The sequence below is a fragment of the Lemur catta genome, chromosome 11 (genome assembly GCF_020740605.2).
Source record: "Lemur catta isolate mLemCat1 chromosome 11, mLemCat1.pri, whole genome shotgun sequence".
Lineage (NCBI taxonomy): Eukaryota > Metazoa > Chordata > Mammalia > Primates > Lemuridae > Lemur > Lemur catta.
In genome coordinates, this window is record NC_059138.1 from 32,371,134 (window position 1) to 33,400,215 (window position 1,029,082).

General features: G+C 38.4%; 6 protein-coding genes, 2 long non-coding RNA genes, 3 other non-coding genes and 2 pseudogenes across 20 annotated transcripts; 6 read left to right on the plus strand and 7 right to left on the minus strand.

The window, feature by feature from the left end:
• The first annotated feature begins 7,450 nt into the window (after positions 1 to 7,450).
• BMT2 (base methyltransferase of 25S rRNA 2 homolog) lies at positions 7,451 to 87,739 on the plus strand. Its single transcript, XM_045565167.1, has 5 exons — positions 7,451 to 7,772; positions 27,866 to 28,007; positions 41,360 to 41,530; positions 80,117 to 80,231; positions 84,503 to 87,739. Exons 1-5 carry the CDS (start codon positions 7,613 to 7,615, stop codon positions 85,130 to 85,132), a joined length of 1,218 nt encoding a protein of 405 aa, XP_045421123.1. The 5' UTR covers positions 7,451 to 7,612; the 3' UTR covers positions 85,133 to 87,739.
• On the minus strand, positions 81,418 to 279,289 carry LOC123647592. 2 transcript variants are annotated; one of them, XR_006738290.1, is made up of 4 exons: positions 279,176 to 279,289; positions 276,224 to 276,364; positions 197,900 to 198,083; positions 81,418 to 81,463 (listed from the first exon to the last, which is right to left on the minus strand). It is a non-coding gene; the product is annotated as an uncharacterized LOC123647592 (long non-coding RNA). The 2 variants fall into 2 exon arrangements; XR_006738289.1 differs by lacking the exon at positions 81,418 to 81,463 and adding an exon at positions 173,517 to 173,599.
• On the plus strand, positions 99,318 to 126,541 carry TMEM168 (transmembrane protein 168). The gene is made up of 5 exons (XM_045565166.1): positions 99,318 to 99,548; positions 104,799 to 106,049; positions 116,832 to 116,974; positions 118,822 to 119,096; positions 124,564 to 126,541. Exons 2-5 carry the CDS (start codon positions 104,922 to 104,924, stop codon positions 125,109 to 125,111), a joined length of 2,094 nt encoding a protein of 697 aa, XP_045421122.1. The 5' UTR covers positions 99,318 to 99,548; positions 104,799 to 104,921; the 3' UTR covers positions 125,112 to 126,541.
• LOC123647593 lies at positions 128,523 to 148,992 on the plus strand. Its single transcript, XR_006738291.1, has 3 exons — positions 128,523 to 128,543; positions 131,534 to 131,606; positions 148,943 to 148,992. It is a non-coding gene; the product is annotated as an uncharacterized LOC123647593 (long non-coding RNA).
• Positions 193,193 to 193,254, plus strand: LOC123647855. Its single transcript, XR_006738387.1, has one exon. It is a non-coding gene; the product is annotated as a U7 small nuclear RNA (small nuclear RNA).
• An 11,680-nt stretch (positions 279,290 to 290,969) lies between the features above and the next one.
• On the plus strand, positions 290,970 to 291,981 carry LOC123647590 (annotated as a pseudogene).
• An 8,570-nt stretch (positions 291,982 to 300,551) lies between these two features.
• Positions 300,552 to 309,956, minus strand: LSMEM1 (leucine rich single-pass membrane protein 1). The gene is made up of 4 exons (XM_045565168.1): positions 308,819 to 309,956; positions 305,243 to 305,374; positions 303,091 to 303,219; positions 300,552 to 301,592 (listed from the first exon to the last, which is right to left on the minus strand). Exons 2-4 carry the CDS (start codon positions 305,367 to 305,369, stop codon positions 301,462 to 301,464), a joined length of 387 nt encoding a protein of 128 aa, XP_045421124.1. The 5' UTR covers positions 305,370 to 305,374; positions 308,819 to 309,956; the 3' UTR covers positions 300,552 to 301,461.
• A 2,819-nt stretch (positions 309,957 to 312,775) lies between these two features.
• Positions 312,776 to 337,279, minus strand: IFRD1 (interferon related developmental regulator 1). The gene is made up of 12 exons (XM_045565384.1): positions 336,922 to 337,279; positions 332,227 to 332,331; positions 331,993 to 332,077; positions 331,258 to 331,382; positions 329,799 to 329,956; positions 327,050 to 327,100; positions 326,784 to 326,965; positions 326,585 to 326,693; positions 320,665 to 320,799; positions 316,261 to 316,389; positions 315,748 to 315,843; positions 312,776 to 313,558 (listed from the first exon to the last, which is right to left on the minus strand). The coding sequence occupies exons 1-12, from the start codon at positions 337,016 to 337,018 to the stop codon at positions 313,469 to 313,471; spliced, it is 1,362 nt and encodes a 453-aa protein (XP_045421340.1). The 5' UTR covers positions 337,019 to 337,279; the 3' UTR covers positions 312,776 to 313,468.
• Positions 337,280 to 425,906: 88,627 nt separating this feature from the next.
• Positions 425,907 to 520,752, minus strand: ZNF277 (zinc finger protein 277). Of its 5 annotated transcripts, XM_045565117.1 has the most exons (13): positions 520,637 to 520,716; positions 477,816 to 478,032; positions 473,116 to 473,317; positions 464,364 to 464,452; positions 463,999 to 464,081; positions 445,666 to 445,757; positions 442,942 to 443,052; positions 440,648 to 440,780; positions 433,370 to 433,437; positions 431,683 to 431,779; positions 429,895 to 429,937; positions 428,816 to 428,990; positions 425,907 to 427,382 (listed from the first exon to the last, which is right to left on the minus strand). In XM_045565117.1, the coding sequence occupies exons 3-13, from the start codon at positions 473,172 to 473,174 to the stop codon at positions 427,196 to 427,198; spliced, it is 1,137 nt and encodes a 378-aa protein (XP_045421073.1). In that variant the 5' UTR covers positions 473,175 to 473,317; positions 477,816 to 478,032; positions 520,637 to 520,716; the 3' UTR covers positions 425,907 to 427,195. The 5 variants fall into 5 exon arrangements, with proteins under 5 accessions (XP_045421073.1, XP_045421072.1, XP_045421074.1 ...); XM_045565116.1 differs by lacking the exon at positions 477,816 to 478,032 and having other exon boundaries at positions 520,637 to 520,752; XM_045565118.1 differs by lacking the exon at positions 477,816 to 478,032 and having other exon boundaries at positions 473,116 to 473,313; positions 520,637 to 520,720.
• Positions 469,399 to 470,565, minus strand: LOC123647568 (annotated as a pseudogene). Its single transcript, XR_006738284.1, has one exon. The product of XR_006738284.1 is annotated as a 40S ribosomal protein SA-like (transcript).
• Positions 520,753 to 521,048: 296 nt separating the features above from the next.
• Positions 521,049 to 929,384, plus strand: DOCK4 (dedicator of cytokinesis 4). Of its 4 annotated transcripts, none has more exons than XM_045565153.1 (52): positions 521,049 to 521,364; positions 700,439 to 700,522; positions 703,490 to 703,530; positions 705,540 to 705,595; positions 709,510 to 709,606; positions 714,454 to 714,602; positions 719,185 to 719,269; positions 726,159 to 726,310; positions 746,044 to 746,125; positions 746,959 to 747,019; positions 751,047 to 751,179; positions 755,070 to 755,158; positions 771,149 to 771,274; positions 782,508 to 782,632; positions 783,529 to 783,691; positions 790,881 to 790,987; positions 805,037 to 805,193; positions 809,750 to 809,847; positions 809,958 to 810,041; positions 810,214 to 810,314; positions 812,329 to 812,410; positions 813,471 to 813,641; positions 818,556 to 818,748; positions 831,341 to 831,468; positions 833,653 to 833,787; positions 840,453 to 840,551; positions 847,474 to 847,568; positions 857,397 to 857,472; positions 859,272 to 859,372; positions 859,794 to 859,852; positions 869,910 to 870,058; positions 871,724 to 871,809; positions 876,491 to 876,586; positions 877,460 to 877,520; positions 881,415 to 881,508; positions 888,957 to 889,105; positions 891,264 to 891,350; positions 893,514 to 893,618; positions 897,829 to 897,970; positions 899,352 to 899,518; positions 902,235 to 902,321; positions 909,964 to 910,140; positions 910,859 to 910,942; positions 914,272 to 914,391; positions 914,717 to 914,838; positions 915,177 to 915,297; positions 916,286 to 916,367; positions 916,538 to 916,647; positions 918,525 to 918,597; positions 920,334 to 920,447; positions 923,489 to 923,550; positions 926,761 to 929,384. In XM_045565153.1, the coding sequence occupies exons 1-52, from the start codon at positions 521,328 to 521,330 to the stop codon at positions 927,199 to 927,201; spliced, it is 5,895 nt and encodes a 1,964-aa protein (XP_045421109.1). In that variant the 5' UTR covers positions 521,049 to 521,327; the 3' UTR covers positions 927,202 to 929,384. The 4 variants fall into 4 exon arrangements, with proteins under 4 accessions (XP_045421109.1, XP_045421110.1, XP_045421111.1 ...); XM_045565154.1 differs by having other exon boundaries at positions 926,764 to 929,384; XM_045565155.1 differs by lacking the exon at positions 920,334 to 920,447 and having other exon boundaries at positions 521,129 to 521,364.
• Positions 778,386 to 778,492, minus strand: LOC123647807. Its single transcript, XR_006738347.1, has one exon. It is a non-coding gene; the product is annotated as a U6 spliceosomal RNA (small nuclear RNA).
• A 30,988-nt stretch (positions 929,385 to 960,372) lies between the features above and the next one.
• On the minus strand, positions 960,373 to 960,444 carry LOC123647894. Its single transcript, XR_006738421.1, has one exon. It is a non-coding gene; the product is annotated as a small nucleolar RNA SNORD5 (small nucleolar RNA).
• Between the last annotated feature and the right edge of the window lie 68,638 nt (positions 960,445 to 1,029,082).

The window sequence follows — 1,029,082 nt, forward strand, 5'->3', positions numbered from 1 at the left end:
CCTCTCTATTCTAGTCAATACTTGGAATGGCCAGTCTTTTGAATTTTAGCCATTCTGATAGGAGTATCTCATTGTGGTTTTGTTTTTCCCTGATGGTTAATGATGCTGAACACTTTTTCATGTACTTTTTGCCATCTGTACATCATCTTTAGTGAAGTATCTTCATATTTTTTTCCCATTTGGTATGGGAAAGAAGTTGTTTGTTTTCATACTGAATTTTGAGAGTTCTTTGTATATTCTGGATACAAGTCCATAATGAGACACATGATTCAAATATTTTATCCCACTCAGTGGCTTATCTTTTCACTCCTTTAACAATGTCTTTCAAAGGGCAGAAGTTTTTAATTTTGCTAAAGTCCAAGTTACGAATGTTTTCTTTTATGGATTGTATTCTGCATCACATCTAAAAAAATTTGCCTGACCCAGGGTCATAAAGATTTTCTCCCATGTTTTCTTCTAGCAGTGTTATTCTTTTAAGTTTTATATTTAGGTCTGTGTTCCATTTTGAGTTAATTTGTATATATGGCATGAGGCATGAATTAAATTTTTTTTTTTTTTTTGCATGTGGATGTCCAATTGTTCCAAGATTATTTGTTGAAAAGACTATTCTTTCTCCACTGAATTGCCTTTGCACCTTTGTGGAAAAATCAGTTGTTTATACAAGTGTGGATACATTTCTGAACTTTCTCTCCTGTTCCATTGATCTATTTGTTTATCTTTATGCCAGTATCACACTGTCTTGATTACTGTGGCTATATTCTAAATCTTGAAATTTCCAACCTTGTTCTGTTTTTTCAAAATTGTTTTGGATCTTCTAGTTTCCTTGTATTCCCATATGAATTTTAGAACCAGCTTGTCAATTTCTATAAAAAATCTTGCTAGGATTTTGACCAAGACTTTCTTGAATCTTAGGTCAATTTGGAGAAAACTGATGACAATATTGAGTCTTCTGTCCCATGACTCAATATATTTTTATTAAATGAAAGAATTACCGGAATTTTGGTTTTGGAATAAAGCGTTTTCAGAAGCTCTAAGTATATTGGAAATATTATGTTTATTAAAATATTGTGCCAGTAAATTTTGATCTGGCTTTTCAAAAAACATTTATTTTAATTATATTACAAAACATTTTGGGAGAGGTGACAGTCAACTTTAGGATATGTATGATTACTTCATACTTCAACATATTAATATAAAACTGTGTAATTTCAGAGCTAATATGACATTTTTGGAGCATGTTTTATCTTTAGAAAAAGGAAAAATGGTGAGCCAATGACAAACTATTAAAATCTAAAGGGAGACTGATGTACATTTGTTAATAATAAGAGAAATTGTAAATTTAGCTTCCTACATCCAGGAGAATTTTACTTTTTCAGGCCCCTTAGAAACAAATAACACCTATCCCTTTCATTCACTTTTGGAATTTTTTTTAACTTTTCAAGGCACTTCTGGTCCATGATTTCTTCTTACTCATACAACAACTTTGTGAGGTAGGAATGGTAACTCATCAGCATCTGACAATTGAGGAAACCAAGGAACCCAGCAGCTAATAGATCACCTCAAGTCACAGTGAAAGCTAGTGAAAACTGCTCCAGGTCACCTAATTCTCTTCCAAAATGTCTGGCCACTAGACAATTCTGTGCAGAAAATAGAACTCACTCTAGCTAGCTCAAATAGAAAAGGCATTTATTAATGAATGTTATGTGGCCCCAAATCTCCAGAAGGACCAGAGAGGCAGACTTAGAGACTACCTACCCCAGATCACCACCTACGTCAGACCCAGCAACTGCTCTGGGGAAGATATATGGCCCCTGTCATTCAGCTTACAGAGCAAATGTTGGACATTGGAAGATAGAACCTCAGTCACTGTAATCCTAAAAGATCTACACCTCCACGCTCTCTCTTAACAGACCAAAGGTTTCCCTAGAGCTTCTGCTTCATCATTTTGCTCTCTTCCAAATAAACACTTCACTCAGAGACTATGACTAGTGGAGCCTAGGTCACTTATCTGAGACTGCATTCAGGACGTAGAAAATCCCCCAAACATAAAAATGATGTCCAAAAGGCACTGAGTAGCCTCAACTTGGCAAGGTACATCTCAAAAAGCTTTCTTAAAATCAGTGTGAGTCACAGAATTACTGTGGTTTGGAGACTGAATGGAATCTTTCAAGTTGCCAGTATTTTCTAAATTTTAGTTCATGGTTCATCAGAAGGCCATAAATCAATGTAGCATGCTCTACAGTTTTAAAAACTAAAATAGAGTTGAAAATACCACCATGCATTGCATTTAATGAAGGTAAGTAGTTTGGTGAAACTTTTGACCTCATCATATATGTGTGTATAGATTTATATATGTATATGTATAATATATGTCTAAGTGTCCTGAGACCCAATGTAAAATGAATTTCTTACTTGACACACAGTGAAAAAAAAATTTCAAAACAACAGTCAAATCCAACTTCTTCATTTTACAATTGACAGAGGAAAAAAATAAGGCTCAGAGAAATCAAATACCTTGCTATGGTTGTTAATGCAAAGCTGGAATCCAGAAACTCACAAAAAAAATCTGAGTCCTACACTTCATTATAAGGACATAATCTATTACCTAGAAGAATACTTCATTTTTTTATGTAAATCAATTCCTACATCAGCTCTACATAATTCCTACATTATAATTATTAAATGTTTCGTTAAATAGTATATCATGAAAACAGCAGAAATTCTGTAGTCATATTGGAAGTTAGGCATTAATTGATGGTTGTCACTTGCTGTAGTTAATACTAGTTTTAACACTATTCTGTATATCAGCTCTGGAAAGACTGCTAATCATATGTTATTTTAAAATATTTTTCATGTTGGCAAATGTATTAAGAATTGCAAAGGAGACATTGGAATAGTGGTTAAAAACATAAGTCTTCAAACAAAATAATCTTATTTATTTCATTTCATTTTTTTTTTTTTTTTTTTAGAGACAGGGTATCACCCTGCTGCCCAGGCTGGAACACAGAGGCGTGATCATGGCTCATTGTAACCTCAAACTCCTGGGTTTAAGAGATCCTTTCCCCCTCAGCCTCCCAAATAGCTGGGGCTATAGGTGTGTACCACCATGCCCCGCTTATTCATTCATTCATTCATTCATGACAGAGTCAGAGTTTCACTATTATCCAGCCTGGTCTCAAACTCCTGGCCTCAACTGATCCTTCTGCCTCGGCCTCCCAAAATGCTGAGATTATAGGCATGAACCACCACACCCAGCCAATAATCCTATTTTTAATAAATAGAAGGGTTTTAAAGTTGTAATCTGCCATAATGGATAAAAATATATAACTAAAAATTTCTTTTCTTGTTAGTTCTCCACTGTTTGTTTCTAACAAAACATTAAATGCGTTTTCCAAAGAAAACTTGTATGATTTGAAATAAAATATGAAAAATAAAAGGCTTTTTAACAGTTTCTATATAATATTTCCAATTAATGATATATTTACATTTTAAAATTTTGAATTAATAGAACAAAGTAATTGAATTTGATGGGTATTTTTATATTTGTGGGTAAGAATTATACAAATGGGTATATTCAGAATAATATAGATTTTACTTTCCCAGAACTCATTTTAATTGAATTTCTAAAAAATGCTATTTCTAAATATTTGTCCAGCTTGGAATATAGCTCTATCTTCCATAATAAGGAGGTTGATCAAGTCTTTTTACACTATTGATGTATACCATTGTTTTATACATAAATTTAATATTTTTATGTTTTATAAACATAAGTTAAAAATTAATACTTCAATTAAACAACATTAAAACCTAATTGTTTTTAGGATATTGATGACAAGGCCAAAGTAAAATAATGTCAAAAATCAATGAAGAATGAAAATAAATAAGTAATGCTTTAGGAAATTCAAAGAACCTCAATCTCTATTATACAGTCTTTTTTCTTCCACAGAAATATTCAATAAAGACAGACTGAAATGGACAACACTTTTGTAATGTGCACCTAGAACCTATTGGTTAACTCAGTGCTACAGCCCAGATTTTGATATGGATTTTAAAAGGTTACTTTTTACCACCAATTAAAATATTTTAAACTCCCACTGAGAATAGAACATATTTTATTATTACAATATGTTGACGCTTTACATTGTCTGTGAGAATTTGTTTTCCTCTTAAAGAGTATAACTGTAAGCAAAGACAAGAAGATACTTTTCTCAACAAAAGCCCTTTTCCCAAACTGAATGGTTCTTTGACACAGGAAGCATGGTATGACACACCAAATGTGAACGGGGGAGGCTGCAAAAGCTGGTCAGGTAAGGCAAAGAATGAGGATGAGAAATTTACTTGTCAGGAGTTTAGAGCAGTCAGTAGAAATTGCCTCTTCTTCCCAGACTGGTTTGTCCTGCTCAGTGAATAGTGTTTTATTCCAACATCCACTTTCCCTAATAGGCATTTAAAATAATAATGAGAGAATGTTAAAAAACAATATATTTAAAGTAAATAAAAACCTGTAACATGAGGGGCAAGGTGCTGATGTTTTCCTGGGCATAGGATATGCTCTTGAATCTGGTATCAAACGTACTGCCTTCAGTGAATCCATTTTACCAGCACTTAGGACAGTTATCTACCTTAAATGGAAAATTTCATTACCATTCCTCTGCAACCTTGAAAGACAGAACACTTTTTCCAATATTACTAATCACAATGGAGGAAAGTTGTTAGAAACTTCCTTTTATGCTGTGGTCTATAGCCAGTTGGAAAAATCCTCTTAGGAAAACTTAGTATTGGTGTTTCTCAGGACATGTTGACCTATGTCCCATTTGAATTTATATAAATTTAGAATAAAACCTGGCTGTCTAATTTCTATTCCTTGAGTTGCTTCTCAAGAAAGTGAAAAGGCAAAAAAATAAATAAATAAAAAATGTAGGCCTCTTCGATTTGCTTGAAAGATGACAACTAGTCTTAACTGAGTTCCTTTTATTTATCATATTAATATTTTAAAGTAAATATTATACCAACCAGAATAGTTAAGAAACAGCAGTACATTCACACATACTTCTTAAAAACTGAAATCTTTTAAACAACCTCATTAATGATTTTGTAAATTGTAATACCTATATTTGATAAGGGTACAGTGAAATAAACATAGACTCTTTGATTCAGGAATTTAACTTTTAGGAATTTAGCCTGATGAAATGTATAATTAAATGGACAAACACATGTGTATAAATGTGTTTGTCACAGCATTATTTGTAATACAGAAAAGCTGGAGACAATGTAAATATAAAATAAGTAAGGATTGGCTAATGAAATGGTAGGCTATTCATACAATAGTTACCACAGAGTCATCAAGAAACATGCCGTTTGAAATTAGTATATACAAACAAAGAAAAAATGTTAACAGTTGTTATCTTTCAGTGGTGGGTTTCCAGGTGATTTATTTTCTTTACTCCTTTCTGTATTTTCCAAATTTCCTTCAGTGAATATCTTTACCTCAAAAGAGGACTTAATTCATTTGCTAATAATGTGGAGGAAAGTCCTTTTAAAATGCCCATCAACACACGAATGGATTAATAAAATGGGGTATATGTATGATATGGAGTATTTTGCAGCCATAAAAAATGGTGAACTAATACCCTTTGTAACAACCTGGATGGAACTAGAGACCATTCTTCTGAGCAAAGTATTGCAAGAATGGAAAAACAAACACTACATGTACTCACTATTAAACTGGAACTAATCCATCAAGACCCATGTGTACATATGGTAGTAAAACTCAACAGAAACCAAGTAGGTGGGAGCGGGGAGGAGGGGATCGGTAAATTTACACCTAACGGGTACAATGCACGCTACTTTGGTGATGGACACACTTGTAACTTTGACTCAAACTGTACAAAAGCAAATCATGTAATCAAAATGTTTGTACCCCCGTAACATTCTGAAATTAAAAGAAAAATAGCTATAGTTCAGCAAAAATGAAATTCGATGCTCTTTTTACTAACATTGTATCTTCCAATTACTTGCATCTTTATTTGCCTTCCATATAATATTAAAATATGGAAAGAGCCCAAAGAGGTATTTCAAGTTCCCCTTTCTTCCCAAATGAAATTCCCCCCAAATAAGACCACCATATCCTCAATTTATGCACTTCTGTGTAATTTCTCTTCCTAATTATAATTAGTTCTTTTGAAGTTTATATGTCCCTATCACTGTGTTTGTCTTTTCAATGTGCTGATAGGGACACATTTTCTGCCTTCAAATTCCACCAATCTTCTCCCTTCACCTCCTCCCTCCTTCTCTTCCTGTGTTGTAAAGTGTGTATAATTCTTTGCTCTTCAAGGACTTCATTATTCAGAAGGTAGCATATAAAGCAGTTACATAATGCAAGTTTTATTCCTATTTGTAAAATAATTGATCAAAAAAGTTCTCATTGTAACGATTTCCGTACAATGTCATGTAACCAACTGCAATGTGGAGGTAGGCCACAATCCAACATAACTAAGGGCTCTCAGGCTGTTGGACCTGACACTCCAGCAGCCTCAGTACCACTCCAGGAGCTAATGCAGAGCCTACATCTCTCTGGAGAGTAGTGTTCCAGCAAAAGGAGTGGAGGAGGGCAAACAGGTTACCAAATCCATTTAAGCACACTCTGCATGAACTAACCCACCAAATTAAAGGGCGTGAGGTCACCTGAACAGGCTTTAGCTTTTAAAGCCCTCAGAGTTCTGACGCGCATTACATCAGGGCAGGCCACCTATAACACCGTGGTAACTACAAAAATTCTTGAGGGCATCTGTTGTGGGTTTTCCATCTTTCCATCTCTGTCCTTCTGAACCTCCTATTGCCTTTCTTGGTCCTCTCCTTTCCCCATTTTCTATGTTCTTTGTCCAGCAGCAGCAGCAGCACTAGAGGCATTAAACCTTGTTGGCCAAGAATTAAATCACCATTTGGTAGCCAGACCACTCTTTGCACCACAATGAAAGCACGTATGCTTGGGTTCCTCGAAGTGTAAAATTCCTGTGCTGTCAAGTCTATCTCAAGGCGCAAGTAGCTAAAGGGAACCTACATGTGACAAGATGCAGCGGACGCTCAGGGAGAAGGCCCTGGCTGCATCGCAGGAGACTGTAAAGGGTAGGGCGTAGAATCGCTACAAGACTTGAGAAAGGTGGGTGGTAAATAAAGCCCAAACTAAGCAAACTCACACGCGCAAGCGCGTCGCTCACAGCGGCTCTCCGAGGCTGCACCACAGCGCATGCGCATAGAATAGGGGCGGGCGGGGGAGAGGAGAGGAGCACTCGGGCCTGGAGCTCCCAACGCTTCAGCCCCCTCGGCCCGCAAGCCCCGCCTCCTCCAGCTGCTCTCCTTCCCAAACAACCTGGTGCGCCGCCGGTGCTCTCCGTCCATTGGCTCTTGGCCTTTTCCGTTTCCGCCCAGCCCTCCAAAGTTCACCAATCAGCTTGTGCGTTTGGGTGAGGGGCCACCTCCGGGCTGTCTCTCCCGCTCCTCTGCCTCCTCCGGCTGCTGCCTCCGCTGCTGCCTCCTCCTTCCCCACCTCCTCCGTCAGGGGAGCGTCTGCGGGGGCCTGAGGGGCGGCGGCGGCGGCGGCGGCGGCTGCGATATGGAGCCGGGGGCCGGCGGCCGAAGCGCCGCTCGTGGTCAGGGGGCTGGGCATCCGAGCACTCCGCCGCCCCGGGAGCAGGAACGGAAGCTGGAGCAGGAGAAGCTCTCCGGAGTGGTGAAGAGCGTCCACCGGCGGCTCCGCAAGAAGTACCGAGAAGGTAAACAGCGAGCTCAGCAGGGGTAGGGGAGGCCTCGTCGCCCCCAACCCCTTGTCACCTTTTCCCTCCCCCAAAGAGGCCACCATTAAAACCTAAAGGATCTGCACGTCACCCCCAGCAATTGCCGCTCTCCCAGGCCCGGTCCCAGTCCCCGGTCAGCGTCAGGAGCGCTCCTTCCGCCCCCTTTTCTTCGAGGGCCCTTCAGGAGAGTTCCGGGCCTGTGGGGGAACTGAGTCCCCACCCCCTCCAAGCCCCTGTCCCCTGCCGGGGTGCTGAGATTGTTGTCACCACACAAACACAGACTCGCTTACAGAGGGGGGAGGGGTCACTCGTTAGGAGAGACGCGAAGGTAAAACGCGGAGACAGGTAAAATCCATTTGTAGAAGACGGAAGAAGCCCGAGTTGCCCCTCTCTCCCTTGCGCCTGACCAGCCTGTTGTTCCATTTGCTTCCGCGTCAGCCCCCCCTCCTAGTACTTCATTCCTACGGCCAGGCCGAAGCTTCCTCGCATTGGCTTCCAGGGCTGCGAAGTCAGCAGGCCTTTTAGCTGACTGGACTTCACCTTGTCAGAAGGGGGATGGACTACACCCAGGGCCTCCACCCCCCATTCTTCAAATACTTGATCTTAGTGTACATTTAGGCGGATGAGGAAGAGATCTGGGGCACAATTTTCAAAATACTGTTTAGTTTTGAAGCCTCCTAGAGCCACAGATGCTGATGAAGCCGGCCATCGGTGGGAACCCTGCCCGTGGAAAACCATAAGCAAGGGAAGAAGCCTTAGTAGCTTTTGCTTGTGCCTGAGGAGTGTTACAGTTGTAGGCTACAGTTACCCTTGGTATTTTTAAATATAAGCTTTTGTACAGAGCTGTTTTATAAGATTTCAACAGTGAAAATTCTCAAGTGTTTTCATATGGTCAGGAGAGAGTTCTCCTAAGTATCAAAATGGGGGATAACTTTCAGCTGGCTTTCCTTTTAGCTTAATTGCAGACTGAAAAGTAAGCAGCCTTTTAATGTTAGTCTTATACTTAGTTAATAATTTAGGATTAGAAGCAAAATTATGACAGTGAAGTAACAGACACATGTAAGATCATGTTACTTTTGATTTATACCCCATTTCAATTACTCTAGAAAGTTAAAACTAAATGTCCTTTGTTTTGAATGTAGTTGATGTGTTTCATTTTTCAAACTTGAAAGGTTTCTTTCCTTGGCAACTCAGGCTTAGCTTTTAATAGAGGCTACTTAAATAGTCATTCCCAAAGGTGACTTGTAGTTATTGTTTAATAGGTAGCAATAGAGAGAGACTTATCAGACATAGTTAAAATGCTGAAATTTGTTTTTTAAAAGAATACTTTAAACCCCAACCCACAATTTAGTCAATAAAATGAGTAGTTACCATAGCAACAGTTGCATCATTCCTGATATTCAAAGAATGCACTTACATAATGGCATTCACTGTAGATTTTATGTTTGGAGAAATTAGGACATACTTTACTGCAATTTATTGTGCTATTTGGTACAAATTGAACTAAATGCATCTTTTTAAAGAAAAAAATGACTAGCAAATAATTCAGTTTCTATTTTTACCTTTTAATAATTTCGTTCTTCATTCTTTATTCATAAATGAATAGGTTCCACTTAAACTAGCACACCACTAATGTGTCATCGTCTCTTGAAGTGCTGTTTATCCTTGCTTAGTTCCCACATGTTTAAACATGTCTTTAAGCCCAAATATTAACCAGAAACACTTGTTTCTATCGAGAATTGGTAGTTAGAAGTTGCTAGGGATAGATACATGCAGTTCATAAGTGAATGATCTAGTATGCTTCTGGTTAAGTCCTGGCAGTCTGCAACATTTGAATGAGACTGTTCTTTAGGCATTTTAATACCCTAAATTCCACCAATGATCTAGACTTCTCTAGGCTTTGCTCCAGTGATATACAAAGCCCTGTCAGTGAAGTAGGAAAATAAATGATCCTAATGAGCATGCTCTTTCTACCTTTATTTGTGTTATATAGGCCAAATATTAGTTGTAAAAAATCCATCTGTGAATAAATCTGTGCACATAGTAATCTCAAAGGAATAATTTTTAGTATTTTATTTTGGGGACTTAGTATTGTAATACTGATAGTTTCCAGTCTGTAAACATTTTATAAGTTCATTTTCAAATCAGCTGTTATAATAGAAATGGTGCTTAGGTGCTAGACCAGCCTGCAAAGCCCCATTTAATCAGTAACATACCTAAACAATAGTACTAATAACTGTGGAAACTATGCTCCTTGTATAACAGTTTTCCTACCAGAAAATTCAGTGAAAATTCCAACTTAGAATCTTGGAATATTAGACTAGAGGGAATCATTTAGCAAAGATTCCCAAACATGGCTGATGGGCAGACTCATCTGGGTGCCTTTTAGAAAATTCTTGCATTCCACCTCAGATCTACAGTTTTAGATCCCTATCATTAGGACCTGGAAATTTGTCAGCCAGATTTTGGAGTGGTGATCTAATAGCTCCTTCATTTTATAGGTGAGTGGGTCCCCCCAAAATTAAAGTAACTTGCTTGAAGTTTGAGCAGTTCATTATTAACACTATACATATTTGATGAGAATAATAGATTCCCCCCCATTCCAAACCTAATATTGGTGACTCCAAATGTTAGAATAGGAGGGAAAATGAGAAGCAGGAAGTGGCCCTAGGACTTGCTTTAGGGAAAAGGATATAAATTGATGGGAATGGGTTATCCATTGGATGGGAGTGATTAGCTGAGTTGGTGCTATGTGAGGTGTGGTTTTGGGGGAAGACATGGCAGGGAAGGAAATAAAACAATGGTGATATAGCACCTCTTGTATTCTCCTGTATAGAGCTGGAACCCATTCAACTAAGTGAAGTATCACAAGAATGGAAAAACAAGCACCACATGTACTCACCATCAAATTGGTTTTAACTGATCAACACTTAAGTGCACATACAGTAATAACATTCATCCAGTGTCAAGCAGATAGGATGGGGGGGAAAGGGGATGGGTATATTCACACCTAATGGGTTCGGTGTGCACCATCTGGGGGATGGATACGCTTGAAGCTCTGGCTTGGGTGGGGCAAAGGCAGTGTATGTAACCTAAACATTTGTGCCCCATAATATGCTGAAATTAAAAAAAAAAAAAAAAAAAGGCAAAACAGTCATTGACAGTAAGGACCAGGCTGAGAACCAAATAATGAGTGCAGGGTTGGAGAATAGAGTTTTCCCTTCTCTTATCTTTGGTAGTGGAATTGGAAACAAGGATAATAATGAAAATAAGATTTTTCTGTAGTGATAGGGAAAAATTTGTCTTCACTGTTCCCCAATCCATTTGTCCAACTGATGCTTGTTGATGGTGATGAGCAGGCTTAGATGTAGGGGGTGGTGGTTAGGGTTGCAAAGAATTGCAGGTAAGTTTAATGCACTCTTTTTGTTAACTACTACTTTTTGCCTCTCTATTATACTGACTGTCCTGTGTTACCACTTAAGAGATTCTGTGCCAATTTGCATAAGAGTAAAGTGAGAATTGGAGATAAAGGTCAGTGTTCCAGACAGTACTGGTATCTGAAGTAGTTACTCAAAGGAAATGGTAGGGGGAGGTGCCTAGTATTGATGATGAGAAGAGGTATTTCTGGCATCAGCCATTTATAGTTAAGAGACTTTTAAATTGAGGTTATATAAATGGAAATATACTAGCACATATAGGTGTTTTCTGTTTTTGCTATACAGAATTTTAAAAATTTGACCTCCACATAAACCAAAAATATTTTAAATATATCATAAGACTTGTAGACAGCTTTTTAATAAGAAACAGCTAGTTTTGCTTTTCAAACAAGGACTTCATTGTTTAATCAGATGTGCCTGATAAATACATATCAAATTGAGAATTGAAGTAGAGCCATGTGTATTTTCAGTTCTCTTTGTGTGATTTTTTCCATAATTCTATTCACATGAACCCATTCCTATAATGATTGCTTTTATGCCTGGCATTTCTTTTTCTAAACTTATTCATGTAAAATTCCAAGAAAATGTAAAAGGCTGCAGCTGTCAGGAGTAAAAGTACAATCTTCTTTCCATTTAGTATTGATTTTTTAACCTATCTTATTAATATTTTTACTTTAGGAAATTCATCAATTTGTTCAATCCCTGAATTTACTTATTGTACATGCCAAAACAGATTAGAACAGTTTATCACATAAACCCATGGAATTTATAAACCAATCACAGAGAAGTAAAAATACATACTAAACTGTTAACTGTATTCTCAAGCTCATAGAATTATGGGTGATCTTTATTATAATTTTCTACATTAAAAAATCAATATTAGTAGCAGTGATAATATTTATTTTTTTAGCCAGTCAAATTTAGCAGTGGGGGGTTGAATACCAATTTTAGTGACACTAATAAGTTCTGATAACCCAGTACCATCGGACCAGCTGATAATATATTAAAAGTAGTTAAAATAAACAAGACAGATTACTGATACTGAAAGTGAAGAGAACACAGGATAGGTTGGTTCTTTAGACTATGTCCGGAAAAAAAATGGTGTTACAAAGCTTAACAGTTGTGAGTAGCCATTAGCATCCAGTTTGGAAATACATGTTTGGGTAGGGGTGGACAAGCAGGTTGATTGTAGGGATGGTGATAATGCTTCAGTTTGGAATATATCCTATGGAAGATTAGGATTGGAAGCCCTCTATGTGGAGGTTGAAGCTTTGAGGGCAGGTGAACTGCCAGTGGAGTTATGGTAATATATAACAGATGACAGATCCTTGGAAGACACCAGTAGGTAGGGGTTCAAGGAGAAAGTGGAGCCATTATACAGAGCATAAGGAATACTCCCAGGGCCTGAGCTTCTGTGGGGGGTGCTAACACAGTAGTGGAACTGCACCTGCTGCCATTTGTGCTTCATTTACAGTAGAGTGAAGGTGTTCATAGAGACAACTTAAAATCCTCAACAAAAGATAAAAAGTTATATTTATTGTAATATTTAAGAAAGTATTGATTTGCTTTGATTTTGAAGTATTCCCAGTCTCTGTTGGCTTAGGTGCAGTGTTTTTGTTTTACTGTGTACATCCTGTTTGCAGTTTTAAAGCATCCAAGGCAGTGGTTCTTAAACTTTAGTGTGCTCCATAATCTTCTGATGAACTTTTAAAAATGCTGATTCTTAGGCCGCTAGCAAGCAGTTCAGTGGTTCTGAGATGGAGGCCCAGGAATCTGCATATTTAATCATTTTATATGTGATTCTAATGCAGGTGATTTTTGGACCACTTTTTGAAAAAACACTGAGCTCAAGTCTTTCTGTTGCAGAGAAAAGCTGGGTACTTTGATGCTAAAGAATGTACTTGTCTTGGGAGTTCTGATTGTTTTTCATACTCGTTCTTTACTCATATGTACCTATGAAATGCTGTATTTAATGCTGTATTTCTATAAAAATAAAGTACAGTATACAGAAGTGAAGCATCAGTTGAGATAACTGAATAAGTTAATGGTTTTTCAATAGTAAGTATTCTTTCTACACCAGTGTGTAAAGTTACTTGTTTTAAGGCACAACATGATTATAAGAAGTTTTCTTTAAATTTCTCCATTGATATTTTTGATCCATATTATTTTTTATGTTAGATTTATATTTATTTTGTTGCCATTTCTATAAAGGAAATAGTGTATCTAGATTACTTTCTAAATAATTCAAATTTGTCATATAGTCCCTGCTATAATCACTTCTTGCAGTAATTTTGTTAATTTTGAAAAATCCAGTGCTTGGAAACACCTGTCATAGATCTAAAGATTATTTATTATATACAATTAAAATAAATAAGGGTCATACAGCTCTATGTATAAGAGCTATCTACATTGCTTAAGTTTTAGTAATTGACAGTTGAGAATTTCCTATTTTATGATCAAATAGTACTTTTGGCGTTCCTGTTTTTATTAGTCCTTGCTAATTACCAAAGCAGCAGGATTCCTATCTTCTTTGAGTAACATAAATAACAGTAGTGGTGTTAGCTGTAGCTATTCTGTCTTTATGTCTTCAAGGAGCATTAAGGATTGGATGGCTCCTGGACACCATTCCACATTCACCCCCACCAATTCAAGTAAAATTTTCTAAATTGTTCATCTTTACTTTAGAAGTAGTGATATACAGGAAGTTCACTAGCATAATGATTTTGATAATTTAAAATTTAGATTATCAAGTATTATGGCTTAGAGTCAGAGATCTTCAGGCCTCCTTTGAAATGACCATTTAGGCCAGTTTATAAGAATGTAAACTCCTGAAACAAATTTCCGGGTTTTATTCATCGTCACAATCTCCTCCCCACAAACACAGTTGTATACAAAACCTAGCACAGAATCCTGCATAAGTGCTACTTTTACCTTATGTTACCATACCACAAGTGTGCTGACCTTTATAGTATTTATTGCTTACTAGTTCACTTGCAGTCTTTCCTACTAAACTTAGTTCCTTAGGTAAAACTCTGCCTTTTATCTCTGTATCCTTTGTACCTACCACCATGCCTTGTAGATTTAAGACACACACAAAAAAGAAGATAATATAAATAATTTCAGATAGTTGAGTTTAACCTTTTTATATTCAATTTTAACTTTTAGATACAAATCTTTTCTAATAAATTTATGCTGTCTTCTTAAATTGAGTATATTAGATTAATTTTACCCTTTTAAAAATGATCCAAGTTATTGTGAACATCATTCTGTTTTTCTATAAGTAAAACTGTAAATAGTGGAGAATATAAATACTGTACAGTACCGTGTCCTTAACTAACATTCGATAAATGTTTATTGAATCAACTTGCCTTCTTTTACTGTATACAGTGCATTCTGTTTCTCCTCCTCTTATCTGTTACTCTCTGCCTTACCGATGCATAGGTTCCTACATATTAGCTCAAGATTTTTTTTTTAAGTTTTGTCTACAGAAAAGTAAGAACTAATAAGAGAATTAAATGAACTAAAAATGAGAACTAATATTTTAAAGGATGTAATGTGTGTCTCTGTGTGTGTTGGTATTAAAAGATGGTAATAGTTTTATGTATTTGTGTATATTTACTTATATACTCTAACTTCAAAGATAAAAATTTTGCCACCCCAATATCAGTCTCTTAAATTTGGGAGGTGAGATTTGTGCTGGTTGCAAAAATCTAGCATCTGAGAACCACTGTTCTAAACTATACAGATTTATTGTGCCTTAAGGGCAGATATAATAATGCCCATTCCTGAGGTTATTTTATAATACATGGCTAATCCCCATACCTTTAAAGGGGCATCTGAGTGTTCCCTATTCCCATTTATATAGAAATTTCTGTACTTACGAAGTTATAAATTATGAACTTATGAAGTTCCAGAAGACTTTTCGTAAGTCCTTTTGTTTGAAAATTCAAAGTGACACTAATCAAGTGATCTACTTACTATACGTACATCTATAAAGTTAACTTTCACAACAGAATAACGGATGTTGACATTGGTTCTGACTTCTCTCAATTCTTTCCGTCTTTATTACAGGATGTATTCAAAGACTTTTGCATTTTGGATTAAGTATTTTTTGTCATAAACATGTTTGTAATAAGAGGCTGTTCCAACAACAGAAGATATACCATGAGCCACATTATTTGTAGATATTAAGTTTAATCCATACATTTTGTTTTTTGGTTAAGTTGGACTCTTCAGGTTGTCCCAAGCCTTACTGCTCTGTATTATTTCACCAGGTATTGGCATTTACAACCTTGCCATAGACCACTGGTTTTGAGCCATAGCTGCACAGTGGATTCCTTTGGGGAGTGTTAAAATAAATGACCATTTGCCACTCAGGCCAATTAAATGAAACTTCCGGGTGATTCCAATATGCAGCCAGATTTGGCAGCCAGAGTTGGGAACCACTGCCAGAAATCTAACAAATAATGCAGTTGCAGAGACTAAATAACTGCATTTGACCAACAAAAGGCTATTTGTTTGTGGTTAGTAGAGTTGATGTACTTTCCTCTAGTGCAAAGTTTTTATCATATCCATAAAAATGCATGAATTAACAACTCATGAAGAGAGGCAAGTTAGTGGTTAAGAGCATGGCTTTGACATTTGACTGCCAGGTTTGTGGTGTAACCTTGGAAAAGTTACTTAACTTCCTTCTCTACAAAGTAAAAGATGTGCCTCAATGGGTATTAGAATTAAATGAGTTAATATTTGTAAAGTACCTAATTCAACATGAGGTACATGGGAAGCACTAATTTTGTTAAATATATAAATTAAAAAATAATAGAGTTGTAGCTGTAGCTATACTGCCTTGATGCATTTAAGGACTATAACGTTGGATGGCTCCTAGAACCCACACTATTTTATAGTCTTCTTTTTCTTCTCCAGTATTAGAATAACTGTTCCTTTGGGGCGGGGGGCATCTTGCTGCTTATGTTTCTAATTTTTTAATATGAAAAGTCCAACCTTTTTAGCACATTAGAATATTGGGGTTTCCTCCCTCATTAGAGAAGTGACTATTCATAACATGTTGGGTGTAAGATCCAGGTTTTCAAATTTTTTGTTTTCAAAAGGTTACCTGTTTTGGTTCTCAGGAACTGCTTCATCACCAAACACCTTGGTTGACTTTTTTTTTTTTTTTTTTTTGAGACAGTGTCGCTTTGTTGCCCTGGCTAGAGTGAGTGCCATGGTGTCAGCCTAGCTCACAGCAACCTCAAATTCCTGGGCTTAAGTGATCCTACTGCCTCAGCCTCCCGAGTAGCTGGGACTACAGGCATGCGCCACCATGCCCAGCTAATTTTTTCTATATATATTTTCAGTTGGCCAGATAATTCCTTTCTATTTTTAGTAGAGACGGGGTCTCGCTGTTGCTCAGGCTGGTCTCGAACTCCTGACCTTGAGCGATCCACCCGCCTCGGCCTCCCAGAGTGCTAGGATTACAGGCATGAGCCACCGCGCCCGGCCCTTGGTTGTCTTTTATCCCACTTGTAGGTGTGCTCAAGAGTGCTAAGTAGAGTAGTCTGTGGTTTAACTATGTGAAACAATCTGATCCTGAAACAATCTGATTTTGTTTTAACATCGTAGAAAGGCAGCTGAACTTGTTTCTACTTAGTCAGGAATTTCTGTACTTACTTCAAGTTAGAGGATATGACTTTTAAATGTTCTTTAAACTTAAATTTGATAATCTGGTCATTTATAGATAATGCATCTAGCCCATGTTTGGCAATATGCCTAACTCAAAATCAAATAAATTGTTCCTAATTTCTAAAAGTTCAAGACTTGTTTGTAGTGCTCAAATCTTTTTTTTTTTTAGAGCCTTTGATGGCCCTCAGATTTAATGAAATATAATCGTTATCTTGTAACACATACTAGGCTCATTTTTAAAAATTAAATTTATTGAGGTATTATCCATTTAAAGTGTATAATTACATGTATTTTGACAGATGTATGTACCTATAATTACCATAATAAGGTACAGAATATTTCTGTCACCCGCATAATTTCCTCATACTCCTTTGCAGTCAGTCTCTCTACTCTCAGTCCCACTGATCTCTTGTCACTATAGATTCGTCTCCGTTTTTAGAGTTTTATATATATAGAACAATATGGTATATTTTCTTTTACATTATACAGCGGAACCAAAATAGTGCTTTGTTAATCTTTGATATCGTAACTCATAGGCTAAACTGTCAAAAATTATGGATAAGATGGCTGAACCAGCTGCTAGATTGTCTCAGAAAGAAGGAAAAGTTTTAGATGAAAAAGAAAAGAAGAAACAATCATAGATTGGATGTAATTCCAAAGGAAAAGTGCCAGAACCTACAAGAGATTTCTATGGGAAGAAGTTGAGCACAACAAGAAAAGGAGCAAGGTATCAGCAGAGGTCAACTCGTGAGAGGCGTGGAGTCCAGTGAAAAGGGTAGATGGAGTGGTTTGTTTCTCCCTCCCTCCCATCTCTGGCAGTCAGCAGGCTCCCGAGCTGCTGGAGAGAGAGCGTTTCTACCCTCACAAGTCCAAAAGCTGCTGCCACTAGTGAACTGGGAGCTTCTTGAGGATAAAACAGCAGACTATCAGGCTGTCCCCTCACCACAGACCTGAGCTGAGACAGCAGGCACCATATAGCTTCTCCACCACTCTGCATCCTTGTCCTCCCTACAGGGATTCAGCCCCTCAGTTTTAGTCTTGCTCATTCCCACAGAAACATTTCCCAACTCTGGCCCAGAGTACAGGAGCCACAGGGTACCAGTGGGTCCTGGGCGATCTGCATGACCTCAGAGCCTGGACATTCTGGGCAGGCTGCCTTCTGGAGAGAGGGATAGAGATGACCAGAATGCTAGCTTTCCTCCATTCAGACTCTTTTTCTCCCATTTCCCTCCTCTGTGATGGCTGCCAAGATAGACAGTTGAACCAGGGCTCTCAGAAGCTGCAGCTTCCCCTCTACTGGGACTTCCAGAGAGGGGGCTCAAACCTTTCCTCTTAAAGACCTGCAGAGGACTAAGGGGTATCTGGACTGTGAGCTCCCTGCTCACCAGCCCTCCCTGGTGCTGCTTGCCCAGTTGCTCCACCAGAGTATGGTATACCCCAGAGCAGAGGGACATCAAACCTGGTTGAGCACCCCATAGGCTACTCGAGACCAGCATGCTTCTCCCTGCCACACACAAGGGTTGACCTTCAGGGACCCAAGGACAGGCCTGCAGGCCAGATAGCATACCCCCAGGACTTGATTGTATTGCTTGGGGGCACAGAGGGGAGATTTGTGAAATAATCCCAGGAGGTGAGGCAGCCTGTGTAGGCAGAACTCAAAAGAGAGCACAGTATGGGTCCAAACCACCGTGCACTCGGGGAGCACCCCTCTCCACATAGGAAAAACATGCTCTCAGCCCAAGTCAGGATCTTGGATGGGGAAGCTCTCAGCCTGCAGCACCATTGCTGGGGAGCTCAGCTAGTTTGAGCTCCTGCCTGCCGGCAAACACCAGAGGGTGGGACAAGAGTGAAACCTGCTCCAGACAGCCAGATTATGGATCTCAGACATCCCATACCTCCACAAGCAGACTTTCTGGCTAGGTGGGGCCATCTTAGCCCCTCCCTGATGGCTTTCCTGAGAAGGCTGGATGCAGACCTTTGACCATTGCTGAAACAGCTACCTTACCAGCTTTTGTGGAGCCTCAGGGCAGGGTCACCCAACCCAGGCCCACCCAGCCTCACTTCTCAACTCTACTCTGCTGTGGTGGACTCACCTGGAAGTTCCAGGGCTCCACCCACCAAAAACAACACTGCAGCTTGTTTCTTCTGGCAAGCGTGACTTACTAACAGGGAAGTCAGTTTGCACAACCCTTTACTGACTCAATCATTCAAGGTATGGTTGATTCTTACCCAGAATTACCATCTACTCTCTCAGAGATTAAACTGGGCATGCCAGTATAATTCTCACTGTTACTAATAAGAAGACCACAGGGCTATGGAAAGAGATAGGATCTCAAAGATCTCCATCCTCCCTGATCAAAGAGAGACAGGGAATTTGTCCAAACATGTAGTTCACGATGGCTACAGCCTACAAGCATCTAGAAACCTTGAAAACCACCATGCTAACGGAATCTATGACCAAGGCATCCTAGACCCCTATCAAAGCACCCACAAGCAAATCCAAAGGTTCTTACCCAACATATGCTACAGACATTCTCTTATGGTTGAGGGGGGAAGAGGAAAAAAAGAAAAGCCCCATCTAAACAAAAGAAAATCCAAAAATAAGAAGTGACTGCTGCCCCAGATGAGAAAGAATCAGCAAAAGAATCCTGGAGTATAAAAAATCAGTGAATTGACATCCCCAAAAGGGGACACCGGTTCTCTAGCAATGGACACCAACCAAAATGAAAACATTGAATGACCGATAAAGAATTCCAAGTACAGATTGTAAGGAGGCTCAGTGAAATCCAGGAGAAAATAGAAAACCAGCTGAAAGGAACCAGAAAAACAACTCAGGAAGTGAATGAAAAATTCACAGAAGAGATCAACGTATTAACAAAAAACCAAATGGAATTTCTGGAAATGAAAAATTCATTAAGAAAATATAAAACACAGTGGGAAGTTTTAAGAATAAACTACCCCAGGGAGAAAAAAGAATCTCAGAGCTTGAAGACAACACTTTAGAATTAACTCAGTCAAAAATGAAGAACAGAGAATTAAGAGGAATAAACAAAGCCTACAAGAAAAATGGGATTATGTAAGGTGGCCAACGCTGCAGCTTGGGAATAATTGAGGAAAACTTCCCTGGTCTTGCTAGAGATTTAGAAATCCAGGTTCAAGAAGCTCAACAAAACACATGGGAGATTCAATTCAAAAAGGCAATCTCCAAGACACGTAGTCATCAGAACTCCTGGGAGCCATGAAGTGAAAACATCAAGTAACCTACAGAGGAAAACCCATCAGGGTAACTGCAGACTTCTCAACTGAGATTTTACAAGCCAGAAGGGATTGGAGCTTCACCTTCAGTCTTCTCAAACAGAACAACTGCCAGCCTAGAATTCTGTATCCTACAAAACTATGTTTCATATATGAAGGAGAAATAAAGACTTTTCCAGGCAAGCAAGCATTGAGGAAATTTGTCCAGACCAGACCTGCTCAGCAGGAAATACTCGGAACTGCCTTATACGTGGATCAGCATAGTAGACACCTACCAGTGTACAGCTACCCAAAAGTTGAAGCCAAGAGCTCTTAAAAAACAATAGCATACATAAGAGGTAAAACAAAGCAATAAGATTTTCCCCAACAAGATGAACAGAACAGCAGCTCACGTATCAATTCTGTCAATCAAGGTCAACAGTCTAAATGCTCCACTCAAGAGACACAGTCTGGCTGAAGGGATGAAAAAAAAACCCAAGTGTCTGCTGTCTCCAGGAAACACATCTAACCCACAAGGACTCGTACAAACTCAAGGTGAAGAGATGGAAAAAAATATTTCATGCGATTGGAAACCTAAATAAAGCAGGCGTAACCATTCTTATATCAGATAAAATTGACTTCAAATCAATAGTAGTAAAGAAAAACAAGGTCATTAAATAATGATAAAGGGAGCAATGCTGCAATGAACATAGGATTCAACAAGAAGATATAACAATCCTTAATATTTATGCACCTAACACAGGAGCTCCCAGATTCATAAGGCAAACTCTACTACATCTAAGTGAAGAGATAAACAGCAGCATCTTAATTGCCAGAGACTTCAGCACGCTACTGACACAACTGGACAGATCATCCAAGGAGAAAATAAACAAGAATCTAGAACAAATTGGTCTAACAGACATTTAGAGAACATTTTACCCCAAAACTACCGAATATACATTCTTCTCACCAGCACATGGAACATTCTCCAAGATTGATCATATCTTAAGCCACAAAACATGTCTCAACAAAATCAAAATAGAAATCATACCATGTATCTTCTCAGACCACAGTGGAGTAACTAGAAATCAACTCCAGGGCAAACACTCAATTCTACACAAAGTCATGGAAAAGAAACAACTTGCTGCTGAATGATAACTGGGTCAATAATGAAATTAAGATGGAAATCAAAAGATTCCTCAAACTGAACAATTAAGGGGACACAAGCTACCAAAATCTGTGGAATTCAGGAAAAGCAGTCCTAAGGTGAAAATGTATAGCCTTAAATGTCTACATCAAAAAGATCACAAATTAACAATCTAATGACACATCTCAAGGAACCAGAAAAGGAAGAGCAAACCAAACCCAAAGCCAGTAGAAGCAAAGAGATACTAGGGTCAGAGCAGAGCTAAATGAGATGGAAAACAACAACAAAAAATATATACAAAGGATCAATGAAACAAAAAGTTGTTTCTTTGAAAAGATAAAATTAATAGGCCTCTTGCTAGATTAAGTAGGAATAGAAGAGAAAGGACCCAAATAAGCTCAAACAGAAATGAAAAAGATATTACAACTGATAACACATTTTAAATAATTTTTTTTCCTTTCATCCATTGACAGCCACTTAGTTTGTTTCCATTTCTTAGCTATTGTGAGTAATACTGCAATGAGCATAGGATTGCAGATATCTCTCTGATATACTGTTCATTTCCTTTAGATATATACCCACAAGTGGGATTGCTGAATGATAATGGTAGTTCTATTAATGATTTAACTTTTTGAGGAACCTCATTCTCGTTTCCGTAATGGCTTTACTAATTTACATACCCAGTAACTGTGTACAAGGGTTCTCTTTTCTTCTCATCCTCTCTAGCACCTGTTATTTCTGATCTTTTTGATAATAGCCATCCTAACAGGTGTGAGGTGATATCTCACTGTATTTCCCTGATGATTAGTGATGTTGAATACCTTTTTATATAACTGTTGGCCATTTGTATGTCATCATTGGAAAAACATCTGATCAGGTCGTTGCCTATTTTTTAAACAGATTATTTGTTTTCTTGCTATTGAGTTATATCAATTCCTTTTTTGATATTAACCCCTTGTTAGATATATGGTATATAATTAAATTGGCATCAGATTTATACTTAATCTCTTCTGTGCTTTGTATCTTTCAAAAATGAAAATTAGGATAGAGTTATGACAAAAATATATGTCCTTCTAAACATCAGATGATTCTGGCATGTGAAAATGCATGAACTCTAGTGCCACCTATTTATTTTTTTCACATACGAATTATTCCTTATCTGTTTACTGTTGTTACCAATAATTTCTGCTTGAGCTTACAGATTTCCCCAAAAGATCTATGTACTGTTATCAAAAAAGTTAGTGGGTGTGATTGGACTTCCAGCTGTAAGATTTTCTTTTGAAAATAAGGAAAAGTGAAAAAAAAATTTTAATAAGTTTGAAAAGTGAATTTCTAGAAAAATGACTTTGAATCTATTACTTTTCTAAACCTTGTAACTGTTTTAGCTGAGTATGGTTGCATATTCCTGTCGTCCTAACTATTTGGAAGGCTGAGGTGGGAGGATCGCTTACACTCAGAAGTTCAAGGTTACAGTGGGCAATAATCAGGCCACTGCTCTACAGCTTGGGTGACACAGGGAGACCCTATCTCTTAAAAAAAAAAAAAAGAAAGAAAAGAAAACAGCAAAAAATACCTTGTTAACTCTTATTTTGAGAAGAGTAACAATTTGGAAGTACTCAAAATCTGCTTTTGAGTCACTACTACCCATTGACAGCCATCAACTGTGGTTGATAGCTTTAGTTTAGCAACTAATTTGATTTGTTTACAATGTTGGTGTTTTCTGTATTTTTTGAGCATGGTTACAATTTAAATATTGTATCCGCCATTAGCTGGGCACCATGATTAACTTCTGTAATTCATACAAGTTATAAATCGAAAGTAGTCTTTACCTTTCAATTTATACTTTCTAATGGGAAGATCACACCTGGTTACAATATGTATAAATAAGTGACGAAGTACCATAGAGATGCCAAATTCATATATGGGAGAGTTTTAAGATGATTGATGGGTTATAGATAAACCCTCTTGAAGAAAATAGGAATTCATTTATGTTTTGAAGGAAAGAAATTTTGCTATTCTTTATAGCAAGAGAGGTTAATTCATAAAGAAAGAGTAGCATCAACTCTAAAGAGATAGTTTATGAGTTCCATTGGTTTACTTGAGTTTGGAACTATTAACAATCCTGTTCTTGAGGATATTAAGTAACAGCAAAAATGGATGACTTATTAAATCATTTCATTATACTTGTTTTTTATGAAGACAGTTGCAATCAAAGTAATAATATCTTTATCACGAAATTGTTAAGAATGGAACTCTGTCTTTTTAAATTAATAAACCTAATAATTGTCATTGTCTCATAAGCAGCAGCTCTTGTTTATTACTTGTGACATATGTTTGTGAAGGTGAATTTAGTCAATACAGTAATTATGGTATTGATAAAAGACCAAGATTCAGTATGAAATGAAGATTCAGAATAATTTGGTCCATTGATTTCCATATTGAACTTTAAGTTGGCAACATTCGTGTTTAAAATTATGAGTTAGTTTTTCTAAATGAGTGTTTTAAAAATTTGAATATAAAGGGAATACAATAAATAGAAATCATGTTAATGTGAGCTTTTGTAAGATAAATGACTTTATATTTTGGACTAGGCAGAGCTTTAAGTTGATTTTATAGCTGTGTATTTGAACAAATGATTACTAATTCTTTCTCACTTCTTTTAGGTTGACCATAAAATGTTTATTAACTATTAACTTCAAATTAGGCTACAAGACATATATTTCTTAATTGTGCTTTATAAAAATATTTGAATTCTCTGTAGTTGGGCAAAGTGAAATGTGTATACTTACTGGATATTTTCTTCTCTATTCTTCTCTTCCTCCCTTGCATGCATGTGCCTCCCTTGCCTCCTCTCCACTTTTACTTGAAGACATATTTTTTTCTAGAATGTTTGTAAGAATTGGGTAGGAAAATGCATTATTAATCACAATGATTTTGAGTCATTCACAAATGCCGTTATGTGAAAATAAATCATAAGGCTAATTATTTATTGACAGTTCTGATTGAACTTGTATACTTAAACATTACTTATACTGTATTAACTAGACCTTTGATACAGACCTCAGGAAGTTCTAGTTCTTGATTTGTCTTTTTTTTTTAATTTCAAAATATTACAGGGGTACATGTGTTTTTGGTTACATGGATTGCTTTTGTTATGCTTGAGTCAAAGTTTTATAAGTGTGCTCATCACCCAGGTAGTGTTCATTGTACCTGTTAGGTAGGTTTTCACCCACTGATTTGATTTGTCTTTTGATAATGATAAAGTATTGTCCTTTTAAATAAGACAATCTTTTAAATATTGGTTGACCTAGTTACTAAATGATAACAAAAAATCTTTAGAATCATGTTTAAACATATTTTTTGTGTATGTAGTTTCACCAAGTTAGCAAAGGAGTTTTGAATATGTTTACTGAGGACTGGTCAACCTTAACATTTTTTGGCTTTTAGAACCCAAAATCATAGATTATTTAGAAAAGTTTTGCTTAAAGTTTAAATAACGTTATTTTGAATATCATAAAAACAAATAATGGGCTACAATGAAAATAATTTTTCTTATCCTCTTTGTTTAATAATTTTATTTTTTAAAACACTTTAAGTTTTCAAGAGTATTCCAAAAAGTGGAATTTTTTCATAGCCAAAGGCTAGCTATGTTTTTTGTTCAATTTTATAAACACCAGCCATTTAACATAAGGTATACCTAGTAGTCAGAGTTTGAGACATTTTTATTGAATAAATACTGGAATTTTATAAGTTTTGGGTTCAGGATGCCTTACAATAGAACATAGGTAACATAACAGTTTCATATCCCTATTATAGCATCTACCACATTTTATTTACATGTCTTCTCCCTTTTCTTTGATGCCAGTGCCTGATTATTAACTTTGTTATTCTTTGTAGTGTTTAATGTAGAATATTTTTTCAGCAAATCTGTTGAAAGAATGAAAAGTTTATATGATTGCATTGTTTACTCTGTTAATATTTAAGTGTGCTAAACTTTACCAGTCACACATCAATTTTCAGTGTCAACACACTTTGAGTCTGCAGACTCTTTAATGTTAACGAAAACATTAAATTGAAGTTGTCTGCAATTTGAGTTGAGTGAGCCTACAGACAAATTTGAATGCTTCCTCAAAACTTCAGTGGAGCACTTCTTTAGAAAGTATTTAAAGAGAAAACTAGAGGTCTTCTAAAAAGCTGTAGGGCAGTACGTTTCTGTATATTTTACAGTTACTTGCATCTTATAGCTAGTAGAGTAATTATAGAGTGAATTGAGTTTCAGAGTATACAATGACGTATTAAAGACTCTAAGAATTTATAATAGATGCCTTTGGTGTGCCACATAACATACCTTTTGTCCTCAGTTGTTGTAGTCAGACACTGAGCTCAGTCACCAGCCCTGACTTTAAATGTGTGCTATTTTCTTTCCTATGTTCTGCCTTTCTCCCCTACTGCTAGAGCCCAGTGGGATTATCCCATTATTCAGTGCCTAAATGCAGATTTAGAAGTGTGAATTGTTAACTTTTCTCAATTAACAGGGGATAGGAACTTGTAGATAAATGCTCCAGGCTCTTATCCTTTATGTGCACAATTCTGGAAGCATTCTGTATGCTTCCCAGTTGCCCACAGCAGCAACCTCAGTAATGCATCTTTGTATTAGCTTTTTCTCTTTCCTAGTTTTTCTCCTCACTTCTTTATTCCTGTTTCCTAGGATTCTCTCCCAAATAAACTACTTGTACCCAGGTCTTTGTCTTAAGTTGTGCCTTCTCTAGAATCTAAACTAAGAAGTCTTACAGAAAAGAAATCTGTTTGTATTAAACATAGCTTTTCTCAGATTCATCATAGAACTTTTGTTTGAATGACTCCTATTAATAACATATCTAATACATTTATGTATTTATAATATGTACATTATATAGAAGAGTGAAACTTACAAGTTCAAACAAAGGGCCTCCTAGAGTTGAAGATATCGATCTCAACAAAAGATAAAGCACCTTTAAAATTATACTATACCTTAATGAACCATTTAGTATCAAATCTAATAAGTAAAGTCAGAAATAGTGTTATGAACCATCATAAGTTTATGAAAGTATCATTAATCAAAATATTGTTTCAAAGACTTTCTGTAGTTCTTTTTAGAGACCTGGTAAATAACTAGATCTGAAAGATGTTGCTAAAATGAGGAATTTTTAATAATTTAGAAAAATTTTGTTTGCTTGCTGGTTTTTAGTGCACAGTTCTTGCCAATCTGAGATATATTGAGAGCCCTGTCACTACACAAATATTAGTGATTAATGGAAATATTGGTATGTAAGGACATAACCACCTCAAAATTAAACTTTCCATTCCTTTCAGGTTTGAAATCAGTATTCAGGTTTAGACTGAGACTGATATATGGTCATCTTAACTGAACAATGTATATAATACTTGTGAGGGTGTTTGTATATTTATTCCTCTTTCTTGGTCAAACTAGGGGCCTAATAGTTTGGTTTTCAATTCAGTGCTTACTACCCTGTGACCTTACAATAACCAATAAATGGAATTATTTGGAAGTTTTCAAATTTGAATAGATGTGTTGGTGGTTACATTTGAAAAAGAATTTTAGTTTAATTATTACTCCCAAATTTGGCTGCTCTGTTTATATTTTTAAGTTTATGCTGTCATCAAATAATTGCCTGCATTTCAATATGAGGCAAAAGAACCTAATTTTTATGTCTAAGGACATTGAATGAAACTACTCTGATAATTTTTGTTTACTTTTTTACCATTACAATTGTGTTTCTGTTCTTTATTTAATCATAGCATTGTCTTACCTTTCTATATTATTCATCACAGTGATGTTTCAGATTTCATATTAAATGTGATGACTTATTTAATTTTTTTAAAAAGATAGTAGCTGGCCAGATAATGTAAGCTTATGATTTTTATTCAGGACATATAAAGGCTTAAAACTTTGGAGAGGCTTCCAAATTAATTTCTTTTAAGGGAACATTTTTGCCCTAGGATTACCATTTTTTAAAGTACAGCATGCCTAGAGGAAGTCCAAGTATGTAAATAAAATTATTTACTTTCTTGTTAATGTATATTATCATCTCACCTACCAACCCCTTTTTACTATAGGGACTGACAGGATAAATGTGTAGAGATGCAAGAAAATAATAGGCAAGAAGCAGGCTTACGTGTTTTCACTCTGCTCCTGCAAGCTTATATTGCCCAATGGTAGCAGGAAAATTAATGCTTGAATGCCCAGGCATAATTGTCCCCTACCAGCATGTCTTTGGTTTATGAACTAATAACTTGTGTATACAGTATCTGCTTGTATTTTACCTTTTTTTTTCAGCTTCATACATGTATCTTTTTAAAATGGTAAAATTTATTTGATTATTAAATGATCACAATTAAAATGATGCATCCCTTTATAAAAAGGAGCTTTTGAATATATTTAAAACTTCATGAAGTGTATGTCATGATTTCGCTTATACTCATCTTTAAATAATTTTAGATTATGCCAAAACTTTCAAGAGCCTGACACGTTTTAAAGTAAAGTTAACTTAATTCATTTATTTACTTGTTTTTAGTGGGAGATTTTGATAAGATCTGGCGAGAACACTGCGAGGATGAGGAAACACTTTGTGAATATGCTGTGGCAATGAAAAATTTGGCAGATAATCATTGGGCAAAAACTTGTGAGGGCGAAGGTCGTATCGAATGGTGTTGTAGGTGAGTGTTTTTATGAACTAATATTTTTGGTTTTTAATGTATTGTTGAAACTCTTAAATCTAAGAAATGCTGTGTATAATTCATTGTACCAACATAGAAAAGTAGAAATGTTATAAAACAGATGATGTCTTTCAAACAACTTTTCTCCCTCTTGCATCGCTTTCCCCAAGTTTATTTCATTCATCTTTTTTCATCAAAATGTTTTTCTTTGAAACAACTTTTAATTTTCTGTTTTAACTTTTTAAAACTGTGGCTTTAAATGCATTTGAACACTAACACATTTAAAATATAAAAGATTTAACACTTGACTCATCATTAATAAGTTATAGTATAGAAATTTCTTTAGATAATTATCTATATTTGGATTCATGTAAAAGTGAGTATTTTTCTATAATTTAAAATTTTAAAACATATTTAAAGTTTTAAAATCCTGAATTTTTGATGGGCAATTCAAGGTACTGCAGTATTTATATTGACTTTGGATAATATTCCAGTATTTATATTGATTTTGGATAATGTTTATTTTCTCAGAGTGTAGATTCTAATGTTAAAAACATCTGAAAATGAAATGCTGCTGATAGCAGTTATCTCAAGGTGGTACCATAAATTATGAGAAAAGATATGTATATTGACTGAATTTAAACGTGAATTTCCTAAAACAAAGCATTATCTTTTGCATGAACAGTAAGTTTATAACTTCTAGTTCATATTTTTTCAATTACTTTTTATTGAAAATTTTTGTTTTAATCTCATTTTTAAAGTATGTAGTAATGGATGTTTCATTCATTCCAAAAATAATCCAGAGAAAACATGTATTTAGCATGATTCTTTATTCATTTAATAAACAATATTTAGTAATAATCTGCTTTGTAACAGTTACATTATAGGCACTGGGAATCAAAATTAACCAAACTCACAAAATCCATGCTGTTGTGGAACTTACATAGGGATGAGAGGCAAGAAACAATACATTAATTAAATATATACTGGGTCAGATAATGGTGAGTGTTAAGAGAAAAATAAAGTAAGGGAAAATAAAACAATTTTAAGTGAGGTAGGGAGAGAAGGTCTTACTCTAGTGATAGGTACAAAAGACATGAAGGAAGTAAGAGGGCAGGCCAGCCATAGCAAGTCTACAGGACTTGAGGCAGAAGCATGCTGGCATATTTCAGAAAGAGCAAGGAAACCAGTGTGGCTAAAGCAGAATGAGAAGGGGAGAGTGGTAGAAAATAAGACAGTAAACAGCTAGCTAGATTTTGTAGGATCTTGTGGACCATTGTGAAGACATTGCTTTTTATTCTGAGTGAGATGGGAAGTCATTGGATGTTTTGACATAGGGAGTGACAGGATTTTATTAACTTTATACAATGTGTCAAGAATTCATAAGAATTATTAGTAATTGCTGTGTTAGCCAGGCTTTGTGGCTCATGCCTGTAGTCTCAGCTACTTAGGAAGCTGAGGTGGGAGGATCGCTTGAGCTTAGGAGTTCGAGGCCAGCCTGGACAATATGGTGAGACCCTGTCTCTAAGAAAAGAAAAAATTAATTGCTGTGTTAAGAGTAAACTATAGGAAGAGCAAGGGTGTGAGTAAGGGGAACCCAGTTAGGAGACTACTGTAATAATCATAAGACAAATTTATAGTTACACAGTTTTCTTGGTGAGTAAGTTAGTAGACAGGACAGTGTACTAGGATTAATACTTAACTAAGTATAATGACTCAAGAGAGGAGCCAGGGAGATGGCAGTGTGTTATGGTGATTTGATGATATGTAAGAAGGAAGTTGAAAATACATGGTGGGCAAGAGTAGTGAGAAGGTGGTAACATCAGTAGATTGTGGAGTCAAAGAATTGTAGAGTTCGAGAACTAAAGGAAGGTGCTAGAACAATAGGAAATGGAATGAGTGGAATTAAATGTTTGGTTTTAGTTGCTTTTTTCTAGAGGAAGATGGTTATAGATCTGACTGTTCTTCAGAATATACACTTTCTTTCTCAAGCTAAGAAACACAAAATGAGGTGTACTACTGAACTGAATATTTCCCTTGTAACAGAAAGTAATAATGTAATTCATTCAGGAAATCAGCACTATCACTGTTTAAGATCATCATGCTTGGCTTTTTGCAGTACTACTTTTAAATTAATATTCCAATACAGCAGGCAAGCCCTAAAATTTTATTTCTTAAATGTACTTTGATATGTGGTATTCTCATAAGAGTTTTTGCCTGTTTCTTCTACTTGAACAATGAATCTGCCTTGTACTTCACTTTTCTTTTTCCTTTGATTTGTGTTTTATCAGTAGTTTTTAATATTTTATCTATGAGAGTTTAAGTCAAACTGCTGGAAAAAATTAATAAGAATTTAGGTCAAACTGCTAAAGAACAGTGGCAGAATATGGTAAAAAAAAAAAAAAAAAAGAAAGCATCTTTTTGTGACTATGGGAAGTAATCCTAAGAGAAATTGTATAATATCTTTACTTAAAATTAGGTTGGAGAAAAAGGCTTTGAAACAATATTAAATTTTGAAACTTGAGACATATATAATTCTAATTTGGGTTATATATATAATTCCTTTCTCGTTTGATAATTGTAAAAAAGCAATGTCACTTTGAAAGCTAAAGTGGGTTTAAAAAGGGTTGGACAAAAGTTTATTTCCAGTTAGTTATACTTAAAACTTTATGTGAATGTGGTATGGCAGTAAGGTAAAACTTAAAGACATTACTCTGCTAAGATTGTGTTGACGACTATTTATTTAGTTGGAAGAATTCAGTGCAGATTTTCCTTAAACAGAATGATAAAATTTTATATGTCATGTGTGCAGTATTAAAAATCAGGAAAAAAAATACATTATAACAGTATAGCTGTACTTTCAGTAAAGGAATTTGCCTTTTCTAACTCTTTACACACAGAGAAATAGATAACAAACACATATCCAGAACTATTTGAAAGTAAATTGCAGTTAACGTAACATTTCATCCCTAAATCTATGAGCACACATCTCCTAAGAATAAGGAAATTCTTCTATATAACAGCAACACCATCATCACATTAAGATACTTTTCTAAAATATCTAGTTTGCAAATTCAGATTTTTCTGTCTCCAGATATATTTTGTAATTTATAATTTTTTTTCTAAATCCAGTCATGGCTCATACATTGCGTTTGTTGGTTACATCTCTCTAGGTTCTTGTTTTTGTTTTTTATAACATTGAGTTTTTGAACAAATGTCAGTTGATTTGTAGAATATCCCACATTCTGTATTTTGTGATTGTTGATTCAAATGTTCCATATATCTTTACTGATTTTTCTTTGTTGGCTTTTTATTCTTTCAGTTACCAAAAGAAATGTTTTTAAGATATCCATTTCTCAATTTTTCTATAATAATTATTTGGCTCTTTAGAGATTTAACTTTTCCGTTGAAGTTCTATTTTCATCTATTTGATTTGTCTTTTTCTCTATTTTCAGAAAACAGATTTATAATAGTTACTTTAAAGTCCTTGTCTGCTTATTCTAATATGTGTTTTATCTGTCGATCTCTTTCTTTGGCTGTTTTTTTATTTTGGTTGTGGATCATTTTTTCCTGCTTTATTGTATGTGTGGTAAATCTTTTTTTTTTTTCCTTAAACTTGGCATTGTGTTTAGAAGAGATTGAGATAAATATTATTTTTAAAAGGAGGGCATGTCTTTTTCTCTGGCAGGTAGCTAGGATGAAAGACTGCACACTTTGATCCCATCAGGAATTGAGCTGGGTTGGAGCTGGATTACCCCTTTAGTTTCAGTTCACTTCTCCTTTTAAATGCTTTGAGAGTGGATGAATCCTGTTCTGTGTATAGCACAGGTGCAGCCCTCTTGCAGAACTTGGGACCTAAGCCTAATCTTTTCTCCCTTTTAGTCTCATTCCCAACCTCCAAGGCTGTTGCTACCTTTACATACTTGTAAATAGACCTGTGAGGGAATCAAGAAGAGAATGGGGAGAACTATCTCTGCATTTGGGTTTTGTAAAGATTCCAATCTGTCATACCAGCTAAAAAGCTGTTAGAAACTCTGCTGCTTTCCTTTAATCCAGCAGAGTCCTTCTACCCTGGAAGGCTTGATCTTCTGCTGCTCAATGCACCTGTGGCCATGATCGCTTCTTATTTCAGAAGAGCTTGTTCTTGCAATTTAGTTCCTTTAGACTGCTTTGCATCCTCAGCTTTCTTGATTTCTTTTTAATATATTACTTTTTAGATTGTATAGTATTTTTTTTCTATTTACAGCAAAACCAGGGAGCTGTTCTGATTGTCTATATCCTAATTCCAAACTAGCTTTGTGTCCTACATTCAGGATTTATCTGATTGTTTTCTCATGGTGCCATTTATTTAACTATTTCCTCAATCTTATTTACTTCTTGTAAGCGGAAAGTTGCACTAAAGGTTTCATTCAGGTCAAATATTTTTGCAAAAATGTCTATTAGGTGAAGTTTTGTACTTCATATTGTATTATATTAGTAGGTTCTTGTTGTGAGGGGTTCCACCATTCGAGATGCTAAATGTTGTCATTTGATAAGGTGGTACCTACTAGACACTTAACTGTAAACTTATGTTATCCCTTAAAACTAACAAGTAATGTGTGGAGTGACATTTTGGCTTGTGAATCAGTTTATTAACTAATATTTCATTTGGAGTTACAAAATAATGATTTTTAAAATTGTATCATTCCTTGGCATTTATTAGCTAGCATTCTTTTGTCAGTAAGAGCTGTCTTTTATGAACAGGGATGATTACATACTTCAGAAAGTCTGAGTAAAAATATACATATATATGTCATTCTTTGTTTAGTTATGAATTTTCACAATAAGTAATTGGTATAATAGTTACTATTATGACAAGTGAGTTTATTTTTAGAATATCACTGTAACCTCATGAATTTTTATTTATTCTATTTTTCTGTCAATCATCGATTTTTGCATGTGTGTGTTCAAATAATACTGTATCAGGCAGTGGGAGCCCGGTCAAAAGATAGCTTTTGTGTTCTAACATCACCTTTGAGTATTTTCTTGCTATCTGGTACAAGATGCATCTTTACTTCCCTGCCCAAGACCTAGAATCAAACTGTTTCTTCAGAGAGTCCTAGTTTCTTTTAGTGGGAAATGGCATTTAGAAAGTAAAATCTGGGCACTAGATGTGTTGCTGGGTGTGCTTTCTTCTGTGTCTTTTTGGGGAAAAGAATTAGAAAAAACAAATATATATAATATATATCTTAAATATATATTATATATAATAAATAGTCTTATGTGTGAATATATAGTTTTAAATTCATAATTAATATTTTCCATTCAAATTTAACATTAAAGGATTTTTGCTTAACTTCTTTGTTTTATATTTGTATCTCTTCTGTTACACTGAAGGACTTAGTTCTGAACAACATTAACAGGTTTTCCTTTTCCTACTGTTTACATAAAATGGCTTCAAAATTTCAGTAATTTTACTTCTGCAAATAAAATAACTAAATGAAATTTAAGATTTCACTGCAGTTCTTTTGTCTTTAGAACATATCCCACCAAGGGTCAGAATATTGTGTTAAAAGTTGCCTGAAACAGTTATTTTCTGTGTGGTTGTATTACTAATTTACTATGTAGTTGATTTCACTTTATTTTCACTTTTATGGAGTTTTTTTCTCTTATTTTAATTTTGAGGAATATAAAACATTTGCATGGTTCAAAAGTCAAAACTTTATAAAAAAGTGTATCAAAAGGGGCTCTCTTTCATTTTCTTCATCCACCCCACCTCCTGTGGATAACCATTTTCATTGGATTCTTGTTTATCATACTAGTGTTGCTTTTTGCAAAAATACTCAAATTCATACACACCCCTACATGCACATATGTACATATACTCCTTCTTATCTCTGCAGGTGGTATCATGTTATATACTCTGCTCTTTACCTTTCTTTTTTACTTAATATATCGTGGAGATCACTCCATTTGTTGTTGTATTGGTTAGGAATCTCTAGAGAAACAGAAGAAATAGGGTAGGTATATGTATATGTGTGTATGTGTCTGTGTGCATAGTAAGAGATTTATTATAAAGAATTGTTGCATGCAGGCCGGGCGCGGTGGCTCACGCCTGTAATCCTAGCACTCTGGGAGGCTGAGGCGGGTGGATCGCTCGAGGTCAGGAGTTCGAGACCAGCCTGAGCGAGACCCCATCTCTACTAAAAAAATAGAAATAAATTATCTGGCTAACTAAAAGTATATATAGAAAAAAAAAAATTAGCCGGGCATGGTGGCGCATGCCTGTAGTCCCAGTTACTCGGGAGGCTGAGGCAGTAGGATCGCTTAAGCCCAGCAGTTTGAGGTAGCTGTGGGCTAGACTTACGCCACAGCACTCACTCTAGCCCAGGCAACAAAGTGAGACTCTGTCTCAAAAAAAAAAAAATTGTTGCATACAAGTATGAAGTCTGGCAAGTCCCAAGAGCTTCAGGGTGAGTGGGCAAGGTGGAAACCCAGGAGAACCAATGGTATAGTTCTAGTCTAAAGGCCAGCAGGCTCTAGACTCGGGAATAGCTGATGTTTCAGTTTAAGCCTGAAGGCAAGAAAAAGCTGATGTCCCAGTTCAAAGGCAGTTAGTCAGGCAGAAAGAATTCTGTTTAAATGTTCAGGGCAGGGTTAGCCTTTTTGTTCTGTTCAGACCTTTAACTAACTGATTGGATGAGGCCCACTCACATTAGGGAGGGTAGTCTGCTTTACTCAGTCTACCAATTTAAATGTTAATCTCATACAAAACACCCTCAAACACTCAAGATAATGTTGGATCAATTATCTAGAAACCCAGTGGCTTAGTCCAGCTGATAAAATTAACCATCACAGGTATATATTAATAGTTATCTTCCTCATTTTCATGAGTTGTTTACAAGCTCTTGCTGTTACAAATAGTGCTGTAATGAATAACCTTGTGCATGTTCATTTTGTATTTCTGGCATTGTATCTTTGTAGATTCTTAGGTGTGGAATTGCAGGGTAAAAGAATAAATGCCTATATGATTTTGTTAGGTATTGTCAAATTGCCCTCCATGGAGGTGGTATCATTTTATAATTCCACCAGCAAAAAAAGAGAGAGAAAAGGTATATCTGTTTCTGTATAACTTCAACGGAATATGTGTTCCACCTATTGAATTTTTACCAGTCTGATGGGAATTGGTATCTCTGTGTGGGTTTATCTTACATTTCTCTTGTGAATGAATTTGAACACCTTTTCATATATTTAGGAATCATTTGCCTTTGTTTTCTTCTGTGAATAATGTGATCATGTTTTTGATTCTTTTTTGTCTATTGATTTTTGGTCCCTTTTTTCTTGATTTTTTTCAGAGCTCTTATATAATTTAAAGATACGTGCTCTTTGTCTTTGATTTTGTTTGTATCTTTTGCCTTGCAAATTTTTATTTTGCCATGCGGAAAGTTTTCGTTTTTACATAGCCAGATATATCAGTCTTTATTACTTTTAGATAATTGTCGTAGAAAAGCTTTCCTGAGTCTCAGACTATAGGAATTCCTATTTGTTATTCATTCATATTTTCTCCTAATACTTGTATGATTTCATTTATTACATTTAGATCTCTGACCTATTTGGAATTAAGATCTGGTGTTTGTTGTGAAATATTGATGTATCTTTTTCCCCCAAATAGCTATCCACTTCCCAACATCATTTATGAAAAAGCTCACCTTTTCTCTAGGGATTTGACTTGTCACTTACATGATATACCAGGTTTCCCCACATAGTTCTGTTTAGGCTTTCTGTTATGTTCCATTGTGTATATAATTTATACATGCCTAATACCACTATGTTGATCATAAAGACTTAAAATTGTAATGCTGTTCTGTAGCATCTGCCCTCCTACCTCTGTCCCACACCGTTCTTCTTTCTCAGAGTTTTCATGGTTTTTCTTGCCTTTTTTCCCACATGTACATTAGAATCACCTGGTCCAACTAAATTTTAAAAATTACTTTTATTGGGGTTACATTAATTTTTTATAGCTGGAAAGAATTAACATCTTTATAATGTTAAATCATCCTATCTGTCAAAAAAGGTATGTTTTACCATTTGTTCTAGTCTACTTTTGAATCAGTAGTGTTTTAAGGTTTTTTGGTATAGTGGTTATGCCCATTTCTTGTGTTTATTCATAGGTATTTTATCATTTTTATTGCTGTTGTAAATGTGATTTTCCATTCCATTATGCAGTTAGGTGCTGCATAATGACATTTTGTCAATGGTAGAAATAATATAGACTATAGGATGGTGGTCCCATAAGTCTATAGTACCATATTTTTACTGTACCTTTTCTATGTTTAGATATAGAAAGACTTACCATTGTGTTACAGTAGTCTATGGTATTCAGTATGTTAACATGCTATAAAGGTTTGTAGCCTAGGAGCAATAGGCTCTAGCCTACGTGTGTAGTAGGCTATATACCATTTAGGTTTGTGTAAGTATACTCTATTATGTTCCCACGACAATGAAATTGCTTAATGACACGTTTCTCAGAATGTAGCCCCATTGTTAAGCAATGCATGACTATATATTCTAACAGACTATTGTTTGTGTGTATATACATATATATATATATATATATATGTAGAGAGAGAGAGAGATGCTTTTGATTTTGTTTGTACATCCTACTATTTTACAGAATTTTCTTACTGTTTATATTAGTTAATGTTTGATTCTCTTGGGTTATTTAGATATCCATTATATCACCTGTGAATACAGAAAGTATTATTTTTTCATCTCCCATCTATTTGACTAAATCTTTTTCTCTTTTCTGTTACATAGCTGTGCTTTATTCATTTCGCAATAACGTATGTGGTATGTCCCCATTCAATAAGTTGTTGGCTGGCTGCCATATGAGGGCTGTCTGGAAAAGTCTCCAGCCATGTAGTATGTTCTCATTATATTCACAATGGCTGAATACTTTCTGGACAACCCTTTTGTGTGTGTGTGTGAGTGTGTAGTGCTAATATTAAGGAAATATTCACCAATTTGTATTTTATTGAGTGTTTTATTAAGAATGGGTGTTGAATATTGTTAAATGACCTTTCAGCATCTATGGAGATGAATAAATGAGTTTTTTCCCTTAGATTTATGAATACAGTGAATTATATTAATGGATTTTCTTATGCTGAACAATCCTTGCATTCCTGAAATACACACCAATTGGTTATGCTTGATTCTGTTTGCTAAAATTTTATTCCATATTTTTACATTGCTATTTAGAAGTGATATTGGTCTGTATTTCTTTGTGTAGTCTTTATCAGATTTAAGCATCACTGTTATTTTGCTCCCTGAAAATGAATTTGGAAAATTTTCCTTTGTTTCTATGATTTTGAAAAATTTTAGTAGTTTGAGATTTCTCATTTGTATCCATGGGATTTTAATTTATAAAGGTGACTACGTGACAGCACAAAGAGGTCAATGCCATTGAAAGAATTATTTATTACTTATATTTCCTGAGAGAAGGGGATACACCACACCTTGTAGATCTACAGAGGAAGCATCAAATTTGGTCAGGAGGCAGAAGCAGGAGCTAAAAGAGAACCTAAGCCAGAGCCTTTATTGGAGTTTTCACAGGAAAGGAAAACCAGGGTAGAGTAAGCAGTTTAGATTGACTAGGTTGAATAATTTTGGTGGGCTTTGTAGCATGGGAGCTATCCCTTGTTGTCTGATACATGGTCCTGAGTTGATTTAGAGTGGGGGAATTACTGACTTGATGTGCAAAAAAAACCCCTTTATGATTGGCTTGCATACAAGAAGTGTGCTCCCAAGTAAGTTTACCACCTTTGGAAATCAGCTGGCCCTGGGAGAGGCAGTCTCTCTCTGGATCTGTAAGCGTGTCCTCCTAATTCCCTCCCAAGATAATCAAAACATCCTAAGATGCAGAAAATAAAAAACATGATTAATACAGGAGTTATCTGGTTTTTGAAGGTGTGGCAAAATTAATCATTGGACTGGTGCTTTTTGGGGAGATAACTATGATAACTTTCTCTATTTTGTCTGTAGATTTTGGGTTTTTTTAAACTTTTTATTCCTACTAGAGTCAAATTTAATACATTTTCATATATTACTATAATTCTATGTTTAGTATATTTTCCTAGAAAAAAGTTAGGAAAATTAAATAGCTTGTTTTTGTATTTGTTGGTCCTCTTTTTCCTAACTCATTAATACACTTCCTCCTTTCTTTTGTTTTACTTTCTTTTTCTAATCCTTTGAGTTGGTTGTTTGTTTAATTTTATTCTTTTTGTTTATATTGATATAAATACTAAAGGATCTGAATTTTCCAATTTCTATTTTAGCTGCATTCCTTAGATTCCGACTTGTAGTGCTTTCATTTTTTTAAAGACATTCTGTGATTTTATTAGTATTTCCCCTGTGACCCGAGTTGTTTTTTTTTAAATTTATAGGTGAAATGGACTTTTTGTTTTAGTTAATTCTAGTTTTATTGCATTGTGATTGTATAATTTTATCTATTTTCCTTTATGACTCTTTTCTTCATGACTTAATACGTGTGTTACTGAGCAATCAATAGTCTCACTGCCCAATGTGTATAGGAGCCAATATCATGCATGGCCTTTGAGAAAAGAAAAGCTTTATTGCAAGTTGACTGGCCAGAAGATGGGAGGAAATGCTCAAATCTGTCTCCCCAAGTTGGAGGCTGGTTTAGGTTTTATAAGCATAGGGTAATGAGGTGTGATCTGATTGGATCTTATAGTAAGGTGATGCCCGGAGGCATGTTCGGACTGGATCATGCCAAGAGGTGATGCCATGGCTCGATCTGTTTGGATCCTGGATCCCACCATGTAGTGTCCGCTTTTTAATTCAGTCCTTGCTCCTGGGTCCAGGCACTTAGATACTACCTGTGGTTGCATGCTTGGTTCATCTGGGCATGCTTCATCCTGGGGGTCCATGGCAACTGAAGAACAGCTCACCACTTTAGTCTGGTGCAGTTACATGTGTATGTGATAATTTTTGTGAATATTTCATTTACACTTGAAAAGCAGCTGTACTTTCTATTATGCAAAGTTCATCTTTAAGGTAAACCTTATGTTCTTTAGGGCATCCGTAACCTTACTTTTCATTCACTTAATTGAGAGTGGGGTGTTAAACTTCCCTGTTGTTAGTTGTGTCTGTTTCTCCATACATCTTATGGAATTTCTACTTTGAAGATGGCTACTCTGATAAATGGTACATAAATATTCATAACTGTTATATCTTCATTGAGAATTGTGGCCTTTAGCATTTTAAGGTATCCCTTTTTATTGATTTAATTCTTTTTATTTACTCTCAGCCTCTTCACCAACATTTTCCAATCATCTCATATATGAAGTTCACCTTCCAATAGATTCTTTAAAAACAGCTTGCAATTATGATTCCCTGAGTTCTTGCGTATTAAAAACTGGCTTTCTATAGTTTTGTTATAAAGTACACAGCTTGATTAGATTTAAAGTCCTTGACTCACACCTTCTTTCCTTCAGTTTCTGAAAAAATGTTACTCTACTTAGTCTTATATTGTGTCCTGCTCCCCTCTCTCCTCCCCCACCCATTTCCCTTTGCTCTCTGCTAAACTGAGAGTCAGTTATAAAAATCACAAGACTCTTATTCCTAAATACTTGAATGTGTATCACCTAAGAACATTCTTCTACATAACCACAAAACAACTATCACACTCAAGAAATAAAACATCAATATAATGCTATTAATATGCAGTCCATAATCAAATTTCCCCAATTTTCACAGTAATGTCTTTTATAAGCTAGATTTCGGTTTTAGTCCAGCATTACATTGGGGATAACTCACTGCACTTAGTTGTTAAGCCTTTTTGGTTTCCTTTAATCTAGAAATACTCTACACCTTTTTCTTAGTTTCTTTTCATATTTTATGACATAGCCACTTTTTTAAGTCAAAGTTTTATAACTGTCTTTCAATTTGGATCCGTATGGTTTTCTTTTATGATTAGATTCATATTAAGCATATCATTAGTAAGGGTATTACATAGGTGATGTGTCCTCAGTATAATACATCAGGAGATACTTAAATATGTGGTCTTAAAATAATACATCTTGACAAATCTGCATTTAAATTGTATAAGAATCAGGATAGGTAGGAATGATGTCCTGATGAATAGGAACAATTTCCAAGTGTTAAAAAAACGACTCTAATGTTCAAACTTTTCTTCTCTTTGAACTTATATCTTCATGATGTGATACCATTTTTACCTGAACTAGATTTGTATGCCCCTCTCTCAGAGCAAATAAAAAGAAAACTGAACTCTTAATATGTTTACAACCTGACTTTGTTATTAAACTGAGAGGGACTACAAAAACAACTGTTGGGTTTTCTGTCTACTACCAGCAAAGCTGGCTCAAAGTTAACTATGACTACTCTTCTTTCTGGATGCTGTCACTGAATAGTGGAGTTATTATCCAAGCTTCACTGGAGGAACTTATATTTTATTATAGTTAAGAATGAAATTCATTAAAAGATATACAAGCATGTCCATACTCCTGTCAGATTCAAGTTTGTGTCATGTTCCCTGGTTCTCGGTTCCTAGTACTGAAGAATGGTTACTGGTACAGAATGGACAGAATGAATGAGTGAGCCAAACAGGAATAAGCAAGCCAAATGGCAAGATTTATTAAAGCATAGTATGTTCCAGGGTAGGAATGTGTCTATCTCTGCAAGTAGGGAAGACCCTGGGTTTTTAACACATTTCTACTTTTATGTCTACATCTTATGGTATGCTAAATGGTGGGCAGAATATTCATTTTGATTCAGGCAAGAGGGGTGGAGATTTCCTGGAACCGGGGACCCTCCCTTAACTTGTCCTTAACTTCCAGGAGCTGCCATGACATTTGTAAACTGTCAAGGCATTTGTGAGTGTGATTTTTACTATGTTAATGAGGGTAGTTCACCTAACGTCACTGCCAGCTCATCTGTGAGCATGCCACAAGGTGTTTTTTTCTGCAGTTGGGCCATTTCTTGGGTTTGTGGTTTTCTTACCCTCCTCTGATTGGTTGGCCAGCAACAGTGTTTCTACCGAATTCCTGGGCCTTGCCTCCTTGTTTCCCCTTCCTCCTGGTCCCTAACTAACAACTCCTGAAAAACATGTTTTTTACCTGCTAAACATAAACTTATGATCATTCTTCATTGTATAGTAATTTTTAAAAATTTGAAAGTGCTACAGAGTGTTCAAACTTCCCTCTATTTGACATTTTCACAATAAGAATTTTAATTTGAAAGTTTCTCATGTTGATTAATAAAAGCTAATGTTTTTCCATTGTATTTTATATTCATACACACAGTATTTTAAAATATAACTTTATTTTGACTTGTAGTGTTTGCAGAGAATATTTCCAAAATGGTGGGAAGAGAAAAGCACTCGAGAAAGATGAAAAAAGAGCTGTACTCGCCACTAAGACCACTCCAGCCTTAAATATGCATGAGTCTTCTAAACTTGAAGGTCATTTAACCAACCTCAGCTTTACAAACCCTGAATTTATAACTGAGTAAGTATATTTCTTCTACTCTGATTATTAACATTATCTTGGCTACCTATGTTTATATTAGATAGTGTAATGGTTTCTACCAAGTAATGGGTAGTTTCCTTTTTCCTCCAGTAATATGATAGGCTGAGAAATGCAGATTTGTAATATTATTAGGGAGAAAACTAACAAAATTTTAAGAGCTATCTGGAAAATTAGTGGTTCTGTAGCATGTGTTCTCTCACTAAAAATGAGAAAGAATAGTTTATTAAATGTTATAACTATATAATAATTATATATTATGTTATATAATAGTTATCTGTCATATAATATAACATATAATTATGTGATTATCAACAAAAAGAATCAAAACAATAAAATCTAATTTAACTGTTTAAAGTAGCTATCCACTAATAAATTACAAATAAGGAGAAAAACAGGTTATTAATAGAACCAATTGCCATTATTATGAAAATCTGCCTGCTAGTAAAAGATTGTGCATATAGGCACAAATTTTATAAGTATATGAGTGTTATAATCCAATTAATTTTTAGTATGGGCATGCCTTGTTTTATTGCACTTCACTTTATTGTGCTTCATAGATACTGTGTTTTTTAGACATTGAAGATTTGTGGTTAACCCTGCATCAAAAACGTCTCTCAGTGCCATTTTTCCAGCAGCATGTACTCACTTTGTGTCTGTCACATTTTGGTAGTTCCTGCAATATTTCAGATTTTCATTCTCTTTGTATCTGTTACGGTGATCTGTGATGAGTCATCTTTGATGTTACTATTATAATTGTTTGGGGGTGCCACAATCCCCATTCATATAAGGCAGTGAACTTAATAAATGTATGTCTGACTGTTCAGACACCCTTTGTTCCAAATCAAGTTGGCCCCCTCCAGCAGTGAAGCTACTGTTTTTCACAGCCAGCCCTTCCTGGAAGAACTTTCATACCAACTCAGCAGGGGGTGGAGGTGATGAGAGCAGCTCCAGGCAAGGACACCACAGTTCCTGTTTTTTAACCTAGGTGTAGCAGGTTTTCATGAATAAATACTTTTCAACTTATTTGCTCCTATTGGAGCACTAAAATGGTGGTTTTTGATGATTTTCTCCAGTTTTATAGTTGTTGTCTTGACGAGTGAATTTTTTAACCTTCTTGTCTGCTGTAGTCAGATATACCAGTTTCTGGTTTAGTTTCAAAGGGGAAAAATTAGTTTGGTTTTGGATATATAAAGGGAAGTATCCAAATATGATTGTTATAGGTCAGGTTTAACTTAGTATTGAAATTTAGTATTGAATGACTTAGCCTAGGATGGCTGAGTTTAGATTTTCTTCCTTCTAAAAGCTCTGAACTCCTTAATATAGCATCTGGCTTCAGCATGTGTATGTATCCTCATTCTTTCTGCTCTTCCAACCATTCTCGCAGCCTGTATTCTGGTTATATGGAACTGTTTTAAATTTCCCTAGCATGGTACATGTTTGTTCTCACTTTCTGGCAGTTGAAAATGGGATATATCCTCTTTCTGATAATAGTTGTTATATTAGAAGCGTCTTTGCTTCTAGAACTTTCCTTGAACTTTCCCAAAGAATTGATACTATCTGATACCAATATTTAACCTTTTTTATACCTCTCTTGTAATACTTACATTGTGTTAAAATTCACTCATACGTGTTTTTTCTGACTATAAATGAAATTGAGGTATGAAAAATTTGTGTATAGAGAAGAGATTAAAGATATAGAAAATAGATTACTCAATCCTGGTTACGTTTAGGTACATTTCTTTCCAGTCTTTTTACTAGACATTGTTTTTTACACAGAGACCATGTCACATAAAGAATTTTGTAAACTCCCCATGTAATTAGAACATTTGTTTTGCATATAGTTCATCATAAAAATCTACCACTTTATGTGTCTAAATAAAGTGATCCTGAATACAAAATATATGCAATTTTCCTTAAATCTCTCTCTCATGCATGTGCATACACACCTCTTCTAGAGATGTAGATGAAATAAAAGTCAGCTGTTTATTCAGTTACAAATATCCTATAGGAAGGGTTATCTTTTTCCTACTCTTAAAATATCTATTCAAGTTATTTTGACTTCTGGGTTCAGATTGCAAGGTTCAAATAGTAAAGATTTATATTTTTTGCACACATTTCATGAAAACCAAATTAAAAATCAAATGTTTGTTACTACTGGAGTCATTTTTATGTCATCTATATCTCAAAACTTTCTAGTTTAATTAACTCCCACTTGTATATTTTTTATTTTGTTGTCTTTATATTTGAGGTCTTAGTCATAAATTCTTTGCCTAGACCAATGTCCAGGAGAGTTTTACCCTAAGTTTTCTTTTAGTATTTTTATAGTTTCGTGTCTTGTATTTAAGTCTTCAATTGATTTTGAGTTGATTTTTATTTATGGTGAGAGATGGTGGTTCAGTTTCATTCTTCTGCATGTAGCTATACAATTTTCCCAGCACTGGTTATTAAAGATGGTGTCCTTTCCCCAAGGTAAGTTCTTGTTGGCTTTGTTGAAGATCACTTGGCTGGAAATATGTGGCTTTATTTCTGGGTTCTCTATTCTGTTCCATTGGTCTATGTGCCTTGTAATATATTTTGAAGTCAGGTAATGTGATGCCTTCAGTTTTGTTCTTTTTGCTCAGGACTTCTTTGGCTATTTGGGTTCTTTTTGTTTCCATACAAATTTTAGAATTATTTTTACTAATTCTGTGAAGAATGATATTGGTATTTTGATAGGGATTGCATTGAATATATAGATCGCTTTTGGCATTATGGTTATTTTAATGATGTTAATTCTTTGGATCTATAAGCATAGGATGTTTTTCCATTTGATTGTGTCAGTTTCAGTTTCTTTCATAAATGTTTTGGAGTTTTCCTTGTAGAGATCTTTTACCTGCTTGGTCAAATTTATTCCTAGGGTTTCCCCCCCGCCCCCAGCTTTTGTAAATGGGATTGCATCCTTCTTTTCATTCTCAGCTACCTCATTATTGGTGTATGGAAACACTACTGATTTTTCTACTTTGATTTTACATCCTGCAATTTTACTGAATTTATTTATCAAATCTAAGAGTTTCTTGTTGAAGTGTTTTTTTTAGGTATTTGATCATCTCAATACCAAGAAGGTTTTCGGGTTTTTTTTTTTTTTTTTTTTTTTTTGAGACAGAGTCTCGCTCTGTTGCCCGGCTAGAGTGAGTGCCGTGGCGTCAGCCTAGCTCACAGCAACCTCAAACTCCTGGGCTTAAGCGATCCTACTGCCTCAGCCTCCCGAGTAGCTGAGACTACAGGCATGTGCCACCATGCCTGGCTAATTTTTTCTATATATATTTTCAGTTGGCCAGATAATTTCTTTCTATTTTTAGTAGAGATGGGGCCTCACTCTTGCTCAGGCTGGTCTCGAACTCCTGACCTCGAGCGATCCACCCACCTTGGCCTCCCAGAGTGCTAGCATTACAGGCGTGAGCCACCCTGCCCGGCCTACCAAAGAGGTTTGACTTCCTCTTTTCCAACTTGGATGCCTTTCATTTCTTTCTCTTGCCTGATTGCTCTGGCTAGGACTTCCAGTACTATGTTGAATAGGAGTAGCAAAAGTGGGCATCCTTGTATTGTTCCAGTTCTTCCAGAAAAGGCTTTCATCTTTTCCCCATTCAGTCTGATGTTAGCTATGGGTTTGTCATATATGGCCTTTATTATTTTGAAGTATATTCCTTCTACATCTAGTTTGTTTAGAGTTTTTATCCTGAAAACATGTTGAATTTTTATCAAATGCTTTTTCTGAGTCTATTGAGATGATCAAAGATGGTTTTTGTCATTCTGTTGATGTAGTGTGTCACGTTTATTGATTCGTGTTTGTTGAATCATTCTTGCATCCCTGGTATAAATTCTACCTGAATGTGGTTTATTATCTTTTTGATGTGCTCTTGAATTTGGTTTGCTACTATTTTGTTGACAATTTTTGTATATTATGTTCATAAGGGATGTTGGCCTGAGTTTTTGTTGTTGTTGTTGTTATGTTCTTATCTGGTTTTGGTTTTGGAGTGATGCTGGCCTTATAGAATAAGTTTAGGGAAAATTCCTCTCTCTTCAGTTTTTGGAATAGTTTCAGGAGGATGGGTATTAGTTCTTTGTATGTTTGGTGGAATTCAGCTGTCAATCCATTCAGTCCTGAGCTTTTCTTTGTTGGGAGACTTTTTATTACTGACTCAGTCTTGCTACTCGTTATTGGTCTGTTCAGGTTTTCTATTTCTTGCTGATTGGATCTTGGTAGGTTGTATGTTTTCAGAAATTTATCTATTTCCTCTCAATTTTCTAGTTTGCCCATGTACAGTTCATAATAATCCCTGATGATCTTTGGTATTTCTGTAGTGTCAGTTGTAATGTCTCTTTTTTATTTCTAATGATGTTTATTTGGATCTTCTTTTGTTGGGTAGACTAGCCAGCAGTTTTCAATTGTGTTTATTTTTTTCAAAAAAACAACTTTTTGTTCCACTGAGAGAGACAGTGTGTGTGTGTGTGTGTGTGTGTGTGTTTGTGTGTGTGTGTGTGTTGGGTGTCTCTATTTCATTTAGTTCTACTCTGATCTTTATTATTTCTTCTGCTAATTTTGAGTTTGGTTTGTTCTTTTATAGTTCCTTAAGGTACATTGTTAGATTATTAATTTGTAATCTTTCTAGATTTTTGATGTAAGCATGTATTGCTATAAACTTCCCTTTTAACACTGCTTCTGCTGTATCTCACAAGTTTTGCTATGTTGTGTTTCCATTTTCATTTGTTTCAAGAAAACTTTTTATTTCCATCTCAATTTTGTTGACCCAGTGGTCATTCAGGAGCATGCTGTTTAATTTCCATGTATTGTATAGTTTTCAAAGTTCCTCAGAGTATTGATTTCTAGTTTTATTCCATTGTGGTCTCAGAAGATACGTGATATGATTTAAATTTTTTGAAATTTTGTTGACACTTGTGGCCTAACATGTGATCTGTCCTCAAGAATGTTCCATATGCTGATGAAAAGAATGTATGTTCTACAATTTTTGGATAGAATGTTCTGTAAATATCTATAATAATAGGTTCATTTGATCCTAAAGCCTAGTTTAAGTCCATGTTTTTTTGGTGATTTTCTGTCTAGATGATCTGTGTAATGTTGAGAGTAGTGTGTTGAAATCCTTCATTGTTACCGTATTGCAGTCTATCTCATTCTTTAGATATTGGAATATTTGCTTTATAAATCTGGGTGCTGTAGTGTTGGATGCATTATATTTAGAATTGTTCTACCTCTTGTATTGATCCCTTTATCATTATATAGTAACCTTCTTTGTCTTTTTTTACTGTTTTGATTTAAAGTCTATTTTGTATACCTACTCCGGCTCACTTTCATTTTTGGTTTCCCTGTGCATTTAGTATCTTTTTCTATCCCTTTACTTTCAGTCTATACATTATTGGTAAGGTCAGTTTCTTGTTAGCAGCATGTAGTTGGATCATGTGTTTTGTTTCTTTGTTTTGTTTTTATCTATTTAGCCATATCTTTTAAGTGGAGAATTTAATCTTCACTTAAAATATATGTGGCCTTGTTCCTATCATATTGTTGTTTTCTGGTTGTTTTATATATTCTTTATTTGTTTTTCTCTTATTGTTTGTCATTGTGGTTTGGTGGATTTCTTCAGTGATACTATTTGAGTCCTTTCTCTTTCTCCTTTGTGTGACTGCTTTACTATTGATTTTTATACTTTCATGTGTTTTCATGATAGTAAATGTCCTTCTGTCTCTAGGTTTGGGACTCCCTTGAACAATATTTTTAGGGCCGGTCTGATAATGAATTTCCTCAGTATTTGCTTGTCTGGAAAAGACTTTATTTATCCTTTATATATGAAGGATAATTTTGTTGGATATAGTATTTATGACTGGCAGTTTTTTTGTTTCAGCACTTTGAATATGTCATCCCATTCTCTTCTAGCCTATAAGATTTCTGCTGAGAAATCCACTGTTAGTCTGATGGGGTTTCCTCTGTAGGTGTCCAGATGATTTTCTCTTGCTCCTTTTAGGATTTACTCCTTTATCTTTGACTTTTAGTCTGATTATAATGTGCCAAGGAGAAGACTTTTTTGCATTGTATCTGTGTGGAGATTGTTTAGCTTCCTGCATCTGAATGTCTAAATCTCTTGCTAGGCTTGGGACGTTTTCACCTATTATTTAACTAATTAAGTTATCTCATTCTTCATTTTCTCTTCACTCTCCAATACCAATGCTTTCTATATACAGTCACTTTCTGTTGTCCCAAATGTCACAAGGACTTTGCTCATTCTTTTTCTTCTTTTTCTTTTTTTCTGACTGGGTTATTTCAAAAGACCTGTCTTCAAGTTCTGAGAGTGTTTCTTCTGCCTGATTTAGTCTATTGTTGAAGCTTTCAAATATATTTTGTATTTCCTTCAACGAATTCTTCAGTTCCAGAATTTCTATTTGGTTCTTTTTAAAAATATCCATCTGGTAAATTTCTTATTCATATCCTGAATTGTTTTTCTGATTTCATTGTGTTGTTTTTCAGAATTCTCTTATATCTCACTGAGCTTCTTTAAAATCAGTACTTTGAATTCTTTATCTGGAATTTCAAAGATTTATTTTTAAGACCTATTGCTGGAGAATTACTGTGTTCCTTTAGAGGTGTCATATTTCCTTGTGTTTTCGTGTTTACCATGTCCTTACATTGATATCTACACATCTGATATAACAGTCACTTCTTTCTATTTTTGAATTGACTCTTTTAAGGGAGGACCCTTTCCTGAAGATGTATCTATGGTGTTATTTGGGTAGGGTACTTTGACTTTGATTCTGGGTTCATGAAGTAGTATAGTCTCTGATTTCTTTGGCTGTAAACAACATTAGTCCTTTCTGTGATTTCCTCAGAGGTTTCGAATGTAGTTATTAGTGGAGGCTGTGGTGAAGTTGTGTTGGGGCCTGGGAAGCCAAGTGGGGCAGTCTTCAGGCCCCATTAGTGGCAACAGTGAGTTGAGTGTGCCTATCTTCATGCCCCAGGGTGGTGTATGGTGGCACCTGCTTTGGCAGTTACCAGTGGGCAGATTCTTGGGCCTCTAGGTGGTTTGTTCAGATGCCAGTAGTGGCAGTGGTAGGCTAGGGAGGAGATCAGGTTCTTGGGTCCCTAGACAGCTGCTATGGTGTGGGCGATGGCAATAGCCAGATGAGCCACTGAGTCCTGAGCAGTGCAGACTTTTGTTGGTGGTGGCTACCCCCACCAGCACTTAGACATGCTGTTCTCTGGCTCTCTGTAGCAGCAGTGCTGCAGTTCGGCAGTGGGGGGTGGGGAACCCTGCCTTTGTGTGCAGGTATGGAGGCCACACTGCCAGTAAGGTCATGGTCACCACTCACTGCCACAGACAGGTAGCCTCTGGCTCATCCACCTAAGCCTCCAGCAGCAGTAGGTATGCCTACAGTGGTATATGGAGGGGGAACAAGAGTCCTGTTATCTAAAGGAGAGCAAGACCACAGAGGCAGCTCTGCCAGTGGGAGGGGATTTCACTCTTGGCTTGCAAAGCTGAGCACAGAGTTTGTGCTCCTGCTGGGGGTGGGGTCACTTCTCACAGCCTCAGACAGGGAGCTCTCAAGCTCTGGAAAGTACAGTTTGGTTTCCTTTGTCCCAGGGGCCGCCTTTTTTTGTATTGCACCATCTTTTCCCCATGGAGTAGTACCCCCTGTGGACTAGGGTACCGGGGACTCTGCAGCACCTTTGGGTCCAGCCAGCACTGTGCCACTGCACCCCTACATGTGAACACTGGATGATGTCAGTGGAAGCTCCCAGAATGTGAAGATACAGAGGCTGTGTCTGTTCCCAGGGCAGGACACAGTCCCATGACAGCTGTGCTCCCAAAATGGCCTCTGCCACAGCCACTGAGGTCTCAGTGGGGTGGTGAGTGACCTAGAGCAAGTTCCCTATCTGGTGCAGTGCCTTTACATGGTCTCCAAATCACCCCCCACACTAGTGTCAGGGTTCACGTGTCTAGAGAATCTCTCCTGCAGTTCAGATCTCAGCAGTTTGCCGCAGGGATGTGGACAGCGGAAGCTTTCACCCTTTAAAGGCAATACCAAGCCCCTCGGGACTCCCAGCTGGTCTCTGCTGAGCTGGCCACTCACTTCCTTCTCCTTCCATGCCTCAAGTATTTCCCATGAGTTATGTTCTAGTGTTCTCTAGTCCCATGAGAACATCTAGTGTTCTCTCCTAGATGTTCTATTCAAGGTATGATTGTCTGTTCATAATTTTTGTTCCTCTTTCTGGACAGAACTGGTATCTGATGTCCTCATTCAGCCATCTTGAACTAGAGTCTGCGTATCTTTTTTAATGTTCTTTAGCTTTGGAGGGTTTTTTTTTATTTTTAAGCTTTAGTTAACAGTTTATTTCTGTTCAGTTTTAGCGTTCTATTTATTTTCCTGGGCTTTTTAATATTGCAGGTTATCCTAGTGAGCAAAAGATACTACAGGGGTTAAGGAGGAAGTTAAATGTCTTTTAAACATAATATATAAATCAAAAATTTTAAGAGTTTCAATAATAGTTTTTAAGAGTGTTTTGCTTCTAGTTTGAAATGCATTACATATTAATCAAAATATATATATACAAATAAATTTGAACCTGAACATAAAATTCATTTCTTTTGCTGAAGTGTTAATAGAATAAGTTTACAATTATACATACCATATCTAAATACTTAGTAATATTATCAAGATACAGCTTGGCATGGTGGCTCATGCCTGTAATCCTTGCATTTGAAGAGGCTGAGGAAAGAAGGATCGCTTGAGGCCAGGAGTTTGAGGTTGGAGTGAGCTATGATGATGCCATTGCACTCCAGCTCAGGCAACAGAACAAGACCCTGTCTCAAAAAAAAAAAAAAAATCTCATGTAAAACAACGCATGATGTAGTTTTCCAAAGCTATTTCTGCAGAAACAATGCTTATTCCCAATATCAAAATTGTGAAGTTTTCCTTCATAGGTTTTCTTGGCTTAAAAAATTTATAGTGAAGTGTATGAAAAAGCTGAATACACACAATCTATACTTCCAGTTGCTCCTTTCTTAAAAGTTAGGAAGACAATTTTTCCCCAGTTTTAGCAGTGGCTCAGGGAATAGCCTTGGGAAAGCATCTAACATTTTCAGTCTCCTTTTCTTCTATAAAAAAAAAAAAGACCGTATAAGCTATTTTTAAAAAATGGGAAGAACCATGTATAAAACCCTAAAGCTCTGAGCTTTCTGTTAGTGACTCAAAGCACTAGATGTTGAGAATGAAAGTAGTGATGATTATATGAGTTCAAATCATCATTTGGGTAACAGCTCAATTGGCAAATCTTCATGAGAAGAATACATGACTTAGACTTTTATAGTGTGACTGTATGTAAAGGAAAATGATGACTGCAGACTATTTTCTAACTGAGAGAAATCTGGAGGGATTTATAAAGTAAATGTGTTTCTTTAGTAAGAATTAAAGCATGCAAACAAAAAAATTCATTCCATTAACCTCATTTAATAAGATTCTTAAATGTATTTCTGCGTATTATGCCCCCAGCTCATAAAGATTTACTATGTAAAACAATTTATAATGTTATTTTAGTAACTGGAATTGAATCTCATTTGATCTAATGCTCTAACTAAAAAAGTTAGATTTATATGCAAAATTATACAAAGATAATTTAGGAAATGGAGCCTTCAGTGTTTCATTTTAGCTAACAAACTACTATTTTCAAATGGGTTACATAAAATCTGAAACCCCTCCTGGAACAAATATCCAAGAATGTTATTCATTTTATGGGGGTTGCAGAGGCACATGCTACAGGTTGAGCATTCCAAATCCAAAACTTCAAAATCGAAATGCTCTAAAATCTGAAACTTTTTGAGTACTGTTGTGACATTCAAAGGACATGCTCACTGGAACATTACAGATAATTACAATGCAAATATTCCAAAATCCAAAACACTTCCAGTCCCAGGCATTTTGAGGAAGGGCTACTCAACCTGTATTACCTTATTTTATGGGGCTAATGGTAATTTATTGACAATCAACTTCTTCCGTATTCTCCTTATCACTACACTGTTATCTTTCAAAAAAATCAATCCTCATTTTAATTCCTGTACTGTAAAAGCCTTTTCCAAGTCCATTTACTTGTTCTTTCATAATAACCATATATACGCTTTCTCTCCTTCTCTTAATTGTTGGCCCCAGATTCTCTGCTTTTCTTCACACTCAACATATGGCAACTGCACACGGCAGCTTAATTAACTCCCACAGCTTTATTTCCACATATATGCTAATGATTCCAAATCTGTATCTCCAGTTCAGACCTCTGCCCCAGCTGCCATATATCTAGATGCCTACAAGGCCTCTCTGTTTACATTTGTGCCTGTGAGATATCCTCATATGAGTGACCTTATTTTTTCCATCTTCGTACCTCTTGAACCACCCAAATCTATTCCTCTTCCAGTATTCTCTATTTCATTAAATCTGTCTATATGCCCAAGCCAGAAACTCTGAGATTTACTTTTGACTCCTTCCTCTATCTTGCTTCCCACATCCAGTTAATCACTAAGTCCTGCTATAAATTCTAAGTTTTCAATATTGCTTCAATCTGTCTGCTTCTATCTCATCTCTCACAAAGACTATTACAGTAGTCTTTTTTTTTTTTTTCAGTTTTACCCCAGTTCATGCTGCACAGTTCAACTTGAGGGTTTTTTTTTTTTTTTTTGAAACACAAAACTGATAATGCCAACTCTTTCACTGAAACTTTTAGTGATGTCTTTGCTGTTGAAATAAATTCCAAGTTCCTTAACATAAAAAGTCCTTTATGATAGACCTTTACCTCCCTCATTTCTCAGTACCTTTTTTTTTAAAACTATATGCCTCAGTAATATTGATCTTTGTTTTATTTCCTGCAAAATTCCAGCTCAAGTCTGGTGTTTATCCTTCTGCCCAGAACATTCTCTCACAACCCATTACTTACTCCCTTCCCTTCCTGTCCATCCTTAGATCTGGTCTTAAACATTAAACTTTCTCAGGAAGAACATGCCTTACTCCAATAGCTGGTATCATCAACAGGCTACATACTCCCCTAATGGAGCAAATCTCAAAGTGTGGTTTATGGATTTGTAAGAGTCTTTGAGGCCCTTTCATGGAGAGGGGTAAGAGGAGAATGGTTTGTGAATTCGAAGTATTTCCATATTAATACTAAGAAATTATTTGCCTTTTTTTACTGTGGTGCCTTTTGTACTGTTAATGCAAAAGTAATGGTGGATAAAACTGCTGGCACCTTGGCACAAATCAAGGCAGTGGCACCAGACTATATTAATAGTCATATTCTTCACCATACACTCTCAATTATTTTTAAAGAAAAGGCCAGTTGCACTTAATGTCATGGATGAAGCAGTAAAAATTATTAATTTTATTAAACTAAACTCTCAAGGAGTGATTGTCTTTTTAACAAGCTATGTGGCAAAATGGGTAGAACACAAAAAGTCCTTCTGCTGCATGCTAAAACATGATGATTATCTGGCTATTTTCTATTTAGCCAGACAGAGATTTACAAAGATTGTAAATGCCATTCTTCTCACAAAATTATTTGTTTTGGAAAACATAGTTCTTTTGCAAAAAAAAGTTACTTATGTTAGCATATGATGGTTTTATTATTGTTACTTTTGATGAGTTAATACATTTTTAAAAAAATCTCTCTGATACTTATAATACAGTAAATATCATTAGATACAACCCACATAATCAAAAACTCTAGCTCTTTAGGGTCTTTGGTAGTTTTTTAAGATTACAAAATATGAGTCTGGAGCTAAGAAACAAGGTCAGGGGTTTTGAAAACCCCTGTTCTAACATACTGTATTTTCCTTATTCTAACTTTTATCATACTTTACTATAATTATTTGCTTATGATCTATCTCTCCTTTCAGAACACATTATAAACTCTATAAAGGTAAGGTCCACATCTGCCTTGTGCATAATTCAGCTCCTATACCATCACATACTAGACCCTCAATAAATAGTTAAGTTTAATGAATTCAAAAAGCATGTGCTATTAGCATAGGTGAGTCATGAAGAGTTACAAAGAAAAATAGAGCATGTTTTTAACTCTTTTGCTCACTCTTACATTTGCAATCATCTTATAGTCCAGTGGCCCATGCTTTTTTGCAACCAGCAAGAGACTGTTAATAATAGGATTAAAAAGGATATGCTGTGAAAGAAGAGTTAATCATCACTTTTACAGGAAGATTTAACGAAATTTTTATAGAGCTAATATTTGAGTTGAGTCTTGGAAAGAAAAGAGGGCTTAATAGTGAGAAGGAAAAAATTAACAAAGATGCTTAAGTATATTGTGTTTTCAGAAAACAGTGACTAGTACAGTTGATTGAGTCTTAGATGATAAAGAGCCTTGAACATCATGCCAACCAATATATGCTGTGTTTTCTATAGAATATTTTAGGGGCAAGTCTCTATGTCCATACACCCTATTGGTTGGAAGATACTCTAACAAAGGGACCAATTGCAAGAAGTGATAGATAAGACTGTGGTTTCAGAGTGGAGCCAGAAAGGAGATGAATACTAGAGACATTACCAAGTTGTAGTACCTGGTTGAGGGAGGGAGATAAAAAGCTTCTACTGAGCTTAGCATTATCTCACAGAGTAGATGTTTTATGGAGTACAACATGAGGAAAACAATGTTAAGGGGCAAAAAGGTAGTTAGTACAGTTTTGGATAAATTGAATTTGAAAGCATTTCTAGAACCTTCTGTACCAAAACAGTTGCATATTGTTGAAAATGTGAGTCTGAAGCTAAGAAACAAGTTCAAAAATCAGAAAATAGATACAGAAGTCTCAGCTGTATTTGAGGTTATTTTGATTGGTGGAACTGCATGATATCATGGGGAATATCACCTGAATTAGTCTGGAGAAAGAGGATAGAATAAAAAGAAAGAAACCTCAATTATGGAGCTTTAGGCAATGCTTGCATGTAACAGGGATAAAGAGGAAGCCACAGCGTACAAAGAGTTCAGAAAGATAATAATCAGTAGCTTACAGATTAAGAGCATGTTCTTGGATTTAATGATTAAGAAGTCATTGACCTTGAGAGGATTTATGCAGTGTTAAAGGTGACAGCCAAATTTCAGTGATTTGAAGTTCAAGTGGGAGGTTTATAAAGTGATGATACTCTAAAGAATGTGATAGTGTGTGGAAAGGTTAAGAGAGGATAATTTCTTCAGTGATACTCAGATCAAGAGTTGTACCTAACTGACTATAAGTACACATTTTATTTTATACAAATAAGTATATAAAGTAAATTTTTTGTATCTTAAAACACTTAAATAAGATAAATTCATTTTTAATGCTAACACACAATATTAACAAAATTAGGGGATAGAGAGAGCTTAGAGGAGGAAGCAAATAGAAAAGGTAGAGACTAATAGAATTGAAAAAGAGGTAGATATTCACTCTGAAGAGCTATAATTGAAAAGCAGAAAAACCCATGACCAGTGCATAAAGTATCAAGTAGCCTCAGCAGGATACATTTTCAGTCATTCAAAAAACAATTGCTGAGTGCTACTATATTTCTAGCTTTCTGTGCTAGGTAACATGGAAATAGAAGGGAAAGATTTTTTTTTAACATAGCATAAGATTAAGAGATAAATGTGTGTAAAGTTATAGGTGGCTTAGTTTGTATTTACTTCTTCAGCTTCATTTCTCTATGAGGCAGCTCTTGGTTGCTTAATGGGTAACACAGTAGATTGCAAGTTTAAGTATTCTAGAGCAAAGTCATAATTTTCTGTTTTGCTTTTAAATATTAACTATATTTAGTAGACAAACTGATGCATTTGCATTTTGATTTTATTTAAATGCAGTTCTTTTCTGCTAAGTGTAGAAAAAGATCTTGTGCTTTTCAGAATTATTATTCCATGTTTTATAATTTACCCATCCATGAATATTACTCAAAAAAATGATACATACAAAATTCTATTCCTGTAGTAAGAAAAAAAGAACAGATTAATCTCAGTGTACTAAGTGTCACTGAACCTATAGACACCGTAACCTCTTTGTGTATAGGTAGTTTCATTTCATAAAGAATTTCCTGAAAAATGTTTTTATAAGAACCATATGAAATAATATGAAAGTTGGGCAGTTTATAAGAGGGCTTTTAATACCATTCCCTAAAAAAATAGAAGAAAATTCTTAATTGTACCTCATACTTTGAGCAGAATTAGTAACAATATATTTCCAGTATGTTGTACATATTCTTTAATATTTGTAAAATTGAATACACAGTTAAATTTTTGGCTTTTCAATTATACATCCAGTGATGAAATTGAGAGGTTGAAAATTGACTGCTTTAAGCAGACTTAATGAGTGTTATCTTTTTCTCAACATTAAGACAACTAATGTCTTTATCACTGGCATTGTCTAGTTATTTGTATGAAATGATGGACAGTGCAAAAAATGTAATTGACAATGGCATATGTAGGGGAAAACATAAACCTCAATTTTTATATTTTTGGTTAGAGATGGGGTCTTGCTATATTTCTTGGACTGGTCTCAAACTACTGGGCTCAAGCAATCGTCCCAATTAACTGGTATTTCAGGCACATGCCCCTGTGCCAGGATCCCAGTTTTTAAATACCTTCAATCTGGTATTTAATATTTTTTCCACTTTGCTTACAATCTCATTCTTTTGAGAACGTATATTGATAACATTGTTTGAAAGCATGTTGAAAACAAGGAAAAAAAAAGTAAGAATGGCATAGATTGGCAGGTTGTGGTAGCTCACTCATGTAATCCCAGCACTTTGAGAGGCTAAGGCAAGAGAATCACCTGATGCCACGAGTTCAAGACCAGCCTGGCAACTTAATGAGATCTTGTCTCTGCAAAAAAATATTTTAAAATTAGCTAGGCTTGCTGGGGTGCCCCTGTAGTCCTAGCTACTGGGGAGACTGAGGCAGTAGGATCTCTTGAGCCCAGGAGTTCGAGCTTACAGTGTGCTATGATCGCACCACTGCACTCCAGCCTGGGCAACAGATTGAGACCCTGTCTCAAAAACAGAAAAAAAAAGCATGGATTAATATGAAGACTGCTGTTAATTGTAAAACAAAGAAAGGAAATATAAAATACTTTCCAGATCGGATCTGTATTTGGGACCTATAGTGGAGAATGGAGTTTGAGTCTTCTGGTTTTCTAACCCTTCTTCCATGAAGCTTGTGGGGCAGCTGCTCTTTAAAGAGATAAAATAGGAGCTGAAACTGTATAATCTATAAACTGCCTCTTCTTGGGTTTCAGCCCACTCCCTTCCTTGATCTCTTTTGTTTCACCAAGCAGCAGCTGTTATAGCCTCAGGCAGTTGGCCACTGAAGCTTATTCCCTTCCTTCCCCGGCTCTCTCCTTTTCTCCATGCTTCACTTGGCTCAGGGAGACTACCTAGCTGTGGATCTGCCAAAGTTAGAGCTGGCTTCTTTAGTCACAGTGTTGCACAGAATTCTGAGATGTTTCCCTGCGCCAAATTTTATAATACATTCTGTACTAAGTTTATTCATATTATGTTGATAATAGCCAAATTCCCAGTATTGAGTAACCGTATATGGAAGAATATATAGATATTTAATCTCAAGTCATATTCTTTACAATTTTTTTGAAATTATACTCCTCGTAGTACTATACACTTGTTAAATTGTTTCCTTTTCTCCCTCAGTTCAGCTCTCTAGATAGAAAAGCATGTAAAAATGATTCAGAAAGCAATTTATTGGTAATAAATATAAATGATATTTAGGTATATAGCAGTTACCTAAATTATATTTTCTGCTGTGTAAATTTAAGAATATCTTTGTCTTGTTTATTGCTGTATTGTCCAAACCCTATGGAACACCTGGCACACAAGTACTTGTGTGTTTGAATAAATGAAAGAAAAAATATGGACACAGTTGAATAATCTAATATGAAATGTTTGAGGGCAATTGCTTCATTTCTGGAGAATACACAAAATGCCATGTTTGTGTGCCATGCCACTGTTTGTCTCCTTACCCTACTTAATATAAGACAGTAAATCTAGTTTCAGCTGACTTGTATTTTTAATCACCCTAAGAAAAAAGAGATCAGTTCAGGTGATTCCCATGGAACTGGGGCCTTCAAAAAAGCAATAAGTAATTCCAAAAACATAGGCATATTTACTGTAAGGACAGAGTCCTATACATCTATAAAAATTACTAACGGTCATGATGAATACCGCTATTGTCAAGGAATTATGTTTGTTAGGTTTTTTTTTTTTTTTGAGACAGGTCTTGCTATGTTGCCCAGGTTGGGCTCAAACGATCCTCCCACCTCAGCTTCCTGAGTAGCTGGGACTACAGGTGTGCGCCACTGTGCCCAGTTCATTAAGTCATTTTTAGACTTATAAATACATTTATATTTTTATTTATATTTATAAATATATTTAATGTAAATATATGTATATATTTACTCAAGCACTAGATACCTGTTTTTTGTGGTAGGGTGTGATTCTTTAGCAAAGTTGAATTGTTAAAAACTACTGCAATATAGGTTGCCAACAAGTTGTTTATGTCATAAATAATAATAGATGAGATAGTTGAAATAAACAGTATTTTAAAATATTAATTATGGCAGCTCCCAGTGTTGTTAACCAGTATCTCAAGACATAATCAGTTAGGGCAAGGTCATAAATGAATATGCATCTGCATTTCAGTCAGCCTTTTTTATAATTTTGAATGTTTTCCAACTTCTTGTCAGATCTGATTTAGTCATTTTTTGCCTCAGTGTAGCAAAAAGTGTTTTTATGAGGAAGCAAAGTGTCAGATTGGTTGTGGCTTTTTTTTTTTTTTGCCTGTAAGCTACTTTTTTTGAGGCTTATTTTAATTAAAACTAATGCTTCCCTATATTCATTTCCTGGGAGCAAGGAAACTCAATACAGTAGCAGGGAACAAATAGTCGAGATGCCCCTGACATTCCTCCTTAGTTTGAAACTCCCTTTTATCTCTCAAGTAACCCTGTATAACAAATGGGAAGGTTAACCATCACACATAGGAACTATATGTATTAGTTAGGGTTCTCCAGAAGGAACAGAATAAAATGTGTATACATACACAGTCATGCATCACTTAACAGTGGAGATACATTCTGAGGAAAGTGGCATTAGTCAATTTCATCATCATGCAAATACCATAGAATATATTTATACAAACCTAGATGGTATAGCCTATTGCTCGTAGGCTACAAACCTTTAGTGTGCTACTGTACTGAATACTGTAGGCAATTGTAACCCAGTAGTAAATACTTGTGCCTCTAAACATATCTAAATGTAAAAAGGGTACAAAAAAAATATGGTATAAAAATTTTTTCTAAATGGTACATCTGTATAGTGCGCTTACCATGAATAGAGCTTGCAGGACTGGAAGTTGCTTTGGGTAAGTCAGTGAGTGAGTGGTGAATGAATGTGAAGTCCTAGGACATTACTGTAGACTTTATAAATATTACACTTAAGCTATACTAAAGGTTTTTTTTAATTTTTAATTAACTGTAGCTCACTATAACTTTTTTACTTTATAAACTTTTTATTTTTTAAACTTTTTGCCTCCTTTGTAATAACACTTAGCTTAAAACGCAAATTGTACAGCTATACAGAAATATTTTCTTTTTTGATATCCTTATTCTACAAGCTTTTTTCTATTTTTAATTTTTTTCTTTTACTTTTCAAACTTTTTTGTTAAAAACTAGTATACAAACACACGCATTAGCCTAGGCTTACACAGGGTCAGGATCATCAGTATCACTGTCTTCCACCTCCACATTTTGTCCCACTGGTTGGTCTTTAGGGGTAACGACACACGTGGAGCTGTCATCTCTTGTGATAACAGTGCTTCTTCTGGAATACCTCCTGAAGGACCTGCCTCAGGATGTTTTACAGTTAACTTTTTAAAAAATTAAGTAGAAGGAGTACACTCTATAACAATAAAAAATGTAGATACATAACCAATAACAATAATTTATTCTCATCAAGTATTGTGCACTGTACATAATTGTATTTGTTATACTTATATGACTGGCAGCATAGTAAGTTTGTTTACGTCAACATCGTCACAAACACATGAGTAATGCATTCTACTACAATGTTAGGATGGCTATGACATCACTAGGCAGTGGCAAATTTTCAGCTCCATTATAATCTTATGTGACCACCATTATATATGCAGTCCATCGTTGACTGAAAATGTCATTATAAAGCTCATGACTATGTATAGAGAGAGATTTATTGTAAGGAATTGATTCACATGATTGTGGGGGCTGGCAAGTCCAAAATCTGCAGGGAAGGCTAGCAGACCGAAGACCCAGGGAAGAGTTAATAATGCAGCTTGAGTTTGGAGGTAGAATTCCATCTTTCTGGAGCAACCTCAGTCTTTTTCTATTAAGGCCTTCTACTGATTGGATGAGGCCCACCCACATTGTAGATGGTAATGTGCATTACTCAGAGTCTACTGATTTAAATGTTAATCTCATCTAAAAGAAACATACCTTCACAGCAACATCTAGACTGGTGTTTGATCAAATATCTAGATACTGTGGCCTGGTCATGTCCTTAAGATAAAATTTGTAGTGGCATTACAGGACAAAGAGTATGAATATTTTGGGGTTCTTCGTAAATATTTCCATTTTTCTTTAAAAAAGAGTTATTAAAGGTTGCCACAAATGGTATTCACATTGTGCACCATACAAGTTAGGTACATTCAAGGAGGAAGCTATTCACTTGGCAGATATATATACTGATTTAAATAAGAATGAGTGGTGGTCTTGCCTCCCTGGCCTAGCCCCACAACAGCAAGAGAGACCACCTTCATTCATAAATCACTACCCATATATTCAACATTTCCTTCTCTTTCCCAACCATACTAGGCTTCTCAGGGGACACCTCCCTCACCTATTTGCTGCTCTTGGAGGCCCAATGTTTGGTTACCTCCCACTGTGACCCTGATGAACTCATCTCACTGGAGGTGTCAGGTTATTGGCAGTGTATGTATTTCAGGATTTGGGATATGTGTGATCCACACATTTGAACATTCAGGTTGCTTCTCATGGGCTCTGTAAAGCCTCTTGGGGCAAAGTCAGGCAGGGCCACTGCAAGTAGTTGTTTAGTTTGTGCAGTAATATACTAACCTAACATTTATTTCATTTGAAGAAGGTGGGTGGGTACCTTTTCTTCTAAATTGCAAAGACACAATATAGACCAGCATAGCTCTGAAATTTTATCATTTTTTTCTTTGGTGGAATGGCTGTGTATATAAATTTTACCTTGACCTCAGTAAGTACAAAATATTTTATAATTTTTGCAATTTGCAACTTTAGGTATATATTTGTTTATATTTGTTTTTGTGATTGCTAATGTGGGTTGATATTAATGGCTTTTAGTTTGCTTTTTTAGCATTTCCCTCATTATCTCTTTATATCATTTTCCCATTGTTAAGATCTTGACCTTTTGCTCTTAAGTTAATATTCCAATATTGTAAAATGTTATGACATTTTCTTCAGACTGATATTGACTTTTCTCATTGCATTTGTTTACATTTTTATTCAAATTATTGATATATTTGTTATTTTATTCTCGTGCTTTAAAGGTAAAAAACAAAAAATGAGTTTATTGCTGACTTGATCTTTTATTTTCAGGGGTTTTTTTTTTTTTTTTTTTTTTTTTTTAGGATAAACTCTGGATCTGACATACCTGGGGTTCAGGTTATATATGACTCAATACCAATTTCTCTGAGGTTTATGGATGATTTAGGGAATGGAACTAGTGTCAGATAAGTTTATATATGTAGCTGAAGCTATTTTATATTGTCACTTTGTTCTTAGTTCAGTTTTTTTTTTTTTTTTTTTTTTAAACAGCCTCGCTTTGTTGCCCGGGCTAGAGTGAGTGCCGTGGCGTCAGCCTAGCTCACAGCAACCTCAAACTCCTGGGCTTAAGGGATCCTACTGCCTCAGCCTCCCGAGTAGCTGGGACTACAGGCATGCGCCACCATGCCCAGCTAATTTTTTCTATATGTATTTTTAGTTGGCCAGATAATTTCTTTCTATTTTTAGTAGAGATGGGGCCTCACTCTTGCTCAGGCTGGTCTCGAACTCCTGACCTTGAACGATCCACCCGCCTCGGCCTCCCAGAGTGCTAGGATTACAGGCGTGAGCCACCGCGCCCGGCCATTAGTTCAGTTTTTTTGTTGTTGTGTTTTGTTTTTTGAGACAGGGTCTCACTCTGTCACCCAGGCTGGAGTGTAGTGGCCTCATCATACCTCACTTCAACCTCAGACTTCTGAGCTCAGGCGATCCTCCTGCCTCAGCCTCTCAAGTAGCTGGCACTTAGTTCAGTTTTTATTTATATATATAGTTTTAATTGTATAGTTAACAATTAATTGTTCTGTTTTTCTCGTTATTCCTTTCATTGTTTCTTCTAGTTCAAAAGAATTGTTTTGGGGGATATTAATTGCAATTGAATTAAAATATGTAAATAAATTTGGACAATAAACATTTTTACTTTGCTTAGATTTGTTTATGTACAGGAACATTATTTGCGATATTTACAATTAAATTTTTTGCTTTCTTTTGTCAAGTTTTGTGTCCTTAGTTAATGGGATATTTTACATCAGTTCTTTGCAAAAACTGTTAAATACTTTGAAACTATAACAAAAAATGTATTGTTGTTGGGTATGAAGAGGCCAGTACTGCTAGGCTAGTATTTGCTTCTTTATATTCTTAAAGAAGTAAATAATAAAATAATAAAGAAGCAAATAACAAATAAGGTAAATAAACATAATAAACTATTTTTTTAAAGTCTGTAATTCAGGTATTATCAGTTTCTGTTGCCATTGTGATTTTTGTTCATTTTTTTAACAGTGTAATCAAAGTGGCATTCATTTTAACTGAATGTCCAAGTTAGTTGTATACTCATTTATATTTATGGCTTCAGAGAAACAGTCTAGGATTCAGAATTCTTTATTAGCAAGTATGTGCACATATACACACATGATGAAACACATGAGTCTCAGTCCTTTTTCTCACATGTAACCACAGAAGTAAATATTTTTTGAATAAATTTCTAAAATTATTAGTGGCTGCTGGAAGGTAAAGGGTTTTTCTTCAAGTATGGTATAAGGTAAGCAAAATTCTGAAGTTTCTTTCCTCTTCCAAAATTTTGACCCTTTGTTCAAACACTAATCTAGGTACTGCTCTAAAGGGATTTTGCAGATATAATTAAGGTTACTAATCAATTGACTTAAGATAAGGGAAGATTATCTCTACGTAGGCCTGATCTAATCACATAGGCCCTTAAAAGCAGAGAACTTTGTTCAGATTTGTCAGAAGAGGAGGAGAAGAGAGGATGTCAGGGAGATTTGAAGTATAAGGATTCAACATGCTATTGTTGGCTTTGAAAATGGAGGGGGCAGTGATCCAAAGAATATGAATGGCCTAGTCTAGAAGCTGAGAGTGACTTCCAGCAGATAGCCAGCAAGGAAACAGGGACCTCAGTACTACATCCACACAAATCTGAATTCTGCCAGCAACCTGAATGAGGCTAACATTCTCCTGATTCTCCTCCACATAGTCCCCAGAATAAGAGCCTACACCAGCTGCCATCTTGATTTCAGCTTTATTAAACCCTAGAGTACCAGCCAAACCTGCCCAGGCTTTCAACCTATACAATTAGGTATTGTTTTAAAGTTAAGTTTATGGTAGCTTGTTATACAGCAACAAAAAACTCATGCATATGGTGAACTTTTTTTCAAAATGAAGAACTACATTTATACTCTATATTTCCATAGTATATTTATCTCATCCATGGACAACTGTTGATGTATCCAAACTGCCATTTCCTTTTGTATTAGATATAGGAAGTATAATTGTTAAAAGCTCAGTCTGCTAAGTCAAGCTTTAATTTGATCCTGTCTGAAATCTCATACTAGCTGTATAACCTTTCGCATATTAACTTTCCCAAGCCTCAGTCTCCTCATCTATAAAATAAGAGTAATAATACCTACTCATAAGAACTTTACATTGCTGCTGCAGTGGCCATTGTCATTGTTACATAGTAATGATAATAACACAAAAAATGTTTTAAATAAGAGTAGGAATGTGAAGCAAGCCATGGCCAAGATCTTTTCACTTAATTCTTTATACCTCTCTCTGATATCGGTATATGGAGTTTCTGGGTTATCCTTCTGGTTTTTTCAGATGTTTTGCTTATAGATATCCTTGCCTTTCTTACGAAGTCTCTGTTCCCATATCTCTGATCTTGGAGTTTCTCAGAGAAGTTCTGTGAGGTAGTAATATGTTCTTGAAAAGGAAGTTTGTCAGCACAATATATCTGGGAAAACATTGAACTAAAAAAATAGTTTGTTAACTATACAGCTATCATAGGGTTACATTCTTTGTGTAGCTCTTGAAAAAGAAAATACATTTCTGCCATTCATTGACCTATTGACTAGAGTGCTTCTTGCAAGAGCATGAAATGCCCTTTGGGAAAAACTGTCTTTTCAAATATAAATCATTAATTCCATGAGCCAACACCTGTCTTCTCTTTTCCTTTTTAAAGCTTTTCAAGTATGGTAGTCAAAATTTTCTTCATCTACTTAGTGCAGATTATTTAGCCCATAAGTAACCTTTGATCATCACACTTAATCTCTTGCCAGTACATTTTTTGTTCTTTACTACTAAAATTGCAGAGGGGAAGTTATTGTCTGGCTGTTAACATTGCAATCAAAACCAATAATCTTTAACCTGTCAGAATTTCAGGGAGTTTTGATACATACAGAAATGAAATAAATAATATAAAAAGTACTAAGAATGAGTCACTAAGTAAATGAGAATAAGCCAAGTCTCATCCAGAGTCAGGAGTTTTTTATTTGAACTATTTTTTTTTCTGCTGTTCCTTAAAGAAATTACAGAGACAAAGGGACAGGTGAAACTAATGATTTTTATGTGATCCCAGGTATCTAGTAATAAATATTACCCACTAACTTGTCATCTATCAGCCCTAAAAGTTTATGGAAGAATTTCTCATGTGTATGACTGTCATGAATCCAAGGAGTGACAGTACTGTTTATGTGCTGACTCTCAAAATGCATTTCCTTTTTATTTTTTTTTCTTCAAAAAAGATAAGAGGTAGAAACCTATTATCTCCCTTCTCCTATTTCAAAGCAGCAGAGATGGTAAATAAGGCCTACATCATTGATTTAAAAGTATTTTAACCATAGAACCTTTTCTTCAGAGGAAACATTTTATGGAAGCCCACCATATGAAGCAAATACATTGCTATTCTAGTTGAAAGATCTGAAAGTTATAGCTTCCCACTGTCTCCCATTATCTGCCCTTGCTGGTCCTTGAACATACTCTAAAGAATACTTCCAGCTCTGTAGAGAGCACTTTGAAAAAAACACTACTGTAGACTACATATGTGGATAAATATTGCCAGGTTTTTCTTATGTAATAAGCAAAAAAATTTACAGCTCCCATTTAACATCTTGAGTAGTTTAAGATGCTGTTGTCGACATTGCTAACATGCCAGACAGAAAATTGTATAGGAAATAAAATCCTGCATTTCCTTATTCAACTACTTAACCAGCAGGGTAAGAATTGAGGGGGAGAGAGTAAAGAAATATGATCTCGTACTATAACTAGTTTGGAAAAGAGAACAAAAGATAATTATTGAGTTAAAAACAGCATAGGAAATTTAAGTAGAAAGTTATAATTTGAACAATTTACATCCTTATGTATACTGAGGTTTTCTCCTTAATCCTTTTCCACTGTGTAAAGGAAAAATTGTCAAATGAAATTAGAAGGACTATGAATTCTTAAGTTATATGAATATTTTTAAGTAATGCAGTTTTAAGATTCTCTGCATAAACTTGTCTAAAACTAAAAGTGAAAATTTACTGAGGAATATAAATGAACATTTTCAAGAGGCATTAAAATGTAGAGGCAGCATAACAGAAATAAACTTTTTAACCAAGCTTTGTTTTCCAATCAGCGTGTTTCATCGCTTTACAGAATATAAATGAAGAAAGGTAGAGCAGATATGCTGAAAATAGAAACCATTTTAACAGTCTTTTTGTTGTCTTTCATAGAGTCTTTTGCTCCTGACTAATCAGCCTCTGGACCTGTTATATAGATTTTCCTTATTATAACTGATTTTTTCAAATATTTGCTTTACCAACTTTCATGTAGGGTCAGACGTGTTTAGTAAATTCAGCCATTCTTTTTTGTTAGTTTGTTTTTTTCACTGAAGTACAACACATTTTTTATTTTGATAGTTTTAGAGGGTACAAGTATTTTTTGTTACATGGATGAATGTATAGTGGTGAAGTCTGGGCTTTTTAGTGTACCTGTCACCCAAATAGCATACATACATTGTACCCGATAGGTAATTTTTGATCCTTCATCCCTCTTACCACCTTCCCCTTTTCTTAGTTTTCAGTGTCCATTATTCCACTTTGTACGACCATATGTGCCCACCAATTTGCTCCCACTTATAAGTGAGAATGTGGTATTTGTTTTCCATTCCTGAGGTACTTTACTAAGGATAATGGCCTCTGGTTCCAACCAAATTGCTGCAAAAGATATTCTTTCATTATTTTTTATGGCTGAGTGGTACTCCATGGGTGTGTGTGTGTGTGTGTGTGTGTGTGTGTGTGTGTGTGTGAGTGTGTGTGTGTGTATAAGTATATATATACACAACATGTTTTCTTCATCCACTCAACAGTTGATGGGCACTTAGGTTGATTCCATATCCTTGCAATTGTGAATTGTGCTGCGATAAGAATTTTGGTACAGGTATTTGTTTAATATAATGACTTCTTTTCCTTTGGGGAAGTAGTGGGATTGCTGGATCAAATGGTAGGTCTGCTTTCAGTTCTTTGAGAAATCTCCATAATGTTTTCCATAGAGGTACTAATCTACATGCCACGAACATTGTATAAGCATTTCCTTTTCACTGTATCCATGCCAACATTCCTTATTTTTTGACTTTTTAATAATGGCCATTCTGACAGGCACAAGGTGATATCTTATTGTGTTTTAATTTGCATTTCTCTGATGATTAGTGATATTGAGTATTTTTTCATGTTGATTGGCCATTTGTATATCTTTTGGGAAAAAAACCTGTTCATGCCTTTTGCCCACTTTTTAATGGGGTTGTTATTTTTTTTCTTGTTGATTTGTTTGTGTTTGTAGATTCTGCATATTAGTCCTTTATCAGATGTATAGTTTGTGCATATTTTCTCCCATTCTGTATGTTGCCTATTTAATCTGTTGTACAGAAACTTTTTAGTTTAATTAGGTCCATTTATTTTAGTTGTTGCTGTATTTGCTTTTGAGGTGTTAGTTATACATTCTTTGCCTTGGCCTATGTCCAGAAGAGTATTTCCTACATTTTCTTTTAGAATTTTCATGGTTTCAGGTCTTGCATTTGAGTCTTTAATCCATCTTGAGTTAATTTTTTAATATGGTGAGAGACAGGGATCCAGTTTCATTCTACGGCCTGTGGCCATCCAATTTTCCCAGCACCATTTATTGAATAGGGTATTCTTTATCCAGTGTATGCTTTTGTCTGCTTTGTCAAAAATCAGTTGGTTACAGGTATATGGTTTTATTTCTGAGTTCTTTATTCTGTTCCGTTGATCTATGTGTCTAATTTGAAGTCAGATAATGTGATGTCTCCAGCTTTGTTCTTTTTGCTTAGGATTGCTTTGACTGTTTGGGCTCTTTTTTTATTCCATTTCTAATTTCTGGTTGTTTTTTTCTAATTCTGTGAAAAATGATGTTGGTATTTTGATAGGAATTGCATTGTATCTGTAAATCACTTTAGACAATATAGATATTTTAACAATATTGATTCTTTCAATCCATGAGCATGGGATATTTTTCCATTTATTTGTGTCATGTATGATTTCTTTCATCAGTGTTTTATAGTTCTTCTTATAGAGATCTTTCACCTCCTTGGTTAAGTATATTCCTAGGTATTTTATTTTCCTTGCAGCTTTTATAAATGCTATAGAGTTCTTGATTTGACTCTCAGCTTGACTGTTGTTAATATATGGAAATGCTACAGATTTGTGTACATTAATTTTGTAACCTAAAACTTTACTGCATTTGTTTATCAATTCTAGGAGTCTTTTGGAAAAGTCTTTAGGGTTTTCAGTATAAGATCATATCATTGGCAAACAGGGATAGTCTGACTTCCTCTTTTCTGATTTCTTTCTCTTGCCTGATTGCTCTGGCTAGGACTTCCAGTACTATATTAAATAGAACTGGTAAAAGTGGGCATCCTTGTCTTTTCCCAGTTCTTAGGGGGAATGCTTTCAACTTTTCCCCATTTAATATGATGTTGGCTGTGGGTTTGTCATATATGGCTTTTATAATTTGAGGTATATTCCACCTATGCTTAGTTTGTTGGGGATTTTATCATGAAGGGGTGGTGGATTTTATCAGATGCTTTTTCTGCATCTATTAAGATGATCATATGGTTTTTGTTTTTAATTCTGTTTCTAGGGTAAATCACATTTATTGATTTGCATATGTTGAACCATCCTTGCATCCCTGGGGTAAAAAAAAACCCAGTTGATCATGGTGAGTTATCTTTTTGATGTACTGTTGAATTCAGTTTGCTAGTATTTTGTTGAGGATTTTTGCATCAGTGTTCATGAGGGATATTAGTCTGTAGTTTGTGTTTTGCCCTTTCCTAGCTTTGGTATCTAAGTGATACTGGCTTCATAGAATGAGTTATGGAGGGTTCTCAGTAGGGTAGGTGCCATTTCTTTACAGGTTTGGTAGAATTTGATTGTGAATCCATCCGGTCTTACACTTGCTATTTGTTACTGGTCTGTCAGGAGTTTTGATTCTTCCTGATTCAAGCTTGGGAAGTTGTGTCTTTCCAAAAATTTATCCTTTTCATCTAGATTTTGTAGTTGTTTCCACAGTTGTCTTGGATGATATTTTGTATGTTTGTGGTATCAATTATAATGTCTCCTTTTTCATTTCTAACTGAGCTTATTTGAATCCTTTCTCTTCTATAAATTTCTATGACTCAGTCTTTTCAGAATCACATTTTGCATCTCAAAAAGTAGCTGTCAAATATAGCACTTACATACATAACAGCCTAGTATACATTTAGAAAAACATGCTCAAATGCCCCATTCAGAGTAGTCTCCAGAGAACACAAACACATGTTGCAATAGTGCTACCATAGACAACAAAATTGTTTGAAACTGTTTAATGAAGTTACTTATAATGCCTCTAGCACTTTCCTTTTAAATATTCTTAATGGTGGTACTTGTTTATTGTGGTGGGTTTGATGTTACTTTTTGGAGAAATGTCTCAGTAGAAAATCATAAGGTCTAGGTTCCTGTGAGAAGAGGGAAGAAGCATGAAAAGTGTAACCTGAGAGGGCTATCTGAGGGTTATATCTGTCTAGGAAGGGAAGTTGAAGAGTACATGTGGTAGAAAACTTCATGCAAAAGCCCCTGCATCTGAGGTAACAGTCTCTTTCTACTGTGGTTCCATGATGAAGAAACTGAGACCCAAAAAGGATATGTAAAATTTCCAAAGTCACATAGTAGTAATGTGTGGGTAAAGATAGAGTTCTGTTAATTTTCTGTCTATTAGAGCCTTTTTTTTACTGTACCAAACTTTTGATAATTATTTCTTTACTCCTTGTCCCCATCTATGATGTGTAGTTAACTCATTTAATCTTTATACAAACTATGAGAGAGGTGCTATTATTGTTCCCATTTCATAATAGTAACTGTCTTCTGTTTCTTTGTGAGGAAATTACCACCATATGCATATGTGTGTTTATTTGTGATTGTACAATTGGATTTACAAATCTTGGATAAATCATGAAAGAGTCATTTAAGGTATTTTCTTTTCTCTTTTTAAAAATTAACAAAGTTTTAAAGCAGTATTAAGGGCAGAAAGAACAAAAAAAGTGATATTGGGGAATTTAAAAAAAGAACTAAAATGTAGGGAAATCAGACTACATAATATTTCAAAAGGAACTTTATAATGAGTTTCAGAGATTCTGTGGAAAATCTACACCTACTGAGAAACATATACCTTTGCACTTAACTATGCTTTTTGACTGAAATGATAGTCACCCACCTCTACAATCCTTTTTATTCCCTATTCTCCCCTCCTCATTTCTCCTGGGAAAAGCCTACTTGTCCTGCAGGCCCCAGAATTCTGGGTTTCCCTTGTCTCCACCAGTGTTCTACTCTCCTAACATTTTATATACTCCTCTACTTAATGTAAGCATTGTATTGTTTACATGTGTCTCCTTCACTGAACTGAATTCCTTCAGTATCAAAATTCTTACTCAACTTTCTGTCTCAAGCTCTGAAAAAGGCTAACAGGTACAATTGGTATTCAATAAATGTTGTCAAATTATAAGTATGTATACATTTAAAGCTTTTTAAGAAAATGATACTAAAGGTACTTGAATTTTTGTTGGAGATTTGAAATACTTTTTAAATTTCAAATGAAAATAATGATTTCTAAACTGGGATTAAAAAGTTTTAATAGCTGTATATTTATAATAGTTATTTAATATAAGCTTCCATTTTTTTATTACTTTTCAGAATATATCCTTATTTCCGTTTTCAGCACTTGAGCTTCCAGGTTGACAGCTCCAATAGTTGTAGTAATATTTTACACATCAAAAATTAGAATGTATGATCTGACAAAGGCTTTTTGGTTTTGTTTTGGGGATTTTGTATTCTGTGAATGAAAGGTAATCTGAAATATTATTTGGATGCCAAGATACTGGCAATTGCAAGACGTTTAACTACAATGAGAAAGAGTAATTCAATTGGTACTATTTAGAAAAATCAAGATCCTATTGTATTGTTTGAGTATTTTTGTTAAGCGATTTGTTCTTACTTTGCTAAGGCAAATTTTTTGAAATCCACATATTTATTGACCACATTAATTACCATTTAACTCAAATAAAAGGAGTTTTTCTACTAAGTAAATTTGTAATATTTTTTGTTGAATTTTGAAGTATTGGTGCCAGAATTTAGTCTTTGTCAATGATTGTTGATGCCATATATAAAAATTATCCTCATGTGAAAGTAGTTCTTATAAGTTTGATTTTATTTTGGACTGTGTGATTACAAATCCCATAAGACCTTACCAAGGGAAATCTAAGAGACACCAGGATGCTCTACATGGCATTAATATAAAAGGATTGTTTTTCTCTTGCAGAAAAAATTTAAGCAGTGATTAAAATGGGAAAATTGGATAAATCAGTTTTAGTCATATCTATATTAGATGTTTTAACCATTTTGTTTGCAGAAAATTTCTACAATGCTCATTTTCAAAAAAGGATAGAAATGGCTTATTAAAAAGATACAATTTCTAAAATGGGAAAAACTACTGTGACTAAAGAAAAGAAAATATATGAATAATAATATGGAACCAGAGGTGAGATTAATATAAACAATACCTACAGAGGATTCTGGTATACTTATTATAAGTGAGCCACAAATTTTGCTCTTAATCACCATGAGTTCCCTAGAAGGGAAGTGCTCCATTCCTTCAAAATAATTCAGTTTGACATCCTTTATTATGTGACATGAACCTGTCCAGGTTTAGTTCATCTGACATTAAAAACCCTTTTTGGGGTCCATGAACAAGAAGAAAAACAACTTTGTTTTTGCCACTTCTAATTAAAATTTAGCATTTTCTTCTTTTATGAATTTAGACAGCAAAACTAGTATTGGTGACTTTGTCACTTACAGAAATTATAGGTATTTATGTATAATATTGTAGTTATTATGTATATATCCCAGAATATTATTATTATCACTACTTTGAAATTATGGTAATTAGATTCACTACTGGATCCACGTTATGATATTATAACTTTGTTTTCTCTTTTGATAATTGTATCTCAGGATAACTAGTTTCCTTTACAATTTGGTTTATTCATTTAAAAGCATTTTTGAAAAGGGATCTATTATTTCACCAGACTGCTAAAGGGGTTGATGGTCCAAATATATTTAAAAATCTTTGACTGAGAGGAAGAAAGTGCACATGGTTGTATGATGTAGTCTTCTTTCAGAACTCACATTCATTCAATAATTAGATCATTTGAATATTGCTTGCTGAAATTCAACAATTTTGATTTATAACTTTCTTGCAAGAAGTTCGTATTTGTTCAAAAACATTATTTAAGCAACAATGAACATGCATTTCCAGGTAGTTTTGCTTATCTTGTGTTATTTCACAATAAGCACTTCTGTGTAGTTTGTAGTGTTTTAATAATTTAATGAGGAATTGATTCTAAAGTTAGATTCCCATGTTATGTATAATATATTACACATATTAATGTGGAAGTAAAGTTTGTCAGTTAAAGATCACTTAAGATTGGCTCTCTAAGCCTTTTTTGATGATGAAATTTCAAAGTCATTTGATAGATTATTCGGAGTCTGTTTTTGCCCTTAGCATACCTTAATGTATGCACATAATGCAGTACTTTCATATCAATGAACAATGACAAAACAGTACTAGTATTTATGTAAGTATCCTTTTATAACTATTGACTATGTTGGCACAAACTGCTTTTATGCTGACCACTTAGACTAAGTTAATTTTATCTGTTTGTATATTCTGCTTTAAAAGTTAAATTAGAATATGACTAGCTGAATATTCTAACCAATCTCTCAAACTTAAAATGCTGGATAAGGCCAAAATCCAAATGATGGCAGGAAGCCAAAAACGTAAGCAGAGCACAAAGCTTCTTTTGTCTAGAGAGCATTTGTCCAAACTGGCAAACTTGAGCTTCAGCTTTTATACTCCCCTGATAGAGGTGAATCTCCAAAGAGCTACTTTCTCAATTTGGTGAATCAGGAATAAATCTATCCCATTCACCCAAAGCAGACAGATCCTGACAAGGTGAAACCACAGCAGACATCCCAAACACAAATTCATAGTCCAAATTCACATCACCAGAGTGGGTTCACAAAACTTCAAACCCTGAATTTATTTAGTTGAAAGTGCTCCTACATTGGTGGTACTCCAAGTTGCCTGATGCAAGCAAAGTGAATTCTTTCGCTGAAAGAATTTTCATAAAAAATTTTTTAAGAAAAATAAATAGCTCACAGTAAAAAATCATTACTAAGCAGGTATAGAAACAAGGTAACCTGACCTAAAATCAGCAGAAACAACAAGAACAGACTTAAAAAGGCTTTAGATATTATAATTATGAGTCACAGTTTATAAAATAAACCATTTTAAAGAAAGAAAAGAATTGCTTAAACATTTCTGCAGGGAATCAAAACTTTAAAGGCTAATTAGCCATTTGGAAAGCCAAAATTAAAATAATTAAAATTTAAAACTCAGCATATGGAATAAGCTGAAGAGGAAATTATTGAACTAGGAGACATTATTATCCAGAATGCTGCACACAGACAATAAAAAGTAATATACAAAAAATAAAATGGTTGAAGACAGAAGATAGAATGAGGTCTAAATGACATCTTATTGGAGTTATAAAAGAAGAGAGAATAAGAGAACAAAACCTTACTGAAAGAAATTCTAAAGATATAGTTTAGGCAGAAGGAAAATGATCCCAGATAGAAAGTCTGAGATGAAAGAAGGAATAAAGAACCAAAAATAATGGTAAATATGTTGGTAAATTTAAACTGACATACAACAGTAGTAATAATATCTTGAGAGGACACAAGATAGAATTAAAATATACAAAAAGACTAAGTTGTGTGGTTAACAGAATTTTAAGTATTCTCAAGCTTTTATATGGCCTAGGTGAAGACTAAGATCATTCAGTAATTAAGTATTTTACATTTTCCCACTGTAACCACTAAAAGAGTAGAAACAATGTAAAATGTTCAAATTAACAAAATGAAAAAACATGAAATTATTAAAATTTAAAATAGAAAAATCAGAAACCACTGCTTAACTTCAACTACACAATACATTCACCTAGGGAGCTTTTAAAAATTCTAATGCCCAGACTCCATCCTACCCCAATTAAATCAGAATCTCTGGGTGATTTTAAATCTCCTAGATGATGCTAAAGGAAAGTATGGAGTGTGAGAAACATAGAACAGTTGGAGCAGATAGAAAGTACAAAAAGCAATATACTAGATATAAATTAAAATGTCAGTAAATTACATTAAAAGTAAATTATCAAAATACTCCAATTAAAAGGCAGATTATCAGACTGGACTTCAATTTATGTTCTTGTGAGAGACATGTCCCAAACATAAGGCTTTATAATAAATGTCATTGCTAGACATAAAGGAGACATTTTTCATAATGATGAAAGGTGTGATTTCATAGGAAAATAATAATTTTTAATTTGTGCCTAATATACCATGCATATATATGAAGCAAATGTTGAATAAATAAATGAAATTTATTATTTCTCATATATATAGTGAAAATTGACAGACAAATCTACAGTTGTTTTGAGAGATGTTTTTCCAATGCTATAATTTGATAAATTTCAAATCTCTAGGAAAATTATAAGAGAAGTACAACTATTACCATTATGTTCATTACCTAAGATTCACTAAGTTAATATTTTGCAACATTTGCTTTCTATCCCCTGATGTATATATGTGTAGATACGTATTTTTCTTTTTTTTTTCCTGAACCATTTGACAGTTACTTAAAGATGTCATGAAACTTCACCCCTTAAATAGTATGTATCACCAAAGATTAAGGATGTTTGCCTACATAGCCACAATACAGTGTTAACACACTTAGAAAATTTAACACATTGATACAGTATAATTATGTAATATACTATTCATAATCGAATTTTCCAGATTGTCATAGAATGTTCTTTATAACTGTGGGCTGGTTGTTTGATCTAAGATCCATCAAAGGTTACATCTGGTATTTAGCTGAATATCTCTCAGGCTGCATTAATCTAAAAAAGTCCCTGTGATTCACATTAAACATTTCTGGTGAGCATACTATGTAGGTGATACTGTTGTTCACAGTACATCATTAAGGGGCATTTGTCCCATTATCAGTGATGTTAAGTTTGATCTTTTGACTAAGGACGTTGTTCACCAGATTTTGCCATTGTAAAAGTAGTCTATGGAGCTATATACAAAGACCAAGTGAAGTTTCTGTTTTCACCAATGGCTTTAGCATCCATTAATGGTCTCACCTAAATCAAGTTGTTTTTATTACAATGGTTGCAAAATGGTGATTTTTCTGTTTCTATCGTAAATATATATTGGTTGGCATTCTTCTGTAAAGAAGAGCTTTCTCTTATCTCCCTTTCTAATTTTTTAAGCACCTATGGACTCAGATTTTTTAAATTAAATATGTTATAGTTCATTATTCTTATCATTATAATAGTGAAATCATCCCAAAATAGGCCAATGGAAGCTACTGTAAGTTAATTCCTATTACCTTTCTATATGTCTCCATTAGTTTTAGAGTAATACCTTACTGTCTTATACAATAAGGTCATCCAGGCTCACCTGTATTTTCTCTGCTTCAACCCTGGAATAAGCCGTTCCTTGAAGTACAGATTCCTTTTACTGAGAGAATAGTATTTAGACACCACATTCTGGGTAATTAAGTATGCTTCTACATCCTCTAATATGAAACCTCTAATTCCTATCCATCACTATAGGATTCTTTCCCTCCCTTCCCCCATTCTGAATTTGTGTCTCCCAAGAACTGTAGTTCATTTGCCCAGCCCTTCAATATGCACAAAATATATAATTTCAAAATGTCTGAGCCAGTATAACAACAACAAATTCAGGATTTCTTTGTAGTTCTTATTTATCCTTGGAATATTACCCATTGAGATTATTATAGTCAGAATAACTTGCTTGGAAGTTATTGAATTAATGTTTTTCCTTCTGTGTTGTTCATTAGTTTCTCCTTTTATTGTGTTGTGCTTTTTCCCCATCCTAGTGATTTTATGTTTTGAATATGTAAAATATTAACAACTTTCAAAAGTCAAAGCTACAAGGAAAGGTGTGCTCAGACAGTCCCATTCCTTATTTAAAGGATTCACTTTGATTCTAAATCTTCTGAGGTTTTATGAGTTTCTGGTTTATCTTTCCATGGTTTCTTTTTAAAAAGCTAAACATACATATGGAAGTAACAAAATCTCTTCAAATCAGTTTACAGAGATCATTCTTACTCCATTTTTTTAAATATTGGAAGTTTTTTTGTTGTTGTTTTCGTTTTTTGAGACAGAGTCTCACTCTGTTGCCCGGGCTAGAGTGCCGTGGCATCAGCCTAGCTCACAGCAACCTCAAACTCCTGGGCTCGAGCAATCCTCCTGCCTCAGCCTCCCGAGTACCTGGGACTACAGGCATGTACCACCATGCCCGGCTAATTTTTTATATATATATATATATATATATATATATATATATATATATATATATATATGTTTTTAGCTGTCCGTATAATTTCTTTCTCTATTTTTAGTAGAGACGGGGGGGTCTCACTCTTGCTCAGACTGGTCTCGAACTCCTGAGCTCAAACAATCTGCCCGCCTCGGCCTCCCAGAGTGCTAGGATTACAGGTGTGAGCCACCACGCCCGGCCGTAAATATTGGAAGATTTTTAACAAAATTTTCTCAATGATTGAGAAAAGAGCATTCAAAAAGTAGGTAAGAGACCATTGTTTTAAGTGAAGTATTGCAAGAATGGAAAAACAAATACCACGTGTACTTAATACTAAACTGGAACTAAGTGATCAACACTTATGTGCACATATGGAAGTAAAACTCAATGGAAATCAAGTAGGTGCGATGGGTAAATTCACACCTGACAGGTACAGTGCACACTATCTGGGTGAAGGGCACACTTATAACTTTGACTTAAACTGTACAAAAGCAAATTATATAACCAAAATGTGTGTACCCCTGTAGTATTCTGAAATTTAAAAATCTGTATATAAAAAAAGTAGGTAAAACTATATATAGTATTTGAACAACATGATTAACAAACCTGCCCACTCATGAACATAGATGCAAAAAATCCACACCTGATGGGTATGGAGGGCACACTTATAACTTTGACTTAAACTGTACAAAAACAAATTTTATAAGACCATATAGAGAGAGAGTATTTGACCAACATGATATAAACAAACCTGCCCACTTATGAACATAGATGCAAAGATCCTAACAATATACATACAGTCGATCTCACTCACAGATTCCGTATCTGTGAATTCACCTACTTAGTAAAATTTATTTGCAACCCCAAAATCAGTACTTGTGGCATTTTCACAGTCATTCATGGACACGTACTGTGTGGCAAAAAATTTGAGTCACATACCTTTCCAGCTGACATTGAACAAGGTGAGTTCTGCCTTCTTGTCTCAGCTCTCATACATAAACATATGTCCTTTTCACAGTTTGTTTGGTGTCATATTTTTTGCATTTTTGTGCTTTTTGTCAATGATTTTGCTTTTAAAATGGCCCCCAAGCATGGTGTTGAGTTTAGTGTTCCCAAGCACAAGAAGGCTATGTTGTACATAGAAAAGACATGTGTTATATAAGCTTCCTTCAGACATGAGTTCAGTGTTAATACACCAACAGTGTACATTATATAAAGTGTCTTTGAACAGAAACACACATAAATCCAGAGTATGTATTGAAAATGTTTGTGACCAGAGGCCTAACTGTATTTTCCCTAGGAGCCATGGTTCAGTATTCACTAATTCAACATTCATTATGGAACTTTATGGAACATAACTACCACAAATAGCAAAAAAATGACTATACATACATGTAAATCCTTCAAATTAGGAAAAGGATAATATATCAAAACCAAATTAAATTCTTCCAAGAATGCAAGCTTGATCTAACACTATAAAATTAATGTACTCTACCACATAAACAGATTAAAGTCATATCTGCACAGATACATAGAATGCATTTGATAAAATGCAACATGGATTTGGGTTAAAACTAAAAAAACCCTAGCTAAGCATAAAAGAAATTTCTTCAACTTTATCAAAGATAGTATGCAAATCCTACAGCCATCATTATATTTAATGGTGAAACACTAGAGTGTTCCCTCTAAGATTGGGTTAGTGGTGCCCACTTCTGCTTAGCACTGTATTAGAAGTCATGGGCAGAGCAGTGAGGGGGGAAATGGATATGTAGGTAGGTGGATAGATAGATAGGAAAGGGAGAAATACAAATGTCATTTTTCACAGATTACTTATGTACCTAGACTAGAATATCCAAAATAATATGCAGGTAAGCAATTAAGGTCAAGGAATTCAATAAAGTTACTACATACAAAAAATGTAGGTAGCAGTCTCCCCGTATTCTCAGGAGATACTTGCCAAGACCTCCAGTGGATGCCTGAAACTGCGGACATTATTGAACCTTATATGTACTGTTTTTTTCCATATATACATACTCATGATAAAGTTTAATTTATAAATTTGACACCATAAAAAATAATAGCACAATTATGTGAATGTGGTCTCTTGCTCAAAATATACTATACTCACCCTTCTTCTTGTGATGATATGAAATGATGACATAACTATGTGATGAGATGAAGTGAGGTGAATGATGTAGGCATTGTGACCTGATATTATTAGGCTACTATTGACCATACAGCAGGAGGAGGATCACCTGCTTTTGGTAATCCTGGATCATCAAGCCATGCTTGTGTTGGTGGTTGGATGTCAGGAGCAGAAAATGTTGATGACTAATGGGCGGTTGGTTTATACAGTGTGAGTATGTTGGACAAAGGGATAATTCATGTCCTGGGCAGGACAGCATGCAATTTTATCACACTACTCAGAACGTTGCACAATTTAAAACTTAAGAATTGGTTATTTCTGGAATTTTCCATTGAATATTTTCAGATCGTGGTTGACCAAAGGTAACTGAAACCATAGAATGTGAAACTGGACATAAGGGGGGACTACTGTATCCAAAAATCAATTGAATTTCTGTAAATAATGATAAAAAATGAAATTTAAAAAATACTAGTAAAGATTAGCCATGGGGAAAAAGATAACATTAGTAATAGCATCAAAAATTATGAGATACCAAGGAATATAAACCCAACAAAAGATATGTGAGACCTTTTTAGAGAAAATAATAATATTTGGAGACAAAAAACCTAAAGAAATGGATAACTATTCTGTGTCCATGGATTTAAAGACTCAATATTATAAAGATGTTAATTCTCCCAAATGATCTTTACCCTTAATGCCACACTAATCAAAGTCCTAATGGGATGTATTGTTTAAGTGTAGTACTACACAGCAATGAAAGTGAGTTATAGAAGCACAGACAACTCTCATAAACATAATATTAAATGGAAGAAGTAAGTCACAAGAGCATAAGTGTAGTGTGAAACATAATACTATATTATGTAAGTATTCAGTTATAGGTAGTTAAGACTGTAAAAGGAAATCAAGGGAATGGCTATCCTTAAAATAAGGGTAGTGGCTGCCATTATGAAAAGGTGTGGGTGATATCAACAGGAATAGTCAATGCCCAGGTGCAGGCATTGGTTTATTGCCCTGGGTGGTAATTACATGGATGTTCACTGTGTGATTATTCTTTAAACTGAACATCTATTCATGTTTTATGCAAATTAAAAAATTAAGGAGCTGAACCAAAGAATTTTTAATGGACTCAGTGCATTACTGAAAATTGATCAGTTATTAAGCTAATCCATGATATGGTTAAGTTATTGGTGATCATAATGTTGAATTAACTTGACTGATTTGAAATACTTCATCCAGATATAAAATTCAATTTGTAAGATACATATATTTTTTAAATACTATCAGAAATTTGTTGCTACTCAGTTTACTAGAATCTATGCTATAGGATTTAGTGTGAGGTAAATTTCTGCTTTTACCATACTCAGGAATATCACAAAAATTTCATCTGTAACATGATAATAGCGGGCAATAGTATTTACCACTTTTTTTAAGTGTAGGTACTAGTATATTATACCCATATTACACATTCCGGGACAGAATCAGGTTTTGATCTTAGTCTCTCTGATACTGGAACACTTGTTCTTAACCATAGCCCAAGTAAGGATTAGAATGACTATCGTAGGTATATATAGTATTATATATCATTATAGATTCTTATTTTTTACTCTCTTTTGTGAGAGTAGAGTGTGGAGTATTCTAGAGACTACATAGCATGTAATATTGCAACAGCCTGAATCCAAAAGCGAGCATTAGAATTTGTTGTTCTATTAAGCTAGACATTAAAGAGATCTAAATATATATATAAAACAAAGCCTCCCTTTTTACCTTTTATGTTTGCTATTTTTTATCTAAAAGTTATTTCTGTAACATACTGTAGGTTTAGTGTTTTATAAATGAATAAATATTTTAACACTTTTCTATTTAAACCATATAAATGAAAGCTCTTAGGGGCTTTTAATAATTTTTAAATGTTTAAAGGGATCACAAGACCAAAAAGTTAAAGAACCAATAATGTACATAATTTTTTATTCTCAAATATTTGAATTTTTTCAGTTTGCCTTTTATAATACGAAATATCTGTTTTTAGGTTGCTACAAGCCTCAGGAAAGATCAGATTACTTGATGTTGGCAGCTGCTTTAACCCCTTTCTGAAGTTTGAAGAATTTCTAACTGTTGGCATAGACATCGTACCTGCTGTAGAGGTATGCGTAGTTTTATTTGTTTTCAGACTTGAATATTTTAAATGTATATTTGCCAAGGAAAATCACTGTCTTTGCATTCCTAAAATAGCAAATATATTTCCTGTGCACCAGTTATTTCTGTTCAAAACTAAATATATATCTTGTGAAAATTTGAGCATTTAGTTAACCAATATTGATGTGACCAGTACCATATTTGTCTTTGTTTTCTTTGTTTTGTTCCTTGTTTATCATCTAAATAGCCGTCATCTTTTAGAACTACACTATAGTGAAATCATTGCAGTCAAGAAACTTTAGTAGATTACAAAGATTTCCACATAGCTGCAGTGTTTGGGCTTTGTGTTTTATTTGGTTTATTGGTTTTTAGTGGATCTCTGTCTGAAATATACTGTGTAGTAGAGCCATTGTGGAATGGTAGAAAGAAGCAAGGACTTTGGAGTCAGCCAAAACTTTATTAAATCCAGCTTATTTTTACTTGAGAAGGTGAAACTACTTAACTTTATATAAACGATTTCCTCTACCTTTACAAAAGTCATGAGAATAAGCATCCAACTAACACTTGGCGTGGTACATTATAGGTCGATATCTATAAATGATAGATACTATCCTTCCATTTGAGAACATTCCAGTGAGTCAGTTATTGTGACACTGTCACTTCAATTCAATGAAACAGGATCACCTTTTTATAAGCTTAAATTTTCTTTTATCTTATATGATGCCAGGAGTTTATGTTAAAGGTATGTTTTGAAGGTAGATGACTTTAGGTGGGCACATTTCTTATCAGAAAAAATTAGATATTTTTTTCTGCATAAGATAACATGTAATGTTTGCCATTTACTCTTGCTATAACTGAAGATACAAAAGAAATTTACAAATTGCATTTTTAATGTTATAAAGAGAATGTGGGTTAACATATAACCTAGAAGAGTACCTGGTATATTAAGTACTATTTTAATAAAAGAATGGAATCTTGCTTTCAACTTGGGTTTAAATCTCTTCATCACCTTCTAGACTCTGATCCTCAGTTTTCTCATTTGTCTGCTACAAAATACTATGAACAACTTTATGCCAATAAATTCCACAACTTAAGTGGACAAATTCCTTGAAAGACACATAGCACCAAAGCTCATTCATGAAGAAATAGAGAAGATGAATGAATGATTTCTATTTAAAGATATTTGAATTGGCAGTTCCACAAAGAAAATCCCAGGTACAGATGGCTTCACTGTTAAAACCTACAAATAGTTAAGGAAGAAAAAATAACAATTACATATATGCTGTTCTATAATAGTGGAATGGCTAGAATACTGTTTCTGAACTCATTCTGAAAGGCCATTTCCCTGGTATAAAAACCAGACAAAGACATTACAAAACAAGAAAACTACAGAGCAATATCCCTCATGAACATAAGATGTTCTATACAAAATTTTAGCAAATTGAATCTAACAATGTCATTTAAAACGATAATACATCATGGCCAAGTTGGGTTTGATGTTCAAAAAATAATCAATCTATTCACTATGTTAACTCGCCAAAAAGAAAAAGCCATGTGATCATTTCAGTACGCACAGAAAAAGCATTTGATAAAATACAACATCCTTTCCTGATAAAAAACTCTCAGGAGAAATTAAAGGGAATTTCTTCAACCTGATAAAGAGTATATGAAAAACTTCCAGCTAACATGATACTTAATGGTGAAAGAAAAATGCTTTCCATGAAAACTAGAATAAGGATGTCTACGCTCACCACTTCAATTCAGCATTGTACTAGATTTCTAGCCAATTCGGTAAAGCAAGAAAAAAGCAATAAAAGGCATCCAGAGAAGTAAAACTTTTATCTATAGGTAACACTGCTCTTCTATTATTCCATGGACTTTACAAAGAAGCTACTAGAACTGAGTTTAGCAAGGTTGCAAGCATAAGATCAATATAAAAATCAATTAATATATACTACAGCAATCAATCAGAAATTAAAATTAAAAACAGTACCATTTACAAAAGCATCAAAAACATACAATATTTCATGTATGAAATATATATCATAAATCTGACAAAAGTAGAAAATCTGCTGAAAAAACCACAAATTGAGAGAAATTAAAGGTGATTTAAATAAATGGAGACATATACCATGTTTATTGGTAGGGAGACTCTATATTGTTAATATGTCAATTTTCCCCTAAATTGATACACAGAGTCAATGCAATCCTGATCAAAATCCTAGCAGGCTTTTTTGTAAAAATTCGAAAACTCAATTTTTTTGAAATTTTGGAAAAGGTCAGTGTTGGAGAAGTAACACTACCTGATTTTAACATTGAATATAAAGCTACAGTGTGATATTGATGTCAGGATTATCAATGAAATAATAGAAGATCCACAAATAGGCCCAAACTTACAGATAACTGATTTTCATCTTTCAAGTCCATTCAAAGACTTGAACAAGAATATTCACAGCAGATTGAATTGTACTAGCCCCAAACAACCCAGATATCCACAAACAGATGTATGGATAAACCAACTGTGGTATATCCGTCACAATAGGATATCATTCAGCGATATTAAAGGAATAAACTGTTAATACCTGCCCCCAAAAAAGATGAATCTCAAAATGATTATTCCAGGTGAAAGAAGCCAGGTAGAATAAGGGTACATTCTGTATTATTTATATAAAATTCTAGGAAATACAAACTAGTCTATAGTGATAGAAATCACATCAGTGGTTACCTGATAGTAGGGGAAGAGCAGGGAGAGTAAGAGGAAGGGATTATAAAGATGCATGGGGAAAATCTGGGATTGGTGGATCTATTCGTTAACTTTATTGTGGCTGGTTTCATGAGTGTGCATGTCAAAACTTATCAGAGTATACACTTTAAATGTGCTTTTGTGTCAGTTATATTTCAATACAACTCTTTTAAAAAAAAAAAGCAAAAGGAAGAAGAAAAGTAAGAATCTTTTTCCCAGTAATAGGACATTACCTGTCATTTTTCCTAATAGACAGTCCAAATGATTATGTGACCAGCTTGTCTGCTCACTAACAAGAATGAGGGGCTATTAGCTCATATCTTTGTTAATTAATAACTATTGGCTTTATGATAAGGGTAGCTAATTTTTATCTAATTTTAAAACTGCTTTCTTATTCTGGATCATTTCCATAGAATTTTAATATTTAGAAATTTATGTAATGTTTATACCTTTAGTTGTAGTGTTTCCCAGGGTCATTTTTCTAAATTAGTTTGTTTCAAACCAGGAATTAACTTTTTAATAGAATAAAAGTAATGTTAAGGCCCTCTTGTTATGACAGGGGGGTCCATTCATTGTCTGTGGCTAACGTATCTCATTCTTGTTCTATCTTGTCCTTCCTCAATAAACTTCATTTCACGCTTAAAAAAAGTAATGTTAAAATTACTTTTTGGCCAGGCATGGTGGCTCATGCCTTGTAATCCTAGCACTCTGGGAGGCCGAGGCGGGAGGATTGCTCGAGGTCAGTAGTTCGAGACCAGCCTGAGCAAGAGCGAGACCCCATCTCTACTAAAAAATAGAAAGAAATTAACTGGACAACTAAAAATATATAGAAAAAAATTAGCCGGGCATGGTGGCGCATGCCTGTAGTCCCAGCTACTCAGGAGGCTGAGGCAGGAGGATCACTTGAGCCCAAGAGTTTGAGGTTGCTGTGAGCTAGGCTGACGCCATGGCACTCTAGCCCTGGGCAACAGAGTGAGACTCTGTCTCAAAAAAATATATATATTTTTTTTTAAATGATTAAAGTTAACGATTTTAATGACCTTTATCAATGTTGTGGTATCATTCTGCTTATACAAATTTTATAATGCCTCTTTGTTACCCTCTTTGACTTTGATTCATCTTTATTTCGTAGTATTTCTTAAAGTTTTAGTATTAGCTTGCTTTTGGTAGCTATAAATAAGAGTAAACTTAGAAATGTCATTCCTGTAAACTCTTACCTGAATTAAAATTCAAATAAACTCTTATGGTTTTTTAAAATATATACTTAAGAATTATTAATATTTCTAATTTCCAGTTGTTAGGCAGAAGTACATACTTTTTTAAATGATAACTAGAAATTCTCTGGGCTTAATTACTTAGATTTTTGTGAGAAAGTTTTGGTTGAATAAGTCTGTGCAAGCCTAATTTAGAAGGAAAAGATGCATAATCAGAGCTGGAATTATATAAAAATGCTGTGAAATAATTAGCTGTAAAATCTATGTATTAAAGTAGAAGCAATCGTGAGATTTTTAATATGCCTTGTTTTTCTTTCTGCAGAGTGTATATAAATGTGACTTCCTGAATTTACAGCTTCAGCAGCCACTCCAGCTTGCACAGGATGCTATCGATGCTTTTTTGAAGCAGCTGAAAAACCCTATTGATTCTCTTCCTGGAGAACTTTTCCATGTGGTTGTTTTCTCTCTCCTCCTTTCTTACTTTCCTTCACCTTACCAGCGATGGATTTGCTGCAAGAAGGCCCATGAACTGTTAGTGTTAAATGGTTTATTACTTATCATCACACCTGATTCCTCCCATCAGAACCGTCATGCTATGATGATGAAAAGCTGGAAGATTGCTATAGAGTCCCTGGGCTTTAAACGCTTCAAGTATTCAAAATTCTCACATATGCATCTGATGGCATTTAGGAAAATTTCCCTAAAAACCACAAGTGACTTGGTTAGCAGGAACTACCCGGGGATGTTATATATTCCTCAAGATTTCAACAGTATAGAAGATGAGGAATATGCTAACCCTTCCTGCTATGTTCGATCAGATATGGAAGATGAACAACTAGCGTACGGTTTCACAGAGCTCCCTGATGCTCCATATGACTCAGATTCTGGAGAAAGTCAAGCCAGCTCTATTCCTTTCTATGAGCTAGAGGATCCCATATTACTTTTAAGTTAATATAAAAGCAAAAGGCCCTTTTAGTCCAGGCTCCTCAACTAATTGCTTACACTAATCAGAAATACTAACATGAACTCAGTACTTAAAACCTGGTTTGCATAGAAGAAGTGCAAAGGTTTACAGAGTTTGCTATTTTTTTCTACTTCTCAATTTTAAAATTTATTCTTATATAGAAAGCTTAAAGTTTCATGCAGTGACTCCTGTCATAGCAGAAACCACTGTTACTTTAGCTTTTAGCACTAAGATATCATAGAAAGGTACCTTTTTCTCTTTAGTCCTATTGTGAAAAATGAAGCATAATTTGTTATATATTTTCCTTTTCAATGTTGACTTTAAACCATTGCAATGGAAACTTTAAGATATGTAGAGAGCTGTAGATTGCACTTTGATGACTCACAAGTTAAATGTGACACAGAAATAGATTGGTTTAGTTGTATGGTGATGCACTTATCTTTTTCTTATTTCTAACTAAGTTGTTATGTTACAGAAAGCCATTTTCTATTCAGTTTTGTCTGATGATCCAATATTTCCTGAACTTTTTGGAATTGGTGATAATTCTTCTTCCTTCTTCCTTGTATTAAAAGGTCATTTGACAGCATCAGACATTAGGGGAGAGATTTCCCCCAGAGTATGTATTCTAATTTCATTAGCCCTATCCAGTAAACACCATTGCCAAAGTAGTATTTTCATAACTTTCTTGTTGATTTGGCCATGGTGTTAAGTATATTTATCTGTGAGAGTTCACTTTTACTTTTTTTTTTTTGATTTAGGTTTCATTTACAAAATTTTTTATTTAAGCAAGAAACAGTATAATACTCAATACTAACCTAAAACACCTTTGTGAAAGGGTTTGCACTTGGAAGAGAGTTTATGTTCTATCAAAACCAACTTTGATAGGGTCCTCGCCTTTCCGTTAAGGAGGTGCTGCACTACAATTTTGCGATTATATGGAAAAATCTAAAATTAACCCTCTGCTGGTAATCTCATAAAATGGTTTTGACCTTTTGGTATCTTAATTTCTATCTAAGCCCTAGCAGAAAATTTTCTTTGAGTATATCAACCATTAGTTGGCTGTGGGAATTTTCCCTTTCCACATTAATAAATGCCTTTCTGTGTTTCTGAATCAGAAGCAAATGATTAAGGAGAAATACATGTCCAAACAAGACAAGATTAGTTTAAACAGCTAAGAACATTTAGTCCACATTGTCTTGTCAGCCAGCAATTGTCATGTAAACTATCATTTTTAAGAGTGCCACTGTGTGGATTTTTTTTCAAGTGGTTATTACATTAAAATTACCTCATACTGAGGTTTTTGCACTGAAATATCACAGTTTCAGATTTCATGGTTAATGTTGTGTGTATGTGCGTGTGTGTGTTTTTAAAGGAAACTTGCATTTTCAATAGTTGATCCTAAATTTCATAAACTGTACTTCTTTACTCTGGTAAAGCTGATGTTTTTGTGCTTATTGTGAATTGCTGTAGTTAACTTTGAATGTCAAACTTTATTTAGAATACATACCTTATCCTTTACAATATAAATGGTTAAGTATATGTACCCAGTATTTCAAATTAAATTTCACATGCTCAATTAATGAAAGTAACAAGATTGTAATTAATGTTTTAAAAAGTCAGTTGACTAAATGCAATAAATATTGGTTGCTCAAATATGGCAGAAGTAACTTGAAATTTTTCACTTACTTTCAATAGCATAAGATTCCTTAATAATTAGGATTGACTTTTCCTTCCACTTAAGCCCTACAGGATTATGTCTTGTAGCTCCCTCAAGAGAGAGAGAGAGAGAGAAGACTGTTGAGGATAATACAGAACTGTGTTTTGGTAGTCCCTCTTTTACCATACTGTTTGTTTTTTTGATTTAGCTAAATATGATCTTAAGAGCAAAGAAAATAGTACACCAAATGAAAGTGCTTTGAAAGTAAATGAAAACAGTGCTTTTGAAAGGCTGGTATAAGTATGACCTTGGAGTTAGCCTTTGTGTCACAGCTAAAATGTTGGTGCTATAAATTCTTCTGATTGTTTACAGATGTTGATTTTTGCTTATGCTCCAAAGTGTGCATGATGTATTTTAAGTAGTACTTTAAAGAAAAGTCTCTCTATAAAACCTACTACCACTTAGTGTAAATTTGTTTGAATTTATATCATTTGTTACTGTAAATTCAGCTTATTCAAATTAGGTTGGCACCGGATTTAAACCAATACACATTCCACCAAAGCCAATTTCAGTGTATAAGTGTTGAAGTATAAGCAGTCATTGCAGCTTGGTGCCAGATCATATATGTTATGACAAGAGATGTTAATAAGACCTTCTAATACTGTATGGGTACTCTTGAGAATGATTTCATTTGGATATAAAGAAGTTAAGGGGGCCTCGTGTCACATTCTCAGCAGGTTCTCCAAAATAATTTGGTGTTTCAAAAACAAATGATAATCATTTGGTTGGAATCTTCAGGATCATGACTAGATCATGTGGTTTTAACATAGTTGCCAAGTGGTGGGAGGTAGCTTATCTGAAAATGTACGTTTGTGTTTGTTGTATTTTTTCACATTTTGTGAACAAAGCACATTTATTAAAAATTTTAAATTTTCTAATATTCTTTGTCTGTTACTTGTAAACCAAAAGTTTTGCGGTCTTTAATGTATCTCACTCTAAGTGATTTCAGAATTGAGAAGCAATTTAGAACTTGGATGGCTTAGAATTTTCTAACTGGGCTTCATCTGGTCATATCCCTTAATGTCCTAAATTCATTCATTGAGACCCAGGGAACTCAAGTCGCTTCCCCATTGTCATGCATAGTCATGCTGTTTATGGCAGAACCTGAACATCAGCATAAGTTTTAGTTTGTTGTATATCAACCATATAATACTCTACTTTCTTTGAAAGTAAATTATATGAAGATAATTTACTTAAGTTTATCAGTTCTTTTAGGGAAGGAGATAGCTTTCTCATGATATGGAAGTTTTAAATTCATTGAACAAATGTTTGAGTTCTACCATCTGCAGTATGCTGGGGAAGCAGCAGGATTGGAGTGATCGCAGTCCCTTGTTTTTATGGAGCTCAATTCTATATGTACTTAATCTGTATCTAGGAATGATTACCTACAGATCCTACAGCTTTGCCCCTGCTTAAGATCCCTTTATTTGTTTCCCAAAAGTAGAATAGGAAATAAAAGCTTTAAACACAAAAACTATTTAGCAAATTACACATTGTGAATAAGAGAGATGTACTGTTCGTCCTGCTAGAAAAGTGCAAGCCAAATACAAACTCTGAGACTATACTAGGGAAAAAAATGAAATCAAGCTTTTGCTCCATTTTCCCACACCTTTCTGAGCACAGCTGCAAAAGTCCACACACTAGGTCAGCAGAAATGTAGATTTAAGATTTGGTTCCTTCTCAGTGTTGCAAATTGTTAGATGACAGCAAAGGTGGAAAATAAATTCTTATGTTACTACAAAAAAACGTAATACAAATATTTACTACAATGAATGTGTTACACTAATTTTATTCCAAAAAAAAAAAAAAAACTAAACTGCAGTAACTTCCATGTAGTTCCTGATAAAAAATTAATATCCATGAGCCACTTTGAACACAAAGCTCCCCAAGAATATTAGTGGAAGTCTGTATATACTATACGATACACAATGAACAATCATGCCACGATAGCTAAAAACTTCATTAATTTTAAGGATCTCTGTTATAAAAGGAGAGAAATGGTGGTTTTTCTAAACCCTATTTTTGTCTTATTAGAGAAATACAAACTTCAACACTTGGAAAACCTCTTAGTTTACCTTAAACTTGGATTTTAATGTATGCTTTATTCTAAATTTGTTTCAGAATCTCAGTAGTTTTAGTACATATCTATTTTTTCAAATAAGAATCTTGTTACATATGGTACTATTGTGCAGTAACTTTTGGTAAATATAAGCAAGCAGTGTTCAATTTATTTTGAATCTTGTTTTCAACCGTAACACCTTTGCTAAGTTGTTAGAAAGCTCTTCTGCTTTTTGTGATAATACAAAGCACTTATTAATGTCAGTGAGTGCTTATTTTTAGTAATCAAAAATGATAGATAAAACTATTTTACAACATTTTTACAGGTATTCTGTTTTTTAAGTAAAGGACAATACAAAAAATTAGGTCATAGGCACTATAAAATTGATTCTTGAATTTGGCATTAGTAATTAGCTGTAAAACATAAACATGTTATTATTGGGTTGGAATGTTCATGTAAACCATAAAAATGATAAGAAGCGTTGCTCCAAAAACAAAACATTGCCTGACAGTGTCTCCTAGATACCAGCCTGTCTGTTAGCAACTCTTCAGGGAGAAAAGCCAGGAAGATATATTGGAATCATTTTATTGCATACATGTCATGTATCTACTGAAGTCAGTCACAACCAAGTAAATCATTCATTAGTATCTTGATGACAATATTTTTTCTATGGCCCTTCAAGCTGGTGTGGGGAAATCACCTATTGAGAACATGATTTATGCTCACAGATACTCTATATGAAGCTAGTATAGAATCTACATTTAATCATTTACATTTACATTCATCCCTAGACCCGCAAATCTTTAACACCTAACTCATGCCACGCTAACTATGTCCATTGTCTTCTACCAAGGAAAAAGAATACAAACATGACCATGGCCAGTATTAATTGAGTTCTCCCTCAAACTCCTGTTCTATAATACATATCTGGATGAAAGTTTGCAGAGTCAGTCTAAAATATGAGGGAACAATAAAATCAGCAAAAAACAATCATAGTTTCCAAATTGCCACAGGCCTTTTCACTAGGAATAGATACCATGTTTTCCAAAACCAGGTATGGATGAAATATTCCCTAGAAATACAGTAGATGGGTGACTACTAGAAAGAGAGAAAAAAAAAAAAAAATCCTTGGAGCCCACCTATACGAAGGAAGATGCTTGGGAAAGAGACCTGAGAGAGAGGACCTAATGGCTTCACTGTAAAAGGAGCTTTGTATTCTCTGACCCTACTGAACAATTAGCACAGTTTAAAGTACCAGAGTGAAAGTTGGTATGGAAAGAGGATATGGACCTGGGAATTTGAAACAAAGAACATACATTTTGATAAAGAGGAAAGGTGATGGTCTGGAACTTGTGTAACCAGAAGTATCAAAGTATGGGATAGGGGGAAGGGGTCCCTGTGGGCCTAGAGAATGGTGTCAATTGGAATGAAGAGATACAAAATGGGAGTTAAAATGTCACAACCGTCTATTTAGTCTTGCTTATGGTTAGATACACACTGAACTGCCAACATCAATTTAGACTTCAAAAAGTTCAAACAAGTCCTTTATAATAAAACGAAGAACAAATGCTTTCCTCCCAAAAACTTTTCAAGTGTAAAGAAGCAACATTTCAACATCATTGGTATAGAACTATTTTTATAGGTAAATTTAGGTGGATAGTAATACTTCTGTGAATTAATTTCACTTCCCATAAAATGTGAAACATGAAATTCAAAAGAAAGCAAGCACAAGTCTTGTGGCAGATCATTTTAGATGTAGCGGTCCCCAGCCTTTTTGGCAAGAGGGACTGGTTCATGGAAGACAACTTTTCGATGGACTGGGAGGGGTGGGGGTGAGGAGATGGAACATACGCAGCGATGCGAGTGATGGGGAGCAACGTCTGTAAATACAGATGAAGTGCTGGTGCCTACCATTTACCTCCTGCTGTGCAGCTGGGTTCCTAAGTTTCATGGAAGACAATTTTTAGACAGACAGGAGGGGGCGGGGAGGAGGTTGAGGGTTGGCGGAGCTTCGGCGATGATACACAGCCCGGTTCCTAACAAGTAGTACCAAGCCTTGGCCTGGGGTTTGGAGACACAGATATAGAGTAATACTTAGGACATCACATACTTGGAGTTGTTTGTGAATAATGATGAATTTTCACTGATTCATCATTGTGCCTTGTGGTTCCTTTTTTATAAAAACTATTTGTGGGATAGCTAGCTCAAATTAGGGATATAGGTTGTGGCTATTAAATAAAACACAGTTAACTAGTCTACACCATTCAATCAATATTGATTCACTAACAGGCTTAATTACTGCACTATTACACTGGATTAGGTACAATAAGAAGCAGATGTTTGTTCTGCTCTTTAGATGCTAACAATGTAACTTAAAAAAGATAACATTAGCATTAATACAAGGCAATAAATAAAAACTAACATTACAGAAAACGTTGTTGCACTGCAGTATCTGGGTAATACCTATCAATGAAATCTGTTCACTACACCCTTTTGACACAATGTTCATAACCCATCTAGATGCAATTCACTTTAATATGGATACCCTTCATCATGAAGGGCCAAATGTAAATGATGTGGCCCCTCCCTTCCTCTCCAGTCCAATTTCTCACTACTCTCTTCTTCATTTTCTATGTTAGTCCTAGGAAGACACACGTGCACACACACACACACACGCACACACACACACGCACACACACAAAGGGTGCCCTTTGCACTAGCTAGTCCCTCTGCCTAGACTTCCTTATATTTGATTTGCATGGCTACTTCTTTTTGTTATTCATATCTCAGTTTAAATGTCACATCCTCACAGAGACCCTCCTAGATGAAGTCTTCACATCACTATAAAGTTTCTGCATATCTCTAATTATTTATCTTTTTCATGTTTGTACATATATATATATATATATATATATATATATATATATATATATATAGGCAAGGCCCTCGTCTATCTCCTATTCTGTATCTTCAACCTAGGAAAGTGCCTTACACAAGAGAAAAAAAAAAGGGCATCCAAATTGGAAAAGAGGAAGTAAAATTATTCCTGTTCACTGATTACATAATCTTATACATAGAACACCCTAAAGAGGCCAAGGAAGAGCTCTTAGATTTGATAAATAAATTCAGTAAAGTTTCAGGATCAAAATCAACATACAGAAATTAATAGTGTTTCCATACACCAATAATGATCTGGTCAAGAACCAATTCAATAGCTATGAAAGATGAAATATTAGTTCTATAATATTATATCCTGCAAAAATATCCTTCAAACATGAAGAAGAAATAGACTTTCCCAGACAAACAAAAGCTGAGGGATTTCATCAACACCAGACCTGCCCTACAAGAAATTTCCTTCTTAATCTCCTCATTCACCCACTGGTTATTCAGGAGCATATTGTTTAATTTTCACGTGCTTATATCATTTCCAAAGTTACTCTTGTTATTGATTTTTAGTTTTATTCCATTGTAATCAGAGAAAATACTTGATATGACTTCAGGTTTTTGAATTTTTTGAGATGTATTTTGTGCTCTAACATATGGTCTATTGTTGAGTATGACCAATGTGCTGACAAGGAGAATGTGTATTCTGCAGCTGTTGGATAAAATGTTCTGTAAATATCTGCCAGGTCCATTTGTTGTACAGTGCAAATTAAATCTACGTTTCTCTTGATTTTCTGTCTGGATGATCTGTCCAATGCTGAACATGGGGTGTAGAGGACTCCCGCTATTATTGTCTTGGGGTTTATCTCTCTCTTTAGCTCTAATAATACTTGCTTTGTATATCTGGGTGCTCCAGTGTTAGGTACGTATATATTTATAATTGTTATATCTCCTTGGTGAACTGACCCATTTATTGTTATATAATGACCTTCTTTGTCTCTTTTTACAGTTTTTGTCTTGAATTCTATCTTGTCTAATATAAGGATAGCTATTCCTGCTCTTTTTTAGTTTCCATTTGCATGGAATATCTTTTTCCATCCCTTTATTTTCCATCTATGTGTGTCTTTATAGGTGAAATGAGTTACTTATAGGCAGCATATAGTTGGTTCTTATTTTTTTAATCCATTCAGCCACTCTATGTCTTTTGATTGGAGAGTTTAGTCCATTTATATTCAATGTTATTATTGATAGGTAAGCACTTACTACTGCCATTTTGTTAAGAAGGAAATCTAAAAAATTTTTGAAACGAAAATGAAAACACAACATACCAAAATCTTACGGGATACAGTTAAAGTGGTACTAAATTTATAGCAACAAGTGCCTACATCAAAACAGTTGAGAAACTTCAACTAAACAACCTAATGATACATCTTAAATAACTAGGAAAACAAGAGCAAACCAAACCCAAAATTAGTAGAAGAAATAATACAGATCAGAGCATAAATAAATGAAATTGAAACATAAAAATACAAAGGATCAACAAAATGAAAGTTGTTTTATGAAAAGATAAACAAAATTGACACACTTTTAGCCACCCTAAGAAAAAAAGAGAGAAGACCCAAATAAATAAAATCAGAGATGAAAAAGGAGACATTACAACAGATACAGCAGAAATCCAAAGGAACATTAGATTTCTATGTGCAACCATATGCTAATAAATTGGAAAACCTAGAAGAAATGGATAAATTCCTAGACACATACAACCTACAAAGATTGAACCAGGAAGATATCCAAAACCTGAATAAATCAATAAAAAGTAATGAGATAAAAGCAGTAATAAAAAGTCTCCCATCAAAGAAAAGCCCGGGACACAATGCCTTCACTGCTGAATTCTACCAAGCATTCAAAGAACTAATACCAATCCTACTTAAACTGTTCCAAAAAAATAAGGAGGAGGGGATATCCCCAAACTCATGGCCGCTCGCTCTCCAGGCTTCTTCACTGCTAGCGTAAACAAGCTACTGGCAAGATAGCAAAACTTTGTCAATAGTTTAGGCACATACTTTGATTAATTGTACTGCTTCTTGTTTGAGATATAATAAACTACACTCAATTCAAAATTGGAAATTTCATATTTAATGGCCTAATAAAATGCAATATCATCCCAGCCCAGTTAAAATGGCTTTTATCAAAAAGACAGGCAATAATGAATACTGGCATGGGTGTGGAAAAATGGGAACCCTCATATACTGTGGGTGGGAATGTAAGTTAGTGAAATTACCATGGAAAACAGTATGAAGGTTCCTCAAAAAACTAAAAATATGACCCAGCAATCCCACTGCTGTGTATATATCCAAAGGATAGGAATTCAGCATATCCAAAAGATAATCTGCCCTCCCATGTTTATTAGAGCACTATTGACAATAGCCAAGATATGGAATCAACCTAAGTGTCCATTAACGGATGAACAGATAAAGAAACTGTGGTACATATTCACAATGGAATATTACATAGCCACAAAAAAGAATGAAATCCTGCCATCTGAAACAACATGGATGGAACTGGAGAACATTATGTTAAGTAAAATAAGCCAGGCACAGAGAGACAGATCTCACATATTCTCACACATACGTTGGACCTAAATATTAAAAACAATTGATCTCATGGAGACAGAGAATAGAATGATGGTTACCAGAGACTGGGAAGTGTACTGGCAGGACAGGGGGGGGGAGTGAGGAGGTTTAATGGGTACAAAAACACAGTTAGATGGCATGAAAAATATTTGATAACACAACAAAGTGACTATAATCAACAATAAGTCAGGGTATACTTTAAAATAACTAGAAGACTGGAATTGGAATGTTCTTATCACAAAGAAATGATAAATGCCTAAGGTGATGGATGCCCCAACTACCCTGGTTTGACGATTACACAGTGTATGCCTGTATCAAAACATCACTTGCACCCCATAAATATATGCAATTAGTATGTACCCATAATTAAAAATTATAAATAATAATAAAGTAAAAAATAAAAATTTGGGATGTAGGGAAAAGGCAAAGTTAACTTTGACAAATACTGGCATCCAATATTTATTCTCCTCCTTTCTTTGAAAGAGAACTCTGATTTTTAGATGGGCCCATGGCCACCCCCAAAATTACCACCTTTCCCAGACTCTATAAATATTAACTACTGGTCAATGTGATATAAGCTGTTGTGTCATATTTCACTTCCAAGACGTGTCATTATTGGGTGGGGGAGGGGTGCATTTCCCTATTCCCGATTGGAATTCAGAAATAACAGCTGGAGATTGGGCAGCCATCTTGGGCTATGAGGAAGAAGCCGCCCCAAGAATGGCAGGGTTACGTGAAAGAAGAAGTCAGGATCTCTAATACCAAAGAGGAACACATTTGCTCTAGAAGATCTACTTCAAGATTGCTTTTATATGAGAAAGAAATAAACTTCTGTTAAGATACTTATTTTGAGTCTTCTGATATACGCATCTGAACTTAATCCTAAAATCTAGGATCTACCCTTAGAGTTTCTGATTCAGTAGATCTGGAAGTAAGGTCTGATAATTTGCATTCTTAACTAGGTCCCAGGTGATATTGATGCAGCTGACCTGGGGGGTCACACCTAGAAAACCACTGCACTAATGAAGGTAATAACTTATTGGTTCTCAACACTTGCTTTTCATTAGATTCACTTGAGGTGGGAGGCGGAGGAAAGGGAGGCTTTAAAACAGACACACACACCCACCACCACCACCCCCACCATCACCACCCATCCCACCCCCCACCCACCAGGCTCATTCCAGAGACTCTAATTTAATTGGGCTGGGCCTGGTGTGGTAGATCATCCAGATAATTCTTAGAGATAGCTAAGACTGAACTCTGTAAACTTTTTCCTGCCTACTGTGAACAACAGTAATGAGAAGGAAATACTTCTTTTCCCACAGAGGGGAGATGATATTTAGAAAGCTGTGCTTGATGGCCCAGAACTTAAAGCCAAAAGACTGAGGTTTAAGTCCCTGCTTCTAGACAGTTATGAGGATCTGGAACAATGTAGTACCTCTGGACCTTGGTCACTTCATTTGTAAAATGGTGATGAAAATATTTGTATCATTGGGTTTTTGTGAAGATTAAATTATATGATATAGGTGAAAGTACTTTGTAAACTCTATTGTTACACAGAAATAACAAGCGAGTAAGCACAGCAGGTTGTCTATGTAGAAACTGTTAGTTTAGCTCTGGGACTGAATTGAAGAAATGAAAGGGGTAGGAGGAAAGCAAGAGAAAACATAAGAAATACTGTAGGACTCATCTGTGACTCCCTGCCACAGAGGACTAGAATAGGGTCAGCCGTTATGCCTATGATGGGTGCCGCTTCCTCTTCCTTTTATTGATTTTTTATTAGCATGATATTTTCAACAGGTGTTTCTAGCCTGAAATAAATTATCTGGGTGAGATTCCTGGCCTGGATCACACAGACTTTGCATGCATAGGAGCAGGTGTTGAAGAATGGATGTTCCAGTTAATACGATCATTACACTGTCATCATAAACACAGCCTGGAATCTCCTGTCACTGAAATGGTTCCCAGGTGGCTGTTTTATATCCAGGTGTTTGGCTGTGGACATCCCAGATGTCAGGAACTGACCCTGACACTTCTAATTTCAGGATAAATAGCACGAGACAATGGGGGATTTAGATCAGGCGCTGGAGGGCCTTGGGTATCACACTGAGTTTGGACTTTATTCTGTAGCCTGTAGAAGTGACTGGTTTTAATCTCAGTGACAAAGAGTGGTGCTCTGAGAATATCAGCCAAAGGCCAGTATGATGGATTAGACTGGGGCGAGGTCAAGATGACCAGCACCATAGAGGTTACTGAAGTAATTCAGGTGTTAAGACCTCAACTAGAGCTGAGGCAATAGAAGTTGATAGGAAATGATAAATGCAAGAAATATAGTGGATGAAAATGAACAACAGTTGATCTTAAATAACTGTCATGTTCTTTTGGTAAATCCTGGTAGCCTTCAATGACTACAGACTGATGAATGCAGCCTGTCTCCTCCCTTGCTACCAGGCAGCGTCCTACGATGAAAGCAAGCCTCAGACTGAACACTACTGTACATTTCATCATCAAGCAGGCACAAAAACACTACATTAACAGTACTTTTTGGCAAAGTATTATATAGCAGTCTAGACTCAGGGAGCCATGCTGAAAGGTGCCAGTCTGCTAGACTCAGCTGTTTCTCACACATTTATGCAAGGGAAGAGGCACCTGTACAATACTCTAGATAGCCACATATCTTGAACACCTCATTTCCACAATGAAAAATTCTTTCTAACCCTCTATGCTAATGAACATTCCTCTAGTGCAGATTTACATAGGGATATTGGAAGCATTTGGCCATCGAACTCTATAGTAAAGATTCTTGATTAGTGTCTTTCTGTGCAGATTACAGTTAACTTTCAAATGTATGCACATCTCACTGAAGTTTTCTAAAGTATAAGGACAAGATAACAAGATAACAAGCATCAAAAATGGTTTCAGGGTCATAAGGCAGCAGATCGTCTCTGAGCAAGAAGATGAAAAACCACCGTTTTAATGAGGGGTGCTAGTGCTAAGCAACAGAAACAGTTGTAGTTGATTTAATGAGAAAAGAAATGTATTAGAGGATATTGGGTAGCTCATAGGCTTGCTGGAGATGGAAGCTTGAATCTACATGGCCAGAAACTACAAGTGGCTATATAGTATACAGAGTCTATAAGAAGCTACACAGAAATTCACATAAACACTAAAACAGGTACAGAACTGATTGGGAGAGGGCTCTTGGGTTGTTGACAGACAATACCACAAGTACCATTCTCACTATTGTTCCAGGAGCTTACCTCGATACACTCCTGCAGTCACTCAAGGAGTATAGCTTTCTGTGCCTGCTTTTGAGTCATTAGCTTTCAGCTGGTACACACAATTGAGCAAGTATTTGGCATTTCCCCACTAGACTCCTAAGGTGGGGAATTCCACAAACATGGAACAGGGTTCTGATGGTGGGCATAAAAAAAGTTACCAAAGGCAAGTTGAACTGAAAGTGATGACAATATATTTCACTAGAAACACCTAGCAGATAGTTGGAAAGGTGACTCTGGTGTTACCCAGAGAATGAGAGTTACAGATTTGGGAGCTGGGTAGTCATTACATTTGGAACTTGGAGTCTAGAGAGACTCTAACTCAAACTTTTCATCTACATATGCAGAATCTGAGAGCGGTTCCACGGGATAGATGTGCTGCCCACACCAACCCCCAACATTTATTAAATGACAATGAAGAAATTCACACTCTCTTAAGGAAGATAGGAAAAATATATAGCTGATATTAATACACAATAAGTGAGAGAACTAGCGATTGTTGACGGCTTATTATATACTATTGTTTTATAAATATTTAAGTGCCAACTATATCAGGCACTATGCTAAGTTGATTTAAAGTTGAACAGAATGTCCCCTGCATCTGAGGAAACAAAAGGGAGGGGTGGTACAGACAGCTGGGATGTGTGGTGAGTTCAAGCCGGAGGTACAAAGGGGTCAGGCTACAAACTTTGTTTGTACTTAAAGATTTTGAATTTTATCCTAAGGGGATAAGCCATCTAAAAGTTTAAGTTTTTTTTTTTTTTTTTCATATATCATCTCATTTGGTCCATACAACCACCCTGCAAAGTTGGTGCCATTAGCATTTCACTTACGGAAGAGGAAACCGAGGCTCGGAGATTATTTGACCTGAGAGCTACAAGCAGTAGAAAATGATGGTGGGGACAGAAAGCAGGCAGGGAGGACTTCCTGGAAGGGGAAGAGGAACTCACACTTTTCGAGGACCTATGTATACCAGAAAAAAATATTGTTTCATTGAATATTCACAACCACCTCACAAACGTTTATTCGGTGTGTTCAGAGTACAGTCTGAAGGGCCCTCAGGATGTGAGACGCGAGAGGTTTAAGGGCCAGGGACGAAGAGGGGGAGTGAAACAGGCCAGGCCGGGGAGACATGAGTGGCAGTGGACTAATGGCAGATGTAATTAGAAAAGCAGGCTGGGGCCTGAAGAGAAGGGCTTCGAAGGCGGGCCTAAGGAGCTTCAGCTCCGGCTGGTGGGAGGACACACGGCCGTATATCATGCCATATATATTAAAGAGCAGCAACGCCTCCCGCAGTATTTGCAGTCCACGCATGGCCGTCCCGCCCCAGTTTCGGTGCAGCTTGAGGCGGTGGCCTAGATGCTTGATGGGCACAGTCAGCCTGAGCCTTGGTGGTCTTCCCGCTCCCCGTTCTCCGCCGGGGACCCTGCGTCCCGGGAGACGACGCTCGCGCGAGCTGGGACAACCCCTCAGGCGGGGCTGCCGGGGCTCGCGCCGAGGCGGGCGCACCTGCATCGGCGGCGGGTGCGCGCGGGGAGGGGCCGGGCCTCGCGAAGGACGCGCGCCGCGCGGCTTGGCCTCGGCGGCGATCCGTACCGTCGCGGACCCGGCGGCGGCAACATGGCGGCCGCGGCGGGGCCGGCGACGGGGAAAGTTTCTGCCGAGACTGGCCTGTACTAGTGCGCATGGCCTCGGGCCCGTACTCCCTCTGGCGTGCCACCTTCCCGTTCGGAATCACAGGCTCGGCCCTCACCTCACCAGCCCCCTTTTACCGCGTGAGCCTCCGAACGGACTCCGAGGATTGAGAGCGCGTTGGTGGCGACGGCCGAGTCAGGTAGGGGGGCCGTGGGGGCGATGGCGGGCGGCGAGGTCTGGGCACAGACACCAACCAGGGCTCCGCCCAGCCGGCTTCCCGGGGCTAGAGCAGGATACCTGCCCGTGGGGGAGATGAGGGCGGCGGGTGGAGAAGGGAGGGTGTGGGGGCGCCTCTCGGTGTCCTTCAACGGTTCCCCCTGGACTGGACTCCACATTGTGGTCGCGTCCTCGCGCAGTCGTGGGAGACCAGCCAGCCTCCTCCTCCGGCCTCCCACGGCTCTCCAGGAGGCCGAATGGGAAAGAAGTTACCGTTGCTGCCCTAGTGCTGAGGAGTTTAATATTCGAGGTGCCATTTTCCTCGTATAAGATGGGCCCAGAGTTATCTTAACTCGTAGAACCGAGCCCTGGAATTACCCGGCCCTGGCTTCGCCGTGTGGTTCTTTCAGCTTTTGACGCCCCTCGATGGGACGGAAATAGTTTCTGAGTGAAAGATGATGGAAGTGATACAATGTGCCTTGAAGCCATTACCTAGAGCTAGGACATGGAGAGACAATTTACTGGTTTGGAGGAATTTGGGTGAATTAAGTGAAGGTTAGCCTAAGGCCAAGAGAGAAACAAACATTTATGGAATCTTCCTGAGCTCTACTACTTATAAGCTGTAGAAAAGTAGACAGATTATTTTTTGTGCATTAAGGCAACTACTATTGTTAAGTGTAGTTATTTCTATATTGGTCTTTAATTTTTCAACAAGTATTTGTCGAATACCTACTTGGTGTCAGACTTTCTGCTAGACGGTGGACATAAAGTTTTGAAGACAAGCCCTCAGAGACGTTGTGATCTAGTGGGAAATGCAGACACTAAATAAGTGATGATGAATATTTCTCTAACATAGAGGAAGTACAGGGATCATGTAATGGGGCCAGGCGAAATTGCTCTGAGAAAAGGATGTAAGCTGAGACCTGAGAAGGAGTAAACCAGGTGTGAAGACTGGGGAGGGGCCAGGAGAAAGGAAAGGAGTGTGCTTGGAGAGGGAATAGCATTTGTACAGTTTAGTATTGAAAGATCAGTAGGGCTGGCATACAAAGGGTGCAAGGAACAGTAGTAACAGATGAGGCAGAAGAGTTATTCAGGTCCAACGTGGAGCACTTTATGAGGCATTGTAAGAGTTTAGACTTCATTGCTAAGGGTGATGGGAAGCTATTGGAACGTCTTACATAGTAGAGTGACTTAATAAATTTTGGTGTTAAAAAGGACACTTCTTAGAGAAGGGCAAGAGCAGATACAGGGAAATATTCAATCTAAGACATGGTGGCCAAAATTGGGATGGTGATCTTGGGGATGATAAGAAGTGGAAACATTTAAAAGATGTTCAGAAAGAGGAGTAACGGTTTGGTGAGGATTAATGTAGGTGATGAAGAGAGGAGAGCTAGAGTACTATATGGAGTTTTATAAAATAATCAGACTCGCAGTGATTAGTTAACTTTTCCCATATGTAGATTGACTCTTCTGCACTCCATTTTTATCTGTCTCTGGAGTAATTTTCCATTGAATCGTTAATGATGGCAGTAGTTGCAAAGGATTGTAATGCTTTTTTTTGTGCTACTCTCTGATTCAGGCTGTTTTTTGAATGAGGTCAGAATGGGGAAAGACTTTTATAAATTAGCCATTTAAAAACAATTATTTGCCATGCTGTTTTTTTGCCCATAAGAAGGTAACTGCATATATTGCATGCTATGTACTGTACTTTAAGTTTTTCACATGTTTACATTTTTGTTTCCAGGTTTTTACCTCTGTTGACAGTGTAAAACAGAGGTGGTGCTTCTATTTCTATAGATAAAATATATTGTGCATTCAGATAGATAATAATTGAAGACATGGAAATAAATGAGATTGCTCAGAGACAGTGTATAGTGAGAGAAAAGCCTCTACTTGGGATTAAACATCCAAAGGATGCGTTGAGAATGAGGAGCCTTCAAGGAGATTGAGGAAGAGAAACCAATGAGTTATGAAGAAAATCTGGAGACTTAGTTTTGGGATGCCAAGGAAAGGAAAGGGTTCAGAAGATGAGTCCTTGATAATGTCAAAATGAAAAGTACCTGTTGGATTTAGGAATTTACAAGCCATTTTAGAACTTGGCAGAGCAGTTGTGTGGTGAGAACCACCATTTAGTGGTTTGAACAGTGAGTGGGTAAGAAGGGAAGCTACTAAATATTAGCTGTCAAAAGGAGGACAGAAGATTTGAACTTGGTAGAGGAGATTGGAGATGAGCGAGTATAATTTGTTTTATTTGTTTCTTTATTCTTTTTGTACTTTAAAAAACAGATTTACAAAGGTTTAAGTGTTAATGGATAAAAGTGGGAATTTAAAGAGAGAGGAAGGAATGTGATGTTCTGGAAGAGGCAGAAGGAAATAAATACACAGTATGGCCAAAAGATTTAGCCTTAGGTAGGGAAGGGACACCTTTCTTTCCCTGTATCCAGACATGTAGGTAGAGGTAGGTTGGTAGTGTTGGAAACTCAAGTGAGCTCCCTTCTGAGGACTCTGTAAAAGACAAAAGTCATCTGGTGAGAATGCAGTGGAAAGTGGGTATCAGAGATTTGAGGAAAGGGAAGAGAGATTTGAATAGTCACAGAGAATGGGAAAGAGTGTTGGTCAGGGAAACACAGAAGTATGTCTCATGAATTTATGGTGGCACCGTTTAGCCTAGCGTTTGATTTTTTTTTTCTCTCCAGCAGTGTTCAGTAGTCTGAGCCTAGACTGTACCATCAACCCTTTGAAGATATATATTCTAACATGTTTGTTGAATGACTGTATAACATACAACAGTGATGTTAAAAAAAAAACCCTCAATGCATTGCAGATTTTATCAGTTTCTCACGCTTAAAAAGATAAACCAAAATATACCAAAGGAAGACACCTTTAACATCGTGTGATACATAAAATAAATAATTGAATAAAAATGTAATTGAGGAAAAATTAGAATACTTAATTAGATTTAGTTGTAAAAAAATGCCTGTTATACACACAGAAGTAGAATTATTCCTATTGGCTTGTGTGCAAAAAAGAAAAAATAATACAGAAATAGAATTTGTACTACTTGGAATCTCCAAGAGACCCTAAGGTTGCTTTAGTGACATTCTTCTCCAGCCAAATGGGTACTAAGGATTAATTTCAGGTTATCTCATGTTTTTGTTGGGTCTTTTAGTGTACTGCTATTAAGAAAGTATAAGTAAACTGATCACAAACCTGTTACTTTTTGAATATTTGATTTGAGTTCTCCTTAAGTATTCAGTGTAACCAAGAGCCATTGCAATAGATTATTAGTTCTTCTGAAACAGTATACTAGAAAATTTTGAAGAATTATCTAATAGATGGTTAAATCATTTTTTGACCACTGTCATGTTTTAGGTGCAACTTGTGGGGACTTTAAGGTTGAAATAACAAATAATTTTAACTTTAACAAATAATTGTTCATAGAATTTAAAAGTCCTTCATTTACTTCACAATGACTGTTGGTTAGCATTCCAGTTTTTCAATTTTGACTAGGAAGTTCAAGAATTGGTTTGCTACAGAGAATGTGTTTAGATTTGGAAAGTTAGATAATCAAAGTAATTTAGGAGAGGTGAAAGTACGGGGAGAATTATGGCTCAACTTTAGGGACTGAGTAACTTTAATACAGTTAAACTTTACTTCTAGTAAGTTTATTAGTTAAACAACGTAAAGACTAAGATTTTATAACATTTTAGAGCTTCCTTATAAAAAAGACATGGGGCATTTTTGACAGGTAGTAATGGCTGCTATTACTATATACTGGCGCTTTTCAAATTAGGGGTAATGGTGAAGTCCCTCATTACCTTTAAGAGCTTAGTAGTTTTTCATTGTGACAAAACCATCTGCTGCCATCTAAGCAAAATCAAACATCTTACATTTGCATGTTGAAAAACTAGATATTGGAATAAGAATGGATTAGGTGAATTTTTTACCAACTCTGGATGAACAGTTCAGTTGATGGTAATTGAGTTATGTAGCCTTAGTTATGATGAGTAGAAAGCACAGCTAATGTCTAAGGAGCTCCAACAACTCGATAGAAAAAAGAAAATAATCTGATTAAAAAATGGGCAAAGGATCTGAATACACATTTCTCAAAATAAGACATACAAATGGCCAACAGATATATGAAAAAATGTTCAACGTTAGTCATCAGAGAAATGCAAATCAAAACTACAATGAGATATCCTCTCAGCCCGGTTAAAATGGCTTTTATCAAAAAGAGAGGCAATAATGAATACTGACAAGGATATGGAAAAAGGGTATACTCATATACTGTGGCTGGGAATGTAAATTAGCATAACCACCATGAAAACAGTATGAAGCTTCCTCAAAAAACTAAAAATATGACCCAGCAATCCCACTACTGTGTATGTATCCAAAGGGTAGGAATTCAGTCTATCCAAAAGTTACCTGCCCTCCCATGTTTATTGCAGCACTATTGACGATAACCAAGATGTAGAATCAACCTAATTGTCCATTAACGGATGAATGGATAAAGAAATTGTGGTACATATTCACAATGGAATGTTATATGGGCACAAAAATGAAATCCTGACATTTGAAACAACATGGATAGAACTGGAGAACATTATGTTAAGTGAAATAAGACAAGCACTGAAAGACAAATCTAGCATGTTCTCACTCATGTGGGATCTAAATATTAAAAACAATTGATCTCATGGAGACAGAGAGTAGAATGATGGTCACCAGAGGATGCGAGGGGTAGTAGGGAGTGGGGATAAATTAGGGATGATAAATGGGTGCAAAAATATAGTTAGTTAGAATGAACAATATTTGATAGCCCAACAAAGTGATTATAATCAACAGTAAGTTAGGGTATACGTTAACTAAAAGAGTGGAATTAGAATGTTCCTAACACAAAGAAATGTTAAATGCCTGAGGTGATAGCCCAATTAACCTGATTTCATTAATTCACAGTGTATGCCTGTATCAAAACATCACATGTACACTGTAAAGATATACAACTATTATGTACCCATAAGAAGTTAAAATAAAAAAATTTTTAAACAAAGCACAGCCATTTTCTTTTGGATAAACTGCCAAGTTTTTAATCTAGAAACAGTAACTATTAAGGTATGTGCAAATCAGGTTTTAAACTGGATTTCAGAAGAGCCCTTATTTTTCACTTATTTTATATAAAGAAGATGCATATAAATGACAAAAAAGTTAACACTGAAATATTTTTTCTTCTTTTTAGATCACTATAAACAAAATTTCCACCTGAGAAGATGTTGAAATAGGAGTTACGGATACATTGGATTTGCTGAATGAATACCAGCAGTTTTTGTAACGTAGGGGGAAAGGCCTAAATTGCGATTACATGTGTAAATCACTGCGTTATTGCTTTAGTCATTGTCTCTATTTAGCAATGACAAGACTGGAAGAAGTAAATAGAGAAGTGAACATGCATTCTTCAGTGAGATATCTTGGCTATTTAGCCAGAATCAACTTACTGGTTGCTATATGCTTAGGTCTGTATGTAAGATGGGAAAAAACAGCAAATTCCTTAATTTTGGTAATTTTTATTCTTGGTCTTTTTGTTCTTGGAATTGCCAGCATACTCTATTATTATTTTTCAATGGAAGCAGCAAGTTTAAGCCTCTCTAATCTTTGGTTTGGATTCTTGCTTGGCCTCCTATGTTTTCTTGATAATTCATCCTTTAAAAATGATGTGAAAGAAGAATCAACCAAGTATTTGCTTTTAACTTCCATAGTATTAAGGATATTGTGCTCTCTGGTGGAGAGAATTTCTGGTTATGTCCGTCATCGACCCACTTTACTAACTACAGTTGAATTTCTGGAACTTGTTGGATTTGCTATTGCCAGCACAACTATGTTGGTGGAAAAGTCTCTGAGTGTCATTTTACTTGTTGTAGCCTTGGCCATGCTGATTATTGACCTGAGAATGAAGTCTTTCCTAGCTATTCCAAACTTAGTTATTTTTGCAGTCTTGTTATTTTTTTCCTCATTGGAGACTCCCAAAAATCCAATTGCTTTTGCATGTTTTTTTATTTGCCTGATAACTGATCCTTTCCTTGACATTTATTTTAGTGGACTTTCAGTAACTGAAAGGTGGAAACCCTTTTTGTACCGTGGAAGAATCTGCAGAAGACTTTCAGTTGTTTTTACTGGAATGATTGAGCTTACGTTTTTTATTCTTTCAGCATTTAAACTTAGAGACACTCATCTCTGGTATTTTGTAATACCAGGCTTTTCCATTTTTGGAATTTTCTGGATGATTTGCCATATTATTTTTCTTTTAACTCTTTGGGGATTCCATACCAAATTAAATGACTGCCATAAAGTATATTTTACCCACAGGGCAGATAACAATAGCCTTGACAGAATAATGGCATCCAAAGGGATGCGTCATTTTTGTTTAATTTCAGAGCAGTTGGTTTTTTTCAGTCTTCTTGCAACAGCGATTTTGGGAGCAGTTTCGTGGCAGGTAAGCTTACCGTTTGTCTATTATGTCGATGCCTATATGTGATAAAATTCTAGCTTTAAGAATTGACATTAGAATTGTAAGGTCAAGTTCCTGATTTGAAAAACAGATTCCTTTTTGGCTGTTATTTAATTTTGTTCATGGAATTGAAGCACTGACTGCATTTTGACATAATAATTTAGTTTGATATCTAGCAAAGACGTACCAAAATGTTAGGAATACTCAGCATGTGACATGCTTCCCACTTCCTAATTATTCATTAGTGAAACACTTATAGATTAAAGATGCTTAGAATACTAGCCTTTGGAGAATATTTAGAGATTGTACTTTGATGCTTTCATTTTACCCATGAGGAAACTGTAAGCCTGGGAAGACACATCCAGAGTCACTGGTACTAGTAAGAACAAGGGCACCTAACTTCCATCTAGTCCGTGGTCTCCTGGCTACAGCACATTTCTTCAGTAGTAATTTCCCTGAAGATTTTATATAAAAAGTGATTAGGTATATAACATTATCAGGTTCCTAATTATAGAGACTCTCCTAAGACAGAAAAATGGATTTTACAGTATGTTTGCTGTGCACAAATGTTTAAAAACAGGTTCTTGTAGACAAAGACTTTCAGACTGTACAGTGGGAGTTTGTATCTCCAGTATTCACAGACCCAGTCTTCCATTTACTGAATATTTATTGACCATGTACTATGTGCCAGGCATTGTGCTGGGTGCTGAAGATCTCAGGATGTCTCTGTTCTTAAAGAAGGCACAGTCTCTCATGGGACAGGGAAGAGGCTGGAATGTAAACATGAAATTATGATTACAGTCTGACAAATGCTATGATCTGCATACATCAGGCTGGAATGTGGGACATAAAGGAAGGTCAGCTCTGCTTGGCGAAGTTCTCTTCTTTGCACCAGTTTGTTGCTATGAAGTGATTTCTAGAAGCGTTTGAACTTGAAGTTGTGGAGACTTGCCTGGGCATGATGGTTTCTAGTCAGTATAGGCTGTGGCAGGCAGCTGGTGTGGGAGTCAAGCAGATGATGAAAACATTTTGGGTGTTGCCTGAGGATATTGCCCTCACTTTGCTCTAGTTGCCAGTGCTAGGGACTATCAGAATGATGATGATGATGATGTCACAAACTCTAGTAAGAGTTCTCCTTCTTCCTTGCCTCTCCTCTTCCTGCTAGCTCCTTTCCCAGGCCTAACTAATTTTTCTTTTCCAAGTCATTCTCATTCATGTTGAATGCCATTCCAGGCCAAATTCTGTTAACCAAATATTTTCTTTGTCACCAAATTCTTTTTTTCTTATACCATTGGTCTTCAAGTACAGTGTGTATACCATGGGAGGTACACAAAAGCTTTCCAAGGAGTATATCAGCAAAGATAATTTTAAGAGAATCAATTTCTAGATTCTCACCTTCTATTCTTTTTCTTGAAGTTGATCCCTCAATTTAGGTGTGGAGTAGTATCTCATTATGGTTTTAATTTGCATGTCTCCAATGACTAATGGTGTTGAACATTTTTCATGTGTGACCCATTTACTTTTTTGTAGTTGATCTGTTAATATTTAAATCTTTTGCTCATTTTCAAATTTGGTCATTTGTCTTGATTGAGTTTTAAAAGTTCTTTATATAGTCTAGATACAAGCCCCTTATCACTTCATCAGATAAAGGATTTGGAAATGTTTTCTCCCAGTCTGTGGCTTATCTTTTTTATTTATTTTAAGACAGGGTCTCGCTTTGTTGCCCGGGCTAGAGTGCAGTGCCATCATTATAGCTCACTATAGCCTCCAACTTCTGTGCACAAGCAATCCTCCTGCCTTAGCCTCCCAAGTAGCTGGGACCATAGGTACGCACCACCACGCCCGGCTAATATTTTTATTTTTTGTAGAGACAGGGTCTCGCTATTTCCCAGCTGGTCTTGAACTCCTGGCCTCAAGCGATCCTCTTACCATTGGCTCCTTGAAGTGCTAGAATTACAGGCATGAGCCACCGCACCTGCCTGTAATTCCACCGCAGTGATGCTTTTTTGAAGAGTAAGTTTTTAATTTTACAAAGTCCCATTTATCAACTTTTTCTTTTATGGACTTTGCTTATCTAAGAAATCTTTGTTCAACACTAGGTCACAATTCCTTCATAAGCTTTATCGTTTTTTACGTGTAGGTATATGTGTATGATCCATTTTGAGTTAATGGTATGAGGAAAGGATTTTTTTTTTTTGTATATGGATATCTAATTGTTCCAGCACCATTTATAGAAAAGACTAATAATCTTTTCTGCCATTGAATTGCCTTGGCACCTTTGTAAGTTATGCTTTATTTTTGAGCTATTTTGTTATATTGATCTATATGTCTATCCTCATGTCAGTACTATGCCATTACACCAGATATTTTCTAATTTCCCTTGAAATTTCTTCTTTGACCCATGGGTTATAAATTTTTTGTGTGATATCCTAATACTTGGGGATTTCCCACATGTTTTTCTGTTGTTGACTTCTAATTTAATTCTGTGGTTAGAGAAGTAGCTTGTATGATTTTAGTCTTTTAGTAAGACTTGTTTTGTGGCCTGATGTATGTTTTATTCCACATTCACTTGAAAAGAATGAGTGCTCTGTTGTTGGGTACAGTGTATATAAATATCAGTGAGGTCAAGTCAGTTGATAGTGTTGTTCATAAATCTATATCCTTGCTGATTTTCTGTCTAGGTCTATAATACAGAGATTAAAATCTCCATTATAACTGCTGCATTGTCAATTTGCTCCTTCAATTCTGTCATTTTTTTTTTAACTTATGTGTTTTGCAACTCTGTTTGTAGTTGTATATGCATCTTTGCTATATCTTCTTACTATACTGACTCTTATCAGTATGGTAAACAGCATAGTTGAGTAGTTATAACAGAGACTGTATGGCCTATAAAGCTTAAAATATTAACTATCTGGCCCTTCTAAGAAAAAGTTTACTAATCTTTGTTCTAGACTAGTGCTTCTTAAACTTTAATATGCCTATGAATCAGGTGGAGGATCTTGTTCAAATTCTGAAGATTGAAATTCAGTAATTTTGGGAAAAAGTGTGAGACTTTGCATATCTAAAAATCTTCAAGGTGATATAGGAACTCCTGGTCAGCAGTGCACCCATTGAGTGGCAAGGTATTCATTTGGCTCTTCAAGACCAGTGAATCATTCCCCAATTAGTTGCTGTTTGGTAAGTGCTGCTGGTGGTGTAGGTTTTGTGCCTAGGAGGCAATTAAAAATTTCTAACTTAATTTTGATTTAACTATTCTTCTGTAGAAAGATTTCAAACTCTGCCCAGTGTTCTGTGAGATATTAGTGAGTATGCTCAGAGAAAAGATGTTCAAAGTACAGAAAGAGAAACATTTCAAAAGTTACTTGACCATGAAATCCTTGCCTCTACCCTGCACTACTCCCATTACCCACCCCTCCCCCAAATACCTTTTAACGTCTATGTGAAATGCAATTTAGGAAGCATCTACAGGATTTATACACATCCCAATCCTTTTGGATGATGAAAGAATCAGAAAATTTCATAGTGAAAGGCAAACAGTTAATAGCTTTGTTAGGACAAGACTGTTTTGGGGATAACAACATCATTAAGTAAAGTCTAAGGGCTATCTCAAATTCTTTAAATTGGTTTTTAATTAACTATTACTTAATTCCTAAAATATTAATACTGATTAACTTTTTAATGTAATCTAATCCCATTCATCACATTTCTGTGAGAATAATACTAAAATGCTAAACTGATTTTTTTCACTGTTCAATTAAAATATCCTTCAGTGGATTTCTACTGGAAAAACCGTGCCACTGGTTAGGTGTGGGCAGACCCAATGTAGCAAGATAAAGAATTAAAGAAGCCTTTTGAGTAGATCAATTTGTCAGCCATGGACGGATCAACAAAAGAGATAGACTGAAATCAAGAAGGCTACCTAGGAGCAAGAGATAAGGACTTGGACTAAGGTGATAGGAAAATGTGCTATGACAAGGATGAGACTAAGAGTACTGTCAAAGGAAAAACTAATAGATCTTGTTGAGAAGTGAAATTTAAAGAGAATTTGATGTTACTTGATGAAATGTAGCGTTGAATGTTCCGACATGGTGGATAGTCAAAGAGAAAATGTTAAAAAGATGTTGACAAACTGAAGGGAGCCTATGGGAATGTAGGGTAAGAGAAAGTGTAATTTTGGATTTCACTGGGTTAGTGACCTAGCAGCTGGCATTGGTAAATTATAAAACATCTTACAATGGATTTACTTATCTTTTAAAGTATACTTTTAGGGGGTCAAATGTATTCTCCTTTTACTACTAGAAAAGTAAAACAAAACACATGAGATTAACATGCCTAATGGAGCACAATTGTAATTTAGACCTTAATTCCCCAAAATGGGCTTTGCCACTTTCTCTTAAGCTTTTACATATGAAAAGTTTGGAGTTTTGTTAGTTTTACTTAGCTTAACGTAAAAAAAATATTAAGGAAAAATTTGCATACAGGAACATACACCCTTTTTAGTAATTCTGCAATTTTGACAAACACATGTAGTTGTGTGACCACCAGTACCACAGTCAACATGTAGAGCAGTTCCATCACCCCCTAAATTCCCCCCTACTCCTTTGTAGTCAGTCCTTCTCCCCACCTTTGGCATTTGGCAATCCCAAATTTCTTTCTTCTAAACATTTTCTTTTTCTAGAATGTAATGTACAGAAAGACATATAATATGTAGCCTTTTGAGTCTGACTTCTTTTACTTAGCATAAATCATTTGAGATTCATCCATGTTGCTGTGCATATCAATAATTTATTCCTTTTCATTGCTGAGCAGTTTTCTATTGCACGGATGTGCTATAGTTTATGCAAATTATACAACTGAGAGACATTGAAATTATTTATAGTTTTTTGGTAATTATGAATAAAGCTACTATAAACATTTGTAGCTGGGAACAGTGGGTCACACGTGTAATCCCAGCACTTTGGGAGGCTGAAGCAGGAGGGATTGCTTGAGGCCAGAAGTTTGAGACCAGCCCGGGCAACATAGGGAGACCTTGCCTCTAAAAAAATAAAAAAATTAGCCAGGCATGATGGTGTGCGCCTGTAGTCGCAGCTACTCAGGAGGCTGAGGTGGGAGGATTACTTGAGCCCAAGCGCTTGAGGCTGCAGTGAGCTATGATGATGCCACTGCCCTCTAGTCCAGTCAACAGAGCAAGACCCTGTATCTAAAAAAAATGAAAAATAAATAGAAATATTCAAGAGACCTGAACAGATACTTTACCAAAGAAGACATACAGATGGCAGATAAGCACATGAAAAGATTCTTAATGTCAAGTTAAGACTTAACTTCAAGTTATGGTCAAAATATACAACATTTTATATCCCCAAATTTTTCAGGTAACAGGAACAAAATCTCTATGTCACAGACATACAGATACCAATGTCAAAATTTTGTTTAAAAAATCTGGCATTTATATAAGGAACATATAATTCTTGTTTGATTGTTTACAAGTATTTTTGTATGAGTACCTTAAGTAAGCCAGGTGAAAACTAAAGAAAATGAAGCCCAACTAAGAAACAGAATATACGAATGTATGTTACAAAGCAATATATAAATGGAGATACTATGCTGTTCAATGTGAGAAACCTAGATTTAAGAAACTATAGGCAACTTTCAAAACTTTGCTTAGTTCAGGAAATTTAAGAACATTATGAAAGCCACTTTATAGTTTTAAAGTCAAGTGATTTCTTTATCTAGAGGCAGTGGAAAGCACCTAAGCTTTGTAGTTAGACTTTGATTTAGTCCTAGCTCAGCCACTTACTATCTGTGTGTATGTGAACAAGTTAATTAACCTTTTGAATCTTGATTTCCTGAATCTATAAAAAGGGGATAATATTTAGGTTATGAGCTTATTCTAAATATTAGAAATACACAAGGTATGTCTAGCACAATAAATGGTAGCTGTAATATGCAATGTAGCATTTTTAAGTTGAAATGAGGTCATTATGAGCAAAATGAAATCTAAACAACTATTACTTTTTAATCAAAATGACTGTTGCTATTTAGGAGATCTTGGTATGTAGTTGTTAAGGCCCTAGTAGATGCATTAGAAATCTATTTTTTGGCTGAGTAGCCTCAAAAAACATAAAAATAGAAATTTTTTAAGAGTACAATCCTAATAAAGGTGAAACAACACTGGTCTGAGAATCAAATTCAGGCAGTCTACTGAATCTTACTTTTCCCCATGCGCAAAATCAAAAGATTAAATAATCGCTGGGCTCATTTCCCACTCTAAAATTACGCGAAACTAAGTAAGGTGGTTAAGTAAGAGTAAAGCCTACGAAGGCAGACTGCCTGGATTCATACCAGTAAGTTTCCTGTTCTCTCTCTGAGGCACATTTCTCATCTACAAAATGGGAACAGTCATGGTACCTATCTGTAGTGTCATGAGAATTAAACAAATTAATACATAAAAAATAAGAGTGGTGGTGAAGTGGCTAGCACATAGAAAATAGTTAACAGGTAGATCCTGTTATTACTAAAATGGAAAAAAATTGATATCTACAGTCATTAAAAAAAGTTTCAATGTTTTAAGTTGGAAAACCAGTTAAAGAGAAGAAGAAATATCATGTTCCTTGTCATGAAGAAAACAATATTCAGAACATTGTTATTGGTATTTTAGGAGGGAAAAAAATCTGTTTCATAGTGTTCTGACAGAAGTGATAAAACATGAAATTAAAAGAGGCTCTCTGTATCTTCCAGATAGAAATCAGTCTTCCTTCTCATATAGAATAAAATAGCTCAAAACTTTAGGAGGAGAAATGAAATAAAACAAAAGTTATGAAAAATGAGCATTTCTAGTTTTGGCAGCAGATTTGAAAAGTCCCTGCTCCCCATGCCAAGTGAGGTACTATAGCTGTTCCTGCCATCTTGCTAGAAATGAAACAGTGTATCATCTGCAGATCCCATCTCTCTCTTGGCTGTGAGGCTGATCTCAAGACATCTGTCATACACAGTGACTGCCATCACTTCCCTTCCAGAGAAATCAACTGTGATTGGAGTTTTTTTGGTTTGGGTCAAAAGGACTTCTACAAAAAGCTGTCTCAAACCCCATGAAATCTGCAAATGACAGTGGTTGGCAAGAAAAGGCATATAAAATCTCCTGTGAACAATTTCAGAGAGAATCTCAATATAAGAATGCCTTAGGGTATGTTTCCTTAGGTATCTAGACACTCTTCCCCCGTTTTATCCTTCTGTGGGTTATAATTTATCATAGTTTTAGAAAAGCCTATAGATGGGCAGTAAAACTAACACCAAATGCTATGGTACTGAGTCTAATTGACTTATTTAAGGAAAAAAGTATAAAAGGAAAGCAAATAGGGCATTCAGTGAACATAATACAAATTGTGGGAAACAACAGCTGCAATGTTGCATTTTAAAGATGAAATGAGATTATGAACAAAACACAACAGAAGTTAATGGTAAAATTTCAGCTTCTTACTGTAAATAACTTGGAATGATCCTATGAAAATATTAAGCTCAGTAAAACTAACAAAAAAAACAAAACCAAAGCTATTCATAGAGGTTAGGCAAAGATTCTATTCAAGTGAGGTCAGGTAAAGAGTCTCACATATGACATCAAAAGATGATTTATAAAAAAAAATAAATTGGACTATACCAAAATTAAGAATATCTACTCTTCAGAAAACATAAAATGAGAAGACCAGCCTGGGCAATGTAGCAAGACCCTATCTCCACAAAAAATTTAAAAATTAGCAGGGCGTGGTAGAGGATGCCTACTCAGAAACCTGAGGCAGGAGAATTTTCTTAAACCCAGGACTTCAAGGTTGCAGTGAGCTATGATTGAGCCACTGCACTCCAGCCTGGGCAACAGAGTGAGACCCCATCTCTAAAAATAATATATACATAAATTGGAGGAGGAATAGTCAACTGTATCAGGCTACAGAGAAGTATTACATTAGGACTCAGATGAAGGTTGTTGGAGACCTATATATGGAATGATAGATACAAAAGCATGAATAGAATTGATTATAAGAGAACGGGAGATCAACTTTTTAGAGACCCTGTCTCTGAAAAACAAAAAAAAAAAAAAAAAAAGAAAGAAAGAAAGAAGGAAAGAAAGAAAAATCCTATAAAACAAAATTCCTGAAGGCTATAAAAGAAGACTTGAATGGAAAAACATACCATACTGTCTGGGACAGGAAGACGGAGCTCTGTGCCCTGCAGACATTTATTACTAATAAATGTAGAGGAAATCATTTTCAAAGCTGAGCTGTACTTCTGGTCCCCTCAGGAGGAGCAAAAATCAAAGCCAGGGCCTTTAGAAGTGAGATCTCTGGTAAATTACCTGCCATTTTAAGCTGACACTCTGAAGGAAAAGGTGGAGCTATGTATATTACAGTTCTCTCAAGAACTTGCATCCTGCCTGGCCTTGTGTCCTATTAGTGGTCCAACCTGGATTAAGTGGTCAAACCTGGATTAAGATATGTAGACTGGTAATGCCCCCACCTCTCTGGAAAAAAACAAAAATCCTCTCTTGGAGAAGATATTTTCCTAGGCTTAAAATGAATCACAATATTTTTTTACATATATATAAGTATCATAAATATAACCAGGTATGTACACACATGGCCTCAAGTTCTCTGATTATTAATGAGGTTAAATACCTAAAAGCAGCAGATCCAACAGACAGCAGAAAAAAGTATTGAGATATTGAAATTATCAAACAGAGAGCAAACCATCTTGCTTACTAAGTTGAAAAACTAAAAGCAAAGATCAGGACATGATGGTAGGAGACTGGAAACTGTAAAAAATGTTAAGGTTTGAAAAGGACTAAATAGATACTTTAGAATCAGAAAATAAAACACCTGGTTATTTCAATGTGCAAGCTTAACAGTAGATTAGACAAAGCTGAAGTGAGCATTAATGAACTGGAAGATAGCACCCAGAAGTTATGCAAGAAGGAGCACAGAAGAGGAAAAATTATGGAAAATAGTGTATTGAAGAAAAGGGTAAAACTCAAAGAGGATACTACAGTGAGAAGATTTCATCTGTGTTTGATTAGAGTCCCAGAAAGAAAAGGAGTAAACAAAGGCCAAAGGATATATGTGAAAAGTTAATCAAATAAACCAATAGAATACAAAAGAGTCCCAAAACAGATCCATGAATACTTGATTTATGACAAACATGGCACTGTAGAATAATGTGGAATGGTTGATGTTTTCTGTAATTGGTACTTGGACAACTGGGTGTTCCTACGGAATAAAAAAATGAAATTGGGCTATTATCATAAACAAAATCAATTACATTTGGATTAAAGACCTAAATGTGAAGGGTGAAACAATAACACCCTTAAAGAATAATGTAAAATATCTTCTTAACATTTGAGTAGGGGAAGATTTCTTTAATGTGATGCAAAATGACCAGATTACAATTAAGAACTTATATAAAGCATAAAACAGCATTAAGGGAGTCACAGAAGGGAAAAGATATTTGCACTACAACCTACAAAAGACTTTTATCTAAAATGTTAACAAATCTGTCAGTCAATGAGAAAAAGACCAGCCCCATAGAAAGTGTGCAGAATATTTAACACTTCACCAAAGATGAAACCCAGATGATCAAAGGTATTTAACCTCGTTAATAATCAGAGAACTTGATATTTATTCTAGTTTTGTTATAATGGCAAATTTTATAAGCAATCTAAATACTAACAGTAGGGAATCAGCTAAAAGTTAGTAGTTGTGTTTGGATGATGGTACTTGGAATGATTTTAATCACCTATCTTTTTTACTTATTTGTATTTTTCAGTGAGTATATACTTTGTCATATAATTGATAAAATAGGATGTATCTAGGGCATTATATCCATTTTCCATTATGGGAGTAAATTTTCTACTTTTTATTAAAATTTTTGATAGATGAACCACTCAGTGTTAAGAATGTGTGTTCATGCACACAGGTATATAGTATATGCAGTAACAATATAGAAAGAATGTGGAATAGTGTCGATATTCTACAGATACAGTTCAGGACTAAGTGACTATCATCCTTCCATTTTCTTCTCATTTAAATGGGTCCTTTAATTTTTTCTGCTTTTTTATTGCAATTAATACCTAATTGCTGCCTCCTTTTAATATTTCTTCTGCCTCTCTACTTTCCGTTCTACTTTTAGGATGCTTAAATATCCTTACTATTTGTTTTTCTTTTTTGTTAACATTTTGAATTTAGATATATAGAGAGTTCAGTGCTTTTCAAAGGTAAACTGTATTATAAGAATGAAATTCATTTTGATATCTTTAGGCTCTTACCTTAAGATTTTATTCCAATTTTTGGACTTTTTTCACAGAAAAAGATGAGCTCTTTCTAAAGTACCCTAGTAAATGAACGTTTTATTTGAAAAATCACATAAGGCATGTGAGTTTTAATAAGAATTTTGTTTTCTGGCTTTTTCTATGTTATTTCTAACAGTGGGTATGTTTTTGTTTTTTATTTTGGATAGGATATTGTTTGACAAATTTTAAAAAATGTGAGGTGCTGTGTTTTGCACCACAGCTTCCAAGAAGCTTAGAGATAAATTTAGGATTCTCTGTGCTAGTTAGCTCATCCATGTTGTCTGTTTTAACTTACAATTGTCTTTAGATCATTATTTTCATCATTTTTGAAAGCAGAGATGAAAATGTGAATTGATATGCATTTATATCAATATATATGCACATACACATAAATATATCCACACATACTGTGTAAACATGTTTTGAATTTCTTTTAGCCAACAAATGGAATCTTCTTGAGCATGTTTCTAATTGTTTTGCCATTGGAATCCATGGCTCATGGGCTCTTCCATGAATTGGGTAACTGTTTAGGAGGAACATCTGTTGGATATGCTATTGTGATTCCCACCAACTTCTGCAGGTACAGTAATCTAGTATAGTTAATAATTATTTGATTCATAACATTTTCTTAATATTTATATGAATATAGATGTAAAATAACTTTTCAAAACTTAACTGTTGTATTTCTTTATTCCAAATTTTTAGAAATCTACTCCAAGTGATAATATAATATTCAAGGTTCAATTTAAGTATTTTAATAAATATGATTGAGTTATATGTTAGCTAGAAATCAGAAAATATGATTAAGTTTTCTAAGGAAAGGTCCTACCCTAAAGGGAGTATCTTATTTAAGAAAATGTTCTGTGAAACAACATATTGAAATATAATAGAATGTGCACTGGACCTGAGATGCCAGAATTCTGTGTTACCTTAGGCAAATTGTAACTCTGAACCTCAGTGTCTTTATCTAAAATGTACATGGTAATACCTATTCTGCTCATCTCAGGAATTTTATGAAGAGCTAATAAGAATATGAGTGTAAAAACATTCTGCACACTGAACAATGCCATACAAATACCAGGAATTCAAAAAATTGGCAGAAGTTTAATAAATATTTGATTGCAGATTTATTCCAAAATAATTTTTACCCCCAAATGTGTGAGAGATCTCTATAAAACTATAAATATTGCTACATATTTATTTTTCTTTTGTAGCTAAATACCTTTAAAATAGAAAAAAAAAATAGGTCTTTGCTGTTAATGAATTTTGATAAACAAGTTTTCATCATACTTTCTTTTGGGGTTGGAACCTCAATATCAAAAATTTTTATTTGATTTCAAATATTTGACATAAAACCCCAAAATAGAACATTTGTAGGAAATATTTTCCTCCATGTTAAAGGTTTTATTAGTAAGTCAAAAGTTCTCATGAGAAGTGAAAGAAACAGATTTGGAAGGGTCACATAAAGTCAGATGTGACAACTCTACAGAAAGAATGTGTGGAAATAGCAATATTCAGTTAGATTTTTAACTCCATTATGGTTTTTTTATGTATTGCTTATTCTTTTACTTTTTTATGATTGTTAAATGTTACAAGTATAGAACAAAATATTTTAATGAAAACCACCAAAGTATTATTAGAATAGTATTGATGATACATGAAGCAAAATCTGAAGTTTTCAAAATTCCTGATAGAAATCCCTTTTCTAGGTAGGAGTGATGATTTTTTTCCCCTCAATATTGATGGTATTTTGTTAGGTATAAGACTTGGTTTATTGTCTTTACCATTTTACATTTGTCTCAGGATCAGATCTAGGTCTTCAATTAGTGTTGAATAGTGTAAGGCAATGGACCTAAATTTTAATAATTGTTTTTAAATGTCATTAATTTCTTCTGTCATTTCTTCTATGATACTTGAAGTATCATTTACCTCAAGTTAGTAAAACTTGAACCCAACTTTATAACAACCCTGTATTTTTCAATACATAAATATATAATTAAAATATTGATTTCATATTTTGTATGTTAAATTTTTTTCTCAAGAATAAAAAGTTCTTTCTTTATAGTCCCACCCAGATGTTCTTTAAACTGTATAATCCTACTTATACTTTTAGAAGTTTTGTCCAATATCTGTCATTTAGTACAAAAATATGTAAGAATAGAACTGTCTCTACATTTGGATGTATTCTCCCAGATTTTAGTTTGGTTATTGTTTTAATGATAGGAAATACAATTTTAGGAACCAGGCCTTGATTTTCCAAGCTTAATTTTTAGCACTATAGGAATTTTAGAAAAGATGATTTTTAAAAATTCTGCCATTTAGTTAGCAACAACTGTTGTGATTCTTAATTATAAATGATAGATGAGAATGTGACATATAATGAATACTTCTTAAACACCAAAATAATTGTTTTTTCTCCTACTTCAGTCCGGATGGTCAGCCAACATTGCTTCCACCAGAACACGTACAAGAGTTAAATCTGAGGTCTACTGGCATGCTCAACGCTATCCAAAGATTTTTTGCGTATCATATGATTGAGACCTATGGATGTGACTATTCCACAAGTGGACTGTCTTTTGATACTCTGCATTCCAAACTGAAAGCTTTCCTTGAACTTCGGACTGTGGATGGACCGCGACATGATACATACATTTTGTATTACAGCGGACACACCCATGGTACAGGAGAGTGGGCTCTAGCAGGTAAATTCACTCTTGGCAGTTTCACTGTTGTGAAAATACACATATTCATGGAAATCTCTTATCCACACAGAGACATTAAATTTCTAGGATTCTTAATTTTTTCTGTTTCACAGTTTACCAACTATACATATGACTCTTTTGTTTTTCTTTTCTTTAGCATACCTGTTTAGCATAATTTTAGTAATCTCTAATAAGGTTGTCTTATAGATAGAAAAAATTTTTGATTTCAGACTTATCAGTTTCCCTTTAAAGTGTTTTCAGAGTTATGAAATATATGTTTCAGAAGCTGATAAACTATTTTGACTAGTATTTTTGTCTTTAAATGTTATGAATGCCGATTTCAGTAGTCCTTCACATGTAGTTTTATTTACGTTAGAAAGCTCAATATTTTTAACAGCAGGCAATGTGATAATGGAGTAGTACGTAGGTCAGTAGACCTTGGTTCTGGACCTAATTTGCTGCAACAGTGTTATTTTAGACAAATGACTGAACTTCTATTGGCTTCAATTTTCTCATCTGTAAAATTTGAAGCAGTAATATTAAATGGTCATTGAGTTTTATTCTAAGATATAAAAATCTGTAAGGGTTTTTTTTTTTTTTGCATTTTTTTGGATGCTTTTAGGCTGTTAAAAAAACCATAATTTGGTTTACATGCATATGGGGAAAAAAATGCTTTCTTTCTCAAAAGTTACTGCCAAGAGAGAAATGAGATCTCTCTATATAATATATAAATTTGTCAGTCTTCCCAGCTATAATACAGACCCCATAAGTCTAGGGTTTGTTTTATAAATTGTTATTTGCTTAGGACCTATAACACACATAGTAGGGGATCCTTAGGTAACTGATAGGTGGATGAGTCATTGAATAAATCATGAAAAAAGAAAGTAATTTTTCTTATTTTAGATTGAAATAGTTCTTTTAGATTTAACTATATCCTGCTTTTTTTCCATGAAAGATATTAGATGTTTTAAACCAAGAACACATACAATAATGTCATAAAGTGGAAATGTAGATTCAGGTCAAAGAAAAAGATAAACAGAAGTAGTATAGAAAAACAGAAGCAAAGCTGTTAATACAAGAACTGCAGGAGGAAACAAATTCAAGGTTAAAGTAGAGATGATTTGAAACCAGTGCGATCTCACAAATTTCATGCCAGATTTATAAGGTTTTATCATAAAGAGAAATACTTTTTTGAAATATTTCATTTTTGCAAATAAATATTGACTATCTCAGTGACTGTCTAGAAAGGGTGAAGGTGAACTAACATTTATTGGGCATATTTTAAGCATTAGCTATTGTGCTTAGTACTTTACACATGTTATTAATAGATAGAATCTTCATGTGAAATCCTTTGAGACAGATACCATCACTCTGTTACCTTCATTTTTCAAAGGATGAAATGGAAGCTTGAAGGTGCTTCTGTAACTTATCTACGGTCATATACTAAGTGATAGAACCATGATTCAAGCCCCCCTGTGCCTGACTCCTAAAGTGTGTTTTTCCCCCATGTTGTCTCCAAGGGTGAAAACTAGGATCGTAGAGAAATGGCATGTTCTGGTTAAGTAGATAATTTTGTTAGCATGGATCACCCATTTTCAAAAAATTGGAATTACAAAAAGGTACTCAACACTAAAACTACTCAAACATAGTTTATAAAACTATTTACTTGACCTATAACTTTTTAATCACAATGTAGAAAATGACTTTTTAACCTTTATGCCTACTTTAATTCCATATAAAGTATAGCATTCTGTGTATACTAACTCTCAGAGCACAAGAGAAAAAGTTTTAGTGAATTCAAAAAGCTTTACAGAAATAGAATTTCAGACCTAAAAGCAGGGAGTGATTATGGAAACTTACTACAATGCTTAAAACAACAACTCTCCCTAGATCAAATGAGGAAAAAAGGATACTTTTGGTAGACATGGATATATCCCTTGTTATTTTTAAGTGTTATAAGAAATTAATTTTAAGAGGAACCTTTTTGTGTGTTTTTACATGAAGGATTTATTACCTAATATAAACATTTTTCAAGATGTTTGCATTTTGCATTTTTCTTGTTAAATATTTTAAAATTTATTTAAGTATTTTTTAAAGATGGCTTTGGAAATAAATTCTAGATGTTCAGTTTACTAATATATCACCTTTCTCTTTTTCTAGGAAAAGTAAGACACTAAGATAAACAGTATATAAATTAGTGTTCTTAAATTTTTATTCATCACGAGTTAGGAATAATTTTTGAAGACCTAACTCTGTTATATTTTAGGTAAACGTCTAACAGATACATTCTGGAATGATATCTTTGTAATTATTTTTAAGTATGCTACCAATAAATTGACCATATAGAATTCCTCTATTAGCCAAGATTTATTCCTGTGTAACTTTCTTTGTCAGAGATTTTATTATAAAAAGTAAAAAAAAAAAAAAAAAAAGGGAATAATGGAGAAAGCATAGCTGCACACTGCCCTCCCTTTCCTGAGAAGTGGTAGGTTTTATCTCATAATTCAGCAATTGTGTACTGTCCTGGCCTGAGGCATCTGGCTCACTTGCAGGTAACCAAGTTGAACCAGGAGCAGGTTTCTTTTCAGTTAGTTCATAGTCTGGCCTGCCTCAGACATAGCCCTTGAAGGCTGATTCTATCTCAGAAATAGTACTGAACACCGTGCTCTGAGGAAAATGTTTTAATCTATTCCAAATGAAGTGACTGAGAGCTTTAAGCTCTGCATATTTATTAATACTCATCTTTCTACCAACCTTTGAAATAGGAAACGTCATGACTGGGTTTTACTTGGGTTAGCAAGTTAAAAACAGGTCCAGAACTAAATATCACTGTGGGAAAGAGAATCTATATTTGCCCTTTATCCCATACCTTTACTCATAGTACTTCTTAGAATATGTTTTATTGGGTTTTATAATATGGAACCTGATATTTTTCCTCTTTGCTTGAGGGTAAAAAACAATTATGGTAATTACAAGAGAGACAGAAATAAATGAGAAAAATGTAGATAATCTGTAAAGCAGTTTATCACAGATAAAGCCTTTAAAAAGCAGTCTCAGTTACTTGAAATGCATCAGATGGCTGTTATCTGAGATAAATGTAAGCACTTTGCATCTGGGCCAAAAGCCAAATGCAGCGTAGAACCTATTCATGGGAGAAGGCAGAGCAAAACGAGAGAAGGGAAATAGTTTAAAGGGCTTTAATGCTGCCTTAAGTCTTGTTGATTTCTAAAGAGCATTTATGTAAGAGAATTAGGGTAGAATGTGCTAAAGAATATTTATGGAAATAGTTATGGATAGCATGTTGGGTAATGATGTTTTGTGGCAGATAGAATTTGTATAATAGCTCTTATAATCTGTGTCATCCTCTGATCTGTAGAGAAATTTAATATAGCTGGTAATAATGAGAGGTTGACATTTGGCCATTTTTGAAAAAATAGTATCTTCTGGAGGTTAACTGAAGCAATACATTAGTAGTATGTGGAGACCATATATTGAAATAGTGTCTCTGAAATGATATGGATGCGTGTTAGAGCAATTCATAAAACAAGGTGTTCGTTTCCAGGGTTTTAAGATATAGTAGGCTGATGAATGAAAGAATATTAATTAAGTACACATAAAGAATATGATATATCCTGGCTTTAGAGGTCATATTACTGATCGAATCCAATAGATTCTCTCTCTGGTGATACCATTTTTCTGATTTAACAAAGAGGACAGTTGCTCCTGGTAGATATGTACATTGTGAAGTTAAGTTGTTGAATCTTGTGCTAGTAAATTGTAGTATATTAAAACTTTTTCTAATTATAAAAATAACATGTCTAGTGTAAAAATTTTAGAAAAATATAGAAAAGTATTTTAAAAACCACCTGAAAATCAGACACCCAACAATAGCTACTGCTATAATTTTTGCAGATAATACTTTTATGTCATGCTTTTTCTCTTAATATAGACATTTTCTTATTAAAATTTCTTTTTGTTTTTTTTCTTTGAGATAGGATCTCACTGTGTCATCCAGGCTGGAGTGCGGTAGGGTGATCATAGTTCGCTGCAACTTCGAACTCCTAGGCTCAAGCAGTCCTCCCACCCCAGTTTCTCCAGTAGCTAGGACTATAAGCGCCTGCCACCACACCTGTTTGGCTTATTTTTTAATTTTTTTGTAGAGTCAGGGTCTTGCTATGTTGCTCAGGCTGGTCTTGAACTCCTGGTCTCCAGCAACCCTCCCACTTCAGCCTCCCAAAGTGCTGGGATTATAGACATGAGCCACCACACCTGGCCTAAAATTTCTTTGTAAATATTCTGTTATAAAATTCTCCCTTAAGGTTTTATACCATGATTTACTTTTACTTCCCCTGTTTCAGATTTTATTCTACCCTAGATAGCAGTGGGAGGATCTTTGTATGTAATTTTTTGTTCCTACTTCTATGTTTTCCTTAGGATAGATTCCTAGAATTGGAATGATTGCGGCAACATACCATCAATACAGGGAAGGGCTAGGGTGAGCTGAGGGTGGCAATTCCCTCAGGCATAAAACTCAAGGGAGTGCCAAAAAACTCAATAATCAAGATAAATAATATTTTAATGTAGCATACTTAAAAGTCAAAATTAATGCAAAAAGAATTCACAATGAACCAAGTGTAAAACCCTACTAGCTAGTTGTAAGATAGGTTTCTAGGTCAGAAGTTTACTTACTTTAGACCTTTTGGGGTATATTTTTAAAACTTCTTTGGTGTTCTTCAAGTATAAAATTGATTTAAATATAAATCCATTCTTAAACTTATTCTTGTACAGGTAGGAAGAGTGTTTCATTTCGTAGGTACCTACATATGAGGAGGTTAAGGAAACATTGATTTATCAAAAGTATACGACAAGGATCAGCAAACTTTTTCTGTACCAGGTCAGATATTTTTGGCTTTGTGGGCCATAAGATCCCTGTTGCAATTATTCAGCTCTGCCATTGTAGAGTGAAAGCAGTCATAGACAGAATGTGAATGAATGAGTGTGGTTGTGTTCCAATAAAATGTTATTTGTGGAAATAATTACATGGTATTTAAACTTCATGTGATTTCACACATCACAAAATATTACCCTTATGATTTTCTTTCAACCATTTAAAAATATAAAGTCAATTCTTAGCTCTTAGGTCATACACAAACAGGTGGCAAACAGGGTTTGACCCATGAGCCATCATTTGGTGCCTCTGCCGTAGAATGTTAGTTTTCCTGTATAATTGTTTTCACTAAATTTAAAATGTAAAACCATTTAATTTAAAATAGCATATCCCTTTGAGTAAGGAGGATTTTTTTTTACCTCAGGTTGAAAATCTGTTTTTTAAAATATCTTCTGAAAAGATACTTTGAAAGGATCTTTTAAACACTTTTTTTTTTTTTGCTTATTCTAAGAATTTAAAGAAAATATACTTAAGAGAGGCTTCAGAAATTATTGCTTTTGAATTTTCTCTTGTTCACAGGTGGAGACATACTACGCCTTGACACACTTTTAGAATGGTGGAGAGAAAAGAATGGTTCCTTCTGTTCCCGGCTTATCATCGTACTAGACAGTGAGAATTCAACCCCTTGGGTGAAAGAAGTGAGAAAAATTAATGACCAGTATATTGCAGTGCAAGGAGCGGAGATGGTAAAGACAGTAGATGTTGAAGAAGCTGACCCACCACAGCTGGGTGACTTTACAAAAGACTGGGTGGAATATAACTGCAATTCCAGTAATAACATCTGCTGGACTGAAAAGGGACGCACAGTGAAAGCAGTGTATGGTGTTTCAAAACGCTGGAGTGACTACACTCTGCATTTGCCAACAGGAAGCGATGTGGCCAAGCACTGGATGTTACACTTTCCTCGTATTACATACCCTGTGGTGCATTTGGCAAATTGGTTATGTGGTTTGAACCTTTTTTGGATCTGCAAAACTTGTTTTAGGTGCCTGAAAAGATTAAAGATGAGTTGGTTTCTTCCTACCGTGCTGGACACAGGACAAGGCTTCAAACTTGTCAAATCTTAATTTGGACCCCAAAGCGGGACATTATTAAGAGTTCACACTACCAATTATCACTAACTTGCCATTTTTTGTATGCTGTATTTTTATTTGTGGAATATATCTTGCTACTTCTGTAGCTGCTCTCACTTTGTCTTTTGTCAAGTAATTACAGTATATGTAAGGTGTTGGGAATAACCATTATTTTATACTAAAAGTATATAAGGAGTCATAAATGCTGACTCTGTAAATGCGTAAGGGATGTTAAAAATAACAATGCACTTTCAGGAATGTTTGCATATGCCTGTGATTAGAAAGAAAACTGTTGTCTGTGCTCTACGGTGGCCAATGAAGAATGACTAATGCCTTATTTTCTAGGCATAGATTACAGAATGTAGACCAGACAAATTTGTTTACTATTTTAAGAGAAGATTCTTTTTTCTGAACAGGTTTGATCCAAGACTCTTTGAAGACCTACAGACTCTTTCTCCTTAGAGAAGAAAGAAGCCTACTGAAAATGAATGCAAAATTTGCTTATACTCCATCACATTCAGATACCTTGGTTGTGACCTGTTATCCAATGTAGCAGAGAAGCCCCAATTACTTTTTAGATCCAAACATTATTTAGGTAATTATGAAAGACTAGGACCTACACGTTGCTCCTTTGTGCATTGGTGGGGGCCCCTGAAAACACTGATAGTTTTAAAAGTCTTTCTCAGGGCAACTTAATGTTTTCGTAATGAACAATATTTCCAGCTACAAATTCCTTCCAAGCAAATTGTCTTCCTCTTCAAAAAGTACTCTTATAAAAGAAATTTAGCAATTTCCCATTGACTGATTCAGTCTATTTTAAGTATTCAGAAAAGATTTTGGTCTCTAGAGCTAATATTCTGCCATGAAAATTATTTTTCAAATCCTCAGTGATAACATTTTTTTCTACTGAAAGTCAAAGAATAGGAAACAGGTCTTTTTTTTTCTTGTACACATGTAATGTATTATGTAAAAAGGTATTCATATTGGCAATTTTAGTTAAGCATAATGGTGTGGTTGTAATTTTTAAAACTGAAATTCAGTGCTTTGATTAAAGCAGGCACTGATCAGGTTATCTCTTAAGAGGTAATTCACTTTTTATTCCCTTCTAATAATCGTTACATTCTAAATTTTGATCTTTGAAAAATAACAAGAGGGGAATAGAATTAACTTTGGGAGTAATTTAATCTTTGTTGTTTAAATGCTTTGACTTTTCGCCATTGAAGCCATTTTCCCAGCCTCAGAGAAAATAATGCCTCTACCATTTTCTACCAGGTGACTTGAAAATTGAAGTTTGAGGTTAGAAAGTCACTTAGAGTCAGGGAACTCATATACCACTATCTATGCAGCATTGTTATGGTCTGGTTATTTCTATGTTTTGAATGTTATTCTCCTAATGCTTTGAATAAAATTTTGTTAAAAATTAATTTTTCATTTAATGTGCAAACAATTGTTGAATATTTTAGTATATTAAAAGTGGTAGTCATTAAACATGCCCACATTTGAAGAGTTCGTTTGATGGCAGATTGATCTGAAAATTTCCAATATTTTATATTAGCATCCAAATGAAATAGTGTTTCATTACTGTTCTTCTCTTCAGAAACTGTATATTAGAAAAGACAGTGTTAAAATTATGAGCTAATAGGTTCAAAAAACAGTTAATGTTAAATAAAATCACCTTTTAAATTTTTCAGCCACTAGTGAGCAAATTAGCTTTAACTAAAGCATATCTCTTCAGTCTGACAAAGCCAAATATAAAAGTATATAGTGCATTCTTTATAAAGTAATATTAAGATGGTACTAAAAATTACATTAAAAATGACAATCTTACAACTACAAACCTAACTTTTTGGTCTGTATTTCTTGTGAAAGTACAAACAAAAAAGTCTTTGGACTAAAAATGTGATTTGAGCTAATTTGTTAACCAAAAAGTTATAGAATATTCACTTTGATGAATTCTCCTACCCAAACACACAAAAAGCTATAAATGACCCTTTGGGATGGTATCCTAAATTAAAGCTGCCTTTTTTGAAACATTAACTCATAGATAGAGCGGAAACAGAGCTATTACAAGAAAGATAAGATGATTGGTTACTTTTACCTAAAGATTAAAAAATAAATCTGACAATTAATGAGACTAATTTACCTATGGCTTTTATTTCACATGTTATATGTAGGACGGAGTTAGTTGGAATGAAAGATTATTTTAGGGCAAAATTTTACCATTCCACTAAAAAGAAAGGTAACATGGAGATATTGTTCAATATAATTTGACTTAAAATTTGTTTCCTTATATGGTACTTTGCTAAAACTACAAAATTACTAGCCCCTAAAAACAATTTTACAAAGTGTATACTATTATATGATAAATTAAGGAGCCAAGTTCTTCCTCTCCCACATGAGTTTTCAGTTATGCTATAATTTCTTTCAAAAATTTTGTTTTAGTTTGCTCTGATCTAAAACTCTTACTCGCTAGGAAACTTGGATATATCTTTCCATAGAATTCTATCTTGCACTTAATAAATTCAAAATTCTATATAAAAAAACCTTTCTTATAAGATCAATTTTATGACTAGTATTTTCATATGTTCTATGCTTTAAAAAATTACATTGTTAATTAAAATTAAAAATTAATACATTTATATTTAATGTATTACTAGGTAGATTTTTGTTTTGAGTAAAGTCTTTATTAGAATCTATTTGTAACTATGTTTTATTTGGCCTAAATATATTTGCTGTTTTGGGTACTGCCTTTTTATATGTATTCTTTCACATTTAGAGCTTAGTCTCTTGAAATAATTGTTCTCCTTTACCTTTCTGCAGGTGATGTGGTAGTTAATATTATGTATGCCAGAAGAAAATGGTTTAATTTTAAAGAATGTGATTAGATATATTTGACAGTAAATGCCCAAAGGAGTTAGATCTGTCAGTACTTTTGAATGTCTCCTCTATTGGAAATGACTGTCATCTTTTTTTAGGCAGAGGATTACACATCTTGGTATTTTTCATATGCAATTACCCAGAAGAGTGCCTTGCCCATAATAAGAGGCATTTAAATAAATATTTTTGACTGAGTGAATGCATTTTGAATCCTAAGGAGAAATTGCAATAACTTGATTATAAGTTATATTTTCTTTATAATTTTACTTAATGAATATTATTTCAAGATCCTCATTAAGTAATTTAGTAAAAACTATTACAGAGTAATACGTGTTAAGATTAGGGAAGGAAGGGTTGTTTCAGGACTGGTTTGAAAGAAAGCATAGCTGATGTCACCAAAAAATGGCCTTTTGTGGGCTGAGTCCATTTCCATCATGACTCCAGTGTGATTAAGATTGAATCATTCATTCATTTCTCATTCTATCTAGACATTGGAAATTTATCACAAATGGAAATTGTTAATAGTCTGCCTGATGAAGGAATTTGGCTGTACGTATCAGTGAATAAGTTGTAAGTTCAGAAAAATAGGCCTATAAACATAAGCAGGTTAAGGACAAGCTAGGGAAACTATGTATCTCATTTTTAGAGTATCTTCCCTAGTTACTAGTTAACAGTACGTAGAAATAAAATATAAAACAATGAAATTTAAGTAGTAATTGTTTTGAGTAATTGTATTCTGCTGATAAAGTAATTTACATTTATATTTGTTAGGAAATAGTCATTATTACAATTATTGCTTAGACCAAAGCTGATTCAAAATTGAAAACTGGGCTAATCAGTAAAGTGTTCTTTTTTTTAACATCCAATACATAAAAGTCATTTTGATTAACTGAAAAAATCAAATTGACTAGTCATCTTGTGTGATGGATGACCTCATGATATTTTTAATTTGAATTTAAAATAATTAGAAGAAGTAGGCAATTTTAGTAAACTATTGTTGTTATTTGGTACAACCTAAAAGACACTGATTTATTCCAAATCAAAGATTTTTATTAGTGTGCTGCGGATAAGTGGGGAACATGGCATATCTTTCTAGACAAGCAGTGTTTATTCAGTGTTAAGTAAAAATATTTTTTCTAAGTTCAAAAATGTTTTCATATTAAAACATACCAATGTATTGATGAGAAGAATTTTCATTATTTTTTAATCTTCATAGCAGTTTTCATTTTGCAGTGCGTCATTTGATTTATCCTCGTCACCCCAGAACGCTAATGATTCTTTGGACACAATATTGGATAAGGGCATTCTATATAGAATGTTTTTTAAAAAGAAATTCTTTATCTTAGGACTTTGAATGCAAATAGCACAATGAATTGTCACTAAACCATTTATTTGTATATATATATGGAATTTCAGATGGATGCCATTTTAATGCAATTTTATACTAGATATTTCTAGGTTCTTCAGAATCTTTATAATGACTTCTTGTTCTATACAACTAGGTATTGGTAAGGAAAATACAAGGGTGGGGATTTTAATTTGTAATCCACATCTATGTGCATTGATTACCCATTCTCTCCTATTTCTCTCCTACCTAATTTAGAAGAGGTGTTCTTCTTTCTAATACCTAACTTTGGATTCCTTTCCACATAACAGAGTCTGTTATAAAAATGACAATGGCTATCACCTATTGAACGTTTACTATTAATATTCTTCTAGGCACCGTGGTAAGCACTTCTATATACATGATTTCATTGAATCCTCTCAGCTACCTTTTTGGTAGATACACTTATGAATGTGGAAACTGAGACAATGAACTTAAGTAACTTTTCTAAAATGACAAAGCCATTCTAAGAAACTGGCTGTCAAACTCAGCTCTGATTTTAAACCCTTAACTACCTTCTAATCCTATAAATTTTGTATCTTTAATGTCTCTACTGGCACTTTTCCCCTCAGAATACAATATGAACATTCTCAAGGATTTTTGGTGTAAAGAAATGCTCCCTCAATCCTATATCAGATTTTTTTGCTTATATTCAGGTTACTTGAAAGAGTGAGCATTCTATACTTGGTCTTCAATTTCTCAGCTTCCATTATGTCTTTTATCCATGGCAATCTGAGCTGCACAGAGCACTCCACTGACAATGTTCTAACTAAATCACCAATGACTTCCATGTTGTCAAATAAAGAGACATTGATCTTACTTGATCTCTACAGCATTTATTAACTAATTCCTTTCTCTATTTTCTCCATTTCTGGCTTCTGTGAAGAACTGTTCTTGGTTTTTCTGCTATGTCTCTGAGCACTCATTAGTATGTTTTGCCAGCCCTTCTTTCTCTGTACTTTGGGTTTTCCCATACTCCTCTGCTCATTCCATCACCTGCTTTTCAGTAACCTCATCCATATCTGGGATTTCAACTATAGTATGTTCCACTGGTTACCCTCAAGTGTCTGTCTTCAACCTAGACATCTTTGGCACTCCAGGCACATGTACTCAGTCATGCACTGAACATCTCATTTCACAGCTCCTCAAGCTCAACAAGTCCAAATCAGAGCCCCACCTTACCTTCCAAATTGCTTGCTCCCCTGATATACATGTGAATGGTACCACTGCCACTTTATTACTCAAACATTTGGACTTTCTCCTCGACTCTCTCTCTTCCTCATCACCCACAGCCCATTGGTCTCCAAGTGCTACCAATTCTACTTCCTATTTATTCAGCCATCCCCTCATCTCCATTCCCACTCCCTTTGCCTTATAAAGGCCTTCACCATTTTTTCCCCTAGTTGCTGTTATAGCCTCTTTTTCCCTCCTTGTCTCAAGTCTCATTTTGCTCCAATATAACCTCCATATTTTTGTCAGAACAATCTGTACACTCCCTATAGCTTTCACCATAAAGGATAAATTCCTTGTGTTGGCATATTAGGCCTTCCTATGTGATTTGTCAGTTTCCAACATCTCTAGCCATTCCTCTTCCCAATCACCCTTTCTCTCATTATTTAGAACTATTTGTAAATCTCTGAAAATGACAGTTTTTAGAGTTCCACATGGGTTCCACATGGGTTAAAAACATGCTTGTCTCAAAACACATTAGTCACAGGTAAAGCAGGGCTTGGCAGGGTGAATAGATAGTGCCGGTGGCATAAATCTGGCATGAAAAGGGTTTTCACATATTATGTATGAATCACAGATTTGCATCCATGAGATGTGCTCAAGTAGAGCAGAAGCATGGGCAATGATTAATGGACATAACAGCTTGAATGAACTGTCATTGGTCCCCATGACATGTTGGGGATGAGAGGGCCTTAGGTCTGGTGGAGAACTGGGTCTAGAGGGCTAGGCGTGGTCCACAAAGCTATGCAACATCACTAAGTGGCACTTGCCACTCTGAGATTTACTGGAACATAGAATAATGCTTATTGCCTAGGACGTGCAAAATAGATCAGGAGCTATTAAAGTCCAGAGATGAAATAAGCAGTTCCCTTGTAAACCATTCACCACCCTGTTGGTAATTTTTCTTTTCTTTGACCACTTGTAGGCAGTGGAAGGGAAGCAGCACACCCAACCTCTGTGAGGCACGAAGAGCATTCCCCACGTGGCCTGTCCTTAAAGTAAGCCTGATCAATTCAGAAAGACTAGGCATTCGGGAGCTGTGCTTGTTACCATGCAGGACTCCTCTCACTCTATGCTATTCAGTAACTATCCCAAAGACTAGATAGTTTTGATCCATTAAAAATGATAGAATTTCACAGTGAAGGAACCATCCACCATTCACACTTAAGAACTGCACCCAAGGCCGGGCGTGGTGGCTCACGCCTGTAATCCTAGTACTCTGGGAGGCCGAGGCGGGTGGATCACTCGAGGTCAGGAGTTCGAGACCAGCCTGAGCAAGAGCGAGACCCCGTCTCTACTAAAAATAGAAAGAAATTATCTGGCCAACTAAAAATACATATAGAAAAAATTAGCTGGGCATGGTGGTGCATGCCTGTAGTGCCAGCTACTCAGGAGGCTGAGGCAGGAGGATCGCTTAAGCCCAGGAGTCTGAGGTTGCTGTGAGCTAGGCTGACGCCACGGCACTCACTCTAGCCTGGGCAACAGAGCAAGACTCTGTCTCAAAAAAAAAAAAAAAAAAAAAAGAACTGCACCCACAAGTGTGGGTGGTTTCACTCAAAGTCTTGAAAAATGATCCAAACTCCACAATGAAGGTGCAGGCAAGCTCTAAGATGGGCTATGGGGTGAACGTCCTGGCTGATCCGATCACAAAAGGACAATAAAACTCAACTGTGGAACCATGAAATATATCAGGTTGTCTGTTGCAGTCACAGTTTCATGATCAGAGAAAAGCTAAAATCTCCAAAGAACTCGAGGGTTAGGTAATTATACCCTTTCCCCACTCCTAGACAGTGAGAAGGGTCTGACATTGGGATATGGTGTCCCAGGAGCTCAGCTGATCAGGTGTGTGGAACCAAAAGGAGCAAAGAGCCAAGACTCAGCCCCTTTGGAAAGAAATAAGTGAAAACCAAGCAAACTTAAACTGAATACACTCAGGAGTCTGGTGGAGTGAAGGAATTCAGTTCTGAGTCAGCAGGACAAAAACCAGATGAGAGCAACTAGGGATTTAGAGATGATGAGGAAAGGAAGAGCACAGAAGTTGCAAGAGCAGGGGAGAATATGTGCAGACATTTTTTATAAGTTTCTTGGAGTAGTGTAACTGGTACAGTGAATAATCAGGACTTAAGAAGTAACTATTTCCCACTGTTCTTTTAAATTACTCTAGCTTGTAGCCAGGTGTTAGGGGAAAACGGCAATTAGTCAACCTAAAGACTTTCAATTATTAATTATTAATTGCACAAATATTAGCCCCACTTCTTACCCCCTCCCCCTCAATTTACTAGCAATCTCTGAGGCTAGAGCCTCTCTGGGGCTGTGCTGGACTGGTCGATGCTCTTCCTTAGAAGGATCTTCAAGGTCCCTAGGCCTCTCTGCCACACCAGTTTGTACTCTTCTGTTCTTTTCTGTTTTCTGAAGATGTATTGAAATCTTTGGCCTGACGATAGATCCTCCCATTCCCTACATCTTGATGATCTAGTCACTCGTTTATTCCTTCACTATTAATTTAATGGAAGTGCAGAAGACATAAGGCATATGTTCAGTCTCCTGAACTAAAAGCCAATGTAAATTTCATTAAAAAAAAAAACAAGATTGACTTCTACTTCTATTTAGGATATAAAATGCAAAAGAACATTGCTCTAGTGGAAATACTAGAAAAATTCCAGATAAAATAAATATACTCTTTAACGGCACTACTTGCAGAGTAGTGTATACAAGCAAGTCCAGATAAAATAAATCTCAGAGAGGAATGAGTTCATAAGTGAGCAGAGACTGCAGCAGCTTCCATACCTGGGGCTAGTGCCTGTTTGGGTGCTGGTGGGTGAGGAGTGGAGCTGCCATAAACCAGGACATTTTGCAGGGAAGAAGAAACTGGCTGAGCTTCTGAAAACATTGTGGGCTGGTGAAATAGGTCTCCAAGGGCAATAAATGCTTGGCACAACAATTATCCTGCCCCTTCTCTGTGGAACATTGGCAAGAAAGTGGTAGTAGGGAAGGGCTTAGTAAGCAAAGAGAATTCATGCAGCTTTGTACAATCTCATGGCGTTTGGATTCTGGTGCTTGAATTTCTGGAGTTGAAACTAAATTTGAGTCAAAACTGTCTAAACAAGGGGAAAAACTCTCTTCCAGGTTAACACTAAAAAGATCAAATTGCTCAGTCTCTTGGCAGTGAGGCATGGGAGGTTGGGGACTGGGCTAACTGTGGAGGTGACCTCATCCAAATAAAGCTGCAGCCCAGCTCCAGCTCAGCTGGACCTGCAGGAAGTTCTGAAGGATAAGTACTTCACCCAAACTACTGCAGAATGAAAGCCATGTGCTTCTGGACACACATACATACACATAAAATTACACTTTATTCTACATTGCTCTTTTATGCACAATAAAAAATGCAATTTAAAAATTATGAAATGTGACAAAGGAGAGGAATTGGACCCATTATCAAGAGTAAGGAGTCAATAGAGACTTATAAATTACTAGATAAGAATGTTTTCCAAAACTTTATTGAGAAATTTATAGGAAAAGATGGATATAATGAGCAAAAAGACAAGAAATTTGGACCCAAATGAAAATTTTAGGACTGGTGAAGTATCAGAAATTTTAAAAAATAAAATCACTGGATGGCACTCATTGGGTGTTGAGGGAGGAAGGGTACCTGGCATGAAATGTCAGAGTGTGCAATAGGAATCCACAAAGAAGATGGGTCTGGCATGGGCTGAGGAGGGCATGCACACCAGAGATAGGGGTGGGATGATGATGGGAGATTGATTACATAAAACAGATTTATCAAATAAGAAAAGATACTGGCATCAGCTTCTTTTGTTGAAGAAAGAAACTACAAATATGGAAATGGAGACAACTAGAATGATTCCTAAGGTGTTGGATCAAAAGATGAAGTATCAGATAGACATAGAAATGAATACAGATGTAAATATGTGTAATCATATGTGTGTGTGATTGTATACATATATTCCCTAGCTCTGTCTAGCTAAAAGGGTTTGAGATTAGCAGTGCTTTGTACCAATGAACATACTTAGATCTCAGGTCTTGGCTTCTGAATATTATTCTCCACTGAAAGGAGCGAGAGCTCCTTGGAGAAATAACTGATTACTTCTGATTACTTTTGCTGAGGCAGCAGTAAAAGATGAGCTTGGAATATCTTAGTTCCAAAAAGCAAAAAGCAAAGAATGATAACAAGTCAAAACGATACAGAAATCATCTTGACACAACTCTCAATGGCCAGAGCTGAGACAATTTGATATCAAAACAAATAATTATAGTAATGGAGTATAGCCCCTGGAGTAACATAGGAAACATGTCCCCATATTGATAAAAATGAATACATTAAAACTTTGATGAAGAACAGGATATTTACATTAGAACATAAAATGAGAATAAAAAATCAATAGAAGAGCAAATAAAATACTAGAAAAATACTGGTTTGATAAAATAGAAGGCAAGAAAGGAAGTGTTAAGGAACAAAGAACCAATAGAACAAATAGAAAGCACATACAAAGATGCTAGATTTTTTTAAAAAAAAATCAACCTTATTGATATTAAATGAAAGTGGACTAATGACTTCAATTCAAAGTCAGAGATTGTTAAACTAGATCAGAGTTTCTCAATCTCAGCACTGTTGACATTTTGGGCCAGATAATTCTTTGATGTGAGAAGCCATCTTGTGCATAACAGGATATTTAACAGCGTCCCTGACCTCTACCCATCAGATACCAGTAGTACTACTCCCCCTCCCTCCAGTTGTGCTAACCCAAATTATTTCCAGATATTGCCAAATGTCCCATGGTGGGGGAATTCATCCCTGATCGAGAACCACTTGACTAGATAAAAACCAAGATCCAACAATATGTTGTTTACAAGAAATACAGGTTAAGTGTCAGTATACTGAAAGTTTTAAAGGAAAGGATGGAAAAAGATATTCTATACAAATATTAGTCATAAAAAGGTGATAGGGATATATTAATATCAGACAAAGCATATTTGAAGACAAAGATCATTAACAGAGAAAGATAGATTCTAGTATCATGAAATATCTTTATCAAAAGGATTTAAATATGCAAGCACCTGATAAGAGAACTTCAAAGTACATGAAGAATAAATTGGCAGAGAGGAAAGAAATACAGAAATCCATAGTCATATTTGGAGATTTAAACAGTGCTTCTTTAGTAATTTCTGGAACAATTGAAAATCAGTAAGGTTATAGAATATTTGAACAATGTTATCAACCACTTGACCTAAACAATATATTCACAATATTATACTCAACAATTGCAGAGTTAATATTATTTTCAAAGTCATCCAGAATGTTCAACAAGATAGGCCATATATGCTACAGCAAAAACCAAGTCTTAATTCAATTTACAAATGACTGCAACCAAGCAAAATATTTTTTCTGACTACAACAGAAATAAATGTGGAATAAAGCCAATAGAATTTGAGGCTGCAGTAAGCTATGATCTAGGCTGGGTAACAGAGTGAGACTCCATCTCTAAAAAATCAATAATGAAAAGATATCTGGAAAAATTCACAAATATTTGAAAGTAACATACTTCTAAAGAAAGTAGAATATTTTTCTAGGTCAAAGACTTTTTTTGGACCCCTAGGATTTTCTTTAGGTCAAATAATTACAAGAAAAATTTTAAAATATTTTTTAATTAGATGTCAAAGTTCTTCAGAATAATTTATTTTTATACCTCTGCTTTGCTGGTACTTTAAGCAAGTGCTACAGTAAAGCCAGAACTGATACAGGATTATTTTCCTGCCAGTATATAGGATATAGAAATTTTTACTATACATACAAGTTAAATAATATCTGGAAGGAGTTTGTCAATTAATATACATGTAAAGGCATATTTTAGATAATAAGCAAACCATAACATTTCATCAAGGATTGACATACAGTCATGCATTGCTTAATAACAGGGATACATCCTGAGAAATGCATGCTTAGGTGATGTCCTCATTGTGTGATCATACAGTGTCCTTACATATACCTAGATGATATAGCCTACTAAATACTTAAGCTATATGGTATAACTACCAACATCTATGTGGTCTGTCCTTTACTGAAACATTGTCACATGATGCATGACTGTATAAGAAACCTGAGGTCATTTTTCAAAACCAGGGGTCCTGGGGTCCCCTTTGTGAAAGATTATATAGAGATATGGAGGATAAAACATCCTGTATGAAACCACACCTTCCTCACATGAAACCATTCTCTCTACTTACTGACAGAGTACAATGTTTCAACTAAATACTTAGTCTGACTCTAGAAAGTGATTTTTCCCCTTGGATACAGTCACGGAAGTTCCTTGCCCAAGAAGACTATTTACCATGGAGATACAGCTTAGCTTATTCTGACACTTAAAAATTAGACATTCCTACTCTAGGCTAGGAATGACAGTTTCGCACAGGCTAGACTAAAAGACTTCCAGATACAAAACATCACCAAAATCCATGACTGCCTCTGAGTATCCCTGAAACAGCTAAAGTCCTCACTCAATTCTTTTTGTCTGGCCTATGCAAATCACTGCCTGGATTCCCAAACAGGGATCCTTCTGGATTTAATGCACTTATTCAATCATTTAACCCTGGGATCATACTTTCCTACTCTTTGGTTGGTCATACGTGCTGTAATAGATTGAAAAACCCTTTCTCAGGCTCAACTGGCTTGATATGATCAAAGAAAGTGTTCATTATAACCATTTAATTGATTTCCTTGTATCTTTGGGCAGTCACTTACCCTTCCTTCATTTTTAACCTCACACCTATAGGAATGGAAAGCCAAAGATTATAAATATCATATTCATATTTAGTTACTCAGAACTGAGGTAGAAATAAATAATTCAGTATGATAAGTCCAGAAATTATTGTTTTGTGAGCATAGTTTGTGTTGGGATTATAGAAAATTATAGTCATAACTCATTTTTTTTTTTGCAAATAAGACATTTCCAACTAGGAGTGAGCTTATAACTTTAGCTATGAAATGAAAAGGAATAAATTTGGTGATGAATTCTGAGCAGGATAAGATTTTTAGAAGTCTACATCTAGATATATCACAGTGAAACTGCAGAAAAGACAAAGAAAAATCTAAATCAAATAGATTTTTTAGATTATCTACACTGAAGCAATATTATATTGATAGCTCTGACTTATCAACAGCAACAAGAAAAATCAAGGGACAACAGAATTAAATAATCAGTATACTGAAAGAAAATAATACATAACGGAGAATTCTATACCGAGCAAAAATATCCTTCAGCAATGAAAATGAAATAAAGACATTGACAGTCAAAAATTGAGAGAATTTGCTACCAGTAGACTTTCAGGAAGGAAAAAGTGTGTTCTTTGGGCAGAAGAAAAATGATACCATTAGGAAGGTTAGCAATGAAGGCAGAAAAGAATACCAAAGAGACTCATAAATAAATGGGTAAATCTAAATGACCATTGACTATGTAGAATAATAAAGTTTTGTGGCGATTAAAAATATAGAGAATTAAAATAAAGAACCTATGTTACATAATAGCATATTAGTTGTATTTTCGTTTTGGAGGATTAAAGTACTCATTAACTTGTTACTTCCTGGGTTAAAAAAAATGTGCAGTTTTCAGACTAACAGGAAAAAAATGGAATTAAAAAATCACTTCATAAGAAAGTAAAAAAAAAAGGACAGAAAAACGGAACACAGAACAGGCCGGATAAGTAGAAATCATAGTAAGAAGGTAGAATTAAATCCACATTTACCATTTCAAGACTTTTGAGGAAAGTATATGGGAGTATGATAGAAAAAGTATACCTGATTTAGTCAATCCAATTCGCCATGTTCTAAGTAGCCCTTTAATAAATTCCCATGAATGGAAGTTTAAAAATTGTTTCATCTTGGATATTTTAGAAACCAAGAGAAGACAGCAAGGATTCTGCATCCTTCATATGTCTTAATCCTCACGATGAACCTTCAAATTTTGTTTTGTGTCTCCAATTTAAAGGTGAAGATTGCCTGAGATCACTCAGTAACAAAAACAAAATTCAAATCAGATCTAACTAATAATCCTAACCCTAACACATATTCCACTATGACAATTATGCATTTAGTGACATAGTTTAGTCATGATGTTCAAATATATCCCAAGTTCTTAATTATCCAGAAGAAACAGATGGACAAACATTTGTAACAAACCCACCTTCTTTAAAATCATTCCTGAGATTTCTCAAGTTACAAAATAGATCTTCAAAACAAATGTACTAAACTTAGCCTATAATCCCGTATACAGCTACACATATTCTCAAACCAAGAATTTATGGAGGTGCTACGCATCCTATATTTTTCCCATATTGTGGCCCACACTGCATATGCATTTTGGGTTCTGCTTAGATCTCCATTTAATTCTGCTAAGAACATGCATTCATTTCTTGTTAAAAGTAGAGTTTTCATTTCTGAAATGACTTATAATAGAAGACAATGTAATTACATTATAAGACATTTTAATTTGCAAATTCATTTCCAGCTAAGATTTGTGCAAAATTAAATCTAATTTATGCTAAAGAATATCAAACCTGCTAATCAATTCTCTTTTAATGATTTCCCAGGAAGAAACTGATGTTGGCTATAATTCTTCACACAGCACAGTTATCTTCCAACCATATTGCTTTCTAAAAGTAGCCAATCTGTTTTTATGTTCTTTCAGAAATTAGGATTGTATTATCTATTTACTATAAAATGAGAACTTTGCTGCCCAAACTATAATATAGGAGAGCTTTGGTTGTTTTCCTTCAAGTCATTTATTTCTAGGTACATTCACTTTTACTTCCTTCACTTTTTTACTGCTTGAATCTTCATGCCTTCTATACTGATTTGTTACCTGTATTCCAATGTTTTTTTTCCATGAAACAATTATTGTTTTTTTTTATTTTCTTCATCATGCTCATGTTGCTATACATGAAACAATTATTAATAGCTTGAATTTATTGAGTGTGTGCTAGATGTCAGGCACTTTATGTGTATTACCTCTTTCCCAGGTACATTACACAGGTACATTAATTATACACATTTTACAGATGACGAATTGAGATTCAGGAAGATTTAGTCATTAGCCAAGGTTTAACAGGTAATAAACAAATCCAGGTTGTCTGGCTCTAAAAATCAAACTCCATTATGGCACTGCCTTTAGCTAGCCCCCAAAATTTCGCGGGTAAAATGAAAAAAATTTTTTTGAAGCCCTATTGGTGATCCTAGGAGGACCCTATTTGAGAACTCTGCTATCTACTGCAGTGGTTAATAGCAATGCAATATAAGGCTGAAGTGACTGTAGCTTGTCCCAAGACTATAGTAAGAGAATAAGTTGGAGAAAGAAAAATTGTCACTAGAAAAGGTAAATGGATGACATATTGGCCCTTAAACTGTTTCTAATGGAAAACTCCCATGCAAAAGATGAAAAGTTACCAGAAAACATGAACCGCTTCATTAACTTTATGCCCAAGTTCTATCAGCAATTGATTTTTAATGCCTATGTTCATCATTTATGAGCTCTTAGAATTCTTTATATACATTTTAAATTAAGCTTTATAAAATGAATTAGTTAAATTGTGATGCATACTGCATATCTATAGAAAGAATCTCAAAGAGTAATTCACAATAGAGAAACAGAAAGCTGATGAGCCAGTGTTGTTTTGTGATGCAAATTATTATTAAATGTCAAATGTGGCAGCTATAATTGCCACTTTATTTGAAATTACATTAAAAAATTGTCAACATATTATGAAGTATACTTTTGAAAAAAAATCAAGATTTTATTGCTTTCTTTTATTGTATTGCCATGGTATCTTTCAGCCAAGTTTCCTAGCAATACCAGAGGGAGGCCATCTGCATCACAATATATTTATTGTTGATAGAAAGATATGAATTTGGAAATTGCGGCATGTCAGGGCAAAGCAGATTAAAGTGAGCCAAACACAATAGTTTTCAAAGTGGGTTCTAGAAATGACAATTCCAAAGACATAGGAAACAACCCATTGAGATTTGTAGAACTGTCTGGAATAACTATTCTTTTTTTATAAGTCATTTAAAAAAATGCAGAAAATAAAGTTTTAAACAAGGTTTAATAAGCTACTTATAATCAGTGGTGGGGCAAAACTGTTAAAGCTAGCTTTGTATTAGAACTAAGTTAAGAATAAATGGCCAGAAGGTAGGTTGATTTGAGAGATGATTTTGAATTTACCTAGAGAATAGCTAACGTTGACTAACATAGCCAACCTCTGTTGTAAGCCCTTGACGTATGTTAACACATTTAATTTTTCGAAGGAGGTGCTATTATTATCCTACATTAGGATGAGAAAATGAGGCAGAGAGATAAAATGAGGTAAAAATAGCTTAGAGATCACTCACTAGGAAAGGAAGGGATCCAACCTGGGTGGTCTGGCTCCGAAACCTGATTCTAACCACTATGGTGAGCTGTCTCTCTTCACCTGAGTGTTTGAATTGATTGTGTTTTCTTTCATTAAAGGCACAGAAGAATATTTGGAGGGATTCTAGTATATGCAGGAGGCCTTGAAGAATCTTCAAAATTGAGCCAATCATTAATTGGATTATTGGACTTTCGTTAGATTCTTTCTAACAAAAACACTCACCCCACCTGCAAACTTTCAGCCCTTGGCATTTAAATTCTTGCTCAGTGTTGTTTTCTCATTTAATCCTTGTAACAACCCTATTGACCAAAAGAGATTGCATTATCTCCATTTCAATTAGCACATGACATGGACTTTTGCAAAACGAGGGCAGAGGACACCATAAATAGTAATTCTGAAAATAAAGAGATGAATATAATTCTGCATCCGTTTTATGTAAAGTTATGCCTTAGAAACCTGAGATCACAGATATCCATAGAGAGTTATTGTGATACTTAGTTCTTCAATAGCAGAGTTTTTCTAACATAGATAAGTTAATATAAGAGATATATGGGGTGATGATGTTCAGATAACGGGGAAATCGGGTTGGTTTATACACTATTTGTCTAAGTCAAGGGGATCTGAAATTGCAGAAATAGGATTACAAACCTCGGCAGAAAAGAAAAACGCCTCAGCTGGGATTGGTAACCAGGCAGCATTAGCCTTTTTAGCAGTATTTTAGGGAAATTACAAACGAGAGCCCATACTCAGGGCTCCCTCCCCAGAGAAGTACCGGGCCTGCAGCAGCTTGACTTGAAGCAGGTTCTACTACCTCCTGTGCCCGTCTTGAGGGAAGCCACACAGGCTCTAATCTCCATGTCCTAATCTCCCGAGGGAGGATGTGACTGTCTTGTTTCAATAATTCCATGGGCTGGCAGGGAACTGAAACCCATTACTCAGAAATAAGCAGGAAGTGCACCTGGTCTGTTTTATAAGGAGAGGTTTTTGGCTATGAAACCTCAGCCGTGGGAACAGAGTGGAGAGGGAAACTTGTGGTTATGGCATTTCAAGACCTTCCAATTTTACCAGATGTCAAGGCAGCATATAATTTTGAACCTTAATTTTAGGCTTTATACCACAAAAAAAGGCAAACAAAAATAACAACAACAATACACATACAACTAATACAGGTGAAAGAATGAATGCTTTCCCCCTCAGATCAGGAAAAAAGCAAAGATGTTCACCCTACCACATTCCACCAGAGGTTTATCCAGCACAATAAGGAAGGTTGAGAAATTAAAGTTATACAGATTAGAAAGACATAGCCTGTTTTATTAGCAGATGACATGGTATTATTTTTAGAGAATCCTAAAGAATCTACAAAAAGCTACTAAAACTAATAAATCAGGTTAGCAAGCTTTAAAGATATAACATTAATACACAAAAATCAATTATATTTCTATATACTAGCGATGAAAAATTTGAAAACAATTAAGAAAATGATTTCATTCACAACAGTATCAAAAAGAATATTCAGGAATTTCTAATAAAATAAATTTCTAGCAAAAGAAGCACAGACCTATACTCTCAAACATTGCTAAAAGAAACTAAAGAAGTCCTAAATAAATGGAGAAATATAACATGTTCATGGATTGGAAGACTCATTATTGTTAAGATAGCAATTCTTCCCAAATTGATTTATAGAGTCAATATCATCCCTATCAAAGTCTTAGCAAGTTTTGTAGAAATGGGCAAGTCAATCATAAACTTTACATGAAAATACAAAGAACCTGAAATAGTTAAAAGAATTATATGAGAATTATATAAGAATTTATTATATATAAGAATAAATACATAGATCAATGTAGCAGAAGAGTGAGTCTAGAAATAAACCTTTACATTTACAGTTAACTGATTTTGGACAAAGTTTTGCTAAGCAATTCAATGGAGAGAAGAAAGTCTTTTCTGCAAATGATGCTAAGACAATTGGATATCCATACACACACACACAAACAAAAACTTAGACCCTTACTTCATACTATACAGAAAAGTCAACTCAAAATGGACCATAGACCTCATTGTAAGAGCTGAAACTATAAAACTTCTAGAAGAAAACAAGAGAAAATCTGTGACATTGAGTTAGAAAAGATTTCTTAACATGAAACCAAAAGCATGATGCATTAAAAAAAAAAGCTGGTAAGTTGGACTTCTAAAATTAAAAACTTTTGTTCTTTAAAAAGCATCATTAGCAAAAAGATAAGCCGTAGCCTAGAAGAAAACACTTGCAAATCATTTATTTGATAAAGGGATATTCTTATATCCAAACTACATAAAGAACTCTTAAAAATTATAAGAATACAAGTAATCCAAGTAATTTCAATACAAGTAATTGAAAAATGAGCAAAAGTTTTGGACATTTCGCTATAAAAATATATGAATGGCAAATAAGCATAAGATACTCAATATCATTAGTCATTAGAGATGCAAATTAAAACCACAGTGAGATACACATCATCAAAATGGCTATGAAGAAAAAGACAACACCAAATGTTAGCAAGTATGTGAAGAATCTGGAACCCACATACATTGCTGATGAAAATGTAAAATAGTGCAGCCACTCTGGAAAACATTTTGGCAATAATTTCAAAAGTTAAACATTAACTTACTATTAATAAGTTACTATTATATTACCATAGTTAACTTATTAACTAATAATTTCACTCCTAGGGATCTACCAAAGAAAATGAAAACATATGTCCATATAAAGACTTGCATGTGAATACTCACAGTAGCATTATTCATACTAGTCATAAAACTGGAAGCAATCCAAATGTTCATCAGCTAGTGAATGCATAAGCAAAGGTACAGAATATTTTCATCACAACAAGGATCTTTGTGTTGCCCTTTTACAACTACACACATCTCTCATCCCCACTTCATCCTCCCAACCCTGGAAACCACTAATCTGCTCTCCACTTTTATAATCTTGTCATTTCAGGGATGTTATATAATGGTGTCATATACTGGCTTTTTTTACTCAGCATCACTAACTCCTTGGAGATTCATACAAATTGTGGCTTGTATCAATAATCCATTTTATTACTGAGTAGCGTTCCATGGTATGTACCTCATGTATCACAGTTCGTTGAACCATGCACCCATTGAAGAATACATAGGTTGTTTGGCTATTACAAATAAAACTGCTATGGACATGTATGTACATCACGTAAGGATAAGTTGTCATTTCTCTGGGATAAATGCCCAAGAGTGCAACTGCTGTGTCGTATGGTAGTTGCATGTTTAGTTTAAAGAAACTGCCAAACTATTTTCCAGAGTGGCTGGGGATTATCTTTTAAAAGGTAGTTCTGTTTATTGTTAACACTGACCAGACAAGCGAAAGAAAAAGAAAATATATTTTTATTCAAGATCCTTTATAGAAATAGGAAACTAGAAGTATATTCAGACTCCTTTATCATAGTTTAATTAATGAGAAATGACAGTGCATTATGATCAAGATATCTTTGATAAAAGCAATTTACTACTAAAAGCAACTTAAAAGTTTACTAATAATTTTAATGTTGACCTATAAGCTCAACAACAGTAGTACTTCCATGGTACATTGATGTAATATTTGGCATTGAGCAGGCTCTGAATGTTTTACTCAATGTTTTGGGATTAAAATACAAGAAACGTATTCCACATATAGAAGCCTAGTTATCTTGGTTTATTTTTATTAAAGAACAAGCCCTCAGAAACATAGACACTCTCTCTTCTAAAACAAGATAAACCCTGTCCTTCAAGGTTGAAAAATAAAAATTTCAGAAGATTTCTGAATAATTTAGAAGGTTCTACACCTTGAGTCATAATATTCCCATTATGAAATCACTACTGCACAGCAAGTAATTTTGGGCCAGCCTGTTCTCCTGAAAACTGAAATCAACAGGAGTTAAGTGCAAAAGATATTCATGTTCTGCCTGTAAGGGCCACACCCAACCATAAACTTCTCAGTTCATTAAATATATATTCATCCTAAACCAGATTTAAAAGCCATCACAGGCATCGACCTGCATGCAAATTATGCAGGGTTTTCTTTCTCTATTTACCAGCTGCCTGGGTTCCTGCCCATTCCAGTTTAGCATTTTATGCTATTCTCTACTCAACCACATCTGCATGTCTGTCTGGAAGGAGATCATACATCCAAAGACATCTGGTGCAGAGCAAGTCACTAGAAATCCTATTTACAACCACCATGAATGAGGTCTGCTGGTTCCTTTTTGTATAAGGGAACTTTTGCATCATCACCCTTTCCAGGTTGGAGCTGCTACAGTATCTCTTTATTGGTATTACTCTTATTTATTGTCAACATTCATATCTCCATGCTACATTTGTATTAATTCACTATTGTCATCCAGACAGTATTTATTTTCTAATTAGCCGATGAGTACTCCTTCCTTTCCCATGACACCCTTAATGATGAATTTTTATTTATTCTTAGTGTAATACTGGCTTACTTGAAGGAATTATAGCCTTTCCTAATATTCACCTGTAACACATATTCATTTCCACTGTCATATCATTGGAGATTCTGTGGTGCAAAAGATGGATATAGTTCTTGGCCTAATGGTGGAGACAGACATTAAGCAGGGATCACCACAGAAGTAATTAATTACCATGTTATTTAACAGAATGCCTAAGTATATATGTGAGTGTGTATTAATATATATGGTGGGAATGTGTGAATAAAGGGAGTCAATATAATATGGCAAGAATTATAGGCTAACGTGATGTTCATGCTGAGGTCTGACAATGATTTGGCATTAACATTTCAACAGAAGATGTATCACTAGAGCGAGAATTTTGGTATCGTTAAGAGCCCACTGAACGTCACTGTGGCTGGAACTTAGACTTAAGTGAGGGAGGGGAGCCAGGGTGGTAAGCAGGAGCTAGATCATGCCAGATGTAGTGGCTCTAAATTTTATTCAAGTTGCATTTGAAGATGTTTTAAGCAGGGTATTGTTATAATCAGATTAGCATTTAAAAAAAAAACACTCTTGGAGAATGAAATAATCATTCTGGCTTAGATTGGAGGACATGAAGGGAGGGAAATTAGGAGTCTTTTATAGAAGTTCAGGAGAGAAATGATGGATTTCTTGGACTAAAGAACAAATACTTTAGAGATAAATCTAAGTAGATGTCATTTCCAGCCAGAGCAACTGAATAGATAGGGCATATTTAGGGACTATGAACTCAGTTTGGGCCGTACCAAGTGTGAGCCTCGAATATGAGTTCTACAAAGACAATCTTTGCCTGTTTTGTTCACTGCTGCAGCCCAGTGCCCCAGGAGACGTTCAAATAGAGATGTTGAATAAGCTGTGAGATTACACAGATTGATAACTGGGAAGAGAGGATTGGGCTTGAATTAAAAACGGGGAAGTCAGCTGTTTACAGATGCCATCAAAAGCTGGAGAATGACGAGCTCATCAGGGAGACTAAAGACTGGGAAAAGACAAGATCCGGGACTGGTGCCCAGCTCACTTGCTAACAGCTCTCTGTAACACCAAGTGTGGTGGCAAAGCACTTAGTTATTCTCATCGTGCTCTGCGAGCCCCAGTGCAGTTTGTGCGATGAAGGAGTCTTGAGTACTCAGAGTGTTCATGTCCCAGTGTCCACTTACAGCATTCAGTGTGGATCTACCCTACTGGAATACGAAGCCCTTCATCCCTACCTTATTAGTTCTCTCTCCCCACTCCTTCATTCAAAAGAAATGGATAGAAGGAAATTAAGAAAAGGAATTGCAGTCTAAAATGCAACGTGGTACTGAAAGGTCAATGGAAGATATAGATTTCATGCTTTGTCCTGTCCAGCTATTATACCCAAGTCAGATGAGTAGGGATATGTTATAAGCCAAGAAGGCAGTTCCATGCTGTTTATGACTCAGCTGCTTTTTCTACCACTTTCCAGAAGAACTGGAAGATGTTTTTTCCTCTTAGTTTTCACTCTTTCTCAATGCACCCAAAGCAGAAAGATTTGTCAATCTTCTGTATACACTTTACTTATCAGTGAACTAAATTTGCTGTGAAAGAAAGAATTGCCTATATAGGCTATGTTATTCTTTTTCTGTGAACCTGGGTGTCCCCAGCATCCTTGATGTATTTCTGATCTAATGAGCTTTGAATCTATACATTTCACACTTAATTTCTCCTTAATGAGATTTAATAAAATGAGATCTTTTCATAGTATGACAGTTGCTAAAGACATAAATGTGTGAATAAAACTGAATTATCTTTATAAGGATTCTAAAATGAAATTTATTTATTCTACCCGTCTCAATTTCACTTTCTAGGGAAATGTACTTACTAGAATATAAACTGTCCTAACTGACCAATACAAATTGCCACCAAAACAGAAATCAGAAGTCACTGAGAGTTATGTTTAAAATAAACATCCACCCCCCAGAACACTGTTGTGTGTGTCTACAATATTATTTCTCTCATAATCAAGCAAAACGATATATTTTCAGAAGATGGAAATTACAAATATATTCTGCTTTTTAAGGTCCTCTTATTAGTACATGACCCCCCCATAGTCCAGTTAATGAAGTTCATTGAATAAATCTACTATCACAACTGATTTTATTTCATTAGTTGAAGTGATTTTAAATTTTTTCTAAATATTATTAACATACTTGCTACATGACTTTTAAAAAAAAAAACGTTAACCCAATGAAAACATGATTGGCCCAGTGAAATACAAACGGGTCATCCTATAAAATGGGACTAATGACGCCTGCCTCATAAGAGGCAGAATTAAATGAGTTACTGCTTGGAGAGCATTCAGAACAATCTGACACACAGCAAGCCAAATTTGCTTTGGCTGCTGCTGTTGCTACTAACAAACATAATTCCTGTTTATCTGCGTTAGAGATTCTCGTCAGGGTGGGGATCGCAGCACCGCTGGAATTACAATCATTTTTTAAAATATATGACACGTTGGTTACTAAGCAGGAATTGTGTGTCTAAATCAAATAATTTCTAAGGCACTAGAAGAGCCACTATTCAAAAGACTTCTTTAAGTACATAATGGCTTTTGCAGGAATGCCAGAGATGCCCATAAGCAAATAAATTTCCCTTCTGCCACCACATTTTCTTAGCAGGTCTCCCAGTTTGCCTCTGCAACGGCCTGAGAACTGGTCCCAGCCTGGGGCGGGAGGGAGCATGTTACAAGAGCTGAGATGGGAATGACCTTGGCTGATGAATCTCTCACAGTCTGAAAATCATTTATTTACTTTTCCCATTGCCAGTCATTCTTACCTTTCCTGACAAGGCCACGTGCTAGTTCTCCTCCGTCCCCACTCCTTATGATCCTCCGTGCCCGCTCAGGGCTGTCCCGCTGACCCTCAGCCATGTTTGTCCTGGTCCTGCCTAGTGGTTCCTGGATATCAGATGAGGCTGAGCCCTGGGCTCCATCTCGGGACCACTCTGATCTGCTCTCTTAACTCCACACTCTACACTTAAACCCTGTGGCAGTGTCTTTGGTCCTGGCTTCCCTTCTTTCTGCAGGCCTGTCGCTGGCAGCACCCTAGCATGACATATAGTCAAGGAAATTGCTGTGGACTCATAGGTTTCTGTATGTTTGGAAGAATTATGGGTCCTCCTGAACTCTTCTCTTGCCTCCTATTCTGTATCTCCACACTCTCCCACCCCATAAGAAATCCAAAAAATGCTGAGTACACTAGTGAGGTGATAGTTATACATCACTGTTATCTATTTTCACAGCTGTCTTCTTCCCCTGCCACACCCCACCCTGCCAACACACACATATACTACAGCCTTCAGCAAAGAGCTGGATTAGTTTCCTTCTGGGCTCCTATGATGAGGTTGGGAGGGACTCAGGCCTGGCCCGAGTGAACTGACCACCCTTTTACACCTTGCTTTTTCAGGATAAATCAAGAGGAAAATCCAGCCTGTGGGGCATAGTCCCCCAACAAAGCCACCAATGGGAACACGTTGGAGCATAGCACATCGGCCAGACTCTCTGCTTCACTTTAGACAGAAACCAGGACGAGTTAGAGCCACAGTTCCATTTCCAGTAAGACCTCTACTCACTCCAAGGCTCAATCCAGACTTGCCAGACGTAAGGATTACCTACACTTCTGAATCCAAATAGACCTGCGACCGTCGAGGCCAATTTCAAGAAGCAAGGGGTAGTCTTTTCCATGCTTCCACTGCTCTCCAGCCTGCGGAGTTGCCGGAGCCCACTCAATGGGAGAGGACCTACCACTAACTTTCTGAAATGTAACAATAGAACTACATCCAATAATAAAAAGGAATGAATTACTGATACATGTAACAACATGGATGAATCTCAAAATAATTACACTGAGCAAAAGAAACCAGACAAAATAAGCATACTGAGTGATTTTGCTAATATAAAATTCTAGAAAATTGCAACCTAATCCATAGTGACGGAAAGTTTATCAGTGGTTGCATGAGGATGGAGAGGGACTCACAAGAAGAAAAAGGAGGGAGGAATTACAAAATAACACAAGGAAACTTTGGGAGGTGATGGACATATTCATTATCTTGACTTTGGTGCTGGCTTCATGGGTATTCACCTGTCAAAACTCACTAAATTGTCCACTTTAAATGTGTTTTTTATAGAGTATATCTCAATAAAGCTATTTAAAAAGCATATACTGATCTCCAACTATTAATATAGTATATGCTACTAATAAATTTCCTAATGTTAAACCAATTCTGCATTCCATAATAAATCTCACTTGGTCATGATTTATTATTTTCTCAATGTGGTATTGGATTCTACTTGCTAATATTTTATTATTTTTGCATTCTAGATCTTTTTTATTTTAACTTTCTTTAGTTATTTTTCTATTCACTATTGGGAAATTCCATTATCTGAATTCCATATGGTCTAAATCTATTGTCTGTTGTATTTGCTGACTTTTAGTCATCATGGTTTGTTTTTTTATCTTTGGTAATTTTTCGTTGGAAATTTGTGTTTGTTTTAATCTGTGAGAATCCTGAAGGGCTTGGGTAGGAAACATTTTCTCCAGGATTTGTATCTGCTTATGCCAGGTGGCAGGAAATACTACCAAGCTGGTACTACTTTATTTTCTCCAGTTTGGGATTTTCTTGGTTCAATGGACAGTACAAATTCAAACTCCAAAAACACAAGAAAGTAGATAAGATTAAAGATTCTTAGAGGGGACAAATATTGTTTTTTATTGTTAGTGTTTTTCACCCAGTGCTACAACTCAGACAGATTTCTTCTTAGCTGCCTTTTGCTGTTTTGTCAGATTTTTTTTTTTTAACACATTATTTCATGGGGGTCAAAGCCTTCTCAACAGGTCCAGACTTTATATTTGCATCCCAGGCCCCATTTCCTTGTCTTTAATTTCCATAGCAAGTGTAAACCCCAACACTGTAGACTCCAGCTATGAGCATCTGCCCGAGCGTAGGCCAGGCTTCTACCTTTGCTTGCAGTCCTGATTTCAGCTCACAGATTTGTCTTTTGGCTCTTGGGAATTTTCCTTACTTTCTTGCAAATGTAGCCATTTTAAAAAATATGTATTTGTTGCTCAGGATCTATGTGTATTTCAGCAGGATGGCTTTTCAGAATATCTGGTCCACAATACTACTAAAAGTGGATCCCCACTCTGTGTTAAGTATGAAACCTTTCTCTTCATTAAACTGCACTGCCATGCAACATATAATCTGGTCAGAGAGCAATCAGTAGATAAGCAGAAAACTTATTCACATTTCTTAGGCTATGCCCTTGGGCTTTTTAAGACCCTAAGGACCTTTAGAAATTTATACATACTGTTTCCATGATTTTCTAAGCAGGTGATTGTGGCCAGTGTGGATGGTAGACAAAAATACCAAATGCTAATAATGCTCCAGCTTGGTATCAAGAATGAGAGATGTGAGTTTCTCACTTCTATGATTCTCCCCAGTAGTCTCCGAATGGAGACCTCCTGCTCAGACAGCCTCTGGTCATTAGGATTTGCATGCTCTATTAGCTACTCATTTGCTGCATCATTTCCAGTGGCCATAATCACTACACCACTGCAACAAGGAACTCTATCTCAGAGGACCAGTGAAGTCCAGCTGGCTTTCCCACAGCAAAACGTGACCTTTGTTTTAGCACCAGTACTACTGCAATGAAACCTGAAACATCCCTGGGAGGCTGAGCCAGATCAATCAAGCCAAGCTGAATGGTTCTAATCAACCTGCCACACAGCAGGTGAAGATCACGTGTGGGCAGCAACCTAACTGGTTCACACACCAATCCAGATTTTCCACCAGTGATGGGAAATCTGAGCCAGAAAGATGGCCAAGACCAGCCCTGGTGCTTGGGATGGTGCTATCACCAGGTACCATTATTAAGAGCCACACCTGTTCTTAGTTGCTAAGTCCTGATTTTTTTTTTTTTTTTTTTGCCATTCCCAATTACCTTGTGTGTTTCCAGACTAATCCAGCCAGAGATGGAACATTCCCACTTGGAAAAGAGGGGCATAAAAACAAGTAGAGAGTGCATGGTACTTAGTTGGTGACAATCACCTAACTGTGATGTTGCCAGCCCTCTCTGGTTGTTTCTGACCTGTCCTCCCCTCCTTTTAGCCCCATCATCTAATGATTCTCAAATTGTTGTATGCAGCAAAATCACAGGGGCGTTTGTTAAAAATGTTAAAACACAGGTGCTCATTCTTTTTTTTTTTTTTCTTTTTTTCTTTTTTTTTTTTAAGAGACATGGTCTTGCTCTGTTGCCCAGGCTAGAGTGCAGTGACATCATCATAGCTCACTGTAGCTTCAAGCTTCTGGGCTCAAGCAGTTCGCCCACCTAAGCCTCCCAAGTAGCTAGGACTACAGGTATGTGCCACCACACCTGGCTAATTTTTTATACAGATGGGATCTCACTATGTTGCCCAGGCAGTTCTCAAACTCCTGGCCTCAAGCGATCCTCCTGCCTTGGCCTCCCAAAATATGGGGATTACAGGCATGAGCCACCATAGGTGGTCCTATGGTTTCATTTAAAAACTAGCGAGTGGGCTGGGCGTGGTGACTCAGGCCTGTAATCCTAGCACTCTGGGAGGCTGAGGCGGGTGGATCACTCAAGGTCAGGAGTTCGAGACCAGCCTGAGCAAGAGCGAGACCCCATCTCTACTAAAAATAGAAAGAAATTATCTGGCCAACTAAAATATATATAGAAAAAAAAAATTAGCCAGGCAAGGTGGCGCATGCCTGTAGTTCCAGCTACTAGGGAGGCTGAGGCAGGAGGATCGCTTAAGCCCAGGAGTTTGAGGTTGCTGTGAGCCAGGCTGATGCCACGGCACTCACTCTAGCCCGGGCAACAAAGCGAGACTCTGTCTCAAAAAAAAAAAAAAAAACTAGCGAGTGAGAAACCTGAGCATGGGGCTGGGTGGTTCCAACACTTCACCCTGAGAAACACTGAAAGTACTTACACAGACCAGGATGGTACAGCCTACTAGACACCTAGACTACATGGTATATCCTATTGCTCCCAGGCTACAAACCTGTACAGCATGTTACTGTACTAAATATCGTGGGCAATTATAACAATGATAAGTATTTGCGTCTCTAAACATAGAAAAGATGCAGTCAAAATACAGTCTGAAAGATTAAAAAATGGTGCATCTTTCTGGGGCACTTGCCACGAATGGAGCTTGCAGCACTGGAAGTTGCTCTGGGTGACTCAGTGAGTGGTGAGTGAATGTGAAGGCCTAGGACATCACTGTACACGACTGTAGACTTTATGAACACTGTACACTTAGGCTACCCTAAATTTATAAAAAATATTTTTCTATCTTTGATAATAAATTAACCTTAGCTTACTGTAATTTTTTTACTTTATAAACTTAAATTTTTAAAAACTTTTTGACTCTTTTGTACTAACACAGCTTAAAACAACACACTGTACAGCTATCCAAAAATTTTCTTTATATTCTTATTCTATAAGCTTTTTCTATTTAAAAAAGTTTTTAAACTTTTTTGTGAAAACTAAGACACAAACATACACATTATCCTAGGCCTACACAGGGTCAGGATCATCCATATCAATGTCTTCCACCTCCACGTCTTGTTCCACTGGAAGATCTTCAGGGGCAATAACAGGCAGGGAGCTGTCTGTCATCTCCTATGATAACTGTGCCTTCTGTAATAGCTCGTGAAGGATCTGAGGCTGTTTTACAGCTAACTTTTTAAAAAAGGTAAGTACCAAGAATACACTCTAAAATAATGATGAAAAGTATACTAAATACATAAACCAGTAACACAGTCATTTATTAATATTATCATCAAGTATTATGGACTGTACATGGTTGTAAGCCCTAGAATTTTACATGACTGGCAGCACGGGTTTGTTTACACCAGCATGACCACAAACACACGAGCAGTGTATTGCACTATGATGTTATGACAGCTGCAACGTCATTAGGTGATAGGAATTTTCAGTTCCATTATAATCTTACGGGACCACTGCCACATATGTGGTCTGTTGTTGACGGAAACAGCGTTATGTGGTGCATGACTATATTATTCTACTCCAAGCAAACCTTCCTACTCTGGGTCCATAAAGCTCCTGGAGCCTTTTGTTCAGGGCTCCCTCAACACTGAGGCAGTTCACCTGACCGTCAAGCAGCATAGCACCGCGTTCCACGAGGGAAAAGTAGAGCAGGGTTAGTGGGAGCTTTCTCCCATCTTAGCTTCTTGCTTACGCTTCTTGCTTACGCTGTCACATTATGCGATTAAAGGCTTCACTGTCACTTGTTTGGGCTTGTTGCTTTAATCAGCTACTCTGACACCTCTTGTTCTCCAGCTTAGCTGAGCTCCCGACAGTCGTGAGAGATGCTGAACTAAGACTGTTTATTTTCAGAAACTGTGTGAGAGAAATATTTGCTATTTGAAGCTGCTAAGTTTGGGGGTTATTTGTTACACAGCACTAGATAGCTAATATTGTATCTCACTTATCTTCTTATGTACATCTGGACTGCCAACCATTTCGAAGCGTTTTTCACGTCTCTTATCCTGCTTCTTCCTAAATCCAGTAACAGCCAACATTTATAGAAAACTGACTTTGTGCCAGGTACTATATTACATACTTAACCTACAATATAGGAGCAAATTCTCCAACAACTCTCTGAGGTGAGTCCTTTTGTTACCTCTGCTTTCCAGGTAAGGAAACTGAGACATTAGACATTAATAACTTGTCAAAATTACATCAACAGCAAGAATTGGAGTGACGATTAATCCTACCACAAGAAAACAGAGCTCAGAGCACTGAGGCTATTTGCTTAAGTCTGCACAGCTGACCAACAGTGGCAGCAAAACCAGAATTCAGGTCTCCTGCCTCCCCAGCCAGCATTCTGAGATAACCACTAGGATACATGAACAAACTTAAGAAACCATTCTCAGCTGCCGGCTGAGGGCCTCGCCCAAGGTTTGTTGGCAGGAAACCTACTCGGGTGTCAAAGTCCGCTGCAGCCTCTACCTTTATCTGTACCCTGGGGAAAATAATCTGACCGAATGTAGAGTCCTTACATTCTGATGACCTGGATCAAGGCTTTTTCTCATATCTCAACTACAGTGGACAAAACTCACTCCAGCAGGACAGGACAGATAGTGGAGAATAAGGTACACACGATAGGAAGACAGCGGGCATCCTTACAAGGACACTGTTTCTGGGCGTATGGTGGGATTGTAGTGGTATAGAATGAATTTAGGGAGAGGTTTTCTGGAATTAAAGATTCATTAATTCAGACTTATTCAGCTGGATTTCATGATAATTCTGGGAAGCACTGAGCTAAAGGTGCACATTACAGCTTAACAAGGAGCTGTATTTATTCATGTGTTTAAACCATGCTGTTGGAAGAGAGGGTGCTTAACCTATTTGAGAGAACAAAGACATCAAATTCTTAAATTCTTTGGAGCACTTAAAATGCTCTCTGTGGAATAAATCAGACAGGGCTGTAAAGTGGAGTGCAATCATCAGTGTCAGTGGGTCCCTGGGGGAGCTTGCAGAAAATGCAGATTCCTTTGACCACCTGTGGCCCTGGGAGGCTAGATCTTAAAGCAGCACCAGGTGATTCTGATGCAATTGATTCATGCACAATTGTTTGGGGGTCTCTGCTGATGTGCTAATTACACAATCATGCATCCTATCTATTTATTACAACAGAGCCCCTGAGGACTCTCAGTCCCATAATAATTGGTATTTAGAAATGCTCTCAGAAACGCTTTGTGAAATTCGCAATTACTAGTTGTTCACACTGGAACTTTTTGTCATTTATTGACTGATTTATCACCACTGCAATTATACTGAACTAGTAAAATTTCTTTTGCAACTTTCTTTCGCTCATTCCCCACAGACCTTATCACAGAAAAATGTACCTGAAACCTAAAGACTCAGCCCTACTCCAGGCTCTCAAAGCAGAATTCAAGAAACAAATGACTTCACAACTTACCCCACATCTGGACGTCCTAAAAATGGTCCTTGTACCAAGCTCTGGCCTGAGGTCCAGTTCCAGCAGCAGAATTTTGTACCTTAGTCCCAGCACAAGGGGCTTCCCTGGCTCCTTTTCAATTTCATCAGTGTTCTTGTGGAATCCCAAGAGCTGAAACTCCACCCCCAAGCCAGCAATGTGCCTTTTGAGCTTCCTGGCTTGACCTCTGACCTTTGCCTGCTACAAGATTCCCCTGATGGTCCACCTGTCCACACTGATTACCTTTTATCATCCCTTGGGAGAACTTCCTTCATCACCTGCCACGCTTTGCTGGATCTAACTGTTCTCTATGGTCCGCCCCCAACCCAGGTCAACTTCTGATGAGATTGTGTTTCTTACAGCCTTGGAAATTTCCAAGCATACGGGTTTTCTGAGACAATCTTTCTGGCATATTTAAGATATGTTAAGTCTCTTTGGTTGTAATCACATAAAAGTCACTTATAAAAAAACACTTCTGAAACAACTTAAAAAAATAAAATGAGCTACTAAAATCAAAACCCTCACATTTTGAAGAGAATTTTAATTTTCTGATTTCTCAGGAGAGCCCTTTGTATTTTATTCAAATTCATGAATAATGGATGTCATTTCTTTTAAGATGTCTCATTATGTTTGCAGCATACAAATATAAAGTTTCTTAAAATGGCCTCCTGTCAAATACATATGATTTCTATTTGTCTACTGTTAATGTAATTGACTAAACACTCGATTCTACTGATTATGCTTTCCCTTGTAAACCACTTACTTTATAGGCATAAGCAGCTGTGTTTATGCTTCTGTGATTTTTGGATTTCATTATGAAGTTTTCAGCATGCGATTCGAGAGCAATAGGCAGTCTAGGCACCCAGGCACCAGCTGGCAAGTTCTTTACCAATAAAGGCAATATTCCATCAACACTTGTATATGTCATGTAGAAGGATACACATATGCCATAAAAAAACCACTGCAACCACATGAACAAGAAGAAAACAATAACCTGAGGAAATAATTGATCAACAAAGACCTGAATTTAGCCAAGAGTACAAGTGCTTTCTCTCCCTCTCCTGCTCCTCCCTCAAACTGAGAACTAAAGAATTTTGTGTTTTAACTTAGGAGTTTGGTATAAATATTCAGAGAGGATGGAGTTAAGAGAGACAGGCACACAGAAGGGAAAGGGAGAAAGACTGACAGAGATAGCAGCTATCAAGAGGATAAAGAGGAAATCCATGCAGAAAATAGCAGGAAAAGAAAAAGGGAAGGAGATTGAGGGGAACTGGGGTTCAGAAGAAATACAGAGTAGCAAAGAGGCTCAGTAGTCACCCAGGAAGTGTTTATCATCAAAGTCTCTGTAACACTGTATTAAACAACAATCCCATATCCCCCTCCCCCTCCCCAACCACTGCTCTAAGGTCTACTTGTATATCTTTGAGTAGTTCAGTGTGTATAAAGTTATAGTTACGCAAGATGAGTAAGTCCCAGAGATCTGCTGTACAACATAGTGTCCTATGGGTAACAATGGGATATTATGTACTTGAAAATTTGTCAGGAGGGTAGATCTCATGTTAAGAGTTCTTACCACAAAACAACAACAACAACAACAAAACAAAACAAAAAAAACCACAAAGGGAACTTTTAGAGGTGATGGATATGTTTATTAACTGGATTGTGGTAATGGCAACATAAGTGTACATATATGTCCAAACTTACTAAATTGTGTGCATTGTGTACAATTTTTGTATCTCAATAAAGCTGGAAAAAAATAATTAGGCATATACCCTAAAAAACCCACTTTATTGTACTTATTTATTTCCACAGCCTCATGAAAAAGAATGCTGGAGAAAGAGTTGGTTTAAAATCTCGTTCTGGGCCAGGCATGGTGGCTCATGCCTGTAATCCTAACACTCTGGGAGGCCGAGGTGGGAGGATTGCTTGAGCTCGAGTTCAAAACCAGCCTGAGCAAGAGCAAGACCCCAACTCTACTAAAAAATAGAAAAATTAGCTGGGCGTGATGGCATGTGTCTATAGTCCCAGCTACTCAGGAGGCTGAGGCAGGAGGATTGCTTGAGCCCAGGAGTTTGAGGTTGCTGTGAGCTATGACGACATCACTGCACTCTAACCAGGGCAACAGAGTGAGACTCTGTTTCAAAAAAAATAAAAAATAAATAAAATAAAATAAATAAGATAAAATCTGGTTCTGTTGTCTATCATTGGCAAGACCATACACCACTTCCATGACCACTTCAGGTTTTAGTTTCCGCATATTTTAAATAATAATGGGTAGTATTCGACCATGTTTTGGTAAGGATGAAATGAGATAAAGCACTACTGATAGCAAGGCACAGTGAGTTTGAATCCCATCTTCCAGGAGGGCGACCATAAGCAACTTACTAACCATTCTATGCTTTGTTTCTTGTCTTCAGAACAGGGGTAATAAAAACAATGCCTGTGCGCATGTAGCTGCTGTGAGGATTCACTGGAAATACATGCTGTAAAACATAAAGAACAGTGCCTGGCACTTGTTATTACTCAATAAACGTGGGCTCTTAGGAATGAAAGAAGGTGCTTGAAGTATTGATGATGGCATCTCCTTCACAGGAGCACAGACACCATTTTGTTTGTTTTTTTATCCTTGCTGTCTTGCTAGCACACTGTAAGCACTTAATAAAAGTGTATGATGATATCAGAAATGATAGAAAGCTTGTATCTCATACTGTTATTTATTTTGTGCACTCCGGTATTAACAACACTTATCTTTGCCTTGTGTGATGCTGCTTAGATGGTTATCCAGACTTTGGACTATGCTTTTCCTTGAAAAAATGTTTTTTAATTGCCCAAGAAATATATGAATATCTTATCTTAGTTAAAAAAAGTTTCTAAGGTTAAAATCTACTTCTAAGTTCAAACTCTACCCCAGATCCTTCCTCAAGGGCAACGATTATATTGATTTTGATGACTATTCTTTCATACCTTATATTTTACATATATGTATGAATTTACATGTATGTACCTATATCATTTAGGGGTCCACCAGAGAAACAGAATCTTTTAATGTCCATGTAATCAGTAATGATGGCCCCTCTTTCATTTCTAATATTAGTAATTTGTGTTTTCTCTCTTTTTTTCTTAGTTTCTGGCTAAAGGCTTATCAATTTCATTGATCTTTTCAAAGAACCAGCTTTTGGTTTTGTTGATTTTCTCTACTGATTTCCTCTTTTCAACTAATTTATTTCTGCTCTAATTTTTACATTTCTTTTCTTCTACTTACTTTAGGTTTATATTGTTCTTCTTTCTCTAGTTTCCTAAAGTAGAAGCTTAGATTATTGATTATAGATTGTTCTTACTGTCTAATACATGCATTCAATGCTAAAATTTTCCCTTGAAGCACTGCTTTCACTGTATCTCACAAATTTTGGAAAGTGTATTTTCATTTTTATTCACTTCAAAATATTTAAAAATTTTTCTTAAGCCTCCTTACATTTATGTTTTATTTAGACCTCTATTGTTTAATCTCCAAATATTTTGGAATTTTCTAGTTCTCTGTTATCAACTTCTAATTTAGGCTATTGTGTTCTAAGACCATACTTTGAATGATTTCTATTCTTTTAAATTTGTTGAGGTGTGTTTTATAGCCCAGAAATTGATCTACCTTGGTGAATGGTCCATGTAAATCTGAGAAGAATATGTGTCCTGCTGTTGTTGAATAGAAATAGTTTATATATGTCAATTAGATCTAGTTGATTGATGGTGCTGTTCAGTTCAACTATATCCTTACTGCTTTTCTGCCTGCTGGATCTGTCCATTTCTGATAGAGGTAACAGATCAACCTTACTATTGATCAGTTAGTACCAATTTGATGGTGAGTACATGTGGTGCATGTTTTTCCATCCTTGTGATACTTCGCTTCGAAGGATGGGCTCAATCTCTATCAAGGATAATATAAGAGGTGCTAATTCACCACTGTTTTTTGTAGTTGAGTAGTATTCCATGGTATACATATACCACATTTTATTAATCCACTCATGTATTGATGGGCATTTGGGTTGTTTCCACATCTTTGCAATTGTAAATTGTGCTGCTATAAACATTCAAGTACAGATGGCTTTATTATAGAAAGTCTTTTTTTCCGTTGGATAGATGCCTAGTAGTGGGATTGCTGGATCAAATGGTATTTCTATTTTTAGCTCTTTGAAGTATCTCCAAATTACTTTCCATAGGGGTTGTACTAATTTGCAGTCCCACCAGCAGTGTTAGAGTGTTCCAATCTCTCCACATCCTCGCCAGCATTTATTTTGGAACTTTTTGATAGAGGCCATTCTCACTGGAGTTAGGTGATATCTCACTGTAGTTTTGATTTTCATTTCCCTAATGATTAGAGATGTTGAGCACTTTTTAATATGTTTTTTGGCCATTATTATGTCTTCTTTTGAAAAGTTTCTGCTCATGTTCTTTGCCCATTTATTGATGTGGTTGTTTGATTTTTTCTTGTTGACTTTCTTAAGTTCTATATAGATTCTTGTTATCAGCCCTTTATTGGATGTGTAGAAAGCAAATATTTTTTCCCATTCTGTAGGTTGTCTATTCTCTCTAAGGACAGTTTCCTTGGCTGTGCGGAAGCTTTTTAATTTGATCAGGTCCCATTTGTTTTTGTTGCTGCTGTGATTGGTTTGGGGGTCTTCTTCATAAGTTCTTTACTTACACCAATGTCTAAAAGAGTCTTTCCCACATTTTCTTCCAGAATTCTTAAGGTTTCACGCCTTAGGTTTAAGTCTGTTATCCAACATGAGTTGATTTTTATGAGAAGTGGGAATCTAGTTTTAATCTTCTGCATGTCGATATCCAAATTTCTGAACTATATCATTTTTCTTCTTTCTAAAGAACTTCCATTAACATTTCTTCCCAGGTGGGTCTACTGGCAACAAATTTCCTCTACCTGAAATTATCCATATAATTTCACTGGATACAGCATTTTATGTTGGTAGGGCCTTTCCTGGCCGCCCTCTTTAAAATTTCACACCACTCTCTTTTTGTTTGCATGGTTTCTAAAGATAAGTCTGATATAATTCTGTCTTTTTTCCTCTAAGGGTAAGGTGTTTTTCGCTCTCTGGCTTCTTTCAAAATTTTCCCTTTGTCTTCGATATTCTGCAGTTTGAATACTGTATGTCTAGGTATAGTTTTGTTTTGGCTTATTTTTTGGTTTTTGTTTGTTTGGCATTTATCTTGCTTTATATTCTTTGAGCTTCCTAGATCTATGGTGTCTGCCATTAATTTTAGAAAATTCTCAGCCACGATTACGTCAAATATTTCTGCTATTCTTTTTCTCTTCTTTTCTCAAAAGCATTTTACTATACTTTTGAAGAATATTTTCACTGAATATAGAATTCTGTTTTAACAATGAATCTGGGGAAGGAAAAAAGGGGAAGTGGGAAAAGAAAGAATCTGAGAATATTAGCGAGACAATGACTAGATGACAGTGTGCTCAAGTAAATTAAAAGTTTTAGTGTGGTATATGGCTCTTTAATAAAGTCAGAAGATTCAGGAGCTAGGCTTCATATCTTTTTGGGAAAAAAATTCACTAATGGCTTTTGTCAATATAATACATATTGAAAAGCCTGAGCCAGGATTTCTGGTTTGAAATTCATCTTATATCATGCAATAAATAACTAGTTCCAAGGCAAATCAAGGAATATATAAATTTTATATATTCTGATTTAGAGTAATTATTAGATTTCAATATTTTACTGATGTATATTCTTGAATTGCTAACAACTGATAGGCTTGTGACAGATTTTGAAATTTTTTTAAGTTTTGAGGAAATCCATTTTTAAGACTTTTTAAAAACTTTACTCTTTATCTCAGAATGTTTTTGGGCATTTAAATCAACCAACCAATTTTATTAATTTTATTAATATACATTTATTGTTACTATGTGACAAAGTAATCAATTTGATTTTCAGAAACAAATTTTAGAAGAATTTAACCAATCTTGTACTTATATTTATCCATTTATATTATAATGTATACTTAGTTGAGACTTGTATATACAAATGAAGCTATGAATTTTCTATGAAGCTATGAGTCTTCATTTTTCATCAAGATAATTATTAATATTATATAAGGCAGCTGTCTAACAGGTGGGGTTTCTAGAGGGTGCAGTTAATTTAAATAAATGCCATGTCATTCTTTATGGATCTAATATTATTTCTGAATTAAGAAGTTCTCATTTGTCTTTTAATTTGAAAAGATTCCTGTCTTGATAATATTTCCTAAAAAGAAAATAAATATATATCTCACAGAAAAGTTTTAAATATGATATTGTTATAGAAGGGAACAGGCAGGATAACTTTTCTTAAATTTAAAGATAATTTAGTAGACTATATTTAGGGGTGACAAAAATATTTCTAATGGAGAAAATACTTTAAAATGGAAGAAATAAGATAAAGAAAACAAGAAAAGTAGAAAGAAAATTGCAGATAAGAAATCGGAACAGAAGGGTAAACACCTGACTTGACTTTCACAGTCTCCAGTTACTCCCCTATTACAAACTTTTGTAGCCTGGGTAGTAGTAGAATTTAAGTCAAGAAATGTTTTTGTCTTGAAAAAGATTTTATTTCCAAGTAAAGATTGAAGAAGATGAGGAAAGATATCTTGAGGTGGTCCTGAAGGAAATAACCAAAATTACTAAATTATTAAAATTGGACATTAAGGAAAGATTACATGAAGGGAAATAATAATCTGAAGAGAATATTGAATAGAATGTTCCACATCCTTCAAAGGTACATACTTGTGTTAGAAAGATCCAAAAGATCCTAAGTGCACGGAGACGGAGCAATACAGTGGAAATGCCTGGCCTAGAGACAAGATGTTTCATAAACCTCACAACATTGACAAACTTACTGATATTGACACTTACTCTTTTGCTTGATAATATGACAAAAGCACAATAACAAGGTGTGCTTTAAAGTTGCTGAAATGGTGGGTAGGCTGACAGACAACAAAGAAAAACTAACTATGATACAAGCAAGGAGTCCATGTGTCAAACATATTTAAACCTTCCCAGCTTCATTTTTTAACCAAAGATGTTAATCACCAATATCATAGAACACAGTATTTCTAATAGCATGGCTGTCATAATATAATTTTCCAAATGTAAATACCAGCTGAATTTAACTGTTTTTTAAGAAAAATATTGTTGTAGGAAAAAACACACGAATGGCTCTCTTTTGGCATGCTACACACATGGCGGCCTTTCATTTCTCCTCATTCTGTTTCTTATTCTTTTCCCTTTTGCTTGGTACTGCTCTTCAGAACCTCCAAAAGGAAGAAAATGAAAGAGAAAAACATTTATTTTTACAGCCTTATGGAAGTCTGTGTAGCGTGTAGTCTGTTTATTATAAAACAAAATTTAATAAGAGTATTAACAGGTTATATATGGGAAGAAAAGTTATAGTAATTTCTATTTTCTTCTTTATTCTTTCTTAACTTTCCAAATTTTTTTCCAATGATCATATACTACCTCTATAATCATAAGCAAACAAATGAATTTAAAGGAACTCATGCATATATTTATTTCATTCCAGTTAGGCAATTTTATGGCTTTATTACACTTTGATAAAGGTTCCCTTGATCATCACACCCTTATAAAAATTTGGTATTAGTTTAACAATTGTTTAGGGGACTCTAAGTAAATTGCTTGGTTAAATGACTCATTATAATCTGAGCACTTTTGGCAAATTGAGGATTAAACACAGGTTTTGGGGGAGGGAAGAATGAGGGCAAAGTTTCATGCCACAAGAGGATAGTTGGGAAGATTTTCAAAAAAATTTAAGAATTGCTGGCAAAGAAGAGCAAGAAAATTGAGTTTAGAAAAATTCTGAGTGGAGTTGAAACAAACTCAGGTTACCCAGTGGATTTGTAATTCCAATACAGAATACCTGTTGAGATTACAAGACTGTACATAGCATGTTAGCTTCCAAGAAATTAAGATCAATTAGATCTTCACACATTAATACAAGATGGAGGACAAAGCTAAGTTGAAAATGAATTTTTCAGGTCTTATTACTATAAATAGCAAAGCAATGAAGTTAAATGTGTGTATGTACATATACATACATATATTAACTTATATTTATATACTTTATTTGTTATTTTTACCTGAAAGACGAGAATAATTTTGTCTTTGGTGAGTCATGAAAGTCTCATTATTAGATAAAGAAGAAAGTCCTGGAGTTCTTTCTGTTGTCTTTGAAAGCTTGCTCTCTAAAAAATCAATAAAAATTTTCTATATCATGTATTTTTCACACTTCAATGTTTAAAAGTGTCCAATTTTAAATTGTGAGTGTTTTTCCTTTAGTAACTGAAATAGTTATTCAGTATTTTGTACTTATGTTAAACAACTATTTGGACAAAAGTTTTCTCAGAGACTAATAATTTTTTTGAATAGTCTAAATTAACATCCCAATAGGAGCATAATCTTTTAACTAATTGGGTAGCAAATGTGAGTGTATATACACAAACATTTATTGTTGATGATATTGCTGCTATATCTCAGGTTAGCCCTGCTTATTAATTCAATAAGACATAGTTTCCCCTTTTAATAGAAATATTATATTTACATCAGTGACCTATCACTAAATACAAAAATATAAATATTATAAAATACCTTTTCATCAGACCAGTACTTTCTTAACAAGAAGACTTTTTTTACAGGTACCATTAACTATGCACTAATTTACTGATGCTTGACCTAATTGTGATACATACATAGGGATAATATTTTTGTTTACTCTTTCCCTGACACTTTGTCTACTGATGCCTAGAAAGCTTCACAAATCTAGGTTTTTCCAATTCAGCTATCAGACCCAGGGAAGTTCCAGAGTGTTTAAGGAAAGCTCAGGACTAATGGACTAGGATTTTCTGTGGGTAAAGGCCTATGTAAGTACTATTTCACCTACAAGTTACATTAATAGACTTTGAGATTTGAAAATTGAATATGAATATTCCATTTAAATGTTAGACAAATGACATTTGGGCATAAGAAATGTGATAGTCTTCAGGGCTCTTCACAAATATTCCTGTTCTCTATACTTCTGGGCAAATGGTGTTAATATACTTCTCTGTCTTCTTGAACTCAGGTGTGATCAAGTGACTTGTTCTGGCTAATAAAATGAGATTTTCATATGTTGAACCATCCTTGCATCACTGGGATGAGACCCACTTGATCATAGTGAATAATCTTTTTGATGAGCTATTGGAATCAGTTTGTTAGTATTTTGTTGAGGAGATTTACATCTATGTTCATGAGGGATATTGGTCTGTAGTTTTCTTTTTTCATTGTATCTTTTCCTGGATTTGGTATCAGGGTGATGTTGGCTTCCTAGAATAAATTAGGAAGGATTCCCTCTTCCTTGATTTTATGGAACACTTTCAGTAGGATTGGTAACAGTTCTCCTTTGTATGTCTGGTTGAATCTGGCTGTGAATCCATCTGGTCCTATGCTTTGTTCTGTTGGAATATTTTGGCTTACAATTCAGTCTTACTATTCTTCCCAAGAGAAGACTGCTGGGGCTAGAGTGATAGTTTCAGAGACACTTCAAGTTCCGGGTCAAAGGATACAAGGAAGGAAAGGATATCATCATGGGGCACATTTTAGGGTGTTCAAGTGGGCCATCAGAGCACTGCCCCCTCTCCTGCTTGCTCTTCTTGAGCAAGTGTGTCTTTGAGCTGCGGGACTCTTTTTGTTTTGTGAGGGTGGTTGGAGGGGGAGCTAGCTGATGAGTGGTATCTTCTTACAGGCTAAAATAGAACTAGCCTCCAGTATCAGTAAGGAAAGTTTCCCAGTAAGTTTTACTGTTTTATTGGTAGTTTTACCACCCCTCCAAGAAATGAGTCCCACACCCAGAAGATAAATCATGGCACGCCCTTTTCAGCATTATGTCTTGTTTTTCCCCTACAATTACCAGAAGCTGCCTAAATAGCCGGATTGTCAGATTGAAAGAAGTGAGGAGGCAGCGCTTATTCTGTGTGGAGTTACTTTGGCTAGACTAACACACCTGGCCTCCTCTATGCCATACACACTTTTTCCATGGCTTAGTCTATTGATTTCATGTTTGTCCGAGACTTAGGCATTCCTATTTGTTTCTTGTTAATAGTATCCCTGTGAAGCTTTTAAAACAGAAGAAGGGGATGTCAATGTAAACTGAAGTCAGATCCAGACAAGCACAGCATAAAGATGTTGAGAATAGCAGAGAGTTAAGCAATAGTTGATTTTTGTCTCCTTTTAAAATAAGTTTGCTCAGAGGACATACAAACCTAGATTGTTCCCAGTCTCTATAACCATATCCAAGGGCCATATCTGTCTGTCTATCTGTTATTCTTTACATATTCACCAAGTATAATTTGCTTTGACCTAAGCTCCTGATCCACATTTCCAATTGCTTCCTGGGCAGCTCCACCTGAGTGTTCAATGGGAGGAGCCTCCAACATACCATAACCATGAGCAACAGCAAGTTAATCATTTCACCCCAATCCCTACACATTTTCAACAAATAAATTGCAATTTTTAAAAAGTGGGAGAGAAATAGAAGGGAAACCTACAGATTGAAATAGATCAAAGAGACACATCAACCTTGCAAAGTATATGTTGGACCTGATCTAAATAAGCTGGAAAAAATTACAATGCAATCAGGGAAATTTGAACACTGACTGGGTATTTGACACTCATGGAATTATAGTTAAATTTGTTTAGGTGCAATAATGGTATTACGGTTATATTTTTAAAAAGTGCTTTTTTGGAGATACATGTTAAAATATTTATGGATGAAATTATATCTGAGTTTTTTCTTTAAATTAATCTGGCAGGAAAGTGAGTGGTATTATAGATGAAATAAGACTAGACATGAGGCTGGTGATGCTTATCTAGAGGTTCATGCAAATACTTATCTCTACTTCAGTATTTGTTTCAGGTTTTCCATAATAAAATAGTTTTAAAAAAATCAAGAAAAGGTCAAAATAGACAAATTAAATTTCAAAATCTACACCTCCTTCCCACTCCCCTAATTTTACCAACAGATCCTTCTTCCTTCACCCGGTCATTTCGCTATTCTTTGCCTTTTCCTCCCCAACCCCAAACACATATGAACTGTGTTAAGCCCAGTTTGTTTTCCTTCAAAGGCACACTTGGTTTCCTTCCTCCCCTTTTTGTTTTTTCTAATCACCACCTGGGTGCACAGGCCCTCAGTTTCTTTCATCTGTGATAACTTCCTGTCTCCCCATCCCTGGTTGTCTTAAGAACATGGTTTATTCTAACTAGAATAAATATTATTGTAACCAGAATAAAATAATAGTCGTATTCTTAGACCATTCTCTAGAACAGACTTATTTTGGAAAAACAGAACAATCTGTGGGAGGGCTCAATACCCAGAATGAAGCATGAAAGGACTATGGCCTTGAGTTGATGAATAGGAAAGTGGAGAAGGAGGTTTGGGACTTGATTTGCCTTTTACATTTCAAACTTGGTTTACATTTTTCTAATAATTGTTAACGAGGCACGGACAACTGAGTGCACTGGTTAAGAGCCAAACAGCTTCCCAGCTCAATGCCTCAGATCTCTCCTAAGTAAAATGAGAAAATAATTGTATTTACCCCATAAGATCATTATGAGAATTAAATGAGATAATATTTATAAAGTGCTTAAAACAGTACCTGGCACGTAATAAATGCTATATGAAGTTGGCAAACTATAACTCCTTTGATGAGTTAATAAATCCTCCTGCTAACAAAAACTGCCATGTGTCATTGGTTTTTAAAATATTCTGTTTTTAAAATAACCGCTGGATAGTGAGGTTTTTCCTAGGTCTCCAAAGATGGGTGCATCCTCAGGGTTTGTATAAGACAATCTTTTGCCAGGGGCAAAAGAAAATCAGGACTTCTCTTCACATTTTTCTTTTAAAAAATAATACATTAGGCTGTAATTTTGTTGGCTATTCAGAGACACATGGGAGCCCTCATTCTTTCCACATGTCAGTCTATCAATATGGTAGGAAGGTGTCTTAAAGGAAGAGTAAGTGTTCTATATGTGGTGGGAGTAATGGGGTGTGACAGTGGTATTCATCCTTGTTCATTAACTTTCAATGTGTTACAACATATTACAGCTATGTGTGCTGGGAAAGGGAGTTTATAGATTGTATTCTCTAATTTTAATAAAACTAACCTTCACGAAATTAACAAACAGCTTTAAAAGATTTCTGCAAAGAAAACAGGAAATAAAGATAGAACTATTATAATAATGCAAATACATGCAAACAGTAAGAAAATGGCAGATCTGATACTTCTATTTCTAGCATAAGCTCTTGGCAGCTACATGGCAAGGTAAAAATAATGATGATCAAATTAGATTTGACAAGAAGTACTATGGACTGAATTGTATCTCTCCAAAATTCTTTTCTTGAAGCCCTAAACCCCAATGTGACGGCATTGGAAATGGGGCCTTTGGGAAGTAATTAGGTTTAGATGATGTCATGAGGGTGAGGCTCTCATGATGGGATTAGCACCCTTATGAGAAAAGACCCAGAGAGCCAGCTTCCTCTTCCTGTCTGCCATGTGAGGACATAGTGAGAAGGTGAACATCTGCACGTCAGGAAGAGAGCCTTCACACAACTGGCTGGCACCTCGATCTTGGATGTCCCAGACTGTGAAATTTTTCAGAACTGTGAAAAACAAATTCCTGTTGTCTAAGCCACCCAGTCTATGATATTTTGTTATGTCAGCCCAAGTTGACTAGTACAAGAAGCTAGAAGAAAAGAAAAGAGGAGAAGACAAGAGAGGAGAGGAGAGGAGAAGAAAAAGAAAAGAAAGGAAAGAAAGAAAACCAAAAATACTACTTACTTGAAATATGGGCATATATATCAATAATTATTAAAGATGAACCTCTAGATCCAGAAACACATAGAGTACCTGTTTCATGTCAATAATAATAACAATAAAAAGCTTTGTCAGGAAACTATGCTAGTTGGAGCTACTACTTTGACTGGAATATTTTTGTTAGAAATGATTCTAGGTCAATATTACAAGCACAGTATTACAGCAAAGTATTGAAGCCAGAAGTGAACAAAATGCTGAACCATTTCAGCAATGCAATTAATTATATAAAAATAAGACAATGAAAATATAGTATAATCCCAGTACTTTGTAAAGAGATGAGTAGTTGATAGTGAATCTTCTTTTTTTCAGTAAGAGGTTCACTGGTTATTTCACACTTATAGGAGCTATCAGGTTTAAACATGGTGGGCATTTCTCTTTTACAGAGACAAATTTGCTGACTACCTCTGTGATAACGGTGGCAGTAAGTAGTATCCTATCCAGAAAATGTTTTCAAGCACATAAACACACAGGGCTTCCTGTCCCAGCAGCTCCCAGTTACAGGCTATCATCACAGAAGGGGCAGGATAGTCAGCATTTCTCCCTCTGCCCCCAGCCACCTGTTGCTAAGGCTAAGATCCAGGTGAGTGCAGCTGAGAGGCGGGGGCTCCCTTCTTTTGCTCAGAACCCACTGATGGGATGAAGGCTTTACCTTGAGTGTATGATGCGCAAAACACTGGGCCCAGATCCCTCTTGCCTTGGCTCATTAATAGTTCATAAATTAAAGGTTTCAAGTGGATATGTAAGCCAAAAAAACCTGAAGTTACTCCCACCAGTATCATTCAGAAAGAAGAACAACACTGTCCTTCCTACCTCCCCAGCTCAAGCTCTGGCTTGAAGATTTTGCTCAGAGGGAAAAGCCAGCCATGAAGTAGAGAGCTCCAAATCTCCTTCTAAAGTAACCAACTTAATTTGTAGTAGATTGTAGAGGAGTTAAAATCTAAGGGTGCTCTCAAAAACAATGAAGGTTGTTGTGAAAGGAAACTGGGAGGAGATTGATAGATCCATTGGAGATAGAAGCTGGACTAGATAGGTCAGCTAGTTTGTCACTGAGAACCAGAATAAGAGACAGCAAGGGGGAGCTCTCCTGGGGTCAGAAAAAAATCTCAAAAACTGAAGACTGGAACTACTCCTTCAAAGGAATGTGAATTTGATTGTATCAGACTATGAAGCAATTTATGCCCTAGGGCATTGTTGAAAACAACGCAGCAACCATTTGGCAGTTAGTGGAGTTTAATAGATGGATATGGTCAGAGCGAAGACAGTCAAGATGACCCTGCCCAAAACCAAGGTGAATGTGAGTCTACCCAAGGCTGCACCTCCTGAGGAGCAACATCAGAGGCTTCATACTGCAGAAAGGAAGTAGACTTCACTAAAACAAAAGCCAATTACTAAACAAGTAAACAAATAAATAACAATAGCAAGCCTTGGGATGGGGTGGGGAGACAAGTACCCAGAGTTGCTACAATGTAAAATGTCCAGTTTCTAATAAAAAATGATAAGACATGCAAAGAATCAGGAAAGTATGACTAACACTGGAAAACAAGGGCATGCAACAGAAACTGCCTGTGAGAATGACCAGATGTTGGTCTTTGGATTTAACAAAGACTTCAAAGTAGCCATTATAAATATGTTCAAAAACTAAAGGAAATTATGATTAAAGAAGTAAAAAAAATGTATGCTGATAAGATTGCATCTGATAAAAAATATCAATAGAAAAATTATATATATATCTCAACAGTATATTTGAACTGGCAGAAAAAAGAATTATCAACAGAAAATTAATTGATAGATATTATGCAATCTAAAAAACAGAGAGAAAAAAATATTGGTCCTTATGTTAAGTGAAATAAGCCAAATACAGGAAGACAAATTTCACATGTTCTCACTCATATGTGTGAGCTAAAAAAGGTGATCTTATGGAGGTAGAGAGTAGAATGATAGATATCAGAGGCTGGGAAAGATGTGTGGGCATAGCGGGGAGATGAAGAGAAGTTGGCCAACTTTTATCATGTTGGTGGGAATGTAAATTGGTACAGCTATTATGGAAAATATTATGGAAGTTCCTCAAAAATTTAAAAATAGTATTACCATATGTTACAGCAATCCAACTACTGAGTATATATCCAAAGGAAATAAAATCAGTATCTCAAAGAGATGTCTGCATCCATATATTCATTGCAGCATTATTCACAGCAGCCAAGATATGGAAACAACCTAGGTGTCCACTGACAGAAGAATGGATAAAGAAATTGTGGTGTATACTATAGAATATTATTCAGCCTTTAAAAAGAAGGAAATCCTGCCATTTGTGACAATGTGGCTGGACCTGGAGAGTATTATGTTAAGTCAAATAAGCCAGGCAGAGAAAGACAAATACTGTATGATATCACTTCTATGTGAAATCTAAAACAGTCAAACTGTTTGAAGCAGAGAGTACAGTGGTAGTTGCCAGGGGCTAGGAGGAGGGGGAAATGGGTGTGTGTGAAAAAAAATAGTGCTGCTATGAATGTGTAGAAAGTTTTATGTGGACATATGTTGTCATTTCTTTTGGGCATGTACCTAAGAGTAGAATTTCTGGGTCATATGGTAATTTTATGCACAACTGTTTGAGGATCTATCAAAATGTATTCCATAGTGGCTGCACTATTTTGCATTCCAATGAGCAGTGTACGAGGGTTCAATTGCTCTACATTCTCACCAACAATTGTTATTATTTAACTTTTTGATTATAGCCATCCTCATGAGTGGGAAATGGAATCTTATTGTGGTTTGCCTGGCCATACTCTATGTCTCTGATTAGAGAATTTAATCCATTTACATTTAAAGTAATTATTGATAGGTAAGCATTTATTATTGCCATTTTTTTAATTGTTTTTTGACATTTTATAGTGCTTTTGTTCTTTTCTTCCTCTCTTGATGTCTTCTTTTGTGATTTGATTTGTTCATAGTATTATGCTTTGATTCCTTTATTTTTGTCTTTTGTGTGTCTACTACTGCAGCACTATTTACAATAGCCACAAATTGGAGACAACACAAATGTCCCTCAATTAATGAAGGAATACAGAGACTGTGGCATATTTTTGTCATAAAATATTATTCAGCCATGAAAAGGAATGAAGTATTGATATATACTATACCATGTATGGCTCTTGAAGACATTATGCTAAGTGAAAGAAGCTAGAAACATAAATCCACATATTCTACAATGCCATTTATTCACAATGTCCAGAATAGGCAAATGTATACACATAAAATGTATGTAAGTAGTTGCTTAGGGCTGTGGAAATGGGAGAATAGGAGAATGATAATTAAATTACTAATTAAAGGGGTTTTATTTTAAGGTGATGAAAATGTTCTAAAATTGACTATGATGGTGATTGCTAATTTCTGTGAATATAATAAAAGTAAAGAAAACTGTGGGTGAATTATATCTCAATGAAGCTATTTTTTTTTAAAAAAAACTAATGGGAATTATGTTTCATAAATTTTGTTGTTGATGAGGCACAATCAAAAAATTTTGAGACCACTTATTAGATGATTTTGATGGACAGATATATTAAAAATATATCCTAATTCTTGATATTTGTATCGTTCTTTACAAGTTATAAAGTCACCTCACCTATAACTTCTTGTTTATGAATCAGCACAAGTTCTGGGAAAGAAGAGTGAAACTCCACAGATCAAACCAGTTCTAATCTTGTTATATAGAAAAAATAAACTCTTCAGATACAGTCTAAACAATATAATGCCTATTCACTTTCACTCTTTAATTTTCTTCACTAAATTCCAATCTTCTTCAAGTATTTGTAGATACTTGGCAGACTTGTCAGCCATTCAATATATTTGTTATATCATTTAATAGTTGGGCTTTTTTTTCGTCTATTCCTTGAATGACATGCATAATTTGTGAACAAGACTATCTTAGAACAGGAGTTGGTAAACTTTTTCTGTAAAGAGCCAAATAGTAAATATTTTAGGCTTTGCAGCCATATCTCTGTCTCAACTACTCAATGCTGCTGGTATAGCACAAAAGCAGCCACGAATAATCTGTTACTAAGTAAGCATGACCAAGTTCCAATAAGCTTTAATATGAACCCTGAAATTTGAATTTCACATAATTTTGAAATTAAAATTACTCAGGATAACTTTATTCTTTTGTTTGTTTGTTTGTTTTCAACCACTTAAAAACATAAAAGCATTCTTAGATTGTGACCTCATGAAAACAGGCGGCTGTCTGGATTCGACCCATGGCCCTTAATTTGCTGGTCCCATCTTTGACTATGACTGAATAGAGATATTACTAAGGAAAATTTCTAAATAATCATTATCCTTTAAAAGCATATTTCTATTTGTCAAGTATAGGGCTCATGGTGGGAATGGGGAGGTGGTAAAAGCTCAGAAAGTTACCAAAAGCTTTGCACTTGTGGTTTTAACACTTAAAACCTCTCAAATCTAATTATGTACAATTAAAATTAATTCTATCATTGACTAAGAATATAAATACAAACAAACAAACAATCCCCTAAGCTGCTTAGTAATCTGCTTGGCAAGCTTGTAAATTAAAAATTGATTTTCATTCTCTTCACCTGAGTAAATTTTAGAGTCACCGTAATCTTAAAAACTAGATGCCAGGGGAGAAATCACCCAACCATTCCCAGGGGCCTAGATGAAAAACTTTCTTTCTTTCCTTCCTTCCTTCCTTTCTCTCTCCCTCTTTCATTGATCATTTATAACCTTACACTTGTAATCACTGTGTTAATTTCCAGTACACAGGCTGTGGCTAACATAAAAATAACCGGTTGAAGAAAAGTGAAAAAGCCAACCTACCAAATTATAGTCCTACCTATTTCCATAACAGTTTGACTGGATTTTCAAAAATGAACTAACGCTAATCATCATTGTTCTTATATTCAGCTGGGGCCCAAACATGCTTTTTGTTTCTGCCTATACTTCTGGTAGTTTTGCTTCTAGTTGAAAAAACACATTCCTTTCTTTATTTAGTCATATGTTTTGATGACTTAAAAATCAACACAGATTTTCTAATTAACATGTATCCCCAGCTTTAAGCGTACATACCTAGATCAGATGCTGAAAGGTGAAGTATGCCTTTCTGATAGTTTTAGCACTGTGATCGTGTGAGGGACATCCAGAGACTGCAAGAATCTAGAGGAAAGACATTTTTAATAAACTGAATATAACTGTTTCCTTCACTGTTCTGGTTATTTTAAGTAAGATACAAACTCCATATGCTTTTATTTAGCACAAAAGGAGTAGATGCCACTCGCAATAGGAAAAAATATTAAAACTAGAAGAAATTTGTACCTTTTCCAAACAGAATTCAATATAGCAACAAGAAGGCAAACCACACTGACATAACTGGGCAGCAATTGGGTTATGAATAATGCCCTATTTGCTTCTACTGAGGGACCCAAATACACTTGCATTCATTTGAATGAAAATACCTATGCCTCTTTTCCATAGGTTTACCGAAGCATATTTTCGCTTTTCTGGTATCATTATCCTTTTCTATCTTTCCTAATTTTTTCTCTAGGCCTTTTGGACAAATTTAGAACAGAATGTGTTGTAACCATGGTGAGTCAGGGGTATAATCAACATAAAATGAGTTATCAGGATGATTTAAAAAATGTTTGTGATAATCTCTTTGGTGTATTGTGATATCTTTATGAGAATGGTTAATGATATTTTAAAGCTAAATGACCCCTGGTGGGGAAAAATGCAAAATAAACGTTTTATGGGTACAAGTATATGAATTAGACTGGAGCTTTTCTGGGCTTTAGAAAAGCTAACAGGGAATACTGAATTATGAATTTCTTCCCTAGGCAAGAAAAGCTCTAATTTTAGGAATTTCTATAAGAAAACCACAACTTTACATTATTTTCAGTCTGAAGTCAAAATATTCTTCTGACTGTTGGTTTAAAAGCTTATATAATGTTCCTAAAGTCAACAGATACCAAGCTCAGGGATGTTGCACACATTTAACGTAGATACATCGTAAGTTCTCCAACACTGGCAAAGATGCAAATAGGCATACATTTAAGAAGTTAATTGAAACAGGATCTCCAACTGTTCTAGAGAGCCAGAATATAAGGAAAAAAAAAAAAACAGTCTTTGAGTTATGGACATCTAATACAGAAGTGCTTGGGTAATGATGTCCTATATGTGTTCTCTCTCACCCCATGTGTTTGAGTCTTTTACAGTTGATAGCTCTGGTATATACTTCAAAGTTCTATTAGTAACTTAAGGGAAACATAAGCATTTCATGATGGTCTAAAATCATCATCAAGAGTTCTCAAACTTTTCTTAAAGCAGGAAACTGTATTCTCAAACAAAATTATGTGTGGAATTCCCAGAGTAGAAAGTAGATTTTTAAAAGTAAGAGTTTACTTAATCAAACACACAAGCAAGCAAGATAGATTCTCTAAATCAGAAGTCTCAGGAGTTCAAGGCTACAGTGAGCTCTGATGGAGCCATTGCACATATTTTCTCCCATTCGGTAGGTTGTCTGTTCACTCTGTTGATTACTTCTTTTGCTGTGCAGAAGCCTTTTAATTTAATTAAGTCCCATTTATTTTTGTCATTGCTGGATTTGCCTTTGGAGTCTTAGTCATAAATTTTTTGCCTAGGCTGATGGCTAGAAGAGTTTTTCCTATATTTTCCTCTAGATTTTTTATGGTTTCATGCCTTAAAATCTTTTATCCATCTTGAATTAATTTTTGTATATGGCAAGAGATAGGAGTCCTGTTTCATTCTTCTGCATGTGGCTATCCAATTTCCCCAGCACCATTTATTGAATAGAACTTCCTTTCCCCAGTATATGTTGCTATCTGATTTGCCAAAGATCAGTTGGTCATAACTATATGGTTTTATTTCTGAGTTCTCTACTCTGTTCCATTGCTCTGTCACTGTTTTTATACCAGTACCATGTTGTCTTGTTTATTATAGCTTTCAATATAATTTGAAATCAAGTAATGGGATGCCTTTAGATTTGTTCTTTTTGCTTGGGATGGCTTTGGCTATTCAGCCTCTTCTTTGGTTCCAAAGGAAGCTTAGGATTACTTTTTTCTAGATCTCTGAAATATGATGTTGGTATTTTGATGGGGATTGCATTAAAGCTATAAATCATTTTGGGCAAATGGACATTTTAACAATGTTGATTCTACCATTCCATGAGCAAGGGATGTTTTTCCATTTGTTTGTGTCATTTCTGATTTCTTTAATCAGTATTTTCTAGTTCTTCTTGTAGAGATCTTTCACCTCCTTGGTTAAGTATATTTCTAGGTATTTTATTTTCTTTGTAGCAATTGTGAATGGTATTGAGTCCTTGATTTGACTCTCAGCCTGACTGTTATTAGTATATAGAAATGCTACTGACTTGTGTACATTGATTTTATAACCTGAGACTTTACCAAATTTATTTATCAATTCTAAGAGTCTTTTAGTGGAGTCTTTATTTTTTTCCAGATACAAGATCATATCATCAGCATACAGGGGTGGTTTGACATCCTCTTTCTTGATTTGGATGCCCCTTATTTCTTTCTCTTGCCTGACTTCTCTGGCTAGGACTTCCAATACTATGTTGAATACAAGGGGTGACATTGGGCACCATTGTCGTGTTTCAGTTCTTAGGGGGAATGCTTTCAACTTTTCCCTGTTCAGTATGATGTTGGCTGTGGGTTTGTCATGTATGGCTTTTATAATTTTGGGGTATGTTCCTTCTCTGCCTAGTTTGTTTTTTCAACTAGAAGCAAAACTACCAGAAGTATAGGCAGAAACAAAAAGCATGCACGTGCCTAGTTTGTCTGACAGACATATTTGTGCTACAGCCCTGCAATGAAATGGATGCCTCAGATGAATAATGAGATTATATTTGGCACATTCACTCAAAATCATTTGAAAAAAAATCTACTAGGGCAAACTCTAGGATGTCAATCAAAAGTTCTAAAACATGTATTAACTCAATCAAGACTGATTTTCATTAATTAGTGTGAATAATATCCCTACTCCCCCCAACCCTGCCCCCGTAATCAACTGTTTCAAACAGTTCAAGTTAAATTCCACTTTGAGGAAATGGTTGTTTTGTAAACAATCAGCTTGATTTCCATTTTGGAAAACAGTTTGAGATTTTTTTTAAAAAGTTATATGATCCAGCTGTCCTACTCCTAAGGTATCCCAAGATAATTGAAAGACTAGATCCATACAAAGACTTGTACATAAATGTTCACAGCAGCTTTACTTGTAGTGAGCTACAAATGAGAGAAAAACCAAATGTCGATCAGCAGGTGGATGGATAAACAAATTGTAGGCTATCCATATAATGGACACTACTCAGTGATATAAAGAACTATTTATACACAATAACAACATGGACGAATCTCAAATTAATTGTGCTGAATGAAAGAATCTAGACAAAAAAGAGTATATACTGTAATATTCTATTTATATAAAATTCTAGAAAGTGCAAAGTGATCTGTAGAAAGCATATGAGGGGTCACCTGTGGAGTAGGGGAATGGGAAGTATTAATAAATTACACAGAGGCATTGAGAAAACTTTGGGGGGTGATGGCTATGTCATTATCTCAATTGTGGTGATGGTTTCATGAGTGTACATGTATCAAAACTCATCAAATTGGTACACTGTAAATATGTGCCATTTATTAATTAGCCCTCAATAAAGCCGTAAGAAAAGCATTAGACTAAATACTGTTTTTACATGATTTTTAGCCATAAATTAATCACAAAAAGGAATAAGTGTGCTAAATATATTTAACATTGTTACAGCAAAAATGACTTGCACTTTCCTACTTTTTGAGACTCTTTCTAATTAATTTTAATCAGCAGTGGAGCTTGTTTTACTTTCCTGTAGCTCAGTGGGTAGAGCACTGTAATTTTGGATATTAGACTGCTTTCTCTGTGTTTCATGTTAATTAAATCTATTCATGTTGCAACTGATATCTGTCTACTTGAATTTTTCATTGAAATAGGCCTTGGAATAGAAGCCAGTTATCTATGGCTGTGAGAGAAGAGATACCTATCCTCACTTAAATATGGCATTTTGTTTGCCAAAAGAGCAGTTTGGATGCATGCTGCACTCATTTGCATGCCCATTTATCAAATGTGATAAATCCGTGAGAGCACTTTGTAAATTGTAAAATACTGGAGAGGTAAAAATTGTTACTGCTACTGCTCTGCTATTAATTAATTAGGGTGGTAATGGGTGATTGTTAATTCATTTGAACAATACAATTAGCTAATTTAAAAGGCCCTAATTCCAAAGTCAACCAATACACTAATAATAAAGTTAACAAGAAGCTCCATATGAGTAAATGAAGTATGTTCTCCATAGGAACACCCCCAAGATGGGTGCACACAGCACTGCTTTTTTCTGCTCTCACAGAATTGTAATCTTTATATATACACAGGTTTGGCAGCCCCAGGGATTATTAAGATGGTAAGTAAATAATAAAATTTTAGGTGCATGCTAGGGATTTTGCATGTCAAATAAAACTCTGGTCAATGAGTATCATAAGCACTTAACATGAGGTCCAATAAATCTCTATGAAATAACCCCTCTCCCACTTTTCCAAATGTTAGAATTATCTTGAAACAAAGATAGCTCACAATCTCCTCTTCTGGAGAATCCTATGTTAGCTTCTTTTTTACCACCTATATTTTAACCTTCTCTGTTTTGTTCCCTAACCTCCTTTCTTTAATTCCCTTTGGTCTGCTCTGTTCTTCTACTACCAGTAACAAAAGTTCAATTTTCTGTTCCTCATTCTCTTCTCAGGATTTTTCTTTCCTGTCAGTGATAATCAATGTCAATCAAATCCTTATAAAACCCCTTCTTTCCAATAATTTTTTTTCAGAGCAATGCCACAGTGAAGGGCTTGCTAAGATTTGCAGTTTTCCTTGCTCAGCTTGAGCACATCATAGACACAAGCATCTCTGAGTGTTTGTATGATAGATTCTACTTCACACGTTCCAAAGGATTTGAAATGAAACAGTGTTTTTCTATCTCTCAGCTGGGACCTTAAAAACCTGCAATATCATTGACTCAAGCCTGTCTTTCATTTCTGAGGCTGGAGAAGGTCTGGGATTATCTCTCTTGGGCCTGGATTTCCAATCTCAATGCACCATATAATGGATTTTTTAAAAAGATGGTCACTAGAATACAAATTAACTAATAGAAGCCTATAGACCCAAATTTGTAAACAATGCATATATTAGAGTTCTCCAGAGAATCAGAACCAATAGAAGATACATGCTCCTGGCTCGCGTGATTATGGAGACTGAGAAAGCCCATGATCTGCTTTCTACAAGCTGGAGACTTGGGAAAGCTGGCATTGTAGCTCCAAGGTTTGAGAGCCACAGAGGCAATGGTTCAGATTCCAGTCTGGGTCTAAAGGCTTGAGAACAAGGAGCACCAAACGCAAGAGCAGATCAATGTCCCAGCTCAAGCAGTCAGACAGAGTTAATGAAACCTTCCTCAGCCTTTTTGTTCTATCCAGGCCCTCAGTGGATTGGATGAGGCCCACCCACATGAGGCGGGGCCATGTGCATCATTCGAAGCTAATTTCTTTTAGAAACATTCTCATGGGCACACCAAGAAATAATGTTTAACCAACAATTTGGGCATCTTATGACCCAGTCAAGCTGACAAATAAAATTAACCATCATGATGTCATATGGTGATATAAGTGCTGGTTTGGATTTTAAATAGCATGAATGTTGGGACGGAACAAAGAATATAATAACTGGGTCACATAGTAGCAACTAGTAAGAACCACAATTCCCTGTTAGCCTCATAAAAAGGGACACCCTCTGCCATAACCTCTTTGGAGCACCAATAGGCTCTTTGGCCAGCCATGAACACTAATCTGTCTGCTAACTATAGAGGTCACTCTGACTGAAAAAAGTATAACCCGGGATCCTAGGGACCTCCAGGCCACTTAGCACAGACCAAATGCCACCAGCTAGAGATACTGCAGGATACCCCTCCTGCTGAGGAACTCTTCCACCCCCTCCTGGGGCCATAGGAGGAAATAGCAAAACATGTTTGCAATTGTGTACATGACTGCTCTTAGTTGTAAGGTACAGTCAAAAGGTAAAATATCCAAAGGGATAGCCCATGGCCACCATCAATACTGTCTATAAACCAATCCATATCCTTCTGATTTTCCTTCAAAATATTTATTTCATTAATTCTTATTAGTGGTATCCAGCTCAAGCCTTGGTTTTGTCATGTGCAGATTCTATAGTTATCACATCTTGAAGGCCTGCCACATGACAGGCACATGTCACCTACATTAGTATTAATGTTCACAGCAACATTGTAACTCAATAATAAAGCTATTTGATGGGTGAGGAATGTACTGGAAAGCTGTTGGATTTTTTGGCTGGCACACCTTCCTCTCCCTCATCTTCTTTTGGGACATTCTTCTTTCCCCACCTCATTCCTGGGATACCAACCATGATATCCTTATTCCTCCTCCGAGGCGTATTTAGGTCAACCTCCAGCTACAGTGATGTCCCAGCGGTGACATTACACCAACAATCACACAACAACAACAGCAGCTTTGTGCTGGGAGCAATTCCAAACACTTTAAATATTTTATGTCATTTAATCCTTACAAGTCTATGACTTAAGTCCTGTTATTTTTCCCATTTATCAGATGAGGAGACAGAGGCACAGAGAGGTTAAGGAACTTGCCTGAGGTTATAAGCCACTCAGAACTTCAGCTGTGGAAAGAGCCTTTGTCTCTCTGATGACAAAGGTAGGAAGAGGTGAGCACAAAGTTACCAGTAGTCACGTCCCTTACTCCATCATGAAAACTGCCACCACATTCCTCAAAGAAGAAAAGAGAACTCTGGCAGGTTTTAAATCTCTTGTTCAATTTCTTGAGTTCCCCCAGCTATCTGGGTTCATGTTTTCCCGAGGCTTGGTTGGTCAGCTTTGTGAGCCACTGGAGTAATCAGACAAGAAATTTCTTGTTTTCTTTTAAAATCTAGATTGAGTTGAGAGATTCAATCACTTGACGGCAAAAGATTTCTGGTTAATACAAGGAAAAGGAGGCTCAGAGAGGCTAGACGGTCGAAGTGGGAGTTACTGCCAGGCTTTTCTGATTCCAAAGGGCCTCTGTGTTCCACTTAACCACACCTCTTCCTCAGCAGCCTCCTCTGCCACTGTCCCAGAATCTTGCCCTTCAGTTCCTTCTGTTTATCCCTGCCAGTTAGATTCTCAGCACTCTCAATTTCTCTGATGGTTTTCCACATTTCCTGATGCAAACCCAAACTTCTCGGCATAGTTTTCAACACCCTCCAAATCAGGCCTCACTTAAATTTGAAAACTTCCCCACCAACCCCCACCCAACATAAACCTAGACCAATTCATGTCATTCATACCTCTGTGATTTCATTACTCAAGTCCTTTCAAATGACTAAAACCTGATCCATTCAAGACTCAGTTCAGCAGATTCTCACTACTCTAATCATCATTCATTTCTTTAACAGTATTGGAACTACTTTGTCGGGAAACCAATTTACTAAGGCGAGTGGAACCAGAATATTTATCTTCACATCTCCATACACTTTCATTTCATTTGTTACCTATTTCATAAAAGTATTGCTAATTGGGAAGTGTAAAATGGAGGTTGTAGGGGGGAAAAAAAGGAACCAAATTGTAGAATAGATTCCATTTTAAGTAATTGTGAAACTGATTTCCTTTTATACTTTTATCTTTTAGTTAAATGCCTCAAGTTTGTCAGTGACAAACACACCAGAATTCAGATAACAATCTGTCTGAATGGGAAAAAACAAGGATTATGATTAACTTCAAGCATATCTTTCCTAGCTGAGCTATAATCCCTTTCCTGCAAGGAGTTCAAAGCCCTTCCTCTGCGTGAAATGTGCAGCTCCCCAGCAGTGGTCTTCAGAGAGGCTGGGCTTGCATTCCTCCCTTGCAAAGCCCTTCACCCTTTAGCATGCTCTGGAATACTGTAATCCTATTAAGTAGAAAATCACAAAGCCCACTGACGCCCCTGTTGTTCCTGAAAATGCTGTTTGTATCTCATTTTTTCTAGAACCTTGGAAGATACGTTATAATTTTTGGTTTAAGTAAAAGCTGTTTGAGCCCTTGACTTGGAAATCTTTATATGGAACTTAAAGATCCTCCACTTTTACTAGTTAATACTCCTACAAGCCTTGTTTAGCTTGTTCTGTAATTACCATCATGTCCAAATGTGATTTATAAAAGGCAAATCAATCAAACATTTAGGAGACAATGCAGGAAATATTTTCATGCCTTCAGGATATGAAACTGACTTTAACAGACACAAAAAGTGCTAACAATAAAGAAAAAAATTGACAACTTTGACTTTATTAATATTAAAAACTTATGTTTATCAAATGACACCATTTAGACAATAAAGAAGTAAACACAACTGGGAGGAGATATTTGTACATATATAACTATAAATAAATAAGAAAAAAAAAACAATTTTTAAAAAATGATGAGCAAAAGCCTTGAACCAGCATTGCACAAAAGAGGAAATCCAAATGAACAGCAGAATTTGTGAAAAGTGATGAATTTCATTAGTAATCAAGGAAATGCAAATAAAAACACAATAAGATACCACTAATTTCCTCCCAAAACAGTTAAAATTCAAGACTCAACATATTATATTTGTAGAACTAGAACTCTCATACATCACCGATGGAAGCATAAATTGCTATCACTGTCAGGTTTTGGGGTCTGAAATGTCCATTCTTTTTAAAAAATTATTGACATTGGCAATTAGAAAATCATTAGATTTCTCAGAACATTTTCAATAGAGTAATTTGGCTAAAAGGCAGATTTAAAGTTTTTATATAAGATGGAAGTGAAAAATAAATGCAGGCAGTTGCTGTATAAATGTTGAAAACATTGGAGCAACTAGTAATAGTTCACCCAAATATAAACTATAAAGCATATTTGTTTATGTGCACACTAGACTTGCTGATTCCTCAATCTTTAATTTAGCTTTAGTGCAAATCTTTACAAAGATGCTCTCATTTCTATTTTTTAAATTAAGCATAGTAACCCATAAATTCAATGAACATCCATATCCTACCCTATCTACAGAATTGAGAAGCATTTTCAGTTTTGAGTTATAAATGGCCAATCATAGAGGAAAAATAGTTTGATTTGAATTAATAGTATATTTGGCTTGAAAATTTGTTTTTAAAATAATAAATATTGAGAGATGAGTTTTAATTATCAATGCACCGTTTATCTCAAGTTCTAATAGCAATATATCTTCTGCATTCCTATTCTATTTTTCACATTCTGAATAAGATGATTCAGTAATACCTACTGTAATTAAAAACTTAATATAAATATAGGAAGTATACTCCACTATAAAAATTAATGCAGAGGCAAATGGTATAAAATAAATTTTCATTCAAGAAAGTAATTAATAAGAACTTTATTGTCGGTGTTCATAAGTCTGATTTTCTCATTAGAATAACTATCCAGTCTTCTTCCATTTTGGAACTTGCTTACTTTCTTTTTATATAACACAAAGCCATTATCATTTAATTAAAACCATTCCATTAAATAGCTGACCTTTCACTTCATAAAACTTGGTACTAAGTTTGATTCAAATTCCAAGTCACAATCATTCTCAGCTGAAGGCAAAAGAATATTCCGGGAGAGGCTCTAAACCACTCTCTGCATGAAGGTTCCCTGCCTAAATCAGTCCCTGGGACTTTGCATTTCATTAGAAATGATGCCCCCTGGGAGGGATTACTGCAACTCAAACTCACAAATTTGATGAAGACTGTTAAGTCCCGTGGTCATAAAGCCATTAAAGAAATATTTTAAAATATTCAGTTTTGAATTCCACAGAATCATAATTTATGAAAGTATTCTCAAAATAAAAGTCATAGTTAAATGTACAGAAAAGGTGACTTAAGATAAGACCCCAGACAGAGAAGGGTAAATAAGTACTATTTGACCATGAGATTCCATTTCCCTGATGGCCTGGCTAAGTATGGATGAAGGGACTTGCAGAGTAATGTCCTCAAAGAAACCAGTATCTCTGATCTAGACATGTAAGAGAGGAGATAAAATAAAACCTTACAAAAAAAAAATCATTGAGGGTTTGGATTGTCTAAACATGAAAGAGATTGGGGCATTCCTTGAGAACCAAAAGTAGTTTAAAGATGAAAAAATAAATTAGGGCTTTAGGGTAGGTACTAAAAGAGTGTAATTTGTCATCTCAGAAGGAATAAGATTTCAGACCAAGCAAGGCAAACAGTACAGCAGAAGTTTTTGTTAAAGAAATAATTAATAGGTTTTTCTGTTTTCTCGGTTAAATTAACCTTTTCATCTTCCATTTGGGAATTTATTTATTTTTGTACACACACAGAATTGTCATCATTTATTTGAAAGTAAAAATAGGTTTGACTACGTGGGTTTCTTTTGTTGTTGTTGTTGTTTTTGTCACTGATTTAAAGCTCATAGGCTTGACTATGTATGGATGATAGTAAAAAGTAAAAATAGATTGGAATATTTATGGCTCTTAAGCCCACAAGGAATCTAGGGACTTTTGGGCGTGTCACCTCACCCTAACTTCCTTTCTCCATACCAGCCCCTTCTTAACACCCTTCAGTGGCCTCCTACTCCTCTTGTAATACAATCCCAAATTCCACAAGACCCCGATGTATCTACCTCTCTGAGATCACATCACACCACACTCTGCCTGCTTTGCTCTTCATGTGCCTTCTTTCAGTTCCTCAAATCATCCTGCTGAGCACGGCATCTTTGCACATACTCTCCCCTCTCCCCAAAACACCCTCCTTCCTACCCCACAATCTTCCTTCCTCAAATTAATTCAGCACAAACATTGCTCCTCTGGGAAGCCTTGACCACCCCAGCAAGCAGGTCGGGTTCTTTTGGTCCTCACCTTCATAGCACTGTGCTCACTCAGGCCATAAATGTGCATTTATTTGTGTAACTATTTGACTTGTGGTCTCTTCTACTAGATTTTAAGCTACATGAGAGCAGAAATTACATCTGGTTTGACTTACCACTTTATACCCTGCAACTAAGATAGTGCCTGGTAGATCCCAGGCACATAAAAATTACTTGATAAATTAAGAAAAGAACCAATTCCTTTGCCGTCAATGTCAAAGGCAAAATCCTGGGCTGGAGACCAGAGGTTTGAGCTTCTTGCACTTGCACGTTTTTCCAGATAACCAGATACGGGGCTGAAAGAAATCTGAGCAGGGCTACCTTCTGCAGGTTTGCATTTCTGCAAAGATCTACCAGTCCTGATAAATGCGTACGTAGCCTTCTATACAACTCCTTCTCCTCACGTTTATAGGTGCCCCCAGAATGTTTGCCTGGTAACATGTGGCTGACCTTGGATTACTGTTCCTCTCCTCTCAAAGATAACACAGAGCGATGCTGCCCACAAACGACACATGCTGTGAATCTTTCTCTAGTGGTATTGGAAGAAGGCAGGTAATGAGAAAGTAATGCTTTTGCGTGTTTCTCTTTTCTAGTTTCATTATACCTCAGACTGTGCATCTAAAAACATGGGTACAGAGCTTGGTTCCAAGCAAGCAACAGAGAAGAAAGACCACCATCAATATAAAGAAGAATCAGTAGTTTGTTTTTCACAGGAAATGGGATTAGTAGCCTGTTTGAATGAAAAATGGAATATAATGCAAGTGAAATGGAAATGTGCTTGGTTTAAAAACAATATGCAGAATTTTAATTTTCTATTGCAAAAATCTTGACAGGACATTAGGGATAGAGTTCTGAAAAGATATTAGGTTAAAATAAACATAGCATCTTTTCCTGGTTTAGTAAATAAAATATCATAGTTAACTTTCTTCCATGAAACAGCTCTTTGGGTAAAATGTGTTTTAACAATTCCAGCCTGTACCATTTATGCCTACATTTTAGCACATATACCTAGTAATTTGTAAATACAACATTCATTTTCAAAGAGCAAGGGAAAAATAAACTAGTTGCTAAAAAGCAGAAAAGACACCTATTGAATTTGATGAGAATTTTCCACTTGAATAGTTGGTGTGACTCTATTACTTTAAGTGCATACTAAGGAGACATTAAAACTTTTCTAACCAAACAACAATAGAGACTTAGGTTGCCAAATACTTTTTTCTCTCTGAAGCCCAGAAATTTTATGCAAAATTTTCATTTGAATTTCAGGCAAAATTTCAAAACATTTTGTTTTAAAAAAAATCACTAATCTGTCCCTTCATTCTGTAGGCAAATAAAATGTAAAGACTTCTCTGAGCTTCTGTCTCTATTATCAATAATCGCTGTATCCTTCAGAACGTATCTGCTATAGTTTGGATGTTCATCCCTCAAACCTGTTGTTGAAATTTCATCCCTAGTGTTGAAGGTGCGGCCTAATGCGAAGTATTTGGGTCATGGGGGAAGATCCCTTGTGAATAGCTTGGTTCCCTCCTCTCAGTAATGAGTTCTTATTCTGTTAGTTCCTGGGAGAGCTGGTTGTTAAAATGAGCCTGGCACCCCCCCTCTCTCCCTCTTGCTTCCTGTCTCTCTCCATGTTATCTTTAAACACGCTGACTTCCCTTCACCTTCCATCGCGAATAGAAGGAAACTGAAGCCCCCTCCAGAAGCAGATGCTGATGCCTTGCTTCTTGTACAGCCTGCAGAACCACGAGCCAGATAAACCTCTTTTCTTTATAAATTACCCAGTCTCAGGTATTCCTTTATAGCAACACTGAACAGACTAATAGAGTATCTGAAACTTTGTCACCCAGTTCATCAATCAGGTTGTAGATATACATAATTTGTATTTACTTTCTTCTCTCACCAGACCATAAGCCCTCTAAGGGCAGGGATTATTTTATTTATGACTGTATTCCTGTATTCAAGGCCAGGCACATAGCACACAGGCACTATACCTTTTTGTTTAGTCGATGCACACACAAGTTGTTCATAGAGGAAAAAATATTATGTGATTTAGGAAAAAAATTTTTTTTATATCTTTTGGAGAGGAACAATACATAAGTATTTAATATTTAGCAGTTTTCCTTTTGAGTCAAACCAAGTGCATAAAATTCTTCCTTTGCAGTTCTGGAGATTAAAAAATTAACCCTTCTAAAATATGGACATAGGAAGATGTGTTTCTGATCTCCTTGAGTCTCTGAGAAAACTGCTGAGATCTGACAGCTCCCAGAGAATCCACTTTCCACAAAAAGATTGTTCTGCGTGCCCAAACTCTATCACACATGTCATAAGCAAAGTAGTAGGATCTACATGCACAGTGACTACAGACCTAAAGTCTCTCATATTACAACACACACTAGTTTATTCTGAGACATACCTCAATGCATGAAAAGTGATAGATAAGATTTAATGTAGTTTTTATTTCTTCCAACAAAGTTTGTAAACATTAATCATTCACCTCCCAAAATAAAATACTTCCAAATAGAGGATTCTCCAAGTTTTTGATGAACTGTTAAGACTTATTTTAATTAGCAAAATTATATAAATAATTATGTACATATGCTAATGTCAATAAAACAACTTCCTAAACACATGAAGCAATTAATGGGCCTTCACTTCCAGGGATGGAAAATGAGGCCAATACCTCCAAACTGAAAAGCGAGGCAAGGGATGTTGGGATGAATTTCAGGAGGAACTGGTGACCACAGAAGCCAGTGAATTTGGGCCCTCTACACAAAGGTTGTAATGGTGCACCAAATTCCTGGAAGGTCTCAGAGACGAGGTTCTGGCCAGAAGAGCTAAAACCAAACCCCTCCTTCTAGCCTCTGAACAGAGACCTCAGTGTAAGATTGAGGCATGTTACAGGTTCTACCTTTACCTCTTGCCAGTGCTGAATGTCCTATTAAACTGGAATCAGAAAGGTGAGAAGTGGGATATCTGAAGCAGAACCCGTGTGAATGGCTTCATGTGTGCAATTCCCCATTCTTCCATCAACTTCCATAGAGCATGGCCTCCAGGAGCAACATTTATGTCTGTGTCATGATGGAGTAAGCCTCCTTTTAAAGACCTAGTTCCAGAAGTTTTCAAGGGCTAATTGGGGGTTTACTAACTAGGCTCCTTTTAATGCCCTTCTAAACTCTGGCTCTTGGCTTCAGGGAGAAGGGAAGTGTTTCACCTCTTCACAGAACAGAAGCTGGCATGACCCTGTCTTCAGGAGGAGGTCATGACACGGTTAGAAATACTGGGCAGCTTTATGGAATAGTCCAGATCCAGAGGGTTCAATTGGTTGCCCAGCTCAAGCCCTTTGTGGGGACAAGGAAACAGCAAGACACACCTATAAGGTTTCGGCCGGGAAATGTACTACAAGAACACTGCTGTCACCTCCTTCCTTTGTCCTGTGGTGCTTGACTGAGATTTGAGGGTACCCAGTGGCAGCCTTCAGTGGGGAGCCAGATGGCCAGGTGAGACAATGGCTCAGAAAAAGGGTCCATTCACCTGGATGAGGAGCTGTAGGTCGTAATGAAAACAGCCATTCCCAGGTGCTTTTTACTCTAGTAGATACACACTCTCAACTGAATATAGTTTCCAAAGACTGGAATGATTCAACACATCACATTCAATATACACCTAAAACTGTTGTTAAAGAGTCACTCATTATTCAAAAACAGTCTGGTACTGGGCAGAGAGCAGATTATAAAACAAAATCCTTGTCCTTGGGGAGCGTATGGCCTGGTAATTGGTAGTTGGGTACAGACTTGAAGGAGCCCGTCCCCCAAGCTGGATGAAAAAAACAACAAAAATAGCAAAGAACTCAGCATTGCCAATAGGAAAGGGTCCAAAACGCAAACATTATGCTTTGAGAAATATCTGAAACCACGACAATTTGGAACAAAATAAAGAAAAATGGCAAGAATCCACGTACTATATAGCCTAGTGGAGTTGACAAAGGAAAACAGAATTATTTTTTCCCCCACCTTTAATGAGGTATAATTGACAAATACAGTTGTATATATTTAAGGTACACAGTGTATTAATTTGATATACATATACACTAAGAAATGATTATCACAATTAATTTACACATCCGTCACTTCACATAGTTAACTGTGTGTGTGTGTGTGTGTGTGTGTGTGTGTGTCTGTGGTGAGAACTCTTAAGATTTGCTCTCTTAACAAATTTCAGTATACAATACAGTATTATTAACTATAGTCAACATGCTGTGCCTTAGATTCCCAGAACTTACCCATCTTATAACTGAAAGTTTGTACCCTTTTATCAACATCTCCCATTTCCCCCACCCCACTGCCCCAGATGACTACCATTCTAATCTCTGTTTCTGTAAGTTGAATTGTTTTAGATTCCACATATAAGTGAAACCATGCAGTATTTGTCTTCCTCTGCCTGGCTTAATTCATTTAGCATATTATCTTCCAGGTCCATCCATTTTGTTGCAAATGACAGAATTTCCCTTTTTATTAAGGCTGAGGAATATTTCACTGTGCATATATACACCATATGTTCTCTACCCATTCGTCCATCAATGGACACTTAGGGTGTTTCTAATGTCTCGGCTATTGTGAATATTGCTACAACGAACATGGGAGTGCAGATATCTCTTCCAGATACTAATTTCATTTCCTTCAGATATATATCCAGAAATGGGATTGCTGGATGAAATGGTAGCTCTATTTCTAATTTTTTGAAGAACCTCTATATTGTTTTCCATAATGGCTGTACCAACTTACATTCTCACCAAGAGTGTGTAAGAATTCTTTTTTCTCCACATCCTTGCCAACATTTTTTATTTCTCTCTTTTTTTTTTTTTTTGAGACAGAGTCTCACTGTGTTGCCCGGGCTACAGTGAGTGCCGTGGCGTTAGCCTAGCTCACAGCAACCTCACACTCCTGGGCTTAAGCGATCCTACTGCCTCAGCCTCCCGAGTAGCTGGGACTACAGGCATGCGCCACCATGCCCGGCTAATTTTTTTCTATATATATTTTTAGCTGCCCAGATCATTTGTTTCTATTTTTAGTAGAGACGGGGTCTCGCTCAGGCTGGTCTCGAACTCCTGACCTCTAGCGATCCACCTGCCTCGGGCTCCCAGAGGGCTAGGATTACAGGCGTGAGCCACCACGCGCGGCCAATTTCTTGCCATTTCGATAACAGCTATCCTATAGATGTATGAGGGGATATCTCATCGCGGTTTTGATTTGCATTTACCTGATAATTAGTGGTGCTGAGCACCTTTTCATATAGCTATCGGCCATTTGTACATCTTCTTTGGAGAAATGTCTATTCAGGTTCTCTGCCCATTTTTAAATCAGATTATTTGTTTGTTTTCTCTGTTGAGTTGCATGACATGTTCCTTATATATTTTGGATATTAACGCCTTCTCAGATATATGGTTTACAAATATTTTCTTCCATTCCCTAGGACTATTTCCTTTGCTGAACAGAGCTATTTAATTTGATGTAGACCAACTTATTTTTCCTTTTGTGTCCTGTGCTTTTGGTGTCATATCAAAAAAATCCTTGCCAAGACCAATGACAAAGAGTTTTTCCCTGTATTTTCTCTTCTAGAGGTTTTTTGGTTTCAGGTCTTACATTTAGGTCTTTAAATCCATTCAAGTTAATTTTTTGTGTGTAGTAAAAGATAGGGGTCCAATTTCACTCTTTTGTATGTAGACATCCAGTTTTCACCATTTATTGAAGATATTATTCTTTCCCCACTGTATATTCTTGGTACCCTTGTCAACTATCAGTTGATCGTATATTCATGGATTTATGGGCTCTCTATTCTGTTCCATTGGTCTGTTTCTGATTCTATGCCAAAACCATACCATTTTAATTACTACAGCTTTGTGATATAATTTGAAATCAGAAAGTGTGATGCCTCTATTTGCTCTTCTTTTTCAAGATTTCTTTGACTATTCAGGGTATTTTGTGGTTCTATAGGAGTTTTAGGATAATTTTTTTCTATTTCTTTAAAAAATGGCGTTGGAATTTTGATGGGGATTGCATTGAATCTATAGATCACTTTGAGTGGTATGGACATTTTAGCAATATTCATTCTTTCAAAGCCTTGAACAAGGGATATCTTTCCATTTATTTGTGTCATCTTCAATTTCTGTCATCAGTGTCATATAGTTTTCAGTATATAGATCATTCATGTCCTTGGTTGAATTTATTCCTAAGCATTTGTTGTTTGTAATGTTATTGTAGATGAGATAGTTTTCTCTATCTCTTTTTCAGATAGTTAGGGTATAAAAATACAACTGGTTTTTATATGTTGATTTTGTACCCTGCAACTTTATTGAATTTGTTTATTGTTTCTACTGTTCTTTGGTGGTGTCATCAGGGTTTTCTAAATATAAGATCATGTCGTCCACAAACAGACACAATTTTACTTTTTTCTTTCTCATTAGGATGCCTTTTATTCTTTTTCTTGCCTGTTGCAATGGCTAGAACTTCCATGTTAAATAGAGTGGCAAGGGTGGGCACCCTTGTCTTGCTCCTGATCTTAGAGGAAAATTTTCAGCTTTTCACCACTGAGTATGATGTTATTTGTGGGTTTGTCATATACGGCCTTTATCATGTTGTTTTTTTGTCATCACATTCCTTCTATACCCAATTTTTAAAGATTTTTATAATTAAAGAATGTTGAATTTTATCAAATGCATTCTCTGCACTTATTAAAATTATCATATGATTTTTATCCACTATTTTTTGAAGTGGTATATTACATTTATTGATTTGGAATGTTGAACCATCCTTATATCCCTGGAATAAATCCCACTTGATCATCATGTATGAACGTTTTAATGGATTATTAAATTCAGTTTGCCACTATCTTGTCAAGAATTTTTACATCTATTCTTATCAGGGATACTGGCCTGTAATTTCCTTTTCTTGAACTGTCCATGTCTGGCTTTGGTATCAGGGTAATGCTGGCCTCATTAAATGAGTTTGGAAGTATTCCCTCCTCTTCAATTTTTTGGAAGAGTCTGAGAATAATTTGCATTAATTCTTCATTAAATGTTTGGTAGAATTTACCAGGGAAGCCATCTGGTCCTGGTCTTTTCTTTGTTGGGTGGTTTTTGATTACTCATTCAATCTCCTTATTCATTATTGGTCTGTTCAGATTTTCTATTTCTTCATCATTCAGTCTTGATAGGTTGTATATTTCTAGGAATTTATCTATTTCTTCTAGGTTATCCAATTTGTTGGTGTATAATTGTTCATAGTAATCTCTTCTGACCCTTTGTATTTGGGTGGTATCAGTTGTAATGCCTCCTCTTTGATTTATAATTTGGTTCATGTGAGTCTTTTCCATTTTTACCTTGGTTAGTCTAGCTAAAGGTTTGTAAATTTCATCTTTTCAAAAAATGAAGTCTTAATTTTGTTTATCTTTTTTATTCTTTTTCTAGTCTGAATTTCATTTATTTTTGCTCTAATCTTTATTATTTCTTTTCTTATGCTAAGTTTGAAATTATTGGTTTTTCTTTTTCTACTTCCTTGAGGTTTAAAATTAGGTTGTTTATTTGAGATCTTCCTTTTTTCTTTTTTTTTTTTTTTTTTTTTTTTTTTTTGAGACAGAGTCTCACTTTGTTGCCCGGGCTAGAGTGAGTGCCGTGGCATCAGCCTAGCTCACAGCAACCTCAGACTCCTGGGCTTAAGCGATCCTACTGCCTCAGCCTCCCGAGTAGCTGGGACTACAGGCATGAGCCACCATGCCCGGCTAATTTTTTTTGTATATATATTTTTAGTTGGCCAGATAATTTCTTTCTATTTTTAGTAGAGACAGGGTCTCACTCTTGCTCAGGCTGGTCTCGAACTCCTGACCTCAAGCGATCCACCCGCCTCGGCCTCCCAGAGCTAGGATTACAGGCGTGAGCCACCGCGCCTGGCCCCTTTTTTCTTAATAAAAGGCATTTATTGCTATATTAAGAACTGCTTTTGCTGCATCCTGTAAGTTTTGATATATTGTTTTTCCATTTTCATTCATCTCAAGGTATTTTTTAATTTCCCTTTTGATTTCTTCATTTACCCATTGGTTTAGAAATGTGTTGCTTAATTTCTACATATTTGTGAGTTTTCCACTTTTCTTCCTGTCATTGATTTCTAGTTTGATATCATTGTGGTCAGGAAAGATATTTGTTATGATTTCAATCTTCTCAAAATTTTTAAGACTTGTTTTGTGGCCTAATATATGATCTTTATTCTGGAGAATGTGTACTCTGCTGCTGTTGGATGGAATATTCTGTGTATGTCTGTTAAATGCATTTGGTCTATAGCATTGTTCAAGTCTCCTCTTTTCTTATTAATTTGCTGTCTGGATGATTTATCCATTGCTGAAAGTAAGGTATTGAAGTCTCCTACTAATATTGTATTACTGTTTATTTCTCACTTCATTTCTATTAATATATGCTTTATATATTTAGGGGCTTCAGTATTGGGTACATATATATTTACAATTATTATATCATCTGGATAAAATGACCCCCTCATCATTATATAATGACCTTTGTCTCTTATAACAGTTTTTGACTTAAAGTCTATTGTGCCTGATATAAGTATAGCCATTCAAACTCTCTTTTGGTTACCATTTGCATGGAAAATCCTTTTCCATCCATTTACTTTCAGTCTATGTGTTTCTTAAAGCTAAAGTGAGTTTCCTATACACACCATGTAGTTGGATCTTGCTTCGTTACCCAATCAGCCACTCTGTACCTTGATTGATGAACTTAATCCTAGTGTTACAGCTCTCTTAGAATTTGTCTAGCAGGTTTTCCAGTCCTCACTGGAAGACCCCTCACCCTAGAATTTATTTAAAAAAAAAAAACAAAAAGAACTTAATCCATTTAATTATTGATAGGTAAATACTTATTGTTGCCATTTTGTTCATTGTTTTCTGACTGCTTTATAGTTCCTCTTTTACTTTCTTCTTGTCTTTAGGAAGCTTCCTTGTATGTGATGGGTTTCTTTGCTCTTGCTGCATTCAAAATTCTCTATCTTTGAATTTTGACAATTTAATTATAATATGTTTTGGGATATACCTCTTTAAGATCAACCTATTTGGGAATGTTTGGGCCTCGTGAATTCAGATGCCCATTTCTTTCCCCAAATTTGGGAAGTTTTTAGCCATTATTTCTTTAAACAGACTCTCTCTTTCTAGGACTCTCATTATATATATATATTGTTTTGATTATGGTGTCCCATAAATCCTATAGGCTTTCTTCATCAGTCTTTTTCATTTTTATTTTTTGCTTCTCTGACTGGATAATTTCAAATAATCTGTCTTTGATTTCAAATAATCTGTCTTCCTTCTGCTTGATTGAGTTTGCTGTTGAAGATCTTTTTTGAACTTTTCAGTTCAAGTACTGCATTCTTCAGCTCTAGGAGACTTCTGTTTTATTTTGTTTTTTAAATGGTTTCTATTTCTTTGTTAAACATCTTATTTTGTCTATGTATTATTTTCCTAATTTTGTTAGTTGCCTATATGTGTTTCCTTGTAGTTCACTAAACTTCCTTAATAAGACTTTTGTCAGTCAGCTCACAGACATCCATTTCTTTTTTTTTTTTGAGACAGAGTCTCGCTCTGTTGCCCAGGCTAGAGTGCTGTGGCGTCAGCCTAGCTCACAGCAACCTCAAACTCCTAGGCTGAAGCAATCCTCCTGCCTCAGCCTCCCAAGTAGCTGGGACTACAGGCATGCGCCACCATGCCCGGCTAAGTTTTTCTATATATATTTTTAGCTGGCCAGATAATTTCTTTCTATTTTTAGTAGAGATGGGGTCTCGCTCTTGCTCAGGCTGGTCTCAAACTCCTGACCTCGAGCCATCCGCCCGCCTCGGCCTCCCAGAGTGCTAGGATTACAGGTGTGAGCCACCACGCCCGGCCTAGACATCCATTTCTTCAGTCACTTATTGGAGCTTTATTAGCTTCCTTTGGTGATGTCATGTTTCTTTGATTCTTCATGATCCCTGTATCCTTGCATTAGTGTCTGTGCACTTGAGGAAGTGGTCTCCTCTTCCAGCCTTTACAGGCTTACTTTGCCAGGGTAAAACCTTCATGGGTCATTCAAACCTGGAATCCTGTACAGGCCAGCTGGTAGTGTGCATGGGCAGGCAAGGTTTGCCACCAGAGTCTCTGATCAGGCAGGGCCAATGCCTGTGTTCTAAGGTCAGATGGGGGCCACTGGCTGAGCTCCATGGTCAGGTGACTCTACTGGCTGTGCTCTATGATAAGGCAGGGCCACTAGCTGGGCTATGCAATTGGGCATGACTACAGTATGTGCCTCACAGTTGGGCAGGGTCACTGGTTGGGTTCCTTGCCTAAGCAGGACTGTGTTCCATGGCAGGGTAGGATCGCTGGCCATGCTTCCTTGTCAGGGCTGCAGGTTGTGTTCTGCTATTGGATGGGGTCATAGCCTGGGCTCTGCAGCCAGGCCAGCCCACTAGCTGGTAACCCCGGCTGGGCAGAACTTCTGACCTTGCTGTTTGGCTAGTTTGGGCAGCTGGCTGAGTTCTGTGGGTGGGCAGAGCCAGTGGCTGGACTTTTTGGTCAGTCAAGGCTGGTAGTAGGGATGCAGTGCCAGCACCAAAATTTGTGTGCTGATAGCTGCGAGTCCTGTCCTCTTCTTTTGTATCTAACTCACTCCTCATGGTCTAGCCCTGCCAATTCCTCCATCGTTCTCTATGCGGTAAGACAGAAGTGGGCCTACCAGGAAGCATCCTGAAATGCTAGGGAAGCTGATGGCTTCAGGCTCTCTTTTCCCCACCGGAGAAACCAGAAGCCCCGGGGATTCTACTTGGAGTGGCACCGTGCTGGCCCCAGGGAGGGGCAACATAATCAAAATGAAACCACTTCTCTCTCCCTTGTAATGTAGCTTTTCTCAGTTTTTGTTGTTGTTGTTGTTGTTTGTTTGTTTGTTTGTTTGTTTCAAGGAGGTGCTTCAGCCTCCCTTCTCTCCCAGATTCTGGGATTTTCACAAAGGCATTCTTGTCTGTGGACAGTTGCTGATCAGTATTTCTGTGAGGGGAACTGAAGTCGGGGATCTCCTATTCTGCAGTCATGTTGACATACACAAAATTCTGAAAAAACCATTAACCTCAGTGTGGTAGGAATAGCCCAGGTATGTGGCAATCTGTGAGAAAAGCAAAGAACAACCTAACAGGAGCTCTTTTTCCCTAATTATCAGTGGACAAAGACTGCCTGAGCTGAAAGAATCACAGAGATCCTGCTCTTTAAAAGTTTCTACCAGCAGAAGGTAGGTAGAAAGGATGAAAGGATAAGCACTTTGAGGATAGTGATCTTGACAACGCACATGAGCTTGACCACATGGAGGGTGGAAAAAACAGGAGCAAGCCAAAGCCTGAAGCCACAGAGGCCTGTGCATCAGATCAGAAGTGAGAATCCTTCTAGGGACAATATAGACTCTAATTCAAAGTAGCCCTTGTGTGGATTTGGAAGACAATTTCAGGTTAAAAGAACACAGATGCGATATAGCAGTCCAGGCCTGAGCGCCCCAGGCTCTCAGGCAGACTCTCAGGCTTTGGTGCATATTTATATTAACAGGATAAAACACATCAAGCCTATTTCACTGTTTTACTATAACAATGAATTTTTAAAAGTAGTTTAAAATCTTCTCATCTGTCTAGCACTTACTTGTCATAGAAATCAGCCATTTTAGAATTACTGAACTGTGTAACATCCAAGGAATGCTTATTAATTGGACGTATTTTACAAACCTATTAAAAAAGAGAGATGACTTCTCAACTGAGTAACATCAGTTGCTAACACTTCATTAATGATGCTTAAATGCATTGATCACTAAATGGACAAAAGTATGAGAAATTATCTCAAAAGTCATTGTTGTTTTATATCATGTATTTGTTTATGGTGACTAATTATATGCTTATATTATTCAAAGTCTATTTGTGTGGTATCACAAGCAATCTAACAAATGAATCTGAATAGTTTAATGGTAATGTAGGCATCCAATCATTAGGCTTTTTACAAGGCTGATTGCTTCACTGCAGTAAGAAACATAATTGTTCAGACACATAGACATAGAGAAGAAATTGTTTAGACCTGTGATTACTAACTTGTTCAGAAAAGAGCAGGTGGAATTTTTCTACTTATAACTCAATTAAAACCAAAATAAGCTGTGTTATTTACTTAATTGGAGCAAGGATTCTAGCAGCCAGAGTTTATTATTGGATGGTTTTGATAACTCTACATTCCACTGCATTGTCAGAGGTCATTCATTTAATTCTATTACTTTTGAATGTATGAAAACTACTAAGAAGACTTTTTTCTTGTTTTTCTACATTTCTCTCTTCTTGAGATTGAGAAGAATATTGTTACTGGTTTTCTATTAATATAATTCTCAGTTCTGGCAATTATTAAACCTCGAAGTGAGGGTTAAATCTGATGCTTTAAGTACTCATTAACTCAAATTGGAATGTTTCATGTTTGAGTATCTTTAAAGAATATGAATCCTCTTGTATAAACTGCCTGCTTACACCTTCTGGAAGGATATACCTCCTGGAAGGATACACCAGAAACTACTACTACTAGAAATCCAGAGTAAGAAAAAGGATTGACCTTTCATTACACATACCCAACACCCAATCTCTATGTCTTCCTGCTTCCCTGTCTGCTCCTTCTCCTTTCACTATGTTCAAATCCTAAATATTGATATATCAGTTCAAAATGTCAGCAGTGCTGAGACTGAGCAACTCTGGGCAAAGGTCTTCAGCAAAGATCAGATTGAGTTTATCTTCCTAGCTGGTAACACAGGTGAAAGAACTATGTCCAAAAAAGAGTTTTGAGTATGATTCCTGACCATGGATCCAACTGAAACAAAAGGACCAGAAATATAAACTTTCTAAGGTTTTTTTTTTTTTTTTTAGTCAAGCCCAAAAGCATTCCACAAAACTACTTCAGATTGCTCATGGGATTATTTCTTCCGTAATGCCAAAGGGTAGCTTCAGATTCTACAATGTGACTCTTTTGGCAAAAGTAAAAGAACTGTTTGCAACTCATCTCATGCTTACTTGATGGACAGGTGCCATCAATGTGATACTGACATAACTGGTATAAAAATAGGTTCTTTCAAATATATTTAAAAGACATAAAGATTTAAATATCTTCTTTCAAAGATTATTTAAAATTCTAAAAGTATATGTTAGCATGTTATACTTTGAGAGCTTATGGGATAAACCTACACATCACTCATGTACACAAAGTCTTCTCATTCTATATTTTATTTTGGACCAGCTTAATGTTATCATAATGCAATGATTTCTAAATTTCTCCCTCCAAATTTATAATTATTAATTTAGTGCTTTTCACACCACATTTCTCATTAGAGTTAAAACTTTAGGTAATAGAAGGAACACATATTAACTTAAAATTCTTTATGTCAAAAGCTGTTTGAAAACTGCTGCACTTACCTTTTCATGATCTTTATTCTCCTCAAACTGCTCATTTTCATTTGTAATAGACTTGATGATTGTCCCTCTTAATATTAAGGTACAAATGTGATGGATTTAGCCTGAGGTCGTAGCTCAAATCATAAATGGCTCTTCTGGTTTCTTTGCATGAATTCCACACAAGACTTCTAACACAGCACACATCCTGGAAAGCACAAAGTCATCCAAAAAGGTGGTTAATCTTTAGGCTTTTAAAAAATGGAATCAAAATACACAAAAAAGACATAAGGCAGGCTAGTGTAGCATAGTAAAAAGAGCCCCAGGTTAGGGAGATCTAGATTTTTTGCCCCAGGAATTCCATTAACTGTCAGGGTTGCACTAAATTGTCCAGCCATGCAGGTTACGCACGGGCAACCCACAGGAGCCATTCACAGGATCTCAGCTTAGATACAACTTTAACGTGTCAGTTCCTCGGATCTCAGTTTCTTCATCTGCAAAATGAGACAATCGGAACAGGTATCTTTCAGGCTTCTCCAGCTATAGAATGACAATCATCTTCTCCACACATTTACATTCATTAACTCTACTTATCATTTCAGAAAACTGCACAAACCGTCTGATGGCAAACTGTTAATAATATTAATACCATATTTTATCAATCTATTGAAAGCAAAGTCTTTTTTAAGGCACATTTTATGGAGATGATGTGCAAAAGTGAATTGGCTATTAAAGTTATTGATTACAAAAAATTTTTTAACTTAAGTCTTCCTAAATTTCATTCTTATATCCCAAGATACACAGCTTCTACTGACTTAAAAGCTAGTTAAGGAGATACACAGTGGCACAGACATACATGAAAATAGGGACAAGTGATCACAATATGTAAAAAATAGCAAGCCTAGATGATAAGGAAAAGAATCATAGGAATAGTACATTATTATTTGTCATTTATTTTACTATTAAAATTTATCAAACCTATTGAGTTCAGATTGTCCAAAGAAATAGCTTTGGTAGTATCCTTTATTACTTCTCTCATCTGTCCTAAATCAATGTAGAGAATGTTTAGAGTCAGTAGATTTTTCCATAATTTTAATTTTTTTCGGGGTAAACGGGGTAATAGACACATATCATATTCTGATTAATATTCACTTGTGTGGCATGTTCAGAGATAGTTGGAATTCACTAAAAAGGTATCACAGACTTACAAAGGGAGAAAAGGGTTTTAAAAATGAAAATGAGCTACTGGGGTGGTCTAAAAGCAATGGATAGTAGTGGTGAGGGCTCCTGCACCTCAGACAAGACCAGGAGAGTTTGGACACAGCTTACATTTGCAGTAATGATCAGCAGATATAAAGGGGCTAGAGACAAAAGAAAGTAGACAATTAATCTGAGTGGAAAACCGGCCTTAGTAACTCTTTACTTCTTTGAAGTAATAGAAAATTAATGAAATACTTGATAGGCCTTTGACAAAGCTTAATAAAATGTAATTGCCTCCCTCTTGAAACTTAATATTTTAACTATTTGCACAGACTGGCGATGAAAGTGGAGATTATCAAGGGCTTTTGCTTCCTATGCTACTGTATTAGTCATCTATCTATTGAAGAGTAACAAATTACTAACAGTACAAAGACCCTGACCAAGGTTAGGTTCTCATTTGGAGGCTTAACTAGCAGAGAGTATCTATTTCCCACTCATGTTGTTGCGAAGCAAGCATTCGTTTTCACTTCCTTGTAGCTACAGGGAGTTTGCTTGTTTAAAAACAACAAAAAGGAAGAAAGAAAGAGAGGGTGAGAAGGAGAGAGGAAGAGAGGAGGAGAAGGACAGAGAGAGAGTATGCCAGCAAGACAAATATAATATAATGTAATCACAGGAATGACATGCCATCACCTTTGCCCTATTTTATTAGTTAGAATCAAGTCACAGGCCCTGCCTGCACTCAAGGGGAGATGATTACACCAGGGAACAGGGATCAAGAGGGTTACTTCTTTCGTATGCAAAATACATTTCCCCCCTCCTAAGATTCCCAAGAGTCTCACACCTTTATAGTATCAACTCAAAGTCCAGACTCTCATCAACTAAATCAGGCCCAGGTACAGATAAGCCTTCTGGGTGTAATCTGTTAACTACAGCTCCCTGGAAACTATTCTTCTCCATATGTGGAGCTGTGAGACTAAAGAGACAAGTTACCTGTTCCAACATACTCAACATACAATGGTGGGATGTGTGTAGGACAACAATTATAGACACCCCACTTCATAAAGGGGGCAAAATGGAAGGTGAAAAAAGTTACTGGTCCATAGCAGTTCAGCAATCAATCCAGCCAGGCAAAAGTTGGGAGGCCTTTATTCAGTTTCAAAGGCTGAAAATAATTCTTCATGGCTGTCAGCCTCACCTTCTGGGCTCTTGGTTCTGCCTTTGAGTCACCCTTCCTTTTTCATAAATGGTAGTACGTGTGTTCAGCCTAGTCATTTTACCACCTGCTTCCTTCCAGGAAAATGTTGGGAGTCCAACCACCTCCTTTCATTTTGTTCTCTGTTCTTTTCCATCCAAACTGGAATTGTCTGTGCTGAAATAATTTTCTCAAAAACATTGTGGGTCTCCCATGGATTTCAATTTTATTTTATTAGACAAAAGCCACATCCACAGATCTTTTCTAATTTTTTTTCTTTCTTTTTTGTCTTTGGCTCCTGTTGAAATGGTAAAGAACAATAAACGTAAGATTCCTACATTCCCTGTGATTTGATCGAGAGGGTCTGTGAGGGACATCTTTAATCTCTTTAAAGGGCCTTTCTTTGAACTTTTGATATTCTGAAGTTTTAACAAAAGTTTGCACAGTCACATCACCAGCTTTTTCTCTAGACCACATTGTCTCAATTTTAGCAAGCTTTGTCATCTGGACACGCAGAGAATTTTCAAATTCATCAAGTCCTAATTCCTTTTTGTTTAACAGTTCTTTCCTCAACAGATCTCTTTCATCTCACATTTTTCTGTAAGCGCCTTCAACTTTTTGCTTGGAAATAGCTTTAGCTGTAGTTCCTGCCTTCCACATACCTTCTTGAAGCAATTTCTCTAACTTATTATTATATAACAAGAATCTGCCTTCCTCCATTTTCCAGTAACATGCTCTCCACTTCTTCTTGAACCTTCTGACAGGGCCCTTAAAGTCCATCTTCCCACCAAATGAAAGTATGGAAAATCCATCAAACATTGTACACACTTTCCTATCTCTGAGCCTTTGTAGGTTCTGTTTCTTCTAACTGGAATGTCATTTGATCTACTTCCATCTGTCAATGCTTGTATATGTTGTTAAGTTTCTACTAACAGTCTGTCTGAAGCAATTTAGGGCTTCTCTATCAGGATCCTCAACATTTCTTTAGCTTCCACCCACTGCCTGGTTTCAAAGCTATTCTGGCATTTTTAGGTATTTGGTATAGCACCCCAGCTTCCAGGTACTGAAATCTGTATTTATTTGCTTGCTATTGCTGCATACCAAGTCACCACAAATTTAGTGGCTTAAAACAAAACATATTTATTATCTCACTGTTTCTATGAGTCAGTAATTTGGGCATGACTTAACTGGGTCCTCTTCTTAGAGTGTCACAAGGCTGTAATCAAGGTGTTGACCACAGCTGCTTTCTTATTGGGAAGCTCAGTTGAGGAGGAATTTGCTTCCACGTTTACGTGAGATCTGACAGCATTCAGTTTCTTGTGGCTATAGAATTCGTGGCAACTTACTTCCTCAAAACTCAAAACCAGCCAAGGCAGAGAGAGGGAGGGAAGTCTGCTAGCAAAATAGAGTATTACAGAATGTAATGTAATCATGGGAATGATATCTCATCACCTGCCCATATTCTATTGGTTAGAATCAAGTCACAGTTTCTGCCCACACTGAAGGGGAGAGGATTACATGTGAACACCAAGAGACAGGGACCATGGGGGTCACCTTGGATCTTTCTCCCTTTCCCAGAGGTTACCAATCCTCTCCTCTTCTCTTGCTGCCTCACATCTTATCTTCCCACCAATGAAAGTACTGAAAATCCCTCAAACATGGTTTGATATACTTTCATATCTCTGAGTCTTTGTGGGTTCTGCTTCTTCTAACTGGAATGTCATTTGGTGCACTTCCAGCTGTCAATGCATGTATATGTTGGTTAAGTTTGCTAATATTCAAGAGCAGAAGTCAGCCCTGTGCTCAACTCAACTGCCTATCAAAATACTTGGTTCTACTGCTATCAATACTATAGATTATCTCTACTTCACATTCTTAGCAGAAAACATAACTTTGACCCATCTGCTGCAAGAAAAGCTATCTATGGGAAGCTCTAGGAAATATGATACAGGATCTATGTTCTTCTAATTATATTTAATTTAATTTTTGACTCAATCTATACCTTTGGTTCCTTGAATGCAGTTCCCACCACGTTTCCCGTGTGGCTCCCTTCTCCCTAGCTTTAGAACTGCTTGTGAACATTCAGAGCCCTGGGCCAGGTCTGTGGACTCTCCCCTTTCCAGCATCTCCCCTCCCAAAGTCCCTGCCTGTGAAAACCAAAGAGTCATCTCTTTGAAGGGTCATGTTAACTTCATCTGTACTCTACACCATGGGATTCATTAAGTCACTCATACACTCAACTAACATATCCTGAGGTCTTACCCTCTGTTAGCTGCCTGGTATACGGTAATGAACAAGACATGGTCCCTGTGCTGAGTGACTGACAACCTAGTAAGGGAAGCAGATATGAGCAGCAAATGGACATGCGTTTGTTATGTACTACAGAAAAGATACGCAAGTGATTCTAGACTTGAGGAACTTAAAACAATTTACTGTATCTAACTTAGGTATGAATGCATATGGAAGAAGTGAAAAATAGAGCTACAAGAGTCAAAGGCAGGTGACCAGTCACCAGTTTTTAATTTTCAAATTAAATGCAATTTGGACTTTATCCTGCAGGCAGAGAAGAGCCAACCAAATATTTTTTAACATGACAGTAAAACTCTTTAAATATTGTTTAAGGAAAATGACTATGCCAGAAGCCTATCAAACAGTGAATACAATATTCTAGGAGTAGAAATAAAGAGGGACCCAACTCAAGAGGCATTTTAGAGGTTCAGTTGAAAGAAGCTGACAGTTTCTGAATGAAAGAGAGAGAAGAGCCTAACATAACTCTGAGGTGTTTCTCTTAGGAAAATGCCTGTAAGATAGAAACATGGATCAAGATGGGGCACAGAGAAAGAGATGCAGGCTTAAGAAGGAAGGCTCAGAGAGGTGGAACCTTGTATGAAATTGGACGCTGGGTCAATGTTTGAGCTCAAGCTATTTGCACCATTCTCTGCTTAATCCATAGACGTAGATGTCTCTCCAAGTTAGGTTTTAGAAAATCTAGGAGGTGAAGGATAGAAAGTGATTTTCATTTATCCTCTGAGAGATGAAAGCCTTAGATTTAAGTACATCTCTCTTGGCACACATAGCTTGGCTTTCCTGAGGAGTGAAAAATCGGTGACTTTTCTCATAAACAGTAGTTCTGTGTTTGAATCTCCAGGTTCAAGGATCTCCCAGGCACGTGAAGATGTTGTTGCGACGCATTTTTAAGATCCCAGTGCTTTGATCAGGAAGATTGCCTATGAGTTTTGAATGTATAAAAATATCTGAGTATGGGAAACATTTGCCATTTCAAAATAATGGCTCTTTGTTAACTACTGCTTTTGAGCAGTAAGAATAAGGTCTCTAGTGGAAACTTACTTTCATGGAGAAACAAGTTTGTTAGTTTGAAAATTAATATCAGCCCAATTCAAAGAGAAATGATGCATCTTTTCTACATACTGCATCTGAAAATGCCATTCTTGGAAATATTGGCATGTGAAAGAAAGTTTCATATTTACTGCCAACATATGGAAATAAGGAAATGGCATTAATATACTATCAATTGCATTTTTATTATTAAAGTGTTATAATCACATTGCAGAATATTTAGAAAGTAAAAAAGAAAATCTGTAATCTATTATTCTTAAATAACTTACAAAACATTTTAAATGTTCCCTTTCAGTCTTCTCTAAGTAATTATATATAGCTCTAATAGCCTGTGTTCTATTTCATTCTTTTTTTCTTTTTTTTTTTTTTGAGATGGTGTCTTGCTCTGTCACCTGGGCTAGAGTGCCATGGTGTCAGCCTAGCTCACAGGAACCTCAAACTCCTGGGCTCAAGCGATTCTCCTGCCTCAGCCTCCCCAGTAGCTGGAATTATAGGCATGTGCCACCACACCTGGCTAATTTTTCCTATTTTTAATAGAGACAGGGTCTCGATCTTGTTCAGGCTGGTCTCAAACTCCTGACCTCAAGCAATCCTTCTGCTTTGGCCTCCCAGAGTGCTAGGATTACAGACGTGAGCCACTGTGCCCGGCCCTGCATTCTATTTCATACACTCATTTTTCACTTAAGATTCTAATTAAGGCATTTCTATGTTGGTATGTGATGTTCATTATTATCATTTCTATGAGTTGCACAATATTTTACCATATAGATCCACTATAACTTACCGAATATGGTTTTATTATTTTATTGTTCTTCCAACATTTTTCCTGTTGTAGATAACATTGCAGGAAAACATTTTCCCCAACAAGGTTTTCACTTTATTTTAGTTTACCTTTTTAGGGTACACTTTTATAAATTGACTTACTAATTAAAATACTATAAATCTTTTATTGGCTCTTCATTCATATTGCCAGATTGCTTTTCAAGAGGATTGCATCAGTTTGTCTTCCCACTTGCAGGATATAAAAGTACCATTTTCATGATATCCTCTCAATAAAATTCTTTAACTAATTTAAGTGGGAAAATAAGTTATTTTGTCCTAATTTGCATTCTATGATTACTGGTAATCACATTTTTGCCATTTCCATAATAGTTCTAATTCTTATTCGTTGAAAGAATTGCATTTATGTGTTTGCCAATTATATTGGAATACTACTCTTTTCCTTATAACTAAATATACTCTTCATATATAATCCTTAGTTCTGATATACTAAAATACTTTTCACTGTCATTTCCTTGCTGTTATATTTTTAAAGATAAATTTAATGATTAACTAGAATTGCTATATATCAAAATCCCTCACAATAAATCTAAAAATATTTTTATATCATAATGGCATTTACACAATTGGTTCCTTATTCTAAATCACCACGTTTATTTGTCATGACAGGACTCTACAAGAGTACTCCAAGGACTTTTGTTGTCCCTTTAGGGCTGACTTATGCCATCATTCCAAATGTGTTTCCTGCAATTGCATTCAGTTCTTAAAAACAACATGAAGACCCAAGAGCCTATAAAAGGAGCTGTAACATTAGCTACACATTAATATAAATCAATTCACATCTTTAGAGATTATAATTTTTTAAATACATTCGATAGATACACAATTACAGTTAACAGTAAATATACTCTCAAAACACAAATGCATCACACAGAAAACTTTATAAAAATGAAAAATAAGCGTTTATTTTAGGTTCAGCCACAAGGGAACAGTATCTTCAATGTCCGTTCATTTGTACAGTACCCACGGGAAACAATACAACTGCAAGGCAAAATGGGAAAATCACAATCTGAGAATCAGAAAACCTAAGTTCAATTCCTGGCTCTGCCAATTAGCAGCATCTGAGTGAACTTAACCTCATTCAGCCACATCTGTTTTCTCATCTATAAAATATGATAACAGCTTCATCAGTGCTCAGCACAAAGAGCTTTGCATACTTTATCTCAGATTCTTACATCATCACTGTAAGACAGGAATTAGAGCTTCCATTTTACAGGGAGATCGCCTCTGACATCTCTATTTAAACAATCACCTTCCCCTGTATTCTACACTTTCTTTCTCCCGTTACCCTCCTGCTTTATTCTCCATAGCACACCTTGCCATCTGATACACGATTTATCAACTGGTTTATATGTTTACAGCCTGTATGCCCCCACTAGAAAGCAGGCATTTTCCTCTTGTTCCCTGCTTTATCTCCAACACCTAGAAAAGTATACTCAGATATTTGTTGGATGAATAAACTATAACACTGCTGTTAACGTAGGTTTCTCCTAACATTTTTCTAAGCTGCTTAAAATTTCTTTAAAAATTATTTTTATGGACAAAAATCTCTAAGTGATATCAGAAACCTGTTTATTTTTTCATTTGGTATTTAATTGGTAAATGAAAGAACATTTTTGACTGGGAAAACTTTAGCAATATGCTTGAATTCCTCCTACACATTTTTAGAATGCTCTCTCTTTTAAGCTATAGTGTCAAATCTATTCTTTCTGATTTAGTTTGAATTGAGACTAAACATTAAAATATCAAGACATGAGATGATGCATTCAATGGAATGTTTACGCATCATGCTGAATCTCTGGTGGAATTCCCCAAGCTGGGCATAAAGTTCAGGTCAGCATAAATCTACAGATTCATTCATTCACTGAAAAAGCCTTCAAATCTAAATTGTGCATTATCCCGTACGACTTTACAAAATGGACAACAAATTGTGATCTTATAAATCCACGTGGGGAAAGGAGATGTAAAAAAAATTTTCCCATGTGGTCAAGCAGAAAAGACAGCTTTGGAAACAGAGAAAGCGAAGTCTTCTTTCTAGTTCCACCACTTATCAGCTGTGCAACTTTTAATAAAATATTTAATCCCCCTGAGCCTAAATTTCCGCATTTGCAAGTGGCAATCATGTTATTCACCTTGTGAGGTTGTGAGGGTTGAATAAGATCAGCACAGGGAGTATCCAGCATGACTTCCGTATTGGAGAAGCTGATATGTTATCTCCTTCCCTCCATTCCTTCCACAGTTCAGGAAGTGTAATGATTTCAGAGGGCTGGGTTTGAATCCTAGTGCCCACATCACCAGCTGCGTGACCTTTGGCACGTTATATAAGCACTCTGTGCTTTCACTAAATGATCTGTAATAAGTTACTGGAGACAGTGCCAGTCTCCTAGGTTTCTTCTAAGGACTAAGTGAGATAATTTATGTGCAGTACTTAGCATTCTGCCTGACACATGCTAAGTGCTCAGAGAGAAAGTTTATTATTAGCAGTAATAATAACATCAACGTAAGTAAAATGACATTGAAGAACAGTCAGAAGGGCTAATTTCTCCCTAAGCTCGCTCTGTTAGACACAAATTTAATGGAAAAGAAAAGAAAGAGAAAAAAATCTGTTTTTATCAAAAGTCTCTTTCATTTACATATTTGAGAGTGATATCATAGCTTTAGGAAATACAGAAAATAGTATGGGTGGTGGGATTTGTACTATCTTTGTTTTCCATATTTTCAATGAGAATATATGATCTCTATAATTTAAAAAAAGTTTATTTTATTAAAAAAGCACAAAACAATAAAAAATATTTAGAAAAAATGGTTTATGGTATGCCTGACATGAACTAAGCAATGTGTTGTGTTTTCTGGGCTGGAATATTTCGTGTATTTTACATGATGTATGTATGTCATATACTGCTCCTAGAACCATCCTACAACTTCTCCATTTTTGAAAATTCTAAGCAATAGCTTAGAATTTACCTTTGGTTTACCTTTGGTACGGAGGCAGTCTTTACAGCATTTGTTAATTGCTGTATGGCTTTCTTGTGGAGATTTCAGATTTTGGAGAGCTACTGCCAAATGAAAATGACTCTCATAGAGCAGAAAGATAAAAATGATGTCAAAGTACTTAAAGTTTTTTTTTTTAAGTAGCAAGCTTTTAGCTAAGTTTAAACTATCAATAAAAAGGTTTTTTTGCCACTTTAGTAATGTCACTGATGAAGTCAAGTGTGTTGCCTCATCTCCCAATGCCATTGAGAACAGACCAGTCCAAAGACATGAACTCTATGATCTATGTGTGCACAGTTCTATGACCATACTCTATACAGGTCCTATATAGGACAGCCCCAAATGCTCACTCACCTAGGAGGTGAGTAGCATGAAATGGCAGACACATCATTTTGTACTACAATCTAGCTCACAGTTCTCCCTAGAAATGATGGTACACACTTCCTACAGGTTCTAGAATACTGTGAAATTTTTTGTGGGTCAGCTTACATTCCTAAACATGCAAGAGAAAATCTGGCTGCCAAATAAAAAGATGCATTAACAGCCAAAAAGACAGGAGTGCAGGTAGAAAAATCACAGATGTGACTCCAGCAGCCTGCCCTATGGGGATGTGCTAAACGATACAAAATTATGCAGAAACTTGTTCTTAAAATCCCAACCGCTATTATTGTCAATAATGTTACAAGTTATATGTCACACTTTTTAAAGACTTTAAAGAGATATACAGTTCCAGAAATAGTACATATTTTATTCTGACACTACTGATCCTAAATATGCCTTATTACATTTAAAAAAGGCATCAAGGCACCTGAAAGCATTGGACCAAAACAAACCCGACACAGCTCAATTTTCTGATGCAACAATGAAGGATTTTTAAAAATCTCTTCACTAGGTCTAGGGTATCTCTCCATGATGTGGTGTTGGATCCTTGAGTTGAGATACATGGAAGGAAGAAGAGCATGTAAGGCTTTGAGCTGACTCTCCCTGTTGTTTCAAAGCAGCATCGAGATACCTCAGAAAGAGCAGGGGCTTGTTTCCGATCAGACCTCCTGGCCCATCTCAAGAGCCTTCTGCAGTGGGAGTCACTTAACCACTCTGAGCCTCAGTTTTCCCATAAACAAAACAAAATGGACCAGATGAACTCTCAAGATCCTCCTCATTTCTAACATTCTGTGGTTCTCTGATTGTTGCTGCTTAAGTTCTAGCAAGATTTCTGGGGTTTGGCCCAGAAACACTTGGAAAAGCAATAATAATTTACTCCATCTATCTACCAAAAACAAATAAACAATAAGATACCAGAAATAAAATGAAATTAAATTATAAAACAAGACAAAATAGAATGTAATATTATCTCCTGCTATTTATACTTTATAATAGTTTGGTAGAGGTCACCAATAACCACTGTTTACCCAAATCTATTTGTTCTCACTCACCACCCTCCTCCATTTCTCTGAAAGATTTAACCCTCTTTATTCTGTGCTCATTGTTTGGGAAAAAGTCTTTCCTAGTGGGGAGTTCTTTGTCCCTGGACCTGCATCACCGTTGTAGCCATTATGCTACACGTGAGACCCTGTGATCGAAAAGTGTTATTATTCACTAAATAAATCTATTTAGGTGGTGGGGGGAAAAATTAAGAGCATTTAAAGTCTTCTAATCCATACTGACAGCTTTTCAGAAAGCTTATATCAATTTTCCTCCCCCCTTCATCAGCACTAAATATGATCTTTGTGATCCTGATTGATAAAAATGTTACCCCATTATCTCAGGCAACTGTATGAAATAATTTATATTGTGGAAGTATAAATGGTGTTGCCACATAAATGAAACCAAGGGACTCCCAAATGCAGAATTGTGTTTAAACTGAGACCATGTAGAAAACATATAGTAAATACCCAATAAACTATCTGAATTAAGTTGAAATCAAAACATGCTCATTTGTTTTCAGGGAGTAAAAGTTTCTAAAGAGTAAAGGTAAGGTTCCCGTATCTGCTTCCTCAGCTGCGGTGAGGTTCCCAAGACTGCTCAGCTGACTAGTTCAGGCCCAGCCCCTTCAGAAGTCTTTCAGCCAGCAGGGACTTCCAGGGTGCAGCTCAGCGAGATGGGAACTCAGTGATGACTTTTTTTGTTGTTGTTGTTGTTTGTTTTAATCTGGGAATTTCAAACTCATTTTATTAACATTTTTAACACTGCTTGGAAAATGGGCAAACAATGCCTAACACATTTTTTGGTCAACCAATTAGTATAAATTCATATATAAATTTATTGATATGCACTATTTGTGGTTAGATACCTCAAGAATAAAGCATCGCACTACTGAATTATCATGATTAAGTTCAAAGTTCAAAGCCTTTGGATTTCACTGTCTTAATATGACTAGATCGGGGTTCATTCCAACTGCTTCTGATATAAATGCACATAATTAATTTTCTTAAAAGAGAACTGCAATGTCTTATAATGTATTTATATTTTTAATTGAGTCCATTTGACATATGATCTGAAAGAACATTTTTTACACACACTTTTAACATTGGTTCCTGCTCTGTTTATTACCTGCAAATCCCGTTATTTCCTGCTCCCCACCACCTCCCTTGAAAGGTAACAAGTATCTTCCATAGAAATTAAAGAACTCCCAATTTTTACTCAGTCAAGCCAGTTGGCTTGGCCTGCTATAACCTTGTCTCAGTATGTGTCTTGAAATGTTGATTCACATTTATACCTTCAGGTTACACATTTGCTTCTACTTGCTTTCCTTGGAGAGCAGGTAAGGGCGTGGACTGCAGAGGTGGACTGCTTGGGTTTGAATCCCAGCATCACCCCTTACAGCTCACACCATTCCAAGAAGTTTATTCAACCTCTCAGGTGCCTCCTTGATACCAATAGTACCTACCTCCCATAGGCAATTAAGTATGCACTGTGTTATGATCATTTTGCCTGGTTGTTTTTGCTATTGCTGTTGTTAACGGGCTTTTGTTTGGGTACACACATCAATAAACACGTGAATCTGGGCACATAGAATTCAGTTCCCTTCCCTTCCCCCAACCGCACAAATAGCCAAGCCATAGAATCGTAACCCTCTCCCCTTCCCCTCCTTGCTCCTCCCTCCCTTTCTCTCTCCTTGTCATTTTAGTGAAGAAGGGAGAATGAATTCTGGAACAAGCCAGAGGCTGGGAGACCAGTTGGAAAACTTGGCGCAAACCAGCCCCGAGTATGTGTGACGGGAGGGAGTATGGAGTGTAGAAACGGGAAATGCTGTATTCACAGCAGCGAGAAGCATGAACAGTCCATTTTACACGTTTTTAATGCACCTTTTTAAAAGCACACGGGACGTTGGGAGCGGGGCCCGGGGCTATGATTTCCAGATTCAAAGGGCGGGGAGGGCTTTGGGGCACTGGAACGGTCGGGCTGCGTCCCACACCGCCGGGGAGCGGGTCTCCAGCGCAGGTTACCTTCGTCCAGGACGGCGCGCTCGCTGCCCAGGGCCCCCAGCGCAGCGCCAGCGAGGCCACACCTGCAGCTGGCAGCGCCAGGATCGCCGCGTTCGCCACCTGGGGCCCCACGACCTCCTGGGCAAGGACGTCTGACTCCCCCGGGTTGGGCTCTGAGACTGGGCGAGTGGGGAGCGGCTTAGATTGGAGTGGAGAGGACCGGAGTTGGTGGTGAGAGGTCATTGTCATACCCCCCTCCTGGGCACTTTCATCAGCATCACAAAGGGACCCGGCTCACCTGGGGAGGCGCAGCGCCCTCCTAGCTGGTCACCTGGGCCGCAAAGGCAGGGCCCGCAGCTGCCACCCTCAATTCTTTTTTTTTTTTTTTTGAGACAGAGTCTCACTTTGTTGCCCGGGCTAGAGTGAGTGCCGTGGCATCAGCCTAGCTCACAGCAACCTCAAACTCCTGGGCTCAAGCGATCCTACTGCCTCAGCCTCCCTAGTAGCTGGGACTACAGGCATGCGCCACCATGCCCGGCTAATTTTTTTTTGTATATATATTTTTAGTTGGCCAGATAATTTCTTTCTATTTTTAGTAGAGACGGGGTCTCACTCTTGCTCAGGCTGGTCTCGAACTCCTGACCTCGAGCGATCCACCCGCCTCGGCCTCCCAGAGCTAGGATTACAGGCGTGAGCCACCGCGCCCGGCCCACCCTCAATTCTTAAACAGGCAAACAAAACCTCTTTTCTGTAAGCTCATCAGTACCAATATTTCCTCAGATAAGCCTCACTGCTGCCCCTCCGGTCTATTAATAATAAAGATAAACCGTTGTCTTTGACTTGCTATGTTTCCCTCACACTCGGTGGTGTCCCAGGGCTGTGCGGTGCACCCTCGGGTCGAGGCATGTTACTTACTAAGCCCCCCTCCTCTTCATCGCTCCCGCCCTCTCTTCCGGATCCCTCGTTCATTGCCACGTCGCCGGCTCACACCTTGTGAACCTGTTCCAAAGTCTCGTCAGTTTCCAGCCAGAATTCTGACTGATCCACCCATATTTAGTCTGAACTTCACCTACTAGTAATAAGCCTCCTATTCAAAGTGCAGATACTACTGCACGGGTAGGCAGTCTTTTCTACCCAAAGTAGAATATGTTCAATCATGCTGTGTTTTCTTAAAAACCTAGAACGGCGGTTTCAGAGGGAAGCTGGCATAGTGGATCCGGGACCCTGGAGGGTAAGGTACTCGGTGCAGACAGCGCGGGCATCGCAGGCACCAGCGCAACGCGAAGGAGTCCCAGGCTCCGAGGATCCCTCTCCTACCTTACCAGGTCTGCTCTGGGCAGAGTGTGAGTCTTTGGCTTGTAAAGTCAGGAATGGAATTACCCTAGCGATGCAAACACTAAAATGTTACAATCAAAGATTTTGACCAAAAATATGAATTAGAAAGCTAATTAAGTCTTTACCAACATCTCCTGCAAGACACTGAGGGAAGAATGCCTTCATATAAGGTACAGTAAAATTTAATCTCTACTCCCATCGGCCGCTGTCACTATCTCACACTCACACCCCCATGGCACAGTTGCCCCTCTGATCCTTCCTTCACCCACTTCACACTCCCCAAAACTTTCCCCCACAATCCAAACAGGACAGGTCTTCTTTCGGTTTCTCAAATCTGTGTTCTCTGACCTGTTGGAACTAAAGAAAAAATATTGGTTCTCATTGTAATTTATCCTAGACGTCTAAAGGGCCTTGATAAACTTTTGTCTAAACGGTCAATAAATAAATGTGTCACTAGAGAAAACAGGAGAAAAAGAAAGCAGACTTTATTTTTTAATAAGACAAGGGAGTTGATCATCTTGTCTTCCTAATTGGTTATTTCTTTATGGTTAGCTGCTTTGCACTTTTTGTAAGACGCAAGACACATAATCCAACCTCCTTCGTATGAGAGCAGTGTCCACTAGTATTTTGAGAATTACACAGTGTTTGATTTTTACATTCCATGACACTAGTGATTTCATAAGCATCTTCAGTTCCTAAAAACAAACAGGTAAACAAACAAAAACTGAATGTATTTATCTGTGAATATATTTACAAAGTTCTACTAGAAACTTCGAATATAAAGCTTTATGGGAAAATATTGATGAGAATGGCCCAACCAGAATAGTTTTTAATCAGATTTTAAAACATATTTTAGAAGGGACCAACAGAACCTGCAGGTGCCCCTGACTTAGCATAGAAGACTACATGACTTCCTATTGTATTGCATAAAGCATTATTGGACAATCCTTGGAGAAAAGCCAATGCTGAACATCATGCCATGGTGGATGTCCTGCCAGCACAGTTTCTCCATAAGGCACTCCATTACTAATTGAACCCAGGTCAAGGACTTCCTCTACCCTCCATTCTCAGGTACCTTGCCTGAGGCCCTTTTGGAATATAACATCATCACTCTTCCAAATTTTCTCTAAGCTGATTTGTCTGAGCCTGAATCTTCTTACTAATTATTTAGCTTTTTAAAAAATCCCTCATTGTATGGAATTTGTAAGCACCCTTATATGTTCTGGAACAAGAGTAAAAAAAGAAAGAAAGGTGGAAGGAAGAAGAAGAAGGAGGAGGAGGAAGTAAAAGGAAGAAAAGAGAATGGTGGTATTCTGTGTTGCCCTTGTCCTCCTCTAATACAAGCACTTATCACCACCATGTGCAGGACATGCTCAGGAGAAAGAGGAAGGACAGAGGGAGAATTACCCTTGAGGTGGTAATCTGGTCAAGTAACTTCATTGCCATGCTTCTTCGGAAGTTCCCACAACGTTTATCTTCAGCCACAGCTTTCTCCTAGTCTCATATCTCCACTAGATTATTTCCACTTGGATTTCTCACTGTCACTTCAAAGTAACCATTTCTAAAATCATTTTCCCTGGTTTCATCCCCAAATCAGCTCTCTTTCCCTGCATTCGCATTTCTATTAATGGCACCACAGCATTCTAAGTCATTTACAAACCCCTCTGTGCCATCACTAATGACTCCTCCCTCTTCTCTCCTTCATACCATCTGTGTTTTCATCTTCCTGACATTGTCCCTCCTCCATCCCTTCCCTTCCATTCTCCACCCTATCGGGCCTGTATTTATCAGTACCTGCAGTATTAAAGATAAACTCCAATAACTTTACAATTTTTTCCAGACTCATCCTGCTTGAGGATATTCTGAACTGAAAAAAGAAGATACAGATGGGGATAAACTAAAAAAGAAGTATAAATAGTAATAATGATAATAACAATAGCTAACATTTCTTGAGCACTTACAATTTGTCAGGTACTTCTTAAAAGCCCTTAACATGAATTAACCCATTTAAGGTTTACAACAGAACTCTACTCAAAATGGACAATATCTGCACCTTACTTAGATTTGGCAGAGAAACATGTGAGTGGAAATAAAATTTACATGGTGTACTGGGAGTTAGAGGACTTGGACTTAAGGTCTCGAAATCATTATTTGTAAAATGAGGGGACAGAGGATATAATCTCTAGATTCCCTTTCTTGGAAATAATCTAGTATTCTACCCTATAGCTGAGAAGAGAAATTAGGTATGAAATAGAAAGAGAATCCTGGAATTCTCCAAATTCTATTCTCATTCTCAAGGCATTATTTCTGAAGAAACAAATTCATCCAACAAGTGTTCACTGAGCACCTACTAAGTGACACTGTTTATAGATGGTTTTTGTATCATTTCATACAGGCTTCTCATTTGCTTCAACTCTTCCCTCACTATGACTAAAGTCTTACCTGAGGTGGACGGCAGGCCCAGGAAAAGAATTAAGAAAAGGTAATGAATCTTCATGGTGAGATAGCTCTGCAACAACAAAGCGTCTCAAAAGGATAAAACAATATAAACAGAGATGATGTTAGAATCCAAACTCCTGTATTTGGAGACTTCCCTGGATGAGCAGGACCTTACATGCCTTAGTGTCTCGCAGATTTGTGGGGAGCCAGCTCCCCAAAACCCCTGTATACTTCCTATTTCTTTAGATCACATTATGACATGTGCAAACTCTTATTACATCTTCACAACACTTCTTGCTCATCCATTTCCCTCCACACTGTCTCAGTGACCCACCAACAGGGCTTAACCCTGCGGCCTCTTGTCACTTAAAAGATGTCTCACCCAATGGCCCATGAAGATGGCACCATTTCCTCTCCATCCACACAGGAGCAGCACTTGTCCTTACTTGACACACCTCCTTTCTCTGACTGGTCGTGCTGTTCACCGAGATCAATGCTTCCCTGAATATTTCCGTGAGCTTATTAGCAAACCTAAATCTTCACAGTCCCCCAAACTGACTTCGTGTGCTATTCTAAATCCAACAAGCATCGTTGAAGATCCACATGTGACTATGCTAATGTTTTGCTTTTATCTGCTTTCCACCTGCCCTCTGCTGTGCAGCTGCTCCCCCACTAAGTATGATTTCCACGAGGAAAGGGACTGTGTCTTCTCTGATCCTGGACCTTCACTGGTCCAGTGTCTTAACATGGTAAATTTTCAACAAAGTTTCTGGAGCTGTTGAACTGACCTTCTCCCTTCTCACCACTTTGTTACTTTGTTGCTGTTGTTAGACTTTTATTAACACCTGTCTCCCCAAGGTGGCTGTTTATATCAGAACTAACTCGACCCTTTTTCACATGGTTTACTTAAAATCTTCTTAACTTTTTTCTTTCTTGAGAATATTGGGCCATCTCTTGTATATTCCTTCACCTCACCTTCTATTCCCGTTAAAATGCCTCTGTCTTTACCTCCATCCTTTCTTATCTTTTGTTTCACAAGAGATATCCCTTCCTCCTTCAAAAACTGTCACCTTTCCTGGCCATGCTCTCTGATTCTTTCCTACCATTTCCCTGCATCCCAGACTTCACAATCTCATTTTTCTTTCCAAGATAATATGTTTCATCATTAGTTCTCACTATTGTTGGGCAAAGAAAAACAAAAACAAACGAAACAGAAAACTTCCCTTGACCCTGCCTCCCCTCTAGGTTCAGTCCAATTTCATTCCCATCTTTTACTCACAAGCGATGAGCATCAATGGTCTCTATTGCATTGCATTGCCCACTACCTATTCTCTCCTAATCCCTGCTGTCTGGGATCCTGTTCTCTCATTCTATCAAATTACTCTCAGGATTCACCAGTGAGTAAACAAAACCGAGCAGTTCACAGTTTTCATGCCCATTGATCAAGAAGTCTGTTGTTACTTCTGACACTAGCGAGCATGCACCTTTAGAACTCCCGCTCTGCCCTAGTTTCCTTCTACCCTTTATCTCAAGCTCCTTTTCCACCTCTTTCTCTTCCCAGGGAGGATTATTTACACTCAATGGGCACCCAACAGGCAGACCCCACTGCTTGCAGATTGATATCACTTTGGATCACAATTTCTGAAGATGACAGAGAAGTTATGTTTCATGTTGGACATAGATGGGTAAGGCAACACCTAACACAACATGAGAGTCCATCTTACACAGGAAATTAATGATGCATCCTTCAAATTATGATTGTATATTAATACTTTATCATAAATCCTTCTTTAAAAAAGGCAGCTTGTTTCATACACACACAAGAGGTTAAAAATAAACAGCTTATATAATCGGGGTGGGAAAAATAAGATAAAATCACAGGTAAGCTACAAATAGGCCACAAATTTTGGTTGAGTTTTTTACAGTAAAAACAGGAAAGGAGAATTAATAGTTAAAAGAAGTCACAGGGACATAGCATAAAAATATATCCATTACCAAGGACAAATACAGTATTTTATTTTCCTGGCACAGAGATCTAAGGGAAATTTCTCTCACGAGTATTCCTAAAAAGGTCAATGAGTGATGTGGGGACAATGTATTTGCTTATAACAAATATGATAGCATGTTTAATGCAGCTATTTATTATAATGTTCCTCAATGTAAACAGATGGTATAATGTCAAAAAGCAATTTGATAAAAGCAGGCTGTATGATGTCAAATAATATGGTCCATGTTTGCAGCTCACTGAGTATTTGGCCCTAATCAAGATCCAAAGCATGGAAAACACTTGGCCTTTCATAGTTATGAAATCTCTTGGAGAATTTAATGAAACTGTAGGCTTTCCACCAGAGAAAAAGAAATGCACCCACGCATATAGCCACAAAAGTTCATGTACGATGTAACAAGGTTTTACAGACTCTCTCCATCTGAAACAAATGCCTTAAGGATACGTGGATCCAAGGTTGAGGATCTCTGCTGTAGCGGAGTAAAATATCTAAGGGGTGAAAGGCCCAAGCTGGGGAGTCAGAGCCCAGGGTAGCAAGCTGGAGACTGAGGAATCAGGATCCAGGAGATGAAGTAAAACTGAAGGATAAGGGATGGCCATCAGTTTTTCTTCAGGATATCAGTTCAGACATGCTATTGTCACAACAGAAATAAAACTCCAAAGGCAAAGGAGTCACAAAGTCCCCCTACCTCCCGACCCCCACTTTCTCCAAATAGACTATTCAACAGTCACAGGACACCAATAACTAATCTCCCTTAATAATTCAAGAACCTTCCTATCCTATTCAAAATGCTCTTATACTTCCGGCTCAGGCATGAGCCAATTCCATAGCATGAGCGCTGAGGCCCTGGACGCTGGTCGGGGGACAGTGCTGAGAGATCTATGGGAAGTTCAGCCAGAAGGACCAATGGTGGGGGGTGGGGTGGGGAAATGAGGGCAGATACATGGGTGAGTACAGCCATCGGGATAGGGCTGGCGAGTAGATTCAAGTTGTGTCTGTGGTTGTCAGGATTAGGGTTAGCTACAAGAAATAAAAATTTAAAATAACAGTGACTTAAACATGTTGGTATTTTATTTTCTCTCATAAAGCCTGGAGGTACACGCTCTAGGGCTGCATGGTAGCTCCATGACACCAGGCTCCTTCTGTCCTGTTGCTTCATCGCACGCAACACGTCGGTACCACCCAGGGGTCAAGGTGGCTCCCCAAGCTCCAGCTATCTGTTTGCATTCCAGCCAACAGGAAGGAAGGGGTGTGAGGAAGGACGTGTTCCCTCTTTCTAAGGAAGCTTCCTGAGGTTGCACAGGTAGGCTCACTTGACACAGGTTGCCACAAACCTTCAATTTCTTTTTTTTTTAAAAAAAAGCATTAACTGTGAAGTGCAATAAAGCACAGTAAAATGAAGTATACCTGTATTATTCGTGTAATTTAAAAGAATTTTTAATGTAGGAGATACCACTCTTCATCAAGATTGTCTACATCAGCTTTTCTATTTAAAAATATCTCACAAGACTTCAGTGTCTATAAAAAGTATTGCTCTATCTACTCAGTTACTGAAGTTTAAAATAATTTTAAAATGAGGAAATTCTGAATTACATGTCTGTTCCTTAGAATAGGAAACTGTGCATTATACATGTCTGTTCCCTGTTGTAGCATTAACAAAGGAAAATGGCATTGCTATTACTTCCAGTCAAGTTGAATTTGCAACTTGGGCAGCTTTAATATTCTTAAAATTCGAAAGTGCTAATAAACGGTTTGTAAAAACTGGTGCTATGAAAGGTATATCACCAAAATAACTTGGGAAATAAATTAGTGGCTGTTTCTTTATGACTGCTTACCTACCACAAAGATCATCTTGGCAAGAGGCATGACTTACATTTCTTCACTCTTGGAGTTGACAAGGTGGGTGGTAGTTACTAACTTTGGGTCACAGATCTGGATGTGAACTCGTGCTCTACTTAATCAGTCTTGGTGTCTTAGTTTCCTCTGTAGAACTGGTTGTTCTGAGGATTGAAATTACTCTGTCAAATGTAAAGCACATACAGATGCAAAGGATAACCTACAGGTCACGTTTGGCAGCCTTCCAAACTAACCACCTGGGGAAGGTCTTATGATTCATGGCACATTCTGTCCCTGAGTAAATAATCTTACTGTGAGTCCCTCAAATCTTAGCATGAGTTCCTGATACTACTGATGTACTGATTAATGCGTAACCTGCTGACATTGAAATGGACACTGATTTGTTTCTGAATTATGAAGTTTTACTGATTGTCTTGCATGTGAAACACTTTGTAATCATCTGTAGCCAATGATTCTAACCTTGTATTGTACCCTCCAATGAAAAAAGACAACTGCAATACAAGGAGTTCCCCTCCCTTCTCCTAAACTTTTTTACAAAAGCATTCCCACTTGTAACAGACTTTGGAACATGCCCAACTTTGTTGGTGTCTTTTCCTGGGTTGATCCTCACATTTGACTTTCCATAAACCATTATCAAATTATTTCTGCCTCAACAGCCTTAATTTCAGTCGCCACAACCTAACAATATTAACTGGTATATTGCTACATTTTAGCAGCTCAGCATTGACCACCTCTGGCCTATTTTCCATAATTTTCATGGGATCAACACAGGTGCAGGAACCCAAAGTCATGCCCTACTCCAAGCAAACTTCTTGGTAACTTTTGAAAAGTCCTTGTTCTCTGGGGCCTTTCTGTTCTAAGTAGAAAATTAAGGATATTTCACATTTGTTTATTCAGACACACCCCTTAATGAATGCAGCAATTAGTTCATAGGACAATCTTCCCCAAACCTGTTGCCAGGCTATGTGGTTCAGATAAAAATCCAGCATCAAAATTGCAACTCTTTGAATCTGGCTGGCATATTCTAACTACTATACCAAACAAGCGAAGATTGGTTTTAATTGTTTGTGACTAAAGTTAATAAAATTGTATTGTAGTAAAATTTCTGTTAAATAAGCACATTTTATCTGCTCTTGTCACAAAAACTTAACTATGTGATCTGATAGGTATGCTAATCTGTTTCACTATAGTAACCACCGTAGCATCCATATGCATCTGTGTATCTATATGTATCCCCTAACATCATGTTGTAAACTTCAAATACAATTGTCCCTCAGTGCCTGTGGTTCTAGGACCCCTGTGGATACCAAAATCTCCAGATGCTCAAGTCTCTTTTATAAGATGGTGTAGTATTTGCATATAACTTTCATATGTTCTTCTGTATAATTTAAATCATCTCCAGATTGCACATATTACCTAATAAAATGTAAATGGTATGCAATGAGTTGTTTTACTATTTTTTATTTATATTATTTATTATTGTTGTATTGCTATTTTATATTCTTATAATATTTTCAACCCATGGTTGGTTGAATACACACATGCGGAACCCGCGGGTATGGAGGGCCAAATGTCTACACAAGAAAACTTACTTTTAAAAACACAGATTTAAGGAGTGGTTTGGGGGTATAACAGAGTTGAGGAAACAAGAATGACCTATAGAATAACTGAGGCCCCAGAGCACTGCCCAGGGCCTGAGTCACAAATCAAGGATGTCATAGAGCTGAGTAAGGTCTGGGTTTCTTCTGGAAGTTAGAAGATAGAACTGGGATCAAAGTCAAACAGAACTGTGCACCAGATCAGCATCCAGAAACAACACAGGAGGTAGCTGACCAATCCCAAGTGCTTTTGGTCTGCTGGCTCCCCCAGCAATGGAGCCAATAAAAGACTGGCCCTCTGAGAGGGTCAATCTCATAATACAGGGCTTGGCTTGCCCTGGAGGATTGGGGAGAAGGAAGGCATTTGCAGAAGATCACTTCTAAAAGACCAGAGAAATAAATTGCTTAAATTATTATTTAGAAGTGGATTATTTTGAGATTTTTTTTTCCTATGTCATTGGATATAAAAAATAAGGAGTGTCAATGATAGCCAAAAGCCACTACTTTCAACTATTTTTAAGGTCATAAGCAAGTTTTCCAAATTAATAAGTCAGAAAAATATGCATGTTCCCATCAAGAGTTAAATATGCAGCTTGGGGTGAGAATGAGGGGCCATGAGATGTATAATCACAAAAATATTTTTGTGAGTGTGAGAGGATTCACTTTTGGTTTTAAAATGCAAAATTTGGCATTTTCATTATTTTTAGTCTATTCTGTGTCCCTACATGACTAATGAGTTTACATGTCCAAGCAGTTACCATGGTGGCCCAGAGACCTCCCTTTACAAGTAGATGAAACGTGAGTAGTAATGTTTTTGACCCATTGTTTTCAATTCAGTTCCTTCTGTATGTCTTCCCCATTAATATTACAGCATAAAGATGATCCACAGCACACTTAAACTCTTTCCTTTGAATATCAAGATGACTCAGCCACCTTGTCCTGTAAATAATAAGGTTTCAACATTTACAGATTACCCCTGTCAAATAAAAAGTTGTTAAAGTGAAAATTACCCAGTCCTGGCAGACATTCATGTGACCTAAGGTTTGGGGTTTTTCTTAGGATTTATAACCTTGACAGTTAATTTTGCAGGCCTCTTTTAAAGCCTGTCATTTAGCACAAAATGACATTTAAGCAGCTTTCTAAAGCTCTATTACAAAAATGTTAAAACAGCCTGGATTTTTTCCTATTAAAATCACCTATTATTTATTATCATAGAGAAGCGAATGATCAATTTTCTCCTTTCAACATTTTCTTAGGAATTGGAGGCAGTGGAGAAGACATCTTTAGTCAATTTTATCTTCTTTAAAAAGAAAAAATAAACTCCTTAGATTAACATTAAATCTTTTTGTACAACAACAACAAAAAACACTACAAAATGAATGCAAGCTACCAGCTAAGAGTTGTAATGCATTTAACAACAAAGGGTCAGTGCCCAGCATATAGATATGTTAATATATAGAACCACAAATTATTAAGAAAAAGGTAAACACCCAACGGGAAAATGAGAAGGGATACAAACTAACAATTTGCAAAAGAGAAAGTCTGACTGGCCGTATAAAAAGATGTTCAATCTTAATAGTAATTAAAAAAAGTCAAAATAACACAATGAAACACCATTGTATCCTAAGACTGGCACAGATGTAAACTGAGAGAGAAGTATGGTGGTTTGGAACTGCTCTCTGTGGACTCAATATTTGCTGGGCCCCACTTTCAATCCAACTGTGACACCACTCTCCAGCCATATGGTTCCTGAGCTTGAAGAATGTGAGCTCTGGCCAGTTCTTGAAGGAAAGACGTGAACCCGCAGAGTACCTGGGAACCCCAGGAAAGAGTCCTGGGAGGAAGAGCAGATCAATAGCTAAGAGTTCTAGAGAAAGCTTGGGCTGTGGACATTTGTGGTCCCTGGGTGACGACTGATGTTCTTTCTGTCCCCTGGGGAACTGCAGGGGACCCAGGCTGGTGCCCAAATCATCCCTGTCCTAAAACATAGGAGAATGACACACTTTGCTAGCATTTTTGTTTTTGTTTTGTTTTGTTTTGTTGTTTTTTTTTTGAATTTGAATACATTTGAAATTTCTTGCTTTATTTGTTAACTTAACATTTTTTTCTTTTTTTTTTTTTCCTTTTTTTTTTTTTTTTTTTTATTTCAGCTCATCATGGGGGTACATAAGTTTAGGTTATATACATTTGCCATGTCCCACCCATCCCCCCGAGTCAGAGTCCCAAGCGCGTCCGTTCTCATTCTCCAGACAGTGCGCCTGGCACTCATCATGTAGTCATACCTCCATCCCCTCCCCCCCCCCCACCTCCCCGGGTCTGCACCTTCAAGCATGACCATTCCCCAGAGGGTGTGCAACGCACTCATCATGTAGGCATACACTCACCCCCTCCCCCCACCCCCCATCTCAGTCTGATATCCAATTGGTATCCTTCCCTGATGTACATTTAGGTGATGATCAGGGAAACCAGTTTTCTGGTGAGTACATGTGATGCTTGTTTTTCCATTCTTTGGATACTTCACTTAGTATAATGGGTTCCAGCTCTCTCCAGGAGAACCAAAGAGATGTCGTATCATCGTTATTTCTTATAGCTGAGTAGTACTCCATGGTATACATATACCACAGTTTACTAATCCATTTGTGGATCGATGGGCACTTGGGTTGTTTCCACATCTTTGCGATTGTAAATTGTGCTGCTATAAACATTCGGGTACAGGTGTCTTTGTTAAAGAATGACTTTTGTTCTTCTGGGTATATGCCCAATAATGGGATTGCTGGATCAAATGGTAGGTCTACTTGAATCTGTTTAAGGTATCTCCATATTGCTTTCCATAGGGGTTGCACTAGTTTGCATTCCCACCAGCAGTGTATGAGTGTTCCTGTCTCTCCGCATCCACGCCAACATGTGTTGTTTTGGGATTTTTTGATAAAGGCCATTCTCACCGGAGTTAAGTGGTATCTCATTGTGGTTTTGATTTGCATTTCCCTGATGATTAGGGATGTTGAGCATTTTTTGATACGTTTTTCACAGATTTAGAAAAAATAATTATACACTTTGTATGGAATCAGAGAAGACCCCGTATAGCAAAAGCAATCTTAAGCAATAAAAACAAAATGGGAGGTATTGATTTGCCAGACTTCAAACTATACTACAAAGCTGTGGTTCTTATAACTGCTTGGTATTGGCACAAGGGCAGGGACACAGACCAGTGGAACAGAACAGAAAACCCAAATATAAAACCATCCTCATATAACCATCTAATCTTTGACAAAATAGACAAAAACATACACTGGGGACAAGAGTCCCTATTCAATAAATGGTGCTGGGAAAACTGGATAGCCACATGTAGAAGACTGAAACAGGACCCACAGATTTCACCTCTCACAAAAATCAAATCACGGTGGATAACAGATTTAAACCTTAAATGGGAAACGATTAGAATTCTAGAAGAAAATGTAGGAAAGACTCTTACAGACATTGGTCTAGGCAAAGAATTTATGAAGAAAACCCCTAAGGCAATCGCAGCAACAACAAAAATAAACGACTGGGACCTGATTAAATTAAAAAGCTTCTGCACAGCCAAAGAAACAGTCATGAAAATAAACAGACAGCCTACAGAATGGGAAAAAAATTTTGCATACTACACATCAGATAAAAGACTGATAACAAGAATCTATTTAGAACTCAGGAAAATCAGCAAGAAAAAAATCAAACAATCCTATCAAAAAATGGGCAAAGGACATGAATAGAAATTTTTCAAAAGAAGACATAAGAATGTTTTTGTTTTGTTTTGTTTACAGCGTGTATTAATTCTACTTTTAAATGCTAAGAACATAGAGTTTAGTTAATCTGAAGGGATGCAGGTTTATTACAAAGCGCCACAGAGGAACACTGCAGAGGGACTGCAATCACACCAGCATAGAACCCATACAAAGAAAAAAAATAAGACTCAGGTTTGAAGGAGCTCAGGAAATTTCACCCCAAAACATGACTCCTTGGTGTAAAGAATATTTTGAATTGCTGGCCCCTGGAGATCACTAAGACATTGGAGGGGGCTTTCCCTCTATCTGCGTACACTGGACTGACCTGATCAAAAGATCAAAGGGGGAATTGACTTCCCTTCCTCTCCATGTTATCTCAGTATATAGCAGAATACAACCAGACCTGGCCCAAGTGATTTAAAACATAATACCTCTTAGTTTAATTTATAAGTCAACCTGTCTCCCCCATCCTTTCACCTTCCCTAGCAACCGTCTAGCCCCTAAACAGAATTACCTATTCTCCTCATCTTCCCCTCTCCCCTTGAAAAGGTGTGTGTAAAAATATCTGAACTTCATTAGCATATTGGGTAATCATTCTGTGATTCTCCCCATGTGCATGGTAAATAAACCTTTCTCTTATTAATCTGCCTTAATTGTGAGTTGATCTTTCAGCAAACTTTCAGGGGAAAGGGCAAGTTTCCCCTGACCTTTACAATTTGACAAATAGTGGGGAAGTAGAAAGGACTCACTACCCATCGTTCAGCCTATCCATAGTCATAAACCAAATCATCATCAAGGTGGGGATACTGGTCTTCCCAACACTGTCATCACTCAGGAGAATGGGTGTCTTGAAATACAGAATCGCTTGGGTAAAAAATATATTCACAAAGTTTGGATAAGGTCAGACCATGACTTGTTCAGTGTCTGAAGCCCAGAAAGATGAGTTAATTCTTGAAGGAAACAACTTTAAACTTGTATTGAATTCAGCTGCTTCGGTTCAATAAGCCTTGATAGTTAAAACAGGGATATCTATCAGAAAGGTTTGAAATGGCATCTGACTCTGATAAAAGAACAGTTCAGCAGGCAGATGAATAGCATCTGGGAGCTGCTCTCGGCTAAGGAAACAATGAGATGCTGAATGGTACTGAAGACCCATTTTTGATATTTAGGAACATAATTGAATTCATCTATTGAAAAACAGATGTGAGGGTAAAATAAAAGCATTTTGACACATTTAAATCATTTTTCTAAGTAATTCTTGGGCTAAAGAGAAATCACATCTGAAACTACTGATAAAACGAACATCAGTGAGAGGACTCCACTCCCCATCTGTGGCATGGGGCCAAAGCAATACTCAGCAGAAATGCACAGTCTTAAGTGCATTTATTAGAAAAAAAGAAAGATATAAATGAATGTGTTAAGCTTTCAACTCATGAATAAAAAGAACAAAACAAAAATTAGAAAGGAAGGAATTTTAAAAGACAAAACCAGAAAGAGATTAAATAGGAAACAACCCCCAAAAGGCAGACTAGACTAATTAAGGTAAAGTGAGTTCTTTGAAAAGCCCAATAAAATACAGAAGTCTCTGGCAATTCTCTTTTCTGAGAGAGAGAGAGAGAGAGAGAGAGAGAGAAACGCCAGAAATAAGAATGAAAAACACAGCCAAAAATACAGATAAAACTTGTGAAATCATAAAAGAATTTTAATACCCATACCAATATTAAAATTTTAGAGGAAAGAATTGTTAGGGATGCATAGATTATCAAAATAATATCAGAGAAAATATAAAACTGAATAGACAAATGGCAGAGAAAAAAATTGAAAATATAATTTTAAAAATCTACCCTATAAAAAAGATATTAGTCCCAGACCATTGTATGAGTTATACAAAACATTTAAAGGACAGATTTTTTTTTAATGTTTTATTTAAATTATGCCAGGAGTTAGAATAGATATAAAACTCCCTTACTTGTTCTATAAGGCTAACATAACATCAAACTGAACCAAAACTACCCAAAATAAGTTTTTCTAAATCTCACATAAGATTATAAAAGTAAAAATCTTTTTTAAAAATTACAAATCAAATCTAGCAGCATATTATAAGAGTAATATATAAAGACCAAGCAGTACTTTCTGTAAGAATAAAAGGGTGATAAATGATTAAACAATGGGAAATGTATTCATTTAATTTGTTTGATAGAAAAAGAGAAAATCTATATGATTCATGCAATCAATATATGCTGAAACAAGAATGGATAAAATCCCAAACCCACTGCTGAGATCAACTCAGTAATCTAGGAGTAGCATGAGAATAGAGTGTTCTATAAGAAATTAATGTGACTTTTGTTCCCACTCCTTCAGATTCACTAGTTAGAAATAAAAGAGGTTTATCTTTTCCCAAGAGAATAGCCAAGCTATGGCTTCGGTTGTCCTTACTCTTAGCTGCCGTGGAGTTTTTGTGTTTCCAGGCTAATAAAGGAGAAGTTACCACCACACACTGACTGCCCTGGAGATGATCAGGCTCTGTGATTAGAAGGTCCAGTTACCTGAAGGAATTTAAGCTGGACTGTCAAAGAGAAGGCAGAAAAGAGCTTTGACTTGGTGGAATTTGAAAAGCATGAACACCCTAACTGAGAATTCCAATGAACATACTACAGTTTTTATAGAAGGTGGTGACTCGTAGGGTTGGGGATGATCTGAGCTGACTGGGGCGATGCTCTGGCTCTGGGGTGGCAGGGATCCTATCCTCAGAGGGATAGATGTTGGGAGCTTGTAGGAGCTGAGTCAGCAGAGCGGAAATCCTGGACACCTATTGTGGGTTCTATGCACTCTGCAGCATATTGTGCATGCTCATGTGTGTCTCTGTGTGCACATGTGTCCTTTGTATGTGTGCATGTGTCATTTGTGTATACACACACATTCATGTGCATGTGCACACCCGTGTTCCAAATTTGGTTTATCAGCACAGTGATTTATATAATACTTGTGAAATACTTTAAAACTGTGAGAACAAGAGAATTTTGTCAGATGACAAATATGATGAACTTCTGAAAGTGACTTGCTTTCCTGCATGCTAGCATTAGCCAATCTGCAAAGGAATGGGGAAAATATCCCATTCACACTGGCAACAAAACCTATGAGACACCTTGGAATAAACAACAAAAGAAATGTGTTAGACCTATGAGAAAAAAAAAATCAAAGCTTTATTGAAAAAAATGTTTAAAACTTTATTGAAAAAAATGTTTAAAGACTTAAGTGAAACGACACACATTTTTTCTGGATATACTATTTTTCCAGTTGTATAAGCAGGGCAAATTGTTTAACCTCTCTCTGTCTTCTTTCCCTTGCCTGTAAAATGAAAATGAAAACAGTATCTACTTTATTGGATTGTTAGGGGGATAAATGAGTTAACTTACATAAAGTATAATAAAAGTGTCTGCTATTATTAGTAACAAAAATGTCTCAAGTCTTCTTAAATTAATTTATGCAGTTTCAATGCAGTTCTACATAAAATCCCAAAAAGATTTTTAATGGACCATGAAAAAGTTGACTCTTAAGTTCATCTGCAAATATAAATGTGAAAAACAACCTAAGAAAATTTCAAAAATTTGTGAGTATGATGGAGAATTTGCCCTGTATCCTTTTCAAAGCATACTGTGAAAAACTTTAGTAATTTTAATATAGTATTTATTAAAATGATATGCAAATCATTCAATGAATAAAGAATAGAATAAAATAAAGGGCCCAAACAGACTCCTTTATTCATACATGTGGGACTTGGTGTAAGATAAATGTAACATTTCAAATCCATAGAGAAGAACTGACTATTCAAAAAAATTTTGTTGAAACTAATAAGTAACTACACATTATATCTTTACCCAGCACCAAACACAAAAATAAATTCCAGGTGTAATCTCAATTTAAATGAAAAACCACAACCATAAAAGTATTAGAAGAAAATGTAGGAGAATAAGTATTTAACTTTCAGAACGAAGCATTGCTAAGTATATTAATCAAGGTTTACTTGAAGATAACAGAAATTATTCTACTTGGCTTAAATAGAAAGAAAATTTTAACATAGAGTGCTTAGAAAATTATCAGAAGAGACTGAAGGAGCAAGATTTAAGTAGAACTTTCAAAAAAAAATTTCCAAACATTGTTGCAGATCTGGTTGACCAAAATCATCAATAACTCTTCTGTAATTAGAAAACTCCATGACCAGGAAGTTGGGGAATCAGCTAACTCTAAGATCACTCTACCTTGGCCCTTCCATGTCAATCAAATAAATCCCCCCATCCACCCTATTTCTTGATATCCATGAAAGTAAAGACAGGAACTAGGACTTCTACCACTATTGTCTCTGAAAATCAAATGCCTCTTCCACCATGCTTGCCTGTGGAAACAGTAGAATAGCAAAGACCTACACTTACCTCACCTCTACCTTCTAAATCTTGGGAGGAGGGGGAGTGTCTGCCATAAACTGGTTCACATGCAGAATTCAAGCCTTGATGGATTTTGTGAAATGTGGTCTTTCTACACTCTGGTCTTTCAATTGTCTAGCTTTTAGCATAAAGTAAAGCATACCACAAGGGGGCTGACATTTTACCAAGGGAGTCAATTTGTAATTTTTTACAAAGTAAGAAAGATAGAAAACTCAGAAGCTATAAAGGGAAAGACTGATTGATGGACTACATAAAATTTAAACTTTGGTATAGCAAAAGAAGTCATAAAATAAACAATATAAAAACAAGCAACATACTAGCAGAAAATATTTGCAATATATAGAACAGATGAACATCAGTGCTCATAATAAAGAGCTCTGCATCACTAAGAAAAAACACAGTAGAAAGATGAACAAAGCATCAGAACAAACAATGAACAGAAAAAGAAATATAAATAAACAATAAACATATGAAAGGATTCTTAACCTAACCAGTCAAGAGTGAAATGCATATTAAAACAAGGTAATGATAATATAATGATAATATGATTTTGATCAATCAGATTACAAAAAAATTTATTTTTAATGTATGTGGCTGATAGAAGTATTGATTAATATTACTTTTTTGGAGGTCCATTTGCTATCTGAAAAAATTTTAAGTGCACACACCATTTAACCGAACATTTTCACTTCCAGGAATCAAACTTCCAGAAATCCATTTCATAAAGAATCCTTTGTGATAGTAAAAAATGGAGACAACCTAAATGCTTTCAAAAGGAAAAAGTGTTAAATAACTTAGGTATAGCCATTCTATAAAATAATAAGTGATCAGCTTTTAATATCTATATTTATCCACACTATCTTGAAAAATAGGTCCAAGATTTCAGGGCAGCGATGCATCAATTATTATTTAATACTATAATAACCGTAAGTTCCCCTTTGCCTCAATTTCTTCCTATTCTGGGATGATACAATGAAAGCCAGATAGATATCATCATACAAAGACTAGAATCTGTACTACAGGTGTGAGGAATCTCATAAATTAATCTGGGAGTTTATACAGGAGAATTAGCTGCTCCCCACTTTTGTCCTTAGAGAGGAAGGGAAATCTTTGCTCCCCAATGTAAACAAATTCTATTAGGAGCATAGCATAGGGAAAGAATCGTAGGTTGTTGTCATGTGGAATATAGACAAATGTTTCCAGGGAGGAAATAAGACAAACATCTCTCAGTTTACAACCCTTACAATGTCTACATAGTTTGGGAAGGATAAATTTATTGCTCTTTCAATGGGAGCAGAGGACTCCAGGTCTAACACCCTTGCATGTAAAGAGCAAATGGATCTGAAGAGATGGGGACATTCTCTAGCATGTCAGTTTCTTTTGCTCAAGAAGCCAAACCATGCAGAAACATGACAATATTCTCTTCTTGACAATAATCAGATAAATAAAATGTAGATTTGTGATATTGGCACTCAGAGTAATCAAAATATAGAACATTAAATGAAAAGTCAAATAATAGAACAATATATTAAAAGTATGATCTCACATATGTGAAATTGGTAAGACAAATCAGTAACATGGCTATCCTCTTGGCAAAGGGAATGAATGTGATGGTAAAAAAGGGACTTTCAAGTAATTATTTGTATTTGTCATTGAATTTGAGGGTAGAACTAGAGGTTATTTTAAAAATTTTTTCTTTTCTTTATTTTCTAGATTTCCTATAATAAATATATATTAGTTTTATAATGTCACCTTTCTAATAGTCAAAAAACATTTCAGTCATCAAATATTCTTCACATTTCAAAACAACCATAAGATTAGTAAATTGTATGTGTTATCATTTACTATGTAATTAGGATTATTATTTGTGGGAATGAGGGAAACTTTCCCTTTCTCCTGAAAGTTCACTGAAAGACCAACTAACAATTAAGGCAGATTAATAAGAGGAAGAGGTTTATTTACCATGCACATGGGGAAAACCACAGAGTGACCACCCAATATCCCAGTGGGATCCAGATATTTTTGTACACTCCTTTTAGAGGGGTAGGGGAGATGAGGACTATAGGTAATTCTGTTTAGGGCAATAATTGGTTACTAGGGAGGATGAACAGACACTTGGGAGAGTGAATGGATGGGGGGAAATAGATTGACTTGTAAATTAACCTGAAAGACAGTATTATGTTTGAAAAGATTTGGGCCAGGTCTGGTTGCATTCTTGATTTTCTTTCCTGCAATGTACTGAGATAACAGGGAAGGGAAAGGAAGTCAATTGTTCTTTTGATGGGTCCGTCTGGGTTATGCAGATAGAGGGAAAGCCTCTTCCAAGGGCCCATTAATCTCTAACGGCCTTAATTCAAAATACCAAGGAGTCACATTTTGCAGTGGAATTTTGTAACAGGGAATGACCTGGAAAGAAAAAAAAAAAGGATTTTCTGTCTCTTTAAAACTTCCTCCATTCTTTTTGGGAACCATAGCCTGGCCTGTCTCCCTGAGGCAGGTTAAGTCTTTTGTTAAAAGAAATAACTGTCCCTCCCCCACAAAAAAGAAATAACTAATAACTCCCAGGTGGTGCCAGCACCCCAGGTGGGCAGCTGGCTGTGTTCACAGGTTTTGTCTTTGGCAGAGATGAGATGATTAGAATAGTTAACCACAGTAATTGCCTGAAGCTGAGAACCCATACTTTAAAAGCTTTATATTTCTGCTTATATTGAGGAAAAACTGAATTTGGAGATGATAGTCTGTATTTTTCCTCCCTTTGCCAGCAAAGAAATAAATCTCTTTCCTTCTCTTCAACTGCTTGTCTTCATTCTGATTCAGCCTCATGGACAAGTGCTGAGCTTTCAGTAACAATTTTATGAGCTCCTTCGAATTTATTCCAAAAGAAAAATGGTATGCCATTATTGATAGAATGAGCTTTTTGAAGGAGCTCAGGAAATTTTGCCACAAAATATGACTCCTTGATATAAAGAATATTTTGAATTAAAGGCCATTCAAGATCAAAAAGCACTGGAAGGGGCTTTCCCTCTACCTGCATAAACCAGACTGACCTGATCAAAAGACCAAAGGGGGCAACTGACTTCCCTTCCTCTCCCAGTTATCTCAATATATTGTGGGAAAGAAGATCAAGAATGCAAGCAGACCTGGCCCCAATTATTTTAAACACAAAACCTGTCAGGTTAATTTAATTTGCAAAGAGAATCATTTATAAGTCAATATGTCTCCCCATCCATTTGTTCTCCCTGGCACGATTTGTCACCCCTAAACAGAATTACCTATACTCCACATTTCCTCTCCCCTCCAAAAAGACAGGTATAAAAATATCTGAACTTCATTGGGATATTGGGTAATCACTATGTGATTCTCACCATGTGCTTGGTACTGGTAAATAAACCTTTCTCTTATTAATCTGCCTTAATTGTGAGTTGATCTTTCAGCAAACTTTCAGGGAAAGGGTAAGTTCCTCCTCACCCCTACATTATCTTCTTCTAGTTACTATCAATGTTTGTTTTACAAAAACTTTTTAAAATCTCATTCATTTAGCAACATTTATCAAATATCTATTACATATTTGGCATTATAATTGGCACTGAGTTTACAAAAAATTGTAGTTGGTCCTTCCTGAACAGTTCACAATCTGAGGGTAAAAGACCTGTGTTAAAAATGTATTGTAATTCCCTGTGACAAACAACAGCATGGGAAGTCCATCTGGTATGGGCCATGCAAAGGGAGTCTACCTCCTGCCTGAGAGAAACAGGAAATGTTTCACGAAAAAGGTGGGATTTGAACTAGACCCTGAAGATACCGAGCCTATCACATCACAGCTGAAGGAAATCAGAACTCCAGGTAATCTGATTTTTAGCAACCCACTTTAGAGTAGTAAGACACAGCTTAAGCTCAATTTGTGGTTTGATTTTTAAACAACATGCGATAACATAAGCTTTCAGCCTATCAGAGAAACTCAGTCCACGAGTGGACAGATAGATACATGTGATTGAACTGCGTGGGGTCTCTAGAACTGTTATTATTATACGAGTTGCAGTAGTTGTCTAGGTGTATATGATGCTTAACTCTTAAGGAGTAAGTCCTGTGTATAACAGATGTTTTGACAAAATTAAGGTAGAGAATAATTTAGTGGTTAAGTTTTAAGGCTTAAGTTCCTTTGGTTCGAAGTGAAAAGTAATGGGCAACTGCTGTGTTCACTGTTCGTTACCCCAACAGAGACTCGAGAGAAGGGTGCCAAGTGAGAGCAAGGGGAGTCAGAGGAGGGTGAGGGCTGAGTCAGTGAATCTCAAAATGTGGTCCTCAGACCAGCAGCTTTAGCGTCCCCTGGGAACTGTCAGAAATGCAAATTCTCAATCCTGCCCCAGACCTACTAAATCAGAAACTCTGGGGGTGGGGTCCGTCCATCTGTGCTGGGTCAAGCCCTTCAGGTGGTCTGATGCACACGGCACACCCAAGTTTGAGAACTACTGTGCTACGGTAACAGCTCAGCCATTAACATGCAAACAGCTAGCAGCTTCAATTTAACGAGTTATCTTTTATTTATGTCCTAGGAAGAAGGAGGAAACATGGTAGAAAGGGGAATGTAAGCAAGAAAAATGTTTTGCTATTTTTTCTCAAACACATATATGTAAAGAATATTTAATAGATGACAGCACATAAAAATACTCTTCATTTGAAATGGAACAGCCCTACAGGAGGCAGGATGACTTCTTCGGTCTCTGTTGCCTCTTGGGCTTCAGAGAATCAGTGGAAGCTGCGCTAGGACCAGTCTTCACAGTGATAAAGCAGACACTGAGTTGTTACGACTTGAGAAAACCAGGACGGTGCTCCTTGCCCCAAACACATGTCCACCAACCACGGGCCACATGACTAAAATTCCATCAATGAACACTCATTTTTTTCCCCACTTATACTAAGGATATCTCTGAGTATCTACTCTTAAATATGCAAATTCCTTTCCTCCTCCCCTGTCTAGAGAATAGCATCTTAAATTGTCACCAGTCTGATTCAACCACGCATTTTAACCTTTTCGTCTGCAAGGAGCAGTCCAGGAAGCAGTACCCAGTAAGGCCGTGGTGCATTGCGGGGGAGACTGTTGCAGATAAGTGAAGTTAAATCACTGGAAATAAATTTCAACCTCTTCACCCACAAAAGACCTCAGATTCTTTGGAGTCTAATTCTGGCCTCTCTGTAGATAAGTCCTCCACCCCCTCAATGCCTCAAATGCCAGCTGTCCAAAGTCTCACAAGTTTAGGGTTTTAAAAATACTTGGTAGTCTTTTCAGTATTAAGTAGGTAAAGAGAAAAAAGAAACTAAATTCACAGCCCATGGGAGACCAGCATTCTGGCTAACTTCACATATGACTTCTATCACTGCGTGGGGAACCTGCGCCCTCGGGGCCACATGTGGTCCAGATCCCCAAGTACGGCCCTGATCTTTATTAAAAGGATTTGTTCTGTAAACGTGGATTCAGTCAAAAGGCCACACTCAAGGATCTGGAAGGCCACATGTGGCCCCAAGGCTGCAGGTTCCCCCCCCTCTTAAGGAAGTCACTTGTCTGGCACACAAATATTATCTGCGAGTGACAGTTTCTTCTACCCCAGTAAATGAAAAGGTTGATTAAATTACAGCCAAATATTAATGGCTGCTCAAAGCTTTGAATTATCTTTATGGAGACTGAACTGGGGAGGAGGCAAGTGTTCTGTTCAGTAACCTACTCTACCCATATTTGTTTTCCTCATATGGTATATTCTGATAAGATGAGGAGAAGGAATTCCTTATATTTTATTATACAACTGAGGTAAGTGGTTAATTAATAACCTGGACAGAGGCTTTAAACCACTTCCTTCACCTCCTAATGAAGAATAAGATGTCTCAAGAGTTGCTTTCTATTCCTGGCAGCAGAGTCCTGAAGAGATAAACAACCTGAGCTGCGAACGTAAATCACTCCTGAGGGGACAAACTCCTGACCTTATGGGGAACAATTTACACTTGTATAACACAACACTGAAACTCGAGGAGCTCAAAACTCTTACGGGGGGTTATTGTGCATATACAATCTTTAAGCATTTCATCTTGCCACTCCTTAAGAGAGGAAATAGACACAAAGAGTTATAAATATACTTTCCTGGACCTACATACCCCAGCAAGGAGAGATCAAATAAAGCCCCAGTCTTCTCACATCCTAGTTCTACCCATTCCTCTGTCTCATCTCTTCCCTTTACCAGCTGGGCTTTCTTGGTGACCACAGTGCTCTGGGGCAACAATTGTTGACTGTTCATCTCCGCCCATATACACATAAATCCTGATTCTCAGAAAATGGCACCACCATCCACCTGTTGCTCAGGCCTAAATCTTGGGAATCATCCTGGATTTTTCTCTTTCCCTCCCCACCCTGCCCCCAAGTCCTACCTCCAATGCCTACGTGTCAAACCCTACCGCTGCCTGCCACCTCCACTGTCGCCCTCTCCTCTCTGCCACTAACATCTCTCATCGGGTCCCCACAAGAGCTACCTACCTGGGCTCTGCTCCTTGCCTTGCCCCCTCCATTCCACTCCTTACACAAGAGTCTGAATCATCTTCTAAAATATAAATCAGATTTTATGACTATCCTGCTTCAAACCCTCCAGCAACTTCTGAGTATAATTAGAATAAATTTTAAATTCCTATCATGGTCTGTAAGGCCCTGGCTATCTCCTCATCTTCTTTGTGTTCTACTTGTCCATCCCTTTTAGATTCTCCAACTTCGCTGGTCTTCTGGTTCTTTTGGACCTTCAAACACACTGGGCTTGTTACCTTCTTCGAGCCCTTTCCTGGAAACCTCGTCCTCCAGATCCTTTCGTGGCAGGCACCTTCACACCATTCAGGTCTCAGCTTACGTGTCACCTCTCCAGAGAAGAATTTTCTGAAATCCCCCCCAACCCCCATCTACTCTTGCTACCCTGGCTCAACCACTTCATAATTGTATTCTTTTAATTTTTGTTTGGATTACTTATCATCCATGAAATTTTCTTCTTTATTAAATATCTGTCCAATAGCAAGGATATGGAATCAACCTAAGTGTCTATCAATGGATGAATGTGTAAAGAAAATGTGGTATATATACACAATGGAATACTATTCAGCTTTGAAAAAGGACATCCTGTCATTTGTGACAACATGGATGAAGAACCTGAAGGACATTACGTTAAGTGAAAGAAACCAGACACAGAAAGACAAATCCTGCATAACCTCACTTACATGAGGAATCTAAAAATGTCGAACTCACAGAAGCAGGGACTGGAGTGGTGGTTGCCAGGAGCTGGGGTGGCGGGGAAGGGGAGGATTGGGGAGATGCTGGTCGAAGGATACAAAAGTTCAGTCAGACAGGAGGAATGAGTTCAAGAGATTATTGTACAACATGGTGACTATAGTTAATACAGTAACAACATATTATATACTTAAAAATCACTAAGAAAATATATTTTAAGTGTTCTTACCACAAAAAGTTGAGGAATGTGTGAGGTAATGTATATATTAATTTACTCATTTACTCTAAATTTACTCATTCCACAATCTACACATATTTCAAAACATCATGTTGTATACCATAAATATATACAATTTTCATTTAATTATAAAAATTTTCTTAATTTATATAAATAAATAAATAAATAAATAAATATCTCCCCATACTGAACTGTAAGCTCCGTAAAAGCAGGAGCCTTAGTGTCACATCCCTTAATTCCTAGAGCCTAGAGCAGGGACACTCATAGAATGGTGCTTGATAGATATCTGTCAAATTATCTAATGAATGAAAAAAATTTTCTGATTAAACCTACTCTATAGAAGTTTCCATCAATATACGTAATGCTAAGAAAAGTCAATTCAACAAGCATTTTTTTGTGTCTACCAAAAGCCAGGAATCATTCTAGGCATGTCACCAGTGCTGGCCTGTATTGTTTGACTTATGCTGACAAGGATTAGGTTTTGATCACCAGAATATGCCTGTCAAACGCTCCCTGAAGACAAGCCCCACTTCAGACATACGGGCTGCGCCACTCACTCTTAACCTGGCTGCTGCTACAGGGGCTCCCTAGGGCACCACTGGAAAGCACCATCTTATCATCGCTTCTGGAAAAACAAGTTACAGAGACCTTTCTGAAGACAGTGGAACAGAAGTGGCATCTTCAGATATGCAAGAGGAAGCATTAAGTCCTGGGTCCACCCTTCACAATGCATGTAACCTCGAATAAGTTACTTTATCCCTCTGGGCCTCAGGTGTACATCACTTAAAAATAAGAATATTAATATCTCTCCTGCATACCTCAGAGTTATAGCCAGTGAAGAAATACTGCAGCTGAGAACACTGCATCCTGAATACTTATATGTCATTTAATGTAAACATACACATGTTCACACACAGAAAGGGTAACAAACAGTAAATAATTTTAGATTATATTTACCATTTATAACCAATTATTTCATGTTCAATGCAAATGATTCCTCTCACTAGAAGAATAGTTAGATCTTTCCAAACCTATTTGTTGACATGGGATTTCCCAAACACAGCCTCCCACCCATTTCCATAGTCCTCTCTTGGATCAGTCTGTGTACATGAGTCCCCTAGCTAACGAGAAGTCCCAAGTATTTGGGATGTCCGTAGGTAGTAGCGATGTCTCCTTCCTAAGGAGAAACTAAACTGGAAACACAGATCAACCTTCAGTTAGGGCTATGATGACATACTTAGTGGCCCCAAATTCCCCAAACTATTCCTTTCTGTATCCACAATGGTGACACCAGTCAGGCAGAATAACTGATACACACGTGGATCCCGAGTGTGAACACAACCATGCACACAGGCCAGGATGGTCTGCTCTGATGGAACAGTCCATATGGATAAGTCTCAGGACTCTCTGGAGGCAGCATTGATACTCATAACCAATGAATTTCTCAACCCACATAGTTTTCCTAGCTACCAATTTGACAAAGTGTAGAAGAGAAAGTGACATTTTAGAACTCTAACTTCAGTAACTTTTTTACAAATATTCGTAGGCAAAACCCAGATGGTATTTTTAAAGTGCTTTCTCTTGACTATCTTACCTTGGAGGCTAAAGCTGCTGTTGCCCCGTGTTTCCAGCTCAAAGTCATTTGTATTTCATCAATGATTAGGCATCTATTTCATTTAACTATTTCTTGAGGCTCCTTCTTAGTTATTTCACCGTGTAAGAATATAAATATATAAGCTTGTGTGAACGTCCAGCTTAAAAGGTAAGACTTTCAACAGTTTTCTCAGATGGACAGGTTTAGGAATTGTACCATAAAGGTGCCAGAAATGTATAAGAACAAGAATCTTTAAAGAGAAAAAATAAAAGGCAGTTCTATTTTAACCCATTAAATTTGCTTGAGAATACAATCTAGACATTAGAACTCAGCCTTCTTTCTGCCTTACATGCCTAAGTGCCTCCTCTTGAAACTCATTCCTTCTAGACCATGTATGATCACACCGTAAGACTGGCGTCTGAGTGGCCAGAATACATGGAGACATTCCTGGTGGAAAAAGAGGGTGACTCCACAGTCAAGGGTCTCGGTGCCCACTGCCGACTGCTGCCCCATTATGGTTCTGTAGGCTGTTTCAGAGCTGGTGCCTGAATTCTAGAATTGGAGTGCTTGTTGAGCTAAACATCTGCATGGAATTCCAATCCCTATATGGTCCGGAGTCAAATCCAAAACGTTAATTGTGGTTTTGTGTGTGTGGAAGGAGGGCAATAGATTTTATTAGAAGAACGACTGATTTCCATTACCTGTGCTCTCCTGGTTCCTGCATTCTCTCTAGTTTAACCCACCACCTTGCTTCAACTCAGGCTTCAGGGTTCACTCAGATTTAGAAGCACAACCTCACGCTGACCAGTTTGGACAGCTCATCTTGTTCCAGCTCTTAGCTGACCTTAGCCATCAGCCCCTGGGCCCTTTCCTCATCCCACTCCCCTCCTGTGTCTCCTTTCTTCTTTTTACACCTTGCTAAAGCTTTTATTCGTGGTCTTGATGTCAATATGCAAATCCCTACTTCAACCAGATGTGCTGATCTTTGACCCAGTTCTTCTGATCCTACTTTTAAAAACTATTTTCTCTCACTGTTTTTAAATACATTATCCTAAATGGATCCCATTCACTTACCACTCAATGCTACTGAAGAAAATATATGTGAGTACGTGTGTGTGTGAAAGTGTTTAACAAGAACTTTAAGTACTTTAATACAATGTACTTATTGGCCCATGGAATTGTTCAGAAAAAGGACTTCTTTTCACTAAATATTTATGGTTTTAAATATAACATAAACTAATCAGGAAGAGGATTTTGTAACTGCTGTCATGGTCTATAAATGAATTCTTGACACCGGGAAACAGATTTAGGAAAGAATGGGCACCCAGGTAACTACTGGGAAAGTCCTAGAGGATTTCAGTGTTTGAGTAAGCATTTAGATGATCTGAAGGTCCTACCTGTAAAGAGGTTCAAAATTCAAGAGAAAGTAAATTCAGTAACGGTCATATACACATAATGATTTCTAGCTTATATATAATGCACAGATGATATTCTATGTTCCCACAACTATTATAGTATTTTTCCCAACAATAGCACCCATATTATCAGCAGATTAAAACTGAATATGCTACAAGTGGTTTATTTGTTCTGTTGATTATTTCCTTAGCTGTACAGAAGTGTTTTAATTTAATCAAGTCCATTTATTTTTGTTGTTGCTGGATTTGCCTTTGGGGTCTTAGTCATAAATTCTTTGCCTAGACTAGTATCTAGAAGGATTTTCCCTACATTTTCTTCTAAAATTCTGATGGTTTAATGCCTTACATTTAAGTCTTTTATCCATCTTGAATTAATTTTTGTGAGCAGTAAGAGATATGGAATCTGTTTTATTCTTCTGCACATTGCTATCCAATTTTTCCAACATCATTTATTGAACAGAGCTTCTTTTCCCTAGACATTCTTTTCCCTAACATTGTTGTCTAGGGACTTTTGTCAAAGATCAGTAGGCTGCAGGTAGATGGTTTTACATCTGGCTTCTCTATTCTGTTCCATTGGTCTATGTCTCTATTTTTGTACAAATACCATGCTGTTTTGGTTACTATAGCTCTGTAGTATAGTTTGAAGTCTGGTAACATGATGCCTCCAGCTTTGTTCTTTTTGCTTAGAATTGGTTGAGTTATTCCAGCTCTTTTCTGGTTCCAAATGAAGTACAGAATTATTTTTTCTAGATCTGTGAAATATGCCATTGGTATTTTGATGGGGATTGCACTGAATCTGTAAATCACTTTGGGCAGTATGGACACATTAACAGTGTTGATTCTACCAATTCTTGAGCATGATGTGCTTTTCCATTTGCTTTCATCATCTACAATTTCTTTCCTCAGTGTTTCATAGGTCTCCTTGTAGAGATCTTTCATCTCCTTTGTTAAGTATATTCCTAGGTATTTTCTTTTCTTTGTAGCTACTGTGAATAGTGTTGAGTCTTTGATTTGACTCTCAGCTTGACTTTTATTGGTATATAGAAATTGCAAAAATCTGGAATCAACCCAAGTGCCCATCAATCATGAGTAGATTAACAAAATGTGATATATGTATACCATGGAGTACTACAGCCATAAAAGAGGATGAATTAATGCCTTTTACAGCAATTTGGAAGGAACTGGAGACCATTATCCTAAGCAAAGTATCTCAAGAATAGAAAAACAAATACCACATGTACTCTGTAATAAATTGGAACTAACTGATGGGCACACAAGTGCACAAAGGGAAGTAAAAGTCATGGGAAAGCAAGTAAGGGGGAGGAAGGGGGGGGCAAAAACCCACCTAACAGGTACAATGAACATTGTTCAGGTGATGGACACGTTAATAACCTTGATTCAAGCCATGTAACAAAAACATCTGTACCCCCTTAATATTTTAAAATAAGAGATAATAAATTACATTAAATTGAATATACTATAATTACATATATTCAAAAATTATAATTGTCTTATCATTTTAAATAATGTCCCTATCTGTTTTAGGCAGAATTCTAAGATGGACCCCCAAGATTTCCATCCCCTAGTTATTAAATCAAATACTATCTAGGTGCCAGTGTAAGGGAATTTTGAAGATCTAAAGTCCCAAATTGGTTGACCCTAAGATACAGAGAATCACATGAGCCCTTTAAAAGCAGCATTTTCTCTGGCTGGTAGCAGAGGATAAAGTCAGAGTGATTTGAAGTATGAAAAAAAATTGATGCATGATTGCTGCTTTGAAGACGGGGGTTGGGGGGGCGTCACACGAAAGAACCAAAGAGCAACCTCTAAGAGCTAAGAGAGACTCCCAGTAAACAGCCAGCAAGGAAATGGTGACCTCAGTCTCACAACCACAAGGAACTAAATTCCACTAACAACCAGAAGGAGCCTCCCAAGGCCAATGCATTGATTTCCACCTTGTGAGACTCTAAGCAGAGAACTCAACCAAGCCGTGCCAAACTTCTGACCTAAACTGTGAGCTAATAAATGAGTATTGTTTAACCCACTAACTTTGTGGTGATTTATATACAGCAATAACTAATACACTACCCTGATGTGTTCTTGCTTCCTTTGTATCTAATATTTTCATGCAGTTTTGTACAAAGATTTTAAATCTGACTCACAAAGAAAAACGTGATTTGCTAGAAACAGTGAGGCCACCAGGTGACCATCAGATGAGCTCCGTTGACTATTCTAAAGATCATTTGTTGAGTTACAATGATCTGTTATAGGAAAAGTGACTCATTCAGCTTTAACAGCAAGCCTAAATAGAAGACTCAGTAGAACCATCGAAACAAAATGACTAACAATTATTTTCTAGATTGGGATACATATTAGGAAGTTTTAGCAGAGGTCTCTGATGAAGTTAAATGCTTGATTTTATAGCAAGCATTTTCTCAGGAAAGCCAGGGATCGTGAAAACAAAGAGGCAGAACTACATGGGATGATTCCATGGAAACACACAAGTAAATTCATACGTCCCTGGCATGCAAAAGTGGGCTTTTAGCACCCTGCCACCTCACACATCTCAATAGTGCTCAGCTGTGCGTACTTTCCCCCAACTTTCTATCTCCCTCTCAACAGAATGAATGTAATTGGAGGATGAAGAAATTGGTGGTCCTTGGGGACCACAGAGAAAGTATATTAATGAGAATTCCACTGGGAAAGCAGTACAAAGCTGCCTCCACTCATAGTCTGGAAATAGCTCAGCATGATTGTCCAATTAAAAATTAATCAAGTGAATAAGACCCTGCAAAACAAAACAGCAAAAGAAAATTAAACATCTCCCCAGGGGAAAGCCTACAAGTCATAAAAAATTAAAACATAAAACTGTGAATATTTACAAATATCATTTACAAACTAAAGGTCGTTGATGACTCATCCCCACAGCAAGATCATAAGTCGCTAGGGAGCTGCAAGACCTTTCCAGAGTTGAGTAAATCTTATCCTGCTTGAGTGTGCACCAGAACCACCACCTAGGGGATGGGGGGGCAGACAATAAAACACAGACTCTCAGAACCTGTGCCCAGAGGTGCTGACTCAAAAGGTCTGAGATTCAGAAGGTCCGATTTTGTTAATTAGGACAAGTAACTTGAAGGGATTCTGATGGCCATCTAATATGGAAAGCTTCCTCACAATTGTCTAGCAAGTCAGGTGCTCTCACCATGCATCCCATTGTCTATTGTCCTGCTGAACTTGCATTTGTGAATTATTCAGATACTTTCCAGGGTTTTTTATCCAGTTACAAATGAGATCATCCTAAGCAGAACTAACTTTAGGATAAACACTGGTGAATAAAACTTTTCCTGTTGCTATTTCCTTCATTCCTTTATTAAATCAACAGCAGATGAGAGGCTATTATGTACTAGGCACTGGACAAAGTCCTGAGGGTTCAATGTCAAAGAAGTAAGAAATAGCCCAGCTCTTGTGGTATTCACAGCCTAGTGTCATAGACAATCAAACATAATGCAATATGATGAATGGCAGGACGGGAAAAATACAAGGACATAGAGCATTCCTGGCAGGGGCAACATACAGAACCTAGAGTTAAGAAGGAAGCTTAGTATGGTGCAGGAGTGTGTCCGTTTATGGGTGTATGTATGTGTGTGTACAACTGCACAGGGGTGTTGAGGAGAATAGTGGAAGATGAGATCAGAGAGGAAAGCAGAGTCTAAATTATGCCCTCTTAAAGGTAATCTCATCATGGCAAAGTGTGTAGGTAAACTTGCCAGAGCCATTATCCAAAGAGCTCTGTTCACTTCAAGACAAAGATAATAAAAACTGGATACTGTTACAAGGTATGTTTTAAGACATCGATGTCTTCCAACAGTTAACACTTCCTGATAAAGCAATTCCTGTGTAAATTCAAAAAGATACATGATTTTTTTCCTTTTCTCATATAACATGAAAGAACCCATTTGTCTGACAGTTTTCAGGAGAGATTGGTACAGCAGATTGTGATCCATAAAGACAACTACTGTATACCTTGGCATGCTGTCAATATTGTCAGACTTCCAGCTCACAAGATTCATATACTTCAGTAGTCATGGTTCAACTGTTCACCCAGGCCAACAATGTCTTGTAAGTTTTACATATTTTTTTGGGAGGCAGAATCAGATAAAACTTCAACTTCCCATTGACTGGCTTGCCCCAAATTTAGCAAACCAAGCTCATCTGGTTTAAGATAAAGCTTTTCTGGACTACATGTAAGATTTGAGCTACAGTTCTAGGAATAAATAATTTTGAGCGAGGAAAAAGAGGTGGAAGAGATCATGCAATACATACAATAGAAAGAAGGGAAAACGTGAGGGTGAAAGAAACGTTTGACTTGGCAATATGGAACTGATTGGTGGTATTCAAGGAAAGAAGTGATGCTAATATCTGGACCAATAAAAGTTAACTAACTCCCAGTGCATTGGGAGGTTAGATATATACCAGGCTTAGCCTATGCGCTGGATATATTTCCCTTGCTCCTCCACAACAAATTCACTCTGCCTGCTCTGTGCCTAGATACTGGCTTATGTGAATAGCAGTTTGTTGTGTTGCCCTCTAGCTTCCAGTTGGGTTCAGCCAGTGCGAAACACTAGTAGATTAGGGTGAAGGAGAGGAGAGTGAGACTAGGACATGTTTTTCTTTGGCCATGGTTTGACCCTTTCCCTCTAAGGAAGGCCACCAACTCCTTCCTGTCAGGCCAACTCCACTGCATCCTGTCTGTCTCTCTGTCTGTCTGTCTCTCTCTCTCTCCTGCTTCCAAGTGAGGAGGACAATGACGCCCTACTGTCACTAGCTCTACAGTGTTTCATCATTCCTTGCTAGTTCCCTTTGACCTTGCCTACCCTGCTTACACCTTTGTAAATGGCCATTTCATTAAACTCTCTTCTATTACTTGGTTTAAGTGAGCCATTTATTTCTTGTCTGGATCCAGACTGATACAGCCTGCCATGAACTGCATGCTTCTCACATTAGCAATAGAGAGTTAACCTGACCTTCAGAGGTAGTTAAAACAATAACTATTGTTATTAACAGTTAGATAGAAATTACAGCTCACTAAATGTTTTCACATATATAACTCATTTCTTATTCTTTATCCATGACTATTAAAACTCAGATCATGACCTACTCTATTAGAATAATAATTATACATAATGCATGTAAATGTGGATATTTACTATCATATCATATTCTTAAGAATTCAAGAGCACAAATTTAAAGCTGAATGAATTTGAACCACATTATATAAATTGGCTCTATTTCCTTCATCCAGATTCCAGATTCTTCAAATTAGCTGATAATCATTTTTAAAACTTCATTTCTATTAGCAAATTTCTAAAGGCAAATTGTCAGAAAAGGTGACGTTATGAGTCAGAAATTAATTATGAGCAGGCAGATATCTAAGACCATATTTTATAATGATAATTGCATCAGAGTAGAAATCTGCCAAACCAATTTTTTAGCAGCATATAGATAGATGAACCACCATAGTGACCGTTTTCCCTCTTTTTAACCACTCATTTCTTCTTTATGTGGACACAACCCAAATCTCTTTATTGTGTCAGTAAGCAAAACATGGAATAATGTTTTAAAATGTAAACTTTTGTAATTCTAAACAGAAGGGCAAAGAAAAAATATTTCTATAATAAGCTTGATAACCAATTTCACAGGACACTCAATTCCCCAAAATAAGTAACTCCACGATGAGTGTACATAAAATAGAGTTGAGGAATATATGGAAATGTAACCAAATGTCTGAGCAGACAATTTGTGCCTTTATAGTAAGGATGTTGTTGCTGAGGGCCCTGAAGAGAGAGTCCTGTGTTAAAATCCAGGAGTTTGGTAGTTTTCCTTTTAAGGTAAAAGAAGGTAGATCTGAAAAATTTAGAAATCAACTTAGATTACTTCTGACAAAGTGGGTTTGTCCCCCTTATGCCCAGAAAGCCAAAGGGCCTGAACCATTGAACATCAAAAAATAAGATATCAGTGATTAAGTGAGAAAATCCAGGTCTCCTTCTGATAATGTGTATCAAACATAAAATAATTACCCCAAATAAATTACACACAATAAAGACTATATGTCCTTTCAGGAGAGGAACCATCATTATTGGATGTAAAAGAATGAAATCTATTACCTACAGATATAAGAACATCAAATAGAACCTCAACTTCCCACTGAATAGCTTGCCCCAAATTTAGCTACCCCATCCATTTCAAGATAAAGCTTTTCTAACCAAGATCATCCAGTTTAAGATGAAGCTTTTCTGAACTAGAAGGAAGATTTGAGCTATGGTTCTAGAAAGAAATAATTTGAGAGTTGGAAAAAGAGGTGGAGAAGATCATCCAAAATATACAGTAGAACAGAAAGAAAGTGTGGGGCTAAAAGAAACATTTGATTCATCAATAAGGAATAAACTGGTGACATTCAGGGGTGTAGGCTTAGTAGGGGGGAAGATGTGTACCAAACTGTCACAAGGAGAGGACAGAAAGGAAATGAAGATAGTAATCCCAGAAGACAGAAAGAAAAAAATAAGCAGTTGAAAAGAGGGAAAACAGTCATCATGATCCAGCACATTTCTACTCTTAATTGACTCAACTATCATTATAAAATAGGGTCTTAGATATCTACCTGCTCACAATCAGTTTCCAATCATTCAGAAAACATGCTTTTGAAAAGGAAACAAACAAACAAACAAGGAAAAAAAAACCCTATTTCATGCTCCTGTCTAATCCTAGGACCTGGCAGCTAAAGGCTGGCAAATGGGTGCTCAGACCTTGTCTATCCAGTCACTAATTCAGCCAGTGACAGAAAGTGCTTGAGACTAGGGGAAGATTTTTCATGTGAGGGAAGAGCTGTGTACATTTGAAGGCAAAGAGGATGGAGCCAATGGAAAGGAGAAATTGATCATATTAAAAGAAAGACCTTAATTGAAAGAGAGAAATGGGGAAAAGTTCCCAGAAACAGTGGTCAAAGATGGGGCAGGAACCCTCCAAGGTCCTCTGCCCACTGCTTCTAGGAGTCATTTCCATGCCTCCCTTTCCTCACTCCCGTCAATATTACTTTCCTCCAACTTTGCAGTCCTTTCTTTTCATTTCTCCTTTCCATTTCCTCTTTCCCTCACTTCACTTCTTGCCCTCCTACGAAGCCATAACGTAGACATGAAATATCCAATGTTAACTTTCGTAAAATTACATTAAGTTTTATGACTGTTCTTAAGTTAAAAGCTGGTGAACTGAATATATCATATGTATCTCTAACTTTTTTTTATGTAGCTCTAGAATAAATATTTTTCCTTTGCGTGAAAGGCAATCACCCCAATTTAGACTATTGGGAAAAGAATTTGTGTTTTGGTATAAAAGGGAGTAATTTGTGGCAGGAAACATTATGATATACTCATAGTTTAAAACTATGGGCTCCGGAGTGAAGATGACCCAAACTGAAATCACAAATCTACCATTTACTGGGTGAGGGACTTTGGCAAGTTTCCTCATCTCTGAAATGGTGCTATTATCTTCCTCTAGAGCGTGGTTCTAAGTTTTAAATGAGGGAATGGTAGCGTTTTAAGCCTAGTACCCTGCACAAAATAAACACTCAAGAAACGGTAGTCATTGCCATTATTAGCTGCTTTACACATCCTGAACTCCCTGAACAGATAAATTAAGCCAAGAAACTATTCTTTTAGGTATTTAGTTTTTAATGGCCTCAGTTTGCATTGGTAAATTTACCATTACTCCATTATCCTCACCTAGTATGAATAAAAAAGAATGAAATGAAATCAAACCCACACACAGAGTTAACTACTGATTGCAGCCAACTGCCCCCAAGATGTAGCAGTGCTGAAAAATCAAAAGGCACGTGTGTTGATTTGACAGTTCAAGAGATAAATAAGCATATCAATTTTAATTTAACTTCCCAAGCACTCAAGCTGTCACTCAAGATCATTGTTATGCCAATTATCTGGCATTAAATATTGTTATGATTTCTGACATCAAATTCATAGTAGAACATTGTTTTAGAGTGACAGTTCAGTGGAAAATTCCCAGTACGTTCCCCCTGGCAATCTGGGCTGGTAAGATTTAATTAAAACAGCCAAATTACAAGCTGCCTCAGAAGGTTTTATAATGAAATTGCTGGCTGGCCTTTAGTGATAATGGTGCTACAGACCATTGCTTATTGTCACATGAGCTTACTTGGATATGGAAGGATTGGTCATTGATTCAGGAATAGAAGCCAAGGCTTTTTATTGCTGTCATTTCTGCTGCTTTTCACTGGCAAGGAAAGTAGGAGATTTAAAGTTTCGGTTGTCCTCATAAATATGCCCCATCATGGAAAAGCAAGGGGAAAGACTGACACTTTAAAGGTCTTCCATTTGAAATCTATTGAAAGCTAAATAATGTAAAATCCTAAGGACTTCAAATTATATTCAAACACTAACAGAAAAAGACAGTTTGATCTGGGCTCAGGCAAGTCATTTTGGAGCCCCCATCCCTGTTTGCCAGCCAGCTCTGTCCCAGCTGCTTATAGGAGAGGGAAAGAGGCCAGCCAGGGTTTCGGTTCTATTCGTGAGTGAGGATGTAAATAGGGCACAAGGCTTTTTGCTTCAGCAACCATTTGCTCCCCCGGGAGTGCTCTGAAATTTTAGAACTGGAAAAGCCTAAGGATACGATTACGCCTCTCATCCTAGTGACATTAGCTCAAAACCTTGCTAATGTAATATACATTCTTCAGCACCTACCTATATTCTCTTTCACACACTTCTATGTAAGTCCTTGGAAGCTTCAAAATACTTTTTCAAAATAGTCTTAATTCTCTTTTCTCTCCTAACCTGCTCCTATTGTTTACTTAGAGGTCAACCAAATAGTCCAACTCCGCCCTTCATTTCTCTAGTCATAACACTAGTATCTTATTATAGCTTTGAAACTATGTATCTTTATAGATTATATAAGTAAGAAATCTCACATTCAGGTCAGAGTGTGAAAGATAAGCAAATAATCAGATTTCCTTGATTTAATATTATAGTAAATGGATTTAATGTAACTCCTTTGAAAATATATCTGAAAACTACTTCTCCCATTAGATACAGTGTCTTAGATATAGTGGCTAAGATGGCACTATATCTTTAATTCATTCTTTATTGGGGTGTCCTCTTTTTTAAAACCTTAGAATTAAACTGTGAAAGAAAAATACATAGACAGAATATATTATCATACTTCTTGTTTTTAAAAAGGTAATCATGACAGTGAGAATTGTCACAGTGGTCTATAAAGAGAAAATTAAGTCTGAGAACCGTATCTACTATTGCCAAAACTTTTCCTCAACATCTAGCGAGAGTCAATTCTAGAGAAGCAATGCATTTCCTAAGCAATGTGAAAAGATCTTTGATTAGCAATGGACACTGAGTTACTATAAAACTTTTACCGATTAGTAAAATATTTTCCCATTTGGAGTTCCATCTAAGCTTATTCCTATTGCCCTTTTTCCCTTGGTCACGGATACATCACAGAGACAGCTCTGGAGCTGTATTTGCCTGGATTTGAACCCATCAACTCTTGTTAACTGTGTGACTATGAACAAGAGGCTCTCTGACCATCAGATTATGTCAAGTTAGGATGGGTAAAAATAGCACCTACTGAACTATGAAGATTAATCTTATGAAGATTAAACAAGTTAATATGTGTGATGGACTAGAACTGTGCCTGGCACCAGATAAGCACTGCATCATGGCTAGCTCACACTCTAGAATGTGAGTACCACAAAAGCAGGAACTTGGTCTCCACTGTGTCTGTCATATCCACAGTCCCGGGACAGAACCTAGCACAGAATACATGCTCAATAAATATTTGCTAAATGAATGAACCAGAACACTGAAGTAGAAAAAGGGGTCACAAAATCATTTTTCTTCATCATTTTTATTTGCCTACCTAATATTTATTAATTGCGTATTGTGAGCATTTTCCAAATACATTTCTGTTAATGGAATCTATCCAAATAAGGAAAAGAAGTTGTGAGACTATGAACTCTACCAACATTGGAAAATAGAATAAATTGAAATGCTGCCAGCATCTATTAATTCTGTAAGAAAATTTGGTCTTTAAATTGCCTATGGCTCCAAGTTGCAGACCTAGTTAACCCAACTAAAAAGAAAAAATGTTTTTAAGGTTTTCATTCCTAGTAACTAATCCCTGAATGCTTTTCCCTTTTATTTTTCCTTGAAATAAACTTGTAATAGATTATTTCTATCTTTCACAAAATTTTTTGGACATAAAATCCAGTCGGTGCACCATGATTTGCTTCACCATTTGGTGTTTCTGTGTCTATATGTAAATAAGTAAATGATTGTTATGGTATTTACTGATCATGTACAGTTGGGTCAGAAAATGCACACCAATCAGAAAGCACTCTAATCCTATATACAAGTTAATTTAAATATGCATCTTTATCCGTGTAATTTGAGCTACAAAAATTGACTTTTAACCATGTTTCTCCAAACTGTCAATGTTACCCATTCATCAGAAACAGGTCAGTTATTTGTTATATTTTATTCATCCACTACAGGAAATATTAGTTGAGCACCCACAATAGCCGGGCCCCGTACTAGGTATTGGAAGTATAGACAGATAGGGCCCCTGCTGTCATGCAATTTACTATCCAGCTCACACTATAGAGGTAGTTTCATATTTGTATTATTTGGACTTACTATAAGTTCATTTACTTTCTATTGTTCTAAGAATGGAAAAATTAACCCTTATCTTCAAAATTCTATTCATTCAACCATCATTTAATCATTTCAAGTCATTTGAAATTATCACAAACTGAAGGAAATTATTAGTTTCCATAATAACTCACAAGCCTGAGTACCTGTGTTAAAATAGTCTCTTACGATAGAATTCCTGCCTATTGTGATATCTATGGACTTGAGAGGAAAGAAAAACCTATTGGATTAACTGTAATAATTTATGCTAACTGGAGGGAGGGCAAGTCTGGGGCTCCCAGCATGCTTACTTGTCACATTGCTGGCTGGCAGGAGAGCAAGGAAGGGCTGAAGTTCTTTGAAAATGTTCATGAGTGAATAAATAGGGGAAAAAAAGGAAATATTCTTGAGTTCTTTAATAAGTAAATAATCATTTGTCCTTAAGATATTCACTGGTATTATTCAAATACTGTAAGTGTGGTTTTCCAAATGCTTGAAAATAATTTATTGGACTAAGGGACTTCATTCAAATAAGCTATCCACTTCCTTTATTTACATGATTAATATTTATATCAAACACATTTTTCTTAATGCAAAGACAAACCCGTTTTGCCGGTCAGAATTATTACCAATTCCAATGAAGTCTGTTAATGAGGTGTGTGTTTGTTTGTTTTATAGAGTTCTATTCATACCAGTAATATACATCCCATGTAGTTCATAATGACTTTTTTATTATGCAAGCAAGAGTATTCACAGGGACAGCATACCCTTGTCTGTTTACCATGTCCCTTTGTTTATTACTCACCAATTTATGAAGGACAATACATGGCAAAGGCTCTCTTAGTAATTATGGAAAATTACTAAGGTCCCTGTGTATAGTATTTATCATTATACTATAAAGAGTTCACAGAGAACTCAATTATGTAAACTAAAGATTAAGGTTTGTGTCCAAGTGATAACAAAAAGCTCAGTAAATCCAACACAAATTTCAATTAACTCACAAAAAAGAGAAACTCACTCAATGTTTGATTGATTATGTAGACCAGTGATAAGTAATCTTTTAGGGTCAAAGACCACTGTGAGAATTTGATGAAAATTATCCATTCTCTCTCTAGAAAACCAGAACCAGGTGAAGAATTTCTGGTGGAGAAAAAACAGTGAATTTTCACTTATCAACCAGTTGCCATGCATCATTAGATAGTCTCCAACTGCCAATGCCTTCTCTGCTTCTGAGCTCAACTATTTCTAGAAGTACATTAAACAAGGCCCACCTGAACTACAAGTTCATAGTTATACCTTAAATACAGGTTCAGACCCCAGAGACTAGCCTTATTCCTCTTACCAAAATCCTCCACAATTTTGATGTTCAGAAAAGTGAGACTCCTGAGATGCCTTATCACTGAGAAAAGTGTTCTGAGACCCTCTTGGCCCTCTCAGGTGGACACCTCAGACTTGTGATTCTATCCCTCACCTTCTAAAAGTCTGAAGCTCTTCCATGGACATCAGTTTTCCCTGCTCTATCTGGTACATCCCTAAATCTGACCCAGCACTCCACACCACACCTTCCCTTCCAAATGTCTATCTTGCATTCTGTAAAATTCCTGCTCAGTAAATTCCACTGTCTCTTTAATAGTTTCTCCAAACACTCCCTTTTCTCCTTTACCTTAAAGGAAACTGGACTACCTCTAAGGACAATTGCTTCCCCTGCAACCTCCTTGAGTAGAGGCTTTCCCACCATGTTAGAAGGTAGATTACCTCCATGCTTCCCATTGCAACCTCAAATCACCCTTCCTTTCCACAGAGCTTCCCTTTGTAGCTCTGAGACTCATGCCTGCCAGCTATGCCAGCTGCTCTGCCTCCTCAATGCTATCATCTTCTTCTCTCCAAGTTACTCTCCTTCTTTCTTTAAGAAGATTAGATCCTAGGTCAGAGTCTTCCATATCACCCCCACTGCCATCATCATTTTTAGTCAGGACAACACCCACATGGGTGACCCATAATACACCGCAGTGTCTCAATTTCTTAACCACCTCAATTCCAGGGCCTGTTTCTTCCATACCATCTCAGCCAGCCATTCCCATAACCAGATTATGGGTCCTGTCATTAGCACTTCCATAATGTGGGTTTCAAACAACCCATTTCTAGCCACCACTTTCCATTTCTTAGATCTCACCTATTCTATTAACAACCTCCTCCACTGCTACAATTTTCCATCCATACCTCCTGTTTATTGCTAACACACCCATCTACTGTCCACACTTATCTCTTTTCCAGCCTTCAGTGCTGTGGTCCATCATTACTCTCACTCCCTTGATGGTCTCTCCTGCAAGTGTACTATCCTAACAAAACCCCATTGAACTTGAATACCCATTTTCTTGTCTTGAATAATGCTAAGGAAAATTTTAAACCCATGAATACAAATCTCAAATGGTCACACAATACTTCCTGGAATGTCTACTATGTTTCCCTAATAAGCTTACTTTCCTGCTGTCTATGACAATTATTTCATACCTCCCCCTCTCCAGAAACCTCCTATACTCCCTTCCCTTTTCACTCTCAATTGATGATCTTGACTTATACTTCCTAAGAAGAGAGACACCATTAGATGGGAATACCCTCACCCTCTCACTTCCACATATAAAACCTATTTGTGTCCATACATGTTTCATCTTTCTTCCTGTCACAGTGGAAGAAGTGTCCCTTCTCCCCTCAAAGGCTAATACTGCCATTAGACTCTGGATTCTATCCCAACCTTCTTTTGATTGTGCAGGGTGGCCTCTCACAGAACTTAAGACTGGTGAGGATGCCAACAGGCTCATAATCCTAAATGCCAGAAGAGGCACTGCTCTGTCTAAACTCCAGTCTAATCCAAGCCCACTCCACTTCCCTGAAGTATCACATCTGGCTCCTAGTTTGTAGCTACCCCAAGACGTGATCCACATGTACTGGCCATGTGGTAAGTCTGGAATCATCCTGGCGGTAGTTTCCTCACTTGCCCACCACTGGCCTGGTATAGGACAAGATAAACAAGCCCAATATCTCCTGTGACTTGGGGGCTGAAGGAGCAATCTTTCCTTTTTGGAAGTTCACAGAACAATTTGGACTAACCTCTACAATATTCTATTCTTACTTTATGAAGGGCCATGGCCTGAATGTCTGTGTCCCTCCAAAATTCATGTGTTGAAACCTAATCCCAATGTGACAGTATTAAGAGGTGGAGCCTTTGGGAGGTGATTAGGTCATAGGGTAGAGCCCTCATGAATGGGATTAGTGACCTTATAAAGGGGCCCAAGGCAGCTTGTTTGTTCTTTCTACCATGTGAGGACACAATGAGAAAGTACCATCTATGAAACAGGCCCTCGCCAGACACAGAACCTACTGATATTTTGATCTTGGACTTCCCAGCCTCTAGAACTGTGAGGAATAAATTACTGTTATTTATGAGCCACCCAGTTTATGGTACTTTGTTGTAGCAGCCCAAAGAAACTAAAACAGGGAGAAAATTTGTCCATGTACTTTCTAAATTGTTCCAACATTTATTGGAATCAATAATTTTAGAGTTAATGAGGACATTAGAGATTATTTGTTCAACCTCCATTTTAAAGGCTCAGCAGCGAGACTAGACCAAAGTCACAGGTTAGATAGTGAACACAGTAGGAATCACAATCTCTAAGATATTATTAGATGCTGTTTCCACTGTGCTATTTGTAATTATGGGTTCCTTGGAATAATATTAATAATACCCTAAAAGTATTATGAAGTGAGCATTTGACCAAAAGGCTATGGGTTCTCCTAGTAGGTTGCCTATGGATACTCAAAAGCCATCCTCAATAACAGACTAGAAACCACTCACCAATGTGAAAAAGTAACAACATTCCAGGAGTATAGGAACTCATTAGCCATATTTTGTATATTACTTCTCCTGAACAGTCCCCTCTATCATGGCCTTATTGTCAAAGGACACTGAATTCTGAGTCTAGCCTTAGACAGCTGGTGATTAGTCAGCCTCAGTCTCTTGTTTTTATGCAAACCCAGAGAATTTTAAAAATCAATTGTATTTTATAATTCATCAACCAGCCACCAATTAAACAAACACATACTGAGCACCTGCTATTGTCAGGAAGAGTGCTAGATGTGGGGTTTGCAGAGACAAATGTGTTATAACTCCAGCTCTCAGGAACTCACGATCTGGCATAGAAGCCCTCACGACACATTGGTGTGGTGGAGCAACCATGGAGGACTAGTGCAACTAATTTGCTATTAATAAAAGTACTGAAGTTAGTGAAATATGCACTTTAAATTGTTATCCTTCTAATAACTTTGTACTCATTTCCTGGAATTGTGACATACACTGAGTAGGAATAAAAGGAGTGGAGTTACAAATCATAAACTACAAATAATCCACACCCTATCTTGTCTTTGCTGCAGCCCATCATCCAGGTAAATCCATGGGGGTGTGTCTGCAAGTAAAAATCATCCAACTTGTGTCAAAGTAGAAAAAGACACTGACAAGCTCTAGCCTAGGAGACAGGGAGATACGCAGATAGGCAATGATCACATGATGGTCTGTTAAGTGCCATAATAAGCACCTAGTGTATGCACAGAAAGCTGTGAGCATGCAAAGAGTATCAATAAAGTCTTAGATGGGAAAGGGTCAGAGAAAACTGTGCTGATAGGAGAGGGTGGGATCATGGTCAGAGGAAACTGTGCAAGATGTAGCTAACATAGGTTAAGGCTGATCAGGATGGGCAGAACCAGGACCTGAATAGGGACAGCTTAAGCAGAGCACAGGCTAGGGATCTTGTTCCCAGGGATCTCAGAGCAAAGCAGAATTCAGAGTGTAGGCTCTCAAGTTAATGTAGAGAAACCTGGCAAGGTTCACAGTCCAGCACACAGGTTGCCATCAACTCCCAGAGGTGCAAGTCCAGCAGGGGCCGGGCAGGGTGCATAGCATGGCCCAAAGCATGGTGGCATGAGTCAGAGTTCAAGTTTGGGTTTCGACATTTGGACAGATAATCTGGAAAGAGAGCCTCTGCTACCCTCAGAACACATGGGACCACAGAGCAGCAGGGACTGTATGTGAGTGTTGAAACTCAGAATGGCCTGTCTGATCTCTGCTCCTGTCATTAGCTCCGATTTGGGTACGTAGCAGGTAAGGGCTAGCAGGTATGTGCAACTCCAGAGTCCAGCAAGAAGATATAGAAGAAAAAGACAACAATATCCCCGCCACTGAAAACCTCAGTCTAACAAGGGAGAAAGAAACAGGTAAGCAAACAAGCTCCAGCAATGCTGTGGTAGAGCTTGCATAAGGTGCAGAAGAGAGAGAAAAAGAGGGAGTACTCAACTCAGCCTGGGGAGTTTGGTAAAGGTTTTGCAGTGGAGGAGACCAGTGAACAGACCTGGGAGATGAGTAGGTGTTTGCCTGGCAGACCTGGGAAGGAAGGGGCTATTCGGAAAGACATTCTGAGCAAAGGAAGCCACAGCATGAGCAAGAGTCAGTTGCACACATGGAACAATCTGGAACGTCAAGGACAGCATGTGAATTAAACATTAAGTCAGGACTGATTACATAACTACAGAGCAGTGACAAAGTATTTCTGAGCAGGGGGCCATGAACAGAGGGCAGAGTGGGGTGTGATGAGTTGAGACTGTATTGTGTACAGTAAAAAACTAAAGGTTTGAAAATTTTCATTTAACAGCTTTATCGAGATATAACTCACATACCATATAATTCATCCATTTAAAGTATACAGTTTATTGGTTTTTAGTATTAATATGTTCACATGTATGCACAACCATCACCACAGTCTATTTTAGAACATTTTCATCATATCAAAAAGAAACCCTATACCCTATGCCTTCCACTAGCCCTAAGCAATCACTAATCTATATTCTGTATGGATTTCCCTGTTCTAGATGTTTCACAGGAATGGAATCATATAATATGTGGTCTTTTGTGACTAGCTTCTTTTACTTAGCATAATGATTTCAAGGTTCACCATGTTGTAGCATGTATCAGTATTTCATTTTTACTCCCAATATTCTATTTTTTTGATACGCAATATTTTGTTTATTCATTTGTCCATTGATGGACACTTAGTTTGCTTCCATGTTATGGCTATTATGACAGATGCTGCCATAAATGTTTCTGTACCAGTTTCTTTGTAAACATATGTTTTCACTTCTCTTAGGCATATGCCTAGGAATGGAATTGCTAGATCATATGGTAACTCTACATTTACTGTTTCAGGATCTGCTACTAGACTATTTTCCAAAATTAATGCTCCATTTTACATTCCTACTAGCAGTGTATAAGAGTTCCAATTTTTCACAAACTCACCAACTCTTGTTATTATCGGATTTTTCAATTCTAGCCATTCTAGTGGGTATCAAGTGGTATCACTAAAGGTTTTTAAGCAGGTAATAAATACAAATTCTAGTTTTAGAAAGATGACTCTGACATCAAGAGGGAGAAATCATTTAAATAATTCCATAAAATTCTAAGTTAAATAAAGCCATAAGATTCTAACAAAGAGATTCCAATAAAGTTGATAATAATATATCATATAATTGAAATTTGCTAAGACAGTAGATCTTAAATATTCTCATCATCAAAAAAAAGGTAACTATGTGAGACTGCGGAGCAGGGAGAGAATGAATTTATGGCATAATCTATATCTGTGTCGGTGGCTACTTAGGAAAGATAGCAAGTAAAAAACGCTCATCATTCCAACTGCTTTCTCTATAATATCAGGGTCTTGACTTCACATTGTTTCCTCTAAGAATTTTTTATCATAATCTTAACAACTATTAATAAAAACGGGGACTACATTTTGAGACTGTGCCAAAGGGAACCACCCCTTCCCTTGCTACCAAGTTTTTCACCTGTTCTTCCCACCTCCCTCTACCCCAGGGATGTTTCTGGGGATGACTAGAGATAGTCCACTTTAAAATGCATTACCAAGCGTTAGGCTCTAGAAGGTAGAAAAGAGAGAGGAGTCTAGTAACTCCTTGTTTCTGTCTGGGGTGATGGTAAAATAGAAGTTCTTGTCACTAAGATACATAAAGAGGATCAGGAGAGTGTAGTTAAAGAAAAAGGAAGCATTTGAATTTAAGCACATTGACCTTGGGGTGTCTGGAGGACATCCAGGGGAAGAGGCTGGGCAGGTAGGTAGACAGAAGTCCCCAGTTAGCACTTCAAATTGTCTGCTTCAAATGCTTAAATGCCATACATGCAGAGGAGCTTAGTATTTGCTAATTTAAATGTCTAGAATGTGCCATCCACCCTGCCCTTTGCCATTGTAAATAAAGTTTGAAATTAGGAAATTGGCCTGGGTACTCAGTTAAAAGAAATGTGGGGGAAGTGTCTCAGGAAAAGGTAAATAATAGCTACGCATTTCCCCAGTTCTCTTTTGTTCCTGGCTGGTGATATATGCCACATTTCAAAATCTAAAACCAGTCACAAACCTCCTGTTACCAGAATTTATTCGTTCAGCCAGTCATTCAACAGAGAGTACCAAGTGTCAGGTACTGTTCAGCTGCTCAAGATGCACTTTGTTAAACAAAACAGGCATGGCCTCTGCCTACCTCCTTCCCCCATGAAGCTGCCTTTATGGTTTTTCTCACTCAGAGCTGTTTATTTGTCTGGGAACAACAATCATCTAGCATTTGGGAGTTGAATGAGATAGGAAGATTATATTTTATTCACCAAATAGTTTTTAATAATTGTTTAAACCACCTTAGAAAAACACTTCTAAATGGTTGGCAGTTCTCCTAGGATATTAAGCTTCAGGAACAGCATTGAAAAAAGGGCTCCAAAAGTGTTTAAATCTCCTAAGAATAAATTTTTAATTTCCTAAAGCAAGATAAGAGTTGAAAAACCTAGTTTAAAAATGGAAACTCAGAATAAATGTTAAACATAAGACTATAAACACTGCAGCACTGCTTGCTTCTGGCACAAAAAGCAAAAAATAAAAAAAAAAGAGGAGTGCATTGATGTTTGCAAGATTTCTCTTTTATTTAATGGTGCAATTTCAATGCTAAAACTTGCTAAAACCCTAGACTAACCTGTTTAATCAAACAAAAGAGCAATAATACTTTGCTAAATTTTTATAGAAGGGTAATTTACACATAACAAAATTCACTAATTCTGAATGTCCAATTTGATGAGTTTTGGCAAATGTATACAGAGATATACCCATCAACACAATAAAGATACAGAGCAGTGTTTCCAATAGAACTTCTGGTGACGATGGAAATGTTCCAAGTATCTGCTAGCCAGGGACCACATATCGGCTACTGAGCACTTGAAATATAGCATGGGGACTGAGGAAACTAAATTAACTTTTTAAATGTTTAATTTAAATATTAATTTAAATAGCTACGTGTGGTGAGTAGCTTCTGTATCAGTGCATAGTATTTACTTTACTCCAAAAAGTCCTGTTGCTGTCATTTTGCAGTGTTACTCCACTGCCCTCTACTGACAAAGCTTAGCATTCCACTAGCTGACAAAGAAATGTTTACAGGATGCAGCTCCACTACTACAAAGCAGGGGCTAGAAGGGTAGATTTGGAGTAGAGAGAAAATAGACGACTGCTAGATGTATGATTAATCTTGATGAATTTCAATTGGTCAGTTTTTTTCTTCATTCTTTTTTTCTTGCCTTAGAAATACTTGACTAATGGAAGATCACAAATATTCTCTTATGTTTTCTTTTAGAAGTTTTATAGTTTTAGCTCTTACATTCAACTTGTGTTAAAATTTTATATGATGTAAGGTAAGGATATTTTTCTTATGGATATTTAATAGCGCCAGCATTTGTTGAATAAAACACCTTTTCTTTCCCCGTTGGATTCCATGAGCACCTTTGTCAAAAATCACATGACCATATACAGATAGGTCTATTTCTGGACCCTGGTTTGTATGTCTATCCTTGTACTAATTAAAGTGCCTCAATTATGGTAGCTTTATTAGTAAATCTTGAAATTGGTTAATGTGAGTCTTCTAACTTTGTTCTTTTTCAAAATTGTTTTGGCTTGTCTAGGTACTTTACACTTCAGTATAAATTTTAGAATCAGTTTGTCAATTTCTATTTAAGAAAATATCTACTGGGATATTTGCTTAGGATTTTATTAAATTTATAAATCAATTTGAGGTTAATTGACATTTTAATTATACTACATCTTCCAATCCATGAATGTTGTATATTTCCCCCTTTATTTAAATTTCGTAAAATTTCTCTCAGCTGTATTTTGTAATTTTCCTCAGTTGTTATTCTGGGGATTAGACAAACTCATAATTCTTACCCCTTCTGGTTCAGGAATTAAACATTTCTCTGCCTTTCATCTGCTTTTCAATATTTTCCAGTATCTTTAAAGGATTTTTAAAAATTATTTAACAAGTATTTATAATTATATTCTTGGAATCTGTGGGACTGCTTTAGTCCTCCATTATTACCAAAAGCAAACTCCTTAAAAATGTTAGCAAGTCGAAAGCAAGAGCTCTACTTTGCTAAGTTCCAAGTATGATCAACATTTTCAGGGTTTTCACTGTTGAATTTTACCTAGTCACATCATAGTGTTTGCGCTTTGATAACATCTTAATTTCAGTAACCTACAGCCTGAGATGGAAAGAACAAAATAGACAAAGCAAACCCAGTTTCTGTCAATCCTTGTGAATTACCCAGATCAGAACAGATTCACTGATCAGGAAACCCAAAGTGTGGTCATTCTCTTGAGATACTAGGTTATAAAGCCTGGAAACGTGCTCAGTGGGAGGTGAGGTAGTAAGAAGAGTACCAGCAACTATTTCAAAGCATTATCCGATGTGTTTTATTTCTCCCTCCCAGGAATTCCTCGAGCCCTGCAACTCCTCTCCCCAATTCCTCCATTCTCACTGCCTTCAGGTTTGTGTTGTTACAGCACAAATGAGGCTGGAAAGAAATTAGTTAATACTCAGCACCTGAGGTACAAATTAGACTTGACTATTCTGGCAGAAAAAAATTATCCTTATTTAATTGTTTCATTGTGTTGAAAAAATATTTGACTAGGTGATACATGTACGTAGTCCAACATTCATAAAGTAGAAAAAGAGTCTCCAGTGAGAAAGTTTCCTTCACTCACTTTCCCCCATCAAGTCCATTTCCATGTTTTTATCTATAACTTTGAGTTTTATTTTTACCTTAAAACACTTGATTCAGCCAAAAGATATTTTTGTGTAAAATGTGAAATATGGGTCCAACTTTGTTTTATTTTTCCCATATGTCTACTCAGTTATACCAATACAATTTGCTAAATAATCCATATTTCCCCTTGCTGATATGAAATGTTACTTTCATCATCCAGATACTGAGAGTTTTAAAGCTTTAATAAAGCAATTCCAGACTACATATACTGCTCTTTCTCTTTTTTTATCATTGCTTAACTTCATGTTGTTTTTGGCTTTGTGTGGTGAGCAAAGGGAAATTTTAACTTAGAAAAAATTATTTTCATGAAATATTCTAAACTATTCTTCAGTTTCCTTAATCAGCATTTATAGAATACCTATTATATAATAAGGAACACATTGAGTGTTAGGGAAATGGAGGTGCTTATTTTGATAAAACCTTTGCTCAAAACCTATTCAGCGATAGATTATTTGAAAATATAATAAACCATTAAGAGGTTTGCCTCTTAAACAACTTAATTTTTATTGCATACTCGTTTTTCACTTTTTGAATTTTACATCCTGTGTTTGTGTATTACTTATTCAAAAAGTTTGGTTTCTAAAATCCTATGTATTTCATAAGTCCTCTAGAAAATTTGTAACATGTAATTGGTTTTTATATCTCATTAAAAGTCATTCCACATTGTAGCCAGTTAACAAATTCCAACAAATTTTCCTGTTTATTCATCTTAATTTTTTTTTTTTAAAGAACAGATCCTGTTGTTTAACTCAATTTGCCAACCAGCATAGATTATTGTTGGTTGTGGAGGATCGTATGACCCTTCACCTGTTCTTAATTAACTACAAGAGCTCCACAGGGAAGATTCTAGCATGTTGCATTCATCTCTACTCGAAAATCAGTCTACTTGCACTTGGCACCAGCTTCACCAACACTCTCCTGTGTCTCCTCGCCGAGTCCTACTTCCCATGTTAATGCAGCATCTCAATCCCTGTGTCGATAGAGATTAGGAGACCATTTTTCATCTAATTCCCTTGCAGACAGCACTCCTGCCAATGAGTGTGCATCTGGGAGGAACTCAGCAACGGGCAGAGGAAAGCTGAAATGCATCCTCTGTGAACACTAAATATATTGACAATAAGCACCCAAAGACACCTGATTAGCTGTCGTTTCAGTTGCTTAAGATGAATTAAAGTTTTTTATCACATTCGGGTTCTTGGGGAAAAGAGAAGATGGGTAAAGTATTACACAAGACATTTGCTTTGAGGTTGTCCAAAGGAGTAGTGTGACACAGAGGAGCAAATGCCAAAGGCTGGCTTGGTTTGTGGTCAGTCTCCAAGAGGTGTTTCTATCATGCTGCAGCGTAGGGAGGATCAAAAGAGGGCAAGACCGGAGCAGAGAGGCCCTTTAGGAGACTGGATTAATGCAGTAAGAGTGGGATAGAAAGGACGGGACACATTAAGGAAGAACATCTAAAATATGACAACCAGGTGGAATCAGTAGGACCTGAGGACTGACTGGCAGTTAAATTAGGGACATTAAGAGCAGGACTCTGGAGCCAGTGACTCCTGATTCTGTATTATCAATAATTCTGGCTTTACTAAGACTAACAGAAATAACAACTATTTGAATTATTAGTAATATTGGATGGAAACAGTAAGAGAGAGGGATGACTCCCAGGTTTCTGGATTGCATGACTGTTAAACAGAGGTGCCTCTCTTTGGTAAATACAGGAAAAACAGGTTTGGATGGGAGGAAAAAAAGAAAAAGATGCTGAGTTAGAGGAACTTAGGGAGCACTCAGTTAGAAGCACGCCACAGGCAGGTGCATATGTGAAAACTGCAGTCAGGAGAAGAGTTGAAACCTAGAAATACAGAGGTGTGAGTGGCCCCACATGTTGGTAGTTGACACCACCAGAGTAAACGAGAGAGAGAGAACCAGAAGAAACACACAGAACGTAGGAAAGGGAGAGCAAGGTGAGAAAGAAGACCAGACAACTAGCAGGGAAACAAGGATGGCACCATGACACAGAAGCAAACGACCTCATCAAACACTTCTTCCTCACCAGATCAACCCACGCAAAGTTGTGTCCCGGAAGGCATAAGGTTCGAGGTCTTCTCTAGGACCTCAGGCCCAAGTCCCCAGGAGTGTCCCCTGGGGTGCACCGAGAACCACCCTCCAGTCTTCCTGGAAGCCTCCCTGGCAGCCATGGCCAGGACAGAGCTCCCCTCCACGCTCATGTGGCTCCTACGAAGCAGAGAGAAGAGTTTACTTGGGTCACTATTTGGCAGCTCACCCACGTCACCTTCACATCAGCTGGAAAAGATTTAAAACTCATGAATCATGGAAGAGTGACTAAATGACCTGCCTAGTAATAAGGTAGAGATTATAGTTATACATCAGAAATATAAAGTTGGCACTCTCAGATTCCTCTATACTGTAGTGGTAGAGTAATGCCCTCTTTGGGTAAGTAAATTTCTAGACAAAGTTTACAACTTTAGGAACTAAACTTTAATTTTAGCCATATTTTTACATAAATCTCAAAAAAAATTTCCCTACATTCACAATACATCGTACACTGGATATAATATAGTCTTGGCTTGCAAACTCAAGGTCATCATTAAGATCATTATTTATTATAGTAAAGGTAAAGGAAGGAAAGGATGAGAAGAAGTAACATTTATTGCTCACCTACCATGTGCCTGATGTATAACACTTACCTTCAATGACCCTATAATTAGGCACCATTATCTCCATTCTACAGATAAAGACACTAAGGTTTAGAAAGATTAACTTGTTCAAAGTCAAACATATTTAGCCAGAATTGTATCTAGTTATGTCTTCCTATATTTCTTCCCACAACTCCTTTAACTTTACCCAACAACTTTTTAAAGTTGTTTTTTATATATCATTTCTTGCTGGGAGGGCCCTCAAGAACCATTTACCCCAACACCAAATTTCCCAGGTTGCTGAGTTTTTATTAGATGTTTTATCTCCCTCCTCCCTTGCTGCCCATAATCATTGTCACTATATCAGCTTCGGCAGCAACCCCTCCCTGCTCCTAATATCTTTTTTTCTAAAATCTAGGCAATTTGCCAGGGAAAACCAAATTACTTGTTTTATTAAATGAATAACATAACCCAATTTTTGAAAGGGAAATTAATATCTCTTCTGTAAATACTTTTTTGGTCCTTTCTTAGAGATCTTTTCTTGCTGTCAGGTTTATGGCCGGGTTCAAGAAGGTTAAAGCACATCAAAGTCTAAGTGTTAGATAAACTGTTCTCTGAGTTTGCCCAGCAAGTCTTCCCCCAGTCACGGGACCATATGTGGACTATAGCGATTGGTCCAGAGGTGGGCAGGCAGCCAAGTCAAGCAATCAGAGCCTTTCCTGAGGATTTTTCTGGCTGGAGCTAGCAGGAAAGAGGTGGAGACAGCCCACGGTTGTAGTAGAGAATGACTGCCACTCACAGACAGAAACAAGACAGAAAGAAGATCCAGATAGACTTGGTCTCTGGATCCTGTTATTCCTAGCTTTGTAACTGCCAGGATGTTGTAAGCCTGTAAGTCCCTTCTCTATATTTTTCTTAAGCTAGATATGCTTGTGTTTCTGTCACCTGTCATTGATATACTCTTCCCCAATAAATGTGAACATTAATCAAGAAAAGTAGTTCTCCATTTTGTCTGCACATTAGTGGCATCTGGGGAGTTTTTAAAAGTCCCAGTGCCCAGGCTGCATCCCAAACCAATTAACTCAGAATTTCTGGAGGAGGAAACCACAGGCATTGGTATTTTTATAAAGCTCCCCAGGGGAGTCCCTTGTGCATACAGGATAAAAATAACTGCTCTGGAACAGCTTTTACAGTTCCAGTGGAAACTCTGGAAACATTCTTACTGAAGTAAAAACCAGAAGAACAATTGCCACTATTCCCTGCACTACTCAAGGGATACTGAAAGTCACAACTGATGCGATAACATTAAAAATGTTGTATAAAGTTTAAATATGAAAATTCTCTCCAAATAAATATGTGCAATCTATACAAATTTAACAGCACTTCTTACAGAACTTGACCAGTTCATTCCAATATTCACTTAGAAAAACAAGGGATCGATAATAGCCAAAACAATTTTAGAATGAAACAAGTGGAGGACTTGCCTTGCCGGACATACAGTTTCACTCTCTTACTCTTCTAGATTATATTTTACACACACACATACTTATATCGTGTATATATACTCATACCCCAGAGATTAAAACAGTGTGTTACCAATGTAGTAAAAAATAAACAGATCAATAGAAAAGAATAGAAAGCTCAGAAACAAAGTGACACATGTCTAAAAAGTTGTACAACAGAGATAGAATTACAAATCAGTGAGGGGGAAAAAATGAATTATTCAATAAATGGCACTTTATATGAGGAAAAAAGATTCCTACTATTACAAAAGATAAATTCCAGATGAATTGTAGACCTAAATTTAGAAGTAAAAATTTAAAAATTTTTAGAACAAATGAAGAGTGTTTTTATGACCTTAGGATAGGGAAGCATTTCTTAAACAAGATTAAAAAGTACAAACTACAAAGAAACCCAGTGATAAATATGACAACATTTAAGTTTAAAACTTCTACAATAAAACACAACAGCATAAAGAGAGGTTAGCCACAAACTGGGGGGAAATATGTGCACCATAGAAAGCCAACAAAAAATTAGTGTCCAGGCTATATAAAGAACTCCTGTAAATCAAGAAACCTAATAGAAAACTAGGCTAAGATTGGTGGGAATGGGCAAATCACAGATGAAACCCCATCAATAAAATATGAAAAATATAAATTTAAAGTGAGATATATTTTATGTTCAAATTAACAAAAATTAATAACATGAAAATCACAAATTTGGGGAAAGGTATGAGAAAAAGAAACTCTCATAAGCAAGCAGGAGCATAAGTGTCCACAATCTTTCAGAACCATTCGAACTTGTCCTAAATCCAGTAATTCTACGTGGAATATGTGCTAGAGATACTATAGTCCATATAGAATAGGAGTCATGTGCAAGTGTATTCACTGCAACATCATTTGTAACAGCAAAAAAAAAAAAAAAATGAAAGAGAGAGAGAAAAAAATTTAACTTCAATAAATTATGGTATATTTATATTGGACCTATACAACTGTTCAAATGAATGACTAGAACTGCATGCACTGATACAGATAAAACTCAAAAGCATAGTATTCACTCATAATAACAACACTCAACAAACTAGGAATAGGAGGGAACTACCTCAACCTGATAAAGGGCATCTATGAAAAACCCGCAACTAACCTCGTACTTAGCGGTGATCAACTTGACGCCTTCCCCCTGAGATCAGGAGCAAGACAAGGATGTCTACCATTTCTCTTCAATATTGTACCATAGGTTCTAGCCAGAGAAATTAGGCAAGCAAAATAAATGAAAGGCATCTGCACTGGAATGAAGAAGTAAAACTCTAATTGCAGATAGCATGACATTGTATGCAGAAAATACTAAGGAATTTACTAAAAACCAATTAAACAAGTTCAGCAAAATCACAGAATATACCAAAAATATAGTTTTTCCATGTACTTGTCATGAACAATCCAAAAATTAAATTAATAATTCCATCTACAGTAACACTGAAAATAATAAAGCACTAAGAAGTAAATTTCATGAAACAAGTACAAAGCTTATAATCTCAAAACTATAAAACATTGTTGAAAGAAATTAAAGAAGATCTAAATAATTGGAAAAATGTTCATAGACTCAAAGACTTAACATTTTTAAGATGGCAATACTCCAAAATTGATCTGCAGACTCAATACTTATCAGAATCCCAGCTGACTTCTACATCGAAATTGGCAAGCTGATTCTCAAATTCATACAGAATTGCAAGGGATCCAGAATAGGCAAAAGACTCTTGAAACAGAAGAAAGTAGGAGGACTCACATTTCCCAATTTTAAAACTTAGTACAAAGGAATGATAATCAAGACGGCATGGTACTGGCACAACAATAAACCTATAGATCAATGGATTAGAACACAGAGTCCAGAAATAAACCCATTATATCTATGACCAACTGATTTTCAGCAAGGGTGACAAGATTATTCAATGGGAAAAAAATAGTCTTTCCAAAAAATAGTGGAATAACTGGATAGCAACATGCACAAGAATGAAGTTGGACCCTTATACCTCACTCCATACACAAAAATTAACTCAAAATGGGTCAAAGATGTAAATATAAGAGCTAAACCACAAAACTTAGAACACAGAGGTAAATTTTCACAACCTTGGATTATGCAATGGGTTATTAAATATGACATCAAAAGCATGAGAAACAAGAAAAATATATAAATTGGACTTCATCAAAATTAAAATATTGTGCTTCAAAGGATATCAAGAAAGTGAAAAGACAATTCACAGAATGGAAGAAAATATTTGCAAATCATATATCTAATAACAGACTTGTATCAAGAATAATAAAAGAACACTTACAATTTAATAAAAAGTCAAATAACTCAATTTAAAAATAGACAAAGGATCTGAATAGACATTTCTCCAAGGAAAATATAAAAACAGCCAACAAGCACATGAAAAGATGCTCAACACTATCAGTCATCAGGAAAATGCAAATCAAAACCACAATAAAAAATCACAGCTACTAGGATTAAAAATTGAAAAGTCAGATAACTGCAAGCGTAGACAGGGATGTGGAGAAATTGGTACCTTCATACACTATTGATGGGACTGTAAAATGGCACAGCTGCTTTGGAAATAGTCCGGCAGTTCCTGCAATGATGTTGGTATATACCCAAGGGAATGGAAACATATGTCCACACACAAACTTGTTCATGAATGTTTATAACATTATTCATATTAGCCAATGGTAGAAACAACCCAAATGTCCACCAATAAACAAAGGGATAAACAAAATGTGGTATATACACACAATGAAATGTTTGGCCATAAAAAGCAATGAAATACTGATATATGCTACAACATGTATGAACTTTGAAAACATTATGCTAAACATATGCTAAGTGAAAGAGTCAGTCACGAAAGACCGCATATTATATTATTTCATTCCTCTGAAAAACCCATAACAGGGAACTCTAAAAGACATAAAGGAGATTAGTGGTTACTTAGGACTGGGCAGGGCAGAGGTGGAGAAATAAGGTGACAATAGCTAAGGAGCACGGGTTTTCTTTTTTAGACAATGAAAATATTCATGTTCTAAATATTGCGGTGATAGCTGCGCCTATCTATGAATATATAAAAAAACATTAAATTGTACACTTTCACTGAGCAGTGTGGTGCGTGAATTGTATCTCAATAAAGCCACTAATAAAAGCTGCCATTGAGTTAAATAATTTATAGTATGATATTTATGCCATAATCTCATTTATTTAAAGTTTATAAACACAGAAGATTTTTAATGTTTATGGATACAAATACAGGATATGTCTTAAATTGGACAGGAAGCAACCATTTCGAAACAATGCTTGGGAAAGATAAAAGAGGTGAATAAGATTGGAGAGAGTACAAAGGGAGCTTCAACCACATCTGTAATATTGTATCAAAATATTAAATCAAAAGAATCATGTAAAGGCATGGTGGTTTTCCTTAAAATGTTTAATTAATCTTTCTTGTTGGCTTTTGCAAGGGCCAATTGACACAAGCAGCAATTATCCTAATTGCTAAGTCAATGTCACCGAAGTTTATCTTAAGAGAAACATAAAGTCTTCGAGATCCCTCTACTTGGTACATTTTGAACAGAAATAAGGACCTGGGTCTACAGTTAATGAGGACTTGCTGTACTTTGCATCTTTTCATCTTTTTAGTCTCTTTTCCAAACTCTTTTCAGTTTCTACCCTATTTTACTAAAGTGCTTTGACTGAAAATAGATGTAATATAATTTAACAAGTGTCTGACTAATGGAGGAATTTTGAACATTATTTTCTTTTAATACCATCTAGATTCCAACATTTTTCCCCCACAAAAGACCTGGTTATAGGCTCGGTCTCAATTTGTGTTGTTGAGCCACAGGTAATAACCATGAGTAACCAGCATGCAAAGCATTGTGACCTAGCAACTGTATGACCAAGAATTTGCTTTGCTAGGTATCTTGGTCCCTCAATATGGGAGTAACAAACTCTTCCAGAGTGTTTGAAACGCCTCTTGCAAACATAGAGTTAAAATCCACTCTAGATTTCCTGTCCCCTCTCCCTCTCCCCACCAACTGTTGTTCTCATGGTTGATTTATCAGCTTTTGATCATGTGTGTCTGTCACCTTCCTGCCACCATCAGTAAGGATTCAGCCCACACCATTACCCACCTTTCCCTCCTCTTGCCTTCTCATTTTTGATATTAAGGTGACTATCTCTAATTCATCTATTGATTATTCCTTGTAATTTTGAATAAACTGTACTAATTAATTCAACTCTACCTCTTCACTCCAGTTTGTAAAATGAGAATATTACCACCTCCCCACCTGCCCTCCATCTCACCACCCCTTTCCACCTCCCATCTGATGACAGCTTCCTCTTTGCTTTCCCCTTTTCAAAATTGATACCATTTATAGTCTGTTCTGTGTTCATAATTGTGTGTTCCATAACTTTTAAATGTAGGTTTCTTGACTCAAGTGGTTTCCAAAGCAGGACATTATAGACAGGGTCAATTTGCAATTATTTTGGCTTAGAGGAACATTTTGATGTAACCCTTTTTATACAGCTTCATCAAAATGTAAAATTTCTCTATTGTTTAGAACCATAGAAATGTATGCAGTAGACTTCCTTACGCCTCATCCCACACCTGAACATGGGAGAGGTTGGGAAGGGGATGAGGTATTTATGACACACATTGCCTAATCATAAAAAAAAATGTTTAAAGACTTGCACATTAGGCCACCTCAAAATGTCATGTACCTTCTCTCTTCTACTTGTTTTTTCAAGGCATATATCTGGAGGGAAATATTGGAAAATTCAATCATCTCCTGAATGTGGGGCAGGCTAGACAGCCAATCTAAATGAGCATAATAGCAAAACCTTACAAGAGAATATGTCTAGCAATGTAAATAGCCCTACAGGGAAATGTAGTAAAATTACAAAGAGAAATACTTTATAAAATGAAATCTTGTCTGAAAATGCCAGTGCTAAATCTCTTCAATAAAATATAAACTTAAAACACCATAATCTCTAGTTCATATCTGGTCTTCTGAGAAGGCTGTAAAAGAACCATTGTTCTTTTATACACAGCAACCCACTCACAATTGAAGTGACTTCCCTGAAGCCATAATAAGGGTGCTGGTGGGTTGCTACTACAGCCCAGCCCATAAAGCTTGAGAATTGCTACAAGGCAAAAATCAGTCTTGGATCCTGTACCACAGATTTTAATTCTCAAAAACATCACTTCATGATACTTTAATGAATCCATAAGCCTGTAACACAACTCCTAAAGTCTGTTTTATGCTGAGGCTTTGGAGTCTTTGACAATTCATTCAACTGTCCTCCCACAATGTTCAGCACTGTGTTAGATAAGAGTTTAGTTTCCCTTCAGTCAGGAAGGAAAGTGGGTACTCTCTTGTGAAGACATCCATCTGCATATGTGTTGCCAGGGTGTTTTTGAAAGAAAGAAGAAAAAGACTTGGAAAAAAACAGTGCAATATTTGTAAAAAAAAAAAAAAAAAAAATTATTTCAATTGGGATTGACTTTCAGGTTAACATTTGAGGCTGTAAATTTGCCTAAGACCTCTCAAATAGAGCTCACTGTTGCTTCTGCTTAATCTTAAAAACAAAACTTCCTGCCCAAATCTCAAGCAAATTAAGAATACTCTCGGCCAGCCAAGTCAGCATGGCAGCAAAATCAACTGGTCTTTAGCTATTATGTCAAGCAAGAATTGCTTAGCAAGCAACCTTCATGACCATCTAGATCTGACATTTAATACAGAACTCCAGTGGGAGACTGGAGGGAGGGGATGACATGGGAAACTCCAGAAATTTCTGCTCTGTTCAAGTAGACCAGAAATTCACGCACGCAACAAATGGTAGGTTTCCAGATCAGAAAGGCAGAAATGGAAATAAAGAGGAAATTGCTTTGGAGAAACTAAGATTTCAGAGTGCGTTGATGCACTGACACTGGTTGCCATCTAGATGCTGAGTTGAGAACAGAAACATTCCAAATGTGAGGATGTCACTCCTTTTTGCTGGGCCACACAGAGGGATTGACCAGTGCCAGTGAGCTGCTGAGCCACAGACTGAGAGGATGAAGAAGAATCGTGTGGGTGGAGCCTGCAAGTGCACAGTTCTCTCTCTCAATCCCAGCGAGGACGGCCTCTGGGTCACCTCAGGTGGCCCAAAGAGTTAAGACCAATTGATCTGGTAGTTAAAGTAAAAATAATCCTCTAGGTGATCTCATTAAGCCGTGACACACTAAGAGGAAGGACAGAGGTACACAGCAGGCCTTGGTGCATGCACACCTAATGCATATTAACATTTCACTTATGAATGGGGACAATCCCGGTGGGTGCCCACGGGATCCAGAAATTCCTGATCCTATCCTGAGGCCACAGCTCAGCGTTTCCTTTCCCTCCCAAAGGCTGCTATGGGAATGCACCTTTGTTCCACTCTCAGAAGTACTTAGGGTTAATTGCAGACATTCTCTGAGCTATGAAAGTCTTGCTCCAATCCCGTGTTCATAGAGTAACCAGAAGCTCTTATGGGAACATTAACCTGACATGAGCTGAGTAAAAATGGAAGGTTAGGATGGAAGGAAAATTTATAGGGATTTCTGTTCCACCTTCTATAAACCAGGAAAGATGCTTATCTTAACAGCTTCTTGCCACCTGGACACTGGGAGCCCTCATTCTATATTCTTCATCCTCCAGAAGGAATGTACAGAAATATTTAATCATTTTAGGAAACATCCCATTGGCAAAATATCCACTTTATACAGGGTATCCCAAAAGCTGCCATACATAGAGAAAATGGGAAAATGGTAGCTAAATGTACCTTTATTTACAAAATATTCATTACAAAATTTTTCAGTTGTACGGAGACTTTTGGGACACCCTGTAGGCTTATCCTTTCCAAATTTCCGAACTGCCATGTGTAACTATGGAATGAATGGGTCCCAAAGGCGTTGTGCAACATGGTGGCCCTGAATGTCTTATACCCCAAGATTCATCATTTCATTCATTCAGAAAATATTTATTGCACACCTACTATGTGTCAGGCTGTGTTCTAGAAATTGAAAAACTCTGCAACACAAGTGGCAGAGTCCCTATATTCATGGATTTAGATTCTCATGGGGTAGAGAGAGACAACAAACAAGTAAACAAATATATAACCTCAAGCAGCAGTAAGAGCTATGAAGAAAAATGAAGGTTAAGGAAATTGGCAGGTGGCAGGGGAGGAGGACTCTGTGAATCCATAAGCACTGGGTGGTCCCAGCCACCCACACAATCAACCATCGAGGCACAGAGCTGAGCCTGGTAGAGGATAGAAAGTAGTCTCTTTGTGAATAAAAAGTATCAGGACAGAAAGCAGAAGTTGAGACATAATCACAACCATTTCAAATTTGATGAATACACAGGTGATGTTAGTCCTCTACTTGAATGGTAAATTTAAAATCAAAGAGCTATTGCATTGCAAAAAAAAAAATGGATTATTCAAATTAGCTTCATGGGGACAAGAAAACAACTTGATAAGATTCCAAGTTGGTTTTGCTTTCAACACAGGTAATTCTGTCTCCCCTAATCACTCTTGGAGGAGATACACTGAAAATGTGTACATTTTGAACACTCAAGTAGAAAAATGTTTATAATAATGTACATGGTTTTGTCTGTATCTACTATTTATATAACGTCAAGTATCAAGCCATTTCTCAAAATGCTAATGTGATGGAGATTATATTTTTCCATTACATGTCACTTGCAGAGAGGAAATGGCTGAATATGTTTTTACCCACTTATATAAATACGAGCATCCACATATACACATATTTGAAATACCATTATTCTTACACAGACCATATGCTAAAATTTAAGAACAAACACTATATCATAAATCACAGCCAAATGGACTATGACTACTTCTTTGAATAACTGATTTAATTTTGAAAGCAACATGTGATACTTGCCAAAAAGCAATGCTTAGTGAAGGATTCTATTTAGAAGCAATTAATAACAGTCAGTAATGATAACGAGTGCATTGAGAGGGGTACATGGTGTCTACCCAATATTTGCCAGACAAGCAATAAAATTTTTAAAAAAGGAATCTAATTTAAAGGGAGGCAAAAGAAAATTGAGGCAAAATAGAAAGCTGTTCCAAATACTTTATAAGAAATCACTCTGGGGCCAGAGTCACCCAGCAGTAGCAGCTACTCAGTGAGTTTAGGTTTTCATGAAAAACTAGAAAAGCTGATCTTCAGCTTGTGTTTTCTTCTTTTTGGGGGGGAGGGGCGCATGGGGGAGGTACAGGGTCTTGCTCCATTGCCTGGGCTAGGGTGCAGTGGTGTCATCATAGCTCACAGCAACCTCAAACTCCTGGGCTCAAGTGATCCTCCTGCCTCAGTCTCCCAAGTAGCTGGGATTACAGGCGCACACCACCATGCCAGGCTGATTTTTCTTTGTTTTATTTTGGAGAGAAGGGGTCTCACCCTTGCTCAGGCTGGTCTCAAACTCCTGGCCTCAAGTGATCCTCCAGCCTCAGCCTCCCAAAGTGCTAGGATTATAGGCATGAGCTACCACACTTGGCCTTGTGTTTTCTTCTAGGCAAAAATCCCCAAGGAAAGTAACTTCAAATGACTGCTATGTACTCTGAAGATGAGTTAGGTCCTTACCTCTACCCTAGACCTACTAAATCTGATATCCTCAAATGCATTAAAATCTATATTTTTAATAGGCACCCTAGGTGATTCTGTTGTGCAACCAAATTTGGAAACCATTGCTCCAGAGGGAAAACTCAAATGCTAATACTGCCACATTTGGTACCTCTGTATTGGCACTAAAGCAGGCATTCGGAATTCTCAGGAAACACCAAGGGAATGGCCTTTGGAGCTTGACACTCCCCACAGATCCTTCATTCTTTGTGCATGATCTTTTAGATTACATAGCCATAACTGCACCACGTTGCCTAAGTGGGATTATGCTACACAACAAACTGCTACTAAGTGAAAACCTAAAAAGAGCCTCCATCTGCCCGTCAGCTTTCTGATGAGCAGTCAAGGCAACATTCGTGCTAGCCTGTGCTATTGCATCGTGACTCCAGGCAGCACCCGTGTGCCCTGTGAGCACAGATGGGAACAGCATAATTGAGGGGCAGACACGTGGAAAGTCCTGCCCTTCAATGACATTCTCTCTGAAGCTCAGATTATAATTTGGATCTTTTCCTTAACGTGAATAACATCAAAAGAATCTAAAGAGCCTATATCCAAGGACCTGATGAACTTTCCATTTCCAACATGGTTGGAAAGACAAAATCTACATCTCTTGCCTTTGTGCACTGTTTTTGTAGGTAGCCAAGAACAACTCAGGACACTCCAAAAGGAAGGGGGCAAAAAGATGAGCCCACAGAATAGCCACTGCCAGATTTTATGATGCAATGCAAATAAAATGGAGAATAGACTGTCATTTATCTATATGCGTACACACACAGACAACATTTATGTCAATATTTACATTTGAGAATATACACACCACACTTAATTCTCAGATCCTTCATTCTTTGTGTGTTGATCCTTTAGATTGCATAGCCATAACTGCACCCCATCGCCTATGTGAGATGCCTAGGGAGCAAGAGATTGTATTTGCCAACAAGCAACACTTGGTTATATGCTAGTCTATAATAGATTTTAAAATATTTTTAAATTTTAAAAGTGTAATGATCCCTTTTGCCTTCCTAAACAAGTCATTTTATCTAAACCTGTACTATCCAATAAGTTAGCTCTACAGTCTCCAACCGGTCTGTGGCCTGTGAGGAACTCGGCCGCACAGCAGGAGGTGAGTGGAGGGAAAGCAAGTGAAGCTTCGTCTGTATTTACAGCCGCTCCCCATCACTCATCAGCCCCCAGCCTCCCCCTGCCCACCCTCCTAGTCCCAGGAAAAACTGTCTTCCATGAAATCAGTCCCTGGTGCCAAAAAGGTTGGGGACCCCTGATAGCCACTGACCACATTTGGCTATTTACATTTAAAATTTGAAATTGAATTTCTCAGTCACACTAGCCACACCTCCAGCACTTGATAACCACGTGTGGCTCTGGTTACCACATGGGACAGTGCAGATCAAGAACATCTGGTGAACAGCACTGTGTCAGATAATGAATAGTTCCTCCCTTGTCTTTGTTATCAACAAGGCTCTCCCAGTGAACACGTTTGGGGAGACAGCAGTTGTGATGTATGAGCGTGGTCCTCATTTCTCCAGACAACCGTCTTGATGAGAAGACTGGGGAGGGGCCACGAAGAGCATAGGTAAGGAAATCAGTGGTCTAGAACATTTAAGCTCTAATGTGCCCCTCAGTTTTCTCCACAGAACCTTTAAGAGTCACACACTTCCAGTCTATTGTAAAGTTCTCCTCCTGCTGCCCAAAAGACCCTCTCCTCTCTACGACGTAACGACCTTGTCCAACCTTCACCCCTTTGCCACCACCGCTGCTACTGGAGTCAATTCTTGCTGCCATTGCCATTCCTGCCACTCAGCACCTTTGAAACGCCTTTCTGCACTTGGGCACCCCTGCTTTAGCATCCATGCTTTCTTGAAGTACATGCCCTCCCCTTGCCAGCCTCCCCTGCAGCCTCCGTGCAGGCCTTTCATCTAGGCTCCACCCATCAGGTGCATCCATGGGAGATTTCAATTTGCAAGAAAGCAACACAATTAGAAAGCATCACCCAGGCACTACATGGTAGCATGCTGGGGAGGATGGGGGAGGGTGGCCAGACAGATGTTCAGCTTTCAGAGGGATCAGCAGCACATCTGGAGGTAGTACCCCATGTTCGATGCCAGCAAGCCGAACCCCCATCCTGGCTCAGTGTGGCAGGAGGGCCTCCGCGAGAACCACCCACTGATGTAAGCTGTATCTTGTTCCTGGCTGCAAAACATCCAAAGCCCCATTCTCTGGCTTCTTGGAAATTCTGTGAGCTGTCTTTTAATAAATTCCTTGTCAGCTCAAATTAGCAAGAGTGGGTTCTGTTGCTTGTAAATAGCATCCGTAGCAGAAATTCCTACCCAAATTTGGAAAGAGTTCTCTCCATAGCATTTGCCCACACGTACTGATTATGTGACTGTGTCACACTGCCAAGGACTGGGGATACAAACATACATGGGACTTGTTCTCAAGGGGCTTAAAATTCAGGGAAAGAGATCAGCAAACCAGTAAGGACTTTAAAACACCGTGGGTGGCTGTGACAGGAATACAAATGTGACATCATGGAGGCCCAAAGGCCAGGAAAGAGGAGGGAAAATTGGTAGCATCTTTAAGGAGACGATGACCCTTGAACTGAACTGTAAAAGATAAATAGGTGTTTGACAGGCAGGCAACAGGACGAAGGAAAGGCAAGAGCATGCGTGAGCAGACTGCTACGTGCTGGCTTCCATGATCTGGGCAGGGCAGCGAAAGCGTGGGGTTGGATGGGGAGAGAACGGAGCTGGGGCAGCAGGCAACAGGGCTAGAGAACCCGTGATAACAAGCTAGCACTACAGAGTGCCCACTGCGTCCTTGTTCCATCTTACGCTGCATTAACTCATTCAAGCCTCACTACAACCCCAGGAGGTGGGTGACTATCACACTTACTTTACAGATAAAAAACTGAGGCAGAGAGTTGACTCATCGAGGTCACACACACTCCCAGAGGGCAGCAGAGAGGGGCTTTTAACCCCCACAATCCGGCTCCAGAGTCCACACTCTCAACTACCCCACACTACTGCAGTCAGATGGGAGCCAGTGCAGAGAGGCCTTTATAGCCCATTCTAAAGAGCTTGGGCTTGACCCTCTAGTAGCACTAGAAGATTTTAAGCAGGTGAGTGGACTGATCAGATTGCGTAGGACAAACACAAAGTGTTTATAGAGTGGAGGGTGGCATGAGCATGGGCAGCTGCAGGAACTCCTGACTCCACTTCCCACAACACACACACACACACACACACACACACACACACACACACACACCCTCCTCCTGGGCCCGCCACACAAACCAGTATAACAAAAAGGGAAGCTTTCAGGAAAGGGATTCAAGACCAAGGAAGAAGTAGCAATTCTTAGCAGACTGTCTCACAATAGACCCAGGTTACAACCACAGCTACCAATTCAGCAGCTTTGTAACCCTAAGCAAATTACTTAATTTCTGTAAGCTTCCGTTCTTCCATAAAAGTGGAGAAGCGGAATGATAATCCCACCAGGCCCAGGATGCACAGTGATAACAGGCCACCCGTCAGCAAAGACAAGGAGAGATGCTGAGTGTTGACATTTCCACCTTCATTACCCAAGAGCAGAGGTTCCCCCACCATACCATGACTGAGCATCAAACTTACCCTGGGAGATTTTGTAAAATACACATTTCCAGGCCCCATCCCCGGGGATGCTAAGAGTGTTGATCTGAGGCCAAGGCTGAGATGTGTTGTTCGTTACGCACCCCAGATGCTGCTACAAAGGCAGTCTTGGGAACCACTGACCTAGAAAAATCAGGAAACACAAATCACAGACAAATCACTTTAACACAGTGACTGCCACACTAGAAAAAAAAATAAATTTTCCTTGGGGCCATGGTGTTTTATCATGAAAATAGAATAAAAAACAAAATGATACTTTCTAATTTAATGCAAAAGTTGTTATTTTCTATTGTTTTCTGTGCATGAGTTATATGCAACTAGAAAAATAGTTCAGCCAGGCGTGGTGGCTCACGCCTGTAATCCTAGCCCTCTGGGAGGCCGAGGTCAGGAGTTCAAGACCCTGTCTCTAAAAAGAAAAACAAGAAAGAAAGAAAGAATAGTTCTTACGGCTCCCAAGGTGAAGAGAGGTGTGAGTGCTTCACAAGACCCTGGGCTCAAAACTAGCATGAGTTAAATACAACTCACATGGCAGTTAATATGTTAGACATACCAAATTCTAATTTCTGGCAATTTAAAATTGTGTGGCCACACCGGGAACAGAAAGAAAATGACCTTGGAATATTCATGTGAAGAGCTATAATAAATATTCACTTTGCATAAGCTTTGTACAAATGAGACTTGATGAGGGAAGCGTAAAATTATAAAATGTGAAGCCTAAACTTAGGTGAAATGACAAATGAACATTGGGCATCTCAAAAATGCTCTCAGACAGCATTGTGTGAAGTCTTGTTGCTCATTCTTCACCTCGCTCCTCTAATTTCCCCACTGCCTGCCCCAAGTAGAAGCTTCTTTCAGTTGCAGGAAGACACTTCAGAAATCAAATGCAAACCAAAAAATTACTTTTCCGGTTAGCATCTGTTTGGCAATATGTTTACTGCCTCAATTCAGCCCTGAGCAGCCGCCAGGAAAGCCGAAAAGAGGGCAAGAGCTCTATTCATCTAATTACATCAGCAGAAGAAAAACGTGTTAATTAACTGACCTTAATAATTCATATATATCTGAACCGAGGGATCATTAGACTTGCATGCAAGGCCTGGCATCTAAATACAGGATCATCGCAATGATCTCATGGACAGCCTCATTTTGGAGAGCTGATCTGTTTTTGTTTTCTCAAGAACAAATCTCCCACCTCCGAAATGATTGAAGAACCTGTTTGCAAATTACAGGTTTGCTATAATACCTTGATTCCTCCAATTTCCTCAGCCCCTCCGGGCGATGTGAAATATTTTTAGAATCACAACAGCCTAACACATTAATTGGATTTCATTATGCCGGCTGCTGATTGGAACATTATACAGTAGAGGGGAATGTGACTGTGTGTGTCCTCTACAGACTTCCAAATCAGAAAGGGGAGGGACAACGATGAAGCTTGAGTTAACAGAATCATTCAAGTCAGTTTCTTACCAAATATGCTACTGCATAGAAACCAACAAGGAAGTGGCTCAACAGCTTTTGAAGTCAGTCTAAGGAAGGGAAAGGATGCTGATAATTTTATGCTCAAAGATAGTGAGACCTTAAGCAGGTGTACCGCTTACATTTACCTTCCTGGGGTCTTGGCAGGGGGCGGTGGACACCAATTTTAAGTCCGCAGATAGGAAGGGGGAAATTAATCACGATGCATTTGCAATAAAGACAAAGTCATTTTCCAAAAGCATTTATGAAACAATTACACAGGCATTGTAGATGGAGGACACGAGTCTGTTTCACAGAGGACAAACAAAACTGACAACGAGCAGCAGGAGGTTCTCCAGCGGGTCAGCAAGACATGGCAGTGATGACAAAGATGCAGCTGCTGTGGCCGTCGGGCCAGAACACCTGCCCCTGGCAACGACTCCAGCCCGGCGGGCCAAGGCTGTCACTGCAGTGTGTGCGCCACAGCTGAGCCCCAGAGCCAGCAGCAGAGCCAGGGCCGTGTCTGCCCCTCAGCAGAGGGGCCCTTGCCAGAGGCCCAGTCAGAGGTGGGAGCAGTCTGGGAGCACTGCCAACACTGCCAACACGGGTCCCCTGTCCGCGGGTTCCTGGAAGCTACAGGTTGAATTGTGCACACACGCACCCCCAATTCATGTGCTGAAATTGTGATACACATTTTTTATCATGACAGTTAAAATTATTTATTTGCATGTCTGATTCACAAACATCACAGCGCTGCTCAAATCCTTCTTTCCACATTGTCGCTTCACTGAGTCACTGCTGGCTTTCCAGTCCTTCACTGGCCCCTCTCGCTGCACCTTCCTCTCTCCCTGCATCTCCATCCTTCTCCACCCACATCCCTCACTCCCGGGAAGATGCCTTTTCCTCCTTGCCCTTTCTGTTTGCTGTGCCCACCTCCAGCTCTAAATCCTCCTTGCTCTCCTGCTGCTCAGCCTGGAGCAGCCTCCCAGGGGGGCCCTCCCCTCCTTTCCTCAAGCCCCCTCTCATCCTACCTTCTCCTCAAAAAAACCCATCCACATCCAATTATAGTGAATGAAAATCGGAGGCAGGTTCCCACTCATACCGAAACCTCAGCTACCTTCTAACCCTAACCCACCCACAGCTGATAAAAATAAGTCTTTAAAAAAGAATGAGTCATATTCATCCAACCTCCCCTCATGGCACCACAGGGAGCTCTGTCTCCACACCCTGCACAGAAACACGGCACGTGCGTGACAGGGGGCGGCCTGCATGAGTGACAGTCCAGGAGCTGCTGGGGAGGTGGCCCAGGCCTTCCCTGCCCTGCACCAGTGTTTGCTAGACACCCCCAGTGAAAGGCAGAGGCAGAGCACCCAATAATTCACTTGCAAACCCACGAAGGGGAAGCCAAGCGGCTCGGGCAGCCCCTTCCTCCCTCCACCACTGCAGTCACCAGCAGCAAGCCTTCAGGGATTCTCCTCCCACCTGTTTTGGAAGCAGCATGCAAGATACGGTTGAGACAAGTGCAGCGGTGCACAAGTTTGTGATGAGAAGCTCTTCTACTCCTTACCAACATCTCATTATCAGTCAACGAGTATACAGGAGACAGTTCGTAAATTTTTGCCTGCCAGTAAATTTTGAGGAACTGTTCCTTCTTTGTTGCATATGAGTGTCATGATGCAATTTAGCAAAACCACACACGGGAACAAAAACTGACACAGATGGGGCTAATCTTAGTATCTCCCCCTGGCAACAGCGACTAGGAAGAAACACAGGACCTGAGGTGGCCCAACTGACATGGACATGTTGACATATAGCCATAAATGAGAGAAGCGCCTTTTCCCACTGGGGTTGCTACATGGGAAGGATGTTTGTGTGGGACTTTAACTATTTTCCTCACCACACTGAAAGCCTGCCTGCAGGAAGAGGACAACCCACAGAGGGAAATGCAGGTGAGAGACTGACAGAGGCCCACACAAAGCCACAGCAGCATCCGCGCCCCTGGATCCAGCCAAGCTGAAAGCCATACCCACCCCACCCGCCTGCTTCCCAGTTGCAGAAGTCCTTTTATATTTAACCCATTTGGAGTTGGACTCTCAGCACTTACAACCAGAACGGCTATTTAGTTCATTTGCACCTATATGGCAGTATCTGTGATTTTATGGTCAGCATCAGTTCTGTTGCTGGTTAATGATTTGATTATCACCACAGCTTTCAGCAAGAGTCCTGACCCATCGGAGTGGGTGGCTGGCAGCGCTACCCAAGCTGTGGGGTAGCAGCCCCTGTTCCCTGTGGGCTGTGGCTGCCTCATTAAAATCTCTTCCTCCCCCACTCCCACCTCAACAGGGAATGAGACAAGACCTGAAAACTCTCTTCCCACCCATCACATGTGAAGAGGAGAGCCACAGGGGCCGAATTCAGCTCTTTATTCCTTATATCTTGACATAGCTTTCTGGCTAGAGGCTCCCGCAAGAAAGGACGCGAGACCACACAGATATGTGCCATAAGAAGGAGAGTGGAGGACTGACTTGGAAGAGGCAAGTTAAGGAAGATGAAAAATATTCAGAGAGCAAATGTTCAGAGAAAGAGCAGGCACTCCCCCTGGGAAGACGGCATGGCCCACGAGAGAACAAGTACACTCTTCCCTTTCTAGGAGGGCTGAGAGTGGGAGGTTTCTGAGCAACCCACATGCTATGGACTGAATTGTACCGCCCCCAAAATTCTGTATGTTGAAGCCCCCCCTCCCCCAGTGAGGTGGGATTTGAAACTGGGGCCTTTGGGAGGTAATTAGGTTGAGATGAGGTCGTGAGTGTGGGGCTTCCTGATGGGATTAGTGCCCTTATTAGAAGAGACACCAGAGAGCACCCCTTCTCCCCTCTTCCGTCTCCCTCCGTGAGGATGCAGTGAGAAGGTGGCCATCTGTGTGCCAGGAAGAGGGCCCTCATCATAAACCCACCATGCCGCCACCTTGGTCTTGGACTTCTAGCCTCCGTAACTGTGAGAAAATAAGTCCCTATTATTTAAGCCACTCAGTCTATGGTATTTTTGTCCTGCTAGCCCAAGCTGAGGCATCATGAAACCAACAACCTGGCTGAGTATCCAGAGATTCTGAAAGCAATGGAGCAACCCAAAATGTTGAGAAGACGAGCCAAGAAGATGGCTCAGCCCTTCAGCCCTGCAGAGGAGAAAAGGGGTACCCTCAGAGAATTTTGTTGAGTGACCTCAGGTGGTGCCAGCTTTTGTCTACAAATGATGTCCTTAAACATGTAAGCCCAGTGTTTGCTGACTCTATGGCATTTTCCTAATCAGGCAGGAATTTCAGCCCCACAAAGGTGCTCTACAACCCCGCAGAGGAGTCCCCAAAACACCATCACACATGGTCTCACAGATCTGTCAGAGCTGTCCCTAGACCCCGCCTCTGCTGCCCCACCTTCCCTGTGGCCTCCATGGGACTCTATGTATACGTCCTGCTGACTTTACTCCTCCAGAGGCCTTGGCGGCTCAGAGGCTGTTTGTATAAAGGATACGGGACAAGAGTGTCCTCTCTCTGGAGCACACTCAGTTGCTGACCCTCCCCAGTCCCAGTGTTACAGGCCTTGGCCCTTGATTAGGGCCACTTAGCTCACACAAAACCCTGAATCTTTCCTACACAAAACTCTGAATCTTAGGAAGAAGGGGTGGGTACCCATCCCGCCATTCTTATGCAGATTGGTCCATCTCCTTCCCAGATGTTAAACGCCAGGGGAGAGGTTGGCTCTTCCAAGTCAGTCAAAAAGGCCCCCAACACCTTGCCTGGAGCAAGGACTCGCTCGGCTTGCAGTAACACACTAAGAGGAGCCACTCCACTGACTCTTCAATCAAAGATCTGTTCCCATTGACTCTACTCACTAAGAACACAGCTGTCAGGTTCTCTCAAAATTAAATGGGAAATAAAAGGCTCATGAAAAGCACCCGATTGAGGCACCTAGTTATACAAGGAGAGGGAAATAGATGCAGGAGGGGGAGGTTCTTCCCCACAGGCCAAAGCTGCGTCTCTGTTCTAGTCCAGGCCTTGTGACACAGATGCACAGTTACCAACTTCATTCTGTTACACTGAGACCTATTTACGAAATTTCCATTCAGGTACTTCTGGGAGAGGAGTTGAGGGGAGAAGGTGACACTTGGCCCAGCACGGAGTGTGGGTGTCAACAGTGGCCAGTTCCTAAAGAGAGCATGTGAGGCAGAGACCGAGTAGTATAACATAGGGGAAAACAGCCAGTCCTGGGGAGGGGATGTGGCCAAGGTGCTGGCCAAGATTAACAGGAAAGTTCCTTGTCACTTGCTTGATTGTTGGGGACCCTCCTGCATAAGGTCCTCCCCTGCTCTTCAGGCTCTGCCAAGCCTATGAGAAGCTCCAAGAAACAGGACATTTGGGGGGCTCATCTCCTTGGCACTTAGCCAGCCCTGCCTAAGGAAGGTAGACACTCAACAATGGGAGTGACTTGCCATCATTTAGGAGGATGAAAGACTCAATGTGTTGTTTCCGCCAGACCACAGCAAGGAGAGGAGAACAGAAGGTCCCTTGTCTCATGCTTCAGCCCATCATGCCATCTCCCTGGGAGCTCTTGCATGTTTATCTTTCTGGCTCCGGGAACATCTGCTCAGGGCTTCGCAGAGTCCCATTTATATCCCTGTCTTTGGCTCTTACTTAATTTACAGTTTTGCTGCCATCATCAGGAAGGCTATGGGAGCAAGCAATAGACAAGAGGGCCCAGGGTCTTAGCAATTTCACTTGGTAGGGAGAAACACAGAACACAGAATCATACCCAGGAGAGGCATCGTAGTTCTGATAATTCCAAAAGCATCATTACAAAAATAAATTAAAGACAAATTTAGGCTAGAGTTAAGTAAGGGATATTACAAACAGAACATTGTATGGGTCTGCTAGGAAAATGAACATTTGGAAGTTACTGAGAGAAGCCAGTCTGAGATCTCTATTCTGCAGGTGCAGGTAAAGACTGGATTGTCTGGCAGATACCATTGAGATGGAAGAGATTATAAACTGAAATGAAGTCAAAAATACCCTGAGTGATATAAACCTCAATGATGTTAATGATTTTATTGATTAGAAAATAATTCACATTGATGTGGTTAAGTAAAACTTTCTTACAGGGTGATGAAATGGCCCCAACAGGGTCACAGGTTTGTCACCTATGAAGAGTGGTTCCCAGGAAGTGCCTGGTGGTGGGAAGTGGACTGTTCAGAGGTCATTTTCCTGCTCCGACACTCACCAGGCAGGGTAAGGAGTGGCTCCTGGGACCCTAGAAACTCCACCCACCCTCTCTCTTCAGGGCCTTGCTTGGCACGGGCTGCCCTTCCCAGTGCTGCCATTCTGAGGTCAGCTAGCGTTCTTGGCTGGAGGAGCATCACCTCAAACTCAACAACTGAATTAATGAACATCCTCCTTTCTTCCTGTCCTTCTCATCTTCCAACTCTGGTCTAGTTCTTGGTTTTGTTGTTGGCAATAGAACCTCTATTCTCTCAATCACCCAGACTTGAAACCACCAAATTTACTTTTTACTTTTTCTTCATTAACCCTAGCCCTAAACCTAAACCCACTGTGTAGTGAAGAATTAACCTCATCCAAGGGTTTCAAAATGGCTGAGTAGGGGCATTCAGCACTCACCTCCTCCACAAAGAAGAGCCAAAATAGCAAGTATATAGTCACTCTGCAAATAGAGCATCTAAGAGAGAACACTGGAATCCAACAGAGAAGTGACAGGAAATACCTGAGACACAAAAGGAGAGGAAGCTAGGCAGCCAGCTTGGCTGGGATCTGCTGGGAGTCCAGAGAGGCTCCTCAGTGCAGGGAAAGAGTAAATGAGATCCCCAGTGGTCCACGTTCCCACTGTGCACTCCAGCAATCCTAGCCATGGGAGAACCCTCACAGGATTCAAGAATGGCAAAGGGAGCTATCTAGAGACCACGTGACAGCATTGCTCCAGAGAGAGAGCCCACATGGGGTCCCACACACACCCTGAATCTTAAGCAGCTGCAGCACAGCACCATCTTGAGAGCCCAGTTCCCAGCACACTGCATCCTGCCCTGGAGCTCAACAGCCCTTGCATCTCCACATCACTAGAGCCCCAATGATGTCCCCCTGGCTTCACCCAAGCACTGCAGTGGCTTTCCACAGGTTGGACCCACTGTAGTGGCAGGGTTCCCAGCACTCTACCATACACCATGTCCTGTACCCTGGGGAACAGGTGATGCAGTGCACCGGGAGGCTGCCTCTAGAACAAAGGGAGCCAAAGCACTCCCTAACCTGAAACCTGCCTGCTCAGAGCCGCTGCCCCTGACCAACCCCACCCCCACCAGCAACAGACTGCAGTGCACTTGCATATACCATGAAAATAGGCTCTCCCTACCTGCAGCCACCACTACTGCTGCCATGGGGGGCCAAAGTGTGCACCCTTGGCAGTGACTCCCTCTAGCAGTAGGGCCATTGCACCCTTGCACAAACCCTGAGGATTGGCTCTCCTCCCTGCTACTGCTGCTGCCAGGAGCCAAAACATGCTCTCCCCAGAGCCTGAGATCCATCTCCCTGCAGTTGCAACACCCACCCCCAGCAGCCAGGTTGCAGCACACTTGCATGCACCCTCAGGGTGGGATCTCCCCCACACTCACCACTGCTGCTACTAGCAACACCTAAGCACTCCACTGAGGGGCCTGCGGATCACCCCACCCTGTCCACCACAGCCTGCACCTATGAACACCACCAGGTAGCCTAAGAACAGCCCCACCCAGCCCAGCTACCCTCCCCGCAGTGCCTAAACATACTATTCAGGGGCCTGAGTATTGCCCCACCTCATTCTGCACCACTGGCATCTATGCATTCCTCCTGGGGGCCTGAGGATGGGCCCACCAATCCCCTTCCAAGCACCACTAGCACAAGCATGTGCTGCCTGGGAGCCTGAAGGTTGTCCCACCACAACGATGGCCATCGCCCATACCACACACACTGCTGAGGGGCCTGAGGACTCCACAACCTGCCCTACCCACCACTGCCACTCCTGACACCCAAGAAAACTGCCTAGAGGCCCAAGAATTGAACTGGTTGGGCCCACTAACACCAGTGCCTGTGAATGCTGCCCAGGGGCTCAAAGACAGGCATGCTCAGCCTGCTGCTGCCACCACTTGGGCCCAAGGACTAGCCAACCTGGTGTCCTATCCCCAGCAAAACCTCACCACAGCCTCCACTAACAACCACAGCCTAAGACACTGAGGAAATCATAGACACTGCTGACATCATTTACAGCTGAAGAAATCATACAGAGACTACACTACCATATGTACCCATAATCAAAGCTAAAGTGCCCTACCCAACCAACACTATAGATACACAGTCAAAGAAAAGGTTTTCCCTATGAAAGCCAATGCAAAAAATTGGAAGAATCAATTGTTATACCAGAAGTGTGGATATCAACATAAGGACATAAGAAACATGAAAAAGCAAGAAAATATGACACCAAAGGAGCACAATAATTCTCCAGTAGCAGATTCTAATGAAAAAGAAATTTATGAAGTGCCAGAAAAAAATTAAAAAAATATTAAAGAAGCTCAGTGAGAGACAAGAGAACACAGATAAACAATATAAAGAGATCAGAAAAATAATTCAGGATGTGAATGAGAAATTTACCAGAGAGATAGATAGCATAAAAAAGAGTCAAACAGAAATCCTAGAACTGAAGAATTCAATGAATGAAATAAAAAAATTCATTTGAGAGCTTCACAATCAACTAGATAAAGTAGAAGGAAGAATTTCAGAACTTGAAGGCAGGTCTTTTAAAATAACCAAGTCAGACAAAATAAAAAAAAAAAAGAATTAAAAATCATGAACAAAGCCTATGTGGCATATGAGACACCATTAAATGGCCAATATACAAATTTGGGGTGCTCCATAAGGTGAAGAAATAAAGGCATAGAAATTCTGTTTAACAAAATAATAGATTAATGTTTCCCACGTCTACCAAGAGATTTACATATTCAGGTACAGGTAACTCAGATCCCCAAATAGATACAACTCACAAAGGTCTTCTCCACAGCACATTATAGTCAAACTGTCAAAAGTAAAAGACAAAGGGAGAATTCCAAAAACACCAAGAGAAAAGCATCTAGTCACATGTAATGGAACCCCCATCAAAGTAACAGATTTTTCAGCAGAAACCTTACAGGCTAGGAGAAAATGGATGATATATTCAAAGTGCTGAAAGGAAAAAAAGAAAATCTGGAAGCCAAGAATACTATACCCAACAAAGTTATTTTTCATAACTGAATGAGAAATAAAGTCTTTCCCAGGGAAACAAAAACCAAGAGAATTAATTAACATTAGACAAGCCCTACAAGACCTGCTTAAGGAAGTCCTACACCTGGAAGCAAAAGGACAATATCTACCATCATGAAAACACACAAAAGCATAAAACTCGCTGGTAGAGCAAACATACCAATAAGGAAGAGAAGAGATTTACTTTACCACTACAGAAAATCACCAACCACAATAAGAGAGAAATAAAGGCATAATGGATAGAAAGCAATAAGAAAATAATTTTTTAAATGACAAGAATAAGTCCTCACATATCAATAATAACCTTAAGTGTAAATAGATTCAATTTTCCACTTAAAACTTTTTAAATTAATAAAATAGCCATGTATTCAGCCAAGACCAAGTGGCAAGTGAAACATGTGATTCAAATTTGCTATTTGAGCCTAAAACTTATAGAAATATACAAGTTAACACTATGACATTAGAAAATCAAGAGGCCAGGCATGGTGGCTCATGCCTGTAATCCTAGTACTCTGGGAGGCCGAGGCAGGTGGATCGTTTGAACTCAGGATTTCGAGACCAGCCTGAGTGAGAGTGAGGTCCCATCTCTACTAAAAAAATAGAAATTAATTAGCTGGACAACTAAAAATATATAGAAAAAATTAGCTGAGCATGATGGCACATGCCTGTAGTCCCAGCTACTCGGAAGGCTGAGGCAGGAGGACTGCTTGAACCCAGGAGTTTGAGGTTGCTGTGAGCTAGGCTGACACCACAGCACTCTAGCCTGGGCAACAGAGTGAGATTGTGTCTCAAAAAAAAGAAAATCAAAAAAAGAAAACCTACCACAGTGAAATTTAACTAAGACAAAGTTTGACTGGGTTGGTGCTGGCTGGCCAAGGCTATACTTCATCATATTACTGGTTTCATGTATGCACTATCCCTTTAAGCTATGGATTCAAATAAACAGATTGGAAACTTCAGACTCATGTATTCACTTGCCCAATGGACATTTGCTGTTAGTCTCAGAATTTGTTCAGCATCATTAACTTGGAGTTCATCACTTCCCCACCCACAAAGCCTGCCTATTTCCAGTCTTGCCCCACCTCAGGGAGCAATTCTCATCTACCCAGTGGCCTATGCCAGGAAACTGGGAACCATTTTTGACTCCTCCCTTTCCCTCACTTCCTTATCCAATCATCACTAAGCCCAGCTGATTCTTTTTCTAAGTATCTTCTCTCTTCTGAGTCCTACCTCTCCAGGAGGTCATCGCTATCTCTCAACTGGCTTATGACTTTCTGCAGCTGATCTTGTGACTTTCAGCTTCCTTCCTACTCGTCTTCCAGTCTTACCTCTTGGCCCCCTCCAATACATTCTCCACATTTTTTTAATAAAGCACAAATCTTATCATGTCCTTTAAAGTGTTATCATGTCCTTTATCTCCTTTAAAGTGTTTTAGTAACTCCCTACTGCCCTACGAGACCTACCTCTGACACAACATCAACACCTTCCTGTCTAGCCTTATCATGCACCATTTCCTCTGACTTGGTGCCCCAGCTGCTTGGAACTTTGTCCAGTTCCTCAAATTCACTGCACTTTTATCTCTTGACTCCAGGCTTTTGCCCATCCTATTCCTTCTGCCTGAAACACTGTTCCCTTCACTTTGCTTAGCCAATTTCTACACATTCATTAGGTCTGCTTAGAATTCAATTCTTCTGGAAAATACTCTGTATCCTATTAGGTTTTCAGGGATGGCCATGGCAAAATCTCCCATCCCTCATGCTCTTTGGGAGTTTCCCATTTAAGGGATCCTACTATTCCAAGGCTGTTGTGTTCTGAGGAAGTCCAGGTCATGTGGAGAGGCCACGTGTAGGTTCTCTAGTTGGCAGCCTCTGCCCAGGTGCCAGATATGTGAGTGAAAACACCTCCTGTGATTCCGGCCCCAGCCACTCAAGTCTTCTTGGATGAGGTCCCAGACAATGTGGAACAGAAGAACTGACCCCACTTATACTCTTCTCAAATTCTTGACCCACAAATTCTAGTAGTATAATAAACTATGGTGTTGTGCCACTAAGTTTTGGGGAAATCTGTTGCCTAGCACTAGTAACTGATGTGCCTTCCCTGACCACCTAGCCCTGGATTAGGCTCCCATTCTCTGGTTTCCCATAGTTTCTCATCCTAACTGTCCACACAGAATCAGCATTGCCAGCTCATTCATCTCTACCCTACACTAGACATTAAGTCTATAAAGGCAGAGACAACATTTACCTTACATATTTCTACATCCTTGGCACTCTGCACAATGCCTGACACAAAATAGGCAATAAATAATCATTGTCTAACAAATCTTCAGTAGGAGAGTGCCACGAGAGCGCTGGAAGACTTGCCAACATGCACCCAGTGAATCGGATGTGTCATCCTCCTGTAGGAAAGCACCTCAGGTTAGTGTGAGGGTTAACAAGAGTCCAAGCCCAATTCCACTACAAAAACCAGGTTTCAATTTGTGAATTTTTTATGAAAAGAAGACAAGCTCTGTACTGGAGGAAAGACCCAGATAGCAGAAAGGTTAAAAGGTCAGGGCTATGGCTCTAGATGGCAAATTACACTGTGAGTTTAGACCACAAAGGAATTCAGAAAGAGAAAGAGACAATGTCTGGCCAACCTTTATCTAAGATCTGAAATTAATTATTAATCATAGAGACTGGCCCAAATCTATTGAGGCTAAAGCTAAATCCTCTTTTCAACAGAGGCCTTTGTGGGGCTCAAAAGATGTAGGGAAAAGGGCCAGGGTGTCACAAAGGGAAATGATGAAAGGATCAGGAAGAGCCATTTACGGGATAAGGAAAAATTAAAGAAGTTTAGCTAAGGAGTCCAGGTTGTATTCAGAGAAACTAGATGGAAATGTAAATAATTCCTTGGCTAAAGTGAAAACGTAAAAAAAAAAAAAAAAACCAAGGAATATTATTTAATCTTATTTCCTGATTAGAACTAGGCATAATAGATTACAAGTGTGTTTTATGATATGTAAAATAATTACTAGTAACATAATAACATTTAAATAAATCAACAAAGGCAGTTGAGTATTGGAATAAAAATTTCTTTAGAAGGAAACTCAAAATTCAATAAAACAACTATTTTGACAATAATGAATGATACCTTTTGGGATTTTTCTCTCTTCAGTTCCTTGAGGTTTTTTCCCCTCAAAAATGCTAATATAAAAAGGAAATTGTTAATAGAATAACCAATTCGGACAAATGCAGGAATGACCTACTTGCTAGAAGACATTCTATAATCAGAGAGGGCTGGGTCTCTTGGAGGTTCAAGACTATTCTTTAAGAAGAGTAAAAATTTTACTAATTTTTTGAATATGCAAAACATGTACATAATACAAAATTCAACAGGTATAAAGGGTATGAAATACAAACTAAGTCTCTAAGAGTGTTCTTTTAGTGCCCAGTTTTTTCCTAAACATTGAAAATCCTTGAATTGTTTTATTTTGAGTCTACTTCAAGAATATATTAGGAGTAATTTTCTGTGTTTGTACTAAGAAAAAAATCTCGTTGATTGATGTATGGTATTATTATTACAGTCACTTTCTATCTTGATTCAACTCTTAATTAAGTTACGTTCCCTCCTCCCAACGTTTTGAGACTCATGACCATGGCAAAATCCTACCACCTAGTGGAAAGACTCTCTACTCTAAATCCATTTTAGAATTGAGAATATATTAGCTGTTAGCCATTAGCTGTATATGTAGATCATTTTTTAAACTTATTTTTAAGGGAATGAGCTGTTGAAACACCTTTAATCAATGAAAACTTGTGTAAATTTTAGCCCCAAAGACTTCAGCAATGTCACCATTTCTAGACAGACAGTAGTTACTGTGAATTGTAGAGATCTACTTCCATTGTTAGGACTTTTTTCCATTTTTGTGTTTATTTAATGTCAATAATATGAAGATCTAGACAGAAGTGGGTGACGTCAGGCATGGTTTTAATCTCCTGCACATGATACATGATAAATTCACATCCACATCTGTCTATGACAGTCATTCAAACTGAGAAAGGATGTCTTTTCCTTTAAGTGTGTGAAGCAAGATCCCATTCTTTTAGATTTTAAGGTTGCATTTTTTTTTCAATGAATAGACAAGTGTTCTATGTTTATTAATAGATACGGATTTTCCAAGGCTTTGTTTAGTTTGACTACCCCCACTGGAAGCAATAGTCTTGAAGGCACGAAACCTGCTTTAGAACTTACTGACAGAGGATCTGACTAAGGCAAAGGAGACAAGACAGGGTGGGCAAGAGGAGAAGTCAGGAAGTCAGAAGTCATAAAAAAATATGTAAATGAGTAACTATCAAGAAGACTTGGCTGGGTGTGGTGGCTCAGCCTGTAATCCTAGCACTCTGGGAGGCTCAGGCGGGCAGATTGTTTGAGCTCAGGAGTTCGAGACCAGCCTGAGCAAGAGTGAGACCCCATCTCTACTAAAAATAGAAAGAAATTAGCTGGACAACTAAAAATATATAGAAAAAATTAGCCAGGCATGGTGGCGCATGCCTGTAGTCCCAGCTACTCGGGCGGCTGAGGCAGTAGGATTGTTTGAGCCCAGGAGTTTGAGGTTGCTGTGAGCTAGGCTGACACCATGGCACTCTAGCCTGGGCAACAGAGTGAGACTCTGTCTTGGAAAAAAAAGAAGACTCTAAGTAACATGATGGGCTATAGTTCCATTATTCTAATTTCTAATCCCTCACATGAGCTATGGGAAAACACCACATTCATCCATAAAATATCCTTGAGTTCCAAAGGCAGAATTCCGGGCCAGATAACTCTCTGCTCTGACCCAATATAGGTGGACTTTCTTATCTTAGGACAAAAATTAAGACCAAAGGATAAGTTGATATGGAGCCAAAGAATATCCAGCTTTCTGCCCATGGATGCTGCCAAGGAAGCATCGTTAAAGTCTGTCTTCCCACTGCCATCATGTCTAAGTCAGAGTCTCCTGAAGAGCCAGAACAGCTGTGGAAGCTCTTTATCAGAGGGTTGAGCTTTGAAACAACTGATGTGAACCTGAGGAGCCATTTTGAGCAAGGTGGAATGCTCACGGACCATGTGGTCACGAGATCCAAACACCAAGCACTCCAGGGGCTTCGAGTTTGTCTTGTATGCCACTGTGGAGGAGGTGGATACAGCAACCAATGCAAGGACTCAAGGAGGAGGGAAGAGTTGTGGAACCAAAGAGAGCTGTCTCCAGAGAAGATTCTCAAAGACCACGTGCCCACTTAACTGTGAAGAAGATTTTCATTAGTGGCATTAAAGAAGATACTGAAGAACATCACCTAAGAGACTATTTTGAACAGTCTGGGAAAATCGAAGTGATCGAAATCATGACTGATGGAGGCAGTGGCAAGAAGAGAGGCTTTGCTTTTGTAACCTTTGATGACCATGGTTCTGTGGATAAGACTGTCATTCTGTGGCCATACAGTGAATGGCCACAACTGGGAAGTAAGGAAAACCCTGTCAGGAAAGCCCTCTTGAAGCAAGCCATAGCCAGTGCTTCATCCAGCCAAAGAGGTCCAAGTGGTTCTGGAAACTTTGGTGGTCAGAGTGATGGTTTTGGTGGGAACAACTTTGGCTGTGGAGGAAACTTCAGTGGTCATGATGGCTTTGGTGGCAGCCGTGGTGTGGTGGTGGTGGTGGATATGGTGGCAGTGGAGATGGCTACAATGGATTTGCTAATGATGGAAGCAATTTTGGAGGTGGTAGAAACTACAGTGATTTTGGCAATTACAACAATCAGTCTTCAAATTTTGGACCCATGACGGGAGGAAATTTTGGAGGCAGAAGCTCTGGCCCCTGTGGTGGTAGAGGCCAATACTTTGCCAAACTATGAAACCAAGGTGGCTGTGGTGGTTCCAGTAGCAGCAGCAGCTATGGCAGTGGCAGGAGGTTTTAATTACTCCCAGGAAACAAAGCTTAGCAGGAGAGGAGAGCCAGAGGAATCACAGGGAAGCCACAGGTTACAACAGATTTGTGATCTCAGCCAAGCACAGTGGTGGCAGGGCCTAGATGCCACAAAGAATACATGTTTTACACAATTCTCATGTGTATGGCCAAAAAACTTAAGGACCATATTTGTGACTAATTGTGTAACAGGTTATTTTAGTTTCTGTTCTGTGGAAACTATAAAGCATTCCAACAAAGCGTTTCAATGTAGATTTCTTTTTTGCGCCCATGCTGCTGATTGCTAAATGTAATAGTCTGATCATGACGCTGAATAAATGACTTTTAAAAGAAAAAAAAGAAATAGACACAAAATCTATCAAGATTCAGCTACAAGTGAGTGCTAAAATAATTGGAAGTAAAACCGCACCTAGGAAACTGCTGCTGAATGGCTGTAGGAAAAGCTTGAAAGAGGAAATGCCGAGAATGTTGTGTGAGCGGAGCTAATTAGGAGAAAAGAGTGGCTGTAATTTAGGCCGTAAGGATTGTCAGGGGGTTCGCCAGCTGTCCACTGATAACGGGTCTCCCAAATCAAGGCAGCCTTGTGCTGATTCCGCATGCGGGGCGCCTGGTCGCCACACTCCGCTGCAAGCACTTTGTGCCGAGGAATGAAAATTGGAAAGCATCCGAAGAAAACTAAAACGACTATAGGACAGATTTTTTTTAAGACAATCTAAATGAGTTAAAGATGGAAAGTCTGCTTAAGGAACAACAAAGGTAAAGAAGGACGCACGGATGAAAGAATGCAGTGCACATTCAAATTTCTAACAGAAAGGATGAGAGCAGGACGACACAAGAAACTATAATGCAAGGACTTTCGGGGTCTTAGGCAGAACATTAAAAAACTGAGGCAGTGTCAATTACAGAGAACACAGCTCAGTTATGTGAAGGAGAGAGGACTTACTGGCTGGGTATTTCTTTCTATAAACTGTACGAGTCAGGAATTGAGCTGGACACTGCAGAAAATGCCAGGAACACACAGACTTTCTCATCTGCCAATACTGTAATAGTCTCAAAACCAGGGCAGTTTTGGGGATGGTCAACCTGTGCAGTTGCACAGGACACTGCTTGGCTTAATGCCCTGCTATTTCCATCTTGAAATTCTTAATGATTTATAAACAAGGGGCCTGCATTTTCATTGTGCACTGGGCCTCACAGATCACGTAGCTGAGTCTGCACTAAACTCACACTGTAAAGAATTTCACCACTACTGGCAAAACGTCTTTTCCCCCCACATCTAAACAGACAAATCCGAAGAGAGTAAGTCAAGAACAAGGATAAGCCACTCACCTCCTTTTCCTGCAAGACCTCCTTTCTGTCTCCCAGGAGCTATGATGAGTGTTTCACAAACATGTTATCTCCTCTCAAACCACAATGAGGTCAACGTTATCATCCTCATTTTTAGAGAGGAGAGAACTAAGGTGGAGAGAGATTGAGTTTCCTTCTCAAGGCCATGCAGCTATTAAGAAGCGAAGATTCTAATCCAGTTCACCTGACACCAAAGCCTGTCTGGTGCCTGAAAATATTAGGACTCCTTGAAGAAACAAAACCAAAAATACTTTACAGGACATGTTTGAAAAGCCTGGATACATGAAGAAGAGAATTTGACATGGAGGGACTAGAAAGAATCCCCCGAACAGAAGCGACACTATGAACAAAGGCGTTTCAGTGGAAATAGCACACTGTAAGGACCTACAACACAGGATTTGGGAACTCTTAAAGAGTTTTGACTAGCGAAGGCGTGGATTTACATTTTTAGGAAGATTATTGTAATGACCTTGTGGAATGAGTCGCAGGTGTGGGGAACCTGTGGCCTTCTAGGTCCTTAAGTGCCAGGATTTGTTGTGTACAATTTGGATTCAGTCAAAGGGCCACACTTAAGGAAGTGTCAGGATTTGTTTTGTACATTGTAGACCTAGTTAGAAGTCCACATTTAAGGATCTAGAAAGCCAGTTTCCCCACCCCTGGTCTAGAGTCTAGGAAACCCATTGGAGGGCTGTTGTGATCATTTAGGCAAAAAGCAATCATGGCCTTAAATTGGGCACCGATGGCAGAGATAGGCAGGAATGGATTTGAGAAATGTCTCAGAAGTTTGACAGGGACAAACTGACTGGATATACCATGGTCCCCAGTTAGGAACAGGAGATTGAATCAGGGTAGATCTCAGGTCCTAAACAAGCAGTTCACCTGCCTGAGTCCTGAGGAAAAGCTTAAAGTTGGGGTGAAGTTATAGGTAAGTCTGTAGAGACATCCAGAGAAACTCTCCGAAGGTCAGGTGACCAACCATCCCAGTTTGCCTGGGCCGGAGGGTTCTCCTGGGTCAATGGTGAGCTTATTATCTGCCGGAGATGCCCTCCCTCCTCTGAACCTTTCCAGCTCATTTTCTGGCCCACCTTACTTTTTGTTTTGCCACTGTGTGATAATCTTGTCTCCCACTTAAGCGTAAGCTTCATGAGGGAAGCACGTCTACATGGTGAAAAGACCCTGGAGCTTAATAAATTCCTATTGCTTCACCGGAAGATTCTTCCCAGAAGAGGCCTGAAAATAGGTTACCTTGTGCAGACCTTCCTAAACGTGGGATGGAAGAACTCCCTTCCAGGGAAATTGCCCAAATCCAAAAGAACCATCAGCCCCTCACTACAGCCAGCAGAAAACCTCTCCTTGGCCTCAGATTCTGCTCTCCCCCTTCTTTCTGCAAATACTAAAAAGAGCGGCCACTTTCAGAAGTCTAGTGCTTACCAAGTGCTAGGCATCATTTTGTCCAGTCTTCGCAGCAACCCTGTGAGGTAGGCATTATTCCCACATCATTGATGAGGTGACCAAGGTTCAGATAAGGTAAGTAACTCAGCCTAGGTCGCACAGCTTGTGAGCAGCAGAGCCAGATTCAAAGGCAGGTTCTTCAACTTTAAAGTCCACAGTCTTCACCCCTGTCTGTGTGGCCTGGTGACCACCCTGCCCAGATACGGCTCCCAGCTGTCCTGTGTCTGCGGCAACCATCTGCTCTCCACGCAGTATCCTACACGTAGCACATCTCTCTCTCGCCTGCTTTCCTTCTCACTGACCTCCTTCCCCTGTAATAACCGCCTGCCACCAGGTGTCCCTCCTCTCCTATTAGTGAACACCACTGTGCTCTAATTGCAAATCGGAGGCAACGCAGGCAGCCTGGAAACTCTTCCTAACTTAATTCAATTAAACAAATTTGCATTATCGAGCAACGTACCCTGGGGATGCCCAGATGAGGACGTCAAACAAAGGGTACAACACAAGTATACAATTACAGGGCAAAATCTGAGAATTCAAATGAAGTGCTCGGCTCAGAAGAAGAGTGAATTGCATCAAGTTGATGGGGGAAACAATTATGAAAGATTTCTTTGTGATTTCTACAAGCAATATACAAAAAAACCTGGGTTTTTGATAACCTGTATTGAAGGAATGTTTTTTTAAAAAAGTCCTAGATTGTACATCTAAGGCTGCCTAATGTCTTTTCCATCACTGTGGGTTTTCTGAGCCTATAAGAAACTGTATTTGAGTCCCTACATGAATTTACGGTAATTCAGAAGTTGACCCCAAATCATCAATATTAAAGAAGCTTGCTAAGTTTGGGAGCGGATGCAGAGTAGAATTCTATTTTAGTCTGTTTCTGGCAATATTTAAAATTATTTTAGGGCATGAAAAATTAGACATTTTTAGCATTGGAGAGGCTATAATTAAATTACTAAGTGTTTTTTTTTTTTTTTTCACTTGTTTGGTCTGCTCCATTTGTTCATCAGACAATAAATGCTCTGTGGCAGCAACACTCCACATTCAGAAAGAATATTCCTGATGGAATAAGCTTGTCACAACCCATTTCTTTGAGGATTCATGCATGAATAATGAATCATGTTTCAAAATTTAAAAAGGGATGAGAGAGGCCAAAAAATAAAGAAAAATTAGGATCGTGACTTCCTTCCTTTCTCTAAATTCAGTTGTGTTCCTCACAGCCCAATTATTCTCCATCTACCAGGGAAGATATGCACTATCTCATGTCATCCTCCATTTGGGAAGACTTCAAACACTGCAGCCTCACAGGTGTGCTCTGTATTTCACGCCACGGCTGCTTTCCCTGCCCTTACCCCCCTTTCCATCTTAATCCCCACATCGCAGGCCCAAAAGCAAAGGGCCACAGAAAAACCCCTAGCTGATTTATTGGGAATACCAACTTCTAAGGGGAAAAAAGAGAAAGAGAAAAAGAAGAAATGAGACAAAAGTGAAAGCTCCCTTGAATTTTTTTCTGACCTATTATGTGACTTTTTATAGATCTAGTTTGATTTCTCTTAGGTGGTGAGGAAAATTCAGGGATAACACAAGTTTTGCCCAAATGGACTCTTTTGCAAAGACAGAAAACTCAGTTAAATTTAAGACCAATTTTATTCTCTTTGCCATTTTGAGAGTTGTTCTATACACTGCATAATAGCCGAGTCACTGCTCACATCCATGCTTGGTTTTGCTCCTCAGGTGCTAAGGATTGAATTAATCACTTGCTTCAGTGCATAGTGCATGACTGTGGTTGGTTTTGATTGAGTATTTTGTTATCAATTGATTACATTTTTTAATCCCACTAGCTCTGAAGAGTTGTTTCTAAGTCACTTATAACTGTTAGATCAAAGAAGAGACATCTGACCATCCCCAGACATTATTCTCAATCCCCAGGTAATATCAATCTTCTCTTGTTGAAGAACCTATAAAATGTCTTCAGATGAAGACACGAGACAGGAAGTTCCCGCTCAAAATGAAGACTTGATGAATCCCGACGTACTGGTGTGGGTGGGGTCAGGCAGGGGTCATTCTAATGTGCATCTGCTCCATAGGCAGGGCCCGGGCAGCACTGCTTTTCCCAGCCAGACCTTCCCAGGCTGTCCTGGGCTGGTACATAGAGCAATCCTCCTGTCCGGCCTCACCTCGGTCCCTCGCCCTTCGGCGTTCCCGGGTGCTCGCTCACCCCTTCTGCTATCAGAATAGCCCCCGATATGTGCACCCTTCGATGGCTCAGCTGGTAGAGCAGAGGACTGTAGACTGGACAGAATAGCCCCCAACAGCCCTTCAGAAAAGTTGAGTAGCCCCTTAAATTGGAGCGTCAGCCAAGCGCAGTGGAGGAGGTTGGGACAAGGAGGAGAGGAGGTACAGGGATGAGATGGAAAGGAAGAGAAAAGTAAAACAGGTGAGGAAGGAAGTGGTGTGGGTGTGTTCATCTGAAGACACTTGGGGGTTCTTTGACAGGAGATTATTAGTGTTGCCTGGGGATTCAAAATAATACCTACAAACGGTAGCATGGCCCCCTTCTACAATTCAAACTGTAAATATACAATTTAAATTCACTTAATTTTTCAGTGACTTGTTAACAATGCAGAGACTGAAGGGCTTTCTATCAACTCCCGTGTTCTCGCCGGCAGCAATATCTTCCTCATGCCACAGAGGAAAATCTCAAAAGTCAGGGAAGGTGAGGAACATGCTCAAGGCTCACGACGAGAACCAGAATCCCAACCCAAGTGTACTCCAAATCCATTATCTCTCCAGATACCCAAAATGAGCACCAGAATCCTCACAGCAGCTTTTTAAAAACATGAATTCCCAGTCCCACCCCATGCCTGCTAAGTCAGTCTCTGAGGCCAGTGCTCCAGAATCAGGGCTTTTCCAGCCTCCTAGGTGATACTTAGAGGGGCGCATTGGGGAACTGTTGTCTCCGATTCATGGTTACAGGTCATTCCTGGTTTCTTACTCATGTCTTATCTGCATGACAGCTCGGGAGCCCCTTTGGAGAAGGGACCACACCCTCGCCTGCTGTTGGATCCTCCGTGGTGTCCAGCACAGGGCAGCACAGCACAGCCCACACTGCTGGGCACAGTGTATGTACTTGCTGCCCATTTGTTAAATGGAACTGTGTGTTCTATATTATTTCTTCATCACTTTTTTAAAAATCATTTTTTGGCCAGGCACAGCGGCTCAACACCTGTAAAACTTTGAGAGGCCAAGGCAGGAGGATTCCTTAAGGCTAGGAGTTCAAGACCGGACTGAGCAACATAGCAAGATCCTGTCTTTAAAAACCTGAAAAAAATTAGCTGGTCATGGTGAAGTGTGCCTGTAGCCCCAGCTATTCGGGAGGCTGAGTCTGAAGGATTGCTTGAGCTTCGGAGTTCGAGGCTGCAGTGAGCTATGATTGCACCACAGCACTCCGGCCTGGGCAACAGGCTGTCTCTAATAGAAATTTAAAAATAAAAATTATTTCCATCTTCATGAGAAGTTGAATTATCTTTCAGTAGTATTTTCCCTATGGGAAAAAAAATGTACTAAGAAGCCTTTATCTTCACCAAATAAGGGGTCACACAGGTTCCAACAAGAACATTTTCATTTTTCTTTTTTTTTTTTTGAATATACTTCCTGACTCTGCGGAAAGATGGCTCACAGTCCCAAGGCTCTTTCTCCTTTTCACAGCTTCTCTTGGGCAAACTCATTCACAGAGGGGATAGATTACCAGTCTTTTCTGATAATCTATTCCTTTTGCTCATCCTTCTCTACTGAATATAAATAGGGTCATTATTTTAAGCTAGAATAAAATTATTTTTACACCCTGACTCAAGGAGAGATTGTTTCCATCAAAATTTTCTTTCTAAGAAAATTTCTTTCTTGACTTTTCCACAGGCAAATTGGAACAAAGCAATTGTTTTGTGTTATTTTTATACCTCCTGGTTTGCTTTGTTCTTGCTTTGAAGATTGCTGCCCACTGACAGAGTCCTGGCCAGATGACCCTCAGGAATAAGGTACTGAGAGACAAGTACCCTGTACCCCCTAGGTTGCAGCTCAGTGGCCCCCCTGGGAGGCTGGGCCGCCTACTTCCAGGTGGCTTCACGGCCCAATGGTCTCCAGGCATCACAGCAGAGTGTGGTGTGTAGGGTTGAGCCAGGCTTGCTTATAGGTGGTTACCAAGGTGGAACAATTTGGGGGGCTGTGAAAAGGCCCTTCTGGGGTCCCCATGGCCAAATAGAAAATGCATAGCATTGGACGTGGGGTCAGAAGATGTATATGATCCTCCCATCACAGCTAACAACATCAGGAGGAGCATGCAGGTAAAGTCCAGAAAAATCTCTCTCTTCACCTCTTGGGAACACATACAAAGTCCAAAGAACAGTGGAAAACTGTCTCTTTTCTTCCTATCAGGACATGTCTTGGTTCAGCTTTCCCTTCCATTCCTTGGGCCCCTCCTTTGCCTTCCCGGATCCTTACTGCCCCTGTACCTGTGGTCAAGTCATTAGTCCAGGGCAGACAGGGTCCCTTGCAGGGAGGCAAATGTATATCCCTACTTTCTTTAGACTATGTCATTTGGAAAACAACGAACCCACCAGCTTATACCAATCACCTCTTGTACCATAACACAATGAGTTATTTTGCAGAAGATTCACCCCACTATCCTTGGTCAGATGAGATCAGAGTGCCATGATCTTAAATAGTGCAAAACAAAAAAATGTGGACCCTTAGTCCCCTCCAGTAGAGGTTTAAATGTAAAGGGTTGTTTCCACCATGCCACACCTACTACTTCTAACAATAATAATTACAACAACAACTAGCATTTATGGAGTACTTTGTTTCTGACACTGTTTTGTCCTTTATACTCATCCCCTCTTTTAAGCTTCACAATAATGTTAATACTATGAAATAGATTTTATAGTAATCCAATTTTACTGGTAAAAAATTAAGAGGTTAATTTCCCCAAAATCATGGTAAGTGGTGGCACCAGGATTCGTTCTTAACCGCCATGTTTGACTGCCATTATGTCACGTGTAGCTGGCAAGTGCATTTTAAACGCGTTCAATGGAAGTTGTTAATTTGTGAATCCAAACACCAGGAGCTGTGGTGACTGGAGTTTTCTAGACCGCAAAGGTCAGAGGGTCAGAGGCGTCACCATGCCTTCGTGCAATACAGGCAGGACAGAGCAGATCAAAAAAGACGGATCCAAAAGATGGATAAAATGATTTATCAGACACTACTTCATGTTGTAAAAGTCAAAATTTCTTGGAATAAAGATCATTTACTACTGAGCATGAACTATATCCACTGTGTGGGTAGAAAGGGGGGAAAAGTGTAATAAGAGCAAACAGAAAGGGAAGAAATAGGTATATTTAAAACGAGTTGTTGCATCAGATCCTCAGTAGTTTCTAAAATGATTTTACAACAACAAATCCCGACAACAAATTATTTTTGCCACACCCTATTAACAGGTCAGAAAGAATTTTTCAGTAAATACAAAATGTTTTGCTATCTATCGATTTGAAGGAAAAAAGTATGTAGTACATTTAATGTTTTTTGAGTTCAAAATGGATAAGTAAAATGTCTTGTGTTTATTGCATTAACTATTAAGTGTTATAAAATGTGTTTGTGTGTGTGTTTCATTCAAGTTAAACCCAGATGTTTTTAATCAACCCAAATGACAGAACCACATTACATTCTTCAATTGACTTGTACAGTATATTAAATGAAAGATTTTTCTAAGACTCATATGCTTTTTGAACTCATTTATTTAGCACCATATCTTATGTCATATACTGTGTGCCTTGCTTTTTGTGTTAAAACAAGGCAGGTTCCAAATATTCCAAATTCACAGTTTCCTACTGTTGTTTAACAAAGGCCATATCTCTATGAGATTTCATCCAAGTTAATCAGCAGGGTACTGATGGATTTTTTCTCCATGAGAAACAAAATAAACGAAACTTATATAATTATATAGAACTATACATCTCCTTTGTTCCACAACTGAATATAAGCTCCTCTAGAGTAAGGTAATTTGCACAGAGTAGGAGTTCAATAAACATTAGTTGAATTAATTAATTAGGCTTTCTCTTCTGACCCCACAGCCCCAGCACACACATATACCTGCTACTCATGTTTCCACCAGCAAACACCAGATAGCAGAAGCCCACCCATTGCTGTCCCTGGGGAAACAGAGTCAAAGTCTAATCACCTGCGCAGAATCTCTTCTATTGAAAAGAGCGATCACCTGGTTCCCCTCAACACATAAAATTCAATGAATTCCTCAGGCTTTCAAAAGGAATTTGTAAAGGTGCATGAGGCATCATGAACCTCACTGGTACCGTGAATTTGTTCTATTGACAAAACTCCTTTTGTAGGAGACGTTGTAAGTACATAGCCAAATTCTCTTGCTTTCTGTGGATTCTCCACCATGCTAGCCACCCACCCTTATCCCCATTAAATAGTTGAAGCACCCTACCATAAAATGGAGCTGAGAGAAGCTCGCCCCTTTCTAGCTGCTATCTCAAACCCACTGGGCTCCCAGGGGCACAGAAAGTAGGCCCTAGGGCTGGGTTCCCTGATCAGTTAATCTGTTGCCTAGAGAAGTGCACTTTCTCAATTCTTCACCATGTACAATCCAAGTAAAGCGAGAAAAGCTCAAAGTGTTAGCAGTGACTCTTGGCAAATCATTTCTTTAGTTCTGTTCAGAGTCCAGTTGGTTGAGCCGCATTACGATCATGTTGTTGATTTTCTTAAGATCATCTATGTCCTTTCCCTCAGCTGTTAGTCTTCTTGACACATCATCCATCTTGTTTCCAGTTTGAACTTCAAAATGGAAAACAGACTGTGTTACACTGGTTCCCAGTGTGTTCCGCTGGGACACGTTGGAGCCCTGTGTTGGTGTTCAGCCGAGTGCTGAAAGGCATGCTTGGCAACCCCCCGTTCCAATACCCATGCATCCCAGAAACCCCGGGCAGAAGTTGGTGAATATTGAAGTTGCCTATCAAGTGAATTAACTTCACAACCTCTGGTGCCAGCCTAGACTACCTGTGGCAGCTCCACAGAGATTTGGGCTGAGAAAGACATGGCTGTGAGTACCCAAAAGAAACTGCCGGCAGGTCTGATTATCTCCCCCAAAGCAATTGTTACGTGTCTCATTTTGAGACCCATTCTCAGAAGAGGTTTTTAGCTCTTCATTTGGGAGCTAAAGTTTGGGAGGTTTTGAGCTCCCCATTCTTTGGGTTGCAGCCAATTTCGACATTTCTGCTGGTTCTGAATTACCAGCCCATAATGAATGTGTAGTAATTCCCCTCACACCATTCCTAAGAATAGAGGTGCAATATTTTCCAAATAAACAGAACTCCTAGCAATACAGTAAACTAGAGAAGAGAACACTTTGAGGTCTGTTTATCAGAGTTAAAATTTTCAAGAAATGCAGCACAAAATCAGTACTTTATATTTGAACTCATTATTTCCATTTCAGGCAAGTTTTTTTTCGAAGGTGTCCTTTAGGAGCTAAGGTGTTTGCATCATGCTGATGGCCTTAGCTAATAAACATGAGAAGGTTAACCAGATGTTAGAGGTTCAACTCCCAGCTGGTGGCCCAGCAGTTACTTCTAAAACAATTCTAGACAAGAGAGGAAACTGGTGGGCTCTGCAGGAGGAGGGGATGGCAGGTGGACAGTGCCCCTTGCCACGTCAGCAGCAGAGAGGAGGGTGGCTCTGGAAATCAAAGGATCTCTTGGCTGAGGAGCTGGCAGGCGGAAGCCCGAGTCATCACTCAAGGGCCCAGCATGCCTGGCCCAGGCCAGAAGCAGGCCGCCAGCCCGCACAGGGTCAACAGGAAAGAGGCCACCCTTAGAACACCCCCAACACTATCACTAAGGCCATGCTCAAGCCTCACATGCTTCTAATTGATTTCTGTGATAAAACCTAGGAAAGAGTTTGAAACCTCAATGTGACTGTATGTTGTAGACCTAATTTAATGGGGAAATCTATGCATTGGATATAGAAAACCTAGAACTAACTAGAGTAAGTTGCCTACCATTTGGTAGTGAGGAGCTCCAAGTGAGAAATCAAAATGCTATAAAAATATTTAACATAATGTTCATGGACTTTTGGTACCGTGGACTTCTATAGTGGGCTTGTGCCCCAGGGACCCTGTCCCAGGCCAGTGGGGTTCACTCAAGGCCTTCCTTCTCCCTCTGTCTTTCAGTGTAAGCATTGATCACCAGAAAGCATTGACTCATTTCAGGAGCAAAGTTTAATAACCAGCTGCAAAGTAAGTACATACAAGTAATGAAAACCTGCCAGTGGTACTTACTTATTAGAAATATCACGAAGGAAACCAAGACCAGGCTGACAATCAGCATAATCAGCAGAACCACAAAAAACAGACACCGGCTTCCATTTCCCGAGTTTGTGCCCAGGACTGGGATTTTCTCCTCTAGAGCTAATACAAAACAAACAAAAACCAACAATGCCACAAACTCCTCAGCATACAACTTGTCCTCAGAACTGAGCAGTACTCTGCTGTCAGAGATGTGTGTAACATATACACCCATATTCCCTCTGACAACCCTGGAAAAATGACTTATGTTTTAGAAATGTCTTTGGACCAAGTGCAATTTGTGAGGGATTTACCTTCTTTTATATTGGTATTCAGGAAATAAACAGAGTTAAGCTGTTTCCTTAGACTTGTTTGGAAAGTTCTTTGAAGACCATGTTAGCACTGAGGTAGCAGGACGTGGATTTTTCTTCGGGGTGAGAATGAAGAAGGTAAAGGGTAAAACTGACAGAGGCTCTCATGCCCTTTTCCCAAAGTAACCCAGGAGTAAAACAGCTGCATGTGGGACACCTGCCCCGGGTGGAGGATTGAATGAACTGAACACTCTGGAATACCTCCCCAGAAACTCCTTTCATCATAGGAATCAGTTATGCCTACATCCATTTAAACAAAAGTGGCCCTGGTATATTTTGATTTCTTAAATTTGTCTTCAGGGTGGATATGCTCTGGAAACAAGGTTCTTTTAAATGTTTTGCAGTGGAACTGAGAATGCAACTATGTTTTATACAACAGCTTGGTTCACCCAAACCATGAATTGTCTGCATTTAGTCACCATTTTGTAAGGTCTGGTTGCCTAATAACACCCAGGTGAAATTGAATAAGAAGGAATGAAATGCTGGAGCAATGGAGACCGTGGAATCACTTTTTTCGTATGCTCTCCTACTTTGAATTGGTCCACTCACTGTGCTCCTTGATTCTGCATGGATGGGTGGCTCATGTCCCATACCTTAGAAGTACATCCTATGTCACCCCCTCAACAGCTGTTGCTTCCTAATCAAAGCAGCAGCACAGGCTGACACCCAAATACCTACTTTTCTTCAGACTGAGTGCAATAAAAACAGGTGAAAATCTGAACTTATTAAAATGAAGAAAAAAGCAAGAACTCAGAAAGGATTTACAAGGGCAACAATAGATAAAAAACTGGGACAGTAAGTTTAGAGTGCATAGGAAACAAATGGCAAGTGGGCCATTAGCACCTGTGTTTGAAGGTCAGCATTTCAGTTAGAAATGATGGGGCTCCCAATGGTCTGATAGAACTCATTTGTAATATTTAGGGGGCAAGATATATATATACACGTCTAGTATTTAGCAGATTTTTGTTTTGCTTCCCCCACCCTTTTTCTAGCCCTTTAACTGGGTAATTTGTAATTTGTCAGTAGAAAATGAAGTTGACTTTCTCGCCCAACAGAATTTTAATGATTTTTTAAGAACTAGGTGAATGTGTGGAGCATTTTCTCAGCATACGCTCTAAAACAAGGTCCCTTTAGGAAAGTGGGCGCCATTGGGGACCTAAGTGTGGTCACCAGGAGGCCCTGCGACAGCGACAAGGGTGAGCAGCCTCCGGAGTCCAGCTCTGCGAGGCACCACCCCTTCCCGGGCAGAAACTCCCTAGGATCTTCGCAGCATTTCCTTACTTTAATTTTTACCTTTCCTCCCTGGCCAGACCAATTGAGAGCCTCAGAATTTTTAAAGACAAGAGTTCAAAGCTTGTTTAGGAGCCGAGAAGGCCCCAAATCCTGTCAAGTATGCAGAGGACAAAAGCATACAATGCCTAACAATAAACAGCATTTCCAGTGGCCAGCGGAGCCCGCTCCACCCGCGCCACGCCCAGCCCTACCCCCACCCGCGCTCCCCCCACGCCCAGCCCCAGCCCCACCCCCACCCGCGCTCGCGCCACGCCCAGCCCCACCCCCACCCCAGCCCCATCGCACGCCCAGCCCACGCCCAGCCCCACCCCCACCCCAGCCCCATCGCACGCCCAGCCCCACCCCCACCCGTGCCACCCCCCACGCCCAGCCCCAGCCCCAGCCCCACCCCTACCCGCGCCACCCCCACGCCCACCCCACGCTGGCACTGGCCGTCTCCAGGTAGCCGGGAGCTAGGCAGGACTGCCACGCCTGACACGTACGGAACAGATGCTGCGATCCGGCCGGACACAGGTTCAGTTTGTTTAAGTCATTTATGGAATCCACAACATAAAGCTTTCGGTCTTCATGAATGCCACCAGAGCCAGTGTCCTGGGAAGAATGATTCATTGTCCCTGGAAGAAAACACTGACATGAGAAACAAGAGGCTGGGCCAGGGAGCTCCACCTCGCAAGAACCACACAGCCAGCAGGAAGCCCCGCGGGCCTACGAAGAACCACCCACAGATACCATTTTCAACTAAGGGTCTAGAGAAGCTTTGCTTAGCTGGAAGAAAATATTTCCTTTTGTGGACAACTTCATAATTATTCTTTTTGCTTTGCTTGCCAGGAAGCTCAGATCAAATGTGTGGCCGAGTTTTAAGAAATGCATCGCTGTTTATACCCTATTTATCTGCAAAGGCTCCTTTCTCCTCTTCATTTTTCTCAAGTCTGCCTATATTTTCCCTGGACCTCTTTTTTATTTTGTAATTGATTGTTAAATTTTTCTCTTTTATTACATTGTTCATATTCTGGCAAAATACCTCAAATCCTTTGTGCAAGAAGACTAGGTATAAATATATAGAAAGACAAAATTGAGCTAGTTAGCCTGTGGCCATAAAGATTCTGAAAGAACAGGAGGATATTACTGTGAACCATTCCAATTGCATGAGACTTTAATACAAAACTGTAATTTTTATATTCTCCCTCAATATGGTATATGAATCCTTGCCCTCAAATATTTCCTTTAGCTATTAGATGCTGGCTGTGAGTCCCCAGGACAAGATCTTAGCAACGTAGATGCTATAAAGAGGAATTCTGCTAGACTCTAGGACCTCTGAGGTCTCTTCCATCTGCCCTTAGAGTGTGGTCACTTAGGTAATAAATATTTTTAAAATTGAGGTTTATATTAAAGATAATATTTTCTAATGACAGCACAACTTCAAGCAACACTGAAAAGCCTGAAGAGATTAAAGAGGTCTATATGAAGATGTCTGTCTAGCATAACAGAAAACTCGTGGCCATTTAGTTATGTGAAAAGAAGAATCTGGGAAGACTAATTCCAATTACTATAAAAGCTTTCTTTCATGGTTATCTCTTTTCATAAAATGAGTCTAATTATGATAGAGGATTTTTTTTTTTTTTTGATCTGGAAAGGATGTTAGACATGCCCTGGTCTAGCCCCCAATCTTTCTACAAATGAGGAAATGAAAGCTCAGCAAGGTAAATACCCAAGATCACACATTTGGCTGGTAGCAGAGCTGGACCTGGGTCTTCCCTTTCTTTTATACCTTTCTTTTCCATACCCCTTCCTAATCCTCTCAAGACTCAGCTCAGACATGACCTCCCTTAAGAAGAGAGACCAACCTGTCTTTCTGCCTTTGCTGGATCCTGCATATTCCTCTAACAGAACATCTATAGTATTTTATTGCATTTATTTGCTTACATCTTTGACTTCCCCAGTAGGCAACTCAGTGTCTATTCTCCAATGCCCAGTGCCAGGTTTAGAAGCCAGTGACATATGTTAATTTGGAACACCTATAATATTTATTTAGGATTTAAATCTATTTTCAAAAGAATTGGAGGCAGTTAGTATGTACACCAATGGAAATAAGATTGAGGGTAAAAATCTTCATGTGATGTCTATCTGGACTCTAGTGAAGTCAATGCAATAAATATTGTGCCTGCCTATGTGTGGCAACACACTGTTTACTTCCTGTTACCATTTCTTAAATTTCCTTTAATACCTAGCAACAGAATGAAGAAGCTGTAATTCGAGTTTGGAGAAACCAAATTCAGAAAAAAAAAGTACACACCTACAGAAGATTTGAAAAAATGTATCAGCCATCTACTAAACAGCTTAAACAGCACTCTAAAATATTAAAAACCAGCAATTTCTCAGTAATACCTAAAACCTACTGGTACTTGTGAAAAATGTGCTCCCAGAACCCTAGCTAAGAAAAACAGTGAGCTTCAAAAGTCATGAATTAAAATTTTTTTCCAGAGTTATAGCTAAAAAGTATGTTTTAGTTATCCTGCAATTTTAGTTAACAAAAACACACAATTCCCTGAGTATTTTTGATAAGATATTACTGTAGCACTTTAAATATCGATAGTAAATATTAATATTGATAGTAAATATTGAGTTTTAAATATACTTCATGGAGCATTTCTAAGGAAATGACTTGATAAAACAATTTTTAAAAAAAAGCAGCAGCAGATAGAGTAAAAGGCCCTAGAGATCAATCACATCTAATCCTTTTGCAGATAAAACCAAGGCCCAAAAGCATTGACTAGTGCATGGCCGCAGATTTCAAAACAATTCTTCTAGAAGTGTTTTATATGTTATCATCTCTTTATACTCATATTTGACCAAACGCTAATATTTGACCAGGAATAAAGGTTGTATGTGTCACATCACAGGCTCATTGTTCCAAACAGAGCTGCTATTTCAGGCCTGGTAACGGACGCATGGTTCATTTTTGGATCTCTGACTTAATATCCTTGAGCCTTAGCTTCCCCTTCAGGAATGTAACTGCTATTGCTGAAATCTGGTACGGACACTTACTCGGTGTTTACAAAGTAGCGAACTAGCTAGAAAATCACAGCCACTAAAACTGACTTTAAAAGTACAGCTGATAAAATCTCCAAATTAGTGGCCTTGCTACCTACTCAAAAGGTCACTCCAAAAGAACCAAGGCAACAACCTAGAGTGCTCTGAAAGAAAATTCCTCTTGAGTTAAGTCACAAGTAAATATATGCTGTTTCAATATATTTTTAAATGAATTGCAACATGTGAATGTAAAATAAAGAACTAATAGAGAAAACTGAGTTGGGTGTTTGTTGTCCAGGCCTGCCAAGAGCCTACAAATGACTTGCAAATGACTCATGAGTCTGCTAGTAAATGGATACAAGATCACATGGCCCTAACACCAGGACCCACAGCTGTTTTGACACCCAGTACTTGCTATATTTGGCATGTCCAAATGAGGGCATCTGGGAACAACCAGCAAGGCTGGAGAAGCCAGTGTTACTAGCAATTCCGCATCACACTGACTTAACCCTCCTTCTCAACTCGTGTGCAAATTTGCTTATTCACCAAGATTGGCTAAAGCAGCATCCTTTTAACAGAAAATTATCCAAACACCTTCAGCTGAAACATGTAAGTAATTTCATTTTCCTCTAACAGCTGATTCTTTTTGTCATTTGAGAATTCTTTGACTACCTACAAAGAAATATTCTGACAAAGATTAATTGTCCGTGAAAAATTGCTTTGTGCTCTATTTTTTCCCACAGGTGCTTGGTATCAAATCATAGAAATAACTCACACCAGTGTTGCTTGCCACAAAACCAGAATTTTTATAATAAGGGCTTAATTCAAAGCTAATAAAAAGCTTTATTAAGTCATGGTAATCTGTTCTTTAATTCCATTTCAGAATCAATACCTCTTCACATTTAAGAAGTAATTTTTAAAATCAAGTCTAAATCATTTCTATCAGAAGTTAAAAGCACGGAGCACATGCAACACAATCAAGAATCATAATTCAGTCTCAGCAGAGTAAGAGCATGCAAATTACTTACAAAAATGTGAGCTTTGACTGGTAGGTTACCAGAAAAAAAAAAAAAAAAACTAATTATCCAAGAGCAACTACAACAAAACTTTCTACAAACGCTGTAGTTCTTTCTTTGCCTTCCTTCAGGGTATGGGTGTTCCTATGAAGCCCATAAATCCCAGCATGAAACTGTTGGTCTATATTTACTGTTAATTTAGCCAAGCAGTGTAAGATTCCAAATACTGAGTTTTCTCATAATGCCTAAGGTTGAAAATACATTACTGAAACTATGCTTTAAAAAGAAAACAATAACAACAGACACTATGCCCTGATTTAGTTGGTAACTGATGAGGTCCTTGTTGGACTGAAGTTAATGTCCTTGTTTGGCTGAGGCAGCTATGTAAGCTGACACCACATTCCCAGCACTTCTGCCTCGGTGGCTCCCATATATAAACATCCTGCAGCAGGCAGGAGCTGCCACCGTGACAACTAACTAGCAAGGACTCCGGAACAACCAGAGACCTGCAATAAACAGGGACAGAATATGGTTGTGACATCATAGCTAGGAGGATGGCAGATCAGGCTCCTGAGGCTTCCAGTAGCTACAAAAAGCCATTGTGAGTGGAAGATGGCCTGGCTACAGACCCACTGCAGGTGAAGGAGGCACTTCATCTCATCCACCTCCTTTCCAAGGGTTTTTCCAAGGCTGTGACTTTTTGCACCTCCTCCTTTCCCTGCCATTCGCTTATGTGGGCCCCTCACGTACACTCCAAGGAGCTTCTGCCCTCTGGTGTACATACAAGATGCTACAGCGTCGAGATCATCTGAGACCCCACAAGCCCTGGGTTCCAGATCATAGGAACTATCACAAGGACACTAAGGGTTAGGTTGTAAATAGATACGCTTCTTCTGTAATCCTACCCCCATTGCCATGAGTAGATGGACATTATTCATCCTTGAAATATTTTTCACATCAGTTAGAAAACATGTGCTTCACAAAATTTTCTTGACACCTATTTTAGGGGAAAGGAATGTCATTTTCTTAAGCCTCATCGAGACCCAAGGACCAATTCTTGCAGGAAGACAATAGAACTAATATAACTAATAACTGTTTTTCTCAGAAACATTATACATTAAAAAGCTATGCCAAATTTCTCTGAAAAATAAAAATGTTCACATTGGTTATATCAGGCCTAGTTTAAAAAAAAATCTCACGGGACATGGGCAATATATATAACCTGAACTTTTGTACCCCCATAATAAGCTGAAAAAAAAAAAAATCTCCCAACTGCTATACTTGTCTTTAACCATCTATCCTTTGAAGAAATAATAGAAGTAATGCCTCTTTTTTGAGCACTTACTGTGTTTTTCCTCTCTTATAACCCTGTGGAATATTAATATTAATCTCCCCTCAGGGATGAGGAAAATGAAGACTAAGGAATTTGATTGTTGACGGATACACAGATTTTAAGTAGCAGAGATGAGAATTAAATCCAAACATCACATCAAAGTCTGAATTCAACTATACACCAGTTGGGGACAAGACTGACTTTAAACCAGACCCGTGGAGAACCACTTAAGAGCAAAGCAAGATAAATTACTTCTTTTTACTATTATGTAACTGAAAGGCTACATTAAGAAGAGTTTTGGATCAGAAGAAGAAAACAGATATTCTTACATGAATTGTTTAATCTGGGGACATTTTCAAGCATTTCTTGCTTTTGTTTTCAAATTTATCTCAGGGTATCACTCCCAGGAAACTGCCCTCGGAGACTTGAATCACAGATGTGGAATGCCTCAAACTTAATGCTTGAGAAAAATAAAGAAATGGCAGGGACCATATCAAATTCCTTCAAACCAGCAAGATTAACAAAGAATCAAGCTATGAACTGCTTTGTCACACAGCATTTTACTACTTTCAAGAAAACTCAGGAATTCTTATACACTCAGTCCCCAGGAAGCCTCGTACAGCAATTACCCATGAATTTCATGAAAACTCATCCCTGTATAAATTCAATAGGCAGGTTAACAGTCTTATCTTCTTTTCCTCCCAAAAACCCAGTAAAAAGTCAGAATAGGAATAAAAATCACAAAACTACAAGAATGAAAATGGGAAGAAATAATATTGTAGAGTTCAACAAATGTACTGAACATGGGAAGGAGACAAGCATGTATCTGCCTTAGGGCTGTCATCCACGGCCCACCCTGCAGCACTCAGGCAGGCCTAGGATTGGGAAGCAAAAGTGACACATGGAGCTAAATACAGGCAGGTAATCTAATGTTAACCAAAAATAAAATGAATAGAAAGATTGGAAAATCATGTTCAGGAAATCTCCCAGAAAAAAAAAAAAAAAAGATTAATAAGGCCCAAGTCTCAGTTAGGAGCTCCGCTATCTCATGGAGTTCCAAAACAAAGAAAATGGGGTGGAGGGGTGTGTAGGTGGAAAGATTAAGAATTCAAAAATATCTTCCAAGCCCACCAAAGCACAGTACCACACTAAAGATGATATTCTGAGAAAACAAAGAAACAAACAAATAAAAATTGCATCAGATATCTCAAGATTTTGCTAATTAGAAGATAATAGAGCAATGCTTTCAAAATTCTGATTTTGAGTACATTTTTCAATCAAAATTTTGAAAAATTTCAAATTTGATTTTCTACCTACAATTTCATATACCAAGCAAACTATCTTTCAGAAACATAAAATCTCAATATAATTGACCTCTCCAGTACCCATTCCCAAGAAACTACTGAAGTGCTCCACTTTAACAAGGAAGTAGGCTAATAGTGAACAAACAGGGATCCAACTCCAGAGAAAGGACAACAAATCACCAGCGTGATGGTGATGTCACCTTGGATAAGAGAGAAACTAGTCTAGACCGAAACAAGTATAGAATCAAGAAAACTTTTACAAATTTATTTGGGCCTGTTTGGGAAGAATTAGTGATGTGCACATAAATTCAAACAATAAGACAACTCAAAGACAAAAATGTATGAGAACGAAAATGTAAGCACAGTAAACTAAATGTAAGCACAATGAACATACAAATATAATCAAAGTAATCCAAACAATGATGCTGATTTAACCAAAAAAAATATCAGGATGGGAAAAGAAAAAAGAAGTCTTCATTTGTCTTAATAGGAAGTTGACAAATGTCTAAAAATAATAAACTAAGAAACAGCTGCATCAGCCTATTATTTAGAAACATGAAACCAAGGAGATAGGAAAAAACTCGGATGGGACTGGAGAATGGAAAAGGATAGAGTTGGGGGCTTTTTCCCTCAAACACCTTGAAGTACTATTAAACTATGTACCTAACACTTTAATAAAAATTGGTTATTTAAAATTATGTATATATAAATGAAGTTGAAGATGTAGGGGAAAAAAATTCCTATTTGCAATCTCTTTTCCATGGTTCTAATCCATTTGGAATATGACAAAGTGACCACAGCATACAAATCCAAGTTCTAGATTCTGTTTTCCATTGTACTGTGGGAGGGATGGAACTCAGCAAGTGACTCCACAAACTGGCCAATGATTTTCACCCAGGGGGGACATCAGACCTTCCAGGAGTTGTCAGGGATGTAGGAGAGGAGGAACACTCATTTGGAAAAGATACCTTAAATGATTTGGGTACTTCTCTCTACTGTGTATATGTTTCCCCAGCCCTCACTGTTTTCTATAGCAAGGATATCAAAGTCAGTCTATGGCCTCTAAACTGCACATGTTGCAAGTTTAATGCATTGTCAAAATGCTGACAACTTTTTCATAAAATAAAAATACCTCATAGGGGCAACCGAGCAGCAATATTCTTAAAAGTTAGTAACTTGAATCTCAATTATATATTGCTACATTTCTTCCACCTATTTTAATGTTTTCAAATTATACAAATAAGGCTTTGTCTCCCTTCCAACCTGGCTTGGTCACTTTGAACTTTGTATCTCAAAGCTATAAATAATGTTTCTTCTAATGGAAATGAAGGATTTTCAGTGTGAAAAGATCTTTATTTCAAAATAAAATGCACAAAGTCTCATACAGCAGATAAAATCAGTGTTACTGCTCTCAGAAGTTAAGGTTAGCAACCTTTCTGGCATATGCTAATTCATCATGAACTCCCAATAGCTGAACTGAATGGCCGTTAAGTGCAGCTGTGAGGTCTCATGGTAAAACTCCTTTTGTTGATCCCAGTGACAAGATTTAAAAAGCAATTACATTCCATTTAAAATTTAAAATACAGCAGCTTTTCCAGAGGAACTAGATCCCAAAAATTGTATCTAGAACTCTTGTCTAAGATATTAAGTTAAATACCTTGTATGTACATATCATTATAATCAATCAGTATTTTTGACAACCACAGTCTAAGAAATTAAAATTTGGCTAATAATTTTTCCCATCATGAAATCAAAGTGAAATAGTGTATTTTAACTCTCTTCATAAATAGAATGTGATCAAACATTACAAACATTTTATTCATGTTTACTGATTATATTTACAAAGAACATTCAATAATCAGAACTCGCCATTTGCAATACTATACATTAAATTATAAGCAATATAACCTGTACTACAAAAGTTATCTAAGTTAATCCAAGATAAAAACTGTCTCTAGAGTTTAAATACATTAGAAATAGAAAAAAAAATTAGAAATTAGAAAATAGTCTTCAAGTTCTAAGAATCTAGAAGAATTCTCCAACATCTGCTCTCTTATCTCGACATTTGCTTCGAGCTTTGGTTCGAGCTTTGAAGGCTGCAGAGTTATATAAGTGCTGAAATGAAAAGAAAAATATATGTGATCAGTAAGACTTAAGATATTCTTACAAAATAGAGAAAAAAGATAAAAATCACAAAGCAAAGAAATGAAATATTTTGACCCTATAAATATTTTAAATGTTTATAAAACACCCGAACAAAGAATGAAGGAGAAAATTAATGCATAAAGTAGTTAATGGCTATTCTATATTAAGAAAATTAACCCACTATGTAAAATACCAAGAAAAATCCAACAAAAAAAAGTGAAAAGGGCATCAACGTTTAATCTGATCTAAGAAAAATGATGACTAATGTGCAAAAGTCCTACCTGGCTATCAATTAAAATAACAAGGAGAAAAGTGATGGGATACCATTTTCTAATACCAATTTAATAAATTTTTAAAATTATAAAATCCAATGCTGTCAAATCTATAACAGCTACATGCCTTCATTCATTGCTGGAGACAATTAAATACAATAGAATAACTTTGGGAGCTAATTTGGTAATACATATCAAAAGTCATTAATTTGACCCTGTATTTTCATGTAGGGGATTTATTCAAAGAAATAATTCAAAAGAGAAATGCATGTAAAAATATTAGTATTTATTAAAAAGTTTTAAAATACCCCACAATTATGTGGTCATAAAACTAATAAAATGTAAAGGTTCAATACAAATCTAATTAAATACTTCATACCCATCAGGACAGCTACAATTAAAAATAAAAAACAAACCATAAACAAGTGTTGGTAAGGATGTGGAGAAATTGGAACCCTGCTGATGAGAACGAAAAATAGTACAGCAGCTACGAAAAGTTTGGCAGTTCCTTAGAAAGTTAAACAGAATTACTGTATGACCTAACAATTCCACTCTAGGTAATACCTCCCAAAATTGAAGAGATGTTCAAACAAAAACTCATATGGGAATGTGTTTGCAGCAGCACTATTCACAAGAGCTAAAAGGTGGAAACAGCCCAAATGTCCATCAGCTGATAAATGGCTAGACAAACATGGTATATCCATACAACAGATTTATTCTGCCACAAAAAAGAATGAAGCTCTGATACGTGCTACAACATGGATGAACCTTGACAACATTATGCCAACTGAAAAAAGCCAGACACAAAAGGTCACATGTTGTATGATTCCATTTATAGGAAACATCCAGAATAGGTAAATCCACAGTGACAGAGAGCAGATTAGTGGTTGCCAGTGGCTGGGGGGAGGGACAGATGGGAAGTGATTGCTAATGTGTACAGGGTTTTCTTTTGAGGTGATGAAAATACTTGGAAGTAGACAGAGGTGACAACTGCATGACATCATGAATCTAATAAAATGGCCAGTGAATTGTACTCAAAATAATCCACACTGGGTGAATTTCACCTCAATAAAAACCCAAAAATATAATTAAGGCATTTTTGAAATATTAAGTGAATATGATATTACTATTTAATGTTACAAAACTCTCTCTGAACAGTTTCCTCATTGTAAAATGAGTCTGGCACTCCACTAAGTGGGCTATTATGACCTGGTACAAAAGCAGCACGGTGTAAATAGTTATTCTTTTTTTTTTTTTTTTTTTTTTTTTGAGACAGAGTCTCACTTTGTTGCCCAGGCTAGAATTAGTGCCGTGGCGTCAGCCTAGCTCACAGCAACCTCAGACTCCTCGGCTTAAGCGATCCTACTGCCTCAGCCTCCCGAGTAGCTGGGACTACAGGCATGCGCCACCATGCCCAGCTAATTTTTTCTATATAGATTTTTAGTTGGCCAGATAATTTCTTTCTATTTTTAGTAGAGACGGGGTCTCGCTCTTGCTCAGGCTGGTCTCGAACTCCTGACCTCAAGCAATCCACCCGCCTCAGCCTCCCAGAGTGCTAGGATTACAGGCGTGAGCCACCGCGCCCGGCCTAATACTTATTCTTAAGTATAAAAACTCCATAATATAAAAAGAAACAAAAAATAAAAATAATTTCTACGTTAAGATAGTAGGATTATAGCTAAAAAAAATTTCATTAAAGCCCTCTACACTCTCAACACAGTAAAGCTCTACACCTTTAGTACAGCTATTCTGTGTGTAATGTAATGAAAATCTAAAACTCCATGTACAGGCAGATACAGCTAAGTTCTCGTCACCAAACAGAATCAAGCTTTGGCTCCACTAGTGTTTGGAGCATTTAGTTCTATTAAAAACAAAAACAAAACCTACCCTTTCAAAACGAGAAATCTTCATTGTTTTAAGTGTTGCAGCATCAAGCATCACTGGGGGTCCAAGTTCGAACACATTGCGAAGGAATTCATTTGACTTATGTGAAAGAAAAAGGTGACAAGGATCAATATTAAGTGTTCTAACTTTTTTACTGCATAAAGTGACTCTGATTAATAGAAGTTATGTGTAAACTATAAATATGAACTTAGATCACTTATTTTTTTTCTTAGTATAAAAGCAAATTGCCTTCCAATGCCTTGAATCCATGAAAGCTATGTCAAGCTATATGCTTTCATACAAAAGATAGCAATAATGTTCCACCAAATTGACACAATACAAAGAAAATAAAGAACAGTTTCAGATTTATTCAATTATACTTTCAACAATAAATTTACAGTTTTCTCACAAGTAGAAGTATTCTGGATAATCAATTAACTTCAAAAGTCAATCAAGTGAGCTACATTCAAGATTGTTCCCTAATTTAAGCAAACTTATAGAAAGGATGTCACTCACCTGCAAGTGGTACTGCATCCCCGATCCAAGAATCTCTTTAAAGGTGTCATAGGTGTGTTTTTTGACCCAGCAATCAATATACATGCGTTCAGGACCAAATTTAACAGTTTCTGTTGGAAAATCCCGTTCCTAGCCAATGGAAGAACCAAAATTATCACAGGCACTAAAATGGCCCAAAGGGACTTTATTTACATAAACATAATTTCTAAACAGAATATAAATGTTGAGATAAATGATCAATATGGTTTAAACTGATACTTCCATACCTGAGATGTGGACAGACTAAAAATTCCTATCCTTTATGTAAGGGTGTAGAATTTGTCTAGTTGTGTTGGACCTGAAGGCACAACTGAGTTTGAACAAATATTAATGGCAAAAACATGTGAAAATTTTAAAATTTCAATAGCATGCAACAAACTTGAAAAAAAGGTCAGGTGTTTGTATTGGTCTAGGATGGGAATGGGAAGAAGGTTGTAGAACAGTCGGAAAAGACAAATTGGCACCACAGACCGTGGGTGAACTGCTGGGCAGCAGGGATCTAAGGAACAAAGTGAAGATAAATGGGGTTAACAGAACAAGCAAAAAGAAGACCAGCACTACTAGCAACTAGAGGGCTTCAAGAGGTCTCAGGTTAGGTTTTTTATAAAAATAAGAAGTAACACCTGAGTTTAAGATTTCAGTGCTGGGACAGCTCTGCCAGAAGACCATGGTAAAGTATAACCATAGGAGTAGGAGGGGGGTGCAGCCCAGTGAAATGGAAATAAAAGTCAGTGGAACAAATACAGGATTAGGTTTTCCAAATAGATAAAGAATACTGGCAAGACCTGGTAAAAAAAAAAAAAACTGGCTGGTTAATTCTTTGATGAATCATGAACACATAAGAGTGACCAGGGTGGGAGGAGCTGACTGCCACAGGGACAGGAGGGAGGAGGAGATGGAACATGAAGGGGCAAGACCACTCCAACCACCCTCCCCACATCTCCCCGGGCCCTTCCCACTCAGCAGACACAATATGTAATGTAGTAGAGAAGAACCTCGAATCTAGACTCACTCGCCGGCTTGTGATTTCAGCAAGTAACTTAACCTCTTTGAGTCTCCCTTGCACGTAAAATGGGGCTCTTTTTCCCTATGCCATATGTGAGGGTTACCAGAGGTATAAGAAAGAGCTTGTCTGTGAGGTGCACACAGTGACTGCCTGGTTTATAACAGCAACTCAAAAAAACGGAGTTCTATTATTCAACCTTCTTATTTCAGAAAACCCTAAGATACCAGGAAAGAACTCTATTTCCCACCCATCTTCTATAAGTCAGCAGTATCCTCACCTATTCCTCCCTCCTGTAGGTAACAGACCCCCTTACCTCCAATTCAAGGCTAATCCCAATCTTTCACTTATACAGTCTGCCCTCCATACTGTGGGTTCTGTCCAACTGGGATTGAAAATATTCCAGAAAAAAAAATTCTGTCTGCACTGAACATGTACAGCCTTTTTCCAGGAGATACAGGAACCAATCCTCCACAGGTACTGAGGAACAGACTATAGTCTCAAATGCTCCTTTCTCTATTGGTTCCTTCTCCCATAAACTGTCTCTAGCAAATAAAACAAAACAACCCCTCCCACAATCCAGGACTACATTCCAGCTATCAACTCTCTTCCTCTTCCCACTACAGCCATGCTTTTTAGAATAGTCAAGACACACCATCTTCACTTCTTCACTTCCCATTCGCTTTTCAGTCCACTTCAGTCTGGCTTTTCTCCCATCACGCCACTGAAGCTGCTCTTACGAAGGTCACCAACGCCCTGATAGATCTCACTGAAACTCTTCACTCTCTCACTGACCCATCTGCAGCAGCTGGCCACGCCCAAACAGCACAGTACAGTGGGTTCAAATTTCATCTTTGCTATTTTCTGTTCTTTATCTAACCCTTTGGTCCCCATTTTTTCATTTAAAAAAGAAGATTATTCTATTTTTTAAGAGCTATAATGAAAGTGAAATAAGAAAACCATCATAAGGCAAAGCACCTAACATATTAAATGCTTGCTGATTTAAGGAATATAAGAGCTTCAAGAAAGGTTTTAGATGAAAAGAAAAGACACATCAAGGAAGCAGGGCCTTCCAGGGAAAGGTAGGTTCCAGGAAAAAAAAAGAAAGAAGAACGAACTCTTAGCAAGGCTCTGAGGGCAGGCCTTTCTCAGGCAGATGCACCAAAGCAGAGGCTGGAGGAAGAGGGGCCCCAGTGGAAGGGGAGGGAGGTACTTTAATACGAGAAGAGAATTGGGTGGGGAAGGGCTGGAGAGCAGATCACTACAGGAAAGTAGTGGCTTCCATTTTTGGCAGTGCCTGAGGAGTAGAGGGACAAAGGGCCTGTTAATGCTGGTGTACGCTGAGATTTCACTCCTGTCTTCCTCAGGATAATCAGTACTGAGTGTTTGGCTGGCCTTAGCTGAGGGGCTTGTCAATAGGGTCTGTCAGGTCCTGGTGACCCTTACAACCTTCTACTCAGAGGAGATGCATCAAGATAGAAAATCTGAAATCAGGTCTATCAGAAAATGTAGGACTCATCTTTGGAGGGAAAGTTCAGTATCCAAAAAAATCTAAATACAGAAATAGTTTATAGTTACTCAAAAGAAATGGCTTGCTCAATTTATGGATACTTGTCACACTAATAAGACCAATTTCAATTCTTAAGATTGATATCTGTTCAAGTTAGGAGGTATTTTTTAAGATTATATTATTGGCTGGGCGCGGTGGCTCACGCCTGTAATCCTTAGCACTCTGGGAGGCTGAGGCAGGCGGATCGTTTGAACTCAGGAGTTCGAGACCAGCCTGAGCAAGAGCGAAACCCCGTCTCTACTAAAAATAGAAAGAAATTATATGGACAGCTAAAAATATATATAGAAAAATTAGCCGGGCATGGTGGCACATGCCTGTATTCCAACTACTCGGGAGGCTGAGGCAAGAGGATTGCTTGAGCCCAGGAGTTTGAGGTTGCTGTGAGCTAGGCTGACACCATGGCACTCTAGCCCGGGCAACAGAGTGAGACTACTCTGTCTCAAAAAAAAACAAACAAAAAAAAGATTATATTATTATTTTATAATCTAGAGTAAATATTAAAATATTACTGCAATGCAATTAGAGTCAGCATTAACTAAAACATTTAGATCCCAGAGGATCTCTAATTTATATCCTAGGTTTTGCTCTATCAAAAGCAGATTTTTTTTTTGAAATTTTTATTTTATTCTTATTTTTTTAAGAGACAAGGTCTTGCTCTGTCACCCAAGCTAGAGTGAAGTGACAGATCACAGCTCACTGTAAACATGAACTACTGGGCTCAAGCGATCCTTCCACCTCAGCCACTGTTTCAGCCTCCCGAGTAGCTGGGGCCGCAGGAACACACCACCACACCCAGCTAATTTAATTTTTTATAGAGATGAGGTCTCAGTATGTTGCCCAGGCTGGTCTCTAACTCCTGGCCTCAAGCAATCCACCTACCTTGGCCTCCCAAGTGCTGGGATTATAGGCATGAGCCACCAAGCCCAGTCTAAAAGTAGATTATAAAATGAAGAAGGTACATATGAGAATTCACTGGAACATATTAAAACTGGACCTGAGGTGGGGCCTTAGAATCTCTGGTTTAAATTCCCATTTTTCCATATACACATCAAGTTGAATCACTCCGATGATATACTTAAAAGAGCTGCCCAATTAGATAGAAATAAACTGAGATACTCATACTTTAAATGCAAGAAATATTTCTTACCTGGCCAACCAAAAACAACTGTTAAAGATTTCAGTATACTCCACAGTTGAAACTACCCTTACCCTACAGCTCAATTTTAACCATCAACCCTGCAGTCTAATCCCTGAAGGTTTCTAAATCAATTTGTTTGCCATATAGATTTGAAACAGGTTAGAGGATTACAGAAGAAATTCAAGCATCAGATAATGACTTTCAGTGGCCTTAGTAAGATGCTGGGTTTTGTTATTTTGGTTTTTAGCACCTAGTCTTCCTAGAATGATCACAAAGGTCTTTCCTTAAAGGTAAAGTTAAGTTGGAGACTGAGGAGTGGGCAATAATTTATTATATTCACAAAGACACTGTATTAAGTATGTATGTGCTAAGCACCACTGCTTAAAAGATGTCAAGTACACCAAAATGAAATACACTTCTATCATTATGTATTTTTTATATTTTTTAAACCTAAAAAAAAAGTACCTTTGCATATCAGCATTAAATTTTGTCTTTACTTATGTTGTTAAAAACCTGCTAGGTCTTAAAATGAGGAAATCACTTTCATCAAAGGTGAAATTTAATCAACAAAATGACTCAAATTTCAAGTTTAGCCTTTCAAATTTAAAATCCAATTTCAAAATGAGAGGCTATTACAGCATTTAAGAGGCCTACCTCCACCGCCCTCAGGATATCTCTGAAAATCGACCGCTGCTTTCTCTTGTCCACTTTGGCCCGGTGTTTATTTCCATCTGTTGCCAAAGCCCTAAGCATCTGAGTCAAAGACTCCATATCTTCGTAAAAAAAGTCCTGGTCAATAAAAGCAATTTTATTTCATCAGTTATTGGTCCTCTTCTAGAGCTAACAAAACACGGCCTGCCTTTGGAAAATACCCAGTTGTATAGAACATAAATCTTCAAGCTATTTAGAGATTTAGACACACCTAAACACACTTACGTTATCATACAAAAATTTAATCCAGAAATGCTGCCTACAAGATGATACACTACAGCAAAACCATTAACACTCCCCTTGCAAGTATATCTAGATGCATTCAACAAATACTTTTTGTGTTCCCACTGTATACAAGACATTACTGGGATTTCAAATAAGCTCACTGAGACACAGATACATACATACCAATATAGCTTCTACCCTTGGGCTCCCCAGTCCCCAAGCTACATACTCTGAGAATTCCAATTATTCCTATTCCCAAGGTGCAAGCTATCAGTAATGCTTTTTAAAGACTCTAATTTCTAATTTATTGCCATATTTCAAATAAGCAACAAAATATTTACATCAGGCACACAACTCAGGTGATGAAATTATGTAAGGCAGGAAGATCCTCTAATCCTTTTTAGGGGGAGGCTACAGAACGTATTACAATCTGCTATGAGCTTAAAGGGCTTCCTTCCTACAGTTAACGTAGCTATACATTTAATGTGTCTCTTTATTTGGGGTGCTTGTATTCCCTAACTACATTTTACAGCCACATTAAAAACTAAAAAGATGAACTCAAACTTATTTAGCTGACCAAAATTAGAGCAGATACTTCTTACTAAAAAGCCAGAAGATGAGCAATCTCCAGTTCTAGTTATTCATACCTGTTTAACATTTTTTACATTGGAGGTCATAATCATTTAATTTATTCCATTAAAAAAAGCAACTCTTATTCTGGCCATTCTGCAAACCATATATAATTATTTAATTTCAAGAAGTATAAATGTGATTCAATGTTTAAAATGAAAAAGATCATTACACTGGTAGAACATAAGCTTGAAATTAATGTGACAGATATTATAGCTTTTAAGTACATAAATATTTTCTTATTGTCAATATTTTAGAATACATATTCTTAACTTTTCTCAGATATTTTCTTCAAATGTTCCAATTCAACCTCCTATGTCTGAATTAGAGACAGCTAATAAGATGCAGAGTAGGTGTTAAAACAGACCCAAGTTATGTTGAACTCCATATTTAAATTCTAATAAATTTAGTTCCACTATAACAAGATGATAGTTTTACTTATAAGAAACAAGTATATTTCAGGGATTGCCAGTTTCATACTCATTTTATTGGCTACTTGTTACTTGTTCTTTTATAGTATTCTCCAAAAAAAAATTATAAAAGATTAAAAAACCTACATAGAATAAACCAAAATTTAAGAAAATTCTATACATTACCTTAATTTGTTCTAAGAACTGGGAACCACTGCCAGTGCTTCTCAGCTAGGGATGATCTTACCGCCCAGGGGACATATGGCTATATCTGGAGACATTTTTGGTCATCACAACTGGGGGAGGGAGGTATCACTAGCATCTAGCAGGTAGAGGCCAGGGATGCTGCTAAATATCCTACAATGTACCAGACAACCCCCATACTCCCCAACAATAAAAAATTATCTAGACCAAAATATCAGTAGTGCTAAGGTTAAGAAGCTCTACTGTAATATGATCTTAGCAATGGATAAAACTCCATCTAGTTTATAGTTTGTGAATCACTGAGTTCAATATACTAAAACTTGGGGAAATGTTAAATATTTCAGGAAAAAGTCTCCATCAAGTGCTTAGGCATAAAAAAAAAAAAAGAAACTGTAACACACAACAAAAATAGTCCATATTAGCATCCAAAGGCCTATTTATTGGAGTTCAAAATAATTATACAATAAGTATATAATAAAAGTGTATACTCTGGGACAAATAAATAATGGGCTCCCAGCGATACAAATAAATATCTTAACTCTCATCAATAATGAAAAGAAAGCAACATAGTCATTACTACACAACAGGACCAAAAGTCCTGGATTAGAACTCAGATTTATTACTTACTATACCAAATTTTTAAAATTATGTACCTGTTTTATCATCCGTAAAAAAAGAATATCCACCCTCCCACATGATGGCTTTAAGGATTAAATAACATAGTAAATGTAAATTGCCCAATAAATTCTGAAGCATTCTAGATTTGAGAAAAATATTCTAGATTCAGAGGTACATAGAACTTACATTTTTAAAAATCTGTGTAGCAATTACACCTATGCAAGGCATTTTAGAGTCATATATAAAACATGGGTTTCGTAGTCAAGACATCCAAGTTTGAATCACAAGCATCCACACTTAGATCTATACAACCTTAGGCATAATTACATTAGCAATCTATGTCACAGATTCCTCTTACGTAAAATGACAGTTAATACCACCCACATTTCATAGGTTTATTAATACAAGGATTAAATAAAATATTTAAAATATATAAAACACAGCACATAAATAACCATTAAGTTATAGCTGTTATGATATAGCCTGTTTCAATCTAATACAATATAATTACAACAAACTCATCAGCTGAAGATAATTATTTCATGCCAAAAAAACCAGCTATAATAAATTAAATGGTTTCAAAAGTTGAATGGAATTAGCATGAAATGAAACCACCTAAAACTTCTGGAAGGGTTTAGGCAGACAGAGTGAGATACTTAAGATCATAAAAAAATCATTCCCAAAACTAGTATTTCTATATGGAAGTCACAGGAGCACTTGACTGTAAGGAAAATAAGCTGGGCCTTGGATAGCTATCCTAAGTGTTAAAGAAATAAAAATCATAAGGAAGTCTAACAAAATAAAATTTGATCCCTCCCCAATTCACTGCAAAGTGCTGAACGTTATCTCTAGAATGGCTTTATTTGACTCTACTCAAGCATAAAGACTTCTTTCTTTCAATCCCTGCTAATCAAGGCAGGATATCTTTGTCAAGGTATGGAGATATTTTTACACAGGGTCAGTTATCCTATAAACAAAGGCAAGAAATAAGAATGTAGAGTTGCCCCTTCTGAAGTATAAAATTTAAGTGATTTCAGATTTAGCCCCAAAGAGTGTGTTGCTTGTTAGTCTTTGGATTCTTTTTTCTCTCTCTCTATACTGTAGCACTTCCCCTGTCAACTCAGGCGGGGAATGGACCAGGAAGAATTGGGGAAGGTCTAACTATATTACATTTTGGTATATTTTACTCAGTCAGGCTTGGACCAGCACATCACGTGACCCTCAAGATCTGTAATTCTGTGCACCAAATAGTGTCTGTCTTATGTTGTTATCCTACAGTTCCTAAAAGGCCACTAGTAGATTATGGCCAAACGGGGGGAAGCAATACTCAATTCAATCAATACATAAAGAGTAATAGCCAACTAACACACTGTATCTATCATGTGTTTCCAGCAACTCCATGCGGTAGTTACTATTATTTTCTCCATTTTAAAGCACACTGAAGGTCTAAAGAAGTTGCCTAACATTATGCAACTAGTAAGGGTGGACGAGAGATCTAAACCTAGGAGGCATAGCTCTAGCATCCACTCTTACCTACCTGGCTACATGGCAGACACATACAGTAAACTGGGAAAACTCTCACAAAGGATTAATAAATCCAAATTTCAGTTTTGAACAAATAGTTATTGCTAATAGTTAACTGATTCATTCTTTAAAATCCAACCTAAAAGTTAGCTCTTTAGAAGTTTTTCTCTAAGTCTTCAAAGCAAAATTCAACTTATCACTAGATTTCAAGGTTAAAAACATCACAAATTAATTTTGTTACCAAAAGCCTCTGAATAATTCAATGCTACTCATTTGCTATTTTAAATCTGCCTGTGTATTTCATCAACATCCTGATTTTGTTCATTTTTGAACACCCTAAAACTAACCCCCACACACACATAAAAAGCTTATATACTTAAAAAAAAAAAAAAAAAAACACTAGGTTCTGCTTTGTAACCCAGTTCATTTTTTGACTTTGGACAAGGATTTAAATCAAATTAAACATGGTTGGATGAGTTCTCCTGGCTATCTTGCATGATTTATTAAATCAGAGAATAAAAGATAGGTGGATAATAATGCATTTTTATTTATACAAACAAATCCAATATGTATAATTTAAATTGCATTATTACTTCACTTTTACGATGCATTTCAAAGGGAAAAAAAGAAAATAAATTACTATTTCTAGCCAGTAGAGGAACATAAGATTAAAAATTGGGACATCTGGTTTCTGTGCCTTGAGGTTAAGGAGCCATTAACTAGCTCAATAAAATTAAACTGATTGCTAAATTTGAATCCAATTTCTCACATAAGGAGAATCATTAGCTATTGACAGCATTAACTTACTTTCCATTCCTACCTGCTATACTTAAAAAAAAAAAAAACTGGGGGAGGACGGGTTGGGGACAGACATAAATTTTCACACATATAAATCTTAAAAGACTAACATTTTTAAACACAGGCCTAGAACGAAATGTGAAGGACTAGATATGGCAGGCAACCCAGATCACTGTATTAATCTTACTTGGAATTATTCACTTTTAAATAACTTCTTTAATTGCAGAGAAAGTTTCATTCTAGAAACATAGTTTTTCTCCTTAGATTAAAAAGCATCTAGAGGCTGGGCAAGGTGGCTCACACCTGTAATCTTAGCACTTTGGGAGGCTGAGACGGGAGGACTGCTTGAGGTCCGGAGATACAGACCAGCCTGAGAAAGAGTGAGAATGCCGTCTCTACAAAAAATTAGCCAGGCATGGTGATGTGCACCTGTAGTCCCAGCTACTCAAGAGGCTGAGGCAGGAGGCTTGCTTAAGCCCAGGAGATTGAGGTTGCAATGGGCTAGACTGTGCCACTGCACTCCAGCCAGGGCAACAGAGTAAGACTCAAGGTTAGCAAGTAACATCTCCTATTCAGTTAGTTAGCGCCTATTTAGTTATCCATTTCCCATATATTTGGGTTTCCGTACTGGATCATTCTTGTATTTATTGGTGATGATAAATGTCTATGGATTCAGTGAGGGCAGTAAAAGCTGCTGCTCAATTCTAAATATCAGCACCCTACCACTTATCTAAGAACAAATTCTCCTTCCAATGGTAAGACTTGAGGCATTCCTTTCTTTTAGCAATCCTTAGAATAGACATCACAAACTAGGGTTACCAAATGTCCCACTTTGCCTGAGATAAAGGTTTCCTGGAACACAAGACTTTCAGTGCTAAAACTGAAACAGTACCGAGCAAACTAGGTCAGCTGGTCAAACTACCACAAACTCAAATACCTTCGAGAACCAAGCTATGGTAACACATCGTGACTGGGCAGTGGAACTGCAAAGCAGATTAAAGGGCAATGTTTGTTTCTACCTTTGGCTTAGAGAAGTTAAACAATAGCGACCGAATTCATCTCATCCCAAACCCATGCTCACTTAGTATTTTATTCATTTGCCTGATAATTACCATGAAGCACCACATGCCTAAATTACCTAAATCCAAGCATATCCATAAGATTATACTAGACAAAACTCTCTTGATTGAGTAGTAAAGCATCCCTAAACTTCATTTCTATAGATAGCAAAAATTAAGTCTAATTAACTAAACTCAAATATTGCTCCACCAACCCCTACTGCTTTATGCTCTCAGAAGTATTATATCGCCACTGCCAAGAAGCTGGGAAATCAATCACTAGGTTCTCAAGCTGGCCATGCTCCAAAGTTATTATCCAATTCTTAATTGTGAAGGTAACGATGGAATAATGGGACTTGGGACACAAGCTTTTTCCTCTGCCAATTAGATACTTACACTCTCCAGTCCCCTGGCCAATTCAAAAAGAAGTGCCAACGATTCGCCAGCAGCTATTCTCATGTTTACATCATCACAAGAGAGGAGGCTTGGAAGTTTATGGAAATGCCTAGAAAATAGTTAGTCATTACTATGTGAATGCAACCAATTATGTCAACTAAATGGTGCTTTTGTAAAATACAAAACTAAAAATACATACATCTCAAGCTTTTTCTTCACTTCATTGATTGGGCATATGGTCAGTAACAGTGTCCATGCAAGAAGTGAGCTGATATGAAGCACAGTATGAGGCGTGCTGCAAATAACATTAGTAGTGTCTTTCTCTTTGAGATAGGACTTGGTGAAGATATTTTCCAAACATTCCAGAGTTGAATATAGCTCCTAATGCATAAGAATATGAGGTAAGATAACCATCTTAAACTAGAAATAACTGCAGATAACTGTAGTCAAAGGTTCTCTACTTACAGTAATGTCATCTGTGGCAATAAAACAGCAAACGCCAAAGCAAGTTGCACACTGAAAAAACCCAGAAAACATATGGACATTAATGACTGTAATTTCTTATTAATTCTACATCTTCCTGCTTTTATAACACAATGAGAAAATTTTCTCAACAACATGACTATATTAGGTCCCAAGCATAGTATATTAAGAGAAAGAATATTAGACTAAGAGTCAAAGGAAGTAGGTTTCAGCCCAAGCTCTGCTACCAAATTCATGGCACGACTTTAAGAAAGTAATTCCATTCCTCTTGGGTCTTCTTTTATTAATCTATAAAACTAAAGAGGATAGTGTGTGCAAATGAGGTACATAATTTCTTAACCCATTCCAGCTCCATTAGTCTATAATTTAAATTATTACTTTTCCTACTCCATGTGAGAAAAGCATTTTGAAAGGGTGAACTATCTCATTTCCTTTTTGTATGCAATACAGGTGCCTAGTACATCATTTCAAACTTCAACTGCATTTCAAAGATAGAGATTAAGCTTAGACATTTGATATAAAGCCCACTCTACTAAAAATCTTTAAAACACATTAAGATTGCTACTAGCCTTTAGGCTTTTAAACCATTTATATATTCCCTTTTGTTTTTATGAAGACTTTACCACAAAAATTTCTACAAGAAATCTGCTTCTAAGAAGTAAGCACACAGAAGCAGAAACCTCATAAAATTTAAATAATTGTACTCAAACTTCCCACCTAATGAAGCATGTCATTAATTCAGATTTCACTCATTTTGAAGTATGTTATAAAGAGGTTGGGAATCTTTCAGTTGCTTTTTGTTGGGGAAAAAAGGGCTAAACAAGTGAGTACAATCTAAGATTACAAAGGTAAAGCTTACCTAACAAAACACACTCAGAACACACTTATATATAATCTGCTTGCAACATAAACATAAACAGGAGCCATTAATTCTCAGAATATTTGCTTTAACAAATTAATCTGTGTGAAAACAGGATATGTAATCTCAGATTTTATTATTCTTCATTTCCCTCTTCTCCATATTCTGTTATTCCCTCATGTTGTTCCAAGTACCACTAAAGCTTTAAGTCTTTAAAGTCACCATGGGCATCAGGCCCAGGTTTCAGCTAGTTCTGTTCTACGGACCATTACTCTTGTAATATTAATCTGCTTGGTGTCACTATTTTATTGTCAATATTTAATACTGGTAAAAATTAGACATTGTTAAAATTAAAAAGTAGCCTAAGCATTAAAAGAAATTTTCGATCTGTAATTCCTTCTCCTAAGTAAGCAGCAGAAGCAAAGCCACATCTCTCCTTTTGATGACTCTAAGAGAAATGGCAGATTAAAAATTAGGACTGCCTACATTTTAATATGGATTCCATCTGCTAATGTGATTCTCCCAAGTTTAAAGAAAAAAAATCACAGCAAGTCAGAAGTGTGAAGAAAATGCCTGTAAACGACTATAACAACTTTACATACAACCAAAATTAAGTGACCTCTCCAAATATCTACCCAGAAGATTATTTTCTAAGATTTCAAAAATACACCCATAGTCCTGCATGATTTAAAACTTGCACAAATTCACCCCAAAGAGGGAAACAAAAAGGAAAGTAACAAAAGCTAATTAAATATTTCAGGATCAATAACTACAGGAGCACACAGACATTACTATGAAGTTGCCAAACTCCTATTTCTTTCCCTCCAGGACAAACAGACTATTTGCAGCCTCCATACAGTTGGTAAGCCAAGGAACTGGCTGCAGAAATGATATGCTTTGGCCTGACCCTGTCACCTAGCTGCCATATGAAAAGGACCTAGAGGTGGGCAGAGCCACAGGATGGAGGCCTGGGATTCCAGCCAACTTGCATTAAGTGGTGATATAAGCAAGAAATAAACTTTCACTAAGCCACTAAGATTTTAGAGTTTACCTGATATAAAGATTAATAATGTCAGTTACCTTAAGTAATACTAAAGAGGAAGCTGATTTGAATAATCAATATTAAAAGTATTAAAATGTTTCCAACTTCAAACTGGTTCACTGGTTAAAAAAAAACAGGTTAAGATTCACATATTATTTTCCAAATCCACTAAGACCACCTCAGATGCTTCTGTGATACAGTACAGCAAAAACATGGTTCATGTGATTATTTAAATCACTTACTAGCACATCAAAAACAAAAAAACCCCAAAAAACCCAAAATCTGAAGTCAAGTGTTACAAGTGCTAAGTATCAAACAATTAATAAATGAAATCTTTCTCAAAACCCAAAACTAGATGAATATTTCACAAGTCAGAGTTTCAGAGTTTTCTACATCTACCCAAATCTACCCAATGAATACAGCATTCATCTTTTCATAGACTACTGGCTACAGCAGCACCCCCTCCCCCGGCCCAAGACCATTACATTTCTCAGAATAAAAAATATCCATCCAATAAATATTAAGTGTCTAGATCATTTAAGTTCTAATCAAAATTATTCTATAATCACCCTAAATAACTCAATATAATATTTGTATCAGTATATAATTTTCAATTGCAAAGATAATAGAAATTTGCTCTACATGGGATGCTCTTTGAAATCTCAGAAAAAGAAAACAACTGTTATATTAAGTCTACTTACTAAAAGACACATGAGAATCAAATATTAATAAAAATCTATTTTAAAAAATACTATATCCCTAGATTATTCATCAGAATGTCTGGGTGTCATGCCTAGATAAATCTATAAATTTAAAAATCTTATACTTACAGTCTGCCTAGCCTGGATATTAGCTGTCCCATCACAAACGATTTTCTTTAAGACTGGTCCAAGAGTTTTTAAAATCTCTTCACTTTCAATTCCAGGGCCCAACTGGATACAAAGAACAGATGCTAATGCTGCAGCTGCACGTTGTTCATCACTCTTACCTACAGCAGAAGACAAGATGCAACTATGATAAAAGTCTTTTCAGTATTCTTTATTAAGATAGCAATTTCCCAAATTTGTTCAATTACAAAATAGCGTCTACCATTTATGAAGCCCTTATGCCCCAGGCTTAAGCTATAAACTTAGTGAGGTTAAAGAGCTCGGAGTTTAGAAACGGACATCTCACTCAAATCCTAGATCCCACTTACTAGCCAAACAGCCATCAATTTCTTCTATTCCCTAAACAGCGTTCCTCATTTTTTGTAAAATGGAGATTAATATTTATCTTAAGGGAGTACCATAAAGATTCAACGAAATAATGTTTCAAGCTGATTTCTGCCTTCCAACTCCTTAATGTAGTCGTATAAATAGAGCTCAAGTAGCCTTTGAATTAACCTCTTAAGCATTTCAGATGTACCTCTTCAGGCTGAGCGCGGTGGCTCACACTTGTAATTCTAGCACTCTGGGAGGCTGAGACAGGAGGATTGTTTGAGGTCAGGAGTTCTGAGACCAGCCTGAGCAAGACCGAGACCCCTATCTCTACGAAAGATAGAAAGAAATGATCTGGACAGCTAAAAATATATACAGAAGAAAAATTAGCTGGGCATGGTGGCACATGCCTGTAGTCCTAGCTACTCGGGAGGCTCTGAGACAGAAGGATTGCTTGAACCCAGGAGCTTGAGGTTGCTGTGAGCTGGGCTGACACCACTGCACTCTAGCCCGGGCAACAGAGCAAGACTTTGTCTCAAAAAAAAAAAAAAAAAAAAAAACTCTCTTCATTCTTAAAAGTTCTATCATTATAACAATATGAATTCCAGAATCTCTATTATAAAGTTCTAGAATTCAAATATTCCAAGGGATAGATCCTAAAAATGATGTCATCTACAGGTACTACCGATGTTTTAAATAAAGGGAAGGGAAAATGATCTAGATGATTAGGATACTTTCTCAATTTTTGAAAAATGAAGTAGGATGGCTTTGTTAACAATAGTTTTTGTTGATGTCTGACAGATGCTTTCAAGCCTTTCTGATGTAACAAGAGGATGGCAATCATCTCTTCTGATACAACAAAGGATAACAATCCATCTCAATCCTTACTAGTTTCAAGCTATTTATCATATAAACAAAGTTTCTACCAAGTTTCATTTTGTGTTACAACAAGCATGGGGCATTCCCTGACTATTAGAAAGCTGGAAGAGTGGGCCAGCGCTCTAGTGCCATTAACAAATATTACTGCAAAAAGGTATTAAATAGCAAATTCCTTATTTTTTTTATGCCTGTGACTCAAAAATAAGGGCATTACCTTTTTTCAGACAGCGTTCAATGCTATCAGTTAAAGTCATTCTTCTTTCCAGAATAAATTCATAAAGCATTTTTGAGGCTAGTGCATTTTTAATACCTTCAAGAGCTGCCTGCCTTGTCTTCGCACTATTGGAAACACAATGTAAGAGAGAAAAGATGCAGTTGCAGTGTACAATCAATGACTTTTTAAAATATAACAATTTCCTTCTAAGCCTTTTCTGCCTATAGTTTTAAATCTAATTGTCATCAAGCTGTAACCATTTTTAAAAAATATAATTTTCACCTACAACTCACCTTATTATGCAAAACACTTTAAGCTGCTTTATGTCATAGCCTTTTTCTGTTTATTAGTTTGATAGCCACAACTTTAAATAACTATATAATATTGTATTGTTTCAATGTACAAGACATTTTCATGTCTGCAACAAAACTAATGAACAAGCAGCTTAAAGCAAAATTTAGTTGTCATTTCTAGTTGAAGATTTTTTAATTCAACAAATCCATTTCTATTATAATCAAATACAGATATGGATGTGCAATTATGCTAGAACAATGACTAATCTGAATCAATCTAAAATTCTACTGTCATGCTACTACCCACATTAAAAGTTCAAGGAAACAAGAAATATTAAATCATCCAAAGTAAACAAATCAAGCTTTAGGAAAAACATATTACTATATCAGAGAATCTAGCCAATCAGACTCACCCAGAATGGAGGTTTCCAGTATTTCCTACCTCTTATCCAGGGTTAGGTCAATTAATCCCTTCAACTTGTACTCTAAATCTTCTTGAGTTCCTTCCTCATCAAGGACTTCTGGTCCTAAAAAATAATATAAACCAACCACTGTAATTTAAGTAAAAAAAAAAAAAAAAATACACAGAACAAGTAATAATGTATCTTAGCTATAAGAATTCCTCCAACTACAATAACTTTTTGTCTGAAGTTGCAAATTTAAATTTAACTCATACCATCTTCTGCAAAACTGGAAGGATCGCTGTAACCACTGCAATGGCTCATTGTTTCAATTGATGCATCTTCATCACTAAAAGGTTGAACATTTCGATGCTGGCCACCTATTAGGTAAAAAAGGAAAGAGGCAGGTGAGTTTATTGCCATATATATAAATTATTTAACTTGGGAATTTTTAAATTTACTTAAGAGAAATCCAGCAATAAAAACAAACTTATTTTTTTAAAAGAGATATTATCACAAAAGAAAATACGTAAATATTCCTAAAATAAGTCAATTCACCTAACATATATTTCAGCACATCGACTTACAAAACACATCAACTTCAGAAATAGACCAATCATCTAACAGTTTTGATGATACAAAAACTGGTATGAAAGATGAAAAAATTACTTCTAAGTCATGATTTCAAATGATGAAGACAATAAAAATAGATGCAGAAATAGAGAATTATGTCATCATCATATGAGTAAGACAAATATATTTTCCAATGACAATGACTGTGCTTAGTAAACATGAACTGGTGAATGGGTTGTTAGGCTATGCATATTTTATGTTAAGAGGAATTAAGGAGTTAAGGGAGGATAGTTTTACCATAAATTTTGGTATTAGATACAGTATAAAAGCCTGTCAGATAAATTATCTTCAAAGAAAATGTTACTACATATCCAAGACTTTAAAAATGCCAATTCCGTTACTTAAAAAAAAATTTTCTTAAACCAGAATCTTTCTTTCAACTTCATTAAGGAATAAATGCATAGTCACTTAGAGATTTTGTATTAATGAAAGGATTGCCCAGTCATAAATTACATTGAGCACTGAGTTAAACTAAGTCCCAAATTCTGCCCCAAAAGTGACCTTGAGTTACCTGATTTAATTTGAGTGCAATTTCCCTTATCAATAAAATCAACGATTGCATCAAATATCACTAGGTCCCTATGTTCAAAAAAGTCATTTACTACCTTTTTTTAAACCCTCTAAGGTTAAAGCTGTTACTGTTAGTATTTTCTTTTAATGGAGCTTGTCCTTTTTCTTTTTTTTTTTAAATCAAAACAGAATTGAGCAGATTTTTAAATTAACAGAGCAAGCAAGTGGCCTTCAATTTGCTTGCTTAGTGTCAAAGCAGTGCCAATCAAACCAGTAAACCATAAAGATTAAGTAATGAAGCCAAGATCCCAAAATTTCTTAAGAGTGCTTAGGACAAGAATAAACAAAGACCTACAACATCATACTTTATTTCAGCATTTATCTTCAACGTCTTGATGATATGAAGTCATGGCAGTAGCTGAGTGTCATCTGATTAACCTTTTTTTTTTTTGAAAATGCTATTTTATTTTTTTTTAATTTTTTTGATACATAATAATTGTACATATACATGGAGTACATGTTACATCTTGATACAAGCACACAACATACAATGATCAAATCAGGGCAACGGGGACATGATTCACCTGAAACATTCATCATTGTTTTATGTTGGGATTATCTGAAAACTTCTGGCTATTCTGAAATTCCATAATCTGATTAATCTTAATCAACATTTTTTCACAATTCACATTTTTTATTTTTCATATTCAGCCTATTTCTAAGAGTATTCCTATGTAGCTCTTACTCTGCTCCCTTCTTTTAATCAGTTTTAATAATTTCTTTCCAAGACTCAAGGAAAAGAGGTTAAAAAAAAAAAAGAGAAAGAACCCTGTATGAATAACTTATCTAGGTCAAACTCACCCACCTAGTGATCCTAAGTATCATTAAAGAGGTGACACTCTAAGCTGGGCGTGGCAGCTCACACCTGTAATCCTAGCACTCTGGGAGGCTGAGGTGGGAGGATTGCATGAGCTCAGGAGTTTGAGCTCAGCCTGAGCAAGAGCAAGACCCATCTCTACTAAAAATAGAACAATTAGCCAGGCGTGGTGGCGGTGTGACAGTAGTCCCAGCTACTCGGGAGGCTGAGGTAGGAGGATTACTTGAGCCCAGGAGTTTGAAGTTGCTGTGAGCTAAGCTGACATCACAGCACTCTACAGACCAGGGCAATAGAGTGAGACTCTGTCTCAAAAAAAAAAAAAAAAAAAAAGGTGGCAGTCTAGACACATAAAGTTCTTATTTCTAGAGAGCTTACTAATTAGGTTTTGTTCTTAAAAATGCTCTCTTAAAATTAAGTGCTATGACAGAGGCATGCATACTTCTATATTTTATTAGCTTTCCAGAACTCTTCTGTAACTTAAAAAATAAACAGTTTTAATGGAAAACCTATTAAAGTGATGAAGAAAATTTGGTTATACAGTGGAGACTTCATTTGACTCTCATTTCTTCTAGATGTCATTTAAAAATACCAAAAATGGGCTGGGCACGGTGGCTCATCCCTGTAATCCTAGCACTCTGGGAGGCCGAGGGGGGCGGATTGCTCGAGGTCAGGAGTTCGAGACCAGCCTGAGCAAGAGCGAGACCCCCGTCTCTACTAAAATAGAAAGAAATTATCTGGCCAACTAAAATATGTATAGAGAAAAATATTAGCCAGGCATGGTGGCGCATGCCTGTAGTCCCAGTTACTCGGGAGGCGGAGGCAGAAGGATCACTTGAGTCCAGGAGTTTGAGGTTGCTGTGAGCTAGGCTGACGCCACGGCACTCACTCTAGCCCGGGCAACAAAGCGACACTCTGTCTCAAAAAAAAATAAAATAAAGTAAAAATACCAAAAATGTAAGTTCTTTTAAGTAAGCAAAAGTTTGTGCCAATTTTCCATCTCTTCTACTCAACTACCGTTTATTCACTATTTATTGAATAAGTAAAACATTCACATGAGAAGACCAAGTTAAAGTTACAAAAAAGTAAATCTTACCCCCATAATGTTCCCCAGTTCCACATTAGAGAGAGGCAACTGCAGTTAATGAGTTCTAGCATAAACTTCCAAAGATATCAAAGCATGTATAGTTTTATAAACTAGTTAAAGAATTCTTTTCCCATTTGCTTATATATGCTGAAAATCGGTATTTAAATGCTTGTATATGCTAAAATTCAGTGTTGAAATACCCTCACAGCCACCAGAGTTCTGCTCAGGTAAAGTACAAGGAAGGAGGCTTGCCTAGACACTCCAGAGGGAATAAAGGCTTGTGTGTGATTCAAGGAGGCCATTACTAATATCAATACCATCTTCAAAATGACTGTAGCTTGCTGCTTCTCCATATTTCCACTTCACCAACAAAAGGTAGTTTAAGAATAAAACTAATAAGGATCTTCTCTAGAAAGAATGCAAATGTTGACTTCAGATGAGGAAAAGCCAAAATAGAGGTAAGAAGTATCCTCAATCCACACAGAAGCAACTGGATGCCACAACAAACTACATATTTTACATCTTGATAAAGAATGAATTTCAGGAACAGAGAGAGCTTTCAAAATAAAAAGCCATCTAAAGAAAAGGGAAAAGTTGCTTTTATAACAATCCTTCCCTATTGTTAATTAGTAAATGTTTAATACACGATCACAAGTTTTCGTGATGCCTTAAGTCTTACAGGAAAGCTTTTTAAATGCCAGTTTCCAAAAATCTTTAAGTAAGTGCCACAGTTACTTTTCTAATGAACAAAGGTATATCTTTCGGAGGGTCAAAGAGTGGCAACTGTATCAACAAAAATCTAATGGCTAATGGTTCCTACGTGATAATGTCTGAGGATACTCCAATATTTAACTCATATTCTCAACAAAAAAAAAAAAACCTACTAAACGAGATGACTCTACCCAATTTATTTAATACTCGTTCGAGTTTAGCGTGGTGTCTAGCAGACGGACGTTCCGATTGGAGTTCTTTTTTTCTTAACCATATGGTCAGTAAGCAGAGAACCATAAATTCAGTTAAGCACCTACCCATCCAAGAAAAGCTTCAATTTTGTAGCAAGGACACAAAACCCCTAACTTTTAGCCAATTGCAACCTGAGCGCCTCATCACCCTGCCTACCCGGGACTCACTGCAGAGAACCTATAAAATGCAGCACAAAGGAAAACGCGTTTTCTTCCCCGGGGAGTGGGAGGTCGCCTCCGCTGGTCGCACTGGGCCTGGGGTTTGGGGGCTTCTGCAGGTGCCAGTTAGGGGAAGGAGCAGAGCTTAGGGTGGGGCAGTGGCCTCCTGCCTCCGACACCTCCGCCCGGCTCGATGGACACGCGCGACGCGATAGAAGGCAGCGGGATAGGAAGCCACGCGGGTACCTCTGCGTCACCCCGGGCCCATTGTGCGATACCCAAGCCGCGTGACGCAAGGGCCGGTCCAAACCCGCCGGACGTGTGGCATTCCCCAGAACTCCATGTTGGAGCCCAGGATCAGAGGCCGCCAGTGACAGCACGGACACAACTCCGAGCTCTACCCCACCCTTAGCCAGGGAGAGCTCAGGAAAGGTCGAAGCAGCCTCTGAGGATAGCTCCTCTTCCCTCCAGCTCCCGGTCACCCCCTGCCCGGCACACTCATGCCCAAGGACCCTCTCCTCCCTGCCCCCATGGCCGGTGCTCCAGAGTCCGATTCGCAAGCCAGACCCAAATCGCGCGAGCACGGGGCCCAGGGCACGCTGGGAATTGTAGTTCAATCCCAAACCGCGCGCCCCAGGGACACAAGCGTGTGCCAGCGAGAAGAACTACAACTCCCACCGCGAGACTCTGGGGACTCGCCAGCCCGCCGGCAACCGGGACGCCGGCGCTGGGAATACCCCCTTACCTGCTGTTGCCGCCGCCGCTGCAGCTGCCCCTGAGCCGCCGCCGCCGCCACCACTGCCACCGCGGTGGGGAGTGTTCCGCTTCTTATTCTTCGGCATCGTGGGACGCCCAGTGCCGCCTAAACTCAGAGCTTAGCGAGGATCAGCCGATGGAGCTGCACTTTTTACTCGTGCGTCTGTGCGGCGGCCGGCTGAGAGGCGAGTCTTCGGCTAACAACAGAGGCGAGAAGCGGCGGGGGTAAGAGTGGGCGGTGGCGGCAGCAGAAATCCCCGTGAAGAGCTGTGATCGGAAACGACACATGTTTCTCTTTAGCGCGGGAGCTAAGGCGGGGCGGGCGAGGCCACGGCGCCTTAAGTAGCAAGACCGCCGCCTGTCGTCACCATAAGGGGGCGGGACTTGAACGCTCACCAGCCAATCCCTGCTGATCTCCTCACTAGCGTCCTCTTGGGGGCGGGGCGGGGGCCCGGACTACAAATCCCAGGGCGCAATCTTGCATCAGCGCCCCGGGAGCGAGTCTCCGTTGCCGCGCTGACTGCTGGGGAGCGTAGTAGGCCCGGGGCGGTGGGGCCTCCAGGCACCTCCCCCCTCCTCCCGGCTCCTCCCCGCTGCCCCCGGCTCCTCCCGGCTCCGCCCCACTCCTCCCAACGGGCCTTTCCACCCACTCGCTTCCCTTCTCGTGACCCCTCCCCTGCCTCGGCGCGGCCCCCGCCTTCGAATCGAGTGAGGTAACCACGGGTGGTGAGCAATGGGGCGGGTATGCCGGATGAGGGGAGCCAGCTTCCAGCTGGCAGCTACGCAGTCACCTTTGCTCCTCTTTCTCCCGGCTCGCGCTCTTCTCTTTAACCTCTCCCCTGCTTCCCTGCGGCCCCTGCAAGCACCGCCGCACCCCTTCTTGGGAACACTGACACAGTTTTAGTTGTTGAATTAGTTTAGCGATCATCAATACTGGACCTATAATTGAACTGTGGCTCGGGGCCCTGTGCCCCCGACTCCCAATAAAAAGGTGTGCTTGCATCTACTTTGTTGGGTAGTTCATGAATATCTCATATTCTAGACTAGAAATATATGGCGATTCCGTGTCATGGGTCTCTTTACAAGAACGTGTCCTTCAACAATGTTATCTGCCAGTTAGGAGGTCAATTCGGGATAAGAGTTTCTGGGAACTTAACAGCTGGTAAAACAACGTGAGTTATAGATACCAATAATCTCAGTGGCTTTTGTTTTGGGGTTTTTTGTTTGTTTGTTCCCTCCTAGGTTCTCCTAGATCGCTGTCTTCCTTGTTACAACATTTGTCATGTATATGGGGGCTATTATTAGTTTCATATATTATGCTTATGACAGACCAAACCCCCTGACTCACCTCAATGTAGGTGACTCATCCACCACTCCACCCTTCGCAGGAGCTCCATTCTCTCATTTTCAATTGTCTGTAGCACATTTCCATCAGAATGTCCCACTTGTACCTCAACCCAACATCTCTAAAATAAATAATTTTCCTCTTCCTTGTCTTCCCTTTGTGTGTTCACTGTCCGATTATCCTCTTATATGTTCAAATTCCAAAGCTCAAATTTATACATGGTTCCTCTCTTTAGTCACTCCCACTCCCCGCCACCACCCACCCATCCGCCCACCCAACCAATTCATTTTAAAATAAAACTCTTAAATTCATGTCCTATTCTCCAATCACACATGACCTCAGTTCATGTCTGGACATTTTATGGGATCTCCCAATCTTTTCACCCATGTTTCCTGCACAGTAATGCTGCCAGATTTACCTGTGTGTCCCGTTTTACTACTCCACCTGCTTTAATAGTTGCTCAGAAACATTCCATGGTTCCCATTAGTAACATATGAAATGCCAACCCTCTTAGCCTGGTCCTGACACCCTTCCCAGCCTCATCTTTCACTGCTTCCCCATACATGCCTTGTTCTTCAGCCAAACTGGACTGCTCTTCATTTCCAAGACACAGCTGTGTTCTCCTACCTCCGCTTCATCATTCCTATTGCTTCATGTTCTTATAGTGCCCTTCTTCTCACCTTCACGTGACTTAAGAAATTTTATCCAGGGCTGGGTGCAGTGGCTCACGCCTGTAATCCTAGCACTCTCAGAGGCCGAGGCGGGCAGATTGTTTGAGCTCAGGGGTTGGAGACCAGCCTGAGCAAGAGCAAGACCCCGTCTCTACTAAAAATAGAAAGAAATTATATGGACAGCTAAAAAATATATAGAGAGAAAAATTAGCCAGGCATGGTGGCGCATGCCTTTAGTCCCAGCTACTCGGGAGGCTGAGGCAGAAGGATTGCTTGAACCCAGGAGTTTGAGGTTGCTGTGAGCTAGGCTGACGCCACGGCACTTTAGCCCAGGCAACAGAGTGAGACTCTGTCTCAAAAAAAAAAAAAGAAAGAAAGAAATTTATCCAGCTTTCTTTTTTTTTAATTTTTTTCTTTTACAACATAGACTACAGGGATATCCATCTTTCAAGAGCCAGTTCAAATGCTGCCACCTTCCTGAAGCCTCCAGCTGGAATTGTTTCTTCCTGGTCATAACTCTTTAACACTCATGGTAATGCCCTAATGGCACTTAGGACCTCCCTAAACAGCCTATTCAAAGATGCCATTTAAAGGACAGGAACTGAGGATTATTTTTACTTTAACCCTGAAGCAGCACATACAAAAAACCATATAAGGATGCAGCTTAGTGGAAGCAGCTCCCATTGCTCCCTTGTATCTGGTAGAGGCACATCTGCAGTTCAGTGGCCTCGGCCCACAAGGAGAGAGATGTCTCCAGGTTGCAGGAGCATAGAGTTGTAGACTCAATCCCTTTTATAGCCCCAGGCTCGTCATCATCCAGAAACAATTTACACAACACATACGGTAATAATGTTGCTACCCTGTGAGCCTCATCACTTAGGCCTAATGTCTGGGTTCCAGGCCTTGAAACATGCCCTTTGCCTGCATTTGGAGCATTTTGGCATCCATGCACGTCCACTTGGAGGCTTTTCTGAGGCTGCCCTCTCCATGGCCCACCGTATCATATACATACTTCTTTACACTTATTTGTGAACACATCTGTCATCTCATGAAATTGTCAGCTTCCCAGGAACAAAAACCTTGTTTTCATCAGTTCCGTATCCCACATGGCACATAAAGAAGTGTTACATTTGTAATGATAGATAGTATATGTTAAGTGAACACTTAAGAAATAACTGTTAACTAGATTTTTCTGGATCAAGGAAAGGGAGAAACTATGCATCATTACATACATGGAGTATAGCTTTCAGTATAATGAATTCTGAGAGGTACCGTAGTTTTATGCCTACAGTTTAGCTCCAGAGCAATACAAGTATCAGAAGGGTTTAGCCATACTTTTCATGGGACAGTGGTCTTCATCCCCACATATTGTTTTGGAACATATTTAAAGAAATTAGAAGACTCCAAACATTGTGTCACTAAATAATTACAAATGCCAGGAAGGAAGGGGAACTACAAGGGGAAATAGGAAAAGGGGCTTTCAGTAGCCAGACTTTGCCTTTTTATTCAGAACTAAAAATAAAAGTCCCTCCCCAGGGACTTCTGCCTACATCTCATTGATCAGACTATGTCATATGATGATCCCTAGCTGCAAGGAAGTTTAGAAGACAATTTTTAGTTGGACTCACTGGTGAACAAACTTGAGGTTTTGTTGATGAGAAGGAAGGGAAATCATGGACGTAAAGTAGGCTATTAGCAAAGTCGGCCTCCCATACCATGAGGCAAATCTTTCGTGCTCTAATAAATAAATATCACACATATTTGTTACCGACTTGACATTATGTGCTGCCTCTTACCTTTTAGTCACAGGAAGATGTATTCTTCTCTTATAAAACACAACTTAGTTTAATGTTCCATCTACAGAGATCGCCATCACGGTAAGTTTACTCGAATGTTGCAAAAATAAATTCCACATTAATCAGAATTTGGAGTCACACCTGAGAAGAGTTCTAAGTTCTCATGGGGTCTGTGTGTTGATGACTTTGAAGAACAAATAATATATAAGACTCAGTTTTCAAAACTTCCTTGAAAGTATAAACATGAAAGGTTTTCTTTGAATGACTTCAGTCACGGCCCCCTTGGGATTCTTTGCATAGAATTAAGCTGAAGTAATGTCTCCCAGATCCTCCATATAGGACTTGGCAGAATCTGGTTTTTGCCTGTATCTCCCAAATCACGTCTCATCCCCTAACATAGTCCCTTCCCTTCTGCCAGATCAAACTCCTGGCAGGTATCTGAGTTCACCAGGCTCCAGCTTCTGGGCCTCACCGAGGTTTGGCACCTGCCTACCTCCCCGTCTCATCTCCTGCCTCTCCTCTCACCCACTAAAGTTCAGACACTCCAGTATTCTCTGCCAACTCAAAAATACAAAGTTCATTCCCCCCTTAAGACTTCTGCAACAACTCCTCCCTCTGCCTGATGTGATCATCCCCAGCTTCTTACAATTGCCATTCAGATCTCAGCTTACAGGACACTTCCCTGAAGAGGCCTTCCTACTCTCCACTCTAGTGTAGCATCCTCACCCTGCCCACCACCACCCTCACCACCACCCTGCCTGTGTTATTCTCCCAAAGTACAGCTCACTACTCAATATTTTTCTAGTTCAATTATTTTTGTCTTTCTTACCTACTAGAATGTTACAATTACAAGAAAAGAGATTCTGTTTTATTTGCTGTTTTGTCTTCAGTAGTGGAGCAGTACATGGCACTTAGTAGATATTTGATTAATATATACTGAATAAATAAATGGGTAAATAATTGAACGTCACTCCTCTGTCTAGCACATCCTTCCCCACAATCTCCCCCTCATCCTTGAAGTAACAGATCCTGGGCCCTCAATTTGTCTGACTTAAATGTCTCCTTTCTGTGTTCCTACAGTGTCTTCTTTAGAATAGCGTTAATTATATGTATTGTAATTCTTGATTACTTATCTGTTTCCCCATCAGACACAAGCTCTATGTGGGCAAAGTCCAACTTTGTCACTTCTGATACACACGCCAGGTCTTTACAAACACAATTAGCACCTTTGTGCAAATTTGAAAAAGCAGACACCTAGCCTGATGAGTGCTAATGGGCTGAAATTCAGCCGCCAATTTCCCTTTAGCAGGAAACAACCTATACATCTATTCATAGTGGCCCAAGCCCAGGCCTATTTTCAGAAAAGCCTCATATTCCTTCACCAGACATTCATCAAGTGTTTACTATGTACCAAGCATGTGCTTGGACCTGAGAACAAGGATATGAATGAAAACAGAGTATCTGGCCTCATGAAGCCCCCAGTCTAGCAAGAGAGCTCAGCACCAGATGGTCTGTGGCTGTCCTTCTCTTCCAGCCCACTTGGAAATGACTCTTGTATTTCTCCTGACAGTAACTGTGTGTGTTTAATTGATTGAGAGAGTGAAGTTCCTCTGTATCTGAACAGTTATTTTAAAAGCAAAAGAACTAAGTTGGGGGTAAAGGAAGAAACTAACTTTATCAGAAGTCTACACTGTAGCTGTTCTAGACTCTATTCACATATCTCATGTCATTCTTACAGCAACCGTATGCAGGAAACATTAGTCTTACCATTTTGTGGATGAAGAAATGGGCTCAGAGAAGTTTTGCAACTTCCCCAAGGTCATACTTTTGGTTAACAGTGAGTCTGTGATTAAAACCCAGGCCCTTTGCTCACTTTTTGATAGGGTTGTTTGATTTTTTTCTTGCTGATTTTCCTGAGTTCTAAATAGATTCTAGTTATCAGCCCTTTATCGGATATGTAGCACCTGCACTCGAATGTTTATAGCAGCACAATTCACAAGTGCAAAGATGTGGAAACAACCCAAGTGCCCATCAATACATGAGTGGATTAATAAAATGTGGTATATGTATACCATGAAGTTCTACTCAGCTATAAGAAACAATGGTGATATAGCACCTTTTGTATTTTCCTGGATAGAGCTGGAACCCATTCTACTAAGTGAAGTATCCCAAGAATAGAAAAATAAACACCAAATGTACTCACCATCAAATTGGTTTCACTGATCAACACCTAAGTGCACATATAGGAATAACATTAATTAGGTGTTGGGCAGATGTGGGGGGAGGGGATGAGTGCATACATACATAATGAGTGCGACCGTCTAGGGGGTGCACACGCTTGAAGCTCTGACTCGGGGTGTGGGGGGCAAGGGCAATATACGTAAACTAAACTTTTGTGCTCCCATAATATGCTGAAATAAAATGAAATAAAATAAAAAACCAGGCCCATCTGATTCCAGGGTTGCCCTTGGCTGTCCTTGGCCACATAGTAACCTGACTGTTTGTTCCCAGGAGTCATGAGTTTTGCGTGCAGTCCTGCTAGAAAAGGCCCACCTGAGCAAAATTTTGCCTTATTCCCCCTTTTTCAGCGTCCCTTGACCCCTAGTATCAACACACAGGAGACATTCAGTTGTTGACTGCCTGATTATTGTTTGCAGATTTAGATGTTTCTGATATTTCTAAGGCTGTAGCAGAATCATATTATCAAATAGTAATGTTATTCAGCCAGATAATTTTTAAAAAATGGACCATCACTTGCTATGTTTTAGCTTGCATTGTTTTTCTAACATGTTTGCAATTTTTGTTTTATTGCCAAAATGGTGTAATGCAATGTGCTAAATTTGAGATCCCTGTTTGTTTAAGAAGGGATACAATGGCCAATTTAAGTAGAACTCTTTAAGCCTTAAAATACATTTTGTTAACCTTTTTTTCTTTTTGTTTCATAGGAGACATTTCCTTGTGGTTTTCAGTTTTGAAATTGCATACACTTTCTCTAATGAAATGTCTGACTAAAGACAAGAGTTATGTTCAATTGCCTTGTAAAAAGGAAATGTTGCTTATCTCACAACATTGTGGGATTATCAATAATATAATATGGGGCTGGGCTAGAAAAGTACTGTGAGCCATAAGTACCATAATAAGCACAGCCAATGTTGATGAAATACTGTGTTGGAAGAGCTTTTCATGGCAACAGCACATTTGAGAAGATAAAGAGTATCATTGGACTTTTGGATATCCTCTGACGTTTCATACCAAACATAACCAAAATCAACTTGTTCTTTACCAACTTCTCTACCCTACACCCTACAACCAGTTCTCCTCCCCAGTTTTCTCTGTGTGGTAGTGCCAATCTTATGGCCGAACAATCAGAGAATCTCAAGTATTAAAAAATATTTGAGAAGTGATCTACTTTGAACTCCTGTCTCATTTAGGAAACACTTAGACAACAAGATTAAGATCCAGGTCTCTAACTCAGTATTCCAGGGTTCAAATCCTGGCCATACTACTTGCAATGGATTCTTGAGCAAGTTACTTCACTTCTCTGTGCCTCTGTTTCAATGAGGATAATAATAGAACCTAATTTCATGTGGTTGGAATGAGGAATACATGAAATGATACATGTAAAGCACTTAGCCTAGTACTCAGCACATAGTTATTGCTCAATAAATATTAGCCATTAATATTTGCAAGCAGATACTTACCCATCTTTTCTTAAACTCTGCCAGTGCTAGGAACTGTACAACTCTTCAAGGCAGCTCATTCCAACGGATAGTTGTCATTTTTAGAAAAGTCTCATATTCCTTAAATATCCATCAAGTGTCCACTGTATACCAAGCATGTGCTATAAATCTGAGAACAAAGAGATGAATGAAAACAGAGTATCTGGCCTCATGAAGTCCCCAGTCTGGCAAGAGAGCCCAGCGTCAGGTGGTCTGTAGCTGTCCTTCCCTCGCAGCCCACTTGGAGGTGACTCCTGCTTCTCTTCTGACTGCCCATCTTTCAGTGGTCCCGCCCCACCCCCCATCCCTGGCCCCAAGAAGGTCCTTCTTCTACCCCTAATTAACTAGTCCACAGGAATTTCAATCTTCTCTTCTGGAGCAAGTTACCTTGACCCTGTGAAAAATAGGAGTCAATAATCCCTGCCCTATTAATGTCATTGGATTGTCGTAAAAATAAAATGAGATAATTTTGTGAAGGTCTTTGTAACATGCCAAGTACTCTATAATGATGAGATACTCCTCGTATTAAACCAAAGAAAGAAATGCCCATCCTAAAAATGGAATTTTAGAAATTGGTAAGTAAGGGAAGATCTTTAGGCTGGGAGTTGATAAAGGAGGTGGAAGGAGAAACTTATCAAGCCCCAGATCAGACTTACAAGGACAAGAGTAGATTGAGTCAACCAGGCATCCAGTGTTGCTCGTGAGCAGCTGATGGGTGGCCATAGATTTTGCTTTGCAGGAAAGTGACCAGGTTTTAGATCCAGGCAGAACTAGAGTCAAAATGCCTCATCAACCACTTACTAGTTCAGTGACCTTGTACAAATTCCTTAATCTAAGCTATTGTTTCCTCATTTGTAAATCAGATTTTCTCTTCTTGGAATTCAGAATTAGAACTGAGAGACTTTCAGAGTCTAGTCTTTTGATGAGAGAATAAAAAGTAGCCATCATCTGCCCACCACAAACATGGAAAACCAAGAAAGCCATTTTGCAGAGAGAAAAGAATCAAGCGGGACCATAGAGAAAAACAGTCAAGAAATGGAACTGCCCAGCTCCTCATGGGCTTCTACTTCCACACTTCCAGGTAGCAGAACTACTGGAGACTCAACTGAATTCCTGCCTTAAGTTTCCAGGAGACAGCCCTGAACCTGTGAACTATTTTTTTTTTTAACAGAGGTAGGGTCTTGTTCTGTCACCCAGATTAGAGTGTAGTGGCATCATCATAGCTCACTGCAACCTTGAACTCTTGGGCTCTAACAATCCTTCTGCCTCAGCCTCCCGAGTAGCCGGGACTACAGGTGTGTACCATCAAACCTGGCTAATTTTTCTATTTTTTGTAGAGACGGGGTCTTGCTATGTTCCTCAGGCTGGTCTCAAACTCCTGGGCTCAAGTGATCCTCCTGTCTGGGCCTCCCAAAGTGTGCTGAGATCACAGGCATGAGACACTGCACCTGGCCACTCCTGAATTTTTGAAATAAACTCTTTATGCTTAAGTTAGGTCAAGTGAATTTCTATTTCTTGTAAGCCAGAGTAGTTGATCGTTTCTTCTTAGCATTCCCCTGTTTTCTTGATCTAGTATCTCTTGGAGTTCCAGAAAACTATCCAGACATTTTCAAGTGAGACTGAAAAATCCTATCTTTTACTCTCAGAGAAAAGGCAGTAGGAAATAGGAACAGATTTTCTAACACTTTGGAGGCATATTAGCATTTTTCTAAATTATGGAGAACAAGTGAACTACCAAATTTCATTCATCATTAGTGATAGTTTTTGTGAACCAGTCCAGCCAAAAAAATCCTGAAAAGACACTTTAAAAACCTAAGCCAAACTGAACTGACCATAGCAGGCGTATAGCACTGAAAGATTTATATTAAATGGTTCTAAAATTACAATTATTGTAATTTTTTTGTAAATAAGAGAGAAAACTAGCTCTTGAACAAATTGCCAAGACTGCTAAGAGATTTATCTTTTAATATTTAGTAAATAGGTAAAATTAAAAATATCTATTAAATATTTTCATTCCATTCAAGAAAGGCTTTGTAATTAATTTGTTGCAGACACCATTGATTACCTACCCTAGATCCATCTTACCCTTCTTCCTCATTCTCAAAACCCCAATTTTGTTCAGATTTCCCACCTCCTTTGAGGGGCCATGTGCTTCAGGGAAGGCTGGACCTGACCTCAGCTCCAGAGGTTAGGTCATGATTGATCCCATGATTGATTGATTCATCTTATAAATCGTTGCTTTAGTCTTGGGCATGCAACACAATTCTATCAATGAGGTGTAAGAGTTGAAACTTTAGGCCGGGTGCAGTGGCTCACTCCTGTAATCCTAGCACTCTGGGAGGCCTAGGCGGGTGGATCGCTCGAAGTCAGGAGTTCGAGACCAGCCTGAGCAAGAGCGAGACCCCGTCTCTACTAAAAATAGAAAGCAATTATCTGGCCAACTAAAATATATATAGAAAACATTAGCCGGGCATGGTGGCGCATGCCTGTAGTCCCAGCTACCCGGGAGGCTGAGGCAGGAGGACTGCTTAAGCCCAGGAGTTTGAGGTTGCTGTGAACTAGGCTGACGCCACAGCACTCACTCTAGCCCAGGCAACAGAGCGAGACTCTATCTCAAAAAAAAAAAAAAAAAAGAGTTGAAGGTTTGGCGGAAACATTCCTCCTTCTCAAGAGAGTTACAAATGAAGAGATGGTCTTGTCTTTCTCTATTGTTGTTATATGTGACCATAAGGGCAAACAAAACTAACACTAGGAATGGCAAAAGAGAAGGGTTCAAGAACATGGATGAGGTTTTTGAGTCACTGAATTAAACAACAGGCACCACCCACCACCTCCAGACCACTTAGGTGATATAATAAATGCTCTTAATATTTAAATCAATTTTAACTGAGAATTTCTGTGACTTGGGCCTGAAAGCATCTCAACTGATACTGTTATATCTAAAAATCTCTTCAAAATGATGGCACCATTAGGCAATTTCTAACATTCTTATATGTATTCAGAAATGAGTTGAATAAAAATAATCCCCCAACTATTCCCCTACCACCCTTAAAAGTCCCATATGTTTCAAGAAAGAAAATGTCTTTGAAATATTCACTCTTATCATCTGCTGTTTTGTACATAGAATGTAGCAACATAGAGCCACTGCCCACTTCATTCTGCCTCCACAGAATTCTATCCAAGGACACCCTGTTAAAACTCTTTATTTAGAGAATTTCCTTCCCTCCATGCCAATGATTATTGTGGATGACTGTTTTGAGGGCTTTTTTCACTCTCTACTTTCTCCATCTTTGATATTCCTGATTAAGAGTTTTCATTTCCCTTAATGGTCCTTAATGGGGCTGTTTGTTGTTTTTATTGTTTTTGTTGTTGTTATTAATTGGCATCAGAATTTTTTTTAACTGAAACATCTGTCAATGTTTCTCTCAATGGTATTCCAGGTTGCTAACTTTCATCATTCATGATTCATGAATGGTAGTTTTCCTTCCAAACAAGTGTTGTCATGATGGTGAGCAATGGTACCTTCTCTATATTCCAAAGGCTGAGGAAATAAAATATACTCCACCTACGTGATAATAGGGTTAATTTGACTTCACATATATAGGTCATGACGGTTATTTTTTTGAAGGTTGTTTATTTGCTGATTTGATTGCTATAGCCTAGTCTTTTTTTATAAAGGACGTATCTTCTAGTCCCAAATTAATTCTATTCATGCATCCATTCAAACAAATTTGCCTTTGACTCCTAGTTCTGTTTCTTACAGTACTATTTTGAGAAGCCCCAGGCTGATCAAGGAACTCTCAAAATAGGAAATAAACCAATGAACTTTTTTACTTATAGCTCATATATGCTTAAGGCAACATCTAGGAATATTGTTTCTCTGCCCTTGTTCTCCCAAATTCTACGTCTTTACCTTAATCTACCTCTCCCTACCACCTGTATTTTTCCCACAAAGGTATACACAGTGCTTCAACATCATTGTCAACGCCCTGTAAGCTAGAATACCTGCCTACATGCTTGTTTTTAAATGAGGTAGTACACTTTGCCAGCTTCACTATTTTCTTTCTTATGATATTATTCATGTTTTACATTTAGCCCCATTTTGGGGGGCACGGGATCTATAGTTATGATTTAATTCTTAGATATAAGGAATTAACTGATATATTAGTTTGAAACTCTTCAAAGATGACATTCAATACAATCTCTAGCTTTTATATTTATCCTAAACTCCAGAACCCTACATCCAATCACTGACTTTATTTACTATCCCACAGACTCCTCAAATTCAATAAAGGAAAAATTTATCCACTCTACCCCTACCCACTCCTACCTGTTTCTCCTTTGGCATTATGAGTCATGGTTAATGGCTCTACTATCCTATCCTTTCAACCTCCAAACCAGAAACCTAACCTCATTCAGCACACTAAACCATTTCACATCTGAAATACTTCCAGACTGTATCCTCTCCTCTCATTCCTACCGTTACTGCCAAGTATTACTTCGCTTCCTAGCTCACTTTCCCTCTTCTAGCCGTGCCTAGCTCCAAGCTGTCAGAATGATCTTCCTTAAGGCAAATCCCATTACCATCTCCATGAAGACTTCCCCACCACCACCTTCATCCCCGCAGAATGGACTGTCCAGTGCTCTGGAGAGATTTCTGTCATGGTGAAATAGCATAGCCCTTAGTGGTAAAAAGGTGAATTTTCTAGAGTCAGACCATTAGGATTTGAACCCTGTCTGTACCACTTACAGAGGCAAGTTACCAAATCTCTACACTTCAGTTTCCTCTTCTATAAAACGGCACTAGCCAACAGTCCTTCTTAGGGTTCATGGGAGAATTAAGTAAGATAATACATGTTAGCACTTAGCACCCAACTGGCACATGGTAAATAATAAACATAAGCTATTATTTTTATTATTGAAAATCTATGACTTTCACTGCACTAACTTGTTTATATTTTTCTTCACTAGGCTTTGAATTCCTTGTATCTAATTCATCTTTTTAACTCAGCCCTTAGCACTGACCTGAAAAGCAGTAGATAATCCATAAACATTTTTTGATTGAATTGATAATAAGTATCCCTACTTATTATCCCTACTTATTAATAAGCCACCCATTGATAATAAGTATCCCTAACATACAACCCCCCTATAATCACATTTACTGCTTGGCTCTTAACCCTTTATTGGCTCCTGAATGCCTATAGAATAAAATCCATACTCTGGCACAATTTACAAAACCTCTGAAACGTGGCTCCCAAGTACCTATTCAGCTTCATCTTCTCCTGCATTCCAACTAAGCAAGATTGCTTACAGTCCCCCAGACATTTCCATCAACCAGGAAAGTCTTTTCAGGCCCTTTCCCCAAATCTGATGAACATCTTTTGATATTAAAGACCCAAATCAAGTATCTTTTAGAGTCTTTCCTGACCCTTTAACAGGTTACCACCAAGTCTAGAAACACAGCCAAATACATAAGTGGCTTGTTGTTACTATACTACAGTACAGGATGAAACAATATCTCTGCATTTCCAGGCTTCATGGTCACCCTGTAGTTAGAACTGATTATTCCCTCCTTCATGCCTTTTACCTCTTTTATGAGACACTGACTCCCTGGGACAGAACATAGCACACAGAGGTTCTACTTTATTCATCCTTGTATCTCAAACATCCAACCCCATGACTGGCACAGACCAGGAACTTAACAAATATGTGCTGAATGAATAAAATATTAACCAATATTTACAGGTCATCATTATGGAAGACAAGAAAAACTGCCACCCATTGATAATAAGTATCCCTAACATACAACCCCCCTATAATCACATTCATTCCTGCTGCTCTGGGTGGTAGAACAAAATGCTTGGCATGTGCTTTGGTGATCCCATCCTGCATTTGTTGCATTCAGCTTTCATTCATGGTTAAGGCATGTCTTCTCTGAACAAATATTCCCTTTTCTTAAAAAGGAAAAAATTTAAAGAAAAAATATCTACTTTAATCAGTCAATATTATTTGGTACCTTTAAGAAGAAAAATACTGATAAAGAGTAAAATGTATAAAACACTTTAAAATTGATGATATATTGAAGTATGCATGCTCATATTAATAAGAGCCAATTAAAACTTTATACAAAGCTTTTATTTAAACTGAACAGATGAATATATTGCTGTTAAGGTCAACTTTAATTTATACTGGCTTATGGAGTCCATGTATGTGGCTGTAGTCAGATCATGTGGCATTTCCTGCAAGTGAGCTAGCACGCACAAACACATACCCATACAATGCACATACCCCTGTAGCAAATTTCCTCTGGCTCAGTTTTGGACTGGTAAATTCCAAGTCCGTCTCCTCTCAGCAAACTCTCCAATGAAATAATATTCCTTAAAGATGGCATTCAACCAGAAAAAGAAACACTTAGCATGACAGTTTCATGACATAGCCTGTGAAATTGAAGACAGCCTCTGGCTAGTGACGATAACCACATTGTCAGATCCATGTTTTACAGTCAAACACTGGCTGATCTAATGAGGGAACCACATAGAGGTTCTCTCTGCTTTTATAATGACTCATTGTCCTGGGAAACTTCACTTTCTATGAGAATAAGCCCTGGGGTGTCTCATAATTTGCCGGTCACTATGACAACTCTGACGCTTTCAGAGATGCTCTGGATCTGCAGGAGGTTACGTGTTGGATCTGGTTTTGAGGAAGTGTTGAGGTAGGGAGGTAATGCCACTATCACTTGTTGAAATCTGAAATTATTGCCATCCAATAAAGTATTATTCTGTTCATTAATCTAATCTATAAGTACAACATGAGCCTAATAAATACTTAGTTGTGGCACAATAGCATCCAAGACTAGGAGTGCTGAGTTGGCATTTGAAACCTTTCAGAAGAAGTTGTTAAATAATTCAGGGTGATTTGAAAATAATTGAACATTTCCAAAATGTGTTACTCAGTAACCAGGTAATACACAATCATGCATGAGCCAAACTGTGAGTGACCTTTTCAATGTCTATGGGAAGTGTTAGGTTTTGACCCCATGTTTATATTTGTTAAAATAGCGTCCAATTCTTTTTGAACAGTATGGGTGTGCTAACCTGAGGTCCAAAAATCCTCATAAATGGGATTTAGATGGTCTTTGAAACCCCTAAAGTTATATACAAAAAATATTGCATAGTTGAAAATTCAAGTCATTTAATTTTATCCCTTGTGTCTCTTTGTGTAATAACATGGAATCAATAAAATTTTTCATTAACAGATTTTGCATTGATGTTGTAACACTTATTTACTGAGTTGTAATTTAGAATTTAATAACTTCTACAGTTTTTTAAGAGCTATAGTGGACATATAAAAAGTATATTACCCTATTAAGTACACTACACCGTGACTGGCACAGCAACGTTGTCATCACTCTTGCTCTGGGACCCAGGGCCACTGCTAGCCCATAGAAAACCTCATCTAATTCACACAGATTTTTAAAAGGCTCCTTCCTAGATGCCCTTCCTCTTGGCGGGAGTAAGGCAGTCTTACAATGGGGAGCATTGTTTGGCATGAGGAATGCAGGCTAGATTTCAAGCCCTTCTTACCCCCTCAGCTGGGTAGCTTTGTTCAGTTCACAAAATATACAACTGTACGCAGCAGCCCCAGTAGGATCCCAGTGAAAGAGAGATTTGACTATGATGCTTCAATACTTTCACTAATTAAAATACCTTGAACAGAGCAAGACATACTCTTATCAACTAAAAAAAATAAGAACTATATTTAGTTGATTCTAAGATCCACACGTTGTAACAGTTTAACATCTCTGCAATTGAAATGTCTTACAGTTCTATATCCATTCAGCCACTCAATAAATTTTATATAATGAATATATAATATATATTCATTCAATAAACATATAATATTCATTGAGGAAAAAAGATTAGGGAAATAAAATAATCCTAAATTCTATTTATATTGTGGTTTCATTCTGAATAATAGGTCACTTCCTACTTGAAAGATGATACCCTGTAGGTTTATCAAACAGAGCACTCTCCCTTGTCCTCTGTTTTCAAAGACTCCTTAGACTAAAATAATCCCTCCTCAACCCCAGAGCAGTTTGTTTATATTCTTTTTGTGGCCTTATTTTATATTCTGCTTTGCACTGCAACTGTATTTTACTTCTCTCACCTGCTGACCTGGAAGCTCCTACAGCGCAGGGCCTGTGGATGTTTCTCTTTTTCGCTGTGCCACCAGCCAGCAGTGTCACCAAGTGGAAGCAGCATGGGCTCTGGAGCCAGGCTGACATGTCCAGATCTGGGCCCTGCCATCTACTAGTTTGTGATCTTGGGCAAGTTCTTTAACCTCTCAGAATCCCACTTCCTCATTTGTAAATACTTAATAACATTTACCACGTGGAATTGGTTTGAAGGTTTAAAAATGAGCCAAGTTGTAAAAGATTGGCACTTAGCAGGTTCTTTGCAACTGATTATCACTATTTTCCAGAGGCAGCATGAGTTTTGGAATCAGATTCAAATCCTGCCTTGAGCACTTGATGTGTCCCCTAACTACAAGTTACTTCTCTAAGCCTTGGCTTCTAAGCACCATGAAGTTTGGGATCTTGTCTGTCTTATTCACTGTTGAGTCCTTAGCATCTAACATAGAGCCTGATGCAGGTTGTTGAATGAACCAACAAACGAATGAAAAATGAAGATAATTTCTTATTGCATTATTGCAAGAATTACAAAGAATGTACACAAAGTACCACTTATAGTTACAATGCCTAGTACACAGTAGGCTCCAATAACGGATTTTTGATGGTCAAAACAAAGGGATATGAAAAAATTGGGCCTCCATGCTTGTGTATTTATCATGTAATTACAGGAGTAGGCAATAGGAGGACATAGTTAAATAGCTGGCCTGATGACTAATATCTCCTAGCATTAAATTGTCCTCATACCTCCAATGCAACACTATTATAGGCAGCAAGAATCACTTGTTGTTTAGTAAATATTTACTGAGCACTTAGGATGTGGAGGACACCCAAATGGATAAAATATTTATGAACAAGAACATCTATGTCAGGTCAGAACATGGAGATGCTTGCTTTCTAAGAACTCAGGCCTCAGATAACTGGAGTTTCCACATAAAGGAGATTCCAACAAGATCATAATGACTAGACAGGAAACTTGGTAGTCCTTTTTGTAAGGCTGGTGGCGGGCACCCCTCCCCTCCCTAATGAAAAAAGAAGAAGCCCACGAGACCTGCCAAGAACAATGCCTGCAAGACCCAGCTAAGTTAAAGAATAGCCACACCTGGATGGTTACCCTGATAAGGGTCTTGGTTCCTGGAATCTACACATACCACCATCACCTCCTAGTTCTCAATACCCACCCTAAAACCATAACAGAAAATTCCTAACTCTCTGCGCCAAAACTCTTTGTGACAAAAAAACGCCCACCCCCCAGCTCTAAAACATATATAAGCCTGCACAAAACTTCTGGATGGTGCAACTTCTCGGGCCCCTCTCTCAGGACCCATGAACCTCGCCTAGGCCCCTCTCTTGGGACCCGTTATCCTTGCCCAAGAGCACTCAAATAAAGCCTTGTTGCTTACCCCTGTCAACTCTGCTCGTCTTTCTTTCTCTGGTGCCGACCATCCAAAAACCTTACACCTTTCTTTCTTAATTTCAGATACTACTTTCATAACTTTGACCTTTCTGCTTCCACCCATTTAGGAGGGAGGTAACCCCTATGACCTTTGGTCATAAATGCAGGAAGTATAGAAAGAGATTATGGAGGTCGGGGATAAGGGAGTTTCCTACTGCCCTGGATTCTTCCCTCCCACTATTACAACACAATGGATGGAGGCCGGCATGGACATGAGGATCAGCTGGTGCGAGGGTGAACCACAGCTGTGATTCTAAAGATAAATGATCACCCATCATCCATGACCTGGCTTCTAGGTGATTTCACCTAAAACAGTCCAAACTGATGCATGTCCTTTTGTTCTCCAACATAGACAGGAGAGTGGACTCCATAAGTAGTACTGGAGTCCTATTTCACAGAGAGCAGGAAAAAGTCCTGGGATGAATTATCAACTTGAATTTTGTTGCCACACATTTATATGTTGAGATCAATCAATCATAATTCAAAATATATAATATGACATATAGTTAAAACAATGTTATATATCTCATATAATAATGTCTAGGCCAAAAGTTCTAAGCAGTAACCTCCTGGCTTAGCCTTAAGCTTGCTTAACTCTCTTTGTGCCGTCCACGCCCCTAATGATGGAAGCAGATGTCTGGCCACTACAGGGAACACAGGACACTGGTAGAAGCAGCAACATAGCTTGAAAAATAATGAGGAGAAAATGTTCTAGGATCAAGGACACAGGAGGAAAGAAGGTGGAAGCAAAGGAAGGATGAGAGAAGAAAGAGGGAGAAAGAAAAGAGATAAGTCAACAAGTTCCATCCACCTCAAGGACTAATTATAAAAAACATTGAGCTGAAGGAGCTCGGAGGAGTGGTCCTTCCACCCCCACTGGCTTGGGGTAGCATCTGTATCTGTTGTCATGAGGCTGACCTGTGTGAAACAGGATCCTGGGAGAATCTTCTATTCCCGGCATTAGGCTACGTGAGTACCCAGAGCTGCTTCTTAGAGGAGACAGATGGTGGCAGGGCATGGGTATAAAACCACAAGCAGGTGATCCTCTTGGCTCCCTGTTTCCCAGTCTGTCCCCTCCCAAGTAGTCAACCCCAAATGGAACAGAGACAGGAGGAGATGAAAGGTAGCGAGGCATGAATGTGCACATGGAGGGGAGGCAGGGAATTAGCCCCATTCCTGGACGTGGGCTCATCAGGGTTTATCGTGGGTAGGCCAGATGTAGAAGACTTCTCTATTCTCTAGTGTCCCAAAGCTCAACAAGGATCAGAGCTCACGACTCATGTGACTCAAAAAAGAACTTTCATCTTTTACCAGGTTCTCCTTCCTAGGTACTTCTGAAAATCAACAAGGAATGCCCGCCTGCCCAGCACATCTTCCCTGGCTGCTGCTTGTCCCTTAGGCAGCAGCGTGGACCAGGCTGCGGCTCCGGCTTTCAGCACGCCACTGCGGGCCAGTCATGACCACTCCCCCAGGTGGCTGCAGGCTGCCCTGTCTGCTCTACTCTAAGCCCCGACACATGCTCAGCCCTGAATTCCCCAAAGCCCCACAAAGATCAGAGGTTTCGGATAAAAGAAAGGAATTACAATATAGAAAATAGTATTTTCCAAAAAAAGAACTGGGCTCCCAAATCCCCCACCTGCTCCAGGTTGCATCTGTTCAGCGTTGCTTAGGACTATAATGTTTTCCATTCTTTGGCTCATAACTGCCCCTGTGGAATGATGGTGGAAAAGGGCAAGTCCCTTTACCCAAGAGAAGTCCTTGGGGCTCTGCAGGTGCCATCAACTCCCCGCACCTTTATTTGTACCTGCCAACATGAAACAGACGTGGAGGGGCTGGAGAAGTGCGAAGAAGCTAGGAAAGGGGAAATGAGAAAGATCTGGTTGCAATATCAGCGCTGTGCTCTCTGGCTCAGAAGTGTCTTCTAATTGTCACATCCTATTTTATTTCATTTATATACCAACTTTTCTCATCATAAGCCATCCTCTACTGAAAGACTATCAATGAAAATTTAACCAAATTGCATTTTTTGTAACATGATGTCACACAGAGTGTTCTTTTTTAGAAAGCTTCTAGGACTGCCTTCTTCCTAAGGAAAAACACACACGATGAGACAGCCTTGTTCATTGAGATTGCTAAACTATAATAATAAATTGATATTATGAGTCCCATTTTAGTGTGTCTGAGTGAGAATCTGTTGAAGCAGATGAGACATTATAGGAAAAAAGCTTAGAAAGTAAAATTAGATTTTTCATACATGGAATAGCAGCTGCTCAGATAGCGGGAAAATCCTCAGAAGTCATTTATCAGGCATCAATGTGGCGAACAACAATAAAGACAACTCTTCCTTCAGATGAGAGAACGGTCCAGAACATCTCTGTGACTGCAGATGACGGCACGTTATATTCCAGATGTTGGAACTATTGAGTGGTCAAGAGTTTGTAGTTCAGAATATATGTTCTAGAATGCAAATTGCCTTTGAACCGAGCATGATCAAAAACAGATTTCTAAAGTGTGATCACATGCTGAATGTGTCCCATGGCCATGATAAAGAGTGATGTTCGCATATGCCACATGGTTTCTGCAGGTACCAAGCATCCCAAATGGTACTCACCACTGAATGGCCAAGTCGGAGATCAGACAAGTATTTTAAAGTAGAAAAGCCACAAGTGGCATAGAAATAAAGCAAGAAAGTGGGTGGTAAACGAGAAAGTTCAAGAGTCTTCGCAACTCCAGCAGCTCTATTGGTAGGTAGATCTCAGAACCACAGACTTTAAACATTGGTAAGTGACTTCCCTGTTCTTTGACAGTCAGGTCAAAGCTACTTGTCTGCAACTATAAATATTTATCGGGAAATGAATTTTAGAGAGAGGAAGTAAAAGGCAACCCTGAGGTAAAACTGTCAAGTTGAAAAAGGCCCGTTGTCATGATGACAGTAGCTTTTGAGGAGAGGACCGACATGTCAACATTTTATTTTTAGGAAGATTAGTCTACGGGGAATGAGAAGGATGAATTGAAAGGGGATGGGCAGGAGTGGATTCAGGCTTTGCCTGTCTGCAGCTAACGCCAGCTTAAAGAGGGTGTGGGCCCTCTTTAAGAAAAAGAATACAGATTTAAGTACACAAAATTGCTCAGACCCCGCCCAAGGCCTTTGAATGGGTTCATGCAAGGAGGGGGCCTGAAAGTTAAGCTTCTTTACCTTAGAAAGAAAACACTTCATGAGCAGGTGGTAGCCAAGCCACTAACACTGTCACCCTCACCACCATAGCCACCCAATCCAGAACCCCAGGAGTCATCTCTGAGCCCTCCTCTTATTTCCTCTTCAGTCACCAAGTCATGCCCACTTTATTTCCCAAATATTTCTCCAGTTCATTTCTTTCTTTATTCTCACTGCCAACACCTTGGATCTAGCTGTCACCACCTCTTAACTACTCCATTGCAAATAGCCTCCAAACTGGTTCCCTGTTCTCACCCTTGCTACCTCCCAGAAATCTATCCTCCCAGTCACCCAGAATACTCTATGCGTAGGTAGATCTGACACTCTCACACTTCTGGTCAGTTCTCTTCATTAAAGCCTCAATCAGGAGAGGGCCCGAGTCTCCTTGGCATGACAAGCAAAGCTTGCACAACCTCACCCACCCCTTTGCCCCTCTCCAGATGCGCTCTCAACACCCGTGCTTTGTACTTCTAGTGTCAATACAATACTGCCTGCAGTTCCTTGCAAATATCCTGAAAGTTCTCACATTTGGGGTTTGGGTTCCTGGCTGACTTCTTGGCTTGGAATTCCCCCCTTTCCCCCTCATCAAACCTCTTTTCTACCTCCCTCCCTCCCAGCTCACCTTTCCTGGGGTCCTTCATAGATACTCACCCCTGTCAAGCCAGTTAGGTGCCCCCCACTGTAATCCCATGTGCAGCGCTCCGTCAAAGCACTCAGCACCCTTGGACTTGTTTATATCTGCCTTCCCGTGTCGAAGCCACATCTGATTCATTTTTATATCCCCAGCACTTAGCAGAAGGTAGGTTCTCACTGGATATTTTTGAATGAGTGAACAAATTAATGATGAGATCAATCACTATATAAATCAATTCCTGTGACAGAATGTAGGGAGACAAAAGTGCAGATAACCTAGTTCTGGGTTATGCCCAAGCTTGGTACGGGAAAGAAAAGGAGACAATTAAACACAGGCTACTGAGAATAGTTAATGAGCAAAGAGATCAACAGGAATTGTTTGTATTGTCATCTTTCTACTTATCAAGTTAAGTTTCTACCATAAGTGCATATGACTTTTTAAATAAGAAATAAAGGAGTTTATTGGGATACTTGCTAAGCTGCTGTAACAAAGGGACCCCAAAATAGAATAATGAAAATATAGTGTAAGCTTATTTCCCTCTCATGTAAAAATCCAGAGGTGATCAGTCCAGGGCTGGCAGAGCAGCACTGCTATACGCAGCATGTCAGTCTGCCATCCTCATGCCACTTTCCAAGACTGATTCTGCTATGGTTTGAGTACATCCCCCAAAGTTCACGTGTGGGAAACTTCATCCACAATGTGGTGGTGGTGGGAGGTGGGGCCTAATGGGAGGTGTTTGGGTCATGAGGGTTCTGCCCTCGTGAATGAATCAATGTTGTTATCTCAAGAGTGGGTTTGTTATAAATGTGAGCTCAGCCGCCTCTTGCCCTCTCATGCACTCTCTCTCATGTGATGCCTTCTACCACGTTATGACACAGCAAGAAGGCCCTTGTCAGATACGGCCCCTCAATCTTGGACTTACCAGTCTCCAAAACTGTGAGCTGAAAAAACATCTAATGTTTTTAAATTACACGGTCTGGGGTATTCTATTATAGCAAAACAAAATGGACTAAGACCACTTCCAACAAGGAGTGAGAAAAGAGGAAGGACAAGACAAGCAGTTAGCTTTAGGGAAGCCAAAACTTTGCCCCCAACTCCTGGCCAAATGCCCACACCCAGCTGAAGGAGAGGCTGGAAAATATTATCCCAAGTTGAGACTCCATACACCCGGCTGGAACTTGGGCAAAGTTTCATAAAAGGAAGAAGGAGAAAGGAATGCCAGGGACAACTAGTGGTCTGATAGAAAGTGTTTTCTTTCTACAAAAAAGAGAAAAAGAGAATGTTTTAGTAAAGTAGTAGAAACAGAAGCCAGATTTCACAGGATTAAGAGTTATTGAGCAGCAAACAAATGAAGATAAAAAGTACAGACCATTTATTCAATTTTAACAATAAATGGAAGAAAACAAATAGGTTGATGATAAGAAAGAACCACAGAGTCACAAGAGGTGTTGTTTTTGTTTGTTTTGTTTTCCCTGAAGGAGGGATACGTGAGGGTATTTAGTCAGGGTTCTCCAGAGAGACAGACCAATAGGATATAGGAAAGGGGATTTATTAGGGGATCTGGCTCACATGATCACAGAGGCAGAGAAGTCCCATTATAGGTTGTCTGCAAGCTGAAGAACCAGAGAAGCTGGTAGTCTGGCTCAGTCCAAGTCCAGAAGCCTTATAACCAGCCTACAGTGAAGCCCACAATCTGAGGGCAAATGCCCAAGAACCCCCAAGAGGCCACTGGTACAAGCCCCAGAGCTCAAAAGCCAAAGAACCTAGAGTCTGATGTCCAAGGGCAAGAGGAGAAAAGGTGTCCTGTTCCAGACAGAGAGAAAATAGAGAGAGAGAGAGAGAGAGAGGGAGTGTCCCTTCTTCCTCATGTTTTTCTCAGCCAGGCCCCCAGCCCACCATTGGATGGTGCTCACCCACATTGAGGGCAGGTCTTCCTTGCTCAGTATACTATCTCATATGTAAATCTCCACTGGAAACACTCTCACAGACACACCCAGAAACAATGCTTCACCAGCCATAAAACAAGACTCAACAAATTCAAAAAAGCATAAATCATATCAAATATCTTTTCTGACCACAGTGGAATAAAACTAGAAATCAATAACAAGAGGAACCTCAGAAAATACACAAACACATGGAAATGAAGCAGCATGCTCCAGAATGTCCAATGGGTCAATAAATAAATTAAGATGGAAACTTTAACATTTCTTGAAACATATGAAAATGGAAATACAACATGCCAGAACCCATGGATATTGCAAAAACAGTACTAAGAGGAAACTTTACAGCAATAAAAACCTACATCAAAAAAATAGTAAAACTTCAAATAAACAACCTAACGATACACCTCAAGGAACTAGAGAAGCAAAAACGAAGCAAACTCAAAATTTGTAGAAGGAAAGAAAAAATAAAGATCAGAGAAGAAATAAATGAGACATTTTAAAAAATACAGAATGTCAATGAAACAAAAGATTGTTTTTTTGAAAAGATAAAATTGGCAAACTTCTAGCTAGTCTAAGAAAAAAAGAGAGATGACCCAAATAAATAAAATAAGAAAATAAAAAGAAGACATAACAACTGAGATAAAAAAGAATCTTATGAAACTACTAGAAAAAAAATTGGTAAAATTCTCCAGGACATTGATCTGAACAAAGCTTTTTGTGTAAGACCTCAAAAGCACAGGTAACCAAAGCAAAAATAGACAACTGGGATCACATCAAGCTAAAAAGCTTCTGCACAGCAAAGGAAACAATCAACAAAGTGAAGAGACAACCCACAGAATGGGAGAATATATTTGCAAACTACTCTCTGACAGGGAATTAGTTACCAGAATATAGAGAGAGCTCAAACAACTCAATAGCAAAAAGACAAATAATCCAATTAAAAATGGGCAAAAGATCTGAACAGACATTTCTCAAAAGAAGACATATAAATGACCAACAGGTATATGAAAAAATGCTCAACATCACTAATCACTAGAGAAATGAAAATCAAAACCACAATGTAATATCATCTCACCCCAGTTAAAATGGCTTGTATCAAAAAGACAGGCAATAACAGATGCTGGCAAGAATGTGGAGAAAGGAGAACCCTCTTACACTGTTGGTGGAAATCTGAATTAGTACAGTCACTATGGAAAACAGTAGGGTGGGTTCCTCAAAAATCTAAAAATAGAACTACCATATGATCCAGCAAACCCACTACTGGGTATATATCCAAAAGAAAGGAAATCAATATATCAAAAAGATATCTGCACTCCCATATTTATTGCAGCAATATTCATAATAGCCAAAGTATGGAATCAACCTAAGTGCTCATAAAAAGGAATGAAATCCTGTCATTTGCAGCAACACAAATGGAACTGGAGGTCATTATGTTAAATGAAACATGTCAAGTACAGAAAGACAAATATTACATGTTCTTACTCATATATAGGAGCTACAGAAGTAGGTCTCATAAAGAAAGAGAGTAGATTGGTGGTTACTAGAGGCCAGAAAGGGTAGGGGGAAGGGAAGGAAAGAGAGGTTGATTAATGGGTACAAATATATAGGTTGATAAAAGAAATAAACCTTAGTGTTTGATAGATAAGTAGGGTTACTAAAGTTTGCAATAATCTATTATATATTTCAAAATAGCTAGAAGAAAATAATTCAAATGTTTCTAGTATGAAGAAGAGACAAATATTTAAGGTGATGGATATCCCAATTACACTGATTTGATCTTTATAAATTATATGAATGTATTAAATTATCACATGTACATTGAAAATATGTACATCTATTATGCATCAATAAAAAAAGAGAGAAGAAAAAAATGTTGGAGGCTGAAAATTTGTTTGAAGATGTCACTGGAGAGAAAGATCAAAAATGTTGGTGGCTTACCACTGGAGATTGTAGCTTTGTTTGGTCAAAGGGACAGCTCTTCTTTGAAAGTTGGAGGGAAGGACGGGAAGACAGTGTAGAGACACTGATGGATGTGGAGAGGAAGTTAGAATGCGAAGTTTATACTAGCCACCAGCCTTCCAGGTTCTCCCACATTGGCGCCCCTGGCTCCAAACTTTCCATCTCTAATCCTACTCAACCACATCCCCCCAAAATATTATTGCTACATATGATCCATTCCTCCCTGTTCTCTAATTTGAAAAGCCAATGAAGCAGCTAGAAAAGAGTATCAAAAAAGTCTTCAAGAGAGAGAGACACCTGCCTCCTCCTCACCTCTTTAATTCATTTACTTACACATTCTTAATTGAGTATGTAAAGATCACTCCTAGATCCCCACAGCTAGGGATATGGAGGCAAACAAGACAAAGCCATTGCCTTCACTGGCAATGAGGACAATGTGTACATTTCATTGATAACCTTCTGAAGACAGTGCCCCTGCCTCTGCTGCCTTACCCACTTGCTGAAACAGTGAAAATTCCAGGGAGAGGAGTTGGGGCACACAGTATGACAGATGCCTCTCCAGTCACACTGAATTCACACCAGTCCCCTCGTGGAAGAATCCAGATCTTGATTATAAATCCATAGAACATATACATGGAAAATGGAGAAAACAAAACATGTCCACCTTGAAGAGATGTTAGGAAGGTGAACAATCCTCTGGGTAGGACCTTACACGGCCACAAAGATCTGGTGGTTTTAGCTACTTGGATTTTCTACCGATAGCATATGCTTCCACCCCTCTGTCCTTCCCTCCTCATCCCTTTCTGGGTCCACTGTTTGCTTTTAATCTTCTCCATGTTCTCTTGCATAAGATCACCTTCTGGTTTTGTTTTAGCTCAATAAACCATTGATAATTCTGCCAGGCAGTAGTGGGTACAGGGTAAGAGCATGGACTCTTAAGTCAAAAGGCTTGAGAAGAGTCTTAGTGTTCGAGCAATTTAACATCTCCAAGCCTTTGTTTGCTCATCTGCAAACAGAGTTGGTAATACCTACCTTGCGGTCGTCTTCTGAGAATTAAACGGGATGTTCGTATAAAGTTCTTCACACAATGTTGACACTTAGCAGTCACCAATAAATGTTGTTTATTATGTGACAGTGCTACCAGATAAAGCAGCTGGCATCAGTCTGAAGCCTGACCGGTTCAGACTGTTGGCTCAAGTTAAAAATAAATAAATAAATAAGTAACAAAGGAACGTCAAGTACTGGAATGAATTAACCCACATCCCTCTGGAACAAACTTTTACTGTAACATATAGACCTAGAATGGACCAGGAGCCAGAACAGCAGTCAGCCTTGGTAGGGCCTCCTGGGGTTGGCCTTCACAATAATAGGAAGTGCTGAGTCATCCTGCCCCTGGCGTAGGGTGGGGGCGGAACAGAAATCCTCCGTGGCAGGCCTCCCAGCAAGCATTCCAGGGCCTACTCTCTCCACCACTCTGGTCTCCTGACCCACTTACAGCTGACCTTCTCTTTGTCTCAACCCTATTTATGCTTCCATCTCTCGCCCACTGATCCAACTGGTTATTTTTCTTCTCTGGACATGAGCCTCCTGATCTCAGTTCTTGAGGCGCCGCCAAATGGGCAGGTTCTATTACAGACACCTGGGAATTTCCACCATCCAACCAGGGGATGCCCTGAGCAGAAAAAAAGTGCAAAGTTCCTTCCTGGGAACATCGCTCAGGTTCTTCTTTTAAAAGAGTTAAATGAGAGGGAGGAGGAGGAAGCAAATAAAAGATCCACACAAAGTGGAAATGGATGAAAGTGAAGCTAAGGGGGAAATTAGATGTGTTTTATATAAGATAGATGGAGCGCAACTGTGTTATTAATTTCCTCATCTTATCTGTGCAATCCAAGGGCGTTGCCAGAGTTCTAAGGATGGCTTGCCACGTAGTCTCTGTTATAAATTCTCCCCATAATAAATATCAATTTTGGTAACTAATTGACCCTTGCTCTCCACCATAGGGCTGGAGATGAGTGGTTTGTTCTGATTTTCAGGATGCAGAGCTCTGCAGCAGACGGCAGGTATCACGAGTTACAGAGCAGGTCAACACTGAGAAAAGGAGCAACACAGGAAACACATTTCAGCATCTTCACTTACCGGGGAACCTGGATTGGCAAAAACACTTACCCCTTGAACTGTTGCCTTCTAACCCCCCACTTCCTATTTCCTCACATGTGATATGCAGAGTGGTTACAAGTCTCATGCGCGAGTGGTCACAAATGCCTCCTCTGTACCCTCTGCTCCTCTTGCAACACTGACCACAGCCCCTGCAAGTGACAGGAGGTGGAAGGGACTGGGTGGCTCAGAGAGCAGCAACCACCATCTCTGCCACTTCCTTCCCTCTTGGCTACCAATCTCTGAGATGCACTCTCCCAGTCAGGGGTCACTCTCCACCTCTCGGGTGATGCAAACAATGGCCATCCCATGTGGAGGCACCTACAACCTGGCTGTGACATTCTTCTCCACACTGATCCCTGAAGGTGGCTATAGCATGGCCGAAGGTCCCTCCAGCAACCCCTCTGAAGACGTTGCTTTCCCAGCAGAGCAAGGCTGCTCTCTGGTTCACGGAGGGCGCACCCTTGGCCCATTTCCTGATCTTGAGATTGCTCTCCTTGGCCAATACTTTAAAAGGCCTGCCATCTGCTCACCAGGTCCTAAAAGTTCTGACATCAACATTTGAGCTAAAGATCAGGTCCTCAGTTTAAATTCTTAATCATATTTGTTTGCAGACTGATATTTCTTAGGCCCTGGATCTGTATGCTTATGTTAATTCTCCTGGTTGTTAATGAAATGAACCAACACAATTGCTTTTATTTAGTTAGGTTTTTGTTGTGAGTTATTATTGAGAAACAGGATAGAATCACACAGCCAAGGAAACAAATCATTAGAGGGAACAGACAACCTACAGAATGGGAGAAAATATTTGCATGCTATGCATCCGATAAAGGGCTAATAACCAAAATCTCTAAAGAACTCAAGCAAATCAGCAAGAAAAAGTCAAACAATCCTATTAAAAAGTGGGCAAAAGAAATAAACAGAAACTTTTCAAAAGAAGATAGACTAATGGCCAATACACATATGAAAAAATGCTCAACATCTCTAATCATCAGGGAAATGCAAAACCACAATGAGATATCACTTAATTCTAGTGAGAATGGCTTTTATCAAAAAGTCCCAAAACAACAAATGCTGGCATAGATGTGGAGAGATAAGAACATGCATACACTGTTGATGGGATTGCAAACTAGTACAACCTCTTGGAAAGTAGTATGGAGATACCTCAAAGAACTAAAAGTAGAACTATCATTTGATCCAGCAATCCCACTACTGGGTATTTACCCAAAGGAATAAAAGACATTCTATAAAAAAGACACCTGTACTCAAGTGTTCATTAGCAGCACAATTCACAATTGCAAAGATGCAGAAACAACCCAAGTGCCCACCAATATATGAGTAGATTATTAAAATGTGGTATATGTATACCATGGAGTACTTACTACTCAACCATAAAAATTGGTGAACCTCTTGTATTAACCTGGATGGAACTGGAGACCATTCTTCTAAGTGAAATGTCACAAGAATGGAAAAACAAACACCACATGTACTCACAATAAATTGGAACTAATTGATCAACACTATGTGCACATATGGAAATAACATTCATCAGGGATCGGGCAGGTGAGAGGGCGGAGGAGGCGATGGGTAAATTCACACCTAATGGGTACAATGCACACTATTTGGGTGATGGACACACTTATAACTTTGACTCAAATGGTACAAAAGCAATTTATATAACCAAAACGTTTGTACCCCCATAGTGTTCTGAAATTAAAATAAACAAAATATATATGTATGTGTATGTGTGTATATATATATACACACACACATATATATGAACAGGATAGAATCATGAAAGGAGAATTGCTAATTTTTTAACTATTAAGGGTTATATAAATTATCTTATTGACATTTCTGATGATAAAACTACTATAAGGTCAGTTTACAAGCTGATATAAAAAGCTGGGGAAAGTTTAAATCTCCAAGACAAAAAGTACTATAATCTCACCACCAAAGGGCAATGGACTGTCCACATTTTGATATATTTCCTTCCAATCTTTTCTCCCTAAACCATACTGGGGTATAACATACGTATTTGCTAGCATTCTCAACAACTCAGAAAGATAGGTGTTGCTGAAACTGTGGAAACTGAGTCCCAGGAAGCTGACTTAGTAAATCGTCCAAGCTAGGATTCAAAGCCACACTGTTCTCACTCCCAGGGCAATACCTTTCAAGAAGTAGACATTAAACTGAAGCCTTTTGGTGGATTTTATGGAGACAATGAAATGCTGAGAGAGGGGTGTGGGAAGGTTGATATTATTCTTAGTGATAGATCTCTCTAGTTTATCATTAAACCAGATCTACTGAAAGAAATTTCCTCATCTATATATAGCCATTTTAAAAGACAGATTTATTGCTCCATGAATCCAAAACATCACTGCCTGTCATTGTAAGCTGACTAAAAAGGAATGGAGAGGTACCTCTGAAACATTCACAAAGCAGCTCAGCAGGAAGTACACTAAAGGAGGGAGGAGAGTAAATCCATGGCAGTTTGGACCACTTTCAACACAGCACGAGGCTGGGCGATGCCCCTGCTGCTAGAGACTGCCGGCTGCAGGCAAAATCACGGCAGCAGGGGCCAGGGCTATTGGCCAGACATGAATAGAAGTCAGTGAGGATAGAAATGCAGTTGTAGTTCTGCCAAAAACATCTGGGCTCAGATAAAAATATATGTCACGCAATTCCTATGCTAGTCCTGTGCTAGGTTTGGGGCATTAAAATAAGTACATACAAAGAATAGCTTCCTTGCCCACACGGAGTTTCATTCAGTCAACAAATATTTAGTGAGCACGTACTGTGTGCCGGATATTGGGCAGGCTGTATGTAAACATTAGTGAACAAAACAAAGATCCCTGCCATGCGAGGCTGAATGTTTAGTGGGAAAAGATAGACAAGAGACAGTAAACACAACTGAAGCAAGTTGTGCAAATTCCACAGCCTGACATGGCTGGGGTATGAAGAACAAGCTCTACTGACAGAGCTCGCCAGTAAGTGCAGGGTCAACAAGAGAGGAGGCACACGGTCCCTTGATCTGGTATTCATGTGATTTGTTTCCATTTATTTCTAACGTCAGTGTTGACTCTCATTTCCCTTTTTCATTTTATTATTTTTTAATTGTGTAAAATGTTTACATTGCTCAATCTATTTAGAGAGATGTCACCTCCACCTCCATCTCCTCAGCCCCTTTTCCCTGTCCTCTAAGAAATCACTTTTACTAATTTTTTATTTATTCTTCCAGGGCTTTTGCTTTTGGCAAAAATAAGCAAATGTTTTCATTTCCCTGCCTTTCTTACACAAAAGATAGCATTCTATACATATCTTTTATCTATTCATCCGATCTTGCGTTCTGGATCTCGGTTTTTTGAGAGCTTTCTCTTTGCCTTTTTAATCGCTGCTCCATTCTCTATTTTGTGGATGTACCACAGTTCATTGAACAAGTCTCCAGGTAATGGATATTTGGATTGTTTATAACGATTTGCTATTGTCAGGTTGCAGTCTGAAATGTCAGTTCTTGGTGCACTCATGGCTGAAGAATGACCAGATGCACCAAAGTGAGGCAAGCACAAAAATGAGGTTTATTAAGGACAAAAAAGTAGGATTATAGAGCAAGAGCAAGATATAGGTTTACAGAGTATGATACATATGCCACAGATGATGACCAGACCCATTGTTGTAGCAAAAGAGAGAGAGCAAAAAGGGCTTGGTTATGGTCTGGGTCTTGTTTTACAGTGCATGGATTGCCACCTCCTTTGTGGCTGAGACGTCACCATAGAACCACTTTGATTGGACAGTTGGGAGTTATATGACCTCAGTCTTACTGTGTATCCAGCTCTCCCATGAGCCTTTCTGAAAGCCCATTGGGGGGTGAGGGTGAACCACAGAGGCACCCACTTTCATCCCTAGGAGACCCAGAATCCCTTGCTATCTACCTAACACTATCATAAATAATGCCGTGCAATAAATAACTTCCTGCACATATTGTTTTGAATTTGTAGAGATTCTTAAAAGTAGAATTGTGCCAGGTGTGGTGGCTCACGCCTGTAATCCTAGCACTCTGGGAGGCCAAGGTGGGAGGATAGCTTGCGGTCAGGAGTTTAAGACCACCCTCAGCAAGGGCAAGACACCGTCTCTACTAAAAAAATGAAAAGAAATTAGCCAGGCAACTAAAAATAGAAAATAGCTGGTGTAGTGGCACATGCCTATAGTCCCAGCTTCTTGGGAGGCTGAGGCAGGAGGATCCCTTGAGCTCAGGAATTTGAGGTTGCTGTGAGCTAGGCTAACTCCTAGAGGCCACCACACTCTAGCCCAGGCAACAGAGCAAGACTCTGTTTCAAAAAAAAAAAAAGTAGAATTGCTCAATCAACAGTTAAATGCAAACGTAGTTTTCTTAGGTAATTCCAGATTATTCCCCAGGGTGGCTGCACCATTTTGTACTCCAACCAGATGATGACAATACCTATTCTGCAGCCTCATCCATAGAGTGCATTGGCAAACTTTTTGAGTTTTGCCAATCAGATAGGTGAGCACTAATATTTTTAAATGCCTATAATTCACTCTTCTCTTAATATAAGTGAGATTGAGAAGCTTTTCATATATTTGAGTCCTTTTTTTTTTTTTGAGACAGGGTCTCACTCTGTCACATAGGCTACAGTACAGTGGCACTGCAGCCTCAAATTCCTGGACTCAAGCAATCATCCCACCTCAGCCCCTGGGTTGCTGGGCCTATAGACATAAGCCACCATGCCTGGCTAATTTTTTTTCTTTTCTTTTTTTTTTGTAGAGACTGAGTCTCGCTGTGTTGTCCAGGCTGATCTTGAACTTCTGGGCTCAAGTGATCCTTCTGCCTCAGCCTCCCAAAGCACTGGGATTATAAGCATAAGCCACTGCATTTGGCCTATTTTCTTTTTAAAATTTTTTTCTGCTTTAAATAACCAGTTCATATCTTGTCCATTTCCTGAACACTCTTGTTAATTTTTCTTATGTACTTTAGAATCAACTTCTCTCACTCCAGGAAAAAATAAATGGCTACTTTTAATGTGATCACAATAAACGTAGACATTAACATGGGGAGAATTGGCATCTCCATGATACTGCATTGTCTAATCCAAGAACGTGACATGACTTTCTACTTTTGTGTTTCACAGGAGTGCTTTAAAATTTTCCTCCTATCTGTTTAGCACATTTCTTTGTACTTGTTTGGCAAAACCACAACAGGATGCAGCTGAACGTGGCTGGAGAAAAGCCCACGATCATGCTGACTGGTCTTACTTTAAATTTATTACCACAAACCTCAAGCAGTGCTTCAGTGCTCCACGACAGTCACACTACCTGGTCCTTCCACCTCCAGCTCCCCGACAGCTATTCACACCACCTCCTCTCTCCTCTCCCATCCTCGTGCGGCTGATCATCTTGTTTCTACCTCACTGAGAAAACAAAACAAAAAATCAGAAGAGAACTTCCACCATTTCCCGATAGGGTAATGATGCCAGCCACCCAAATTCAAATTTCTCCACATACTCTCCCTCTGGGGGGAAAAAAAGTACAGCTCAAAAAAGAGAGAGAAAAAAAAAATCATACACCTTCAGAATAACTAAAAGACACAATAATAGATTTCAATTTGGATGTAAATGGGCAAGTAAGTATTAATGGAAATCTAGAAGCAGCAGTTGCTCGGGAGCTGACCCCAGAACACCAGACTTGTGAGGGTCACATGGGCGGGAGGAGAGAGCACTGGCAGAGCCTCAGGGATGTCAGCTGGGGCTGGCCGCCAGCAGGAGAGGGAGAATACAGGTCTCCAACTGGGTGCTGCTCCCCTCTCCCCTCAGCCCACCAGGGAAGGGCTGACCTTACCCAAGCACGTGTGCTCCATCTTGGCCACTGTAGGTGGACTGGAGGATGCCTGGGAATGCCAGGGTTACAGCCAGCACGAGGGGCCCCTCATGACCCCATGGAGGGCTAGGAGAGGTGTGCTGGCTTGGTTTCCATGGCCAAGGCCTCTCTTGAATCCAGTTGATGAGGTTGAATGAAAGCCTAGAGAGATGACAGTCCCACTGGGGAAACAAGACAAACACCGGGCAATTAGTATACAAGACACAATGACACACCTTATGTTTACTCACCTATGTGATAATTTACGTAATTATGTGCTAGAGACAACTCAGGAATACTATAGGATATAATAAGTTGCTAATCATAGGATGGAGGGGATAAATACAATAGAAGCTTGAGAAGGGACAGATCTCGCGAACTGGAGCCATCAGGTTGTGGATATCTTGATGAGAAGCAGGGGATCTAAAGCTAGATGTCTATCTCTGGCATAAAAATTGTTGAGAGGGCGTTGCCAAATAGGCCCCAAAACGAGCAGGATGGAGACTGTACATCTGTGACCTACAGGGTATCTGACTGGCATGTTCTTAGGAAGGTCTCAATTTAGCCAGCAGAGGGCAAGAGAACACAGAAACCATTCCAAGATTTACGGTCTTAGGAACATTTGGAATAGGATCGTGTGTCTTTGCAAAAACAAACCACAAAAACAATTATGCCTGTGGCTTCTTTTGAAAGAACATATTTAGAAACTGCATGTCTAACACAGAGACTGATTACTGTTGGCCTTGCAAGACATTCTTGCTTTTTTAGAAAAAGTAAAAATTCTTTTAAATGGAATAAGCGTTACTTTCTAGATCCTTAAATGCTTGACAAAAACATGGGAGCATGTCTGAAAAATTTAACCTATTTAAACCCATTTTGAGAAACACTTTTATTTGAAGGTCCCACAGACACAGAGTCTCTGAAACTTTAATAAACAGATATGGTAGTGATTTATTTTATAAATCTCAGAAATAGGCTTCTTTAATGAAGGTGGAGCTATTGTAAATGTGGCATGTCATGACACTGAATGGGCTGAGTATTTAAAACAAACATGTATTTAGTCTAGCAAGTAAGAAAGAATGGAAGTGGGAAGAGTGAGAGAAGGAACTGCCCTTTCCAGTGGATAGGGGGCAGGGTTAGACTTCAGCAAAACCGGGAGGGCTGTGTCCATGCATCTGCCCCCTTCGAGGTCTGTCAGCTCCTCCTTTCATGCCACACTCGCCCCCCGCCAAGTATACTTACTATGCAAATGAAGTCAAGTCCACAGACTGCAAGAGAAATGCAGCAAGGTTCTTCCTCCAGGTGTTCAAAATGTGCTGTTCACACACTTAATTTGGGTGGCAACAGGGGAAAATCCCCTGGGCTGGAAGTCTGGAAACCAGGGTTCTGGCTTGAATGTGGATATTATCCGGGTAAATTCTTAAACCTCCTTGGTCCACATTTTTTTTTTAATCTACAAAACAAAGGTGTGAGGCTAGGTGATCTCGTAGATTCCTGCCAACCCGTGGATCCTAAGATTCGATTCATTTTCTCTCCATCTTGCAGTTCTCCATCTCAGTTCACAGGGGAGCCGGTAAGAGCAGGATGTCGATCTCTGCTCAAGGTAATATGTAATTTAAGGGAAGGCTCTAAGAAATTAATCTCTACAGATAGAATTTTAGACTTGAAAGCAGGTAATAAGGAAATTTATTTTATATGGTTTCATTTATTTTATATGTTGGATGGAGGATTTTGATGTCCTTCAACCCACAGCTTTAGTGGCCAGCTTCAGGTTATAAATAGAGGCTACTTTTATACAATCCCAGAGTTTACTGAACTATGTATACTCCTTCGGGCTCTTAGAACACTGTACAATCAAAGTAGCAACTAGGAAGGTAGTAATGAGTAGAAGGTAGGGTGGCCAAATTCTAATACTCCTCCAGGCAGCAGTGTGAAGCAGCATCACCTCCCACCTAGACTTTCGACCATCTGTAAGCAGCCGAGATACATTCAGCTCTAAGTAACAGAATATTCAACTACCAAGGCTTAAACCATAAAGAACAAGAAGTTCAGAGCTAGGATCTCCCAGGTGTGGTCAGCTCGCAGTGGTATCATCCACAGAATTAACACCTTGTGGCTGTAAGACGTCTGCCAGGATTAGGCAGCCCAGGCTCACTTAACAGCTCCATAGCAGGACGGGATGAGAATGGGCAAATATACCTTTCTTCTCGTACAGCTCTGGCTTTTATCAGGACAGTCTTTTCCCTAGCACGCTTGCTCTTGGATGTCATGGTCAGAGCTAGGTCACATGCCTTCTCCAAGACAGAGAAACAAGACTCCTTCTGGCTTAGGTCAGTCCTGGTTCATACCTTAGGGCTGCAAAAGTATACTCTCTATGGCTACTGTCGGGCACACTGCTGCCCAGCGAAGAGTCCTGTTTCCAAAAATGAAAGGGGAGTGCTTATTTGGTGGCCGATAAATCTTTTCTACCAAATGATCTCACAAAAAGACTGGGGACAGTGTTTCTCTGCTAGATCAAATTAATGGCCAGATGTAAACCTAACTGTGGCATTGAGAGATTGGAAATAAGAAAAACAGCTGTTGGTAGAGTAGATGATCAATAGTATTTTTGTCTCATTGAATTGAAGTCACCTAACCAGAGGTAGCCTGAGTTCTTTGCACACCAGGTTTCATAGATTTCTCTGGTGCTTTTTCTGATATTTTATGACATAGGAATTCATGGACTGATAATTGATTCTCTACCAACTCACTGCCACTATTACAGGAGGGAAGAGCCTAATGAATTTCAGTGAATAAGAACCATAAAACAAGGCTCAATGTGAAAAGAGTCGGGGTTGGAGGCAGCCGTAGATTATGATCCAGGACACAGGATTTTCAGTACTAAAATTAGAGACTCAAACAAGCACATCTGTAAGATCCATTCCTCAGTACCATTCTACCATCTAGGAATTTCTGGATCTGAGAGAAAGTTAACATTTAAGAATAATTTATAATGACTTGAATAGAGACTAGTGGTAATAAGGCCAAGATCAAGGACATGAGCCTCATTTAGACCAAATTTTGCTACACTGTTCCAAAGCCAGACACACGTCACTGTCCCATCTAACCAGCAGTGGCAGGTCCTTGATCACATGGAATCTGAGAAAAAGATAAGACTATATCAGCAATACTTCCCCCAAATGGAGGGAAAAAAAGCCCATTAAAAAATACATACCAATGATAATATCAAAAGATCACATTGTCGGTATATATTTAAATAAATTAAACAAATGGATTTTTAAAAAAGCTTTTATGTTTTCTTTCCCATTTTGCACATTTCCCTGATTTGATGAAATCCTAGAAGGTTAAAGTGCACGTTAATGCCAGGTCCCAGAAGGAGCTGTGGCTTCCGAGCCTCCAAGGGCAGGCATTCTAGTCCAATTTCAAACAAAACCATTGTTCATCTCATTTTAAGTGTGTTGTAATGAAGAGCAAACACTAGCTTGTAAAACCTTTTCGTTTGTGGGAAACCAGATAAGCCAACGGGAGAAACATGCCAAGTGTGTTTTCCTTTTAATATCCATGCTATTGCACCCAAACTCCAGATTAGGACATTTGTCTACAACTGCATGGATTTTTCTACTTGAACAAATCCAGGCTGGTTATTGAATATGTGAGCAACACCAAACTTGCTTTTCCTATTGTTTTGCTTTTCTCACTTCGTCTTCACTTTGATCAAACCCCATCGTCTTAGTCAGTTGGGGCTACTGTAACAACATAGACTATAATACCACACACTGGGTGGCTTAAACAACAAACATTTACTTCTCACAGTTCTGGAAGCTGGTGAGTCCAAGATCAAGGTGTCGGCCAACTGGGTTTTGGTGAGGACCCTCTTTTGGGTTTGCAGACAGCCACCTTCTTGCTGCATTTACCCAGAGAGAGAGAAGATCCTGACCTCTTCTTCCTCTTGGCACTAATCCCATCCATGAGGCTCCACCCTCATGACCTAATCACCTCCCATAGGCCCCACCTCCGAATACCATCACACTGGAGGTTAGGGCTTCAAGATATAAATTTTGGAGAGACACAAACATTAAGTCTACAGCATCCACCAAAGGAGTCTTAACATATTTAATTTCCACCTTTTCCCCTCTGTTGCTTAGCTTATTGTGTTTCTCTTGCCCTTCTGTCAAAAGAAATGTTTTGGTGTTGATTAGGCTGCCAGATTATTCCCAGAGACGTGATACGAGGTATTTCCTCAGGAAGACTTTCTTGGCAGACACACAAAATGCATTCTGTACATTTCCCCAGCAGCCCGTAGAGTGCAGCACTGCACCGCTCACTCTCTCCCCGGATGGAACTACGAGTTGTCAAATTAATTTCTTCTTTCCGAAATGCATAACACGGTTCATTCTGGGCTTCTATCTGTTCAAGAATTTACAGCCAGAACTTTAAACAAAGGGATTTTAATTGCATGCTGATAAAATGTCAAAACTATTGTGCGTAAAGTAAGTGTGCTTTTTTTTTTTTTTTTGTACAGTGCCTCCAGGATTAGAGAGGGATTTGCCCCTGTAAGTGAAATCCATTTTGTAACTCATCAGAAAATCTTCAACCTATGAGCAAATTCTTATAATCTCCTCTATAAGCCACTAGACTGTGTCTTTCTACTTTTTGGATTGTGCAGTCATATAATAAGATAACATGAGTGGCCTGCTAATTTGATTAACCCATCTTTAACTTTAAGTGGTGATTTTTACCTTCTGAGAAAAATCTTAACGGTGAATAAGGATCATTGTTTGGGGAAGTTGCTTATTTCAGAAAACACAGCTGTTACGCCTCATGTTAAACTGTGAAAAGCTGCATCAGAAGGTCACCTTCCCTAACAGTCTTTCCCACTTCAAAAAGAAACACCCAGAGACGACCACAAGGATGCGGCTTGACTTCCAAGGCCATTCAATGAGATGAAATGGGTTGCTCCAGGTGGGGGTGGGGGTTTCCAGCCAAGGCCTGGGTATCACCATTGGTACCCAGAATAGTCAGGGGACTCCAGGGTTTAGAGAACACTTGCTAAGGCACCAGCAGGATGCTCAGAAATACATAATGATCTCCCCAAAGGGAAGCTTCCATTTCTATCAAGGTAAGACACATTCTCCGAGACAGTGATTAGTGAGAGGTAAGATACAGAAAGTCTAGGGTATTTGTCACTACACTGAATATAGTATGTAAGAAAGAAAGTTCCCCCAAAATATTTCCATTTGAGGTAATAAAATGTTCTTCAGTCACTTAGCTTATTCTGCAGTTCAGCTGACTCTTTCTGATTTCAAGAAAAGAGTTCATGTATGTCTCAGTTTTTGAAAACAGGTCCAACAAGTCTGAAGTTACAAAACAGAAATAAATACTCAACTATTCTCATTATCAAATTACAAGGCTCTTAACTGTTGGGGTTCTTTCACATGCAGCTTGGCGCCCTTGAAAATCTTAAATTCCTGTTAGACTCTCTAGAGCACACAGAAGTTGCCTCATTGTTTTGGTTAATGGTGACTGCAAATGAGCACCTCCAAGTCACGTAACTGTGCAATTACCACTGCTATAAAGGAACCCTGGGCTAGGTCCTCATGTAGGTAAAGAAGCTCCCTTCACACATGTGTGTATTCCTAAACTCGTCAGAGGTTGTAGCAAAGCAATTTAAAGCTAAGATAAGGTGTAACTCTCAATACAAGATGAATCTGAAAATGTTTAAATAAGCTTCTTTGTTGAAGTTTAGCATGCATGCAGACACGTACAAAAATATTGAGCATAGTTCAGTGAAGAAATACTATCAAGGAGATGGATGAAAAAAAGACTTTACGGAAGAAGCCGTCAGCCTACAATAAAATCTTTTATTGGGAGGAGAGGCCAGTGAAGAGATTGCCATGAGACCAAAGTAAGAAAGCTTGACACATGACCCCCAGAGTTTGAAGAGCACAGAAATTGGTACCTGATTCTCACCTGGAAGGTGTAAGGTGAGACCGGCTAGAGCTGCCAAAGCAAGAGCGGAGAACTGCAGTGGAGTAGGCAACTCTTCTACCACCTGGGGGCAAGGATGCCTGTTTCCCAAGTGCCAGATGGACCTCACAGAGGGTCCTCGGGCTGCAGGATGCCTGTGGGGATGAGGAGACCCCAGCTGAGGACTCTACACTAGGACCTGAGGGGGAGTCATAGGAAATCAGACAGAGAGTGCAGTTCCTGGGTCAGAAAGTAGTGTCATGAGAAGGCCCTTGATGGGTGGCGGTGGGGGAGGGGACATCACATCCTCAGAAGTGCCTCGGGAGAGAAAGCCCAGCACTGGGACGTTCCCCATCACAAAGGGCATTTGATATCTGAGAGACAACTACAAACAGCACCAGCTACATTAAAAGGCAGGATGTCCTTTTCCTGCCGTCCTCTTCTGCAACCAAAGCGTAGAGGACGCAGAGGCAGGGTGTGAGGAAGGGGAAATACAGACCCCCACATCTGTCCCCACTGCTGGTCTAGGGGACTGCAGGTCAGACCCAGGCTGGGCAAAAAGGGTGGGAGTAGGGGTAAGAGGTAAAGTTTTCATCTGAACTAGAGTTTTTAATACCTGAAAGCAAGACTATTCTAATAACTGAGAGAGTCCAGAAACAGCATGCACCCAAGATATCCTGGGGGCAAGAAAAGAAAATCCAACATGGTGTGTTTGAGGACGGCTCATTCCATAAACTTGTAGGCAAGTTTGAACATCCACAGCCAATCGATGAAAAAAGTCTATTGGCTCTCACAAAGTCGATCTGCAGCCTGGGGATGTTTGGATTCTTAGGCAGGATTTGGGGTAAGATGGAGAAGCTTTTTAATTAAAGTCAGAGGATAAAAGCAGGGTGACAGCAAGTTCTTCTCTCTGGAACTTCAAAGCAGGAAAGGTTAAAATGACAGCTTGGACTTCTTAACCATCCTAAGCGTTGCTGAAAGCATTTATTGAGTATAGTCTAGGTTCTGTCCAGAAGCTTCTGAAGCAGGAATTATCTGTTTCACAGGTTATCACGTACCTACCTGGACCTGTCACACCACATCTGGAGCCAAATATTTCACTCCAGGAACCTCACTTTCAGAAGCATGTGGCCAAAAAGTAATGTAAGAATGGTGAACAGGAGAAGGAGGAAATTCGAAGCCATAAGAAACAAGCAAATGGAAGAAACCTGGGGTGTTGAGGTCCATCTTGAGAGCTGTGATCTGTCTCACGGAAGCAGTCAGCGTGTGTGTGCGTTCAGGCAGCACACTCAGGTCCTGTTCGAATGTTAGAAGGGGGTGAGTTTTGCCTTAGGAGCCTTTGTATCAAAATGACTCCTAGGTATCTTTTAGGGGAAATGTTTACCCTAAGGCTAAATGGGCTAAATCATTCATGTCTGGAGAACTTCCTTTCCTTGAAATGTCCAGTGTCAACAGGTGAATGATTCCTCAGACACGAAACTGGAACTCAAAGGCGGGCTGCAAAACAAAGCAAGGAATGGAATTTCAAGGCTTACGGCCTTGTTCTCCGACGTCTGCCTTTCAAGGGAGAAAATGTTCAGAACTGGCACATGGGAGTGAATGGAAGGGATTATGGCTTCCCATGCAAAGCGAGGTTGGCCGGAGCAGGAGAAATACATCTTAATAAATCTAAACAGGTCAAATAAAATTCAATTTAACCATTTCAAGTATTTTTCAAGGCTCACCGAATTCCCAGATTCTCTGTTGATACCACCAATTTGGAATTCTAAGGTGATATAGAAGTTTCTGGTCCCAGGGCTTCTTGGCCTTTGGGGGTGAATGGTCAGCAGTAGCAAAGCAGGGGCCTTGGAGTGCCAGATGGAACCATTTGCTTTTCTCATCATCCATTCAGCCATCTTCAAGATGTTACTGTTGAGACATGTGGGACACAATTTTGAAATATAAGAAAACAAGACCAAAACTCTTTGGTGATGTCTCTGTGAAGTGATATCTTAAATCTCACATTCATCTAAGAACTTTGCCTCCCACTTCTTGTTCCTATTTTTCATAGCATCTGTAGCATATTTCAAGAGTAGGCATGACAAATAAACTCCTTTTATGCCCTTTAGAAAAATCACTTCAAAACCTGCATGGTAGATTTACAGCAGCGATTTAAAATGGACTGTCTACCCTAACTCGTATTCTGTCTTTTGGTACAAGGATGACCCACCACCGTTATTATAGGATGTTTGAGCTGATTTATTTTTCGCTGGCAGTGGTGATGAGTTTAAACTGATCCACACGACATTCTCAAAATGAGCACATTTTGCAAGGCAGCCAGCTAAGCTTAGACGTGTAATCAATCCCTGAAGGAGAGCAAATCCACATGAATAAAGACACAATAATTATTAATAATATTTATTGAATTCTTGGTATGTGCCAAGCCCTGTTCTAGTGTTTTATTCAGATGCATAATTGCATTTAATCATCACAGTAATTTAATGAGATAAGAACTACATAGTCCTCTTTGCTATGGATGAGGAACAGAAGCCACAGAAAGGTTAAGTGTCTATTTCAAAGCCAAACATCTTGGAAATTCTGCCATCTGGATGCTGCCCAGTGGGGAGGGGTTGTTATTTTGCATCCATTAGCATTGTGTTCCCAATAACAGTACTTTGTGGACATAACTAATTTGCTCTGATATGTGCAATTCTAAGATTTCCCCAAATGCCTTACCCCTACTACCAAGCATTTAACCTTTTTTTCTAATTATTTTAATTATTGCTAATCTTCTTTATATCATTTCAATTTTAGTATATGTGCTGCCAAAGCGAGCACCATTTAACCTTTTGAAAATAGTGTAACTCAGCCAGGTGGATCTGAGTTAATGAAAATCTTGAGACTATGTTCAAGGTTTTCAGTTAGTATTCCTGCATGTGCAATGTCCTGTTTGACATCGTCTTTAAGTGACAGCTAAAACTGTGTCTGAAGAGTGGGTCAGTTATGTGATTTTCCTCTTTAAGACAAATGAAAAGTTCAGATGTGTCCGTTATGGGCTGTAATTAAGTTCACTGTGCACTTTCCTCTGAGGACAATATACATTTCCTACCTTATTAGACCACTCTTCCTTCACTGATGGTTCCAGTCTTGGCAACATTCCCACCAAGTACTATCCCAGTGTCCTCAACTTGCCCACCTGAGGCCTCATCCCCTCCCCTCATTAGCCCCCTCTGTCCATTTCACCCAGCTTGGCCTAGGGGAGGGAGTCCTAGCACTATTTATATCAACTGGGATACAAATTATAGTTGTGAATCCGGCCTGTAAAATCAGACTTCTGAACCAACGTGAGCATAAAAAGCAGGCCATTGGGTGTGATGGCTCATAGCTGTCATCTTGGCACTTTGGGAGGCCAAGGCAGGAGGATCATTTGAGGCCAGGAGTTCAAGACCAGCCTGAGCAAGATAGTAAGACCCAGCCTCTATAAAAAATTAAAAACAAATTTACCAAAAAAAAAAAAAAAAAGGGCTGTTAGGGTCAGGTTGCTATACTTAGGGCAGGAAGGTCAGGTCTGAGAGAAACTGAAACCTGGGGCCAGAGTAAAAATCAAAATTATTTCTGATTCTTGTTTTAAGATGTCCTATTAAAATTGAAAGGAAAATACTAATTATAATAAATGAGTCTTAAAATTTTTTATTGTGGTAAAAACATATATATTATTTACCATCTTTTGAAGTGTACTGTATAGCAGTGTTAATTATATGCACCTTGTCATGCAATACATTTCCAGAACTTCATCTTGCAAAACTGAAACTCTGTATCTATCGAACAATTACCCTTTTCCCTCTAACCCCGGCCCCTGGCAACCACCATTCTACTTTCTGTGTTGGAGAGTTTCACTACTTTGGATACGTCACATGAGTGGAATCATGTAGTATTTATCTTTTTGTGACTGGTTTATTTCACTTAGCATAATGTCCTCCAGGTTCATTTATGTTGCAGCATGATTATCAAAATTTTAAATCAAATTTATGTAAACAAATTTGATGTTTTAAGTTTTTGAAACTATTGTTAAACATCATTCAATATTTTTATAAGAGTAAAATTACTCACAATTTTTACCAGCCATGAAAGTGGGCCCCTGAGATCTCCCCTCAAAGAGAAAAGTGGCCACGAAGTGTGTAGTTACCTACAGCTTCCAGCTATGGCATAGTGATTTTAGGATTTGCCTGAGTGGTCAAGCTGAGGCCACACTCTTCCCAGGAAGCTCTGTTAGAGGGTACAAGGCAGGGGCACGAGGACCTAGCCATTTCTGCTCACTACAGAACTTCTTTACTAGCAATCTTTGCATAGGAGATCCCTGCTGGGCTGGCCAAAACATTCTCAGAGCTGTATTGCAGTATGAGGCTCCTCTTACCCAAATTCCCTTCCTTCCCCCTCTCCACTCACACGGGTCAGACCTGAATTGTGACCTGAAGGCTTCTCCTGCCCACTCCTCCTTTCTCTTCCCTTCATTTTTCACAGGCATTTCCCAAATACATTTTTTGCACTTCTGACTCCGTCTTGTCATCTACATTCTGGAAAACCCAAACTGGCACAATATGCTAGCATTCTGAATCCATTTAGTTGACAGTGTAAAGAATTGGTATTGCATATTACTCATGTTACATCTAGGCCTACTTATATACAGATTTTAAAGTATAACATTATGAATTAATATTACAAAATATTCCTTGGCCACCATATGCAATTGTTGTCAATGCTCTAGAACCACAGATTGGGATATGAGGAGAAGCGAGAACATGGACAGTTGGCACTACTGAAAAATATTTCATTCTGCAAGAATCTATTGCATTCAGGTTATCTGAGAGGAGGAGTTCAACAAGTTAATTGATTTTTTCTTTTCTTTCCTAAGCATTTCTGCTACTCACATCCTCAAACCAAAGCAGTGTCTGTCTGCAATGGCTGCAGTAGTAAGACACACAGACCTTCAGGGCATTCAGATGTCATCACTTGTGGTTTAAAAAGACTTAGGGAAAAAGATGTAGATGGTCATTTCCCTGGGTTCTGAATAGTATCAGCCATAAGAGTCTATATGTGGCATTGCAGGTTGAGCTCTGGGTCCCAATGACAGAGGACCTTGTGTTTTGTTTTGTTTTGTTTTGTTTTGTTTTTGAGACAGAGTCTCACTTTGTTGCCCGGGCTAGAGTGAGTGCCATGGCGTCAGCCTAGCTCACAGCAACCTCAAACTCCTGGGCTTAAGCGATCCTACTGCCTCAGCCTCCCGGGTAGCTGGGACTACAGGCATGTGCCACCATACCCGGCTAATTTTTTCTATATATATTTTTAGTTGTCCAGATAATTTATTTCTATTTTTAGTAGAGACGGGGTCTCGCTCAGGCTGGTCTCGAACTCCTGACCTCAAGCGATCCACCCACCTCGGCCTCCCAGAGGGCTAGGATTACAGGCGTGAGCCACCGTGCCCGGTGTGTTTTTTTTTTTAAATATATAAATTTATGTTTTCTGTGTTTGTGAAAAATGAGTGTCCAAAGCACAGGACTCAGAACAGAAAACCACTTGCCAGGATCTGAGGATGGTGCTGACACTGTATAATGGGCATCCGAAGGACTAAAAGAGGGAGGCAGCCACAGCAGCTCATGAGCACAGGGGGAGCGCTTGGTAGCCAAATGTTTGCAGCTGCACTTGGCTGCACTTGCTCCTTAGCTGGCTCCATACTGCAGGAAATCCAGGATAGCAAGAACTTGGCAAAAATGTTTGTCGAAGTAATGTTTGTTGAATCAATGATCGCAGCAAAATCCAACAATCCCCCTGACGTAGTATCTTCCTCCATGCTCTCTCTTCACACTCGTTTCCCCGCTCTTTCAAAAACCTCCTATAAACCCTCTTCCTATGTGAACTCCTTTCTATTTAGGAAGCAAAAAGCAACTGTCTCCCAACACTTAGCACTTGCTTCTAAATTATAGAAGTTGACCTATCACAGTTCAATTAGACCTAAAATTAAGGTTATTCTCTATTCTAAAAGGTTCTTAAAAGTATGATTCTAGATTTATTTTAGTTTCATTATAAAAGTTCCACTACCAGTCAAAATGAAGTAACAGAAATCATATTTACCCTGTCACCATAAACAACTAGAAAAAATGTACGAAGTAAGTAAAATAACTATTTTTGCATATTGAAGAACAGCCAGCACAGGACCATGCTCTCTGAGAGGAAGGAAATAAACAAGGTGAGTTCTACAATTGCACCAGTTTACTCCCTTGAAGCAGTTTCCAGGCTGCAGTACAAGGAGATGCAACCCAAACAGACCACAGAAGTCTTGCTGGGTTGAAAAGCACATATTGGCCAAGACACATAGAATATTTAAGACAAATTACCAGAAAAGAGGGAGCTGATAACTGATAACAGAGAGAGTAAGCTCCAGGGATCTATACAGGAGTGCCCTCAAGTATTTGGCTGAGAACTACTCTTCACATGTGTGAAGGGAAACTACCAGCAAGGGATCCACTGGAAATGAGAAGATATAACAATTCCAAGAGCTCACACAGGGCTGAGAATTGTTTGTGTCACACAAGCCTGAATGGAAAGGTTTTATAATACATGGGCATTGGGTAGAATCCTAAAACATATGCCACCTTAGGAGTAGCATACTAGGCTAAATTATACCTAGACTGAAGATGGATCTGGACCTGCCCTCACAAGGATTAAAGGAAAGATCTGAAAGAATCCAACTGATTCCAAGTACCTGTGTGCCAGAACAAAATGCAACACTATTTAAAGGAATACAACAAAAGCTAATATTAAAAAAATGTAAAATTCACAATGTCAAACATTCAATCAAAAATTACTAGGCATGCAAAGAAGCAGGAAAACATTATCTTCTATAATCAGGAGAAAAACTATCCATGAAACACAGACAAGAAAAGACTAAGCAATACACAGAGCATCAATGACTGTGAGTGATTATCAAGGATTACCAAGGAGCCCCAATTACACATATGTTAGAAAAAGGGGGGATATTTGAAGATATAATGGTCAAAAATTTTCCAAATTATATGGGAACTATAAACTCACAGACCCTAGAATCTCAACAAACCCCAAGCAAAATATACATTCAGAAAATCATGCCAGGACAAACTATGAAACATTATGTATAGAGAACAAAGATCAAAATGACAACAAACTTCCCATCAGAAACCATGCAGGCCAGAAGAAGCTGGAACAGTATCTTTAAAGAACTGAGAAAAAAAACTGTCAAGCTAGAATGTTTTACCCTAAGAAAATATCAGACGAACACAAACTGAGAGAATTCATTGCCAGTAGACCTGCACTAAAAGAAATACTAAGTGAAGTTCTTCAGGCAAAAAGAAAATGACACTGGTTGGTTTTATCATACCATATCTTCTATGAATTGATATAAACTCCTAGAGATTAAAGTCACACACACATACATACACACACATCTTACATTTTAGAAAGTATGTATAACAGCCCAATCTTGCCAAATGTACAATAAACCAGATTTTCACCACGTAAAATTTATTTTCTGTTCATTAGTAAAAAAAAAACAAATTGGGAGAAACAGATATTAGTATACTATTTAATTCACTGCGAGAGAATTTACAAGATGAAATGTATCAAACCTATAAAAACCAGCATATAGATTTTATAGGCTCAGTGTCTTCACATAGATTATGAAACCTGACCTGATATTAAACATTTTCTAGGAGATTGTCAGCAGATTTCTAAACTCACAGGGTCTCACTTTGTTAACAAATATGCAATTTGGCTACTATGTATTAATAAAAACAAAATAATTTATTAAAATCAAGACCATCTGCCAAATGATTATTTCAAATATACCTCGTATAAAACTCCAATGCCATTGCTGTGGGAAGCCTCTATAATAACCCCTAACGATCCCCACTGCCTGATATTCATGCCCTCTGTAATCCCTCCCCTTGAGTAGGAGTTGGACTTATCGACTCACTTCTAACAAATTGAAGATGGCATAAGCAGTAACACATCATTTTTGAGATTAACTTATAAAAAAGGCTGGCTTCTGTTTTGGGCTCTCTCTCTCTCTCTCTCTCCACCCTCCACCTCCTCTCTCATCACTGACCCTATGGAAAGCCAACTGCCATGTCCTGAGTCAGCCCTGTGGAAAAGCCCAAATGGCAAGGAATTGAGGCCTGCAAACAACCACATGAGTGACATTCAGAGCAGACCCCAGCACCACCAGCAGCTGTTCGATGAGACTACAACCCCAGTCAATACCTTCACTGTGATCTCAAGAGAGACCTTGAGCCACAGGCACCCAACTAAGTTGTGCCTGACCCATAGGAATTGTTTTAAGCTTCTAGGGGTTGGGATAATTTGTTACACAGCAATAGATAACTAATACAGCCATAACAATAGATAACTAATACAGCCATAATTCAACAGTTTAAATATCTTATTAATGAAGAAATTCTGATGACCCTTTCTACATAACATAGGGGGAAATAATTCTACTTGCCACTTTATGTACTACGGCATTTCATGGATCGGCCAACAGGCCACCATGTGGCAAGCTGTCACCTGGAGATTCAAAATCTGGCACCATGAAATAGTCAGCCATTGTCTCTAATGAGCAGTGCAATAGAGAGGCTGGATTTACCAGGAACCAAAGTAGCCCTCCATTATCCAACTCTTGGTACCATTGTATAATCTTAGAGAATTAGTAGGTTCTTTTAAAAGTCTTCCAGAGTGGTATCTTTAATTGCTGATGCTAGGTTCAAGTTAAACAACTTGCTGCCCACACGAGTGGTAGAATTACATGATGATTCATTAATTCTCCCACTGAACAGAGCTTCACACAACCCTTTGACCATATGGCTAAGATAGCACTTTGAGGACTAATAACCTAGGGCTCCCTGGGACCTAATAATTATATCAGACTAATACATATAACTCCTGCCTGCCAAATAGTAATATCTGTGCTAGAGCCATGAGACAAAGAAGATAATGACTAAAATAACATTGGCAAACAGTTTAAAGCTTATAATATTATTTGTCATTCACAGTTTCATTTTGTTTCTCGCCAAAACTTTTGTGTGCTAGGTGTGATTTTCATTAAAAGCCCCTTTCACCATGCTGTATGCTTTCCTAGGGATCCAGTGCCGGGTTTGATAACTCTAGAATTCAAGAACAATTTGCCACAAGCAGAGTAGTTGTCAATCCCTTGAGCCATGAAATGCCTGCATAAAAAGTAAATAGTTCCATCATCATGAGAAAAATTTTACTACCCCACTGCCTTCCCAACCTATGCTTGGCTAGACTTTAAGATTGTTTCTATTCCACACTGTTTAAGATTTTTTTTTTGGTTACTGTGGCTTAATGAACCAAATTCTCTGAGCCAACAGCTAGCTACCTTTCCTACCAGCCCCATGAACAAAACTGACCTTTTTTTTTTTTTTTTTTAATTTCAGCTCATCATGGGGGTACATAAGTTCAGGTTATATACAATGTCCATGTCCTGCCCATCCCCCCAAGTCAGAGCCTCAAGTGTGTCCATTCACCAGACAGTTCGCCTGGCACTCACCATGTAGACATACCTCCATCTCCTGCCCCCACCCCCCGCCTCCCCGAGTCTGCACCCTCAAGCATGACCATTCCCCAGACGGTGCGCAACGCACTCATCATGTAGGCATACATCCAAGCCCTCCCCCCATCCCCCATCTCAATCTGATGTCTAATTGGTACCCTTCCCCAATGTGCATTTAGGTGATGATCAGGGAAACCAATTTTCTGGTGAGTGCATGTGGTGCTTGTTTATCCATTCTTTGGATACTTCACTTAATATAATGGGTTCCAATTCTCTCCAGGAGAACCAAAGAGATGTTGTATCACCGTTATTTCTTATAGCTGAGTAATACTCCATGGTATACATATACCACAGTTTACTAATCCATTTGTGGATTGATGGGCATTTGGGTTGTTTCCACATCTTTGCAATTATGAATTGTGCTGCTATAAACATTCGGGTACAGGTGACTTTGTTGTAGAATGACTTTTGTTCTTCTGGGTAGATGCCCAATAATGGGATTGCTGGATCGAATGGTAGGTCTACTTGAATCTGTTTAAGGTATCTCCATAATGCTTTCCACTGGGTTTGCACTAGTTTGCAGTCCCACCAGCAGTGTATGAGTGATCCTGTCTCTCTGCATCCACGCCAACATGTGTTGTTTTGGGACTTTTTGATAAAGGCCATTCTCACTGGAGTTAAGTGATATCTCATTGTGGTTTTGATTTGCATTTCCCTGATGATTAGGGATGTTGAGCATTTTTTCATATGTTTGTTGGGCATTCTTACATCTTCTTTTGAAAAATTTCTATTCATGTCCTTTGCCCATTTTAAAACTGACCATTTTTGTTCTGGGAAAAGGCAGTCCAATGAGATGGCAATGAGTGCCGACTGTGGAATCTTCATCTCCTGCAGAAATTTATGGCTCCATTCACCATAGCATCATAAGCCTCCTAGAAACAGAAGCTGTAGGTAGTTTATTCCTGTCTGGAAATTGAGGTGTAGCCAGGAGTAGCACGTACGCATTCACATCTGCCTACATCAGGGTGTAAAATGTGCCCGTGAATCAAACGTACCCTAGTATTTTTAAATCACAGAAAGCTTGGACTATCTGCAAGAAGCAGGCTTTTGTAGCTAGATTGCGCTTTGTTGAAATATGTGCCTTGATCTGATGCTGCTCTGGTTTTGGGACCGGATGCTCTGTGTAGGTCCTTTTGATGCTAATGTTGTAAGATTTGTGGACCAGCTGAGTTGGCTTAAGGACTCTTCCTAAACTGTTATTAGCCATGTGTTGGATCCTTGATGTCATCTGATATTTTTCTTGGGTGCTTTAGGTTAGGAGACACAGTGTACATGAAAGGATATTATAGTATAACTATGACCAGCAAGGAATCATCAAAACTAGTTGGGGGAAGAAAGGAAATGCTTGAATGAATAAGAAAACAGGTTATAAAATAATACGTTTTGTTAGAGACCACTAGTGGTGTCCCAATTCCCATTTTCCCTTATTTCCTTCATATCAGAACTCCTGATTTTAAGCTGGGTACACAGCCATCTGAAACAAATATATTTCTCAGTAATTCGCCAGTAGCCATGCTCGTATGGCTAAGTTCTGGCCAGTGAGATTTAAGCTGAAGTGTAATGTGCAACATCTGGAAAGTGTCCTGCTAGCTGGAACTAAGACGAGATAGCTGGAGCACAAGTAGCCATCGTGAAATATGAGGTAGAACTGTATATTGAGGATGGCAGAGCAACAAGACAGAGGAGCCTTGATCCTTGACACCAATGGCGTGCTATTACAGCCTGAACTATCTCCAAACTTCATTTACATGACCCAGAAATAAACTGCTCTCTTGTTTAAGTCATAGCAGAATTAATCTCATTGACAAGGAATATTTGCAATACACTTTAATTACATAGGTGTGTATGCTACATCTGTGTGCATATGTGTGTGTGTGTGCGTGTGTGTGTTGGGTCCAGGCACCCAGCATCCATTCTCCCATTTTAATATCATTCTGATTTCCTTTGGGGAATTCCCTCTCTCCACTGTGTGATGTTATTATGGGATGGTCAATACAAGTGCCTGTCCTCTCTCCAGGGAATTCAAGGGGGGTCCCTGGAGGGGCCTTTCATCAGGGCATTCTTCTCACTGTTTCCGTGGGAGGCAAGTGCGAATTTTTTAAACCTCTGTCCTAAATTCTCTCCATCTCTTACCTGTGCTCCCTCACAAAGGAATTTATCATCTGTACCAGCTTCTGCTACATCTATAAACAGATGGGTCACAAAATACCTTTCTAGCCTCAGTTTCTCTGAATTCTGTACCCGTGTGTTAATTAGGGCCCTGGCAGAAATAGGCAATACACCCGGACTGGGACCATTTGAGTGAGTAGACAGGAACGAGGGAGATTACAAGAAGTCGTGCAGTATTCTGGAATAAGCAAGAGTGCACCGAGAACCTGGAGAGAAAGAGATGTGGAGAGGACCGCCTGCCAAGGGCTACGACCTTTGGTTCAGGAATGCAGCCAGCCCACAGCAGCCCTGCAGGGAGGAAGCCAGGGAGATAAATGCCTACCACGTTTCCTTTCCTTCTCTGACCTCATGCTGCTGCTCCCCACTGAACTAACAGGCTCTGAAGCCAGAAGGCAACAGGAGTTTGTTGATGCGGGTCAGCCTTGCAGGGCCCATAGCAGTGGGGAGGAGCGGGGAGTGAGGGTCCGGAGAGGCAGAGAATGCGCAGCACGACCCATTATATCCGATTGCCTACTGGACATCCTTTGATGTCTCCAGGCACTGCAACTTCAACATGCCCCAAATCAAACCATTCATGTAACCCCTCCCCACATTTAGCCAACCCAGTCCTCTTTCATTGTTTCCAATCTTAGGAAATGGCCATTACCAATTTATTTATGCAAGCCAGAAGCCTGGAAATTATTCCTGAACCCTCTCTTTCCCTGGCTACCCACAGTCAGGCTACAGCCAAGTTCAGCTATTCTTATGTAACCTAGGTTGAGCAAAACAAAACCAAACCAAGCCCACTCTCTCCTGGTACTCTGATTCTTTGATTCCTGAGCTGCCAGACCCCTGTCTCTTACAAACCCTGTTCTTCAGCCCTCTTCAATCCCATGAACATCTCTGTATTCTTCCAGTAAAGCCTCTTTTTGCCCAAATGACTTTCTACTGCTTGAACAAGAGCCTTAATGAATAAAGTGAATTTTTTAATTAGGAACCTAACTGGAAAAGCACTTTGCTCCTCAAACACATTATGCCTCTTCAAGACCTATAGGACATCTGAAACTCTTCTTTATTTTTAAAATATCTCTTCCGAAAAGAAGCAATTAAAGATAATTTTGTCAATTAAAAAATGTGAAGTACTGCTATGTATAATTCAGTCATAGCATGTGCCCATATGTTAAGAACAGGGATCTCTCTGATGAGGGATTAGAGGTGATTTGTACTTTCCTCTTTGGGTCTTTGGTTTCTGTGTTTTCAAAACAGAGTACACATTGCAGGCACCATCCAATCTGCTGGGGGCCCAGAGAGAACAAAAACAGAGAACCAGTAAATATGTCTGCTGGAGCCAGCATCTACCCTTCCTCTCTTGTCCCTGGACAACAACTCCAGGCCTTTGGACTCCAGGACTTACACCAGCATTCCCCCCGGCTTCTCAGGCCTTTGGTCTCAGACTGAAGGTTGTACCGTCAGCTTCCCTGGTTCAGAGGCCTTCGGACCTGGACTGAGCCAGACTACCAGCCTCCCAGGGTCTCCAGCTTGGGGACAGCCTGTTGTGGGGCTTCTCAGTCTCCATAATTACGTGAGCCAACCCCCCTAATAAATCACCTCTCACCTATTGCTCTCTATATCCTACTGGTTCTGTCTCTCTGGAGATCCCTGACTGATATAACGGTGATGACTGTTAAATGAAGATTCCCAGGTTATTCCCCAAGAACCAGGAAAAAGAATACATTAGAGATGTTTTCAATTAATTAGGCAAAGACACAAGAAACTGGCAATCCAGTTAGCATAAGACAAGACCATTCAAGGACGTATTTCTAGAGCTTTCCAACTTGCTGGTTTGTAAATAATGTGTCATAATAACAATATTGCAGACATATACTTTTACCACCATAACAATGTATATGCTAGAGTTAAAAGCTGGACGCTGGCAGTGCCCATAGCCTAAAAGAACAATTAACATATTTATTAATTATCTTCCTGCTTATCCTTCAAACAGGCTAATTATGTGACTAACAGATTGTACCTTCATTATAAGTCATCTGTGGCCAATAATAAATGAAGCTGAATTTTTATGGTCATCTCCGAATGAGGAATGGCTTGTATCTCATACCTGGAGCCAAGATCAACTGACTCTGTCCTAATACTGCCTTTGAGTCATACACCATCAAGAAAACTTATTTATGTTTTTTAAAAAAATGCAATGGAAATATTAACAAAAGGATTGTTTTAAAATTATAACTCCCCACGCTGCTTTTATCCTGCCTTAATTATAGATAACCGATTCATCCATTCATCCATTGATTTATTCTTTCATCCAAGCATTCATACACAGAGCATGTTGAATATGTGTGAGAGACTGTAGAGGTTCATTAAATCCCTCCCCCTAAAAAAAAATTACAGATAAAACGTGAAAGAACAGATAAGAGGACAGTATGTATAATAAACACCACAAAATTAAAACATACAAAGCACTACAGGAGCTTAGAGGTGAGAGAGATGGCTGCCATCTGGGTTCAGCCCGGCCACCTTGCCGCTGACAGCTCAGATAACGAGGGAGTGAGGCAGACAGGCTCAGCAAGTTGGATGTGGCAGTGAAAGAATCAGAGATGCCTGCAGTCTGGGTCGATAATGGGAATGATAGGAAGGTGGATGCTGCCGGGCATCTAGGAAGTGAGAGCAAGTACAGTCATTGGGGAAGCTAGTCCCGGGGCTGCAGGTGAGGCGGTGTGCAAATCAGAGTCAAAGCATGACTGCTGCCTGCAAACATGGCCTCGATTGTGTCATTTAGCCTCTTGGCTTCTCAGTTTCCTCCTCTCCAAAGTGAGGATACTATGCTAAATCCAAAGCTTCTGAGATAGAGTCCACAATACAATTTTAGGTGGTGGATGTGGAAACCTTTTTTTTATTTATGTGGATATGTTTTAGAAAAAAATATTGCCCAACAAACTCTTGATCTTGTTCATTTATTTCCTTGGCTTAGTAAAGTGGGAAAACATACTGATTTTTTAAAACATGAAGTCAATAATACAGGCAGTAAACTGACAGGGTGGAAATAGTGAAGATAGTTTGCCAATGATAAGTTTGGAAAAGCAAATTTTAGGTTGTTGAGAATGTACTTCATACTCAATAGTCCTAAAATCATAGCTTTGATGGCATTTTCACAGGTAGAAGTGGAGGAGATAAGACCCTCAAAGGAAGAGCACATGAGAAGGGAATGAGGCTTGAGGAAGAGCCTTGAGGATCCTATGTTAAGAAAGGAAGAAGAGGCCGGGTGCAGTGGCTTGCTCCTGTAATCCTAGCACTTTGGGAGGGCCGAGGTGAGAGGATCATTTGAGGTCAGGAGTTAAAGACCAGCCTGAGCAACAGTGAGACCCATCTCTACAACAAATAGAAAAATTAGCCAGGCGTGGTGGTGCGTGCCTATAGTCCCAACTACTTGGGAGGCCGAGGCAGGAGGATCGCTTGAGCCCAGGAGTTTGAGGTTGCTGTGAGCTATGATGATGCCACTGCACTCTAGCCTGGGCAACAGAGCTAGACCCTGTCTCAGGGGGAGAAAAAAGAAAAGGAAAGAAAAGAAAGAAATATGGGAGGCAGGCATGGGACCGGCCAGTCCTGTCAGCAGCCTTGGATGGAGGGAGCTGCTGGAGGGAAACAAGGGGCAAGGAGCTGCTACCCTTGGTTCTTCACCCTTGGATCATTCAAGGACATAATTCTAGAGCCTCCAAGAATTATGTGGAAGCCTGTCCAGTGTAGGGAGACTAGAAGGTGGAGGAGATGGACAAACAGTTACTTGTTCTACCTGAGGACTTCCACATGCCAAGGAGAGGTTCTCTGATGCCACAATACAGTAAGCAGAAAGGGATGGGGACATAAACTGCATACAGCAGAAAAGAAATCAGTCACCCCTATATCCCACATTCTGCACCTGAGCCTACTCTAAGTATGGGCGATTCATTCCAGCTGAACTTCGCTGGTGTCTAGCAAGTTCTGGATGCTGCTCCAATGACAATTTAGAAATAGATTAGATACAGTACTGACCTGAGGAGACTACAGCTTGGGAAGGAAAGCAGACATGTTTACAAATAAATTAGAATGAAATGTGATGAGTCCAACCATAAAAATCTGTGCAAGGAACAGGAGTAGTGAAGAGGAAAAAGTGAAAAACTCTGCTTGGATGAGAACAGAAGAAAGAGGTGGTCAGGAAAGCCTCCCCAGATAGAGATGACCCCAAGTCATAAAGGAAATGTTACATTTTATATCATATACTCTGTTTAAGATTTATTAATTCAAACAAGATTTACTGAAGGCCTTTTGTGTGCCAGGCACTGTTCTAGACACTGGGGCTAAAGCAACCAACAAAACTGACAAAAGTCCCTGTTCTCATGGATCTTACAAGCTAGTGAGGGGAGACATGTAAGAAACAAATAAATACATAGTATGCAGATGGCGGTAACAGCTATGGAGAAAAATAAGGTAGGAAGAGAGGATCAGGAAGGGAGAATGGGCTGTTATTTTTTAAGAGGTAGCCAGGGGAAGCCTCATTAAAAACAGAATATTTGCACATAACCCTGAAGAAGGTGAGGAGAGAGGCATGTAGATGTAGAATAGTATTCCAGAAAGAGGGAACAGCACATGCAAAGGCTCTGAGGTAGAAGCATGCCTGGCATATTTGGGAAATGGCACAGAGGAGAGTGAGTGGGAGCAAGGGGAGAGTAGAGAATAAGGTAGAGGGTTAAATCAGTTAAGTGAGATAAGCAATAAGTTAAGTAAGTTGAACATAGTAAGAGTGAGATGCCTTTGAAACATCACTGAAGTGAGTATGTCCAGTGGGCAGCGGGCTCTTTGATCCTTGAGTTCATTAAACAGATGTCTACTGAGCATGTACTATGTGCTAGACATTGTGCTAAGTGCTAAGGACGTAAAGGTGAGCCAAACAGACACGGTTATCTTTATCTTCAAGGATCCCCCAACCAGACAAGTGAGCAAATATTGACAAGCCATACGCAAATGCGATAAGGGGAGGTACAGTTTGTTAGGGAGGGTGTAGAAGGGGCACCTAACACAAATATTGGGAGCGAGGGAGGTCAGGGAGGTTTTCCTACAGAAGTGACATGTAAGCTGAGACTTGAACTAGAAGGAATTCGCCTGACAAAGGAGGGCATAATCTTCTGCTCCCTCAACAAGTATGAGAACCACTGTGCACCCAAACCATTGGCGTACTCCTGAATAAGAAAAAAGATAGATATTTACATGGGGTTGCTGCTTTTTGAGGCATTATCCACACTTTATTTTATGATACCTTCACAACTATCCTGAGAAGTAAGAAGTACAGAGTTATTATTACATTTTACACATGCCCAAGGTGAGGTCCAGAGAGATAAAAAGACTCCCCAAGGTCATAAGACTAGTACTTGTTGGAACCAGGGCCTGAATGTGATCAATATATTAGAGCACTTAACATGTGTCTGGCAATATTTTAAGCACTGTACATGCACTAACCTATTTAATCCTGACAAAAAATCCTATGACAGCCCCATTTTACAGATGAGGAGACTGCGGCACAGAAAAGTTACACCTTGCCCAAGGCCACAAAGCCAGTAAGTGGTGGAGTCCAGGATTCAAACTCAAGTAGTCTGGCCCAGCAGCAAACAGTCATACCCTCCATACCATATTGCCCATGGTTAGAAGAATCTCAGTCATTGCAGAGCCAAAGAGAGGTACGTTGTATGAGTGTGTGTGTGTGTGTGTGTGTGTGTCTGTGTGTGTGTGTGTGCGTGCATGTGTGGGAAAAGGTGTTCTTTCCTGATAGCCCTGAATTACTCTATTATCTATGTTAGGATGGTCAAGTAGGTCTATAAATGAAGTCTGTGTTCATTTTGCCTAATCTTGTTTAATTAGGAGAAACTCCCGTTATGAAAGGGAGGGATGTCTTGATTTCTTTGACTTGAGAATTGTCTGAGTTTCTTCTAGTCTTATTGCCTGCCTCTATTAGTAAGTTTTCCAGAGGCTGCAAAGTGTATACAGACAAGAGTCACATGCCAGCTATAACAATGCAGGAATCTTACTGCTTTAGAAGTACATTGGCACAGAGACATGCAAATGAGGGCTGTGCCCGTTAAACCAGATTCTCGAGCAGGGCTCTGGTAGGCTGCCATGGCTCAAAACACGTTCGTAGCTTCTCTTCCACTCAGACCCTACGGCATGTAGAGAATGTTCATCCTACAGCAAGGAATTTTGGGACTGTTCAAGGGACATTCAGAGCCAAGTCTGTTCATAAGGTATTTATTTTTAACAGCTTTATTGAGGTCTAATTATAGACCACAAAATTCACCCATTATAAATGTATAAGCCAAAGATTTTTGATGAGTTTATAGAGTTGGTACAATCATCACTAAAACCAAGTTTTAGGATGTTTCTATCACCTTATAAAGTTCCCCAGTGCCCACTTACAGTTAATCCCCACCCTTGCCCCCACCTCTAGGCAACCACTGATCTTATTCCATCCCTATAAACTTGCCTTTTCTGTATGTATTGTATGAATGGGATCATACTATACAGGGCTTCTTCCACTTAGCATTATGTTTTCAAGCTCAGCCTGTGTTGTACGTATTAGTACTTTGTTTCATTTTATTGCGGAATAATAAGTATTTCATTGTAGGTATATTTTGTTTATCCATTCACCTGTTGACGGACATTTGGGTTATTTCTAGTTGGAGGCCATTATGAACAATGATGCTATAAACACTCATGTGCATGTCTCTGTGTGGATATTATGTCTTCATTTCTGTTGAATAAGGATTTTAAGTGTTTAATTCAATAGCTTCTAGAATAGTCACAGAGTTGTGCAACCATTATTATGTAATTTTGGAACATTTCATCATCTCAGAAAGAAACCTAACCCCATTAGCAACCACTCTCTATGTTGCCTTCCCTCTTTCCCCTGGCAACCACGAGTTTACTTTCTGTTTCAGTGGATTTGCCTAATCTGGACATTTTATACAAGAGGAATTATAACATGTGTGGCTTTTTGTGACAGACTTCTTTCACTTAAGCATAATGTTTTCAAGATTCATCCATGTAGCATGTCGGTACTTAATTCTTTTTCAGTACCAAGTAATATTCCATTTTATGGATATACCACCCTTTTTTTTATCAGTTCATCAGTTGATAAGACATTGGGTTGTTTTTACCTTTTGGCTATTATGAATAATGCTATTACGAACATTTGTGCACATGTTTTTGTGTGGACATACGATTTCAATTCTCGATTCTCTTGAGTATATATCTATGGACTTGCTGGGTCATATGCAAACTCTATGTTTAGCTTTTGGTGCATGAGGTTTCCCATTTCTTTACATCCTTACCAACACTTGTTATTATTTGTATTTTTTCCTTTTTTTTTTATTTATTTATTTTTTTGAGACAGAGTCTTGCTCTGTTGTCTGGGCTAGAATGCATGGCATCAGCCTAGCTCACAGCAACCTCAAACTCCTGGGCTCAAGCGATTCTCCTGCCTCGGCCTCCCAGAGCACTAGAATTACAGGTGTGAGCCACCATGCCTGGCTGTACTTTTTCTTAATAGCTATCCTGGTGGGTGTTGAATAAAGTTTTGATCAAGGTTTCGATAAAATTAAGTAAAGCATACACCACCAACAAGGACAAAAAGAAGAATCCCAGGGATTGACAGCAATGTAAAGAAGGAATTCTTGTGTGGTACATAATTTGACTGCAAAAACATTCCCAAACCATTGCTCCATGAGACTCTGGAGAAACAACAGCACTGTTTACCTGAACATGGCTTTCAGTGTGTCTACTTAGAAGGGCAACACTACTGTCTCCCCACTTCTGTCTGATGGTACAGGGGCTTTGAGGATTCATACATGGCACATAGAAAGACAAATTAGTATGACCCCTTTGGAGGGCAATTTAGTTATTAAGTTTCAGAAGCCTTAGACACAACCATTTCCAGTGCTCAGAATTTATCCTAAGAATTTTAGAATTTATCTCTGATTCTGCAAAATCAAAATTTATCTCTGATTAGAGACACACTCAAAATTTATGCACAAGGATTTTCATCACAGTATTATTTATAAGGACAATTACTAAAGACTCTGTATCTTTCAATCTTCTTTGTTCTTGTCTATACTTGCCAAATATTTTATGGTTCCTTTATATAATTAAAATAATTCAGTATGAATGTTATGTCTTAAAAACTCGACTCAGTCTTGAAGGTTGAGTTCAAGGCTGCATCTTTCTTGATGCCGTCCTTAATCACTCGGTGGTTCCTCCGCCCTTGGCATGTCAGGTGCTTCTAGGCCTAGGTCTGACGGAAAAGACAACAAGAGAGGGATTGTCTGTAATCGACAGAGATCTGTCACCAAGAATGACTTTCTATCTAGGTTTCTAACTATGCAAGAAACTGATAATACTTTTTCTGCACATGCAAGAGTTGGTTCTGAGATCATCAACAAGTAGGAAAATGTTTTCTTTTCCCAAATTAGACTGTGGAAATTCATAAAGGGTTAATTACACCTGGGAGGCTTCCTAAGGGCCTGGGTTGAGCCTTCAGGGTTTACTGCTGCTTTCCTCCTGTAATCAGGGAGAGAAACTATTAAATGCAGACAGTGATCCACAGCAGAATCTCTGAAGACTCCTCTGTAGTGAGCTAATCAAATAATAACAACCTTGTAGTAATAGTTATACTACAACAGCCGTGTAACTTTCTAGAAACTGCTTATTAAACCTCAGAGTATTACATGTACTTCATGATTTCCCTACCCAAATGAGCAGTTTCACTAACAGGTTTTAATTGATAAGGTGGAACATTTGCCTCATACAGGGAGAAAATCTGTCAAAAGAAATTAAATGTCTGTGTATACATATATATAATATATTACTGTAGAATTTGGCATCGTTTTATCATCTACACTAAAATGTCTAGGCAGACAGCCAAAAGCCTCATAGTATGCTTTCTTTGGGTCCAAATAAATAATAATGGATAATTTAAAAAGAGTTAATTATATTGAATTATAATTAGCAATATCTAAGTATGAGGTTGTTATGTTATATATTCCATGCATTGTTCAATCAATTGCCTTAATTATAATTTTGGTTATGTTTTCTACTCCAATAAAAGAAAAATATCACATGTGCTACTGGATTATACCAACAGGCACAATAATGTTAAAAAGCAATGAATCTTTGAGTGTAAATCCATGCAGGAAATTTGCATATACCAGATTCTAAGACTATTTTAGAAAATATTGACCAGGCAGGCACGCGGATTCACGCCTGTAATCCTAGTGCTCTGGGAGGCTGAGGCGGGAGGACTGCTTGAGGTCAGGAGTTCCAGACCAGCCTGAGCAAGAGTGAGACCCCGTCTCTACCAAAAAGAGAAAAAACTTAGCTGGGTGTGGTGGTGTAGGCCTGCAGTCCCAGCTACTCGGGAGGCTGAGGCAGGAGGAATACTGGAGCCCAGTAGTTTGAGGTTGCTGTGAGCTAGGCTGATGCCAGGGCACTCTAGCCCGGGCAACAGAGCAAGACTCTGTCTCAAAAAAAAAAAAAAAAAAAGAAAAAGAAATATTTTAAAAGTAAAAAAAGAAAAAAACTATTATATCAATATATATTTGAATGAATACTAGCAAACAAACCAAACATTTCCCTGCTTTGTAAAACTAACAGTAAAATGTCAATTAGCAAAATTATCACAAAAAACTTGATGAGAGAGAGAGAGAAAGAGAAACTCAGAAAAATCCGAGAGAGAAGGAATAAGACAGAAAGGAGAAAATCAGAAAGACAAAATTCCAGGTATCAGGTCCTGATGTTAAAAATGTTCTCCTACCCAGATATGCCTCACAACTCCTATTTATATTAATGTACAGTAACCCATATTGGTATCCTTTTATCCATTTTCATTAATAATTAACATTACTAAACCTTTTTTTCTCTTAGCTATAAGCACAAATTGAGCAGTATTAGTGAAATTAGTAAACCCTACCTTGGAATCTTATTGTCAGGGAAACCACCCATTTTTGGCAAACGTAAGTCATATGGGGCTTGAGTCAGGTGATTCTAGTTAGGAAGGACAAAAGCATTGCCAAGGTCTTCCTTGGACCAGCAGTAGAAATCTCATGTGTTGTGTACCAGAGGCTCTGGACCAGTAAAGAACTTTGCTGAGCGAGCACGCACACACAAACACACACACACACACACACACACACACAGAGTGGGGGGGGAGAGAGAGAGAGAGAGAAGGAGGGAGGCAGAGAGAGAGAACAAAGATTTTTCAGAGGCCAGGATTTAAAAAAAATAAATAAACAGGAAAAGGAGCCATCCCTGTTGAGTTCCTTAGAGTTACCTGGATACAGGGTTTAAGGTGTTTAACCAATTTCAGAATATGTTCTTTTTTGAAGTCAATAAATAAAACCTCAGACTAACAATGCCAGATGCAGCAGCGTGTCGTGCCAGCACAGCTGACGAGTCTCCCTCCAAGGGCTCCGGACGACCTGAGAGCCATGGCTCAGCTCTTCATGCTTCTTGCAACTGTGCCCAGGGACTGCTCTGCAGAGCCACGCAGGATGCAGGGAGAAGGGCACCTGCCATGCCACCTACCCTGTCTGCTCAGATGACCCAACCTCCACCCCAGGCTGTAGAAGAGTCATCCAGGGAAAATATCCTCGCCTCAGGTCTGCGCATAAAGAAGGGAGTAGGCAGCTAGTTTAGGTCTTTGAGTTTTACCCCTCACTAATCACAGGCTTCTCTTTTAAGGTGCAGGCGCTAAGAGGGCTCCTTTCTGATGACTGTCCAAATTAAGGCCTCTTATAATTAGGGAAGCTGGGTGAGCTGCTCCCGCTGGGGAAGGTGTGGGGCTCTTCCATCGGACATGCCAGTATTAGCGTATGGGCCTTGGTGCCTAGCCTGGAGGTAGATTTGGGGCAGGTGGAACAGACTTCTAGAAGTTCTCATGTAGACTGACCAAAGACTCTCGGCCTGCTATGTCCCAACTTGCCCCTGACCTAGCGCGACTGACTCTCATGGTCCTTCACACTAGGGACTTTTCCATGTCACAGCTTCAGCTTCCTGGTGCAGGAGTAATCCTTCAGCAATCAGATCTCTCAACCAGCTGTATAACCAGCATAATATACCTGTATAATACCTGTATAATAACCAGCAACATAGAGACAATAAAAAGACCTCAGAGACCAAGTCCTGGTAAAAATAGCTTTGCCCATCTGAAGAGCTCTTCTAGGAGATACGATATGTTCACTCCTGAGCTATTTAATGTGCACCTACAGTTTGCTCAACACTTATCAAGGTGCTGGGCATTCATCAGTGCTTGAAAGAGACAAAAATCCTACTTGGAAGAAAAATAAAGTAGGGAAGGGGAGAGAAGAGGGAAAGAGTGGGTCCCAGTAGAAAGTAGGCTGGTCAGAAGGTTTGGCTGTGGAAGGCCTTCACTTGAGCAGATGTGAAAGCAGTGAGAGTGTGAGTCCGCGGCACCCGGGGGAGAGAGTTCCAGGCAGAAGGATAGCAAATGCAGAGGCCCACGCTGGGAGCATGCCTGGCTTGCACAAGGGGCAGCAGGGAGGCCAGGATCAGAGTGAGCAAGAGAGAGAGAGATGCAGAGCATGGGTTAATGGGGGCCAGGTTGTGTGGGCCTCATGGGACCTGGGAAGGGTTTTGCTCTGGGTGAAACAGGGACTCCTTGGAGCATTTTGAGCTGAGAAGGGAAAAGGCCTGACTTGCATCCTGCCAGGAGACCTTTACCTGTGACAGGTCAGCTCACAGCACTCACCTGGTTGGCCTGATGGCGCCCACACGGAGAAGTGCAGGTGAAGCCTGGGGGGAGAGAGGAAGGAGAAAGAAGGTGTAGCCAAGCAGGAAGAGTAACAGTGGGCACAGGAAGAGGAGAGAGTGGGGCCCACAGTTGCTAACAGTGGCATGACAACTAGCACAGAAAGGGAAGTGACATGAACACAGGTGTAGGATGACATCAGTCTAGAGCCACCTAACCGACCTTCATGACCCCAGAGGGCTCCATAGCCCAGAAAAATTATGATTTTGACCCATGAAGAACAAGTTAAAATGCGACCAAAGGAGGGAGTGGTTTTCACTTTCTTGTATCATGAGCTCACACCATCTTTGGGAACAGTGTGCAAGGCAGGCCTCACCACTTGCACTGTTTGTGTTCCATGCTGGTGTCCACTTTTAATTACAATTATAAGCTGCTTTACATATGAGCATATACCAATATTGGTGAGATATTAAACATCTATTTTATAATTATCCTTTGGAATATCCCAAGGGATGTAAGGGAAGAGGACAAAGACATCTCAAAGGTCCAGTGCTGAGCAAACAGAGAGCGCAAGGAGCTTCCTGATATGTAACGTGGGACAACCGACCGGTTAGACACTGGCCCCTGCACCCGGTGGACAGCAGAGGCTCGAAGATGTAAATGCCCTGGGAGAGGCAGATGGGTGGGGACGTTGTGATGAGTGACTTCTGGGGACTCCCTTACCTCTTCTCTGTGTATTTGATTCCCAAAGTAATGGTCATTGCTCGCAATTTTTCTCCCCCAAATTACAGGAGGGTATGAAGTTAAAAAATCCTTCCTCTCTTTTCCCTCTAACCACACACAGTCACAGTTAACAACTGGATGTTTCTCTCCTAGAGTTTTTTCTGCCTGTATATAATTCCTTACACATAAATATTTCACATATGTTTATATCACACATACACTACACATACACACAGCATAATGATCTAAACCATGAAACAGGAGCCCTGCTTTACTTATTTTTCTCCATCACCACCCGCTCCCAACCCCTTACTTCTTCATCACCTTCTCTCCAGATTAGGGTGTATAGATCTGCCTCATTCTTTCTTTTTGTTCATTTTTTAAAATAGGTTTTTAAAAAAATTGTGGTAAAAGGTACATAACAAAATTTACCATCTTAACCATTCTGAGTGTACAGTTCAGTGGTGTTAAGTACATTCACACTGTTGTGTGCCTCCCTTTTCTTAAGAGGTAGGACAGCAGGGTGTCAGAAATGTGGGCTCTGGAGCTAAGCTACCTACGTTCAAATCTCAGCTCCTGTGCCTACCGGCTGGGTGGCCTTGGGTGAGTTATTTAACCTCTGGATGCCTCAGTTTCATCATCTGCAGTGTTATTATCCTGATTTCTAAAATTGGGGTAATAACAGCATCTATCTCATAGATGTGTTGTAAAGATCAAACACATATCAACAGTTAAATTACTCAGAGCAGGGCCTAGCATGCAAGGAGTATTAACCATAGGACAAACTATACTTAATCATAAGGATATATCATAATTTATCTAACCAAGGCCCTACAAATGGCCAGTTAGTATATTTTGGTAGATAGCTGTTGGCCATCCTGGAGACACCAATTCAAATTTGAACCTGTTCTTCTATGCTTCCCTTTAGACAGATGATAGTGACAACCAGTCTGAGAAGAGCACTTCCAAAGTATTTATGTCGTATATCTGAGAAGCCCAAGTCACAGGAAACATCCTGCACTGGCATAGTTTAGTTGGATCTATATCTAACTAAAGGGTAAGGATAAGCTCTAAAGTGATCAAAGACTTCAAGGTAAAACTAGAAAAAATAAAACCATAAAAGTTCTAAAAGTAAGGATGAGAGAACTCCTTTATAACCTTGGGGAGGGAAATACTTTCTAACCAAAAGGAAAAAAGAAGCCATAAAAGATTGTTAAGTTCAAATACATAAAGAAAAAAAACTACATCAACTACATTTATCTTGATGATATAAACACCACAAAATGAAAAAGATCACGAAAAAGTTTTGTAACTCCAATTAAAGACAAAGGGTTGATCTCCTTGATTATAAGATGTGTTTATAAATAAGTTAAAAAAAAAAAAAACCACAACCCGGAAAAAAAAAATGAACAAAGGACATGAGCAGACAAGTCACAGAAAAAGAAATATACAAGGCCCATAAATATATAGAAATGTTCAAACCCACACATAGTAAGAAAAATGAAATTGGAACTATACTAAGATATCATTTTCCCGACAATAGATTGGTAAAATCCACAAGTTTGACAACACACTCCATTGGTAAGACTCTGAGGAACAGGTACTCATATATCACTAAAGGAAGCATAAATTTGACCCAAACTTTTTGGAGGGCAATTTGGCAACATCTATTGTAATGAGCTGAATGGTGGCCCCAAAGATAAGTCTGTGCCATAATCACTAGAACCAGGAAATACGACTTTATGTGGCAAAAGATGTGATTAAGTTAAAGATCTTGAGATGAGGCATTTATCCTGGACTGTTTGGGCCCTGAGTACAATCGCACGTATAACAAGATCACGCATATACTAGTCACACTGTGGTAAGATCACATCTGTAGTAAGAGACAGGCAGAGGGAGTTTTGAGGTGACACACAGAGAAGACCCAGAGAGGAGGGGAAGGCGATGTGAGGACAGAGGCAGAGAGTGGAGCAGTGTGGCCACACGCCAAGGAATGCTCACAGCCACCAGAAGCTGGAAGAGGCAAGGAACAGATTCTCGTTAGAGTCCCTGAAGCCAATGTGGCCCTGCTGACACCTTGAGTTCAGACTTCTAGCATCCAGAATTGTGGGAGAATACATTTCTGTTGTTTTAAGCCACCAAGGTTGTGAAAATTTGTTACAGCAGCCACGAAAAACTAATATTAATCCATGATCAAATTTACAAATAGAAATACAAATTAGCAACACAAACAAATTACAAATATAAGTAAAATGACAGACATAAATGTTGGTGACACTACCTTCCTTCCTCCTGCTCAGAGGTGGTTGGAACGGTGAGAGAGCACACATTAGCTGTCACCTTCTGTGACAGAAGGTGCTGTTGACATTTCATGAGTAGCAGCAATAAATAGTGAACAGGCTACCTTGGGTGGGCCAGTCCTACCCACAGTGACGACTTCCCCCCACTACCACTAGGAGAAGCACTGCCATGCCTTTCAAGGCTGCGGGTCCACATTTTATCATTTTTTCCCACAGATTTCCTTGCACACAAATAAAATGATGACTATAGAAGTTTATCTAATGCAGTTTTATGTGTAATAGCAACAGATTGGAAATAATCCAAATGTTCTTTTCAACATGGGACTAGTTAAAATAATAATTTATAGTGCACCATACAGTGGAATACTATGCAGTCATTTTAAAAGATTGAGAAATTTCTCTATGGACAAATATGGAAAGATTTCCAAAATATGGTAAGTGGAAAAAGCAAGATATAGGACAACACACACAGCATGCTAACATTTCTGTAAAAAGTAGGAGGAAGGAGAAAAGAAGTTCTATTTATATTAATACATGATTTAATAGACGTGATTATCTGGGAAATGTTTTACCAGCAGGAATGGGAATGTGATGGATGGAGTCAGGGTGACAATTAGGCTTTCCACTATTTGGCTTTTTCAATATAATTTTTAAGATTTAGAATCATGTGAATATGGTATTATTAGAAAAAAAAACTAAGGATTTCCTCAAACATTTGTGAAGCCTGGGGCCAGAGTACAGATGGAGAGACACATAGTATAAATCTAACCATTTAAAAGCTATAAGGCAGGCCAGGCACAGGGTCTCATGGCTATAATCCCAGCACTTTTGGAGGCTGGGGCAGGAGGGCTGCTTGAGGCCAGGAGTTTGAGACCAGCCTGGGTAGCACAGTGAGACCCCATATTTACAGAAATTTTTTAAAAATTAGCTGGGCATGGTGGCACATGCCTGTAGTCCCAGCTACTTGGGAGGCGGAGGTGGGAGGATTGCTTGAACCCCAGAGTTCAAGGTTGCAGTGAGCTATGATCAAGCCACTGCACCTCAGCCTGGGTGACAGAATGAGACCCTGTGTCTTAAAAAAAAAAAGTTATAAATCAAGCTAATAGTTACATAAAATATGTTCTCTTCTCCTACTTTGACAAACTTTATTAATGACAAAATAGGAAACAATAAGTATAAAATGTGGAATTTGGCAAAATATCAAACATGATAGAATTAAACTATCATTGTGTATGTCCAGGTGGTCCACTGACAGTCTGATATGTTGGGAAGAATAAGAAAATAATGACATATAATTCATAATGTATTTTATATTTATTCCATACATTCCTTTTCTTGCCTTCATTTTAATAAAATCAGTAATTATGTAGTTATAATCACGATTTTCACATAATTTGAGTGCTATTGACAGTAATATTAAATGAGACAATATTTCTTGAGTAATTCAAGTTTTTAGGTTTTTTTCTTAAATTAGTTTCAATCTGAGGAAACTTCTCTGCTGAGGCAGAAACAACTGGAATTGTCAATAATTTTCAAAGCAACACTTAAGTTGGAAACAAACCATAAAATTTATATATCACATTCAAACATTACAATTGAGTCTTCATTGAAGAAATTATTACAAAATATTTTAATTTCATTCTATAAACCACTGGCACTCAATTTGCCCTGTCCCTATCTTTTAAAGAAATGTTTAGATTTATACAGTATTTCTTAGATTCTTCTTATTTCAAAAATTTCAGTGCTGAGAAATTATAAAGAAAACTAGAATTAGCATACCTCTTTCAGCGTTCAGCGTTCTACTTCAAAGGACTCAAATTCTCAAAACTTGACCAGTTCTTCCTGAAGTATGAATGCCACTGGCTTCTTTTAAATTGAGAGACTGTTTAAATCAAAATAAAATAAATTATGAAAAAGCACCTATGATATTTAAGAACTTATTATTACAGAGATTGATAATGTGGTTTAAAAAACGAACTCTGAAATAAATTGTCACAGGTAAGGTCATTGTCAACATAATGCAGTCAGCAATAAACCACTTTTCTTTCAAAATATCTCAAATCATACATAACAGCACTGAAGAAGCGATAGCAAACAATTTCATAGAACTGCCAAGAGCACACAGGAAAACCCAAACCAGCCACCCAAGACAGATGGAGACAGATGTGTAGGGCTAGGCAATCAAACTTTCTCTAAAGGGAGTGACTAGGGGGAGAAAAACCTCAAGTCTCAGAAGAGAAGGTAATTAATCCAATTATTTCAATGAACTTGAATTTCTCCTTGCTACAATGTTTCTGGAATACGTATGTGGCTGTGAACTTGACAGTGTGGGCATCTATTTACAATATAGCAGCAAGGGTCTCAAAGTTATAATACCTCACGAGCACTTTATTAAAATACATTACATAGAGTAAGAATTTGATATTCTTATTGCTCACTAAAGGGATATAGTTTGAAGTTAACCGGGTAAGAGAAAGTGGTTATTACAAAGCAAGAGGAAGACAGAAAATTGACTGTGGTCGACTACATTGAAAGAGCATTGGATGAGGAGAGCACTGAGTGGATGGACTTAGGAAGGTAGACCTGCATTCATACATAACCCCTATGCTCACTTCTCTTAGCATGTAAACCACATTGTATTGCCATAGGTTTTTTATTTGACTGCCTAACCCCTATACTATAAGCTTGAGGATAACATGGTGACTGTTGTATTCTCCATTATGTCTCCAGCAACTACACAGGGTCTAACACACATTAGCGGGTTACTGGTAGATGTTAACTGGATGGATAGATGGGTGGGGGGATGGAGGGACAGGTAGATCGGTGTGTGGATGGGTAGTTGGATGGATGGATGGGTGGGTGGCTGGGTGAGTAGGTGGACAGTTGAATGTGTGGATTAGCTCACGCATCTGTGGTGATAGGGAGCTGCACATTCCTTAGCTGTAGTAAACAGGACAGTTTCCTCGTATCCATGGGAAGCTCAACGGCCAATGCCACAGCCATAGCCACAAACATCTCTCAGACACCACTAACCTCTCTGCAACAGTTTACTCAAATTCCTGGTGTTCACCTAAAAGAAATTCTAAATATTGGAAGAGAAATCTTAGAAATCCAAATGTAAAAAGTGATAGAAAATGTACCATTTTCTGATAACTGACAATACCTTTCAGGGATAGCCCTGGTTAGAGTCAATGTAAAGCAATCTTTTTTCTTGGTTGAAACCCTTTATTATTTTAACAGTTATTGAGAAATAATTCACCTACCATGTGATTTACCCATTTAAAGTATCCAATTCAATGGTTTTTAGTATGTTCACAGAATTGTGCAACTATCACCACAGTGAATTCTAGAACATTTTCATCACCCCCAAAAGAAACCCCATACCCATTAGCAGTCCATTCCAGTTTCTCCTTTCCCCAGATCCTAGAAACCATTAAACTGCTTTCTGTTTCTATATTTTCTCTATTCTGGACATTTCATATAAATGGAATCATGAAATATGTGGTCTTTTGTGACTGGCTTCTTTCAGTTGGCATAATGTTTTCAAGGTTCATCCATGTTGTAGTATGTCTCAATACTTCATTTCTTTTAATTGCTGCATAATATTCCATTAGATGAATATATTACATACTGTTTATTAATCATTGATGGACATTTGGATTGTTTCCACTTGTTTTCTATTATGAATAATATTGCTATAAATGTTCATGTACAAGTTTTTGTATGAATGTCTGTTTTCATTTCTCTTGGGTATATACATAGGAGTGTAATTGCTAGGCCATAGGATAACTTCATGTTTAACCTTTTGAAGAACTTCTAGACTGTTTTCTAAAGTGACTTTGCCACTTTATATTTCCACATGCAATGCATGAACTTCCCCATGAGCAATGTAGGAGGGTTCCAATTGCTCTACATTCTCATTCACACTTGTTTTTATCTGTTTTTTTGAGCGCAACCTTGTAATACAGGCCAAGTCTGACTGCTGGGCCCTCCTGTCTTCCCTTCTTCCCTCTCCTTCCTAACTAGCTCTTCTCCCAAGTACCCCATGCCCTCCCCAGGCAGTGTCCATTTCCATTGCCACATGCTGCTGTGGCCCAAACTTTAAAGCACTGATCCCCCCTTAATTCCTCAGCCATGTGCTTTTTACTTGAAGATTCAGGACTGTCACATTCAAGAAGCACCGGTTAACAAGCCAAAACCATTTCAAAATAACTCAAGTTCTTTACATGATTTCTCAACACCAAGAAAGGGATTAGGGTAGACACAGAGATGAATGGCCCAAGCCCCTCTTTCAGAAGGACTTGAATCCCAGCTGCGGGTGAGGAAGATGGGGCATGAAGTGTGCTGTTTCTGAGACCTCTTCCTTTTGGAGGCAGCCCACTATCTGTGACTGAGCAAGTTGGGATGCAAAGGTACATTCAATCTCGCTTGGCACAGAATGCTCAGTGCAGAGCTCCCTGCCAAATTGGCCAAGGATACCTTAAGCCTGCATTGCAGTTCAGTGTCTTCCTCTGCCCAGTCCTATTGCCGTCTTCCCTTCACAGGTGTAGATTCTTAATGAATACCTTGCACTCCAAACTCCGTCTCAGCATTTGCTTCCAGAGAACTCAAGCTGTGAGAGTTGGTTACCAGGAGAGGCCTAAGAAAGCAGACAATAAGGTGAGGTTGCACAGCAGTTATCAGCCACTTCTGGCTGGCAGTGGGGACCTGTCACTGGTGGCAGGAGGAACACAGACAGTAAGGTGACAGTCCAATTAAAACTTTCATCTGTGGTGAATTTGAAGGGTGTACTGGTAGAAGGGAATGAACTAGCTGGAATGGTTTCAGGCATTTGAGGTGTATGGAGCAAAGGGCAACTGCAAGGATAAGGGTATTGAATGATGACGGCTAAGTGCCAATGATGCTCTACAGAAAGATAATGAACACTTGAGGGCTGGAGTGATAGGCTATTGAAAGCCAGATGTGAAAATCAGAGTGCCTTTTACCTCTAGCCACACAGAAGAGCATGCAGTGCATGGTGGGCCTCTTTGGGCTTTGGAGGCATCATATTCTACACCTAGAAACACTTCCATAGCTCATATACCGAGTGAGGTGAAAGGCTGATGAATTGAGAGCTGCAAAACAGGACAGGGCTCTGCAGCAGGTTCAGGCTGCAATGCAAGCAGCCCCCCTGCATGCGTCACATGAGTCAGCAGATCCCATGGTGTTGCAAGTATAAGTGGTGGGGAAAGGTGCTGTGTGGAGTTTGTGTGTGTGCAGTCTGAAAATGGACAGCAGCTGCCCCGCAGCTTCACTCAGGGTGGCCTTGAGAGACAGTGGCAAAGGAAAATTCTCCCCAGGAATAGAACCTTGGGTACATCTGGTTATGCACTTTGTATGCTAAGAGAAATGACTCAAGAATATTTTTGAATTCACAGGTGGTATCAAATGGGCCAGCCAGCTGGTCAGGAGCCTGGATGAAAACAATTAGAAGATCTGGGACAAGGAGGTCTCGGGGGAGCATGTGGCTGAACAAATGGGCACAAGGTGTGAAGGCCTTTGCATCACATGTTAGCCATCCAGCACAGTGTCCATCACAGAAGAGGCAATAAATACCCAACTAGACAAAATGACCAGCCGAGACTGTGTCATCAGCCAGCACACGAACGAAGGGGTCATGGTGGCAAAGGTAGAGGTGACCCATGATGGTACAGTAGCCTGGACTCTCAACCACTGAGACTGATTTGCTACTGGTCATCCACTTTGAGGGAAAAAGACATGGCCTAAGGTCAACAGTTGCCATTGATGAATGTCCAGCAACAGAGACCATCATGGAGCCCCTGACATGGTACCATTTTTCAGAGAGACCAACTGGCCAGCTTGGCAGCAAGGTGACCACATTGGGCCCCTTCAATGCTGGAAAAGCAGCAGTTCAGGAACACACATGTACTCTGTGTACAGAGCTGCCTTTCCCACCTGCAGGCCTCAGCCAACACTGGTGTCCAAGGGCTTAGTGAGTGTTTGCTCCAGTGGCGTAAGATCCCACAGAGCATCGCATCGGACCGTGGGACCCACTTCACAGCAAAGGAGGGGCAGGAGTGGGCCCATGACCATAGGATCCACTGGGTTGTGGCACATACTGCATCTCCCAGAAGCTGCTGGCCTGAGAAAGCGCTGAAACAGCCTGCAGAGGGCACAGCTAAAGCACCAGGCCAAAGGCATTCCTCTGAAGGGATGGGGTACCAACCTCTAGGATGCAGGGTATTCCTTGAATGAAAGACCTTTATATGCTGTCTCTAAGAGGAAGGACAGATGGGACCAGGAAGCAAGGGCGGAAGTAAGGCTGGATCTACTCACCAGCACTCTCAGCAACTGAGCCATGTAGATAGAGGCCTTGTGTTTGTTCAGTTCTGGGCTCTGCAGGGTTAGAAGACCTGGCTTTCACAGGAGGCACACTTTTTGCCAGGGGGCACAGCAAGAGTCCCTTGAATTGTAAGCCGGCTTCCACCCAGGCATTCTGGGCTGGTTGTGTCCAGGGAGCCTCAGGAAGAAGAGAACGCGCCTCGTGGCAGGTGTGACTGCCTCCCATGGGCAGGACGGGGCAGGTCTGTTGCTGCACAACGGAGACAGGGAGGATCAGGGGCGGAGCCCGCCTGGCACTCCTAGCCCAGTCGTGCCTGTGAACAGGAGGTGTAGCAATGCTGGCCCACGGAGGACGTGGTGACCAGAACTTCAGACTCTTGGGGATAAAGGTCCGGACACAGGTAGGCTACCGAGGCCGGCAGAGGCAGCGGCTGAGGGTGAGGGGAACTTAGAATGGACCGTGAAGGAGGGAGACGATGAATATTGGTTACAGCCTAAGACCAATCTCGCTTCCAAGTTTCCTCTCAGGAGGAGAGGCCCAGGGCACAGTGGAGGAACTGTGCTGCAAATGGGCTTGAGAATGTGGATCTGAGCCCTGTGTGGGGAGAATGTGGCAGTCACAGAGACGAGCCACCTTAGCCCTGTGTCAGCCACGGGAGTGAGTCAGAATCTATCTGCCTCTGCCTGAACTCTGCACAGACCCCCTTGGCCAAGGTCACGCTCTTCCTGGGAGGCCCACATCTGGGGACCTTCCAGCATTGCCTTCTCCTGCTTCCTCCCACCTCCCTCCTGAGTGTACCTCAGCGAATCAATCTATGGCAACCCAAACTCTGTCTTAGCGTCTGCTTCTGGGGAACCCAACCCGAAACAAGAAGTATGTGAACAACTGCAATAAGACTTTAGAGTCCTTTCTTCCCCCTCTCCCATCAACTTCCTCCCTGAACTTTAACTGCTCCAGTCTTCTCTTTCAGGGCTTCCTCAAAGTACTCTTTCTTTTTCTCAGGCCACATTGTTGAAACTGAGGCCCTGGACTTCACACTCCACACTCACCTGGCAGGGACCCACCAGGCTCTGGGTTAGAGCCCTGCTCCCATCCTCTCCCCGTCTCTCTCCCATTTCTTCTTCCACATTCACTGCAGCTGTGGACACACGTTACATTGTTCCAATCACTTGTATCCTACCAGTGTAAATTAGTGCTAATGGTTTCATGACGTACATCCCCAGAAGTATTTGCATTTTATAAAGTTACAGAAGTATTTGCACTTAATACAGTTATTAATCCGAAGAATGCCTCTCTAACAGAATTTCACGCACAATAAAGTAATAAAAAGGCTGGGCTTTCCCCGTATTATTCCAAATACTCCCACTGCTTTGCCTGTCTGCAGCCCCTTGGCTTACTCAAATATCAAAGAGCATTAAAAAGAACAAAAATAACAAATGACTGAATCCTTGTTAAATGTTAGTGATTGGGCTGGGCCTTTTACATTCCACCAAACCTCACATCAGCTTCGCTTAGGATGAATAGCTGAGGCTTGGAGAGCCTAAGTGGCTCCCCAGGGCACACGGCTCGGAAGTGGTGGAGGCAGAAAATCCACTCAGCTGTTTTGCCTCCAAGCGGCCAGCCCACTGATGGGGAAGGAAAGCCGCTACCAGCTGGAGCCCAAACGCAGGCTGCTATTAGCAACAGCTCAAGAGCACGCTGCCTGCGGAAATCATCCAACACTTCATTGCTGAATAATGATCACAGGCATTGTTCACCAGTTGGGGTCTGAAATCATATGCCAGACTGCAAAGAAAATGTTTGGGTGGGATGTTCTTGGATCAATAGGGAAAATTCTGAATTTTTACCTTAATTTTTTTACCCAGGCGTTAAAGCAATGATGAAGCCATCTACATGGGTGAGTGCTGTGAGCTAGAAAAAAGGCCTCCCAATTGGGGATGGGGTGTGCTATGTGGTGGTAGAGAGCTGCTATTTTCTAGACCTTAGTGACTGTTGTTTTAGACATGCGCTCAGAGGTAACGACAAGGATGCCCTGGATGGCCTTAGCCCTCCACGGACCACAATGCTTGTGCCCCAGTGAAGGGGTTTGGTTCAGGGAATGGCAGCTGATGGAGGCGGAACACCTGTGACCCACTACCCCTCTAACGCAACATTGTCCTTATTTGTGAATCCCAGTTCATCTGGTGGTAGCATTTTAGGACAATGTGGAGAAGTGTTACTGTGGTCCTTCACACAACCACCTCAGCAAGTACAAACCCCTGGTACCTCCCCTGTGAAAGTGGCAGAGATTTAGGGACAGGGTAGGGTGGTTGTGACCACAGGGATATTCAAAATATTTCAACTGTTATGGTCCACTGTGGATTCTGCAGTTCCCCGAAGAGGCCATGCAGAAGTGACTTCTGGAGGTAGGCAGTGGGATGCTGCAGCCTTGCTGGGGCCAGATGGCCATGGGGCATATTTCCCTATAGGACGACAGCCTCCACCCTCCAGGAGTGCTTGCATCTGAGACTACTCTTGCAGCAGTGGTGAGGGTGGGAGGTGCACCGAGGAGGGGGGAACACACACGATGGCCTCAGATATGCAGGAGACTCGGCCAGTTCCAGGGCTGCCTCCTCTGAGTACCTACCAGGGCTCCCTGGGGCAGGGGTGGCTGGAATGGATGTAGGGTGTTTGGGCAGCTAGGACCAGTGGCTATTTACCAACTGCGAAGGAGCATTTAATATTTTGATAATGTCCATGGCTGTACTGGTAGCAGTCCTGGTTGTGACACATTGACACACGATGGCTTCCTGAAGAACACTGGAAGATCTTTGCACAGTGTTGTCACCAGAAAAATCTATGAGCTCCTGTTCATGTCTTACAGGGGCCAGTCTTCTGCAGGAGCTTCCTGGACCCCTGGGGACTTGCCACAAAAGTTCAAAAGCCGTCCCCATGTGCAGAGGCATCTCAGGGCAGATGTGATCCAGGACTATGTCTTCATCTCCAAGTGGACATGAACCTTGTGGGGATGAGGAGGTGGCCTGTCATTGTGTCAGTTTTTTCAGAATCAGCCGGGGATGGCAAATAGGCATCATCTCAGAAGCCAACTTCAGTTGACTACTGGCTGCCTGAAGCACAGTGTTGAGTAGGATTCTGAAGTTATACCCAGGCTCTGAGAGGAGTTCCATGATTAGAGCAATGGTGGCGTCCTCCCTCTAGACCAGGGTTTTTTTGTTTTTTTTTTTAAGCTTTTTGTGTGTCATGGGCCCCTTTGCCTTCTGGTGAGCACTATGGACACCCTTTCAGAATAATCTTTATTAAAAAAATAAAATTAAATACAAAGGAAACCAAATATGTTAAAATGAAGTAACAAAAATACTAAAGAAAAATGTTAAATATGGTAATATATGTGCATCTTTATAATGCATTCCAAGATCCAGTGGTGGGTCTAGTAACTGTTGAATTTTGGAGTAGTAACGAGTGTAAGTGATATTTTGAGAGATCTGCAGCAGCTGAATGTGATATGAATATATCTGCGGTTTCTACCATCACAGGCACTGCTAATTCTACCATGATTTGTTGCCTCCATTCATAGTGAAAGGAAATGCTAAATTTTAGTTCGTTACTGAAAATAAAGATGTCATGTTTTTCGCTTTCACATTCATGGACCCCTTGAGTTCTAGTCATGGACCCTTTGGGGACGGTCCAGGGACCCCAGGCTAGGAGCCCCTAATGAGACCGTAGCATAGACCCATCCTCTTGTCTCTCACACTTGCTGTTCTCTACGACTGCAGTCCCCAACCTCTAGGTCAGTGGCCTGTTAGGAAACGGGCCACGCATCACCGCCTGAGCTCTGCACCACCTCACCCCAACCCATGACATCCCCCGACCCCTTTTGGAAAAACTGTCTTCCATGAAAGCCATCCCTGCTGCCAAAAAGGTTGGGGGCCACTGCTTTAAGACATCCAGGACTGGTGTTCAGTGAAGTCCACAGTTGTGCACACCAGCAACTGAGACCCGTACCTATTTACATAAATGTATGCCATCCCGTAACTCCCCTGCAGGGTGATCACCAGGCTCACAAGTGTCCTTCTGGTTTTCATCATGGCCCAATTCCTGAGGAAATGGAAAACTCTCCCTATTGCATAAATTCCCTGGGAGACTCAAGTTTGCTCTAGGGTGCACAGAATGGAACTGTGGACACCAATCCAGGCCCTCAGTGACATGGCAGCCCCCTGTGGCAGTGTGCAATTCTGGGGGCAGTCGCCAACTCGCTGGGACGTGAGGGAAAGGGTAATAGAATTCGTCTGCTGTGGCACCGATGGCACATGTCACAGGAAGTATGGCTGGCACCTGCTCCTTGACTGTGTTTGTAAGAGCTATGCATTCTTGTCGTTGATTAATTTCCAATTATCTCCTCGTAGAAAGGAGGACTGAAAACAGACCATTTTTCATATGTGGATTGTTAAATAGAAATAAACAGTGGACTTTGATGGTGGGGTGAGTGGAGGGCACTGGGACTAACACTTTGGGAATATGGAACGAAACTCAAATTTGGTCATTACGGTTTACTAGATTTAAATTGTAGCTATCGTTTCATGGAAGGAAAAAATAAACAGCTTTGCCCTGGGACATCAAATAATGTTGCTTTGAGAGACTGTCAACCCAGCTTTCTGGCATAGTGTTCTTGGCTCTTGCTAAATCCCTCTGAAACTCCAGAAGCAGTGGTAGCGTAAGACGGTGGAAAACACATGTCCAGGCCTCGCCCCCTGTGCTGTCTGCCCTACATTTTATTCCTTGACTTCAGGCCTGCTCTGAAACTACCTGCACAATAAAATCCCCCTTTAGACTGTTGATTTGCCCGTTTCATTCCCTGTGCAGTCAGACGTTGCAAATGTACCTAGCAATGTGGCATCCAAGAGTACAAATCCCAGTGGGACTCCTGCTCTCTGAGACTCTGCATAAACTGCAGTATACCCTGCAGTTAAACGTGGCTGTGTAAGTTCTGTCCAACAGGGTATGAGCAGACGTGTTTTGTGCCCTTCTGTGGTGTGCACCTATAAAGAAACACTCAGGCACTCCGGTGGCTCTTTCTCCTCTTCCTCCTGACTGGGTTGGAAGTCCTATGCAGGATGGCCCACCAGCCTTTCTGCCATGGACCACCAAAACTGTGATGAGAGAGGCAAATAGACTCTTGGCTAAGCCAGGTGTCCTTGGGTCTTTCTGTTACAGCAGTTTAGCTTGAACCTTAATTAATAGAATTAGCTTTGGGGGGAAGGTTCACTTGGAATTTTTGTATTGGGAGTTGAGCATAATGAAGTTTTCAAACACTTATCCAAAAATAGAGTATCACTATGTGTGATGAAATTCAATGCTGGCTGGTATTTGTTTTTTTTTTTTAACTTTCTTGGTGATTTTTAAGATCTACTTCTCAATTTAGTACCTTTTCATAAAGATGTTGGCACTGAGCTGTGGAAATTAGGGTGTGTGCTTTGAATTTCTTTCCCAGTAGTAATAAAGAATGTTCGACTGTCTACATTCTTTTTACCTGTTCCTATGATCTCCTGCTTCTGGTGGTGGTAGAGCTTGACTGGAGCTGGGGAACTGGCCTCCAAACTAGGGACAGGGCTGGCCAACGTGATTATCCCAGCGGTGGGATTACAGTCAGCCTGGAAACACCAGCTCCGACAGCTCTGACAGCTGGTATCGTATGTACTGGCGTGGGTGACGTGCTTCGCACAGAATTCCCTGCTAGGGCCATGAATAAGCCGCATACCTTACTTATATTGGCGTCACCAGCAGCACTCCCAGGGACTCACAGGTGGTAAAGTTGAAGAGATGGTGCCTGAAATTCATTGCCCAGGTGTAAATTTCATGTGATATTAGACTTGGAGCAATTCATGTGCATATAGGCTTTTTAGAACTTTTCTATTAAGGAAACTTTCAAACATATTCCAAGTAGAGAGATTAGGGTGATGAGCATTTCATGTCCTTGAATATTTTTATACAGATGAAATACAGTTAAAAAGAACATCAAGGGCAGCTTTGAAGGGGAAAAGAATTTGAGACAGAACAGACAAAGGAGGATGTGATAAAAGGTAGGGGTCATGCCCAGATGAAGGATGACAAGGGTGACAGCTCATCTTGCCTGGAATATACCTGACATTGCCCACAAGATTTAAGAATAAATTAATCATAATAAAATGGTTAATATTTATTGAACCTTTCCTATGTGCTAAACACTATTTTACAAACTTATGAGGTAGCCGTTATTATTATCCCCATTTTACAGATTAGAACACTGGGGCTTTGCAAGGTCTAAGCTAACTTTCTCAGAGTCCCATGGCTGATGACTGACAAGTGTCAGTGCCAACACTTGAACCAAGGAGCTTCTGACTCAAGAGCCTACACTCTTAACAACATGCTTATGTTTATTAAGTCTAGTCCACAGACTTTTGGATTCAAAATTAATTGGGGTACTTGTTAAAAAGGCAAATTTCTTATCCCCCCATAAGCCCCATGCATCAAAATACCATGGTGTGAAGTCTAGGAATATGCATTTGGAGTAAGTTTTTTAAGTCCATCAGAGTTTGAGAACTGTTGCTCCATGATACACTGAGGAGGCGTAATCTCCATCAGAGTTTCTCTGGATTTTCTCGATTCTGTCTTTACTGCTACAGTGTTTTCAAATACATTTTTTTCAGTGCATTCTCATTCTCTCTCCAAATTATATCTATTCCTTAAAAATTGCTCTTTACAATGTATAGATACCATTATTTTAATGTATTATGTATATTATATACACAAATGGAAATTTTAAAGTATCCCTTGGGTATGTGCATTCCACCCTACTTTTGAGAACATGGGTCTATTGTCAATACAGCATGAATATTTTATCATGCCAGAAATGTCAGTAGTCATAAACTGAAATTAGCCCTCAGACAAGAGTTGAAAATCAGGACATTTCAAATAAAAATCCAGATTTCTGACTTCTTTTGAAAAACAGCAGATTTGGCCACCTGGGCCCAAGTTTCTGCTATAACAACGGGCAGGGGCTATCTAGGAAAATGGGCTACAGCTGAGCAGAGGGCCCCATGGGGAGGGGGCACAGGTGTACCTCTGGGTCATGGCAGTCCCTGCCTAGCCCACCTCCCTCACTCATGTTGATCAACCAGCCAGTGGGCACTTCAGGCTTTGATGCCAGATCTACTGCCTAGACATGAGGATTTCTATTTCTAGGCTAATGTGAAGATAATCTTCATCTTGGCATGTTGTGTGCTGCCAGATAATTTTTTACTCCCTTAACTTTTAAAATTAATCATCTTGGTTTGATTCATATGAATTTGCCATTTTTGTAGGCTTCAAATGCTAAAAATAAAGGAGTTTCACAAAGGTCAATCTAATCATAAGCCCATGATTATTGTGTGTACCATCATGACAGCTTTTGTTTTAATTACTGATGTCATTGCTTATGTCACTGGCTTGGGATAATAACATGTTATTGAAAGAAGGAATTTTACTAACCAAGGCATTTTAAAAACATGATTAACATTGTCCTTGGGTTCAAGGGAGATTTAAAATAACTATGTTGTCACTTTCCCAGGAAAAGAGTGTGCAAAGGTGAAAGCTAGCCTATAAATTAATGGGACAGATTCTCTCCAGAGCTGAAACCGTTCATTGATGGTAAGGTAAGGACTCAGCAAGGCAAAAAGAACTATTCCATTAGCGCCTCAGAGTTTCACTGGTAAGAGGAGACACTAAGTTTCACCCTGAAGTTTGTGTTTATCCATTTGTCACTGGACTACCATGAGGCTGTCTCGTGGTCTCCCTCTTCACGGCACATCTTACCTTCTGTGGTGAGAACATAGACTTACCTGCAGAAGCCTCAATGACAAACTTTTATCAAGAAATTTTTTTCCTCTAGTCATAATGAATTTTATTACAAGGAATAATCTCCTAAAAATAGAAGTGATAATGGTTAAAATTTCACACTGAACAATTTGTTATAGATTGAAAAAAAATAAAGATCAAATTGTTTTGATAAAATTTAGGTCTTCAAATTTATTATATATTCAGGAAAATTGGATTTCTTAGAAACAATGGTCACAGAAGAAAGTTCACAATGGCAGAAGTCATTATGGGTAGAATTTGATAGACGTATTAAATCCTTCCTGTACAATTTATACAAAACAGAATTCAGAATTCAATTTTTTGAAAATAATGTTAGTAAAATAAAAATAAAAGTAAAAAATATTAGAAACAAGTTTCCCGGACAGTATAGAAAACTGATCAAGGAGTTAAACTGGCTTACTGGAACTTTCTTCAGGAAATATATGACGTCTGCATTCACAAACATGGAGTCCAAGGTGACCATGGCTGAAACACCCATTGAAGGGAATGGTCGAGTCCACACTCTGGGGACGGAATGAATGCCCGGTTCCCACTTGAGAGCAGTATCCTGAGCCCAATGGAATGCAGGCACAGGGGTGGGGATAGCCTGGCTGAATCTGCTCAGGCTCCACAGCCTAGCATTTAAGATGGCCATGCCTGGCACCACCCCTTCTCTAGGCAGCCCTGCAGTTCCATCAGACTAGGTGACTGCCCAGCCTGGGCTCCTTCGTTCACACATATTCCCTGCCTAGCAGGTTATCTCATGTCCCGATTCCTTCTCTTCCTTCAGGACTCAGGTCCAGTAACTTCTCACTGTCTCCCATGTGGCTTCCATCTGCCTGAGACCCAGACCTTGCCCCTCCTCTACCCTCCCTCTGCCAGTGTCACCCATGACCTCCATGTTGCCACACCCAACCCAAACTCTCAGATTGCCTTCTCTGTCATCACTTCTTCCTTTTGGCAACCGGCTCTTCCAAAGTTTCCATGAGCCCTTGCAGCTCCTTTTAGCCAAAAGCAACACCTATGAAGGAACACAGTGGTGGGCCATTGTCAGCCTCCACCCAGGCCAGCTGGGGCAGCAGTGCCCAGTCCTGGGGGAGGGAGCTGGGCAGCATCCCCCACGTGGCTCAGATGCAGCAGGTGCAAACCCACACTCATGAGGTCCTGAACATTCTACTTCCACATTCTTTCCCATCACTGGCCTAGTTCAAGTTTTCATCCCCTCCTGACCAGATGAATATGCCAACCTCCTTGGCCAGCACGTCCTACTCCATCCAGTTCATCCTTCACACAATTACCAGTTCACTGGTTTTAAAAAAAATTATTATTTTTAAGTTGTGGTAAAGTTAAAATATCCAAAACATGAAATTTACCATTTTGACTGGCTTTAAATGTATAATTCGGTGGTATTAATTATATATGCAACGTTGTACAACTGTCACCACTATCTATTTCCAGACTTTCTTCATTACTCCAAACAGAAACACTGGTAGCCTCAAGCAGTAACTTCGCATCCCCTCCCCCAGCCTCTGATAATCCTCTAATCCCCCAGTGCACCTGCGCTGACCGGTCTGCCCTCTCTGACTCCTGCAGTGTCTGTCCCATCTCCACTTTTCTTTTCTTTGAGGTTGCTGGGTTTGAAACTGTCCCGGCAGTAAGCATGTTAGCAGGGATATTCTGTCAGTATGAGGAGAGAGCTAAGCTGAGGCCTGGATGATAAGGAGACATTCATGTAAAGAGCAGGGAAAAGAACATACAGAGAGAAAAACGTGCCAAACATTGAGGCGGAAAAAAGCATAATTTTCTGACCAAGGACCAGGAGGAGGCCTGGTTGCCTAGGGAACAGTGGACACTCGGGAAAATGGCACGGGACGAGTTGGAGACGTGGGGTGTGTGAGAAGTTTAAACTCGATTCCATGTTAACTGGGAGGCCATTTGTATTAGCTGGGAAGTTTTACTGCATGTAATAGAAACCCCACTTACAAGGCTTAAATAATAAAGGGTTTTTTTTTTTTGGCTTGAGTAAATGAAAAGTCCAGAAAAGGATGGCCTGCAGGTGAGGGCTCTGGCTCCTTTCTCAGAAATTCTCTTGACTTTGCTCTTCTGTAAAAGTTATTGGGCTGGTTTCTCTCAAGGTCACAAGATGGTTTTGTCAACAAAACCAGGGTTTCTTTTTTCATAAGAAAAAGGAGAGTCTAGCTTCTCTAAGTTATTTAACAGAAATGAGATTTAACAAGAATCCTCAACTTCCCCCTGATTGGATCAACCTGGACTGGCCACAGTGACCAGGGGCTTGCTATGCACCTTGTGCTTAAGTTTAGTTACAGCCCATCCCTAACCCCATCTCTGCAGGGAAGTGGGCGTTATTATTCCAGTCAGGACTTCCCTAACCCCTTGGAACTGGGGCCTGGGTCATTCCCAAATGGCATGGCTGCTAATTAATGGAGGTGCAGGGACTCCTCAAAGAATTTGGAAACTCTAAGAAAAGAAAGAAAGGGAGAGTGGATGCTGGGTAAGTAACCAAGAAAGTCCTATGTATGTTTTTTATTGGTGCTCACTCAGCATTTATCCATCCTCATAATATTTGTACATATTTATGGGGTACATGCAATATTCTGTAACATGCATAGGATGCATAATGATCAAGTCAGGGTATTTAGGATATCCATTACCTCATGTATTCATCATTTCTATACGTTGGGAACATTTTAAATCCTCTCTTCTAGCTATTTTGAAATATACAATACATTGTTGTTAACTATTAATATATTCACCCTACTCTGCTATCAAATATTAGGTCTTGTTCTTCTATCTAACTGTATGTTTGTACCCATTATCCAACCTCTCTTTGTCCCACCGCACCCTTCCTAGCCTCTGGATACTATTACTCTACTCTCTACCTCCATGGGATCAACTTTTTTAGCTCCCACATATTAATGAGAACATGCGATGTTTGTCTCTCTGTGCCTGGCTTATCTCACTTAACATAATGACCTCCAGTTCCATCCATGTTGTTGCAAATGGCAGGATTTCATTCTTTCTGTGGCTGAGTAGTGTTCCATTGTGTACCACATTTTCTTTATCCATCCGTCCATTGATGGACACTGAGGTTGATTCCATATCTTGACTATTGTGAATAGTGCTGCAGGAAACATGGGGGTGCAGGTATCCCTTTGATTTACTGATTTCCTTTCCTTTGGATAAATTTCCTTTCCTTTGGGATTGCTGTATGGTGTGGTAGTTCTATTTTTAATTTTTTTGAGAATTCTCCGTACTGTTTTTCATAATGGCTATACTAATTTACATTCTCACTAAAAGTATATAAGAGTCATGGAAGGATTTTTTTTTTTTATATCACTCTAGCTGCTATGAGGAGAACACATTGGAGGGGTCATAAAGGAAGGAGGGAGGCCAGTTAGGAAACTGTTGCAGCGGATCAGGCCAGAGACATGGTGGTAGAGACTGAGATGTATTTTGAAGACACAATTGACAGGACTTAGTGACGGGCTGGGTGATAGAGGAGGCAGTGTGGGCCAGATTGTGAGGGGTCTCAAATGCAATCTTTGCACTTTATCTTTGTAGGCAATGATAATGTTGTTGGAGTGGGTTGTTTTTAGTGACAGTAAAAGATTGATAATTTTTGTTTGTCTTTTACTTTCACTTTCTCCTCCTCCTTTAGAATTTTTTTTTTTTGACAATTTACTACAGCATATTCTTTTGCTCTTTGCTCTTCTAATGTTTTCCAAATGGAGAAAACACCCAAATTAAAATCTATGGTCTTATTAGAGTTTTATTTACTGCTTACTCTGTATCCAAGTCAACTGACTGTGAATATCCTCAAAAATCATTTTTTGTAGTCTAATTTTGTAAGCCAAAAGGACACAGTTTCACTTGAATCTTAGACATCGTGAAGTTAATACTAACTTTGATGAATGTTTTCAGTTTGAATTAATATGCTTTCAATGCCATTCAATCTTGCAAATTGCTACAAACTGAACTGAACTGAAGGAACTGAACATGCTTTAGCTTTTCAATATGTCAATTATAAGGCATGAGAGTTCAACTGCAGTCCCTGGTTTAATCCACTAGCTATCCATCATCTTAAGCTTATTGAAGGATTGAGTTAAACTTCAAGGATGTAGGATGGCTCTTTTGCAAACCATGCAAGCAATAGCTGCAATTTGATGCCCTTGTTGGAAGTGGACTGGGTGTATTAATTCTGCATATAAATTCAGCAAAGTACTTGTAGTAAAAAATTCACTCGTGTTCTGACTGCAGGTTCTGCTGTCCTCTCAAAAAGAATTGTTTTTCCTCCATTCATTAAAAAAGTTTAGGACTTGGCTTTGTCTGTTTTTACATTTGCATATATTATATTGTTGGATATTACTTTGTTATGCTTTTTTCTGTAGGGCAAGTCCTCATCTTTCGGATTCTCAGTTTCTCATTCTCTCCTTACTGTTGATGAGGGTAAAATTCCTGGCTAGATACCTTGTAACACTGTGTTTTGCATATCAACATGATACATGAAAAGGTGTGAGGACTGCTAAGCTCCTCCTGAAACGTTTTCTTTTGTGGTAATGCAACATCTATAGTTGCAGCAGCCACTGAGAGGGCCCTCCCCACATCTTTTTTGCATTATAGCTTCCTCAATCTTTGTGCAAGGCCCTTCCCAGCCTTCAGAGGGTGCTAAACTGATGTGTGAGGCAGGCTGAAAGTTCCAGGGAATTAATGCCCCTGGGGGCAGCCCTCAACCCATGACCAATGGGAATGGGTGGATAAATACCCCAGCTTTTTTGCCCCTTGGTGGTGGTGGGCACTGGGGGCAACTGTAAGAAGTGTTCTATGCAGTCTCCCAGGGGTCCTCAGTGAGGCTGAGCCCCAGTTCCCATAGCAGTAACTTCTTCATTAAGGTACACTGTTTTGTGTTCCATTTCATATTTTCATTTCCTCACTTCCTGAAACAGTATTTCCTGGGGTTTACCTCATAAATAAACAACCTGCACTAAAATTCTTTTCTCAGGGTCTGCTTCTGGTGGGATTCAACCTAAGACCCTACTTCCAGTGGTTTCTCAAAGAGTCTATGTCCAGCTGGCTCACCAGTGATATTCTAGCCAGCAGTTCTCTGGCTCTATTGCCCAGCCTTAGTCCCATGTGGAATTATGTCTATATTTTGCCTCCTGACTAATTGGATTTAGTATATTTAGTGTAACTTTCCAAGAGGTGTTTTCCTGGCAATCTTGGCCACATCCACCATTCCCTGGGAGGCTGTGTACCTTCTAGAAGAGCCAGCTGATAAATGGTAAAGCAGATGGAGAAGAACTACCCCATTTATTGCTAATTAAGATACTGGAGAACATGGCTTACTGCTGTGGGCAAGTGAGCTTCCTGATACTGAACCCCCAAATTAGTCAGACTTACAGTCACAGAGTTGGGCAATTTTAGGCTTCCAACTGCATGGGTAGAGCCTGCCACTCTAACGTTTGCAGAATGGAGGAGTAGAACAGGATGTGTTCTACTGCAGACCGGCAGACCTCAAAGAGAAAAAGGAGGAGGAAGGGGCTGAGGCACAGATGTCTATTTTCTGTTCTCCAAATTTCCAGTCACAAGTTTGGAGTGAGAGATGGGGCAGAGAGAAATCAAGAATGTTATTTAATGGATTCCTTTGCTTATGCAAACAAGATATTAGGGAAAAGGAGGTTCCCCTTTTCCAATATTCCTCAGGTTTTTGTTCTCTTTGCTCATTGTGCTTAACCATTAAGCTCAAGGCCAACCAAGAGTGTGACCATCTTCTTTGCAGGAGATCAGCAATCAGGACAGTGCTGTTCCCACCTTCATGAGTGCACACACTGCCTCATCTGAATAGCAGCTATTGTTTCTTGGGACTGGGGGTGACGAGCGTAGCTATGGCCCTCAGAAGGCAATTCATTGACTGAAGTAAGTCCAGGGCTATGCTGAACCCCAGGTGAAAGTTGCCAATTTCATTTTCCATTCCTAATTATGTCTAATCATGTTTTTGAGAACAGTCTTTAAGAGGTTCTGCAAAGAGAGGACAATGTAAAGATGCTTCAGTAAAAAACACTCCAGTAAAACAATGATGCCCCAAATTTAAATACCATCTTTACCATTGTCAATTTCCTGCGGGGGAGGGGGGTGTTGCTGAATTAAAGTTCAAAGACTGGGCTCTCTTGTTTGCTTGAGTTAAAGTTAAAAGACATTAAAGTCTAAATTCATCCTTTCCAGGTTGTGATTCTGATTATCCTGAACTAGAGGGGTCTTGATATCTCCACAGCACAGTGGTTCTTCTAGCAGCCCGGACAGTGTCTCACTAGAATCACCGGTGTGGCTTTTTCAGAGTCTTGGAATTTGAAATTAAACATCAAGTTTCTGGTATACCTCACTTTTTAAAGTGTATCATTAAAGCACTTAATCGATACCAACAAAATTAAACAAATTCCAAGACCTTCTAGTAGCTATCAAGACACAATGATGCTCCCAAAACCCTGCACTTTCCAGAACAGAGGCACAGTGGTATCTTGATTTCAGATTCCCCAGGATGCTACTCCATCTGTGTAAGTTATCCGAAACCCTTGATTTTGGAAAATTCTCGATCCTGTAAACTTAAACTTGGTGAAGTTAACACGTTTTAGCATTCCTGTGGGAAGAATCCACAGATATTTTTCTCTGGGTGACTTATGAGACATTTGCATTCCTGCAAAGTTTAGAAATAGGCAATGATGACAAGCCCAGTCACAAGCTCTGACAGGTCTTTCTTGCCCATTCTGCATCTTAAAAACCTCTTAACTCTCATTTTCCCCTTCGAGCCCTCTGTCTTCAACATGCCCTGATCCATGGAGTCTGGGCTGTAAATAATGACATGGTTTCCACCTTCTCCTGAGTGCTCGCTTCTCAGTTCTTTGCCACAGTGGCTCCTGCTGTTGCCTTCTGCTGTGGAATTGGCTGGGCTTGTGAAGCCTGTCTTCTAAGAATAGTTTTCCTTTCATCTCCTCATTTGTTTCAGCTGGAAAACAACCTCAGCAGATTTCTGAACTAAAGCTGGTGTTGATGTTTCTGCAGCTTGAATCCCTACGTGTACTAGTTGGGATAAGGTTTGCTGTGAATGATACAAAACCCCAAATAATGGTGAGAGGGTGGAAATTTCTTTCTTTCACAAAAACATCTAATTTAGCATTCCAGGGCTGGTACAGTCCTCCCTAGTGTCAAGGATCCAGATTTCTTTGACACGGATGCCCCACCAGGCCTGGTTTTGACCTCCCTGTCCCATATGCACACATGTACATCTTAGGCAGCAGGACGTAGGAAGGAATGAAAAGCAAAGCAGAGGGTGCCTGTGTCCAGCATCTTAAGGAAAACTCTTGGAAGCTGTCACAGGAAACCTCCTGCTTATATCTTGTCAGTCACAAGGTAGACACATGAATACCCTGAATTGCAAGAAAGGCTGGGAAATGTAGTCTTCATTCTAGGCAGCTTTATATTCAACTAAAGTTTTTTGTTATTGGAGAAAGGGGGAATGAATACTGGGGGCAACTGGACTACAGGCTAGTTGCACTGGAACCTGGAGAAGAAGATGCCTCTGCCGAGCCCTCAGCACACCGTGGCCTTCCCTTGCTTCTGGTTGGTCCAGGCTTCCGGCAGTGCTCCTCTCTGCTCTGCCTTTTTAAGCAATGGTGGATATGGTTTCCCTCCACACCTTTTAGGGAGGAATGGCCGGGTTTGTTACAGTGTAACTTACTTTTTAAAGTTGATCACTTTCCTTTCCTAACACATATAGGCCTAATGCTATTTGTAGTTTCTGACGGCTCCTCCCCCTTTTTTCCCCCACTTTCTCTCTTTTCTAGCCCAGACACGTGCTTATCTAACATTCTGCTCTAGATTTTGTCTAATGGGGCCTTCAGTTGTGAGAGATAGCCACTAGGTTCTGGTCTGCCAAAAGCAACTACTGTCCAAAAAAATCTTGGCCACTCTCACCTTTCTGAGTTACATAATCCTAATTGACATGCATTTTCTCATTGGATTAACCAGTAATCTAAGCCTGGATTCCATTTATCGCTGTCCTGCCTGGCTCTCTTCTGTTATGTTTCATCTTTCTTGCTGCCTTCATTTCCAGTCTTAATTCTAAAAATTTCTGAGGCACATTCCCTTTGGGGCACAGGCAGCACTTGTGCCTCCATCTGTAATTAAAGTGACATCTGAAAACTCACTTAGTAATTCCTTGAATAGTTTAGTTTCATCTGACTGATCTTTCCCTCTCAAATTGTCCAGACTTTCAGGGTACACTTGGTACCACTGTCCCAGTTGTCCTTACCAAGGAATCTCTGTGCAGCTTGGTCTTTGCCAGCAGTGGCCTGTATTTTTGCTCACTCTGGGAGTCAGTACAATTTGCTGAGATTTTGCTAGGCCCTTTTGCCCTTCCATCCTTTCTGCCATGTGAGAACATAGCATTTGTCCCCTCTGGAGGATACAGCATTCAAGGCACCATCTTAGAAGCAAAGACTGGGCCTTCACCAGACCTGGAATCTGCTGGCACCTTGATTTTGAACTTCGCAGTCTCCAGAACTGTGAGAAAAAATTTCTGATGTTCATAAATTACCCAGTCTCAGATATTTTGTTAAAGGAGCAGGCATGGACTGAGACAATGGGTGAGAGAGAAATATGTGAAATAATATAAAGAGGATACAATTATCCAAATCCAGAAAGTGAGACAAATGATCCAGTTTCTTTATCAAACAAGTGGCATTTTAAAAATAAGAAGGGTGGGCCAGGTGCAGTGGCTCACACCTGTAATCCTAGCACTCTGGGAGGCCGAGGCGGGTGGATCGCTCGAGGTCAGGAGTTCGAGACCAGCCTCAGCAAGAGCAAGACCCCGTCCCTACTAAAAAAAAAATAGAAAGAAATTATCTGGCCAACTAAAATACATATATAGAAAAAAAATTAGCCAGGCATGGTGGCGCATACCTGTAGTCCCAGCTACTTGGGAGGCTGAGGCAGTAGGATCGCTTAAGCCCAGGAGTTTGAGGTTGCTGTGAGCTAGGCTGATGCCACGGCACTCACTCTAGCCCGGGCAAGAGCAAGACTCTGTCTCAAAAAAAAAAAAAAACAAAAAGAAGGGTGAGCTGTTATATTAATAGATTATAAGATCCTTAAGAACTACAGCAACCAAATGCAATATATGAATCTCATCTGGAACCCGATTAAACAAACCAATTGTAAAAAGACATCTCTAAAAACTTTTAATTTTGAAATAATTTCAGACTTACAGAACAGTTGCCATAGTATAAAGAATTCCCACATACTCTTTACCTAGATTTCCCCCAATGTTAACATCTTACCATGTTTTACTTTATAATTCTCTGTATATTCATGTTATTTTTTCAGGAGTAATATGTAAACAAAATAAATACTTCAATGTATTTTTCCTAAAAACAAAGACATTCTTATATAATCACAGTACAATTGCAAAGAATGTGCAAATTAACACCAATACCATTACATTTATTATGGACCTTATTTAAATTTTGCCAATCATCCCACTAATGTCTCTTATAGCAAAAGAAAAACATTTTTTTTCATGGTCAAGCATTCAATCCAGAATCACATTGTGCTATCTTTAGCCCTGTTTAATCTGATAGTTTTTTAGTTTTTGTTTTTTATGATCTTGACATTTTTCACAAGCAAAGGCCAATTATTTCATAGACTGTCCCTCAACTTGGGTTTGATTGTTTCTTCATTATATTCAAGTTGTACATTTTTGTTTTGCCCTCTTTAGTGCATCTTATAAGGAGGCACACGGTATCAGTTATTGAACTGATAATGTAAAAAGACACTTTGAGACTACTGGGGAAAATAGAAAACAGATGATATTAAGAAGTTATTGTTAATTCTGTTATGTGTCATAATGGTATTGTGCTTATGTTTTTTAAAAAATTGTACTGATCTGTGAGTGATATACACACTGCTTGATGTCCATTTCTAGGGAGTTTGGCAACTCTAGGTAGAAAGCAATAATGACAATATAGCTGGCTCTTGATTATTCTAAAATAATGTCCAGTTTACACATTACCCAGGTATTTGACCATTTTTTCTTTCTTCTCTGGCTCCTCCTCTTTTGGTCATTACGTTTACAGTTCACCCTGCACAGTGTCAAATTTTGTGATTTGTAGGATGAAAAAGGCCTGTGGAAGAGACTGAAAGCACTGGTTGAAAATCAGGTTTATAAATAATTTGAACATTTCATTTCTTGGTGATTGGCATGTCTTCCCTATAAGATGATTATGAGTTTAATGAAATGAGATAATTTAAGATGGTCACACAATAAAACTTTATAGCCAAAATACAAAGAGTCTTCATTTTATTTTCTACTTCATTTTTTAAAAAGAACATTCATTTTTGGAAAGTTTATTTCACCAAGGACTAATCCTTTGCTGATGTTCAAATTTAAACTATTCTTTCATGTCTGTCTCATAAGAGAAAAACATGAAAAATTGCTTCTGTGGTAGTTTCTTCTAGTTTTTCAAGCACTCTTGTAGTAGCAACTGGTTCAAAATACTGCTTTGTTTCAAAGCGTGTAGTTTAGATGTATCTTCACTGATGATGGGAACATTTTCATTTTGTGCCTGAGCTGTTAGGTCACTTTCACTGTCAGATAGTGTACACAGGAGAGTGTCATTTTCATAGGTTGGAAAATAATACCTGAAAACAAGCACAGATATACAGTATTAAATAACCAAACTAATAAATTATCTAAAAAATTTCCAGGCAGATGAATGTACACGTTACTATAATTTTGCTAGTTTCCCTTGCCAACAGTTTCACAGCATTTTGCAAAGGCTGTTTTGGAGGCAACTTCTGAGTTGCTTTCACTTTGACCTTTACTGGCTGAGATCAGCCTTACTGAATCTAATATCCTTGCTAGCTGGCCATTCAGCCTCTGCTTGACAATCTATCATGATAACAAACACACTATCTTCAAAAGGCAGCCTACTCTAGTCCTGGGAAGCTCTAGCTGTTAGAAGCTAAAAACAACAACCCTCTCATTTCTACTCAAAGGTCCTAGTTCTTCCCTGTAAGTTAACAAAGTCCAAATATAGTTACTTTTCCAAACACAAATCCTTCAAATATTAATACTTGATGAAAACAATTATATTTTCCCTTGTGTTTGTTTTCTAACCTAATCATTACCGATTCCTTCATTCCAGGTGATTACAAAAGAAAACATTTATTACTTTTAAGTTTGTTATTTTGGTTCTTTCTCTGGATATACTTTGGAGTTACTTCTGGGGTACCTCTAAGAATTTTAATCTCTATAAGAAGATTTATAGGAACAGGCTACCACTTCAATCCACAGCTGACTTTGGCTTTCACAAATTTGAGATTTTCTGAAGGGGAAAAACTAGGGCTTTTTGGTTAGGGTTCTTGGGGACTAGACTTCGCATTCTCTAAGAATAGAGGAACCTCTGGGCAGCTAGAATCCCACAGCCACTCGGAGGTTCCCTCAGCTGAGATTATCCAGAAAGACTGGACTGGCAAAGAATACTTGGGAGTCTGACAATACCTCAGTAGGTACATACCAGATGTCCAACTGCTTAATGTTTTTAAAGTGCCATTATGTAAAATATATACCAAAAGCCCTAGAACCATGTGTACCCCCCGTGATTTTATTTCTAGGCATTTATCTAAAATGAAATAATTAGATAGTGTGCAGAAATGTAGGTATATGAATATTCACTGTATCACTATAATAGCAAAAAGAAACAACCTAAATATATAACAAATTAGGGCATATTCATACAATGGGATATCTGGCAACCATTAAAAATGATGCAACTGATATGTATTAGATATGGAAACATATTTACAATATTTTGTTAACAAAATATAATTTAAAAATCTTTGTATGCTTCTATATCTATCTATTTACTTACCTATCTCCACACCACAAATTCTGAAATAGCTGGTTTCATTTGTAAGAGAGGGATCATTTTAAAAATAAAAGTTTTTGAAGATTTTCACTTTTTACAATAAATATATATTCTTTTTTATCTTTAAGTTTAAAGAAATTAAATAAAGGGACAAAATAAGGGAGACAAAACAAAGAAGTATACATCTGGTTGGGCAGTACTTACTCAAGTTGATCCCATGCCTTTCTTTCAGGAAGCAGTGAAGTGTGTTTAGCTTCTTCCATGTGAGTCCTTAAGTCTGCTTTGGATTTGAACTTCATGTGGCAACCATAACATCTACACTGGTGAACTTGCCTCCGAATAAAATTGACTAGTTTCACTTGCTGATAGAAATTTAATCCTGAAAATGACAGGATAGGGTTTATGTGCTAGGCACTATTCTAATTATTTTCCATGTATTAATACATTTCATCCTCACAAAACCCTATCAGGTAGTTTTATCATATCTACATTAAATATTAGGAAACTGCCCAAGGTTGCATAGCTAGTAAGTGGGAAAGCCAGGATTTGACATGAGATTGTTGGTTGCCGAGCCCATGTTTTTGACGAATATGCTGATTAATATACAATGTATATACATGTCTATAAAGGTAGCAAAGCAAAGTAACACATTCAAGAGTCTAGGAAAGTAGTGGTTGAGCTGAAATGTGAAAAGTGAGTTTTTTTACTGTCTTAGATCTATTAGCAAGACTGTACTTTATATCTTTTTTGTTTTTTTCTTTCTTTTTTTCTCAGCCCCCCCCCCCCCACTTCATGTCTTAATGCCCCAAATCCTTCAATTCTATTGTAGCGATACTGAGAATGACTAGCTACACTGCCAGGCAGTGTAGTAGGTGTTTTACATACATTATTCACTCCTCATAACATTTTCCTGACCTGAGGCCCAATGTCATAGCCAGTGAGTGCTGGAGTATGAACTCTAGTACTACTTCAAAATCCATGCTTTTTCTACTAGCCCCATTCACTTTATGAGAAATATTAATCATTAACTTGTATTTTATTTGAAGCACTCATATACATAGGAAAGAGGATGAAGGCCTGTATGAAACAAAAAAACATATTTGACTATTATAGTTCAAAATGGTTGAGCATCACCGCTTTAGAGAGTTCTGTTAAGACCATCTGTACAGAGACACAGTTTGGTTGTGCACTCTCCAATCATGGCTACAGAACATAGGCATCGTTTACAGGACGGTTTATAAAAAATGCAGCATCATGGAAAACAACTTCTGAATCAGACTTACCAAGTTCTGACTTTATTTTGAGAAGATCAAATTCATGTGCATCCTAAAAAAGGAATGAATACATCTGTAAGCATATGAATTATTTAATCTTTCAGGCTGAAGTTATAAGCAGATAGCTTATTCATAGGAGTCTGAGTACTTAGAAACTCAGTCTGGGTTCGTCACTGTTTGCTTTTGAAGTCTGAAGTCTTCTAAGTCTAACTACTTCCCTCCATATTCAACTTTTTACAGTAGAGTCCAAACAAGTCATGTTAATCAGTTAAAACATTTTAATTACTCACAGTTTATAGCTATAGTTTTTAAAACTTACAATGTATGGATTCTGCAGTCTGATAAAAGTATAGGTAAGACGAGGCTATTTTGCACTGTGCATCTGGACTAGAATTACGGATGCAGGTCCTTTGGTCCACAAGCAGATAGGTTATTTTACAAATACTCTTTTCATTTTATGCTGTTAAATACACTGTTTAAACCTGAAAGTTTCTCTTCACTTATATCTTCCCATAAATTAGACTTCCTTTTGATTTTCACAATGCAGAGACTTATTTTATTATGTTTGTTCCATTCCTGAAATTGCCTGTCTATATGAATGTTTTAACTTACAAGCTCACAGAGGATAAAGATCATCTAACTGACTGTGATGGCATTTAGTGTAATACCATATGCAAGATGATTAGGAATTCATGACACATTATCACTGAAAGTGACTGAACAGAGGTTAAGGACACCTGTCAAGGATGCTGAAAAGGGAATCTCTACACAGGATAGGAGTATTAAGGCTCCCTTTAATACAAAGTCATTAGGATATTATGAATTAAATTTAAACACAAGAAATTACACACACATAATAATGGTAACCTGTTTCAGAGAAACTGGATTGTCTACTTTCATAAGGATAAATGCTCATGGTCTTTCCAACACCTTCTAGGTCATTATTTGACTGAACTAAAAACAGTGGTTACGAATGAGGGTGGAGTGAAAGTGGGTAAAAGAGGAGAGTATGATCCACTATTGGCAGAGGTGGCTGCAGGAAGGGGAGGGAGAGAATATCAGAATCATCCAGTAATATTTTTATATTATAATCACCCTTCTATCCCCAAGCTGTGATATGGTCATGAATCATTAGGATGTTTTCCTTCCATATCCCCAGGGTCCACCTAAGGATCATAGGTGTGGGGAGTGTGCCTTTTCTCAGATACACTGAGGTGAAAAAAAGTTTAGAACTATTAGCTTCAAGCTTCACTACAGCATAAAAATGACATCCAGAAGGGAAAGCACAGAATGGGAATGTTCCCAAATTTCTTCTCTCCAAATCCTGGTACCTGAAGCAGCTGTAAGACCATACCCTGGACTCTCTCTCTACCCAGCCCCTCTCCCCAGTTCTCCCAGGGCCTTTGTAAATGGCAACATCCTTCCTTCTTGTTCTATTCACCACCACAGGAAGCAATGGAAGAAGACTTAGAACCTGTCCATATCCTGGGTACTGTTAATCATGGCTGCAGATCCCACCTTCTGCTACAATTGTCTTGTAAGCTTCTCAAAGAGGGATGGCATCAGCGGCCTGTGAAGTCCCACACTAACAGCTCACCCAGGTCCAGTCAATTATACTAAGTAGCTCTAAGCTCTGGTTCTCCTCAAGGGACCCCACGTGTCTCTTGTTTTGCCTAAAGCACTTGTAGGAATGGGATAATAATTGAGCAACTAAAGTATAAGCAGATGAGGGTGCAATAATTATCAGCTTTCTCCTGTTGAAATAAAACAAAATTCTAATGAATAGAAGTATCTTACCTCCATGTGGACATATAATTTCTCGATTGTTTCTGCTTGCTTTTCACAAAATAAGCAGACAGCAGATGCAGGGTGTTCTTCCCAATCAGACCAGTCACTGGATTAAAAAGGAAAACAAAAAAAGGGAGATTCCCTTCATTAAGAGGGTGTACTACAGAGTGACTTGGTATTACCTACTTCCTAGGAAACCCTGCCAATCTCTTTCACCTCTGACATTTTGGTAAAGATTGTCACATCATATTATGACTTTCTGATACAGCTTTTGAAATTCAAAGCAGTACCATGAAATTAATATAAATAGGGAACAGGCGCTGCTCCATTTTCTCGTAGTTGCCACTCTTCTGAGCAGCTATTTCACTACAGAATCAGAGCAATGTCTTCTTGAGACAACAAGGTTTAATTTGCAAAGAAGACACGTCAGGAGATGTGACGCTCTCTCTCATCAACCACAACCACTAAGTGCACATGCTGTGAGGTGTGATGCTGGGAATGTGTTTCTGCATGACAAATAGTATATTTTAAAGAGGCAAAAATGATTAGTATTTCTTGAGGGAAATACTGATCATTTTAAATGGGGGCAAGTGTAAATCTGGTGGGAGATGGAGGACTCAAAGGTTTACAGGATCCGTTTTACCACTGCCCCCCCCCCACCCCCCCACCCCCGCATTTATTTTTTTTTAAATACTGTCAACGTCTTATCATTCCTAAGCCAGGAAAACTGCCAGTTGGGAAGAGCTGTGGAGACGAGGAACTACCATTCACACTCAGAGAGGGGAGGATCTCTCATGGCAAGTTCAGAAATGACCACTGATATAACTTTGAAGATCAACTTAACCCAATTCACATGGAAGCTTCCCTATTAGAAAACAGTTAATATTTTCCCTAGCCCTATCCATACAGGAGGGAGTCACCAGGCCATCTGTTCCAGGTCAAAACTATTACTCTTTATAACCTTTTATGTCATTAAAACTTCAATATTCACTCATTAATTATATTCTAACTAGTATGTCCTAATGGGAAAGAAATGTTTTTATTCTAGTCTGGAAGACTCCCTGCCTGAATCTCTATCCATCAAGGAAATTCAGCAAATGGTAACTCTCCAACTTTGGGCTCTACTTCACTATTGAAATAATATTACTTCAAAATCCTGGGAGAGAAAAAAGGCTGAACAGCTTTGACTGAAAAGAGGATGAAAAATAGAGAATCCTTTTAGGTTGAAAAGAACACTTCTCAAGCTTATCATTTCAAACAAAGAAGCTGTGAATGTTTTAAGTTAGTCATCAATGGGATGAACACAGAAGAGGATTAACTTCAATTCAGTTACATTCTCTATTCCAATGACAACAACATGGAGAGTTCAAAGAGCACATCACTTCAAGGTCTGGGCACCAACTGAGCATGCAAAGCACTTTGGATATGCATTTTTCTCTGAATTATGTACTATTATTTGTGTGTTCAATTAACAGCTTTAATTTAGCTGGAATAACAGTATCTTTAGTAATTTTTACGTCAAAGTTATTTTGAATTCAAGTTTTTGCCATATTACATGAAAGGATGCATGGCTCAGATAGGAGGTTTTCTTTCTTTTTATGCTACCTCTTCATAATGATAATTTTAAACCAAACTAAAGAATTGTCTTCCTACTCTTGAAACCCTGTAATTAATTAGCAGCAATAAGAAGGCTTACTCTTCCTGATGGTCTAGCAACTCCCGATCATCTTCCAGCTGAACTTCTTCCCATGATTTTCCGAGTTCCTTGTACAAAGAACAGAAGGATTAGAGGGATTGGGGGTAAGAAGAGATAGGAAAGAGAAAATAGACACACAAAAAAGCAAACAAAAAGCCCTCTACCCGAGTGGCTTTGAAACAATACAAGTAGGATATATAGACAGTTCTCAACTTACGATGGTTTGACTTAACAATTTTTTTACTTTAGGAAGGTGCAAAGGTGATACGCATTCAGTATGCTCTTTGACTTATGACGGGGTCACCTCCCATAAAACCCATCCTAAACTGAAAACATCTTAAGTCAAAACCTTATGGTATTTTCAATTTAGGAAAGGTTTAGCGGGGCGTAGCACCATCATAAGTTGAGAAGCATCTGATATTAAAAATTTTATTTGTGATAAGGAAGGATATATCCTAACGTGTTTTTAATGTGCTTTTCTTTTTGGAGAAGCAGCAATATCCTTTCAATAAAGTTTGTTTTATCTATCTTTGTATTTATCTATCTATCTGTCTTTAATGAGCTACATTTATTCCACTGGACACTGAGATGGTTGATTTTCAAAAGCCTTTTTTTTTTTAAGTAAATGATATATTTTATTTTTTCATCATATATAAGTAATTACTGTACTGGTCAGACATACAAACAGAATCTATCTTTTCTCTTTAAATCAATGTTTCTCAACCCTGGATGCACTTTAGAATCTTTTTCTTCTTTTTTTTTTTTTTAAAAAAAAACAGCAATATTTCCTGGTGGAGTCCCTGAAACAGCCTCCTAGATGGACTCTGTTTCTACTTACAGTCCTCTGTAATAGTCTATTTCCCAGACAGTAGCCACAGCGATCTTTCTAAATGACACTTAGCTGTTTGTATAAACATGGCTTGGCATCACACTTAGACCCATGGCTTATAACACCTCCATGCCCTCCCGTGGCTCCCTCTCCACTCTTATTTCCCACCTCTTTCCTTCTGAATTTGCTCCAGCTAGACTGGTCTTTTTGTTGTACCCTGAACACAGCACATTGGCTTCCACCTACATACTTTTACACTTGTTGTCCTCTCAACCTGAAACCCTGCTCCTGTACATATCTGCATGGCTCAGTCATTCTGGTCTCTGCTTAAAGGTTATCGCCTCAGGCTTTCTCTAATTACCCCGTCTAAAACAACACCACTCCTTGAAGTTACTTTTTATTCCTAAATCATGTTTTACTTTTCTTCAAAGCATTGATCACTACCTGAAATAATTCTGTATATCTATTTCTTTTCTTTTTTTTTTGAGACAGAGTCTCGCTGTGTTGCCCGGGCTAGAGTGAGTGCCGTGGCATCAGCCTAGCTCACAGCAATCTCAAACTCCCGGGCTTAAACGATCCTACTGCCTCAGCCTCCCGAGTAGCTGGGACTACAGACATGCGCCACCATGCCCGGCTAATTTTTTCTATATATGTATTTTAGTTGGCCAGATAATTTCTTTCTATTTTTAGTAGAGACGGGGGTCTCACTCTTGCTGAGGCTGGTCTCAAACTCCTGACCTCGAGCGATCCACCCGCCTCTGCCTCCCAGAGTGCTAGGATTACAGGCGTGAGCCACCGCGCCCGGCCAAGTATATCTATTTCTTTTCTTATTTATTACTATCCATCCCCTCTCCCCTCGTAGAATGTCTGTGATGACATGGCCTTTGTTCACTGCTACATTTCCAGAGCCTGGTAGACAGTAGAAAGTATTTTCTGAGTTGAATTGTAATTAAGAAAACTATAAACTTAAGGCCAACTTAGATTCTGTCTCAAAAGGTTTCTGTAAGGTTACTAAATGAATTAGTTACTGTCTGTAAAGCACACAGTACTGGGCATGAATAGGTACTCCAGTACGTACTCAAGTCCCTTTTATCCCTTACAATTAGTGGAAAAGTTCCACATTTTCGGGTCTATATCTGGCAAACCTAGTCACTATGTTAGCAAAGCTTTGCAGAGTGATGAGCAGGAATGACTTCTTTTGCCCCAACCATTTTCTCTTTTCTGCCTTGAGCCATTTCTTCTCTTCTTGTCTTCTGTCCCTACCCAATCTTTCCACTGTCCCATGCAAAAGCAAACAGTGTACCAAAGAAATATGCAGGAACATTAATGGACACCCTTTCATGCAGCTAAACTATGGTTAGGATCAAGCCCACCTGAGCTGCTATAAGCACAGATATCTTTGTTGTTCAATATCCTTCTTTGGAAAAACACAACCCCAAATCAATCAATTATGGACATTTTTTCCCTCAAAGGTATTCATTTAGCTAAAAACAAAGAACTACGAGTGCTATTATGATTTAGGGGGAGAAAAAAAATCTATCATTCATCAACTTAATGAGAGGTTTTGAAGCTGTCATTATTTATCAGCTAAATGATGCATAAACTTAGACATACAGAGATCTACCATAACGTCATTAGAGACAGTTAATTTGGATTCTATAATGTACTTCCCAGAGTTGTCACGAAGTGTCTGAAACTCATTACAGGACACCAAAATGGCCTCAACACTGTGAACAGGATTGTTGTTAGAATTTTTGGCAATGAATTAAATCGTTCATGCTTTACTTGGTTTCTCTGGACTTGGATTTAAGGTCATGCTTTTGTTGCTGCAAGAAGGATGGACCTTCTGTGATATTATCATTCTGAATATGGGCAAATGTTGCTTATTAATAAATGTTTTGTGACAAAAATAACAAAAAGTATCTTTCACTGCCAAAATTCCAAATTCAATGCTTTATTTTGTAACTTCCTCAGTGTTCAGTACAACATGGAGGGTATTTATCTAGGCAATACAGCATTAATTAACCATTTACCACACTTGAGAGAAAAATGGATATCTATGTTTATTAGTATATTAGGAAATAAGCAATTTGCATGTGACAGTGGCCCAGACTTCTGCTTTGGTACAGTTAAATATATGATTTATTATAGGAACAAGACCCAAAGAGAAAAAAAAATCCTGGAAAACAAAGCACATAACTCTCTAATTAAGATACTGTGTCTGCTAATGAATCACGTCAGGAAAGCAAAGAATGCAAGAAAAACAAAATTTGGAAGGCATGTTAGTAAAGATGTTCAGAACACCCCCTCAAACCCCTACATCAGATGGTTTATGAGCAATGAGAGGGTGGAAAAAAACATGGGGAAAAAAAAGATTGCCTTCACATAGCACCACTTTACCCAATACATACACACTTATAATACATGTGCTTAAACAAAAAACCCATCAGACAAAGATAAAATGCTTCAAATGTAAATAAATTATTTCATTAGAGAGGATTATAACAAAACTATGAACAATACATTAAGAGCCTACTTTTGTTATAAGTAGCTTTGTATACTTTAAGAATAAAACAAATTAAATCAAAGAATGATAAAACCATGGCAAAAATAGTTCCCTTTAGAAAAACTCATGGTTTGAAGCATGAACACCTTAGGAATTTATGGGTGAGGCCTTGATGATGTTAAGCAGTCTGTTGCCCTCTGAGCAAGGGGAATCTGAATGTGAAACTACCTTGTCCCATAACCACCCCTACTATTTGCTGAACCCTTTTGTTTGTGAGAATACAAAGCAAAAACTTGAAGTAGATAATCCAGACTATGCAAAAGATCTTTAATATATTTGCAAGTCTGTTATTATTCAGAAACTGATATGAATTACAATTTCCAATTATTTGGAAATTATCTCACCAAAGAAGGAAAAAGGAACTTGCAATTCACTGAGCTCAGAGGAGAGCCAAAAATAGCCTCTTTGTCCCTTGGCTCTCCCACCTTTGCTGACTATTAGAACGTATCTTGCCAGGGATATACTGGATGCTCCCATCACTGACGCACTGGAGACTGTACAGACGTCTGTTGGAGCTGGTGACACAGGAGAGGTCAGGCATTGACTGTGTACACACCATTCATTACAAGGTGTTCAAACAAACGCACTTACATGTCTGTCCCTCCTATGCACTTCTGTGCTCTTTGAGAGTAGTGACTCAAATCAGCCTCCCTGTCTATAATATTTTTCTTTCTGTTCCAGCATCTGGTACCCTGGCACTCAAACGTATGTAGAATGTATGAAGTCAATGAAATGGATGTACAGACACTATTAATATAACAATTCTTCTGTATTTTGCCCATACTCTTGCACTCATGTCAGCCTTTTCCCTCAGAGGAATAAGCAGTGAATTTCTTTCATTCTTTTTTTTTTAAATAATAAAGTGCTATTCATTGCTTAAGTGAAATTTTAGAAGAATTTATTTTTCATATTGATGATTTATTCTTCATGTTCATTGTAGTAAATATTATTGATTAATGATCCATAAATAAAACTAAAATGATGTGGCCCTCATTTTTCTCTAACTAGAGACTATTAGTATTTGGAACAATCTTTTATATACTCATTCTATATACTATTATACTTTGATTGACAATAATATTCCTTAAAATATTCCTAGAATGTTATTAAGGTTGATATCTCTGGTAAGCATTCCTCTAGGTTAGGGCATTTGTACATCTTTACAGACTTTATTGGCTTCTTCGATCCTTTTCAAAGGTGTTTACATTATTTCTATAATGCTAAGGCACCAAACACATTTCAAATTTTCTTTCTTTCTTTTTTTTTGTAATCATTCTCACTGATGTTGGCCATTTCCCTCAGTGGGAAAGCACACAGGACTAGGAAGACTAACGTTGTGGGGTCGGGCCTTAAAGAGCTGATTAAAGTCAGCTTTACTTTGACTCTGGCTCAGTTTCTAAAATAGTCTGTTACAAAAGAGAATAGGCAAAGGAGGGTGAATAGGTCATTATAAATTCATCACCATTACCTGACCAAAAACCCAACCCAAAGCATAAGACGTAGGTACTAGTATTATCTTAATTGTACAAATGAAGGAAACTGATGCAGAGGACAAGTAACTTGCCCTAACTACATGATATTGGGAAAATTATGCAAACTTTCTGTGCCCCAGTCATCTAATTTATAAGACAGGCTTAATGTTAATACCTGTGTCATAGAGAAATGATTAAAATTAGTTGATTTAGTATAAATACCTAGGATAGTGCCTGGTCCACAGTAAGTACTCAAATAACTGCTAGTTAAAAAAAAATTGACTTCTATCAATATTACCCTAAAGTTGTAATTTAATTTATTTTATATGTTACTAAAGCCTTTATATTCTCTTGAAGCACCACTCTCATGCCATGATTCATGCTACATGAAACTGGGAACTGTGTGGGCAGTATAAGCTAGTATGCTTATGTAGAGATAGCTGGCCCTAGCAGATAAATTCAGTTTTGACAGTTACACTATTTGAAGTCTGGGGAATGAAGAATCATACTTTTGTAAAAGTGCCAGCAGAATAAGAGTGAGCAGACCCTTTGAAGTCTCCTCTAAAAGGTTAACACCTCTAGCTATATAATGTTCTGCTAGGCCCAAGCTTTTGAATATTAGTTTAAAAGAGCCCCAGTAGGAAGAATTATTAAATTGCTCCCATAGCTTGCTGTAGTAGCCGAATATTTCTTAGAGCTAACACTGAAATCCACTCCCTATTGGATTGGGCTGGCCCCTGCAGCAGCATTTGCTCTAGGAAGTAAAGACTGAGTGATTTCAAGAGAAGATTGAAGGACTCGAAGGGTACTTTTGCCTTTAGCTGGTTGTAAAACATTTGTAGCAAACCATGGCAACCTCCTAGAGTCAAACTTCAAATACATGCTAAACTTGCTTCTCAAGGCAGAATTTTAGTTTAACATTGTACGGATTAGTTAGAACAGATAAAAATTCTGCCCTAGAGCACAGATTTCCAACATAATTCAGGATATGCTTGTTTCTATCCAATAGATAAAATGGCTGATTATATTCAATTAGCCTTCTATAGCCAATGGGTTTGGATTTTAATTCATTCATATTGAGAGGAAAAAAACAATTTCCATTTGCTTAAGGAAAGCACTAGTTAGAAACTGAACTCTCCGTCATTCTTCCAAGCCCTCTGGAGAATTACTTAACCACTTCCTTTACATGAGTAATTTCCCTCCTTTATTATATACAATTAAAAAATCAGTGGATTGGGGACAGGGCCAGTAGCATTCCCTAGTCCAGTTTTGATTGTGTCAATCAAAATCCCCCTCCCATATTTCTAAACCCTCCCTCTCTTTCTCTCCTCTCCTCCTCCCCTCCCCCGGCCCCGTTCCACCATCTGTCTCCATCCAAATGCCTCTTCTTACCCAAAAGGGCCTGTAATCCACCAAGGCCAGCAAATGCTATGGTGGTTTCTGGGCAGGGAGAGCTTTGCATTTAAAATCCTTGACATGGTAAGCTAATTAGTCTACTCTACCAGCCAAGCAAATAAAAGTCCCCTTGCATATTAAATAGCTTGGTTTCCCTGACACTTCCCTTAAAAACAAGCAGACCCAAGAGAATGATAAAGACACACATTTTTGTGGGAAAGGGGAGGATTTTTTTAGTGGGAAGAAAGGGGAAGAGTAGAGATTGTTTTTAAAGAATTATTAATATCTTGGCCGGGCGCGTTGGCTCACGCCTGTAATCCTAGCACTCTGGGAGGCTAAGGCGGGTGGATCGCTCGAGGTCAGGAGTTTGAGACCAGCCTGAGCAAGAGTGAGACCCCATCTCTACTAAAAAAATAGAAAGAAATTATCTGGCCAACTAAAAATATATCTAGAAAAAATTAGGTGGGCATGGTGGCACGTGCCTGTAGTCCCAGCTACTCGGGAGGCTGAGGCAGGAGGATCTAGCTTAAGCCCAGGAGTTGGAGGTTGCTATGAGCTAGGCTGACACCACGGCACTCTAGCCTGGGCAACAGAGTGAGACTCTATCTCAAAAAAAAAAAAAAAAGGAATTATTAATATCTTGAATATCACCTAGCATATCCAGTGCTCAACAAATGTTTTTTGAATAGAATATAGAAGTCTCTAGCCTCATGTTAATAGATAATACATAAATGGGGAAGGTGGATATTCAAATGCTGGTTTTTTTTTTTTTGGTCAAGATCACTGAGTTCTAGAGACATGACATTTTTACTACATAAATGCCTGCCAAATAAAAGACAAATCAAATCAAATGCTTTGTAAACTATTTTAAAGCTAATCACTACTTAAATGTGCCCCTCAATTACATTTCGACCTTTGCATAATACTAATTGCTTATTTAAATATTAGTTGGCCCTTAGAAAGATTTTGTTTGCCCTGTTGTAGTCAAATTTTAAATTATGAAAAGAAAGCCTTACCAAGTAATTGATGACATAAAATCGGTCATATTCTCTGTTCTTAGGATTGATCCTACGATGCTGTTTTTTCCTCATGTGATCTTTAAGTGTATTTTTGTCCCTAAAGGTCTTCTCACAGTATAAGCACTGCAAACTAAAAGAAATATACAAACACTGATAAATTAAACAAGTCTCCTGGATAATTGCTGCAATAGCCCTTTATTGAGTTTTATATTTATTCATCTTAAGTCACAGAGAATCTTCAAATGGGATACACCACCCTTATCAGAATCACCGCCCCCCCACTTTATTCATTTGGCTTTGTAGAATGCACGATATGGTCTATTTTGTAGTTGGCTAAGTTGGCTAACCTGGCTATTTAGTTAAAACTGTGACAAAGACAGCTAATGTCCAAAAATTATTTTAGTGCTTTACTAATCAAATTGCCTATTCTGAAATGAAGATGTAGGTATGTTCTTCAACTAATTACAATGATCATTAGCACTGATTTGCTCCTATCGTATCTAAAATTAGCACCTGGTTTGGTATATCCTGTGAGCTGATTTGCAGAGTTTGATTCCTAGCTTAAGTGCTGACTAGCTGTGGAACATCGTAAAGTTATTTACCCTCTCTGTTGACATTTTCCAATTTCTAAACTGAAGATAATGCCTACATTTTAGAGAGTTTTTATAACTTCACATATGTGTATGTTTATTGAACATGTATGTGTGGTAGGTGTTTTATTTGTATATATGAATAAAATAATACGATAACAGCTACCACTTACTTAGTGGTATCATTTTTACAATGCATCATTTTTACATACCTTCTATTCAAATATTTCCACTGACTGTGAATTCATTACCTAATGAAGTAGTGATTACCAGTTTTGAATAGATTACTGACAAAGTGTCTTCATGAAACTAACCTCAACAGTAGACACTTCTACCCAGTGCAAAGTAGAGAGTTCTACTTTCTCAAGCCATACAGAGTAAGTATAATCTCTTTTACATGAAAACTTTCCAATGATTGAAGTCTGTTATTGTCTCAATTTTGAATTCTTTTTAATCTCTACTAAATATCCTTTCATCTATTTCTTACGACATAGAATATACTCTTTGGCGTAAGAATATTCTTTTATAGTATATTCTTTCATAGTAAACAATTTATAGGTGATAAGCTGCTTACAGATATTCATTACTGCTAATCTTGCTAGAAAGCACATCTGGTCTTATTTTATAAACAAAGGGTCATTTAACAAAAGGGTGAAGGGACTCATTTTACCGTAGTGCTGATATCAGAATTTGAGTTAAGAACTTTTCATAATTGATCAATGTCACTTGACACTTATTTTTTTAAATGGTATTGCTCTAAATGTTGTGGGTTGAGATACCACACTTGTTAGTTAGTATTCTATTAAAACTGGGTTCTGAGAGAAAAAGTCTTGGGCCCTTTCCTGGAAAGAAAAGTGGATACACTTTTGAAAGCCATTTTGGTGACCTACAGAATTTTCTTCTTTGTTTCAACAGGCTAAGATCCAGATACCCAAGACTGCCAAAATATGACCTTGGGAAAATGGAGTGTTATTATATACAAATGTGAATGAAAACTAAAAGGCAGAAGAATGCATATAGCATACTAGGTCTCACATAAAATTAAATAACATACAACAATTTGACAATATAATTACTAAATATGCAGAAAAAGTACAGTGAAAAGTAAAGGAACTATAATTCCAAAATTAAGAAATACTAATGGAGAAAGGCACATGGGGAAATTCAAAGGCATTTTAATAATGTTCTATTTCTTACGCTGGATGGTATGTATATTGTTTTGTTTACATGCACATATTCTTTTTTTTATTTTATTAAATAATATCTTTAAATATATATATACATATACATATATATGTGTGTGTGTGTGTGTGTGTGTGTGTGTGTATATATATATATGTTTTTAGCTGTCCGTATAATTTTTTTTCTATTTTTAGTAGAGACAGGGTCTCGCTCTTGCTCAGGCTGGTCTCGAACTCCTGAGCTCAAACAATCCGCCCGCCTCAGCCTCCCAGAGTGCTAGGATTACAGGCATGAGCCACCGCGCCCGGCCTACATACACATAGTCTATTTTTAAAATTTAAAAAACACTAAAAGGCAATATGATCTAGATAAAATAAGGATTGTCATACAAAATGTAAATTCCTCCAACAAGAGAAATTTCCATTTCTTTAATTACTTCTGACTATTAATTTAAAAAAAATCACAACAGAGTCCAAGATTAAAACAGCTTTAGGCAATGTTTCATAAAACAATACCTACTTGTTAAGCTTTTTCTGTAATGTACACAGAAATTCATTGCAGTTTACAATGTTGTCTGGCAATCCAATGTTGAAAGCATGTTCTTTGGCCATGTGGTTCAACAGAACAGATCTAGAAGAAATTTGAGCAATCTATATTATTTATAAATCATTTAGGAACAAATCAGGCTAGGAATAGCATTTGTATAATAAAATCACTAAGCAGAAGTATAAGCCAGTGTTAAACAATGGCACAAACATTTGAGCTAAGAAAGACTGACATGGTATGAAGTATGTAAACTCACCCACAGTCTTATCAATCCTGTAAAAGAAGGCCAGGGTTTGTTCTACCACCTGTTACTGGACAGGGTTATACTCTACAGGAGAATCAGGTTCTATCCCTTAAACAACTAAATAAACTGTACTTCTACTTTTCCAATTCATCATGGTGAAGACTAAGAGGCAACTGTCTACCAGAAATATGAGCTGCTATGACCTGGGATCATAGACATTTAGCCAGTTTATCATTGGACAAAAACCTGGAACCCACAGTTAGTTAACAGTTCTAATTACATGCAAGGGTTATGATAACCTGGAAACTCGATGACCAGCATGTTGATTAGTTTATGGAGAAAGTGAAAATTTAATTTTATGTAACTTTTACATAGGAAAAGAGTATGTGTAAGCTTTTATTATAATTTTAGCTCATAAAATAAAGATGACAGTTTTTACAAACTCATTAGTATACATACCATTGATAGACTGTGCATAGTGATATATAGTTTATTTTATCTAGCTTATTTAGACACTTACTTGCCCCAATTGGTTTTAGTGTTTTTCTTTTCCTTGAGAAAGTGAAATAAAGCAACCTTCTTTCAAAAAATTTCAGAAACTGTTTGTTGACTTTTTTAACTATGTAGGAGATACATTTATTAATCTTGCGGTTAATACAATATGCCCATTTGTCTAACTGCTTAACTACTTCTGATAACTTGCTAATGTTACTTGTTGGGGTAGTTCACAGTGCCTTTTGGGCCCACAAGGCTTCTCCCACAGGTAGCCCAGTCAGAGCTAGGTCCTTCCCAGGGGCTCTAGGCCTAAGGCTTAGGCTGTGGAATAGTTCAGATGAATGCAGAACTTGGAGCCTCTTGCAGGAAGTGGGGTGGGTGGCAAGGGGGTGTGAGGCAGGTTAGAAAGCTTCTCGTATGCCCAAGGCCATGTTGTGGTAGCATACAGTGCCTCTGGATCCAGAGAGGTTCTCCCTAAAGTGGCCAAGCCACAGTTATTTCTGCTTAGGACTTCCAGGATAAAGATCTAGACCCTAGATTGTACCTGGATGCTGTAAGAAATAACAGCTGGCTCAAGGGGTACAGGTGGGTTGGGAGGTTTCCCTCATACCCAGGCTATGTGGGATCAAAAGCTCTTGCCATTAACAGCCACACTGGATATACTCATGGGAACCTAGTCCTACTTTCAACCTCTCTGAGGCCTAAAAACCTGGCATCTAGAGTCTGTAAGTTAGGAGATGGGAGTTAAGCCAGTGGTTGGCTCAAAGGGTACATGAGTTAGGAGGCTTTCCCAGTCACTCAGACACTGTTTGGGCAAACCCCAGTAGCTTCTGGGATCCAAGAGGGTTGACTCAGAAAGACCTTCAGCCTCAGCCAGCTTGCCACTATCTGTCTCTTCATTTGACTGTTCCTGATCTGTATCCTTTGTAAGAAAATTGTAATCGTAAGTACAGTGGTTTCCCACGTTCTGCGAGTCTTTCTAGCAAATTATCAAACGCATGAAATTATCAGTGGGAACCTCTGACTTTGGGGCCAGTCGGTTAAAAGTTTGGGGAGTCTAGGGACTGCCTGAACTTATGGCGGGTGTCTTGTTGTGGGCTAGAGTCTTTAAACATGTAGAGTCTGATGCTAATTCCACGTAATTAGTGCCAGAACTGAATTGTAGTGCATCAGTTGATTTTGAACCACTTGGAGCTGGTGATAGAATTACCAATCCCCTAAATTCTTTTTTAGGTCTTTATCATTTTTAATATCTAAAAGTGAAAAATCAAAAACTGCCAAAGATTTAGAGTAAACAAGTTAGTATAGAGAGGTCTATCTGTAGTAGTTTAGTGCCATGGTCTTGCCTGTCAGCCAATTTTAAAAGCCCTGCAACAGTAAACGTAAATCTACTTTTGGCATCTTAAGAATTTATCCTGGCCGGGCGAGGTGGCTCACACCTGTAATCCTAGCACTCTGGGAGGCCGAGGCGGGTGGATCGCTCAAGGTCAGGAGCTCCAGACCAGCCTGAGCAAGAGCGAGACCCCGTCTCTACTAAAAATACAAAGAAATTATTTGGCCAACTAAAATATATATATATGGAAAAAATTAGCCGGGCATGGAGGCGCATGCCTGTAGTCCCAGCTACCCGGGAGGCTGAGGCAGGAGGATCACTTAAGCCCAGGAGTTTGAGGTTGCTGTGAGCTAGACTGATGCCATGGCACTCACTCGCCCGGGCAACAAAGTGAGACTCTGTCTCAAAAAAAAAAAAAAAAAAAAAAGAATTTATCCCCTTACTCTGTTTAGAGCAACCACAATCCATCTTTAATGTTAGGGATATTTTTTTTAAAAAGTACTGCTGACATATGAAAGGGTCCTGAGCCAACCTACTGAACTTAATTTACATAACCAATAGTTATGGATGTTTTGATGAATTTTTAGATTAAAAACAATAACATTTAAGATGCATAATGGCAAACCTGTTTCCGAGGAATTCGTCATTGCAAAACATACAAATGCCTCGAAAACTGGTATCATTTCGTTCTTGCTGCTGTTGCTCCAGAATTTCTTTCTGTAAAGTAGAAACAGGTTTATGGTATCATCTTTAATAAACGCACAGTTAGCTAATAAAAAATGTCACAGTTTGAATAAGAGGAAGCTGGGGTGGAAACACAAAGGGAATACATGAAAGTTGTCAATATTTCAAATTTCTCCATTTCTGTCCTTGCATCAAAGCTCTAAGTCTGTACCATTAAATGACTACAAAATACTCCACTTAGCTACGTAGGACACTTAAAGTTAACAGTGTTACCATCCTTCCTTACCTTGTCCTTCTTTCTTTGTCAGTCATCTCCTATCCTCACTCACTCTCTTCCAAAAACAAAAATGTGGTGGGATCTCTGACTTGCTCATTTCCCTAATTTTTAGTTTTTAATCAAGTTATGATCAATTTTTCACTTGAACTATCTTTCATGTTACTTTTCTCCACCAACAACAATGTCATCACCGAGTCCAATTTTCATTCAGTCATTATGAGACTACCATAAATAAGACTCCTAAAGGGTCTCCCTGATTTCAATCCCTCTTCCATCACATCTGTGCTGTTTATTTTTGCTGTTAGAAGAACTTTCTTAAACATTGTTTTCATGCAAAATTATTTTGTTACACTTCAACTCAAATAATTTTAAATATGCTGTGGTAATATCCTGCTCTAATCAGGGTAGGTCTATACATTATCTTTCCTTGAGGTCATTTTATTTCCCTTTGCTTTTTCACTCTTATCTGTATATGGAGATTCAACTTGATTCCCATTTCTATCATGCAGCCATTTCTGATTACAGTACCACAATTAAGAGCTTAGGCTCTGAAATATTGAGATCTGGATTTGAAATCTGGCTGTCACCTGTAATTGATATTTTATTTAACCTCTTTAATCCTCAGTTTTCTCATTTTTAGATGAAAATAAAAGTATTATCTAACAGCATTGTTTACAGGATTAAATCAGATAATGTATGTAGAGTTTAAACTGTATATAAATCATTAAATGTTTGATATTATTATTACCCATTCCATCTCTTTGGTAATTGTCGTCTGTTTTGTTTTCTGAAGTGAAATGAAAAGTCTTTGAAGTTAAAAGGAAGTCTCTATGCTGTCATTATATCTGTATACTATTCTCCACTTATAACTTGGTGCTCAAAATAGGAACTTCATAAAGTTTATTGTTGATTCTATAAATATTTATAGAACAGCATAAAAATGAGTTTGTATCTAGAATCTTAAATTCCATGTGGCATTTCTAGAAATGCATCACCAAACATTTAGAAATATTAATCTATTCAAGAAAAAAATTAAGAAACTACCATGATGAAAATCAATTCAGTGAACTTCTAGTTTCAGTCTTGATGGAATAACAGAGATCAGACTTATCCTTCCATAGCAAACTACCATAAAAAAAAATTGCTTCATATATTTTATATATTTTCAGGCATTAGATAATAGCACAGCGCTGTGATCCTCGACAGAAAAAAAAAATACGAGTTTTCTGCTGGTGGGGTATTTTCTAAACATAGGGAAGTTGAAACCAAATGAAGAGTATACACTAGATAAATAGATTTTCTAGATCATAGAAATTTTAATTTGGTATTTAAGGGGATAAGTTTTATACAAGATGGTTTCTAAGACACCTCTCATGTTTTCTCTTCATTCCAAATTCAAGACATAATCTAGCCTGTCCTACATGATACAGGGTGCTTGTTATGAACAATTACTACCAATTTGTACTGCAATGCAAATATGTTTTACTTTCACAATCTCTTTGCCACTGCAAATGACTAAACTGTTGTGCTCTCCTGGTTTGATTTTATTCTGTCTTTTTTATGGCCGTCTATTTTGATCTCCTTTTATTTTACTGAAACTTTTAATCACTGTTAGTGGGTCTCCTTCTCTATCCACTAACTGGCTCCCCCATCTATAACTCCTTTCCGTTTGCTATCCTTTGTTTGGACCTTTGTTCTTTCCCTTAATCTAGAATAAAACCACAGGGACTCCCAGAAAAGGATAGAAAGAAAGAAAAACAGATAATCAAATTCTAAGAATAAGATTAAGTCAAATATTAATATGTTTGGTACCTGAGAAAAAGTAGCTTCCAGTATCTTTCTTGAATGGACTTTATGAAAGTTATTTTCATCTGGTAAGCATGCTATGTTTCTTATTTCTAGATTCTCTGCAATTTGGATCTACTGAGGTTACCAGATACCAGATGGATGGACTTGTAGGGAAGACTTTCCCTGTACACACATTTTAAAAATATGTTTATTTGATACATGCCCAGAGGGATGGAAGACAAAATCTGTAAATGGACCTTTAAAAAATTAGTCTATAAATATGTAATGACTATATTTGGAAGGGAAACAACTAGAATTAGTACTCAATAAAAGCTTAAGGAACACACTAATGGCTCCTTGTTTTTTACTGAATAAAATCTATAATCTTTAGCATGGCATTCAGAATGTTCTGTACCTGATTCTAACCTAAGTTTTTAAAAGGCTTCACATTGCTTCCCCATATAACTATATGTTATAGAGAAAAGCAAGAACACACACTATAATTTATTTGTGTATTATTCTCAACAGCAGTTCTCAACTACCTATTATGATTTCTTAAGCCACTCAATGGCCAGGAGTTAATTGTTTCCTCTTTTGCCCATCTTTGCTACTAGAATTCTCTACCCTTATCCTGTAGGAGTCAGTTCAAATGCTGCATCTGTGTGGTAAGTGGAAAGAACAAACGACAGGGACTTAGGCACTCTTGTCCCATTTTCATGACTGACTAGTTCTCAATCTGGCCTTGGGCATATCACTTCTCAAGGACTCAGTTTTTGGTGATCTCTAAATTGCCTCTGAAACATTCTACAAGTGATTGTAGAAGTAACTGTCCCAGACCAATTCTGCACTACAAGTAATACTTCCTTTTTGTTTTTACCATTTATAGCATTATAGTTTATAGCATTCAGTTGGCACCCACATTGCTTGGTCTTCAGGAAAACTGTGCCCTAACCATCTCTAATCATAGAAAATGAGCTCCTTTATGCCATATTCACACAACATCTTAGAGTCTCAATAAATACATGACAACCAAATTTATACCCCACATGCAACAATGTACACACTACAAATCTGAATGTTCCCTTGAAAATCAAAATGGCCTTCTTTAAGGAGAGGATTTATAACACACTTGATTATCCCTTACTGACATAGGATTGGAACTTGTATGAGTTATATTTCATACATAATGTAAAATGGAGAGCTTCCCACAGCAATAGTAAACTGATAAGATTTTTGTTAAAGATAATAGCCTACTGTATATATAAACTATTCTAGGAAAACAAATTTATGTTATGATTTTAAAAGCCCCAAAGTTGTTTGTTTTTTTAAAAACTCACAACTGTCAATTTTTAGAAATATACAGACATACAGAGAATTATACATCGCCATGGGTAGAGATTTGGGGGATAGGTTTTTACTTTAAAAGATAATTTTTACTTTTAATACTATATACATATTTTTAATAAGTATATATCGTAAAAGCATAAAGAGATGTTCATTACTAAGATGACTTTTTGAGCAAAGTAGAAGATGCAAGTCAAGATGAGGAAATGAACTACAGTGACAATTACTGAATCCAACAATTAGGGAAACTAAGTGTATCGGTGTGGAACACAATTGTTTTTATTTTTTAAAAAAGTATTAAGAATTGAAATAATGTTATCAAGGTTTCCCTCCTATCCACTCTACTAAAGTTTACTCTATGAAGTAAACTTTATGAAAATATATAGGAAATATACATTTTATATAAAAATAAATATAAAATTCTCCTTATTTTTAAAAATAAGACCCCCAAATATATCATATATACTTTTGATACAATTTTACTTATACATAAAATAAATAATATGAAAATAAAAATTATTTTAATTCTACAACCATTACATCTGAAACAGCTTTCCTTATCCCTTTATAATCAATTCAATAAATTAAGGAGGTCTCCTTTATTCGTTGAAATTGGCTTTGATGATATAATTATGTCATGACATGCTAAATGAATTAGTGAAATAGGAAGCTAAATAAGACTGGTAGCTTTTCTCTTATTTTTTTATTATACAAATTTTCACCAACAGAGTTAAAGAATTGTACAGTGAACATTCTTATATTCAATACTTACATTCAGTAATGGTTAATATTTTGCCAGTTTCTTTTCTCTCCCTCTCTCTTTCCACACAAACATACACACACACACATCTGTGCATTATACACTTTTTTCTGGCTAAACCCTTTGAAAATAAGTTGTAGACATCCTGACACTTCACTCCTAAACACTTAAGCATGCTTCTCCTGATAATAAGGACATTCTTCTACATATAACCATTGTTATTACACCTAAGAAAATTAATAATAATTTCAAAATCACATGTAGCATCCAGGCAATACTTTGCTTTGTCACTCTGGCTGGAATGTAGTGGTGTGATCACAGCTCATTGCAACCTTGAATGCCTGGGCTCAAGTGATCCTCCTGCCTTACCTTCCTGAGTAACTGAGATTACAGCCATGTGTCACTACCCCTGGCTAAGTTTTTTATTTTTTGTAGAGATGGGGGTCTCACTATGTTGCCTGGGCTGGTCTTTAACTCCTGGCCTCAAGTGATCCTCCTGCCTTAGCCTCCCAAAGTGCTGGGATTAAAGGTGTGAGCCACTGAGCCCAGCATTGCCTCTAAATCTTAAATCACAAAATAACTCACCAGCCTGGGACACAGGCTATAGTACATAGCAAAGAAAAGAAAAATTTTTCCAAACTCAATGATGGTCTTCCAAAATATATGCACGACTGCTAATAAAATTTTGTCAATGGTATTTTCTTTATGTAATCAATTCAAAATGTATTTTACTAGATCATAAGCTCACCAAAGGCAGAACTGTTTTATTCATCTTTGTAGTCCTCACTGTGCATTATAGACAGGGGTACACAATAACTGTTGAACACAATAACTGTACACAATAACTGTCGCTGTGTTTCCTATGGCTCTGTTTCCTCAAATCCTTCGAGTTGTTAGAAGGAGTCTAAGTAGAAGACAGCCACATCATCAGTAGGCCCTAAAACCTTTAATCCCATTGCTGTTAACTGCTATGATGTGAGGAAACAAAACTAAGCATTAAATTATGTGCTTCCTTCTTCTGTAGCAAACATATTGACAGCTGCTGATCAGGCATCATAGAGGAAGAAACTGAGTAGAAGCGGTAGTCAAGAAAAATATTTTTTCTTTTCTGTTCATTTCCTTTTCTCCTCTCCTTTTTCCCCCCTCCTTTTCTATCCCCTTCCCCACCCCATTTCTCTTTTTCTTTCCTCTGTAAAAGTTGGTATCTGATAGAATTAGTTGTGGCATTTGTTTGAAGTCACTTAGGAACAAAAAGTTCCCATCAACTTTGTGATTTTATTTTTTCTAAAAAAATTTTATGCTAGGTTATATACTTTAGGTTTATTCTGGGCTATAGACTAGGTTTTTTTTTTTTTTTTTTTTTTTTTTTGAGACAGAGTCTCACTTTGTTGCCCGGGCTAGAGTGAGTGCTGTGGCGTCAACCTAGTTCACAGCAACCTCAAACTCCTGGGCTTAAGTGATCCTACTGCCTCAGCCTCCCGAGTAGCTGGGACTACAGGCATGCGCCACCATGCCCAGCTAATTTTTTTCTATATATATTTTTAGTTGGCCAGATAATTTCTCTCTCTTTTTTTTTTTTTTTAGTAGAGACGGGGTCTCGCTCAGGCTGGTCTCGAACTCCTGACCTCGAGCGATCCACCCGCCTCGGCCTCCCAGAGGGCTAGGATTACAGGCGTGAGCCACCATGCCCGGCCTAGACTAGGTTTTATATACTAGGAAGAATGTTGTAGATGTTATATGTTTGAGCTGCTCAAAGCAGCTGATGAAATTAGATAAAATTTTCATTATAAAATAGGCTTGGATAAAAACCACAGTTGTTAGAATACAAGATCAGCCTATGTACCAGGCAAAGAGTCATAATGGCAAGCTGTATGTTTTTCTAATTGGTATAAAATGTCAAGTATGCTAGCAGAGGGGTCAGTGCATAGTCTTTCATCTTTATTCATAAGCTAGAAGCAGAAGGAACATTAATAAACAGCAGGTATAGCAGATGGCACTCCAAATAGTCATAGGGGATTGACATAGGTAGAAAAAAATGTGAGTCAGGTTGAAAATTATAAAAATCAGCCTATTTAGGAAAGAGCAGTTTAGAAAATGATTATTTAGGTAAGAATTTATACATAGGGAAGCAACAAACTGATGTTTAAAATGCCAAATCCAATGGAAATAGTTTGCATTAACACAAGAAAGTAAAACTAAGGCTAATGCCATTAACTATAGATATCAAAACCATTTTATGGGTACTAACAAGTAATAGATTTACAATTGAGTTGCCTGGGTGAATGGATATACGAATGGCTATGACAGAAAATAGTATACTCCTTGGGTTCTTTCCCAACCTAGCCCAAAGGCAGCAGCACAGCAGAACCTGCCAGGAATTCTCAGACGAGGAGCCCAGTGGCACTCTGCCCGGACAGAAGACAACAAATCCCCCCACTACAGTTACAGCAGTGGCCCAAAGGCTCCACAGGAAAGCAGCAGAATCTCTTATTTCTCCTGCTCTCTATTCCCAGAGCTATGGGTTATCTCTGAGGTATTTGAGATTATTTTATTTACCGCCACCTTGTTCTAGTAAGTGTTTCAGGCGGCTATAAAACAATGTAGCATAGAAATGGAGTAAAAGAAAGAAAAAAAATAAGATAGGATAGGCACATAAATTGAAAATAAAAAATAAAAGAACACATATGTATTCACACACACACACACACAAATTCACACCTAAAGGTGGGCCCCAAATTTGGCTCTCAGCTTTGGTAGAAAAGGATAACAGATCACATAAGGGTTTGATGTGGAGAATTTGGCTGAACTTTGTTGTCTGTTCCTGGGAGGTAACTAACTTATAAATCCTCGGAATTTCCTGAGAGATTGGAGTGTCTTTGCTATTTATGGTGGGCCATTAGACCACACCTGATAGTTTATACTAATGAGATGACTCAGGATGGGAAGAGCCTATGCCATAAAGACCAACCTTGTGATTAGTGAGCCACATATCAGTCTGACCTCCTGGGAAGTGAGGGGAGCCAAAGATTGAGTTTAATCATGTGACCAATGATTTAGTCAATCATCCCTATTCAGTGAAGCCTCAGTAAAACTCTAGACACTAAAGCTCCAGTAAACTTTCCTGGTTGGCATTACTCTGGGTATTGTTTACACACTGAGTGCCAGGAAGGCAATGCATTCCTAGGGACGATGGAAGTCTTGCATTTGGGAATCTCCCAGATCTCACCCTATGTGTCTCTCTGTTTGACTTGTTCTGATTTGTATCCTATTGGTATGATAACACTGTAATCATAAGTATAGTGCTTTCCTGAGTTCTGAGTCATTATAGCAAATTACTGAACCTGGGGGAGCAGTGGGAACCTCTGAATTTGTAAACAGATAGTCAGAAGTGAAGGTAGCCTGGGGAACCCCCAGCTTGTGGCTGGTGTTTGAAGTAAGGACAGTCTTGTGGAGGACTATGTCTGTAAACCATGAAGTCTGGCCTAACTCTGGATAGTTGGTGTCAGAGTCACTGTGGGTACATAAGTACACTATGTGATATAATGGACACTATACTTAGATAAACCAAACAACATAGGGATGTTTCTCATACAGATCCTCGGAACAAGCTCTCATCCCAAAGCACATCTCCCAACTGAGTGGAAACCGTACAGAGGGTGGGTAAGGGTTGTCATGATGCAGTACAGATGTTTGTTCTCTACCGACTGGACGCTGACAGTTTAAGACTATTTAGAAACATTGTGATCTTCCTCAAACAATCTTCCCTGAACACAGTTTTTTAAAGTATTCGTTGGTTTTAATCTTAAATTTGCCCTTTTCCATGTCTAAGTTCTCACATGGATATAGAATCATGGGGCTCAGAAGACAGGAGACACTCAGGGTTGATACGCTTCTATAAAAACTGCATAGTTCTCGATGGGGTCCAGGACATGCTACTCGCAAATATGGCACTTTGGCCAAAACAGCAGAAACAGAAAATTCACTCTTATGTCCCCCCTGCCCTTGTCCTCTGAAGCAGATCATAAAACCTTCATTCAAGAGGTGCCCTCCCAATACCCAGAGGAAACAAACACCCTTATCTCTGAAGACACAGGGATACAGTTTTTAACATGGATTAAATTTTAAGTAAGGTGTTACCAGGTGCCTGGCCCCGATCGGGTGAGAGGGTGTCAGAAAATAGTCCAAAGAACACCTGGCAATGACTGACATAATTTGCTGGCATGTACTCCAAAGACAAATTTTTGGCAAAATGTCTATGAACATAACTAAATATAGCAATTTATTGATACAATTGTCATTGGTAAGTCAGTTAAAAGATGAAGAATGAATACCAAACAATAATAACAGGTTTTAGAATTTATTTATGACAACTAGTTGAAAGGATCAATTGTCTGTTTAAGCTATACTTAATTCAGTAGACAAATACATATGTATGTATATGTATCTTTTTGAACTCCATGAAAGGAGGAGGAAAGGCATCTACCTTAACCAAAAGTAGCACTTAATCACTAACATACTAATTAAAATAAAGCAGGGGGAGGAGGAATTCCATTTCTGCTTAGGATAAAGATAGACACAAGAGAACATCTTTACAAAGAGAAAAAGCTGGATAATCCAAAAAAAAAAAATCATAACTTATTTTGAGTCTAAGGAGCTGAAGTCACAAGGCAACCAGAAAAGCTGAATTCCAAAAGGGTTAAGGCTCTCTGAGGAAAGACAGGGACACATGAACTATTTCTTTCACCTTTGGCAGAGCATGGGAGGAAAAGGCAAAAGTAGGAAGAAAATAACCAAAATTTAAAAGAATTCTTAAAGGCTAAATCCCTGGGAGTCCTAGACACAAAGAGTCTATCTCTTCCACAGGTTTCTTCCAAGTTCTTAGAAGAAAGACTGGGGCTAGGGCAAAGAGATACCAACAAGATTTGATGGTGAACAGGCACAAAACCCAGCTTATTTCTTGGGACCATTCTTTAGCATACAAATCAAAAGGTATAAGGTGCTGAGGGGAAGGACCCAAATCCTGCACTGATACAAAGGTGAGGTCAGCTACTGCTGGGGTAGAGGGCAGGAATGCTGAGAAATAATATAACATTATTCCTGAGTTCTTCCTCCAGAAGGTACCTGAGTGTGCACTAGTGTTGTGGGGTATAATATAAAGGCTGATGTAAAGACAGGCCTGAGAGAGCCTAACTTGTAGTTTGTCAACCAAGTTCTGCAACATGCTTTTCTTAAAACATTCAAAAAAGTTATAGGCATGTAGTTGGTGTTAAAATATTTAAATATTAAATTAAATTAAATATTTAAGATACTTGAAAGGTATGAAAATGAAGGTCTGCTCCTTTAAAAGATGGGGTAGGTGTGGCTACAACCTAATGGACAGATGGCTGGAAAAGGAGGCAGATGGGACTTATAGCATCACCCCTTGGTTACTGTGCTCCCCTTGTATGTCTAGGGACTAGTAAGAATCCAGAGTGCATTTACTTTCTGCTTAAGTGCTGAGATTATAAAAGAGCCTCCCAAGATAAGGGATAAAAACATGAGCCTTCAGGAATCTCAGAGGAGAAAAATTCTTGAGGAGTAATCAGTTCTGAAACATTAGAATTTAGGATTTTCTTAAGTTTTCAGCCATCAGTAAAAGTTTAGGGTAGAAAATGAAATAGTGGATGGTCAACAAAATTGGAACTTATAAGGAAAGTAATAAAAATTAAAATTTTCATTATTCAGATGCAGAAAAAGGTCTGTCCTGCTGATACAAATGAATCACAAAGTACTAGCTTTCTTTTGAAGTGACTTATTTACAATATCAGAACCCAGAATGCGTGCCAAATGGCAAAGGCCCTAATACATATGGAATGCTGGTGAGCTTTTTCTCTTTAAGAGTGTGAACATTCAGAGCTTGTTAATACAAGCACTGGAGACACTGGACTGGCATTCCTTTGAGGAACTGACATAAAGGCACGGAAGAGTGGTACACATCATCTATCACTGGTGATAAAAAGGAGGACCAAAGATGTTTCTTTGCTATTCATTTCCCATTTTCCAACCCCCCACCACAAAAATGAGTGAATGAATTTAAAATAACATAGGAGAGAAAGCTTTTTTGTTTGTTTTTTGGTGAAAACAGTTGACTTGGATACTCCAATCGGCTAAAACAAATGCCATATATTCAGCAAAACTTTCACAAAGGTTAACTAAGAGTTTACTGGGCATTGCAATCTATGACTTCTTTTTGGTCATAATCTTGAATTCAGAATAGGTTTAAATCTTCCTACCCACTGAGAAAGGAGTTTCCAATAAATTAACCAATCAATATAACTTTTGAGTGTCTACTTTCCAAAACATTGTAACTGATACCTAAAGTTAATCCTCCACAAATGGCAATTTTTCCTAAATCATTTCAGTCAACCATTTGAATTACTCTAAATATCTTTGTCTTCCAAAAGCATTTTCAAAGCTTTCTTTGCACCATTCTAGAGACTCACCTCAGATATCACCTTCTCCAAAAACCACCATCTATCACACCCTTTATTCTATCTGATGTAACATTTGATATAAAGAAATTAAAGTATAAAAAGGTCAGCAAATTTCCACTAATTTAAGGATCAAGGGACAAGTTTGGTTAGCAAAGTAAAATGAAAACACGAATAAATTTTATATACAGATATTGATGTATAGCTTTGATCACTTTCAAAATGGAATCTGTCTGCAACTTACTTAAATATTTTAGAAGTCCTCTGACCAGGAGTCAGGCAAAAAGCTACTCCCCCCAACCAAAGAATTCCCTTTTAAGTGTCAAAAAGTGCTGGATAGCACTGGGAAAGACTGTTCTTTTTGCCAGGATCTGATTACTGGAACATTTGAATTTATGCTAGCAATGTACTCATACAAGATACTTAAACAAAAATATACTTCTGCATGTAGAAGACAGGAATAACTGTGCTAAAGTAAGGATTATCAATGGTACCTCATGGTGTCTTTAAAAAAAATCAATAAAATCCACTTTTCTCAGCATTTTATGAGAGGTGATGGAAGTTAACTTTGTGATAATATTAAGGGTCTTAATAAATAAATGAGGAAAGACCACCCATGTCAATGACTGAAAAAGAAGTAAAACAAAAAAGTCAGAGAAATTTCTTAACAGGATGATGATACCCTCCCCCAAATCCATGAGATTTGATCTGACTAATATCTCACCTTCTTGAAAGACATCAGTACCTCCCACCATTTCTGAAACTGCAATGATAAAGGCAACAACCATCTGTTTGCTACACAGGATAGAAAGAGTATTTTTCTGCTACTTTGAGCTTCACTGAGATAGTTTTGAAGAGTATGGGAGAGACAGAACATCTAAAAAGATGAACTGGGAGAGAAAAAAAAATTACATGAATTTAAACCTTTACATGGACAATGAGAAAAATGGTAGAAGTACAGAATAAAAAAAATATAAGAGTTAAACACAGGAGAAACTAGAAAAGCCATATTCCTATTTGTATTAAATTAAAGATATAAGGGAATTTAGCTTAGGCAAGAAGAGAAGGACTTTAGAAAATTCAGTAGGTGGCTATGGGAGATTGCAAAATACCCATTTTTTTGACTAAAAAAGAAAGAAGGCTATCAGCATGGCATGGCTCAGCATAGTATTATCTGCCTTAGGAAATATTTTCTATAAACTCAAGGTCAAGTATAGTCCTATGTTTCTCTAAAGATAGAGGAAACTCTGGAAACACACTATCTTAAGTTTAAAAAATATATATAAGCAGCTTAGACCCAAGGGAATAAGAAATTCCCATCTACTACTGACATAAGATAATAAGAAATCAGACTTTCTTAAAAATATTCTTAACAATGAAAACAGAATATTATTTATTTACATGTGTATTTAGATACTGTTCATCCATTTTTATTAATTTTAACAAATGTCAATTTAGAAAAAATCACATTTGCTTAGGAAGGAAAATCAAACTTGATAAAGGATCCTGGTACAATTAGAAAGAGATTGCTTGGGGTTGGAAAACAGGAGTTTGAGTTGCTTCCCGTCCTATTTAATACAGTATATAACCATGGTTGTGTGCATGTTTCCTAATATCTTTGACCTTGTTTTTCCATCTAAAGAGTGGTAATAATATTTTCTTCCTGATTTCTTCTTTATATCCAGTGTATATTTAAAAAAGTCATGTAAATTTTAATTTCTTGTTGAAGATGCTCAAAGTGGTAAATCTTAGGATTCAGGTTAGTATTGTTTCAGACATTAATCAATTTGAAGATGAAAATCACTCAATGGTCATTCTCGCTAACTTGACCTTTTTTGCACTGTTAATAATAATACTACATTCAATGGGAAAGATAATCTTATATTTGGGAAACAGTTACTTTAGATGTAGCAATAGAACTTGTAATACAAAAGATAGGAATTATGCAAGAAAGGTATAAATGTAAATTGACTTTTTTACTTTGAGGTGATTGATATATAATAATTTGATCCTTTACTAAAAGTCTCAAAAGTGGCAGGAGGAAGAAAAATCATCTCAGTGGGAGATATGTAATTTCATTTTGTTGTTGCTTTATTGTGGGGAGAGGTGAGATATATGAAGTATCATTAAAAACACAAAACACTGTTTCTCTCCAGAGAACCAAATTGCTATATAGGTTAAAATTGTCATAAAATATTTATAGTTGTCATGAATGATGTCTCAAGCTGACATTTGTAATAGTGATTAACAAATACCTTCCATACGGTTACATATTTCCCCTTTCCCCAATTTAGTTAAGTTACATCTTGCTCCTGTAGTTGAAATACTCACATGAGTATTTTTTAAACTGAAGTGCAAAGTGTAATACAGTGATTAAAGATATCTACTTCAGCTATTTTATATCTCTTTTTAAATCAGAGAAATCTGACTACATGGCTGTATAGAAATACCAAGCCAATACTTCAGGATTAAACTTAATACTAATATTAATATACTAATATTAATATTAATGAGTACTAATATTAATATTAATATTTATAAGCAAGGTTCAGAGAAGATACAAAAGTGAATTCAGCAGTTCTAACCCTTAAGAGGCATCTAATCCAGGAAGGAAGACAGATTTTTAAAAAAACTAACTATAATTGAAAAGCCAAATAAAATAGTATGTTAATGTTAATAGAAGAGGTTATTGATTTTGACAGTTGGCATCTGGGAAACATTTTGGGAAACTGTGGCATTTCAGCAATGCCTTGAGGGATATATATTTATATAGGTGGGGGTTGGCATTCCTGGTTGATGAAGCAGAGTCCTGAAAGTACCTAACATAACTGAGTACATGTGATGTTTACACTACAGTGTAAACTCCACAAGGACGGGGACCATTGCCTGCTTCATTTACTGCTATATCAATAACATTTAGAATGATGTCTGGTGCAAGATAAATGTATGTTGAATAAATGAATGAATTGGACTCTAGGCAATTGAAAGAAAAAGGGGGGAAAACCACTGGAAATATGGTTTGAGCCTAGAAAAGCTTAAAAATATGAAGATGATAAAGAACACAGCAGGTTTCTGGAGAATAAAGCGTGATCTGCTATTTATTTTTTAATATTAAAATTCTAGAGGCAGGCTGGGCGCGGTGGCTCACGCCTATAATCCTAGCACTCTGGGAGGCCGAGGTGGGTGGATCGCTCGAGGTCAGGAGTTTGAGACCAGCCTGAGCAAGAGTGAGACCTCGTCTCTACTAAAAATAGAAAGAAATTATCTGGCCAACTAAAAATATATATAGAAAAAAATTAGCTGGGCATGGTGGCGCATGCCTGTAGTCCCAGCTACTGGGGAGGCTGAGGCAGTAGGATCACTTAAGCCCAGGAGTTTGAGGTTGCTGTGAGCTAGGCTGACGCCATGGCACTCACTCTAGCCCGGGCAACAAAGCGAGACTCTGTTTCAAAAAAAAAAAAAAAATTCTAGAGGCAATGTCAATTGACTGAGGAGGTGAGTCTATAGACACAGTAAATATAAAAGATACTAGGACTGCAAAGATGTGGGATGGATGTGGGACTAGTGGAACTGACAGAACTTGACAAATGACTTAGGTATGAGGGTGAGAAAAAGGAATGGATTTAAGATGAATTCAGTGATTTTCAAATTAAGTGACCAGGAGAATGGTGGTATCATTATGTGATATAAGGAGAATAGGCAAATATCACAGCAAGTTTTGGTAGAAGAAAAAATAAGTTCAGTTTTTAGGCATATTAAACTTAAGATGCTTACTGGAAATCCATATGGAAAAGTTTAATATGAGGAAATTTAGATCTGGAGTTCAGAAGTGAGCCAGGATGAAAGCTGTGAATGAACTCAATGAATGAATATTTACTCTGACAGCCTTTCCTGCAGCAGCACCAGAATTTAAGCCATCAGCACAGTAGTGGTAGTTATGGAAGTGCATGCCCTGGATGAAAGACAAGATCTTGGGAAACATACATACACATATTCAAGAGAAAAGAGGGAAAAGAACCATTGGAAGCGATTAAGGTAGACTGATGAGAATAAGAGAAAAATGAACAAAGGTCAAGGGAAAATTTTTAAAGAAGGAAGCTAAAAGGAAGAAGGTATACAAGCTATTCAAAACCTTAAGAACCTTTCCTAATTCTGTACTTCCCTTCAGAATATGGATGAAAAAATTCATGTAAGTGTCATACAGGAATCAAGCTCTTCAAAAAGAAAACTGAGAACACATACAATCTCACAAATGTCAAGAAACCAGTGAGGTTGTGAAGAAAGTGGAAAGTGTTTTTCTTTTTTTCTTTAAATGAAGTTTAGGGGAAAATAGCAACATGAATTTAGGAGTATAGTGAGGGCTATAAAAGGATGTTTTAATATAAGACATAGCTCCTGCCCTCAAGTTACAAAGTCATTTTGAACTAAGAGCAAACCATACAAAAGTACTTAAACTAAATGCCATACGTAGAGTTCCACATGAGAGAATAAATATTAAGGAATGAAGCAAGTCATCATTAATGCAGATCAGGTGAGCAACTGCCACACTCACTAATACTTTCGTGTGAGAGTAATACTCTAGTGTGATACTTGAGTTGAGATTTTATTGAGCTGAACTCACTCAAAAATAGACTAGATTATAAGCCAATTACCATAAAGACTGATTGGTTTAAATTACATATTCCAGAAGCTAGACTGAAATTCTGATTTATAAAGAAGCACTGTTTGATAAAATATAATTAACAGAAAAAAATAAGCAAGCTGTGGTAGAGCGAGTGACTTCATAAGCCTCTGTGTATATGATTCTTTGAGGGTGAGTTCTTAGAGGGAGAGTAGGGGCCAAGGGCATAAACATCAACAGTTCCAACACATAATGACAAAGCACCTTTCAGAAATGGTATTCCAGTTTACATTCCTAAAAGCAGCTGAAAAAGCGCTTGTCTCTTAATATTCTTGCTGCCATTTAGTATTATTGTTTTCACATCTTCTTAACTTGACCCAAGAAAAAAAGTGTACTGTTACTTTTGTTTCATTTGACGATTTAGACATCTTTCTGGAAATGCCTGTTACTGATTTGTAGAGCTCTTTCTGTATAAAAAAAGGTAGAGCTTATAATTATTGCCAACCCCAAAGACGAATCACCCATATCAACCTCATGCTTCCATACTACATAGCATAAATTGTGATAAACTGGCTGATGGCAAATTCAACTTGTCTTCCTGCTGCTTGGTAAGTCTTTTTTTGCTTTTTCTTCATCCTCTAGCCATAATTCCCAACAGCAGGCTATTGTAAACCACCTCCGCTTTCCCTAAACTTTAATCCAAGCCTGAATCCCCTCCCTACACAGACCTGTCAGACTATAAACATCCAGGACAGAATGATTCCCAGAGCCTAGAATAATAGTACAAGGCCCATGGCAGGCCAAATAAAATTATTTATTTATTACTAGACTGGCATGGCATGGCATGGCTTAAAAAGGCATATATCAGGCACACTTGGTTTGAAACTTCAGCTCTGCTTCTCATTCACTATGTGGTCTAGGGCAAATTAATCTTTTTATGCCACAGTTTCCTCATCAACAGAATGGCATTTAATAGCTACATCAAAGGATGCTATGAAACAAGGGCCTACTGCAAGGCATGACACATGGCTGGGAGTCAGTAATTTTGTTAGCTTCTTTCCACATCTCCAAGTTGGTCTGTTCTTCCCTACGATTTGGCAGCTTTAAATGGATTTTCACACAGCTGCATTTACTATCTTGTCTTCATGTCACTTGAATGGACAACAAAGACACATTAAAGACACATTAATGGGTCTTTATCACTTAAAAGTCAAGTTTCTGGCACTGAAGATTTCCACAATTTTGCTCTACCTTGCCTCTTCAAATCTATCTCATACTTTTCCCTATATACAAATTTTCTACCTTAGTCAGAAGTACACTTACTCAACTTTCCTGAATACATCTTGACTGTTTAGATTCATATGCATTTTTCCTCCCTTCTCGACAACTATCTACCCAAATCCTTCTCATTATTAAGACACATGTTATTTTTATCAACTAATATTTATCGAGTGTTTGCTGTTTGCCAGATACTATTGTAAGTGTATTATGTGCATTATCTCACTTAATCTTCATAAGCCCTATAAAATATACTATGATTATCTCTAAATTACTGAGATAAGAATACATAATTGTCTTTCTTTTCTAACTAAACTGTACACTCTTCTATGATATGAGCTCTGCTTTTACTTCTTTGTATAATCATCTAGTTAAGCAGGAATTCAATGAGCATGTATGGATTAATTATATTTTCATTCCTGTTGTGTTTCTTTAAGCGTCCATAATCTCACTTAATCTGTCACTTTGTCAGACTGCAAAGTAAAAAAGGTCATCTAAATTTTATAGATGTAGATTGTTTTAGGGACCTGAGTCTATCTGAAGACATACAGTAAAGATTTTGCATGCTGAGGAATAGCAATGGCTGAAGTAACAGGGTTTGAGTTCTTATAAAGAAGTCCTTAGGGCTACTAGGATCATGACACCTTGATTATTCTTGATTGAGGCCACTGAGAGAAAGATAAGAAAACTCATGGAAATAAAAAATTATAAAATATAAGCAAACAAAATTCATAAAATATGACACAAAATTCACCCTTGTTTTGCAGATTTCAAAAGACACTGCTATATGGAAAGAAGAGAAACAGGAAGTCCTGTTTCTTCGCTGGAATTGTTATACAGAAAGAGCATAATTTTTTTAACATATAAATCAACATCCAGCATCATCATCTTCCCTTACTGGGAGAAATAACCATTTGGGATGCCTACAAAATCAAATGTGCTTCAGGGGTTTTTCTTAAATTATATGATGATGGTACATAGAATTCAGTTCCCTCCTAGATCTCTTGAGGATGTAGCACAAATATTTAAACCATCTCTCTCATGATATATCTAGCCAAATCCAAAGATACAAAGAAAACTTATAAGAAACCATTAAAGGAAAAAAAGTCAATCTCAAGTAATATCACAAATAATGAGAAACTATACATTTTTAAACAATATTAATAAGGTAAAATTAATTTCTGATTAATGACAATGAAAATTTTCATATTTGTATGTGCTGTTATCTTTTTTAAAGACTAAAGATGCTGAGGTTTTCAAATTAGCCTGCTGATGGTTAAGGCTAAAAATGAGAAAGACTACTATGTTGATCAAACCATATGCTTAATTCATAAAGGAGAATAAAAGAAATGCTAGAGCATAGCACATTCCAGAGAAGAGGAGAAAAAAAGGTTAATCAATTCAACTCAATTTTAGCTGAGGGCATTTTTCCACGACTACTGAACCCTAGCATGTGTCAGGCAACTAAAATTATACTAAAACGTGTAAGCTCTGTTGTTATTTTAGAGATAATCCAGGAAGCAAAACAAAGCCAAAAATTATCTCTGCATTTTTAACACGAAATGCTAACTTTTCAGCCAAGGGTATATTTTTTTCTGTTTTAAGATTTTCATGTATTGTCTACTTTTTGGTGCATGTTTGAAAGTTTCCATAAGTGAAAAAAAAAAAAAGCCATAACGAAAACGATTTTTGTATGTATTTCCAACACGCTGTTTGCCCTTGAAAACAATTCTTACCAGTCTCTGTTTCTGAAGCTCTTCTCTAAGAATTCTGTCTTCTGGTAAAACATCACATAACAAAAAATAATTTTCTTGTTCTTCTGTTGAGAGATTAGAAAAATAAACGAGAAAAAACATACTTATCATTTTTAAAGATTTATTCCTTTTAAAGTGTGTGTGTGTGTGTGTCTGTGTGTGTGTGTGTATCTATTAGGGTTCCTTCTGGTATAGAATTGTTTTAGCTTTATTCAAGTTAGACAAAATAAACACAGCAATTTAATTTTATCTATCATGAAAGTGAGAAGCAAGATTTAAGACAGTAAGATTATTCCTGTGAATTTCTGGATTGTAAGGAAAAGATAGTAGCCAAGATGTACACTTACCAAATGGAGCTGTGGAATTGATTCTTATCACACTACAAAAATCTGTGATGGGTTGTTCAGTGAACCTTTTTTTCCAATATAAAATGTACCTTAGAACAATAAAGAAAAAAAAAAAAAAGAAAGAAAAGAGGGTGGTGAGAAGACACAACTTTCTTTCAAATGATAGAATTTTATAAGAACATTCAATTATCCCAAAGCAACAAATCAAATGTTAACTGAAAACTGCTAGAAAATTTGTGAATATAAAGGCAGTGGAGCATTGCAGAAATATGAAATAAATATTTAATAAAAGAAATTACCATGTAAAGGCATGAAAATGATTAAACTTTACCATCTCCAAGTTCAATAAAGCTATTTAGAAAAGTTAAAATAAATATTTTTATCTGATAATGAAGTTTTCTGAAATAACATCTACATTTATGTATCTTTTAAATGCAACAGTGATTAAATAGGCTATGACACATTCTCCAATAAAGAGATAGTAGTGATTATCTTACACACCAAAAGAACAGAGGTCAGAAGAATAATACAATGAAAAATCAGTTTAAATTCAATATCTATACAACAAGGTAGAAAAATTTCATGTGTCCACACTCTGTCTGAAACGAGGCAAATTCAGACTTTGGAAAAATAGCTGAACTTACAATTCCTGTATCTAATGAGCAGAGTTAGAGGCAGCACACTGGCTAAATTTTTTAAAAAAGCATAACATCCTGACCTGCATATCTGATGAAAGAGGGAGTAAGATGACAGAATTCAATGAGCTGTTCACCTTTCTATTTATCTAAGAAGCTTTGTATTGGCAATTGCAATCTCATTTATTAAATGGTACCAAGAAAAGAATGTGTTCTTCCTCATGGAAAGGAAATGGAAAGTTTGACTCTATAGGTGACAATTTATCAGGCTACACAACTGATGGATAAAATAAGTAACTTACACTAAAAAAATCACAAAGCCCTGTGAAAACTATGGGACTTGAAATAGATGAAGTGTATGGAAAGAATAGGAATTTAGACATTTTAAATTGCTTGATATAGCACCTGACAGTGTTTTGGACATAGCAGGACCACACTAAATGTTTTAAATATGGTAGAAGAACATTTGAAGATTCCTGTAAAGCTCTTTAAGTAGCCCTCAACTCTCAAAACTTTGTCTTCTTTTTATTTTTACCTCCTTTTTCCTTAACATTAATTCCCCAATCCCATGGTGCTCTATAGAAAGAACATTCATGTATTAGAAAAAAAAATCTGTGCTGGGAGAGGTCTGAGAGAAAGAGAGAACCATGACATAAGCTAACATAAAAAATAAAAATAAAGGGATGACAATACTGAGTGAATATAGAGTAGTAAGGAAAAGAAGTCAGTAAATAATATATAAAAATAGAACCACATATTTTAGTTCTTTCTTCTCATGTATAACCATATTGTCAACCTTGGTGGGTAAGTAAAAGAACCCTTTCCTTATAAAACAGTGCTTGATTTTATCCTAAGAGATCTGAAAATGACAATCTTAAGCTCCTATTCAGCCTCTAACCACAAATATGTAAATATGCACCATTACTCTATAGCTAACACACAGGTTTTCATATTAGAAGTCTCAGAAGCAGAAGGCAAGTGCATATTGGATCCATCACAGCAGACAAAAAGAGAAAAAGTACCTACAAAAGGCTGAAACATTATTTCCTTGGCCATCCTGGGCCAGTTTCAGCACCTTGCACTCCTCAGTATCCTACACAGCTACTCTTATTCTCCACTTTTCCATTCTCTACTTGTTGCTTTTTTCTCTCCTGGGGAGAGAAGAAAAAGGGAGAAAGAGAAGGCTTAAGAAAATAACAAATGACATTTCCAGTCCTTTTCTTATTCTCCCATCAGTACATCTTCTATTACAAAGGGGTGACAGGGATGAAAAAACATAAAACCTGTATTAGAGATGTCAAGAATAGAGGCAGATTGTTCTTCTAAATGGAAATATACAAACATCTGTTTTCATGACTAATCAAACTCATATATGGCAGAATCAGATAACTATTAATATTTGAGGAGGGCAACTGAGGTTCTGCTAGACAGAATCTCCCCCATGATTTTAATTCAACTGATGTTAGCAATTGCTTCTCTTGTGCTTATCACCTTGAAACTCTGATACAAAATAAGTATATGATGTGCTTCTTCTCTTCAAAGATCAAGGAGATAGTACCCAAACATGGAAGGCCTTGGAGACTGAGATTCATTAATATTGGAATCAGGTGATTGTTACTTCTGAATTGGAACTTCTTTGCACCTCTTGCTTACATAGTTAAGCAAATCAACAATCCCAAATAGCTGGTGTCAACTTTCAGTCCTTAGGTGGGAAGTTAGGAGCAGTTTAGACTGAGGGCTACTGACTTTAAAAGACAAGAGGGCCAAATTCTCTGTAGGGAATACACCAAAGAGGGGTTCATCAGTCCCACAGTGCCTACCTTGGTGATATCCTCTAAACAAAACTGAGAATAGTATTCAGCCCTCTATAGCATTAGTTCCATTTTGAGTCTGCAGCCCATTAAAAGGCAGTGATAACTCCTTGAATACACAGGCTGCTTACCTTTGGAAAATGTTCACAGACTTAGAAAAGTATCTGTGTGAAATTACGTCAAGTAGATGACCAAGTAAGAGCTTGGATCCTAGTAACAAGACTGCTCTTTGAATTATCAATCACTTAATTTTTAATCAAGAGTCAATACTGTCCCTCTCTTATCCACACATATCTTATGCTAGAGGCAGTTTTGCTTTTTAAATTAAGACAGTGATCAAACCATCATAGTTGATGTATTAAAAGACTCTACTACTCAAGACAATAGTGAATAGAGGAGCGGGGACTTTGCATCTAGAGATATGAACCTGAATTTAAAGTTATTTAACCTTTCTGAAACTCAGTTTACTCATTTGTAAAATGAATTGTTGATCATTAGATAGGACGATGCATATACATACAGCACAGTGTCCAAAATCCTTGGTATTTAATAAATGATAGTTATTACTATGAAAAAGTAACATATTTAGATAAGACTTAAGTAGCAAAGCATTTATATCGATCCCAGAGAAATAATGGTCCCTAACACAATAACTAAAATAACATTTCATCAAACATTTAATGAGAAAGTCAAAATAACTATATTAATAATGTCAGAGAGTACATATAGGTGGCTAACATGGTGCAAGAGTAGAATGATAATAACAACAACTATTAGCAGCCACCACTTAATGAGCCCTTACTTGCCACAAGGTCACACAATTAGAATATTAGAATTGGTATCTGAAGTCTCTGGCTTCAAAGCCAAACTCAGTCTTCTACAACAGTGTCTCTAGTGTCATGTGGGACCAATCTGTACAAGAAATGCAGAAAAGGGAAGTCAGGGACAGGTAAAAAGCCCCCATAATTATAGTTGTAATGAATGCTTGAAGCATTTTTTTTCCTCAGAGACCAAGGAGGTCACATAGAATGCCTTTTGACAAGGCAGAAACAGAACTACAGAAATGAAGTCTGAAGGGAATCTTTCCCTTCTTAAAAGCACACTATCTAACAGTAACCCTCAGTCTGAACTGCTCCTAACTTCCTACTTAAGGACTGAAAGTTGGTATCATCTGTTTAGGGTTGTTGATTTGGAACTCCTTAAGTAGGCAAGCAAGAGGTGCACAGAAGTTCCACTAGAGGTAACAATCACATGATTCCAATAGTCAACGGGTCTCAGTCTCCAAGGCCTTCCAGTTTTTGAGTTCTGTCTCCTTGACCTATGAAGAATCACATCACATACTTATTTTGTATCAGAAAGATGACAGGCACAAGGGAAGCAATTACTAACATCAACTGACTTAAAATCATAGGGAGATTCTGTCTAGCAGAACCTCAGTTACCCTCCTCAAATAGTTAGGAAGAAAAGACACTGCTGTAAGTTCTCATGAAATAGAGGAAAAGAAGACACTGCTGTAAGTTCATAGTCTGGTAGTCTTTGCATAGGTTAAAAGTTATTTTATTGCTCTATTAACAAGCAGTCATGTATTTAGGAAATGATGTTTTTCAAATGCCATCTCTAAAAACATCTCTGAGATGGTGTTAGGTGGCTTCCAAGGGAAGGGCGATAAAGCAGACAATAAATTGGTCCAGTAGGAACAAAGCTGTCATTTCAGTGTTCTTCCTGATCAAAGGTTGTGTGACAACAACATAAAAGAAAAAAATCATCTGTTACAAAAGCAAAATATAACCATAAACCATCGTACAACTTAAAAATATGAAATTATGCATATCATACTGGGGTTGACTATATGAACAGACTTCAGCTGGAACATAACATTTGACCTAAGTCTACATTTGAGTTAAGAAACATCCTAGTTATTAAACACACACAAGTGCTTTTTTAGTTTAAAATTAAGAGGTATCAATACATATTAATACATTTCCTTGTGGCTGGTAAAGGGATTCAGATAAATTGTATTCAATTGAGAGATAGCTTAAAGATAGCAGATCTTCAATACATCCTTCTTGTGGCATTTTTTCCCACCCACTATAACATATTTTTTTCAAAGTTAAAGGATCATTTAGTACTTCTTTTCTGCATTTTTGCCTACTTCTCTAGTTTATTCAAACCTACAATTGCAGCTACTCAATATATAAAGGCCGCCAAGAAATAACATGTGGTATGAACTCTATTTGGATGACAGTTTTCAAAGCATTTCATACTTTATTAAAAAGCCATAAAAGTAATTACTAGGTCATTAGTAAATATTTTTTTCTTCCAAAGGAGCTTCAAATCATGTCTCACAGAATTGTCTCACAAAAAATGCTTGTAGCAATAGCTTGCCTGCTCAGCCCCCTACTGTAACTGGTGTGCTTACTGACATAGGCATAAAGGTTTGAGATATGGTTGTTAATTAAGTGGCAATGAATGAGTGGAATTTAATATAGAAAGGGGCAAGAATTAGGAGTTAACATTTATTTTCTGGACCAATTTTATCTACTGCATAAAGCTAGCAAATAACTAAGGTTTTTTTTTTTTTTTTGGTAAAGAAACTGATGTTTATTTTCGGTCAACCTTACTTCCATCTTGCTTAAGAGCCTATGAAAGAACAGCTTAAGGCCACTTAGTGGTTGTTCCTACCCATTCAGTGACTGAGCAGTGGGAGCTGCACACCAGTCTTCTGTGGCAGGCTGAGTGCTCCAGTCTTCAGTGGGGAACTGCTGAATAGGCACAGAGGGCACCTGCACGCCTTCAGACCAGTCTGCAACCTCATGCTGAGTAGCAATGAACTCAGGAGCTGGAGCAGTCCATTCACCCTGAAATTCCTCCTTGGTCATAGCCTCTTCAGCAGCAGCCTACTCTTCCTTTTCAATCTCTTCAGGAACTCTGTAGGATCTCTGCAGAAGCAGAGATCAAGCATGACCTCCCATGGATGGATGTTCATGGGAGATGGTGCCACACATACACAGAACTTCCCAGGTCAGCATCCACTACATCAGACCTACTGAGTGAGCTCTGTTGTTGTTGCATGGAATGGCAATGTCCACAGAATGCAGAGGAGAATCTGTGTTACACAGAGCAATGGTAGGCAGGATAACGTCAGACGCTTCTATGAGAGTCTGGTGGTCAGCCCTAGAATCAGTAACCACCAAAAGATGTGGCTCCCAGAAGGCTGCCTGGATCTGGTTAGTGAAGGTTCTGGGAGTGAAGCCACCAACAGCAGGAGTGGCTCCAGTGGCTGCCACGAACTTTAGCACAGCTTGCTGGCCAGTATTCCTGGAGGATAGACACTGACAGCAGCAGGGTTTTCAATGGCAACAATGGCACAAGTTGCCAGCAAAAGCTTCTCCCAGGTCCTCTTCAGATTTATGATGTAGATGCCATCACTTTTCCTTTTGTAGATGTACTGTTCCATTTGGAAGTCAAGGTTGGTGCTACCTAAGTGGGTTTCTGCTGCAAGTAATTTAAGGACATTCTCCTCTTTCATTGGCAGGACTTCAAGGGCTCTGGACATTGTGAAAGTTTCCCTTTAAGTTATGACAGGAATCCAGAACAATGCTGTGTGGACCCCTCTCTGGGTAGTGCAGAAAGGCATAGCTCAGTATTAAAAACTACGTTAAATGGGCTCAAAGGAAAGATTTTTTATTGTTTTTACTTCCTCTGCCCCAGGAAGTTTTACTGTTACTTTATTTCAATTAAAAAAAATCAAATATATTTAATATGAAAACTTATAGCTTCTTGTAAACCACAAAGTAAGTCCATCTCTTATTTATTGATCATCCATATCACTTACTGTACTCGGAAGCAACAATTTCTCTCTAAGAAGTTCTCATTGAATCCACTTATGCCATTGAAACTCTCACTGTTCCCTCCTCCCCATTCCTAATAACTTCCTTTCTGAAATTAGCAACAAGTCACATAATGCTGAGAAGAGTCCAACTTAACTCTGATCACAAACACTCAATACTTGGACGACAGCTGACAATAGGTTTCCAAATTTAAAATACATGCCAACATATGTATTTTACACTTGTAAATGTACACTTGTGTACATTTTACACATGTATATATACTTTATAAAGCACTTCCATCAAATATGTATCTTTTCCTTTTTAATTAAAGCATCTGTTATTGCCTATCTGCATTTAGAGCATGATTGATCCCAACATTTAATTATTGATTCCTAAGCCCTGAGACCTAGTAAATAATTTGATTTTCCTGCCCACATATGGATGAGATTAATGTCAATGATAAAAACAGAAAGATTGACTAGTACAAATATAAGTACTTAACTATCATACATAAATACAAAGGAGAATATAACTCTGATTCAGAAATTTCTCAAAGATTTTAAGGGGAGAAAGAAAAATCTTAACACTATCAATCAATTTTACTCTCAAAAAAGGGTAAAAGATCTGACCACATATAACTAGGTTTTATATATAAGAAAGTTCCCAGAATACTCCAAGAATGAACATACACACACACTTTAATTGAAAATAAAGAACAGCGAATAAGAATAAAGCACAGAATGCCTCATCTGAAAGTATATAAGGAATTACTTTATTTTACTAGTTGCTAACATATGTCGTTCATATAACTCTCCCCCCAACTATGTTCCATGTCTGCTCCCAGATCGGGCAACACCAAAATCTACCCCAAAATAGCAATACTGAGTGGATACAGGGGCCACATACAGAAGGCACACAGTGGATATTCAGTACAGGTGCTAGGCAGTTGGGAGGAACATGAAGGGCAGAGATCAGGGCTAGGGAATAGCTAATACTACCCCCGTGGGTATGCTGGCTATTCCAAATTAAAAACAAATTTTCTTTGTAGAAGTTTAGATTATTTAGAACCCTGAATAAAATTCTCTCAAAAGTTAAATTTTACAAATGATAATTAGATTTTTATGCCAGCATAAATATCTATTGAAAATTCAAGCTACAGTTGAAGAAACTAGGATTTCAAATATATCTTTGGTAATAAAAATACAAATAAAATTTTGGCTACCATTTATCAGGTACACATTATGTCTCAGGCACTAGCAGGTACTATACATACCCTGTTTTATATAATATTCGACAATCTTATGAGGGCTGGCATTACCCTATTTTTTTGATGAGGAAATAGATGTTTAGAGAAGATAGCTTTCTGGAAGTCACAAGGTTAGGAAGTCTTGAAGTATGCATTCAACCCTAGGCCTGTTTGGTTTCACAGTCAACTCTTAATAATACAGCTTGCAGCTTTGCAAGACTCATCATAAGAAAGAAGTTGCTTGCTAGGAATGATCTATGTGGTCTGGGAGGTACAGAGTTTAGATCCAGGGATATCACAATGTCTGGGCATCAGATACATCGAATTGTATACTTTCAGTAACTGTACAGGCCAGTAACCAACAAGATGCTGCCTTCTATGGAAAATGCCTCCAAGCCTCATATAATCATGATATGAACATAATTATTTCACTATAGCTGCTTAAGGGAAGGCATTTTTCTTGGACCACTACTTCTAGAAATTATAAGTTGGGAAAAAAGGAATAATTGCCTATATTGCTAGCCTACTGGTATGGATCATTCCAAGTCAGGGGCTTCTAAGTAGAGTCTAGTTCACTTTGGGCCCTGGCTGTGTAGGTTAGATCCCATATAGAAAGAACATTTCATCCTTGCCCAGTGTTGATAGCTCCGTAAGTACCCATCTCCATCTGCTTTTTCATCTTCCTTGTCCTCTTTCTCTCAGTACCTCAGTGACCTCAATAGCGTCTATTCTTATACTCCTTTGACTTTTTGAATGATGCAACTTTTTTCTGGTTTTCAACTTCATCACAGTACTTAAATCGAGATTTGTTTGGGAAATATCCTTTTGGCTTGAAAGGCTCCAAGGGTCCCTGGTTCCCAAACATTGCCTTTTGGATGGCCTCCTACCAAGTCTATTCCGGGCTTTCTAGAAGGACTCACTCAGTTAGAGAATTGCCTATGGCCTAAAACATGAAAAGGACATTAATCTGATAGACATCAACAATGTCATGGATATTGCAAAGGGAATAATACCTACTCCTTGGAAAGTGGATCTGTTTTGAGAATTTGTAGTAAATGAATTAGTATGTGAAATTCTCAAATATAACTTATACACTAAAAAAAAAGTGCAAAGATTTTTTTAAAAAGTCTAAGGAGAAACCTCAAAAAGACTATGAATTTTCATTTTTGTGCTAGTCCTCTAGTAATAAATAAATTTAATTCTTTCACAGAGAAAAACAAAACTTACCTTTGGAAATCAGCAACCAACTTGACATCAGCTATGACAAACTTATGCTCAATAATCATGTGCTTCAGAAGTTTGTCTTGTTCAGCCACAGGAAAATGTTCTTCACAGAAAATACAAGGCACAGATGGAGAACCTTCTAAAGTGGTGGTGCCACCTGGACTTTCTGGCAGGGAAAGCGGCTCTAGGATACAATCCTTACTGTCTGGGAAAGACAAAAAAAAAAAGCTGAAACCAACTCTTTAGATGGATGATTTCTTCTCACCTCCTGCATTAAAAGGATCCTAAAGATATTTACATACCTCCAAAAAAAAAAAAAACATAGTGCCAGAAAGTAGGATACTTTCTTATCATTTTAAACATCTTTTGCAACCCAGAGGCAGGGAATATTGCAAAGCAGTTCAAACTCCCCATTTGCTTGGTTGAATGGGGGAAACCCATTCGTCAGGGCAGCTGTTCAAGCCGCCTTCTTGGACACTGGCCAAGGGCAGCAATTCCCCGGGTACTTGCAAGGGGAAAGGCTGCAACACGCTGGGGTAAGGTTCTAAGACCCAATTGTGACCTCTGATGAGAGTCATCACACTAAGTGAAGTGAATGGTATATACTGAAGCTACAGATGACGCCAGGCCTGTCTTTTAAGCTGCTTCCTGTCACACCTGCAAACTACTTTCTGTTTCTGATTATTTGTCACATACAGAGAAGATGGCTCTCACATTGGGTTGACACAGCATGTGCTGGATGGACCTAATGGCAATTTTCTATGTTGATTTATATTTATCTTTTGCTTATTACACAATTGTGTATCACATGTCAGGCTTCTGTGAACAAAGAGATGAATGCTCATTTACTAGACATATGGGGCAAACATTTTCCTGTCTGTACTATTCCTTTTTCTAACATCACCTACAGTACCTTCAGTGAAGTGTGTAAGGTCTATGTCTCTGATTTTAGGGCCTGAATCTGCAGCCAGTTGTGTCAAGAGCCTCCTTTAGTCATCAGAGTAGAATTTTGGACCTGTCACTTACACAGGCTGTTGGTAACCAGAAAACAAGAGTAAAGAAACTAGGGTAAGACCTTTGGCATTTTGGGGAGGGAGTGGAGGATGGAAGTAGAGGGAGAAAGAGAGAGAGAGGGAGAGAAGGAAAGAAGGAAGGAGGGAAAGAGGGAGTGAGGGCGGGAGGAATAAGGAAGGAAGATGGGTATTCCACAGTCTTTGAAATTAGATTAATATCAGTTCATCTTGGAAATTCTGCTTTTGATCCATATTCACTTCAAAAATGTGTTATAAATTAATAATAACAAATTATCTGTGTTAGTTCTCACTTTGAATAGCAACTTTGTTCAAATGAACTATAAAAACTACCATCCCAAGGAAGCTGAGTTTTAAGGAGATTCTATGCTGATTATTAACAATTTTATTGACTGTGTATGATCCTAAAAATGTCAAATTATTATTTTAGGGCAGTGCTTCTCAAAGTTTAATGTGCACATAAATCTCCTGGAGATTTTGAAAAAATGCAGATCCTGATTCAGCAGATATAATGGCCATGGAAATGCACCATTCAAATCTCCTGCTGCTATGAGCACAATCTACAAGAAGACCTCAGGTGCTATGTTCAGAAATTCCATTTGCACTGAAGCTAAGCCTCCCATAGGCTGCTCTAAGTCAATGAAAAAGGATTAATAATCAATATATATAAAAAACTCCTACTATTTAATAGTGAAAAAACAAAATAACCAGATTAAAAAATGGGCCAAGGACTTGAATGGACAGATCTCCAAATACATACAAATGGGCAATAGTATATGAAGAGATGTTCAACATCAGGGAAACAGAAATCAAAACCACAATGACATATCATCTCACATCTGTTAAGATGGCCACTACCAAAAAATAGAAAATTACAAGTATTGGCAAGGATATCGAGAAATTGGAACCCTTGTGTACCGTAGGGAATATAAAATGGTGTAGCTGCTGCTACTGAAGACAGTATAAAGGTTCCTCAAAAAATTAAAAATAGAACTATTATGATCCAGCCACCCCATTTCTGGTTTTTTGTCTAAAAGAATTGAAAACAGGATCTCAAAGAAATATTCGTACTCCTATATTCATTGAAGCATTACTGACAATAGCTAAGAGGTGGAAACAACAGATGCATAGATAATGAAAATATACTATTTAAATACAATGAATACTATTCAGCTTTTCAAAAGAAAATCCTATTATTTGCTACAACATGGATGAACCTTGAAGATATTATGATAAGTGAAATAAGCCAGTCACAGAAGGACAAATACTGCCACATGATTCTAATATCTAAAGTAGTCAAAATCATTGAAGCAGAAAGTTGTATGGTGGCTGCCAGGGGCTGAGAAGAGAGGAAAAAGAGGAGTTGCTGTTCAATGAGTATAAAGTTTGTTATTCAGGATGAAACTCTTAATGAGCTCAAGAGCTACTACAAAACGGACTCAGGAGCAAACTGTTTAGTAGACTACAGGTGGAAAATGGCTTGATTGCCCATCCATATTATGTATGGCTAATGAGACAACAGTGATCATACTCCTTCCCCTCATTATACCAGTGAACCACTTTAGAATCCAAAATTTTGGGGGCTGCCCCCCTTCAAGCCATCATTTCTTAGCTTTGAAACTACCTAATGGTAAAAATGTTGTGATTAAGTTTCCTTTCTCAGGTCAACTTTGGTAAAAAAGTGGGAAACTAAATGGTACATTAGTTTCACTTCTTGGCTATAGATTACCTATGTTTCTGGTTTATGCATGATACCTTCTTACCTTAATCAACTCCATAAAAACAAATTAGTGGTGTCTTCTTTAATAATGTAATAATTACAATAATGCGGAAGCTGCAGTTGTTTGAAATATTATAAATTCATGACATTTTAGAGAGAAATAAATCCTAGGAAGAGAAAGTAAGTGGATAAATATGAATCTTTCCTTATTAATATGACAAATGAAGGACCTTTATGCTGTATTATTACCTCAAATATTCTTTTGCATCAAGATATTTCATTTCCTTTACTGCTTTTACTCTATACTATCAAAGATACTTCAGAGCATTTAAATTAATACTGAGGGCCACGACTAGGAATGCTGAGGCTCTAAGTGAAATTCAAGGCTGGATATTGGCACAAAGTCCTCAACTTTATCTCCTTTCTATCAGTAGGGGGCAGGAGTCAGGGGCAGACATTAGGGATTTGGGAATATAAATGTAGAAGGATTTTTCATTGGTAAAGCTGGAAATAAACAAAGGCATTAAAATCTTAACTGTAGTCAACGGTAAATTTAATTAACCAGAATAATCTAATGCAAACAATACTGATGATCCTAACAGAAGGGCCAATGTAACAAAACACATTGACCAAATGCTTTCTGGCAAGAATGGGGAAACAGAGATTGGTGAGTGCTCTTATTTATTCAGTTCTATGGAGGAAAAGATGAAAAGAAAGGGAGAGTAAATTATGATTCAGAAGATTTGACTGGTTATTGGCCTGCATTATGCTTTCTAAATAAGTGGTGCCCAGTGGAAATATCATAGTGCATTCACAGAGGTTGGGTTTAACCTAATTTAATTGATTGGACTTGACAGGAAATTACTTTGACATTAATAGTCTAGTCAATATTTTAATGAAATGGGTTGGCAACTGGAAAATTGTAAATTACCTATCTGATGCTCCCTATTAAGTATAATTAGTATTTTTGATAGAATCATAAATTTCTGAATTGTAGGAGTAAAAAATATCTCTATTTACAAGATTAAATAGCTATGCCATGTTTTTATTTTAGTGTCTGATGTCTTAATTCATTAATATGAATTTTTTTAGTGCAACAGTTTTGTTTTTATGGAACAGGAAAAAATAATTTCTTTAGGCATAGAAAAACACATTAATAAATAAGGGACTTTTAAAAGTAAGTACCACATAACCACTGATTTAAATTCTTGTTTTAGAACATTTGAATTTCTTAAACTACATATGTATATCTGTCTTGTATCAATTAGTTCCTTGAAAAAAATTAGTTTTATTTTTCTACGGAATAGAAAGTATTCTGTTTTTCTGACAATTCTACAAATGCATTTCTCTCTTTGGTTTATGTCTTAAACATAGCAATACTTTAGAATAAAGTCGAGTGGTACTTTCAAATTAGCAACTATTTCGGATAGATTTTTCATTTAGAGAATAATGAAATTATTAACTAGAATAATTTATTCCAAAAAAGTCCAGATATGTAAATATCTTATGAGATAAGGGATTTGGAATATAAATGTAGGGATTTTCATTGGTAAAGCTGGAAATAAACAAAGGCATTAAAATCCTAACTGTAGTCAACGGTAAATTTAATTAACCAGCATAATCTAACGCAAACATTACATGGGGTAAAATAGTATCACTCAAGATTCCCAGTCTTAAGATCTGGGGTATTGACTCATGGAAAAAAACGCTGATATTAAAGAGATTCAGAGTCTTAAAAGTAAAGAAGATCCTCAAGAAATCTACATTAAAACAAAATACCTAAGTGACTGTTTATTTGAAGTTATTAAGTGGCAATCAATGAAACTGAACCAGATGTTTATACAAACCACATGAAATAGATATACAATAATTATCTTTAAAAAACTGAAAGTAAATCAAATTAAGCAAGCCAGGGAAAAATTATATGTCCTGAAAAAAACATAGCAACTCACCTATGGTTTTCGTATGTTTTTTACTTTGATCCAAAGGTAGTTATCATGATTCTAAAAAAATCTTTACTTTGGACTTTAATTTTGGATATGCAAAAAAATTTCCAGAACAATAGTCTATAAACTATTATTCTTTGTACATCTTGTATTCTAAGATCACTCCATATTTTCTAGTGTTTGCCAAATGATCCTATGTGGGATGAGGTCCTATATGAGAACACTGAAAGACAAAAAAACCAACACATTGTAAATCCTTAAGAAACATACAAATAATACTAATTAGGTATTTCAAGCTCCTGAGGAAAACTGCTCTTTACCTGGTAAGTCTTATTCAAACTAAATAAATTTTTAAAAAATATCAATTAAGCCCTACGGCTTTCAAGTTTGAAAGCAAATTCCAAAATACTCAGCCACTAAGCTTTGTGTGAGTGTGAGCACAGGCATGTGGTATATTTTCCCTCTAAATCTAAAATGAGTTTTTCTTCCTTAATGGTCAACTTTCCTTCCTTTCCATTTCTATGCTTACATACATGATCACTTTCTCTGGTCACTAGGTGAAAGAAAGGCTGTGCCTCAATGAGAGTTTATTTTCCTTGATGGACTTGAATTATAGGAAAATTAAATTAACCTTCATGGCAAACTGCCATGAAATACCCTTGACTTTCTAGAAAAGGCACTCAAAATCATTCAGATTCATTTGAACTGGTCTTATATACTGGGCCAGAGTTAACAAAAGTGCTTAGTTGTCTCTAAGAAAGGAAAGGTTGAGTTCCTGTTGTTGAAGAATTTCAATCATCTGTGGGAGTATCCAAGGAAATCTTGGATAAGGTCTTGGCTGGGGTAAGCTGCCACCACTGCTATTTTGAAAGTGCAGTGGGCTCACATACCCATTGTGGAACCATTGTGGAATGAGGAAGTGGCAACAATAGATAAAAATCTTGTTTCTCTCTTTGCCTCTCAGATCTGAAGCCTCAAATCTCCTAATACTCTCCCCATAGGCAGATATTCCCTAGCAATGAGATGCACATTAATAAAAAGAATGGAAAAATGCGGAAGGTGAAAAAAATTAAGGGGACTTTTAGAAGCAAGCAAGAGAGAAATAGCCAGCAAAAGCTAATCAAATGTTTGCAATTATTAAAAGCATTGTTCATTGTCCTCCTTTTCTCTTTCTTCCCCAACCTCTTCTCATTCTTAACTCTAATTCTATAAAACTGAAAGCATTTAAGAAATAAGACTTTTCAAATAGAATTATTTTCAATAAGATTCTAAAGTTAAAACATATTAGGGAAATGTTTGATTGCTGAAACTGATAAAAATGAGATCAGCACCCAAAGACATCAGGTTTCCAAAATCCCAGCACTCCACTAAACACTGATTATGCATGATTGCACGATAGTCATTAAATAAAATACAAAAATGTAAAATAAGTTATTGGGTTGTATAAAATAAGCTAAGCGAAAAATAATGCTATTCAATATATCCAATGTTCTTAAAAATATATTAAGAGGTTATAGTAGTGGTCAATCTTTCAGAACACAAAAGTGCTTTGCTCTGAATCTTACCACCAGCTGTCATTTCTGCTGTATTTTAAACCAGTGATTCGCAATTAGGGAAAAGATACTGTTATGATAATTTGGGAAGCTTTTTCACCTACCCGCCCCTAGGTGAAAACCATTGGGATGAACAAATTCTTACTTAAAAAAAAAAAAAAAAAAAAAAAAGAATAAAGAGTACAAAGTTTATTAATATCAAAGAAATGACGCCTACATTTATGAAAACATAGGTATATATATTTTTTGGTACATTTAGAGATTATTTAAAAACTTCAAGAACAATTTCTTTAAAATTCAACATTTGTGTGACATCAATAACTCCATAAGAGAAGATCTAGAACTATAAATAGCCAAGGGATATTTTGAAAACAAGGAAAACACCGCATTACTGGCACTGCTAGTTTTTGGTGAAGCAATTGTTTTCAGGAGTACAATAAAACTTTAGAGCTTGAAAAATAGGGTTTTCAATATTCCACATACCTATATTTTATAATTATTTTCAAAAGTTAGTCTGTTGTTATGGTATGCTGGTAGGGTGTTCAAATATTTCACCTGAAATTTCAGAAGCTGTTGCAGCTCTTAATCCGTTGTCAAAAAAAAGTCTTCATTTTTTAGTTTGTGATTTTCTATCTGTTGATAATCCTGGACCATTGTTAGTGACCCAATGGCTAGACAGTAACTATACAGCAATCTTAAGAATTAAAAAGTAAATGTAAAAATGTTAACCATAGGAAGCAGAGTTGCCTCTGTCTGTAGCAAGATGACAATACTACTCACAGCTCTGTCTGTCCTTATCATTTAAAGGTTAACAGAGCAGAGCCAGCAAATATCTGCCTCCAGTAGCTTCTTTCTGCACCCTTCCCTCTCCAAATGAGGACTCTTCCTTTCTATAGAGAAGCACCGCTACTGTTCTAGGACTTCCACATTCTCCTCTTATTCAAAATGAAAGAACATCTCTGAATGGTCTTCTGTACTTTTTGGTTGACTGATGTAATTACTTTGATTAAAATTCTCACTGAACTATTGTGATTAAGCCTTATAGCATTTTAAAACAAAATGTTCTAAATGCAAAAATGAATACATAGTTCACTATAGAACTTGTAAGCAAAATGAAGGGAAAAAACACCCATAATCTCACCATTCAGAAATAACCATTATTAACATTAAGACGTTTTTTCTTTAAGTATTGTCATACCTCATTTTATTATGCTTCACAGATGTTGTGTTTTTTTTTACAAATCGAAGGCTTGTGGTAATTGTGTAGAGCAAGTCTATCAGTGCCATTTTTCCAACAGCATGTGCTCCTGCTTCGTATCTGGGCTACCTTTTGGTAATTCTTATAATATTTCAAACTTCGTCATTATTATTATACCTGTTATGTTGATCTGTGATCAGTTATCTTTGTTGTTACTACTGCAATTGTCTTACAGTGCCAAGAACCACGCCCATGTAAGACAGCAAACTTAACTGATAAATGTGTGTATTCTGACTGCTCCACTGGCCATTCTCCTATCTCTTTCCTTCTCTTCGGGCTTCCCTATTCTCTGAGACATGACAATATTGAAATTAGACCAATTAATTCTACAATGGCCTCTAAGTGTTCAAGGGAAGAGACACCCATCTCTTACTATAAATCAAAAGCTAGATATGATTAAACTTAGTGAGGAGGCATGATGAAAGCTGACATAGGCTGAAAGCTAAGCCTGCCATGCCAAACAGCCAAGCTGTGAATGCAAAAGAAAAGTTCTTGAAGGAAATAAAAGTGCTACGACCGTAAACACATGAACGATAAGGTGAAACAGCCTTATCGCAGATATAGAGAAAATATTAGTGAGGGTCTGGATAGAAGATCAAACCAGCCCCAACATTCTTTGAAGCCAAAGCCTAATTCAGAACAAGATCCTAATTCTCTTCAATTCTACGAAAGCTGAGAGAGGTGAAGAAGCTGCAGAAGAAAATTTGGAAGCTGGCAAAGGTTGGTTCACGAGGCTTAGGGAAAGAAGCCATCTCTGTAAAAGTGTAAGGTGAAGCAGCAAGTTATCCAGAAGATCTACTTAACATAACTGATCAAAGTGGCTACATTAAACAACAGATTTTCTAAGTGGACAAAACAGCCTACTATTTCAAGAAGATGCCATATAGGACTTTCATAGCTAGAGAGAAGTCAATGTCTGGCTTCAAAGCTTCATAGGACAAGCTGACTCTCTTGTTAGGGCCTAATGCTGCTGGTGCCTTTAAGTTGAAAGCCAATGCTCATTTACCATTCTGAAGGTCCTCAGGGCCCTTAAAAGTTATGCTAATTCTACTCTGCCTGTGCTCTAAAAATGGAACAACAAAGCCCAATGACAGCACATGCTTCACTTAATATTTTAAGCCCACTGTTGAGACTTCTACTCAAAAAAGATTCCTTTCCAAATATTACTGCTCATTGACAATGCACATAGTCACCTAAGAGCTCTGATGGAGATGTAGAGGAGATTAATGTTGTTTTCATACCACTAACACAACATCCATCTGCAGCCCACGGATCAAGGAGTCATTTTGACTTTCAAGTCTTACTATGTAAGAAATACATTTCATAAGCCTATAGCTGCCATAGCGATTCCTCGGATGAATCTGGGCAAAGTCAACTGAAAACCTTCTGGAAAGGATTCACCATTCTACATACCATTAAGAACATCTGTGATTCAGGGGAGGAGATCAAAATATCAACATTATCAGGAGTTTGGAAGAAAGTTGATTCCAGCTCTCATGGATGACTTTGAGGGGTTCAAGACTTCAGCAGAGGAAATAACTGCACATGTGGTGGAAATAGCAACAGAATTAGAAGTGGGCCCTGAAGATGTGACTGAATTTCTGCAATCTCATGACAAAACTTGAACAGAGGAGGGATGAGGAATTGCTTCTCATGGGTGAGCCAAGAAAGTGGTTTCCTGAGATCGAATCTACTTCTGGTGAAGAGGTTATGAAGACTTGAAATGACAACAAAGGATTTAGAATATTCTACAAACTTAGTTGATAAAACAGTGGCAGGGTTTGAGAGGACCGACTCCAATTTTGATATAAATTCTATTGTGGGTAAAATGCTATCAAATAGCATCAAATGCTACAGAGAAATCTTTCATGAAAGGAGGAGTCAATCTATGTGGCAAACTTTATTGTCTTATTGTAAGAAACTGGCACAGCCACCCCAACCTTCAGTGACCACCATCCTGATCAGTAAGATGCCATTAACATCGAGACACCACCCTCTGCCAGCAAAAAGATTACAACTTGAAGGCTCAGATGATCATTAGTATTTTTTAGCAATAAAGTATCTTTTAATTAAGGTATATATATTTTCTTAGACATAATGCTACTATATATTTAACAGACTACAGTATAAACATTACATTTATATGTACTGAGTAACCAAAATATTCATATGACTAGCTTTATTTGCAATATTTGCTTTATTGTAGTGGTCTGAAACTGAACCTGCATTATCTCTGAGGTTTGCCTATATATTTCAAGATAAAAAAATTAATCCAAAAAAACCTTGATACTGGCTTTTCTCCCCACTTACTATGCTACAAGTAACTTTCCACACCACTGAATATCCTATAAAATTACTTACAATAATCATAATATTCTAACATTTGAATGTAATTTATTCAACAAATGCTCCATTTCAGATATTTAGGTTGTACGTATTTCTTGTTTTTATAAATAAAATTTCAGTAAAAACACCTGTACTTATTTTTTCCCCCTTTTTAATAATTTTCTTGGGGTTAATTATTAGAAGCAGAATTTCTGGATCAAAGAGTATGGATATTTTAATGTGGATCACTTACATCTTTAGTTATGTGGTGGCTAAAGAAAGTTTGGGCATTAGCAGTTAGGAGGTGAGGTTAGTAGAAGAAACCAGATATCATAATGATTGACTTTGAATATAAAGCTGTTTTCTTTCTTTCTTTCTTTTTCTTTCCTTCCCTTCCCTTCCTCCCTCCCTCTCTTTCTCCTTCCTTCCTTCCTTCCTTCCTTCCTTCCTTCCTTCCTTCCTTCCCTCCCTCCCCCCCCTCTTTCTTTCTCTTCTCTTTCTCTCTCTTTCTCTCTTTCATTCTTTCTTACATGAAGAGAATCAGAAAGGATGGTCAACAATCTCTCTAGCCTCAGAGCTCCTCATTTACTTTCTAGAGCAGAAGGGCCTGAGCAGGACTTTACTACAAGTGAGACCTATTCCTGGGTAGGGATGCAGGCCATGTCTCAAAAGCTTCTTTCAGCAAAAGGCAGGCTAGGGCTGAGGAGGAAACAATTAGTATTTTACTGAGGTTTTTTTTTTTTAATTTATGGAATACTTTGTTTAAAGCTTTCTTTCTACCCTGTCCTATTCTCTCAAGCTTAAAGACATTTCTGCAATACTTTTATTGGTTATTAGACACTAACCAAGATCAATTTCCCTTTTCAACTGACCAGTCACCGAGTGATTATAGATAATTAATTTACACAAGTTAAATTACTGAGTTTGAGTAGTTGGTATTAGTAAACAATGTATTATTGTTTTTGACCAGTGGTAAGTGGTAATAATGTATCAAGGCCTCCAGTGGTAGTTCTCAAAGTGTGGGCCAAACCAGCAGCATCAACATCATCTGGGAACTCCTTAGAAATACAAATTACTGGGCCCTAGCCCAGGATCTAATGAATCAGAAATTCTGCGGGTGGGGCCCAGAAAAGAAATCTGCATTTTAACAGTTGGCCAGGTGAGTCTGACACAATTTAAGAATCACTGGCCTACAAACCTGACATCACAAGATCTTCTTGAGAAATTGTTTCATAGGACTTGTAAAGTGCAGGGGGACAGATGCCAAAAATAAGACTGGAGAGGAAGGCAGGTAACTGGTTAGGGAGAACTTGCCGTGTCAATAACAACGTTTAGATTTTATAAAGTAATTCAGCTTTTCTCAAAGAGTGGTTAGGACCAGAATTACCTCAGACCTAATTAATCAAATTCTTGGGGTAGGGCCCAGAGCAGGATCCCCAGGTGTAGCTATGTACACTAATCTTCAAAACCCATTGCACTGGCCTACACTGTTGCCTGGAAAATGTCATGTAGCTTCTAGAACCTGGTACTTTCCTGTCCAGTGCATTTCAGCCTTTGCCCTTAAACCACAATATACATTGTGTGTTTTCTGTCATAAATGGCTATTTATTGGTATTGCCCAGTGCCCTGCAACTGAGACTTCTATTTCCAGAGTTGAAGATTCTGATAGAGAACCTTTTTGAGCAGAGGTTGTTCTGAAGAGCAGGGCCTGAACTTTCATGAACTCTGAGAACCCATGAAACTGTCTACAAAAATGTGTACATACACATATATATTTCTCAGGGGAAAGGGTTCACAGCTTTCAAAAGGTTTTCAAAGAGATCTTTGATGCTCATAAAGCTTAAAAACAAAACCAAGCCCATAAAAAGCCCACTGGTCTAGAAAGCAAATGATAACTATTTAAAACTGACATAAACACTGCACAAAAACCTGACATTGCAGAGCTGTGTAGTAACTACACACACAAATGCAAATGAATGGTATGTACTGTGTAACACTGGGCACTGAGAAAAATCTGAGGGCCCACACTGCCCAGAGTGATGATCTAGAACTCTAAAAGCTGGAGCTTTCATAGTTAAGGGGCTTTACTCTCTTCAAGGTCAGACTGATGAAGTGGATGGCTTATTTTTATTAGGCATTATGCTACGAAGTTTACATATAATCTTTCATTTAATTTTCAGATCCTATGAGGAAGGCAGTTTTGTTACTGTTAAGTAGTAAGACTCATAAACAGTTTAAAACTTGTCTCAGTGGGTCTGTGACAACTCAATTCCATTATCACATTTCTGAAAATCAGTCAATTGGCAACAGCCTCATTCAGTGACTATACTGCCATAGCCAAAGGTCCACCAATCCCCCCACGTTCCTGCTTCTGAGTCTGCTTGCTAGTGCCTGATCTCTACAATTCCCCAAACCCTAAGTAAGATCAATAGTCTGCCGATTGAGAAAGGCTGTGCCTTACAAGTGCAGGTCTCCGCTCTCCAGCAACAATAAATCCAGCTATTTTAGATATTGAGTAATGGCCTTTTCCTTGACTAAAAGATTATACAGGGTTACACAGCCAGTAGGAAGTAGAGAGGAATGAAATCCACAAAGTCAGAATCCAGAGCCCAGCTAGAGTCACTGTATCTCCCTGAGCAAATACCTTAACATTTGGATTATGACAGAGAAACCTTGGTTTCCCCTTCCCTTTCTTGACAGTAGGAATGTTGTTATTTTAAATACAATACAGGGCAATTTATTATTGCTCTGTTCTATTTTTTCTTATTTTTTATGGACACTGTGAATGGCTAAGTCCATATGAAGTTAGGCAGCATTATCCATCCACTTCTACAACCAAAAGTATCTATATTTTTAATTGAAACAAATTTAAAATATAACTTCTTAAATGGTAAGCTTTGAAGAGTTTCTAGATATGAATAGCATATTTTACACTAATAAGACAAAATATTTTTCTTAAAAATATATAACCTTAGATTGTTTACAAAACACTCTAATAGGCAATCCCACAGAACAAAACTTTTCTGTCATTAAATTACCTTCATTGATATATTAATAATTAACTTACCCTTTAATATATCAATGCCGAAAACAAATAACGTAAAATACTTTTTTCACAAAAAAGTAATTAAGGCAAATAGACAACTCCTAAAAAAAAATTGAAACTAAAAATATTGTTTGCTGTGGGAATTTAAAGTCCAAAGTTCTCTTTGTAATGACAAAATTCTGTACAGTGCTCTCTCTTTGGATTTCACTGAACTTTAATATAAAGCTGAAAATTCCTGGCCAGCAGCTTGGCCATTTTAAGATCAATAAATCTGGGCAAGCAGTCTATCTACATGGCTTGATAATCTTTTTTTTTTTATTGCTTTTTAAAATGTCTCAGTAATTTGGAAGACAGAACGTGAAGAGAGATGAAATCTATTGAGGCTGCAAAACTAGCAGGGCAGATTGTAGGAAGGAGGAGAGCTATTAAACGCAAGCTGTCTGAGAGCAGTGTAAAGAAGTCATTGTAGAGAAATAGAAAGTAATGAGTTAGGGAACACCAATTTCTAAAGAAAATGAGTACACCCTTGGTACTCATATGCTACAAGACACTGAAGAGAAGAATAAATATTTAGTAGAGGATAATACTCTAAGCCTTTAGCACAGTGCTTTAAAAACTAAATAGAATTCTAAGATGTCTACTGCCTTCGTATAGGTCAAAAATGTTATTTAAAAACCAAATAACTGATTTTATTTGGGATAAATGGTAGTTCAGGTCACCTTGCTTTAAAAAAGTTTTCTATTATAGAATGTTCAAGTGAAAGCAAGCAGAATGACACAAGAGCTTTGACTAAAGCCTTTGTTATTCACAAGGATTAAACAAATGAGCAGTAGTGTTTTTTAATGGAGAGATGATTATGAATAAACTCATAAAAACAGGTACAATTCTAAAACGATCATGAAGGTTAAAGAATTTAAGGATTTGGGGTGAAATGTTACACATGTGGTAATATTTAGACAAGAAGTATGAACATAAATGAGGAAAGAGTTTAACATTAGAAAAATTAGATTTTTTTTCCATCATCAATTTGAGAATTACCATTCTTTCCTCTCAGAAAAAGCAAGAAGTGACTATTATCAGTAAAAATGAAGTTAATCTGAAAAACAAAAACACAACCAGAAAGTAGATATAGCTAGGCATATGAAATACCATCTATTAGCTCTTTATAGGATGCAGCAAATTTATTTTGCATTCTCCCATATTTTTATAGGCTAAAAACCAAATCTTTGGCTGTTAGGTGAAACAGGCTTTACAAAGGATAAAAGGAGGCACGGTTAGTCTCCTAGGATATACATTATTACTAGTTTTGACGGAAAACATCAAAGCTGAAACTTCATTCCCACCACTCAAGCACCTGGTTGAAACTGATGACACCAGATAACCTAGAGTATACAGGAAGCCATGCAGGGAATTCAAAGACTCGAATGCATTGCTCAGAATGATTACTATAAAATTTATGAAATTACCATTGGCTGGCATCTTCCCAAGCTACCTGGGCAGACCCATAAACAGAACCCTGAGGCAAGATCTACTAGAAACTAATTAAGGGTTATGTGACCTATTATCACAAGTTCTAATCTTTCTCACACACATTTCTGTGACTAGCTTTGAATGATATTAACAATTCTACCAAATCCTGAAAAAACTGTTAAGACTAAAAGAAAAATACTGTAAATTTGTAAGAGGTGAACCTCAGATGAAACACGCAATCATTCTATGCTGTAACTATCTATTCATCTTGGAAGTCAGAAAAGATAGCACAGACACCTGAGTAGGCTCAAATCTGTTTCCATCACCTGTGCTCTCTGCCTAGCCTCCCTTCCTGATTTCACTCCCATCTTGCCCTAGTTTTAGGAAACTAATACATTCCTTACACTCTGAAATATAATTAGAAAATTAAAGTAGTAAGGCTGATCCCTTCCTAGAAATAATGACCTATGGAAGCAAGACTGAGGGGTTTATTCAAGAATATACATTGCTGTTAATTTGATGATAGCAAAAAAAATAGAAATGACCCAATATCCAATAATAAGAGAACAAATGAATTACAGAAATTAAGTGAGCCATTAAAATGCATTTTGAGAGATTTAGCGGTATGGGAAAATACTCAGGACACACCGTCAAATGAAAAAAATGATAGAAAACCATATTTATAGTATAATACCTATTTTTAAAATATAGGTGACATATTTTTAAACAAAAGGAACTACCAAACAAAGCAAACAAAGAAACTATGCTGGAGAGGGGAAAAGACTTACTTTTGTCTTCTTCCTCCTTTTAATCTTGTTGGTGTTCTAGAAGTTATTATACCCATATCTCAGGAAGTTCGTGTGATAGGTAAACTTACCCGCTTTGTAAAATGTTTTAAGATAGTTTTTCCCCCTCAATGTATCTGTAAGTCCGAGATTGCTTAATTCACATTACCTATCGATTTGGGACCTGAGACACTACACAAAATCCTTTTAATCCTTTTATTCCTTTTCTAGAAAGGGCAGACTAGAGGCTGAAAGTCCAAAATGAGAACGGCTCCTTAGTTTGTGTGAGCTATTACTTTTGTGCATGCACTAACACATTTACAACTTTCCCTCTCAGTTTCTCTAATAAAGACTTGAACATTAAAAATCTTTCCTAAAACTTCCTTTTTCTTTCTTTCTTTTTCTTAAAATAAAAGGCCCTTTGGACTCTGTAAACAAAACCATGAAAAGCAAACAACTAAAAAGCAAAACCACTGGACAGTGTCTCTTGAATTAATAGTTCTTAAGTAATCTTTTTAGTGGTTAATTATCTAGAAAATGCATTCCCTGTTGAAGTACTAAAAAAAAAAAAAAATCTTTGGGATGTATCTGTGGCTTAATTTCCTTTGTACAGATTTGCAGGCCATGCCATTCCTCATTCCTACATACTCTTTATTCCTGGATTATACTCTTGTGCCAATTAGCGTTAGGTGTTTTAAAGAGAAAACTGATTTTCCTTCTAATATTTGGAAAACAGTGGGTAACAAAAACTCTATCAGTTAGCCTTTTATAATCTACAATAGAGTAACAAATTTTGATTTAGTGTAACTTATGCAAAAATATAAAAATTTATTGTATTTTATTTTATTTGGGGATAACAAAACAAAATCAGAACATCTGCTGGCATGTTAAATGTCTAATTAAATCCAGCATTGAATGAATCAATTCATTAGCAACAAGCCTGGTTTATTATCTCATTAATACAGATGGTTAAAATCAGGAAGGAAAGAATAAAAGAACCTCAAAAAGTACAAAAATAATTGCAAAGTGACATGGGCATCAGAGCGAATAATATTTCAGGCAGAGCACTAAGAACTTAGCTTTTCAAAGATTAAAACAAAAATCAATTTGCTAATATGCAAAGGGGGACATTTATAAAGATACGTTTTATAAAAAATGCCATAAAGGCAAGTTGGTAGCATGGGGATAAATACATAGACAAAAATGTTCACTGGAACCACAGCAAGAATATTTTTTGTGCCAAAATAATAAAATATGGTAATAATAATTTAGAAGTTTATATATAAAAGTTAAATAAGGTTTCCCCATAGATAGCCAGATTTGTTTTTTCACTTCCCATTTGAAAGTTTGCTCATCTTGGCAAACAGCAATCACTCAATAAAAAAGGAAACTTTAAATGAATTATTAATATTAATAGATAGGAAAAATGATGACACAGTTCATTTACCCATAGGCTACTTATTTGGTGAACTTAACTTCAAAATAGTAGCACAGTACTATGAATAGGGTTGCTAGATAAAATACAGGATGTCCAGTTAAATTTGAATGTTAAATAACAATGAATACTTTTTTTTTTAGTATGTCACAAATACCACATGGCTGTGGGCCCCAACCCCAAGGACTGGTCCATGGCCTGTTAGGAACCCTGTTAGGAACCGGGCCACACAGCAGGAGGTGAGTCACACAGCAGGAGGTGAGCCGCTGGCCCAGCGAAGCTTCACCTGTATTTACAGCCACTCCTCATCACTCATATCACTGCATAAGCTCTGCTTCCCATCAGATCAGTGGCAGCATTAGATTCTTATAGGAATGTGAACCCTAGTGTAAACTGTGTATGCAAGGTATCTACGCTGGGAGCTCCTTATGAGAATCTAATGCCTGATGATCTGAGGTGGAGCTGAGGAGGTGATGCTAGCACTGGGGAGCAGCTGCAAATAAAGATTATCATTAGCAGAGAGGTTTGACTGCACAATAACTGTAATCGCTTGAATCATCCCGAAAGGCCCCCACCCCCGCCACCCCCTGGGGTCCATGGAAATGTTGTCTTCCATGAAACTGGTCCCTGGTGCCAAAAAGGATGGGGACCACTGCTGTATGCTATTGCCTAGTACAAGTATATCCTATGCAGTACTTGAGACATACATAGTGTATATTAAAAAAAAGTACTTGTTGTTTATCTGAAATTCAAAATAACTTGGCATCATCCTTTATTATCATTTGCTTAATCTGGTAATTCTAACTAGGAATGGAGCAAGAAAGGCTTCTGTGTATTCAAATTAGATGCTAAAACTCAAGCCCTTACCTCAGAGAGGGCTCAGACTCTCTCAAAGCCTATGAACTCGCAGCCCTCATGCCAAATTTACCTAGCTGATATATTTTATTCGCTATGCAAAGTAGTTTAGTTTCAGTTAGTTACCATAAAAAAAATGGAAAGAGTAGACATGAAAAAACAAATCCGGATTCTGGCTTTTAATTAAAAAACTGGATATTCTGATAATATTGGGAGCACACACCCACTCTCAACAATCTGGATCTGAATGGCTGCTTCCTTAGAGAGGATAAGTATGTTCCATTTGCCATGATCCTCCATGCTCCCTATTATTCTAACATCAGGTTGAAGGTGGTATTAAATCAAAGTGGTCATGAGTAGATGAATTCTAATAATACATGTTGTTATTAGACTTCATCTAATCCTATTTTGCATCTCACATCCCTCATTTCTGTCACCTGCCAAGTCCCTTTGAAGGCTCTGAGTTCATGGCATGACTTCTGCTATATACATTCATCTTATACCTAGTTCTCTCCACCACACATTAGAATATGGAGAGTTGATAAAATGCTGCTAAAATCCATTTCTCCTACCAGTTTTTATGTTTGATGAGGGCAGAAAGCTTGTCCATTTTGTTCATTTTTCTGATTCTAGCACCTAGCACAGTGCCCTGCACACAGTAGATGCTGGGTAAATATCTGTTTGATTAATAAATGAACTGTTACCAGGCAAGGAGAAGCAGAATAACTAAGGAAACAAAACCCCCGAAAATAGAGCAATTTAGGAATATTTGGTGTGGAGTTGGTAAGTAAAAATGTGTTGATTATGTTGATAGTCATTAAGACATGATGTTTGCAGTCAGTGAAGTATGTAATCCCTTTGAAAAATAACTAGTCAACAAAATAATCTTCAGAAATCTGATAAGCTTTTTATACAAAAAACCATATTGGTTTTCTGCAATGTTGACAGATAAATTAAAGGTCATTGTAATCCATTACTCCATGGAATGAACCTAGAATTGTTTTGTATTTCTCAATTCTAATCATATTTCTCCAGTATTTTGAATTTTGGGTGGATGTAGAAATGCAAGAGAAGAAAGACAGATTTTCTATATGGTCTGAACAATTCAGTCCAAAAATTATGGTCCTATACCTCTCAAGCACAGAAGCACTGTATATCATCTCCTTGCTTTAAACTTCACTAATAGACTTCCCTGGAGATTTTCTTAAATGGCTAACATACCCTTCCTCAGGAGAGATAGTCTTCCTCTTTCTAGGTCTCTGCTATGTGGTAAGTTTAAAGAATTTTTGTTATTTCTGTGTATAAGACATTTAAGAGATAAATTTGGGGCACAGCAACAGCTGAATTTCAAAGTGACTGACAGCTGAAAGAAAAGGACTAAATATTTCAAATCAAAATTATTTCAGAAAATCCATGATTTATGGTTGCTATGCTCATGATATGTAAAAACCTCGTATCCATTCATTCAAAAAGTATTTATTGAAAACTTATGGTATGCCAGGCACTAAGCTAGGAGAAAGGACTAGAGAGATGAAGACATGAATTCTGATCTCAAAGCATGGATGGAGATGCAATTAAAATACATGGCACTTATTATAAATAAAGGTATGTGCAATATCTAGGGTAAAGCCAGAGTGAGGAGGGAACCTAAGTCTGCCAATCAAAGTGTAAGAAGTCAATTATCTGAATCAAGACCTTAGGGGAAAATACAAGTATATGAAAGGAGCCAGCCTAGTTGGGGCGAGCAGGGCAGCTGTGAGCACTTCTAGGACCAACACAGCAGGAAGGTAAAGAAAGTATAATCAGGAACTATGAACATTATTAGTATTCAGTGACTGGATCCCAATAAGGAAGCAATTCCAACAGTCCAGGTGAGATATAGTGAGAGCCTGAATTAGGACAGTGATCAAGAGAAAGAAGCAACGCTGGGTTCTTATGATATCAGGCTTAGGCTGGTGCCTGGAATTACTATGCTGCTACTGTTTCCTTGGACTAACAGACATCGGGATTCCTGACCAGATGAATCTTATTTATCTTGATTTCTAGACCCTGTTTAGCTCTTTATTACAGCCTAACAGCCCGGCCTTCAGATTCTGCCAGACCACAAACAATGCAACTTACTTAGGCTCTGTTCCAACATCCTAATATGTAGATGGTTCAGTTTTTGTGGCAAACCAGCAATTTTAAATACCTTAACTTTCAGACTGTCCCTCTCCAGCTCAAATTTCTGCCTGGATTTCCAACTTCTGGGGTTTACCCCACCTGTTTAAACTTTACATGATAAGGTTAACTAACTTATCCTTTGTTGCAATTTTCTATTATATCTGCTTCCTATTTTTTATGCTCTAAGTAGTGGCCTCCAAATTATCCTTTTTTTTTTTTAACTATATACTTCTGATGTGTTTAAGGATAAAAGGAATGAATTATTAACTACTAACAGAAAAAATACTATTTAAAAGACTTCTTTAAAAAACATGGATACTTGTTAGCATCCACATAGCAAAATATATTAGTTTTCATTTAAGAAACAAAAACAGGGAAAAATGGACACTTTTATAGTTCAAGTCATTACCTATTACCATAAACTTAATGGCAATAACATAATTTTTTCTTATGCATGTTAATAGCAGATAAGGATTAGGAAACATTTCAACGGCCAATCAGACACCCTCCAACACCATATTTTATCTTAACACAAATTGGTATTCAACCAACATTTCATGGAATAAAAAAATTTAGGGGCCATAAAAAAACACTAAAATAATTTCTAATCATGTTAGCACAACCCAAGGACACACACACACAAACTGGATGTGATGTTGTGGCCTACGACAGCACTGTCTATCCTGTACATCAGTGGTTCTTGAATTTTGGCATGCATCGAATCACCTGGAGGACCTGTTAAAACACAGAGTTTGGGCTCCATCCCCTGAGTTGCTGAATCAGCAGGTATAGGGCGTGGCATGTGAATTAACAGCTCTAACAAGTTCCCAGGTGATGCTGATGCTGCTGAGGAACCATATTTTGAGAACCACTGCTGTACAACAACATGGGGTGTGAATGTGGGGGAGGAGGTGATGTCCCAACTGTGGTTTATTACCTTCTAAAAAGCTTCCCTAAATTAGAGACTCCAATTCCAGGCAGACAGTTTAGGAAGTTAAGTCTTGATAATGGGAGAGATTCCAAAATACTGATTTCTTTTAAGGAAAGAAAATAAGGAATGCAACTGTGTTTCATGGCTATTTTAACAGAGATGCTCTGTGGGAGAGCTTAAGATGTTGCAGTTTCATTAGCATTATCCAGTGTTGCTATGGGGACCAACTGGAGAGGAATCATCAGTACACAAGTGAATGGAAAGAGGGGAATTGATGAATAATAATAATAGCAAAAGAACTTTAACATTTCTGAGAAAATAAAGCAAAGTGATATTTGCACATTTTCTGGTATTTATATAAATTAAGGTATAAATTCTCCTTTAACTATGAGATATAGTCATATATCTCTGCATCTTTAGAAGATGCATAATCCGTTTTCAATTCAGGGAGGAAAACAAAAAATCTTTTTAAAAGGATGAGAAGAAAAAGTGGCAGAAACCACGTTGTGGGATTTTATTAAATACAGTTAATGGCTCTGAGGCTGGGGGCTACATGGAAAGGATGAGGTATCTGCCCAGCTGGATTCAGTTTGGCCTAGTAAGGGGGATAGAGGGCACCAGGAGGTAAGAAATACAATTCTGGGGACGAGGAAGGAAGAATAGGTGGATGGCCTGCATGCAGTTTCTCAAGTAACATATCTAAGAAGAGCCAGAGAGAAAGAAATAACTTGAGAGGTAGACCAAAAAGGGATGCGGAGCCAGTATCACTAGAAATTGCTTTTAACGGCACACAACTGTACGATTCATAGTTTGCTTATGGTTTAGAAAGACACTTTATTAGCATTTTAGACTCAATTTTACCAAACAAAAATGCTACTCTCCATGGAAGTCTCTCCACATTTTTCATTTCAAATTTCAGTTCTTTAATTTTACAAGAAAATCTAACAGCAAAATCTTAAATTATTACATTTATACAACAAAGGACAAACATTTATCATACTTGAAATCGGGTACTGAATACCTAGCAATACAGCCTTCAAAACAATTCCCTTTTGAAGACTTCTCTGTTATAGTTTCCTCTTTGAAGACTTCAAAATCATATTCACCTTTTCCCGAGCATTCCTTGTTAAACATACGTGCCTATCAACTCCACTCACAAGACACCACTTATCAAACCGTATTTCCACTTGCCTGTTTACAGGCCTGCTTCCTTTCTGTAACTTCCTCAAGGACAAAAACCATGTTTTATTCACTGTTCTATCCCTAGTAGATAGCTAGTTCCTGAAACACCAGGTGCTTAGGAAGTACTTTCCTTTATTTGTTTCTGTTTACTCACTGACTTTATAAAGCCTGAAATGGTGAATATCTTCAGTGTCTTTTACTGGATCTCATGCTCAGGACTTTAGCCATATTATGTCACTGCACTTTAATACAAAGGTCTACTCACTCTTTCATTTGAGGAGTGCACTTCATTACTACTTTTCAGATAAGGAAACAGAAGCAGGGAGGTATCAAATGTTTTGTCTCAGGTCCAAGGATATCACTGGTAAAGAACATTGCAGGTCCACAAATTCTCAGTTTGTTGATTCTACCCTGACAGATTTTACGAACTAGACAAAGCTGTTTTTATTCTAGAACACTATGAGCATATATGTATAATGTACCTCTTCATTAGAAAAGAGATTTTAAAAGTTCTTCTTCTTTCTTTCTCAGTGACTCAAGAAAACCATAGCTCTACCCTTGTACTGGACACAGGCATAATATCACCATGCTATCCTGCTCTCTTCATTCACTCTTTTAAAGAAATGCTTAAAGAACAGCAGGGCTCTGTGGTGACAAAGGCATCTTATTCTCAGCTCAGTATTCCATTGGGTGGCCTTGTCTTTCTACTCCTTAATTGCAATAAGCTAACCTCTTGCATCTCAAATGTAATTGTAACTCAAAGGAAATAACCAAACCAAGAAACCTCTCATTAATTTTGTATTTCTTAAACAATGGGATAAGAAAAATTTGCTATGTAATGTAGTTCAGCAAAATGTACCAGTTCATATATCTGTGCATCAATGTACAAAAAGTTATGTAAACCCAAGAGGCATGAATGGGATTGAGAAGTTAGCTATATGTCCCAAACTTGGGCTAATCTTACAAATTAACTGATTTAAGTGGCATTCTTCAAAAATCTATCTTTCTGGCTTGCTGCTGATGCATAAAATTTTATCTTTATCAATCTATTCCTTTGTGTTATGCACCACTGCCTGTTATGAGCTGTCTAAAATCAAGAGATATTAAACTGGGTGCAGTGGCACATACCTGTAATCCCAGCTACTTAGAAGGCTGAGAGAGGAGGATTGTTTGAGACTAGGAGTTTGAGAACAGCCTGAGTAATATAACAAGACCCCGTCTCAAAAAAAAAAAAAAAAAAAAAAAAAAGAGAGAGAGAGAGAGAGATTACTGACAGAGGCAGTATACTGGAGAAAAAGAGAGATATTACTGAGAGAGGCAGTACACTGTGTCACTTAAAACCTCAGTATAAATTTTACATATCATTTGCAAAATGAATTGAGAATCACCAGAATTTACCCCTTTGCTCAGCACTGAGCTGAGCACAATGGGGAAAAGAAAGATAATCAAATTTCAAAGAGCTTCCTGTGCAATTTGACACAAAACATATATAGGTAAAACAAAAACACAAGTAACAATAGTTAATTGAGTGACAAATGATTTGGCATATTATTAGAGAGCAACATTTCTCAAACTGTGTTAAAGTGATGGACCTCTTTTCTAAATCATCTTACACAAAATCTCATTATATAAAACCTATATAAGCAGAGACTCTTTGGTTAAAGAGGGTAGGGAGTGGCTAAGCATGCCATCTGTTCTGATTGTCCCTCTCCCTCAATGGGGCTCCTTGGGATCTGAGGCATCTGAGATTATAGTTAAAAATCATCAAATTTAACATATTAACATGGGGCAAATTGAGAGAAGGAAAAATTCACTGTGGGTCTGACAAATACAGGAAAGCTCCAAGTACAGATTTTCCTCAAGTTGGCTTCTGAAGGCTGGGCAAGATTTCTATGGATGGAAGAGAAGAGGAAACAAGAAATGCAAAGAAAGAGACATAGCCAATATGAGGGACAGTGAGAAAGGTGGGTAGAAATTAAGTATAAACTAGACATGTAGGCAGAAAAGTAGAAAAAAAATAGAAGGGCACTAGATTTTTAAAACTTAGGAACTGATTTGATGACAGCAGATTGAAGAACAGAGGCTAGAGCAGATGCAAGACAGTTTGGATAGAGAATGGATGTTTTCTGAGAAGAGAGGAACTTTTGTCCTTGCAATTCACACCAACATTTCCTGCAATACTTCTACCATTTAGGAGAGTTGAGGAGGAAGATTTTTTCCTTCTCTCTACACATCCCTTTGCTCACCTCTCCCTATAAGAGGAGTAGAAGTTAAAAAACAAAACTAAACACTATCAGTGCAGGGTCCCTGAAAAACACCATGCCCTATATCCGATTTTCTTCTTTCGGACCACTTGTGCTTAAACACATCATCCAGGTCCCTCTTTCCACTACCAACCAGGTTTTCAGAGCTATTCTTACACTGCTACCTGGTTTAAGTAGCTAAGCAGACCCTTCTCTTCCTATCCCTTAGACATGCAAGGGATAGAATGGCTTATTTAACACAGTACAAAGTCATATCTACCGACACAGTTAAAGAGGGAACACTATATTTTGAGTATTAAAGCCAGTATTTTGTTACTCATTTAGTTTATTGGATCTATGTATTTATTGGTTAAAACTCAAAGGGGAAATAATCAGTAATTAGGTGTCCGCCTCTCAAGAGGGCTTCAGCCCATCCTCTCAAGATAAAATTACTTTAGACAGAAAACTGTGGAGACTCCAAGGCTTTAGTTGGAAGGACTCAAAGCAGCTTAGAACAGTTGAACCTTTGGTGTGTGAATGTTATGACGACAGTTTTTGGACCATAACTAGTATTACCTAATAGTGAGAAAAGAATGTGAAGTCCAGTCTAGATATGTAGAATTTGGGGTTAACAGTCCAGAACAGACAAGTGAATCAACAGGATGGAAGTGACAGGCAGAACCGAAAGCACAGATAACTTTGTAAGAAAAGACTTGTCATTCCATATTGCATTTTATAAGGCAAATTTCTTCTGTGATGTAAGAAGTCCCTGGACAGAAAAAGGAAGAAGGTGATCCATGTACAAAATGGAAAAGAAGAGCTAAGAATCCAGGGAATGTTAAATAGTCACCAAAAATGACAACTATAATTTTTTAATGTATATCATGATTAACAAAGATACGTGAAATTAAGCTTAAAACAATCAGACTGGGAAACAATTTATGGAAAGGTCCCATTAAAAATAAATGCATATATCACATATAAACATATTCAGATATGTTTATATATGCATAGAAAAGTCTGGAAGGATAGACATCAAAACATTAATAGTGGTTATCTCTGGGTTATAGATTTATAGAGTGATTTTCTTCCCCTTTCCTTTACACTTTTTGGTGTTATATAATTTTATTTATTGATTTGTTACTAGAAATGCAATATTATAATTTGAAAAAATAAGACTATTTTGATTTTTAAAATCTCTTCTATTTTGGTTATTTTGTTATTCTAACTGGTTTTCCCCCTTTTATTTTAGCACTTACTCCTTGTTCTGACCCTTAAGTGAGTTTTCTGTTTTTCTCCTTATGAGAAAACCATAAAACCAACCAAACAAGCATAAAACCCCACTCACCCCTTCAGAATCCCATCAATTATCCTGGCTTTAACAACAGCAGATGAGCCAATTTATATCTGCAGTCATGACCAAAAAGCATATATTCTAGTCACCTCAGAAATGTAGCTAAATTTTCTCATTTCCTTTACAACCAGCAGCATAGATTCTTGACCTCATGCTTTTCATAAAAGATAAATTGTTACTCTACTCTCCAAGCTAGAAATTGAACTGCGACATCATTTACCTTTTTTATTTGTCCACTGACATCTATTGAGTACCCAAAAAGTATAAGGCACAATTTGAGGCTCTTTTATCCAAGGTTTCACAAAGTCTTATTGTATTCTAATCTCAAAAATCTTTAATTAAAGAAGAAAATATATTCAAAAAACATTCATAGAATCATGTAACATGATAGGTGCTCAATGATTCAACATATGCCTACGGGATTTATCACTCTCTGTTTCCAACTTCACATCTTCATTGCCTCACACCAAGATTATTTCCAAAACTTTTTAGTTTATTTATTTCCTAGACTCTGGCATTCCCAGCTTGAATTCACCCCATCTTTATGTTGCTCTCAGACTAATCTTCCTAACACAATTTGCTCATGTCAGTCTCCTAGCTCAAAATTGTATATAGTTGCACCCTACTTCATTACATTCAAACTTTCTGCACCTATTTTAATCTGACTCTACTTTAGCTAACCAACCTAGTTTGTTATGCCTTTCTAATGGTCATTCATTAAATTGGCATTTGCTCAGTGCTGTGTGCCAAGCATTTGGATGGACATTGAAGATACCAAGGGGAATAAGACAGACAAATCCCTGTTTCCACATAAATCTGCTCCTGTCAGTGTCTTCACTACCTGTTTCTTCCATACAAACTGATGCTCTACACAGACTCCAGACTCTGCTTTTGCCAGGTAGCTGTCCTTATTTGTAATGCCTTTCCTTTCCTACACACCATCTAATCTCAAATGAGACCCAAGTCCTACCTCCTCCGGATCTGACTCTCTTAGCTCCTCAAAGATCTTTCTTCTCATCTTCTGTTTTATTTTTGGCCTCCTCCCCTTAATACTCTCAATTATAATATCAAATTTCCTATTAAGCTCTTTGAGAACAGATATAGTCATATACTTACCTTATGATATCAATGTAGTCCATGGATCATTACATATTTGAGAATCATACAGAAGTTCTTCAGTGGAAGCAGAGGGGACAAAGAGGGATGAGAGAAAACTTTCCCCTCATTGAGCCCTGGGAACAAGCTTATCAAAGAAAGAAGGTGGTGTCTCAGCTTTGGATGCTCTGATCTTGGCTGTTATAAGATGTTCAATGTTATGGGTTGAATTGTGTCCCACCTCCAAAAGATAGGTTGAAGTCCCAACCTATTATATCTCAGAATGTGACCTTATCTAGAAACAGAGTCTTTACAGAAGTAATCAAGTTATAATAAAGTCATTAGAAGTCATAATCCAATCTGACTCGTGTTCTTATAAAAAGGGAAAATTAAGACACAGAGAAACACACATAGGGAGAAAACATGTCAAGATGACAGCAGAGATTGGGATGATGCACTACATTGTTGCCAGCAAATCACCAGAAGCTAGGAGAGAGGCATTGAACAGATTCTCCACAGCTCGCAGAAGGAACCAACCCTGCTGACATCTTAATCTCAGACTACCAGAATTCTGAGACAATAAATTTTTGTTGTTTGAGCCACCCAGTTTATGGTACTTTGCTATGGCAGCCCTACAAAACTAATGTACCCACCACAACAACCATGGAATTGAGCTTCTCCCTTACAATGGTCTGGAAAGGACAACAGATTAGGATCTTAAGAGGCCACAACATAGAGCCCAGGTTCTTCCTTACTTCCTTCTCTCTGCCTACGCTTCTTTCTTTTCTCTTCCTTCCTCCCCTGCCCTCACACCCTGTGTGAGAGCCCCAGTAGGGGAGAATGATGACTGCAGCTCAGCTAGCACTCTCTGTCACCTTCGCCCAGCTGCACCAGCCCTCAGAGCCTATGGATCAATCCCAAAACAATGCATGTGCTGACCACTGTCACTGTCTTGGGGTAGGGATGAAAGGATAACTGAAAAGGAAGAAATGATGACTTGAAGAACCATGAGCCAAAATGAGCAAAATAGTAGTCACTAACAAATCAGAAAGCCGAGAGGAATAAGTTTCTGGAGGAAAGGCTAGAAAAGAATAGACATGAAAAAAAATAGTTTTGGACACTATAAATAAACATTTATTCAAAAGATATATAATTAGTTCTTCTGTGCCAATGAACTAGGTACTCAAAGTAGAAATAATAAAAAAAAATAACCCCAGGATTTATGCTACTTTTCCCGGTAACAGAGGACAGAACATATGACATTTATGAAAATTACTCATAATTGCCTTGTGAATTTTTTGTTAATATTATAAATAATATTTTGTATATTATGAGGTTATAAACTACTAAATTATGAAAAATGTTTAATGCATATAACAGCATTATGAACAGAAAGTGTAGATCAGTGCATATCAACTAATCACATGATCATAAATTCTAATCCAAGTACTTTAATAAAATTAGGCAGTAAGTGATACCTAAAGAAAGATCTTCGGGTATTATAATAGAAAGAGGTAGTTTACAAAACCATATGCATATATGATATTTAAAAGAAAAACTGGTTAGGGAAAATATATCTATTCTTTTCTTACTCTATGTCTGTGTATACTTAAATTCATGTCTACTATTGTAATTTCTCTGTTTTAATTTTAAATAAGTAAAAGTCATTGGTGTCCAGAATGTCAATGGTGGTGATGGTTGTGCAACTCTGAATATACCCAGTGCACTGAATTGTACACATTGATTTATGAATGTTATGGCATGTGAATTATATCTCAACAAGTCTACAAAAAATTTAAAAAAGTAAAAGAATAGAGGCATTAGAAAGAGAACTGAATGTGTATGAGAATTTCCTATGTGACAAAAGTAGCATTTTAAATTAGTAAGGAAAAAATGTATTATTCAATAAATGGTATTAAGGGAAATAAATATGTAGGCTCTGTGAAAATTAAAATTGGATCCTCATTCCTCCATTTACTTCAAAATAAATTTCAGGCAGAATAAAGACCTAAGCATAATATGAAAACGTAAAAGTACACTGAAAGAAAATATTGAGGAATATTAAAATAACATTAGAGTAAAATTATTTATTTTCCTAATTATGACACAAAATAGAGCAGCACACAAAAAACTAATAATTTTTGCAAAGGAAAATAAATTTCTGCATGGCAAAAAATACATGGTTATTAATAACAATGTCAAATGATAAATAACAAACTGGATAAACTATTTGTAACAGATCAAGAAAGGACAAATTTGCCTAATATATAAAGCACTTCTACAAGTCAATGTTTAAAACTTAATAGAATAGGTATGTAGCCTAAGGAAAGGAAGTCAACACATCAAAGAGATATCTGCATTCCCATATTTATTGTAACACTATTCACAACAGTCAAGACATGGAATCAACCTAAGTGTCCATGAATGAATGAATGGATAAATAAAATGTGGTACATATACATAATGGAATACCACTGAGCCACAAAAAAGAATGAAATCCTGTCATTTGCAACAACATGGATAGAACTCAAGGACATTATGCTAAGTGATATAAGCCAGGCAAAGAAAGACAAATTTCGCATGTTCTCATATGTGGGAACTAAAAATTAAGACAATTGATCTTATGGAGATAGAATGATGGTGACGAGGCTGAGAAGGGTAGTGGGGAAGAGGGCATAAAGTGGGAATGGTTAATGGGTGCAAAAATACAGTCAGATAGAATGAGTAGGATCTAATATTTGATATCAGGGTGACTACAGTCAAGAATATTTTATTGTACATTTTAAAATAACTAAAAGAATGGAATTGAAATGTTCCTAACATAAAGAAATGATAAATGCTTAGATATCCCAATTACCCTGAATTTGATCATTACACATTGTATGCCTGTATCAAAACATCACATGTACTCCATAAATATACATAACTATTATGTACCCATAATCATTAAAAAGAAAAAAGAAAAAAATTTTTAAAAATCCTTTACTGTTGCAAAAAATAAGGAAGAAATGAAAACACAATAGAAAATAGGCAAAGGACATGGACAGAGAGAATATATGAGTTAGCGTCACATTGGCCAGAAGATAATAAACATAAACTTTTAAAAAATATGCAGAGATAATGGGAGTATGGGAGTAGATCATTCAGATAACCTTAGGCTTTTAGAACTACCGACTATTATTCTGAAAAGTACTCCCCAGACCACAGACAAAATTTCAGCATAGTGATGACCTGTGGCACTAGATTCTTGACTTAAGACAGAGCACAGAACATTTGAGACACAACTGCTCTAATAACAAAACTATTAAACTGCTATCTAGATTCAAGACTCAAGGGGATCCTGAGGATATGGCATCCTAGAGAACAGTTTCAACACTTGCCCATCCCTTTCAATAACTAGATTATCACAACTGCTAAATGTGTGTTATTGTTTGTGTATATATACATGTGCACACTTCCAGTAACCTCAGAGAAATGGCCTCAATTCTTAGTACTTCATTTGTAATCTGGCCTTCAAATTAATTCAAAGTAGATGTATCAACTCAGAATAGATACTGGAGAGGACACTTGAATATTTAGAACATTATCCTACATGAAGTATCAATCTGTAAACAATCTCAGACAGACTATTATAATTCTCCAAATGGACACATCTTGCTCCATTTCACAAGGTTTCTTCTGTTGTCTAGTTGATACTGTGTTCCTTTTTCTTGCAATTCACCTTCTGTTTGTCTTCTTTTGAGACTTTAATCCCAATTAAATTGACTCCCAATCCCTATTTAACTCCCTAGATCTCATTATCTACTGTTAAAATCATCTATCCAGTCTTTAATATATCACCCTCATGGGAGAAAGGCTTTGAGATCGCCTTTAGTTATGAGGGAAATTTTTTTTTTTTTTTGGTTGCAGTCCCTGATACTGCTGCCATTTTCACCAAGAGAGCTAATTGGAGAAAACAGAATACTTTAAATTGACACTCATCTTCTTTCCTAATGAAGTGGAAACTACTATTTTGTCTGTTTTTTGAAATAATATAATAGATTTTCCTCCTTAAAATGACTTATTTGAAGTAAATACACTTGCTATTAGGAAGGAAAATATAAATTACATACCAATCAATTGAAAATTTCTTTGTATTAGCAAAGTCCTATGGTTATCTTGACACCAGTACTTGAGGTAAAATAGTATTATACAGCTATGCTTCCTTAGTTTCAGAAATGAAAGGAGATATTTCTGTTAAAGAAAATTTAAAGAAAATCAATAGATATTCATAGGCAATGAAGTAATCTATTATAATAAGTTATCAAAATGAATAAGAAATGGGGGACATGGAAGGAGCAAAAACAATCTGAAAAATTGCAACCCAGCACTAGGACCAGATGGCATTCATAGGAGACTTCAGAGATAACGGAGCTATTCACAAAACAAGCAGTTTATCATTAAAAAGAAGTACTACAGTGAAAGATTAAACACCTCTGGAATTTGGATAAGGGTGACCTTGGACTTTTCAGTTGAGCTAAACCAGAATAAAAGATTTGCAATAGATATATATATATACATTTTCAATAGGAGAAAAATTATAGTAACAAGCCAGCATTTCTTTCTGGTTTATCATACTAAACTTCACTCCAATTAATACATCAACATTTTAAGAGTTTTTTTTTTTTTTAAAGAATTTACACACACACACACACACACACACACACACACACACACAGGCATACAAAATTTTAAAGACACGATCACTCCCCCACCCCAAATCCCAAATAATGTGAAGTCTTGTTTGAAAATTCTTAGAAGTTTTGTACAAAATATGGATCTTAATTAGGAGTATCTGGTAAAACTTGTCATGGATCAAAACAAAAATTGTAGGGGTATACGAGCATTTTCAATTATGGAAAAGACAGTAGTTGTGAAATTCCTTAGAAATAAGAAAAGCATGACTTTGAAAATTTTACTCTCTGAAGAATAAAGGAAATTTAAAAGTACAGATTTCCACACAACAAAGTGTGTACTCAAAAACAGACTTAACTCCTCGATCTGTGCCTCTTAGATTATTCTTCTAACATGGGACTTATGCCTGAGGAGTGCTCATAAGAGAGAAAAAGAAAACCCTCAGCTATCTCTGTGGTTGAGAAGCAAAAGGAAATTAAATTAGTGGGGCCAATTCAAGGAGTTCTGAATGAGATACGCTTTAATTTTGGGCTTTTCCCTTTAACATACAGAAAATCATAGCTAGTTTTTGAGTTAAGATGCTTACATGATGCTTTATACATTTTGGAAAGACCTATTTAGTTTGGCATCCAGTTTGGACTGCATAAGGAACATGTTCTATCAACAAGGTCCTCCCTAACGACCTGCACTGCCTCTGTATCCATTCATTCTCACATTAATATGGCCACACGGCTGTTTCTATCCAGCAGATCTGATTCATATTACTCATCCACCTATAACACTCCCCATGATGTAGGGGAATATCCAGATTCTTTTGCATGGATACCAGGTCCTTTCTAACGTAGTCCGTGCCTCCTCTAGCCTTGTGTTCTACTCCACTACACTTCATTTTAGGCTTTGGTATAAGGCAGGTGTAGGGCATCCCAGGTCATTCATCATGCAGCTTCCTCTAACTCACCCTTGGCCACCTGGAAGATTTCTGCCTAGGAATCACGTCTTTGTGAAGCCCACCCTAACTTCCAGACAGGTTAATAACATAGAAGTCTGAGATACGTTACCTCTCTGCTCCAGTGTGACTCTTTTACTGCACTTCTGCATTATTTTCCTCTATCAGACAAGTGCCTCTTTCAAGACAGGAACTTTGTCTTGCTCTTTTTGGTGCCTTCAGGGCCTAGCACATATTAGTGCTTAATAAACACTTGCTGAGAGTCTAAGCCTGAGAAGATCAAAAGTGTCATGTTTTCTAGGGAGAACTGTCTGTGTCTTTTCTTATTTTTTACTGGAGAGAGTCTACTAACTGCTTTTGGAGACCACTTAGCCTGATGGAAAACAAAGACCCAAATTTGTGAAACATCCACAGCCACATACATAAGGGCTTAGAACACTGGATAGTTTCTTGTAAATTGGTTATCAGACGTAGTATTTTGTCCCATTCTATCTCCCACTTCTCTTTGGAGACTGCAGCTTTAAGGAGAGTTTCTGAAATGTCTCTGGATAGCATCTGGCTCGTTTTATACATTGTTGTACGCAAGCTGTTATTCTAGGCTACGGTACTCTGTATCCAGCTACATGGCCATTAGAGTCTTTCCTGGTCCTCTGATTTCTCTCACTGCTTCCACAAAGCCAACCATAATAACCCATTTCAAGAAAATATTTTCACTGTCCATTTATTTATTCTATCTATTTCTCTATCCATTTACTCAAAGCTTAGTTACTGCTATGTGTCCCTCTTCTCCAGTTAGACTGTTAGCTCAAAGATGACATAAACTGTGTCTTGTCCTTCTGAAACATTTCCCAAAGTGACTTCTTTCCATGTCAACAGAGCAAACACTCTATACACATTTGATTAAATTATGTAAATACAAAGAGTTCCTTCATGCAACACATTCACATACCACTGCTTAATTTATGTAACCTTTTAAATTTTATAAAGTCATCTTCTAAACACTTCATACCTCACCACAACCCTGTGAGGTAAGATTATTATTTCTGTTTTAATTATGAGAAAACAGAAGTTCAGAGAGTGTGATTTATCTAAGGTCACACAACTAATATATGAATCTCATTTTTTTTGTCTACAAGTTCAGTGTTTTTTGCACCACAGTATGCCGTCAATCTCAGGATGAGACCAGATTTCAGGAGCTGTAAGCATAAAAGACAAATTTATAGTTATCTATCAATAAGTGAAAGTATTTAGCTTATATTATGTACAATCTGAGTACATAAAACAATAAAAGATAAGGATAGTAAAAAATAGTAGTTATGGAAAAGCCCCAGCATAAAAAGACCATACATATTTAATAAACTCTCTTCAAATCCTCAGGGGTGACTTTCTAGGAAAAGTTTTATGTTAATATTAATAGGAACCATAAGGTCAATGCATAAGAGTCTCAATGTCCATAAAGTCAAGCAGAGGGCTCTGTCTGCTAGAGAGCAAAAAAAAAAAAAAAAAAAAAAAAAAAAGCACAGGCCCTCCCCATCCCCCCTCCAATAAGAACAAACAATCACCTACACATGCACCCCTTGCCCATATGAAAAAGATGACTATCTGGAAATATGGGTGATATATTCATCGATACATGTAGTTGGTTGAATGATGACTTACAAAAAATGTTCGCCGAGAACCTCAGAAAGTGATCATATTTGGAAATAGAGTCTTTGCAGATGTAACTAAAGTAAGGATTTTGAGATGAGATAATCCTGAATTAGGGTGGGCCCTCAATCTATTGACGAATGTCCTTGTAAGAGAAAAGAAGATGACAAAGAGATATAGGGGAAGAGGCCATGTGAAGAAGGGGACAGAGATTGGAGTCATGCTTCTACAAGCTAAGGCGTCACCAGAAGCTGGAATAGGCAAGGAAGGACTCCCCTCTAGAGCCTATGAAGAGAGTGCAGCCCTGCTGACATCTTGATTTCAGACTTCTGGCCTTCAAAACCATGAAAGAATAAATTTCTTTGGTTTTAAGACATGCAGTTTGTGGTAATTTATTACAGGCAGCCTCAGGAAACCAATACAGTACACAAGAGCTGAACTATAAGAATTAAAACTTAGCTCTCTACAAGCAGACAATGGGATTCCCCAAGATAACTATATAGTATAAAATGATTAAGGCTACAAAGAAGTGTGTAGCTAATTCAGCCTAGGGTTCAGGAATGGCTTCACATAACAATGACACTTTTGTTAAGATTTTAAGTGTGAAAAATGTCAGATATATATTTATAATGAGGGTTACAATATTTATGAAGTATAACTTATGAGAAATATAACTTAAAAAACCACACACATATTGCCCATAAGCATATGAAAATGTGTTTGAATTTCACAAGTATGAGTGAATTTCATAGCAGGGGCCACAGATCAACTAATATTGATAAAGTTATAATTATTTTTTATAACTATCCATACATCAGATGCATTCAGAATCTGATTTATTCATGTATGGCTACAAGAGATATCAGCAAACAAAATTTCAGGAAAAGGTAGCAAGACAAAGAGGGCAATCCAGTTGTCTTATTTATGTAATACCTGTTTGCCTAAATTAGTCTACTCTGAAACCACATTTAACATAAGTGAGAATCCTGAAGAAATGGAGATTTGCCAGTTGGCTTTGAATACTGCTAACTAGAAGTAAATAACAATGGGTCCCATGAATCATTTTGAAGCTGTTCTAAAAAGCTTTCACTAAAAAATTCCTCTACATCATACTAGTTGTAGGTTTTACAAAGAAATGCCTGGATTCATCATTTAATTAATAAACAGTAATTCAGAAAGTGACATTTCTGACAGTGATGCCACACAGAGACAACTGAAAAAAAAATTGCAACTAACCTACATTCCTGAAGTCAAAGAAAGCTGATAGAAGAATGTGAATTAAATTTTTATAACCTTAAATAATGCATTAAATAGCTATGGTTACCTGACCTAATAAGAAGCACAGGCTTGAGTACTCTGAACAGTGGGTCAGAAACTGGTTACTTAGAACGCTGTCCTTTTTTTTTTCTTTTCATTCAATAATCAAATCCTAATTTAAATGTACTGAAAAAGGGACAGTAAAATAAAGAAACAAAAGACACTGATTCAAAGAGTAAATGTTCTCATATTGTACTAAAGTGGTAGGTTTTGTTTATACAAATATTAATTTCAATGATAACTTGGACATTTTCAAAAGAACTCTGGATTCCTAGATATAATGGGGAAAAAAGTGCTCCTAAGGATGCCACATTTCCCTGAGGCAGAAAAGATACTTTTATTTCTTGTGCTTACCTTGTGCTTAGCATCCTACTTACTTTCTTTCCACTAAGGGCATGAAGTAAATAGGAAAGCTATAAAGATGAATGACAATGGTTATTATTATAGACACAGGGTGAATGATCTCTTCTTGGAGATATTCACAGATGGAACTGCTTGGGATGGCTAAACTCTTAATAAATAAGGGGGAGATAACCCTGATCAGCATTTCCCAAATTAAATTCCATGGAACACTAGCATACCATGAAATGTTAATAGGTGCTATTTGAGAAAAAGACAGTGATAGTCACTTATTTGTGAAATAGCATACAATATTTATCTCTTGAACAGTCACAAAAATTAGCACACTAAAGTCCTGAAGTAAAAATAGCTAAGTAACTTTAACTCAGTATTTGCGAATTATTTGATCATGAAATTCTTTTCCTGTTAAAAGGTATTATAATATTTTTCTGCCTTATAATTCTGTGGGGTCCTGGAATACTATACCTAAAAACATAAATAGCATGCTCAATTTACATTGGCTTTACCTACTTCAATAGCATAGTGAACAAAAACAATTAGAACATAAATTTCCATAAAAATATCTGAAAAGTATGATAGCAAAGAAATGAATTCTTTTCAGTCCATTACCTAAAGGTTTAGTTCATTTTTAATTCATTTTGGCTCCAAGAACATGTAAATTTACATGGCTGGATGTACTCTGGGTTTCATATAAAGAAAGAAAAACAGAACTGTGCTCTAATTATAGAAACAAAGCAACTACTGATACCTAAAAATACTATATGAACAGGGGAAAAACTATCAGCATTATAATTTAATCTGTTCTGTCAATAAACTCTATGACATTTCACAAAGAAAATAAATCAGGAATGTGAATCTTTCTCTGTGGCAAATTCCTTGTACTCTAGGGGTCATGAAAAAGAAAGGGTGTTATCACCTTATACTTGAGAATTACATTACAACTGGCTGATTATTCAGGATTAATGAGCTCAGGGTTAGAAGTTCAGTGGCCATATGGGCAACTGTAATGACTTGCCTGGTGCTAAGCCCCTGCCAATACCACTGATCAGCTTGGCAGGGGTCCCTAAGCCCACTGCTGGTTTGGCTCTGTTCCAGCAGGGGACCACCTCAAGCCAGTGGCTCTGCATCAATCCAGTCTTCTTGGCCTCATCTCCAACTGGTTTGGGGATGCTAGTCACTGGGCACATGAGTAATTTCTTGAAACCCAACCTTAACTGGAATTCCTTTTCTAATAATTGAGTCCTCAATCTGTTGCCCTGATACTTGTCTGACTTGATGTCTCATCCAGTTTGCTTGTGGCTGTGTCCTTGCTACTGGCCAAATTTTAGTCAGGCTCCTCTGAACTCTTTTCCCAAATAGGCGCTGTCCTTGCCATACCTGTATAGCTCAGTTTTAGCAAGAATCCTGTTAAATCGGTTTAGACAGAATCCCCCACCCTCAGTATCTCACCACTCTCAATATCTGATCAAATTCCTCTTCTCCCACCATCCCTCAGGTGACATCTGATTACCCTGGTCTGCCTTCAGCAAGAATCCCTCCTTACCCCTGATGTTTCTTCTTAGTAATATGCCATCTCCCACCCCCCCTCAACCTACTTCTTGGCTATAAATCCCCCCTTTTCCTTCTATTTGGGATTGAGCCTGGTTCTATACTGAGATCTTGTTCCCTCTATTGCAATAGTTCCCGAATAAGATCTTTTTTTATACCAGTTTACTGCCCAGTTCTAGTTTACTTTAACATTATCTGCTACCAGATCTCTCTACCTGTCTGGACTCTAATTGATGCCTGTCTTATCTTTACAGTGTTCTCTGCCTGTAGTTGGCTGGGCGTGCCTCATGACATAGCCCAGGCAGAACCCAACTTATCAAAGATAGATAGAATCTACATATACAACCTGCTCTGTCTCAGCACATTTTTCTAATATCAGAAATTTCCATACAGGACTGAGCTGTCACCTGACTTTATTAACAAGGGCATTGTTCTTTCCTTTTGGATGTGACAAGGAAGACTGCAACCCCAATTGCTTCTGAAAGCCGTCCTGTGACAAGGTTGTCCATGATTCCTAGTTAAAAAATGTTTAACCAGAGAGTTCTGGGTCAGCAAAATGGTGGAATAGTATTCTCCCAAAACAAAATAATTCTGTACCCATCCATGGACAAAAGTACCTTTGTGGGGAGCCTTGGGATTCAAGTAGGAATTTGTGAAACCCCAGTGAATGCAAAGACCTAGGAGGTTTGTTCTGAGAGTGCAGCCCTGTAACCAGACTCATGGACTGTGGTCTCAGCTCCAGACCTGGAAATTGCCCTGTCTCTCTATGGGCTTTGGGCCTCTACCAAAACCACCTGCCAAAGGTGCCAAGAATACCTAAGTGGGGAAAGGACAGTTTCTTCAATAAATGGTGCTGGGAAAATTGGATATCCACAAGCACAAGGATGAAGTTGGACTCTTATCTCACCCTGCATATAATAACCAACCCAAAATGGATTAAAGACTTAAATGTAAGACCTGAAACTATAAAATTCCTAGAAGAAAACATAGGGGAAAAGCTTCTTGACATTGGTCTCAGCAAAGAATTTTTGAACATAACTCCAAAACTACAGGCAACAAAAGCAAAAAGATAACAGACATATGAAAGAATGCTCAACATCACTAATCATCAGAGAAATGTAAATTAAAACTACAAAGGGATATCCCCTCACACCAGTTATAACGGCTATTATCAAAAAGATATGAGATAAGCATTGGTGAGAGTGTGGAGAAAAGGGAAACTTTACACATTCTTGGCGGAAATGTAAATTAGTACAGTCATTATGGAAAGCAGTATGAAGGTTACTAAAAAAATTGAAAACAGAACTACCATATGAGCCAACAAATCTACTTCTGTGTATATATCCAAAGGAAATTAGTATATGTACAAGATATCTGCACTCCCATGTTCATTGCAGCAATATTCATAATGGCTAAGATATGGAATCAACCTAAGTGTGTACACTGACAGATGAATGGATAAAGAAAATGTGGTGTACACACACACACACACACACACACACATGCATATACTGGAATACTATTCAGCCTTAACAGAGAAGAATATTCTGCTATTTGCAACAGCATGAATCAACCCAGAATACATTATGCTAAGTGAAATAAGGCAGGCACAAAAAGATAAATACTTCATGAGCTCATTTATATGTGAAATAAAAAAAAAGTCAAACTTATGGAAGCATAGAGTAGAATGAATGGTGGTTACCAGGGTGGGGGTTGAGTGGGGTAGAGGGGTAGTGGAGGGAGCACTGAAGAGATGTTAGCCAAAGGATACAAAATTTTAGTAAGAAATAAGTTCATGAGATCTACTGTACAACATGGTGACTATGGTTAACAATGCATTGCATACTTGAAAACTGCTATGAGTAGATTTTAAATGTTCTCATCACACACAGAAAAAATAAGTACCTAAGGTAATAGATATGTTAATTAGCTTAATTTAGCCATTTCACAATGTTTGCATATATCAAAACATCATGTAAATATATACAAGATAAATATATACAATTTTTAGTGGTCAATTAAAAAATCTAAAAAACAAAACAAAAACAAGGGCATATTATTAAAATCTAGTGTCAGTCTTTATTATCTCTTGCTTTGCCTAGTACTCCTGACTTAACTTTCCTTCTGCAGTACATTGTTACCTGATTAAACTTCCATCTTGTCATTCCTTTCCTTCAAACTTTGAAGTCCCACAGTTTGCAGAATCAAGTTCTAATATCTGAGATAATTGGAACTCGTTTCAATTTATGTTTCCAAACTGCTTTTCCATTGCTCCCATTTACCTATTATTTTCTCTAGGCAAAATGAATTGACTGGACACTTGCTGCCAATACTCTTTGTTTTTCTATTGTTCCCTCCCTTTGCCTAGGCCTATAATGCTTTTTCTTTGTTTCTGCATGTCCAAATCTTATTAAACTTCAAGGTCCAGTATCACCTGCTGGGAAAAATATTTCTTACTTAATTCTATACCTCTCTGATGTTCCTTAGCAATTTCTACCTGATAATATAGTTATTTATGCACTTCTTATATCTTCACTACTAGGCCATAAGATCCTTGATGACAAGACCAATGTTATTTTCATCTTTGTATACGGTAGCATCTAGAAGAAGCTTGCATATAGCCAGATACTTACTAAAATTTTTAGAATTAATGAAGCCTCAGTTCTGCCAATAGTTCTTTCAGATCTGCACTGTTTATTACAAATGGAAAGGATAGTGGATACAGTGAGATGGGATGCATCCTACTGATTTATCTATACTCTCTTAGAGTAAGGGGTTCCAGAAGTCATCTATTGCAGTGGTTCTCGTCTAATTTCCTAATTTGATACACCTGATCAAAGACACGCACATGTGCAACTAATTCTTAAGGATAGACTCGGATATTTCTTTTTCTTCTTACAGAACCTAGTATGTGAATAATGTGAGCACCCTAGTTATAAACCTACCTCCTCTTTCTTTTACTGGTATTTGGAAGATGCAGTTGAAAGTAGGCTAATATAACCTAACTCCCTCCTTTACAAACCAGGAAATTTTGGCCAGGAGTGCAAATGAGTGCTTTTCTAAATCAGACAGAAGCAGAAGTGGGATTAAAACCTAGGTCCAGTGAGCTTTTCTCAAAACTGTACTGTCTATGATCATTGCTGCTAGAAAAATTACTCAATGTCCCAATAGGTTATTAGCACTACTTTCCTTTAAGAGTGGGTGCATATTTAAAAAGCTTTCAAAAGTCATTCATAAACTGGTTTGAAAGAAATTATAATGAGTGCACAGACTCTCTCACCTTCGTTTTCTCCCCCTCCCCTCCTAGTAGTATGGTACCTTAGCAAAGATAGCTGATTGATGTTATGTTACAGTTCAGCAACAGTTCCTGCTATTAATTGCTTTATAATGGTAATTACCATTAATGGGTACAAGATACTTTCTTTTCTAATTGGCTATTACTAGTGAATAACAGCTTGTTACATAATAGAAGACTGTGTTAAATAAATAACCACAGTTACAATTCTGAGCTCTTTACTGGTAAAAAAAACCAAAAAACAAAAAACAAAAAACCGAAATCTAAGTATTTGGATAAAACACTAAAAAAGTTTTTTAAAGGCAGAGCCTCTGTGCTTACTTGGGGGCCAAGGGAAGGTTCATCTTTCAGTTAAGAAAAAACAGGAAATGAAGACAGTGTTAGAGAAGCCAGGAGACAAAACATGAATTTCCTTTCTTTAAAAAATAAACACACTTAAAAGCTTTAGTATGCTCAGCTTCTCAGTCAATGCATGCATACTGCATTCTAATATATCCATTTCTTCTCACAGTGCGTTATGGAACTAGAAGGGACTCTCCTATTAGCTCAGGTAAGACAGGAATGCAGAACCCGACCAACTATTATATACTGAAACGTCCCTATGGATAAGGTTAGGGGTTCTTCATTTGTATCCCATACAGCACCCTGCAAGGAGCTGATCCACAGTCATCACTCAAACAATATCAAATGCCACCACAACACGGCACTGTCCCAGAGGATGAGGTCAAAGAGATTTGTAATAGTCCCTGCCCTTAAGGGGTATACATATTAGATAATCGAAGATTTGTCTTGATTCCAGCTTTAATGTTCTTGGATTAGCCTGTAATAATTTTAAAGGTATAGCCAGACTTTTGCGGTAGCAGCAGCAGTTGTCATAATAATAATAATGAGGTCATATGACTTGCTCAAGATCACACAGCTTTTAACTAACAGTTCTGATTCGATTCCAGTTTGTCTGATTCTAAAGCTTGTGCTGGTACCCACTACTCCGTCTTGAAGACAGACCTTCACTGCTAGCATCATTCACCTCTGTATCTTCATAGTGCCTCAAGGTTTAAAGAGTGTTTGTAAATACACTGCTTCACCCAACCTCCCAATAATATTAGCATCATTTTTCTGATGAAATGGAAACTCAGAGAAGTTAAATGATTTTTCTCAAGTTCACATTGCTATAGAGCAGCAAATACAGAATCAGAATCTGAGTCTTCAAGACTCCCCTTCCAGTTTTTCTTCCCATACATTTTACTTATTCAGCATTGTATATTGATTGCTTTAAATATGCTACACATGCAGAAAGCCTAATAGTATACCACATTATCTTATACTACTTAAGATATTCTATTATTCGTCAATTGTTGATTCCCTCCTCCCTGCTCTGCAATGAAGCAAAGGTTTAAGTCCTGTTTAGCTCTAGAAAACTTTATTTGGTTCCTATAGCAAAGAGAATATTGAACCCCACTTGGCTATCTTACAAATAAATGCCACTGGTCACAAAGAAAATTGCCTGACATGTAAAGAGAAGCAGAAGACTGATCAGTCAAATCCATCACCACTTCTGAAAAAAGTTGCCCTATTCACCTTTGGGTCAAGTAGGTCAGAGAAACACACTTGTTTCAGCATGAGATAGCAAGTCTTTAGGTACTGTCAGTAAAATGCCAAGTCATTCAGAGTCTGATGAGTTTATCAAATAAATCACAGCAGAACTAAACTCTAATTCAGTGGCAAAGTTCTCCAAGAGCAGCTAATAGAAGCATTTAAAGATTTTAATCACTGGAGATGGCAGTTTATGTACACTGCTTGTTTCTCTACACCAGTGATTTTTATTTAGAAGAAAGTATGGTATTATATGAATCTGATCAACAACATCTTCAGTTTTTCAAGATGGAATCATATGAGTGTGTGTTGTGAAGGGCAGCACTATTCTTTTTCACAAATGGAGGGTTGATGTCAACAAAATAGGAAGTGCATGTTACTTTGGTGTCTGACTCATCAGAAACCTGGTCTTGAAGTGGAAAAGATACATCAAAATCACTTGTACCATTTCTGGCACCCATGCCAAAGATGTGCCTATACCTATGACTGAAATAACAGTCACCATTTATTGAAGATCAGACTACTGTATCTATCATCTCACTCAATCATTTCAGCATCCCATCCAGACAGATATATTACCCATTTTACGTTCAGAGGTTAACTGGTCTGTGGCTGGTTAGTGACTAGAACCTAATCCTAAATTAGTCTGACTTCAAAATCTTTCCACTATTCCATATTGCCTTTCTGTAGTAATGTTAGCTTTAGAGCATAGTGTCTAAGAAAATCTGTTTTAGATCTCATCCAATGGAATTTTGTTACTATGAGACATCATTACAATAGTGCATAGGATAAAAGTCCTCTTTCTGCTACTGGGTGGCTTTGTACAAGCTATTGTTTGCATCAGTTTACTCACTTGTAAATGAAAGGGGATAATATGAGTATTTACCTCAGGGGTTGTATGTAGATGAAATGAAACAAGACTTTTAAAAACATCTGAAACAGCAGCTGGCACAGTTAGTGCTCAAAAAAATGCTTGCTAACAGTATCATCATTATTATAATATCCCTTTTTCTAATAGCTCCTCCCTTATCATCCTATAAAGCTGGGTCCTGTTTATTTGTCATAGGAAAATAAAAGGATGTTCTGAAGAAGGCCCCTTCAGAACCTTATACCAAACAAGACCTATAAGACTAGATTTCTATAATTCTTTATTTTCCATGACATACTGTGGCTTATACCTTGCAAGGCCATCATCCCAGTATGCAAAGTTACCTGAGGTCCTGGAGGACTCTGAGTGTGGGGGTAGAAAGCTGGGTATGAGGGGAGTAGCCATGTGTAGGGGTGAAAAAGGATATAGAAGATAATATAAAAAGCTTTCAGAGCACATAGTTGCAATCCTAGTACCGACAGGCACTCTGACAACCCCCAAATTCCAGGAAAGCACTGACAGCATAAGCAGTTATCACCAACACATTCCTAAGCTTCTCCTAGGTTACACCATGATTTAGATTGCTTCCTAAGTGAATACAGTATCAGAAAGCTGCCAGTTTTATGGTTTAGTTAGGTGGGCTTTCATAAATATATAACCCAATAAAATAATCACAGTAAACTACAAGATAGGTATTATATGTATATTTTCATAATTGTGGCAGCACATACAATAAACATGTTACACAGCTATTAAATGTCAGAATTGAAATTCAAATAGTTTTTCCAAAATAGGGTCTAGACTTCTTTCCACTGTCATGTCAAATATATACTGGACTTAATGCTCATCTATGGAAATAGGATGACAGCCTGTGGAAAATGAGATAACAGCCATATAGATGGTGGAAGATAGATTTTTAAGGTCCACGCAGTACATCATTCAGTTATGGATTAAAAATAATAAAAGCCAGATATAAAGTATTCTTCAAAAAATTAATCATTATCTAAACAACATTAAAATTTCACTAAAAAAAAAAACTGGGAAAACTATCCCAAAATGTTAACTATGATTACCTCTGACAGAACATCATCTTCCTGATATTCTGCATTTTCAGTTGATATGCATACCTTTCACAAGCACAAAACATCTACTCAGTTTTTTACTCTATTTCAATTCATCTGCTTAAAATAGCTGCCATTCTAAATGCTTTAAATACATTTCAAACAGATTCTAGCACTAAACTGTTATTAAGAAGTTCACAGTCTACTGGGGTAGACGAAGTTGCCAACAAATAACTACAGTCTGATATGGCAAGTAGATAACTGAGATATGGGCAGGGAAGCAGGGTGACTGAAGATGAAGCTGGAAAAGTAGATTAGAACCTTAAGTGCCTCACAGAGTATTTGGACCTAATTATCCATTCAGTAGAGTTACATTGAAGATTTCAAGTGGAGATCCATAAATACATTTGTTTTAGAATGTGGATTAAAGGAGGTAAAATCAAGAGTGGGGGGATCAACAGAAAGGTTTTGCAATTGCCCAGGCTAAAATTCCGTGCTGGTCAAACATTTATTAAACATTGACAATGTGCCAAGAACAGGATCAGGCAACCACATATAACAAGCTTTCTGTCCTCAAGAGCACAGCCTCGGGACTGGGGCAACAGACAGGTAACTTATCAGTAATGGTAAGGATTAGAAATGGAATTAGAATAGCTGCTGTAGAGATGAATAGAAGGAACAGATTCAAAAGATATTTCAGGCATAGAAAAATAAGACTTGATAACTGATCAAATTCAGTACCTGAAAGCAAGATAGGAATCAAGGATGCTTCCTAGGATTCTGTCTTAGACTTGATGCCATTTATTGAAGTAGAAAATACAAGAATGAGGAGTTGACATCACCTGCTACACTTCCCCATTTCTTCCAGAGACATCACACATGAGATAATAAGGTTTCCAGAAGACAAACATTATAAATCCAAACATTATCATCATCTACTGGGCATGCTTTTGGAGGAAAAAAGTTGACTTTGTCAGAATATTCAATATGGAGGTACAGGCTAACATTGTCAGAAGAAATCACCTCAGTCACAAAATCCTCCTAAAGGTATTGTCAATGAATAAACTATAGATGTGCTATCTTACTGACTTCTAACTAAAAACAGCAAAAGAACAAATACCAATAATCCATCCCAAGTGTGAGAGATGCTCAATCTATTTATTATCTGTTCTTAATTTTAGGGGGCAATTTTAAATCCTAGTTACTGTTCAATGTAGGTAAGCAGTGTCCTGCAAGACCTGACCTGGTCAAATCAGAGACCTTCCTGGAGAGGGATGGGGCCACAGGAAGTCTGGCAACACAGTGGTCTCAGGAAAGGTGCTATACCAGCTGGCACATCACTCAGTGACTCATTCTAGCAAAGATTTTGAGGAATCGCAAGGATTTCTATAAAAAGTCTCCCCAGTCCCTGCTGTCCCAGGATATTAAACACACAGATTGACATGTTAATTAGAGCTAAAGGAAAACCTCTTAAAAGAGGCAGTTTTCAAAAAATTAAAAAGGTGTATGATTTTATAGAAAAAGATGTACTTGATAACATAAGTGGATGCCTAGCAAAAGATATGAATCCATTTTTAATATAATTATTTTCACCTAATATTTTATCACATTTTGCTGGCTGTGAAAAAGATTTGGATAAAGTCATGATACATATTTTATTAAGGGGAATTTTTAATGACAACTTTAACTTATAAGAATGATACATAGTTTATTAAGGGAAATTTTTAATGACAACTTTAACTTGTAAAATGACATAAAAATCAACCATTAAGCTCTTCCATTGACTGCTACAAGTCAATGAGAATACTGTGTAGTTCTGAGCAAGGGTGAGGAATTTTTTTATTCCTCAGGAATTTACAGATACTGCAAATTCATCGTTGCTCAAGATTTTACTGAAAACAAGTTGGAACCAAAAATTAAGCTCAGTTACTTAATTCAATCCAACAGCCATTGAAACATTCATCCTGGATTAATGATTTCCCCAAAGTTGGTGAAGATATGAGGAAAAGGATACTCATATATTACTGGTGGGAATGTATGGTGAATACTTTTTAAGAGGAAAATCTAGCATCTGTCAAAATTTTAAATTTTCATAACATTTGACCCAGCAATTCCCCAAGAAATACACACCCAGTGGGCAAGGATATATGTATATAAAGCTATTCACTACAACATTATTGAAAAATGAAAGCCACACCATATTATCATTTATAGGGGAATGTTTAAAGTATGGCACATTCATATTATGGAATATCATGGGCACAGTCCTTAAAAAGAAAGAAACAACAAATGTACTGATATGGAAGAGTATCTATGATAGATCATTGAAAGAAAAAAGAAGGTAGCAGATCTTTTAGTTTACACAGAATCATCCCTTTTTATTAAAAAAAAAATTGAAACCATATGGAAGTCATACAGGAAGATGTAAGAAAGAATATGCACCAAACTCTTACCATTTATTTACTCTAACAGTGGGATTCTGTGGTGGAGGAACTTTCATTTTTTACTTTACATATCTCTGAATGGTTTCAATTGTTTATAATAAAAACTTTTATAATTTTAAAATAACTGATAATTTTTAAATGTTTTACATTTTTGAAAAGCATAATCTATGAGATAAATTCACCAAAGATTCCACTTTCAGATCTTAAACTGGTAGCCCTCTGAACTTTGAGAGTCTAGAAAACCTTAATAGTCTGTTACCATCAGATAAGAGGCCACCAACACAATCATAAACTGTTTAGGGTGTGGGTACAACCCAGGAGCCTACCAAAGATTTCTTTGGTACAGGTCAGAGCTAGGGAGTTCCACTGATGGGAAGTGGGAAGAAATTGCACTTCATCTCTGTGCTGCTGATAAAAATTAAGACTAAATATCAATTTAACTGTGAAAGCAAAAACAAAGAAACCAAAAGTAAAAAAACCTAAACAAGGACTGAGAACCATATTTAAGCCCCAAACCATGTTCATCAGAAAAAGACAACTTGCTGGGCTAAATTAGACAGAAAGGCAAAAACAAGGGGCAGGGAGATAAACTAAAGGTAAAAGAGTCTTAAAGACAATCCACCTGCAGCTTCCAAAGTTTGCTTTTTGATCCCTACAGTGGATCAGAGGAGAACTTGAAAGTCAGGTAGCGCCAAAGCAGCTGTGATGATTTTCATAACCCTCTTCAAACGTACTCTGAAGCCACGAGTGCAAATTGCCACTTTCTTTTTCTCTAAGTACCCAGGGCCTATGAAGATCTCCCAGGCTTCACGTTCAGTTCTGGAGAACGTCCAGGCAGTCAAACATAGACGGGGAGGTTGCGAGATGCACACACTTTCCCTTCAGAGCCCACTTCAGCTAGTAACTGGGCAAATCTGCAGAGTGCGGAGTAGTGACCAGTCTGTGACTGGAAATCCGCCCGAAGACAAATAAAACACGTCTTCGAGGTCAAACCAAGCAAACCGAGGCAGGGTACCGGCGAGAAAAAGGGCAGCTAATCCCAGAGTTATAATCTCACGCGCGCGGACCTGACCTGAGCCACACCTACTCAGCAGCGAGCGCGAAGCGGGGGGTCCAAAACGGGAAGACAGACGCCCAAGGAGCTTCCTCTGGCAGCGGAGAAGGCCCTTCCATCCCATTTTCCCCGCCCTCCCCGGTCAGCCCCCGCCAAGTAGCCACCCACGGCTCCACCCCATCCCGCAGGGCCCCGCCTGTGGCCCCCGGGCACCCAGGTGGCCTCGTTGCTGAAGGGCTCCTAGGGTCTGACCGGAGTTCAGCTGCACTCCTGGTCGTGGAGAAAGGAAGACCAGTCACCCGCACCTCAGGGGCACTGTACTCACCCTCATAACCTACACCTCCGACTTTGCTGCGGCTCCTACCACGGTCTTCCTCCAGTCGGGCAACAGCCCCCTGGTTCTTGGGAGCAGCCATTACTCGGCTGAGAAGAAAAGGGAGGGCTGCGGGGCGGGGGCGGGGCTTCACCACCCCCAACCAGACTAGAGGCGAACTTTCTCCATTGACGCGGTGTTTTCTCCACGCCTACGCTGAGCCATCACGCTCTGGGCCAATAGGATATGGCAAGGGGCACTTAATCCCCGCCCCTAACCGTTACTACCACGCCCCCTTCCGGGATGGAGAGGCCAAGAACTACAATTCCCAGCGTGCCGCGGGGGCCCTGGGAGGGGAGGGCTGGACCAGGCGCTGACGGGCGGGGGTGAGCCCGAGAGTGCCCCGGCGTGTTCGCTTAGTTCAGTGAATCAGAACAATGACTGCGCTGCCGGGTCCCCGGGAGCGCTTCGGAGGACAGTGAGCAGCCGCCGCCGGGAGAGCGGCGGGCGGCGCAGCCTCGGCGGCGCGGTGTCAACGCTGGGCTCGGGAGCCCCCAGCGCAGACCCTGCCCAGCGCCCGCGGTCCGCGGGAAGCCGCCGGGCTCCAGCGCTGCAGCCGCTACTCGAGAGCTGTGCATTGTTGTTAGCCGGAGAAGGGGCGCGGGGATTACAAAGCCTGAAGACCCCAGAGCCCCCTTTCGCCATGTGGATACCTACGGAGCACGAGAAATACGGCGTGGGTGAGTCTCCGCGGGGCGAACTTTTATTCCGCTCTGGCCCGAGCGGGTGCGCATTTCTCGTCCTTGTCCCCGCGCCCCTTTCGCTCCGCCCGGCTGGAAATGCCTAATCCTGGCATCGCGCAGCGGTCCGGGCTTTGCTGAGACAGCCCCGTGCAGAGGGGTGCGCGCCAGGGTCTCGCCCCCCACCGCCGGCTCGGCGCTGCCCGCACCCGCTCCCGGAGCGCGGGGAATGCTGAGGGGAGCGCGCGGCCGGCCCGCCGGCTCCGGGCTCTGCCTGCGGAGTTTGGAGTGGCGACTGACGGGCTGTGTGTGTGTGTCAAGTTGGAAGAGGAGGCGAATGGGGTTTCGCTCGCTCCTTCCCCTTCTTCCCCAAAGCAGCGGGGAGACGGCAGTGAGCCGCACCGATTTCCCAGGGTGGAGCGGGAGACAACAACAGTCGGGCTGAGAGAACACCCCCAAAACAGTAGGGGGGCACAAAACCTCCCCTCTGGCTCCGGCCAACATTCCCGGAGTGCAGAATGTGGCTCGGTCCTCCAGGGAGCCGCTCCGACGGACTGAGCCCGCTCCGAGCCCCCTTCCTCCCTCCTATCCCGGGTTTCTGGGGTGTGTGTGTTGGGGGGCGGGGGTACTGGTAAATCTCAACATCTGCGCCGCTCCGCTATTTGGTCTTTTGAGGGGAACGGGTATTGCAGCAGTGTTTTTATTTCTGGCCGCCCTCTCCACCCCGGGCGAGCACAGTGGGGTGGTGGTGGAGCACGGCTGTGGAGGGATAATGGGGAGGTGGACCAGAAAGCCTGGGTCTTCCAGGCTCGGAGCCAGCTTTTAGGAAAGGACTACTCTGACGCTGGCGTTCGGAGAAAAAGGAACAGGATAGCGCTCGCTGTTCTGTGTAAAGGTGAACAACAAAGGACATTAATGTTGACTGATGTATACAGGAGTCTCCCTTTTCCTCCTCCCATTTCAGGCGGGTTACAGTTCCCGTTTTTGTTGTCTGATTTCAGCTGGGTCGCCCCTTGACAGTTACTCCTTTTAGGGTTGAGACTATTAAGAAGCCAGGCTCTCTGACAAGCCTGCAGCGGCCAAATGCAATTATAACCTCCCAGAAGGTCTAACAGAGAGAAAGCATTATGGATCTTCCTAACAATCTTTATTTCCTATAATGCCCTGTCCTGCCGACTGGTGTACTTTTTTTTTTTTAATTGAGGGCAGATCTAGTGATTTAGATGCTGTGTAGCTGTCTGCTTATGTTGTAAATTCATTTTCCTGCAATTTAAAAAATCTGGAAAGCCTTTCCAGGGAGACATAGCCACAGGGCGTGTTTTTTTTTTTTTTTTTTTTAACTTTGCCTGGGGATAGGACTTTGGAATCCACTGAGAGGGCTGTATGATTAAACAAAGTAATTCTCATTTTTTACACTAGCTTCCATTCTGGATTGTGACTGGTCAGGAAGACAATAGTTTGTCCTGGACCCACCTTTGGGAAGGCTTTCCAGCTTTCCCTCTCTTCAGAGTGAGAGGGGAGCCTTTGCCAAGGGCTCTACTGGCAAGGAATTGATGGTAGTGGTTTTTATTTTCCTTCTCACTCTCCTCTTTTTTGGGGGGTAGATTTGCCCTTGCTAGGAAAAAGACATTGCCTTTGCTGAACTGGTGAGGAAACGGAGGGCATCGCCTCCTCACCGGCTTTAGCACTCAGTGCAGGAAGCGCTAACCCATCTAGGCAACACTGTCCCGCTTGGAGTTGATCCCAGATGTTGCTTTCTTCCAAGTGTTAAATTATACAGATTATGGACGGGATTTATTTTCTTGATTTCTCTATATGCCAGGTCACAGCTGGGGTGCTGGTATTGATTAGTTCTTCTCTCGCTATTCCTCACAAGCTGTGGGCAGAGGCTTGAAAACCACCCTGGGATTTCCTGGAATGGCAAACCGGATATATCAGTCAAATGTTTTGGGCTGCAGCAGACACCTCAGTTTGGGGTGGTTGTGATTTGGTTGCAGAGTAGAGGGGGGTTGAAGGGTGTTCACACATTTGAGAAAAGGAGGTTGACTGAGTTGCAAGGTGAGAGCAGAGAGGGATCTTCTGCCCAAAATTATTGCTGTTGGTCTCATTTATACAGCATCACATATAGGGATGTTAATCATCTTTTATTATTAATTTTTGAGCATTTGGATTGTGGAATGCTTAGCTGTTTTTTAGAATCCATCTGTTAGGCGTGTATGTCTGTGGTGAAATTTTTGCTAGGATACTTATGTGTGGACTTTATTTTTCACCATGGAGAGCACTATTTGTAGGCTGCTTATACTGCAAGTTATTTTTTTTTTAAACCTTGGTTAGTGGATGTGTTTTTCTCATTTAGTTGTTACAAATATTAAATAAAAGATATGGGCACAGATGTTTGATATCAGGTGTAGTACAATAGTAATTCAATTTCCTCATTCTTTGAAAATCAGTCTTTGTAATTTAGAATACCTGAGGTTTCAGTGTAAATTGTATATTTCTGCAATGATACTTCTTATGACCGTCATTTGTGTTTGGGATAATTATGTCTTTGTATATTTATGATTAAATTTCAAGCAACATACTGTAAACATAGATAAAATCCTTAAATTTTATACTTGTAGTAAGATGTATCAGAGATAGAAATTCCTTTTTAAATATGATGTGTGGGCATTATCTCTTCCATTTAATTAATGAATGATCTTAAAACAATGTATACTCAGTCATATACCTAAGTATTCTGATTTTAGGAAAAGCTATAGTGATAAATTTATAGTTCTGAGGGATAGGGAACCTTGTCTTTTTAAAAACATGTTAGCAGGCACAATGATAGACATATTTCATCTTAGGAGATTCTAGTTAGCTCCTGGTTCTATTCCAGATACTGCTGCCAGCTGTGTGATCTTAGGTTAGTCAGTCAACCTTTCTGGGTTCCAGCCTCTGGGTCAAGTGCTACCTAAGGTAACCTCCTGGTACTAATTCTGTAGAGCTCTTCGAACCAAATGTTTCCTTTGCTTAGAAAAACATCTCCATTATGTAGAGATTGCCATAAGAGAGACACTTTTGTTGTAATACATCCCACTTAGATTTTAACTAAGATCAGAGGTAAGCAAAAGCGACCTGGCAAGCTGCCAGAACCAAGGTGGTGGTTGCTCATTTTCTCAATCTGATATTCTCTCTCTCTCTCCCTCTTTCTCTCCAGCAGGAGCTCCATGGGCAGTGACTAAGGCATTCTTTTTTATTTATTTATTTATTTTTAATTGACAAACAATAATTGTGTGTGTCTGTGTATTTTAAATTTTTAGAGATAGGATCTTGTTATGTTGCCCAGGGTAGAGTGCAGTGGCTATTCATAGGCATTATCATAGTATACTGCAGCCTCAAACTGCTGGCCTCAAGCAATCCTCCTGCCTCAGCCTCCCAAGTAGCAGGGATTACAGACACATGCCACCTCACCTGGCTGTATATATTTATGGTGTACAATGTGATGTTTTCATATATGTTTATGATGTTGAATGATTTTATCAGGCCAATTAACAAATCCATAACCTCACATATTTGCCATTTTTTTTTTGTGGTGAAAACATTTAAAATCCATTCTAGCAATTTTGAAATACACAATGCATTATTATTTATTATAGTCACCATTCTGTAGATACCAACTCATAAAATGGCTTTCTTAAAAAAGATGAAAGATAACAAGTGTTGGCTAGGATGTGGAGTAAAGGGAACCTTTGTGTACTATTGGTAGGAATGTAAATTAATATAGCCATTATGGAAAACAGTATGGCAGTTCCTCATAAAACTAAAAATAGAATTACCATATGATCCAGCAATCCCACTACTGGATAAATATCCAAAGAAATTGAAATCAGTATGCTGAAGAGATACCTGCACTCCTATGTTCACTGCAGCACTATTCACAATAGCCAAGATATGGAAGCAGCCTAGGTATCTACCATAAGGTGAATAGGTAAGGAAAATGTGGTATATGTACACAGTGGAATACTGTTCAGCCTTAAAAAAGGTGAAAATCCTGTAATTTGCAATGTGGATGAACCTGGAGGACATTATGCTAAGTGAAATAAGCCAGGCACAGAAAAATAAATATTGCATGATCTCTCTCAAATGTAGAATCTAGAGAAGTTGAACTCCTAGACATAGAGATTAGAATGATGGTTGCAAGAGGCTGGGAGAAGAGAGTGGTTAGGGAAAGGGAAGATATTGATCAAATGGTACAAAGTTTCAGTTAGACAGGAGGAATAAGCTTTAGTGATGTTGCACAGAATGGTGACTAAAGCATTCTTGATCACCTACTCACAGATTTCCTTAGATCACTATCTGCCTCCTGCATGCCCTCATATGTCATCTCCTGCCACCCCCCACCTTAAAGTGGTGGGAATTATTCACAGAGAAAGGCAAGACCATTGCAAATATGTTTGTTCATTTGTCCAACAGACATTTTTGCAAGCATTCCCAGGTGAGCTATGGAGTCTTCCTGAGCTGCAGGCTATACCTCTGAAACCTAGCCAGGTATTTTACATGTATGAACCTGGTTAAGCTTAGTGGGAGAACATGGGGTGATGAGTGCAAGAAATTCATGAGCTTTATAAGAAACAAAACTCAGAACAAGCTGATCTGAAGGTCATATGTGTCATTTTTTAAAAAATAAAGTGTTATAGTGCTAGTATCATTGAGTCCTCACAAACATTCATGTCCTCTATTTGTCTTGAAGTGGTTTTTGAACTCATCTGGGTAGGAATCATGTTCCTTTTTGAAGCCCCTTCTATATTAAGGGAAGATGTACGTTCTCTTATTCATGCAGGATCCTTAGAGTGTCTTTACCTTCAGAAGGGTGCTTTAATGGCAGCTTGTGTGAGAAAGAGTTATGATGATGTGTTACCTTTCATCTTACTTTTTTCAGTTTCTTAAAATGTTTCCTATTAGTTATACCATGATGTATCTAGATAACATGTAGAGCTAAATATTGATATGTTGCTTGGGATTGTTTGTGAATTTTAGAGCCTGATCCAGGATGCTAAACTTTAAGTGTGAAGAAAAGAAGAAAGATTTATACCTCCAAGTAAAATATCATTGAAGAGCTGTGCAGACAATGGGATGGTAGCTAATGTTCTTGATCTGGCCTCCCATGAAAAGTAGCCACTGTCTAGGGGATGGACACGTTTGAAGCTCTGACTTGGGGGGGGCAAGGGCAATATACGTAACTTAAACTTTTGTACCCCCACAATATTCTGAAATAAGAATTAAAAAAAATTAAAAAAAATTAAAGAAAGTAGCCTATAAAAATGTTTCCCTCTTTTGGTCATTCTCCTAAGTGATGATTCTTTCACTAGGCCCCCAAAGCCACAGAGAGATGTTGCCCTTCTCTGGTCTTGTTCTTTCCAGAGGCTGTTTATCAGAGGTACCATAAGAGAGATTATAAAAATTTCAAGAAATTTGGGTTTTCTTGTTTATACCTCTACTCTTGACCAAAAGGAGACAGCATTTTCAGAATTATCTTTGATACAGCGTGTCTAAGTTTCTAGCATAGTGACTTTATGCTGTGAGTATATATGTTAGAGAAGCATTAAACTCTAAGGAAACACATCTAGGATTCTGTAATGTATTAATACAGTGTTTTACAGTTGAAAGAATTTTGTGAAATTATTTTGCGTCTACCCTCTGAAGAGGAATGATAATTTCCATTTCAGAGATGAGAAAACAATTTCATAGAGGTTAAGTGATTTACTCTAGATAGTAGCTTTTAATCATGTTTGACTACCATCCATAATAAGAAATACACTTAATTTCCTGACCCAAGAAACACAGATACCCTCCAGCACTAACTCACATATGTATGATTGAAACAATATTTGTCCATACTCATTGTGTTCTATTCTTTTTCACACAAAAAAAATGCTGATCAATAAATTGACTTATTAATGGGTCCTGACCCCAGCATTGAACAATGCTGCTCTAATTTGTGATGCAGGAAGGGCTGGAAGTCAGACCTTGTTGGGTTTCTGTCAAATTCCTTTCACAACATTGACAAGGAGTTGATTTTTTTTTTTTTTATTTTAAGAGTTAGCTATTTGTGTTTATTTTGACTAAAAATTTAATTATCATACTTTTTTTCCTTCAATGTAAGCCAAAGTCTGTCTTCTTTATGTAATATTTCTCATTACAGATGGAACAAATATTCAAAGCCATCACATACATTGTATAAATTGTCTCTTAAAGTTACATGTAGCTTCCTCTTAGGATCTTTTTGACAAGGAGTGGGATCCACTGCATAATGACCTCTATTGGACTCTGCTATATCATTTCCTTTGACAAAGCTCTCTGATTGTTGTAACAGAAGAATAAATATAATGTGTCTACTGAAGTGTTTTGCCAATTGTAGGATTATCACTCACCATCCTTTTGTACCTTTTTTATGTTGCTGATCTTTATTAGAAGGATGAGGCAACTTGTATATCTTGTTTTCTTAAAAAAACTGAACTGGTAAACTTATTTGACCAGAGTATATGAAGAAAGAATAAAGAAGTAAAGTTCCCCAAGCCCAGTTTTATTTAAGCAATTTAAATTTACTTAAGGAACAATTGTTGTACTCTCTGGCATTTAAAATAATGTATGCTAAGATGTCATTGGGTATCTATTAAGTAAATAAAATCACCAAAAGTTTAAGCTTTTGGTGGTATAATTGCAGTAAAACTGATATGCAGTACCCTGCTGATTGCATTGGAAATTAACATGATCTTTTTTGAAACTTTTATGGAAAAGCAATATAAATTAGCACTTATGGCACTTGCTAAGTGCCAAACACAGTTCTAAGAGCTTGTCTTGTATTGTCATTTAATCCTCATGACACTCCATGAGGGAAGAGTCAATTATCACTCATATTTCACAGGAAACTGATTCTTAGAGGGGTTAAATAACTTGTCTAAGGTCACACAAGAAATGGAGCTAGCATTAGAACCTAAGATATCTTGCATAGAATCTGCTCTTAGCTGTTCTGCCACATTGCCTAATATGATAGTTGTTAGCAGAAGCTGGAATCGGTAATTCTACTCCTCAGAGTTTACATGAAAAAAAAAAAATCAATGCAACAAAACTCTTTAATCATAGAGTTGTCCCTTGCCATATTGTCTGTGAAACAACATAAATGACCGTATAGTAGTTAAATCAATTTTGGTTTTGAGCACAGTATCATAAAGTCATGAAATAGGGTAATTTCATAAACAACATTATTTCAAAAATATATTTCTGGTGTCTAGTATTAAGGGACAAATCAAAGTGAAGATAGACTATGAAATTATGTAAAATGTGTAGTATATAGAGAAGATGTAGTTAATGCACAGATGAGAATAATTCTTTTGTTAGAGTGTGGAGATTATCAGCAAATTTTTAAAATTTTTTTGTTTTTTTGAGACAGGGTCTTGCTCTGTCACCCAGGGCTAGAATTCAGTGGTGTGATCATAGCTCACTGCAACCTCAAACTCCTGGGGTCAAACGACCCTCCTGCCTCAGCCTCCCAAGTAGCTGGGACTACAGGTGCACATCACCAATACTTGGCTAATTTTTCTATTTTTTGTAGAGATGAGGTCTCACTCAGGCTGTTCTCAAACTCCTCGCCTCAAGTGATCCTTCTGCTTTGGCCTCCAGTAAATTCTATTTTTAAAAGTTCTTTTTGTTTGGAAATATGAGCAGTATTGAACTTTAAACGTATGTATTGTTCCATATGAAGGAGAGAGGGTGACATAAAAATGAGTAAAGAAAGGCTATTTCAGTAACCCAGGTGAGAGATAAGTACCTGAGCCAGGTTAGCAATCCTTGGCAAGGTGAAATGTGGTCGGATCTGAGAGATGGTTAGGAAATGGAAGCAACATAGTGTGGTAATCGGATATGAGGAGTTAGAGAAATGAAAGTTAGTCAATTTGGGCTCCTATAACAATAGTATCATAGACTGGGTTGCTTAAACAACAGAAATTTATTTCTCACAGTTGTAGAGGCTGGGAAGTCCAAGATCAAAGTGCTGACTGATTCAGTTCCTTGTGAGGGCTCTCTTCCTGGTTTACAGATGGATACCTTGTTGTAGCCTCATGTGGTGAGGCTTGTGGTCAGGGGGAGAGGAAACGAACTCTCATCTCTTCTTATAGGGGCTCTAATCGCATGGTGAAGGCTTTACCCTCATGATCTAATTACCTTCCAAAGGCCCCATATGTAAATGCTATCATATTGAGGATTAGGGTTTCAATATGTGAATTTTGGGGGGACTCAAGGATGCAGTGTATAGCAGATGTTTTCCTGGCTTCTGGCTCAGACAACTAGGTGAATATAGGTGCCATTCAAGAAAAGAGACCTTTTTTTCTAGGTAAGTCAGGTTTATGGTATAAGATTAAGAGTTTTGTTAGGCTACCTTGAATTTGAGGTACCTGCAAAATCTTCAGGTGGCACTATCTAGTAGAAAGTGGGTCTGAAACATAAAGGAGAGGTTCTGGGCTGAAGAGCATGATTACGTTATGTTTGATGACTGAAGTAATGGATCCAGATGAGACTTTGCTAATTGTTTTGACTTTGATCATATAATCTGCCTGTCCATTGTAAGTTTTAAAGAGACCCCAAACTTTCAAAGAGCAGTCATCCTGAAGCATTTAATTAATATGGCTACAGAGGACTCTAAAGTAAGAAATATTAGCTGTCCATTTAGAGTTGATGCTAAACTAAATTTTACAGTCTTTTCTTGCTTCCCACTAGTGCTTTGCCCGGCTAAGGCGTTAGTTATTTCTATGTCTGTGACAGTTTTCTCCCAAACAAATATTTCATGCCAGACCATTCATGTTTGTGAGATTTTTCCAAAAGGATGTTGAAAAAGAGAATGTATGAATAATATTTCAATAAACAAGATTTATATATCCCTCAAACAGCATATAAATACATATACATATCCAAAATGGGAAAATGCTTAAATATCCAAAGCAATAGATTTGTATACACAGGCATTTTTTTTTTTTTTTGGTGGTAAATTTATAAAATCTGTTAGGAACACAAGGTCAAATTTAGAATTCTTAAAGTTATGCTATTGCACTCCTGAAAAAATATGTGATTTGAAATAAGGAATTCCAGCTTACCATGGCATTAGGTACCCTTCCCCTAATGCTGCCTCTCGTGGCTAACCACTGAAATACCAAAAAATGCTCAAAAAGAGGCAAACAGTAGTAATATCAAAAATTAAGTCCAACAGAAAGTCTATTGCCAAAACTCAGTAGGCCTTTCCCCAAGGCAGGTGGAACTGGATTAAGAAAACCAATTGGGTTACAGCATGATGATTACAGTTAATCATATTCGAAATTTGCTAAGAGTAAATCTTAGGTGTTCTCACCAGAGGAGAAAAAGAAAGGTAAATGTATGAGGTGATGGGTATGTTAGTTTGATTGTGGTTATCATTTTACAATGTGTGTATGTGTATTTAAGATGATATAAACATCCACTTGAATACCTTATTTATTTGTTTATTTGTCAACTATACCTCAGTAAAGCTGGAAAAAAAAGAGAAAACCAATTGGTGGTTTCTCTCTGCTTCCCCTGATTGAGTAGAGTGGCCACAAAGACTAGAAGGATGGCAGGACGACCCATTGCCCCTTGCCCACTATCTGTTACCAGCTTAGAGGCAGGGTCAATACATCTGACTTGGAGCATTTCCTTTACTGCCTGTGGCATTTGTGGTCCTTCTCTTTTTACCTCATCATCTTACTTCCATTGAGAGATGACCTCTCAGTGAAACTAAGAAATACCTGGGACTAGAAGGTGGAGCGTGGAAGGGAGTCTACAGAGGATGCCATTTGATCTTTGAGAAGTCTACTGTGGCCTTCATAAGAAAAGTGATTTTGTGGGTACCCCTGAAGCACTGTAGTAACAAAGTTTACTGGATATTATAGTTTTTCTTGCATTCTGTTAGCGAAAGAGAAAGAAGCAGTGGGGTAAGGGATGATCTCATCTGATTTGCCAAAAAACCATGGTATATGGGACATGATGACTTATAACTGGGAATTTGGCTTGGAGCTGTGCACATCAACTAGCCTTGGAATGAAGACCTGGAAGTGGAACTGAACCCATACCTTTATTTTTAGTTCTGTCCTTAGCACTGCAGAGAGGTTCGAGACCTAGGTTGCATTAGTCATTGATCATATTTGCATCTCTGTGAAAGAGAGAAAGCAACTAAATCCAGAAACAGGGATCTGTCACTTAGTAGTGAACTAAAATGTGGCTGTTTGTCAAGGAAGCAGGGGCTGGGAGCAGAGAGCATGAAATTTACATGGGAGGCTTTTAGAAACTACGAACATGTGTATTTGTTCTCTACCCCTATTCAAGTCCCCTCTAAGTGTGCCAGGGAAAGAAGGTTGGTGGGAAGGTGGTGGCAGGAACTCTTGTGCATATGAAATTTGAAAGTCTTCCTGGGTAAATTTGATAACTACTTCTCTCCCAAGTTGTGAACCATTTTTGTAAACCAAGAAATTTATTGTCCAGTTTTATTAGAGTATCCATTGGGCATTAGCCGAAAAATATCTCCCTGAAATCTTTAACCAGAAACATAGAGATTTGGTTCTATGTCCTTTTTTTTCCCCTCCAAAATGGAAGAATCCGGTCTGTCATTGGTGACTAGAGGTACACAGGTTTGGGAACATGGACATGCATATTTGTAAGGCAACTGAAAATAGCCTCAGCCAAGGTTCTGGATGAAACATTATTCATGATCTTATAGAGAGGAGACAGCCTGTTCTCCATTCTCCTGAGGTCGGCAAAGTTGGCTGAAGAGGTAACAGGCTCAGGGTTTTGCCAGGCTCTGGAAGAAACAGGAAAACTTCAAACGTGAATAGACAACTCTATAAAGAAGGAAGAGAGGAGAAACCTCTGAAGTTTTCTCCAGAAGCCTGGATGAAAATCATTAAGAATAAGATCTGAGGATTTCTACAAAGTTGCACGTATAGTAAATGTTTGCCCCTTCCTAAGTTTGGTTTTTTAAGAGAACTATATTTATATTAATTGTATGCAAAATTTCCTTTAATACTTCTATCTATAGTTATAGAAATTGATCCAGAAGACTGAATATTTATGTGCTTGGCCCCAAGTTAGAAGAGGAAATATTATATATAATTGTGTAAAAATTATTATAATGAGTTTTAAAATGGGAAATACTTATGAGAAGTGAAGAATTATAATACAAATTATATAGTGCAATGTTGTTACAACTAATTGTTATAATTGAGGAGATGGCATTATTTTTCTTTCACTTTCTACTTTTTACTAATTTCCAAAATGAGCATGAGTTTCTTTTATAGTCAGAAAAAAATGATGTAAACTTTTATAAGCTGAGCACTATTTCCTATATAGCATTTCCTTTCAGGATTAGAGATTAGACTAGTGGAAGTTGATCCTTAACAGCCTGAATTTAGCTTGTCATTTATGTCCAGAAAGTACTCTGTTCTGAAATTTTAAAGTGGCTTTCATTGTCATACAAGTTTGATTACTTGTGATGTCATTGCCCTGTTCATTCTCCAGTAGCCATGGTGAAAATGTACTTTCAGATGGCCTTAGGGGTATAAGTCTTTGAAAAGGAGTCCTAATCTCTCTTTTAATTTGTTCAAACAGCTTCAAATGAATTCACCTAAGATAAAAATGCTATTCTTTCCATGAAGTGTTTGCTCAGAGGATGTTGCTATCACTGCTCATTTTCCATTGTTGTGTAAATTATGCTATGAGACCGTGGGCCCAGGGATAACTTATGTAGGAGAAACCTTTAAGCATAGAGAGCCAACAACTTGAAGAGGTTTTATTTAGCAATTGTGGGAATAATTGGTTATTCATGGATGCTATATACTGAACGTTTGTGTTCCCCCCAAACTCATATGTTGAAGCCCTAATCCCCAGTGTGGCTATATTTGAAGTAAGGACATAATTAAGATTAAAGAGGTCGTAAGGATGGGGTCTTTATCTGACAGGATTAGTGTCCTTACAAGAAGAGCCACTAGAGAGCTCTTATGCTGTCTCCCCGAGCAGTACTGAGGAAAGGCCATGTGAAGATACAGCAAGAAGGTGGCAGTGTGCAAGGCAGGAAAAGAGTCCTCACCAGGAACCAACCCTGCCAGACCTTGATCTGGGACTTGCATCCTTCAGAATTGTGAGAAAATAAATTTCTGTTGTTTATCCACCCAGCCCTGTGGTATTTTCTTATGGCAGCCTGAGCAGACTAATACAATGGGTTAGAGCAATTGTAGGCACTGTAGGAAGAAGGACAAATAAAATGGAAACAGAATCCTTCACCTCAGTGTAATCCTCGTAATTAGTGTATGTGGTCTGAGATCTGAGTCCCCTGGCCCACCTCTGGAAGCGCAGACTTAATTGAGTTAGACCCTTTGATGACCATCTACTAATAACTCCAGGCATATGTTTATTTGAATAATAGTGTTTTTACAAAGTTGCTCATGTTGTCTCGAATCATCAGGTGACTTTGGGTGCCTTCAAAGCAACCAACAGAAGTAGGGTCTTCAGATGCTTCATTTCTTCCTGCAGCAATCGCTTATAAAAACCTAAGATGACAGGTTTAACCATCTAAGTTAGCATTTAAAATAGGTAGATGAAGTTTAATTATATGTAACTTGGATTTGGGGCATCATATTAGATGTACTTTGTTTTCAAAAGGACTGGCTGCTGAATGCCAGGTCCCTCAAGAGAATAAAGCAATAGTTGGGGGAAAAATTTTTTCCATTTCCTGCCATCCCTAAATATGTGTTTCCTGAGAGTAGCTAGTACATTCCTGTAAGGATTCACTTGCTGCATATTTTTTTTTTCCTAGTGACAAGTATAAATTTAGGCATATTTTACAACACAGTAGAAAAACTGCTATTGGATGATAATTTATGGGATATGCCTGTGACCTGTAAGGCATTGTGCTAACTTGATGGGCATCCAAAGAGATGTAGAACTGGATCCCTGGACAAGTGAAGGACCTAGAAATGTTTCATAGTTTTAGCTCATTTAATTTACATAACATTTCCTTAAGGTAGGTGTTACCCTGATTCTTCTAAATTTATTTTTATTTTTATTTTTTTTGATCTCCCACCCCTTGATATATTTTTTAATACTCAGTAAGGCAGTGCATAAACGTATCACAGAGAAATCAGTGTGAAGGTTAAGACAGGTATTTCCTCCTCAAGCTTTAAAATGCAGATAAAGACTTGGGATGGTGATATTATTCACTTGTGTGCCTGAGGAAACAGCCCTGAGGAGGGAGTGTCTCATATCCTGGAAAACTCAGAACTTGTGCAAAAGAATAGAAGTTTCATATTGAGATACTGCCCGTAGGAGTGAGTCACCAGGTGCTGAGATTATCCAATATAAACAGCTAAGTGGAGTCATACTTAAATAGCTGGAAAACGTTCTTCCTCTTCCTTCTGGATAATTTCCTCCTCCCCTTCCTCCTTGCCTCCACTTGTTCCTGTCACCTGACCGATGTCAAATATCTTGGACAATGGTTTATCTTTTTTTGTGGTTTTCTTCTAGGACTGGACAGAGGAAGACAGACGGATTCTGTATTGATTTTTCTCCTCCAAGAGATTTTTGAAATGATAAATTAAAAACCATACTCTATGTTTCAATTACAGAAAACTTAAGAGTGGGCAAGCAGAAGAAAAACTAACTTTAAGGTGAAGGCTTACCAGGGGCCAGGCCTGCATGATTGGGCTCATGCATGTACACTCAAGCCTTACAGCAGACTTGGAGAGGGTGATTGATTTGTTGTAGGGGACCCATCTGGGAAGGGCTGAGATTCAGATACTAGTCTGTCTCAGTCTGAAGCCTGTGTGGTCCCTTCATCCTACCATAGACTCACACATAAGACCTAGGGCCAGAATCTGGAGGTGCAGCCCCAGGCTTTGGGGTTCTGTGGACAGAGGTGAAGAAATTGCTCACCATAGTTTCCTTTTTAAATAAGATGCTGGTATTAATACCAGTCTTGTGTGAAATAAGTCCCCACATTGTCTTTTTGCTTCAGCATTAGTCTCGGGTAGTTGAAATCATCACATCAGATGTACTTTGTTTTTGAAAGGCCTGGCTGCTGAATGCCACGTCCCTGAAGAGAATAAAGCAATATTTGGGGGAAAATTTTTTTCTGTTTCCTACTATCCTTAAATGTGTGTTTCCTGGGAGTAGCTAGTACATTCCTTAGAGGATTCACTTGCTGCATATGCTGCCTGTGCTGCAGTATGCCGACTGCCGGTGGGTAGGGTATGGAGCACAGTGGGGCCGAGGGTCCACTAGGTGGCTCAGGAGATGGGGATGGGTGCCACAGGGTGGGGGGAACAGGGGAATGAGAGCCAGGGACCCAATAGAAGGGAATAAATGAGTGTATCCTCGAGTAGGGTGGAACCCTGGAGCTGAATCAAGTCTGAGCCCAGCGTGGTGGCTCATGCCTATAGTCCCAGCTACTCAGAAGGCTGAGGCGGAAGGATCACTCGAGGCCAGGAGTCTGAGATTTCTGCGAGCTATAATCACATCTGTGAATAGCCATTGCATTCCAGCCTGGGCAACACAGCGAGACCCTGTCTCGAACAAACAAAACAAAGTAACCCAAGTCCACAGTGAGGGAGGTGACAGGAAGGAGGGGAGCTAGAAGGAGGGAGGATCTGCATTGATTGGAGGAGTCTTGGAAACCCTGAGCTCCGAGGCTTGTGGTTTTGATACTGGAAGCCCTTGCTCTGCTGGGACCTGGGGCTTGGCACTCTGCCCTATCCATGCTCAGGGAAGCCTCGTCCTGCCTGGCCAAGGAGCTGGTGTGCTCCTTGATGAACTGATATACCCCTTTGGTCTGAATTACTGCTGTGGCCTCCTGATTTGTCTCCTTCCTGCGCTCTCCTCTCCCTAGTACGTGCTTTGTGCGTAAGCCAGTAGTGACCTTTTTCATAAAGCAAATTTGTTCATGTGGTTTACCTTGAAAAAACAAAACCAAAACATTTAAGGTTTCCTTTGCAGTCAAGATAGAGTCCAAAGTCATTTTATGGTACCCAAGGCCCTTCTTAAATTGGCCCCTGTCTGCAATCCTGACCTGTCTTGGGCTGTTTTTTCCCTTGCACCCTGTCTTCCATCCTAGGGAACCACTTGGGCTCCTTAGAGGTGCCAGGCTGCTTCAGGACTGTTGGCCTCTCTGCATTGCTGGAGTTCTTGCTGGGCTGCCCATCTACCTGCCCCGTCTTTACCTGGGAAACCTTATTGCAATGTCTCTTCTTTAAGAGTTTCTGTTTCTGACTCCTCCCAATAGAAATGAAAACCCTGTCTTGCAGTCTGTGTCTGTGCCCTGCAGCTGCCTCTCTCAGGGCCTTTGCTACTGCTGTTTTGAAACTGTCTATCTTTGCCACAGGCCAGCAAAGCTCTGGAGACCAGAAATGGTGTGTTGTTCAGCTTTGATTTCCCTGGAGGCTAATGCAGAGCTAACCTGTAGTAGGTGCAGTAAATGTTGAATCAACGAATGAATGGGTTCCTTGGATGAAGAAGAAAGCCCTAAGCTCGTTATGGTGTAATTATTTGTTATGTTATATACCAGGTTGTCCAGAATGTAAAACCAGGCTTTGTTTGAGTAAATGAGGGTAGCCTGACTGGGACAGGGCATGCCCCTCACATCCCAAAGTCTTGACCCAGAGGAAGACAAATATTTGTGAAAGAAGTGATAGATTTTGTCAAAAGTATATGAAATTAACTACACAAAATCTGAAACATACATCATGGTTCTGTTTGTTCTGTGACCGTGTAAAATTGCCATTAAAAAAAATCCAGGTAAAGAATAATAACAAGAAGGCTAGGAGTGCTATCAGGAGGAGACCCACTGCCAACTACTGAGCTTAATGAAGACAGGATTGGTTTTTTTCCCTCTTCTGCATCCTCTGCTTGTAGCATAATATTTGCTATGTAAGTTGTAATTTATAATAAAAATATAAAATAAATTTTGAGTCCGTGTATGCAGTGCAAATTTTTAATAAAGTGTTTACAAGTGAAGTCTCCACAGCAACATGTGACTGCTGGACTCCATTTAAATGTCAGAAGATGCTTAGGCACATCTGTTTGTCATATACTGCGGCCGCTCTGTAATGGTCAATCCTAGAAAATCTTCCGGCTAATACCATATTTTAGGCATTTTTAGTGCTTCCTGCAAGTTTGGGGTGCTTTTCCAACCTTATAGTGATTCAACTTTGTAACAAAAATTTCCTACCACCGTTTTTTCAGAATAAGAGTATACTGAGATAGCAAGGCAAGCTGTTATCAAAAGACAGAAACAAAACTACCAAATATGCAATTAGCCATTGGTGGGAAACAGTGTTTCCACTCTACTGTGTAACAAACAAAATATAGAAATATATGGCATGCGAAAGTAGACTGCAATTGTCATTTATAGCTTCCCATTTTTTAATTTTTGTTTTCATTACGACAGCCTTATTCACTAGAGCATCTTATTAGAAGTGATCTGTCACACATGTGTATGGCATTGCAGGTTGTACTCTGCACAGGGTGTCTGGATTTGGGGATATCTCGGGAAGAAGGTCTACACTCTCATTTACACAGTAATGTGAAGTGGATTCACAGCAGCCCTGATCATTGATCTCACTGATTTGATACTGAGTGAATATAAATTTGAAAAGATACATTTATTAGGATAAAATGCTATTTTTATTGGTTTTATAGGTTTAGGTTCTATACAAGAGTTTATTCAAAAAAACAAAAAAGGCTTACTGTGAAAACCAAAGTTTGAAAACCATGGACTTGCAGAATGCCTTACAAGGAGACTAAAGTATCACAGGTAAAGTCTGTTACGACAAGCTTTGAAATTACCATCTGGATTCTTCTGATGAGCTGACATCTTTGTGATTCCACTGGTGGTGGGGAAATCTGGTTTGAGGGGTTCATTTTTGCAGAACACATATGCCATGTGGCACAGTTTGCAGCATTGATGTAATAAAGCTATTCATGTCTGAAAAACATTTGTTTGATGCCATCATTCTATAAAGTACCCATTTGAAAGAGTTAACATGAGTTTTTCTTATAAAAGTTAAGAGGCTTGGGTTCTAACTTTGGGTCTCTCACAACTCAGCAAAGCATTTATCTCCTTAGGACCTCAGCTGTAAAATGAGAGTTGGATGAGGTGATTTCCAAGTTTCCTTGAAATTCTAAAATTCATTGTAAGTTAGAGATTCCCTTGGGCACTATGACAAGATGTCATTGGAACTCTCTGGAATATTGTGTACCTGAAATGTCTTGGTTTGTGTTCAGGTAACTGAAGGTGAAGTATATGAGATGTTTACTGTTTGTGTTAGTCTCTTCTACCAGACAATTTACTGTATTTGCAGCTTTGTGTGTTATCTTGATGCTCTTGGGCAATTCCCTACAGAGTTTGCTTCTGTGAATGTTGGTAAGTATTTGATAAATATTATTTAAAACCACTCTAATTCCCTAAGTCTTTCTATTTTTACCAAGGCATTGCGAGGGTTATTAACTTATTTAAATAAATTAACTAAACCTATACTCTATTTTTGAGTCACATTGTATCAACTGAAAGAAAACATATTGGTTAAAGGGGTCAGATTTGGAAATAACTTATTTTTTCTGAAAAGCTTCTTTTTTTTTTTTTTAGTTAAAAAAAAAAAGCTCCAGGATGGAGATAGAATATTACACTTAGCTGTCAAAAGGAAAAGAATCTTAGATTCCATTTTTTATCCAAATCATAGCACTCACTGACCATACTGTGCAAGATTGGTCAGATTCCTCCGACTGCTTGCGTTTACTCCCCTAATTGGAAAAAATTAGGACTATTAATCATTGTGACACAAGGCAAAATGTCATCATGGCATGACATTCCTATTTTCCACCTGAGAAATGGTGGCTTCTCACAGCAAAATCAAGTTCTTTTTCCCCCATTTTCTCTTATCGTTTCTGTTCTGGTTATAGTTCTCTGGAGATCAAACAAAGACTTGCAAAAAGTAGTGGTGGGGACACAGAGACGTCAAGAAAGCGTTTGTTTGTTTTTGTTCCACAGAAAGAGCCATGAAAATGGAAAGGGATTGTGGGTAGAGGAAAGACCTCATAAGCCAGGGAAATGTGGCTATTGCGAGACAAAGCCATTGAAAATTATTTGCATGTAGGTAATTGATGGGAGATAAAGTCTTTTTAGGCATGGGGACTTCAAAACAACTAAACTCTGAATTTTCATTTTTCCCTCCTAGATTAACTCAGAAAGGAAATGTTTTAAGCAATTTGCCAGGATTTTCTCAGGAGGATAACAATTTTCTAGTTATAGAAGTAATTATGGTTGTAACACATGAATTATTTTGGTATTGAGTTTTGTAATTTCTTAGTGTTTTGGTATATTTAAAATTTATTTGGGTGATTGCACGATTTAAGCAGGATTTAAAAGAAAAAGGTAACTGTCAAACACTAGTCTATCCTGGCTTTTGAAATATTTGTAATAAGGGAAGGAGCAGGTTCTGAAAATAGAAGGCATGAAAGTAGTGACCTGCCTGTCCTTTAGGGATAGATCTGTGGCAATACAAGGGAGAGCTAACGGTAACACCATTGTGTGATTTGAGTGTTGTAGTCAGATTGAGTGTGTCTTTTATTTCAAGTGACTTTTGCCCTAGATACTGGGGGTGACCCATGTTCCAACTCTCTGGTGAAGTCATCAGGCCTGACAGAACATGATTTGACTGCTTAAGTCATCATTTTCTTGTGTGTAGAGTGATAATACCCTATTCCATTTACATGGGGCTTTTTACTATTTGTAATGCTTTCTCACTTGTCCTATTTGATCCTTTTAACGTCTTATGAGATAGATGGAAAGGGTTGTTCCTGTTTTAGTGATGAGACAGTTAACGCGCAGCAAATGCAGTGATGGTGGCGGTCAGTCCTGCTGTTTGTTTGAAGAACTTGGTTTGTTCTTCTGCATGCTTACTTTCCACACCCACAGAACTTTGGCCATATACCATATATGATTTGTACGTATACATGTCCATAGCAAGTAGTGGATCAAACCAGATCCTGCCGTCTTCACCATCTTCAGATGGGAACAGCAGATGCAGCCTGCACTTTGATGCTGCATTCCCTAGACCAACGGCGGCCTCCACGCTGCCAGTGCTGTGTGTGCTGGGTGCTCTGGGGTTCAGTATTGCTGGTTTCCTATTCTTCCTATCTGATTCTCCATCATTTTCTAGCCCCTGTCAGTTTTTCTTTTTTAGTAAGTGTGGGAAGGGTCCTCAGCTTTAGTTTCCTGCTCTGTGAGCAGGAATAATACTACTTGCCTTGTTTATCCACAATATAATTGTTATGATGAAGTGAGATCATTTTCGTGAAGCCACATAAATTATAAAGTGCTTTACAAACATAAGGAATTATTATGATGACCTTGAGTTCAAGCTGGAAGTCAGCACCAGTTAGAATAATTGGTCATGATACTCTCCATAACTGCTTGGGGTCACACAGGTGTTGCTAGAGACCGTAAAGGAGCACAAAGGCTTCTCAAGCCTCTTGGGAAGGGCCTGGTTTACACTTGTGGGAGCCAGCGTCCAAGGCATGTGACCATCGGAACAGAGACCCACTGTCAGGAAGGAGTTACCAGCTGACCTCGAGGGGACTGGGTGTTTATGAGGAGAGTCAGTGCTAGTCTGCCTGGAACTAGCCAAAAGGAGGATAGCAGCTTGTACCTTTTGCTGCAAAAGGAAAAAGAAGAAAAATGAGCAAGTTAGAGAATATATGCTGTTAAACCTCAAGTCAGTTAGAGTTAGCCAAAGGACTATACTTTTTTTTTTTTTTTGAGACAGAGTCTCGCTCTGTTGCCCGGGCTAGAGTGAGTGCCGTGGCGTCAGCCTAGCTCACAGCAACCTCAAACTCCTGGGCTTAAGCGATCCTACTGCCTCAGCCTCCCGAGTAGCTGGGACTACAGGCATGCACCACCATGCCCGGCTAATTTTTTCTATATAGATTTTTTAGTTGTCCAGATAATTTCTTTCTATTTTTAGTAGAGACGGGGTCTCGCTCTTGCTGAGGCTGGTTTTGAACTCCTGAGCTCAAACAATCCACCTGCCTCGGCCTCCCAGAGTACTAGGATTACAGGCGTGAGCCACCGCACCCGGCCCAAAGAACTATACTTTAACACTCCTGCATGAGGGTGAGGTGGAGGCTACAGTGCCACACTGTGAAGAAGTCACCCAAAGCAATGCCCAGAGTGTCCATGGATCATACAGAGGAGAGCATTTGGGAAAACCTGCCCCTGCCCCGTTGTATTAGTAAGTGGTGGTCACTGTGTAGTTACGTCCCTGTCCATGCAGTGTTCTCTGTATAATTTCCTCCTTTGTGTTATGCCAGGTGCTGGGTCTACATTGGAGAGTTTAGGGTTCTTAGACCTCACAAAGCTTAGAAACGCACTTACCTGTTAAATATGTGTTAGATCTGTGCATTAGGCACTTGCAATATGCTGCAGGCACAGAGATGACGAGTGACTTTCAAAGAGCTCAAACCTGTATGGAGAAGACAATGAAGACAGGGAGACCCCACTGACTGTGGTCCTAGGAGAGCCAGGTTGGTTGTGTTAAAAGAGCCCCTTAGACCTGGGCAGATGCCCTGGAGAAGGTGATAAAGAAACAGTATAAGCAAAGGCAGGGAAGCCTAAAGGCACGCATGGAATGGCCAGGGAGCTGCACATTGATTATTCCCATGAACATTGTCATTGTCATAATACTGCTTCTTATAGCTGACACATTACTTTATTCCAGTTTAGATCAGTGGTTCTTAATCTGATAGAACTATGAACTCTGACCCCTACTCCCAGGGGTGTTTGGAAATGTGTTTTTTTTTTTTTTTTTGAGACAGAGTCTCACTTTGTTGCCCAGGCTAGAGTGAGTGCCGTGGCATCAGCCTAGCTCACAGCAACCTCAGACTCCTGGGCTTAAGCGATCCTCCTGCCTCAGCCTCCCGAGTAGCTGGCACTACAGGCATGCGCCACCATGCCCGGCTAATTTTTTCTATATATATTTTTAGTTGTCCAGATAATTTTTATTTCTATTTTTAGTGGAGACAGGGTCTCGCTCAGACTGGTCTCGAACTCCTGACCTCGAGCGGTCCACCTGCCTCGGCCTCCCAGAGGGCTAGGATTACAGGCGTGAGCTACCGCGCCCGGCCTGGAAATGTGTTGTTTTTGATGCATAGAGTAATTGGGAGGCACTACTGGCATTTATGGACAAGACTGGGTATACTGCATGGCCTTCAGAAGAGCTGCCCTATCCCACATGCCCATGGCACCCTCTTTGAGAAACCCAGGTTTAAATCCTGATAGGCATAATCCCATGAAGTGACAAGGCAGTGAGCATGCCTATTGTTTTCTCCTAAGGTCTGAAAGCCAAGGTCACACAGCCATTAGGCCACCAGTAGAGGCTGGAGTGCTTTTCCCATCAATACCTTTTGTTTGAAACTTCTTTTGCCCTTCCCGATTTACATAGTTTATTGATGTGATGCTTTACAGAATTCTAGGTAATGCCTTATGTTGATAGTATCTCTGTTAAGAGCTCACACTTAGTTCCCCTCTTCCTGTTCCCAAATGGAGGCCCTTCCATTAAAGAAGCAGTTATGGGCTTTCTCCACCCCTTTTCTCCCTCCCTTCGGCTTTCGATTGGCAATTGGCAGTTGAGTTTGAAAGATCAAACTGGCCTGGCCAGGCTCATTCCCTCCTTCCTGTGTCAATCTGCCTTCCCCAGAGGAGCTGGCTTCTAATTTGTAAGGGTAGTGGTGGTGCAGAAGGCCTGCATGTTTATGACCTAAACTTAGTATAGGGTTGTGTTAGCTGGGCTCTGTGTACAGTGATGTGGTTTGTGTACTGCACCAAGGGAGCAAGTGGCTGCTGGAAGCCAGCCAGAGCTGCACTGGGCCCAGCCAGCTGTGCTGGGGCCCAGGCAGTTCCTTTTGCTCATTTGAACAACGGCATTTTATGGTCCTGTGGCCACCCTGTTGCACAACTCCAGAGGGCACCATTGTGTTCTCATTGTGTTCTGTATCTAGGGTTCTATGTCTTGTATGTTCTGCCTTGATAGTGAGCCAAATGTCTACGCACGTAGCTATGTCTTTCCCTGCACAGTTTATTGATTATAAAGCTGACATTTCAGTTTGACCTGCCTCCTCTCTATCTTGCCAGTTAGTGAAAGGGGTGGTATTTATTACGTTGTCTGTATCTGTGGTTTCCGTAGTGAAAAGAGGCTTTGGTTCTTTACAAACTCTAAATTTTCTCTCTTTCACACATGCAGTTTGTACATACTTGTGATTAAAAGTTTGAACAGCATAGAAAAATGGAGGGTATGAAACTGAAGTCTTCCTTCACCTCTGTCTCACACTCTCAGTTCTTATAAATTATCACTGCTAATGCTTTGGGATGGAGCCTCTCAGATCCTTTCCAATTCTGTTGGTGTGTGTATTTTTAAAAATGTGATCACGTTATTTATGTTCTGTCACTTGCCTTTTTGCAAAACATTGCATCATAGATCTTTTCATGTAAGTACACTAAAATCTGACTGTCTTTTAAAAATTAATTTATTTTAAAATTTATTTGAAAAATTATATATAAAATTAATTAGTAAGCATAATACTTAAATTTGAGGCCTACTGTGTGTCAGGCACTGTTCTGAATCCTTTACATGTATCACAACGACTCTATGGGATAGGTAGTGTTAATATCATTTTTTAGCTCAAGAAACTGAGGAATAGAGATCAAGCGACTTGTCTAAGATCATCCTGAGCAAGTATGTAAAACTGGTATTTGGGGGCAGGTGGTATGACTCCAGAATGCATTGGTGTAAAATTCAAAAGGTGAAAAAGGTTAGTGATAGGGTAACAATTGAGGTTCCTGGTTCTGTGCCTCAAGTTCTTGTCCCAGAGGTGGCCTCTGTTACTTCATTGTCAGCCCTTTGGGTACAGATGTCCAGGTTCTTGTGTAGACCGACTAGTAGTGGATGCTCAGGAGGTTGTATGTGTACATTAAAACATGTTTTTCTTTATTGCATGGGATACAAATACATCTATTGTTCTATCCATTTCAACTCTGTGATCCTGCTTCCTGTTACCCTTTCTTTTTAAGAGTTGCATACTATTCCACGGTAGATATGTATCATAATTTATTTAAATAGTTCCCCTTCTGGTTTCCAATTTCATACTCTTCTAACCAATGCTGTCTGCAAGATTTTTACATTAATATTATATGTAAATGTATACAATCATGTAATTACACATGGGGACACATCCCTATAGGATATAGTCTTCAGTAGTCTTCAGTGCGGAATTACTGGGTCAAATGGGATGCACATTTAAAAATATTATAGATCTTGACAAATTATCTTCCCAAAAGGTTGTACCATTTTATACTCCTACCAGTGTACTTGTTTCTTCTCTCCCTTGGCAATATTGGATATTATCTCTAATATTTTACTAGTCTGTAAAGTGATGTCAGTATACCAAATGAGTGAAATCAGTAACATTTGAAGTTAGTTATATATTAGCTTATCCAGTCTTGCTACTTAGTATTCACTTGCTCAAGAAGAAAAATTATGTGCAAGCTATTATGCAGATATACCCTGTCTTTACTAAGAAATGTCTTCCATACCTTTGCCTTAAATGGCAGCTATTGTGAGCCATTTTTATCAATTTCAGGGAAATGACTACCATATCACCAACATAGGGAGGCTTCCTAGAAGGCAAGCAGTTATGAATTGGGAGTCTGTTTATTGCCCTTTAATACAAAAACCAAAAACCAATCTGTTTTACTGACCCCCTCCCCCCACCACTAAGGTGGTGGAGCAGTGCACAGCCACAGAGTGGGACCGTGCCTCACACAGACGTGCATGCGTACATACGGGAAGCTCATGCTGTCTTGATGGCATTGACAAAGCTCCGTAAGCGACTGTTGGGCTTGTGCTTTTGTCTTGGGCACTGTTCTCTGAGACAGTTTTCTAAGGAAAAGCCAACACCTTTTAACTGCATGCCCACAGATTCAGTCTCAGAGTGGCTCCACAGGATCAACTTGCACTTCCTTTCAAGCCTGGAAGAGCAGAATTTCAGTCTAATCTGCCTGGCAGATGGCAGATTGTGTTGTGTGGGCCTGTTGGGTAAAGGTTGTCTGTGGAAGGAGGAGAGTATTTTCATGTATAGGGAGTGCTGTGCCTCTGTTTTCCTGAGGTCTTGGTCCTCTGTTGCTTGCTATGTGATTTGGGAGGGCAGGGTTCTCCAGAATCGTTGTTTACGGCCATGGGGGTGGTTCTGGGTTGATGGGGGCTGGGCTCCCTCCTTATCTGGGTTCTGCTGCTGCCCAACCTGTGCTTAGTGGAAGCCAATTCTCTTTTATGGGCAGTTTTCTGAATAATGAACCATGGGCACATGGCACTGACAACTGCTCCGTGCTTGACTTTAAAGCTATCAAATTTTAGGTTTTACTTTGGAATTTTGTTCTCTAGTCACGTTCTATTTTAGACTTTTGGACTTACTGTACCATAGAATAAGACACTGATGTTATGTGCACCCCCCACCCCCAAATCTGCTCTCTTTTAAAACTGGATTGACAACTTGTCAGTTTATTAAAAACATGTCAGAAGTTCGTATAATATGAAGAGTCAAAATTGAAAAGTGCTTATGCTAAAGTGATATGAGCCTCAGTTTGATATTCATCACACCTCTGAGGTGTCTGTTTCACTGGTCTATTCCTGATTTTGAGGGGTTTTAAATAAAGCTATCCTAATCTCCTAAAACCTGCCAGTAGAACTGCCATTTTTTATTTCCATATTTCTAATTAAGCTGGGTTTTTGTATGGTGTGAAAGAAAGGGTTTTGAGGTGACCTTATGTGTCAAAAAATCACATAATGATTCTAGGAATACTTCCTTTCGAAGCAGCTGCGTTCTCCTTGAAGGGATTCTTTGAGAGCCAAGCGTGTTTAATTTGCTTCTGAATTTTTGTGTGCATGTATCTAGGTTTAAAAAAAACTCTTTGTGCTGGATGCTTTGCTGAAACTCCCTAACAAATAATGATACATCAACACTGTATTAATGTATTACTCTATAATGTGATGCTGCTAGGGAGTTCAATTAGAAGTTTTTTTCCTGTGGTTACTTCCATCTCTATTTCTATTAAATTAAATAAGCATCCTAAATAGGCTAACTTTTTGAGTACTCTTTGTCATAACTTTTGGGAAGATGGCTAAACTCAAACATAATTTTTAAAAATTTTCATTCTTTTTACCATCATAGATTCATTTTCTGTCTGAAGTTGCTACCTCTTTCAGGTAACCTTTATAATGGATATTGTTTTGATTTCTTACGGATTCATTAACATAATGGGATCTATATACAAAAGCTTCTGACTTGGCAGCCTGCTTCATGTGCACATTTATTCTGTATCTGAGCTCTTCTTCTTGGATTCTGAATGGAGGATGAACGAGAGGTATGATTGGAAGTGTGATGGCTGGGGGATAGAAAAAACATTTTTATTTTTTGGATTACTTTTTTTTAAAGTATGCAAAACCAATCATTTCCAAGTGAGTGGCTGCTACCAAATAATGTCCTTGTCACGTAGTTGAGGCAGCTTCTTTGTCAGACTGGAACTTAGGGTATGTCAGTATGTGTCTGGTGTTGAGGAGGAACAGGAGGGAACAGTTTATTTTCAGCTCAGCTGTTTTCTGTGCTGCTCTGCGCCCTTTTCTGGTAGGTATTACTGTGATTTCTTTCTGTCTCTCAGCCTCCCACCACCTACTAAAGTCTCCACTTCTTATTTCCTTGTTCTCTTCTGGTAAAACTCTTTATTCATTTAAATAATGAAAGACTTGAGACCATTAAAAATTAAGTAAGAAGAAAGGCATACTGAAAGCCTCCCTTAAGAAGTACAAAATGAGTGATATGGCCAAACTCCTTACATCCTAGAGCAGGAACACTCACAACTCTTCTACTGTGCACTGCTACAACAGCAAATCTCATTTCATCTACAACTGTGATGAAAGAAAATGAGAGTAGAAGCAGCCTTCAGAAAGGTCCTGGGGAATGAGAGAGTGATACTGATGATGTCAGTAAGCATTTCGTATTCTTTTTTTTTTTGGCCCTGGCCAGAGGCTATTGTAGCTCACTGCAAGCTCCAACTCCTGGGCTCAAGTGATTCTCCTGCCTCAGTCTCCTGAGTAGCTGGGACTACATGTGTGTGCCACTATACTCCGCTAATTTCGGTATTTTTTGTAGAGATGGGGTCTTGCTCTTGCTCAGGCTGGTCTCGAACTCCTGAGCTCCTGACATCAAGGGAGCCTTCCGTTTTGGTCTTCCAGAGTGCTAGGATTACAGGTATGAGCTACCCCACCTGACCCTGGGATTCTTCTATATCCTGATACTAGGTAGCTAATAGAATTTGTTTGTTGGATTGATCCTGGTCCCACGGCCTTTGTACTCTCACCATGAAAGTCCCAGGGGATGGGTGTGTGTGCGTGCGTGCGCATTCATGGGCACACGTGTAGCTTGTGCTGAGCAGATGCGGGCTGGTGGCCAGTCATGCCTAAGAGACTGCCTGTGGTTATTACATAGCATGAAGGAGAACAGCATTTCTGCAAAGCAGGTGTCTTTTTCTGTAAGCAAACCTAATGCTGTGTTGATAAACATCTGGATTTCCTCTAAAGGGTGATGTTTTTTAAACCTTATAAAGAGATTTTTTTCAAATGTCTATGGAAAGAAAGTCAGTATGCTATTGACATATTATCAATGAATCCAAAGAAATTGGTTTACAAATGTGTAAGGATATTTTAACAACAGCTACTATTAAATGAACAGTTCTATTTGCCATGCACCAAGCTAAGCGCTTTTAAATGCATTATTAGCTGGTGTACTCACAGTAGCCTTCTGTGGGCCATGCTGTTGCTATCATCCCTGAATTTCAGAAGAGCTATTTTAAGACTCAGGTTACCCGCCCAAAGTCACACGGGTATAGAAAGGGATCACACCATACTTTGAATCCAGGTCTGATTCCTGAGCATTAACTCCTAACAATTTGTTCAGTCTAGACTGCCGTCTATAATAGCGGGATAGGCAACACTCTGGAAGGATCACATAGATTTCCAGCATCTCTCCCTAACTATTTCTTCTGGCTGTGATTGTGTGCTCTGGAGCTTGAGTGTTGAACAGTGATGGCTAGAATTAGAAGTTGGTTGACCGGAGAATTATTGTCCCACCTACCCTCACCCCACCTCACTATCACGATAACCTAGGGAACTTATGTCAGAAAAGGACACCATGGCCAAGATCTTGAAAACCATGTAGAAGGCTCCTTACACCTAGATGATCAACACCTGTGCAATGAGTTTATTAAAAACAAAAACAAACACAGACAGTAACCACCACCAAACTTGTTTTTATCTTATGGGTAATCTCAATACTGAATACAGTGCTCTCAGAGCAAATGAATTTGATTGAAAGTAGGTACTCAGGAGACAGCTTACTATAATGAGTCAGTTCCCATATTGTTACTGAGCAGGACTTGGTGATTAAAAGACTCTAAGGGGTAAAAATTGCTGTAATTAAAATAGAGTAATTGGGAGGTTTGTGCAAAATACAGGTTTTTCTGTTTAGATTCTGAAGAAGCCAAATAGGGGCACTGTATATATGAGATTTTATTTTTCCAATACAATTTTCCATGCCAAGAAATTGGGCTATTAAAAATTTTATATTGTTATTAATAATGGGAAGGTATAATGAGAGGTCAATAGACAGAGCTGCATTACTGTAGGAGGAACAAAGCTCCCAGCCATGTATTGTCTTTGGGGTCAGGAGCAAATAGAACATTGTGGAGTCAAGTTCAGATCTTCAGGTGGGTTCATGGACCCAGAGACTTTCTAATGGGTATGTGCTATTGGTGAGGGTGGGGTGGGAGTGGGAGTGGGTGGGGGAGTGGTAAGGGGGAAGTGTGGATTTAAGGGATTTTACTTCCAGGTCTCAACTTCCATATATACTCTTTCTTTAGTACCAATACTTTCCTTTCCCAGTAGACCTTCCCCTACCTGACAAGAAGACAGACGAGTATCTCTCACATCCCTATGCTTACAAGGGTGTTCTTTGGACCTTGGGGAAGAAAAACACCTGGGCTCCAAACAAAGTAATTATTGAAATAGTGGTGTTGGTGTTGATGAAAATTAATGACTCTAATGACAGGATAACAAATACTTTTGCAATTCAGGTGGCATCCAATTCTTTATTTTCCACAAAATTGAAAGAGGACTTAATTGAGTTGTCAGTTGATCATTAAAAATAATTTTGATGATAGATCACTCTGAGATTTTTTTGGCATATGTCCCAGAAGGAATTCAAGCTATTGAGTACAATTATTATAGCACACTTAAATTTCCATGTAGTTACTTGTGTGAACAAGTTTTCTCAGTTTATAGATTAAAAAAGGGGAGGGGAGCAGATAGGAATAAAATGAATACACATTTTAGCAATATTCATCTACAAGTGCATAATTTAATTAGAAAAAGTACCTCATCTGTCTTAAGAGATGCATTTTTAAAACAACTTATTTTTATTTCTAATAATCATTTATAAGATACATATTTATATTTTTATCAATTATATACAAAAAATAAATATAAATAAGTCCAGATGGAAAAAATGAGTTTTATGGTCACAAGAAACTTTAAAACATTCACATTTATTTATATACAACAATTTTTAGTAAGTTATTTTTATATATTATATATGCTAATTTATAGAGATATATGATAGAATGACTAATAAGACTTTCAAGCAAAAACATTTCACATTAAAATAAAATTATGTGAAGATAGTAGAATGGAAATACAAATGCAAGGGAGAATAAGGTAAAAATTTATTATACAAGAACTTTTTCAAGTTTTTCTTTTATATAAATAATGTAAATAGTAAATAGCTTGGTGTTTTTATTATCAGTTGAATACGTTTTAGAGAATCATAGTTTAATTTACAAATGTCATTATATGATACCTTGGAAATTTGGATCCTTTTTTCACTATGTAAATGAGATGAAAAAAATTATTAAGATGTCAAGGTAAAAATGTACCAGGGAAAACATGGTTGTTATAATTCTTTTAGTAGGCATGCAAACAAAATCAATTCAGAAAACATTGAGATAAAGCATGATCTAGTGTGGATGAGTGGACCAGTCATCTGGGAATCCAATATGGAAGTGAGACAGAGCCCTAAAATTAGGTGTTATTACAAGTCTCGGGAGCCACTTTGGGTCACAATGAAGGAGGGTGTTGGAAAGAGCCTGTTCCACTAAGGTGGTGGTGAGAACTTTTAATTAAAATAGTAATAATAATTATTTAAAATCATGGCTTTATTCTCTTTAATCATTATTTCTTTTATATATGTTTATCATGATAGTGGTGGTGGTGATGGGGTGTGTGTATGTGTGTGCATGTGTAGTTATGGTGTGATGATAAAGGGAAGGTTTATGGTCTTTTTATTAGATAAAGGTAAAAATCTGCGAGCTTGTGATTTGTGCAAGTTGGCACCCAAATACCTTTCCATGATAGAAAGTTAGCAGCTCACTCTTACATTAAGCAGTGAGTTAGATGAGCTGAATGGTCTTTAAAGCCCTTGGGAGAGAAAAGCTCAAAGCAGAAAAGGCAGAATGTGTTTGGAGGATCATGGCAGTCTTTTCCAGATTGTGTGTGTGTGTGTGTGTGTGTGTGTGTGTGTGTGTGTGTACGCGTGCACGCATATGAGTGTGTGAGGACAATTTCTGCTTTTAGATGGTAGAAGCCATCTCAGCTTATGTACTAATGTCTGATGGGATACCACAGGGTCTCACAGCCAACTGAAAAATTGAAGGTCTTCAGCTGGTCCAGGGTGGAAGTCAGCAGATGCCATGGGTCCTGGCCATGATCCAAACCATACCTGGTGGCCAAGCAGAGCAGGATGCACGTGGAGAACTGGTGGGAAGTGGTGCAGAGGAGGGGAGGTGGAGAAAGGTGGAGAGGAAGGAAAACCTGCACGGGAAGGCTGGAGTGGTCTTCTCTGATGCATTCTTGTGGGTCACCTGCTGGGGGCTGCTGCAAGAGGCCTGGCCCTGCTACCCCTGGCTCTGTCAGCACTGCACAGTTGTCAGGCTGCACGGATACCCTTCTTGCTCTCTTGACTTCTCTCTTTTGGTCACTGCATTGTTGGACATAATGCTGCTTAGGTAGCCTTTCTTAGGGGCTGTTTTCCACTTGGAATTGCCAATGAAAATGTCTGGCTGTGGGGTTTTGCTAGGCTAGCGCCTGCCTGTGAACATTTCCAGGTTTTCACTCAGCTGGGCTAGTCATGACCACCGTCGCCTGCAGGTCTTCATGGTGTGATCAGTGTGTGCACTTGCCTTTGGGAGCAGGTGATTCCTAAATATTGCTCAACTAATAACTATTTGGAAAGCCACACCAGATCCCAGTGGAACCCTTTTGCACTAGCTGCTGACTGCCTTTAAAAGAGCAGTGCAGGCCTCAAAGCCACTTCTGTTTGGCTCTGTTATTAATCTCTTTAGGAAATGATTCCTTAGGGAACCAGGATAAGAGGGCCTGCTGCCTACAAAACAGCTGCCTCGCCAGTAAGTCTTTAGAAGGTGACAATGGAAAATAATCTAGTACAACAAGGGCTATTATCCGGAAGTGACATTTCCCTCCTTCCCTTGAATTGAAACAGTTGTGTTGAAACATGGAAAAGTAATTATAAATTGGGGAGGGGGTGGGGAATCATCCCTTTTGTTGTTTCTTTCTCACACAATGCACGAGGGAAATCATTCTTTTCAGCAGTTTGTTTCCTCTTTGGTGTTTGGACAGAATGTCTGTAAAATCTGACAGTAAAGTAATCAGGCAAATGTATAGAGTGTCAGAGGGATTACATTGGATTCTGGGTGATCATTGGTTGGTCTTTGAGCTGTTGATATGCTGGATGTCTTTGGTACCAGTGAAATGATAAATGTCCATTTGATCATACTGGTTGTCATGAAGGGCTCACATGAGGTGATTAAGCTTGCTTCTGTTGTGTTCAGATCTGAGACTGTGTCCTCTGGGTTCTGGTCTACCCGTGGGGGTCTTTCATTACAACAGCCTGTCATTTTCCCTCTGTGTCTATATAGCAGAAAATAAGATTTAACACTTCATGGTTGAAAATTTGGAAATATCAAAAAGTGTAAAGAAAAAGTGTCACCGTCTATGTATAATCCCATTACCAGAAATAAGCTGTTATTCTTTAAAGTATTTCCTTCCTGTCTATACATTTTTTTATTTATATATTTGCTATATTCTTGCAGTAACAGGATCATGTAATAGTTACCGTTTGGAACTATGCTTTTTCCACTTAATGATATATTGCTCATGAATTTATCTCCTTTGCAGAAGATAAATACTTGAAAATGTGAATTACTATAATTTTAAGTAATTAGTGTTGTCTGGTTTTGGAGGGAACAATTGCCCTGATTTTCACCTGTTTCTAACACTGGTGGTGAGTATGTAAAAGTCATTGGTTCTCTTTCTGTATGGGAAGTGGGGATTACCTGGCCTTTATCTGTTGTCAGGTGTTTTTAATGGTTCATTTTCAACTAGAAGTAGAGGACAAGCCCTGTGAAAGATTTGGCCATAACTCTCTTCTTAAAGGAAAATGCTTTAGGACCCTAAGAGAGAGACTGGAGCATTAAAGTGAGCCCTCCAAGAAGGATAAAGCTTCTGGCTTTTCCTACTTTAGAAGTGTTCTTGTTTTTGCAGGCATTCCCTCTGGCCCAATGGGTGTTAGCCTTCTAGGTGGAGGAGATTTCCTTAAATTGCTATGAAGAATCCCAAAACGCACAGCACGGGGGTTTTACTGGAATAATTGCTTTAAATTTCACTTGGGCAATGTTATGAGCTGAATTGTGTCCTACCCCCCCCCCCCCCCCCGCCAAACGCATGCAAGTTCTAAAGCAGTAGCTCAGAATGTGACTGTATTTGCAGGCAGAGCTTTTAAACAGGTGATTAAATTAAAATGAAGCCTTTAGGGTGGGGCCATAATCCAAACTGGCTGGTGTCCTTATGAGAAGAGGAAAATTGGACTCACAGACACCAAGGGTGCATGTACATGGAGGGAGGACCATGTGAGGACACAGCAAGAGGGTGGCCATCTGCAAACTGAGCAGAGAAGCCCCAGAGGAAACCAGCCCTGCCAGCACCTTGATCTTGGACTTCTAGCCTCCAGAACTGTGAGAAAATAAATTTCTGTTAAGTTCCCAGCCTATGGTAATTTGTTATGGCAGCCCTGGCAAACTAGTAAGGCAGCTAGAAGAATCATTTGAAATAACTGGGAATGTATTTTCCAACTAAAATAATATAGAGAAGATTTCGATGTGGATATGAAGACAACACTTCGGGGGCAAGGGGGTTGGAATAGGGGTTCAGGGTACCTAGGTAGATGCAAGTTTTGGTAAAGTTCTAGCTCTTGTATCATATGATTGGTTTGTTGTGTTCCATTACATTTTTTTTTTTTTCACAACTACAGTGGTGTATGGAACCATTACATCATTATGCTTTATAACTTATATCCATATAGCAGCATATAACAGTGTGTGATTTTTTTCCATGGATCAAATATTATATTAAAGATAAAGGGAAAAATGTTAAATATAAGAAAGGAAAAAAATACTTGTTTGTATAGATTATATTTAGTGAAATAAAATATGACATAGTCAGAATTCTTATTATTCATTTATATAGTTTTTCTTTTCAACAGCTAGTCTATTCTGTGAAGCAGATTATAATTGTATTCATTAGTTATTTCTTTATGGGAAATAGGCTAATTATTTTTCCATTTAAAAGGAAAATTAATATCAGAAGTGAACCATTCAGCCCTGCCAATGTGATATGAAAATGCAGAAGCTTAAGCCATCGAAGCGTGATCCTGAAATATCTGTGCTTTGAAGAAGGGTCAGGACTGTTTGTGGAAGTTTTTCTAATGTTTAGAATTGAAAATATTTACTGTGTCCTGGAAAGTAAGCTGTGGGTGGTTAGTGGAAGTGGGTTTGGTCCACGTTCATGTCAGTTTAACCTTTTTTTTTTTTTTTTGGTGCTATGACTGTAGAGATTTTTCACATTGCTACATTGCGTTTTGAATGCATGGCAGTGCTTGTAAGGTAGAATGTCTGAGTGGATCATTGTGGTAAAAGAACAATTTTTTTTTTTTTTTTAGCACATATGGTACTCCTTCTGGGTGTATGCTATCCTCTGAGGCAGCAGCTGACAATATTTCTGTGTATAGTATCTCAATATCTTCATAATTATTCATGGGCAGTCATTTTGGCTTTAAAATTTCTTAAATTACTTTAGTATTTTATCAAGTTTTCTGGATACCTAAGAGTCTCCTTTAAGCACTCTAATTAAAAATATTTCTTAAAATTTTTGTAAAATATGTTAAATATCATTTCCCTCTTCTAGTATTCTGAATGTAGCTTGACCTTTTGTGTAATTAATGAAGGTGATCATTATGAAGGCAATTCTTGTTCTGCAGTGTAATGATGTCTTTGGAGCTATTGAGATAAGCATAGTCTGCTCCCATAATAAATAAATACATATGCTTTTTGAATGTTTTCCTTCCCTGTTTTCCCTCTCTCTTGTTATCAGAGCATGACTTATAATTTTCTTTTCTGCCTTTTGCAGCCCCTTTCTTCCCTCCTTGTAACTGCTGCCTGCTCTGCTCGTGGGAATGGAGATAACAATTGAATTTATAGTGATTGTGTATAAATCAGGGGCCTGAGGGACCTAAGAAGCTCTTTCAGGAAAAAGTGTTGATGGAGTTTGTTGTATCTGCTTGAGTTGCTCAGTGGTTCAAATTAATATAACTTGTATTGGGTGCCCAGTGCTAGCACTGGTCAGCTCCCCGGATTCAGACTGGTGAAGCACAGAGGCAACTTATCTCCCTCCGCCGTTACCAGCTCTGACATTTAGTTTTTGCAGCTGAGAAAGAAAAGTTTCTACTCTCAGTCTTGATTTGTGCTTTGGAATCAAGACTGAAATTCTCATTAAAGGCTACAAGAGAAAGGTGGAGGGGAGCAAGAGGCCTTGGATGGTCCACAAATGTATAATTGAGATTCTTCTGCCTAATTCTGCACCCCTTAACTATTGGCATGATGTTTTTCAGAAATTTCTTCATGAGTCAGCCACAAAATAATTTATCATCCCTCCGTCCCTTGTTAGAAAATGCTTGCTTTGAAAGATCAAATATTTGGGTTATAAAATTTTCAATTTTATCCTTCAAAGAATTAAATGATTCTGTTCTAAATGGTGTTTTAATTTTGGTGTTTAAAATTTCATCTTTCAAGCTGGGTTGCTACCAGTTTTGCTTGGAAAATTATAACTTTGGAGCAATAGTGATAACACAAATATGTGTGTCTTTAGTTCCTTTCCTAAAAAGGACCACCCAAGGTGCTGATGTTTGACTTTTTTTTTTTAAAGTTTGCCATGCTTAAATTGCAATTTTTCATGGACTTATGACCGAAACTGGGACAACAGATGTACCTGATTTTCCCCTTCAGTGACTTACAAATAGAGCTGTAAGTAGAATTCAAAATTGTTCTCATCATCAGCCATGGTCAGCGTTTACCTTGCCTAATTCCTTATATTGCTTAACTGTGTTTTTATACGATCTGAAGAGAAACCAGAGTATGTTAACTGTGTTTTTAAAGGCACTTTTTGTATGTGTGCTGGCAGGCCACCCAAACGGAGTGACTTTGAGACTTTGATTTACATAGCTCCAAACAATATATCCAGGTGAAAGCACAGATACCAAAATAGGTGCAGTATGTCTAAGATGTAAAGCATTTAATTCTCATTCAGTGTAGTCCAAATGAGAGACAATTTGAATTATGCAAAATTTTGAAGAATTTTAACACACTTTTAGATTATTTTACAACAAAATTAATGATGTAAAGGCAGTTTAAAACTTGATTAACACTTGATTTTTCTTGGTCAACATCCCTAATCATCAGGGAAATGCAAATCAAAACCACAATGAGATACCACTTAACTCCAGTGAGAATGGCCTTTGTCAAAAAATCCCAAAACAACACATGTTGGCGTGGATGCGGAGAGACAGGAACACTCATACACTGCTGGTGGGAATGCAAACTAGTGCAACCCCTATGGAAAGCAATATGGAGATACCTTAAACAGATTCAAGTAGACCTACCGTTTGATCCAGCGATCCCATTATTGGGCATATACCCAGAAGAACAAAAGTCATTCTTTAACAAAGACACCTGTACCCGAATGTTTATAGCAGCACAATTCACAATCGCAAAGATGTGGAAACAACCCAAGTGCCCATCAATCCACGAATGGATTAGTAAACTGTGGTATATGTATACCATGGAGTACTACTCAGCTATAAGAAATAACGATGATACGACATCTCTTTGGTTCTCCTGGAGAGAGCTGGAACCCATTATATTAAGTTAAGTATCCAAAGAATGGAAAAACAAGCATCACATGTACTCACCAGAAAACTGGTTTCCCTGATCATCACCTAAATGTACATCAGGGAAGGATACCAATTGGATATCAGACTGGGATGGGGGGGGATGGGTGTATGCCTACATGACGAGTGCATTGCACACCCTCTGGGGAATGGTCATGCTTGAAGGTGCAGACCCGGGGAGGTGGGGGGGGGAGGGGACGGAGGTATGACTACATGATGAGTGCCAGGCGCACTGTCTGGAGAATGAGAACGGATGCGCTTGGGACTCTGACTCGGGGGGATGGGCGGGACATGGACAATGTATATGACCTAAACTTATGTACCCCCATGATTAGCTGAAATAAAAAAAAAAAAACACTTGATTTTTCTTTTTTATTAGTTAGGTACCAGATAGCTTCTATTCCAAAGTGAGGGAATATTTCAAATACTTATGGGTAGTAGTATTTTTCTGCCAGCAAATGTGATGTGGTAAATTAAGTAATTCAAAAAAGTAATATGGTTTTCAAATTTTAGTTTAGATGTATTTATGATCATTACTGAATTTGTACATCAGGTTGATATGTTTTAAATTATAGGACAATTATTATTTAGAGTTATGAAGAGTGAGAGGGGGCTAGTGGGAAGTTTGCTGGTGTAGGAGAAAGTTAAGAAGCTTTAATTTTATAATGCTGAAATTAAAAGGATTAAAAATTAAAAGGCTTAGAGATTATTTAGTATTATACTTCATTTTTTTTTTCTGAAGAAACAATCAAGGCAAGAGTTGTTAATTGAGTTACTTAAATTTACTCAGGTTGGACTTTGAATCAGCAATTAAGGAAAACAGCACAAAGGCCCAGCCAGACCCATTGACAATAAACTCTGAAGGATGACCACTAAGAGTGAGGGCCGGGGCAGTTTTGATTACTGAGATCTTAAAATTAGTTCCTTGAATACATATGACCCCGTCCCCACCAAATGATGAGTATGTATTCATATGTGTCTCTGTTGCTGTTCCTTTTGCCATGAGTATTTTGAAGTAATGGGCTGATTTTTAATCACGTGAGTATTTTCTTGGCCAAGGCTTTCTTGTCTTTCACAAGCATTTTCTTGTAAAGGTGGGACTGACTACTATACAGCTGTGCACTGGGGACTCGCTGGTGACCTCAGCCAAGACTGAATTCAGGCCATCCGGCTGCTGGCCAGAAGCTTTGCCAGCTTAGCTACTTGACCACCTGCTTGTGTTTTTCTGTTCCACTTGCAAACGGAGAGTTTTTGTTCTTCGTCTGGCATCAACATCAATTTCAAAAAATTCCTTGGAAGAACTTGGAAAGGGAAGGCAAAAGGTTGATCAGTGTTATTAGTTTTGTTTCCTGAATAATAACCTCTCTTAATTGAGATGCTGGGACATTGGTCCAGCTATATGTAGGCCACTGGCTGAAGGGAATTTTTTCCACTAATGAATTCTTCTGTAGTTAAGAACTATTGTAGCTGTGTCTTATAGGAACCTTGAAAATTATAAACCATTTCACTTACTTTTCCTTCACTACCCACCCCAACAAATATGCAGCGGGCTTTACTAAAGTAATGAGAATTTAAACTGGGCGTGGTGGCACATACCTGTAGTCCCAGCTACTCAGGAGGGTGAGGCAGGAGGATCACTTGAGTCTGGAGTTCAGTCTGACTTGGGCAAGATAACAAGACTCCATCTCTAAAAAAAAAAAGTTATAAGAATTAAAAGCATACAGTTATCAGAATTTATTCTGCCAAGCAACTATTATCACCTAAGAGAAGTTACTTTAAACATTTAACCTGTTTTTGAGTGATACCGCCATTATCAAAAACATGTTAGAGATTTCTTACAACCCAGTAAGATCATGTGGTGGTTTTGTTTTGTTTTTTTCAACTTTAAGATTTCTAGTCGGATTGTTTACCCTACTCTCTTGAGAACTGAGATTTGAATTTCAAATCAAATCCTCTCTGAAAGGATTTGATTTTAAATACATTGTAGGCTCTGAAGCCAGTTCCACTGAGAAGATATGGCCAAAGTAAATGTGTAAGTCTTCCAGAGTGATTGTCTAAAACAAAACACACACACACACACACACACACATACACACACACACACAAATGATAAATAAGAGGACAGGAGGAAACTTTGGAAGTGATGGCTATGCTTATGGCATAGATTGTAGTGCAAGTTTCACAGCTGTGTGCTTATCTCTAAACTTGTCAAGTTCTTATATAGACATTAACTAGGTACAGCTTTTCGTGTATCAATCATATATCAATAACATGTTTTAAGAAAGAATAAAACACTTATTGCTGACAGAGTTTTTTCTTTTTTCCTTAATGGCATGGTTTCTATTAGCTACACTATTTTATACTTTAAACATGCCTTTCAATTTCCCAGGAAACCTAGTTCAGATTGTATAATGGACAGTGGTATTTAAAGGCTCCTCACTTTCTTTACCTCTTGTAGATAGGACACTAAAAAGAAGAAGCCAGGGTGTGATTTTCCTCTTGAAAGGGGAGAAAAGATGTGACCAAAATGGTTAGGGAGAATGAAGGAGTGGTACTCAGAGGATTGTATAGTGCTGTAGATACCAGGAGGTGGCAGTTATTTGAAGAGGGAGAGGTGGTGTCAAAAGGGGCTCCAAAGCCTGGAACAGGATAAGGAATGTAGAGGATGCAGAAGCAACAGGGTTCTTTGACCAACTTTGTGTTATTGAATGAGTCCAACATCTGTAAAATGGGGTAATAATTATGCCTACTTCATTGGTTTATTATGAGTGTTAAACTAAGGAATATTTGTAAAGCACTTAGAAGACTATCTGCCTTGCCTTACTAAGATCTATGTAAATATTCAATAAATGATTAAATAAAGAATGAATAAGTCAAGAAATGGGACCTCTTTTTGGCTACCACTGATTGTGCCAGGAGTGGGCACACAATTCAAAGACAGCCATCCATTGGCTGACCTTGGCTGACATTGGCGTGATTTTGGTTTAGCTCAAGAAGAGCTAGGTCAAATTCCTCTCTACAGGAAGTTACATTTGAGAAGTTGAGGAATTTAGTCAGCTATGAGAAAGGTGATTCACAGCCCAGGGAAATGGGTGGCCATTAAAGGACACAGGCAACGAAGGGTGCCATTGGCCAGGGCAGTGATGAGAGGGGAACACCTTGTGCAAAGAGGAAGGGAGAAGACGGGTAGGGTGGGGAGGAGGGCAGGATGCCGGGATGTTGGGGGCTTGGCCATGTTAGGGAGGCTCCCCTCAACCCCATTCTTTTTGTTTGTTTTGTAACTTGAGTGAAGCTCTGTGCCTTGTGAGACAAAGGACATGGTGTGATTTGTCATTCACAATAACTGGCTTGCCATGTCTTAATTTATTCCTTTTTGGTAAATGGTTATTTGTTCAGGAAAAAAACCAACCTGTTGTTGTAGGCTGTGGCAGTAGAGGCAGTAGCAGCTACAAGGGAGGACAAATTGACATCTGGCCCCTCACACTCAGGCAGTGTCATGTTACTTGCAATATAATGAACAAAGAAATCTGTTACAAAGCAGTAGTTGCCTGTTTAGCAGAGAGTCAAGTATCCTTGGATAATTCAGTAGTGCTTGAGAACATCATATGTTACGATATAAGTGACTAGATCAATAAGAAAAGGTTAAATCGTGTTTACTGAGGCTTTTTTTTTTTTTTTAAACTAAGGTAGAGAAGCATGCAGTTCATTTTGAGAAGCTTTCCTTTAACATCAGGTAAAATTTAATCAGATGAACTTTGGATATTGTAGGAATCAGTATTCTTTTAGTTGTAAGTGATAAAAACCTCCTTGAAAATGTTGGCTCCTATAACTAGTAGTCCAGGACAGAGCTGGCTTTGGGCAAAGCAGAACCCAGAGGTTAAATTGAATTTCTTGGGCCTCTGTTGCTTTTTCTCTAAGCACACAGTGTTGGAGCTTTTGTATAAAAAAGAAAAGAGACCATCTTCTTCCCAATATTCACACACAAAATTAAGTGAAAGGATGCAGGTCCTGCTTGGATGACATGCCTACTTCTAGATGTACCACTTTGTCTAGGGGGATGATGCCTGAGATTGGTCCAGTCTGGGTCACATGTGTTTCCTTTGAGGCAAGGGGGCTGGAATACCATGAGTGACAGCCCAGCCCAGGCCCTGCAGAGTGGAGGAGGGGCAGCCCATAGGGGAGGCATGCTGGCAGGCAGAGACAACACTTCCACTCCAGGCAAATGAATGGCAGAGTGTTTGTTATTCAGGAAACCACTCCTCCAGAGCTCTACTCTCTTGATGCCAGATAAATGAGGTTTCACACTATTTGGAACTACTTACTCTCTTTGGGAACATGCAAGATAAAAATTGTGACGCATTTAAAAACATTACTTACACTATCATTTTTAAATCAACTTTTTTGTACACATATTGAAATGAAAATGGAACCTTTTTTCACTAGCTTTTTTATCAACCACAGTAGTGATAATGTACCCCCATTTCTGCCCTCCAAATCTTAAGATCTTGGAAAGTTGAAACCAATCTGGATGAATAGCAACCGTGAATTCAGAATACTCTTTAGTTAGGATGTTCAAGATGAAGGCTTTTTGTCATCCTTTACTTATAGTCACTGTGCAAGACAACTAATTTGGCATAAAGGTTTTCCAGTTTTGTTATGCTGCATTAACCAAGATGTGTAAATGGCATAAGTGAACTATTGATACTGCTTAAGCAGTCCAGAGAGCCTGTTACAGAGCTAAAGTTATCCCCATGAGAGCATAACCTACCTTCCTTCCATAAATAAAGCATCCCTTATATCATGTAAATTAGCCCAACTTCTCTAGACAGTCAGTAAAGACTGCATTTTTTTTTACCCTAAAAGACTTTGCTGCTTAAAATTGGAATGCAAAACTAATAGGCTGCTTTTTTGTTTCAAAGGTTGATACTATGACAAAGACAGATCCCAGGATCAAAGCAAAATCCTCTGATTATCCTTTCTAGTCTAATTAGAATTTATAGGAAATGTAGCGTAGCCTTCTATTAGGTTTTCCATGTTAGGCATGAACTGTCTGTTATCTTTCCTTCCTGTTACTGTGTGCCTAGGCAGATTATTTCATGCTGTTAGAACTGGGTTCCCTGGTACAATATATGAAATTTTCATACTTGGATTTTGCAATAGACATATGTCCTATTCAGTTTTTACAACAAGTATAGCAGGTTTTAAAACAAGTCCACAGAATTATTTTCTCAACCTCTTCTTTATATTGGACTTATATAGGTAGTAACACAATATATTCAGTGTTTTAGAAATATTTATATATGAGGTATATTGTAGACTAGCTATCACCAGGTTGACATCATAATAGGAAAGAAAACAATACGAAATTTGCCACTTCTAGAACTTTTCTGTCCATGTCTGCTTTCAAGGCTCACTTTTAATTACTTAAAATACTGTGATTCCCTTGAATTCTTAATTCTTTCTGTTTCCCTGCAAATTTTAGTTAAATGTCTACATCATAGTGCAAGAGGTGCAGGGCCACAGGGGTGATCCTAATGGGGGGCTTCGTTCAGGTCCTGCCTCGCAGAGCTGAGTCCATGTTAGCCTGTGAAAAATTTGCTCAGCATGCATTCTCAGGAAAAAGTGGTGGAATGTAAACTGTTGCATGCAGTGATAGAATCTTTAATGGAGGCTATAGCCAAGTACAAGTAAGTCATTTACAAAGATAAGTGTATAGAAAGCTAAAGTTTAGCAAATTAATTGTTGTTCCCTGCTAAAGGAACATTCTGTTTTCTTTCCTGCAGGGGTCACTGACCTCTGGCTGGGAAATGGTGGTGCCTGTTTAAGGAGACCACCCAGTGCTGTTCAGATTTCCACGTAAACTCTGCCTGCCATGTTTAGAGTCTTGCTGATTTACGAAAGAGATTAAGGTGCTTTCCAGAGTGACTGGGCAGGCTTGGTAGACTTACCTTGTCACAGTTGCTCCTCCTCTCCAGGGAAAACTTTCCTGGAGAATCCCACAGAACCTGGAATGGTCTTTGCTGTCTCTGAATTCCTGTGGCGTTCTAGTACTGTTAGAGCTTGATATCACACTGTTCTCTTGTGTGGTTCTCTGGTATTCTGTGATTGCACATTTCCCTCCCCAATTGTATTATCCCTCCAATTCAATTTGTAAAGTGTTTTCAAAAGATATATTTTAGTATCTTATTTGATATTCACAAAAGCTCTTTAAGAGAGCTACGTAGGAGCGTGTATTTGCAGATGAGCTGATTCACAGAGTCAGATATTTATGGGGCATTTGCCCCGACTGCAGTGCATTGAAGTGGCCAGATGGGTACTGCGGTTGAATATTACATATCTGAAATTCTTGGGACCAGGATTGTTTCAGATTTCAGATTTGTTTTCGGATTTGTTAATATTTGCATTATATTTTCTGGTTAAGCATCTCAAATCTGAAAATCTGAAATTCTCCAATGAGCATTTCCTTTGAGCATCAGGTCAGCGTTCAAAAAGCTTTGATTTTGGAGCATTTCAGATTTCAGATTTTTGGATTTGAGTTGCTCAACCTGTAATAAGTATAATGTACAATTTTTGGGTAGAAGCTTGCAATCTGACCACAGAGGGCAGTTGTACACAATTACCCCAACTGTCACAATTTATTTTTTGGAAAGTGGGAAGAGAGAATTACTACTATGGTAGGGAAAGCTTCTTGGGTAGGAGGATCATATGTAAGTGCTGGATCTCAGCAAATGGGTAAGACTTTGACAGATGCAGGGCATCATTGTCAGGGAGACAGTTGGAGTGAAAGAAATATGAAAGCACAGCCATGTTTTGATAGGAGGAAGTAGGACCATTTGTCTGGAGTTGAGCAGAGTGCTTAGAGAAGCAGGAAAGAAATGGGTTGGAAACTCAGGGTGGGATCAAAGGATGGAGGACTTGGTTGGGGCCTCTCCAGAGGCTACCTGATGGGGGCTTGGACTGGGATCATGGGGGATTTTGAAGGAAGAAAGGGAAGCCCCAGTCAAGTAATGGGACAGTAATAGGTGGTGGGGCTGTGGAGTGGTGTAAACTTGAAAAGATACTAGAGTGTCTTTCTAAGAGAAGGTAACATATTTCTAGAAGGGCATATTTGCAGTGATAGGTAGAACACTGAAGGGATTTGGTTACATTCACAGGGATAAATTATGGCTGACTTTCTCGTTGGCTTTTGTTACATCCTCCATAGCAACCAACACAGAGCAGGCCACTTCACAAATACTGTTGACTTCAGTAATGGGATTCTTTTAGTTGGCTTGTGTAACTTAGGTGAAGCCAGGCTGAAGCTTACCTTAAGCATAAACTTACACTGTGGTAATAGTAAATAAGAATGGGCAAGGAATATTTAAAATACTTACAGAAACAAATGATTTTTAAGCACAGTCAGGAGTTTGAGAAACATCCATTTATAACTACACAATTGCAAAGATCATTAAAAATGGTTTTCAGCCGTTTATTACAAAAGGTTCTCTTAAGACGTTTATTGAAATACTCCTGAACTTTGCTGCATATATTACAGGTGATAGTTTCTTTGAAATTTTCAGTATTTGACACCGTTAGCCTTAGTAACAGAGAGATTTCTTGTATATGCATAAAGACAATTCAGGCATTTTAACTGATTGTCCAGGAATTATTTTGAACATCAAATGCATGCTGTAAGTATTTACCCACATAGGGGAATATAACTGGTAACTTGAGGATCATTTTCTGAATCTTAACACGTTTTGTAAATTAGATCAAAATAGTATCATCTATTGTCTTTAGAAGCCCCAAGGACTATTAAAAAAAGCACAACAAAAAACAAACAAAGGTATGTAACCTATCTAGACATACTAAATACTAAATTTACTATTGTCTCTATATTCCTACTTCATTTGTTAAAAAAATATTTACTGAATTCATGCTATGTACAAGCAATAGGTGCTGAGGGTATAAAGGTAATTTAGACTGTGGGTGGTACCAAGTCCACCTAGGCTTCTAGCTAGAAACCTGGGCATCATCCTAGGACAATGGTTCCCAAGGGCATTCCCCAGACCAGCAGCATCAGCATCATCCAGAAGCTTGGGGGTGGTGCCCAGCAATCTTTTTCCACAAGTTCTCCTGATGATTCTGACACAGGCCATAGGCTCTTAACCTGGGCTTCCATGGAGAGAACTATGTTCCAGTATTATTAGTTTCCTTTTAATTCTATGTATTTTATTTTCTGCATATTTAATAACATTTTGAGGAGCATTTATAGGCCTTGCCAGAGTCATCCTCCCCATTGCAGCCAAAGGGACCATCCTTAGGTGTTAATCATTTAACTGCTTAAAATCATTAAGTGATTGGTCACGTGGGATCAAGTCGACATTCTTTAGCATGGCTTGCAAGGCGTTTTCGTGGTCTGGACCTTGTCTGGTTTTCCAAGAACCCTTCCTGTGCTTTTTAGCACATGCCTTATACTTTAGCCTTACCAGAAATTATTCCATACTTCCATGATTGTACCATGACATGTAAGCCTTTGTACTGGCAGCTCCCTGCATCTGAAATATCCCTACCTTTCTTCCTTGCCTGATGAACTTCTATTCATGCTTTTGGTCTGTAACCAGGTGTTCCCCAGCATCCCAGGCAGAGTTAGGGGCTCAATTCTCTGATTATCCTTTGCATACTTTATAAATAATCATTCCAAAACTTATTTGATAACAGATTTCATTTTTAAATATCTTGTACCAAATGAAGACCTTTCAAATGAGTAACATAGGTGTGTAGTTGCTACAGAAGGGTGCAACTTCACCCTTCTTCACCCTTAAAGTGTTCATACCTTTGGTGAACAAGCCAACAGGTGGTGCAGATCCTGGCCAACAATATGCCATTGCAAAGATCAGGGACAAGATGATGATGTTGCTTGTGGTTGCCACAAGGTAGGTGTCAGATGAGCACTCTGTGATTACTCTCATTGCTTGGTTGCCAAGCTGCTAGGGGCCAGAACACATGTGCGGTATTGTGGTTTGAGCTCTTGTCCTCCCATAATACTGTGAGCTACTCTCAAATGAAGGGAAACAAAGATGACTGGGACTCAACCACAGTGAATAACTCTAAAAATGTTTGATCCTCACCTCTCAATTTAACAGTCATACATACTCGTTGAAATCTAGGAAAATACAGGACAGTGTGAAGGAAAAGAAATTATGTGTTGCTCTATCTGCTAATGAAAATAACTTTTGAAGAAACTTTTTCTTGTATATTTTTAATTTTTAAAATCAAGCTGTATAATCTGATTTCTTTATTGTACTATAAGCTTTTCTCATTATAAACTCTTAATGTACCTTTTAATGGCTACAAGATATTCTATTGAATTAGTGTGTCTATGCTTACTTATGTAATTCTAATATAATGGAGTATTGACGTGGTTATCCATTTTCTTCTTTGTAAGTAAGACTACATTGAATATATTGAATAGTGTGTGTGTGTATGTGTGTGTGTTGTGTGTGTAGTCTTTTAATAGTCTCTATAGCAGGAATATAATTATGTCAGTGATTGCTCTTGAACTTCATCTATTTTACGTTAATCAAATATTTATCAAGCACCTAGAATAATGCTGGCAATAGCTCATCCTTTACACAAGAATGTAGAGTCTCCAAATTTGCTACTTGTGAAGACTACACCATGCATTTAAACAATTTTATGTAGTTTTTATAGTCTCTATTACTAATGTCATGCTTTGTGAGATAAGAGAAGAACATGCTTTAGCTTTCTGGCTCATTAATAAAGCATAGTTGTAATTAGCCTGATATTAAAAAATGAATACAGTTTATAATTCTTTGATGCCATAAATTTTTTTACCAAATTAAAATGTAAGCCCAGATGTAAATTTTTTTTCATTATTTCTAAGAAACTCAAACATTTTTATGGGTTGATCATGAATTTATATCTCATAATTGCCCAGTAAGTTCCAAGGATACAGTTCTTTTGGAGTGAAGAAGGGTGGGGGAGGACCAAAGGGAGAACTGATATTTCACAGAGTGTCTGTGTGCTGGACGCAGGGAGAGGGAGGCCCTTTCCTCCTAGCCATCTGGAAAGATTGGTATTGAGATTCCCATTACAGAAATTAAGAAGCTGAGGCCTAATAAAGTAATATTTCACGGTTGTACAGTGAGGATACAAGACCCTAGTCAGCCAGGCCCCAAAGCCCATGCTCTTCTTGTTACATCTGGGTGCCTTGGGGTCTGTGAGCCCTGTGAAAACAAACTGCCCTATGATTCCCATATGTAGTGATGTCTTAATTTTAGAGCATTGCTCTCCACATGTGGCCCTTTGTATTTAAACTTAATAAATAAAATTAAAAGTTGAGTTTCTCTGCTTACTATACACATTTTTGAGTGCTCAGTCATCCTGTGTGGCCAGTGGTTACCACATTGGGCAGTGAAGGTACAGAGCATTGCCATTATCACAGGAAGTTCTCCTGGATTATGACTGTTTGGAAGCTGTCCTTATAGGCTACTGCGTATTACTGTCATTAACAGAATCACTGACAAACCCAGAAACTCTGACTTACACTTGCTCTCAGCTGCTCATGCACTCACACATCTTCTTGAACTCTGAAATCCTCGCTGTCCACAGCCTGGGGACTGCTGACTGAAGGAGGGGAAAGAGCTTGCATAACCCACTGGCAATTGCAGGATAACCACAATGCTAGCTTATATATGGAAAATATAAATGTTCCCCCAAAACATTTTTGAATAGGACTGGCCTTGAGAAGAGTAGTGATTTCTGTTTCTTTGCATGATAAATACTAAACTGTGTATCTCCCAGGCACAATTATTTTTTTTACATTTTCTTAATGTTTTACTCTTAATTCAGTTGGGGAAGGATAAACCAAAAATGGGGAGGAATTAGAATCAAAATTTAGGGCATACTCTGGTGAATTTTGAATTAATTAAATTATTCTTTAATATTTTCCTCAGGAAACTGTTATGTTCTAGGGAATAAACTTTTTTAAAGGACTTTGTTGGGCATTATGTAAAAGGAGTTTTAATGTACTATGTCTGTATTTTATTGTTATGGCATTTAAAAGTAGTTGGGTAAAAGGGGTCATTTGATAGGCGGGACTGTGCCATATAAAAGAAAAAGCACTTTACTCCTGATCCTTAAGAAGTCATTTAACCTCTCTGAACTTTATCAGTTTCCTTGTCAGTTTCTTCATCGATAAATTGGAATAATAACATTTGCCTTTCTTGTCAGTGTCGATAGAGGCTCAATGAAATCATGTACATGGAAGTAGTTGGGAAACTACCAATGCTGTACAAACATCAATATGGTATTGTTTCATTGATCCTCTCTTTTCTGTACCTGTTTTAAATCTGAAAATCAGCAGGGTATTATGTCAGGCCTAATTCTCCTTAAGTATGCTCCCTGCCTTTGTGTGTCTCTGGCCTGGCACCAAGTTGTATGAAAGATCTTGTTTTTAGTCAAGGGGCAGTAGTGATGAGATTGACATTATGAAAAATACCTTGGGTAGGAAGAGTCATGATGCCATTGGCTGCATGAGCTGTCTCTCCTTTGTGAACTTGTTCACCCTGAGCCAGTGTTTCTGGGAGATGAGAAAGTCTTTATCTCATGGAGGAATAAATATCAGTTTCTGCTTTGTAGATCTATAGCAGAGAACAGTGTCTTGATATGTTGTTGACAGTACTCTGTGTATCAGCTGCCATCTTTATTCATGCAAGAGGGAAGGAAGTTGTCTAATACTTTTACTAGTTAAGCCTAGAAGGACACTGTGACAAAAATAGAACATCAGTATTTCAGAAAACAAGTGCAAAGCAAAAGGAGTCATTCAAACAATATCTAAACAGCATGAAGATGTGCTCTTAGTTGTGAAAGCAGCAGTCTCTTGTTTAGTGATTATTGTAATTCTCAGACCTGCACTTTCAAGTATGGTGTTATTTAAAGGTTACTTATTCTTTTCACTTAAAAAGTGTTAAATATTTGCAGCATCGTTAAACTGTTTCTACAGGAAGTTTATGATAGGATCACTCTATCACAATGATCCATTTTTATTAAACATTATTGCTACCTGTTAACTTAGAGGCTGATGGTGCTGAAATAGTGCTACCTTTGATCCTCCAAAGTACTTGGTTATGATGCCTTGCACACAATGCTTGCTTATTCAATAACTGGGGTCGGTAGAAATTGGAGGGTGATCCTTTTGTTTTGCTAGGACTATGTGTCCTTCACACACATTCCACATTCTATATTGGAACTGGCAATTAATTTTCTAGTTGAAATCATGTTGTAAATAATGGTTGGGTCTCGGAATGGCCCACCAAATTAACCCATAATACAGCTTGGCTGATGGAGAGACACACATGTTAGAATCTGAAGATGCTCTCAAAAACTGACTCAGAGCTAAATTTATACAGCTAACAAGTTAAATTGATAAGTTGGGAACTGCCTATTCACTTTCATAATATAAATTCAAATAGCTATCATATTTGTTAAATTTTGAGAATATGAACCTTCTCCCTTCATAGAAACTTTAACCTTAAATCTGAAACCAATAAAAATATAGCAACTAGTGAAAGCTGATCTAAATTTAATTTTGTCTGTTTATTTGCCGAAGTTGTGCTAACTTTTAAAAATTAACACTGTGGTTTTAGGTTTTTTTCTTTCAATTAAATGTAATTTTTAAGTTATTTTTTAAATTTTAAATGTACATTTTAAATTACCGTTTACAGTGGTCTTGTTTGATTAAATTACACTGTTTTTTTTTTCTTTGTTGTAAGGACAGTTACTTAAAAGCTTAGCAAGTCAGTAGTACATAGTGGTGGTAATAAAGGTATAAGTCTAAGAATTTATTGTGCTACATTCTGCAAAAGTAAATACAATTGATTTGTAAAATAATATTGAGGGATAAAAGACTGCAATATAGTATTTCACATTTGACATTCCAAGCTCTGCAGTCTTTAAATAACTTTTGAAAGTGACATTGTATCCTATGTGATTACTGATCCATTTGTTACATATTTTTGAAATGGTTAAACATGAGACTGTGTTTAAATTTTTCTTACATAATAGAGTATACATTTACTTGCATAGGAGCTTAGGTTGAAGAAGTATTTATTTTTGAAATAGTTTGCTGCTTAAGATGTATTCTTTAGCTTAGTGTACATAAATTATAAATATAAGCTGAAGAACCAAGATTTCTGTTTGTTTTGAATGGTGGATAAGTTTGTTTTTGTGATTTAAAATCTGTGACAGGGACACTGGGACTGCATATACCCTGCTTGTTCCTTTTCAGTTGAACCAAGGAAATAGAAACCTTTTCAGTACTGCAAGCTAAGAATTGGTGTACACATTGCCTTCTTCTTGGACTCTGTGACTTGTACCTCATCACACCACAGAGCTGTATCTTTAGGAGGCGTGCTGTGTGGCATGTGGGCCTAATTATCGTCACCATGACTATTTCATTTGATGGAAAATCTGCAGTAAATCAAGAATATTAAGTCTGTTTGTTAATATTGAAGTCCTTAGCAGCCAGCTGTGCTGAAACTGTTTGCTGCTGATATTTATAGAAGCATTACATGCTAACACTCTCTGTCATGGAATGGTCTTATTGTCCATTTTCTGAGCTTGTTACATAGTAAATGGAAGAGTTATTTTGTCTTTAGCTTCTCTAAAATTAAAGTAGAGCATGTGCCTTTATGTATTGTTGTATAAATAGAGCATTTGAGAAAACACTCATTATTCATTTGTATGTCTTTTACTGGATTTTAGTTTTTTTAGGTTTTCTTTCTGTCTCAAATGCAACAAAGCATCAAGTTATTGCACATTAGCTTCAATCAGCTAGAGTTTTATTTTTTAAAATCAGCATTTTGGTGCTCTAGTTAAAAATACATGGTTCTGTATTCTGCATTTTTGTGTGAATGCTCTTCTTTCCTTCAGGCTCAATCTAAAGCCACACACAGGTTCTTTTTGTGATAATCAGATTTCTGTAGGTGGTTGGATCATAGAAATCTTATATTAAACATACCTTATTTTTCCCCCACATCTCTACTTCTTGTTGAACTTATTGTTGAAAAGAGACATTTCATTTGAATGAAACAGTAACAACGGAGCTCTCTGGGAAAAAAAGCATTCAGAGACCCACAATAACAGAACTTCATGTTTGCTAGATTTAACCTCAGTATCAAAATGGAATTTGGGAAAGGAGGCTCCATACAGTGTGTGACCCAGAGATGCATATTGGTGACAAGCTCCAGATCCAGTCATATTTCTCTGAATTTCCAGTGTGCCTTCACATTGAACTAAAATTTAAATGGGTCCCTCTGCAACTGTCTTTTCTTACCTTAGCTGTGTGACAATGGTGGTATGATGACATCAAGTCAATCTTCTTTTTACTACTGTTACTAAGTAATATCTACTGTATTTTGAATATTCATCTTTTTGTTAGGTGCTGTATTTATTAAGTACCTAACATGCATTATTTTATTTGCTTCCTACAGTCCTATGTGGTAGGTGTTACTGGTTGCCGCCATTCTACTCTGAGGAAACTGAGGCTGCAAGAGGCTAATGTAGCTACCAGGGATGGGCCACCAACCTGGGTTCAGATGCTAAAGCCCAAGGCTTTAACTACTAAATTGCCCTGGCTGCAGGTACAAATCTTTCCAGTTGTAAAATTGCTTTAGAGATGTGTATTGCATCATATCTCCTAGGAATTGGCTCCAGGGTGTGATAAAAGTATACAGAATTAAGTTACTCCCTCCATCATTTAAAGTCACTTATTTTATGTGTGTTGTGCTTGGTGGAGATAAGGAAATGCTTCTCCCACTTAATAACCGGAGAGCCCATCCTTAAGGGACACTTGTGGCTTAAACAAATGTCTCCAAGTCTTTCAGCATCTCCAGTCTGACTGGGGCCAAGTAGTGCCTTGTAATTAAGTTGTGGAGATTATTTTGGTCTGACTGTTTCCAAGAACATGGGTAGGAAGTGGTGTCTGAATGTGTAGAAGCCCTGAGAAGGGACTGTGGTCACATATTGGGACTTTGAAATTCCTGGCGAAGTTGAGGACGGTGGTTATTAAATCACCCTGGTGCTTAGCTGTGGGGAGTACTGGAGTGGAGGACTTGGAGCTACCATAAAACTAGGAGACAAGCATAGCAATAGGTGAGCTCTGAGAGATGTTTGAAAAGCTACCTTCGGGAGGATCTGTAAATGGGAGCTGGGATGCCGAACAGTCACATCTCAGGAGCTTTGCAAGTGGGAGCAGGATTGACTTGCTGTTGGGTAGTGGGTTTTGTTTCTGTTTGTGAAGGAAATACCTTGGCATAGGACTATATGTGGGCGTAAATCAAGATGGGACAAAGTTATCTCCCACCTGACTCAAAGAGCCTGGAATGGGGTGTTGACAGAAAAGGAAAGACCATTGGGTACCTTGACACTATTTACCCATAAGTTACCTAATTGTTGGGTAATATCTACCCTTGATATTTCTGCCAACTATAATAAAACAATATGTGTTTACTACTATAATTGCAGTAGGTATTTGGGCATATGCTTTTGTCGGAAAGGTAGTGTTAGGGTCTTAGGAGGAGAAATTCCTCAGGCAGAAAAGCATTTCAGGGCATGAGCTTTGGAGTCAGACCCAAGTAGGCTCTCACTGGTTTTGCTATTTTTAGGCGAGTTACTTAACCTCTCTGAGTCTACATTTTCCTTTCTAAAATGGTGGACAATAATAATACTTTCCGCAAAGTGTTTTTGGAGGGATCAGATGAGACAGTGCATTCAAAGCAGCTGGTACCTTGCCTGGCCCACAATAAATGTTCAGTGAATGTCAGCAGCTGTTGTCTCTTCCACATCCTCCCTATCCTCTGAGCATGTGGAAATTAAACCTGGCCCATAAGCCTTTCTTGGGGGCTGCCCTTATGGTATATTTCTGAGCCTTTGGGTGTCTTGTTCAGAAGCTTGTTGATTGGGACAAGCAAATCAGGTGGCTTGGCCTGAAAGCTCATTCCTGTTTCCTCTACCAATATTTTTCATCCTTTTTCCAGATGTACTGAGTATAGGAAGCAGACATACTAGAAATAATATCTCCTGATGAGGAATGAATTTTCTCTTCGCAGTATATGTGAGCTTGTGCTCTCTTGTCTGTAATAGGATGGTTGGCCTTCCCTTCCTTGATAGTTTTTTTTAATTTTTGCAAAATAAGTATACATTGTACATTTTTATAATGTTGTTCTTGCCTCCTTTTCTTTTAAATCTCTTTATAAGTTGTTTCTTTCTTTCTTTCCTACAGAGATGTTATGAAGACCCTGTATTCTCATACACAGAGGAGTTATCAGACCCCTGTTGGCGTGGTAACAGAAAAGTTATCACGTGTGCTCAGAATCTGTACTCTGAAAGGCCCCGTTGCTGAAAATGTGATTGTCTCGTATTTTTTCCCCTAGTGCTGGCTTATATCAGCCTACAGGCTCTTTGCTTGAGCATAGAAACAGTGATATATTCAAGTGGGAAGCTCAGAAACCACAATGACAAAGAGATGGCAGTGACATCCTCTTCCAGAACTGGGGAATGGTCTTGCAGCTGCACCATGTTTTACTCCATAGACATTAATGAATCATAATCCCTGTTGAGTGGAATGGAAAATTTATGTGGAGAGTTTCTATGATCCATATGCCAAAAAGAGATGCGTTAGCAAAGTACTCTTTAAAACTATATTTTTTAAAAAGTTCAAATAATCGGGAAGAGAGCAAGATAAAGCAAAAAAAGAGCATAGTTGAGAACACAGACCCTGCAGCCACACGGCCTGAATTGAACCAAGCTCTGCAACTTTGTGGTTATATGACCTTGAACTAGCCATTCAACTTTTGTATGCCTCAGTTTCCTCATCTGTAAAATGGGGACATTAGCTACTATCTCATTAGGCTTATTTGGAAGATCACCTGAGTTAACACTTACAAAGCATTTAGAATGATGACTGACACTATATAAGTGTTTATTAAATAAGAAAATACTGAAAATTGATAATCTTGGGGAGTTTGCTGAGCTAACTGGTTGGCATGTTTCTGCATGAAACTAAAATACAGCGAAGCAGTGGTTAAACAAATTATCTGATGAATTCCATGAACGCATAAGATCTAGGAACTAATATTTTGCAACTTTATATAACATTCTGCTTATCAAATATCTTCAATGTAAACACAATATTTTTCATACTGATAATAACGTGAAGTCACTTATGTTTTTTATTCAATTCTAAGTCTGAAGTATTCTGCATCTCCCCACAGACCTCAATATCTAAAAATTGTAAGCATCTTAAAATCAATGGATATATTTACTAATAATATCATGTTCCCCCCAGAAGCTTTTATTAATATTTAATCAATGTTGCATTTTTTTTTAAAAAAACAATGTTGTGTTTGAACAGGGAAACATAGTAATTCATTTGTCCACACAAATGTGCTTATGTATCTTCAGTGTAGGGAGTACAAAATCAATGTCTGAGAATGAGGTGGTTCTATACCTATTCATTATTGGAAGGAGCAGCATGCTTAGTCGCCAGAGACTTCACCTGAGTTCCAGAGAACTGAATTTTAGAGCTGTGGGCACTTCATTATATCCATAAAACCCTGGAGTTAATGCTCTTATTTTGTCTGGTCATTTTTGTGCTCTGTTATCAATGAATTGGATTTGGCATCGGTTTTGGATTGACAGTGAACTTCGAGGTAATTCCTTAAGAAACCTGAATCATTTTTGGATGTGGGAAGAGTCCAACTCTGTGGCACGGGTTCTTAACCACGAAGCCCCTAGATAGAATTCTAGGGTCTCTGAACTTGGATGGGGAAAAAAAACCCTTCATTTTTACTAATCTGTAACTGAAAATTAGCATTTCCTTTAACTATGAATGTAGACAACAAATCATGGTAGTATTTAGCATTTGAAATCATAGTACTTGTGAAATATGCTACTAGTCCTGTTATTCAGTGTGTTAATAAAGAAGCGCAAATACAACCATATCAGATATTCCTTTCTTAATAGTTTGATAACTCTGTTTCAACTTAATTGTTTTTCTTTGTAATCCTGTGATTTTTACGCTTTTAAAACATTCTGAGAAGAGGTGCATAGGCTTCATAGATTGCCAAAAAGGGTTCTGTATCAGTCCTGGCTCCTAGGCATTCTTTGGACTTTTCCACTAGGTTCTGTCCCTCTGCCTGCACCCTGGAGAGCTGAGATGTGGCTTTGAAAGGTCCAGAGTCAATTGCTGGAACCTGTTCTATATTCTTGACTGCAGAAATGAAAATTCTGTGGTCGTTTTTTTTTTTTTTTTTGTCTATGGTTTACATGTCTTAAAGGGGGAGACTTTCTTTAGCTTTTCTGTCTCTCCAGGACCATACTGTCTACACAAACTTTCAGGGAAAGATGTTGATTCAGTGATGGTTTACTAGAAAGCTGGCTGCTGTGAAAGCAAGACACAGAAAGCAGAGGGAGAGAGCGTGCATGTGCAGAGGGATAATGTGAGGCCCGAGGGGAGAGCTACAGAGGCTGTGAAATGAGATGGGGAAATAGTGAGTCAGGTGGAATAATAAGGAGATGGAGAAGTAATTAAATTGAGGCTTTCAAGCTGCTCCTGATGGAGACTTCTCTTTATCAAAATCTACTTTTGCTCCTGGGAATTGTCCCTGTGTAGTTAAGGGTGGATTCTTCACTCGTGTCTTCAATTACTTGAATTCAGTATGGAGGTTTTGTGACTCAGGGCTTACCTTCCAGATAACCTCTTTATTTTTGTTAAGGTTGTTGCCAAATCTTTTGATGTAGTATTATAACCAGATTTTATACTCAATGGAGGAAAGCAGGCAAACTGTTTACTTGTAGGAAATACCTTTGAGGGTATTTGGAGGTATTGGGCAAAGGGCAAAAAACATTTCAAAAGAAAATATTTTTAGGCAAATTGATAACTGTAAGAATGTTGATTATTTGTTAAGCCAAAAGGGAAATGTTACAGGAGAGAACTTAAAGTGAATCAAGGACAGGACTTAAGATGCCAGGTTTGCACTGATATAAATGTTTGTGCTTAAAATTTAATTCTAAGAGATTAAGAAAATTGTTTATTCTGGTACTAGTAGAACCCAGCTTTGGATGTCCTTGAAAACCCCTAAAACATGTTTTACTTACCATTTGTAAAAGATAGTTTTAATGAATAGTTGGACTTATATGGATTATAGTCTCTAAAAATCAATAATTTACTGTTTACCTGTGTTGTTTCTAATGACAACACTGAATTCCAATTGAAGATAATCTATGCAAGGTTCAAAACAGCATATATAAACGTTGTTATACCAGAACTGTATTGCCTTTAAACATTTTAATATCTGGATGTAATATAACAAAGTGTTGCCTAGTGTATATTACTAGGAGTGCTGATTTAATATACTATCATAGTTACATGTCATTTATAGGTAGATGGGTTTATAAGGTGCTTTGCGGCTTTTACGAAAGTCTCTTCTCTTTTCTTCAATGTTTAAAACATTATTTTTGTTTGCATGACTAGTTTCCCTATCATATCCTTTCTTTAGAGAAAATAGAATTAAATTTCAGATACTGTTAAACTTATCTAAATTGTCACAAATTCTTAACCTCAAATTAATGAAGAAATTAGATGGGATTAAGGGATATCCAAGCCTTCTAGAACTCTAGTTGTCAAATGCTCTTCCTGCACCAAAGTTCTTTCAGTTACACTGGGGCTCTGAAATTCCTGCCTTTTATTTGACACTCCTGAAATCAGAGTGACCAGGAAGGAGGGGATCAAGCTTTGCCAGCTTATTAAGGAAAGTCTTGGTAAAACTCTTCTAGGATGACCATGCTGTGGGGACTTCTGTAGCCTTGGGTTGGAGACTTTGAAACTCCCCCCATGCCAACCTTAGAAAAAGGCTGATTTAACAAAGTCTTTCTGGTGAAGCATTTAAGATCCAGCCATTTTCCAAAGCTGGTCCCTCTGTAAAGTCACCTTGGGTTCCTGCTACAAAAACTGACCCTTGTTGCAAGTGTGTGATGAATACTGCCATGTTGTGATTTAGATGTCAGCCCCTTGCCTTTGTTGTATGGACTTGGCTTTGGAAGGCATTTTATCCTGTTAGAATATTATTTCTTCCAGTCTACTTCTCTCACTTGTCAGTATCACAAATAAATATTCAAGCACATTCTAAAGTATACGGCTTAACAGAAGTTAGATGACATTGAGTAATAGTTTATCCTAAATATATTTATGCATACTTGCTCTCATACTCGCCCCGCCCACCCACTGCCCCCGTTTTTTTTTTGTTTTTTTTTTTTCCTTCTAGGTAACTAAGGTCTGTTTCTTGAATGATGAAACCTGGACTTTAGAGGAGAAATCAGATGAAAAAAACATTCCCATGCAAATCATGTTTCCAAAATCATCAATAGAGTATATGTATATCTAGTGGAATGCCAGGCTTACTGGTGAGAGGATGAAATTTGGTGAGCCTGAAGGGAATATAAAAATCCTGCTTAATGATCCTGTTAGGTTTTCATACTGTTATTACACAAGGAATGGTATGTCCATCTGGAATTTCTCATCCGCTGACTAGCCAGCTTCAGCACCATAAACTGGAAATTTCTGTTGTATCTCTGAACATATAACATTGCAGTATTGTGAGCCCTGAGGCCCTTTTCCTGAACAACATACGCCTGCATGTGGCTCAGTTTTATGTGAGCCTAACTGATCTTAGGTCAAGTATATGAGAGTTCATTAGTACGTGTATGTTCATGTGCTGTTTAAGAGAGATTTTAGGATCTGGAGTAATGAGACATGACCAGTTAAAGCAAAGCATTGCTTAGGGGATATGGTTCGGTGATCTCTGCCTAAGTCTGAACACGTATGCTTATAAAATATCCTCCTTCCAGATCTCGAGGCAGATTATCTTTGGTTCACACTTACCTTTCCTTTCTGCGGAGCTCGTCTGATGCTTGCTACCTCTTCTCTCTGGCACGTGGTGCTTTTATATTACTACCTCCCCAAGGTGTCCAGTCCCTGCCTTGGAACCACCTTAGACTTTCTTCCTTTTCGCAACATAGGTATTGTTTCATCACATAGGGAGCTGTTGTTACAGAAGCACCAGAAAATGTCTCAGTTTATAGCTTGTAAGTGGAACACTTTAAAAATTTTTAACAAGCAAGGGGTGTTTCATAACCCATAGGAAATAAATCTCTAGTGATGAAATCCAGGCATACTCTTGGGATGGGATCTCTCTTATCACACCTCTCTGTTGCTTTGTGTCAGTAGTCCTGGTAGTTTCCTTAATGTGCTCAAGCATCCCAAGGTGAGTGAGCATACTGCAGTGTGCTGTAGAGGTATGGCGTTTTGGTCTAGAGCATGATTACGGGATACCTCTGATGGAAAGACAGTTGGTTGCGAAACCATCATTGTATTTTCTCAGCTGTGCCAGCAATCTGGGTAAATGAGTATTCGATTATTAGTTTTGGCATTGAGGTGCTGACCTGCAAAGCTTTGATGCTGCTGCTCTGGCTCCTTGCTGACCTGGCATCCTAGAAAGACCTTGGTCTTCCTAGACCTGACTCAGGCTCCAGCTGTGAGCTGGGTGCCTGGTGTCACCCGCTTGGACAAATGTGGGAAATGCCAAATGGCCTGGCAGTTTTTAGTGTGGCCTTTGAATCCTCGCTCAGCCATATGGTGCTAAAATGTCAAACTGTTCCTGAGTGTGGACCATGATCTGGGAGGCTAGATAGAGAAAGCACACTTCAGACGGAGGATCTGCTGAGTCCATTTATTCCCCACCCACAAGCTTATCACTTTGTTACTTCAACCAACATTTATTGAGTAGTGTTTAGTTGATAGTGGACTACTTGTATCATGTGAGGTACCAAAAAAAAAAAATGAAAAGAAAATAGTTCTTATTGGAAGGATTATATCTCTTTGGGTCCATGTATCTTGCATGTAATAAACTTAGTAGAGGAAGGTGAACAGATTATTTACAAATAGAATTTAATGAAAGGAAATCATCTTAGAAATTAAAGAATGATGAGGAAACTGAGTACCCAAAAGACTGTAACATCCTTACTTAGGTTTTGGTTGCAGAGATACTATTAAAAACCACCCATGTAATATTCTGAAATTAAAAAATATATATAAATAAATGAATAAATTAAAAAAAACCCCAAGCCCCATCCTCCTTTGCAGTTTAATTTCTTTCTGCTACATTCTGGCAGTTGCAGTTGCGCTTGTTGATAGATTGACATAATGTCACGAGAAGTTTATAGTCTGTGTAGGAAGAGAAAACATAACAGGGACTTACGGATGATCCTAACCAAAACATCCATGAGTGCTAAGTGATTGAGGCCAAAGGGAATGTGTAAAGTCCAAAGGGAGAGAGGAGGAGATGAGTGATGTGATTCAGATGAGGCTAGCCCTGGCAGGCTTCCTAGAGGAGGTGGCTGCGGTTGGGTTTGGCCCATGTAACTCTCCTTAGTCCCACTCTCAGGGGACTGTACATAGACACAGTTTTCTCCTGGCACAGGGCATCTGACTGGTTGGAAATAACAGGAGGACAAAGAAGAGATGTTTAAATTCAAAGTGGCCCCTCTGCCCCATAGCTTAGGGAATCTCAAACTTTTATTTATTTATTCTTTTTTCTATTGTGCATACTTAGGGAATCTCAAACTTTTAGATGTGCCCCAAATTCATAAAATTAAAAAATATATCAGATTTTATTTAAACCTATGAAGAAGACAAGTCATTTCATATATTAGAGAAGTGATACAGCTTGAGAGATCTTTTGACTCTAATAGATCTTTGTTGTTCTTTCAGTTTAAATAACTTCTTCTTGTCTTGGTTTATCAATATTCAAAAAATTGCTTTGATTCTACTAGCCATTCTTGACCACATGTAAACTCAGCTATCTGAGGCATTCCAAGCAGCCAGGTTCACATGGCAGTGTTGTGACATTCCTGGGATGGGGGCCCTGGAGCCAGCCTTTCCATGTTGCCACTGCTGTGGAAGGCCAGCCTGTGCCTGGGATTCAGCCCAATTCTTTGCAATCTGATGGGGAATTGCTTGGAGTGGCCTGAGGGAGATGTTCTTTTCGTTTTTTTAAAACCTGTGTATTTTGAACTAATTTTAGAACTATATAAAAGTTGCAAAAATCATAGGAAGAATCCCTCTACATCCCTAAACTCATCTGCTTCCCCTAATGTTAGCATTTTAGATAGTTATAGTAAAATCATTTTAGTCACTCCTGCTTATCCACACTTGGAGAAGGCCTTATACGTATCCATTAGGAGGCATGTATAAGAATGCGCTTTGCTTCATTGTGCACAATACAATTTAAATATCTAATAACAAACAAGTGGGTAAATACCCTGTGTCATTTTCATACAATGGAATGCTGGGCAACAATAGAAATAAGTGTCAAATGCATAATATGAAGGAAACAAGCAAATTGCACAAGGATATGTACCTTATGGCAGTGGTCCCCAACCTTTTTGGCACCAGGGACTAGTTTCTTGGAAGACAGTTTTTCTGGGGCATAGTTTTGGGATGATTCAAGTGCATTACATTTATTGTGCAGTCAAACCTCTCTGCTAATGATAATCTGTATTTGCAGCCACTCCCCAGACTAGCATCACCGCCTCAGCTCCACCTCAGATTAGCAGGCACTAGATTCTCATAAGGAGCACGAAACCTAGATCCCTCCCATGTGCAGTTTACAGTAGGGTTTGCATTCCTATGAGAATCTAATGTCCCACTGATCTGACAGGAGGTGGAGCTTATGTGGTGATGCCAGCGATGGGGAGCGGCTGTAAATACAGGTGAAGCTTCACTGGCTTGCTAGTCGCTCACCTCTTGCTGTGGAGCCCAGTTCCTAACAGGCCAGTACTGGCACCGGTCCATGGCCCAGAGGTTGTGGGCTGCAGCCTTATGATAACATTTGCTTCAGGTTTAAAAGCATGCAAAACAGTATTAGATGCTATATGTGCATATAAAGTCAACAGTGTAAACACTTGCATATGCATGTGAATGATATACACAAAATTCAGGATCCTGGTTACTTCTGTAGTAGTGAAGAATGTGTATGAGTTTTCTTTTGTGTTTCTAACATTAATTTGTAAAACTGAATGGGAGGCACTCTGGGATTTATTATATTATTTTCTAAATCATTTCAATGACTAAAATGCTCAATTTAAAAATAATATGTAATAATAACATAAAAGCCCAACAAGGACATTCAATAAAAATGTGTAAGTGATTTGCTTTCCTGAGAGAGTAGTATACCTTCTGAGTTGAAAGGCAAAGGAGAGAGGCTTTGGTTAGATTATTGGCTCTTCTATTAATACATGGGTGAGACCTTCATCATGTCTTTAGTTTCCTGTCTCACATTTTCTCCATCTTTAATGTTTCCGTGACACCTTTACAAGCCTATTATAACATATAATAATGAGAATTAAGAGCTTCAAACTCTTTAATAACATTATACCAGGTAAAGGTACGCAGTGCTGTCTGTGGCCCTGTACTCTGTCAGGGTTGGTGTCCTGACAGCCCCACTTCCCGGCTCTGTGATCTTGCCTGAGTTATTTATCCTTTCTATGCCACAGTTTCTTCATCTGCAAAAGGGACATAATGAGAGTATCTACCTCATAGGGACATTGTAAGGACTAAATGAGTTAATGCATTTCCCTTTCTCCCATCTGGCTCTCAGAGTCATTATATATGACCTTCATAGGGTTAAATTACTAGATGCTTTAAGTTTGGATTAGTTGCCAGTAGTTAAGAATGGGGTGGGGGGTGTTACATTTTAAAAGAATGGATTTCTGGCTTCTCTTGAACAAATGGAGCGTCTAGTGGCACTGGTCCCCCGTTGCAACCTGACAACTCTGCTGTCCCCTGTAAGTGGAAGTGTCCCCAGTTCAGTGTAGTTCCCAGCACTCCCTCATATTTCCGGCACACTGAGACAACCTGTTCATTGCCTCCAGTGACATTACCTGCCTGGCGTCCATTGGCATTTGAATTTGCAACCCTAATTTAAAGAGGTCTGTAGTGATACAAAAAGGGAATTGGATTGTGTATGAGTCTGTGTTCTCCAGAGAAATAGAACCTATAGCAGATTTCACATATGTATATATTATATCCTTTATATATATAAGGAAACTCTTGGGCAGGAGTTGATGCTTCAGTCTTGTGTCAGAATTTCTTCTTCAGGGAAACCTCAGGGTTTGCTTTAAAGGCCTTTCAACTGACTGGGTGAGGCTCACCCACATTATCAAGAATAATTTTGCCTTTACTTAAAGGCAGCTGCTTGTAGATGTTAACCACATCTACAGAAAACCTTCACAGCAACACCTGGAGTAGTGTTTGAATAATTGGGTACAATAGCAGAGCCCAGTTGACACATGAAACTAACCATCATAAATTGCAACTTTTTAAGCAGTTTTGTGATAACTATGTGACATCTACAGGTTTTTTTCTGTCTCTATGGTAGAGGATTATGGTGAGATTGAGGGTTTTTCAAAGGAGTTGAATATAAAAAGCTCAGATAACCTCTGAGCTTTGCAAATAAAGATGCTGTATCTGTGTGTCTGGTGTGAGATCTGAGAGGCAGGATGTTGGTGATTGGTGAGTCATCATACAGGATACTTCTGCTGAGTAGGGGGTGACAGAGATGCTGGGTTTGGTAGTTCTGGGTGCACCATTCAGGGTTGGGAACTGTCATGTGTAAACTCTCAGAGTTTTTGAGTAAGTTAGGGCATTTAGAAAGAAATAGATTTTTTTCACCAGCTCTAGAGCCTTGTGCTAACCGGGTGTACAGGTGTGTGCTTTGCCTGCTCATGGTCAGGTATTAATGCAGGTTTTGAAAACATATCTCTACTGTTGGCCTCATGTGGTTGTGTGCATTAAAAGGTTGCCAACAAAGCTTAAAGGGAATTCTCCCAAAGGCTTCTTTGTTTCTTAGAGATTTGTGCAGAGCTGCTATAGAGAGGCTAAAAGACGAGCCCCCCCCCCAAAAATCTTTCCATGTAGGTTTTTTTCTCCATTATTTTTAATGCATCAGGAAGATGATTTTTTTTTCTTAGTGTTTTATTTTATTTTATTTTATTTGGATGGGGGGGTCAGGGACAGGGGTTTTGCTTAAGTACTCAAGTTTTGGTGCAGTGGCTCATGCCAGTAATCCTAGCACTTTGGGAGGCTGAGGTGGGAGGATCACTTGAGACTGGGAGTTCAAGACCAGGCTAAGCAACATAGCAAAACCCTGTCTCTACAAAGCATAGAAAAATTAGCCACACACTATGGCTCATGCCTGTAGTCCCAGCTACTTGAGAGGTAGCCAGACTTTGTACCATTAGCAGTTATTTGCTAGATCTCAGAGACCCTAAATTACAGGAGCTGCTGCTACTGTTGGTGCTACCAGCTTCTTGCTTCTTATCCAACTTTTGGTACCAGTACTATTTTAGTCTGCTTACGCACTTATCACAAAATACCATAGACTAGGTGGCTTAAACAATAGACGTTTATTTCTCACAGTTCTGGAGGTAGGAATTCTAAGATCAAGGCAGCTACAGATTTGATTCCTGGTGAGGATCTGCTTCCTAGCTTGTGGACAGCAGTTTTCCCACCAGTTTTCCCGGACATGGCTTTTTCTTGGTGCATGTATATGGAGAGAAATCTCTCTCTGTCTCGCTTGTCTTATAAGGGCACTAATCTTATCACAGGGGCCCCACCCTCATGACCTTCTCCAAATACTATCACATTGGGGGTTACAGCTTCAACATATGGATTTTTGAGAGACAAACATTTAGCACATAGCATAGGAACAGGCAGGGGTGGTAGAGTTGGGTATGGGCAGGTGTGTTGCACATGGCTCCTCTCAGAATCTGTATGTGTGATAAGCTCTGCTAATCTATTTGGAGTCAGGAACCACTCTTCTTTCTATATGGTGGTTTGCTATTTTGGTATTTATACATGGTCTCTGCAAGTGTTACCTGAATATATAAATTGTAAAATTTCTTCTGCAAATACTTGCTTGGTCATTCTACTTTATAGTTATCTAAGAGACTGTAACCCATGTTCTATATTTAGCATCAAGGTTAAGGGTAGTAATTATCCTTCTGTACCATATACAAGCCAAACCTCTGAGAACATATTATGTTCGTTTCTGGACAAAACATTTTTAGGAGAATGTTGACAAATCAGAGTGGACCCAGAAGTGGGCAGAAGCTTTAGCAACCACATCACGTGGGGGATGATTGTAGAGAAGGAATTATTTAATCTAGACATAGATGGTGATGATGATGGTGGTGGTGGTGGTGGCTACCACTTTTTTGAATGTTGATGGTGTGCAAAACACTGTGCAAAGGACTTTATGTGTATTATACCATGTAATGTACACACAGAAAGCCTATGGGGCAGGTGTTGTTGTTAGTCCCACTCTACAGATGAGGAAACTGAAATCGAAGAGAATGTGACCCAGGTCAAAGTCAAAGTCACCCAGCTAGTAAATGAGAGACTGACTGGACTGAGGAGTGTCTGGCTCCAGGACCTGGGCTTGGTACCTCTACTGCTGAGGACATTTGTCAAACATGGAAGAGAGATTAGCCAGGGGAGAGGGATTAGGCCAAGTTTATGTAAAATCATATCTTACTGTGTTTTATTGCATCTGAGATACCACTGGTTATAAAATGCATCATTATATTATTTGCCTCTGAGAAAAATTGCTGCCTATTAAAATTATAACACACGATTGTAAGGCTTCCTCTGATTTTATAGTGGTTAAAATATGAAGAAAGCATATCTTAGAATAGATGGAAAAATGTTGTTTTGCGTGTGATCTGGGACAAAAGGACCAAGTCGTAAGGGAGATTTTAGCTCAAAGAAATGCTTTCCAGCCTCTCAAGCTGTGGAGAAATATAAGCTCCTCTCACTGAGGGCTTGACACATGGCAGGGGCTCAGCGTGAAGTTCCCTGTCGTGTGAATGTTGAGAGTGGCCAGAGGATCTTTCTGTGATGATATAGAAGGATTGATTCAATTCATTAGAAGGTGAAATAAATGGCGTTTTAGGATTCTTCCAAATCTTAACACTTTTAATGAAATATAGCATACAAGCAGTACATAAGCAATCACAAAAAATTTTAAATGTGTTTGGCAGTTATTTATACCAGTTTTCCATAGCAGTATGTATGACCCAATACCTTTTCTTTCTGTTTTTTTTTTTTTTGGCGTTCAGAAACATGATGGTAGTTTCCCATTCTTCCCTGTGGTAAAGTCCAGCTTTTGGCTCAGTATTGGAAGCTGTCTATGTTCTCACCCAAGCATCTTCCTTGCCTTTTTGCTTCTCTCTGGAATTCTATAGCTGAATCTCATTGTGCTTCTCCATTGAAAAGAAATGATGAGATATCACAAATAAAAGCTCATTGCATAGGGCTGCCATACTAGTCTGAAAAATGTCAGCACTCTCTCTCTCTTCCCAGTTTTCAAATTATCCATCAGGCTCTGCTTTTCAAAATCCTGTTCATCCTTCAATTTAAATGTGGTCTCTTCCAAACCCCCCTGCCTGATCACATAAACTGGTGGTGATTTCTGACTTTTCTACAGTATTTTGTTGATATCATTCTGATGGTATTTACAACATTTGACTTTGAACTCTAGTTACTTGTATCCAGTGCTTTGTCTTCCACCTGATTGTAAGTTCTGAGTGTAGAGCTAATTCTTATTTGCCACATCATCCCCCAGCTATGGGCTTGATGCTAAATACTTGTGAGTCAGTGCTAAATACTTGTGCTAAATACTTATGAGTCAGTGAATGAATTATGGCATTTTGTAGCAGACCTGTCTTTTCATAAATGTCTAGATTAAGCTAATAAAAATTATTTTGTGTCTGTGGGAGTGGGAATTGTGGCATGATTTCAGGATGAGTGATTTACAAGCCAGCCTAGGATTGCAGATGTCAAATAAACCATAGAGAGACAAATCTACCAGCAGATAATGGCTTTTTGTATGTTGCAATCCCTTCATAGTTTCTACATTTCTTTTTACATTCACACTTAGACATAAAATGAAATAAGTTTCATTCTTTTTGTTCTGAGTTTCTTCAGCTTTGAAATTTTGCAACCTATTGATTTGGGTTATAAACCACAGTGAGGTTAAAAACTTCTGAGAGTGTATTTAATTCACACCAACATCTTTGGAAATTGGCCCAAAGAATTCCCCTTTCAATGTGTGGCAGTAGTACATGACACAAGAGAAAAATCTGATGAATTCTTGATTATTGTCAAATACTTTGTTTTCTCCTTTTGACTAAAGATTTAGATTATTATTTTGAGGAAAGTGGTCTGGAATTGGGAAGAATGTGGAAAGAAATCAACAAAGGTTGATTTTTCTTACTATTTTCTATACTCATTGGCCTTTCAGATATTCTACTGGGAAAACAACAAAATTCAGGTTTTCATTATTAAATTTTGGGGTAATTTGGAGTGGTTTAATATTTAGGTGAGGGGAATGATTAGAATTTTACGTAACCCTTGGAAAATAAATAGTTAGAAAAAGCTATTGGGTCTGTTTTTGCTGTTTTGATTTTAAGTTTCTGATATTGAATTTCTGTTCTAGATGCTCTTTAATTCCTTTCATCATAGTCTACAGGCATATAATCAAGGCAGCAGGTTGTCAATTGAGTGGATGTAATACTCAATGCCCGGATTGATGGCTTTCTGTTGATTAGAGGAGATAGGTTATTTAGCTAATAAGAATTTGCTTTAGGGAATAAAATTTAATAAATAAATTAGACTATAATTGGGTATTGGAATAAATTTAACATGCCTTATGCTATATTTCTATTCAGAAAGTAATTTTTTCTCAAATACCCATGTGTATGTGGTACTGTGTAAGGGAAATATAAAGAGAGAGATAGGTAGATGGATAGATAAATAGATGTCCTAGTTTTGGTAAAAGCATAAAGATGACTAAAAAGGTAAAGCGTAAATATATTAAGAAAAAGCTATTTACTCCCATCTGTGGTTTTTATTTTTTTTAAGAGACAGGGTCTTGCTCTGTCTCCCAGGCTGGAGTGCGGTGGCGTGATCATAGCTCACTGAAACCTCAAATGCCTGGACACAAGTAATTCTTCCACTATAGCCTCCCAAGTAGCTGGGACTATAGGTGTGTGCCAATATGCCCTGCTAGTTTTTAATTTTTTTTGTAGAGATGGGGTCTTACTATGTTGCCCAGACTGGTCTCAAACTCCTGGCCTCAGGTGAAGCTCCTGCCTCTGCCTCCCAAAGTGCTGGGGTTACAGGTTGAATTTTAGGTAATTTAAAGATAGCAAAAGTCTATTTTTAAGTGACCTAAAATTCAATTCATCCTTATGAATAAGCTTGACTCATATTTACTTGAAAAATACATTGCCTTTCAGTTTAGTAATATAAAAGGATTAATTTAAAGAGCCCCAATCAGAATAATTATGTCTTAGTTAAGGCAAAATTGAACTGACCAAAGATTTAGCAATAGTAAATTGTACAGAAAGGACTTTATTGATTACACAAAGATTGTGCTTTTATTTATTTGTTTGTATTAATTTATTTATTTGTTTTAAGGCTGAAATAAATTTTACAGCAATCAAGGGTGAATACTAATTAAGAAAATTAGTGAAGTAAATGTGTTTTTATCATGACATATTTCTACTCTGAGAAATGGAATATATCTCATTAAGGCATAACATTTTCTTATTAGTTTAACTCACACGAGCCTCTTTGAAACCCACCTTGATATATTTATCTGTAATCTACTTCCTTATTTTTCTTTTCTTAGATATTTTATTTTGTTATAATTTTTATAATGTTATAATTTTTAAGTTTTTTAAAAATATTAGTAAAATCGCTCAAACACTTAATGCAGTTTGTTAGGTCAACCTGTCATATCGAAATCTGATGTCTGTGGAACAGATTACTTTAAGAGATGTAGGGTCTTGATGATTTTGGATAATGGGTTAACCCCTCTGTCAAGCTACTGGTGTCACTGCTGTTTTCCATGCCTCAGCAAGAAGAACGTTGTGATTGTAGTAAAGGGCTCAACCCAGTTTATTAATCTTCTTTATCTTGAGTCTAAATTACAAGGACTCAGTTGAAATGATTCTGAAGCATTGTAATGGAGTGGAGAATTAAAAGTAATGTGAACAATGCGTTTACATTTTTCAGAATGTCAAGTTGACATCACCTGGCCTCCTACCATGCCACAAGTTTCACCAAATAATAGTTACCCTGACAACATGATACACTCCAATATTTTCTTTTCCATTCTGTTTTGTTCCATTCCACTCCGTTCCATTCCATTAACAAAGATGATGTCACGAACCATTTCAAGAACCATTAATGAGGCAGAACTCACAGTGTGAGAAGCACTGGTCTGCTTCATACCCACCTGCCTGTGTACAGTGCTCTTCCAGAGAAGCAGCCTCTGTCCTTCATAAGCATGCGTCCGTCCAAGCAGCCTTTTTATACCATATTCTTTTTCATTCAGATAAAGAAATGTAAAACAACAGTGCCTAAATGTAAGATTAAACAGGAAAGCATGGCTTATATATTTGAAGAGGTTTAAGAAGGCTCATGACAAGAACATTTGTGGAGTGGGAAGGTAAATTCTGTCTTGATGTGTCCTTGACTCTGCTTTGGTTTCTGTCTGGCTAGAAAGAACTATACCTGAGAATGCTTCTGCATTTGAGGGACTCGATGACTCCCACAGGCACTCACATGGCGCCTTCATTGTAGCCCATCTCCTTTCCTCAAAACCACGGGGAGAAGCGGTGTGAACTGGGTCCCTATTCTGGGATCAGGTTGAAATGAAGACCTAAAAGTCCCAGAGGGACTTCAATATTATAGAAGTAGATAATTCTTCTGGAATTTGGAGGTAGGTGGTAATCCTAGAATTTGAGATTCTAAATTCTCAGGAACCTCAATACTAAATCTCTTGATTCTTCGCTTTCACTTCCATCCATTGTCAGTTGAAATTCAGGAGTGAAACTTCGAACTCATGACAAAAAGTCAGGACTGGTTTATGGGGGCCTCCTTGCTTAATGAATCCTGCAGAGACGGTTCTTTTGTCAAGCTGTAGGCCAGGTGCCCAAGGTGAAGTATAAACCAGGAGTAAATTTCCTTACGGCCAGAGAATATTCCGTTCATCCTTTAATAACCTTTCTCCATGTGTCCCGTGCTCCTTCCTACTTGTAACCAAGAATATTGAATGCAGGTGAAATAGCGAGACTGAAGGCCTTTTTTTCCTCCTTCCTTAAAGCACTTGTCCAGCTACCTTGCTGTATGTATGCATGCTTCTGCTCTATGGTTTCCTCCTTTAAGGTCCTTTCAGGGCAGAGATGCCATCAATCTTTGTGTTGTTTCTAGATACCATCTCTGTGTGAATGTTTGTTGATTCTATTTTTAACATTGCATCCTTTGTGTGAGCTGCCACAAGGCTGAAATGACCAAATGTCCTGTTTTTCTCCTGGGTTTTTCCTGGTTAAGTTCCATTCTTTTGTTTGTGATACCTAGAAATCCTTTTGGGATGGCAATCTGCGCGTCTTTAGCTGTGATGAACCTAAATTCAAGCAGAACCATGCCTTTGAAACTGTGTGACTTAAACCTCTTCAGGAATGCCTATTGTTAAGACTAAACAACCACAGAGAAAATGACCTCCGGCTCCAAAGTAGGGGGCCCGTTTACATGGGTTTAAGAGATTCTGTCACAGTGAGAGGTAACCTTTGTGGCAGTCCACTGTTTTCCTAATGGTCTAAGGACCTGCCACCCTCTTGTCCCCAAGCCCCTTTCATCTTAGCCCTCAATGCAGATATTAATAAATCTGCCTGAAGTGAGATTTTGAAGGGTTTTCAGGCTCACAGTGATAATGATCATATATGAAGGGTCCCCCTTTTTTGTCTGACTTAATCTTCTGCCTCCAGAGCCTGCATGTTCTCCCCCTGGGACACTGGTCTCTTTGCAGGGATAGAATTTAGAAGCATCTCCTCCTCCCCGCTATACCAGAAGATCAGTTTGAAACCATGAAGGTTGTTGCAGCCCTACTTTGTGCTTTTCCCTTCCGCCTTCCTTGTGTCACTGGGGTTCATGTCTGTCTTTCCTATTATATCTTTAAGAGCAGGGACTATGCTTTATGATTTTTTTTCTCCTTCTCATTAGCTGGCATGGTTCTTAGCTTATTACAGGCACTTGATAAATGTTGTTACAAAAAATAAGTAAATAAATAATGTATGTACCACATTTTAGCAATTTCTTGCATTGTACCATGCATGCATACATTCATTCTATCAATCATTCATTTAAGCAAAAAATATTTATTGGGAGGTCTCGTATTAGGGCCTGAGGATACCAGGAGGAATGAAACATGAGCACCCTCAAGGAGCCCATGGTTTATTATACGTGAAGGTTGCTGGTTTCTTGCTTGTCTTATAAAGCCACGGCCAATTAAGTTTCTCGTATGGGTGAATGATCCACCCTGATGTTTATTGAGTTGCCGTCCTCATATCCTGCCTGAACTGCTTGCCTCCTTTTGCCCTCCCCAGGTAGACAGGGATCACGTGGCCACATACGCTTGGTGCTCTAGTCATTGTAGAATGATTTATCAGTCATGGGCCATGGCACGTCTAAAACAGTTTCAAGTGCTGAAAGGAGAGCTGATCTCATTTAGCACACAGCATATATCTCATGCTTTCAGTTTTAGATTATTTCAAAGAGCAGAAGACCCCCTCAACAACTACAAGAAGCAGAATCACATTTGTTAGTTTTAAGACGTATTTATGGCATATGGCAGGCCGTTTCCTTGATATTATGTAGGTTTTCACTTTTATCAGCCTGTGTATTTCCAAGTTAACTTGACATTGGGAGAAATGGCTCTATTTATTGTCTAAAATACTGGAAGTCAAATGGATTTATTTTTGGTAACTTTTACTGATGTAATGACTTAACATAAAATAAAGACTGTTCCAGAGATTGTGAATTACTGCCTGTGTGAATTCAACTTTGCAATGCCATTAATATTTTCCTGCCACAGTGAACAAGGCTGTTAAATGTAAATCAAGAATTATTGGTTCCTTTTGGTAAGACGCCTCTGTAATTTTACTCAACCTCTGTACATTTTATTTTTTCCCAGCTTTAATAACTTAAAATGTGACTTAAGTTTATTTTGAGTTTGCAGAGCAGCTTTGAGAAAGAAAGTGCATACTCAGAGCATATCTGTTTCCATTCAAGCTGCTCTCGAGATGCCTTTAGCATTTGTATATTATTTGGGAGAGTGATTGTGATATCCTTCATCAATGGCTTAATTTTACTTCCCCAAAGAATTTCTTGCTTTGCTTAGGCAGAACACACACACACACACACGCACACACACACACACACACACACACACACACACACACTCGCACGCGCGCGCACACACACACACACACACACAGCATCATGATGTTATACTTACTGGGAGAATCGTTAGAACCATGATATCTTATTTATATTAACTAGCAAGAGACATTTATGTAAGGAAGAGAAACATAATGTAGATATCTTAAAGATGTGCTAAGAGACGCCTGTCACTGATGGTGCGTGGAGGGTGTCTGTGCTACAGCTTTAATGCTTACTGCCCATTGGATGGCACCGTGGACCTTTCTGACCTGGTGCCCCTCCTTTCCCAGCCTCATCCCTGCTCTTCCCCACAGGTACGTTGCACTGTCACGTAGCCCCCGCCCCCATCCTGTCATGCTCTAAACCTGGGATGGTGTCCCAGGCCTGTGGCTTTCTGGACTGCTGTTTCCTTCCAGCCCTGCCAGGTCACCTCTTACTCAACCTTCAAACTTGGGCTCAAATTTCCCTTCGTGGGGGAAGCCTCCCCTGACCTTTTCAGGCAGAGTTAAGTGCTTCCATGGCCTTGTTCATTTGGATAAGGATTCCCAAGGACTTGACATTGGGGAAATGGCTTTACTGAAAGCCCAAAATTATAGATATGTTAATGCATTTGCTTTTTTATTTTCTTCCATTATAAAAGGCATGACAGAGACTTGGATTGTGCGTTAGGTGGTTAGGTGACATGGGTTCTGGTTTCCAGTCTGCTGCTACTTTGAGTAACCTGGGGGAAATCACAACCTCATAAAAGGAGGAGCATTGTCCTCCTTTGCTGTTTATAGGTTTCTACATATAGAAGAGCTAAAAAGCTGATTGGGATCTTTTGGTTTTTGTTTTATGTACCTTTGAAATAATTATGATTATAGACTCACAGGAGGTTACTTGCACATGAAGAGTTCTGGGTACCCTTCACTTAGCTCCCCTAATAGTGGCATCTTATATAGTTATAATATTAAAACCAGTTCATTGATAGTGATACATTACTGTTGAACTAGACTATATGCCTTGTTCAATTTTAGTCAGTTTGTACGTGCACTAGTGTTTGTTGTGTGTATAGTTCTATGCAATTTAGTCCCATGTACAGTATGTGTAACCACCGCAGTAATCATGCTACAGACCTGTTCCTTCACCACAAGGGACTCTCCCCTATGCTACCCCTTTATAGGTGCACCCATCCCTCCATTGGCCCCTGGCCCCTGATAAATACTTGTCCATTCTTCATCTCTATAATTTTGTCATTTCAAGAATGTTACATAAATGGAATCATACTGTATATAACCTTGTGAGATTGGCTTTTTTCAGTAAGCATAATGCCTTGGGATCCATTCAAGTTGTTATAAATAGTTTATTCCTTTTTATTGCTGAATGGTATTCCATGGTATGATTGCACCAGTGTTTGTTTAACCATTCATCCACTGAAGGACATTTGGGTTGTTTACTGTTTGGGGCTATAACAAAGAAAGCTGCTAAAAACATCCAGATACAGATTTTTATGTGCACATAAGTTTTTACTTCTCTGGAATAAATGCTCAAGAGAACAGCTATTAGGTTATACAATAAGTGCATGTTTAGTTTTATAAGAAACTGCCAAACTGCTTTCAAGAGTGACCACTTATTTTATATTTTCATCAGCAATATATAAAAGGGATCAGTTTTTAAGGGGATAGTAATTTAATGCTGAGAATGTCATGTGGTTACAGGATTCAGAACCTTCTAGGATTGCAGAAGGGCAGTACTGGAATCTTCCCTTGCCAAGAGATATTAAGACACTATGTAAATTATGTGTTTATGGTGCTGTTTGTCCAACTAATGTTGTTTTACATCAACGAGGCATAAGCTCAGGCTTTCTTTACAAAGACACTTGCACACATACTTATTGGTGATGTAATATTGGTTTATTTTGTTGTTTTTCAGTGTTTCCATTAGCAGACATTTAGTGTGAGACTGCTAATATCAGACACTAAGGGGGCAACATGATCTAATGTGGGGAATTAGAAGTGAGGGCAACAATATTTAATTCCCAACTCTTACCCATCTTAGCTGTGATATTTAAGCTTTAGCTTCATCTTGAATGTGGAGGTAATAACACCTAATTCTCTGGGTTGTTGTGAGGTCTAAGTAGTATAATAGCACAGTTCCTGGATTGTGGTAGGTAGTGAGATCTGTCCTTGAAGATCTCGATATTAGGCCTTCTTGATGAATGTTTAGGTCAGTTCGAAATGCCTAATATTTTCATTAGTTTTGCAGAAGAGAGAAAATTCCATTGATAATTCTTCTTTAATAATAAGAATACTAATTATGAACCTACCATTTATTGAGAACACGTTGAGTGCAATGCCCTGCTTGATAAGTATGACTTCCTTATCTCATCTAACCTTTACAGCAGATTTCTGACTAGATATTCTTATACCCATTTTTCAGAGAAGGGAAACCAAGACTTAGAGAGTTAGTTAACTTGACAGTCACATATCTTGAGAAGCTGCAGTTCTAACCTGGATGATCTCTCTGCAGTGTCCCAGTTTTAATCAAGAACTTATACCTATTCCTCGGTGTTGATTGCTTTTTTAAAGGCAATTCTCTGTATAGTGTAAATTACAATGGAAGTGATACATACTAAGCACCACCAGATACACTTGCTGCTTTCACCGGGAGCCAGCCTAGTAAGAACTACAATCGAGCTTTGTCTAGAAGTCAACAGAAGCTACCACACAAACAAAGTGACCTTGCCTTTCAGAAAGAAAGACTCTGACTAACTTTGGTATTTTTTTAAATAGCTGGTTTGGATTTTTGAGAGGCAAGACAATTACTCTAAATGACATGATAGAGAAGGGTTTGGATCATCCTGATGAGGAGGGGAAAAAAGCATTATCTCTAAAAACATATGATTTTCCCCACACACTGTAATTTAATTCATAAAGGTATTATAGAAAGTAGTTGATAATACAATTACCTGACAGCGATCTGACCCATTCCTTCCTTCATTCATTTATAATTTCAAATTTGGTGAAGCTGTGGAATTTTGGGATTGTTTGACATTGAGGCTTCAGTTAACTCAGTGCTTTAGGGCATGCTTGATACTTTCCAATTCATGACACTTCCTGATGAAAAAATCTTTTTGATAGATAGGAAACAACTCATGTTTGGTATGAGTGTCTCATCTAAGTCTGTTATTTATTTTGATCCCTTCTCAGAATACTAATGGATTTAACACAGCCGATGTTTTAAAAGCTTAAGCAGGTTGTAGTTAGGAAAGTGGTGGAAAAAACCCAAATTATACATGAAAAGTATCAGTGAATGTAATTGCTTTAATAAATGTGGGTTTGTTGTTTCAATTAAAAACAAGCAATTATCTAAGGTTTTTTAAAAACATTATTTAATGACTACGTACTATGGGCCAGGCACTGTGCTGGACAGTTGATAATACATGATTTCATTTTATCCTTAAAACAGCCCTATGAAGCAGTTGATGATATTATCCCCATTTTATAAGTGAGGAAATTAGATTTCGTATCACATGGCCAGTGAGTGGCTAGGCCTCTCTTCACTTGTTGCTCTTTGGTTTCTAGGCTCTGTTGCATTGGAGGAAGAAGAAATAGAGCTAGGATTTGCTCCTTGGCTGGGTGGAATGTCCTTTAGTGTGGCTTTAGAGGTCGTGAGTGAAATACTCTAGTTAATTCATTTCTTATTTAAATGTAAGTGACAAAGGTATGTTCATGTTAGCCATTTCTCACTTATTTTACATTTTGCACATAAGAATAAGTTACAGAGACTGTTGGTTTATGATGCCACTTAAAATGTTTTCTCCAAGATCTAGAAAACTACTACCCTATTCTCATGATAGACTTCTGATTACAGTTAGTGCCAGGGCAGAGTAGTAGGCAGGCCATTTCACTGTAGTTTGCCCTTCTATTACTTCTAGTTAGATCCCCTTCTGTCTAGATAGATTCCTTCTATTAGGATTTAGGAAATATTCTGTCATTTTTAAAAGCGGGTTTTCATTGCTTATTATTGCTGATTTTGGGGAGAATGGAAATGAATTTGCCTGTCCTGAGTTCTGTCAGGAGGACATGGTAGAAGATAGTTCAAGGCTGTACTGGATGCAGAATATAAAATTTCCCATGGGTATTCCACAGGTAGATAGTGGAAAATTTATTGAGTAAATGGTTGATACATTGGATAGAACCATTTAGAAAATTATTTCTTTTATGCAAAGGGTAAGAGGTTTCGTAACTTGATGGCTACAGTATTCCAGATACTGTTCATTGCCAGAAAAGACTGATGGAAACTGGAATTAGTTAACTAGACCTTTATTTTGACTTTGCATCAAAGGTTTTTTTGATGGTCCTTTTCATAAAGGTAACCATCCCCTTTCATGTTACTCTTTTTTTCCCCTTATCCTTGCATATGAGAAGATTGGAAGTGATCTTGTTCTTAACTTCATAATTAGAGAAATATAGGCTTTAGTGTATATTTAATAACTTAAAGATAGCTAAATAAAAGCAATATTTCACGTCCTAAAATACTAAAATAAATAAAAGCAAACAAAAACCTAGTCTTTATATTGAATTAGAAGATCAAGTACACAGCACAGAAACACACAAAAAAAGGATGGAATAAAAATGACAAAAATAACTGCAAACATTGTTATCTCAGTAGATGCACTGGGGCTAAACATTAGAGGGTTAAAACTCAGATTGAACTTTTAAAAATTCTGCTGAATAATGTTTATAAAAGACAGTCTTTATAAAAGACCCACCTTTAAAGTAGTCCAATTCATGGAAACAGGAAGTAGAATGCTGGTAACTAGAGGCCGGGAGGAGGTGAGAAAGAGGAGTATAGAGTTTTAGTTTTGCAAGATGAAAATGTTCTGGAAAATGTAATGTACTTTACTAAACTGTACACTTAAAAATGGCTAAGATGGTAAATTTTATGTTAAGCATTTACTGCAATTAAAAACAACAACAGCAACCAAAATTAAAAATAAAAAGACAGGGTAAGATTTGTTAGCAATGGCAAATGAGAACCAAGTAAGATAATGTTAATATCAGACAAAGCAGAATTCAAAGGAAAAATTAAATGTGGAAAATATAATTTAATGTTTTTGCAGCATTTTTTTTATAGTCAGGAGTAAATGTAAATCAAATACTAAGATAAGTGGTTGGAGAAATTGATCTTAGTAAGGTTTTAGAACTCTTATACTCTATACTCAAATAGAAAGGAACATCCTGTTATAAAGTAAGAGATCAAATCTAATTTGCACCAGGAAGATCATCAGTGACTTTGATGGGAGCAGTTTCAATGCATAGGTACAGTCAAAAACATGTGTCTCACTTAGAGAAATAAAAAAAAACCACAGAGGAGACCCATAGACCCATAACCATCTGTATGCTGGTCTTTGAATTTTCCTGCCTAGAATTATTTTCTCTGCCTTTATGTGCAAAAGCAATCTAGATTTTTAAAGGTAAAACACATTCAGTTTGTTTCTATTCTTTCTCACATTAGAGTGGGGTGAAGAGTTCCTGGACAAGGATGATGGAATAATAGAGGTAGGAAGCCTAAGGGAAGATTTCTGAAAGTTCAAGGGAATTGAACCTAATGCCAAGAGGTCATTAACTGCAAGAACATAGTGGACACAATAGAGAAGAACTTTTGCCCTTGTGGATTTGTCTGAAGCTTTGCTAAACGTTTTGTCTCAGGAGATGAACCTTCTTAAGAAGGAATCATGCACAGCAGAACACATAAAGAAATTTACAGAATCTAGTAACAGGATAGAACCCTGCTACTGTTCTCAGCAGGAAGAAAAATGAGTGGAGATCAGAGATTCTTTATCTAGGTATACAGAAGATATCACATGTGATGGAGAAATGCTATTTGAGTTGGGAAAGGGGCATGAGATTTGGAGTCAGACTGACCTAGATTCAGATCCTAGCTCTTCCATTTTCTACATATGTGATGTTGGAGAGTTATTTAATCTTGCAGTTTTATTATAAAAAATAATCTAGCCTTGTGTCTGGCATATAGTAGTACTTAATAAATGAGAGCTGCTAGCTAATAAATGTCTCCTTTATGCTAAGATGACTGAGATCATGGGATGACTTCCCTTGATGCCGGGCTACTAGGGTGAATTCTAGAGAGTGAAAAAATATAAAGGTACTTCCCAGTCTCCCTATAGTCAACTTGGCTGGAATGATCTAACTTTAACAACTACATATTTCCAGGCTTTGAATGTCTAAATGTCTCTACAAATGTTGAAATACTATAAAATTAGCAAAGAAATTTTGAAGAAGCCCTCATGATTATAAAATCAGGCTTTTGAGATCTTATCATTTGGTAGATATGTTGCATTTGAGCATCTGCAATTTTATATAGTATAATATAATTATATTGTCTACTCTTGATACCAACCTAAATTCATAGGCAGATGTGTATTATCTGTCTAAATGTGTATTTGCAGTATAAAACCAGATTTGAATGATTTTTGGACTGTCTGCGTCATGAGGGTGAATAATTACAAGTTGACTTTCTTCTATCAAGGCAGGTTTATACAATTTGGATGTGTCTGCTAAGTTTGTCCTTCTCTAGATGTGTCTATTTAGCTCTAGTATGGACTAGCAGGAACATAGGGGTTTTAGTGGCAGCTTTTGAGTATATAAATATGAAAAAGTATTTTTTTCTCTTTTGTCTAGATTACTAATCTGGACAGGCTGGAAACCTCACTAATGATTTGTGAAATTTGGAACTAGGTTTCCTTTTCATGGCATTACAACATAATTTAAAAATAGTCCTATTAAACAGTTTTATCCAAAATTTCAACAAATGACATGTGATCCACTGGACACAAAAAAATTCTGCAATTAAATGTTTTTATTGTGCAGAACTTCAGATGTTATTTGTTTAGTAATGGTGATATTTGTGTTTAGGCTTTGAAGCAAGGGGACCAATGAGGAATTCACTGTAATAATCTAGATAAAGCTCATAAAAAGAGCAACCTACAAGCAGCATAACTATTTATTAGGCACTTAATATATGCCAGGCACTGTATTATGTGCCTTCATATACAGTAATCCTTATAGCAGCTCTTTGAGATGGGTACCATTTTTAGCCCAATTTTATAGATAAGGGAACTGAAACTCAGGAGGATGAATGACTTCCTCAAGGCCACAGAGGGGTGGCGCTGGGATGGGAACCAGGTTATCTACCTTCATAGCTCAGACTTCATCACCACTCAGCACTGCTTCCTCATGAGAGGACTATGTTTCTAAAGTTTATTTAGGATGTGGTTGCTTGGTTTTGGCCCACATGGTGCTATAGAACCTCTATTTGAATAAGTATTAGGTTCTCTTGGGCTTGTCTTAATGTGTCTGGGGTGTCTGAATACCAACAGTAGTGTATATTCTAAAACCATTCTGAGATCATTAGTGTTGGATTTTGATTTGCAGGGCCAGGAACTACTCTCTCCTCAGTGTTGTCTTATCTTTGAACATTTCTGTTCTTTCTTGTACCCCTCCACCTGCTGCCTGGACTGGTGGTGGTTTACTGCTGTGGAGGGGTGGGGACAGAGCTCTTGCTTGGGTGGGGTGGGTGGAGGCTTCTAGTGAAGCCTCTGGGTTTCTGCAGTTCATCCAATTCCCTGTCTTCCTCTGCATTTTATTTTTTTTCTCTGTCTCCTTTTTCTGCTCTGTTTTCTACTTTTTGTCTTGGAGCATGATGCCTTCTGGATATCTCTGCTGCTGCTCTGGATGGAATGACATAACTACTTGGCTGTTGTCTAAGCATGTAAGGGTGTTTTTACTGCCAACGATGGTTGGAATCAGGGAGCTAAAGTGACTAGCTCTGGTCCCATCCCTCTCTCTTTTTTCACATGCACAATTTCATTAGGAGAAGTTATAGATAAGGGCTATTTGAGGGCAACTGAATATTCAGATTTCTAGGGAAAGACACGTCTACATTTGAGGGAAAATGAAGATTTGTTGAGCCTTCTTGGGTGGTCGCTAAAGAAACTGGGCTACAACTCTGTGCACAACAGATGTAGTTTGGGAGTGTAGCAGGGCTGAGCTGGAGAGCTCACAGTTTCTCGTGCTTTCTTCTTTCCCGGCTGTTGCCTTTTTTGCCAAACAGACTTGGATTGAGGACAGGCTCTGGACTGAGGGTGCAGGGGTTAGAAGAGAAGATGGTCTTAGCATCTTGGTCTGTATTACCAAGGAGGAGTTCAAATTCAGGAAAGAAGTTCTAGTGGCCACTAGGGGAAGCCTTTTTTGGCAATGATTTCTATGTATAATGTAGAGCCATTGAGTATTTGTTAATCTATTTTTATATGAAGTGTGGATTTTATTTTGGTGGTATATTTGGGTAGATTGAGGGGCCAAAATATTTCCTTTCTTTCCAAATTAATCTGAAATCTCACTTCCTTACTCTCATCATCATCTTGCCTGTCTCTCGTTGAATAATTTTCATTTGAAGCAATCCAATTAAGTCTTATGTGTGACAGTAAATTACTTAATGATTCCTATAAATTCTCTAAAATATAAGGAGAAAATTGAATATAGCCTAAGTAAGCTCCAGGGATTTTTAGAGACATGATTCCTTCTATCTTTTTTCTGTGGTTCTGTTGTTACTCTTTTATGAATAAGAGATCTGCAAGCAGATAAGAGATTTTTGTGGAAAATGAGGATGGTTCAATAACACAATGAGTTTCCTTACACAATGGCTCTGTATTTGGGGTGGAAAATCTTACGTGGACTTTTCTGACTGTGGAGGAGGAGGCCATTCTTACTCATAGTGATATGAAAAGAGAAGCTTTAAAGGAAGTTGAATGAGGAGAGGCTTTTAGTAAGTGCGGTGATGTCTTTGTTTGGATGTCCAGGATTGACTCAGTGTAAGGGAAGGGGCAGATCACGAAACCTTGTGTTGGACCTAAGCTTCTATTTTGAAATAAAAGCCATAAGTTAGTTCTATCATAACACAACTTCTGCTTTCCTAAAAAAATCACCATGGTGTACAAAATTGCACAATGAAAACCACAGTCCTTCCTGGGGCAAATGGACTCAACATTCAAAAACCTTATCAGGCTGTACTCCTAGCACTTCAGGAGGCTGAAGCAGGAGGATTGCTTGAGCCCAGGAGTTTGAGGTTGCAGTGAACTGTGATGACACCACTGCACTCCAGCCTGGGTGGCAGAGTAAGACCCTGTCATCGAAAACAAAAAACCTTATCAGCAACATATTAAAAAAAAAGAAAAGGTAGGAACCTAATAAAAATGATAGTATGTTTGTGCATATGTTAAATGGTTAAGAAAAATGCATCAATACTACAATAAATGTGGCATTTAACTTAAAAAGAACCTGAAGTTTACTTGTGAAGGTGGGCAGCAGAGGGCTGCACCTTGTTATTGTGAAGCCGCAAAAGGAGAGCTGTGGGACTCCCAGGAAGGCTGTTAACACCGTGTGTCAATGTGTGTGGCTTACAACACAGCCAGTCAACTGAGATAGTTGGTCAATGTTTTAAAGTGTGTGCATGTGTGTGTTTTGTGTATTCCCACATGCCTTGGCTCAGCTGGGTGTGTTCACCTTGTGTTTCTTTCAGAGGAAACATGCTAAACACACATGAAATTTGTGCTATGCTCAAATTATTCCCTTTTATAATCAATCTCATTAGAATAAGTTCATGTTTTCAAAGCCAGCATTTATAGAAAACTGTCAATAAATTATTTTGATTTTGTTCGGTTTGACATTTAAAAAATATAACTGCAAGTCCTTTAATTGATCTAAAGAGCAGACTCTTCATTGGCTTAGTTGTGAATATGCTATAGACAGGGCTGTGGCCAGGGCTCATCCTCACTGCAGGTACAAATGTGATATTTGCAGTCACTTACTAATAATAGCTTTTCTCTTCTGGTTTTCCCACTTGTGACACATTTTCTTTGTGGGAGGAGGTGGAGCAAGTAAGTGTTTTTCTTTGATGATTGATTACAATGTGAGCATTTTAAGTAAAACTAAGGATGTTAGTCAAATGTCCATCAAGGGGTGAATGGATGGACAAAGTGTTTCCATACAATAGAATATTATTTAGCCATAAAAAGGAATGAAGCACTGATACATGCTACAACTTGGAAGCACCTTGAAAACATTACACAAAGTGAAATAAGCCAGACACAAAAGACCAGATACTATATGATTCCATATATATGAAATATCCAGAATAGGTAAATCTGTAGAGACAGAAAGCAGATTAATAGTTGCCAGGAGGTGGGGTGGTGGATATGAGGAGTGACTGCTAATGGGTATCGGGTTTCCATTTGGGGCGATGCAAAAGTTCTGAAGCTAGATAGCAGTAATGGTTGGACAACATTGTTAATGTACTTAATGCCACTCAATGGCACACTTTTAAGTGGTTGAAAATGGTAAATTATATGTAATATATATTTTATCACAATTAAAAAATGAAAAGTAGATGTTGAATCTGTGTCCTGGGCAGGGCACCGTGTGCTCTGCACTGCAAGGGATGCAGTGAGGAGTGGGGCCAAGTGCTGTTTCCAAGGAGTCTGCAGCTTAATGATGAGATAAACAGAACAGTAGCTAAACTGCAAGGCAGCAATGGAATGTACCACAGAGGAGGTGAGAACAATAGGCTGCAGGTGTCCAAAGAAGGAGTACATCTGGTTTTCTTGAGGAATCAAAAAAAGGCTTTCCTTCAAGAAGTCACACATAAGATGGACTCTTTGGGTCTCAACTGAGTGTCACCTAGGGAGCTCTGAAAAATATCTATTCCTCAGCCAAGCCCTATTCGATTTAAATGAAAATCTCTGGAGGGAGGAGCTTAGGCATAATAATAATTATTATTTTTTAAAACATCTCCAGGTCATTGTCATTTGGAGCCAGGGGAAGAACCACAGGTTTGAGCAACAGTGGGATATTGATGGATGTGCTCTGGACAGAGGGAATTGTAGGGGCAAATGCCCAGCTGGGAGAACCCAAGTTGTGCTTGACTAGACAGTGGGGAGTGCAGGGGAAGGCAGGTAGTCAATTTCATGAGGCAACTTTAATGTCAGTGTAGGAATCTGCAGTTCCTAATAATTTCATTTTCAGTGGGGAAGACTGGAAGGATTTTGATGGTGGAGCAGGGTCTGAAATCTGCTCTTGTGCTTTTATATAGGTGAATCTGGCAGCATTTTCAGGAAAAGAAATTGTCTGGAGTCTAAGAGCCCTGAGGTCCTTTTGGAGGGCCTCTAAGGACAAAATTGTTTTCAGGATAATTTTGGCATGTTATTTGCCTTTTTCTCTGGTTGTAACATTTGTGATGATCGTGCAAAAGCAATGCTGGGAAAACTTCGAGTGCCTTAGTGTAAATTAAGACTGTGGCACCACACTGTAGTAGTTGTATTTTTCACCTCCATGTACTTTCAGGAAAAAAAAATTAAATACTAGTTTCACCTAAGAACATCCCTGAGGAAGTGGTAAAATCTCAATCCCTTGGGTTCACATCTTTTTAATTTTCTGTGTGACAAAATGGGAAGCGCACATAAAGCACTTCTGTGTACTAAATAATGTTGGTTGTCTTGAGAAAAAACACTTTCAAAAGTGTTTGCATGAAAACAAGTGAACTAGCCCCTGTTTTTATGGAACACCATTTTACTTGGAAGACTGACTGACATGCTATAGTTATTCAGACTTGGGTATTTGGCAGACATTTTCTTGGAAATGAATGAGGCTGTCACTCCAAGGTATATGATTGACAACATTTATTGCCCATGATAAAATTTGAACTTTTAAGCAAAAATGCACATTTTGGAAAATTTGTATCTGCCACTGTGACCATAACAGCATACAAATACTTAAGACTTTTCTGATGAGATTTTGGGATACTTGTATAATGAAATTCATCAGTATTTGGATGATCTACATTACCAAGTGAACCAACATGCCAATACTAGTTGTTGGGGGTGACTATGTCATGAGGGCTTTACTGGGATGGGGGAGCCCAGAGGTGCAGGATGGCTCCCTGGTTCATGTCTCCATTCAGGGAGCACAGTGAAGTAACTTGAGTTTTCAGGATTTGGCCCCTGCATGGGGATAGTTGGATAAAAAGCCAAAAAATAGATTTTCCAAGCCTGGTGGACTTAGAATATTTTTTAAGAAAAAAGGAAGTCCAGTGAGGAGCTGGTTGTGGGGGTAGGGGTAAAGGAAAATGATGTTTTCCTTTTGGCTGAGTCCTGATAGGAATTTTTAAAACTCCTTTGTAAAATCTTTTGCAAAGAAGCTAAACATATAAAAACTTGTCTATTTGAGGGAGACTTCTATAGAGTAAGATACAGAGAAACCAATTTTCCAAGATGATTTTTTTTTCTTTTTCTTACCTACTTTAATCAAAATTTCATTTTTTTCCCTTTTTCTTATCTTCTATGGTGCTAAAAAATAGCCTTTCTGGTCTACTGACCTTACTGTCAGAACCCCTGGCCTTGTGCATAGCTGCCCTCCCCAGCTCATCCCAGCTGTTTTTCCAGCGTCCCAGTTGTATTGTTCCTACTCACTAGAGATTTTCTTTCTTGGTCTTAGATACTGGTCTTTGTATTTGAGAACTCAGGAACAGATCTCTTTGGCTTTTAAACTGCTAGAACTTGGCCAACGCCCCACTTTGCCTCAGGAATTTCCTAATAATGGCTCCTTTCACCATAGCCTCTGACCTAATTTGTTGTTGTTTTTTATTTGCATGCTCGTTTTTATTGAATATGCAGTGGCATAATTTTTTTTTCCCCTATTAGTAATCCACCCCTGCCTTCTAAAGATCCTAGTTGGAGAAAGTTCATTGTTTGCTGAGTACAAAGTCGGCTCTCTTGCAGTGATATCCCATTGTGTCCTTAAAGACAGTGCTAGGTGCCAGGTGAGGGGTATAACACTTGATGTAGAAACTGGTTTAGAACAAAATTTTTCTGTTTGGGAAAGTGAAGGAGATTGAGAGGTTCCTGAAAGGTCCCTGAGAGAGAGAGAGACAAGAGCCAGTGAGATTCAGAGGCCACTCCTGGGAAGGCCAGGAGAGGGTAGGCTGGTGTCTGGAGAATGAAAAGGGAGATTAAAAAGGAGAGAGATGTCTGCAGGGCTTGGTGCAGTTCTGTGGGTGCGAGCACACTGGCCCTTGTTCCCCTGAAGTCTTCAGTAAAATCCACCTTGCTCGTTCCCAGCATACTGTGAGCAGAATCTTTTGGATGGATGTGGAAAAGTCTTTGTCCAAGCTGGAGCTGAGTAGAATCATAGAGGTCCTTGGAAATGGTCTATATAGGCATTATATAGACTGTTCAACTCTTTTTTTTTTTTTTTTTGCGTAAATGAAGAAGCCTGTACTTATTTAAAATATTCAAGAATTCCAGGTTAGGCAGGCAGGTCATACTCTATCCAGAACAGGAACACACCCCTGGCCATAAGTGTGAGGAACCACATCCTATTCATCCTTTGCAAAAGCAAAGGATGGCAACCGAAGGCCATGGAGTGATACATTTTCTGAATTAAAGCCTATAAACATTAAAAGTATTCAAGGAAAAATTGTAAAAGATGGTTAAATATGAAAAATATTAATAGAAATTACTGACTGGAATTAAGCTGAAAATAATAATATTATTGTGAAATATATGTTTAGAAAGTCTTACAATCTCCAAAGTAATGTCTTTTTGAATGCTAATGAGTTGACTGATGGCTGGCAGCCCCTAGGTAGTTTCAGGGTGAGGGCTGGTCACCAAAAGACCCTAGATAGGATTAGAAGATTGGAACTTCCAGCTCCACCACCTAAGCTTCCGGAGGTGGGGGGGTTGCTGAAAGCTAAGTCAATCACCAAAAGTCAGTGGTTTATTCAATTATGCCTATGTAATGAAGTCCCCATAAAAGGCCCGAAGGATAGAGTTCCCAAAGTTCAGGGAGCTTCAGGATGGCTGACTGTGCCAAAGTTCCTGGAGGGTGGACTGCCCAGGGAGGGCGTAGAAGCTCCTTCCCCCATACCTCACCCTACACACCTCTTCATCTGTATCCTTTATAATATCTTTTATAATAAGCCAGTATATGCAAGTAGGTGTTTCTGTGAGTTCTGTGAGCCACTCTAGCAAATTAATCGAACCCAAATTGGGGATCATGGAAGCCCAACTTGAAGCCACAGGCTTGGACTTTCGACTGGTGGGCAGGATAAGGTGGTCTAGTGGGACTGAGCCCTCAACCTGTGGGACCTGACACTGTTTCCAGGTAGATAGCCTCAAGGTTGAATTGAATTAGAGGACACCCAGCTGATGTCCACTGCTCAGTGTATGGAGGAAAATCCCCACACATTTGGTCACAGAAGTCTTCTATGTTGATTGTTGTTATTACCAAGTGTGGTATGAGAGCATAGGGAAATCACAATTTGAGTTTTTCCAAACAATAACAAAAGGGTTGTGAAAATGCCTAAAATAGGTATAAGTTCAATGTATGGTAAATGATGTCAATGTAAACTGGTGATTTTAAGCCAATTTGTGAAATTAAAATGTCTGATGTAGACACTGCTGAGATCAGAACTCCCACCTACATCGTAAGGTGAAGCAAGCAGACAGAGCCTGAACGAAGGTGCTTCCTTGTCCCTTCCCCACATAGGTGGGCTACACCCCAGGCAGAGTCCTCCCATCTACTGCTCACGCCTCAAGGCATCCCTGCCCCGACTGGGGCCCTTGAGATGGCTCCATTTTTCCCCATTGTCCTTGCCACCCCTCCTTGGTGCCATTTGGTCTACTTGAATGTTGGCAAGACCAGCTACTGAGCTTGTGGCAGGACCAAATGCCCAGATGTGGCGAGCTGAAAGGGTTGATGTCATCCCTCGATGACATCACCTGCTGTGGGTGCTTTTCAGAAATGACCACACCCATTTTGTCACTTGCACACTTTGCACTCTGCCCCAGGGTGGCCATCAAAGGTTGGGGGAACTGAGGGAGGCCGAGTAGTTGGGATATGGGTGGGCACTGGCACCTCCTTGGTGAGTTGCAGGTGCGATCAGAGTGGGGAAGATGCAGGCAGAGAGTGGGGGTTGGCACATTTCACAGTGGGGGCGGTGAGTTGCTCTTGTGGGACAGGTGCCTCCTCTGCAGCTGACCACAAGTCTGATTCTCCTGAGCAGTAGACACTGGGTCTGTGGTGGGATGTCTGAAAGAGGGTCCCCGGAGCAGTCCATGTGGGAGGGGGAGCACCTGATGTGAAAGGCTACAGTCAGGAAGTCACTCCAAGCAGAGACGAGGTCTCCCCTGAAAATAAGGCCACCATCTCCTTGGCTCAGAGATTCCTGGATGACATGACCCCCACTGTGCATCACGCTTGCCGGATTTAGCCTTCACCCTGTCTTAGCCCACTAATGAATGTGACCTGAAGATCATGTTCGGCATGTGGCTCCTCCCTGGACAGGCTCAGTGTCGGGCATTGACACAGGGGTAATGACACTTAAATGTGTTTTCTCCTATTTAGTTTTTTGGCAAATGCAGTCATGTCATTGAAGACTGAGGCTCTAAGATGGATGGGCAAGTAGTAGACCTATAAATATATCACCCTGGACCCAATCCACAGAGTAGTGAATGTGAAGGGCTATATGCATGCCACGGCACATAGCTACATGAGATACTCATTTCATTGGATTTTTATTTTAATTATAATTGAATTCTCCAAGTCTTAACCAGTGTTTGAAGAACAGATATTTTTGGTATTTAAATTTTTTACCTTTATTGGAAAGTTCTCTGTTAATATAGTACAATTTAATAAAAGAAAACAATGTCAGGAGACTGGGAGGCTCCCAGTCATATTTGGCAGTCCTTTGACTTCTCCGGGGGGGCATCCACAAATGACTTTGCTTTTGGATGCGATGTTCGGTTCAAAGATGATTTTACTGCAGCTTAACCAAAGGGGAAAAAAACAAAACAAAACTCCTATGTATAGAAATGCTCCCTGGTTACTCACAAATATGTAGCATTTGTCCAATAACCACCCTCCCTCCAAACTTTTCTTAAAACCTGAGGACCTTCCTTTTCTGCTGAGGCACAAAATCCCCTAAAAATCAATAGGTTCTTATTTTTAGTTCAATGGTTTTGCCTTGAGAGAGCAGGTGGCCCAGGAGTTTCTATCAGGAAAGCTAGTTGCCTTTATGTGAGAGGTAGATTGCCTGACTTTTTATAGTATTTTCTTCAAAAGAACAGTCTTGCTTTTTATACCTGAAGCTTCTCGTGTATTTTTTTTCCTTCTCTGTGACTTATTTGGGGCTTGTAGTGGAATGGAGTTGGCCAGTGAGCTGCCTCCTCTGTTCCTGACTGGAGAGAAGCAGCCTTGGTAGCAGAGGCCTTGCACTTGTCCTGGATGGACTTGGGGAAGGATCCTCTGGTTTTTGCTCCGGGAGCTGCAGTGGGAAGAGGGCAGTGGGAGCCACTGCTGCAGTGCTCATGGCACCCAGCCTGCCGCTCCTGCCACACCAGGGAAAGCCCGGCCTCTGGGCCATGCCACTGGGGTGGCACTGTGTGGCCAGGGAGTTTTAGTCTCCTTCTCCCAAGAGAAGGGAACTTCTCCTGTTTAGGAAATCCTTCAAGAGAGGCAAAGGCACTTTCCTCTTCCATCTATCTTTTGAAGTGGGGTTAGCAGAGAGGCATTTTTTTATCTTCTTTTTTCTATGGCTGCTTCCCTCCTCCCCCAATAAGTAAAACCAGGCCAGAGAAAGAGATTGGTCACCTTTATACCCCTGGTTCCCCTCAGCACTCAGAAATAAGGGGTCTGGCTAAAATCCCCTACATTCTACTAAATTACTCCCTAAGAAGCAGGATCACAACATCCATTTTCAGTGTCCGTTTTCATCGTTTCTTTAGCAATTGTTGGGTTTCCACTGGCACTGAAGCGCAATCACATGGGTATTTTGACATTTGTCTTTGATAAATAGAAAGGATGTAATTAAAGGTCAGATCCTGAAATGAGTTTTTAGTTTGTTTTGGTATCTGTGGAAACTTATTGTGTTTGGTCAATGTTCTTTTAATGATCCAAGTTTTAAATACCTTTTTAATTATCTAAGTTTCACTGGTGTCTGCAGATTAAGGGGGTATAAATAAATGTCTTTTTGCCAGGAGGGTGATCTAACGGTATCCTCAGTGGTCTAATAATAAATGGTGTAATTACTGGTGTAAAATATTACACTGTCTTATTTATTAATTGAGGTAGAAATTTTAATTCAGAGGGAGAGTGTCTCCTCGCCTTGTCCTATAAAGGCAGAGCAGGCTAAAATGAGGAATTTATTTAGATCACTTTTTATTCAGTTCCTAGAAGGATATGTATCACTCCAGTGTTGTATGTGACACCTAACAGATTATGTAAAGAATGTAAATTTAGAATTCTGGTTACTATCTTTTTTTAGAGAGTGGTATTTATTTTTACAAGCTCTTCAGAATCCAGGCTAGCTTGCAGTGAAATAATATCTTTCAACATATATCTAAGCATGTAATCTCAGAAATGTTTGTATTATAATCTTAGAATATTATAATAAATTTATACTTAAAACTTTTGTGTGAAGAAACTTGAGTAACTTCATTGCCCTATGTAAGACTCTTCTCTGTATTCTGAACTAGGTATTGTTGTTGCACCCGAAGTCTGGGTAATGGGTAATTTCTCTTTTATGTGCATTTCCGCCTCTACCAAATTCAGGATAAATTCCTCAATGCTGACATTCAAAGCCCTTGGCTGTGTAGCTTTAATAGGGCATCCCTTTGGTCACAGGAAATCAAAACATCATCAAACTAGACAACTGACTGCTTCCCAAATGCTTTACTCCTTGCCACCCTGGGATCTTGGTTCATTCCTGGAACGATTTTTTTTCCTGCTCTTCCTTCACCTTCATTTTTTAAAGTTCCACCCATCTTCTACTTCATTCATGTGGTCTCTCCTGATTCTGCCAATTAAATAAAAGATCACTTTCCTCTTATGGTAGGTATCATTAGTTCCCCTGTAGAGTGGCTGTGTTAGTCTGCTAGGGTGGCCATAACAAAATGCCACAGACTGGGTGGCTTAAACAACAGAAATTTATTTTCTCGTAGTTTGGAGGCTGGAATTTCAAGATCAAGGTGTCAACAGGTTTGGTTTCTTCTGAGATCTCTCACTTTTATTTGCAGACAGCTGTCCTCTCTCTGTGTCCTCACGTGGCCCTTTTTCTGTGTACATGCCTCCCTGGTGTCCCTTCCTCTTGTTAGAAGGACACCAGTCAGATTGGATTAGGGCATGTCACACATGTGACCTCACTTAACCTTAGTTATCTCTTTAAAGATTCTGTCTCCAAATACAGTCACATGCTAAGGTCCTGGAGGTTAGGACTTCAGCATAGGAATTTTAGGGGATCACAGTTCAGTCTGTAACGGTGGCTATTTGTGTACATTACAGGTCTTCTCCTCTTTCCTTCCCTTCGTTAGATTGTGAGGTATTTGAAGACAAGGTCTTATATAATATAAATGGGCTTATTAGATCTTAGTATAAAGCCCATACATAATAAATAGTCACTAAATATCTGAAGTTAATTTTAATTAAATCAACCCTTCAAAAATTTAGTGTGGTGGTTAGACTTTTATGGAAATGATCTATGGCCAAACATGGTACTTAAAGTTACTTTATGGATTTGGCCAAATGCTGCCAAGTAATTTATAAAACAAAACATTGCCAGAATAAGAAGTTACTCTTCTTTCTTTTCCCTTTAGACTTAAGTAATACTCATTGTTCTTTTGCATACATATCTTCTCTCATTCTTATGAACTCAAGGTGAAAAAAAAGTCAAGGCAAAACTTAACAAGTCTACATTCTAACGGGAATCTTCACTGCCTTGGGCAGTCATTCTCTGCATTCAGTTGGCAAGTGTTAAATAAAGCATGGGTATAACAAGCCAATTAATTCATTCAGCTCTCTGGGGGAGTGACATCAAAGGTTTCATCAGGAAACCATGCTACTCAGAATTGCGTGTTCCTTGGGAATATTTATGAAGTTAACATTGGCTAGGTTAGGAAAGTGGTAACTCCCATTTTGAAAAGTTATGAGGTTCAAAGCATTTCTGCCATCCACCATGGTGTAGATTCCTCATGCTCTATCAAATACATGTCTCAATGTCAGAGCAGAATCTTTGCTGCATGCTAAAAAGAATGCCTTGTTTAGCTTACAGCCAGCCCCCTTGGTGCCCCACCTCTGTGTGCGTTGTTCAGAAAGATCTGGTTAAATTTCTCAACTTTACTAACCACAAGGTATTGCCCAGCTATCTGGTGGTTTGATTTTCCCTGTGTTTAGAGTTGTCCTACCAGCAGTTTAGAATACCAGTTGCTAGAGGCAAATTAGAGTATAAGCTCAACCTTTCTGACAAACAGTTCTTCTAAAGCTGCGTAAGGAACTGGCAGACAGAATCTGCTGTGGCGTCTACCGTTCCTTACGTGCCTCCCCATCCCTGCATATAAGAATAAAGCCTTTCTTTTAGACTTTGGTGGCTTTAGGCCTTTGTTTGAAGTAAGCTTAGAACCAAATTTGAAACTTTGTCATGGTTATTCAACATCGTAACTCATATAGTTACAATGTTTACATTTTGATTTTGTTCTCCTGATGATATAAAAACATTTTAAAATTTTAAAATAATGATAGATTATTAAGAAGTTGTAAAATTGTACAGAGAGGTTCCATTACTCAGGTTTCCTCATGTTGGCCACTGTTTTTTTAAATGTACTTTTTATTTTAAAAGAATTTCAGATTTTCACATCGACCTTTAAAATTATTTCCCTAAATGTATTCCTATGTTCTTTATTGTAATGTTCCATAGTTTATTTACAGAAAGATTGAAAATAAATAAAAAGCTGATAAATAAGAGAAAATAACTTAGGGTTCTGTCACCTGTGAGTTAACCTACACACGTTCCAGCTCACCTTCCAAGGTGATGGTGACTAGAAGTTTTTCTACTTGGACGTGAGAGCAGAATAACGTGCTCAGTGTGGTCTCTGACATGTCTCTGATAATGGGCAGTATTTTCCTGGTTTTTATTATCCTAGCAGCATATTAAGCTAATAGTCTTTAGGGATAATATAAAATGATGCATTAATCCCTTTCTTGAGTCATAAAATTAATAATTATTCTTGGTCCTACCATTCATTCCCCAACATTACTGATCTCACCCTTGTTTGAACTCATTTACTGCTGATTAGCGATGTCATATCATTTAGCATTGGGTTAATTATGTAGCACCGTATATTTTTCCACCTATTTTTTAGCCTATTCTTCCATCTAGATTATACGCATTTTGAAATTTCTGCCTTACACTTATTATATTCTTTCTGTATTCCTTAGCACAAATTTAAAATACAGTAGGTCATTTGGATATTTTTCTGCTAAAAAGTAGTATTTTATATATGTCCATGCTAATTATGCTGTCCAATACTGCATATGAAGTGGGGTGGAAAGCAAGTTTCTTCTGACAACTGATTCTCAGGACTTGGTAGTAACCAAGGCTAATTTTGAGTTTTGGCGCTACTCTTGCAATCAGAGAGCCAAGTTTCATAACCCACAGCCTGCAATTATGCTTAAAGAGGCTGTAAAGGTTCCCAGTTGGGAGGTTCCTTTCCCCCAGACCTCCCCACCTTTGAGTTGAGGGACCTACTGTAGTGATTAGTTTGCTAATGGAGAGAGCATGGCTGGTTAATGAGGCATTCTATTTCAGTGGTGTACTTAAAAGTAATTCAGTAATAATTGCCACGTGTTATGATTCATATTCCAGAACACACAGTAGCAATAACACATCTGTTGTGAAAGTACCATTATAAGACTGAGAAAGCATTAACCTACCTAACCCCTGTTCAGTAATGACTGCTATTCTAGGAAAAAAATCAGAATGGATTTCTCTGTAGAAAAAGATCTTTCTGTGTGACTGGGCAAACACTGGCCCTTAGTAGGGAGAAGATGGTTGAGAATGAGATGTAGGAGCTTGGATTTACTGTCCCCATTGGAATGAAGCTCTGGCTGGTAGGTAGTCCCCCAGAAGGTGGTGGCCCTGTGTCTTGTCCTGAAAGGACAGACAGGACTGGGTCCCAGGTCTCAGAAAAGGGGAAAGATTCTTGAGGACTGCTCTTAAAGCAAACTCATTGGTTTGTAATTTTTAAATTCTATGTAGATCATCTTTCATCAGTCTATTCTACCCCAAGACTGAACCTTTGGTTTTTAGGGCCAGGATCAAATGTACTGCAGGTCTGATTCCTCTAGCAAGTAAGGTCTCTTGCTCAGGCCCAGGAGGCCACACTTTGGGGGTTCCCCACCAGCTCTCAGGAACCTGGGGCTGGGAGTAGAAAGGGAAGGAGGAGGTGCTCTGGATTTGTGGTTATAATTTCTCTGGGCTCAATTTCCCATTCATTTTTTAGTACCTCTGCACCTACAGTCTTGTTAGAAAAAATCTACCTTGTTCTTACTTTCTGTTTGCTCTCCAAGTTTGGGGATTTTCACCTAGGAATTAAAAAAAAAAAAACTGTAACAACTAATCATATGCCATTTTCTTATAATTTAAGAGGAAAATGGATATATAGTAATTCACAAATATAAAAAATAAAACACTTTCACGTAACTTTAGTTAATTTGTAGGTATTTTAAGTGAATTCTGTGTAGTAACAGGTAAACTCAGACATGTACACAAGTCAACATAACCAGGGACATCTGTGGGTTCATTAACCTTCAATAAGAAAACTTTAAAACAATTTTTTAAACTCCTTATTTTATTAATAACTTTGAAAGTTTTGTCAGCCAGTGTAAACAGAATTTTTAAAGGGCTAATCTGTTGTGTAAATGTTAATTTTTGACACTTAAAGTGTTTAGAATGTTTAAAGGCACCTTTTAAAGTGTTTGGCATATAATTCAGTTATTCCTCATGACAGCTCAACAAGATAAGTACCTGTCATAGTCTGTTTGGGCTGCTATGACAGAAATACCACAAACTGGGTGGCTTAAGCCAGCAGTGTCCAACGTTTTTAGCATCAGGAACCAGTTTCATGGAAGACAATTTTTCCATGGGCTGGGGGTGGGGAAGGTGGAGGGTGCAGAACTCAGGTGGTATGATGCACGGCCGGTTCTTAACAGGCCACGGACTGGTACCAGGCTGCAGCCCAGGGGTTGGAGACCACAGGCTTAAACAACAAATATTTATCTCACAGTTCTGGGGGCTGGGAAGTCGAAGATTAAGGTGCGAGCAGATTCAGTGTCTAATGAGGGACTGTTTCCTGGTTCATAGATGGCACTTTCTAGCTGTGTCCTCACATGGTGGAAGGGGCGAGGGAGCTCTCTGGGGTCCCTTTCATAACAGCACTAATCCCATTCATGAGGCTCTACTATCATGGCCTAATTGCCTCCCAAAGCCCCTCATAATACTATTACACTGGGGCTTAGGATTTCAATATCTGAATTTTGAGGGGACACAAATGTTCAATCATCACAGAATCTCTCCCAAGGCCACAAAACTAGGAAAATGGCAGGGCTGGGATTTGAACCCTGGCAAGTTGGCTTTAGAGTCTTTCCTCTTAATGACTGTTCTACACCTATTTTCAGCATTCATGGTATTCCTAATACTGTTCTGTCTTTGCCCAGTTATCGGTTTCTCAGTCACTTGTTCTTTAATCTTACATTTCCTGAAACCTGCTGTTAATTAAGTGTTGTGTTTGGGTGTGTTTCCTGTCCTTAGAAGCCTCAGCCTGGCAGTGGGAGACAGGTACATAAACAATCACAGAGTGAGGCGCATGCCGCAGGAGTGTATACCAAGAGCTGTGCAGAGGTTGGGCGGGGAGAGACCCATTCTTCTGGGGAAAGCGGATGTGTGAATCTTGGGAAAGGCCTCAGAGCCTCAGCATTTAAAGGATGGGTGGAGTTACCCTCCATTTAAAGGCTGGGTGAAAAAAGATCCTGTGAAAAGTTGGTCAGCAGGTACAAAAAGCAGAACGTTCGAGAATAAACTTCTGATCTGTTTGAGGACAAAAGGAAAAATGAGTGTATTTGCCAGTGTGAGACGGGTTAAATAGTCAGGGTTGGCAAGTGAGGTAATGGAGTTTAAAAATACCAAGTGGGAAGGTTTGGTGGGATTTCATTGTGTAAAAAATCATAACAACAATAAATATAAAATTCAACAGAGAGAATTGCTTTGGGATGTTGGCACTAGGTCATGACTTTTCTAGGTCTGATTGGTAGCCTTTGTAATAAGCTCTTTTATTGGTCCCATTTGTCTTTTGACATAAAAGTACTTGATGCTAAGCAACCGTGTGTACAAATCAAGCCTTTCTTCTTTATAGCATGTATTTCACCCCTCTGGGGACCAGTGCTGTGGCGCAGGGAGAGTGACCATCGTCTTGATTCAAAAGACATTTCGAGTAATATAGATGAGTTTCTTAACTAGCCTGTGAAATATATAGTAAATCAGCATGACCTTACACTGGGATAATGGAGCAGAATATATACTGAGGATCTGTCTGCTGTGATAAAATGGCTTGTTAATTCCGAGTAGATGACATTTTTTGGGTGGGTTGTTGACCATAATAATTCTCATCTTTAGAAATGGTGCCCAAAGTGGAAATCTTCTCACTGTATGTGTCCCCCTGCACCCCATCCTTCCCTGACACACTCCCCGATTCAGTTTGTAGGAGACTCTCACAATAGATAAGTGGCTATTCCCTAGACACTTCTCAGCATTGGCTGTTCACTTGGTTGAGTCTGAATACAAAGCTCAGAGTTTGGAATGTAAACCATTCTTTAAGGGTGGAATTTATTTTAAATGCTTCCCTTAGTGGATAATGATGATGATGGTGTGTATGTGTATGCACATAGATATATTTATATCTGTATCTGTTTCTATAGATAGAGCTATAGAAAGAAATATATAGCTTTCACTATCCACAATTTCTGACCTCATCTTTGCCTTTGGCAAACATATAAATATCTAGTATGTGCTGGGCCTGGTGCATATGTAAGTAAATAGGGTATGGTTCTTGAATTCTCTGAGCTCTGAGTCTAATGGGGGAGATAGAAGTAAACAACACCTCTAATCCACTTTGATAGGTGCACTTCTGGATGCGGAGTGGGAGCCAGCAGAAGTGCATGACCATCTCTTTTGTGGAACATCGGGAAAGGCTTTCCCATACTGGTAGGGATAAGGGTGGGGCCTTTGGGCTGAATCTTAAGAAAGGAGCTGTTTTCTAGGCAGGCTTGTTAGGGAGGATGGGGATCTTTTCAGGCTTAGGTGAAAAACTGGAGCATCCATGCCTACCTGCCTCTGCTGGATACTGACTTGGCTTTTGGTAGCTGTTTTGTCTTCTTCCCAAAAGGAATGGATAGGCTGGTAAACTGTATTAACTCAGCATCCAAAAACATCTCTGTTCCTCAGTGAATCTCATAGGAATGCCAGAGATCTCAAATAATAGTAATCTTAACTAACTTATCTTTGGGTAGAATTATGTGTAGTTCTTCCTCGGAGTTATCTAATTTCATCAGTGGCTTTTATAGTTTATAATACCTGAGTTGCAACTATATCAAAATGTTATATGAAATGCTTCATGCATAATATAATATTTCTTATGCACAGTTGGAAGGAGGTATGATAGTTGGCATATGTAGATTTGAAACACAGCTCATTTTTATTGCCAGAATTTATTTTTGTTAAAATATTTCATGGAGTCTAAAAATAAAGATATGATTGTAAAATTATAATAACCTAGAACATTAAGAGGATAAAATACTATTTGTGAGTTCTTGTTTTGCAAATATTTATCACTGTTTAATTTGTGCCATAAATAACACAAAAACACAGCCTGTTCATTACTTTAATTGATTTTTAATTTATTATAGCCTACCTACAGGTATGTCATTAGTAATGTGTTATAATGAGTTATAACTCATTCAAGTGCCACCAAATATATTTATAAATATGAGGGAGAGAGTAGTCTTGTCTTCTATTATATCTAGCCAGCTATCTAATTGCATCTATTATTTTTCATTTGTTATAAGCATATATTATGGGGTTTCTGTACCAACTTTATACATGGTTGACTTAAAGGCCAGTTTTTCTGAATGATGTATGTATAAGAGCTGTGAACCTAAAAGAAAACAATGTTTATTCATGAATTCAGTCAGTCAACTTATCAATTTTAATGAATGCCTACTGTGTGCTATGGTAGTTGCTGCATGGTCACCAGAACTGTTACCTTTCCTGACCTCATGGGACTTTCGGTGAAGTACTGTGGACAGGCATCGGATGAATAAATGAACAAGTAAATATGTAATTATCAATTGTGTCAAAGAACACAATAAACTATTTTTTTCTGTTAAAGAGAATAAGGAGCTACTATTATAGAGGAACATGTGTGTGGTGGGTCCCACCGTGGGTGTGGTTATCAGGGCTGGCACCTGCCGATTCTGTAGCTCTGTAGACTGTAATTGATGTACCTTTCTGGGCTGTAAATGGGGATGGTAAGTTTTTAGAATTTAAATTTTTTCTGTATTTTTTCTTTTTAGGTGTTGTAAAAGTGTTTCTTGGGTTGTTTAAAATTCAGTGTATCTTAATTTGGGTGTACTGTTTATTTTATTTTAAATTGTGCTCCTAAAATATATGTATAAATAAAACTATTCAATGCTAAAGGAAATTATATATATAAATTTAATTATAAAGTATATATAATTGATAAAAATCTATATAATTTCCTTTAGCAATGAGTAGTTTCTTTTTAGAGAAATTGAGCAGAGGGCAATGTATTATCTTGGTATTTCTTTAGTGCTTACGACTTTTCATTTTGTTGTTTACTCACATTTTTGCTGTTTCTAATAATTGTGCAGCATGGAAACATTTGAGACTCAGGGTAGAAGAGAAGGAAGGTGTTTCCTGAAAGAGTGTGCTATTCGCAGGTACCATCGTAAAGCCCTTGTTATGTAACAAACTTTCAATGCTGAGATACACAGGAGAATCTCTTGAATTCCACCGAGGAATTTAGCTTTCCATGGACAAACCTCTGGTGCCCTAAACTCTGTTCGGATTGGGAGTTACTCTGCCATTCTGGCATTCAGCATTACCTCCTGCATCTTTGCCTTGTGACAGGAAATTCATTAATGAACCTGTTCTCTTAGTTCCAGGAATGACTTTTTGAAAAGTCTGTTCATACATACACCTGCATAGTCATTACAAGGAATACTGTGAGAATAGCAACAGTATACATGACTAAGCACATTGCCATAAAAATATTGCTCAAAACATGATGTTTAATCTACAGAAGGCCAGTATCAGTGCCCAATGGAACAATCTAAATCCTTCCCGTCCTTCTCATCCTTCTCCTAGAGCTTTTTAACTTTTCAGTATGTTCAGACTGTCCCTGGGATCTGGAACCAATCTTTTTTTAGCCATGAAAGTGTAAAAATCCTTAATTTGCTGGCTTGAGGCTTAGTACCAGTACTCTTCTTCTGATTGGGAACTCGGGTTCTATTGACTCAGCTTGTTCTCTTTTCCTGTGGGCTGAGTTCCATTCCTGTGCCCTGTCTCGGTGTTCTCCATCTGATATGCATTCCATGTATTCTGAATCAGGGCCCTGCCGCTAAACTGAAATTCTGCCCCTGAGCCCTGCTGCTCAGCCTCCTCTCATGCAGACTCTACCTCTCCTCCACCTTTCTGTTCCTCCTTTCCCTGATGCTGAGTCCCGTAGTTCATTGCTGGAATGTCCAGTTGCCCTTCTCTGTACTAGCTTGGCATGTGACAGTCCTTATCTTCTCACTGAGACCTTTACTAATCAGCTATATTTTGGTCTTTGGGTCGGGACGGCAGACCAAGTCTCACTCATTCAGGAGTACCTCATTCGTATTTAACACTGTCCTGGCTACTGCGTAGAATTCAAAGGCATTCGAATCCCTTTTGGCTGAGTAAACGTTTACTGAGTACCAGCTGCGAATAGGTAATATTTTGTATTGTGACAAAGAGATGTGTTGATCCTGACTTCTAGAGCTACATTTAAGAGAACAAAATAAAATTAGTATGTGTTTACATGATGAGTTAAAGAATGGTCTAAAAATATTCCTGCCTCCCTCCCTCTCTCTCTCTTTCTCACTCTCTCACATACACAATTTTATATAATTGAAGAACTTGCCTCAATGAGACTTACTAAACCCATATTTTTCACTACTGGGCACACCTAAATTCATGGATTAGAAAAAACTTGAAGCTATTTGTTGATGGAGTTATTACTGCAACAATTAGGAGGAAGAAGACTTCTGTGAAATGTTTGCTGAATTCTCTATCCTTGGGATGCATAGAGCCAAACAACTTCAAGAACTTGTGTCCTGTTTACCATTTCTCCTTTGATTTTAAAGCAATTCCAAACTAAATATTTCTTATAGCAATTGAAATCCCTTACTTTCCCCAACTTCTTCCCTCTTGAGCCTTTTATTATTTTTTTTAAGTAACTGCATGTCTTTATCTGCAGCTCAGTCGTTCAACATTACCTTCTCAACTCAATTGCATTGTCTTTCTTTGACACCACCTTGTTCATATTCCACATAATGTAAAGAAGGCTAATCTCAGCCCTATACCATTAGAAGACTAAACAATGGCAAATAAAGTAGAAGAATTTTTTTCAGGATTGCAAGTTATTCTTTTGCTCTACAAAAGTTCACAGTAAAAGTCCCTGCTATGGTAACTGAAATATCCTGTTAAGCTTTGGTCAGTTTTTAGTTTCAGAACTTTCTTTGTTGCTTGTTCTGTCATTTTCTATCATGATAAAAGTTTTTATTCCTAGGCATACATCCTATTTTAAGAGCCAGTTGTCATGTTTTTGACTTTCAAGTTAGCTACAACCAAGCTGGTATAATTTAAGTGTCCTTTTCCAATTTATAGTACTCATAACAACTAGAGAGTCCCCAGGTATAAACTCAAAATCTTTGGAAGATGTTTTGACCCAAGACTATCTCCATTTGATAAACCTATAAATTGGGAAGGAATGGGCTTGCTGAAATGCAGTTCTGTTTCTGAAAGTACCCTTTCATCTATATAGCTTGTCACTGTGTCACAAAAGAAAATTTACTGAAGCCTATCCCTGAGTCCCTACCTGACATCACTATAATTTTGTTTTCCTCGTGATTACTCTTAATCTATGACAGACCAATACTATTGAAGTAAGAAGTATTTTATTTTAGTGGAATTAAATGAATAATAAATTTGTTTTTGAGAGAAAGATACCATGATGTGCTTTTGAAAGAGCCTGCTGTTATATATTTTAATACAAATATTTGCTAATCGATTGCTATTATTTTGGTACATTTTTCTACTTACCATAGTTAAGTCAAATGATCCTACAATATCCAGGCTTAATATGTTTTTCTAAGACGAGAACTAAATTTTCTGTTTTTAAGTTTCAAAAATAATCATTTTAGACAGTTTTGTTTTTGTTTTTTTCTGTTTTTCCTTATGTGTCGGAAAGCCATTAATTTTTTATAAGGACCTAAAGTCATGGTGGATAAATTTTTTTTATCTCAAAATTCCAAGAGATTTTTTTAAGGCAAACTTTATAAAGCTAACTTTATATTAGATGGGTATAGGACATTCTGTTCCTTAAAAATTAGAATCACAATTGCTAGATTTTTTTTTTGCACTAGTTTTTGAGGTGATATATTACAGTAATAAGAGTTTCCTTACAGAAAGGTAGTTTTGCTTATACAGCATTTCTCATTTAAAAGAAACAATGTCTTTGCTGACTACCAGCTCTACTTCAGGGATGTTTTAAAACAGAGAAAATAAAGTTGCTGCTTAGAATTTTTGGTCCACATGAAGCAACCAGTGGGGTGTTCATCACTGGACTCCAATGTGGTGAGATTAACATAATCCTTTCCCCCGCTTTAAACGTGTGATGACTTTAAATTTAATCTGCAGTGTTAGGTATGTTAGGTAGTAGATTATGTTCATATAATCTACATTAAGAGTATATTAATAATGATTTGTAGATGAATTTACATGATACTTTAAAACAGTTAATTGCCCAGAGAGAATTAATTACAGTGTTAACAGGAACAGAGATTTATGGGAAATGGAGGTGGAGGGGGCATTGAGAGGGTACATGTGATAGCAGCCACTTAATGTTTATTTGTGATCAGGTGACCATGAAGCAATTGCTGGGTAATATTGTGCCCACTTGAATCCTTTTAAGCAACAGTGTGACTGTCTGCCTATTTAAGGATGCAGCAACACAACTTAACCAAGTTTGGGTTACTTTCTTTTCTGCTTTCTGATATAATTATCTCAGCATGCCTCCAAATCTTCCATAATGATGCCCATATGTGAGGGACAAACAAGGTAAATCTTTTGTTGGTAAACTGAAGTTTGATTCCTCATGACACTTTCAGTTGCTAGGTGGGTAGAGATTTCAGCATTCTGTTCCCACTGCTCCCAAATGCCCACTGAGAGAGCAAAACCTCTCTGACATCCTGAGGTGTGTGGGGGTGTAATTTACTGGTGCCCGGAGCCTGCTGTCTGCGCTGTTCATTCCATCTTCTGCAGGAAGGAGGACAGTGCAATTTCAGAACTGGAATGGTGATTATGGCTTTCTGATCTGCTGCTGCCTGTTGGGCATGCTAAAAAAGAGAAGGAAGAGAGGTTTAATGCAAATCACAGTCTCTTTGAGACAGGGTCATCTGTAGCTGTTTCACACTGTAATGCCCTTTGGAGAAACTGTTTTTCACTTGAGTTCCTTTAGGTGTTGCTTTGAAGAGACTTGATGCTTCAGGCCCAAAGTCCTCCTGTGGGTCCAAGGACAAGCAGGAGCCTAGATTCTTTCTGTTCAGGTACAGAGAGCTTGTCACTTCGTTAGCTAGAGTTCTCTAATACTTGACATCAAAAGTGTGCACTCCTCAGCTCTGCAGGGAGCTGTTTTGTGGACATATATATAATTGAATTCTAATGTCTTTGTCTATTAGGAAATATTGGTAAAAATACCTCACAGGGTTGTTAAGGAGATTAAAAAATAAAATTATACAACTCCTAAAATAGTGCTCAGTACTTGATGGGAACTTGATAAGTGTTCATTTATTAATGTTTCCTGGCAGATAACAGACCAGTGTGGCAAACGTACTTTGTGGTGGATGAAGACGCGGGATGTGAATATTTGCAGTTTGGTAGTCAGGCAAGGAATAGTTCATGGCAATCCCTTGCATCTTCATTTATTAAACAGAGTTATTACACAACCAGCCTTGGTAAAGGTGTGGGATATTGAGAACAGGGCTGAAAGTGATCCTGGCTCTATTAACCCTGACACACAAAAGCCTGTTAGTTTGCTTGTGAAGTGCTCACCCGCACATGTTTGGTTATCTGGTGAGATAGTGAGAGCATCGCTTGTAGTACAGGAAGTGCTATTGCTAACATCAAATGGAATAAAGAGAAGTCTGATTAGGTTGTTTTCTGATACTCAGAAACAGCTTATGAAATAGACTTTATGCATTTGATGCTTTTCCATTATTGATGCCTTCAGAAGGTACAGGAAAGATTCTGGGTGTAAGTTATGGACTGCCATTCATTTCCAGTCTCAGGAGCACACTTATTAAACTGAGGGCTTCAATGGGTAGAGCCTCCTTCTCTGTGTGAAGAAAAGTCTGAGAAATGTCCTTGTGAATCGCTTCTGCTCTTTTCAGGGCTGTGGATTTGCTGGGTGTCTTGAATTCTTTTCAGATTGAACCTTGCATGCTGTTTGTGCATTGAGGTACAGTGCTGAGTCTGTGGGAAGTTGCAACCATTGATCAGTGGGATTCAGTCTCTCTTGGTAATGCCCGAGCAGTGAGAGTACCTATTCTAGGAAGTAGCCTTGAATATTCTAAAAGCCTGTTTTCAGTTCAAGAGTATAGGTGTATTGTACCTCATTCTGGAATTCATACAGGCCTTAGGCATACAGGTAGGGTGGGGCTGGCAGTCTCCTAGAGTACAGAAGGCCTGTGAATGCCCAGACATCTCTCCAACCTATCTGCCTGACCCACCTCCAATCCAAGCTAATCCTTCCTGGATCTAGTGTTCATATATCAAATATATCCTTTATTCCCACTTTACTTCTTCAATGTGAGCAGCAAGCTGGGGTCCCAGTGCAGAATCCCTGGTGGGTCTTTCCCTCGTGGTATAACAAAGAAGAGATACCTTCCTTCACCTTGGAGGGCTGTAGTTGAGTTATGGCTCTCAAGTCCAATATCTTTGTCATCACTGATTATTCATAAGCAGAACTTTGTGAATGTGAGCCGGATGGAGTTGGGGGAGCCCTGGCTAGGAATATGGAGACTGAAGTTCTTGTACTCTCCCTGTCACCCACAGCTTTTTGGGCCAAATAACATTATTGCCCTGGGCTGCAGTTGCTGTATCTGTAAAATGAGGAGTTATGATAAATTAAAAGATCTCTAGTTCTGAAATTCTGTCTCAATTGTTACAATTCACACATCCATTCAATGCATGCTTATTGTGATTCTTAGCTCTAGGCACTACATTTATAGCTTACCCAGAATATGGTTTATGGAATCAAAATATATTGGGTTTTTTTTTCCATGAAAAATAATCTGTCCAGTCTTTCAGAATGAGCTTATGTATTTAACCCTCCTTTCAAAACTTGACCAATTTATCCTTAATGCAATTTAAACAACTGTCCTCACCTTTAAAGGTATTATAGTCTCTTATTTTGCTAGATTAGACCAAAATAATCTACAATTCCATATTATATAGAATGTCTAAAACACATAATTCCTGTCCCCCAAAAATCTCAAAATATAATTAGGATAGTTAAGCTGGCAGAATTTAGATTTTTATATTTTAATGTTTTGTCTTTTTAGACCATCTAAGAATGCCATGTAGTTTTCCTTTATGGCACTTATCATCCATGATAATGATGTATTTATTTGTGTGATGGATTCATGCTGTATCTGCCTTGAGACTAGAAGCTAAAGTATAGATTCCAGGGCTCATCCTTGAAAGACCAAATCAGAATTTCCAAGAGAGGGGTGTTAAGAATCTTGCTTGGTTTTTCAATTGACTCCATATATCCTGATTTAGAAATCTTTGGTAGCACAAACTGATGCCAGTTTTCAAGATTTAAATTAGTGCAATGTCTTTTTTAACACGGAGCCATAATTTAGTCTTTGATTCATATATCGCTTGGAAGGACTGATAGGTATAAGTTAAAGCCATTGCTTGTAAGCTTTATATACTTGAAAGGCCATTCAGCAAAAAACTGTAACTAAAATATTTATAAAAATTGAAAAACTGGTGGGTGGCAGAGCTGGGCTAGTCTTAGGCAGTCCAGCTCCAGAATGTCTGATGTTAACCAGCAGACTATCTTGCCTCGGTTAACACAATCCGGTGAGATAGAAAACTTGCCAGAGGACTCAAAGCTAGTAAGTGACTCAGTGCTTACTTATTTTGGGTCTCATTTTGTTGCCTGGACATGAGGGCAATGGCATGATCTTAGTTCACTGCCACCTCAAACTCCTGGGCTCAGGCCATCCTCCTGCCTCAGCTTCCCAAGTAGCTGAGACTACAGGTGCGACCACCATGCCTGGCTAACTTTTCTATTAATATTTTTTTGTAGAGGTGGGGTCTTGTTATGTTGCTCAGGCAGTCCTCCTGCCTCAGCCTTCCAAAGTGCTAGGATTACAGGCATGAGCCATCACACCCAGCCTGAGCACATATTTAAACCTGTGCTCTTTCACATAGTATCGATAGAAAAAATTAGAGCAAATACTGGCTGCTTTAATCATGATATTGTCATTATTGAATGTGAAGACTATTATAGATGTATAGGAATTTTCAATTAGGAGTTTGGGTTTTTCTATGTGTATGTGTATTTGTGTGCAAATAAGCACTTTTGACATTTTACCCTTCAAGGGCATGTTCCAAAGCTGCAGTAGGTTTTGCTTTGCCATTATTGAATCTGAAGACTATTAATGTTATGTATAGGGGTTTTCAATGGGTTTGGGTATGTCTACTTGTGTGCAAATAAGCGTTTCTCTATATGTCTTTCAACAGAGAGTAAATCTAAATCTAAAGATAATTTTCAAGTTTAGGCAGGGCATCCTTATGTTATACTGAGTCCATAAAAACGGGAATGTATTGCCTATAAATGGAAGAAGAATTGCCCTGTGTTAGGTACCTGAGTCTTAGGAGGGATTGTCAAGAAAGCATACAACAATTAATATGTAAGTCTGTCCTGACTGAATTAATTGGAAACTACAGATACAAGGTGTTAAAAAGAGAGATGGGTACCTGGAGATGGATATCATCTAAACTGGCATCTTGGAAAGTTAAAAAATGATGGCCGGGTGTGGTGGCTCACGCCTATAATCCTAGCACTTTGGAAGATCAAGGTGGGAGGATCACTTGAGACCAGGAGTTTGAGACCAGCCTGAGCAACATAACCCCAGATCCCATCTCTACAAAAAATATGAAAATCAGCTTGGTGTGGTACTGTGCACCTGTAGCCCCAGCTACTCAGGAGGCTGAGACAGGAGGATCACTTGAGTCCAGGATTAGAGGTTGCAGTGCGCTATGATGCCACTGCCCTGTGGCCCCAGGGAACAAATAGAGACCCTGTCACAAAAAAAAAGGAAAAAAGGAAAAAGGAATACTTTACCACAGCCCTGGTGTGGTGAGCTTCCCTGTCTGTACCACAAAACATAGAACGGAGAACTTGAGGGTTTTCTTTATTTTTGTGAGTTTTCTTCCTCCTTGCTTAGGGTTCAGCATGCAGTTATACATTAAAATCAATCTTTTTCTGATTTTTTTTTTTTTTTGGGTGGGCAGTGGTAGAATGTTCCAGTTCTCTGAGTGCTTTCGCTTTCCTATCCCTGATGCTACTGACCATGCAAATTGTGACAAAACCCCCTTCTAATCTTTGGTTACTATTCAATTCCCCTGCATGTGCCTCAGAGCTAACATTTAGTGGGCGTAGGCAGGATGGCCTTGGCTCAGTGTAAACCCTGTCAGGGTTGGTTAATGTGACTTTGGAGTTGGATTTTATTGACATTCTATATGCCAAATTTGATTTGGGAAATTGCCTCTGTTACCACATCTCTACTTCTGACCGTAATAGGAAGCTAACATTTGCTAGATTTTTAGCAACCACTGTTTTAACAAGAGGAATCTGTGTCATACTCACTGATGGAACCCTACAGCCTTGGGTTTTGATGGTAAGGAGACAGTAGATACTCAAATATTTGTTGACATAATGAATTTTGGTGCTCTCAGATATGGTTTTTAAAAAATATTCTGTTTCATTGAAGCAAAACTTCTCCCAAACTTAGTTATTTAAAACAAAAAATGTAATTCTAAAAAATAAAGAAGAGAGAGAAGCAGACAGACACGTATGTTAACTGACACGCTATTAATGGTCCCCATGTGTAAAAGAGCATTACCTGCGGTGGGTTAGTTTTTCTGGATTTCCCTTTCTGCCTTATTTTATTGTGGAAATTTGTACACAAATATATACAAAAGTATATACGAAAGTAGTATAGTATATCCATGTATTTTCTGAGCTTCAAGAATTTTCCACATTTTGCCAATCTTACTTATTCAACCCCATCCATGTCTTACCCTTTTTCTTTTTCTGGAGAACTCTTAGGCAAATTCCAGATAGTATATCCTTTTACTTCAAAATACTTCAGTATGCATGTCTGAGGATTATTTTTTTAACTGAATTATTATCCTGTCATCACATCTAACATAATGAATAGTCATTTCGAGAATTAATATCATATAAGCAGCCAGTCCCTATTAAAATGTTTCTGGTGGTTTCAAGGATGTGTTTTTACAGTTGGTCCCTCCCCCTCAATTCAGGAGCTAAACAAAGTGCACACTTTGCATTGGTTATTTGGTCTCTGAAGTCTTTTATTCTATTACGGTCCTTCCCTGCTCCTCTGGTACCTCCCCCTCTACCAATACCATTGATTTATTGTTGCAATGAGCTCATTTGTAGGTGCAGATGGGCCATACTGTGGATTTGACTGGTTGCTTTCTCGTAATGTGTCCTTTAACTTGTTCCTCTATACCTATATTTTTTATAAATTGTATATTAGATCTAGTGACTTGATTAAATTCCAGGTTGTTTGTTTATTAACTTCTTTTGGCAAAAATATCTCATAGATGGTGCTGTGTTCTTTTACCTCCTTTCAAGGAGGACGTGGTATCTAGCTGTCCCTCTTTCTGGGATGCTGCTTAGTTCAGGAGGTTCAAATGTTGTCAACCTAACCCCATTTTAAAGTCCCCCATCAACCTTTCACTTGATGGAGTTAACATCCATTAATGATCACTGTCCGGATCCATTATTTCTCTTAGGAATTAGAAAATCATAATTTCTAATGGTGATTCAGTCATTTCTTCAACATTTATTGGCTGGAATTCTTCTATAAAGAAGAACTTTTTATCTGCTGTTTGATTATCTTGAAATACATTTTGTGTAGGAAAGGTAAGATAAATACTTGATACTTTCTCCTTATTTATAAGTTTTTGGAGTAATAAATTTGTGTCCTAGCAACCTGCAGTGAGGAGTAATTAAAATTTTCCCGTAAGCATCATTATGAACTCATGAATTTTTGTATATTGGAAGTCTTTCCAATTGCACTCATTATTCTTTTTTGCTCAAATTGACCTGTCTTAGGTCACTTTGACCCCTGTGTCTTTTTGACACAGCCTCATCAATTTTTGATCGGCTATGGATCTTTAAATCTCTAGTCTAGTTTACTGATTTCTGAAGGGTATTTGAAATTACTCTCTGAGCATCCCAACCATTTGATTCAAGTAAGCATTTTGGGGCTGAGGGGAAGCAGTTAGGTTTTTCTCCAAATGTTACCATGTTATATCTCTTCTTCATTTTGAGACGAAAAGATTAGATATAGATAGCTTTATGATAAGACCTACCTGGCAGTTTCTGATGTTAAAATGAATAGCCTACAACTATTTTCTTATAGAATAGGACTTGGGTAAGTGCTGCTCTCAAATCAGAGAGTCCTGGCACCAAATCCCTGTTTGACTACTTTCAAGCTATACAGTTTGGCCAAGTAACTTTCACTCTTTGCATTTTAGTTTTTTCATTCTCTAAAGTGCAGATGGTAGGAATACTGACCTCTTAAGGTGGTTGTGTGGTTTACTTGAAGTGATAATGATAAAACACCCGGCATAAAGCCTACCACACAGGAAATGCTTAGTAAATGGTAGCATAATAATGGTGGCAAGTAAAGTCCCTATGATTTGGCTTTAAATATGAATGTCTGTTACTTCACTCTGTGCAAACACGCAGGGGGATTTTCTAAGAAAACAAGGATTTTCTTTCATTTTCATTATGCAGGTCTTGAAATTTCCTGTGTTGGTTTATTTGTGGGAATTGAAGTAAACATTTTCTCAGCCCACAGCCTCATGTGACGATTTCTTATTGCTAGTCAGCATTGTGAAACCTCGGATGAAAGTATATTAACTCAGGATCTGGTACAACTGTTCAGCAAAGCTAAGCAGACTTTATTTAAAGAAAGCGCTCGTTCTCTTTTTCTAGACACACAACTCATAAGAGCCATGGTTCACGTTGTTGAGTAGTGGCTTTGAGATGTTTTCCATATATATGAATTTTCCAGTCAGTTGAAATTTACTCTCTTCAAATGCTAAACTTTAAAGTATTTTAATAGCTCCTGATAGAAATTTTAGCAAAACTGTAACTATTTTAAACAGAAGCAATTTAAATATCTCTTTACATTTTCTTCATGACCTCATCAGTCAGCTATTCCTGTGTAACAATGAGTCTCACAACTCAGGAGCTGAAAATAATTTTCATTCATCCCTATTCTCCAGGATACAGATTGGCTGGGCGTGTTCTAGGCCAGGCATGACTGCATGACTGTGCTTCATTTTGCAGGCTTGTCTGGGTTTGGAGTCCTCACTGTGGATTAGGCTTAGGTCTGTTCCACAAATGTTTATTCTGGGGCCCAATCTTAAGGGACAGCAAACCGGGGAAGCTTTCCCTATGGGTAATGGCAGAGGTACAAGAGGGCTAGCCCAAATGTATAAGCATGTTTCATGTATCAACTTGAAGCCCATCTGATTCCATTCCATTGGTCAAAGTAAGTCAATTACTGAGCCTAACATTACCCAAGGAAGTATACTTCTTTCATGAGTAATTTCATTTGCCATACTGACCAGGGTCATTGCTATGATCATATAACAAGGTTCTATATTATGTACAGTTGTTATTCGTGCCTTTTGTATCTCTACCACCAATCCTACTTTTTACCTTATTCATTCTGTACCACAGATAACATGTTTTTTCAGAATTGTGTTTAGGTAAGGATAAATATGTTCTACATGAGAATTTAAGGCCTTCTCCTGGGAAGGGAAGCATTTTTTTTTTTTTTTTTGTAGCTTTTTTGGATGCTTGGTACCTGTTCCCTTTAATTTTCTCTGCTCATTTTGTTCCAAAAGGAATTGGTGATGATGCCAGAAATTTCGCTTCTGGGAGTAAGGGGTTAAACTCAATGTGCAAAGGTAAACTTCTAGGAAACAGATGTTAATTCATTTTGTTGGAGTAAGTGGTTCATACTTTATACTAGTAATTCTGGATTTCAGATTCTGATCTTATATCTATAACCAACTCACAGAACGACCAGGGGGAAATTACCTAATCTCTATGTACGTCAATGTAAAACAAATGAAGGTGGTAGATGTAAGAGCCTGAGGCAATTGTGGTATTCACATATCAAATGAAATTATTTTCAACTATGTTTAGATTGTATTAATATAAAAATCTGATTCCTCATTTGTAATCATTCTGCCTAAGCTGCCTTGAAATTTATTCTACCTTAGTGCAATTGATGGAGAAAAAGATTGTTAATAATATTAGTGTTATGAACCCACTAAAAAAATACATTATAAAAATTGGAACATTTATTTGGAGGTATAATTAATGCTAATTATAATTAGTGCTCATTTCAAGTATGCAATCTGTTCACAAAGCAGAGCCAGTAGAGTTTAAATTGACCATCTCCATAATAAATTAAAAGTAATAAAGTGTTTTTTATTTAAATATATTCTACAACAAATGGTATTTTCTTAATTCAAAATCTCTAACGAAATCACATGGGTAGGATTTTATCATGTTTACGAAATTACTTATTTTTCAGATGCATGAAAAACACTACCCATCTTGGCTAGTTACTTCTGATATGAAATGTTTCAGCAAGTGCTGTGGTGGTTAGTATTTTTCTCTCCCTTCTCTTTTTTCACGTGGTAAACTATTATATAAGCCTTAAGTACAGTAAATGTAATTTAGTCTGAGAAGGAGAGTGAGGTCGCCATAATCCATAAATGCCTCCCCATCTCCATTAGTCAAGGGTTTAATTTAGCAATACAGTCTCTGTAGGCTTTTCCAGTTTCTCACAGGAAGAAAAAAGACTTTTGTAACGAACAACAATGAGGATTTTTTGATTCGATGGGAAATCTCAGCCTGCCTAGGGGTTTCCAAACCCATTATTTCCTGGTAGAGGGGGAAAAAGGTAGATTTTTGTACCACAGAAACTCCCACCCCTATTTCTAGCCATTCTTCCTTTTCCCCTGGCATTCCTATGGAATTAACAACTTGCTACCTGGCTTGTTCTCAAACATTCAAACCCACAGATGGTGTTGCGGTAGCTATCTTTTCCTCTATTGACATTACTACAGTGTATGAGAATTTCAGGGTAAAATATTATGTATTTGAGATCTCACTTACCCTGGTCCCATTAGTGTAGATTTCCTTTTACCCCAGTCATGACACAAGTTTTTAAAGGAAGTTTTTCATGTTTCCATATTTCATTACTGCTATTCCCTTGATTACTACCCTTCCTACTGTTGATTGAGTGCTTACTGCATGCCAGGAGCTGTGCTAGGGGCTCTACGTGTATGATCTCAAGTAATTCCCATGTCTCTCTGGTAGGTGCTCTTACCATGACTTGTATTTGTCACAGGAGGATTCTCAGGCCCAGAGAGCATCAGTACGTTGCCCAGTTTTTCACATCGCGGGTAAGAGGCAGAGCAAGTTCAGTTACCATCTTTCTTTTTGTTCCCTTAAAGAGAAAGGCCAAAATAAAAAAAAAAAAGAGAGAGAGAAAGAGAAAGGCCATGAATTAAGTATTTTATGTAATCAACATTTATTAAACGTCAGCTGTGTGTGGAATATTGCGTTAGGCACTCAGAACTACAAAGATTTGTTTATTTGTCTTACTGTCTACAAAACATTTGAGGTAGCTGATAAAATACATAAAAATAAGAAAGGGATAAAAATAAATCGCAAAGACCTTCAAGGCATAATGACTTTTCTCAAGGGGGCTTTTCAGAGGAGTCCCACTCAAGGGTAGTTTGTCCTTGTTCTTGATTTGTCTACCTGGTCTGTTCTGTGGGCCATAATGAATGCTGCCATCTGCACTTGCTGTGTCAGACTTCCCCAGGGGACTGGCTCACTCTGAGCCCGCACACAAGCCACCCTGATTCATGACCATGATGTCCGTCATCTCCTAAAGATTTGGTAGTGTCTGGAATGTCTTCACATGGATCGTCTTGTTTCCCTGTGAAATATGGTCGCAGAGCGCTGAGAAGGAGCTGTTGTGTGGAAACCGAGTCATGTAATGCAGCTTGCCCACGTTCTGTGCGTCTCCTCCAAACCTCACTACTTCCTCGAATTGTCCACAGGACTTGCCTTCCTCTCCGTCTTGGGGTTCCTTCTTCCTGTTTCGGTTCTTCTTTTGTGGGCTTTTTGCACCACCACCCCCCTTTTTGTCTCAGCATTTTCATTAACTAGCTTTACCCTTCTTGTCTCCTCAAACGCCAGCCTCCCATCCATGGCCTGTGGGCTCCTTGGCTGACCCTCTAGAGCACACATGCCTCAGCAGTCATTCATGCTCTTTGAAAATTTCTTTTATGTTGTTGAGCAGCTTGAACAATTACTTAAATCTGTTCTTATTCCTCACACTCCACCAATCATCCAACACAAATTTTTAGTGGCATACATACAAATATTATTGAAACATCACAGTATCTTTACTCTGTCCACCCAGTTGGTTGTTCACAGCATTCGGGTGATGGCTGTCTTTGTAGAGCCCCAGGAAAATGACGTAACATGTGTTCTTTCACAATGGTCATCTCACATATTGGGATATGTCAGTTGTGTAAATATTCACTGAACAGAGGAACTGTGTTGTTTGTGCCTAATGGAGGTGAAAACAAAAGTCCACCATAAGGTCTGTCTTGCTTTAGCCAAATGGGAAGTGGTGTTCCGACGTATCGCCACAAGTACACAGCTGATCATAACCTCTTCTTGAGCAACTCGAACTGGCACAGGAAATCTTAGACATGACTAAATGATGTGTCAGGGAAGAAAAATTTCTGAAATGTTGTTTAAACAAAAAGTGGCAGACATGTAACGTTTCCCTATCGATGTAAGAAAACATGCTAAATGGAAAAGGAAGCTCAAAAAATTTGTTTATATAAAAACATTTTTGGCTACTTTGAGTTTTATTAACATTTACCCTTTTACATAGGGTCATTAGAGTCAGAGAATAAAAATACAGGATACCCAGTTAAATTTTGATTTCAGGCAAACAGCAATTATTAGTATTAGTATGTCCCTTGTAATATTTGTGATGTACTAAAAACTTATTTGTTGTTTATCTGAAATTCATATTTAGCTGGGCATCATGTATTTTATCTGGAAACCCTACTTTTAAAAAAACCTAATAATCGATATCTACCTAATAAATAAATTATTGATTCTTTTTTAAATAAAAATAATGTTTAAAAAAAACAATTGCTCTATCTTTAGTTTCTCTGACAGAAACTAATTTAAATAACCAAGGAAGGATAGGAATTTAAAAACTGACCTATCAGAAATCACTGCGGCTATATTAGGTTAGAAATGAAGATAAGGAATCTCTGAAATAGGAAAGTCGGATTTATAACTAATGGTCAGCCAAAATCTGTTTTCCTTTAACTTCTACCCATTGCTCCTAAGTCTGCCCTCTGGAGGTTATAGAAAACAATGATGATGTTATTAATGATAGCTGGCACTTGCTGAGATCAATTATGTACATTGTTCTACTGGTTGTTTTAATTTATTTAATCTTATCAACAGCCATATGAGGTAGGTGTTTTTATAATTTCTGTTTTACCAGTTAGGAAACTAAAAGCACACAGAAGTTGATTAGCTTAATCAAAGCCACATCTGTCAACTCTTGAAGTACTTCATCTTTTTTAGTTTTTTTCTTTTTTGAGACAAGAGTCTCACTCTGTCACCCTGGCTTAGAGTGCAGTGGCGTCAGTCTAGCTCACAGCAACCTCAAACTCTTGGGCTCAAGCGATCCTCCTGCCTCAGCCTCCCAAGTAGCTGGGACCACAGGTGGGTGCCACCACGCCTGGCTGATTTTTCTATTTTTAGTAGAAACTGGGTCTTGCTCTTGCTCAGGTTGGTCTCAAATTCCTGAGCTTAAGATATTTTCCCGCCTCACCCTCCCAGAGTGTTAGGATTACTGTCGTGAGCCACCCAGCCTCTTTTTTACTCTTAAAGTTCCCAGTTCCTTCTACTATTTCTTACAGAGCAAGGTCTCTATATCTTTTTCTGTCATTGTTCAACTCTTGGCTTGCTATGGTTTGTCAGTGCCCTGGAATATGTTATGGCCAAAATTTAAAAGTACACTTCACAGGTAATATAATTTATAATATAAGCAGGGTACAGCAGGATTTTTAACAGCCTTGGTCCTAGATATTATATTTCCAAGGATTACATTTTGTTTTATTTTGTGGGTGGAGAATGTACTTTTACATTACAGTTGACTCAGATTGGACTTTTAGTTAGGTAAAACTTCTAGGTTCTTATCTACACAAAATGCAATGAGCAAAGTTTCCCTCGGTTTGTACATGCGCAGTTTGTGTTTTAAATGGATGTGCAGGAATTCGCTTGTATTTGTATAATTTTTAGAAATTGTTTTGTTTTACCTTGTTCTTCCTGCCTGCTATCCTATTATGTGAGTCTTTATAATATGTCAGAATGGTAGTAATAATATGTGTTTGGAACGGTGACCCAGATTCAGCAGAAAGGTATATGTGTAGGTGCATGAGCTCCTTCCTGCTCCTTATCCCTAGGTACTCCCTGTGCCTCTGCTCTCTTCCAAGTTGGCATCAGTAGACATCCAATGGGGGGATATCAGTATGTATATACTGTCTGACCATCTTGTCTTTGGGGAGGAAAGTTGGAGCTCTGTTACAACATTTTTCTCCCTTAAACCTGATAAACTCTTAGATCACCTTCCTTTGATAATCCACAGTGATCCTGCCTAGTTGAATTTATCCCTAAATTACCATCTCTTTATAGGCCTTGCTTAGAGCTGTAGTTTTGGTAAAGTTCCTCTCAAAATAATAAGACTGTTACTTCTAAGACCTTGTTCTTAGTAATCAAAGTAGGAGAGAGTTGTAATAATAGGAAAAGTATTTAAATGGGGAATTGTAGACTGTATTTCATGTAAGAAAATACAACAGCTCTGATGGTCTTGGATATAGTTAGGGGCAGAATGTTGTGAGATGAAGGACCTTTTTTTGTGTCTGGTTTTACAGAAAGCTCAGATGTAGATCCAAACTAATCAAGCATTTTCTAACATCTCTTAAAAATATGAGAGATAAAATCATATTTATATACCTACTCGTTCTAAAATTTTAAGGAAAATTTGATAAATTTATGTTTCTTCAGATGATTACTGTATCAATATATCCTTCAGTAGAGAATAGTTTCCTATACTTTTCATCATTATCCATAATTTGTATAATACCTGTAGAGATGTGTTCCATAAATACAATAGAATTTTACTCCCTTAGGCTTATATTTTTAATAAATATCAACCATGAAGTGATCAGTGCTTATTGTTATTCTCTTTCTGTGACTGCTTTGATGTTCTGTAGCTACCTTTTACATGTTAAATTTACTGTTTATAATTTTTATTTCCCAAAGGTATTAAAATTAATAACACTTTGTAGAAATTTGAGAGCATTATGAGGGAAATTGTAAGTACTCTATTATTCAAGGCTTCCCAGTATCAACATGCAGCCTAGAATGTTGCCATGACACTGTAGATAAATAACTGGCACGTTAAAAAATACACACATACATACATAAATAAATTATAGGTGCTCTTTGAAGGTAATCTGTAACACACCATGGTTTAAAAACATGATTTTATAATGCATGGTGCAACAACTCATTTTGAAATGCTTATGAATGATTTATTAGTGAAAGCCTTTTTCTAAATACATATTCCATCACTCTTAAGCACACAGTAGAGCCAATTCATAATTTTCTCTGTTTTATAAATAATATATCTTTAAAAGACATTAGCTTGTATAAATATTTAAAATATTTTTGTAGTATAAAAAGTATAAAATGAAAAATGTTCTAATTTGGTTTCCTATTATATGATTTGTCTTTCCCATAGCGGTAGATGTAAATACTGTTCTATTTTTGTCCTTAATGCTCAGAAGGAGCCCAGATATGTTACATTTTTTGCTAGTATGATATTTAGCTAACTTTTATAGCATTTTTCTTTTTTAGATAACTTAATTTATTATGTAATCATTCATATTGGGGTGGGAGAAAGATTTATTCCAAAGATTACTTATATCAGAAAAGTGTGTTGCTTTAGGGTTTCAAACTTCTGACTACTGGCAGACATCAACCTTATTTGTTTGGATATCAGTTGGTATTCAGTTGCTCTTTCCCTGTCCCATTGACTTTTCTCTCCCTCTTTCCCATTTTGGCTTCACATTGAATAAAACCAAACATGTCTAACTATTCTGCTTACCATGTACACCTTGCTATTTATGTTTAACAGATCTCTTGGAGGAAAGAATCTCCAATCTGTATTATCCTTGTTTTGCACTATTGGAAATAATACTTGGACTTATCAACCTTGAAGAAATAGTATAGTCAGTCATCTCTTGATTAAATGTAGTATTCTTTCCTGAAAAATAAAACCCTGTGCAATGTTTACATCTTTCCTATATTATATTCAGAAAATAACATTTATGACAAATTGACAAATTGAGTGGTTCTAAGCTTAATATCAATTTTAAATGAAAAATGATTTTTTTAAAAAAACCTCTTATTTTGTTTCATAAAACCCTGAACATACTTTATGTAGAATTTAGGACTCGTTTGTAACCATACAGGAATAATAATAAAAATTCCCAATAAGATGAGTGTTTGGGGAAATGTGAATTACACGAGCCACCTGGAGAATGTCCAAATATTGCAAAACATATTTTGAAAATATCAAATGGGCCTTAGGGTGGAATTCCATAAATAATCAAAAAAGCCAGATGTCTTTGATCATGAAATAATCTGTGGAAGTATGCCAAGGTGTCCTGAGCTTTCCTCATCTGTTTTTTTAAGTAACTCATTTAATGTGAAAATTGAGTTCCAAAGAATTTAACCATTTTTGTTAAATACAGTTTGTCCTCATTAACTCTGATTTTCCAGACCCTAAACGAATGAAGAATCTATTTCAAATATTTTAAAGATCCCGAATTCTCTTCCTTAGTCAACTCGAATAAGCAAATATTTATTGTGTGTTTACTGTAAACAAGGTATTATACTTGTTTCCAAAAGTAAATAAAAGTAAATAAGTCATGGTGTTCACCCTCCAATTACTGGGCGCTGTTGTAACAAAATATTTCCATGTAGTATTTATTATAGAGTTCTTTAAGTGGATAGCTGAAAATATTTTTAGCATAGGAAGCGAACAAATATTTTAGGAGTTTTTACTCACTGTAACAGATTCTAGGAGATTATATTAATAGAAAAAGTGTCAAATATAGTACTTCCACTTGTCAAAGAAATTTTTTATGATCTAGCTTAGGAGAGACGATAAAATATCAGCTAGTGCAAGGACATGAGTAAATGGTAATTGTATTAAAATTTTAAGTGCTGTAAAAGTCTACAGAAAATGGAGATGGGAAATCAGTAGTCACTACATTATTTCGGCACTTATTTGGGGCTGTAAGAGTTTATTCCCATTATACTATTTCTCTAGGGATTTTTTTTTAAAATAAGGACAAAGTTTAGCCCCATGTATGTTTGCACTGTTTAAAGTTTCATCGTGAGTGTATGTCTGTTTGGGGGAGGATGGTTGTATCAGGTGCAAGAACTTTTTGATGAAAATCTTTGCTTCAGAAATTAATATTGTCATATCACTTATTGGAGTAGGCTGAAATTTCATTGTTTACTGCCAATGAGTATGGCCCCAAATTTGGAAGCTATTTGTGTTTAATTATATAGTATTTTGTGAGTTGCATCTAAATTTCCTGCATATTACATAGATCTTCAGAGGAAAGACTTTATCTTAGTATTAAGCTTTCTATTAATAACTGATCTCCAAGTTCTCCCTCTGCACTATAATTCCCCTACAAATTGTTCTCTTCACTATCATGAATGCTGTGTCATCCAAAGCAGGGAATTGCATGTGAGTCTCTCAATAGTTCTCTATTGTCTATAGAAAACTTCTCTTAGCACCAGCAAAAAGTCCCTCCTCAGGCCTTGCCTCCCCTTCCCTGCAAAAATTCTTTTCATAAGCAGGCTCTGCATTTCCTATGTTGTTGGTATTTTCTACTGGACAAATTCCTTCTTGCTTTGTAAATTTCTGGCTCAACTATTTAGCTCTTCAGTCTCTTTCCGTGACCCCACTGTTAACTGTGTTCCCAGATTTATTCTAGCATATTATAGATAGTGTATCAGACAGAGTCCAATTAGGGCCGGAAACCTCACCAGTTATTTAAACAGAGATACATTAATATAAATAATTGTTAACTAGGTAGAGAGATGATATCTAGGAAACTGACAAGGCATGAAGAGATCCCTAAAGGATCAAGGATGTTGCAACTGTAGGGAAGAGACTGGGTCATTAAAACTTAGAGGAGGAGCCGTGTAGAACTGAAACAGACCTCTGAGGAGGGGATACTGCTCCACTGGTGCTGCTGTAGTTGATTTTGGAAAATGTTCCCTATGGACCTGGGATCCAGGTCTTTAAGGAGGGGTGGCCAGCCAGCTGAGTGGAGGCTTGGGGCACAGTGAGACTGGTTTTGCCAACTGGATTCAAATGCTGCTAGAGAGAACTGCCACTGCCCAGGTGAAGAAACGTTGCCTAGGTAACACAAGAACCACAGAGGGACAGGAGGCAAAACAGGAACATTCATACATAGGAAGGAGCATGTTCTTTCCCCTCCTTAGTCTTGCAGTCTCCCACTAGTATCCCTAAGGCATATCCAGGAGCCAGCAGTTGGCAAAGCAGAAATGGAGTTTGCCAGCTGCCATCCCGGCAATGCAGAACTGGGTGAATTTGGAGCTAATAGACAATGGCATAAATAACTGACACAGAGAGATAAATACATATCTTCTTCCTGTTTGGCTATGAGCTCCATGATATAATAGTTGTATCTTATTTATTTGCCATCCCCAAATATCTAACAGTAAAACCGAGTCTAACCTGTGATTGTACTATTTATACATGTTGCTGCAAAAATATTAACTCTGCCTGGATACTGATCCACATCTCCTGGGAAGGTTAGTAATACATGATATTTAACCCAAATAACTTCTTAAAACCTAGTAAAATTCTTTTGCTTTTTATGTGAAAGTCATTTATGTGAAAGTAGCACAAAAGACTTATCTTATGTAGTAGCTAAAAGACAAGCTAAAACCTATTTTGGATACAATCTTTTTTCCCCCTTTTATTTTTAGTTGACATGTAATAACCACATATTTATGGGATAGAGTGATATTTGCATACATATATAAAATATACACTGATCAAAGGGTAATTAGCATATCCATCACCTCAAACATTTATCATTTCTTTGTGTTGTGAACATTCCAAATCCTCTCTTCTAGCTTTTTGAAAATATATGATAAATTATAGTTAACCGTATTCACCCTACAGTGCTACAGAACACCAGACCTTATTCCTTCTATCTATCTGTAATTTTGTGTCTCGTTAACCAGCCTCTCCCAATACTTACCTCTTCTCTCCTGTTCCCAGTCTCTAATACCCACAATTCTACTCTCTACTTCCATGAGTTCAAAAATTTTTTTAGCTCTCACATATGAGTGAGAACGTGCAGTGTTTATCTTTCTGTGCCTGAGATATTTTGCTTAACATAATGTGCTCCAGGCTTATCCATGCTGTTGTGAATGACAGGATTTCGTTCTTTTTATGACTGAATAATATTCCATTGTATATATATATACCACATTTTCTTTATCCATTCATCTGTTGATGGACATTTAGGTTGATTCCATACCTTAGCTATTGTGGATAGTGCTACAATAAACATAGGGGTGCTGGTATCCCTTTGATAGTCTTATTTCCTTTCGTTTGGATAAATACCCAGTAGTGGGATTGCTGGATCATTTGATAATTCTATTTTTAGTTTTTGAGAAACCTCCATACTGTTTTCCATAATGGCTATACTAATTCATGTTCTTACCAACAGCATATAGAAGTTCCTTCTTCTCTGCAGCCCCAAAACCTGGAGAAATTCAGAATTATGCAACACATCCAACCAACCCCAAGGTTATCAGATAAAGGATTACAGATCATAAGGGCCTAGCATAATGTCTAGTATAGTTGAATAATAAAGATTCCATGAGTTGGAAATAAATTGTTTACTAACTTGCTATTGTCATGTTATTTTGCACATTGACAGTCTAGTTATGGATAAATTTTTTGACATGTGAGAATTTTCAAAGAAGTGATGACAAGTGTATGAGCTCTTTGTAGATACTGAGTACATGGAAATATGGTTTATTAGAGCTTTAGAAAAGGAAATGGAAGCTCTTTTGTTAGAGCCTCTGAGAAAGAAAACAAGATGTTTTGAATTCCCAGTAGCTATGGTGTTGGAGCAAGTTATGATTCAGGACTTAATTTTCACATTGGTTTGCGGTACAATGTGTTCAGCAAGGTGAAGGGTTATGTATTTTACTTCAATCTAGAACAGTCGAGAAATTCCATTAAAATTATATACACATAGAGGAGTAATCTGGGGTTTCATCAGTCTAATCTTTTAAGCTAGAAATATGAGATAAATCTCTGCCTTTCCTTTGACAAAATTCAGATGGTAACTTCCTATTAGCTTTATTTCTGTCAGTATTACATATTGCGCTTCATACATTTTTCTAAAGCTACTGTACTTTTAGTTTTTCTCTGCTAAGGCAAGAACATGCAAGTAAGAAGATAAGAATTTGGCAGGTAATTTTGAATAAAAATAAATTGAAAGTATAGAAAATATTTAAGAGGATTATACTTGCATTCCTTTGAGAAGATTGAAGACTACTCTGAGTATGTAGTACTTTTACAATTTTTGTGACATTCCTGTTGAAATAGAGTCATTCCATTTAGAGAAATAATAGAACTTTATAACTTTTACTTTTTTATGTTTTTGCATTTAGGTGGTAGAATGATAAAGGTTTATAATTGAAATCAGTTAGAGTCCATTAAATTTCAGAGTATTAACCTTAATAATGCTGCTAAGGAATTCTTTTTGTTTCTCTTCATCAACATTGAGTCTTGACATGTTTAGTACACTCTACCTGGTGCTTTGGAACAAGCAAGAGGGAGAAGTCCCTGACCTGAAAGTGTTTAAACCTGCTAGTAAGGAGGATGATAAAAATGAAGGAATACTTAAATAATAATCTGTAAGAATAGTAGAAAAAAACTATGTTAGAGTTGTCACATTCATTGCCAGCATCAGGTATCAACAAAAATGCCAGGTATCCTAAGAAAAGAGCTCCACTGTGGGCTGTGGTCAAGATAAAATCATATTATAACCAATGCTATGATTTTAAAAACAAAATGGTTTTTTAGAACAAATTGTTTTTCCCTTTCGTCATGTAACCCAAAGGTTGAAAGACAGCTAGTTAATTTGAGCATTTGAATGTAGGTTTTTTTTTTCTTTTTGCTTTTAAGGTAGGAAGAGGTTGTAGCTGGATGGTCCATATCTCTCTGGACTCTTCATTGGGCAGCAGTTACTGTTTACCTCAGCCCCTGCTGATTTCTCCTGTTGTCACCTGAACAAACTCATAAAGCTCCAGGGAATAGCAGGGGGTTTGGACAGGTGGGGCTAATATGCCTCAGACTTTCCCTTTCCTCCTAGGTGTAGGAGATTTCTTTTTTATGTTTACTTTCTTTTTTTTTTTTTTTTTGAGACAGAGTCTCGCTTTGTTGCCCAGGCTAGAGTGAGTGCCGTGGCGTCAGTCTAGCTCACAGCAACCTCAAACTCCTGGGCTCAAGCGATCCTACTGCCTCAGCCTCCTGGGTAGCTGGGACTACAGGCATGTGCCACCATGCCCGGCTAATTTTTTCTATATATATTTTAGTTGGCCAGATAATTTCTTTCTATTTTTTTAGTAGAGACGGGGTCTCGCTCTTGCTCAGGCTGGTCTTGAACTCCTGGCCTCGAGCAATCCACCCACCTCAGCCTCCCAGAGTGCTAGGATTACAGGCGTGAGCCACCGTGCCCGGCCTGTTTACTTTCTATAAGTCATGTCTCATGGTCTTGATTTATTTTTATAATTATTAATTTTAGTTCATTTTAATAAAACTCTGCTACTAAAACAATCCATGGCTTCAAATATGGTTTCCAAATCTCTGTGTCTGGGCAGGCCTTTTTCCTGGGCTTCAGGAATCCATATATTCAAGTACTGCTTGAATATTGTCAACTTATTCCACTGGTTCTAAAATTCAACATGACTAAAACTTAACTCCGTATCTTTTCCCCCATAAGGGCATCACTTCTCGTAGTTACTCTCAGTTAATGACATCATCATTCATGTGCTTGCTTGAGCCTAAAATGGTGAAATCATGCCATCCCTTCCTTCTTCCTCTCACCCTGTATCTAAAGCGTTCCCATCTACTTGTAAGTCCACTTATTAAATATCTTTTTCAATAGTCTTCTTCTCTTTAATCTTTTTGTCATTACGTTAGTTTGGCTTCAAGATTTCCTGCCTGCTACTGCAGCTGCTTCCTATCTAATCTTACTGTTTTTCACTTCATCTTATCTATCTTCCACACTGCCACTCATTTATTTTTTTAATTTATTTTTATTTTGTTTAATTTTATTTATCTATTTATTTATTTTTTATTTTTTTGAGGCAGAGTCTTACTCTGTTGCCTGGGCGAGTGCCGTGGCGTTAGCCTAGCTCACAGCAACCTCCAACTCCTGGGCTCAGGCAATCCTCCTGCCTCAGCCTCCCTAGTAGCTGGGACTACAGGCATGTGCCACCATGCCTGGCTAACTTTTTCTATTTTTAGTAGAAACAGGGTCTCACTCTTGCTCAGGCTGGTCTCGAACTCTTGATCTCAAACTATCCTCCTGCCTCGGCTTCCCAGAGTGCTAGGATTACAGGCGTGAGCCACTGTGCCTGGCCCCACACTGCCATTCAAATGCACTTGTTAAGTTGTGATTCTAGACTGTTTCAAATTCTTCAATGGATCCCATCACCTTCCAGCTTAGATCAAAACTCCTGTCAAAAATGTTTAACTTTCCTTTTCACTCTTATGTTCCTTCATTCCTCAGTTTGTATACTGTGTAACTGTTTGCCAATGGCTAAACATATCCTTGCCATCTTTTATTTCCATCCTTTCCTGTTCCCTCTTCCTTGCCTGTTTGACAGTTTCTAGGCAGGTATCTTCTTTTTCAGCAGGCATTTTTCTATTTCCTGCCACTGAATTGGGTGCTTTTAATCTGTGTTCTGATATGAGCCCACACATGCTTTCTGTCATTGTGCGTCCTCCACCACCACCACTAATTAGAACAACAACAGCAAGGGCAGACAATTTAAAAGAAAACTCCTTTGTGTAAGATACTTTGTGCTATATGTGAGTTACCTCATTCAGTCCTCACAAGACCCTATGAGACAGGTAGATACTGTCTTCATCTTGCAAATAAGGAAACTGAGAATTGGAGAGGTTAAGCCAATTTTCCCTACGTCTTCAGCAAGAGGTAGATTGAGATTCACATAAGTTATTCTTACTGTAGAGCCCTTCCTTTAACAACGATACCATGCTGCTTACCTCATTAAGCTGAGAGCCCCTGGAAGGCACGAAGTATTCTTTCATTAATAGTTGGTTGAATGAGTGCTTGAATGAGAATATGAGCGAAGGTGTGAATGTTATAAATGTATTTAGCCTCCACAGCCAATGATAACTCATTCTTCTCAGAGGAAAAGTATTGAGCCGACATCCACCTAATGACAACAGTTTGCTTGCTGTATTCATTGTCTAGCAGTACTAATGTCAGGCGACAGATAATCATCTGAACGCTCAGAATAGCCAGTCTATTATTCAAGATATTCAAGAGTGCGTTTTAAATGTCAGGCACATTCACTGCTCTGAGGGAGGCACATTTTGTGGAGGAGTGAAGAATTAGAGAGAGAAGCTGGGAAGTCTTCCTAATGATATCATTCATTAATATTTCTCTTTTTTGTTGTTTTTAAATGTTTTAGCTGGGTACTTTCATGTTAACTCATTAAAAAAGTGGTTCCCTGGTGAATCACTTGTGGACAATCAAAGGAGACAGAGATCCTGCTTATATCCGAGCACGCTGTGAATCCACAAGAATGATGTTGGGACCAGTGTGAGTGAGCACCACTAAGTGTGGGGCCCTGCGAGGGGTGCTCAGGGATGCAGGGATGTGTGAGACACCCTCTCTCTCTCTCTAGAAAGGTGAGTCTCCCTCCCGCTGGGGAGATCAGAGAAGGCATGTTGCACTTCAGGTTGCCTTATAGGCAGCACATTGCCTAGGGCGGAAGTAATAATTATAATAATTTGTGTGCATTTGCAATGTGTCAGGAGCTGTGCTAAGCACTCTATGTGGATTCTTTTGTTTAATTTTCACAATATACTGAGGAAGAAGATATTATCTCCATCTTAAAGATGAAGAAACTGAAGCTTAGAGAGGTTAAATAACTTGCCTGCATCCACAGACTTAGAAAGGATGGAGCTGGAATTCACACCCATGCCCAGTGTGCTCCTAATCACTGTGCTACCTCCCTGTCTGACCCGCAGCGATCTGAGGAAATGCAACTGTCAGAGTCACTTCAAGGTGCTTTAACACTGGTTTATCTTTTCAAGGAACCAACAAGGGATGCAGGCACTCTCACCATTTTACCATTTTAGCAAAGTCATCCTCCTGTTGTACTAGGTTGTGAACACAACAGTTCAGTCCTCTTTGCACAACTCCCCAGTAGCAAGTAAACAACCACGAACAGCAGATTATGTAGGAACAAAGAGATCTGGAGCTCAGTATATTTTTCTTCAATTTATTTTTCCTTTCCCTTATTGTGTGGGACATGCATAATTTTCTTGGTTCTGTATATAATTACATACCTGCTTTGAGATGAAGACGCTGAATGTAGTGATTAATGGACTGAGATTGGATGTAGTTGCACTGCAGTCTAAGTCATTCAATATCTTTCACCAAAAATACTAAATAATTAAACTGCCAGTGGCAACACACAGCCGGAGTTCACGCTGATAGGTGTCTGCTGTGGCTGTCCACGGCAGTAATGTGGAAAGCATTTAAGAGTTCCCTGGGGATTTCAAGTGGTACCTTTGAAGCATGTGTTGTATCTCTCCTGCTCTGGGGAGTTTTCCTGTTCCCCCCGGGTACTGGAAGCAAGTCAGAGCCATCAGTTCTGGAAGAGCTGGCAGGAAACTCATCCTTGCCCTTGCTGCGTGGAAGCAGGCAGCAGTCTCAGTACTTTACTGTGTCATTTACACTATTCTTTTTTTCTCTTTAGCCCTCCGGTTATCACCCGGTGAGAATGTAAAAGACTATTTTCTCTCTCAGTATATGTTCCACCCCTTCCAGACTTAGCAGAAGTTGTACCTCTTCAGGGACCAGCTCCCTGGCTGATTATCTTTCCATCTCAGGATGCCTTTGATTGCTCTGGCCGGACATCCAGGAAGAGGCGCTGCCTCCGTGGCCTTCCTGACCAGCTCCCCAACATGAGGACATTGAACAGTTTTGTTTATTCGGTATCATGGCAGTATCCAGTTCAAATCTAGGAGTAGGAATCTTTTTTTTTTTCCCCTAAGTAAATGTGATTATCTTTTCTGATTATAAATGTAATAATGTTCATTGTATAACAGTTTTAAAAGAGATAGGAAATCAACAATGCACTTAACACCTGGACATAACCAGTGTAGTATTTAGTCAGGGTCCTCCAGAGAGACAGAACCATTGGGATACATGTGGATATATAGATGCAGACATAAGAAGGTGTTTATTACGTGGTGATGGAGGCTAAGAAGTCTTAGGCTATGCCATCTGTAAGCTGGAGAACTAGAGAGGCTGGTAATGTGGCTCAATTCACATCTAAAAGCCTCAGAACCAGGGAGACCAATGATATAACTCTCAGTCTCGAAGCCAAAGGCCTGAGAACCTGGACCTGTGATGTCCAAGGGCAAGAGAAGAAAAGTGTCCCAGCTCCAGGAAAGAGAGAGAGAGAGAGAACGATATCACCTTTTCTCTGCCTTTTTGTTCTATCCAGGATGGTGCCCACCCACATTGGGTCAGGGTAGATTTTCCCTTAATCCACTGATTCAAATGCCAGGCTCTTCCTGAAACACACTTGCAGACATGCCCAGCAATAATGCTTTGCCAGTTACGTGGGTATCCCTTAATCCAGTGAAGTTGACACCTAAAATGAACCACAGTAGCCAGAGTTAACATTTTGGAGCACTTGCTTTTAGTCACAGTTGTGAAAGTCAGTGTGTATTTATTGTGTTCCTGGACAGAAGCTCCATTCTGGACACTTGATGTTCTATCCTGTGGTAATGCCATTGCTCTCCCTTACTTTTTGTGATCTTTGGACAGACGCTCCATCTTGGCATTATATCATGTGGTGATTGATGCCAGTGACTTTTCCTCAGTAATTCTACTGACAGTCTTTTATCTTAGAATAGCTCTTATGGTAACTTGAGGAAAAGAAACTCTCTTGACACATAGATAGGAACTAGTGTTGAAATGGAACTTGAAAGTCATCTAGTCCAGTGGCTCCCAATCCGGCTGTATATAAGAACATCTGAGGCGCTTGTTCACCTGCTACCATCCTAGGCTAATCGAATCAGAATCTCAGGTCTGGAGCCTTGGAATAATACACGCCCTAGGCGATTTCCACACGCAGCTGAGCACCATTCAGTGGACCAGAAATCAGAGCCAGTGCACTGAGGTATTCATCAATTATTTCTTGAGAGCTTATTGGGAGCCAGACACTCTGTCAGGCTTTGGGAATACAGCGATTGATGACCAAGGTAGATGTGGTGCCTTCCCCTCATGGAGTGTATGTTTTACTAGGTACGATAGTGAAATACCAAGTAAACGAAAATAATAACTTAAATTGTGGTGAGCGGTTTGAGGGAATGACACTGAGGGAGAATAACTTTAGCTATGGTGGTCAGGGAGAGACACAGTGTCAGGACTTGCAGACTGAGGAAGAGCCAACCGAATGGAGAATGCAGGAAAGAGGCTTCAGGCTGAGGAGTGGCACACGAAGACACCCTGGTGTGAGAAAAGGCTTGGCATGTGTCAGGAACTGAGGTATAGTGTGTCTGCAGTGTGGCTAGAGAGGGGGGAATGCATGGGTGAGTTCAAACTTGTTTTAGTTAGTTACTCAACAACTGCTGCTGGCAACTGGCGGAATAAAGGCTAGAACCCATTTTGTTGAGCAAATTTCCAATGAACGTCCCCTGTGCTGTTGTATTAGTCTGCCCTAGCTGCCATAACAAAATACCACTGACTGTGTAGCTTAAACAACAGAAACTAATTTTCTAGCAGTTCTAGAAGCTAGAAGCCCAAGGTCAAGGTGTCAGCAAGTTTGTTTTTACCCAAGGCCTCCCTGATTGGCTTACAGATGGCTCCCTTCCCTCTGTGTCCTCACAGGGTCCTCCCTCTATGCACGTGTGCCCCTGGTATTTCTTTGTGTGTCCAAATTTCCTCTTACAAGGATGCCAGGCAGGTTGGATGAGGGCCCACCCTAATGGCCTGATTTTAACTTAATCACCTATTTAAAAGTCCTATCCAAATACAGTCACATTCTGAAGTACTGGGGTTAGGACTTCAACATAAGAATTTTTAGAGGGCACAATTTGGCCCATAACAGCTGCCTTCTTGTAGCTGGCAAAATCCCCCATTTGTCATAGGATCTAGTCTAACAAGGCAAAGCCCCTGTTTTCCACTTGCTATTGGGACCAAGAGGGAAATCTGTGCTACTTTTTTGGATTGAAATAACCCTAAACAAAACAGAGACCAGCTTAGTGTCTCTGCAAACACTAGTACAGACGGAGGGGTGGTAAGCAGTGTGGAATTGGCCTATGGAATTTTTGCTACACTGGCTGGGAACTTCAGTAGTTTCAAAACCTTTCCTTTCCCAAGAGTCCTATATCTGCCAGCATTCTTTGATGCAGACAATAGAATCCACCCTAGCTGGTTTAAGTGGGATTTATTACGGGATATTAGCTGGTTTATAGACTCTTTGAAAGGATGCAGAAACACGCTCTAGGCTAAATTTCCACAAACGTTTCCTAGAACCACCCCCACAGGATTCGTCTGACAGGAGAGCTGCTGCTGCTGCCAAGCCCTGATCCACGTTGCCTTTGCTGTGATCCGCAGAGCCGCTGCCGCATCTGACTCCAGAATCCCACACCTCTGCCATCACCGGTGCCAGCAAAATAGAGGGCTTGGGCCCAGCTTGTTTTCTCACATAATTTAATTCCAAATAAAAACTGCATCTGATTGATAGAAACTGATCTCACAAGGCTGCAAGGAAGACCCTGGGAAGGAAGGATTTACAATAAACAGAACTGTCAAAGATAGCCCTTTCCTCTTAAAACAAAAAAGGAATAGAAAGAAAAAGATTTGTGGTATCTACAAATGTCATGTGACAGATGTTCTCTGCCATCCCCCTTGTCAAGATATGCTCACATTTTACATCTCGCAATCCTACCCTGGCAAAATTATAAAACATGAGCAGGGCCTGTATTCATTGTCTTTTACATCTTTGAGAGGGTACAAATAAGCGCATGAAGTAGAAGATGAAACATGGAAAAATCCTGGGAGTGCCATCGGTAAATGCCCTTCATTTTATGATTGTACAGGTGGGCCCCAACTTACCAGGGTTCAACTTAGGATTTTTCAATTTTATGATGGCGTGAAAGCAATACACATTCAGTCGAAATCATACTTATAATTTTGAATTTTGATCTTTTCCAGGGGTAGCAATATGTGGCATGATACTCTCACATGAGATATTCAACATGTTATGGTAAAATAGGCCTTGTGTCAGATGATTTTGCCCAACTGTAGGCAAATGTAAGTGTTCTGAGCATGTTTAAGGTAGGCTAAGCTATGATGTCCTATAGGTTAGGTGTATTAAATGCATTTTTTACTTACAGTATTTTCAACTCATGGTGGGTTTATTGGGACATAACCCCATCACAAAATGAAGAGCGTCTGCACTATGTGAGATGAAAGGATGGTAAAAGGCCACCAGTGAAAGGCTGGTGTGTAGCAAGTGCAAACTCAGTATTTTTGATCCCCTGGGCTTCCGTCTGTTGAACCATAGCTTTAATCTTCCGGACAATCTTTTACAGCTTGGTCAGGGTGGAAGGTATTGTAGATGTCTTCACTTAGTGTGGTTTATTTTAACCTGGGGAATTCCGTGTGTTTTTTACGAGGACTCCACCATAATTAGTTTTCTGCTTATAACTTCTCTATCTTTTTGGGGGGCAACTGTGTGCATTTACACAGCCACAGCTGAGTATTCACATAATGTAAAGGCAATGAAAGCTACTGTATTAATACTGTCATGAAGGACACAGAAAAAAATCATAGAATGCACACTTCTATTTATGTGTGCATTTGCAAATAGGATTGTTTAAAGTTGATCCTCAGCTATCACTCATCATATCACTGTTTTTAGCATGGGAAATACAGCAGAGATAAAGATATATTAACACATCTTGGTCATTACTATATATTCATCAAGAAATACTATATAAAGCAGCAGCTAAATATACAAACATTGACAGCTGCTTTCACTTTGGAATATAAGTTTAAGAAGTTAGCATTTTTTTTTAACTTGAAAATGAACTGTCCCTTTGAATTGTCTTATGGTTGTGTAGAGTGATTTTTCCCACCTCCATGACTTATATTCTCCCTTATATTCTTTATATTTTGCTTTATACAAAGTGAATTTCCTAGGGAAGAGAAATAGATATTCATTGTGTTTTTCTTTCCACTGGTGTAGGTCTAAAATTTTTAAAGATATGAAATTGGTGGGAGGAAAACTAGTGGTCATAATTATCAGTGTTACTATTAGGACAAAATACATATTAGTGTTCTATACACAGTAAATATTTACTAGTTCACTGAGTGAATGAATAAAAAAACACACTTTGGAGTGAGACTTGGTTTTAAGTTCCTGCTGTGCTACTTAACTGTATTGTCATGATCTAAGTCTCAGTTTCCTTATCTGTACACTATATAATTGTACCTACTGCATAGATATCTGCTATGAGGAGTGAGTAAGATAACGTCTGTAAAAAATGAGATAATGCTGGTCTGGCTTCAGTTCAAGCACTTGGAAAACATTTCCATTACCACCACCATCATCATTTTATTCCCCTCCAAAGATTTCTAGTGAAGATTCCCACAACAAAGATACTGGGAACTTCTCCAGCAAAGGAACCTGTTGACATTTTAGAAATCATGTATACCTTTTTTTTTTAATGTGGAACATTATTAACATCTTCCGAGAATATTTTTCTACAAAACAGAATTTGGCAAGTGCTGCTATGAATCAGTTGCATTTATAATTCTTCATAAAGGAAAAAATTGGTGCATTTTTTTGAAAAGACTTTTTTTAAGTGTCCAGAGAGAGCTTAGGAAGCATTTTCTGGATGTGCTGGCCCTTGTTCTGTATTAGATGGAAGGGTAGGGGGAAGTGTGTAGCAGGCCTGGGGCTCAGCTCTCGTGAAGGAACACCTAGTTTGCTTCTTCCTCCTGGGCATCTTTCTTGAGCTACCTCAAGATGGCCTGGTCGTGTGACCCTACTCTGCAGCCCTGAGGGCACTGGGCAGGCCAGCCAGGGCAGGATGCAGCTGTTCCCAAAGTGTGTCCAGCAGTCATTTCTCCATGTGGGACTGTAGCCTCGAATTCATCCAAAGTGATAATTATTGGAGATGCTCATTTGCACATGTGTGGTCATTGTCACTTTGTGGGAAAGACATCTGCAGATGGGGAGAAGAGGAGTAGTTTTTAACTCTGTCTTTTCCCTTTTATATTGATAGGTATGCCTTTGTGTGAAATAAAGGAAGGTAAAAGTGAAAAAGTGGTAAAGCAGGACATGAGAGATTAATAGTTGTGTCAAATACATCTCTTTTTTTTTCTAATTTTTTCATTGCGGTAAAATATACATAACATAAAATTTACTGTCTGAACCACTTTTAAATATACATTTTGTTGGTATTAAATATATCCATAATGTTGTGCAAACATCACCACCGTCCATCTCCAGAACTCTTTTCATCTTGCAAAACTGAAACTCTGTACTCATTAATAACAGCTCCTCATTCCTCCTCCCCTTAGCCCCTGGCATCCTTCGTTCTACTTTCTGTCTCTATGATTTTGTCTACTCTAAGTACTGGCATGTAAGTGGAATCATAAGTATTTGTGTTCTTGTGACTGGCTTATTTCACTCACCAGAATGTTCTCAAGGTTAATCCATGTTGGACCATATATCAGAATTTCCTTTTTAAGGCTGAATAATATTCCATTGTGTGTATATACCACATTGTTGTGATCCATTCATCTGTCAGTGGATGCCTGGGTTGCTTCCATGTTTTATCTATTGGGAATAATGCTACTATGAACACGGGTGTACAAGTATCTCTTTGAGACCCTGTTTTCAATTCTTTTGGGTATATACGCAGAAGTAGAATTGCTGGATCATATGGTAATTCTATTTTTAATATTTTGAGTAACTGCCATACTGTTTTCCACAGTGGTTTGTACCATTTTACATTCTCACCAACAGTGCACGAGGGTTCCCATTTCTCCATATCCTTGCCAACATTTGTTATTTAAAAAAATTTTTTTATTGATAGTAGCCATCCTAATGGATATGAGGTGGTGTCTCACTGTACTTTGGTTTTGCATTTCTCTAAACTTAAGAACTCAAGCCATTCTTTTCTTGTCAGATTTTGCTTTTGACCTTTAAATGGTAAAAATCAAGATGAAAGCACATCCTAGCCTAAATTTTGGAATTCTCTTCAGGTGCTGGAAATGAAATCAGCTCTCCTAAGAAGCTGGTGCCCTTTGTGGAGTGTGCTTTCTCTCTCAGATGGACTTGGGGTCAAGCGTGGGCATGGTCTGAATTCTAGCTACCACCTTGGATATGAGCTGAATTCTTTCCATTTTACCGAAGTTTTCCAGTTTTTCTCATAAAAATTAAGATTTTTTTTTGTGGCTCTTAATATATTGTCTTTCTTCTTTTTCTGAGTTGGTATAGACTTTGAGAGCAGTAGTTGTGTGTAGTTATATTTGTACAGTGAGAATGGTTAGTACATGTGATCTGAAAAGGAAGGCGTCTCAAAGTTTTCCACACAGCTATTGGAAAGTGTCTCTACAATTGCTTATCAGTCTCAACATTCCATGGCTTTTTTTTTCTTTTGACATGCCATGTCCTTGTTTATCTAAAATATTAAATCAGTTTTTATGTTAATTAAAATATTATTGCATTGTCAACTATCCTTGTTAAATTTACTTTTTTGAGGAGACAATGTTGGATAGTCAGGGCTACGTATCTAGGATTCTCTTTGATTATATTGTATCATGAGTTGGTGAAATAATTTTATATCACTTTTGCTGTTAAAGAAAATGAAGAAAGATATAGGATGATTATTTTCATCACACCTTGATTTGACAGGTGAAAGAGAGTAGGTAGTAGGTTTCTAAGTTCTGCCATGATTTTATATTCATTACATTTAAAAAATTCTAGAATGCTGCAATGTAATTTTATAAATGTGAATTTGTTACATGTGCTTAAAAGCATTATTATGGCTTCATTTGCCTCTGAATGTCCTAAGTGGTTGAAACAAGGCTGTCTTTTTGACATTTCCAAAATTTAGGCTAGATCAGACTAGGAAGCCCCAGATGCCCTGGAGAGGGGGGTTCCATCTTTCACTTAAATCAGCTTCTCCTCCAGAGCTTTGACCTATAACTCGGCAAGAGTTTTTCCCTCTTCTCTGAACTTTAGCTCCCTGCCTTCACTTCCCAGTTCCCAGAAGGCAAGTTTCCAGGATAGTGTGATCCTCCAAGATATGGGAAGAGGAAGGGGCTTTGATCTTTGTCAGCCTGTACCCACAGAATCCACTCACAGATTTGATTTTTTTCCCTTTTCTTCTCTCTCCCTTTCTTTGTCTGGCTTACTTCACTGTCTTCTTGTTCATTATCTATCCACAACCCTTATGAGACAGCAAACAAACCCATAATCAGAGCTCTTCCTTGATTGAAGCTCTGAGAATTGGCTACATGAGGCCTTTGCTCAAGGGACTCAATATTTAATGTGTTCATGATTGGGTTAATAAAACAGGGAGCAGGTGACAAATTTGGTCTATGAAAGCCCCATTCCGGAGAGTAAGCATTTGAGAAGGCTGAAGAGACATACCAGAGATTCTCATCAAGCAGAGTGGTTTAGACGAAAGGTCACAAATTAAATTTAATGTGAATTTTACTAAGGAGATTTATATTAATAATTTAGGTATATTACACTTTATGTCATCACTTCATATTGTTATTGGAACCCTTTTGGAGTAGAAGAGGCAATGTTTGCTATTCCTTATAATAGAGGTTTTAATGACTTATTAAAAACAAATAATTACCTAGACTGTGCATGTTATAAAAGTACATTTACCATAGTAGGGATCAAGACAGAGGAATAAAAAAAGGAGGGGTCTGGGGGAGAAGCCAGGATAAGGTGCTTGTCACTGCTGCTGATATTCCTTCTCTCCGAGGATCTATCTAAATAGTTTCCAAGCTTTTCTACTTTATACAATTCATGGTATCTTCTATATTAGTGAAGCAACACTTGTAAAACATTTGAGCCCTATATACTCTGTACTCCCTATATATATATTTTTAGTTACAATTTATATCCATATGCTCCATACTCTTATCAAGCATAATATAAAGCACTTACAAAAACAGACATTTTAATAGTATGAGATAAAGCTAAAATAAATTCTTTAATTTTTTATTGTATAAAACTCTTTTAATCATATGATATAGTCATATTTTAAGTGAGAGCAGTGTGATTAAATATGCTTCATTATTGTTAACATTAACTTTATTATTTGTGATATGGGATGTGCAAGTTGGTTTCCAAGTAGCTTATTATCTTTTGCCTTGGTGTTATTATAATTTATGTACAATAAATTGCAACCATTTTAAAGCATGCAATTTCATGAGTTTTAACCTAAGTAGTTTATTTTTATGTTTGATTTTAATACCTGGTATCTCATACACAAGATATAAAGTTAGGACTTCATTATTACTAATAATAGACATTTTATTAACAGTTTTCTTGATTATTTCAACCTTGTATGTATGATTTATTTTTGTCACTTCTTTTTCAGATCTGATTACATCTTCAGTTTATACCTATAACATATAGCTGATTAAAGTAAAACCATAGAAGTGTCAAGTTTACCATTTATTATTTGTTTGCATGTGCTTCCATTATTAGTGCTATTCTTAATCCATGTTTTCTTTGCAGGGATCTTTTTAAGCCATTTGCTCATTTTGTAAGTGAATTCAGTTAAACTGCTATAATCTTGTTTGTAAATCCACTTAGCCAGGCCCAGGTGCACTGCAGTCTTGCACAATATGATGGAAGAGAAGAACTGAGTGCGAACACTTCCCTGGGGGTAGAATTCCCCCTCTTCTGTCTGAATGCCTCACAGTTCTGCTGCCCTGTGATGTGGAGAATGACCCGTGAGAGTTCATATAATGAACATTAGGAGAGCTTAATTTATTTTTAATGTGTTTAATATATCTTAACATCTTTAATATCTACTATATGATTATATTTAATATTTCTTCAATTATAGATTTAATAAGTATATGTAACATATTTAAACATATACTTATTTATTTATACAGAGAAATTCTAATGTTTCTCTGTGCCTCAGTGGCTCATCTTATGGACCTAACTCTGTCAACAGTTGTCAGTTTGTTGTTTAAAATAAAGCCCAATAACCCTTTTCTTCCAAATAACATCTTACAGAGAGGCCACTTATGTAAGAATAAGCAGAGCTGCTCTTGTTGCAGGGGGGTTGAGGAGCTGCACTCTCTCCTGATCCCACCTGCCACCTCCTGCCTGTTCATCCAAAGCCTGCAGAGCACATTTTGGTTCAAGACAGGAGAGAAAACTTTCCTCTGCTCTCAGTATTGGGTATCACTGTGCTTCTCCTTTGTTAGCGCTTTGTTTTTATCTTATGGACACTGAGATTCTTGTCAAAGATCACATTTGCCTTCTACCTTTCTACAGACAAAATTTAAAGCCAATTATCTGTTTCATTTTTTGCCTTACAGCAGATCCTCAAATATAGCATTGTTTCATTCTAATGTTAATGAGAAAAAAAAATTGATTCTGGGCTGGGGCCACTATCTGTGTGGAGTTTGCACGTTCTCCCTGTATCTGTGTGGGTTTTCTCTGGGTACTCTGCCTTCCTCCCACGTCCCAGAGCTGTGCCTGTTAGGGGCGTTGGCGAGTCTGCACGGTGCCAGTGTGAATGAGCGTGGGGGCGTGTGTCAGCGCGCTGTCAAGTGGTAACTGCCTGTCCAGGGCTGCCTCCCACATTGTGCCCTGAGCTGCTGGGACAGGCCACAGCCACCTGAGACCCTGAACTAGAGGAAGCGGGTAGATAATTATCTTACTTTTATTAATCTTTCTGGTATAGCTCACATTTATTCCAATGCTTAATATTAGAAGTGTTTTGGTCTTTATTTAGAAGTTCGGTAATTTTTCTTTTTGTGACCAGAAATGGGCCCTAGGAAGGAATTTAACTCTTGTTTGGATCAATTAGCCTATGGAAAAACTGGTTTCCTTATACTTCTTTCGCTTAAGGTGGCAGTTTCCAAGAGCCTGGTGACCACTGTGAGGATTTACTGTATGTAGAAATGCTTGGAATAAATTTGGAATGCCAGGACTATCCTAGTTTCATTTTATTTTCATACTTTCATTTTCCTTTCCTTCATATTTAATTTATATTTTGTTTTTGAATTAAATAAGTTAAATTCATTTTAATTTCCTGTATTAAATAACATCTTAACTTTAATCATTTTTGGAATAAATCTGAGGGCTTTGAAAATATAGCCTATTTTAATGTTCATAAATTAACCTTATCATTTTTAAAAAGAAGAGAAGTTCTAAGTATATGTAAAATAAACTAATTCAAAATTTAGTGAATGACTTTTGGTTACTTGAAGAATTTGAGGGCAGAGGTTAATAAATTCAACATTGATGAAAAATATTTTTTTCTCTCTACAAGAACTGGAAAATACATAGTTGTGGTTCATTATTTTGTAGACTTTTTTTGGTCAGTAATTCCTAGTTCAGAGCCTAGGTTAGGGAAGAGAACCATCAGGGCTGTCTAAGTTGGAAGTCAGTTGATATAGTCATGGTTTTTGTGTTGCTTTGGACCACAAGATCAGGATTTTAATGGTGGGATTACTTGGAGAATGAAGGTTTTTTTCCTCTGGAAATTGGGGTCAGTTGTGGTAGGAACACTTGGAAACTTAGAAAGGTATATAATGATAGATCTCACCATTTTGAAATTGGAAAGCAGTGTTAATAACTTTTATCCAGGGAATATAAGGTTTTGCAGTCTCAAACCCAACCCTGAGCAAGTTACTATTTTATGACCCAGTTCTGGAGTAGGGGTACTCATTTTCTGTACTTCATGGTTCCAGATGCATTAAGTTGCTCTTTAGTCCCTGCTTGCCTCAGAGGAGTGCTTCATAAAAAATGCCCTCAGTCGTCACCTAAGGGGAGTTGGAGATGCTCGGAAGGTGACCTCCTGGACATTTGATTGTGTCTTCAGCAACTGTTGCCCCCTTTTCCAGGAACAGTCCCATCTTCATTTGGCAATTTGTACTTCTCCCATCCGTGTGCTGGGGTCAGGTCCCAGCCCAAAGGACTAGCTCATGGTGTGATGATGAGATTGCTGACAAGGCCTTTCTCCTGTGCTTTTCTCCAACAGGTTCTGATAGACATAACTGGTTTTGCAAGATTTGGTAATCCCATGCATAACATTGAACGGAAAAGCAAGCAAAATTTAAAATCAACTATAGCAATAAGGCCTCAGGTTTTATTTTATAAGTTGAGTATTGTCAAGTGCTTGTTTTGTAACACTTTGTAATTAAGCTGGACGATGCCTTGCTGGGGTTGTATGAGTTAGTGGCACTTTCCTTTATGAGAGGGGACAGGGTTACTTCTTGGACTTTTGAGAAATAGGGATCAGAGTACGGAGGAAATGAGTGGAATGATTTTTTTTTTGCTTACAGAAAAATCCTTTTAAAGATATGCATATGCACTAAGTTATACAAATGAGATGGGCAAGGGTGTGTGTGTTTACTTGTGTTTAGCCTCATGACATGGTTTGCAGCAGTGGAGTCGATTGTGTGGCACCTTTCTTGTTGTTCCTTTGAACTTTACTTCAAATCCTTGAAACTGATCTGAGGAGTTGGATATAAACAGCACCCCAGGGTCTTTCATGGGGCCAAATATTGTGCTATAATTAGTAAGGTTTATAGCCTGCCATTGCCTTTCCTGAAAGATGGCTAGGCAGGAAGAATTAGTGCTTTTATTAGCTCCAGGCTTTGAACGGTTAGGAGAACTGAGTCACATTATATATGTGTTCTTTGAAATAGTAGTTGAAATGAAAAAACCCTGGGTAGGGGAAAATGAACGATTTAACTGGCTTTTCACTTGGCTTTTTTAACTTCTTTGAGTTTGGTGAATTAGAAAGCAGAACTAGAAACTAGAATCACGTGGATATGTTCTGTCAATTGATTTCAAAACAGACAGACTTTATTTTTCATATAAATTATGCAAATTTCCTTGGGCCTTAGTTTGTAAAGCTGTAAAATGAGAATGTTGAGAGGAAGAATTAAGAGCTTAATGATATTGGAGAGGAGTGTGAAATAAATGCAGGGACATATCAAAGGGGGGTGGTGGACGGGGGTGGATGTACAAGCCCAGCTGCTTTTATATGAGGAAACAGCATTATTGCGGGTGGGTGAGTGGGAAGCAGCAAAGCGTTTTGTATAATAGTTCAGGGCTGGGTCTAGGGCACCAAAACAGAATGTAAAGACACAGATGGTAAATTGGTATGTTGGAAACAGGTCTGACCCAACATAGGCCTGGGGAGCCTTCACTGAAATAGCATAACTTTAAAATGAACTTCAGAGAAAGCCAGCACTGGGAATCTGTAATACGTTGTATGTCCACAAAGGGGGAAAGAAGGGAAACAGGAAAGGATGTTGAATGAAAGTACAAAATTCTACCAAATGCAGCATCACTTGTATTTATAGAGCTTTCTGTAAGAGTATTGGGATTTCAATTTTAAAAGGTAGATTAAATATATATATTTCTAGTTATATATATATATATATATCTGTACAGTCAGCCTTCTATATCCATGGGTTCTGCATTCGTGGATCCAACCAACTGTAGATCAAAAAAAATTTTTTTTAAACTGCATGTGTACTGAAAATATGCACTATTTTCCCTGTCATTAATCTCTAAACAATACAGTATAACAACTATTTACATAGCATTCATGTTGTATTAAGTATTATAAGTAATCTAGAGATGAATTAAAGTACATGAGAGGATGTACTAGGTTATATGCAAATACTGTACTATTTTATATCAGGGACTTAAGCATCCGTGGATTTTAGTATCCACAGGAGGTCCTGGAACCAATCTCCTGTGGATACTGAGGGTTGATTGTATATAAATATGTAGCGATATAAATCTATAAATATAAATAGATATCTGTCTAGCTATTTAAGTAGACCTTTTCTAGGTTTTAATTAAAAGTAAGTCTTCTGAGAAATAAAGTGCAATAGTTTGGGGAAGATTTAAGAGTATTTTTTTGCCTTTTAAAAAAAATGCCTGAATATTTTTCCTAGCAATATAAAATCATCTCATATGATAATATAGTATCATTTGAGCAGCTCCAAAGGTTCTTTGTGCTCCCAAGTTTTTACTGAAAAAATATTTGCAGCCAAGAGCAAATTAAATTTTTTTATTATTATAAAATGTCATTCTTTTCTCTGATCTTTCTGACCTACTAATGGTTTCTCCAAAAGTGATTACAATAATTTTTAGATATCTTATTTCAGAAAATAGCATCAAAACGTGTTGAGCCCACATATTCTCTCCTGACCCCCTCACTCTTCCTGGCTTTTCTTCTCTTTAATAAAAGAAGTCATTTAAAAAGAATCTGTAATTTAGTGTCATTGATAATTCTCCATCTAAAAAATATAGTTAATGTGTATGCAGAAACTATAAAGCCTATTGTAATCTGGTGCCACTACACCTACTACCCTCCATGCTATTAATAAATCCTGCGGCTAAATGTCCCCTCATTCTAAGAGTTTTTAACTTTCCACCCCAAAGCCTTGATGAATTCCTAACTCATTCATGAAACCTTTCTTGACAACTCCCACCCACACTGATTTTGCCATTCCATGCGCCCATACTTCCTAAATCTTAACCATAAAACGTTATTTTTAGGTATTCCACTCATTGTTCTAAGTGTAAGCATAGTACCATATAGTACAGTAGTATTACATAGTATTAATATATGTATGTACCTAATACTGTCTTATTTTTTTTAAGTGTGGGCAGTGGCCACATTTTGCTCTCAGAACTATGTACTCAGTAGGCCATGTTGCCAGGTCACAAGGGATTATCACAATTAATTGATTTATTTGTATAATGCCATAATCAGAAATTATTAACTTTGAAATATTAAGCTAAACAAAAACCGTCCATAGACGTTCTAGCTTAGAATTTGGATTTTAGTAATACTTGGCAATTTCAATTTGTCCTGATAACATGAAAACCTGTAGACTTTTAAGTCAGTAAAAAAATCAGAATCGAAATTAGCAATTTTCTTAATGTGAAAGTTAATGGTAAAAGAGTAAGTACACATTGGAAGCCAGAGCTTGCTTTATTTTTCTCTTTTTTAAAAGACTCCCCAATGAATTGCAACATTTGCTTTTTGTTTAAAAAAGTATTATTGGGCCAGGCGTGGTGGCTCACGCCTGTAATCCTAGCCCTCTGGGAGGCCGAGGTGGGTGGATCGCTCGAGGTCAGGAGTTCGAGACCAGCCTGAGCGAGACCCCGTCTCTACTAAAAATAGAAATAAAATTATCTGGACAACTAAAAATATGTATAGAAAAAAAAAATTAGCTGGGCATGGTGGCGCATGCCTGTAGTCCCAGCTACTCAGGAGGCTGAGGCAGTAGGATCGCTTAAGCCCAGGAGTTTGAGGTTGCTGTGAGCTAGGCTGATGCCACGGCACTCACTCTAGCCCGGACAACAAAGTGAGACTCTGTCTCAAAAAAAAAAAAAAAAAAGTATTATTGGGACTACTGTTACTAGTCATTCATATCAATGACTGCCTTTAAGCTTTGTACCTAAATAATTGTTTCACAATGTGGAAGACCAATTGAAATTCAATACCCAAAAGTATTTCTGGACTGGTATCATGTTATGTAACCTATGTGGATCAGACAGAATACTAAAAAGGTTGTTGGGCAAGTAAACACCATGTTTAGGATTGTTTTGATTTGTGTATAGTTCATTTAAAGTTAGGTAATCAACCCTGTGACCTAACATCGGATGGCAACTGAGTATCCACCACAGCCTAGGGGAACGTTTCTTTTATCTCAGTTGGAGGCTTTTGTTAAAATTTAAACACAAGCAAGGCTAGTTCAAAGATGACCTGTGTTTTAAAATGTTTTAAGAGGCCTCCTTAAATTCTGGGAGAAAATGCCAGATTGTATTTGTGATGCTGAATCCCTCCTTTTGGAAGGAAAGCTAAAACAGACACAGTGACCAGTAGTAGGAGAGGAAAATAACCAGTTTTGAGTGTCTGCTCTGTATCAGACATCATGCTAGGTGTTGAGACAGAGCCTCTTAAATCCTTAAAATAGCCACCTTGTTTGAGTACACCTATCACATTGACGAAGAAATGAAGCACTGGGCAGTTATATCACTTGGTCTGGGTCACAAAATTAGTAACGGTGAAGCTAATACTCAGATTTAAGTTCCGAGCCTCCAAATACCACACTCTTTCTAGCACATCTGACTTGATAGAGCTGTAATTTGATGTATTTTGAAGCTCTATTATTAGTTACATAAATGTTTAGGATTGTTAGGTCCTCTTGATGAATTGAGTCTTTTGTCATTATGCAATGATCTTCTTTGTTTTTGCTAATATTCTGTGCTCTGAAATCTACTTTCTGATATTAATATTGCCACTCCAGGTTTCTTTTTGGTATGTTAGCATGTTAAAGTTAACTTGTGCCTTTATATGTGAAGTGTTCTTTTTGTTGATATGTATGGTTAGGTCTTGCCTTTTTAATTCTTTAATTTTTTTCTTTCAGTGCTTAAAGATGTCATTCTGTTGTCTTGTAGAGATTAATTCTTGATTGCATTGATTCTTCACTGTATTGTTTCTGAGGAAAAAACCTTTGCTCATTCTTACCTTTTCTCCTCTGTACTTAATATGCAGTTTTCTGTTTTCAGGATTTTTTTCTTTATTGTGGGTTTTAAGTAATTTCATTGTTAAATTATGAGAAAACATGGTGTCATTTTCTTCATATTTCTTGTGTTTGGGCTTTACTAAGTTTCTTGTATCTGTGGATTTATGCTCTTAACAAATTTGGAAAAATTATGGCCACTGTTTATTCAAATACCTTCTTTGCCCTTGCTCTTCATTCGGAGACGCCAAGTACATGCATAAGATGTTGTGTATATTTTTAAATTTTTTTCTCAATGTTTCATTTTGGATAGTTTGTATTTTTATGTCTTCAAATTCATTAATCTTTTGTTTTTCAATGTCTAGTGTTAATCCAATTAGTGGTTTTGTTTGTTTTTTTCCATCTCACTTGATAGCTTTTAACTCTAAAAATTTGATTTAGGTCTTTCTAATATTTTATTTTTTAATGTCTCTACTTAATTTTTTGAACATATGAAATATAGTTATACTATTCTTGTATCTTTGCTGATTCTAACATCCATATTAGTTCTGAGTCATTTTAGATTGGTTGATTTTTCTTTGAGTGAATGACCATATTTTCCTGTTTATTTGCATTTCTGGAAATTTTTTATTGCATATCAGTGGATTTTACCTTTTTAGGTGATGAACATTTTAAATTTCTTAACCTTTCTTCTGAGATGCAGTTAAATTAAGTTGATCTCTTGGATCTTGCTTTTAAGATTTGTTAGTCCAGACAAAGTAACATTTAGTCTAGGGCTACTTTGCCTCATAACTGAGGCAAAACCTTTCTCTTCCCAGTGCCCCATGAATTAGGAGGTTTTCCAGTCTGCCTAGTGGGAACAGGCCCTGTGTGAATTCCAGTTACTATTCCTTCTAATCCTTTAGGGTGGTTCTTTCCCCAAACTCATGTGGTTTCCTGACATATGTGCACTGAGTATTTTCCTGAATACTCAAGGTAGGACTTTGCATATTTCTGTGGTTTTTTTCTCTGTGTAGCTTTTTCCTCTCTGCCACTATTTACTGTAAACTCTAAGCTGCCTTAGTCTCTCCAGATTCCCAACTCTTTTTCTTCAATTCAGGGAGTCTCCTGGGCTGTCTTTTGTTTCCTCCAGTGTTCTATGGCCTGAGCACCCTCTCAAGGCAGTAAGCCGGGACAGTCATAGGGCTCACCTCTTGCATACCTCCTCTCTCAAGGTTCTCTCTTCTTTGATGCCTCAAGTCTGCTGTCTTGTAAAACCATTGTTTCATGCATTTTATCTAGTTTTGTTTTTTTTTTTTTTTTTTGGTTGTTTCAGGCTGTGGGTTAAATCCAATTCTTTTTACTCCATCTTGGTTGGAAGCAGATGCATTACTGTAAATGTCCATTGAAGGATTTTCTCTTTTTTTCCAAATTGGCAGCTTTTAAAGAAAATTGTTCCTTTAATCTTGGTTTTTATTCATTTATTATAGAAATTTATCTTTTATCATAAGAATACAATTTTCCTAAATATAGTTTTAAGTGTCTGAGTTTTCTTAAATGATTCAAGGTGGACCAAATGAGACAGACTTGTCAGATCTTGATACTGGCCCCTGACTTGGACAAAGGCTACTCAGTACCCAAAGCTCCCAAATGGATGCTATCTTTTTGTTAATTCAAAAGTTATATATACGGTAGTTTTACTTTCATGGATTGCCTTTTGCATTGTCTTCTATAGATTGCAAGGTAGAATGGGCTAGGGTTACTTTTTTCCCACCAATACTGATAAAAGTTCCCAGAATCCAGTAAATGCCAAGTATATCCAATAAAGAAACAAACACAAATGATAAGTAGTTTTGAGTTGATAAGTTCTTCTGTTTAAGTACAGTTGTTATTCAAGGGATAGGGTTTTAAACAATGATTTCTGTAAGCGGTAGTTCCATACACTATAACTGTAAATTTTGACTAAGGGGAAACTTGCTTTCTTTCCACATCATGCACAAAGTACTGTTATTTTCTTAACTTTTACATTATGAGGCATGAATTTTAACATTTTTTTGGTTTTTGGCAAATGGCAATTGACCTACATAGCTTCATCTTTTAAATGGTAGCGTTTGCTATGGATTTGCTTTTGACATTTGTTAGGGTTTTTGTAGTCAACTGTCTTCTTGAACAAAATGGTGAGCTTTCACCAACCTATCACACATCATATTTAGAGACATGACATTTGAATTTACTGGTTCTTAACCTATTGTAGAAGGGATTTAGTATGCTTGGGAGGGAGGAATGCCCTTCTTTGTTTGATAAATACTGTCGAGCAATTATTATCTTTCAGGCAAGTGCTAAGTTTCAAGGGTGTGTAGATGGAGACTTGATCCTTGTCCTCAGCCAAGGAGCATTTACTAGCAAATGATCAATAACACATTGTAATAAAAATATGCTGGTTTGTTCATGTGTTTAACAAGTATTTATTGAGAATCTACTATGTGCCAGATACTATTACAGGTTACAGCAGTGAACAGTTCCCTAGTCTCATGGAGCTAACATTTTAATGAGGGGGTGATGGTGTGGGGAGTGAGCGAGTGTAACTAATACTATGAAGATAAACTAGGGTGAGAGGATGGAGCTTGTCGGCGGGAAGCTATTAGTTTCATACAAAGGTCAAGCTTTTGTTGTAAGGTGACATTTGAGCCGAAACCTTAAAGAAGCTGAGAGAACAAGTCACCCAGATGTCTGAGCAAAGAGTATGCTAAACAGAGGCATTTATAACAATTAGAAAGGAGAGTGTGCTTGCTGTGGCTGAAGAACCACAAAGAGGCCAGAATGGCCAGTGGAATGAGCATGTGGAGAATGGCTGGAGGTGAGCTCAGCAAGGGAGGGGAGGGGAGGATCTGGGGCTGGGCTGGGAAATCAGATCCCCTGGGCCTTTATTAGCTGTAGAAAGGATGTGATTTTCATTCTAAGTGAGATTCTGAGTAGAGGAAAGACAGGAAGCACTTCAATGGCAGGAGTATCCCTCTAACTGTTGACCCTGTGAAGCAAGGGAGGGAGCCCTGGGTTTAGGGTTGAGAGTAGTTAGAAGCTGTTGTGATAGTCCAAATGGGAGACAATGGAAAGCTTGGGCTGGGGTAGTTATAGTCATTGGATAGGGTAGCTAAAATGGTGTGAGGTGGTTCAATTCAGGATGTATGTTGAAGAACCTATCCAATGCGTTTGCTGAAGGATTTGATGTAGGGTGTGATAAAAGAAAGAAATCAAGGTTTTGAGCCTGAACAACTAGTAGAAGTGAATTCTATTTGGTGAGGCATTCTATTTAGTGACTGTGGTGGGATCAGAGGATTTGATTGCAATCCTGGTATGGAAGAATTTGATTTCAATCCTGGTATGTTTGAGGTACAGGTTAAACACCAAATGGAGATGTCAAGTAGACACTTGAATTTATGAGTTTAGAGTAAGGGGAGAAGTTTGGGTTAGAGACACATATTTAATATAACATAATTTAAGTAGTAAAACAAACTCATGTACCTTGATGAATACTAGATAAAAATAATACTTAAGATCATCCAATACAGATGATCTTTATGGAAATGGAGAAACTAAACCCCAGGGAAGTAGAATGAGGTATCCAGGGACACACAGCTTTTTTGTGAAATCCAAGTCAATTGACTCGTTGTTTAGTGCTATTTCCGGCCTAGCACATGACCTTTTGTCCATGCTGCTATAATAGAGGAATTGAAGGAACCTCACTAGCACAAAGCCAGGTATGGTAAGCAATGATATGAGGCAATGGTTTAGAGCACAAACCCTGGAGCAAACCTTCTAGGTTCTAATCATGGTTCTCCTGTTTACCTACTGTATTACCTTAGTTAAATGATCTGGCTTCTCTGTGCTTAAATTTCCTTATCTGCAAAGTGAGATTGGTAATGGTATTTACCTCACAGAGTACTTGGGAAGATTGACAGGACATATCTAAAGCATTTAAGATAATACTTGTAAATGCTGCAGCTATGATTTATTTTCATTATTATTCTAATTAACCAGTTGGGAGATCTTCAGAAAGTCTTTTTTTTTTTTTTAATTAGCATCTGTGGTTCAAATGCAAAATAATGTAGTCTGCTAAATGTTTCCTCTCTAAGATTCTTACCTCAGAATGGAAGCTACGAGCTTTCATTACAATTTCTGGGGGCTCAGAAGTAGCTTGATATGTGAGGGTTCAAAAACTATAGGTAACCTGTATTTTGGTCATATTCTCAAATCTCCTCTCTCCAGGTTGCCTGTATTTTCTGTGACATTTGCATCTACTAGTGCTTGTAATTGGCTTTGAACATGCTATGCTCTTTTGATTTTGTTCTTTAAATTGACTGCGTTCTGTGAGAATAGCTTATCTGCTTTCTCATTAAACATTCATGATTCTGTGACACCTCATTCTCTCTATTGATAGCTTATGGATGTCTTTTTAATAGAGATCTTAATCTTCCCTTTAACATTTTAGGCAATGTCTTGGTTACTTATGCTGTAATGTCTCATTGTTGTATTTGTATGTTATCAATGCATTATTGTGTATTAATCAACACAAGTAAGCTCCTGTTTTTAAGACCCCTTCCTTTATGGATAAAAGTTGATTTGTGGCAGTTTCTTGAGGGTAGGTGAATTGAATATTATAATTTATGAGTGAGGTTGGTAAATTTTCCAGAGGGAATAATGAGATTATTGATTAGGTTCTTTTTGATTATAAAGGAGATTTAGTGACATAGTTTCAGTCAGGACATGTGAAAGTCTCTCTTTATTTTATTGGTTAGGTGATAATGTATGCTTATTTTCCTGTTCTTACCCATCTTAGTCCATTTTCTGTTGCTATAACAGAAAACCTCAGACTAAGGTGATTTGTAAAGGAAAGAGGTTTATTTAGCTGAAGGTTCTGGAGGTTGGGAAGTCCAAGATCAGGTGGCTGCATCTGGGAGGGCCTCATGTTGTGTCACGATATGGGGGAAGGCATCACATAATGGAAACACTTGTGAGAGCATGAGTAGACAGGTGCAAAAGAGAAAAGCACAAGATGCTTGGCTTGGTTTATAAGAACCAGTTTTTGTGATAAATAACCCACTCCCATGACAATTAACCTACTCCTATGAGAAAGGCATTAATCCCTCTTAGTGACCTGATCACCTCTTCAAGGCCCCACCTCCCAACACTACCACAATGGCAATCAAATTTCACCATGAATTTTAGAGGGGACAAACCATATTCAAACCATAGCACTGCCTGACATGCTAAGTGTCAAAGAGAGTTAACAGAGGCATTATTATCCAAAGGTGATGCAGAGAGTAAGCACTTGCACAGCAAAGATTTAATTTTGTATATATCATGCATTATCAACTAAATACCATTTTTCCCCTGATACATTTGCTCTAATTTTTGTCATATGGCATTTATGGAATTTTTACTCAGCACATATTGGTTTTCTAGCCTTTCTTCGTATTTTAATTTACCTTTATTGTCTTGGATGTGAGTTTTGTCCAATATTATTTGGTAACTTCTTGATCCTTTCTCGATGTCTGAGGTCTTCTTTCAAACTTTTAACATGATCTTCCTGTCCTATGGCAAATAAGACATGAGCTTGGAGCATAATGTCTTCATATCCTGATCACTGATTCCTATGAACTACAATGGTATCTGTTCCAGAAAGTAGAGTAGGATTCATTAAAATGATGGATAAACATCCTCAGAGATTATAACTCTTTGTCACCTTGCATCTGGTTGTTATTTTCATTCTATCAAAGGACTGGAGAGTTTTTACATTGGCATACGTGATCCCCTATAAGCCCGTAGGCTGGCATTCTTAATCCCATGGAGGACACCTTAGCTCTCTAGAAGTAGGTTATATGGTGCAAAAAGGGGCAGCCTGGGCCTAAGCAAATGTCTTTTCTTTCCCATGGAATCATAGAATTTGGGGGCTGGGAGAGTCATGTAAATCATGTAGGTGTTCTTCGTTTTACCAATGAGGAAAGGAAACTCACAAATGGGAAATATCTTTTCCAAAGTGAAAGTTAATTGCAAATGCTAGCACTCTGGGAGGCTGAGGTGGGCGGATCATTTGAGCTCAGGAGTTCAAGATCAGCCTGAGCCAGAGCGAGACTCCGTTTCTACTAAAAAAATATAAAGAAATTAGCTGGACAACTAAAAATGTATAGAAAAAATTAGCTGGGCATGGTAGCACATGCCTGTAGTCCCAGCTATGTGGGAGGCTGAGGCAGAAGGATTGCTTAAGCCCAGGTTGCTTGAGCAAGGCTAATGCCATGGCACTCTAGCCTGGACTACAGAGTGAGACTCTGTCTCAAAACCAAAAAAAAGAAAAAAAGAAAAAAAGAAAGTTAATTGTAGAACAGAAACCATAAGCAAAAAGTCTTTCTTCGTCCTCTGTTACCCCCTTGGTGAAATGGAATGAGAACCAGATTTATAGAGTAGAAATAGTATTGGCTTTGCAATCTGAAAATGTGGATTTTTTTCCCCAGGTTTGTTGTTACATAATAGTTTTATGATGTGACATAACTAACTTTCATCATTTTTGAAACTGTTCTTTATCCATGGAATGTTGAGTTTGTCAAAGACACCCCTACCTTCATTTAAAATTTGTCATGTATTCATATACATTGAATTACAGCATATTTTGTTACTTAGAATCTGCTCAAGGTTGTGAGTTGATGGAAAATATTGACTAATATGGAAATATACTATGACCTCATTTTCTTCTCTCCCCCATTTCCTTGGGGTCAGAGGAAATACATTTTTTAACTCCTATAATTGTATATTCTTATCTACCCTGACAGCTACACCTCAGGGTCTCACCTCTCCTGAAAAGAATTATAATAATTGGGCATTCTGTGACCCTCCTGTCACAATAGATGGGTACTTGAGACTCCAGAAGGATTTTTATTAGCAGTATCCAACAGTCTTTCCCTGTTAAACCCAAGGAAAATAGTTCGTAGGATGTCTCAACTAATGGTTTCAACTCAGGGCTACATCTGAGCCTGGCCTAGTATGTTATCATTGTCTTATCAAAAAATTATATTTGACATTGTTAAAAATATAAAAAAAGAAAAATAATAATTACTTCTAAATCTACCACTCAGAGATAACTACTTTAGATGTTTCATATAGTTTCTTTTTTAATGCATGTTTATAGACTCTAATATATACATTTGTACAAATTTAATGCATAAATGTATAATTGCATACATATTTTTAAAGGAATAATACTAAATGTACTATTATAGAATCTGCTCTTTTCACTTAATGATACTCTTTGATCAGTTTTTCATGTGGTTAAATTTTCTTCTATAATGTCATTCTTAATCCTGCCTCATATTTCTTCTGTATGGAGCACAATGATTTATTTAATTAAACTCTTATTATTGGACATTTTTAAACAAAAATGCAGAGTCTATCTGTGGCATAATTTCACCTATTTGTATCACTTAAATATGAAGATGTTTCTATTTAGAATTCTAATCAGTTAGAAGACAAGATTTGATAGTACAGAAACTGGAAATTTAGTCTCTATTGCTTGAGAATCCTGTTGGAGAATTTCCATGTAATCATTTTTTGTTATTTAATATTGGTTTCATTAAATTTTCACATAAAACATTTTGACCACAGTTAAAATTGGGTCAGCATACATATATAATGAGTCTTTGTTTTCTCAGGTAGTGGGCTACATGCAAGATAAATCCTAAGTCTATGCCCCAAATCACTCACATTTTATTAATGAAAAAAGCAGTATGAATAAGGTAATTACAACAGAATATACATTATGTATAGTAGGAGCTGAAAATTCCATTGCTAACTAGGGCCAAGCATGAGTAGAGAGGTCTGGGTGAAAATAACAGGGATGACTGGAGACTATATTCTCATCTAAAGGGATTAATTGTTATTTAATTCAAACTAGGTTATTAACAAGGGGAATAAGGACCTGGAGTAACTGGATTTTCTGATTCTTCAGGAAAAGCTGGAAATCAAATTTATTTGTGAAAAACTCCTAACTCATAAATATTGACAATAATTATAATTATTTGTAAACAAAGTCCAGTCCAAACAGTAGATGTCTGTGGATCTAATGTAGCCCATAGGCCTAGATAGAGTCAGCTCTGGGGCAAGGGATCTGCAATTTGAGAGTCAGGAAATCCTTCAGAAAGAGAAGGCTTTTCCTAGATCCATCTTTCTAGGGTTACTTTAAGGATAGATATAATTTATAAAAACCAGAAGAGTTCCAGTAGGTAATTATTTAAGGAGAAAAAAGGAAAAATAACGATCTGTAACTAGATTTATACATTTCTAAGGCCCCTCAAATGAAATTCTCCTTAAAACCTTCGATTTTCTACGTAGCACAGTAAGTGCTTGGTAATTCGGCGTTATCAGCAGGAACTGTGGCAGGGTTTCTTCCACTGTAGGTAATCAGTAAACATCTTTCAATTGAAATAGTAATGTAAGAGCTGGAGACAATTCCAGCATCACTTATACTTAAGTGTGGAATGTGTTTGAAGTGTATATTTAAATATAGGGGATTGTGGAAATTCACTGAGCCTAAAACAATATATGGTATAAGAATGTTAACACTCACAGCTTCTCTGTTCTACCTCCTCCATCTAAGTTCCTTTCCTGTTATTCACTTTGTACTGTGAAGAGACTAGACCACCTCTTAGAAGCAAAGGAGTAGCCTAAAGTGTACATGACCACCTCTGTGTGGGTGAACATGCTGGTATGCACCATTTCCTAGGCCCGGAAGGTAGTGACATTGGTCTAATATGATGTTTTGTTTTGTTTTTTAAGAAAAGTTCCTACTGAGTTGGAATAGACATGATCTTGTTTATAGCCACAAAACATTAGAGTTGGTGACTAAGGAGCAGGGATTTAAATCAGCTCTAGCTGCCTCCAAAGGTTATGTTATGTCCATAGACCTATATGGACTTTGACTTCTTTGATCTCGTGAGGATTGCCTAGCTTCTACTCAGATTTTACATTTTTGTCACTTTGGTCACTGGAGGAGAAATGTGATCCACTGCTATTGGCTTTCAGGACACACACTTAATGACAGTTGAGGGTGTAGAGTGTCCTGAGTGCAACTGAAGCTCCACAGCCACTGGTGGCACTGGAGTGACAATACTGCCACCTCCAAACTATCTGTTCTTGACCTCACTTGGCATATTAATCTTCAGTCCTGATCAAATTATATGAGTGACATTGGTATTTGTCACCACCTAGCCTCGTCCATAGCTTCTTCCTACAATGATTTTTGAGAATTCAAAAGTCCTCAAAATAAAGATGACCTGTTGATATGTCTGCTAATTAATTTTTCAAATGCAGTAATCTTACTTCTGTATTCTTTCTCTATGTGCATTTACATGGCTTCATGGCTTCTCAGCCCCACTAAACAACAAATAATGGCTGTACAATTTTTTAAAAATATGAGATGTGTTCATTTTATAAAATCCAAGGAATATGGAAAAATATATAAAGAAGACAGTTACAAATCACCTGCAAATCTTACCTGCCAGAAATAAAATGTTATTATTTGGGGAATATCAATCTCTTCGTATATACAGATAGAAGGATGAATGAATGGATAGGTAGACAGCCATGAATAATTTTATAACAATGGGAACATGCTGTACATGCTATTTTAAAATTTAAAGCATTTTATTAAATGAAACTGGGGGAACTTTTGAGTTTCTGATTAAGTTTCATCATAAAAATATTAATTTCTAAAATAACATCTCCAAAGAAGGAAAAGAATTTAGGAGAACTATTACGAGGTTGAAGCCATTATGATATTACTACCACTCGCCCATTAGAATGGCTGAAATTAAATACTGAAAATATAAAGTTTATATGAGAATATAGAGCAACTGGAACTTTCATACACCCCTGGTGGAAATGGAATGATATAGCCTCTATGGAAGAATGTTTCTTCTAAAATTAAATGTACTCCTATCTTATGATCCAGTAATTCCTCTGGTTTACCTGACAGAAATGAAAACCCATGTCCATAAAAAAGTACAAGAATGTTCATTTCAGATTCACTCCTAAATACTTAGAAACTATTTACATAAACAAACTGTAGTATAGTTATGTAATGGAATAATTGATATATACAATGACATGGATGCATTTCACATCATTATATTTAGCAAAACAAGGCAGGCATGAAAGAATATCTATTGTATGAGTCCATTTGTATGATGTTCAAGAACAGAACTTATCTGTGGTCATAAAAATCAGAATAGTGGTTTTCAGTGAGATGAATGGGATGAGGATTAACTGCAAAGGGGCAAAAGGGAAATTTCTGGTATGACAGCAATTTTATTTACCCTAATTGGGCATTAGTTAAAGGAGTACAATATACAGATGCTTCTCAACTTACATTGGGATTACATACTGATAAAGCCATCGTAAATTAAAAATGGCATGAGTTGAAAATGCATTTAGTACACCTAAAGTGCTCAATAACATAGTTTAGCCTAGCCTACTTTAACAGTGCTCTGACATTTAACATTAGCCTACAGTTGGGCAAAATCGTTGAACACAAAGCTTATTTTACAACAAAGTGTTGAATATCTCATTGAATACTGTACCTGAAAGTAAAAAACAGAGTGGCTCTCTCCTGTTGTCTAGCATCGCAAGAGAGTATCGTACTGTACATATCACTAGCCTAGAAAAAGATCAAAATTCAAAGTACAGTTCCTACTGAGTGCATATTGCTTTTGCACCATCATAAAGTCTAAAAATCATAAATCAGAACATTGTAAGTTGGCAACTGTATATATGTTTGTCAAAACCCATCAAACTGTATGCTTACAATCTGTGTATTTTGAGATACATAATTATGTCTCAATATAAAAAAAATCAAAGCAACCTAAATTTAGACATTTTAGATATTATATATTGTCTCCCTGTTATGGAACAAGAGATTAATACACTTGTGCTTCCCCCCACCTCCCCTTATGTTGCTTGTATTATTTTTTCTTTTTTCAGGTTTCACAACACTCATTCTCTGATCTGCAATCATAATCCCCCAGTTGTTTAGTCTTAGTTCTATATTTGAATGGATTCTGGGCTCACCATGGATACTTTTGCCATAGTTTTTCCATGTCTGAGTTATTTATTTTGATTCGTCTCTTGTTTATCCAGATTTCATTGTCATGTACTTTTTTTTTTTTGGTTTGTTTATTCTAAGGAAAGACTCATGGATACTCTGTTTCCTGAGTGTTTAAATGTTTACAAATGCTTGCCTTTTGCTTTTGTGCTTGAATTGGAAATTAGCTGGATTTAATATTCTTGGGTCATACCTGTTCCTTTTTAAAAGACATGGCCCTGCTTTCTTTTGACATTGAATATTATTGTGAAGATGTCTGTAGTCAGCCTATTTTTTTTTTTTGTCTTTCTTCCTCTAGTAGATGACTTGCTTTTTATACTCAATGCCTGAAGTTTTTTATTCTTATGTTCAATAACTTAAGCTACAGCTTAATTTTTTTTTATTGTGTATAAATTTTCCCTGGTATAGGAATGCCCTTTTGATCTTCACATTCAGTTCTTCCTTTATTTTGAAGAGCTCTTTTTTCATATATATATATATGGGTGTGTGTGTGTGTTTGTGTGTGTGTGTGTTACAATTCTCTGTAGTGACTTTATTTTTCGAATATGAATACTTTTCATCTTTTCTCCTTTTCTCTTTCCTTTGTGTGTTGCTTGAAGAACAATAATCATCTTTATATCTGATTATCTTGATTCTTCTTGTATTGCCTTCTTTCTACTTCTTATTTCTTTGTCTATCCCACACTCTATGTAGTTATCTCTTTACCCCATCCCAGTAATTAGATTTGCACCTCCTCTGCCCCTTGCCATTTCTAATTTGTTTATTAACTGCATAATACTGTTGTTCTGTTTTCTATGTACTTCCTGATTTCTACAATCTGCCTTTCATTTTGATCTTTTGTTCTATCATCTAGTCTTTGGGTCCTTGTATTATAGAATCCATAGTTTTATGACATGGTTATAGAATGTGACACAGTCATTGAAAGTCTTGTTATGTTTCTAGGGTTATGTTTTTTACAGACTTAATTCTACATCTGCCTTTTGCATGTTGGTATTTTTTTCTTTTTTGTTTTAGTGTATTTTTATAATCATCCTTATTTCACCTCACTCATACATAATGGAGCCCATTCTCCTCATCATCTATTTGCTCTGATCAAGTAGAAGTGATTTCACTTGACCCTGTTTCTACTTTATCTGAGACTTATTTGTCTTCCAAATCGCCACCTACAATTTGAGGGTAGGGTCTCAGCGTCAATGTGGTACTCCTAATCCAAGGGCATGAGAGTAGGGAGAACCCAGCTGGGACCCAGTACAGTCTTTGCTAGGGATCCTGGGTCTAGGGTGACTAACCATCCCAGTGTGTCCCGGGACTTTCCCAGATTTAACATTCCGAGTCGCACATCATGGAAAACTTCCTCAGTCCAGGGCATGCAAGGATGGTTGATTACCCGATGTAGGTCTGTTTTCTCTTCTAAAATTTTTTTGAATACCCTATGCCCCTGCCTATTCCATGTTGTCACAGGCAGTTCAGCTTAACCCCAACTCTGCTTAGTATCTTGGAATGTGGCCAGGGAACCTTGGTAAATACAGGATTCTAGTCACAAAGATTTTTTTTTTCTTTATAACTTTCAATTCCAATTCACCTTCTCCAAATTAGAGAATTTAGGTGAGGATATTCAGGGTTTAGTCAATTCATCCTTTTTCCTCATTACCACATATTGGGCAAAGAACTTGGGCAGGATTTAGTGCCTTGCTGGAGTTTTATTCCTTTCCCCACCTGCCACTTTTCAAAAGATGGTATATAGTTAGTTTCCTTTTCTTTTTAGTTCCTTTAAAAAGGTATTTAAAAAATTTTATTAGCCATTTGAGAAAGTAGATTCTATAATCATGTTTGATTCCACTGTTATTACTCAGGCCATTATAAAACTGTGGTTATCTCAGTTGATCAAATGATTTAAACCTGTATATCCTTTCTTTCTCCTTCTCCCATCCTGCCCCCAGAATACACACATGAACATCTTTCTTTCTTTCCTATGTGTGCATGCAAATGAAAATATGAGGCCCTTTAAATAAAAATAAAGAATCCAGAGAGAGCTGAGAGCCAGAAGCCAATCAAAAGCACAATAGATTAGCCCATGAATTGAAAATGTGCTCCTTTATTGCAGGATTTGTAAGCTTAGATGCTATCATTTGAGACTTCTATTTCTAGGAGTTGCTTCAGACCGAGCACTGTATTTAACACTGAAACATTCATGGGGATGTAGGTTTTATATTGAGCTTACTAGTTCTCTTAATTTTTTTTTTTTTTTTTTTTAGAATAAAGAAGATTATGATTCCCCAACAGGGAAGTAGTGACTCAAAATTCCTCAAGTGTTACTTGGGGCAAGTGTGAACATTGCAAAAGTAGTGCTGCCTCTCTCCATGCCCTTAGCAAAACTGTTTTAATAATTTTTTGTGATCATGAGAGCTGATCAAGCAGTCATAACCCATAAAATCAAGAAAGCTAAGTCCGGTCTTAACTGATAGGATCAGGAAAACAATGATGCAACCTAAAAGAAGGTAGGATTTACAATTTGAATGAAGATGAGAACTCATGGCGAATAAATTTTGTTAAAAAATTTAAGGCACAACTTGAAAAGTATTGCTGAATTCATTCGTAGGATATAGCATATACTGTCAGAATAAAAGGTATTTATTGTTACCCTCCCTGAAGAGCGTTTTTTGTCTGGTTTTGTTTTGTTTATGGGGGTGTTGTTGAGAGTATCTAAAAATCCACATAAATTTGAGGTTTTATATTAATAGTTTTTCACCTTTCTCTTCAGACCTCAAGCAATAGATAATAACAGGAGAAATGATCATTTTTATATTTGTTTTTGTTAGTATATTTTTTTCTAGTCTGGAATGATGAAGAGGTTTGGCCTATTTTTAAACTATATTGTATTCGTCTGTCTGCAATTTGTATTTTGTTTGGAATCATTTGCTTTATATTGAGCTTTCCAGAAATATGTACAATATAAAAATTGGGAAAAATATTCCTTATCTTATTTATTGGATTGTTTACTTGCTCAGATTTATTACTGCTCAAATAAGCAGATTGAAGTCAGAAGTGATTACAGTGTTTTATTTACATTTGTTAGCTAAATAAATGAGTGCTTTAATGCCTTCCTCCCCCTTTGCTTTGGGAATGTTGTTAAAAAGGATTTTTTTTCTTTCCTCAGAGATTAGAATGTTTTTTCTTCATAGAAAGTAAAATATATTAGAGAAAATTATTTAATTGATACTTAAATGTTAAATTAAAGCTATGAATGAGAGGTGATACATTTATTTTCACCTCTTCCCTCCTCTCCCTATATTTTAGGCCAGTGTGGGGCCTTGGGGGAAAGTGAGACAAGGCAGAATCACAATGATATGGCTGGAAATAAAATCTAGTCTACCTTTCAGCACCTTCCTTCCTTGCTGTTTTATATGGTGCTCACATAATGCACAGGACTCTGACCGCAACACAGTATTGTATAGGGAGGAATTCAGAATAAGATAGATCCTTCTTGGGTTCCTTACAATGAATACCAAAATGCCAAAAGGCTCTTTTTGAGAATAAAGCAAGCAGCCTCAAAAATGGAAGCCAAAGACAGCATTCATGTGAGACATCACTATAGTGATATGGGAAACATTTTTCCAAAAATTTAAGCCATTTATTTGTGTGAATAACTTCTTAATTGTATCTGGAGTTGATAGCCACATATTTAGGATTTATAGTTTAAAGTAAGCAGCACCTTATACTTAATTAGTTATCAAACATTTTAATTGAAGATGGTATAGAACTTCTTTTCATTGCTGTGTTTGAGTAGATATTTTTGTACACTCTCTTCCTAAATATTTCATAATCTTAATGCAGCTGAGGTTGGGTCAGAATAACAAAATACTGACTTTTTCTCCAAGATGAGGTACACATTGTCACCTATCACATTCTTCTTGCTGTCAAAATTTTCTAGGCTTGCTATGACCTACTTAAGGGTCTTATGACAAGATTAAAAATTCTAGTGAATTTTTTTGCCATCGTCTGCAGTAGATTCAGCATCTGTACTTGTGTTTTCCAGTCTTGTTCCTATGGAGATAATGGCCAGTCCTGTCATGCAGACCTACTGCCTTCTTTCTGTGGTAGACATGCTTTTTGTTTTAACTCTCAGGAAGCAGCATCTTTGATTTGGTTGATTCGGCTTTGTCATGTACCATGCATGTACCTTTGGGTATTTTGTCAGGAGACATTTTAATGACATGTTCACCTCACTTTACTTCTGATTTGTTAGCATTTCCCTCGTAAGTCTATATTTTTCAGGACTTAATCTAATAGTGTCAAGAATGTTCTGGAGTGAAGCAAGCACTTATCCTGTAGCAATAAGATTAATTAGAAGGGCTTGAAGTCATGGAATACACATAGCAAATTCTCTTTGAAAAGAACTCAGTTTGTGAATTACAGCTCAAGAGAAAGGAGAGGAGGAGTGTGGTGGGGAGAGAGGGGAGAGGCTCCAACAGGATTAAAGGTTAGGGAGCAGTGCACACAATGAAAGCTTATAGAAACTGGGCCTGGTTTTCTTTCTGAGAAGTTTGCAAGAATATGTGATCAATCTTTAACAACATAAAGCTCATATGAGGAAGAAGAACAAATGAAAGGGCAGAAGCATGAAAGGGAGGAAGGAAGGAGAGAACTGTGAGCAGAAGAGAGTGGAATTAAAGCTTCCTAAAAAACTAAAAAAGCAAATACAAAACCGTTTGGTGTTTTGACTAGGTGAGAGAGTGATGGTCAGCTCCACTGAAGCCCTGCGACAAGAAAGGGAGTCGAACAACTATGTGAAGGATGTCTTAGTTGGATAGGCAATGAATTGGGGTGAAGGCCACCCTTATTTGCCAGGTATCTGAACCAACCCCTCTTTCAGCATCCTTGGATCCAGAGATGCCCCTTCTTGCTTTTCTGTGTTGCTGGTGTCTCCGATTCTTTGGCCTAGTTGTTAGCAGGTAATGGTAGTCTAATGCTCCTGATGTTTACATAATCCTCCTGCTTCTTTTTCCCTCTGCCCTATTCTGGGTTGGTGGCACTGAATGAAGAGGATAGACAGGCGTGGATTCACTGTGATAAACTGCAATTCTCACAAGAGAAGATGGGCCAGTGACTTCTGCCTTAAAAGGCTCCAGCCTTGTCCTGCATTGCATCTCTTCCTAAGTATTTCACATAGAATGTGGCCAGCGCTTTCAGTTACAAGTGACAATCCCTCAAAATTCAAACAAGTTTTTAAAAAAGTTCATTAACTGAGAAATCCAAGGAGCTGACTGTTGCTGCAGCAGCTGTTGGATCTAGGAGTTCATTGTCTCATCAGAGCTCTCTTCATCCCTCTGCGAAGATGACTTCTTCTAGCAAGTTCTGTCCATGTGGCTCTAACCTTTCAATCTAGCCTTTCTAGTTTTAGAGCCGAAAGTCCCAAAAGATGAAAGATCATCTTTCCCATCAGCTCTGGCTAAGGTTTGAGGGAAGAATCTGTTGACTTTACTCAATCCCCAGCCCAGAGAGGGCATAGGATGGGTGGGGCCTGTTCCCCCGCAAACTACAGGGAATAAGTATAATTGTTAGAAAAGGTGAAAGGCAAGTGCACCAACGGTGTGTGTTCACTCTAGCCACCTTGCTCCCAGTTCATGATTTTTGTAGTTTCCTTGTGATTTAGAAACACTTCGAAAATGTCAATCCATTATTTAGCTACATTAATTGAGGTAGCATTAACACAGCCAACTGGATTCTTTATGGTTGACTTTGGACAGGAATTTTGTTTGTACATTTTGAATGTATGTTTCAGATTTGAGCATTCACTCTTCAAACCTAACATGAACTCCCATCTGTGTTCTTTATAGAAAATAGATTTCTGTAAAGCTTGCTGTTACACACCAAAATGCTGGTGTACGCTTAAAAGGTCATCGTTTCTGCTTTCTGCAAAACCAAGAACCTGGTCCTCTGTATTGGTCAGTATGAATCAGAAGCCAGCATTTGAATTAGAGATGTGACACGCCAGTAGCAGAGTTCTTGACACCAGTGAAGGTTCTCTTGCAGATGTAATGGCTCTCTTACTGAGCTGCTTTGCTGTTATGTTAAGAAAGTGAATTCTTCAAGTTGTTCTGAACCAGAGAGTTACATTTGCAATGATTTAGACATTCAGATCTTATTCAAATATTATAGCTATTTCATTGTCATGAATATTGAGAAAAACACTGAATCATGATACTGTTTCATTTCAGCCATATTTTGCACAAATAATTTCTTTCTGTGGAGCATCAATAGTTTAAGCTTCTACTTCCCAGGATTAAGTGGGATCAGACTGGTTCAAATTAGTACCTCCTTCTGTCAGCACAAGCAAACAAACCACCCAGTGAGTGCAATTACCGTCTCCATTAACACCGCTGTCTGTTGGAACTAATGAATTTCCCTGTAAGTTCAAGAGTGACTGCTGGCTGACATTTTTGATTATCCAACCAAAGTGACAATTTCTGTCCTTCAAACTAGCATGGAAGTTCAAAGATTAATAACAATTCTCATTCAGCATAAATTTGACTTTGCAAAAGATGTTGCAAATACCAGTTGGTCCTGTGCTGAAAATGAATGGTAACGTTCTATGAATTATTTTCCCCGTTTATTTTCATCCCTTGAGGCTGCCTGGGATTTTCGTTTTTACAAAACAGCTTCCTATCCAGGACCTACTTATGAAAGAAGCGCTATTCCTCCTCCTGTGGTCGCCAGGAGAATCAGATGTGCTGGGGTGGGAGGGGGGACGTGCGTCCTTCACACAGAAGGTGTAATTAGAATGATTATGTTTTCTGGGAGTGGCCGTTCAGCCTTTCTGTATTTGCATATGCACAATGATTAGCTTATCAGCTATACTTTTGATCCAGTGGACCCCAGTGATGGGGCACAGAATCAAGGAATGAGCAAGCACATTTCAGAGTTGGGTGTCACCAATTCAGTGACAGGTCCTAAGGGCAGCTAGAAGGAGCCGGGTGTGAAGAAACAGAAGAGGGAAAACTCAGATTTTTTCCTTCCTTGCAACATAATGTTGCAGGAGCAGCAATGCTGGGTATCTGATTTACATGTCAGGTAGTTAGTAGGAAAATCCTAGCCCCATCATTATTATGTTTAAACAATTATAGAGAAGTCTGAAAGATGCAACCACGTGATCAGAATTGAGCTGTAGCATGATTCAGTGTGAAATGCGTGTGGTCTAATGTTGAGAGGGAAAAGACGAAGGGAACCCAGTGAGGCAATTAGAGTCTTTTTGTAGTTAGACTGAGACTTCAGCAACCTGTGCGTGGGCTTCAGTGCAGCTAATTGTGGCCAGAGAACGGAGTGCTGCTGCCTTGCTGTATAGACAGTGATCAGAGGTGTTCATCCTCCAAGGTTCCGCTTCACTTGATCCAAATTCGTTCAGAAAGCTTTCCTTTAGGGTTGAAGTTTCTCCCACTTGATGATTCTTTAAGAGAGGAGACTACATCTTTTTAAGGCATTATCAGGCAAATACAATTCAGACAATTATTGTTGGGCTGATAAACCTTTAGTGCTGAGATTATACTAGCGAGATGATGTAGTTCTGTGTTTGAGAAAGCACGGTAGCAGTTTTCAAACAAACACTGATTACTGATTGGTCTTTTGCATGCAAACTCTGGCCTCCACTCTGCCAACGAAACGCTCTTACTCTGGAAATAGAAATACGTGTTCATGGAGTTCTAGGAAGATGTTGGAACTCATTTCTTATCTTTGCTCTTACCTATTAGGTTCTCTGCCCCCAGAGGGCTTGGACTTTGAACATAGTCCTTTGCTGGAGCTTTCTTCAGGTTAATCTTTTAAAAAGTCAGTTTACGACTTCCACTGCCTTTTCATCCCTCTGGGATCTGTACTTCATGCTCTCGTGACACCTGGCTATCTGTGCCTCCCTCCATGGCTTGCTGTTTTTTTCCCTTCTCTCTTGCAATCCTTCTCCTCATTTATAGCTCGGGTCAGCTGTTGTCTTTGTCACAGGGACTTTATTGGACCTCTCCCAGATCCGTCATTAATCATCTTTTATGTACTGCTCCAAACCCACTTTTAGTTTTGTCCTCCTCAAAAGAAATTGTAACTATTGAGTTTCACGTCCCTCTCTTTCACTAGACTATTAGTTCAGAGAAAGGTCTATGACTTACTCACCTTGTCTCAGCATCTCTGCCTGGTAGTCAGATTGGTGCTTAAGAAATGATTGTTGAAAGGAATTGGGTTTGGAGAAGGAAGTCAAATTAACATTTGAAAAATAAGCGAAGTCTTTTTTTGTCCTTTCCTGAGCCTTGTGAATTAATGGCTCTCTACAATCAAAGCTCTGTGGCCTGGTCCAGGTTTTCAGCACAGGAGTGTTCTGCTTGTTTTAAGTATGTTCAATCTTCTGCTTTGGCCAAAACAACAAAAGCTAAATGAGCTGACTTGTATTATTTGCCTATCATTTTGGTGCAAGCTATTTTTAATGTACTTAATTGAAATTAGAATCTATAATGACATTAGTAAAGGAAGGTAGCCTGCCTGTACACAAAGTTCCTTTTGCTGGCTTTAGAGGTTTGGGACTTTAGATTTCTATGAGAACCCCTAATTTTTTCAACTTATTTGTGAGGTTGAATTATCCTATTTCTTATCCTTTTTAACAGTTGCCCCAAATTAGGAAGTGCCAGTGAGTACCAAATGAATTCATCCAAGCTCATGATGTCCTCAGCTGTCCCAGCAGAGCTGCTTCTGGGAGAGAACTTTATCATGAGTAACATTTCTGTTTACAGCTGAAGGCTGACCTTCTGTCCCCAGTCACTTTCCGTCATTTTGATTCTATTTAATTTGAACTTTTGTTGCGTTTCCCATATAAGTTCAAAGTGTTCTTGAATTGAGATGACTAGGAAAATAGTAGGCAAGGAAATTGAAGTTCTAGAGCAGGGATGGGAAACTTTTTCTGTAAATAGTTGGGTAGTGAGTATTTTAGGCTTTGGGGGATCATATAATCTCTTTTGCAACTACTCAACTCTGCCCTTATAGTGCAAAAGCAGGCATAGACAGCGTATAAGTGAATGAACATAGTTATATTTCAATAAAACTCTATTTGTGATACTGAAATTTGAATTTGTATAATTTTTACATGCCACAAAATATTACCCTTTTTTGGATTTTTGTCTAAGTGTTTACAAATATAAAAACCATTCTTGGCTTACTGGGCTTACAAAAATAGGTGGCATATTGGATGTAGCCAGTGGGCTATCATTTATTGACCCTGTTCTAGGAAACAGGTGTAGAGGTGTTAACGGGGCCCTTATTGAGCTCCTCCTGTGTGTTAGATAATGTACTATGTGTTAAGAGTTCTGGGTGGGTGTATACATACATAATGAGTGCGATGTGCACTGTCTAGGGGATGGACACGTTTGAAGCTCTGACTCGGGGTGGGGGGCAAGGGCAACATATGTAACCTAACTTTTGTACCTCCACAATATGCTGAAATAATAAAACAATAAAAAAAGGAAGAGTTCTGGGAACTTAAATTTTAGTGGGGAAGTCTGATGCTTGTGCAAATACAGAGGTGAGTGCAGTAAGAGGGGTTTGCATTGGATGTCACGGGAGTACCAAGTTGGGGTACCTGACACCTTGAGTCTGAGGGGACAGCAGTATGCCCATATAGCAGTAGGCAGGGAAGGCTTCCTAGTGGAGGTAACACCCTCTTAGTTGAATCTAAAATGAACCAGGCAGTGAGTGGGGCTGAAGGCTGTTCTCTGCAAAGGGTACCATCTGAGTTAAGAAACAACTTCATGAGTGAGAGGTGTTGAGGATGAAAAATACAGGATGATGAGAGAGGAGGCCCCAAAGTGTGGCAGGCAGCTGGGCCAGGACCCAGGGGATTAGCACTTCCTCTTACTAGTCATAAGAAGTCATTGAAGGGTTTTATATGGGAGAGCCTTGTCAGGTTCAATTTGGGATAGATCCTGTGGCACCTGAATGGAGGAGGATTAAGAGGGGCTAAAGCAGGAGCCTCACCAGGGTGACTGAGAAAGGAGTCTCTGGTACAGGCAGAGTAGCCTGTCTTCTTTTTGGCCAATCTGATAACTAAGGAATTTGAGCTAAGACTAAAAGACCAAGAAATCTCGTAGGTCTCGCTGCCAAAATAGTGCAGATGCACAGTATGTAGCTACTCCAATCAACAGTGCAGATTAAAAGCTGGATCTGTTTTATTCCTTGTCCTCATCCAGGGCATCTCTGAGCTTGTGGTGATTTTACATGCATAGAGCTTAATTGGAAGCTCAGTGAGAGCTTAGAGAATTCAGTGAGGATAAGGTAGAAGCTGCAGCTTTTTAAAAAATCCATCACTGGATCCCTAGCACCCGGCACGGGGTCGGCATGTGGTAGATGCTGAGGGAGTGTTGAGGATTTGCCTTATGTCAGCATTTGGAAGACATCTGTACTGGCATCAATGTCACTAAATGCTTTAGGTTGGTCTTCAACATTTCTGTTGATTAGTGCTTTCTCCATGACCAGCTGTGTTATGCAAACTAAGTTTCTCAACTTGGAAATTTGGTTATTTTGTGAGTGTATTTAGTAGCATGAAATAAATAATGAGCACAAAGTCCTTTCCTGAGAATTTCTGTAGCTTATAATATAAAAGGTAAGGCATTTGGTTCAGAAAGGTTTTGTATCCATATGCTAATTACTCATTATATATAACTAAGAACTACCCCAGTCTTGGTAGCAGCTTCGTTCATGAGCACCCAAAATAGAAAAATAACCAGTGTCTGTCAATGTAATGTGGAGGAAGAAATTGTGTTATTTTGAGCAGAGATATGATAATGATCTATCTTAAGTTTGAGAAGAATCACTCTGGGTGTTATGTAGAGAATTGACTGTTTGAAAGTCAAGGTTTCTGACGCAGGAAGAAAGACCTTTAGGAGGCGGTTGATAATCCAGGTTAGTGGTGGTGATGGTTTGGCCAGGTTGGCCTTGGTGTAGAGGGTAAGAAGTAGCTGGATATACTTTACAAGTAGAGGACAAGATTTGTTGATGGGTTGGTTAACGGATATAATAGAAAGGAGGGGAGGATGACTAGGTTGTCGGCCTGAGCAGCTAGAAGGATGCAGTGGCCAATTACTGCAGCAGACAGCTGACAGCGGAACAGATTTTGGATTGAGGATTGGGTGGTATGGGAAACGGAGCTTAGGAGTTCAGTTTAATGGAAGTATTAAGTAAGAAGTTGAATGTATTAAATACACCAATCTGAAATACAAGGGAAAAGTCCCAACTAGAAATACCAATTCCGGAATCTCAGCACTTATATGATGTTTGAAGCCAGGAGGCTGAGAAAGGTTCCTTGTGACACTTAAATTACACAGTATAATCATTAAGTTTTCAAGGCAAATTGATTATTTTTATAAAGTGATTTTATGAGAAAATTGAAAGTGTTGCATCCTTGATCATGTCTTTTCAAAGATGCATACGTAGTCTTTCTTGAGAATCAAGATGAAAAGCAGAACTCACATGTATGTGATAAACATTTTCTTGCCACTGAAAGCCATAAACAAAGCAGTTTTGGAAGGACACCCATTGACCAGCATTTTTGACTAATACATCAAGGGATAGACACTTTACTGGTATCACTTAGTCACCAGGATGACAGTTAACAACATTAAATATCACAGTTTTTTTTAATCATATGAAAAAAGCTAGGATATTGATTAAAGAGTAAGTCTGTCTGTGAGAATTATTTTTGTTAATTCCTCAAAGGCATATAATGAGTTGATAAGTTGAGGATTTTCTTTTCAGATTCTCAAGGTGTAGAAATAATGCTGTCCCAGTTACATATTACTGCCCTTCAGAGGCTGGAGCACAAAATGCCTGTCACTCTCTCATTAGTATTCTAGTGGTTGGATTCCAAGAACAGAGTTTAAGAAAACAAATAAACAAAAACCCTTCATTATTACTGACTTCAAAAGTAGTAGAAAGCACAATAACCTAAAACCTCTGGTCTCTGATGGGGAAGACGTGATGCCATCTAATATTGTCCTTTCTTCCTGAGGTTTTGCTGTGTGAGTAAGACAGGATGTGTCTTTAGGAGGGAGGGGGCCACTCTGCCCCATCCCATCGGCCTGTCTGGCTTCCCTGGATGCTCTTTACAACTTGAATGGGAGTAAACACCGAATCTTACCGGGGAACACAGAGACCTTTGCCAAAGCTCTCCGCATTGACTTGGCACCAAGCACATTTCACAGCTTCGGTGCTTCTGCCTACACATGCCTCCCTCAGCTTCGTGGAGCAACTCGGGAAATCCTGTCGTGAAGGCTCCTTAGAAAAGGCTTCTCTTTGATAGAAGTGGTTCTTGAATTTTGGGGGCAATTGGCAGACCTTTGGCTTTGAGTACTTAGTGGGAAATTACAGTCAATAAATCAGAGTTTAGAAATTGAGGAATAACATTGCAGGGTAACATTTCCTGATGATAATCACTTATCAGGTGATTATAGGAGCAGTGGCAGAAGTGGTCAGTGATGGCAGCTCACCTGTCCTTGCTGCCCAGGTGTGCCAATCACTGTGCTGAACAACCCCCATATTTCCCTGCACTCATTCTATTTCCACATAACCCTCTGAGGCAGATACTATTATGACCCCACTTTTACAGTTTGGGGAAACTGAGGCACAGCAAGGTTAATAGCTTGCTGGGGTCACATGGTTACTAAGTAGCGGGAATGGGATTGAACCCACCTGTGCAGAGGTCTGAGCCATGCCCCTCACCACTGCTCTGGTGCCTCAAGGAACAGTAATGACATTCAGGAAGTGACTGGAATTTGAACCCTCATGTGTGCCACTGTCAGGCTTTGTGACCTCGGGCAAATTACCTTTCTTGTCTGGGGCCAGCTTTCCTCATCTACAAAATACAGATAATAATACCTATTGCAGAGAGTGCTGTGAGGAATAATTGGTGGCTACTCCTGGCTCAGTACGCGAGTGGTGCCCAGTCTGGGATAGATGTTTCATAAGCATCTATTGAGTTAGCAACTCTACTGTGTGCTGAGCACATACCATAGCGTCGCCTGGGGGCAACTGGACTGGGACAGAGGAGATGCAGGTGAAGAGGAGAAGGTAAATCTTTCCATTTTAAGTGTTTCTCACATCATGATGACACAGAAAGATGGCAAGTCAAGTGTGTCCCTGCTCATGGCTGGTGATCTTCCTCAGCTTACAATTTTGACATGAATTAGAAGCATAAATAGTCAAATACATATTTTATAAGTGTAGTATTTAGTGTGCCCTTAGCGTGATGTTGGGCTTTCCGGGGCTTGTGCCAGGCCTGCCCTGCAGTCTGTTTGTGGTGGGGATCAACTGGCTTATTTAACTGGGGAAGCGGGAGAAGGGGCTCTGGAGGACTCCCGGAGGCAGGGCCTTGGTCCTTTTTGTGTGTAGTGTTTGAGAGATGGAAATGGCTTGTGAATCTTCTGAGGCAGCATTAGACTAGAACACCCCATATAGTAAATAAATTAAAAGACATAGACTTTAAGGAAGCTGTTGAAAGACGGGAAATATTAGCTTACAGAGTAGACATGGGAGAATTCATGGAAATGATGAGATCCTTTGCGGATGACATGAAATGCTTCCGCTGGCACATAGAGTGGATTAGTCTAACTTGCCCTTTGGAAGTTGTTAGACTTCATCCTGCACTACAGGTAGCCTAGGGAACCTTTATCCTGCTTATGTGTGAGATCTATGTATGAAATCCATGCACTACTGTGAAAGTGTGAGTTTCATGCCAAAAAATCATTAATCTGCCTTTCTACTTCTGTAAACCTACTTACTCCTACTTAATCAAAATTATACCCCCAACACAAAAATTCCTAAGTGACTACGACACCCACGTTCTACGTAAAACAATTACAACACCCATGTTTTACGTAAAATAATTGCAACACCCATGTTTTATGTAAACAAAATATAACCCAGAGCCCAAACTACCCAGATTCTGTTACACCAAAGATTCTCAGACCGTAATACTACTGCTTTCTTTTCTAGGCTAGTCAAACGAGTAGCAGGTATTGATTTTTACTTATTTTTCATTTGTATCTACCCTTTTTCTTCACCTAGGTATAGATCCTCTGAGAACAGGTACCCAGTCTCATATATATGTATCTGGGATCCACTTCACCTGTATAGAACATGGCTGAGAACTAACAAGTGTCTGAACTAACAAGAGAGATTTGCTGAAGTCTGTGTGCTAAAGCTCATGATACTCAGGGTAGAAGTTTGTTCTTTTTTATGACTCCATCTAAAGAATTGATTTCTGACCAAAATAATTTAAGAGAGGAAAACTACAGTGGTTCTGGGCACCAGCTTGTGCCTCTGTGTACACTCTGGCCTTCACCTCCCAGCATGGCAGAATGTGGTCGTGAGCCACCCCCAGCCTTTCTTGGCCTCCAGAGCATGGCTGCGGTCTCCATCCAGCCCAGCGATGGGCTGCTGCCTCTGCAGCCTCTGCAGACCTGGCAGGAGTGTGATTCTGAGTTCTCAGCTACCTTCGACTACCCTCTCAAGAGGGAGAGGCGGTCTTGTGGGGTGGGAGGGAGGTTAGCTAACTCAGACCCCACTTACTAACTACACCAGGCTGCCATTTCTTCTCCACTTTGGATACACGTACTGTTCCAGTCGCTCCTAGAATACCACAGAGCAGTGAGCACAGACCCATTTGCTTTGAAACTTCCAAACTCATCTGGAAATCTCTGTTGAACCTCTCTCCCCATTCCTGGATCTTGCTTGACCCCAGCAGGACACGAAGCAGGCCCTGTGTTTGTGTACAGCTCTCTGGCTCACCGTTTTCTCCTCTTCTCCCTCCAGCCCCTTCTCTCCCTTTCTAGACTGGAAAGGTTTTCTCCTTCCCATGGTGGGAAAACATTCTGTGTCTCTCATGCTCAATGGCCAATAGCAAAATTATGAATTCAACAGCTTCCAATTCTCGATATTTGGAAGACAGCTTTGGGAATTTAGAAAACATGTCTCCCCAGCAAAGCTAGGCTCTTGGTAATGAAAAAGGCTTGGCAGATGGAAGCCTTGACTTTCATATCTACTGATTAGGAAATGAGCAAGCCTGTTGGGAAAGTAAAAAACTAAGTATGGTCTCCTTTGTTCTGGCATCCACCTGAAACCACGTTGCTGCCTCAGGAGGAGCATAAGAAGTTGCTAGGAATGAAAAATACGAATGATAATATATGAACATAATTGTCTAGCGACAGAATCAAACGTGGACCAGTAAATCCAAGACCCCCTCCCCAATTTCCTGATGCTGAACTTCATTAATGACAGTATCCTGTTGAGTAGTGGGAGTATAGAATTAAGAGAGAGAGGGATTTTTTTTTATTATATGAGGCAATTATAACTTGTCTCATGTATAACTTTTCTCTTGTTTTTGTGGACTCTAAAGTCTTAAGGACCTATTCTCTAGAGGTAATGTTGTTCTTGCAACTTTTCTGTTTCCCAGGGGAGAAATGGACAGGGAAATGAAGTGCAGATACTTGGATAATTATAGAGGAAATTTAAGGAGTTATGTTGAGAAATCCCAGATGAAATGTAGGATTATATCATGTTTTACCAGAGTTAGGTAACAGGGTCTCAAAGGAACATCTAAAGCCAGGCCGCTGTGATTAGCAGTGACCACACCTTCTCATTATATTCTAGTTCCCTGACTCTGCTGCCCAGCTTTTGTTTGCTTATTAAATTTCTTTATTTTTTTTTATTTGAGGGGTACCCATGACACTGGCATAGAAAGCAAAATCAATTTCAGCCTATTTTCTGTGCCATATCAGCTTACGATGCCCTCAGGTTTGGGTTACCGAAGGTATGATCATTTAAGCCAAGGACTAGTCTTCAACACAGGATTGACGTTTACCTATTTTCCAAAAACAAATGTTAATTCAGAAATTTATTTTTCACGAGGCCAGTAGGTGCAAACTGTAGACTAAATGAAAGGCATTAGGGTTCAAACTGACATTTTTTTGGTTTTGTTTTGTTTTAACAAACAAAAGGACCTGCCACAGCTAGGGATTAATGTGAAGCTGATTTTTTTTGTTGTTGTTTTTTACCTTGGGGGTTCCAGATTGATGCATATTGAGTAGCTTGACATATGTTACTTCTAGCAGGACCCAACTAGTCTTTGGGAAACTGACAGAATGATCTATTATTTGTCCACATGTATCAGGACAAAAAAAAAAGTTTCAGTCTTATGGCAAAGAAAGGAAACTGTTAGCTTTCAACTCCTCTATTCTGATGAGATCCTCATTAACCTGTCCTACTGTGTCAGAGCTGAGGTCAGGATCGGGCAAGAGATGATTGAGAAACACTTAATACTTTTATATATCTGTCACGCAGCTTCAAACACAATATAGGAAAGTTTTTCCATACAATGTTTGGTATTTTTAACTCTGAATTTAACTCCAACTTAAATTGGAATTTTTTGGCATAATATGACTTAGTTTTATATTTATCTCCTAGGTTAGTGGTCCCCAACATTTTTGGCACCAGGGACCAGTTTCATGGAAGATAATTTTTCCATGGATGGCAGGGGGGACAAGGGGGGGCAGGCAGCAGAGCTCAGACAGTGATGCCAGCGATGGGGAGCAGCTGTGGCCTAGTTCCTAGCAGGCCACAGACCGGTATCAGTCCATGTCCCAGGGGTTGGGGACTGAGATCCTAGGTAAACAAATAAACAAAATAACCTTCCTGGTTGTTCATTTTTTTAGGAAGAAATCACTGCAAAATGCAGAATTTTTTTAATCGCATTCTCTAGTAGGCAAATCTGCTGTTCTGGATTCATCAAAAAGGTCAAAAAATGAATAAATATTCAATATACTAAAAAGACCTTAAAACTCAGTGATTAAAAAAATTTCAAGGCCAGGAACAGTGGCTCATGCCTGTAATCCCACCATTTTGGGAGGCTGAGCCAGGAGGATCGCTTGAGCCCAAGACTCAAGACCAGCCTGGGCAACATAGAAAGACCCTGTCTCAAAAATATACTTTTTCAAGAAGTATCTTAATCTTCTACTAATATTTCACTCAGCTGTAAGAGGTAGAGATAGGAAAGATAGTAGGGGTATTTATTTGTATTTTATAAGCATATTATTTTGGTGTCTTGATAGCCTTTGGTCAGTGTTTTGATCCATTCACTTAGATTTAGAAATAGCTAACTTATTCATATAGATTGCTTTTTGACTTTAAGAATTCATTAAACCTATAATCACATTAACCTATATTTATTATTAATAGTGAAACATTTCATAAATTGGCAATGCCTTATAAGGTATAACTAACACATGGCTGTTACCAGAGGCTATAAAACAAGACGCTTTTAATTAGTCATTAATAAAAGGATAAAAAGTCATACCTTATATGTACTTTTCATGCATGCTTAGGAATTTGAGCTCCTAATTCGTCTTTTTATTAATGGGATTTATCTGTAAATTCCCACACACCTGGCAAGAATATAGTCCATCCTCAATTTAATTTTTTAATGTTAAGGATATTTTTGGAAGTTTAAGATTGTCTTCCAAAAATTAAATCTGTGAATTGTTTAAAACTTTTCTGAAATCTTACTATGTTGGGGCACTTGTTATTTCACTTTGCATTGGCTGGAAAGTTAAAGGCACTCACATTACACGTAAGCACCCAGGGCATTCACATTGTCAGATTTAGTTCATGGACAGACTGAGTCACTTCCATTGACGGTCAGAAAAATAAAAACAAATGCAAGATTATCATTTGAACCAAAGAGCTGCAATAGATGGATTGTTCCTAATTAGCATTGTGAAATAAGTAACTGTTTTTGGCCCTGACACCAGACCCTGTTGTCTGTTTTTGAAAATATTTTGGAAAATTTATCTAATTTGTTTGGGAATTTCATAGTAGAGAGGAAAGGATAAATATTTATAAAGATTTTAACCCTAGCCAAGCATAGAGATTTTAATTCCCATGAAAAATAGAAGAGGGTGTGTGTGGGGGGTAATTTTGAAAAAGTTTCTTCTAAAATAGTGCAGTCCTTTGCAAACAAAGACAACCCAGATTTCAATTATTGTAGACAACATCTGGGATCGATAGCTGGAGTTTACAGTGAGAAGAAAGGCTTGGGAAGCAACTGCTTCATTAGTTTGTGAAAGTTGAAGAGGAGAAGAACAGAGGGTATGGTCCCCAGGGGAACTTGGTGCCCTCTAGAAACTCTGAGGAAGGATTTAAAAGTTCATTTATAATTGATAAGTGCTGAGTCAGTAATGTTCATTTTTATCCTCATTCCCTGATTTGGCTATTACAGTTTCCATAAGTTTCGCCTTAACTTGTCATTAAAATTTTTAAGATAAACTAGCAGCATTTTTCTGCTTAATATCTTTCCATTTTAAAAATAGTCATTGAGGGGAAGCAGAAAGGCTTCACTGAGAATTTATAAAGTAGAAATAACAAGGTTCTATTAATTTCCTGGATAATATAAGCCACATGAATACCAGGGTCACAAGTACCATATGGAAAATGATGCGAATGTTGCAGTCAGGCTCTTCTAGTCCCAGGACTGGGCAAGTCCAAAGAATGGCTGGCCTGGGCACCCCCCAGATCCCAGGAGACATGAGTGTTCATTCCCTCAGCTCCTGGTGGGCACGTGACTACTGCATCTGCCACAGAGATTGGGGTGAGGTGTGGCTGAAAGAAATCGGTGTTCCTAATGCAACTATGTTCCCTTTAGGGAAAAAGGAAATGATGGAAGAAGAGCAAGACGTACTAATCATTATATAATCTGTTTTGGGTGCTCTGAGCAGTGTGGATAGATCACTACGTTGTGGCAAAGTTGAGGTGTGGTGGCCTTTGCTGGGATCAGGGTTGTCTAGGAGACCAGGATGAGAAACATCATACTGGGGAGGAATTTACTCATGCCCTTTCTTTGTCCACGTTTGCCAGGAACCTCTCCACCTCTCCCAGACTGTACGTCCTCTACTATAAATCCCTTTTATCCCCTAATTTTCATTGCATGTGGAATTATTTCAGCTGCTTAATCAATTTAGTAGGCTATTATGAGATACCTTGAGAATCTAGTCATTGATTCCAAATAGCCACCTTTATAAAATTTCCAAAATGTAAATCCTTTGTAAGAGACTCACTATAGTTTGTAGTCAGTGTCTTTAAGATTTTAATTCTGTGTTCTAATGAAGTATGCAACAGAATTAATAACTTATGATAGCTGCTGTGAACATCAGTAAGGCTAAGACCTTAGTTAAAAGTAAGTGTTACTGTACAAAATTATTAGGAAGGCTAGCTTGCTGCCATGAGGTAAAACAAATATATAATTTTACCACGATTCCCTTTTAAGTCACTGAGAATTGCAATGAATATAGAAGGGTTTCATTCAAAGCTGCAGTTATAGTTAATGACAGGTCCCATCTAATTTTTCTTGAAAAAGTTATCCAAAACAGTTCAAAAGCTATCTTTCACCAGACACACACATATATAAATTCTTTGGTTAATGAAGTAATATCTAAAGAGGTCATGCTATGTAATGAAACTTGGGCAAAAATGTTAATTCTTTTTTCATTTTCTGAAATAAGTAAAATGTTTCTCATTTTCTGAAACAAATAAGTTGTACATAATATGTTGAGTAGGTCATCTGAAGGATGCCTATGGTAGAGGTATTAATTTTGTGCTTTATGTTAAAGAAATCAAGACTAAACACAGTATGTTGTGTCCACTTCAGAAAGAACCTATTTTGATTTTTGATTGCAATTAAAATAATCCAGCTGTGTCTGAATAAGCCTATGAGAAAAGAATCATGGTTAGAAATGGTTGCAGGCAAGAACGATCAGTGGATGCTATGGTATGATGAAAACAGTATATTTGTATAGTCTCAAAGTATCGCCCCACAAGATACTTGTTAATTACAAAAGAAAAAGTAGTTACTGTGCCTGGAGAAACCTGGCAGACCCACTTAACCAAGTGATCAAGGTTGCTGTCACCAGTCTGAAACCCATCTCCATCATATACATACCTCCTGACGAGATGCACAGAGCGGGACACATCATCACGTGTGTGCTGCCCTTGCCAAAAATGCATATTCTACATTTAATCATGAGGAAACAGGCAAACCTAAATTTAGAGATATTCTGCAAAATAACTGGCCAATACCCTTGAAAGCAGCCAAGGTCGTGAAAGACAAAGAGTGAGAAACTGCCCAATATGAGAGGAGACTAAGAAAACATAACAGCTAAATGTAATGTGGAATCCTGGACTGGATCCTTAACCAGGAAAAGGGTGATGTTAGTTGGACAGTAGTTGAAATTTGCATATGATCTCTAGAATAGTTAATAGCATATGCTATAGTTTGAATAGTTTTGTCCCCTCCAAAATTCATGTGGAAACTTAATCCCCTTCAAAATTTCGGTGTTGCCAATGTGATAGTATTAAGAGGTGAGGGCTGCTCCCTGGTTGATGGGATTAAGGCCCTGTTGAAAGAGGCTTCACTGGTGTTTGGGGAGTTTGTTCTCTCTTGCCCTTCCTCCTTCCACCTTGTGAGGATGAATCAAAAAGGCCCTCTCGAGACGCTGGTGCCTCGACCTCAGACTCCCTTGCCCCCATAACTATGAGAAATAAATTTCTGTTATTTACAAATTACCCAGCCTGTGGGTATTCTGTTGTAGCAGCACAAAAATAGGTTTAGTGTATTGTATCAACGTTAATTTCCTGGTTTTGGTAATTGTACTATATTTAGGTAAGATCTTAACATTTTCTGAAGCTCACTTAAGAGTATATTGACTTGTTATGCTAATTTTGTAAATTTCTTTTAAATCTGAAAGTATTTCAAAATTAAAAGTTAAAAGAACAATGGGCTTAGTTTTTTTCCACACAAGAATGATAGAACGATGTGTGTCTGTTTTGTGATTTAAAATCACTGCGGAGACAAAACACAGAAGAATAGAAGGGAGAGCTAGATTGGAAGTAGACCTGGGCACATGTCTGAATCATGGTTTGGGAATGGTTTCCGGAGAGGACATTAGCACTCCAAGGTGGTGTGTGTGTAGCTGGGTCTCTGTCTTCCTGTTTACTTTCATGGTATTTGCTGAACAATTAGTAGATCCTCATTTCTAGGTGCTCTGCTGGGTGGAGTACCGGTCCTTGCCCTGAAGATGTGTTTAGTCTTGTTGGGGTAACAAGGTTCCTACAGATGGTAGACATTGATAAAATTGATAAATTAATAAAATGGATTAAGTGCACATAGAAGAAGTGCTAAATCGAATGCTCGAGTGACAAAAATCCGAGCAGCCAAAGAGTGACCTGTCTACACACTCTGAACTGTGTTTTGTAGTAACCGAAAGGTAGGAAATGTGTTCTTTTCCATGGTTTATGAACTCCACGAAGCAGGTGGAAAGTGTTGTCTTCACTGCCATATTTCCACTGCCAAACACAGTGCTGGGACGTGGCAAGTGACCATTAAATATTGGTTGAATAAATGAGTAAAGTGCACACCTCAGTGATTTCATTCCATTATATATTCCACTGACATTTATTCAGTACCCTCTAGGCATCATGCATTGTGCTAGTTGTTGGGAACATAAAGAAGCCCCAAACCTAGAGGTGGTGGGTATAGAAAGTGTTCAAGGGACACAAATGGGAGTGGAGTGGTGGAGTGGAGGATGGAGTTAAGCCTTCCTCAAGGAGGATGCTTGGGTTGTTTTGAAGAATACCTGGCAGGGAGAAGCAGCTGGAGGCCCAAATTCCTAGTGGAGGGAAAAGCTTTTGCTTGGATAAGAGTTTAGTGAGACTCTTGAATGGGGTTTGTGAAGGATGAGTCTGAGTGGAAAAGTGTGCAGGTGCTAGAGTTTGAAAGAACTTTGGACTTTGTTCCTCTATTTCTCCATTGAGTGGTTCACTGTCTCCCCATTTCCTTGAGAAATTGTTTTTGACTAATTGTCAGTGGCCAATCCAGTAAAAATTAGTGTTCGTTCAAAATTGGGGATTGGCTTAGTCGTCAGAGCAGAAGGCAGAGCAATAGTAGGAAGTCAGAGTTTGATCTCTTCAGATGGGAGTGCTAGCACTTTTGTAGGTAACATTTTTGTATTCTAGCAGACCTCTTGAGAGGTCAACATTGGCAATGAGAGTCAAAATTTAAGTTGGGGAAAAGAAACGCCTGTGAAGGAAAAATCAGAAAAATGAATGCTTGGTTGTGTGAGGAAGACGAATGACCAGAGACGAAACAGGAATGAATATTATGCTGGAGAGAATGCTAGAAGAGGGTACAAAAATAAGCTGGGTACTCTCCATGTGGGGCTGACCTGTGGAGTCACTCTGGTGCGGGGGTGGGGAAGCGAGGGGAGGTGGGGGAAGAGGGGTAGAGACCGCAGAGCTGTTTGGCCTAGCCCTAGACATGCCACTTTGGTTCTACCATGCTGTATGTTTTGTGACTTTGAATACTTAGTAGTTACAAAGAGAAATCAGAAAAAAAAGGAACAGAAGGATATAACAGGTTTTTTTTTTTTTTCTCTTCCCTTGTAGCAAAAAACTAAAACAAAGAAGTCAGGAAACTTAATCTGGTATCTCAAAGAATTATCTGATACAATATTATTTGAATATTAACCATCACAAATTGGAAAAAGGCAGTTTTTGTTTGTTTGTTTTTACCAAATACTGGTGATAGATTTAATTCATTTGATTAGAAAATGGCATTTTGCTTATTAATAAAAAATGTTCACTCGGATTGTAGGGAAAGCAATTACTATTTTCTGTAGCTTCATTCTACTTCCTGACGTGAAGGCCACATTGTAATTTTTTCCTGCCTGGGGCTGTTATCCCCTGGACAAATAGTATTATTGGGGCAGAGTGAATGTTTAAAGCTGAATCTGCTTCCATTCCTATCTCTGCTTTAAGATTTTGGGGAAATCCCTCTTAAACTCCATTACTTTCCTTATCAGTCTCACTGCCAAAGATTTTTTTTTTTTGCTGTTTTATCAGAAAAAGCAGTAGTATCAGCTTTTTTTCCTCTTGAGTTGCTTAAGCCTGAATCTTTCTAAGTTTAACTTATTAATGATGATTTCCAAGAAGAAGCTGTAATAACAAAATAGAGAAAAGATTTTTGATTTACTATTATCCATGGAAGCCTTATTTTGGCTTTTGAATATTTAGCAGATTAAGATGTAGCTTGCAAATTTCTAGTTAACAATTATGATGAAAAACTAATATCTCATATTAACTTACCTCTATAGGCTTACAAGTCAAGTTCTCATATGTCTGTCTGATCCTCCTGATGTCTCTGTGAGGTAGGCTAGCCAAGTGTACCGTTGCCAGCTGACAGAGGACCATGGACCGCATGGTTCATAAGTAGCAGAGCTAAATCCCAGGCCTCCACCTCTCCGTGTGACATTGTCTCTCTTTCCTAAGTGCTAGGAGGCTTTTGAGATAATTGTTCAAACTTTCTCTCTTCCAAGATGCTCCTCTTGGCTGGCAGTTGGCCAAAGCCATAACCTTTTCTGTCATATTAAGTTGTTTTTAAAAGTACTGATAGGTGGATGCAATAATTAAAGTTTTATTTTTTTTGACCTTCAGTTCTTCTTGTAGACACTAAGGAAAGTGCCTTGGCATTTGTGCCAAGGTGAAGGCTGGGTGTGGTTTCTCATGCCTGTAATCCCAACACTTTGGGAGACCCAGGCCAGAGGATTGCTTGAGGTCAGGAGTTCAAGACCAGCCTGGGCAACATAGCAAGGCTCCCATCTCTACAGAAAATAAAAATAAATTAGCCAGGCATGTTGGTGAGCACTTATAGTTCTATCTACTTGGGAGGGTGAGGCAGGAGGATCACTTAAGCCCAGGAGTTCAAGACTATAGTGAGCTATGATTGTTCCACTGCATTCTAGCCTGGGTGACAGGGCGATCTGGTCTCTTTAAAAAAAAAAACAGAGTGAAGAATATATTTATGGCTCTTTGGGGGAATAAACTGGTTCATTTGCTGCCACAGTGAGAATGTTCAAATAAATCTTAATGTGGAATGATTCCCTCCTGGTATTATGAATTCTTTTCCTTGCCTACCTCTTTCCTCTTCTTTTTCTCTGTCTCTAAAATGGGTATTGAAATGTCTGCCTCACGGAAGATTATAACTAAGACATAAAGAACTTAGCAAAGCCCTTAAGACAAAATACTAATGCAATAATGTTATTTTCCTTCTCCCTGAAAAAGAGGACTTGCCGGCAAGAAGTAAATTCTGAATGTCAAACACTAGAAAGCTTGTAAGAGGCTGAGCCCCCCAGGAAGCAGATCCTGAGATGGAGATTCGCTGGTAGGGTGTTTATCAGGAAGTACTCTTGGGGTTCACCCCTGTGGAAGGAAGAGGAAGGAAATGGGCCTTGGCAGAGGAAGTAGTTGACCTGTGATGCAGGCACAGTGACAGCCTGAGTCATTTAAGCTGGAATTGCCCTTCAGGGTTGTACCAAGTTATCTTGCCAGGGGCCACCCTGGGAAGGGACCCTGACCTTGAGCAAAGCAGGTCTCTTCAGCTGAGGTCATCCAGAAGGGGGCTGGCAGCTGAGGACGGTCTGCCCCAGTCCTCCCAACAACGTGGAGAATAAGTCATTCATTTCTGAACAGGGATCTGAGTGGTGCAGCCACCACCTTCACTTTGCTTTGAGTCCAAATGGTGGTGCTTCGAGCAGCATGAAGTTCTGTAATCCCTGGTGGAGCTATTCTCTGAATGGTTGAAGACAGCAATCTATTTCCAGGTGGTACTTGTAACATGCCAGAAACAAATACATTCATTTTATTCAGCGTGGTTCTGACTTTTTTCAAAGTCACTTAGGCTGGAAGGGAGTTGTGTGACATGTCTCAAAGGGTGACCATCATAACTGTGGCATAAGGATGCAGTCCTGCTTGTAAGTGTGCATGCATCCGTGCCTCTGGGTGTGCCTGCGAGCTGTGGGAGGCTGTGGGCACACTGCGTTACCAGAGTGGAGACAGATGCCAAGCACGTGGCGAGTCTGAGGACCAGAAGACAGAGCACAGCATTTCTTCATTGCTCCTTGTGGGTTCATTTTAACCATCAGAGCAGTGCCCAGAAGTTACCGCCTCATCTCCTCCTCCCACATTTCCTTTGTTTTTCTTTTTGTCGGTGTCTTTGGACTGCCTGCCCCCATAGGTCCACTGTCACACTGAGAGCCACTGGCGAGTTCTTTGAAATTGGGCTCCTAACCTCATCTTGTGGAGGGAAAGGACAGAAGGGGTAAAAGGGAAAAACAATTCTGTCCTACACTCCAAAGTGACAGCACCAATGGAAATCTCCAAATGATTTCTGTTCTCTCTTCCCTCAAGCCCTGTCCCAGACAGCTATAAAAAAGGAAGTGCCTTGAACAGACTATCAGTTTGATATTTTATCTTTCCCTACAGGGGGGTTTATACACGTGCAGAAGAGGTGACCCCTTTTCCTCTTCTTCCACAGTTCATCATTTCCTGAAATAAAATATCTGAAAAGAATTTAGTTCTCCTTAAACCCCTTTCCCTTTTCTCTATTTCCTCCCAATTTTATCCAGATTCTTCAGAAATTCTACCTCTTTCTCCCTTTTCCCTTTGTGAGCTCCCAAAATGATCCTCATAAAAGCCAATAAACCTCAGTGTAGATGCTTCCATGACCAACCAGAGCCAAATGTGAAATGAACATAGATGTAGGAAAGAACCTGTTTTAAATGTCCTCAGAGGTGCATAAAACTCCTTTATAATGTCCACGCATCCATGCCTGCTTCATCGCTGCTTTCTGATTGTCACTGCTGAGCTTTGAGCACCAGTGGTCAAGATTTTACAACTATCTCGTAGAAAATTTTATATTTAATTTCTGGTGCAGTCATAGCTCGTTTTTGCTGTGAAAAAGAGCAGTTTCCTTTTGGTATGAAGTAGAATTCTGTGGGTAACCTCAGAACCTGAGAAGAGCAGCTTCATGTGCTATGTTGTAAGCAGTCAACTCCTAAGTGACCTTTTAGACCACAACCTGTTCATGAGTTGGAGATCCTTTGACCAGAAAGATGAAGCCAAAATTCTGACTTGGAAAGATGAGTTTTCCTTCCTTTGTGTCACAAGGGACAAAGCCTTTTCATTATTTTTTTCCTGCATTATGTTCCGTTCATCTTAGACTGTCAGCTTGCAAAGGGCAAGGGCAGTGTTTGCTGGGCTTGAATTGAATTGTGGCAAGCAGAATCGGGGTAAATATTATTTTGACAATTGTGAAGAATATGTTATTGTCTGCGATTCAGAGCTACATGGTTGTCTTATAATAATTTTTCATAATTTGTTTTTATTTTAAATCTTAAAACTCACGGAACCCTGTGATTGAATTTCTCTGTACTAAGTTTACAAGTTTTAAAGTACACATTGGTTCTTTGCATGAGCAAGTAGCATCACTGAAACTAAGAAATAAATCCCTATTTCACAGCACCATTTTGCTTTCTTTTTACCTTCCTCATAGAAAATTAGGAGTTGTATTTGAGCGTATTTCTCACAGCTATTTAATTTTTAATAAGCTGTCGGGAGGTAGTGAACTGATATTATATAAAGAAATGACACTTTCAGTGATAAAAGGCAGTTGGTGAGGGCATCCCTTTCAAAATGATTGTGCTATAAATTTAGTGCTTTTAGCTTACATATATTTAAGGACTTGACTATAAACTAGGTTTGCATACATGTTTATTAATCCAAATAAGTTTTTACATAGTAGCAAATGGGCAGAGATACACACACCACTATACAGTAGTTTCTATGTGCTCTTTAAAACTATACTCTCAGGGCCCTTATAACTAAACAATAGAATTGAACATCTATGTTCCTACCAAGGATTCATTCCCTGTGATATTTTCTATAGCTACTAAAGTTCAATTTCTCAAAAACTGTTGAATTTATAAGAAAACAAACAAGAAAAGGAAACCAAGAGATCAAGACAATGTGTATTCATGTTGTGTAAACCCCAATATTATTTGGGGAAAAAATGCCCCTAGGAGGTACACAATGAGTAGACTTTTGTTTGAAGAGATAACTACTTTACAATAACTGGTGACAAAATGAATTTCAACTAGAGACTTGTTTCATGGAAAAACACTTGGAGAAACTTAAAGGGATTTAGTTGAAAAGTTGTTTTTAAAAGTAATCTAAAAATAGCAAATGCTTTAAAGTGCATTTGATGGAAATGCAAATTGAGGCTTCATTAATGCACATGTTTTCTTTACATCTTTGCTAAACTAGTTTTCCTTAGTTTATGTTACATTTCATGCTACCATTGACAAACATTAGCCAGTCATGTTTTCAAATCCTTTGCTCTTTTGCCTAGAACTGCCTTTCCCTTTTAACTTTCTCTTTCATAACCTGAAGCCAAAATATCTTCCCTGATTATAGAATTCATCCATGTATACATTAGTACACAGGAAGGTGGAGTTACTTGTCTAACTCAAAGATTGAGATCTCCAGTATGACCTGCCGTTTAATACTTACTGCTTAGATATTTTTAGTTATGGGAAGTGTCCCTGAGGTTATCTGAAGCCATTAAAACCCAGGTACCATTTCTCAGTGGCTTCATTCATTCATTCTTTCATTCCATGTGTTTGTTCATTCATTTACTCAGACACTTGTTCTGGGTGTTGAAAGATGAATGAGAAATAGTTTATCCTCTCAAGTAGAAAGACACAGGTAAATAAAGTGCTATACCTTACTCTATTTTAAGGTATGGTCAAAGTGCCCTGTGAGCACAGACAAGGAAGTAATTGATTCCATATGGACTCAAGGCTGAAGAAAGGGATGGAGTAGCGTTAGGGAATCTTCTAACTTTGGAGTTAAAGCTTAAATTAAGGCTGCTTTGCAATTCCCAGAGTAAAAGGGGTAGGGAAGGCAACCTTCTAAAAAGGGAATAATATATGTGAAGGCACTGAGGTCTGCAAGAAAGAGCTTGATGAGACTTGGGTATGGCTGAGCACAGGGAGTGTGTGCAGAGGTAGGTGGGGTGTGAGCCTGGAAAGGCAGGAGAGAAGTTGGTAAAAACCTTGTATGAGATGCTGAGAGCAGGTGATCTCTTCTGCTTTATCAGACAGCTGTTGCAAGTGGGCACATATGTTCATTTGATCACAGGCAGTGACTAAACAGAGTAGGCTGGTTTGGGGACAGAGTTCTTCAGTAAGGACTATGCTGTGTCACTGCTGAGCTAAAAGGCCTCTCCCAGACTCAGAATTTCGGGCTGACAGGGACCTTTCAGTTCACCTCATTTAGTTCCTTTGTTTTGTAGAGGAGCCATTGGAAGGCCAGTGAGATTAGAGAATTTATTAGCTTGCCTTATTTAATAGTTATTAACTGTTACATAGCTGAAGAGTAATATCAGAATTTACCCACATAGACTGATTGGATAAGACATGAGATAATACATGGTTCTGACCCAGGTAAACTCAGTTTTAAACAGCTCCCATGAAACAGTGAGTATTCACTGGTAAAGATAGTTTGGTTCTTAGAATTTGGAGCATCCTCTTAAGATAATATTCCCAATAATAAAGGAAACTGTTTAAGACCAGAACATTTGACAGTAATAGCCATGCCCTGCCCTCATTCATTCAGTCAATAACTATTTACTGAGCTCAGAAAGGTAAACCAAGCTTAATAATGAATAAGATATATACTCATCATTTATTATTGAACAAATGTTTATAAACTCCTGTGGGCCAGGCATCTGGATGGGGCCAGTGCATAGAGCAGTGAACAAGAGAAACCCAATTCTTTAGGGAGCTCCCAGACAATACCTTTGTTTACATATGTTACTGAGTGATAGTCTTGATATTTTTTATATTATTTAAATAAATTTCATATCTTTGAAATACGTATTTTTTATATTTTTAAATTTTTAATTATTATGGGTACATAATAGTTGTATATCTTTAGGGTAGTGAAATGCATATTTATAATACTTACTTGACTAAGAAATTGGCAAAGTATATAAATTTAATGATTTTCTTAGAAAATATGTAAAATTAAAATGTGACCAAAGATTCTAGCTATCAAAGTGTACTTCCTAGTCACATTCATTTTTCCTAGTCATTAACATTTGGTAGTAAGCAGTGTAACTGGCTGTTGTGGACATGGTTGTCTTCATACGCCTATATCATTTCTTACAGTTATTGCCAGTTTTCGAGGAACTGTCCCATATGGCCTGTCATTGGAAATTGGAGATACAGTTCAGATCCTGGAGAAGTGTGATGGTGAGTGGCCCGGGGGCGGCGGGGTGGGGGTTACTTGAGGTTATATGAACAACCTCCTCAACATAGGACTGTTCATAAAGTTTACAGATTCTGTCCATACCTCTTTCAGTCCTTGGAACTTTTCCAGTAGTCACAGCAAATCATTTTTGACAAAACTTGTTTCTTGAATATTCAGTGTTGGGCTAGTGGAAAACATTATTTGGTATTCTTAAGCTGATTGTATTTTTTTCCAATATTACTTCCTTAGAGTCACTAGATCCTGATAGATTGCTGATAGAAAGCAATTGAAGCTACTATATTTGTGGGAATTCATGACTCAGTGCCACACTAGAAGGCTTTTCTCCAAATCCTAAGGGTCCCATAAGAACTGGAGGTCCAGAGCAGAAATGCCTTCCCGAGGTTGGGTAACCAGATGCATTTAAGAGGGCTCCTGCTTAGGCCAACTCTGTTCTAGTCCTGCAATCTTTCTTCCCCCAAATTTGAAATAAAATTATTCAATGCATTTTAATTATTAATATTAGTGGAATATATTATATGACCATATATGATTGTTAATTTTTATAGCAGGTAACTCATTAAAGTTACCTAATGTGTTTCCAAATGTTTCCATTCCTGTTCCATGAAACATTCTTAAACTCTAGTATTTGAAAAGATTTCAGATGAAATGAGTACTCTTTTTTTTTTCTTATTAATAAAATGACTACATTTTAAAGACCCATCAATATGTCTAAAAATATCCATTTTCCTCTTAAAAGGTTTTCTGTACTGGGAATTTATATAATAATATGATAACATTCTATTATATCAAGGTTTATTATAGGTTAAATTGTGTTCCCCCAAACAGAACTACTATGCTTAGTTAGAGCCTGCATTAAATTATGGTGATACATGGATGTTTATTCTGTCAATTGTAATTTATACCTTTAAAAATATAATAAAGTATCCTTTGTCATTACCAGATGCATTTTGTCTATTTCTACTTTGTATACGGATAAATATAAAATTAAAATTTATTTTGAATTGGTACATGAAAATGGGTTCTCATGGGAGTTGTTTTGTAATCTAAAAGCTTTTCTGTATAGTATAACTGGACAGAGACATCTCTATGACATTTTGGAATTCTCAGAAAGTTTTGGTTTCTGTTACAATAATTATTTATGAGTGGATATATTTCTTGAATCTGTTTTCATGGGATCTCATAAACTCTGAGATACAGAGATTCTGATTTTTTAATTCATTCTACTCTCTTCGGATTGCTTTTAAAACTCATAGGGATGATATTTGACAATATATCCTTTTAATATAATATATTATAAGGAACAAAAAGGTTTAAATACAAATCTCAGATATTTACTTTTAAAAATCCAATTAGTCAAAAAATTCAATTAGAACATTTATTATATAGTAAAATAAGTTTTTTCTCAATAAACGAAATGGTTTCTACACTTGAAAAAAACATAAGCTGAAAATAATACTTTTAAGCAGGGCTATATGTTAATTATGAATATTCATACATACACACACACACACACACACACACACACACACACACACCCCACCCTGTATTTATTTTAAACTATAAAAAGACGTGCTCCTCCTTAAGGATAGTGCTGTAAAATTGATTCAGAGTGGCTTGGAGCTTTAGTATATGATCCAAGATCCCCAGTAGGTGCCTGAAACTGTAGAGAGTACTGAACCCTATATATGCTATGTTTTTTCCTATCCATGTATATCTGTGATAAAGTTTGTTTTATAAATTAGGCACAATAAGAGATTAACAATAATAAAATAGGACAATTATAACAATATTCTACTCACAATTTCATGGGTAGAAGATTCATTCTTACCAAGATCTTAGCAACCTCAGCATATGGTTTTTTTTCTTTCCTTATTAAGTCAATTATTTTTACCTTTTCACCTGAAGCATTTTATAGCTTCTCTTCAGCAAATCCAAATTGCCAGAATCACTACTCTTGCACTCTGGGGCCATGATTCAGTAAAATAAGGGTGACTTGAACACAAGCACAGCAATATTGTGACAGTCAATCTCATAACTGAGAGGGCTACCAAGTGACTCACAGGCGGATACCGTAGATGGTGTGGATCTGCTGCACAAAGGAATGATCACGTCCCAAGTGGAAAGGGGTAGGATAGTGTGAGATTTCATCTCACCACTCAGAACGGCTTGCAATTTAAAACTTATAAATTGTTTATTTCTGGAATTTTCCATTTAATATTTTTGCCAGGTTGACCATAGGCAACTGAAACCATGGGAAGTGAAACCAAGGATGGGGGGACTATTGTAAGACATTCTACAGAAGAAAAATTATGGACAGCTCTTGATCAAACATTGTGCTGATGAAAATGTGCCAGTTCTGGTAGTGAATGATGGCTTTACTCTTCATATGATAGGAGACTGATTATTCTAACCCAAGACGGTGGGCTTAAGGATATACAAATTCACCACATGACTGTTGGCCAGGCACTCTCATTTGGTGGTAGAGTCTGAGCTTTGTAGTCAGGCAAGCACAATTTGCAAATGTATTAAATCATGTGCATATTCTTGAATTTCTCTGAGACACAGGATGGGCCTTTATAAAATGGGGAGAAACAGTGCTCAGAGGGTTCAGGTAATTTGCCCAAGACTAAATAGCTAATAAGTAGCAAAGCCAGAATTTAAATCCAGTGCTCTGATTACAAAGCCTCTACTTCCATTATGCATGTTTCTATTTTTTATATAAATTTTTGAAATAATTTTTCAAAATGGTTTTATTAATAAAATACTTAAATTAGTGGTGACTTGAGCTGTTGTCTAGGCTAATGCCAAGACCCACTGTATTCATACGTAGAATATTTGTATGGTGGGTAAAATTCCATCAGCAAAGAATGGATTGATTTGTTATTGCTTTTTATCTTTAAAATATTACAGTGGTTTATTAAAACATGACCATGATTATTTCCCCACAGGCTGGTACAGAGGATTTGCCTTAAAAAACCCAAATATCAAGGTAAAAATTCTTATTTATAATCATAATTATAGAATTTTTTAAAAGATAATTATTAAATTATTTCACTATACAATTGAAATTACAGTTGGGACTCAGTTGAAATGCCAAATGGTAACACAGATTTTCATAATTTTGGAAATTCCTTTGAACTTGGATTATAGTAAAGATATGCTACTGAAATGATAATCCTATTTAGCCCTTGAAAATTGTACTGAGAAGACCTTAATAAGCTCATTATATATAAACAAAATCTTTTTGAAGTGGTAGTTTCTCAGAGAGCTAAGTTAAAATTCATGCAGGGGAAACACAAATTCCAAAAGAAATATTAAATAGAGGTATTTAATCTTTAAGTTTTCTGTAGTATCATTTGTAAAGTATTGGTACGGAGCAACAAGTTTATTTTAGTGGCATCTTAAGAGTTGCTTTGGGTTTGGGGAGCTGAATCCATGAAAACCATATTATTAAAAAGACCATTTTACTTACCATATCACACATAAATTAAGATTATTCTTTATATATTCATGTAAAACCTCAGGAATTATAGCAGGAAGTAATGTGACTTTTGTTTTATTTGTATAGTTTGTGATTTTTGCCACTAATTCTTACCAATATCTGTGTTTTTCTACCTTATCTAATCTCCTCAGCTTTCACCCATACCTCTCGTGTTATCTAATATTTTCTTATATGTCGTACTCAATTTTGGGCTTAATTCTAGCTTTATTAAGATTGTGGATAAGAAATTACATCATTTGTCATTATCAAAATATAATGTAAGAAATCTAAACTCTTTGCCTTTTTGCTTAAATACACTGTTTTCTGGATTATTTAACTATTTAATTACTTCATTTGTTTTAAGTCATTCTACAGAGGAGTGTGAGGGACAAAAGCGTGTATAAGTTTAATTTTTTAAATACTTTAGCCCTCATTTAATGTTGTTTTTAGACATCTGTCAGGTATATGCAAATATAGCTTCAGTGTTTAATTACAAATTTAGATTATGTTTGAGAAAAATGTTTATTGTGATTTCTCTGTTATTTCTGCCACTTCTAACAAACCTCAAGTCTGACTTTTGTTTTTAATTATAATTACTCTATTTTTTGACCTTACCATATTGAGGTAAATTTAAATTTTGAAGGAAAAAAGTGATTTGCAAAAACTATATACATATTGACTACTATTGAGTGTACAGAATTTGCTTATTAAATTGTATTTTATACTTGGATCCACAATGGTGATATGTATTCAAATGACATTTGTTTTCTTAAATATTTAATTGAGTTTGTCATTTAATTATACATCAGAAATTCTTCAGAGGGTATTGTCATTTAATGGACAGTAAAATTGATGCTTGTTTGTTTCTTTCAATTTCCAATTTAGAACAAAGGAACAATTTCCTTCCTCTGTCATTTCCCTACAATAAAAAGCTTCAAGCTGGCATGGTTTCTTTTGTTTAATTCTTGTTTCATCAGAATGGCCACATGGTGATTAATTGCTGCTGTGTTGTCATCAAAGATCTTCCATAATACACGTTGTCTCCAAATTCACAGTGATTTTTTTTAGTGTATATTTTTAAGTAGAAACATGAGTGTTTGAGAGAGAAGAAAAAGAACAACCACCAAAACAAAAAACAAAAAAACCTTCTTTTAAAACAATAAAATATGTATTTTAAAAACTCTTATTCAATATAACATGGTTTTTATATAGAATTCCTGAAAATTTTTAAATTTTTCTGTTTCCAAAGAAGGAATATATTTTCTGAGTGAGATTTAAATTTTTTGATTATATTTATTTTAGAAAAATCTCTAAATTTATAAACTAGTCAGTGGTATAAAATGAAAGGAATGAACCTAAGCGGCAATAGATTTCAGCCTATAGAATGTGGTATAGATGTTTTTCCCTATCCCTGATGTTGTCATGGTTGTGTGGCTGTGTTTGACACATATGACTTGTGAAACTAACCCTGCCTTAACAGACAGCTAGCACCATAACCTTCTTGTTTTCTCTTCCAGGGTATATTTCCTTCCAGCTACGTTCACTTGAAAAATGCCTGTGTAAAGAACAAAGGGTAAGAAATGAGTTGTATTAATGGTTGGAGGATTTTCACAGAACCATTGCTTATTTTGGAATTTGAAAGGCTTGGTAATTGTCTTGAAAAATGAACGGAAGAAGATCATACATTGTCTGTGTTGTTTGATAAAAGTATATTGTACTAAGGCCGTTGGAGAAAATTAAAGAACCCTGTCTGCATGTGCTGGCCAGTGGCAGGATCTGGGTCACTGGAGGTCTCTCGTTGTCCACAAATCATGGAATCTGCCTAATCTTAAGCAGGAATTGGTTCTTTTTGGTTTTCTGCTACATAGGGAAGCATGGCGGTCAGACTCATTAAATGCTGAGTCATATTGTCTAAAAACTCAGGAATTTCCTAGATTCACCACTGATTATAAGAGGCAAAGTCTGCCTTTCTCTAAATGGGCATAATACTATATTCTTACATGACCACTTCGCAAAGCCATTATTCACCTTCAGAGGATATCATTTATGTGATACTTTGAGCTCATTCATCACTTAGCATTTTTTATGTATTTAAAAAAATTTTTTCCGTCTGTTTCCAGAAGGATTTGAGGCAGCTATCAGGGCAACATCATTCAAATAATTACAGGAAAAAACAATAGAATGTGCCTATTTAAATAGTTAAGCAGATCATTCATTTTAAGGGGGCCATGGATTTAGACACAAACATTTGGTATCAGTGTCATAAGGACTATTCAGTGTCATGGCGTGATTTTCATTTTATGACAGAAGAATACAGGTTCAGCCATAGAAATTGTATTTTTCTCGAATCGCAATAAATAATTTATTATTTCAATTCTTAAGACATAATAAATGGGATCTTCAAACTTAAGTTTTGCCAAAAAAAAATCTAAGCATGTTATTCAAACAGATGATTCTTACATCCACTGTGTATGAAGGTATGGTATTAAATTTCAGTTTAGTGAAAGAACTTCTGCAAGTGGCTGAGGGTCTATGATATAAATACTTTAAGTGTTCCCTACATGGTTAAACCTTAAAAAAATCTAGGAAGCCATTACTCTATGTCTTATACATGTCAGCTATTTTAAGCAATATTAGTAGTAGTCTGTAATAGTAATTATTTAAAATAGTAGATTAAAAGCATAATTCTAATACTAATAATTACCACTACTGCTAATCTTTTAAGAAATAAATGTCCTTCAGAAATGTTGTGCAGCTGTAATGCACCAGAAATGTCAAGTAGAGTTGTCCAAAGTTGTTTGGACCTTTCCTACCAGGCTAGGTTTGACACTCCCCTGCCCCGTTCACGTAAACCAGAGGATACTTTAGAAAACACTTCATCCACATGCTTATCTTTGTTCTGATTCTTCTGCCTTAGTGATCTTGGCTTGGCAATGTGGAAACTCCATGGTCTACCCTGTCTTAAAGTGTCCACTTGGACAAGCCCATGCAACCAGTTCTCTTTCCTGCCTTTGCCCCAAGCCCAACCCTGACCCCCTCAACTCTGCAGGCCAAAGGGCTGCCCAGCCCCCATCACATGCTCTGACCGAGGGAGAGAAAAGAGAGAATGCTTTGCTAGTCAGGAAGATGCCAAGCATCCCTCCACATAGTCAAAGTCCACCCCTCAAAGTGAGTTGCAATAGGTCATAGGTTTAAAATAAGTACTTTCTTTTTTTATTTTTCTTTTCTTTTCCTTTTCCCTCTTTTTTTTAAAAATCCTAGCCAGCAACTGGTGTATAATCTGGACCCCTTCCATGAGCCCCAAGGAAGTTTAAATGTGGGTAAAGGTATCTCAAAATTTGGTTATGCGAGGTTAAGACTTGTTTCTAGGCTCTCCATCTGACACCAGGCGTGAAGGGCATTGTACAGCAGAACTCTGGAGTAGAACCCAACTTTATTTACTATAAAAGAATTATTGGAATTGATTCAGACCCTAGGTTCCAGGATGGTTACTGGAAGAAAACTATGGCCTGCAAATATTTGAGGGCACATATTGCCAGATGATTGGTTTCCGAGAGAGGAACCTCTTGGGATTTTGGTGTTACCTGTCTAATTTTAAGTAGATTTGCAGCTTGATGGCCCACCAGGATAAGACAGCTGAACAGTAGATCCCAGAATAACCAAACAAAATATAATTTCAGGAGCAGACACTTAGCACAGACTATTTGAATAGCGATTTTGGTTTTGATATAATTAATAAGAAACAGCTGCCTTGCCTAAAATGGTAATTTTGTGCTTAAAAATTTACATTTTCGTTGCACAGCCCCCAAATCAATGCCCTACTGACTGCATTGCCTTTATGTTCTTCCCTGGGTCTTCAGAGCAATGTAGGACTGATAGGGGTCCTTAAATTAAATTATAGTTTGTGAACAGTGAGGCCACTTCTGTATTGTTTAATTCCTGCTGAGGTCATGCCACTTTTTAAATGTTAAGTAGGATGTCAAGTTTTCCTGGAAATTCAATGTTCCCTCCTTGACCTTGTATAGGATCATCATTATAATCTTCCTCTCCAAATATTCATCATTTAAATTGCAACAGCTGCTTCAAAAACAAAATAAATGTCCTACCATTTGAAAATGTCATATGTAGACTTCATAAAAGGTTCTGTATCTGTCACAGTTCATATGTTACTATTTACTTTTACTTTTAGCTTTAAATCCCTACTTTACATTTTCAGCTGTGGTTAGGCTCTAGAAAGAAGGAAAATATTCACAGGGCAGGTATTTTATTTATGAAATGAGAAGATAAAGCTCTGTTGGTGAAGGAATCAAGGCAAGGTTTTAGTTCCCGTGGTGCTGCTGTCAAGAAGATTTTTATAAGAGACAATTGTACACACTTTGGACATAATATCAAAAAGGAAATGCAGAGCAGTTATTAGCCTCATGCTAAGAAGTAATTGTCCCTTGATCATTTAGACAACCGGGTTCTTTGTCTAATATGCTGTTACCTTGTTCATATTAGATGTTGTCCTTGAGAAAAATATGCTGAAATAAAGAAAATAGTCCCCATCAGTATAGCCAATAGCATTCTTTTGAGAAGCATTGGTAGTAATAGCCACTTAACCACTTTAACCTTCACAAAAACTGAACAAATTTGAAAAAAGAAACTGGAGATGAAGATTATTGTATGCCAAAGGTAGGGTGCAGAGGACAAATTAAATCTTTTTTTTTTCCTATCTCCCTATGTATATTCTCAACTTCAGAACCACAATACATACCCTACTGGATATTGGTATGAATGTTTTCCAAGTATAGTTTCTATCTTTTAGAAAAGAAGTGGGAAGACTATATTATCTTAATCAGAGAGAGGAACATTTTGGAACAGATATTCAAATATCTATGATGTCTTAAGCCCTTAACTTCTGTGCTAAATGATAGCATTACTAATAGTACTAATCATTTTTCATGGCCCTGTCTGCAAATAATAAAACTGAAGTGTTACTGAGATCAAGGGAACGCTCTAGCTCCTTATAAAACCAAGTTCGTTTGGATGTTCACAGCCATCATACATCTCCTGATGGTTGAACAGTGTTTCTTTTACTGCCTTTGAATCCTATGGGCATGGCACTTGGAAGGCAAACATCATCTCAGAATTTATGTAGCCCAGTGACCTCGTGTTACAGATGAAGGCCTTTGGACTCAGAGAGGTTAAATGAGTTGCTGCCTAGTGTTCAAAGTGTTGCTGGAGTGTAACTCTTCTGACATTGTTCCTTCCCCACCACACCGCTCAAACTTGATCTGTATGAACTGGCTGGTGGTGTTTGGTATAGTACTGCCGTAACCCACTTAGCATTCCCATACAAGCTTTTAATCAGATCCTGGGTACTGCCTGCAGAACCAACAGTAACCAGGCGGCTTTCTTCCCTAATTTATCTTTTAGAGTATTTAAAACACAATTGTTGCCTGTGGTATTTGCATATATGCTTTGTTTTTCTTTTTAATTTCACAGACAATTTGAAATGGTTATTCCCACGGAAGACTCTGTTATCACAGAAATGACATCAACATTAAGAGACTGGGGAACCATGTGGAAACAACTCTATGTGGTAAGTAAATTTCTAATGGTATGGTTTGTCAGGTAGAGAATAGTCTTGAGAAATATCTAAACATGAGTAAGCATCAACTAATATTATAGCACCTGCTATAAGTCACTAGGGCTCCTTGGGGAATTGGAGATACAGGTCTTAATAAGACACGGTCTTGTTGTAATGTCTGTGTCCACTGAGCATGGGTTTTATGTTGTTTTTCAATACTGCAGGAATATAAAAGATGATTTTTCTGTCATCTAAACAAATAGGATGGTTTACATGGGCCTAATGTTGGACTTCCTGAATATTTTTAATATTCAGGGAGAAATAAGCTTATGTTCAATAAAATTTTGGTGGTGGCAGTATTTTAATCATATTCTAATTCTGTAAATAATTCAAGTACACTGTAAATGACAGACTTCTTAGCCAGAGTCAATAAGAATATTCTAAATATACTAGAGAAAAGGAATGTTTCTTGGGGGAAAAAAAAAAACTCTTATGTTTTAGGAGTATTTTGTGTATGAATACATTTATTTACTTATAAGTAATTACATTGTGGAACACTTTTTACATGGCAAACCCTATGGGAAGTACTCTGTAGGCAGAATCTCCTTTAATCCTCACAACCACTCGTGGAAATAATAACTGTGACCATCTCCAGCTTACAAATGAGAGAAATGAGGCGCAGAGAGTGAAGCACTTGCTCTAGACCAAGTAATGGGAAAGTGGCGAGCTGGGGTTCTCCAGCGGATCTGCTGCTCTCACTCTGAACCCCACTAGACGTGTGGAAATCTGGGGGTGCTGAAGTGTTCGGAAAGATAAATTCTATTTCTTCTTTCATTTTCAAAGAAATTTATAGAACAGCTTAATCATTTGAAGGGGTGCGTTCAAAATACAAAGGTATACTTATCCTGCCAAAATGATTTGAAACAGGCTGTCAAAGAGAAAATCCAAATTAGTGAGGGACATTGGCACAGAATGACAGTTTTTGTCTGTTACATCTAAAATGCAATAGGATATTTCACTGAGGCAAGAAAATCTTACAAAGTCCCTAATAAAAACCCTTTGATGTTGGACTTCTCTGATTATACCCTCTTGGAGCTTTGTGACTCACTATGAAAATCCACAAGGCAATCTTAGATGAGTTGCCAGAGTGTAGGTTTTGTAAATACAAAGTCAAGACAACTGACGTCCAGGGCTCTGTGCTGGCAAGGTGCAAAGGAAATGCAGATCTCCTTTGTAGATTTTTGTTTTTAATTTGTGTTAGAAGGACTACAAAATCCCAGTGTTATTTCACTTCAGGTAACATTGTGCATGACACTAATGTGGAAAAAGTAAAAGAAACTATTTGAAATGTTCCAACTACCACATCCTAAATATCCAACATAAGAGAGTTACAAAAATAATGACAGTGTAAATGTCCGTTAGCTGAGCTAAAGCACCAGCACTTTTCCTTTTATGTAGCTAATAGTGAGGAACAAAGTTGAATTTCCTCTGGATATTCTGCCTTATCTAGCTATTTTTACCTGCTTTTGAGATTGCGAGCATCTCTTTTGGGAACAGACTTGTTTGGTTTGAAAATCTATGTGTTGTAAATTCTAGAAGTAAGCTCCTTTCCTGCCAGTGTTCTAAGTAATGGGAAAGAGATAGAATTATCTAAGTGTTTCCCTGCATACTGGCATGGTAGTCAGTTATGTTAGGATCAAATATAAATTTTAACCTGAAGAAATTAGATTTTTGACATTGGGAATGAGGCAACCTTGGCCATGTCAGACCTTTTGGTTTCTCTTTTCCTCATGTAAATGTTTTGTGCCAAATGTTTTGGTTCAAGTTCATCATGTTTGTGTATATTTAGGGTATTGTCCATCTTCTTTTCCAACAGTGTTAAGGCATTTAGCTTCTCCACTCAAAGAAGTTTGATGAGGGTAATAATATTGTGTAAATTCTAAGCAGTGTATGAGATAGTGTATGTCAAACACTTAGCATAAAAGCACATGGTGAATGCTTGAGAAATGCTAATTGCCCTTTTAAATAACATTGGTTTAAGGGCTTAAATAATACTCTTTAAAGTATCACTTAATCATATATCAGTAATGTAGCCACAAAAACTTTAGGAGAAATACAGCAGCTGTTTTTTACTGAGTACTTTTGTACAGGTCCTGGGCTGGATATTTTACATCTTTCTTCCCTGGGGCTATGCCAGGTAGTTTTTATTCTCAAATCTTATCAAACATAATTTATCCAGGGTCTCCTGCTAAGTGGTAAAGCCTGAATCTAAATCTAGGTCTGCTGCTGCTAAAACTTGTGCTGTTTTCATTTTAAGGCAAATAAAAACTTACCCATTCTCTAAAAACTAAAATACTCACAATTAGCTCTTTGCTACATTTCTGTCATATTGACAGAATTTCTAAATAGTGTTTTATTCCAAAGGTTTAATATCGTACCCTACCTTTTTCATTTAACACTAAATCAAAAGCATTTTTTTATATTTCTGCATGGCCTTTATAACTAGCTGATTTTTAAGCCCAGTTTTTAAAGAATCACAATGTTATGACTACTAGATGTCCAACCAGATATAGATACCTTTTTCTTATGCTAGCAGGGCAAATGTGCTGGCCAGACTGGCAGTGTGTCAGTGTTGCTGCCACCGCTGGGTTTCCTTCCCTAACGGGAAAGGTCACCCACCGGCTGGTTTTCAGTTTTATGAAAGATCCTGCTTTCTTCTCATCTTAGTGTTCTCTTAAGTACTAGAAGTGATATCATAGAATATCACGTCCATCCGACTGCAGAATGCTTTCCCCAAGAGCAGGCAGACGATTAGTGTCGCTGTGACCACTCAGTTCAAGAGGGTGCTGGCTCTTTCCTTTGCAGCATTAGATTTTACTTGTTCTATAACTTCCTTATGTAATGCAATGTTTTTGACTTGAGCAGACTTTGCCTTCCCATCACTGACTTCCTCAAGTGTTTCTTAATCTCCTTTGCTTATTCTTTTGCATGACCTGAGCAGAATCCACCTCTCAAGGTCCACAAAAATTAACACCTTTAGATCAAGCTATTCATTCATTCATTCATTCTCCAGCTGCCAGGGCTATACCAGGCAGACCCAACCATCATGGCTGGGTACTTGCAGCCAAGTGGAGAACACAGACACTGAGCAGTTAATTATAAGAGCACTGTGCTACAGGGCTCTTGTAACAACTTGTATGGGAGTGTATGATGTGAGTAAAGAGTGAGAAATCATAGAATAATAGGCTCAATACGGTCTATTAGGAGTAACCTTAGAAGTAAGATTATTTCCGAGAGGATCACAGATGGCATCCTGGAGAATGCTTTTTGTTTCCTCTGGCACTTCTGTCTGACCTGCACAGTACCTGAAAACTCTTCCAGACACCAAGTATTTAAAAAGCAGAGAACACATCACGACTTTTTAAAATAAAAAATATGGTGTGACTGATTGTTTTTACCCATCACACAGCTCTTGATATTTCCGGCAGCTTCTAACTGTGTAGAGGACGGTAGATGGATGATAACCTCAATACATTTATATCGCTATTCCTGTGGTCTACTGATAACTTGTGGAAAGTAAAAGTGTAGATTCTGATTAAGAAAGATGAAGGATAAATATTTACATAAGGTCCACACTAATGTCTCTGGGGTAAGAGATATATATTTTGCTTTTGGTAAAGAGAGAGTATTTGTAGAGGGCTCATTCTGGACAAAGCCCAAAACAATAACAGTACAAGTGACAACTAATACTTACATGATATTTATTCTGGGCCAGCCATTTCTCAGAGTTTTAATAATTCATTAATACAACAATCCTCTGTGGTAGTTACTGTGATGCCCATTTTACAGATGAGAAAACAATCACAAAGAGGTTAATAAATTACCAAAGCTTTTTCAGCCAGTAAATGGCAAAACTGGAATTCAAATTGAAGTCCTTTGGCTCTAAGGCTGTGCTCTTTGCCCCTGTGCTATAGGGCTCTCTTCACAGTCATTATCACTAGTCCGTAAAACAGCCTTGCAGAAGATAGTACTTCCAGTTTTACAGGCGACAAAACTCACACTCAAAGTCTATAGAACTCCTAAGTGGCAAAACCAGGACTTGAAGCCAGGAGATTAACCTGTCGTCTTTTCACTAAACTACATAGCTTAATGAATTTCACAGGAGATGATCTAGAATTTACATGACTGTTTTAAAATTAAGAAGAAAGCATTATTTTTTTAATAGGTCTAAATACTGGACAAATAATAGCAGTATACATCCATCAGTGAATGAGTTTGTGTACTCACCTTCTGATGGGAGATCCAATAAAGCGTTAAGACCGAAGTGCAAGAAATCATGGGAAAGCAGAGTTTTCCATTTTCTCGGCTTTAGTTGCTGGTAGCCATGGCTCAGGGAAGGGGGAAGGAGTGTGATCAAGAGTTGACAGGGAAGCTTTCCTGATGGTGGTGGAAGTCAGGCCGAGCTCTGTGGGACAGTAGAATGTGGGCAGAGCTAAAGAAAGGAGCACTTGAGGAGGAAGGGGAGGCAGCATACGCAAAGCGTGGAGACTGGGCCGAGCTCCAGGCGTGGAGGCGTAGTGAGAAGCAGGAACACGAGTGTGTGTCGGAGAGTCTGAGAGGTAAAGTTGCATTCTTGGACAGGAGAGCAGAACTGTGAATGGAAGCCTACAGAGCAGAGAGAGGAGGGAGCGCGTTTGAGGGCGAAGAGGGAAGAGTCTGTCTGTGAACGGAGGATCTGTGCACAGAGCGGCAAGCACATCAGGGGTGACCAGGACCCGCCCTTTCCCTTTGCTCTGTGGTTATCCTGCAACTCAGTGCGGGGACTGGTGATCAAATCTCTACATTTGCATATCTCTTAGAGAAACGAAGGCGATCTCTTCCACCGGCTGTGGCACATCATGAATGAGATCCTGGACCTGCGGCGGCAGGTGCTGGTGGGCCATCTCACCCACGACCGGATGAAGGACGTGAAGCGCCACATCACTGCCAGGCTCGACTGGGGCAATGAGTGAGTACCGACTGTCACAGAGCAGCCTCTGGCCGGTGATCACAACAGAAGTGACATGGCCTGAGCCAGGACATGGTAATATTACCAGAACCGATCCTATGTGTCTTTCCGGTTTTCCTCTTTTGGAGGAAAACTGTCATTGATGGAGCAGAGAACCACTTCCCCTCTCCTGCTGGTGTTTGTTCTCTAGTACCTCGTGTGATCTGACAGTGTGCACGTGCTCATGGAAAATGAAATGTTCCCAGGGATTAATTAGGTACGGCTTCTGGCTAAAATGGGTCTTATTTTTATATACGCTTTGGGTTTGGCATGTGCATGTGCTTTTAATATATATCTCTCCCATATCAGGGTGGTAGGTCGCCAGTGTAATCTGGAGAGAGACACCAATGTTAACAGCTTCTGTTAGAAGTCTTAGGACAAGGGCACTGGCGGGGCCTTTTATCATTGCTCTGATGAGTCCTGTGCGTGCGTATTAGCCATTTTGAGGAGCTGCTTGGGAGAACTCAGTAAAAACTGTTCCTGACCAAGATTTACTTTTAAATAAAACTGTAAGTGAGTGACTAATTTAAAATATTAGCCGAACACTTGAGTAGTAAATCTAATCACTGAAAGCTCTGAAAGCTGATACTATATTAAGTATGAATATTAATATAGGAGTGAGAAATTAGAATAAGCCAACTTTGACCGTGGTCCTAGGGTTGCACAAGACTTAGGTTTAAGGCAGTAAATGGTTCCTCAATATACTACGTGGCAGTATCCTGCCTTCCCTCTCCCCAAATCCCTGTTAATTATTTTGACCTTCAAAGAATCTTAGGGCAGCAGATAAAAAGAAAAGCAGACAGAAAGGAGAAAACGCCTGTAAGTGAGCCATAGATAAATTAGCTTCAAATCCGGAAAAACCGATTTGAAACCAGAATGCCACTTCCCCTAACCATAGGAAGTCGCTTTGTCAGAAGCCGGGTTTGATTCCCGCCAAGACGTTACATATTACAGATATAAATACACGGACCTGCTAACAGATTTTAAACTCCATCTCACCCAGAGTACTTCTGGTATTTCGTCAAACACGATGTGCCATTCGTCTTTTTGTAGACAATGAATAGAATAGCCCAATTTATTTATTTCTAGAAGATTCATTCCTGTGAGAAATAAAACAAGTGCAGGTATGGAGGGGCAACAAAAGCATTGGACTAAGAACTCTACTTTCTTAAGACCTGAACCAAATTGCTGAGCCCTTCTTGATGTCGGTGCTTTATCTGTCAAAGGAGGAAGTTGAACTAGAGAAGATGCAAAGGCCCTTTCAGCTCCACGATGATACAATGTAAAACATGCAGCGCCTCGTGACCCATCAGACTTGTCAGCCACTTGCGTGGAGCTTCCCATCCTGCTGCCTGAGCTGCAGTGGGACCTGGGAGTAGCTCTAAAGCCCCTGGGAGCTTGCCCTGTGCTGCCTGTCTTTCATGTGTTTCTTTATTATTTTGAAAAACCTCTGAGTTTTCTCTGATTTATATGGCTCTTAGTCATTGTGCTGGTTCTCATTTAAAGGACTAGTTTGTAAATAGGAAGAAAGTTGGATGAAGTTCACTTATCAAAAATAACTTAGGAATGTAGAGCAGGCAAGAAAATGATACTCCTTCAGTTTAGTGAAGGGAGATGATGGCAGAATGAAAAGGGGAAGGAAGGAAAAACATTAATTATGGCTGAATCATGACTCAGTTTTTGACTTACGTAAGTTCTGGCTTGTACTTTGAGCAGTTCTCTGGCTAATTTATGATAAGCTGGTAAAACATTGATGCATGAAAATGAGCAGTATAATTTATTTAGATCATCCTCAACTTCATGAAATTTCTGAGCTCTCATTCTGTTTTCTTTGAATTTCTTTGGTCACTTATTTAAAAATAACTTACAGCATAGAGATTATGCATTTACCTTACTCGTTTAAGTATAAACTTATTTTCTTATTGAGTAGTGCTAAAGGGACAGCAAATTAAGATAATTCTCTTGTCTATTAAAGCAGATCAAATTGTCCTACAAAATTATCTGTCAGTACATAAATCTCTGGATGAAGATAAATTAAGAATGTGTTCTATCTCAGGTTGTATATCAGACTGTTGAAGCGTGGCCCTCTGGACGTGGGAAGCTTGGGAGGAGGAGGATCTAATCCATCTTATTCTCTAATGGGGACAGCAAAAGAATTGTTCTCACCTGGGAGCCTCCGACAGCACTGAAATAATGGCACATGTTTCTGTTGCCCATAGAGTCCTGTGGTGTCCTTGGACTTTCTGGCTAAGATTATACGGGAGGGAAGATCAGTTCATCCTTTCTTCCTGATGTCACAGAGTAGTTTAATGACTGAGCTGATGTAAAGTGACACCCCCACACCACTAGTGGCTTCCCAGATCCTGTGTGATCTCCCTCTGTCTTGTCTCTCCCCTACTGGCCTCATTTCTCCTTACCCTTTGTCAAGTGCTGCCCTGATTCTATTCTGTGAGCTAAGGAAGCTCAAACAGTGGGAGGTTTATCCTGAGGATATACCTCGGAATTAACAGAACCAAATAGAAACAAAGAAGACGCTCTTCACGTACCCGGGACTCCAGGAAACCAGCAGAAGTTGAACATTCAAGCCTGTGGAAAGAAGGGACTTGCAGATCACTGGTTTCTGGCTCTGCAGAACCTCTGCAGCTGGTGTCATTCGTTCTGCGGTGATGTAGGTCACATGCCCTTCAGGTAGCTTGTCTTCCTCATGCCTTATGGCTGATGATGTCTGAATTTCCAAGTTCAATCTCTCAAAGAAGGAATCTTGTTGACAGCTAATATCTATTATTCCTGTTTGGATTGAGTGTTTTATAGCAGCCTCTCATAAGTTTCTGTCCAGTCCATGGGGTTTTTGTCCTTAGGTTACATTCTTACCTTAGTCAGGTTGGCTCAGGAAGGGGAGATGGTCAGACCCCCTCAGACCCCCTCTTCCCAGCAGAGAATGTGAGTAGAGCAGCTTCTCATAGAAGGAGCCATGGTTAGGCAGGCGCCATGATTCATATGTGGTTATATGTCCTCTTTCCTTTGCTAAATAATCTTGCCTCAGCAATATTGACTGGTGTCAGATGATGTCTTACACTCTAGTGCAGTGGTTCTCTCTTGGAAGGGAGGGAGGATGGGGAACAGACACTACCAGAATCCCTGGTGAGGTGGAGCAAGGGGGGATAGGGACATTTTGAAAAAAAATCACAGTACTCTTTGTGATTTGAAGATTCAACTATAAATTAGAGAATGGACATGTGATTTTTTTTAAAGTTTCTCAAAGAGGAACATCATTTAGGAAAATTGAGAAACTATTTTAGTATCTGAAAAATAGTTCCTGCTGTCTAGGAGGTGACAGTTTTCTAATCTTCTTAAGAACAAATATCCCTCAGGGTGACTGGGGCAGTGCTTGGCTTGAAGTAGGTGCTGAATTAATACATTTTACTTATGAAACCTTAATGAGATTTTGGGGAGGGCATAGAATTTCAAGATTTTTTTTTTAATACAAAAGTAAGAAAGCTGTGGTTCTATAATTAGAAGTGCAACCCTGGAAAGCTTCCATGTTAGAGAGGGATGACACGAAAGGGATGCAGGACAAATGATCCTCAGGGAACTGAGCTTGAGACCTGGAGTGCGGTAGTAATTGCGAGGCGTCTGTGAGAGAGAAGATGTATTGGCTTTGATCTATAGGGCATTACAGAGGCATCGGGAAGCCTTTGGGATGGCTGGGGACGGGTAAGGAGATGAGGAGAATTATGTGGCAGTGGTATCAGTGTTGTACAGTGGGCGTCCTGGAGAGGAGTATGTTCCCAAGGTCACTGGAGGGAAACTGGCCAGAACAAGGTTAGCCTCGCTTTCCTCTGTGGATGGCAGACATCACAAATCAATTACCATACTTGGTCCCTCTGAGCCTGGCTATAACCTTAGAGTACTTTTCCACCCAGCAAGCCACATATCCGCTGTAATGAAACCTGACACGAGGTTAAACCATTTTGCCACCCAGTCCTAGAACTGTGCTGCTCCAATTTCTGTTCCACACGTTCACTGAGTTTCTCCTAATGAGTGACCCCAGAACTTGCTATGAATGAGGACCATGCACAACTTGCCAGAGGTTCGTGCTAGAAGCATGTCAACTCTGGGCATAGCTAGGTATTTTAGTGCTAGGTCAAATCCTAGAGGCTGAACTTCCCTCTTTTCAACTCCAATGTCCAGGACCAAAGTACGTCTAGCTCTGGTTTCTACTCCACCCCACTAGAGAAGGCCTTCTCTGGGGATAGTGTGTCAAGTGTGGAAGACTCTGCACCATACAGAGGGCCAAGGCCCCAGTGGAAGGAGCACCCCACTGAGGGTGTCTGCGCACCCACTCTTGATTTGCCCCTTTGTCATCTTCTGTGACTTTGTCATAACTTCTTGAGTTAAGCCCAGTGTCCAGCCTACTTACATTGTCTACCGCAGTTGTGGTCATGAGTCATGCAAGGTAAAAAGTACAGGTGGGGGAAGCATGGTGGGTAATTTCGGTAGTAAAGGTGACTTTTTCCCCAAACTTTTTCAATTTGTTTTCTAGGCAACTGGGGCTGGACCTGGTCCCTAGGAAAGAGTATGCAATGGTGGATCCGGAGGACATCAGCATCACTGAGCTCTACCGACTGGTAGGTACAGGAAACCTCCGCTCATAGCCTCACTGCTAATTTTGTGGTTTCCATGGCACTTTTCATGCTTGCTTGATTTTGTAAGAACAGGATGTTCCAGATTTAATTTGGAGAGAGTGTGGAGAATTGAGAACTGAGGTGACCATGCCCTGAGTACAGTACCGACACACTTTACCTATCTCAGAATGATATAATGCTCTCCAGCAGGCCCTCCATGCCCAGGCACTAGAAAGTAAATTCTCAGAAGTGTTCACTCAGTTCTTTTGCAAATATGTATACTTTTTTTTTTTTTGCCTAGTCTGATGAAATGTCTGTCTGTCACATGAATCCGTCTGTTGTGTTTCAGGACCATGCTATGACAATGATACCTGGGCATTGCTCACCTCCTGTCCTTGGTCCTCAACTGCTGGTCTTGCACCCATCCCTCCTAGACCCCAGTCCATTCCTAAGTGCTGAAGCCAGTTAATAATTCTAAAATATTTGATCATATTGTCCATCAGAGCATCACCTATGGCTTGATTTATTTCTAGTTGTGTGGTAGGTTAAAGTCCAGTTTTTTTGCTTCTCATCTAGGTTCCCCAGATCTGGTCCGATCTGCCAGATTGTGGTTAGCCTTATATTCTTAAATACTTGTGTGAAATTTACCAATCTCTTCATAGTAACTAAAGTCTCTTAAAACCCAAAATCAGTGAAGAAGGTGGTTGGGAAGGGCTTTCAAAGGCTGTTACCCTAAGTGTAATTTTACTTTGATCTCGTTACTACTGCTTCTTACCGTAATGTTTCTAGGAGGTGTTCCTGTTGGAAATAGTAGACTCATTTTTGGAAGATCTTACCTCTTGTGGGGTAGCTTTCCAAGCTTATAGTAATTTTCTGAGAAGAGTGGGATACCCTTAACCTGTAGATTGTCCATATCTTAAAAATTGGGGGGAAATTATTAATAAGTGCATAGGGGCTTGTGTCTGATTGGAGAAGGCAGTTCTTAATATTGCTTTCAGTTTTTTCCTTAATAATCAGATTGAAGTTCAGATTATCTGCACTTTATTGTGCCCATTCTATTTTTGTAGAGGGTTTCCTTTACTGTATGTTGCACGTCCTGGGAGTGGTGTGTGCTGCATGCCTTTGTGACATCAGTGCTAAGCAGAGTTTTTGGCACGCGTAGCAAGAATACAGTTCAAGGTCAGTTGGGGAGGGGGCCAAGAAGGAACAAATGAGAGTATTCCAAGTTAAAGTCATCGTGACTTCTTAGCTTATATAACACATATAATCTGTATAGTTCATTTGTCAGTCACACCTCTAATGTGACATCTTTATTGTTGCTCATTTATTTCACTCATTGAGCATCATTTTTTCTCTCACTTTTTAAATAATCACTCATTTTTAAGTTTCTTCAGGGTGCACACTGGCACACTGAGTCTTCTGCTACCTCTATTGTGCTCAAAGGTAATCCTGTACAGTGCTTTGCACTTAATAAGCACCTAGTCATTGTTTTCGAGGTCATTTGGGGTCATTAGGTATTATGAAAAGACCATGGACTGTGGCTCCAAACAACTAGATTTGCAGTTCAGCTCTTCCTTTTACCAGCTCTGTGGTCTTGAACTTACCTACTCTCTTAGAGCCTCAGTTTCTTCATGTACTAAATGGTGAAATAATTCTTTTCATATTTGTTATGAAAGTTAAAAAGGAAACATATAAAATGCCTTTCCTTGACAAATAATATGTGCAAAACACCTAAGCATTCAGTCAGCTTTCATTTCTTTCTCATCTTGATTTCATCGGCACTGGAGAGGCATCATGGAAAGAATAACTGGAATCTCATATGCTAAATCTTAGGATTAGATTTGGCTATTTTTAATGAAATGCATAATAGAAACTTAGACGTGATGGAAACTTATTTCTCAAAATATGCAAGTCTAGAAGCAGGAAGTTCTGAGTTTGTGGTTTCATGATGTAAAAAGGGACACAGGCACTTACCTTTCTGCTGTGCAGTCGTAGCTGCTATCATCAAGCATACCTCAAAGTACAATATAGCTGCAAGAGTTCTAGCCGTTGCATGCATCTGCACTCCAGGCAGTAGGAAGGAGAGAGGTTCCTCTTAGTTGATACAGCTACTTTAACAACCCTTCCTGGAAGTTCCACACAACACTCACATTTATGTCTCTTTGGTAGACTGTAGTCATACCCCCCACATTTAGATGGCGATGTCAAATATTTGATAATATTGTCCTATACAAATGCATTTTATTTTCTCTAATTCAATTTTGTGTATATGCAATTTTGTCTCTGTTCTTTTCAGTTAACATTATATACAGGGGGGCAAATTGATTTCACCTTTTTCAACATTCCCATTTATTAGTGGGGGCTGCCTGGAATGAAGTGTTGATAAGACTCTGGGATCTCCTCTAGGCTCTGATTGATTAGTAATGTCTGCCATTGGTAGGAAAGACAGCAGTGGATATTTCATCATTTTACTCTCAGATCCTAACCCAGAGTCTTCGTTTTACAGACGAGGAAAATAAAACAATGTGATTTTACATGAAAACTTAATTTCTCCTCAGTAGTGGTTACATTTTACTGTTTCTAAAACAAAGGCAATAGCCCAAGAAAAACCCAAATAATTATAAGTTTCAGAAGGACATGTTTTCTTCTTGAAGTCAGCCTCTTTTTAAGTTCCTGTTTGTATCCTGGGCCTAGCAATAATCAGATTGTCTGTGGCCCTGGTCTTTTTCTCTGTGCAACATGAAAGTGACTGACTGTGTTGATTTCATCAGGGAGTTAGGAGGCACCATCACCAATCCCTTGTTGTTATTGTTGTTGTTTGGCAATGTATCGTCACTTGGGATCACGGACCATGGCATAGATGTAAAATGACCTGAGAGGATGTTTGATTAATTGTTGCTGCCTCTCTTCTTTTACTTCTTTCTTGACAGTGTCATATTTGAAACACAGGTGTTTTCATCTTACTAAGTTCATATTGCATCAACAGGAAAAAAAAGTCTTACTGTAGGTTTTTGATAGCACAGTTAGCACGTCTTTCTCACCTGCTTGTGTTCATCTAAACAGTAAAAGTGCTAAACCTCACAGTGTTAACATATGTCCACTTAGAAAGCTTGGTGTGGTGCCAAAGGCAAGATCTCAATTCTTCTATAAATAAAGAGAACCTTATTAGCCGGATTCTTTGGTTATTTATGCCTATAGAATATCTTTTTAGGAACTTTTGTGGTTTTATAAGATCACGCTACCTGCTTGCTTTGTGATCCTTAGTAGGTTATACCAGTGGTTCTCAAATGGAAAATGGCAATTTCACCCCCACTCCAGGGGACATTTGGCATTGTCTGAAGACATTTTTGATTGTCGCAACAGGAGGTGGGAGAGAGAGCTGCTACTGGCATCTGTTAGGTAGAGGCCAAGGAAAGCTGCTGAACATCCTACAAAGCCCAGGACAGCCCCCACAACAAAGAAATGTGCAGCCCAATTGTCAGTAGCACTGAGGTTAAAAAACCCTGGTGTAGACCTGTGTTCCCCAACCCCTGGGGCCACAGACAGGTACTGGTCTGTGGCCTGTTAGGGACTGAGCTGCACAGCAGGAGGTGAGCAGCGGTAAGCCTGCAAACCTTCATCTGTATTTACAGCTGCTCCCTGTTGCTCAAATCACCACCTGAGCTCTGCCTCCTGTCAGATCTGCAGTGGCATTAGATTCTCATAGGAGCTACTGTAAAGTGCGCACGCGAGGGATCTAGCTTGCGTGCTCCTTATGAGAATCTAATGCCTGATGATCTGAGGTGGAGCTGAGGAGGTGATGCTGGTGCTGGGGAGTGGCTGCAAATACAGATTATCATTAGTAGAGAGGTTTGACTGCACAACAAATGTAATGCATTTGAATCATCCCAAAACCCACCCCACCCCAGGTCTGTGGAAAAATTGTTTTCTGTGAAACCAGTCCCTGGTGCCAAGAAGGTTGGGGACTGCTGGTGTAGACAGTGCATCCAGTAATTAATACATTCTATGAGGATTAAAACCATAAGTCAGTTAAATAAATTTTGGGGATGAATCTGTTTCTCCTAATCAAAAATCTTGTCAAACCATAAACACATTTAAAGTAACTGGTAGATCCATTTGTAACCATAAATTATTTCAAGATGGATTTTTGTCTTGTGTTATAAATACCCAATCATAGCTCTTGAAGTGTGAATTTGCTTTTTAAATTTTGTTATTACAATACTTTTTCACAGATACTTTTAACAGTTCCCCAAAGTAGTGAATTACCAAGAGACAAGCAAGTCATCATAACCTACTTCAGTTCAAAGCCATCCAGACCTTGAAGAATGGCAGGGGAGAGGGAGTGCCAGACTTGAGAGCGCATGTCACATGTGCCAAGGGTAGACTCAAGCAGGCTTATTACTAGCACGCAGGCAAAGACCAAAGGCTCCAAGGCAATAACTATTCAAAAGATGCAACAATACATTTTTTAATGTGCTGCAGTTAGCATCTCTCTGCACATGATCATGATGAGGGATTCTCAACCCTCATTGCCCATTAGAATCACCTGGGGAGCTTTTAAAACTACCAGTTTCTGGACCCCCATCGCCTTGAAATTCTAATTTAATTGTTCTGGGATAGGACCTGGGCATAAGTATTTTTTAAAAGCTCTCTTGGGGACTCTAAAGTGCAGCCAAGGTTGAGAACCACTGATCTAGATATATTGGATTCTTTGTATGAGTAAGGGAGCTAATCTTTTCCCTCAGTTCCCAGTGAATGTCATGATTCATGCTGGGAACTCCACGCCGTTTGAAGTCAAGAGCAGATACCTCCTAAGGTCTGTTCTTTTCATAAGGCTTTTACATCTGTTTCTCCAGCTCTGGCCTTTAGGAGTCATTCATCTCTTCATAGCTTCTGTTGTGTTACCCTGTTAAGTAAACATATGTTGAACTTTTAAGTAAATAAGTTAGCAATTCCAGGAAAAAGAAAAAAAAGAGCTTCTTTGTAAAAGAGATGTAGTTTTATGAATGTATAGTGCTGCTTTTTCCATAGTAAAAAGAATTTTAAAAACATAAAATAGAGCAACCTTCATAGAAAACAAAGCAGAATTATACTGGTTTCCCACAGTTAGAATATTTTTCTCTGGGAACTTTTCTCTGGTAATTATGGCCAATACATACCACAGTGCTGAGTCCTATTTTTAAAAACAATGTATTTACCCTCTAGTTTTACAGAGAGGTGCTCAATGTACCTATTGAGTATGCAGTGATTATAGATGCATTTAGTTAACTATATATTTTTCACCCTTGACTTTTCAAGTAGTAAAAAATAAAAGTCAAAAGCATGAAAAAATTCTGGTGATTTTATGCTAGTGCATTTACAACTATAAATTTAGATGGAATTTGGCTTCAAAAATTGGTCATTCAGTAGTTACTGAACTCTACTTAGAAGCTTAAAAGGATAGCTAATGTAAAAATGGGGTTATGTACCTTAATTCTCAATAAAGGCTATGTCTCCATTTATGATGGAGTTAAAATCCCTGAACAATTTCTTTTAATTGTCAAGTGATGCAAAAGAGGTGGCTCCCTTAGTAGTCCGTGTTATGAAAGCGATAATCCTCCACATTCTTAGCACCTGTTCTGCTAATACACAGGCCTTTCTCTGTGTTTTTCTTGTACTCTTACACTCTTGTCCTGAATCAGTGCTACTCAAAGTGTGTTCCAAGAACTGGCTGGACCGTGAACTGTTGGTAACTGGTCCAAGTATAAAATTGGCAAGTAAATGATTAGAAACCTTTATAACATTTTGACATTGCCATGGCATTTTTATTGCATTTTATGAAAGGATCAGTCTGCGGTGGATTAGGGGGAGACACAAGCTGGTCCTTCCCTGCAAGCAGTTTGAGGAACCCTGTCCTACACAGGTAACTCCTGTACCTTCTTTAGCTCTCAGCTGAGGTGTCACTTTCCCAGGAAGCCTTCTCTGCCTGCCCAGACTCAAGTCAAATCCTCCCTTCTCTCATCAGAATCTGGGTCTTCTGCTCTATTCATCACAGTTGCAGTTTTATGTGAGGAAGGTTTTGTTCATGTCTGCCCCCCCATAGTAGATACAAGCTCCATGAAGGTGTGGACTATTTCCATTTTTACTCGTAGTTGCATTCCCAGGGCTTGGCACATAGTAGATACTTAACACATGTCTGTTGGGTGAACGATCGTCCCCATGTTCTCTTCCCCTTTGGATTCATGGGTGACTCCTTTCCTCCCTCAACCTATAGGAACTCTCATTTGTGGTCTTGCTTCCCATGTGTAGCCTTGACTGTCTATATTGAGGACAGGATGAGAGGTAGACATAGATGCTATTCCTACCTTCAGACACCTTGTTGGCTTTCCTAGGTCTGTCTCCCTACAGCACCACAGCAAGTCAGGAAAATTTTCTTGCTCTTGTGATAGAATATTATTTGCCACAGCCTGTCTCAGACAACTACCACAACTTTGCAATTTAGCGTAATCTAAAAGAACATTTAATTATAAGAAATGAGAAGTTATAATTTAAATATAAATTAATGTGCTTTTTTAAAAAGATGACTAATAATTTGTTGTCTTGGGAGTTGATAAAGGAGCAAGAGTGCTTTGAACTTCCTGTTTTCTGAATCTACCCTGTGAGTTGTTACTATTTTTAACATTAATGATTTTAAAAATTCTTAAAGCAAGATTCCTTGACGATCTATGAACTTCATAGTTTCTTGTTTTGGAAATTGGAGAAAATTTGGAATTGAACATCCAATTAGATACCAAATTCACAGCAGAATAAAATTATAGGACATCACAGTCATACCCTAGCTAACTAGTTTGTTGGATTTTATTATTGTCTTCAGTCCATGCTGATTGTGTTTCTGTTGGGGGGTGTCATTCAGATGGAACATCGCCATCGGAAGAAAGACACCCCAGTGCAGGCCAGCTGTCACCACCTCTTTGTCCAGATGAAGAGCCTCATGTGTTCCAACCTGGGTGAGGAGCTGGAGGTCATCTTCTCGCTCTTTGACAGTAAAGAGAATCGACCCATCAGGTAACTGCACATGGAACTAGGACTTGAATTATGTTCAATTAATGTTAGAATGGTGGATATTTTTGATTGGCAAGCTTTAAGATGTATGCTCTTGTACACTTTTACTCTATTAGCCTGCCTTTTCTCACCTGGATGCTCTGAGTTTCCAAGCTGCATATCCTCTGGATATTTCCATGAGGCTAGGTGGGATGATGCGTGCAAAGTTCTCTGAAAAATTCAAAAGGGCTATGGGATCATAATAATTGATATTAAATGGAAGTATGGCATTGATTTCAAGTCTGTTATTTCCTTTAGTTCTTTTGTATTGATGATGCAAGGAAGATGCCATTTCTGTAAAGTCTGAAGTTGGTTTGCTTATCAAGGTCAACACACTGTATCTTTCAAATTTTCAGTAAACAATTACGTTATTCTTACCAAATCTGGATCAAATGATATCAAGAGACAGCTAAATACTTGTAATCCTTCCCATTGAAGTTTCAGAGCTGTGAAGTGGTAAATAGTTTTCACTTTTGTTTTTTTCTGTCTCTGTTCTCTGTGTCTTACCTGTTGCAGTTCTCTTATGGCAAGCTTTCAGTATTTAGAGAAAGATTTATAGGGGATATTTTCGGTAGTTATCCAAAAGTCTCAACTCTTGTTGAGATTTTATGTTTTCAAATTTTTGATATTTGTTTTAAAGTTAAGCACAAAGCATGACAACTTTTAAATTAAAAATTTTATATTTAAATTGAGAATTAAAATTGAATCACACAAATCACACATAATGACCCAACTGTACCTTGCTTTAAAAAGAATGCTTATGAAAATAAATGCTAACAACTCTAAGCAATACTGAGTCACATATATTGTTTTATAAACAGAATAATCTTAGAGTATTTCTTTTCTGGTAAAATACATTTTTCTTTTTCTAGGAAATATATGTGAAGCTTATTTTTAATGCTTTTATAGCCATAAAATCCTTGGTGAATTAATTTATATGATAGTCATTATCTGCTAGTAAGTGTACTTGTTATCTCTTGACAGTGGACTGTGTCCATAGAACTTAGAAGGTAGTGTTTTTGTGCAACAGGGACAGAATTTATGAGGTGTGGAAATAACAGTGGTAATACAGTTTCAAAATCTGCTTTCCGCACTGTTGGAGGAAATGAATCAGTGTGTGAGAAGACCTTTCCCCCTTCACAAATCAGCACTACTAAAAAGGGAAGTGAAAAGCATGAAAAACTGATCCAAGTTACCACTCAGCAGTTACTTTAGAAATGTGAAAGATTATTTAGAGATAATACCTGCTTATATATTAAAGTGCATCTGGTTTATGGATAGTTTAGTTAACAAAGTCTTTATAACATTGTATAATATGTGGTCTCTTTAACATATTTAACAAATTGTATGGAATGGAAAAGGGAGAAATGTGTTCACTCTTTTGCTCATTCCTATGAAGCTCAAGTTTTTGAGGACTACACATTGCCACTAATGTTCAAATTGCATTAACATAGGATTATATTAATTTAGAATTCATATTAGCTTGTCTCTGAGTTTTGTCTTATTATAAACATTTTCAAATTTTCTAAAACATTCTAGGTTGATCTCCAGAGTTCCCCTTATTTTATTCCTATTTATTTGGCAAAAGTAGGAAAATAACCTGAGTGTAGGATCCACCAAAATACTGTGTCTGTGGTACCCAAGTTCAGGCCAGGAGCTGGGTCATTTTTCTGGTCTGTAATGTGGCTGGGCTACTACCATGGCTGCCTGCCTCCCTCTCATCCCCCGCCTTCCCCTCATCCCTCCCTGTCTTTCTCTTCTCCCCCCCGCCCCTGTTGCTGCTCTCTCCCCTCTCCCTCTCTCTGTGTGTCTCCTCCAGTATCCCACCTGATCTGTAATGACCCAAGGAGAAATCAAGTCCGAATTCTTCTCCCCTGCTTCTCCTCCCTGCGTTCGGCCATCTGTGGCTCTCACCTCTCGAACTCATAATCGCCGTGAAGGTGTTTGGCAAAAGAGTGATTGAGAATCGCAATATATGCTTACTAGATGTTTGGAACAACCTCAGATTTATTTTCTTGGCTCTTCTGAGGCTTCAGGCAGCACAGGGATTGTTTTCTTTTAGGGAGTGTACAAAACCTCGTAATGAGTAGGTTTGGTTCAAACTGCCAGTAACATAGGGCAGTGTCACCGTCCCTGTGTGAAGAGGCCATAGCAGGCACAGATCTAAAGACTGGGCTTGACTCTTGTCTCTGTAGATGACAATGACACAGAACCCTGCTTCTAGTTTCCCCTTCATCTTGGAACCGGTAATAATTCTTGCTGTCGTCATTCTGCCTGGCAAAGCTAATGAGTATGAAGTGTTTGCATCTTTTCGTTAAAGAAGTATTACAGAAGTAAGCTATGATTTTAAGGCATTGTTATGTTTTTACTTATATGTTGGTGTTTTAAAATCATCATGTATTCCTATTGTCAACTTTTTATTTTAGAGCATTTGAGACATGTTATAAAAGTAGAATATTGTAGGGGACTGTCGTTGTACTCACCATCAGCTTCCACAACGGTCTACTAAGGACTGGTCATCTTGTTTTAACCATGTCCTTTTCCAGTGCTCCTCTTTGCCCCCAGATTATTTTGAGGCACATAAATTCCTGACCTCATATCATTTTCAAATGTAAAAAAGGGAACTCTGCAGACATTATCACCTAAAAACATTAATATCTCTTTAATATCATCAAATATCTATTTCCCATAGTATTCACACTTCTGCCATTGACTTATATTTTTTAAAAAAAACATTGCTCAAATCAAGATCCAAATAAGATTCCATATATTGTGGCTGGTTGATATGTCTTAGAAGTAATATTTCAGCTATAGCTTCCCTCTTTCTCTTAAATTCCATATAATTTCTTTGTCATTAGATTTATTTCTTTTTGAGAGTTCAAAGTCTAATTGCAAACAATGAAAATCGGTGAACAAAAGATGGTATAGTGAAGTGAATGATTCTGTTGTTAAATACAATCATTAGCGCTGTAGTTTACAGAAAATAAAGTACGATCCAAGTACAATCTTTATGGCATTGCCCTGACCCTTGATCATGGGATGGTACCTGCTCCAGGTACAGGTGGAAGGGCTGACATTTGAAAAACCTGTAGAGGAGTCATTAGGAAAAGGAGTATGTTTATTCCTCTCACAAGACAACCTGTCAAGACTTTTTTTGTTTTTTAATATTCCTTTTTTAAGAAGCAAACAGCCAGCATTTATTGAGCACTAACCATCTGCCAGACTTTGTTCTGAGTGCTTTAAATATACTGTGACTAGCATCAACCTTGTAGGTGAGGAAACCGAGACACAGAGGTCAGGCGAGGGCCCTCGGCTCACGTCAGCGGCTCACGGCCAACAACCAGAGCTGCAAAGCCAGGGTCTGTGCCCTCTGGACCACGACACCAGCACCCTGACCAGAGTCGCTCCTTCAGGGCTTCAGTATGTGAACGTTTCTGTCTCTGAACAGGATTTTATTGGCCAGAGTTAGAGCTTTAGAGACTGATAGTCTTAATAATAAATTATTATGAATTATTGATAATGACAATACTGGAACTAATATAGGGCCTCAGAAATATGCCATGCTATAGAAATTGGTTTTTGAAATTGAGTCCTTTTCAAAATGCTTTAAAAATAGCAAAGTAGCATCAGTTCTTACTATATGCTCGTGATCACAATCTTAGATTCAGTACGTAGAGGTGTCAATACTAAAAGCCAACATGTGAAAATACTCCCTTTCTAGTTCACTCAGTAAAATTGTGAAGCACATAATATCTCCTCAGTACCTCAGTAGCAGGAAGGGTGCATTTCCGAATAAAAACTTAAATTGTCATTGAAGCTTTGCCATATTTAGAAAGCCCATTAATTTTATCTCAAAACAATTACGGAATCTGCCTGAAGGTGGGCCAAAACGTTAGGCCTCTGATGTGCCTTACGGACTTGTCCAGACTGTCGGTAAAGATGCAGGCACATTCTGACAGCATCCGGTTCAGAGACCCCCGCCCCAGGCTGCTTTTCCAGTTTACCTTCCTCTGTTGTTTGCGTGACAGCACCAGCCTGTGTCCCCTGAAGGCACAGCTACATTGGATCAGCAAAACCTTTATTTGAGGTTTGTACAGTCTTGACACAATTTCTATGAGAGATAATTATTAGTAAAAAAAAATGAGTTTGCCATATTAACTTTTACACAAGTAAAATGTTTTCAGAGAGTATTTATCTGGTAGAAAGTTTATGATTCCCTCATTCCACAGGGGTGTAGCTGGGAAAAGCAGGGAATAAATTTTCTGCCTATCATCTGTAATTTTATTTCATTGCATTCATTTAACAAACACTTATGTAATGCTCACTATGTGCCAGTTAGTATTCTAAGCTCTTTTGAAAATATAAACTTACTCATTCCTTCTAACACTCTATGAAGTAGGTACTACCAATATTCCCATTTTTATAGACAGGGAAACTGAGACACAGAGTGATTTTAATAACTTGCCCAAGGTCGTACAGCTGATATGTGGTGGAGCTGGTATTTGAACATGGCAGTCTATGCAGGAATCAGTATTTCTAATCCCTAGTCTACACCCGTTCTCATTAACTATGCTTTTATTCTTTCTCAACCAATTTTTACTCGCCAGTGTGTAGTAAGGGGTCCGTGGAGGGTTTGTTTTCTTAAGAAACTAGAGTGGGAGAGACTTGACCTTGTTAAGAATTGACAGGAAGGATCCAGTAATGAGGGAGAGGGGAAACCATTGATGGATCAAGGCCCTTTAGGAGACATCAGGAAACAGACTTGAATTTGCTGCTGGGGAGATTAGCTATGAGCTGGAGCAAGGAAGAAGGAGAAGGGAGTGGATGTACATAAACTAAGGTATAGGTTTGGGAATTGAGTTTGTGTTAAATAAAGAAACCAAACTGCTTAGCATTATATGCTACCATGTCTCCTTTAGCTTGCATTTAAAATTTCCTGTTGCATTATATGGTGGTAGAAATAATCATAGTGTTTATTCTTTCCATAGGCTGTGCAGATATAGATGTGTATATTAATTCTTTTCTGTGTTCATGTATGTCAATTAATCTACAACAGACTGTAAATTATATGGGCCAGTGCAAATGACACAATTCAGTGATTGAGTGCCTCCCTTATAACTTGCATTACTTTGTTTACCAGTGTATTTTAAGGCTTCATTAATTAAAGTTGTGAATTTGTCTTGGGACTAATCTATTACTGTATTTCATTCTCTTCAGAGAGTATATTTAATAGGACCTGAGTGCCTCCAATTGGTACTCAGTTTAGTATAGGGCTGCCCATGCATGCAAGCTGCTGGCACGGGCTTTTATTTGAGGAAACAGCAAAAGGATAGCACTTCTGGAAAAAGTCTCATCCTAATGATTAAATACAAAAAGTCTCATCCTAGGCCAGGCGCAGCAGCTCATGCCTGTAATCCCAGCACTCTGGGAGATCGAGGCGGGAAGATTGCTTGAGGTCAGGAGTTTGAGTCCAGCCTCAGAAGAGCTAGACCCCATCTCTACTAAAAAAATAGAAAAAAAAATTAGCCAGGCAACTAAAAATGGAAAAGATTAGCCAGCATGGTTGCAAGCGCCTGTAGTCCCAGCTACTTGGGAGCCTGAGGCAGGAGGATCACTTGAGCCTAGGAATTTGAGGTTGCTGTGAGCTAGGCTGATGCCACAGCACTTTAGCCCAGGCAACACAGTGAGACTTTGCCTCAAAAAAAAAAAAAAAAAAAGTCTCGTCCTAGTAGTTAAATACAGATGAGGTTTACTTTCTGCTGGTAACTTATTCACATACTTTTCTGATGTTAGGTATTTTTTCTGCCATTGTACAGTTAACGCTCCATTTTCTTTGAAATGCCTTATTTCCATATAAATTTTATGTTGCCTACAATTACCTTCTATTCAGTGTATCATTCTATCATTTAAAGAAAAGATGGATAGCGAATACAATTGGTGAGGCACAGATTTTTTTATATGGATTCGTACTGAACTCTGAAATATATATGAATATCTGTCCAACTTCAAGACACATACCTTCCTGTATCTTGTGCCTCATTACATATAGGATCTATGTGGCCAGACCCTGGAGTCAGATGGCTGGGGCTCAAATTCTGGCTTTGTCATAGCTACATCAGCTTTGGCAAGTCACTTCAAGTCTCTTAGGGCTGTTAACTTGTGTGCTAAGCGAGGATAATAGCAGTACTTTCCCCATGGGATTACTTGAGGATTAAATTCTTAGCGTAATGATTGCCACCTGGTAATTGGTCAGTAAATCTTAGTTATAGTGATGATGACTTAAAAAGAAAAACCCAATACAAGAAATATACTTTAACATAACCAGAAGTAATATGTGGTGGCTGCTCTTGAATTCTTAAAGAAATCATACATTCTAAGAGATTGTTGATTTTATTTTAAATTTTAAGTATATGGTAGTATAGTTATGTAAGATTTAGAGAGACCTGTTAGTAAACATGTAAAATGGAATCAGGTATGATTTGCTTTAAAGTACTTCAGCAATGGGGGGAAAAAAGAGAAAGAGAAAGCAAAAAGGAATAGATAGAGAAAGTATGACAAATTTAATGGTTGTGGATGCCCTGTGACAGGTTTATGAGCTCTTGGTTTAACTTCTAACATATGGAGTGTACCAGTAATGAATTACCTGCTTAAAATTTATTAATGTTTTCTGCATACAGGTCATAAAGCAGTGAGGGCAGACGTCTTTTTCAATCTCTTTAAAGAACACTAGTTTTGTTTAATCACTAGCCACTCAATGGTCTGAATTCTGTTCTGCCTAGAACAATATACTTGGGCTTATATGAACTGCCAGTTATATTTTTGTTAAAATATTTGACAAAACTTAAGAGGAATGTTTTCCTAATGGTCTAGGACATTCGGTATCACATAACATATGCATTATAATAATATTGCCTTTAAAGCATGAGGCTTAACTCACACATAAAGCAAAGTAGGCAGCTTTTAGAAAATTAATATTCTGTGAAAGAAGATACCTTATATGCTTAAGCAGAATCCTGTGTCTATATAAGGACCACTTTCCTAGGAACTCTAAATATGTATAGGTTTATCCTCCCAAAAGTGAGGACATCCCAGTTATAAGAAGGCGTATTAGCTCTAATGGTTCACTTGTTCATTCACTCGTTATGCCAGTGCATAGGAGTGGGCATTGTGCGCCAGCAGTACAAAGCCCAGCTGAGACCCAAAGGTGAATCCTGGGCAAATGGCAGAAGGGATTCAGGACACAAGTGGAGGCCTCTACTTTGGAAAAGAGGAAGGACACTTCTTTTATTAATGTGGGAGGTGAGGACAGTGAAGTAGGCATAAAATGCTGAGATAGAACAAAGAGATTTTGGGTTTGTGGCCTTGATCTTTTGTAAGTAAAGTGGGAAATAAGGTTGGCTGTCATTGAAAAGCAAAAGAGAACAGAGGGGAGTTTAGGACTGAAAGTGAGTTGTGGGAGGAGGGTAGGCGGACTTTGAGCAAGAGCGTGATCGACATCCAGCAGCCCCACTACTGGGTATGGATCCAAAGGAAATGCAATTGGCATGTCAAAGAGATGCCTGCACACACATTTCTACTGCAGCACTATTCACAGTAGCCAAGATGTGGAATCAACCTAAGTGTCCATCAATGGATGAAAGGATAAAGAAAATGTACACACACATACACACACACACACACACACATATACAATGAAATACTATTCAGCCTTAAAGAAGGAAATCCTGTCATTTGTGACATGGATGAACCTGGAGGACATTGTGTTAAATGACATAAGCCAGGTACTGAAAGATAAATACTGCATGATCTCACTTACATGTGGAGTGTAAAAAAGTTGAACTCATAGAAATAGAGAGTAGAAAAGTGATCATCAGAGGCTGGGGAGGGGATTGAGGATGTGGCCAAAGGGTACAAAATTTCAGTTAGACAGGAGGAATACGTCCAAGAGATCTATTGTGAAACATGGTGACTGTAGTTAATAACAATGTATTATATACTTGAAAATTGCTAAGCATAGATTTAAATGTTTTCACCACAAAAAAATTAGCATATGAGGTAAAGCAAATGTTAATTAGCTTGATTTAGCCATTTCACAATGTATATATATTTCAAAACAACACGTTCTACATGATAAATATATACAATTTCCATCTGTCAATTCAAAATAAATAAATGTTAAATAAATGCTGGGTGTAAAAAAAAAAGTATGCTAGGAAGTGAGTTAGTGATGGATAATAGAATTGCTGAGTGCAGGGCGGGGGGTGCCAATGGGAGACATCTGAAATTGGTAGCGAATCCTGACTCCCAAGTTAGCTTTTGTGGGGTGGAGGAGCCCAGGAAATAGGAATCAGATGCAGGTGGTGTAGTGTTAGAGACTGAAACATCACAGGTGGAAAAGAATGAGAAGATTGGGGATTCTGTGTTACAATGAGGAGAATCCAAGAAATTACAACCATAGCTTCCAGCAGCTCTCTTCAGAGACTGATATGATCTAATAGCCTTTTCATTTTTAAAAGGAAATGAAAGAACTGTGTTTCTTTTAAAAAGACTCAGTTACTGGTAAAATTTTTCTAGAGCTTGCAGAAGGGAGCTATCAGGGAGAATCGTTATTTGTCCCAGACTAGGAAAAGAATGCCAATTTTTTTTTGTATATATGGTAGTACATGACACAGTTAAGAGTGCAGATAGGGTTTTTTAGTTCCATGTACTGTGCTAGCATTTCTTGTTTCATACATCATTTACAACTTACTATGGCCTGATCACACAAGTTCAGCATCTATATTTTTACATAAATTAGGAGCATTTATTGTTTTGAATGTTGAAGGATAGTGGGCATAGGTCTGTTTTTATAGTTTTTATGATAAAGCAAATTCAACACTGTAACCTCTCCAAAGCAAAACAACAATATAGGGGAAAAGTCTGACAGGCCAGAAGTGCAGGGAGCACAACTCTGTTTGAGAACAGAAATAGATGGAGAAGGCATTCGGAGACCCTCCTTGGATCGTATTAATAGCAATATCAACTATTCCATACAGCCCAGAGCATTTCCTGCTGTGTCTAGACATGCTGGCACAGATTTCTCTGTGGGTGTCTGCCTGTCAGTGACCCGCGGCGACCTTCCCTTGAGCCTCCTGCTGAAAGACACTCCTGCTTTCTACCCTCCCTTCTCTCCATCATTTGATTGTTCCAGCAGGTGCATGAAAATTGGGATTGTTGTCACTGTGGAGTTAATCAGATCTGCAGTTTACTCCCCTTTTGGTCACACTTCTGTGTCCCATAAAAAACCAAATAATTGCTTTAGAGATGTGATGATGTCCTTAATGGCAGAGATTTGAAATAAGAAATCAGCCAAGAGGACGATCTAAATTAAAACAAAACAAACAAAGAAATGCTTTATTCATACTTAGAACACTGAGGGTAGAACTGACCCATGCAATTCCAAATATTAATATTTTTGAAACTGTAAATTGCTACATTATTATAATAATAAGTGGCTACAAATTCAAAGTTGCAGAAAACCAAAAACTCTTAGAGTTAATGAACTCAGAATTGACTCTTTCCCTTTAGCTCTAAATACCTATTTAGGCTACTTCTCTCTTTTTACTTAAATAGTACAGGATTTTAGAAGGTGACCAGAAGGCCCTTTTAGCCCCATTCCTGGTTTTATAAGATGGCCAGTTTGATGTTCCTTTCACTAGAATTCTGGTCATCTCTGTCTTTCTTCCTCTACCCTGTGTCAGCTGCCTATAGGGAATTCAGAACAATTTAGTTTTCTTAAATTCCCTACAGAATAAGCTAAGGTCACACATAGCAACCCATCCCAAAAGGACTTCTTTAGTATTCAACACCATTTATGTTGTAAGATGATTCAGCGTTGACAAAGGAATTATTAATGATATGGCCTTTGTTAGTTCCTTTTCCAAAGATAGACTTTACCCTCACATCATCTTTATGTTCCGGGCACTTTGCAGAGTGCTTGACACAGGGTAGGGATTGATGCAGTTAAAGGAAGCTTACAAGTCTTCCATTGTTGTTGAGGGAAAGCATTAAGAGATCATGCCATTATTGTCTTAGTCTTTGCTCTCATCCTTCTACTCCAGTGGGGATGTGCTTATTAATAAGACAGAGAACTCAAAGTGTTGAGTGCATCAGAAATGTTTCAGGTTACACTGTGTTAATCAGAACTGTGCTTCAGACCTGTCTCTAGGGAAGCATCATTTGCAAACACTGTCATGCTAAAAGTACATAAAAATGGTCAGATAAATGTATGACATCTTCCCCTAAGTATTTCCATTTAGAGATTTTGGACTACAAGTTAAGGAGACTGCATCTTCTTTTTATTTCAATTAAACATCATAAATTTTACACTATTCCTATGGAATTGCCAATGTTCGTTGTTTATTCATTCAGCAAACAACTGTTGCGGACACTCATCTGGGCATTATTGGGGACACATCAGTGAATAAATGGGGGAAAACACTTGCCTTCATGGAACTTATATTCTGCTGATGTTCAAAATATTAATAAACTTTAAGTCAAGAAACATTTTTAAGGTCAGAGTTTCTATACCATCCCTTTGTATGGTATCCAATATTGCAATTTTAATTTTACAGAAGTACTTCTGGTGTCTAAAGCAATGGTTCTTAACCTTTTCAGTGCCTAAGGATCCTTTAAACTTATGTAAACTGTAGACTGCAGCAGAAAATAAATATACCTAGTCTCATACACATTAACATTTGCCTATCAGTTCAGAGACTTTGTAGCTCCCTGCTTAAAAAAGCACCTGTGATTTCAAAAGTATAATTGAATGTGTGATCTAATTAATAAGTAGTATTTAATGATGATTTAGATAGTTTTCACTTTTTGAAGTTGTAATGAATACAAAGAATCTATCAGTAAAATGTTGAAAGGGAAGTTTGATTTTGACTTACTTTCATTTTTCAAAAAAGAACATCTTCTTGAGGTAATAAATGCATGAAAGATTTATTATACTTATTATTTTTGCAGAGCTTGAATTATATGAATTTGTATTATTCTGTTTTCATTTAAGGCTTTTTTGCCTTTTCAAGAAACTGCATGCTTCAACCCAGAGTACTTATAAAGAGCTCAGGTTCACTTTACTTTCAACATTCCTTATTACACATACTTTCTTAACAAAGAGGCATTGTTAGAAAGGTCAAAATAATTACCTTATATAGATCAGAGTGATTCTTTTCTCATGAAATGTCAGAGTTACAGTGTTTACAATGATCAAATTATGTGAATTCCCAGAAGAGTAAGCATAAGACATTCTGCCTATGTAGAAGCCTCAACACTCAAATATTTGTAAAGTGAATCTGGGCTTGGACATTAATATTAAAAAGAGAAAACACAGTGTCTGTCTCCTCTTTAGTTAAACTCCTGTGGAAACAATGGTGTCAGGGATCTTCCTCTTTCCATTTCCCTTTAATCAAGAAAGCTCATGACCCTAATGTTGCTTTAGGTTTAAAATTAGAAAGCACATAAATAGTGTTATCTAGGAAGACTTGCTTAAGGAGTTGCTTTCATTTATTGCCAAGGAAAAATTCTGTCATTCGTGTCAGTCCATGTGGTCGGGAGAAAAAGGGGAAAAAGTCTTCGACCATATACATTGCCTGTTCTCTGGTGTATATGACTGTTGTAAAAGACAATCAGTAATTATGGCTAGGTAGGGCCTGGGCTTTGAGGTCAAAGCCCTGGTCCTTTAACATGGCTGGGCTTTTAAATATGCAGGGAAGCTTCTAGGTCCATTGTGACCTAGTAAGTCAGGATCTCCAGGGTGGAGCCTGGGCTTTATACAACTCCCCAGGAGAAGGTTGTACACAGACAGGTTAAGAGCCACTGGCTGAGTGGGCCGGGGTATCTTGTCTTTACCACTGATCATTCCCCTCACATACGGTGTCACTTCATCCTTCATCTCTGCTGTAGCAGGCACCAACGCCTTTGGTCCAGTGGCCACTCCAGGGCTGCCAGCACACCTTCCACCTACTTCCCAGAGACTCCTGCCTGGACTGAGTTGGCACCAGGAGCAGTTTATAGTGCTGCTGGAGCTTTCCCATGTTGAGTTGTCCTTTGCCATTCATTCCAGGAAAAACACACGGTAACAGCTCTCTTCATAGTGTTGGGGAAGAAAAATAATGTTTTCTTCAACCTTTATAAATTCTTAGTTGCAATGGACCCCTATAACAAAAGACAAATTAAAAAGAGAAAAATAAAACAGAAATTTATCAATGTGTTTATTTCATATATACATGGTATATACTTAGAGAGAAGGTATTTCTCTAAGAGGTGGCTTTGAATTCCAGATTATATAGCATCTTCAAGAAAGAACAATAAAGTTTTTGTTAAGTGACAAGACAAAAGAAGAGGAATTTGAGTCTCCAGGGCAGCAACTTGTGGGAAGGCAAATAAGTGGCAGACAAAGGCTGGTTGGTAAAGGGTGTTAATGTAGATACCTCTGGTGCCATCTCCAGGCCCAGAAGGATTTAAAGTCGTCTTCAGTGGTTGACTTTTTTCTCCCTGGTAAAAGAGGGAGCAGGATATCTTTTGTTTTTGTAAATCTAGGTCTTGCATTTAGACAATTAAGAGAGGGCAGAGAGATTTCCTACATATACTTCTTAATTGCTTTTAGCTCAGCAATCCTTATGCCAAAGAGGTATATTTTGTGGTGGTATATTCTGGTCTCCCATAACAGATTGTTGGAAGCATCTTGCACTGTTAGTCAATCATGAAACATTTGAGAAAATGCAGGAGAAGCAGTGAAATAGAAGCAATTCAGATGACCTTACCTTTGTGTTCTATTGCCTTTTAGGTGGAGGGTCTAGAGTGAGCCCTGTTGAACCATCCCCTTACCACTTCTGGTTGTTCCCGCATCCATCTCACTGCTCCCACTGTTTATCCCATGGCTTCTGGTGTGTCTCCCTTTATACTTACTCATGGTAGCAGGGGTATTAATTGTTATCCTCACACACAGCATGGTTAAATTTAAAACAAGTGGCTTTGCTTTTTCACTTGAAATTTTGTTTTTGTAAAATTGATTTGTATGGTGTATTAATCCATTCTCCTTGCTATAAAGAAAATACCTGAGGCTGGGTAATTGATAAAGAAAAGAGATTTATTTGGCTCACAGTTCTGCAGGTTGTACGAAAAATGTGGTGCCAGCGTTTGCTTCTGGTGAGAGCTTCAGGGAGCTTCCAGTCAAGGTGGAAGGTGAAGGGGGAGCAGACGTGTCACATGGTGAGAGAAGGGGCAAGAGAGGGAGGAGGTGGTGCCAGCCTCTATTAAACAACCAGCTCTCATGTCAACTATTAATAATAAAACAAGAACCCACTCATTATTGCAGGGAGGGCACAAAGCCATCCATGAGGGATCCATCCCCGTGAGCTAAACACCTCCCACCAGGCCCCGCATTCAACACTGGGGATCAAATTTCAACATGAGATTTGGAGGGACCAAATATCAAACCATATTGTATGGGTATTAAAGAGCATGACAGTTAAGTTTTTTTTCCAATTAGTTTACCAGAACATGACCATCTAAATGTTTTCTCTCTGGTTACTGTTACTTTGGGAGACCATAAATCTGTTTCAATGATATTTAACTGTTAAAAATGATTTTAGAAGTATATTTTATAATTTACTGTAGATTGTTCAGCTTCCTAATCTTTCATATAACATGTTTCAACCCAAAATATTACTGAGTCATATGTTTTTGGATAAAGTACACGTTGTGTAACTTTACGTGTATTGAATTACTGTCTGGTGACTCAGTACACGTAATGTGAGGTGAGCCAAAAAGTGATAAACAGGAATCCATACAGAGAAACATAAAAATCTCTATATGAAATAACAAAAAAATCTTTGAAATATAAAAATATATTTCATACAAAATATCAAAATCTTTGACACTGGCGTTTCCGGTAGAAGAGTGACCTGTTGTGCATGGCTTAGGAGGAGGGATAGAGCCCAGGAGCATCCTGTTGAGAAAAAGAGAAGCCATCAGGATCTTCAAATCCCCATTGTGCCTCCCATATTATTAATACTTGTGTCACCAGTGAGGACATTTCCTCCAGATTCTGCTGTTGAAACACACCCTTCATTATTAGCAGTCTTTTTGAGTACATCAGAATGTCATAGTTTGGATGAGCAGGTGGTCATGGATAGAAACTCTGTCATCATCATATCTATGATATGTTATGGCTTTATTTTTTATTTTTGGCTTCATGCAGTTTTTTTGTTTGTTTTTGTTATTTATTGTTTTTTTAGAGATACAGTCTTGTTATGTTGCCCAGGCTGGACTTGAACTTTGGAGCTCAAATGATCCTTCTGCCTCAGCCTCCTGAGTAGCTGGGAATATAGGCCACTACACCTAGACATTTTTTAATTATTTTTAAAAATTTTTTTTTATTTTATTTCAGCATATTACAGGGGTACAAATGTTCAGGTTATGTATGTCTCCCTTGCCCCACCCGAGTCAGAGCTTCAAGCATGTCCATTCCCCCAATTGTGCACACCACACCCATTACATGTGTGTATACCCATCCCCTCTTCCCCTCTCCCATCTGCCCGACACCCGATGAATGTTATTACTATATATACACTTAAGTGTTGATCAGTTAATACCAATGTGATGGTAAGTACATGTGGTGCTGGTTTTTCCATTCTTGGGATACTTCACTTAGTAGAATGGGTTCCAGCTCTATCGAGGATAACACAAGGGGTACTAGATCACCATTGTTTTTTTGTGGATGGGTAGAACTCCATGGTATACATATACCACATTTCATTAATCTACTCATGTATTGATGGGCACTTGGGTTGTTTTCACATCTTTGCAATTGTGAATTGTGCTGCTATAAACATTCAAGTGCAAACTAGTACAACCTCTGTGGAAAGCAATATGGAGATACTTCAAAGAGATACAAGTAGAACTACCATTTGATCTAGCAATCCTATTACTGGGCATCTACACAAAAGAACAAAAAACATTCTATTTTTTTTAATTTTATTGAGCATAGTCACACTAAAAAAGACCCTTGGTTCATGTGACATAGTCTTGCTCTGTTCTTTCAAAGACAGGGTAGCCGTGTGGTTAAGAGCCAAGACTCTCAAGTTGAACTCTGGATTTTAAAATCCAGACTCCATCCTTGACTGACCATGCAGCTTTGGCCAACTTACCTGATATCTCCAAGTCCCAGCTTTCTCATGTGTCAGATGGGGATGACAGTGGTTTTTACCTCATAGAGTGGTTGTAAGAATTAAATGAGAAGATCTACGAAAAGCGTAAGTTGTATAGTCTGGCACAAGTTACATATTTACCTCTCTTATTTTTCCCCAAGGGCCATGCTAGGGATGCTTATTTACATTCCTATTTATTATCTTGATTTTCTCAAATCCTTGTTGGAAGAAGGCAGGTTATAAATAATACATAATTGTGATTTGTTATTCTTCATTTCCAAAGAATTAGTCATTGTTGATTTATGGTATCATGATTTATAATGACTCACACACAGAATGCAGGTGGACAGTAAATTTCTCCTGCAGTGAAATTTCCTTTAGCAGAACATGACAGTCAAATGATTTTTCTCTGCTGGTAATAATATCAACACTCATACCTCAGTATTCATTCTTTAAGAAGAGGAAGCCAGTATCCTCTTTGGAAAACATATTAGATCACTATAGATTTCTTATTATTATATGTTGAATATAATAAAGACATAAAGTGCATGGGGACAGCATTAAATGTCATGACCTAGAATCTGGAGGTGCCATGAAGTTAATTAGGTGAATGTCATGTCTGGTGGTGAGGCACTGTTGATGGAAGTATCTCTTTGGAGAGTTTCATACATTTCCCTACCATAAAGTAAAGGAACGAGGGAAGTTGGGAGAGAATTAAACCTTTCTAGTTCTTTGGACGTTGCTATATTTTGTCCTAAAAGATTGTTTAGTCTTATAAAACAACAAGGAATACCAAATATTGACTAGAAGCTAAAGATGTAAAAGTTAATAGTCATGGGCCTGAATTCTAGTTGCTTACAATGTGATAAGAAAGAAACATACAAACCTCTTATGATTAGGAAAAAAGTGTAAATGATGTAATGGAGGTATGCACATCTTGTAATAGGAAAATTTTTTAAGTTTACAAAAACTAGTTTTGCCATCTGATTAGAGTTGCAATAGAACAGACTAAGGGCTAAGCATGGTGGCTCATGTTTGTAATCCAAGCACTTTGGGAGACCAAGGCAGGAGGATCACTTGAGGCCAGGGGTTCAAGACCAGCCTGGACAACATAGCAAGACCCCCTCTCTATAAAAGCAATTTTAAAAATTAGCCAGGTGTGGTGGGATGTGCCTGTAATCCCAGCTACTCCAGGAGGCTAAGCTAGGAGGATTGCTTGAGCCCAGGAGTTCAAGGTTACAGTGAATGAGCTCTGTCACTTTAGCCTGGGTGACAGAGCAAGACTCTGTCTCTGAAAAAATAAATAAATAAATAAATAAAATAGTTAAAGTAATTAAAATTTTTAAAATAAAAAAGAATGGACTTAGAACATAATGTCAAAAATACATTTCTATGGGATAACAAAAGTTTACATGAGATAGTTTGGAGAATTTTAGGCAGTACCAGAATGAAGTATCATTGACTTGTTCAGTTTTTCTCCTGGCCCGGAAGGCATATGTTCTGGTATCCTCCAAACTTGTTAGAGTGTGGGTGAGTAATAATTAATATAATCTAAAGATTCTGAAATGCATTGCCATAGATCTTTTTTTTTTTGGCCCAAATCTATTTGCTGATTAAATAGTTGCTGTAATACCAAAGCTGCAGAGAAATTGGTTGAGTTTGTATAACAACAACATGTCACTAAATGAATAAAAAGGATTCCTAAAAAATTGGCCACAGAGATTTTCCTTTTTTTCCTCTCTTTCCTTTTAAAAGAAGTCTTTAAAAAAAATTGCACATGACTTATTTCTTCATAGTACCCGTCTTCAGTCTATTTTTATCTCCCCCTTAAGGAATGCTGAGAGATATGTCATTGGCTTCCTGCATATTGATACTCTTTCTGAAATGGGACATGATATAGTATAATACTTGCCTAATCAGGATTCTGTCTAGACTAGTGAAATTAAAATAGTGATACAACAAAAGGGATCTTTCCGAAATAGAATGCTTTAAGAAACAGTTTTACCAGAATATTGATGAAACATGCAGATATGGAATAGTATTTTATGATAGTATTAACATTAAGATTTTAATATTGAAAATACCCCATAAACTTTTGTATATTAATCTTATTGTTATCTGTCATTTTAGACTGACCTTCTAAAAGATAATGTGATATTTGCTTCAAATGTTTCAATACAGACAATGAGGAGCTTCAAACATATGTGTATCTCAAAAAATATTAACTAGAGAGACCATACTATTTATGATACAGGAAAGGGGAGAATACATTGCTTGTGTTTTGTGCTAAAATCTAATCAATAATTATTGTATGTTAGTAGTGACTGATTAAATACTAAGAAGCAAACCAAATACCCACTCTTAAACCTTAGCAGTTTTGACTAAGTAAGACCAAGGTCTTACATCTTTTTGGAGTTTTGTATTTCTTTAGTAAGATAATTTATTTCTTAAGTCATTTTCATTCTCAAGCATGTTTCATTGAAAAAGCTACAGCAGAACAATTTCAAACCAAGGACCACCCTGAAACCCGCTAAATCAAGATTCTCACTTCTTTCCTTCCTGTTAGCACAGGAAGGGTATGGAGAACATTACCTTGAACTCTTGGGACCAGGCTTGACTATGCTGTGTGGGTGATCCAAGCAGGTGATGACTTCTTTATTTCAGTGTTCTGGAAATAGTTGCTTTGTATTTCTGTAGAGCAGGGGAGGGGTAAACCTTATAGCTAGGGCTTTTAATTAATACATTGGATAGAATCACTACTCAACCACACGCTGGCTCTGTGACCTTGGGCAAAACTATTTACTATTTCTCTGTTTTCCCATCTATAAATGGGTGTCATAGTAGTACCTACTTCCTAAGGGCATGGTAAGGGTAAGGGTAAAATGAATTGATTCGTGTAAAGTCTTTTATAGCGCACCTATCAAATGATGAATTCTCAAAAAAAGTATTACCTAATAATATGATTATTTATAGTGCAATTCCTTTATCCCAAGATGAATTTTTACACTTTTTCTTTTTTTTCATATCATAAATTTGAAATAATAGTAAATTTTCTTTCACTGTGATGAGAGCTTACAGACCTTTTCCTTGAATTCTAGTAAATGCCGCTTGGATAAGATTAATTTATCTCTGCATCTTCAGTTGTAGCTGTCATCCTCAGCTTCCGATTCAGAATAGTATCACATGGGAACTTTAGCTTCAGCTGAGGATCCTTGCAGCAATTTATATTCTCTTCATTCATGCCTTACCAGCCATCTGCTCTGTAGAAAAAAACGTAGGTAATAAGAGTAGAAATGGCCCCATAAAAATGTGTATTGGTTGCTCTTTCTCATATGTGAGATCAGAAAAGGGCATAATATAAGAAAAAGAAGAGGTAAGCCAGGAAGTTGAATCTGTTAAACATATCTATCTAGATTTAGATCACAAAAGAGAATAAAAGTATTCCAAGACAGCCATAAATTCAAATCCATACGCTTCCTCAGAGATCTGTCTATGGTTCTCATTTCTCCCCTTGTATGTATTTGGATGACAGAGCCATTATTTAAGGCAAGGATCTAGTGATAAATCACGTAGAGACTTGGTAGATTCTGAGCCTTTTACGAATGTCTGTTTTCCTGCTTGGTCCCTAGGCTGAAGCTATGCTGACCAAGACCATATCATGTGATAATTTCACATTCTGTAGATGGTGGTCGTATGTTCTCTGCCTGAAGCAGCCAGACAGTTGATTCTATCATAGGCACCAGGATATTGAAATTCAGTTAGGATTTGAAGCTCATGGTAGCTGGTAGATTAATTTGTCCTGGGTCAATATTCATTTTATTTTATTTTTTGAACACAAATAGTGTCACACATTACCTTGGATCTAAATAGTGTCCATAAGTATGTATTGCCTTGAATTAGTGGCTGAGCAACAGCATCTTCTGTGTTTGTATTGAATCTGGGTGGCGCTGTATTTTCAAATGCAAGTTTGGTGGGGAGTTTAGAGATCTCTGTTCCTTTGGAGACCAAAGAAAATTCAAGTTTCATTTCTTGGAACCTCTGTTTGTGTTTTGGATAATAGACTTGCCTTCTAATGGTTAACACTCAGAATAATGTCCTTAATGTTAAATAATATGACATAAAACATGAAAAAAATCTCCTTAGATATAAATACAGGAAGCATGTTAGGTTGTATTTTCTCATTTAGTGCATTTGTTTCTACTTTTTGGATTAATAACAATGATATTACTGATACAGAAACCTATTCTTTCTAAAGTTAATTTTTGTTTGCATATTTATATGTTCTCTGCTTTTACAGTTGCTGCTTTGCCAGTTTTATCATAAGTGAAGCAAGTGTTTATTGTCATCAGAGCTCTCCTAATTAATACATGCAATTTTGCTGTTAAATGAATGACCTAATAAATGTTGACCTTACGTGTTAGGATATGAAGAGTGGTAAAAAAAAGTGATAAATCTCTAAATATTAAATAATTTTCAAATTGATAAACTTTTTTCCTCTTGTAGCGAGAGATTTTTCTTGAGGCTGAATAGAAACGGGCTACCTAAAGCCCCAGATAAACCAGAACGTCATTGTTCTCTCTTCGTGGTGAGTAGATCTTGTTTCATCTGTGAGGCAGATTTATCTCATTATGGTTTATATTATTTAGGAGAAATAAATTATTGTGAGAGAATATAGTGGATTTACTTAAACTTCATATAAATAACACAACATTATATTAGTGCCCCGAATTCTGAATACCACCATTCGTGGTTACTTTAATTCCTTTGGAGCAGCAGTCCCCAATCTTTTAGGCACCAGGGGCCAGTTTCATGGAAGACAACTTTTCCCCAGATGGTGGTGGGAAGGAGGAGCTCAGGCAGTGATATGAGCGATGGGTAGCAGAGAAGCCCCCACCACTCACCTCCTGCTGCTCCCCTCCCCCCCATTCCTAAGTTTCACGGAAGACAATTTTTCCACAGATGGGGCAGGGAGTGGGGGTGTGGGTGGGAGTGGTGTGGAGCTCTGCAACCCGGTCCCTAACAGGCCACGGACTGGTACTGGGGGGTTGGGGGCCACAGCTTTAGAGTGCTATTAATCCTGTTATACTATTACCAAAGTACAGTAGTGATAGAGTTCAGCATGGTACCACTATTTAGTGTGTGATATATGCTTAATAAATGTTTAAAGAATGAGTGAGTAAGAAATTGAATCAATAGTGGTCTTTTTTTAAAAGTATTTCTTGACATAAATAGACCTGAAGTTGATTTTAGTGGTATCTTTACAACAGGATTTAAATCGTTGGCTTCTGCTACAAGCATTTCATTAAGAATGTCTACATTCATCTCCATCTTTCTTCTTTTATTTGTGAAAATAATGTTCTGTGCCTTTTAAGTGCTGTTTATGAATTCTAAAATAACCAGACTTTGTTTTTTTGGTAGGATTTGGGTAGCAGCGAGCTCAGAAAGGACATCTACATCACTGTGCACATCATCCGAATCGGTAGGTACAGCACTTGTCAGCATGATAGGGCAAGTAACAGGGAGAAGAAATGCTGAGAGGTCTCTGTGTGGTTTTGGTTTATTTGCTGTCTGGATCAGAAAGAAGTCAAAGCCAGATTTAAATCCAAGACTCAGAAGTTGTGAATTGTTCCCTGCCCTCCCCAACTTCACATATGACCTCCTCACCCACCACAAATAGATTTTTGTCTCTTGTGATATAAGTCATTGATAAGTTTGTTGTGCTTCATTTTGTTCTATTGTTCTTCCTAAACATACTAGATTCAAAAATTTTGTGTTTGTCTTTTAAAATTCTAATTTCTGTTAGCATAAAGTAAACTTTTAGGAGCTGAGTTTTCTACAGGTTTATGAGAGCTTTATACCAATTGGCTTTTTCCAAAATGCAGAATGCTGTAGACCATTCTTACAGAAGGTGCCACAAGGAAAGGATTATAAAACTGAATACTGTGTATTTTTTTTTAAACTTGTATAATGTTATCAGCTTACTAAAGGATCTGACAAGTCCTACAGGGAAAATAAATATGCCTCTCTAACTTTGTTGACCTCAGTTTTCCCCAAATTTGATTCAACCGTGAAAACATTTATATAATGTACCATTTATTAACATCTTGCAGAACACACTTTAATGTTCTATGATGAACTTGCTCAGTGGAGCCAGAATATGTTCCCTCATTTGTACACATAAAATGCCTCTAAAAGCAGGCATTTTATGGCACAGGGAATAGGTAAAATGAGGAATGATGTAGCCTGTACAATTTTTCCACTAAGACTAACCAGTTAATATTAGGAATTTGTTCCCACTTCTTCGCTACCAATGCTACATTACTTGCATGGGAATACTTCTGCAGGAGAATAATATTTCTCTATGCAATCCTGCAAAGAGATCTTTTTTTTTAGGCTTTTATTTTATGGACATAACTACATTGTGCCTTGAGACAGACTGTAAAACATGCTTTCATTCCAACATAGGTTTTCTATGTATTTTTTTCTCATACAAAACTGTTCTGAAGACCCAATTTCATTTTATGCTACTTTTATATTTGAGGGACAGTATAAATTTGAAAACTAAACTGTGTTTGGTTTTGTTTAATTTTCCTTTTTATAAATGAATATATGAGAAAAAATTTAAAACGTTGGAAAAGTTGGAACCCAGCCCTGCTGCTGTTCCCTTACAAGATAAAGCCGCTATCCATTCTCAGGCTGGCAGGGGTGCAGTTTGTAATGTAATTCCTCTGTGTTTTTATTTTTAATTCGAATTTGTAATATCAATTGTTAAAGTAAAACGTGGTTTTAGATATCTTCATGTAAACATTGCCAAAATTTTAATATAATCTCCTATAGCCTGGAGAGAAAAACTAAACCACTTTTGCTTTCAGAACTTTCTCAAAGATATCTATGGGTTTGGGGTGGTAGAGAAACACACAGCAGAGTGAGTATGTGCCCATCTGGCCCGTGGCCTTCACTCATAGCGTTACTGCCAGGGAAGCCACCTCGGTAGTGTTACCCATCACAGAGTGGCCATTCAGATACATAGTGTTTGATTCATTATTTTATTTTTTTATTAAGGCTTTTGTAGTCATTAAGTCATCAGAATGAATGTTGAATCAGAAATTATCACCCTACCCTTGTCCCCAGTTTTGGTCAAATCAATACCTCTCTGGAATTATTGCAACAAATACTTGCAAAAAAATTTTACTGGTTCAACATTTTGAGATTGAGGAGAAATGAGATTAAGGTAAAACACTTTAAGAAAGGTTAAGACTTAGTCTACCAGCTCCACAGATGCAGTGAAATCAAAGAGTGGTGTTGTCTATTAGAGACATATACTTCTCGTACTTTTTGTAGACTGTCCCTTGTACCTGTTTCAATAGGAAAAGGGCACCCTGACCTTCACTGGCTGCAGAAAGCAAGAACAATAATTGCATCTCGCTTCTGGGAATTTAAGCCCAGATCTTTAGAAAGATAAAGAGGGAAAAAAAGAGATATTAATAGTTTTGTATCTTCCTTCCCACCCCAGTTATTAAGTTCTTTCAACTTTTGTGCCTCCCTTTTGTCTTTTGTATGGCTGCTCAATATTTTGACCTTTCCACATTCCTCCTGCCTTCCTTCCTGCTAAGAGAACCTTCCTAGAAATCTGACCAAACTGTGAATTCTTATTAATCCTGGAGTTGGGAACACCAGGGCTGGTATCATATTGTTTTTTCAGTATTATAATTAGACCAAAGCCATGGTACCCACAGAGCCAGGAAAGAAAACTGAAACTTGCGTGTTTGAGGATGTGAATAGTGTGGAGGTTTGGGAGTTAAGCTCCCCAGCGGTCAGAGAGAGGTAGAGGGTCCTTACTGGAGAGTCTTCTCAAGTGGTTGAGAAAACACTTCTCCCATCACCCTTATTTTGCCAATCCTTCCTTCACAATTTTTTTTAGTGCAGTTCTAGCTGAAGGGGATGTTTAAAAAGAAAAAAAAAAATGGACTGATATATGTGCCATGCTTTTGTATAAATTGTAGGAACTTAGAGCTGACAAAGTCCTTAGGACTTTGTTCACGGTTTCTTAAGTTTCTTTTTTTCACTAATGAACTTCTTTTCCCATGTTAAATAGCTCTGAAGTGTTCCACTCAGAAATCTTCTAATCACTTTGTCTTTGTGGTCTTGCATTTACAAGGAAATGATTAAGAGGGAAAAATTATATTTTAAAATCATGATATTGATAAGTACTAAAGTATGTATTTCATTCTAGTACATTCTGTAATAATATTCAAAATAGAGATAAACTGGGCCTTTTTTTCCATTTAACAAGTGACCAAGGTTTTAAATTTGTCTAAATCAATTCTATAAGTAAAAAGAGGATTGGTTGTTAATTAAATTCTAATATAACGTAAAGTGTTCACTTTGCAGGCAGAATATATATTAAAATTATGTAGATTGAAATTTAGCCACATATATAGAATCAGGTCATGAAAACCTGATATTTTGAATTTTTACCATTTTGTACATCTAAAAGCAACTGACTTATTTTGGCCATTTTAAAAAAGTGTTGATTCTAACTGATAAAATAAGAGGCTTTCAGGCTGCTATTTTGTAAGCATTTTCCTGAAAGTCACATTTTGCAGAGGTAGTTTTCCTTTATTACTGAAGAGTAAAAGCCAAATTTGATATTGCCATTCCTTTTTTTTCTATTTAACATTGAATTTTATAACTACTGGAGACATCTTGATGTGCTATAGGAGAATTTTGCTCGGATGGAAACAGTTTATCGATTTGTTGATAAGCATCTGGAGACAAATTTGCAGATTTTTTTTCATCATTTTTCCCCACATTAACTTGGTATATTTCAACTTTGGTGTGCTTCCTGCTTTTTGTCTTCAAAATAATCCATTGATAATTGAATATCAATAATAAATTAATAATAAATTTAATAATAAAACAGTGTATCAATATCGTATTTTAAAATATGTGACAATTTAAACAAGTTAAAACTTCATAAGAGTCAAAACCATCCCAGGTGATTTCAGTGAACGACCAAGTTATGAACAGCCTGAGTGCTAAGGCAGGAGCACGCTCCTTGGATCCCCTGTGCTTACTTGCTATACTTCGGACAATCTCAAACCATTTCCTTTCAAAGGTGAAAAATTTTAAATGGTTTTTTGAACATGGAATTTTCTTTAAACAGGGAAAATGAAATAGGCACCATTACTGCTTCCTGGGATGCCTAGGAGAACTTTCCAGGGGCAGGGGAGATGGTTCCTAAACATGGGATCAGGTCCAATCTTTGTGTTCTACAGATGGCAACTGATGTCCAGAGTTTAAGTTGCTGACCCAGGGTCACACAGTTAGGGGGTTGGAGAGAAGAGTCCAGCACTCAAGCAATATCTTCTGCTACCCGCCAACCTGTGTCCTTTTCATCATCCAATTATGTTTCATATGGCCTATCCTGTAGCTATCTGTGTCTCTATTTAAGAAGCATCTAATCAGGTGGCTCCATGGGTCGTGTTTGCTCTTTAACTGGGCAGGTCGAATGGGAGCAGGAGAGAAAAAGAACGCCTGCAGTGTCCAGTACCGGCGACCCTTTGGCTGTGCGGTCCTTAGCATCGCTGACCTGCTGGCAGGAGAGACAAAGGACGACCTCATCTTGAAAGTGTACATGTAAGAAACGTGCATACGGCAGGGGCTGGGGTGGGCACAGGGATGCATGTGGGTCCTACTTGAGTGAATGCTACTTTCCATGGGTAATAGCAGAGCAGTGGATGGGTTAGGCTTATGAGCCATTCCTCAAAACCCCAGGAATCTGCAGGCTTGCTGTGGGTAAGCCCGCACATCAAGATTTGCCAGTCAGAGGAATTATGAAATTGAAAACCCATCAATACAGACAGCTTATCAATTAGATAGACTGGTATGGAGAGTGCCACCTTTGAATTCATAAACCTAGCATGTTTTACCTTCAGAAAGATAATTTGTTCTTAGAAAGTGAAAATACTTTTAATATAAATCAATTAGAATTGGGAAAGGGGAAGCTCAGATGATTTCCCTCCAGCTCTATGTACAAGTTTGCTGGGCCTGCCATAACAAAGTACTGCAAACTGTGTGGCCTAAACCACAGAAATGTATTGCTTCACAGTTCCGGGGGCTAGAAGTTCAAGATCAAGGTGTTAGCAGGATTGGCCCTTCTGAAAGTTGTGAGGGATAATCTGCTGCATGCCTGTCTCCTAGCTCCTGGTGGCTTGCTGGAAGTCTTGAGTGTTCCACGGCTCATAGATACATCACTCTGATCTCTGCCTTCATCTTCACATGGCATTTTGTCTGTGTTCCTGGCTGTCTCTGGGCCCAAATCTACCCCCTCCCTTTTTTGGATACAATCATATTAGATTGGGGCTCACCCTAATACCTCACTGTAAATTGAATACCTCTTTAAAGACTCTTTTTCCAAATAAAGTCACATTCTGAGGGTACTGGGTATTAGAACTTCAACATTACCTTTGTTGGAGGATACAGTTTAATCCAAAATACTCTACTAAGAAAGTCACTTGATATATTCCAAATCCTAAGTTAAATGATTTTTAAAATGTACATGGGTTTGTGTCACCCTACCAGCACTACCTCCCTGTAGGTCTGTCACTGAGAGCTGACACACAGCAACACACAGCAACAACCTCAGAGCCCTGGGGTTTCCATGTTCCCAGTTTGAGGACCACGCTGCTGGCCACCTCCATGAATGAGCTTACTCTATTCCATTCCAGAGGCTGTGTCAATGTATCCAACATATGCCAATAGTTTTTTCATAGGTGGCAGTAACACAACTGGCCTAATCCCTATGGGACATATGCTCAAATTGCTTTTTGACCACTGCTGCAGGGTTTCATGGATTTATCTACTCTCCCTCCAGTGGAACCTATGCAACACATTCAGTAATTACTTGACAAAGATTTATCTATGGTCTGTGATTTAGGACCAGAAACTCTCTTTATCCCTTTTAAGAAGGATGAAACTGTGACCTTGATTTTAAACTTGAAAAGTGCTGGTGAAACTATGGTAGTAGAACTTGTTACTCTTTTTATCACATGGCAACTCTCGATTTCAATGGTTGGGCTTAAATCCATGATGATCTTCTTTCCAAACTCTACTGCTGGTCATAAAACATAATTTATTTGAAGTACCAATGATTGATAATAGCCACCCTTTAATGTGTGCTTACTGTGTATAAGGAATTGTGGTAAGCACTTTGTGTCATGTCACTTTATCTTCACAACAAAGCCATCAATCAGATGCTCTTAGCTCAGTTTTACACATAAGCAAACTGAGAGTTAAATAACTAGCCCAAAGTCACCCAGCTAATAAGAAAGGGAACCAAATTTGAAGTCCAGACTCCAGAACCTTAGCTCCGAGGTTGTATCTTCCTGGGTGTATTTTTACAACACTGTCTAGTGATGTGATGCTGCCACTGTTCTGTGGCATTGCTTTTTAAGAAAACTAAAATTCTTCGCAATCTCATCATTTCTTAGAGTAGTCTTTCCAGTTCCAGCTGTGGGTCGCAAGTGCTGGATTTATCCCGCCTCTGGGAAAACGGGGGCCCGACAGTCACATGCATCACCCTTGATTATGCAGTCAGCTGAACAAGACCCATCAGTTCTGGCTCTGCTGACAAGAGACACTCACGCTCATAAAAATAAATTGTTCTGCTCTTTGTGGGGTTTTTATTATTTGTTTTTTCTTATGTATCAAATAAGGGTTTGGGTAATTCTTGTTGGAAGAGAAATCTCTTAAAAATGACAGTTCAGCAAATTGTGAAGCCGGTACAGGAGGAACACTAACCAATCAAAACAGTCACTGTAGATTAGGAAGGAACTGTGGATTTAGAAAAACATTTTAAGAAAGTGCTTGTTAGAAACAATTTGGAAGAAACTTCTTTTTGTTAAGGTGACTGAATCCCCAGCCCATCTGGGACTCAAATAAGAACAGTAACAAATAACCTATGTGAGCCTGGAAGATATTTCAGTCACATGCTTTAGGAGGTTTGGGGGGTTTTTTGTTTTATTGCTTTTTTTGTTTGTTTTGTTTTCTTGAGGTTTGAAGCCTAAAAGCATGAATTCTGAAGTCACTTAACTATCTAATAGGAAGCAAGCCATCTCTCTTCCTTCCCCACTGGGCTGAAATAAGAAAACCGGAGGCAGAATGTACTAAATGGCAATTTGGTATCTTACAGCTGGACAGGTGGGATGGTTTCATTCCATCTTAATTTTCCAGCCTTCTAAGAGTCAGTGCTCAGTTTGGTATCCCACTGTTAACTGGCTTGAAAATAATCTCCATCATGTTCATCCTGGAAAAACCGGTGGTGATAAAATAAATAAATATGTAAGCAAATTGTTGTGAATTATTGCCTTGGACTTGATCCCTAGGAAAAAGAATCTGTTCTATAGCAGATTTGAATGATAGTGAGTAGAATCTTGATGTTCCTGGGAGGGAACATTCATAGCTAATAAAAGATAATAGTGAATTTACAAACATGTCCAGATGAGGGATGTTCTCCCCAGCCTAACTGGGGGAGTAGGGGCAGTAAAGATGAAGATCAGACCCACATATTGACGAATCATCAGGGGTTGCCAGGCAGAGGGACATCCATCCATCCATTTATTCATGTAACTGAAGTTTTTTAAGCATCTACAGCATTCAAAGTACTGAAGGGGACTCAGATATCAGCCAGTCCTAGGTCCAATGCTGGAGAACCTTAACAGCCTCGTTAGGTGAACTACACCACGTAAACAGAGATGAGCTAGTGAGTGGTAGGAGCTAAGAGAAGAGGTACAGATGGCTGTGAGAAGATGGACAGATGCATTGCTCCCAGATGTATAAGATCTGAGACAGTACCTTTATTATTCTTTGGTAAATCCTGCCAGCCTTTGTCAGTGCAAACTGTGTTAACATCGATTTCATTTTGCTTAATTTATTGCATCTTGATGCTGGCCAACCCTGGGCATGTTATGCTAAGCAGAGACTCAATAATGAGAATAACATTTGTTGAGCATTTACTATATGCCAGGCATTATCCCAAGCCCATGCTTATTTAATGTTCTGGTACGTTACCCCTGTTTCACAGGTGGAGAAATCAGGGCAAGTATAAATAACTCACCTAAAGAACATAGCTCAGTTAGTAATGAGAGTTTAAATCTGGGGAGCCGAACTCTTAGTCTGCACTGCCTTCCACTATAGGCATTGTTCTCTGAGATTTATTTATTTTTTTTTGTTTTGGGGGCTCTTGTAATCTGTGCATTGTTCATCCCAGCTGCCTCGGCCATGAGGCAGGTGGCCAGGCATTCCCAGATATGGGCCTTCCTACTTGTCTTGGGACAGCCACGCTAGAACTGATTGATTGCAGCAGGTTCTTGGTGACTCCAGGGAGGTTTAGGGAAGTTCATTATAGTGGTCACAGCAAAACAGGCAGGTGTACTGTTAATGCATCATTATTAATGCATATTTAATGCATCAATATTAATGCATATTTAATGTATCATTAAAGCTTAACAGTGTTAATGTCTTCATAGGTGTAACACAGAGAGTGAGTGGTACCAAATCCATGAAAACATCATCAAAAAGCTGAATGCACGTTATAATTTGACTGGCTCCAATGCAGGTGAGTATATGGGCTGGCTGACTTTTCCTGTCCTATTCATTTCAAGCCCTTTCTTTTGTCTGTCTGAGAAGGAAATGATCAGCTCTTTGTTTTTCTCTCTATTCACTAACTTTAAAAAATGCTCAGTAAACATGCTGGTACATCTTCCTGTGCTATGATAGGCTTGTAGTTATAACTCAGTACAAAAAATATATTCTGTTCTGGCCTGAAACAAAGCAAAGGATCTGAATTTGTTTGATGGTATCAAGTCTTGAGACCTGTAAGTTGGTGCCAAAGGATAAAAACTAAATGGCAAGTACACTTGGGTTCACGGCCGTTGTGTGGAAATAGGTTTGATGGAGCAGTCCGTCAGTAAGGTCCAGCCGAAACATGCTTCGCTGCCTGTGGCTGGCTGTGAGCAGCAATGTTATTTACAAATAGACAGGTTCACACATTGAAGTTGGCTAAGAATGAGAGTGATGCTGACTGCAGTGTCATGTAGAGAAAAATGTATGCATGCTTGTTCAGAGGAGAGCTGAAATACTGTATGCCACAGTAAGTTATATATAATATATGGTACATAGTATTATATTATACTAGTAACATAGAAGAATATAGTACATTATATAGCATATGTAGATTACATAGCATATACATCTTTAAGTTTGGTCAATAGACAAAAACTTGGTGAATATTGTTTCTATCTGCCATTCAAACCCACAGTGAAGCAAAATAAACTATGCAGTTGTATACTTTAATGACATAAATAAATTTCAAATTAAGCTGTTATTTGAGCTCAACGTGTTGTTTTTTAAGACTGATTTTTAAAGCACCTTCAATACAGATATTTGTGTTATAGTCCAACTTGCCTGGCAATTAGAAGAACTGGAATTTATATCCAGGCTACCTTTTTTTCAGACTTGTGCACATCTTGCTAGGCTGAACTGACCCACAAAGACAAAGTAACTGCAGACAGAAGCTTTGTGGGCCAGTTCAATGAGAGCCATAAGTACCTACAACTGACACACATGTGGCAACACTTCAGGCTGTTATGAGTGGTGAGGTCAGTTTTCTCCTCCCTCTCCCAAGAGTTGGGGAGGTAACTTGGGTTTTATTTGATGCGGATGGTCATTGGCTTTGGACACAGTACTGCATCTACCACTAAATTAACAAGATACTTGGAGCACTTAACTATTGAGGGCAGAGTCTCTCAGGGACTCAGAGGAGACAGTAGAGCTGGAATATAAGATGGAACTGCTATGTATGCTTGTCTTCTCGTTTTCTCTAAAAGAATTATAATTCTTCTGATGGTATATGGACCAAATGGTTTAATTTCAGTGTTCCCTCAGTAAGATAGTGGAGCTGCTGCTTTTCTAAAAGTTATCTTGCCAAATTCATTGGTAGATTTCCAGGCAAATGCAGTAGTTCTGTTCTAAACCTTTTGGTGTTTCTTAATAGCGGTGACCGCTATTTTATCATTAAATACACTCTAGACCTGTGCTTTCCAGTTGAGTAGGCGCTAGTCACTTGTGGCTACTGAGCACTAGACATGTGGCTGTTGAGCACTAGACACGGGCCTGGGACAGCACTAGAACTGAGATGTGCTGTAATTGAAAAGTTAAAGTACATGCGGATTTTGAAGACTTGGTGCAATAAAAAGAAGGTAAAATGTCCCATTAATAATTTTTATATTGATTACATGTTGCAATGATAACATTTTGGATATAGTAGGCTAAAGAAAATATATCATTCAAAATAATTTTGTTTCTTTTTACTCTTTTAATGTTGCTACTAAGAAGGCTTATGTTTCATTTGTGACTCCCATTGTATTTCTGATTCAGCCTGCTCCAGACTCAGTTTAAAGGATAACTTTTTTTTTTAAAGTTTTTCTTACGCCTCACAAACAAATTCTTTATGCCTTACATTGCTTTTTCCTTTCTTCTTGTTAGTTGTGGATGGAGGAGTTGGTAACCATTGCGCATCTTGTTCTTTTTCCCCAAGAGTCCTGTTATATTAATTTGCTTGCATTTGCCATCTGTGTGAATAAACAAGTGTAAAACTAACCCTGACCTTCTGACTTTGCCCAGGTAGTCCCTGGCCCTCCCACCAGCATGGCTGCGTCTTGGCTAACCAGGGTGTGTTGGACTGCTGGGTACACTTCTCTCCCCACTCCTTGTCATCTCCCAAGCCTTTCCTGCTTCTAACATGTCTCACGCAAAGCAATGTTCATCTGTTGTTGGATTGTTTGAATACATCATTGTCCAAACTCTGAGGTGATACCTGGTTGCCTCTTGAATCATGGTAAATTCTTGGTGATAGGATTTGCTTTATATCTCCAGATAGATTCCTGACATAACAGAGCCTGTGTCCTATAAGGCCTCTGTCAGGGGTCAGGGTTCCGGTTACAGCAAACCACAAATTTCTCTCTGCTTACAGACAGGAGTCATCTGTTCGAGAGTACAACACGTATCTAGGAGCTTTTCCTCTGCAAACAGGATGTCCCAGACTTGAATCACAGTTTCACTGGGATAATAGGAGTATCATCCTGTAAGGGTTATTGGGAGGATTAAGAGGGAAAATGTATGCAAAGCACTTACCACAGGACTTGATACCTAATAAGTATGTGCATTTAATCTTACCGATTATTATTGTTTATCTACTTTAAAGCCATCGTCTGAAATATTCTACCTCTTCCTCTTAAGTCAGGTCACCTCATTTCATTTTTTTCAAAATAGATCCTGATTTAATCTCCTTAATGAAGACTTTTAGAATAATACAGTTGGATTATTGATAGGTTGGATCATTGAACCAACCTTTCCTATGCTTTGTTTTTTCCATCTCCTGTCTGCTGATTTGATTGCTAATATCTCTTTCCGTGTTCTTTTAATTTAATTGTTGTCCTTCTGATTATGTGTATTAACTCCAGGAAGGAAGAGCAGCACATTCTGTTTCCTCAAACAGTTCCTCAGATGCTTAGATGTGCTCACATGTTCCATGTGCTTTGTCAATTTATTGACTGACTACGTATTCTTACTGAAATCCTGAATGAGACTCCCAGAAAGTGAGGACCAAGCTTCCCTATTCCCTGAGTCTTAACTTTGCTGTTCACAGCCACTGCACTGAAATGAAAAAAACTGCCTGCTGCCACCTTGCAAAGAATGAAAGAAATCATTGTACTGTAGAGCCTCCTATAAAGGGTTTCCTCTTCCTTTGGCAGGATCCTTCCCATTTTGCTGCCTAGTGTGAAACTTACATTCCTAGGCAGCCAAATGTATGCTGTTCACACCTGGCTTCTGCTGCAAAGTCCTGTCCACTCTCCTGTCCTTATGACCTGGCTCTTCTCCATCCTTCTCCCTGCAAGCCTCAGTTCCAGGCAGGCCCACACAGCCAGCATCTGTCTGCTTTCTACTCCTCTGGTCTCTGTCTAAGCCTTATCGATCTAAAATGCTGCTCCAGAGAGAGAGAGCCTGGGGAGAAGCTTTTTTAATTAATTTGTTTTTTTATTTCAGGATATTACAAGGGTACAAACGTTTTGATTACATAAATTGCTTTTGTACCTCTTGAGTCAAAGTTATAAGTGTGCCCATCCCCCAGATAGTGTGCACTGTACCTATTATGTGTGAATTTACCCATCCCCTCCTCCCTGCTCCTACCTGCTTGATTTCCAATGAATGTTATTTCCGTATGTGCCATAAGTGTTGATTGATTAGTTCCAATTTAATGGTGAGTACACGTGGTGTTTGTTTTTCCATTCTTGTGATACTTCTCTTAGAAGAATGGTCTCCAGTTCCATCCAGGTTAATACAAGAGGTTCACCATTTTTTTAATGGCTAAATAGTACTCTATGATATATATATATATATATATATATATACATATATATATATATATATTTACACACACACACACCACATTTTATTAATCCACTCATGTATTGATGGGCACTGAGTTGTTTCCACATCCTTGCAATTGTGAATTGTGCTGCTATAAACATTCAAGTACAGGTGTCTTTTTTATAGAATGTCTTTTTCTCCTTTGGGTAAATACCCAGTAGTGGGATTGCTGGATCAAATAGTAGTTTTACTTTTAGTTCTTTGAGGTATTTCCATACTATTATACTTTCCATAAAGGTTGTACCAGTTTGCAGTCCCACCAGCAGAAGATTTAAGAAAATTAAAAAAAAAAAATACTTACACTCTTCCCACCAAGATTTCTACCCTCCAGTCTTGGTGGATCATCATTCTGTGTCACCTTGATCTATTTCCCTTCTACAAGAAAGCGAGTTGTGTGGCCCGCAGATAGGCATTCAGGAGCCAGTCGGCTTCACTATTGAAAGGGAAGCACATTAATGACTTAAAGTAGTGGGGGAAGCAAGTGTACAAGAACTGAAGTAGGAAATTGGGGTGCCTAATGTTTAAACTATCACAGTGGTTAGATACGTTGGCTTCCACTGTTTTCTCCTTGGACCACAGAATTGTTGATTAAATGGAAGGAATGCAGTCAAACGTTTTCAAGAGAATTGAGTTCACTCTAAAAAGTACTGTTTTTCCCTGCTTTTCCTTGGTCATTGGTACTAAAAAAAGAAAAAAAGAATAACTTTGAAATTAGTTTTGAAAACAAATTCTACCACCTAATTTCCAGGCCCTTTATGCTTCATTGATATCCTCCTCACTCTTGGTATTGTAATCTTGTCTATTTAATAGATAAAAGAATTCATCTAGTTAACTGGGTTTTTTCCTCTAACCTAAGACTTACATTGCAAAGGTACATTAACCACTATCTTTGTTGAATTTAGAAACTGGGGAAAAAATGCACGTGATCCATTTAACTTTTAAAGATTAAAAAAAAATGAACTAATACATCTCACCAGTTAGATTTAGTTAGGTTGAATAATTCAAAATCTCCAAAGTTGCACTGTGTGAGAATTTTAAAATCCAAAGGCAATGTTGTGAGAATTTGCAATTCCAAAAATATTCATTAAAATGAGCCTGGTTTAGGATTGTTGAGCAAATGGTTATTATAAATGTCACCTCTGATAGACAGCAGTTGAATTCCAGGAATGTGAAATTAGACTCAGCCAATATAATTTACTAAGGCAAATTAAATTCTGAGACTTGAAACAAAGTGTGTAAGAATTATTGGCTATGGTTCAGTATGTCCTAAAAGAAATTTAAAAATCGTTTCATATTACCTATGTATTATGAAATATTTGCTGTAGTTTTGCGTATGTAGCTTACAACTAGAAGAAATCATATTTGTTAATCAGGTAAATTTCTAGAATCTTCTTTTTGCCTTAGTAAAATGAGTGTACATGGTTGTATTCTTGCAAACTGTACTTTTTAACCCCCACTGGAGGTTAAAAGGAATTGCCTATAAGGAGCCCACAACATATAAAGAGAGAGCAGCTGAACTCTGTGCAGGAAATATACAGTGCTCTTTCTCTGACTGGGGTAAAAGGAGGCTTCTGAGAGTTAGTTTGCATTTTTGTGTTTGAGAGTCCTATCCACACATACCAATGTAATCATTTAATTCAATATTACCAAATTGGTATAGTTCTTAAGGATTTTATCAGAGCCCCTGATTTTTGAACGTTGTATTTACTTTCTTATATCATTAAAATAAAAGTGGCACTTTTTGGCACCACCTATTGGCTAGAAATATAGTATGTGACCTTTTGGCTTACTTTTAGAATTTCCCAATTATTAAATCATGATCTCTTTTTTTAATTCTTTTAAGGTTTTTTTGTTTTATTTTTAACTAATTTTACTTACAGAAAAATTGCAAGAATGGTATGGTACAAAGAATTCCTAATTTCCCAATGGTTAACATTTTACTACATTTGCTTTAGATTTCCCTCCATGTGTGTACATATAATTCAATGTTATTGAATTGGTATAATTCTTAAGGATTGCATCAATGCTCCATGACTTTGTATGTGTGTGTATATATACACAAATATACACAGGTATGCATATATACATACTTACATATATACATATGCACATCCATACATATCATGGACACATATATATATTTCTTTTCCTGGACTGCTTGAGAACAAATTATAGACAAGATGCCTCTCTATCCCTGCTTCCTTCAGAATGTGGCAGCATTGCTACAGTATAATTATTGAAATCAGGAAGCTAGCATTGATATGTTACTATTATCTAACCTATAAAGCTTATTCAGATTTTGATAATTTTTTCAATTTCCTTTATAACAAAAGAAAACCCTGGCTGTATTGCATGCAGTTGTCATATCTTTTTAGTGTTCTTTAATCTAAATTATTCTCTTCTAATGACAGCAAAGAAAAAATATGGTTCAAAATATGATACTAAATATTTTTTGAAGCATCATACAGTATTTAAAAAAAAATCTAAACACAAATTATAAGTTAATAGCAATTGTGCTTAGAGCTTAATTTTATTTTTTAAATTAGTTAATTTTGTTGATTTAGATATAATCATTAGATGTAATACTGTTTGGCAGATTTACTGTATAGAAAAAAATACGCAAGTATTTCAATAAATTAAAATAATTGTATATTAAAATACAATCCTAGATGCTATTGTAGAGAAGGAAAAATATATTTTCTTTACCCATCCTAGGTTCATAGCTGAGACCCCTATAACAAAAGACAGATTAATAAGAGAAAAGCATACAAATGTATTTAAGTTTTATGTGACATGGGACCCTTGATTAGGAAATAAAGACCTAATGAGACAGAGAATGTTTTTTATAGTAGGTTTGATGAAGAATGGGGAGTCATGGAGAAATGTGGTAGGGTAAAACAGGTATGATGTAATGGTAATAAACTGGGGGAACTCAGCAAGACCTGTAGTTCAGATTCTTCTCTGCAACCCTTCGTTTTCAGAGATAAGGATATTGTTTTTCTCCAGACATAAGGAGGGTATCTCGTACATGAGAGTTTTATTAATATGACCTGCTTCAGGGGAGAAGGGCAGGGAACCTTCCTGCACATGGTGTTTGTCAAAATATTCAATATGCCAAGGTGCCGTATTTTAGGATAACATGTCCTGAACCCCATCACTATGCTCTATATACTTTTTTTAAAATGGTTTTCAGCCAGTGGATTCCTGTGTGCTAGGTGCTGTGAAAAAAAAAAAGAATACAAATAGATATTAATAGTTACAGTAAAAATGAACAAACAAAAAAACCTTTTTGTTCTTGACATAATCCTCAGTGTATTCCATTGAAATATTGGTATCCTAAATCAGAATAAGGATAAAAACTTTAAGGTGAAAAATTCCCTTTGAATGGTCTCATGCGCTCCTATAATCATAACTTTTACCAAATATGGATGGGCCCCTCTCCAGCTCTCATTTCTGGTCAGCAAATTTCTTTTATGGTTAAGACTCAACGCAAGTAAATAATTTTAGAAGTCTTGAATGTTGCTTTGTTTGACATTCTGTGACATTATGTATTGCTTCAGTCTTATTTTCTCTTAGCCATGAGCTAACCACTTCTTTAGAGAAAACATGAAAGCCTTTCCAAAACTTTGAAATCTGGAAGTAGCAGATCTGTGGGCTAGCAGTTATAATCACAAGATTATTTGTTCATGCTTATCATGCCTTTTGCGTGTTAGAAGGTAGGCGTCTCAATGGATTGGGTTACCTACTTCAAAGATCTCAGGGAGATGATCTTCAGAAGGTGATCCTATTGTCATACCCTTTGAATTATCCTCAGTGATGTCAGAAGTGCATTCTTTAAGAGTTAATTTAAGGGAAAAGTGAGCAATAGGCATATTCACAAATTGAATAATACTGGCTGAAAGTCAGAAATCAAGGTGTGACTATTAAAAAGGAAAGTTATATTCTTTTTTTCTTTCTTTCTTCTCATTTTAAATTGGCTTTCAAAGTACATCTGAAAGAAGACATATATCCCCAAATTTAAGCAGGGGTAACGTTAATGCTATAAGTGTCTAGCTCTCCAAGATGACAGTGTTAAAGGACAGTTGTAATTGAGTAACCTGGTCCTGCTAGGTAGGGGTTTTAAGTATTAATAACCAGACTCCCTCTGTCAGGTAATTAACACATCATTAGGCAGGCCTCTAGGACTGTCCATGGCTCCCATCTTGCCATCTCCATCTTGCATTCTTCATCTAACCTGGTTCATTTCTACACTCCAGTCTTCCTAATGCTCTGGTTTTTGCTCCATTGACTCATTTTCCACGAGAGTCTCACTTGACATCACACTTTCTAGACGTTTGCCTTTCTGTCTTTCCTGTGCTCCAGAGACTCTGAGAACCTGTCTCTGACCTCGCAGTGTAAACACCTTACCTCATCCAGCCAGGATTTTACTGCTTGGTGTAGCCAGGATTTGTCTTCCTGAAAGTTCTCTCTGTCTTTGAGTTGGACTCAAATAGGATATATAGCTTCTAGCGTATTTATTGAAAAAGTCAATTATCTTACCTTATAGATAGAACAGGTTAACGTTTAATGCCTGAAGCAAAACTTAGGTGATTAATTTTGTAAATCAAGCACATAGGGAATAGAAGTAAAAAAATCTTGCTCTAATCATATTGAGGTCCTAGGTATTTCAGAAATGAACAGATTTTACTGAAGGTGATTTTCTGAAGGAATCTAGTAATACCTGTAGGAAGTTTGCCAACACCTCAAGATGTAGGTACTTGTGCTATGCAAGTTTAGAAATCTTGCCAATTGTGTTTTGCTCTTAGCTCCCAAACACATACAAAGTATGCAACTACTGTCAGGAAGTGGTGTTTTTAGAGTTCGCTGCACTAACTTGCTCCAAAGTAGAACAACCATAACTGGTAAAAATCATATTTTAAAACAGCACTAAAGTCTGGAAATTTTCCTGAGTATAGAGCAAATGGAGAAACACTTATTCAAGAATAACTGCTAAATCCTGATAAGAATTGAGAGAGTCAGTGACACTTATGCCACAGCTCATTTTCTCCCTGTCACCTGCGCCAGCTCAGCAGGATGAAAGTTTCACTCCAGGCAGATGTGGCCAAGAAGATGGGGGCTCCCTCTCTCCTCAGCTCCCAGTCAAGAGATATAGTATCTTGCCAGGAGGGGGCAGGCTGCCAGCATTTTTCATCACCCCCTCCCACCAAGCTCTGAGTTGCAGGAGCTAAACTGGTGGCGAGCCTGCCTGAGAGGTTGGGGGCTAGTGACTGATCAGGACCTCCATGACCGTTGCCTGTCTTGCCAGCCTCACCTCTGTGCACACTTTAAAATGTCATTGAAATTAAAAAAAAAAAAAATCAGTGGACTGCTTACATAGCAAATGAGCACAGTTGAAAAAAGAATCAGTAAACTAAAATTATAACTGAAAATATTAGCCAGAATACTACCCCAAGGAAAAATAAAATGGAAAAACCTGAGTAAACATTAAGAGCTATAAAGGATTTAATGAAAAAGAGCAGCATGCATCTAGGAATTCCAGAAGGAACAAATAAAGTACATGTAAAAGCTGTGATACTTGAAAAGGTTGAGAATTTCTAGAACTTTTGCAAAGGATAAAAATGCCCAGATAAAAGAAGCAAAAGTTGTAAGCAAGGTGAATAAAATTATAGTCTTATGTAGAAAAATTGCAGTGTAATTACAGAACACCAAAGACAAAACTAGAAACTAGAGAGAAAATACTGATAACCTAAAAAGAAATAATAGTCTTAGCAGCAGTTATAGAGATTGGAACATCAAGAAATAATATCTTAAAATTACCAGGGGTAAATGGCCAACTTTGAATTCTGTACTTGCAAAACTATTACATTCATCCCTTGATATCCATGGGATATTGGTTCCAAGAGTTCCTCACTTGTAAAACATTACATTTATCCTTTGATATCCCTGGGATATTGGTTCCAGGACTCCGCTGCAGATACCAAAATACGCATATGCTCAAGTTTCTTATATAAAATGATGTAGTATTTGCATATAACCTATCCACATCTTTTCACCTTAAATCACCTCTAGATTACATATAATACCTAATTCAATTTAAATGTTATATAAATAGTTGTTATACCTTATTTTTTAATTTGTATTATTTTTGTTTTATTATTTTATTGGCTTTTATTTTTTTCAATTTTTTCCATAAAATATATGACTCAGCCAAATATTTTTGATCCACAGTTGATTAAATCCACAGACACAGAACCCACAGATATAGAGGGTGTACTGTATTTAAGAGTGGGAATTAAATAAAGAAAATTTCAGGTAAAGACTTAGAGAATTTACCGCTAACATTCACAGAAACAAATAGTCAGAGATGATTATCAGGAGTGAAGAACTGAACCCAAGAAGGAAAGAAATGTAAGAAGCCAGAGTGTGCAAAGAGAATGGGAAATGTGAAGATAAATCTACGTAAACATTGACTGTAAACAGCAACAGTTTAAAAATATATCATCATCAGAGTTAGAAAGATTCAACTTCCAGGGATTGTTTAGGGAGAGAATAGAGCTATTGATTAAATTTTGTCTTTAAGTCAATTATTTATGTTAAACATTTAAAGTGTAGAAATAGGATATATAATTTCCAGAATTGTAGAGAGAGAAATAGGGGAAATAAGAAAACCCAATCCATTAGAGGATAGAAATGAAGAAGGAAAAAACAAAATAAGAAACAAAGAAAAATCAAGATAATTGAAAAACACAAAATAAGATAATAGAATAACCTCTTCTCTTCAAATTATATGCTAAATATCTTCTCAAGGGTATTTCAGAATTTGTCACTTGTTCAGAGCTTTGGCTTATTAGTATCTGGGGACAACACTAGAATTCCTACATCATTAGGAGTTTCACCATCTTCATGTCTAGTTGTGCACATTGCCTGCTCATATCCATCATTTACATCTTTGTCAAATCTCCCATATTAGAGTATTGTTCTTGATATGCAGACAGATTTTCCTTTAGAACCCCCATGGAACTTAATCTAAATGCTTGGCTTAATCTAGTAATAAGTGGGCATGCCTATTAAAAGGAATATTTTCTTTGTCTATAACACTTAGAGGACCTTGGCCATTTTTTGATGAAGGCTAATTTGTTGATATCCACAGTAGGGGGGAATAAGACACAAACAATGGTATGGTAGAATAATAGAGGCAGTGGTAGTTGTTGCACCAGCAGTGCTTGAATTTTTGAGCACTTCCTTTGTGCAAAGCATCTCCCAAAGTATTTTATGGAACTGGTATCATTTTTATTTTACAAAAGTAGAAACCAAAGCACAGAGAAGTTAATATTGACAAGGATCATGTAGTCATATGATTTATTTCTTAAACAGCACACTCACTAATATCATGTATTTATCAAATATATTTGTCAAGATTTCCCATTTTTGCATTGCTATACGTTCACAGCTACATGTTATTTGGTTCATTAGGGCAAAATGGCTGATGTAGTCTAAAATTAATTTTGACTGCTACTTATAAATCATGCTGTGCTTGCCATTTTTAATATAAAATTGCAGAATTTCATGAATTTAAAAGGAGCCATCGTATAAACAGAGTTAGCTTCAATTCCTGTAAAATTAAAGTTACCAAGTAATCAACCACATTTGGTTTAACAGATACCAAGCCTTTACTTCCTGTACGACTGCTCTATAAGCTGAGCTTAATCATGAACAATATGTTGTTCTGTGACAGACTCCAGATTAATTAATGACTATGCCTTTGTTTAAAATAAATGTCAAGTCTTTACAGTTGGAGCTTAAACATCTAGGCTAAATGTGAAAATTCAGTTTAATGATTATGGTTCTTCTATTATAATAAGAGGAATATTTCTCCCATAGCAATTTTACTTTTGGCACTTATATTAAGGGCCAAAAAAAGTGGTTGAAAAATATTATTTATGTATTTTGTGAAATTAAAAATTTAACTTAATTCTTCAGATTATTTTACAGGTTGTCATAAATCTGTTAAAAAAAATCTTCCCTAAACTTTCAAATTCTTTCAGTAATAGTTTTTCCTTATTTTAATATTTCTATCATACACCTAACCCATTCTGTTTTACATTCTATGTAGACATGTGTGTCTTTCTTTCATCATTAGATTATCAGTTCATTAGGAGCAGGAACCCCACTCTATGGATCCTTATATCCCATCTTCTACCCTCCTCTCAAGCCATAAGTTACTGCTTCCTGAGTGCACATTTTGGATTGTGGCAGGAATATGGTAATGTGTGCAGATACAATCTTAGAAGTTGTACCATCCCCAAAGATAGCAGGTAAGGCCAGGACAGTGAATTAGGATGACCTGGAAGAAAAGGGAAAGAAAAATACCATTCTGTGCACATACCCTACGTCATAAATGACTAGCCCTCAAAGGATAGAGCTAATCCTCAGGTATTTGGAATGTGTAAATATTTGTCTTTTTTTGTCCCAGCTTTCTTAAGGTGTAATTGCCAAATAAAACTTATATATGTTTATGGTATACAGCATGATGTTTTGATATATGTATACATTGCAAAATGATTAAATTAAGCTAATTAATGTATCCATCACCTCACATATCACTGTTTTTTGTTGTGAGAATATTTACGATCTACTCTGTTAGCAATTTTAAAGTATACATTATTATTAACTATAGTCACCAAGTTATAGTCACCAAGTCACACAATAGATCTCCAGAACTTATTCATCCTAACTGAAACTTTGTACCCTTTGACCAACATCTCCCTGTCCACTCAGCCCTCCCACCCCCATCAACCCCTGGCAACCATCATCCTATTGTCTGCTTCTATGTGGTCAAGGTTATTAGAAGGAATGGGTAAATATTTTCTAAGTTTCTCCTTTGTAATGATGAGTAGTTTCTTGGTCTTAATATGTTATTTCTTACTGTTCTAATGGCTCATTTATCCAACCTCTTGATTGTGGTTATGATAATTAAGGACTGCTGTAAAAATAGGATCAGGAGTTTCCCTGATTGAAAAATGAATAGAATTGCAGTGGCTGTTTGTGGGCTGGTCCCTGTGGACTCACCACCAGCAGCATGTTTTTTCTTTGTCCCATTGAAAGTACACCCATTCTTTGACGTTGCTTAGTTAAGTGTTGTGGTTTCTTTGTGGAAAGAATTGATGATTTGGGCAAAACCACATACATGCATGTGGTCAAGTCCTCCGTCCAGTTGACCTTCCCAATTCTTGACTGTGGCTTCTTCATTCTGGAGAAACTGAGTCTCACTCCCCCCCCCCAGATTATTATCACATGGCTAGACAAATGTAATAATTACACTTAGGGCTCTAATCTATATTTCTCTAAACCTTCAGGTTGAAAACTACCATATCTATCAAAATTTTAGTATGCATCCAACTCCCAAATGTCTACTTTTCCTTTCCCCCACGCTGTTTTGTCTGTTTTTCCTATTGCTTCTCCATTCCCTTCACTGTCCGCAGCCAGCCTCTCTCGGCTGTCTCCTAAATGGGTCCTCTCTGTCTTTTGCCTTCTTTTCATTTCTGTGGCTCTTGTTGTCTACAGAATACTGATGTATTTCTCTGTTCAATATTACTCTCCCTCCATCTGTGTCTTTCCCTAAAACATATTTTTTCTTTCTTTTCTATCTTCTTTAATTTTCCTTGGGATTCATGTTGTCTCTGACCAACTGTTTTTTTTTTTTTCTTTTCTCATTATCCTATCCTCTGTAAAGTATAGTTTTCAGCTTATGTTAAAAAAAAAAAAAAAGTCACTGCTGGTTGAATGAATGTTGGCTCCTAGGACAAAATAAGAATCCTGGCCAATGTTCCTAGCTCCAACCCCCTACCCTGAATAGCATGGTCTCTTTGGTTTTTTCATCACTGTTGAGTTCTGTTCTCTTTTTCCTTTGTACATACCTCATAATGTAGCTGGCGTCTCTGATCAGATCCTTCAAGGAGAAGTCCCAGTAAAATGACCTTCACTGGCAAAAATCACAAGATCCCAAGAATTTTGTTAAACCCATCTTACTCTCTCTTGGAAAGCATTGCTTATATGGTATACACAGGATTTGCTTATATGGTATACACCAGCAGGAAGATACTATTACGTACTGTGTCTGGCACATGCTGGTATTCTACAAATACCAGCTGCTTGATTTTGCTAATGATGATGGTGATGGCGTGGGTGAGTATTTTGAAGGCAAAAGGACAAAAGTGGGAGGAGAACAGAGACATCAGTGATGAGATGGGGATAGTGGGAAAGCATGAGTCAGGGAGAAATAGCTGCTGGGACAGATGCATTAGAACACATGTTAATCTGTCTTAATTCTTCTGCCTCTGGGTATTAAAATAAACCAATAGTACTGCGTAAGGAGTCTGAAAGCTACACTGATAATTGTCTCCGTCAGATCATCCAGACGGTTTATTCTCCTCCATTTCATGTGACCATGGAAGACAGACACCTCTCCTTTCAATTGCCATCAGTCACCAACCCAAAGTGGAGGGGGTGGGGACGGTGAGGGAGATTGGGGTAGTTAGGTAGAAATGGGATGCAAATTTCAAGTTCTGTAAACCTGCCAGACTTCGTGTCATTCTCAGAATAACTCTCTGAGACATTCTGTTAGATGCACATGCTGGAAGGTGTGGGGACACAATGGTGTACCCTGTCCTCCTTTTCTGTGTTTTTTCTGTGTTTACTATCCCTCAGCATGCCTCATCTAGCCAGATTTGAACCTCAGCAGAGGCTCTCTGAGCCTACAGCTTTTTTTTTTTTTTTTTACAAATTGTCCTGATGTTTTAACCACTCTATGAAAAGCAAGCAAACAAACCAGCAAAACACTGGTTTTGTTGTTATTGTTTGTTTGCTCTGATATTGAAGGAGAGTAAAAAGGAAGCTCCTCATCTAGATGTGTGGCAAGTAAATTTTGCATTTCTCTTTCATTGCAGTGTGGTTGCTGTCATTCTTAGGCCTTTGTTTTTGGACAGCATTGTAATGCTGTAAATCATGAATGGGAGTGACAACTTGCACATGATCTGTGCATTATTGAGGGAAAGAGGGTGGTTAAGCTATGATACAAATTGAGGATCTCAGAGAAATAGACTTGTCATCTTCTGGACTCTGCCATCCAAATTCATCTTTAAATTGAGTTTGGGTTAATGATGACTGAAAGTGTTTTAGAATAAGTCACATTTTCTTCCACTGATATAGGTCAGGGACTTTCTTGTCTTTCTTCTTTTAAAACAATAGAAGAAGAAAGGAAGAAGGAATGAAAATGCTGAAAGAGAAGTAGCATCCTTGAAATATACATATGAACATATTCATAAAGATATGACATTAATTTCCTTTTTGTAGTTCTTGCCCGAGTATTGGGAAAATAATATGTGAAAAAAAGTGTCAAACATCTTCTATATATCCCACTATGGTAATGTCACTATAATTGGGATAAAAAAAACAGATAATTTTCCTGTTTTACTGAATAAATTCCCTTTTTTTGTAAAAGTGTCCTACAACCTGCTAAATTCTCCTCAGTAGAAAATAATGCCATCATGAGTTTCTACTGTACATATTTTGAATATAATCTTGGCTTCATTAGAATTACCTTTGTTACATATGTTTCAAGAAAATCTCTATTGATATTCTCAAAGTTTAAATTATTATGTGTCTTCAAATTTCTGTTTATGCTTTTGATATTTGATAAGTAATTATTCATAGGCCTTATGGAGTTGGAAAAAACTCCAGTTTTGATATCAATATCTTTTAGGGCCTGGGAGCCTTCGCCTATTGATGGAATGAATGTTGGTGCTGGGGTATGCTCTACTTGATGGGGGCCTTAGGGGAGGGTTTGGGGTCTGGAAGCCAGGCTCCGTCTTCCCAGTGTTCTGCTCAAGTTTTCTCTAGTTGCTGTGAACCTCCTTATAAATGGGAACATTCGGGTGTTAAGTTGAAAAGTGTTATCCAGATAATTATTTCTATAGATTCTATTGATTTTTTTGTCTGAATATTAACCCTTAGTTTAGAACAATAATACTATAAATTTGGGCTTGTTGAAACACTTTAGTTTCATTTATGCTATTTCTATTTTTCTGTTTTTAACTTGAATATCTCTCTTTTGTTCTAGGCTTAGCAGTTTCCCTACAGCTGTTGCACGGAGACATTGAACAAATCAGAAGAGAATACTCATCAGTATTTTCTCATGGAGTATCTATAACAAGGAAGTTGGGATTTTCTAATATTATTATGCCTGGTAGGTGACTTAGGATGCACCAGAATGATGAAATATGAATATATTGTCTGACACTTGAGAAATTTTTTTAAATTGTTAACTTTGAAGAAGAGTTCACATGGGCCATGCTGCAGAACAAAATGAGGTATATGATAGATAGTAAATAAGAAAATTTTTTTCCAAAATATCTTTACATTCTAATGATATTAAAATGGGTAACTTGTAGGGGCCATACAGATTTAGAGGATATCCTTATAGATTTTGATTAAAAACAGTTATTGAACAATAGTTAGCCTTTCTTGAAGGATTTTTCCTTCGTGGGTATATATATGTATATGTAAATAAGCAACCATATGTAAATACTATATGTATTTCTACACCTTTTCTTTTTTTTTTTTAATTACTTCCTTTGATAATGGATCTGCACCTTTTCTAGATGTAGTGTTTATGATTCACATCTATATTGGCACCCAAAAAAGACTCCCAAAAAGTAGAAAAGATGGAGGTTAAGGAGTTTCACACTGTAAAATAAATGCCAAGGTCATTGAAACTGATGCATTTTGGAGTGAGTCAGTCCAAATCACTCAACCTAAATAAGTTTTTAAAAGCACACCCCTTTATACTCTTATGGCTTTTCTGAGTGTTTTCATATACAACCTGGTGAGTTAGACAGGAATAGTATACTTGCTGATGAGGAATACTGTATATTTAGCAAAACTTGTTTAGTTCAGGTCAACAGCCATTGACTGAGCATCAGCTTTGTACCAGGGGCCAGAAATTAAAGGATTAGTTCATTCATTCTACAAATATTTGTTGGGCACTTTGTACATGCGAAGGCATTCTTCCATGTACTGGGGATACAATACTGAACACAACAGAAGAAAACCCTTTCCCTCATAAAGCTTACTTTCTAATAAGGAAAATTATAGTAAATGTGTAAGTAAAATATACATGTTCAAAGATGATAAATCCTAAGGCAAAAAGCAAGGTAGGTAGAGGGCTAGGGAATGTCTAGGTGGTAGTGGGTTGAGGCATTGAACTTTTTAGGTGGGTAAGAAATTTGGGTGAGAAAATGATGTGAGAATAGAGACCTCAAGGAAGCAAGGAAGCCACATAGATAAGAGCATTCCAGAAAGAAGAATGACAAGTGCAAAGGTCCTGGGACAGTCGAATGGCTGGCGTGTTTGAGGATCTGCATGAAGGCCAGCTTGGCCAGAATAGAGTCATGGGGATGGGAGTGGAGGGTTGGGGGAAGAGAAAATCATGTGGGGCCTTGTAGGTCACACTAAGCACTTTGGCTTTTATTCAGAATGAGGGAGGAAGCAACTAGAAGGGTCTGAGCAGAGGGGCAGCAAACTGGTTTGCATTGCCACAGGCTCACTGGTTGCTGTGTGGAGATTATACTTGGAGGGAATGTGAGAGGAGGGATGGAATGAGGGAGACCGGTTTGGAGGTTTTTTGAGATAATGCAGATGGGCGATGATCATGGCTTAGAGCAAGGTGTTAGCAGTGGAGATGGTGAGAGTAAGACATGCTTATGCCCTTGAGAGGGTTGCAGTCTCCAGGAAAAGACACACTGTAATCAGGAAGGAGTTAGAGGCACACAGAGAGCACAGAGGAGGTGTAGAATCCCCCTCCTATTGGAGGGATCTTACTAAGATTGACACCTGAGCAGGGCCTCCAGCACTAAGGATTCTAGGCCCGCATCTCCCAAGTCATCATGCGCCACTGTGCGAACAGCAAGCGCTCTTTTGTGTTGAAAGACTGTGCAAACCTAGCTAACAAAGCTCCACCTCCAATGTGTAGAGGAAATTTCTAAGTTTTAAAAATTTTTAACTTTTAAAATTCTGTGAAATTCAGAATTTTATGAGAGAATAGCCTTTTTAAAACTTTTGAAATTTAAAAGCAAAAAACAAACTGAAAGCAGTCTAATTGCCATTTTTAGTAATGAATTGAAGGTGCTAGAGTTCTAGAAATTTCACACTGCCCCTGGGAACAGAGGGCTGCAACCAGGTGGGACTGTCTTCACCAGGCTTTGGTTCTATCTATGCCTGTCTGTCCCTTTCGTGTGTGTCCAGACTTCTCATTTTCCTTCTCTTTTCCTTTCTGTCTTGATCTTAATCTTTCTTCTTCTTCTTTTCTTTTTTTTTTTTTTTTTAATCTTTAGACCTCTTAAAGATAAAAAAAAAAAATTACTTCAGAATAGGCCTAAGCTACACAGGTTATTGTGGTGTACATTTTTAAACATTTTTTGACCTGTCCTGTCCTTGTTTCATAAAGCAAGGAATAAATTTTTATTAGTCACTGAATTTTATTATAAAAAAAAAACCTCACTTGTGTTTGATCTTCCATAGGAACAAAGAGCCTCCAACCTTTTGTCACATGTTAGAAGATGACAAATAGCATATTAAGTAGTAGTATTTCTCAGTGCTCCACGCCTCACCCTCCAGAACCAAGAAAAGGGAGAAAAAATAGAAAGACCGAATAAAATAGCTTTAAATTGTTGATAGTGTTTTTCAAATGAGATCCTCTAAACCACTGTTTAAACCCTATGTGTAAATGCAAGCACAGGGAGTTGTGTCTGACAAGGCGCCGGGCACAGCTGAGACCGGACGATAGGATGGATTGCTCTGAATAAAGACCTGAAATGACCGGCAGCGCCCGTTGCACCATTTTGTGGTCTCTTGGTTGAAATTCCTTCGTGCAGACAAGGCTGAGAGAATCGCCTGTAAGTTTTCCTGAGATGACCTGACCTAGCTTAGGGTCCCGGTCTGCCTGAGCATCTCACGCTACTGTTGTCGAAAATGACTGTTTATAGAAATGTTTACTCGGTGGCATGCAACCGTTCATTATTTCCTTCAGTTGCTATAAATAACTGGTATTTCCTCTTCAACAAAAAAGAAAAAAAAATTCATCCCACTGGGAAGCAAATTGATGGGCAAATCTAATATAGAAAACATATTTTAGAGCAGAATGCAGCCAGCTGTTAGAAGAATTCCTCAGCTTGGTCTCTGGGTAGTATCGTTGAGAAATGGAAAAATATAAAGCACGATGACACTTCACTGGCTGAATAATTGTCCGGGATGCAGTGTGCTCGTGCAGCTTTTGTCTGGCTTTAATGATGGAAATGAACTTTCTGCAGACTGAGGCTTGCTTCTGTGCCTCTCTGGCACCACGTTGCAATGCACAGTTCACACAGTCCAGGGAAATCGTCCTCCCAGACACGGGTCTGCAGTGTCAGGGACTACAAGAGAGAATTTTTAAAAGCAATTCCTTCTCCTTTTTTTTTTCTTCTTTGGCTTTTTAATCTTCCAAATTAGAAGAAGGGAGAATGTATATATTTCCTTAAACAGCTGAAAGCAACTTTAAAACTCACTAGAGTTTTTTACCTCGGGAAACATGCAGTCATGGTTTTGTTTTCCTTTGTTATTTTCGGACTTGTCAATTAATTCTCCCCAGTGGCTATAATGAAAACTTGAGCTGAATTCTTCAATGAGAAAATGTATGTGAGCAACATTTCTAATCCCAATGTTACACTGACAGTCTGCAAGGATGCTTTTTTTTTTTCATTGTCTAGCCCTGTCCTTCAGAAGTTCATTTGCATCTTTAGTGTTCTGACAGGGGTCGGAACAGGTGAGGCACGTGCTTATACCAACAGGACCGGGTTCATCAACACAGTCACCATGTCTCTGCAGAATGGATTATCTGTGGTCCTGACAAGGACATACACAGAGCTCTTTTTGAGGATCACCGAATGTAATCACTGCCAAACTCATTTTGAAATGGGAAAAACTTAGAAACAGATATTCTCTGCTCATCTTGCTATTGTGCAGACAGATCTCTAAGTTGTCACCTAGTGTGAGGAGGAGACCTGCCCATGTGCTTTCAAGCCATCAAGAGGTCCTCTGGACTCTTCCCTGGGGTTGGGGTTTGTCATTTAGCCTTTATTTCTTAGAGTATCTGATTTCTCCCTAAGAAAAGTCATTTTCTGGGAAGCTCCACCACTGCGAGCCACAAGCCAAATAAATGACTTTGAGGGGTGTTTCATGGTCTGGTCTCTGAGCCTGTGAGAGGGACGAGAGCACCAAAAATACTCAAATCAGTGCTCCCCAATAGAAATACAATGCAAGCCACAAATGTCATTTTGAATTTTCTGATACCCACTTTTAAAAAAGTAGGAAAAAGTGGTGAAATTAAGTTGAACAATATACACTATTTAAGCCAATGCATCCAAAAAATTATCATTTCAATAGGTAATCCATATGTAAAAACTCCTGCTGAGTTATTCTACACTCTGTTTTTCAACTTCTTTGAAAACGGGTGAGTCTTGTACATTTACAGCATATCTCTTTCCAGCCAAGTCATATTTCAATTGCCACAAGTGGCAGCAGTTACCCTGTTGGACAGCCCAGCTTTAAACATCTTAACAGACTGTGTGTGCAGCCGGGGCCTGGGCCGTTGCTGGGTTTCAGAGGGTCTGAGTTTCCATCCATCAGATGTCCAGGAGCAAAGCTGGCTGATGTGTCAGGAACATCATGGAAGGTCTGCCTGCCCTCCCCCAGCCCTGAACGTACATTCTTACTCTAAGTTTGTGATTCTTTCTGGGCAAAAGATTTTTTGCCTCTATCATGACCTCCCTATTTTCTTCCGCACCTGTACCCTATTCCCCTGGGGTCTTGTGTCTATACAGCAATTGGTTAAATTGTCATTCTTTGTTAGGGAACCCATCATCGATACCTTCCGGTGCATTCACTTTGAGTAGATCTTTGAAGCTTCTAATTCTAAAAAGAAGTAAGCAAAAATAGTGCAGTGTCAGAAACAGAAAATCAAATACTTCATGTTCTCACTTGTAAGTGGGAGCTAAATAATGGGTATGCATAGACACGCAGAGTGGAATGATAGACATTGGAGACTCCAAAAGGTGGAAGGATGGAGGGGGGTGAGGGATGAAAAATCACCTGTTGGGTACAAGATACACTATACAGGTGATGAGTACACTGAAAGCCCAGATTTCACCACTATGCAATAAATCAGTGTAACAAAACTATACCTGTACCTCCTAAATTTATTAAAATTTTTTTACAATGGTGGAGTGATGGGGGAGGAAAGGATTGAGTTTTGACAGTAACTTCAAGATTTATTTATTTTACAAGTATTATTCAGATCAAGCCTCTCTTTTCTTTGGTCTTTAGGCCATAATTCAGTTAAGTCACATTTCTATTTGGTCAGAGTTGACTGGCTAATGATTTACAGGCCTGGGGTAAGGAGAGTATTATAGACATGTTTGCCTTATGTTTAAGAAAGTGAGCAATTTCGTTCTTTCAAATATAAATATTATTCTTTACTACTTACTGATGGAGAAATATACATCAACAGATGTAGTTGAACTAGCAATAATCCTACTTTGGGAGAAAGTAGGTGGGAGCTAATAAGATATGATTTGATCTTCTTTAAAAATATATCCTCAATCTAACCAAAACTCACCGCCCTCCAATCCAAGTCACTAGGCCTCCATACCATATAGGTACAACCACTTAGCTTATACCTGAACCCTTGGTCATGCAAGGGGGTGTTGGTCTTTCAACCAACGAATGGCACAGTAACTGGAGAGAGGTAGAGGTTAAGGTTTTATCGTTCACCCCAAGGTTGTATCCCAGCCCCAGATAAGAAGGGGGAGGGGCTGGTACCTCCCAAATTATGAAGTCTACAGCCCCCGCCACCCAAAGGTGTAGGAGTTTCCCCAACTGGCTCTGCCAGATCTCCACATGGTGTCCCTTAGTGGGACAGGCAACAGGGACCCACACCCCATCCTTCTCCTGCGTCATTGCAAAACTATTCTGGAAAGCCTGTCATGGGTGCTCTTGTATCATTTGCCCTTGCTTGATTGTCATAAGCAAAACATAAACAGCTGCCCCCCAAAAGAGTTCAATATTTCATAGAACTCTTCCAAGCACAGAGCAAAACAAAAATGAAAACAACAAAAAATAGAGAAAACACTGATGGATTTTACTGAAATGTGTGAAAAATCTGAAGTGTGGTATTGGTTAATTTTTCAGCCCATGCATGCATTTCCCCTGTTGTGGTCTGCTTCAGTCTCCAGGTAGCTGTGAATCTTCTCCCCATCCCTTACCCCTCCTTGAGGGTGTGATGAGGTAACAGAAGCTTGGGTGTGGGGGGCACCTTGTATTAGTTTCCTGTGGGTGCTATAACAAATCAACGCAGGCAAGGTGACTTAAAACAACGCATTTGTTATATCACAGTTCTGGAGGTCGGACGTTGCATAGGTCTCACTGGGTTAAAATCAAGGTGTCAGCTAGGCTGCATTTCTTCTGGTGGCTCTAGCGGAGAATCTATTTCCTTGCCTTTTCCAGCTTGTGGAAGCTGCCCATGTTCCTTGGCTCATGGTCACAAATCGCTCCAACCTCTGCTTCCCTCGTCACATCCCCTTCTCTAATTCTGACCCTTCTGCCTCCCTTTGTTAAGGACCCTGTGGTTATATTGGACCCACTTTGATGATCCAAGAAAATCTCCCTATCTCAAGATCCTTAATTTAATCAAAGTCCCTTTTGCCGTATAAGGTAACATATTTGTAAATTCCAGGGATTGGGGCCTGGATGTCTTTGGGATGGGGTATCATTGTTCTGCCCCCTGCAGGCATACAGGGCTATCCCTGTGTAAATTTCCTCCTAGGTTCCCTGGTGGTGGTTTTCTGACTCATACTTGAATATTTATAATGACCGAGAACACATCATCACATCATCTCTTAAAAGGACTTCTTTCATTTTGGACTAGTCTCCCTCTACCTCCTATCCATTGGTTTGAGTTTTTCTGCTTGGGACATCAACATTTTTAAATTCAATCAACTCTCTTGTCTTCCCGTGATCGGTTCTGAGTCCTTTTTCCGTACTGATTTTGGTCTGGATGAGACCATTTGTGTCTGGCTGTGTCCTGAAAATATGGTCCCTAGAATTGAGATCAGTATTTCAAGACTGGTCTGACCAGTGCAGAATGGCGAAGGACCGTCTTGGCTCAAGTCACTTTTGGTGATGAAGGATTGCACTAGCTTTTCTGATGGCCATTCTCAGTCTGTTAAATTATGGTTTTTTTTTTTTGTTTGTTTGTTTATTTTTTTTATTTTTTTGAACGCTTCACGAATTTGTGTGTCATCCTTGCGCAGGGGCCATGCTAATCTTCTCTGTACCGTTCCAATTTTAGTATATGTGCTGCCGAAGCAAGCACTGTTAAATTATGTTTTTTCATGGGTAAAGTAGAGCTACTGATAATACCTTGGAAACCTTTCTTAATCTCTACATTTTCATTTCCTTATCTGTAAAATGGAAATGATAGTACCTTCTTATAAAGTGGATATGAGAATTTAATGGGACATTCTATTTCTAGCACTTTGCAAAGTACCTGACACATAGCAGGTACTCAATAAAGTGTCCTGCTGCTGCTGTTACTGCTAAGACTGCCACTACTGTTGTCGTCGTCATCATCATCATCATCATCATCAATAGTCTAAGTTCACAAAAACCCTAAGGCACTTACACATTTTATTTTGTTTCTTAACTAAAGAACAGAAAATTTTCTTTTTCAGTTTCATAAATCTTAACAAATATCCAGTACATATGAAGTACTAGACTAGCCCTGTGGCTGTGTACAGTGGTTTATAGGATGTGGGGATCACGCACTTGATGCCTTTATCCAAGGCATTCATACGACAGAATCAAGGATCAAGGTTTTAAGCAAACCTCTTGCCTGTTTAGGTCAAGCCTTTAATCAGCTCATCTGACTGTAGTCACTGAACTCTTCTGAGTTTGTTCCCACTGTTATGGCCTTTATCTTGTCTGCAATGATATTTTGAAAAGCCTTCACATGTATGAAGGCTTCCCAACCAGTGGGCCTGCTAAAGAGAAGGGAGCTTTGTGCACATCAAATTCACAGAGTAATAAATTTGGGAGGTGTGAGGTGTTAATAAACATTGTCAGGAAAATAGCTTTTCACACCAGTGCTATGACTCCATTTCGTACTCACTTCATGGTTTCTCTCTTAATTACCCAAGGTGCTTGTTTAACACCATTTGGGCTTATTAGTTTTCTCCAGAGTCAACCTCAAGTGTATTGATTTTAATTAGCACTTGTTTCAACTTTATCCTTTGCATATTTTGGCAAAGTGTGGCACTTGCAGCATTGGAACATAGCAAGCTGCAAAATTCCTGGGGAGAGGCATATGTAGAATGCCATCCAGGAGAAGTGTTCTTGTCATGTGTTCTCTTGTCAAAGAAGTCTTGTTTTAGTCTCAAAGAGTTGCAAATGATCAAAAGGGTTATGGGGATAGTGACAGTTAAGGAACAGAAAAGTAAAACATTTTTAAAGTGTTTTAATAGATGCCTGTGTTATATTCCGGAAGTTCTTTTGTAAGGCACAGGACAGCAGAACATAACAGAGTAGTCTTGTCCCTCCTGCCGCCTCTCCTGTCCCTCCATCTGCCTTTTCAAAAACACAGAAACCTGAGACTCAGAGGTTTCTCTTGCCCTGTCTAGACTGATATCACACAGAGTAGCAGAAGCAGAGAAAAACTAGAACCTAGATCTTATTCTGATTGTCCTGTGACCCTACAGCACTTAGGTGTATTTGAATTCAGAATGTCTTTTGTAAGGAAGAAATAGAAGAATCTAGCTAAGTTATGAGCTAAACAGGCTTTGAGGATTGGCTTGAGAAGCTAACACCTTTTTTAACCTTATTCCTTTGTCAAACAACCATAGCTTACTCAGATCTCTCATCTTCTCACGGGGCTTTCTCTCGTTACCCTGCTGAAAATTTTAACTCACCCTCCATCCTCACTCAATGCTCCCTACCCTGCTTCTCTGTCTTACTTTTATCCACAGCACTTACTATCATTCAACATGTTATATCTTTTGCGTATTGACTAAAGACCTACCACTACTAGAATGTAGACTCTGTGGGGAAAGGATTTTTTTTTTTTTGCTTTGTTCACTGCTGAATCCACCTGGCCTATAATAATAGTATCTGACACATAGTAGGTGTTTAAGAAATAGTTGTTGAATGAATACAGGTACATGGAAAAAGAATGTTGTGATACTGGCAGTACATCACCCCACCTTTCATCCTTCAAAGCACTTTCCAAACCTGCGTCATCCCCCCTTATTGGAGCCTGAGTGGCCATGTCCTTCCAGTAGATGAGAGTGGAAACCACCCTCCCAAGAAACACTTACTCTTCATTTTGCAGGACAGTAAATCCCTATGTGGCTTAGACAAGGTAATTACTCATTATAAGAAATTCCTAAAGTAAAATCCCCTGTAGCTATGCTTCCCATTAATCAGTGCATACTTGATAGTTTATTTGTAAACAGAGCTACTTATCATGTGTCACCTGCTCCAAGAAGCAAAAGAATTTTGCTGCTGTTAGCCAGCATCTTTTGCTCTAAAGGACCTTGATTTGAGTGTCTATTTTTCCCCTGCCAAATCTGCTGGTGGGAAATGCATTGTCAAGAATTTCCTCCCAAACCTCTCATTGAGCTAGCATGTGTGCGGTCCATTAGCGTACCAATTCCATTTGTTGTTTGTTGAAGTTGGTTGAATCAGAGGACAAAGTTGGTGCGTTTGCTGTTCATTCTGTAATGGAATTGTTAAATAAATAACATTAAGGGAGTGTGCATACTAAAAAATATATATAGTAATAAAGTGAAATGGGCTATAAAAATCTAGCCAACTTATAAAAATTGACTGAGCCATTCCCTAAAAATTTTTCAAAAAGTGAAAATAGTTGAAATAAACTTTCAAAAATATAAATATAATTATGAATGTATTGAAATGTGTTGCGTTTCTCCTGGACTTCTGGGTTCACTGCCTTCCCAAGTTGGTTTGTATGACCTGTATAAGAGTACTAGAAATTCATAAGCCAGAGACCTCTGTAGCAATTGTTTCCTCTAATGTGTGTTTTATATATTCTTTGTAAAGGGTGATTAAGATTTAATTTTTTTTTCAGTACTTACTCAGTTTCTCTGTTTTAGGGCCCATCTGTTTCCTTGTAGCCCGGGTCATTCACAAATGATGCCATCATGAAAAAAATGGTCTTTATGGAGGAAGGTGGTTAGGCACTTTGCTATTCCTCCATGCTTTTAAAGAGCTGGGATACTTTCTCGTACACACTTTGGTCAGGAAGTTTTATAAATCTCCCAATTGTAGACATAATTGTATATTTATTTTTCCTTCTAGTGATTTGCTTTCTTATGGGGAAGTTTTTTATTAGAAAACAAAGAGTATTACTTTTAGTTTTCCAAATGTTTGAAATCTATGTTAAGTGAAAGAAAATTCAACCTTGCCATCTCACCAACATTTACCTTCAAAAACTTTCCAGTAGCACTTTGTTGACTTATTTCTCACTTAACTACTACTCACTACTTCTCCCAAATTAATTCTTACAGGAAAGGTAAAAGCATGCTGTTAGCACATTTGCCTAAGTTTGCTATTATAGTTGGCATCAAATTTCTCTTTTTTCCTTCTTGCAGAATAAGAAAGGAATAAGAATAAAAAGCATTCAAGTTGTAGCAATCACCAATAGAGAAAAAAATAGGTGGTATATTTATGTACAGAATATATCCGTTTGAATCTAGGGCCTTTCTCGTTTTTTTATTGCTCAGTGGTATGAAATAGTAAGCTGAGTTTGTATGACTGAATTATTCTACATCTGTGTTCGTAAAATGCTAATATGGATTCTTCCAGCAGTGAGATCATTTTGTCCATGAATTTTGGAAAAGATTTAAATTGTAATTGTACCCTTTGCAGTCCTATTATTTTATTCCATTTAGGCATTTCTTCTATTCTAAATTGCTGTAAAGTAATGAGACTGGTTTCTACGAGCCACCCCTGCTAGGCTGTCATTTTGTATCACACCTCATAAATGAAATGAGGGAAATACTGAAAAACGGTAAGACTTGACAACACCTTCTACTCAGTCCCAGTATTCCCCTCCTAGATGTACATGTGTGGTATTGCTAATTTAGACTGGCAGAGGCTGGCTTTGATTCTTCCAGATATCGGCAGTGAGGGCGAAGACCCTTTTATGAAAGTACAAATAGATTATTTAAAAAAATACTGTTATACATATGAAAGTACAATTACATATAAAAGTATAAACATAAAAGTACATAATTTTTTCTTGATAGAACACTTTATTACATTTCTTAATATATATGTATATATATATATAACGTGGTTTTCTTTCCTAATAGGTGAAATGAGGAATGATTTATATATCACCATAGAAAAGGGAGAATTTGAGAAAGGAGGAAAGAGCGTGGCCAGAAATGTGGAAGTTACAATGTTTATCGTAGACAGTAGTGGCCTGCCCTTAAAGGTACGTTAATACCGGATATTTTTTGGTAAAACAAGTCTAAATAGTTGCTTTGGCTTCATCTTTAATGTGATCAGTTAATTTCTGATTGGCAGTTTTTTCCTATCTTATTTTTCTTCTCCACACCTGTGTAGTTTTCTCTTTTTATTAATTCATTAAAATGCCTCTCAGAAAAGAAAGAAGAAAAACAAAAAGGCTTTCAGATTTTGTTTAATTAATTACATCAACAGTTTTCTTATAGCAGCTGTTTTTTAAATGCAGTATTTTTTCATTTGTTTCCCTTTCATCTGTCATAGGTTTGGAGATGAATGCTTTTTCATTGGCAACTGGTTTTTTTAAAAAAAAAAAAACAACAAAAAAAACCCCAAAAAAACTATCACGTTTATTCCTATGTATTTTCATTCTGACCAAAACCGGGCATGAAGACCGGAGTACTACTTACTAATTGGGGTGATAATAGCAGGTTCCTTTATGGAGGAAGTATTTTTTGTGAGCCCCTTCTTGGTAGAGAAGTAACCATTGCCTGCTCAAATAAGAGGGTTGGCCCTGGGGCTTAGTAAGTCACCACTGAGGCACAGAACAGGCTTTTGACTGCGGCAGGTTGGCAACTTTGCCACATAGCTGGGCTCCAAATGGAGCGTGCAGAGTTGCCCGTCTCCCACACGTTGCCCCGGCCCACCCTTGGCACAGCAGACCCTGGGACACCGGCGTCAGAATGAAACAGACAGGCACCCCGCTGGGCAAGAGCAAGTAGAGAAACGGCGAGGCAAAGGACTGGGAGGTCATTTCACATGCAGTGGTGTGTGGGGCGCAAGTGGATGGAGCAAAGTGACTGCTCTGCCTCTTTCAAAAGAACCTTTCAATGCAGCTGTGTTTGACCAGCGTGTTCGCTTTGTTAGGACTTCATCTCCTTCGGCGCTGGAGAGCCACCGGCTAGCGAGTACCACTCCTTTGTGCTCTACCACAACAACAGTCCCAGGTGGTCTGAACTGCTGAAACTTCCCATCCCCGTGGATAAATTCCGGGGCGCACACATCCGCTTCGAGTTTCGGCATTGTTCCAGTAAGTGTTTGCTGGTATCCACTACGTGTCTTTGTTGTGTCGGGTAATCTGCTTACTAAGGTGTGAAGACGGTATGGGCTGATCTGCAGGAAGTGTGTGACAAATGAGAGACGTCCAGGTGAGAGAAATGAAGGTAAGGGGGTCCCAAGAAGTAAGTGGACTCATTTAAGAGCCAATAACCTCTATGGAAACATTGAGGAAGGAGAAAAATAAATATAGAGGAAATTTAGGTTTTCCTTAAATTGATTACTTGCATAAAAATCAGTTTGTCACAGAAAGGGGAGACACAGCATTAAAAACTGGACTGCTTCTGGTGGTCTTAGGCAACACTGACCAGTATGATATCTCTAGGAGCTGATCAGACAGGTCAGGGCTTTTCTGGGCCTGTGAAGCCTTTGGTAGGCTCAGATTTATATCATGTATCTACATCACTATACAGACTCAGGCAGTATTCGAATGAGGATTAAATAATGTTAAGCAGAAAAGGACTTAGAGATATGAAGTAATTGCCTCATTTTACAGATTTAAACAACCCAAGGCATAGAAATGATATAGGATTTGTCCGTGTGGACATTGCTATCAATAAAGTTGTGATTTCTTGATATCTCTGTTTTAATTCTTTTGTACTCATTACCACCTCCTGAAGCCCCCACTCCCTTCCCCTACCAACCGCCAGCCCAGGGATCTTCTGCTGTTCCCTGTGTCGCTGACTGTGTCTGAGACCCTGCCTCGGAGTGCACCTTGTGTCTGGTGAATCTTGCTTTGGGAGCAGTCCAGCAAGTGAGAGCTCCAAGAGAATCACATTATAGGAGAAGCACCAGGCTCCTCTCTGGTCTGGAAGGAATAATGCTTTGCCAAGAGATATATGGCGACTTCATCTGAGTGATGTTGTAATTCACCCAAGGTTCAGGCAGAGGAGGACTTTGTTCATTACTGGAACTATGGCATATTTCAGATTTGGCTCAGGGAGCTCCATAAATTATGCTTTTGTGGATGTTTCAGAATGCAGGAAGATGGCTAGCAGAGCCTTATGATTCTTCCACATTCCCAGAAGAGTTTCATGTAAAGGACTTGAAGTAGGAAAACATAAAGGGCTTGGAATGGGGCCATACTATTCCTTCCACCAATTCTTGCTATAAATTCTCACTTGGGCCTAGTATGAGCTTTGAGCTTTAAGGTAAGAAACAGATGGAGGAAAATAAAGGTGAAACAGTAGAAAAAGGGAGAATGCATTTGGAGAAAATTATTATAATTCACAACTTGGAAAGCAGAATAAAGGCTATTTTCAATAAACAGAGTTCTGTTAGAATTCTGCCTCTCATCCTTGTACTTCAAACACTGTTCACAGGTTTGGAGTTTTTTTTTAATGTTCATTACTAAAATTTAGAAGAAACAACAAAGTGTAAAGAAGAAAAATATCCCCATAATGCCACAAACTACAAATAACCATTGTAATCATTTTATCACATGGGCTTCCTAATATTTCTCTGTGTTCATATATTAATTCAAAAATATCATTCATGAAGCATATATTTATTGAATACTCACTATGTGCCAACCACTTTTTGGGTACTAGAGATAGATTTGCAAACACAACAAAACAGCTCCTCTTGCAGAGCTTTCATTCCAGAGAGGGAAGTCAGATAGCAAATGAGCAAATAAATACATAATATATCAGGTGGTGAGTGGTAAGTGTGGTGAAGAAGACTTAAATTGGGGTTAGGGGATAGAAAGTGATGTTAATGTGTTGCTATTCTACACAGGGCAGTCAGGAAAGACCTCTCTGATAAGGAGACTACAGAAGTGAAGGCCTGAGCCCTTGGGGTATCTGAGGAGAGAATATTTCAGCCGAAGAGAACAGTACAAAGGACATGAGGTTGAAACATGCTTGGCATTTTCAAGGAATAGCAAGCAGGCCAGAAAGGTAGCAGGGGAGGCAGATCTCATATTGTCTTTGGCATCACAGTGAGGACTATGGATTTTATTTGGCGTGAGGAGAGCCTTTAGAGGATTTGAGCTGAAGATAAATCTGGCTGCTGTATGGATAATAGATTGCAGGTAGGCCAGTTGGAAACAGTAAGACCATTGGGAGGTTTTTTTAGTCCTCCAAATGAGAGATTAAAGTGGTCTGCTTTAGAATGGTAGAGGCTCAATTCTTTTTTTTACAGAATATTGACAGATTAGAAGTGAATGAAGGAGAAAAGTAAAGGATGACCCAAAGATTTAGGCCTGAGAATGAAATGGTCATCTAATAAATCAAGAAAGACAATAGGAAGAACCTGTTTGGGGAGCAAAAATCAAACATTCCATTTTAGATGCGTTAAATCTGAGATGTTTGTTAGGCAAGATATCAAATAGGCAGTTGAATGAGGTCCAGGTTCGACACTTAATCTTGAGAATGAGAAGGTATAGTTCAGTAGTTGGTCTGCTGTAAATATTTAATAACCAGCACTTGGATAGGGGTAGCCCTGAACGATAGCATTTGGTGATTTCCATAGTGTAAATACTCTCACCGTGGCCATTGTCAAGCTACCACCACGACATCACTGAATGTGGAGTTGGGGAAAGATGTGCCCTCTAAGCACTATGAGCGCATATGATCTAGCTTCAGCACATCATTGATTTTAATGGTTTTTTAAAGCCTGAGACTGGATGAGATTCCTAGATAGTAAGTTTTGATAGCAAAGGGAAGTCCAAGGTTGGATTTCCAGGGCATCACCACATTTAGAGCTGGGATAAGGAGAAAGAGCCATTAAGGGGTAATAAGAAGGAAGAGCCAGTAGACTGAAGGATAGTCAAGGAAGAACAGAATCCAAGAGGCTAAATGAAGGCAGTTTTTCAAGAGAGGACTGATCAGATGTATCAGGTGCCAGAGATAAATCAAATAGATGAAGGCAGAGAAATTGTCATTTGATTTGTCATCATGGAAGCCACTAGATCTGATAAGTGGTTTTAGTGAATTTGTGGTGATGAGCATGAGTTCAAGAGTGAGATGGAGGAAAGGAAGGTGAAGCAGTGAGTAGAGACAAATCTTCGGGGAAGTTTTGCTGTAGAAAATACAAGAGCTGTGTTGATGCATAGGAAGACTCAATATTGTCAAGACGTCAGTTCTTAACTGGATGTATAGATTCAATGTGATCCTAATCAAAATCCCAACAAGGGATTTTTGGGAATATCAAAATGCTGATCCTAAAGTTCATATGGAAAAGCAGAAGACTCAGAGTAGACAAGATAATATTGAAGGAGAAGAACAAAGTTGGAGATCTAACATTACTCAACTTCAAGACTTATTATAAAGCTACAGTAATTGAGGTAGCATGGTCTTGGGAAACAACAGACAAATAGATCCATGGAACAGAGTAGAGAGACTAGAAATAGACCCACTTAAATATAGTCAGTTAGCTGATCTTTGACAAAGGAGCAAAGACAATACAATGGAGGAAGATAGTCTTTTAAACAAATGGTGCTGGAATAACTGAACATTCATTTGCAAAAAAATGAAGCTAGAAATGGACCTTACATTCTTCCCAAAAATTAACTCAAATGGATCATGGAACTAAATGTAAAATGCAAAACTATAAAACCCCTAGAAGATAACATAGGAGAAAATTTTGGTCACTTTGGATTTGGCAGTACAGCACCAAAGGCATGATCCATGAAAGATAGAATTGATAAGCTGAACTACATTAAAATTAAAAATTTTCTGGTCTGTGAAAAGCACTGTCAAAAGAATGAAAAGATAAGCCACAGATTGGGAGAAAATATTTACAAAAGGCATATCTGATAAACGACTGTTACACAAAATATACAAGCAACTCTTAAAATTCAATAACAAGAAAATGAACAACTTGATTAAAATATGGGCCAAAGACCTTAACAGATACTGCACCAAAGAAGATACACAGATATAAATAAAGCTTATGAAGAGATGCCTGCTATCACTTACCACATGTCATCAGGGAAAACAAGAACAGGATACTACCACACACCTATTAGAATGACCAAAATCCAAAACACTGACACCACCAAATGCTGGCGAGCATGTGCAGCAACAGCAACTCTCATTCATTGCTGATGGGACTGCAAAATGATACAGCCTCTTTGGAAGACAATGTGGTGATTTCTTATAAAAATAAACATGCTCTTACCATGTGATTCAGTAATCATACTCCTTGGTATTTACCCAAAGCAGTTGAAAACTTATGTCTACACAAAAACCTGCACATGGATGTTTATAGCAGCTTTATAATAATTGCCAAAACTTGGAAACAACCAAGATGCCCTTCAGTAGATGAATGGAAAATTAAACTGTAGTATATCCAAACACGGGGATATTACTCAGCACTAAAAAGAACTGAGTAATCAAACCATGAAAAGACATGGAGGAACCTTAAATGCATATTGCAAAGTGAAAGAAGCCAATGTGAAAAGGCTACATACTCTGTGATTCCAACTATATGACATTCTGGAAAAGGCAAAGCTATAGAGACAGTAAAAAGATCAACGGTTGATGTAGTACACAGAGGATTTTTAGGGTAGTGAGACTATTCTGTGTGAAACTGTAATGGTAGATACCTGTTATTATACATTGTTCCAAACCCATAGAATGCGCAACACCAAGAGTGAAACTTAATGTAAACTATGGACTTTGGGTGATCATGATGTGTCCATGTAGTTTCATCAGTTGTAACAAATGTACCACTCTAGTGGGGGATGTTGATTGTGGAGGAAGTTGTGCATGGGGGGGCGGGTAGGGGTTATATGGAAAATCTCTGTACTTTCCTCTCAATTTTGCTGTGAACCTAAAACTGCTCTAAAAAATAAAGGCTATTTAAAAATAGAAGAAGCATATAGGAGCGCTGAGAAATGGGACAGTAGCCATAGTAGAACATCAGGTGATGTGAAATTTTTTTTATATACAATGGAGCTTCTGAAGCATGTTTATTTGGTGGAAGTGATTCAGAGGAGAGGAAAGACCATGATGTAGAAGAGAGAACGGACAACTCTAGGAACAATGTCCTTAGGGGAGAGGAGCATGGACTGCAGTGCACAGAGGAGGAGTTGGCCTCAGGTAGGAGCGTGGACAGGTCAGGACAGTTCTGGGTACTGCAGGAGGACACTGATGCAGGTGGGTGCGGGAGCGTGTGGGATCTCTCTACACATCTGAGAGTAAGGAGGGTGCCAAGGTATTGGAGACTTGAAAAGGGAGGAGAACGAATGAAAGAATCATCTAGAAAAGTGGGAGAGTGAGTTGATTAGGTAAATGTAGAAAGATTGCCCAGCTCAGGACCCGTTTGCAGTTAGTGTGCATTAGTTAAAGTGAAATCAGTCTAGTCTGGCGTGGAATAAACTGCAAGTTGGATTTAACCAGGTTGGAATGTTACAATGGAAGTGTGGAAGAGTGAAGGGGTTGAAGGTATTTACAAGGAAGTGACTAGAATGAAATATCCATGGAAATGGGAATCAAGAGAGAAGAGGGAAGAAAGTTGATGAATTGTAGGTTCCAGAAGGCAGAATTGTTAGAGTAGGGTACTAGAATGAATTGGAAAAATTAGGAGGTAGAATCCATAAATTTAGGGCTTTTGTTAGTAAAAGGGGATCATATTGTGCATACTGTATATAACAGTCCATCAGCTTATTAATCCTGATCTAATAGCTCAGGGCAAATGATCATGTACTTTAAACTTTGCTATTTATCTTTATTTTATAACAGAAGGCAAATTTGGGGAAACTATTGCTTTGTTTCTTATCTTCGCTAATTTTATTCATTCTGGAATTTTTATTCTTTTTGTCTTTCTGAATTGAACACTGCAAACCACATCAAAAAGATAAATAGTCAAAGAAACTTAGGAAATTATTTCTAAATAAGTCTTCTCCTCTAAATCATAAGATCCAGCACTGTCATCGATGTGAAAATCTCTTCCCAGACATCTTTTCTGGGATTTTTGCTTAACTGTAACAAACATTAGTATTTTCCCAGTTTCTCTGTGGGTTGAAATTAGTGATTTTAAAAGAAAGTCCTTTGCTATAATCACATTTTAAGGGATGTCCTCATGCTAGGGGACATCCCTGAAACACCAGCCACCCAGAATTACTGAGTGAGGTTCCACTTCTGTGTGGTTAAATGCCAGGACCAATCATGAGGGAATGATGTGTTGCTAAACCTCTTGTCTGGTCTTCAGGGTCACCGTATCTAACTCCTCCAGCCCAGCTCTTGCTGCATCCCAAAGCTGAACTTTTCTGTTCAAGTGTAACACTCCACTGCCACACTCGTGTGGGAAAGAATAGCTGTCCAGTTTAACAGGCTGCCGGCCCTGCAGTGCTGCTCCCTGCCCATCTAAGTACAAGCAGAGAGTCAAACAAACAAGGTTCTGTTAATGCTTTCTCCATTTTTGGAGAAAAGAAGCTTAGTGGAAAGAACTGGAATGGTACTTAAGAGATCTACAGCAAATTACCTAACATCCATGATCTCAGTTTCCTTATCTAGAAATAATTGCTAATGATCCTTGGCATCTCTAGCCATTGTAATGCTTAATTAGACATCTGAAAACCTCATTGCCTCTTTCCGGCTTCCAGTGCTAGTACAGTGAGCTCTTATTAAACTATAGTTTGCTATTCCTATCATCTTTCAGTGGGCCGAACTGATTCCAAGGAGGGAGCTTCCACGGGACTCGCTGTCCTCACACGTGTGGAATGGGGAAAGTTCTGTCAGGGATCAAGGCAGAGCTTAGAGATCCCCCTTCCATGGGTTGTTAGCAAAACATTGCATTTCTCACTCATTCATTCACTTAACATATATTTCTTGAAAACCTACTATGTTCTTGGCACTCTTTGAGACAATAAAATAAAGCAGAGAAGAATCCTGCCCTCAGCGGTGCTTGGGGTGAAAAGAAGAAATAGACAATCAACAAATTTTTTTAAAAAAATTTCAAGTAGTGAGTCCCATGAAGAAAATTACGCAAGAAATGTTAGTTTTAGATTAGGGGGCAAGAATATGGGTTTAGAGACTGGCTACTTTCGGTGGATGACCTATCATAAAAGCTGCTTTCCATTGTGTGGAGGGAGCTGGGGTGCGGGGATGACATTTCTTGATGCTCATGATTCTTGACAAACTATGTATCTGAACACAGATGTGCAAGCATGCACTTGAATAAGCGAGTAATTCTTTTTTTTATTTTTCCTTTCACAGCAAAGGAGAAAGGAGAGAAGAAGTTGTTTGGTTTCTCTTTTGTGCCCCTGATGCAGGAAGATGGCAGGACTCTTCCAGACGGCACTCATGAGCTCATCGTGCATAAGGTAACGTCAGTCAGATATTGGTGATGGGCAGGAAAAACAGGGCTGAATTATTAACTCACCATATTTTCACTTTGGAAAAGAGAAAAAAAAAATGAAAAGAATACTCTTGTATGGTTGTTTGCAAGGAGAGTATCTTTTTGAACATGTTGTTTCTACATTCTATGTCATATTCTAAAACATTTTAGAGAAGATTTATTTTTTCATCTTAATTTAGGGGTAGATATTTGGGTAGTTCTGTATGTTGCTCTTAAATTCTTTCTGTTGCTATGATAGGATTAAATAAACCTTCCAAATAAATTTTTAAGTACTGCATGCAATGTGTGCTTTCTTATTTAGATCTCTATATCCCCAGAGGTAAATTTAGCAAGGTCAGCATTACTTTTTTTTTTTTTTTGATCTGCTGCTGTTCTTACTAAGCAAGCAGAGAAGTGGCTGCACTTTGTCATGACGACTTTAGCAATTGTTCTTTTAATCAGGAATCGTCATAAAAACATTTGGAACAAAATATACCGTGGTAGGCAACAAAAAGAAAATTCACAAAGCAAGAATCCCATAGAAATTCTCTGAGAATACTAGTACTAATGAAGTATAGAATAAAAATATATTTTCAAATTACATAGGCAATTTGCTTCAAAATATTCCTTCTTTGCATTTCTCCATTTCTGTAACCTTGTGATGGCCAGGCCTTTATTAACTCTCACCTATGCTAACTGGTCCTGCCAGGCTAGATCCAGGTTCCACCCAGACTTTAGGGTCACCCAGCTAAGATGCAGATCCAACCAGGTCATTTTCCAGTTTAAGACCCATTCCAAAGCTCCCACCGCTGAGAGAATAAATCCCAGGCTTCTCAGAGTGTGCCAGGCTTCCACCTCCCTGCTGTTTGACTTCTCACCACTTCCTGCCTCTTACTCAGTGGTGCCACCACATCCAGCCCTTTTCTAGTTCCTTACCCCCGCCCGATGGTTCAGTTTGCTCTGCTCTGCCCTTGCGACTCCTGGAGTCATGCCTTCCCCTGCCTCTCCCTCAACTACCTTCTGCTCATCCCCTGAGGCTCACCCTGGCGACAACCTCAACCTCCCTATATTCCCCGGCCCAACTCCCTATATTCCCAGCTGGCCAAGTGCCCTCTCCTGAGCTCCCTGGGCATCTGCACACGTCTCTTACCATTGTTCTCATCACACTGTGCCAGAATTATCTGATGATCCTCGCCTTGGCTTACCCCTGTAAATTTGTGAGCCCCTCAAGAACAGCAGCTGTGTCAGGGATTCTGGCAGGAGGTAGATGTGCAGTGAAGGTTTATTGAATGAATGAATGAGATTACAAACAAAAACTTTCTTTACCTTTGGATTACTGCTAATAAAATAAGTGGCAATACACAACACACCCAGTATTTTCCATTTTGATGCAACATATATTTATGTGTCCATTTCTTCAATCGTTCATTTTCTCATTATTTGTTCAACACATGTATTGACCACAAACTACAGCCAGGCACTGCTCTGGTGCTAGGAAAATAGTGGCAAACAAAACAGTCAAATCTCTCCATTTCTGACACTTACATCCTCTCTACTTCAGAAAATGACCTCAAGGAGTTAACAATGTTGAAATACAAAGAAAAAACTATTTAAAAGAATAGTAACCAGTAAAGCAAACAGAGGAACTAAAAGTACTAGAAACTAGGGATGATCTATTTATCATACCATTAGGTCTGAGTCTCCCTTATAAGAGATATATAATATGACAGGCACTGTCTTCAGCTACGGTTTTCCAAAAAAGCATAAATGGTACTTCGTGTAGATGTCTACATGACATTAAATCTTGGCTCAGAAAAGTCCAGGCTGAGATAATCAAAACTGGGCTCCCAGTTTCCTAACAATATATAGAAGAATGATTCACTTCTATACAATATATCACAGGTGGACTCTCTCACCTATGGGTCAGAGGATGCTTGTTTGGCAAGTGCTAGGTTTCCAGTCAACTACTGGAAGATGCCTCTGAATGAGTGAATAATAGCAAGATTCTTGGTTGCTGATTAGAGAGATCCATATGCTTAAAATGCCAGAGGCCAGATAGCAGCGGTCCCCTCTCTGTGTGAGCATTTAGAAGTCTAGCTGGTGTTGATTCCCCGACAGAGGCTTGTCCTTGTGCCCTGGCCAAAACTTTTCTCAAAAACAGGGCTTTGAATCAGCTGAAGCCCTTATACAAAGTTTGACTTAGTACCCAGCATTCTAATCCATGAAAAAAAATTTATTGGAGCTTGAAAAATTTGTCCTCAACCATAAGGGAGGCTCAGTACGGTGTGTGTAGGTTGTCTAATTTGGGACAGACCTACATTGTATAGACCCATCAGGAAGCATTAGCTCTACAGAAAACCCCCAAGTATCTGTGTTTTCTAATGCATGGAATTATTTAGTGTTGCTTATTTAAAGAGTTGTGAACTACTTGCCAAGTATAACAACTTTTATTTTTAGTCTGGTTGGTGCTGTGGTTTTCTTTCTCATAGTACTGGGCCAACAAGTTCAGTTTCAGCTTAAAGCCACTTGTAGTTTATGATTATAAAACCATATTTCCAGCATAATGTGTATCCTTTTTCTGCTATGGCAGGAAGGCACAGAGCCTGCTGACAATTGCATACTTGAACTTATTATTTAAAAAGAAATAAAGAAAGATGGGGAGAGAAGTGGATTTCAAATCACTGGCTAAAAATCCAGCCCATTTAATAAGTGGTGTTGAGAGGACTGGGATGGATACTGGGGTGTGGGGAGAACTGGATTCCTACCTGCCTCCTTATACTAAAACACCCTCCATCCTGAATGTAAGAAAGAAAACTGCTATCAGAGCCTTAAAAATGTGGGTGAACATTTTTATCATCTGTAAGTAAGGAGGGATTTTCTAAGGATGTCTTAAATGTTAGAAATCAAGTATAAAAAATGTATAAATTAGGCTATATAAAATTTAAAACTTTTTTATTAATAAAATCATCATAATCTAGGCTGAAAACATATGCCAAACTGAAATGTGGTTCCAACAGAACTTATAAAGGGTTATTATTCTCCATTTACCAAGAGTTATGACAAATCAGTAGGAAAAAGAATAGGAAACCCTTTGGTAGGCTAAGGTGGGAGGATTGCTTAAGGCCAGGAATTTGAGACCAGCCTGAGTAAGAGCCATACCCTGTCTCTACAAAAAATAGAAAAATTAGCCAAGCATGGTGGTGTGCGCCTGTAGTCCCAGCTACTCAAAAAAGGGAGGCTGAGGCGGGAGGATCACCTGGGCTCAGGAATTTGAGGTTGCTGTGAGCTATGATGAGACCATTGTACCATTGAGCTATGATGAGACCATTGTCTCAAAACAAATAAAAGAAAAACAGAAAAGAAAGAATGGGAAAGCTTTTTGCCTATCAGATTGGAAAAGATTTTTAAAGCCCAGGATGGGAGAGTAAGGTTAAGGGGAAAATGAACAGTCTCTTGCATTTATAGAAGAAATGTGAATGTTAGTGCATTTCTCAAGAGCAGTTCAGCAATACATAGATAAGTTTTAAGTGTGTATATCCTTTGACTCACAGCCAGCCCACACATCTTGGTGTTTATTGGGAGAATATAATCAGATAAGATGAGCAAAGATGATTCAAGGATGATCATTGCAGATTCCTTAAAATATGGAAAACATGGAAGTGGTTATTGCCAGTAACATAGGTCTGATTAAATAAATCATATTTATTTAATAAATTATACCCATACAGTGAATGAAATATTATACATTTATTTACATTTATTGAAATGTTTAAATAATAATTTTTTTGCATAGAAAAATGCTTATGATATATTGATAATACTTTATAGAAGTATATGTTTAGTGCAATGCCATTTTTATAACATTGTTTAACTACATGTCCATTTATGTATATGCATAGACATATGCTTGGAAAGTGATCCTAAAATATTAGCAATGACTATTTTTATTTTCACATTGCTTAATTTTTTTTATTAGTGGACAAGTATTATAACATTAATAATCTTTTTTTATTTTGAAATAATAAAAGTGGAAAGAGACAAAAGTTAGAATTAGCTTTGTTTTATATTATTTAATTCTGGACTTTTATACAACTAAGGACCTCCCTTCTGTCATGTAATCATGACAGTCATGTTTATGGCAAGGTTTTGAAGAAACATTAATTGTCTGAGATCTTTGTAAACCATATTCCATGTCATTCATTGTCAGGTGCTATCTGGGATATCAAAAGTTGATGAGAGATGGAAAAATGCTCTAAAAATGTATCTTTAATTCTGTCTTGAGGATATACAGAGAAGAGCTGTGGTTTGCAGTATTTAGGGTTAAAAACCTATTTGCCCCTCATGTAAGGTATTAGTTTAAAAGACTCGATCCTGCAGTGAGCTAAGAAGAAATCTATTGTGTTGAAGTCTGTTCAGTAACCTAATTTGGGCCTAAAATTTGTGTGTGAGAGAGAGGAGAGTTTCCCTTCATAGCGACGGCTGGACTACACTTCTGGGCATGTTCTAAAGAAACGGTTCTTACAGAGGTGTTACAATAAATACTCTGTCAAGAACCTGGACTCATCCTTTAGGGAAAGGTCTAAGGAATCCTAAGGGCAAGGACTTCTTTTAAAGGTATTTTCAGCTTTACTTGATTAATTACCTGTTTGGAGTGGTTTCTGATGGAAATAAACTCAGAAATCTACAAAAATCTGGATGTCACAGCTCTAGAAGGGTAAGTGAAATAGCATGATTAGTCATCATTAGAGATTTTGTCCTTCCAGAGCCCCTTTGACAGCTCTCAGAACGTCTTTAATATCCCCAAATGGCTTATGGGTAGGTTTAAAACTTCCCTTTAAAATTGCTAATTTGCTAACAATAATATTTAATCTTAAGTTTTGTTATTTCACTGCATTCTGTTAGAATTGTTGTCTTCCTTAACTTTGTAAGGGTATTTTTGGCTACTGCTTTTCAGCTACCTGCTGGAAAGCAAGTTAAGAAAAGAGAATGAAGTAATGAGCAGAAGCACTTTCATTTTTCAAAAGTCAAGTCTCTTAAGGTGAATAATATGAGAATCCAAAAAAGGGGGATCAGAAGACAGTAACTGTGCACTCAAGTCTCCATTTGCACTCATTCTAGAGGAGAGTTGTTAGTCACTGGAAGTACATTCTAAAACACCCTCAAGTCCAGTACGAAAATACAATAATACAGTCTGCCTTTGAGAAATTGGTGTTTTATAAATTCATCATTGTTGATTATGAAACACCACTGTGGCTAAAGTGGCCCAATTCCACTGAGATAGGAATTTGCTTTCAAGTAGAGGATCTCCTTCCCATAGTGGGATTTACTGGCTTCCTAATCCAAGGAAAAGGCCCTGGTACAAAGTCAGCCAAATAGAAGATGATTCTGTTTCCTGGTTTGAGAGAGATTAATTTAATATGATGACCTAGACTGCAAAAGTTTGTTGCAGATTAATTTATTTCACCTTTGCTACCTAAAAGGTGGTCCATAAACCCTTTGTGTCCCATATTTTTTTCCCTACAAGTTTTCAGATTCTTATACTATATCCTAGTTCCCAACTTGGTCCATAGTGGTCCAGCACAGCCACTTCACTGGACACTGTGGTGGACTCATCAGATTCAGTTGGAAGGTATTGCTTTCCACTTACCTTGACCTTCAGTGTACACTTTGCCTATAGTATGTTTGCATTCATAAGTAAAACAAAAAGATGAGGGGAGTCTGGAAACTTTGATAGGTTTGCTATCTAGTTTGCTGTCCAGAGAACTCCACATGCTACTTCAACTTTTCTGAAAGAGATTTCCCCTGTAACCATGGTCAACAACTCTTAGACAAGCCAGAAATACATCTGCCCACCTCACACTTGGGTGTAGAAGGATTGATCTTAACCCATGTCTCATTACACACTGCGAGAGAAATTAAAAAACAAACATCTGAAAAAAAATTTTTGTAACATAAATAACCTGGTAAGTTTAGCATAAAACCATATCAAGCTGAACACAGAAGCCAAACAGAGGGGGAAAAGGCTAAGATATCTTAATAGGTACACTGGGTCCTAGAACCTAGAGCTATTCATGTGACGTGCAGAAGGCCCCTTTTGTGCAAACTAATTAATACTGCCACATCTTTAGTCGTCCCCAAATGCTCTGCCTTAAATGAAACATAGTTCTCTTCTGCTGAAGGGGCTTTCTGTGTACCTGCTGCAGTAGAGGCTTGTCTCCTGAAGCCTCATGTCCAGTGTCCGGAAGTCAGCTGTCTCCAAATGCCCCAGTGCCTTTCAAAGATACTGGTTCTCCACCATTTTGTGAAGAGCTCTGCTACCCTCCATAAGGCTCATTCCATATGGTGCTGCAACTTTCTTCCTAATTACTGTCTTCTACCAACTTTTATTCTGAGGGGCAGTGAGGGAGAGATGAAGGATGTAGGGGGGGTGTGGGTGTCTGTTTACTTTCCCACAATCAGCCCAGCCTCTAGTGCAGAATCTTCTCCTGGTTGACCCATCCAATTTCCTTGCCTCTTGGTCTTTTGGCCACTTCAACTCCAGCCAGCTTCATTTATGTTCTGCTTCACCCTGGCCACAACCTGGGCCTTGTTACATCCCCACCCAGTGGGATCTCCCATTGACTATCTAGATGGGTGGGTAGGTGGCTGGATGGATGGATGAAATCATCCGGGACCACTTCATATCAAAAATTTTAAACTCCCAATATCCTCACCACAACCTTCCAATTTTCTAACTATGCCTATTTTTCAGTCTTTCTCTCCTCTAACAGACCCCTCCCGACTATTTTCTTCTCCTTCTTATTCAACGTATCTCTTAATCCTTAGTTCTGTGCCTGCATGGGAAGTAAAAACCAGTCCTGGATCCATCCGTCAGCATTGCCCCCTCCTATCTCTGGGCAGTTGGGCGTTGCTAGAGGAAGTCATACAGTTGCTATGGGTTAGCATCAGCATGAGTATGGGTGCTGGGCCATCAACAATGCAACCAAACTAATCAGCTCCCTCCTTCCCTCAGTTCCCAGGAGAGCTCTTTATAAGATCTTACCATTATCCCTATCCCACCACTTCCCAGCTACTTAACAGAGAAAACAGATGACAGGAACTTCCTTAGCTTCCTGTGCTCTCTCCCTGCCACCTGCAAACTTATCTGCATCCTTCCTTTCCTTCTGGCTTCCTGTCTCAGGGGATAGGGCAAGACTCCCTTCTCTCCAAGGCTAACTCTTCCAACTACTTCCCTCAAGATCTTTCTCCCTCTTGACTCCTCTCTGGGACCCTGGTCCTCCCAATATCCTCTCCCTTCCTCCTGCATCTACAATTATTTCCTGTCTTCTGGCAGTATTCACTCAGATTATAAACATGCTCAAGCCTTTTTCTTTTAAAAAAAATTGTTTTTAAATAGCTACCATCCTTCCTCTTCCCCTCCTATCATGACAGCCAGCCTACATGGAAAGCCAGTTTTCACTCACTTCCTCTACTTCCTCACATCCCATTTGTTCCCTAGGCTGTCTCTGTCCCCGCCACTCAAGTGAAGTTTCTCCCCTTCGGGTCACTAGGGCCCACTCAGGAGCTAAAGCTGCTAGACACTTTAAAAATCTTTCCTTACTTGACTTCTCTGTAGCACGCAGCACTGTCACATTACGCTACGTCTTGAAAAGTCCCACATGCCTTTCTTCATCTAACAATGTTCTCCTGGGTTTCATCCTTTTTCCTCTTGGAGGACTCATCTGTCTCTATCTAAACCTTAAATATTGGTGTTATCATGAATTTAACCCTGGGCTACCATCTATGTCTCATGCTTTCTAGGTCCGTCTCATCCACTCCAATAGGTTAACTCATTGCATCTTTGTGCCGATGACTGCTACATCTGGTTTTCTAGTCTGAAATTTTTACCAGCCTACTGCACATCTTCAGTTGGTTTTCCCAGCGACACCTTACACTCAGCGTGTCCCAAACTGAGTTTTTTTTATCTCACCTCCATCCATTCCTGCCATGGGCAGAAACCTGCAAGTTTTTCTTGACTTGTCACACTCACCCTCCACATCTAAATAGTTGGTTGCACAACTGGTCAGTTCCACCTCCTTGATAATAGTTTAATCCAAGGAATTTCAACCAGAGGCTAATATTAGAATCACCTGGAATTCTTCTTATTTAAGCGATCTGGAATAGTCCCAAAACTTTTTTGTGTTGAAAAATCCCATGTTCCAGCCATACTAAATTACACAGAGTTGTCTGAATATGTCTGCATTTTTTCAACAGTTATTCTAAAGATATTTTAGACTTATAGAAGAGTTGCAAAAATAGTACAGGAAATTCCCATATACCCTTCATCCAACTTCTCCTTATGTTAACCTCTTACATAAGCTATAGCACATTTATCAAAACTAAATTAATCTTGGTGTGATACTGTTAACACAAAATTTATTTGGATCTCACAATAAGTTTTCCGTGAATGTCATTTTTCTGTTCCAGGATCCATTCCAGGATCCCACATTCCATTTAATTGTCATGTCCCCACTGTCTTATACATGTGCTTTTATTCCCCAAGTGCCTGTAAGTGTAGTGTGCCTTCCCTCTCTTAACTTTTCCTATCTTGCCTGCTTGGTGACCTTCTTATTCTTTGTAACTGAGGTCACATAGCCCTTTCGCATATGTCTTCCTTCCCTTCCCCAGCAGAGCTGGTATCCAACTGTCTTTATCACAGCTTTGTAGTCAGCATTAACAGGCTTATTAACAGAGTGCGGAGGTCAGACATGCAATGCCCTCGAGGACAGGGATGGTGTTCATTTCCTTGTTATATTCTTAACACTGAATCGAAGGACTGGCAAATAGTAGGAATTTAATAAATGTTTAATTATGACATTAAGAATGAATAGTCGTATTGAAAAAGTTCCTAAAAGAAAGGTATTTTTGCCTCCAAAAACTATTTAAATCTGGTTTTCATTAACTGGTAATAATAGAGTTCTAAGTGGATTGTCTAACTTACTGCATTTTTTAAAATTTAATTCTCAACTTCCCACAAATTATAGACCCCCTAATTTGATTAATAATACCAGGAATTTCTGTGCCAGTTTTTTTCTTAATAAACTGTAAATGTGGATCTCTCAATCACATGTAATTGCAAATATCACATTTCTGGAACATGGCTTGTGACTGACCACTGTAGTTCTTTCACATGTCTAAGACAGTGGTCAAAAAGTAGTCTAGGACATAATGCACCATTCATTGCTGTACCAACTGATTTTTATTCTGGGGGAAGAAAATAGACCACAGCCAATCTCAAAGAAGATGGAGACTACTGCCACTACGGCAAAGCTTGCATTTTTAGTACTTCTGTGCGAGTCTGAGGGAGCACATCTCTCTGGTCAGAACCGATTTCACACCCCCGAATAGTAAAGCAGGGGGCTGGTTCTCATCTTCTTCTCTCTAATTTGTAGTCAGTTAACTCCATGCCATTTTAAGATGACTTTCACAGATCCCAACCTATCAAAGTAAACACAGAGAACTGTCCTTTGCTACAACAGTGATACAGTTTGGTTCCCCCAATCCAGTAGCAGCCTCAAGAGGCTGTGGTCACATTGCCTTGTTTCTCCTAAAAAGAAGGGCTTCATGAATCCTTCCCTCATCAGTCTGCCATCATTCATGTACTGTAACACTTCAGCTGTGTTTGTGTCTCCTACAAGAGATGAGTTCTCTAGTGAGGAGGGCAGTGCCTTCTTATTCTCGTATCCAATAACGCCTTGGTCCATGCCTACATTGGATTTGATGGAAAAATGCTCTCTATGCCAAAGCCAGAAGAGTTGTTTTACAGGTGTTCCTCAAAATGCAAGTGATCCATATTTAACCACCTCATCAAGGTTAGGGGTATAACTGGATTTTACCATGATGACAAAGCCATCTCTCAACTACGTGCACTGAAAGACTCTTACAGCTGCAGTTCGGTGCTACTAAGCCTATATCGCTGAGATTCGCAGGCATTCCAACACCCAACCACTACTCTGTCACACTTGATATTTCCAGTTAAAGCACAAGCAGTGCCAAACCACACTTTCCCAGCCTCATTTCTGTGGCTTCATTGACTCTTAGCCCTTCACCTAGCGGGGAGACCGTTCATTGCCATATGTTTTCTGTGGTCCACACTCTCGTTCAGAATCTCACTCCCATTACAGACCCTTCTCCCTCCCGGCTGAAGAATGCGTGGGGAATTTACCACTGATTCTCCCTCACTGCCTGCCTTTTGCTAGTATTAGGAGGCTTCTTGACCTTCTTGGCTTAAACTCTAGCTGATACCTGCTCCTGCCTTATAGGGCTGCCTTCTGCAGCCCCAATTCTATTCTTCACTACTCTTGAATCCCATGTCTCCTATATAGATTCTCTCTCATCAAATGGAAGAATAAATGCTCTCTAGCTCATGTGTGTGTTTCTCAGCTCCTAGGTTGTGCCTCACCTGCTCCTACCTGCCCTCCTCCCTACTGCATCCAGGTCTCATGGTTTCTTTTGCTCTGAGACTTAAACTCAGAACATAAACTACCGGTTTTGCTATGAGACTCATAAGCTTATTTCATTTGAAATTATTTTACTTTCACACACCACTCTGAACCTCTCCCAGGGTGTCTCCTGCAAACATACCTTTGTTTGGAAAAGTGAACTTTTTTTGGCCTTTCTTAGCCATACCTACTAGTCAATATTCTATCTACAAATCAATAAATTTTAAATTCATTACAGCAAAATTCAAAACTTGGTTAAAACGACAGTAGAGGGAGGCAATGCTCCATAGTAGTTGTGAATACAAACTTTGGTTCAAACCCTGGCTCTGACACTTACTAATATTGTGACATTAGGCAAATCACATAAGCTCCTTAGGTTACAATATCCCGCCCCCACCTCGTAGGGTTGTTATGAGAAGAAAATGCATGCAAAGTGCTTAGCAGTACCTAGCATATAGTAAGTCCTCATAAATGATAGTTGCTTGGATTGCTTTTAAAATCTCCAGTGTTCCTGTGATATGCTAAGGCTGCATGCTGAGAACCTCAAAGAACAATAAAAGATATGCTATAAGATTTTCTGTGCAATTTCTTAATTTTTTCAAGAATAGATTAAAACTTCTAACTCTAACTTCATACCTAGCATAATCCTACTGGACAAAAAATCAGTTTTGAACCCCTGATAAATATTATATTAAAGGATTCATAGAGACAAAGAGTGGTAACATGCTTTTCTTTACTGAATTGTTGGACAGAATTCTTTCTCGCCTCCCCAAACCTTCTCTTTCTCTCTCTCTCTCTCTCTCTCTCTCTCTCTCTCTCTCTCTCTCTCTCTCTCACACACACACACACACACACACACACCAGTGTTCTTGGTGGAAGGTCTTGAAATAACTCTTGTGTCTGGAGTATTGTTGTATCATTATTATATTTTATACTTGAGTAAGGGTGATGGAGTTTAGCTGTGAGAGGCTATCAAGTTGTCATCCTCAGACAGACTCAGATGCTGCGGCTGGGGGAAAAATGGGAACCAGTGTTGGTGGAACTGACCTGGCCCAGGAGAAAGCAGCCAAGTCATCTATTCACAGAGCCCCTAAGGACACAGTGCAGCCACCACATCCTCACTCACAGAGGTGGTCAGTCCCATGGCAACCAGTAAAGCTAGATGAGGGTATCAAGCAGGAATTCCAAGAGGCTGCCACAAGTGCTCAAGAGCCAGGCGGTTAGTTGGTTGGGAAGAGAGGTGATAAGAGATATATTTGTAGGGGCAGAATTTCTGTGAACAGATGGATCATACCAGAGCAAGGCAGGCTCTGGCTTCTGGGGAGGAGGCCCGGGAATAGCTGGACAGAGAGTCTGGGCTGGGTTTGGCATGAGACTGTAGTCATGATAGAGGAAGTGGTGGTTAGATGTATGGAGCACAAGTCAGGACAGGATGGAAGACGAGAGCATGTTCCCAACCCCGTACACCAGATCCAGGCAGGGGATAGAGTGAATCTCGGGTGCTGTGACTCATGCTTTGACATGCCAGCGACAGGACTGAGGGGAGGGGGGTGTGATCCAGGGTTCCAGAACACTGCTTTGCCTAAGCACTTTCTCTGAAGAAAGCATTTGAGAGGTTCACTTTATAATTATTCTTTAAACCATATATGTGTGTTTTATGCATTTTTCTATCTATATAAAATATTTCACAGTAATAAAAGGAAGCATTTGGAGTTGTAATGTTAAAAGAGAATTATGAAGGCTGTTTATGGTGTTTATATTGGTATTTCTGTTATGGGGCAGACATGGTAGTAAGAACATCGAGTAATATTCTGATTTAACTTCTCTAAACTTGTTAGAGATGTCTTTCCTAAAGATTTATAATTTGTCATTATAAAAGCAGCATACAGATAAACCAAAATAAAATAAAAACATCATATTCTCATTACCCAGATGATGGTAACTATTAGCTCCTTAGTGTATATCCTTCCAGATGTTCTGTATGGATTTTTTTTTTTACCCAAATGATACCATGTAATATATATTTATTTTTAGTCTATCTTTTTTCAGGTAACGATTTTCCAATCACTAAATTTTTGTCTCGTCTAGAACTTAGTCAATGTACAAATTTAAAAAAAAAATTGGGCCGTGTGTGGTGGTTCATGCCTGTAATCCTAGCACTCTGGGAGGCCGAGGCGGGAGGATTGTGTGAGCTCAGGAATTCAAAACCAGCCTGAGCAAGAGCAAGACCCCATCTCTACTAAAAGCAGAAAGAAATTAGCTGGGCAACTAAAAGTATATAGAAAAAATTAGCCGGGCATGGTGGCGCATGCCTGTAGTCCCAGCTACTCAGGAGGCTGAGACAGAAGGATCACTTGAGCCCAGGAGTTTGAGGTTACTGTGAGCTAGGCTGATGCCACAGCACTCTAGCCCAGGCAACAGAGCGAGACTCTGTCTCAAAAAAAAAAAAAAAAAAAAAATTGGACCAATCATCAGGACTATGCGTTGCATCTGGCTATCTATATTTTAAATGTTGTATAATCTAGAACAATCCCTTTTTTGACAACACTGACTTGATGAGACAAGACCAGGCATCGTGCAGAAAGCCCAATCTTTTGGACTTGTCTGGTTGCTTCCCTGGGGTGTTGTTCAACGTGTTGCTCTATGTCTTGTGTTTCCTACAATGTGGAAGTTGAAATCTAGATGTGATGGAGTCAGGGTCACATCTTTTGTAAGTGATGATGCCTTTGCATCACCCTGCATTGGTGTGATGACGGCCTGATCCCCCCTCACTTGCAGTTGTTTTTGTCTTCTTACCGTTGGTAAGTAATCTGTGTGTTGCTACGTTGGCATCATGTGAACATCCAATTCCTCATCAACAATCCTGCTGGTTTTAGCACTCAGTGACAATCTTGACTAAAATAATTACAGGGGTGTGAAATTGTGTTTTCTAAATCTGTAATTCATTTTACATTTATTATTTGGCATTTTCTGTGAACCCGAGATTTCCTTCATATAGTGGGACTATTAGATTACCTGAAATACCATTTCCTTTAATTGCCAGTTTTCAAAGTAAAAAACTGTTTAACAGCTGCTTCAGATGAAATGTTGGAAGAATTTATGTTTTAAAAAAAATGCTTTATATGAATTTTCAAATTTATGCTTAAAATAATCTAAGCTATACCAGCTATGTATGTTATAGATGTATAATTTCTTGAGCATTTCCAATGTATCAGGGATTGTGTTAAAGGTGTTATGTCATCTAATTCTTATGACAACACAATGAGGTTTTGGAGAATGACAACAGGAACCCCAAGTGGTTAAGTAACTTGACACAGTCACTCACGTGGGAACTGGCAGAGCCGGGATTCGAACTCAAATTGCTCTGAGTCGAAAAATCCATGCTTAATTCTTTCTACAAATTTTTGCTGCATTTTACTTAAAAGCCAAATTCTATTTGTAATGCTTACTGTTTGGAATAGTTCCCAGTTCATAAACACTAGAAATGGAAATTATGCTTAATAATTCTTATGAGGTCTCTTCCCTTTTGTTTTTTCTTTAAATATTTTTAACAGTGTGAAGAAAACACAAACCTTCAGGATACTACCCGCTACCTCAAACTTCCCTTTTCCAAGGGCATTTTCCTTGGGAATAATAATCAAGCCATGAAGGCCACAAAGGAGTCTTTTTGGATAACATCTTTTCTCTGTTCCACAAAGCTCACACAAAATGGTAACGTATAAATACTGTTTTATTTGAAAGCCCTTATACCTGAGTACTTGTGTGAATTTTGGTAAGCATGTTTAGTAAACACCAAAGTTATATTTAAGAACTTCACACTAAAAAATTATTGATCCTTCTGTTTGCGATTTCTAATAAAATGGAAACAAATCTGACCCAATGCTCTGTTGAATGCATATAATTTAAGAAAGATTTCAAAATTATCCCATTGTTGGAAACCAAGTACACAGTTCTCCAAATAAACCATCAAAACCCAGCTGCTTTAAAAAAAAAAGAGAGAGAGAGAGAAATATACCACCACCTTAATCTCTTGTTTTATAGCTCCATAAACAGCGCTAATTGCGGGCTTTAGAATAAAGGCTGTTTTTTGTTTAATTAGATGCATATTGCTTTTCTGTTCTAGCATTACTTTTTATGTCAGTGATTGTTAGCAAGTTATGATTAATAAAGTAAGCTCTTCTCCTTGGCAAATTGCTATGAAAACATCATCTGTAATGAAGGAAGTAAATTAAACATTTTTGAGCTCTTCATGGTTGTGGTATAAGGCTTTTGGCTAGCATCCTGAATGCTGTATTAATAAGTTAGATTCAGTATGTTGCAGAGAATCACTTCATAATAAGGTATTCTGACTCATAAAAACCTTCTATGCCCAAACATGTATAGTTATTAGTTATTAGTTCTTTCTTAGTTCCTTCTTTTGTGTCAGAGAACAGCATCTGTAGAGGGAAACATATTTCTTCTTCTCCACTATAGTATCAGAAAAGCAGCAAAATGTAGCATTTACAATACTGACCACTTTTAAAATACCTCTCAATTTCAACATGAAATGCTGCTCTATTTATATAGGACACCAAGTTAAGATATGTCAAGTTATACCAACCAGGCTTTATCTGTATTCAGTGGTTGATAATTTTACTTAAATAAAACCTCCATTGACATAACTCTAAATGATTATAAAGCATTTACTAAACCTCAGGTATTTTTATGGGGCCAGTCTACCCCCATGGAAGTTATGAAGATAATAAAATCAACCTGTTATTGACTCCCTTAGAAGTTTCATTCATCCTCTGTGGATTAGTTGTATGTCTGTTATATAGCTTACAATCACATTTAACTGAATGTCCCCTGTAGAATATTTTGGGATTGTATTAGTTGTCTATTACTGCCATAACAATTACCACAAACTTACTGGCTTAAAATAACACGGATTTATTATCGTACAGTTCTGGGGTCAGAAGTCCAAAATGAGTTTCACTGGGCTTAAATCAAGCCATTAGCAGGGTTTCATTCCTTCTGGATGCTCTGGGAAGAATCTTTTACCTTTTCTACAGCCCCTTCCTCCACCTTCAAAGCCAGCAGCATAGCATCTTCAAATCTCCCTGACTCTGATCTCTTTACGTCTTTTAAGGATCCTTGTGATTACATGGGGCTAGATAATCCGGTATAATCTCCCTATTTTAAGATCTTTAATTTAATCAGATCTGTAAAATCTCTTTTGCCATGTAAGGTAAACATATTCATGAGTTGCAAAGATGTGTGGACATCTTTGAGGGCATTACTCTGCCTACCACACTTGTAAACCTGACAGCAGATTCGTTCCCATCAAAATATTTGGCTCTGCTTCCTGTTTAGTTCTGAGGTTTAAGGTGTTAGAATTACGAGATGGAGAAAGCCAAATTCTGAAAACTAGAAGTTGCTACCTTTTTAAAGGCAGAGAACATTTTTAGGTACATATGGCTATATAAACTATTCAGGAAATCATTATACTACACATCTTACTATATGGAAGGTGGGATCAGAATTCCATGTGATGACTGGCTCATTTCTGTAGACTGATGAGTGCTTAATTATCATTTTGTCTTTGATTAACTTTGTCATTGTAAGACTACTCAAAATGAGCCAGGAAATGCATGTTTCAAGAGATGGGAAGGAGGAAGGAAGTTAGTTGGTCTTTCTGAAATTCACATGCTAGACACATCTCTGTGTAGAAGTAATCCAGTTCCAAATTGGAATTAAATTGCTATGTGTTCGTTTTACTTGACTTGGAAAATATACAAATCCTATTTCCACTACAACTGAGCGTGTAGTAAGTGATATGGTCTCTAGGAAGTTTCCTAGAGCAGATTTGCGTGTCAGGATTCCTGAAGTGTGTCTGTCTGCACACTCTGTTTGTTACTCAGCATTGTTCGTGGATAGCGTACCAAGGCCAGAGCACTGTGCTAGACATCTCTGACTGCTGAATCAAGTAGAGATTTTAAGCTGCTTAGTGGTAGGGGTCGTGTCATCCTCCTATTTTATAGCTCTTGGTAGATTGGGCACATAAAATACACTTAATAAATGCTTGTTAAATGGAATATAGAAAATCCATATTTTCAGTGGTATGTCATAGCTTCTAATTTGCAACTGAAATATCTTCCAATGGCTGAAACAGAGACTTTGGAGATGGCAATTTTGTCTTAACTCTGAGTACTTTGCATACATGACTAATTACATCCAGACACACATAACTGCTTTAGTCTTCCATGTGCTCCATTATGAGCAGCCTAGAGATTCGTCAGCCTTCTTGCAGGAAAGATGGATAGGCTCATCCTGGCCTGATTGTCTGGGCCACTGTGCTCATTTTCCAGCTGTGCTCGTGTGGGCCCTGGTCCCTGTTCCCCACTGCTGCCTCTGGTGCTGCCACTTTGGGACCAGCAGAGCCACTCCCTGCCCCACCCCACTCCTTAGATTGAGCAGGGCCCTGAACGCCCCTGCAAATGCTTCACTTTAAAGGCAGAGGAAGAGAGCAAGGAGAAGTGAGAGCTGGGATGGGGGCGGAGTAGGAGGTGAGAGTGAATGGCAGGGTTGAAAATGCGCTGGGGGATTATAAAAGAGAAGATGCCAGGGAGGGGAGCCTCCTGAAGTTAGATGCAGGAAGCAGGAAGTAGGTGGGAGGGAGGCAGCAAACGGGGAGAGAACAATAGAGCCTTGCCTTGGTCCCACCGGGCCCACTCTGTGGAAATATCTGATATGCCAAATATAACCAATCAGTTTTTAAAAGGTTTCAATCATACCCCCAGGATGTCTGAGTTACATATGAATATTAAACCCTTTCAGGGTTTTTTGGTTATGAAAACATCGTAAATCTCTCTTTCAAAGTCAGTATTTTAAAAATTCCTTCGTATTTCTCATTCTAAGTCCTCCTCCTCCTCTTATCTCTGTTTGTTATACATAAACATTCCTATTTAGCATTTAATTTCTTACTATTAAGTCCTTTGTGAAGTTTTGCTCTTGAATCTGGCTTTGGCGGAGCTCACTTCCTTTCCTCTTGGATTCTTCTGCTTTTTTTCATTTCTATTCCCTGTGTCCTATTTTCTTTCTCACCTTAACTACTTCCTTGATTTCTCAGGTTTTTTATTTCCTTGTTGGTTTGTCTTTTTCTCAACAAGTCCCCTTCCGATTTCTCCTGAAACAAGTGCTTTGAAGGACATTTCTCACTATTCCACCTGGAAAATGCATCCTGGCTTCTCAATTGGCCAGTCTCGTCTGTCAGCCGCACGACCCTGAGGCCAGTGCTACCATGTCGCAGGGCCCAGGACGTGCCCTGGCCTCCAGATGCCAAGTCTCCCTGCTAGCTTTGGAGACTAATGAAGCTTAGACACCGTCTTCCAGAGCCTTTCCAACTTCTGCCCAAGAAAGATAAAGGAAGAATTTATTCCTTCCCCACGTGAAGAGGTTCTCAGAGGACCTGTTGGACTCAAGAGTTTTTATGTCAGTTTAGGAAAGGGAGGAAAATGAAGAGGTTTCCCAGAATCTGGGATGCAAGACAGCCCATGGAGTCCAGGAACTGCCACTCTCGGTCCGAGAGCTCCCTAGGTGATCCAACAAATCACTGGGCTTGTCATCATTGTGCAGGGACCTTTTAGTCCACCAAGTTTGGGTCTCTTTGTCAAGAACACCTTTGTGAAGACCTTTGTTGTTGGGTGGGATTGGCTGCCAGGCAGAGTACTGTGTGCTGGGAGTCCAAACGTGAATAAAGCAGGTTCCCAGCCCTTCGGAAAATCTCATCGTACCAGGAGGAGGCAGAAAATTATTCAACAAATATTTGTCAACTGCCTACTCTGTTCTTGGTGCTAGAAATTCAATAGTGCCGAGCTCGGCATGGTTTTTTTTTTCTCTTGGAGTTTACAGAATAGTTGGGGCATAGACAAATACACAAACACCTGTAATAGCAAGATAAGTGCTCCTGTGATGTATGAGCACATGGAAAGGACAGTTAGCTCAGGACTTCGGGAAAGGCTTCTCGGATAAAGCAACATCTAACCTGAGAACTAAAGAATGACTAGGAGTTTATATGAGTCAAGAGCAAAGGGAGGGAGGAAATCATTAAAAGGTGCTGGAATACATGCCATCCCAGAGGGGACTGGGCATACTCTGTGGGAGCCTGTAACCAGAGTGTCCAGGAGGGGTGAGCCACATGGTTAGGAATTCAGCTTTTTCCAGTAGAATACTTTCATGTTGGGACTGTTCTCTATTAAGGCAATTAATCTTCCTTTCTGTTTGGAAAGGTGATATGCTTGATCTTTTGAAATGGAGAACCCACCCAGACAAGATCACTGGCTGTCTCTCTAAATTAAAAGAAATCGATGGCTCAGAGATAGTAAAGGTATATACTATTTTGTTACTGTTTTCCTCCCAGAAATTTATAGGATAAAGAGCATTTGGAAGGGAAGGACAAATAGTATTTTATTCATTCATTTACCACTTCTTTAACAGTTTCTGCAGGATACCCTGGATACCTTATTTGGAATTTTAGATGAAAATTCACAAAAATATGGGTCTAAAGTGTTTGATTCTTTGGTAAGTTCAAATTCACTTAATTATGTTTTAAACAATTTGTCTCTCAAATCTTGACTTTCATGAGGCTATTTCAGAAATAGGCACTTTATAATGTAAGAGTTCATTTTTAAAAGAACACACCAGAAATTCTTGGTTTGCATTTGGTTTTATAAAGCTCAATTTTCTTTTTTAGGTTCACATAATAAATTTGCTGCAAGATAGCAAATTTCATCATTTTAAACCCGTAATGGACACTTATATTGAGAGTCATTTTGCTGGGGCACTTGCATACAGGTAAGGCCCTTTATCTTGTAATTGCTTTAGAAGCAGTTCCTTTCAAGCTTTTTCTCAGCAGCAGCTATATGGGAAAATTTAAAAGCGAGTGTAGGAAGAAATGAAGCACAACAATTGAAGTGTCTCTTGAGACAGTCTCTTCTCTCCTCACACATCCTTTTATAGTGCCTAGAACTTATTTTGATTAAAAAGAGGAAAGAAGAACTTGCTGAATTCTATTCCTGAGACCTAAAATATAGTTTTTTCTTCTTGTTTCTGTTTCACTTGGTCTAAAATGCCTGGTTACTTCACTTTGGCTATCGATATCCCCATTTAATCACTGCACTCCTTGGCAATTCTAGATGTCTTTAAGAAAGAAACACGAGTGGAAAACAACCTTTGCCTTCATACCTGTTGAAAGTCATGGGTATGATGGCAAAGGTTGCCATTCATTCATCTGTTAAGATTTATTGAGGGCCTGCTGCATGCCGGGTGCTATACTTTGTGCTGATAATGTGAAAACCTGGTCCCTGGCCTCAAGCAATTCAGTCATTAGACCCTTTGATAGGAGCTTCCGTTTTAACTGCCCCTCCTTTCTGACCAGCTCAGATGGTGCAAGTGAGGCTGAGAGGGAGTGAATAAATGTTATGCTTTAGCTAGTGCCTCCACACAGCCCAGCTGATAATTGCCAGAAGGCAATAGTTTCTCACCTTCCGGGTCTTTGGCCCTGCCTAAATAGCCCTAGAATGTCCCCTGGTGTTCTGTGTCTGCAGTCCGATGCTGTCATTGCTATTCTCCTTCATTTCTACCTTATACCTTAAGCACCTGTGCATGTGCAAGATCATCTGTTCCCAGAGGTGAGTTAAAAGAGTGGGAATCAGGGTAACCCCTTTGCCCCCAATCTATGTGATATATAAAGAATAACAGGTAATCCAATAAGCATTTGATCGTGTTAACTTGGGTATTCCTGACCATGGCATGTTAAGAATAAATGAAGGTATTTTTGTAAGCCTAGACATTCCATTAACACGATTTTTTGCCAAGGGAAATGCAACAGCAGGAATAGTTTTGGAATGTTGGCCCACTTGGCTTCACAATTTGAGCCCTCGCATGAAGTGGTCACTGCTTGCAACTGAAATTGTCACTGAAGGCTAGAGAACAAGAGTGTAATTTCTAACACTTCAGATTGGCCAGGAAAGCAGGATCATCACTCCTAAAGATAAATAAAGGCCTGTGGAATCCTCTCAGACTGTGGGTGGTCAGAAACTAGCTGACATATTATCTTAAAAATAGTGCTCCCAGAAGCATCTACCTACTGGCACATCCAAGGCTCATTCCCTGACCAAGAGAAGAATTGCTGTGTGAACTGTTCCCTAGAAACTAAGAACTGACCAGAGTTTAAGGTGGCAAAACCGTAATTCTGAGAGTTGTGGGTTGTTACTGTTGGTTTTAATTTTGTTTCTTTAAACAAACAAACAAAAAACCTTAGGTTTTCTAGAAATTCTCTTTCTAAGGCACACTTTGACAGTAAGCCTTGCTCTTCTCACAGGTCAGAGAATTGGCTTGATAAATCCATGGGGTGACTTGGAGTGGGGAGGTGTTGCCTTCATCCTTCCCCATGCCCCTTTTTTGCCTTCAGCTGAATATTTCACTCAGCTGTTCCCGTGGTCACTGAGGAAGAGATCCCCATTAGCAATTGTCCACAACTGACCATGACAGTCTTACTTCCAGGTGCTGGCTTGACCAGAGGCCTTTTCTCCAATATTGGTGTTTGCCCATCTGAGAGCATTGCCAGGAATAGCAGGGCAATGGGATGTGTCCAGAGTGAGTGTTGTTTCTCTCTTGAGCTTCTAAAGGGGCAGTGATGTTGATCTGCAGATTTAGTAAAATTATTGTGTGGCAGTTTGACAGGAAAACATGAGAACTGATGGGAAAAGAAGCCTCCTTATGATACAAATAAGTGTTGGATTTGTTGGCATTGAATTGAGATTTAGACCAGTTCTACACTCTGCACATTTCTCCCTGGTTTTTTTAGAGATCTCATCAAAGTGCTGAAGTGGTATGTGGACAGGATCACAGAAGCAGAGCGGCAAGAGCATATCCAGGAGGTGCTGAAGGTGATGACGTGCTGTTGATAACAGACAGGGTGGTGTAACGAAGCTGTTGCATGCCGACACTTAGGCTAATTGGTTTCCTCTATACAGACAGTAATTGGTGATGATGCATTACTGACATTCCAATTCAAGGATGTTAATCAGTTTATGGCTGCTCCAGAGCTGATGAAATTTGAAAGGGACTTTGCCAGGCTCGTCCACTGGAACCTGGTTGGGATTGAATCCTTGCTCCTCCGGACTCCAGAACACTTGAAGTGGAATCTAGGATTAGCAGGATAGAGGAAGGGCTTATGAGAGGAGACTGCAGATGGGCAGTGAAGCTTAAGTTCCTGGCCATTACCTCTACCAGCCTAACAGAGACCATCTGAGAACCACTGATACTAAATTTTAAGAGCAAATAGGGTGGTTTAACAGGGATGATAACAAGGAAACCTGAGGTTTTACTGGATGGATCTCTTGGTTTAACACTGCCCACACCTCTGGGCCCTATATGCTCAGTTGTCTATGGAGATGCTAATGCCTTACTTGCAAACCTATTCAAAAATAATACAAATTATCAAGGGGATTTTCCAGTAGCAGCCCTGGCAGTCTTCTGATTCCTATTGTTAAGTGCCATCCCATTTGGTGTCAATAGATGGAAATAGATAATATATGTATTTTATAAAACAGCATTTTGTTAATTATGAATTTATCACTTTTGCCTGATTGAAGGTAAAATGCTAAGTAGCAAGACTACCAACAAAGCAAAATTATTTTTGGAAAAACAGTTATCTCTTTCTTGACTAAATTAAAAAAAAAATCTGAAAATCAAAAACATTGAGTGTTTATAACGCTCCAGAACTAGGAAGTATTTTTCAATTTTCTATACATCTCTCTCAGTAGGCATCAGAGAAAAATGGCTCTTACCCCTACAAGTAAATACTATTCAAAAATCTCACAGGGCCTTAATGTTTAAATCAATAATTTAAAAGTCTAATGCTATACAGTGGTTTTTATGTTGCATTGTTGTTAAATAAATACTCTTGGTCTCCTCTGAAAGTAACTTTCAAATTTTCTTTTTAAGGCACAAGAATACATTTTTAAGTATATAGTTCAGTCTCGAAGGCTGTTTTCCCTTGCCACGGGTGGGCAAAACGAAGAGGAATTCCGCTGCTGCATTCAGGAGCTCCTTATGTCGGTCCGTTTCTTCCTCTCACAAGAGAGCAAAGGGTCTAGAGCGCTATCTCAGTCACAGGTAATTTTTTTTTCAACTCTGCTGAATAGACGAGAAATATGAGTGCCGTTTATTTATTTTTACACAGCAGCATAATTGAATGTCTCCTACATCAGAAATCTCTAGCTCCAGTTTGTATTTGTAGCTTAACCAACTTTATGAGTAGAATTCTAAAAATCCCCCAGCTTCTGAGTGCCAGCCGAGCAGAAATGGACTGCCTTTCCTCCCACTCTCCTCTCTGCCTGGACAGTTGGTTGGTTTGTATCAGCCGCGTTTCCAGTTACCAGAATGCATACTGCCATGTGCTGTCACCATCGGCCTTGGGGAAGGAATTTCTAGGATGCAGGGATGTCATCATAGCTCACAGCGACCTCAAACTCCTGGGTGCAAGTGATCCTCCTGCCTCAGCCTCCCTAGTAGCTGGAACTACAGGTGTGCACCACCACGCCTGGCTAATTTTTCTATTTTTAGTAGAGATGGGGGTCTTGCTCTTGCTCCAGCTGGTCTCAAATTCCTGAGCTCAAGCCATCTTCCTACCTCAGCCTCCCTAAGGGTTAGGATTACAGGTGTGAGCCACCATGCCTGGCCATCTGTCAGCTTGAGAATCATTGTATTGGACTCAGCTAAACTGCATGTTGTTTTGTTTTATTTAACTTGACCCTAATTATCCAGGGACTGATCTTGTAAGATCAGTGCTGAGCTGCTGCTGCCAAATTCTATTACCGGGAGTAGCCCCACATGATTTTTAGGAACAGGATCCATCTACTTTCCAAATAGCATGGCCTTGAACTTGTTCCGTGAGATAATTCTGAATGTCTTTCTCTATACTTTCTTAATTCTTTTTTGTATACTTTTAATTCTAATGACTTGGTTAAAAAATCTGTTAGGGGCCGGGCACAGTGGCTCACGCCTGTAATCCTAGCACTCTGGGAGGCCGAGGCGGGTGGATCGCTCGAGGTCAGGAGTTCGAGACCAGCCTGAGCAAGAGCGAGACCCCGTCTCTACTGAAAATAGAAACAAATTATCTGGCCAACTAAAAATATATATAGAAAAAATTAGCCGGGCATGGTGGCGCACGCCTGTAGTCCCAGGTACTCGGGAGGCTGAGGCAGTAGGATCACTTAAGCCCAGGAGTTTGAGGTTGCTGTGAGCTAGGCTGACGCCACGGCACTCACTCTAGCCCAGGCAAGCGAGATTCTGTCTCAAAAAAAAAAAAAAATCTGTTAGAAGGAGAAGTAGCCTCTTACCATACCCTGGAGACTACAGATTTATACTCACTGAAGACTAGGACATAAAATGGGAGATTAGAAGGCAAAGCTAGATCTTTCGCATTGTTGTTATAATTTGGTGCCGTGCAACATTCGGAAGGCATAATGTATAATGGCAAAGCACCAGAAATGCACCGACTCTCCAACAATAGTGCTGTACTTTTTCTGCTTGTTTAGGGGGCTGCTCTTGTGACTCTCTTCATTGCAGACATAGACTCATCTTCCTTCTGGACAAGGATGCAATTCAGGCTTTTTAAATGTCATGTTGGCCTCTATAGTCAGCAATACAATCACTGCACTTTAGGAGTTTGCCAGAGACCTCAATATCAAATTCCCCACTAGCGCAAACCCTACTTATAGCAGTTGATATTTGAAAAGGATGATCCAACAGCCAAACCATGTGTTGCATTACATCCGAGTTCACAGAAGTTTACTATTTCTGTAAAAGGGATTCAAAATTTGAGTTTCATCCTGAGATTTTTCTTTTTAACCTTTCTCAGTTACAAGGACAGAACTTTCCTAATTCACACCTGAAAAATATTTTCTTACTCGCCAGAGTAACCTTAAAGTCATGGTTTCTCACTTCCTAGGGATTCAAGAGATATTTCCCCCCTTTAAAGTTAGAGAACTATTTCTTTACCTTAGTTGTATTTCCAGTGAATTCTAGCAGTCCCCCTAACTGGACTTGGCCGCCACTGTGGTACAGCAGGGTGGGGCACCTCAACCTCTATCTCTTCAACGTATTGACTTCCACTGCTCTCGGGCTCTAGATTCTATTCTGCAGTCAAGTTTGAGAAACAACTTTGGCACCTTCAAAGACTCATACTTGATTTTTTTTGCCCCTAGCTTTTAATCAAGAGATAATATATAAAATGTGTACATAAAGTTTTCAAATATCTTTGCAAACTGTACTGAGGTCATTCTCTATTATTTTGTACAGTATCCCTTATAAATTTTGATGTAGTATTTTTAGTTTGATGCTAAGAAAAATTTATATGAAATGATGAAGTGTTTGATTTTCTTTATTAAGCAATGAGAGCTTTGCCCCTCTGTATTTTGGGAGAAAGGAGAATGCTACTCACCTCTTCCCATCCCAGGTTCCCTTTTGATCCTTTATCTCTCTTCAGAGAAGCTGAGAGTCACTAATTTGATTGATCCAGTGTTATAGTTTTCTGTTCTGCAAAACAAATGACCTTAAGCTTAATGGCTTTAAACAACACTCATTTGTTATCTAGCAGTTCTATAGATCGGAGGCCCAGGTAGGCTTGGTTGGGTTCTTTGCTTGGGATCTCCTAAAGTCAAAATCAAAGTGTCAGCTTTGATGTCCTATCTGGAAGGAGGCTCTGGAGAAAAATTTGCTTTCAAGATCTTTTATGCTATTGGCAGAAATACATTTCTTTGCATTTATAAGATTAAGGTTCCAGTTTCCTTGGTGACTATCAGCCAGGGTGGAGTTGGGGGGAGGGGGTGGAGGGGATGTACTCTCATCTTCTGTAGACCACTTGCATTTCTTGATATTTGACTATTCCATCTTCAAAGCCAGCACAGTAAATCAAATCCTTCTCATCCTTTGAATCTCTGTGACTTCTCCTCTTGCTAGCAGCCAGAGAAAATTCTGTGTTAAGGGCTCATGTGTTTAGGTGAGGCCCACTTGGATAATCTCCATATTTTAAGGTAATCACAGAAACAACACCAGGAGACAAAGGTCATGGATGTCATCGTAGAATTCTGCCTACCACATCCAAAGCCAGGGATATCCATTGGTCTGAGTTTTATTAGGCTGCCTTACGGATAGAAACCCAGTTTCCTTGCTCCATTTTGCTTTGTTTCCATGTGGGCTACAACTCAGGGCAAATCCTGTCTCCTGGAGGCAAAGCAGCCATCCCAGCAGTCCTTCAGTCTGAATCAGTGGCCCGCTATCCATGCTGGTTGCTAATGACGCTGTCCTTGGTAGCCTTGTCCTGGGAGGACTGAGGGCTAATTCAGCTGGGGTAGCAGTAACTCTTGGTTTTCCACTCCATGAACAGACCCACACCCCAGGATCCCCAGGAGAAGAGGAAATGACAGAAGGAGTAGAGGCCCAAGACCCTGCTGCAAAGTCCTAATAATTACCTTTCCTTATTTGTCTTGGCTACCAGGAAGGTCAAAACTAAATTGTATCTTTATTTTTACTTGCAGTAAAAACACTTAGCTTGCCCTGGGACAACTGTCTTTCTGCCCTCATCACAAGGTCCTTGTGCTTTTATCCTTTTTAATAGTCCTGTTCAATATGTGTCTTACACTGAAGGCACATCACATAGTTTTTAAAGTCAAGAGGTATAGGTAAAGAAATAATGGATAAATTAAGGAGTACCTGAGGAAAATCAACTTAGTTGACTTCAGTAATCAGAAAGCTGGGCTCATTTTATTTAATTTTTCTTTTAGTTTAACTTAGATCTGTATGACTCAGCTCTTTGCAGAGTGAAATGAAGGTTACATAAATAGTCTTTAACAGAGAATATCAAGTTATTAATTTTAAATACATTCCAGTAAATCTGTAATTTTTAGGAATCAAAGAGCATAACTGGTGATTACAGTACCTTAAGCATTTTGATGGCCCTGGCATCAAATGCAAATCTTGACTCTTCTCGATAATTTTGCTGTTGCTATTTAAATAAATACTAAAATCCTTGAATTTGAATTTGATTCTGTGTTTGAATCATCAGCACGTGTAGATGCAACCTACTTTCCAGTGGTGTCAGATCTCATCGGTAAGCCAGCCAGCACTTGGATCTTAGCATATTAAAAACAAGTGCCTCCTCAGGTATAGTTGAGGCTAAGCCAATACTTCCTTCTATTGCCCTCCTTCTATGGAATTTCAAAAGGCTGAGTTTATTTGTTTTGATGTACAATCCTAGCCCAATTTTTATAAGTATGGCCTTTGGGATTTGGTGTTAGCATCTTTTTTCCCCATAAAATATGATTCTCAGATCTTTTTCTTCACATAAAAAATATTATTCTTAGTCTATACACACAGTCCTTGGTTTAAAATAGATATTGAAGCAACCCAGGGGGTTGTTCTAATGATCTTTTCATTTTACAGGTGATGAAACTATAGCCTAAATGATGTAACTAAAGGGTGCTAAAATAACTCTCCAAGGTCATAGAGTTGATTAGAAGCAAAGCTAGTACTATATATAACCTAGATCTTCCGATGCTCTGTCCTGTGTTTTTTCTTAAATCATAAATTGAGTGCTTTAGGGAATTAATGAGTTTGGTTTTTTAAAGATAAATAAGATTTAAATGAGCATTTCAGAAAGCCCCTTCAAAAGGTAATGAAATATAAATGACAACAATCCAGGTCTGGGTTGAGTATTCTTTCTGTTGAATCATGGTGCATTTTGCTGATTCTGTGGGTTTTTTCCCAATCCTCTTGCTAATGTCAGTGATTTTCCAGAATTTCCCAGTTTTTATTATGTTGTTCCTTTGTACCTTTCAAAAACTGTCCTATTCTTCCACACTGTTTTTTTTTAATTTTGTCCTTTTAGCTTTAGATAACAGAAACATTTTACATTCATTTTCATACCATTCAAAAATACTTGTCACAGTCCTTAAACTCACTGACATTGTACAGCTTATTGGTCATGGCATATCTGGAAGTTGATTTAAATTTCTCATTCTTTTTAAGGCTGTGTTTCTGAGTTCTTTCCCAGCCGTGTACTCAGAACTGTTGAAGCTCTTTGATGTTCGGGAAGTGGCCAACCTGGTACAGGACACTCTGGGCAGTCTGCCGACCATCATGCACGTGGACGACTCCCTGCAGGCCATTAAACTGCAGTGCATCGGCAAAACTGTGGAAAGCCAGCTTTACACCAACCCAGGTAGGGCGGCGAGTCTCTTGGGTGAAAGAGTGTCTTTAGAAAGCCATCATTTACCTCTCGTAGTCATTAGTCAGCAGAAGCAATTGAAAACAAAAAATTAAAAAGGACATTCTCAAAAGTATTGTTTATTTGGATGGTAAATCTACTTAATAGTCAAATATAAAAATATGGCTATTAAAACTTTATTTCTAGAAAGAATGAAAACTAATGATTAGATTTTTTATTCTAATCACAGCTAGTTGTAGTGTGGAGTGTGCTTTTTTCCTTATTCTAGATCTCTTTCTTTTTAATGTTCATTAAAACTTAACATTTCCCTTCAGAGATTCTTACTGGTACTGAAATGATCCTTTTTTGTTTGTCTCTTTTGTGTTTAAAAGTTTTCCGTCGCTTTGTGTTCTGAAAGTGTATGGAAGTTTTGGTGTACTGTCATTTTTTATTTCATCCCAACAGCAAGTGATCAGTTACTTAAATAGAGTTTGTCATAGTATCTGTTATTACATTGCATTGCCTCTTATTATCTTCTGTTTTTTTCCTGAAGAAAATAATAGACTCAGTACCAACCTCATTTTAAAGTTCATTTTGAGAAGTTTCCGTATGCCTCTCCAAGTAAAAAACTTGTTAAAATAAGACTCTATTAAGAATTGTTTTTCCATATGAATACTTATGTGTGTATATAATTTCCTTTGCAATTAGGTTTCAAATACAGTAAACAATTTTTTTACATTATTTTATTGTAAAACATTTTAAACCTACAGATGCGAACAGAGCATAGTGTGGGTAAATGATTAAAAAATTTTAACATTATTGTATATTTACTTTAGATATTTTATTAAGAAATTCATCGTAGGTACACTCAGGGTCCTCTTGTGCATATTCTCATGTCTTTCATGGAAACTTCCACTGTCAGAGATTATGGATTATTTCCTATCCCTTTATTTCATAGTTATGAAAATATATGATTTTCATGTTTCAAATTTTTTTCATCTTTTTTCCTTAAGTGATATCATTACATTGTATGTCATTCTCTAGAGTGCTTTTTTGATTAATATCATACTTTTATATTTTTTCATGCTACTAGATATAGCTGTAGTTCATTCTTTTTTTACTTTTATATAATATTCCACTGAACAAACATATCATAGTTAATTCATTTTTTCTCCTATTGGCAGACTTTTGGTATGTTTCTGGGTTTTTTTTTTTTTTCTTTCTTAAATAAATAATGCTTGAATCAGTGTCAAGGAAAATTCAGCCTTCTGATTTCTCCCAGTAAAAGAATGATCTCATCCTAGATAAAAGATATTTTTTGTGGTGGTTTTCACACTGTGCTGCTGAAAGCCCGGGTGTTCTGTTGCTGTGACGGGGGACTCCCTCCAAGTTTGGGAACAGGCAGCGTAGATGGGAGGGAAGTCCTGACCAGGTACCCCAATTGAACTCAAGCACCAACTCTGCTTGAACCAAACTAAGTAAAGGTCATTCCTGTCTCAGAGAAATTTGGTGATTTCTGCCATATTTCTCCCACACTCTCCAGATAATTCTTTGTTAGGTTAAAGTCTTACACCAAAAGAGCAACACAGGTAATCAAAGTTGTTTTCAAATGCAAGAAAATTGTTTTGGGGAATGGTGTTCATTGCATGCCTCTCAGAGATGTGCCGTCTGTGGCCCCAGTTCCGTGTTGGTCCCTGACGCTCCGTAGACAGTAGAAATCAGGACTAGAGACATACAGAAAGAGAAGAAGCTGCTGCAATCCAGGTGCGAGAATATTGGGTCCTTGTGGTAGCTGATGAAAATAGTTATTAAGGTAAGGGGTGGAAGGACTCATGAGACCCAGGAAATGTAGACCCTGCAGGGTCTGCGCCGGTGCCCTGGAAGAGCAGCTTGGGGCCAATATTGGGAAGCTGGTGAATGTGACACGATGGCACGGAGGAGAAAGAGGAGGAGAAACCCTGCCTGCCCATGTTGTGTGGGACGCTCACCATGGAGGAATCACGGAGAAGCAGGGTCAGCTCACGATCGACGGGATACTGAGAAGCGCACGCAGATGTTCATAAGAGGAAAGGCTTTTGTCACTGCCCCAGCAGGATGCGGCTTGGCCTGGTGTTTACTGACTCATCATGGAAGAAAACAGAGCCTGTCATGTATAAATGGCCCGTCTTCATGGAGAAAAACAGGAAGTGTTCCTAAGAGCCTTCCAAGGCTCAAAGTACCCTCTGTCTTAGTCATACGGGACTACACGATAGTGTTAGGGAAACCTGCAAAGTGTTTCTAGTGACTTTGAAGTTGTAACTCAGAAACTGAATTCAGGGGATTGACAGGCATATCTGTGCTGTCCAGTTGAAAGAGGAGATGTTGGAAGGAAAATAAGATGCGCAGTACAAATGGCAGGTCCCAGACGATGTCAAAGGAGAGGATGTGATACCTTGGGTTGTGGTTAAGAGGGAGTGAGACCCCTGCAAGGGCATGGTACTTCTCGCAAAAATAGGCAGATTTTAACTGGAGGGGGAAGAGGAAGAGGGATAATATGAAACTGTGTAATTAAAGAACCACAGTAAGAAGTCTCAGTAGTAGTCCACTCAGAATAACAGGTAAAGGGTTCAGTCAAACACTTTTGACCTCTCCTTAGAAAACAAAATAAAACAAAACAAAACAAAAACCATATTTCTTACAGTGTACAAAGATTTTTTTTAAGGGAGTTTGGAATTGGATGCCCCAGTTTCTATCACATTTCCCCAGAAGTAACTATATCCAGATGACAAGGAATGGGGAAAAAAAAATTACTATAAACATAAATAAATAGCATCACTAAAATATGGTGAAATAAGACTCATGTTTTAGATATAGTTATAATGTAGTCATTTCCCATTGTTGCTGTAACAGCACCTACAAACTTGTGCCTTAAAACAACGTAAACTTCTTATCGTACAGTTCCGTAGAGCAGAAGTCCAAAACGTTTCTCACTGGGCCAAAATAAAGACATTACCAGAGCTGCATTCCTTTTTGGAGGGTCAAGGCAACAGTTCCTGTTCTAGCCTTTTACAGCTTTTAGAGGCCACCCACATCCCTTGTCTTCTGGCCCCCTCCTCCTCCTTCAAAACCAGCATTGAAGCATCTTCAGGTCTCTCTCTGACTCTCATTCTTTTGTCTCTTTCACTTAAAAGGAACCCTGTGTTTACATTGTGCCCACCCGGATAATCCAGGAAAACCTCCCCATCTCAAGATCCTTAACTTAATCACATCTGCAAAATCTCTTTTGCCACAACATAATCACAGGTTCCAGGAATCAGGGCATGGATATCTTTGTCGGGGACCATTGTTCCACCTATCACATGTGTAAAAGAAACAGATTCAAAAGCAGTGTGATGGCTTAGCACCATATAAGAAGGTGAAAAACACTCAGAAATCTAAGATTTTTATTTATTTATTGGAAATAAAAAACTGAAACACAAAAGTGCTACAGTTGTGTGAATGTACGTGCCCTGACCAGTTGGAGGTTACAAATGACACTTTCCTGATTAAAATTATAGATCTGAATGGAAATAAAATGAAGTAGGGATCAGGGCATTATGATGCATCAGTGAGATACGTATTCAGCTAAAGACAGAGCACTTAATTCTTAACCTGCCTTAATGACAGTTCCTTTTCTCTGAACATAGAATGTGACAAAGACAATAGCTAGGCTGAGTTTATTTCTGATCAGCAAAGAATCTGAGTAGATTAATATTCAATGTTTAAATCATCTGGGGTCCAGGCAGACCTAGTTAAAGCTTTAAAAATTGACAGCTCATTTTTCCCTTCCTCCCCCAAATTTTATTCTTCCTATTTCCTGAAGGCCAGGCATAGAAAGGTCTAGATAATTTTGGAGAAAACAGCTTTGGTGATGGCAAAGAAAAAAAAAGTGGATTTGATGCATGGAGGTTGGGGAGGAAGGAGGAAGCGGAGAGGTTGGCAGGAGAGGGGGGTAGTTTAGGGGATGGTGATGAGAGGTCAGAGAGGGAGTCTCCCAGACTGAAAGGTCACATCCTACTAGAGCTGTGGGTTTTGCAATTGCTTTACATTTTCCTCTATTGCTTAGCAATTGGTGATTTGTTTAGCAGAGATCTGCAGTCATTGCTGAGCTATTTTGTTACTAAGAAAAAGTCATATGTGTTTCTGCTTAGGAATAATTGAGCAGCTTATCAGGCAAAACCCAGCTCAGATAATAGAGGTAAGTGTAAAGCCCTAAATGTGCTCAGCATGTGCGGTTGGTGAGAACTTGCTTTTGCCTACAAACTAAAAAATCCAGTATTTTAGGGTAGAGATTTCTTAAGAAAGCATTCAAATGTAACTTTTTTTCTTTTTGGCACAAACTATCCAGTCCCCATTAACAATTTTGTGGATTTCATACAAGGCTGCAATAAAAAATAAAGTGAAAGAGGGAATAAGGTAGACTATTACACTATTTTCAAAGTATATTCTAGGAATTAATACTCCCCTCACCCATATTTTAGGTCATAATATAAAGAAAAGGTATTTAAAAGTTTATCTTTTCATTTGACAACTTCAAAAATAAAATCTTACTAATCTTACTACAGCTGATAGGTGCCTAGTAGCTTTTATTTCTTAGAACTGTAGTTAAAGTACAGTTTAATATTGACTTTTATTGCATTGGAAGTGATTAAATTTCTTTCACAGTCACGGTGGCATGTACCTGTAATCCCAAGCACTTTGAGAGGCTGAGGCAGGAGGATCACTTGAGGCCAGGAGTCTGAGACCAGCCCTGGCAACATAATGAGATCCTGTCTCTACAAAAAAAAAAAAAAAAAAATTATAAATAGGATAAATCAATTACACATTTTAAATCCGTTTGTTTAGAACTTTCCGCTAAGCCAGGGCTTGCAAAGTGGTCGAGACACCTTATAAGGACTAGAGTTACATGGAAAAGTGCTTCTCTTTTCTCTAGAAGCAGAGCAATAATGCAGGACCATTGGAAAAAGTATGCAGAACTTAGATTATCTTAAAGTAGATTTTGTGGAACCTCAAGAAAGTCTTTGGTTAAAAATCATTAGTGTTCTGCCCCCTTCGGTGTAGATCCCCTCTCCTGTCTTCCTCCCCCTTACCTGTGTCCTCCTCCCCTCCCCAGGCTTTTCCAAAGGGAAACAGCTCAGGGCTGAACCCATGTAGGTTCTCCACCATCAGGAGCTTCACAGTAGTTTAGTTTCTGTTCTCAGATTTTACAAAAGACTTGGCTACATACTGATTTGGGGTTTTGTTTTTTTAAAGGTATATATCAGCTATAACCATGTTTAAGTGTAAATTTTTAATGAAGTCCTTAGATGTTTGTTTGGAAAATCATTTCTATATCTTTCCATAGGTGGGACAAAAATTAAAAATTAAGAGTTTTATGTAACACCTCACCCTGAACACAGAAATGGGGGTGAAAAATATGTCTCTGAAATCATAGTTGACCTAGATTTGAACTGTGCTTTTTTTTTTTTTTTTTTTGAAAATAACTGTAAACTCACACATTGTGGGCTACTCAGGACTCAATTTCAACTTTGATCTCTTACCACGCTTCTCAACTTTTCCATGCTGATTGGCAGCAGCAAGCACGTTAGGGGGAAAAGGGTGAAACCTGTGTCTTTCATTTCTCACACGTCATCCACATTTGCTCAGATCTGCAGGGGGTGGGGAGGAAGGAGGAGGCAGCTGCTGTGGTTTGCACGGTGGTGGGAATCGCTGCCTTTTAGTGCGCAGGGCAGGCACCAGCAGGTGGAGTCGTTGTAAACTGAACTGGGATGATGCGCCTCCTGCTCTCTGCCCACTTAAGCTCTGTTAAAATCTGAAGCCAGAAATGCCAGGCTCTCTTCCAGTTGCCTCTGCCGTCCAGCAGAACTCATGATGAAGCTCATTCATTCATTCCACAAATATTTATTATAGACAGACCCCCATGTATTATATTAGAAATATGTTAGAAATATTATAGCAAATTAAACAGATGCAGGCTCTGCCCTCTGTCTGCTTATAGTCTAGCTCAGAGGCAGACATTGAACGAGTAATTATGATAAAATGTGGCAGCATTTGTGATAGGGGAAGCTTATGGGGTGCCACGTGGCAGGGAGAGCTGAGCAAATATTGGGGTGCACTCCACCTACTTAACCTCGGCCAGCACTGTCCTTGTGCTGACACAACTCTCACATCTGTATTTCTAGGCCGGGTCTCTCCTAGCTCCACACCTGAGTATCCAGCTGTCCTCTCAGCATCTCTACGTGGATGTCTCACAGGCTGCTTAAACTCAGCGTGTCTAAGATGGAAATCTCAACTTTTGTCTCTCTCGGCTTACTCCTCCCCGTCTTAGTACGTGGCGGCCCCATCCACCTGGAAACCGCGGGCTGGTTCCTTCTCCCTTTCGCCCTCTCCACCCATCCCCAGGACTCCTCATGTGCCTCCATAGCATCCCTCACACCTGGCCCTTCTCCCCGCAGCCACCTCGCCAGGCTGCTGCACCCGTCTGAGCTGCTTCAGTCCTTTCTACACTTGTTTCCCACATCTCCTTTGCCTTGTCCATCCGTGTAGCCAAAGTTACCTGTAGAAACACACCAGATGATGTCACTCCCAGCTTCTACTCACATCAGGTTCTATTCTGTTTGGGGACATGCTCCAGAAAAGATCTTCCAGGGCCTGTGATGTGGCCCTGCCCACTTGCCTCATCCTGTCTCCTTACTACTTTTCTTTCTTTCTGGAACCACTTTCTCCAGCTGCTCCTGAACCCAGTTAACCCATCCTTCATGGTTCAGGCTCTCTCATTTTGTCAAGAAATCTCCTTTCTGCCCCACCCACCCGCCCCATTGTCACTGTCCGAGTACACTGTGTTTTGGACACCCAGTGCAACTACAACTAGATAAAGAATTGAGTATTTATTTTTTTAATGTCTGTCTACCTCCCTCACCCAAGAAAGGAAAGCCCCACAGGGCAGGGACTTCATTTACCTTGATCACGATCATATCTCCAGCTTCCATAGCAGTGCCTGCCTGGTGCATGGCAGGTGCTTGATAGATGTTTTGTGAAGAGTATGTACTGACTGAGTCATGGGCTAGGGATCAGGATATAGCAGCAAGAATGAATAAATAATGTGTATTTTAAAAAATGAAAATCATATTGGAAAAGCAACTTTTGAGCTAAGGATGAGCATGAGTGTGACAACAGAGTGGGGCAGGGGGTGGGAGTAGGAGTCCCAATCCAGGAGAGGGCACAACTGACAAAAGTAAGAACTGCACAGAACATCCATCCGTCTTTAGGAAGGATGCCTGAGGCAGAGGAGTCCAGTGTAGGATTGAAGCCAGGGGGTGAGATCAGTAAGCCACACGCCCAGATCATCCTTAGCCTTCCACTGTCGTTTTCCTTTGTGATCTTGACGTGTGCATGAGAATGCAGCCCTCTGAATCTTCAGTCCTTTTCTCTCCGCGTGCTTGTCGTCTGTATTCCATGTCTGAAAGGCTTGTTCGCAGCTTTTGTGGCTGTCTGTGACCTTGGCAGTTCAATCCCTGGTGGCTCTGATCACAGCAGCCCGACCCAGCTCTGATGTCAGGCTTTCTGCAGTCAGCAGCTCTGCTACGTGCGAAGCTGTGCGGCAGCGCATCCTCCTGCCCCGCTGTCAACGGTCCTCCCTCCAGAGGCTGCTGTGCCGCAGCTGCTTTGCTGTCCCACTCATGTCCAGCCCATGCTGGAGCCCAGTGTAGGGAACGTGACTGACGACCCTTGTGTGCCACCATGAGACTCACAGACTTCCCTCCTTTGTGGACAGATGTTGGCTTCAAGGATCCTTGTCCAAGTCTTGTGATAAAGGAGGCAAAGGTGTGCCTTTCCTCAAAATTATCCTAAAGGAGGACATCTACCAGCTTTTCTTAGCTGCCCTTCCTCCTTCCTAGTCCCGTGCCCATTGGGAATTAATAACGGGAGCTGGCTATATGCACTCGTGTGCACAGACAAAGGAAAAAGTCATGGAGAGCCATTCCTTTATACACTCAAGGAGACATATGACGCAGGGAGCTTTATCTGAGATATGCAATATGAATGGGTGGACACTTTCAAGGGCAGAATCCACAGGGCAGACTCTATCGTTAAGCATATGGAAAGTTGGTGTGTGTTCAACCTGGGTGGGGATATTGTTTTTTTGCTTTTTTAGGAGGGCTTGCTTGATGGGTCCAGGTGTTTTCTTTTAAAGGTAATAATTTGCATTTCAACCAGTCAGCTTTGTTTGGCATTTACCCTCCAATTCCATCATTTGCACTGGCTGACATTGCCCTAGTAATGGAGAAAAAGCAAATCTGCAGGCTAGACCGTCACATATTTCTTTTTATACATGCCACACACGAAGTATTTGTCTACCTTACTTACTTTTTCTGCACTAGATATTTTCTTAACAGTTGGCTGCAAACTGAATTTTTAGAAATCAAATCTCACTAGCTGCAGGAGCATATCAGATAAGCTTTGTCTTCCTGTCTAATTAAACATTACTAGGCAGTGACTCCTGGCACTTAAGTTTTCAGGGTTTTTTTCCTGGTTCTTTTTGTCAAGTAATTGATTTGTGAATAAGTATTTAAGTTCCCTGGTGAGGCTTACTGTTTAAAGAAGGCCTGCGATGGGTTATTTCACAAGTTGGGATTTTAATATTCTGTATTTGTTTTCTTAAAGTATAGAATGCCTTATTTGCCTTATTTCGTTTGTTTTGAGGGTAAATATAAGGTCAGACCTCCTTGTGTTGGTAGCCCAGTGGCAGGCATCAAAGGAAAGACTCCAAACCTAACTCCTAAAAGAAATCAAGAAGACAATTAAAAAAAAAATCAGGAATACAGTGATTAAGGGCACTTTCCCAGTTGTGGATGCTTTGTTTGCATTCCTTATGATTTTTATTAGGATACAGAATCACTCTTACTGATGGATATAGGAAGAAGTTGAAAGAGGAAGAGAAGAGAATAATCAACACTTATAGAGCACTCGCTGTGTTCCAGGTGGCTTTTAAGAATCATATGATTCTTAAACTAGTGCCAGGAGGAGGTGCTGTTGCTGTCACCATTTTACATATGAAAAGACATGGGCTAGAATTTGATCGAACTGGAATTCTAATTTATGCAGTCTGATCCTTGGGTCCATATATAGAAAGAAGGCATCAAATAGGGACCTCAAACAGGGTCAGTGGTGCAAGTCAAATAGAATTCTTAATTTTGACTAAGTGTAATTTATCACTTATCTTCTTTGATAGTTTGTGCTTTTTGTTTAAGAAATCTCTATCTGGCCATGCGCGGTGGCTCACGCCTGTAATCCTAGCACTCTGGGAGGCCAAGGCGGGTGGATCGCTCAAGGTCAGGAGTTCGAGACCAGCCTGAGCAAGAGTGAGACCCCGTCTCTACTAAAACTAGAAAGAAATTATCTGGCCAACTAAAAATATATACAGAAAAAATTAGCCGGGCATAGTGGCGCATGCCTGTAGTCCCAGCTACTCAGGAGGCTGAGGCAGTAGGATCACTTAAGCCCAGGAGTTTGAGGTCACTGTGAGCTAGGCTGATGCCACGGCACTCACTCTAGTCCGGGCAATAGAGCGAGACTCTGTCTCAAAAAAAAAAAAAAAAAAAAGAAATCTCTATCTAACTCAGGGTCACTAGAGTTTTCTCCTATGTTTTCTTCCAGAACTTTTATACTTTTAGCCTTTGCATTTAGGTCTATGATCCATCCCAAGTTAACTTTTGCATTTGGTGTGAAGCAAGGGCAGGTGTTCGTTTGTTTTTTACATATGGGTATCCAATTGTTCTAGCAACATTTGTTGAAAAAATTATCATTTCTCCATTGAATTGCCTTGGAACCTGTTAAAAAATTATTCAATGACGCACATTGAAGACGGGAAGGCAGACTTTACTCAAGGTGAGGGTTGTGGTGATAGGCGTAGTGACCACTGCAATGGGATTTTGCAATGGAGGAGAAAGATTGGGTTAAACTCCGAACACAGCATGGGCAAGTGGGCATTTATAGCCAAGAAACAGGGTGGGGGTAGGTGGATAGGAAATTACTAAGAGGAAACATCAGGAATAAGGGAGATTCAGGTTAAACTGACCTACCAGGATTCTTGCTGAAGGCGGGCCCAAGTGATCAGACATTACCTAGGGGATGGTGGAGGCTGAGGAACCCAATCAGATGTCAACAGTGATCAAACATCAGCTTTATATATTGCTAGAATTGATTTGCTAAACTTTTGAAAAGGGTCTTTGTATCTGTGGCTAGTAAAGGAATTTTTTAAAAAGATATAACCTCACAGGTTTAAGAGAATGGAAGAAAAGATGCGACAAAAGATAGCAATTTTTACAAAGACGAGTGGCAGTTGACTCGGTGGACAAGAGAAGGCTGAGACATGGGAATGGTGGGTGTCTTGTTAGAGTTCAGCCAAGGGGCAGGCTAATTTATACTGCAGAACCTCAGGCAGGTGCCAGAAAGGACCTGAAATTGAAAATATGAGGCATCTCTGAAGATTAAGGGTGCTATGCTTATGAAAATTGGTTTAGAAATCTTTATAAGGAATAGTTAGCACCCTGCCCTGTGCCAATCCCCTCCTTTATTTTGTCAAAAAATTGCAAGTTTATTCTCTAGAGAAAGTGAATGAGATATGGTGCAGATTCACACATGTCAGACATGGCTAAATTTGGGGATGAGGCTTCATTCTATAAACAAGACCTTGCAATTAAACAAAGAGACCCTTTTCAGCTGCTTCCTTTCTTGATTTCAAATCACTTAAAGATGGGCTCATGATCCTCACAGACGAGAGTGGCAGATTCCTCACTAGAGAAACTGACCAGCCCAAGAGAAAACATCTCAGATACTTAACCATGGGAGGGTCCCTTGATGGAACATCTGGGTGCCTCCGTCCTGCAGTGATGCATATCTGAGATACTGAACTATGGGGGTTCTCCGATAGAATATCTGGATATCTCCCAGTCCATACTTCCCAGTCCATAAGCTTGCCTAGACAGAGATTTTGTTATTTTTTTTCCCCACTTAGCCTCTTAGTGCCTCACTTGTAAAGATGAATGGACGATAAAAGGTCACCAGATACAGGAGAAAAAAATTCTAATGTGAAAGGCAGAAGATAAAATGAAGAAACAGGAAAAAGTAACTTGAAAGAAAAAGATAATTCAGGGCACAAAAACCACAAAAATATTGTCTCTCATTTCCCCAGAAAGAGAAGAGTATCTATCCATGAAATAAGAATGTTAAGCTATGGAAAGAGAACATTCAGGCTGAATGTGGTGGCTCGTGCCTATAATCCCAGCACTTTGGGAGGCTGAGATGGGAGGATTGCTTGAGGACAGGAGTTCAAGACCAGCCTAAGCAACATAATGAGAGCATATCTCTCAAAAAAAAAAAAAAAAATTAGCCAGGTATGGTGGCATGCGCCTGTAGTCTCACCTACTCAGGAAGCTGAGGCAAGAGGATTGCTTGAGCCTAGGAGTTCAAGGCTGCAGTGAACTATGATGATGCCATTGCACTCTAGCCCAGGCAACAGAATGTGACACTGTCTCAAAAAAAATAATAATAATAATAAGTAAAAAAATGACATTCAGAAAAGTAAAGAGGAATGCCTACTTGATGAAAATGCAAGACCTGTTGTTTGAAATTAAAAATTTCAAGGTGGCAGTCACAGAACATTACACCAAGCCTGGGGCCCTTCTGAGCACAGGGACCTGTGTAACTGCACAGGTTGCATTGCACACCCATGACACTGGCCTTGGGAATAAGAAAACTCGTGGAAATAAAATACATGATAGCATAGATAATAAAATTGAATAGAAGGACTGGAAGATTAAGTACAGAAATCACCCAGAATGTTGGACACAAAGATGGAAAAAAATTCGAGAGATAGTTCAAGAGACTTGTGATGTAAATGCAGTTGATGTTCTGGACAGAGGACAGAAAAAATAAAGAGAAGGAAATAATCCTAGAAATAATTTAAGACAAGTTCCCAGAACTGAAGGACATGCATTTATAGATTGAAAGGGTCAAGGCACATAATTATAAAATGTAGAATTACCAAAGATAAAGATAATTTCCCAAAATCTTTCAGAGAGAGAAAAACAAAACAAAGCAAACATCCAGTTATGTACAAAGGGTTGGAAATCAGAGTGGCAGCAAAACCATAATGTTGATTTAGCCAGAAATTGTGATATAACTGTTTTGAAAGGCTTGGGGAGGAAAGAAAGGGGTAAAAAAAACAAAAACAAAACTAAGTCTTCATCTATCATAGTAGGAAGTCAGTAGATGGTCTCTCTCAATGAAAACTCAGGAAATCACAAAGGAAGCATGCAATTTAGAAACTGATGCTCAATTATAGTTTTAGAAAACAATTGAAAAGAAAAAGATACCTATTTCAACTAAAAGTCAGAGGCCTCTTGAAATCATGGGTCAGGGAAAGGAATTACTGTTTTTCAATATAAACCTCGTAGAATTAGTACTTTTGTAACTACGTGTGTTAATAATTTAATAATTAAAATTGGATTACAAAGTAGATAACGATTTGCCTGATGTGTGGGTGGGACTCCGGCAGATGTGACACTAATGACTCTCCTCTCTCCAGATTCCCGGTACATCCTCCTGCCTGTCGTGTTACATCACCTCCACATCCACTTGCAGGAACAGAAGGACCTCATTATGTGTGCACGTATCCTTAGCAACGTATTTTGTCTCATCAAGAAAAACAGCTCGGTAAGTAAATACAGGTCATAGTATGTCGTTCCCATCAAATGGCTTCTGGAAATAAAATTGTAAATGTCTACGAAGAAACCGTCCTGAAGAGGAACCCTCTGAGCCTCTCACTTTTATTTCCAGCTGGGCTGGACTTTTTACTTCTCCTTGGAAGGAATTTTTTTGACCTTGTGGGATTACTGTAACCCCGAATAACCTAGGTTCCCTAAACTTGCATTTCAGGGAAGAACTGCATACCGAGTGAGAAAAATTAGAAATCTCAAAGCCTCCCACATGTGTCTTTAATCTTGATATGATGAATGCTCTGTGGCAAGAATAAATTACTGCTTGCAAAGTGAAGTCGTTTTTGGCCCATTCTGTGAGAGGCTGCATCATGATGCTCAGAACTTGGCCATGGCCCTTGGGCTGGGTCCCGTGGAAATCCCAGAACAAAGGATAGCACCAGGAAATCAGGGGTATCTTGCAGTGCAACCATTACTCAGCCCCAACAGTGATCTCCAAATTGTTCTAGCTTTGGGGATTCCTGTCCGTGTGCCTGACTCTTGATGCAATGCAATAGCACTGGAGAGTGAAATGCAAAATGAGAAAAATCGCACGCTTGCTTATAAACGGGACGACTCAAGACTATTTGTATTCATGGCTCCAGGGTCTGATGTGAAATCCAAAATCCACATCTGGAGAATGTCTTGTTGCAATTGGGTCAATCTGCGACTGTTAATTAAGCATTATGCTCATAGGTAACAGGTTTTACCAAGCAGAGTTTGCCAGTGAGTACTAAGACTCCCCTTTCTCCCTCTTGCCCCTGTGCTATGCTTTCCATTTTGTCACTCTTAGTTATGGTCAGCTTCTGAAGATCAGTGAGCTGGGATGCAACCCCGGTGGAGATGTTAGAGAAAAGGCCCCAAAAGCATGGAATCGAGTTAGCACTGAGAGGAAAAGGCTGAAAGCTCTGCATCTAAAAGTGGAGTGAGAGGAACTTGCACAGAAAGGGACAGTTGACTTTTACCCACCCTGTGATCCAGGCCCCAGGGGTGATCTGGAGCTGGATAGAACAGTGGTGAGAGAGAGAAGGCATGAGTTCAACTTTAAAATTCCCTCTATATAATTCATTAAAGAATAGTAATGCCATGCCTAGAATATTTTTCCAAATTATATTGTTGAGAGTAAAAAATAAGATAGATAGTTCACTACACTAAACTGAAAACATATCAGCAGTGGTGGAGGAAATTTCTTTTTATTTCTCCTTGTCTGTTTCAATTTGGAAGTTGCAATCAGTTTTTGGACTTAGCTAATAAGGAATTCAGAGCAGAAGCCAATTCACTAGGGGGGAAACCTTGGTAGTTTTCTCACAAGTATAAGAAAATTTATCATAAAATTCTAGCCAAAGGCTCTTTCAAACTCATACTTTCTTAAAAGGATTCTTTGCAAAGAGCAATCTCCTTGGTTAGAAGCATTTGTACGTAGAGTTTTGTTTTGAGCAGGCTTAATCAGAACCCAAATCCACTGCATACGTACAGTCAATGCAGAGCAATGTGAGTTTCTCTCTCCAGTCCTGGGGCTTGAATAGTATTAGCTTTGCTTCAGGAAAGCAGTCCCTACCTGGCTACTGACCTTAGGTCCACTCTAGCTAAGGGTATTTGCCTAGGCTGACCTCCATTTCCTAATATTTATGTGCAGGGATCTTTAAAAACCATTTTTTATAGGAATAGCCATTTGCAGTTAAAATAGAGTTTTGGAAAATGATCGATGAAACTCTAGTGATGAGAAGAGTAAATGTAAGCACAATCTGGAACCCAGGACTTGTAGACTTTAAGAACCAGCATAGATTTTTAGTGAGGAATCAGGCCCAGAGAGGCAAACTGACTTGCCCAACGTCACATGCCCTGTTAGGCTCATAGCTGGTGTCCTGAATGAGTCTGCGGTGCCTTCCATGACATCACCCACCTTTTTATTTCCATCTCAGGTATCCATTGTACAGCCAAGTTGTATAGTTTTGGGTAAGCCGTTAACTCTTTCTGCCTTTGTTTTCTGTAAATGGTCATTTGCTTAGGTGAGGTCCAGGTCTCTCAAGTTCTCGAGTACTGTGACTCTTTGATTCTATATTTGGAAATGGACTTTTTCCCCTTTTCCATTAAAGAGAGATTAATATGCATATTAAGCCCCACATTATTTTTTTCTCTGAAGGAAAAATCTGTGTTGGAAGAAATAGACGTGATAGTGGCCAGCCTGCTGGACATCCTGCTGAGAACCATATTGGAGATCACCAGCCGCCCTCAGCCGTCCAGCTCAGCAATGCGGCTCCAGTTCCAGGATGTCACTGTAAGATCATGGAACAGATGGCACACGGAGCAAAGCTTCAGTCACTTTGCGGGTGGCCGGTCGTAATGCTCTGGGCAGTCTGGCTGTGGGAGAGTAACCTAAGAATATTTTGAATTCACGTGCGGTTACCTTCATTTTATGAGGAAACTAGAATGTGAAGAATGTTTGTTAAAGGATCTTGGAATAAGCAATTTTTAATTTCAAAAAGCCAATTTTGATATTAGTTCTTACTTTGCCCAGTTTAAATTAATCCATGAATTTATATTCCCCGTCAAGTTGGTAACTTTTCATTCTCTTTTCATCTGCTGAATTGCTTGAGGAAGTGAGAAGAGTGAGACAGAGCCGTGGGGGCCACGGGCCCTGAGTTTAATTCTGAATTTTTCACTATGATGAGTCAGGATCTTAACTTTCCCAGGCTGTTTTCCTTGGCTATGAAATGAGAAGGTTTGACTTAGTAAATTCTAAGGTGCCTTCAAGAACCACTATTTTATGAGTCTAATATAACATGATTCATTTAAAATATTAAGAAATAATATGTCTGGTAGTTTAGATATATATCTATACATTTATGTATATATAAGAATATAAAATGGTAAAGCCACTATGGAAAATAGTGGCTTTCCTACGTATACCATATGTACAATGTATGAATGGTCCAATTTCTTAACACCTTCATCAGCACTTGGTGGTGTCACTTTTGTTGGAGTAGGGCACATTCTGTTAGGTATGTAGTGATATCTTATGGTGGTTTTAACTTGCATTTCCCTAATGGCTTATGATGCTGAACATCTTTGCACATACTTATTTACCATCTATATAGCCTCTTCAGTGAAATGTCTTTTCGTGTCTTTTTCCCCATTTTTAATTGGATTGTTTTTTTACTATTGAGTTTTGAGAGTTCTTTATATATTCTAGCTACCGGTTCTTTTTCCAATATTTGGTTTGCCAATATTCCCTCCCACTCTGTAGCTTGTTTTTTCATCCTCCTAAAAGGATTTGCAGAGCAAACTTTTTAATTTGGTGAAGTCCAATTTATTAATTTTTCCTTTTACAGATCATGCTTTTGGCGTCAAGTCTAAGAACTCTTTTTGCCTAGCCCGGTATCTTAAAGGTTATCTCCCAGTTTTTTTTTTCCAAAAAGTGTTATAGTTTTATATTTTACATTTAGATCCATTAGCCATTTTGTGTTAGTTTGTGTGTGTGTCAGACAATTCTAACATCTCTGCCATCTCAGTGTTCATATTTATGGATTGCCTTTTTTCATTCAATTTGAGATGTTCCTGGTTCTTGAAATATGATGAGTGATTTTCCATTGAAACCTAGGCATTTTTGTACTGTAAGAGTCTGGATCTTATTTAAACTTTCTGTTTTAGCTGGCTTTTTGTGACACCACCCAGGGGGCAGGGGTGCCCATTCATTGTATGAGATGGAGGTAGAATTCTAGGTGTCCCACTTGGCCTCCGTTGACGTCTGAGGGAAGAGGGCTCCTTGCTTCTGCTGGGTGAGGACACCGTGGAGGGAGTGGCTTTGTTACTGCTGGTGGCGGTGAGCACTGTGACTCTCTACTAGGCCTCTTCGGACACAGCCCCACTGGGGAAGGAAAAGTGGGACTCGTTACTGCCCAGTGGTGATGGAGGTCCAGGTTCCTGCAATTGTCTTCACTAACACTGACCATTGGGGGTAAAAGCACCTGCTCCCTCCTTGGCCTTCTCTGGGAGAGATACTGGGGCCCCTCGTTACATCCTCAGGAGGGTGGACCTCTAGGCTCCCCACTTGGCCTGTGTAGGCCTGGGTGTGGGGGAGGCCAAAGCTTTCTGTGGTGTTCAGCTAGAATAGAGCAGTTATTGCTAAACGGATTGCCTCACTAGGCTGCCTGTTTCCTGGTCCTTTGGCTAGAGACATAAGGATTTTGTTGGGGCTTTTTCTTTTGTCTACAACTGTTGGTGTCTCCTGGTTGCCAGCTTCTTCAGCTGCAGGTATGGGATATACAAGGCAGAAGGAAAGCCCTGAGAACTCAACATCATACCCTTTCTCAGGTCCCCAGCTTCCTGGCCATTCTGCTTTTTTCTCGCCACCTTTCAAAGTCTTTTTCTGTTTGTTTTATATTTAATGTTCCGGTTTTTAGTTGTACTTAGCAAAAAGAATAGGGAGAAGTCCGTCTACCCGTTCACCCTGGAAGAGGAGAGAAGTCTCCTTTATTATGGTTTTGATGGTAACATTTTAACTGCTTCCTGGCAATATAACTCTTACATAATTCTAAAAACTATAATGACATAGCAAACAAAATCATAGGAAATGCTGGACACGTGTAAAGACTGCCTGAGGTCAAAAGCTACAACAATTTTTCAAAGTGCTTTGTATCTGCATGCAGACTGTACAATGTTGTCATGCACCAAATCTCTATGGGATATAATGTAATAATCAATGCAAATTAAGAGACTTGAAAAAATAAGAAGGCAGCAAGTCAAGTTTGTGGGTGGAATTGGGGGTAGGGCGGGCTGGGTGATTGTCCTGTGCACTGAATTTTAGGAAAATCACATGAAGAGAATCCTTCCCATGTAGCTTTGTGGCATCCCTTGCTGTATGAAAAACCAAACTCTCAAGGTATGTGGGATGAAATTTTCTAGGAAACACACACCTAAATTACTTGGCATCCTTGGTTTTATGCATTAAGACGTTGTTTTTAGAGTACCCAGGGAGACCTGGTGTGATTTCTCCTCTGCCACTTCATTGACTACATGATGTTGGTTAAGTTACTAGTCTCTAAGCCTTTGTTTGTTTGCTTTAAAACAGAGAAAATAATTGTACTTACAGTGTGAGGATTTCATCAAATCTAGAAAAGTGTTGAAACAGTAGCTGGTCTAATACTCAATAAATTTTGGCCATTAGTAATTGTGGTAGCAGATGGAGTCACAGTAATAGCCTTACTGTTGCAGAAGTGATAATTGTATTGTTATTTGTTATAACTAATTCCATGGTGAGAAATATATTCCGGTCATTCACAGTTCTCTCTGGGCATTGAAGATCTGTCTAATTTCTTCACCATTTTCTCACAGAGAAGAGGCTCTCTGAATAGGGAGTCCTTATATGGTGATCCTACATTGAGCAGCTTTTCAGTCTTTGCAGACACGTGTATGAAAAGGTGCCATAATAAATAGATACACTGTGAGTAAAAGCAGATCCACAAGTGTGTTGTGATGAATTTTTAGTGTTCTGTAAGTACCATGGTTGTTACCCTGCCTCTCAGCAATACCAGCATGAGGACTGGCTTCCACTGTATCACAATTCCAAATATCAGAGGCCTTATTTTTAAAATTTAAAAGGATTGTACTTTTTGTTCTTCCACCAACTGTTATTTAAAGTGCTCTCTCTAGCTAGCAATTTAAAAAAGCACCATTGTGATCAGTTCCTTTCAAAATCTAATTGTACATAAAAACACATTTCATAAAGCAGCATAAATGGCCATTTGCTGCACACCCTCAACTAATAGGGCTCCAGAATTCCTTCCAGTTTATAAATGCTTCCTTGTACATAATTCTGTTAAGCACCAAGTGTACTGCAGGTGACTCAGCTGGGCATAGGCCGTGTCTAAAGACTCTGGCATGCTTGTCTAAGTTTTCATCCTGTCAGCTTGTGCTTGGGGAGAGAAATAGTTCCTGGAGAATTCTGTAAGAAATATCTGGAAAAAATAATGCATACATATAATAGAAGATGTCTTGAAGACTGTGTAGCCATCCTATACTCTTAATATATAAGGTTATTGGTAGAAGTGCCCATTATACTCAATCTATACATAAAAAGGCCACTGAAGACTACAGAATATTAAAGGCGATTTATATGTAGGAAATTCTCACACTACAGCTAAGTAAATGTTGGCCAGTGTTTTTTTTTTATTTATTCTTATTAACAAATTGTGAGTCTAGCATTTCCATCTATATACGTTCTTAAAATATCTTAAGAAAAAAGAAAATTACATTATAGATAAAAAAATATATATATCAGTAAAATATTGGCCTCCAAACGGGGTTGAATATGCTTGGAGTTCCGAAGTAGATTAAGCGGATAAATAAAATTACATTGTAGAATAGGTTTTGGGATTGACAATACATCGTAAACATGCAAGAGGTTATGTGTCACGATGGTACGTTATTGCCATGGGCCTAAGTCAGGTGACAGATGCAAGTAGTTAACTTGGATTCAAAGAAGTGTTCACCTATGTATTAATACATTGAAGGTAAAGACTTAATAAGAAAGTTTTCATTATCAAATAATTTTTATTATTACTAAATTTTTTACAAATAATATGTCATTCTACCAACTTCAAGTTATTTCACTATTCATAGGATTATGTGTTGAAGTGAATATCTTAGGAAAATTAGTCTAGTAGCTATATTGAAGACAATGTGGATAGGATATAGAAAAACTAAGAGATGAAAAGGAGATGATTGGGTTTCTGCCAACTAGATTTTTATTTTTTAAGTCAAGTCATACTTAATAGAGAGGTTAAAAAGTATGGACATTGGGCCAAGTGCAGTGGCTCACACCTGTAATCCTAACAGACTAGAAGGCCGGAGGTGGGAGGATTGCTTGAGGTCAAGAGTTGGAGACCAGCCTGAGGAAAAGCGAGACCTCATCTCTACAAAAAATACAAAAATTAGCCAGTCTTGGTGGTGTGTACCTATAGTCCCCGCTGCTGGGGAGGCTGAGGCAGGAGGATTGCTTGAGCCCAGGAGTTTGAAGTTGCAGTGAGCTATGTATGATGTCGCCACAGCACTCTAGCCAGGGTGACAGAGTGAGACTCAGTCTTAAATAAAATTATGGACATTTGTTATCAACTGACAGATTCTAATATACTTATGTATATTTGAATTATGACCCAAAATCTCAGGTATATTTTCTCTATAAAATCAAACCATTCTGAGCAGAAGGAAGAAGAGGCGCTGAGTATAGACTTCTAGAGCTAAAGACACCTGGGTTCACATCCCGGCTTCACCATTTACTAGCTGTGGAACCTGGGATAAATTTCTGAACCTTCACAGATAATTATCTTTTCTTTAAGATGAAGTTGATAGCGTCTACCCAACAAGGCTCTAATAATTAATGAACCCAATAATGTAATCAAAGTACGGAAACTTACACATAGTACCATTCCATAAATCATAGTGTTTTCATAATGTCTTATTTTTTTAAATTTTATTGAGTTATAATTGAAATTATACTTATTTAAAATTATACTTGTTTAAAATGTACAATTCTTTTCCTAGCCTTGGGTTATTTCCTTCCACACATGCACACTAAATAAAATATTAATAATTTTGCATTTCAATTTTTTATTTTCTTGTGTTAAGTACCAAGGGCCCCCTTGTTCATTAACAAAGTAATATATTGAGTTTGGAGGCTGTTTCTGCTGGCCCATATTGGTTAGTTTCTTGAATATTTGCCCCTAATAAGTGTATAGGGACAATTATTTGTTATACCTGTGTGTTGTAAATGATTACCCACATGCAAGGAGCCAGCATGAATTTCTGGTTACCTTGGCATGACCGTTAAGTAGCATGATCAGGCCTCCCACGGCAGCTGGTGAGGACATGTCTCGCTGTCCTGACCCAGCTGCCTCTACTGGAAAATCCCACTGCTCAGGGCTTTTGGTCTCTAATTTTAGAGCCTATTGTCTCTTTCCATGTAAAGTCTAAGAAACCAATTCCCAATTAAACTGCACTTCTGTAAATAGACAGTCAGTTACTACTGACTGCCTCTCCTGTTGTGTTTGTTTTGTTTTAAATGTTATTACTCTATTTAAAAGTAGATAAATTCTTGGCTAAGCAAAAAAGATTGCACTGCAAGCACATGCGTTTTAAATTATAAGTGCACTGGAAAATGCAAGTGATGGCAATTTTATATAGGTCTTCAAATCTATGGATGCTATATATGCTTTTCTTTTTTACTGTTCATTTTTAAGACTTGGAATTTGTAGGAGTAAATCACATAGAGCCCAAACACAAAAGAATGGCTATTAATTTAAAACTATTTTTTAAAAGAAGATTAAACCCAACATTATGCAATACATGGCTTTCTCCACACCCTGTGAGTCCACAGATCGGTGCTCCGCCGAGTTGGAGCTCACAGGAATTCAAAACTGGAGCAAAGCTACAGGAAGGACTTTGGAGTCAGAAAGATCTGGGGATAACTCCAGCCCTTTCTAGCTGTCTGACTTTGGGCAAGTCTTTTAGCCCATTTGAATCTACATTTTGCTTTCTTTAAATGAGTATTATATCCATCCCCTACCTCATAGTGTTGATATGAAGCTTAATTGGTATAATGAATGCAGGTATTTTAAATGCTTCGTAAATGATCAAGAGCCTCATCACCTTGCCTCCTTTAAGTGTTGGGAGTTACCTCCCAATTGAAAAGCTTCCACCCAAGTAAAAAAAAAAAAAAATCCTCTCTAAAATTAAAAATGCATATATACCTAGTAAATGGTAATCATCAAAGGGAGAAATTTTAGCTGTTATATTTTGGATAATTTATATTGAGAAGACTTCATATGGTGAGTTTGTGTCATAGTGATTTTCTTTTCAAGTATTCTCTTTGAGGATAGTTCAGAGTAAGTTACTGATGTTCTTTTATGTCCTTACTAAAAATATGCTTTTTTTTTTTTACATTAGGGGGAGTTTGTTGCTTGTCTCTTGTCCCTATTACGACAAATGACAGATAGACATTATCAACAGCTTCTTGATAGTTTCAATACAAAGGAAGATCTAAGGGTAAGTGACTTTTTAAATAATTTTCTCTAATATATCTTTTTGATTTCTTTTGTTCTTATTGATCACTGTTCAGACAGTTCCTGGACGATTGCTTTACCTGTTTCCATTCAGTTCTAAACTGTTTTTTCTCAGCTTTGTCCACAGATCTGCTCATCTATATTGACTCTTTAAGGTTTCTGTTACTCAAGCAAAGCTGTTAGCTCTCGCTTGGGATAAGGACATAGGGTTTGAAACACTTGTCATCGAAATTAAATAAACTAGAAACAGAATAACAGAACTAAGGAGACAAAAGCAAATAGACTCATTCGAGTTAAGTGAGCCTAGAAATATTGCCTAAATAAAAGATAAGGGAGAATATGTAAATATATTAGCTAGTTTCATCTCTTTAAAACCACAGTGAGAAGTTCTGGCTGCAACTTTATGACTAGGAAAGCAGAGTTGTGTTTGATATTCTCTGTCATCCATAGTCTAATCAATATGCTATGCTAGTCTGACAGGCTGACATTAAACAGAAAATATTGGTGCTAAAAGGTTTCTAAAAGTCCAATATTTGCTGAGATTTGGGGAACTATAATGCTTCCTTCATGGTGTCACTAAAAGCCTAGATGTAATTGTTCTCAGTTGGAGGAATGATCTGTCATCTGTTCTTATTTCTCTTCCATCTCCAGTTTTCCAGACAACTTTCATTTGTAAACCATCATATTGGGAGGGTTGCTTAAATGCTGGGTGATGGAGAATTATATTATAGAACAATAAGTACAGTTTTACTGCAATGTTTGCTTGATTGGAAGCCTTCAAAGTGCCTTAGGGGAAGATTTGTAGATTTTTTAATGTAGATAGTGCATAGGGGTCAACTTATCTTTGACTTTAACTGCCTGGAAAATATGGTGTGATCTCAGAATAGTCTTTCTGCTACCTTGGAGCAATTGACAAGCTGAGACACATGAAACAAAGAGTTGTTTGGGGGCAGATGTAGTCTATCTAGCAGTTATTCGATTGGCATGTGGTATCATGTTTTTCATTCTTACATTCAATCTTGAGTTTAGAATTAAAAGTGGATAAAAGGCCTTAGGACTTACCCACTCTGAGTACAGAAATCCAAAATGTCAAAAGGAACATAATTGTGCAGTTATTAGCTTTAGTCAAAAATTGTATTTTAGCACAGCTTTACTTAAGTCTGTGACTTCGTACTGAAATTTTGAAATCTATCCTAACCACCAGAGGCAACTTCTCTTAACATGTAGAGGAGTGTCCTCGTAGACTATTTTTTATGCTGTACATACACACATACATACATACACATACTTTTTAAGTGGAACCATACTAGTCATATTGGTCTGTACTTTTTCCACACGATAATCTCATGGATATTATATAGCCCAAACCTCATTCTTCTGAATCTCATTATATGGATGCTACATAATTTAATCATTCCCCTTCTGATGGGCGTTCAGAATGTTTCTGATTTTTTGCCATTAGAAAGGATCTTGCCATAAGCATCGTGATGTTGTATCTCTATGGACTTGTGCCCTTATTGCTGTAGAATATATTTCTGGAAGTAGCATTGTTAGGTCATAGAATATATACATTTTAAATTTGAATTGATACTGACAAACTGACATTGAGATCTTTAAATGAATATTGTTATTTATTTATGGCATCACTGCTTTGTCCTTTCTTTTTATCAGTTTAAAGAAAGACTTTAGTATTTCCCAGTGTTTCTCTAAATCAAAATTAATTTTGAAAGTATGTGGTTCTCAGGTATCTACCATGACTAATGGTGTTTTAACTCTATGGTGCTTAAAGAGCCTGGATACCACTAGGGTTACATTGAAGTGGCTTCTGGCTTTTTGAAGTATGCGGTTTCTTTTCCTAGGTCCTCAGGTACTCACGTGTGAATGGCATGAGTCACAGTGTCAGAACACAAGTGTGTGGGAGCAGAGGCCTGAGGGCTGGTACTCTGTATTGTTTAATCTTTTCTTCTCTAGAATATGTAACTATTTTAAAATGAACAAAAGCAAATACTAGGTAGTGATTGCTTTTTTTTTTTTTTTTTTTGCCTCCTCTAGTCAGCAATGTTTTATTATACGCCCACCTTATACTGGGGGCTAAAGTTTTGTCCACGTCCTTGGTATTTCATGTATATAAAGCTGTGAGACTGCTGTTCTTCGTTGATTATGACTTTTTGTAAAATTATGGAAATCTTGCTGTAAGCATAAGATTATCCATGTTCTGGAAGTTAAGTACAGCACTATTATAACTCTTCATTGTCTCCCATATCCTGGCCCACAGCTTTCCGAAATCCTATTTGATCAAGCCTCAGTTCAACTTTAAAACTCTGAGCATGTCCCATTATCTACAGGGACAAAGTCCAATCTGTCATGTGCCTATCCTCAGTTTACCTTCCAACCTCATTATCCTCTACCCCCTTCCAAACACCTTTCACTCCAGCCACTTGAAACTAATTGTGTATTCCTAAAAAACCCTATACATAAATTTTAATTCCTCTGAATCATCTTTTTGTTTCTATCTGAAATGCCTATTCCACTACAACCTCATTTCCATTGCCTAATGTGTACTTCTCTGATTTCATTCAGCTCATGCTACAAAATCCAACGCAGATATCACTTTCTTGATGAAGCCTTCACAGTCCCCCCTCTCTGATAGTGTGCAATAATGCACTGTAATTACTTGCTGTTTCCTTGTGTTTTTGAAGACTATGGGCTCCTTGACAGTAGGGACCATGTCTTTGGGTCCAGCCACAGAGCCTGGAACATTAAACCTTTGTTGAATGAATTAATGCTCCTAATATTTTTGTCTGCCTCAATAAGCCATCTTTTTCCATATAATTGTTGTGAATTATCATCTTTATTTCAATATGTTAATTACAACAGAAAAATAGTTCTATAGCTCTAAAAGATTAAAGATCACTTGGGAGTTATTTTGTATAATACACTTAAAGATTCTGTTTTAAGGACATAAATTTCAATGTGATAATGATTATTAACACTCTTTAATTGAATTCAAAACCTGTATCAAAGATATTACACTTTTGAAATTTGTGGCAAATTTTAAAAATAACATATGTCTATTGCCTAAATCATAAGTAAAGGAAATGTGTTTCTGGAAGGCTCTGTCCTATTCATTGTTCTTGACATAAGGAGACAGTGTCCTGGTCTGTCTACCTCCTTCATGTTGCTTTATTTTCTGGATGTCTTAACTTATGTTTCATGGTCTAAGAGTTCCTCTTTCTGTGTCTCACCAATTCTGTTTCATAAACCTAATTTCTGTCTGTGCCATTCTTAGTATCATAGTATCATGGATGATCACAGAACAATTATATATGGTACAGCTAGGAAATCTTTCTAAAACACAAATCTGATCCTCTCAAACATCTGCATAAAACCCCTCAGTGTCTCCACACTGCACTCAGGATAAAATGTCCAAACTCCTTCCTATGGAAAAGTCGTGATGTTTACCTTTTATCTCTCTCTATTTATTTATCTTCCATTTATCTCCATTTATCTTTCAGCACCATTTCTTGCCACTATCCCTTGCAATCCGGGCAACCCTGTGCTCTCTCTTGCCTCTGAGGCCTGCAGGTGTTGTTCCCTCTGCGTGGAATCCCTGAAACTCAGACTTCTCCTAGTTTATGAAGCAGGCGTGCATCTGTGTGGTTATTAGATTAACATCCACGTCTCCTACCAAACTGTGAGCTCCACGAAAGCACATAACACATTCATTCAGCTTCTTCACTGTTGTGTGGCGTGTCACAGGCACTCCATACATACTTGTTGCATGAATGAATAAAAGAATATATCTTACCTGGTAAGCTGGGTGTCCCCACCATCTAATGTCACCCCCAGTGCCTGGCACATGGTAAAGTACCCAATATTTATAGATGAATAAATGTTAGTGATAGTTTTTAAAATCATAACAACTGTTCCTGCTTTGCTTTTTCTTTGAATATAGGACTTTTTATTGTTTTGGAAGATTTTCACAAAGACTTTCTTACTTGAACCTTTTGCACTGCAGGAAAAGTACTTCTTCAAAGTAGTGCCTCCCTGTTTCTTTTTTATTTTGAACCCTGATTGGAAGAATACAGTTAAGTTACTATGCTGGGCTACATGAAGTAAACAAACAGAAAAAGAAATGGCTCCCAGGCTGCCAGGTTTAGAATGGTGGCATGTGAAACACTTTTTTCTGTGTGCTATCCAAGCACGAATATTATAGGCATGGCAGTGTTCTTTTTTTAAATTATAAAAGAAATCTGTTACTTATTTAAATGTGCAAAATAATTGTATCTATCTATGCAAAAGCACATATTTAGTGAAATGACCAGAGCTGAAAAGTACTTAGGACAGACAAGAAAATAGTACTGTATTTGGGGTAGGAAGGAAGGGGATGTTAAAGAATATAGCATTCAGTTCTTAATGCTTTGACATATTAGAACTGAGTTTGAAATAAACTCTGTTGCATGCCAGTTGACAAATACTTGTTAAACTAAATTACATGTAAGTACCTTTCACAATGTGATGTGATGAAACATTAACCTACAGCTTAGAAATAAGAAAAATTTAGGGATGACTTTTGAATAGGTAAATGATCATATTGATTTTTTTAAACTTCTCTAACTACAAGAGACCTTAAAGCCCCCACATTTTCCAAGTATAAGAGCTCCATTCCAGAAAGGTTAAGTAAATTGTCAGGGTCATTAGCTAGTTAATTGCAGAGCCAGAATTAAAACCTAAGTTTTCTGATTCTCAGTATATTGTTCTTTTATTTTTCTTATAAGGTTTCCACAAATGAATGTGTTTGGTTTCATGAATATAAATGAAACTTGAATGGACACTGTAGAAAGCTACTCAAGACACTGAAAAGGTTTCTTGAGGGAAATAAAGATTTATGTCAATATAGAGCATTGCCACATGCTGCCACAGCCTTTTATTTTGTGAAATAAATGGAAATAGGAAAATGAGACAGCACAGAAACAGGTAATCTGGCCCCAACTTCCACACTTGGAATAATCTTTCCCTTGTCCTCAGCACTATGAAAGGACAACTGAAGTTGCTAGCCCTTGAGACAGATGTCTTGCCTCCTGTAGCTAATTCCTTCAGACAATTTTTTTCTCCATGCAACTGACGTCACAGTGCGCCCCACAAAACCCCCACCACACACATATACATATACACCACCACTCAGGGTGCTGCCTCCAATTTCTAATTGTTACAAATTTTGAGGCGAGAAAATGGAACGTCAGTATTTTAGAATTTATTTAAGCTATTCCTGATTAATTGTAGACTGTGAAAAACAAATGAATCTGCACTTTCATGACTGTTCTTTGATATCTGTCGGAGCAAATGCAACAAGATAGGAAACTGGAGTGGGGTACAACTCTTTGAAAGATAAATGCAAAAATCCTTTTTATTTGCAGGGATTATTTGTATTCATGTCTGAGAAACCCAAAAGAATCAACTGAAAAACCATTAAAATAGGTTTTAGAAATGCATGAAAAAGGGCTTCTGACAGTGTTAGCATGCTAATGACCCAAGAGAGAGCTAGAAGGTGAAGTGTTTCCCAAAATTATCTGACCTGCAGTGGAGTACATTTGGGAAACTGCTTCTGGTGATTCTGGAGACATGGGCGCAATCTGTCCAGCCATGGAGAGACAGACGACCTGGTGGGCATGTTTCCACATGGTGTATATACTGCATGTCAATGTATGTGTGTTGATGCCAAAGATGCTAAAATAAAAGCTTGTCAAAATATTTATGGGCCTGATTGAAGCTGTTAGAATATATATAAAAAAAACAATGAAGCTGCCACATGGTTCTCAGTTTTGCGATTCTATCTATCTGTTGATATGAATGACAACCATAATCTTATATTCAAGCAGCTTACATGTTTAACATAATGTGTTGTCGGGTCTGATAAATAAAACCCTTGTGTTTTGGATTGCATTTTATTTTTAAGTTTTCCAGTTAATAAATCTAAAACAAAGCTAGACTGAGTGAATCCCTTTTGAGTTGGGAAAGCTCTATTTCATTCAATACACGTGGTACGTTATCTCCTTAACTTCCCGTTAAGTATCATGTGCTCTAGCATTTTTGGTCCTGTCTCTTGTAATGTTTAAAGAAGAGAGATTTCCGTGTCTGAGGATAGCTTCTGGTTGAGTGTTTTCAGGTGATCAGTTTAAAGATAACATCTCAGTAAATACTACTGTGCTGCCCTGTGGCTCAGCATCCCTGTGAGGGACATCTTGCCAGTCTCGTAGCTACTGAGCACTCGATACTGGGCTCGAGTTAGCACACATCCTCATTTCAGTTGATTCTGCATCACACACTCAGGAAAATTCACTCAGATTCTACCCACCTGCACACATCGCATTAATACTGCATCTCAGGAACCCTCCTAAGAAACATAGGTTTTTATAAAAGATGCTTTTTTATGAACATAACTCTCTAAAGTTTGATACCCACTTGAAGGAAAGTAGAACTGAACCAGGGATGTTCGTTGTTCTCTTGAGTTAAAAAGTTCTGCTGTTTAGGATACTATAATAGAAGAAAGGGAATATATTTGCCTGCTAATGTTCTGTTGCAAGTTTTCCATTTTTATTTTAAGAATCTAAATTGTTAGCATTTGAGAAGAGAAATGAAAAGTCATTTCCACTGTGCCTGACAAAGAAAAAGAAGAGAAAACATTTGGGAAGGGTGGCAAGCCAGCAGGTTTGGGTGCTGGGAATGGGAAGCGTAATGATCCCTTCCCTGGTATGAATTATTAAAGTGTGGTTCCTTCTCTATGATTGCTTTGGAAATGGTTACAACAGTACTCTGAGTGTGTGTGTGTGTGTGTGTGTGTGTGTGTGTGTGTGTATTGACAGTTACAATAAATCAGTAAAATGATCTGTTTCTCCTTATCCAAGGATTTCCTGCTGCAGATATTTACTGTGTTCCGAATATTGATACGCCCAGAGATGTTTCCAAAGGACTGGACTGTTATGCGCTTGGTTGCTAACAAGTAAGACATTTATATTGATGATAATTCCAGCTCATGGTATAGAGGAAGAGGGGGGTACAAAATGATCTTTTTAATCTGATCTCAAGTTTGAAATTCTTTTTTTTTTTTGCCTATGAATTAACTTCTGTCTTTTGTAAAAAAAATTATTTCTATTTGTTTTGAATTATGCTTTGTTTAGAATATGTAAACATCATTCAAAAATCAAACAATATAGCAGAGTATGCATTGAGAACTTCCATTCCCATCTACCTCCTATCCCCAGACTATAGTAACCACTTTTGTCTCTTGCATATCCTTCCAGCGTTCCTTTATGAAGAGCCTAGCAGGTAGCATAATATATTCACTGTTCTGTACATTGCTCTTACACTCAGAAAGACTGGCATTCTTTCCAAATTAATAAATAGAAAGTCCCTCATTCTTTAATGCTTTTTTCTTTTACAGCTGAATAACATTTCATCAAATGGGTACACTATAGTTTATTTAACCAATTCCTAGTTGCTAGACATTTGACTCATTTCTGATCTTTCTTAATTATTTTTATCTCAACAAAATACATCAAGCATCTACCCTGTGCTGAGCACAGGGAATAAGACATGGGCCTTAGGTTGGACACATAAAGACTGAAATTCCTTTGATTCATCCAAGTGATGTGGCCAGGAAAAAACTGAAAATAGTGCTCTGAGGAAAGTTCAGAACTAGAAACAGACATTTGGGAAACTATTGAGGTAAAGGTGATATTTGAGTCTCTGGAAGTTGATAAAATTAGCCTATATTAAGCATATCCAGCAAAATAAATAAATAAATAAACTGATCTGAGGGCAATACTTGAAGGAGTAGAAGCCGGGAAAGAATATTAAGGACAGTCAGAATGTCAAGGGCCATTCTGGGGAGTACAGTGTCAGGGACGTATCTGTTCTCTCTGCTTCCTGTCCCCCTAGTCTCCGGACACAGAATGAAGTTGTTCTTTAAGAAACTGGCCTGATCTTCACTTCCAAACTTATTTACCGTATTTCATTAGCATTCTCACTTTCCAAGGCCACACTTGCGTGCTTCTCCTTCCTCCTCTTCTCCAAACACCAACACCCTGCTGCTCGGGGTGAAGGTTGAATTCTCTAGGCACCTATGCATAGGTCAAGGTCACCCCATGTCTTCCCCAGATGCCCAGGTGTGATAGTGGTGAGAGGCACAGGAATATGGGATTTGAGTTTGATTAGATATGCTCAGTACAGCTTCTGCTGCAGTATACATTTATAGACTCGGAGGTGTTAAAATGATGTGTTAAAAACTTTGTGAAGTAACAAATAGTATAATATGGCATATTTTACATAAGTACAGAGCAGCTTTTCCATTTTGAAGACTAATTGAGACTGCTGAAATAGCTCTCTTTAGAACTTAGCATATTTACTTTGATATCTGTGAGTAGAATCAAATATCTATTCATTTGGATATGGGCATACTACAGATTTAAGTGGGAGCTTTTGCTCGTGTATCTGGCCTTATTACCAAACAGCAAACATTCTGGGTACCTGGAGAGAGCTATGAAGTGATCCAGGGAGCCAGATGGGAAGGGATCCAGGCTGTGGACATCATCATCACATAGCATCAGTATTTGTTCATTCTGCCTGCCCCATGTGCAGGGGATATTTTGGATTGAATTGGACTTTTCAGTGGCAGAAATTCAAACTGAAAATGACTTTGACATTTTGTTCCTTACATACACAGTCTCTGCTTGAGCTTGCTGAAAACCATGACAAGGTAGCTTTTTGATATTCAGTATCATCTCTCTCTGCCCCATCTTTATTCCATTTATAAAGACTTTTGTGGTCACAAGAGTGGATAACAGACTGAGAAGTATAGGTTCTGGTTTGAAGTAAACACATAATGTTCCAGATTTTCATCTACAGTGTTTAACCAAACGAGAACATGATTTTGTTGGAGTTGAGCTCTGTGTAATATATTTAAACAGAAGGTAACTCCCATAGCAAACCCAAGAAAAGTGCCATCAGCCTTTGCTAAATGCAGTGATTTCATTCCATTGCCACCCAAGTGAGTGCTGATAGGAGTCTGGCGCTGCCTCTCTGTTGGCAATGGCTGGCGGCTGTGAGTCCAACCTAATTCGTGGACAGGACTCCAGGGTCTGGTGAGACATCTGTCCAGTTGGAAAAAGCTGGCTGCTATATGCTCGCCTACTCACCTCTCCTTCCCTCTCCTCTCCTTCCCTCCCCTCTCCTCATTTAGTAGTCCCTAGCTATTTCCCATTCATATTACGAAAACATATGAGATTTGTCTTGCTTTATAAATGTGGTATATACTCGAGAAAAAAGCTTTCAACTATTTGTGTTTTATCTGTGAAAAATATTAACCTGTATAATATTGGTAGAAAGGTAGATCTCTGAAAGATGATGTTAAAGATATTTTAAATATGTTAAAGAACATGCACTGGAAAGACAAAGTTCCCACTTTGCTAAGCTGTGTAGAATTAAGTTGCAGGAATTGGATCTGTGTCACTTAAGTTGACCAGCTCTTCTTCCATAGTATTAACTTTCTTAGATAAACATTTGATCAGGGCCTCTCAGAGGTATTTTAACCCAAACTCCCACATTTATTAGCCCACTCGGGTGCTTAGTACATGTCAAATTGATAGCTGCTAGCTGAGAAGTCATCATTGGCCTGCTCCTGAATGCAGCTGAATTGCTCATCCCTCAAACTGAATGTTCTTTTATGTGTTGGTCCTTTCTTCCTATGTTTTTGAGTAAATTAAATGCCTTTAACTTTCATCCACAAGCTGTGTTGTCCCACATCTTGTAGCTTTCCTGCTTTATGTGAAGTCCTGCCAAAATCTGTGACCAGACACCTGGTGGTTTGTATGGTTCTTTATTTATTTCCACCTGCATGCCTGATACTGTGTAACACAGCAAGTGTGTCCACTCCAAATTCTGCAAGGGCAAGAGATGTTCCTTCTCGTTCTTGCTTGCTGCAAAGCTAGCTCGTGCCCACTGTAAGTTCCTGGTAGATGTGTCTAATGAGGACAACTGCTCAATCTAAGAAAGAAGAAACATAAGGAAGATGAAAAGTAAGTACCAAAAATGTAGGACACTTTGAGATAAGCTTCTCTCCACCCCCTTCCCATACACATTGTGAAATGAAGTACAAAAATAAAGTCACAGCTTTATATACATATTTCCAGGGAGATAAATCTTTTAACACCCTTGCCTACTGAAGAAAGTAAAAACTCCCTGGCCCCTCAGTTGAAATTTCAAGTCTTTATTTTGTTTATCTTGTGTGCATGTTGGGCTTAAACATCTCATACACTAACTCATGTAAGTTTCACATGAGATCTATATAGCAAATAAGTGATTTGTTAAATCATTTAGGGGAGATCATCCATTCATTTACTGACCTATCTATTTGGCAAGTATTTTCCAGTGCCTGATGTATAAAATAAGAGCTATAAAGATAAAGAGCACAGGTCTATGAGGGTGTTTATCAAAAGAACTTTGTTCAAGACTGGAGTAGGAGGGGTCTTTCGTGAAAGACTAAAACTTGAGCTGAAAGCTAAAGCAGGAGGTACAGGGACACCAAAGGAAGAATGTTACTGTCAGTAGGAACAGTGTATACAAAGCTCCTCTGGTCAGAATAAAAACAGCACACTCGAGGAAGTGAACGACTGTTAGTGTGGCTGAAATGTGGGGAAGGGAGGAACTACTAAAACAGGGCCCAGATACTGATGGGTAAAGAGACAAAAGAGAAACCAAAGAGAAGCAGTTAAGAGTTTACTGCAGCCATCCAGGTGAGAGGCGCTGATGCTTGGGCAGATAGATAGCAGTGAAGGTCATGAGAAGATTGATTTTGAAGATAAGGATAACAAGACCTGCAGGTAACTGGATGTGGATGGGAGAGAAAAACAGTAATTAAAGATGGCTCTTAGATTTTTGGCCTGTGCAAAAGGATGAATCGTGGTGCCATTCACTTAGTTGGAAAATATGGAGAGAAGAGTAGCATTGGGGGTGAGAGAGGTGAATTTATGTCCACTTGTACTGAGCATAAGTTCAAGATGCTATTAGGTATCCAAGTGGAGATGTAGAAGAGAAAGCTGGACTTGCTTGTACGGAGCTCAGAGAAGTCTGGAGACATTTAGGGTCATTAGCATATCGATAGGATTTGAAGCCACGGAACTGAATGAGAGCACCTGGGAAGGAAGTGCAGACTGAAAAGAGAAAAGGACTTAGGACTGAGCCCTGGGGCATGCCAACGTTTTAAAGGTGAGGAAGTGGAGAAGCATCCAGGAAAGAAGGCTGAGCCTGTGATGTAAGATGAGAACTAGCAGAGTATAATATCCTGTGAAGAAAGTATTTCAAGAAGGAAGGAATATCTAGAGCCCCAGGGAGGCTGGCAGTGATGTGGACCAACAATTGGTCCTATGACTTGGCGACATGGTAGATATTCATGACCTTGACAAGTGCTCTCAGTGGAGTGGTGGAGAGGAAAGCCCGAATTCGAGAGTGGGTAGAAGTTGAGAAACTGAAAACAGTAATTACAGGCAGCCCTTAAGAAGAGTTTTGCTATAAAAAGGAGCAGAGAAATAGGGCTACATCTGGAAGTATTCTTTTTAAAATATGGGATATTATAACATTGATTTACTGATAGGAATGGCCCTATTAGTAAAAGATAGAAATATTGGTGTAAGAAAAGAGGGATAATTGAAGGAACAATGTCCTTGGGTGGGCCAGCAGGGATGAGATTGAGTGCAAGATTGCCATGTGTGCCAGTCTAAGAACTGTCTGTTACCTGTCCATGGTGAGCTTGTACCTGAAAACAAATCAACCATGTAGGAATGCAGTTTAGTTCAGCTGACATTGTTTTTTGTGCTAAGACCTTCTCCATGAAGGAAGCTCATCACATTTAGAGTAGTACTGATCTAGTACACACAAAAACAGCTTTACCTTACCTAGGAGCATTGACAGTTTATCCATAATAACAGGAAGGGGGGGAAGAGTATGCCTTTTCAGACCCTGAAAAGTTGAGTGATAGAGTAGCTAATCTTTTGAGCATCCACTGACACAGCTACTTCTGTTTTGTTTTTATTTTTATTAAGGGTAGTTATCCTTAAAGGCTTTTACTGTCCAGGGGAAGATAAGATACTGATTTTTATCAAAACAATATTACTATGATGAGTATGCCAAACTTAATTATAGCAAATATTTACACAAGAATATCTTGCACACAGCATCTCCTTGTGAGTTAGGAGGAGTTGGTAGTGAGAATGGGTACATGAAGGAAAGGCTGCCTTAGGATTCGAACCTAACAGATCAAAACAGAGGACATTGCTACATGAGTGATTTTCTCCCCATACTGCCCAATGGAGTACTGGTTAAGAGGGTCTTCAAAATCATTTCATTTAAATACCTTTTCATTCTTTCTGTCCTTCCACACTGCATGCTCCATTGTCCAAAAGCAAAATCACTCCTTTTCCTATATCCCTGCTTTAGCTGACGCGGTGCCCTCCACCTGGATTAGCTTTGCCTGATTTCAGTCTGTTCTTCAAAATATCTAAAAAACCTATTAAAAGTTTTATAAGCTTCACATTTTAGAATTATCTAATATGGCAAATAAGTATAAGCATAGATGTCAATATAGTTACGAGGCAACAGGCATGTAACACACACTTATTAGGCTATGCCCTAGGTGATACAATGGTAAACGAGGCTAAAATCCCCAGATGTCATTATTCTCTAAGTTCCAACCTTTATCTGTCTTCTTTTCTATCTGTAACACCAGTCCTAAAAGTGATAAAGGGTGACCCTGGGCATCGGAATCACCTGGCGGACCCCATGCTAACCCCCCAAGCCACAGGTGCTGGGGAGGCCCTGGGGTCTTATGCATCCTTCAGGCAATTCTCCCACAGGCTGAAGTTCAGATTCCCTTGATGGTTGTCCAGGATTTTCATCTGCCCTAACTTTGTGATGATTTTTGCCGACCCCAGTTAACCCACCAGGTTGTAGGGAAGTTGCTGTCCTCCAGGTTGAGATCTCCTTAGTTTTTCAATATATCAACATCAACGTTACCGATACCCAGTTTATCTACAGAGGTCTTTCTCTCAGTCCATGTGTGATTTTGGAGATGGCCTTGTGCCCGAGCAGATTATCAGGTTGGAATAGTTTTCCAAATAACAAATTATAGGTGATGAGATTTCTGAGCCAGGGGTGAGAGGGAGCAATAGGGTTGCTTGCAAATAATTCCAAGAATAAATCCAAGAATGAGGCAGAAACTGGAAAACCATAAGGCAATAACTATGATTTCCTGTGCACTGGTTACTCTTTTATGTATAAATTTTATCATGCTGTGCCCATAGATTATCAAAAATGATCCTGTGCCTGCATTTCTGCGGCAGAAATCAGTAATTTGGCCCTTTGTGGCAGCAGATTGCAAACCTTTCTTGGCTATTGAGTTGGAGCCCTGAGATTTGAAATATCTCCACGTTCAGACACTGCATCATAAGTAAAAGAATGAAATCAGAGAAGCCACATGGCTTTGGGTAAATTGGGACAAGTAAAGAAAGATCCCTAAATGCCACAGATATCTGCCACAATGAAGGAGCAGTAATGTATAAATGCCTTTACTTGGCTTGGGGCCCCGGGGGCGAGGAAACTGTCTCAGTACTGAGTTACCATAGAAAGCTCTGGGAGCTGCCTCTGTGAATTGGACTGAATGTTTTAGGCATAAATGAAAACCCTTTGAAATCGGGTCATATTAAGGGCTTTCTAGCCCTGAGTAGTCTTATTTTTGGAGACCCCACTGCTCTTCATATCAAACATTGCATAGACCCACGTGCCACATTCCATATAATTTTGTTGAAGAAAAAAATTAAAAGCATTTTTACATTTGCTTCTTAAATTACTGGCCTATGAGTAAATCATTTAATTTTGATTGGCTGTGATTTCTCAGCATTTGTATATACTGTATTTAGAAATTTTGGTGAAATTATAAAAAGTAACCTATAATATTTTAACATAAAAATTACATTAAAAATTGGACAGTTAATGAAATCTGCCATGTTACTTTCTGTGGACATGTAACTAATCATTATTTTTAGTTTTTATTTTATTGTTTTAATTGGGTTCCATAACAGTTTTTCAGGTCTCAGTATTTTCCAAAGTCCCTGAAAAGTTCATAGGCTTTATGCCCTGTGCCTCGTTGTGCCTGCTGGCAAAGCAGCTCTGATAAGGGTGTTCAGTCTAGAAATAGGAACTGCATGCACCGTGAAAGAGCCATAAGCATCTGCCTAAAATTCCAGAAGTCAGGAGAATGCTTAGCAGAATTTGCTGGAATTTTTTTTTTTTTTTTTTGACTGAGGCTACTCTAGAGCCTTGCCTTCAAAGGTGGGTTGCAAACCAACAGCATTAGCTTCACCTGGAGCTTGTCAGAAATGCAGAATCTCAACTCACTCCCACTCCAGGCTTGCTGAATCATATGCTGCATCTTAACTAGATCACCAGGTACCCACTGAAGTTTGAGCAGCACTGCTCTATTGTAGAGTAGCGGTTCTCAGCGCTGGCCTTACGTAAGAATCACCTGGGAGCTTTGACAACCTGATGTTGTCAGGTTGCACCCAAGACCAATCATTAGAATCTCTGGGGGTGTGATCAAGACATCTCTATCCTAAAAGCTCCCAATGATTCCAGTTCACAGGCCAGGTTGAGACCCACTGTTCTATAGTAAGGCCGCAGAGGTTGCATGTTGTTCATGCAAATGCAGTTCATGAAGCCATGAATATTGTTTGGGACCCAGCATATAAACAACCATTCGGTAATCCTAGCCATGGAATAACCCCCTCTCCCTTGGAAGATTGAGTTTGTTAGCTCCTTTCTAGAACATGCAGCCCAGTAAATAGTCTAAATCCCAGATATGTCATGTTTCACTAAGACTAGAGCTATTGTGGCTGAACGGCAATCCAAGCTGGAGTTGTGGGTCAGAGGTGGTTTTTTATGTAAAACTCAGGTGTAGTGGGACTGTGTGTATTTTTCTATTGAACGTCAAAGCAGAAGATTTGTGCTTATGTTTCCACATGTTAAGGAAACAAATTTTTCTTCAGTACACTTAGAAGTCCAATAATCTTGGACTAGTTTCTAGGAAAGAACCACTTCTTTGGCTGATAGCATTTCACTTCCTGATGATTAAGCTTTGGTTTCATATCATAAAACTTGAGTAAAATACTTTGGGAGCCTCAGTGATTTCTTCAGTTATTGTCATTGATTTTGCCATTGTCTATAAAATATTGCCACATTATACTGTTATTTGTGGTGATTTATCTCTTTGATATGAAATTCACTGATGATATCTTCCATTTTGGAGGCTAAAGAAACCACAGGCTTTCTCAAACTCATAGGTTCTTCTTATACTTAACTTTCATAGTAAGATTTGTTGAAAGGTATACGTGACATATATAAAATGTAACATAGTGCCTGTTCATTATAGAGCAGGTACCCATGAAATGGTGCCTTCATTCTCTTTCCCTTTCTTTCCCTTGAACTTCCACATTGAGCCATCCAGCTTGGCTGTGTTAATGTTTCTCTCCCCCTCAAGAAGGCTGTAACAATCCTAGCACTCTGGGAGGCCGAGGCGGGAGGATTGCTTGAGGTCAGGAGTTGAAGAAGGCTGTAACAGTGAGTTTTCTAGCAGATAACAACAGTAATGAACATTTAGGTCCTTCAAAGACTATAAATGTTATTCTAATTAGTAAATATTATTCTAATCTATATTTTACCGTAGGATAACCAAGGTGCGAAGTTGGTGGGGTGTTTTATTTTGTTTTACCCAGGGTCATCCAACCACATCCTTTAGTAACAAATCCTGTGGTGAGAACTGGGATCTTAACGCATTATCACTGCATTACACGTGCATCTCAGGAAAGGCTGAGAGGTTTTAAATATCAGTGTATTGGTGCTTAGTTTCTAGTAGCTCAGGGTAGTTTATCTTGCTGCAATATAATGCTTTATCTAACATTAGGTGAACCTATTGGAAATACATTCAATTTAAAAATATATTCTTCTGCTTGTAAAAATGATCAGATTTTGAACAAATTACAGAACTCTAGAGCTAAGCAGGAATGATCACCAGCAAGCTACATATGGCTACATGTGTCCCCTCTCTCAGGCTTTCTCTCATTTCTCCTGCCCTGAAGATGCCCCTTTCCCTGAATGGCTGTAACACTCCGTTGGTTTCACACAGCTTAGTACTGGGTTATAGTTTCTGTAGTGGCAGTAATTGTTTCTTTAGTGGCAGTCTTGTCCCCTTGAGAAACGGAAGCTGCTTTCTGTAGCTCTTACATGCCCACTAACACCTTCAACAGGGGAGAACAGAGAGAAGGCTAATAAATATTCAGTATATTCTATCATTTTATCCTATCCATTTCATCTTTGGACTCCATTTCTTTCCCTGTGCTTTTAAAAAGCATGGCTTTCTTTCGTGATAATCAAATATGGAATGTTTTCTTTGTATTACATCATTTTGCTTTGTTTGGAAATGAATAAAAAACATTACAAAACATCAGGATAATAATGTATTTTTGTCTGAGTCATATGAATTCATAGATTTTTCTATGTATCATTTTATAAAGAAATTCAACTGCAGTGATAGATTTCTTTCATTCTTTCTTTTTTTTCCTGGCCTGGTGTCTCTTTTTTTATTTCAGACATGAATTATCTAATGTTGCTCCACTTGCTTACTGAAGGTGGTTTTCTTTTATCTTAGTTGCTTTTTATTCTTATATACTAAATGATTTTCACTACTGTAAAGTTTTAAATAAACTGTATTTTCTTTTATCACTAGTGTTATTATTACAACAGTTCTGTACCTCTCAGATGCACTTCGTAAGAACTTCTTAAATGAAAACTTTGATTATAAGGTAAGTATCTATTTAGATGACTATCCTGCTTAAGCTGAAAGATTCACATGTGTTTTAGGAAATTACCTAACGTATTTTCTTGGGCCATATTAGTTTTAACTATGAATAGTGTTAGAACTGTTTTCATTATTTTTGTGAACAGGCTAGGGCTATAATAATGCTTATGAACCTAGCGCTTAAAAAGAGGTAGTTCTTTATTATTACTGTAAATTTTAATTCTTGTTTTTTTCTGTATAATCCCTATATATGACAGAGGAACTTGGGACATATTTTTAAGTCTTTTTTCAAAAGAGTTTATATGAAGAAAACATTTACAAAGTCAACCCTTTAGTTCTCTATTCCTCTGTCTCTCCATTTTTTAGAATGAATTAATGAAAAGAAAAAAATGAAATATTAGTAAGATTGAGACAGAACTCTCTGTATATCTATACTGTGATATGGTTGGGTGCCTATGAATTCTTGACGTATTATTTTTCAAATGGCAAAGATGAACAGTCCCTCTTTTGACTTTCCTTCTTAAAGATGGTTCCATGGTTCCAATATCTTTGTTTCTTATTATTTTTTGAATAACATTTTTATGTCAAACATTTTATACAATTTCCTTATTAGATAATGAGAAAATTAAAACACAAATACAATAAAAACCAAAGGAATTTTAATGCTTATATAATATTTCTCTATCATAACCTATAATAATCAATATATCAAAATTTTATAATCAGAGCTCTACTTATTGAAGTTGTTTTCTTCTATTCTTATAAATTACTCTTTTTATGTGCATTCTTATAAAATAAAACTTGGCATATATCCCTAATTAGTTATTTGGATAAATATTTATTTTAGTGGAATTGTTGAGTTAAAGGTTGTACCAATTATATTTGATTGCCTGTTTTCCTATATCTACACCAACATGAAAGAGACTGCTTATTTTGACAATTAGATAAACGGGGAATACCTATTTTGCTTCAATTTGTATTTCTTACTAATTATTAGTTATTCACTACTCTTTATTGACCAAAATTCATATTTTGTGAATTGGCTGCTTTTGAGTTTTGTTCATTATTTTGTTTGGGATTTTATCATACTTATTTTTATTTGTAAGAGCTCTTTGTGGATAACAGATGTTAATTCTCTGTCATAGTTCTAGTTTGTCTTTAACTTAACATGGTGTCAGTAGAGAAGTACTTTCCTTCCTTTTTGTCCTACATGTTTTTTGCTAAGTTTTATTTCAGGGACTTTTACTCTGATCTCTTTCTGATTCTGCTTTTTGATATAAGAAAACTTAGACTCAAGAGATTTGTCTGGGCAGGAAATTGTTATGTAATGTCTGAATTTAAAGCAATTAGCATATTTGAAGAAGTGTATGCATTTTTGAAGTTCTACATTAAAAGGAGTTTCAAAAATGAATTCACACAGGAATAAATTAATCCATCTTATACCTCCACCTCCTTGGAGATACTCAGACACGTTATAAGAGATACCAAACATCTACCATTTAGCTTATACCAAAAAACTTAAGAAACCTGGGATATAGCTTTGAAGTGATATATAAATGGATAATATTTATTTAGTTTACTCTTTTTGTATAGAAAATTTCAAGCATATATAGAAATAGAGTAGTTAAATGAACCCTCATGTACCCAAATGCAGCTTCAACTATTATCAACTCACAGCCAGTCTTACTTCAACTATACCCTCATCCACTTGCCATTTTTGAAGCAAATTCAAGATACCATGTCACTTTACCTCTAACTATTTGTGTAACACCATAGTATTGAGATATCTTGTTCTCGTTTTAGATCTGGGATTCCTACTTTTATCTCGCAGTCATTTTTATAAACCAGTTGTGTCTGCAGTTGGAGATGTTCACACCTTCCAAAAAGAAAAAGGTGTTAGAAAAGTAAGTACCAATGTATAATCGGGTAGGAAATGCTGCCTTTTAAAAGATGTTTTGTTCAAATGTTTCATAAATCACAATGTCCATAACTGGAAATCACACAGTGGAGAAGCAAAAACCAAGAGGACAAGAGACAATCTTTTTTAGAAATGTCAATATTTTGAACTTGTTGGCACATTTTTTTATCCCGAGTCTTTCAGGATTCAAAATTATTACATAAGCGAAAAAGTATGAGACAAATCTGTTTCACTGAAAGATTTATATGAGGGTTTGATTTAGAGGCATCATGACATGTACATTAAACATCTTTAATTAAAAAACGTATTGCCTTATAATTCAGAATGATAGATTATATCCTAAAGACACAGAAATACTTCTTTGCTCTGGAGGCTTGTATCAGGTTTGGTTTCTTGTTCTATTTCAGGTATGGTGACATGCGGGTAACAATGGGTTGTGAAATTTTCAGCATGTGGCAAAACCTAGGTAAGTGATGAAAAGAGAAACCACCTCCACTGTACAGCTCCTTACTGTACTTTGAAGCATACAGATGAAGAAGGGCAATTTACCAATGACAGCATTTGAAACCAAATGTCTAAATCAATGCAGATAGCTATAGAAAGTAATTGACATGTTGGCACTGAATACGGTTACAACTAATTCTTTAAATTGGTGTCTCTCTGAAAAGTCACCTTACTTTTGTGTGTGTCCTTATTAATGATAAATTTTATAATCTAGCATTGCTCAAACATTACGCATATTATTTCTCATGATGAGCTAACCTTTTAGAATTTGGGACTGTAACAACTGAAAATTTCTAGGACTCTGAATTTGAGGCTATGAATCATAAAAAATTTAGGTTAAACTTCATACAACATTGACTTGAGCATCACTACTCTGAAAACTTGAGACCATTGACCTATATTATGAAGAGTATAGCCAAAGGATTTTAAAAGCATCTGCAGTTGCTAAGAGACTGCTAGATCAAATTTTGTTAATCTGCCACAGCAGAGAGAGCATATTATTCTAGCAAATTGATAGCACAGATTTGGTTGCACAGAAAAGAATAATAATATTTGGAAAACAAATTCTTTTAAAAGTCATTGGTATAGGATCTCTTTCTCAAGATTCATAACTCATTAATTTGGTATGTTAACTATGCAAGTTTTTAGTATTCATTTATTATTAGTGTATTTTATTTATTTATTTATTATTTTATTTTATTTTGAGACAGGGTCTTGCTCTGTCTCCTAGACTAGAGTGCAGTGGCATCATCATAGCTCACTGCAACCTCAAACTCCTGGGGTCAAGCAATCCTTCTGCCTCAGCCTCCCAAGCAGCTGGGACTCCAGGCATACACCACCACCATGCCCAGCTAATTGTTTAATTTTTTTGTAGAGATGGGGGTCTCACTCTATTGCCCAGGTTGGTTTCTACCTCCTGGCCTCTGGCAGTCCTCCCACCTTGGCCTCTCAAAGTGCTAGGATTATAAGCATGAGCCACCACACCCAGCCATTATTACATTTTAATTCCCCCTCTTGATTAAAGTGGTTGACCTGTTTGAGTTGACTATGTAATGATCTGAAAGTATCTTTTCTCTTGGGCTCATCCAAGCACAACTTAGAGATGGCAGAATTTGTTTCCTGTGAGTGAAAATAGAACCCTTATTGTTGTACTTCAATTCATGTTACAGACTGATTTTTGACCAGGATATGCACATTTCCTCAAATATATGCAGCAATTTGAGGGAGCCTTGTTATATATGATTGAGCCCAGTGCTCAATGCTTGCTGGTGATTTTGGGAGACAAAAATGAGTTAGCATCTTGAAAACAACCTCCAACTGTGTAAGTGCAGCCAGAAGAAGTCATGATCTGTCTTTAGATTCGGCTCAAAAATAGCATCAACTTCAGCATCATAGAGTTGTATCCATGTAACAAAAACTTTTGTACCCTCTTAATATTTTGAAATTTAAACGAAGCAAAAGTATTAGATGAGTAAGAGAATAGATAGGAAAAAAAATCATGAAGGAGACACAGGAAAGACTGGAGTGTGGAAAACTCTGCTGGAGCCTTTGCCGCCCTCATTGCCCCGTTACCCTGTGCAGGGTGTCAGTGTTAATGCCTGTGTCTTTCTCCCCCGCGCTAGAGTCATTGCAGGGTGGGGAGGAGGGCCAGTTATGCTTGCTCTCCTCACTGTGCCAAGCACGGTGCCTTACACAGGGATTTTGAATAAAAACAACCATTTTCTTTTAAAAAAGGAAAGCACCAAACAGTTTTCTTACTTGGAGAGTCTCCTCTCTATGTTCAGTTTTTCTTGATTCTTTGTGTCCTCCTTGTTTTTTTCAAAAGCAGATCAAGGCCTTTCTAGTGTCCATATTGCATTTGGCATTAATTTAGCAAGATGTTTTCCAGAGAATGCTGTATTGATTCTGTTCAACGGCAGTCAAGGTTGTGTAGGCTCTTTTCCGAGCTCAAATTATGAAACCAGGACAGACTTGGCTGGGTTACCGGAATGTTAGAAAACCTGGCAGGTTCCTCTTCTAGCCATGTATGATTATTTCCACATAAATCTTTGTCCAGCTGAGTATAGCTATGCGTTTTAGGCCCAGGCCCCTTGGCCTGCTAAACCAAGCTGGCACATTTAGTCTCCCTAAAGATGTCATTGCATACTTCATAAAATTTTCTTCTTTTTGTCTTCATTATAAAACAAAAATATTTCTACCTCTCTGGTTTTTATGTTAAATTACTTCTCTGTTTTTCTCAGAAATCTAGAGAATGTGAAAAATCTTGGGTTACATTAATCCCAATAACATGTTGTTTTGTCTATACTCTTTAGCATCACTTGGAAGCATGTAAGAAATGCAAAATCTCTGGCTGCACCCCAGACCTACCGAAACAGAATCTCTGGGAGGGGGGCACAGCTATCTGAGTTTTAGCAAGTTCTCCAGTGGTTCTTATGCACTTGGCTAAAGACCGAAAAGCACTACTTTAGACAACACTATCCTCTTTCTTTGTTGTTCAGCCCCAAAGACTAGCTCTAGCACAGACCTAGGAGTCCGTTAGAAAAGGCTTATTATACTCTACTTACAAATTCCCAGCATGACATAGTTCAAGTGTAGGGTGAGTATAAATTTTCACTTCATTCCTTGGTTTCTGCATTATTTCCCTAGAGTTGTGTCCTGACTTTACTGAGACTTCCAAAACATTAGGTGAATTTTAAAGGTTGTTGCTGTCGTACAACAGCTAGAATCGGAAAATGTTCAGAAATGTTAAAGCCTCTCTTCTAACATACGTTTTTACAAAATGATAAGAAGAATTAAGTATTCAGGGTACTGTTTTGGTACCCCTTATAGGCCTTAAATCAGTATATTAGGAATATTAAAATATATTAGTTATAATTTGATGAACCTGCAAATATGTCATATTGAGGACTGGAATGCTGAGAGAGAATTTATTCAGGTAATTATAAATGTACACGTTTTAATGTAACAGGCTGATAAATTCAATTTGACAAAGTTCATGAAACACTGCCTATGTGCAAGTTATTTTGGAGGATAAGAAAATATGGTCCACACCTGTTAAGAGCTTAGTTTTAAAATCTTACATTTTAGACTTTGTCCAATTTATGTGGAACCAAGAGAAAGCTTGATACAAAGTCACCATGTCTTAGTAAAGGTAGTAAGCTTTTATGATTTCATAAATCAAGGTCCTCAACACTTAAGATACAAAAAGCACTAACTTTTAGAAAATAAGATAAAAGGAGGAAATGCCCAGGGTCACTAAATATACTTTTAGCCACTTAAAACTGTCCAGCTGGTCTAATTTAGAAATAAAATTGTACTGAACAATATTTTTAAATCAGTTTTTGGTCATTGGTGTTTATCTCAGAAGTGTTGAAATTCTTCCATATGCTATAAATGAGTTGGTTTTTTCCATTCTGCTGAAAACGGACAAAAAAGCACATGATTCAGTGACTAGTCTACTTTTAAACATAAAGCTGTGGGATCTTTAAATCTGATCATTATATCCCCTCCACTTGCCTGGGGGCAGCTTTTCAACTCTGTGAGGCCTAGAACTGCTTAGGTTTCCAGTGTTACTGTTATTCATAAGTCATCAGACTAGTAGGCACTTTACAACTCTAAAACTGCGTAACAACTTATCTGTAGTATTACATGTGCTTTTATCATGATTTATTTACATACCAAAAGTTTTAAACTTTTTTTCTGAACAAGTATGTAAATATTTGGACACGTTAGTATCTATTAAGCTCACAGAACTGGGGTTGGGGAGGGCGCGAGTTCTGACTTCTCTTCCTCCCTCCCCTCAGTCTTGGAGCTTTTGAGCAAACAGGCCCGTGAGCACCATTTTCATCTCCACGGGAATGAGTCAGTGGCTCTGCTGGTTTATGCGTCAGCCCTAGTGCTGTGAGGTCTGGTTGGCAACACGAGAACAAAACCAAAAGGTTTTATTGTCTAAAGGCAGCAAATGGTCCTTGCAGGTCAACAAAGCAGGGCTTCTCTTCTTCCCCTGTGAGACAGTGGAGGTCTGGGGACAGAAATGTTTTGGGGTCTTCACGAGAACTTTGAGTTATGCTGCCACATATAATTAAAATAATTTATCTTTTTCGGTTATTTTTAAGTGTAGTGAAATACACAATAAAACTTGCCATCTTAACCATTTTCAGTGTACGGTTCAGTAGTAGTATTTATTTTTAATGCAACTGTCACCACCAACCATCTCCAGAACTCTTTCATCTTGCAGCACTGAAACTCTGTACCCTTTAAACAATAAATTCCCATTTCCCCCTCTTCCCAGCCCCTGGTACCACCATTCTACTTTCCATCCCTATGAGTTTAACTGTTCTAGGTCCGTCACATAAAGAGGATCCTGTAGAATTTGTCTCTTTGTGACTGGCTTATTTTGCTTAGCAGAATGTCTTCAAGATTCATTCATGTTGTAACAGGGGTCAGAATTGTCTTCCTTTTTAAGGCTGAATGATATTTCTTTGTATGGATATACCACATTTTCTTTACTCATTCCTCCATCATTGGACACTGGGGTTGCTTTCACCTTTTAGCTATTGTGAATAATGCTGCTATGAACATGGACGTACCAATACCTCTTTGTGACCCTGCTTTCAATTCGTTTGGGTGTGTAACCAGAAGTGGAATTGCTGGATCATATGGTAATTCCATTTTTAGTTTTTTGAGGAACTGTCCTACTGTTTTTCCACAGCTGCTATAACATTTTATGTTCTCACTAGCAAAGTACAAGTGTGTTCCAATTTCTCCACACTCCTGCCAAAACTTCTTACTTTCTGTTGTTGTTTTGTTAGTAGCCATCCTGATGGTTGTGAGATGGTATCTCATTGTGGTTTTGAAAAAATAATTTACTTTTGAAACATAAAAACCAATTTGTGATAACTGAACACCTTTTCTTAAATGTGATTTTCCTCAGTATTTACACTATCTGAGTTGAAGGACTAAAAATGTTCTATCAAGAGCCAGGGGGAGGCATTTATTTTCCCCTGAAATTTTAGCCATTTATACCTACACTTGCAAGAACAGTCTGCAAAGAAAAAGGTTAGTCTTTACTACTGTGTCCTACCTTTGGCATTCATCTTGCTGCAAGGTTAAGTTTTTCTTTCTATTTTTAGATGAACTAACATTGTTACTAAATATAAAGTGGGCTCTTTGTTCCACATTTGCAAACACAGCGTCTTGTCACTGCTGTACGGAAAAAAAAAAAAATCAATACTTCCCTAGCAGGCTGTTCTGTGTGCATAAATATAAAATTCCAACAGCCCAAGTAGCAGGTGCCCTAAATACTTCAAAACAAGACCATGTGGCTGACAATTAGAGATGGAGAAAGTATACTAAATGTATGGTTTAAAAAGAAAGCATTTAAATGAAGTTTATTTTGCTGTTGCCATACATACCTCCAAATTGCTTTGCTGGTTTGGTAGGAATTAAATTTTGTCTGGTTGGAGAGCTTGTTCAGGTTTGCACAGATTCTGTGTTCCCAAAGTGTGTTTTCAGCAAATAAGGCTATTCTCATGCATTGCTGCACAATGGTTTATACGTAGGTGTGGCTTCTCTGTGACCTTGCTGTCAATAGAAAATTCAGGATACAAAATGTAGTGTATGAGCCTCATTTGGATTATGATCGAAAGACAGCAATTAAGAAAGACATGTTTTAAGACCATCAAAGAAATTTTAATATAGGTGCTGGGTTTTCAATTAATTTAAGGAGTTATTGTGAGTCTTTGTAAGGTGTGATAAAAGCAGTCTGATTCTATATTTATAAAATGTCCTATCTGTTAAAGATCCTTACTGATGTGTGTACAAGTAGAATGATTTGATGTCTCAGACTTGCTATAAAAAATAGAAAAATAGATAATTGGGTGTTAGGTGAAACAGGATTGGCAAAAATCTTGATAATTATTGAAGCTAGATGAGTAGGTGGGGATTTGTTTTACTCTTTTCTGTAATTTTGTGTACATTTGAAATTTTTCATAGTAGAAAACATTTTTAAAAAGAAGATTGGATTGTAAAATGTCTATAAATGAAAGAGTTTTTTTTTCAAAGATTTACAAATACTGAAGCAAACAGTGTTAAATAAAGCAAATACATGCTAATGATGGTCTTCTCTAGGGAAGCTAAAGGATGACGGGCTCCATAAAGATTACAGACTAAGATAGTAATGAGGCAGCTCTAAACCTCGTTCCACCATCTCAGACACGGTAGAGCTATCAGGACTGCAGGAAATTCAACTTTATTTTGTATTCCCTCTCTTTTGTTCCCCTATCCCCACATACACCCAAAAGCTATGCAGAAGTTTGGTGTCTTGCACAGGTCAAGGAAGCAGAGAGGCCCTCCTGGTTACCAGTCCAATGCCAAGATGGCCTTTGTCCTGGTGTACGTGGTCCCTTCAGTCCATTGGCTCTACTGGGGCATAGCATCTGTTGCTAGACTTTGAGCCCCTGGGGTAGGGTCATGGGACAGTTGTGTTCTGAGACCTGCTAATCTCAGGACTTGCCAGCCTTTGTCCCAACAGAAATTTCCTTCTTCCTTTTCTCTTTTTTCCCCTCACTTCCCAGGACATCTTGATAAGCTCTTCAGTGTGTTTAGGCTTTTAAAAATGACAGTAAGAGTGATTGAGTTCAGGTGGCATCTGCTCTCTGCCCTGACAAAAATAACAGAGGAAAGGAATTGTGGATGCTAGCTGCTAGTTACCTGCTTGAATTGTTTGTGTCGAGAGGAAGGGGGAAATACAGGGAGAACTGTGAGTTGGCATTTCAGTGAGTTTGTCAGTCTTGAAAGTATGCATTCTTTTGGAGGAAAATTTGCAGTTAGATTAATAAAGAAGTTTCTTTTGAGGTGCTCTTGCTCTGATGAGGAAAACTAAGCAGTCTTTTGGGAAAGATAAAGGATTACCTGGGAGAAAAGTAAAGGTAGGAACACAGAAGGATTATCAGCCAAGTTCCTCCCTCACACATAATGGGTATGGATAAGTAATTTAGAGACGGTAAAGAAGAATTAATTTACCTTTGATGAAACCTCAGAGAGGAAAGGACTATGTGTGTGACTTCCATGATGTACAGTAAAAGGACTTGCAGATGGGCAGGGGCCTGCAGGTTGTTTCCAGGGCTGTATTCCTGGTGAGATGCTCAAAGCACTTTGTCTAAGCGCTTCAACTCACACTGAAACTAAACCCAAGGTAAAATCAGCCCGGCTCCCAGCTGTGGTAGAGGGGAGCTCCCTGACGATGCAAGGTACCTGGGCAGCACCCAATGTCAGGAACAAGGAACCTCACCGGCGCCCTGGGGTGCTGTGTCTGTACCAGCTAATGGAGGGGATGGGCTTGTTGCCAGTGTAGATCATGGGATCTTGGTCCCACAGGGATCTCAGGATGCAGGGCAAGGGCAAGGACAACTAGTTCCTATTTGAGGCAGATGTCTGAGACAGCCCTGGGACAGCATCACAGACTGTGGCTGGGAAGTTAACATAGAGCTCTCCAGGTATCTTCAGCATAGAAAGTAGTTCAGACCAGTGGCTTCTGCCAAGGACACCTCTTCCAGGTGAGTGGAAATCCAGAAGGAATGCAAGCTCATAAAAGTCTTAGCACAGAGCCTCCTTGTTGCCATGCTGATCTTCAGGGGACTGGTGCTTACATTCTCACTGGTGTATCAGAGCTCCATGGGTTGCTTTTGACAAAGTCAAAAACCCAATACACCCAAATCAAAGAAAGGAATGCACATGCTGTTTCCTCTCCAGTAATACCCTCTACCCACATGTTAAGCCAACTTCGTATCTCCCAGATGTAGGCAAAATTACACTTCCAAGTAGCTTTCTTCAGTTCCCTAGGTAGAATGAGTTAAACCATCTTCATTGTTTTGTGATTCTAGATTTATATCTCAGCAATTGCTCAGATGTTCATTGTGATCTCCTTATTTGCAAGTACCTCTCCTAATACAGTGTTCAAAATACACTAGGAGTTCCTATTTCTTGAGTCACTGAATCACTGAATAGGTTAATGACTGACTGACTTAATGAAATGGAAACACAGAAAACACACATAATATAAAATACATTTTTATGATCTTGACATTCCCCAAACTTTCCAAACTCTTTATTGAACAATTAGTCCCTTATTAAAACATGTACAGGAAAGAAGTATCCAGCACTGCTTTTTCTCTATGTATTTATAATAATATAAATACTTAAAAATCCAGATCATGGCTTTGACCTGCAGTGCCTCATTGAGGAAAGTTGACATGGAAAGACACAGAGGATTCCATGGCCTTTCTGAGTCATGGAGAAGTTTTTCTAAATACTTTTCTCTCACGTCCATAGCATACGCAACATTGCAATGTGGCCCCTCAAATTTCCTGACATACTCAACTACATGCAGTAACATCCTTCAGTGTCATTGAAATAGGGAGAATTTTATCATGCTAGAAATGCTCATAATCTGAGGGTATAATAAAGGATGAATACCATGGGGTAGAATTAATCAGACAGTGCCTCTTGATAGTGGATATTTTAACCTACAGAGGAAAAAATATACAAGTTTGGCTTTGAAATGTTTAAGCGGCTTCACTGATTGTCCAGAAGTGATTTTGTGCCCACTTTGCTCAAGCACTAACTGCTGCCAGTGTTACAATTTGGAAAGCTTGTTCTTGACTCTATCCCATGCCCACTCATGTCCTATAGCACTGAGAATAAGGCAATTATCCAGGGGCGGGGGCCACATTCGGAAGATAGCTGATGCATCCCAAGGCACTTTCAGTCACAAAAAGTAGTGAATTCACAAACACCCACATGGGTTTTCCCACCTCTGACCTCATCCATCCTTTTGCTCCCTCCCGAAATTATTTCTCTCATATTCTCTTTACTTAAAAAAAACCCTCTAAAGTAAATATAAGTGTGAGCTATACATTTGCACTGTGGATCTACATAGTGTCACTTGCACATCCCTGTCTGAGCTCCAGAGCCACATTAGTGCCTTCTAGTACAAAAAGCAAAACAGAGAAAACTGTCATTAAGGTAAAGGCATTTAACTCTGAAATTGGCAAGTAACTGTAAACGGTATGATTTTGTTTGTATTCAACCCTCACTGCAAAAGATCAAAAGTAGAAAAGAATGAATAGAAATTACGATCTTTCATGAAGCCAGCTATATTCTGCTCAGCCTCCCAACTTGTAGGTTCTAAGTGGATGCTCTTAGCATCGTGCACAGTCAGCCATGGTGCTGAAGGTTAGCTCTTTAGTGTATTTTTCTTAGCATCAATATTCTTATTACAGTAATAGAAATCCCTCTGTGAGATTTAACATATATTAGAGTACTGGACTTAACACCCACCTGCTACATAAGATCACCTGTGTCCATCCCATCTCCCACTTGCCTGTCCTCTGAACTATCAGTACCATACCTTTTAGCACTTGGTAATATACCATTGTGAGTTCACTATTGTTACATTTTAGTCTTTTCAGAAAATAGTTATAGTCTTTTACTAGGCCAGTGTTCAGATTTTTATTTAGGCTGTATATTTATTGTGTAAAAACACACACAATAAAAATTGTATAATGCAGACAAAACGTATCTTTTTTCATAAACAAAAATCACTTGTAATCTTACCACCTAGAGATAATTACTGTGGTTAACATTAAGGGATATAACCCTGTAGGCTAATATATATATATTTTTTTAAATGAAAGATGTTCCTGGGCATACTGCATTACTGTATTGTGCCTTACTTTTTCATTTCAGTATACTGAAAAACTTCATCTATGTTATGCTTCTTCTGCCTCATTTGAAATGACTGCATAAAAATTGTACTGTGTGAATGTACAATAATATGCATAACCAATTCCTGATGATTTATTTAATTTTTAATTGTATCTTATGGGTTATTTTCTTACTTAAGGAGGCAACTGTCATTGAATATCTTGGTGACAATAGTTTTAAACAAATTTTATAATATTTTCTTAAATCTTATTAAGATTAAATATATTGAAACTCAAATATTTTGCTCAATTTAGGAGAGCACAAGCTTCATTTCATCCCTGCCCTGATTGGCCCCTTCCTAGAAGTGACCTTGATACCACAGCCAGATCTTCGGAATGTCATGATTCCTATTTTTCATGATATGATGGACTGGGAGCAGAGGCGGAGTGGCAACTTTAAACAGGTAGGCGGAAGTGCTCCTCAGCACAGTTGGAAGAATTTCAGTTCTACAGCATCTCTGAACTTCCGGATTCAACTCTGAGCTGGGAAATGGACACTGGGCCGACAGATCTGGATTCTAGCCTGGCCTGTCCACTCCCAAGCCACGCAGCCTCGGATACTTTCTCTCTGGTCCTATGTTCTCCTGAGCCTCCAGGGAAGCCCTAAAAAGCCATTTAATTCCCTTTAAGCTAAAAAATTCTGTGATTTCCCTGGTCTATATTTAAGAACTTGCAGAGACTTTATTTACTCCCAGTTGGACACAGCACAGAGGAATCAGAGGGTTAATGATTCTGAAACTCATTAAGCTCTCTGTGGCCTGCATGTTGTATTTGGTGAATGGATTAGCTTTGACCATTTGATTGGCAGTATGTTTTATTGCTCTTTGCTTGAAGCATTGAGAATTAATTTAAAGGAGACAGCAATGGAAATTCTTGTAAAGGAAATTCCAAGGGAATGAGCTATCATTTCTCATTGACACAGGTTCTAATAGTTCTCCAGTTTGGGCAAGACACACATTCTTATTACAAAAGCAGATCTCATAAGGAATCAGCTGCTTTTGCCATGCCAAGTCTCTCAAGTGGAGAGAGTAGCCTTCACACAGTCACTGCATGAACCTGTATGCCCACAGGATGGGCCATCCTTCATGCTTCCCAAATGAAGCCTCCCTCAAATCTTAGAAATGGTTGTTAAACATACAAGCAATCTGATTACCTATGTAGAATGCTCCTATTACTAAGGCATAGGCATACATTTATTTTCAAAAAAGCTAATAGGTGAATGAAAGGTTTTTTAAAAATTGTGTTTAGAGGAGATAACTCACTTTCCTACCCCTTTTATCTCTTGCTTGAAATTTGGTTTAAAGGAACAATTGGGCGTAGTCCTTTGACAAAGTCAAACATCCCTCCCAATTCCTAGTTATTTTAACTCTCTCTGGCCATGGAGACGTTATTCATTTTCTGTGTCTTCTACCTCAGATATATGAAGGGATATTTTTCCCTTCCTGATACTCAAGTTCCAAAGGATTTACATGCTGGAAAATATAAATGTTTTGACTACGGTTTTCAGGAAATACATCCTTTCTCTCTCCTGCTGCTTATTGCTGACTTAGACTATTTCTATGGATCTACCATCTGTACATGGATAGGACCAGTTCTCAACTTTAGCAAAGATTTAGTAGTGCAACCTCAAACTGTTTTGAGAAAGAAAATAGATATAAAACACATCAAAGATTTAAATTAATGTATGTGGATATGTTGGTTTCCTGATGTCCTTATATATATAGTGATGTTTAAAAAAATAAAAAGAAATAGGACTTGCCAGTTTTTATAGCTCCTAAAAAAGAATTCAAACGTTTAAACTGGGCTGCAAGCATTTGTGTTTGAATCAACAAATAGATGTCTTTGGCAGCAGTAAACGCTACCCAGCTGGGAGTGTGAAGTCATGTAACTCCTTCTAGACTAGTCCCCACGAATTCCAAAGGGATATCTGCTATTAACCACAGCTGATAATGTCACTTTCACAAAATTTACTGTGGCCTTTTCTCAGGCATAAATAAATGTTTTAATTTGCCTAGAAGTCCTACTTGGGAAGGGGAGGAAAGAGAGAGTAATATTCAGGTATGTTTCAGGTGGAAGCCAAGCTAATTGACAAACTGGACAGCCTGATGTCAGAAGGCAAAGGGGACGAAACATACCGTGAGCTCTTCAACAGTATGTGAGTAATATGTTTATCTCAAGTTGATTCTGTTCAGGGGATTTGGTGTCAGTACTGAGCCGTTCTGTATGCGGTAGCTGAGAGCTGCAAAGAGGGCTTGGGTCTCACAGGAGCGCTTTGTCTTTGTGGAGTGTGAAATAAAGGATAATTGCCTTAACTCTGGCGAATGGATCCTATTATGTTGATGATTAGACATGTCTCCTTATTTTAATCTCTGATTAGGATAGGCCGCATGTATTACATAACAGATCTCACTCTTTTCATGCCTAATAATTTTAAAACCATTGCTGACAGATAATGATTTTAAGTAGTAGGGTTATGAGTGGGAGAGGATGAAAGGGGTGCGATTGTAATGTTTGTGAGCACTGCTTCCCAGAGCAAGATATCCTTGGCTGATTTGCTGTTGGGAAAATTAACCTAATTTGCATCTGTTCTTCAACATCTGATTTAATTCATCGATACTGATTGTTCACTCAGCATTATTGCTTCCTAAATGCTTCTTATTAGAATATCACAGAAACAAATCACTTTTAGCAAATTCTGTGTTTTGGATTTGCATGGAAGATAGAAAAATAATGCAGTGCTGTGAAGGGACTCTGAGGTTGTCCCTACCAAGAGAATCTGATCACAGTTACAGGATGAGTTGCTTGTACCAAGTGCTCATGCACTGTGTTTAAATGGCCAGAGAGGACACCGGAGAATGTTTCAGGGCTTTAGGATTTCACTTCTGACACTTGTGTTCTCTATGGCTTTCTGTGGATCTTAGTCATTTTCAAATTTAGTATATGTACAAAGTGTTTCTTTTGAAGGAAGAATTAGCTCTTCGTGCTTAGAAAATATTTACGGTTCTTTTGAAAGGGCAAAATAATTCAGCAATACATTTTTCTATGACAAAATATATTTTTATTAGTATTATGCCCAAGTCTCACCTAAAATGAAACATTAGTGCTTGGTATTGATGGCCAAATGCAAAATCCTATAATTCATTTTATGATCATTAATTTAAAACAGTAGAAATATCAACATATAGGTTTGAAGAATATTACTAGTGACTAGTAGGTTAGATAGATTTCAGCTTACCTGATTCAAAATCATGTTGAAGCTCTCAAGAACATTATATTGAAAGGAAAAGCCAAGAAGGGCTATACAGATTTCAGGTGATGATGGTGGATGATAAAATTCATTCTTTGTACTGAACCCTGAGCAACATCATTTTGTCCTGATACTGTAATTAAACTGGAACTTTTAATAATTATTCACCAAGCCTTTGTTCATTCTAGTGTACAAAGCATCTGTCTTTCATGACAGCCAGAGTTGAGCAAGAATTCTGATTAAAACCTCATCCAATGTAATAAATTGCTTTTGAAAACTGCTCTCATTTCAGTTACTAGTCCTTGGTTTGAACAAAGAACTAAAATGAGAAAGCACTCAGTGAAATGAACCTCTTGAGATTTGTGATTAATTATTTATAACAAATTCACAAGATTAATAAATACTCACATAGTTCTATAGTACCTCTTATCTACTTTAATAAAGGCCTGATAGCATGCAATTTGGAGTGCTTGTGTATAAATATGACTTTGAAATGGAAGATGTACCTTGACATTAGAACCAAACCAATAATTAAAATATTAAGCCTCTATAATTAGGACTATTTTAAGGTGCCTGATTCATTCAATGGAGATTTTTATTCTTTTGTTGATTTTTAGCATATTGCTAGAAATGCTACTATAAATATTTTTCTTTTATGCTTTTATGATCAGCATATTGGAAATAAATCAAAGCTAGAGTGATAATTAAATATCATTACTACCTGGGATCAGGAAAGAAAGTGAAAATCTAACTTTATTTTAGGAAACAATAAAATGCTTTTTGAGCAATAGAAATCACAATGAATTAGGATAATCACAATGAGTCACTGCACACATTATGAATTAGGAACAAACACATGCCATTATGGTACAGATTCTCATTTGTTCTCTGTAATTCATGTCTAAAACTTCCCAAAATTTGTTCTGAAGTTGAAAAGCTGAAAGTAGCTCACTGCTTCCTAAATTGTAGTATTTGCCAAAATAGCCCCCTTGGAGTCATTCTTCCTGATTGTGTAGTACCTTCCTTCCCAGGAACTCAACTCAGCTTTCCGGAACCCCCACCATTATCTTCAGTGGCCCATACTACCTCTGTTTGAAATGAGTGAGATTTATTATTTTTGACAACACTAAATTGCAGATCCTAGACACCAACGTGGAACATACAGAGTAAAATATCAGAACTGGATTCTGCTTCCCCTGGCTCCATTTGATTCACTCATTCAGCTTTATTTATTATATTCAGCACTCCCCTGTGCCAGGTACTCCTGCAGCACATAGTAGGGCTACCTCTGACAGGGCTTTCCAGAAGAAGTAACATCCATCTCAGTTCTTTCTCAGTCCTTTGCTCTGCTTTCTCCTATGTAAGTCTAAATAATTCAATATTCGAAATTATTTCAAAGATCTTTATTTAATGATCATACATTTATTGCCATTTGGAGACAGAGGATTAGCTCTGTAACATCATACCTTAGATATCTAACGCTTCTCTTTAGATTAAGAAGAGCATGCACAGACACAGGTGTTATATATCCGAGTGGTGGCCTCAGCACAATCCTGTTACGACACAAAGAGAGGTAGATTGAGGGACAAATCCCCCCCCACCACACACATACACACTCATCGCCTTCATAGAGGAGAAGCCTGGTGGGCAATGTCATCCTGCAGGACCACAGCTTGTCCTGCTCCCCGGTGTCCCCGTTGCATATAACAGGGCAGCAATAAGAAACCACTGTTCATAGTTATTGGATGGACTCGCTGTGTACTCAGTGTGGGCACATAGGCATTATTATTGAGCAAATGAAACTATCCAGTCTCACCCAGGTTACCTAGAAAGACTCTTCTTGCTGATAGCCTCTCTTTCCCAGTTGGTATCAGGTTAGCCAGGAAACAGCAAGCTCCCTGACAGAAGGAACAAGGCTAGCTGAGAATGCAGATGAATTGGGTTCTAGACTCGGCCCTAACATTTGGTCTTCAGTTACTCAAGGAAACAGGCTGTGCAGAGCTTTGCCTCTTCTTAGAAGAGGGTTATGTAGTGCTGACTCCTTAGTGCATCAGAAGGCTGTGCAAATTAATGAAACTCATCTCCATAAAAGAAGTCTCCATGTATTTTTAGAATTATTACTTAACTTGAGTTCTTTGTTTTTCAGCCTGTAAAGTATATGAGGTGTGGGCTGTCACTTGGGGAAATTTCGACATCATCCTGTACTGCTTTGGCAGGCAGATTTTCATTTGAGTTCAATACCAATTTGCCATTTAAGCTTGAAACAGTTGCTGTTCAGAGGTTTTTAAAAGAAAACTAGGGGGCCTTCTCCTGGAGGATTAGTCAGGGCAAATTCCATCCCTTCCATGCACAATCTCCACCATTAACCGAGGAAACAATTTAGAATAAACCAGAAGAACAAATGACCAGGAAGCATAGGCAGCAGATGAGGAGACAAGACAGCAGGCTGGGTGCCGGAATGGCGCGATGGCAAGAAAAAGAGGTGGGGGTAGGGGGAGAGAGGAAAATTGGGAGAGAACATAGCCACAGACAAAAGAAAGCTTTGAGAAAATAGCTTTTTTCTGTAATGTTTATTTTTCAACTAAGTACGTATATGATACGCTTAGATTGTACTTGTAAGAAATGTTTTCTTTCTAATCTCATTCCTGAAGCCAAGATGAAAGGGATACAAGATTTTAGACAGAAATGATGATCATTAAATCCAGAGGGGCAGGGAAGTATCCACATATTGCCATGCTTCTGTTCTTTTATCTTTTGGGGAAAGTTCAGTCCTAAAGCCTTTGCCAAGCACGTTGTTAATTTGCCAAGAGGCGGGAGTGAAAGTAAAGCAGATCCTAATTATTATGATTGCTGTTATTTTGTGTTTACATGGAGCATGTGCTCCAAGGTGCTCAAGATTAGGGGAAATGTAGGAGGAGAGATGTGGTTCGGTACTTGTCATCAATCTGCTGGAACAGCCACATAGAAAATCCTCTGTGATTAATGACAAAATGAATGAAACTGTTGAGTGAGTGCACAGATAGTACAATATGTATTGAGTGGGCAAATGTTAAGTGAAAGGAAAAAACGCAAAACGTCATACCGTCTGTACAAGGATTTTCCTGTAGCAGTTGCATTGCAGTAAAATTGCTTGGATGAAGATGCATTCCACTGAGAGGTAGGAAAACATTTTTATATGAATAAAGCAAGCTCTTACTTAAAAGTAAACTTGGAGGCACTCCTGTTTTCGCTTTTTGCAGTGTTATTTGATGTGGTAAGGCACAAGCCTCTGGTAGCATAAGAGAGCAGCGAGGAAAAAAATGTCTTTGAGCTGTGAGATGCTTGTATATTTTCAAAATATGATTATATGCATGTGTTCGTATTTTATGACTTGGATAATCTGAAAATCAATTTGCTTTGTCAATGCTTCCTGGATTAGAATTCCACTATTTGGTCCCTATCCTAGGTAAGACATTGTTTGCAAATTGTGCTACTTGTGAGATGTTGCAGTGGTTGCTAAGGCATTTAAGGTACTGATGAAAGTAAAATGGTTGTCATGGTGACTGATAAAAATAAATGTTGAAAATGCCCTGGGTTCTTTCTTTTCCAGTCTACTAAAGAAAATTGAGCGGGAAACATGGAGGGAGAGTGGCGTTTCATTAATTGCTACTGTAACTCGTCTAATGGAGAGGTTGTTAGATTACAGGTAAGCCGAGGCACCCGGTTTTCCGATGTGCTGCGCTCCAGTTAGAGAATCAAATAGGTGGGATACAATCAACGTTCCACTTGAGTGAATCACTCAGAATTGATAATCAGACCACGGAACCTGGTGCAGTAAGATAATGGACTTCTAACCAGCTGGTTCAGAGTTTTTAATTTGGATGTTTCATTTTCTTTTCAGTTTGGTTTGGTTTTTTGGTAGTTATTTCAAAGTCTTGGTGAATTGAGAAGATTGTCCGAGTCCCTGAAAGTCCTCAAAAAATATATATATATTTATTTATTTATTTGGTATTTACACTCACCCACTAGAACCAGTAGACTCTATCCATTTTAGGGTAAAGACAATATAACAGAATTGTACAGCCGTGCTGTTCTCTCAAAAAAGAGCCAGGTGGGGGGGTGAAATTTACACCATCACCTTTCATAGACCTCTTTTTTTTTATTTTTATACACTATTAAAGCAGTCCATCCCGCTCAGATGCATGGTGGTTTTGTTTTATTTTAGGAACAAAACCTCGTTGTCAATGATGACGAGGCTTACCAGCTACTTCTCACTCCACTTGAGGAGGTGTACAATAGCACACCTTCACTCCTCTTTCCTCCTGAGCCCGCTGTCCATTGAGAGGGAGCAGAATCTTGACATGGAAGTCAAATTCTGGACAGAAACTGGTGCTCAGGAGTCTCTGACCCCCCAACCTCACCAGAGACCTTGGTCTCTGGAGCCTTTATCTGAACAGACACTTGCAAATTGTTTCTGGTCTCTGACTACTTTTTTTTTTTTTTTTTGCCTAAAAGAACAAATTTATGTTTGCCTCTGAGAAGGAAGTTCTGAGTTCTGACTATTGCCTTTTGTTTTTAGGGACTGCATGAAAATGGGAGAGGTAGATGGCAAAAAGATTGGCTGCACAGTTAGCCTTCTGGTTAGTAAACTATTACCTTTTCTCTCCTTCTATGCTAACTTTTTTCACAGAAATATTGTGTTCTATTTGTTTTTAATCTGCAATGTGGTGCTTCACAGAAGGGTTTAGAAGTGTTTTTAAAAGAACATAGCAAGCTTCAGGTTGAATTAAAGCCCAGAAAATCCTCAGCCCCAAACATTGCAAAATGCACCCTCTGCATTCCTGACGGCTCTCATAGTAGACCCCGGGGATCCCAGGGCGCTGGCATTGGGTTCTCCAGTTGCGCTGCTTTCCCGCCCTACGGTCTTTTGTTGCTCTCTGAGGAAAAAGCACTGTGTCCCCAGTCAGAGGTCTTTTTACTTCTGTAAAGCAGTTTCTTTCTGTTCTTTTCCTTCCTCACAGAGTTATGTGTATTCTGTTTTAATAAATATTACTGATTTCGTCTTTTGTGAACATAAAATGAGTTTCATGTTTAACACACTGCTTTTCACTTTCTAGCTTCTTTGCAAGTTGAATTCACAATAGCACTGTTGTTAAGGTGTGTATTATAACTAGGATGACCATATAATGTATCGTTCAAGCAGGACATTTTTGAGAGTAAAATTAAACATTATGTAAAGACAACAGGCTACCAAAGGTGTCCTGGGCAAACCAAAATTTATATAAAATGTCAACTAACTATTAAATAGAAATGGTAGTCTTACCACCAAGCAAAGGGATAACCATACATTTAGACATTTATTTTTCATATTTTAATATAGGGCAAATTAATGCTTTCAATAATTTCCTTGAATCAGATGTGAAGGGCAGGAGGAAATGAAATACAGGAAGAGGTTTCCTTTAATTGGATTTGAAATACAGGCAGAGTTTAGTTCTAACTTTGTGAATATCATGGTTTCCTTTGTAGAATAGACGAATCATCCCCAGGTCCTGTAGGTACTTGCACTGTCATCCTCATCCTTACTCTGGTCATTTAACTCCCTCACATGCCGTAGTCTTCTCTGTTTGCCTGCACCTTGAATTTTCTTTTCCACGACATTGATCATTGATTCTGTCTTTTCTTAGCTCATTGGTTTCAGTCTTTTTGTTTTGCTTTGTTTACTCCTCTCACAGTCCCTTTTCAAAACTCAGGACTTCTGCTTTCTTGTGACTTTTTATCTGTTTTCCTGATTTCTTGCTGCACTGCTCCTCGTCTATGACTTTATCCGTCTTTACCACACCTGCCCTTCCTCCTCACTTTTAATTTAATTGTTAAAACTCCACCTCTAATATCAGTCCCTAAGAAGAGTGAAACCTGAGCATACTCCATCAGGCCACGTTTTGTTCACGTATCATGTATGTACTTTCTTCTGTAATTTTTGTCATTAGACCCAACAGTAACCTCAAGGCCATCCGCCCAAACTCACTGGGTCAGCCCATTTCCCCCTCCTCTTACGCATCATTTCTAACCTTGAACCTAGTCATTCCCTCTTTTAAATCTCCCAGCTGTGTTTCCCCACTTTCCTGCCTGCTTTTGCCAGCCTTCATCATAGTCAGGACCCTCAGCCTCAGTTTCCCCCATGTCCCTGCTTGTATGTCAGTGTTAGGAGAGATGAGCCAAGTGCACTATAAGCTTTAGGTCTTCTCAGTTTGTCTCCTTAACCCTAGTTCTACCTCAGCTCCAGGTATAAGGTCTCATCAGTAACTTCAAAGCAAAGCCTTTACCTTTTCCCAAAAGAATCCTCTCCCACTGTTTCATCTCCTTTCACAATTCCCTTCCACTTGGAGGTGGACAAGTAAGTGCAAACCCTAGGTTCACTTCCTCAGCTGGTATAAAAGAAGAGATCATTTCCTTGAATCAAAGAATTAATACTCTGTCCTAAATGTGTTTACTCCAACCTCCCAGTAGGAATAAGCCAGAGACTTAACATAATCAGTGGTGCCCTAACTAATCACTTAAGACAAAGAATTTATCATGGTAGCTTTGCACTGACCAAGAATAGTCCTTCTAGAAAAGTTAACATGTTGAAAGCTGTACTCATTATAAACTAGCACAAGAATACTTATTAAAGCACCAAATATATCACTTTGAAGCTAATCTTTTTAGCTTCTACTCCATATGGAAAGTTCTTGATGTTTTCTGGTAGCAATATGGTTCTCTTCAACTACTCACTTCCTCTTAGAGACTTTTCTTTCTGGAAAGGTTAATTCCAGATCGTCTTCTGGAGACTTCTGGCATCCCTTACAAGATCAGAGTCAAACTCTAGCGTTAAGTTGGTAAAAATACATAATGTTTGACATGACTAATACTAGGAAATGTAATTATTGTTTTGTTCTTTGTGCCACAAGTTTTGCCAGACATATGTCTGGAGAGATTTTTTTAAAGAAGTGTTCATTTGTGGAGAGAGTATATATTTTGTTCTCAAAGAAAGCTGCTTCTTACCAGAAAGCTATTAGAGCCAATCATCCTTTAATAATGTAAAACCTGCTGTGGGGTTGATAGACTTGTATTTATGGTACAACTCTTGCTAATTAAAATGATTTTGGTTATAATAAGAGAGACGTGAATAGCATTATCTACTTAGCTTTTTAAAGAATGCCAAGATCTACAGGAGACAAGAGGAAAGGGAGGAGGATAATGTTATAAATTGAAAAAAAAATTGTTTATGATGCATGCAACTAATATCACTGTCTCAAGGTTGCAAGAGTCCTCATCTTGATGAATGGACACCTATTAGGTAGTGGACAGAGAGTACATTTGATAGGTGATCCTTGGGCTTCATGCCCACTTACAGTTTAAGCACAATTTAACCACATTGGCTAGTTTGGTCCATCACCAAAGCCCTGTCTAGCTAATCACCATCAAAAATTTTGAGAATTTTTGGCTTTTCCATCTTAGAAAAACCTGTCACTCCCTTAAGTCAATAGATTTATCCTCCCATCGCTAATTTTCTCTTCTTCCATACACCAAATAGCATCCATGAAAATAGCAACAATAAGTAATAATAATTGTTCAAATGTCTTAAGCAAGGATTTCATAATGTACAATGATCTGTTCACTGAAAGTGTCAAATTCGGAAACTCAGCATTATGCTTTTATTGGAATCTAATTTAATGTACATTTGCTCCTATATTTACTAAGTTCAGAAAGGACTAATATACTTTCTAATGTGGTGAAGGGATATATTTGGATGTTTAAAAGTATGCCTTTAAAATGCCAACATAATGTGTCCAGGTAAGTAAACATTGAGTTTTTGTCAACTAATATTAAAACATTTTAGAGAAGTTAGTAAGATCTAGATACTTTTTCTAATAAACAAATATTTTCAGTAAGCATGTTCCTATAATAATAATTTGAAATAAAATCTCTTATTAGTCCATTTATGTTTCGGACATAAACTAAAAACATTTAAACTCCAACACAAGGAAGAAATGCAGAATAACATATTAATAAAGAATATTTTCATTTACCTTCTTTCACATAAATCTTCAGGAAAAAAAATGGTTTTACATTGTTTCTACTCATCCTTGCCTATGTGTCTTAGAGATTTTTCTTTAGAGCAAAATATCTTTAAAATTAAAGCAAACTTAATAAATGTGTTAATCTGTTACATATTTTTAACATTTTTTAGTTGAACAGACTGATTGTCCATTGATAGTTAAACTAACAAAAAGTAATAGAAAGTAACAAAAGAAATGTGATTCAGGGGTAATAATCCAAGATTATCCAGTAATTTCTAGGTCATGTTTAACACAGGCACTGTCGAATTAAAAACATGTCCCTGGGCCTCCTTACTTTATTTTTAAAGAGACATTTACAGGGAAAAATGCATTAGTTCTTTTGGTTCAAGACATAGAACTTTAGCAGAGTAAAAGGCAGATATTCGTAGGCTTGAGTACTGAGGAACTATCCATACATATACTCTTTTTTTACAGAATTTCTATAAGACTGAACTGAACAAGGAAGAGATGTATATACGCTACATCCACAAACTCTATGATCTACATCTCAAAGCACAGAACTTTACAGGTAATTCTGTCTTTTGGCTCAGATTGGGGGAAATGGGCTGAACACTGGTATATTAAACATGATAACTCCTATACTTTTTATAATTAAAGCTGAAGACTCAAGCATTTCTACTTTAAAATTAAAATTGATTTTGAATTGGATATATGTTTCTAAGTATTCCATATGTCATATCATGTATATTTATATTTATCATATTTACATGTATAATATATATCATATATATGATATGATACATATATATCAGTTTTTTGACTATATCTCTTGGCATAATTTTTTAGAGGTTGCTCTTGAGATTGCAGAATACATGCCTAACTTTTCACTGTCTATGTATAGTTAGGGTTTTACCAATTTAAGTTAAATATGGGAACTTTACAACTATATAGATCCCATTATCCTTTCCACTTTGTGTTGTGGTTGTCATATGTATTATGTCTGCATACATTGAAAGCTCCATCAGATAATGTCATAATTATTGCTTTCAATAGTCATACCTCTTTTAAAGAATTTAAGAGAATAAAAATAGTCTATTATTTTTATTCAAGTATTTACCATTTCTGTTATTCTTTCTTCATTTATGAAATTCTCAGTTTCCCTCTATTATCATTTTTATTCAACCTGAAGAACTTGTTTTAGTATTTCTTTTAAAGCAGGTCTAGTAGTGAAGAATTCTCTTAGTTTTCCTTCATCTGAGAATATCTTTATTTTACCTTCATCCCTAAAGAATATGTTTGCTGGATGCAGAATTGTAGGTAGACAGTTCTTTTGTTTCAGTTTTTTAAAAATATTACTCCACTGTCTTCTGGCCTCCATGGTTTCTGACGAGAAATATGCAGCCGTTTAAATTATTCACCTATATGAAATGCATAACTTTCCTCTGGCTGTTTTCAGAATTTTACCTTTGGTTTTCAGAGGTTTGATTATTATATGTATGGGCATGGTTTTCTTTAAGTTTAACCTGTTTGGGTGTGCTGAGCTTCTTGGATTCATAAATGTATTTCCTTCATCAAATGTGGGGATTTTTCAAGCATTATTTTCTTACATATATTTCCTGTACTGATCCTTCTTTTCTTCTGGGGGACTGCAATGGCATGAATTTTAGGCCTTTTGGTATTATCCCATAGGTTTCTGGGGCTCTATTTTTTTTTCATCTTTTCTTCTTTCTGTTGTTCAGATTGGATAATTTCTATCAATTCATGTTCAAGTTCACTAATTCTCTTCTGTCATTTTCATTCAGCTATTGAGCCTTTCCAGTGAAATTTTTATTTTTGTTATTATACATTTCCAAAATTTCCATTTAGTTATTTTCACTTTGTAGCTCTAGTATCTTTACAAAGAACTTCTATCTTTTCATTCATTCACGAGCATTTACTTTTACTTCATGGAATATAGTTATAATAACTGCTTCATGGTCTTTGTCTGTGATTCTAACATCTGTGTCATCTTGGGGTTGGTGTCTGTTAATTGCCTTTGTCTTTTGAGAGTTGTTTAGTTTTCCTGGTTCTTTGAATGTCAAATAATTTTGGATTATATCCTGGACCTTTTGAATATCGTATTATGAGACTTTAGAATCTGTTAAAATCTTCTGTAGAGTGTTAACTTTTTTCATTTTAACAGACAGTCAACCCAGTTAGGTTCAAATTTCAAGTCCTGAACCACCCTCTGAAGGTTGTGATTCTAATGCCAGTTTAGTTTTCAAAGCCCTTGCACTAATGTTCTGGTCTTTTCTGCATGTGTGCCACCCAAGGGGAGGTCTGGCACCTGGGTAGTGATCTACACCATAGTTCATTTCTCAAAGTCTTGGTTACATTTATCATGTGCACCTTGGACATGGGCATAAGACTCCATACACAGAATTAAAAAATCCCTTCCTTGAGTGCCCTCCTCTCTGTGATCCTCCCCATTTTTCCCATCTCCCGGGGACTCCCTTTCCTAGTACTCTGACTATAAAGCCAAGGCTTGATCCTCTTCATGTCATGATGCACTCCCTACAATTGGTCTCCCTGTGGACAAAGCAACAAAAGAAAAGAGCCTGTGGGAGCCACTGCTGACACTGCCATTGCCCCCTCTGCCACCACTACAGTTTGCAGCTTTGTTCCTGGGACTCACTTAATAGGGCAGAGGAGTCTAAAGAACTACATCCCACAGGGGGTCCTCTTCCCCGAACTCCGGCTAAGGGAGCTTTTCTTGGAGCTTTTCTATCTGTTCCGATTTACAGCTCCAGGAGATAGGGAAATCTAAGCCAGGAGATATAGGAGGCAAAAAATAAAAACAGAGAACTCAACACTGTGCAGTCATTCTTTGAGAACTGATTTTCCTCCTCCATCCACCTGCTCTGATTTAACTTTCAGAATCCTCCAATAGACACATTACATATTCTGCCCAGGGTATTCAGTTGTAATAGGAGGGAAAGATAGGGAAAGAACGTGCTTATGCCATCTTAACTAGAAGCAGAACCCTTTAATTAGATTTAGGAACTACAAATCTTGGTCTTTTGCTACACTATTCTTCCAAAGAACTCCTGAATCATGGCCCCTCTCCAAGCTTTAAAAGCATAAAAGAACTCTTTCTGAAATGGTGCCGTGTTCCCAGAATTTAAACATGCCTCTCTAGTCATGGCCCCACTGTCTCAATAGCATCATTGTTTACTTAGTCCAGAGACCTCAATATTATCCTTGACTCTTCTTTTCTTAACCTCCCTCAAGTAATCATTCTTGAAGTTCTATTGATTCTATTTCCTAAAAATCCCTCAAAACTGTCTCCTTTTCATTGTTTCCGCTTTCACTGCCTCAGTTAGGCCTTCATCATCTCTCACATGGACTGCCTCTTAACTCTCACCGGAGTTATTCTCTAGAACAGGAGTCAGCAAACTCCACCTTCAGGCTAGCTGCCAATTTTGTAAGGGAAGTTTCAGTAGAACTCAGCCACACCCACTTATTTACATATGTCTATAGGTGCCTTTGTACCACAGTGGCAGAATTGAGTAGTCAAGACAAAGCCCACAGCCCAAATTATTTACTATCTGGCCCTTTAAGAGAAAGTTGGCCAGCCCTTTCTCTAGCTCTAACTCTGTTATACGTTTATGTGTTCTACAAAATAAACCTTAAATTCTTTATTCAAGGTCTGTCATAATTGAACCAACACCTGTCTATTCAGCTTCATCTTACCACTTGTACCACATACCTTTTCATTTTTCAGGATCAACTCCTCCTTCACCTTTTCCGTGAAGTCTTCCCTCTCCTGAAGTTCTCTTTCCTTCACCAATTCCATGCCCCACCACCCTTCTCCCATAGGCTGAGTTGATTTTTTCAACTTTTTTTCACATTGCATTTTTTTCCAGACTTCCATTAAAGCACTTATCACATTGTTTTTATTAATAGTTGCATATTATATAAGATTCTATATTTTATATATATGTGCATATATGTATGTGTGTAGGTAGGCAGATTGATAGATTAATATCTTCAGTTAAAGTGTGCATTCCTTAAGGATAGGGATGATGTTTGCTTATCTTTAATCATCTCAGTTTTTAGAATAGTGCCTAGCAATGTGAGATTTAAATAAATGCATCACTAATGAATACACCCATTAGTTACATTTTAACACCTAGTGAGCAGATTTTCTCTTTCAGTACTGGTCATTCTTGAATCACTAAGAAAACAACCTAGTAGACTTTTTTTTTAGTTTTAAAGTCCATAAAAAAGGAAACAGGAGAGGGAACTGTGGACAAGCTATTCCAAATATGGTTCTCTGAAACAAAGTTCAGATGTCTCTGATTATGTTTCAGAAATGGGTAAAACTCTTTCCTTTACTTTGTTTACTCAACTTGCAGTTTTTGTATTCCCCAAAGTCATAAGAAGTAAGTTCTTTTCTCATGTAACATTTTATTCTTCTCTCTTATGTCCTCATTTTTGTGTGTCCTTGGAGAAGGTGAAAATGATGGAAAAAACTTTTCTATCTTTATAGGATTCTGTTTAAATGCCTTACCCTTTTCCAGCCTTTTGTGAGTGTCCTCCGTTCCTAATTCTTCTCCACTCTTCTCCTGTGTTACTTCTTTTCTCATATTGGTGTCCTTACTGTATACGTCTCAAAATGTTAAAAGATTGTTGGAAATTTTGGATGTGATTCATTCTTCCCTCTTCGATATATATTGTCTTCGAAAGATGCAGAATAATAAACATACAACATGTCGCACAAAAACATTTACAATTCGTGAATTTGTTCAAAATCAACTTCATTGGTGTTTTGTGTTGTTCATGCCTCAAAGGTATTTATGTTTTATTATTAGAAATTTTGTACAGCTTCCTCTGTACACACTGTCAGATATATATTGTCATTTTCCCAAATCAAATTCTGAAACAGGTGAAATTTGTCACAGGAAATGGCCTTTCCCGTGCCATCATTCAGTCATTTGTCAGCTTCATCTGATAACCTGCCAGTGCCTCCTTGTTTTCCCAGACTTTCCCGGGGCAACTCACCCACACCTGGCATTCCACCCATCCCTGGATCCTCCAGGGGCAAGCTTGATTGGGAAAGTAGTTGGGGGCTGGAAACCTTCATTGCTCTTTCTTTTCTTTTTTTTTTAATTGTAGTAAAATATGCATAACATAAAATTTCCCATCCTAATCATTTTTAAGTATACAGTTCAACGGCATTAAGTGCATTCACCTTGTTGTACAACCATCACCACCATCCATCCTCAGAACTTTTTTCATCTTTCCAAACTAAAACTGTGTCCCATTAAGCACTAACTCCCCGTCCCCACTGCCCCTGGCAGCCACCAGTCTACTTTCTGTCTCTGTGACTTTGCCCTTCATTGCCCTTTAAGTCACTCCCTGAGGGCAGCTGTGGGAAGGGCATCCCTCAGTCCTCCTACTCCTGCAAGTGGTTGTTAGTCTCCAGGGTATTCTCTGAGTTCTCATGTGCTAGGGGAGACTCAAAAGAAATTTGAGAGATAAAGAAGATAAGTCCTGAGCCAGGTCATTAAGAGAAAGTAGGGGTCACTTGGCAGCTAAGGGGGAGAGGCTTGAAGGAACTGGCTGAGATGACAGGAGCGGAGTGTGGCTGAAAGAACAAAGATACACATGGGGTGTTCTTAATGCCTAGCATTTTTTATAAAGATATGTGGGGAATCAAACATAAGGAAATCATCTCAGGGGATTTCAGAGGAAATTAGATGGCTATTCGAAATGCAACACAGATCTGCGGATCTCGTTATTACAATTATTGTATAGTCAGAGCAGTCGTCCATGGCTGCCTGTGTCACAGTGACTCAGCTCTGTTTCTGCATCCACCAGTTAATTGACAGCCTTTGGTGCGGGTTTCCAGCTCATAATCAATCCCCACGAGAAAGAGTCAGCAAGTGCTGGTGCAGCAGAGGGCGTTCCTCTGCCTGTTGGGCAGCTTTCTTTTGCCCAGCTGCCTCTGGGCCAGGATGCATCTTGCTCATTCCTCAAAGGTAGCTGATGGAGTCCAGGGGCTCCAACTGCGGGGGCTGGAGGCTCAGCAGCTACTGAGGCTTCTTAAAAGAGACAGGGGTGGGCTCCTTCTTACCTGTACTATGTGGAGGGACAATGGGAAAATGTGGGCAGAGAGGTTGGTAGGGACCAGATCGTGACCAGCCTTCTCTGTCACTCTAGGAGGCCTAAATTTATTGGTTTGGCTACTGAGAGTTATTGACTGGTTTTAATCAGGGGAGCAACATGGTCATTGGCATTGAAGGAAGATCACATTGGTAACACTGTGCAAAGTGAATGGGGGCAGATAACAGACCGCTGGTGGGTTAAGGAAGCTTTTGCAACAATAATTGAACCAGGAGATTGGATGAGCTCACCTAAGGTATTTGAAGAGAAGAGGGGCCAGAGCCCACGCCTCATGGGACTTCTGCACTGAAAAGGCAAGAGAAAGTGACAGGGACCCTGGCCTTTCTTATGACAACTGTCTTTTATACATGGGGATGGCCAAATCATAGAGTTAGAACTTAACACGTTACTTTAGGGCTTATATGTAATTACCCTTAAGGCAAATGAATGAAGAAAAAGAATTACCATTTATTAATACCATCTTAAAAGCTACTATTATGTCTTGGGAGAGATATGTGGGGTGGTGGTTAAATGGGATTAATAACGTAAGTGTCCATTTTATTCAATTTAGTAAATGAGTTGACTATTATAATGTTGGGAGGAAAAAGTTATAATCCTTTATCCATGACAATGAATTCTGGTTTCTATTCTTGATCTATTTGGCCATATTTATGGTTCAGGAAAAGAAGAGACCTATAGACTGGCAAGTATTCTGTTTTTTGGTTTTTTTTTTGAGACAGAGTTGCTTTGTTGCCCAGGCTAGAGTGAGTGCTGTGGTGTCAGCCTAGCTCACAGCAACCTCAAACCCCTGGGCTTAACCGATCCTCCTGCCTCAGCCTCCTGAGTAGCTGGGACTACAGGCATGTGCCACCATGCCCAGATAATTTTTTCTATATATATTTTAGTTGGCCAGATAATTTCTTTCTATTTTTAGTAGAGACAGGGTCTCACTCTTGCTCAGGCTGGTCTCGAACTCCTGACCTCGAACGACCCACCCGCCTCGGCCTCCCAGAGTGCTAGGATTACAGGCGTGAGCCACCGCGCCCGGCCTTATTCTGTTAAATACACCACCTATCTGTCAGCTATGCTTAAAAAGACAGGTCACCTTTCCCACTTGTCTGTATATGGAAAATCACCCCTTGTTTCTATAGGAAATCCAACCATACCAAGCACGTAATGATTTCAGTCATCTTTGCTGAAGGTTCACACAGCCCACAGCAATTCTTCCTCTCTCACGCTGACACACACAGCACACATGCACATTCCTCATCCAACACGGCTACCCTCTCCAATTCCTACTTCTGTCACTAGATTTTTTTTCTTTTTTATTGTCTTCACTCAGCTCCTCCCTGGCTTCTTTACCCCTTTTAAAGTCTACCTATCCTTTGACCCCTCTTCCTCTAATACCAGTTTCCATTTTTCAGTCCTTTAGTATCCAGAAGAATTTATTTGCCATTTCTTGTTTCCTAAGTACACCCTTTGTGAAGGCATTCAGAGTCCCCAGGGGCTTACTAGTGAACTTCCCTGGCACACAAAGGCATGTCTCCCCTACATCTATGAACCAGCCAAAACAAGATATCCTTGAATATTTTTTATCATGCCATAACATGCAGACGTCATAGGGAAAACTAAAACAAAAAGCAAAAAAAGAGAGAAAATACAGGAAACCCAAAGATTAAATACAGATCTCTGATAATGTCATCATCCAGGGGAAGTCACCATTCATTAACCTGCTGCTGCATATATGGTGGACATTTTTCTACTATACCATAAAATTCAGAAAATAGTATTTTCTCCAGTTTGTCCCAAACTGGCCCCGTTTGAAGGTATCGGCCTGTCTCAATCACGGCCTTCCCACTTGACTCGCAGAGGCTGCGTACACCCTGCTCCTGTATGACGAGCTGCTGGAATGGTCTGACCGGCCCCTCCGGGAGTTCCTGACCTACCCCATGCAAACGGAATGGCAGCGCAAGGAGCACCTGCACCTCACCATCATCCAGAACTTTGACAGAGGCAAAGTAAGTCGGGCCCTACCCTCCCAAGGGGGCTTGTTGGTGTCCCTTTCCCTTTTATTTCTAGTGTATTGATGTTCACCTCCTCAAGCAGGGATTCTCACATTTTAATGTGCATTAGAAACACCCAAAGTCTTGTTGAAGTGCAGATTCCCTGGCCCTGGCCCTAGACATTGTGATTCAGACATTCTGGGGAACCTGTGATTTTATAACAAGAACTCCAGGAGATTCCAATGTGCATGAGCTTTGCATTACACTTTGATAAACACTGTTCTAGAGGTTTTGACACCCAGTGACTTAGTCTGTGTGGGCTGCTGTAACAAAATACCATAGACTGGGTGGCTTATGAACAACAAAAATGTATTTCTCAGAGTTCTGGAGGCTGAGAAGTCCAAGATTAAGGCCCCAGCAGATTTGTTGTCTGGTCGGGGCACGTCTCCTCATGGATGGTGCCGTCGTGCTGTGTGGAAGGGGCTAGCTCGCTCTCTGGGGCCTTTTTATAAGGGCACTAAGGCCAATCATGAGGGCTCTGCCTTTAAGATCTATTCACCTTCAAAGACCCCACCTCCTAATACCATCACCTTGGGGGTTATGATTTCAACATATGAATTTGGAAGAGACACAAACATTCAGACTAGAGCACCCAGGTGTTTTATTCTCTGAAAAACCCTTATCGCCTCCCCAAATTGTCATGCATTCTGCTCCATCCCAATTTTTTCAAGGTAAGATAAATGATACTGAAATCATTTAAGGAATTATATGGCATCCCATCATATACTTGGAGTGTTGAAAAATATACTGGCCTGATAATGCAATTCAGTACATTGCCTGACTCTTTCTTTTCCCTCTTCAATGGCTTGCATTTCTCATTTTAAAAATTTGTGAATCTGACAACCATTGTTTATCTGATTTGAACACTTGGATGCTTTGGTGAATACGTGGCTTAGATTTAAATATGTCCTACAAATTGCGAAGGTTAAACAGAAAATGAATATACAACCAGTGGCTGTCATTCTCTTACAAAATGTAATTGGGTATACCTAAAAATTTGATGCAAGGAAATTGCTTCTTTCATATCCTCCTTTATTATTTATTTAACTACACTGACATATCATTACCCTAATAGCACAAGAAATGTCTTTGTGCCCTCCTGCTCTAAAGCTTCCACCTGTAGGATAGGCTGTTATAAAATCTCCGCTTCGTGTATTAGCCCATTCCCGGGAGTTTGTGCTAGATCAGGAGTTGCGAACTACGATCCAGGGGTCAAATGTCTCACCACCTGTTTCTGTACAGCCCACAAGCTACAGATCTCTCTTACATTTTTAAATGGTTGAAAGAAATCAAAAGAATAATATTTTTGTGACATGGGAAAATTACATAAAACTCACATTTCAGTGTCCCTAGATAAATTCTTATTGGAGCAAAGCCATGTTCATTTGTGTCTATGGCTGCTTTGGTGCTATAGCAGTAGAATTGAGTACTTGTGACAAAGACTATATGGCCCTCAAAGCCTAAAATAATAACTGTCTGCCAGTTTATTAAAAGGATCTATTCTATAAAATTTGGATTCAGTCAAAAGGCCACACTCAAGGATCCAGAAGGCCACATGTGGCCCCAACGCTGCAGGTCCCCCTGGTCCCCCTGCTGGCCCTTTGCAGGAAAAGTTTGCTGACACCTATGCTAGATAAAGAATTTTTGCGTTTCTTCGGAGAGTAACCAGCTGGGTTAGACCACGCACAGTTTGCAAGTGCAACTTAGCCAAGCAAGGAATCCAGGGTACCAGTCATGGATAATTGGGCCTTAGGGGTCAGCGGTAATTCCCTCCTCAGCACTGAGGGCCTGTTTGTATCCATCTACTTGACCATTGTGGAACTGTACTAATTTCAGGATGTTGATTCTGGAACAACACCAGAAAATATTTTTTTGTACTACATATTAATGATAGTTGTGGTGAGCTATCATTTCTAACTTTCTAAAGATTTTTAATAATTTACCTTTTAGTTACATGGTGTTTCCAAACTTAAAATTGCAGTGATATGATTAAAGGTATGTTATAAAGACGAAGGAGTAAGACTTGATAATCTGAAAGCACTCCCGTCCTACTTGGGTAGAAGTAAAGAAATGTTGTGGGATGGTTACACTTGTATTATTCATCTGTCCGCAGTGCTGGGAAAATGGCATTATCCTGTGCCGGAAGATTGCAGAGCAGTATGAGAGCTATTATGACTACAGGAACCTGAGCAAGATGAGGGTAAGGTGTCTGGATGCATTTTAATCAGGTGATGGCCTCCCTTTTTGATTAGCTTTCCAGTCTGGTTCTATGAAATTAACTTTGTGATCGTCCTGATGTGTCTTGCAGAAACCTTTTTTAAGATAAGTGTTTCCTCTGAGCATACTCAGCTATTTATACAGAGAAATAGCAAATTGATTTGTCATGCTTTTGATTAATTTACAAAAAGTGAGCCTATAGTCTATTCTAAAAGATCACATATGAAATACACAAACCAATCCACAGTTAATACTTTTAGTTTAAGACCAGGCATGGTGGCTCATGCCTGTAATCCTAGCACTTTGAGTGGCCAAGGCAGGATGATTGTTTGAACTCAGAAGTTCAGACCAGCCTGAATAGTGAGACCCCGTCTCTAAAAAAAATTTTTTTAATAAATTACCCAGGCATGGCAATGCACACTTGTAGTCCCAGCTACCTGGGAGGCTCAGGCTGGAGGATCACCTGAGCCCAGGAGTTTGAAGTTGTGGTGAGTTACGATGATGCCACTGCTAATTCTAGTTAGGGGCAACAGAGCAAGATCCTGTCTCAAAAATACACACACACACACACACACACACACACACACACACACAGAAGCAAAAAGGCTTTTAGTTTATCATGGAAAATCTCTACACCATTTGAAGAGTTCCCACTTACACGCAAATCTCTGTAACCACATACCATTCTTAGTCCCATAATCTGCAAATCTGTAGAAATGGCTAGCTGACCCATCTTTAAATAATTTAGGGCCAAAGTCTGTTGCTGTTGACTCTCTTTAGCTTCAGAAATATGTTTTATTTGCTAGACCTAAACCCAGGTTTTAGTACCTAAAAGCTCAAAGAGTTTAATATTCTATGTCCCTGAACCAAATGTTTTGTACCTTCTTTGCTTTTACATTCCAACAAGTCCTCCTTGCCCCCCACGTCCTTATTCTTTAGCATCATGAACATTTTGTGTCATCTTGTAACACACAAGATCCTGCTGAGTCCTTAGGCTCTTCAGGGTTTCTAAAATAGGATCATCAGATTTTATATATTAAAAATAAAAGATTATATTGTCGCCTTTTAATTTTGAGGTAGCCATTTAAGAGATGATACCATAAACCTTTAACAACTCATAAAAATCCCTTATACCCCAACAAGAAATGTATTCAACTGGCAGGTACTGGCTCTATAATTCTGGCATAGTATGTCATGTCAGCAGTTCATCGACATTTCTCCTAAGTTGAAAACCAAAGAGATAAACCTTGTTTTAACTTTCGTCCATCAAGCTGACTCTGGCGGATGCTGCAGTTTTATATAAAAACGTTTCCGTTCATCTCTTGGCATCCTGTCCATGTAACAGAAGCGAGGTGACAATATGTACCCATGAGAGCCCTTAGGTGCCATAGTCACTAAGATTTTTATAAACCCAAAGCATTACATTTCATGCCAACTGCTCTTTGGGGTGCTGTTACTGGGGGTGGGAGGGTAGGGGGGAGTCTTCAAGTACAATATTAGTCTTTCTCTGGAAACCCTAGGGATTATAATACCACAAATGGGAAGCTATAAGCTTTATTTGCTTCATAGTTTCAGCATCGTCAGACACGCTTAAGAGCTTGCAGCCCAGACAGCACTTTGCACTATGGGTCTCCTTTGGTTTGGTTTGTTGGTTTATCCCTGCCCAACCTCCACAAGGTTGTACCTTACAAATGTCCTGAATTACCAGGACAGGTGAGTGCATCTGGTAGGAGGATTCTCCAGAAAAGCTTTGCTTCTAATAGTTCATGTTAATTTCTATTTAATTGTGAAGAAGATAATTTCCTTGATAGACTAAGTGCATAGAAATAATTTTTCTCTGGTGGTAACATGTCATAATACACTTGATCTCTTAAAGCAGGGGTTAGCAAACTACAGCCTGTGGGCCTAGTGGAGTTGAGTTTGTGACAGAGACTATAGGACCTGCAAAACCTAAAGTATTTACTCTCTGGACATTTATAAAGTTTGCCAATCCCTGCCCTAAAGCATCACAAAGGGAGTCAGACCTCCTTTTCAGCAGACTTGATTAAAATGACATTCTCTTTTATTTGGAAGAAAAATCCTCTTCTATGAATTGGTAGAGGAAAGACGAGATAAGATGTTTACAACTTTTCCTGTGCATTTCTAGATGATGGAAGCCTCTTTGTACGACAAAATTATGGACCAGCAGCGTCTTGAGCCAGAGTTCTTCAGAGTTGGATTTTATGGGAAAAAATTTCCATTTTTCTTAAGAGTAAGTAATATACTATTAATATTTACTTTGCTTTCATACTTCTAATACAGATATCCCAATCAAGAAAACTAAATTGTTAATGACATTTTATAACACAGGTAACAGGCACGTAATAACATGATGAGATTTTTTTTTTTTTGCCTTTGAGTTTACAAACACTATACTAATCCAGAATGCTTTATTTTCAATAATTTCTCAAGATATCAAACAACCTACTCCTTTCTAAGTTTACTAAATTTTATGAGGAATCCTTGGTACTTACAGTTTCCCTTGTGTGACATTCACTACTGCATTCAGTCTGCAGGGTCCACAGAGTCAGCATCAGAGAAAAACGGTGGGGCATTGCAGGAGCGGGGAGTTGCAGACTATACAAAACAACACAGTTTCACATCATGTGGACAGCCTACCTCCAGAATCATACAAAGAGGGTTGTTTAGCCTTTTTGATAACTTTGTGAAAATGTAAATGTCACTCACCAAAGAGATCCAATTTATTGCTAGTATAAACTCTATTTCTATAAGGGGAAATTTATAGACATGCTAATACTCAACTCCATTCTTTCCATTTTTCACATTCTGCCAAGTAGAATCTTACATGCTTGAGTATTTATTGAACACTTCAGTGTATAATGTCTTCCTTATATAAAAACATAGATGGAAAAAGGAAATGTACTTTCCCAAGCAACTAAGGAAAAAGTGTCTGGGATTATTTATAAAATTGAGTCAATTAATTATGACTTTAAATCTCAATATACAGATATTTTAATATTTGTGTTTACCTAAAACTTGCTTTAACTCTGAACGCATATGAATAAATATAAGATGGGAGTACTTGGAGAGAAAGGGAGAGGAGAAAAATTTTACATTATTCTTTGTTTCCTAATCATTAACTTGTCTGTTTTCCAGAATCAAAAACAAAGAAAGATAGGTAGATTGATTGATTGACTGATAGATCCCAAAGTATCCAAGCACCATAGGTAAAGATTCATTTTAGTATCAAATGGAACAAATGCTCAAATCATAGGTTGATTTTTTAAAATTCATTGAAATTGCCGTGTATTTGGGTACTACACTCACATAATATGAAATCTCCCTGTTGCATTACAAGAGGACCCACATGGTATTGTGCATGATCACAAAGCTGGCTCTGCAGATGGACCTGCATAAAGACGGATGAAATCTTGATTACAGATCAAAAACAATGGCCAATTCAGAACACTTGCTGACTTTTGCTAGTTGTCATCAGCAACCCCCCTGAGGAGTTGCATGTGGCCAGATCCAAAGTTCCAAGTGGAGTGACAGGAATTCTAGAGCTCTGGGAGCCACAGAGGTCTGAAGACCCCAGAGTGAGGTCTAGATGTGACTCTGACACAGTAGGTCCCCTTCCTCTGTTGGCACTAAATTTTGCAAAGTGAAAGATTATGTTTTCTTTCATACCCAAAGTTAGCTAATCCATCATGCATAGTAGGTACAGTGTTTAGGGACCATAATATTTTTAGGGCCCCATAAAACTTTTAGTTCCTTTTAAAAATCAGACGGAAAAAAAGAACTTTTAGGTGAAAAAAAATGTTATACTATTATTATATGTTATACATTAGGTAATATTAATATTGATATATTGATCTATGTACCAAACCAAATTTTTAATGTTTTCTTTATGGAGGAAGAGGCTCATGAAAGCAAAAGTTCCTAGGGCCCACAAAAGTCATGATGCAGCTCTGATAAAATTCTGAGTTTAGCCAGCAAGTGTACAGTGAGACGCACCCTAGACATCTGTTATGTGCAATTACTGTTAATTAGAAGTGTAAAGTTATAAGAAAATTAGAAGTAGTTTAAAAGTCACAATTTTAAAGAGTTTAGCAAATTAGAAAACTGCATTAGCTAATAGAATAAATTTTGTTAAAAAGCCGATTAGTATTAATCACTTGTGTATCACCCTTCTTTTAAAAACAGCTTTTCTGTATATAAATGGTATTTCCTTCAAAATGAAAGAGAAGGGTCACCCTCTATTGGTTTCTAAGGGGCACTGCACTCTTTAGAATCTTGGGGCCTGACCTTTTTTTAGGAAATCACATTCTAGTCTGTTCTTCAATTTAAAAATAAACAAAAACCAGCATTAAACACTTTCTTTCATTGTTTGATCAATTTCCGGATTATTTTTAAAGCTCAAATAAAATAATATATCTATACAATTGTCTAATGTAAGTGGTTTCTTTCTCCTCATAGAAAATTGGTTCTTTTAAGAGTATTAATGAATATGACCCAGCAAGTCCACTTCTAGGTATATACTAAAGAAAATTGAAAACGTACGTTCACGCCAAAACGTATACCTGAGTGTTCATAACAGCATTATTCATAATAGCCAAAAAGCAGAAATAGCTCAAATGTCTATTAACTGATGAATGGATAAACAAAATGTAGTATAGCCATACAATGGAATATTATTTAGCAATAAAAAGTAATGAAATACTGATATATGGTACAAAATGGATGAACTTTCAAAATTTGATGTTAAGTGAAAGAAGCCAGTCACAAAAGACCAATTGTATAGTTCCCTAATAGGCAAATTCATAGAAACAGAAAATAATTTTGTGCCAGTTTTGTGGTTGCCAGAAGGGGGAAATAGGAAGTGATTGCTAATGGATACAGGGTTTCTTTCCGAGATGATGAAAATGTTCTGAAATTAGATTGTGCTTAGGGTTGCACAACTCTGTGAATATATTAAAAACCACTGAATTGCACATTTTAAAAGGGTGAATTTATAATATGTGAATTATATCTCATGAATTATAAATCTATGATTTTTAAAAGGGTACTGATGGGGGAAAATACTTAATTCCTTTTTATTTCTTGGAAACCCAAATATCAGACCCAAAACTTCATTTTATCCCAAAATGACTTCTTAATACCACTGAATGCCTATGTGCTTAGAGTAACTTTCCTGATTTTTACAAGCTGTTGTTATGTATAAGCATTGTCTTTAAAAATAGTTGTGCTATTAGGATATGTGGATATCCCTGTAATGTGCAGGGAAAGATGTATTGTCTTTTATCGAGCAAATTTATTACCTTTTGAGTAGAATTTTAAAAATACAGCATCAGAAGGTATAACTTTTATCTAGAAAGTTTTAAACATATGATTGTTTGGTGTCCTGATTTCTTGGTAAAGTCTGCCTTCCCTTGTGTTTTTCAAAGGACCATGATTTATTTAGGGGTTTGTGGGGAATCGAGGTGGGTTCTCAGAGCCCAGTCCCTACTGCATTTCTTCTGCATACCTGCAGCTGCTCTTTCCCCATGGCAAACCTGAGCCCCCCGTCCACGGGTTGTTTCTAACTCCCTCACTATGCCCTGGAGTTCTTCTTTAAAGAATTTTACATAACAGGAACGTCATAGAGCTGAAAAACACCAAAAACTTTGGGTCTTATCTCCCCCAGACCACAAACTGCCCTCTCCTTTTCTTGAAGATCTCCAGGCTTTGAGATCCCATAACTTTTCTTGGTCTTGGTAGCTCCCAGAGTTTTTTTCTGGACATACCAGGCCACGCTCAGAGTAGACAGACCTCAGGTCTTGGACCCAGACCTGAGTTTGAAACTAGTGCACATGGACAAAGTACTTAAAGACTTTGAGCCTTGGTTCCCCAATTATAAAATGGGGTGGAAGTTGGGGCTGACAGCCTCTCAAGCTTGTATGGGTTGACTAAGATGTGTGCAGAGTGCTTCATCAATGACTGTGCTCAACAATTATAGTTTCAGTATCATCAAACTGTCAGAGTTTCCTCGTATCTGACTGGATCAGGAAGGTACTTTTTGGAAACCTGCCCATCTTTCCAGCTCTCTTTGCCTACCTCAAGAATAACCTCCACCATTCTTACGTGAATGAGAGAGTCCTGACCCACAGAATATTTATATATATTATACTTTGGTGCTCTGGGAATGTGACACCTCTTTGCATCTTATGCCAATGAATTGGGAAGAATGCTTTATTGGGTCTTATCTTATTGAGTGGAGTTATGCTCATGACCTGTGCCCTGCATTTTCAATATTTGGGCAAAATTTTCAGATTGTTCCAGTGTGGTTTTTTTTTTGTTGTTGTTACAGTGTATTGATGTGTGGCATGTGGTCATTTAATGCCAGTGTCATATTTTGGGGCTGCTCTCTGTAATTAATGCACTCGATTATATAGTCCTAATTTCTTTTTTATTTTCACCTCCAGAATAAGGAGTTTGTGTGCCGAGGGCATGACTATGAGCGGCTGGAAGCCTTCCAACAGAGGATGCTGAACGAGTTCCCCCACGCCATCGCCATGCAGCACGCCAACCAGCCCGACGAGACCATCTTCCAGGCAGAAGCACAGTGTATCCACACCTACAAGGGCTGATCCCAGTGAGATGGCACTGGCTGTCAGCCGCAGAGCATTTTCCTGCAAGGTTGTTCAGCCACTGGTCCCTTTTCAACAGCCAGGCTCTTACTCTTCCTCTTCTCGTTATCGTAATGTTAGCTTAGCTCCTTCTGAACAGAACTTAATTGTTCTATTTATTATGATGATGTCAGGTGAAAAGAAGTCCCTTAAAAATTCTGCTAAAGAACTTTTTTCCTTTGAATTAAAATTTCCTGTATGTCAACCCTGCTTTTAAAGCTCTTTTTTTAGTGATTTCCTTTAGAATAATTTTCCTCTGATATATCCCATGGAAACCACTTCAGTTCAAGAACATGATAGCATTCTGTTTACTGGCATACATTTATTTACCCCTTCCCTGATCCTGCCTCCAATATTTTTATTCTGGAGTAGCGAATAGAAGAGATAGAGGTACTCCAGTATCTTTCGGGGGCTCTTAGCTATGATATGCTGGACAGCCTTTAGTAATTGCTGTATAAGTCACACTCTCCCATTATCTAAACACAAGCAACTCACCTGAAATTTCATAGGCATTAGAGACAAAGGCAATTCACCCTAGCATTCCATTCTGAATCCCCTACTTCTTCTTGAAACTGACAGTCTTAAAGAACACCTGAAAGTTCCACTGACAGTTATGAATGCCATTTCAAAGCAGAAACCAAAGTGCAAGAGAAGCAAGAAATTACATAAGGAAAAATATTTTTCCTTCTTTCTTTGAATGAGAAGAGAAGTAGGTAGATATGCAAGTAACTGTTATACCCGTCTAATGTAATTTTTTAAAATATCAACTATTGCTAAACACTCTGCTTATTGGTATAAGATTTGGGAGAACAGGTCCTACAAACGTGGGAAGGCTGGGGACACAGAATCACACAGATAACATAAGTCATTGTCAGTGGTCTGGTTTCTGTCTTTGGTCATGGTTGCATTAGTATTTACACATTATTGTAAGCAATCAATACATTTAAAAGGGTCATGCACAGACTCGAGAGTATCTCATGAAGAAGGGTTAGGATTATCCTAATTCTCACTCAAACGCTTCCCACCCACCCCCACCAAAAAAAAGCCATAAGAGGTATATAAATTCACAGGTTATGGAAGTTTTAAACTGATAGTTTGTCAGAATCACCTACCTAGAACTAGTTCAAGGCCTGTGGTTTGACACATGATTTGCTATAAACTGAGTTCTTGGCATCATCTAGGCAATTTTTTAAGTGACTTCAACTGAAATGGAAACACCAGATTGTTACCCATCCTCTTCTCTCTGCCACAGCTGAGATCGTGCCAGATATCCATGGAGTTTGCCAAGTCGAGTTCTCTCCTTGACTCTTTAATCCTAGATTTGCAGATATATGCTGTGACTCCCATTCCAGAGAGCCAGGAGGTCCTACAGAGAGAGGGTGTTCCAGACAACATCAAAAGTTTCTATAAAGTGAATCATATCTGGAAATTCCGCTACGACAGACCATTTCACAAAGGCACTAAAGATAAAGAGAATGAATTCAAGGTACCGTGCCATTTTTATTACATGCTACCCCCTCAGATAGACTGTGAGCTCTTTGGGGCATGACCCTTGCCAAATATTTACTCAGAGCAGTGTCAAAGGGTAGAACCAGAAGGGACTATAGAATTCAGTCTAGTGGTTCTGCAACCCTGCTATATATCAGAGAGACAAGAGATGCTTTGTAACCAAGCAAATTTCTGGTCCCCAGCCCAGGAATTCTGATTCAGAGGGCCTGGGAGGAGTTCCTGAAATCAGCTTTGTGTGGAAGTTCTAATGCCGGCAGTCCTGAGACCCGTCTTTGAGAACTCATGGTTGAGCTCAGCTCAGGCCTCTTATTCACTCATGTTGAACCAATTGTGAGAACCTGAGGATATTTATTCTCAGATATAGTAGAGCATAGTGAGTAAAGAATATTCAGTGAACAGGGAGAAGGAGGCTCCTGAGACAGAGAATAGTTGGGTAGACTGCAGTTACGGTACATAAGTTCTATGCCATGTTTTGCTGCTTTTTCTTGTTAGAACATACAGTATGCGATTAGGACTTCTAAAAGGACTCAGAATAAAAGCAAATCTTGGACTTTTTGCACGTGTTGAGTCCTCTGCTCTCAGTAGTTCCAACATGCCTTGCTCGTTCAGCGCTCTCTCAGCCAGAAAGGGGTAAGATTGCTCACAGTCCCACTGTGGGAAAAGAACAAGCCTGTTCAGCAGATAAATTATAATCTGCCCTTTTCTTTGCCAACAGTGACACAGTGAGACCAGATAGACCCCCCAGTTAGTCAGTATTTCATGCCTAAACAAAGAGTGCAAAATGAACTCATCACTGTGGGGTAACTGGCTTAGCATATTTCATCACAGATATTCTCTACGTAAGCTAGGAGACGTTCTCCTAACACTGTTAGTAACGACTGCTTAATGTTAACCCACGTGGTCTGCTCTGCCTAAGTGTTAGTTTCCAGTGCTCCCAGAAGTAACTCTGGGAGTTACTCACAGCCGAGAGATCCGAAAGGGAAGCTGTGATCATTTTGCAGAGTTATGATAGGGCTGAATAACAGCAATTGTTTGTGCAAGAGGATTTGAGAGCTAAATATCAAGGGAAGGAAACCATCACTGGGATATTATTGGAAAGATCCCTGATCATTTTGTCATCCTTTCAGCCTACTTATATTTTTCTTTTTGCCCTCCACAATCAGTTGAAGATATAGTTTGTTTATGATATAGTTCTAGCAATTGCTTCTAGTGAAAACACAGTCAAAGACCCACTAGAATCAGACAACTGGCTTCCTCAAAGTCACATCCTAATTACCGGTAGACCCAGTACTAAAGCCCACATTTTCTGACTCCTCCTCTGTTGCTTTTTCCACTGCACCACGTTTCCTTGTGGCCATCCCTTTAAATATTCATCAGTGATACAGAGGTCTCCCTAAAAAATAATAATAATAAATCTGGCTCCTTATTTCTGTGCTTGTAGCCCTCAGAGTCTGGCTCCAAACTGTGCGTCCAGAAGCTTCATCTCCACCACAACCCACTCACTCTCCTTCCCTCCCAGCTCCAGCAACGCTCAACTTCTCTCTTCCTCTCTCACTGTGCCCTTTCACAAGCCGCTCTGTCTCTGTGCAGGCTGCTTCCTCCTGCCCGCGCGCCACCCCCACTCTCCTCCTGGCAAACTCCCACTTACTCTTCAAAATGCAGCTCACTTGTCACCCTCTCGGAGAACTTCTGTCCTCCTCCCCAGGCCGGCGTGCACGCCTGCATCCCCCTCCGAGTCCCCTCTGCATCCCTTTCTCCTCATTCTGCCTCTTACCTGCTCACCTGCCTGTCACCCCAGGCCACCGTGACCTCATGCCATAGGGGCTCTGTGGTATTCATCTCAGTACATCTTGGCTGACCCAAAGAAACTGTTCCTTTTTATTTTTTTTTCCTGTTGTTTGAATAAATGGCACTATTTCAGAAATGTTGTAAGGAATACACATGGTTTAAATAGGAAAGATGAGACATAGCTACCAGAACCTGGTTGGCAACCGAGAAACCTGGCATCAACCGCAGCTCGGTTTCTCGTGTCCTGGCCAGAGGGAGCCCTGGCTCTAGGATACAGATCCACCTCAATTTCAGCAGTTCAGACGGGCACAAGAACATGTGGTACAGTGGATTTAGCAATGGAGAGGAGGAGTCACAGTTCCTAATAGGGGGGTTCTGGTGCTGGCCCTGCAGGTCATTAGAATGGAGCTTTTGAGCAGGTAGCATTGGCTCTTTGAGACTTAGTACCTTCATTTTAAAACAGAAAGATCAAGCTATGTGATTCCTTAAGCCCTTTCTTCCTGTAGGATTCTATTATTCTAATCATGTATTGACTGGCTGGTACTGTTACCCTTTCCAGATAAAAATGGCTTGACCTTGAGGAGTGAAGAGAATTTAAATTAGAATTTTAGAGAAATAGCAAAGAAAACAATGTTGATGTCCTACTTTTCTATTTTTAGCTTGCCGTCTGAAGCAGGAGCTCATTTATTTCATGAAGAAAAAAGTTTGGTGATATACAATGGAATTTCTAACATAAGCTTCGGCAATATTTTATTATGATAGTTGCATGAGTTTTCCAATGAAGACTGGAGAAGAGCTGACAGAAATAAGCAACACCTGATAACACTGGATGACAAACATCAGTCACAGTGCAGTAGCTAGAATGAAGAGCAACTTGAGGATTTAATTTGTGTTGTGTTTTGTAGAGTCTCTGGGTGGAGAGGACGTCATTGTACTTGGTGCAGAGTCTGCCTGGCATTTCCCGCTGGTTTGAAGTGGAGAAGCGTGAAGTGGTAAGGACCAGAGCTTGTTCTCATCACGGTTCCTCACCTGGAGTTGTGCCATGTATTAATTACTTCTGCTTATGACTCAAAATCCCTGGAAGCATTCATAGTAAGAGAGTGAATGTTTATGATATTGAGCTATTACAAGGCTGAGAATTTGAACATTGCTATTGTCCTAGCGCATCCAACCAGAGGGCTTCATGAAAACAACTGTAATTGCCACATATAAAGTAACTGCTCAGGCCCCTGAGCTAGAATTAGAATTCCAGCCTTCCTGGTTACTATTGCTATGTGACTTTCAATGCTTACTGTCTCAGACCAGTGTCAACGTTACCTTCTTTATCTTACTGAATCATCATATCAAAGCTATGAGGTATATATTCTTAGCTCTATTTTTATAATTTTTAGCAAGAGGGTAAAATCCTTGCCAGAGGTCACAGAGCAAGATGTTGAAAAAAGACTCAAACTCAGATTTCTCTGATTCCAAAGCCAGTCACGTTAATGTCTTCTAGCCTTGGTTTCCTTATAGGCAAAATGAGGCTGATGTAAAGCCTCACACAGAACCTGATGGACAGGAAGTCCACACTGTTACGGTGCCCAGTAGAAGGGATGGTGACGTGTCACCTCACCAAGCAGTCCTGGATGGAGCCCCAGCAGGAGAGCAGTGGGTGCCACCTCAGAACCTGGTAACCACAGCACTCAAGAACCCTGTGGTTGTAAAACGTGACTATAGCTCCAGTCCCCCCTTGTGGAGAGCAGGGACAGCAGTGGCTGAAGGTAGCCACATCCAAGATGTGACCCCACCTAGCTGTATATGCTGCTCTTCCAGCTGACAGCACCTTGATGTTTGATGTCAGCCACAGTCCTAAAATCTCACAATGTCCCTTCCTCCTCCTTTGGTATGTCCAAAACAGCCCTTTGATTACCACAGTTCTCTTTCTGATAGAAAATGTACAAAATGGGCCAATTGTGAAAATATCATTTAACCCATACCTTATTTAGGTCACAAGCCCACTCTGTCAATGCAAAAGTAAGAACAGCTTTTACCCAAATTGTCTTTCAAGACTGGCTTGTCCTACCTGAAACCTCCCAGCATTGAAACTACCCTCAGTTTACCATGTTCAATTAAGCTAAAGATTTAATAGGGTTTTCATTTTGCAGTGCCAAAAAATTAATATGGCTCACTAAACAAAGTGAACTCAATTCATCAGACGTCAGTGCAGTTGTATTCTTATACAGTCTGAGTCCAGTGTCCCCCAAAACTGGTTGTTTACATGGTGTACCCCGGTACCTTCATGGAAGAGGGGAGACTGCTGAACTCCGTGCTTTGAAAGTCTTCTTACTACACTTCCTGCTGAATGGCATGGACCCAACCCACACAAACATTCTTAGTCATCCCTGCTGCATTAATGGTTCAGAGAGCCTTTCAGAGGCTTACTACCCAGCGTGTTAAATTCTGTGAATTCTCACCAAGGGCCCTAACCCTTGAAATGTTAGACGCACATACACATATACAATGCTAATAAAATGTAGCATGCTGATAATGATAAAAGGAGCACAACTTTTCAGACATCAGCTGCCTACTTTATTAGAATACAAAATCTTTTGTTCTGTCAAATGGAACAAATCAAACTCAGCTATTTTGTTCCGTGAACACAGCCCACTCTTAACAGCGTTTGTGTTTTTCTCTTTTGTTCTTGCTGCCTGGAATGTCCCCACCTTCTATTCACATTGCAGTGATTGGTTTACTGGTTTAATTCCTATAAAGGTCTTCAAGAATAGGAACACACAGTAGGTATTCAATAAAGCTATGCCAAATTGAATTGAAATTATTTATCTGCAATGCCCAAATCTGAAAACCAAAAGATGTTTTCTTACATTTGGCTCCAAAACTCATTTGATATTACACTTGGGCTCTTCAAACATAAGGCCATTTATTAACTTTATTTCATTTAGTGGGAATGTTCATATGTTTCACTGCAGAAATGTTAATGTATTTGATTAAAGGAACCTGCCCCAGATCCTGCCAAGGGGTACACGGTACACCATACGTGCCCACTACTACCTTTCCAAAACCTGGAAAGTTCTACATTCTGAGGCGTGTAGCACCAAAGGCTTCAGATGAAATTGTGTACCTTTATTTTCTAAATCATAGGCCCAGAATAGCTTATTAAATTTTGTTAACATATCAATGCCTCAGAACTATTGTTTCGGCAGTATTTTCTTTATTCTGTTTTCAAAACCCACCAAAACATTTTTTTTCTGATCATAAAAAGTAATCTCATTTTTAAATTTTTAAACAAGGTAAACATTTTATGGTTTAGAATCTATAAATAATGACTTTTTAATACCCTGGTTTCTCTTCACATCGTATAAATCTTTCACCTTTTAATAATGTTTTTTAAAATCCAACTAAAGATCATGAGAATTTTATGACACCACATCATATCCATCAGAAAATTGTGTGGCTCTACTTTCTAAATACCGTGTATCCAGAATGCAGGCACGTCTCACCACCCCCGCTAACGGCATCAGCTAGTGCCGGGGGACTGCAGTAAGCTCCTGAGGGACCTCCTACTTCTACCTCATCCTCCGGGTCCCTCCTGTACACAGCCACCAGTGACCTTTTTAAACTTAAGTTATATCAAACATAGGTGGCAAAAATATATAATGAACCTGATTTACCTGATTATCATCTTTCTTCAACAGCAATCAAAGAGGCCAAAGGGGCCAATTTTAAAACCCAGTAAAGTAGGTTAGGTTTAGTATTGAAATTTAGCAATGACTACAAGTGAATAAGCATGGTAATGTTCCAAACTCGGTGTCATTTTAAAACAATTATTTAAAAATCATGAAAAGTAAAATTTCTATTTTATTAATTTTAAAAAAAGAAAAAGGCCAATTGTGTTTCATGTGCATTTCTACCTGCTCCCTCTCACACGGGACTATTTTGAAGTAAATCTCAGGCATCATCTATAAATATTTTGGTACATATATTTATTAAAAAATAACTGTAATATTATTATAACATTAAAAATGAACAATAATTTCTTGATCCTGAAATATCCAGTGTTCACTCATACTTCATCAAGTTATTTATTTGTTTGTTTGTTTCGCTCTTTGTCCTTTGAATCCAGATCCAAATAAGGGCCATACATTGCGATCGATTGAAATGTCTCGTAAGTCTTTTTCAATCTATAGGTTTCCCTCTGAATCATTTTTTTCTTCCTTGAATTTCTTTGTTGTTGTTGAAGAAACTAGGTTGTTTATCCTGATGTATTTCCTTAAGTCTGTATTTTGCAGACTGCATCCCAGTGGGGTCATTGAACATGTTTCTTTGTTGCCTACATTTCTTGTAAATTGGCAGTTAGTTAGATCTAGAGGCTAGATAAGACGTTTTGGCTTTGTTTCTGCAAGACTGTTTCGTAGGTGGTGTTATGTGCTTCTGATTGTCTCTTTGTTTGTGTGATGTTGGCAGCTATTGGCAGTCATTACCCAGGTCCCTTAATCTTTTAGGGGTTACAAAATGGTGATATTTTACCATTCCATCTTTATTTATTCATTGGAATACTTCCATAAAGAGAAATGTCACCTCACTAACTATTTGATTACCATGAGGCATAGGAAAGGAAAGATACTGCTCTACTCTTTCTCTTAATATACAAGTTTTCAAAATAATAATTTGGCTCCCTAGCACCCTACAAAATTGACCAGAGAGGTTTTTGTTTGGTTGGTTTTGTTTTCAATATCATTAATCACTCAGGGATTTTAGGATATTTGTTTTGTTTTAATTTATGGCAGTTATTAAATTTGAAATTGGATTCTTATTAAATTTATTCTTATTAAACTCAAAAGTTATTCTTATTAAATTTCAAATTGATCTTTGCCTGATGGGAACCTTTTCAAATTGACTCCTGAGGGTTTTTGAGAGTATCCAAGCAGCCTTTGCTACTGAGCTAACACACAGCATCAGATTGTCAAATCAGACATACGACCCATGATCTTTCCCGGCATCAAGCTTTACAAGTAACTTCAGGACAGTCGGGATGCTCAGAGGAAGCAGGAGACTCCTGAGACACCAGGCTTCATCTGCCCGGTCCATATTCCACAGGTCAATAATAATAGTTTGGAGTAATAGATGGAGTCTCTAAGTGAGGGTCACAGGGTTCCTCATATGGGGGCACATTTAAATTATAAAATGTAAATTATGAAACATTCCATTTTATACTCCAGAGAGTTCACTGTGAAGTTTCTCAAGGACGTTCTCTAATCATTCATTCCTCATGGATTCTGGGTTTTTATTTACTTTAAGAAATCCTTTGTTTGGGGATTTTCTGCTAAGGACATTCAATAAATAACATCTCTTCCTCCTAACAATTATTCTTAGTCTATTTACTTGAAGATTCAATTCACAAGGAGATAAGGCCTGATCACCTGTCTCCTTTTCTGTCCCCCAAGGCCAGTCCCCAGTGAAGAGAATGAAAGACTTGCAGACCAGATGCTTTCATGTCTTCCTCCCAGCTGCTTCCCTGGCTTCCTGGTCCAGGCTCACTTGTACCTCTCCTGCCCCAGACCTCAGAGAGCCATTTCTCCAATGACTTCTGGTTCTTTTTAGCAATAAACAGTGTTTAAAGATTGCCTTCTAGGGGCTAAAAGAAAGTAATTCTTTGATGGGCATTCTTTATGCACACATATCTGCACAGTTCTTTGATTATCTCCTAAGAATTATTTTCCTAGAAGTGAATTAACCTATCAGAGGATATCCCCAATTTAACCTTTGATTCATGGATCAGTGATGGGATATATCAACTTTCACCCTGTTTGGAGTGGGTAACTGTTCTTAAGGAACACTGATTTTTCCAGCACCCTCTCCAACACTGTGTGTTGTATATTATTTTAATCTTTCCAAATAATAGACCAAAAATGATTACACTAGGGTTGAATATTTTGTTTCAGCATTTATGGAATGCTAGCAGAGATGATATGTTTTAATATACTTATTTACTCTTTCTTTTGTGAATGCATTGATCAGCCGCTTTGTCTATTCTTTTCTTCAGTATTTGGGAAATATTAACACTTTGTCTGAACTACATGTTGGAAATATTTTCCCAAGTTGTTGTTTGTCTTTTGCCTGTGTTTATTATATTTTGTTTTACTTTTTAGAAAAAAAATTCTATTAATAGCACTGGAATTTATAAAAATGAAGATAATTTCTTTTTTATTTTATTATGATCCAAAAACACATAGAATCTACTACTATAACTTTTTTAAGTGTACAGTACAGTAGTGTTAACTATCTATACGCTGTTGTACAGCAGACTCTAGAAGTTTTTCATCTTGTGAAACTGAAACTCGTATTCATTGAATAGCAATGCCCCTTTCCCCACTTTCTGGCAACCACCATTCTATGTTCTGTTTCTAAGACATTTTGCTTACTTTTTATGTTTCAATTAATCACAGCCCTCAGACTTTTCCTTTATGGTTTAGTGTTTGTGTACATAAGATAAAGGCTTAATGTCACAAATAATTGACAGTAAATACCTATTTACTGCCACACGGGTAATGAAACAGAACATTGCCAACAGCATCTAGAGGTCTCCCATGCACTCCCTCTCTTTCACTGTAGAGGTAACCACTATCCTGGCTTTGACAGTTTTCATTCCCTTGCTTAGTCTATCACCTATTTGCCTCTAAACAAGTCAATTTAGTTTTGCCTGGTTTTGAACTTCACATAATGGTATCATACTGTTTATGTTCTCCTGAGACATGTTTCTTTCAATGGTGATGATCGTGATGATGATGTTTTGAGACAGGATCTCATTCTGTTTCCCAGGCTAGAGTGCAGTGGCTTCATCATAGCTCACTGTATCCTCAAACTCCTAGACTCAAGTGATTCTCCTGCCTCAGCCTCCTGAGTAGTGAGACTACGGGCATGTATCACCATGCCCAGGTAATTTTTGTAAAAATGGGGTCTCGCTCTTGCTCAGGCTGGTCTCAAACTCCTGGCCTCAAATGATTCATCCACCTTGACCTCCCAAAGTGCTAGGATTACAGGCATGAGCCACCATACCCAGCCTCAGTATTATTATTTGTAATATTTTTTCATGTTATTGCATGTGACTGAAGTTTGTTTTAATTGTATGAACATACCACAATGTGTTTATGTATCCTCTTATCAATGGCTGTATGGATTTTGGAGACGATTATGAACATTTTTGTATGTTTCCTGGTATACATGTGCACATATCTCCTATTCCACTTTTCCTCAGATATATGCCTAGGGGTAGAATTTCTGGATCATAAGCTGTATGGAAATAGAAATACATGTATAGATGATATATACACACACAGACCTCCAACTGTTTTCCAAAGTGAATGAACCAATTTGAACTTCTAACAGTAGTAATTGAGATTTTGTTGTACATATTCTTACTCTTATTTGCTATTATTATATTTATTTTTGCCATTCCAGTGGGTATTTAGTGGTATGTGATTGTGGTATTATTTTTCACATCTTTGATCACAAATGAGGCTCAATGTGTTTTAATATGTTTACTGGCCATTTGGATTGCTTCCTTTGTAAAGTGGCAGTTCAAACTTTTGCCCATTTTTTATTGGATTGTCTGCTTTTTTCTTACTGGTTTTTAATAGTCTTTATGTATCCTGAACATGAGTTGTTTGATGCTTATACATGTTACAAATGTCTTCTCATCTATTCCAGCTTATCTTACCTTCTTGTTATGGCTTTGATGAATGTTCATTCTTAATTTTGATACAGTCAAATTACTGTAGGATTTTTCAGTGTTGGTTTAAGATCATCGAAGTGACCTTTAAAAACTCTAATTTGCTTCCTTAACTGAAAGAGCCAATATTTAAATGTGCTTATCGTAAGCCTGAATTACTTTATTGCTGAGAGCTTGGCAGACCTTCTCTTCAAAGAGAATGTCAATGACAGTAACAGTCCCGACGCCATACATTTGAAGAGCACTTTTATCATTTTCACAATTAGGTCCCCCATACGACTCAGAATTTTTAAGTCATTATGATTCTACTTGGCTCTCCTTCAACAAATAGATCCTGCAGTATATATGATTATCTTGTTTTCTATAATTCCCAACTGTATGCCATCCTGTGCCACCTTATGGTGCTGTTATATACACATATGGGGTTCGTATGGGCATATGTCTAATCTTCCCAACTGGGCTGAAAGCTCCTTGACATCAGAGGATCTATAAATGTATCTTTGTATCTCCCATGGTGCTTTGTCTCCAATAAGCATCTAGAATGGTGATAATAATATTCAGGGTCTCTGAATATTTAGCCCTTCAAAGGAAAAGAAAAACTAGTTTCAAAAGACATGAGATGCTTGAATATTATTTTAAGGATCAAATTGATTGTTGTGATGCTAATATCAAATTGATGATTGCTGATTATCCAAACCACTTTTCAGCCAATGAGTATTTAACCTTCCCTTTCCACACCTAACAGCTAACTCGACTTCTGCATCCTCATCTGTTCTACTGGATGGCCCCTGGTAGAGATGCTGATGGGAGCCCACGGGGAGCACAGATAATTGAGAATGTGCATAATCTACTTTGTCTTCTTAAATGTCACCAAATTCACTATATATTTATGCTCATTTTGTTCTCAGGTAGAAATGAGTCCTCTGGAAAATGCAATTGAAGTGTTAGAAAATAAGAATCAGCAGCTGAAGACTCTGATCAGTCAGTGTCAGACAAGACAGATGCAGAACATTAATCCCCTGACCATGTGCCTGAATGGAGTCATAGATGCCGCAGTTAATGGTGGCGTTTCCAGGTACCAAGAGGTGAGGATTAGGTATTGTTGTTTGCTAGAAAGTTTTGTGATTTCATAGGGTTTCATGAATCTTCAAAATATGTACCCATATCAACATGCAAACATAGGGCTGCAATTGACACAGAGTACTTTGTTAAATAGAGCAAACATAGAATTATTTATGATGCCCACTTACTCTATTTTTCCTACATATGATAGTCTGGGAAAATGGGTGTGTATGCGTGTGTGTGTTTTGCATGAATAAAAGAGAGATCAAGATTGTTTAATAAATGTCCATCTCAAATAATTTCCCTAAGCAAACAGGTTCATGGACATGGAAAAGTCTAATTTTGCATAGAAGATGCTTTAAGTGGACTTTTCATCTGCACTCTTAGTTTTAAACAGAAAGACATAATAGCCTGGAAGGTGAGGCCACCATTTAGATCACACTGAATCTTTAGGCAATTTATTTTAGGATAGAATGCCATATAGCTCATAGGTTGAGTTTGTCCTTTGTTTATTTTACCAAGGGTACTTATTGTACAATTGCTGATCTTCCTTTAACAACCCTTTCCTTCTGTTCCCATTCTGACCAACCACCTACGCTAGGAATCACTCCATCTGTCCCTAAATGTGGTTTAGAATGGTGTCATTTCTCTAAAGATGCCAGGTCTTTAAAAGCAACAAGTGTATCTTTCACTTCCCTTGTAACTCTCCTGAAGTAGACTGACTATCTCTTTTCTTATTAGGCATTCTTTGTCAAAGAATATATCTTAAGTCACCCTGAAGATGGGGAGAAAATTGCACGGTTAAGAGAGCTGATGCTTGAGCAGGTAAGGGAGGCAGAAGCCAATCCGCTTCTCTCTGTCATGCCTGGGTATGTGCTTACGTACCCAGAGACCCTTCTGCATGGTTTTCTACATCAGTGGTCTTACTGAAGCTGTTGGTCCTGGGTTATGGATTCCTATAATATATCCCAGCTTGCTAATATCTACTTTTTCTTCCCACTTGGATGCAAAAATTAACTTAGCAATGATTAGACTATGGCAGCCCATTGAGATTGAATATCTCTTATCCAAAATTTTTGGGACCAGAAGTGTTTTGGATTTCAGGTTTTTCTGGATTTTGGAATATTTTCATATACATAATGAGATATTTTGGGGATAGGATCCAAATCTAATGATAGAATTCATTTATGTTTCATGCACATTTTATATACATAGCATGAGGATAATTTTATACAACACTTTTAATGATTTCATGCATAATGTTTTGACTGTAATTTGACTACAACCCATCACACGTGGTCAGGTGTGGAATTGTTGACTTGTGTTATGTCAGTGCTCAAAAAGTTTTGGATTTTAGAGCATTTTGGCTTTTTGGATTAGGGATACTTAACCTGTGTAACAAACAACTGTATGTAGTTTCCTAAATAGTCTTTCAATGTCTTCTCCCTAATATTTACTATAAGCTTGACAGTGACTTTTCACTCAAAATTTTGTGTGCAGGTAAATTCAGGCCAACTCAAAATGTGAGTGCATGAATGAACAATATTGTTACTAACATGTTATAATAAGGAAGTGGCACTCAATAGACTTTGTTTCAAAACAGTATCATGTTTTACAGACTAAGCCTGTAGATTATACCGTATGAACAGAACGAGACACAATTCATCACTTTCTACTCCAAAGAAACGTAGTTTATTTTTATTTATTTGGTACCAACAAGTACGAAGAACTGGAGTGAGTAATCTGTCACCTTCTGTGTCCATACTGATAGCTCTTGGCCTGAAAATGGTCTGAAAACCTCTGAGGTTGGAGACATGGTTGAAAGGCTGAGTTAAATAGGAAATAAAGACATTTTATTCCCATGAAAAGTGGAGTATGTGTGATAAAATGTGACAAAAGCATCTCTTCCCACTTGATCCTACCAAATTAATAAATAAAACATGCTCTCTTGGATTAGAAAATGATGGGGTTGTGTCTGGTTTTAGTCTATATTTTATAATCTATTGGCTGAGTCCACAAAACCTAATACTGGGTGGGGAGAGGTGGCCGTGGGTGAAGGCCATGGCTGGAGTAGGTTCAGGTACAGCTTCTGGAAAAGAGAGAGGAATTACTTGAAGTTGGCCTGCAAGGAAACAGAGAATAAGCCAAGTTCCCAGTGTGGCCCGGGCGTGACATAGATGCTAGAAGGGAGCAGTTTAGGGAATCCAATACTTGGGATTATGGAATGATGCTAACCTTTATTAATTTTTAAAAATCTGTATTTTATCTGAGCACTATCTCTTTGCTTCATCCCAGGACTGTATCTGATGTATTCTGACTGAATTCTTTCCCCAGAATTAAAATGTAGCTCAGAGCCAAAAAGCCTTTCAGGAAATATAAAATCAGGGAGCTTTTATGTCCTCCATGTCCCGCCTGATTATGTTCCTGGGACCTGGTGGGAAGAGTCATGGCTTAGCAAGCGTGAGATCTCTGTCATAGGACGTGCTGTGCATGTAACTGTCCTGTGACCTTGGGCAACTGTCCTGTGACCTTGGGCAAGTCACTCCATCTTTGTGAGACTGACAAGGGGGGGACTGGACTAGAGAGGGCCCCATCCTTCCCTGGACCTCCGTAAAGTAGCAGATAAACTGTCCAGTAGACACGGAGGTGCATGCAGTGCCCCGATGCCCCTGCCGGAAGGACCTATTGCCTCAGCAGCTGGAAGTGTGGCCTCCGGTGGACATCTGCAGCTGTTGGGCCCTCCAGGAATTGCCTCAGCTGTAGGTCACTACCTTCTCCATGGCTCACATCCAAGACTGAGGGGGAGATAGAAAGCCTGGCCATGTGGGCCCAACACAGGACAGTTCTGACAGACCAGTGCCCTCCAGAGGTCCCCGGGGTTTGGCAGAGGCTGACAGGGCTGCTGCGCAACTCAGTTGCTTTCTTTGTCAAGTCCTGCTTCTGCCCCTCCCTCCCACAGGCAGCGATCCCAAGATAATCCCCAGTAAACATCCTAGTCTCCATGCCAGGGTCTACTTCCCGGAGAACCCGACTTGTAACATTCTCTGAACAAAAGGGAGGTCGCCTAAGAGCTAGTGTTTACAATGGAGAAGACTGGCAGTCCCTACATTTAGGCTCAAGTCCTGTGTCCCTTCCACCTCCCCATCGCAGACGCCAGCCTCTCCCTTGATGCCTCGGACACACGCTCCACTTTCAAAGTGTCCTTGATACGTACTTCAGGGTGTTTTTCTCTTTATGCAAACATTCTGGCAGCGGCTGGACATCCAGAGTGGGGGTTGCCCCGGCCCTGTCCTTTAGGGAAGGTGCTGGAGCCTCCAGCCTACCAGGGTCAGTCTCATTTAACCTGAGCTTTCAACCGAGAATCTTCACAAGCTGCAAAGATAAAAGACCTTGTGGTGATGTGGGATTTGTTTCCTTCTCAGCCTATGGAATTTATTCTTGTGACCACTTTAGCATGGGGGCATTTTTACAATGTGAAAGACAGCCGCTACTCAAATCAAAGTAGCATTTGGTGGTTGAACAAAGGAAAGCGGAATGTTTATGTTCATCTCTTTCTGGGTCCTCACAGCAGGGAAACTTTCTGTGAGAATAGGACCTGCTCCATTGTCGCATTATAATACATGAGCAAAAATATTATTTTTAAACAAAAGCAAGAAGCCCAGCAACTGTGATAGAGTTCCTGTTCATTTTCTCCTTCCTGCCTGACAGATTTTGAAAATCTGTGGGAGGGAGGGATGAGCACAGAAGAGCCCGATGGAGGAGAGGAGGGTGACGTGGGGGAGAGGGTGCCACGCAGAGACGGATGCCGAGGGGAGGATGCCCAGCCCTCCTGACAGGGAGCAGCCCCTGCCCACAGACGAAACTGTTAAGAAGGGCTGTAATGACAGATCTGAAATACACGGGAAAGATGCCTGGGGTGGCAGGAAAATTAAGTCTTTGAAATCAGGTCCAAGTTCCAGTCCCCATTCATCTTTACAGAAGACCCTTCTGATCCTCAGTTTCCTCACCTGTAACGTGGCATTTGATCCCATCCTGTCAGATCTGGAGGATTAGCAATAATGCAAACAAAACGCATAGCCTAGTGCTTGGTCTACGGCAGGCGCTTCGTGAGACGTCGTCATTGACGTGGGTTTTCTCCCTGCGTTGTGATCTAGGCACAGATTCTGGAATTTGGCTTGGCCGTGCATGAGAAGTTCGTACCTCAAGATATGAGACCCCTTCACAAAAAGCTGGTCGACCAGTTCTTTGTAATGAAGTCGAGCTTAGGGATTCAGGTACGTACACCAAGTGTCCACAGCAGGGCAGTCTGACCGTTGCCATTTGCCCATAGAGGGACGATGAAGTAGCCAACAGTGACATCTTTTGGTTTTTCTACGAAACTGCACCATTTTAACAGGGAACCTGCAAATATTAAAATTGCATTTTCTGCTATTTGCCACGCTTACCTTTTATGAAAACAAAAATGCAAAGTGAGGGAAGGCTTAATAATACAAAGATTTCATGATAATGAGGATGTATATCTAGTATGCTAAAATATCTCATGCCTTATTTTGCTGATATCATTACCGTATGGAAATGTTTTCTTTACCACGTCTTTAGGAGTTCTCTGCGTGTATGCAAGCCAGTCCCGTCCATTTTCCTAATGGCAGCCCTCGTGTATGTAGAAACTCAGCACCTGCTTCCATGAGCCCAGATGGTACCAGGGTAATTCCTAGACGCAGGTAAGTCATATTCCAAATTATCTCACAATTTGGCATTCCCACAAGATGATCTGGAATGATTCCCTCATTCTTTATGGCACAATTTGTCAAATACGCTATTTCTTAATGAAATAATTTACCCGCGAGGCAGCTGCAGACATCTGCCACTGCTAAAACAGCAACAGCATGAGAAATAAATAAACTCAAACATTTGATTATATGGAGGCAAACAGGAGACAACAAAATGGGATGTACTTTTTTCCCCTTTAGTATTATACCATTCCAGCATATGATGAAGTGCAATTTGGAGACTGAGCTAACGACCCTTTTTTCTCTCCCCCCTCCCACCCCCTGAACAGCCCATTAAGTTACCCAGCTGTCAACCGATACTCTTCCTCCTCACTGTCCTCACAAGCTTCTGCTGAAGTAAGCAATATTACAGGGCAATCAGAAAGCTCTGATGAAGTCTTTAACATGCAGGTACTTAATGAGCTTTTTGTCTGGTTGTGTTTATTCCTTTTCTGTCTCAATTGTGAGCATTTCTGTTCATTCTGCCGTGCTAATGGACAAGGACTTGACATAAGGACAGACCTTGAAGTGCTCTTATTGCTTTACTGTTCTCTGGAGTCTACGAAGATGTTTCTCTCAAAATTGCCCCATCGTTCTAAGAAGACACGAGCAAGCGATGGAAAAGCTCGGGCCATGCTGGGTCAGCTCCGAGACCCTGTTGTTTCCGGCTGCTTCTTTAGTCCAGGACTCTCGGAGCACGTCACCACCCGCTAGCTGCCTCTGAGCATTCTAAGTGGCTTTTTTAATTTAAGAAGACATAGTTTGAGGGTCCTTTATCACATTCTCTCTCCTAAAGTACATGTTGGAAAATTTCTGCAATGAAAGGGGTTTTTTTTTACATAAGAAAAAAATGTAGTTTTTAGGGATTGTAGAGCCAGTATAACACTTGCAACAAAACATTCTATTTAGACCTGCTAATTCAGCATTTATGATAGTTTAGTACGACTAAGCTGAAATTTTCCTCACCACTATCTTTGGAAAGGGGGCATAACACATATTTCCAAATTCATGCTTTGAACACATTTTTTGAAGATATTGAGAGGGCAAATTCTATGCCTTTTAGAAGCACTCACCTATTTATGTGCCCGAGGCTGGAAGTCATTCTGCTTATACTGTAGTCAGGGAATGCACTGCTAACCAGTATGAAGTCACAGTACGTAGCTGGAACTAACAGGAATGCATTCCTTTGGCAGTAATCAAAATCTCAGATTCTTGATTAATTCAGACAGGCCTCTTTATCTGAGTTAGTAAGTCTTTTCTATATTTCTAAATGGCTTTTTTTTCTTTTCTTTCTTATTTTTTTGCTAATGTGAAAAAAATGTTGATTTTCTTTCAAATATGTCAGTGTTGTGTGGAGCCTCTAATTGGGGTGTGGTAACAGCTCCCTGTGTATTTGCAGCCAAGCCCATCTACCTCAAGCTTGAGTTCTACTCACTCTGCTTCGCCTAATGTGACAAGTTCTGCTCCATCAAGTGCCAGAGGTCAGTGCCAGAGTGCGGGGGAGACTAACGGTACCCAGAGAACGTTCTAGCCCCCAGGAACTGGGGCTTCGGTTTCCTAAACTACGGCAGCTGCTGCCCCCTCAGGTTCTCTCCTCCAGACAGGTCCAGCGCTGCCACGCTGATGATTCCTCCTCTCCTTCTCTTCCCAGCTTCTCCTTTGTTGTCTGACAAACACAAACATTCCAGAGAAAACTCCTGCCTGTCCCCAAGAGAGAGACCGTGCAGTGCCATCTACCCAACACCGGTGGAGCCTTCCCAGGTACTCGTGGCGGGATGGGGAAACTGGAAAACAAGGAGAAGTCTAATGGCTCACCTGTCTCTGCAGAAACACACTGGAGCTGCCAAAAGCAGCCAGCGAGGCAGTGTCAGACCAGTCCAGCCCGGCGAAGAGTGCACCTCTCTTCTCGGCCCTTTGTTAGGGATTTCTGTATGAATCGTGTTTCTGACAGGGACACATGAGTTGTCGTCTGTGCAGCAAAGCTGAGAGGGAAATAGGAAATTTTACCCTTCTTGATCTGACTCCATGTTTCATTGCTGCTGCTTAAACGTGTAAAGGGATGCTTGGGTTAATGAAATGTCTGTGTGTGTGTGTTTGTATGGGTGTGTAGCAGGAATCCAGGGCAACTTCTTGCATTAGCAAAACAGCCTTGAGGAGAAGCATGCTGCTGCCCCGTAGCCTTTCCTTTTGCCTGTACCTATTGCAGAGAGGTGCCATCGATCGCACAAGCAATTCCTGTCTGCCTTTGCTATTCTTCTTGAATTCATTGAGCGAAGAGCGGCTGAGTCCTCGGGCTTTCTCTGTCAACCCACAGGAGTGAGGGAACGTGGCCCTCGCCCTCCGCCTGAACTTGGTTTTGAAGTGAGCCCTGTTAGTAGGAGTGAGAGCGGGGCTTGAGCTTGGCCCTCGGGCAATTCAAGGGCTTTGAAGGGTGGTTTCAAAGTTGAAGATTCGTGTGTAGCCCTGAGTGTGACAGATTACTTGGGAATAATTTAGGAGCAGAGAAAAATAGTTATTTCTGCTTCAGCTAATTTCTCTGTTTTTCGACACCATCCTGGCAGATGGCTGTAGTTGGATCTGGAAGTGGATGAGGGCCAGTGGGATTTGGCTTGAATGGTTTCTCTTTGCTGATTGTGTGATCTTCCCTAGAGTCCTGGGATACTTCCTCTGTGCAACATCGGTGTCTTGCAGAAATTATATCCAAGTGCGTTTGGCGGGACCAGCTAACCAGTGTTATTTCCCTTTGTCACTTGAAGTTGTGAGGGAATTTCCTCGTTTCTCCATGTGCTCCAGGAGAGCATGTTGCCAGCATGGTGAACTCTGAAAGCCTTTCCTGGTTAGCCTTCCGAGTTTTCTGCTTCTGGTAAAATCGGAAGCAGTGTGTGTGTTGCCAAAATTTCAATAATACACATTGCTGTAGCACATCTACTTTAAAGGACTTGTCACTTTTTCTTTTAATATGTGCAGTAGAGCCATGTAAAACTAGCATTTTTGTAGGTTAAAAATTGTAGAATATTGACCATGTCATATGTTTTTTGTCTAATATAGGATTTGAAAAATATTTTATTTTTTTAAATTGACATAAAATAATTGTACATATTTATGGGGTACATAGTGACATTTTGATACATATAATGTATAGCGATCAGATCAGTGTAATTAACGTATCCATCATCTCAAACATTTATCATTTCCCTGTGTTGGGAACATTCGATAATAGAGAATTTTAAATGTGCAGGGGTTAAAGTCATTCAGTCATGATTTTTTGACCTTTCTCCTTTAATTCTTACTTGTGTTTCATATTGCCAGTCTAGTACTTATATTTATAAAGAACACCATAGTTCAGCTACTATTTACTATTAATATTTATTTTTTACCCCATGTTTTATTGTGAGCATTGATCATTGATATTTAAAATTAATACAAACTTTTCAAACACTGTGTTCTCTTTCATAAAACCTAAAACTCTTCTCCTCTTTTTCCTTAAATGTAACTGAATTCTTTGTTCCTAGGGTCATCATACCATATAAAATTATTTTGAACAAAATGTTTCACTAAGAAGATAATCATCTCATATTCTGCAAGGTCTCATGTGTCAGTATATTGCATCATAAAAATAGACTCTTGTACCTTTCCAGAGGATGCTGTTTAATCATATTGGAGATGGGGCCTTGCCACGCAGTGACCCAAATCTTTCTGCACCTGAGAAAGGTGGGTATATAACCAGCCCCTTTGTCAGCCCTAGAATGTGTAAGGGTTTGTTTTGTCCTCATTTTCTCAGTCTTCCATGTGTCTGTGTGGAAGGCAGGGCTCCAGAACTTTGATGATCAGGACTAGGGGATTAACGAAAGGCAGTCATTTACGATCCGTTCTTCAAAAATTGTTCTCTTATAAGATTTAACAGCAGAATCTGAGCAAGTTAGGAACTCCTCCGTTTAATGGCTTTTTGTTGTTATTCAGAGAGTCACCAAGGCAATGTCTGCTCTTCCTGAAACGAAGTTGCCAATTAGGCTCCTCATTCAGCATGATGAAAATAACATCTTCCCAGATTGATTCTGTGGTCCCATCCTTTGTCTCCCTCACAGAGCTCATTCAGCCAGTTCATCCGTTGTGTGTGGTGACTCAGATACAGCTCTTGTACGATTAAATACCATTTAAGAATTGCAATCCAGTGCATAATGGAGTGTGCCCTGCCTCAAGGTCACACAAAAAAGAGAACCAAACCTATGCATAGCAGTAAATAGACAATTAATATCAGTCTGTGCAGCACGGCAGAGGTTGAAGAGCTGATTAGATGCGACTTCCTCAACTACAGGGGCGGGGACAGGGGCTTGCAGCAAGTCACCCATTCGCTTCTCCCAGGGTCGAGCCTCAAAAGTATGAGTGGTTCCCCAGGCCAGTGAATCAAGAGTCACCAATGACAAATGCTGGGAAAGTGTACTTTAATTGCCCTCGTTAAGAACTAGACTGTATTGTCATTTGGGTGCACTGATACATTAACATTAAAATCTTCCTTGGGAGATGGAAATGAGTGAAGCCTTAGCCAAAATTATTTCAAAACACAAATTCAGCTTTAATGTTACAAGTCAAACATTGATCTTTATCAGTAGAGTTTAGGAATGCTGTATTTTGCATTTTAAAAGTGGTGACACTATCCCATTAAATGAAAGTGGAAGTGGTAAAATGTTGCAATCCCTGGCGTGTCCATCAGATGGCAGTGTTTGCACAGGGAGTCCGCCGCCGGAACTCCAAGACTTGTAAACCTATTTGCATTGCGGCTATTTACAAACTGTGTGTTCTGCCCTCGTTCCTAACAGGGTTGCTGCATATGTCTGCATCTTACTGAAGCCTAGAGCAGACAGATTACAAAATAAGAACGATACTTTCAGTATTCCAACTTAGTTTTTTAGGATATGCTTCAGTGTAATCCATTGGTTTCAGAAACAAGAGTTTTCCTCAAAGACTTGGTCAATGAGATGATGTGGCATGACTGTTCTTTCCCAAGAATTCTGCCAAATAATTGAAATATTAGTATGCCAGTGCCCTCTGTCTTTTTTAGGTGCCACTTGTCCAGAAATTTCCACTAAAAACAAAGTTTTAAAATAATCTAGTGACCATGTCTTCTATCTGTTACCCACAATCTAAACACACTTGTAATTCTCAACAAGTTCCTACACACCATTACAGAGATTTGTAGTTATGTTTGACAACTTGAGGGAAATAAAGAGGTATGCTGTCACCCAATTAAATGTCAACTATCACTGGAAGGTAGCCAATTACATAAAGGTTTAGTATTCAAGAGGTTTTCTGTTTGGGTTTTTTTTTGTTTTTTCTTTTTAATCCAGCTGATTTTTTCATTCTGGATAATTCTGACTTTCTTCTAAGATCTCAAGCATTCTAAGGGCAAAGCTGGACTGTGTGTGTTTAGCTGTGTTATTCCCTTCCAGCTGTGAATCCCACTCCTAGCAGCTGGAGCCTGGACAGTGGGAAGGAAGCCAAGAACATGTCGGATAGTGGGAAACTTATCTCTCCCCCTGTCCCTCCAAGACCCACACAGACTGGTGGGTATTTGAAGCATTTGAATAATCACTTTTATAAAATAACTTTTACTGACTACTCCAACTTGTCCTGAACTCCTCAGAGAAAGGTAGGCATTTGGTTTCTGAGGTAAAAACCTGAGTAGCTTCGAATTCCTTTACAATGTCCTTGCTCTTTCCTGAACTTCTGTTACTTGGGGTCAAACAATGGTCCGTTTCTAATAAACCCCTCAGACAGATTTTGTAGGGTATTCTCCTCCAAGGTACCATTCTCAGAATTTGGGGAGGTACCCTGACCTTGCTAGGCCACTGGCATTTTCTCTGCCCTTTTCTTTGAACCACCTCCTTCTTGTCAACCCCTGCTAACTCAGCCACTTTCTTCAATCTTATTCAGGACTGACACCAAGGTTTCAGGTTGCCCCTAAATAGGAATTGACTAAGAGTGACTTTGATAGGCTTGTGGGGAAGACTAAGCTCACTCCCGTTTATCTGTTGCTTTGCGAGGACTGTATGCAAGGGCAGTATTTCTCCAAGAGTTGATTCAGGGGACTGTTTCCCCCAGGGTGGTGGTGGAAGAAGCAAATTCTCAGGCCTAACCTCAGACCTACTGAAGCAGAATTTTAGTATTTCTGGGGTAAGGCCCTAGAATCTGCATTTTTACCAAACATTTCAGGTGATCCTTCTGCTCGCTAAATTTTGAGAACCACTAGAAGTGGATCTTAAGAACTTCTTTATGAATTTGTAGCAATAACAGGCCCCCTTTCATCCTGAGCAACCTATCGCTTAGTGACCGACACTAAGTTTTCAAGAAGGGCCTGCCCTACTTTAGTCTCTGCTTATTCCAGTGATGAAGAGAATCTTTTCAGTGCTTACATATGTCTAGAGTAGGTTTGAAGCTTTACAGATACAACTAGCCTAAAAACAAGAGAAAATAAGCTGGGCACAGTGGTTCTTGCCGGTAATCCCAGCACTTTGGGAAGCCAAGGTGGGAGGATCAATTGATACCAGGAGTTCAAGACCAACCTGGACAACATAGCAAGACCCCCTCTCTACAAAAAAAATTAAAAATTATCCAGGCATGGTGGCATGCACCTATATTCCTAGCTACTTGGGAAGCTAAGGCAGGAGGATCACTTGAGCCCAAGAGTTCAAGGCTGCGGTGAGCTATGATCACACCACTACACTCTAACCTGGGCAATAGAGCAAGACCTTGTCTCTTTAAAAAAAAAAAAAAAAGTACAACAAAATATGACACTATTTCTTCCATGGATTTTTCCGGATTGATTATTCATGTTTCATTTGCTATATTCTAGCATCTCACCCTTCACCTCTTTTTAAAATAAATTAAATGCTACCCAATTTGTTCTATACGTGTCAAAGCTAAAAGTCAAGTCACCAATAACTTTTGAAAGACATGTGAGTCTTTAAACAGAACAAGAAATAACTTTAAGCTGCATTAGTATATCAGTGTGACCATGGAAGACTAACACATATCAGCCAAATTGTTTATATTTCATTCACGACGTGTTCTACGTATGTATATTCAGGCAGTCTCCAATTTAAACCTGGTTGTGTCCCTAAAGTTGGAAGCCTGAAAGCATTTTTGAAGTAATAATACTGATGGTAGTTAGGTTCTTAGGCCAGTTCAAACCTGAAGACAAGGATACTGATGAAAGTATTTTAGGTCTCTGGGAAAATGCCTTTCCAGGGAAATCTGCGAGTGTGCTCTGAGCGCTGGGGCCACGATGGTCGTTGATGTCAGTGACTACCTGAGTCAAGAGGAAGAAAGTCTCAAGAAACAGTAAACTCTGACTTTTGCCACAGTTATGGCAGAAATACAGTTCCCAGTCAGGATCAGTTTCTCTCTACACACATGATTTTCATCCATAATCAGCACCCACAATTGGCAGGATAGGAGAACTAATGCCGGAGTTAGAATGTGACCCACGCTGACATCATGCCCCAGCACGCAAGAGGGAGGCTGCACACCCCGCAGTGTGACAGCGGACCACTCTCCCTGATCCCTTAGGACCCAGAGTACGCAGGTGACCTTACCTGTCCCATGTTAACTGGCAGGGCTGCCATCCCTTCTGCACTGATTGCTCTCATGGTCTGTCCTGATGTCACCATCTGTGGTTATTGTTGTGGGGCTCTGTAACTGTCTGTCTTTCCTCCTTTCAGCCTTTCTGTAGTTTTCTTATGAATTACAAACCTCACTCTGACAGCTGGGAGAGTGGCAGCTAATCACAGAGCGAGATAGCCTGGATTCACTGAAACCTGCCTGTGGGGATTGGGAAATGTGCCTTCCCTGTTGACTGTGGATGGCCAGCGGCTGCCGTACACTGATCCACACACGCACGCAGGGAGCAGGGACACATGCTGCGTCCCAGATGTAGGACTTGGAAATCTAGTGGCAGAAACAAAGAGATGGCTCTTCTTTGCCATGGTGATGAAATCCATAGAGTATCACCACCAGGGCACAAAGGGAAGACCTGAGGAGAGCCATTAGGGGGAGAAATGGGAAACTGCACACCTCTTGTATGGCCAAGGCTGAGGGTTTTCTATCTGTTTTGGGAGTATTGAAAGTATGGGGGGGGCTGATTAAATATATTCCCATGGACCTATTCTAAGCTGCCTGGGTGGCCTTGGTCTTTCCATTGCTGCTCAGGTCAACATCAGCAGCTGCTCCCCAAGGACTACTCCCTAGCACCTCACACCTTATAAAATAGAGAGATCAAGCAGTGGAGAAGCATTTGGACTTTGGGGAAATGGAAAGGACATTGGACCAGTTGAGGGCCCTGTCATTTTGGTCAAATCACTGTGTATGCCCTGATAACTTTTTACTAATCATCCCACGCCTTGGTAATGCCATCTTTGTGAGGAACCTGTTTTGGACAGGCATCCTTTATTTTCTCCCCTGTCCCCACCCATGCCCCCACACCCCCTGCTTAGGAGCTCTTTGTGCACTGGATCGTCTCTCTGGGTTTGTAACACAGAGGGCATTTGCACATAGTCAACAATCTGGTTTTTCTTAGTTGAAATGTTCTCTCTCTCTCCATTTATAGCTTCACCAGCAAGACACACGACATCAGTATCCCCCTCACCTGCTGGGCGATCTCCAATGAAGGTACAGCCCCTTCTATAGCCTGAGGCCAGAGACTGGCCCAGGTTCCTTTTTTTCTCGAAGACCCATCCCAAGTACATCAAGAGGTGTTTTCATTTGTACAGACAAAGCAAAGAACATATAAAGAAGGGATGGGGGAAGATGGGTAAGAAAGCAACACTGGCCTGTACCCTTGGGGAGCCTCCACCAGGAATGCAACATTTGTTTTCAGATTATTAGCCTCATTCTCCAAATGGTAGCAATGAGAACTTACAAACTAGAGTCAGTGCATATACTGAATGAGGAAGGATATGTGATCCCAATGTACCTCTTAGGACATTTCAGCCTAGTCTTTTAGTTTAAGGCACATCAAACACCACACACACACACACACACACACACATACACACACATATACACTTAGATTGAAAAACATCAATAATCAAGATCTATGAAATATTCTCCCGTGTCTTTTTGCCTGTATCATCAGCCTCACCCATTATGACAAAGCTAATCCCAACTTTCTAAATTTTATACCAAGGATCTTTTTGGTACTTTTGGTACTTTTTGGTAATTTTATACTTTTTTAATATTTTATACCAGGGATCTCATTTACATTAGAAATATATACTTGATCATGAAAAACAAGGCAGTGAAATGGATAAAAAAGAATTCTAGAAAGAAAACTAGAAAGCTTTACAGGTCAGACATTTGAATTGCTATGTAGACATAGTCTATTTAATACCTCTAAACACACAAAATCCCTCATGAAGATAAAGAATAATATTTAGTCTCTATCCAAATTGAATCAGACTGGCTGCAGGGATTGTCAGTACATATGAGTAGTTGGTGTTTAGAGCTGCTGCCCCAGAGGAAAATATGAGGTTGAAGTGAATGTCGAAAGAATGATTTTGTACCTGAGTGACTTCGGATTTCCATGCACTATGTCCTTTTTGTTGATGAGATAGTTCTAGCTAATGTGAAAAAGATAAATTAGCCTCTACAAACACATAGGGGCAGGTTGCGATCCGTTGTATCTGTGGTGCTAACAATATTTGCTGATAGAAATTGAGAAACTGGAAAACAAAAGCAAAAATAATGGAGAAGAATCTCAAAGAAATGCAACTTCATTTGCGTTGCCTAAATTTCTGATGTAGAAATTTGCTGGTGAGTGCAAATTATTTGCTAGTTTTGTTGTCATCTGCAATGCAGCTGTTATCAGAAAGTGCATGTGACAGCATTTGCTCTAGAAGCCATCACTCTGTCATCTTGATGTGATGAGAAGGAAAGCAGCGTGGCTTTTGCGCACCTTGACATTTACACTTACAAAGAGCTCCCACATGTTGCTGTGGAATTATCATCTTTGTTTTTCAACTTGATCTTACAGAGTAGTAATAGACTACAATAAGACTTAGAGATTAATTCTTTAACCATAAAAAGAACCCAGGGGCGGAAAATGTTTGAGTCGCTACCAAATAGCCCTAGTTAGCAAGCTGGTGTGTGCTATCTCTCTGCAGACCTGCTTATATTTTCACTGGCCATATGCAACCTGAAGCCATGTCTTTACAAATGGAGTTTGAAGGAAGAGAAAATAGATCGAACATTTGTGTTATAACTTCTGGGTTACATTAGGGGGCACACTGCTACCGAGTTATTATACTAGCTTTGCAGTGTGCTGCCTTAACTGAGAGAATTTTGTGGGGGTTTTTTCAGCAAGTAAATGGTAAGTTTAACCCTACAGAGAAGACTAAGCTGAACTGCCGTATTTTGAATTTCAAGTCTAATTTTTAATGAAGACAGCAGTGAATTGGGGTCTGTTAACTGGCCTTGCTTAATTTTAGGCTCCTATTAAATGAAAAGATTTGTGTCTACTAGTATTATTTTATTTAAAAAGAGAGACCGCAGCAAAGCTAGACTAGGCCAGCATTTCTCAAAGTGTGTTCTGTAGAACATTAGTTTTCTAGAGATAAGTGAAAAAAATGGTCTGTGGTCAAATAATTTAGAAAACACTGGGCTGAACAAAGTTATTTAGGTTTCTTTATTGCAAGACTTTAACATGCTAGTATGCTTTGAATGTACGCTATGTAGTATGCAGCATTTCCCAGTGGAACCCTCTTTTCACAGAGCATCTCTTTAGGACTCATTTTCTTCAGGATCCCAGTGGGGAAAACAACAATTCAGATGCCAGATGGTCAGAGAGCTGACATGAATGAATGAAGGAGGTTGGGTGGAAACATGTGGACAGGCAGGAACTGTGGTCCGCTGAAGAATTCATGCCCCATCTAAAGGAGACAGCCCCCACTTGGCTTCAAAAGATTATCTCCATTAAGAGAATGTGTGCCATTGTTGCCAGAACTTCGAGTTCTGAAATTGTGAGAAATCTGGAGTTTTATGTGAAATTTTCCTGTTCTTACAAATTAGGAACTAAATCAGGTTTTCACTGCAGATGAAACAGCTCACATCTCAGGCCAGAGCCCAAGGGCTGCCAGCTTGCAGCTTCAGCTCAGGGGTCTGCAGTGGCAGCGGGGGGAGTGTCCCACCCAGATGTCCACAGCTGCCCTGCATCCTGCCCTGTGGCTCTGAGCTCATGCCCTGCTGAGCTAGGAAAGTGAAATAGCACCCCCAAAGCTCCTCTCGCCAGTTCCCTCTCTTTCTAACTGCAGGATTAATTGCATGCCTCTGAATTCTCTTGTTGATTCCTTTATCCTCTATCTCAAAATGATAAGGCATAAAGGGGGCAGCGAGCTGAACGCAATTACTGGTGGGCCTGGCAGATACAGGTCTGTTGTGTATTTTAGTGCTACCAATGACAACACTCAAATTTGAGTCTGGGTGTTTGTATTAGTCTGTTCGGGCTGCCTCACAAAACACCACACACTGGGTGGCTTTAGCAACAAAAATTTATTTTCTCCCAGTCCTGGAAGCTAGACGTTCAAGATCAAGGTGTGCGCGGGCTTGGTTTCTCACAGGGTCTTTTTCTCCGTGTGCCCACGTTCCTGGTATCCCCTGTGTGTCCAGATCCCTTTTCTTATAAGGACACGAGTCACATTGCATTAGGGCCCACCCCAAGGGCCTCCTTTGAACTTAATCAGCCCTGTGAAGGGTCTGCCTCCAGACACAGCCATGTCCCGGGGCCCTGGGGCTAGGGCTTCCGCGTGTGGGTTTGCGGGAGGGCACAGCTGGGCCCGTCTCGGTTCCTGACGCTGCCGTCTGTCCCCTCCCTTTCCGCGGCAGCAGGGCTCCGCGCAGTCCTTCACGCCGTCCCCGGTGGAGTACCACTCGCCAGGACTGACCTCCAACTCCCCGGTCTTGTCGGGCAGCTACAGCAGTGGCATTTCTTCTCTCAGCCGGTGTAGCACGTCGGAAACCTCAGGCTTTGAGAACCAGGTGACCGAACAGTCGGCGGCGGCGCCGGGGCCGGGGCCGAGCTGCGGCGGCGCGGAGGAGCCGGGGCGCAAGGACAGCAAGACGCCTCCGCCCTACAGCGTGTTCGAGCGGACTCTGCGGCGGCCCGTCCCGCTGCCCCACAGCCTCTCCATTCCCGTGGCCGCCGAGCCCCCCGCCCTGCCCCCCAAGCCCCTGGCCGCGCGACCCAGCCACCTGGAGAACGGGACCCGGAGGACCGACCCCGGCCCGCGGCCGAGGCCCCTGCCCAGGAAGGTGTCCCAGTTATGAGTCACTTTTCTGCGTACCCGTGACGGATTCTTTGCCCGTTTACAACATATGATGAGAAGACATTTAGCGTAGGCACTTTAATAACTTACTCAGCTCTTTCTTTCAATGAATGGAATTAAAACTTGCTTATTAATATAATGTTGCACAATATTAAAAAGTTACTGATCTAGAAGGCCAGCTGTTAAATGAAGTATGGCTGAATTTCATTAAAACGTTTCTCACTTGAAAGTGGTAAATAGGGATAAAGACTCCTTTTGTACCTTTTTATGTTCACTTTTTTTACGTAGTTTAATCTTAAAACCAATACGATGTTGTCAAACAATGCAATGCGTGGTAATGTTGTATACTTTTTACTGAATACTTGATACTCCGAGAAAGCTTATTAAGTCAATGCACATCCTAACACAATGGTCCTTACTTTAGAAGACATCTGTAAATAAGGCCAGGTTTCTGGCCCTGAGCAGCATGATCAGTGAAGATCATCAGAATTAAAGGTTAAAGCAGGCTAGTGAGACAATATATATACCTACGGGGTTGCAAAGGATTGGGACTGAAGTTGTTTTGTTCTTGAAGCAAAGTACTTATATAAGGTTGCTTTTGCTGTTTGACAGCTGTCTACATTCTTAAAATTCTGCTTTGTGAATTGGTTGCTAAATCCTTTACTACCCTGGCACCATGGTATCTACTGTATTTCTTTTCAAGGTGCAATTTGCTTTCAGAGTTCCAATCAGCTAGATTAAGCAAGAGACTCCAGGAGAAATGTTTACTTGAATTTTGTGCTTCCTTACTTGATAGTTTCCTATATAAAATTTGTCATTGAAGAAGAGCAGATGTTCCAGTGTTAAACAGTCACAAATTACTGTGTCCCATTAGCAAGAATTCAGGAATCGATACAGGACAGTATTAAATCAATAGTGTAAATGAAGTAAAAAGCCTTGGTGAAAATATATTAGCATGATTAAATGGCAAAAAGACTTACAAAAGGCAAGGGCATTAACTTTCAATTCTGCACAAAATAAAAAATTCCTCACAATTCTCCATTCTTACCAGTGGAGCTTGTCTTCTTAGCTGACCTGTTGTCCTCTGGTTGAAGGAGGATGGCCATAGACTGCTCTAGCTTGAGTATTGCCACTTAGCATCTTAGATCTAGGTAGGGATGCTAATGCCACAGTTGTAGGAGTGTGAAAAGAGCACCTTGTATGTAGTAATGTATTTTGTATCTGTTTTTTCTTTTACTGACTGTTTATAACACTCAATTGACAATAGATATGGACTGTATTTTAAATCATACTGTTAAATATTTTCCCTCTTTTGTTGGGAAGCTCATTTTAGTTTAACCGTGTTTGTTTTGTTGATAGCTTACCTGGAAGGCAGTGACCACTTTTTTATATTCTCTTAATGAAACCATTCAGCAGGTATACGCTGTTGAGGCTGGTTATAGAGGTTTTCTATAATAAATGTTCAAGTATTTTTGTATATAACTGGTTAATTTTAATAAGAGATACCATTATGTGTAAAAAAAAGTAAAAATTAAAGCAAACAGTTGTGGATGCAGTATGATTGTTATAATTATGCCAAATACTTTATGTATGGAAAAAGAATATTTGTACATATGTGCTTTTAACAATAATTCTGCCATATTGACTTTACAATTTTGAATGTTGGAAAAATTAATATATGTTAAATATTTATGTTTAGTGAAAGTGTTCATAATTGAGAAAAGGAACATATGCATTTTAGCTTTGTATCTTGCAAGTTTTGCAGTCAGAAATTTTTTGAACTAGCTTTTGCTTTGATGATAACACTTTGTGTTTGTAATCACATTCACATATGTATACACACACACATATAAAGCTCCATTTTCTGTTGCTTTAAAGAAGTAAAACTTTCCATTTAAATAAGATGACATGCATAAGATAACAAAGCTTCTTTGATTTCCTTTTCCTGTGTAATTTAATAGATTTGTTGACTAGTGCTTGGGCACAGTATAAATCAGTGTTATTTGCTCTTGAAGCCATTTTTTTAAAAAAATTTTTTGGCAGTGAGCAGTTGAATTTATCATGTGCGTGTATTTCTGAAGCAGCTACATAGCAGATCATTTCAAGAGATTCTGTTAGCTCAGATGTTCATGTTGGTTGCTGCTGAATGGTAAATATTAAATAAAATTACCAGATTAATCTTAATATTTCTGTCTTTATTCTGGTCATCAGCATGTCTTTACCTAGAATAGAAGCTGTATAAATCCCTTGGTCTTATCATAGTGAGATTTTCAGACTTCTTTGTGGATAGTTCCTGTTTTTGTTGTTGTGCCTATATTGATGCACTTCATTCTCACTATAGCTCATTTATGCCTTAGAGAACAAAGAGGGAAAAGGTAACAAACAGTATGGGTTAATATCCCATGGAGAAGGTAACATTTACCTGGTTGGCTGACCATTCATTCATTGGCCTAACCAGAGCCAATTTAACAAGTCAAGCCATCAAAATTTGATTGCTTTAGAAAACTTGACACAAAACAGATAACTGTACAAGGGAATAGTTGAATGCCACCTTTGCCAGCTGTGGCAAAATCTAACCGCATGCCAGCTTTTCTCCCTGTTTTTCACAAAATGACAGGAAATACATTTGACAAACACTGCTGTGGGAGTGAGGGGATACTTTCCCTTCGCCCCAGAAGATCAACTCACAATAAGGCAGATTAATAAGAGAAAGAGATTTATTTACCATGCACAGAGAGAGAGGCACAGAATGATTACCCAGTGTCCCAATGGGGTCCAGAGTTTATATACCCTCATTTTAGAGGGCAGTGGGAGATGAGGCATATAGGTAATTCTGTTTAGGGGCAATAAATGGTTACTAGGGAGGATGAATATGTACCTGGGAGAATGAACAGATGGGGGGAAATAGATTGACTTGTAAATGATTCTCTTTGGAAATTAACCTGAAAGAAAGGTATTATCTGTAAAATGGGTTGGCCAGCTCTGGTTGCATCCTTGATCTTCTTTCCTGCAGTAGATTCAGATAACCAGGAGGGGAAGGGAAGGCAATTGTTCTTTTGGATGGATCTCTCTGGTTTTATACAGAGAGAGAGAAAGCCCCTTCCAATGCCTGTTGATCTCTAAGGGTCTTTAATTCAAAATACTCTTTATACTAAACAGTCACATTTTGGGGTGAAAATCTCTAAGCTCCTTCACTGCAAAACCCATTGACTACAAGCTTTCTGTTAATAAAGAATGGCTTTTAATTTGGTGAAATGTGTCTATGCTGTGTTAGTTTTAGGACATTTATGTAAGCAAACTATTGTCTAAAGCTTCTGTCCCATTAAATACCAAAACCCATTTAAAGGCCATTGTCAGTGTCCTCCTGATTGTTTCTCAACATTAAGTGACTTTAGAGCATTTTTGGATCACTTTCATTACAACTGTGTTTCCATTCTACAAGCATAATTACAATACGAATAGCTCAGTTTCCTATCTAAGTAGGATTCTCCCTTGATTATTATTGATTGTTCTACAAAACACAACAGAGAATAACAAGTTGCACCATTTTGCCATTATCTGATCTTTACTTAAAAGGTGACTTGTACCAAAATGTATTCTTGGTTATTGAAGTAAGCCTTGCCCTCATTATATAAGAATACCATAAAAAAGTTTTGAAAAATTGACAAAATATCATAACTGTTATTATTTTTTACATATCCCTTTGTCTTTTTCTACATGGATATATTACATAGTTTTTCTACATTGTTGACTGCTGGTTCCTCAAATAACACCAACACAATCTATTGACAATACAGGGCTGAGTTCATTACTCACTGTCATAAGAGAGACCCATCTATTGGTATCTTAGAAGCAGAAGGGCACAGTCAGATTTTATTTAAATTTCTGAGTTTTAAAGGGAATCTTTCAATGAGCAGGCCTGAAGTAGGACTGAGTAAAGATCATGGTGTAATTGCTTAGGATTTGTGGAAACAGCAAAGCAAGGATTTTGAGTCAAGGGGTTCAGAGAGTTGTAACACATAAACTATCAATCAGCAATTGATGCTTTTTGTTAAAAAGTTGATAGGTCTGTTGAGAACTTCCTGTTAAGAAGAATAAAGTTACTTGTCTGGGCAAGAGACTCCTGGAAGATTAAAGGTATGCTAATGAACATTGGAATAGTAAAGTCATGTTCATATAGACATAAGCTGTACGAGTTGGTGGTTTCAATTCTCAACATGTATATTTTACATGTTGTAATCACAGTGTACTCAGACAACTCTTATTTTCATATTATTACATGTATGTAAAAAGCAAAAAATATATTCCACACTTTAGCCATTTCCCTGTTAATGGACATTATTATTTCCAGTTTTTCAGTACTACAAATAACACCACTGTGACCTTCTTATGTACAGCTTTTTCCATGTTTTACATTATATCCTTAAAACAGATTCCCAGACTGAAGTTGCCAGAGCAATGGATTGATGGTTTTTGTAATTCTCTTGTGTAGGGGGGGAAAAATAATTTTCCCTCTACCCTTTATAGTTCTTAGCTGGGACCCCTGTAACAAAAGACTGATTAACAAGAGAAAAACAAGTTTTAATAACATGTATACCTGGGAGATACCCCGGGAAAAATGAGTTAATCTCAAAGGTGGCTTAGAATTCAGGCTTAAGTTCTATCTTCAGCTAAAAGCACAGAAAGAAGGGGTGGGAGAAGACCAGTTGTGGGGAGGTGATCAGGAAAAGTAACCAAGAGTATGGGTTGTTACTCAGATTGATGTCAGGGCTTTCTCTATTGAGAAGAGTCTCCTGAGATTTAATTATTTTTTTCTTCCTAGCACATTTTTTGTTCTCTCTGGAGTTATTAGCTGTTTTTCCCACTTGCACAGCTTTCCGGGTATCTGATTAATCCATCGCTCAACTCTCTTATGAAGTGTAAGTTTCCCTTCAGTAAGTTCAAACACATCAGGCACTTCATCAACTTCATCATCTTGGAGACGGTTCACTGAGTGAGCAGACTGGGCCATCTACTGTGGGTGTTCAGACCATCGTCCTCACTTCTAGGCTTCTGGCTCCTTCACTGGTTGTGAATGACAGAGGTAAACTCCAGCTAAGTAAGGTGGTATACACAACACTCCTTACAAATGGAGATTTCCTTTATAGATGTAAATTTCTCTTACAAATGGGTAACTTCTACCCTGTTTTCAGAGCTTCTCCTGTGTCTGCCCTTACTCAAAAAATCCTTATGCCAGAGGAGCATATGTTGGGGTGGTAAATTCTGGTCTCCTATAAGAATATTGGCAAATTATTTCCCAAAAGTGTTATGTTCATTTTAGTGCCAAGAGCAATATATTTTCATGGCAGTTTTTTCAGGATTAGATATTGATGTGCTGTTTTGTTTGTTTTTTGCTAATTTAATATTAATATGTGGTAAGAAAATACTGCTGCCTTAAAGTTGGAGAAAATGTTAATATGTCAATTAAGTATTTTACAGAATCCCAGGCTAAGTATATTGATATCTTGATAAAAGAAATAAAAAGAGGAATCTCGAGAAGAAAACTAACAAGCATTAAAACTTAGGATGGCGCCTACTAAAAATATTGCATCCAGAGAAGAGCTTACTAGGAAGACGTTTTAGATCCTCTATTAGTATATAATACTAGAAAGTCCCAAACATTCTGAATACATGTGTATACCACCTTACTTAGCTGGAGTTTACCTCTGTCATTCACAACCAGTGAAGGAGCCAGAAGCCTAGAAGTGAGGACGATGGTCTGAACACCCACAGTAGATGGCCCAGTCTGCTCACTCAGTGAACCGTCTCCAAGATGATGAAGTTGATGAAGTGCCTGATGTGTCTGAACTTACTGAAGGGAAACTTACACTTCATAAGAGAGTTGAGCGATGGATTAACCAGATACCCGGAAAGCTGTGCAAGTGGGAAAAATAGCTAATAACTCCAGAGAGAACAAAAAATTTTTACACAAGAAAATAAACATAACTATAATATACTATGTGGATCAGCTACATGGAATATTAGCAGTTATGGAAATGTAAAATTTATATATTGATCTAGCCCCAAATTATAATGTAATTATATTAGAAGGATGAGAGTAAGGCAGAAATTTGTGTGAGTGGAGAATAAAATAAATTCTCATCTTCCATAAAGGGACATCAATAGATATGCCTAAAACTTACGGACAATCAAAAGTAGCAATATAAGATACTTTTTTACTCAGAGACATAAGTGTAAACATTAAGAAATAATTTTAAAAATTGAAAATAGTTGCCCCTTGGGAATGAAAATGGCTTGGGGCCTGGGACATTTGCTCCTGTTATTTGCAATGGCTTTAAAGAAGTACATGTAAGTATGACTGATGCATTTTAAGAGAGTGAGAAAAATTATACAATATTCAGATACCACAACACTGGTTTCACTTGTCTTATTTTTTGCCTCCTTTATATCACAGCAAATCTGGCTCTGGACCTCTTTGGGAAGTATGTGCAGGGTTTGCACCCAGGTGTCTACTGAAAGCAGTATGTGTAGCAGGTAGGAGGAGGTAAAGAGAGAGGACTTTCTGGACCCATATGAAACTCCTCCTCGAGCAGAAGTGATTGGCAGAGAGACCAGCCAATTTTTATCCTATTAAGCCCTCCCCTTTTTTTTCTTTTCTTTTTTTTTTTTTTTTTTTTGAGACAGAGTTTCACTCCGTCGCCCCAGGTAGAGTGCACTAGAGTCATCATAGCTCACAGCAACCTCAAACTCTTGGGCTCAAGGGGTCCTCGTGCCTCAGCCTCCCAGGTAGCTGGGACTAAAGGCACATGTCACCTCCCTGGCTTTCTATTTTTTATAGAGACAGGGTCTCCCTCTTGCTCAGGCTGGCCTTAAACTCCTGACCTCAAGCAATCCTCCTGCCTTGGTCTCTGAGAGTGCTAGGATTACAGATATGAGCCACCTCACCCAGCCCTATTAAGCCCTTTGCAATGGGTTTAAGTCTCCTCTGTTCTTTAGTAGCAGCAGTAAGCAGCAGATAGGAACAATTTTTAGAGAAGTGTAAAGGTAATAGGTTCATTGCCTGAGGTGTGGCTACACTGAGACACCAAGGGTTGCAGCAGAGAAAGTTTAATTGTAGGGCTGGTGATTGAGGAGACATGAAGAAACCTCAGATCCCTTTTCTGGAGAGGTTAGGGGACAGGGTTTTCTAAGGGATCTGGGTGGATGGTGGGAAGGATGGTGGGCTGAGGTGAGTGATTGCTGATTGGTCAAGAAATGAGGGGTGAAGTCATGAGACAGGGAGATGAAGAAACTGCATTCTTGCACAGAGTCAGTTCCCCAGTGGGGGTCTTTAGACTGGTTGGCATCAGCTGTTCTGCTGGAATTCAGGATCTGAAAAACAACTTCATGCTTATGAAACAAAAGTCTTATGATTCTAGCATCAGAGATCCTATCCATAGGAACAATAGAGAAGCAGGTGGTCAGCACACTGTGTGATTCTCAGTTAACTGCAAGGAAGTGAGTCAAAGTACACCAGTGCGCCCTGGTTAATGCCTAACTATAGTGTCACTTAAGGCCTGGCTTGTAATTCTTGTTAGCCCTGTGAGGATGGTTTCAGAGGTCGAAAGGGAACACTATAGGTATTAATAGTTTAAAAGTTCCTTTTGTGTCAATAACGTGAATTTTATCATTGTGATAAAAGCACACAAAGTTCTTGACATGACTTGCTCCAGAACAATAGTTAAGAGTCCCAGGTTATCTCCCCAAGAGGGAAAAAAAATTGGTAAATGCATGGTGAGTGTTAAGAGGGCTCAGGTCTATAATAAAGAAATTTGGGGAGGGTGTCCTGGCACACCCATTCTTCCTCCCCTCACTTTCTATAGATGGCACCACCTCACCCTCCTGCCTCACCACACACAACTTACCCAAACCCTTGTTCCAAACCCAGAGGAACGCGTCAATCCATGTCATATCACCTCCTCTTAGTCCTTCCGCACTAATGAGGAAGTAAGGGGAGCTGGCTGTGACCTTTGCCCCCATTCATTGAGCTGATCTGATGGCTGGGCATGAAGACAAGAACAAGTATAACTGGACGTCTACTAACTCTATGTACAACACGACAACAATCTTTTTCTGTCTTTCCTTTTTATTCCTTTTGGTTAGGCAACTTTCTAAACTTAAGACTTTAAAAAAAGCAGGCAGAATTAACTGTATTAAATTTCAAAACTTCTGTATAAGTCAAAGAAAAAGATAGCCAAAATAAAAGAGCAAATAAGACTGAAAAAAATTTGCAACAATTATGATAAGATTAATGTCTTTATTAAGAACTCATCCAAATTGAGCAAAAATGAGGACACTATTAAGATGCATAGTATTGGAAAGGAATTGAGAAAGTATGTTAACAGACAAATAATTTATAAAAGATGAACTAAGATTGATAAAATAACCATTCTCCTAATCAGAAAAATAGAACACTGGGTGGGTGCAGTGGCTCACACCTGTAGTCCTAGCACTCTAGGAGGCTGAGGCAGGAGGATTGGTTGGGTTCAGGAGTGTGAGACCAGCCTGAGCAACAGTGAGACCCTCTCTCTACAAAAAATAGAAAAATTAGTCAGGTGTGGTGGTGTACACCTGTAGTCCCAGCTACTCAGGAGGCTGAGGCAGGAGGATGCCTTGAGCTCAAGAGTTTGAGGTTGCAGTGAGCTATGATGAAGCCACTGCACTCTAGCTGTGGCAACAGAGCAAGACTGTGGCCCCCCTCAAAAAATATAGAACAGTGAAGTAACATTTGTTGCTTATTAAATTGACTAAATGTATAAAATGACAGCACCCAATTATAGGAAGACTATGATGAAAGTTGTACTCATTGATATAACTGGTGGCACTAAACTAGGATAACTTTGTCAGAACACAGTTTGACAATATGGTTTGAGAGTCTAAAAACTTGTTATGTCGTTTGAGCCATATAACTCCATTACTGAAAACCTATCCTAAGAAAATACTTCAGAATGGGATGTGAGTACATGAAGAAACAAAAGGCAAAAATTTCAAGTCGTACTGTCAGGTCCGGCCTCCAGGAGACCATTGTCCCGGTTCTTGGGCTCCTTGCTTGCAAGAATCACAAACAGGAGCTGGCCGGTGCAATGGAGTGATAACAAACAGGAAGCAATTCCACACAAACAGCTTTTATTGAAGAAAAGAAGGAAACTACACAAAGTGAGAATACATTCCAGAAACGGGTCAGTCTCCAGGAGTGCAGAAAGACCTTACGGACTCCCAGGTGGTTTCCTTTTATTGGCTTGGCCTGGGGAAGGGCTTAGCAGGGGCATGGGGTGTTACCAGCTGATTGATATGCTTGGTTGTCAGATGTTCTGCGGTTCCCTGCAGTCCCTTCCCTTGATTGCATATATATATGTATGTATATATATATATATATATGTATGTATATATATATATATATGTGTATATATATATATATATATATATATATATATATATGCACACACATAATTTTTTTTTTAGTTGTCCACATAATTTCTTTCCAAATTTAATAGAGACGGGTCTCACTCTTGCTCAGGCTGATCTTGAACTCCTGAGCTCAAATGATCCGCCCGCCTCGGCCTCCCAGAGTGCTAGGATTACAGGTGTGAGCCACCGCGCCCACTGATATTTAAGAATATTTTGAAGACTGGTGTAACAAGGGGAAAAAAGTAATATATGAAATGAGAAAAAGCAAAACTTAAAGTATATGTACACTGTGATGACAGCTGTGTTTTTAAAATTGCATACTTAAAGGGAGGGCAGGGAGGGGGAGGGAGGGGAGGAGAGGGGGCGGGAGGGAGAGGAGGAGAGTGGGAGGGAGGGGAGAAGAGGGAGCGGGGGGAGAGGGGAAGAGGGGGGAAGGGAGGAGAGGGAGGGGGGAGGAGAGTGGGGGGAGGGGAGGGGAGTGAGCGGGGAGGGAGGGGAGGAGAGTGACTGGGGTGAGAGGAGGGGAGGGGCGGGCGGGCGAGAGAGGAGGGGAGTGGAGGGAGCGGGCGGAGCACAGGGAGGCTGGGGGAGGAGCGGTGTGTCCCAAGCCGCGGAAACAGAAGGCGGAGCTTTGCGGTGGGGGCTCGGGAAAGGCGGGAAAGCAGGTGTCTAGACTAGAGGCGTGTGTCCGAAATGCCGGCATTGCTCCATTATGAAGTTTCACACATTTTTCGTGAAGTGAGAAAGGTAAGAACAGTACAATGTGGACATGTATGTGTCTTAAATTCCTGATTGTGTGAAGTTGAGAACTTCTCCAGTCTTTCTAGTGTGTTCTAGTGCTCTGTTCTTGATCTAGTAGTGAGAGTAGAGGAGAGCGTCTTTCCCCAGTATTCTTGCTTGCACAGTTAAAAGTTAACAAGCCGCAGCTGCCCCCCCTTTGCGAAACCCCAGGGCTGGGCGGCCGGGGAGTGGGGTGCAAGCCCGGCTTTGCGAACGCGGCGCGGGGCCCGAGCCCGGGGGGCGTGCGTCGCTCTGAGGAAACAGCACGGAACATTAGCAGGAGCTACTTTTAGTACTGTTCTCTGAAGGAACCAAAACATTTTACAGAAATGACCTGATTAGTTAGCCCCTTGGCTTCAAGTTTCCTAGTAGTAATTTTACGTCGTTTAGTTAGTTAAGTGTGAACCGGTTTCAGTCCTCCCCCTCCACCCCACCCTGCCCGGCTGATTTCAGACTGTCGAGGCGGAGAGCAGGGGCTTCACCCCGAACCTTGAGCTTTGAGGGCTTGATTGCGGCAGGGTTCAAGTTGACAGTGCCTGAGCCGTGCTGGCGAGCGGGTAATGTCTCCCAGACACTAATGTCGTCTTCTCCCATATTCCTGTTACTGGCTTTTAAAGACAATTCTGACATTCTTGAAAGTTGATGGGAAGCTGTGTGTCATTCAGAAGAGTTGTTCAAGTGACATGTGCACAGTGCTGGAAGGAACTGATGGGTTGAAGGGTGGGGTCTGGGTGGCAACTTAAGGTGCTGAAATGGCCTTTGACCTTACGTGAGACTCCTAACGACACCCACCAGCTGCCTCAGTCAAAACTGTCCACTCACTGCCACCTGCGAGTGATGCTGAGCAGAATCACCTCCAGCTGCATTTTACAAGCGTGTCAGGGGCTCCCCGTGGAAGGCGGCTAATTCCCTTGTGGAGTCCTATGTCAGAGGCCGAAAACATTAGCAGAACATGGCCCTGTCCCTTCTCCTCGTAGTTTTATGATCAAGACTAGATTCATCTGGGTGATTAAAAACCATTTACTGAGGGCTTCCTAAAAGCACAAACGTGTAGGTATACAAAGAAGTAAAATCATTGCTATTTTCCTGTAATTTTCTCTTAATTGAGAAAAATAAAGTTATGTATATTATCTAGTGGAGATATGTGTGTTACTCTCACAAGAAGAACAATTGATTAGTCACCACAGGAGTGACACAGCCCATAAATACTGACTTCATATGATACATACCCATTCAACACATAGGTCCAAACACTCTGCTTATCATGTTGTTAGGTTGATTTATTTTCTTGAAAACAGTAAAACTAAGTTTGTATGGGGCTGATGATCCTGACGTCCTGTTTTATGTCTCCCTGTTCTTAGAGAGGGGCAGTCAGCCAGATGCCATGAATCTCTGACATGTTTGACTCTGATGTGAAGCACTGATACTTAGTGTGGTCCTAGGGACATAGCAACTGACAACACGATGTTTCCAACTTGGAGGAGGCTAGACTAATGGGAAGGAAGAGAAATAGACCAACACTCAAATACAGGGTGATTCGCCTATTGGGCAAAATATCTATCAACACTCTCTAAAATTCTCCTTGACACAGAAATTCTACTTCTAAAAATGTATTCTATGAAAATATCCTTATCAGAAATGTGTGCAAATATTTATGCATAATCATTGAAGCATTGATTATAATAATGACAACTTGAAATATTCTAAATGGCTAACAATAGAGAATGGCTTTAATAAAATATCCGTACAATGTAATGCTCAGCAGCTATTAAAAATTATGATGTGTATGTATATTTATTGGCATGGAGAGATATTTACACTGCTGCTAACTGAAAATTTATGACATAAGACAATATTTATAAACCTATCAAAGAATCATATATTTATATGTGCATACTTAGAAATATATACTAGAATATGTGCTAAGAATTTAGTATTTATTAAATCTGGGTAGAGGAATTATATAGGTTGGGTTTCTTTTTTTCTCTCTTTGCCTAGATGTAGTTTCAATTTTTGTACAGTTAATTTGTATAAAGAAGTAAATAGCTAAATATAAGAATAAATGATAAAGGGATGATAAGGACTAAAAAAGAATCATGAGGAGGATGCTATGGTAATGCCAAGGCATTTAGCCTAGAGTGGGATGTTATAGGTGAAGCGGGCTAGAGAGGATATCAATGAGGTGGTAGCCCTTTATCAAAGACTTGAAGGGGAATCAGGAATGACAAGACAGTGAAAAGACATTCCAGGGAGAGATACCTGCACAAGCAGAGACCTGTAAGCTAGCAGTATTTAGGGGATAGTAAGAGGGTCCTGACTGCAAAAGCATCAGGTGGCAAACTGGGAAGGTGGAGAGATGGAGCTGGACATGTGGGGGGGACCAGGTTATGAAGGGCATGACCTGCCATGCCAGGGAGTTTGGACTTTTTTCCTAGTGGTGATAAGGATCCACTAAAGGATCTTAAGCATGGGGCAGGACTGCTTAGGCTTATGTTTTAGAAAGATTGTTGTACAAGATTACTTGTAAATGATGAGGAGAATGGATTGGAATAAGCAAAGAATGGAGGAGGCAGGAAGACCAGCAAGGAGCTCCTGTGGGCCTGCCATAAAGATGATCTGATTAAAGGCAGAGCTGCAGAGAAGCAGGAAGGACAAATTTAAGACATCTATCTGCAATAGAAATAATAGGATGTGTGTAAGACAGAAAGAGTTGGCCTATGGGGTGGATGAAGATGTTCCTGAGAATGGGAATGGGATCCAGGCAATAGAAAAGGGATTGTTCTTGAGCAGGAGGAGGGATGCCTCTTTCTCAGGAGCTCTTGGTGTTGGATACAGATGAGCATGTTTTTAGTGCTGCAGTAGGAGTTTAAAGAGTTCACTCTTAGTGACCCTATTTTATCCATGTAGCAGGAAGAGAATTATTTGCAGAGAGTAAGGACAGTGAACTGGTAAAACAGGTCTGAGAAGAGTTGTGAAGTTTGGGCCAAATTTGTCAGAGCTAATGATGTCTAAGCATATCCAAGAATTTCTGGACAGTGCAGAGGGCCATCTGAGACTAGCGATTGTGATTTTGCAGTGGCATCAAGTGGTACAATTTTGCAACTCTGTTTAACAGCATTCAGTGGCCAGGGATTTGCTTCCAGGAAGGTAGATGAATGTCACTTTTATCTTGGTTCAGAACTTGTGGTGCTCTGATAGACTTAGAGGAATGTGACTGGAGGGTTGGACAAAGCCAAAGAGGGGATGTGGGAGGAGTAAGAGCTAGATGGAGGAAGCAAGGGCCAAGAGTAGAATGTTATATATCATTTTAGACCTGTTCTGGGTGATCAGTAATCCAGAGAGTGCCATGGAAGTGAGTGGCTGATGTTGAGGGGAGGTGAAAGTCAGAAATCAAAGTACAGGGCAGCAAATAACCATAATATTTGCTGTAATGGAAATGTTTGTAATGGCCCTTGATTCATTCTTCTTTGGAATACATGTATTTATTATTTTACCTGTTTTATTCTTTGTAAATGAACATAGTTTTTTTACACTAAAATATTCTGTTGCTTATGTCCTTAGTGACCTTGTTTTTCCATTGATTGAAATACTCAATTATTTCTCTTATTCTGTAGAGCTAGAATCTACAGAAAAAAAAAAAAAATACATGAAGTGGAGTGTCCTGGCTTGCTCACTGACCCATACTGTAAAGTAGACTTCTTCAGACCCGTACCTTCATTTTGGAGGCTTCCGTTTAATGCCTTGGTAGATTTCATCAGAGGAATCTTTGGACTCCAAGATCCTTGTTTGCTATGACTCAAAAACTCTTTTGTAATAAAAATGAGCCAAATTTTCAAACATTTCTCTCTCCAAAGAAGTGACAATGAACCAGATAAACAATTATTGACTCGAGCCCATGGAGGGACATCCTCTGAGATTATCCTTTCTCATTAACTGGTCCTAAGCGAGCCCCTCATGTGTGTGTGTGTGTGTTACTCTCTAGATGGCTATTTGACATACCTTTCTACCATTTTTTTCTCATGCTTTTTCTTCATGCTCCAGTGTTTTATCACTGACTAGTCATCACTTCACTTCACATATAACAAGGAAAAAAAATGTTGACGTTCCATTAAAAACCGCAATGAGAAGATGAAAATGTTTCTTTCCTCTGCCTAGTTAAAAAAAATGCCAAGGAGGCTTAGTTTCACAGCCTTGGGAACCTCATCAAATGTAATGAGCCAAGAAACAGCTGGTGAACCAGACGTGTGGATTAAAACCAGGAAATGGTGCCCGTCAGGCATGAGTGGATGCTGAGTAGCAGAAGTGGCCGCAAAAGGCCTCAAAGTTTGTATTTTGCATTAAGCCCCTTTCGTGTTTTCTACTACAAGTAGTGTTCAGGTCATTTGAGTCACATTTGGAATTACTAGCTTAAATGCCAAGATAACATTTTTTTTCATGTAACTACTGGCCATTAATCACGGTGCTAATCAAACAAGACAGCACTGGGAAGAATTAAAGACTCCTGTTCTCCTTATCAATTACAACCAGGCCAAACTCCCTGAAGCTGTCCAGAAGACAGAAATATGAAAAGAAAGCACTATTGTTGTTCTGACCTACAGGTTTCCCTGGCCTCAGTGACTCATTATCCGTTCATTCAACAATTACTATGAGCCTATTATATGTTCATAAATACCCTCTCAGAGTTCGTTTTTAAAAACTTAAAAAGGAGAATTCACTAACCCTCCAGACTTCAATGGTATTGTTGAGAGGACAGATCACAAGTCCCTAGTAACTAGAATTATTATCAAGATACCAAAGGATTTGTGACTGAGATATGACAGTTTTCTTGTAATGAGACTGGCGTGACACTGGACTCACCTACCAGGTCAAACCTGCTGCTGGGGTTACTGATTAGCTTGTAGGAGCTAATAGCTGAGCACAGTCTGGATAAAGAAAAACACAAAGCCCAAATCTTATGACATCTCCAGTCACGGCTTACGCATGGTTAATCCATGCTTTGAGCTCAGGGTGAGAAGGCAGGGGGCCAGCACAGATGGGCAAGGGAGCTCTCCAGGAAAACCAGAGGGCGATGGATGCTCAGGAGGCTGACGTTGTTGTCTGTTAGGTCTTCTCAAGGAGAGCAGAGTGCCAGTCTCTAGACCAGGGTCAGAGGCAGCAAATGCCCCGCAGGCTTCTGACCAGGAGTCAGGATGGGGAGCAGAAAGAAGCCCAGTACTATAAGCTGACACTCACTTGGAAGACTTGGGCTAAAAACAAGGACTCAGAAGCTTATTCGTGTAAAAGAACAGGTAAGAGGTGGACGTGACCTGCATCAGAGCGATTGAGAAGCCCATCACTGTCCCTGGGATCCCACTTCTCAGATGAGAGGTGAAGCAGGTACAGTGAGGACACAATTCTAGACCCTCATGTAGGGTACGGGGCAGCCCCATGCCAGGTCAGGTTACTTGGTAGAGTGAGTCAATGCTAGAGTCAGGGGGTACGATGTGAAGCAGGAGTAAATTTAAAGTAAGTAACTCTGGAGCTGAATAGGACAGAGCTTTCACCTGAGCGGGGAAAGACAGGAAATAAATGGAAAGGGTGGATTTATCAGTGTGTAGCTGGAGAAGGCAAAGACGAGAGGAATGAAGAGTTAGGTGGCTGCTGGCGCTGATTCAGCTGACTCATGATGCTAATAGGAACCCCAGCTCTTTATTTCTGTTGCACCATCCTTAGTGGATTTGCTTTCTTCCTCCTGTGTGTCGCCTTGTTTACACAGGATCACTGCTGCAAATTCAGACATCATGCACACCGATTGTCAGAAAGCACAGGGTGGGGGGCGTGGAAGAAGAAGGGGCAAAACGGCCATGTTGACAAAGTTCCTGTGAGCCCTCTTGTCAGCTTGGCCTCATCCTGTCTTCCGCCTGCCTGGTCCAGTTGTCGCTAGAATCCTGCTAAGTTGGTCTAGTGAGAATCCCTCCACCCCTGATATCTGAGTCTCCTAAAAGTCCTCATCACCCACGCTTGGCATCCGATCAGCCTGGCCTGCCTTAGCACGGATCCCCCTCCCCGTGATGTCTCCTCTGAGTGGTTTCCCACCCACCGAGTACTCACTGTCCTCACAGGCTGCGTATCCCCAGCGGTCTTTGCTGTATTCAGAGGGGAGCTTGATCTAGCCCCCCATCGTGATAAGTCTTGATGCCTGAAGATACCAATACTCCTGAATAAAGTCTTCCTTACCATTTTAACACGTTGCAGAATAATTTTTTCTTTAACAATGTCTTCCTCTTTTATTAGTAAAAGGAAAAGCCTTCCCAAATCCCTAAACAGACACCAGTACATCTCCTTGGCCAGAACTGTCACATGGCTATCCCTAGCTGCCAGCAAGGGAGGCTGGGAAAGTTTGTTTTCTTTTACCTGGGGCTGAAAGTATTGCTGCCTTGAATAAATTGGGTTTCTAATAGCAAGCAAAAAAGGGCAATGGATATTTGGGAAGCAATTAATAGTGTCTGCCAGAGAGACAGAGCGCTGTGTCAGCCAGTACAAGAGAAGATGCTAAAATGATCATCTATAAACGTAGGGGAGCTTACCATGTGGGAGCAGTGGGATTGGGCAAGAGTTGCTTGGGTGGGGATTTGAGAGGAGAGTTTGAGAAATCTCTGAGTATGAATTATCTGGAAGGGATTGAAAGGAAGAAATAGAATGAGTCAAGGCAGGAAGCAGCAAGGTGTTGGGGATGGAGGGAAATTCAGAGGAGTAAGAAGAAGTTAGAACAGTTACAGAAGATGAGAGAGGAAGTCAATTAAATAGGGCCATGGGTGCTCTTTAAAAAATACTACCCATGTTAGAGCAATACAAACAACAATTTCAGGTTATTTTAATAATTAAAAATATTAACTAAAAAGCTAATACCCTCAATGGCTGCAGGTTTATATACAAAGATTGAGTGATTGCTATAACCTAGACACTGTTCCAGCTACTTTCATCTCTGTCATCCTAAGAAGGAAACTGAAGCATAGGAAAAATTAAGTCATTTACTCACAGTCACAGAGCCAGTAAATACTCTTAACTCTAATGCCTACTGCCTTTCTCCTCTGTAGGAAGCACACAGAAAGAAGTTGCTTATTCAGTAGGACATTCTCTGTGCTTCATTGAAACAAGGATGGAGTTAACTGTGGAAGAACTAGTACACATGCACACATCAGCTGTCCCCTGATTGGGCGGAGACTACTAAACCCCTAGTATCCATTTTCTCCTTCCTTTGGTGCTAGAACTCCTCTGTTAGCTGGGCTCATGGCAGAGACTACATCTCCTAGCCTCCGTTTAAACTGGGAATGGCCATGTGGCTAAATTCAGGGAAGTGATCATAAGTGATATATGCAAATTATGGGACAACTCATATAAGACAAGCTGCTTGCCCTGGACTAGAGCCTTTCCCTTTACTGTCAGTTGGAAATGGGAAGAACCGCAGCTGAGGCCTTGGGCCTAGAGATGGGAGCCGTGCATTGAAGCCAGAGATATCAGGTCATGGAGCGGGGACATTTACCCATTTTAGAACCTTTGGATTATTATGAGTGGGGGGTTGGGAACTCAATCAAATGTAATCCACTGTATTTAAGCAGGTTAGAATGAACCCTAACCAATACATGTGGAATTTAAATTACAGAATTGATACAAGTTGTGTCAAAAAAATTAAATCACATTTACAAGGGGTTCCTGTTAAATTTTTGTGCCACAATAAGCAGCTATAGGTAGAATGGGATAAATCAAAGCAGACGCTTAGTATATTTTTACATATACATGAAAGACTTTTCAGTGAGTCTTGGCAGGGAGTGTGTGCATGTGTTGAAAATACTTAAGGATTATATGATGCCTTAAAAATACTTTTGAAGATTACACTCTCCCAAAATATCTAAGCTGATCAAATTCATATCTCAAACCACCCAGAGCAAACATGCACATTAAAAGTGACAGAAAATTGAATCTCTGTCACCTAGTTTAGAGGATTTTATCTGAAAAATTCTTTTAAGGTAGACACAAACTTAGCAAACAGTCTTGAGGTAGGAGATTTTTGTGTTTTGGGGGGAGGTTATTACCCAGAATCAAATCCCCATTGCCATTTGGGGTAAGCCTCATTGTGGGTAGTGTGGTGGGAGGCGGGACTCAATCTCTCACTTACAAACCAAGAGTGCTGGGCCCTGCTCCCCTCTGCTCCCTGGAAGCCAGAGGCTGCCAGCTGGATACATCATCTGAGAACTTTGACTGCTGTTGTAGTGATGCAAAGACAAAGCATCAATAAGAATGTACTGCAGGCCTCCCCCAAAGTGACCTACTCTACCAATCGTACACCAGCCCCAGCCCTTCCTTGAACCTTCTCTGACTCCCAAGCACTGACTGATAAACTGTTCTATGTCTTTAACCTCTTTTCTGAACAGTGTTTTGATTTCTTTCTCTACCTATAAATGAAAGCTGGCATCTCCTGAGAACACCTCCCTTGCGAGTCGCAGCCCTCGCCAGTGGAGGCTGTTCTCTCTCTGATAGCCCATGGACCTCAGGACCAGGAGTTGACTTACGTGGCCTCCCTAGTCCCTCACAATTTACTGCGTTAAGAATCCAACCCCAATTCTCGATAAACCTTCTTCCAAAGTCACAGATTACTTCCTTGTCACCAAACCTGTGGTTGTTTCTTTGTCCTCACTTTACCCAGTCTCTCAGAAGCATTCAAAGCACAGTTGACCATGACATCAGAAGCACATGCAACAAAATTAAAAATAGAGTAAGTTGGACTTCACCAAAATTAAAAACTTTTGTGCTTCAAAGGGCACTCCTAAGAAAGTGAAAAGACCCGCAGATTGAGAGAAAATATTTGCAAATCATGTCTGGTTAGGAACTTGTATCCAGAATGTATCAAGAACTCTTACAAACTAAACAGTAAAAGACAAATAACCCAATTTAAAAATTGGCAAAGGATTTGAATAGACATCTCTTCAAAGAAGATATACAAATGGCCAATAAGCCCATGAAAAGATGCTCAACATCATTAGTCCTCAGAGAAATGCAAATCAAAGCCACAATGAGATACTATTTCACATGGACTAGGGTAGACATGATCAAAAAGATAGACAATAACAAGTATTGGCAAGGATGTGAAGAGATTGGAACCTCATCTGCTGCTGGTGGTGGACATGTAAATAGTGAAGCCATTTTGGTAAACTGCCTGGCAGTTCCTCAAATGGTTAAATGGAGAGTTACTATATGACCCAGCAGTTCCACTCCCAGGTATATATGCAAGACAGGTGAAGATGTATATCACACAAAAATGGATACACAAATGTTTATAGCATCATTTCTCACAATAGCCAAAAAGTGGAAACATGCAAATGCTTGTCAACTGATGAATCATAAGTGTCGTATATCTACATGACAGGATATTATTCGGCAACAAAAAGGAACGAAGTACTGATGATGCTACAAAATGACGAACCTCGAAAACACATATGAAAGAAGCCAGTCACAAAGCACCACATAGTGTACGATTCCATCTATATGTAATGTCCAGAATAGACATATCCATAAGGACAGAAAGTAGATTAGAGGATGCCAAGTGCTGGGGGCAGGGGAATGGAGAATAACTGCTAATGATTATGGGCTTTCTATTTGGGGGTGGAGGGAGTGTGAAAATGTTCTGGAACAGACCATGGTAATGGATCCACAAGTCTCTATTGTACACAATAAAAGGGGTGAATTTTTAATATGTGAATTATATCTCAATAAAGCTGTTATTAATAAAAATCCCATAGTTGACCATTCTATCCTTCTTGAAGCACTCTGGCTCCCAGGATACCACACTCTCCTGGTTTTCTCTCTCTACAGCTGCTACTTCCCAGCCTCCTTTGCAGGTTCTACATCCTCTCCCAGGGGCCTCTAGCTTGAGTTACCCAAGCTCACTCTTAACCCTCTTCTCTCCCTAGATGACCTCATCCCACTTCCATGGTTTCTTATAGCAGTTTTATGCTAACACCCACATTTCTTCTCTGAGTTCAAGATTTCATTATCAAGTGGCCTGATATATCTGGTTCAATGTCTTATAAAAGCATCTCAATTTTAGCGTGTCCAAAAACAAACTCTTGAAGCACACAAAGTCATTTTGGGAGTGAAACTATAGCTTATGAGAGCAACTAGGAGTTAGAGTGGATAACCATAGGGGAGGGGAGAAATACAAGGGTACACCATGGAAATAGACAAGATATGGGCAGGAAGCACTCCAAGGTTGATTTGTGCCCTGAAATCCTTGACCGAATACATGAGTGTTTTAGGTATATCTGATATGACCATATGCATTGCGAGTGTATGAATACCTCTGAAAAGATGCAGCCTTCACCATACCGTATCCACAATGAAGTATACAATAAAGCCACAATCTCTCTCCTACCCATAGAGAAGAGACAGAAATGTGGAGTCAGTCTTAAGGCACCAAAATCAGTCTGGATCAACTCCCATATTGGTTTGCAAGCAACTCTTGTGACATGACTGTATGTTGTAGCTCAGGAGTCCAGGAAACAGACTCTGAGGAAGAGATTTGCTTGAGGAATTTTCTTGGGAAAGTCAAGAACATTACAAGAGATGAGAGAAGCAAGATTAGGCAGAGAGAAAATCTGAATTGAGATGTCCTTGCCAAAGATGCTCAGCTGATCCCACAGCAAGCTTGGAGTGGAGGTGGCTTTCACAGTTGTCTCAGTTTGAGTTTAGGGGGCAGGTACCCCTGCATTGACCAATCATCAGGTGGCCACTGCTGGGGTCGGGGGTACAGCAGGAGTAGTGTAACCCAGAGTCAGGCAGCTCCCTTGGGCTAAGGGGGTGGGAGTTAGGGTGAGGGTGGGGTCACATCTATGAGCCATTTGTGCCCACACTCCCAGCAACTAACGCCTCGGTCCTGAAAGGGACCTGTGTCAACTACATACATTCCACTACTCTGCCTGTGTTTACTTGTATCACTGCCATTGTTACACCATGTCACTATCGCTGCCACCAACTATCATAGCAAAGCAAGCCTTTCAGGCCTCAGACTTCCTTGATGCGAAGCAATTGTTGACTGGACAAAAGAAACAGTGGCGTAATTTACTCCCTTTTGTTTGGAGCAAGAATGGAATTGTTTAGATCCTTACCAACTGGTTTTGGAAAATTGTTTTCTGGTCACTCAACCACTGGCTATACTGCTAGATTAACTGTAAGTTCTGTGCAGGGTAGATGAAAGGGATTCTGCTCTGAAGAGAACTAAAATTTTTATATGCAATGAATGAAATGATCTACCCAGGAAGAGAAATGACAGCAGATGGTGAGGTCAGCTTGTTAGCTCTACTTATCTAATTAAAGCCTTTACACATATTGTCAGGTAAAAATCAGCTGTCAAAAAGTCCACCTGGTCATAATTGATCATCATTAATAAATCTCTTCTAACCACTGCTGCCAAAATCTTAATCTCAATTAATTAAGAACACAACTCCAATAACGGAGCTTGGCATTACTTTTCCAAACTGGAATGCAATGATGATTGACAGCAGTGAGGGGAACAGAGCATGTTATGTGACTATGTCTCGGCCCTAGAGCCAGGCACCACCACAAATCGGGGTGCTGAGGTCAGGCTTCTCCCTCGGGCTGAATTTGATTATCACTTGTGTATCATGGGTGCAGCAAAATATTGATGAAAACAAATGAGTCTGGAGTTCCTATTTGCCCTTTGAAACCAAATTTTGCTTGAGGCCTTCTCTTGACCTTTCCTTGAGACATCTTCATCTGAAATATCAATTTGCATAAATCCGTTGAATGAAATTAGCCTTGACTTGCCAAAGGAGAAAGCCTGATTTCAGCTTACTCTTCAGAGAGGTAAGGAAGACTGATTAAGTGTTTTCATTTGAAAGGAATTGGAAGAACCAATGGGCTATATTTCATCAATTTTTTAAAATATCAAATAATTGCTGAAGTTCTTTGATATAGCTTCTCTACTTTCTTACATGACCTATACATACATCTAAAAACTGCAAAAGAACAAAAACAGAACATAGGTATCTGTCCATCATACCAGTGCTATGAACTATAATATTTTCTTATGTAACTCATTCATTTGTATTTTAAATACATATTGGTACATTTTTAAGATAATTTTACCTACTACAATGTGCAATTTCTCAGGAGCATTTCAACATAATTTCTCTTAAAAGCTACTTAAGCGTTGAAGCAAAGGGGAGAGACATTAATGCAAACTAGCTTGGAAGTTGTACCTATTCATTGATATATAGTCCATCAGAATTTTTAGACATCAAGGAACTAAAAGGAAGTATAGAGAAAAGGGAGATCTTATAAGGGTAATATGACTAGAAACATGAGTTGGTTTCTAAGGTTGGCAAAACTCCCTTTGAAGTCAAAAAAGAGTTTTACTTACCTAAGAAGCAAAGGATTTAGTTCTCAAGGAATATTATAGGAAATAATGTTAGTTTGAATTAGCTCTCGGTAAGTAGATAGTGGATATGCCTGTAATTTGCTTTGTTATATAAAAATCATACCAATTCAGACGTTAGAGCTCCATAGATTATATTTTCTCATACAGCAAATTTCTTAGCCTTTGGGCCTGTTTAAACCCCATTGGGATGGTTTTGATATTCTCAGCGAAAGATTTATTGAGAAGTGATGGATGATTTCAAGTAAAATATCAAAGTTTACCTAATACATTCTAAAAAGGACTTCAAAGATGTAACATTTTAAACAAAATCTTTCTGTTGCTTTTATTTTTTTTTTGAGGGGGGTCACTCTGTGGGAACAAATTTGAAATATTCAAGTGAATGAATACAAGCCCTGTATTATTTGACCACAAATCAACATTATATCTTAGGAACTGCATATTGAATCCCTGGCCTTTTTATTTCTATTTTTTACAAGTGGGATGTTTAGGAGAGAAATACTGTAATTATAATAGATTTCTGACATTACTGGGTTTGAAAATCACAATTTTGACTTATTAATTGTGACCTTCTAAGTCTGTGAAATAAATTGGAACTTTGCTAGAACACAAATTTGAATTCCATGAGTTTTAAGGTAGCTTGCTAGTATGTGAGCCTACAACCCACCCCATGTGGAATCCCTATCTCAAGTCAAATTTTTTGTTCTCTATAATTGTAATAATTTTTTTTAAGGCTAGTCAAGTGAAGCAGTGGGAATAGAGAAGCAACAAAGGAATCTGTAACTGGTTGTGATCAATTAGTTGTAAACACCACTGCACTTGGACCAGCCTATAATTAATTTAAAATCCAACATTTATTTAGCAATTACTCTGTGCCAAGTACTGCAATAAAACTTTCTATCACTAAGTCCTCTTAATAATGCCTTGAGGTAAGTTTTGTGGTTGTCTCTGTTTTATAAATGAGGTAAGGAGGGCGTGAAGAAGACAGATAACTTGCCCAAGGCCGCTAAGCTGTTAGAGAGAAAAGTCAGAATCTGACCCCAGTAATCCGGCTCCAGGACCTGTGTTCTTCACCTCACCTACACACTATTACTGCATTCAGAATCCCATTCGACATGACTCCCACAGTGCTACAAACTCTGCTTCTTTATCAACCATGACCATTATATGAGGAGAAAACGGTAGTAAAAGTTAAATTATGTGATGAACATGACCCATGAGAAAGTCTGGCATCTGTATAAACATTCTCATGGCTTCAATCCTGGAAGGCTGGTAAAAACCCCAGGGAGAGTCTTTACAAATGCCAAGGGTGTGCTGTATTTAGCTTAGGTTTTCTAATTGCCTTAGATGTATGTGGTATTCTTTAGAAAAACTGCCATTCAAAAATGGTTAATATTTTTTTCATGGCAATGAAAGAGTAAGTAGAAATTATCAGGGAAATTCATCTATGTATATTAACTCATTTCCAATAATGCCAAGATAAAAATATTATTAAATTTGTGCTTACTGATTAGGAATAGCAAAAAAAATACAATGCAGATATGTTCATGGTTTTTGATTTTATTTTCTTCAGTGTTTTTATTGGGTTGAAGTCCTAGCAAGCAGCACTTTGTCCTTCAGCTTATAATACTAATAGTGTACTTTATGCAGTATGACGCTACCTGAAGAGCTGAGTAGAGGCTATGTCTGAGTCACATAGCTGAATGAACGGTTTCCAGCCCCATGATTGTTTATCTATAGAATAATGATGAAATAAGTGGCTTATAAGTACCTGGTTGGTCCAATTTCGTCATTAAGGTGGCTGAAATAGCAAAACAAGTGTGCAGTATGATCAACTGTTTGTCCGTTGGTGGCTGATGTGAATGAAAGAGCCAACATTTCCAGAATAGTCCTATTTGGCCATATGTATACACGTAGCTGAACTTTCATTTTGTCCATTGATTTTGCTGTCTAGGCAAGGGCAAAGAAAATCAGGCTAAAACCAAACTTTATAAATTGGACTGAGTCAGACTTGAAAATTAGTAATTTGGTCTCCTAGGGCCCGGTCTGTGACCAAGCCAGACAGTACATCTCCACAGAGGTAAGGCAGGCAGGTGACAGGAGGGGACCAAGGCAACAGTAGTGATCCAACCCATCTATACCAGGGAGCTCCAGCGGTGAGTGCCTGGAGTTACCAGGCCAGAGTCAAGCATAACAGTTAACTTATGTTTATATTTTGCTTTTACATTTACAAAGTCATTTCACATATATTATCTTATGATCCTCAAAAAGCACCAAAAGACTCATGACATTGTTTTCTAATTCACATAAAAAGAACTGAGGCTCAGAAATGAAGGAGCCTTACATTAACTGGGGGCCTATGGGCCACATGTGTCCACTATGTAACTTATAATAGCTAATCTTCCTAACTACCCGGTGAGTTAGATATTTGAAAACATTCGGGGTATCTGCTTGTTTTATTAGCTGCTCCATTTCTCTGAATTCTACCTTCTCCCTGTAGAGACAAACCCTAAGACCACATTTCTACCACCTGCCACTGACAACTGACACACAGAGCAGACGTGGACACTTGATCCAAGTTCAGTTAGGACTCACCGCCAGAACTTTAGAAATTTGGAAGTGGCTCCGAGCTTGCACAGAGACCTGTAAGGCAGCCCTGCATGTGGAAAGGCCAAGAAAGCTCACCTACAGAGAGAACGAAGCTGATGGGCTGATTAAGAGTATAAAAAGACCATGTGGCCACAAAGATGGGGAAATTCAGAAAGAAGCAAAGAGGTGGAGAGAAATTGAGAGTGGCTGCCGGATCAGTTTCCCAGTCTGCGTTCCATCTGGCTGAGCTGTGCTTCCTGCCCTTGGATTTTGTGAAGTAGCTCTGTTAAATCTTAAGATAAATTCCGCATTTTTTTCTTACTGTGGTGTGAGGTGGTTTTCTGTGATTCACAGACACAAGAGCCTGGCTCTCCAAGCAGGAGGTTACGTGGTCCCAGCTGCAGAGGCCAGGAAGCCAGGGCACGAGGGCACGTTGGTTCTCACATGGAGATCTCTAAAGAAGGTTGAAACAGTTTTCTCAAGTCCTGAGTCACAGCTAATGTTTATCACAGAGCAGAGAATAAGTAGAGAGAGTCCTTGCTGAAACTTCAGTGCTTAACCTAGAATAATTTGTTAATGTCATTGGTAAGTGTTGTCATTGAATCAGTGAGTTTCAGAGCTGGAAGGGACTTTCCTATGATTTCCCTAGCAGGTGCTCACCCTGCTGCCGTGTGACTCAACTCACCTCCTCATGAGACATCTGATTCTCTTGCTGAGGAGCTCTGGGACACTTTGCTGAGGCCAAAGGCATTCTTGCTGCAGCATTTGCCTGCTGAGGTCTAGCTCTTTGGAATATAAGTCTCTTTCTTCCCGAAAACAGCCCATCATACGTTTGCAGACAGCTTAGTCTGCTTTGGCTCAGACTAATATTCCTTCAAACATTATATATGACATGCATTCAGGATCACCCACTACCCGGAGACAGGGTCCAGCAGTCATTCTCCCCTGTCATGTGCTTAGAACCAAAAGTGAGGTTCCAGTGTACTCTGAGAGGATTCGGGGTATCAGGTACAGTTGAACACATTTTAGGGAGAAACTTATTTACTATGATCTGAACTCCAAACATACATGCAGCTTAGAGTGCCCTAACTGTTGTTTTTAATGTACTGACTTCATTTACTTATTTATGTACTTATTTATTTTTCTTGTGGCAAGAATACATGAGATCCACACTCTTAACAAAAATTTTAAGTGTACAGTACAGTATTGTTAACTATAAACACGAAGTTGTACAGCAGATCTCTAGAGCTTTTTTATCTTGTGTGACTGAAACTCTAGATCCGTTGGGCAGCAACTCCTCATTTCCCTCTCTCCCCAGCACCTGGCAACCTCCTTTCTGTTTCTGGAAATTTGATTACTTTAGAGACAACATGTTAATATAAATGGAATCATGTGGTATAGATATGTAATGGAATTATTCAGCTATAAAAAAGATGGAAATCCTATCATATGCTACAACATGGATGGCACATGAGGACATCATGCTAAGAAATAAGCTACTCACATAATAAGGACAAATACTGCATGATTCCACTTAATGCACTGATTCTTAAAATTGTGAAGTCTATCCTACACGTAAAAGTATATTTTTATTTGCTTGTTTTTTAAGTTGTGAAATACATATATGAAAGGGTCTATGTTGTGTACTTGGGCAGTTATGAAATAAAAATAAACAAATAAGTATACACCAAACTCCTCATTAACCAGCTGGAAAAACAGAATATCTCTAACATCTTTGAAGCTAACTGTGAGCCACTTCCTGACTGCATCCATCCTCTCCCCAGAGGGAGCCACTATTCTCAATTTTGTGTTTATCATTGCCTTGTTTTTTCTTACCATTTTACTACATGAAATACATATCCTTAACAATATAGTATTATTCCATTTTAAAGTTCATATAAATAGAATCATGCTGTTTATTGTTTCTCTGATTTTTTTTTATTCTACATTGTTTTAAAGATTCATCTACAATTCTGCATGTAGCTTAGTTTGTTAATTTTCATTGCTTCATTTATCCATTTCCCTGATGGTGAATGTTTTGAGTTGATTCCAGTTTTATGCCCTTAAAAAGTTTTTTAATGAAGATTCTTGCACGTGCCTCCTTATGCACATGTTTAAGAATTTTTCTAAGGTACATACCTAGAGAGTCACAGAGTATGTACATGGTCATCTTTACCGGAAAATGTCTGTTTGTTTTCCAGTATCATTTTACCAATATGCAATCCCATCAACAGTGTGTAGGTGGTCTGTGATTCCACATTTTTTCTATACTTAATATTGTAAGACTAATTGGTTTTTCCAATATAATGGGGATAAAATGGTACCTCACTGTGATTTTAATTTGTTTTTCCTTGATTACTAATGAGGTTGAACATAATTTTATTTGTTTATTTACTGTTCTTGTATCTTCCCTGTGAAATTCCTCTTTGTGCCTTTTCTATTGAGTTGAAATGTCTTTTCTATTGAGTTGAAATGTCTTTTCTTATTATTGGATTTATGTGCATATTTTGGATATTAATCTGTCATTTTAATATATTGCATATATTTTCTTCTAGTGCAAACCTTGTATTTTCTACTCTCTTTAGGATGCTTTTGATAATCTTAAATTTTTAATTTCAATATAGTCAAGTTTATTAGTCTTTTAGATCACTAATTATCCCATTTATTGAAGAATCTCTTCTTGCTGATCTGTAATGCCAGTTCAATCACACATCACAGTTCCATACGTGGATGGGTTTGTTTCTGGGCTCTATTGTGTTCCATTAGGTTATTTGTCTCTCCTTGCCTGCATCAATATCATACTATTTTGCTTAACATGGTTTTATATGTTTTTGTGTCCAGTGCCACAAGTAAGCCCTTCCTGTCTCTTCTTCTATATGCATGTCAGGCATGTATTTTTCTGTCAATTGACTATTTTAAAAAATAAATGCAGAGCTTTAGATTCATGCCTTTCGGAATTCCTTATATTTACTTGGGCTATTATTTTAGCACTTTGAGAATTTTTAAATCATAATTTTGTCATCTTTTATGTTATCTACCCCTCATAACTTTTAATATCTTCATCTCATTAGTTGATGAAAATTTGGAACAGGACAGAGCCTGCTTTTCTAAAAGTCTCTAGTGGGGACATATCATTAAGACATTTAACGGAAAATTTAAAACCATCACTTGTGAGAAAGTCCAGCCCTTCCAGAAATCTGTGGATGACCGTAATCATTTTAACCTTCCTGGATTTTAGTTCCTGTATCTAATATGAGCAATAGTGTTAGTAGTAACTCAAACAAACAAAAAGGACAGAGGCAGATCTCTTGGATAGAAAGCAGTGGGCAATGAATTTCAGGATCAAACCAGAATGATTTATAATTTCTCCTGTTGTTAAGGTTGATAATAAAAATAAATTTAATCTCAAAGGGTAATATATTAAAGAATCTATCATTGACATAAAAGAAGAAAAATATTTCTTGGAACTCTTTAAACTTGTTGTTTGTCCTTAATGACCTTGGCTTATATTTGACAAGAAAGTAGAGGCCATCAGGTAAAAACCTCTTCGACCTTCGGCCCCATTCTGCTAAATTTACCAGACACTGTTCCCGGTCTGGCTTTTTCCCCCTGTTTCAGTGGAAACTGTGTCTCTCCTCCTGTCCAAATCTGTTCTCTCAATTCTTCTTTTCTCCTGAGAGACTTACTACATCATCAATCCCCATTTGTTTCAGAATCTTCTATCTTTCTCATCTACTGACTCCATCCTCTCAGCATCTAAATAAGCTCAAATATCTCCCATCATAAATAAGCAACACAAAGCAAAACAAACAAAAATCTCCTTTGCTCTTAATCACTGTATAGCTATCACTCAAACTGCTTTTCTCCGTAGACAAGCTTCTGGACAGAGTTGGTTCCGTTCACTTTATCCAATGGATCCCCTTCCATTAACCCTTCAATTTACTCCAGTCTGCCTCTGACCCCAGTGGTCTTGCCAATTACATCAGAATTTCCAAGTCCAGTTGACAGTCCTTCTATTAGTTGGATAATATAAGCATATAGCACTGTCAACTAGTCCTTTCTTCTGGAAATACGTTTGTTCTTTAACTTCCATAGCATTCTTTCCTCTAGGTTTTCTTCTTAACTTTCTCAATTTCTCATTCTCACTTCCTTTCATGGGCATCTCTTCCTCTACCATCTGTTAAATACCTGTGTGCCCCAAGGTTTGCACACTCTTTCTCCCTCTTCTTCCTCCCTGTTCACACCCCTGTTGAGCAATCTCATCCCTGAATCTAGATCTTTATCCCAAACGTTTGCTCTGCTAAGGTGGCCCACAGGCTTTGAACAGCATCATTTTCTCACCCAGCGTGTTCTCTCTTTTTCTTTTGGTTTCTCTTTCTTGCTGGTCATTCTAGCTGCAGACCTGCAAATTATTTTAGGCTTTTCAAGTCTCACAGCTGCTCATAAAGTACAGCTAATCTACTTTTTAAACTTCGCTTGCTCATCTCTCTGTCTGCCTTGCCTCTGTATGAGTTCTTTCCTTCTGTTGTGGATTTAATTATGCCCCCCAAAATAGTATGTTAAGGTCCTAAGCCCTGGTACTTGTGAATGTGATCTTATTTGGAAATAAGGTCTTTGCAGATATAATCAAATTAAGATAAGGTCATATAGGATTGGGGTGAGCCCTGAGCCAGGACTGGTGTCCTTATAAGAAGAGGGAAATTTGGATGCAGAGATGCAAAGACACACAGGGGAGAAGGTCATGTGATGACAGAAGCAGAGATTGGAGTGATACGGCTACAAGCCAAGGAATATCGGCAACTACTAAAAGCTAGAAGAAGCAAGGAAGGATTCTCCGCTAGAGACTTCAGAGAAAGTACAGCCCTGCCCACACCTTGATTTTGAACTTCCAGCCTCCAGAATTGTAAAAGAATAAATTTCTGTTGTTTTAAGCCAAGTAACTTGTGACACATTTTTATGGCAGCCCTAGGAAATTATTACACATTTATTATCTCTTGCTTAGATTGTTCTAATAACATCCTAGCTGGTCTCCTGCCTTCAGTTTCACATTCAACGTTCATTCTCCACGATGCTGCCAAAGTGCCCTTTTCGAAAAGGGCTTTTTAACTTCCCCGGGCCTCCAATTTGTCATCTGTAAATAGGTGCCCTACATCATAGGAGCACAGGGAGGATTAAATGAGCAATTACAAATAAGAAAGTATAAAAATATGTTAAAAATCAGACTTTTTCTGTCTTAGTTTTGGTTAAGATCAAAAGGCCAACAAAAATACCACTTATACCAAATACCTCTACATATTAAAGCAAATTTCTAAACTAGCCTGTCCCATAGAACTTTCTTCAGTAATGAAAATATATTCATGGCCTAATATGGTAATACTAGGCACACGGGGCTATGGAGCACTTGAAATGTGGATAGTGGAATTAAGGAACTAAATTTTTAATTTGATTTAATTTAATTTAATTTAAATGTAAATAGTTACTGTGTTAGTGGCTACCATATTGAGCAATACAATTCTAAACCAAGAGTTTGCAAAGTTTTCCTGCACAGGGCCAGATAGTAAATATTTTAGGCTTTGTGGGCCATCTGGTCTCTGTTGCAACTACTCAACTTTGCCATTGTAGCGTGAAAGCAGCCATAGGCAATATGTAAATGAATGAGCGGTCTGTGCTTCACTACAACTTTATTTACCAAGACAGGTGGCAGGCAAGATTTGGCCTGTGGGCCACAGTTTAACAAATCTTGTTCTAGACCATCCATGCAAGCAAGTCATACTGAGAGATGGTAAAACTAGTTTTGCCAGCATAAACTCATCACCTCCCTGGAGGTTACAAAAGAGGTAACTGAAGTGCAAAGAAAGGTTCTAGAGAGGGCTGTGAGTGTGCTGTGGATGTATGTGCTGGTGTGTTCGTGTGTTAGCATATCACCAACAGGGTGGTGGATGGGGGCTTCTCTCTCACCCTAGGCCCATAAGAGGAGGTCAAGGATACCGCTCAAAGAGCTTGCCAAGTGTTCTCTAGAATGCAGAGAATGTAGGAGTGACTCATGACTGACTCACGTCTGGAAACTTTAAAGCTGAGAGGCTGTGATCTGCATGAGGCGGCAGAGCAGAGGTACAAGGCTGCCCTGGGAGATAGCTGCTCTCCCTTCTCCAGCAGTTAAAGGTGTTATTTCCAGGGGACTAAAGTCAGGTACCACAAAAGAGAGCTTGCCTGGGCTCTTCCTAAAAAAACACCCCTCCCAGAAGGGCTGCCAAACATGCAATATGACCCCAAAACACGGGTGCATGGCAGAGACCGGAAGCTGCCACTTCCTCTGGTGGGGGAAGTAAGGTGCCGGCTGTAAGAGGGCCACTACCCATGGCAAATGAACTGCAGGCTGAAGGCCCTGGTGGGGGACCTCTGAGGAAAGTGCAATGACAGAAAGCCGGCTTTGGACTCCTGCCGTGCCCAGGGGTACCACCCTCAAATCTTAACCACATTAGTCAAATAAGACCCTACTTCAACTCCTTCCCTCTGGCACGTAGCCCTGGAAGGATCCAAAGCAGTAGCCATGACTGAGAAAGAGGTGGCTTAAGGACTCCAGCTGCAAGTCAAGGAGGAATTCACTTTGCACTTATAGAATTACTAGACTGACTGGAGGTTTTATTATTTCAGGTTGACCAAGGAAGCTGTGAAGCCTACCTAAAATTTTGTCCCAGGCAGAAGAAGGTGTTTTTCAACAGAGCAGGGTGACTAAAAAGGGTTGGAAGACTACAAAGATCTCTTCCACTTGCACCCTTTTGAGTCCAGCTCAAACAACAGGCCACTGACACATGTAGATTTCTTAGCAGGTGCTCAGCTATGGTTATTATCTTGTTTCCCCCCTGCCGGAAATCCTTCAGTGTTTTTTCCCAAACTCCATGGCATTGCATATTATGAAATTTGTGACCTGAAACCTGAATCCTTTTTTCTGTCAGTTCCATTTGTCTGGATTCCTGGGCTCTAGACCCTCCAGGCCCCTAGGAAGCCTTAAATGTTATACTTGCCCACACAACTATGACTGTATGTGATGCTGCCTCTGACATGAATGTCCTTCTCCTCTGCCTACTTCCTACTTGTCCTCTTTCAGGACTCAATTCACATGGCCCTCCCTTCCTCCAGAAGTCTTCCCAGATGCTCCTTCCTCTCCCTGAGGCTGGAGTGACTCTGTTCCCAGAGCGCCTGTGCAAACCTCCATCAGCATTTATCACAGATACGTAATTATTGTCTGCACGAGTTGGTGCCAGACTGTCAGGTGCCGAAAGTCAGGGCCATGTCTAATTCATTATTTTGTGCCCAGAATCTATCACAGTAACTGACTTAGTAGATGCTCTAAATACTGAGTGAATGAACAAAAAACACTTGTGCCTTCGGTTTAACTGGCAGAAAAGGAATATGTATATACTAACACTGGTACTCTAGTGTTATCAGTATTTCACAAATGTAGAATATCTTTTGATATTTTGCATTGCTGTTGAATCTTAGGTGGGGAAGTGGGGTAAACTTTCATAAATATTATAGTTATTTATATTCAAGAAATGGCTTTTTAAATAGTCATTTAGAATGACTATAGTCAAGTTAGAATGCTATCCCATATCATTTTTCCTTTGTATTATGAAATACTTTGCACCTACAGAAAGCATATGGAATAAAATAGCAAGCGTCACATACTGACTGTCCAGCTTTTTCAGACCCCAGCTTCAGATATATTTATAAGGAATGAAACAAAAGTGTGTAGTAGAAGCTCCCTGTGTTCCCCTCCCCAAAAGATACCTTCCCTCTCTCCTGCTGCAAAGGTCATCCCTAGGTTGAATTTGGCATTTAGCACTTCCATGCATACTTTATCCTTTTTACAACCTGTCTGTCTCTATAAACAAGATACAGCATTATTTCCTGTGGGTCTTTTTTTTCTGTCAGAATTAAGTTTTGGTTCATGTCTGTATGATTCAGCAATTGAACAGGTAAATTCATCATCAGAATATTTCCCATGTTTTAACATTTTATATATACTTGATATCATGTTGTAGGTATCCTTCTATATCTTGCTTATTTTGCTCAATTGTGCTTTTGATATTTATTGGATACATGATATCATGATACATGTAGCTCATGTATCATGAGCTTAAGCACTGAATAGAACTCCATTGCAAGAAGATACCCAATTTATTTATTCATTTTTTGTGATGGACACCAAGAAATTTGGGTTATTTCCAAGTTTTTACTCTTTTAATGGTACAATGAGCATTCTTCTTTGTGTCTCTTTGTGCACAGGTGAGAGAATTTATCTAGACCATTTACCTAATAATAAAATTGCTAAATCTTAGTACATCATCTTCAAATGTATTAGGGATTATGAAATTACCCTTCAAAGGAAAGCACTAATTTCAGTCCCACAAGTAGGATTTGAGTGTTCTTATTGCTTTATATTCTCACTACACTTTACAGTATATTATTAACTTTACTTTTTGCCAAATTTATAGGTATGAAATGGTATGTCACGTGGCTTTCTATCCATTTCCCTGGTTACTGAGTTTGAGTATCTTCTCACATTTTGTTTGTTTTGCTTCCACTTCAGTAAATCCCTTGTTCAAATCCTTTGTCATTGTCATTTTCTATTGAGTCCTTTGTCTTTTTGTTATTAATAATTTGCAGGAATTCTTTACTTTCTTAATTATCATAGCTTCATGATAATTGGTAAGAGAAATTCACCTCCCTAATCTTCAAAATTACCTACTTGCATATTTTCAGTTTTTTCTTCCATTTCAATCTTTATGGTTTTTTGGGGGAAGAGGGAAAATGGTGAGGAAGTGTCTAACTGCCCTCTTTAGGAACTTCAGTTCAATATTAAACAGATTCAATAGAAGCATTCAAGACATAGGACATCATTATCTTATTCTTGACTTAAATGGTTTCATTATTAAGCACGCTTTTATAATAAAGAGTCTGCCCCATTTTTAGTGTTTGACTATGGATGGCTTTCATGTTTACCACGTCTCCCTTCCATTTCTGCCCCACGTTTGGGCAAGCTAATAGGAAAGCCAGGATGCTGTCTCCTTTGGCATTGGTAGGAAACTCACACCAGCTCCAGCCCCCATGCCAGGGAACCTTCACCCCAGCCCTATCCCCTAACCACCATGTCTTAGTCTGCAAAGACAGCTATAGCAAAACCATGGACTGGGTAGCTTCAACAGCACAAATTTATTTCTCATGGTTCTGAAAGCTACAAGTCCAAGATCAAGGTGCCAGCAGAGTAGATTTCACTCTGAGGCCTCTTCTCTTGGCTTATAGGTGCCGGCTTCTCACTGAGGATTCACATGACCTCATCTCTTGTGTGCACACAGAGAGAGCCCTGGTGTCTTTTCTTATAAGGACACTAATCACCTCCCAGAGGTCCCATCTCCAAATACCATCACATTGAGGATTAGGTTTCAATATAGGAATTTGCGGACACAGTCTATAGCACCTCACCTTTTGATAAGAAAAGTGTGAAATAATTTGTGGCCAAGTTTTTAAACTACTACAATTGTTCTACTAGCCACAACATTTACATTCCTCCCCCATGCAAAATATACTCACTTTCTGCCAAGAACCCACAAAAGTCCCATTCTTTTGCAATAGCAGGCTCAGATTTGAGGTCCAGGATCTTGCTTTCTAAATCAGGTCCAGTTGTGGATAAGACTTTGGGGTACAGTTCCTCAGATATGATTCCTCTTGATCTAAAAAGCTGTGAACTAAAGAGACAAGTTACCTCCCCACACCCAACATATGAGGTACAGGACAGACACAGGATCAGTGCAATAGGTACTCCTGCTCCAAAAGGAAGAACCAGAGGCAGACAGCAGTCATCAGTCCATAGCAAGTCTGACATCAGTCAGGCCCCTGCTGCTAGTTCCTTGATAAGTGCCTGCCTAGAATGGTTCACAATAACTCTAGGCTCCACCCTCTGGGATCTTTGTTTCACCTCCTGTGTCATCCTTCCTTTCCTAAAAGCAATAGCCCATTTTTGCATTTGACAAAGTATTCTTAGTTTGCTTCCTGCCGATAGACATTCAGGGGTCCAAAGACCTCCTTTCATTTTATACTGTTTCTGTCCCTTTCATTTGAAGCTGATATAATGTCTTTAAAAATGATGCAAGTTTCTTGTGCATCCATTTATAATATATTTTATTAGGCATACCTAGGAAATTCTCCTATAAAGTCTTTCTCTCCCTTGGGCCTCCTCTGAGTCTGCTATGGAAAAATGCCCCTAAGGTTCTTAAATTTGTCTGCTCATTTGTCTTTCGTAGAAAGCATATGTTTAATGAAAAGTGTCTGCACAGCACACCCTTAAGATCCTTAGAAGACTTTTGTTTGTCTGAAAAGGTAAGACCCTACCTTAAACTTTGTGAGGTCTAAATAGAGGTTGATAAATCACACCCTGGTTCCATCTTTTCCCTGAAACTACCTTTTCTTGACAGCAGCTAGGACTTCACCTTTTCCCTGAGGTCTTTTCTTACTTGGAGATCTGTTTACAAGTTGGGAAAATTCATCTGTACCCTTTTCATTTTATACAGGCTTTATTCTTTAGTGCATTACTCTCTCACATTTTATTATAGGCACATAGATGAAGCCAGGAGACATTTTCAATATTCTGCACAGAAACCTCTTTATCTAGATCATTGAGTTCATTAGATATATTTCCTATTTTCCACATTATCACAGGTGACAGCGCTACCAAACTTTTCACTAATGCTAAGAATGTCCTCTTTCCTTCAACTTCCCCTGACACGTCTGTTTCCTTCAATTCTTCACCTCTGGTTTCTCAAGGTCCATCAGGCTCCTACGTCCCACCTGGCCCCAAAATCAACACCACATGTTCCAGGTCTTATTATGAAAGCCCTCCTTTTGGGACACCAAGCTATGTTCCAGTTATCTATTGCTAAATAACAATCCCAAAACTCAGAAGCATGAAACCACCACCATTTTATTGTGCTCATGGGTTTTGGGGGTGATAAATTCAGACAGGGCACAGTGAGGATGGCTTGTCCCTGTTCCATGACATCTGGGGCTTCTCAGCTAAGAAGCCTTGAATAGCCGGAGGTGACTCAAAGGGCTGAATCATCTGGAAGTTTCTTCATTCATGCTTGGTGCCTTTGTAGGGATACAGGAAGTTTCTTCATTCATGCTGGCTGGCCTCAAGCAGAAATGTCCCCTGGAAAACTTACATGAGGCCTTTCTAGCAGGGTGATTTCTGGGTAGCTGAGCTTCTTATATGGTGGCTTAGGGCTTCAATCAAGAGCAAGTATTCCAGAAAACAAACTGCACGGTTCTTTGTGTCCTAGCATCATAGATCATTTAGTGTCACTTCTGTTGAGTTCTATTGTTGAAGGCTTCAAAACCTGCCCCAATTCAAGGGGAAGAAGGACTTCACCTCTTGATGGGAGGAGTGTCAAAGAAAGCAAGACCATGTTTCTCAAGCAACTTCAAGTTTTTTATGTTATCAAGTTTGCCATATTCAGAAATGAATGTCTTCTGAAGTTTCTTAACTAGCACAGACTCCTATTTTGAAGCACTATATTTATTAAAAGTGTATCCAACTGTCTATGAGTGGAGTAAGGCATTATGAGTTGAAATTTCAAACGAACAATAAGTATCATGATGTAGCTGGGGGAAATGGTTCAAATTACTTTAAGAAGCTGCTGAAATGAGATCTTGACTCAACATTAACCTCAATAAAAATGATATATAACTTGGGGAACAATTGTATTTAACCTTATGGAGTAAGATCAATGCAATTAAAATAAATATTCTCTTGAGGCTGCCACATGACTTGTGCTCTCTCTTGTTTCATGTGCCTTAGTTTAGGTACTTGAGAAAAGCAAAACTCTCAAAGAAAATACTTTAATTTGAAGCAAGTAAATGTAGTTTATAGAACCAACACTTTTTACCAAGAACCAGTATGCAAATGCTATGCATAAAATATTCTAATTATGAATGACTCACACAAATGAAATAGTTCTCAGAACTTCATCGTCTTAAATTATGTGTAAGAGTTTTTTATAGGAAAAAAATACTGCTTTCCTTATTCTAGAACACAATAAATTGAGAATTTTAATTGTAACCTTCATACAGATGGTCCCCAACTTAGAATAGTTTGACTTAGGATTTTTTGACTTTATGGTGGTATGAAAGTGATAGACATTCAGTGGAAACCATACTTCAAGTAATGACACAACCATTCTGTTTCTTACTTTCAATATTCAATAAATTACATGAGATATTCAACACTTTATTATAAAATAGGCTTTATGTTAGATGATTTTGCCCAACTGTAGGCTAATATAAGTGTTCTGAGCACGTTTAAGGTAGGTTAGGCTAAGCCATGATATTCAGTAGTTATGTGTATTAAATGCATTTTTGACTCATGCTGGGACATAACCCCATCAAAAGTTGAGGAGCATCTGTATGTGTATGTTTTCACTCCTTTCCTGTCAAAAAGTGTCATTTCAGCAAAAAGGATTTCATATATTTTCTTTGTATGTATATCAGAAAACATGGCCTTCTCAGAAGTTGATTCATAAACTGGCATCTGGGATCCGCTTAAGTTTAAAAAGAAAGAAAAATTATTTTGGAGGCCTTGAAAGCCATAGATAAATTTAAAAAATCACTTTTATTGAAATCTAGCCAAGGAGCTAAACAGTGAAATTCTCAAGACAAAGAACCCAAGTTGTTTTTAAACCCTTAAACTAGTCTTCAAACTGGGGAAAATTTTACCTGTGAAATTGCAAATGATTATATAATCCATTTAATACTGAACTTGTTCAGTCAGAAGCAAACGATTTTGAGTTTAGCAAACATAAACACAAAAATTGGTAAAACCTTATTGTGTGTTTTGTGAAATTTATTTGTAACAGATTATAAAATCTAACGTAGACATCCGGTCCTACTGGTTGTTTCTATGAAGTACCTGTATTAGTTTATTTGATTCACCTTAAGAATATAGATAATATTGGGTTGCATAAAAAAGACAAATAACAATGTTCCCAGGTACCTTCACACAATTAGATTTAAATTTTAAAACTTGAGTAGCCCAGAGAAGCAATATGAAACCAGAAGGACCACTGCAAGCCGTAAATAAAAGGAGAAAATATAGCGTATGTAAATACTAACTGGGAAATGACTGAACCCATATAAATAAAGTAGTGCCTCCTTATCTGAGGGGGATATAATCTAAGACCTCCAGGAGAGGCCTATAGTACCAAACCCTATATATTACTATGCTTTTCCCTATACACACATACCTATGATAAAGTTTACTTTATAAATTAGGCACAGTAAGAGATTAACAACATAAGTAATAATAGAACAATGATAACTGTATGCCAACCTCAGGACTGCTGTGCTTTGGGGCCATGATTAAGTAAAATAAGAGTTCCTTAAACACAAGTGTTGCAATACTGAGACAGTCAGTTTGATAACCCAGAGAGCTATTAAGTGATTAATGTACAGGTAGTATAGATGTAGCTGGTCCCCTTGAGATTTCAGTGCCCTAGCATTTTTAGTGACAAACATAATGTAAATTCTGACTAGGCCTTTGTTTTCATGCACCTGGTAACTACTCGCTGGCTCCCTGCCCAATAGTGCTTGTTCTCAGAGTAATCATTAACGGCTGGTATACTGTTTCTTTGTCAAGCTGGAGGAGACAACTCCAGGGTCACAGGAAAAATGCACAGGTTTGTTTTGCAGAAGGAATGAAGGCCTTTGAAGAAGTTCGCTGCCAGTACTCAGAAGTCTGGTTGCTCAGGATGTTATCAGACTTCACCCTCAGTCCCCTGAAATCTCCCCCTTACCCACTTAACCCCATAAAACCTCCCTACTTCATCTCTTTGGGAAGATGGATCTGAGAGATCTTGCTCTCCTGTCTTCTCACTTTGGCCAAATCAAATAGAACTTTTTCTGTCTCCAAGCACAGTGTCGCAGTATTTGACTTTGGCTATGCATCGGGTCCACGAGCCTGAATTTGGGGTTCTGCAACACAGCGTGAACACAAACACCTGACAAAGGGATGATTCATGTCCAGAGCAGGACAAAGTGGGACAGTGAAGGATTGCATCACACTACTCAGAACAGCATGCAGGTTGAAATGTATGATTTGTTTATTTCTGCAATTTTCCATTTAATATTTTCAAACTACAGTTGACTATGGGGTAAGTAAAACTGTGGCTAAGGGGCACTACAGTAATTCCACAAAAGAGTACACCATGCATGGCAAATGCATGGTACTTGTGCTGTCACTCCCCCCTCCAGGGCCCATGAGAGGCATTTCTAATCATCTTTTTCTGCCAAGCCTAGAAAAAGTCTCTCAGTGCAGAACTCCAGGCAGCTTCTGCCTGTTGTTTGGTGCATGGCATTCAGATGAAACGGTCATAGTGACCCCAAACTAAAAATGAGTCATGGGCATAGCTGATTTGATTGTATCACTAGGAATACAGCAAGTAAGAATTTCAAGACAACGCTGCTGTGATGCTCAGCCACGATGTGACTGCTGCAAAAACTCCACAGATTCATGGATGCAGCACGAAGTAGGGGAGAATGAATGGACAATTTGAACCTTAGCTCTGTAACGTTAAGCACAATTTTCATGTCTGTAACATAGGAATCATGTTACCTATGTCTCAAGGTGGTTATGATGATTAATAGAGATAGGCCTATATAAATAACTTTAAAATAGGTGCTTGCTAAATGTCAGTTCCAAATTCTAGCTGCATGATTTTTAAAGGGACATAAAGAGGTTCCTAGAGCAAAGCATCTGAAGTAGTTAAAAAAGTTGGAAAATAAAATCAAGATGTTAATCAGAATTGTTTTTGGTACATAAATGAAAAATCAGGAATTCCTACTTGACACAGAATAACCTACATAGTAACAAGACATTTTCATCTATTTGGAGATGGGAAACCAGAGCAATGCTGTCCAAAGTGCAGTACAGATGTCCGTGGTGGTGCCTGCTGTCTACCACCTGGGCCATGCTAGCTGCCTTGCTTTCCAGGGGACCCAAATTGCACTGGAAGTTCGAACACAGCCTTTCAACTCACACAGAGCACAAGAAGGAAGAGCCTCTGTAGGCAAATAGGACCAAAACTGGGAGCCTTTCTGAATTCTTCTGCTGTGTAGAGGTGGAGTTATGTTCCCGGCTGGCTACAGGACAAGAACTTCTTTGGCTCATGAAAAGTAACACTGGTTATTATTTAAGGTAGTCATATAAAGTTTGCTTTTTTGTGTGCATTAATAAAATAAAACATGAACCACATAAACATATTAACGGTAAGTAGATATGGCAGGAATTATAAAAACACCTTGTGTGGTAATGACTCAAAGTTGGGAATGAGTGAACTGAAGTGTGAAAGAGAAAAAAGGAAAGAGAAGGGTAGGTAACAGGGAACGAGTAAGGAGGGAGCCCCTCCTTACCCCTCCTAGGTAGCCCAAGGGTCCCTTCTTGCCGGCCTGCTTTTGCCCTTGCAACGCCTGCCCGGGGCTGCAATCTAGCACCCGGGAGAAAGGAACTGAGGGTGACTCTGAGGTTCAGCATGGTCACTTTAAACAATTACCAGACATTTAATTCGATTGCTCTCTGCCTTTAATTAAGAGACAATTCACACTTTGCAATTTAGTCCCTTTTGACATTTAATTAGGGCCTCCAATCTGTAAAGGGTGAGTGCTATCAATCAAATCAGAGCAGCAGCAACGCTCATTTCCACATACACAGCACAGAGACAGCTATTACCATAGAAGGTCTACTCTCAATCTTTGGTCATTAATCAGGCAGTTTTTTTTCCTGCAAACACTTATTAAGCACCTTTTCACCAGGCACCATGCAGCTCAAAGTCTAATAGGGTTTTACCTGTTTTAAGGTAAGTAAATGGGAGAGCTGTAACAGTGCAGGAGCAAAAAGGTAATATCTTTTCCTCACCCATTGCAAAGGGTCACGGCCCAACGCTCCTATAATAAAAGACAGATTAACAAGAGGAAAGCATACAAGTTCATTTAATCAAAGTTTTATGTGACATGGAAGCCTTTAGAAATGAAGACCCAAAGACCTAGGGAAAACTATATTGTTATGCTAAGTCTGGTAAAAGAAGTGGCTAGTTGTGGAGACATATGATTAGGCAAAAAGGGTATGATCAAATGGTAAGAGACTGATGGGCGAACCCAGCAAGGCCGTCTGTTCAGATTCTTTTTTGCCTTTCTGTGTAGCATTTCTTTCCTCTGGGTAGGACAGGACACCTGTTACACAAGGTGCTTATTACCCACCTTCAGGGGAGGTGGGTCAGGGTGAACATTCTAGGTTTTATGGCTTGCTTGGGGGAGAAACAAGAGTGGGAGACAGGAGGGCAGGAGGAGGTCAGAGAGACTTCCTTGCTTCTAAGGCCCTCCTGTCTCCTTCAGCTCAGAAACACTCAGCATGCCAAGGCGCCATACTTTGGGGTTTCACATCCAGAGCCCCGACAACAGCATAGCTAATGTGGTGCGGTAAGCACTCTGACAGAGGTAAACACAACACTGTGAGTCGTGGAGGAGGTTGAGGAAGGCTTGCAAAAAGGAGATAGATAGCCCAGCTTAGTCTAGAAGGATGATCAGGACTAGCTGGAAAGAGGAGGAGGGTGGTGAGTTCTGCCCAGGGGGAGAAGCGTATGCAAAGGCAGAGAGCGCCGGGAGAACTTGGTACTGTCGGGGCTCAGAACACAATTCCTTGAAGGGTGGCACTTTGAACTGATGGACAGAGGGACCTCAGAAGGAGGAGCCTCAGAAGCAAGGTCTGTCTGACCTCCTCTGGCTTTCCTGTTTTACACACTTCTGTCTCCCTCTATGCAGAATTTCTCTTCCCCAGTGCAGATCATAGAAACCACAATCCCTCTCTTCCAAAGCAAGCCGTATAACCTAGACAGGTCACTCTCTCCCTTCTCCCTTGAGGACCCTCATTCCAGAAGAGTCCTGCCCCATACCCAGAAGGAAGAAATGCTACACAGAGAGGCCAAGAAGGATCTGAACAGACAGGCCTTGCTGGGTTTTCCCACTCAGTCTATTACCATTAGATCAAACCGTTTTGTCCAGTCCATTTCTGCATGGCTGTCCATTCTTCATTGAACCTAAACATAAAAATACACAGTTTTCCCAGGGTCTTTGGGTTTTCATTTCTGAAGGCTCCTGTAAAATTTTCCTTAAATAGATTTGTTGTGCTTTTCTCTTGTTAACCTGTCTTTTGTTACAGGGAATGTCAACCAATACCCTTATGGTGAGTGAGGAAAGGTAGCACACCTTTCTGCCCCTACAGTACTAATGGTTAAATGAAAATAGACTGTGAGGTCAGGGTACAGTGTTTGCCGGAGGAATGACAAGGGGGGAGTCTGGAGATGTAAGCAGGAGTTAGACCATGAAGGGCTTTCTGTGAAATGCTAAGGAGTTTGGACTTCTAAAAGATAAAATGCATCAGACAATTAAGGAGATGATTTTATTCAGGCTACATAGGGAGAAAAGTCATTAATGAGAACTGTCTCAAAAAGAGGAAAAGAAAAGGAGGTTTTGTGAAACAAGAGAGTCTTTGAGGAAGGGTGGAAGTGGGTCTTACCTGGGAATATGCAAGGACAGGCTGGTCTTTCACAGTGAGGCTTGTCTCAGAACACAAAGGGTCACAAAGAGTGAGAATGACACCTCCATCCCCATCACTGCTTTCTTTAGCATGGCACTAAGATAAAGTTCAACACTCTTGGACTTTCTCTTGTTTGTGCCAAAGAAGATATTCAGGGTACTCAAGATTTGTAAGCAGGGATGAAACCTAATCAGATTAGCATCGTAGAACAATGGTCTGTGCTATCTATCTGCTACCACTTACTTGCTCCCATTGGGAGAACTTATCTCTAGCCTCTTACATGCCTGTTTTGTCTTTGTTTCCATTCCTGGGTCCTCTGGATCCCAATCTAAGCATCATGCCTTAGTTTGATAACTAAGGAGTCTCAAGTTCCCACCCTGTTCCCTGAGGCTTGTATATAGCTGAGATGGCAACTGCTAACAAGATCAACACAGTGCTTTGGTCCATTTTCTTAGAGAACCTTATCTCTTTGCTCCCCGCCAGACTACTTAGATCTGATTCCTGGCCACAGCCCCTAAATCACACCAGAAATATCTTGAATGAACAGCCTTTTCTGGTAAGGAAGGTTCTTGCCAAGCCCTGGATTGCTGCAGCAACTCAGCTATTCCCCCTACAGGCAGGTTGTTGTCTCACAGCCTGGGGAAGGGCTGGTCCTTGTGATCTAGACTCCAGCTCCTGCAGGTTGGATGTGTACTAAACACTGCTTTGGACCTCTGAGCAAGTTCAGCCCTGAGTTGAGCTGCTCAACTCCTGGGCATTTAAGCCCTGAGCCACGCAGTCACCCCTCAGTCAACTGTAATTGAAGTTTGCAAACCTTGACTCCTATGAATAAGTTGGAATAATGATTCTACTAAATCCATTAGCCCTGAAATAACTTAACGTTGTACTAGAAGATGTACTAGGGGGAAAAAACACTACAAATTATATCATTAGAAAATTATGTTATCAGATAAACAAGCTCAGCTCAGAAGTTTTGCTTCAGAAAAAAACAACAACTAATAAGATATAAAACATTACTAATGTTGCTGAAGTTTCCCAAGAAGAAAGCCAACAAAGTTAATATACAGGTTTGACAAGACATCCATGAGCTCTGTAGAGATGGAAATACCTCAAAATAAATCCAATTACCATCTAGGTGGCTGGAGTGTGTTTTCTGGTTGAACTTTCACAGAAAACCAAGGATCCTCATGCACATCGCTTTCTTAGGAGACAGATATCATATAAACAGCAGATTTTAATCTCTGTAACAAATAGCTATAATGCAGTTGCTTAAGTTTGTACTATTATTATGAATTTAAACAAAATTAAACTGAGCCATGAAACTTAATAATACCTTGAATTTATAGACCACTCCACTTAACTCCCTTTGTTCTTTGGTACTTACAAAGTCAATTTACTTCTGTCTGGTATACTTTTCCAAGTAAAGCGTAAGACTTACCAAGCCAATCCTCCTCATCTCCCAGTAAATTTTACTAGCATTTTCCCTCACAGCAATCTTTTGCAATTACATAGTAATATCTATATAAAGTCCTCCAAGTGTTTTGCAAACATTAATTAAGCTTTGCAATACCCCAGCAAGAAAGAAGACTGGCTTCATACTCAGCAGTCTTCCTCATGCTGTGCTGGTGGTTGGAATGACATTTGTTCCTGTCACTCAGCACATAGAGCTCCAGCCTGTGGGAGAGGAGCATGGGCTGATTCTGCCAGAATTACAAATGACACCACAATGCCTCTGCTTGTTTTAACTGAGCAAAATGGAGTGACTTTTCCTATCAAGAAATCGCTCTCTTACAGAGCATGGGAAGATATTTTTATCTATGAACCTGAATAACTGATCCGATTCTTATTAAATTAATGTTTTGAAATTAATGGAAATTTAATGTTCTATCTATCCTAGTCTATTCATAAATATTATGTTAGCAGCTCTAAATTTTGTGTAACTAACCAGTGGAAAATGAGAAATCATACAGAACATAGTCGGAGAGGTGTTCGCTTCTAGGTACACATGGATCTTATCCCACCTTCTAAGTGTACAAAGATAAAACTTAAGCTTACATACAACAGGCAAATGGAGAAATGAAGGAAGAAAGGATCTAGCTGCACGAACTGGCCACTCCTCTCCAGCCATGAGCTATGACCTTGAGATCAAGACACTTGAGGCTTAAAGGATACTTGGTCTGTTAAGCTAAGTTAAAATTTCTGTGAGATTTTTTTAAAGCTACTGTCTTTAAAACATTATCTTATAAATGATTATAGGGGTCACTTCCGGCCCAGCAATGTAGGCTGCCTGCTCCCCAGCACACTGACAGCAGAGCAGGCCTAACCAAGCCACCAACGCTCTCTTGGCATTTAACCCTGGAGGATCCTGTGTCGCAATCTCTAGTCCCTGCCATAGACTCTCCAGTAATGGGAAACATCCGCTGAGTATGATGCCTTCTAGGTTCTCAGCCCTGACTGCACCTCATGAGCACTTGAGGAGCTACACAGAAATACTTCTGCAGCAGGGCCCTACCTAATTAAAACAACATCTCTGGGGATGAGGCCACTATGGGCATTTTAAATGAGTGACTGCTAGCTGCAGCCATGGTTAATGCCCCTTGGGCAGCAGCTGTGGAACTTTCCAGGCGTCAGGTGAAGTAGCCCTGCCTTTCCTGCAAGGTAATGTCTATGGGACCTCCAATTCTAAGAAAAGTCCTCTGCAAAAACCTTATAAAGTCTTTGCCCTTGCCAAATTGCCTTTTATGATTCCCACCTTTCTCATGTCATAAGTACCTGGTTGCTGGCTTGATACGTTGGCCAGTGGTGGGGAGGGACTGGCTGAGCTGAACCTGTTCTCACCTTCAAGGTCAATGGTGTTCCTGCTGGGGCGTCACCCTTGGCACTAGTGCCTGTCTCTCACTGTGCTGGCCGCTTGTGGGATGATATCCCCAGCTTGCGTGGTTACAGTCCATGTTAAGGCAAAGAAGTATTACAGAGGGGAATGAACTCAGATTTGAAGAGCAGAAAGCAGATGCTGTGAAAATATATAGGCCAGTGAGTCAAGGAATACACACTACAAATATAGTTTGCAGAAATGTTGCCAAACAGGTCAGCTGGGAATACCGCAAAGATGTTACCTTGGTCAGCATTTAGCAAAAAAAGACATTTCATTTTTCATTCCTATCCTCTAACTAAAGCTTTTGATAGAACAGGTTTTCTACATGGATCTAATGGAGGAGGACATGAGGTATTAATTGTGTGGGAAAGAGAAGAAATTATGCTTCAGCTGTGTTTGATATTCGTGATGGTTTTAGGTGGGGCCACAGAAACTGCATTAAGCAGATGTAGAATCAAAATGAGAAAATGATTTCCTTTTCTATTCTTTTTTAATCCCTCTGATTATACCAAGATAGAAGTTTCAGTTTGTGTTAGTGAGTCTTAAACATGTTTCTGGCACTTGATACCTCTTTTTAACAAAGCATTTAAGGAACCATGGTAATCAGCTAGAATTTAAGAATATACCTTAGTTTTCATTTGTATTTATTTATGTGATATCTTTTATTCATAACAAGCAATAATGTTTTAAAATTTGTTTTGATAATGTAAAGCTTCTTTATAAATTACATTTGTTTAAGAAAATGTGTGTTGATTTAAAGAGATAATAAAACTGGTAGTACACATATACAGCAAAAATCCTGAAGGGGATATATTACTTTAGCTGAAAATTATTCCACTATTTTTTTAGAGGTGAGCATCTTTTTTCAACAGAGCTCATTGCCAACTTGATCTTAGGGAAAAATGTAAGAAGCATTGTGCCTAATTTTTAAATCTGTTAAGTAATTAATATTTTAAATCTAAATGCACCTTTGATTTATTGTGCACACTTCTTCCTAACTTGGTTTTCAAATGGAAGCCCTTAATAATGTCACATTTACCCATTTGGGTTATCTATAATAATTTTCACTTGCTTTCAGTATTCACACTGGAAATGGGAGTTTTTAAAACCTCAAAATAGGTTTTCTAAATGTGAACAGCTGTTCAGTTTAATGATAAGTTGGGAAAACTTTATCTGCTTCATACCTATGTGGCCAATTTATAATTTGGGTCATTTTGTCCTCAGTTAATCAAGATGTTCTATATTGACATCGTGCTTTTAGGTAATACATTTTTGTTGACCTCCTTACTTGTTTCCCAGTGAAAATTGAGATAGGGTGACCATAATGTAGATTTGTACCACATGAATCTACTGTGGAGATGAGGTAAAGCCTGAGTAATCCTAGAGAGTAGTTGATTTAGATTGTATTCTCACGCAACATGTGTGTACACTGAACAGAAATTACCAAGTCAAAATAAAATAATGAAATGACTATAACAACTACCTTCAGAAAATTTGGGGGAAAGAGAAACACTGCCCATAAGCCCACCATTTTAACACTATCACTATTATGACTTGGCTGCATTTCATTCCATTATTGTGTGTGTATAGCTTTTAAATATAATTTCAGACTTACTAAGAAGTTGCAAGAGGAGTACAAACAGCTCTGGTATATGCACCAGAGTTTCTGACTGTTAATATTTTGCTGCTTATTTGCCTTCTCATTCTCATTCTTTCTCCCTCTCTCTGCACAATTTATTTCTGGGCATGGGTTTCAGTCAGCATGTCCCTTCATCAGGATGTGATTTCCTAATAACAAGAATATTCTTTTACATAACCACATAATTGTCAAATTGTAAAAAATCATCACTGATACAAAATCTGTAATCTGCAGCTCATATTCAGGTTCCCGAATTGTCTCAATAATGTCCTTTATAGCAATTGTTTTTCTAGTCCAGGATCCAATCCAGGGTTGCTTATTGCATTTAACGGTGACTCTCTTTAGCCTCATTCCATGTGGACAGTTCCTTCGCCTTTCTTTACCTTTCACGACACTTTTATTTTTGATGACTTAAGCCAGTTATGTTGCAAAATGTCCCTCAAGTTCAGTCTGTCTGATGTTTCCCCATGCTTGATGGCTTATTTATCACAAAGCTGTAACTATTCCAATATCATAAGTTTTTTTCATGTTGTTTAGAAGTCTTAATATTGACTTCAATTTAATTATTTCATAATAGAATATAGATATATCAATACTGTAATGGGAAACCTTAGAGCCTTTTTCATGTTTTAGATTATTTCCTTAAAATGCAAGATCCGAAACTGGTTCAATGAATATGGGCATCTTTATAAGTATATGATATAAGTGTCCAAATTGCTTTCCAGAAAGGCTGTTCTAGTCTACATTCTTACTAGATAGGTTTGAGAGGACCAGGTTCATGATGCCCTCACAAGCTTTAGGGCTAATCACTATATTTTTCCCCATTCATTTAAAAATGACTTAAAAATAGCAATTTGAGAGAGTTTTAATTGGCATTTATTGTGTTTTCAGTTAAGAAGAAAAAAAATTGGTGGGGAATTTTTCCTCCCTGAAATTTTCCAATAAATACTTTTGACTTCACAAATTTCTGGGTGTTTATAAGTTGATGTGCCCTGTGTTCTGATCCAGGGCCCTCAGAATAAGCCTGAGCTCCTTACTATTGCTTTGCTGGCATTCCATGACCTGCCCAGCGCTTCCCTCCCCAGCCTGACCACACCCATCTCCCCACAGTGCCTCCTCACGCCTTACCCGCCACTACACTATTTGCAGTTCCCTGAAGACCACAGGTCTTTTCTTACCTCTGGCCCTTTGCACTGTACGGGAGGAAAAATAATTTCTCTCTACCCTTCATAGTGCTTAGCTGGGACAGATCCCTGTGACAGAAGACAGATTAACACAAGAAAAACAAACAGGTTATTAACATGTACACCTCATATATACCTGGGAGATACCTAGGCCATGAGTAATTCTCAAAGAGTGGCTTTGAATTCAGGCTTATGTAGTGTCTTAGTCCCTTTTGTGTTGCTATAACAGAATATCACACACTGGGTAATTTATGAGGAAAAGATATTTATTTCTTACAGTGGTGGAAGCTGGGAAGTCCAGAATCAAGGGGCTGGCATCTGGAGAGGGCCCTCCTGCTGCCCTATCCCATGGCAGAAGGTGAAAGGGCAGAAGGGCATGAGCAAGGAAGGAGGGCTGAACCCATTCTTGCAACAAATAACCCACTCCCGTGATAACAACACTAACCCATTTGTGAGGGCAGAGCCCTCATGACCCAGTCACATTTAAAGGCCCCCTCTCCCAACAGTGTTGCATTAGCGATTAAGTTTCCAACACATGAACTTTGAGGGGCCCATTCAAACCATAGCATATAGTATTTTAACAACAATCAATTTTTAGAGAAGTGATAAGACAAAAGAAAAGGACTTTGAGTCTCCAGTAATGATAAATTGTAGGAAGGCAAAAAAGTGGGATTTTGTTATATATGTTCCTCTGATGCTATCTCCAGGCTGATAAGGGTCTAAAGTTGTCTTTGGTGATAAATCTGTGTTCTTCCTGGTAAAGAAGAGAGGAGGGACACCTTTGCCTTTGTAAGTTTATGTCCTGCTTTTAGGCAAATAGTGAGAACAGAGAACATTTCTATGTCTGCCTCTTCTCAATTGCCTTCAGTTCAAAATAATCCCTGTGCCAAAGTGGCATATCTTGTTGTTGCATATTCTGGTCTTACACTTTCCCTCTGTCCCCAGCCCTCTTCTTCCTCTTTCTCTATTATCCCCTCCACCCAATCTGACTGACACCACACTTTGAGGTTTTTGCCTGTATGTCACTTATTGTTTTCAGGACACCCACTCCTCCCCTGCCTCCAAAGACTGTCCTCCTGTAGCTGTCCTCCTGTGCACTCCTACCGTACCCTGTAGTTACCTGTTTATCACCCCACACTGTGATCGTTAGTTTACCCATCTGTACCCATTCCTGTCCATTTGCCCCTAGCACTTGGCACAGTGCTCAGTAAATTTGCTGACTTAAATCACAGGGGAACATATCAAGGCAACTTCTTGCCATTTATTCCTGGCCCCTTTTGTCTTCTGTTGCATCTCAGAATTCATTTCCAAGGCAGTCACTATCTCTAATATATATAATGTTCTTTACTGCGTTTGCTATGATACTTCTCTGTGTCACTCTTGGGGCGGTAAAGGTTTGGAGCCTGTAGCTAAGCAGTTCACTGACTGTGGGATAAAAGTGAAAAGGGGAAATTGGAGTCACAGGAAATAAGAGATGATGGGAAAATCCATTTTCAAAATTTAAAGCTCTGATGTTGCCATATATTTTGCACATTTGCTGAAAAACTGCCTAGGACATCACTGTTTGATCTGGTTCTGTGGCTACTAAAATTAAAATCAAATTTAAAATTCAGTTTTTTAGTCATACTATTTCAAGTGCCCAGTAGCCACACATGGATAGTGGGTAATAAACAGTGCATATGTAGAATGTTTCTAGCAATACAGAAAGTTTTATCAGATAGAACTGGTTTAGAACATAAAAGTTTCAACATGGTGCTGAACTCCTTTCAGAAGGAATACACATTAAAATACTTAAAGCCCAATTCTACTATTAATAATTATTCCACAGGCATGCTTTAGATTGGGGATTCAAGTCACAAGCATAGCTAATAGCAAGTAGAGCCAAGAAATTTGGTAACTTGAATTTTTCAAAGTCATATGTAATTTTCAGAATTAACAAGTTGTCAATGGGAAGATTTACTTGGGTACTGGCTCCTAGTGTTGCCTAAAGCCGTTATTAATTCACTATCTTAGATTGTTCACTTTAACCTCCTATATCAAGCTATTTTGATAAAAGCAACCATGTTTTGACTTTTTAAAATAATTTAGTTGTGTGTAGTAGTTTAGATAATATCTACATGGACAAGTGTCTTGTTCAAAAACTTTTGAAAAACACAATCACTTAAACAAGTGTTCCAGGATGTGGGCTGTAGGCAGTAGGAACGAACAAGACACAGAGCTGCCTTGTGGAGCTGATAATCAGTGAGGACAACAGAAAAGAAACAAGTAAACAAATAATATAATTTCAAATAGTGATGTGTGGCAATACTCTCTGTGGAACTGACACTTTGAGCAGAGACTTTTGAGCAGGAGACAATCATGCAAAGATCTAGTGGCAAAAAAATTGTTTGAGGGGTAAAAAAAAATTGCAATGACTCCATCTGCACATTTCATAGCTATTATTTATTAAGCAGTTAGTCCGGGTCAAGCAATGTGCTAAGCACCTTATATGTATCATGTCATTATCTTTTACCTACCTTTGATATAGGTATTATTATTCTTATCTTTGTTTTAACAGATGAAACTGGCAGTTAGGGAGATTAAATGACTTGTTAGGGTCACATGGCTAATATATGCGGGAAATCAGATTTGAACTTAGAAAGTCTGAATCCTGAGTTGGGACTCCAGAACATTAGGCTATAGATTCAGCTTTGTAAGAAGTTGTATATTTACTTGTGCATTTGGACATTAGTCTAATGACCCTATTTAGGCAGGCCTCCTTTGTTTTGCTTAAGAAGGGTTATTTCCTGGCAATAGCTTTATATGTAGATCAGTAATAACCAGTTGCTAAGAATGAATATTTATTAATTGATTAACGGAAGAATTTTTTTTTTTTTTTTGAGGAATGCCTGTTCTCATTCCTCTAGAACAGTGTCTCAAACCGTGGCTGGTGGATAACTAGATTCAAGACATCTGGGTGCTTGTTAAAATGCAGACTCCTGGACCTTATCTGGAATCAGAATGTCTTACACCTGAAATCTGCTTGTGTATCCACCACCCTAAGTGTTTCTAATGCATACTGAAAAGAGCTCTCTCTCTCTGATGTGGAAGACATTGTTAATTGTCTACACAAGGGCCATTCTCTTCTTGTTAATAGAATTCTGATTTTATTGCTTTGCTGTTGGGGATGAGATACTCAAGAAAATTGTTTCCAAGCCTAGCAGGTCAATCAAGATCGGTATAAAACAAACAAGGTCATCTGAGTTTCTTTCCCTGGGGTTGGTTTAGGGACTCATTTTTGGCAAAAGATTTAAAAGACGACCTCTCTGTAGGGACCATCTGGAAAACAGTTTCCTTTCCTCCTAAGAAAAGGAAGACATGCAGAGGTAGGACTTGCCTGTGTGATACCTAGAGCTTTTGAAAAGCAAGTGTGTAAAGGATAGTGGAGCAGAAGGATGGATAAGCCTGGAGCTCTGGCTGAGCCTCTCACCCCACCTGAGGTCACCTCTTGATTTCCTGTTTTGAAAGACAATAACTGCCCCTATTCTTTAAACCACTTTTTTTGGATATTCTGATGTTTGCAGCTGAGAACATACTAATTGATATACTGGGGAGGGGGGTGGGATGCTAGGCAGAATTTTTTTAAAGAAGAATTGGTAGAAACTGAAGTCTTAAAGTGTCAGGTTTTTGTGATATTAGACATTGAGTTGAATATGATTGGACAAAAAAGGTGTGATCTAATGTTAACAGAACGAGTGGGGAAATCTGACAAGGCCTAGCAACAGAGGTAAAGGTTTGAAAACGGGCAATGAAATGTTTTTTGAGTTGTTTTTTTTTTTTTTTTACCCCCCACCCCTTTTTAGAATTAAAACTTGTGCTCCTTCCCAAGGCCTCTGATCAAAGGGGCAGAAAAATGTTCTTTGCTGTTTGTTCTCTATTATCTTAAAGCACAGGAGATGGCTAAATAGAATTGTCTGGACAAGGGTCACAAGATTGTTGTCACTGGAGATAAGGTCAAGATAACCCAAGACTGAAATCACCTATCATAGTTAAGCAACAATAGCTTGAAGCCAGGACATGTAACAGTGGTCACGTAGACCCAAGCCAAACCACTGAACCAGCGCTCCCACCCTCCCCACCCCCTGTGGCTTAAAAAGCCCTGTTTTTCTGCTTAAAGGCAGCATGGTGGTCTTTGAGACTCTAGACTGCCAGGCTTCTCACTTGCCAGCAAATTAATAAATTTCTCTTTCCTTTTCCTCAAACCACTTGTCCTCATTCTTCCTTCTCATTGATTTAGCCTCAGGGACAAGTTCCAGGCTTTGGGTAATAGTCTAGATTCTCCTTGGGCTCTCTGAGCATGTGGTCCTTCCTTCTGGGTGTGGGGCAGGGCCCTGTCTGGAATGGGGGTCTTATAACAAGGTAGGTCAGACCATCTCTTTATGGCCAATTTTTAAACAGAATATATTTAGATGTTATGATTGGCTTTGGGAAAAAAGGGGTTCTGATTTCTATGACTGGCCTTGGAGGAGGATGGGACTGAGAGACAGGAGGGCATGAGGAGGTCAGAGAAAAAGCAAGAGGCTGCTTCTGAGGACTTTATTTTGGGGTATTGTTTTCTGAGTCCCAACAAACTTAGAGGAGCTGGTCTCTAGTCTACCTGCCACAGCTGGGAAAAGGATACTTGTAACCAAAAGTTTTTGAAGGGGTAAAGAGATGAAATATAAATACAGTATTATGTGCAGAGAAAATCAGTAGCTTATAGGTTTTGCTTCTCCTTTCTTCTGTAGGATACTCCTGCAATCTGCCCTGATGGGGCTGCTGCAAGTTTGGGGTAGGGAGGACATATTTCTCCTTTCTCCCCTGGGAAACCGACTACAAATAAAAAAATGAATAGATGTCAAGCACAGTAAAATCGGAATCCCCCATCTCGATGCAGCTGGTTTTCCTGTTTTCTTTCTGTGGCCTTTGTCTAATCAGCCACTCAGCCTGTGGGCACCCTGTGAGATTGGAAACAGGCATTCTCACTCAGTGACCCCCCCTTAACTAACTCTAAAATTCTTTTCATCTAAAATCCCAGGACTTCAAACTCAGAAATCATGTCTGAAGCAGAAATGACAAAGGAAGCTTAACACAAAGGCTGATTTTCATCCTCCCTCATGTGGTGCCACTTGCCAAACAGAAGGAAAGATCTGGAAGTGCTTTCTTCTGTGGGTGGATTGTGCTTTGAAGGTTCTGCAGTTGCCAAAGCGTAGAAGGGTCCTTCATGTGATTATTACCTCTCAATATACTTGTGGCTCTGAGGCGTGCATTCACATATACATAACGAAGAAGAGAATTAAGGTGAAAACCTGTAACACTTGGGTCTTCCCAAAACCCCTCTCATTTTAATCATTTGTGTCCCTCAGACACAGGTGGCTTGAGCTTAAAACGACTCACTAATTAACACTTCCTATGTGGCTACATAACGCAAAGTCATCTGGTATTTGAAGAACATGAGCGTCTTATAACCTCTATGGTGAACACGGGTTGGTCAGGAATCCCGCAGACGTTTTTATGTGCAACCAGAGCAATGACTTGTGCAGAAATGATGGACCAGATACTGACCGCTCTGTGGTTGATGTGATGATTTTTCAAAAACTTTTGATCCTCATACTTACACATGGCCAGAAGTTACGTTACTAGTTCTGGGACCTTCTTCAAGGGTTACTCTCCCCTTACTACTTTACTGCTATCCAAAACAAACATTTTCTAGTGATGAGGTAGAGACATTAAGAAAACAACAGTAGGAAGCACAAATCTACTCGCAAGTAACACTTGTATGCAATTGAATACAGCTTCTACCCTAGAACTTGAATCAATCCAATGCTTAAAGTTTGATGTTTGGAGCCTGTTGAACACTTTGATGTCAGTCATCATATATCCAGAAATTTATATACTGAGATGCTCACTTACCCTAAAACAAAAAGATGAAAAACTCTGGATTACTGTTCTATTGCTGTGATAACAAACTACCACAACTTTAGCAGACTGAAAGGACACAAATTAATTATCTTATAGTTCTGTAGGTATGTGGCATAGGTGTCCATGGGCTAAAATCAAGGTGTTGGCAGGGCTGCATTCCTTTCTGGCGGCTCTCAGGTAGAATTTGTTTCCTTGCCTTTTCCAGCCCTGGAGGCTGCGTGTGTTCCGTAGCTCATGGCCCCCTTTCTCCGTTTTCAAAGCCTGCATTGGGAAGTTGGGTGCCTTTCATGCTGCCAGGTCTCTGGCTTTCTGCAGCTGAGAATAGTTCTCTGCTTTTAAGGACTCATGTAAGTGTTAGGGTGGAAAACTTACTAGGTTCTCACCTCGCAGGTGGAGAAAATTTCCACACAGAGATTAGGAGATAAAAGTATAAAATTGATTTTCTTTTTGGAAGGAGAGAGAGTAAGAGAGAGTGAGAGAGTGGGAGAGAGAAATTAAGAGAAAAAGAGAGAGGGGAGTTGAATGGTGAGATGGAGAAAGAAGGATGGTGTTGCACCCAGAAAAGAAAAGGGAGGTCGGTGCACTGAGGCCAGGGGGCTTGCTGTTTTTATGGGGACAAGGAGGAAGGAAAAAGAAAGTGATTGCTGTCAGTTGATAACAGAATGGGCTGTGAGTAATTAGCAGGAGGCAGCTACAAAACATCAGGTTGTGTCCCTGCCCCCTAGGAATTTCTCAGGCACTCCTTGAGGCTGTAAAACAAATTCTCAAAGGTAGTGAGCTGTTGGATGTAAAGAGAACGATTTACATTTCCTTTCTGTCTGTTCATCTCTTTTCAGATGTGAAGATGGAACTCCACAGGGTGCCTGTCAGCTAGGGGGAGAGAGAGAGCAGAGAGCTCATTTTCTGTTATTTCCCTAGCAAGACTGTCCTTTCGGTAAGTAGACATTGGATTCACCGGGATAACCCTTTATACTCTCTCCATCTCAAGGTCCTTAACCTTAATCTCATCTGCAGAGTCCCTCTGGCCACATAAGGTAACATATTCACAGGTTCCAGGGATTAGGATATGGGGACCTTTTTGGTGCCATTATTCTACTTAGCGCAGGCCACCCTGCCAGACTCATGGTATGCACCAGAATAGGATCTCTTAGTGCTCTTGTTTTTAGCAAAACACAGATCCTTGAGAGTTTACGGGATTACTGACGTCTGCTCTCATAAACTGTCGTTATTCAGAGATTCACATTCCAAACACACAGTCTGATGAAAGCTTTTTTGCGTCAACGGCAAAGCCATGGCCCTTCTCTCCACATAACAGTGTGGGGATTGTGTATCACGTGTTGGGAAGCACAATCTGAGAGGACGAGGGGGGTTGCATTTATTGAGTTTCTACTTTACATGCTTGCCAGCATTTGATTTTCCTAACTCCTACTCCAGTATTCTTTCCACAATATCATGTTTATACAGAATAGCCCATCTTGTGGAAACTATTGGCACATCTACCAAGGCAAGAGGGGAATGTGGTGGTCAAGGGCTCAGGCTCTGGATTCTGATACCCCAGAGTGTCGAATGTCTCTGTTTCTCCAGACACACTCTCCAACCTTCTTTGTCCTGCCTTTTGCCCAGGGAGGCTCACATTTATGGATTGCATTAGCCAGGCTTCTTCCTCCTCTGCCTTTGGGTTGAGTATGGCCCATGGGCCATGAGCAGGAGATCAGAATGTGTGGTGAGTGCTGAGTGCGGTGCCTCAGACATATAATCCCAGTATCCTGGGAGGCCAAGGCGGGAGGATTGCTTGAGGCCAGGAGTGCAAGACCAGCCTGGGCAGCACCGTAAGACCCCATCTCTGCAAAAGATTTAAAAAGGTGTGATGAGAAATTGCTCAAGGAATTTTTTCTGTCAGTTCCTTTGGGACCACAGTTTGTCAGTGTCTGCTTTCCTCTACCTAAGAGAACAGATTCTGTAGGGCATCTCCTGTCCCACAGCTACAGGCCTCTCAGGTTCCAGTAAGTGCTCCTCCCTTTGTCCCTGGAGGCCTAGGGGTTGTATGGCGCCCACTGGTGCCAGTCCTTGGGGTGCTACTTATCCCTGCCCACTTCTTGACAAATACTTCCTTCATTAAACTCTCCTCAATTACCCTGTTTAAGTGTGCCAACTGCTTCTTGCCAGGGCCTTATCTGATACACCTGGGTGTGCCATCATCTGTGCTCTTGGATGACTTATTTAACCTCCTTAAACCTCATATTCTCATATGTGAAATGGAAATAAAACATAGCTACCTCATGGAGTAGAAGGAAGGACTAAAGTATTTAATTCATGTATAGTTGACCCCTGTGTTTGGCACACAGCAAACACCTAAAGGAATTTTTGCTGAAATGGAATGAATTCTCTGAGAACTGATAGCTTAGTGTGGATACAAATGTTCCACCAGCACATTTCTTAAAATGCACTTTTTGCTCCAACAACAAAGAGTTATCTTGAGGTACTATTAAACTGGGGTCTTTGGATTTACCGATAAGTATTAGTGATGTTGCTGAAGGTACCCAAACAGTCCTCACCTACTGAGGGATGTTCAAATTTGATCATCTGTAATTTATACTTTGACAGCTCTGGAATTTTCCAGTATGACACTGAGATGTTGCTTTCTAGTTCTCTGGATGTGGAATAATTTAAGTAATGTAAGCAGAAAATTTTTGACAATAGAATAGGTAATATTTTGGAAAGACAAGTCTATTGATAAATCTACCCAGACACACTAATTGCTTCTCATTACAAAGAGTTTACACCACGATCTATTTACAGGTATAAGAATGTCATGATAGAATTTTTACGAGGACGTTCAATCCTTAAAAGGGGATGCTTATGGAATTAGGAAAAAGATGAAATTGCAAAAAACTACAGGAGGTCCTTTAGTATTTTGGTACTTGATCCACGTTGAGAGAGAGACAGAGGGAGATTGGGAATCAGAACTTCGAGTGTCAGCTTTTCAAACACCAGATGAAAAAGCTATTTTAACAGCTGACTGTGTTGCAGTCATTGCTTTAAGACTATACTTTGAAAAATCCCTTTCAGAAGGAAGATAAGGCCCTGGGGGTATCATCTGAAAAGACAGAACTGTTCTGAATAAGAAATAACAGGAATTTGAGCACAGAAAGGAGGGAGCCAAGGTGTGGGTGGGGGATCCACGAGAGCCCTGACAGGCAGCTGGAGCCATATATATTTTGAGTTGTTTGCCTTGCTGTGATTTAATCACTATCTCCTCAAATCTTTTTCCCCTCAATACCTGGAGGTTTGAGTGTTTCCCCAAGTCTTTAACAAAACCTGCTGCACATAACCCAAATGCTTCATCTGCATGATTTTCTCAAGAGAGAAAGGGCACTGTAGTCCACAGCTGAGTCAGCACACAGCAAAGACGAGAGCAGAAGGTGAGGGTTGGGGGCTGTGAGGGTTAATTTTAGGTGTCAACCTGACTGGATGCCCAGGGAGCTGGTATATCATCATGTATGTCTATGAGGGTGTGTTGGAAACAGATTGTTACAACCCAACCAGGTTCATTGTCCACTGCTCAAGAGCAGCCAATACACTGAGACAGCAGGGGTTATAGTAGAGAAAGAGTTTAATATCACAGGCGCCATGCCAGGAGATGAGACGAATTTCTCAAGTCCTTCTCCTAGAGAATTTGGGAGAAAAGGTTTTTAAAGATAGTTTGGTGGCCGAAGGGCTAGGGAATTAGACCTGCTGGGGATGAATTCATAGGGTTGTGAAACAGAGATTATCTTCTCAGTTGGGAGATTTCCTGGGTAAGAGGGTCTCAGGGCTGTTGGCTGTGTTCCCATGCCTATCCTAGGGTCCAGTTGGCATCACTGGGTCTCCCTGGAATGCAGAGTCTGAAATATACTTCAAAGACCAGTCTTAGGCTTTATAATAGTAATGTTATCACAAGTCTTGGGCTTTAAAATGGCAATTCTATCTATAGAAGTAGTGGGAGATGTCACAAATCTTGTACCTATCAGGGAGGATAGTGACATTAAGGAGTAACCAGTTATAGCAGCAAGGATGTTAGGGAACAATGGCTGGTTAACTTCTGGGTATATCTATATCTATACTTTTTATAAAAATCAGACTTTGATTACTATTTATGCCTTATGGCTCTACATTACTTTAATATAGATGGATTCTAGATTAGCACCCATCAGTGGACTGATGTAAGGAAGATCCTCCCTCACCCAAAGCGGGTGGGCACCATCCCATCTGCTGAGGGCCCAGATAGAACAAAAAGGCAGAGGAAAGGTGAATTATCTTTCTCTTCTGGAGCTGGCACACGTTTCCTGTTCTGCCCTTAAACATCAGAACTCCAGGTTCTCTGTCCTGCGGACTCCAGGACTTAGACTAGCAGCCCCCCAAGGTTCTCAGGCCTTTGGCCTCAGACAGAGAGTTTCACCATCAGCTTCCCCGGTTCTTGAGGCCTTCAGACTTGAACTGAGCCACGCTACCAGCTTCCCTGCTTCTCCAGCTTGCAGACGGCATATCGTGAAACTTCTCAGCCTCCACAGTTGTGTGAGCCAATTCTCCTAATAAATCCTCTCTCACATGTCTATATATATCCTATTGGTTCTGTCTCTCTGGAGAACCTTGTCTAACACAGGGGTCAGACAACAGTGAACTAAGTGCTCAGCAGAAGTGGAAACTCTGAGCAAATGTGTCCATAGAAATATGAGCTCTAAGAACTTTGTGAAAATATCGGTGAGAGTGTTATACTTCCCATAGAGCAGATGACAAAGAGACTGAAGCCAACTTTATTTAAATCTGAAAGGGCAGGATGACCTCAGCTGATATCTGAATTATAATTTGTTAGGGATCCAAGTGAGAAAACAGAAAATGTAAAATTAGACCTATTGGTGTCAATCTATTAGAATAGTTGTATTCTAATTGTTGGTATTTTCCTGACCCCATATTTCAATAGTTCTTGCTGAATCTATACTAAAAATGGAGTATTTAGTGTCAAGTCTATTAAAAGGTTACTCAACTTTTTTCCTTGATAAAAGACAGCCATTGTTGAAACACGATATCGACTGCTGGGAGAATGCTGGCATTAGATTTTCTCACATAAGGACTTTAAAATTTTTTATTTAGTTAGTCTTTTACTGTCAGGCATTTATTGACTTCTAAATCTATGCTGGCACATTAAATAACTGTAAACCATTGCCTTACCCCATGACATCTCACCTTTTAGAGATTAACTACAAAATACTACATGGCACCAAAGCTCACTGTTCAAGAGCACTGTTTTCAATAAAATATAATAGAAAGACACATGCCCACCACATATATACACACATATACCATATACATATATACATATATGCCCACCATATACATATATACACACATACATGCATATATACACACATATGCCCCATGCAAATACATATGCCCTAAATATACACACACATATGTATATATCTTGTATTTCCTCTTATTATAGGAATCTACATGTTTTACAGTGATCTTCAAACTTGTGTAATTTGTATTGATCACAACAGTTGCTAAACTTTCACAGTTTATAATGATCACAGGCCTCTTTTTGGGTTTCTCTGGGGCTTAAGACTTTTGCCCAATGCTTATGGCTTCAGATTTTCCTCCAAGCTCAGAAAGGCCATATGTAACTTTGATGTTCTAGGCCATTACCAATCAAAGATCTCAGATTCTCTCAGGCCACCTCCAGTAGAAGTGTTGGTGTTGAAAGATCTTTCATGCTCACCTCTTAGCTTGTTTAAAGCATGTGAATAATTGAATATGACCTATTTTAGTAAAGAAACTCACTGAGCAGTTTCTCAGTTTCCCCAATATAATGGAGACCTTTAATGGTAAGAGTAATTTTTGATGGTCACTCATCATATTCCCTTGGCCCCGTTATAGGAAAATTACCTCATGCATTTATCACCTACTCTCCTACAAACCAGTGTATCCAAGGAGCTTACAGATAAGTGAAGAGACAAAGCAGGAAAATCAAAAATATACATATTTGAAATAACCTACATGTGATAGCCAATTTTATGTGTCAATTTGGCTGGGCCATGGTGCCCGGATAATTGGATAAACATTATTCTGAATGTTTCTGTGAAGAATGTCTCTGTGTTTTTTTGGACGTGATTACCATTTAAATCAGTGGACTTTGAGTAAAGTAGATTGCTCTCTATCTAGATGGGGAAGGACCCTATTTAATCAGTTGAAGGCCTTAATATTAAAGAATAAAGACAGTCCACCCCTGAGCAAGAAGGAATTCTGCCAATAGACTGCCTTCGGATTCAAACTGCAACTCTTCTCTGAGTCTCCAGCCTGCCAGTCTACACTGCAGACTTTGGACTCAGCAAGCCTCTACAATCACATGAGTCAATTCCTTAAAATAAATTTCTCTCTATATATACACATCCTGTTGGTTTTGTTTTTCTGGATTAACACACTACCCAAGCCATTTTTATATTTTGGAAGTAACATCTACAACAAAAAGTCTTGGTCAAGAATTTACATTTATTTTGCAATTTTATTCTTGACTATTCCATATATAAATTGGGCTGTTGAAGGTTGATTTTTAAAGTATTCCAGGTAATTCTAGTTTCAGCTCAATCTTCTAAAGTGAAAGTTTCTGCTGTAAGCAATTGCAATTGGCAGCACTTATGCAGCAAATATTTTTTGAGTACCTATTCCGTGCAGTAAGTGCTGAGGATAGAGCAATGAATAAAAGAGACAAAATCACTGCTTTCATGGAGTTCGAAGGAGATAGACAACAAACAAATTTATGCTAGTCGGATGGTAATAAATGCTAAGAATAAAACTAAAGCACAGTTATCCTGTTTCAGTATGGGAAAGGATGATATGAGGTAGGTTTGTGTAATTTTATTTTTATTTATTTATATATTTATTTTGAAACAGAGTCTCGCTCTATTGCCTGGGGTAGTAGAGTGCCATGGCATCAGCCCAGCTCACAGCAACCTCAAACTCCTGGGCTCAAGCAGTCCTCCTGCCTCAGCCTCCCAAGTAGCTGGGACTACAGGCACTTGCCACAACACCCAGCTAATTTTTTGTTTTTATTTTTAGTTGCCTGGCTAATTTTTTTCTATTTTTAGCAGAGAAGGGGTCTCGTTCTTGCTTAGGCTGGTCTCAAACTCTTGAGCTCAAGAGATCCTTCCACCTTGGCCTCCCAGAGTGCTAGGATTACAGGCGTGAGCCACCGCCCCTGGCCTGTGCAATTTTACATGGGGTGTTTGGAGTCAGTGACATATGAATGGAGACCTAAATGAAGTGAATCATGCAGATTTATGAATGGGAAGGGTTTCAGGCACTGAGAGCAGCAAAGGGAAGGGTTCTGGGGCCAAAGTGTGTACAGGGTGTTAGAGGAATGCAAGGAGGGCAGTGTGTCTGGAGAGGACTGATAGAGAGTAAAGACAAAGCCAGAGAAGTTCCCAGAACTGGACTGTGTGGGGACTTGTGGATCACAGGAAAGAGAGAATCTTATCTGGAGGAGATGGAAAACAAATGGAGTGTTTTAAACAGATGTTTTTTATAATTTAACTTAAGCTTTACTAGATTCTCTTAGGCTGCTCTGGAGACTCTGTGTGTGTGTGTGTGTGTGTGTGTGTGTGTGTGTGTGGTGGGGTTCAGGGGTTAGAGAGAGAAACTGGTGGAAGACTACTGCAAAATCCTACCAGGAAATGATGATAGTGGGAGCAGTAGAGTTGGGTATATTTCGAAAGTAGAGCTGACATAACTGAAAAATAGAGAAGTCAAGGATGACTCCATGTTTTTTGACATAAGCAACTAGAAGAATGAAATTGACTTTATTGAGATGGAAAATTCTGGGAAAGGAGCAATTGGGGAAGGGATGTGGATCAAGGATCTGGCTTTGGATGATGTTGCATCTGAGATGTCACTTAGACATCTAAGTGGAAATGTCAAGAAGGCAGTTGGAAAAATGAATATGGAAGTCAAGGGTGAGGTCTCAGCTGACCATAGGTATTTAAGAATTGTCAATGAATAGGTGGTTTATAAAGTCATGAGACTGGATAAAATCTTCCAAAGAGTAAATATAAAAATTGAAAAGGAGAAGTCTGAGGACAGAGTCTTAGGATGCTCCGGTGTTCAGAGGTCAGAAGATGTTTTTAGCTGAGCTTGTGATGGATTTGCTTTTTTCTGATAAAGCTGGTTAAAAAAGAAAGAAAGAAAGGAACATCAAGCAAAGAAGACTGCAGAGGAGCAGCCAGTGAGGTGGAAGAAAAGCTCAGAGAAGGTGGGGTCTTGGAAGACAAGTGAGGAAGGGGTTTCAAATAAGCTGGGTGTGATCTACGTACACGTGCAGCAAAAGAAGGACTGAGAATTAATCATTGGCTTTAACCAATAGTTATTAGTATCTTGCAAATAGGAGTTTGAGTACAGTAGAGGAAACAAAAGACTAGTTAGAGTATGTTCAAGAGTGACATAGACAAGAGGAAATGTAGTCAAAAATATAGGCAAATCTTTTTGGGGTTTTAAAGTAAAGGCAGTAAAAGATGAAGTGCTGGCAATGTTAGCTAGTGAGGGGCCTAGGGAGAGTTTTTGGTTTTCAAACTAGAGATTTTTTTCCTACAGGATCCAGCCATTCCAACAGGCTAGAGATATAAGGATATACATGTATCTTAATGGATAAGATCCAACAGAGCAGGGGGAATTGATAAGGCAGGGGTGAGAGGGAATAGAATCAGTGCCCACAGTTGGATTTAGATAGGATAAAAGACAAAGTTTTAGGTATACGTGCACGTAGGTTGGTAGACTTGGTGGTGGGAATGTGGGGAAACTCTCTCTGATTGATTAGGGTCAGTTGATTTCAATGAAATAAAAGCAATAGCCAAGAGTGAGGATGAGAGGAGGAGGTGCTAAATGCCAGAAACTTTATTTTCTGACCGTGGTTCTCTGTTTTCCTCAGCTGAGTTTAAGGCATTTGGAGCAGGAGACTTTTCCGTCATCCTTTTCAAGCAGAAGATATTTACAACGAAGGACATCTTTTATTTTATTTTTGAAAAAAGATTGGCTGTGAACATCGGCCAGCTTTCCCATTACTTAACTTGCCACTCTGCTGCTCCAAGTTCCAGGGTCAGTCCTGTCACCTTACTAATGGGAATATAACCTACCCAGACTTAGACAAGGACTTGTGAGTAAAATTGTGTTCTAAAGGTTGTACTGGCTCTTCTTACTCCTTTCTTGTTCTCAAAGGAATATCTAATCCCCAAATGGGTTAAGAACACCTGCTTTAGAATTGTCACCAAGTGCTGATTTTTTTAAAATCCATTCCTTCTAGCAACCAACAAGACAAAACAAGCAGCTGTTGAGTACCCACCATGCATGAAATTAATCTTTTGTAGGATCCGCAATGTAAAGGAAGAAATAATTGTCTGCTTTCCATAATTGCTGAAGGTGAACTTCTTAAAGTTCTTACACCCACTGGTATAACTTTGAAACATCCTTTCAAAAGTATTCTACTTGATGGTTAAACTATTATTAATTAAGTGGTAATATTTTCATATGCCAGAGGGTGGCTTACAGTTCAATGACAATATTTTTGTTTCTTGGAAGATTCTTTTTTTCTTTTAAATGTCTATATTTTTCTTCCCAGTGCTGGTCCCACTAGAACAAGGTGGGAAAATAAGGAGGAGGAAGGGGACTAACATTCAGCACATAATGTTTGTCAGGCATCTTCCGGAGGTTATTTAAATTTTAAAAGAATATTGTGAGACAGGTCTTTGAGTCTCCATTTTACAAATTAGGAAACTAGTATAATAAAAGTAGCTCTAAACTACCTGGCATCATGGGGAGTTGCTAATTAATTATAGTGCTTCAGAAATTTTTCAAAATAAAACACTGCCCAATTTTACTGCAAGGTGCCATAAGCCTTCCTGAAAGGAAAATTTGCCCACTGTGTCTTGGCCTGCTGTCCTGGCTCTGAGATTGTCTCACTCCACCACCCCAACTTAATCAAGGTCATTGAAAGCTATTCCCATCTTGCCAGGTGTAAGCAGCTGCTCCAGATTGGTGTTATCAGCAAATTTATTGAACTTGCTCTCACTTCCATCACCCTGTGGGTAACTCTGGCCCACAACCAGCCCTTATGGATGGACACCCCTTGATAAATGTCCTCGGGATGACAAGAAGTCACTGATAGCTACTCTTTGATTGCAACTTTTCAGCCACTTGACAGCACTGTGATCCAAGCCATGTATTACCAGCTTGTTGAAAAGAAATGTCATGTGAAATGGTTCAAAAGCTTGACTGAAGTCTGGGTCTATTATATCTATTGCTTTCCCTTTGTCGGTGTGCCAAAGGAAGGAATTACATTTGTTTAGCTGGTTTTTTTCCTCAAGGCAGGTTGGTGACTACCCTACGGCTCTTATTTTGTTCATTTGCTAATCAATGGATCATTTTTATCTTCCCACAAGTTGAGATTTTGCATGTCAACTAACAAGCATCCCTAACACTATATTCTAAAAATCTTAAGACACTTTTAGATTGTCTTTTCTCAGGTTCTATTCTAACTCTATGAAGTATAGGAATATGCCATTAGCATCCAAGGAGTGGTGAAAATATTCTCTTTGTCCATTCACAAGTGCTGTATTTAAGCTCACTTCAAACAAATAACTACTGACCACTAGATAAGAGTTGTCTTTTTATTCCAGTTCTGACTCCAACATCATAGTACAAAGAAGTCTCATTAATCCCAGGAGATCAGCAGCTGTGTGACGGGGAGGATCAAGTGTTGAGTGTCTGTGTACATATGTGAAAGTCGAGGCAGACAGGGCCACACTTTTACAAGGCAAGGTAAGTTCTTGCCCACCACTGTGCCTTCTTTCTTCCCTTTAGTAAGTTCATAGAGGGAGAGAGCTTGCCTCCACCACAATTTTCTGCATTTCCAGTGAGTATAATTCAATCCATAGAACAGAAAACTAAACTTAATGACTTACATTTGTAATGATAGATTTGGCTTTATAAGTTTTCAATCATCCCAGTGACAATTCCTGTCTTTTCCCTAATATCACTTCCTACCTCCTTGCCACCAGCTTTTTTGAAATACTATTCAATATCCTCCTGTTCCTGGTGGAGATATTTAGGCTTTGGTTTTGATACCGAATCTATTCTTTTACATCTCCCATTTCCCATTATGCCGCTCTTACGGAATGAAAACATAGGGCTGATAAATATTTGGCGCTCCTCCTCCATGAACGTGGCAGACATAAAAAACTCAATCATAACGTTCTTTTCTTCTGAGACTAGCTGAATCCTCAGCAGCTTTCCCAGCATAATATTCTAGACCAGGAGTCAGCAAACATTTATTGTAAAAGGCCAGCAAATATTTTACAGTATATATTTTAGGTTTTGCAATCCACACAGTCTTTGTTGCACCTGTATTCAACTCTGCCATTATAGGGTGAAAACAGCCATAGACAGTACAAAATGAATGAGCTTGGCTGTGTTTCAACCCAACTTTATTTACAAAAACAGGTGACTGTCTGGATATGGTCCATGGACTTTGGTCTGTAGTTTCCTGCTGTACATTGTACGTCTCTGCTCTAGATACCTACCACCAGAGTTGCCATCTGAAGATGTAACCTTCCTGGTGTTCCTGGGCGGAAAGGACAAGATGCTACAATGTTTCAGTGTTGACTTTTAACCTGTTGTAGATTTCCATCTTAAGGAACTGATCTAACTAGTTTAGTGCCCTCTCCTTAGAGTGTCTCAAAGTTAAGAGTCAGTTTGGGACCTAAGAGAGCAACTTTCAGGCCCCACTCATTTTCATTCTCTTTAACTTTGTCAGTGGTGTAGCCAGCATGGGAATTCTATACATTCTTTTGTTTCAAGATATGAAAAGCAATGGCATGAAATACCTCAAAGTCATTGCCTTAGAATTACAATTAAATATGGCAGTTCAGTCATCAGAAGCTTTTCCCTGTAGGATTAAAAAGAAGCCAAAACAAAAAACAACCAAACAAACCTAAATTACATTATAATGGGTTAGGATAAAATGGAATTCGACTGCAGCCTAGCAACCATCAACTGTATCTCAGTTGTTTGTGAGATTTAAAATGCGTGAAGTAGTCCTGATTTCAGCGGGCTGGCTCGTTAGCCAGGTAGATATGGCTTTGAAAACCTAATGGGACACTTCAAACTAAAATAAAATAAATAAAATAAGGGAGAGAGAGAGAGATGAATTTTTGTCAGAAGAATATTGCTTTAGTGAAGCTTATCTCTCATTGTCTTTCTGCAAGGGTAATTAACAAACCTCTTAGGACTGTTAAATATTATTATGTAATGTATCTTTATACTTTGAAAGGAAAACTTCTGTGATTTCAATGACAGAAAGTTAACATGGGCCCTCTCTTAGGAAGTTGTTCAATGGAATCCATTCTCTTCTCTCAGCCTGATACGATCATCTACATACTTTTGACACTTCTCCTGACATTGCTGCCAGGAGAGATCATGAATGTCCTCTTCTCAGATTATTATCTGAATGAAAAAGCACAAAATCCTTCATTTGATCCTTCCAGCCCAACATTCTATGAAAAGAAAAGAAATCTATTTTTATATCCACTCATTACTTTCAAGCTCTCTTTAATGCAGCTTTATCAATTTGGACAATAAAATCTCATTAATTTGTACGTCATCACTTTAGAATTTGAGATAATTTGGGCAGGGATGGCCTAAAGATGATCTGTTCAATATTTATGGGAAAATAGAATTATTCATGATGACAATTAATGCAAATAACTTACCAAAGCAAGCTAAGTGTTCAAATGGGATTATTAAAATCTAAACTCTGGTAGATTTTCAAGGCCCTCTCCGTGCTAGCCAGAACATACCTCTCCAGTTTGTACAACGGCTACATGCAGTCTCTGTCATAGTCAAAGCGAAAGATTACTCTGTATTTTCCTTTGTCTAGCTCCTGTTTATTCTGTTCTTGGTATTGGAAATACCCTTTTCTTCTTCCTCTTGTTCTACCTTTCAAAATTCTATTCCTTCTTTACAAGCAAAGCTGAAAGGTCACCAGTATTATGAAGTCCAATACTGCAACCAAGATGAGCTCTCTTCCAAGATTTTGTGACAGGCACTACAGTGGTGTGTTAGTTTGCATGTGTGGTTGGGTCACTGACAGTGACTTCGCATATAGGCCCAAACATTGAACTACTTCATTGTGCTTTTACGTAGTCCTGCCTGAACTTTTATATATTTACTGTATTTTTGTCCTCATTTACTTTCTTTTTTATATACTTTGTCTTGCTGTTAAGCCATAGTATTAAAGTTTTACAAGTATGTATATAAGTCTGTTATATTATCTATAATTTTTTTTTTTTAGAGAGAGATAGCATCTTGCTATGTTGCCCAGGCTGGACTCCAACTCCTCGGCTCAAGCTATCCTCCCGCCTCAGCCTCCTGAGTAGCTAGGATTACAGGTATGAGCCACCATGCCTGGCAATTATCTATAAATTTTCAGTGTAGTCAAGGGAATGTGACAATTACTTTTGTGTAAAAGGGTATGTTGGGTCTGATGGGGTGAAGAACATCTGAAAGAGATTCTGGAAAGATCTGTTCCCCTTTCATTAAGTCCTACTTCAAAGAATGATACTACCAGACACCCATTTGTGCAATCCAGAAATTTTGGCAATGTCATAAATTCCTCCCTCTGCCTCCCTTCACCATCCAGTCAATTGCTAAGACTTGCTGGTTCTGCCTCTGAAGAGTCCACTCATCCCCAGGCCCTGCGCCAGAACTGCTGTAGCTCACCAGGGTCTCAGCATCTGTGATCTAGATTATTTCAGTTCTATCCAGTTTCCAGAGGATGTTTTACAATGTGAATCTGATTATATTAGCTTCCTATTCAAAATTCTTGGCTGCTTGCTATTGCTCACGGGATAAAATCTCAATTACCTAGCATGACAAAGAAGACCTTCCATGACCTGGCCCTATGTCCCTATCTAGCACCATCTCTGTCTAGTCTCACCTCCCGCTCCCACATTTCTCACCTTGTCATTTCCATGTGGCAACATGAACAGCACATTGGTTTCTAACCCACTCAGCTTATACTCTTCAGTGGCTTGGTACATGTTTATGTACTTCATGTGTTTATGTTTATATGTTCATGTACTTTGGTAACATACAGTTAATGAAATACTAGGCAGCAGTTTAAAAGAATGAGCTAGAGCTCTATATGCTCTATATAGACAGATCTTGAGTTATATGGATTAAATTTTAAAAAGATACCTGACAGTAAACATGCATGATTCACTTTTTATACACAGTACAAAATATATGCACATAAATTCTAACATTTTTCTGGGGAATAACAAGAAACTTAATGATGAATATACTTTTTGAACATACTTATCTAAGTATAAACTATGTATAATTTTTTATGTTGAACTATGTATAAAATTAGTATTAAAAATGAATATTCACAAGTAATTCTCAAACTTTATTGTGTACAAGAATCACCTGAGTACTTCTTAAAAAGTAAATTCCAGATTCCTACTGCAAACCTCTGTTTTAGAATCTCTGAGTGTTGGGTGCCTAAGAAGATCAATTTTTAACAAGGGTCTTAGATGATTCTGGTGTAGGTGGTCTGAGCAATATTCTTTGAGAAATACTGCAGAGCTACCAATTAGTACTTCAGATTCATTCTTCTGTAAGTCATTCCTCTGTACGTCTGCACCAGCTATATAATAATAGTAAATTGTTGTGAGAATAAAATTAGATAATCTGTGTAGATCTTTAACGTAGTGCCTTGTATAGAACAAACGCTCAGAGAATGGGGGTGGAGGCAATGTATTGTCATTTGGCTTGATTTGGGGGGGTTCGTTGTTATTGTTGATCATTATTGCTGCTAGTTCAAAGATTCCTGGAAAAAAGCCAATCATTTAAATAAACTGGGACAATAAATTGTACACTGAGAAAAAGTGTTCTTTGAGAACTTTTAAAAAATATGATATGTTCTTTCCTATTCTTCACTGACAGCAGTACTTTTTCATTTGGTACAGCAATTATATATTTTTTTAAATTTAACCTTTTGATGCTATTATTTTATTATACAGTTATTTTTTCTGTTAAATATATGGATCTTTATAATGTTTTGAACTCAAGATTTATGTTGTATGGGAATATACATCTTAAAAAATGAAAAGTCAATGGCAGAATATTATTTGATTTAAAATAGTATGGTTGTCTTTAAACTTTTCAAGATATTTTCTTATCCAAAGTAGGATACAAAATATGGGAAGGGTCTACAGTCAACTCTCTGCATTCTGATTCATACTGTTCACCATTTCTTTGCCCAATGACGTTTGTAAGTCCTGTGGTCGATAGGAAGGCAGGAAACATGTTGGCAAAAACAGTAGTCAGCCTCTCATGTTACACATCTGCTAGAAAACTGACTTAGTGAAACATATTCAACAGCACAAAAAAGAGCCAGCCAGATTTGTAGTGAGTCGTAAATCGAACTCAGTTAGTTCCACTTACTCCGTCTCAGAGACACATTTTGGAGCCCCCAGGAACAAGAAGAAAAGTCTGTGATGTATAACCAAGCTAATCCTTCAAGGCATTGCACAAATGTCATAGCTGTAAAAGAAAAAGAGGCACAAGGCACCCTTTGGGTGGCTCCCCAATGTTCTTTCCACAGCCGCCTGGGACCCTCTTCGGTGGTACCTTATCTGAGGCTGCCCTCACCCAGCAGCCCTACGTGGGATGGATCTTGGTTTCTTCCTCAGATGTTAACCCTGCTATGGATTTGGACCAATCTGATAAAAAAGTATCAGTAGCAGAATTACATGGGAATAGGATCCCTTTGTTGCTTTAATCCAAAGATTGAACTAATATGGAAGTTTTAGCCTCTAAAGTCAGTTGGTAGAGAAATACTCATCTTTTGTCTTGCTTTATGTGGTGGTAGGGAGGGGATTTTGAAAAAAGTGTATTTTATATTCAACATTATAACTTTATATTTAAAAACTAACCCCCCAAACACCAGCATTTTTGAAATATAAACTATAGAAAATAAAGCCTAATAACATCCTCTTGTCTGGAAAGGATTGAAAAAATACTTTATCTTCTTCATTTAGGAGATTTCTTACTGAGGGGGGTGGAAGCTTCCCCAAGCAACAAAATATTTGCCTGCGGTTGGGTAAGGGGAAGATTTTAATGCTTTCCAAAAGAGAGCATGGATTGAAAAAGTTAGCTAAGTTTCAGTATTCTAATTAGTTTGTGTGTTGAGCTGGGTGACTGGGCCTGCCTATTGACATTCTCCTATCTTCTCTTCATCCTAAAATTTTAATTATGGTCCCTGGAAATACATAAAATAACATTTCCCAACTGAATCACCAAACCACCTGGTTAGTTCTAAGTGGCAACTACCTCCATGTCCTAGCCCTACCCCCACCCAACCCCAGTAAACTTAAAACTTTGGAATATAATATTTATACCACTATTTTTATTTTATTATTTCTATTTATTTATTTTTTGAGATACAGTGTCACTCTGTCGCCCTGGGTAGAGTGCATCACAGCTTACCACAACCTCAAACTCCTGAGCTCAAGTGATCCTCCTGCCTCAGCCTCCTAGATTTCTAGGATTACAGGTGTGAGCCACCATGTTGGTCTATACCACTCTTTTTAAATAAGAATACTGTCTGAGACAAAACTTTCCTTCACTTTTAGAATGTTACTCAAAGGAACTTTAGCTGAGGAGTTTGACTTTTTCCAATCAAATAATTTAGTACACCATATGGAATTGTCCTGGAAAAGAATCACACCCTTCTCAAAAGAGAGCAACCTCCTGGCTTCTTCCTAGCAAGCTTTGGCTGAACTCCAAGGTCTTTCCTGACAACTGAGAGTGAGTGATTTCTTGATTAATTTTTTTACTTCTAACAATGTTCCTCAATGTTCTTGTTTACTCTCTGAAACGTCACTAACCTGTGTTCTAGGGTCTTGGGGAAGTCTATTCGAAAAGGTAATCTAGAAAACAGGATTCTCTTAGCCTGAAGGAGTTAATGCAACACTAGAGAGGAAAAACTTAATCGCTTCTCCTCTTCAGGTGTTTTAAATTCTTAAACATTGCTCAATTTTAGCCACCTGTCAATAAACAAAGCAAAGATAACAATAGACTAAAGAGCGTGAATGATGGAGATTTCTTGTATTCTCAAGTAAGATTTATGTCTTAGGATATAATTAACTATGAAAAAGTTTAGAAAAGCATAAAAAATGGTAAATCTAAATGCATTTTGCATTGACATTTTTTATCCCAGTTTATATATTTTTATAATATAATAGAAAACAAAATAAATGAACAGTCATTATTCGATTGTTCAGAAACAAAAGAAAACTGTTTTTTCTTCTTGAATATTCTTGATGGAATGTGAAACAGTCTTGCAGAGAATAAAGCATTATATTTTACTAGCATTTCCAAAATGCATAGGTAAACAGAATTTAAACTTGCTCTCTAATCACTAAAATATTTTGAATGTGTTTTGAACTGTGCTTTTTCCATTAAAATCTGAAACTAAACAACAGGAATAATATGGAGTAGTTTGCTTTAAAACATCTACAGCACAAAGTTAACCAAACACACAGTTATGAGCTCTTGATAACAGACACACACCTTTTTTTATAATCAGGCACTTGAAAGTAATCATCACCCTCTTAGAATCTTTCATACAAAAAAAGATGTGATCACATACTGCTGTAAGCACAAATATCTGGGCATTTTCCCCTTGGCTGACATATTAAAGAATAAGAAACCAACATGACATTACAAATGAGAGCTTCTCTAACTGCTTCCAGGAGTCTAGGTAGAACACCCTTCCTGATAGTCCAGAATCATTTTGAAGCAATTTACAAACACTTCTTCCTGGGAGAAGATGAATTGAGGTTAGTATTGAGCAGCCTGAGATAAATGGTAGCAGTGCTGCACACCATCATGTTTATAATGCCTTCATTTTTTTCTTTTTCTTTCTTCTCTGGCATTTGGACAAAAGCCAGTGGGTGCATTGGTAAAATATTTTGCAGATTTTAAATGCACCATAAATGCTCTCAACGGGTCCACCACAATGCTGTCAACTGAAATAGGGCCCTTGACCTTAGCTACACCTTAATTTACAAATATTTCTCTCCAGGTAGCCCATTCTTTCAAAATCTGTGCAAACCAGGATAGACTTTGTGAAAAGAAGTGCATCTAAGGACAGTATCAGAGATCCACAAGGATATAAAGTTTTGTCCAAAGAGTACATTGGAAAAGTTTTTAGAGAGATTGTTGATAAGAAAAAAAAAAGTGGCATTGGAAGTACACAATAATGAGAAAATGGCTAAGATTCATGGATTTTTCAACTAGTTTTTGAGGCACTGATCCCTTTGGCAGGCTGGTAAAGACTGTGGATCCCCCTTCTCAGGAGATGCTTTCAAATTCAGCATGATACAGGGTTCCCCCTGCCACCCATCTACGTTCACAGAACTGCTGTCCCGCAGGCTAAGAACACCCCTGGGAGTGAATAACACTGGCCCTGGTTGGAAATGTAAAGCGGACTAAGCTTATCTGTGATGCTCTGCATGCCTTCTCTCTCTGCAGCTGTCTCTTCTGTCCCAGGCTCCAGCATCCATCAGGCCCCCTTGTTTTGATGTCCCGTCCAGGCTTGATGTTTGTGAGCAACACCCTATCTTAAAGTCCTTTTCCTCTCTTCTCACCGACCACAACCCTCCATGTTCCCCAATTCTGTGTGCTCCTCTTGCAGCTTTTACTCTCATAGATTAGAAATTTTTAAGAGCGGGATTCAATTTCTGGCAAAGCATATCAGATTGGGAGCACAGCAGGTTTTTAAACCACCAGTACACACATGTGTATCACGTGGTATGTATGTCTCCATGGGAGTGGTGGGGGAGAGGTGACCTTGGCTTCCAGTCCTGGTTCCCATTGAAAATGAGTAAGTAGAGGGAGAGTTGCCATGATTGCCTTGTGTGTGGGAACAGGTGGAAGCAGAAACAAAGCCTTGTGGCCTTAAGAAAGTAATGGAGGCTTGTCCATTAGTCAATACATTTGCATTAAAGTGTGTCCAAAGTGAAATCCATTTTATTTAAAACAGATTACCTTTTTCAAATAGGATTGATTTCAGTACTAGGAATTAGGATAGCTTGGGTATGGCAACATTTTGAGGTACTCTTTCCATTTAATAAGAGGCAAATGCCTACTCCCTCCCATAAACCTGGTGTGTGAATCTACCTGTTGGCTAGAGACTCACACAGTGGACTGGGCTTCCATAAAGAGAAACAAACCTCGGCACAGCCCACATAACAAGAAGCTCCAGAACACAGGGCTGATGTCGAGGTAGAGAATGTCACTTTCCTGAAGGCAGTAGAGGTAGAATTGCAAGCAAGGACAATGGGTACAAGATAAAGCTAGAAAAATAGGCCAACTCTGTTCAAATACATATAATTTGTCTAACATATTATGGGAAGCTATTTGAAGGATCTTAAACTATAGAGATAATATTATAATAAATTCAAATTTTGGAGAGAAATCACTTTAAAATAAGTAATTTAACATGCCAGTACTAACTGCCAAAGTTAAAATACTGTTAAAGTTAGCCAGTCCTGATTAATATTTTAAATACTAGTTCTTATTATTTTTCTATTTTATTCCTTTTATGTCTTATTTCATTTCTTATTTACACAAGTAGTCCATAGTTGCTATAGATCGAATGTTTGTGTCCCCCAAAAATTCATATGTTAAAATACTAGCCCCAAAGGTGATGGTATTAGGAGGTGGGGCCTTTGGGAGGTGAGTAGGTCATGAGAGTAGAGCCCTCATGAATAGGATTAGTGCCCTTTTAAAAGAGGACCAAGGGCTGAGGTGGGAGGATCACTTGGGGCCAGGAGTTCAAGATCAGCCTGGACAATATAGTGAGACCCTGGCTTTGCAAAAAATAGAAAAATTAGCTGGGTGTGGTGGCATGTATCTGTTGTCCCAGCTAGTCAGGAGTCTGAGGCAGGAGGATCACTTGAGCCCAAGAGCTCAAGGCTGCAGTGGGCTATGGTTGCACCACTGCACTCCAGCTGGCCAACAGAGGGAGACATTGTCTCTGTAAAAAATAAAATAAAAGAGGCCCAAATTGTACCCTTCCACCACGTGAGGCTACAGCAAGAAGAGAGCCACTTATGAACCAGGAAGGAGGCCCTCACCAGGCAGTGAATCTTCTGGTAGCTTTATCTTGGACTTCCAGCCTCCAGAACTCTGAAAAGTAAATTTCTGTTGTTTATAAGCCACTACGTCCCCTTATAAAAATGCCTTGAAGGGACTAAGATAGTAGTGGGGTGTGTGTGTGTGTGTGTGTGTGTGTGTGTGTGTGTGTGTGTGTGTGTGTGTATACACACATATATATATATATATATTTTTTTTTTATTTTTTGAGACAAGAGTCTTACTCTGTTGCCCAGGCTAGAGTGCCTTAGCATCAGCCTAGCTCACAGCAACCTCAAACTCCTAGGTTCAAGCAATCCTCTTGCCTCAGCCTCCCAAGTAGCTGGGACTACAGGCGAGCACCACCAAGCTCGGCTAATTTTTTCTATTTTTAGTTGTTCACGGCTAATTTTTTCTATTTTTTAGTCGAGACAGGGGGTCTTGCTCTTGCTCAGGCTGGTCTTGAACTCCTGACCTCAAGCAATCCTCCCACTTCAGCCTCCCAGAGTGCTAGGATTATAGGCGTGAGCCACCACGCCCAGCCTAGTAGTGGTATATTTTATTTTACTTTTTGTCTACTCCATTCCAGAACTTCACTGTGATTCCAAGTGCTCAAAATATTTTATAATGACTTTATTTGTCTTAAATCCAGATGTATTTTCAGGAAATGAAAACCTGAGTAGTACCAACAATGAACAGATTGCTCCTCTTCCCATGAGCAATGAATCAGAACTGGAGAAGCCGAGCTGGATTTCCAGTGCTCTTTTTAATTTTGTTTGTTTTATTTTGTTTAAAACTACTTGGAACAAACCCAAGAATGCAGTGTGACCCATGAAAAGCATGAGGGGTAGGAGTGGAATAATTTGCCAGAAGAAGATGGGGAAGGCAGGCAGTGAACTGATTTGAATTTCAATCATAAAAGTTTGGGTGAGGGAATGCCTGAAAAGTAATGGGATATAAGGGATATAAGCCAAATAATAGTACTCTCTCTCAAACCTAGCTAAAATCGGACTGATTTATGGAAGTTTAAAGCCCTCCCTTTATGCCTATATCATGTTCTTTCATATAGTTTATTTTTTCTTTTTGGTTTATGTTTTTTTCTCCCTGTGGGTCATGTTAAATTTAAAGTTTCTTTAGGATTAAAAATAAGCCTAAAAATAGTTCTTGGAGTAAGATTTTTGGAATATGACTTTAAAGTATTGATGATTATTTTATGTGACATCTATATGGAGGAGGACAATGGAAATAAGATCACAGGTTTGTTTTTATTATTGTCACACCAGGAAGAGCCCTTGCCTGAATGTCTGATATCAGACCTTACATCACATTTAAAAACTATATTTTTCAAAAAGGAATACTTATAACTCTTACCAAATATAGAATGAAAACATGTCAAGCATTTTCTTTTCTTTAAAAAGTATTTTCTTTAACACATTAATTAATAACAGAACTATTAAAATGTTAAAAACAGTTCAAAGAAAAATTTGAAGAACAATCATACACATAGGCTACCAGAAATGCCAACATGAACTTGTTAATAGATGCCAACTGGTTAATATTCTATAGGTCTTAAAACATAACGTTTGGGGTGTATTTTTTCTAAAAGGTAGAAATCAATTATACCTCTACCAGACAAAATGTATTTGCATTTTTATGGGAAAAAAATCATTTGCATTACTATGGACAAGAAATATTTACACTGTCATCTGTTTTCTACAATCTAACTGCTTTCCCTATAGGTTGTAAAATTGTCTAATTAATCAAAGATAATTTAAAGATACATTATTTTTTATGTGTAAAGAAAATCAAAAATATTTTATCCCAAAATATACTTCTTTGACATGTTTCGAAATGGATATTCAGAGGGACTTAAGACAGGAATAGCCCTGAAAAATCTACCTTTTATGGAGGAAATTTGTATCTGTAGAGAAAAATCTACCTTGGTGAAATAAACAGGCAGGCTTTCTCTGAAGCACCCCTCCCTTATCCGGATCTAGGAAAAGTGAACTCAACCACAGGCTACCTTCTGTTCTTTCTGAATGCAGCTCCGAGTTTACCTGAGGTATTTTCATGTGCATCACAAGACAATCTTTGGTTGACATGCTATCCTCCCTTTACTCACCCACATCCTGTGACACCACCCTCCAGAGCCCAGAAAAACTTGGTCCCAGGGCCTTGTTCTTTGGACTCATTTATTTCCCCTGAAAATCCTTTACTCATCTACCCCTCATCATCCCTCTCCCCATTGAAATGGATGTTTAAGCAGCAACCATCTGGCCTTCATTTCAGTTCATATTTGGTATGACTCCCATGCACATGTATGCAGGTAGTTGAAGGAGCTCAGGGAATTTTACCCCAAAATGTGACTCCTTGGTATAAAGTGTGTTTTGAATTAAAGGTCCTTAGAGATTAATAGGCATTGGAAAGGGCTTTCCCTCTATCTGCATAAAACCAGATGGACTCATCAAAAAAACCAATTGTCTTTCCTTCTCTTTCCTGTTATCTCAATATATTGTAGGAAAGAAGATCAAGAATGCAACCAGACCTGGCCCAACCCATTTTAAAGATAACACTGGTGTCTCAGTTTATTTTACTTTCCAAAGAGGATAATTTACAAGTTAATCTGTTTTCCCCCCATCCATTCATTCTCCCAAGTATCTATTCATCCTTCCTAGTAACCACTTATTGCCCCTAAACAGAATTACCTATATTTATCATCCCCCCTGTCCTCTAAAATGAGGGTATATAAACTTGTGGACTCCATTGGGATATCGGATAATCACTCTGTGATCCTCCCTGTGCTCAGGGTAAATAAATTTGTAATTTCTTTCTCTTATTAATCTGCCTTATTATGAGTTGATCTTTCAGCAAACATTCTTGGGGTAAAGGAGAAGTTTTCCTTCTCCCCTGCATAATATTAATAAATCTGTTATGCTTTTCTCTCATTAATCTGTCTTTTGCTACAGGGGGGTAGGGGCCAAGGGAAAACTTCCCCTTTGCTCTCTGAAGTTTCACTGAAAAATTAACTGATAAAAGCAAGATTAACAGGAGAAAAAGTATACAAATTTATTAATGTGCATGAGGGGAAAATCTCGAGTGATTATTACCCCATCATGCAATGGGATACAGATGGTTATATACCCTTCTTAGGTGAAAGGGACATGAGGAAGTGTGGATGATTTTAGGGGGCTAGTAAAAGATTTTTAGGGAGATTCAGTTGAAACCATCCTTTATAAAATTAATAAAGAGCCACAAGGTGGGAACTGTGGTAGGGGCCTAAAGTCTGCAAAGGTATAGGCATAATTTTGTATAAAACCAGCCATTGTTTCCTAGCTTGTGCTATGCTTATAAAAGTCATAGCTTTCTTAATATCTCCCAAAGATAACATCACCATTATGAAATACGAGAGTGGTCTTTGAGATATTTTCCAGACTCTCCATGCTGGTGGACTGACTGCTGCCAACCAGACCCGTGGCCATACTTAGGAATTGACAACAGGTCCTACAACCCTCTACCTGAAAATTGACTTAGTGCAAGAAGGCAATTTCTACTTCCCAACCTTGTGAGTTCATCCCCAGCCAATCAGGAGACCCAATCCCTTAGCCCTTGGTCTGCTAAACAGTCTTTAAAAACTCAGCCCAAAAATTCTTGGGAAGATGGATTTGAGAAATTTCTTCCATCTCCTTCTCTGCACCCTGTGATGTTAAACTTTCTCCATGGCAATACCCGCTGTCTCTGTGTATTCACTTTCTTTTGAGCAGTGGGCATTAAACCTGGTAGAGAAAAATCTGTAGAGCATTTTCGAAATATGTAGAGAAAGAAATGTGTTGAGCAGTAACACAATGGGCTTGAAGAACATACAATGGCCTGGGACAAAGTCTACTGGGCCAACAGAGAAGAGACAATGTTTTGTGACAAAAATCTGTCCACGTGTGCTGACAGACTTCAGTCTTTCTTCCTACAATAGGAGCTCAGTTAATGAAAACTCAGACAAGGGATCAGAGGTAATGGTTTTATTTTCTTCTTTGGTAGGTCTGGACTTTAAGCAGATAAGGGAACTTCAGAGAACAACTTCATCCTGTGCTTTGGGAGCCATAGAGGATTGAGAGACAGGGTGGTGGAGGGGAAGAGAGACCTTGTAGCTTCTTCTTTAGTTCAGCATGTCAAAGTGCCATACTTTGAGGTATCAGTTTCTGAGTCCCAAATGGGGTGTCAGCCATGACCCTTTATGATGGAAGAAAAGGGTTCACCCCCTTTCCATTCCTACATGTGCTATCAAAAGTTATTATTTCAATTGGGCAGAATAAGTATTCAAAGTTTGTGACATGTATACTTTTTTAATACTATTCTTCCCAATCTATTTAATACTCTAAAGCTCAAATTATCCCTTTATATTCCTTTCCTTGCCATCAAAACTCCCATTTACAGTTTAAATAGCCTTCTAGATCACTTAGGCTAGTTCAGATTTCCTCTATAATATGTTCTTAAAACACCTTGTACTTTTCATTCTCCTCAATTTCCCTAATTTTGTTTGACGGCTTTGAAAAACTATTTGTTTAATATGAGTCTCTCCACCTAGACCTTAAGTTCCACAAGGGAAAAACCATTGTCTCTCTTATTTATAATTACATTTTTAATGCCTAGCAAAATGCCTGATACATAGTAGGTGCTCAATACACAGGGGTTGGGTGTGTATGTCAGTTTCCTTAGTGCATCACCTCTGACAAGTGGCTTCCAAGTGGGAAACTTACAGAGATGGTGTATCACATGATTTTTTCAGGGGCTTTAAAGCCAGACTGTCTGGGCTTAACTTCACCACTTATTAGCTACTATAAGAACGAATACAAAGTAAAAATAAGAGGCTTGATTCTTCCAGTTGAAAATAAGGAAAGAGATTTCCTTCCCCTTCTTTTTCTTATATCATTTACTTTAGCAAACTCCTAATTGTAAGGACTTCCTCCTGTCTTTGAAATGTATATAAATCCATTTGAAGACTAGATAGGCTTTTTGTCACCTTTATGAGGTAGGAATGTCTTTCTCAGGGACTGGGAGGCATCTCTCTGCATTGTAAAAATCAAGAGAGATAGTGCCCTATGTTCTGTGGGAGGGCAGGAGCCTAAGTTGGTAGATACATTGCTCCAAGTTGCAAAACTACTCTATCATAAAGATATGAGTAGCTTGATTTTTCCTCTGGATGAAGCCAATTAGCTAATGCCACAATTACCAAGTAAAATTCGGATGAACTTACGTGAGAAATTGTGCTGTAAGTTCTTTTACCGTAATTGTTTATCTTGAGAACATTTATGTAAGGGGTTGTACCTATATGACTACATAAAAGGGTTATATTGCTTTCTGTCTTTGCAATATCTTAGCATACTGCCTGTGATGTGTATCACATTCTGGTTTAGCACTTATTCAATAATAAAACTATTTTCGTTCCGTTCTGTCTCTGTTGAGAGGTTGGGAGATATTGTTTCTAATTTCCCCAACACTATGTAACCTTAGGCAAGTTATTTTTAACTGTAAAACTGGGCCTCAGTTCCCTGGTCTATAAAATAAGAATTCTAATAGTATTCTTAGGATCCTAACAGGATTTATAGGGTCGTTGTGAAGATTCAATGAGTTAATACTATAAAGCACTTAAAACAGGGCTTACCATAAATCAAGAGCTCAGTAAGTTGGTTATTATTATCATACAAAAGTGTTCACCATAGCAGCTTCTGGAGACATATTTGCATTTGGAAAATAGTATCCTGGAGGCCACAGCATTCTAAATGGAAGTACAGACAACTAGAAAGGAAACTTGCTACTTACCTAACATTTCTGCTTCCTTGCATAGAGTTGCATAGAGAGTTGGTTAACTCTCTATCCAAGGGTTGTGGGCAGTTCTGGACGTTATATATTTTTATATATTCTGTAACTTACTTTTGGTTATATTTTTTAAAAATGTGAGGACAGAATTTTCGTTTTCATTTCTCTTTTCAAACTCATCCAATAACTCAATATGTTCCCTGGTTTCAAATTACCTCTTTTGATTACATACTGATTCTACATTTAGCCCTTTCTGTTTCAGCTGCATTTTCAATATTCTAGTCTTGTGTTTTTAGCAATTCTCATTTCATTATGTTTCCATTTTAATTTCTTAAACTGTTTTTTTAAAAAATGTATTATTAAACAGGAGGCAAGGCAATTTAAAGGGGAAGGCAAACTATTTTACTGATAATACAATAATAACCATTGTGTAACAAATTATTCCTTTGGGTTATATGATAAATTCTAAAGCAATAAAGTATATTAGCTGCAAACATTGACAATAAAGCCAGTGCCAACTGCACAGAGCTATTTCATTTCAGAAGTTGCAGGTCAGTGTTAGGGCTGAGTTCAGTTAAGTGCAGGCAGACCCTTAACATTATAGCTGAAGTAGGGCCACATTCCAAGTGCTGTTGTGTGATCGCATTTTAGTGCCTATTATGTCTTGATTAAGACTCCCCTGGATATTCCTTTTTAATGGAATTTGAGGAATTAAAAATGGCTTCACAAATCACTTTTTAATCTGGTGAAGTAAGCCGGGAATGAAAAACACCATGCTGTCATCTTCAAGTGCAAGGAAAGTTGTAAATAAAGAAAACAAATTAGTGGTTGGTTCACACCTCATCAGCTACCTAACAACCTGTTACAAGTTAATTACATACCTTTAAAATGCACGTACAAGGGAAATTATTCAGAAATCAGTTTCTCTAAAAGAGAGGGTGGCAGACAAGTACCTTATCAAAAGAAGTGGCATTTAACTATTTAATGTTATAACCAACCATGAAGGGGAAAAAATATTTTCTCAAGAATTACAGTCCTGACGGTGCCACCAATTAGTGTCCTAGCTTCAAGGGCATCTCTACCAATAATTCACTCCAGGCGGATAAATATTTACTGAGGACTTCCTCGGTAATAGAATTTCCAATATCCCTTTGTACTTGTTCCAATCTTCTTGGTCTCTTAATAGCATCCACTCGTTTGTTTACTCTGTGCAGAGCCCAAGCCTAAGCAATGTGAGGAGAGTTAGATCACAGAGAACAAAGCTAATAACCACCACAGTCAAGAAGTTTGAATAGAGACCATGTCAAGATGGCTGAACAGAGGCACAGGACTCTCCACTGTGCCACAAAGAACCAAAATAGCGAGTCATCACACTTTGAATAGAACATCTCAGAGACGGATTCAGCAAAGAAGTGACAAGAAACACCTGAGGCACTCAAGAGGGAGGCTAGGTAAACAGCCCAGCAGGGATCAGCCAGGAGCTTGGAGAGGCTCTTCAATGCGGGGTGGGGGGAAGGAGGGAAGGGTGAGAGATCCCCCCCCCAATAGCATTGCTCCAGAGGGGTGCTCACAATGCATCTTATGCACACCTCAAGTCTCAGGAAGCTGCGGCAAAGCCCGTTGCAGCCTTGGCTAACACCAGCAAATGCCACCTTGAAGCTGAGGGTTGTCCCACCACTGCTACTACGCAGGCTCGCAACACACACGCTGCTCAGGAGCTGGAGGACTCACCCACCCGCCTGGCCCACCGCTGCCATCACCAGCCTCCGCTAACAACTGCAGCCTAAGCAACAGAAGCAAAAATAGACAACTGGGACTGTATTAAACCAAAAAGCATCTGAACAGCAAAGGAAACAATCAAGAGAATGAAGAGACAACCTATTGTATGGGAGAAAATATTTGCAAATTATTCATCCAACAAGAGACTTGTATATCCAGAATATACAAGGAACTCAAACTCAAATTCAACAGCAAAAACTCAAACAATCCCATGAAAAAGTGAGCAAAAGATCTAAGTAAGACATCTCTCAAAAGAAGACATAGAAATGGACAACAGGTATATGAAGAAATGCTCAACATCACTAATCATTAGGGAAATGCAAATCAAAATGCGTCTTTAGCCCCAGTTACTTGGGAGGCTGAGGCAGGAGGATGGCTTGAGCCCGCAAATTTTTTTTGTTTGTTTCTGTTTATTTTTTGAGACAGAGTCTGGCTCTGTTGCCCTGGCTAGAGTGCCATGGTGTCAGCCTAGCTCACAGCAACCTCAAACTCCTGGGCTGAAGCGATCCTTCTGCCTCAGCCTCCCAAGCAGCTGGGACTACAGGCATGTACCACCATGCCTGGTTAATTTTTTATATATATTTTTAATTGTCCGGCTAATTTCTTTCTATTTTTTAGTAGAGACGGGGTCTTGTTCATGCTCAGGCTGGTCTCAAACTCCTGGCCTCGAGCTATTCTCCCGCCTTGGCCTCCCAGAGTGCTAGGATTACAGGCGTGAGCCACCGCGCCTGGCAAAGCCCCCAAGTTTGGGGTTGCTGTGAGCTAGGCTGACAACATGGCACTCTAGCTGGGACAATAGAGTGAGACTCTGTCTCAAAAAGATAAAAAATAAATAAAAATAGAAACAATGAGTTAAAGGATACCTGTATTTAAATATTATTAAATATTTTTAAATAGTCTTCCCAAGAGTTTATACGACTTGCACAGTATTCACAAACAGAAATGTGCCTATTCCTGCTATTGTCTTGCCTCCACTGATAGTATCACACTTTTATGTCTTTACTACACTCTTAGGTAAGAAAAGATTGGGGTTTTTAATTTTTTTTTCATTAATTATTATTTACCCTTCACCCTCATCTCATGCCATTTTCTGGATGTGACTTTGGGCAAGTCAGCCTCTCAGAGACTTTGTTTCATTATTTAAATATAGTACAAATGAATTACATACAAAACCTGTGCATTTTCATGAGTCCCCTTCTCTCTTAACTAATTTCATCTTCATCTCATTTTGTAATGTCTTGTTGAAGATAATTTTTTGAAAAAAAGGTAAAGTCATGACTCACAAAGACAAAAAAGGAACACATTAAAGATTTTACTTTACTCATTTGATTAGGAAAATAGGCAGAGGTTATACTGGTTCAAAGGAAAAGTCAAAAGGTACAAATTTTTATAGAGTAAAGGAATGGAATTACAAATGGAAGCAAAAGTGGTTTTTCCCTGAAAGGAGAGGAAATTGGATTAAAACTCTTATCAGACAAGATAGAAGGTGTATGTCTATCAATTTATAAAGAGTTATAAAACAGCTTGAAGTTTATAAAGTGCTAGAATATGATAACACAGAAGGATATGCTATTTGTAGATAATGCATATATTCTGTCTTCCTTTTTGATCAAAAATAATCTCAAAAGATTACTCTTGATCACAAAATAAGATTGATGTTAGTAGATTTGGCTTGATTATTCATATAGGTACAGCAAGAATATTATTGTACCACAGAGACCTTCTTAAGTTTGCTTTGCTGGAAGTTTTCATAAGTAATCTCAGAATGGACTTCTAAAAGCCTCTTGTTGGCAGACGGTGGTGGCTCACACTTGTAATTCCAGCACTTTGGGAGGCTGAGGCAGGAGGATCACTTGAAGCCAGGAGATGAAAGTCGCAGTGAGCAATGATTGTACCACTGTACTATAGCCTAGGCAACAAAGACCCTGTCTGACAACAAACAAACAAACAAACAAACAAACAAACAACAAAAAACCATCTCTTGTTATGTGCTCTCCTGAGGCTAAGAAACCAGGGTAAGGACTGATCACCAGATTTCACTTTCAGTTCCTATAGACTTGGGCAAACTCCTTCCTTTTCTGTGTCCCCAAAATATGCCAAGATTCTTGGATTCTTGGGCCTACCAGGAAGTGATCTTCCATACTCATCTGGAAGGCTGTGAACCCTGTAAGACAATTCCAGACCAGCCTTCCCTGCAGGACTTTGCAGGCATTGGTTTCATGAAGTCTAAAATCTTAGTTTCCTAAAAGTTCATGATCATATTTGATAAAATGAGCATCCTTCTCAAATATGACAACTGGACATACACATGCAAAAGAATAAATTTGGACTCCTTTCTCACAACATACACAGAAATTAACTAAAAATGGATCTAAGTCCTAAATGTAAGAGCCAAAACAATAAAACTCTTACAACAAAATGTAGGGCATAAATCTTTGTGACATTTGGGTTTGGCAAAGCCTTCTTAGATATAACACCAAAATACAAATGACAAAAGAAAAGTTAGATAATTTGGACCACACCACAATTGTGTTTCAAAAAACAGCATCAAGAAAGTAAAAGAAAGAGAGAAAGAGAGAGAGAGGGACAGAAAGCAATAAAGAGAAAGGAAGAAAGAGAGAGGAAGAAAGATGAAAGAAAGAGAGAGAGAAGACAACCCATAAAATGAGAGAAAATATTTGCAACTCTTATATCTGCTAGGGAACTTGTATCTAGAATATATAGTTTTTTTATAACTCAATAATAAAATAACCCAATTACAAAATGAGCAAAATAATAAACATTTCTCAAAAAAAAAAAAAAAAAAAAAAACCAAATGACCCCAAAACACATGAAAAGATGCTCAGCATCATTAGCTATCAGGGAAATGCAAAAAGAAATCACAAGGTGATGGTACTTCACAGCCATAAGGATGGCTGTAATAAAAAAGACATATAATAACAAGTATTGTCAATGTCTTAGAGAAATTGGAACCCTCATACCCTGCTGGTGGGTGTGTAAGATGGTGTACTGCTTTGGAAAACAGTCTGGTAGTTAAACAAAGTGTTGCCATAAAAATGGCTAAAGAGAGTTAAAAGACCTAGCAAATCTACTTCTAGGTATATATCCAATGAAAACATACGTCCACACAAAAACTTGTAAATGAATTTTTATAGCATCAGTATTCATAATAGTGAAAAAGTAGAAACAACTCAAATGCCTATCAATTGATGAATGGATAAATAAAAGGGGTTATATCCATACAGTGGAATAATAGTTGTAAATAACAAGGAATGAAGTACTGATAATGGTACAACATGGAGGAAGTTTGGAACGTTATGCTAAGAGAAAGAGGCCAGTCAGAAAAGATCACACATGGTATGATTCATTCTATATAAAATGTCCATAATAGGCAAATCTAGGTTGGTGGTTAGTGGAGAAATGACTGCTAATGGGTACAGAATTTATTTTTGAGGTGATAAAGATACTCTAAAATTGTGCTGAAGGTTGAATAACTCTGCATATGTTAATAAACATTGAAATGTACACTTTAAGTGGTTAAATTGTATGGCATGTGAATTATACTTTAATAAGGCTGGCACGCAAAAATAACTAAAATTATGGCAGACAACAGTATACTCTTACCTATTATCAGGCAAAGCTGCACCAGAACTCTGATAAATAGAACTAATTTATGGGTAGGAGGGCATTGAGAACTCTCTGGGAACTTCACAGATAGACTTCAGTTTCTGAAATGTTTGTAATGATTTTACCTATATAAATTTAAACTTGGATAAACATCTTTTCTGATTTGACAATTCTTTTTATGTAACCCATTAATAATAACATATTGTAGGAGTGAAAGGTACTTTTCTTTCACTCCCTGAAGGATTGAGAATTTGAGTTTATTAAATGAACAGATGATAGATAAATAGGAGAAAAAGCATGCAAACTTATTAACATACAAGCGCAAGGCAGTCACACAAAATATGAAACTGATAGAAGGGCCAGATGGTTGAAGTTTAAATACCCTCTTCATAGGAGAGAGGGTGGAGGATGTAGGCAATTTTAGAGGAAGAGTAAATGATTTTTAGGGGAGATGAATGAGCTGGAAAAACAGAAAATAGCCGTGACAAAGTTCCTCTGGGCTTTGAGTATGGTAGCAACTTTAGTCTTCCTTCCTTGGAGTTAATCTTCTCTGTTTGATGAGGTTATAGGGAGGGGTTCAAGACAACTCTTCCTTTAGTCAAATAACGGAACTTCAGAGAATATCCCTCCCTGTGCTTTGGGAGAGGCGGAAGGTCAGAGACAGGAGAATGGCAAAAGGTTAGAGAGATCTTGGTTCTAAGACTGCCTTAGTTCAAAGTACTCAGCATGTCAAAGCTGAGTATTGTATTCTGAGCCCCAACAATTTCAAATTCACCTAATTACTTCTACCACCTTTCTTTTCATAAGATGAAAGAACAAAGCTCTGTGACTTTACAGGAGGTCCTCTGGGAAATCTCAAAGGCAGTTTTATTTCTTTGGGGTTCTCAATAAACTTGAAGAGCACAAAGGGGTTTAGGGACAATATTTCACTCCTGTAGGACAAAACTGTTCTTTTCCTCAAAAAATGGAAATACACAGCTATATTTCTCTGAAACCATAGCTCCTAAATATAGTCTAAGACACATATCATGACAACTTTTAGTAAAAGTAACACACTTCCATTTCACAGAGAGAACTGGGGAGTGGATAATTGCGTACTGTCACAATAGCATTTTGCAACAGACGAGCAGAACTTGTGAATTACACACAACACAGCTTTCCTCAAGCACACACATCATTTTTATACACTTCTCAAAGTGGCAGAAATGAGCAGATTCATTATAGACCTATATAGATAGCCCCATAAAAATGAGAAGCAAAAGGACATAAACTCAAAGTTATGAATAGCAATGAGCATTTCAGTATTCTATCTTACTATCCTGAGATACTATCTTATGGTCTATCTAATGACTGTCCATTCATTAACTCAACTTAGCATCAGTCCAAGGTTTTAAGTTACCTATAAATTTTGGAAATTATCTTTAAGCTGACATAAGAAAAACATAATTACTATTGAAATAAAGTTTATTGGAATAATGATTCAATCTGGGTAAACACAAATGTATATTTTTTATAATATTCAACATTAAGTAGAAGTAAGACAAGCTTATTCAGTTAAACTGCTTAGATTAGGAAGAACATATACAAGTAGCATAAATATCTATACTTATTGATATACTCTGATAAATCAGAATACGTAGCTATTTTTTTTCCAAAATATTAAGGGGATACAAATTTTTTGAAACATGGCTTGAATGTGGGATATAAATCTGCCCATCCCCCAAATAGGGTTCATTGTACCTGTTAAGTGGGTTTTCCCCCCTCCTCTCCTCTGCCCTCTGCATGATTTCCTATGACTTTTCCTTCCTTCTGTGCACTTGTGTGTCCATCGATTAGATCCAAATTAGAGAGTACATGTGTTTTTTTTTTAAATTCCTAAGATACTTCACTTAGGATAATGGTCTCCAGTTCCTTCCATATTGCTGCAAAAGACATTAATCCATCCTTTTTCATGGCTGAGTAGTACTCCAATGGTATACATATACGACATTTTGTTAATCCACTCATGAATTGATGGGCACTTGAGTTGATTCCACATCTTTGCAATTTTGAATTGTGCTGCAGTAAACATTTAAGTGCAGGTGTCTTTTTGATAAAATACCTTCTTTTCTTTTGTATAGATACCCAGTAGTGGGGTTGCTCGATCAAGTCGTAGGTCTACTTTTAGTTCTTTGAAGACTCTTCATATTGTTTCCCACAGGGGTTGCACTAATTTGCAGTACCACCAACGGTATATAAGCAATATTTTCTCTCTGCATCGACGCCAGCATCTATTGTTTTGGGACTTTTTAATAAAAGCCATTCCCACTGGGGTTAGGTGATGTCTCATTGTGGTTTTGATTTGCATATCCCTGATGATTAGCGATGTTGAGCATTTTTTCATGTGTTTGTTGGCCATTTGTTTATCTTCTTTTGAAAAGTTCCTGTTCATGTCTTTTGCCCATTTTTTAATGGTGTCCTTTGTTTTTCTCTTGTTGATTTGTTTGAGTTCTTTGTAGATTCTGGTATTAGCTTTTTATTGGATGTGTAGATTGTGAATATTTTCTCCCATTCTGTAGGTTGTCTAATTGCTCCATTGATTATTTCCTTAACTGTGCAGAAGCTTTTTAAATTTAATCAAATTCCATTTATTTATTTTGGGGGTTTTAGGCATAAATTCTTTGCTTAGACCAATGTCTAGAAGAGTTTCACATATGTTTTCTTGTAGAATTCTTATGGTTTCATGCCTTACATTTAATTCTTTTATCCATCTTGAATTAATTTTTGTGAGTGGTGAGAGGTAGGGGTCCTGTTTCATTCTTTTGCATGCGGTTATCCAATATTTCCAGCACCATTTATTTAATAGATTTTCTTTTTCCCAGTGTGCATTGTTGCCTGCTTTGTCAAAGATCAGTTGGCTGTAGGTAGATGGTTTAATATCTGGGTTCTCTATTCTGTTCCATTGGTCTATGTCTCTATTTTGGTACCAATAGCCTGTTATTATTATAGCCTTATAGTATAGTTTGTTTATTGGTTTGGTTTGGTTGTTATATGCTGCTTGGTTATTATAACCTTATAGTATAGTTTGAAGTCTGGTAATGTGATGCCTCCAGCTTTGTTTAGTTGTTTTTTGTTTTTGTTTTTCGCTTAGGATTGCTTTGGCTATTCACGCTCTTTTCTAGTTCCAAACAAACCATAAATCACTATGGGTAGTATGGACATTTTAACAATGATGATTCTACCAGTTCATAAGCAGGATATGTTTCTCCATTTGTTTATGTCATCCACAATTTCTTTTCTCAGTGTTTTATAGTTTTTCTTTTAGAGATCTTTCACCTCCTTGGTTAAGCATTAAATATATTCCCACATATTTTATTTTCTTTGAAGCTACTGTGAATAGTATGGAGTCTTTGATTTGACTCTCAGCTTGACTATTATTGGTATATAGAAATGCTACTGATTTGTGTACATCGATTTTATATCCTGAGACTTTGCTGAATTTATTTATCAATTCCAGGAGTTTCTTGGTGGTGTCTTTGGGGTGTTCTAGATACAAGATCATATCATCAGTGAAAAGTGATAGTTTGACCTCCTCTTTCCTGATATGGATACTCTATTTCATTCTCTTGCCTGATTGCTCTGGCTAAGACTTCCAGCACTATGTTGAATAGAAGTGGTGACAGTGGGCATCCTTGTTTTGTTCCAGTTCTTAGTGGGAATACTTTCAACTTTTCCCCATTTCAGTATGTTGGCTGTGGGTTTGTCATATATGGTTTTTATAATTTTGTGAGATGTTCCTTCTATGCCTAGTTTGTGGAGGGTTTTTATCTTGAAAGGGTGGTGGATTTTGTCGAATGCTTTTTCTGCGTCTATTGAGATGATCAGATAGTTTTTGTTTTTGCTGCTGTTTATGTGGTGAATCACATTTATTGATTTATGTATATTGAACCATCCTTACATATCCCTAGGATGAAGCCCACTTGGTCATGGTGGATTATTCTTTTGATGTCTTGGTGAATTCTGTTTCCTAGTATTTTACTGAGGATTTTTACATATATATGCATAAGGGATATTGGTCTGTAGTTTTCTTTTTCTTTTTTTGTTATATTCTTTCCTGGCTTTGGCACTCTCACAGCTTGGCCACAGGGCCTGCGGGGTCAGTGTGGCGCCCCAGTACTCCATACTCCTATTCTTCCCCACACATACTTTGATCTTGTCAAGCGTCTGTTACCTTTTTTTTTTTTCCCCACTGAGTGTCCCGCTTTGCTTCTTTGTAATTTCACAATATTCCTTCAGAGAAGAGTGTCCATAGACAGGCACTTGCTTGCAGTTTACTTTTCTTTCCTTGAACGCTGCAGGCTCCTGCGCTGCTTCTAGCCCACCATCTTTTTTCCCTTCTGAGTTCTCCTTTTGATGGTGGCTTTAGGATAAACTCTTTCAGCAGTGGCAGCTGGACCCCATGCCTACTCCTACCAGCAAACACAGGGGAAGCTTTCTCTGGGCAGAGAGGCGTGCTCACAACTTGCTTGGCACCGGCTTCCCTCCCTGTGGTGGCGGCTTGCCTGGGGACCAGTGGCATGAAGCGGTGGTGCACGCGGGCCAGGGCTTGGGTGTGGGCAGCCTCACATGGCTCCACTGTGGATTGCTTGGTGCTGCATACACTATGCAGCCTGGAGGCCCTGAGATGCTGGTAGCAGCCTTTCCGTGGCTCCAGGCCTCTCAGGGGTTGATCTCTAGTGAAATCTTGCTCCTCCTTGTTCTGCTCTGCAACTTCTTCCTGTGGAATCTCTGGTAGGTTCTTGCACTTTCCCCTCATAGTTAGACCTGAGCTATATTTTTGTTCAACTAAAACTTTTTCTTCTTTCTGAGACTATCTGGTGACTGATGTCTCTACTCAGCCAGCGTGTCTCTCACATAGCAATTTTTTATTAAACTAATAATATTAAACTTGTCTCATTTGCCAAAGATTTACCTAAATTATGTGGACTTCAATTCTTAAAACATTTCTGAATTGGTTTCTGCAATAGCTCAAAAGAGAAAATAGACAAACCTGAAAAGACTAAGACACCAGATCTCTGCCATCTCTCACCTAGCAGATCTCTATAAACCATTAATCCATTTACAGGTATCATCAAACAATCAAGTCATCAAACCTAATTCCCAACCATTACTGCCAGCAATGGGGAATAACTTATTGACTGCAAACAAACCAAAACCAAAACTTAAAATATAAAATTAGTACAAGATAAAACTAAAATGAGAAAAACAGAGAATGAGCAAAATTCCATTGCCATTCACCTCTGTGAATCAAGAAAAGAACCACTAGGGCTTGCACTGCTCATGAAGTGCACTTCTCTGCCTGTGAAGGTTACCTGGCTCTGGTAGGTAAATCCACTGGGCATCTCAATCTCCAAAACTATTAAAAGACAATTTTCCAGAAAAGGTAAAATCATGACTCTCACATGGGTCTAAAAATGAACATGTGTTAAAGATTTTATTTTACTCATTCAATGAGGGAACCAGGTAGATATCATAATTTATTTAAAGAAAAAGTCAAAAGGCACAAATTTCTATGGAGTAAAGGAATGGAATTAAAAATAGAGGCAAACTAGTTTTTTTTCCCCCACAGGGAATGGGCAGTCAATTGAACTCTACCAGACAAGACAGAAAATGCAAGTCTATTGTCAAAGAAAATCAGAGCTAGACAGAAGTTGAAGTGGTGAAGGCAAATTTTATTCAGGAACTATTACAACAGGGGAAAAGAGATCACAGTATAGAACCGAACTCTGTTCTGAATACAACAAGGAAAAGTGATGATTTATAGCCAAGGAACTGAGTGGAAGTCATTAGATGGAAAATTGCTAAGAGGAAACATCAAGAATAGGGAGGTTATTGCTAGACTGACTTGTAACAGAAGAAGAGAGGCTTAGCATGACTAGCTCCATTTTGTGTCTCACCTCCTGTGGTAGCATCCTTTAGGTTAAATGCTTCTGCTTATCTCTGCACATAGGACAGCTAATTATAGGAAGAATTTACTTTGTAGTTCAACTCTAGAAGAAAGATGAGAATCGTTTCTTTCCCAAAACTAACTCCTGGGAAGATAAGGAAAGTATGCATACAGTAACAATGCTATGTTAATATATAGGAACATCCATGACCTCACTTATGTCATCCAAAGTTAACTGACCCAAAAGAAAGAATTTTCACAACCTCCTCAGACCCTTACTGATGCCCAGATGTCTGTAGTCTTCAGTCACTTCTTGCAACCCCCTTCTCTTCTGTCTTCTCTTAACGTAAAAAGGAGCCTAAAATTGATAGTAACTTAAGATGGCTCTTTGGGACACTAGACCTGCCATCTTGGTTTGCTGGCTTCCCAAATAAAAGTCACCGTCTTTGTCCCAACATCTTGTCTCTAGACTTATTGGCTGTCATACAGTGAGTGGTATGAGATTGGACTTGATTACAGGCTTAACAGGATTCTTGCTGAAGGCAGGCCAGGGTGATAAGATGTAGAGGGTGAAGGAAGAGGAATTTGATCAACTATCAAGGGTGATCACATATCAAGGGTGGGGGATGTTTGCCAAATGGATTCAGCAGGGTTCTTGCTAAAACTGGACTGTGTGAGCCAATAATGGAGCCCAAGGATGAGACCTAGTCAAAAAGAGGATTCAGAGGAGCCTGAAGGGTGAGTCTTTGTCACTATCAACTTACAAAGACTCATAGTTCAAAGATTATGAAAGGCTAGAATCTAATAACCAAGAAGGGTATGCTGTATGTAGATAATGCATAGTTGTCCATTGAAGCACAAATTTATTTTTTCTATAGTCTGTTTTTTTTTACTTCCTTATATAGCGTTTGTTCACGTCTCCTATATACCCCATTGTTACCGAAAGTTCAGTACTTGTCCCCGAGGCCGAATCAATGAGAACCAAGAAGGAGGACAAATGGTTTGAGGAAAAAGGAAAGGAAAGTTTATTAATTTGCCAGCAAATGAGAAGGGTACTGGACCAGTGTCTCAAAGACTAACAACCCCCCTTTAAGCAGAAATACAGGGCTTTTTAAAAGGGGGTTTTGGCAGTGGAGCTCGGGCCTGCATTACCAGTGTCACATGTCACGGCTTCCAGCTATTGTTGCTCAACTATAATTGGTGTTTTCAGTCTTGGGTCTTGGGCCATCATGACCTTATCTCCAGTGACTATGGCCTTGTGGTCCTTGTCCTTGTCCAGACAATCCTGTTTTAAGATAATAAAGAGCAAACAGCAAAGAACATTTTTCTGCCTATTTGATCACTGACCTTGGGAGGGAATACAGATTTTAATTCCTAAAAAGGGTGGGAGGTTCAGAGAGACAACTTGTAAAACATTCTGTTGCCCTTTTTCCAACCTTTACCTCTGTTACACCATCAATGTTTAATTGCTTTTCAAATAAAACATGGCTGTTAAATGACTTGTTGAGAATAGATTCCTACTTTTAGGGTAAATGCAATGCAACTTCATTAATACTGATGGATAATGCAGCAATTGGCCCTAAGTTTGTCTCTTAAGAAACAAAACAATAATAACAACATAAAGCTACTTGTCTAATTTCAATCTGAAAAACATTTTTAATTGAGTTAAAAAGCTTCTTTCCTTTATATTAGTGAGGTTTAGGACATGTCACCTAAAAATATGACTGTAGGAGACCAGAATATGCCACTCCAAATAAGCCTCTTTGGCATAAGGATTATTTTGAGCAATAGCAGATACAGGAGAAGCTCTGAAAACAAGAGTAGAAGTTACCCTTTTGTAAGAGAAGTTGACATCTATAACATAAAGGAAGTCTCTATTTGTATGGGTATCTCTCTCTAAGTACCATGAAGAGAAGGATGACTAAAACACAGGAGACTCAATCATTGAAAGAAGCCATTGACTTAAACCTACATAACGAACCTTATTCTTGCTGCTTTACTTTTCCTGACCATCTCCCGTAACCAGCATTTCCCCAGACACTGCTCCTTTTGTTTCAACAAAGGATGGTACTAAAGCTGAAGTTTAAACCACCTTCTGAGATCTACTCTTGAGATTTACCACTGGAGAGTTTTCTGAGTATCTCCCATGTATACGGGAGGTATACATATTACTAAGCTTCAGTCTGTTTTTCTCTTGTTAATCTGTCTTTTTTAATAGGGAGTCACAGCTAAGAACAATGAAGAATAGAGATAAAATTATTTTTTCTCTGCTATAAGTTTGATATTGAATTACCAGTTTAACTGATTTAGAAAAAAATCAGTTTTTTTCTAAATTTTTATTAGTTATTTGCATATCATGTATAGACAATATGTAAAATAAAATAAATTGCCCACAGCTGGGAACAAATGAAATTATAGGCTGCAGTGGAGGGGCCAGAAGCTTATTAGATTAATGAAATAACTGATTGATTCATTTAATAACCATTATAGATTATGTGCCAGGTACCATGCTTTGCAAAAATAGTTTCAGCTTTCAAGAATTTTAAATCTACCTACAGCAATAATCATCTACAGACAGTGGTGAGAATGTTATAATACAGGTATGCAGAGGGTGTCTTAGGGGCACAGTCTGAGAGTCAAAGTCACCTAAGACACCTAAGCACAGCCTTCAAGGGGTTAGCAAGGCCGGGGGTATGTGGGGCAGAGTGTTTCAGGCAGAGGGAGTAACACGTGATGGGTAGAAAGGCAAGGGAGCAGGTATCATTCTGGAAATTACAAGACCTTCCATGTAGCTGAAGCATAACATGCGAGAAGGAAGGAATGGCAAGAGAGGAGGAGGTGGGGAAAGCAGTGTCAGCCATAGAGGAGCCTATTGTGACAAGCCAGAGAGCCAAGGCTTTCTATTGCAGGTCGAGCATTTTAAGGTAGGGAGCTCAACTTTGCATTTTAGAAAGATGGTTGAGGCAGCAGGATGGGGAATGGCTTGTTAATGCTAATGTTTCCCAGTATATATATCATTAATGAGTTAGCACAGAATTTTAACTGATTCTCAGGTTCCCCTTGCAATCCTTCCAAATGTAATGGGTAGCCACAGCTTTGCTGCATTTTGAGTGCAGGGCTGTGACTCTGATAGAAGATGAATGAAAGCAATGAAAGGGGGGGAATGATGATACTGTGGGGGTGAAGGTAAAACTTCCCCTTTGCCCTTGAAAGGTTCACTGAAAAATCAACTCACAATAAAGCAGATTAATAAGAGAAAAGTTATCAAATTTATTTAATACGTATACATGGAACTCCCAGAAAATGAGGATTGAGAAACTTACATGCCTTTCTAGTAAAATGGGTTATGGGAAGGGGAAAAGATGAATTCTGTCTAGGAGCAACAAGGGACCACCAGGGAGGATGAGTGAGTAGGCAAGGAAGATTAACTGGTAAATATTATAGTTCCCTTTTGGGATTTAAATAAGTCTGAGAGATGGGACATTATCTTCTCAAAGAGGATGTTTAGGTGTGGTCACACCCCTGGTCTTAAAGGGATGGGGAAAAAAAAGACAGTTGTTCTCCTAGGTGGGTCCAGATCTTAGGCAGCTAATGAAACTTCAATGATTTGGGGGAGTCAGTGGCATTGGTGGTGGGGGAAGGTCAGAGAGAATTTAAGGCTCCTTCAGACAGTCCAGAATGACAAAGTGCCACATTTTGGGGTAAAACATTTCTAAACTCCTTCAATATAAAGTAGGGGCAGGTGAACTATGGCCTGAAGGCCAAAAAAAAAAAGTCTGTTATTGTAAAGAAGATGTTATTGAAGCACAGCCACCCCTATTTGTGTATGTATTGTCTATGGCTGCTTCTGTGCTACAATGGCAGACTTGAATAGTTCTAAGAGTGTAAGGAATTCAAACTGGGACATATTTACTATCTGACTCTTTTTTTTTTTTTTTTGAGCTAGGATCTTGCCCTGTCACCCAGGTTGGAGTGCAGTGGCTCAGTCTTAGCTCATTGCAGCCTCAAACTCCTGGGCTCAAATGATTCTCCTGCCTCAGCCTCCAGAGTAGCTGGGACTAGAGGTGTGCACCACCACACCAGATAATTTTTTTGTTTTTTATAGATATGGGGTCTTGCTATGTTGCCCAGGCTGGTCTCAAGCTCCTGGCCTCAAGCAATCCTTCCACCTCAGCCTTCCAAAGTGCTGGGATTACAGGCATGAGTCACCTCACCTGGCCTACTATCTGATTCTTAATAGAAAAAGTTTGCTTACCCTTAATTTAAAGGTGTAAGCATGGAAAGCTCACCAGGTGCTCATGCCATGGGTGAAGAAAGATTTCTCATGTAGAGATTAGGATATACAAAAGTAAAATTTTATTTACTTTCTCAAGAAAGAAAGAAAGAAAAAAGAGAGAGAGAAGGAAAATGGCACAGCAAGAAGGAGAGTGGAAAGGTGTCGGCGGTTGAAGAAAAGCTGCTCCGACTTATAAAAGGTAAAAATGGTTGTTTCTTTTTCTTTGCTGCAGACTGATAACAGAAGTGGCTATGAGGTGTAGGGGAGTTGGCTTCCCGCTTCCTCTATCCCCTGGAGGCAGGTTTGTCCTGGATGTGTTTTTTGCAGGAACTGAGAGCTGGAGTGGGGGGTTTGTATCCCTAATGTCCTCTTAGGGCTCTTCAAGGCTGAGAAAATGAAACTCCTGGAGATGATGAGTTAGGCCACAGGTATTTTAATTAAAACAAAACGAAGGGAGTAGTTGTGTTGTGAGTTTTCTCTTTAAAGGGATGATTATGTGCTGTGAGATTCTCTTACTTTCTGTTAGATCGTTTATTTTCCTCTGTTAGATAGGTTATTAGTAAGGCCACCTCTCAAAAGGGTTAAAAATTTGTATGTTAACTTATTTTTAAAATTTATCATTTATTCTCTATATTTGAAAGTATTTATGCAAATACTTAAGACCAGCCCAATGCAAATTTTCAAATATTGAAAACTGTACTGGTAATATTGCTTGTGAAGATAACTATTTTAATAACTTGAAGAAGATTACCTCCATGACATTAATTCTTCTCAAAATCTTCCAAGAAGGAGCAGAAAGACCTGGTTTATGTGCTATTAGTTTGATTTATTTTTGTTCAATGAAAAATGCTTGATAACAGATAAATTTTTAAATATTCTGGATAACTTTTAGGACCTTGAATTTGAAAATCTCAAAGTCAATAAGCAAAGTTTGGGATTGAGTATGATAGTCATGGTTTTTACTGGTTTCCTTGTTTAATGCCCATGGGCTTAGCATGATACCTTCTTTGTAGGAAAAATGCATGGAAGTGATTTTCCTTTGCCTGATTTTAGCAGCTTCTTTGAGTCCCTATTCTAAACAAGACTCTTAGATTGCATCAGTTAGACTCCTTACAGAGACTCCAGGACTCAGCTTAGGTCATACTCCAACACTTTCCTGCTATTGTCTGCCGTACCCTCACTAGGTAGCACAAGCTGCCTGCTCCTTAGCCAGGGCACCTCCTGGTATTTGAAACCTGTTACAAAGAGGCAAAACCCTATTTCGTGTTTAAATTCTCTGTAGTGTCTTCATACTCACCCCAGGAGACTGTGACTGGAACATATAATGCAACAGTAGCATTTATTTAATAAGAACCTCCTTTGGCTCTTATTGCTAAACCCAATGACTAGTTTAAGACCAGAGAACATTGATGTTGGGGGAAAAAAGTATATTTCATTTCTTGATTGAAATTATCCAACATTTTGGGAAAAGTCAATTTGCATAACAGTTGGTGTTTCACCTCCTAGTGCTAAACCTATCTTCCCTAGCTGTCTTTTTGGATGTGTTAATCAAATTTCCTGTCTTCTCCAGGAAGCAGCTTAATTGCTTATGTCCTGAAGAAACCTCTCACTGAGAAAGGGATTTAATTTGTACCTTAATCCAATATTTTTATGCAGTATGGTAAAACTCTATTACTTGTTACAGTATTTTGTCAACTTCATGATTAGTCTCCTGATAGAATTTCTTCCTTTGATCATAATCTGACTTCTATTTTTCTACTACCTGTGTCACAATTTTTGGTTTATTTTTTGACCCAGAACATCCTTTTCTGCCAGAGAAAAATCATCATCACCACCATAAGAAATACTGATTGCATGCCCACAGGGTGCATGTCATTGTACCTGGTGCTGTGGGGTTTTACCAGGTTTCATTAGCTTTCTTCCCTGATTCAGCAGAACAGGAATAAAACAATAACAAAATACAAAACAAAACAAAACAAAACTCCACTTTGTGCCATTCCTTATACCTGGAGAAAATGAAAACTGGTATTCTAAAGTGTAAATCAGGCACTAACATGAATCTCAAAACTAGGTGATTTAATTGGAAATGTATTCAAGCCTATAAATATATTATTAGCCTGACCTTGTTTGTTTCTTGCTGGAATAACCTCTTGCATCCACCTTTTCCCTCTTTGCCCCCATCTGCCCTTCTGACAGCAACAAAATGAGTGTTAGCAATGTGCTATGATTTGACATCCTTTTTATAAAATTGAATTTCTTTTGATAAATGTCAGAAGGGGACACACATTCTTCAGTAAAATGAGCTGAGCTCAGGACAGATTTTTCACTGCCACCTCACCAGTCATCTCTTTTGCTTCTGACAAACACAGTATGTCCTGAGCTTGTCTGTCCTTGGTGACCTTAAGGAAATGGAAAAGTGATTCCATCCTTTCTGATTTCGGCATGGTGAATTGCCACAGATGGCAAGTTAGAAATGATTAAAGTGTTTACATATTCTTTCTTTGTTGCTGTCCTCTCTGGGCAAATGTATAGAAGGATGGCAGATCAAAGCAATGTGAAGGGCTTTATGTTAAATATGAGTATTTTACATTTTGGTTTTGAAATCTTTAATGTATAAAGATTCTGTTAGTGTTCATTTCACACATCTTTTTAGTATTACAACAGAGGGATCAATTTAAAAGTAGCCAATTCTTCAACATTGATTCTCCCTCTATATAAATCGTATTAAAACAAGAAAATTCACATGAAATAAACTTTAACCTTATTCCAGCGAGTAGATCGGTCTTTCTTAAGAACATATTACTATTAGTTATTCCAATGTCAAAACTGCCCTGAAACATTGGCAGTGTAGGAAATCTAAGTCAGGAAAGAAGGTGTGAGATTGGAATCATTACCCTCTGAAACAGAGGACTATAAAAATGAGTATGTTAATATAGTGATGTAAAGTATTATCCTGTTTTAGGATAGTTTGTCCTAGAAATAATATGAAGTCCTTCTTTCCCAGATATTCCTGAAAGTCTGTTGTTACTATCCCTTATTTTTCTTTTAACTGTGAACTAGAAGTTTCAGCGTTAGCAATATAAGATTTAAATTGGACTTTATGGAAGGTAAAAATGGATCATCCATCAATTTATTACTTTAACAAACTGTTACTAATCTCTACTGTGTGCAGATGTTGTGTTAGGCATGGAATAAGTGGAGAATTCAACGAAGTTCTTGCCCTCATTAAATTTATTTGCCAATAGTCAAGTAAATTAATTTCTAGATTTTTGTCTTAGTCCATTTGTGTTGCTATAAAGGTATACATGAGACTAAGCAATTTATAAAGAAAGGAGGTTTGATGGGCTCGCAGTTCTTCAGGCTGTACAAGAAGCATGGTGCCAACATCTGCTTCTAGTGAGGGCTTCCAGCTGCTTCCACTCATGGTGGAAAGCAAAGGGGAGCTGGCATGTGCAGAGATAAATTGAGAAGGGTAGGGAGAGGGAGTCTCTTTTAAACAACCAGCTTTCACTGGAACTAATAGAGCGAGAACTCATTCATTCATGAGAGATCCACCTCCATGACCAAAACACCTCCCATTAGGCCCCACCTCTAACATGGGAGATGAAATTTCAACATGAGATTTGGAAAGGTCAGACAAACCAAACTATGGCAATTATGAAATTTCCATGAGGGAAATAAATAGGAAGATGTAAAATAAAATAACAAAGAAAGCAGGATTGGATAGCAGTATGGAATGCCTGAAGGCTTTATTCTATTTAATAACTCAATGACATATGTGTATATTGAGCACTTACTATATGCTTACTAATATTCTAAGTGCTTTGAACATATTATTTTTTAATCATCACAATAATTTTATGATGAGAGTTGCTAGGGACTGAATGTTTGTGTCTTCCCACTATTCACGTGTTGAAATCCTAATCTCCAGTGTGACGGTATTTGGAGATGGAGACTTTTGGAGATAATTAGTTCATAAGGGTGGAGCCCTCATGAATGGGATTAATACCCTTCTAAGAAAAGATACTAGAGATAATCTCTCTTTCTCTCACCCATGTGAGGATACAGCAAGAAGGAGGCTGTATGCAAACCAGAATGAGGGCCCTCACTAGATACTGAATCTCCTGTCACCTTAATCTTGGATTTCCCATCCTCCAGAACTGTGAGAAATAAATGTTTGTTGTTTAAGCCACCTAGTCAATGATATTTTTGTTATAGTAGTCTGAACTGACCAAGACAAGGGTCGTTATTATTCCACATTATGATGAGAAAACTGAGGCACAGAGAGGTTTAGTAATTTTCCTGAAGTCACAAACCTAGTGAACAATAAACCCAAGATTTATCCCAGTTAGTCTAGCTAGAAAGCGTGGGCCCTTAACCACTACTGTTATTGCAAGTCATCCAATAGTTATTACATAAATTGCTTAAGTGCTGAATATTGTGCCAGGTAACTGAATACAAATAAGAATAAAAATGGTGCATTACCTTCAGGAAACTCACAGTCTAAAGGGGGAGACAGAATGATAATTAGAATGCAGTGGAGTAAATGTAATACTAGAAATATGAACAAATTATACTAGAAGCACTGAGGATATAGCAATGCCATGCAAATATTTATTGTTTTCTTGTTAAAAAAAATTAATAGAGACAGTAATCCATGGGGCAGTTTAGAAAGTGCTGCTAAATTTGCTACTAGGGCAAATGGGAAATCAAAGTGCTGCTAATGAGTTTTTCCAAACTTAGTTTGTAGATATTCATTGGCCCTTATAGGCCAAATTCATTAACCCTCATTGATGTTAGCTTTTTCCCCTATTCCTGTCACATAGGAATAAAATTTGGAAATGAAAGGGAAAGAATTGCGTTGAAGTGGCTTATTAACTACTAAATTATACTCTGTTTTACATTTAAAAAAATTTTTTTTTGGTGGAGACAAGGTCTCTTTGTTGCCCAAGCTGGTCTCAAACTCCTGGCCTGAAACAATCCTCCTACCTTGGCCCCTCAAGGTGCTGGGATTATAGGTGTGAGCCACCGCACCTAGCCTATTTTACATTAACTATTGTTTGATGAAGTTTACTTTTGTTTCCCCTTTATTCTTTGCTTCATTCCTCAATTCTGAATCCACAATGCCTATTCTTGCCTGCCATCCCCATATGAGTATTTCCCAAATGTCTCATAGTCAGCACGTTCAAGCCAAGGTATTAATATTATAGGCACCGAGAAGTGGGGTATTTTTCCTCACCCATCGTAAGGGTCACCACTGATACTCCTTAACAAAAGACAGGTTGACGAGAGAAAAACATAGTGAATTTATTTAATCAAAATTTTATGAGACACAGAAGCCCTCAGAAATGAAGACCCAAAGACCCAGGATAAAACTGTTTTTATGCATAGGTTCCATGAAGAATGGACAGCCAAGTAGAAATGTGATTGGACAAAAGGGTAAGAACTATTGGTAACAGACTGAGGGAGAAACGCCAGCAAGGCCTGTCTGTTCAGATACTTCTTGGCCTCTCTGTGTGGTGTTTCTTCCTCTCAGGTATGAGGCAGGGCCCCTCTGGAAAGATGGTCTTTAAGGGAGAAAGAAGAGAATGATGTTTTTAGATTTTATGGCTTGCTTTGGGGAAGAAGGGTTCTAGTTTCTATGTTCTGCATCGGGGAAGAGGAATTCTGGTTTCTATGACTTGATTTGGGGAGGAAAAAAAGAAGAGCAGGA

Coding starts and splice junctions, on each gene's coding strand:
- BMT2 (XM_045565167.1), top strand. CDS start 7,613: ATGGAGCCGGGGGCCGGCGGCCGAAGCGCCGCTCGTGGTCAGGGGGCT. Junction 7,773..27,865: donor CCGCAAGAAGTACCGAGAAG/GTAAACAGCGAG, acceptor ACTTGTTTTTAG/TGGGAGATTTTGATAAGATC. Junction 80,232..84,502: donor ACATCGTACCTGCTGTAGAG/GTATGCGTAGTT, acceptor TTCTTTCTGCAG/AGTGTATATAAATGTGACTT.
- TMEM168 (XM_045565166.1), top strand. CDS start 104,922: ATGTGTAAATCACTGCGTTATTGCTTTAGTCATTGTCTCTATTTAGCA. Junction 106,050..116,831: donor TGGGAGCAGTTTCGTGGCAG/GTAAGCTTACCG, acceptor AATTTCTTTTAG/CCAACAAATGGAATCTTCTT. Junction 119,097..124,563: donor AGGAGAGTGGGCTCTAGCAG/GTAAATTCACTC, acceptor TCTTGTTCACAG/GTGGAGACATACTACGCCTT.
- LSMEM1 (XM_045565168.1), bottom strand. CDS start 305,369: ATGAATCATTCTTCCCAGGACACTGGCTCTGGTGGCATTCATGAAGAC. Junction 303,220..305,242: donor CGGATCGCAGCATCTGTTCC/GTACGTGTCAGG, acceptor GTTTTGTATTAG/CTCTAGAGGAGAAAATCCCA. Junction 301,593..303,090: donor CTTCGTGATATTTCTAATAA/GTAAGTACCACT, acceptor TCCATTTTGAAG/TTCAAACTGGAAACAAGATG.
- IFRD1 (XM_045565384.1), bottom strand. CDS start 337,018: ATGCCGAAGAATAAGAAGCGGAACACTCCCCACCGCGGTGGCAGTGGT. Junction 329,957..331,257: donor TGAACGCTGTCTGAAAAAAG/GTAATGCCCTTA, acceptor CTTCTGCTGTAG/GTAAGAGTGATGAACAACGT. Junction 326,694..326,783: donor GTGAAGAAAAAGCTTGAGAT/GTATGTATTTTT, acceptor ACTATTTTCTAG/GCATTTCCATAAACTTCCAA.
- ZNF277 (XM_045565116.1), bottom strand. CDS start 520,727: ATGGCTGCTCCCAAGAACCAGGGGGCTGTTGCCCGACTGGAGGAAGAC. Junction 429,938..431,682: donor AATTATATGTCCACATGGAG/GTAAGATACTTC, acceptor TTCCTTTTTTAG/GATGCACATGAATTTGATCT. Junction 427,383..428,815: donor AAGGCATGGGATCAACTTGA/GTAAGTACTGCC, acceptor GCTTGTTTTCAG/GTATTATTTTCCAACCTATG.
- DOCK4 (XM_045565153.1), top strand. CDS start 521,328: ATGTGGATACCTACGGAGCACGAGAAATACGGCGTGG. Junction 893,619..897,828: donor AATTTCCATTTTTCTTAAGA/GTAAGTAATATA, acceptor TTTCACCTCCAG/AATAAGGAGTTTGTGTGCCG. Junction 918,598..920,333: donor TCTTTCTGCACCTGAGAAAG/GTGGGTATATAA, acceptor ATTCCCTTCCAG/CTGTGAATCCCACTCCTAGC.